Genomic DNA, 1,153,433 nt, shown 5'->3' on the forward strand with positions numbered 1-1,153,433 from the left:
AGTAGTAAATTATTCCGCTTATTTATTATTCAGATTAAGCATTCCAGAAACATTTCCTATTCTATTAATTAATAATTTTAAAACTACTCAATGCAGAAAGCTGTGAAGAGACAGCTTTTTAGAATTTGATTGTTTTATGTGCAGAATGCAAAATTAAATTGCAAAATTGCACATTTATTTGCTAAGGAATAAACAAGGAGCCTTCCTACCCATCAGTTGTTCTATGCAGCTCCCCCAGCTATTCCTGCTCTGTCCGGGCTGCCAACCCTTTACAGGACTCAGACTAAAAATATTCTAAATACTAGCATGCAGGCGATCACCTAATGTATCAAATTCTGTCTATCTGATGCTATGCTTCTCCGCAACCTGGCCACAATATATGTGCAAAAGCTGGCAAATTAACTAAAATTACTGTAGCAACACTAACCTAAGGATATAAGCCAAGCAAGATTTACTGGGAGACGCAATACCTTTTATTAGATCAAGTGATGCAGGTGGAAAAAAACAAGCAAGCTTTCAAAGACACAAAGCTCCCTTCTAAATTAATTAGTGTGTATATACATATGCACACAGGCCAAGCAGATGGAGTTTAAAAAAACCACAGAACACAGACCTATGTCCAAATTTAGTCTTTTTTGTTCCAATTTTACTGCAAAATGCACATCTTTCAGAAATCTCTGATATGGCAGTGCTACATCAGATGTATTATAATCAGCTCTGGGAGAAGTGAGATTCCTTAGCCCCCATAGGCAGTGCTGAGAATTAAAAGCCACAATCTGTCCATCTCCCTCTGTTTGCCAGTTGTAATTAAATAAACCTTCACAATTTATATTTTCTCCACAATATTTTGCATACAATTAAGGTTCTTTTAAGATTAATTCATCAAAACATGTTTGCTTTCTATTTATAGTAAGACAGGGCTTCCGTTTGTTTAATTTAGTACCCAAGAGTTCACGCTGAAGACTGATGTTTGAGATTACAACAAACTATTTGTTTGAAAATTGTGAACTGGCAGACATTCCTGACATTAAGACAGATGCACCAGAAGTACCTTCTGCTCACTATTTTCTGACAGTATAAAAAGTACATTAACTTATAAATAAAAGATTTAACCATGCTTGCGATTGCAAAATTCATGACTGCTCCTGCAAGTGTGTGTGGTCCAGTGGAATTCAACTCCCTGAACCAATCTTTTACAAACACACAATAAACTTCCTTCAGGCAAGAGAGCTGGTTTTTTATTTATGAGTATATAGTTAATATTACAAGCAGCTATGAAAGGGAAGAAAAAAGGAAGAAAAAAGAAATCAGAACATGTGAAGCACCAGGATATTCCAAAATAGGTAAGCATAAATTTCATAAAGAGGTTTTAAAATTCAATTGAAAAATGATTTTGTATTGGATACTATTCAGAAACAAACAAAAAAAAATTGCTGCTTTTGGATAAAAAAATGACTTCTACAATGCCAATACATCGGCATAATGATATAGTTCATAGTCATCAACACTCTTTCCCATACCATTTCTAGCTGCATCATTGTCATGAACATGTTCTGTGAATACAAAAGTAAGTGGACGATTGGCAAGTTTGCACAAGTTCCTTAACTTGGTTCTCAAGATCCTAAAGGACTGGAGAAAGGAGTATGGAGAAAGGACTATGAAGAAAGGACTATGGAGAAAGGACACTAGTCTTGAAAAAATAGTGGTGGGATAGAATCCATGTGAATAAACCCAAATTTAGTCACCATTTCTATAGACTTCTGGGGAATACTTTACCACGTTAGGAATGTTTCCTAACTTCAGACAGTTCCTTATAAATACAATTCCATGCAACGGTTCTTTACCCTAAGGTTCCAAATCCAGCACAAATTATCTGCACATTGCTCTATATTGAACCACTTAGCGAAGCTTTTTCCACATGCATGTGAACAGTTCAGACCAGAGATCAATCATGTACATACATGTATGATATAGAACCATATTTTCTGAATAACAAATCACAGGTTAACTCTTGCAATCTGCAGCGCTCTGCTTAAGACAGCAGAATTCCACTGTCATTTCATGCTTGACTGTAACCTCGACTATGAGGTTGCAGAACTTTCCACCACCCCAAATACTGTTCTACAGAAATCCCACCTGATACTATCATAAGAATTACAGCAGCCAACGAACACCCATATGTCACAATCTGCAAAAAAGGTGGTTTACAGCTATTCTACAGTATCAAGGATACTGCTGTAGAGAAAAGAAGTATATCATACTAATCAGGTAGTTGTAGAAACTGTGTTTCTCATTGAGCATAAATTGGCAATTGCTACCCAAAGGAATCACCCTAGGTGTTTTGAAGTAAATTAAAATTCTTCTCTAAGAATTAGTCTGTGCAAAAATCCTGCTGGGCAAACTGATTTTTCCATGTGCCTCTTCCATCTTGCCTACATTCAGCTAGACTGTAGGAGATTTGAAATGTCTCATGGGATGATGTTCATTGAAAAAAAGTAATTGGGATAGCACAGCTTGTGAAGCTTTTGAGCGGTAAGAATAAAGGTAAATGTTCTGTTTGTATCAGTAGCATTATAAAATCTTTGTATGGCTTTAAAGTTTATTAGCTCAGTTGTAGACAGAAACACTAGGTAATTAGGTAGGTAAAAAAGACTCTCAAGTGTACAATTGCATTCCCAATAACTACTTTGGAAACAAGTCCCGTAACAGCACTCAGTGGTCCATGGCATCTTTCATCCAAAGTGTATTTTACCTATCATGTTTATAACTGAAATGCAGTAACTGTGAAAAACATAACAACTGCATAGTAATGCCAAGCAACCAGGTAACGTTTAGAAGGAGAATGGAGAATGATTTCAACCCATTTCAGTCAATGGCAGCTTCAAGACAAAGGAAATTATTTAGTGTTCACTTTTACCAGCCCATCCAGCTGGAGCTACTCTCCATGTTACAAAGTGTACAACTGGATCGGTAAACACCTCTAACTAGTCAGCTAGTTTTATCCAAGAGCTCTCTCTGTTGATGTCATACTACCCCCAATAGCTATCATACCAGCTCAAGACAGTTTACAGGTGTGCATATCCCCATTTAAAATAACTGGGGTTATCCATATTCTTACCTAGTCTGGACCTGAGATCAGGTTTGTACCCTAACTCACAGCCTACTTTAGCAGCTATGCTTACTGTGCCCATGGCTTCGCAGTATTGTTTGCTCAGGGGAGAGCCAGCACCACAAACTCAACAGGCTTTCAAGTTTCTGTGCAGTGAATGGGTTTCAAGAGGCAGTGCTTTTAGTTCTGGCCCCTACATGCTATCATAAACTGTTCCTGTTTCCATTTCAAAGCCAAATTTGTGGATGTTTTCAGTTTCTTTGGCTGTACACTGAGCAGAACAAAAGAGAAACAATTAAATCCATTGTCAGTAGCAACTGAGAGGCCACAGATACAGGTCAGGTGTCTGTTACTTCCCTCCTGAGACAAGTACCTGCCCATCCTAAACTGAAACAGCTGCTGAAGGTCAGGACCATTGCTGAGCCAAAGCTTAGATCTCGCAATTGGGTCACACATGCAGCGTGAACAACCACCAACAACTTGATGTCCCTTGGCTGCACATGCAAGAATTTGCTGTCATTCTGCTTAACTGCTGACAATCACTGGATCATATTCCTGCTTTTCTACACTTGGCAGAATTATCTGCTTGTGTTACAATATACAAAGGGCACAGGTTTGAACTTGTGGCCATAGATGTTAAACTGAGACATTTTCCAGTGGCAGCACCTGGTTTCTCTACAAAAAGCAGTGTGTTTGCAGTTTTAAGCCTGTTATGTGGTAGGGCTACAGATGTGTTAACTGGGCTGCCAGATCTTCTTGCATTGCCTTCTTACAATTCATATTGAAGTACCTAGCATTTTCTTTGTTTGTGAGACTATGTACAACTGTATTTGTTTGGTAAAGGTCCAATAAGGAGCTAATGCTTATCCTATGTATTTCTCCACATCTATTATATCATATTCATTCACCTGATACTAGATTTAAAACTATTATATGGAAGCGCCTAGCACTAGAAAGAAGAGCTCATCAGCTTCCAACAGGTTGGTAAAGCAACAATTCCCATATCAACATCACTTTCTAGTTGGTCCATGTTGTCTGCTGTCTGTATACTAGGTATAGATACTTCAAACACATGGAGGAAAACAAACAAACAAACGGGTCAAACATGATTCAGTTGTTTTGAAAGGGAAAGGTATTTGTAAAACTGTCATTACATGAAAGAAAATAAAAATAAAGAAGAAAGAAAAAGGAAGAATAGTTAGAGAGAGAAGCCAGCTAAAGATGATTATCCGTGTTCCCTGTGTGAAACATAAACACAGGCAGGAAATATGTGGTCCTGCATGGAGGTAGAAAAAGGCAGTTTGAGATCCTAATCTATAATTAACATCCTCAGCTGTGTAACAACTTTGGCCCTCAGGAGCTAAGAATAATACATGTAACAAATGGGAGTACACAAAGATATCATTCAAAACAGATTACAAAGTTGTCTATACTTTCTAATACCTGGCACTTGTCAAACACAAACAAAACTTACAGTGTTTCCCTAAGAGGGAGTTCCAATAAAAGAAAACTGTCTCTGCTGAAACATGCCATAGGATTTTTCATACATCCTATGCCATTTCATTCTGTGTGACATCAGTAAATGACAAATGTACCTAAGAGTTTGGCAGACCAGGAATTACCTTGTAATAAAGGCCAGGAAGAAAGTCACAAAAAAGAAGCTAGTAGCCAGGTCTAATTTGTCCCTTATAGTTATAGCATGCCAGGCAGTAACATCTTTTTAGATCACCTTTCAGGCAGACATAGAGAGATAGTTTTGTCAAAGGATCTGAAAGAATATACCTAACAACCATTCATGTATGAACACTAACACAGTCCACAGGAGGATCCACAAATTTTCCCCCTAACTCTGCCAAGGCAGCACAGCATTCGAGAATGACTGCAGTGATTGCTTAGCCCAGATGATTCTCAAAATTAACCCAGCTGTGGTCATGGGCCAAGTGCAATGACAATACTGCAGAGACTGTACAATCTTCTGCCAGAGGTAGAAGTGAACAGGGCAGAGTGAGTTTGCGGTAAAGCATTCGAATGCAATAATCGCATCTCATGTGTAGAAAAGGGAATATCTTGCTATTATACCAGCAGGCCTAAAATATGCAGCAGTGTGCTAGCTCCCAAGTGTCAGGAATAAATATCCTATTGGAGGACTACACTGATTCAAGTGCAGAAAAGATATCCCTCATGTACAGATGCTGCTTGCCCTCTGTTGCAGAGAAGCACAGCAGGAAGTTTATGTTTGAACATATGGACGAGTTAGTCATGCCCTATCTACTCACAGAAACAAACAGAGCCAGGCTGGATAGCTTGCAGGGCAGAACAGCTTTTTTTTTCCTCCCCACAACCCAGTAAAAGGCCATGATGGTGGCACAGAATTTCTATTTTAATCAGTTAATAGAAACAGTTTCTGATTGCCTGACCAACTGAGGGCTACAAAGATGGAAAATTTTACCACATATTATGCATTACTGAATGGATTGAGTCCTTTTCAGCTTTCTTCTTAAGAAAAGCGTTCTGCTTTTTCCTAACAGAAGATTCTGTTGGTTGCATATTTTTATGATAAGACTGAATTGTCTTGAGCAGAAACTCGCGTTTCAAACCATATAAATTCAGCATGTACTGAGCCCTGACAGGTCAAAGGGAACAGATCAAATCCACTTGATACAACATTGCAGAATGCTATATGTTGTGCACAGATATATGTGACCTTTTTCCTGCGTGGAGATAATTAATTTCAGTGATATAACAAAGCTTGAGAATAGATTGAGTATAACAATGATAGCACTGCTAAACAACAGGCTGACTTCAAAGAGGAATTAAAGAAATGGTTATCTATTATTCATGAGAGCTTAACATGTTTATGTCCTTTTCAATCGGCATTGTGCATGTGCTTTATTATTCATCATGAACTGGCACTAGGGCCACTTCATCTGATACACCAGCTTTCAGATGCGATAGCTGTAACCTTAACAAGAGAATAAAGGCCACAAAAACCATGTCTTGCATATATGTCATGCTTAGAGTTCACTCTCTGTTGGCTTGGAAGATCCTATTTCTAATCTGGAGACTTCTGTGAATGTCTGATATTTTTACTCATTTTCAGAGATTGGGTGCAGCATAATATGAAACCGACATTAAATGAAAATATGAAAGTGTCTTGACATGATGGCGCTCTGAAAAATGCCAATTTTGAAAGCTGTACAGCTGACTGCTCTGCAGGCCCACCTGATCCGCCCTCTCCTGACCTGGGGCTTGTCTGTCAGGAGATTTCTCTGAACTAATGCTCAGATTAATCAGCATCAAACAAACATGTTCTCCTGTTATGTACCATTAATGTACTTATTAGCTCAGATCGCACTGCTTTACACCATATTTACTAAGATTTTATTTTGCTTAGACTCTCTGGCATGCATCAGGAATAATTTTGGGATGATAAATATGTTGCCAGAAATAAAAATCTGAAATGAAAAAGACCGAAGTGGTGAAATTTATTTTTCATACCACATTAGAGACAGAAATATATACCTGTGGATTTCCATTTGAAGTCAGAGTATGAGCCCCTGCCTCAATTCCTGAATGCAATTCTTAGTTTTGTATTAATCCAAAGAAGTATGCTTGAACAGTGTAAAAATTTAAGCCATTTCCAGAAGTAGAACTCTCAAGACTCCCGTGTAGAAATCTGAGAACACACCAGGCCTCATTAATCTTACCTTGAGACCAGGATTCAGCTGACAGCACACAGATATAAATAGCAAGAAAGATAATCACAGATATTTTCTCCTTTAATCATATTCTGATCTTTATTTTTAAAGTTATTAAAAAACAGTCCTCATTTTTAAGCACAGCTCTTGAGTTTGAGTTTTGTCCCTCTTCCTTTTTAGGACTCATTTTTATTGGTAACATGAAAAAAAGAGCACAACAAATCTCAACCACCCTCATCAAGTTCCACATGGCCCCTTCAGGGCCTTTTCTGTCCTACTTCCCCCAGTTCATAGACATTTTCCTATCTTCTAGGTTTTGGGTAGATTTAATTAGACACTTGCTAGCACGACTCCATTCTATTCAGCTCAAGTTTTTGGTAAAGTAGCTATCACCATAATCTCTGAACATGTCAGCAGTGAGCACTTGGAAATTTAATGTAGGCTCAGAGTTTTAATTTTAAACAATATAACTGAAGAGTCCTGAATTCACTGCTGTAGTCTCAGAGCACATCATCCTTCTACAAACTCCCTTCATATCTGCCAATGAACTACAAAAGTATGCATTATTCAGTATCAGTAAACATAATTTTTCTACCAGTTAGTGACATTTAGTCATCTCAAAGGGAAAGTTATTAAATAAGTGTAACAGCTTTGCCAGGTACCTACATATCCCTTTTATTTGCAACACGTAGGTACACAGGATAAGAATTCATCTTTCCAATGCAACAATAAATGAAACAACGCTGAAATATGACAAAATGTTATAACATCAGTGTCTACCATCCCCCCCCCCCAAAAAAAAAAAAGTAAAACATATCATCATGAGCATTTAAAATTGAAAAAAAAACCTTTTCAGGTTTTCACCCTGGTAAGCTGTAATATGGTATTTAATAAACAGAAGTCATGCATCACACCTAAAACATCTGCTTCAAAAATAAATAAAACCAAAAAAAAACATAATCGGCATTGTCAACTGAACTGAGCTGGGCAATTGTCATAGGAATTTCCTGTCAGTCCTCTGAATTTAAAACAAAGTCATTTTGACTACTATACTCCTGTGAAAAGGTTTCAAATTGTACCATTCAAAGTTTGTTTAGCTTCAGGGTTATACAAATTTAAGCTTCAAGGTATAGGGAATTGTCTTTGATCAACAGAACATGTAAGTCTGAGTTTTACAACAAACAGACCATCCAAAATAATTACACATGGTTTTAAGGCAGACTATTTCATGATCTGTGTCCAGATGAAGTTCTGTGGATTATTTCAATACTTAAAGGGGGCTTGTAAGAGAGATGGGGACAGGCGACAAGATGAGGGGTAATGGTTTTAAACTAAAAGAGGGGATATTCAGAGTAGATATAAGGAAGAAATCTTTTACAGTGAGGGTGAAACACTGGCCTAGGTTGCCCAGAGAGGTGGTCGATGCCCCATCTCTGGAAACATTCAAGGCCAGGCTGGACGGGGCTCTGAGCAACCTGGTCTAGTTGAAGGTGCCCCTAGTCATGACAGGGGGGGTGAATTAGATGACCTTTTGATGGTCACTTCCAACCCAAACCATTCTATGATTCTGTGAAAATCTAGAAGCCATTTCTCAGGGTTTTTTTACCCAGGTTTAAGTTAAGCTTAAATTTTGTGCCTTTGTGATTCCATTTGTAGAGCCAGTTCTTATGAGATTATTGGGGTTTTGTGCAGGTACTGGACATTCCAAGTCCCTGCTGATACCAGGAAGGGAGGCATGGCTTTCACCATTTTGGAAGGCACAGACCCCTAACACTTGTCACTGCAGCAGCAGATGGCTAAAGCCCACCAACACTTGGCTTATGAAGAGCTTTCCGTTCATGTGTCTCCCTATCATTTTGGACTACCTGAGCCATGCTTCCTTCTGTATGTTTTATGTCATTCGGAGAGTTTGGAAATGGTGTGTTTCAGTGAAGTTTGCCTTTCGATGCTAAGGACTTGAGAGCCGCCTAGTGGAAGCCTCTGTCTGAATCCCAAAATTCAGCAAAGTCTCCTTTTTTTCACAGTGTATTACATCCCTTATTGGTATCACTCCCAACACTGTTCTTATAGCTGAACACCACATAAGGACTTTAATTAGATTTCATATGTTTGTCTTTTTCACAGAAATGTGAATAAGAGATAAAACTGAAAGTGTTTTGTTTTGTTTTGTTTTTTTAAAAAAAAGAGTTTTATCTAAGTGTTGATTTCCCACTATGACAAAAATCTTTTCTAACCTCACAGATCTCAGCATTAGACAATCTCATCAGGTAGCAGCCAGTACTAACAAGGAATTTAATTCTGTAGACCCAAGTCTGAACAAAATCAGAAAATACACAAGAAAACAATGATACACTGTATATTATTAGTATAAACCATCATTAGGATTCATCAACTCCAAAACCTACAAAATTAGGCAACCATAAAATAAACACAATTGCAATAACAAAAAAATCCCATTATTTGAGATAGTTATCTCTTTTCCTCTTGTTTTGCTTATAACACATTTGATTAATGATTATGAGTTGCCAAACCTCAAGGCACACGTGCACTGATGTATCACCGATGCGTCAGGCTGAGCAGCAATTACTCTAATTCACGTGTGTATGAAGTCAGTAACGTAGAAAGCTGTAAATAAGACTACGTTTCTGATGTTTTCTTTTCTTCTATCTGTTATTGCTTTATATGTAGAGGTTAATTAAAGATGAAAAACATAATGAACCCTGTTTTAAGCCAGTCTGGACTTCAGGAATAAAATCTGATGTATATGTGTATTACTTAGATCTAAGAGACAGTAGTGTGGGCTTCCCACATTTCTTGGGGTTGTAATAGCCTAGGGCATGGCATTAGCAGAGCATCTGTTGCTCAGCAAAAGCCAAGGAAGAAGAGTGGGGGAGCTTGGGAGTCGGGGATGTTTCAAAGCCTGGAAAGAACAGTGGTAGGCTGGGTTTACAGAGCACATTGGAAGTCTAATAGAGTCACAAGTGTGGACAGACCCAGCAATGACACATGTGGTTTATGTGTCTGGTGGGACAACAAACATGTTCCGGGATTCCTGTGAGGAGCTAAGGCACGTCTACAAGAAGCCATAATGGGACTGGAGGTAAGTCAAAGAACTGAGGAAGACCTGGAACAGTAAGCTACAACAGTGATCTGGAAGTGTTGGAGATCTACCACAAATCAGACTCATCTCAGACAAGGCAGGGATGTACCTTGAACAGCAAGCTCAGGGTCTCCATGGCTGAGGTCCTGTCTCATGCTAGGTAAGATCTCTCTGTCATGAATGCACTGGAGAAATGAGTTTCTGTGAAGAAATAAACTTAAAATTGACACAAGTTCCCCTTCACTGTAACAAGGTTTGCAGGTACAATAGAGTGCTGCAAATTACTGCAAAGAGCCCGACTCACTGTGGCACTGCTCTGATTTTACCAACTGAAACACCAGAAACTGACTTAAAAAAGGCTAACAAAACATAGCATGCACTGGTATAAGAGTAAAATAATACCTTGAAGAAACGTCATTTCTTCCCCAAATCTAGTATCCACTCTGAATTAATGTCAACATCAATTTTAAAACACAGAAAACTCCTCTAGCATCTGAAATCAAAACCACAAACACAGACAAGGAGCTGAAAATGTCTATTTTTTTATTTGGAAACCTCAAGCAGCTGTCAAAACAGAGACACCAACTGGTAGAAAGGTGGAATAAGTGCAGCAAAGCAGCTGCATTGACAAGAAAAGAATACCATCTTACCCAGAGAGAGAAGGATAAGAACCATGAAAAAGCATATACTCTTACATCAACATACTTGTTTCCTTTTAGAGGTTTGTCTTCAAATCAAGACAGTAATACGAAACCTATTCCAGAAGTAGCTCACAAGAGAAAAAGTGTTCCTTGAGATAAGAACAATCTATCTGCTCTGTTAGTGAATAACATTCTGTGCACTGAGACCAATGTCTTCCCAGGTATGCCAAGCAAACCTGCTTTAAATTTTAAATAAGTATATGTATATACTTATTTATTACAGATACAGCTAATATGTAGTTGAAAAACAAACAAAATGTATATGTATAAATCTAGGCAGAACAGAGCTGGAAAATATATAACAAGTAAAGAAGAAAAAGGGAAAAAAAAAGCAAGCTCTGTCCTTGACCTGATGCTATAGCATGCTCTCCCAGAATACTGCTTCTGACATGGTCATCACTGCCATTTACAATGAGATTATGGTTTAATAAGCTTGAGAATGTCTCACTAAAAGAAATCCTTGGAAGCTTCTGGTCTTTCAGTTGCTGGCAATTCTGAGAAATTATGGAGTAACACTACAAAATCCAGTTTCTTATACAGCATGCTTACGCTAATATAGGATGTTTAGCAGTTCAAGATATTTTGCTTTGTAGATGATTTGTGTCTGTTTTAAGATTAAGGAAGTAAATTATATATCTATATAATAAATTTTAAGTATACTTCCTTGATAGTATGTTTGTAATGTTTTGCTTAGGGTATTTTATCTGCTTAGGTGGTCTGGATTCAAACAGAAATAAGATTGCTGTGAAACTGATAATTGGTAGTGAAGTCTAAACAATTGTCTGTGATTATTCAAAAATTCAGACATACCCTGTAACACCCTTTCTGAGGAAAAACTTTCCATAAGGAGTTCTGCTGTGACTGGTACTCTGACATAATCCAATAAAAGTCTCCAAAGAGGCTACTGCCTTATTTTAGAGGGAAACCCAGGCTGCAGACTTCAATGAAAAAGAAAATTCAAAGTCATAAAGTTAAGGTATTTCTTCATATTACCTTAAAATAGAGCTTATAGACATAACTTGAGTCAAGCATGTTCCAAACTGCAGGCAAAACATGATAGATTTTGTTTTATATAGATGTATGATTTCTTCCATCATTAAATGAAGAAATTAACCTATGGAATCCCAGTCTTCATCTCCTGATCATTGCCTTAGATTATTGTGATAGACATACTAAACTCAGAGAACGGCTCTGAAGAATTCCAGGTTCACCTGGAAGGTTAGAAAAGAGATCATTTTTCTGTGTTCTTCCCCAGTGCTGAAGCTGATTATTTTGCAGAAAAGAAGACAAAGCACTATGTCAAGATGTTCGATAAGACTTAATCAAGGAAGACCACACACTTCCTAGGGCATCTGTTCTCAGTGCATGACCCTTCAAGGTTCCAAGCGCACAAGCTTTCCATCCTCCCAGGCAGGAGTTCTGGAGCAAAGTGAAATGACACTGGAGTGGAGAACCGGGTATGAGCCTCTCTGTGCAGCATTGACTTTGCCTGTAAGTAGGAGCTGCCAAATTGTTTATTCCTCTTAGGATAAAGTAACATTAAAAGAAAAAAATACTTATCTGTGCATCTCTGTGAGATTTGCCTGTAGAGCACGCATAACTGCACCTCACAACAATCAAGCAAATGGAGGTAACAACCTGTCTGCTGTGACACGTTTGCATGAATTCTGTCCCAAGTCACAAACTTACACACAAGGCCATTAGAAAGAAAATGAAAGCTGTGTAAATGTGAAAGGGAAAAAAATTGTACAGAAAGAAAATAGGGCGGGGGGAGGGAGTGAAGAGGTGGAGAATTCTGAGAAAGGGAAATAGAAACATCCAGCTTGGCTTCAGACACAAAGAGAGCTTTCTAACTTCTTAATACGTGGCTTCCTTGCAAATGCAATGTTAGCACAGCCACGTATATTCCCAGACATGGCATTCACTCATGGAAATGATGAAAAATAATAAATAAAAATTGCCTCAAATGCAACAGACTCATGTAAGTTAATTATAATTAATTTTCAAGTTATCTTAAGTAGAATTAGTATTCTGAAAGAAGAGACCTATCAAGGCCTCCATTAAATCGACACGGAACTGTGTCAAGGATATTGATTTTACTAATAGCTAGGAAAGTACTGGCAAGAGAAGAGGGGAAGGAAGAAGATTATTTTTTTAAAATAACTTTATCTATGATTTTCAGTCCTACTGTAGATAGGTTGAATACTGGAAGTGAAAACAATTGCTTTAGACTGTTTTACAGTAACAACTGTAGTTATTGAAATAGCTACAGACCATTACGCGTTGGATCTTCCTGTGAAAAAATAACCAGTGCTCTACTGACTTTCCATCTATGCTGGCTTGTACCAAGTACACACTGGTCACATGGGAAAGGAGATGGGAGGAGAAAAAAGGCAAAATAAAGTATTTTTATTTGTACTAAATAAAATTTGGCCTACAGGCTTTATGTGACTCAGTACTGAACATCTGGGACTGATCAGAGGATCACAAATGGGAAAGCAGTCATCTGGCTTCTAGAAATAAACACATCCAGTCCCTCTTCCAAAACTTTATTTTTTTAATGATAAGCTGCAACAGCCATTTTAAGTCTTTCTAATGCTTGCAGCCACAGTTTTATAAACTTTTTAGTAGTTTTTTTCACATCACAGCACCAGACAACTATTAAATTTCATTTAAACCTGAACTAGCAGTAGTGTTTGGGATCGCCTTTCACACACACGCACACGATTAATTCACTACTTTTTTGCTTCAAAATTTTATGGAACAATGGTAGTCTTGCAACTCCAATTTTTATTAGTTCCTTTACTCGCAAGCATCATGGGAGCAGCACAATATATGATGCAAGATGCAGCACTGATGAACTACATTGACCGGCGTCTCCTGTCTCTAGAGGTATGTGCTGTCTGTCCCAGTCTGTACTGCCTGACTGCAAAGGGGTGTGAAAATGTATGAATGTTGTTCTCTGGGTGTGAACACAGAACAGTTTGCATGCTAAACAATGTCAGGAAGACAAATTTCCAGCTTTTTCAAATAAATAAGTAAAATTGTAGCTAAACTTTTAACTACAGTGATTCCTAATTATCACATCATTATATATTACAGCATATAATTTCAGAATGTTATATTTTTGTTCTATTATCACTTGAAATTTTTTATGACATAAATTTAGCTAAATATGCAATGTTTACAGTACTGTCACAGTCAATCCTAGGAAACAGAATATTTTCACCAGTAGAAGGGCTGCCAAGTATTAACAAGGAGATAAAAATTTAACAGGTATTTTTTCTATGTACAGATGAACCTACCTGGAAGGGCAGTTTAAGACACATTTGTGTAAACTAGCAGGGTATCTGCACTTTAACTGGGAGTTGAAATAATCCCCTTAGAGCTTTCAATTAATAATATAAAAGCACCAGTACATGCTGCTTTTTCTGCAGTGAAAAACTACCAGTATTGCAAAATACCTTTTCAGTATTGGCATGCTGTAATCATAGATAGTTTATCTTAAATCATTAACATGTCCTTGCCTCCTGGCTTGCATTGGCAGACTTTAGAGAAGCTTTAACTTGCCTGATCTCACATTCCCTTTTGGTACAAAGGTTTCACTGGTCTTAACTATACAACACAGAAAGAACTAAGGAATTAGCCTGGTATTCTGTTCCCGTTGTGTAGACTGAGATTTAAATTTTATTAATCACTATAGGAATAACTTCACATAATAATTTCCATTAATTTGGCACATGTTAAAAACTATGCAAGTCCACCTGTGGCATTTAGTGCCACACTTGAAAACATTTAAAAGAAATTTTTTGCAGAGAGTACTTCAACAGCTTCCTGGAGGCTTATGGTCACGTGTAAATGGGGGACGGAGGAGATCCACACCAAGACCACACCTCACAAAACAAACAAAAACCCACCATCACCAAGTTTACAAGGAACATATGCATACTGTACTCATCATCCAGTAAACTCAGACAAACACCACCGTAGAACAAAATACTTGAAATCTGTGCATAAAGCACTGACTCAGAACACCCAGTCTGGCAGTCAGACCTACTGTGATTGTGTACTTAGGCTCAAATATTGGCTCCATTTCCCAAAGTGGTAGTTGAGCTTCTATTTTCAGGCCACCTACGATATTTACAGAAGCAGCTGCATTACAGCAGAGAAATCACTTTCCTCACCTTTAACAATGTTTATAATTTGAAGACAGTTATAAATAAATATCTGTATTCTTTTCTAAATACAGCCAACAATTTGGAAAACAAAAAACCAAACAAACCAAAACCAACAAAACTCCTCAAACAGAAACATCAGCATTTCTGTTTTCCATTTTAAATGGATGAAAAATAGCCACAGTAGATATTGTCTTGGTCAGAAGAGGTGTGTTTATGCAAAATGTTCACATTTGTAGGCTTCCTGTAGAAAACTTTTTGAGACCAGTGGTCCTACAGGAGGAGTTCACAAAAGTTTCTGGAAAGCAAATAATCAGAGATCGTGTGCCCTTAAGTATCACCAGCTGTTTCCACCAGAGCACTTTCCCCCTTCAGGCAGTAAAATGAAGTATCTGGTTGTCAGTAACCAGATCAAGAAAAAAAAAGTCTATTTTTGTCTAGAACTGTGAATGCTAATGCCAGTCTAATACGTCCTCTTCACATAGATATACAGCAAGAGACCATCAATTTGAAATAGATGGGGGGCAGTGGGACCAGAGACAACAGCACGATTTTTAAAGTAAACATGAATGAGGTTGTAATCTATACAGAATATAGACGTATATCCATGTATTTTCTTCCTGTGTTCTGACTGAAGAAGAGGCTGGAAAAATGCAACCAAGACATACTGGATTACGTGGAAGAATTCCGAGACTTTTCAAAGATGGTACTGTTGCGCCTGGCAGGACTGAACAATTATAAGGCTGAGGTTAAAAGTGAAGTAGAGAATTTGCTAACAAGAATTGAACGAGCACAAAGGGACATTGACTATTTTGGATCTGTCACAGATTCTCATACATGCATAGAAGTACATGAAGACCTGGTGAAACAGCAGCTATTTGAAGAAGCAGAAGAAAAAAAGAAACTTAAACTCATGCTTAATGCAAGTAAGAACAGTTTCTTTTTCAGGACTTTGATGTGAATGAGCCGGTCCCCTAGCCAATGCATGCATGCTGATATAGGGATAACAGATTTTCACAAGTTATGTGAATACCACAGGCAATTCCATGGGGGTTTGGCTGTGCAAATAGTAGACTTAAATATATATATACATATATATATATATATACACACATATATGGGAGAGGGAGAGAAGAAAGTAAGTTTAGTACAATTCAAACATCTATTTTGCAGATACTCTACTGCATATCAAATTGATTATTTGGAAGCTGCTTTTTATCATAAAGTAATGTAAAAAGCCTCTAAAAGTATGAACTTGCAAAGTCCCAGAAAAAATGCCAGTGCATTTCTGAGTATTGCAGTTATACCAAGAAATTAATAGTAGTCCTTGTTTTTTGGAGTGGGCAGGGGTCAAAACCTCAACTCAAAAGGGAACTCACAAGTTAATAAGACGACTTAATTCACTTCTACAATTTGTGTCCGTTTTACCATCCTCCTCTGTTACTCCTCCTTTTTCTCTCCCCTCCATGTCCTTTAGCAAGAGAACACACTGGCTCAGCTGCAAGCAAACTTCAGTTTTGATTTGAAAATTAAGTGTTAAGGTACTTTCTATGAAGAATATATATATACAGTGTACACTTCTTTAAAACAAATTAAGTTTTATAAGTCTGCTTAACTGAGGAAAGTTGAGTTATAGATGTAAATTATGTATTGTAGACATATTTGAAGTACTCTGGTTTATTTTCATCCAAAAGTAGTAAGAAATGAAAAATATCCAATAAGAAATATAAACTGCCAATTTTTAAAAAGCCAGGTGAAAGATCTATAACATGATCAATTACATAGTTCTAACTTCAATGGAATTAGACTGATTTAATTTTACAAATAAGTTTACAATTTTTTCCTTTAACTTTTCCTGCAAAAGAGCATTAAAGCAGATGGTAAGCGAGCAATCACCTTTTCTGTGTCTAACCTCTAATCCTACATCACAATTGTGTGCTCTGAATATCAGATTTCTGTTTTCCATATATTGATTTTTTTTAACATGAGGCATTTTTTGAGAGTCATTTAAAAAATGTGTATTTTTTAACTGCCTGTGATAAGGACATTTTGAATATTATATCTTTCTGAGAGTTTCAGAGAGGAAAAAAATACTTTCCATTTTCCCTTGTTGGAAATTAGTACTTCCAATTTTATTGCAGCAGTTCACAGCAACTTTACTTTTGTCACTACTAGTCAGATGCTTGTCCCATTGAAGTCAATGGCAAAACTAATCCCTTTGTAGATTTTACAGCACTTAGAAATTTCTAAGTAGCTGGCAAGACCCTCAACTCTAGTTGAGTCACTTCAAAACTCTAGCAAAAGATGTTTTTTCAAGTCCAACTTTGTTATTGATTTTGGCTTCGGTTCACACGGACTTGAAAACAACCACCACGTAGAATCACTGTTTTTATACGCAGTAGTCGATATCTCATCCTGCTTCAGAAGGGAAAAGGGAAATTATCTTCTGCACATTTTGAGGTATGATAAGAAACTGGGCTTTGAAGGTATCATTGTGCAGAGTGCAGAAAAATTCGGTAAACTTGTTGCTCACTGTGAATGTTTCAGCCCCTCAGTTTTCCTCTAAGCTGTCATAAAAGCCGAGGAGGAATAAAAATCTTCTGAAGAAGAGAGACACTATTTACAGACTTCAGATAGTAATCTGGTTATTTCTCCTGCAGAGGAAGATGTTGCTAAAGCTGGCTATGTATTTTGATGCAACAGTTTTAAGTTTTTAGAATCTATCTAATCAACAAATGCTAGTTTTCAGAAAGCTATTTGGGCTTGCTCAGGAAAGGTGCACCCAGAGTGAGGACTTCCAAGAAAAAAATCCATGCTGTAGCAGCAATACCCAAATGCTTTGGATAGAGGGTATCAGCACACACAAATGACATAAAGGTTGTTTTCTACAGCCAACTGGCATCTTGCCACAGCCTTCAATAGGTTCATTTCAGGCCAAGTAGGAAGACTGGTTTTGCTTTCTCCATTTCAGCTGTTGGCAGAATTTCCTGCCTTAGGGCTCTGTTCTGTTTACTAAAATGGTTGCACTTCTTTATGGCAATTCTTTAAACTTCAAATAGCATATCTTGTAATTTATGAGTGTGTTTGGTAAACACGTTTGTTAATATGCTTTGCAGTAGAGTTTCTTCTGGAAAGAATGGTCCTTGATAGAGATCTTAAGAGTCTAAATGCCTGAGTCTCCACAGGCTTGGTGCTTTTTGGTCTTAAAAATGTGTGCAAAGTGCACACGAAATGTAATTAAGCCAAAACTATGGCTTTCTGCTGGTACCAATTTTATCCCTATAGCGAGGTAAATTATTATCTAGTTCTACCAGCCATGCTTCTAGCATAAGAATTGATAACACAGACATCATACCAGTTCATTTAAAGACCACCTTAATGTATGGGCATTCCCGATTTTGTGATCTTATATATTTGTTCTAGTTCCTTTGTGCTGCAGGTGTTAGAAAGGGGAATGGGAAGATAACCCAGTGTTTTGGCTTTTTGGTTTGATGATCTATTTTTATTTGTCTTTATTATAAATGCAAAGTAAGTGGCTAATAGATGATAAGAGAATTCCTGAAACAAAAATACTGCCCACAATATGTATCAGGAAATTTTATTTTAATTTATACGCCTTCAATAAGAAATAAGTTTAATTATTTGACTGTGTTGATCTAAAACAAAAGTCACTTCTCTGAAGTATAAATTACAGCCTTGTAAAAGAACTGACAAGAATAATCAGAGAATCACTAAGTGCTCTTGGTCTCCTCTCAGGTACACAAACAGAATCACTGTTGGACAGCACTGGTCTAATTGAACAGAAAACACACTATGTGTAGCTGAAAATACGCAGCTTCCTTAGCAGGAGATATTGGATATATTTTATTAAATTAGCTTCAACACTACATACCAAAGCTGCACTGCCAAGACCCTTGCCAATATATTGACCTGGCCTTATAGTTCAATTAAAAGGAAACTAAGTAATTCAAAGAAAGGAAACTAGAAAATTCATCTTTTTTTTTTTTTTTTTTGCCTTTGGGCGTTTCCTTGCAGGTTGTGACCACGTGCTTGCAGGTATTAAGTCCCTAAAGATCGTTAAGAAGACTGGAGATAAGCATGGCTCTTGGATGAAAGATCCTGGCAAAAAGCATACCAAGATTTATTTATTGAATGGTGCTGTAAATAATGTCATTTGGGAATTTGCAAATATCATGACATTCACAGAAAGCAATCATACACTGAGAGCTCGCAGAGTCACTTTGCCATTTCCCTGGGAAGGAACTGGCCATATAATATACCAGGGTTTCCTGTTCTATCACAGATATGGCTCCTTAAATGAAATAATTAAATTCAATATCCAGAAAAGAAATATAACTGATCAAATGCTACTGCCAGGGGCTGGAAGGATTCCTGCCTATCAGCTTTCTCCCTCTACAAAAATAGATCTTGCCATTGATGAGCAAGGGCTCTGGGCAATCCATGCAGAGCCAGACACTGGAGGGAACATTGTAATTACTAAAATTAACCACATAACCATGGCAGTAGAGCACACTTGGGACACATCATGCAGCAGCAAGGACGCTGAAGCAGCTTTCATGGCATGCAGCACACTCTATGTTGTCTATAACTCTCCTAGTGGAGGCACCTCTCGCATACGATGCGTTTATGACATTCTGAATGCTGTAAATACTCAGGAAATCCCAGTATTGCATTTTCCAAAACGCCAGGGTAGCCATTCCACTATACATTACAATCCTAAAGAAATGCAGCTCTTTGCTTGGGGTGATGGATCCCAGATCATTTACAAGCTTCACACACAGCAAAAAGTTTGAAATCATTATCAAATTTTCAAACACACTTAAAAGCTACCAGTCCCATGTCAACATAGTCATTAAAGTGTATTAAAATTACATTATTCCCATCTGTTACAACTTTAATCTATTTTACATAAATTTAGGCTTACATACCCCAGTGATCTCAAACTAATGTCCAATTAAGAATATGTAAAGACTCCATTAATATGGATTACATGATGACTAAATACCACCCACGTACAACTCACACACACACATGTAAATTATTCTTAAAGACTAAGGTTAATTAAAAAAAAACAATAATCCATCTCTGACATGTTCTCTGCCTATCAAAACCATGTATCCTGCTTCAGTGCCATGCAAATCAAATAATATGTCCTTCCTGTCCAGTACACAGTATCCGACAACCTTTGCTATGCTGAACTCACTGTAGGAAGCCTTCTTGCGAGCACTATAAAATCACATACTTCCAGAGAAACTATCTATAAAAATTTAACAGGAGAGGTTTATCATATCACAAAGCATAAGAATATATATCCTCATGGTTTATTTTTAACATGTAGTTTGTGTACATTACATCAAGGCTATTCCTACTCATTGAACTTCTAGTCTATTTCCATGAAATTTCCACATTTTTGTTATCCATATAGCTGTACAATTCACTTTCGATCCTGATAATACATTAGCTACAGCTAAATATCCACTTTTATCAGCTTTAATTTGCCACCTTTCAATGTTTTTCAGTGTATCACTTCTTGTGTGTCAGAAGGAATGTTCCTAGATTATCTGTTCTGCATCATACACTATTTTAAAATGTTTTACATATCACTCTTTCATTGTTTCCTTTCTTACCAGTGCTCTTTCAGCATCTAGTTGTGAGGCATTTTCAAATCACTTCCATTGCTCATAGTGGAATCTTTCTCATCCTAACCTCTGACTCCAGCAAAATACCTGATGAGCAGAGTAGTGCAACACAAGTCCTGGGTTTGTGAGTGATGGATGAACTCCAGGTAAATCCAAATACATTTTTTGTGTCAAAAAGAATATTTAAAAAAAACAAAATCAAACCGAACCAAACCAAACCAAAGACAAAATATACCCCCCCCACCCCCCACACACACAAAAAAAAACACCACACAAAAAAACCCCAAAAACCAACCAACCAAAATTCACCAAAAAAACCAAAACAAAAACAAACAAACAAACAAACAAAAAAACAAAAAAAAAAAAAAAAACAAAAAAAAAACCACCAAACAACACAACACCAAGCCCTAGATTTTACTTGTAAAATACAGGTATTGGCTGTAGTTTTTTTATTTCAGTGACTGCTGCATTTTTGTTTAATAACACACACACACACACACAAAGTGCTTGAAAAGCAATCCACAGCTGTTTCTACAGAAAGACCATTTTGTTCTTTACACTGAAAGAGCTGTTGTTTGGTTTAAAAATAGCTTCAACAGAACAGCCAAACGTCAGAGAGTGATTCTGAAAAGGAGTTCCAGAATACAACCAAGAGCGTATGGACTGCTTGAGTTGAACACCACTACTCTGATTTTAACAAAATAAACTGTATCATTCTAAGCAGCCTTAACAATAGCATCACTTCAGTGTTACGGAAGCCATAAGAAGCACAACTAAAGACACCCTCACACTGCAAGTAAAGTGAGCTGGCACTGATTGACTGTGTGACCATGGGTCAAAGGCACATCCAACTATTTGGCCTTTTTTTTTTCTCATCTGTTCATAATTTTACAAACACAAAAATACAAAAGAGTATTAGCCACTTTGGAATGCTTTAACATCTTCTACTGCAAAAGAACGTGTAATTTTCTTTACTTAACAAATAAAGGCTTTTAATGTAAATATGAATTGAGTCTGCTCTTTAGAAAAAGTATTCTTGGAATACGCTGTGTGCTGCACTAACACACAGCAGAGAAAGCCCATGATGTTTTTATTCTACATAGATATTTCAATGAGCAATCCTAAAAAGTTCAGGCAGGATCCCCTCTAAACCTCGCTGCCTTGGAAATCCAAGCTTCATCATGAATTAAAGGTACTGACTAGTTTTGATAAAAGGAGAAAGTTTTGCGTGGGTAAGTTTCACTAGATTATTTCACATCTTACAAAATGTAAAAGAAATGAAAACAAAATAGAATAACAAAGTTTTCATAAATTTTAAAATTGAGGTTCAGTTACAAGGAGGGGCAAATTTTCAAGCCTTCTACTTTCAAAAATGTATATGAACAATCAATTTGAAGAGTTGGAATTCTCAGAGGTTAATCCTGATGCTGATTTGTCAGCAAACCATTTATGCACAATCAGAAAAGAACAAGGACAGAAGGGGGCATTGTTGAATTACCCACTCTTAACTATTCTTTATAGCCTTTAATAGCAGGGACTCCACAATTTCCCAGGGATTTACTCCATCAGTTCACAAGCCAGCTGCTGTAACATTTTTCCTAAAGCACAACTTCAGTTTTCTTTGCCACAATGCAACCCCTTTGATTTTTTGTCCTCTCAAGCCTAGGGACACAGGAGTAGCCTTATTTAATCTGAGAGTTATCCAACCTCATAGCCAGTCTCAAAGAGGTACCAAGAAAGAATACATATGGAAAAGCATAAAAACAGTGCAAACATGTATCCCTCTCTTTAATGGTTCATGCCAGAGGCACTGTCTTTGTGCTTTGTATCACTGAAGACTTTTCTTTCATTAATTTCATAGAATGGATTGAGTTGGAAGGAACCTTCAAAAGGTCATCTAGTCCAACCCCCCTGCCACAAGCAGGAACATCTTCAACTAGATCAGGTTGCTCAGAGCCCCATCCAGCCTGGTCTTGAATGTGTTCAGGGATGTGGCATCTGCCACCTCTTTGGGCAACGTGTGACAGTGTTTTACCACCCTCACTGTAAAAAGTTTCTTCCTTATATCTACTCTGAATCTCCCCCCTTTGAGTTTAAAACCATTACCCCTTGCACTATTCAAAAGTCTGCCCCATCTTTCTTATTAATATAGGCCCCTTTAAGTATCGAAATACTACAGTACAATAAGGTCTCCCTGAAGCCTTCTCTTCTCTCCAGGCTGAACAACCCCAACTCTCTCAGCTCGTCTTCATATGAGAGGTGTTCACTCCATCTCTCTGATCATTTCTGTGGCTCCTCTGGCCCCTCTCCAACAAGTCCATGTCTGTCCTGTACTGAGGACTCCAGAGCTGGATGCAGCACTGCAGGTGGGGTCTCACCAGAGCAGAGTAGAAGGGCACAATCACCTCGCTCACCCTCCTGGCCACAGTCCTTTTGATGCAGTCCAGGATACAATCAGCTTTCTGGGCTGCAAGTGCATGTTTCCAGCTCATGTCCAGCTTTTCATCCACCAGTACCCACAAGCCCTTATCCACAGGGCTGCTCTAAATCCCTTCATCCCTAAGCCTGTATTGATACTGGGAGATGACTTGACTCAGGTGCAGGACCTTGCACTCGGCCTTGTTGAACCTCACAATGTTCATAGGGGTCCATTTCTTGAACTTGTCCAGGTCTCCCTGAATGGCATCCCATCCCTCAGGTGTGTTAACCGCACTACTCACATTGAAGTCCTCTGCAAACTTTCTGAGGGTCCTCTCAATTCCACCGTCTGAGTTATTGATGAAGACATTAAACAGTACTGGTCCCAATATGGTCCCCTAAGGGCCACCACTCAACACTGATCTCCATCCAGACACTGAGCCATTGATCAGTGCCCTCTGGACGCAACCATCCAACAGTCCATATATCAAATCCGTATCTTCCCAATTTAGAGAGAAGGGTGTTGTGGGGGACCATGTCAAAGGCCTCACAGAAGTCCAGATAGATGACACCCATAGCTCTTCCCTTGTCCACTGGTGCAGTCACTCCATCATAGAAGGCCACTAGGTTGATCAGACAAGATTTGGTTTTGGTGAAGCCATGCTGGCAATCTCAAATCACATCCCTGTCCTGCCTATCATTAACATAGCTTCTAGTAGAACCTGTTCCACGATCTTCCCAGGCACAGTGGTGAGGCTGACAGGTATCTTTCACTAAATCAGGTTGCTCAAAGCCACAGTCCACCTGACCTCAAACACTTCCACAGATGGTGCATCCACTACTTCTCTAGTCAACCTGCTCCACTGTCTCATCATCACCCAGTAAAACTGGGTTTATTTTTAGAATGCTCATTAGAGGTATGGTTGTTTCTCATAAAATAATCTTCCTTTTTGGTTTTCTTTGTTTAGATCTGCCGGGATCTGGAGGATGAGAGCCTCTTTTAGCGTTCATGCATGCAGCCACCACCTAACAAAAACACACGTGTTTTTATTGATGGGTTTATCACTAAGCAATGCAACTATTACATGCTTACTGCCAGCCTGCTATGTAACAGTGCATGATTTACCCCATGTGTTGTTTCCCAACCTGTGTGCAAGTCACCAGTCAGAGCTGCTGCAAAGATGTGCATGGAAGCTCAGAACAGAAACTGCAGAACCAAAACCAATAAGGTACAGCTTTCCTAATACTTAAGAAATAGCTCCTCCTGAAGCCAAAAACTAGGACCTGTGGCTCTTTAAGTTACTTGAACTTCTCATATGTTTGCATCGCATATAAGAAGCTAACACTTTTTTATTGTATTTGCACTATGTTGAGCCGTAAGCCCAGAAAAAGGAATATGCAATCCAAGGAGTACAGCTACAGACAAAACAAAGTGCAAACAGTCTCCATTTACAGATGTAGAGGAACTACAGCATGCAGACAAGGCAGCAGTGTGTGCTGAGGAATGGCAGTGGGGCAATTTCTTGCCAGAGAATTGGCACGCTGCTTGGCATCACTTTGAGCGAGCAATAGATTTGTGTAGTCATGGCTAAACTACGATAGCCATTGCTTACATTGCATTATATTGGTAAAAATTCTGCCCACACTATTTATCTCTCTCAAACAGCCTGATATATGTGCAGATTTCTTCGCTATGATATTTTCATCCATTTATTTTGATTTAGGGCCCAATCCAAAGCCTGCTGGTGTAACTGAAAGTTTCTTTTCAACTTCTGTTGTGTTTCCATAATGCCACACTTGGACATCTCTACAACAGTCCTAATGGCTTCTTGTCTATCTTTGTTTAAAACTGGGCTTATCTGGATATCAAAAATCCGGCAGTATTGTCATGAATACTTTGGGAAGTTGATACGGAAGAGAGGCCAAATTTTCCTCTTATGTGTATCCCATGAAACCTTGTTCATGCTAAAAATGGTATCTAAAATGTCTACCAGTGAAGAAGTTGACCTTATCTATTAAATGTACCATAAATTTCTATTATGTCATTATTGCAACTAGACAGGACATTTAGAAAAACAAAACATTCCACATTTTAAGGGATTATAATGAATAACTGACCCTGCAAAATAATTAGCAAATCACAAAAGAAGTTTCTCTAAGAAACTCTGTAAGAAACAAACCTCTTACAGTGAGTTACTATAAAACATGTATGACAAAACAAATAGTGGAGCTTTGTTAATTTTGTTAGTATCTTGAAAGTAAAAATATTTTCTTGCACTTGAAAGTAGCAGTTTATTTCAAATAAAAATCTTGTACTCGGTGACATGAAAATAAGATCATCTGGTGGTTATACACAAAGTATAAAGGGAGCTCACAAACATGCCCAGTATGGCAGGATTCTCACTATAAGCGGGTTTAATTTATGACTCTCCTAACATTTTCCAAATAACGTGCAAATGTACGTGCTGTGCACACACACATTTCTGTTGGTGATATCTGGGGATTACTCAGTATTCCTTTGTAATGTCTGAAATTATCTGTAACCATCAACAAATATCCAAGAATTAATCATTTTTGTGGGTTTTTAAATATAATATTAGCAGAATATTTAATTTAAACAACATATGTGTTTATAAAAATATTTATCAGAATATTTAGTTTAAACAACACATATGTCCAATTGCTTCTTCATTTAAAGGCCTAGTTGTACACTGTTTGCACTATACCTGTCTGTTTCCTTCAACTGATGATTAGAAGATAAAGTGTCAATGTAATTTCCTGTGTGTACACTCAATTTGAAATTGATACCATGCCATGTGGATGAACGGCTCTCCCTTTAAGAGCTACAAAGATTTACTTTGGCTTTATGCTCACACATTATTTTTCCAAAAGTAATTTTAATGTGTCTGCAAGATGCACGCTGATTTAATGCCAGCTTTCCAATGCCACATGTGCAGTTGGTAAAAACAACTTTCACAGAAAAGGTTTTCGTTAGAATAGGTGCAAAATCTGATTTAAAGCCTTAGCTCTACTCTATACAGATCCAGAAAACTGAGGGAATCATCTGAAATCAGATATTCCAGTCCCAGAGGCAATCAGCTCTAAGTGTGTGCAGAACTCATATCACTGTGCAAGATGTTATCTCTTATCAGGATCTCAAAAAAAATCAATTTCAGTAAGCTTTTTAGCAGAAGCAATTTTGCTGAGTGCTATAAATTGCTTGTTTTCTCCACCATTTTGGAAGCTAGTGACTACATTCAGAAAAAACCCATTTCCTATTCAATTGTTTGGCCACAAAATGCAAACATAAACTTGCAAGAGAAATTATGGCACAAAAGTCAAAATGTATTGCTCTAAGTTTACAGGAGCAATACATGTAGACAAACTGAAACAGTCTTCAGGCTACCCTTCATCCTTTTCTTTTCCTGGCATTAGTGTCGTAAGAAAAATAACACTTTCCCATCCTTGTTCCACATTTGGTACAACTACATTCCTAGTTGGACTTGTCAACAAATTATTTCTTAATAAATTTCAAATAAATGCCATTTATTCTCCAACTTACTAAAACCATAACTTATATGATACATATACTTCAAATAATTATTTTTTGTTAAATTTGTACTGAAAACAATGTTTTGCCTTACTAACCGATAGTCATAAAGGACGTGTACTTTTTCTATCTAAGCAATTTTAAATATGTTGGCAACATGCATATACTTGTATGTTTATGTTTCGACACGTACAAGTGAACATACATGAAGGGGGAAAAAAAAGGATACACAACTGTACAAATATATAACAATTCATATATGCCACTGCAGTTTTCCAGGTGAAATCGGAACTAGGTATCTTAAGTTTATTTCATAACCTGAAACAAAGCACCTTCTTCTTCTTGAAGAGCAGAAGAGATCTAACTTTTTTAAATGAAAACATTGGAGTTCTCCCCACATACAACCACCCAGCTACTCCTGCAACATAAACCTCCATAGGTTTATCAGGCATAGCATAATACTGAAATCCAGGCGGCACAACTGAGTTGCAGTTGATTTTACCAGCTGTAATTTAGTGACTCCCTCTAATGGAGCTATCAGGCAAGGAAGGTGCTGCTTATCATACCCTTCTACCTAAAGCAAACTTTTCAGTGAAATATTTATATTAACATTTTCTGTCATTATATTTGTCTGATATTACTCACAAGTAGTATAGTAAATATTAGTAATAATAAAAATCACATTTTAATTTCACCCGTATTTGTGTTTATGCTAAAAGAATTAGCTTGACTGTTTAGTGAGGAACTACATCACATGACTGTCCAAGAAAAACAATAAGGAATGTTCATAAATAAGATATGATTACTTTTTAAAAAGGAAGGCAGTACAGTCACAGAAATACAATCCTGACTCATGAAGAAGGCACAAGCAAGATAAAGGAGAAGCTAAATCCATATCCTTATTCATTCCATTACTTCAGGGAAACAAATATTTCCTCTGTGCACAATTGTACCGAATAAAGCCAGCATTTTCGGTTCTCTACGAATGGTGAACTAGGCTTTAAGATCAAACAATACAGCTGTGTTTTTTACAGGAGCGTAAAAGAAGTAAACCCTTTTTCTGAATATATCAGCTAAAAAGCACATGACAAATCTTAACAGCAAGAAAAAAAAAATCATTTCCAATAGCAAAAAATGAAACATTTCTCAGGCTGAACCTGCGAGTCACAATTCAGGTGTGGATGCAAAAAGCCACTGTCCTAACCTACAGTTTTGACAGAAATACTGTCATTATCATACCAGCAAGTTTTTGATACTGAAGTAGTCCTTTTGATTTGACACAAATTCACATTTAGGAAAAAAACTAAGGATCATGACGATTACAAATATGCAAAGAAATCTAGTTCTATAACAAGAGCAGAGAACTTCTGCTAAAGCAGATATCAGAGCCACAACAAAGATGACCGACCATAATCGTTTCCTGTTTAGAGAGGACTTTTTGGGAGACAGAAAATATTAGCTATATATTAACATAACAAGTCAAAGATAGTTCATATGGAGAAGCTGCAAAGAATAAAACCATATGTTATGGTAACACACAGGAAAATAAACATCTTAGCTAAGTTTGAATGTGTATAATAAAATTAAACTCTGAATTACCTGAAAAGGCTTGCTAACTGCCCAAGTGTCAAAATTCATAGTGTTCATAACGATTTCCATTGTAAGTTCTGTTTTTAATTGGACTAATGGAAATTATGGTAAGCATAGAATAAATTGTTTAAGTTTTTAAACAGAAATCACAACAGGATTTAGAGGTCATTTACAACGAAACACAGGTTTTCTCAGAATCAACCAGAACTCCCGCAGCTCTGATACTGTGATCAAGCTAAAAGCTTAAGGAGTCTGAGATGACTCATCCTGGCACTTGGTTCCCTACCAGCTCCAGTCCCCATGGGGGTTTAAAGGTGCACAAAGGCTGTACAGCTTCTACCCCCAAGCTGTAGTCCAGTTCTTCTCCCAGAATGGTACAAGTAAGCAAGGGACAAGAAATGTGTGATTCATAAAGAATGTCTCTGATTTCCTAACTGGAAATGTACACATTGGAGCTCATGTTGAAGACTTTGGTTTGGATTTGTGTACCTGCAACTGTGGAGATAGACCCTGAGACTTTAGTCTGTGGCAAGATCCATGCATCTGTGCAGAGACCATGAAGTACACTGGCCATGTGTCTCAGTTTCAGTGAAGAGGGCAAGATGATTTGTTTTGGCTATAGAACAGAAAGGAGAATTTTAAAGTGGCTTGGTACTATTAATATTTGTCATCCCCTAGTAATATGTAAATAAGTAAAATTTATGTAAAATATGCCAAGAATTCAGATATTAATCAACTTATACTGTCTTTCTTTCTTAATCATTAGCTTTAATTTTATAGTCAATACATTGGAAAATATATTAACATGGCTGTAGTCAGGCTTTGTGAGACTTTAGATCCCTATGCTAGTTAATTTAAAAAACATAACAGGAGACATTTGTCTGGTTAACTTCTAAAACCTAATGAAAGTATACTGACCAGGATCTGGGCATTCATCTACAAATCAGGCTTACAAATCAAAGTCAGGGCAGAGGAAGGAGGCACATTAGCCTCAAATTAAAATAAATAAATAAATGTGAGTGAAGAATTTCTGAAAACCTGTAGTCTTGGGGACAGACAAAATAGGTCTTAGGTGACAGATCAAGTTTCAGAAAACCACAAAGTTTATCTCGGAAGGCAGAGAGAGGAATAAAGGTAACAGGCGACAGGGAAATGGCTAGAAGTTAGACTACAGAAAGAGTCAAGAAAGGCTCTTTGACAGGAAACCTGTACTGTGTAGAAACAGGATACCTGCCCCCAGAGAATCAGTAAACCTAGGAGTTCCCATTGCATATGTCAATCATGGTCAATTAGTCAAAATTTCCAAGCTACACACATTATCGTACACACATATAGGTTATCAGCTACTGGATCCAAGACAGTTATTAGAGATAGGGACCTGATGATTTTTTTTCTGCTGTTCACTTGGGTTTAGGTTGTTATGGGGATTTTTTGCAATAGATCTTAGTGACTGCTTGCAGGCTGATGATTAAAATTATTTTAAGATGTGTATCAGCAAAGACTCAGTTACAGTTGACTGATGTGTTGCCCAGTCTTCTTTAACCTCCACAGAAGATATCATTCATCTTCTATGAAGTCACATTTTGGCAAACGTCAGAAAACTACAAAAGAAAGCCGATCAGTAAACAAATCAAGAGCTCAGGCATGTGACCAAGCTGCTGCGTATCAGCTGAGTCACAACCACTGACCTTGCCTGCTCTTGCTCCTGTTGAGGTCAGATGAAAGTGGCTTAAGATAATCTCTTCTGCCTGACAGTTGCAACAGGTCACACACCACAGCTCATTCCTGCAGCTAAGCAAGCACTGAGCATTTTGTTGTTTCACACTAACTGAATCATGATACCAACCAACACTGGCTGGAGCTGCCCAAGGTCTGCCTCGAAAACAAAGGCATGACTTATTGCAGCTCTATGCGTGAGAAAAGGAACTGTGTGATACCAACCATAACAATAAAAGCAATCGAGAGCATCAGCTGGAAAAAAGAGTGGACAGAGACCCTTATTGCCTGGCTCAAAACTTCAAGGTAAGACAAACCTGGAATTTTTCTGCTGCTATTAGTCTCTCCTGAGTTTGAAGGTACAGGATTCTGTGTGTATGTTTTGAAACAGAAAGATCTTACCAAAAAAAAATACATCTTACTTGAATCAAACCTAAACACTGCCTAGAAGCTTTTACGAGAAGATGACAGAACGATGGATACATTTTGAGTCAAGAAACAGCTTAATAATAGCTTATGTAATTCATTATACTTTCTAGCGTGTTTTTTTTCTACCATTTCTTAATGCAAAAAATTCAGACAAATGCCAAATCCCCCGATTTTATGAGTTCAGCCTGATTGAAACAAGTCCTGTGACTCAAAATTGCCCCAGTAAAGGAGATGGAATAACAGCTTATATGATACTGTATTCTCTATACATAAGCATGCAGTAGCTTACAGTATAAGTTCATTTTCCTAGCTGCAATAAGAAGGCCTTTGCCTGATGGTTAGAGCAAATGCAGATGTTTTAAACAGCTGTGTCTGCCTAAAAAACCTGCACCTGTCCTCCACTAGCTTTTACTACGATAGGCTTGCCAACACAGAAATATATAAAATGTCTCAACATATGGAGCTGGTGTTTACCTGGGAGCCAAGTACGTTCATTACAAAAAGTCCCCAGCTCACTCGCACCGGATTTAAAAGCTGAGCACTAGATGGAGCTGTGTCCTTGCAGCACCGCCACCTAAATCTAGATAGCTACAGCTGTCTCAGATACAACTCCAATTAGTTGCATGCAAGTGGCCAGATCAATGGCTCGAAATGCTGAACAAAAGTAACAGCACGCTCCTGAAAGCCCTTTTTAAGAACAGCAAATATCCGTTAAACTTCTGGAATTTAAGCAGTAAACTGGGGGAAAAAAAAAAAACCACAACAAAAAAAACAACAGCTCAAGAAGTATAGTACTAAGAAAACTGTCTTTATATTAAGTGATTTTTTAAAGTGTATTCTCCTGTCTTAGTAAGACATATTTGAACGATTTTTAAAATACATTGTGCTATAGAACAGTGAAGGTCTAAACTGTGAGAGAGAAAAACAATAATAAATTACTATCAGGTAGCTGTAGCTGTCCTGTAAGACTCCAAGAAAGTTTTAAGTGTAATTTTATGTAGAGACATCTTGAATATTTCACATTAACTCCACCAAATAATGACAAGGAAAAAAACCCACAAAACCTTAACCTATCCATTTAAAAAGCGTATACCGCGCATGTTTAAAAAACCAAAAGTTTCAGAGGATAAGAGAAGGTTGTCCACCTTACCAGAGGAAGCTGGTAACATGACTGGCCACAAATCTCTGTCAAAGATAAGGCAAGCTACACTTCCTAATAGGACATAATGGATTAGCTGTATGGAGTCAATGGGGAAGGATTCTCCACCCCATTATTTCCTGTCTACAGCTGATTTAACCAAATTTACATGAAAGGAAGTCTCTGAGTGCTTAAATGGATCATTTTTGACAAACAAGAGATTACACAGTACTTGCGGCTTTCACAGTTCCGCATCACAATGTTTATTCATTGTTTTAATGCTGGTGTTTTACAGCCTGTACAGTCTATGAATATGAGTACGGTGATTTGGGCAAAGCAGTACGGTGACTAACCTTTGCTGTTGTGTTCTTGGAGTAAAGCTTTTGATAAGAAGGACATGAGGCCTTAGGTATCTCTTATGAGAAATCTTGAGTAAATTGATAATGGAAAATCAGAAAAGTTGGGACTGAATTTAGACTGCATTAGTTGCAGCTATATAACTCTCCTTTATAAACAGTAAAATTAAAGCTTTATAAAAACTTTTCAGTAATTTGGAACATACTTCAAACTGATGTATCAAAACAGGAATGTTTTTTCCTGCCTTATATCCATGAACTTCTGTCTGAGGAGTATTGCCATTTAGAGCCCTCATCTAAGTGTCTGGTTTGGTCCTTCCCCTTCAGTGACTACGAACCATTTCGCCACTTTTCTGTACAATCCAGTAATGGAACAAGCAGTGCACTATGAAAGAACCACGAACGTGCATAAGCCCAAGCACCATTCAGGCATACTTGCAGGATGAGGAACATGGCCTGAACTCAAACACAGGGCCTGTCAGCATGACCCATACTGTGACTGTGACACTGAGGAAGACAAACTCAGTTCTGCTCAATATTTTTTAACAAAATTAATATATACCCTGGTAATTACATCTAGTTGAAATAAACAGTTATAGAGCAAAATCTGTGATCTCACAGATAACTTTTCACTGATTTTTGAGATGAAAGAAATGAAGATGGGTCACTAAAGCAGTGTCCAACAGTGTTCTCTTTTGGGGTTCCTAACTCATTCTTTTAATAGGTCTTTTCTGAGAAGGATGGTTCTGCTCTCCCTGAATAAGCTTCATTGTTGTATAAGAGAGGCAAAGACTTAACACAATGCCAGCTTTGTGACAGTAATGTGTCTGCACTGCTACAGCAAAGAAACAAACCACTCTTATGGAAGGGGGGACTGCTGGAATCGTAATTAGCCAAGAGGCCAGGGCAGCTGAGGGAGTGCTGCTGAAACCTGCTACACTGAAAAAATACAATGCAGAATTAATCCACTTCGGTTAAAATTAGATTAAACAGGATAGACAGGATGAACAAGCTAAAGGTACTTGCAAATTACGATTCTCTCCGCATTCAAGTGGTACAATAATATTATAGTAGTATCAGCACACTATATATCAAACAGTAGTGAAAGGACTATAAAATGATTACACATGAATACTGCAGCAGTAGCGGGACTGTGGTTTATATTCTGAGGTTCAGCAGCACCTGCCAAGCAACCTCTGCTTCTGCCTGTGCTTCCCGGGGAGGAGCAGGAATTGCACAGCCCCACTCTTACAGGTCCTTTCCCTTCACAGCACCAGGTCAGGGCCACGCTTGCCTTCCCATGCACTGGCTGACACTGCTTTTCCCAGCAAAACACCAGATTACAGCGCGTGCCAGCAGAGTCTTGACTATTCCAGGGCAGGAATAAACAAGAAAGAAGGTAACAACACTATATGGCCATAAATGAGTAAAGGGGGTCCCAGATGCTGCTTCCATGCTGTATAAAGCCATCCAGACAGCTGGAGTTGAAAAATACTGCCAGACTGTTAAAAATTCCACTGACCCTTTTCTCAAATAGTTTAATGATACTGCAACAAGCAGTGCTATAGAAACATTTCTTGGTATCAGTATTATGAAAGATGCAAATGTTACCAACCATTGTAATTTTGACCACTCCTCTATGTGACCTATTTAAGGTGACTACCTCAAAGCTGAAAGACAAGAAAAATCCAAAAGCAAGCCAAATTAATACACAGCCTCTGGATTCTTGCCAATTTTAATTATTTTTTAGCATGTTCAGGGATGTTTCAAAGGCGTTCTACTTCACTTCCCATTTTCTCCCTCTTGCACCTGGGGCATATTTGCACTGTAAAAGTGAGGTCCAATTCTTTATCTGGATTATCTGCTATGTGATTCATGGTCTTAAGTCTCATGTATAAGCTTAAAAGACAACTGAAATCACACATAACCCTTCATAAGGTCAGAGAATACGTCAGTTGGTAACAGGGAACAAAATGTTTCAACATTCCAAAACCAGTATGAACTGACGCTAGGCAAAGGGAAATTCTTAAATTGAGAACGGTTATCATAAGTAATAAAATTACATTAAAACATCATGTATGTTAAACATGCTTAGACTGTTTACATGGAAGTCAACATCATCGCAGAGGGAAGACAGCAAACAGCGGTGGTTGAAATACAACCACTCCACAAACAGTGATAAGTGTGTTTTAATTACATTGTCAATGTTACAACTACTCGAAACTCTTTATGTCACTTTCAGCTAAATGTTTGCTGTTGTTTAGCCAGCTCCCTAGAAAACTGACATAATCAGAAGTACTCAGCACATAAATGCTGTGAAAGAGCTGTGTCAGTATCACACAAGTGGGATGATAGGTCTGGGTGAAAACGAAACAACAGAAACCCTTATCAGATTTTGGATCAGCAAGGTACTCAAAGTAACCAGTAAACTCCCAGTGACCATAACTTGCGGCACTTTTCACATTTCTAGAAGCAAACCTGGAATCTCTACAGACAGAAGAAAAATTTGCACCTTTTGGGAAAGCTGGGAGTCTTTATTTTATGTTTTTGCTTCCTCGGAGACTTCCTCTACTTGACATTCTTGCAATCATAAGCATAGCATCAGAGAATGTTTTAAAAACAGGAGTAAGCACAAATACGACATAAAACGTATACAAATGGTCTGTTCTATTGTTTTACTAATAGACTTAAAATAGATAAGTGCTTTAAGTATAAAAATACCTTTCAAACTTTTGGAGAAAGAGCATTGCTTTTCTCAATAACATTTTTGTTAACCTAGCAAATCCCCGGTATGTAGAAATATGCACCAAAAATATGTCTGGTAGCACTAGGCAAAACAAGGTAGTTTTAATCAACTCTTCTACTTCCACTAAATAATGACAGAAAGAATAAAAGTGGTAAATTGGGGGGGTTCGGGGTGGGGCGAGCTGTCTAAACTCTTCCCTTCACACTGAAATTACCTGAAGGGCTGATAACACCCGTTTTCACCTCTGCAATGAGGTGTTGGGAAAGGCAGGGCTGGAAGGCGGCGGCTCGGCCAGACAGAGCCCAGCAGTCCCTGCAGGGAACCAGGGACCGCCGCAGCTGCAGGAACCGAGGTGCTGCACAGTAGGAGGCCATCGGGTGCCGGCTAGGAACCCACCATAAACCTTGAATAAGGCTTCACCACCACTGTCCCTCCTGCCAGGGACGGCGCCCTGCTCCGGAGCCTTCGTTTTAAGCTCACTTGAGGGCTTGGCGGAGGCGTCTACAGGTGCGCGCACCCGGGCTGAGGTGCCGCCGGGACCTGGAGGGTGCGCACCTGCCTGCCAGCCTCACGCTCCGCAGGGGCGCGTCTTTGCGCGGGCCAGCCCTGCTGCGGCCGTCCCGAAGCGCCCCGGGAGCTCCTACCGGGCCCGAGCCGCGGCGGGGGGGCGGCTCTGAGCGGATCCCGCCCCCGAGCGCTCCGGCCGCGGCCCCTTCGCACCTGCCCGCTCCTGTCACGTGGGGGCGGCACCGCCGGTCTCCGCGTGCGGGGCGGGGAGCGGAGCGCAGCGCAGCCCGGGGGGCACTGCCGCCGCCAAGGTCGGTCCCCGCGGGCGGTGCGAGGCGGGGGCGGTGCTGCGTGGGAGGGTGCTGGGCGGAAGGGTCCTGCCTCCGCGGGCAGGCTTTGCGCCGCTTGCCCGGGCGTTTCGGGTGTCCCTTTGGGCGCGGGTGAGGCGGCGGAGCGCCGGGCCGCGTTGTCCTGAGGCGGGTCAGCGGGGCACCGAGGCTCCTGGCCGGTTCTGAGGCGCTTGGGCTGGTTTTTAAAAGAGGATCCTTTTTTTTTTTGACTGCGGATGTGACTGCGACGCCTGTTGCTTCTCCTTTTTACATACTTTGGTATCGCTGTGAGAGTTAAGGACTCCATACTGTGGAGAAGACTTTTAGATACACGCGGCTCCTGTAAGTGAAATATTTATTCTCCCAGTGAGCAAAGCTTTGAAACTTGAGCTCGGTAAATAAACCGGTTTATTGACATAGAGCGGTCGATTCAGAAACTCGGCTGTCAGTAATGACATCCAGCTGCAGCCAGGTTTCTGAAGGGGAAGTCAGGTGTTGTCCCTCCCAGGTTTGTAATTGAAAATTAATGCAGAAAAAGGGTACGTGGGAGAAGTAAGATAGTTAATAGGCTGATAAGAAAAGAACAGCTGGAAGATGAAAGTGACTTTATGGGCTGTTTTACCAGCACAGAGATAAGGAAGGTAAAAGTATGAGGAGATGTCAAGTGATCTCCAGTTTCATCATTCAGCACTTATGTTATCATGCTACTATGATAAAAATACCTCTCCCTTAACGTTTACAAGAATGATAAGGAATCAGACCCCTTTGTGTATGATCATCTGTTCACTTTTTCAGGGGGCAAAATAAGATGTAAAGTATTAATTTGGTAGGTCAGCAACTGCGGATCTGGCTGTATATAGATGCATTGCTATTTGCGCTTTTAAAGATTTGCATGCACAACACATGGTGTCATAAAGGTCTCCTATAATTTCAGATTTTAATTGCAGGGTTTTGGCAGGAGAGGGAAGAGTGAGGGACATTTTTCTGTGGTTTGTCTCTGGGTTTTTTTCTTGTTTTTGTTCTGGGCTTGTGTTTTGTCTTGGTTTTTTAAAGAGCAATATGTGAACAGGTGTATTAATGGCTTCATTCTGAAACTTGTATGGCAATGCGGGAAGAGTAGATGGGAGAGCAAAAAAGGCTGAATTTTAGCTTTCAAGGTTAATCGGTTTATTTGCTTGAGTTCCTGACTTTGACTCGGATCTGCTGTATGAACTTAGGTAAAACCAATAAATCTTTATGCTTCCTTGTATCTCTCTAATGCAGAAATGCTTGGAGTAAAACTCAGTATACCAGAAGAGTGAAAGGACAAATCGTGACAAACCTAAGCACATATGGGTTGGTTTTAAACTATATGGATTTACTCTCCATTTGCTTATAGTTTCAGTTGGAGGCAATTGTAAGGGCCTCTTGAACCTAAAGGAAACCCAGTATAAGTTAGAGGAAGAACTCAAAATAACCTTGTCTTCAGGACAAGTATAACTTGGTACCAGAATATGAGGGGAAAATAGTAAGTAAACAAATTATAATTTGTAACATATGACATAATTTCAAGTCCCTAATAATAAGCCTTAAGCTGAGGAATAGCTCAAGACTGATCTTGCCACTGGCTGCTGATGTTTATATCTGTTGTAGACATGCATGATATGCCTGTTTCAAACTAATGTTAGCATCACTTTTGAAAACTTAAATGCTTTGTTTACCTAAGCCAGGTAATGATGAAGTGTCTTGGCAAAACATATAGCAGTTTATCTGTCATACATCTAGGACTCTGCCCTGTGAAAAGTGCCAAATTAAAGGGAGGGGGCATTAATCTCTGTGGCTGAAGCATGGTAGGAATTGAGCTGGGAGCATTGCTCCCTGGCTCTGTTTTCCCTTGTGCTTTCATCTCCTGCCCCAGGAAGTTGTGGAATTAGAGGCATGGTGGCAGAGGGCACTGCTGCTAGCATCTTTATTTCACTCCAGCAACCTCATCCATTTAGGATTATGCTAGAAGCAGGGTGGACAGGAAGGAAGTAGGGAAGGAATAACTAGAGATAATAAGCACTATCCTCTTCTCACTCCTACTGTATCTTATCTCACTTCATCTTTGTTAAGGTGGTACTAGTGGTATGGAAAAGTGATCAGAGTGTGTGTATCTGTAAACAAAGGGAGAATACAGCAGTGTAGGCATAGACTAAAGAAGTGCTTTTCTAGACTGTCTGTGCAGATGCTAAGGCAGTGTAATGTGACTTAATGTGGTAGAGTGCGTTTGACTGGAGGATGAGAAGAGAACAGACTGGAAAGAGTAAGTGAAGTCCTTAGGAATCACCTTCCCTGAACACTTTGCCCCTTCTTTGCTGACTTTATCAGAGTGAGAATGTGCTGTGAGTGCAAAACATGGGAAAATGAAAAAGGCCAAAAGACAGTGACCCACCTTTTTTTCCCAGGTGCAGCTCTGCTTCTAGTCCTCATTTACTTAACTTGTTTCCTGCTTGCCTCCTTCTTGTTTCTCTCTCTTCAAAACAAACAAAGAAACAAACAAACTCCCACAAAAACCTGTAAAGCACTTATCCCTAGACACTCTTCTCACTCTTATTAAGCTGTTCAGAGACAGACCAGGAAGTTAGTTCCCTTTCCCCACAGCTAGGGATATGTTAGAGCCTTTCTGCTCAAACAAATGAGAGCCTAGACCTGGTAAGATCAGCAAAGGACTATGCTCATGCAGGTGATGCAGAGCCTTAGTGGGGCTTTGCTACTTAGCAAAAATCCACTTTGCCCCTTCTACCTGTCCTTCAAAAAGATATTTACAGGAATAGGATGAAACCACTTCTTGCTTTACATGTCTCTAGTATGATTCAGAGGGTTTAGTGTTTATCAAAGCAGAGAAATTAAGCATAAGGAAATGTGTTTTGTAATAATGATCACTCAGTATGGATGCAAACGTTATCATTCAAAGTACTGTACCAAGCAAAGCTTTTCTTCATTCTCCAGAAATACCCAATAGTGTAGAAATAGTAATGTGACAGGAGATTACATTGTTTAGGGTAGTAGGTGACAACCTTCAGAAGAAATTTGTCTGTTAGTGAAGTTGTATCATTCAAATTTTTGAAGATGTTTATGATGTCAGTTTGTCACCTCATGCTCAGAGTTCAGTGAATTCAACTTCTTAAGAAATAGTCTGGAAATTCTCCTAAGCTACCAAACAAAGTTTAGCCAGCAGTGGGTGCCCTTGGAGGCACATGTGATCAGTCACTAGAGTTCTGTAGATGTGTACCAAATCATTTAGCCTCAGTAATGTGATCCCCCCAAAAGTGGAAAATTTAAGCCATGAACTACATGAAGTTCTCAAAGTTTTCTCCAGTTTGCTCTTGTCTCTTGTGTACTATCAACTCACCTGTTACTTCGAAGAGATAAAGAAACTGAGACTCCCACCTTTGAGCAATCTGTTTTTTAACTTTCTCTAACCACCAGCTCTGAGGTGATAAAGTCTTTGATAAACTGTGACAGCTTGGAATTCTTCTTGCCACCCCTTTTCAGTATTTTATAGTTTGACATTTAAATAGATGCACACTAAACAACAAAATAAAGATACTTTTTTTTGTAGCTAGATGACTCTACCTATATGCTTTAGCACAATGTTTTTTTATTTCAAGTCTCGTGTTACTTTTGTTTCCCTGCATCTTCATGTGTTTATTTACCATAAAACCATTTCCTAATAGCACTTTGCTCTAATTTGGCAATTCATTGATGCAGAGAACAAAGAAGTTAAATTACAAAGATAATTCCTTTCTGAAAGAAACATAAAAAGTCAATCCTAATGGTACTGTTGCCAGTCTGGGTCAATTTGTGGATTTTATGTTTATACTGTGCATCTGCCAAGTTACAATGTAGTGGTTTAAAGGACTGTAATAATGAGCTGGATTTTAAACTCTAATTTGATAACCTGTAGAGCCAGATTGATATGAATACTGTGTAGCTTACTTAGTATTTCTGGAAGACCTGTAACCCAAAGCTACTGAGCAGAAAGAGATGCATATTTTTGTAGTGATTCAAGAGGAACATTTGGTATCTTCACATGCAGAAGACAGTACTCACATGCAGTTTCCTTTCCTGCTTCCCAAATTCCTCAAAGAAATACTACAATCTCAGTTATGTAGGATGCATCTTTCAGCATAATCTTGGAGAGAATGCTATTCTTATTTATGGCAAATAATCCATTTCCAAGGCCACAGTGCTCTCCCGTTCTGAAGTTTTTCATGGCTTTCTTGCTGGGAGCATGAGTCAGTTTGTTTATTAAATAGGTTCCTAAATGCACTGAATCTAGATCAGTTTCTTGCCCTTGAAGTTGTAAGGTAGTACGGTATCCTAAATTAAACTCATAGAGAAGTGTTTTGATTTATAGAAGGAATAACAACCAAAGTTTCAATACTAACAGATAGAACTGTGAAAATTATTCTTGGCATTCTAGGTGTTTTTCTGTCATGTTTTTGGTTTTTTTCTTAATTAATTTCTTAAGATTTTTTGACGTTGTTTTTTTTACCTTCCACCAGTAAAGTGAAGTCTCCATATCCTCTACTGACAAGATTTCACATACTCCTTAATATTTATACAGAAAAATGGAAGCAGCACAGATGCTCAGTGTGTGAATGCATATTTTCTTAAAGCTCTTAATATGGCTGGTTCAAAATGAACAAGATATAATGAGGACGCTTGTCAGAAATATCATAATGAGTTTTGTCCAAAGAATAACCCACAAAAATCAGATCAGACAAGAAAAATTATTTATTCAACAACCTAATAGGGAGCCATTAGTGTTTTTCTCAGCTCTATGTGATACATAAAACATATTCTTACATTTATTTTATATCCACATAAAAATATACATTCATATGTTTAACTGAATTACCCAGGTAAAACCTGAAGTAACTGAAGACAGAAGTTGATAATTGAATACAGGGGAAAATAGAGCTCTTTGTGGTTTAGAAAGGGAAAAAGATAAGAAATGTGATGGTGACCAGACAGTATGTGACAGACAAAATGCCTGGAATGGTCAATGGGTGGATCTGACTTCCTAAAAGTTGCAATGACAGAGCATGAACTGCTGATTGTATGAAAAGTCTTCTGCACATCACCCAATGATGTGGTGCTAAGTTGATGATGGTTTCCTGAAGCAGATGTGAATTTGGAGAAAACAGATCAGCAGGCCTGACTCTCCTTCAGCAAAATCTTTAATTAGACTGGAGGGGTAAAATAAAACTGAAGGCTCAAAGTCAAGACATGCTGGATGGAGTAGAAAGGTCCAAAGCCTGGCTCTGTTACAAGCCTTGCTTATCAAATGCTGACTGGGAGTCTTGTTTTCATTAAAGCAATGATGTAACATGTATGAATATTCATAGAGAATGATTCACTTGTTGGCTATGTCTTCATACTCTTGAACATCAACAGATTGTATGCCAGTTAAAGTAATTGCTAAAGATAAATCTAAGATGCTGTATTCTAATCTGGATTTCAAGCAGTGACAGTATGGGAACTGCTGTTTCACTTTGTCCTTTTCTGAAAACAAGTCTGGTTGGTCTCTGCATTGAGAGGTGACTTAGCTGGGGATACGTTCTTGTTTCTATCTGCTCATACAAAGAATTAATTTTGTTTCCAATTTACACTATTTTCAACCCGAAGTTTATTTCAAAAGTCATAGTTTGACAGAGGAAAATATTTGTCAAGTGTCCCTTGAATATAGTGAATCATATTTTTATTCCACTACCATACAGCACAAATGGTAGCATCTGCTTTAATAACTCACAATCTGAACATCTTATTCTAATGACATTCCAGTAAGATTTATGAATGTGTTTCTGTGATGATGATAAACTAATGCATGCCATCCAGTCAGCTCCTAAATTGAAGTATTTTGATGTTTCTCTCTGGAGAAAAAAAAAATTCTCTAGCAAAAACCTTGGGGAGGTAAATCCAACATCTTAAACAGATAGAACACCAGCATAAACCATCCTGGAAAGCAAAGTTTTTGCATTTCACCTGGATGGTATATGCTGTGTGGAGTATTAGATGGGGGATGTAGTAAGATCTTCTTGCATAAGACTTCTGTCTTTTGCTTAAAATGTTCTGTCCTTGGGTAGTCCATAATGAAATTTCTGTTAAATCATCTTAGTCCTATACATTCAGTGTCTTGGTGACATTCCAGCAAATGTTAACCTATATACTAATAAAAACAAGCTCTTAGAAATTGAAGTAGGTGATCAGAGCAGGTACCTTCCAACCTTAGCTGTTCTGTGACTCAGTTATTCTGTGATAATACTCCAATATACTTTATAAAACTATTCTCATTAGGTTTAAGTGCAGATCTTCACAATACAGTTAGCATAAGCTCTTGCCTGAAGTTTAGTATTAATTCCATTCCTTTCTTTCATGTGGAAAACTTCTTTTTTCAAGGTTCTGTGCCACCTAAGGTATGAAGTTGTGCTCTGGTTTATTTATGATTTTAACTTCTCTATGTACTTTGCAGTGAGGGTGCAAGTGAAATATCACATACACACGGGTCTTCTTCCACTGCCTCTACCATCACTCCCTAAACAGTTTCACTGGCAGATTTATGGTCACCCAGCAGACGAGGAGAAAAAATGGCAAAACAAGTCACTAGGTCTTGAGGCGGGTACAGGACATGCATAAGGAACTTCAGAAACAGTAAGACTGTAGGAAATGTGGTAAGAACTTCAACTGAGGTACTCAAAGACCACAGCTACACTTGTTAATTGTACATTAAATGTATTTACTACTAAAAACAAACATGCAATAAAAATCAAAACAAAAGAACACCACTCCTTCTAAACAATAAAAACTCCTCTAGCTGAACTTAAGATACATTTATTCAAGTGCTATGTAAGCATAAACACATATAGAAGTAAAGCATGTTTTGTAAACTCTTGTAATATATTCTTTAGTAACTGTGTCAAGAAGGGAAGAACAAATCTTAAAATTCAGAGCTACTTACATTGACCAGAAACGCAGACTGGTTGTAAACTATCAATGAAAGTAGGATATATAGTTCTCTTAAAGAATGTGTTAATTGCCTCTGAAAAAAAATCAAAATGAGTCAAATAAATAGTTTTCTTTTCTTGAAAGTAGTCTTTTGTAATAAAAAGTATATATATAAAGTATTTTAGTACATATTATTTTAAACCTCAAAGTCTCAGTCATAAATGGTTAGTTACATATTTATTGAATTAAAGTGTTCTTCAATGTAGTAAGCTGAATGTATCCAAAGTAGTAATTTTATCTGAAACTGAAAAGATCAATTAATGGTCTGATCTGGCAAAATGTACAAAAGGAAAATCGTATTAGAACCTTTTGTTACTAGAAGAAGGGAGAGTTGTTACAACAAGCTTTTGTGCAAGAAAAAGGTCTGTTCCAGCCTGCTTTGAAGAACATACTGTGCTGCTCTGAAAAATACTTACCAGTCCAGAATAGTTACTCACCTGTACTTTGTCAAGTGCGCATTATGTTTCATAACAGTTGTAGATTAGGATAAGGATTAAAAAACTGTTGCAAGAATTGTGGTCTGAATCTGTTTTGCTTTGATTGTATTCTCCATTTTAATTAGGAAATTTGGTAGCATCTTCAGTTTTGCTTATAGATTGTGAGGCCAAGCTGGTTCTCATTTCACGTAAAGTACTTGCAAAAGGACAGACTGTAGAAAGCTCCTTAGATATATATATATATATATATAGAGAGAGAGAGAGATAGATGTGGAGAGGAGTTTGTGCTCACAGTAAATTATGTGGTACAAAGAGAATTCATGCTCTAGAATGAATTTAGTTTGGATTCACCAGTCATTAGTAGTTTGGGGTTTTTTTGGTTGGTTGGTTTTGTTGTTTGTTTGTTTGTTTTAATCACTGCTTATGATTATCCAGGGACTAATTCAGAAGAATGGGACTGGCAGCTGCTCATTTCCTCTGGAATCCCAGATTTGGGTGCTTACAAGCAGAAGTTCAAAATTAGTTGAGACAGATAAAACAGCCATGCTAGGCAAGCTGCCTAGTTTGCCGGGTAGCATGCCTGTAAATATCATTGTATAATGAATGCATTTTATCTGCTTTTCTTAACTAACAAAGTAAACAGTACTGTTTATGTCATGGAGCAAAGCTATCCCTTATCAAAAGGACTAATAGAGAAGAAACAATTTCCTCATGAGAGTATTTCAGTGTTTTTTAACATATTTTTCTTTTCAAGTAGGAAAAGACTGGATATATTTTCTTAGGGACATGATTTACTGCTAGAGTTAGGTTAGGTTATGGTTGGGCTCAGTGATCCTGAGGGTCTCTTCCAACTGAAATGATTCTATGATTCTGCGATATTTTCTTGTTTGTTTGTTTAATTAATAAAACTGTCTTGAGTATTTCCACTTGGAGTTTTTGAAGACCACTGTAACACAGGGGACTAAATCGCTCTTGTATATAATACCAAATCAAATTTTACTTACAAATTTAGTATGAAAGTATATATAATGATCACCAATATTGGAGCAGACTTAGATCCATTTTCTGGAAAATGAAATAAACTGAAGAAACTGACAGTGGACTCTGATTTCCTTTTCTCTCTTGGAATAGAAGAAAAAAATTAATTTCACCCAACGGATGGTCATTTGAATAGTTCAATCTTTTTCTCTATTTTTGGAGGGGGGGGGGGGTGTTTGGTTTATTTTGGGTTTTGGTGTTATTTTAATGCACTTTCACTTGGCCCCAGATATAAGAAACTTCTGAGATAGTTTTCATAAACACAAATCTTCTTGTTGCTGTTAGGGATTAAAGGACTTTGCAAGTCATTAGCCTGAAATAATTTCACTTTGTGGTTGTTTTAATAAACAGGTTCAATAAAGGCATTGTTACCAAACCGTAAAATACACGATTAAGTTATTACCTCAGGAAACTCCATAGGTTTATTCACAGTCAGACCAAATATGAGTAGTAAACCTTTCAAACAGTTCTAAAAAGCGGCTGAAATACTCTGTGGTAAGACGGGATGTGTCAAAGCCTGACACTCAGCATCCCCTCAGGTGTCATTGCTCTTGGGGACTCAGACGGTGCACTTTAGGACTTCTGGCCTTACAATGGCGACACCCCGGTCCTTTAAAGTCATATAATAATTCTATTTCACTTTTCTTCTAGGTTAGTACAGATGTTTCTAATTCTCTTATTTCAGAGCCAGTAAAATTTGACCAACTTTCTAATAATAGGTGGCTTCAGATAGTGTTATACTCTACTATTTGCAGTAACAACTGCAATTTTTCTATTTATTTCAATCATATGAAAGAGTTTTTCTTTGAGCTGGAAGTAACACATAGTAGCACAAACATTAGGCTACAGCTTTATTTTTTTTGGCAAATACTTGTGGGTCATTGTTGGTCTTCAAATACTTAATTAAAATACTTACCTGAAAATTATTCTAGAGAAATCCTATGCGTATTCATTGTAATGGTTTGACTGGTATTGTTTCATGCCTTAAATGTAATGGGAATTCACCATCAAAAGAGAACGAAAGTGATCTTTTATACATACCCCACTCATGAATTATGCTGACAGCATCCTGAACTTCAGATGTAAATATGTATATAAACCACAGAAGAATACTGAGTTTATGAATGAGTCTGTTTCTAGGTCCAGTTCTTGCATTCAGTTTGTGTTGAGAAAGGCATTTTTTGATTTATGAATCTTCCAAAAGCTTTTTGAATTAAGTGTCCTAGCAAACCTGGAAGCCAGAATGACTAAACTGGAATACGGTAGCTTTGGAGGCTTGTACATGGAATGAGTTTTACTGAGCAATTAGTCTCTTTCTGGAAACTATGTATACTTTTAAGTTTTGCAAATTCAAATAGGCATTCTGATCCATGGAGCTGCATTTTCTTATCTGTTTCTTCATCCTACACATCATGTATATTGTATAAGGAGAAATTCAAATAGATTTGACTTACCCTTGATAACATGATTTGACACAGAAACTTGTTACTTTACTTATAGAACTGAGAATACGATTATTGAAATGACTAGTGGACGTGGCATGATGGGCTTTGTGGTTGTTAAGAACTTGAGAATGCCTAGCATGGTTGATAATAAAAGGTGCTATATATAACAGTAGATTTCCAGGATCTCCTATGCCATCAACTGTATCCACTTTATGGAAGTAGAATGCTGGGCACTTCAGCACTCTTTTGTAAGCCTAAGAAAAGTTTGCACCAAATACTCAAAACTGGCTATACAGTTACCTGAAACTTACTTGTTTCAGCTGTGGCAATAGAGCAGAAACTGTGCGCATAGACGTACGTGAGATACAAAAGCTGAGCTCCAGAGTGAGTTTTCAGTGTGGTGATTCTCTTTAAGTCCTTTGCTAGGTCAACATGTTTTTCTGTGAGCAAATACAGCTTCTCCATAAAATAGGTCATATAGGCAACCTATATATTTAGCCGCACGTTCATTACAGGCTGCTTCATGTTCCCTCTAAAGTTGGCCTCTGCTCTCAGTGGGTGCTTAATCTCCCTCTAGTCACATTGATATTAATTTTTCTCCTAGTATCCACTGGAAAAACAAGAATAAAGGATGTCACATTTTTCTTGCCACCTGTAATAATGTTTCTTCAGCTGGGAGATATTACAATTTTCTATTCACCTATGTGAATCTTAAAAATATTAAATGTTGGTTTTGGATGTCAAGATAATACTGTGTCTGTCTTGCAACATTGCCTCTCTGTATAATGCTTTTTCTCATAATTAGAAAATTATATTAAGCCATTAAATATGGAAAGTAAATATGATAAAAGAATGTGATTCTCTGATTTAGAAATCAGCTGTGGCACTATGTTTGACACAGCTACTTCCCTACTTGTTGACCAGTTCTGCAAGGAGTACAATGTCCCATATTCTGATAACAGAGGAGCAAAATCAACAAAATGTACCATTTTAGATCAGAATTTAGCTTGCCATGGAGAATTTTTACTTCTTGCTTATACCTATTCTTTAGGCAGAGAAAGAGAAAAGCTTGAAGATTATTTTTTCCAAACATAATTTCCTTAATCTTCAGGAAGCAATCAATATAAGAATGTTTTGTTTATAAGCATAAGCATTAAATTGACACAGCTGTTAAAATTTATATTTTCATTGATGTGATGAGTAAAGTGGGATATGGTGCTTTTCATAGTGATCCATTTGTTGTTCCTACTTTAATGCTTTTAATCCAAGCAGATTCATTTCTGTTGAATTTGCTGTTTCTAGCAGAAGTATATTTTTCCTTTCTTTGTTTCCCACAGATACTTTCCTCAAAATAGCTACTGAGGCTTAAGTTTATACAGAAGTACTTGATACTGTCAGTTCCTGTTAGTGTGAATTCAGCATGTTTGTGTTCACAGATGCAGGGTGGGTCATATTAAACCAGCCTAGTAATGTTTCCAGTTATTTAGAAATTGCTGCACAAAATGTTTCAAAGAGGGAAAAACGTCAATATGAAGTTGAATTTTACCAAGTTAAAAAAAGCTGTCTTTCTAGTATTCATTTTTAGGCCTTAAGTCTAAAGCTGAATTTAGACTTCACAAAAATCTTCATATCACATTAATGAAGTTGAGGCAAATCTAGGGCAGAGTTTTATAACCTGAGTAACCCAAGAGTAGATCATTGCATAATGAGAACTAATAATAAAAAGTATCTCTCCAAGTTGTGTCTGAGTTGGATTGTTTCTCTGTGTAGTCTAACTTAGACTTCAGCTTTTTACCTTAGAAATCTTGTGGATGAAAATTGTCACTCTTGATTAAAGGAAATCAGTTTTCTAGCTTGTTAACCCTCTTCTTTGTTCTGAAAAACAGATCTTGGGTATCTCAGTGTCCACTGGTGCCAATTCCTCTACCAATCCTCACCTGCTTTGGTGTCTGTCCATTTTAAGGAATCCTCAGTGCTCTCTGATCTTCTAATCCTCTAAAGTGAGTTATTTCTGTAAAGTTTTGTTGCTTTTAGTCTGCATGGAAACATTCACATATTCACTTATGTCATCATGTATTTCTTTTGTGGCATTGCTCTAAAGGTCAGAAATGCCCCGCAACTTGAATGCCACATGTAGCCTTGGTCAACTCATCTCAACAATGGTATAATAAAACAGGAAAAAGTATATGGAGAAGCAGCACACTGAAAAGTGTGGACTGGGTTTACTCTGAGGAGTGACTTGCAGGATAACAACTTTAGTTAAACAGGGGTGTTTTGGGGGAGAAAAGGGAATAGGACTGGAAAGGGACTGTAAGACAGCGGCATGCAAAATGAGCAGTGATTAAACACTGTTTTCTTTTTTTCTATTATGTCAGAGCATTCACTGAAAGAATATACAAAATGGGTTTGAAAATAGATAAATCTACAGAGGGTAGGTACTTGAAACATGATGGTTCCTATCCAGTCTCATACTTGCTGATTATTGGGAAGGGTGAAGCAGGAGACTGATTACTATGCACCTGTGTTGCACTGAACATCATCAGAGACAGAGCACTGGGCCAGACAGACTTTTAGTCTCAACAAGCCTGACTGTTCTTATGGTGTTGTAAGAGTTCCAGAAATACATAGCTGTTTTCTGCCTCTGAGTCATATGAATTGGATGGATACCTGTCTTGATTACAGTACAGGCAATAATAAACAGAGGCACTAGGACCAAGGGCTGTATGGGTTCTACAAAGTAAGTCAGTTGGCTGAGTGTTTGCTGTTTGTTGTCAAAGCAGCTGATTTTTACAGCAGTCTTCTGTGTATATCAAGGAACTGAAGAAAAGGGATGCTGTGAGCACATTTGAAAATTGGACTTCCTTATATTTCTTTGAGATACCAGATCTTCTGGCCCTGTGTTAGCACTGTCCTCCTTCAATGAGACATCTGTGTTTTGAGGCTAATATTACAAATGGTACCTGCATAAGGTAGTGCAAAATCTGTTTCACTGTGCTCATATACACTTCTGTATCCCTAGTGGGATTTATACACATGTACTTAATAGATTAATAAGGTAAATTTTTAGTAGAGCTTATTCTGCTGAGTTGGTTCTATAACAGCTTCTGGGCAAGAAGAATTATTTCCATTTATAAAACTTGCTGAAATGCAGAATATCATTTCCCAGATTAAATTTTTCAACTCTTGCATGGTTTTGTTGGTTTGTTTTGGTGTTTTGTTTTTATTAGGGGGTATTGCCAAAAGAGAGGGAGGGATGCATGCAGTTTCCCAGGCGTCGGAGCTGGAATTAAGTAAATCTGAAGACCTAGCTTCGTGGAAGAAAATTTGAAGCTGTGACCTTGAGAGCAGTGAATACCTGAGATTAGAAGGGAAAAAAAGCCCCACAAACTCAAAAAACAAAAACAAACAAACAAAACCCCCACATAAACAAAACCCACCATAGTTTATTTAAATGTCAGAATTTTGGAGGTCCAGCTCTTCTTAACAGTAATACTTTTATAACTAGATGTGAACTGTAGTACCCAATCTGAGTTTTGCATGTCATTCATTTTGCATTTATTTTAAGACCAGAAATGTTCATGTTTTGGTTCAGAAATTTTCCTCTGATGTATTTTACCAGTTAGTGCTTTGTTCAGTTGAAGTTTAAATCCAAAACATTTATTCACTGTGGGTTGTTTTGTTTGTGTGTGTGTTGTTTGTTTAAATTAAACTAGCTAGAAATTGGAACTAGTTAGGTGATAACTGCACTAAAATAATTAGTTGTGGATTTGTTTTGTTTTTTCCTCACTTAATATGATAACAAATAATGAATGCAGTTCTGGTTTAAAGATTTGCAAAGTTGGAAGCTACAACTTTTCCCTTTATACCGAAAAATTAAAATACCAGGTAACAAAATTAAATTATGAAGTGCTTTTTCAAGCTTTTATGAAGAATGTTTAAAACAACACTGAAGGAATGAAGGCCTTTCTGCAGCGGATAGAGCTGCTATAGAGAAGAGCTGAACAGATCTCCCTTTGCACATGCCATTCTATCAGCGTCAGCTTTTATATGTAGGGATGAGACTTTGTACAAACATGAGTCAGGAAATTCAGTTATGGTACCAACAGCAACTGTAACTTAATATCCATGGGTCCTGTGGAGGAGTTACTATGAGGTGATTTGTGTTCTTAAAGCATCATGAAGTATCAGTCAAATAATTTAGCATCTTTTAAGGATACTTTCTTTTTTCTTCCTCATTCTTTCCCCCAAAATCAAAATTCAGACTCATATTAGCAAACTTGATGGGTTTGGTTTTGAAAACAGATGTTTGGCTTTGACTTTTCTATTTCATAATGCAGTAAATGTAACTACATTCAGTTCCTTTCTTATTTTAAATCAAATTATTTAGTATAATATTTTTAAAAGTGACATAGTTCTTACTGCTTGTCACTCTTCTATCATCAGCACACAAACATGGTTTTACAGTGCCTGGGTAATACCCAGCTGTCTGCATAAGTTAGTTTAGCTTAGTTAGTTAATGAGCTTAGTTAGCTCATTTCCATCATGGAGGTATTATACTAGTACTGTGCTTCTCCGAAGGATGTCCCTTCATATAAGGACTCCCACAATATGTTGACTAGAGACTTTACCAGTTCTTCTGCCACCTACCCGCAGTAGTTCAGTATCAATCTGTTCAACTTTGGCTGATCTATGTTTCTCTCTTGAGTTCTCCCCCTCCCCTTTATTGTGGACCATTTACACTTCCTAGCTGAAAATAAGTTTTTTTTTCTTTAATTCCCAGTCTTCTTGAAAAAACCTTCTCTATTCTTGTTTTTATGTATTTCATAAAGGGTAATCGATGAAGGAAGGGTTCTTTTTGCCCTTCTGCCTATTCCAGTGAAGCATGTGAAGCAGAAATAGAGCAAGTAGTGTCTGTATTAAAAAATAAATTGAATTTAAGCTATAATCACATGAATAGGATTTCTGGCTGAATAGTCCTGGAGGATGCTGTACAAGTAGTGTTCCTTAGGCAGTCATTCTAGTGATCACCAGAAACTCTTCTGTTCCCAGCAGCTGTGGATGGTTATTTAGAACTAAGGATTAACTCAATTAGAGAGGTATGCCAGATTCTAAAAGGCCAGGATCCAAATATGTATTTATAACTTTTGTATTTGATGGTGTCATGAGAAATACTGAGCCAGGTTGGAGAGAAGAATCAGCAGTTGTGTTCCTGCGGGGTGACCGGATACAATACAGCATGTGGCTGGGGAGAAGCAAGAGGGGAAGTGGTGGGGGGGTCAATTGTTCACATTTGTTCATTGCAGCTCAGGAGTCATCTTGCAGCTGAAAAAAGCATGGAGGACTTTTGAAGCTTACCCAAGCCACTTGATATTTCATTATACCATTAAGTACAAAGAAACGTGATACTTGAATTTGAATCTTTAAACTGTTTGCAAACATATACTTATTCAGCCCTGAAAAATAAGTGGTGGTAGTTAATGAATAGGTGTGTCTTCTAAATGTAAGAGGAATTTGTTGGCCACCCAAAACATTGATATTAAGGCAAGATCTGGATTGTAAGATTTCCTCTCAAAAACCACACCCCTCTCCATAACGGATAAAGTTGGCAATCTCATTATTAGGAGCAACCTTGGAAAAACATCTGACTTAGGAGTTGTCTAAATGTTCACATTCTTATCTCTAGGCAGCTGCTGGTTCAAGACAGCTATGAAAGTTTAGAATTTAATTAAGGCTTTTCATAATTCTGAAGAATATCTTGCACATAGTGAATATGTCTGTTAACTATTGTGTTCTTTTTGGACACAATAGGCTATACATGCAGAAAGTAGGTTAGGAAATTTGCAAGGGATATTGGCTCTAAGCACAATAGTTCTACCAGAGTTGTTTTTTCATTTTATTTGAAATGCAAATCTCAGATTGGGATTTATAGGGTATAGCTAGCTGAGCAAAATACATCTATGGCATTCAGACCAGTTTGCTCTGTCTGCACTTCCTGGAAGATCTTATTACTTAGGTAATTATACCAAACAGGGTTGCAATATCTTTGTCTGTGGGCTGGGCTCTAAATTAGTATGAGTGTGTGGCTTAGAAGGGATGATAATAATTTAGACGTATGTCTGCTTAACAGTAAAACTTTGGCTATTAGTAGTGAGCAATTTTCACTCATCAGACAAAAAAGTAAATTCTTTTCTTCTTAGTGACCTGAAAAGGTGAGTAGATTGGTTCTTGTATTTTGCTAGTATATAAATTAACTTAACAAATCCCGAATTTAAAATTTGCTAATATTAAAGGTTGTACTGTAATGTTAGAGATAGCTTTGGTAAGCACTGAACAAAAACTGAAAAAACTATTTTTCAAAATATATGTATATTTCTATATAGGTAGGTAAGTCATGGTGCTCTGCATCTTTTGATGTAAAAGGAATTGCAATTAAACTACCAGCAATTATCTGGATCTTGTTTGAGGCACTCGGCATGACTTGAGATTGATACAGGTGTCTTGTTATTTAACCATAATAAAAAAAAGAATCCACAATGGCAGGTATTTCTATAGAACTAGATCAGAAATGGTAACTGAAAGCATATGAGATCTAACAAGCTCTTTTCATAATATTGCTCAGAACAGTCAAGCTGTGAGAAGGGAGTGTCTGGGAAAGTAAGACTTGCCTGAAGCAGTAGCAACAGGTCTGTCTAGAAAAAGATGTCAAGCAAGTAATATTACATTATCGCTCTGGAGCAAAGAACATTGCTTTTAATAAATCGTTGTTTGATCAGCAGGTTTTACTCCAGCTTAATGCAGTTAAGCAGCAAAACCACTGTGGGTACAGGTGAGAAAACAGGCAGTGTGTGGAGGCTGGGAGGAGATAGAAGACTTAATTCTGGTACCATTTTACAGAAAAACTTTCTGGTTTGTGCCAAGGTCTTGATGGAAGATTTTTCTATAAGTAAAATGTCAAGTTTGTAATGTAATGTATTAGCATTTTCAGTATCTTTTTCACTACAGATGGTCAAATACTCTATTTGATGTTTAGAAGTAATGGTAGTCCTGCATTTCTTGTTAATAACAACTGTGTATGGCTCCAGCTGCTTTAGGGAACAGTAGCTTATGGCACAAGTAAGAGCATGCAATAGCAATAGGAACTCTATGCTCTTTTTGGTGTTTTTCACTCCTTTTCTCCCTTCTAATTTTGAGCCAGTCTACTGTCCTGAGTTACCAACACAGCTGGTGGCCATAGGTTTCCGGGGGAGTGGCTGGTGACCACATCCGCCAAAGCAGCAAGGGTAGCCGTGGTGTCTCTTTGGCAGCCGCTTAGTGGAGGGGAATTTCCTTTCACTGCGGTGATTGCTGCCGATGTCATGGTTACTTTGAACTAGGGGAAGTACTGCAAGGAAAGAGGCTTATTGTGCTTGAGAATGAGGTATCTTTAAAGTATTTGGTGAGTCTACTAAGCTGCTGGTAGGTAAATGTGACAACAGGAGATGGAAGTCTGCCCAAACCAACAAATTGAAGCAACAGAATCAGAGGGAGTGTCTGTAAGGTTCACGTGTAAGCATTCTGAAATTTTAAGTTTATGTCAACTGACTTAATGACTTTCCAGATTATTCTGAGCACAATTTGTGTTATTTCCGTTAGCATTAAATGAAGTATTTGGGTTAGGTGCATTTTGGTGAAATTCAGTCACATTTAGCATTGTTCATACTTCAATTATTATGTTGACAAAAATGGAGAGACCAAACCCAAACATTAATTTACATTAATCTTTGTCTTGGGTGACATGAAAGATTTTTCTTCCATTTTCTGATAAGGCATTCTCACATTGCTCTTTCAGATCAGTTTGATCTGAAGTTAAATAATGGCTGACCCATTATGACAATCTATAAATGGCAGAGCTCAAAGCAGAACATAGTAGTTTCTGACTCTTACTCCTGCATCTGTTGCTCTAGATAATGGTGCTGTACACATCGACTGGAATGGACATGTGCCACACACCTTACTGACAACACAGAGGTTATTAGTAAATTATCATTCTTTGTGTATATTTCACCAGCACCATGGAGAAAAGCCTGTGTCTCAGGATTCTTAGTTTGTAAGAGAATGAAATAATTTTGTCTTGTTAGTAAAAATTTTCCATTGCACCGGGCTTATTTCTGAGATTGAGTATTTTTTATAATGCAGTAATTTGGATTCACCTTTAAGTGTACTTTTAGGAATATATATATATATATATATATATATATTTTTTTTTTTTTTTTTTCTGATGAACCCTCTGAAACAAAAAATGCATAAGTTTTTATTTTAAAGCTGACTTTATCCTCTGGCTGCTGATTCTACATTCTAGTCCTTAGACAGGCTCCAACTGAGAGTAAATGTGGGTGGTTTAACTACCAGTCATGTCACTGGTCGTGGTGGCCAGTGTCTGATCTGTCACTTGATGAACACCATACAAAAACATTTTCATCTGTGTGAATTGCCATTAGAGATTATTTTAATATTTATTTAAATTCAAAATAATTGAATTCTTAGCATAGGTAATTGCATGATAAATACAGATAGTGAAATTTCAGTAGCATTAGAATAATCGGCCCTGCAAACATATGTACATATGTACATATTAACATATGTACAACCTACATCATTTGAAGAGTATCTCTAGCCATTGTCAGAGGTGTTTTGTGGTGCTTATAAAACTGTCAAAATTCAGCAGTTTTGAATCACAGATTTAAAAAGTCACTGTATCAGGAGATTAGGAGTCAAAAGACTGAACTGCACCCTTCATGGAAGAGAAATTAAATTCTATGACCCTTTAAAAGCTCTGTCAGTATTTTGAGTGGTGCGTTGGAGCACTGCAAAAGTTATGCACATGTCCAATGCCTGTTCATTGCTGTGTGGGCACTGCTTTCATACTTCAGTGATGAAGTGATGTGTAAAAGGGCCTTAGTTCAGAGAGAATTTTCTCACTGGCGGTGGAATGGACAGTGTAATTTCTTTCACCCTTTGAAATGTCATCTGTTGACGATAGTGACTGCTACTGGACTAAGAATCCAGCAACACCAACTCACAAGTAGAGGCTAATTTTGGAAATTATGTTATCCTTAATGTTAGATGGCAGCGTGAATGTCTTTAATCCTGTTTTAAAGAGGCAGCCGTAACTTTCATACTTGAAAGTATGAAACAAGGGTTTCATACTTGTGGCATTTTGGTCATTGAAACAGAAAGAATTGTATTTTCAGTGTCATGAAATAAGTGTTAGAAAGTTTGCATGAGGGAAGGAGGAGTAAAAATGATTTCAGAATTACTGGACCTGGGGTGCTATAACATAGAGGTTGGACATGAAAGGAAATGAGATACAGTTACTGTTGGAGTTGAGCCAGCACAGGTTTGTATCTATTCATTCTTTACTCTTATGGCAGCAATCAGTAAGCAGAGCTCCTACAGAGTTCTGCTTATAGATAAAGCATGTTTTTCACTGTGTTCATTCCTTCACTGAAACTCAGTCAATCCTCTTTTTTCCCCACAGTGCAAAAGGTTGAAATGAACTGAACTTTGAATGTAGGAAATCACTGGTAGCGATGAGGTGTAGGGGAATCTCAAGCTTCCAGAATTTTAGATCTTCTTTTTTAATCTGCATTTCCTTGTGTTAGTAAAATCTCTTAAAGAATCAATGATGAGTGAAAACCTCAGAAATCAAGTCATTTATTGAGAATAGGAACAATTCTGTTAGTTTTCACATTACTAGGCTGTATTTTTTGCTAGTGTGAACTTTTGCTTGTGTGGCTTAATTTACAATGTAACAGGGACATATATTTTCTGTCAGGTCTGGTTTAGTGTAATACACATGGTTTCATCTGTCTTTTCAGTAGAAACAGTAAAAGTCTGAAGAAATCACAGATGATGGCTTCTGATGCCAGTCATATGCTGGAAGCAGCTTTGGAGCAGATGGATGACATCATTGCAGGTATAATAATGTTTTATTTTACAACAAACTATTTTTAGATTTAACTGCATTTGTCTTTTTCCTTCCTGCAATTTTCCTGTTTGTTTTTGTTTGGTTTTTACTTTTTCATTATTATTCTCTATTTGTCAAGTTCTCTGTGACACACATTTCTGTGGTTCAACAGTTATGTGAAGAAAATTTAAAGTAAAATAAAGGAAGAAAACTCATAATCCCACCTCAAACATGTGAACATTGAGCTAAGACAGAGTTACTTGGCTCTAATGCCATATGGTAACTTAAATATCGTAATTCATGTGGTAACATTCTATATTGTATGTGTTAGGTTTTTGGTTTAGTTTGTCTTTGAAAAGGGTTTTCACCAAGGCTTCCAGTCAGCTGGATAGTATATATCTATGTTTTACACACACACAGATAGATATATCTAAGTATGTCTCTATTTAAAAATATACATAATTTTATTTATGCTGTATGTATTTAAAATAGCTTAGCTATTAATTGCCTTCATGACCTAATGAGTTAGAATGTGTATCTTTTTTTTTGACATTTATATCTAGGAGTGGGACTATGAATTTCTTTTTACACAGCTGTCCACTAGAAAGGCATCTGACGCAAGACAGAATTTGCTGTGCTCTCATGGTGAAGCAATTAAAAAGACGTTCTCTCAACATTGCAGCATCCAAGAAGAGAAGTTGATTTCTGTGGTTAGGACTTGGTAGCCTTGGGGTTTGTGCTCACACACCATTCAGTATGAGCTCCTAAAAGAAGTATCTGGGTAGGGCCATGATCTCACTTGTACATAATGGGAAAGCATTCACTAAAGCTTTACAAATTTAAATAGTGACACCCATGCTGTGCCTTAATTTTTTTTCCCCTAATGATAAAGATGACATCAGCCTTCTCCTTTCTTTTACTGAAAGCAAAACCTCATTCAAACAAGATTTTAACCAACAGAAGTTAATTGGGATTTTATTTTTTCACCTCTTATAAAACACATAGACAGGGAAGCCTTGGCCTTCCCTCAGTTATGTAAAGAGAGAACAAGAAAAGCAAGTCCCAAACTATAATTCATAAACTGAGAAACTGAAATAATTTCTTAGCCATTGCAAACGTTGGGTTATGATCCGGGTTAGTGCTATAAAAGAGACAAAGTAACATAGAAGTTCATGTCTCTCTGATTATGCTATGGAACCTGTGCTCATAAATCACCTGCATGTATCTGGAAATTTTAACTCAATGTCTGTCTTCTGTGATGACTTATATAGCCCAGCATGCACTAATTCTTCAGAAAAATCAAGAAAAAGAAATACAGACATATTCTATTTAAATTCATTTTCAGATTAGACACTTATTTTCTTTTAGGAGTTGTCAGAGCTTTGTGGTATGTTTTCATTTGAAGGAAAGGGTTAGAAAACTTCTAATGATTTTGAGGATTTTCAGGTTGGGCATTCCATAGGACTTCATCTGCTTCCATCTTTTCCGTTAATAGATCGTGCTTCCAACATATCTCAAATTGTCCAGTATTTCCTCTTACAAACAATAAAAGACCATGTATTTAACAAACGGGTCTATCACTTTACTTATCTGAGCAGTGTTATGTTTCTTTTAGAAAAAAACAAATCAGTTTTATTTGAAGATGCCATTTCATATTCCCTTCAAAAAAGTTTTGCAGACTTAGAGTCTGTATGTTTTTTCCACTAAAAGGATAACATTGCTACTCAGTAGCACTTCCATGAATGGAAGCTCTGAAAAATGCTGGTTGTGAGGCTAGTTCAGGGTAAGACAATAGGTGTTTACTCTTGGGTATTTTTTTTCACAGTATGGAAAGATAGCCTTGTAATATATTCCATAACCGATTAAATGGCAATATATGACTGCCTAAGAAAATAACTTATTTCTTCTAGTTTTGCAGAAAAATAATTAAGTTCAGAAGGCAGGTTTGATCTTTTGTTGTTTTTAATATTCTTTTCCCCCATTTCTTTTTTAGATTGATTGTGCCCATAACATTTTGGGGTTTAAACTTGATCAATAAGCAAGAGAATAAATTTTTTCCACGCTTCCAAACAGCATCGCTTTTACTTTCCTCGCTTAGTTGCCATGATGGTGAAGACAGTGATAAAGGGAAGCAAAGCAAATGATGTAAGAAGTATTCTGTGTGAATCAGCAGATTGCACATCCCATTCACAAGTGTTTTGTGGTGATGTTGGTGCCCAAGCTCTAAAACAAAAAGATTCAGGCATGCTAATGGTCTATAGAGTTTGTTTCCACAGTGCGTGGAAACGCCATGAACAAATTCGCAACCTCTTCAAGAAACTTCACCTTATGACTTCACATTACTTAATGTCCACTGATATTCAGTATAATACGGAAAACAGTCTTATATAGAGGTACATAGTGGGGAAAAGAACCAAGATGTTTCCCAGACAGTACATCTGTCAAGTCTCATCAATGTTAATTGAATACTTCCCATATGATTTCAGAGTTATATTTACCTGTAGCAATAAAAAATCAAATTGCTTTATTCCTTTACTTAGTTATAGTTATAAAGTAAAAGCTCGATTGAGTGGGAAGGTTGTTTACCTTGTTTATTTATTTATTATTTTCCATTATTAGGAACAGATAACACATTTTAAGACAGGTTGACTGAAGTCTGTTGCTGTCATTTTCCTCTAGCTAATGTTCCATGTGTTCCAGAACTGTTTCTTGAACATTCTGTTATGATTGAAGGACCAAATCTATCTGCTGGAGCCTATGCTTGGATATGTTTATTATCCCAATTCATCTCAAATTGAGGAACACAGTAATTATTCAAGTTTGATTCTCTCTTAATTCAATCCACTAAGCTTCTGTATGCAATTTGGGCAGGGACTGGAAACCAGCAATGTTCTCTTTTCCTGTGTGGTGAGAAAACCAAATACGGTAGGAAACTCCTTCGAAGGAGGCTTGTCACGAAACAAACCGGGACCGAGAGTCTTCTAACTGCAGATTTGGATATACCAGATTCTTCAAATATGGGACAGATCATCTGTGCAAACATCGCTGGGAACAGCACAAAATCAACTGTTCAGAGCTTGTGCTATTTCAGTTCACTGTGTCCAGATTCTGTAGATCTCTAGGCAGCACTGAACTCAAGGGCTAAAGCTAAACTTTGTGCGTTTTGGAAACGTATGTAGCTGATGAAAAATGTTTCCTCTAGCATGAGGCCTGAGTGGATACTAGGAGAGTTATGCTCTTCTCTTGCCCTCAGAAACCTTTGCTCTAGGCACAAAATGAGCATTAATCACTATTTTAGAAAAGTGAGAAGTCTGGAGATGTGTGATTTGCATTGGTTAATTTTTGAAGCTTGAGTAGATGTGTATATATACACATGCAAAACCAGCATTCTCTGTTTAATGAGAAAACAGTCCTCATTTTTTTTATTAGCTGTAGTTGTTATTGAAATATGAGATTGTGGTCTTGTCCTTTAAGGCAAGAACTGGCATGCAAATACATATTACAAATATTTACAGATTTGTAGTCCTACTTTGTCTTCTAATTTTAAGTCATACCCCTTACTCCAAATGATTATAGTTCGTACATGATTCTCATTAATCCAAATAGAAAGTTTCACTGTAGACCGTGCATCTCAGTGCAATACAAAATATATTACTGTTAGAGTGCATGAGAGTAGGATTGTGAAGCAAGATGAACAAATTGAATTTCATTTGGCTTGATCAAATTTGACAGATAGGTCCGTGTTCCCAAGTCTTTTATGCTTCAGTACATCTGTACTGATAACCCACCCTCATAGCTACATAAATTAGGCATGCTAAATGATTAGTCTTATTTGACTAAAATAGCAAAAAGAGCTAATGTGATTGTCAGTGAACATGACTTATCCATTAGCTAGAATGACTTGCACTCCAAACAGAGGCTTTCTCTAAAGAAAGCGCCCGTATGTCAGACCTGTCTACGTATTCTTTATTTGAGGTGTGTCACTTGGCATTGTTTCCCTCTGAGGCTGGACCAAGTCATTACTTTCCCTTTTATTCAGCTTGTACCCACTTTTTAAAATGTGTTTCTTTATAGGACTCTAGATTTTGATTATTTTTCTTTGCAATATATCCTAATGAATTAAAATAATTTTTATTTTACTTGTATTTTATATCAAACTGCTTTTCTCTGTTGGCAATCTGGAAATCCCATATTTCCTTTTGTGAATAATTACCATGATGGTAAGATCTAAAAACTCCTGTCACAATATTACAGTCTGCTGCAGCTCCAGAGTCTCTTCAAATTCACCAAGTAATCAGTGTAATTATTGAGCTTCCTTTTAACCAGAGCTCCTGCAATTGTTGCCTACTGAAAAATAATGAGAAAGTTAAATGTGTTGTCACATGGGCGTGTACTGATATTTCCATATAAGTACTAAAAGATTAAAAACTATAAATAATTAAAGTTTTTCAAGAAGCTGTCAAAGAACTATGAATATTTAAATTCCCTTCTCTTGACGTGGCAAAATGCTTGTGTCCAGTTCATGGCTTTGGCTGTGTGCTACAAACCCAACCACTTCCCACACCCTTGCTGAAAAAGTGGCCTTAACAGGAAATTATACGTAAGAGAATAACAAGATTTTAATTCAAGTTTAATATATTTTCCTCATGGGATCTATTTGCCAGAATTTGAAAGAGGACCTGTTTGTGGGTTTTGTTTGTTTTTGTTTTGATTTGTTTTTATTTTATTTTATTTTTTTCTTCATAATTTTACCACGAAAACAATGGAGTTCAAGCTCCAGAGCTTATGTTCTTGAATGTGTTAGATTACTAAGTCACCTCTAGTTAAGTGGTTAGAACTTGGATTACAAATGTAGGAGTGGACAAAAATACTAATACTCTCATTTGAACCCCTTTGGATGATTTTTAGGTTTTGTGGAATAAGGTTTTCCCTGAGTTCCTACATAAATAATAGGAAATCAAAATATTTCCTAGTGGCCTCATCCTTTACTCATGAACAGTCATATACATCACCACAGGATTCATTCAGAATGTAAGAACTGGTCTCATAGTACTTTAAGTGGAGAAGATGGATAACTCTGTCCTGCTTCATAAGGAGTTGAAATTGTCCAGACCAGACAGAGAGCACTTAATCCTGTTTTTTGTGGTGTGTGTTGGGGGGTTGAGTGGGTCTTATTTGAAATTCACGCTGGGTGACATGCAGCTGATGAGCAGTATGAGCCTCTTGCGATTGTGTAGAATTTTACAGAATAGCTTCTGTATTTTCTTTTCAATTTGTGTACTTCCCAATGGCTTTATATTTTTATAATTTCTGTCATATTCAAGGTTCACAGTATTTTCAAATTCAAAAGTTTCTATAGCAAAAGTGTATAACTTTTTATAATTTTAATACAGAGATCTTTGTAGAATTTCCTTTTAGAGGACTGAATTGACACAGTTAAAATAAAGATGAGAGAAACAGAATGCTTTAAATAATAAGCAACTGCTTTCAGTATAGATCAGAATAGCTGAACAGCAACAGCTGCAGTGGTTTTTGTGTATATTCTAAATAAATTGTAATTGTGTTAATGAGCTGTGCTTCAGTTCTGATTAGTGTATTTTGATTTTGTTTTCCCTTTTTTCAATCAATAATTTAAGCACTTTTTTTCTGAACAAAAGAAATATATCTATCTTGTCTGTCTTGTAGCTGCTGTGCATTAAGGTGAGCATTTGTGAAGTTCTACTATACAAAATACTATAGTGACTTTTTGAAATAGTTATCTAGAGCATATCTATGCATATATCTCATAGCAATAGAGATATGAAAAAGGAAATTAAACAATAAATTACTTTAAATCAGGTCTTTTGTAGAGAAATATGTAACTTCTTGTTGTAATAGTTACAGAAAATTATATATCAGGAATATTGTGAGGGGAAAAAAGTACAAAAGTGGTAACCTTTAACTATCCTGGAAATTAAAGGGGAAAATATAAAACCTCAAATATTGAAGGTTTATAATTTGTAGTTCAATATTTATCTTTATTTTATAACATTTCTCATAGCTTGTTAGGTGCTGACATTTAGTTTCAGATACTTAACTTTGGAAATGCTAATTAGCTAATTCCTTAGATGTTGTCAGCAATAACAGATTTATAACAGTTTAAAATCTTTTAAAACTTTGAAAATATAGCAGTTCACTGTCTTTCTATTTATTTAATCCATAATTGTTCATGTCAGCTCTCTGTGGCCTTTATTTTACATTTGTTAACGGCATCTAAGACACGGCCTCACAAACGGTGTGCGCACTTGAATAACCTTTACAGCCGTTTGATACTGTATTTTGCAGGGGCTTTACACAGACCGTAGCCTTCAGGTTAAGACTTTGCGTAACTGTTCAGGTGCAGGTTTGACCTGTGTTTTAAAAGCGTCTGGAAATCATGGCAACTTGCGTGTTGATTGCACGTGTGCAAGCATTTTCTACTCATTCCTTACCCAGGGTTACCAGAGCAACCTGAAGTTTGGAATTTCCTCAATTTTGAGTGCTTAACCTTGCAAGAGGTCATTATAGCTATTTGGGCTACTGTCCCAAAACATGCTTCCCATACTCTCACTATCCCAAGCATGTTTTCTCACAGATAGTGGCAGTCTGAGCACAAGATAGAGTGAAGACTGCCTAAATTCTGTTAGTAGTATTGACGGAGTCCCTCTGTAAGCAGGGCAGTACTACAGAATCTTATGAAGCTGAAAGCATCGAGAATTTGTTTTCTATAAACACTTAATGATCTTTTACAAAAATAGTTGCTTAATATTGTTTTGGATAAGACAAAGTTGTCCTTTGAAGGTCCAAGTCAAACAGTGGTGTACTGATCCAAGTAGGTCTGTTTCTCGTTGCCGCTCTCGTGAGATCTCCATCCATGCTTATCAATAACTTCACATTCCATTGCTATGTTTACCAACACATGTATCTGGTTCTCCAGGAAAATGCAGCTAATATGAAGGCTTTAGCTGACAGGCAAATTCACTAAAAGAGAAACTTGTTTTTTAACAAAACCAGGACAACTACTTGTTTCTCTAGCCCTAAATACGCTTTTTTGTGTGTGCATAAATACATTAAAAAAAAAAAAAAAAGGAGGACAAAATTGGTGCAAGTATTTGTTGTTGTTTGTCTTGAATAAAATGTGTTGATCCTGTTTTTCCTGTGTGACTGAGAATCTGCCTCGAATCTCCACATCATAGCTGCGTAATCCATTTTCCTTTTTTTACCAGCTGTAAGGCTGCTTAGCTTGTGTTTCTGGATAAGAGAGATCTTCATGTTGCAGTTGTATATACAGTACCTAATGTGCTGCACATCACAGCTCACAGTCTATAAGCATGTAAAAGAAAAAAGGTTGAGTAATTACATAATTTGCATAAGAAATTATAGACAGGCCTTGAAAACTGTCTCAAAGCTTCCACATGTGGTTGTAAATGAAGTTCAGTTGAAAATCATCCAGGCTGCATGAAACTTGCACCTGAATGTGGTCATTAATTTTTCTAGTCTTGGAAATTTTTTCCTAGGGCTTCCTGCTAATCCAGCTCAACAGTTACTGTTCCCTGTAGTTAAAGATCTAAAAGCCAAGATTTGAGAAGAAGCTAGTATGAGCTATGATTCAAAACACACCAGTTGTGATGTGTTTTGCATTACAGTATTAAAACGAAGGGTTGTGCGAGCTACCTCTTCACTCCTTTGACAGAAGGCAAAGGGACAAGGAGGCTGAATTATGTCCCATCCAGACCTTACTACTAGTTTACATAAATTCACGTTTTCAAGGCTATCTTCACGAGAAAGAGAGACTTGTGCTTCAAAGAAAATTACACATTGTAGTCTACAAGGAGAGAGGAAGAACTTGGACAACCTATATGCTCATTGAGTAAAAACTCAGGTAAAAATAAAAACAAAAAAACAAGAAAGTTTTATAGCAGTATAATGACTGTCTGAAAGGTCAGAGAAAATGTATGTTTAAAATTTTATTCTAACCACTGTTGGTCAGATATCAAAACTGTTATGCTTGAGCAATTCAACTTTATTTAAAGCCATCCTTACTCTAGTGTAGAAGTAGCTTTTGGGGGTTGTTATGGGGCTTTTGTTGTTTTTTTGCTGTTGCCTAGATGAAAGGAGTCAGCAGTTTTAGGAAAAGCTCTTTTTAAGTTGTGTATTACCAGGCATTTTTTTTTTTCTAAAACTTAGCCAGTTTTAGAGTGAAAAGACTGAGACAGTAAGAATGAATGCAGGGGATCAGAAGTTAAGGAGCAAGAAATAGTGAGAGAGATCAGAAACGGTATTTATTGCTAAGAGTGATGAAAGGTGGGCAATGGATGAACGCATACGATGTAAGCTGAGGAGAGTGGATTTTCAGACTGGCAAGGGTTTCTGCTTCTTTCTTTACTTCTGCTTAGTAACTTTTGCGAGCTACTGGTAGTGCTGTTTTTTGAACAGATTATGTGTTTGCTTAAAAGGAACATTTCTTTGAAGCCATTCAGCTAATTGCAAAGAACTTTGAACTCAAAAGGTGCTTGTGTGGTCAGGGTGTAGGAAATGTGTAACTTGAACTTTTTTTTTTTCCCCTTTCTTTATTACTTTTATTATTCTTTCTACCATACATACACTGTGCAGCAACATTTAACCTCCTTCATTTGCTGTCTGTATGTGGAAGCCAGAGCTGATTGAGCTGATCGGAATGTCTTAGTTCCAATACTTACTCTTCTTTCTGTCTTTCTTTCTTTCTTTCTTTCTTTGGTGGACATTTATGATGATTAATTGTATTCCAGTTTTACACTAGGAAACCATGGTGTTGAGTATTATATAAACATAATGACAAAAGGTTCCCCCCATGTGCTGTTGACCCCTGGAAAAAAATGAGGTACAGGAAGACTGTGACTTGCTCAAGGCTATACAGTGAGTCTTTTTGCAAGGGTTCAAAACTGTGCTCATTTTTCCTGAGTATCTATAAAATTCTACTGCTTGAACCACATTCTTCTCCACTTCAGCTATCTATAATAAAACTACACACAAATTAATCACTGTTGATGGTAGAGTATACTGGGAACCTGTAGTGCTCTGTTTGCACTGTGGCATGGCTCTTTTTGCATCAGTCTTCAAGAAGATCCAAATTCTTGCTGTCTGGTGCTAAACTTAATGCGCTTTGGAGCATGATGATGTAAAGGTTTCAACTAATGCAAAGAAATATAATTATTTACTCCTACGCACTTTTACTTCTGTTTTCCAGGGTGTGTTCTTGTTCTTCTGGTGAGCAATATATATTCTACTTAATATGAAACTGCATGGAAAACAAATAAGAGAAGCAAGCCTTTGATTTATTTGAGTTTAAGCAGTGAAACAGGAAGCTTTCTGAATTAAAATGCTGAGTTGAACTCTGCATTTCTGCTTTTATATCCTATCTTTACCTAGTATAAAAAGGAATTCTTCATTCTCATTTTCAGCCAGGGGAATAAAAGAGACTACAGTGACAACCCAAGGCAAACCAGTTTAAAAATAATTTCACAAATAAGTGTATGCGGGTGTGTGATGGGGAGGTGTGAGGGCTCACGTTGCCTCAGTGATGCACTGAGATCTGTGGGCAGCTCCTGTTCCAGACAAGGAAAGTTACTCAAGGGGAGGGCTTTGTGACTCTTGTTGAGTACTCTGGCACCAACCCAGCAAAGTAAAGCACTTATAAGTCCTTGCTTAATATTTTGGATCCCAGTGACTTGAAACTAGTGGAATTTTGATTGCTGAAAGCTAGAACCTTTAGCACTTGTCAGAATTATGCCTTCTGTTCTTGGCATGACGAGCGTATAGATACCGTTTGAGTTTTTGGTTGGTTTTCTTTCTGATGGTATCAGACATGGGTACATTCTTCTCTCATCAGTACCGAGATATATATGTACATATATTTAATAATTTCTTTCATGGATAATAACCTCAGTTAAAGATTTAAAATTATCAATTAAATCAAGCCTTTCAATCTCTACTTCCTTCATTTAACTTCAGTTGGTATTAATCAGAGAGATGTTTTTCCTTTCAAGGTTTAGTGGAACTAGTGCATATAAGAATTTACAGACAGTTCACTTGTAAGGTCATTGCATCTTTATTCATGTAAGCAAACACTGCGCTGTCTGTTTACTATTATTAGCTACGAAAATTTTGAAGTATCTTTACTGACTTTTGCAGTTTAAAATCCTCTACTATTTATGCTCAAAATGAATTCCCAGTCATAAGTATGGGGTAAATTATGAGATAAACCAGCTTTTGTGTGTTTTTAGGCAGTTCAGGGAACAGGAGTTTGCCATAAGGATGTCTTTCGTTATTTTCTTCGATTGTATCTCTTTTTGTTAGCAAAGTATTCCCTTCTTTTGACTTCTTTTTATTTCTTATTTCATGAAAACTTGAATGGAGGAAAACTTGAGGAAAGGAAGAAAATATTAAAGATTATGACTTCTACTTCATACCTGAAGTATTGGTTGTGGGCCTGAAAGTTTGTGTGGTTTGTTTGGATTGTGTGGAATTTTGTTTCTTTCTTTCTTTTGTCTGTATATAAAAATTATTCTTATAAATAACATGAAGAATGCTATAGCAGAACGCTCCACTAAGTTTCCCCCATTCCTGTCTTTTTTAAACAGTCAGTTCATTGGAAGGGTAGCTAGCAAAGCTGATCATGTAGTAACTCTGGGTCATGTCTGCTTTTCTGATGTGAAAAGTATTTGCTAAGCAAACAGAAAAAAAATAGTATGGATCAAAAAAAAAAAAAGAGTGAGAAAACTAGTTTAAAAGTCGTAATGTCACAATACCCAAGGAAGCCACATCCTTAAACGTGGCAGCAATGCTACTTGAGAAGGCAACGCCAGATTTTGGTTCCTGTGCGTATCTCCTCTGGAAAGCAGTGAGCCACTCTGAGTGAATGAAAAGATTTAAGAGGTTATATGATCCAAATGACTCTTACATAATCTGGAAACGTGCTATTTTTAGTTACTAGAGTTTAACATTAATCTGCATTAGGAAGGAAATAAACAGAAACAACAAAGCTGGCATAAGTAGCTGGGAGTATAGAAATACATAGGAAAACATCTTTTCAGTGCTTAGAATACTTAAATGCAGCAAACCAGTTAGTTGATCCTCCTCTCAAAAGGAAAAAAGTCAGGAAGACAAGGTGATTTATGAGGCGAAGTTGTCTTGTGTAGCAGTCCTTCTTTGTAGCACCGGATATTGAAGAAACTTTATCTCGGACATGGTCTCAACCAGAAATTAAGATGAGATCTCACACTTGAGGTATTAAAATAAACTCATAAGCAGCAGAAGTCAACAGGACCAGGCAGGGAATATTCTGAGTTTGAAAAGAAGTTAAGACTATATGAAACACGCCAGTAGTGAAAACAAAGTGTGTTGCTTTAAAAACAATAAAATAAAAAATAAAATCCCTACTACTGAGCCTTGCAAAACATTGGCAATTTCTAGAGATGGTTTTTCAATGTTTAAAACAACCAAACAAAAAAAAAAAAAAATCACAGAGTAGAATTCAAATCACACAATTTTTTGCAAAGATAAATGATGTGATAGAATTCTTTGAGTCATTAAGACAGTAGTTCATGAACACCTGGTTAATATTACTTAGGATTTTCTCAAAAATTTTGCAGAAAGGGTTCACAAAATGAGAGACAGAATATGGTCTCCGATCAAAATCTGATTGAGATGGGAAACATAATTAGTTAGCATTTTGGTTAAAAGTTCATCTAGGTGCTGAAGTCGTTCCAGTGTACGGAGACCTAGAGTGTCAGTGTATTCAGGAGTGATACTCAGGTATTTGTTGTGTATCAGACTATACATAAAATGAACCATTGGGTTCAAACATAATTTGTAATGTCCAAACTGTGGTAGATAAATAACTATAGCAGGCAAACTAACATTGATTAATTCGAAGTAGTGATCATTCAAGAGGAAAATTTGAATTACTTATATGTTTGGGCTTCAAATTAGATACATCTGCTCAGGAAAAAACTTAGCAAATGATTTTAAAAGGTGAAGATTTCTGTTCCTTTCATAAATAAAATGTGAATAATGTTAAACACAGGAGTAAAATTGAGAATAGTGTGGAGATTATTATAATCCCCTTGTGTAGATCAATGATACAGTCTTCTAAAGAATACTATATGCTGTGTGGATCCAACATACTCCTGTAAAATATGTTACAAAATAAAAGGATGAGACAAGTACAATAAGAATGATCAAAATCCTAAGAAAAAAAATCTCCCATGAAGTCAAATAAAGAGGAAAAATTTGATTGTTTATGCCAGAGGAACAAGAATGAAGACATAAGTATAGTCTATTATGTACATGAGGCAATGAATTATGAATAAAAACTGTGAAAAGTACAGCAAATAGAAGTTTTCCACCTGACCAGTTCCTAAAGAAAGAAAGAGATATTAAATAGAATCAAGATCTGAAATTCAGGACCGAGAAAAGCTAGCTCATTATAGTGTGAAGTTCATTGAAACACAGATTACTAAGACAAAAAGATTTGGTGATATTAGAATTGATGTTATTTATCATTCTTCCATTAAGTGAGATGTTTGCTGTGCTTATTGTTCTCGAGAAAATAATATTGGTGCTGGAGTGGTGGCAGGAGGGAGGTGGTGTAATTTAGAGAGCTATTTGTAATTTAGAGAGCTAGCAAACTTTCATGAACCTCTTTTATTGCTAACTTTTTGGATTTTGTTCTCTTTGGGAGGGGTTTAAACCTACACAAGGTCACATATTTTTCTAGTTCTGGTAACACAACGTATTTTCATCTAAGTTTCTTGTCAAAGGACTGCATCAATCTTTCTTATATCACTTAACACTACTCTGTGTGGGGACTTCTAACTATGTAGCTGAGAAGTTAGTGACATCTCATGGTAACCACGGAAAATTACAGGTGATTTGTGGAAAGGGTTTTGTATTTGTAATTTAATGGACATTGCAAATGTTTCCTACCTCAAAAATATTTTTAATATGCTTGTACATAGCTTTCCAGTGTTTGTTATTTATTTCGAGACTAACTCCAAGCCTGAAATACAGACATTTGTCAGCATATGAAGCCTGAAAGTTGTAGTGTGTAGAGCCTATATATTTGCCACTTACAAAACAATTATTTAATATTATTGTCTCTCCTGGTTTTGCTTGTTTTAGGTACAAAGTCAGCGACAGAGTATGCTAATGGTGGTTATGATATTGTGTCGCCTGCTCCATCAGTATACCTGGGCACATTTCAAATTTTGCATCTCCTGGAAGATCTAAAGATGGCATTGGAAATGCTAGAGGATCCTCAAGAGAAAGAAGCCCTGCGGAATCAAATTCCAGGGGCCACAGCAGTGTGTATACGGGAGTGGCTTGAAGATAATCTGGTGAGTAGTAATTTAAAACTTTTCCATTTTGTTTGCAAACACCATTGATTCAAGTATTTTGATACTTCTGTTATTTTTGTAATAACTGAAATCTGCATCCTTAGGGAACTGCAGGGGATGGCAAGCAATCATAGAAAGCTAAAGATATTACCACTTCATGTGCTGATTACTTAAACAATGCAGATAAAAGAGTGTAAGAAGTTGGTAACAGACCTTATGTTTCTTTGGTGAGAGAAAATACAATAAAAATGAACTACCAAAAAAGTTACATTTTCTATAGGGTTTTTGTTTGTTTGTTTTTTGTTTGTTGGACCTTTGCTGAAGATAACAGACAGTTTAATAACTACTTATAAAACTTTTCATTTTAAAACTACCTATCTGAAATATAGTGGCATTGTCTGTTGAAGGGACAAGTAGGAAAAACATGGATAATTCTGTGCTTTTCCTTGCTACGTTTCCTTTACCATAACTATCAGTATTATGAATCTCTAGAGTACCTTGTACACCAGGCAGTGGTAGCAGTAAAGCTCTAACTTCTGTGTGTGAGACATTCATTTTGGGACAGATGAGGAATAAACATTTGACTGTATTGGAAGAGATGGAGGCTCACCAGGTGAAAAGCAGATCTTTGGACAGACAGACCTTACAAAGAAAAGACCCATTGGATGCCAAGGAGGAGAAAGAGCAGGTCCTGCCAGAACACTCCTCTGCAACAAATCTGCCTTTGCAAGTGAATGGTGGTTTCCTAAAGAGCTACTTATTGCTTTCTCAACTTCACATAAGTTTTCTAGACAAATGGATTTTCTTCTGGCTTTGTCAATGCATGTTACTTCTACATAGTTGTGTCTATAGCTTCTGCTTTTGCTTTTATTTGTCAACTGTTGGTTTGTTGTCATTCTCCACAGAGCGCTGGTCTATGGTTGGGAAGTCCTGTTTGGGACTGTATGAGAGAAAGGAATGAGAATTTGGTATCAGCTTTGAAAGCAAAAGTTGGAGGCAATGTTAAATCAGACTTATAGTGTTATATTTTGAATCTGGAAGCCCTGAAAGGTCTCTGAGGCAGAGTATGAGCACACAGCAGTAGTTGGGATTGCAGGTTTGAGGACAGAAGGTGACTGAACCTTCTTTGTGTTGTTTGTTTGTATTGGAGTATCATCTAGAAACTAGAGCTCAATTGTACTAGAATGGGAAAAATAACTTCTGCAGAAAAGTGCCCCTTGGCCTTATAATTCAAGTAGCTTTGCAGCTTTGGTAATTGCCACTTAGTGTGCTGAACTACACCTAGTGTTTAAATAAACCAGCCTGTGGAGTTTATCCGTTTGGTCAGCTTTGAGGCACACTGGCTTTTTACTACTCAGTCAGGAACTTCTGTGACGATGACAGATGTCATAGCTGCTCTCACTAGAGTTTTATCTTCCTTCAGTTCCATAATATCAAACGCTGGAATTTATCAGACATCAAATATCACCAAGTTGTGTTTTGTGGGGTTTTTTGTTTTGTTTCTGTTTTATGGGGCGGGGGTGTTTTGTTTTTGTTTGGGGTTTGGTGTTGTTTTTTGGTTTTGTTTGTATGGTTTGATTTGTTTTTTGGTGAGGGTTGGGGTTTTTTTTTAAACAATTGTAACTGTTATTTGGTCTGTCTGCTATAGATGTGAATACCAAAGATGTGGGAAAATTTACATATGCCTAGATTGTGAAAATTTTAGACATCGTGTTTCATACCTGATACTACCCCGATTATTCCCTCTTTTGAAAACATCTGCTTCATTCCTTTTTTTTTTTAATGGAACCACTGGTAGGCATTTGATGTTTCAGTGATTTGGTGGAGTTGGATGTTTTTGCTTATCATCTAGAATCCTCTAAGGAAAAGGAACACCATTTGTGGAACTAAAGGCTTCTTTTTGCATTTCTGTGGTCAGGGGTCTGCGAATGTATCAGGTTCTTGAGTTTACAGTATAACTGGGCACAGTAATTGTGCTGCCACTGTTTTCAGATTGATGAAATGGATTTGACAAGGTTAGCACTGATTTAGAAAGATTATTACTACATGTCATAGAATGAAGATTTAATAGTTGTTGGAACTGCACAAATCTTTTGACAAAGCTAAAATGCAATAAGGCATCATTAATTATAGACTTTTAACTACCTAAGAACTGTATTGAAATTTTTGCCTCGAAGTGAATGTCTGGAGTGTTTTACATGCTCTACAATTGTAAATTCTTTGGCCTTAAAAACAGAACAAAAAGGCCTGAGGATTATCATGGAGAGTTCATATAAACCAATTTTGTTTATAGTTTCAATGCTTCTTGTTAAATATTTTAGTATTGCAAGTCACCACAGGACATATCACAAAGCAGGTAGTAATTTCAGCATTAAAAATTAACTGCTGCAGTAACAACTGACTGTGTTTGACTTGATGAGCTATGAGAGAATGTATTTAGTTATAGTTTCATTTCATAAGTCTACCCCATTCTTTTTTTATGCTATACATCTTTATGAAACCCTTTTCTGAGTAAAGAGGAACCCTAGTGTTCTTACAGTGGTCCTAAAATTATTTTAAACCTGAGTGAAAGCCTCATTTTCAGGATCACAAAACATGATCTTCCTTCTGGTAGAACATGTATATTTAAAGCAAGTCACTTCACCATGTATCTTTATATACTGACCCTTAAAGTGCTGATTCTTGAAACCTCATTAGTATTTTCCTGATCATGTTTTTTTCTTGGAAGCCTAATTCTGAAAATCTTTCTAAGTGTTCCAAATTTGAGGAAACAGGGAGAAGAGCAGAAAAAACAGTAGAGGAATGTGTTCTAGAGGTAATTTGTTAAAATAATTTTATTTGCCTTATGATATATGCTGTGTTTTGTCTCATTCAAATCTTTGTGTTTTTTGAAGTGGTAAAACCAGGCTTTTTAGCAGAAATATGATAAATTTCTTAGAGTCTTTACTGCCATTTGGTTGCAATTAACATTCAGAAGAGATTGTTTCCACTGCATGTTAAAATCAAGGAATTTCCCACCCCCCCATTGGCTTCACAGAGACACAAAACCCCAGTTCAGAACTCTGACTTAAGGGGAGCTTGTGAATTTTGAAATTACAAATCTCTTCAAAGCTTTCTGTTAAGCATGTGTTAAAGTGCTCTGCTCAAACATAATCACTGGTCTCTTCATTTCACTTTTGTCTAAGATTCATTTTACAGAGTTGCTGAACAGAGACAGAAAATGACTGCAATACAGGGCATTTCAATAGACTTGAAAACTTGCTTTTATGAAAGTATCAATACAATTTTTCAGCAACAGCTGAGTGGGAAGAGAATATGTTCTGAGCAATGCCAGTTAGAGCCAGTACACTTATCTGCTGGTCGATTTGACTGTGGGACTAGTCAACTGTTGAGAGCTGCGATGGGGCTATATATAGCTGAATCTTCCTATTGCCAAGTGGTATTAACACATGTTAAATTGAAAATGGACCAGCAGAGCCTGCTTGGGACAGTGTAGAAAAGTCGTCATTCTGCAAGCATTCATGTTTATTTTTGCCAACTTGAAACATTAGATGGATGTGATTTCTGAGCAATAGTCAGAGTTGAAAGTTGTATGACCCAGGTCTCCACTGTGCTCCAGCTCCTTTTCAATGGGTTGATGATGCAATGGAAGGCCTGAACTGGGAGATCTGGTCCTCTCAGAGTTCCCCAAGCATGTTAGAGCAATTCACAGAACACAAGAGACATCAGAGAAGTGTCCGTCATGTGTACAGCTATTTATGAATGCTACAGAGTGTCTTGGAGCCAGTGGAAAAGGGGTGTAACAGCTTGCATGGAATTTTTCTAAACCAGGCCTATTTTTGTTAATGTCCTGTGGGGTTGCTTTGTCTGGCAGTCAACCCTAATATCTCTGACTATGACAGCAGAGGTGGGAAAATCTTCTCTGCATGAAGAACTAATAGAAGCTTAAAAGTGAGTAGGGCTGGTTTAGCTTTCCTTCTTCAAATGACATGGTGAGATTAGTTTTCAGCATTTTCTTTCACCCTTGTGGTGATCAGTAATGCCACCTTTAAACTACAATGACCAGACGTGATTAAACAGAATTGTGTTATGGCCTTAGGCTTAGAGTGCTCATGAAAGAAAGGTGTTATTCCTGTTATAATAGCAGGGCCTGTATTTTTATATGTTGTTTTCCAAGATTTCAAGGTTGTCAACCAACATATTGTGAAGTTTAGCCCAGGGGGCAATCCTCACCTACTTGGGCTGTCCACATCTTGGTACTGGCAGAGGAAATAGAGGACTGCTCTGTAGGAAGCCATGATTGTATACACAAATTGCATGTTAGCCTTCACAAGGATTAATACAATTTATTCAGTTCCATTTATCTAAGACACTTTCAGCTGTTGGCTTCAGTGCTTTCCTTTTTGCGTCAAGTTAGTTCATCTTTCCTTTTGTGTCTAAGGTTATGCATGGTGTCCCTTTTTCATTTTGCACTATGATCTGTCACTAGGATTTCCAGCTGCATGGCTTTTCACTGATTTAAAAATAATACCCTGTATTACTGAGGAAGTTGATGAGGCCTTCTACAGGCAGCTGAGAGCAGCCTCACAGTCACAGGCCCTGGTTGTCGTAGGGGATTTTAACTACCCTGATGTTTGCTGGAAGGACTACTCAGCCAGCCAGCCACAGTCCAGGAGGTTCCACCGGTGCATTGACAATAACTTCCTTATGCAAATGATGGATGAGCCAACTAGGAGACGAAGCACTGCTGGATCTCATTCTCACTAACAACAAGGGTCTGGTTGAAGCAGCAAAGGTTGAGGGCTGCCTTGGTTGCTGCAACCACGAGATGGTGGAGTTCAGGATCTCATGTGGCAGGAACAGAATACCAAGCAGAATTGCAACTCTGGACTTCAGCAGGGCGAACTTTGGCCGTTTCGAACAATTGCTAGGGGAAATCCCATGGGCAAGGATATTTGAACGTAAAGGGGCCTAAGATAGTTGGTTAGCATTCAGAGACTGCTTCTACCAAGCTCAAGATCAGAGCATCCCGACACATAGGAAATCAAGGAAAGGAGCCAGGATACCTGCATGGTTAAACAGGGAACTGCTGGGTAAGCTCATGCGGAAGAGGAGAGTTTACAGATCGTGGAAGGAGGTGCTGGCCACTTGGGGAGAATTAAACGTGGCAAGAGGGGTCAAGGACAACAGAAAGAGCTTTTTAAAATACATGGCAGATAAAACTAACATCAGAGGCAATGTAGGCCCACTGATGAATGGGGTGGGTGCCCTGGTGACAAGATACAGAGAAGGCCTTCTTTGCCTCTGTCTACTCTGCTGGAGGCTTTCCTGAGGAGCCCCATACCCCTGAGGCCCCAGAGGAAGGCAGGACAGTGGAGGAGTCTGCTTTAGTTGATGAGGACTGGGTTAGGGAGCAATTAAGCAATCGGGACATTCATAAATCCATGGGATGGGATGCACCCACAGGTGCTGAGGGAGCTGGCTGAGGTCATTGCTGGACCACTCTCTATCATCTTTGGTAAGTTGTGGGGAACAGAAGAGATGCCTGAGGACTGGAGGAAAGCAAATGTCACTCCAGTCTTCAAAAAGGGCAAGGAGGAGGACCTGGGTAACTACAGACTGGTCAACCTCACCTCCATCCCTGGAAAGGTGATAGAACAGCTTATCCTTGGTGCCATCTCAAGGTATATCAAGGATAAGAGGGTCATTAGGGGCAGTCAGCATGGCTTCACCAAAGGGAAGTCATGCTTAACCAACCTCATTGACTTTTATGAGGACATAACGAGGTGGATAGATGATGGCAAAGCAGTGGATGTGATCTACCTTGATTTCAGTAAAGCATTTGACACAGTCTCCCACAGCATCCTCGCAGCTAAACTGAGGAAGTGTGGCCTGGATGACTGGGTAGTGAGGTGGACTGTGAACTGGCTGAAGGAAAGAAGGGCATAATTTTGAAGTATTTCTGTCCATAACCTTTATTCAGATTTCACAGAATTTGCATAGATCAACCTATCTCATTTGCTATATGTTATCTGTTATGACAAACATAGCAATAGTATAAATCATAACAAAAATATTTTTGTTCTTTTTCAGAATAGTATGCTAATACTAGTGGTAAACAGACCTGTATTTAGTTAAAATGCAACTATTAATATATTTTTTCAGGTTTTGTGATCTTTCAAAAAGGAAAACAAATTATGCTTATTTCAGACATACTATTCAATATGTTAGCATGCTACTCTTCTTCATATGTAGATAAACATGTGCACTGTTTTCCTGAAATAATGAAAAGCTTAAGAAGAAAATGTTTGTCTATTCCTCATCAGAAATAAGGGATTGTAAAGGTTTATCTGCAGCTTACTCTGGTTTGGTTCGTTGCTTTTGTTTTGTTTGTTCTTTGTTTTGGTTTTGGGTTTTTTGTGGTTTGTTTGTTTAATAATTTTTCTTGTTCTGAAATTTAAAAGAGAAAATCTGATGTGTGTCATACTGAGGAGGGGCAAAATGTTACCTGATAATGTGATTAATGTATGTGCAAATATTTGGTAAATAACCTGTTTCAAATATTTCACATACTTATTTACTGCATACTTAGTAATTTCAGCATTTCTTTGAAACCTTTCAGACTGAATTATTTTAATATGTTGTCTGGTAGAATGTAAATATATGTCTTTAAATATTTCCTTTACAAATCAGTATACTCTTTCCTGGCCTACAGCAGCTGGGATGGGAGTGTTCACAGTGATTTTGTTGTTCTGTTAAGCAGAAAACATTTATTAGTTTTTGTGCAGAAACATAGTACTCAAGTTTCTTACAATCTACATTTTCTTCTGAATAAGTTTCATGCAAAAACTTACAGTTCTTCTAGAACTTGGGCTGGAAAAAGTACTTCAGTGTATGGCAAGGAATGTTTGAAACTGCCAAGAATGTGCAAATGTCTGTGGATGAATTAATAAACAGTAACTTCATCTAAGTATTAGTAATACATTCTTTATGTAAGCCAAGGGAAGAGACCTACTTATTACTTGAGCAATGACCAGAGAGAAACAGTAGAGCTAGAGATCCGTGATCTCACATAGCCTGCAGATGGGGATGACTCCAAAGATGTCAGCACCTGTTTAAAGTATTACCTGCCCTACACCATCCCTAAATATGCAATAAGGGTGAGGGTTGACCGTGCTGGTCTGGAACTACTGGCCATCTAAGTCTGATTATTTCTGAAGTACAGATTTTAATCAAAGAATTAAGCCATTTGGATTGAGTACATTTTATGCTGGGAAAGGAATATTTGTTCGTGGATCTACATAACATTATTTCTCGTCTGTTTCCCAGGATACTTGTTGTGGTTTGTTTGTTTTTTTTTAATTATCACAAATAAAGCAAATGTGCCAATATACAGAATGAAGTATTTTTTTCCCCATTTCCTCTAAGTGTTTCATCTTTCTTTGTCACTTAGGCATTATCAGCTAGTCATGATTAAGACAAATTATCTTGCTGGAAATGCTTAATCTAGATTTCTGAAGCCATTCCTCACTACGTAGAAAGGATTTCTTCATCCATTGTCTTTTACGCAAATGGCCTGGATTTCATTGTACACAAGTATTCCTGTGCAGGCGTATTCTCTCTCTCTTTCATCACTCTGAACCTCCCTCCTTTTTCTGCAGCATGAGAGTGACAGGTGTGTGAAATGACATGCTGAGGAAATTTTTCCTTTTTAAAATCTGGTCCTAATCCCTTTGTTTCCAAAGCAGTCCAAACACTAGGCTTGGGAAGAGCACAGAGTAATGGATGTAGGAAAAGTTGATAGTACTTCTTGGGAATGAATAGTTGGTTTTTTGTATGTCCATCCTGGACTCTCCTGATGAGGTTGGAAAAATGCATAGTGGGGTCATTTCAGTTCTTAGCCTGAAAGCCCAAGTGTACGTTCTTTTGGTGTTTTCAGACACTGATGGGTTTGAAACTAAAATAACCCAGAACTCATTGCTGAAATAAAGAGAGGTGCTGTGCACACAGACCTGGACCTGGTGGAGGCTGAAGAGCTGCTCTGCTGCCTGATCCCCTGCCCTCCAACCTGCCAGACAAAGCAGTGCCAACACCAGAACCCTGTTCACACTTTGCATTTGTGCTGCTCTGAAAGATCACAAAAACCTATGTTTTAGCACAACTTTAAGTGAATAAAAGGTAAAATTGCTAAAATAACAGTAATAAATATAATTTCATGGTGTTCATAGGGCCTTAGCTCAGTGGAAGAGACAGTGGAAAAGCAAACAGCTCTGTGCTTCTTCAGCTCCAGTGTTGGTAGGAGAAGGGGGAAAACACTGGAGAGTCAGGTTGCTCTTCCCTTGACAGTTCTAAGAAGATTTGCCGATGTTTCCCTTGCTTCTTCATAGGTCTGGTATAGAGGGATGTGAGAAGGGCGACTGCTTGTTTAAAGCATTCTGTTACTTTCAGTTTCAAAGCAGTTACAGCATGTATGTTTACTAGTTGAAACAGATTTTAAATCGTTTGAAATCCTTGACATTCTGACTAACACAGTAATGGGTGGCTTAGCTGAGTGTATTCATGGATTATGTATCAGCAGACATTCAACATTGCATTTATATTGCCATAATGTGTACTTTGATTTCTTTTTGGAGATGGAATTGGAGAAAACAATTTGATGGGGGAGTAATAGTGAGATGCTTCTCGCTGGGGTAACACTTGAGGATAGCGGTACTGCAGTGACTGTGGGGGATTTTTGTTTGTTTTTTAATTCTCCATTGAAACAGAAGTTAGTGAAGAACTAAACACAGACGTGGAATTCCTAAAAATAAGAACAAAAATAGTGGTAACCTGATGAAGCACTCCTCAGATTGCAACATATTTTCCATATTTTCACACTGCCCAGAGAAGCTAACCTGCTTTTCCAGTGAAACGGAAAAATATACTAAGCAAATCTGGGGCAATGGATTTGCATTCAGGTGATGTCTGAAACTTTTTCAGGCCAAAGCTCAAACAGGATGTAAAGTTCAGCATGCAGGTGACAGGCTAGAAGTGAACATGTGACTGTCTGGAATGTACGCTGTAAACATTCGCGGCTGATAAGATGCAGAAAATTCAGACATGTTTACCTTTTAATCAGGAAGAATGACTGTAACAGAATGAAGAGGCCTTTACTTGAAATCCAGTATAAATGACAAGGGAGAAATAAGGTATGTTTGTAATTTTATATACTTTTAAGAGGAGAAATGGATACTCACCAAGCTGTAGACGCTACAGTGAGGCACTAGTAAGTGGAATAGTATAGTATTCCTGTAGTTTTTTTAAATCGAAAGCAAAATCATTAAGAGATAATGTGTGGTGGAATGTTTTAAGACAGGTATGTTTCCTCCTTCGTTAAATAAGCCTGAAATGAATCATAGAGCCTGTGTTTTGAAATGGATGAAATGTGGAACTTCTGGCTCCGTAGTGTGGGTGCTATAGGATATGCAGTACTTCGAGATAAAGTTTGATGTATTTGCTGTTCTCTATAATTAAATAACTAATTTTCTGGCCAGGGGGCAGGAAAGGCCTTAAGCCGTAGGGAGTTCATGTTTTAATGTCAAGAGAACCCCTATTCACTCTTCAGTTTGTCAGCCATGACAGAGGCTGTTGTGCATAGAGAAGTGTACTATATTAAGTACATCTTAATTTTCATAATTTTCTTTTTTTAAGAATGGACCATTGACAGTATGCTAAGGCTTTTGCCAGATGGTGTAAGCTATCCAAGCAATGGCTGTTCTCATCAACTTTAAGATAGCGCAAAAACTTGTACGACCAGCGTAGAATAAGTTCTATGTATAAAGCAACACAAGTCCTCTTCAGATCAGTCTTGAGGCATAGTGTCCTTTTGCAAACTGACAGTTATTTTATCTTGTCACATTTACTGGGGATTTTAGGTACATGAAGAAAGCTGGAAGTCTAGGTTTATATCCTTCCCTCCTACTTTTTGAGAATGGTTGAAATAATAAAAGCCCACATCCCTTACAGAAAGTCTTTAATGTATCTATGACTTCCACAGTTTGGAATGTGAGTAGATGGCTGAGGCAGGTCCCTGTAAGAACTGCTTTTCAGGGCATTACACAGCTTCAGACTTTGCGTTCTTTGTATTACACAGAGCATTAATACGATGGGCAACTTTGACACTGGCTCTTCCAAATTGCTGTTTTACTTCACCTTAAATGCAGGAGTGACTTTGGGCATAGAAACTGAAGAAAACAAGGAGATAAGTAAGTGTTCTGAGATCATCACAGAAATCCCATGGGGACAGTTGTGTTTTGGTCTTACTAGGCATTGCCCAAGCAGTTGTCCTTGTGTGTGCAACAATCCGTTCTCAGTTTAAGGCCAAAGTCTCTTTTAACCAGTGGGAGATCCAGCGTTAAAACTGACATTTATTAGGAAAAAATAAAACTAAATCATAACTACTATGTGGAGGCACTAGAGGACACCCCAGTAACAGGCAATGCTTTTAAACTTCCTTTCTTGCCAGAGCATTGCTTTGCATATGCATTTATCTTGGTGTTGCAAGTTTGAAAAGTTGCCATGCTGTGAGACTTCAGCTTCAGCAGAGGCAGACAAAAATCTTTGAAGGGTATCATCATCTTCTGTTAAGATGGAAAATTGCCTGTTTGGCAATAGCAGCATTTATGGGATAATTAACTTATCCACAGGCTCGTCCTTGAATTCCTCCTCTTTTATAATGTCTTTTGAGACGACAGGCAAGTAATTCAAAGAGCAAAACTTATTTTTAGGTTTAGTCTGAGCCTGAAATAAACCGAGAAGGCTGAGTAGTGTTACGATAAACAGGGAGTAAAACAGAGACAGGAAATAGGGGGTCTTAGTAATGAGTTCCAGGCACTCTTGAAACAGAGAGCCAGAGAAGGCATTACTTGAAAATAGTTTCTCAGTGACAGCTTAATAATTTTTAGCTTGTTATTCAACATTAAAAGGAAACAGTTTCTGTGGATTTATACTATTTTTGAAAGATCCTTTTTTAAAGATCATTTAGCAAGTTAAATTTTTGACGTTTTTAGAGTTACATTGTTCTTGTTGCTAACCGATCTGGTGTTTAAAAAAACCAGATGTTTGGGGGAGAGTCTGAAGTTTATACAGTTGTGTTTTATATATACATCTGTGAGAAGCATTTGGGATAAGAGTGTGGGACAGAGGCAGATTTAGCTTAAAATGCGAACACACATTCAAGATTTTAGAAGTTGAGGGTTGAAAGGGGGCAAAGTCACAGCGATATTCTTTAGAACAAAGCGGTGTGCTTGCTTCCAAAAGTTTCTTTTAACCCTGGGAATGTGACTGCTGCAATGGGCCCAAAGCATGGATGGTGAGATTGATATCTACAAGCACTTCACGTGGCTAAAGAGGGTAAGTGATTTGCTGGGCTTTGTTTTCTCTTTGTAAATGCACTTTAACAAATCTCAGTCAGAATTCTCAGCTTTGCGAAAGGGAACATGTTGAGTGCCTCAGACATAAAATACTGTAAGTTTCTTCATGAGAAATGAATTAAAGACGTTTCTTCACGTAGGAGGAAGAGGCTTAGGGAGGGGGGAGAGAATCAGCTGTCTTTGTCTTTAGAAATGAAACTCTAGGATTAAATTTTGAACAAATGGCAATAGATTCTAGCAAGTGCTCGTGCTTTCCTGAGATTGTAATACAACAAAGCAAATCCTGCATGGGAATGTATAGCGAAAAAAGGAGAATATGTTGTTTACCGTGTTGTGCTTTAAAATGAAAAACTGTTTGAGCTAGTTCACTTAATCAGTTCTTCATCGCAGAAAGTATACGAGACCTTTTAGGATGCCTTTGTTTTAGATAAAAATGCTGGTACTTTTTTCCTGCACATTACTCTGATAAAATTATATTTTTTTTAAACAGACAGTGCTATTAAAGTCATATTTTTGTGACAAACTGTCTGAACATGAATTAACTGCCTGAGATCATTTTTGTCTTCCTATAAAAGAAAAAAGTAGGCTTGTGCAGTTGTATTGTCACCTTGGAAAAATCACTTCATCTTTGTCAGCTTTTAGAGTTTTTAGATTCTAAGTATTTAATTTTCAGTGTTTGAAAAATACACGAATGCAATGTGAATAGATTCTTCACAGTATCAATTCATTTAATTACAATATTAATTTAATTGTTGTGTGAGCAGCACACCCTCTCATTAGACTTTTAAAATCTGTATGAACCTGTGTGTACTTTTCTTGCAAATTCTACATGCACCATTTATGTTAGTGCTTCTGTGTGGCACTGGATTAAACACACACACACACACACACATATATATATGCATATGCAATCTTTTTTTTTTACTAGCTGTAGAAACATAAAGTGTAGGTAAATACTTATATGAAATGTGGTTAGAACTTTAATTTGGGTAGTTTCTTGAATGAATATAAAATATTAATGATATAATGTTAGTCTTTAATAAAAGCTTGAGACTCTTGATGCTAATTTACAAAATATTTACATCAGGTTCTGGAAACTCTTACATTTTTGAAGTGTAGATGGGGAGGGGATAAATGGGGAGGGAGTGGGACAGTGAAAGAGAAGAGAACAGACAGTAGCAGTTGGTAACACTATACTATTAGTTTAACCTGTGTTCTCTACAGTTATAGTTAAATAACTCTTAGTGTTTTTTACTTCACATATATTTGTTATTTAAATGAGGTTTCGACTATAGTATGTCTGCCACCTCTGCTTTCCGGTTTAAATTTCATTTCTAAAAAGGCTAACAAAAGGCTAAGGTGTGCTGTTACCAGGTTGTGTAGCATTCAGAGTGCACTGAGGTCAATAATGTAATGAGAAAGGGCTCAAGAAATACCTTCAGTAACACAGGGTGTCTTTGAGATTATTTTCAAGTACCGTGTTTAGAAATTATACTGTGTTCAAATGTAGCACAGGCTTTTACAGAAATTATTAATATTACCATAGTGACATGTAGTTCTTTTTATGTAGGGTACACAAAGGAGAATATCAGTACAGCTGCTTTTCCTTGCAAGCTCTTCAAGGGGCTGAGCACGTGGGGGAAGGGAAGAACTGAAAATGATCTTGCATTGTTCACAAGGGAACTTAAGCAGCCTGCTCCCAAATTCCTTTGACAAGTGATTTTCTTAAAAAAAAAAAAAAAGTTGGGACAATCTAAGTTGCTCATTTAACTCTCAAGTTTAAGAATCCTAATGTCACATGTCTGGCTCTGATTGTGATAGCATATGAAGATTTCAGGCCTTGCAGTCATGAACTGTTGCTCTTTGTCTGATAATGAAAGTATGAGTACCCTCCAGAGTAACAAATGGCACTTAACAGAGAGTAACTGCAACAGACTTACATAAACCCTTGATGAAATATGCTGAAGCTGGCTCTGATTTCATCATTAGCAGAAATCACTTCAGAGACCAGGATCAGTTTTGATGTTGAAATTGGTTGGCTAAGCTAGATTTGTATGGTATCTGCTGCTTGGACTGGGTTAGGACAGCAAACAAAACAATCGTGAGATCCAGTTGGGCAAAACAACAGATACAACTGCTATTTTCAGATGCTTAGAATAGAGGATCTGGTTTTAAGTAGTAGTCTTGTAACATAATGTATCTAGTAGCATCATGCAACAGCAGTGGGGACAAGGCAATATTTAGATTAAATAGAAATAAGTTGTCCTAGAATCATAGAATGGTTTGGGTTGGAAGAAGCCTTAAAGATCAAGTAGTTCCAAGACCCCTGCCATGGGCAGGGACACCTAGTAGAAACTAGTCCAGGTTACTCAAAGCCCCATCCGACCTGGCCTTGAACACTTCCAAGGATGGGGCATCTACTATTTCTCTGGGCAACCTGTTCCAGTGCCTCACCATCCTCATGGTGAATAATTTCTTCCTTATATCTAATCTAAATCTCCCCTCTTTCAGCTTAAAGCCATTATCCCTTGTCCTGTCACTATATGCCCTTGTAAAAACTCCCTCTCCAGCTTTCTTGTAGGTTCCCTTTAGCTACTGGAAAGTTTCTGCAAGGTCACCCTGAAGCTTACTCTTCTCTAGGCTGAACAACCCCAATTCCCACAGCCAGTCTTCATAGGAGAGGTGCTTCAGCCCTCTGATTATCTTCATGGCCCAACGTATTCCAACAAGTCCATGTCTTTCTTACGTTGGAGGCCCCAGAGCTGAACACAGCACTGCAGGTGAGGTCTCACCAGAGCAAAGCAGAGGAGCAGAATCACATCCCTTGACCTGCTGGTCACGCTTCTTTTGATACATCCTAGGATACAGTTGGCTTTCTGGGCTGCAGGTGCACATTGCAGGCTCAGGTTGAGCTTCTCAGCAACTAAGTCCCTTCATCCTGCTCCTCAGAGCTGGTCTCAATCCATCCTCCACCCAACCTGTATTCCTGCTTGGGATTGCACCAACCCTTGTGCTTGGCCCTGTTGAACTTCGTAAGGTTTGCACAGGCCCACATCTCCAGCCTGTCATGGTCCCTCTGGATGGCATCCCTTCCCTCCAGCATGCCAACCGCACCACACATCTTGGTGCCGTTGGCAAACGTGCTGAGGGTGCACTCAATCCCACTGTCCATGTCACCAACAAAGATGTTAAACAGCCGAATGCTACTCGTCACTGGTCTCCACTTGGACATGAAGCCATTGACTGCAGCTCTTTGAGTGTGACCATCCAGCCAGTTGCTTCTCCACCACACCTCAGCTATTTCCACTGGAATTTCTTGATGTTAACGTGACCTGTGACAAGAACTGTGCCAAGAATGGCAGTAGATATTGACAGAGTGGACAACAAAATGTAATAGCAGCTGGACAGAGCCAAAAAACAATTTAGCCTTTTCTCAGTTGTATATGAAGCACAGTTAACGTGTTTTCCTTTGCTTACTGTTTTTTCTTCATTTTACTTTTTTCTGCCTTTTGCCAGTAATTAAGATTAGTCTGGAGCAGTATTTCTCGCAAGAGAAAGAACTTTCTCTAATAATATCTTACCTAATATCAGAAAGACAAAACTATGCAATGGGTACCGCTGTACTGTACTTCATGGCATGTGATACTTTCTTTGACGGCAATTTCGGAACTGTCACAGTTAGCTTATTCTGGCCGAGAAGCTGAATGAGATCTGACATGGGTACACAGTATTGCCCTGGTTTCATGCAGTGTTGTAAGAGTTTGTAACAATGCAGATATTCAAGGATGCCTTATTAGTGAGACATAAAGTGCAGCTAAGGAGGTCCCAGAATTTCAGTTAAGGAAGGCATGTCTATCAGCAGTCGGTTTCTAGAAGGATATGGAAACGTTGTGTATATCATAGAATCATATAATGTCCTGAGTTGGAAGGGACCCACAAGGATCATGGAGTCCAACTCCTGTCCCTGCACATGAGAACCCCACAGTTCACACCATGTGTCTGAGGGGGTTTTCCAGTCTCTTCTTGAACACTGTCAGGCTTGGGGCTGTGACACCTCCCTGGGGAGCCTGTTCCAGTGCTCCACCACCCTCTGGGAGAAGAACCTTTTCCTAATGTCCAACCTAAACCTCCCCTGGCACATCTTTCTTCATTGGTTCTGTCATTCATCACCAGAAAGAAGAGTTCAGTGCCTGCCCCTCCGCCTCCCCTTGTGAGGGACCTGTAGGCCATGGTGAGGTCTCAGTCTCCTCCAAGCTGAACAAATCAAGTGACTTCAGCCACTCATCTTGCAGCTTCCCCTACAGTTCTCTTAAAATAGTTATTGAGCAGTTTGTGGGAAGTGTTTTGCAGATAAATGATGTTGGGTTCTTTTACAGGGCCTGAGTATAAATCTGTCACTGTTAAAAGTTTCTTTTGCAAGCTAAGGAACCTGAGACACTCCCTACACCTGCAGGTGGAAGTGTGTCATCTCTAGCAAACTTTCTTTGGTTCTCCCAAAAGATTTGGGTTAGAGGGTTCACATAAAATTTCATCTGTTGTTTTGTTGCTTTATTCTTATCTATCTGGCCTTAATTGGAACACACCATTCCGAATAAAAATGGCACAATTCCGATTTTGGTACTTAGGCATGTAGGTATAGCCACAAATAATTAACAAACATCACAGATGTAATATTTACTACAAACAGTATTACAGGCTCTCTAAGGACACTGTAAATTAACTGTGCTATTGGAACTGCAGTGGATGGTCTGTAGCAAAATAGAAGGTCTCTTGCCTTTGGAAACTTTGTACAGTGGTAAGGTATCTTGTTTTGAAAGATGCCTTCATGCAAAATGGAAGGCAACTGTGGGCTCTTGTAGCTTGCTGCAGACTTACTTTGTGAAGGGCATGCAGCACAGAGCTGATGGCTGACCTGGGAAACGTATACATTATTCTTATGCTTTTCTTTCTTCTGGACGCTGTTCATAACCTGTACTAGCAAGAGATGGAGCAATCAAACCCATGCTGTAGCCATTAAACTCATGGTATTGAGGATGAATCTTATGACTTTGCTAAGGGTATCTTCCTTTACGTAATGTAACTGGAGGAGAAAATAGGTATTAGAATTAGGAAAAAATATCCAGATAAAATATAAATGTTTGATCAAAATTCTTTTTTTTTTTTAAAGAAATTTACCTGGCTCTGTCCTTACGTAAATTCAGTAAATGAAGTAATTTCCGACTTCATGCTGTTAGCTTCTTCAAAGTGACTGCCACTGTCAGTGAACCAACAACGAACAACAGCAAACAGAAAATCCTGTTGTTGCTTTATTAATTGCTTTCAGATGAAAGGCAAAATTATAGATTCAGAAATCATGTTCCAGCCTTTTCCTCCTCCTCAAGTACAGTGAGTGAATGTACATATATACAGATGGGTGTGTATCTGAGGTAGCGCTAACATGTCAAGAGATTAAAGTTGTATTATTATACATCCATAGTCAGAAGCCAAAATAAAAATGTTTACTGTGTAGGCTACTCACTCATCACTACGTAATAGCAACTCCTGTGACTCATAACATCAATTCTGCTGACCCAAAAGACTAATAAAGAGATGGAAAGTTCATACTCTTCTAAATGTTATCAACTCCAAATAGGCTAGAAAAAGTCTTGTAGTGTATATTTTCTTGTTCTGAAATATAGTACTACGATCTCTGTGCTGCTAATAGCTTGTGGGAAAACTGACTGGTTGGATTCTGTGGCTATACGCCTGATTTTCAGTTTCTAAACTGCAACAAAAAACAATACATCAAACATGTCCCTAATCTTTCCAATTAATGCAACTATTATAGTTGCCACAGGCATCTTATTCAATTATCGGTGGAACTGAAGGTGATTCATGTGACTGAATAAGAAGAGAGGAGGGTTATGACATAACCTGTCTTCTAAAAGAGGCAAGCGACTTGTTGAAAAAGCTCACAAATCACCACTCGAACTTATTGCCAGGTTTGTTTTCCCAGCTCCTCCCCCCTCCACAGCCCAACATGAGATCCATGGTACTAGTGACAGATTTCTGTGTAACAGCTTGCTGATCAGCTTCAGAAGTTGATATTTTTTTGTTTCAAAATCAGCTGTATTGGAGATTCCTTGAGCTGAAATTGAAACAGCACACGTGAGAAGAACATAAACTGGCCTATGTTCAATTTTATTATCTTGTGTATCTTGCTTGAAGGGGCTTACTTTGAGAGGCTATCGAGATTCAGCTACACGTTCTGTTACAGAAACTTGTGAACAGAACATCTGTGCAGAAGCACTATACAAGGATTGTAGTTCTGTTCTGACAACAAGCTATATTCTGAATTGTTTCCTATTAAAATAACATGCAAGAAAACTTAACTTTCCATTCTCACTATTCTCTGAGAAGGCTGTTGAAAATAAAGAGAGCTGAGTTGATCAAACTTTTCTTCCCTTTCTTGGCATATGCTTTTATATTTTTACTCAATTTCCCTATTTTAAATTAAAGCTGTTAAATCATACTCTGAAGTCTGATTTTTTTGTGTCCTATATTCTGGAGGAATATTTAAGTCTTTTTCTTGGAAAATGACTCTGTAATGACTGGATCATGTACACAATACTTAGGCAATCAAGTTCCCAGCAGCTAGCAATATTATGTTTGAGTTGGGGTAAAGAGCATGTTCCAGAGAGAGTTTAGGAAACTAAAGATGAAGAAGAAATTGAAGCAGGTTATGGAATGCAAAAGCCTTTTTTGTTTGTTTCTTTCTTTCTTTTAATAGAACCAGGAGCAATGGTTTATTTGGAGTTGTTTCGGGAAACATTTTGTGTTAATATCTGTGGCGCATTAAACTGTATCCAAAATCTCTATGGAGACCACAATACAGGTACTTCAAGAAATTGCTTTGCAGCTCCCTTAGAGCAAATATTTATGGTATACATGTGACTTTTCATCTGCAGTGGTACAACGTACTTTCAACCACCTTGCCTCAGCATATCTTTCCTTCTACTTTGTTATTATGTGATATCATAAACTGTTTTACATGTTTTATGCTATTTCTCTTATTCTTTCTTTATGAGAAATATTAACATATTTAGCTTAGACTTGTGGAGCCAAGGTAATGAGTTTTGGTCTTTAAGGCTATATCTTCTGAAATAACATATCTGTGGAAAATCTTTGTGATTCAGCCTTTTGGTCATGTGGTTGCACAAGTCCAATGTTTGTTGTTTGTGAGCTCTTACACCAACTTGAGTTGTCTGTAGTCTTATGACTTTAGTTTTATAGGTCATATATTCAGTTGCTGCTGGTACGTGCGATATCTAACTATACTTGCTCGGTTTCCTCTCGGTACGGACTTTCACAACTGCGGAATGCACTCCAACCATCCACAGATGGCCTTGGTTCATGTTACATTGTTTTATCTTGTCTTATGCGTGCCACAAAGATTTCCCAAGTCTTAAACAACTGCTGCGTGTCAATCAGCCACTTTTATTTAGCAGATCATTTTTTGTCTACTGTACTTTGTTGTACTTATCTGAGCACGCTCTGGCTGATCTACTGGCAGGGTTGATTCTTTTTTCCTTCCCCCTTTTCTGTTCACACGAGTGTGACTCAGTGGCTTTATGTGGGTATTGAGTACTGGAGTTCCAGCAGAGGATATTTCATAGTCACTCAGTGCAACAGCCATCATTGGAGGCTATACCTTTGGTAAATGTGAGTGTAATAAAATATCTTATTTGTGATTGGGTGTTGAACTAATCCGTAATTACTGATTATATAAGATGCTGAACTCTGTTTTGCATTCATGACAGATTGATTACGTAAAAATGTGCTGGCAACTCACTATGCTTGTAAGGCTGGGGAGGGGGGAATGGTTACACAAGTGGTTACAGGTATATTTCTGAAATCTGGCATAGGAAAACAGCAAATGACAGCAGCAGAACGGGTGCCAAATCTGTCTGACTAGACGATCTTCATCACTAGCTTTTGTTATTAAGAAGATCTTTTCCTGCCTAGCAGTTTGCTGTTCTTCCCTGAATGCCTGATGTTCTAGGTGCAAGATAGTTTTCGTTACCATTGTGTGAGCCAGAGATATACTGGGGAAAGCCTGTGAGCTCTCCATTGAGAAAATTCATTTAATGGTGTGTAATGGAGTTTTAACTCTACTGGAAACCTAACTGGCAAGGCTAAAGATTTTGGATTCTAAGATACAGTATAAGAGTTTGCTCTGCAAGGGGATTAACAACTCAGGCATAGTGGCTGGCAGTATGTTTGAGGATGCATAGCTGAGCTCAAAGAATTATCTAGGCAGACTTACAGAAATGCATGTTGTTTACTTATGGGCATTCTTTATTTTCATTATAGTACTACAAAAGTTAATAAGGAATGAACTCTTAAGACCATACGGACTGACAGGCTGACCAACTTCTAATACAAAGGGTTAAATTGAAGGTGCATGTTTTATAAACACAGTAGAGGGGTCTTGGGGTATGTCTGAGTGTGGCATCTTTTACATAAAAGTTAATAAATTTTAAAAATAAAAATTACATTCAAATGCTACAAAATACGGAAAGAAATGTTAGGAGAAAGGAATTACATAAAATGAAAACTAGTCAGGAGAGGAAGAGGGAGTAAAATCACAATTCCTTTAAGGGCATTATGTACTTACACAGTGCCACTGTAAAATGTATGAATGTGTCTGAGACCTCTGTATAAGTTATGCACCTAGATGTGCATATTTAGAGCCATTTCTGTAAGGTCTTGAATCTTAGTTGGAGCTGCTATAAATTGGTCAAAAGCTAGTGAGAAAAGTATATTCTGATTAAAGATATTCTTCTTTTCATCAGTGCTGGTAAGTTGTGGAGTGAGGTTCTACACATTCTGTTCTTCATTGTTCTCATTGACCCTCTAAAATAGCGAATTAGGACAAAGCATAGTGAATTTGTAGGTGATTCTAATTAAGCAGAGCCTTGCAGACATGTCAAAGGACATGATGAAAACTTAAGAAGAGCCCAATACACAGGAAAACAGTATAAATAACAGGACGCAATTCAGTATAGACTAGTGCAGGGTTATACGTTTAAGCAGAAACAATAAGTAAACACAGCATGAAGAACAGTATGCTGGCGAACTAAGAGTATTAAAAAGGGATTTGAAAGTTATGGGTCCTAGACTGAAAGTATATCAGTGTTAATATACGGCTGGCACGAAAATAAATATGCTCAAGAGTCTGCGAAAAGGTTTTTTTCCACTCTTGCTGTTTTCAGCTAGAGTCCTCTGTATACTTTTAAGCACTTAATTTCAAAAGTCAAGGAAAAATTGGTAGAGAGGAACCAAAGGAAAGCCACAAAACAGATGCTGAAAAATTAGCCTGTGAGGAAGACAGGAAAACTCATGTTTCTTTAGCCCAAAGAGGGACATGCTAATTTAGAGATCTACAGTCTTCAAATATATAAAAGATTTCTGAAGCGAAGGACCTTCTTATCCGTGGTGTTAGGATAAGAAACGGTAGGTTGAAGTTGAAGAGATGATGATCCAGGTTAGACATTTTTCTTAATGTTCTAATGATGGGTAGCTAAGAAGTGGATTATCTGGGGCGGCTGAGTAATCAATTTCTGGAGGTCTCTAGGAGTGGGCATGACAAGAATATTGTAAATAATCATCTGTCCTAGGATGGAATAACGAACCAGATGACCACTTCAGGCACCTTTCAGTCCTGTTTGTTGGTGTCTTTGTGATTCTCTCAATTCCTTTCAAAAATATCAGAGATAAGGGTGCGCAGCTCCTCACAGCTCAGGTTATAAAGATATCACACTTAAATCTAGTTCAGCACTTTATGGCTTTTGGTTGGATAAATATTTGATTTCTTGATTTATGTTAATTAACATCATGTTTATTTTCATCGTCTGTTTTACATTTGGGCCTGTAGACCTCAGTGGAGATTAAGAAGCCATTAATATATTTAATATTAAAAACATAATATTCACAAATGTTCAGTGGAAAAAGAAAGGACAGTTGGTGAGGGAGGATCATGATTATATTGGTCCCATTGTACAAACAACTATAAATGAGTAGTCAGCTGCCGACTGGTGAAGTTGAAGAGAACTCAGTGAAGTTGGGTACTTGGCGTTAGCTGGAAAGCCAGCCAAAGTGGTTTATTCCCCGGCAGAAATGCTTTGCCTGCGATGGAGCTGGGAAATGAGCCACTAAAGGCTCATGTTACTTTTGATGCTTTAAGCAAAGAGCTCCCTTCCCACAGCTGCACAATGTTTTAGTATGCAGGATGAAGCTGTGGGACTCTTCTAAACTTCTAAATATAAATCTGCTGGTTGGTTTGTTGTTGTTTGGGGGTTTTTGTGTTTTGTTTTGTTTTTTAATTGTGATGTTCATCTCTGGAGTATTAAAATTCATGGGAAATGGGACATAGTAGTTAGGAATGGGCTATGTTTTAGAAGGTCTTGCTCCTTAGAGCTGTTTAGAAATCCATAAGTGATTACATGGCTAGAGCAGCTCCTGAATTTGATAATTTAAATAATCTGTTAACTACTAACAAAAAAAAAAAATCAGTCATTTATTTCCTAATTTCTAGGAATAGTATAATACATATGACAATCTTTACCATTTAAAAATAAACATCGAGATTCCTTGACTTCGGCAAAACACTGTTGAGACCAGATATTTCAAATTAAATGTTTTATGTCTTGATAATATGGTATTTCCTCATTAAGTGATAATTTACTAGAAAATATTAAAACTATTCGTATACCGTTGTTGATTACTGGGGATTAGAAAGTAATCAAAATCCATCTAAAAAGGTACTACAAAAGGGTTAATGCATAGGAAATACAGTTTTGATCCATAGACACATTTTTACATCAATTTTTAATAACTATTACTTGAATTTTTAATATTAACTGCAAAAATTCTCATAGCACCTTTTTTCCCTTCAGTCACAGGCCAATCATCATTCATCTAATAATGAAACTTATCAAGAAAGACTGGCACGATTAGAAGGTGATAAAGAGTCGCTCATATTGCAGGTATGTCTTAATATTGTCTATGTAGTTGGTATTCAGTGAATAAATGCTGAAGTGGCAAGAGTATTTTCCGTTGAACAAATGTTAGCAGGTCATCAAATCTAACTGATGTTCAATCAGGAATTAATTTATAATTTGTCTAATCTATGTGATTGTTTTCGTTGTGGGGTAACTGGGTAAAGGAGGGGGGGTAGCAACAGTAAGAGTGAGAAAAATGATAAGGGAAGAAAAACAACTTAAAAATAAAGCAGTGAAGTCCCAAGACAGTGCTGTGGTGGTAGTGCTTCTCATTCTAGGTTTGCTAGGTTGTACCAGCTGATTTTCTAGGTTCTGCATGCCACCATTTTTAATTAACTGGAAGACTGGTAGGCAGAGAGAGCTGATATTTTTCCTGCCTGTATACTGTACCAAAGTTGCTTTACTTAAGGGTAAGTAAATGGATAAAAAGAAAACATGACAGTAAAATGCATGCCTAAGCTCTTCCAGGTTTCCCATTTCTCAGTTTACCGAGCCTTTTTCAAACAGATGCCGTGTCCCATGTAAGTTTTTTTCCTGTCGAAAATGTATGTTGTACAACTTAAAAGAATAAAACTTAATTCTTTTTTTTTTCCTGGATATTTTCGCTATTACTAAACTGTACGTTAAATGTTTTTTTAAAACTGAAGCTGGAGATTCTTTAAATGGTCTTTGCATATACTTTCTTTTTACGCTTACAAAAGCATATTTATAAGCATATATGTTTATATCAAACAAAACTATACTGGGTAGGTGTCCTCCCTACTTTCAGTCAGTAGTTTCTGTAAGCATGTTTTATCCTGTATGTTCTGTTCTCACTTGTGTTAATTTACTGAGCAGAATTCTCACTGCTGTTTTTAAACAAACAATAAAAGGTTTGTGAAACAGAAGTTTAGGTTTGGTTGGATTTTTTTGTTACTGTTAAACTAAAATTGCTATTACCAAATTTAGGGGGAAAAAAATAGTCCTGAATGAAAAACCAACTTATGGTTGGAATTATAGTGTTTAAGTGTGTGCTGCAAATTCCCTTTTTTTCTGATGGAGAATCAGGTTTGGAGAGACAATGTCACAACTGTGATTTATTAGAACAACTTTTATTAATCAAGTGGTTATTAACTGTCACATCTTGATTCACTCAGTACATTCACTTGTCACACAGTTCAGTCACACATGAGCAACTCATAATTGGAGCAACAATTAGGAGGCCAAACCCAGGTGTTTACTCAGAAGCAGAAGGTTGTACTGATGCACCTGTGGCTGTGTCCCTGAAGGACTTTGTTTCGTCACACATGTGTACAGTCCTGTAATCTTTGTCTGCAGACAGCAGCCGCTGGATGTGGTTCATGCTATACAGCTGGTTGGTGGTGGTCATATGTGCTGGTGGGCTTGTACAGATTTGGCAGAATCTTGGTGCTCAAAGTGTATCAGATTTTGAGGATTTAACAGCACAGCTCGCCAAACTCACAAAGAAGGGGTTTTTATAACATAGTTTGAAGACTTGCCTAGAGTTTTTTCCAAAAGAAGTGGAGTAAAATCAGATGTAAAAATTGTGTCTCTCTTGCCTTTTACTTCCATCACACCCCCATCAAATCAAGAGGCTTAGCCAATAGTTATGCATTTTCCTGTTCCACTGCACAGTGTTGAAGTAGAACTCTAAAAACCCCAGGCAAATAAGATAGATGAAAACCTCAGTCTGGTAGATGAACATCAACAACAACAAGGTGCCAAGGTGGAGCTGGGGTCATAACCTGGTTCACACCAGTTCTGCATATGCTATCTAGGCAGTGGAATATGAGGAACACAGGCAAATCCCATGCTGAGGTTACAGTGGCCTGAGGGAGTCTACGGGTACAAACCTGGCTTCTGGGTGTGACTATTGGCATGAAGGACGAGAAAGTGATGAGAAACAGGGCACCTCTGTTCTATAGCTCATGTTGCATTGTGCCAGTGCCTGTGGTCCACAGCTGGAATCTGTAGGGGGTATGGGGCTGGGAACACTCCAGTCCTGCATCAGACTTGCTGCAGAAGCTGCAGTACAAGGCACTTTGCCATAGGCACAGATAGTGCCCGTGATCTTTGTTCCCCAGGAATGTGTCAAACTGCACCTTGAAACCTGTGTCCACTCCTCAGTCTGTAGTGGAGGCTGGAAATACTACAGCAGCTGGGATCAGCTAGGACACCTTCTTACCAGCTCAGTGCCTGCATAGAGGAGCTAATATACTACTTCAGGTGCTTGGTTTGGTTTTGGTCGGTTTGGTTTGTTGTTTTTGTTGTTGTTGTTGTTCTTTTTTTGTTGTTGTTGTTTTGGTTTGGTTTTTATTCCACAAAGATCTTTTAAAACTTTATACTACTTGATTTTTAGCTAATTCTTCAATATGCCCCACTTTTATAGATACTTACAGAAAATACATTACCTGTGGGCTGACTTTTGTGGGTGTTGCACTATTATAGGCAAGATAGACTTGGCAGCATAGCATATGCTGGGGTTATGTTGTGTGTGCAGCTTACTGAAGAGTCTGGCAGATGTGATCCTGAACAGAGGGGAAAATATGAGCTCAAAGTGGCCAATGTGCCTCTCAGCCCAACTACTGGAACATCCAGCACATGCTTCTAAAGCTGCTAAGGTTTTACTAAATTCCTTTGCAGGTCACACTTGAGATACAGAGTTTTCCTTACAGGACCCTTTAAGTAGAGCTTGTTTTCTTTCTCTGAAACCTGCATCAGACTGAAGGAGAGGATTCAGTTTGTTTCTTCTTGCTTTCTGACCTCGCAGCGTTTGTGTGTGTTCCATCACTCATTTAATGGGAGCAAAACAAAAAAGGAGATAAACAACAGATTTCCTCGCGGGGAGTTCTCCCCCTGCCCCAGCTCGGATGTGTCCTCCTGCCATCTGCCTCCACCCACTCCTTCCTATCATCTCTCTCCTAGAGCCAACTACTTTAAAGGCATAAAAAGGCATAAAAATAAATAGACCTTTTTCCCTATTTCTCTGTTCATTTCCCAGGCATGCTTGTGATTATGTTTGCAGGTAAAACAAATGCAGATCAGCCAGTCACACCCTCTGCAGCTTCCCTGAAATGAACTCTGTTGTTCATCAGCTGGGTTTTAGAAATGGGTACATCTTAAAGATTTCACTTCCACATATTGTACTCGGTTTTTTTAACTCTAAATAAAGGTGTTGCAGGGTTGGACGTGAGAGCAGAGATAGGTTTTTGTAAACGCATTTCATTCAGAGTCTAAACACCTACGGTTGCTTTTTTTTTGTTTGAGATAACATTTTCCTAGTATAATCAAGGCTTTTAGATAAATAAATAGTAAAAATGAATGTACAAAGTGTATGTGCTGCTTAACATAGGAATTACTACTTGTTTTTCTTCACATCTTTCTAATGTTACCCTGAGTGTAGTTTTTTCAGCTTTGCAAGCTTTGAGTTCGGCTGCTGGGCTTTTCTTATTACGTCCTCACTGGTCTGTACCACCATTCCCACAGTTCTTTACCAGTATCGCTTATTGTTTCTTTTCCTGGGATTCATTGTCTGTATCTCACTTCTTTTGCTTTCATGTTTTGGCTTGCAAAGCCTGGGAATTTTTCTTGGAATAGAACTTTGCCTCTGCTAAAACATGCCTTTTACTCATTGCATTCTTTGTAACTTCAAAACGCTTTATTGATAGGTAAGCTGTGTTTCTGTTCTTGTAAGAAGTAAAGTAATTGGTTGGTTTCCGAATGAGCAGTTTTATTGTTTATCTGTTTTAGGGAGCGAAATGCCAATGGAACCTGAATGGCAATGCATGCTCCAAAACCACTTAAAATGCTTTTAGTATCCTATGTTCTTGTTTGTTGCATTCTCATTTTTCAGACTTCTGCATGAACTGACTCAGGCTACATATACGTAGTCTTCCATCTCTTCTAGAATGCTTCTTTTTTTTATATATTAAAACAAAATAATCGGCAGGTGGGGAGGGGCAGAGGGCGGGGTTGAAGCAAAACATAGGTAAGACTGAAAAATTGTCTATCTTGATAGAACAGGTTGTTCAGCGCAGAAAATTATTAAGCCACTGAGGACTTTAAAGAAGGACTTGCTTTTAAAAATGTGCATTTGGATGTTAATTGTATAAGGTAATTGAAACTTATTTACAGTCAGTTCGGTAGCATTGTGCTTCTCTTCTCAAATTACAGGTGAGTGTTCTTACAGACCAGGTGGAAGCTCAAGGAGAGAAAATCCGGGACTTAGAAATCTGTCTTGAGGGGCATCAGCTGAAACTGAACGCTACGGAAGAAATGCTTCAACAGGTAAAAATCTGTGTTGGAAAAAATATTGCATCATCTTCTCTGACAAAGGGGTGAACATATATGGTCAGCTTGCCTGCATGTGTGAGTGAGTTTGGCAACAAGATTAAACAGGGAGAAAAAAGCCTATTTTATTGTTCTCTTGCCGCTTTGCACTTTTTTTTTTTTTTGCAAGAAATGTTTCTTTGTTTTCTTATTGCAGAAACGTTTTACTGCCTGGTTGCATAATACTGTACGTGGCAGCATGTAAAATGAAACTATTGTGTCTTATTTGTACTGTGCTGACGAATTAAGTTTGGACATGGTTGAGTAACTGGTTAGACAGGTTAAATGTATCTAATATATGTAGGAGTTATAGAATTAAGAAGTTTTATTTAAATATCTTCCATTTTCATATTACTTTGAAGCTGAACAGGTACAAAGTTGAAATTAACTATTGTCTCAGCTTTGGTTCGATAACAATTTTTGCTTAATTTAAAAGCTTTCCCCTTATTTTTGAAAGAAAATTGAGATATAAAGATATATTTTTCTTTATTTCAATCAACAGTTTCAGGCTATGTGATTTAATTTTTGCTCTTTCATGTTACGTGTTGAGGGAGCACAACAAATGATAAATTCAATACCTTACATTACGTGTGTTACTGCAGAGCTGGCGGGTCTGTCAATGCACAAGAACTTTCCCGAGTGCTATTTTCTGTTATTGCGGGTGCAGATCATCCACTGGTAATACAGTACATAGATCCCTCAAAATCTACGCCAGAAACTGGCAAGATAGATATTGCTCTTGATGAACTTCCTCCCCCCATCCAACATGTTGTGTTATAGATTTTCTCTTTTAGTCTATGTGTAATAAACACTTCTTTCTATGAACTATTCATACCTTTAAATTATATTGTGTTACTCTACGTAAACTTATTTTACTATGGTACGGGTCCATGTATGTAAAAGTAGCAGATTCTATAAGATAAACTTGTATCCTAAATCTTTGAAAGTTACAGTTCTCCAAGCTTTGCTACAAAAAACTTGTTCTTACACAACTTTTGCAGCCCAAAATGCCTCCAGCCGGGAAAAGCTTCATTCTCAAATGAGGGGACATTTTTAAAAAATGCAAATAGTGAGTGCACTTAGTTTTTCAGTGAGATCTGAAGTGAAATTCAAAGAAAAGTATCTGTTTAAATTATGAAAATCTGTTTTCAAACTTCAGGAAGGCATTCACAATAGAGTGTACAAGTTTCCTGTTTCAGTCTAAAACTAAACGGTTGTTCTGTGACTTCTGCTAAAACTGTTTATTGTTTTTCTGGCTTAAAATTTTCTGCCCTGATAGTCTTCTGAGGAAATTGTGCATTTAAAGCTCAATTTAATAGAACACTGAAGCATCTGAAAATAGAATATAATATACATGTACATTGCTGTTTCAGTGAAAATGTTTGAATCTACCTGCCTGGCATTAACCACATGCACAAATTGCTGACAAAGCTGATCCTAAAGGGATAAGCTACACAAGTCTGCACTAAAGCTAAGGAAGTCAGAGAATCTCCAAGTATGTTTAACATAAACCTTAAATTTGTATTTTGAGATCACTTTGAGAGGCTGTAATTTTTTTCAAATGGAAGTAATTTCAAATTATTGTATTTTCTGTATACGTATTAGCAATAAGATCAAATTTGTTGATTCTTTTGTATCATAGTTTTGAGGTCTTGCATTTGAACATAACTTACAGAAATATTGACAGGCGTGCTTGTTGATCGCTAAATTCCTGAGTGACTGATCTCTCATGCTTACAGCATATATGATAGCTCAAGGTTTGGTTTGGTTTTTCAAAAGAAAGGATTATCTAGGCCATAACTTGGTAAAGATTTGTGTTTCATTTTAATCCTATGAGTTTGTCCATTTGAACTTTGCACAGAGACAGATATAAACACATACGCTTAGTATTTTAATTTTAGTGGGAGTGATGTATTTTCAATAATTGAACCAAAATTATATATTCAGTTTTGAACTGAGGTACTTAAATTTATGTTCTCACTGGAATGAGAAAAAATGATGTTGAGTTAGTTTTGTGAACAGTAAGAAGATAAAATTAAGTGAAATAGTAGAGGATGATGAGGGACAGGTACTTATGGTGTCTTTCTCACATGGCTTACATCCCCCAGTAGACAATGAGATATGGGAAACCCAAGTTATGTCTCTCAAAATCTCAAGTCAGAGAAATTATACATTTATTATGGCTCAACAGAGGGCCCTATTTCCTATAATTTATTTTCAAGGTTCTTTTCTCAGTTCATCTTGTTGAAAAGATTATCCTCTGCAGGGAATGAGTTGAGATTTGGAGAGAAAAGAATGACTTGATAATGTGATGATGGTGACGTTCATGTGAGATATGTGGCCAACAGGCCTTCTTGCAGCTAATTTGTCAAAAGTAGAGTGAGTATCTGGCCTGAGGGACTTCAACAGATTGATGGATCAGTCAGGTTTTGGTGAGAACTGGGTTCAGACCTCCTCAGCCAGCAGTTGCCAGTGTCCTATATGAGTGCTCATAATGCTTAACAGAGATACAAAACATACTGCAGTCGTCACTGAGTTTTTCTAGTCAAATTATCTAGTGGGTCTCTCAAGACAGTATTTATTTATTTTTACCATAAATTAATGTATTTCTAATAAGAAAAAATAACCTAGTGCTATGTACTTAAATCATCTTTCTTTTCAGAAAGACTTCTGTTATATTCCTGAGGTCCATGTATGTCGTGGTTTAACCCGAGCTAGCAATCAAAACCGTGATAGCCACTCGCTCACCCCCACATCACCTCCCCCCAGCCCCCCTTCTCAAAAGGGAGAAACTTGGTTTTTTACCTTTGTGAACTTAAGTCAACTGCTTCTTCAAAATGGAAAATGCAATGATAAAGATAATAGCTTGAAAAATCTCTAATGTATATTGGTAGAACTAAGCTAACTGCGGTATGGATGCGCGTATTGTTTACTTATCTGGGAAACCATATACCTGAGTCCAGGATAAGCACCGTCTTTTAAATTTTGGGAACTATGAGAAAAGTGACTCTTAATTAATTCTGTGCCCAAAATGCTACAATAAAAACAAAAATCCTACATTTTTTTGAGATAATTTAATGAAGATACCCTTTCTGTTGTGGAGCTGCCAGATATGTAATGCTGCCCTGCAAAACAGTTTTTGCTGAATCTGTGCTAGCAGAGACTTGTCCACTTTGTCAGGGTGGGGTTACTGGCTAAAACTCTTCTGGTTTATGATTTATGCACAGTTGTTTTGAACCCTGCTACGAAGTGATCATGGAAACACTTTGGAAGCAACAGCTAAAATAAACTTTATACAAATGACATAAAATGGCTGTTCAGCATTTAGGGTGGACATCTTGAGTGAGAAATAATAGCAACAGGCACTGCTGCTTCTTTGCAGAAAATCTTGATTCTTCATCACTCTCAGAGGACAGTGCAGGGTCCCTTAGTCAAAATGTGAGCTTCCAAGAAATGGGTCAAGCCAATCTAAAGGCCACTGCTACAAAAAGGAGAAGGCCTCATTCTCCTTTCATCCTTCTACCTGTTCTCACCCATCAGCTTCTGCAACTTATTTTATACTGACTCTCATGTTCATCAGACATTTTCCTCAATGTCTAAGAGGAAGCTAACTTTGGGTTTAAAAAGCAGGGGATGTTTTCCTGCTGGGTTAGTGAGCTGATACTGCTCACAGAAGAGGTCAAGGTGTGGCTTAAGGACAATGGTGAGATGTGATTTTGACCCGGCTGTTTATGAAACCACAGCCAAAGAAAATACAGCTCAGTAGCATTTGAGCAACAAGAGAATCCTGTGTAACAGATGCAGAGATGCCCTGGTGTGCACAGCTACAGATAATGCTCATGTGTTTTCATGAGATGTGGTGCTTATGGTGTCAAACTCAACACTTTGCTTTTGTAAGGATATTTGTTCCACTACAGACTCTAATCAAGAAAAAGCATTTTTCACCTTGAAGTTGTTTGCATTTGCTTTCTTTTAAACAAAGTAGGTCTTTCAAAAACTCATGAAAGTCAATGGTAAAATTTTAAATCAGTCTTTAAGTATAGTTCCTCTTTGGGACAAGAAACACATTTCCCTGGTCATCCTTTATAGTCAATGTTAAGAGAAAATTTTCTGGAGCATGACTGGGAGCAAGACGTCTCACTGAACTGCCTTCCAGTGGTAACTCCATCACACATTGCATGTGTAAAGAATATGGAAATGCCAGCCTGTGTGAATAAGTTCCCGCCTTGTGTCTTAGCATATTGTAATTAATGTATTCAAATAAAACAAACCAACTAAAACAAAACAAAACAAAAAAAGATAGAGGGAAAAAACCCACAAACAAACTCCTAGAATTACCCTATGAAAACAATTTCTGCTGTCACAGTCCATTTCCAGTATATCAGCTGCTTTAAAATGTAAAATTACAGCCAATTTTAGAGAAATTACAGCCAGTTTTAGAGAAGAATGATGTCTAAATGTATTGTTCTAAGTTAGTTTGTGGCATTTCTAAGTACTTTCTTCCAGTCAATTTTAAGAAATAAATATTTTTTTAAGAGAAGAGAGGATTTTGAACATCTGCTCTGTTAGCCGTAGGGGAACCTCCTATCAACTTTTCTTTCATGTGTACCATGTACAAATGTAGAGCAGCATTGGAAAGCGAAAGTGACTTTTGCTCTATAAAGCAGCCCACATTGTCCCATAAGAGAAAGTACCAGCCGTGCATAATGTAAACACATCGGTTTTATGGAATCAGTGCTGTCAATCTTGGCAGCTATGTTAAGTCAGGTTGAAAAGTGAATTTCCTGCACATACAGATTTCACTCCACAGTTCTTTTCAGTGCGTTTGTTACGGTAATTCTCCTGAGTTAGAATAGTTAGTTACTTCTTTGCTACTCCAGCGCTACATTGGATTTATTTAGCAGATACTAGTCCCTATGGAAGCTCTGTGGCATAAAATGTAACAGCGGACACTTTGCCAGTTAGAATGCTGGTCTGTGTGGAAATGTCTCTCCTGTACCTGACGTGTATCAAATCCTACATGTGGTTGGACTCTGTGTTTCCATCTTATTTCTGACACATAGTTGCAAGAAGCAATCCAGAGAACTCTTGTCTGATGGCTGCATTGTGTAAACGTCATTGTGTCCTCTATCAAGTAAATTCTGTTGCAAAGTACAAAGCACTTGGCTTTAGGCTTCCTTCTGTCTTAAAAATACACACGGAAACTAAAATGCTTGGATGCAGACAGGAGTGAATTTGTGTTTCTCACATCAGTTTATGGCCAACTTCTGTCTGGGTGCAAGGAGCAGGGACAGTGGGGCAGCCAGTGCCCGTTGTGAGGCACAGTGGAGAACTATTTAAAAACCAGTGGGTTAAAAGAATGCAGGGAGGAGCTGTACGAGAGTAGGAACTTGAATCCAATGCAGTCTAGTGTGTACCTGTTCTGGTTTTGCAGTTGTCTGATACTCAGGGGAGCCAGAATTCTGTCTTGGAGAGTATAAATCTGGTATGTATCTGTTTGCTTCTCAGGAACTTTGCTGGCTGGCAAGGATCATTCCTTCAGCTTTCAATTGCCTGAGTTATCTGATCTTAGATGAATTTCAGCACTTGTTTATAGCATGCAGTAACTTCTTTCCAGCAGCTAGCTCAGTGTTTCAGAGTTTGAAGTGTGCTCTGTGAGGCGTTCAGGTTCTGAGTGCGCTCTCAAGTCGTACAGCTTATCTATACAGGTGAGCATTACGCTGCTTTGTTATTTTACAGTTAACGGAGGCATGAATCTGCTCATCGGGCGTATGCAAAGGGCTGCTCAAACTGGCGGTGCAGTGGGAAGTTCTGTCCTTTCCGTTGCTTAACTATATTATGGGCAAATGGTGATTTGGAGGGCTGTAATTCACTCTGTGCCACTGACTTGCACCACTTCATGGTGATTACACATGGACATTGCTCTCAGCTGTGTTTTCAGTTAAGCAAATATCTTGTTTCTACCACAGCTGACACACAGCACTTCAAAAGTGCAGTCCTCATTAGTGGTGGTTCTTGCTGAATTTTGCTAACCAGGTAGGTAACTTGGTCACTCTGTCTGTCTCTACTATTTTAATAAGGGTGAAAAGTATGACATTTTTTAAGTGTTGTATTTTGTACAGTGCACAAGTGCAAAATGGGATCTTTGGGGTATTTTTTCCTCCTACTTTACGGTTTCTCAATCGGTGTATGGCATAATTGTTTCTTCTGTTTTGTGGAGTGCTGAATATCCTGGAATCTTCTGTGCTTGCAGCTGGCAGCCTAGAATAGTGCAGTGTCCTATTCCTCAGCTATTTTCTGTTGTATTAAATTTTATAAGAATTATGTATTTCCAAGACAACAAAACGTGAAAGTGAGATATACAGCATGTGCTTCAGTTTCATTGAGAATATTGAAAAGCATGATTAAATATTTTAAAAGTATACAGTGTGAATCTTAAAACTACAATTGTGTTTACAAATAGTTTACTGTTTATTTATGTGTCTGGTACCTGCATATCGTAGCTCCTGTGTGACTTATCTTTGTACTTACTCTACTCTAAAATAGCTTTTTTCCCTTAGTTTTCAAAGCTAAAAGTTGATTTAAGGAAAAAAAAAAAAAACAACTTTGATAAATTAATTTATAGTACATTTTAAAAATAAAACAAGTATGTCATTTATAAATAAGATTCCCTAGAATATGTTATATTTCTGTTCTGTACTTCAGCTCTTTAAGATCCTCCTAAAGCTGCTACAGTCCAAATTAGCATTTTGCATGTCTTATATTATCCTTTTTGCTTTAAAACCAATAACATAAATTTGTATTTTCTTTTTGTACAATTGCATATTTATTCTGGATGAATTCAAGTTGCATCATACCACTGAAATACACTATAATTTCTCTGTAACAAAATGGGTCACATTCTTAATGAGCTGTTCACTGTGAGCATCTGCTTGAAGATGAAAATAATTGCTTCCAGATGTTACCATTTCAGGATGGGACATTTACTTTAAAGGGCACTTTCTTTCAAAGCAAAAGTTAGACTCTCTAGATGCAAGAGACATTGTCAGCTGTTTTAAATCAGTGTAGCTCCCTGGAAAACAAACGAGGGATAGTTAGCTATTTTGTCTATTTTAAGGCAAGAGTTTTATGCCAGTTTACACTAGCTGGGAATCTGATTCTCCAGCTGCAGAGAAAACAATAAAAATCTGTTTGACTTGGTAAAAAACCCCAACAAATAAAAAGTCAGCTGCCTTTGTGTTCATTTATACCAGGCAGCACCTTAGTGTTCACATGGAGCTACTGAACTCAGAATGTGAGGAGCAGGGTATTACTCTCCATTGCATAACTAAGTGTAATTTGGGAGCCTATAGAAAAAATAAGGAGTAACACAAGATGGGTGCACTCAAAGGATAGATCTTTTGTTAAAAATCCCTAGGGGATTCCATGTCTCTTTGCCTTATTAAGAAATCTTCCTGTTGTATCGTGGAACACCATGTCAGTGTCGGAAAAAAATTCTGCATGTTGTTTCAGTTCAACAATGCATAGAGTTGGTCCATGTGGCCAAAGTCACCTCATTCTGCTTGCTTTTCTGATGTTCAGTGGCCTTATTTCACACCAAAGTTCTCATTTATAGCTATGTCTCCATCTGCAAAGTCTGCTATGTTAACAGCTGTATGGTTTCTGTTCCAATCTGGAATGGGATGGGCTTCTGGAACTCTGCAAATTGGTGTGTTTCTGGAAGATAGAGGAGTTATTTGTATTTTCAATTGTAATTTGTAATCACCTTTGTAGAAAGCAGCTACTAGTGGGATTTCATTAGGTGACTGCTTCTTTGAGTATCTCAATAAAAAAGTGTTGAGGGTTTTGATTGCGGGGTGACAATAAAACCCTGGCAGATGTATTGTTAACCACCTCTCCTCCCCCCACCTCCCCCTTTCGCCCTTTCTCCCCACTTCCCACTCAGGACAGGCGATCGGGAGGGAAAGAAGGACAGAGAGAAGAGAGTTGGAAAAATTAAAAATGTTTTACTAAAGAATAGAGAAAATAATACAAAATATACAAAACCAATCTTGAAAGTCTCAGCAACTGCAGAGCTGGCACCCAAAGTCCTGGATTGGACTCTGCAGCCAACCGGAGCTGGATTCAGTCTCTCACTAGGCCTCAGTTCGCAGGGACGACTGGCAAGGTCCTCTCCTAATGTCGGCCATAAGCAAAAGGGAAAAGGGATGAGATCCTCATGATCTCCAACTTTTATGTAAAGTATTCACATGAATGGAATGTTATACACAGTTGGTCAGTTTCTTGGTCACCTGTTTCTCGTTGCCCCTCTCGTGAGATGTCCATCCATGCTTATCATTAACTTCGCATTCCATTGCTAGGTTTACCAAAACATGTGTCTGGTTCTCCAGGAAAATGCAGCTAATATGAAGGCTTTAGCTGACAGGCAAATTCACTAAAAGAGAAACTTGTTTTTTAACAAAACCAGGACAAAAAGTCAGTGTGCTATCTTTTCCTGATTAGTGCTTGATTTACTTCATTCAGGAAAAATTAAAAAAAAAAAGGCTACATTTCTGTTTATTTTCCCATCCATACGCAAATACAATTGTCAATGTCAGCAGGAATGGGCATGGCACTGGGAATAGTGGGTGGCTTAGATAATTGGTGTTGCAATGCAGATGCACGTTTAGTACTATTTTAAATTTGGACAGTATTCCCCACCAGACTGAAACAATTTACATGTGAAGCAGATTTGGGTTCCAAATAAACTTTAACTATATAATTTTTAAAATTTACTTTGTGGCTTCCTTGGCTCTAAGCCATAGTCTACAACATACGATACAGTTTGTGGAAGAGTTGAGAAAAGGGTGATGGACGGGGCAGTTTCTGATCACTCAATAACATCAGGATAGATCCAGAATAACTTCCGTTAAGTCATTTCTGCATAATTCAAAGCAGAATCTGCTGTGATTCCTCAGTGCGTTTCATACGATCAAAACACCACTGTGAGTTATGAGTTGCCATAAAGTTTTGCAACCATTTAGAAACCTACATTCTTTTGCCAAAATTAATTAAGCACTTGGAAAGTTACATATTGATTTTTTTTTTTAGTGAGGCTTAAACTCCTGAATGGATTTTTTTCCTCTTTGAAGACAGAGGCAAACAGAAGCATTTTATATATATCAAATACACTCGATTAAATTTTGGAAGTTTTTTTGCTTTTGCTTTCTGAAAACTGAAAGACGCAATGAAGGTGTGACTATTGAATGCCTTCCAAACGCAGTGATATCGCCCTGTCCAAAGTGTGCCTTTCTCTGCAATCTGAAACACAACCTTGGTGCACACAAGCAAAAGTCATGGCCACTTGTTCCTCCTTTACGCTGTTACTCATTTTAGACACTGCCTTTTAGAGTCCAGTCAAGGCGCACACACTGTCCAATCACTGCTGTTCTCTCCATGGTGTGTAGCCTTCAAAAGTTAACAACTACTACATGGTGTAAACTTTCATGTACTTTTAGCATGACTGAAGAAATGCTCCCTGTCTTTGGCACTCCGTTTTGGTTAGGGTGCTCATTCTGTAATACGTACTTTCTTGAATAACACATGGTAAAAAGTTCTAAAAATGTTTCATTGTAATATTAAAATGCAGCTTTGTCTGATGAGTATTTTAGGAAGTAGTGAACTGGTTTGTAATGTGTCACGTGAAGGTCTCTATGTCATTATGCAGTTTATGTTTGTTCAGCCTTAGTACTGTTTTCTGATTTCATGTGTCACCCAGGGATTAACTTTGCCACATTTTCTTGAGATGGGGAGTGAAACACAGTGGTTTAGTGATTAACACAGGAGATCGGTTAGGAGAAAATAGCTGCAGAACCTGAGAAACACACAGTTCAAACAGTTCCAAGTGTACACACCGTGAAAAGAGGTAGAGAACTTTGCTTTCACATGAATTTGCCAATCACTCCATTATTTAGATTTTAGTTAGTTTTTCTTCTTGTAGTAAACACTTAAATATCTTGCTGTGGTGTTTTGTTGCTTTGTAAAGCACTAGCGAGTGTGAATTTTGAAGAAGATAGTGATTTTGCTTTTGTATTGAAAGCATTAAACACTGGGGTAGAGACTTTTCTAGGAGTCTGCCAGTAAATCACATAGCATTCTGTCAGTGTTCAAATAACTAACTGGAGAAAATGTTCTGCTTTGGTTTCAGGAGTTGCTAAGCCGAACATCACTGGAGACTCAGAAATTAGATCTAATGGCTGAAGTTTCAGACCTGAAGATTAAGCTGGTTGGTATGGAAAAGGAACAGAGTGAATATGAAGAGAAACAGAACAAAGCTGAGGTAAGTTTCTTTCATTAGCTTGTTTTATTTATATTTTTTCATTATATGTCTATGGTATGCTGTCATACACCTGGACTTTAGGCTGAAATCATCAGCATGCAATAGCATTTTCTGTGCTTACAGCACAATCTGTATCACTGGTGCTGTGAATTCAGTGAGGAATATGATTATGCATTTTTGGGATGCGGTTTCTTTTCCCCTCTCTCATTATACTTCAAAGGTTGCTGTTTGGCTTTAATCAAGGCACAAAGTCCCTTCCAGAAGCATACATTACAATTGGTGTTCGCTTAACCCCTTCCTTTCCACAGCAGCTGCACTGGCCTGGCTGTACGAGGCCTTCCAGCGCTCTTCTCTTTCCTTGTTCATGTGGCAGAGAAGACTCAACTCAGTAGTGTCAGGGGTGCTGCAGGTTATAGAGACCCTTTCTCATTTTAATGTGTTCACTCCACTTGGGAAGGAAAGGTGAGGGGCAGGGCATTTTCCCCAACTGAGCCTTTCCCCTTGTGGTTACATAATAAATAGAGGGAAAATATTACTTGCATTGGAGGAAATTCTAATCTTTACTCCCCTTCAGATGTGGTGAGTTCTGCACATGAAAGCAGCTTTGGTTTTTACTGTGCTTGTTAAGAAAGAGAGTGTGAAACGGGGAATCATATGAACAACATCCATTTCATGGTAGCGAACAGCAGGTGGGAGCTGGGAATGGAAGTGATCATGGAAGACAGTAATTCACACGAATTGCCATGTGTTGCCTTAGTGGTCCTGTACAGGGACCAACTAGCAGGAAGGATTACCTGGCAAGGGAGAATTACTAGGGCTGTGTGTTGGTCCAAGATTTATATGTTGTTGACCAAAAAAAAAAAACCACTTTCCACATTGACTTAGGAGAATTTGAAATCCAGGCAGTGTTAGAAAACTGTTTGCCCTCCATAATGTTGCTAGTGGAATATTTGATATCTATGCATAAGCAATTTACCTGCAGTGACATAATATGTTTGGGGTGTGTTTGTTTTTTCTGACTTATTTATCCTCTGAAGTTTTCTTTAGAGATTAAAAGATAGCTTGAAGAGTGCAATTTCTGGCAGAGGTTGCAAGCCAGAGAGGCACCAGCTGCTGGTTTTACCAGCTGTGGCCTTCTGATGCTCTTTCCCCCACAACTGTCCGTGTCTTGTGTACAGAACGCCTAAGCACTCACTCTCATACTACCTGAAAACCTAAACAGGTCTGTGCAGACGGCAGCCTGCTCCCAGCAGCCATCTTCCTGAGGGGCCTTCAGCACCTCCCATTCATTACCTGTCGAATACTGGGACCAGGCTCCTTAAATTCTCATAGGACATGCAGAGTCAACCTGACTCCTGGAAAGCAGCAAAGCTTTTGAGTGTATTTGCATTAACAGGACTTCTAAGCATCCCATAGGTCTGGGCCTGTGATGAGGGTGAGGGTACGACCTGCAAAACTCTGCTGCTGCTGCAACAAGGTGTGTGGCCCCCCTGGATGGAAAAGTTGAGTTTTACTGGCCTGGAAGCCTTTGTTGTATTGTTAAGTGATACGAAACATTCTTGCTGAGATGGAAAAGGACTCTAATCTGATGGAAAAGTCGAGAATAATTGAGTTAAGTGTGCCCTGAATTATTAACTACCCCAAGGTGTGATTAGATTTCTGCCTGTTGAAAGTCACAAACCTGTGTATACAAAGCAGGGAAAATGGATGTTTTAAGTAAAACTGTGGGAAATAAGCAGCATTGTTGATTTGCTCATTGAGCCATTTTCCAGATTATTTCAGGTTGGCCTGAATAAGCCTTAATCCAATTTGTCAAGATAAACAGGGCTTGTTTTCAGTCAAACTGGATGCTTACTTTAATTCTATGTTTTAACCCTATTTCAACTCCTTTTATCATAAATTTTACTAATTTTCAATACAAGCACAATTTCAAACATCAGAATGCAATTTATTAATATATTTTCTTTATACTATTAGACAACAACTGCCACTTAAATTTGGTAATATCTTTGCACATCTTCCTGAACTCCTTGCCTCCACTGCCCAACTAGATCTTTCTAGTGAAAGACCTTATGTACGTGAAGAGTTTACCATTAGTTTGTTCTTGTTCATACATACATACAGTTGTGTTGTGGTAACCTAATTGCTTCAAGTGAGACAGCTCTCCAAGCTGACAGTGACTGAATGACATTAATCTTGCTGTAATTGTATCTCTCAGTGTCATGGCTACTACAGTTTGCTCTTACAGTATATATGTAATGCCTCAAAATTTCATTTAGTACTTTTACATAAGTGGAACAAAGCTGTGGGTGACAGAACTAGAACAGAGACTGTAGCTGGCCAATTGCTGTTTTCAAGAGTGAGTTTAGGATTGACAGAGGTGAGCAGAACAGTGATTTGATGTATTTCCTACTATCAGAAATAATAGTCCTCAGTTTTCACCCTAGTGCATTTGTTACAGAGGCATCCAGTAGTTAAACCATTTTAAACAGCCTGTTAATTGTACTTCATAGCTGACCCTGCCATTTCTAAATATAATAACAGGCTCTAAAATGTTTAAAATTAAATGTGACATTGCAGAATAATTCAGCTAAAACATATTTGCTCTGTACTCTAATTTTGTGTCAGCATATATCACAGCAGCTGTTTCCAGTCATATACAATTTATCTGTAGAATTATTTCTCTGGTTGAGTTTGGAGGAAACAAAGCAAATTAAGGTATCCTTCTAAATATGAGCAAGTTTTAATATGTCAGATTCATTTCACTTTATCTTGTGCAGCTGTGGTTTAGTTTTGGTTTTACTTAGCAGCAAAGAGTTTATCAAGCATCTCTAACCTCCTCTCTAAGGTATTAGTTTCACACTGGATGCCACTGTCTCTGGCTCTTCAAAAGCACATGCTAAATTTAAAGTGCCATTTATTTATACATATAACACAGGGGCTAGAAGAACAGTTGGTTGTAAATGGACAGTCTCGCTCTTGGCTTTCTCATTTTAATTCCTTTTTTTTTTTTTTTTTCCCCGGAATAATCTACTTTCACCACAATGATGTGGTAAAGGTTTCTGAAATCCCACCTGAGGGAGTTTGTGTAACTTTCCTCCTATCTGAGAAACCTTAGAAATTTTGGAAATGTGTTTTCTTGATGTAGTGATGTATGAGAGAGCAGCATTGTCGAGCGATTAATGGCAGCCCAGATGCCTGCTCTACCTGAACACAGGCAAAAGAAACACCTGGCACTATCACGAGATTGCAGGATTAATTGTTCATTTCAACTTGCTTAACAGCCCTTCTTCTCCCCTACTTTTTTCTTTCCTAGTATGGGATAAGTTTTGTGAGTTTTGCTTTTTCATACTGAGGATCTGAAGTTTGCTATAAGCTGTTGGGAAGTGTTTTGCGGCTCTTGTGTGGACACCTCTGAATTAAGCACCTAGTGCGTAGTTACTTGTCATTTCAAAGAAACGAGTCAGTGAGCCACTGACTCCCACTGGGGAGGCTGGTGTGTTGTCTCACCTGAATCAAATTCAACATACAGTATGCTTGTGTTAATAAGTTTTCACGCTGTGAAAGCATCCTGAACATGAGAAGCCTTTTCTACCTTGAAACTATAAACAACTGTCAGGCAGTTGTGCAGCTGGAGTTCATCTGTTTCTCCACCATCAACCTCTTATCTTTCACTGCAATAAGAATTTCTCCCATTTCTGTACTCCTGAGTTAGCTCTGAGGGAACTCTGTATGGCCACAGAGTGTTTCCCATTCCTGTTTTTAATGTAAGGCAAACCAGAAGAGAATTACGAGGTGGCAGCAGAAGCGTTTCTGAACTCTCCCACGTTGCCACAGCTGGAGCAGCTGTCAGTTTGTGCATCTTGTTTGAGCAGTGGTTCTCCAGAACCTCGAATGGGTTAACAGTGTTCTCTGTCAAAGATGAGCAGAGACTAAAACCATGGTGCCAAAGAAAGCAAGAGATGTATGTGTGTCCTGCTGATTCCAGTCTCAGTGAGGCAGTAGCTGTTCCCTAGCTTGGAGATTATTTATACATATACATACACACACACACACATATTTATTCATATAAGTCTCCAGACAGGGAGTTGTAGTTACAGGAGCACTGTTGTGCATTGTAATGAAGAAAACAACAACAACAAAATTATGTTCTTCTGTCCACTAAAGACTTTCACACTCTTATGGGAGATGGATTAATCTCATCAAATTTATTCCACTTGAGGAATAAAACAAATTGTTAATGTACATGGAAACATATTGTTAATGTACATGAAAATTAAGAGAAAGGCACTCCAAACTTGTAATACCTGAGAAAATACCCAGAGCTATTTGCTACTAAGTTAGGGAATTTAAGTGAAATGTTAGATAGATTTTAATACTTGCCTTTGGTCTGCTTTCTACAGCTGGATTTTGTGTGTGTGTGTGTGTGTCACTGATAAACATAAAACCAAAAAGCTGGCCAGCACATCAATGCACTTTAAAGTCATTACTTGTCCTTGTGTGGTATCCCTTGATTTCTCCTATATATATCGCTTAACTCTTTCTCCATGCCAAGACACTGCCCAGCTGATAAGCTGGGTAATGGAGCCGTTCTTCTGACCCATGCTAGACCTGGAAACAATTATTTTACTAGTAAATTCTGTGTATAAATTGTGAAAGAGTCAGTTATGGCCTCAACTGAGCACTTGGCAGTTTCTTCCTAGTGGATGATTTGGAGGTGTAAATGAATGTAACAAGTCCCATTTCAGCAAAAGTGTGCCTCTGAGCCTGCATATTAAAATATGTTCCAATTTTTCCTCATATCTGACTTCATGTGACTGTGTACATTTCCAAAAATGAGGGATCAAATTATGATTTTCACATCAGAATCAGAATCATGAATTAGTCTAGAATATAGATTCTGTTCTATTTAAACTTTAGCCTTCTGCAGTATTCCAGATTTATACCTGTTTACATATACTTTATCAGAAGTCAAACACATAACCTGAGTTTTGTTTAGTTTGCTTTTCATGTGCTTCATGCATTTCTTTGGGCCGCAACTATAGAAATATCTTCTTTGTGTCACTTTCTTTCTCACGTGTCTCTTTGTTTTTTTTTTTCTCTTCTTCCCCTGTTTTCAGTCAGTAGTGAACCTGATCAGTGAGCTACAGGAGCAGATGTGTAGACTGCAGCTGGAAATTAATAGTAGAATCCAAGAAAGAAAGTCTCAAGATAGGAAACCAGACTTGACACCTAATGGTCCTCAGTCAAGTTCAAGATCAGTGGTAGAGACTCTCAGCCAGAAGAACTGTTCTCGGTGTGATGTACGAGCAGTACAGCTTAGCAGACGCCTGTGTATTGCCTCTTCTCCTAAATTTCACTAACCAGAGCTATGTTGTGAATTATTGGCATTAATCTTTGTGGCTTTCATTAGCAAAGAGTGAGGTGGTCATAAAAATTAAAAACAAAACAAAACAACACACAGCCCACCCCTGCATATTGAGACCAATTTGGTCACCGTTGATGTCTGTCTACAAAAGCACAGATACCTGTAAGACTCACTCACCTCTTTCAGGGGTTTTTTTTATGGTTTTGATTTTACTTGTAGGAATGCACTGCTGGTGTGGTGTGGTTGTTTTGTTTGGTTGGTTTTCTTACTTTGGGTTTTTTTTCCCCCTTAGTTGAGATTGGTCTGTGTGATATGCAGCATGCTGGCATGGTTTGGTAGTTTGCTAATCTTCCTCACAGTGCCACCCTGGCTGTGCATGATGGTGCACCCCTACCAGTCCTCTGATCACAGATTAATTCCTAAATATAACACAAATATAAAATACAGTTTCAGCTATCTGAAATGTATTCTGTTAGAATGATAAAGTGACTGAAAAAAGCCATAATAAAAATAATCTGCTTGTACCTTTAAAACAGCAAATGCAACACATTTGGTTTTGTTCTCTGACATTAGCAGTTGCCAGAAAAGCATTTTTGAATTAACATCCTAGTTGTAATTGATCAAAACTGTCACATGTCAAAACAAAAGGTATGTTGCATAAACTGCTTAAATTTGCTGAAGGTGGAAGGATACTGGTATGCCTAAAAAAGTCCTTTTTAATATTTGTTTTTAAATTAGTTTGCTTTAGTTGCCACATCTCTTTGGTTAAATCTTGGATCCCCAGAACTCATCTTATAAATAATCAGTTTATATTGTGAGGGAGTTTTTCAGTAATTTTTCTCATAGGTTTATTTTACAAAAATAATTCCCCTGGGTATGATGCTTATTTTGAAAATACTGCTTTTGTTCCTCGGCTTGCCTCGGTCCAGAACTAATTATTGAACTGTTAGACTACAGCACAAGTTGCATTTTGGAAAAATAATCTGAAAATCAAATACGGGAGTCATTCAAAATCAACATTAATTTAATCCAAGATATTAGTATGGTTGCTTGTAGTGTACAGGATTCCGAAATTGGGTTACACTTCCAAATGTTTCCTCTCCTCAGTTCATTTGAAGACATTTGGTCTCATCAGAGCTCCATCAAGGATGCAATAGTATTGTCCTTCAGAATGAGATGAATAAGATACGGTCCTAACAAGGAAAGGGAGAAGGGACGTTTAAGAGACAGCGTTGTCAGAGGAACAGATGGAGAATGCTGGAGCCCTGGCTGGCTGCAGCATCTCAGTTTGCAAAGTGCCAAACATTAGTGCTCAAAGTAGCGTATTTGTAATCATATTGGACTGAATGTGTGCAGTATTAAATGCCTGTAACTTGCCTAGATACTATTTAGCCCGAGTGTTATTTTTCTTGGTAAGCAGCTTAAACGTTTGTTTCGGGAGAGGACTGTCACTTTAATGAAAGTTAGTAATCTTTTAGCACTGCATGTTTACTTTATAAGGAGGCTGAAAACCAAACAAAACCAAAAAACCCCAAACAAAACAATGACCAAAAAAACCCCAACTCCCCCCAAAAAACCCAATAGTTAATGTTATATGAGACTGCAGTTGTGGCAGTTTGGGCTCATTCTCCCTGAGACACACATGATTTCACCAGGCTCAGCTCTCTTCCTTAACGTCACTAGAACATTTGCTTGTAATTTCAGGTGGAGAGTTTGAGAACATTTTTCTTATCTCTCAATTCAAAATAGTTTTTGTCTTCTTACACCAGGTCACAGTTTTTAATGTGTTGGTTCCATGTTCCTTACTATATTGTTCATGCATGAGCTTTAATTTAGGACTATGGAAAATTAAAATCTACCACAGTAATCTTACTTTCCGCTGTTATTCTTCCTTTGCAGGGTTTACTACAGGAACTTAGACATCTCAAAATTAAAGTGGAAGAACTGGAAAATGAAAGAAATCAATACGAATGGAAATTAAAAGCAACCAAAGTAAGCATTTCCTAATGACAAGACTTATTTCAGCTGGAAAGAGCAATGCTCCACTTCTCATCAATATTTACCTTTCTTACAATTGGGTTGTGTCAGGGCCTACTTTAAAGCTGAGTCTTCTTTAAACCAAAATACTTATTCCAAAGATGGTTGGAGTTTTTGTAGCTTCTTTTTTGTTTCTACGGCTCCCTCCCTGCTGTTTCCAGTCTGATACCTTTTTGTAATTATTTTTCTTTTAAAAAAGGGCTATTTTGACTTACAAAAGCCCTGTTCTGAGGCAAGGCCTCTTTGAAGGTTTTCTGTCTTTTATTTGTGTAATGGTGACAAGCCTCTGTGGAATATGCTTTCCAGACTGAGACATGCAAAGTTGGTTGGGTGTTCACTTACTATGGAATTTATTTTAATAGACATTAAGCCCAAAATACACCATTAGATCATCTGCTTTGACTGTGTGTATGTGAAAGTGCATAGCTGCCTTACCCTTCTGTTGACCTTAAATCCTGGAAAGCTGTTGGATCGTAATCTGGAGAAACTCAACTTTTGAAACTTTTCATCATTTTCCTCAGGAATTAATTTTTGCAGTTGAACGTTGTCATTGTTAAACAGTTGCATTTTATTTCTAGTTTGAATTTTTAGTCTTTTTCCACTAGATTAAAAGGCGCTCTATTATTTTCCCCTGCTGAGGAACACTTTTGTACTGCAATAACATCTCCTCTTTGTACAGTGCTATAATCGCTGTTCATATAAATGACTTTTTCTTTTTTGAGTCGTAGCTGGATATTGGAAAAACATTTCAAATTAATAAACTGAGTTTTCTTTTTAATACTTGATAGCTCAGTCCAGGAATGACAGCTATTATTTGTATTCGCATTTCTTTATTTTGAGAATTCTTAGGTTAATTTTGAAATGTTGCTATCATGTCTTTTCTCCTATTAAGATAATAGCTCTTATATCCATGAAAATGTTTTCTCTGACGTGGTGGAAATGAACAGTCTTTGGGAAAATATTTGCTCAAGCAGAGCGTGGCCAGCTGCCAAGACAGATAATGATTATGGAAAGTGTACGAGCAGAATGAAAATAAGAAAGAAGAATTGTAAAAACCATTGCGTGAGAGAAGGTTCAGGACTAGAAAGGAAGAAAAGTATAGGGAAAGAGAGAAGAAGAAGAAAAATAATTGTAGACATGACAGGAATGAGACATGAAAGGAAAAGAGGGCATTTAAAAGAGCTATGGGATCAAATAGACCAGGGGAGGCAAATCCAAATCTGGTATAAAGAAGTCTGTAGCTTTTGTCTTCCTGTTGTTCCAGCTTCTTAGATGAGAAATTGGAATATTTCCATGGCTGGATATAAAAAGCATATTAGTCACTGGGGAGTCTAGGAGCCCTTCAGAGATGCAACAAGGCAGATTCTTCTATTCCATATGGAATTGCAGGCAGAGGGTGATCTGCTGCTGCCATCCAGCTGCATGAGTCCTGGTCAAAATAAGTTTGTGTCTTAGAGTACATTAGTCCATATTTTCCCCTGTTTGGATAATGTTGTTCAGTGTTCTGCATTTTTTCCTGCTTTATTTTAGTATTTTGAGAAACTAGTCAAATTACTGATTTGTTTGTTTCTTTGTTTTCTTTAACTGCAAGAAGGTTTGGTATACTTTTGCTGGGGGAAATGCAGAATATTGATACACAAAGGCTTTAAGGCTGCTGAAGAAAATGTTAATGAAGCTACTGACTTAGTAAAGTATGCTGGTGACAGTTTTTCTCATAAATACAGAAAAGAGATGAAAGTCACTGTATCTCAAGCTGGACAATCACAAGATTGTTGAGGTCTTTTCTGCGTGATGATCTGTCCCAATCTGGTGGCAGCACAAACTGCAGGAACTGTAAATGAACCCCCGATATTTTGTTGTGTGTATGTGAAGGTTTTCCAAGCCGTGCTTTGCTTCTGGCCTGTTTGCGGCACTGTCCAATGGGAGGGAGAACAGTTTTGTCACGCTCCTGAGGTCTCAACTTAATAGCTTCTCACTTATAAGTAATGATTAGGATTAAAAAATCTTTTTTAAACATTCTTTGTTATCTTTTAGTGGTCTTAATGCAAAACTCCACAATTGCCCTATAAAGTAATTATTATGTGACCAGTATTGTAGCATTGAGAGCTTTCCAGAGTTTCTTTACCTACATGAATCCCTGAAAAATCTTACCTTTCTGTTAAGTCTCTCTTCTCCAAGATAATTGCATTGGAAAAGTGAGCTTTTGTACAAGAACAGGATAATAGCACCATGAAACAGGTAAGATTGTTATAGTGTTTATGAAACTGGTTTTAGGAAATCGGTGTTTATGAATTGGGAGCAGGGCCTCAGTCAAAGTAAAGTGCTATGCTTGGAAGTCTCTGGTTGATGGGAAGGAATGACAGAGAATCGGTGACGATGTTATTGTGAATTTGTTGTACTCTTTCAGGCTGAGATAGCCCAGCTTCAAGAGGAATTAGCTCTCAAGGATGCAGAAATAGAACGCTTACAGTGTCAGCTGTCTAGGACCTCATCACACAGTGAAGTGGCAGAAAGAGGTAAGAGGAGGGGAATTATAATTAAAAATCCCAAATGCTGCTTTAACTTCACTTTGGTAACAGCTTGCCTCAGTATTTCAAAGCAATACAAGGAGATGCAAGAAACGACTTACAGAATTTATTTGGGGAGGAAAAATGGTGCACATTTATTTTGTCTTCTGGTAGAGGCCTTTAGTGTGTGAAATTCTCCATCCAGAGGCAGCACAAATTGCAATAAGCATCCTAAGAGCACTGAAACTTTTTCTACTGGAATTTTATTTATCATTTGAAAGAGTCATTGTAGTTCAGTGGGAATATATTTTTTGTGTATACCTTGAAAATTTCTTTGCAAAAATCTTTACAGCTTCCATTTTTTAAGAAAAAAAAAAAAAAACCCTGTCACAGTAGTAGCAAAGCATCATGGTTTAATGTCCAAACATTCTAAAATGCAGTTGTTGATTTGCATCTTTCCTTTCTTTGGGACTAGATATCATGTAGGCTCCCTCTCCTATGAAAGGTTGGACCAGAGGTCTTTCAAGGTCCCTTCCAGCCTCAGCTGTTTTACGATTTTATGCTATTTCAGGTTTCTGTCTTAAATCTGCAGCATTGGTACAGGTCAATGGCAAAACCCCCCAATTTGTTTAGCCTTTGGTCTCAACCAGTCATGTCACAGTTCTATGAAATATTGAGCGCCTGGAGCTTCCCTCAATGGCTGGGCTGTGAGCAGTAGGGTACTGGTGACCTTTTTCTTCCATAATACCGTGCAGGAATATTTGGGTGTAGTTTGCCACAGTGCATCAGCTTAGCTGCACTAACTTCTTTTGTGGGTGTTAACTAACGCTTCCAAAGAGTGCCCTTGTTGAGATGTGACATTTACAGGTGCTTGGTGCTTACCAAGCATCTTCTTACAGGAATTAATGCAGATGCGTCTTTTCTAGAAGACTCTGTATTTTGACTGTGGTTTATTCCAAAGCAGCGACTTAACATATATACTTGGTGCCGATTTCACTCAGCTGTAGAGCTTGTGCATGTGGAGAACTGCATGTCTAACTAGAAAATCAGTTTTTCTAACAGCAGTGTTTTGTAGAAGAACTCTTTTACTAATAGAACTTCATATTTTCTATGATATTCCCAAATAATGTGTATTTCAAGGGAAAGGAAGTGGTATGACAATAAATCAAGAGCTCAGCATCTTTCAGCTTCTAGTAGTGTGTCTGTTCCTGTTTGGGCTGAAGATGAGTGAAACTCTCCTTGATTCCAGTGGGAGAAGAATCAAACCCTGTACAGATTCCTTAGGCTACATTTAAGGAAACCACTTAGACTATATTTGAATGGAAACAGTATGCCACAGTAATAATTCTTCTGCAAAAAAATACCGATTTATCAGACTTTTAGGTGGTCTTCTCAAATAAAGTTGAAAAATAGTATCAATGTACTTGTACACTAGAATGCCTATTCTAATTAATTGCAAAATTTATCTAATATGTGTTTTTTCTACATACTTTATTTGACCCTCACCATTTACCTTCGTAGAGGAAGTTTATAGGAGAAGGCTAAAAGAAAAACGTAAGCCTCGCAATTCACTTTTGGCTTTATCTCACTGTTCCTTTCACACGAATCATAAATGCATTCTGCAGCAATAATTCCATGTTTGTTTAGATTTTGCTGTCTAATTGTAGAATACATGAGGCATTGCTTTCATTGCTTGCAGTACGGAGACAGCTACTTGCCCTGTTCAGTAAGATTTCACTTCAGAAAACAAAAAATCAGACGTTCACAAATCAGACAGGTGGACTTCAAAGGGCCATTGTCAAGGTTAACAACGCCAAAACTTAACCTTTACCTCATTTTATTTGTACATGTACATACACCACATATACAGTCTGGAATGATGGCTTTAATGAAAAACCTTCTTCCTTGGTGGGGAAGGATTTGGGCTTTTTTTTCAATTAATGCACTAAATTTAAAAAAAAGCAGTCTGAATAAAAATGTTCCTGTATTGATGTTGGTATAAATATTGTAAGTAAAGTTTGCTTTAATGTGCTTAAAAATACCTTGACAGCAGTTCTTTTTGAAGTCTAAAATTTATCAAGAGAAATTAGTAGGACTGTGATTTTTAATGGCTCTTTAAAAACCCTTCACTTGCTTGCCCCCTGCCTGCTGGTTTAATTTTTGATTTGGCTGTATCTGTGCATGTCTTCTCTTACTGTTTTCTTTAGTGAGAGAAATGTTTGCAAAGTTCTTTTACATGTTTTAAAACTTAATAATTACAAAGCATGTATTTTTCAAAAACTAATTATAGTTTTTGCCAATAGCGTAGATAAGACATTTTATGTTCAACATTTAGTTGTAAAACAGTTTTTAAAAGATGCGCTTTAGCAGTATTGATTTTCTGTCTTCTCTCTCACTTCATGCCTGCCACATCTGGTTTTCATAGTCTTTTGTGAAACAAGTGGGTCTGTTTTAATGTCAAAGCATGAATTCCTTGAGTGGCAGTTACAAGATAAACTATTTCAGGTTCTGTCTCCATTATCTAGACTTTATTTCGTGTGAGCTGTTACTAAAGGACTTGCTAGGAATAGTGTGTACAGAAGAAATGAAAGATTGGGTTCAGCAAAGCTATGATGACATGATTAACCACCTTATAAATTTTCAGAGTGTGTTTTAATTGGTTTTGGCTATAACATTCCTGAATAACCTCTATCTTGTAACACTGAATTGTGCAGAGGCAACTCTGCATTAGCTCCTGATGTAGATTTTAACCCAGTTACCCATACTGAAATGCTTTAAGGATAAAAACATCCAAATTAGGTTTTGTTATTTTTCATTTTCAAGCTTCATGAATGTCCTTGAACTACTTCTTATAAGTGGCGAATATTTTTCCCAGATGGAATATAATTAATTTTTCAATTTTCCTTCAATGTAGAACAGAAAATGCATTTTCATATTTTGCAAAATGAGTTTCAATGTTTCCCTTTTTTTATTACTTGACTTTTAGAGTATAAAATAATATTATGTATGCTTTTATAAGCAAAACCAGCACATTTGTGTTGTGTGATGCTTTTAATATTTCAGCTTTTTAAAAGCTCTGATTTAAATGTAGTTTAATAGTGCATTTGCAATGCCGCTGACATGGTTTCGTTTACTCATAGGAACATAGGGAGAGTAACACAAAACATATATTGTTTACACTACATATAGCAAGTATATTTTTCTTGTAATATCTTTAAAACATTTCTAGATCAAGAAGTTCAGCGGTTGAAGATAGGAATGGAGTCGCTATTGGCTGCAAATGAAGAAAAGGTGAGAAAATAATCTTGGTTCTACATAGCAAGAATGAAATTATGGGTCTGAATCTCTGAAATTATCTGAATAATTCACTTCTCACTTTTCACACTTTTTGTAAGTGTGGTATTGCTCTGATTTTTGGATTATCCCATGAGATTGTGACAGAAGGTTGGTTTTTAAATGGAAAGTGTGGCTGCCCTTGCTAACCTGGCTGCAAAACTTGGGAGGCTCATTAGATTCCAGAGGGGAGTAGAAAGCCAAGGCTGTAATGAGCAGAATCTCCTGGTTTGTGCTATTGAAAAGATCACTAAGGTTTGGTCATCTCTGGCAGCTCTTCATCTTCCAAGTGCATTGATATCCTTGGTTTAGATTAGGATATTAAAATAAAGTCAAAGTCACCTTTGAATTAGACATAAACTTCAGGAGAAAAGGACCAAGATTTAAAGAGACAAGGGCTAAAAAAAAGATAAAATTATAAAGTAGTAAGGGGGGGAGGTGTGAAATTACACCCTTTTAAATGCTAAATATGAGTTTTGTCTCTTATCACCTGTGTGCTGTTTGCCTGTTGATTGGACAATTCAAGTGCAGGGTTAAGGGCTCAGTCTTGGTTCCTTATTATTTGGAGGGGAGGTGGAGGGGTGAGAGGGACTAATTATTGAGGAAATTGTAATTCTTGATTTAAGATGATAAACCAGGTCACTGGATTTATCTTTATGGTTAAACACTCATATATGATCAAACAGACAATAATATACGTCCCTAAAAACTTCCTTTAGTATGTGGGGAATCTGGACAGGGCAATGTTAATTCTGGAGAACATTAATGTGACTCATAACAAACTTTAGTTCTTAGAAACTCAAAAAGCCAAAACTTACATCTGGAAAATAAAAGATGTGGCATTATCTCTTGCCAAAGTTATTCTAAGTCTGTGTAAGATTTTTGCATTTGAGGGGAACACAAAACACGAAATATTGTTGCTAATGTCCTAATATTTGGATATACTCACAGGGAGAGAGGGGGTTGTATTTTCTGAGGTTGGTTTGTTTTGTTTGTTTGAACTGGGGTCAAAGAAATAGGACAAACTGTAAGAGTGCAGATTGCCAGATCATACACTTAGTGGCCGACAGCGAGAATTCATTGTAATCGGGGGCACAATACTGTATGTAGAGAGAAATGACAGATCCAATCCACTATAGTTACTACCCATCGCTGTGTTGCATCTGTACAAAAGGCAAAGTGCGCTGCCTAAATACATGAATCAAGATGCTTTCTGTACATAAAATGAAGGAGTTGGGTGTAAGAGAAAGAGCAGAGTGGGATAATGCATCAGACATTCATGAGACCTCATTTCTTGGGTACGCTACAGGTTTGGCTGCCTCAGTTCAAACAGGTGTGTCCAAAACTGGACTAAGTGTAGACGCGGGAATGCAGAGGATACCGTACAGAAGAGGATTAGAGATCTTGACTAGACTATACAAAACATAATTTACTTTATGATTACAGGTATGATGCTAGCAAAAAAACCAAACACTGCCCACTTGAGGCAACTGAGGTTCAACTCATAATATTCCCTTCACTCTTAGAAGTGAAAGCAGATTTCCAGATTACGCTTCTGTAAATAACTAATTAACTAGTAATGTCAAACTCCTCTCGTTTCCCTATAGCCATAATTTCACACTCTCCAGCAGATACTATGTACTATGGCAAATTAAAGACAAGAAATGTTCTTTACAAGGCATGTGAGTAGGACCTGTTCCTGCTTTCTGGAAAATGACCAGGCCAAAATCACGGAAATTATTGTGCAATACAGTGTTTCTGCAGGTTAAAATTGTAGGATTTAAAATATTTAATGCTTTTCACAGGACCGTCGAATAGAGGAGTTAACACTACTGCTAAGCCAGTACAGGAGGGTCAAAGAGATCATGATTGCAGCTCACGGTAAAATGTCTTGTGAATAATTTCCTGATATAAAGTCTTTTAAAAACTGCATGCGCTACAACTGCTGTTTGTTGTCCTTTTAAATATATGTATATAAGTAATATACATTTCATTATGCATATATTTGTGTCATGCTGGAGTGCTATAAGATTAAGTATATGCTCTTTCAGATACAGAGAGAGCCACAATATGTCTTGACAAGGCTTGTGTGTTCTTGCCTGTAGTTTGTGGAGATTTCCTTTTTGTTTCCTATGCTGTAGGCAATACAAAAAAAAATAGGGTCAAATCTGTCTGGAGATTTAGTTACATGGTTACTATTCAGCAAGACTTCTGTGACTGAGTCTTACGCTTGACTCAGTAAGTCATAACCTAAAATTTGTTTTACATCAGTTAATAGTAAATCCCTCCTTGTGTGCACGAGCAAGGAGCAAGCCTTATTTTGGTGCTATATGTTGAGATGGTGTCGTTAAGGATTCTGATTGATAATGAAGGATGACTGATGTGATACAGCTCTGGCTGCACAGCTGTGTGCACTGTCTGAAGTTCTGCAGTTACCTCCATACATGCCAAACAATCTAACACCAGCGGCTGCTTCCTTGAAACACTTTGCTGTGTCCTGGAGTGTTGGTTGCAGAATCCCTACAGCCACAGAGCGATGGCCAGGGGGCAGCTGGGGCCATGGTTTTATCAGCAACTTCACACAGCCCTGTCCCTCACGGCGGGGACTCCTGCAAGTCTCCCACAGTGCAGGCCTGTGCTGTATGTCCTTCCTGGCCAGAGCTTCATACTTCCATCTGCCCTGCTGCTGGTTGCCATCCCCTCTGTTGTGCATGGGTTGTAGAAGCCAGAGCAAAAGGAATTACAGCAAAAAGGGTGAAAAGGAGAGAGCAAACAGCAGGACACTCATGCAGACAGAATTTGCCAACATGGGGGCAATTGGGAAAGATAATCCAAATTAGCTAAAGGTATGAGTTCACAGTATTCTTACTAAATTGCCTTATATCCTTCTGAAGAATCTATTATTCAAAATTAAAATGATATTAAGTTTTATTTAAAGTAATTCATCTTTAGGAGATGAATCAAGCATACAGATAGGTATTAAGTTTGTATGGCATTTCCTGTGACCATTATGTTTTGAGTAACCGCTTTTTATAGTGTAAAATGATATCCGGAGACCTTAGTAGATGATGAACATTAATTAATTAAAACCATCCTATATGCAGATTTCCTACATCACAGTTCAATTTATGAATGGCAGTAATGAGCAGCTGCCAGCCAGCTAGTGTTAATGACATAAGGTTTTCCATTTATCTTATGTTTTTATATGGCATTCATAAAAGGGAAGTTGATCTCAGGTGCAATTTGAAACTGTTAGGAGGACTTTTTTTCTTCTTTGCTAAAAAGAGTTGCAATGAATATAATAATTCCTGTTGCTTTTCCATCCAACTAAGGAAAGTCCTGACAGCCAACCGGGCAAGTTCTGGATGGGACTGGATGATCTTTCGAGGTCCCTTCCAATCCCTAACATTCTGTGATTCTGTGTGAAACAATGGAAAACCGATGGTTGCTTTGGTGCATACAATATTATGTATTTAACTTTCAAAATCTGGGGAAGAATCTTTGTCCCATTTATCAATTATGCTGCAGTGACTGGAGTGGGTTTTAGGAATATCTAATTTTAAGTTGCCACCTTAGTTTTCAGTAGTAAATTTAGTCTGGGAAACTTGACCTTCTGAGAGTTTTCTTCAACATAGATCATAACATTAACAAACACAATATTTTCAGGTCTTGTACGGCAGAATGGAAACTTGTATTTAACACACAAGAATAGTGAACAAGAGACAGGTAATTCTCTTTCTGAATGTTCCTTTAAAAAAAAAAGTCTCTCACTTGAAAGTGTTCTGCAAGGAAATCCAAAGGTGTGATTGTAGCTTTTGGATACGTATTGACGTTAACTCCCCAGGTAGCTACACCACTGTTACCCTGAGAGTAGGTGCTCTCAACAGTAAGCCCCACAGTTCCATTCTCGGTGGCCACATCCTGGTTATACACGTTTGGGTGCACCCCCCCCGTGAGATGCGGCTTTTGGAGGACACTTGTGTGCGTGAGCAAAGAGCGAGCCATGATGCTCTGGATTGTTGAACTGGTACTACAGGGAGTACAATAGTGTTGCTGTATGCTAAGAGAGATGTTAAATATAGTGTAAATAAACAAACAATGAGGCTCAGCATAAGAAAAGAAAAAACAACCCCAAAATCTGTGTAGGAACTAGAGTATATACAGAGCTTGCCCACAGTGAGGTCCCTCTGTGATGGCTACAATATTATCAAAGCCCAATGAGATTGTTACGTTAGGTGTGTCTCATGTTTAGGTTGCCAAGAGACAGCCACCTGATTATTTTTTAATTTCTAGAAGTGTGTTTTAAAGGTTCCCTTTGAAATGTAATCCCTGCTTGAAAACTTGGTAGAATCCATGGGCTGAAATCTTCTGTCTCTGATAACTGTTTCAAATAATTACTTGACAGAAGCATGATATATTGTAAGCATTTCTTACTTGTGCTAAGGCAAGCTACAAATCCTGCTGACAAAAGACAACTGACTCTTCACCATAGGCAGCACATACGTTTAAAAAAAACATCTGTTTTGGATTAAAATAGCCACTGACAGTTGAGTGAAACATAAAGGCGCTATCCTGAACTTGACTACGGGCAGTGATCTGTGCAACTGCAGGGCTGTGTATTGGCAATCACAGCATATGGTTCACTTCAGATCCTCAGTATCGTTAAAGCCTTGTGAGCTGAGCAGCCTGATAACCAAGCCCATGTCTAATGAGTCTTCAAGTGATCTCTCTTCTAATAGTGCCAAAACTAAACCATAAGATTTGGTGGTTTTTTTATCACTGCTTGGAGCTGCTGCACATCTATCACATAAATAAGGAATTACTAATGTGCTTGAAGGTCAGTCTAAATTTCTCGACCGTGACCTAGGAGCCGTTCCACATCCCGTATGCAACCCTATGCATAAGAGATCTTCAGAAAAAAAATTTTCATCCAAAATACTCTGGAAGTTTGCTGAGCACTAAATATTAAGACCCTGATTTAGCTTAGACAATTTGGAAATAAAAATCCTACTCAATAATGAATTTGGAGTTTTTCAGTATTTGTTTAGATCCAGAAAAACCTGGAGTATATTTAGGATGTTCATCCTTGAACATAGGGCATTGCATTATGACACAGATTATGTCAAACACGCATATACTCCCTGTAAAGCGATGCACTGCGAGTATGAAAATAGCACCAATTTGAACTTGCCTCAAAACACCAATGAATTAAATGGTTCAGAAGTGCCCCATAAGCAGTTCAGCTACTCACAATAAAGCACAGTGTGTAACTAGAAGTGGTGAGGTTGATTGGTCTAGTATAAATCCGTTCACTTGTAAGTCAAGAGCTGAAGGAGGGGTGGGAGCAGAGAGATTGGTGAACTACACCCATCAAATGAAGATTGAAGGGGAATTTGTATACTGAAGTATTAAGGCTGTCTGATATCATCCTAAATGTTATTTCTTTTGAGCTGTTTCTCTCCCTTTCTACTTCTGTGATTCTAACCTTTAATGCTTGCAGGCTCTTCCATCTCCGGTGGCAGTGAAGAGGAACTTGAGACAACTATAAGGAAGTGGAATATTTTGAATAATCCTCAAGGAGAATCATTTAAAACAGAGGTATTTAGTTAAAGATGGTTTAGAAGTGAGTTCTGCTGTATATATGATTTGTTTGTTTTGGTTTCTCTGTAGTAGCTGATGTAGATGAGAGCTTGGCCCTCACTGAATTTTTATGACTCTTGGTATAGGCGTTATAGATGCAAAATCAGACACTAGAGCTACAGGCTTGAAACTCTTATACTTTACATATTTTACATAGGCCTCTTCAGGAGAATTGTCACCAGCCATGCTGTCTCCAGTGCCCCACACAGCCATGGAAATCAGGCAAGATCTTTGCTTCTTGGTGTTTGTGTCAATTGTCTGAAGTCTGTATTACTCAATCTGTTTAACTGTTGGCATCTTGTCTTGGCTCTTCTTGGCTTTGCAAGAACTTTTGAGTAGTTGTGAAAACAGTGTTTGCCGTGGGAGCTCAAAATACTTAGTTGTATAAGGTTTGAATTACAGGAAGAAATGAACACTTTTCTATGTCAGAAGATATATGTATTGTAGTACTTAAACCAGTATCTTTCATTCCGATTTAAAGTGGAAGCAGTCCAGTATCTTCAACTAATTTAACTTCTCCACAAGAAGAATCTTTGGAAATCACAAATAGGTAAGAATGAGTAACTTTAATTGAAATATAAAACATAAGGCCAGATTTTTAAAAAATAATTCTGTTTTTTTTTCCATTTAAAAAAATCTTTTTAAAAGGCCTTTATGTTGCACACTATCCACAGATAGTTATTACTCTCTACTTTTGCATGTTGAGAGCTTCTAAAATGTCACCTGTAGATATAAGGTTTAAAACTGTACATTGAACGTTGTTACATTTTCATTTTTGATCAAGGGACATCTTGTTGCTGTTTCCGACTTCATCTATTGCAATTTTAGGCCAAAAAAATATAACAAAAGAATCTCCTTATTCTGAATTAGACATTATATGATATATACATCTGTCATATGATGGTGTTGTGGCATATGCAAACACACTATGTTGTATTAACTGTTGGTTTTTTGCCATTATTCTAAGGGCTCCACAGAAAAAAAAGTCAAGTAGTTTAGAAGACTTGCAGAGTGAATCCCTGGAAAAGGTTAGTTTATTTGTAATCAGAATCTCTGGTGTTTAATATCATGACTAAAAGATAAAAGTCAGATATAAATATTATTTTTGTTTCACATATAGTAACCCTAACCACCACTAACAATGGATGTGGAGGAAAAAAGCCCTAATGATGAAACAGTTCAGGTTCTTTTTTTACCCCATTGCTAAGTTTAGAATAAACAAACTAGATGGCACATCCATATGTACATATCCTCAAATTCAGCTTTTCAGCTAAAAAAAGAAGAAAAATATTCAAGGAAAATATAACAAATAGTGTTAATGAGGAGTCATTATTGAACTGCAGTATTATTTTTTGTATAGATGTTTTAAAAATAACTTTGACGTCTAAACTGCTAAAAATGTTAAGAGAGCAAATCCTCAGTGTAATGAGATACTGAGATTGGGTATTTCCACATCAGAGTGTTTCCATCTAAAAATGAGTATCACTCCCTAACTTATACTTTTGATAGAAGTGACATTCTTGAAAATGGTAATCATGCTGCCTTAGTTAAACAGCCAGAGCACTGTTATTAATTGAAAGGCCTAACTCTATTCCAGAATAAAGACTTTCCAATTTACAAAATCTTATTACCTTATGGTCCAGAGTCTTGTTTTGTCATTATGTACACTGAAATTGTTCTGCACTTGTAGTTATGCTTTGTGAGACTATTATTGACATTTCCTATACTCAAATTAGGCTTAATACCAGATTACCCACACCCTAATGCCATTTATAATGGAAATGAGTAATGTGATTGTTCCACTTCTTCAAATTTTCTTAATTTTTTCTTAAATCTCTGAAGATGTCAGTGACCAAATAGAATGTTTGAAATTTGTGTTGCACTTACTTGATTGTAGTCATACATGTGACAAATCAGTTCAGAACTAACATTTCATTCCATGTGGACTTTACGAAGGTCTGTTTTCTTTTCGTAACTTCTAAATGATCTTCCTGTCTTACATTCAAAAACTTGTCTCTATGATATGAGGTGACAAGGCTGTACCTACACATTTAGGCTGTAAATCTGTTCTACCTGTTAAATCAGAGTCCACAGAGGAACAAGAAACTACCCAAGGATATGAGAGAATTGTAGGAAGACATTTAAATTGTATGCCCTAATCTAGGCATGAGGCTGCTTAGTGAAATAAATGAGACCTCCCTACGTGTGTGAGCGAGTAGCTAAATGTGAATTAGTTATAACCAAAACTAAGATCAAGAGAACTCTTTTGCTGACTCAGCACAACAAGACTTTGTGTCTTCGAGGCCAAGAGAACCTGTGCTAGCAGCACAGTTTATTGGAGCTATTCTACTTTGCACAAAACTCACATTCCAATTACGCCCAGCAATAATAGTAATAATAATAATGATGATTATGATAATGATGAAATGCATTGGTGTCTCTGACCTAGCCATGCTGGTATTTTTATTGCATAATTTCTATCACAAGTCTTTCTGGTTGCAGCTGGATACATACAGTATTGTGTATGTTCTTTTTCTGTCAGTCATGTTCATGTTGTTTGAACTGTTAAACAACTGTTGTTCTTTGCTTAAAGTCAGTCTAAATGGACCACTCAGATGCCTGAAAATAGAACAATTCCTTTGATCACAACAGAACCTAAACAGGGCCCAAATTTTGTAGAGTGGTTTATTGAAATGAAGAGATAACAGACCTTGTAATATATTGTCAATGCACTAAGTAGCATCACTATAGTAATAAGACAACAATTGATGTTCTGTGTATGTATGTTAATACTAACATTTGTCTGTTGCTTTTTTCCATAAAACTTTGAAATTACCCTCCCTGCACCTCTGTAGTATGTAGACGGAAAACCAGTACGGCCTGTTGTAGAACAAGAGGTATATTAACTGTGAACTCTCTTAACATTTCTCTGTTGTGATGTGCTGTGATGGTATGGCTGTGTTTTAATTTTATATTCATTTTCTTTTTAAAATATTTGCATAGTTCAAGTACTGACAAACTCTGAGAACAGGGGAAAGGCTTTGAGATGGGAATCTTTTTTTTATCTGAAAGCTTTCATGTGAGGTTAGAAGCTGAAGTCTATCAGTTTCAGAAAATACAGTGCTAGTGTAATAAGCAATTTCTCTACTCATCTGATTTTTGGCACAAGTCAGGATGAGGTCCTGCAGTTGCCAAAACAGTAGCAGGAATTGAGGAATCTGGACTGCAGTTATAGTATTACAAAGATCCCTTTAGGCCTTGAAATAAGAATAGATGAACCAGTGGTTATCTCATTAAATATTTCATGTATCATTCTGTCACAGAAAATGTTTTACTTGTTTTAAAACAATTTTGTTGGAATGGGCTTACTAAATAGGAACATACTATATGATTCTGTATACTAAAAGTTTTGTATCTTTTTGGTACAATGTTTTCCTACATAACTTCCTTTCTGATACTGAAACATCTACTGATACGAGCTTATTCCAAAATACATGCTGAATGTACACCACTCCCACTAATGTCAATTGGAGTTGCAGGTTCATTGCTTCTCTGGAAAAGCCTCTATACTCCTCCAGGTTTGACAGTTGTGGGATACACATTTTTGTCCAGAGTGATGGCTCCTTCATCCATTCATTTGGATTCAGTATTGAAGAAGTCACAATATGCCATTTCCAAAACTGTAGTCAAGCGTGTCTGTGAAACACATGCTTTGGCTGGAAAACTATCTTGTTAGGCTCAAAATGATCTGATTTATATGCAAGTTCTAATCTACCCTTGTACAGAAAGCGATGTCCCCAAGTAACTGATCACTGAAAAACTAAATGCAAGGAAAATCAAGAGATATTCTTGTTCTGGCAAACCCTCCACACCAGTTCCCTTTCAATACAATGCACTGAGACGCTGAGGACCAGTTCTCGTGAGCTCTGTTGCTGGAGAAAGGTCCTTCCAGCATAAGTAATCTGACTGATGCTGGTGACGCTGTGTACATGTTCCATCCCTGTGGGCAAACAGGCAGGAGAGTATGGCAGCCTCACATGGGCAAAAATGAGAGTCAGCAGCTGTTCTGACTTGCCCTAAAATACACGTCAGTCTATGCTTTTTTCCCCAGTATATATCAAAAGTAAACCTTATGCTTGGGTACTGTATTTGGCTTTATATTTGGCTATAGGATTTTTTTAAAAAACTCACATTTGTAATGTTACCTATACAAAGAGATCTTAATTCTTAGAAAAGTGAAATTTCTGTAGCCTGACTTCATTGTTGATTCTCTTACTGTTATTAACAGTGCTGGGTAAATATATTTGACCCAATTTGAGTTCTACAAATACTTTTGGCTTAAATTCCAGCTGGACACAACTGTGAGGCAGAAACACAGACAGTCTGATGAGATACAGGGGGAAAAACTGAGAGCACAAAGAATGGGCTAAGAAGTAACTAAATGCATTTCTGGCACTATCAAAGTTGACCTTGGAAGGACCAAATTATTATACAGTGCCAGAGTCCTACGGAGACAGCTAGAAATATTCTTATGAGAAGATCATGTAATATTCAATATATATTATATTTTAATGTAATGTACAGTCTGGCTGAAGTGGAGGTGGCATATGAGAAAAGAAGGCTCTGTCTTAGCTAGAAAACTTTGTCATCTGACTACTGGATTGAAATTGAATTATCTGTAAGAAGGAACATGGAGGGGTTGGTGTTGTTCTGAATGACAAACTTCAGATACTTTTTTTCAACTCTTAAAATATTGTGTGCTGGATTGCAAATGCTGTGAGTGATTGTTTGTTTTTTTTCCTTTCTTTTTTTTCCCTCCCTCTCTAAAAAAACCAGAGTAAGCCAGTTGTGAAAGGCAGCAAGTACCAAACCTTGCCAGGAAAGCTGCCTCGACCCCTGCAGAACGGAGAGCAGGGAACATGTAATTTGCCGGATGGGTGCAGCACAACCGACCAGGAGGACAACGGCATCCAGGGCCTCAGTAGGTATCCCCACCTCCCGAGTGGGTCCTGTGGAAACATCTGGAGGATTGGGATGTGACACAGTACATCATCTGCTGTGCCAGAACAATCCACTATCATGTTCACATGATTCAGTTAGGGAAAGTTCTACTGAATTAACAGTCTTTACACAGGTTGGTTTGTTTCATGCATGTGCAGTGAACTCATTATACCTCTAATGCTATATTTCAGAAGAATTCAATGTAATCTTAGATGTTGCTGCATTTCAGATATTCTGCATGCTTTATGGAGCTCTGTAGTATATGCTTAATGTGTTAAAATTGTCTAAGAATAGTTAAAAAAGACCACAATACATAAATGATGACCTGTACAGAATTCCCGGGGCTTGTGCACCCCAATGCATAGTCACTTTCATGTCAAGCATAACTGCTTCTTGACTTTTTGTTTCTGCTTTTAGTGCTTAGCTTACTCCTTTGCTCTTCTGTGACTTTGTTTTGCTGGTGTTTTATATCTTCTTTGCTTCTTCATCTGGCTTTCTGCTTCTCGGGACGACTGAAGATCGCATCAGGAGTGTCAGTGCACCAGTGCTAGGTACTGTATTAAACAAGATGCAAATTTAACAGACATTTTGCTGCTTATTTTCTTTCCTTTCATTTTTCCCTTCTTTTCTCTTCCTCATTAAATACTAATAACAGGTGACACGCAGACTGAATTCCTTAAGTGTAGTGCTTGAAGGGAAGTAACAGCTTTTGCTCTATGGCAGGTGGATGGGATATTTTTTTTAAGATACTTATTCCTTGTTTCATTCTGTTTTCACTGAAGTCACAGAAAAATTCCCACTGATTTCCATGGAGAAGTTTTGGCACTAAGAATAGGCAAGGCAATAGTGTGAAGAGCCTGCTTCAGTCTGAAGACTTTGAATAAGTTAAAATAATGTATTTAAATACAAATGACTGAAATAGCAATACTGTTTTACCCAATGCTTTATTTTCTTTTTTTGTATCAAATGTACAGCTACTATTTTTCACCTTCTGAGCATGTTGTGGTTTTTTATACAAGAACAATTTTATAGATAACTTTATTTTTTTATTACGTTCTGCATTTAAAGATTAGTCTCCCAGATAACAACTCTGTTCATAATTAGTATAAAATGTGACTGTTACTGTTCTTAACCTAGGAGAAACAGAGAACGGAGCTGGTACAGTAGTCATGGATGAGCTTTCGCCTCTTTCTTCGGGAACAGATTCAGGTCCACAATCTCCATTGTCTCCAGAAAACAGAAAGAGTCCAAAAGGGATCAAGAAAATCTGGGGAAGGTAAGATTATTTTTTTTTAATATTTGTTTAAAATTTTATTTTATTTTTAGATCCATGTCAAAGCATTCCAGCTGAGAATGAATCCAGTTCTCAGCAAAAGCTACACTATCTACAGCAAGAATAAAGTGAAAATCAGGAAAAGGAGAGAAAGCAGCTCGATGATTGTATGGGCGTGTCTCTATGCACACATGGGTGTAGGAAAATGGATGTTGCTGTTCACAGCATCATCTCTTGAAAGAAATAATACATTGTGCTGTTTAATTACAATACTAATTTAGAATGCCAACAGTTTCATTAGCTATGAAAAATTAAATGATAGCAAGTTTTTCATTAGAGAAGCTATTAGGTAAAAAATGAGAGAGACCAGAAGAAATAAAGAGCAAGGGGGACTGTTTTATTGGGTTGGCTTTATCAGCTTCAGGCCAGCAGCCATTTGAATTCTGGCCTCCAGTGTGGATTATTACTGGGTTCTGCAGAGCTCTTTTCTTTTCTCAGAGCTGAGGCTAGACAGTGTTTGCCTGGAACTTCCTCAGCTACCAGCTGAAGTCGATGTTTGTGGTTTACAGGAAGATTAATACAGCTTCTAGTTGTCATTATAGTTTCCATATGATACAAATGTTCTCTGTTGCAAGCTAACAGTACTGTCTTGGCACTCTTGTCTTGAAAGAATAAGAAGAACTCAGTCAGGTAACTTCCCTGCAGACGACCTGGGCTTGGCAGAGTTCCGCAGGGGTGGTCTCCGTGCAACAGCTGGACCTCGCTTATCCAGATCAAAGGAAACCAAAGGCCAGAAAAGGTAATGGTCCCTTCTTTACCTCGCACAGCATTTATGCAGTATTGTTAAATAAGCTGAACATCCAAACCCTACTCTTGTGGAGTATGTTTTTCCCAACATACTTCATTAATGACATGTGGGATTCCACAACTGGAAAGAATTTCTCTGGTAGAAAATGTATCCTGAGTAGCTCGCCTATCTGCACTCCTTAAACTGCAGGTTACAGCACCACCTGTTTGTTGAAGCATCAAAAATTTCACCTTGTTAAAGAAGAAAACTTCTCTTTGCAGATATTCCCACAGGAGATATGAGGATTCAGCAATTCCCCTTCTCTTTGTTTCAAAGAGAAATCAGAAATTCTTATTCGCCTCCCCACCCTTCCAGCTTTTTGCAAGTGGGCAGCCACATAAACAGGACAGGAGTACCACAGCGTATGCTGCAAGGATGGCTGCTGGCTTTTATTATTGCACACTGATATTTCTACCTCTGGCACATGATGAGCTTTCTGATAAAGCATAGTTCTTTCCTTTAAGATTTTTTCAAATATTTATTTTACTTTTCAGTGACTACAATGCTCCATTTGCTCAGTGGAGCACTGAAAGAGTTTGTAACTGGCTTGAGGACTTTGGTCTCGGTCAGTACGTCATTTTTGCACGACAGTGGGTGACTTCAGGCCACACTCTGCTAACTGCAACACCTCAGGACATGGAAAAGGTAACAATCTGCAAATGTTTCTCTCAAGCATCCATACCTGTTGATTCTGTACAGCCAGCCCCCTTCAAACAATCGGCAGTTGTACCTTTCTGAAATACATAGTATACGTTTTTGTAGGTGCCTAATGGGATGAAAAGAGCCAGAGGCAAAGCAAACTGTTGATGGTTGTCATTGCAGGAAATGGGAATAAAGCATCCACTGCACAGGAAAAAATTAGTTTTGGCCATTAAATCAATAAACGCAAAACAAGATGAGAAGTCTGCACAACTCGATCATATCTGGGTGACACGTAAGTGTTTGAACTGTCATGGAATTGTCTGGAAGGGGATTTCCCCGACCACTCTGGATGGGCTGCCAGATACGGGTTTGTTTAAGCAGTTACCAAACATCTTTTTTTTAAGAGCACTAAGTTTCAACATAGTAAAATTTTGCACAGAATGAGGATTCATGTGTTGTTCTTGACATCCAAATATACAAATATATACAAATATACAGTATGATCTCCCAGGGGGAAACTCCTGTCATTCAGATTGCAGGGAAGTAAATGGCAGGGGGGACTCGATCTAGCAAGAGGTCCATTAAGCTGCAGAAGGGATGTGCTCAGTCACACGCTGTATGCAAAATGTATTACAGTGGGTCTGTGGAGAGAGCTGTTTGATGGGAATTGCTTTTAGGCTCCTGGCTGTCCTCAGGAAAGGTGAATAGGTAGAAACAGCAAGGCCAGACAAGGAGGGGAGAAGGGCTTCATTCTCACTGCTCCAGATTTGGGTACCCCACTGTTCTTATATCTGCAGGATGGCTTGATGATATTGGTTTACCTCAGTACAAAGACCAGTTCCATGAATCCAGAGTTGATGGGAGAATGTTGCAGTACTTAACTGTGGTAAGTTAAAATCATTTTTCTTCCATTTAACCAAACTTCACAATAAGCAGAGAATTTTACAATTCTCCTTTGAACATGAGCAGTTAAAGAATTTTTTGCAAGACAGAAACAGTGCCAGCAGTAACTCATTTGTGTTGTCTAGTGCACAATTTGTGTTCCTAAGGTTCTTAAGTAATAGGACATGTCATAGCTAACTTCTGCAAGTCTTTCTTTCAATATAACATAGTACACCACAATTAAAGGTAAAATGACCTATCTTGCAAGCAGCTTCTGGAGTGTGTTGTTCTCCACACCAAGTTAGCAACAATATTCAGTAAACTAAAGATAAGCAGCAGATAGTAATTTGCACAGCTCCGATTGCATCACAGCAAACCATGCACTACACGTAGCCACTGTGCTTTCTTACAGTTTTGTTGCCAAAGTTTGGATAATCAAGTTTGTTTTTGTTATCTGTGCTATGAAAAAAATGCCTAAGTCAGCTGTTGTCAAAAGTACAGCCTTGTCTATGCTGCTTAAGGAGCGTGGTCCCTACTGTTCCACGGTCAAGTGTGTGTTGCCAGTTGCAGTGATCATACCCACAACACGACCTTAGCCAGATCAGAAACAGTCCAAATATTTTAAAACTATCCATGAGCCAGATTTTACATAAGAGGCTACAACAAGTTCTACTTAATTTTTTTAGCCAGGTCTTGCTATGGTACAATGTTCAAAAGAGGAAGAAAAAAAAGCAAGAGCCCCCAAAACCCCCACTCTAACAACTCCTCTTTAGAATAAAAACTTTTATAGTTACTTTGGTTTATATAAAACTACATAGCAAGCTTAAAATCTTCTTGGGTAAAGTCCCTGTTTCAGTATGTAAGCTGTGCTCTCTCCTTTACAGAATGACCTTCTCTTTCTGAAAGTCACCAGTCAGCTGCATCATCTGAGTATTAAATGTGCCATTCATGTGCTGCATGTCAACGGTTTTAATCCCCACTGTCTACGCAGGAGACCAGTTGAGGAGGTAAAAGTATGTTTAAGTAAATTAAATTAAACAAGTACTAATGACCTGCTTCCAGACAAAGGGGATAGAAATCTAGCAGTCTACATGATAAAACAGAACCCCTGCTACTAGGGAATTGTGTCTGAAGCAGTAGCTATGCTGCTTTCCAGCTCTGGAACGTAATGTGTACTCACCAATAACAAAAATCAACTGTCTTCAAGTGCTTTAGACACTTATTAGTTGAATCTCACACACTTTCCTTTTGAAATTATTTGCTTAGTCTAGAGAAGTTAATTCAGCTTCTGAGAGAATAATGTGGAATGGTTTTTTTCTTTGCCTGTCCTAATTTTTAACTCTCAAAGACTGTAAGGTCTGGTCAGCATAGCTTATTCTCTTAGTGTTAAAGGCTGACAGCAATGCTGTTCTCAAAACGCTCTGTTCTACACCCAGCACCTGTAATCTCTATTGTTATACTACTTGATGCAATGTCGGGGGGGTTCATCTGTACTGGACTATGCCTGCCATCTCATCAGAGGATGTTTGAAAGAGGCCTTGAATAGAAACAATTCCTTAGACTCAGGGAAAAAATACTGCACTTTTTAGATTAAAACATCTTTCCCCCTCTTCTGCACTAAGGATACATATTGTGAACATGCAGCGACAGGGCAGGCTATATTGTCATCACCTTTTCTGGTTACTTTAACAGAGCATTTCACCTTCTGAAGTAGTTCAGTGGTCCAATCACAGGGTGATGGAATGGCTCAGATCAGTCGATCTGGCAGAATATGCACCGAACCTTCGAGGAAGCGGAGTACATGGTGGCCTGATTGTAAGAATTTTTTTTAACATTTTACTATGTATCTATCTACTAAAAATTGCCAGGCTGTGATGCGAAACATCTTTCGTCCAGTGTTTGTCAAGCAGGACGAAGAAAATACATTTTCAGTATGACAGCATGATAAGGCCTCCTAAAGAGCCTCTTTATCTGATCCATGCATCCTAATTTTACAAAGGAAAATTAAAAAGGAACTGCTAAAACATTTTTATAATCAAAGTTGAGCTGTGCATGAGAGTCTAAGAGCAATACCTAAAAAAAAAAACCAAACCCAAACTGTACTATGGGAAAGTTATTTACTGATAAGGCACCACTGAGTGTTTCTTTGAGTGATTTCAGCAGAGTTCTGAGCCACAGTAAATAACTGTCCTGAACTTGCAGCAGTCTTGCCCAGCAATCAGGAATGTCTTCTTTTTAATTCAAAACATTCAGAACTATTTGCAGCTTAGTAAAGTCAGAGGTCTGAAATACTGTGATTCTAGTGCTGTAGCATTTTTGCAAAAAGGAAATAGAAAAAATTGTGCTAAGATTAAGTTTATACTCTCAGGGTACGGCACTAAAAGCAGAGCAGAAAATTCTGAAAACAAATTTGTTCAAACAAATGTAAGGTTTGATGATTAATATAATTGTTTGCCTCAATCACTCTCCGCATTTTTTAGTGCCTACTTTCACATATTTCCCAATCAAACCCTATCATGAGTGAGTTATAAAAGGTCTAATGTAGCTTTCAAAGCATAAGAAATTCCTCTGATAAGCACCGAAATGGTTTATTATTGCAAATACTTAACCAGATAACAAAAATAAATATTCTGCTACTTTTTAATAGATTCTCGAGCCTCGCTTCAACGGTGACACACTGGCAATGCTGCTGAATATTCCACCTCAGAAGACCCTGCTGCGACGCCACCTAACAACCAACTTTAACGTATTAATTGGACCAGAGGTACAACAAGAAAAAAGAGAAATAACAGAGTCAACAGCATACACACCTCTGACCACCACTGCCAAAGTTCGGGTATGTTACTGCTTTCAAAAAGGAGATATTTCAGAATTTCAAACTTCCTCTCCCCTAAGAAAATCAGGGATAAACACGGGGAGGGAGAGGTATTTACATTTCCCTTAATTCCAGATATCAAAGCCTCTAGTTTGTATCTATTTAAATCAGCTTACAAAATATGCATGCAATGCCTTCTGTCTTTTCTTAAAAAGAATGCTATGTATTAAAAATCCGTTGTAACTCACAATTTGAAAACAAACTTATTTAGCTCAGAATTACCTACTTTAAGGACGAAGGTATGGCAGGAAATCAAAAAGGAGAGGTTTTTTTAATGTTTAAAGGACAACCTTATTTAAAATGTGTTGTCTTCTTATTTTAGCCAAAGAAACTTGGATTTTCACATTTTGGAAACTTAAGAAAAAAGAAATTTGATGAATCAACAGACTACATTTGTCCTATGGATACCAGCTCAGCTGCTACAAACGGTACTCAGAAAAACTATGGTGGATACAAAGGACTTAGTCCATTGACGGATAAGGAACTGGATCAGGTGGGACAGACAGACTGATGCCATTCTCATCTCATCCTCTCCATGCATTCCAAAGCTTGCAAATAACCAAATGTCAGCACATAACAAAGTATTTGCTACATCTGCATGAACTCATTGAGAAAGTATTGGCTATGGACACTGGAAAATAGTTCTATACTAAGAATGTCAGGTTAATTTGTTTAATCAACATAATAATAAACTCATCCATCTTCAAGCCCTTTTTCAGGAATGTAACACCTTTACACTATGAGGATCGATGTATTTTGACAATTAAGGTGGAGGTTACAGTAAAGACAAGGCTTTTGTACTTCTAGCTTTCATAGTCTGAGTATGGCTCACTACTTTTTTCGTTATCTTTATGGGTGGTTTTTAATGTAATAAATTTATTTGGTCTAATTTGTACAAAGCTATCACGTTATGTATTAAATTACAACTGGATTGTATATTTTAACAGACATTAATCGAAGAATCCAACTGAATTTTTCTTTCATTATGTACAGTGGGGAGTAGTTATGCTTAGACAGTATACATGAAAACAATGCCTCAGTAATGAACAAGATTATTAATAAACCAATACTTAAATAATTCACTTTTGTTATGCAGTAGTGAACTTGTGAATGAAACTGTGTCTAGACATCACATAGACAAATGACGAAGACTGAAAACCGAAAGCCATCAAATTTGATTCAACTTTGCTGTTGTGTAAAGGGATGTAAACTCTGAAAAATGGAGCTCCTGGAGGCTGGTATGAGCTTTGGCAAACACAAGAGCCAGATAGAAGCAGCTGGGGTAAACTGTCCTATCTCCAGTGACCTTAATTGAGATAAAACTTTTTAAGCCTAATAAGAGAATGGTCACAACACTGAAAAGACTAACTGTGAAATTAATTTTTTCATTTGCATGGTTTACTGCATCTTAACATCTCATTTGTGTTCATTATCTAACCATTGCCTTTTCAACCTTAGCAAAAAAAGCAATGTTCCTAAGCAGGGACAATACCAAATTGGGACTCTAATTTAGCACGGATGTCCATTTGCACAGTTAGGAGTTGCAACTGAATGCATTAACTCTGAGCCAACAGCTTGCACTATGCCGTTGTTCAAGCGTTGTAACAATGAAGCATGACATCGGAGTATGTGGTCAGACAGGGAAAGCTCAGTGCCCTAGAACTGATAAATCTTTTTATATAAGAATAGGTGAGACTATATCATGAAGGACTCTTACCACTTGCCTGTGGAAGAAGACTACTGGAAGTATAAGTATTACACCATCTAGAAAATATTGCTCTTCACTGATTGATAGTACCAGTTGAGCTTTTTCTTATGTGAATTACAGCTCAAGTTTCATGGAATCAGTCTGTCTTAACCAGGATTCACTCTTCCTATTGTTAAATGTGTTTTTACATACCTTATAGCACGGAGGCATGTTTGTTAATGTGCAGAAATTGGAGCTTTTAAACGTACCACAATTTCATCTATCCAGGCACAGATACCATCCAAAGATGCATGTAGAATGAATAAAGTTGCACATACTGTCTGATTTGAACTAGTTCCTGAATACTTTTACAGATGGAACATTCAGAAGGAACAGTAATGCAAATAGGTGCTCTTTCTCAAGGTATAAGCCATCTTACGGTATGTACTAATTTCACTCATTTTAAAGTCACAAATGTATTCTGCTGAAGTTGGTCTTTGCTGGTAGTAGAGCAAGTGGGACACTATTCTTGTTAAATACTTCTTCGTAGCCTAATTGCAAATTCACAGCCCAAAGAAACCCTGCTTTTAATTGGCACTAGCAATTAAGTTTCATTTAGGCCTATTTTAAGTTTTCATAAACTCTGATATCTCTTTGACCCAATGACAGGTATTCATCCCCTTAAAAGAAAACAATTCAAAGATTTTGCAAGTAACCACAACAGTATTAATTCCTGACTATAGCAGCTATTTTTTTAAAGAGTTAACTGAAAGGTATAATGAAGAATTATGTAATATAGTTAAGTCACAATGCCACACACAAGCTCTGTGAGAATTCTCTCAAGCAAACAAGTTTATCTAAAGCTGCCTTTGAGAAATTCTTCTTAATTTTCTGTGGCTCTAACCCCCCCTGTTGTGAACCTGATCTCATTGCAGTTGGATTTCTTTTTAGCTCTAACTGAATATGCTTACTCATTCACATCTTGTTTTTTCAGACTATGTTAAGTCAAGATGAAATGCTGAATGACAACAGATTTCTAACACCTACCTTTGAAGACTGGAGATGATGTTTCAATGTGACCAAGAACACTAATAAATACCTCATGCTTGTCTAGAAAGGTGGCCAGGAGAAGCTTAATGCTGTGGTGCAGAAAAGTTTTATCTCTTTTCTGTCAGTGACACTTGCTACATAAGCATTTAATGTCATCAAGTTAGCAACACATTTACAGGTAGCTCTCCTCTGCGCTGTTTTCCATGTTACATAATGTGAAATAGGTGTTGAGAGAGAAAGGGTACTCATATCCAGAGTCTGGAAAGCCAAGACTGGCACCATGTTTTACCCTTTTATTCAGTTGTCTTTTACATGGTATGTTTACATACTATTATGAAAAATATTTTGTAATTTTTTTTATTTTTATAATTAACTTCTAATGTAGGAATCATTAATATTCTGTTGTACCACGTGGACTAATCAGAGCCACCTAGAAATTCAGACGAATGCTGGTGAGTGCAGTGATAATGGCCCCCTAACTACTACTGCAGTCTTGCCAGAGACTGCTTCCTGTAAAAGAATTTTAATCTATCAATCATCATCCCTATTATTAGCACATGTCCTGCCCTCTTTTTCTCCAAGTGCAGTATAGAACGGGAAGAATAGCACATAATCCTATCCATCAATCCCTTGCTTTTATCAGGAGGATGACAATAAAGATGGCACATTCACAAATCTTTACCTAACTCAAAAGGATGCTGAACAACTGCAGCAGAAAATGTAACTTTGACTCCACCAGACTTAAAAGCTGGTCCTTCCTTTAAAGGAAGCTTCTTATTATTGCGTGACTTTTAGATGTGCACCAAGATATTCACAATCAAGGAGCAATCACAGAACTTAAAGTTACATTTTCAATTAGCTTAGGAATGGTGTTTGCCGTATTTTGTAGGGTGAGCACAACAGGATTTCCAGCATGATCCACTGTTTGGTTTTAAATGACAGTTCTTAAATTAGAGCTCTTTCTGTACACTGACATTTTGTCTAAAATGGCTAGTACTGATGCACATGTGCAAACACTGGGATGCTCAGAAGCCTCTTCTGAACAGTCAAAATGGTTCAGACAAAGTTTTCTGAGCCCCATATCTCGCTACTCTGAAACAACGTACAGGCTCTCAGGAAGCCAGGGATGGTGGTAAACTGATTTTCTTTCTATAGTTAGTTACACCTAATTAAACGTATGACCACATAAACAGCCCTGAAGCCTGGAGACTGCAGTAGAAACATTTTTGTAATGTGCTTGCATGAGAACTGGTGATGTTGTAAACAATACTGCTGTTCACTTTCAGTTCTCTTTTCATTTCAGCTACAGATAAATTTTCATATAATACTTTATTTAGTAATAGGAGACAAACATTACTGCTCTGTGATGTGTAAAATGTGACTAAGGAATACCAGGCAAGCGCCATAATACAACAGGTTTTTGTTTGTTTAAAACACCTGACAAAATAAATAGATCTGATGCTACTCTACTGCGCTACATGGGACTGCAGCACTGGAACAGAGGGAATCAGGGTTTCTCACTACTTGAGGGGCTGTTCAAGGGTGACAGTGTCTCCTTTGCAGCTGCAATGACTCTTGGCATCTGTTGACATATGCCTCTCATGCATTAACAAGATATTTTAGTAAACAAGAGAAATAGCAGAAAAGAAATCTGCTTGATTGTGATGAAAAGACGTAGTTTCTAAATGGATGATGTGTGTTACTCTCTGCTTGCTGGCTGCAGGGTGTTGGTTCACATATTAATAGAGCCTGAGGACAGGTCACTCGCAGCCACAACACTACCAAACAAAGCGGAAATCTCAGGTGCTGTCTGGAGTGTGCAGCAAGGGCTCTGTGAGAGCTCTCAGTGGCACTTTTTAAAGGTGACCTATGCTAGTCCTCACTCCATGAGGGACACTGCACTGTATGTTCAGATTTTAGAAGCTAAAATGGTAAAACCAAGGCAAGTTTTTTTCAGTCACTAAACAATTAAATGCTAGTGGCAAATCCAAAGGAATGAGAACATCAGCAACCTAAAAATACTTAATAAAAGGTACGAAACGTACCAGTCAAGTACATCTCTGATCTGGCAGGACAATCAACACTAGTGACCAGATCATGTACTACAGGAATTTGCAATACTTTGTCAGGTTAATTAGCCAGCAGAATTATTACAGCACTACAAGCAGGATAAGCTGCTCCAACAGAAGCAGTGTTAGTACCATTGGGATATTTCAAGCAGGTTTTCAGATTTTTTGATGATGTATTTATAACTCAGTGTGTTGCTGTGCCAACTTGGCTGTGAATAGTCAATCTACAAAATTACTGTTTTTTAAAAATATATATATATAACAGTATGAAATCCTAATTAGTATAACACAAGCATAAATGCTTATTTTTGACTGTTATGAATAAATTCTGAATGCTCCTCCATCTCTTGCTGACTGTGGAATGATTCTGACAAAGACGTGTGGTTGATTTCTCATCAGGGATAGATTTCACAGTCTGACTCCCTGTCTGTCTTAGCATTCTAGCTACAAATGTAAGAGATGAAGTACAAAACCACTACATCAGTGTTTAACTAGTAGATTCCTTTAGTTTTGCTTTAGATGAATAAAAATATTTAGTAAACATATTCTTTAGCATCTGAAGAAACAAGCCTTCTGGCTCAGTGATTAGTCAGACCCTAAAACAAATATAACATAAACTAATTCTTGGAAATGAACATGTAGTACTTCAGGCACTGAATTAAGAATTAAATGCTATGTGGTAAAAACACTGAGATGAGGCATTAGCTGAGTTTAAAACTGACTCAGCATAGCTTGCCATAGGAAGTAAGAAGGCATGTTTTCTCGTAAACAAAGGAAATTTCTGAAACTGCCAAAAGAACAAGCACTACACTTGGAGAATGACATCACTGGATATTTACATCTGTATATGCAGCCCAGAGCTTCCATGTATTGTTGGCAGTGATAGTTTAGCTAAGGCTGTTAAAAGACAGCATGAAGTTATGTAATCCTTCTGAATAAATTTCACACTGATGAGAATAGCTATTACGGTAATAAGCAGTTTGCATGTTACCCAAGTTCTGTTCACTTTCTCAATAGCATACTGTGACTTCTTTCTTAGTCTTACTAAAGGGTTATAAAATAGCATTTAAAAAAAAAATCATGCCTGTTCTTGTACTCTTGTCCCCAGGATGCACTATAGAGCACAGTCAAATAAACCTAGTCCAGTTTTACAGCCCTCTCCCAAATTCCATACCTATGTTGACAAACAAGTAGTTCTATTTCTGTCCTAGCTCTCCAATTATACTTAATTTTTTAGACTACGTTACTTCCACACAATTCAAGATGACCGCTCAACTTCTTAGTATCAAAACACACAAAGGTATTAATGAAGTTACAAACCACAGAAATTACATTAAGCAGTTAAAAACACACGCACAAAAATAAGAAATGCTGCACAGTTACATACCAGTTGTCCCTGTAGGAACTTAACTTACTTACAAAAAGGTATGAGATGACATCGCTGTTAATAAGCAAATGTACTGCTCTTGGGATAGCCGAGTTTGTCCAGGTTGGGCTGACACGCAAACTGAATCATAGGTGGTGGCCCACACATGAGAATGAGCGTCTCACTGCCAGGGGAAGGGAGGTGGGCTTTAATCATATCTGCAGTGATGAAGCCAGAACTGTACTTCCAATCTGAAATAAAGAAAATCAACTGTGTAATTTTGATTTCTCTACAGCCTGAAGCCTTTTTAAAACTGCATATATTTAAACTGCAAAGTAGCTGAAAGTTTGCCACCATCACTGCATGCAAAGAGAGGGTTAAATCTATCACTGAGCTCAACTCTAATGGTCATCTTTGATAGGGATGGATCTGGTTGATAAGGGTTTATAAAGACTTTCAGACATTCAAAAGAAATTAGACAGCAGGCAGCAATATATAGGAAGAATAAATCAGCTTTTCCAGTGAAGAGAGGTCACCCGGGGCAGTTGTGAAGGCGCAGGTATTGAGACCTGCGCCATCCAACAATTTTAAAAAAAAATGGCAAACAGATCAAATGATGAGGTGACAAAGTTTGATGACAAAAGTTCTCCTGTGTAATTAAATTATAAGAGGAAAAAAAAACCCACTAAATTATTTCAAGCAATAATATTATTGAACGCATCTTCCCTTTAAAGCGAGCCAAGTAGGAAAAACAATCCCGCCTTCACATACAAAAAAATATGTGCTTTGCTCATTTATCAGGAGCAAGATATTGGGGTTATGAAAAGAGCAGCAGTCAAAAGGCTTATTAAATATTAAGTACTAGTAGGAAAGGAAAAGGGAACACCATGTCAAAGTGAAAACACAGTTTGCCTACATCTTGAGAACTGCTGTTCAGTTCCGATCTGCACAGTCCAAAAAGGGACACAGCAGAGCTGGAAAACGTTGAGAGAACATGAGCACAGGTATGTAACCACTGCTGGGTGGGGAAGAGCAGCAATCTTCAGCATAGAGGAGATGGGGCAGTGGCATGATTGATACATCTGTAAAATTAGTAACGTGAAGACCTGTTCACACATGAACTGAAGTAAATGCAAAGCAGAGGAAGTAATTCTTCACACAAAAGCGCTAATCCTGTGGAACCAACAGGCTGCCAAACAACTCACAGGGGCTCCAAGGCGATACAGCAAGTTCATACAGAAGTAGTCTACTGAGGGTTACTGTACCCATAGGGGCACATTTGGTTCAGAACAGATTAATGGCGGCAAAGAGTATCAAAGCTGATTACTCTGCTCTGGCCATCTACTCACAGCTATTGCTGATAACAGGTACAGGACTTTGACCTGACTCAGTTTGGCTCTTACATCTGTTAAATCAAAGCTCAGATCACTTCCAACACATGCAAATGTGAATACCCAAGTTTCAAAGGAGATTCAGTAGAGTTCAACCTCTCCATTTCCAACTCAGTGCTACACCAGCCTACAGCTAATGCCTTAATCTATACACATGGCAGCTCTGTTTTACCACAGTCTAATCTAGAGCTGCTGCAAAATGAAGATGTGCATGTACCATCTACAGATATTAAACAATTTAATGCCAACAAAAGGCTAACATAACCTGACTAGGTAGAGAGCCTAAGGCAGAGCTGTAACTTCTGTTGAATAGTCAAAACTGGCACATCCTGATATACACCAGAAGATCCACTGAGTAATATGTCTGACCCAATAGGAAGTAAATATTAGTTCACACTTTCTAAAGTCCACCTGGTTTAGAACAGTTTTCAAAAGAGGTGTTGTGGTAAGGCTTGTGTCTGAGGAGCTGGGGGGTGTCTTTGTTGTTTAAAACAGTGTAAGACAAGAAGACTTGATACCATACTAATGGCCCCTGGAACAAGAGTGAAACTGTGTCATACAGCAATGAGCGAAGACATTTCCAGTGTGTACCAGCAGCCTACCTTGTGGAGGTCTGTCCAGTGTATACCAAAGCGTGAACTGATCAGGATGCCTCTTAGCAAGGTCTTCTAGCTCAGCTCTCAGTAATATATCTTTTTCTGTCTGCAAAATGAGACCACTGTTTAGCTCCAAGCCATCTCAAGATGCCCTCTGATGTGAGCTCATCTGGCGTTCAACAAGACAAGTACAATGGCAACTCATTCAAACCAAGAACGTGATTTTCCTTTCCCCTTACATGATAGCTATTATCACTACAGGCTTCTGTAAATTCAGATTAAGAAAAACAAACCATGAGACTTAATAGCCACCTAAACACTGTCTTAAAGACGGCAATTTGAACAACTTCTCAATCCAGACTAAAATCACAATTAGCTGGATTTGTCTCTGACTATGGCAAACACAGCCCTGTACAGACACGGTGAAGCTTAACTGTAGAAACAGATTAACAGCACAAAATCCTGTTTCCTTGAAATCAGTGAAGGAGTAAAATTATTAGAAAGATCAGGATCTGTTCACACTATTTATCTCTAATATAGGAATTAGGGAGTACAAGCGAAACTATGAGGAGCCATCTCCAAAACAAACAAAATCATGGAACTATGAGAGCACCACACATATATTTATAAAGGGCCTTATGGATAATTATTTTATTTAGTTTTTCCCTCTTAAATCATTTTCACACAAGACAATATATTAAAAGCTTACAAAATAACCCCTTCCTGCTCCTCCCTATACTGATTATTTTTAAATGTGCTAACCCAGGTAATATTTTCTCATAAACGGTTGGGTGACAATACAAACCCAAAGACACTGGAAGAGTGCGAAACATGTAGAGCAGTATTTTTTTTCCATGAGTCAATGTCCCATCAGTTTAAAAAGCTCATAGGCCAGCAAAAAAGCAGACCATTAAAAAAGGAACACAGATGCGTCAGTATACTCACCTGATTAGCAAAGAGAAGGTAACATTTGGTGGAGTCCTTAGGATCACTTGTGATTTGACGTATCAGCTGCAACATAGGAGTTATTCCTGTTAAAAAACAAAGCAGTTAAGAACCAGGTATTTCTTTCAACCGCCATAAGGGTACAGTTTCAATGTCAATGATGCCTGTCTTCAGTCTTCAGTGGGAGTTTAGTCTGCACAGAGCTACATATCTCTGAATTTCTAATCCATGCCAAATGCAGAGGCTGGGGGTTTCTATTATTACACATAGTTTCAAAAAAAAAAAAAAAAAACACCACAATACTTGTACCTGGGGCTTTCTTCTTTAGTATTCTCTATCACATATAGTAATATTACCCTCAAGACATTCTCCTACAATATTTTTTGTTGTCGAGAGCAAAGCTCAGAGAGATGAAGCAACTTCTCAGAGGTCACACAGTAAATCAAGACTAAAATTGGAAAGTTTCCAGCTCCCAGGACTGAGTCCGAACCACCAGAAAGCCCCAACGTCACCACTCATTAAAAGAAGTACAGTGTCTGACACTCCTCACCCACATCCACAAAGCCATCTTTCTTCTCTACAGATTTCCTAGGATGAGAATAGCTTTACCTGTTCCTCCAGCTATCATCCCAAGATGCTTTGCGAACTTTTTCTCAGCTTCAGCTTTCTTCTGAGGCTTGATAAGAAAGGTACCTAGAAAAAATATTTCTATGAAAAGTATTCCATATGAAAAGCACTTGACATACCCTAATCTTAAAAGATCTGTGACTGGTAACAAGCTTTTATAGCTACTACTGTTTATAGCAGCCAAAGCAGAGCAGAAAGGAACGTTTGTAAAACATGCATCTGAGATACAACATCCTCAGAGATACAACAGATTCATTGGTATATTACTCATCATAAAACATCATGATCCAGAGGAGCACTGGGCTTTTACCCCCCTGAAGTGTGAGTTAAGTGCACAGCCCCTCTCCATCATGATCAAAGCAAAATCTTTCACATATATCTTGAAAGAAGATTACTCTCTAAACTTATTTCCTCCCAGTCACCTCAGGCTTGGTTTAATCATGAAACAGAGTTGGCTCTCAGTCAGCAGGTTCTTCAGTAACAGCACTGAGATTCCCAGAGGGCATTTTAGGCCACAACCTCACTTGTTTAAGAAGCTTTTGGAACATCTCCTTCCATATGTATAGCTGAGGTATTATTTTCAGTGCAGTGTTCTCAGTAATATAATGCAATAACGATTTTTTCAGATTTAGTTATACAGTCCCAGGAGTGAGACAATAACCTTCTATTCTTCGCACCAAGTAAACACAAAGTGCTCTTTCCCATCAGATCAACTCTGATGGGTTCTCAGTCAAGTCCAGAAAAGGTGGATTTTCCCTTTTCCACTTGAAAAAAAAAAAAAAGGATTCTCTATGAAGTTGACAAGTTTTATAAAACACCTCTGAAAATAACCAATAAAAGTTCCTCCCTTTTGCTCTCCCACCTTCATGTCACAGTACCTGCCCCCTTGTAGACAAGGAGCCCATTTGGCCCTCTGAAGTCAATAACATCTCCAATCTTCATGTTATCTAGGTACTGAGACATCTTCCCACCTTCTGGAAACTTGGGATTTACATTTTTGTGGTAGACCTGTAAAAACAATAATTTGTAGGATATCAGCCACTAGTTTTACTGCAGACAATTTTACAAACTGTAATATTGCAGGTCTGAAAGTTAACATCTGAGAAAGACACAATTCTTTGCTCTCTGTTATCTGTTGTGCCTTGCAACACGAAGCTGCCAAAGCAAGTAAAACTTTCTCTCATGCACATGATGTTATGCTCCCTGCAATCAGCCAGGTTGACAGGCACAGGAAGATTATGTACTGGTGCACTCATTTCACTAATGCTTTGACAAGAACCTTATGTTACCCCATCTTTGTAACTGCTCCTTCTGAAAATAGCATTGCTTCTTTTTCTTTTTAAGAAGAGACTTCAGCCACAGGAGAGGTTTTTTTACCTTTCAAAGCACATAGTATTAACTCATTAATAACAATTCACCATACTTGTAACATGAAGAACAGAGCATTCAAAAAAAGACCAGATTTTTGCCTAAGGATTTTTTTTGTAGAAAAGGATTAGAAAATCCAGAAGTACCAGGATCAAATAATCTTGCATTCCCTAGCTTAAAGGATTTTCCTGGTTTTTGTATCCCATTTTCTTAATCAATAAACACATTAGCACAACTTTTCACACTTACAGACGTGAAACTGCAACCTCTGTAGGGTCAACAATAGCAGTTCTTATCAACTTGTTTTCTACTTAGAGATATTAGCAGTAAGTAAAAGTACCAGCATAAGCAGCTTGAGTGATCACTATTTGTGTGTTGCCAAAATAAACCAAAACCATATATATATACACACACATACATGGGAGGTTCCTGCAGTACTGCCAAAGAAGTGATTCCATCCTCTATCTTCCCTACCTCAGCTACATCTCAATGACATACAGCAGATAAACAGGACACAACTTACTATTCAAGAATAATGTGAAATGAGTTGCTTGCTGTGCAGTCATTCTATTCAAAAGAAGATCAATCAAAAACACCTCTATATTTCACTAAGATGAAATACTTCCTTCCAGTTAGCAATTTATCTGTATTAAAGAAAACTAAAATTTACCTTTATAATTAAATCAACATAACCTTTTGTCTCATCACTGGAAACAGGGGTATAGGCTCGAATCACCAGATTGCCATCGATTTTTGCAGAAAGGTAAACATGTTGGCCTAGGGAGAGGGAATTACAATCTGATTAATTTTTCATCACCAGTTTCAAACTTTTCTCAGGCCTGAAGTAGCAGGTATTATAACCCATTAAACCAAAGTAATGATAGAGAAAATCTTTACCATAAAAATGCTGTATAAAACATCTAGCCTCTTCTTTTATCAACAAATGTTTCTGGAGCACAGATTAACTGAAGAGAGCAGCTACGTTACAGAATCAAGGCTAAGATACTATAACAGGAGAGTAGAAAATTTATAGTAGAATACATATAGAAAGTTTGTTGTTCATTCTTCAGTGCTCTGTATTTTGGGTTCTGCTGTTCTCATGTTCATTAATGAAGTGAAAGTAAGGATGCACCAGCTCACATAGGCAAAGCAAAAAATATATATTATGGTTTGATGGCAGCAGCCTCTCAGAGCAAACCTCCCAGAGATTCAAGACATCAAGAACAAAGCCTTGGGCCATATTCCTCCTCCATAATTCCTGCCTCCATAATGCTGTGGCTTCCACAGCATTGGACACTGCTGCCCACAGAGAGTTCTTTGCCCAACTTAAGGCTCCAAGAGGTAGACTCTGAAAGGCACTTGTTTCTGCTGATTAAAAGAACTGAAACTCCTTGCCAAGAGTAGTCTCCTCAGCCAGACAGCACTAACCTACAGGGTTGTACGGAAAAACAAAATCAGGACCAGTGCTAGCAGGAAGCATTTATTTTTACCAAAATGATCCTGGTAAAAAGTAGAAGGCAGGAATCTTGCAGGAGGTAACCTGGCCCATACTGTTTCAGGATCTTATTCCTAAATTCCTAAGAATAAAGTCTAGAAAACACAGGCACCACAGGGCATATTTCAATCAATTTATCATTTGTCTAGTTAATGTGGACAGTTCAAGTACACTTTCCCATATACGTCAGAAGAGAATTTGGAGAAAGACTGCTGCCCTTGACAGGCAGCATGTGAGAAGGACGTACTCAAAACACAGAATGAGAAAGACCCTGACACTTGCCATACAGCACAGGAAACTATGAAACACAGTACAGAACAGGGCTACGTCTTCCACATCTGCAGATCAGAAAGGGAGACTTTCCCCTGCATAGATTACCACTAATTCAAGGTCCAGTGTTCAATGCCATCAGTTTTGCATGGTACAGGAAAGAAGGCTGTGCCAACCCTAGTCTGAACTGCACTTCATGCTACAGAAAGCAAGACAGACTTGTACACATATGTATGTAAATCAAGGCTAAGTGCATACAGAGAAAATGCGCTGAATATTGCAGCATTTTCTATATAAAGTAGTTGTATTTTCCCCTTTATTCCACACAAAATAGTTACAGGTTCCCAAGCAGAAGCGTCTTTCTCATCTACAAGTGTGACCATGTTCATCAAAAGCATGAGGGCAATAGACAGTAAACTGAGGGAGCACCAGGTGGAAGTACACTGCAAGAAACATGAAAAAGTTTTGAGAGGTACCATTCTGCTTATATCCTGGCCAGTGATGAATTTCATCAAACTCAGTTCAGTTTCACTGTTCTTGTCCTAAACTACACCACACAATTTAACACAAGCAGAACAAAACACACACAAAAGATCAGAAATACAACCCTTCAGGAAATCTGACTTAGTAGCATTCAGATGCAGCTTTTAACTCTTTGCTTTGCTGAGCATTACATTCCCAAACAGTCAGAAGTCCAAGAACTAGGAGCTGTAAATCCTAAAACCAGAAAAACATGTAATGAAGTGTTTTCAGTACTTGCCTACAGGTAATCCTAATACATGATCAGGTGAAGGTAGCCCAAATCGGAATTTCTTGGTATCATGACTGATTTCCTAAAAAAAATAAAATAAAATAAAATAACATAAAACAAAACATAAAATCAGAATGGGGTCAACAGTCAACACGCCCACTGCTTTGAATTTCAAACTCTGCTCAACACAATATGCTTTAGTAAGCCTGTTCTTTGATAGCATGCAAGCCAAATGCTAGAAAGGGAAGCAGAAATGGCATTGAAAATAAAGTTTACTTAGATCAGAAGTTTTAGAAGCAGTCTTTTCCTCATTAATTGCACAAGAAGTGACTTTCACCTGTCTGTGCAATCCCTAGAGCACCTTTACATAAAGAAAATCTGTAAAGCCTCTATTGCCCAAGGCCAGTGAGCACATTTCGTAATGTGTGACCAAAGATCAGGCAAGACACCACATGCAGCAGCACAGGCTGTTGGGTTACCTCTCACTGACTCGCATTGGATAGATACCAAGAGAGAAGCACAGCTCTAAACTAGGATTTAAACACACAAAGAAATGAGCCCACCCTCCTCTTGAAACAAGTGTAACACGGTACTATAGGCGTAAATGCTTTTAAGAATCCTGCTCTACCCTAGGGAAACACTGCAACATGGCTGTGGGAGTCACAGCTGCCCCTCGAGGGCTCTGAGCTCTGCTCTGGCCCCAAGCCTGGGGCAGTTCATAGAAAACAGCCCCTCAGACCCCCAAACCAAAGGACCAACCGCCCCCCACACCCCCAAACCAACGGACCAACCGCCCCCCACACCCCCCAAACCAACGGACCAACCACCGCTCAGAGCCCCAAACCAACCGAACAACCGCCTCTCAGAGCCCCCAAACCAACGGAACAACCGCCCCTCAGACCCCCAAACCAACGGACCAACCGCGCCCACCCCTCCCGGGCGATGGGCAGCACCGACGCCCGCAGAGCCGGCACGACGCGGGGGTTCAGCTCGGTCACCTCTTTGTCCACCAGCCGCAGCGGGTATTTAACGACAGGGTCCTGCAACGTGACGGGGCCGCTCGTCCTCCCTCCTGTCCCTCTGAGCAGCAGCAGCAGCAGGGCGGACACAGCTACCACGGTCACGGCGATCGCCACAGGCGCGTCCTGCGAGGAGAAGCGCAAGGCGGTGAGGGGAACAGCCCCACGCGGACTCGCACACGCTGCCTCCCTCCCGGCTCCTCACCGCAAGCGCTTCCATGGCGGCCAACAGCGGCTCCCCGGCGAGTAACCACGGCTCCACCTTCCCCCTCCGCCCCACAGCTCGCACCACCCCGGCCCGGCTCCGCGGGGCTGAGCTGCTCCCGGGGCTCCGCCTCCTGGTGCCACGGTCACGCGTGGGCAGGGCGCTGGCGTGGGGCCAGGCGGAGGCTGGGCCGGGCATAGCGTTGCTCCAAACCCCGCTCCTCCCGCAACCCCGCCTGAAACAGGACACCCTAGGAAAAGAAGCCCCATTTGAAGGGTCTGTGTGTGAAGCTAAGGCACGTTTTAAGAATACTTAGAGGTTTATCAGCATTTCACGTGTCCTGTGCACAGATCTCACTGCGGGACCGTTTTGGACAGCAGGTCCATCTCCCGAGGTTGGGAGCACGTCACACCACGGGCCACTGCGAGCAACCAGACCCCCTTTGCAGAAAACAGTGGGATAGAAACAGCCACCAAATGCAGTTACCCAGGTGGACGCTCACTGGCTACAGTCCTTTTCCTCCCCTGCGTCACCCTACCTTAAATCTCATTGCTTTTGTGTTCAGCAACAGAACAGCGATGACGGAGTTCTGGTCCAGTCCCAGTTTGCTGCAGTCTGTCCTGTAAAATAACAAAGTTCAAGTCCTCTGGGAAAAAGCAGCATGCAGCCTTATGATCTAACAGCACAAGGTTCACAGGTAGAGGTGGCATTTTTCATTTTCATACTCAACCAGCAATAGGTACAATCCTAAGGAAAGGCCGTGAAGGCTGCACCAGCATTACAGGTAACTGAACTACAATGTCAGTGCCTGGCCCAACAACCAACTAACTAGGGAAAGGGTGTGCAAGAAGTCTGACCTTCAGCTAGAGTAACTGTGGGAAATTGTTTCCCAATTTCTTCCCCATCCCCTGTGCCAAAATTTTACTTCGCAACAAACAGCCCTAATAAAGTATTCAGCATCTATGGACTTCAAATGGCTTGTAAAAACAAAAAGAGAAAACAAACAATAAATGAATAAATAACCACAAAACAAAACAAAAACCCTAAAAGAGAGTATAATTATTTCCCCTACAGAGTATAGGACGGGAGCACGTAGTCTGGGACAGTCACAAAAGTCAGTTAAAAGAAAATACAACTCTTTGAAGTTCAAGCCCATACCACAAGGTGTAAAATAGTTTCTCTAAGATAAAAGGATGCCTGTATCACATAGATGTATCTTTGTCAGAAGAAAACTGACCAAACCTATGGGGAAGGAATACCAGGAATAATGTCACAGTGTGCCAAGCTGTAGATGGTGATACAAGGGGAGATAATAAATTCGGTTTGTTAGTTTTTTGCATACTTGAATTTTATGTGACTTGTAAAAAGACTAAAGAGAAAAACAACAACAAATTCAGTCTCCTGCGCTACTGAAGTACTGACTATGGAAAGCTGGAGAATAAATTCTCCACCAGGCTCCTTTTTATTTCTTTTGTCAATACTAGCTTTTCCTCATCTAACTACAAGAGCAGGGGAACCACTGCCAAAATGTTACAGTTCCATTCCTGAAGTAAATTAACTCCTTGTGCTGGTGTCACACAGAGCCACTGTCCTCAGAGTATCGTAACCAAGCCCAGGACCCCCCAGGCTGAATGACCCATTCTCCATGATTAAAAAAAGCTAGATTCTCCCACCAAGATGTTGTGACTTCTTATTATCTGGCAATATGGTAATGGTACCGCTTGTAACTTTTACGTATTTCGCTTTCGTCAATGACCAACCATATATCCACATGGCAAAAGGCTTGAAACTCAAGCAGAATAAAGCAGAACAAAAATAACAGAGACAAGAAACATTCAGATTTCTCAGTCAGAATTTATCCTGAAGGATAAATAGGAACAACTGAAGGATAAGTAGTAACAACTGAAGGATAAGTAGTAATTTATACTATTTTTGGCTTTGTTAATTTTTCAAGACAGGACTGTCTACTATGACTAATAATTGCACAGCTAGGCAATTACCAGTGGTTCTCTAAATTGCACTATTGACAAGAAGCATTAATCTTCCCTCAAGAACAGAGAGAGAAAGGCAAGTCGGGGGTTTTGAAGAGCTTCAGAAACATTTAATTTGTTTCTTGTTTTCTGTATTAACTATTTCTAATGCTCCTTCAGTTTTTGCTGATCATTTTCTTTTGTGCCACAGGCAGAGGTTTGGTATACATAAACATCTTTTTTTTTTCTTTGAAGTACCAAACCTAATTATTTCCTCTTGTTAACTTGTCTTACACAGACATAACATCCACAGTTCCTCTGGTGTTACTGTTAAATTCACTCATTTGAAAGCACGCAAAAAAACAAATCTAGTCACTTCAGGTGAAGAAATAACAGTCTTTCTGTTCATCCAACACAGGACAGTAAATGGATTGCTAAATGAGAAAAAACCTGCCCCTGTGCCACTTGTCCTCAAGAGGTACGTAGGAAAAAAGGCTAGGGGAAGATCACAGGAGAATATAGTTCTACACTACTACCTCAATAGTATGATTGTCAAAAGAAAAGTCAGGAAATGGACAGCATGGGTACCTGCGGGCAGAGCACCTTGTGGAAGGAGATGATGCTGCTGTGCTATCGCTCCTCTGGCTCCGTCAGGGAGGACACAGGAGTGCGGTGCAGTACGATGCAGTAGCCACTACGTTGTCCTGGGCTGGAAAAGGAGGAGATGGCAAAGTAAAACAATTGTGAAACACGAATTCATAGAGATAATGCCATCAAGTCAGTGATCAACAATGTTTTTAACATCTTTTGTATCCATCTAGCCAGAAATCAGATTTCAGACAATGATTGCTTCCTCTTATGTACTATCACCAGACATGCTTTGACAATGGACAAGTATTTATTCTAAATATTTGGCACAGTGCCAATGAACAATGCAATGAGCCTTCATTTGCTTCCGTATAATGTTACAAAGATTTTTTTTACTTACGTGCCAAGAGAAGAAGGTGTCTATCCAGATTTTAAGCACATCGGGAACATCAGCCTACCTCAGTACTAAAGTATCCTACTTAATGACGGTAGGGTTCAGAAAAGCCTCTTATAACTGTTAAGAATTAAAGTGGACTTGATATCAATTTTGTAAAAACTAAAACACAATTTCATTACATGAACTCCATGGAAAGTATTTTTTAATTGATTTTTTAAAATCAAATTTGCATCACAAAACACTTCACATTATTGCTAAAAGATACTGGTAGCTTACAATGGACTAAAAAGATACAAGAAACAAAAGCAAAACTAGACTGGTTTTAAAACCACACTAAGAGAAACACAAAAGGTCAACATCATGCAGTCAAGCAAATGTAAGTACCCGAACAATCAAATAAAATAATCAAAGATAGCACTCCTATTATACAAAATGAATTTTTTAAGCAATATAAATTTATCAGCATATAGCCACTGCATTCAACAGGCCTGGCACAGCTGATACCACCCATAGTTCTCCCCCATTTCTTTATTTTTCTGAACATACCCACTGACATTGCTAAATAAGCAGATAAAAACTTTACAGGTATTTTAAATTATCTTGTTCCTGTTAAGCAAAACAGAATAGCAACCAAGTGATTAGACACATCTGCTCCCATAGTTAAACTTGATGTAGTTAGCTAATAGAAACTTCCACCATGACTGAACATTAACAGACTTCCCTAATGAAAAATTGCAAAGGATATTTCTCTCTATTGCTCTCCAAAGATCTCTTCAAAGAGCTTATCAAAGATAGAACAAGCATACTCTCTTAATAATGTAATACAGCTATGCCTTACAGTTAATCTGAATTTGTCCATAGTCTTTCCACCATGAAGGTGGAAAGCTCACACTCTAGACTATTTTGTGGGCTTTTCCCTACAACTTTACAGGGAAAACAAGAAACTGGTGAAAAACATTTACCGTATTCACTTGGGAATAAATATAGAGATATTCTTTTTTTCGCCAGCTACAGAATAAAATTATATCTTTAAAAAAATCAGAAGTTCTAGAATAATGTCATCAAAAAAGTAGGGTTACTGGCATCAGATGCATGGATGGGAAACACATCTCTAAAATTTTTGCCATTAATATCAACAGAAAAAAAAAAAAAAGAGATCTTACTTCCTTTTCCACTTATTTTATAGATCACTGAGTTAAAGAATGTTTATACTTGCGTTACCTATGGTACTATGATAATCTATTTTCTAAACACTAAGCCTGTGCACAAAACAGTCTGCAAAGCTAGTTGGAGCCTGCCATCACAATTTCTTGTGTAAGCAGCCATTTGGGCATTAAACAAACTGCTATTTACAAGAAAATGTGCTCAGTTTGCAGCGTGTGGATTACACAGTGCCTTTTAAATTATATGTATAGATTAATTAGGATAGCTGTCAGTTCTTGCATGGTGCCAAAGGCCCTTGGCCTGTAACACTTGTCTTTACAAACACTTCTTTTTGTCTAAACAACACTCAATTTGTTTAAATGGGAACAAATATATTAAAAATATCCTTTTCTCAGTAATCGGATTGATTCACATGACAATGTTGTTCTGCTTCTCAGTGATGCACTCCTGCTGCCACTGCTCCTCCTAGAGCCAGGGGTAACACTCTCATGGACCTGAATGGACAGATGGCTGACTGTTCCTTCAGTCATTTTACACAGGCACTTATTTAGTCTCATTTCTACAGTATTTTTATGCTTTCCAATACTACATTCAAGGATATACTTGGCATATGGTATATAGTGGTTTATTTTCCCCTTCAATCCTTGTAAAATAGATTATCAGAGTGTCAGAAGCCTGCAAATAACTTGTGTCTTCCCCAAGCACACAGTTGTAAAGCCAATGTCTCAGTTTGGGTAAATCAGCAATAAATTCACCAGGATAACTATAAGCTACTTTGGAATCTGTTAAGCAACCATGAACTAACACAGTCTCATCAAAAATTGCTTTTCATGACATTTGTGATTTGGAAGTGTTTTACAGTGTCGTCCACCAGAACTGCTCTCTCGATGGTCACACCATGAAAATGGGGAGATCTACAAAAAGGAGAAAAAACATGGGGTAAACTTGGCAAAAATCATCACCAAAGGCAGTCTGTAAACTTGTCAAAGTGGACTCAGCTGTCATGCGTCAGTTCATGTCTCCCTACCCCCTGCCAGCCCTGAGAAAGGAGGCTGAAAAGCGGCAATATGGAAACCATATTCATCAATGTGAGAAATGCAATAGAGAGGGGAATAATTATATAGCCAGAAGAAATAAGATTTTCAGAAGTGATTACTGATTCAGATTAATCTGTTTCTGGGCATTCAGCTAGGGGTATTTTAAACAGCTAAGAATTTGGGAAGTGCTGGACACACGAATATAAAAATGTCACCCTGGAAAAGATCTCAAACTAAGCATTTAACAATAGCAAAAGGATTTATTTAATTGCACTTTTTTTTCATACATACCACTACTATTAACACTCTGTTTGATCCAGTCAACAAAAACACCAACATTTGTGTATACTCCTGGGTAACTCTTCCTTCCGCATCCCAAGCCCCAGCTTGTGATTCCATGAAGGGTGTAAAATCCCGAGTTATCTTCTGAAGGACAAACTAATGGGCCACCAGAATCACCCTGCACAAGGACAAAGGAATCTTGTGGTGCACAAACATCACTTCTTGTTTTTAAAATACTAGTTCAGCTACAAGAGGTACCAGCTGCCTATGTGTTTGGGGCTTACCGATTTTAAAAAGCAGAGAAATAATCTTTGTTCAAGGGAAGTACCTCTTCTTGCTGTGTAATTAAAATCCTGCTATTAAGGAGTCTGTTGTTTTAAATCACCTATAACCTTTTGCAAGAAAACAGCTTAGCGAGGTCTCAACACTCCCCTTTTCAGAACCCATCTAGCCCTGCCCCAGGTGTCAGAAGGCAAAGGGGATGTGCGCAACTTACTGTGCAGGAGTCCTTGCCTTCTTCCAGAGGGAATCCAGCACAGATCATCCTCTGGGTCACTTTACTGGGAAGATTTACATAATAGCTCTGACACGTTTCAAGGACTAGGATGGGCACTTCCAGCTGATGCAATTTTTTCCCCTTTCCTCTGTCTTGAAGCAAAAGACATCTCAGAAACTAGCAGAGGCACGAATAAGTGATTCCAGAAAGATTTACTCCTCCCTCTTTCAAATGGTCTCAATCTAAATTATGTGATTGCTTACCTCCCACCCATTTCCCTGGTGATCTTACACAAATGAAAACTTTTTAACACATCTGTTCTCCAAGAACTAATGTATAGAATCATAGAATAACTTTGGTTGGAAAAGACCTTTAAGATCAAGTCCAACCGTTAACATAACACTGCCAAGTCCACCTCTGAACCATGTATGTCCCTAAGTGCCACATCTGCACATCTTTTAAACACCTCCAGGGATGGTGACTCAACCACTTCCCTGAACAGCCTGTTCCAATGCCTGACAACCCTTTCTGTGAAGACAGCATGAATGTCACAACACAGAACACAGCATTTAAAACACAGCTACAGCATGCTTAGCCTTCAAAACGGCAAAGATTGCATACCTCCTTCATGTGCACCCCATCCTGTGACCACACACACGCTCGAGGGCTGGACCTCCTCCTCCCTGGCAGGGAGGCACACTGGGCGCACGTAGTGGTTGAACTCTAAGGGCTTGGCCAGTTGCAGTAAGGCGATATCAGAGTCCATAGTGGTCTTGTTAAAACTTGGATGTATGATATACTGCTTCACTGACCTTTTCTAGGAAAGCAAGGACATGGACATTTTCTAACTTATGAATGTTGGTATTTACATCACTTTGGTTTTATAAAATTTTCAGGGCTTATATGAGAAGCCTGAAGGGAAAGAAACATTTGAAAGCAGCTGATCAAATCACAAGCTTCCTTGTATTAAAAAGTCAAGATTATGCCTCTGGACATGGATCAGAGAACATGCAGGAAACTCCACACAGCAAGTGTAGGAAGAGGGTCTTGGAAAAAACACTTGTCCAGTCTGGGCAAAGGGGAAAGTTGCGCCCCAAATATTTCTGCCCTGGTAATAGTCACCAGGGAATTCAGAGACAATACACTCCTCATTCCCACATCCTCCAGGATACTGAGCTTTGGAGTTCATGACTGGTGAAGGCACAGGTCTGTGCTGATAAAATTTCGCTGACTGTCACTCAAAAGCTCTTGTGTAAATGCAGATCAAGGTCAGCATGCAGGCTATTAGATTGCTGCGTCATGAACAATTTGAGAGATGCATTTACATTAAAAACTATTTTGCAAGTTTGATTTATATGTTATTAAACAGAACTTACAGTACCTGTCTGTATTCTTGGTCTGTGAGATCATGAATTCCTGTCACCACCATCCATAAGTCTCTGTATACTTCTCTAACAAAAAAAAAAAGGTAAGTACATTCTCAGGCTGGTCTAACAGCATTCTTGCATTCTTCAAACTTGTGAATCTTAAAACCGCCCCCACCCAAGAGAGATGCAAGAGCCCTACATATTCCTAGGTCTCCTGAGGCCCATACTCCCATACAAATCTATGGAAATCTTCTCATTGTCTTCTATGAAATATTCTCATGATGAGGCAGCAGGATCTCTCGAACATATAGCGAACTGAGAGACTGTTCATTTTTACAAGGACTGAGGATGCCTGATGCAGAACACGAGGTCTGCATGATCCACATCATCCAGGGACAGTGCTGGTCCCTGCCTTCTTGATGAAAAAAAAATGGATGACCTCAAAAACATAACTACCCATTAAATTATATGAAGAAATGCAACAGAAACATTTGATTTTACCCTTCGGTTTCTTAACCAAACCTTCTCACTCCCTGAGAACTTGTCATAATTCCCTGATGAAATCAGTTGTGTAAAATCATTAATCCACATACACAAATTCTGATGTAATGGCAATGTGCAATAGAGAATTCCTCCCTAGTACAACTCTTAAAGCCATGCCTTCAACACAGCACAACAATGCTCCTGACATCAATTTGCAAACTGATATTTAGAAACTCAGAACCACAAAGTCCCAAATTCAAAACAGCATTTGCATTTCAGATCTCCAGTTTTGTGGGGGTGGGCAAGAGGGTCAAAGAAATCGATAATACAGATGTCTAGGCATCTTTGGCATTCAGGGCTTTTGAAAACTTACCCTCATTTTCAAGTAATTGCAACTTTATTTGAAAACAGGACAAAAATACTTTTATCACAGCAATCCTGGGAGGATTTTAAAAATATATTTTCATGACCCAAGGTACGTGAATTTTAAATTAATGTCTTTGTGATTAATTTGAAATTCAAAACAGTCGGGTAGTGTTCAGCCCAACAGATGAATAAACAAACTGCACTTTGGAAAGTATTTTAAAGAGTCTGAAAGTCACACAGACTATCCTTTTGACTCCTCTTAATAAAGACAGAGCATCTTCCATCTAATCTAACAGACTGACAGTTATTGATAAGGGAATGGCGTCAACCCTGTGCACAAAAGCCTCCTGTATGTCCTCCAAAACCTACAAAAATTCAGTAATTTTTAGATTTTTTTTGATAGGTTGAATCTATCTGGATGAAAACATGCTCTGTAAATAACCCAAATACAAAGAAGTTGCCCAAGAGTGATGGATGACAAGGGATGTATTATCTTGTAATCTTTTCTGAAAACTGATCTGAATGAAAACCAAGCCTACAGAAGTAGGCTTCTTACTTCCTTAGTAGCCACTCTAATCCTAGTATATGTGTGTAGAGCAAAAGAATCCTATGCTAGTGTGAGCTGCAAGTAGGTGGTAACCAAAACTGTGCCAGCCACCCTGGGCAGAACCACCACGGCTGCAGAGACTCACGGTGCGAATACAGAAGTTCCCGGGGAAGGGTTAATCCCTGTGTACTTACTTAGAATTAAAGCAGTGAGCAGCTGTGACAACCCACTCTTTGGCAAGAACTGTTCCTCCACAGATATGCTGATCTGAAATTTGTACACTGACCTGCCAAGGCCATGAATATGGTACAGCTTCTTCACCTCCAATTATCCTACTGAAGATGAACCTGGGCTGATTTGAAGGCATTCCACAAATATCATCTGAAACAGAAAGCACCGCTGTCTCAAGAAGTCTTTAGATGTTAAGATTTGGGGAAGCAAAGCACAGTCCATTTAAAAGCTACCCCACAGCTTCTCAAGCTTTCCTCCTCCCCTTTTTTTCCAAAACTTTCAACATCCTTCGCTACAAAGGATCCAAATGTTTAGAGATCACATGAGGAGATGATCTGAGCCAAAACAGAGCTTCCAAGATAAAAGCAACTGCTTACCTTCCAAAGTTTTAGTCTCAAATCTACAATGAATATGGACTCATCCCATTCTCCATAAAGTACTGGAGGGAAAAAGGGAAGTTCCAAAATATTGTTGACTATTTTCAAGTATCCTCTACTCTTTGCAGCTATTTTCACCAAAGCCAGTAGGTGTAAACTGACAACACAAGCTGAAATAATGTCGCTGCATTACTGTGAATGACTTAACATGATGAAGGAGACAAGAAAAAACAGGTTCTGCTATTCTGAAGCCAAAGCATAGAAGTGTTATCATTCATCTTTTTATTTCCTAAAAATATCCCAATGAAAAATTCTGAGACAACTGCATCCATTACATATTTGGAGAAAACACCATTTAAAATATAGTCCAAAAGGTACTCCCTATGCCCATGAAGAAAATATAACTTGGGTTGGCTTACCTGTTGTAACTTGTGTTTCTTCTTCACTCATATCTACCTCTTCAAATTCTTCACTAGTTGAATCCAAAGTATCTAAATCTAACAAAAGAAAATAGCAAATGTATTAGCAGGCTGTCTTGAGTGACAGTTTCATTACAAAACTTTTATTTCCTTTATTAAATTTTTTGTAGAAAAAGTAAATTTCTACAGTAGGGATCTGTGCTATTACTTCTTCATGTGGTACCAAAGTGCCGTTTAAAATGTACCAAGATATTCTTAAACAAAATAAAACTCTCACTTTTGGTTAGATTGTTTCCCTTCACTCACTCAATAGGCCCTTTGTTTAATGCCTCAAGAGGTTCACAATAACTTTTTTTTTCACTGAAAAAAAATGTTAGATTAAAATCTCCTAGAGTAAAATAATTCTGAATAGCCAGATTCACTGAAGAGCCCATTGTGCTGCCCCAAGAGGCAGTTTCCCAAGTTACTTCTATTACCTGCTACGTGAATAAAAGAGATCATAGCTCTGAATCCGCCAAAGGTCTCTGTTTCATCAGAGTGAAAGACAACCAGCATCATAGCAGAGGAGCTTAGAACAGGTGCTGGTAGGGTGAATCCACAAGACTTAGCTGAAGATGAGAAAGCAAACATTCACTACAGATTAACATGTACATGTTCATCCTTATCTCCTTCAACAGTGGGTACCTATATTCTGTGTATTCCAGCTCTCACACAGAAGGATAAAAAACAACTATGCACAAGAGAGGAGTAGAGAGGCTAAAGGACTCTTCTATTATTCCTGCCAGTCTGTCTTTGTTTAGTAATTATAAAAATATAGAGACTCTTGCATTATTTCACAGGAGTTGATTGCAGCACTGGTGTTCATAGCTTGCCATTACATATAGAATGCCCTGGAAACCTGATTTTCCCTTGTTAGTGTTTCAATACCAGTATCTGCTGGTGCTGATATAAGCACCAGCATCAGGCAAGTGCTGAAATCAGCTGGCAGTGACAGGTCTTCCTCTCACCCAATGTAAGCCAGGGCAATCTCCAGCAAGGTGGCGAGAGCTACAGGAATGTTCCTCTGGAGCAAAGAACAACTGGACTCTGAAAAGGAGATTTATTGGGTGCTTTCTGTGTCTGATCATTACTATAAAAACAAATTATTATTCATGAATTCAGCACTGAATTTCATACAGAATTTCAATATACAGAACTGCTCTGTTCAATGTGTTTTTGCTTCTGTAAGTGGAACAGAAGCAGAAATACCTGCAAGTATTTTTCAAGGTACTGAAACTAGTACCTATAACATCACCTGGGACTCTAGAGGCAAACTTGATTTTAAACTGTAAAACAGGGCTCGTGAAAGTCATAAAAGAAACAGGTCATCCTCAAAATATATCGAAAACCAAAAGTCAGACCAATTTCCTCCTCTTTTCCCACATCTTCATATACAGTCACAGCATCATAAGAGCAATCTTCACTCTCTTCTACTTCAAAATACTGGTATGTGAGCTTAAAAAAAAAAAAAAAAAGAAAAAGAAAAGTGAACTTTGCTGTTAAATTCACACAGAAAAAAATCAAACATCTATAATAGGGTCTTTAGTATTCTCAACAATGCCTTTAGGGTTTGGTTTCTCTGACATTCAGACCTCCCACAGGTGATACATAGCATACTACATTTGCTAGAAGAATCTGTCATGATAGAATTTAAACCAGGAAATCCTATTTTACTATAACCTAAAGGAGAAATCAAAACCCATCCGGCTTTTGAGATGGGCAGTGATTTCTCAACCCCATCCAGCAGCATTATTCAAGCTTATGTTTCTTGATCTTCCTTGTCCTTAACTGCACAATTTCTTGTTAACTCAATGGTGCCCACTTTCACTCTGTAGGCACAAGAGGCTCATATTATACCTTGATTATGTGGTTCTCTGGTGCACAAATAATCCATTGACAGTCTGCCATGTTGCTGTAGTGCTCTGGATAGTGCATACTTTGCAACATTCCTTCTTCAAAAAGGACAGCTAAGGACTCACAGCCAGAATCTGGAAATTCAGGAAAATAAGTGGAGACACTGTGATTTCCTATTCAATAATTCATTTAAAAATAAAATAAAATAAAATATCCAGAAAAACTCTTGTGGTGTTTTTACACAGCTGAGGAAGAGAACAGGACAAAGGCAGCAAGCCAAATCCTTCTGTTTGAAAAAGATGCAAGGAAAATTTTAATCTGTTCCCAGGGAGAAGTGCAATTCAAGCCATGACTCTAGCCTTCCCCTTTGGCTAGAGGCAGTGCAGGCAGGCACAGGTACCTGTGTGGGGTGACACAAGAGCAGAACACGGCCATGACAGAAGAACATTTGCCAGCTCTATTTGAAGAGGAAAGCAGAGACATAAAACACAACCAGAGGACGTGTCTTCCTGATGGGCTACGCAGTGGCACGGCCCTTCAGAGTGGATTCCTCCCTACATTCTGCCCTTACACTCTGCAAAGGAAAGAAAACAGCTGGAAAAGCTGCAGAAAGAGGAACAAGAGGTATCTGTCTGAAACGGGATTGTCCAGAATCAGCAGATGCCCCTTGGGCCTCCTCCCTCATGACGGTGAACTGCTCTACACAGCAAAACTGAAAGCAATTCTCCACGACATGTATCTCTGCATTAGCTGCCTCCCTCAGGGCCTCTCCACAAAAGCCCGCTTGGGACTGGCAAAGCAGCTTTCATCTGGAAATTCTGCTCATTTGACTAATCATATTAATGGAGTTCTAAAACATTCTGGAAGTGGAAGGAAATGAGATCTTGCATAAAGCGGATGCATAAGAGGCAAAGTTAAATGAAGGCTTCTCTCAAGAGCATCTATTCTATCTCTTTCTGGCATCCCAGTTTCTCCACAATGCCACATGGCAGGCTAACCACACTTACCTTGTTTGCAACATCATCTGCATAGAAATAATATCATAGGACCATCCTCTGATTTATTCTCTCCTGATTTTTTTTTTCAGGTCACCACACAAGAGTGCAGACAGGTATATTACTAGACTTAGACTTACCAGGAAGAATATCTGGTGGAAGAGCTTTGTAGGTCATGGAAAAACCAGTTCCATAATCCTTGTTGTCAGAAACAAATTTCAGCCTTACACTATTGGAGCCAATCAAAATAGGTAAAGGAAGAGCTCCTCCACAGAATTTCCCTGAAATATATTATTAGAGAATAATCACTGTTTAAAGTCTTCAGTCACTTGAAAAAAACTGGCATGTACCATTTTTAGTACTTAGCTATTAAAATTTTAGGATGAAAAGAAAATTGCCTCTTCATTCATCTACATTCCCCATCAATCCTCTAGTCCACGTAGATGCATACTATTAAAAACTGAAAAACCTTGACACCAGAATGTCATATGCTGGCACAGTTCCCTTCCAGGTATTTCCCATTTTTTTTCTCCTCCTATACTCCTTGTCTTTTATTTTAGATCATATGTCACAATGTGTTCATCATGAAAATATAAGTAAAATCTAATCAACTGCAATGTGTTCATCTGGTATACTTGCTGTTAGAATGAAAGCATACACTGACCAATTATTTCAAAGAATAAGGGGATGGCAACTCACCAACAAGTCTGTCGCCTTTTGAATAGACTGATAAAGAATCATAGTCACAGAATGTTTCTGACTCTATATCAAAGTGGGAAAAACGAAGCAATATGTAGTTCCCTTCTGGTACAAATAGAGTCCATATACACAATCTGGAACAACAAATTAATTCCTGTTCACAAAGCTGGGAAGAAAAAAAAACACAAGCAAAACAAAAAAAACCACAGCACCAAAAACCTACACCAGTAGAGGGAAGAGCTTCTGAGGAAAGACTGTGTTTTGTTTACTTACTGGTGGTTTTGATAGAACCGTTTGGGACTTCCAGGAAAATTTAATTGTCCTTCACTGTCGGGGAGTTTGCCATCCTGAACGCTACAAAATGCTGCATTGTAGAGTTAAAACAAAATAGAAGGAATCAGGTTTGACACATAAGCAAGCATCTGTTCCACAAAAAGCTCAAACATGTAGAGGATCTTGCGAGACTCAAGACTGCTTAGCTCTGCCTTGTTGCTGCTGGCAGACTGATGCTGGGTCTTCTCCTCTCTTTTATTTGGAATTATGGTAAGTCAGTTTTAAAACAGATAATTTGTGAGCAAAAAAGAAGCACTGCAATGTCATATTTTATTGTAAAAATGGCAGTGCTTGCTTTTACCTTAAATAAATTATTTGTTAAATGAGGATTTCAGTATAAATATTTTTCAGGGAGGAAAAACGCATACCTCAGGACATAAGAAAAGTGTTCATTGCAGCCCATTTGTAATAACATCCTTAGCTATGCTGCAGCAGGAGGCTTTTGCAAGAATACCATATGTTATTAAAGGCACTTTAATAAAATGAGCAGCAGCTTTCCTCTCCAGATGAGTGTTGCTAGAAACACAATTACTTACAGAAATCATCTCCTCTTGCCTTTCCTTTGCCTTGTAAGGTAAGGCAGTAAGACACTTATCAATAACTATGTATATGAAAACATTTAAGGAGTCATGTTCTTATAAGACTGCCTTACCAGAAGCATCTTGGGAAGACCAGTGAAAAGATTTCAAAAAGACACAAACAGCACTTAAATACCCAGTTCTTACTGGCCAGAGCAAGTCTATACAAACCATGAGCCCAAGCTCATTTATCATCAGAAAAATCTCACTGTAGATTAGCAAAATTAAAATTTTAAGAGCTAGTTCACAGGAGCTGTTTCTAGTGTCTTTATGTGAACTTGTACCTAGATGAACAGTGTCCAACAAGAACATAAACACGGCAGAATCAAAGACTTTCATTTTAAAACATGTTACATTAGGGGCTGTGTTTCATGATGGGGCTTGCGTTTTATTCATAGAAATCACCATCAGACAAGTAGATAGATTCATCATAGACCATGCAAAAATACTACTAATTTACCTTATATTTTCTATTTAGAATCTACATTTTTATACAGAATCAACTTCACTAACTAGATTTCACACATTGCTTGAGGTTGTGTTCTACATTTTTCCCAATAATTTTATTTGCATTTCAGTAAAATATGGCTTTATATATGTATATATCTTAAGGAAAATTTCTTTTTGAAGTCACTAGTACATGAGTACAACCCTACATAAGTAATTTTTTCTTTAAACAGAGCCATGAGGAAAAAAGTATATATCTAAAGAATACATTTTAAAGTGCTTCCTCGCTCCTTCTTAGATTATATATTAGACTATTTTGGGGGTCTTTTTATGCTCTAATACAGAAAATTCTGAAAAATTACTGTACTTACCTGTGGAGCTTTTCATTTTCAAATCTAATAAAGGGGGGATAGGGAAGGGGATGGAAAAGAAGAATAAATTACTGTAGTTTCATCAGTCACAGTGTTGGCTTCATTTTTATCCCTGTGAAATGGTAATTTTAGACAGCTAGCACTGAGGCAAATTGAAACGCTTCCTGAGGACATAGCGCCTACAATAAACTAGACATAGCATTAAACCAGAATTGTAAGTTTAGGCAATGTTGACTTTGGAATAAACAACTTCAGAGTAGCCTCTTCTAGAATTAATCATACATTGACAGACCACTGCTCACACTGAGCAGCACAGTGCTCTCCTACATACTGTTGAGTAAATACTACACATTTCAGGTAAGGGCAGCAGAATCCAACTGCTGGCATCACATTAGGGACACAGAGACATTAAGCCTGACAGCAATTACAGTCAAGATCTTTTGCACCAGTGTGACAGTATAAAAAAAATGAGCAAGCAAAACCTAGAGCAATGCAATTGAGAATTCTGTTTTCACTTTACCTATTAAATCGCCTTTAAGGTTCACTGGAGCCAACACACTTTAATTACAGCAATAGCTAATCATATTATTTTTTCCTGATAATAAAATGGGCCAACTAGTACATTTTTAAGAAAAATACTGTCTCTTTTTTTTTTTTTAATTGAAACCAAAATATTTTTCAGAAGCTAAACCCTTTGCATTTTTCTCCAACATTATGAGGGTTTCTTTTTTCAATCACCAGGTGGAGCTGGTTTATAATGGGAAAGTTTGGGGTTCTTTTCCCTTGCAATTTTTTTTTATCAAGCAAAACCTCTTAACACCTCCCCCCTCTCATTTTTTTCAGTTCTCTGTATAAATTTTAACACAGTCTCCAATACTTTTTAATGAAAATAGCCCAAACTGGAAGAAAACACTAATTCAGTTTCTTTAAAGCTCTGAGTGAAGTTCACCCTTGGACAGACTGCCATTTTATCTCCAGCTCCAAGTCTTTGGAAGTTATGGAGAATTTTCAAGCTGTTCCCCTACACAGAGGGCATACGTAGCCTTTTGGGCAGAGTAAGCAAAAACCACTCTGAGAACATGAGTTTTCCCCATGTAGTCAAATGCCTGATCCAACTCATTTTAGCTGAGAAAAATGACAAGTGACTTTGAAGAGGTGTGTGTGGGATTTCAGACATTTCCAACAGGTGAATTTCCACTTAAAAGGAAAAATACCAGGTTAACTGGCTAGCTGGATAAAAGGACCATTCTTAAAGTTAAAAATATACATACACACACACACATATCTATACACACACGTACATATACATATATATACACACACACATACACACATACAGTCCAAGCAGTAGACAAAGTGGAAGAGAAGCAAACATTTACAATATTCTCAACTTGGTTTTGGCACCTGCCAATCAGTACCATATATTTAAGGCATCGTGAAATGCTGTAGTGCTTTGACAGGAAAAATGGGGGAAATGTAAGTGCTATATCTTGAAAACAAGGATTAAATTAAATATTATTATGAGACAGAGTTGTCAAAAGTGAGGGACACATTACTGTGGAGACTTAATACCAGCACTCATGTTCTCTTGAATCCAGGAAAGCACCGCACTGAGGTCTGTGAATATTCCGGGAGATCCTCTGTTGTAATGTTTCTTCTTCTCATTGCTTTTCCAGCCACGAGCACATCCCATCCCCCAGGAGACCACCCCGGCCAGGGTCCAGGTGCCATGCTTACGTCGGCACAGAAGCGGGCCTCCTGAGTCTCCCTGCAAAACACAGGTACAAGCCTACAGCTTACCAAAGTGCATGCATACCACTGAGCGAGCCTTACAAGGTTTATTGTGTTCTCTTTTGTGTCATACTAACAAACCTGCAACATAGGGAATAGTAATTAAAAAGAAAAAAGCCTGTGAAGAAAGACACTTGGTTTTTTATTGTGTTTAGTCAGGATTGTCAAGAGGGGGGGAGAGAGACTGATTCCCTCATGGTTGCACATCTTTTGTGTTTTAACATGTAAAAAGGAGTGAGGAGCTTTTTTTGTTGCCCCCATGACAAGGAACAATGACTTAACCTTTCTCTCACTTCCTTTCCTTAATGCAATCCAAGGCAATACTTTCTGCTTTGCTTCTTACAGTCTTAGCAACATCAACTAATTAATTTATCAAGTGTTCTGAAGTTAGAAAGCCCTAAGAATTTTTGCACTGGAATACACTGCAAAATTGCTCTCAGGAACTTGTGACACAACTCATACAATAATTAGAATGGAATCATGTAATTAAGTGCATTGGCCTATACAGAAACTTTGAAAGAATTCACAGATCAAATTAAATACAGTGCAAATATTGTGGTTTACAGTGTATTTATTCACTTAAGTAGACAGAGTCTTGAGCTTCTGAGAACACTTGTAAGAACACAAGGTCCCGGTTCCGCTGACCTGGCAGGCATCTTTTCCCCCATCTGGAAACCCAGCACACATTATAGTGTCACCGTGGATGGGTTTCTTTAAAGTTGATAATGCTCTTGAGCACTCCTCACTGTTTAGGATTGGTAGATTGACTTCATGTAAGACCTGAGGCAGTATTCCATCTGAAATACAAAAAAAATTGTTCATAAGAAGTGCTGAAAGGTGAACTTAATGTCACTGCTAATACACACACGCACACACACACAAAAGAGTTGTAAGCTCTCTCCAAGCCTTTTTATGGTTCCATAAACATCCAGTTTTGTGTACCTGTTTTACTTGAATAAATTTCAAAATTGACATACAGGTCTAGATATTGTACCAATCAATTTTGAGATAACTCACAGGTAGGCATGGAAGCCAGCAAAGATCCCATTTTAAATTACAGTTCTTACGATCAGCTGATGGGTTTTTTCCTATGCAATCAAGCTCTTAGCTTCAGAAATCAGACACTGAAACATCTGAATGTCAAAGAACAACTTGAGTAGCTTACTTTCATATAAACGGCCCCAACCACAAGTAGTGCAGATGTATCCCGCTTCAAACTTTTCAGCTGGATCAGGAAGACATGCTGGCAAAACTGAAGAACCTGCCGCATGTGGACATGAATTTTATTGATAGGACAACAACAAAAGCTTCCTTTTTCAGTTAGTTTTTGTAGACTTAAAAGCACTGACATTTTTGTGGCATCTGAAAAATTAATCTAGCATTTGAAAATGCATCTGTGCCACCACTTCATAGTGTTTTGGAAAGAAAAAAGAAAGCCATGAGCACCACAAGCTTCAGCTTGTGGTCAAATTTTGATCTCCTGCATGCCAAGAACCTTTTTCTCCAAGGGAATATTAAGTCTGACGAAGATAATTTAATTCAACTGATACATTCTTCTGACTTACCTCAGATGTTTTAAATAACTTCAGTTGCAAAATACTCTGGAGACTTTTAGTGGTATAATCTGACAGCTGGAAATTGGTTTAAACTGAATTTCAAGACTTTTCACAGCATGGAGGAAAAACAAAGGCCTTACCTTCCCCACTGAAAAAGATCACAGATAACTATGGCCTTACTGAAGTTGAAGGCTCCATCCAGCTTCAGAAGGGCAATGTCATAGTTCATCGGCCTTCTAGGGTCAAAGTTTGGATGCTTAATGACATATTTAACAGGGAGTGTCTGCTCGCTGTTCTCCCTGATCCTCAAATCATGGTCTCCTGCAGTGACATTCACGTACTGGAGTACATTCCTGTGGAATAAAAAAGGAAAAGTTCAGCTACAGAATCTTCAAAATGAAAGGAAAAAACATAGTTGTTTTTAAGCAGAAAAAGTTATTACTAGTGATACCTAATACCTTTCATCTTCAGAATTATGCTCAGTATGTACAGTCAGCAAGAGGTGAGTATCCCCTGCAGTAGGAATAGGGAGGTGAAAAGGACTGAGAAGAATGATCACTTAGCTACACTCCTGACTGTGGTTTGCTGGGCCACTAAGGAACCAGGTCCTCTTACTGTGTTTAAAAATGTTCACTCACACTGCTTTTTGATAGAGGAGGGAAGATGTGGACGTAGGAAAGTACAGAAAAAATAAGACCCCTTCTCTAGCAGTCTCAGTTTATACCTTAAAACAACAGTGAAACCTGTTTTAGGGCTCCCAGTGCCAGATCAGACGTGCATCAAGGAAACACAAAAGCAATCATCATAAACTTTTTATTCTTTTTATTCCGCTTCAAATTTATTCATCAGACTCAATGACTTACTTTCGTGTCAGGAGGCTTTATGTTGATTTAGATATTGCCTGTCCTTTCCTAGTTAATGTAAACTCTGCAGTTACTGGATAATTTGACCAAGATGTGATCAAATACGATGCCAAATACAGATCAAATTTATAATGCCAGGTGATCCATTAGTACAAAGATTGAGTATTAACTATAAGGGAATTAGAATTCAATGAATACACCACAGAACCAGGACTGAAACCTTCCATATAACATTTCCAGACTTCTTTTTAGTTTTTAAATTTTTTTAGCACTAAGGTTGAAAATCACGAGCATGCAAGAGGTCAGTACTATATCCATTCACCATTTAATTGCATATAACCTGCCAGTTGCTACCTCTGGTAAAAAACATCGCAGTCACCTGATAATTATAGTTAGGTATAGATTTTTACTCACGCTTCCAAAATCAGTCTCCATCAACTCCTGTCACCTTATTTTATTTTTAATTATTTTTGAGATAATCAAAGGTTTAGTTTTTTCTCTCTTTCCGTTAAAACATGGAAAACACTGGTAACAAAAGAAAGTGCAGCACCTGTACGAAATTGCCATAAAAAGACGCTACAGCACTCACAGTTCGATGTTTTTCTGCACCTGCAGCTTGCTCCTGAAACACCACATCCATACCTGTCCAAGATGCAGTGAGCTGCCGTGACCACCCACTGAGCAGAAACAATGGTGCCTCCACAAAAATGCTTTTGCCTTCGTTTCAAGGAAACCTGCACATCACACAAAGAAGGTGTGTCAAATCAAGAGAACCTTTATATCTGCTCTGACTGCAGTTGAGGAAGAAAGGAGAGAGCACACGCGCGAACTTTGTGAAGATTCACGTAGCCAAAGGACATGCTGCTTTTCAAGCAAACAGCCTTTCATGGCATTCTTATGGCCCTTGAATCTGAGAGATCCTAAACCTTGCTGATCCCCTCAGCTGCGACTTGGTACTTGGATAAAAGCAACATACAGGTAATGAATGCCAAGACACTGAGGTACTTGGCACGCTGTAAACATTACTATTAATAATTAGATGAGAATTTTCTTTGGCAGCTCACTGAGTGCACTGCAAATCCACAATGCCTGACAACAGTCGGGGGCGAGGGATGGTGTCCTTCAGTGTGCTTCTATTTGTGAGCAGTTTCACTCACGTCTCTTTACAATAGACTAATCTCCAGATGTTCTTTCAGAAGGAACGATAAACAAAACAATGGTTTCTTAGAGAGCAGGACAGGTTCTGTGTCCTCTCTGACTGCTTTTCATTAAAGCAGAGTGGAGCTCAACAATACACCACTAGTGTCAGTAAGCACAAAATGTACCTGTTTTCTTCTTTTGCCATTTCTAGGAAAAGCCAGGACTTTGTCCTGAGGATAAAACCACATTTACTGGTGCAAACCTGCCATGGATGTGAGCCTTGTTTCACCTGGTTTCCCCCAACAATCCGAGTGAAAAGGTTAAAGTAACTCCATGGTTTTTTCTCTTGAACGTTCAGCCCACACTTAAAATCTGAGGAGTAAAAGCGGGGAAAAAAAGGGAAACATTTAGCCTGGATTTAATTTTTTCTACTTTTTAGTACCACAGAACTGGAAAGCATGGCCTGGAGCAGAGGTCAGTGGCATCTCTCTGCCATGATGGGCATCTTCTAACAACTCCTAACACAAACCACCCAGATTAATTGGGCTAAGAAAAAGGGAACGTACTTTATTTTGCAGAAGTTCTCCAAATGAGCACTTTTTGGTTTTATTCTATCACAAATATTAAATTTCACCTTCCATGAGCAAATATGTGCCTGTACGTATATTTATTAATATTCTCATTAGGTGCATGCTTCCTTGAACTTTCTGAACTGTTAACATTCTCTTTCAAGTAAGACTGGGAATTATTTGGGGACGCAACCACTGTTTCATCATGGCTTTCAGCAATCACTTTACACCCAGCATTTGTACTTAGAATATTTGTGACAAATGGCACCAAAATGCACAACATACAGACTTCGATGACCAACAACAGTGGCTTCATTTCTCCAGAGATCTATTACTGGGCCAACTTTGTTTCTTCTTAACTCAATATTATTATCATCTACTACAGCTAAGTGAAGCTGATAATATTTATGTATTGGTAAGGGAGTACTTTTATAGAAACAAACATTTTTTGTGATAATTACTGATTTGGTACTATTCTAAGAAAGATAGAAGGAAAATAACCAATTCTGCCAAGCAGCACTATGAAATAGAAGAATTCTTCACAGTGCACTTCCCAAACCCAACAGGAGGCACTTTTTTTCTTAAAGCTGTACAAAAACCCATTGAAGCCAAACACATCTCTAAGACATTTTACTACAAATTCTGTTAAACACTAAATTGGGAAAAATTTAGCATCTGTAAACTTGGAACATTTTTGTTGTTCTGGCAGACAGGTGGGTGCATCCAAAGGATGGAGGACCGGTAATTGCATACGCTGCCTGGAAAATGTGGAATCCTCCAAACTGTAAAATGCAGGTTACAACACCAATAAAAAGTGGCTTGCAACCATCCTCAGGATTAGCACAGCTGATGCAAGTTATTACAGTGTCACAATAATGCTGACACAATGCTGCTTACACTAGATTTTAAATTAAAAAGGCTTTTCAGAGAAATGATCCAGTGCATTTATCTGTTTTTTCTCATTCTTCCGTAATTCTAACTGGACCCACTTTTTTCCCCATGTGCAAAGATACAGCGAGGAGACAGAGACAAAATTAAACAAAATAGGATTTATGTTCTACCAATAGGAATTTGGTACTGGCTAAATGGACAAAAGTATATAAATATAATTTAAAATCAGATTCACAAACTAAAGCTTTCCTTTTTTCCTTCAGCATTAAGTCTATTCTCCTAACATATGCAAGGTTAGTTTAAAAATTACAGGTTAATACTTATATTAATATTATGCCAAACTTATCTATATTTTGACAAACTCTCAAATCTTCTGGTCTGTGTCATCTCTAAGCCCAAGAGGTTCCTGCCTGCTTTACAGACTCCTTCAGGACCAAAGTTGTTCACTGGTCAGTCGAGAGATTTCTGTGTAAACGGCATCACATCCGTCTGCACAGCAGGATGCTGAAGCAAGAGAAAACCATTCCACAGAACCCTGTGCTTTGCGCTGCTTTAGTGAGCAGCTGGCTATGAGGATTTAGATACCAAAACTGCTTTGACAGACAAAACAGAGTTTTTACAGTGAAAACAAGTGATCTGCAAAATGTAGGAAATCAAGCTGTAAATTTCCCTTTTTTACTACTGCAAATTTAAAATGGAAGCAAAATGGTTATGAAAATTGTCAAGATCTGATTTCTTTCAGTTCACGATAAATCAGTAGATCTTCATGAAGGAAAGAGGAACAACTGCAATTGTTAATTGTTCCAAAAAAAACCCAATAAACCCACATTGAATTTTAAGATGGAAGAGAGGACTCACTATATGTTGTTTACAGCCTATGGGTAACATGCTAAAACTTGCTGCAACTCTGAGAATATTTAATTTTATTTATTTAATTATAAATCATATTTATTTAATGCTATTCGTTGTGAATCATCGAGGGATCAGACAAAAGTTTCACAAGAATTACTCATTGAAAGATAACTTTCAGTTACAGATTTGCATCGGAACAAAAGCAAAGAATGAAAACTAGACTGATTATTCCAATGCTACCTTGTGTCTAGGTCTACAAGGTCTCAGGGTCCAAAACTTTGGGGGTGAAACTGCTGCAGCTTCTTTATTTCAGCACTGACTTCCAAGCTTGTCACTGCCTAAGAACAAACCCGTTAGTACTTAGGAAACTGTTAAAGCTGGATGTGAAATTTCCATCCTACCTTTCCGAAGAGCAGATGGTGCGGCACGGAACTGTGTAACACAAACCATCCCCATGAGGAGTAACTGCAGCTCACGGGGGACAGTGCGCATCTTGGGGTGTTCAATGACTGAGGGGAAACAAGGACAGTGTTTACAGGGAGAAAGAAGCCCCAATACTACACTACAGAAGAACAGCGACTAATTGAAATAGAAGTTATTCATTAATCCAGCCATAAACCACTTACCTGCACTAATAAATATTCAAATTTAATGGAGCACGATTCTTTTATATGCCATTACTGAAGGCTCTGCTGTAAAATACTAGCTAAAATCCTCCCTAAAAGTAGTTTTTTTGGGGCAAAATGACAACATGAAGTTACCATTGCTTGTTTTGCTAGCAACACTTACCCAGGCTGATCTACATGTTGAAGTAGAACACATATGAACAGAACATCAGCTGCAATTTGCACCTACAATTTCTACAGTTTTTGAAGAGGCAATACTTTATATTCCTGCACACTTTATATTTAGCCAATTTTACAGACCTGAGAAACATATCAAATACCGAAAGTTTATCATTTTGTTGGCAGCACGTTCAGCGTTGTACAAGACAAAGACAGCTCTCTGCATCAAAATGTCATTTCTTCACAACAGCAGTGTTCACAACCCATTTTTAAAGGCAACTGAGGAGGATAGGGCTCGGCTTTTAAAAAGTATCTCAGTATGGCTGCAATCAGCAGTGCCAGTTCTGAGTCACTTTGATGGCTGAGCTCCACTTCTAATAGCAATTGAAGTGGAAGCCTCTTAGAAGGCTATTCAAATCCTAAATAAGCAATGCATTAGCAGTTATTATAAATCAAAAGATTTCACAAACCAGAAAGCATAAGTTAAACTACCTTGCAAATTCACCACTTAAAGCTTTTGTCTCACCAGTTTTAGCAAGCGTTGCCTAACTTGGAAATGAATGAACAAAGTGGTAAATACAATTTAAATACTATCCAAACTATATTAAATTCATATGAAATATAATAGCATCAAATAAGACATTAGAATCATCAAGAGAAGCAATAGATCTACTCTGGGTGACAGAAGCTACAAGTCTCATTTGTATCAGAAAAGGCAGGGAACACTTATTCCTGGGAACAAAAAAATGTTTACACAAGACAGGGAAAAACGTAGATTGTTTAAGGGCTTTTTTCTTAGCTTAAGTTGTTGAGATCCTCAGTTTCCTCTCTCCTTGTAATAAACAATTCAATATTTTCACCTTCAGTATTCCCACAAAACCCATACATAACTTTCACATGGGAAATGCATCAAATTTGAAAACAGAAACACGGGTTAAATAATATATGAATGTTAATACAAATTTCAGTCTTGAACACCTTTATAGTCATCATTTATCAAATTTACATTTTTTCACAATGTCAACAGGCAAACACAAAATATATAGTATTTTAAAATAAGCAGCAAGAGTAACTAAAGAGTTTCTCTTTTTGTGGTTACCATCGCAATGGAAACAACTCACATTTTTTAATTCTGCTCAGGCTCCCGAAGAAAACAACGTTACACTTGAGCCATTAGCCCTGGTCTATTGAATGTATTCTATTATTTGGACAAGGATCTCACAATACCCCCCCGATCCACCATCAGTCAACATCCCAACAATCATTTCTATATTTACTCAGTTCTAGGTTTTTGTTGCTCTTTTCCTCTGCCAGTCAGAGGATTAAAAATACACCAGTTTTTACTCTGAACGAGCAATTTCATAATAAACAACTGAATACAAACCTTGTTCTAGAAACTTTGAGTTGCAGTTGCCTTTTCTGTTACAAATATACAGAATTTCTGAAGACTGCAGTTTTCATCCTGGTCCTGTGGAGATCCCCAATTCTGCAGCTTCTGAACTTATGTCACCAATATCATTCCAGATCTAATAAAAAACTTGGAAGGTTGCTTTCCGTCGTTAATTCATTCGTATTTTGCAAGGATGAGACAAAAGCCCCAAACCCCTCTAAGCAGTTCCATGTACAGTAGAACTCTGATCACCACTCACAATGACAGCATTTGGAATGGTGCCATGAACACAATGATATAAAACCAAGAATAAACAATCTCTGCAGTTATAACTGACACTGTGCAAACTACATCTATCACATTACTGATGAGAAACAGAAACATCCGGCCCACAGGCAAATGAAGAAACAATCAAATTTGTGACAGAGTGGGAACACTTACTGTGCAGCAGCCAGAGAGGTCAGAAAGAAAAAGCACAAAAGGGCACGTTCTGTACAACCTGCTCCTTGTCTGGGATGGCAGAACAGATGTGCAGGCTTTCTTGTCCTACTATTCTTGGTTCTCCTCTTTTTGCTGCCGATTTATCTTTCTCCTGTGTGCACACAGAGGCACGAATGATTTCACCTGCTTCCCCCACTGAGGAGCTGCTCCTGCTCCCAAAACTCGCCCTTTGGCAGGCAGCACTGCCAGCATCGCTCCTCAAAAGGCAGAGAAAGGTCAGATCTTACAACTTGGTCTCCATCCACGCATGTGCTCTCAACCTCAATGCAGAGCTGGCTTCACACCCTGCTAGCGTCTCATGCCTTTGTGGCAGGAAAAACAAAGCCATTAAATCATTAACTGTCCACAATGGCCTGATGCACGTGCCAGTCCCTCACCCAAAAATACTACTGCTGATCAATGCCCCTATGTCTGGCCTGTCCCTTCTTTTGCGGTGCATGTGGAGAATAAAATGCTTGTAAACCCAAGTGTGCTTGATGCTGTAGAAATATATATAGCTGCTCCTTCCTATGAAGTTATTAAAAACATAAATATGCACACATACAAATAAGCTTAAGACCAAGAGAAAGTAAAGAATATAGATAATATTTGTCATCAGAACCTTCCAGAATGGTTGCAATGTCCTTCTGTTTTATGAAAGGGGTCAGGGGGCTGGTGAGAAGGAATGTAGGTTGCTTTCCAGTGAAGGTTAGTGGACCAGAGATGGCCACACTGCACCATGTATAAAACCACATTTTATTCTCGTTGGAAAAGCTGCTTCATGTTGCTCCTCTTGTCTGACATGGAAGGTGGAAAATGTATTCACCTGATGATAATGTGAAGTGTAAGAGAAGGGGGAACAAGGAGTGAAGGACAGAGGGTGGAAAGGGTAAAACAAGCAGCAAATGATGTTAGAAGATCAATAGAAACTACACAGTTAAATTGGAGGGGGTTTTGTTGGCTTTGGTTGTGAGTTGGTTTTCGGTTTTTTTCTTAAAAATATATATATATATATATGTGCTTTCAATGGGCACTGATCACATCTGAATCATTTGCAAGGTCACTGTTGGAAAACTGGAAAACCTATTAGCTCAATAAAACCAACAGTTTTATATTTGAAACAAGACAGAATGTCTTGAAACATTACATTTCATAAGTCTTATCATTCATGTATTACATTTACAACACCAGCAGTTTTTAAGTGAAAGCAGATTTAGTTTCAATAGGGACTACATGTATTTCTGTTTTGACAGTTGTGCACAAATTTTGATTTTTCCAAACGGATTTTTCACCAGTTTTAGTCTACTGTCATTCCAATGCCTTGATTCAAATTATGCCTGAGTTTGACATAACAAGAAAATCAACTTTAATTCTCAGGATAGGCCCATTATTACCTACCAAAATAAAAGAATATATTCAGAAGCACATAAAAGACCCTAAATAGCACCAACACAAAACTCACTTCAATCTTAATATGCTTGAATCCACTCCACCCATCCACATTGAGAAAAGGTAACTTTTCATTCACGTTTTTCAGTCAAAGCCTTTGTGTTACCTCAAAGATCAATGTATTGAAAAGCTGAGGGAATTACCTCCTTGCAGTTCTCCATTCCTAGAATGAAAACACTAAAAGACTCTTCAACTCACTAGCATGTTTTTCCTTCTCTGCGAATACAGCCCCATTGCAGAGCAGAACCAAGCTGTTCTCCATCTTACACTGGGATTCATGTAGTTTTTTAGACTGGTAAGATCATTGACAAATTCACTTGGCCTCCTGCAAAAGACAAACCACAGAATTTCACCTCCATATTCCCACCTAAATCCTAGTTAAACTAGTTTTATAATTTGGGATTATAGCTAGGTTTGGGTGAACGTTGCAAAAAAGGTCTGCAAACTAAAATTTTGCAGTAATAATGCTCACAATGCTATCAATCCATTTTCCAGAAAGATTCATATTCATGATTTTTCAGTCACTGGGATATTTTTTGGGAAGCAAAACGTTTGCTTGAAAATTAAAGAAATAAATATCTATAAAAAGGTGAGAGACAAAAGTTTTAAGCCAGTACCATTTTGAACCTAATTTCCATTTGTTAATAAAAATAGTGCTTCACAATTGATTGCTACCATACCAAGGATCAACAGCAGCTGTTGAAAATGCATAAGGCAAATGCTTCACAAGTGATCAAAAAACCTGCATTATGTTTCCAAAGTGCTTTTAGGTTCGTGACAGCTTTAAACCAACCCAAGCTGAGGCTGCTACCAAGAGGGCAGTTGTGCCCTGTCTCCCATGAAGGTGGCTGTTGCCTCCATTCCCCTCCTGCCAGCCTCCGTTCTGGCCAGGCTGTGTGGAAAGCTGAATACCCTTCTTTTTTTATGTAGCTGGGTTCATTTTTGTAGCTGGATTGGCTTCTTGATCAAAGCTGTTACTCAAGAATTGAACGCTAGCGCCAATGCAAAGGAGGAGGAATGGATGCATGCACTAGACAGATTGGTCTATTCCTTTTGGCTGCAGCCTCCGCTTACAAATTAAAATATCTAAAGCAATCGCAAAACTTCAGCCAGGCTGGGTTTTAGAAACAGTTTTGTCCTAAAAACAGACCTAGAGTTCTCAGTTCTGTTCCAAGCTTTGTTACAACCTCCTGTCTGGTTCTGGTTAGCGAATGTGTCTCAGCTAAGTGTTCTGCAATATTAAAGTATCGACTATCACACTCTGGGGATTATGAAATCCCTTTTCTTAAGGTGAGAAGATCCTTGAAAGGGCAAAGTATCTTTATAGATTTTTAGCAGCGTAGCAGAAGTTAAAAGATACAGTCACCTAGTGACTCTGTAGTTCAAAAAGGAGAGTTGCTATCAACCCTGCACAACTTGTGTCCATCCCACACCCTTTCAAGTATTAGTCAGCCTAATACATCAGATTCTCTTGGATGCAGATTATTTTCTGAGACTTGGTGCTTTATTACATTTCCTCCCCCGCTACCACGGCATTCCCATCACAGCCCTCCACATAATTGAAAGGGCCAGTGTTCTTGCCTCACAGAGAGACATTTAGTTATGTTTTATTGCTTCTAATTAACTAAAGCAAGGACTTTGAGGGAGCAGTAAAACAAGAAAGGTCGGCTTTCCATAACGTTTTTACTTTCAACTGGCTACATCCTCTTAAATTCTTCAGTTGACCTGTCAGGGAACAGAACAAAGTGTACAATAGCAGGAATGTTCAAAAGAGCACTTGGTGGAATAAGAACCCATAGAAAGCCCCCAAAACACTGTTTCCCAGAACATTTGGTCTCTAATTCAGGCCTTTGGATATGCATCAAGATCTGTTTGAATCTTCTGTGCAAAAAAGAAGCGCAACTTTAGAGAGAAGTGCACTAAGTTCTTTTTCATTACGCAAAGCAAAGCACAATAGTTGTTACACTAGCCAAAAGCAACCGGTAACCAAGAACTAAAAGAAACAAGACCTGTTGGTGTTTTTCCCACTTTTCACAACTGCTCCATATTTCCTGAATTCAGAGCTCACTGATCTATGAGAATTGTAGATACAGGCTCAATTACTTACATTTGCAATAAGCAATGCTATGACATACATTTTCCTTTTGTAGCTGTCATCTCATAAACAGAGATTTTACCTTTCAAGGTAAAAGAGACCAAAATCAAACAAGAACAATATCAAGAAATGCAAAAATACTAACGCTTTTCAGCTAAGGAAAATCTGGCATATAGATTAAGCACATCAGTGACAGCCAAAAGCACGCTGGTCACTGAGCTGCCAAACATCCAGCATCCCCTTGGAAATGTTTTGCTGCTAATGAAATACCTTCTCTTTAGCACAGTGGCAGCTCCTCAATGTAAACGTAAATAAAAAATAGAGGTACACCAAGGTACTAATTTCATGTAACTACTGTTTTATGCTGAGCTAACATACCAGCAATCACTGTTTTTGTTCTGCGGATATCTAGACCATATATTTAGCACCCTCTCCCGTCCAGAAGAACAAAGCCTGAAATTCAATGAACCTGAGCTTACCAGGCATCCCACTACAGAGGAGTGACAATGAGCACGAAGGGTGTGAGGGTCTGGGTCTCCTCACTCAGAAGGCACCTCAAGGATGTGACATGTTCGACGCTGTGAGATGTACAGCACTGGAGAAACAGCCACCACTCGCTGCTGCCAGCTCGCTCAGCTACTCTGCGCTGCTTTGAGCACAGACAAGTCCATCCATCCATCCATCCTTCCCCCCATCCCTCCTCAATAACCCCCCACTGTCGTCATTGCGTGCACAGAGAAAAGCTCAAAGGATGCCTCATACAGCCAAGTGATGCAAGACAAGTGCTCCAATTAACAAGTACATTTTTATTTCATACCACACTTCAATGAGGACAGCTGAAATGATGCTAGTGCAATCTGGCATGGTTTGGCTGAACAAACATTCACCAAGCAGGCTCTGTAGATTAGTAGACAGATGTTTTTTTCCAAGAATGTAATTTCTTCTCTCAGCATGGCCAACGATAAAGAACAGAATGCTTTCTAGTATAACTAGGTTAAACCACCTAAAAAAATATATATATACACCTATTAAGATTTATTATTTGTTCCTCCACCATCCTCTTGATAAGAATTATCCTGATATGTTTATATTGACGGTCTCATTGGAATTTATCTCCAGCTCACCTACACAAGTATCAGCTCGTGCTTTGCTTACTGCTTCTCTCATCTTAGGGCATGATATTAGGAAATTGTAACTGGACACGTGAGATTTTTCAGCATGTAAACACCCATTCTGATTAAGCATTTCTATGATGGCTTTAGCATTTTCTCATGAAACACAAACAATTCCTGTACACAAAAGCTGAACACAAGAACCACCTTTTGTACAGCCTTTTGATGACTGCATTTTCTTTCTACCTGACACTATAAATGAGGTATATAATGGTAAGTGACAGATGCAACACTAACATGGGGTAGAAGAGGACGCCATACAACCTCTTCCCTGTTATTGGTATAAAACAAATAGGAGTGAGACTAAAGTCTTCAACTTGTCTCCCCTACCCAATTTGAGGTATTCTTGCCCAAGATACACATTTGCCAGCAAGCTCTGGTTATATACTATCTTCCAGCAAGGTTCAAACCATCGTAACAGATCAAAGTATAAAAAAAGAACATGTCTGCTATATAGAGGACATCCATAATAACAACATCTAATCCACTGCAGATCTCCTATTAAGTTGATGCATAACAGACATGCAGTCCAAAACAAAAACAATAAATTACTTGATTTCTGGAGAGCACAGTGAATACATTTTAATGTCTGATTTCAACAAGGAAAAAAACCACAGTATTACAGTGCTTAAGAAATATGCTCAAAATGCATAAATACGCCGGCTCAGGCAAACAGCAGTGAGATGATTTCTTGCATGCTTTTTCAGAAACGTACTGGAGATTAAAATGTACTATGTTAGTAGGGCTGTGCTGCCAGTACAGCATCTGTATGTCACATCACATCAAGAACAGGACATAAAAGGACAGCACTCAGGTGCGTGCTAAGTTCAGCACTCCTGGCATCCTTGCACAGCCTATTTCATGGAGGGCATCACAGCCTCAGAGGGAGACAGAAATGAATCCAAATGATAGATGATTAGACATGAACGATTTGTCCAACTGGCTTAAAAGCTGTCCTGGTTTTGGCCAGAGTAGTCAATTTTCTTCTAGGTAACTATGGCATTTTTTAATTCAGCATGAGAACAGCCCTGATAATGTCTGTTTATTTACAGTTGTTACTTAGGTGATGTTTTGCTTAGCTGGGATAGAATTGATTCTTCTCCACAACTGCTATTGCTTCAGCTTTTGCTATGAGGAAAATTCTGGTGAAACTGATATTGATACTAATTTCTAGGGAAACCAAGAATGTTCCTCAGTTTCCCATGTTTTGCAAGTAAGTGGGTGTATAATGTGGGGAGGAGCAGATCCCCGACAGCTGAAGTATTCCATACCGTGAACATCATGCTCCATATATAAGCATAAAGTTGCTGGGGATGGCCCTTCTTTGATGGTCACCATCTCTAAGGGGTCCTGCTGCCCGCTCCATGACTTCCCTAGTCCTGCTTGGGATCTCCATGATTTACTGGAGTCACTGTGCTCACCGTGTCCACCCTCCGGCACTCAGTGCTGGGAGTGCAAGTGGCCCAGCAGCCAAGCACTGCTCTCTCTGTTTTCTTGTATTATTGTTCTATTAAATATGCTTCCATTTGAACCCACAAGTTTTTCCCCCTTTTCCTTTCCCCTGGGGAAGAAAAGGCAAGAGAGCAAGTGGCTTTCTTCACTGTTTAGCCACCATCCAGGGTTAATGGTAACAAAAGCCCAGGAGAAGGAAGCCCAGAAGTAATCCATGTATTTGCTCTTGATCAGTCAACAGAGACCAGCTTCCACTGTTACAGAAAACTGGCACATAACTATGGTACATTTGCTCTTGGCCAGGCTTTGGCTCCATGGGTAAATAATTTGTTTTTACAATCCAGGGAAAAATATAATCTGCACAGAGAGAATCAGAGAGCAGGTTCACAGCCCTCAGCTACTGGTCAAGCCAGAAAAGAGAAAGCGACAAACTAGCACGCTCATAAAACTATTTATATTGTGCCAGAACTGTAGAAAGGTGGATTTAAAATTCTTTGGCGGTACTTTCCAGGGTGAAATCTGGGTAATGGGGTTTGGATTTCTTCATAAAAGATTTAACATTCAGAGTGCTCTCCTTTAGATATGGAAAAATAGAGGCAGAGAGGACATCAGTAACAAAGTTAAACCTAGAACTTAAGTCTTCTGCCTACTTCTTATGTTACTCTGATAGTATAAGTGTGGAAAGCACAAGCAAAGTCAGCCCAAGCCCAAAGAGAAAGCAATTTCAGAGAAATGGGAAAAGCTAAACCAAACAGGATTACTGAATAATGATGGGACAACTCCTTTATTTACAATTAAAATACAGCAAATAGCAGAATCGGCTGCATTTATTCTTCTACTTGCTCCACATAGAGATGGATTAAGAAATTTCCACTGAAACTGAAGTAGGAAGCATTGTGTTCTGTTTCGAGCTCTGCCATAAGGTGGCAGAGCAACGCCATTTCTGTAATGGCGGTAGTGGATCTACATGTGGCAGCTTAACAGTGCCTGGTATAGAAAACAAGTTGCTGTAGAAACAAAAATCAATTGTTTTGCCTCCATACTGCAAGACAAACCTCATTCAAATCCAGGGGGATATCTAAAGTCATATCAAAAAGTCTAGTTCATAATCCTCTTCATAGACTTTGCAAACGTAGATTTAAAACTGTTTTCATAATTGCAGAGAAGGCTTAAGGAAAACCAAGATATCTGTTACATTATCTATTCACAACAAGGAACCACCCTTTCCACACAGTGACACCCAGCCAGCACAGATCTTGCGTGATTTTTGTATCTCTTCTCAGTGTTGAGCATACAAATGACAGTAATTTGCAAACCCTTTCTGCTCCATAGCAAAGCTAAGTAGGATTCATCCTATTACAGGTATACACACTGATTGAAAAAATCATCTGGGTTTAAGCTTTAGCTGCCTTAGAATTCTCAAGCTGAATTAAGATGCCTATTTCCTCACTCTCCTAACTAACCTCCTACTTCCAAGTAGCAAAGAATTAACAAGCAGCTTAGTATCAGTGCAATCACCTGCAATATTTTCTGCCATGGGGGACTCACCGCTCAGGTATTACCAGCCAGCCATGAAACTTCTCTCCCTTAGGGAAAGATGCAATATACGATTTGCTACAGCAAATGTCACATAGTAGGATGAGAGAGGGAAGGTAGAAAGCTTTTCTGTTGAAATCAAGGGGATTCCTTGTCTCTGCAATGGTAGATGTAATTCTAAATACCAAGTAGGAAATGAGAAGATTGCCTTACAAAATTTTCAGTACTGTGAATGTGCAAGCACAACTGAAGCCTCTTTAAAAATAACAGTAAGGAGAAGAGGCAAAAAGCAACCAAAGCAAAAAAAAAAAGCTAAATAATGGAGCTACTAAAAATTGTTGTACATAAGTAACATGATCATGCATACTGCAAAGAGCAGCCATGGATGCACAGCCATTCCCTCACACCTCTGTTTGAGAGGGATACGTTTCAACTGCCTGAGCAAGAGTTGGCAAAGCTGCCAGATTTTGAGGGTTTAAGTTACCACTATCACATCTGCAATGACAGGCCAGAGCAAGATCCAAGGAGCACATGGCAACAAAATCATGACAATAGTCTTAATAGCTTAAAAAATAAATTAATTTTAAAGGAGTTCCAGGGCCACTGTGAAACTTCAGTAGGCAGAAAACTGAACTATGCCACTGGTCAATTCTCTTGCAGCAATACAGTAAAAAACTGGAAGCCTTTAATGAACATCACAGATCACTGAAAAAAAAACAACCCAGGCAAACAAAAAAATAATCACATTATGCTCAAAGACAGGAAGTGGCTTTTGCCTTTCGTCAGCAGATGCACGATATTCCACACAATCAGCAGTAGCTGAGGCTGCTAAACTCTTCCCACTCAGACTGCAGTACAGTCCACCTAAGCTAAGCAGGGAAGTTCTAAGATCAGTTCTTTCTTCAAGACACAAGAGAGTGGTACACGGTACTAGGCGACTGGTCAGTACATTTATTTGTAGCCCAAAAAGACATATGAATTCAGACAACACATAGCTTTAAGTTAAAATGAACAGGTTTTACTTGTAAGTTGAGATAAGCAGGAAATAGAACTAAACCACCTACAAGTTCTGTACACGCTTAACTTAAGATTTCATTGCCATGGGGGTTCAGCCAGGTATTTGTGAGCAGCAGCACCGCGCTGATCATGCACAATCTCAGCCAGCTCTAAAAAGGAAATAAAAACCAAAAAAAACCATCACCACCCCAAAACAAAAACCAAACTAGACAGCAAATACCAGCTCCCTACAGACAAACAGCTGAACCACACTGAATGGCAGCATTTCTTTCACATCTTTTTGCACAATGCAACCCTTTTTATGTAGGAAAGTGCCACGTCAAGCCCTCAGAGCACTGCAGTTCACAAATACTGCAGAATACTGTAGTTTTGTGCCACTCCGTGCTAGTTTATATTGAATTAGCACACATCACCTGCTGCACTGTTCCTTGCCCTAATGCAATATGCATGGGGTTGCATCACTAATTCATGATTTCAGAACCCTCTGCCTTCTCTAAAGCAGAGGTCAGGGGTAAATTGGAGCTGTTGATATCTTGTCATGCAAAAAAAGCCCCAGCATATCAAGATTGAGGGGGGGGGTGTGTGTTTGGATGAAAGGAAATGGGGTAGGACAGATAAATCTGCAACTAAAATAGAGCAAATTCCAGTGAGAGACATCCTGACCTCCAGAGTAATCTACTTGCAGGAAGGATGGCAGATTTAGGACTATGATGAGTTAATAATTCAAATAGTCTGCAATATTTTCACTGTTACAGGCAGGAAAGAACCATGCAAGAAACGAGAAGTTACTTAATAGGTGTGTTCAGCGTGAGTCATTTTCAAACACCAGATAAATCAGAGTTTAACACTGCGGTGCCAAAAAACCTGTCCTCTGGACCTGCATTCAACACGTCGAGCACAAGAAGCTTCTGGTTACATTCCGATTCCCTGTGCTTTCACAGCCTTTATCGCTTGTGAGCTGTGTCTAGCCAAGTTTCTCCTAATGCCTAGAATAAGTTAAAAATAAAGTTGACATGGATAAAGCAACTGTGTAGGCTTCATAAACGTGGAAAACCCTCAACAATAGAACTGGGGCAGGCTTTGGCTTAAAACTTCTTAAAATTGAAATTCTTCTTGGTTTTTGTTGGGTGTTTCGCTTGTTGTTTGTTTTGTGGTTTTTGTTTGTGAGTAGGGTGGTTTTGGTTTGTGTGTGCGCCTTTTTATTTTAGTTACCTTCATTCCTCCCTCTGGAACACCCGGTTTGCTGTACAGAATTCTAATATTGATAGAATAATACAAACAAAACCAGAATTTTATCTCGCAATTAGCATTGCATGAGTGGTCACTGTGAAGGTCAAAAGAGCAGAATGGTTAAATTAACTTAAAAACAGAAAGAAGAATTAAAACCAAAACAAACCACACAAACCCAATTCCCAGTGTCTGTAATGCCACTCTTCTGTTGAAGACTTCACACATGTTTCTGACCATTTGGACACCCAGAAACTTCGATATCTGAAACTCACTGAGTTTGCTGAGGCTAATAATTCTGATTTCTTGGCAGAACAGAGCCCAGAGGAAGCTCCATTTTGCCACAGCTGGATTGCTGTTGGCACCATAACTTGCAACAAGCACTGCAGTCCTCACTAGCATAAAGCTCTCTACTATAGAGGGCTGACGAATCTTGAAGTAAAAAACGCTGTTTTTAGAATTAAAGTTTGTTGGGTACCAAATCACCCGCAGCATAGCTTTAAGTAGCCAACTTCAACAGCATCTGACCTGGGTTGTTTGCCTGTTTAGTCACTTCATTCTCTTACAAAAATTTTCTTTAATCAGAACAATCCTCTTCCCCAACAAAACATTAAGAGTGTGTGTGCACAAGAACCCTTGGAAAGAGTTGCTTTTGCCATGCAAAGTGTCCTCGATGCAATATCCATTTTCAAATCCCCCAGAAAACTGACTTTGCTCTTCCACTTTGTGACGGTGCAGTTGAGATCAACCGCAACAAAATCAGGCCTGGCCTGTTTGCCAAGTTCCAGCCTAAAGGGGCTGCAGACCCAGAGTTTACTATGGAAACGCTGACAGTCTCCTTACAACAGGGGCTCTGAGCAAAGCTGCAGAGCATCAGCAACTCTGAGTTGGTCACCGGAATTTCCCATATTTCCTATCTTGGCAGGCAGAGCATCCAGAGCAGCCCCAGCGGTGACAGCATCCAATGTTACCATGGAATGAGAGACAAACAGGTGTGCAAAAGGAAAGATTAATTGCCTCAAGGCATCTAACCACAATTCTATTGCACAAGTTAGATAACAGGCTCGCAGCAGCCCCTAAATTAGTAACATTGTATTTGTCAGAAGGCGCAATCAAGTTTTCAAAATAGAGCACACAATAATCGCCATCAACACACACTCTATCACAGCTTACCTAACAGCCCATGTGCAACGACACTCCGTTGTATGATCTATTCAAGCGAATTGTCGGTCCATAAACACACTGAAGCAACAGCATCTGCAATTCCGTTTTAATGGTGTATCAGCACTTTCACTCAACCGCTGCTTAGCTGTACGCTCAAGTTTGCTCTAAAAATTAACCACACAATACAGCTCCTACAGAGCTGCAGAAGAAGTAAATTCGTTTTTCCCCTCAAATATGCGCAGTTACAAGCTCCCAGGTTTGTTCTCATTAACTGCCAGGAGGAAAGTGCCTTTCATGGAATGCAACTGAACTTGCTTCTCTCCATTCACCCTTCCATTTATTGCTACCTGCTCAAGCACGTACAGAAGAGTGCTTTTAAGACTCTGATACCATCTGTCTGCAAGTTCAAGCTTTGAAACCCATCAGTAAACAAACTAGAGCCTACACATCTTAATGCAGTCATAGAAAATAGTTCTTATGACTTAGTTTTTAATTTTTCACTCTATTAATCCTTTCTACTCAAAACTCAATTGTTGTGGAGCAGAACTCGGCGACAACACATGCACCAGTTTCTCTATGTGCAGTGACTAACTTAAAAATAGAATTATTAGGCTGCAAACTGCATTTAATGCAGCTATAGTGATGAAATAGAGATTATAAACCTCTTATTCTGTAAAGAGGTGAAAATACCCCCCATACATCTTGCACCATAAGTGTTTAAACCTTTGCTACAAAGATTAATATTGAAAAGCCATTCACACATTTGCGTACATGTGTCCATTTGCACACATATGCTTGTACTCTTCACACCAAAAATAAGCAAATTGTGTAATTTAGGGAATTATTTTTATTTGGAGACACATTGGAGCTATTTTACTCTTCTACTCAATAACAACATGGAAAATGTCTAATTCTATTAAAACTGGAACTGTCTAAATATCACAATATATGTTTTATACTGTGCAGACAATGCCTGCTAATTTATTTTAAAAGTTTGACTATATGTATCACTTACTTCAACACTGTTTAAAATGCTATACTGGTAGACATGCACCACTTACAAACAGTCTCCTGAGGCAAGCCTTTTTCCTAACAAGTTAATTGCCAGGTAAGAGAGATCTGAGCTCTGTGTTTCTTAGTTTCCAACAAACAATCTTCATTCTTTTCTAAAGAAAAAAAAGAGGTGAAAGGAGTGTCAGAAAGCCTGCTGTGATGTTACCATCTCAGCACATAGTGTGTCACGTCTTTAAAACACTGAATACTGCTCTTCTAGTAAGCTTACTAATGCACACAATGATAGTGCAGTTCAACCTAAGCAGAGCTTACCAATTAACATCACACATACGCAAATTACTTCAGCTCCAAGACATCCCCACCAGTGGCCAGGATCCTGTTGTTCAAAACATGCAGTGCAATCAACGTTTCAGATACAGCCTTTGTACTTTTTATCTTTCCTCAGACAGTTCATTTTGGCAGAACAGAATTAAAGAGGCTGAGAGACATCATCCTACAGCAACTTTATCAATAATCAATTCCTGCTGGGGAAAAAAACCAAAATTTAAAAAAAAAAAAAGTGTTTGCAATAACTTCGTAAGCGTGTTTATTTTCAAAACACAATCTCTAAAGCAGTTATGCTTTCAGCCCTCAAGGACAACAGCAGAAATCTTCTAAGAGCAGTGATCATTATCTGCCTTCTGTTTTAACTTCCATTTTCCTCTTCTCTTCCAGAAAAGTGCAAATATTACCACAAGCTATGTTTAATCCAGTTTTATAAAATTTGCCACCTTTAATGCCACTTTCCCTTTTTTACACACACATACTCTCTGGTTTAAAAGGCAGCAGGGCAGGCGGCTTTAGATGAGTCTCAAGAAGTAATTTCTGCAATGATGAAATGTTTCTTCCCATCTTCCACATCTGTGTGGAGACACTGACGACAACCCACCCCCCTCCACTTCAGTTCTGGTGCCCGATAGGTTCATCAAATCTATTAATGTTTTAGACCTATCATTAACATGTACTTCAAAATCCTCCTCCAGAAGCTCACCAGTGGACACAAGCTTCAGAGTATTTAATACTACAGCACAGCATCAACCAGCAGCTCCACGGAATTTCAAGTAATGCTGTATCGGGATGAGCTTCGTGTCTTCTCCTCAGACCAAACTGCGATCCTCTGTACAGCAAGCATGAACACCACAGCATCAACATGGCAAAAGGGCTTTGGAAGACACTAGACCAGTGCAGTTTTGACACAAGCCAAGCACCCAACAGATAGCACAAGTTGGCACAGACATTGTATACTTAGTCTTCTAAAGCGGGTACGTTTTGAAAATAGTACTGGTTAAGTGTTTCCTCCCTCAGTTCCAAAAGCAGCCACAGACAGGACAGCAAATCAGAAATCATGAACAAAACCAGAAGAGGAATAACTGGCAATATGTATTGCTCTTTATACATATATACATGTTTATGGAGATTATGAGACATGTATTAAATACTTTAGAATTTTTTTCAAATTATTATATGACGCTTGCAAATTACTATGTACATTCATAATGCGATCAACGCAACCGAATAATACTTTAAAGGAACATGAGGCCTCAAATCTCCTTTGGATATACCTTTTTTGACCAAATTCTATTTCCAGGGAACATAGAACCAGAAGGCTGGATGACAGAAGCCACATGCACTGTACAGATAGCTTGAGAAGTCCTATAAAATCCAATAATAGACAGATTAATATTACAGATAGCTAGAAGGAAAAAGAAAAGTAAGACACAGTAGTTTTTCACTCCACACATTTCACATTAATCACTTTTTTTTTTACAAGTTGGAGTGCTGACTATGTGCACATGAAATCACATTGATGTTTTCCTGGCTATTATCTACAAGTCTGCACTAGCCCCTCCAAGCTACCCAAGCTCAAGATATTGAAATACTGTGAAGACAAAGCACTACACAATGGAAGCCATTCGCAGGGTATTTAGTAGCACATTCAAGAAGGTCTAAAAAGACCCAGAAGCCATAAAGCATATTTGAACACCCCCATACACACTATATACACTCCAGTAGGGAAAAAATAAAAAATGCTGCTTGAGATGAAAAGAACTGTGTGCAAAAGGCCTGCGGTTGAAGACAAACGCTTTAACTGAAGGCAGTGAAGCGCAGCAGCACGCAGTCCCTCTGGAAGCAAGTGTTAGCAAGTCAGCACAGAGAGGCACACAGATGATGCAAACAAGATGAACAAGTAGAGCAGCAAGTTCACTGTGGGTCAGTTCAAACAAGCTGCTATTCAGAGGAACCCCTGAGCCTTTTCTGGCCTCTCCTTATGGATGCTGCTCATCTGTGCTTTTCTCTTACCTGATATCTGTGTTCATCTCCTGTCCAGTTTCCTAAGGAATCCTATAAAACTGCTGCTGCTGCTGAAAACAACAAGCAAAAGCTTCTAGAAGAGCAATGGAAAAGATGCAGCAGCCATCAACCCTGAAGATTCCATGAAAGAACAGGAAGCACATTGGGCAGGAAGAAAAACAGCAGGTGCTCTCAGTTAAAGGAGGTGGCAGCACATTCTCCCACCACCACAGGAGGCCCAGGTGAGCTTGTTCTTCTCCTGCTCCAAAGCCCCAGGCAGTTGATGTGCAGCACCTGTGTCTTTTTGCAGCACTACATGCTAACAACTCCCTGCTCTAAACTCTCCCACCTGGGTTTAAGGTGATCTTAAAATAGAAGCCACCCCATCTTTCACAGGTGAGAAGAAGAATTAAAAGAAAGATGACCTGTAAGCAGATTTCATGCTTTAAAGTTTATCATCATTCATCAAAATGCAAGTCATCGTTTTCACCTGTCACATTTTAATAGCTTCCTACCAGAAAACTGAAAAAACCCATTCTGATATGGTGATAATGCCTCAGGATTTAGAAAGGGTGTTAGTCTGACATATGCAGGTGACATGGACTTTCCACTTAGCATAGTTTCTCAATACTTATTTTTAAAGTGCCTGAAGAGGTGGCCCTTTCAGGCAAGCTATCACACTGTGCCACCACATATCCAGCTTACCCTAAAAGATGCCTGACATGAAAAGGTTAATTACTAAACCTGCCTGCCAAGCACCTGCAAACCCACCATGAGTGAAGGGAGCATCTGTTTCCAGATTCCTCATTCAGTGTAAGTCCCTAAAACATCTTCAGCCACCTATGTTCTGTAGAATTTCAAGTCACATTTCATGCTCTTTGAACTCACACAGAGGTGCTAAGCACCTACTGGTTCTGCAATGCAGAAGCCATTCATCTAGAAGGTGACTTACTAGGCTAAGTGCTGCACATTCCTATTAAAAATGGATAGACTTGGTTTTAAATTAGAGTCACAAAGAGTGGAAGTTACCTTGCATGTTTTTCTTTCCAAATCAAATATTTAACAGAGGAAAACCACAGGTGTCACTGACAAGGAAAGATTCATTGCGGCTTAAAACCACACACATGGATTGAGTGGGTGGCAAGAGCAGAGGAACCAATGCTAGCATCAGGGTGGGGAGGAAAGCAAAGGAGCTGACAGTTTTTAAGAGCTGTTTGCTCCATGCAAACTAACCCACCATGAAATACTCCAAATATACCAGGTCTTAGTGAAGCATAGTTAAATCCAGAGCTCTGGTTTTCCTTTTAAAAAAGCCCCTTCAGCAAGGGGAGATTAAACCTAAACCACACCCACGGAAGCAGCCTACTGGATTGTCACTCTTGCAATATGATACAGAGGAAAAAGGTGATTGTTACAAGTCCTACATTAGACTGTGTTAAGTAGCTGGTTATAGACAAGTGCTCTGCCAACATACAAACAGATCGCAGGGGAAAATCAGCTTATGGGTCCTCCATTGCTGTATTTGCAAGAGAGCTCCTTCACTTACAGGCTTGCATCAGGTCACATTAACAGTCAGAACAGCATATGTTGTTAATTCACAGCAACTCAGTGAAAGCTCAACAGCTTCAGGAGGATTGTGCTGCTCTGGCCTGAGGTCGACTTGAATCCTTAGCCTAGTTACTAGGGAGAAGAACCTGAGAGCATGTGCTGTATGCTTTATCAACAAATAGCAGGTGTCTGACCTAAATTGGGAGATGCTTTATGAAACAGGAAAGGTAACAGAGATTTGAAACATAGGCAAACAAAAACAAACTAATCTCAATGTAAAAGTAGCTTTACACAATTGGAGAATTACACTTAACTATTAAGTACAACTCAAAAAGTGTATCAAGTATTCCTTGGAGGAACATTAAGCAAAGAATTGCACAGCACAGCAAGTTGATCAGGAAATTTCCATTCTTCCTGCTACAGATTTATGGTAGCTGTCAAGGCCTCTCGTTCTAAACTATGCAAATTGTTCAAAATTAATTACCTCCTTGAAGTATAAGAATTTTTTTACAGCCTGTTTGAATGGACTGGGAGTCTAATCACAGGAGTGATTAACCTATCTGTGGGACATTGCTCTATGCCATGTAAATAACTTAATTCGCAAGCAGATTTCTATCCTGTAAATGGCAAAGAAAACCTTATCTAGACTCTCTACAAACTTGCATACACTGTCAGCAATATTCCAAACATTTCTTTAGATGCTGTCTCTCTCCAAACAGAATCTTTAAGTTGAATAAGCACTGCCATAGGAGAGTATACCGAGTAAGAAGTGCCAGACGATAGGCTTGCTGACTTAACTTCTTGTCTGATTTATCTGTTTGGACCACAAGTTCTACACACAATGAGGCACATGACAGTGTCTATACAGCCTCAATTCCACATACATACTAACATAGGGATAGATATTAACAACATTCAGCATGCTCCTGTAATTTAACCATTCCCTTTCACTTCCACAGTTTTCTCTCCCCACCCCACAATGTGACTGCTTTTGAGAAGTCTCTGCTTATTTTAAGTATTTGCCTCATGATTCTGAATCACACTGAGAAAACTGTATAACAGAGGAAATCAAGTCTACTAACTTTAGATTCTTGAATTCCATCCAAGTTAAGTGCTTAAAACAGTATCTATTTGTGTCCCTAGACATTCACTTCTGGGATAACTTCAATCAGGAATGAAGGATGAGATCCTGAGTTTCATAAGGATACAAATATTCAACTATAAGATGCTGTCTTCAGTCTGGATTAATGTGCTGACATGATACATAGAAATCAAGAGTGGTTAGGTACTGAACCACTTTCACTTAGGTGGTAAACCGATTTTTGTGGATTAAACAATAATACAACTACTTCCTGACACTCCTGGTGGTAGACTGTAGAGACAGGGCGTACACAGAGGATATAGCAGAAACTCCTACCATGTGAGTCAAAGGCAGTTTAAGATTTAGAGTTCATTCTACATCCCAGAAAATTTTAATCAAGTGGTTTTAAATTTTTTTCATTTCAAAAAATCTTACGGTAAGTCCATGCTTTACTTTTTTCATATGCTCATAAAGTAGTGAGAGGCCATGCTTCTACATGTCAGGATAGTCATTTTTCAGAAGTTATAGTGGCTACAGAATTACCATCCTGAAAGATAAAACAATTCAATTAGAATAACCTTAAAGGCTTCTGGTAGTAATAGCTGCTCTTGCAGTTAATGGATAAAACTGAATCAAAAGAGCCCCATTCACCCTATCTAGAGCCCTTGGCTCTAAGCATTCCAGTTTTATTCAATGCATTAACATGTTGGAACTTCTGCTGTCACCAATTAGTCGTGGTTTCTCCTGCTTCTCATAGAAGGAAAAAAAGCTGCTCAAAGCTGTCATTGTTCCATACTCCAGAAGAGACAGTTGCATAATTACTAATCATCTATCAGTGAGTCATATTTGTTGCAGAGCAGGGAAAGCCAAAGTGAGTGCCATCTCCGCACTGAAGAAAAGTACTAAGATAACATTAAGGAGGAAAGCATTTATAAATATCTTGAAAGTGGAAGCAGGGTTAAATTTAGTTTGTGATGGCACAGAAGCAGCTCACAGTTTGGTTAAGTAACCTTTAACTTGCAGTCATCTGCAGACAGAAAGGAGGACAGAGTTGCCTGAAGAAACTCCGAAAAATACTCTAAAGGAGAGCAACAGAACCTAGAATGTGAAGTGATGAGGCCTGTCAACCATCACTTGTAAACTTCTTATTTTTAATATGTGCTATACCATCAGAACAGACAACTTCTATCAGCTCCGCTGGAACTATTTTACAGCTTCTAGATATCTACTCAAACACACAGTGAATGTCACCAGGCTAGACAATACAAACTGCACATACTTCAGCACAAAAAGACTGACAAACAGCAAGAATACATTTTAAAACAATAAACTTAAATTTCTCCAGAGCAGCCATTCTTTGGTGACTTTTCCTCATTGCTGTTTTGAAGTGTGCTCAGCAGATTGTGAAATACATACAAATACTATGAAAAGTTATATTTCCCAACTCTGCACAGGGTATTTCTTAGATCCAGGTTACCTCTATAAACCTGTTCTTTGTTTTTGATCAAAGTATGATGTAACACTGTACTACAACGAAAGGGCAAAGTGTTAAACAGCAGAAGACACATAAGGGATAATATCTTGAAACTTTCTTTGTTCCTTGCTTCCAATTCTGAACCAAAAAACCCCATCTTTGTTTGGTAGTTTAAGTAGTAAGTCAAGCAAAGGAGTTTATGCTTTAAAGCTGGTAGACCCCAAACCACAGCTTACAGATCACACTCAATCTCTAGAACTGTGCTCTTGATAAAAGGAACAGGAATCTACGAAATCTGATGATTCCAAGAAATTAAGGTTAAAAACCAAACCAAACAAAATAAACCCACACAACCCATTTTAGTGATAGGCCTTTTCCCCCCTCACTGCAAAATGTAGATGCTACAAACAGCTTTAGTTGCTTGCAGTTCCTTGAAATGTTAATCCAAAAGCTACTGCAGAACCACAATACCATGGTGGTTTTTAAACCATGTGAAAAAGCACCCAGCCATGTAAGTAAATTTGAAACTAAATACTACAAATGAAGAGGCAATGACAGCGAGGAGAAAACAAGCTGACAAACAACGAAGTCACCATGACCTCACTACATGTGTTGATAACACTCCTTGAAGGTTTAGATTGTGGGGGGTTTGGTTGTTGCTTCCGCCCCCCACCTTCTTTTTTCTTTACAACAAAGAGTTGATGACTAATACCGCAAAGTTTCTCACAAAGGAAAGAACACATTCATGGCATTTACACTACCCAGTTATTTTCTACAAATTACACTAAAACCATGCAAAAATACAATAAACACTGTAACAACGCTTTCAAGGGATTTGTTTATTTTTGGTTTACAAACAAAGGCACCCAATATTTCTGTTTATGTCTTATAAAAGCTCACGGATTTAGCATTTATTTCCAAACATCTGCTCCTACAGCAGAGAAACACATTACAGGAAAACATTTCTTTTTTCCTGGTCCCAAATTTAAATACCAGTAACTACTAAGTGACCATGTTGTTTCAGATCGCTCTTCTTTCTATTTAACCAAGCGGAATACCTCCTGTAACTTTCTAGTCAGTACAGTGAGTCTAGCTTACTGTATCGAAATATAGTTCCAGTATATTTTTGATCAGCATCTGTTATGTGAAAACACTCGTACGAAGAGCTGCAAGAGAACAGGGTTCTGATATGGAAACAAAGAATCTGCAGTTTCGGATAGACTTTCACAGACTGACCACAGGAAGTGACAAAACTTCTGTAACAAACGTGACACTGAATTTATCATCAGTTAAATAGGATGACCAAGGAATTTGTGTAAGATAGCAACAGTGCACAGAACCGTGGTCTCCAAAGAGGGGAAAAAAGTTGGGTTTCTACACTGGCAAATGTATAAAAAGTAGCGGTTAAACGGCCTTAAGTTTAAAGTAACTCTTTGTTATTTATTCAAAAGAATAGATTTCTAAGCAGTGTTTTGGACCAGAAATAATCAGTTCATTGGCTTCATAGTTCTCAGTGTTAACAAATCAACATCAAAAGTACCATGTACAATAGTTACAAACAACCAAAATTCAGAAGTGAATTGCTTACCAGGATCATTTTCAGAATATGATCTATTTGTCTTTTGCAAACTTCAGCCACATGCCAACATGGGACAAGGGGGTCATTGGATAGTAGGCACCTCTGAGAAAAGTCTACAACGCAGGAATGCTTAAGCATACTTTCAGGTCTAGTAAGATACTTGAGGAGGCAACTAAAAATGTAATACACCTAAATGTATTTGTTAAAGTGGAACATCTTCAGTCACAGAAGCCATAATTTATTTTCAGCCACAGCCAGAGGTCTCTCACACAAGGTGTGGTCCTAGACCATTTAGGCTTTTCACCTCTAGCTTTATATATACACAGGTAATTTTAAAGAGGAATTACAGCTTAACTACTTACTACAGAATATTTGCTTCAGCAAGGAAGCCATTATCTTTTCAAAATGAGATATATACCTGCATGAAAAGTGTTCTCTTTAGAGTTTTCACAAGAAGACCAAATAAGTTCTCTACATACTCAATTCAAATAGGACAAAAAACTACCTAGGGTAAGTTTGATGTATAATAGCTACTGTGTAATTAAGTAATTATTTGCCTTTCCAAGAAGATTCAAGAACATTATTCATCAGTATAAACTCATTTTAATGAACACACACTGGGCAAGGGTGCTGGTCAGTGCATCAACTAGATGAACATTACAGTGTTCTCAGGTAGAGTTCTGTGCAACCAAAATTTAAAGAGATCTTCATGTATTGCCTTAAACAGGGATTCAATTGTTTCTTACAACTTGCTATTTTTACAAATGTTTTCCCTACTGAAACAAAGCAACATGCAGAACAAACACATTCCTTCAGGTTTAAACCTAATAATCTGAGACAGGTGGAAGAACTGTTAACATACTTCCATTTTGCAGCAAGGTGAATGTTGCTCTGCTTGCCCAGTGAAACGGGAGGTTTTATGTGGGGCAGGGATGAGGAAGCGTGCTGATGCATTGCTGTTGTCCATGCATCAAGTTTCATAGCTCAGAGACTTAAAAACAATAATTCATGAAGTATTTGCTATTATTTCTTACAACTTTAAAACAGGCATATCTCTTAATGAAAACCTATAGTTTGCTCAACTGCTATCACCAGTAATATAAATAGCAAATAAGCATAATAAACTCCTTTCAAATACATTTACCTTTTGAAGTCAGAAGTGTAACAATCAAGTGCTGGCTCTGTGTTCTCAATAAAAATCATTTTTTAAAAAAAAGGACAGGCAATGACTTCATTTTGCCTCCCTCAGGGTTATGTTTCCTTTTATCTGCTCAATGATAGGATCAATTCTGCTTTCAGGGAAACAAATTGTTCATGCTGACATAAATGCAAGCTGGATGCAGTCAGTGTCGAGCACAGAACTAAATCACCAAGTGCATTTTGAAGACCAGCTCAGACAAAAGGCCTTGCAGTAATTAAGGAAGGTTGGTTTGATATTCCTTTTTCCTTTTTTCTTTTAAAGCAAAGTAGGCACCATTGTTGCAACCGTACTTTGAGAAGGGAAGAAGTGGCAAAAAGTAAAGACAAATTACAAAAGTCCTCAAATTTTTTTTCAGGACATCCACCATCATTTATACACTTTTGCAACTTGCAAAACCCTTTGTAATTTAGAAGAATTTCAAATAAATAGGTCTACAGCAACTAGCAACTACTAAGTCAATATTTACCTTGCTCAATGTGGAGTAACACTTAAGAGGAAAAAAATCATATTAAGGCAGATTTCAATCAAACACGTTCCAAATTGCACAGTTATGTTGGTCAGTGGTCTACAATGTTTTCCCCAGGTCAAAGAGTTAATGTTATTTAAATGCTTGCCTAATGCCAATTCAACCTGGCACTTGGCCATTTTATTTTCTCTGTTTCCAGGAAGATACACAACTAACATTACATATACCATACCGTATATTTCGCACTCCAATTTAAGATGAAATTATGCTTTTACAAAATGTGAGATGACTACATGTTACAGGCTCTGTGCAGTTAGACCACCATATGCATAGATGTCCTAATGCTAAATTCTCTTCTTCAGTTATCTCATAGTACTGGAGGCTCTGAAGTAGGAGAGGAACTTGTAACACAGACTAACCACAAAGTACCAGATATTTCTCGCCATTTGTGATCTTGCAATGAAGATGCGCCAGATCAGGATCACAAGAACTGTATTGAAGCCATAGCGTATATTCCTTAACCTAAGGAAAAACAAAAGAAATCATTACAAGCCAAGGTACCAAGATTTGCAGGAGAAAAGAACACTGAAAAATAACTTCTACAGTAGAATTTAAATCTCTTCATCTCAAGATGCATTATGAGTGGTATTAAGTGAATGCCAGAAGTAAGCTGATAAGTGAAGGACCAGAGGTTCTCATAGTTCACTGCCGAAAAGTGGAACACACAAAAACTAAGGAACAGAGCCAGCCCTGTAGCTAACCACAAGTACTTCTGCTTTATAGCTGCTTGACAAAAAACCTCCTGAAGCAAAGGTCACACACAGTAACTGAGCAACAGAAGGCCACCATCCGCCCCAAAAACGAGTATTTAACACCATGAACTCCCTCCTCTCCACATATTTATAACTTCATAAATATGTAGAAGTAACTCCAACGGCTGCTAACAAGAAAAGAACAAAACACCATCACAGGATTTTCCAGCCACAGAGCCTAGAGTCATCACTGCAATTTTAAGCTCATTCCTTCTCAGAGAACTATATTTAAAGACTAGTGGATACTAAGCGTACTTTTAGGGCAACTCCAACTTTTAGCAATCTTCTCACATGTAAAGATGGAAGCTTCAAGACAAACAGCAACCAGAATTTGCTCAGGTTTCTTAGAGCAGTCCCTTCGGTTCAGCAGATCATGACAATTTGTATTTTAAAGGCAGCTCTCTTCAAGAAAAGACTCACTGCCCTTCACTGACCTTATCTTGTTTTACAGGTAGGCTGGCCACATCTTCCTCTACACACCTTATTTGTAGAAAACAAGAAGTGTGAATTTCCATATTACAAAAGTAAAGCCCACTTCTCTATTTGAGGAAAAAAAAATGTACTCAGTTTTTCAGATGCCTGGTACCCTAGGCTGCTACATCTAGTTGATACTGAAGCAATGGACTCCTCAATTTCAGATTAAAGAGCTAGATGGTAACAGAAGAGATCAACTTAATACCTTAAAAGCAAATACGCTGGAATAGAAACGTCTTGCAAAATAATCCACTTATAAACAGAGAGCTGGGGACAACCAGATGCTGTTGCAATACAAAACTATTTCTCATTTTTAACAGCATCTAAATTAAAAGAAAAAAACAGAAGATACCTTTTCAGCTATCCTCACCATTATCAAAGATTACCATCTTGAGATTGTAACATATCCACTCTACAACTGCAAATCCTTGTTTTCAGAAGGACAAATAATGACCTAGACCACTTCTCTCCATGCTATCAGGACAGCAGATGTTAAGTAGTATTGCAGAACAAGATGAATCACTTTTAGTTTACTCTTTAAAGAGACAATCAAAAGGTCATTATGAATCAGCCAAGAACAAAACAAAGGCAACTGCACCAGTAAAATTCCAGACAGCAACAATCCATTCAAACTGGAAGAGTTAAGCAGCAGACAACAAGCCAAGAAGTCATCTTAGAGCACCAACATCAAAGTTTCCTGCTCTGAGGTGGAGAGTCCATGCCTGTTTACTTACCTGCTTCAAATGAGCACATTCTCAGAAGAAAACTGTTGTTCTATTAAACCTCCTTAACTCAACTAGCCATTCTTGACCTTGTGTTACTGTGTACCTTCTTACCTTCCAAGACATAATTGAGTAAAATCAGAAACCCGGATTACAGTATACACTAGTGATCAGGGCTCCAACACTTAACTATTAATACTGAGAGCAACTCAGGAGCAACAAAACCAAGATGACATCTGATTTCTTCAGAAAATGCTTTTCAGACCATTAGACAGGAACAGAAGAATTCTGGAGGACTTAAACAGCAGCTAAGAAGCAATTAAACAAAACTTGACAAAGGCAGGAAAATACAGAAAAATATAAGCAGAAGAATAAAAGTTCATACTTATTCAAGTGTTTCCTAGCTGCAGGGAGGCCAGACATTTCTTCATTTAGCACATATTTCTTTGTTCCCATGCAGTAGTTTTCCATGTATTCTGCCCAATGTAGTTGTCGAACATCAAAATTAAATGTCTGCATAAAATAAAAGCTTTCACTGTTAATTGCCTAAAAAAAATCCACCTGTTACATATAATAATTTGAAGAAAAAAAAGCCCTACCATATTTTTCATGATTTGAGGATGCTTGAAATATAAGCCCTACTCCAAAAATGAGCCCTAGTTACAGTTCATTAAAAAAAAAAAAAAATCTATTTAAATAGTGTCCAGGCAGCTATACATGTAAAAAAGTCAGCATCTTTTGAAGCAAAAATTAGTAAGACCCTGCCTTATTTTCATGGAAACAGGGTAGTACATAACACAGCCCTGGCACAACTGAAAGGACAGGACAGGAATTTCCAGTGCTGAGTTAGTACTAGAGTTAGCTCTATGTTACAGTAAGCAGCATTATCAGTTCATATCCTTATCCAATCTTAAATCAACAAGCTTACATTTTGCTTTCAGTTCCCATGCCCACATCACACAGCTACTTGCCTTTTTGTCTTGGGGGTTTAGCTGGTTCATTAGCATAGTCATATTTTCAGTATTCCAGATCCAAGAATTGCTTGTAAAGTACTCTAATAACATCATGGCCTTATGAAGACGTGTTATTGTTTTCATCATCCTACAGTCCAAGGCATGAAATGTACAGGTTACAGTTGGAAAGATTAGTTCAAGAAAAACACAATAAGACTGTATATTTTTTACCCTCCAGCCCCACAGCCCTATGTTAACACATCCCATCTTGCTCTGCACCCAAAGCATATTAGATCAATAGGATGTTTCTGCATATTAATAAAGTGGAGTTTGGTTGTCCAATGGTTATATAGAATCAGAAATTATAGATGTCAACAGTAAGTTTCTTAAAAAAAAAATACAAGTTGTCTTGTGTTGGTTACTCTTATTTTTCACTTCAGCATGCTGGAATATCTAGCTGTACTGAACAATCCAACTTGATGAAAGAATCAAACTGCACAGCACAGAATACATGCACATGACAACTTTAGGCAAGGGAACAAGCTTCCCTGATCTTCCTGCATACTGTGCAAGACCAGATTCTCCGTAACAAACCAAAATTGGTTTATTAGAGTCACTAAGAGATCAACCATCAGAAATATGGCTTAGCTTCTTAACCCCGCTGCTTCTGCAGCAAAGGGCAGGAAAATACTTAAGGGTACAGACAGACCATAGGAGGCCATGCTAGTTAGGTGATCATTTCTATGCCACTTCAAAATATGCAGAAATACCTTCCATCATCCCTTATTATGCAGAGGAAGTAACTCTACAAAACCATCCCTTGGAGTACAGAGAAATTATGTTACAAGGATCAATTTGGGCAAGTTTCTCTTTGATCAGACTATCTGGAGCAGATCCAAAATAATGTAGGTCATCCAGTCTTCCAGATAGAAAGTTTCCACATTTCTGACAAGAAAATTGTTTCAAGTGTTATAGTGCTAGAGATGGTCACTCAATTTTACTTAGTAACTAACTAGTACTAACATAACCTAATGCTATTACATTCCTGCTTTGAGTGCTTAAGGCATTTCCATCTCGGAGAACTGCTTCCAGTTTGATCCTTGTAGCAGGACACTGTGATCATTTGAAGCAAAGGGGAAGCCAAAGAAAGCAGAACAACCCAGCACTAACAGGAAATGGCTTTCTGAAGTTTTGATCAACAAAGATCATTGAAGCAATAAAAAACACTGATTTTTCTCTGAAGTTGCCTTGATGCATTCATATTTGTAGAAAGGATATAGCACATTGTCCCAGAAACTCTTCTAAAAGTATTTTGTATCACATTAGTGTCCCCTACTGTCACTAATGGCTGGCATCTCGGTATCTAAGGGAATATGAAAATTGCCTCTGCTGCTTCTTGCAAAATGGAGTAACACAAATTGCAGAGTCCACAGAAGTAAAGTATCTTTAAAGCACAAAAAGTACAAATATTTTTCCTTAATCCCCATAGAAACCTATCTACAGCATTAAATTTAAGAGTTGTATTTAGATTTTACACCACCAGCTAATTTTATTAGTAGATGTTTCTAGATGCTCTCAAGCACTTGTTTATAGTTTAACCATTTGGGCAAGGTGGCAACATTGGGAATTTAGTTGAACCAGAGCTCCCCTGAGTCAAGAATAATTAGGAATTGCATCTAAAACATGTGCTAGCAAGAGCAAACTGAACAAACAAATTATAATAGTCAAGTAAAAAAAAAAAAAGATAATTCAATACCTAGAAAGCAAAAATCCACTGGCCAGATAAGCTACCAAGACCTCATAGCAAAAGGGCCTGGATGACAAGAGTGCTGAACAGGAGACTCTGGTTAAGTGCTCAGAGTTTTTGCACAGGTCTGTCTACTGACAGTCTTAAAACAACAACAACAACAAAATCAAGTAGCTAAAAAGAGTTCTACCTCAGCTGCTGATTTTTTTCCCTCCCTCCATCTCAAACAGGATTTAGTGACTGGCCACAGACCCAGCTGATTCAACTCACCGGTGGGAAAATGTGTGTGGTGGTGGGGTTCTTCGTCATGGTTTTTGTTTGATTTCTTGTTTGCTTTTGGTTTGGTTTTGTTGTTGTTTTGGTTTGGGGGGGTTTGTGTTGTTTGGGTTTTTGTTGTAGTTGTTTGTGAGGGGTTTTGTGTTTGTTTTTGTTTTCTTTTTTAATTTGTGGGGTTAGTTTCTTGATGTATCAGTTAAAAGAATCAATCATCTCCACATTCTCTCAACTGCTAGATCAATTACAAAGTTGGCAGAAGAGGACCAACTTCCTTGATGACAGTTTGTTAGTTTGCACTAAATTAACATGAAACTACACTATTTTGAGAAGAAAAAGAGCATGGCAACAGCCTCTCATATCCAGAGATGTCAGCAATGAGTGTCATTTAGTGGACACTTGCATAGCTCTAGCAGATTAAGTTTTGTAACTTCAATAGCACCATATTCCTCCTGCAAATGAGAATATACACAACTCAACAAAGAGCATGAATACTCATAATGGAACTTATATCTCAACCTGAAGTTTTGAAATATACACTTCACAGGTTGTTTCAGAGATAGTCATTGAATAGAATTCATAAATACCAAAGCAATATATAACCAGTCAGTATAACATCAAGGATTGCATCACACCTCCTTCATATGCTGGAGACAGAAAAAGTCAACCTGCTCATCATCATAATGAACTGGACATTAGCAGCAGTCGGTAATCAGTGTGACAGCAAGCAAGACTTTCACCTACATACTAAGCAGAATTTTGCCTCTACTAGGCAGACGTTACTGCCATTAACACAAAATACATTGTAACAGTTTGAGAAGCACATCACAGGAAGAGTTTTAATCAATAATTACTTCAATTATCCATAAATTAGGTGGGCATGTTTCAATACCGGACAATTGAAAGCAAGCTGGCTTAAGGCTGTGACTGTATTTTGAAGAAGTCTTACACACAACTTGTCGCCTCCAGGCTAAAAACAGTTCTGATGTTAAACACAGACTCATCCTTGAGGGGATCTACAGGTTACCTATCTGCAAGTCTCTGCATAAGCATTAGAGATAGTTTTGTTTGCTTTTTTAAAAACAATTCCTCTAAAACACAAAATAAACTTTCAGATTTGTTCTGATTTTCATTTGGCTGTAAATTTTGAGGTGCAAAATACACTACTGGAATTCTTATCTTGCCAGAAGCTCTGAGGTTCCTCTAAGTGCACGACTTAAAAATGCTTCCAAGAGGAAAACACATTATTAACCTACTCAAAGTGTACTCTCTACTCATTTCTGGTTTGTAAGACAGTAACAATGTGAAAGGTACTTCATGTTAAGTTTTAAGAGGCTATAAATTGAAATTACAGGTATGAAATTATGTCCTTTGCACCTCCCTACATACATCAACCACACCTTCTGTTCAGCTTTGTAAGACAATAACAGAAAATTAATTTCTGGAGATATCCCTGAATTACAGCTTTAAATATTTCATGCCATGTGCTGTTCTTGGAGAGTAACTGGAAATATCTGCTGGAGAGAGGCTTTAAGATTTCCAATACACTACATTATTTTTAAATAATATATGGTTCTGCTGTGCTAAGCACTAGGCAAAGTTACAAGGGAGAACTATGCCTTATGTTAAAGTTAATTAGACAATTAATAAGCTTTGCTATGCATCTAAGTATATACGGCAGGCTACTGACAACACTCAGGCACTAACGATTATCACCACTATTTATGTAATTGCACAATGCTGAAAGTCTTAAGTATTTAGTGTAAGATATTAAATCTTCATTATGCCAAACCGTATTGTACATATTCTTTCTATAAAATTGGAAGAAGCATTACATGCGTTATTTCTTCCTTTCCTTAACTGTTAATATTATCAGAGAATTGTTGAATTCTAGAACCTTCAACTAGATGTAAAAACAATTAAAAAAATATTTCCACCTCACAAAAAACAGCTTCCACAAGTGAGGCATAGAAGAATCATTTTGTATTGCAGAAAGATTTCAACAGATATGTTTTCAAAAACCCCTGAACAGGAAGTGATTATTATTATTAATATAATCCTTTAGTTCTGAAGGGTCATAGGCCTGATCTATTTCTTCCACTATAAATTTCGCTATAGATTTCTCATTCAGGTGCAGTACAATATTCTGACAGCAAGACAACAGCACAGTTAAACCTACAGAGTCTTTCATTCCTTCAAGTTTTTCCTATATTGTACAGCATAGAGACCTCAGAAGTGTATTCAGAGCCAGCACTGAGAGGGCAGGCTACTGACCACGTGAAGCCAAGTTGGCACAGTATTTGAATTTTCTTGTGCCAATTTTACTACTTTTTTTTTTTTTTACTTTACTCCTTAAGTTTTTCTGTTAAATCGTGGTGGAAAAAGGTCACATTTTAGATTAAGCCAGCCCTTCCTCAATTAAAACAGCATTATATTGAGTTTAAGAATCTCCAATAATGTTTCCAAGGCTTTTAGAGGTTTCCTAGTACATGCTACTTGGTAATTGAAACCATTCTGTCAACTGGACACAACAACCACAATGGTAGTATATCCCTACACCATGGCTGTCTCCAGCCCACCAGTTAAGGCAGCTTTTGAAGTATTTTGAGCCAAAAGACTAGATAAAAGCAGCACAGATTTGTCCCAAATTTATTCTATTATTAAACAACACACGGAACCCATTAGGATTTAACACTGCATGTCTTGCTTGCACTTAGGTTTACTTGCTTCTACTGCTCCTTTGGTACACTCCCTTTTTTTAAAAAAAGAGGGGTGCCATATGAGAGCTGCATTCCTGGAACTGGGCTGGCTTATCAAGCTAAAAAGCTTTTCTTTCAAGTGCATTTGAATAACCTTAGTGACTAAAAAATAGCTTAACCTGAATCTCCCATCTTTCCTCAAAACTGGAAATCTTATGCATGATAGGAAACTCATCTACCCACTGTGTATTAAACTTGTTCGGAATATTCACATCAGTAATACTTCACAGGCTAGAAAAATACATATTTAATGTCAGCAGTTGCACTAGTACTGATTAAAGTTCTAAATTCTATCTTTGGATATCAAGTAAAGAATTCCAGGAAAAACACCACAGAGATTCAACATTCTAAATAACATGATTATTCACAGCCTTGTTTTACTCTCACTGGTCAAATACTTAGACTAGACGCCTTTTAAAGGCTGACAAGATTCTGGCAGTACTACTTCCTAACCATCTGATAGACAGTAGGTTGGCATTTATAGCATGACTATTTTTAGTGAGTGATAAAGTCTTCACATCTGTCAGGGAATTTCTATCAGATTTTATTCCAAATAACTTAAAATTTGAAAAGGACATAAAAGCTAGGAACTTGTACATTCAATAACTTATTTTGACCTGAAGAGTGTACAATTTTTTAATGTGGAGGAGTACCATAGAGACACAGGCTCCTGCCACTACTGTTGCTCTAAGTATTACACTACTGAGTAGGCTTGGAACAACAGAACCCAAGGCAGTTTAGAAACCTCTTAAGACATTTTCCTTCTACTGATCCAGTGCTGAGTCTGTTTCCATAACTTTTCCTCTCCTTGTAAGACAGACCTAGACTGCAGGACAATGAATGAATACTCACTTGTTTTAATACACTGTCACCACAGTGGAGATTTTATAGAATCTGAAGACAAATACTTTTGAAAACATAACATATGCAATGAGCTAAGATCATTTAGTTTGGCAAATCTGAAACAAATTGAAGCAACATCTTATATTCCTTCTACATATTTTAGTTTAGCCTATTTAGCATAGCTATGCCACTTTCACCACTTAGGAAGTTAGCCAGATACTAGTGTAAATATTATAAACTGAACGGAATGTTGAGATGATACAACATACCAGATCAAGTTGTGTTATTTACAGGAATAACCCACAACTATTAACTCCGTCTCCTGTTCCATTTTCAGTTTATAATAGCAACAACAATCTTAATGCAAGCCACTTGCTAGAGTTTAATGACTGACGAGGATTCTGGTCCAAGACACACCTTGGGTGACATTGTTGAGCCAGTCGTTAATCTCTTAAGACACATGGCCACTGGATTGTTATTGCTTATAGTTAGTAAATCTAGATAGGGTCCAAGCCATGTCCTCTTCACAAGTCGCCACCACCTTACTAGCAAGGTATTTTTAGCCCTGTCCTTCTTACCATGGTTTCTGACCTGTCAATCTGAGCAAAAGATCGTGAAAAAATGCAGGCATTGTGTGGCTGACTGCAGTCCAATATTGACACAAGAGGGGATTGGATTGTAAATTAAAGTTAGGGTGCCTTATTGCCCCTTCTAATGGATTTATCTTGAAATTCAAATTAATGTGGTATCCTGTAGGAAAAAATAAGGATCAACATATTTTGGATATTTATTATTCAAGAACAAACATCACTTGCTCGATCTCGTAATTCTGTTTACCTTGACTACTCAAACCCCCAAACTATCCAACAAAAACACCCTCATTTTTGCTAGAAAGTTCAAAGTCACTTTGAATTCAAGGACCTGTTCTCAGGAAAAAAAAGGTGAGTTTTAGTCACAAAGCATTCAGGGGAAGAAAAAAAATATTAAAAATAATCAATATACATCATAGTGTAAGCATAGCTTTGTTTAAAAGTCAAGAGGAACAGACAAGACAGAGCTAGTCACCATTACCTTGGGCTTCTTCCAGTAATCCTGAGGTAGATATCATACAGGAATGCTGGGGCCTTATGGCTTACAGCAATCCAGTAATGATATAAAAGGTGATTGGAAGTTAGATTTACATTGGGCCGTCTGAAGGCCTGTTCGAGAGGATTCCTCTTGAAAGTAGAAATTACATGGTATTCTGAGAAAGAAAAGTTGCGTAACAGCTATGATGATAGCCATGTAAAATTTAGTGGTTTTCAAAGTACATTACAGTGTACAATATTTATTACTTCGGTATGCTGTTTAAATAGCCACGCTAAGTCTTCGACAATCCACAGGAACAAAACCGTAGTCATAAGCTTTTAACCTAAAATACTGTTAAACTGGTTATTATAATCAAAAGGTCTTTATGTCTTCATCTTCAGTATCATATTTTATTGTAGCTTCTCTCTTACTGTTCCTCTTCCCCATCTTAGAAATGGTCAATTTCAAAAATTCACAGAAATTTGTTTATATAGCATGTAAAGCTATTTAAATAGTCATTTATGTTTTATGAAGAAGGCTATTCTAATCTCTTGTGTGAAGAATAATTTAAAAAACACGCTGAGGACTTTGCAAGCATCTGAGGTGCTTTTCAAATGACATTTTTAATGACTTATCCATATTTAAGTATTAAGAAAACAAACAATTAGGATGGGACTCCATGAGAAAACCCTGCTGACACATGAAAATTCTGTACATGACAGATAAGCAGGCTCAGCGTCTTAAAACCTTACACTGAAAGTCACCTCATCTTTGTAACCATTTCTTGTAGCTTTATGTCGGTTTTATAGACAATGTTTAAATACTCCAATTCAAATCGGGATATAAATGAAGTCAACAATTTTCCAAGTTTGGCTGAAGCAATAATGTTCATAAATACATACATATAGAATGGGCAAAAGCAAGTAAAAAAAGCATAAAGAAAGTAGTCAAGAGAAACAAAACAGATTTAAGCATTTAAGTTAACTGAAAGAAAAAAAAGACATAAAACAAACAACAAGTTGAACTATGTTTCTAAAACATCAAAAGCTAATGAATAGCTTTACCATGCCAGTCAGCTTGTACTGTTATTTATAACAAAAAGTATTACAAAGCTTTTGGCATGCCAGTTACATTCTACTTGGGATATCTAAGACGTGAAAAATAGGTGGCCATATTTTCTTAAAGATTCCTTTTCCCTGGACATGAATAGTTAAAGTCTCATGCAGCTATCTGAAGATTAAAAAAGCCACCTCAATCAACAATTAACTTACAGCAAACAGAGCTACACAAGTGCAAAACTATAATCATACCTCTCAATTATGCAGATATACAAAACCATCTAATTGCGGGCTGTTTATCTGTATGTATTTAGTAAAGTTGGCATTAAACTCAACATCACTACTGCTTCTCTGAGCACTGCTTCTGTCTGTACACTCCCCACACTCTGAAGATTAGGTCATGGCAGCAAACAAAAATGAGATCTCTCATAGTTTAACGGAATGAAAAGAACAAAATGAAACAGCAATAATACTACAAGGGAGGGAATTAACAATGGAAGATAATAGAAAAGCACAATACACTGCAAAATTGAGAGGTATGGCCATTATACTAGTTTCAACAATAAAAATGCAATATGACCTACTGATTATAGCCTGTGCTTTTATTATTTAACCTTATTTTTCTGTTAAAGCTCATTAATAAAAAGAAAAAAAAAACATGGCATACCAACTTCACCCCAGTGGAAAGGATTGGTGCCACCTGTTGTACAGTTATATACCATGACATTTCTTGGTCTGGGGGGAAAATACAAAAGAGCAAGTTAGAAGACAAACTTTTAAAAGTAACTTTTTAAAGAGACATACCCAAAGTTATCCCTTCCATCAACAGCACCACTTACATAAGGAAAAAGCCTCAGTTCTATGTTAGATTTTTTGCTTCCCGTATCATCTTCCAATATTTTTCTCCTTCTTTATCATATTTATTTTCTTTCAGAGACGGTATCACCTACATTACTGTAGATTGCATTGACTACAACAAGGCCCAGGAAGTAATTTTGATGCAAAGCTTGTAGAACGGTATCAGTAGGTGATGCCTTCCTCTTTGACATAAGGAAGTTACACTTTGAGGGACTAACACTGTTAGAACCTTAGATTCCTTTGTCCCAGGGGAACAGCAGGACACTGATTAGAAGTTCAACAGAAGACAGATTTATTAAAATATACAATATCATTTCAAAATGTTTAGTACTCTCTATTGTCACCCATTGTACCTATTGACTCCAGAATACCAGGCTGCAGCCAGTGTCGTATTGACAACAACATCTACTGGAACAAGATCTGCTACTGCGCTGTTGGAAGCTCTCATTGTTCGAAGAATTCCTTTTCCTGCCTTGAAGAACAAAACAACAAGAACAAAAAAAAGAAAAGAAAAAAAAAAGACAGAAAATTCACCAGTAAAACATATGAAGCTTTGCTGCCTTCCAAAAGAAGGAAAAAAATTAAGTATATCCATTACTTACAGCAATGAAGAGACCACTAGGTCCATTGAAGTTATCAATCCATCCCTATTATGAACAGGGGGGGAAGGAAAGGATTTGGTTAGAGTACACTCAAGTTGGCAGTTTCAAGCGAAAATCTGAGAAGTTGCTACAAGTGTAAGGGGTTACTATGACTCAGACAAGAGATTTACTTGTAGATTCACTGGCCCTTCAAAGAGATATTAGCTTCTTTCTTAGTGAATAAAACGCAGAGTATTGTCTGTATAAATATGTTTATGTTGAAAGGATTCCAAGTGTACAATAATTTTTAGACTAGCTTCTAGCAACTCAGAGAGAACAGATAAGCAGTTTTGCTATCTATTATTAGTATTTTTCAAACAGAAGACATTCAAGCCCACCTTTAGTGCCAGTAGATACTATATATTTATTGGTTTGACATGCACATTGTACATACTCAAAATGCTATGCCAAATCAGTCATAAGGATGTTAAGGGCTTGAAAGACATTCAGTCTTGAATCAAAGAAGGTATTCCAACACAAATCTCCCACAAAGCATATACAGTATATATCGATAAAGCATATAGTACATAACTTATGCCATCTCCTGCAAAGCTTACAGGTATGACTAAAGGAAGTAGAGCCAAAATATCTTATGTCCTGCAGTCCCCAGTTTTCTCAGTCATCCTTTGCAGCTACTGACATAGCAAAGCATCTTGAAGAGGGAAAATCAGATACACAAAATCATGGCATAAAAAGCTGACAGCTTATTTTGTCTGTGAAATAGTATGTTTATCTCCCATTGTGATTGAAGTGTATTGTTCTACGATTAGAAGTAATTTACTCCTAAATTTCCCCTCATAAGAATACTGTATTGGGCAGCTTTTGTATCGGAGTTGCTATCTAGAAGCAACCAAGCCCCACCTTTGTAGTCTACAAGATTTTTCCTCTACAGAAGTCACTAGATAAACAGGCTGTCAAGTATGAACTACAGTTTACGGGCAAAGTAAAAACTCAATGACTTACAGGAAAAGGCTCCTTCCAGCTAGCACCAACAATAGACGGCCTTATAATGGCTGTGTTTAATTTTGCACCTTCTTGTTGTACTAGGTATTCAGCTAAGGCTTTTGTATATGTGTAAGTATTAGGTCTGTCGCCTATCAGTTTAGGAGTAATATCATTCACTAGGCCATCATCCATCCACCTAAAGAAACAAAACAAGAGGCGAGTGTAAATGACCGCATGCTGCTTCACTGGGTGGAGGCACAGGGGGAGAGGGGCAAAGTAACATGTAAAAAAGATAACTAGATAAATCAAAAATACTTCAGAAAAAAATAAAACCCAACCTCTTCAAAATACCATCGAAGACAAACCAACCAACCACTAACAAAAACCTATACCAAAACCACAGAAGCATTAGCATTCCCCTAGAAGCTGTATAAGCACAGAGGAACAAGAAATTCTGTGGAGGAGTTTAGGCAATAATGAAAAACTCAGCTCTGTATTTCAGGTTTCTGCAACAACCCCAGTAACTAACACTAAACCAGCACACTTTTAATCTCAGCTTGATTTTCAGAATTTAGGACCAACTCCAACCGAAGTTAGCATGTCACATACTTCTTTCTACCTTAAACAGCTGAAAGTTTAAAACATTTCCATAAGCATTTGTGTATCAAAAAATAAGCATCTGCTGACAGCTCATACTGTGCTTATCTTTAAATAAGCAAAACCCCCTAACTCCCATATTTTGGTGAGTGGGATTTTAGGAGGCTACATGGTTTTAAACCAAAGGTCAATCCCAGAGGCCAGAAAAATCAAGCTCAATAGAGCCTATTACTCATTTTGATTACACACTACTATTTAAATAATGTGGCAACTGCACACGTAAAACCCTTCTGAAAAAGGATCTTAAGGAAGAATATTCTATTTGATATTTTGTTTTGTTTAAGGACATTACTATCAACTTACAGAAGGCTGTTTACACTGACTTCATGCCCATTGTTTCCAATTAAACCATAAAATCTAAACATTTGAGAGTAAATACCAAGAACAAAGAAAAATACTCTTTCACCAGAACATGTGCTCAGTTCCAAAAGTGTTTCACAACTATTTCATATGGTGTACTGTAGAAAGGAAGCACACTTATGAATTGCATTAAATATTTTTCCTTTTCTTGTTAAAGTTACCATGAAATCTTTTGTCCTTTAAAAAGAAAAAAAAGATACAGACTGAAATGAAAACAATTTTCACAGTAAAAGAGGAAGGTCATATGTTCAATGTCCACTGAAAGAAGCAAACTGCTTTTTTTTCCCCCCAAGTAATTAACTTATTACACACCAACCATAGAGTCAGTAGTATATTCCTTTACAATAACCCTAATTGTGTCAACTACATTCTCAAACAGTGCAGACAGCAAGTGAGCCTTTGGGACACAAGCACTCTGCTCCTCAGTGAGCATTAAGTGATCTAGAAAGCGATGCCATTGCTCATAGTGCAGCTGGGGCTTCTTGCATCGCCTCCACCTTTGTGGAGCAATCCCAAACCTTCATAGCAAGCCAGGTCAGCATGTTTCTCCCCTTAATTTAGTTAAGCCTTGCAGTTTCATCTTGCTTCCCAACTCATTCAGCAGTTTGTATTTAAAACTGTAATAACCTCCAGTCACAGCACACAAGCACAAAGGTGTGCCTCTTGAACTACCTGGGTGTTCTCCACTTCTAAAAAGAACTTGGATTTTACTTTCCTCAGCCAGCCACCATCTTAGCCACATAAATGGAATTTCACCAACACTGTTATTCTTAGTCACAAATGCTCCGTTACAATCAAAGCTGACATGCAAACTGTCTTCATGATTTGAACTGAGGTAGGAAGAGGAGTAGAAAAGCACAGAGAGAGAGACTAATCTGGTTTTGTGACTCAGTCAGCTGCTGGCAAGAGAGATCACTCTTGTATAAGATTACAAAAGCCTTCCCTCATTGCCATGAGTTCTAAAATATACAGCTGTGCAAGCCCAAACCAAGCCATTTAAGTTACATTTATCCTGCTTGTGAAAAGAAAATGTAGACAAAATCATGACTATTTCAGAATCTCTCATTTGAAAGTGTAAGTCAACATTACCAAAAAAGGTTGGCTCAATGTGCATTGTAGGTACTCATTTTTAATGTTAGTGCTCTTCCATCTATAATACCAAGTTAAAGAAAACATTTTACTTTTTAGTTATCTTTAGTTTCCTAAATCTCTTACAAAGAACAATATTTTGTATGACAGGAAAGTGAGAGAGTGATTTAAAATTAGATTATTTATTACATTACACTTATCCCATATTTGCCACCTGTTTCAGTTAGGGTTTAACAGCTACTAAATAAGACCTCAGGATAGCTAATATATAGAGAGAAATACAGAATGAGTAATTTTTTCCCCCAGTAATGCACAATTCAAGACTAAAAAGCTACAGAAACAGATTTAATGTTTGTCCTCTCTGAATAACTAACAGAACTGCCTCTACAGTAGCGTTTCCAAGCATCTAAGTAATATTATTTCATTATCTCAGACTGATCTTGCTATGGCTTTTAAGTGGGTATAGTGGAGGCTGCTGTTAAAGGTGACTGTCCTGTTTTCATCCCTTTCCTTCACAATGCCTGTGTGGCATACTTGTAACAGCACAGCTTTTTTGTTTGTAATAACTCCTGATTCAGCTCATTACACAGCTGAAAAACTGCCTCTCTCAGCATATAGGAGGCAGAGATATTATCATTCCCCTCCTTCAGTACTACTCCACAACTAGCTCAGCTGAAAGTGCCTAGAAAACCTGTCTTTCCCTTTTACTGAAAAGCATCAACCATGCTGTCTGACTTACAAGACACCATAAGCTAGTTTCTTCATCTTTCAGGTTCCTAATCATTTTTTAGTATTTCATTGCTAGCAAGCAAGTGGTGATAGATTACTGAAGTAGCTTCATGAAAAATAACACGTACTCGAGAGCATCTATCAGTTTCTTGGGATCAACAGGAGGTGGATAAACTATTTCTTCAATTTGTTTTCGATTGCAATATGCATAGGCAGTTGATACGTGCATGAATACTTCCAGATTCTTCATTCGCTGTGCCAAGAAGAGGAGCTGTTGTGTGGCAGTCACATTTAACTGAACAGCATCTCTGTTGATTAAACAGAAATTTGATTAGCGGTAAGCAAGACAAAAACAAGCAAAATGAACTAACTACTCTGTTCACTCCTAGATGCCCCAGTGATGGGTATTGAAGTATTCCTAAAGACCTCACCTTCCCCCACAAAACATCAGTGTCCTAACTTGCTGTTTAGAACAATACGCTGTACTCTTAATCTAGAGCATCTCATAATGTTCAGGATAATTTTCCCAACTTTTATCCTATTTTCATTATCATCCTCATGCTCCATTACAAGAGTGAGAAAGTCAGCCTATCTTTGATCTCTTCAAGCTAAATCCCAATCCTACATTTTCAACAAAACATGAAGGAAATAACACAACACCTAGCTGCCACATGAGATGTGTGTCAAATGTAATGGCATCTCTGAACTTTCCTAGTCCACGCTGAGTAATGTCAACACCTTGGAATGAAGGCTCAGAGGGCTAGTGAGGTGGGGATTGGCATCTTCTTGTAAGATAGCATGAGACTTACAGCAAAACAGGGTTACAGGAAGGAAAGGAGGGGAATTAAAAAAAGGAAAGACACCGAGAACTACAATTTAATTCTCCAACTTCACTACTTCTCATTAAAATAGAGTCCTTAAGGACACTGAAAGAGTAGGTATAGCTCTACAGTTCACACCGGAACATAGCTTGTTGACCAACTACTATGATTAGTTTATACAGTTTAGATATTATCTCCAGCCCATCAGACTTACTATGGGCACTAGTTTTCTTGTACACAGTGTACTAATCAGTTCAGTTTAAAGAATACAGCTTTATCAAAGTCCTCACAATAAAGTGTTCTATTAGCAAAAATATAACGTTGCTGCTTCACAAATAAGCACTAAGTTTAAGAATGCTTTATCACACATTATTACTGAAGGGTTGGGGTGACAGAAAAGGGGAGGGCCACTATCCCAAAGCAATTATCAACAGAAAATGTTACTTCCCAATAAATTACTTCTTTTTTTAGATGAAAGTATTATTCTCAGTCTTCACTGCCTCTTTAAAGAAGTCAAAGGAAGCAGTTCATAATCAAAGCTGTACACACCATTTTAAGACACAGAAGCATAGGGCAAATAAAAATTAGGAAAAAAGTTTCACAACAAGCTCAAGTACTTTGCTTTCTTGACTTTATTCCTACCACTGGCCCCAAGTCAAGTATTTTGAACTCATTAGTTATTCCTGCTAAATATCTGATGAAGGCTGCTCTAGGTCTTCAGATTTGTAGGGCTCCTCCAGCCACTCCAGCATATCTGTCAGGAGAGAGTTGAGGCCAGAGCACCTAAGAAATGCTCGCATTTTCTATTTCACTGAACAACATACTTAGTCCACCAAGAATGTGGAAACTGCCAGAAGCTTTTTGTACCAAGACCCCATTCCACCAGTCTTCCAAATTGTTTTAAAGTCCCTCTGAAGTTTTGTCAGGTTGGCAGCTCGACATTTCAATACCATGAAACAGCAGTGACCATGAGCCACCTTATGGCATTTCAGCACACAGTGTAGCATTCTCAGAGAGGTAGTTCCGAACTTCGTAACTCAGATCTTCTTTGAGTTGTTGAGAAGTATTTTATGTCAAAGTTGCTTTACTTCCCACGCCAGCCCCATCCATAAAAACTGGAGTTACTCCTCAAAGTCATTCAGCCAAATTGGTTTAAGCGTTTCAGCACTACATCAAATACTTGTTTTTGCCAGAGGCAAATATAATCTTCTCTTGCTTCTGGTACTTTCTCTAGTATTTTCTTGATAGATTTTCTGTACAATGGGCAAGTTTTCAGCTTTTAGTTTTCACCTTTTTCCCCTGTGCATCTACTTCTCCCTACCTACTCCCTCCAATGCAAACTTCTACTCTTCTTAATCGAGGACTTTCTGGAGACATTGAAAAAGCTGAGCAATATCTAATCTTCTGTTTGTTCATCAGGCAGAGAACAAGTGCTACAACACTCCCCACGTATAGTTTCGCCAAAAAGTCATTATCTGAAAATGTGCATTTCCCTTCTAACAAAGACGACTAAATGATTAATTTGTATTCCCTTCCACACACCAGAACCCCTCCACACACCCATTCTAACATTACTAGTTAGCACAGTACATATGGCTTATTCGTATCCTTTCTACCATCCCAGAGATCAGTACAACACATGATGTTAGGAAGACTCAGAATAGCAAAATGTGCCTTAGCTTCTTTAACAGTTTCCTTTCAGAAAGATAGGGTTTTAGTTAAAAAACAAAAAAACTCCACAAGAAAAAAAGCAAAACAAACACAGAAAACCTGAGGGGCCTATAATAAAAGTAAAAAAATAGTTATTTAGTTTCTAAGCACTAATAAAGGTTTTGTCCTTCTGCCTAAAACTTTAAAAAGATACAAACTTTTCCATGTTGAATAGCAGAATTCTAACCTCTGGCAAAGCAGGTCTAAATAATATTCTTGCGTCTTTCTAAGAAGAGCAAATGAAAACCCAGCAACTTAAGATGAGTCTGGGGAAAAGATTCTTACTTTAAGGAGCATCACCAAACTGACCAAGCACAGAGAGTCCATGAAGCAGCCTGTCAGGCTGAATATTTGCAGGACTGTGCAGACACCTGATTTACCCCTTTCCTTTGAGCACCATTGGTTTACCAGACCAGAGAATACAGGATTTTAGACTCACCTTAGCGTTTCATTGAATCTGACTGTAGCAGCACAATGAAATATAATATTAACGCATTCTATAAGTTTTTCCTTGATTGGTTGACTAAGGTCCAGTTCAGGCTGTGTAAGTTCACTTGTAATTACTATTATTTTTTCTTTGAAGTCTGGCTGCTCATCTCTCAACCTGTCAAAGAGCTGTAAAAAAAAAATACTAAAAATTCAAACTAATAGTCATTGAATATCATAGATACATGTTTCATTCAAGTGACAAAACACCCTACATGTTCTTCCTATACAGAATTACACCTCCTTGCTTCAAGATCATCAGTAAGTTAGAAACACATGCTAGGAATATTACAATATGTTAGCAACTTCCCATAAACATATTCAGCGATTAAGTTGTGCACACTTTATCCCATATGGTGAAAGAAGTATAGCATGAGTTGTACAGAAGGTAAGACTTCAAGTTGCATTTTTATATTATATATATACACATATATTCATTCCTAGCCTTCAAAACAGATCTCTACCAATATCAGAAGAATTAATAGTCTATCAGACACCAGGACTCAAAGAAATTTTAAGTAGCAGTCTAAGTACTGTAATTTCTTTCAGCAGAAGGAAAGGGAGAAGTCTGCCCACTTTCCAAGCTTGAAAATAACTATTAAATTTCTTGTAGACTTGCATGAGTCATGCTGGTTTCTAGGCTTAGAAAGCTTTCATAAAGCTTTGAAAATTTCCAGTGATTCAAGAAATGCTACCCTGGAATTACACCAGTTTTGGGGAACTTCCAGATTTAAAAAAAGTTGTATCTCTGACTACTTAAAAGAAAAAGGCAGGGTTAAAGCCTCTGCACCATGTTAGAACATCTGATCAAGTCTTCTCAAACTGGTGTTCAACTATTCCCACTGAAAACATCTCACCTGTATTATATTCCATCAGATACTGTTCTTACAATTAACTGGGTGCTAACAATGTGGCTTAATTCACATAGATAAACATTCTTGCCTTGTCTTACTTTCACTCATTAGTATGCAAGTTTTCCTGAGCAAAATAGTACTGTGGGAATAAAACACACTTGAAAGCTTCACAAGAGCACACCCCTCTTCTTATTTGTACAGGGCCAATATCTTAGCAACTGCTTTAACACAAGTTGATTAAAATGTATTAAAAATCACAGCAGTACTTTTTTTCCCCCTCCTCCAAGCATGCAGCTAACCTGAATGCAAATAGTTAAAAGATATTTCTTTACAGAAGGAAGTCAATTAATTTTCAGCTACAAATTATGTCACCTAGATGTGCAGTTTCATGAGGCAACATAAGTTTGTACAAGTTTGTGCTGCTACCAGATTGGTCCCCCTTCTAACTTCATTTCTGTGTTGCTTCTCCTGCACTGGCAAATAGCAAGTAGTCCCATGGCTGCATGACTACATGAGCTTTCTGGTCCAACCGAAGAAATGGGGTTTTTGTAGATATTTTTCAGCTCACTGTGTGGCCACCCAAAGTAGGATCAGTAATATAATACCACAGTAAGAATATGGGACATGTCCAGTGATAGAGGACTTGAGTTGATTTCTCAAACATGAATCTTCATCTTAAAGGACAAGGCTGCCAAGACAGCTTTTAAAACCTCTGCAATTCGTAGTTCACACAGTACAGCAAACAGTGCTCACCTAAGGACAGGAAGCTTTTTGTCATTTTGAAAACAACCCTGCTATGTTTTTAGTTGGAAAGATAGTACCTGCCTCCAGGGAACTGAAGCAACCACCTTTCAACCATATTAATGCGTGGCATGCATTATAATTGAAAAGCAGTCTCATGGATAACCAGTTAAACAAAGAACCGGTTTGGTACTTTTTGTTCGTACATTGTATCTGTTCTGCCCCTTTTCACATCTATAGCTATGCATTATTCCTACATACCTCATACTAGCACAAAGAGGAACAAGAACAAACACCCAGAGCACATGCAATATGTATAGCAAATTAACAGAGGAATTAAATATGTGAAGTCCAAAGGAAGTAGAAGCCTTAATATTTTCTGCCTATTACAGCTCAACTTATTTTAAACATCACATTCACCCATTTATATCTTAAACTCTTCAAGAAACTGAATGTCCAAGCACCTGTAGAACACTTAGTGAGCACATCTAAATCATGAAATCTTACTGGCAGGGTCTTTACAACTGCACAATTTAAGAAAACATATTCTGTTAAAAATTTTCATAGTCTTTCAGAGGAATCTTGATTACATCAATGTCAGTTAAACAATACACTTTCAATCTAATGTCTCATTGTGTGATGAAGACAGAACAAATATCTGGCCCTGTCTACATCTCTGCATAGATGTGCAATACCATCCCTTCATGCTCTCACTCTAGGGAGTTAGATGCAGGATCACCTCAAGCAGTAGTTCTGCTTACCAGAACTTCTGTTGTGAACCTGTTCCAGCAAAAAAGCACTCACCAAGACTCATAAGAAACATCAGGTTATACCAACTCCTGCTGAGATAACAGACTACAAGCAGAAGATTTGGACTCTGATTCAAAAGCCTTTTAAAACACAAGAGTTTCCCAAAAGCTATACTGAGGTTTAAGTCCTACTGAAGTTTAAGTCAGCCTATACTACTGCTTCTCTCCTCCCTGCCCAAGTATTCCCCACTATTTTTTGGGTAACAGTGCATACAAAACCAGGATTGAGAAACTTTTCCTTTCTTATCTCAGAGCTTAGTCTAGAGATCTTTGTTTCAGGGAGTGACAAACTGAGGGAGAATTTGCAACTCAATTTTAATGCAGAATCCCACTGCAACTCATTCTGCTGCATTCTATGACATTGCACAGGACTACAAGCAAATGTTTTTGAGCTATGAGCTACGTACAGGTTTCAACATGGTTACAGAAAACCATGTACTAGGAACACAGACATCCTCTTGTCTGCTGTAACCTTAATTGGTCAGTTGTAAAAATTCATTGCATTACTTTAAACAACTTACCCCTCCTAGCCTAAGGGCATTCATAATTTCTTATTGATTCCCTTTATGCACCTTCTAAGCACACACTTTGTAGAGACTACATTGCATCTTCAACATATTTCCCAAGCTCGAAAAAATAAACTGCCTACTCCCACGTCCCATAAGAGAAAGACCTGCATAGAAATAAACTCTGCTCTAGCAGTGTTCATGCAAGGAATCTCTTTCTGTTCATCCTTCTCATAATAAATGGGATACTCTGTGTCAGGGACATGGGCAACACTGCTGGATGGTTCTGTATGCAACAAGACCACTCAGACTAGCTCACCAGAATATTAAGGTAATGAGTCTCTTTAAAAGGAAAGCAGAGAAGCTTGCACAGAACATCTTTAAGATAACCACTATTCTAATTCCACGGCACAGAATTTCAGTACCTTTCCTTTGTTGACACAGGTTTATACTCATCTGTATGACTAACAGAAATCCATACTGGAATCTATTAAGACAAACATTTCTGTTCTGTTTACAAACCTAAGCTATTGAAACAACCTGTCAGATCACGTATTCTCACTTACTGGTAGATCCAAAAGCACATTTAAGAAAAAGGAAGTACTAAGCTTCATCTTACAGAAAAGAAAAGAAGGCACAAGGAGAGAAAGTGACTTGTTTGAGATCTAAAGGGACTCAATCCCATCTTACAATTTTGAATCCACACCACTTCCTGCACTTGACTATACTTTCTCTTAACAAGTTTTAACTTGAGTGTTTTAGTCCTCAGTTCTGCGATACAGCTGAACATTCTTCCTGAATTATGTACAGGATAATCTTCCACTGCTGGCTTTGCTACAGACTCAGATCTTGAAAATCAATCATAAAAGCATTGCCAGGTCATGGATTTTATATTTCTGTCAGAATGAAAAACACTTCACAGCAATATTTTGCATTAGACAAACCAAAGCTGTTCTCAAATGAAATGGGAACATTATAAAGAAGAACAAAAATTTATTTTGTAAACATGACACATACCTTGCAGCTGGTAATTTCTTCTATTCGTTCTTCAGGTGTCTGTCCTGCTTTGCGTCTTACCAATGCATACACTGCTTTCACTTTAGGACAAGATCTGAGCAGTTTTTCCAGAAGCACTTTCCCCATGAAGCCTGTAGCTCCTGTCAGGAGGACATTCTTTCCTTCATAGTATTCAGGGATGGAAACCATTATGACCTTAACAAAAGTTAAACACAAGAGTATATTAAAGAACTTCTAGGAGTTCAGATTTGCAGAAGATATAAATAAACAGTACGGATGTAAACATACAACCTCATACCTGAAATAAATGCTTATCAGCCTTTTTATTTTCCCCAGTACTTAAAGATTTTTTTTTTTCACCACATTCCAAGAGACCCACAGTGTCACTACAGTCATTTCATATCTGTTTGAAAACTGCCCCTGTTAACAGTGTCTTAAGGAATTAAGACACCCACTCAGTCTAGAAAACTGTCCAACTTTAGTCTATTTTTATCTCTATGTGCATGGTCCTTTACCACTTTAAGTGGCTGTTCCGTGTATATTAAAGGTCATATCATTAAAATATAATCACAAGTAGATACTTCAAATATGTTGACAGAAGACAGGGAGCCAGGCATCTGCCAATTGCTGGCCCTGGTATTTTGCTTGTGTCAGCAAAGTCCCATAACTTTTAGGTTGAGCCTTCCTACAAACATTGCTAGGCCAGGGAGTAGGTATAGTTAGTTTCTTGGTATGAGACCTGCTGGGTTTACATCAATTACAAAATAACCTACTGTTTGACAGGTGATACAGCTTTCTAACCTTTTCATAATTAAGTTTTTTTCACCCCCAAAAAAGTTACTAGAATTCTCACACAAACTACAGACTTCAGTTAACCAGAAGTATGCCTCCTAATGAAACGAAAGGCAAGAGATCATTACTCAAACCTAGCACAAAGCTCAAAAGTGTTGTTTTTGTTTTGGTTAGGAAGTTAACTATGAGAATTTACATTTCTTTCCCCTCCCTTTATCAACCACTTGGATACTATGTCTAATTCTGATACTGGAAACTCAGAGACACACAGGGCTTCTTTTTTTTGCACTAATGTAGTCTTCGGACCACAACCTTCGCGACCTTTAGGACTCAACCTACGCCTCAGGCACACATTCTGTTAAGTCCAATATACAGACATCTTCACTGTAACTCTTAAACAGCTTATTTTTACTGTAGAAGACTGTAACATATGGATGCACATCCACTATGTTGTACCTATCTTTCTAAGACAACTTATAAAAGTAACAAGCCAATGTAGTAAAAGTCTAGTTGTAGCCTCCTATAGCAGACCCACACAGAAACCAATACAACCAAAACACTACCAAATGGGACAGATTCCATAAAACCATGGTACTAAAAACCCAAGAAATGCCAAGAAAAATGAGTCTCCTTAAACACCAATGGAAAGCGTTCCCTAAGCAAGTAAGAATTACAACACCGAATACCGAAAGAGATGAGAGCCTTTTGTCACCTACCACCCAAGAGTAAAGGAATGCAGCTTCCAAATATGCTTAGTTCTTTCGAAAGAGCAGGCTACCACAAACAGGAACTTATCACAGAATCCACGACATGTTGGACATTCAGAGTGAACAACTACAGTCTTAATTTGCACCTTTTGCCTGAAAAGTAAGTAACTGTTTTTGGAAAACTTGTCAACATCTCAGGTATCTGTCACATTAAAGCAACGGTGCTCTAGTTTTCTTGTGTTCCTATCACAACAAAGCCTCTGAACAAACTCTGCATGGTTACTTGCTAGAAATGAGTTACCACCTGCACAAGCCCCAGTTTCAGCAATCTGGGTACAAAGTCTTATGTTTTGTTGTCCAACACTCAAAATCTTAATTTGACTCCCTTATTTGCCAAAGTTAGCTCCTGCATTTATCAGTGAAGCATGTAAAAAACCTGATGGGATACAGTAGCAAGTTTAGAACAGAACAAACACTGCTATTTCCTTTGGCCGTAGTACATCATCCAAAATTGTTTCTTTGAAGGTTGGCGAGACTGAAAGAGACAGACAGAGGGAGAAAAAACTATTTACATTAAACCATGTTTGCCACATAGTTAAGAAATTTTAATGCAAATTTCAAAGCACACTTCCCGCAATAAAGCATGGGCAGCAAGATACAGCATGCTTATGAGTAATTTTTTCCTGCTCAGTGCAAGATGCTGTCTTGTCTCTGCTCTTCAAGTATGTCCTTCCCATAACTTTCATTCTCCTGGTCTTTGCACACACCATTCAACTCCATTTCCTCCTAAAAATCCACATGCTTGCTCCCATGTATAGGATAAGACATCTGCTTCCTCAAAGAGGGAAGAGACAACTCATACAACCATTACCATACCCATTTTGTCACTAAGGTTCAGTTTTGTTACGTTCCTCCATAATCATCTTACTAACTTACCTGCCTAGCCATAATTCATATCTTCCACCCCTTAAGACTCCCTTAAGGCAGTACTTAATACCATCAGTTCACTCGCCCTTCCTCAACAGGAGGCTTAATACTATCTCTGACATAAAGCCTTATCTTCACTCTGCCAACCTGTTCACATGGGCGGAGACAGTTTTCGGTTACGTTAATACAGGAATCTCGCTACAACAGCCAGTATATGGGCTACAGTCCAACATCTTTTTCTAAAAGCTAAAACAAGGAAGAAAGTTATGCTGCCAGTGGAAGTATCAGTGTTGCTACAGTCCAGCTTTTTAGCTAACTGAAAAAATCTGACAACATTTAGGACCCTACAACGGAAACTAGAATAGAACAGAAAGTTTCATGCCTCAGTTATTTCTGACCGTACCCAAAGGAGTATGAGGCTGATAGCAGATATAAAAATTATTATATTTTTCTCCTGAAACCCTTAAAGAATACTAGACCTACAAAACACTCAGGTCCAAAACTCTGATTAAATATAATGATTACACAGGTTCACGTAGAAGAACTCCACAAACATATACAAACACATTCACATTTGAGAGGCAGCAACACTTTTTTTTTTAAGGACTGACAGAATTGTTTCCTTTGCAAAACTCTCAATACATTTCCTGTACCGTGCTCTTTGACACCTGGCCTTTGGCAGACTTTATTCATAGCAATCTTCCACATCAAGTTTGTTTTCTACTTCCATTCCTCTAGAAGATTCCAGCCAGAACACAAAATCTGTGACCTTTTCAGAAGTACAACTGCTGCCAAAGTTACAGCAATGAACAATGGAGTTGTGAGGGAACTACCTAGAAGCACCAAATCTGAGCTAAGGTTAAAAACAATGCATGGAATCTAGGTGTGAACGAAGAAAACCCAAAATAAGCAGCTAGTGTTTGGCCCTACTAGAAAGAAAGGTTCTCAACCACAGGGAAGGGAAAGAATGTTCCCATTCTCCATCTGCCTTTCCCTGCCTTCTCCAAGAATGCACCTCCATGTGCCAGTTAGCACAGCACTGCCCTAACTCCTCAGCTCAAGCTCAGAGGTGACATAGCTCACAGGTAGAACATATTTCCTGTGTTACCTTTTAAGGTTCTTTATGGCAGCAAATTACTGAAGAACTACATCATCATTGTGGGATTAAAAACAAGCAAACAAACAAACAAAAACCAAACAGTTAAGAAATAGATGTAGTTCTCAGTGAAAATTTAGTTTGACCTCTAACATGTAACAGGTCAGAGTAGGTCCAGAAAAATGTACCCACCTCGCAAGACAACACAGCAACATCAAATTTAGCGTTTTAAGGTTGATATTCAAGCATCAGCAATCGTTTTATGCAGTTTTAGAGTGCAACTTGTTGCACGTTTGCAACAGCTGAATTGTAGCTATTAACTAGCAATACTTTTTTTTTTTTTTTTTACCCATTATCCAATAACTTCTTAGCAGCAACCTCTTCAAGCACGCAGATCGGTAACTCTTGTCAAACACAAAACTGTCTAATGTACTTCGGAATATCGGAATTCCTGTATCGTAGCCACTTTTTTTAGCTAGTAAGTAATAATACTAATAAAAAAAAAAAAAGAAATCTGACAGTTGAAAGAATTAGTGGTAAAAGTTCTGTAACGGATTCTTGCTCTAGAACAGGGATGATCAAAATTACCAGAAGACTTGTAAGGATAAAAAGCCTTTAGTAGAGGAAGCTTCTGTTGAACTGCTACAGAGAAACTGATGCTAAGATGCTTCTGAATTCCCAGGTTCAGAGCTAAGCCAACAGTGACACTTCGAAAACACTGCTTATTTGAAGGGTACTGTCCTTTGATATATCAAAAGCTCCTATGCACTTCAGAAAAACAAAAACCCACACTCTAGGATCCTAGCCAACATTCCCCATCTTGTAAAAAATCCTAGTGTCCAAGGCTGAGCAAGTGTTATTAAGGAATAAACAACAGCAGCACTGTTTGCCTTCAGAGCTACTGCAGCAATATTTAACTCGTTGCTTCAAACAGAGGTCTCCATGACTCTCCAAACAAGGACAATCCTGTTCTGAACAGCAAAAGAGATCAATTCGCAGATTTGTCCAAACACAGATCAAGATGCTTAAAGATTTGCTTTCCAAGCACCAGGAAAGCCTGCTGCGGTTCCACTGAACATTTCAAAGGGCTAAACCCAACAACTAGAACAAGTGTGCATGGATGTCCTTGTTAGAGATTAAATGGACTGTTTTCTAGTTATTTCTGTTATCACAGACAAACATTAGGTCAGCAAGATGCTCCCTCCAGATTCAGTCATATTTAGATTATCACTCACAGGAAACACGCATTTCCCAACCTGTCAAGCATCAGTAACAAGCCACAAAGTTCCGTAAAAAATACAGCCTGACAAACTAATTTCCCTCTTTCCCCCAACAGCCTGAAGCTAGTATTAGCAGCAGTACAACAGAAAAAGGTCTAAAAGGTGGGAGAAACATTTTATTTATGTGTATTCATGAGATGATGTCCATCTGGACATCAAATCTGAAAGCACCATACACACATGCATCCACAACAGACAAAAATCATTACAGAAATCTCTCATAAAGAGCTTCAATTGTCACATTGCAAAGATACTATAGCAAGTGGGAAAACAAAATCTAGAGCTGGAGAGATTCAGGCAAAAGAAGTAATATTTAACTCATCTAAACAAGGTTACTGCTAGAAAGACAAGCCTGGGTCATATGGGTCATATCATGATATCATGCCTCATTTCATTTGGTGCCTTGTTTCTACAAAAGTAAATCAATGAACGCTATCAGCAGAATGTCCACATTTTCACAAGCACAAGGGTCAATGATCTGCCCTATTTGGACAATACCTATCACCAAAGGACGGCAGTTTGTTTGCCTTTACAATCCAAGGTTATATCCATTGAGAAACCTTATCTGTGAAAGATACTGTTTTAGAAGATGAGTAGAGCCTGAAGTGATGTAACCGAGTATTTCCTGTTGTAAGCTGCTTCTGGTGTAAGTCAACTCTAAAGCACCTATTCCAAACTTCACAACCACGTGGAAGATCTGGGGCTCTTCCCACAGCTAGCAGAAAAGACAAGCTTATCCATATTTTAGACTTCATCAACATTCTTATCTATTCGCTGCAAGGTCATTTTCTTTACTGGCTGTAAACCACAGTCCTCTGCACGATAAACCTGCCGAGAAAATTTAACACATCTCCTGGAGCTGGAAATCGCATCACCGTGTTGGGAAGCTAATTAGAAGAACTACGCTCTGAAGAACTATCAAAATTGTTCCCCTAATTTAATATTAGCAAGGCGGTCTCTGCCTCACATCTGGTCAGACAGTAAGTGCCTCACTACACACTTTCCAGACAAGTACCTGGAGTGGATTCCAGGTAACAGTATTTTCTCTCACATATAGCAAACATTGATTTAGTTTTGTTGTGTTTCAATTATTTGTAGAGATCATCAATAAAGTAATCTGAACAATTATACCTAAAACATCACAACTGCAGTATGAGTGCTACCAGGAAAAACAAAGCTGTATGTGAAATATGACAAACTGTGGCTGACATTCACTATATTAAAATGTCTGAAAAACAGCAGACACTTCAAACTAGTTATATTCTTCAATCTCAAATATGTTATGAGAGATTTGAACCTACTACCTATGAGGAGATTTGTCTACTTCAAATCGTTTCTCTATTGAAACACAACACCAGTTAGAGTAACTAATAGTTAGGTCAAAGTTTACATAACTAAGTGTATAGCCTTATGTCCACAAATAAAGTAGACATGCTTTATAAACCAATTCTTCTCCTTTACTATCCCTCTATAATAACGTTATAAGTTGATGTTTTACTGTTTAAGCTTAGTCTTTAAGTGTACCTTGTATAAAAATAAAAAAACAACTTGGTATAATTAGTATAATTAACCTCATTTCTCCAAGTTCCACAGAAGGCACGGATAAGTCCAGAAATTAAGCTATTACAGTAAAGTGCATACCACATAACAACACTTACTATACTTCATCTCCAGTTCATGTGGAAACATGTTTAACTCTTGTATCCAGGAAGCTTTCAAACAAGTTTTAGGATAAGAGACTTAAGATTCACTGAACAGAACCATAGTTCCAGATCATTTTATCCACGTTAATCAGAAATCTGCATCAGAAATCTCATTTGTGTGTTTGGTTACAAAGGGTTTAAAAGATAAAGCCTCACTGTTTACCAAGGTAGTTGCATAAATCATGGCTTTTACTTTGCATAAATCACAACTCGAGTTAACCTGGAAAGTAGAAAACAAAAATAGTCTGAAGACCCTACAACAAAAAGAAGAGAGTGACACTCAGAGCTGACTACTGTAGAAAATGCTGAAGCTACAAGATCATTCAATTTTTATTCATTGCACTAAGAAAAAAAAAGCAAAAAGCATCAGTTTAGCCTTCATATCAGTCTGTTGATATCTAGTCCACGTTATCACTGGGAAAAGCCTCAGCAGCAGCAGGATTATTGCTCCACTTGTTACTGTGATACTGTAATTTTGCTGGGAGGGGCTGTGGGGGGTGTTAACGGTTCACTGTAACCAATAACTTAATTCTTCAATGTCTAGGTGAGCCACTTCAAATTTCTTCATGCAAAACCACAGCCAAATGATAGAACATCTTAAAAGGGTGCAAAATTCAATGGCTTACCAATGAAGATACTTTGTCCCCCATTATGCTCCTGCAGAAATTCCCAATAATTCCTTTGAAACCTAAAAATAACTCCTTTATCTGACAACTGCTCTATTAAAGTTGTATTTGAAGCCTAATCAGCTTCTTAAAAAAAAAAAAAAAACACACACCACACAAGTTTACCTTTCTTTTTTTCCAATACACACAAAACAAAGCTCCATCAAAAAATTAAAAGCGCATTTTCACTACCTGCATTTTAAAACAGCTTAAATACATAGTTAGAAGCGAGTTCTACTAATAGATTGCCAACCTGTCCTACAAACGGAACAAATAAAAATGAATGTCAATTAAACAGGATGCATAATGCCTCTTTTCCATCTCAGAAGAACAGAGATATTTACTTCACTCCAATACTGACCATATACATGCTAAGGGCTCCAATGGATCTACCAATTATGTCTATTGCACAAGAAGCCTTACAAATTTTAAAACAACAAGCTGAACAATGGTACAGAAAGGTTGGTATGATGTAGTAAACACACAGCTATCAACAACAAATGGCAGTTTAGCAAGACCTACTACACGTAGTTTTTCTAACCACACCCAAAGGAAGGAAGTAATAGTGTACATCAATGGAGTCATGCATTCTTCAAGAAAGTTTGGAAAAAAGATGAACAAATGCAAAGAACCGTTTTATAACTAGAAAACCTGGGTTCAAGACACTCAGAAGAAAAAGCAAATAGGAATATCTACTCTATTCAGAGAGACAGTATTTTTTAGGACTGTTTGCAGCTCACGGACTTTAAAAATGCTGAGGCTAAATAAAGCCTAGCTGGAGCACTGCATTACTGCAAGGCTCAGAATTAGCAACAGGGAGAAACACTATGGAAGCAAGTGAAGGTACAAATTGTGCCCAGCCATTAAAGGAGTACATAAGGTAAGTCCTCCACCTACAGTCAGAGTACCAAACTAACCAAATGCCAGTTTTGATTACACTGGTTCCTTTTCAGAGGTGGTTGGTTGTTTTGCTCTTGTTACTCAGCAGCTCTGCTTCCTGCAGACAAGTAACAGGCACACTGTACAGAAGAGAGACCATCCCCAGTCACTGACTATTTCGTGATTTAAAAAAAAAACCCAAACAACACACACACAATTTCTGGCTGGAAAAATTAACCTGAAGTCACTGCAGTCATACTGCCACATCTTCAGCGACATCTGGTATGTTTGCTAGCACTGGCTTACACTTCCAAAATTGCTGTATAACTATTTCAGTTTACTATACATCCCTTCTAAGCACTAGAAACACAGTGTTTGTGAGGAACTGTGAGCTTCTATAAGAGCTATAACTCAGGAACCTGACAAAGGACCCTTTACTTTATAGTGGTCTGGATGAGCTTGAATTAGGACGCTCAGAAGCCAAGAGGTTCTATGGATGGCCTGATTCTCCATTTGCAGAAGAAATGTTAGTACAGGTATTCCAACACATCCCTTAATCCAACTTGCAAAGATGACTCAAGCAGATTCAGGGCAATACTGTCAGTAGTTTCACTATAAAACTGACACTAAGTGATGCTCTCTGCTCACATCTGGCTAGTAGATATCCTGTACAAGTTTTCAAAGTCTTAAGAACACTGAATACCAAATGAGGATAAATCCTTTGTTCTTATAAAAGTTAAGATTTTACTTCAATGGTAAATTTTTACTGACAAGTATCAGCTGCTTAGAATGATTAAAATGTCAATAGGTTGAGTTTTTTTGTAAATATAGGAAAGAAAAATATTTACATTAGACAGTCACATTTAATGGAAAAAAACTTCCCCAATGTGCTTTTACTGTTAAAATTATTGTCTCTAGTAAAGCTTCATTAGACCTGCATTCCAACATAAGGTAAACTAATAAAGATTATATACATGCAGTAGAAAGTCACAGATCTAAATTTGCATATTACTTTATAGTTCTGCACCAGCTAGGAGCAAAAAAGAATGCAAAGTCAGTCTTTCATATCCAGTTGTGGGAGGTTTTTAGTGTGTAAAGTGCTGATTAGAAAATCATCTATATTTGAGGGGACGGTACAAAAACACGGTAGAAAAGCTGAAGAGATCCTAGAAATATATACCTAATACATAACCTCCAAATTGCCAAAATAATGGTATCTCAGTTATGAAGCACAAACACAATACACGAATTGGGGAAGTTGCAGCTCAGGAAATTCTAGCCTGCCACAGTACAGATGGATGTCACAGACAGTAAAACTCCTCCATGCTCCACTTCTGGTTTAATTATTATTGAAAATTTTTGATATTTTAATAACTGTTTCAACTGCTAAAGTTGTGAATTAGGTTAAATGAAATTAAGGGTTTCTATTTCCATGGGACTCAAGCTGGTTTCAATTACAAATTTGCTACCAATCAGTATCCCTCTGCAATTAGCCACATTTTAAACTTCGCTCGAAAAGTCATCTTGCAGACACAGGCAGCACCCCCGTAAGGACTCCAAGCCGCTACCGAGAGCCAGGGGCTGCTGCACACACCAAGAGCTACCACAGCTCTCCAGCTGCTGTTTTCTGATGCAGGACCCATGGAACCCGGACTCACTTGTGCCCTTTATTCTTCGCGCTGGCCGCAACCACCCGCGCTGTGAGAAAGGGGAACTGCTGCGGCAGAAGGGCCGGGGGAAGCCAGAGGAAACAGCCGACACGCCGCTGCTCGGAACAGGCCCCCGGGCGGAGATGGGTGGTACCCGCGGGCCCGGCGGCAGGTGGAGCGGGGCCGCCGCGGGCTCCGGGGCTCTCGGCCTCGCCCACGCCGAGACCGCCGCCCGGGGAAGCGTTTGGGGTTCCCGCTTTCCTCTAAGCATCGATCCCGGCGACGGGGCCCCTCCGCCTGCAGAGCGCCTCAGGCCTGCCCGCCACCGCGACGGCCCTCGGAGCTCCTCGTCCCCAGATGCCTCCCCCCGCCCCTCTCGCTCCCCGGCAGCCTCCCGGAAACGCGCTACGGCGGCCGGCTCCCTGCGCGCCCCCTCACACACGGCGGGGGAGGATGGAGCGGCTAGGCCTGCGGCCCCCAGACGCGCCGGCCCACCCCGACCTTCCGTCGCAGCCCGGGCGGCCGCTACCTGCTCCGGGCGGCGTCCCCCGCCGCGCCTCGCTGCCCCGCTGCCGACACCGACCCGCTCCGCTCCGAGAGGCTCGGACAGCGGTCCTAAAAGAGCCGCTCCCGTTGGCCGCTGCGCACACGCTGCCCGCCCGCCGATTGGCTCCTCGCTCCGCCGCTCGGAGGGACGAGGACGACGGGGGTTGGCGGCTGCCAGGAGCCCCACCCTGCGCCGCGGCAGGGCGGGAGGGGCTCACAGAACCACACAGAATCAGAATGTCAGGGACTGGAACGGACCGCGAAAGCTCATCCAGTCCAATCCCCCTGCCGGAGCAGGAACACCCAGATGAGGTTACACAGGAAGGTGTCCAGGCGGGTCTTGAATGCCTCCAGAGCAGGAGACTCCACAAGTTCCTTGGGCAGCCTGGTCCAGTGTCTGTCACCCTCACTGAGAAAAAGTTTCTTCTCAAATTTAAGGGGAACCTTTTGTGTTCCAGTTTGAACCCATTACCCCTTGTCCTATCATTGGTTGTCACCGAGAAGAGCCTGGCTCAATCATCGTGACACTCACCCTTTACATATTTATAATCGAGGGGGTGGCGGTGGGAGCACCTGCGGTTATGCACCACCGCCTCAAGGCAGCCTGAGCACGTTCCCTGTGTCCCCCGCCAACCGCCGCATCTGCCATGGCAGCTGCCCCGGCATGGTAGAGCGGCCTCGCTGCTGTGGGGGCGGTGGGGTCAGCAGCAAACAGCCTTGCGGCAGCTTCCAGCCCGCGGCACTGCGGCCCCGCTGTGCCCAGGCCTGCACGCATGGCAGCAGTGGCTGCTCACTGCAGCCCACGGGAGGAGCGCGCCCTGCCTGCCCGGGGCTCTGCCCGCGCTTCACCCACCATGAGCAAAACACGGGCCCATGAGACTTGTGCACGTGTGTGTGTGGCTGCTTCGTGCACTGACAGCTGAGACATCCGGCGACTCATCGCTTGTTACAGAGATGCTTGTGACTGCTAAATTTCTAAAACTCTGGATATTGAGATACTTAGTCAATTTCAGTTGAAATGAGCCAAAACGTCTAAAACCACCTGAGGCTTTGGAAAGCAAGCACAGCCTCCACGAGAGCAAACCCAGGTGTTGGGGAGCTGGAAACTCTGGGCAGAGGTGGCTGGTTCTCGCTGCGCTGCCACTGCTGCAGCAGCCACACCGGGGAGGTTTTAGCAGCTTGATCCTGCAAGCCAGATGCCTGAGGGCCTTGTGCAACTTTACACGGGTAATGTCAACATTATCAACGTATTATTGATACACATTGTATCTGTTCTACAGAAATTATTGGACTTATCTTACCTCACTGTTCGTTACCCAATACTGCTAGGCGACAAAGCAACATGCCATTATGCCACGCTTTGTCTCCATGTGCCGTCTGTTTCACAACTAAATATTGCACAGACAGATAGGCATCAGATTAAAAAAAATTCAAGCATTCAAAAGTTAGGAGACACCCTATAAGCTTGCACAACCCACGTTAATTCAGATCACAGTGCACATGAAGTATTGTATGAGAATTCTTGTAAATACAGTCTTTGCTTATGCAACTAGATGTTAATTTGCAAAGTGGTCTCTGCCTGATCCAGGTGACAAGAATAGGACCTGTGCTCACATAATGTGCAGCGGTTCAATAATGATTTTATCCTCAGTGTCAGGTGTGTACTCTCAAGATTTATCTTGTCCATGCTGGTTAAACCCAGCACCTAAGTACTTCTTCACAGAGTACTTAGAATCGCATTACTCTAAACTTGTTCTCATAAGTGTTAGTGCAGAGTTTTTCAAAGACACTATTCTTGGGAAAACATCTGCTCATTGAAGCTGAAGCTTTATCTGATCATCTGCCACAATGGAAAACCAGCTCAGGCACTGCAAAGATTGGAGTTCAAATCTCCCACCTTCCTGCCAAAAGGTTTTACCACTTTGCTGTCCTCTGTCATGGCACCAGTGTGTCCTTTTTTCTAGTGAAATCCTGACATGGGGTAGGCAGCCTTAGTGACTGTAGGGATGCAGCTCTTTCATTTCAGCCTCTCCAAAATAGAAGAATCCATTGCAGCAGAGAGATGCAGGTGCAGTTTGCAGTCATTACGTATGAACTCCTCAGAAAATTTATTTTTAAAAAAATCTCCACCGTCTATATACAAATTATAGTTTCTCAAATTATTACAGAAGTAAAATTTGGATGCATTTTTCAGAAGTCACTTTGTAAAATGTGTCTCTGACACCAAATGGAAGTAATGGGGAAGATACTGATAATATTTCAATGTGGGCACAGCAGTGTATTTTGTCCAGTCTCATTTCTGAAAACAGCTAGGAAATGGTGAGGCTTTAAACCTTGTCCATAATAAATACCATACCATCTGATGATTGTCATACTTCATTAATAAGTTGTAATGCAGTGACAGTGCATTAACGGATGCAGCCAGTATAAATTGTTGTTTATAATAATAATAAAGACATTTTAGTATCAGAATTTTTAACCAAGTATCTTGTCAGAGTGGGGGAAAACCAGAAAAATACTGGTAGAAGTTATCAAGCACACATTCTGTAGGCTGAAAATTGCTCATCAGTGTGGTCTGTAACAGAATGGCAAAGTGCAGCATGAAAGTCACAGATTTTCTTCATTTTTATGGGTTCTCTGACCTCTGATGAAGAGATCACCGTGCCATCATCATACATCAAATATGTGCATTACCACAAGCTGGCTTAATGGCATATTCAGAGCACAGTGTTGTCACTTGGTGTTCATGATTGGTGCAGTATACAGTTCTGTTCAGTGGGCTCAAAATGTCAACACGTTGCAATGTAGTGTTATCTTTCTGAATCAGTCTTATACAGCACTAGGACAAAGTATCTTGATAAAGCAGATTATCACAATGATACAGCATGAGTTCACAGCGCTGGAAAACTTCAGGATCCCAAAAGCCTCAGAAATTGTGGCGATACTATGAGACATAATGATCTGATTTTTTCCAGATTATTCTTTCAAAGTTCAATTAATTTATCCCTCCTAAATTACTTAGTAGCAGGAAAACATTACAGTGACATAGTATCATGATGCATTTGCATTTTAATGTAGTAACATACGGTTGCTTCCCAAAGAACCTACCAAACTGGTTATTCAAGGGAGCATTGTGAATTTTTCATCACAGGAAAAACTGAGAAGTTTTCAACACAAACATGCTGTAGTCTGGGAACACTGAAGGAATTATGAAAAAATAAAGCAACATAGACTTGTATTAGCCAATATTAAAAAACAAAACAAAACAAATATTTGAAACTGTTACCCAACACAAAGAGGTAATGTGTCACAAGGTCATAGAGATCTATAAGTAAATAACTACAAGTGCCTGCAAGGCCAAAATCTTGGTTTTTTATATGTGAGAGTATGAAATAAATGCCTACATACAATAAAAAAAAAAAAAAATCCAGTTAAATTGGTTCATGTTTCTAAGCAATACTAGCAAGTTATTTAATTCAAAGGAATCTTCCAGAGATTCATTGCATCTCTCCAATTTTAAGCAAGGCCAAGAGTTATAAGAACTTTGTGCCTTTTATTGGCCATCTCATGGAAATCTTTAATTTTGCATCCACTGCCTGGAGCAGGTTCCCTGCTCTTCCTGCTTTGGAAACAGAAAAAGGTGTCACTGGAGAATCGAGAGAGGACAAGTGCCAAACCACAACCATGAAGTATCACTAGAAATGACAGCCATGCTACAAGAACACAGAATTCATACAGAAACTGTGTCAGTGGATACCTCAAACAGAACTGGTTTTATGGAAAGAATAGTCATGTATCTTTATTTCAATGAGGTTGTGGATGTATTATGAAGAGCGTGGTTATTTGCATAAAGTAAGGCATGTATCTGCCACAAGCTAGCTGCTGGTGAGGGCTCTTATATATGGATGATCACTTCTGTTTCTTGGTAAATGTGATTAGTCAACTAAAAACCCACTGTCTGTGCACAAGTATGTGCACGGGAAATTTCTGTTCAGCAAACTTACACTCTCATCCTATTTCACTTCAGCTCACTGTGATCAGAGTTAACAGCCATACCTATAGAAGGGGCTTATAAAGGGTGTATTTACAATGTTATCAGCATTAATAGCTCTTATCCTCGAGCTACAGTGCAGTCCAGTCACAGTAATACAGTCTGGTATTTGCAAACTTACTTTTGTGTGTGATGTGATACGGAAGAAACAGTTCTACAGGAGCTTCAAACTGGGGCTTTGTATGAGCAGTAACTTATACAGTTAAAACTATTTGTTTTCTAATTTGAGGCACTGTGGTTCAAGAGAAGGGTCTGATCAAAATGCATTAAACCAGTTTAGGAAAAGTCTGAGAACTTATTTTCAGCTCTTTATTAAAGCTAGTCAGAAAATTCAAAGATGTCTTTGGATTTGAAACAGAGCAAACACCTCGTGAGAGGAAACGTACAATTTTAACAAAGAAGTAATACTGTTTTTGGTCAAGTGCCACTTTTGTCTTTTCCTAATTAATTAACCAATTGAACATACTTATTTAGTTTTCTGGGTGTTGTTTAAATTTAATCCTGAACCTACTGAACACTTATTAGGTATCAGTGTACAAACTGGATGGGTATCGAATGTATTATTTACAATTGAATGCATTCTGCTACCTTCTGTACATTTGCCATGCTAATGCGCTAATTCTTTGGTTTTTGGTAGCAACTGCTAGGATTGCAAAGTATATTGAGTGAAGTTTACTGGTTCACTAAATCACAGAACAGAAGTGACCGCTGGAGATTGTTTCGCCGACCCACTCTGCTCAAAGTGGAACCACCTAGGTCAGGTTCACTGGGGCTGTGTCCAGTTGGGTTTTGAGTGTCCTCTACACCCTCTCTGGGCTATCCATGCCAGTGTTTGACCACCTTCACAATAAAAAAAAAAAAAAAAAAAAAAAGTGTATTTTCTTCTGTTTAAATGAAATTTCCTGTATTTCTTTTTGCAGCCTCTTGTCCTATTACTGGACACCACTGAGAAGTATCTGGTCCATCTTTTTCACTCCCCCAACCCGGTACTTATACACACTGATAACATCCTCCAGAGCCTTCTCTTCTCCAGGCTGCACAGTCCCAGCTCTCTCAGCCTGTTCTCACATGACAGATGCTTCAGTCACTCAATCACCTACATGACCCTTCACTGGACTCACTTCAGTATGTCCTGATCTCTCTTGTGCTGGGCCCCCAGGGCTGTCTGACCAGTGCTGAGCAGAAGGAAAGATCAGCTCCCTCGACATTGGGTTATTCCTCCCCAGTGCAGGGATTTGCATTTCCCTTTGTTGAACTTCACAAGGTTCCTGTCAGCTGATTCTAACCTTTTGCTGCATGACAACACAAAAACATCGTTTCTCCTTTTGCATTCTTGCTGCGTCACTTAAAAGCATCAGAAATACCCATTGTGAGATTGAAAGTATGAAACTTAATTTCATACTCCTTATTTTGAAAAGACCGATTAAAACACCTCTTTACTGGCCCCCATGCTGAGTCCTGTCAGCTTAATAGTAGTGATATTTGTGCTTGCTATTTTCTCTCTTCGTTATTGAAATTCTCTAATGTAACTGCATTTTGGCATATCAATACATCTAACTGCATTTTAGTACATTACTTGTACTGACAAACCTGCAGGTGGTAGGAACAGTTGCTAGGAATGGCTGATGTCTGTGAGAACTGCTGTAGGGTGAACCGATCCTTTAAGACGAAGGATGAAGGCTTAGTTACAACTTAATTGTGTGAGGCTTAGCTCATCACACCGGTTAAGAAATGTGGCTGGCTGGATCATATGACCAAAATAAAACAACTTGGTAGAGAAAACATTTTGTACGGAATAGACTTGTTGAAAGGAAACAGGTATTAAAGATGTGAAAGTTGTAGGTAAATTATGAACAGCAGATTGGCTGAAAAAAAGCTATAAGACAGGTAGCCCTGTTATGAACATAAGATTAAAGGGAGCCTAATGGGCTCATGGTTCTGGTGCCCAGATGTCACAGGCACTGGGTCACAGAAGTCCCTTTGTAAAATGATTGTGTTCCATCTTTAACACAGTTGTACTTTGCTTCTTCTAATCTTCTTTTAATGATCCTTTAATTTGCAGTCTAAATGCATTTACCAGTATACAAGTTTGTTTCTCTGCCAGCACTTGACTTTTTATCCAATAATACATTTCCATAATGATACATTTGTAGAGAGCAATCTTAGCCCATTTCAGCTTTCATTTTATTGGGCTAGAATAGCCAGGCTGTGTAAGCTTTCTCTTGTGTAGAGAATCTCTTCATCATTCCAGGAGCTGGTCTTCACATATTTTTCAGATTCAATTCATAATTGTATATAATACCCAGATGAAATTTCACTGAGATCTTACACAGCAGAAGTATTTTCATCCCTCTACTGAAAGCACAGCTCTTGATGGCAACTTGAGCTTATATTTGTATTTCTCATAACTATCTCAGGTCAGAAGTTCATAAAAAGTGTAACTTTGGTGAATATATTTTGGTTTCGTCTTCTGTCAAGTAAAACTGTTGAGGTTTTAGCACATAGTGCTGTCACTTGTTCTGTAAACACATTTCTATATAAATATAAATTTATTGTCATTTCTATTAGTTTAGGCTATAGGCTCTTTTAGAATTAATTCTATTTGGTGATCATTAATTATTCGTGTTGATGATGTTTTGTCACTACATCAGTGAATTTCATTAGTGTGTATCCACATATCAACATTGCTTGTAGGTATTTCCTTTTGTGTCAGCTCATTTCATGCTTTACTTTTCCTCTGTATCTTACTTATTAGTTTTCCATATCAAAACACTGAAATCTGCTTACTTCTTTTGCTTAGTAATTGCATAACATACCCTGAGATTTGATACCTTTGAATTCATGGTCAGTTCTCCTTCTGTTTCTGTTTTTAGTTACTCTTTTCTTGCATAAGCATCATAATTTGCCCTCAAGGACTGATTACACACAACCAACATCTAGCTCATATAAACAAGAATAGTCATTTGTCTATCTATATAATTACATAAACTATACAAGTTCTTGTCTTATTGCGCACAATGATTACATCATGATTTTTGCTGTTGTTCTATTGAGCAGTTTAATAATATCCTTTCACATAAGCAGAACATCCTGTCTCAATGGTATTTTCTCCAAAGTGATTTCTTTTTAGCTTGATACTTCTGATTTTGTAGGTTCAAAATAATTAATATATTTCCTATGTTCACTCTGTTCGAAATAAGCCATTTCATTCTTTCATCTGTGAAATAAAATAGCATCTCTTTCTCAGTCACATAATCACTGTTTCAGAAGTTTGCAGTTTGTTGGTGTTTATTGGATCTTTAATCCTTGGTTGATATGTTGCATTGTATTCATTGCAACTTGGCATGACGGGGCAGAAGACTAAAGCAATCAGTGCCAAGGCCTCTCTTCACAAAAGGAACATGCAGAGGTGAGAGAAGCCAGCCTGTCAAATACAGGGCACTGCTCTGTTGCCCATGGTCTCTGTCCCCACAGCACCCAGGTTCTCAAGAGCAGGTTTCAATATTGGAAGAAATGGGACAGGGCAATTTCTGCCTCGACCATCTGATGAGAGGGATGGGTGAAGTCAAGTTCCAAAGATGATGATCCACCTAGTAGTGATCGGTTACTTTGACGCCACTGCCAGCATGGTCACCTAAGAGACTGTGTCTCCTATGAAGTCTCCTGTGGATGCCTGCAGCGGGACAATGCAGAATGGTAGGAGGAATCTGCAAAGGAAGAGAAAGACAGCAGAGGGTTGGGACCTCTTATTTTTTGCAGCCTGCTGTCCTGGTTTCATCTGGTATAGAGTTAATTTTCTTCCTAGTAGCTGGTATAGTGCTGTGTTTGGGATTTAGGCTAAGACTAATGTCAGATAACACACTGATGCTTTAATTGGTGCTGAGCAGTGCTTACACTTGGTCAAAGACATTTCAGATTCCCATACAGCCCTGCCAGGGAGTGGACTGAGTGTGCAAAAGAAGCTGGGAGGGGACACAGCCAGGACAGCTGACCCAAAATGGCAAAAGGGGTGTTCCACACCATATGTTGTCACACAGAACAAAAAATGGGTGAGTTGGCTGGGAGATGGCGGCCGTTGCTCAGGTGCTGGCTGGGCATTGGTCAGCAGGTGGTCTGCAGCTGCATTGTGTATCACTTGCTTTGAGTATTTTTATTATTATTATAATTATCATTATTTTCTCTTCCTTTTCTGTCCTATTAAACTGTCATTATCTCAACCCATGAGTTTTACCTTTTTTCCGATTCTCTTTCCCATCCCACTGGCAAGAAGCGAGCGAATGGCCACGTGCTGTTCAGCTGCCTGCTGGGTTAAACCTCAACAGTCATCTTTGGTGCACAACGTGGTGCTCAAAGGGTTGAGATAACGACAGGTCTTACTACAGCGTGTTAAATCAAATATGTTATTATCTTGCATTCCATTATTTTAATAGTGACTCATCACCATGTTGATTCTTTTGCTGTCAAAGTTGTGCTTGTTCTCAGAGTTGTGTTAGGTAACACCTTACCTACTGTATATGTTCCCTGTTGGGCTGTTTATCACCTCTTGGAACTGGGTCACGGTTATCATTTTTGTGTAACATTGGCTTATGACATGACAAAATTACTGGTCATGAGATTAATCTGGTATTTGTACTCAGCATTGCCGTCATCTGCGTACTTTGGGAACCACCTGGGATGTTCAAACCAGCATGTTCCTATTGCTATGTCTCCTGAATGCATTTCAGGTCTTGTTTAATGTTGAACAGCTATTTGAGAATACCACTGAGGCTGGACAGTTACGAGTGGCAGGGTGTGTGGGATAGTATGGGTAAGTACGCAGGACAGTACACCAGCGTTTTGGCACTTCACCCCTGAACAAGTGAAGAATCCTTAAAGACTAGTAAAAGATATGGAAAAGGCATGCTGTCATCCTGGCAGTTCCAGAGGGACGCTAATCACTGTAACATGCCAGAGCCTGTCCCAGGCCCACCAAGCCCTGTTCAACACTATTCAGTACCCTCAAGGGGAGGAGAAGGTGTCTGAGTCTGATGACAAAACAACAGGCGCTGCAGCCACTCTGACCCCTGCAACAGGCACTGTGGCCACTCCAGCCCCTGCAATAGGCACTGCAGCTACTCCAGCCCCTGTGACAAGCACTGCAGCTGAACCAGAGCACAAACCTGTGCCAGTATCAGTCACCCCTATACACAAGAAGACATACTGGATGTGAACGTCTGCTCGTTTAGTGAGGCAAGAAGCAGGGTCATCATGAGAACAGGAGGAACTCATAATTGAGGCAGTAACCACACAATCCCTATCCATGAGTGAGCTGCAAGGTATGTGAAGAGATTTCAGCCATCGCTCAGGTGAGCACATTGTCACCTGGCTGCTCCAATGCTGGCATAATGGGCCAACAGCCTGCAGTTAGAGGGTAGGGAAGCTGGGATCCCTTTCTAGGGAAGGGGGCATTGACAAAGTGATTGGAGAAGAGGCACAGGCCTTCAGCTACTGGAGACAGCTTCTGTCAGGTGTGAAGGAAATGTTTCCCTTCAAGGAAGATGTTATATGTTACCCAGGCAAGTGGACCACCTTGCAGAGGGGTATCCAGTACCTGAGGGAATTAGCGATGATGGAGGTGATTTATGATGACCTGGACAATAAGCAGTTATCCACAGATCCACATGAAGTCTAGAGTACATGATCCATGTGGTGGAAGTTTGTACAGAGTGCACCATCGTCATGTACCAGCTTATTGGCAGTAAAGGGCTGGAAAGATGGAAAGGGACAAACACTGGAAGAATTGGCTGGGCAACTCTGGCAATATGAAGAAACTCTATCTGCCTCCCTACAGGCCTGCATCTCAGCTGTGGAGAAGCTGTCCCAGCAGTTCCAGCAACTCAAAGTGGACACGTCCAGCTCCCCATCCGTACAAACCAGTATCTCAGCTATTAGGAGCAGGCGTTCCTCTGCTCAAGAGAAAGGATATAGTGGGTACACACCACAGCCCACACTGGTTTTACGTGCGTGACCACAGAGATGACATGGGAAAGTGGGATGGAAAATCCACCTTGACCCTAGAGGCACGGGTAGATGAGTTGCAAGGAAAAACAATCACAAAAGGGAGTTCTTCCAGGAAAACTGTGGCACCAGTTTCTAGCTGGCAATTCTCCAGGCAGAGTAGAAGGGCTAATCTTACTTCCAATCTTAATAAAGGGATTTCTGATTCATATTTAAAAGAAGTGAGTAATGAATACCATGACCAGGACAAGAAAGGTCCTGCCTCCGGCCAGGTGGAGGAAAGGGACAGCCAGGTTTACTGGATTGTGTGGATTCGGTGGCCTGGCACGTTAGACCCACATGAGTATAAGGCTGCAGTGGTCACCAGTGCACAGTGTACCCTAATGCCATCAAGCTAGAGAGGGGCAGAACCCATCCGTATTTCTGGAGTGGCAGGGGGATCCCAACAGCTAACTGTACTGGGGTGAAGTGAACCTAACTGGGAATGAGTGGCAAAAGCACCCTGTTATGACTGGCCCAGAGGCTCTGTGCATCCTTGGCACAGGCTACCTCAGGAGAGGTATTTCAAGGATCCAAAAGGGTACTGGTGGGCTTTTGGTATGGTGGCCTTGGAGACAGACAAAATTAAACAGCTATCCACCTTGCCTGGTCTCTCAGAGGACCCTTCTGTTGTGAGATTGCTGAGGGCCAAAGAGCAACATGTGCCAACTGCTCTGCCAACAGCACACTGAGTGCACTATCACACCAACGGAGACTCCCTGATTCCCATCCATAAGCTGATTCGTCAAGTGGAGAGCCAAGGAGTGATCAGCAAGACTGTCTCACTCTTTAAGAATCCGTTATGACCAGTGTGAAAGCGTAATGGAGAGTGGAGCCTAACAGTAAGCTATCATGGGGCCTGAATGGTTCCGCTGCCACTTAATGTTGACATGCCAGACATGCTAGAGCTTCAATATGAATTGGAGTCAAAGGCAGTCAAGTGGTATGCCACAACTGATACCACTAATGAGTCTTTCTCAATCCCTTTGGCAGCAGAGTGCAGGCCACAGTTTGCTTGCACCTGGAGAGGCATCCAGTATGCTTGGAATCAACCGCCCCAGGGGTAGAAACACAGCTCCACCATTTGCCGTGGACTGATCCAGGCTGCACTGGAACAGGGCAAAGCTCCAGAACACCTGCAGTATATGGACAACATCATTGTACGGGGCGACACAGCAGAATAAGTTTTTGAGAAAGGGAAGAAAATAACCCAAATCCACTTGAAAGCTGCTTTTGCCATAAAACAAAGTAAGGTCAAAGGACCTGCACAAGAGACCCAGTTTTTAGGAATAAAAGGGCAAGATGCATGTTGTCAGATCACAGTGGATGTGGTCAACAAAATAGCAGCTATGTCTCCATCAGCTATCAAGAGGAAACACAAGCTTTCCTAAGCATAGTGGGTTTTTGGAGAATGCATATTCCAAATTACGGTCTGAGTGTAAGCTCTCTCAAGTCACCTGAGAGAAGGATTTCAAGTGGGGCCCTGAGCAACAAGAAGCCTTTGGACAAATTAAATTGGAGATTGTTCATGCAGTAACCCTTGGGCCAGTCTGGACAAGATGTTAAAAATGTGCTTTACACTGCAACCAGCGAGAATGGCCCTACCTGGAGTCTTGCAGAAAGCACCAGGGGAGACTTCAGGTTGTCCCTTAGGGTTTTGGAGATGGGGATATAGAGGATTCAGGGGCCACCATAGTCCAGGTGAAAGAGATACTGGCAGCACATGAAGGGGGCTGAGCTGCTTCCAAAGTGGTTGGTACTGAAGTACAACTTCTCTTGGCACCCCGACTCCTGGTGCTGGGCTGGGTGTCCAAAGGGAGGGTCCCCTCTTCACATCATGCAACTGATGCTATATGGAGTAAGTGGGTCACAGTGATGACAGTGTGCTCAAATGGGAAACCTCTATTGCCCAGGAATCTTGGAAGTGATTACGGACTGGCCGGAAGGCAAAGATTTAGGAATATCGCCAGAGGAGGAGGTGATGTGTGCTGAAGAGGTCCCACCATATAAAAAACTACCAGAAAATGAGAAGTGGTATGCCCTGTTCTCTGATGGGTCCTGTTGTATTTTAAGAAAGCAACAGAGGTGAAAGGCTGATGTATGGAGGAATCCAATATGACAAGTTGTAGAAACTGCTGAAGGAGAAGGTGAACTGAGCCAATTTGCAGAAGTGAAAGCCATCCAGCTGGCTTTAGATACTGAATGAGAAAAGTGGCCAGTACTACTGACTCATGGGTGGTGGCAAATGCCCTGTGGGGATGGTTACAGCAATGGAAGAAGAGCAACTGGCAGAGCAGAGGCAAACACATCTGAGCTGCCGCATTGCGGCAAGATATTGCTGTTTGGGTTGAGAACCTGGTTGTAAGAGTACGTCACAAACATGCCGATGTACCCGAGAGTCGGGCCACTGACGAACATGCAGACAACCAGCAGGAGGGTCAGGATGCCAAGATTCAAGTGGCCCAGGTGGATCTGGACTGACAACATACGGGTGAGTTATTTCTAGATTCTTGGGGCCATGACACCTCAGGCCATCAAGGTAGGGATGCAACATATAAATGAGGTTCATGATTGAGGGATTAGGAATCCAATACCCAGAGCATGTTGGCAGAATAGTTCTACTGAAGAGCGAAAAAATAAAAGTAATAAAAGAAAGAAGGCCACCAGCAAGGGGAGAATGGCAACATAAAGTAGGGCATGAAAAGGATTTCAAACATGGAGATGTGTAGATGATGAGGAAGAGGTGAAGTCTGGCCATCAACAGGAAACTGAGTTGTTGACATGACGCTTGAATCTTGAATGGATTTGTGATGTGCTGTTGACTTTTCAGACAGTGGAGGTGAAGAAAAGTGTTTAGAAAAGCCACCAGGCCATCAGACAAATGCACAACCAACAATACAGGTGTTTACCGATCTGTTCTGAAAATGTATCTTTTTCCATACTTTTTACTACAAGCTACTCTGTTGCACTTCTGTTACATATGTCTCAATAAGCCAATTAAAAAACTTAAGAGTCCACTTGCCCACTTTACTATGCTTTAAATCACATGTTTTCTCCCGCCCTTCACAGCGTCTTTCATGTAATTAATACACCCACCTGAGCCACATTATCCAGTAATGTGATGATGAAATATTGCATAGTTGTAACACAACAGAACTGCGGATGGGAATAAATATCATAATTAGTATTTCATTTAAACTATAGGGATTAGAACCTCTCCAGAGCTGTGCCCACACCTCTGTCACAAATTAGCTTGCATGTATGAATCCTTGAATGGGATGAGGAAAAATATATGTCTGTCAACTGCACTGTCAGTACACTTGTGATGTACTTGTGCTACTGAGCAAAGTTTTGTTATTCTTCATCAAGGTTTTCAGGCTGGCATAATACAAATAGCCCATGAGAACAGGCTCAGACTCATGGCAAATTACAGCTTCAACAGATGAATGAAAACAAGATCACTGCTGAAGATACCAGGTTGTAACAAACATGAAAGCATGGACAAATGCAAATCCTGCCTTAGGAAACTGCACTATGATTAAGCAAATTTTAACTCATCCGTGACATGTTTTTTTGTCTGAATTTTACTTTATGCCATCAGTTGTACACGGCAGGGACCATATATGGTTTAAGATGATACTGTGATTCTAATATAATATTTTAAAGCCATCACCACAATGCCATATGCAGGTTCCTGATGATTTGTTTATGACATGTGGGGAGCACTGGAAGACAGAAGTTGAATATCAAGCAGAGCAACACCTTGCCTTTGTTTCTTACACTCTGTTTCCATAAATGTTAGCAACTAGCCATACTTATGGTAACATCGAGAAAAGACAATATTGGCTCCATTTGGCAGTCACTGTCTTCACCAATACCCACTGAGCAGATTTGCAGCTGTTGAGCAATGTAATCTGAGTTTATGACGCACAGTTGCAAGATGCTGCTGATGCTGAGACACCTCTGTTAAGATGGATTTCTCATCAAGCAACGAACTATATGAATTCTAACACACAAAAATGCTTTGTTCAGAAAAGTTACAGTCAGTTGGGACACATACTAGAGTGTTGCTTAATCTTCACCTTAACATGAGCCATATTAGACTGTAAGATTGTATTCTTGGCAACATAATCAAATTAAACTCTACCAAATGCACTGTTGTAGCACTTGCTGCCATGAAATTAGTTCAAGACACTTGAATTTATAGTCTATGCTTTTTAATTGCAGCTGTAATATTGCTACAATGTTGCTGCAATCTCCAACAGGACTTGACTGTTAAAGCAGAGCTATCAGGTCTTCAGGTTCCCAAGGATACAGACTTTTTTTATTTTTCCAGAAGATTCTACAGATATTTTGACTGGGCAAAATTTAAGGATAATTGACATTTTTCAAGGCTTTCTGGTTCTACCACCATTCAGTCCTAAGCAGACAGCAGGATGTTCAGAAATCCCAGACACTGCGACAATCACACAGTAGTTACGGCACATCCCAGAAGATTCAGATCTAACGTGCATGAACTGTAGCAACGGTTTGAGAATGCACAACAAATGCAGCAAACTTCATGTGTGTTGGAGAAAATGCCTTGTTTGCCATGAAGGGTATGTAGAGGTGACCTATGGCAGTCTGAATGTGTCAGGTTCACTGTTTAAGCAGTAGATTGATATACGCTTCTATCCAGGCAAATTCAAAAGAGCCCCAACCTAAGAATATCAGTCTAAATGCAATAGTCCTTACTCCAGCATAAGGACTCAGAAGTAATCCTGAGCTGCAATCTCATTTTGGAGGTCTAAAGATACAGCAATGTGGTGATTACGGCACCCACGTTGGTGTTGACAGACCTGATTTCAGTCCTCACCCTGCTTGATTAGTATAATAACTTTAGTGTTAATTCTTTCTCCCATGGTGCATGAGAGTGACCTTGGCAGCAGGCTGCCATATACACCGGGCGTCAATGTTCTGGAATCTCTTACTTGCACTGTTTCATTTTATATAGTAAGTTCTTCAGAACAGAATGTGGATTAGAAACTACATTGCTCCTCCTAACTAGGATCCTCCTCAGATGGAAAAGTGATGCCACTCTCCTAAGGAGAGAAGCAGCTTTTTGTTGTTTGGGGAGTAAATTATATTTATTTCTGTTCTTGGCAGGACCAACTAGTGGGATTATACTTGAATGCATTGCTTACAGACAGGGTTTTTAATCAGGAGCTGAAGCAGTCAGATGCCTAAAAGTCAAACATCTTTGCAAACCTTATTCAGATTGATTTAGTGAACTTAGAGGCTCCAACTGCGTATTTTTCTTCTGTGATACATATTAATAGCTGCTCTTATTCAACAATGGGTCAGGATCTCTGGTCTTTGGCCATACTCTGGATCTGACATTCAAGCTGCAGTTAGAACTTTTTTTTGCTCCTGCTGAATGCAGGGCAGGGTTTTGCCAAAACTGTTATACCATAAAATATTGTTTTATACAGCAAGTTTGTTCTATCGAATCCTGGTTTCCCTGATATTATATCAACTGCATTTAGCTTAACTATTTCCATTAGCTAAATGCCTTCCCATTCCTTGGTATTTCATGGGAATGAAAAACTGTAGCAATTGGTTCCATTAATTCTGCCTGAAGTACAGCAAATCACTTGGCGGATAGAATTCGAAATCAACCAAGCCTCCACGTTGTCTGAAAGAGGCTAACCCTTTCTTTCATTTCCTCCATTTTCCATTCTTATTTCCTCACTCCCTTATCACAACCTCACCTTTCTAGACTGGGCGCTACAGTCTCTTGGAATCTCTTGGAGTCATAGAAAATTTTTAGTTGGAAGGGACCTCATCTGGTCCGATCCCCCACTCAAAGCAGAGCCAGCTCCAAGGCTTGACCAACTTCAAAGATAAATCTGGCTGCTCTGATTGCCAGCCCCCCTCCTGTTACTTGAATTTACCCTGATCTCATCTCTATTGTTTCTTTAAATGCTTATGTATGATAAAGGAGCTATAGTTGTTTTGGAATTAATCTAGAGACACTATAAACATAGAGCTTGGTTGTTTCATTTTGTTCTTTGCCTTAGTGTGTAGGTGGTAAGTTTTGCCATGGATCTGTGAAGAAAGGATCATGTACAACCACACCACTGCAGGGCTCTATAATTTCCAAACCCTAAATTACAATGCAGGTAAGTGGACCCAGCAAAATGTGCTACAGAGATCTTGAAATTAATACTCAATCCAAGTATTACAAAATGAGAAAGTTCAGAGCAAAGGTTACCTTGAAAAGAAAATCAAGCTATGTCAGGATAGAACAATGCAGCTCTGGCACTTGGTGGTGGTATCAGGCAGAAGTTATGGGAGTGGCAGGTAAAGACATTTCAGAGTTTGTGATCTCTGGTTAAGTTTCATGTAGTAGCATGAATGCCTCTGCTCGTCTGTTACGTCACTGACAGGGGAAGGTAAAGTTGCAGGTGGTTCTCAAAGCACAGCAACAGCACTCACTTGGTGGCTTTTTTACCAGGCTCTGATGCTTGTCAGTGAGTTAGGAGAGTAGTAGCCAGCTACGCTGAGAGCTACAGGCAGATCAGTATCTACTTCTTTCCCTTAAAAACGTCATTTAATGGAGCTGTGCCTCCAGTTGAAGGTGTAGGCAACCTTGTGCTCTTCTTGCACTCCCTCTTAGATACCTTCTTCTATACCAAGGCCCTACCCAGCCATCTAAGGTTGTCTGCTCAGGGTTGGACTGCACCCCACAGCAGACAGTGTGCAAAGACCCCTGAGCAAACTCCCAGCAGAGACACAGACCCCAGAAGGTAACAGAGACACAGGTCCCAGAAGGAAGCAGAGGGGAGACATTTAGCTTAAGCCCTAATATATTCCAAACCACACAGTAAGCTGAAAAACTCCAATCTCTCATCACCCAGCTAATTAGTTTGAGTGCAATGCCATGAAGATGCTGTGATACTGATTCCAGTGCCGGGGTTAGCACAGCCAGCTGGGCTATCTGATAGCTCACTAGTCTGGAACAGACACACGTAGCTACATTATAAGGGATGCTGGTCTAATTATCTCCCTTCACAATTTTTTACTCAGTCAAAAGAGTACCTTTTGTCTAAAAGTCTGAAAAAAGACTAAACACTTTTGGCCATCTTTTAATTGTAAATGCAGCAGCACAGATAATCAAGAATTGTACTCCGAAAAGCCTATGCTCTGGACAAAGCCACATATTCTCTTCAATATGACAGAATCTAGAAAAAAACCCAGATGACAGAATTAGCTGTTTAGTCATACTGGAACTAAGAAATGGTGCCAGGCTTTCCTCACTGATCAAACTTGCTGCCTTCTGGACACACAGAAGGTTTGTCTGATTCTTAGTCTTTTTATGTGTAGATTGACAGTCTGGGAATGCCTTTGGTGTTGCAAATACAGACATGAGCTCCAGCTCTGTCCTGATTTTACATCAGGGTGTGACTTGGCTGTACATCATCACTCTGTCCTTTTCTCTCGTGCCTTGGTTTACATGGGAAGAGGCTGCAGCAGTTGTTAACCTTTCTGTCAGTGCAGACACGAGACAGGGACTCTCAGGTCCACCACAGCAGACGTCTTCCATATAGACTTCTGAAACAGCCTCCATGGCTTTTCCCTCATATTTCTTTTCAAGTTTTTCTTCTTACAGAGAAACTCCTTGCTAGTGTTTTTTGTTTGTTTGTTTGTTTGTTTTTTACAATTTCCAGTTTTCCAGTCTTCATGCAGACAGAAGTTTTCTAGATATGTAAATGGAAAATCTGCTTTTGTTCTTCTTCCCCTGGTTATACATGTGACAATCTTTTAAATATCAAAGAAATTATTTTTAGCCCTACTCTGATGCAAAAGACTTTGAGATTCTGTTATAAGGCTTCAGCTTTTCCAAGCTGAGAAACGGTTCAATTTTTTTTCATTTTGTCTTTCACATGTCATACGCAACATACAGTTTCACCCATCTTCTCTTTCACCTACATCTTTGATCTTCTTTTGGGGCAATTCTTGGTTACTCTTTGTCCCAGATATCACAACATTTCTTCATGACTGTTCTTCGTTTCCCTTCAGTGAAAGGTGCTACTCTCTGTTGGTTTTACATTGCTTTTTGGCAAGCTAACCTTACTTATAATCTATGTCTGGGGCCATATCCCAATTCTTCATCAATTGCATTTGGGTTTAGGGTTCTACAAGGATTTATCCTATAGCAGGGCGTTCATTTTACAAGGATGGCTTTGCTTCTCCTAGCTGCAATAACCCTTTTGTTAGTCCATGGCTATTAGTGGTTAGCTTTTCATACTGTGGTTCTTAATATAGTCAAGAATACTATATTTGATTTGTTCAGCCTTATCTTTTGGTAGAGGGTCAGCCTCACTTTGCAAAATTTACCAGACTACCCAAATTACCAACCCTTGCACCTTAATTTACTCCAGTTTCCAGAGGAATCTTGCCATACACATTAGCATCCTCTGTCCTTTCCTGAGCTGCTATCTTCAGTTTCTCTGGGTTGTTATCTCATTTAGGAGTCGTGTCTTTCTGGCTGAATTTCGTATTGTCTTACATACTTCCTTTTAATAAATGCTGCAGGCTGATTATTCTAGTTCTTCAGACACATTTACCATACCCTAGAGCTTTCTCTAGAATACTTTATTGTTTATAAAGCCACATCATTTGCAGCTCCTGAACCCCTTTTGATTGTGGTTTCTTTGTGACAGGCATTATGATGCTTCTGAGATGCAGAGTCTGTCTTTTTTATTCCCAAGTTGGTCTACGTCTACTGCCTAGAGAGTGGTGGAAAACTTGTACTCAGATGCAATTTAAAGTTATATAATCCTAGACAAATGCTAAAGAGTTCATCTTTCAAGTAATAAAATATTCATTTCTTCCCACTGACATTTAAAAACACATTAAAGAAGCGTTTATACTGATCTGCTCATTTGTTAAAGCTTGTGTTTAGAAAACTCACATTTGGATCATATTCAGTCTGTTGGCTTCTGTTAAAACTTTTGCAGTGATGGCTCACCTGTGTGAAATGAACATGACAACAGAAAATGCTACGTTTTGAAAATGATTGGGATAATGATGACTTGATTTGAAAATACATGAGTATTGTTGAAATCCTTCAGGTAGCTGTTCATATTAAATATAGCATTCCTCCCGTGAAATAGAGGAGATTGTTCTTTGAGTGTGACAGATCTCTCAGAAAGTGGTCACTTGCCACACTTTTCTTACAGACAGAATCTTGGGTGAAACTAGTAATTGTTTATAGAAATATGGCATGGAACACAGAAGAAGATTCATCACTGCTGAATGGAGTTCTCTAGACGGAAATAATTTTTCTTGTAATTCTTACAAAAAATGGCTCAATAAAACACTTGATCTAAATTTCTTGGATGGAGTTTTTCATTAAGGGAAGTTAGAAAAATGTCACAGGTCAGTATATATTTTCTTGCCCGTGGTTGTGTGATGGAATTGGCATAGTCCGCACTGAGGGAAGTATGAAGAAGTTAAGGCTGATTCTAGGTGAAAGGAAGAAAACTTCCCCCTCACAGAGAAGTTCTCAGTGCTGCCAGGAACAAAAGGGAGGAATACACAGGTAACTTTGGCACAGAGTACCCTGGGGACGACAACTGATACAGGAAACTCTAAACAACAAAAGAGCTTAGAAAGTTGCTGGAACTTTTAATTTTCTTAGATATTCAAGTTGTCACATGAGGATAAGGAGGGTTTTGGTTCACTGAATATTTCCTCTTTAGCTACAGTGCTTTAAAGCCTTCTCTGATGGAAGAAGTGACAGAGTTAGGGAGGACTCAGATTCTCGTTTTTCCTGTCAGGCTTAAAATGTAAGAAAACAAGAGTAAGCTGACTACTTCCGCCAGGAGGAAAAAGTAAAATCAAAACTAATTCAGAAAGGATCCTACATGCCATATCCAAAGCCGTGTTCCAGATAACAGAGATAACTGCATATCTGGAACTCCACTTAGCATGATTTGCTTATTGAATGCTAAAACTCAACACTTTCTGATATCTGGAAACCTATTTTCTTTTTAAAAGCTGAGAGCATAATTTTGTAACTCCAAGGATGATGGCATGAGGCATTTAGGTTTCCTCTGGAGAGCGTAGATCAAAACAAATCTTGTTCACCCAAGTCTTCAGATGTTCATTTAGAAGCAGTAAGAGCTGAGATGATTTAGGCTGCAGCTACATTAGCATTTTACTTCAGATAAGGCATTCACTTCCAAAGTAAATCTCCTGATCCTCTCCAGTTATCATGGTTCATGCAGCGGAACATTCTGAAACTAGAAATTTACTCTGGCAGCACTGGTAATGTGTCCCAACAACTAATTCAGTTGACAGCACTAGACTTAGTCTGGAGTAACCCCCACTTAGGACACATGTAGACTGAAATCAGGCCCACAGAATCAACTGGTTTAATTTACAAATCTGTTCTTTTTGTGCCATGGCACTTACTAAGACAAACAAGGCCACGGTCCCAGATACGTGTGTGTATTTGTGTCTTGGCATCTCTACCCATTACATAGTACATATGAGAAAAAGCATGAAATTCCTTTTTAGAGTGTATTGGTTTGCACACATTGCAAACATTGGTTTCCTTGTGGATATCTGAACAAACCAATTTCATTGTGGATGTTTATTTGCGGATGAAATATTTCTTCTAGGCATTAAGAAAAAAAAAGAACTTGGGGAAATTGGTGATACAAAAAGAACTACACATAAACACAGCTATAAATTGTATTCTGTTAACTCCTCCATTCTGCAGGAAAGTAAACAGGATGCAGTGACTGTAGTTTCAGTGAGACTCCATGCTCTAGATAGGTGGAAAGTGTTTGGGCTTGTAAATTACAGGCTTCTGTAGTGGTTTTGTGGTTCTCTCACCAATGATTCTGCATTAACAGGCAGGAAAGCAGAGCTGATCCAGTTGCTGTGTGAATGGGCTACACTCCATGGGCCTGAGACAAGATGATATGTTGAGGAGAGTGCACTTCTTTCCAACGGTCAGATCTGCTTGCAAACATTTATCCTTGCTATAGTATATTTGGCTCCTTGGACTCAAAAACAATTATGTTATCTTTCTCAAGGAAATTATGAACATCATTCTCAGAAGGGAGAAAAGAAACATCTTTCCATTCACAAAGATGATGCAGAAAATGGCTATGTATAAAGAAATCAGGTTACTACTTCAGTTTTACTGATAGTGAAACTGAGGCACAAAAAATTGAACTGACTTACTGAAGACTAAAAAACCTGCCAAGGTCAAGAATAAGATTCAACCTCCTAAGTCCACAGTTGCTGCTCTTCTTTCTAAGCCAAACTGCATCCAATTCTTCCCTACATATATATAAAAATATTATAGCATTAGTTTGTCTAATGGCTTCAGGAAATCCAGCCATGACTACGGAAAAGCTGAGGGCATGGAAAGGCCACAGCTGACAGTCCTACAGCCTTGGAGAGAAGATGCTTGTAGAAAAAAGAACTATGTGTAGCATACTTATGAATCTTCCCAGATAGACTGACCTTGGGTGTTATATATTCTGCTAAGCTCTGTGTATGTTAGAGTGCACCTGCTATGGAAATATTGGTCTATATTTTCAATCATATTTGTTCTGAGGCACAACTTGGATTGTGAAGACATGGTTTGCTTTACATTTATCTTAGTTCTCCCATATTTGGGGTTAATGCATGGCCCAGCAGTAGCTCAAATTACATTAGAGGAGCTCTGTGAGCAAAATGGCTGCACCTACGGTGATAGTTTTAAACCTTTTTTAAAATCATACCTGCCGCTAAAATTATACAAGATTAATATAAAGCACAGTAACTTAACTAAATATATTTGTCACACTGAGCTTACATGTGCTGAGTGTACATCACATTCGAGCATTTTACTAGTGTGACTTTAAATCTAAAGACTCTTCTGTAGAGATGATGCAGCATCTGAGTTGGTTCTGCTCTGTGTGTCCAAAACTGACCCTGTGTGTCCTCTCACACAAGATGTATATTATTCTTTTGTTTGCCTCAGTCTGGAAGGTGATTCTTTTTGAAAACATTTGCTTTCTCCCAGCAAACAGTGAGAGAGCTGGGCAGGTTTTCGTTCAGAGAGCAGAAAAGTAGCTGGAATGTCAGTTCTCTTTAATTCATTTTGCTCTGTCCAATTTATTATTGATATGAAGTTGTATACTTGATAGAGCCATCCACATACAGGAGCACTGTAAGTCATATTCATGTATGTGCTAGTCACAAGTAAAGTGTATGTTGTGGATTGTTACTGATGACAAAACTCAACACTAATGGCAATAAGTGATGCTCTGTACTATGTACTGATCATAGGAAAAAAGAATCCAATGAAATGGCTACATGAATATCTGTATAAGTCATGCTAAATACAGAGTACTAATGTTATCTTTCTCAAGGAAATTATGAACATCATTCTCAGAAGGGAGAAAAGAAACATCTTTCCATTCACAAAGATGATGCAGAAAATGGCTATGTATATCATAAAGCATGTTCATATAACTCTTAACATGGTTTTAGGTCTCAGGTCCTTCTTTCCCACTGACTTTAAATCAACTTGTTAGCCTAACAGCAGTTAATTGCAAGAAACTGCCACTGGCAACACGAACCATGCTGCCTTTACCTAAATGAAAGTATATATTTTGCACAATATGATACCTTAAGGCAAGAAGCTAGAGGAGCAACTCTAGCGTGAAGTTTACGCATTAACGTGTTACGTTCAGATGTGGGCAGAGAGATGCAAGGAGTCTGTGTTTACTGCAATTTAAACCTTTAAGTCATTAATTCACCTCTGTCCATCTGGCTTATTTGTATGAGCTCTATACTTGCTTCAGAGCTGTGTTGTCTTTCCCAGCTAGGGAAATGGACTGCAGGTACCTTTTCACCCCATGATGTCTGTGTGATTCTCTGCTGCAGCTGGGAGGACAGAGAAGACATGAGGACAGAGAAAACAGTGGGGTTAATAAAACAGAAACCACCATGAGAGAAGCCATCATGTTGGACGAACTCCAGCCTGGAACAAAAGAACAGCTGTGCCAGTGGATACCCTGGGATAATATTCTGAGGAGCAGTTTTGAGGCCAATCTGGGAAGCAGCATCAGCATTTCAGTCATAGAAGTAGTATTTGCCATCTTCAGAAAGCTATGAAAGTATTTCTGAAAAACGATTTTTAAGTTACTGTTATGGAGGAGATTGATGTAATGTTGAAGACATTACTACCGAAAATAATCTAATCGGTACTCCTTACTCTTGAAGAAGTGTTCTAAAAATACTTTTTGGTTAATTAAATACGCAATTCTACAGATAAAACTATAAGAGGTGGAAATACTTTGATAGATTTGTACCTTCCATCTGATGTTTCTTTTCAAACAAAGAGTTCAGGGTAATATTTCCTCTGACATCAAAGTCATTATTAGGGGAAATATTAATATTGGAGTATGGCCTTTCACAATTCTATGTGCACTGTTTCTGAGGTGTTTGAGTCCTGAAAGATCAAAAAGATTTGCATATGTTGAGCTAAGGAGATGTCTGTCATGCTCTTAAGAGGCATACAGTTTTTAATGTGCCAGTAACTATGTTTGGGACTTTACTGGGAATGTTTTTACAATTTTAATATGTTTAAATGATTATTTTAAACTATTGCAGGCAAAAAAACTTAGAGCAAAAGTGATCTGTTTTAAAAGTGGCTAACGGAGCAGATTCTAGAGAATAGAAGCTAAATTACTCCTAATATCAGTTCTTACAGGGAAAAAAACAAACCACCACCAACAACATACTAGAACACAGTCAACAAATATTCTTGAGTGTTCTCTTTGTATAGTTTTATTCACTAAGAATATCATGTTCCTATAATCAAACAATGTTTCATGCAGTATTTTCTAGAATTTCTCACACTGCAATCTCCAATTTTCAGCTTTCTTTTCTTTGCTAACTGGGGTCAGCACAAACTAGAGTCTCCGTTGCTTTTGTTCAGTGCATTTAGATGTTAAAGGTAAAGGGCACACTAAATCCCAGCTTCAGACAATTTAAAGCTCTGATCTCGTGCTATCTGAAAATAGAATCTTTACAGGTGGAAACACTGACTCTGCCAAAAAAGAACTTGAGAACCTGATCTTCGTCATTGAACAGTTGGGTGCTCCACTTTACCTGGAACTGGAACAGCTTATATGAACAGAGAGTTAACCTCAAGAAAAGGAAGGGAAGGGATAAATACCCTCTTTCCCTGAAAATAAGACAGGGTCTTATATTAATTTTTGCTCCAAAGCTCATTACTTTTTTACATGTGTAGCTGCATGGATACTATTTAAATTGTTTTTTTTTAAATGAACTGTAACTAGAGCTTATTTTTGGAGTAGGGCTTATATTTTGAGCAGCCTCAAATATACTGCAAAATCCTGCTAGGGCTTATTTTTGGGGTAGGTCTTATTTTTGGGGAAACGGGGTAATGATATATCACAACAGAGCTTACTCTAATGCGAGCCTGGAATGAAAGGAACAAGATGAACCCTGCACAGTTGTCACTACAGGGGAGAGAAGACAGAAAAAGGGTTTAGGATGGATATTAAGTTACTACAAAAAGTAGGCAAAGCTACTCATTCCCAAAGAGTAAACCTAAATTTCAGACTTATCAGCAAGACAGTGATGGCCTCCAGAATCTTCCTTTATTTCATTTTTAATCAAAATGTTCCTGTGTGTCACAGCTACATGTGGCAGAAGAAATATGAAGTGAACGGTGGGACCAAGAGAGCCTCTTACTGTTGAATGGCACCTCAGTTAGAGGTGAAACGAATGTGGAGGAGTAAGATGAGTTGCTTGTTGAAAATCAAAAAGAAGCCAAAAGAATGGGCAGCATTTATAAATTATGTAAAATCCTGTCTTCTGCCCAAAGACAATGGACACTGTCAGAGACCTCTGGGACAAATTAATTACCTTTACCTTCTGTCGTAATATTTGCACTAATGTGAAGGAGAATTCCGCATAGAAATATGCAAGTACAGATCCACACAAACCGCACAGCCAGCAGTGGAACTCGTTCTTAGAAGGAAGTATTAAGTTTCATTGCTAAAATGCCAAAGTTATGACCCAAGTCCTGTACTGGTTTGAGATACTCAAAGACCACACTTGTGCAGTCAGTACTGGTGGTAACTGCTAAGGAGTGATTCCAGCACCAGAGCAGTTGTAAGGCACAAAGACAGTGAAATGTGGACATTTTGCACAGCTGTACAAGCTGGTATTTATGTGACAATATGTAGCTCTCCTACTTCCCCAGGAAAAATACAGCTTCTCAGCTGGAAGGCCCTTGGCTGTGCTCTTATACTAAGCTTATTCTCTGCTACGAGACTGAGCCTTGTTGTATTTCATCTCTGTAAAAACAGCAAGGAAAGATGCTTTAGCAACATGGAAATCAATAGATGTGGTCTCTATTTAGAAGACAAAGTGTTGAATCACCTACACACACATTCTGAGCACAATTTTCAAGACTTTGAGCAAAACGGCTCCTTTGCCTTTGTTTTCAGTTTTATAATGCTGCACTATTACCTGTTTGGAACTGGTAATTTTTAACCGTGAAGGTATTACTTAAATAATTCTCATTACACGGTTTAAAGTTTTCTGGAATTGGCACATTTATATCAGAGTATTACATGGTTTCAGTGCTGATTTTCCTAGAATTAAAGTCACTTTCTTATACAATCTGGGGGATATCAGTTATCTGAAGCTAACATATGGTACACTTGTATGCATTCTAGCAAGTTTTTTCTTCTGAGAGAGTTTGTGTTGATTTTGAGAGATTTATTGAAGTTGTAAGGAAATAGCTAATGGAACTCTTTACTCTCAGCGCGAGAGCACCATCTAGAGGCAAATAACATGGCCTGTACCAGGCCAAGTGCGCCCAAGTTCGCAATAAACCGACAAATTGCTTTTTAATTTAATTTGAGAATGCTTTGAGAATGTAACCTCAAACTTCTCTGTATTAAGCGATATTCTTTTCTCCTACAGTGTTTATTATTGTGAAATAGAACAAACTGTTGTGAAATCTCCAATAACATTTGTAGAGAGAAGGCTGTGAGAAATCAACAGGCAAAAGCGTATAATAATATCATGATGCCCATGGTTGCAAAATGGTGCAGTCTTCCAGTTCTCTGGAAGTCTGATTAGAGTTTCTCTACATGCTGAAAGACATGATGTGCCGCAGTCTGAGACGGGTATTAACACATAGATTTCTTCAAGCAAGGGTCTACATTAGAGTATTCCACCATGAGCATTCGCCTGAATGCATCTAGACACCCTTTCACATGCAGTAAAAAACATTTATCTCCATTTTCATAATTAGTGAGGTTGTGTTTTATGCAGTTAATATCTGATGGAGGATTTTTGGAGTTGCTATGTATTACACATCTTGGCAACTTTTTTGCATAGGGAAACCAGTTGTAATCCCACTGAAATTATAGAGTACCTTGGTTTAAACTGCAATGAATCAGAAATAAAGCAATCCCTTTGTACCCAGAACTTTGTATTTAGGAAAACTGGGCATGTTTATGACTCCTTAGAGGATTTCGATTTACATCTTGTATAATCTGTACCTTGTGAAAAGAAATACAAGATGCTACAGTAAGTATAAGTCACTGGAAAATTGTCTCCATATACTTTTTTTTTTTCCTTAATGTGATATACAACGAGCCTGCTGTCTTAACAATTGTCAGATGCATTATGAAGTAATTCCAAAGTATGCACGGCTGTCATGGAAAGACCAATTAGACAGTTATACTAACTGTATGGTTGCTGAATGCATCAGAAAGGATGAGCAGATCCCTACGTTACTATGGACTGTGCAGTATCACAATGTATAACTACATCTCTGTTGTGGAAAAATCATGTTTTAATTCAGTTCTGCATCCTAGACTTACTAGAGCTACATTCCCACACAAGTACTCTTCTTCAGGTGTAGGGGAAATGCATAAAGCTCAGATATCATTAAAACACCTGAAAGAAATCCTCCTAAAATAACTGTTAGTTAATAATACATGTTTTGCTTAAGTATAACTATGTACTGATTCCTTAGGTAATTATTTTTCCATTCAGAATTCTATTCTAGGTGCTTCCAGCATCATGTTCAGTATGCTTTTAATAAACATTATCAAATTAACACCAAAAAATCACACTGTTGAGCTGTGCAGCTAACCAATTACCTGTGCCTATCTAGCCCAGAGAAAGTGCTGTTTTAGCCTGACAGGTGTGTCCCCAGCAGCTCTATTACAGCCAGCTCAAGCCACACGACCATCAACACGAACATCTTCAGAGAGCTTGTTTTTGGGCTGCCACGCCGTGGTGAAACTTCTGCCACCAGCCTTTCATTATGTTTGCTATATTAACTAGCTGGATTATAAGGAGCCTGAATGTACCTATCCACCTTGCTTTTGCAACCTCACCTGGCTGTGCAGACATGCCCTAAATAAATATTTGATGGTGTTACAGTCTACTTTGTCAATTCAGTGTTATCCTACCGATACCACAGCAACAGTCAGTGGTTCTGAGGATTCTTCTGAACCAGGGTGATGCAGCCTCCTGACTCTGGAGCCCTTTCATTTCCACTTCTTGGTCTTTCTATTCCTGTAACTCCATTCCCTTCTACCTCTTTCCACACTTAATTAGGGGTAAATTATTATAAGGGACATTTAAAGGTGAATGGCAAAGGACTTTCTAAAACCTGTAATTATTCTTTTTTGTTTCTTTATTTTGGCTAAAGGAGGGGGGTCAAGACTTCCTTCCTCTTCTCACATTACTGCCTCTCCCCTCACTTCATTTTACCAATCTTCTCCGGTCTTGCTCAATCTCCTCCTGGGGACAGGTGTGTCCCCTTTTCTTGATCATGCACTGGGCAGTAAGATGACGAATCTCAAACAATTGTTTCCTTCTCCAGTTGATTCACTGGTTGCAGTGATTAAATAGGAGCTAAAAAAAAATTAATGACCTTTTAGTGAAAGAATTCTTTCAATTATTCAACATCTTTCTTTCTTTCTCTGGGATGTCACTATCTCCTTTACTGTCATCATGTAGTTTCCTCGGGTAGATAAGGTCTTGACTTTATTATTAAAATACTTTTTACACTTTGTACTTTTAGTGCCTCACAGAATCACAGGATTTCAGGGATTGGAAGGGACCTCGAAAGATCATCCAGTCCAATCCCCCTGCCAGAGCAGGAACACCCAGATGAGGTTACACAGGAAGGTGTCCAGGTGGGTTTTGAATGTCTGCAGAGTAGGAGGCTCCACAACCTCCCTGGGCAGCCTGGTCCAGTGTCTGTCACCCTCACTGAGAAGAAGTTTCTTCTCAAATTAAGCTTCCTTAGTGTTTGCTAAAGTTAATAAAACCTGAAAGGTCAGGGATTATTTTTTGTCACAGGTCTATGTCTGGAAATCATGTGGCCTGTTCACAGCACCTGCAGAGGGTTGAATATGTAGCATAAGTTCTCTGCAGGTCGATTGGATTTAGCTTCCTGTTAAGTTACATGAGCCCACTAGAAATGGAGAACACTAATCTGAACACCCATTCTGCTGACATCAGACTTATTTGCAATTTCGCCTTCAAAGATGGGGGAGGCACCAGGAATCAGCTTTTACAGTGTTGTATTGATATGTAACGCTCCTCCCTTCTTTGTCAGGGTGAGCGCCTGAACTGTCGGTCTAGCAGCACAGGGCTTGGAACAAATGTCACTTGAGAAAATGTCACAAAATGCAGTTGGGTCCATTCTTTGTAAGTCTAGCAGAGGACAAAGTTATTTTTGAAAGCTGGAGGAGAGTTACAAACTTTCTGGAATTGTAGCTGAAATCTCCTTGAAGGATAACTCCAGGTCTAATGATACTAGAAGATACCTGGAACCAAAGATATTGTAAGGATCAAACTATATCCTTGAGGAGATACGCAAATCTCCTCAGGGAAATCAACATAAAATATATACAAGAAAAATGTTATTCTCATTTAAAAATAAGAAACTGTCAGGGTATTTGGTTTCTGTATGTTTTGGGGTTTTTTTGTACTGGAGGAGCTAAGTAGAGAGTGGGAAAATAACTCAGATCAATTGTTCTCAATTCTTATATGTCGGGTCACAATATAGCCCAAGTCCTAAAAGAGGGAAAGATTAACATTTTCAAAAGCTGCTTAATTATGTGTTTTTAAGGTATTTAAAGTTCTATGTCCATGAAAACCATGTGATAGTTATGAATAAGGAACAGTTTAACACAGTATGTTTTCATAAAGAACAGATCTTTGGAGATACATGATTTTGGAGGTTAAGATGTTTCACTGTGTCAGAATACTGATATAAGTGCTATTGTGCGAATAAGATATTGTGAGAATCACTATTACTATATCGACTTGTTACTTATGCCTGATTTATCTCAAATATCTACCAATTTTGTTCATATCGGACTGGTTTCTACAGCCTTTGCTCTATAGCTGATCAGAAATGTTCATATGCCTAATTTCTGCAGCTCAATATTTGTGGCAGTGACATTTAGCTGGGAGATGGAGTCAACAGGTAAGGTGGTAATATCCTAAAACATTCTTTCTACAAACATTCTCTTTGTAGGAGTTCATCTGTCAACACTTAAATTGAACCCAGAAATTAGCTACATCACAATCCAGATTCAACCTTTGTGCAGCCACAGCTGATTGACTTCACCAGAATTACTGCAGGGTTAACCTGGCCCAGTTTCTCTTTGTTAATACAGGAGTGACCATGGAAAGGTTCTGTCATATTCTGAATTATTTGCATAGCAAATTGTTCAGATATTTTTTCTTAGGAGTAGGCCTTTTGGCTATGGGTTTTCTTCTTACGCATGTGAGAGATTTGCTTCTCAGTAACATGAGTAAGGCATCCCATATTTTAGGTTTCAGTAGCAAAAGCAAACCTATTCCCTCTGTTCTCACTGATAATTGGATGGCCACAGTTAAATAAGTCCTTTCCCTTCTCTCCATGAGAGGGCAGCTTTGCTCATGCCAAACTCAGCTGCCGTGCTCTTCCTCCACTTGGGTGCTTTTTTAGTATAGATGACACTCAGTAGGTAACGGTTTGCAACTTTTGTATATGTAATAAAGAAATATCTTTAAAATTGGAATTTTTTTTTCTCTTTATAAGTATTTTACAACCTATCATGTCCCCTCTAGTACTAAAATCTGGAAAAAACATGTTTGATAGCATACTAATTAGGCCCTGATATACGAAGTGACCTTGTTCAGCTTTGTAATATATGCAAGTATTGAAGAATACTCAATGTAAAGATGATAAGTAATTTTCCCCCCTAAGCTTTTTATAATTTTTCCATTTCACCAGCAAGTATACCCCTATCCTTGCTTGTAGTACACTGGACATTTGAATAATTTACTGTGTATCTTATCAAAAGAAATAGCCATAGGAAAGAAGGTCCTCAGGTCAAACATCAGTTAAACCCTAAGATCTAGAACTTATCACTATGCTAAGAGTTGGAGGGAGTCTCTTAGAAACCCACATCCACCCTAAAATTTCACCACCTCTGCAGGGGCACAATTTATAGACCTTCTTTTTTTAAAAATTTAAACTCACATGGTTTTGAATAAAAATTAAGTTCATTGATAAAGTAAATATATCAAAATTTAATACAAAATTGACTTCACTGAGACTAAGATTTCATGCTGTGCATCCCTTCCTTACAATGGTAAAAGAACTTGTCTTTGTTAATGAATGCCCGGTTGCCTATGAGAACAGAAAGCTGGGAGCTAGGGAATTTGATCTGTAGGCCAAATTGTCCTTTTAGGTTCACTGGCACAAGTGAAGGGAATTTCCCCAGTGAGAGCGTTGGTCCCATGAAGGCTGCGGTCCCTGAGGAAACCTACACCAGGTTCTGTGCTTGTGAAACTGGACCGATAAAAAAGGAAACATCCTGGCAGTTCAGTGTCAATGGCCACTTCAGAAAATTTGATCTGTCTAATTTACACTGAGGGAAGTCACTGCCACTGAACTCTTCGAAGTGTTGTCAGAGCTCTTTAGGGCCAGAAAACATAAATACTGAATATATTATACCCTTGTGTGCATACACTGAGTGAACAGAAAAGCTGCTTCTCCTTGTGGCATGTGTGATTTACACGGTATGATAAGTTCAAATGACACTTCCTCCCACATAATATTTTGTACCTTTGATTTGTTTTTCTGGTTTTAAGAAAGATCTCTGAAGAAATTAATTAGCTGTACAGATGTAATGATAATTTGAGTCAAGGAAAACGCACACTAGGCAAAGAATGACCTTTGTGATATACCTGTTTCAGCAGATCCGCCCTTGTTTACAAATATTCATGACTAGTGGTATAGTTTTAATTATAATGGAACACTTATTGTTGAGATACTGCAAATGCATCAGATTTTCAAAAGCTTTTGTATTTGAATGTTCTGCCAATACTTGCTGAAAGCCCTCGAGAGGCAATAATTTTCTGCGAACCTTGCCAAATCCAACTTGTAGCCAAGATATTGCATAATAAAATCCTAAATGGGGTGAAACATATTGATTATAAAAAATGCATGAGTATTCTTTCCTTTCACATAAATATTTTTTTCAGTATCTGGATTCTTTTTCTGATGCAAACAGAAAGTGAGGGGACAAAATCCTTGTGGGAAACTCATGCTCCAGTGGATGACATCTCTTGACATGTGATATTCTTAGGAATACAGAAATTACTAAATCAGGTTCATACTCAAGGTCCATTTTGTCTTCTTTATCTACTACTTTTGTAGCATATTCAAATAATTCTGAGAGATAAGTGAGGCAGGATCTTCTTTGTTCATTTCGGTTAATCTTGAAAGGTTTCATTATTCCATTTTAATTGTTAAGACAACCAGCATACCTAAATAAAGCTCAGTGTTGCATAATACACCAGATCACCCCAAAAGCCTTTTTCGAAGAGTGATACAACTGGTTCCCTGTCCTCTGGAACAGAGGATATTTCTATTGAATGTTTTGCTTAGGATAAACAAAACTAAATACTGAAGATCCTTTAACTACCTTACATAACTTGTTTCTTTCTCAAGTTACTTTATCACTTTCCTTGTAAATTAATGACATTTGAAATGCCTAGTTCAGCTTCCTTTGTAGACATAAAATTCATTATTTTCTATCAACCTCTCTTTATATATCTTTAAACATAACATATCACCTTTTTTCCCCCTTGTTTTTTATATTGCATATGAAATTGTGTCACAGTTTAACCACAGCCCGCAATTGTGTGCCACGCAGCTGCTCGCTCACTGCCCACCCAGCAGGATGGGCAAAGAGAATTGGAAGGGTAAAAGTAGAGAAAACTCATGGGTTGAGATAAGAACAGTTTAATAGATAAAGCAAAAGCTGCACATGCAAGCAAAGCAAAATAAGGAATTAGTTCACTACTTCCCATTGGCCTGCAGGTTTTCAGCCATTTCCAGGAAAACAGGGCTCCATCACGTGTAACAGTGACTTGGGAAGACAATCACCATTGCTCCAAACGTCCCTCCTTTCCTTCTTCCCTCAGCTTTATATGCTGACCATGATGCCATATGGTGTGGAATACCCCTTTGGTCAGCTATGTGACTACCTCAGACTTGGCTCCTTTTAAAAAAATATTTTAAAATTGCTGCAGAGACATGGTGGAAACTGTCTCTGGGCCAGTACTCTTTAATATCTTTCTAAATTACTTGGATACAGGACTTGACGGAATACGAAGTTTGGTGACATGAAATTGGGAGGACCTGTTGACACTTTCAAGAGCAGAGAGGCATTGCAGAGGGATCTGGACAAACTAGAGAACTGGGCAATCAACATGAAGTTCAACAAGGGCAAGTGCTGGATTTTGCACCTGGGACATGGCAACCCTGGCTGTACATACAGACTAGGGGATGAAATGCTGGAAAGCAGCTCCATGGAGAGGGATATGAGGGTTCTGGTCAATGGCAAATTGAACGTGAGCCAACAGTGTCCCTGGCAGCCAAGAGGGCCAACTGTGTCCTGGGTGCACCAAGCACAGCATGGCCAACCGGGCAGGGAGGTGACTGTCCCGCTCTGCTCTGCACTGGTGTGGCCTCACTTGGAGGACTGTGTGCAGTTCTGGGCACCACAGGATAAAAAGGATATAAAGCTACTGGAGAGTGTCCAGAAGACAGCTACAAAGTTGGTGAAGGGTTTGGAAGGGAAGCCATATGAGAAGAGGCTGAAGTTGCTGGGTTTGTTCAGCCTGGTGAAGAGGAGACTGAGGGGAGACCTCATCGCGGTCTACACCTAGCTCACAAGGGGAGGAGAAGGGGCAAGTGCTGATCTTTTCTCTCTGGTAACCAGCGACAGAACCCGAGGGAATGGCAGGAAGATGTGCCAGGGGAGGTTTAGGTTGGACATTAGGAAAAGGTTCTTCACCCAGAGGGTGCTGGAGCTCTGGAACAGGCTCCCCAGAGAGGTGTCAAGGCCCCAAGCCTGACAGTGTTCAAGAAGAGACTGGAAAACCCCCTCAGACACACGGTGAGAACTGTGGGGTTGTCATGTGCAGGGACAGGAGTTGGACTCCATGATCCTTGTGGGTCCCTTCCAACTCAGGACATTCTATGATTATATGATCTAACTTGTTTGCATGTCTTGCATATTTTTTCCTTTGCTTCAAGGAGGATGATCCTGGGAACTACAGGTCAATCTGCCTCATTTTTGTTCTTGCATAATCATAGCATGGGTTTTGGAAGCACTTTCTGGGCACATAGGGAGAAAAGTGATAGGAAATACCCATCATGGCATTGACCAACCCGAAATGACTGTGGGATGAGGAGAGAACAATGTATGTTGTCTACTTTGACTTTGGCAAAGCTTAAACACAATCTTCCATGGTATTCTTGTAGCAAGATTGGACTCAATCTAGACAAATGGACTACTAGATGAATGAAAAACTGCCTGGATCATCAAGGTCAAAAAATAGTGGTTAGCAGTTTGTACTTCAGCTGGAGGCCAAGTACAAGTAACTTTATAAATGAGCCAGAGGATTGATAGAGTGTGTCTTCTGCAAACTTGTCAGGGACACCAACCTAAGGGGTGGAGCTAATAGCTTCAAGCCAGGCTTGCCATTCAGCAGGACCTAGCATTAGGCTAGAGGAATGGCTTTGCAGAAACCTCGTGAAATTCAGCAGGGACAAATGCAAAGTTCTGCACTTGGGATGGACTAATCCTTTGCAATAGTAAAGGTTGGGGACTGACTGGATAGAGGGAACACTGCTGAACAGGACCTCAGGGTTCTCGTAAACAGCGAGCTAAACGTGATTCAGCAGTGTGCCCTGGCAGCAATGAAGCTGAACAGCATCCTGGGCTCTATCAGCAGCAGCACAGCCAGCAGATTGAGAGAAGTGATTTTCCCCTGGTAAGCAGCATGCACTAGACTGCATTTGGAATACTGTGTCCAGTTTGGGGGCCTCCAGTGCAGAAAAGATGATCAAGTCGAGCAAATCCAGAAGAGGACCACCACGATGGTCAGAGGCTTGAAACAGTGAAGAGAAGTCGAGAAAAGCTTATTCAGCCTGGAAAAGGCTTAGGAGGGCCTAATAACAGCCTTTCTGCACCTAAGAAGAGGTTACTGAGAGGACAGAGCGAGGCTTTTTACTAAGGTGCATTGTGAGAGAATGAGCAACAATGGCCACAAATTGAAATATTTGAGATTCTAAGGAAAAAAGTTTCCCCTTAAAGGTAATTAAACACTGGAACAGGCTGCCCAGAGAGCTTCTGTGATCTTTGTCTTTAAAGCTTTTCAAGACCCAGCTGGATATAGCCCTGAGCAACCTAGTCTGAATTCCTTGTTGACCCTGCCTTGAGCAAGCAGTTGTACTACTGGACCGCTGAGAATCAAAATAATTCTGTAGAACAGGAGATAGTTGAACACCTCTTCTTTTAAAAAAAGTTGCATGGACAGTAGTGTCTTCTGAACATTGTGAAATTTGAAAATCCATTTGTATTTCATCATCTGTACTCAGAAAATAAAAATGCAAGATATTTCTTTGGAAATGCAAAATATTGGTGGGATATCATCACCTGGTTAGTCTAATGCTATTTACAATGCAACCACAGAAGCTGAGTGACTTGTTAACACCTGTGTTTCCGCATCACAGAAGGACTAGGATGTAAGTAAATGCCTGTAACAAAGTATTTATCATACTTGTGCAGTGAGATAATATAGAGAAGTGTTTTATTACATGGAGGTGGGATTGGCATCAGCAGTAACAGCTGTCAGTGTGGGGCTCCCAGAAATCCAAAAATTACAATCATTCCATTCAGTGTTCATGTTTTTGCAAAGAGCTTTTACTTCATGCTTCAGAAGAACAGAGCTATAAATTAAACAGAACAATATGTATTTGTATTTCTTCAGAAATATGGTAGGTAGCATGCCATATGACTGATTATAAATTAGGAATAAAAACCCTGGACAGAACCACAACAGAGATGGATAAAATAGTGAAGGTTGATGGAAAGAAAATAAGTATGTCTAGAGAGCACAAAATGTGAGACACACATAGAGTGAAAATGTAGAAACACCCAAAAAGCTTAACCCCCCCCTACTGCAATACCTTGTGTAATATCTCTGTAAAGATCAATACAGGGGGGAAAAAAAAGAGATGAGATTCCAACCCTCGTAGAGTGGGAAATGTATGCCTCTTGCAGGTGTTAGGTCACTTGTGGCAACGAGAGCTTGTGAACATTACATAATAGAGCAGTAATAGACTCGCAGCCCTGCGGTCTGCACTGCTGCCTGGAATGCAGGACTTCACATACCAAACCTGTTCAGCGTTTGGTCTCTGCAAGCGTAGTGTTATATAGTGTGGATCACTTTTATGGGACAGTATCTCCACTTACACGCAGTGGTGCAAGGGCCTGTTGCTGATATTTCCAATTGTTCTAGGTAGATTTCAGCTCTGAGATTTGTGGACATAGTTTTTCCTATTTCTGTTTGCTCATCTATAAAATGAGTAAAGTCTCCCTCAAAGCTGGTATGAGAATTCCCACGAGCAAGAGACCCATTCAGGCATTAGTGATAGCACAGCTGTAGAGCACCCTTCCTGGAAGGATACTATTTCTCTAAGTATGTCCTTAATGTGATGAGGTCATATTTGAGCATGTGTGTCTTCAGAGCTGCCCATTCCAATGCAATGTGCTCTCTTTACATTACCAGGCTGCTAGGCCACTGTAGCAGTGACGTCTGTGATTGCTCAGCTTGAGAAGGCAGGAACTGGACATAAAATTGCACGCGTTAAGGACTCCTGTGGTGTTCTGTTTGCAAGTACTTCCAATAGATATGTTCATTGTAAAAGGCCCTTAGAATTTTGAAGAGTTAGCATTTGATCCAAGAATAGCACTTCCACTTATAATACACTGGACCCAGATTTGTGTAAAGTTGCTCCTTTAAAGACAGATTTTAGAACTCCAGAATGAGTAATTTCCTTTAGTATAAGGTGCTTCTTAAACACTATTGTTTTCCAGAGGAAGAAATATTTCTTCAGCTTCTGTTGCAACCTTAAGGTCAAGGACAGTCTTGCATATGTGCATGGTTCAATTTGAGTATTTGCTTCCCCTCGTATAACTCAGCCATATGCATCCAGTCTTGTGCATCAAAAATATGCCTTTTTGAACCTACCTAATTTAGCTTTAACATCAGCGTTATGGTCTGATATTTCAGATCTGTTCTTCTTTTTAAATGCACTTTAATAAACACCTGCAGCCAAAGTCCAAATCTTCAGATGTTGAAAATTAGCATTGCTCCTCTAGAGAACAAATCCTATGAGGAGCAGTTGAGGGATCTGGGGCTGTTCAGCCTGGAGAAAAGGAGGCTGAGGGGAGACCTTATCGCTGTCTACAACTACCTGAAAGGAGGTTGTAGCATGGGGGGCATTGATCTCTTTTCCCAGGTAATGAGTGATAGGACAAGAGGAAATGGCACCAAGTTGTGCCAGGGGAGGTTTAGGTTGGATATTAGGAAAAATTTCCTGGAATGGGTTGTCAGGCACTGGAACAGGTTGCCCAGGGCAGTGATGGAGTCACCATCCCTGGAGGGGTTTATAGGACCTGTAAATGTGACACTTAGAGACATGTTTTAGTGATGGGACTTGGCAGGTTGATGGTTGGACTCAATAATCTCAAAGATTTTTTCCAATCTAAATGATTCTACGACTATGTCAACGAAACAACTGATCCAGTGAGTATTGCGTGTAAGCTAGAGGGATGCACTAATTTTACAGTGGTGCACAGAGAACCCAATTTGCAGAGGGAACGAGTATGTTCAGCGAACAGGGTTATGTAATTCATCTATTTTGAGGATTAGCCATCCCTGAAGTTCTGAAAAAGGTAACTGGGTTGGGCTATTTATAGAGTCCGTTCCTATAGTTACAGCACAGATGCTCGCATGGAACAAAAACAAACTGTTAGCTCAAGCCATCTCCTCTGTGCACCTTGGTAAATTTATACGCACGAATGTTTACAGACCTCTCAGATACAAAAGGATTTTGTGGTCTAGGATGCTGCTATTACCTGAGCATCTGTTTGCACATTACTATGTCCTATTTCCTATTAGCTTCTGACTGTGCCTTTGTACGGTTTTTCAGGTCATTTCTAGTACAGGGATATGCAGAGACTCCTTTTAAAGGAGTTTCCTGGGGTACGACAGAGCAGAAGGGCACTAATCTTGGGAAAGCTAGTGCAGTAATTGCCTAAATTAGTCTTCTATCTGATTTCACAAAGCTTCCAGGAATTATGGCTTAGAATCCTTACTTAGGTGATTCTGTTTTCTAAGATTCATTTGTAGGATCACTGTAAAACTATGAAGCCCATTGCTGGTACAGGATGATAAGTGTGCATAAGAATTAATGAAAAAATACAGTTCATACCCAGAGTTCGTGATCTTGAGGTCATACAGAATTAGACAACTTACAGAAAAGGAAGGAACAGTTTGCAGTGCTGTTTGGGCTGCTTCTTATAGATTCTGCTTTTATAGAGATATATTTGTCTCCATATAGTCATTGTTACCTTCTCTTAAACATTGAAAAACAGTCAATTGTTTTGGTAGTGGGCAGTAAGAAGAAAAACAGAGGAGGAAAGTTACCTGGCTAATGGAGGGAAGCCTGTTCCTAACACAGGGATTACCACAGAAGAAACCAAGTTAGGGACAGGACTCTATAGGGATGACCATGTTAATAAGGACTCTGAAGCATGGAAAATTAAGCAACTTGCTTAGTCAAGTGATGAGTAGCCAAAGACAATTGGCTAATTCTTACCTTCATTCATCTTTCCTATGAGATAGGGAGATCACAATGTAAAATAGAGGGTAGCAGAAAATGAGGGCAGAAATATAAAGTTAGGTCCTTCACTATTCAGCGTTCTGTATTGTCATTTATACACAGTGCAAGCTAAGCAAATTTTGATTTGTTTGTATCCTAGCCCAAACTGGATAGATTAAAATGACATTGTGTGGTGCATGAAAGTGGGGATTTAGGGCTTTTACAAAAAGCCTAGAAAATTAGGATGAGGAGTCTGAATTATCCGGAGGGAGAGATGCAACCTAGGAATAGATTTCAGCAGAGGCTAAGTGGAAAACCGAACAGTTTAACAAGAGAAATTGTAAATTGCTATAGTCTGTACAGTTTTGTGAGAGAGGAGAAATACACGTGTCAGCAAGGAAGATTTAAAAGAGACAAACTGACTAGTATAATCTAATTCACTGAAACTACCACTACAGTTAATAATATGCTCTCCCCTGTTGAAAAGTGTAACAGAAAGGGTCATGGTACTGATCTGTAGAGCCAAGCTCCAATTTTTTCTTCTTTTGAATCTCTTGGGCTCAACATAGAGACTGAAACACAGAGAAACAAAAAAACCAAAAGCGAATAGTTGTTAAATACTGAGACTCACACATCTCAGCAGGAAGTGCATTTTCTCATAAACTACATTGTCAAATCCAACCACAGAAAAAAACCCGAAATAAAAAGCAGAACAGGAAGTGACTGATGCTCAAAATGCCTATAAGGTGCTGGACTTCTCAATGAACTGTATTATAATTACTCTAAGAATTTCATCTTAGTACTGATATTTCAGAAACATCTACGAAGAAAAACAATTGTTGAGAAAATTAATGGTCAGCAAAGGATCTGAACTATAGATGTAATGCAAATAAAATGCATGTATCTAAAACGCCTTTTGAATTCTGTAAAAGAAAACTATTAATTCAGGAATTTGATTTTGACAGCTATTAATAAGCTGGCTAATAATTTAGTGAAAAGGATGGATTAAATAAAGAAGGGAAAATACAGAAAAAAGTTTTATCCTTTTAGAAAATAGTATAAGTACATGCACAAATATACTAAGAGAGAATCTTGAAGAAACCTCAGGTTAAAATATTTAAATACTGTATTGATCTCCAGTAAGTCTTTTAACTATAAGTTTTCATTTAAAGGACTTTATTTCTAGGATGAGGGCTTTAATACATGAATACTTTATTTGCTGTAATTAATATCTCAAATAATGAAAAGCTCTGTATAAAATACAACATACGTTTATCCTTAGTAACACCATTATTAGAGGGGCTGCATCTTGCATGTTTGTGTAGCACTTAGTACAATATTTTCTTTCAAAATGCAAACAAAACAATTATTTTTGCCAGGTCTTTATGTTTTCAAGTTTTTCAGCTGACTAGGGACTAAGATTTTTTCAGGACATTCACTGGATTGAAGGAAAGGTCTGAAATGTCATCATTCATTTGTAAATTGTACTCATCGTTCCCATGAGATTTCATCAAGCTCCAGGTTGCTTACTTGGATGCTATCTGCTCATCTGCAGTGACTGCAAAAAATATGGGAATATGACCTTGAAATGTCTTTTCAGTAAAAAGGATAGAAAAATATGTGGCTACCTGCATAAAACATGCAGACCTTCATTGTTCCATCCTGTATCGTCCTAAGTATTCATGGTGATTTTACGCAAAACTAGCACATTAATTCTTATGATGATTTTGTTAGGTCAAACCTGATAATTTTAGATCTTTGCTGCTCCCTACCTCCTACTTTCAGGATCAAGTGGACATTAATATTTAATTGCTAAACCTTTTTTATTAGATGACTTTATTGCTTTTAAGATGATTTTTTAGAATGTACACATCTGTGCCTGTGTGTGCCAATGTATGCTGAAGAGAGGGTTCCTGAACCCTTGAGCAAGGTACTTCAGACTGAAAAAGGAAGGATTTTAGACAGACCCCAATTTCAATGTTAGATACATTTCCCTCTGGGATGACTTGTGCTCTCAAAACTAGTCTCCATGTGTGGATTTTCAGGGATGCTGAGCTGGTTTCAAGGGAGACAAAAAAGAACATGAGCCCTCATTAGAGCCCCAACCACACTGCATGTCATTAAAAGGGAACTCGAGGCTGCAGGAAGTATTTAGAGCTGGTTACAAGCCAATAAACACACCAGCTTATATATGACTATATATGTGTGTGCATATGCATAATTCATCTTGGTATTGACTCAAAAAAAATGGCAGTTTTGAGTACTGTACCAGCTTCTTATCTATGGAGAAAGGTCATAAAGTATTGTATTGTTCATTATAGCAATGAATTCAGCAAAGCATTGACAGCATGGCATTTCAGCATCATGAGGAGTAATATCCCACTGAAAAATCATTTACTGCAAAATAATTTACCAGAACTTTTAAATCCAAAGTAAAACCTATACTTTCACACACAATTCTATAAACATTTACATATTTAGTTTACAATTCACTAACTGTACTTTAAAAATGTGACACTATGTGTGTGTTGCAACTAATCACCACTTTTCTTACTGTTAATGATGCACAATAGCATTTTTGTTACTGACCACTGAAACATGTCTCTGTAGAGACCAAGAGGTAACACGTCTTCATGACTTTCCTTAACAGCCATTTTTGCATTCCTCCAGGCTGCCCTGGGCTCTTTCATCAAGCTTCAGATTCTTCTCATGAGAGAGGGATGAGATAAGCAGGGCTCTCCATTTAGGCTTCAAAACAGCCATGTAATGCTATGTGAAATTCTATGCAGGCATGGTATAGCGTGGCATGCAAAGAGCGAACAATCACACATTCATGATCATCTCATCAAAGCCCGGCATGTCCATGATAGGTCAATAAAGTCCATGATAAACTGGATGGCTCTGTTAGATAACATGGCTAAGTCACACTGAGATCAAAAGGGGGTGTTAATTCAGACATTGTATATGTTTTACTTAATCAGTTAAAACTCTAGAAATAATCTGGATCACAATTATCATGATAGTGTCCAGTTTATCTCCCTAGGTAAACAAATGTACTTAAAGTTGGGTGACTGGGACTATAATCTACCAGCCTCTGATTTCTCTGATGTTTTTTGCAGTGATGTTTGCATTTAAGATGTCTTTGCCTAAATGTCCATAACCTAAAACCAAACATCGGCAGCATATACTTTCCTCAGAAAGAAATCAGGGAGATTCGGCAACATTGTGATTCTCAGATTAAAGATTTTATGTAAGTGGAGAAAAATACACTGTCAAGCAATTATTTCCAAATTCGCTTTTGCCAGTAACTGATAAAAACACATCTTGTGAAGCAGATTGAACACAAACTAAAGTTTTTGATTTCCTCAGAAGTTTCTGTGCTGTTTTTTATCTAACTGGAAACTGGCATGTAATCGCAGCTTCATTTAGCTGCAAGAACCCAAAAAGCACATGAAGATACCCAACATTGCTTACATAAATTACCAAACACGCTGCTGTGGTATTTGAAAAGCCACAAATCTTGTCAATCAAATGAAGTTCTAAAGAGTTTACTGACTGTCACTTTGGATCTTCATTGTGTCAAGGCAGAAACATTCCTTGGACACATTTAGAAAGGTTGCCTCACCAGTCATCCAGTGTGTCACCAATTACTTTGTTCCCTTGCTCAGTGATCTGCTAATATTCTCTTAGCCATAGTTGCAGTTAGAAAGCATTTTATCTGGAGCTACCCACTAGAACAAGCAATGGGGAAAAAGCCTGCTTTTGTAAATAACACAGAAATTATCTGACTGGAGTATTTAAGCTTTAAATCTAGAGAATGAAGAATTCTGTAGGAATATTAGTACACCAGATTACAATATCACAGTATGCTTTAGTCACTTAAGAGTATAATTCTACAAAGCTTTGAGTTCTTTAACCATATTCTAGTAATGTACCCTGGGCTGTATTTATTTTCAAGATGCAGTATAATACTTTTCCCTGGCAAAATTAATAGAATATATGATGTAGATTATAAAGAATATGGCCATTGTTCACCTACCTGGCTGTAAAATCTGTCTCATTGCTTTCAACTTGTTTTCCATCCTGGAGTCTGATTACATTCAATGGCACAAATTCAACGTAAGCGGCACGCCACCTGCAAACAAAGCAACACAGATTTTTTTCATGCACAGTTGATTCAAGTATCTGTACAATCTATAAGGGAAGGTCAGCGAAGGGTAGTTCTCTGACTGATCAAGAAAAAGTCTTGGCAGAGGAAAAGGCTCTGGTCAGCTCTTCGCTATGTCATCTCATTTGCATTATAACGTTCTATGGTTTTAGGTGATGATGAAAGGGAACACTCAGTTCAAGCTTAGATCTAGCCTGAGACAGTTTGCTGGTGTACATGAAGAAATAACCACAAATTTGAAATATAGTCTTCTAAGCATTACTCTATTTCAGCTTAAGTATTACAAAAATTTACCTGCTCTCACTTATTCCTCTTCCAAAGGAAATTTCAGTATTGATAATGCAACATATACACCAATTGTTCACAATCCATTTCTGAAGCCTTTTTCTGGTAGATACCCAAAACATTTAATAGTTTTCAGTTTCTTAACTGGTCTATTCAGTGGTATCCACTGGTTCATGCACTGGCTCACTGTTGGCTGTTTATAGAATATGGAAACCCATATTTTGCTGTTGTCCTTATACACACAGTCCTATACCTACAAAGGATCATGAAATGCCTTTTCACTGAGGAGATAGATTTTTTTTTTCTGCCATAAGGGTTTATCTACCTCTTTTTTCCCCACAGCATCTATAAATTTGGGTAGTCTTAAGCCCCCTGCAGAACAGCATTTCAGCAGGTGTTAGCCCTGGCTTCCTGGGTTCAGCTCTTCCATTAAGCAGGGCACAAAAGAGATCTTAATTTTTCAAAGGAACACCTAAGAAAGAGAAAAATTTGAATCTGAACATGAATCTTCATCTGATCATTACGCAGTGGATATGCTGTGTCCAAACAAAAATGTATGCCATTGCAGGATTTTCTAAAAGAACTACGTTCATTTGGTCCATTATCTGTCATCCCCACATTTGATTTGCCAAGTTTAGCAAATATAGATTACCTGGGATAAGTTATTAGCAGCTGTATTTTCAAAGAACATTGTTTCTGGATATCAGGGATAGTAATCCAAAACAAATACGTTCTTTTTTCTGCATATACAGATAAAGCTACACCAAATTTGAACTGCCATTTAAAATTTCTTTAATTACCATCACAGGCTACATTTGTTTACAAATAGTGGGGTATATTATTATTGTGATTACTATTATTATTGTTGTTGTATCATCTTCAGTTATCTGAGGCAAACAGTGCAATTCTAATTTGTCTTGTGTTTTTATTTTCATATGTGAATATCTTTAAAGTACCAAGTTTAGCCATCCTTGTTTGAGATTTTAGGTACAACCTGTTTAGTACCTTTCAATAAAAATGACAATGAATAAGAAATCCTATTTTGGAGTTGTTTTAAAGACTAGGTATGCAGCAAATAAACCAGCTAAAAAGACATCTTGTTTAAGGTCATCTGCACTAACATGCTCTAAGTTGTCTGAAGTATTTTTAATTACAACATGATACTCTGGTGTCTTCTCTGCCTCAGTTTTATTCAAAGCTCCAGCCTGGGGTCTCTTTCAGATTTACATGTGTCTTGTAAGGGATACAACTGCAACTAAAAGAATAACATCTGCAACTTATCTGCTAACACTCATTTTACAATTTTTACTTATGGCTTATTGCCAATTTCTGCTATCAGTTGCCGATGGTTTATAGGAAAGCATGATTTTTTTGTATATAGACACTAGATTTTCTAATGCTTGTCCTTTAGTTAAGGCTTTGCTGTCATATGCTAGACATTCCATATGAATGCCAGGCCTCTGTAAAAATACTGCCTTGAGGCTTTGTGTTGAAGGTTTTGCATATGTTTGTTATGGTAAAATCTGAAAAAAAAGAAGCCTTTCATTCTCAACTGTGGAGAGATTTCTCAAAGCCTTTCCTGGCGTGCCATGGACATTGTACATTTTTAGTCACTAAAGCCTCCAGGATAGCAACCCTAGTGGCCACACCAGATATAAATCTAACAAAATATATAATTCCCATAAACCTTTGTATGCTTTCTTTCGAAAACTGACAGCATAATATTGGAAGGCATCTCTAGCCTGTTTTCTTAACTTAGTGTAAGTGGATTATTTCTGTACTTCTCAGTTTACTACTTACTGAGGGAATCATCAAGTCTCTTTAGAGTTTCTTGGAGTTTCTGGATCTTCCTTTCCTTTCCCCATGAGAATACCATCTATGTAAATCAATATTATAAAAATGTTTTTTATCTCTCTGTGAAATACAACTAGCATATAGCATAACTGAAAAAGCCTTACTGGTAAAAGCAACAATAGCTTCCAAATGGTGTGTTAAAATGCGGGGATGTAAACTTTTTCTTTTCCCCTGAAGAAATACACTGGAACTCAGAAGAAGCACCTAATATATGAAAAATATCCCGCAGTCAAAAATAATCTCTTCACACTTATGGGAAGGTATTGCCGATTTACACGTTTCACTTTAAATGTAGCCAAAGAGCTCTATATTTCTTTTCCAAAATTTATAAAGTCCAAATTTATATTGCAGCCTATTCAAATGCCTCCATTTAATCTTGCACATTTGAGAGATTCAGAGATATTCATATGTATAGGTAAAACAGAACAGCGAGGGTCTACGACTGTATTTTAACATCTTTTCAGTACCACCAGCTTGTCATCAAAAACATGATCCTCTGTCATCTTAGGGCTTCTGCTCCTTTCCAGTATATTCTTTCACAAAGAAACCTAGTATCTGACATAAATTCACTATTCTTATTTTCCACAAGTATTATAGATGTTAGTTTTTCACTATTTTGTTTTAATCTTGCATTTGTAGATCACTAACCTCGCTGCCTAATTTAAGTTTTACCTGCCTGCATTTACCAACACATAGTTTTCTTTGCAAATCTCTCCAACAGCTTCAGAGATCATGTTATCTTGGGCACAAATCTATGAGCAATAGTGGATCTGAATTTAAAAGTCAAACCTCTTCACAGCTACCCAGGACACTTTCTTTTTGCTGAGACTTTTCCCTGTAAATGCCAAATTAACAAAAGCATCTGAGGGTGGGTACATGAGGGTCAGGAGGGTGTGTGTTGAGAGTGACATCAACTGAGACAATAAAAGGGCGTCTAAGTTACTTAGAAGCTCTATTTTAAAGTTACATTTAAGGAGTCCACTAAACCAATTCAGTAGTCTTTAAATATACTTGACATCAAGAGACAGCCATCTGCCGACATACCCAAAGCAGAAATCTGTTTAAGGTACTATCTGGTGAGTATGCTCTATTTTATTTCCAAGTTCTCTAGAAGATTTATCTAGAAAAACTTATCATTGATTCTTTATTAATTTTACATTAGTTTCTTTTCAGACTATCTTAAAAATAAAGTGAATATTAGTAAGATCAAACTGTTTTATTATCTGGACCAAAGTTGTGAAATAAAAAAATCTGAGACTGTGAATTAGAAATATCTTCAAGTGAATCTAATTCCTGAATTTATAATATTGGTTTAGATGGACTGCTAGGACCACGTTCATACTGTCACATAAGATACCATGTAACAAATGCTTTTCAGACCTAGAGTAAAGCTGCAGAAAACATTGCAAAAATGGCATTGTGAAGTTTTATGTGCCTTAAGATTCAGTTACTCTGTATCAAATTTCTTAAGCTATAACAAAAAGATGCCTTTTCTGGATGCCAATACCGAAAATCCAAACTGGAAACTGATGTATTTGGACGGTGCCATTTCTGCCTGTTGTAGCATCATCAGGAATAAATGTTTTTCAAATATATCCCAAGCAGCAGTTTTGCTCATGATGCACAAAGCAAAGTGCAATTCATATTGGCAATGCAGGATTATCACTGAAAAAAAATGAGGGGCTCAATTCTGATTTCTCTATGTAATTCAATAGGGAATGACATAACTCAGTAGAGTTATGCCTCTATGCAAAATTGTCAAGAAAAGTGTCAGCCTCTTCATTCTAAAGAATATGCAAATGAAATATGTAAAAGCACAAAAATTTTCACTTGCATAGCCATATACAAGTATTTCAACATACTTGGAGTATCTAAAGTAGAAATGTTTTTTAAAATAATAATAATACTAGCAATAGTATTGGAAGAACATGGTGCTCTTCAGCAATTATCCAAGAGATGGGTACATATATGATGATGGTGCAGGGCAACGAAGGCTGCCCAAAGTTCTCAGATTGGCTATGAAGTAACAGGAAGTTGTTCACGAAATCAGTATTAGAACTAAATCCTTCATTTAGTGCCTTGTTCTATCCCATTTTACACAAAAAAAAAAATTTTCAAAATCACTTCTCTGATGTCTTTCTTCAACTTTTTTTCTAAACTAAGTTTCTTTGGACTTAACAGAAATTGCTTGAAATACAGTTTTATACATGTATTCATTTCTATTTTTGTAGACAAAATGACTTCTATAAAAAATCTGGTCAGAACTGCAATCATTTTATATGCCATATGCTTTTTTATGAAGTCTGATGGAAGACCAATGATGTAAGTACATTATTATACACTTACAAAGTTTGGAGGATGACTGTAGCCGTTATTGAGAACATGGCTGGTTTGTCTGTGTATAGTTTGTGTGTACGCAAGTCCTTCTGTCCCCACTTTTGAACTTTTTGCCCAAGCTGCCCAAATTCTGTCCTCTTGGTACAGCTGTAGAGGTCTCAGACACTCTGAGTTCTTAAACGGTTTTTGAAAATAGGGAGCTGAGCAGAGGGAGAAAAATCATGTAAGTGTTGTCTTAAGAATATCATTGGGTAAGCTGCATGTCTTATTAGGTGCTTGGGGGGTCCACACAGGAGAGCATAATTTTTATTGTATGAGAATCTAGCTGGAACTTGCCCTTAGGCACTGACATAAATCAGTGCTGGTACACAAATCAACAGGAAAGCATGCGTCCTGAGGTCTACTGTTCACAAAAACCTACAGCTGAATAAATGCCACAGTTTTATTCATTAGTTACCTATTTTTATATATGACTTAGGCTCATCTATCTACAACAGCTAAAATAAATAATAAATATATAGTCAATGTCATAAAACTGGACTACTTCCCAATTTTTATGCCATCTCACTTATATATTTGTTACAAATAACAAATCACCATACACCCTCCTTCTCTTCTCCAGACGTCATTCTATCCCTTACAAATGAGAAAGGCAGGTTCTACAGCTCTGTATTGCGATACCTCACAGAAGTTCCCAAACCTGGGTTTTTGAGTGAAGATCTAGAATTCAAGAAGGGCCACTATGAGTCTCTTCCTTTGCTTTTCTTTCAAGCAGGAAAAGATCAGTGAGTGAGATGCAGTTAATGCATAATCTTGGAGAGCATCGACACGCCATGGAGAGACAGGACTGGCTTCAGATGAAACTGCAGGACGTGCACAGTGCCCTTGAGGACGCCAGGACCCAAAGGCCTCGGAACAAGGATGATATTGTCATGGGTGAGATAAGAGGTCGCAGGCTGCTCCCTGAGCACTTGCGGGCAGCACTGCAGAAGAAATCCATCGATCTGGACAAAGCTTACATGGATGTAATCTTTAGAACAAAGCCATAATGAAAAAAGCCAGAGCATTATGTCTAAGTAAGCACATGTCTGTAGATCATTGATCAAGTAGGGCATTTTATTATTATTTATTCAAACTGCAATAAGGATAAAAGGCTCCACTCAAGATTGTAGCTTCATTGAGCTAGACATTTCACAAACAAATAATAAAATATATTTACAGTCCACCCATGACCATTGCTGCTAATTTTGGGGTATCTTTTAAATGGCTAATGTACCTTATAAAATTCCAGCATAAAAAGAAAAAAAAAAGGAAACAAACCAGTAAGAAAGTTGAAAAATCATTTAAGACAAGCTCTACTCTACTCTTACATGGGCAGCATTTGTATGTAATCACTAGGCCTACTTGTTCTTTTAACTAACAATGAATAAATGCAGTAGAACCTGTCTCCAGAATAGGGCACCAATTTGCCTAGAGTTAAGTTTTGATTAACTTTGTACTAATGAAATATGTAAACTTAAATCCACATTTATTTTCAGAGGAAGGCCTAAAATCAGATGAACATTAATTACATAGCAAAAGCTGCATGATAATAATTTAGGATTAAAGAATGCAAACACAAAAAAATGAAAGTAGGAAGGCAAAGCTGAAGATTAAAGCACAATGGGATAAAATTAAAACAAATTCAGTTCGGAATAGAAGAACGAAATTTTGCAAAATACTGACATGAAGGGAAGGTTTGGTTACCTTTCCCTCCTCCAAAAGATGACAACCTATAATTAAATGCAGAAACAGTGGGAGCAGAGATGGTAGCATGTATCTAAGCATGGCCCTAACTATAAAACTGGGAAATGATTCTATACCAGACAATTACAATTAAAACAAAAATCTTGCAATATCTATTTTCTGTCCCTTGTTCTCCCTGTAAAGTATGTATCTCTGAATTTCTGTATGGTGTGTTAGGCCTCGTATGAGTAAGTATTTTTTGTTTGTGAGACCAGTGGCTCTCATAAATAAAATTACTCATTTTCACATGCAATTTTTTGTAGGATTGGGATCTCAGTTTGCCAGATCCCCAAAATGAGAACCATTAACATCTGCGAGAACCAATCAAAACCTGCAAGAGGAAGCATTAGCTGTAATACATTTAAACTCTAAGCAGGGTTCAAAATAATCAAACATAAATACGAATGGGAAAAATTTGATGATAACAATTAAAAAAACCCCAGCAAATAGGATATTATATTGAGTGACATGTACAGGTATGTGCTTTAGGACTCCTAATCACTTCTGACTAACGAGAAAGCTTTTGGAGTAATAGTAATGGTGGCTGTCTCCAAATCTGCCTGTTCCCACATCACTTCTTATTTGTTTGTTTGATGTCTAGCATGCCTTGGGGAACCTAGAGAAGAACTCATAAATCATTACAAATATAATCGCTATCTGCTGCAGGTTAGGAAGGTACTTGCAACTAGTTAACTGTATTTCATAATCTTGGCTATGCTTTTCCTAATGTAAAGGCCCCAATGCTGCAAGCAGATGGTGTGCGCCTGGGCACATCAGCGCACCCCACACACAGGCAAGGATTCCATGCCACTTGTCTGTTATTGAGGCCTTAAAGTGCACTTTCTATTTATTCTTTTATCAGACATCTGTGCTAACTTAAAGAAATAAAACTGCATTTTTGTACCTATGTCTCACTTATGTATTGCCAAATAAAATGGACCAAAAGCTCTTGGACATTATTTTAAAGCATAATAACTGACTGACCTGTCACTATTTTGATATAATCTAGTATTTGGAGCAAGATCATTAAGACATTTCATTTTATCACAGGAAAATCAATACAAAAATAATGATGAAAGCAATTTTTTATTTTTCCTTTTGTATTTCCTGCACACAAAACCATATTGATGGTTAAAGAATAATTGTTTACCTAGCACAAACCTTTTTATGTGCCCTTACAATAATGACACACATGCAGAAACTGTATAATCTTCAGGCACCAAACTCATTAACTGTTTCCTTTTGATCTAAATGAAGAATTCCATTATCTATATAACTTCTTCCTAATCTTCAGGTATCCAGTAGATGCTTACAAAAATATTGAAACTTTCTGTACAATTCAGAAAATATGTATTGCTTACAAAGGCCCTCAGGGTCAGAGACAGACAACGTATCACTGAATATCATTGAGCTAGAAACATGGCCACAGATAAACTACGGTCAGCACTATCTCATTTATAGCTAAAATCACGGTTGCTTTGCTCACATACAGTATGACCGTTCAGAAGAACTAAAGACAGCACAGTGACAGATGAAGTAGTGCCAGGTAATGCCCATTAGAAAAAAAAGAAAAAAGAGTAATTTGAATGAAATTACTGATGGTAGCTATCTAGAAAACAGATTTGTTATGACTTTTCAGCTTAAGCCTCCAATCAGTGTAGCAGTGATCAAAACAGGAATATATTCAGAGCAGGGCAGAGGACATTAACAAAAATACTTTAATACCATGATATATTGCAAAGATTTATCTTCACTTGGACTAACACATGCAGTTCTGGTCACCTCTCTTTCACTGATTGAGGAGACTAGAAAGAGGCTGGTAAAAAATAATAGGACCACTGAAACACTTATGTATTATAATAAATGGTAACAACAGCAGTCATAAAAGAAATAAATAAAAAGAGGCATGATAAAGAAATTAAGAATCAACAGTATGGAGAGATAAATGGCATTGCCTAACCATCTTCCCAAGAAAATAAGGAAACAGAGGCAAAGAAACAAGCTTGCACATGACTGAATATGGATCTTTTAGCTAGTATGAACAAAAATCTCATCTCCAACCAATGTCACTGCAGGAGATAGTGGCGCGACTCTCGGCTATGCTGAAGTTCTACTCCCACACATGCACTGGAACGTGCCTTAAGCCTATGCCAGTGTTGTACTTGCATGTAAACAATGTAAATGCTAAGTGAGCCTGCACTTTACAACAGACTCAGACATGCATGTGGCTTCCAGAGGCAACTTCTTATGTCCCCTGTTATAGTGAGACAAGGTTAGAAAAGTATCAGCTCTGCATCTCTTCACATCCATGGGAACAGCCTTCCAAAGATGAGGTGTCTCTAGAAGGCCTCTTTCCTCCATGAAGAATGTGCTTTCTATGCACATACTTCCTTTTAAGGCAGAAAACTTTGTTTCCTGATCTGATGGGTTTTTTTTGCTAAGACCTGTGTCCTTGAAGACCTATCCTGTGTAGATGGTTATCTATTGTATACATCTATTTTTTATAAAATTCTCAGTGAAAAGAAATACAGTCCTGTTTCTCACTCATGACTCACCGTTGAAACAAGCAAACAAATATCAATATCCATCTTCAGCAGAAGTAAAACAGTAGCATGTGAAAAAAAAAAAAAGGCATGAAAAAGTAACAAAGCCAAAATCACAAGAACTCTATTAAAAACTAGACAAATTGTAAGATCTGTGGGTAAAACCTGCTGCTGGTGGTTTAACTGCTAGTGTATCAGCTTTCTTAACTTCTTCTAACTTTGGCTCTTGTAAACACTGCTCTTTAATATTGCTCAGCGCACTGTTTACCATCACGTAACATCTGACTCCTCACCTAAGTAGCACATTCTAACAGCTTTTGTGCAGGCTGCTTGGCCATCATTGTTCTGCTAGTGGATTTCTAGAACTGTGTGGTTTATCTCTGTGGTTACTGTTAAAGGATGGAAAAGAGAATTTGTTTAACAGATTCATGTTTTGCTGTATATTGTTGCAAAGCTTATGTCTTTCATGGGGCGTTTCAATATAGCAAAGACGCAAATCCTTGCTCTCTTGCCCCCTCTTTCCCTCCTCTCCCCAATGAGCATAAGGCGGACAACGTGTCTAATATTCTCTGCCTGAAGCAGTCAGATCTACTAATGCATCAGGCAAGCCCAGAGATGTACACTCACTAAATCTTCAGATTAACACTGAGGTGTCCCTGAAAGAGAAGGACTCTGTAAGATACATAAAAGGCATATGAGTGACATTGGCTGTAGAGTTCCAGTCTCTGGAATTTGTGAGAAACATTTGTCAACTTCCTCCACTGAAGGTTAAATCAGAACCCCTGCTCAAGGTGAATATACGCATATATAGAGATATAGGTTCATGTTCCCTTCTATCTGCATGTTTTCCCTGGGAGTTCTAGTCCAACAGTGGCTTAGAATAGGATTTTATAAGACTCTGAGAAGACCCCATACATGGCAGTTGATCTTCACAGTGGTGTAGCCCCAAAATATCCCCTGTGCAACAAGACTGGTTTCCCATGGTGCACAAAGGAGAACAGATAAGCATGCAAAAGTTTGGGCAGAGATTTGCTCCTTCCCATCCTCTTCCCAACCCTCTACTTATTCAAATTTGCTTCAATATACTTCTTGTCTAGTCTTCTACAGTCCTTACACCTGATATGGGAGTCAACCTCTGCCTGTATTTAATAATGATGCTATAGAAATCATAGAAATCACAGAATGTCCAGAGTTGGAATGGGCCCACAAGGATCACCGAGTCCAACTCTTGTCCCTGCACATGACAACCCCACAGTTCACACCGTGTGTCTGAGGGCATTGTCCAGTCTCTTCTTGAACACTGTCAGGCTTGGGGCCATGACACCTCCCTGGGGAGCCTGTTCCAGTGCTCCAGGACCCTCTGGGTGAAGAACCTTTTCCTAATATCCAACCCAAACCTCCCCTGGCACATCTTCCTGCCATTCCCTCGGGTTCTGTCATCAGTTGCCATAAAGAAGAGAACAGCAACCAAGAAAATATTTTAGAAAAGAGGCAAATAATGTCTTCAGATCTGAGTAGAGTTGTGGCTTGGTATCATTTTATTCTTTCCCCGTGAGGAGTGCAAAGGGCTTGAGTGCCATCCTCACAACCGCCACACTTCAGTGCACTGAAATTGTCAATAATGTGGGACATGATAGTTTTGTGGGGGTATAAGCCACATCCACCAATTATATTTCTATATAGACTGCAGATTACACAGACTCTATATACCTTATAGGGCAGTACACACCTAAATTCATATATCTAATTTAAATCAGGAATCAGTTTTACGATGAAGGTTGAGATAACAAGGATGTCAGCTCGTCTCGCTAAACTGTATTATACCCTTCTTTGGCTTTTTCTTCTGTGCCAGGCAGGGACAGCCGGACAACAGCGCCAGGTCTGGGTGCTGGGGACGTGCTGCCGTGTGCAGCCGGTAACACCTGCTCCTCAGAACACCCGCGTGTGAACCCTGACAGGGCTCCAGCGCACGGGCCCAGTCACCACCAGGCGCCTCCGTAGGGGACAGCTCGGCTCATCCGCCTCATCTTTCTCCCGTTACCTTCCCGCCGGCGGGCGGCGCTCGCTCTCCAGCACCGCCTCTCAGGCCCTCAGACCGGCAGCCTCCACCGTCGGCGCAGGCTCCGCCTATTTGCCCGCACACCCCGCGGCAGCTCCCGGCGGGACAGCGCTGGGCCCCGGGGCGGCCACACCCAGCAACCGCCGGCCCGCCCCTGGCAACGGCATCGCCTCGCGCCCCGCCTCGCCCCGCCCCCCTGCCCCGCAAGTCTCGTGAGATCTCGGCACCGCCGCCTTTTCCTCCCCTGCGCGCGGGGCGGCTCTCGCGAGAGGCGGTTGCCGGGCCCGGGCGCAGCGGCGGCGGTGGCGGCGGCGGCGGGACACGGGAGCTCAGCCGCGGGACACGGGGGCTCGGCCGCGGCGCCGCGCGGGTGAGTGGCAGTGGGGGCGGAGGGGCGACTGAGAGCCGGGCGCTGTCGGGTTGCGGGCGACGCCGCTCCGTGGAGGCTCCGTGCGGGGGCTGCCGGGCCGCTCCCCCACCGCCAGGGCCGTTGCGGCGTGCGGGCGGCGGCGTTCCCTGGCCCGGCTCTTGGGCTGCCCCACTCAGGGCTTGCGGGAGGCCGGCCCGTCCGCGGCTCTACCCGGCTGCCGGCCCAGGCGAGCGGCGGCAACCCCTGCCCCCGTGAGGGAGCGCTGGAGGCGGCTTCCTGAGGCACATCTGCCCGCGGGCTTTGCCTGGTGTCCCTGTCGCCTGAGAAGCTTAAGCTTTGACACTTTAAAAGCGTCGTTAAAAAGAGCACCCTCCTCGCGTCGGTGTGCCTTGGTAACTCTGTTGTGTGCGGTGCAAGAATAGGCTGAACGCTACTTCAATTACTCGTTTTAACCGTGTAATGTTTATGGGTAAAGCTTGCAACTGCTGCGAGGGCTGCTTTGGAAATGTTGTTGCTCAGGACTGCCTGACAGCTGTCAGAGAATGCCTGAGCAGACAGGTTTGGCATAATCCCCGAGCATTGATTTACCTACACAAATGATTTCATAATGAGTGCAATATCTTTATAAAACTTCTTTTTTCTGCATAACCATATTTTATTTGTAGGAAATAGAAATTCCTTGTATGGTAAATCTGCCATAGTACAATTGTGTGTTTCAGTTGCCTATCATTACCTTTTTTTTCCTTTAAATTTACTTCTGCTTCTAGCTGTTGCTTCTGCATGTTTCTTCTCTGATCCCGCCACACGTACCGCTTTAGAACTCTTTTCTTTCAGAATTTGGATCCATCTCCATCACAGACCTTTTCCATGTTTGTTTCTGTCACTTCTCTGGCTTCTTTGTCCAAAGCAGTGGTTAAGCATTGCATCTTTTTGTTCTTTATTGTTGGCTACCTCTTAAAGATTGAAATACATGATTAAAACCTGTCTTCTTGGTAGCCTTTCAACTGTCATCTGCTGTTCTTGTTATTTTTGTTTGCCTTTTTTCTTCATGAATCATTTTCAGTGATTCATTTAAAGAGTACTTATTTCAGTTGTTGCTTCAGCGTCGGTGATCCTTTCCCTGGAAGACCCTGTTTTTCTTTCATCAGTTTGCTATTGAATTAGATGATCCAGAAATACCATGAAATTATCAACTTCACACTATTCACAGTTCATAACCTGATAGTTCACACTTGTTTTCTTTTATCTGAACTGAAAATCTGTCTCTACATCATCTTGTGTAGGTTACTTTGAATTCATACAGCTTGAACACAAGTACAGTCAAAAGGAACTGGCTAATTTTGGGATTTTTTTCCATTTTTTTTTAAGTTAAGGAAGACTGTCTTACTGTATTTGTTTTGCAGGTCTGTCAGTGTGGATTTGTCTTTGACTAGATCTCTTTGTTGCAAAACATCACAGAATTTTTTTTTTTTGCTAGTAAGACACATACATCTCCTGCCAAACGCCTTTGTATATTACCTCTCGATATGTCCCATTTCTGTTTCAAACTCAGTATAGTTTATTATATCCCACCTGTGGTCATCATTGCCATCTACTGATGATGCTGTTTGGGACTGTTCTTATGAGTTTTTTTCAGCCTGTTTGTATTTGTGCTTTTGCCCAGTGTGTTAATGCCAGGGAAACTGGGGGTTAAGAAAGACAAGTTAAAGCAACTCTTGTATCACACATTCAGTTCCTTCTTGGAGCCCCATTTTCCTTTTAGTCTTTATTGCATTTGAAAATGGTAAACAGTCGATGTGGTGTGGATGTCGCTGCTTAGTAAATTAGTCACAAATGTCGTTGCTTTTGGTCTTTCTGTTGCCTTGTTATAAACTCTATGCTTTTGTAGATTTGCGACTGGGTCTGTTTTGTCCTGTATGCACGCGCAAAAATCAAAATCTTGTGCTAGTTTCTTTCAGCACAGCTTTCCTACAGCAGTGTTGCTTCAATCTTGACCTGGTGCTGTTGCTTATCAGTAAAAATGTGTATCTCTTTAAAATATGAATAAAATCAAAAGCTAATTTTTAATTGATATAAGATGTGAGAAGTTATTTGAGATTTTCTTGTTGTTACTGCTGAGTACAACCATGAGTATGGACCTTGCTTGTTTCTTCAATTAATCTCCCTGATACTATTTCATGCTATTTATCTTGTCACTGATGGTGATTGATACGAAGCCATACCTCTGTGTACTTTCTGTTTTATGTTGGTGGGCCACACAGAATGGGTCTGGTAGTAACTACAAGAAGTTACTGCTTCTTTTTTCCTGCAGTGATAACCACAACTCTGCTTTTGTGTGAGAGAAGTTGCTCAATGCACTGAGCTGCTCACAGATAGACCTGGGCTCATTTCACACAATGAATCTGAATACACAAGGCAAGTTCAGAATCACTTGCCTCTTGCTTTTTAGGCTTCTGATATTGGGTAGGTGTTTTATTGTCATATTCCTTTTAGGAATTGTTAAGTTAAAACTTGCAAGATAGTCACTGGATCTCTGTTGCTCATGGTGCTATAGAAATAGGAATATCATCAGCTTCATGTGACTTGACTGCTCAATTTTAATTTTCTTTCTTACTCATTAAGAGAAGCTTCAGTCCTGACCTACTATGTTAATGTCAAGACCATATTGCAAAAGATGTTTCTTAGCTATGCTTTAATCAGCTTCAGTTTGATAACATTTCAATGATGATAATTTATAAAACTACTTTACGTGGCTGACTTGTGGCTGATGTCTGCACTAGCTTGCAAGAAACTCACTTGGCAGGTATGGATTTCCATGATATATGGTGTTTGCATTGTGAGCATGTGTACTTTGAACTGTATTTCCTAATTAGGATGTAATGTTACTGTGCTTGCATTCCCAGTAGTTCTTACTTCTAAGTTAGTTTTCGTTGTTGCTGCTTTTGTGCTTTGACTAGAGGCAGCGAACAGCAGACTGTCATCCCTTGCAGAAAGCCTAAATAATCTGAATCTTCCAGTTTCTCTGTCACAACTAATGCCAGGATTTGTCCCAGCTGTTTACTTGCCTATTGGATCTTTCTGATTATCCTGGTTCATCTTTACAGTGTATTTCACTGATGAAGCAGGTTAGGGCCAATGAGCTTCTGAAACCTGTCCTGCTTTAGGAAAAGCTTCTGACCAAGGCTTAAAGCTGACTAGCTGCCTGAAGTGTCATGTATTAGTTATCTGCATATTGTCTTCTGTACTGACAGCTGGAGCAATCAGTTCTTTGTTCCACCTCATGAGCTGGTGTCCAGAAGATGACGTCTTGTGCCTCTACCTCAAAACTTCAGGTGATTTTAATAATCTTTTTAGTAAGACTCGAGAGCTTTGCAGCCTTACAAGTATTCTCAATAAATATAGCATGACTGGCTGGCTTGAAACATATTGATATTGTTTGAGGTTGGTTTTACTTCTTTCCTGAAAGATTTCCAAAGAACGCTTCTTTCCTCACCTGCAATACCTTGAAGAGTGCAAGTCCTGCATCTCTCAAAAGTGTGTGTCCACTTCCATCCTGCATCTGATGTTGTCTAAATCTTGTTTAATCTGCTGTGCATCTTTTGTGCATTACATTTTGTCGTGGCACAGAACTGAATATGCTTTAAGTATTATTTAACCTAATTTGTTCTACAGGTATCACAAGTTAGTGTATGATGCATCTTTTCATGAGCTCTTCAGGTAGTGTAAACACACTAATTGCTGTATTTTGCAATGCCTGGGGTGGCTCTATCACATGGACTGTTGGCTTCCCAAATCCACTGGGTGTCTGTCTTTACAATTCCTCTGTATTTCAGTAGCCTACAACTTCCATAAATTAGCAATGATTATGGCGTCACGTTGATGTTAGCAAATCTGAAGTGTTCTAGCTGTCTGTGTTGAAAGCTTTGGAAATTAAAGTCTGCTTCCTGATTTTTGTATTTTACATGGTTATTCCCTGTGCTAATTCTCTAGAGCATTAGCTTTCTACAGAGGGGTGAGAAGTCTTATTTTACACCTGGGGAAGTGCTTATTAGCAAATTAGAATGGCAGTCATTTTGACCAGTATGACAGTGGCTTATGATCTACAAAGAATATTTTGATTTGATTTTTTTTTTTCCTTTAATTTCATGTGCTGCCAGTGACTTTTTGCTCTTACTGACATTTCAGGTGCAGTTCCTTGATTTCACAGGAGACAATGAATAGTATTTGGGGATGTGTACTCTTATATTCTTTTTGTTCTATATGCAAGGCCAGGAAGTTCCATGAAAGATGTTTTCTTTATTGCCCACAGTGTGAGTCCATGCCAAACCAAAATAAATAAATAGAAACATTTGAACCACAGTTCTATTGCAGGAAAAAAGTGGATTCGCAGAAGTGTTTAAAAATCAATCAGGAAGACTAGTTAGTTACTTTACAGTATTTATACAGCATTTGCTAATTGGAAATTTATATTCTCAATAGAGAAAAGCATCAGAAATATTATTTATGGTCTTACAGGTGTGTTAAAACCTGCAATGAAATTGATTAGCACCTTTTTTTTTAATATAATCAGCGCAGAAGTACTAACAACAATGGTCAAGAAGAAAACAGCCAGTTGTTTCTTAGGGAAGTGTTACTGAGCGGAGGATGGAGGGCAGACTGTTTCTGGTTCACAAGTTCTCGGAACTGGATTAGACGTTTCACAAGATGTGACTTTGGACGCTTTGATAATTCTGCTCAGGTTCAGAGCCGTGTGCCCGTCTGGTGCCTCCTCAGTGACACTGCTGGGGTTCCTCAGTGCTATAGGAATACTGTTGGTCATGAGAAGCAGTCCCATTTGTTTGTGTCTGTCATCCATTTTTTGTGATGGCTTAAGCCTGTAGCTGCAGAGGAACTGATCTTACTTAAACAAATATTTTCTTTGAGGTGTGTGTGAACCTATATGCTCCTGTTGAATCTGTCACATTAAATGATAGACAGGGAGAAGGCAGAGATCATGAGACAATGTAAGAAAGTGATTTTAAATTCTTTTCAGCTGCCATTCTTGTAAAAACAGCTGCTCTTACATGTTTTTCTAGTGCAAAAGCTAAATTCAAATACTGATGTCCTGCTTCAATGGAAAGAATAAGAACTAGCTGCTGGATGACAACCTGTTTCTGATAAGGCACCTGCTTTAGTCCTTACCTGAGAGAATGAAGTGTTTATAAGTCCGTTAGATGGTTTTAAAGGGAACAGAGAATTTGTGGAAACAAACAAAGGCTTGAGAAGAAACGTGTGGTGCTAAATGAACCTGTCACTGTGGTGTTTCTGCTAATAAGGGAGGTGAAGCGGGAGCCTGCCGTGATCAGTAGCTGGGAGCGATTGCAGAATGGGAGCTGTGATGTTCTCCTGGGAGGTTGCTGGTCTTGGCTTTTTGTTCTAAACCATGTTGTTGCTATGAGTAGTAAGACTCGCTGAGTATCTTGCTGGAGTGACTCAATCTAATGAATACACTTTGTTTCAATTCAGGATAAAAGATGTCTTTGTTTTTGTATGGCTTGTGTCTGAAAATACTGTGTCATATTACACCTAAGTTCTGAATGCTGCTGAAGTAACTCACAACTGGATTTATAAACCAGCCTTCCTTCCCCTTCTCTCCTTAGTAATAATTTTCTGTTCTGAAATAGGTTGTAGGTTTCTCCTTGTTAACAATCTAAACATGCCTGATAAACGCCTGTAAATCCTATAACCTTCTATGTTGTGTAGTATCATCACACATTGAATGTGCTTTCATAACCTGAATTTCCAGGTGATACATAATGAAATGCTTATTTGAACTTTTTTGTCTTTTTTTTTTCATGAGACAGTCGAGTATTTCCTGTAATTTGAAAGAAAATGTTTTGTTTTGTTTTTCTTTCATGACTATGTATGGACATTTGACCATACAAGTCTTCCAATCAAAGTATGCTTAATTATATAAAAACATAACAGGAAAAAACTAATTCGCAACTGATGTTTTTAAGAAGCTTGTTCTCTACTGTTCCGCTGTCATAAAAATTTTTTTGTGTCTAAATTTAGCTAAGAGAGTCTAAATTTATCTATTTTCCATGACTAGAGGGACTTTTTATTTGAGAAGCTATCTTGTTTTAAAGAAGTCTCAATTCCTTTGGGACTCACTTCCAAAAAGGATAAGTTTTGTTGAATGTAATGGGAACATAATAAAGGGGGTAGGATATGATTTTTCTAAAATATTTAGCTTAAAAATTTGGAGCAACACAGTAGGCTTATCTTTCCATTACTTAGTAGGCTTATCTATCTGTAATTCAGTTTTTTTCCAGATGCTGTACAATCATCAGCTGTTCACTTTTTATTTTTGTAACCAGGTCATTCTGAATGGTACAACTCTCTTGATACAAGTGTCAATTATAAGTATGATTTGAATTCCAGTGATTTTAAAGTTTGCTGTCTTTATTGACAGTCACAAGGTTATTTTATCTATGAGTGAATTTTAGTGGAAGTTGAACATAAAATCAGATCCCAGTCAAGGAGGGGTAGGTTTCTAATGTCTATTTTTCTGTTAAATTTTTGTGAATTTTCTGTAAAAAAAAAAAGTCTGTGAAATTGGACTGCATTGAGTGTTGCTAAGGATTGATGTTGATTCCATTTTGGAGTAAGGCCTCAGATATAACTGTTTGTTATTCTTAATTCTGTTTTCCTCTTGGGCAGGCATTCAAATTGTAAAACTGTTGGTCTCTCTTCTACAGTTGGGATTTTTTTTAATTAACTTTACCCATTTGAATGAAAATTATGATGTGTTTGCCTTGTGTTTTATAACCAGTGATTTTTCTGTTTGGACACAGTGAAATTAATTGTGGCGGAATTGAACTTGTCTGCCCATGTTCTTATAAAAATAATCTTTTTAGTGCAGGTATCAGCAAAATGTCTAGAAAATTGTCATGCAATTTAGAAGTTGTGCTTCAATATGTCCTATTTTCTGTAGTCTTTACTTAAAAAACAACCTAATAACACTAAATTCTGCATGTCTTTTTTTCTGTGTGGCATTATTTTAAGGTAAACACTGCTCTCTTAATGTAGGTTGAGAGTGCTGCATGTGTGCTTTTCAGAGCAGTAGTGTGAGGAAGCTGGCAGTGGAATGGCAGGACGGCCTCATCCTTATGACAGTAACTCCAGTGATCCAGAGAATTGGGATCGGAAATTGCATAATAGACCTCGTAAGCTTTGTAAACATTCAAGGTAGGTGCTATGTACCATCTTTTGCATCTCAAAAACTACAAGAAAAGTCCATTCTAAAGGCTACTGTATCTGGTTGTGGCAAGTCCTGTCATAAATTTTGTAGTTCTTTTTCAAAGATATTTCCTAACCTGACTGATTTGTCAGCTTCCCTAACCTGTGCTTAGATTTGTCTTGCCAGGGGTGAGATTTTAGGGTTTTTTTTATAAAATCCAAATACCTTGTGTACATATCAAGACACCAGTTGAGTGGCTAAATATATGATTTTTTTGGGGGGTGCTTACTAGGTTTTACTTCCTATTCATCATTTTCCAGTTGTTGGTACTCGTTTAATTAGTGCACAGAAAATATGTGCAACTTGTTCATGGTGCTAATAGTTGCCTGCATGCAAGTATCACACTCTATGCAACTTTCTTTGTAAACCTGTGTGCCAGATTTTGCTTTTGTCTGCATCCCTCACTGTAACAATGTTTGGGTTTTTTTTTTTTTTAAATGCTTCTTAATTTGAAGACATCATGAAGGTAATGTTTTTCCAGCATATAGTGTACAAAAATAAACTAAGCAAAGCAGTTAGTCACCTAGGAAATGTATGTGAAGAAGCACGTTGCTGGAAATACATAAAAGCATCCAAATAGCTGTGTATTTTCCAAGTACTTTGCCCTTTTACAAGTGCTAAATATAACTAAACCATCTCTGTTAGCTAGCTAAAATTGTTAGTGATTTAAGCTTTCCTGCTTACAAGATGGTAGGAAAAAAGCTAAGGACCACATTCAATAACAGCAACTTAATTCAGATTTTTATTGCATAGATTTAGATAAACTGGACTCAAGTGCTGCCCAAAGTATCCTATGGGCAATTAATATTGTGGGTTATTTTCCTGTCATTAAATCTTGGATAATGGTGAGACATCCAGAAGGGCAGGAAAAAAGAATGCACCAATAATTAAAAGGCTCACAGAGAGACCCATGTAATTATAGGGCTGTCTGTGATGTGAATAATGGAGTGATTAACACAGAACTGAAGAGAGTGGCTGGTGCTGCTGGTCAGTAGAGGCTCATGGAATATAGCTTTATACAGCTGATATTTTTAAGATGGTGGTGTCTGGTAAGTGGTTTATCTGTGCTGCTTATTTAGGATAAAAATGTGACAGAGTATCAGCAAATGAACAATATAAATATAACAGGGCAATATATGCGAATTGAGGGCTATTTGCTGCCAGGTCTTGGAGTGTAATTGTAAATGGGTCATTCATTGTTGAGTCCAGTTCATGTGGTTCATCTCTTGTCCTGTGCTGCCTCCTGTGACTGGTGATCTGGAATAAAACCTAAAATTGATATTGATGCAGATGACCCATGATGGGGAGTGTTAAATACTGAAAAGGACTTGTTAATAGCATGTGATCTGAGTAGTTTGATAAACTGGGTATAAATAACCATGCCTTCTTCAACTAAATACCAAGTTAAGCATTTAGGAACAAAAAATGCAGCCCGTTTTTGTAGGCTACATCAGCACGATCATTGGTAGCGTTGGCACTGTAAGGAACACTGCCTCTGTGGGCAGGCAATTGAACATAAGCCTCCACTAACATGATTCGGGCAAAAGTGCTAATCATAGAATCATTTTGGTTGGAAGAGGCCCTTAAGATCATTAAGTCCAACCATAACGTAACTCTGGCAGTAAACTATGTCCCTAAGTACCTCATCCGTATGTCTTTTAAACTCTTCCAGGGATGCAGCTGTTGAATGTGTAGTGAAGTTACTGTAAGGCTGGTATCAGCGGTTCAGCAGAAGATTTTGATTAGAGGGGATTCTGAAGCCATAGAAGTTACTAAATATCTTCTGAGACAGGGAAGACTCAAAGGTTAAATAACAACATCTTGATCAGAATCAGCATTATCATGATGAACTTTAGTCAGCCGGCACATTTGTAATAAAGTGTAGTATCTGGGAAGCTGAAGCCAGGTAAAGCCAGTCTAGAGAAACAGTCCACGTGTCTTACCATGTGTGGTCTGTTGCAGATTATCTGTTTTGGGGAAATGTTTAAATGAGAAGATTATTTGATGCAGATAGGAGCTAACTCAAGAAAGTCTATGGCCTAGGCCTTTCAGAAGGGCTGCTGTTCATCACTTTGTACAATCTGAAATCAAGGTTCACATATCAGAAGGTATGATATCTATGCCTCTAAAATAATTGCAGTGAAATTGGACGTATTTCTGGCAAAACACAATTTGTGTTCCCAATAAAATACTGAACAGTATTTTATGAAAGCTTTTCATGTTTATGGTAGGGATACAGTATTCAAGTTAACATCTGATATTGTTTGGGTTTCTTTCCCCCCAAATAGTGAAGACCCATTTTGCAAGTATTTGAGAATGAGAATCCAACTAATAGTTTGAGGTCATAATAGAATAAGGAATACATGAAGGAGAAAGATTTTGTTACCTTGTTCCTTTGAGATACTTGATTACTTCAGAGAATGCGATTATTGGAAAATAGTGTACTTTATTCAAAAGCCTAAACAAAATAACTGGATTTTGGGTGGCTGAATTTAGATGTATTACTACAATTTTTTATTTCATTGACACTTTTTCTCCAGAAAAGTGAAAACCTCTGTGAAAAATGCATTGTGAGGGGAAAAATCCTTTGAGAGACATGAGTTTTGATGACATAACTCGAAGGGAACTGCTTTTTTAAGAGGTTTGAGCACTTCAGTCTTATTTGTCTTGCACTTTCATAATATACCTTGTTAAGATAAGAAAAAAAACTTCAGGTTTGAAAGTATAATGGTGAAATCAGAACTTTAAAATAAATCTCAACAGGGGAGTAATGTTTAAGATAGATACTTAGCTTGTCGCTTGGTGCTGTGGAGCGTTTAATCCTCAAGCCTTAACATTCTTAAAATAGCTTAGATAATTTTCTAGACTCATAGAAAACATAATCTAGGACTTTGAGCTGTCCTGTGTGTAAGGTTTATGGCAGCAAGGATAGCCACGGGACTGGGCTCCCCTCGCTGTGGTGGCTGTTTGAAGTAAAGGACGTGTGGCAAAACTAGCCAAGGGGGATGCACATATCGAACAGTTAAGACAGGTTAGCATTGTATCTTTTTCTAGTTTGGTGAGTCTCCAATTTTTGAAACCTCTGGCAAGCTGTACCATTTACTCTCTTTCTTACTTGTTCTCAGATGGGCAATGTAATGGAAAATTCAGAAGGGAGATATTCAGAAAATAAGGACAAAACCTAGAATGCAAATGATCCCGGGTAAAAATCTAAAGTGTTTGACAGGTTGAAATTATGTGGTGTTAGAGCTGACTGTAACTAATGCTACAAACTGTCTTGTTTGTCCAAGCTATTGCAAAAATCTTTGAGATGCTTTTTATTTAAGTACCTGAATAAGATGGAAGAAAACTTTCAGGAGCCATGTGTTGACTATGGTGGTAACGTTCAAGTAAATAGTCTCTGAATTAATCTTTTCATTATTAAGCATTGCTGTTATGTATTTTCTATTAAATTCCTCATTTGTTATTACCTTCCCACATGTAATTTCTCTGTAGTGCTGTAGTTTTTAGTATTGTTGGAAGACTTCAGTTCTAATTCTGTTGTATTAAGTGCTTTCTCTGGAGTTGCAGGGAAAAATCTGTGGCTTAAATTTGCCTCTTCCTGAAGATTTGTCCTGGATTTAATTTTCTAAATCTGCTTCTGTTTTAGTCCCATTGATAGTTCTTTGTTTGTTCATTCTATTTAGATGGTGTTAGATTCAAAGTGCTGCCTGCTGTACTGCATTAATGAACAAAATGTGGCTGTGCTGTGATTCGGTTGTCATGACTCTTGAACCTCTTGCATCTTTGAAAAATCTTCCACCACTTTGAAAAATTTTCCATATGTGCCAAGTTATTGTGCGGATGCTGAATGCTGAGGCTTTTTTCCGCTAATATTATTTTTGCATGCTGGAAGGATGCATTCATGGGTTGTGAATGAATGTGCCACTTGCCTCAGCATTTTGTAAATACACGAAGCATCCCCAGAAGGGTCATTTTCTCATCTTTGGGATGATATCAGAATGTATAATCTGTTTTTCACTGCAGGATGGGTTTTATTTCTAGTAAACTGGATTTTTGCAGTTGAACATTTTATAGGATGAAACAGACCTACACAGTGTATGACATGAAAATAATTAGGCCTATTTTCATCACAAGATCAGGTCATAGTCTGTGAATTACCGTACATCATCTGCTCTAAGTTAACTGCAAACATGCCTGCTCTTGATTGCCATGTGGTATAGGCAGATCAAGATCTCTTCATCTAGATTTTATTGGCACCAGGATGTAAAGCCCTCAGAAGAAACTGAGATGGGCTGGTTCTTGGAATCTTGAAAAATGGGCTGCACTCAGTGATGGCTTTCAAAAACACCAGTCTGCCAATCTTTTGTAACGTTTCTAAGGTATAGTGAGTGGTCTTAAGCAGTTGCGGTGTGGTTGTGGTTTTTCTTTTTCTTCCTTCATTTTTGACATCCTTCATTTCTGAAATAGCAGCTTGTGAACACTCTCTGCTGAGAAGGAAGCCTCAGTGACTTTGTGTGCAGAAGCACACACTAAATCCTCTTGAACTTCTCCAGCATGTGAATGACCTTTTCCAAGTATCATCAGGTATTACTTGTGGTGGACTTTGACATCATGGAAAACTTGAGCAGACCTTGACTTTAAATTAAAATACAAAGCACTTTAGAGGTGAAGCTATTACGCTCAGAACTGTTATGTCCTAGAATCCTTATGGACCAGTCTTTTATGCATTGCTGTCTGCTCCTTTCTGCTCTGAGAGTAGAAATGATAATGGCTAGGTACAGGTTCACTAAGTGTTTACACCCAGTTCTTTTGAACTTCTGAAACTGGTTTTTAATAGATGGAGGTACTTTCCAGTTCCAAGGAGAATATGCTTCTGAGTTTCTCGATCTTTGATTTTTACCTAACATCCCATTTTGAAAATGGAGAAGGAATTGGTATCTAAATAAAGGCATTCAGTGTGCTTTTATGGAAGTTGTGTATTTGGGTAGTTTGACAGAAGTAATAAGGTGTAAATGTGTACCCACCTAAAGGTTAATTCCTTGCTGCTTGAAACATCTCTTCAACAACTGAACACCCGTGAGATTTTGGTTTTTTCCCTTCCTGAAATAGAACTGAATTGTTTCAAAATATATTACTCATGCGTGAGAGAGCCCACTGGAGACCAAAATTATGTTGATATTTAAGAATTTTGAAGGAGGAAAGTGTTCACATAGTTGCTGTGTTGAGCTGAGGGAAGATCCTGCAGCATTCCCCAAATTAAGCAAAGAGAATTCTTTCTGAGGGCTTCCTTACCGGAGGTTAGGCCCCGAGTTAAGCGTGACTGCTGGACCAGGCTTCTACGAGATTTTCATGAATGCACATCCTGGCCGGAGGAGAAGCTTTGTGGGAATCAGGAACCGATCCATCCATGGCATGTTATTTCCACCTGAAATAGGAGTGAAGGAGAACAAAACCTGCTCATTCTGCTATGGAGAAAAGACCCTGTACAGGCAACCAGTGCTGAAAGAAACTGGGTGCTCTCACACTTCAGCTGCTGCTGGGGACTCTTCTATTGGAGGCAAAAAAAATGCTTGAGACAGGAGGTTTTTCCAGTGTCCTTTCTGTACTGATTATTATAGCCATGTCTTCCATGGCTTATTTTGAAGGGAAGAAAAGGCTTACAAGACTCTGATGGTTACCCTTGAGGCATGGGGAGGGTGGTTGTGTGAACCCTCACAGGGCCCTAAAAACAGGAGAAAATTAACTGGTTCAGATAATTGAAATCTTGTGAGCAGAAATTTTCCTTCCGTGTCTGAAGAGCTGACTACTCAGTCTAGAATGCCAGTGCTCTCCTGCCTGTCTAATCTCAAGTCTCTTGTTTTATTTACTAACTTCTTCTTTATAACAGCAGTCTTTTGCTGAACAGTTGCCGTTATTGCTTCAACTTTCGTTATAGTTTAATTTCCACCCTACCTCTTATGATACCTTGATTTTTATTTGTCGTAAGACTTGCTTTAAAAAATTCATCTGGTGTATTGTAGCTTCTTACAACAGCATTCATTCTTTTAAAAAGAATGATTTAAAAACAGCTGTAGTATAATGTTTGCTTATCTTCTCCCAAAGAAAAATCCTTTAGAAAATGTTATCCTGACGCGTATTAATTTTCTTTGTGGCTTTCTGTGCATGGTGGGCTTGACTGGTTGTCTAGCATTAGACGACCTATTGATGTGAAGATGCGCTACATCGGGACTTGGTGAACTGATTTCTGATCAGTAAACACAGTGATTAGTGTAATTATGTACTAATATTTAGATTGTCACAAAATGTAGTAAATTTTTCCCGGCTTAGACTTGCTGGAGAAGGGGGTGTTGGTAGTTAAAAATATGAAGGCTGTACCACCTTATTCTGAAAAGGCTATTGCTGTACCAGCTTATGAACTCAGCAAAAGGTGAATTAATTTTTAATATTAATCCAGGATGACTTCACAGGAACAAACTTGTGTGGATCTGTCTATCTCGAATGATCAGGAGCACAAACGAGAGATGTGACAAGAGAAAGTTAGCAATAACCTTTTCAGATGTGGCGTTTGTGTGCTGAAACCCGACAAGCTGGCAGGACTAGAAATAGCTTGGCAGATGGTAGTTGGCACGGAACCGAGCGGCTCTCCGCTCGCCCGCTCCCCACCCTGCCTGTCAGTCGCTGTGCCCAATGGCTGCTCGGAGATGGGGAGACGGCGAGGAATGAATCCAGCTGACAGGAGCCTGCCAGGTCAGACGTCAGGATTGCACTACGCATGGCTGAGTCAGTGACTGTGAGAAATGGAATTGAATTAGTATCTGGAGGGGTTTTGCGTCTTTGAACACTTAATGGACTGTAGAGCTACAATCTCTTATCCTTGAGGGGAAGATGATGGAGGAAAAAGTAAAGCTTGCTGATGGTGTGGTGAACTGCTGAAGAAATGATGGAAATATCAAATATGCTTAACTTAACAAGTAATGCCAAAAGATGCTGATCTGGCTTTCAAAGCAGCCTTCTTGGAAGGAACAGAATTCCTTTGTGCTCCGATTTCGAAATTATTTTCGTGCTTTTGTGTTTCCTCCCTGATAGATACAAGAGGAAGGTGGGTATCCATTAACAGGAATAATCTGTGGGCATTATTCAGGAGAAGAATGAGGAAAAGTACTGTCCTTTGTGTGCACTGGTCAATTGAAATGTCTGCTGACAAAGAACAGACTTCAGGGGGAGGAAGAGGGGCATAAGCATTGTCATTGTGTAAGTCCTAGCAGTACAAGCAGGACAGATTTCTCTTCTTCTAAAGCCTTATAGCATTATATCTTTAACTTAGTGTATAAAGCTGTATAGATCTATTCTACAAGTCTTGATTATGTAAATTGTCCTAGGAAAGGATTTGATCTAAGTTTGTATTTTAAGAAGAGTTACAGAATATAAGTTTTAGAAGATAAAGGGACGAAAAAAAAGGGTAAAAATCCTGATTAATATCCCACTGCTGCATCCTTTTTGTTTAGATAAGGTTTTAGGGTGGTTTTTGGGGTAGTAAGTATATTTGTTAGCATCATAATTCTGTGTAGACAAGAGCCTGTTTTATAAAACAGGCATGTTTATTGGCACTATTTAGTAGGATGCACATGAAGTTTTTGTGTTGGAATACATGCTGATTGTTTTGGCAGTAGAATTAATTCAGTTTAATGAATTCTTTTAATCATTAGTAATATATTCAGAGCAATATGTTATGTATAAAGACAAACTGAAGCTCTCCTTCCACAGATGACTCCAAAGCATCATTAAAATGAAAAACATTTACATTTTTTAAAACCAGCTCTTTTCTTACTGCAAAAATAGGAGGCATACCAGTATGACAAGCGTGACATTTCAATGGTGCTTTTACCTCCTCTACATCATATTAAATAGGTTTGCTTAAATAAAGCCTTGAGCTTATTTGGTTTTGTTTGTGAGGCGGCTGCTTTTAAAGAAAATGCCTATTCCCTAGACAAAGACAGAGCTTCCTTGATCCTTGACTAAGGAGGAGAATAAACTCTATCACTGACTTGAAGTTCTTGAATGGGTGCAGTGCCGGTGTCCCGACATTTCTTTGGAGCCAAGGAAAACTGAATTTGTGAAGATTGTCTAAATATACCAATAATTCATAGGGTTGGGTGTGTTTGTTTTGTTTTTTTTTTTTTTGTTTTCTCCCCTTGTCCCCAGAGGAAAGTAATTGATAAAGCAAGACCCTTTTATCTTTCCTTTATAAACTTCTGCGTACTAGATGGTCTACGTATCTTTGTTTTTCTCCAGCTTCAGTGAATGAGGAAATGACACTGTGGGTTTAAAATGTTGGGGTTGTCTTCTCTCTTACAGTAATAAATTAAGTGCAGTGTTATTAAGCACGCAGGAGAAAATCTTGCTTATAGGCTGGTGTTGTGCCTCAGCCATTGCCCGTGGTTTCTAAGTCACAGTGTGAAGCTAGTGGTCGTCGGCTGGGAAATTAATTGAAAGTTGGCATTTCAAATACTTCTTCTCAGAGATCTGAAACTATAATGACTTTCTTGGAGGCTCAAAGTGATGCACTGTGCAGAACACTATTGATTGTTGCAGACTGAAATTACAGATTAATATAGTATGGCAGCCAAGTGCCACATGAGACCAGTGGCTTCCTGGCACTTTTAATTATCAACGGTTCACTGCTGCTTGAGAAGTCCTGGTGTTTTATCTGGCCTGCATAATGTTTCTTTCAACCACGATACTTCTGAACGGTTTGCCTGTTCTTGCAAATAGGGCAGCTCTGCTTTTGTCGGTCACTTTTCCATCAGTGCAGGCAGCTGTGTTGACACAACTGTGGAAATCCCTAGCGAATGCCAGTTTGGCTTGCCTGCATCACTAAGGACAGGTTTGGAGTGAAAATTTGATTTTCTACAAACATTAGGACTGCTTGAACAAAAGCCACTGCCATGTCTTAGTTAGCAACTTAAGAAATCAGTGTTTTAAAACTATAAAGAGAGGAGAGAGTCAATGTTTTGGTCTTAGTAAAGCATTAAATAAAGTAACTCCTAACAGGTTTTACTTTGCTGGTATGGGGCCAAGGGTGTTTGCATTGTTAGGGGCAGAAAAAATGATAATATTGACAAGTTCTTCTATCAAAAAAAAAAAAATCAAAATTGTTTGGTGGCTCTGATGTCTTCAATTTTTGAACACTTGCACTTCTAAAGCCTCTTTACATGAAAATATAAGCCATGGGTCTTCTTTCATATGTACTGGCTGCAGATGTATTTCATTTTTCAGAATAAATGATAGAGTAGCACAGTGACACAGTGAAGTAAGTGGCTGTCTCTTTTGACTTGCTAGATTCCATCTCTTCATTTTCTCTTTGTTCAAACTCATTTGAGTCGTCTTGTTTTTTGTAGAGCAACGTTGTATTTCAGTGGTAGTGCTTATCCGAGTACATGTGCTGTCGAACAACTGGAACTTTAGGTTTTATCAAGTATATATCAAACAGATCGAAGAAATAATTTTAGGGGTTTTTTTGTGTACTGTGACTCAACAGTGATGAGAGATTGACATTTTAGATAGCTGTTATTAAGATGAGTGAAGATTCATGATTCAGATGGTGCTGTCTCAAGCCAAATTGCTTGAATTCTCATAAGTCTTGCAATTTTTGGCTTGCATCTTGCATCTTCTGGCTAATAGGTAACATGCCAGTCTCACATTTAGTATTAATCTGGACATTAAAAGGAGGAAAGTACAACATAGAAGCTGAACAGATTAATGGTGTGGGCAGCTGCAGTTCGACCAGCTCTTTGAAATTGTTTACTGATCTGTTTCAGAAGCAATTGATTTTAATATTTAAGGATCCTGTCCTTCTCTGGCTGGCGGCCTGTGCCTGTGTCACAGCGCGGTGTGCTGGACGGACGGCTCATGGCTGGGTGGCTGGAGCAGGAGGCAGGTTAAGCTGCTCTGCCTCTCTCCTCCCAGGCGTAGCCCCAGTTCCATACTGGGAAGGGATGGCTGAAACAGTTGTGCCCAGGGTGTTCAGTCCTTAATTCAGCTGTGACTAAGGAGGAAGCGTGATGACAGCTGAGTCAGTGTCACTTCCTGTAGCACCTGTTTTTCTCAATTCCCACTAAGAGATTATTAACTAGGGTTTGCCCTGCTTCAATGTGAGCTCTGAATCACTGTGGCTTCAGGTGGTTTTCTGGATTAAGAATCGTATTTTAATTGCCTTCTCTGTTAAAGGGTAAATCATATCTGCTCTGCCAAAATGCGTGATAAGCCTGCATATCCTTACAGTGGTTCAGTTTCATTTTCTAGTGCGTCTCCCTTATTTAAAGCAATTAGAGCACTTTAGCTGCTGAGAAATAGTGAGTCATACATTTTGATACTATAAAATGTGGCACCTGCAGAACTCTGGTTTCTCACAGCATGGTTACCAATATTATCAGGGCTAGGATCAAAGTGCTGCTTTAACAGAGGCCTGATCACATGAGGCTCTATTAGGATTTGCTGAGATATTTTGTCACAGGATTACTGTGTATGTGTTTGAGCACTCCACACATTCAACCCCCACCCTCCCACCCCCTTCGTGGGATAGTTGGTTATACTATGGTGTGCAAATATAAATGCACAGATGAGATACAGAGATTATTTTTTTCTTTTTTCTTTAAAGTTTGACCATTTCTTGAAGTTTAGCTGTTGGTAGTAATGAGTATCATGTATAAACAAGGGTTAGACTTTGGTTTCAAGTTAGATTTTATTTATAGACTGTCATCTACATTCCTGATAATTTGTGGGCATATTTTGTATCTATTAAAATAGTTATGTTTTGTATGCATATATAGATAGGGAAGAAAAGGTGCAAAGATTTTCTTAAATTGTTGATGTTCTTGAAAGAAAGGTTTGCAGATCTCTCTCTTGCAAATTTTTGCACGTTTCACTTTTGTTATACAGAATTTACCTTTCTCTGAGAAATAAAATAAGGAGACATGTTAGCTATGCTGAAATACTAGATAGCTTAATGTTTTCAGAATCGCATCAGAAGCCCTGAGGAAAATTCTGTTTCCTTTTAATGAAAGTGGTTGGATCATCTTTATTCTTGGCGTGTAAATCGGAGCATTTCCAGCCATAAGCAAGGCTTGCAGTTCTTTCACCTTATTCAATAGGCCTTTGGCTGACTTCACATCCTGAAGGTGCATGTCTTATTGCAGCATATTTTAAGCTTGGCAGGAAACAGTATTGCAGTAGATTATCTCTGCACCAAACTTCTGCTTTATCAGAGAAGAGATCTTCCCTCATTCAAAAGGGGTGGGGAGAAGCTCGTGTCCCTTAGCTGAGAGGTGTATTTCTTATTCTTTGCTTTGTGCTAATACTCATTTTGTGCCAATATAAACTGTGTTGGATCTATCATAACCATTTTGTTCTGATTTAAGCTCTTCTTCGTGTGAAACCTGAACTGGAACACATCATTCTAGGTGTGCAGTTTTTTAATAGTCTTTTTTTTGGTCATTACTTCTAAGCAGCTTAAAAAGAGGACATTGTACTCAACTTGCTTGTACAGTTCATACTTCTAAAATTTGTTCTGCTTTTCTTAGCTAGGTCATTATTCTTACCTCTTTGTTCTCGAATCCTATGACATTCCTAGCAGACACATTTAAGGTCCCTTGGTAAAAGTTGTGGGATTTGTAGGCTGTGAGCAAGTGGGGCTTTGAGGCTCCTGTGGGAAATTGTGACCCTTCTTTGTCTCTGAGACCTTGGAGCTGTGCAGACATCTGTCTCGCTTATCCTGTACTTGAGGCTTTTGCAAAGTTCTTCACTTAAACCCGTAAATAAGAAGTGTTGTCATGCCCACAATTCAAAGGCAAATAGCAGAGAAACTGATTTAGGGATTCCAGTGGTGTACGAGGACACAGGTATGCCTGTGCTGTCCTGATATAAAATTTGCTGGTTGAAAGAGTGCAAATAAAAGATGTAAGTATTTTTGGTGAAATTCAACAATAGCTGTTGCAAGTTGATACTTAATTTTTTGGTTGTTTCTGAGAGTACTGGATTTTGAAACTGACTGGTTTTGTTGGTAGGTTTAATAATTAATTGTAAAATGTAACCAGTATCTTAATTTAAGGAATATAACATAACTTAATCACAGCCTAAAAATATTTTACTGTTACATTAAATTTTGCTAGTTTAGCACAAATGTCCTACTTGTTACTGACAGTGCTGTAGGTGTTGGCTTTAATAATAGAGTTCATATGTTTGCTGTTTGGGTTGTGGTGGCTTACTACTGTTCCTTCTAAGAGGAACCGAAAATTTAAAAAGGAATATGCAGAAATAAACCTTTGGCTGGTGTGTCTTGATGGATCAACTAGTTTAAGGCTGACCACCTTTGTAAAGGGCAAGTTGCAAAAAAAGCAGTCAGTACTAGAAGCCTGTGCTCTGAGAAGGGTTTTCCAAGACAGATTGCATTGGAAAAAATGACTCCTAACTTTTCATTTTGTGGTTTGATGAGAACATTTAATTTAATAGTAAGAAAATAAAATACTCAGTTGTATTTGACTTACCTGTTCTGGAAAGGATTTCAGTGAATACAGGTTGCCAGGCAGGCTCAACTGATCAGGCAGTGTCTCTGTAGATCACACAGCAATAAACAGGTAACTCTTGCTGTCTGCTTAGTGTTCCAAATCATTGTTCATGCTTGTAGATATAAACATGAGTACTAGAAAGAAAATGGAGGTGGATAGTATTAATCTTCAAAACATGTACATGGAGTGGGAATGCCTTTAAAATGTAAATGTATAATGTTTCTGAAATATTGAAATGCTGAACCTTTCTCTCATTTCTGTTTCCAGCACCTCGTCTCGTATTGCTAAAGGAATAGACTACACAAAAATGAGCCTCCATGGTGCAAGTGGTGGACATGAGAGATCGAGGGACAGACGCAGATCAAGTGACAGATCTCGTGACTCGTCCCATGAAAGAGCAGAATCTCAGCTCACTCCATGCATCAGGAATGTTACTTCACCAACAAGACAGTATCATTCTGGTGTGTTCAGATCTATAGCATTTCAGGATCAAAATTCTTAAACTTAGTTACTATTTTGTTAGAAGAACACAATAAAAAGCATTATTTGATGCCACAACATCCAGATTTCTTACATGTGCCCTGGGTTTCGAGTACCCTTTTTGTCAAAAAAGGTCATAACATTTTCTTCAGTTTGCAGTGTGTGTTCCTACATGATACTCCTATTTAGTTCAAATCACAAGAACAATCTAATATTTCTAAGAAGATAATTGACAGAACACTTCCCCTTTACTTGTTAGGGTTTAGGTACTTAGAAGTATAGGAAATGCTTCTCCTTTTTTTAAGCAACAAAACTTGGTTTGTTTCTTGGAACTACAGCACTGAACACAGACTGCGATGCACAGCTTCTATGTTATGTTGAGTTGCTTTTTCAGTTCTAGAATGCTAAGTTTTTCTTGTAAAGGCTTTGGGGAGGTGAGGTGGCTTTGATGTCTAAGTGGAAGAAAACTTCAGGATCTTGTATATGGACAGTTATTTTTTTTAAGGTTTCTTTACATAGAATAGACTTAATTGAAAGAATTTGTACTTATCAAGTTGCCATGTTTTATGCCTGGAAAGACATTACCTGCTTAGAGCTCATGTAAATCTGTAATTTCATTTCCTGTTTTTTTCCTTCCACCTTGTCTCCACTGATCTTCTTGATCCACAAGATCGAGAAAAGGATCACAGTTCATCTCGACCAAGCAGCCCCCGTCCTCAGAAGACTTCCCCTAACGGTTCCGTTGTTAGCATGGGGAACAGCAGCAGGAACAGCAGCCAGTCAAGTTCAGATGGGAGCTGCAAGGCTGGTGGGGAAATGGTGTTTGTATATGAAAAAGAGGGAGCTCGGAATGTAAGAACTTCTGAACGAGTAACACTCATAGTGGACAACACCAGATTTGTTGTAGATCCTTCTATCTTTACCGCACAACCTAATACAATGTTGGGCAGGTTTGTATTTTTTTCCCTTAATCTGTAACTGTAGAAGAGAGCCATAAATGTTTTGTAGACAGTAAAACTGTTTAAATAGCTGTTAAACTCATATTCCTACAGCTGATCTGCTAATGTTTAATATTATCAGTTTGCAAAGGTCTCTAAGTAAAAAAATCAGATGTAAGTTCTCCTCTGTATTTGTCAGAGATGCCAATAGGTGTCTATTACCTAGAGACAAAAGAGTTTGTAAGTAAGCTAACATTTCATGATGTACTCATTTCCCTCTGTCTTGCTGGGTATTGCTTCTGTATTCAATCTGCCTCATTCCACCTCTTGTTTGTAAAGCTAGTTGCTTCATAAAACAGAGTAGCGAGTATAGATATTGTCTTTCAAAATAGCAAGGAGGAAAACCTTGAAGTACCTTATTTTTCTTAATGTCTCTACCCTGACAACACTCAAGCTCAGCACATTTGTCTGCTGAAATGCTTTTTGGACAGAGAAATATCAAATAGACAGTTAATATAACAGATCAGAGCCTCTCAGCAAAGAGACAACACTCAAAATGGTCTATAGAATGAAAGTCCACAATATGTGTATAATATTTTCTGTAGAAACTCTAAGGAGCAATATATGTAACATGTTTACTTGGTGGGAAAAGACCCTGTACTTTACTTTCTCAAATATGGACTGGTTTTGCTTTGTCCAAATGTAGAGAGCACTTGCAAACTTGCAGCAAGAAAGAGAAGTTTATATCTGTGCCACTTTAGATTGGGCTTTTTCATCGAAATGTGGCTGTTTCTGAGCCCATAAGAATATAATAGTGTTTTAAATATACGTAAAGCTGTTTGCCAAAACGCAGGTAGTAAATATGATAAAACAATTTCTGCTTTAAGTCACCACTGTGTGGGATGAGTAGGACCCTGGTTCCTTATTTTCTGACAAGTCTGGAAAGAGTTACAGAGAAAACAAAATTCTTCTCTGTGTAAACCATAAGGGGAAACAAATAATAATTAATAGTATTAAAACATCAATGTAAGCCATTTGTATGTGTATAATACATGCAAATATCCAGACTAACAAACACGGAGTGTATCAGTGTGAAGTTATGCAGTGAAATGTTTTCTTTTTCTGTGGCCAGCCTCAGAGTAAGTGGTGCTGGCTCATGCACTAGATTTTGTGTGCGTGTGTTGCTGAGTTATTGTCCCTTTGGGACTGGTTCAAGGAACAAGCTTATTTTATCTTAGGCTAATTGGAAAGTAGGTTAATAAAGATACAGAAATAGTGCTCTGAAAGGCAAGTTATTTATAAACCCACTTTCTTCCAATGTCAGTTCACAGGACACTGAACATGAACAGCTTAGCTAGTATGTTCTGGGAGGTAAAAGTAACTATAATAAGAATGCATTATTTATCTTGAGGCTATATGTCTATATACTGTTAGGCTGCCTTTCTCCTAAATATTATTTCTTGTCTTGAAGAGTGGTCAGAAAACACATCTCAAATCACTAAGTGCAAAAAGTAATTTGGTTCTCCATTATAAATGCACACAGCACACCAACCATTTCTTTGAGTTGCGGATATGCAGGCAAAGCTTTCCCATTGCGGAATATTTGTAAACAAAACGAAGAGTAGATGGCGATGCTTTTTGTAAGCGCAGGGTGTAATTCCCTATCAGAGGTGTATTTTAAAAAGTCAGATGCTGTTTGGGACTTGTAGTTTTCTCTAGTCTCACTTTCCTTGCATCCTGGTGGAGAAATACAGGCTGTACATGCTACTCTTAAGTATGGGTATCTTCTATCAGAGTGGGATTTTAACTTTGGAATTAACTAAATCTTTTAAATGAAATTGAGGTGAGTTGCATGTACACTAAGTTCTGTTTCTCAAACTACCTCAAATGTGTTTACATAATGCTAATTCCACAACCAAACCTGTTCTCCTGCTACGTGACACCACAAATGCCAAAGATAACTTGTTTGGGGTTCCCCCCCACCTTTGGCACTGGCAGGAAATGGCCTAACTTTTGTTTTGATCAAAGGATATTGGCAAATTGTTATTGAGTTATACTACGCTGCTTTGTATTTTCCAGTAGTCTTGCTAAACATAAACTGAACAGTATGCATATATATGAGATAGAATACTGTTTTTTTCCCCCACATTTTCAGTACAATTTTGGACATTTTACTTTTTGGATTTATAGAAAAATATTGTAGTACTGAATTCTAACCAAATTACTGTTATTCTTGAGCAGGATGTTTGGATCAGGCAGAGAACATAACTTTACACGTCCTAATGAAAAAGGAGAGTATGAAGTTGCTGAAGGAATTGGTTCCACTGTGTTTCGTGCTATTCTGGTGAGTTTTCAGGAGCAAGTACTGTGAGGACAAGCACTATGCGAGGCGTAACTTCTTGATTCAGCCTTACTTGCATATCTGGACTTGGTGGATGGAATAAATACTGTTCCTCTGTGTTGTTCTCTGTATTGCCCTTTATGTATTTCATACCTACACAAAGAAATAGAGCTGCCATACTGCTTTGTCAGCATAATCAGAGTAGCAAAAGCTCGGTGAGATATTAATAAAAGACAGTATTCACACACCAAAATGATCTGTATTAATAGTTGTTGCTTAAATAACATTTTTAACCAGAGCTCACTGCTCTGAAAGCAACTCAGAAAATTGATCAATTTGAGGACAATAAAATTCACAAAGTTTTACGTATGTTGCTCTTTTATGTTTTAGGGACTTAGCTTGTGGAGAAAGCATCATAAATGAAATGTTGAAATGTTTCTGTTGGTGAATGTTGAAGTGCATTGTGTTTCTTGTTTGCTGCTTTACTGTAGGATTACTACAAGACTGGAGTCATACGCTGTCCTGATGGGATATCTATTCCTGAATTGAGAGAAGCCTGTGACTATCTCTGTATCTCTTTTGAATATAGTACTATTAAATGCAGAGATCTCAGTAAGTACCAAATTTATTAAAATATTTTGAATTATACAGACCAGCTCAAACAAATATATGGGGGGGCGTCAATTCCAAATTTTGTCCTTTATTGAGGTAAGGAACATGGCTGACACTACATGAGCAAAATATTTTCTATTTCTTAGGTAATAGAGCCCCAAAGACAATGGATATGCGCCTTTTGGAAAAACAATGTTTCTGGTGTTTCAGTAATTGATATTTGGATGTTTTTCTGCTGTGGCCAGCTCTGTGGAATACTTAAGCTCTATTGATGCATTTTCAGTGCAGATACAGTAGCATTAAGTGTTGTCTTTTTTGCAGAGGCCAGGGAGGATAATTTATTCAACTCTTCATGTTGCCAGCAAAAGCAGCACAGCCTTGCTGCTGGGGTATGGTGCCTTGTTGTCCCCAGTGTGTACCATCTATTCAACTCATTCCTCCCCTGAGCACAGACCAAGTTTTGGCCAATGTTTAAATGACCTGGCATGCGTCTTTGGTTCTTATGGTCCCTTGGTGGGGTGAGGCTGTGGCGTTCCAGCTGCGAGATCTGCACGGGGCACCTGCACCATCCCCAGCAGCGCCGTGACCTGCGCCTGCTGAGTCACACTCCCGCTGCGCTTTGTCCTTAGCGCACGGATTTAGCAGCTCGTGCTGGGAGGGTTTTGAGAGGCTTTGTTTTTAAGCTGCTGCTTACGAAAAGTGGGTTGCGTGCTCTGCTCTTTCACCAACTGGCTTAAATAATGTTTCTTTTAGGAATCCCCAGAGGAGTCTTACAGACAATAAGCCCATGTTTAGTAGTGGTAAAACATGAAGGAGATCTCTTCAAAGTCACTCCTTTGTCTGCCTAACATTATGTTAATACCTGCAGGACAGTCCTATTAGTTTTAACTTCTAGTAAGCATTCAAGTTCTGATCTTACACAGAATAACAGATTGTCTTTATAATTGTCTGTAGTAAGTATTACAAAATAAACAGAACCAATGTGTTTCTTATTCCTGCCCTTTGTAGCAAGCTGTTGAGAGTTAAGATTGCGGGGTGACAATCAAACCCTGGCAGATGTATTGTTAACCTCCTCTCCCCCCCATTTCCCCCTTTTGCCCCTCCCTCTCCCCCCTTCCCACTCAGGACAGGCGATCGGGAGGGAAAGGACAGAGAGAAGAGAGTTGGAAAAATTAAAGATGTTTTACTAATGCTACTAATAAGAATAGAGAAAATAATACAAAATATACAAAACAAATCTTGTAAGTCTCAGCAACTGCAGAGCCAGCACCCAAAGTCCTGGATTGGACTCTGCAGCCAACCAGAGCTGGATTCAGTCTCTCACTAGGCCTCAGTTCACAGGGACAACTGGCAAGGTCCTCTCCTAATGTGAGCCATGAGGAAAAAGAGAAGGAAAAGGGCAAAAAGAGGATGAGATCCTCGTGATCTCCCACTTTTATATGAAGTATTCACGTGAATGGAATGTTATACACCATTGGTCAGTCTCTCGGTCACCAGTTTCTCGTTGCCCCTCTTGCGAGATGTCCATCCATGCTTATCAATAAGTTTACATTCCATTGCTAGGTTTACCAAAACATGTATCTGGTTCTCCAGGAAAATGCAGCTAATACAAAGGCTTTAGCTGACAGGCAAATTCACTAAAAGAGAAACTTGTTTTTTAACAAAACGACGACACAAGCTTTCAAGTTTACCTGTACTTGTAATTTTGTTTCAGGTGCTCTCATGCATGAGTTGTCAAATGATGGTGCTCGCAAACAATTTGAGTTTTATCTGGAAGAAATGATTCTCCCGTTAATGGTAGCCAGTGCCCAAAGTGGGGAGAGGGAGTGCCACATTGTTGTGCTGACAGATGATGATGTTGTTGACTGGGATGAAGAGTATCCTCCACAAATGGGGGAGGAGTATTCACAAAGTAAGTTTATTGTCATTGTTTCCACCAAGCAGAGGTAGCAGTAAATGTGCTGATTTAATGCTTTTTTGTACGCAGGTTCTTTTAGCAAAGTCTTTATAGCATCCCTAATGCCTCACAAAAAATGCAACCAACCAACCAAAAAAAACCCCAAATAAAACCCACTTAGTTTTGGTAGTTCTGCTTAATATTATGCTTCACAGAAGTATATGTTCCACGTTATGTTAAAATCTAATTAAAAAGAGAAGCTATTTTTTATTATTAAGGTATTGTCAGTCAATGAGGTGGAAGGAAATACTTTTTTAGAAAGAGCTTAATGAGAAAAATTGATAGGAGTCGTGTTTACTGTGGGAGAACAGCTAGGAGGTTTTTTTTGGGAAATAAAGCATCTGTTAGCATTTTGGAAGTTGAGCAGTTTGGTGTATAGATGAGTTAAAGCACCTGTGAATGGAGCGCCCTTCCCTGCATCAGTGCTGTCCTTGGAGCCGAAAATGGTCCTTTAGTGTGAAAACCTGAAACTCAGAGTTTTGTGGAGGCATGTGAGAGCTTGAGATACTCTTTGTACTCCAGTAGTATAAAAATCCTCTTAGAAGTCTCTTCAAAGTATTACAGTTTGTTTAAAAAAAACTCAAAGCCAACAAAACCAAACCTTATAGTTTTAGAGGAAACAAAGCTGCAGCTCTTCCTAAAGAAGGGAGGTTTGATGTGAATAAAGGTGAAACATAGCTGTTCTAATGGAGTAACACTATTAGCTCGTGTTTCTAGGGTCTTTATGTCTCAAAGATGTCAATTAAAAATAACCCTTATTCTCAGTAATTAGACACACACTTGCCTTTTACATTTATACTTCTCATGAACAGTAGATTTGGATCCCTACAGCTGTATGGGATTGATGGCCCCGGCTCCTTATTTTAAGGTGTTATAATCTACATTTCAGAGGTGTCCCTCTTGTTCTGCTTCACAAGTCTGGGGTTTCTGAAAGTGATTTTCAGATCTCTATAATGGCAAGCAGAATAAGAGAAGGTATTTTTGAAGTCTGCAGGAATTCCATCAAAAAGGGAAAAAAAAATGGGATATCTTTTTTATGGATATGGTATTGGGAGTATATAATGTGATTTGCTCTGTCAGTTTTCCTAAATCAAACAAAAAACATCTGAATTGTATAAAACAAATTGATACAGGAAAAGATGTGCAACCAGCCCATTTCAGAATGTCTTCAGGCCATTTTTTTTTTTTTTCAAGAGTTCTTGAGTCTCTGTTCCTATTCCGAAATAGAAATACCTAGAATAAAGCAAAACAGTGAAAAAGACTAGAAGTTTAATCTTTGAATGCGGCTTTTCCTCATTAAAATGTATTTTTAGTTATTTACAGCACAAAGTTGTATAGATTCTTCAAATACATTGAAAATCGAGATGTGGCCAAATCCGTTCTGAAGGAAAGGGGGCTCAAGAAGATCCGACTGGGCATTGAAGGTAAGAGCAGCACTGCCTGTGCACTCGCTCTGTTTGGGGGAGTTCTGCTGCGCTTCTCTGCTTTGTGATCATCTCTGCAGTTGGAAAAACAAGGGTTGGTGTTGTCTGTCATATTGAGTTAGATGAGAAATGGCCAGAGGGGAGTTGTACCTAATAAAAAACTGGTCCAGCTACAAATCCGGATTCCAGGCTCGTGACTGGTCTGCAGAATGTGTCCAGCTGCTGGACTGTCTGCAGATAACGTGGGTGGTTTCTGCTGACTTAGGACCTGGCATCTCATGCCATTTGCCCTTCAGTTTTCATGCAGAATCATCTCTGTACTTTATTTGAAGTAATGATGCATTTTTACAATTCTGTTCTTGGTCCGGTGTCCTTTTTTCAGGGCTTGAAATGAAAACTTTTTGTGTAAAGTGGCAGGTAAATATTTTCTTTCAGGAAATACAAAGCTGTCAAATGGATCATTGAAGTGCAAATAAATACTAATCTGAAATAAACATGTTGTAAGTTAGGAGGCTGATCTGTAAAATCTCAGGTCTGGCTTTGCAAAAGACAACTACGTGATGTAGTCTTAGATTTTTATCGTGAATGTAACAACTGGGTTTCTTTGCATTTCATTTTCCTTGATTGTTGACCCAAATACTAAAAAAGCCTTTATAATTGGCAGGATTTCTTTCATTCAGTCACCAAGTTGTCATAGTTACATTTGTAATTTTCCATATAAGTTCAGCTGAAGAAGGTGTGAGCCTCAGCCTGACAAGCCATTCAACTAAACAAGAACTGGTTTTGTGTGTGATGCTGGCTAATACCAGATTATTTCTGCTGGTATTTCTTGTTTTAGACAAAGAACAACTGTTTTGCTGAGCTTTAATGCTGGTGCCCCGTAAGAATACGTCATGAAAATGATTGCTTAGGCAGAGGGGAGAGATGACTCAAACACAGCATAACAAGAAGTGATAATTGGTCTCAAATTGTGTATTTTCATCATTTGAGGGAGCTGGGAGGAGGAAAGTGCGAGGATTCCACTTGGGCAGTTAAACACAGATCAGAGCGACGTTGTTCTTTACTTTTTCCCATGTTCCAGGTCATAGTGTTCTATAGAAACAGCTGTTTGCTTTTGACTTGTGGAAGGAGCAACTTGCTTTGCTTGTGAAGTTTGGAGTTGTCTGGTGGCAAAACATTCATTATCGATAGCACTGTAGCCTCTTCCCTTACAGTTTGGTTGGTGATTGAACCGCTGACTGTGTGTTCTCCTGGCATAGATAACATTAGGAACAAGACGATGGCATCTGTTTCTGTTGAGGACGTTGATGGTGACAACTGCTCATCTTCACTGTGCTGCCACACGCTGCCTTTTTGTAAAAGAAACCCCCGAACTAAACAGGAAATTTTATGTTCTGCTGTGCTCTGTTTCTTAGGTTACCCTACTTACAAAGAGAAGGTGAAAAAGCGACCGGGCGGAAGGCCGGAGGTGATCTACAACTACGTCCAAAGACCATTCATTCGAATGTCATGGGAGAAGGAGGAAGGGAAGAGTCGGCATGTTGACTTTCAGTGCGTGAAAAGCAAATCTATAACAAATTTAGCAGCAGCGGCAGCAGATATACCCCAGGACCAGCTGGTGGTCATGCATCCCACCCCCCAAGTAGACGAGCTGGATATTCTGCCGATTCATCCTCCACCCAATAACAGTGAGATGGATACTGAGGGGCAAAACCCACCGCTCTGATCTAGACTCTAATAAGAAAGCATGCTACTTTACGGTGACTCTGTACTCATACTACGCTGCAATTCCAGTTTTCTCCATTGTGTTAACAGTGTTTAGGATATTGCAGTACGGACCTTTGAAAAGACCACAGGGAGTTCCTGACCGTTTTTGGAAGAGTACAGGTCACACACCCGCGGTTACAGTTACATCCGTGTCTGTGTTTACCAGTAGGCTTGTGACGTTGGTGATTTGTATGCTGGATTGTCCTCACTCTGAAGCCCATCGCAAACGACGGGAGGCTGGTGGCGAGCGCACATCAGTGTTGTTACACGGGGGTTAGAACGCGGAGTTGGAATTGATAGTAGCACTTTATAAATGGTTGGTAAATGGAATTTGAAGCCATTTTTTGTAAATGTATTGCACAATACTAACAAAGTGCTTCTATCAAAAGTATTAGCTGTAAATAGTTTTGCTCTGACTAGATTGACCCTTTTAAAGTTATTGTATATGGTTGAGCACAAAACTACTTACTATTGGGTTTTTGGATTGAGGACATGATTCAATGACCCATGTAACATCTTGTTCAAGTTCTTCAGTGAATTTTTTCACTTGTTTGCAGCGTGAGCCACGTTCAAAAATTGTGAACAATGGATAGGGGCTTTATCTTAAATTTTGCCTTAATCTGTTCACACATATTTATTTAATACATTTTTCATAAGTGTCATGAAATAGGAAAATGCAAATGGTTCATTCTTCATTAATGATTGTAAAAGTTTTTCATGCAAATAAAGTTTCCATTATTTTAATGCGCTTGGATTATCTGTGAATGAGATTAAGTAGATGGATGAATTTTGAAAGCAGTTGTTTTTCTTTCTTTAGGGCAGGATGGTTAGTAAGTGAAACCCAAGTATTTCTTAAAGGGAAATCTGGTAATGTCAGACTATCTTAACCCACCTTACTGTTGTTTTTTTCCTAGTATATACCTGAACCTTAGAGTAAGCAATAATAGCTTCCCTGGAAATTTATTGCAGTGACAAAATCTTGTAAGTGTAGGTAAGGCATTGTTTTTCCTCCCTTTTCCCCCAAGGCTAAAGAAATGATAAATAGGCAACTGCTTTTAGCATGCGCCTTCAGCAGGGTTTTATCAAATTTATTTATCAAAGTAAAATGCTCCATCTTAGAACAAGGGAAACATTTATTTTAAAAATATTTAACTGTCTAATACATTACACTTTAACAATATTTATAGTAAAGGATTCTTACAAGAAAGAATAAACAGCTTTATGGTACAATTAGTATAAGAAATATCCACATGGGGACTGTTTTGCAGTGTAAAAACACACCATACATCTGAAATGGTCATTTGCATATAAAAGCTACCACTGATGCCAGTGAGTTGCACAGTGATTTAAAAAAAATTTCAAACAACAGAATCCAAAATATACAAGTATTGCAAGCTATACACAGCTAACCAAATCAACACAGAACACTGTAGCAGGTTATTCCACTTTGTCTGAAGTTACACATGGTAGGATGAGTTGCGTTCTGATACAGCTTTTATGACGTTTGTGCATAAAAGCTTCTCAGTCCAACAAGTTTCACAGACTGTAGAACTCCACCAGTAAATGCACTTTGATATTTGGATCTTGAAGCCAGGTGCATCATTTACAAGGGCCACGGCAAATCGCTGAAGTCCACGGGGCCACCGAGACCTGCATCTGCTTCAAGAAGGCTCATGATTACGGCCATCGCTGCCTCGTCGTTGCTTGGACTGCTTGATCCTTGATCGTTGTCAATCATGTCAATGCCTATATGAGAGTTCTCCCCTGTAAGTGTAAAAACAGTACGTTGTCAGAAGGTCAGTTTTATTTTGTTCACTTGCCAATATGACTTGACTTGAAGGAGCTGAGCAGGCTGAACTATTTTGGGAGGATTAATCTGTTTGATATGCAGGTTGCCACAGTTCCAGGGGTGCCACTGCTACCTGAGTACAAAGGGCAGGTCCACTCCTCAGAAATGACCAGTACGCCTAATAAGGACAACCTTGTGTGCTGTCCTACAAAAATAAGTCTAGATCAGCATCTAGGAGTCAGCCTAGGCCTTTCTTCTTGTCTTCAGTTGTTAAAAGCATTCACAAAAAGCAGGTGAGGAGTTCAGCTAATTCACACTGATTTGGCAAGAGAAGAAAGGTTTCCAACTACTATCTAAAAAAAATTATCAAGGAGGTTAGCAGAAGAGCCTGCTAGGCTGCTCTTCAGGCAAACAGAGGGGTAGGTAGCTATGTACTGCAGACGGTGACAGCAAGTTAGTGCTAAAACAATAATCTTGTTACCGTTGTCCATCTGTGTTTATTTGGAATCAAGGCATATTACACTTACCAAGTATAGAGGAGTTGTCAGAATACGGGTAACCAGAGTTATCTTGAATTTGCCCAGACAATAACCCAGCTGAAGAAATGTCTGGAGTGCCACCATTCAAAATCTTGAAAGAAAAAAACAGAAGCCATGAAACAGCATGAAATGTTGCATTAAGTCTTAAATTGTCCTGTATTGGGATTTTAAATACAGGGAAGATGGACTTTCTGGAAAAACCTACCACCTAAAGGCTAACTGTAACCTAGGAATTACTTCCTCTGTATTATGCCCATCAAACAGACGGACACTGTGTCACCACCAGGAAGGAGGAGATCAAGTCACTGCTACAGACTGAAGTTCTGAAAGTAACTTCTGAAAAACTACTGGAAAAGTCCTCGGGGGATTTCTGCAGGTCATCTTTGTAAGTATTCCATCTGCAAGTGATAGTAATTACAGCTAACTACAGCATGCTTGTGAATTTACAAATATACCATATGCAAGGGACTGTCAACTACAATCCTTCATTTTAGCAGCGTAATCCTCCGTGGTAGACACAGATGGCACGAGCTGAGCGTTGCTCCTGGATCGCCAGCCTAACCAACCGTGTTTGGGTGCGGAGCAGCACCGCGGTACCAAGTACACCAGAGCTCAGCAGAAACGGAAGAACCTTCTCTGGGATTCTTAAATCACGAGGAACAGCTGAACTTGGGCCATATTTTTGAGCTGCTCAGATGTGTGTGTGCGCTGGAAGGTAAGTACTGGTGAGCTCCCTTCTGAGAGCAGCATCCCCTGGAACTTGTGTTGTTTCTAGCAACTGTAGCCTTCTAATGAGAAATACTGAGGGGGGTACCCTATTAGAAATACCCAGCTCCCCAGGTGTATTTTCCTTTATTCTGTTACAGTAGCCCTTACTATATGTAGGTGTTGAATTATTGTGGAAGGAGCAATAATAACTATTCCTAGAATTATAACTCAATTTGTTTCAACTTCTATTTCATTTGAAGAACAAAGCAAGTCAGGAATAGACAGAAATAGCTGCTGTCAGCTATATGCTCTGGTACAAACAATTCTTATGTATAGTCATCATAACTTCTGGGGAAAAAATGTAAGTCTGAGGCAGCCTTTGAATGCAGAGCAGAAGGATTTGGATACGTGCTTTTCTTGCCTTAAATACGCCTCCCATAAGCAGCAATTTACTAGATGACTTAAATGCAGCCGGTAGAAGCAGCGTTCAGGTGGTTAAGTGTTAGTATTGGTACGTGAGTGCTTCTGAAGCAATTTTAGAACAAGGCATAGTACATGGTATTGATTTAAAAATAAACTGTTGGAGCACAGTAAAGTATCTAATTGCCATATTTTGTGCTAGAGCAGTACAGTAAAGCTGTTGCGATTCCTTGCAGCACAGTCAGTGCTCAACTGACAGCAATTCCACTGTTCACCAGTATGTGGTGTTAAAGAGTTTCTAGAGGATCAAGAGCTATGAGGGCTGTTTATTGCAGCTCTGTTTAAAAAAAATAGAAGTGAAGATCTAAAGAGCAGGTGGATTTCAAAAGCTGCCAGTGTTTCAGATCTACTGGTCTCTGCACTTTAGGGACTACTGTAAAGGGATTTTGGCCACCAGAATACTTGGACTTGCTCTCAGACTTGTTCAGCCAAGCAGCCAGGAGGAGTTCAACACCACGGGTCATTTTGTAAGCGTGATCTCATGTTACTCACCACCGCCGCCACAAGACTGTTTGTAAAGCTTCTTCTTACCTTCTTGCCTCCCGGGGAGGATGTGTCGGGTGGTGGGGTGCTCGTAATGTTCAGCGGACTTGAACCGCAGCTAGAAGGTGATGACCCTCTTATCCTAAAATATGTATAAAACAGGGAATGAATATATCAGCAACTTCAAGACTCGGGTGCCACAGACCTGGAGTTTCAGGTGGCATACGGTGTTTAAAACAACGAATTTCTTTTTTGTAATTTCCTCAGTTCTTCAGTGTTACTCAAATCACCATCAGCAACGTTTTTATTTGCAACTAGATACAGTTGTGTGTAAATCATCCAGCTTGCTTGGTCTGCAAGCTTTATCTCCTCCTCTTTTCTTTGTTCCCATACAGACTTTATGGAGTCGGAAGGAAAAGGTCCTGGGTACTGAGAAAAGCCTCATTTTTTTGTATTTTACTTCAATTTAGTCCAGCTAAGAATTCGAGCTGCCTCAGTCACAGTAACCCAGACTCCATAAGTGAGCTGCTGCTGCAAAAGTACCCTGGACATTTGATATAGTTAATATTACTCTTTTTAAACTGTCCGAAGCAGCATTTTTCATTTCAATTTTCCATAGCTTGATCAAATATCATGTTTTTATTAATGAATAATGTATTAGCTGTAGAACAAACAACCCTCTAAAGGGAGGAGGGGTAGTTACAGAGAAAAGCAATGGAAATGGGAATCTTATCCTTGGCAGAGCTCCCCTGGGAAAGCTGAACAGAAGGCAGCTTTGGAAAATAGTAACAGCTGCTGAAAAAGGACTGGAACTAACCCAGGGTCTTGAAATGAAATGAAAACACGGGTGGTAAGCTGTACTACTACACTCAGACTAATTAAGTGTTTTACGGCTACTGAAAAGAATGGTTGAGTTTCTAAGTAGTAGTTCAACCTCAGAATAGCTTTTTTTTCCTTCTTCTTTCTATTCTTATAGACAGGAAAGAAGCCTTACGTGCTAGGTCTGCTCTTCCCTTAAATGGTGAGGTAAATAGTCTCTGGCCAGCAGCAGAAACAAAATTATGGGAAAGAGACTGAATGTTTTCCTGAAGTGCAGCTCATTACGGTTAAATTACTGCCACTGAACATCTGCGGACGAGGCCACTTCTATAGGAAGGGGAACAATTCCCAAGAGGAAATTAATGAAGAGTGGGGATTGTTAGCCAGTAGAAATTAAGTGGTACCCACTGAGAGTTGCTGCTCACACAGGTGAGAGATGAGCTGGCTGGCTGGAGAAAGAGCTTTGTGCTACTACAGTCCTGTTCTCAAGGGTGCTGCAAGGCTAATGGTGTAAACCAGAGACCTGCGTCTTGACGTTGAGACAGAGCGTCCCTGGGCAGGCAGAGCTCACTTAACCATTGTATCCTGGCTCAAAGAGCTGTGGGAGAACTACACACGCTGAACTGAATCTGGTAACTCTTAAAGAATCTGAAAAAAGTGGATCACATGAAAATAAGCATTGCTTTTTGGGCACATAGTCAATAGCTCTGGCGTTTGGAGTTTGTGCCACTTACACCTTTAAGTCATTGTAAAAAAGAACAGTCCAGTAAGGAATTTGTTTCTAGTTAGCTGTTCTTTTTAACTACTGTTTCTGGTAAACAGATAACTATCACCATTACAAAAAAGTTCTAATATTAGTCTTTTACAGTAAAAAGCTGGAAGGCTGTAACTTTTTCATTCTTTCACCATGGGCTTTGACTGTCTCGGGTATCCCGTCTACTTATAAAATCCAATTGTATTACTCCGTATTCAGCTTGAAGAAAGACTTCCTTAATTTCCTCTTAAAGACCAATACTTTTCTTCCTCTAACATCTTCTCTCACCTGTGAATCTCCATGATTTCTTCAGCAATCATCCTCCCTATTTTACCTGCCCCAGCCCTTGTTCCACCTGGAATTCCAGGCACAGTAGGATGGGTCCTTTTTGGGCCACCTGAAATGAGTAAATACCTCAAGGTCAGATAAGAGCTTGCAAATGTCTTCCAAAAAACCTTTGTATTTAGGCATGTTTTGACAAGCTGTAGGACCTTCTGAGCTGTATTTATTTACAACTCCACCAACTGGTGAGCACCTGTGAATCTATGGAAAGCACTGACTTGCACTGAGTCTCTGGGACATCCCTCTGTGCCAGCAGGTACACAACACGTCCCGATTCTTGTCAGAATCTGGCTGTTCAAGCATTTGGTAGCACCTCTCATCCAGACTTGGTAAATACCTTGTCAGACCTGCTCTATTCTATGCCTGAATTCATGCATCTCCAAACATGTTTGTTCTTTGCTTTGTGTGAAGAACTTGCCAGCGCATATTCCATTCAATACGGGTACCGGCCAAGTTACCTGATGAACACAAATAAACCCCCATAGGTAACTGCAAGTATCTAAAAATGCAGGGAGAAGTGCGGTCTGAGCGGTTAGAAGCTCCACTGTTGTTACTTTAATGTCATTTGACACTTGCACCACATTTGAGAGGCAGTCGGGAAGGAGCCTGATCACATATTGAAAGGGCAAGAAAGCCTTTAGCATTGCTTACGCATAATGGGTAATTACCTTATTTTAGAAAGCTATTTAACAATGGCACCTCTCAGTATCTATGGCTCAGACCCATCAGGAGGTGAGAAGGTTCACCTAAAAGGTTATCGAATCCTTAGCAGAGCTAGAACCACTTGCAATTCAACTTCACTCAATTAAGTTTGTCTGGGGACAAGAACTGTTAGTATGACAAGGAAACATCTGGTTTCTTTTCCAAGGCTGTGCTGTGGCAAGAACAGGCTTACCCTATTACAGAACAGCTTGTGCTAGATCTTTTTTCCATTCTCAGAAGGCCGACACCACATTACTGCTGGTTCTCAACCTTCAATTACTAACCATCAAGCCTACATGGCAGCTCTTCTCCCCAACGTTGTCAGCTGCCCCGCGCTTTGCCACCCTTCCTCCTCCATGGCTGCACTTACTGAACCTCGTTTTTCAGAACAGAGAGAACCGAAAAGCCCAGCTTTGTGGAGTCTTCAACTGTTCTGCTAAGTGTATTGTGTACAACTGATGAAGTAATTCCAGACACGTGCAATATCCTTGGTCTACAGCTATGAAGGCACAGTGGCTAAAAGTAGTATCTAGTAAATAGGGTCTCTAAACACAATGGTTTCCAACTTTTTGGAACGGATCCCAGTATTATCACCATCTTGCATCCATGGGCTGTCACTGCATCCTTTTCTGCCTCGCTTCCTCCCCGCTCCAATAAAGCTTCATTATTAAATCAAGCTCTGCTCCACATTCTGCTGCACACTGCCCGTTAGAAAAGATGGTTCAGTGATCTGCAACATTCATAGCAACCCCACAGTGACTACCAGGGGTCAGCCTTTGTGTCTTGACAAAAAGTCAAATCAAGGGCAGGTGAGGGACAATAAGCCAAGTGGCTGAACTCTATTTATGATCCATCCACCCTCTGAGCAGTCACCTGCACTGACCACAGAACTTGAGTTCACTCCTGGACAAGGTACAAATAACACCACTCATGAAAGCAAACATCTCTCCTGTGCAGCACTCCTCCACAGTTTAGACTTCTTTCTTTTACCTTGCCCATTCGCTTCTCTTTGACCAGCTTATATCAAAGTTGCTATTTAAGTTCAACAGGGCAAGAACTGCATTAGCACTTTTTTGCCTTAAAACTTATTTTTCTTTAGGATATTAACAAATTCTCAAGGTGAGAGCGCAGCCAATTTGTGCATGCAAGACTAGCTGCTGACAAGGCCAATAATTTTTTCTCTGTTCAGGAGTTACCTTCTCCAGCCTGAAGCACACTGTCCATGCTGTGTGGAGAAGCCGCGAGCTGTGGAAAGGCTGCGTCTCCACTATCGAGTACGTTGGTGCTGTGGATTTCAAGAATTAGAACAGTCAGTGATAGAAAACACTGTGAAACCGTCACTGTGTCGGTGTGTCAGAATGGAACGCTTCGGGGTTTAACTGGGTTGTGAGTCACTATCACCCCCTGCACAAGCAGCACTCTGACTGACACCAAGGGCAGATAAACAACAGAAACAAACCACCGTGTTACAATTCAAGGTGTGCAATGCAGAACCCAAAGAGGTTCTCTCGTAAGGGAATTCCTCTACAGCAGCTATTCTACTGTGGCATCACTGCACCTGTACAGAACCCTCAGACAAAAATAAAAGGAGGGGGGAAAGTTCCTACAAAAGCAAAGAAATAAATCTCCTGCAAGGACTCGAACTTCAGGTTTCCCTAAAGAAAGAAAATACTTGTATTTCTGCTGACCTTAACAGACAGATATTAAACTACTGCAATTATTAAACAAATTCTCCTCTCCCCAGGTATATAGTTCCAGGTGTTATCCAGAGAAGACACCAATTGTCATATAGAATCATAGAATGTCCTGAGTTGGAAGGGACCCACAAGGATCACCGAGTCCAACTCCTGTCCCTGCACAGGACACCCCACAGTTCACACCATGTGTCTGAGTGCATTGTCCAGTCTCTTCTTGAATGCTGCAGTAGGTCAATTCGCATTTGAAAACAAGGCAACGTGCTCGGTATTTACACACCTCTGCTAAGGGAAAAATACTTACGAAACGACTGTATTTGTTGAGACAATGTATTCTACTTCTTTGGTCCAAGGGTTCATGAAACTGAACCAGCGACTCCGCAATGTAATAAAAGAGCCATCTTTTATTTTAAACTTGTAGCAGTTGGTTGTAATTTTTTCTCTGGTCTGCAAAACTAAACACAGAAAGCAAGGAAGCTTGTGTCAAACAGGCACCAGGACTACAGGAGCAGAGCCCTTAATCAGGGAAAACTCTGCTAATTCCTCCCTTCACCCCTGACGAAAAATGCTCTTTCTGCAGTCATCCCCCCTCACCAAACCTGAACCTCAAATATTCACTAAAAATTGAAGTCTACAATAATCACATTGTTTGGCATATGCATCACAATGTTCTTGACTAAAGGATTTGCAAGCAGAGAGATATCCAAGTATTTTCAAGGTTGTTTTGGGGTTTTTTTTCTTGATATACAATTGTTCCAAACATTTTTACAAAATTTCTGTATTGAAAATTTCTATATTGTCATACCTTGTCTATGACATTCTGCAAGATGTCCTATATCGTCTTGATGAAAATATTCATAACACGAAGTACCTAGAAGCTCCTGGGGTAAGTAGGCCAAAATGGCTGTTGCCCTTGGGGAAGAGAGGTACAGGGGTGGGGAGAGGGAAAGAGAGGAGGTATATTTTAATTTTGAGAATTTAAACCTGAATAAAGCTGCCTTATAGCAGCCATAAGGTAATACAAAGCTTTCTGCCATTGCAAAACAGACATGAAAGGTCCTTTATGCACCCACGGTGCTGCTGCTGCTGCACAGAGACCAAACTATAGCACAAGTGCTTCAGGAGCATTTGCTCCTCTAGTCAAATGCCTGAAGAGTGGCAAACACCCAAAAAAATCCCCCACCCACCCCACAAAACCCCACAATCATAAAAAAGGAAAGGTTAACAAACAGCATTTTCCTGATAAAGCACTAAAAGACCTACTGTGTGTCTCTGGTTTAAACTGGACAGGAGCAATAGCATGTAAAACAACCGTCTGTTTCATCCCAACCAGCCACAAAGTCAACTCGTTTTTGTGCCTCATCAGAAAACTTTAGACTCTAAAGCAAAATACACCTGTGATCCACAAGATGGGAAAGACGGGGATTCTGGATCCATGGCTCAGGCAGAGAGCCCAAGGAGCTGTTGGCAGGGAATGGAGGGGATCTCCAGAAACCAGTAACCCAAGCCTGAAATCAAGTTCCAGAGGAAAAGGCAAAGCGACGCTGCAGGTACAGGGCAGTGACCCATACAACAGCCAAACACAAGGTGGAAGGGCCATTCTTGACAAGGGAGATGCTATAGGGGCCGGTATCCTAAACACTCTGGAGAGCTGCAGGTTAAAACAAGATGACAAGAACTATTTCTTGAGTTAATGATTTAGAAGCTGTAAGAACTTTATCAGGATGAGTCACCTGACCCAGAACAGCAACATGAAAAATAATGGATCCCGGCAGGGGGACAAGGAAGAATTGGTGTCACCTCATACCAGGGTGCACACAACAGATGTCAGAGGGTATCTGGGGAGGGAGAGCATGTTACTGCTATTGTGGTGTGCAGAACACAGCCACCCTAGGAAATCATTCTAAGAGTTCCTGATGAAGGAAGAAACAGTTGAGAAAGAAAGGAAGCAGGACAAGCCATCCAGGAAGACCCTGGAATGCACATCATTTAGTACAGAAGACAGAAAGCACGGTCAGAATCCAACATGCAGCAGCCATAGGGAAACTGCTCAGGAACATCAGCATAGAGAGTAACGTGGGTGAACGACTCCAGGGTAAGAGACCGAGTTCCTCACTAGAAGAATGGAGAAGAACAAAACTAGTGAACTACAGGGAGCTTTGGTTTTGTATATTTCTTACCAGAAAATTTACTGAAGGAAAAATTACAGTTCTTGAAGAAATTGGTATTAAAGTCACAATTCCAAGCTATCTCAATGCAAATTAAATAGGATAAAGAACAAACCTAGGTAGATTACCTCTCTGCAGTTCCAAAAAATGCCCAAATGAAGTACTATAAAATGTAGAAATTAGTACGTATCAATACCTATGAATAAGAACAGCAGGAAAGGCATCGAAACACAAGCCCCATAGTATTTAAATGAAGGGCACTTTTGTATTTTCCCCAGACACACTAAGAGCGTTCAGCACCACTCAGGTGCCTTATGCCTGAAGTCCTCATTGACAGGGAGCTCTCAGACCTCAGCCTTGGAGAAGGCAACGTTACAAGTACTCACACAAGAGAAATTTTTTGGCTTTTGTCTTGTGAACCTTATCCCGGGACACTCAAACTGCTGACAGCTCCAAGGCCGTTCTGATGAATTATCTCTGAGAGGCCGTGGAGAACCACGAACCAGCAACACGTAGAATCTACCTTTCAAGAGGAAGAGCTGGGAACCAAGTCAACCCATTCCAGTATCTTTCCAAGGACTTCACTAACCACGCCTTTAAACAGCACGGCAGTGGTGGGAAACCTGACGTAGATGGGTAACAACCAATATGGGCATCAGTGAGCAACTTGTCAAACCTTTTACATTTACTTTCACAGCAGGATCACCAGGATTTTTGCAAAGGAGAAGCAGCACCAAATTACAGCAGATGGCAAAAGACTCAGTGAATTCAGTATCTGACCATATTCTATTAAGCAAGGAAGGAAATTGTTCTTGTCCTTCTTCAATTTCATCCTTTATTTACTTTTTTCCTTAGTTTGCTTCTCCGACTTAATAAGGCAGCTTTGAATTCTGAAACTGTAGATGATGCCATCTGCATATACAATAAACTTGATTTTACTGTCAGAGCCATTAAAAGTACTGAAGAAGTAAGAGATGGGATGGTTCACTGCAACCTGCTGTTCTGACAGCAAACTGTTAACTAGTTCTCCGACTGTGGTAGCCCAGCGAGTTAGTACCTAATCTACAGCAGTTCTTGTCTAGGGAACCGGGATCCATAAGGACAAAATGTTAGAGTCACAGAGAGTTTAAGAGGTGTTTCTTCCCTGGATTCCCTTGGACAAATGACAAAGGAACTGTGCAAGTCTATATGAACAAAAAAACCCAATGTAGAAATAAACTCGTAGTTCTCAACTTTCACAGGTGCCTAAATATTCTCCAGTGCAGGCAGAGATGCCAAGTTTAAGCCTACAGATGAGGCTTACTTTTAAAAAATTCCCTTTCAAGAAGCCCTTTGAAGTCATATACACATTCCAAGGTCTGTAAACAACAGCTGGACAACAATTAACTAAGAGCATGTGTGTTTAAATCCAACAGGTCAGCATTTTCTGAGTCTTACTGTTTTGGAAATACTTCAAGATTATCCATCGGTGGAATAAGTCTGATCTTTGGAAAATAAAACTAAGTTCATAAACTACCATACTTTGACATGACAGAATGGCACGATGTCTGAGCAAGGCTACACACACTCTCCCAGCTCCCAGAGTCATCACCAGCCTTTGTGCTGAAGAGCTATTCCAAAAAGCTTTCTATCAAATTCAAAGCAAAAAACCAAACAACTCAACAAAACAAACACCAAAAAATCCAAAACCCAACAACAAAAAACCCACAAACCAAAATCAAACCCACAACCACCCCACACTAAACCCCAAATTCCCAAAACCAATAAACCCAATGACTCCAGCCAGCCAGATAACACACACAAAATACACACGTCTCTTTACTACTTAAGAAAATTCAACCAATTTCCGTTGAAAATGATAAGAACTGGTCTTTTACATAATAAATGAACTTGATGTTTGAAAGAAGATCCCACACAGTTCTCAAGCCCCTTCCAAGAAGCAAAGCTTATGGAAATCTTTCTTTCTTGTAAGTATAAAAGATCACATACAGAAGTATTCGTTCAGCAGAATGTGTCCAAGTATATAGTTAAATAAATGTATATACTATTAAAACCTAATGCAGCTTGTGCAATAACTATACAGTGTTTGCAGAAGTTTTCAGATAATGAAGAGGTAATAATTAAAGGTCCAGTTTCAAAAATAGGACACCACATTCTTCTGAGGATAACATTTACATTCCCATAACAAATGGGCAGAAAGGACCCCTGGATTTTTCTGTTTAGTAAGCCATATTTTTGGAAGGGTTTTGTTTGTTTATTTTTAATTTAGTCAGTAATAATGAATAAATACAAGTAATAGCTTTGAGCTGGGTCTCAAAAACCAAAATAACTTGCAGCCAGGATTTAGTAAAACGCTGAAAAGAACAGTAATTTCTTTTTTCAATAGTACTTACACTGCTTTAAGCAAAGCTGTCAGTAAAGCACTGTTGGACAGTGACTTATGGTGGAAGTTATAACAAATATTCTTACCTCTGATCTACAAAAACAAATTTCCCATCTATTGCATGTCGAGAAACATATTCTGTAGGCTTCACCCTGATCTCCCCGTTGACTGGCTGTGGTACCACATGAGGATGCAGCCGTCCAATTGCAACAAGACAGCTTAAATTACAGCCCTCATTATCCGGTTCGTTATCTTCATCTAGTCCCATTTTCGTTGGCGGCCAGCTTTTTAAATATCCTGTACTATGAATAGTGCAAAAGCTTTTGCGGTCTGCTGTAAAAAAGAAAACCCAACAAAAACAATTAGGTCATGGATATTGGGTGAACTTCATCTCAGTTCCGCTAATAATGCATCTCCGTTCCGCTAATAATGCACCTCCTTTCTTATCCAGCAAAATTGGGATACTGTTCACTGAGGGATTTTTCAGCACTCCTGCTTCAATGCGGCTGATCTGAGATAATAAATAATTTATCTCTGCAAAACCATTATTTATAGCGAGACACCACATAGTTCAGACCAAAGTCACTTTTGACAATCTATTAGTAGAAATTGCATCACGTTTATTATTTCAGCAGAGGGTGCAAATAATCTAAAGGTTTGAAGAAACTGGTATATTAATAAATAAGGTGCCTTTTTCAACTTGGTATGAGGCTCCTACAAAAACCAGGAACAGTTTGTTTGGCAGAACAGACACCGTTTGGGGTGTACAGAGGATAGTTGTGTGTAGGGGTGAGGATGAAGATTGACAGTGGGGAGTGGTACAGTCAGTATCTGAAAGGAGAGCTCGTATTCCTCAGTGCTGAGCAGGCCTTACAAGGAAGGAGACTGACAGAGAGGCAGAGTAGAAGGCTCAGGCCTAACTGCACAAGCTGGCTTGCTCAGGGGCGAGCACTAAAGCATGAGCCAAGGTTGAAGCGGAGTCTGAACCCAGCAGAAAGGACTTGCAGCAGCTGTCACATCCAGAGACAAAACACTGAAATTGCCTTCTGTTCTCTAGTTGACACTTCCTGCTAACTCATACCAAATGTATTATCCAAAGTACTCAAAGAGGAAACTTTCAAATTTGGACTAAATATATTCCAACATGTCTAGAATAATACCCTGCAGAGGAAAAAATATTACCAACTTTGATAATGTTATGGCCAAATACGTCTGGTGTAGAAATGCTGTGTTTCCAGTACTCAAAATGCACCAAAAGCACAAATGAACTCAAAATAAACTCATTTTTTAAGTTGGATATCCATGCACATATCACTTGACAAATATGGAGCAGAGAAGTAGAATGGGTAACAAGCTCCCTTTTGTTGGAGACATCAGCTTGGAGGTCAAGCCTGAATGTGATATGATCAGTGTCTGAAGGAGATTCAGTAACCACACCAGAACTGTCAGCACAACCTGCCTGCAAAAATTTCAAGCAAGCAGGGAGGAGAATTTGGCTTTATCTGCTAATACAGCATCCAACAGCTACTGTTGGGCTGGGTGTGGGGAAGAAGCATGAGGAAGTAACAGACTTAGACATAGTTCAATATCTTAATAAGAAACATTGACAGCGTTCAATAAATGTAAAAAAAATAAACACGGCAAAAGAGCAATTGTATAAAAATAAGCCTGACAGCCATTACATTCAGTAATAAAATGTGTAATTGTTACCTTTCTTCTTTGAACAGGTTGAAGGAAAATCCTTGTCTTCTACTTTCACTGAAGGTCTATTGCACTTCATCCTACAAAAGAAGGACCGTCTTGCTCCAGAACACAGTCGCGATGGCCCAGGTGTTATATCCGTTTTAACTGGGAGTCCAGCTGTAGCAAACAGAGGAAGTGAGGAAGCCTTCTTGTCAGGTAAAAACATAACCATACAAATGATTACATCCTACAGCCCAACTGTACGATGTTTCAACTTTGCTGGGACTTGCACAGAAGTCCTTTTATATCCTTCTTCAGAAGCAGAAGTCCTGTTTTGGAGATTTTCATGTAAGTGAATATGTGCAGGACTCAACTGACCATATCAACATTAGAATTTCTGATTACACTTTCTAGCGTGAAAACATTGACGCAAGCTTGAGAACACAGGGTTCTAAATCCAAAGATAAGCAAAAGACACAAGTTTTGTAATAAATGTTGTGATTTCTTTGAACACTAATCAACTGATTAAAATAGAGATTATTTACTAACCAGAGCAGTACTTCCTACATAAAGTCACTCCATAGGCCTTTGGACTGGAAGACTTTTCTATCTCACACCTACCAGAGAGCACCTATGCATGTACAGCCCCATGCCATGCCAGGTCCATCTCAAATGGTGTGTTCCTAAACACCACTGTTGTTCTGATAGAAGGAGGAAAAAAGGTAGCAGTGACCTACACAGGGACTGCAAATCCCCAGGACCTCCAGTTATGTGTAAGAAGTCTCTAGCCTCAAAGAAGTAAGTGCATAGGAACATGCCCTGACCATAAGTCCTGACCTTTATCATGTTCTTACAAGAGATTCTTAAGATTCTTTTCTGTGGAATGTAACCAGAGAAACACGGTACTAAAACACAGGTCAGCTCTGGGAGCCAACAGCAGAGTGCTGCTACAGTCAGAGCTCCAGGAAAATGCTGGGTGTGCCTCAGGAGCACAGGTATCAGCAACACCAGGAGCTCCAGGCAACTGTGCTCCAAGAGCTGATGGAGGATTTAAATCACAGAGCAGCTTTTCCGCAGCTTGCCATCCAAGCATTTCTGTACACGGATATGTATAAACAAACAGCTGTAAACATGTACAAAAAGTTCTAGGGCTCTGCAGGCTTTTTACATAAAGAGGAAAACAACAGTGCGGATGTTTTAGTGTGAAGTGTGGCTTCCTTAAAAGTAGAATCGAGTGAGGTCACCCCAAGGAGGTCAGCCTGTCCTGCACCACACGCACTCCAAACTGCTATTCAGCAATGAGAGTACAAGCTGTGTCTGAGTCACTCATGCCAACATAAAAATAAATACATACATACTAGTACTCTTTAAGAATATGAGTTCTTGAAATTCTACCCATCAGTCTATCATAGCAGATGGGAAGACTGTAATTCATAGTATTTATTTTTCCCCTAACTTTGTCAGAGGCATACCAAAAAAAATGGAGCTAGCACTGGGTCTACATACTTGAGAACCAGACAAAACCAGGAGCCAGAAAAGCTTCGGTTGGTCCAGCTGGAGCCTTTAGGCTCATCTCACAGCTTCAGGTTTGGAAGTTGAACTGGTGGCTTCTTTGGGATGAGCTCCTACAGGTTTCTGGTCCTGACACGCATAAGATGTAATGATCTGGAAATCTGCAGTTGTAAGATACCACCTTCTACTTAAGCAATGCAGATGCCTTTTCTGAGAGTGAATTAAACACCCACTCACCTCAAAAGTGGCACAGATACAGAACTACTTTAAAATACCAGAGTGCAATCAAACTAAAAGGCATAGTAGGAGATGATTCTAAGGACCAGGTTAAAAACCTTATAAGAGAAAGGTTAAGTCATCAACAGAAGTGGCAATAAGCAATAAAAAAAATAAAAATAATCCTCTATCTTAGAATCAGAATAATTTTGGTTGGAAGAGACCCTCAGGATCACTGAGTCCAACCATAACCTAACCTAACTCTAGCACTAAATGGTGTCCCTAAGAACCTCATCTAAAAGCCTTTTAAACCCCTCCAGGGATGGTGACTCCACCATTTCCCTGGGCAGACTGTTCCAACGCCCGACAACCCTTTCCATGAATAATTTTTTCCTGATATCCAATCTAACCCCCCCCTGCTGCAACTTGAGGTCATTTCCTCTTGTCCAATCATTTGCTGCTGGCGAGAAGAGACCAACACCTCTTGACTGACAGCCAGGGATAATCAAAATAATATTGAGTGTGTTCTGATCATTGAGAGTGACAGATTAGAAGAAAAGTTTCATATGTTTTAATGGAAAAATCAAACCTTTAACATCTGGAAAAAGAGAGGACACGTCACAGGTGAAGCCAGTTAAACTAATGCATCTATGCTGCAGTGCAAGCCAAAGCTCCTAGCTTCTACATTCAGGAATCTGGTTCACACTTTTTAATTTGTTTTCAAGCTCAAACTTCCTTGGCACGACACACAATCTAAACAGCACCCCACACAATCTAAACAGCACCCCACATACGTCCTTTTGACATTAGGCAAATATTCAGAAGCACTGAATCTGGTTTCATGACACGGTTTTTCAAACAGTGGTCATACTTACTTTTGGCATCTATAAGCCTTTCTCGTGGCGCAGTGTCAGAAGAAGAGAGCTGCTCCTTCACTTTGGCAATGTCTTTAGGATGAAGGTAATCGAATAAACTTTGACCGATCAAATCATTCTGTAAAGATGGAAAATTTAATCAAAAATTAAAATACTTGTTCAGTAGATTTGCCCAGTTTTAGCATCCATTATAAACAATCCTTTTACAGAATCACAGAATGTTAGGGATTGGAAGGGACCTCAAAAGATCATCTAGTCCAATCTCCCTGCTGTCTAACCAAGGAGCATCAAACATCTGAGATCCATGATTTAATGGAAGGTATGTTTTCTCTGTATATTTTGAAGTTATGACTACATTACATAGTAATTTATTTCACTATTTTCACGAAGAGTTTTCCAGAAACAACATGCTCAATTCACCACCAACAAATACTCTCGTGTCTCTCCAGTCCTACTTCATATGCTACAGACGTGAAGGAAAAAATCACAATGGCAAATAATCCCTTTCAATATTTACATGATGAGTAGGTATTTAGTATAGATCTAACTAAAGGCTGGCTGATGGAAACTTCTGAGGGTAATACAGTTTTTAAATTTGGTACGAAGGGCAGATGATGGAAAGAATGAAGAATATTATTTACACAATACATGGGGCAAGTTAAGCCTCATGTTAAGCATATAATAAAAACCTGGCTTCGGTATAATTGCCGCCAAGATTCCATTAGTAGAGTATGCCAGCAAAGCCAGAACAGACAGAAAGGAAACTAAGTTGAAAAATTCACGTGAAGCTTTGGAAGAACCTCTGACTGACTTCTTAATATTTGCTTAGACTCGCAATTAGATGATGCTTTAACGAGCCTGAGGGTAAATCCCCAATCAGAATGCATCAGTCAGTGACGTAAAAGTTAGTTCCTTTTCACTTCCTTAGCCTGAATGGAAACCAGAAGCAATACATGACATGGCACAGAAAAGCCCCTTTTTCTTTTGCAACAAATCTCAGCTTTCAAGACAGATTTCATATAAATACCCCTCCATATAAGCACATAATCATAAAGAAGCTTTCCAATCTTTTCAGGCCTAACATGACTTAAAATGGAAAAGAATACCTGACTGTAGTTGAGGATCTTGAAGACAGATTCTGAAACAAACAGTATCTTCCCTCTGTCACAGCCCACAACAAAAAGAAATCCATCTGCTGCCTAATTAGCGGAAAAAAATAAAGTTACACATCCTCATTGCATCATTATAATATTTGAAAACACTTTGTATATAGTAGAATTTCTATACTAGGAGAGCTGTCTTAACATTTAGAAATAACTGAGTCAACAGGCAAGATGTGAAATTACAATAAAGGTTTTTTTGCATCTGCAAACATTTTTGGCATCACTCTGGGCATCATGCCCAGAATCTAAAATCACTTTTATGGGAAGAAAGAATCCATGTCTTGTCCAATAATATTATGAGTATGTTTAATAATGCCTTCAAATTAAAATATTCTTTTAAACGTACTTATTCCATGGTTCCTCTTTTAGAATCCAAACATAACCTGGATATTTATTTCTGTGCCTGTAGGCAAGTAATTCCCATTTGAATACTACTCTTTTTCTGTCACATACAAGCATGCAGGATTAGGCCCTAATTTTATAGCTTTCGAGTCACAACGCTGCAGAAATTAAACTCTGCATATGCTGCATCTGGACACTGTGGTGCTTTACAAATTACACAAGCTACTGGAGGAGCTTAACTGTTGAGAAGTGATATATATTTTCTGTGCTACAAAAGCAGTGTACAGCAAGCGGCCAAACATACTAAGTCATGTTACATCAGTGACCTCAAAAAAGCTGTTTGCTACATCAGGGCATACTGAAAATCATGTTGATGTAGCCCATGGCAGAAAGTCTATAAGAAAACAATTGATGTCATTCAGAACCATTCCATGAAATAACTAAAGATTCTGATGGTTACCATCAAAAATGTCAGATTTTCCTCAGATCTCCCTCTTAAATCATATGCACTTAAATTAGGAGACGCTAGTTACCGCTGAAACCCATTGACTTTACGCAGTAGTCTTGCAGATTTCTACATGATCTTCCATAACCAGAACATTCTTAAGCTGATATACAAGGCAGAAAAATGCTGGTGTTTTGCTTTGAGACAGTTACCTTCACAGCCATTAATATCTCTTAATTAAAAACTGAAACATACCCTGAGAATGAGATGTTTTAATTCATCATCTGATAGAAAAGCAGGCTTATAGTTTGCTTCTGTATATGGGTTTGTAGCACCTAAAGAAAACAAACAAACAATCCCCATATCACAAACTTAACAATACACACTCAAATGAGCAATTTTCCTTTGGCTCCTTGTTATACTGTTATTCACTGCAGGTGTTCATTAAAATGGAAGTTGCATTTGAGTTTTGTTTTACTAGCAACATGAGCTCTGTTGGTATTAACTCATAAAGGATTAATCCTTTTTGCTAAAACACACATACTGCATTATGTAGTAATACAAAGTAAATGCCTTCTGAGATATAAAAGTGCTCCTCTACATATTTTTTAACCCAAGTGATGTGCTTGATTTACAGTGTATTCTCAGAATTAGAAATGAAAAATAAGAGATTAAAGAATAAAAAACTTCAAACTATTTATTCTCTTTATAACTCAGTAGAACATGACAAGGTCATGTATAATGAACAGATTGTCAGTTAGGAACTTAAAAATCAGTTCTCTCATTCCATGCCAAAGACAAAAGCCAACATTACAATGACATCATCTCACAATGCCAAAAGCCCCAAATCAGCAACAAATGAGGTAGATATTTATTAAAGGGTAATTCTTCTCATTCTATTCCCTTCATAAAGACAAAAGAAAGTCAAATTAGTAACCACTGAAGTGCTGTGAAGCACTAACCTAATCAAACGGCGGTGGCAGAAAAAGTTAAACCTTTCAGAAGTGCTGGGATAAATACGATCGGAAGACACCAGGTCTCCTAGAAACCAGACCAGTGGCTTTCTTTAAATTATATGCATTGCTGTCTTTTCTCAGGGACATATTTCCTGAAGGCTTAAGCTTTCACCATCATCACAGATTGCACTGATTCACTCTTATATGAAGCTGTAGGACATACAGAAATTGGTAACAACCCCAACTCTTCCAAACTCACGTGTTTCCCTTCAGGTGCTTATAACAGAAACTGGCTGAAAAGCCTAAAACTGAATGTTCAAAGTAGTCTTCACTCTTTCACACCAAGCTAACGGTATGAACACAAACCCTCCTGTAGGAATATCACCTACATCTAAAATCTAACTTCTCTGTCTGGCCAGTTTTGCTGCCAGCCCAAGAGCACCGCTCAGTGCTACACGAGGCTCAACTCTGCGCTGCCACTTCAGCCCTTTGTGTCCCCCCCACCTCAGCTGCCACTTGAGCCCTTTGTCCCACCCGGTGCCTCAGCTGCCTGGCTTTTGTTGAATCTAGCGATGCTGATCCATCAGGTCAGAGGATCACCCACAAATTTCCAAGTCGGATCAGGATATTGGACCACGAACCAGTAAGCTGTAAATTAATGTGCAGCATCAAATGCTAAGAAAAGAGGAGAAATCCTCCCTAAATGTATTAACTTACTCTTTTTTGGTAAAAGGGCAAGAAAACGTATGGCTTTGGGGAAACCCAATTTTATCAACCTCCTCCAGTCCCTTCCTGTCCCTCAACTCACCACGTAAGGTTTTCATGTGCTGCACAGCCATTCTCAACACCGTCAGTTTATCCAGCTTCCGAGACATCGCGTTGCACGTTGGTACCAAAGACGCCAGTTCATCTATAAAACTGTTCATTTTATCTCTACGTCTCTTTTCAATTTGACTGTGAGCCTCCCTAAACAAGTAAGGTGGGGAGGAAAAACAGAAAAGCATGAGAAAATAAACCATATTTAAAAAAAAATCTCTAAATGCAGTATAACAAAACCACAAAAACAACCTCCTCCTGATAATTAAGTTACCCTCTTATCCTCGTGAAAAGGACATGCACATCCAGAATTCTTCAAACATTTTATGTTCACTATTTGGGTAACTGTTATAAACAACAGGCAAGGCTGCAGCGCAGAGCTCTAATTTACAAGAATACACATTTAATGTTTGCCATACAGTGCACTGAATCCTCAGTTATGACACAATGCACTGAACAAAAGAAAATCATCTAGAGATTTCGGCTGCCATACAACACTTTTGTTCTTACCATGTATACTGCAACATAACTGGAATCATGATGGTCGGAGATAAGCAAATGCCAGTGTAGATAAATATGAAATAAAGCATTCAATAAAGAATTTTTAATTAGTATGCTATATGAATGTGCTAAATAGTTAAAACTACCTTTTGCTGTGGCCAATATAAGTCTTCTACTCATCCTATAGCTTTCCAGTTTCCAAAGTATTTGAGATCTCTCTGAACTAAACTCTTCCTAATCAAGAAAAATGATCATAACCTCTAAATAATTTAATTTTTGTTTTATATTGTGCCATATTGAAGAGTCACTGTTAACATTTTTACAACCCACTGTTGTTTGAGAGAAATAAGATTAGGAATGTAACATTACCAGAAACACATAGACAATTTCAATGTTAATATTAACAGAAGTGACTAAAACCAAGTTACCTAACAAATTAGAATTTTCACAAAACTACATGCAGTTTATACATGAAAAATGTTAACAGTGCAAAGATAGGGAAAAATAAGAGAAGGCCAAAGGTAGAAAATAAGAAACACATGCAAATATTTCACATATGGCAAAAGGCAAGAGAGAATTCTTTTCAATGTACTTGTTTAGAGTACTACCTTGCATTTTTTATTCTGCCTTGTTGGTCTGTATACTCCAATCTGTTGAGAAATGATACCACAAAGTTACAGTTGAAAACACTAAAACCAATTATTTTAATACATCTTACATACCAACTGATCCTAATTAAAATCAATTTTAAAAAAAATTGAATATTTATTTAACCTTTCTTCAGAAAATATCATTATTTTTAATATTGTGGCTTCAAGTGTTGGGTTTCTTTGTCTGTTTTATTTTGTTCAACAACCTTAAGCCTTTGTCCCAGCAAAGAAATAACGTGGGACACCTGACCACAGTGACACTGAAACCAGGTATCTACACACAGGGTCCTACGTCAGTACTGTGGAGCTATCATAACATTTTGGTGACTCTATGAACAGTACCTTCCATGTTGGTCATCTTTATCTGTATCCATACCTTCCCTGCAGAAACAGAATAAAGCAACATATTACAAAAATCAAACAGGATCAGGAATACTGTTATCAAACTATCATAGAATTAGAATAAAGCATTTCTGTCATCTTTAAGTCACAAATACAAAAATAAGAATATAAAAATGAGAACCTGCAAGGACTAAAGGAGCTGTGTGTTTTTTATAATACTAAAACATTTTCTTAGATGAGTTGTGTCTCCTCCGGAGCTAACAAAATGGCACAGTTTGATGTGTTTGACAGTAAAACATGCTGCAGTTCAAAGATATCATCTGTTATAAAAATGTGTTTCAGTTAACTAGAGGGAAAAAAAGGACATACCAAAGCAGATATTTTTCATGCCTTCATCAGAAATAGGACTACCAACTTGCATTTACTACAGTTAAAAGTTGGACCAGAGGCAGCCTAGCATAAAGCTCATAAATTGCCCTCCATCACTTTGTGCAGATGTCTGGTGTTGTACACGTGAGCTCGCCCTACGGCAGCTGATGCTGGGATAGGAGATGGTATAATAATAATAATCTACACCAAGGAAACACTGGGAACTGCCAAATGCACAGACAGGACGGGAGACCGTATGAAGCTAACCTGGCATGTTTTAAATGAGTCCAGCTTTCAGTGTAGATACATGGCTTACTTTTGTCTCAACATGAAAACAAAACATTAAGGAAGGAGGCATGAGGACTAAAACCAAAAAAGGGTCCCCCTTATTACATTATAATATCGTGACCATATGTCCAGAAAGAAGTAGGAGAACAAAGCTTAAGTTTTCATAGCCATATCCATTACAAAAAACAAGTTGAATGCCTAAGACTACAGCACTCGCACACAAAAGAATGAGGAAGAGAACATTTTGATATATATAAATCTGTACAAGTGTGCTTAAATGGACACTCTTAAGCTTTGCTTATTATGTTTTAAATTTAAGTAAAGTGGGAGGAAAGGCAAGGAAAAACACCAAGCACCTTTTTAAAGTGAAACTGATTATTAAAAATATTTATACTTACTCAAAAGGAAAGCCATCAAGTCTGAAAAGAAAGAGAAATAAAGTACACGATACATAGGAAATAAGAATAGAGTCTTATATTTTCCGTTGATATTCTCAAGCTAATTTAGATTCTATTCGAAATGAAAAGCACAATGAAAACAAGACAATAGCAGTGAACATATTCTGAGACAAGCTTGTTGAAATTAATCTACTTTCTGAAAGAATAATTCTGCTTTTCAAGAAAAGAGAATAATTCATTACACTTAATGTGAAAAACTAGTAAAACAGCTAACCTAAACTATGTTATGCAAACCACTGAGATCTCGTTTCATCTTCAGAAATGAAAGATCTGTGCTTTATGCGTGTTGCCCTTGTGTTTAGATAAATGGGGTTTCAGAGCATTTTAAGGCCAGAAATAATAATTTTTAAAAAAGCATCCCAAGTTTCTCAGTTTTGGATTCTGCCCAGCAGGACAGATAAGCATCATCTTCTCATCAGTACTAAAGTCCTGGTTCTGAAATTTATGTAGACTTTATCATAACATAAGGAAATTAAACAGAAATTCTCCATGCAAGCTGACTGCTGGCATCGCTTCAGGACTGTAAAGTGATCTGAAATACCACTGAGCTGTAACATGGTAAGAGGCTACGTTTTATAAAAGCATTAGGAAAACCTTGTCAGATGAGCCATTAACATACTAGTTATTCCTGTTCAACATTGGACATCAGCCTTCTGAAAAATAAGCATGGTAGTCTTCCATATATTATTCATGGCACTTTCAAATAAATTCTCTTAAAATTAGCTTTTAAAAGAAGCTGGAACAATGCTAAATGTTTTCTTCGTCTCTGAAACTGCACATTTGTGTTCCTGTCTTAGTCAATGGCTCAAAGCACTTGTGATGCTCCCAAAGCCACAGTGGGCAGGTCTAGAACAGGGCTTAGGAACGAGGCACCACTTTGCCACTTATGATGCCACCTTCAGCTACAGGATGCTTGTTGTGACCAAATTCGTTTTACCCTCAGAAAAACCCAGAAGGCAAAATCTAAAAAGAGGTACAAAGTTAGTTGCAAATGCTTCAGGGCAGTTTGTTTTCTTAGCACGGATTATTTCAACTGAAAACAACACTCCCAAGAAATAAACTCTTTATAGACCTGCGCATGAAGTCTTGGATTGAAACATTTGACTAAAACAGACCACAGTGGGGAACAGACAAAATCTGCTCAAGTGACAGCAACAGGCTGGACAGGAATTTTCCTGGAGGAGTGGCAGGAAAAAGAAGTGAGAAGAAGCTGCTGTGGAGAGCTGAGAGCACAGCTGATCGACACCCTCGCCTATACTGGAGAGGTGAACAAAGAACCACCCTAAAACAGTCAGGGTCTTCCTTCCTTATTCCCTGACTTCACTGGTGAATGAAGTGTAAAACTGGACACCCAGGGAATTTATGGAAAAATAAATTGTTAAGAGGCAGCAGAAGCTGAACAGTAGCATTTCTGAACATTTCCTGCATATAGAAGGAGAAATCAAGGAAGTCTACTCTAAGTTCTATTTTAAAATATGAATACCTACTAGCCACCATTTCCTTTGCAATACAACATGAACTGTGGTATGACAACAGCTGTTGTAAACTTATTTTACTTAGGATTTAAGTGAATCGTGTTTTCATATATTTAATAAAAGGCACACACAGCCTAAAGGGCAGAATTACAACTTACAAGAGCAAGTTGTCTTTTGGAAAAAGGACTTGAGCAATGCTTCCTACCCAGAAGAATAAAGATGGAGAAATCCTTTCTAGAGAAGAGGAAGTTGGTAAGATTGAGGTTGTTCACTGAATTTTGTAATAGTCAGTTCAACTAGAGAGAGACTAAACGCATAATAGAGAGAGTATGGATGCAGTAGATCTGTGGTCTTTAAACAGGATTTGAAGTTTTGCACGTAAGTTCTCCTAAAAAGAAGTCCTATGCACAGGAAACCTAATTCTTAATTGTCACGCTCAGCATGAGCGAAAAATTCTACCCCTGCCTGCAAAAAGAACTGCCAACGATCCAAAGGCCCGCAATGATAAAATTTGTGCTAAGTTACATAAAAATGGGCTACGCAGTTGTATTAATAATGGATGCGACCCATTCACAAGTTACCCTGCAGCTAGACTCTGTAAAGTTACAATACATATGGGGTTTGCACAGAGACTTAGAGTAAGTGGGTTGGTCTTGGTGTACCTAATGCAGAACACATCACACATTTGGAAAATTGGGTAAACTACTACAGTCCTCACTACTTTAAAGCAGAGTTGGTGTGACTTCTTTCTATTTCAAATGCAAGACAGAATCTATGATTTGGATAGTGCTTCTTGAGTACTGTTCCTAGCAAGCTCCCCTTGAAGAGAAGCAGCTTTCTTGAAACAAAATCACATTCTACCACTTACTCAGAAGAAATCAAGTTTTTCTTTTGTCAGGAATAATAGCCAACAGTCAAGGACCAACACAAGACTGAATTAGTTAATTAAATGAAAGGCAGGTCTACTGCTCCAAACCAGAGACTACTCAGACTCATACTCAACTGGGAGACCAAAAAAGCTTCATGAGGCAAAGGCTGGCAGCACACTGATAGGAAGTGACTAAAATGGCAAAAAATAGGTGAAGAGAAGGAACTATTCCCAGTTTTGCTTCTGCTTTTTAATAAATTTATTATCTTCCCTCCCACAGCCGGACATTCTGTTTCCTATGTAAATGGCCAATATAATCAACCTCCACACTGCACATTTCATCAGTATTCATTTTTTCCCCCTCATCAGCCAAAAGTTTCTTTGCTCAGCCTTACCCCATTTGATAGCTCTCAATTCAAGCTGCAGCAAGATGAATGCTTTTCTTTTGCTATTTGCTATTAAATAATGAACTTTGCTCTTGGTGCATAGTAGCTTTTTCTTAGTAAAATGTTTACAACAGGTTGTCAAGAAAAGGCTGCTTAAAAAATGCTACAAATATTTCTGTCATCTCCCCCACTGCATTGTTGTGTTACAACCTCTATTTAGTAATGTCAAACCAAGAGAAATCCAACTTACTGATAATCAGTAGAGCTTCCCTTTCTTTTCCTATTACAATCCATTCCTGAAGTGCTAAGGGAACTGGAGATCAAGTCAGCTGGGTCTGGTGACATAAAGTCACTAATTGTAGAAGATATATCCATCCTTTGGTCTGCCATTGGATTGTCTAATTTTGATGAAAACAAAACAAAAAAATCCCAACGTCATCAAAATCCTACTGCATTAATAGAAGCAGAAACTTACACATTTTTAGCCAAAAAAACCCAAATCTCAAACTTGGTACTCTTAAAAACTCAAAATTCTATTATTTCCTTTTAGTATAAAACAGATAATAGGCAATTTTCTCCTTTTCCAGCTACGGGTGTACTGAATATTTCATACAAACCACGACCATTCTCAAAATACACTACTCTCAGCGTGATCTTTAACCAAACCACATTTACTCTTATGGTAACAGTCGAGCCAATTGCTTGGATAAGTTTTGTCTGTCCCCTGACTGGGAACACTGGTTTTATTGCGTCTCTCCATTTGAAGATCACATTATCAAAGTTCATAAGCTTTAAGAGTTCCCATTCCACTGAATTTCATGGAACAGAATTCAGAAGATTTCCATAGAAAAACAGGTTAAATAAACATCTCCACCATAGTAGACCCCACAAATAAAAATCTAATAACCCAATGATGATCTAAGAAGACTAGTTAAATGTACAAACAAATCCAATTAGCTTTTTCATCCAAAACATACAAATTTTAATCCTTTGGATTGCAAATAATTATGTTGTTGGAAGAAACCCTGTGAAGAGTTTATTTATTACTAAATGGCACCAACTGAGAAACAGAGCAGTTTTTACCCGAAAGCCTTTCTTGGAAGCCTAGATCCACCTGGGGAAAGATGATGATGCTCAGCCTGAAGCAGTTGGATCACCTTAAAACTCTTCCATGCCTCATATTCTGTTACTCGAGTACTTTCAAAAACCTGAATGGGAAGAAAAACAGCAAGCTTTAAAAATACGTTCAAAATAAGTTTGTTTAGAACAATTGCTTTAGACATTTACAACAGCAAATAGATGTCTTCTACTCAAGTATCACATTTTAATTTTCTTATAAAGCGTAGCAGCTTTATCCATCATCAGAAGGGTCCCATGTTGGTATGTGCACCTCCAATGGACCAAGCTTTGGAACAGAAGGAATCTCTTTAGCATCACTTCCCTTGTCCCCTGCCTGTCGTTTGGTTTTTGCATAAAACTGCTCTGCTCACAATGATGAGATCTGAACACATTTGTTGTCAAGATGCTACTAGAATGAGTCAAACTGCTGTCACAGTGCAAAACACAGACTTAGCCCTTCACTCCTTATCCCGCCTCACTTTTAAGGTGGCTATAGCGCTGAGACAGTTTGGGCTTGGCTTATCATTTTATTTTCCTTTTTAACATCCAGTTGGCCTTTGCAAAGGAAAGGAGGCCAAACATTGTTCTATTCTGCAGGCTTCAAGCTTTAAATAAAATCCACACCCCATATTATAACTCAAGTCCTCAACTGCGTCTCCCAACTACACTGTAAAGTTAGTGGCTGGTCTGCAGGTGGACGTCCCTCCCTTCCAGAGTCCTGTCACAAAACAAGTTTTTCAGCAAAACTTACTATGCAAGACTTAAAAACTGTTCCAGGTCTGTCTATTGCAAAAAACTTTCAGTCTGCTGGATACACTGTTTTCTGGTAAACGCATCTGTGAGCATTGTGACTGACTCTCCAAGCTGCAACAACAGCAGCACTTCCCAATTACACCCATCAGCAAGTTTCCATGACTCTCTCAAAAGTTCGCAAGTCAAACCACCAGCATTCTGTCAACACAACCACATTATAACCAATTTTACTGAACCACATACATAGACATGTCAAGAGTCATAAGCCAACAGAAACCTCACAAAATCCAAAGTCAACAGAATAATTATCTTCAGCTCTGCCAGAACAGCAAATTCAGGATTTATTTCAAAAGTTTAAATTATTTAAATCGCTGGTCCTGTTACGGTAATAATAGCCAGGATCACAGCTCTTAAACCTAAGGTCAGGCAAGTCCTTGCCTTAATACCACCAACCTGTGACCAGAGGATCATTGTTGTTCTAGAAGCAGAGCTTCCAAACTGCTGCTGAGGGCTCATCAGCCATCTCACCTGACAACTTCTCGGTGGTCCTTTCTCAGAAATGAAAAAGGAATCCGGTATTTGCGAATGTGCGCATATACTGGTACAGGCAAGTGAAGAGGCCAGCTGACACCAGAAGGTCACTGAGAAAAGCTAAATCAGTACAAATTTAAGTCCAGTTCTAAATTGCCATTGAATCCATAACTGCAGTTCATTTTGCAAGGCTTCCGTTCACACCAATACAGTTACTTGTAGATCAGGCCTTACTTTCTTCCTGAACAGCCTTCTCCTAGTTGTCCGCTTTGTGTCTCTTACTCATAGTTGTCCAACAACTACAAACTTAATTATGTTACTGTGGTTTATGAGATTACTACAGCTTCATTTTCAAGCCACCAGTTAAACCGCAGTCGCTGACCATTTCTCTGTGCTTGATTCAGGTGCAGAACCACTGTGTTCAACCTCAGTTGATGTGTAGGAGTTAGTTACAGCTCAACTTAGTGTGACCTGCGGCTAAGCCCTATGAATCCAGTGATAAAAGCACTGTCACATCCCGCTACCTATGATGCCACTTTTTTACCGTGTTCATTTACTGTGCATCCATGATTCAGTCTTGGAACCTCATACATAAACCCAAGCACTATATAATGCATGTATTAGAAACAAGTAGTTTCTCAATTTTCTGGCCCAATCACTCACAATTAACTTTCAAAAATTCCTGAACGCCTCTATATGTGACCGTACTTGCTGAACTCATCTTTTACGGCTTAATATATTTTCAAGGACCACTTACAATGACCTCAGACAAAAGGCTGGGATGAGCTGGAATTAAAAAAGAAAAGCTGGAATTAAAAAAGAAAAATTGAGAAAAATAAGAAGTATTTGTAAGTTCAACACAGTCCTTTTCCTTTAAGAATGCCTGCAACAGTCAGCATTTTAGCTTAAGAATCAGAATACTGCACAAGTTACTGGTGTGCTCTAATGTAAATAATAATAATAAAAAGCTTTATTGTTCATCTCAAAACAAAAACTCCCATGCAGTTTTATAGAAAAATTCTTGAAATCAAGTATCCATTCAACTGTGCTATTTTTTAAGCCTCTTGATCATTTAAGCAGAACAAAGTTATATAAAACCCAGAATTCTCAAGTTCTTTTCAAGTCAGCCCTTTCTCTGCCATGTCCCAAATGCTCACCCCAGTTCCAACCACCACAGTCCTATATTTTAGCATTAGAGGAGTTAAGAATCATGCATGTCTCTTGAAATGAGGTTGAAAGTTAAGAAAATGTCAACTCAATGATCAGAGCAAAAATCAGCATGCCCCATTGTAACAAATAGTGAACAGTTCAGAGAAATGTTTTGTTGCAAGCCTTCCTTAAAATTCTGAAAAAATGACTATTTTAGTATCTTTTCAGGCTCCAGCTGCTAATTGTTCAATGGCTAAAAAAATCCTCTATGAGAAGGAGTACAAAAGTCACCCATATATAAACAAAGTTCAAATCTTCCATTTACGCCGCCCAGCCTGTTGCCAAAGTACTCCAAGGACCTACTTGAATAAATGCCATGTAGTTCACTTCCTGATTAAATTCTCCTGTGGCTGAGAATCAAATGATATTTTGTCACTGTATCGCATGACAGTCTCTCTCCTGGGCCCCTTTGGGACTACTTCCTTGAGGATTCCCCTCCCTTGCATTCAGTCTTTCTCCAAACCCTCCTAACAAGGCTAATGAGACAGTAAAAACAAATCTTACTGTTCATCCCTTAAAAAAAATAGATGACACGTGACTAGTTTAATCATGCAGCAAAGCTGATCACGAGTACATAAACACCTCTGAGCAAATCAAGGTCAGAGCTAAAGTAGGTCAACTATGTCTGCCAAGCACCCATCTGGGAGTCAAGACCTCTTCATACAAGCACCACCAGTTTCAGTTACCCCTAGGCAAGAGTCAACTGTCTCCAACATACATATGTATTTATTCTAAGAGAAATGCAATTCATAACTTTATGAATCACATCTCAAAACCACTATTTCGCAATGACAGGAACACACTGTGGTGTGGTTTCCTTAAGAAGTAATTGAAAAGATACTCATTGTCCCTATGTGTAATGACTGAACCAAAAACGGCTCCAGAAAGGAAATTATCTCCTTCCCTTCACAGCAGTACTCCGTCTCAGAAGTTAACTGTCACAGTAGGAACTAGGAAGAAACAGAAGAGGATTATTCATCTTCACTCTCTGTATGTCTTCAAGAGGCGTGGAGATGGATGGATGCTCCAGATGCGCACGCACTCCCTGATGGCAGGAGAGCCCTGCTCGGCAGTACAAGGACAGCAAGTGGCCCTGGGGGGATTTCAAGGTGCACACTGGCAGTTACAAGCAGTTTCTACATCAGAATCTTTATTATTAAATACTTGGTAGGAATCAAAGGAACATATTTGAACTAAAGCAGTGGTATTTTCCTCTTCCCTCAATCTTTAAGGAGCAGCTGTCACAATACTTCACATTTGCCCAATATATTGATACTGTTGTGTTTTAATGAGACATTTGTGTGCCCTGAACTCCCTAATATTATTTGCAAGAACAGCCTGTGCTCCCAGAAGATAAAAAGCCCCATGGTTTCCTCTCACATGCAGATGCATCTCACCATAACCCTTTGGAGCAAAGAAGTAATTTTACAGGGTTTCCATGTCGAGCTCATCCTTTTACCACTGACTCACCGGCGTGTTCGCCAGCCCCAGCAGCCTGCAATCCACGTCCGAGTTCTGGAACTCAGACCCTCAGCACAGGCATCCCTGCCTCGCAAAAGGCAGCGGCACAGCCGGCTGCTCAGGCGTCCTGCTGTTCAAATAGCTGCTCCCCATCTTTCCCAAGGAAAAAGTAGCAGGCCAGAGGGAAGCATCCCATGAATTTAAACCAGTCACAAAGCTACAAGGTGAATCATCTTGACTTTAGGAAAAAAGTCTCCAATAAAAAGAAGAAAAACTGCACAGGCACAAAGAACATCTTTCGGCTCTAGGAAGTTAATGTAAAGGCAGTTTCTCAATGGATCGACATACTGTCCACGTGCACTCCCCTCCTGAAAACAAGCCTGCTCAGCACTAGTGTCTCTGAGAAAAGACAGGATGAGTCACATCTGGCATCACCTCACTGGAGTTTCCCAGACTGTCACAGTGGTAGTAGAGCCACAGGACAACATTCTGAATTTTGTCTTGTTCATAAAACACTTAGACTTCCAGATCAAGAGAGGCATTAAATCCCATCTCTCCTTGCTTAAAAGGGGAAGCACAACTTTTACCTCCAGCTATTTTAACAAGAGACTTCTCTGTTGCTCCAAAACTTTGAATAAATGGTAACTAAAATAACTTTCTCTTGCACTGGGGGGCTCAGAACTGGACCCAGGAACACAGAAGCGTCTCACCAGTGCTCAGTAAAGAGGAATGATCACTTCCCTGGGCCTGCTGGCAACACCAGTCCCAAGGCAACCCGGGAGGCTGTTGCTTTCATCGCTGCAAGGACGCCGTTGCTGGCGCGTGGACGCCCAAGCTGTTTCCCACTGGTCAGCCCCTAGTCCATACTGTGGTATGGGATTTTCCTCTCCAGGTGCAGAACTTGGCATTTCCCTTTATTGAACTTAATAGGGTTCTTGTTGACCCTTTTTTCTGGCTTGTTGCGATCCCTCTGATTGGTAGCACACCCACATGGTGTATCAGTCACTCCCTGTTTTGTATTATCTGTAAGTACAAAGTTTCAGACAGCATGAAAGGAAAAGAGGCTGGTTCTCAAAACAGAACTGATTTAAGAACCCCCCAAAATCCTAGCTCATGTTCAACAAAGCCTGCTAGTTTGCAATCATTACTGAAAGCTTGATCTAGTATAAGCTCCTCGTCAGCCATTATTAGACTCTTAGAGCTCCTGTTCTTTGAAGTAAGCTTATGCTGGTCCATTCGGATATTTCATTTTGGGCAGCCATCAAAAGGAAACATCACAAGGGAACTAATCAAGCCCTTTTGAAAAGGTGGTGATGCACATTCTTGGAAATCAGTGCTAAGATGCTGCTTTTCCCAAAAGAACCAGGCCCGCTTCAATAATCAAACCTCCGATATGTGTACTCCTTAGGTTTCCAGACACTGCTTCCACAGGGAAACCAAATGGATGTGCCTTTCTTGAGAGAACAGGTTTCAAAGGATTTCTGCAGCACACCCACCAAACACCACTGTTACCTACACATGAAGCAAGCTATAGCCTCTCTACAGGCTTTTGGAAGCAGCAAGTACCAGTCCTCACATCAGCAGATACTGAGCAGAACTGCATCCACGCTCAACTCCTGAGCAATGCCACAGTGGCCAGAATGAGAGCAACCAGTTCAGATGTCTCTATCTAGAGCAGGAACCAGCCAGTTCTGCCTCAGAGACGTGCAAACCTTTTACTGGGTCCCTTATGACATTTTACCGACACACCGATATCCCCACAGGTATTCTAGGAATGCATTTTCAGATTTCATCTCAAATATTAAAAAAATGGCTACTTTAAGGAGGCTTTTACAAAAAAGTATAGCTGTCATACTAAATCTGTAAGATAACAGTAGATCTCCTAAAAAGAGTAAGAAAAATTACACAAAGAATTACACCCAGGTATAACTATCAACGCAAAATCCACTATCAATTGGGACACTCCTTCATGCCTTTGGATGCCTTATTTCATCAGGTCCTGCTGATCAAAAACATCCATTTTGATTTCACTGGAAAAGGATACAACTGAAATGGAATAAAAAATGGTTATCCTGAGAAAACAGCTGCTTGTAGAAAAAGGACGGAGTTCAATATCGTAAGTGTTCTAATTATTTAACAAAAAAAAAGACCAAAACAAAACCACCAAACCAACTTAAAGACAATGCTACATACATTTTGTTCAGCACAGCATCTCAGAATTTCTGTAGTGTAAGTTCTAGAACAAAATAATTACATTTTACATTTAAAAACAGGGTCCACCAATGTTAAATGCTGGTAAAGTAAGTTCACAAAGTCTATGTTAAGCTGCAGTATTTAATATCCATTTATTTCCATCCTTCAGAAGATTTTGTGCATGTGTGGGAAGGAACAAAGTGCTATATTTTTAACATTGCGGGGAGAGCACTTAAAATTAATATACAACAGAAACTTTAAGTTCTTTGGGCCAGACATCTGATTCTACTCATTTAACACTAAAATTCATTATTCTGTTACTCATGACAGACCCACGGTTACAAACAAAACAAACCACCTACTCCCTCAGTCACTGAAATATAAACTTAGTTGTAGTTCTCAAACTAAGCTTCCAAGCCAGGTCCAACCTCCAATGTATGAAGGACGCACTGTTTCACAACCTTGTTTATTGACCCTAAGCCATCCAAGGGATTTTGGGAGGGCTGACAGAGGGAAATCCACCCTACCATGTAGATAAATCAATAATTGAGCACTGATGTGCTGTAAGTAAAAACCTCATCAAAGTTATTGTTGACTTCTTCAGTAGCTTCTGTACTTTAAGCGTGCTTTGATGAGGAAACCTTCAATAAAAACCCCAACAAACCACAAAACAACAACCTTCTCAATTGAGGAGGCAGTGGTTCTGTGAAGTCTCCCAAGTTGTACACATTGCTTCTGATCTGTCAACAAAGTAAGACGTCTTATCTTGTGCTGCACTGTAGAGTCAACTTCAAAGCAAACATTTTTAGAAAATCAAAAATTTCTCCTTAAGAGGACTGTACACAACCTGGACTGACATTTCCAGGGCAGGAGAAGCATACGAGATGACAAGTAGGTGAGCTATTTAACTCACTCCCCATGTTTACACAAACAGTGGGACTTTACAAACCAGTGCATCTTTAACTCTCAGCTGGGGATGACAACGTTTTGCACTTGCAGTCCAAAAGATGCAGCTTTTGTTTCAAGATTCAATCCGACTCTTAAATATGTGCACTACTTTATAGCAGACATATGCTTTAGATACAAGTTTTAAGGATATCTTCACCCTTCAATTAACAAGCTAAGTTTCATGCAGTTAAATACACATATTCTAATTTCAAGCTTACAAATACATGTCCCAAAGCCTACCTGTTCATTGTAAGTATTGTTATGCCCATGATATGCTCTGGCAAGTTTAATTTCCTTACTGTAGCTAAGTGAAGCCCCTGTATCCTCAACAATTTTGCAAATATTCTTCCTGCAGTTCATAATCCCCAAAGTTGTCTTTCAATGGCAGGAAAGCAAATCCTCTCACAGGAAGTTCTAAGAAATGTGCCTTCTAAAAGGTATCCATATGAAATTCCAGTCTAGCAAACCACTTTCTCATCTACTGTAAAGATAAAAGCTGTATGTGAGACCCCACTCAATACTCATAGAGTCTGATCGGTGACTTCGCTGGAACCCGTTCTAGGATTTCTTCCTCAAACTTAGGACTCCTGCTTGTGCTTTAATTTAACTTGCAATAGGATGTCTTGATTTAAAGATTTCAAGTGAGAACAAGCTATAACTCAATCCACTCTTCCCACTGGCCAAGCACTATTTTAGTACTCCATTCGTTACTCCAGCTTCCAGTAACCGAATCTTTCCGTGCTTCTGTCAGGTTTTCATTTTCTTCTCCCCTCCTCATACTGGAGCATTGTAGGCATCAAACTAGACAATACATTCAAGCTCTGGCATGACTAATACTACCCAAGTAACATTTCCTCACTTGACTTTTAAATGTTATCCATTCAGGGATGTTAGCCATTTTTCACTTTAATAGGCGAAACCACTACACACCTCTTTTAGTGTCTGAAGTGCATTTATTAAAGTGACAAACCCAGTTTCCCGCATTCTACTCCGGGTTGAATCACCTGGTCCAAATATAGTTAGACATACTGCATACAGTTGATTGTTTCCCAGTCGCATTATTACTACGACAAACACAGATGCATTTGGTATGTGTGAGACCTTCCATTCAGAGATCTATTAACAAAAAACCCTACAACTGAAGAGTTTATATCTTCAGGGAACAACACACAGAAAGAAAAGGGCAAAAACAGCACAAAAAGGAGTGTAGACACAGGTGGTTGTATTTATACTTTATATTTTCATTTCCAGATTTCGAACACTCCCTCTGGTCCTGCTCAGTTCCATCTCTGGCTGAAGCAGCCACCCCTGCTCCCAGCGCCCTGCCGACCTGGCAAAGGAAACTCGACAGGCTGTCGGTTCCCCATGGATGCTTGGGAAAAGCCGATATTCTCAGCCCGCGTGGAACCAAGCTAGGGCACTCCTCAGCTGCCTCTCTACCGCTGCTCCTAGCACACATACCCCTGACAGGTTCATTTTTCCCCACTGGTTTCTTATAAGCTCTTTTTGACCTAACTTTACAGAAAATCAGCTGTCAAACACATATGCATTACATCCATATGAACATCAATATTTCTTCCTTCCGATTCACTGAGTACTCTCTGAGAGGCTCAACTTAATGTTTGTTCTCCCACTATACCGCTGGTTTTGGATAAGAGCCTTTTGTTAAGTATATGAGTAGGTAGTCTGCAAAAAAAAATAAAGGCTGCAGAAGAACAAACAATGATGGCATATTTACTGTATGTGTTAACAAAGTTTATGTGTGGAAATGGATACATTTACAACTTACAATTACTCACAAACTTCCAGTTTTAAGAACATAACCCCTCCCCACACACACTCATGCAAATAGCCTCAGCTACTTGTCAGCTGGAGCCCCTTTGATGTATGTGGAGCAACAATAAACACTAACATAAATAAGCTCAGCAGTTTGGTTTCCTAAAGTCACTCTATTTGCCAGTTAAATCAAAATCAAACTAGTGAAAACTGAGACACTGCAACAAATTTAGCACTTGCATGTTTTCTGTAAAATATGCAAAGACACAGCCGTCAAAAAAGATACACATGCCATTTTCAGTCTTGTTCAATGCTTCAGAAATAATAACCTCCCCCATCCCTGAAATCCTGTTTTTTAAATGAGCGATCTGCTGCTAGCACTGAGAAAGGCATTTCAGAATTCTGACAGCTCATACTGTGGCATTATCTGATACTTCGCTCTTCAGGGAGATTCACAGAAAGCAGTTAGGAACTGCAGCACTAGTGAAGACTGACAAGCAGGGCAAGTTCCCAGCACCCCCTGGGCCAGCACTAATATTGATACTGTGCGTGATAAGCAGAATTGCTATGGCCAAAAACTACCCGTTCAGCTGCCCAGCCAACAGCAGTGCCCAGGACTGCCCCGGGACAAGGCAAGCAGGACTGCAGGACAGCTTCTTCCTGTCTGACCTTGTACTTTCACCCGTTTCAAGTGACTGTGAAACTAAAATGACAATTAAAATAAGTCCTTCAGCAGGACATTAAGTGAAGTTAGATGTGTCATCATACCATACACTGAATGCATAAGGGACATTGTCTTGGCTTCTTCTGCCATAGCACTAAATACTACTTATGTTTTCTTCTCTCTTACTTGGACAAACTGGAATTTCTGTGCACTGTGACACATCTCCAAGGCGAGCTCCAAATACCCTACACCGTGCTCTTCACTAAAGCCAGCATCTAGGAAATGTTTGCTTCTCAGGCTTTGTAAATCATATCATTCACAGTAAGACTGGGTGAAGCAAATCAAGTGACAATTTAGGGAGAAACCATGCAGAATATTTCCTGTCTTTAACATTCATGTCCAGAGTGATAATTACCTCAGTAACAGCTATATGGCTCGGAAAAAGTCATATCTGTGTATAGCTCAGGAGAGGCACCTCACAGCAAAGTTCCACAGACCAGCTGATATAACATCTTAGTGCCACCAAAGGGATGGCTTCTCTTTTTTCTTTCTCCTTTTTTTCTTCTCTTCCTTGTCACCCTTCCCCCAGATCTCCCTTCCCGGGCTCCAGCACAGGCTTTATACAGTCCCCAGAGCTTGCCTGTACAGTGTGCTGAATCAATCTGCTCATCGGGCTGAATAATAATAACTTGACAGAAAGCACAGTCTTCTGGGGGTTAGCAAGCTCCATCATCTTACTGAAAGGTCAGATGATACCCAGAAGCAGCACAAAGCAAGAGGTGAGACATGAGGGGAAGGGGCAGAACTGTCCCTTTCAACAGCAGTGAGTGGTTAAAATATGCCTGGCACATCTCATAACTCCACTTTCAGATTTTTCACAGAATCCAGCAGGATTCATTTTCAACATGCAAATCCCCGCATGGTTTGAGCAAGGCAAGGTGTGCTGAAACCCTTCTACTGATCCACACCTGCACTGTGACATTTGCTCTACTCAGGAGTTTGTTCTTTGGTGAATAACAAGTTATGAATTTATGGGCACAACAGAAGAGTATTTCCACCCACTCTGTATTCATTGTTTCAGCGGGAATATAGGCTTTATTTTTTTGAGAAAGGCCTAGGGCAATAGGAAAGCCCTTTACAGAAATGGCTGAGGAAACATCTTTCTTTCTTTTGTGTGTCTATAGATTAATGCTGATGTTGAACCACCAAATTTCCAAGCCTTTGATGTTCAGCTGCCAGAAATACATCTGGATGCAAGCCTCATTTTTCCACAAAGGTTTTAAATATATCAACAGTCAAGTTTGAATGTGTACTTTTACATTCCAACTGAAACTGAAAAAGTGTTTTAAAATTGCTGCAGTATTTACAACAGACTCATATCACCAAATCAAGACAACCCTTAATAAAGGCAGAGTAATGATCAGGGAACACCAGCAATTCACTTAATAGGATCCTTATACTATGCAGACATCATATGACTGTTATCAAAGAAAGAAAGACAATACAGCAAGCGGAGAAGAACAGTGTGTCATCCACAGGGGAAAAAAATAAATAATAATAAAAAAATCCTGCCAACACAAAATACGGGCAAAAGAGAAAGAAAACTTGCACAGAAAAAAAAAAAAACAATCCAAAACACAACCACATACACCACAAAAGGACTCTTGGTAAAACTGAAGGCTGCATTTTTAGTATTTTTTTTAATGATTGCTTGGATCAAAGATCCACCCATGCAACAATCCCCTTTCTCTCCAAATGAAGAGGGGATACAACACAGAGCAAAGGGACATCTGACTAACAGTTGCAAGCAGAAGTTCTTCCAACCCATTGTTTTATTCCAAAAGAGAACATTCCACGACCTACGCAGTCCGATCCCAAAGGAGCTGGGAAGGATCAACAGACATTTCGCATTCCTCCACAAAAAGTTTAAGTAGGTTTAGATGATCTTATTTCCGCAAGTAGCAGGCTTGTGCCAAATATTAATAATGCAGTCCCTTAGTTACCACTTACAAACGCTCATAATTATTTACAGCTCCTGAACAGTACGGAGGATGACTTGGATATCACCCAACAAGTCCACAGCAATTTAATTTATTAGAAAATGGAAAACTTTCCAGTTTTACTCAGTAGAACAAGACAGGCAATGACTTCTGCATAAGGAACAATCAAGTAAGCTAGTACTACAAAATCATCAAATGTCATGGGGACATCACATAAAGCTTGCTTGAAAGACTGAAAACAACACAGTTCTTCACACATGAGGCGGCAGGCAATGGAAGCTCTCTGCCCAATAACAGGAAGGCTGGAATTTCATGTGTTTTCCAAAGAAAGGTAGGACCAGTTCACGGAAAGGAATTCTGCGGAGGGTTACCACAACGTATGGCTTGCAAGGTCCCTGAGCTGAAAATAACCGTGGGCCAGTGCTAGCTTATTGAATTATTTTGTATACTGCATCTTTTAGAACTTGTTTAGGAACTAGTTGTATAGAATTCACTCAGCATAAGCAGTAAGTTTGCTTAGACTGCAAGCTGTGAACTTGTGAACTTTCTGCTTCAGTAAGCAAAAAAGGCCTCAGAGTGCTTCAAGCTACTAGATAAGGGGAGCTGTGTCCCTGGAGATAAGTAAAGGAACAGAACAGCATCTAACAGAAGAGAAACAGAAGAATGTTCTGGCTATTGCCAGGGACTTTCTCCAACATCCCCGCTGCAGGTGCAACATAGCAACTGACGGACAGCACCCTGATTGACATCTGGGCTGGACAGTGAGAGACAAACAACTACCTGCAGAGACAATAAACAAAAATTAAGAGGTCCAATAAAGAACGGAGAGATCCCAGACTCTAATTTTACAGTTGCCCCAAACTGACACGCAAGGGGTGGGAAGCTTAGATGGTCAGGGTATAACTGCATCAAGTTATCTTTATTAGAGATACCTCCTCAGGAGGCACTCGGCTGGAACTGCTCCACGCTGTACCTTGCAAATAAATGATTTATTTAAAAAGAATTTCTCTAATCCATGTCTGAGTCTCTCCATTGGGAAACTTAGTGAAAAGAAACTTCCTAAAGAGCCAATATGAGAGGACCCAGGCTGGCCCCAATCCAGCTCTTTGCCAGGCACCGCTCAAGGCAGGACTCTACCAGAACTGGGTCTTCGGTATGGCACACCACCGTCACTCTTACCTTCTTGAAGTATTAGGAAAAGAATATTATCTCAAAAAAAAACCTTCTAGGTTACCCCTGGTTTAAGTGAACTAACCTGCAGTTATCACCATAACATCACTTAAGACCAGAGGGAAGATTTAAATTTAGTACACATTACACTTTCAGTAAGGTAAATGTAAAAGCTTCACTTATCAGAAAAAATATAGAAACCAAGATTTAGATGTTAGGTATCTGCTTTCATAAGTGGAATTTCAAACCTGGTTTAGACAACTAAATTCCTATGCAGTGCCCAGAAACAATAGCACTGAGCAGGGAATCATGTAAAAGTCAGTAGGCACAAACCACCCAAAACAAACACGCAGAACCGCAGTCCCGTGCCTCCCCCTGTGAAACACTTCAGCTCATACACACAGCCCTGCACCCACCTGAACTCTTGCCTACAGTATAAAATTAAATTTCAAATAATCAAATAGAGCTCACAAGCCTTTTTTAAAGAAGCCAAAGGAGCCAGCAAAATATGAAAACGGATACTGATAACACATGGGGAAAATCCCAACCAAACATGCTTAGAATAGAACAGAAAAGAATCACATATTTCAGGGGATCATATACTAATCACTATATATATTTCCAGCTTTTTTTCAGAGTCCTGTTTTTCTGCAATGTTCACTTCAGAACATGATCTAGAGTCTCATACACTATTTTGCCCTGACTTTACTAGAGAAATACATACCCTTTTCATACGTGTTTGTGCTTCAGTCACCCACCTGGCGCTCAAACTGAAGGGTTTTTCAAGGATACCTGCTAAAGCCCTTCAGTTCTCTTCAAGGGTCCTGTCTCCTCTCCCGTATGTGTTTAATTTATTCTTTGTCCCTAGAGATACAAACTTAAGTTTATGTTCAATGAATTCTGAAGTAACTGACTCAACAGAAAATATTTACCTTGAGGAACTTAAGTGACAAATATAAATGCCCTTTCATTATCTTCATGTTAAATCACTACATCTTTGTTTTCCTGAATATGAATATCAGCTCCTTAGGTTTCTATCCCTGTTTTGCCTCCATCAAGTATCAGTGTTTGAAATTTTGTTCTTATACATGTCATTGGTATCAAAACTTGCTATTTTTATTTCAAAATAGAGAAGTGTTATATTTTGCTCCCTTTAATTAGTAAGATTACAGACTAAAGGCAAAGGATTGCTTTGCTTTTTAGTATCGCTGAACAAAAATCTTAGGTATTACACTTTATCTATGCCTTACGGAATAACAACAGGAGAATCCCCAGAAGTACTTTAGCCATTTAACTTTTAAGATGTTTTGAAGAAAGGTTGCAAGAGTCTATAGATGGTTCCCTCCTCTCTGCTACAAGTCTCTCTGTCCCTCCTTCACAGCCTGGTTAAAGCTGTGTGTCCTTCAGCTTCCTTCTAGTCAAACACATAGCAGCATAGAGATAAGTACCTAAGTTTTATCTTAATATTGATACCAGACTCGTTCAGATTTGTTCCCTTGTACGATCATGTATCTTAAACTCCTCTGCAATAGGAGGCAACTTCATCTACTATTTTATACAACACACTGATACGCTGTAATTCAGGACAAAGTTTATTTCAGAAAGATACTGTGGATGAACTGACACGTTGCAAAAACCTATTACTCTTCTCCTATCTTTTCTGCTTCAAAGCTTAGTTCCTCTTGTTCCAAACTTCCAACTTTTCTAGTCTGAATTTGAATAGGACACCTATCCGCTACTAAACCTCATTTCATTTTCTCCTATCAGGTAACCCCATCAGGTCATAAAATGAAGGATTAATTCAGTGAATTGTTTTTCCCTCCTTTCACCAAGTTCAGTTGCATTTGTTTGATGTCCCACTGTTAGGCTGTGTTTGCAAGGCACAGTTCATTCCCTGAACTGTTCAGTTTTCTAGAAACACTTCATGAAGTCCAGGAAAGGATTAAAGTTCTGATGTAATTAACATCATTCATAGATCAAACTACCTTTGAATCCAGCTTGATATCCTTGATTACCAAGCAAAAAATAATCATTTGTACGCTTCTCTGTAACACTGAATTGGGAACCGACAATCAGTGTCACCATCCTACCCCCCTGTCCCTTGTCTTTTAAGTGTGGATCCTGGTTCTGGCTGGGATAGAGTTAATTTTCTTCACAGTAGCTGGTAAGGTGCTGTGGTTTGGATTTCATACAGGAATTATGTTGGTAACACACTGATGTTTTATTGCAGTTGTTGGTAAGTTGTGCTTATACTAAGTCAAGGACTTTCCAGCCTCCCGTGCTCTGCCAGAGAGGAGGTGCACAAGAAGCTGGGAGGGGACACAGCCAGAGCAGCTGACCCCAACTGGCCAAAGGGATATTCCATACCATATGACATCACGTTCGGTATGTAAACTGGGGGAATCACTTATCAGGGACAGGCTAGGCATTGGTCAGTGGGTGGTGAGCAATTGCATTGTGCATCACTTGTTCTGCATATTCTTTCATCATTGTTATTATTATCACTTTCTCTTTCTGTCCTATTAAACTGTCTTTATCTTAATCCACAAGTTTTACTTCTTTCTTTTTTTCCTCCTCTCCCCAATCCCACTGGGTGATGGTGAACAAATGACTACGTGGTGTTTAGCTGCCTGCAAGGTTAAAACACAACAGTTCTTTTCCCTTATTCTAGACCGTCTACATCATGCCCAGATCTCACATTTTCCAACACATCCCAATTAATCACCACCACTTTTCCTGTCTTTCGATATATACACACAGATATAATTCCCTCAGTCTATGGGCCATCCCTTTAAAACAACCATTGAGTTCATTTAGTCCATGACTTTGAGCCCCCTCTGTCCTGATAGCCCTTCAGAGCAGGAGAGACTCTGTGTGGTGTTGGGTTGTTGCACACTGAAGCCAGTTCTGGTTCCATCACTGCTGTGTTTGTCCAGATCTATCACTGTACTTTGGTTCATTTTCATCAAAACTCATTTTTTATTAATCTGGGTCACTCTAATACCATTGACACAGCATATAAAAAACATAGCAGCAATGACATACAGTATTATGTAGCAATTACCATCATGCAATTCAAATCATTGGCTATTCACACCCAAAAGCAAATCCCCTTAAGGTCCACAATGGACCTCTCCATCCTTCCACATTACCCACCAAGTACACCCAGGTCCTTGAGCAAAAGCAATCCCATGGATGGGTTGCCTTTGCCCAAGACTGGAATAACCCAGACTGTCTTTCCCAGAATAATTTTTTATATGGACTACAGGGACTTTATCCTTTTGTACCATATGTAGAAGTTATGATTGGGCAGAGCCAGATCCCCTCCAGTTAGCTAACCAGGTGGCCTTTGCTAAATGTGTCTCCCGATGTTTGAATGTCCTACCACCCATTACTTTCTAAGCAGTTTTTAACAGTCCATTTTACCATTCGGTTTTCCCAGAGGCTGGTGGATGAGATGAGATGTCATATACCCACTCAATGTCACGCTCTTTGACCCTGGTGTCTATGAAGTTGTTTCAGAAATAAGTCCCGTTGTCTGACCCAATTCCTTCTGGGGTGCCATGTCACCAAAGGACTTGCTTCTCTAGGCCCAGGGTAGTGTTACAGGCGGTGGCACAGGGAATGGGATATGTTTCCAGCCATCCAGTGTTTGCTTTGACCACCATAAGCACATATCGCTTGCCTTGGCTGGTTTGTTGGAGTGTGACAGAATCTGCCAGGCCTCCCCATATTTATATTTCAGCTCTAATCCTCCATACCACAGAGGCTTTAACCACTTGGTTTGCTTGACTGCAGCATGTTTCAGATTCACAGATCACCTGTGCGATAGTGTTCGCGATCAAGTCCACTCCTTGATCACAAACCTCATCTATATGTTGCATCTCCTCCTTGATGGCCTGAGGTGTCATGGACCCACTAAGCTATAAATAATTCACCTGTCAGTCCAGATCCACTTGAATCTCAGCAGCCTGACTCTTCTGCTGGTTGTTTCCATGTTCTTCAGCGGCTGGACTCTTGGGTACATGAGGTACTCTTACAATCAGGTTCTCTACCCAGGCAGCAGTATCTTGCCAGAATGTGGCAGCCCAGATGGGTTTGCCTCTGTGCTGCCAGTTGTTCTGCTTCCATTGCTGTAACCAATAATGTTACCATATCATAAACCAATATTAGACTGTTCAACAAAATGATAATCCTGACCCAGCTCCCAGAGGTGATAAACACCACTGCAGGGAATATCTGCTACAAGTAAGGATTTATATAACACTACCATGAGAACAAATAAAACAACATTGTGACCAGCAACTATTAAACTAATGTAATGAATGCTTATAACAAATATAACATGCTCTGGTCAGATCTGTTGTTATCTCAATATGTTGTTAGGCACCATAAAGCACTGTTGTGGTTTAACCTGGCAGACAACTAAACACCACACAGCCATTCTGTGATTCACTCATTCACTCCCAATGAGACAGGGAGAGAATCAGAAAAAAATGGTAAAACTCATGGGCTGAGATAAAGAGAGTTTAATAGGATAAATAGGGAAAGCAAAAATAACAATAATGATAAAAGAATGTACAAAACAAGTGATTCCCAATGCAACTGCTCATCACCCCACTGACTGATGCCCATCCCACCCCTGAACAGGAATTCCCCCAGTTTATATATGGAGTAAAACACCACACAGTATGGAATATCCCTTTGGCCAGTTGGGATCAGCTGCCCTGGCTGTGTCCCCTCCCAGCTTCTTGTGCACCTCCTCTCTGGCAGAGCATGGGAAGCTGAAAAGTCCTTGACTTAGTACAAGCACAACTTAACAATAACTATAATAAAACATCAGTGTGTTACCAACATAATTCCCATATGAAATCCAAACCACAGCACCTTACCAGCTACTGGGAAGAAAATTAGCTCTATCCCAGCCAGAACCAGGACAGTATGATATACAGATACATGACTGTTGGCAGCTAGTTAGAAATGGCATATATATTTCTTAAGTAAGATGTTACCAAACCACATAGGCTGTTGGGAGTGATAAGGAAACAGATCAACCTGCACCACTCAGCTATCTCACCAGTTAGAGTCTCTTCTCCATTCTATAATCAATACAGATCTAGATCTAGACTAGTGTAACATCAAGGACAAATCCAAGTGGAAATTGCCAGAAACAATGCTACTGACTAAGCCTTGCTTAAATCACAAACAGCAACTGCATGAATCAGTGGGCTAGTTGACTTAATATGGGGTTGTGTGGATTTTTACAATGCAGCACAAACCTCTCTTTGGGAGATTCACAGGACAGAATCCTTACACTTTTTTCAGTTAGATGAGAAGCTGCAAATCTAAACATTTAACCCTTTGTAACTAAGCATGACTGCAAGAACTGTTAACCTCCTAGCTTCATCTTTCATCTGTGTGCTCCCATATAGCACTGGCTCTTATCTAAACCCACAGTGAACCCCCAGTTCAGAGATCCAAAATACAGGGTGTTTCAAAAAAATGGACCCAATTGCAGAGATACAGCGATTTCAAATCAGGTCCACCTTTCTGAAACATCCTGTAGATTAAAGCTAATCCTGCCAAAAATGGCTTTTTTTTTAAGCTACAAGTCTGAGTGGTTCACAGTAAGATGATTCAGGGATTCAAACAAGTACTAGCATTGTACAAAGGAAATGAAAGAGATGATGAGCTCAACAGTGTACATATAACTTACCTAGCAAACACAGACCTGAACATTCACACACACAGGTTAACTTCTATAGGGTTATTATAGTTGGAATAAGCCTACACAGCCTCCAGTGTAATAGAAGTATTCAAGAAACAGTCTGAAAAGTGCCACTTTGAATAAATTTACTCCTTTTATAGAAGGCTCTTTTATTAATATCAACAGCCAAGTTAAAACAAATCTATCTCCAATACACAGGAGCACAGTCAAGAAAGAACCTGTATGAATGCTATTCGATATCCAGGTAAATTAGGTTTAAGAAACATTGTTCTGTACTAGAATGGCACATACAGCCTTCAGAATATAATTGTACTGAGATCACTGATGTTTACAGATTGAAAAGTAGGAATGTGAGAACTCTGAAGATAAGCAGAACACAACAATACAGGGAGGCAGCAGGAACTGACCACTCTTTTGCGGAGTGGAAGACAATGACAAGCTCACATGTGGGAACGATTCCGATGAGTACGCTTTTGGAAGGATGCGTGGAAAATACAGAACTACACCATAAAGAATGATTGAAGAGCAACTTGAATGCTCTTGCCAAATAAAGACAGCCAAATTACATCATAGGGAGGAGTTAAAGAGGATATGCTGTGTTTGAAGGTGGAAAATATGGTAGTTCACTACAACATGCAATTAAATTCGCTAGAAAGGGAAAATAAAGTTAACTGTGTTCATCCCTAATTTTTCTTCTTTAAGTAGAAATCTTCTGGCTCATCAAGGTTCTTCCCTGTGTTGGAAGGCCGGGGAAGTTCCTTTTTCTGCTTCCTGAAATCCTCTGAAATCCACTTGCCAGCAGCTTCTCCAAAGCTGAGAACTTGTACCAATATTTTTCTTTGACCTGGTTGCCAACACAGCATCATTCCAAAACAAACCAAACACTCACATAACTGAGACAAAAGGATAACAAAAAGCCACATACAGGTTAAGTTTCAGGGGGAAATGTATGTGTAAATAAAGTCAGAGACCAGTTACCAGGTTTTCCAGAGTCACCAAAAAACAAAAATCAGCAGGAAAATGGAAAAATAGGTTTAATTGACAGGAAAGAGACACTAGTCTTTTCCCAGGTTTGTCAGGGGACACCATCATTCCAGTATGTTTAGGGCTCCAGGGAACGAGCAGTCCATAGAAATATCCTAAAACCAGAAGACAAGTCAGATGACTCAGAAAATATCTGGTTTAAAAAATAAGAAGTATGCATCTGAAAGCTGTGCCAAAGGAAGTAGATTACACAAGTTTTACAGCACACCATGAATGAATCCGTGGAGGCTTAACTACTTGCCTGAGCAAATCTTCTTCTAAAGGCACATTAATTCTGCCTAAAAAGCACCTGGAACTCTCCTGGACTAATGTGAGCATTTAAAGAAACCTCAAAAGTCTTGTAAGGTTGGATAATGATCAGTTCACCTACAGAAGATCACCATCATCAATACACTACAATGCCAATTGGGTCTCTACTGAGATACCAATATGCACTATTTCCTCACTTTTTTGTTGCATGGGGGATTTTTTTTCTTGCTTCTTTCTGAGATGTGCAATTATTTGGTCCTTACTAGTGTTCACATACTCTAGAAAAAAAAAAGAAGTCATTAATTCATTTTAAGTAGAAGGCACAGATTCTCGGACTCTGCTGACTTAAACATTTCCTTAATTTCCATTTATATTCTAAATCAAGTTCAAAATTTTGAGTAAATCTTTTTAAAAGTGTCCATCATAGCCATACAGAAAACACATTTTCGTGTCACTGAACACAAGGACAACTCTCCTGAATGGCTATTTGATAAGAACATCAAGAACAAACTAAGGTGCCAACATTTCTCTAAAGGGAAACCTTAGTAGGTTTTAGAGAGTTTTGCTTGCAGAGAACAAGACTATGTAGACAAACTGACAATGAGATGAGATGTACACCAAGACAGAGAATCATTCCTAAACAGCAATTCAAGAGATGTTCGGGTGTTTTTTAAGCAGACAGTTCCCCTCCCCAAAACAGAACAGAGGTGTGCACAATTAGTGAACTGAAGTCCAAACCATGTTTTGTCTTGGTGGAAAAGAAAATCATCTTCTTTTTAGTCTCCTTCCTATATTTAATTTCCTCCAGATTTCCTGGCAAGTGTAACTGCAGCCAGTGCTGGGTCTCTGCCATTTTTAGATAAATTATCAGTTTGACAACAACTTGGACGTGTAAGCGTGCAGCTCTGGTAAAGTCAAGTGATCGCAGTGAATGAACTCCTGAGAGATTTGTATATCTGACACACTTCTGTATTTGTTCTTTTGGAAACCCAGAAGCACAAGGGCCAATAAGGTAAAAGGGAAAGGAGTCAGAGGTCTAGCTGAGTAACACTTGTTATGAAAAAACATTTTTAAAACGGCACCACAAAATAATGAAGAGCTTCATTGTGTAGCTTCAGAGATGAAAGTAAAAAAGTTGTTTATTTTTTTGGCTTCTGGGTATCAATATCAACACCAGATTTTTTTTTTTTTTCAATTTTTAATAGAGATTTATGAAACACAGCTTGATCTAGAGATGTTCTGCCATAAATCCTCTTCTTCCCCATCAAGGCTGTCACTGTATAACATATTTAAAACAGCGTTCTTCACATTGATTGCCTACCCCACCTCTCCTTCAGGACTACTCATTTCAAGAACTGTGCTGTTTCCTAACCTACAAGAGGACAAACGTTTGTGAAGCCACAAGGTGTATGTTATCAGTGAACTGAGTCATCTCAAATCAGTCTCCAGGGTTAAGAAAAGTTACACTTGAGCCACAGAAGATGCTCCAGTCCAGTACCTTTGCCACGCACATATCTCAACACAGAGGAACAGGACACATGGATGGAAAACGGTTGGCCAGGAAGGAGCTGGAGTGTTGATGGGGCTGCTTTGTCCACAGCAATCCAGTCCAAATAATCATTGAAACTACTGTCCAAGCACATCCAAATGTCAATGGATGTTGCAAAGGATTCATGTGTCACTACAGGACAAACTGCTGGGCATCAAAATCAGATGATTCTTTTTGGTCATGTTTTTTTGCTTTTCGTCCTGTCCAAATACCTGAGTACAGGCCTGGTGAGACTGCCCTGAACAGTGGCATTTCCCACACCAGTCCTGGAAAGTCTCCAAAAATTCACAGACGGACCAGAGCTCTTGGCAGGAACATTTATTTAAAGATAGCCGGAAAACTGGCATGGTGGCACTACTTGTATAAAATGGTTAAAATTTGCTCTGAGCTGGTAAGTTGATGATCTCCACCAGAAATGGAAACATAGAAACATCAGATTCTGCAACAGTCAACTGCTGTAATGTTTTCCTCTATTTTTTTCCCCCTCATCATCTTATTCTTGATGACAACAGCACTAGATTAAGATGAATAAAGAGCTACTCCAGCTAAGAAAATAAAGCAGGCATTTGCTATGGAAGAGTCTCATGGTCAAATCAGATAAATTAGCACAGGAATTACTTCATTCAACAAATAATGCCAACTACAGTAATTGAGAACTCATTATTGCCAGCTGGGACATCTTAAACAGACTGAACTAGATTTTTAAATGTTGTATTAGGGAAATACCCATCTTCCTTCAGACTGTTCCCAGGCCAGAGAAGCTGATCAAGTTGCATACGTCTCAGGTTGAGGTGGGGGGGAAGGAATTGTATAAAAGCCCTAGAATTTCTAAGAGAGGTGAAACAGAAAACTCCAGTAAAAACCCAAACTAGCATAAACTTATTGCTCTTATTTCTCTCTTCCTGTTAAAACCAGAAATATCCAATTACTGGCCTTGTATTTATAAAATAAATAAATAAACAAACCAAAACTTTTAGAACTTCCAGAATTCAGACCCAAACTTCATATCAGGCATTTGACAACCTTTTGAACAGATTATTCTTTAACAATTGGAGAGCACTTCCAGCAACTGTAATGTTTTTATGTGACAAGTCCCTTTAAGAAATCACTGAACTGACTTGACAGGTTTCTAAAATAAACTGCAATACTCAGTGGCTAGTCTGGTCATTGCAGCAAAAGTGTATTTTCAAATAAGAGAAACAGGATAAATTCTAAAAAAATAAAGAGAAACTACACTATTTATAATAAAAAATTTCCAAGCTAATGCATAACTTCTCTTCACACATGATTTTTCACTAAAAATGGCACTGTGAGAACAAAGGGCTGTAACAGACAGCAGTTACAATTTTGTAATTTCAGATGAGATCACTAGAAATTAAATACTATGTAAGAACTGTTAATTGAAATGAGAGCGTACACGTACATTTTTACAGCATCTAACATGACAAAACTTCACTTCGATTTTAAAAATTAAAGTGATGAAGACTTTTCAAAACTTAAAGCCACAGTTAACTGGGTATAGATTAAAACTACCGTATATTGTTACTCTAGGACAGCAAGTTTGCCTAATGTTCTGAGGCTTTATCAGATCATTTAGGTAAAAAAAATATAGATACCAGAGCCTTCTAAAGTCAAACTTAAGTTAGTTTCTGGATTTATGAATTTGGGCCATATACTAAGCACAACACAAAAATATTCTTAAGTATGTTGACAGCACAGTGTTAACACTGACTTTTTTCCTTAACTCAGTGAATTGATTTAATCTATAACAAGCCAATCTGTAAACACAAATTCAAAGATTACATGAAAAGGCTTGGCAACGAAACATACTGCAAAAGGGAACAAAGGAATAAATAGGTGTCCTCTTTCTCAGTCAACAATTCTAGAACTGCAAACTGGAAAACCCAACACAGTCAAGACAAGGTCAGAAAACACATTCTAACATAAACCTCAAAGACTACGCTCTGATTTCTTCCTTTTCAATGTGTGCTGGGCCCCAGAATTTATCCCTGAAAAATGACCAGACCATTCAAGTCTGTGCGCAAAATAAATACTACTTTTAAAGGTTAGACTAAAACTAATGTGCTGGTAGCCAAACTGCAGCATAAAGCCCAAATCTCACAGGTATTTAAAATACAATTATCAGGGATCCTTGAGTGAAGGGTAGAAATAGAAGTAGAACACAAACCAAAGCCATTTTGCTGTCACTCTCAACACAACCACAATGCATACCTACAACATAAAGGGTAAAAGTTTTATTATTTTAGAATATGTAGGTTTTGCTTCAAATTGGAATAGAAGTCCTAAATTTTGTAATGCTCCAAGAAAAATCCATAGATAACAAAGAGAAATCCATTCACAACAATTAAAGGATTAAAAAAAAAAAAAGGTCAAACAAACCAGTTCAAGGAAACAATAAAACTAACAGTTTTAGACAGAAAAAAAATTCTTTAAAAAAAGTACAAATAAAAGTATATTAGTTTTACTTTCTCCTGTTTTTTTTCTAGGAAGTAACTGTACCTTCTCACCTCACTCCATTAATATTCTGCAATACAACATTATTTATCAATTTCTACCACAGTCTTTCTGATTTTTGTCCTTTTTTTTCAGACAAACTAGAAAATGCAAAGCCACTTTAAGGCAGTTTCTGAGACAAAAAGAACTTCAGATCAAGAATAATAACTATTTCTGAGTTCTCCAATAGTCTTATTTCATTCTCACTCCAAAAACTACATCAACCCCAAAGGGGTAAGACTAACTTCAGAGTTTTCCGAGTAGTCTTGTATCAAGACTACATCCAATCTTCAAAATACAGGGATTCCATTAACTTATTTTTAGCTGACACAGAAAGGAATTAAGTCAAATGGCTGAAATTGCATAAGCCTATATGACTTGCTATAAAATGCCTTCCTATTAAAGTGATCGGAGAGACATGATGCCAATGTACAGTGCTCAGGAATTGCCAAACATCCTTCCCAGGGTGAAGATGTATTTCCATCCCAGCCACGCCAAGGAAGGAGTGTTAAGGATTTAGCGATGAGTTTGCTACTTCATTCACACAAGGCGCCACTAAATCGCCTGGTGCCTGTGGAAAATAAAGCCTACTAGCAATTGCAAGGAAAATACTGTCAAAGCGAACATGAGAACTGCAACTGTCTTCTTCAACTGCTTCTATTCATATGAATGGGTTTCCTTAAAGTTAGTAGAGAACATCAACATCTTAGAGCACGAGAAACGTGGCTGCTATTTTACCATCCTAAAATTCTGCCAACGATACTTCTTGCTCTATAAGTAGTCTACTGGCACCATTCCTACAGAAGACCAACCTGCTGAACTACAGCATGGCTTCAGCTCAGGGTCACAAGTTGTTCTGACACCAGCAGCTGACCTAGAAGTGTGACATCAGAGGGGACATTGAATAACAGCTTCTCAAATGGCAGGAGACTCAAAAGGTTACAAATTCTATATGCCTGGGCTGAGAAATGTCTTTTTGCAGCTGCAAGGGAGAGAAGATAACCTGAGCATAGAGAAGAAAGAGGAATCCTTGCAGGCAAGGAAGGGACAGGGAACACAAACAGTCCTGTACACATGAAGACATTATCAGCCATTTCTTCAATTGAATTAAACTATACAACCACTACGGGAACTTTAACAATGTCCAAAATAAATCTGAAACAATATAAAATGCAACAGAAACTATCGATCAAACAAAGACTGAAATGTCAGACTATTTTTTCAGTTAATGAATACTCCAGACTACTGAAGTCTGAAGACGCTGTTTTGATCTGTGTTCTACAGAATGGATTAAAAAAGAAATTACATTTCTCAACATCTGGTGAAAGATCAGGTTTCCAAGGAGATGAAGTCTGGGCCTTGGATAAGTAGCCTTACCGCATTTTTCCAACGAACTGCGGTAAAAAAAGGCAGGTGCAATATGCAGTTTATGCCAGAGAGCTATTCACCTTGATATCCACGTTATTCAATGTAAAGTTCAACTCAATATACACCACAGATTATCTGACAATATTCAAAGTGACTAAATACAGATAAAAACAATTTGACAATTATAACTGGGATCTCTTCCTCCTCCACACACACACGCAATTTGATAACTACAACTGGGATCTCTTCCTTTCCCCGCCCCCACCCTAAAAAAAAAGGCACAAACAAAACTTAAATAGACTAAGTAACTCAATATACCAACTCTTAAAAAGAAAAGCATTTCCATTTTGTAAGTGCATCATTTTGTGTTTTGTTTCAGCATCTTCAGTTTCACCTACATAACACCACAGGAATATGCAAGTCACCAGTTTGCATTTGGTCTCACTAAACCTGGAACATAGTTACTACTGCAATGCCAGACTACTACATACATACACACACAACAGGCAGGGTACACCTCTGCTTTTTAAAAAGACAAAGCCCCAGATTGCTAGTTCTTTCACCGCTTTTGACAATTCCACAAAACGCCTTATTTGCATCTTCAAGCACCTCCGAAATACAGACTTTAATTTCTGTGGGCTGATCAAGCAGAGCTTTCAGCAACTAAGTGCAAGAGTTGATGCTGAGTGCCAGTCAGTATCATCTCAGCTACTACGTATAACAAAAGCAATTATTTTAGTCTGAAGTTTTCTAAGTATGATCACAGCCAAAAATAAAAATTTCAAACCATGTTTAATGCATTAAACAAAGAAATAAGAAGAATTCTTTGCATTCTGTAAACTTACTGAAAACAAGGAAGCTACACAGGCTTAAAATGTGTATCTATTTTGGACTTCTCTTTGCAGTCATTTGCATATTACATGCCTTTACACATCTTTTCTTGATGACAGCTTGCTTCTGAGAACTTTAAATTTTCTAATACTTGAGGATACAGGTAGCTGGATTTTACTACTTTTCGTCCCTCTTTCAAAAGCAGAACTATGGACAAAACTGATGATAAAGGTTAAATATGAACAGCATACAAGTTACAAAACTAAAAAAGAGGGCCACTGAGGTATGCCCCAAATTCACTTTGCTTTACTTAACAACAATGTATTCCTCCAGGTTTTCCTGCACCTCCTGTCAAAATTGAACCACACGGACAATTGGTTCTGTGTTGACAACAGTTTAAAATACTGAATTTGAGCATGAAAACAGCACTTCTGTATTCATCTAAACCAATTAACCTACACGTCTCTTGGTACTTCCAGCATTCTTGATATCAATTCAGTTTGAAAAATGGCCTTACTCATCTGCAGCACTCAGACTGCAGCTATCACATGAAGTCTCAGCTTTGCCATCATAGTCTTGCACAGTGTTAAGGAACTGTGTGTAACCTTAAGCTCTGCCAAGTAAACACCATGAATGTTCACTCGTTCCTACTCCTGGTTTCTCAAAAGAATCTTTGAGAGTACGTATTTGAAAACAAAAAGATGTCCAACAAACTATCCCTACAAACATCACTTTCCTGATCCATCCTTAGCAATGGTCCCCAGATACAGTAGGTCTCATGGCAGCAGGTGGTGACAGTGTCTTGGTCAGGCCCCAACTTCAGTTCTGGCTTTGTGGAATCCCAGCTACTGCCCAAAAAGGGACTTGTAGAGAAGAACAAAACAACACAGCTATCCTCAGGTTCTCCACAATATTTTTTCTTGTCTGGGCAGCGTCCTAGTGTACTTTTACAGACTTTGAGTCTACAAAGCACCATATACCACAACTGTCATGGAGACAGAAAATGGAAAAGCGCAGCATGGAAGAGAATATGGAATAAACCAGCATATTAATCTATAACCACAATATATTATTGGGTTACTTTACACACTCTGTTTCTACAAATAGGCATAGAAAACCATGAACGGTCATGAGAAATACAAACCCACAAAACTCACAAGTAGTAAAGACTTTCCCCTTAATAGGCAGCTGTGGTTTACAATATTCAGATGAGAGGGCTACAGCTTCCGACACTTCAAATAGCTATTAACATTTGCATATTCCTAGAGCATACAAAACATACATTCTTTTGAGGGCAGAGTTTAACCTCAGCCTTCTGCAAGACCCTGTACAGAGACAGTTAGCCAGTATTAATAGTTAATTAACACAAACAACCTTTCTTTTCTCCCCTCTAAACTTAGCTGCAGCCTGTGTATTACCAGTTGCTACCATTTAAACTCTTTTTGATAAAAGATACACTAAACAGGCAGGACAGGTACTTTAATCCTAACCTATTAAAAAAATGAAAATGTGGTTTCATTTTGAATGTTCAAGAACCAGCATTTTGAAGAAAATTCTACTTAAAGGCTGAATGAAGTTTGTAAAGAGAGAAGATTCAAAATTGTTTAAAGCTATGACCTCTTTTTTGCAGTTGACCCTCTCTACCTCAGATACTAAGAAAATACTTAAAAATTGCTGGAAGCATTTTTGCTTCAACAGCAAGAAAACACGCCCACTTGTTTCTTCACCGTTGTTTTCAGGCACTAAAATCTTTCCAAAACTGTTATAATTGAGGCACTGGAGTAACAGAAACCTCAGCAATTAAAAATGCAAACTAATTTCCCTGCCTTCCCAGGCACAAAATCCTGATCTTGGGAAGCCACCTTAATGCTCCCAGTATTCTACATTCACTATTGCACTATTGAAATGTTCATTCTCCTGTTGACAACAGAGATGCACATACAGCTGTCAAAAACAGCCTGAAAAGCCACAGCAGCAGGGAGGACAGCCTCAGAAACCCGGGGTTCACCATGAAGCATCCAGGTCACTGAGCTGCACGATTGGGAAGTGAAGAACCCCCCAGCTGTGGGGCTGGATGGTGGCTCCGGCTGTCCACAGGTAGGACTGGCCTCACACAACAGAGTCACAACCCATAGAAATTTCCAACTACCAGCATCATTTGGGGGTTTAACACACCGCCCGGGCCTCACCTAAAGCAGACTTTATCACAACGCATCTGATCTACAGAAAAAGACCCAAGGGGTCACTGCGGGAGGGAGGTCGCAGGGACCCATTCCTGGGGCGGAGGTAGGGGCACCAGCATCTCTGCTCAGGGACTCACCTCAGCCTCCAGAGCCCTGTGGAGGCCAACCCAACCCCGGCAGGAGGAACCAGCCCAGCATCGCCTCCCCCGAGCTGCCAGACCCCCCGGTTTGCCCTTTTCCTCCTGCTCCGCCGAGCGGGGGCTGCACGGACATCGGGACCGCCGGCCCCAGCTCTGCCCTCGGGGTCCGGACGAGCCGCCGCGCCGGCAGCGGGCCCGGCTGCAAGCGGCCGCGCTGTCACCTCCGGCTCCTGTCACACCGACACAGCCGGTAGCGGGGCCGCTCCGTCCGCGCCCCTCGCCCCGGCCCTGGCTGCAAGGGACACAGCCCGGCTCTGCCGCCGCGGGTCCCCCCGCCCCCTGTCCTTCTCCCCTTCTCCCACAGGAGAAGCCGCAGCCCCCCACCCCTCCGGGGCACGGCCTGCCGGACGACGCAGCTCCGGCGAGCTGGCGGCCCGAAGGGGCCACTCACCGGCCTGCCCCCACCCTCCGGGGGGCGCCGTCTCCCGACCCGGGCCGGGGGCCGCCCTCCCCCCGCAGCCCACCGCCCGTTAGCGCCCCCCCAGCGCTCGCCCCCCGCCCGTTAACGGCTCACCACGAGCTCCGCGCGCCCCCTCTCCGCGCCGCGCCCCGGGGGGGAGGGGGTCGCCGTCCCTCGGCAACGCGCTGCACGCCCGGAGCGGCGCCCGGCGCAGGAGCCCCCGTCCCTGACCTACTTTCCGCCTGGCTTGCCACCCAACGGCGCACCACTAACCTACTTTCCAGCCAATGGCACCCTCCTCCGGCCCCGGACCGGACGCGCTCGCCCGCCAACGGGCGAGCGGCTCCCCGGCGGCCTTGCCCAATGGCCGGCCAGCAAGCGGGCAACGCCCGCCCTCCTGAACGGCAGCTAATCCCCGGGCTCTCCTGGAGTAAGAGCCAATCGAAAAGCCAGCTGGGAGTTTTGATCCCGCCCCCCGGCCAGGGGCGGAGCTGATTGGCGGAGGGGGGCGCGGCGGCGGGGCCGTTAGTCGCTGCCTGGGACCCGGATGTGGTGGGGTTGGTGTTGGGCGGGTTGTGGTTTCCCGTGGCGGGCGCAACTGCCTCCGGAGCTCCCTCCGGCTCCGTCCCAGCCTTGGTGCTGCTGCTGCGGCTTGCCCGTGGTTCTGCATCACTCATGTGACATCGGTCTGGGCCGTGACGGCACTGCCCTGGGCGGCAGGCGGCTGCCCGGGCCTAGGCCTCGCCTCCCTTGGGTGGTAAAGCTTGGGGGCCAGCGCCCGGCCTGCGGGCCCCGCTGCTCGGACTAGGGACCAGGGCCTGTTACAAGCCGGGGGGAGGCCCCGTCACCTGGTCATGCCCTGCTGGCATTGGGCCCCAGCTGACATGGACTCCTTCCCTCACTCTTCCTGGCGTCATCACCCAGTGATGGTGTGTGGCTTTTACCTCACCACCACTTCAGCTGGATCCATGGATTGATGGATTGACAGCACAAGGGGTAATGATTCTAAACTAGAAGGAAAATTCGGGCTAGATATGAGGAAGAAATATTTTACAATGAGGCTTGCCCAAAGAGGTGCCTCATCCCTGGAAACATTCCGGGCCAGGCTGGACAGGGCTCTGAGCAGCCTGATCTGGGTGAAGGTGTCCCTGCTCATGGCAGGGGGAGGCTGGGCTAGATGGCCTTTGAAGTTCCCTTCCAACCCAAACATGTGCCTTTACATGGTATCACATCCGTAAGCTGATGTTGCATCACACACTTTTGTGAGTCCTCACACAACAGCCTCAAACAGAACCCATCAGATTGTCTCAGCAGCACACGTGTGATGCTGCCATCAGTTCCACTACCATGAATGCTCCATCATTTCCCACTGTAATCAGGTGATGCTGATGCCGTACACAGTGGTAATGTATTCAGCATGTGAAAAAGTCCAGTGATAGGACATAGTGAAGCCATCTACTGCACCCTGTTATGGTCTAAATTTAGATAAACCATGCAACAGCGCTGGCACGTAGAGGGGGTGTGTTGCAAGAACATAATCACAGCGTAGCTGCTTTCAAATGCAAAGATTTGCTAAACGTGATTGTATTATTGCCACATCAGATTATTATTGCCACATTATAATTGTCTTAACATTTCCTGTCCTGTGATGCCACATCACAAATGTTTGGTTTACATTTACTAGTATAACATCACTGGAGAAGCTTGGATTGCAGCATTATCACATCACAGTGTGGTTGTGGTTATTCCAATCTACTATCACAGGACATGAGCTTATCCCATGATAGCATTAAGGTTTGGTTTCCACCTGACTGAACTGCGACTAAACACAGGCAACAAGTGGCCCCTGCTGGAAGTAAGATTCCTGCTCACATCAGGATATTCCTACTCAAGGAAAAACCCTCCAGCAGAACAGGTTAAATGAAATACTGCATATTAGTGTGATGGAAATGTATACCATGAAGAAAAAGGAGAAAATGTTTTTGGGTTATTTTTTCAGCAACTGTTTTAGTGGTGCGGCTATGGTTTAGTGCACAGAAGTTATGGAGGTGGAGAAGTCTCCTTGACTACTTCTTTCTCACAAGTCTTTGTACTTTTCATCATTGTTTCTACCCACCTGTAGAAATAATCTTCCTTATGGACTCAATCACATACTGTCTGTTTTAATGAGCCCAGTTAATGTTGTGGGAAATGATGCCAAGAGTAATGATCTTTAGCTATTTCCGTAGGAAAGCAGCTTAGAGGGCCATATGTCATATTTCCCAGTAAATGATTGTTTTGAATTGTTTTTATACTGTAGTCTCTATTCATGAGATATTAAAGAAAATAACAGCATCTGGTTAATCAAATTCTGATTTTCAGCATATGATGATATATATCAATCCTATTCTGTTACTTTCTTTAAAATACATTTTAATTTCAATGCAGGGAAAGTCTCTCTGTAGGCCAGTAAGGCATCTCACAGGCAACTATTATATCTTAAAATTTTCAGAATGCGAAGTTTATCACTGCAGAGCTAAGAAATTATAGTTTGAAGTTTACGAAGACCTCAGTTCAGCTACTGTTGCCAGACGAGAGTTTGTATCACCCTTCTACTATGCATTTCTAAACACAGAAAGCAAATAGAAGAGGTAAGGCTTGAACAGAGGTAGGATGCTTTCTCCTTGAAGGACAGTACTTGAAACTGAGATCAGACCCCAAATTGTGGAACCTGGTAGAGAAACCAGCCCAGGTTCTGTGCTCTGCTCAGGGCACTGTGCACAGGCGTGTCTGATACAATAGTGAAAGCATTTCCTCATTTGATCGACTCTGAGCTGATTAATTTTCAGATTTTATGCTTTTTTAAATGAAGGTAGTAAATTGGGTCTTAGGCAGAAATTTAGTTGCCTCCTTAGCTATGTTCATATGTTAATGGTTACAGCACGTTTAAACAACAGAATTTAGACTCGTTTGTGGCTTAAAATTATGATTTAAGAGCAGGAAGAAAGTGTGCTATGTGGGGATTCTACTGAAAATTGTGTTTTATTAATAGAATATTGGAACAACTAGCCTGTGTTCCAGCTGGTTGATTTTCTTTACTGTATTCACCTCTGAATGCTACAGTAACTGCTTTCCTGATCCTAGGGTTTTGACTTCATGTCAAGAAGAGTAGTGGGTATGATCTTCATTGCATGCAGCCTACCTAAGGAATAATAAGGCTGTGTGTCGGTGTTTCCACTTTAGAATCTGTCATTTTTAATTATTTTTTTATTCTACACATCTGGTTACATGCACAAAAAGGAATCTAGTTTCTTAAATGATAACCAAGAAACTGATAGGGTGGGTGTTATTTGTTTTTGTGTTGTTGTTTAGGGTTTGGTTGGTTGGTTGGTTGGTTGGTTGGTTGGTTGGTTGGTTGGTTGTTTTGGGGGGGGTTGTTTGTGGTGGTATTGTTGTTTTTATTTGTTGGGATTTTTTTTGCGGGGATTGCCTTCAAACAGTCCCATATCTACATATGTATATATATGGAACAACAACAGATGTTCAGAAGTAACCTGCCAAATTAGTCCTTTGATGTTTTAGCTTTGTTTTCTCTGAAACATGATTCATGACCCCAATTAGAGATACAGGGGGACACAGATTTCTGAGTCTTTGGAGCTTGAGTTTTTGTGAAATAGTGTGGAGACAGTATTTTACATGCTTATTTTTTAATGTCTTCCAAAATATGTCCAAAATGTGCTGTATATTTTAGCATCTAACCATGGATCCAGCTGCTTTACAGCATCTTAAACAGCTGCTTTTTCTTTATAGGTTTTCAGATATGCAATATTACTTTGCCTATCTTATGCTTTTATTCAATCTCTTCCTTTGTTTGACTCTTGATATGTAAGCTGTGAACTTAGCTGTGAACTGCAGCAGGAGAAGTCATCACTCATAGAAAATTAGCAAGACTTAATAACTCAAATACCTGGATTTCTTGTTCTGTCTATACTTTAAAAAACCCAGCCATATTTCTCATCCTGTTAGACAAAGCTGGTGCCACGTTTCAACCCAGTTATGAAGGCAGAAGAAACTGGAAACCGTGGCTTGGACTGGTTGCAGACTGGTGCAAAAAACCTCGCAGTGGTGGTTCCTTTACTTTAGTCTATCACATCTCATGTGTGGCTGCCTCAAACCTCTTCAAAACAGAAGTTTTGTCTTGATGAGCTACCGCTTACTCATTCTTTTCAAGGTTCTTCAAATTCTTGAGTTATTACAACACCTAAGCCAGGGAACTATAAGTTTTTTCTGGTTTTGTTTGTGTAAACCCTTGTTATTTTAAATACTGTACCTCCTACCACGTTTCCAAATTAGAGCATTAAAAATCATAAATCTAAAGAATAGATGTTGACTTTTTCATATGCCTGCTTCCTTCCGAGCTTTTTAAAATCCATTCTTTGTCCTCCCAACCTTTGTCATAATTTCAAGGGCTAGAAGCTTGTTTCAGACAACAAGAGAATATTCTTATACAACCCATTGATTTCAGCCCCATGGTCTCTAAAAACACCAATTAATATTCTGAGACTCAATAGGAACTCACAAAAGTTGGCAATCCAATATCTGCCAGCATGACAAGAACAGGAAGAAGAATCTAATGAGGAAAATGAGGCTAAAGCCAAAGCATAAAGAAATTCTAAGTCCTTCCCTGCAATATCTTTGTCAATCTTTATGGACAGCTCAGGACAAAGAATTTCTATCTTTATCTGTATTCACGTTAACAGAGGTTGAAGTATTTTAAGAGTTTTCACTTCATTAAAAATATGTGGAATTTAATTAGTTTTTCAGAGACTGGAAATATGAACTAGAAGGACAGATAAGAATTTAAAATATGTTAATAAATTTTTAGTAAATAAAGTATTTTAATAAAAAATCATGAAGGCTAGAGCCTTTTCAAATAACAACATTTTTCCATTAGGGGCTTGGCTTCATACTCTTTTTTTGCATTTTTCTAAAGTTTTATTGAAATGTTTACTGAAGTTTTATTTACCATTTTTGTCAATTAACAAAAGCTGTGTCCATTGTTGGAGTAACTTTGGTTCAACACCATATTACTTTCTTTTTTTAATGCATCTTGCATAGACCTCGATTTAGCTTGCGTAAGATTCTTGCCCTGCCTGCACTCCACCCCAAAGAAGCCGTTTTTTAGAATTAGAGCAAAGACACTCTTGAAATTGCTGCCTGCATTTCTTCAAGATTCGTTGAGGACATTAAGACTTGGGGTAGAGTTTTATTACCTTTTCTTGGTAGGGGGTGTTACAATTTTGAGTGATCTGTTGGCAACTGCATCTTTGAATAGGACTGATCTGTTTCTTACTGGCAAGGAAAGCTATAGCTCGAATAGCTCTTTTTATTTTTCTTATCAATTTTGCATCCTTATGAGTGGTGGCCCCTTCACTTGAACATTGGTATAAGAAAGGTAATCTTTCTTTTAGAACACTGCAAAAGAGATCTGTTAGGCATTAGCTGCTGCATTTCAGGAGAGAAACAACACTCCACTGCAGTAGGGCAAAGCTTAATTTATTATCAGAATAAAGCTTCCTTTAAGAATGACAAAATCTATCAAATCTGTAAGCTAAATTTCACAGAATAGCCAGAGCAAGGCAGTACATATGGAGCTTTGACTTGAAATGAGGTTTTGAATCAGTGAGAAAACAGAACAAAATGAAACAAGAAGAGTTTTCCTACAGAGAAAGCTTTTCAAACAGCCTTGATTTGCTTGTTTTAAGGGGTAAATAAGAAGTAGAATCAGTTGAACAGAAAGGGATAGCTGGAACTGTAAATGTCATTGAAGTATTTGAAGAGTAATTTTTTTTTAAACTAATTAACAGTCACAGACTGTATTAATTACAGAAGTATAATATCTCTCCTTTTACAGATTGGAAAAATAGGCCTGGAGATTAAAGGAGTTGGCTGGGGTTACACCCACATACTAAGTCAGACACAAAGCCACAATTAGAACTGAAGTACCTCGCTGGCAGCCTTCTCAACAGTTTGGTAAGCCACTCAGCACCTCTGGTTATTTTTTCATGTCAGTTACACAAAACATTTTAGTTGTTTTCCAAATACAAAGCAAATTATGCTTAGGATGCATAGTAAAAAGAAGCTATGAAGTATTTAAAAATTAGGGGCTTGATTCTCTTTTCAGTTAGTGTTGATAACTCTAACAAAAGCTTAACAAGCCATGGTTTTATTAGAAGACAGTGTAATTTGGATCCATTCCTTTAGGACTTCCAGATTGACAGGCTATATGTCAGTGAGACAATTATTTTATTTTTTGGCATTTCATCTTGTAAATATACTAGATCTTATTCTGAAGTTTTTGTAGAATTCTTACACAGTCAAAATTTGGCCTTGATTTCATACTGATTCCATGAGGCACTTGGAGTAAGGTCTACAAGGTTAAGCATGTGACATAGTTTGTACTTCCCCTCAACATTACATGCATCTGTACTCCTGACAGTGTTTTAAGATAACATGCTTTCAAAATTGTGATTAGCTGTAGACAGGAACCGTCTTTTAAAGAGAAAGAGCAAATGCATCTTCTGTGTTTCCAGTGAGCCATGACTTCTCCATTATCTACAGACAGTTAGTAGTTTTGATACATATTAATGTTAGACAAACATCATTTTTGTTGCCAGAGAACATGCATGCTATTTTAAAACCAGAGCAAAAGTAGACTGCTTCTGAGGCTCATGGGTATATCAGTCAGTAGGTGTGCCTGCCGTGTTGTAAATGGGGAAGGTGGGAGGACTCCGTCTTGCGTGATCAGCACATGGAGAAAGACAGGAAGTGCTTAGGGAAGGTTTCCCTCTCCTTCTGAGTTCCAGGAAAGTTGTTCAGCCAGACTCATGAATCACAAAGCAGACTCAAAGGGAGTTTCTATGTGGCATGAAAACAACAACTGCACTTTAAAGCCTGAAAAGTCAAACAGTTTGGTGCTTTTATTCTGCTGCAGATTTTTCATGGAAAATAGCAACCTCAGGAATATTTGACAGTGCAAAGTCTTAGTGCATGAAATGTGAAGTTTATATAAGAGATACCATCTTACTCATCAGCTGCTCTATTTTAAGGCTGCTCAGCATGGGGACTTTCATTTTATGATCTAGTTGGACAGCAGCTGGTACATCAGAGTTTTACATTAGCTGACATCTTTACAATCTAAAGAATACTTAACATAATCCTGTAAAATCTATTCTCATAGTTGTGCTCAGTCACTCATATTCCGTCTTAGTGTGTTGGATTTTCCCATGTGCATTTTCTGCCCATTTACTGTTAAAAAAAGTTCAGTGTATCAACATAATTCATGTTAGTCCACAGTAACTTTTGCTGTGATGTGATAACATATATATGTATCTCTACAACATATGCCATAAAATAGATGTGCCATTTCAGTGGCTGAAAAAGGCAACAAAAAGGAATCCATAGTAACGTATGTTGGGGATAGATTCCAGCAACTAGCACAAATAACAGAAAAGACAGTATGTGTTAATTAATTATGTACAAAGACAAGCTACATACATGATTTAGATTAACTTGGAAATATTCACATTGCATGAGTATGAGATGGATGCCAAGTTACAACCTAATTCCAGAATCTAGCAATTATCAAGTAGTTTGCCTATTGCTGTGAAGTCCTCGGTCTTCATGTATGTTTTCACACGAAAAGGAAAGTCTTTTCCACCTTTGTGGATTTTAAATCCCAGTCGGCTCTAAGCACATGATGAAATAGTCATGACAGAAGCTGAAGACTCCTGCTCCTGAGGATGCATGGGGAAAAGATTGCTGAGAAGAAAGGACAAAATATGGGCACTGTTGAGGTATGGCAGGCACTGGACTCTCATACACCAGATGAAGTGGAGCTGCCTGCCCAGCCAGCCTGTCCCTGTCTTCCCCATCTTCACTGTCCAGCCCTGGGCCCCACCAGACCTGGAGCCCTGATGTCAGTGCCTGCCTTGCATGCTCAGGAGCTGCTCACCAGCGTGTGTGAAGGGTGAGAACTGAAGCTGGGAGCTACCAGGATGTCACACTGGTGAGCACACATGCTGTAAGGGCAATATGAGTCTTTTTCCAGTAGCAAAACTTGGCTGGGAAAGGTAGACAGCTAGTTTTCTTTGGATGTTTTATTTCACGCAAGAGTGAAAAATCACCCATTGTGTTTTGTATTTTAGCTGACTTTGGTTGTTAAAATGTTAAGCAGCAATGTCACACTAAATGGATTCTCACCAGGACTGTTGCTACAGTCTCTTGGGTTTTAATGGGAGGGATTTAATGAAGGAAAACAGGGGGACTTCAATCTCCACTGCTTCACCATTAGTAGCAGCCAGGAGGTTCTGCCTCATAGTGTGTTCACACAGTCCTTCAGCTCCACTTTCATGCTGGACTTGGATCGATCACTTGTTTCTCCTGCAGTTGCCCAAACAACTGCAGCCCCAGAACGATCCGAACTGACTGATCTTGAAGAGAGAGCCCAGAGTTCCAGCTTGCTTTTTACTCTGTGTAGTATGTGCTTCTGAGTCTGCAAGTCACATGAAATGAAGTTTGCCACGAGTCTTTCCAAACATACATCTTGACCTTATTACGTTGCAGTAAATTTGTACTTGAAGCAAAACTACTACATCTGATACAGGTCCCACCCTCTCCACACCCACTTCAGTGACTACAGAAATATGATTATTAATTATATGCATGTCACTGGGAGTGGCTTGAATTTTAACTGTTATTGTATATTGTGCTTCTTGGATATCCGTCTGATGTTTGTATTTCCATATCTCCCCACAAACCTGAAAATTAGAGCCTTTACAGAATTATTTCTACTAATATAAAGTATTTTTGTATTCTCTGTGAGCCATTAGTTTTTCTTTTAACTTCTGAAAAAAACACTAATTCTCAGACACCATGAAGGGGAAAAATGTGTTCTTCAACACTGTGGGATGAGAAAGAGCATGAAAGTGACCCATTATACTACGAATTTTAGAGACAGCATAAACCTGTCCACTCATCCACGAACATGTGTTTGAAAACAAGCAAAGAAGGGAATAGGAAGACTAGCTTGGATAATAATCACACTGTTCTTAAGTCAGTCCTGGAGAAGTTTCCTGGAAGTGTGATAGCGCAGCATGAACGTGGAGTCAGTCGGTTGGAGTGAGCAGAGGCCGCATGACTGTTCAGTGCTGCTGAAAGCTGCTTCACGGGCCCAGGGCAGCGCAGGTGGTAAAGTCTAAGCAGGTGGTTGTGGCTTCCTCTGAGTGCTGCAGGTTTCTCCAGGATATATTACTCAACGTATTTTATATTTATATATTTACTCAACAAACAAAAACTTGCTGCTTTTTTTTTTTGAAATACCAGTGGTCCATTGCACTTCTTGCCCATTATTACTTCAATTATTTTTACAGAAAGCTAATGAAATTTAGGATACTCTGTATATTAATTTACTATGTTTATTTCCTTCACCATTTCTTTGATTAATTGGATATGTGGGAAGTTGTCTATGTTTATTTGAAAGGTTTGTGTCATCTTCAGGTGTCCTACACATCAACATACAAACCAGAGACCAAGAAGCAATGGATGAGATTACAGGAGTCTTAACAATCTAATGACAGACAATCTTGCAACACCCAACAAAATAAAATCCTGTCAGTGGTTGTTCATGTGCTCCTCCTGCAGGCTGTGTGGGCCAGAGAGCTGAACCCAGCTGAGCCTGCCTCCCTGTCTGAGTTAGTATGATACCTAAAGCTCTTTCTCTTCCATGAAAAGAAATTCTGTGCTAAAAGTCTTCTCAGATTTTTTAGGAGAGTAATTGTCCTTTTAGATATGTGGCTTTCCACTGTTATTTTAGACTTGATCTTTTAATTAATTCAAACTCCAAGTTGGAAGTAGCAGCTTGGAGTAGCCAATTGTGTGCACATACGCAGGCACATCGCAAGAAGAGCCAGAGGCCACGGATGCATTTGCAAAGAGCAAGTTTTATTTTAGTTACCTCTCTACTGGGGGATCTCCGAAGCCACACCTGAGCTCCCAGGCAGAGGTGACACAAGCGGGGACGCAGGCGCTGGTCAGTTCAGCCCTGCTGGAAGATCGCTGGGCCTGCTGAGCTCGCCTGTATTTCAAGGCTTCAGGCAGGCACAGCCTCCCGCTCTTTCTCACAACAAAGCAGGAATCTCAGATGTAGTGATAAGGTGCCCAGAGTTTCTCCCAGGCCTGTGTTATCTAACACAGAGGTTCTACTCATCAAGCACACAAGGTCAGTAAGACAATTAGTGTGATGTGTGTGCTTTTTCTACAGACAGGTGCAAGTCACTTGAGCGTATTTACATTTAACTAACCTCCTCGCGAAATCTTCTGCTATATCCCCATACACCAATTATTTTGAATTTCCCTGGGATTGCTCCCATGATCCTTATGTTGTGTCATACTTAATTATGTTGATGGTATAAAGTAGTGCAGTTTTTCCTGTATAATCCTTTTAATTTTGTCTTGGAAGATGCTAAGCCTGTCATAAATAAGACCTATATCATCCCTATTACAATGTTACTTAAATATAGTATAACCAGTAAAAGTACAGTTTCATCAGGCTGCTTTTACTCCATATTTTAATGACAGTTTTAATGTGTTGTTTATTAATATCAGCTATTGGTTACATGACTTCAAAATCTATGAAAAAAATAGAAGATATACTGCATGTATAAATGCCAACGTGAAAGGATTAGTAAAGGTAGAAAAATATATTTATTAGAGCATATGTTGTTGAAATCATGAGTTGAATGTCTGCTTTTTAGAAATCTGATCTTCATCTCATTAAGTCAATTGCAAGATCCCCTAAGTGATCTTTGGATCAAGTCTTTGGTGAAAGAAGGAAATGTTCTGGTGCATTTCTTTCAGGTTCTTCTGTGTTGCACTGGGGACTGGATGCAAAGCTGTTGTTCAAGCCAAAGACAGTATCTGTGAGTATGCAGATCAAGTTATTAGTGAGTAATGAAATGCAGTCCACAAAAAGAGCTGAAAGATTGCCAGTGTTCCCAGCTTGTCATTTACAAGGCACAATTATGGTCCTTTGGGATTTTAGTAGTACATACCTATTTAGTAAGCAAATATTTGCTACCCATGCTAAAAGGTATAGAGCAATCTCGTGCCTAGGACACAGACGAAGAGATCCACAGACTCCTGAAGTTACTTTTGACCAAATCCTTTATTTTCAAAGTGAATTATTTACTTAGACATTTATGAATCTGGGTCTGTGACCTTTTGTTTGTAGTTAAATGGGAGTAGTATTACTTCACTTTGGGTATTGCTTCAATGCACCTATTTTAATATTTTTAAAGCCTCTCAGGATTCTTCGCTGAAATACAAGATAAAAATGCAAATCATTGTCATGCTTTTTCTACCAGTGTTCTGTTATGGTACACCTCATTCTTTTTTCATGTTGTCTTTTTGTTTCTGATATTAGGTATTAGCTTGAGGTTCAGAGGATAAAAGGCTAAAATGCCAAAAATAATAGTTTAAGTTAATCAGTAATTATATTAATTAACCAATATGAAGTTTTTGCCACTAACAAAAAAACCCCCAGACTTGTATTACTTGGCCTCTGTTCAAATATTCCTACCTGCTGCATTCAATATTTCTCGTTAATATTAACTTAGTGAGTTCCCAAATATTACTCAAAGCAAAATTGAAATATAAAGTGTAGCCAAGACTCTCTTGGAGCACTAGAAATGTATTCTGCTATGAGTTACATCTCATGTTACCCTATGGAACCCATTTGGATTTTGTAATAAACTATATTTTTGTGTAATATTTCTAATATGTTACTGGTATTGTAGTAATTAGTATAATGCAGTCGTAACTCTCATTAGAAGTGGGTTCTAGTAGCCAGATACTGTACCAGCAAAATAAATACAGAAGTAATATTCTTGAAAGCATTTAAGCCGCATAGGAAGCCGTTCCAATTGAAAATAAATATTTAGGCACTTGGAAAATGTTATTTTATTGAAAGCCCATAATGCATAATATTTCATCTATATAATTAATTTCAAGAATGGAACAATGGGATTTCTTCAAATTTTATCCCAGTTAAAATGTTACAGTTCAAGTACAGGAGTTGGAGATTACCATAGACATAATAACAAAATATAAAATAATTAATGTAATTAATGTACCCTTAACTGAGCGTATCTGCAACCACTTACAAGGTAGCTCTGAAACTGAAGATTTAAATAAGATGACAAATAGTTGCAATAAAACATTGTCCAGACAGTATCTTCATTGTTCATGGTAATAACCTGATCCTACATTTAAAATTTTATGAAGACTTGAAAAACAGTTGCGGTAAATTGGGAAAACAGATGGTAGTATGGCGAGATAGCAGATCATACATGTGAGAAACAGTGAATGTGTAATTCATTAATTCAGCTAACATCTCTTCATTTTTGACATCTTAATGTGCTGAGTTATGACACGGTGTCTGGGATTCCCAGCATCTTGTCTAAGGCATTTTATTATTTTTTGCAAGTATATCTACCAGTAGAATTGCATTTAAATGATATCTCAACTACTTACAACCATGGTCGGCACAGTCACACTGACAGAAATCTGCAATGTATTTATGACCTAAAGATCTATGCTTTGCTCCCATAGAAAATAAATAGACAAATGGACAAAGACAACAGGAAAATGATGTTTAGCATAAAACTCTGCAGAATTGAGGTATCATTCTTTTCTTGTCCCTAGCAAAGATATCTTACATGCTACATAGAATCCTATGGACTTAGAGAAAAGAAAGGGCAAACCAGGTTTTCCTTAAGGATGCTAAGCTTTGTGGATCCATACGCCCTCATTGCACAATTTGAACTCTTATATACAAGTCCGTGCTGAGCTCATTTTAAGAAGTGTGGTTTTGTCATTTGGAACATCTGGGAACGTAAATGACTTTTCCTCAGAAATCCTGCTGGGGTGGAGGGAGCTCGGCCTTCCTGAAGCCAGAAGGGGAGCCGGCAGAGTTCTGTTCTGTAGTTGTACTGGGTTAAGGAAAAGAAGAAAGGCAAAGAGGGAGGTTTGAGAGGAAATTTCTTGAGATGTATTACTGAAAACACTTTTCTTCCGCTATTGGTCATAGCTTGCTTACTACAGCAAGGAATACATTTTCCTTTTTTCCAACCAAAGGTGTCTCTTTTTGAGGATGACTATGTAATTGTGGTCGGTTAAACAATATTTTACCAAAACAATGTTTTGTCGGTTTGGCCTGTCACAGAGAGGGCAATTAAATATGCACATGCCTTATTATTATAAGGCAGGTACTTAATTTTCCCCAGTTTAGCCTGGAGAAAAGGAGGCTGAGGAGAGACCTTGCTGTTTACAACTACGTGAAAGGAGGTTGTAGCGTGGCGGGTGTTGGTCTCTTCTCCCAAGTAGCAAGTGACAGGACAAAAGGAAATGGCCTCAAGTTGTGCCAGGGAACATTTAAGTTGGATATTAGGAAAAAATTGTTCACAGGAGGGTTGTCAAGCACTGGAACAGGCTGCCCAGGGCAGTGGTGGAGTCACCATCCCTGGAGGTGTTTAAAAGACATATAGATGAGGTTCTTAGGGACATGGTTTAATGCCAGTGTTAGTGTTGGATTTGATGATCTTGAGGGTCTCTTACAACCAAAATAATTCTATGATTTCTGTGATTCTAGGAATCATCAGCTGAGTGATTGCTTGTCTTGAATACTTCTATGTCTCTAAATTTGAGGCTTTCTCCAAGTGGTGAGAAAACATTCTCAATGATGCTTAGTACAGGTTAATTCAGATGTTGCTGGCCATTGGTTGCATAATCTCCATAACTACAGTCTTAGTATAAGAAAACCCGTCTTCTTTAGCGGGGCCTTTTTTAGTCTTTTCATGCATATTGTTACTGTTCCTATTCACATAGTAACCATTTTTACCTCATTTTTTTCTCTGCTTTTAAACTAGTTCAGATGCACTCAGTGCTTTAAAAACAAATCTTTAAAGGCATTTCCTTTTATTTTCAGTGAGGAGCCACAGTAAATGCTATATGCTTTTAGGCATTCAAAAGGCTTTGTGGACTTTGCTTTCTATGTTGTTAATGCAGCTGGTGCAGATTCAGCTGTCTTTCATGTGTAGCAAATTCATCATCTATTTTCTGTCTTTCAGCACCTCTGTTAGTTTGATGTTGGGCTCTGACTAGCTCTTTTTATTTCCATGGTTACAAGTAGTCGCAAGGCTTCTGTTAACCCCCAAAGGCTGAGTGATTATGTCTTTATTTTTACTATAAGAAGCATAAAATCATCAAATTAGCCTATCTATCTATATATATATATATGAAAATATTGGTTTTAACATTACAATAAAAACTTTTAAAGTTAATTTTCATTTACTCAAAAAGTGTTCGAGTCTTTTGCCACCCTTATGACTATGTCACGTTTTTTATAAAGATGAGTTTCTGTTCAAAAGCCTGTGGAATCTTTTTTTTCTTTCCCTTTTAATTTTGATTGAAATTTGCAATAGATTTTGAAGGCAGCAGATTTAGAGCAAACAATGCAGTTCAGACCTGTCCTATAATGAAATAATCACCAATGAGCATTAGTTATTAGTATGTGTACTGTTGTTTGGGTTTGAAGAGAGAAAAAATGGAGGTAAGAAGCACGTGAACCTGTCAAAGAACACAGATGTAGAAACATCCAAATCAAATAATTTCAGGTCTCAAAATGCTGTATTTCTTTCTAACAAAAGACTGGCAGGAAGCCCTTTCTGACTTTCAGATCTCATCCCTGGTCAAAGCCTTGATTCTTCCCAATAAATTAAGTGCAGAGAGTTGCACCTTCTCTGAGTGGATACAAAATGTTATAGACCCTTGATACAAGAAGGCAGCTGGAAGGAGCAGTGTTTTTCTGAGAGGCTTTCTTTAGGTGAGATTAAAGCAGTTGCAGGTTTGAGAGTTTTTGTAAGGAACAGACTTAGGTAGCTGTGACTTGTTAGTCTCTTGTGCTGAAGAGTTCTGCATCAAGGAGAGGTTTCTGGGTGTTCCCTGGCCAGAACATGCAGTGAGCTGCTGTGAGGTGAGAGGGAGTGAGAAAAGAAAGCCGGAGAAACATCTCTAATAGGAAAGGTTTTGCACAGTGACAGAAGCATTGACTGGAGTTGCAGAAAATGACCCTACTCAATAGTGAAACAAAGCTCTGCCAGGGAAAAAGGATGAGACTCTCTGTTATCACCTATAAAGACTTATTGCATCAATGCATACAGCAAAAGCACTAGAGTCTTACTAATTGAGGAGGAGAAAATCCCCCCTTTTCCTTTCTTTTTGGTGGTTTTCCTTTCAGCCGGAGATATTTAAATCAATAAATCACCAAATCAGTAGAGACATAAGCTGCTTCTGTGATAAAATAACTAGTAACACTGTAAAATAACTAGTTGTTTAAATAGACAAGCCATAGGAGAAATAAATATATTAATGGAGGAAGCGGACCAGAAATCACGTGTCACGTGCTATTTAGTAATTTAAATTATAGACAATAGTAATGACACAACATTCTTTATCCTCAAAGTGTATTATGATTGTTAATGAATTACTGAATGTTCAGAATCTCAGTGGAGTGCATGGGCACACTGGTTGTATTTAGATGTATGAGAATGTGTATGTTATATTCAGATATAACACGTGAAAGATTTCAAATGTTTTTTTATACAACGTATTTAAACACTTCTGAGCAGAAACATGGTTCAAGTACACATATGAAAAATTACCAAAAAATAGAACAATAAAACTCTAGCATCATAATTGTGCGAGCTACTCTTCATTGGTCAAGTGTGTAACTTACACACTTCAGATGTTATCTTGTCAGATAATGTGTGCATGTCTTTGATGTTTTAGGTGGCAATGGCAATTTCTTGCATGTGTGGAGCAATAACAATTACATATAGCAAATGTCAAGACCATGCTTCCAATCTGACAGTCGGTTCAGGTGCGAGCCCAGGGAGCAGGAGCTGCAGATCTGAACCTGACTGACAGGTTGTGGCAGGATGCACAAGTGCCACCAGGCACCTGGAAGGGAGTGTAATAGCAGCAAAGAATAGATTTTGCTGACGTGACTTTCGAGCAGCCTGTTTCAGATCCACCTGTGACTTTAACAGCTCGTTCTGCTGAACTGGATGCCAAAACCCAGCATCTCTTGGATCGCAGGATTTTCTCTCTGCCAGGTTCAAAGTTCTTACAACAGTGGATGTATTAGCTTGCTCCCAAGAAATGCTTGGGTGTTTTTTAACTAAGGGTTAAATTTCTTAAAGTTGGTAGGTACTACTCCTTTCATTGTAGAGTTTTCTCCTAGTAGAGCACTTACACAGAGATGAAAATGTTCCCCATTTTTCTGTGACTGTGTTTTTATTGAAATCAGAACAATCTGGCTCGAACTTCTTGTGAGAATATTGGTAAGAACAGCAGTGCAGGACACTCAGACTGTTCCAGTCAGTAATTACCTAGATCAAACAGTTAGAAAATGAAAGTATTTAGTAGATGTGTAATTAGTTCATGTGGAATCATTCTGCAATCCTGTAAATTGTCATGATAAACTCTAATTATAGCACAGTATGGTCAAACCAATTATTCTATCTCTAGAGTGGGGACAATGTATCTCTGGACTTTAAATGGATCTTGGAAATGAATAAATTCTGAACTTGCTGTGCAGGAAATCAGAATGTGGTAATGTTTGATTAAAATATTCTAATATTTTCTTAGATTTCGTTACATCAACGTGAAGCACTTCTAAAATTATTAGTATCATTCAGTCCTACATCTGACTAGAGAAGTTGTGAGTCGCTTATGAGTCTATATGCATAAATATCAATGTTCCCCCTCAGAGCAGTCGCTTTGCTATTTGTCTGGAAAAGATCCTTGGCCTCTATATATGGCAAAAGAGCATTTTCTAAAAACATAATTCTCTAGGAGATGAACGAGGTGATATCTCTATTTCCATCATAGCCTGTGTTGGCAATAGTCCTGACCAAGATAAGACAGACTGCTTTACTTAAAAGGAAAGGCAGATATTTTTATTAGGGTTGTGAGGTTAAAGCTGAGCCTTTCGTGAATGCAGGTGATAGTGAGACCTGGAGTTTCTGACTCTGGTGGCAGTTTGGGATAAGTCCCTCTTCGTCATAATTCCTGACTATACTGTAAATATGACTATATGAAGAGCCATTTAGTTGTTGATTAGCCTTTTAGCAGAATAGTTATATTTCAAATTGGAAGAATTCCTTTCTGTGGTGCCCATGAGAACATTTGCTTATTCAAACCGGCTTTGATACCTGCCCTCACTTTTCCACCTATTCTCAGTGTTTGGAAAGCAAATTTTTCGGGGTTTAGCTGTTTATTTTATTGTTAAATCTTATGAAGGTTCTAAACTTGGCTGCAACCCTCTGATTGCCATGAGAGGCCAAGGCCCAAGGATTATCCCTTTGCAGGGTTGTTTGCAGAGGAGCAGGGACAGAAAATAAGGAAATATTTTTTGGTATAGAAAAATTTTAAAACAGCTTTCTTACTTTTATTCTGCAATATTTTTACAAATTTCCATTATCATTGTTCACTCTGCAGAAATATCTTAAAAACACTCGTGTACCTCAGCAGTGCTTCTCCTGGAGTTTCACTGGGCCTTTCTTGATTGCTAAAGCAGATTCTGAGCTTGCTGGGACCCAGCTGTGCAAAGCAATCTGCAGTATGTCCTTGTGCATACAGCCTAGTTGTGGTGGTAAAGGTGCAAAGGCTGTCGTGGAAGCCAGGAGGGAGGGTTTCAACAAGTTTTATTAAGGTTTCTGACTCATGAGGGATATTTTTATATGTTTTGAGTAACAAGCCTAGAGTCTGTGAAATACATACAAGAATTATCTTACAGGAAGAGACATGGGAAGGCAGTATCATAGTGCCGGGGTAAAAGAAAATATCAGATTAAGCGAAACTTCAGATTTTTAACTTACCTAAGCAGGAGATATTACTCAGATATATGAGCATGTGGTTGTCTCTCAAAACTCTCTCTCATTAGCTAATTGTTTCTTAAGGTTACACAGAGAAACCTAGATCAGATTAAGAGAAAAAATATTTAGCAAATATAAGATAAAACATTATTAAGAGCTTCCTACAAATAAAGCAACAACAAAATCAGAATTGCAGTTTGCTTTTGTTGCATAAATACATGATTATGTTTCTCTTGTGTTTAGAAAGATCCTTTTTTTATCCACAAACACTTAATGAGTGATAGATCAGACTGCAGATAAGCGATTTTAAGAGGGTGCAGTGCCCTGTAACCTCCAGCAAATCAGCCTATGGTAAGTGTGGCTGTTTTGTTGTTTCTGTGTTCTAAGTTTCTATATATTTGGTATCTCTCTTGCATACGTTGAATAGACCAGGAGGGGGCAGAACTGCCTAAGTGTAGTCACTTGTGTGCTTCCAGGCATCTGTGTTGTGCTGTTAGAGGAAAATAAGTGGAAAACCGATCTGTGAAAAAGATTTGGTGATAATTGTAGTTTAACTAGTCCAACTAAAACAAATTACTCAGATATTCAGAAACTTCTTGAATGTATTATGTGTGTAGGTCTTTTATTGCTGCTGTGCTATCAACGAACGTTTCTGAAGAAAATGTGTCCTGGGTTTTCATAGCGCTGCAAGGGGACCTCAAGCATTTAACTGGGTTATTCAGTGTACACTTGAAACAGAGTTGGCATTTTCACTATTGAAGGTTACTGTGAATCTAGTTTATTTTTGCCTTTTCTTTTTTTTCTGCTTCTAACTGTAGTTTGGTTTCTCTCATGGTTTCTAAAGCGATTAGTTTGGTAGGTTTAGTTTGTTTGGGGTTTTTTTTGGTTTGTTTTGGTTTTGTTGTTGTTGGGTTTGGTTTTGTTGGTTGGTTTGTTTTTGGTTGGTTGGTTTTTGCCTCTTCAGGTTCAGAACAAAAGGTTTTAAACCAAAGTGCCTGTTTTTAATATATAGTAAAATATTAGCCACGTCAGCTATAATGCAGATTAAAATTGGTATTTTTCTTGAAAACTTCAATGGAATGGAATTCAACGGTGATTTTTATTTTCTGTAGCAAACCTGATTTAAAGACCATTAACACAGAGTGACCTGAATCAATGTACTTTGGGTGAACTGGGCTGTTGGTACAGTGTTTTTATCAGAACAAAGGCCGAGCTTCTTCTCAAACAGTTTGCATCTTGAGTAAAGAGGTCACAGAGTAGCTCTTGGAGTGGAGGGGAATGAGTGGGTGAAGGACAACTGGGCAAACAGTGAAATTCAGTGGTTCCTTTTCTTTATTTCTTCATTATTGTTGGCTCTTTTTAGCAATAGGGTCTACTGCTTTTCTTCCTGGGAATTAGACTGAACCATATAATCAAGGAATGCTAATATTTACGCTCCAATTAAAAAAAAATAGTCATGCTACTAGTAAGTAACTTCTGCCATAGTAAAATATATTTTATTAGAAAGCTGCAAATATTGTTTTTGAGACTTTTGATGACTATTTAAAAAAAACGGCAGGAGTGTGCTTAAGCAAGTCCTTGAGATCTACAGAGTGACATAGTTGGCTTAATATATTATCAAAACGAAATGGCCAAAATGGTATCATCATCTTCATAGTCTGGAGGCAGAGCAGGCAGAAGGATTCTGGAGATATTTGAATCACTCACAGTCAAAGCAAACCAATCTTTTGGAGGCAAATAATACCAACATCATGCTAAGCTGCAGAAGTGCTATTTTAGGATTTATAAACAGTGAATATTGACTTCCGTCTAAACCAAGAGAGAATGATTTGGTTTCTGTTTAAAAGTGTGGATTTGGAATGCAATCTCTGGTATGAAACAGGCTCTGCAGATCGTAGGGGGCGCCCAAACCTGCGAGCTGTCTCTTCAGCAAGCTGGAGGGAAGTTGGGTCTTTCAGAATCTCTCCTCCAAAAGTGTTGCCAGTTCAGATCCTTGTGTCTGGGCTTATTGTACCAGTTTTATGTCAGCTGTGTGAGCAATTTTGACTGCATTGCTGTTTCAGTTACTGTCTACTCATTTGGAATGACATGACTGCCAAAATACCTTAAAGTCACTTTTTTTTTTCCCATGAGCAGTAAAATATTGCTGGCATTGTGACTTATATCCTTCTAAAAGCAAATGACTTTTCGTGGGTTGTGTGACCTCCGTTCTTGAAATTCATACAATAAACATGGCTGTCTAACTTGAAGAACTAAGGGTGGGTTTTTTTCCTAAATTATTCTAAAAATGGAGGAATCCATTGAATGAAATAAAAGAATCTTCATAAATTGTGGCACAACTCACAATTGTTTAGCTCATATAGTATTTCATTACCAACCCCATTAAATCTGTATGTATGAGATAAAACCCAGCACGTATCTGATATGAAACAATTAGGATCCTTCATATGTTGCAGGCACAAAACACAAGTTTTTGTGTAGAACCGTGGATTAGGATCCAACTGGGCATTTTAACAGTGCTATTATGCAGGAGGACATATCTTGAAAATCTGAACCGAGTGTAAACTGATGTGATTTGTGTTCCTGTATTTGCAAGCCAAACATTTTGAAAGGGCTTTCTCCTTTGGTTCTCAGCATATGAACCTGACAATTCCTGTGCCCACGTTCACTTTCCCTTCAAATCACTTTAGCAAGTGTCCAGCTAAAGTTTTAGAATGCTTCTAATGTTGACTCTGTTCTTCAGCCAATTCACCTGTCAAAACTTCCTATTTAACATTTTCAACAGGGAGTTGTATTCTGAAGGCCAAAATAGCACTGCACTGAAATCTGTATGTAGCGACTAAATAAATACAGCATCTTGAGCTAATTTTAGTTGTTTGAAATACAAATGAAAACAAGCTTTACTCATCAGGGTAAACTTGCTGGATGATTCAGATGAACAGATGAAGCCAAGGATGTAATTCTCTGAAAATATTATTTTGAGATTTGAATCTGATCAGTTTTGGGGGTTTTTTAAGCCTTTTCTTCTACAGACCTAGGACACTATTTGCTATTTTTCGTGTATTTATTGCAAAGATCTTACAGGTTTAAATACAAAGTTCATTATTAATTTTTTAAAGTTAAAAAAGTGCTAAAATTAATATTATCAAAGCCCAAACTCAGTGCTTGTATTTCAGTCACATTTCCTACATGCTCTTAATACCAAAGTAATACTGTTCCTGGTTTTGTGATGTGTTTGCATGAAGGAAAGTAAAACACCAGAACTAGCAATGATGAAGGCTTGTGTTTTCCCCTCAGTTAAAATCAGGGCTTTTGCAAAAAGGTGGTTTCATATAAAGTATTATATGTAGAAAAAATATTAAGTAATGATTTCTGCTCAGATCTATCTGCTTTCAGAAGCTGTGCCTCCTTGCGTCCGAGGTGCCACAGACTTCTTAAGTGATCATGTAGTTATTACTCGGTCTTATCTCATGTTAGATGTGGTCAATATTGTCAGAAGGTGAGCACAGCTGAGCAAAACTTTAGTAAACCTGGAGGAGTTAGTGGCTTCTTAGAACCTTTGGCTTCTTCAGAGAAACAAGATCATTGCTCTTACTGGACCTCATGGAGACTCAGAATGATGAAAGTACTTTTTCCATAAATGGCTTTCTTACCTTGTTTCTGAGTCTCAAAAATGTGATGCCGGTGACGAGTTCTCATTATTTCAGACTAGATGGTCATGATTTGTATCCTGCTTCAGCAGAAGCTGTTTTTCTTACTAAGAAAATCACAATATATGAGTTTTTCCTTGCTCTTTAGGTTGCCTCCTCCAGTCTGACTGTAATTTTAGTAGCATAATAAGAAAATAAAGATACCCCTCTGTAATTTTTTTGTTGTTGTTCGTAATTTCTACTTCAAATATTCTTCTAATATAAATTGTTAATGAATTAATAATGTTTGAAGCCATGAATAATTATGGTTGCTTTATTCAATTTACTTGCACCTGTAATCTGGCATTTTTATTACCTGTTCGGAATTTTAAAACCTTATTAACTGCCTCAAGCATTTCCTCTCGTGTTCTCCTTCTCTGTCAGATAAATTGCCAGATAACCTAATGAACTTCAGAGAAATTAGCTTGCTGAGACCCCATTTCACAATTCCCAAGAGTTGTACTACAGTGAATTCTATAATTCATTGGTCTGTCCACCAGGATAAAAACTCCATTACCAGCCACTATCAATGCCCCAGCCAATTTTTGGTCACTTCTTCAAATTAACTTAGCCCGGAAATGCTTCTTGAATGAGTGGAAATTGCATGGTCTATTCTCAGACCCAGTGATTTCACTGTATACTGCATCAAACAATGAAAGTTATATTTAGGGTGAATATTTCTTCCATCAGTGATTTCTTAAGAATTGAATTAAAGATGCGAATGGACAGCAGCCGGGTTAGTCCTTTGTCATATGCAAATGTCAATTATTTTCTTATTTGGACGATGAGACTGTTTCCATTATAAGATTCTTTATTCTTGTACCTTGAAAACAAACAGATGTCCTGCTGCTAGAGATCGGTGTGGTTGCATCTCCCTGTTTTAGAGCCCTGAGCATGTTCAATAAAGATCAAAATCCTACCTGCATATTTCTGATAATCCTAAAAGGAATAGTTTGTTCCCTTGCAGCTATAGAACATATTTGTTTTATTCTGTGTATAGACAAATAATGGGTACCCACTGTATCTAAAAAAGTTTTGTCTAAGAGCTTCTTTGTCTGTCTGGCAGACGTGAGTTGGTCTTTACGTGAGTTGCATTTCTGGAGCTGTGGAATTGATGTAACTTCATACTTGGCTTCTCAAAGTCTTACATTTTATCTTTTCTTTTTGACATGAAGTGGGAAATTATTTTCATCTCACGTTTTGTGGACACCATTTAGTCTTTTAAAAGACAAGATGCCCTGTTCAGCTTCTGACTTGCCAAGAGTTGCAAGGATAAACATTTTCTAAGAGTTGAAACGAGCTGGAAAATACTTATGTGCTTTGGAATATCGCTTTCTGTCATCCTGTGTTCATGACTATCTGTGATTCTGCCTACCAAGGTGTCACCTCACACAATTTCTGCTCAGCCACACCTCCTCTCTGTTTGAGATCAGATATTCTGCATCCCAACCTGGCATTGTTTTCAGCTTCAGAGTATTCATGGGGTCCATTCTGAGTGGTAATTGCTTAGAGGTTTGCTGGTTTAAGGCACCTCTGGTTTCATGTATGTTCAGGAACAAAAATAAAGCTTTTTTAGGGAAATTATACTGTGATGTTTGTCATGAAACACAAGGAAATGATTACGGCATGGAGTTTCCAGGTTAATTTGCATTAAGGAGGTGACATGATGGAGGATTCTGTTGGTCTGCAGAGATCTAGGAAGGTGATTCCCTCTCTTTCCTTTCTCATTTAGCATTTGCTTCAGCTTTCTCCACTCTTTCATTGTTGACACGTGCACTTTCAGTCCCTGTTCTGTTATATTTGTCCTTTTCTGGGCAAGTCCCTCAGTTTCTGCTGTGCTTCTGGATGGGGTGGGATGTCCACCTGAAATGGACCAGTTCTGTTATGATGCAATTTCTATTATTTTTTGGAAAACAAGGTGAAACTTTCTGGTGGATTCTACTTTGACGTTCTTTCTTCTGCGGTTGCTTCAGGGTATTGGGGATAGTGCATGAAGCCAGGTAACAAAATGGATAGTGAAAAAATGAACCTTGCATGAGATAAGTGAAAACCTATGGGCAGAATGTTCCCTTATATGAGAGATTCCTGCTTTATGGAAAAGGATTGGCAGCTGGACTATCCCTCTTGTTTATTCACTGAAGAAGTAACTCCTGACTTTGCAATCTGGTTAGTGTGCTCAATTTAGAACAGTATCGAAATAATTATAAATGAAATATTGATTGCAATTTTAAAAACCATGAGCTGTTCTTCTTTTTGTAAGCAACAGATGCTAAATCTTTTTGGTTTTAATCTAATTGCTTCTGCAATTAATATTCATGCTAGCTGTTTGCTATCAGCATGTCTTCTTTTGGCCTCTGTCCACCTGAATACTGGCTAGTTACTTTGGTTTTCAAACACTGGGTAACAATGCTGAAATCTATCTATAATAAGCATTATAAACATTGTATATTAATTTCTCCAGCGCTGAATAATTTTTTCCCACTTTGTTCCATTTTGGTCTTCTCATTTTTGTGCTGTTAAACTACAGAGATGAACTTTCCTGGTTTGTTTTCTTTTTGATGCACACTACACCTTGGCTTGTGCGTGTGTGTATGTGTCTGTATATATACACACTGCCTTTACTGGGAATGAAAGTTATAATAGTTAGAAATGTGTCAAGCTTCACTGTCTTGATGGTGGAGTCTGTTTTCAGACTGATAAACTGAAATAAAATGTAATCTCTATATTTTACACAGAGACAGGAGGTTGGAATTTACTTCACATATAAGTCATCCGAAATAGTATTGTAGAATTGTTTGAAATTGTATATAAATTTTCTGTCCTTCATTTTTGTTCACAAATCACCCGATTTGTTCTAAAAATGCCAGAAACCAGTATTTGTGGAATTAATAGTTGCCTCTAACTGCCTTCGAGTTGTTCTTCTTTGTATTTTAAGAGAAGTTCACTGAGGCAATTGTTAATCTTCGAAAGAACAGGCATTCAAACTAAGAGTAAAATCACAGAATCATATTGTGTTATCGTCTGATTGGGTATTGCCAAACCTGACAAATAGTAATATAATATTTTTTAGTTATTTAGATGATTCCCTGTGAATCATACTGTTCATATTTACTGTGAAGTTTCAGCATGCTATTGAAGGCTCTGGAGAAAAGAAAAACTGGAACTCAATTATGTAAATATATAAACCATTTATCTTACGAATAGGAAATAGCTTTTCTGAATGTTATGTTTTTAGAAAGATAGATAATTCAATTTTTTTCTGATTAAATTTTTATCTGGGTAGTCTAGCATTTTATTCCAATTGACATCTAGTTTTAAAGAAGCCAAATGTAATAGTTGTTTTTAGTATGGCTGGTGTGTCGTATGGATGCTGGATTCCAAACTGCTCAAGATGTTTCCTTGTCTCCAGTTTTACTCATTCAAATATGGCTCGAAAATGAATAACCTTTCTTTTCATTTTTGATGACTTTTATTTTTAAAAATGATGAAATAATACTACTTACATTGTAATTTTTATATTTGATCTTGAAATATGGCAATCTGTGATAATCAGAACAATGTGAATTTTTGTAACTCTTTGGGAATGGTCAAGTCTTTCTAGTCTGATGACTGGAGGGAAGTCTTTGATTGCTTTTCATAGTTTCTGGATGTAAGCATTTTAAATGAAACTTTGTTATGTTGAAGGGTCTATGTTTGCATGTACAATTTTTAAATATTTGATTTTATCTCAGGAGATGTGAATAGCAGCTTCTTTGTTGGGTTTGTGAGATCAGGAGGTTTGTAGCTGGCTTTTCCATCTGACTTTGCCACCAGATGCGGTCCTTTTAAAGGCAGCAAATTTGCTAAGTCTAATACTTAGTACTATCATTACTATGAAATATAGTGCTTTAGTGCCAGGAAAAGAGAATTAGTCAGATCTTGAATATTGGCACACATATTCCTAATCAGTAATATTTACTGAAAAATAATTATTTGAAATTATTTTAAAACATTTCGCTAGGAAGGTATTATTCCGGATTTTTTTTTCATAAAGTTAAAAATATCAGTCATAAGAAAATCATCTAGGTTTTGCCGTAATCATTATTTACAAATCTTATGCCTGAAATCTGTTCATGTCTTGTTTTCCTCCTTGGTGTACTATCTTTGGTATTTCAATTTTTTTTCCTCCTTTTTAATTTGAACATATTTGATCAGCTACTATAATGGTTAGTCAACTTTACCCCATGGCTATAGCTGGCATCACAATTAGATGTCCTACATAGCGAGCAGAACACCTGTGCAATACCTTCAGTTTTACAGTGGTTTACATGTGTGATTTCTAAGTACACAATTCTAAAGACAAATGCAGGCTCTGCTGCAGGTCTGGAGTTTCTGGCGTGGTCTTATTTCACAAGAACTGGTACTTCTTAGGTGGTTTCTATGGGCAGTTTATCTCAGCCAGCTCACAGTTATAACAATGAGAGCAGAGGAGATTTACTGTTCTGTCCCTATGAATGGCACCGGGTCCAGTGCTCATCTGCTGCACCAAACTTACAGCACTAACATCCTTGGAATTTTTGCGATATATTTTGCCACATTCTCAGGTTATACCTGCGCACAATTAAAGAGCAGTGCTTCGCTGTGCTTCAGTTCCAAATGTATTTGTTGCAATCCAGGGGCCCCTTTCCCTGTTTCTGTAAGCGAAGAAAAGTCACCAGGGCTTTCCAGGTACCGGGCATAGCTCAATGCCACTACATCATTATGCAAATGGAGGGCTCCGTGCAATCTTGATAGCCGGTATATTATGTACATGTAAATAGTTAGCAGTTCTTTTTGGTTTTTCAGAAGTAACTCCTCTGTGAGCATCCCAGAAGTGGCAGGTATCCAGTGGGTTCCCAATACCTTCAAGCAACACTTTCCCTTCACCCAATTATATCCTTAATTTGATGGCTTCTAGCAATAAACTGTTTTGGAACCCCTTTCCCAATGGGCAGAAATACATGCTGGTTTTCAAAGTACTAGGCTGTCAGCTGTGCCAAGGAATTCTCTGGCAGACAACTCATTATGTCCACAGATAGAGTCTGACAAAAAAATTTGCTCCAAGCCACAAGTCAGAGGCTTAACCATTGTTTGTGTCAAGTTACTTTACAGCTTGTGATTTGGGTGAGTTGGGTGGGAATGTGGCTGTGAAGCAGAGTTCTTTGTTTGAGACACAGGCCCCCGCTTTAGCCAGCTTATAGAGCCATACGTAAAATGGCCTCTTTGCTTTCACTTAACAGGATGCCGTTCACCTTTCTGCTCTGCTGAGCACCATTTCATGACTTCACAGCCCAGGAATTAAACCCAACACAAAGCAGCTTTACCAGTAATTGTCTACAGATTAAATTAAATGCCTGTTCTCATACAGTGTAGCTGAATTGTATCAGACCCACTTCTCAGTTTACACACTTGTTCCTGTCAATAAGAGTCAGCTACTGAAAAACGCTGTAGTCCTTGGGAGCTCGTCTCTCAGTGGTTCCATGAAAGTACCGGAGATTTTGTGTGTTCAACATGATACTTGTTCTATTGTGCTTCATAATAAGAAAAAAAAAGCTTAGTCTGCTAGTTTAACACCAATGTATTTCATTGATGTAGCTACTGCCAGTAGCTCTGTTTTGTGCTGCAACTTCTAAATTCCCACTGTGACAATGTTTGATGGTTTGGAATTGTGAGGGTTTTATTGTTCAAAATTTTGAGGGATGTGTAAAATTCAGAGATTTTGACAATTAGATAAATTGACGTAAAATAATCTCGACTGGTTTAATTAAGTTGTGCCTTTTTTCCTTTCAGATTTGTCCATTACATTTTCATATGTGGGGAGTATGAAGCTATTAATTTTAGGAAGAAAACTTTTAAACTTAACAATATTAAAGACCCAGTCATTCTCTAGTGAAGTGGATTTACATCTGTATTTCTGATGTTTTTATTTTCTCATGATTGTTTACTGTATAACTGAATTGTGCAACTGTTCCAGAGAATCTTGACTCAGAATGTGCTGCAACTTGCTTTTTGCTTAAAAAAATGTATCTCACCGCTGACTGTCCAGTTGGTGTAGCCGATGAATAGATGAGTTTGGGGCTCATCATAATTTTTAATGTTTCACAACCTTTAATTTCTCATTAGCAGTATGCTTCATGGTTGCCAAACTTATCCCAGCAATCTTTCAAAGACCAGCACATTATCACATTACGCAATATAATCTTTACATAGATTCTCTAATGATGTTATACGTGAAAGTTGTCTCAAAACTTGAATTTGGTGCTGTATTCTGTAAAGATGCAAAGAGAACATGGATTTACCTTCACATTTCTGGCTGACGAATCTGGTGAGAAGTTGGCCCTGATTCATTCAGCCTCAGTCAGATTCTACAAATGCCCCTCATGGTTTTCTTTATGAAAAATGTCAAAGATCACTCCTTTCAAAAGAATAGTATCATCTTTAATGACCAGACAGCCTTTAGAATGAGTTGGTTTTTAACATTAAGGTTTTAATTCCTCCAAGTTTCAACATGTTCTTGTGAAACAGTTATCGATTGGACAACACTGAGTCGTTTTAAGAGCAGGTCAAGAATTAAGGTGCTATTTTAAACGGCACATGGCTTTCTGGTCAGAAAAGGAGATAGAATAAACTCTTGAAAATTAAATGGATGTTAATTGTTTCCTACTAGTCTTAAAAAAAAAAGAAAGCTTTTTTAGTTGCATAGAATATGAAACTCTACTTCCTGGACCAAAATTTTTTTTCTCTTAAAATTGATTGAAAAGTTTTCATGCATATTGTGCCAGCAATCTCATCTACTAACATTAGAAAGAAGACTTATCATAAATGAAGTGTTTTATTTACTACTGTGCAGCCATCTTCAGACCACTTTTCTTGCCTTTGTTTTAACTGATACTTCTGGAAATGACTGGTGAGTAGGTGGGAGCACAACATCCTCTCTGAGGTCTACTGCACTTAAATATTTTGGCAGAACTTTCTTTTATTCCAAAATCATGGCAAGTTTTTACAAAAGGGTTCTAAAGTGACAGAAAATGGATGTATCCTTTCCTGAACAAAGTGCCAAGGTCCATCAGATGAGTATCACCACACTTTAAAGTCATGGCTTTGTCAGAATTTGGAGGGGAGTATTGCATTACAGCACTGAAAGTCTCCATCAGCACAATGGTGAATGTATTTCTGTCAGCAAGCCAGGAAGGGCTTCAAGAAAGAAAAGGAAAATATGAAGACTATAATTTCTACCAGGACTCTGACATACAAGTACGTTCTTAGGAAGAACCTGAGGATATATGTCCTGTGCCTACAGCACCAGCTGCAGTGGCTCCTTCCAGCACAGCATTTGTAGTTACTCAGCCTGGCTTTGCCAAAGGTGTCTTGTATACTTAGGGAGCTGAAAGTACCATCAAAATGAGAACCCATGAGAACCATGTTGTTACCTTAAATGCCATGCTACCGGGGCAGTATGTACACGATCGTACATGTTATTCCACGCTAGACTTCACTTCATTGCACTTTTTCGTATTGCTAATATAGTAGGTTTACTTCTTCCTACCCAGTCTCGGTCTGATTCAGTGTTTGTTCTCCATTCACATGACCAGAACTCTCACCCAGAACCTTATCATTTCATGTCTTGACAGCTCCAGTCGTCTCCATTCTAGTCTCAACGAATACTGGCTTGCAACAGTTGTATCTTTTAAAATATTTTTCTTCTTGTTATTTTGATGTTCCATTGTTCCCTCTCTTGTACTGTGAGATTATTTGCTTTAACTTTTTAGACCGCACCTTACCATCTCTTCTATACTTGAACGGCTGACTGTATGACATACGTAATGTCAGCCTTTATTGTCCTTTCAAGTGTTTCCAATAAGTATCTTTAAATTCCCCCCTATACCATTTAATGCATGGTATTAATGAAAACTCCTCAGTGCTCTTTCATAGTCTTTTCATTCCTTCCTAATTGAGACCTCTAAATTCTACTGCAATTTGACTATATAATCATAGGAGTAACCTGTCATAATACCTTACAAAGAACGTGGAAATACTTGGCTACTACCAAGTGAAGCTCTGGGACTAAATTCAACCAATACTAAAGTCAGCAAGACTCTTACTAAATACGCTGCAGTCATATTCCTTAAGTACAACTTATGCATTACAATATTTACTTGTATTAAAGCTTACCAGGAAAATGTCATATCTGTATCAGCCCATCTAATGTACTTTTCTTGGCCGTAAGTTGATAGTAAGAATGTGTTGGGTATTCCTTTGTATGTATTAAGAATAAGAAGTCCGTTTTTTTTCAGATATGGCTATGGTCTTTCTCCCTGCACATGGCAGTATGGCATCTAATTGCTACTTCAGCACCTCAGGCTAACAAGAGATTCCTCTGAAATTCTCAAAACTGTTGTTTACCAACAGCTTAAAAACAACAGATACCCAAATTCCCTGAATATGATTTATGCTTTTGGATACCAGGTTATCTACAAAGTTTGCCATGCGTGAGCAGCTCCTGCACCCCACGCTGATGTGCAGCTTGGCAGTGAAGCCCCTCACAGATTTTGACAGTGTTGACCCGTCTCCTCCTCTGCTGGTGGAGTTCTCTCTGCCAGCATGATGGATGGTGACTTTTGAGGCTGACGTGCCACGTGCTCTCCTTGCTGTGCTTGGGTTTGGCTGTGAGTTGTGTTACTGTGAGGAAAAGCTTGACTTGGCTCAGGTTCCTGGTGCCAAGAGAGGATTTTCATTTCAGACACATGTAAACCGGGCATGGAGCAGGCTGTGAACTGTCAAGTTATCTTCTCGTATATTTTTTCTAATGACTGGCATAGGTAGTTCCTTCACTTCACTTTCTGTCCTTGATGATCTCTTTGTAAGGTGCTTTGCTTTGCTCCAGCATTTGTGCAGGTCCTGGGTGCCTGTCTCAGCGTGCTGGCTCTGCGTTGTTGCAGGACACAGACAGCTGGGCATTGCAGAGCTGCACCAAAGCCCTTTTGTGCATTCTGGCGTAAATCTCTTCTGAAAATGACAATTCGGGTCATATTTACAAGGATCTAGAGGTGTCTAATGATGAAGATAGGCAACCAATGGTATTTCCAAAGAAGTATCTTATATTGCTTTTACATAATTTGCTAATTTCATAATTTTCTAGATCCCTCTCCCTGGTTTCTGTCTGCCTCTGAAATCCCACAGTTGTGTAAGAGGCAAAATATTTGGGTGATGAGCAAGTGGATGGCAAACTTATCTACAGTTATCTACTTATGTATCAGGGTGGCTTTGAACTACTTCATTACATGTTCATTAGTTCACGTTACAGTTGATACCGAGTTAATCCTATTAGTGTTTAGCACGTTACACAGCTTTGGAAGTGGTAATATGGGAGGCTTCTGGAAAGAAGTAGTTTGTAGCCTTAGATTGCTGTGAAAGACTTCTTACCATCTTCGTTCCAAGCTGAGAGACAGAAACCAGGGACAGAGACTCTTAAGAATCATGAAGGAAGTTACATTATTACAGAAAACAACAGCATTTTTGTTAGAAGCAAACATAATATGTGCTACCACAAAATAGTAAGGTATTGGACAAATGTAAGTAAACTTTTCAAATAGGGCAGTACTTCATAAGTATTTATTTCTCTTTCTAATCAATGATGGCATGATCCAAGAAAATATTTCCCAGATGCAGTAAATCTTTGCTTTCATTTCTGATTTGATTTTGAAGAGTGGATTGTATTGAATTTCTCTTAAGCAATTTAGCTGAGATTTCCATTTAGGCTGGACAAGATAATAATAGAACCTAAGTTTAGAGCATCATGGTTAATCACTGCTGTGGCAGAGGGGAATAAGAAGTAGAATTTTTAAGTCAGCAAATTTTAATGTGTGTCATTTGCAAATGCTTATATAATATCACTATATGTAAGTGATCTCTGATAACTTTTAATTGTGAAAAGGCCTGTAGGAAATTAATCTGAAATGTAAATATGCAGGTAAGTATTGGACCAAGAGTTAGTTTAGGATTGAATGGAAAGTAGAAAGGGAAACATGGCAATAAAAATGGTGGGATAAAAGCTGCCTATAAACATTCCTGTGTCTGTAATCATTAACAAATGCAGTCTGTGAACAGTCTGCAGTTTTTATTGTATTCTAAGACTATGCAAAACTGCATTAGAATGTGTTCACATGTACATTTAGCATATTTAAAGAAACATTCCTTGAAGAATATTTGGGATTGAAAACTACATTTGGAGACAATGTGATAAATGCAAGAGGGATATCTTGTGAAATGGACCTTTATTAAGCTTGATTACTGCAAAATAAAAATCCAGTTAAGGCATTGAAAAGAAAAAGACAGACCATCTGTGAGGGAATTTGCCACAGATCTAATGCTTATCTAATTTTTCAGATAAAATGGGTACTGTACTTTGCAGGGAATGAAGAAGAGAAGTTAGAAATCATTTTAGGTTGTAGTATCAAAATCTTGCCAGGAATATGAGCAAATTGGATAAAAGCAATGGAAACAATGCTTATAGGTCAGTTAAACACAAGGTTATAATCAAATTCGTTATCTCTAGATGGTGACATTACTTTCTACCATGTTGCTGAAAATTCTTGAAGCAATGTTATAGGAAATGTATCTCTTACCCTGAGACATCTTATCTGATTTTTAAAAGCCAGCAGTGACCACATGCACTAAATTTCTTTTTGTCCCAGAAATTATACCAGTGTACATGGGGTAACGAGCAGAGGTGGCTTTTGCATTGCTTAACTGAAGACTGTTTTCCACAAAGAAACTGATTCTTGGTTGATTCTGCACAACCGAGGAAAATAAAATCTGATCCATTAGTTTTTCTACAGGTATGTTTTCAGGTTTTTGTTAACAAACTTCTTAACAACAACAACAACAAAACAGATTGTATGTGTATAACTTCATGGAGAACTCATTGGGAAGCAAGGTTCACATAGCCTGGGCCAGGTCAGGAGAACGGGATGTTGCCATGGCCTGGGCTGTTGCTCTGGCCACACAAATGAGGTTGCTCAGAAAAACTGAGATGTGCGTAGAGCTTGGCCTGGATTAGATGAAGATAATATTATAGTGTGGTATTGCAGGTGCTTTCTCAACTGCTGAACTTTGCCCATGCAGATTGATAAGTTATGTAAATGCAAGTTGGATTTGTAGATGAAAACTTCCTGAAATTATCCTATTAGTAAAAGTATGAGATTGTCATTACAGTACCTATCAAAAAATCATTGATTTTCTGCGACGTAGACCTAATATTCAATAGCCAGTTATCCAATACTCAGGAAATATGCTTCAGAGTCAAAACACTATTTAAATATTATCTAAACCCCTAAATAGTGGAGAACAGTCTACACAGAAATCTTTGATTCTGTGAATTTTGCATGAGCAGCTGTTTTCAGCATGATCAGGACCAGTAACTACTGAAATGTTATTTAGCTCTTGTCTGTCTGGAGGTGATCAGGAAAATTAAAGGTATTAGGACTATGCGTGTGACTTAAGAATTTTAAATCCCACCTCTTACTTGCCTTATATCCCCTTCTCTTCAGTACGCTTTACTAAAGATCTTTAGCTGCTTAGCTTACATTAATATTGTGTATTTCTGTAGCAAAGAGCTTACTGTGTAGTTACATATTCTCTAATTAAAATAAAAGGACTTTAAAAGAACAAGTAGGAGGACCCTGTCATGAGATATAGGAAGAGAAAATATGTTCTACAAGGAACTTTGATGATAATAGTATGATAATAAACATTGAGATACATGTTTAATCTCTGTGTGTAAAATCAGTGTCGTTCTGATCACATCATTCTACTTTTTAATAATTTTAAGCCTACATATATCACTTTTTTGTGCTTCTGTAATGGTAATATTATTTCAAGGATGGCTCTAAAAATCTCCCAGTCTTTGTAACTGGCTTCGTCATTTTATCTAAGCTTTTTTAGGTATAGTTAAATATGTTTCCTGTGATAGTCAAAATTACAGGTGCCACCTGCCATGGTGTAGTATTTGCTGGTCAAGTGAAAAAGTTTAGTCTTACTGTAAAGTAAGCTGCTTAAGTACTTTATGGTGTCCATATGCTCCTTTTTTATTCTTTTCTTTTCAAAATACAGGCACATCCAGACCACGGCTACTTTTGATCCTATCAGCTGTTGTTCACCTTTAGCAGAAAGGTGAGTTGCATGAATAACACCTGAAGCTTGATTTCATTGGCCAAAGTGTATCTCTTTATTTTGATATGGTTTGTTTTCTTTTGAGTTTCTCTTCTCGATACCACAGAAGTAACTTTAGGCTCCCGTATTGCAGAGTGTCTCGGCTGGAGTTAGTGCCATCAAGAGGCAATGCAGAACATAAACTGATTCATTCAGATTAAGCTTGCAGAACTCATCTCTGAAGCTTCCCCCCCGATGTTTTTCTTGAAGCTGATTTTAAGTACAAAGCCTCAGTTCTGACCTTTGTGAGGAAATAGTGAATGGTGGAGAGTCAAAGGCCAAATGCCAAGTGCATTTGTTACCTTTTGCAATTGTGCTTAAATGAATTATGTTTGCGAGAGCCCTAAAAAGGCACTTAATCCAGAGGTGACTGTTTACAGAAGTTGTGCCATCTTTCCTAATAATTTTGGTTTGTGGTTGGCCAGTCTATGAGCCATAGTAGTCAAACTGAATCCAAAAAGTTATTGTGGATTAGGTTAATGTCACCAAGGTCAGAGGCTGGACCTGAAGTACATATAATGCATGGATCTCTGTTCTTTGCACATGATTCAATCCAAAATGTCTCTAACATTTTTTCTGTCTTCACCTATTTTCTGCCTTTATCCAGTCCTCAGTGATGCTAAGAACTATGTAGGTTTTTATACACACTGTGTAATACACACAATATTTATTCTATTCTTAACATGTCTTCTTTCTTTTATATTAACCTTTTGGCCTCTATCTACCAAAGCACATAGGGAATTCCATAATATTAAAACAGTGGACACCTTGGTGGTATTTAAGTAGTGTCAGTACTGGATCTATGTGAAACTAAAACTGAAAAAAATGTATTCTGTGCTCTGCGTACATATTTTTGAGTAGCCCAGCAAATCTCTAGCAACAATTGTCTCAGGCACAACAAATGAGTTTTTTGGTTTGGACACAAGTTCTTGGTCACTGAAGAGAAAATGGAAGGGATTAGCCCGTAAGTGGTCCTATCAAAAGTGATCTCAAAATATAGGAACGACATTTCAGCACTAAGAGAAATGGGTATAAAATCTGGTCAGTCTTATCATAGAAACCTCTCAGCTTTTTTGTGTTGTTCTCAAAGATGCCGGATTCAAAATTTGACATCGGTAAGCCTACTGGCATTTTACAAGCAAAGATGATCCCTACTGATTTCAGATAATGCGCTTAAATCTATATTCCCAAAGGAAGACTTGTTTTTTAATAGTAGTAATCCTTTAATTGACTGGGTGTGGAAGCACCACAGGGCCTCTTACTGGTTCCTGGTGAGAGGCTTTCTGTGTATAATCTGTTGCAGATGTTTAAAATAACCCTGTTATGAACCTCAGTAAGTTTTTAGTCTTTTCTTTGAATATTTGTAAAGCTGTTATGTCCAATACATTTAATGACACAAATGCACTTTGTGCAATGGATATTAGGATGTAGAGTAAGTATTGGATGAAATACAGGAGTTAAGCAGAAGCTAGCAGGAAGTTTTGTCCATTGGGAGAAACAGTGCTTTAGAACTGTATATTAAAAAAAATAGAAATTATTTTGGAAAGAGGAATAGAAGATAAAAATATAGGCTTCTACATTTTTATTCACATTTGTCACCTAAGAAGAAGTTTAGAGAAAGTGTAAAGCTGCAATGTTTTTGTGCCTTTTAAACACTGGCAGCTTGTCCTTTCATTGGGTTCCAAACTGGTTTCAGGTGTCCTGCAAACAAGGGTGACATATTTGTAATATTAAATTATTTACTAATAATATTGTTTGCTATTTTGTCTTTTTAAACACCTTAGATTTAAAATAGTCTGGGAATAAACAGCAACACTGAACCACCAGAATGATAAAATTATCCTGGCTGGATACATTATATTGACTTAGACAATCTTATGCAATATCTGCTAAGTGTTTGGTCATATTACAGTACATAAAAGTGCACTAAATTGTACCTTATTTAAAATAAAGTATACAAAATACCTTCCTTAGAACTTGTTTGCAAGGTAAGATATCTACAGGTAGTAAAGTGTTCTTTATGCATTCTCCTGGATCTTTAAAGCTTATTTTACTTGACAAATGTTTATTTCAACTGGAACTTCTATAGCGAGTTTGTAGCAGGACTGGTTAGAGCTAATTGTAAAACGGAAAATAAGTATTCTAAGCACATGAAAGGTTATTAGTAAAATAGGGCAAACATTTAAGAAAAGCTATCATCTAAATTTTAATTTTACTTACTTTTGGTAACTCAACTTCTGCATTTGTAGCTAACTCCTGCTTTGTAGAAAAAGTAAGTAAAACTATTGGTATCTCTTTCTGTTGTCTTTTCAAATATATTTTAAATAAATAAAATACAGTAATTTCTCTCAATGTAAATCAAGAGAGAGTACATAAATTGAAAAGCCTCAAGCCTTTGATGCTGCTTGCCTTTTCCCTCCTTATTCCTTTTCACTCACTTACATCTTTTTTTTCCTAAGCCTCACAGTTCTGCATATGATTTTTTTTTCATTTGTGCCGTTATGATGACTATTTTTCCTTTCCAAAGCAAGGAATCATATAGAAAGACTTAAAGTCCAACCTACTGTACATTGCTGACCAAAGCATTCAATTACTAAATCCCTAAAATGCCTTTTAACAACTGAAATCTTTAACACAAATAATAGCCTTAAACTTCTTTGCAGTCTTTTTTTGGTGATATTTGATGATCTTTTGGTCAAATACTGTATATAATTTTGCTCTAACACTCTTTTTTTGTGGAATTAGAGATTAATTCACTATTTAACAATCCCTGTCTGTTTAAGATACTTCTGCTGAGATATTTTGAGAAGGGAATATAATTTCATCCTCAATTTTATATACTACACCATTGCAAGTAGACAAGATTTTTCTACTGTAAAGAATACGTGAGAGATGCACCTATTTTAGAAGCTATTGATTCTATAGAAACATGCTGGATTTACAAGTCTGATTTGGGGAAGAGCTACAATCATGTAAAAGAACTAGCAGGAAAATCCTTATATGAATGTTATCTGCATCTTTATTCAATTTCAAACAACATTATTTCCGAGCTATCACTCAAGTTGGTGTCAGCAAAGACTAACAGCTTGCCACGATGGAAGAAAAGATAAAATACACTTTATTTCACTGTGCCAGCACTCAGTGCTGTAGTAAGCATCTGGAAGCCATTGAAAGCTGTCCAGGACAGCGTTCTGCTTGCAAAATAGCTGAAAAGTTTGACATGCAGTAATTTGAATCCTGCTTGGGGCTATATTAATGACTTCCTAATTCCTCTAAAAATTATTAAAGATCACACTAAACAAATTTTTCATGAAGCTAAATGCCTAATTACAGTTTTATTAAAACCAGCACTGGAAGTGGAAGCTAATCCATGAGCAAAAAGGAGGAGTAAGACATGCTTGAGGGAGAAACTACTGTCAGGGGCACACATGGTACTAACTGCTCTGTATGGACAGAGCAGGGACATTATTCGTGATTGCATTACAGAGTAGAGTGCAGAAATGTCGAGGATTTTGATTGCGGGGTGACAATAAAACCCTGGCAGATGTATTGTTAACCACCTCTCCTCCCCCCACCTCCCCCTTTCGCCCTTTCTCCCCACTTCCCACTAAGGACAGGCGATCGGGAGGGAAAGAAGGACAGAGAGAAGAGTTGGAAAAATTAAAAATGTTTTACTAAAGAATAGAGACAATAATACAAAATATACAAAACCAATCTTGAAAGTCTCAGCAACTGCAGAGCCAGCACTCAAAGTCCTGGATTGGACTCTGCAGCCAACCGGAGCTGGATTCAGTCTCTTGCTAGGCCTCAGTTCGCAGGGACGACTGGCAAGGTCCTCTCCTAATGTCGGCCATAAGCAGAAGGGAAAAAATGGACAAGATCCTCGTGATCTCCCACTTTTATATGAAGTATTCACATGAATGGAATGTTATACACAGTTGGTCAGTTTCTTGGTCACCTGTTTCTCGTTGCCTCTCTTGCGAGATGTCCATCCATGCTTATCAATAATTTCACATTCCATTGCTAGATTTACCAAAACATGTAACTGATTCTCCAGGAAAATGCAGCTAATATGAAGGCTTTAGCTGACAGACAAAATTCACTAAAAGAGAAACTTGTTTTTTAACAAAACCAGGACAAGGAATTAAGAGTTAGAAGTACAGCAGTTTGGTCTTTGAGGCCCAGGGTAAACAAAATCCAGGGTAGTAGTTGCACTTTGTTTTTATTTTTTTGAGTGTCTATCACAGAAGAAAAGCAAAGCATAGTGGATCTTGAATTTTTCTCTCTTCTGTTTCTGTCCCCCAGACTGCTGCTTGTCTCACAGAGGTTTATCTGAACTGAATGTATAACTCTTAAGATGTTGGGCATAGCCCTTCCAAGTTCTCGTGTCCCTCAAGATACACTGAGAGCGGTTACTGAAGTGCGTGCTCTCAAGGTACTGACGGAATGACTGCGCCAACCAGTCCATAACTGTCTGTAATTTTCTTCTGCAATCTCTTTTTTGCCATCCAAGCATTTAGATGCCTGTCTTTGGCATCAGCTCTGGTGTGGCATGGCTATGTAACCTGTCAGGCTGCTGTCAAATAGTCCAGTTGTGAGGAAGAGCCGTGAGAGCTGAAAGCAACTAAATAGTGAGAATGACAGAATCACAGACTGGCTGGTGTTGGAAGGGACCTCTGGGATCATCTAGTCCAACCCACCTGCCAAAGCGGGTTCACCAGAGCAGATCACACAGGAAGGTGTCCAGGTGGGTTTGAATGTCTCCAGAGAAGGAGACTCCACAGCCTCTCTGGGCAGCCTGTTCCAGGGCTCTGGCACCCTCAAAGTAAAGAAGTTTCTCCTCATATTCAGTACATGTGCTCATGTGTCCCTCTGCCCACTGACTCAGGAGCTGCATTTGAACTCAGGCTTTGGCTTCCTGGCCTGGCCTGGCACCTGCTCATCGCTACAGACTTGCCTGGTGATCTGGACTCTTGCTTGACGCTGTTACCATCACTGGACCTGCTTTGCTGCTCCTGTTTGAGACTGTGGACCATGTCGATGGGGTCACTGCCCTGTCTGCTCTGCCATCGCCCTCGGTGCCTGGCTTGTCTTCCCTTACAGAGCAAGGACAACTGGAAATGTGAGATCATCAGGCAGTATTTGTTTTGGAGCTGAGAAAATACTACAAACATTTCTGACTGTTTATTTGAGTAGCATGCTAGTTTGCCTGTTGTTCCATATGCTGCTTAGGTAGGATAATAAGATTCAACATATTCTACTTCTTTCTAACCGTAGAGGATGAGACAGCCCTGGTCTTCTGCATTTCTGTAAACAAACTGACAAATATACAAATAGATAGGCTGGGATGTTTCTGTAATTTAAGTAGAAGCCCACCTGAAATACAGATAGACAGAGAAAAGCATAAAGCCAAAGGTATGTTCTATATATGTTATATAGAAAAAATCAAATTTGATGTAGAGAGTAGTCGTTCCCCTTCTGTGCTGCCTTAGTGTGATGATCTTAGAAGTCTAAGCAAATGGAAACTACTACTTTGGATGTTTTTCATTCCTATTGACTGATTTTTTGGGAAATTCCATATTTTAATTAAATTCTTAAGGCAAATATTTATAATATAAGCTTAGCTGATTTAATAGAGATCTATATCTTTTGCATGTATTTTCAGATTAATCATAAATTTATTTTCTGAAAGTTGGAATTCTACATGTTGAAACATGAACTTTTGTCTGTGTGCCAGAAAGGTGAGTTTTTGAACTATGCTGCTGTTTGTGACTGTTAGAGAAGTAACGCAACAATGCAGAGACAGGCGTTTTTATGATTGGTACTGTGGTTCTACTCTTGAGTACTTAGTTCTTTTGGTCATGTTTTATTATTAAACACTGGAGCCTGCAATAATTAGCCAGACCAATAGTAAAGGTCATTTGATTTTGCTGGGTGTTTCATTTTGTTCTGTTTAACCTTAAATGGAGTGATGGGGTAGCGCAGGTTCCCTTCACAAGACATACCAGATGTAGGACAGGGTCTAGTTTAGCTATTCCATTGCCATTTGTCAGTCTCAGGAAAAGAAAATGCCCATGCTTAATAGAAAAAGGTTGTATCTTATCTTACACATCTCTAAACAAAGCATTAGTTGTCCTTTCTTTTTTTTTTTTTTTCCCTCGGTTTTGATTTGTATTGTTAATAACTCCACTGTACTTTTGCCTTTGGTCAATCAACACAGAGGATCTCCTTTTTCATTACGCATACAAGTTTTACCCCTCATTCAGTGAGGCTTTGCTCCTCTTGAGCCTCTGTAGCCGTCCTTGCTGCCATCACAACCGCACACTCACCACCTCTTCTCTAAAGCCTTTAGCACCTCCACACTATCAGTATCTGATGTTCTTTTTCTGCGGCTCAGCCTTTTCTGCTGACTCAGTGTAATGCTCCCAGTCTTAACTCCACTGACGGTGACTCTTTGACTAACTGCCCTGCTAGGGCTTCAGCTCTAGGTCAGCTTCCAGTCCCAGTACAGCTCTTGCTTCACATGGCTGCGCTGTTTCTGTGCTGACTCGCATGGTCCTTTCTTGTCCGTTTGTCACATTTCATTCCCATTCCTGGCTTGAGCCACAAGACTGCATTGACCTTTTCACACTACAGACAGGCATGGCCAAGGGGGATCATCTCCTCTTTTGGATGTGGTTTTAATTTGTTCCCTACATGTGCAGTTATTTCCACATGTTTGTTTACTTCTATGCCTCACTGATCCCTCTCCTGCTCCCTTCTTTCTGCCGTAACTTTTCATCTGTCTTCTTATCATCAGGAATATATTCTTGCTACTGGCTACTTGTCCATTGCCAACCAATCTCAATTATTTCTTTCCCCTCTAAATAATTTCCGGCCAATACACCAAATATAACTGCCCTTTTTCTTTCTTCCTTCATTGATTGCATTGACTTGTGCATCATCTTAAATTATTGAGTTGAAAGGTGAGAGATTTGAAACCAGTATGAAACGCTGTTTTGGGGCAGCACATTCTTCATGGAACATCAATATGATCTGGATTGTGTTTCCTTTCAGTCTACAATAAATCATCTGCTGACGTCCATAAGAGCAGTTTTATGCTTTGTATTACTCTAAAGCAGGTGTTTATGTCAGCACTGCTCAGTTGTGAGACTCTTTCTTCATGTTAGAGACAAGTAAGTGTGACCTTGGTCTGCAGTCCTGCGTATTGAGAAGGACACATCTGCTCTGATGTTCAATAACTTCTGTTACATACTTCATAGTCTGTAAATATTTGCCAAGATATGAATCAATTGCCTTTTAAAGAAGATAGGCACAGATGACAGAATAGGTGTTGCTATGCTTTCTTGACATTCTGAAAAAGCACATAGAACCAGGAAAACTGTTGATATGTGTTCCTCTAAATGTCAAGGCAAAATTTATAATTCTGGTCATAAGTTTACATGAAGTTTGAAATACTTCAGAAGAGAAAGCAAGTATAGTTCTACAAACACCTACCAAAAAAAATCAAATTGTGCTCTTGGGTATAATTATTTTTATGCAGGCCATGCAATAAAAACAGCAGATACCAGTGTGTTGTGGCTTAGTTGTATGCATGTACCTTTTGCAGGCCTTTTGTGACTCATGGCCTTGTTGTAGGATAAGTTCCCAGTGAACCATTCCTTTTCATCTTGAAAATGTGTGGTAGCACAGAGTTTACTTGAGAAAAGCGCCTTTTTTAAAGGCCCACTGTCAATGTGACACCTTGATTTCAGGTTACGATTTTCACGTAAAAGTTCTTTAACTGCCGGATCCACAAACTTGCTCTGGTTACTTGGAGTCAAGGTTGTGTAACAGCAGTAAAGACGCATCAGACAGAATGTAGGTACCAGTCACAGAAATTGCTTTACACTGCTTGCAGACTTGGGACACTAATTAACAGTTCTGTTAATGATACATGAGAAAAAGAGCCTGTGTAAATAGATAAGACCAATGCACAAAAAGCAGAGGTTTACAGTAGGAATGTACTGTTTTTCTAGAAACGCTTCTCTGACTACATTTCCGTTTCAGTCTTAGTTTAATAAAAAGGAAAGATAATTTCCTTCTTTTTTAAATGCCTGACAGAAAATGAGTAGGGGTAGAGAGAATCTTACAAAGGGAGAGGGCAGGAGAAAGGCAGAGCAGCCGTGCAGGTATTCTCTAGCAGGTGGTATTTTGTACACACAGCTCAAGTCAATACCAGCAGGGGCCTTCAGTCTCCTGAATCCCTCCACTCCTGGTAATTCCACTCGTTAAATGTGTGGGCAGCAGCAAGAAAAAAGACATTTTCCTGTTGAAGAAGAGGAGAGAAAATTCTGCAGGACTTTACTCAGAGCCACATTAAAAGAGGGAGAGCTTGCTGCCTCGTGACATTACTTGTCACTAAGTATGTTACCCTTAGTGTATGCTAAATCATTTGCTTTCCATGCGTCACGGCTCTGGAGCATGGGAAATAATACAAAAACTGCTATTACAGTCTTAATGTATGAGGAGAGTTTCTGACTCTTAGTTGAATTGGCATGGATTTCTTTTTCTAGCAGAGAGCATCACTCCGTGGTCTAAAAACAGTTAGGAAAAAATAGCGTCACAGGAAAAAAAACAGTTTATTTTTCTCACAGGTTTGTAGTAGGGGATGTATCTGAGCTGCTGGGATTTCATTAGATCAGTGATCTAGTGTCTTATATGGACTGTGCCGCATGGGATCCCAGCTACTGGGACTTTGGAAAATACGTTGAAGATGTTTCAAACAGACCTACTGTTTACGTTGCAGCTGGTTAGAGGAGGATCCCTGTACATCTGCCATCTGCCAAAGAGGATAATGTGTTCTGTAACTGGCATTCTTATTAATATTGTAAGCAGCAAAACTTGCAGATAGGGCAGGAAACAGGAATAGGGCTCATGGTCTGATCCTGATTCTGATGGTGTTTTATGCAACCCTTGGAAAATGGCTTAAGCTGTCTTGCCTACCAGCTTCTTACACTGTGTAATCAGAAACGTTCTGTGCTGTTTTGTCATTTTCTGGTGGGAACAAAAAGCTACATGTCTTTAAAACATGCTCTGATGAAAAGCTACCTATGAACTATTCAGTGCTCTTGTAGCAAAATTCACCTGCATCTTTGAAGCTTTAAAATGAAGTGAGCCTCAGTTATGATAAGGGAAGAAGAGGATCCTGATGATATTCCTGCTTATCCTTTAGTTCCTATCATAATTAATAGCAAAGCTGACTGTGACCCTCCGCCTGCTCTCATGGTATTGCTGAGCTCTATAAACTAGCTGAGAGCAAAAGAAAACTTTGGTCACTGCCTTCCAAGTGGACTCCCCAATAACCATTTTAACAGTCCTTGTTCCCTCAAACAGCAATGCCTTCCCTCAGAAATTTGCAGAGAGCTGAGAATTGCCTTATACTATTAATAGTTAGTATTTAGACTGCAGTTCAAGGCTTTCAGTTTTTTCATCTAGCACTGATGATATCTCTGTGTAGCTCATTAAGCCCTGTAACCCAAATGAAAGACGCCAAAGGAGTTGCCTGTGAAGCAAACGCACTCTTGCTTCTTGCTGTGGTGTTATGGTACGCTTAATGCTGCATGGTTATCTTGGATGATAACGTATTTGGCAATGAGAAGAAAATATCTCTGGAGATAGCGGAGAGAGGTTTTTTCAGTGTGAACTCGTGTCACCCTTCTTTTTGTAGCTTATTGTCTGTTGATGAATTTTAAAGAAGCCCTTAGGGATTTGGCACAGAATAAAAGCATTATGCTAGCTTCTCAAGTCAGACTATCCCAAACCTGGTTTGTGTTGCTTGTTTTTCTCTTAGCTGGGCTGAAGAAGGAACTTGCATAAAGAGGAGCGAACTGGAAATTGTTAGTATCCTTCTGAGAGTGACTTTTTTCTGACATTCTGATTTAAGACGTTTCTGTAAAACTCCCTCAAACCCATCACAAGTAACTAAGATTTTGTAATGGGTGCCACAAGCAGCTTCAGTGGTTGTCCAGCATTGTAGTACCTCATGCAGACCGATCTTCAGAAACTATCAGTTTGTTCTTAGTCATACCTATGATGAGTAGGATGCTGGCTGGATGTAGCTACTATGATAGTTTCAGTCGCAGCATTGCTCAAGTTTTCTTGTAAAACTGACAGTGCTCTGCCTCTTTTCTGTGTATCATGTTTAATAAGTACGTAATCTGTACAAGGTAGTACTGATATTTGAAAATCAGAAGTTGATTTATATTAACTAATAAGACAAAATTTTGCATCTGTTTTTCACCTGTGTTTTAAGTTCTGATATAGCAAAGGCTGTTTCCCTTCAGTATATAATCCTGCAGGTACCTAACACCTGGCTTATTTTCTTTTCCACAGCCAATAATTTTGCTGTTCACTAATCACACTCCATTTTTATCAGAAAACCTAGTGTAAAAGATACGCATTCACCTTGTAACAAGCACAGCAGATTTGCAGTAGTTGTAGTTTTGGCAATGGTATAAATACATTTTCACGTTTTCAATGATACATTAAATCCTTTATAGCTGCTTTGATAGTTCTGGAATAGAGTATTGTATGGTAGAGAGGGATAAGAACACCCAGAGCAAGGAGGATAAATAAGAAGTGGAATTCCTACTTATGACAGGCCTCTCACCCTGTACAGCCTTTAACACAACTATTACCAAAGATTTCTTATCCAGTAACCAAATAACCCAGTAGTACCATTTCTACTGTTCTCACAGCTCCCTGGCAGAGGTCAGGGAAAGCCCCTCTCTTGCTCTCACAGCTGAGGCTGATAATTGCAACTGATACCTAATGCAAAGCAGGTGGGCAGCAAGGGGAGGCTTCTCCTGCAGCCCTGGTGTAAATTTGGGCTGGTGTCTGTCTTTGTTGTGGTTGACCTCTGGTGTTAGCTGTGCTCAAAACAGGGATGCTTACTGGACTTCACAGAGACTATACCAGGTAAGGACAGACTGACTGTGCTCTTGACCTTTTCTTTAGTTAGTAGGTGCAATGTGCAGCTAGAAGCCACTAAAAGTGGTAGGGTTTTACTTTCTGAGTGGATAAGCAGATACTTTTTGGCATCTCATGTATATGTACTTGGTTCTTCAGGATCAATGTTTTTAGGCTGTCTGCTATTGAGAAAACCTGAAGATACTCAGTATCTCTGGGAAGTGCTGAGGTATTTTAAAGCTAGTCCTTAATATTTGTGTTGGTGTATCTCACTTTGCTCTATTAAAAGGGCCTTATTGCTATAGACTGTGGTAGCTTAAGTACAAGCACAGACATGCTGCTGTGTTAACTGCTGATGGATAGATTGGTCTCTTCAGATCTACTGGTATTAGATACTCTTTGGAATGATCACTTGTGCTGTGTTAAAGTAAGGAATGAACCAGAAAGTGAAACAGTTCATTAAAGACTTCATTTATGGTACGAAAACCCAGTACTTAATCTGTAGCAGAGCTGCAATTGTTCAGCTAAATTCTAGAACAACCTCTGGCCTCTAATGAGTTCAAAACAAGCTCGGAAAGTTGCTGTGCAGGAAACAGTAGTGCTGAAGAGTTTATACAGTGTAATGAATTCTGACTTTGCTTCGGAGTGTTTTGCAGCATTTTGTTCATGTGTCATTGAAGTATAAATCTCTGGAGTCTTTATCTGCTCAGATTGTTATGCCCCTTCAATCTCTTCAGCTTCCCACATATGTGATAAATTATTTCCAGCATTTTTGATGTTTCTGTTTGCAGTGGCAGCTGGAGTCTGGGGACGTCTTTGTCTTGGTGTTTTTAGCTTTGCCTCATAACCAAGAGCCCAATTGCCAGGCTTTGCAAACAGCGTTGTTTTCTGGAGGGCTGAGCTCCTGTTGCACCACATCCACATCAAGCTCTCTGCTCAGTTTTTTGCATCCTTTGGATTTGGAGACCTGCGTACAACTGGGGAGGCCTGAACTACCAGTTTACTTGTTCTAATGTAGTGTAGGGGTTATGCTGGTGGAAGAGCTGCAGTGATAAGCTTGTGATTCAAATCCTACTTCTATGATCTATAACTGGCATCTGGTTTGGTGGAAAGGGAAAGAAAAGGAGGAAGGTTGAAACTCTGAGGGCTGTCTGGGTTTGTTTTCATCCACCTGAAACAACAATGTGTTTTGCTTTGATATTACTCCATAAGCAGTATTATATCCCCAAATTTCTTTCAAGCATGGAAAGGTTCTCCAGTATGAATAAGCTCTGGGAAAGTTTTTTCCAGTAATCTTTGCTACAAGACTTGACTGATGGTGAAATTTACTGAATTACCAATACTCTCTTCGTCATCTTGGAACATGAAAATTATAACTTTTAACATCACATAGATGCTGAGTATGTTCACAAGATTTTATCATATCTCCCTCCTTTCCTTCCCTGTTTTAGTAGGGGGGGAGCAAAGAAAATTGCCATTAGCTATTGAGGGGGAGGAATAAAGTGGAATTCCTGCTCTTGATCTTGCGGCAGCTGCTGGTAGCAGGGAGAGGAAAAAGGTGGTGGATCTGGGCTGGCTGCTGTTTCCTAGGGCAGCAAAGCTTTGTGTATTCCATGGGACACAGACAAATACTACATTTACCTGGTCTTCCCATGTTACTTTAAACTGGAGAGATCTGGAGATTATCTCAAGTTTCTGACGTTAAAAACCAAACAAACACAAAACCAAAACATGTGCACAAAAGACCCAAATGAGCCCATTTTCCTTGAAACTCCATCCAGAATGAACTGTGTTATATTTTGGTGTGCGTTTGGTTTTGTTTGTGTTTTTTTTTTTTTTAAAGGGCAGCAAAGCTATGAAATTTTTCTCCTACCTCACATTTTTCACATGATAGGATTTAACATGAATTTCTGGTTTGTTTTACCCTTTGATAGCTCATCCGAGTGATTTATAAAAACTTTTACAGAGGCAGCACCATCTTTGATGCTTTGTTAGGAAGCCAAATCCCTCCAGGTGGCTTAGACAGATGCTAGCACCTTGACTACGCCCTGGTTTGTATACTGTTTTAATAGTTACTAATTACTTATTCAATGTCATTACCACGTTTCTGGTTTTGGCACAAAATTACAGAGCAAGTTACAACAGTCACACAGAACGATCACTATGTATTCTGGCAACAGTAGAAAATAAGAATTGTTAGGGTACTTGCAAGGTATGTGGAGGAGTTAGTGTGTGTGTGCTTAGCTCTTAGAATGTGTGTTTATTTTGGACTTTTTGCATTCTTTATGATTTCTTCCTTGGCTGGAATTGAAGAACCTGGACAATTACTTCTTCTTTAGTGCTAGAGTTCAGATCTACTTAGACGAAGCAGGATATTTTTTTACAGTTTGGAATCATTTGGTGAACAAAATTTAATCTCCTTGGTCACTTTTCAGAAATCTGAATTTTCAAAAGAAGTACTGCTGGATATTATTACTCCCAAGATCAAAGTTAAACAAACAAACAAAACCTCAAAACACAGCAGTGACTTATATTGTTAGAAAATATTTTGTGTAGTAAATTAAACATTACTGTGGGAGGAAACAATATTTAACAAGCTATAAGGAAGAATAACTTTCTTTTCTTTTATCGCCCTTGACCCTGCTGTGTATGAGAACTTCACATTACATACTCATTTTGTGTCAGTTCTCTTATTCACACCCCTTTCTGGAAAGTGTTTCCTAATGATTGTCCTGTAGAAGGAGATGGTTTTAGCAGGGTTAATTATTTGGGGCAGATGCTTCTTGTTTTAGCACCACCCCATCTGTCCCTGTGGGTGTGTGCCAGTGCTGCACCACACTTGAAATACCTTTTATTGCAGATTGGGGAGAACTTCTCATCTGATTAATTGTGGTTCTACAGCGGGAAGTTCTTCTGGCATAACTAAGATGATTAGCGGTGTGATTTGTTTTGAGAACATTGCTGGGCTGATAAAAACTGGTTTATTTTTATATAATGCAACAGTGGAAGCACTAAGAGGGTTTTGACTGGCTTAGTTAAGCAGAGAAAAAATTATAGTGAGAGGTCAACCAACCCCCCTCTAGTAAGAGCTTATCTAGAGTGGAATACTTAATTTTTGCCTTTAAATTGCTGTTTAGTTTTGAGAGTTCACTTCCACATTGAAGATACAATTAATAATTACCAAAGCTATTGTCCGGACTGTCTTTGAGGCAAAACCCCTTGTGCTCGATTTTATCAACTTGCAGCCAGTTCACATTTTGAAATGAAGCTTTTGTGTCTGTGATCTAGTGACTCTTGAATTCTGTTGTCCTTTTCAGTTCACAAATAATCCCTGGAAGAATAAGAATAGTGCTCAGTGTTAATAAAAGAATTGAGTCCATCATCTATTAAAAAAAAAAGAGTACGGATTCTGGATCACAGGACTTGAACCCAGCCATTTTCTGTTACTGGTGCTGATGGGGAGCAATTCACCTCGGTCAGCTCTGGAGTCTGGAGAACGTTTTCCCCTATACAGATATTTCTGTTGTCTGTCATACTATTCACTTTCATAAGCCTGTTGCTTCATATTTTTGATTGATGCTTTACCTGAAGTTTCAGCTGAAAAATAGCTAGAAACTTGCAAAAATGGGGAGAGAGATTGTGTTACTGCTACCATCAGTACCTGGCGGTATGTTTACGCTGCAGACGTGATTTGAGATTCAGCCTGCTGTAAGTCTGGGACTGGTTTTGGTCGTCAGTGCAGATTACAAGTTTGTTGTTTATTCCCACAAGTGCTTTGCTTTTTACTTCTCTGTCAGTTCTCCACCTGTTTTCTGAAGCTGCATTGTAAGCTGAATTGGTATAATGTAATAATTCTCTGTGGTGCCTGGTGAGGGAGGGATGGAGAACTTCAGCTGGAGGTTGTGGTGCCAAAAGGTGCAGGAGGCACTGAGACTGCAGGGAGGTGTGTGGAGCTGCACCTTGCAGAATTAATTGCCAGGACAGCCCAATACTGCCATTGAATCATAATATTGCAGAGATTTATTTGAATTATTGTGTCCTCAGTGGTGATGCATTGTATATCACTGATGCTTCTGGAAAGGTAGCTTTTTGCACAGGGTGGGGGGCAGGAATAAGAGTTACCTTGTGGTTTTTTTCTACAATGAATTGTAAGGAAGGTTTTTGTCTCCTTGCAAGTTCATTGGGGAAATTATGTGGGAGGTCAAGTAACAACAGCTTTCAGCCTTAGGCTTACAGTCCTTTTAAATATGAAAGGAAGATTTAAAATATATATATATGTTTTGTGGGTAGAGAAAGGGCAGCAGCCAAATAAGAGACTAGGGCAACTCTGCAAGGAAAACATCCTCAGAGTGTCAGCACTGCCAATAACACAACATACTCTGGTCTATATATTTTGCTTATTTTTGGACAGTAACTTCTGATTTATGGGCTAGCATCTTCTGATTTTATTCACTATGGGCCTAAATCAGAGTGGGAAGTTAGGGTATTCTGAAATTGGAATATATGAAATTCAGCTTGCAGGCTAAATAATAAAGTGTGCTGACTTTGTTTAAAAAAATATTCTTTTTGGCTTCTCTTAGAATAAAGTTGTGTACTTAATTTCATTTTAAAACTTTGTTATTATAATCATTGTTGAAGTGGTGTCCACTTCTTGGCTAAATTACGGCCATGCAGACATACTTAGAATGCTCCCTGGTTTTCATGAAAGTAGGAATTGAAAGTACTTGGAGCTGGCATGTTTGCTTTCCAGCTAAGGAAGCTGGCAAAGGATGTTACAAATTTTTGGAAGAATTGTGGTTTTACAGACAATGAAAGCAATACTTTGAGCAACACAATGTTGAGATAGGATTGCTGAGAACATAATTATGATTGGTTTGCTGTTGTATAACTGATAACCTCAAATTATAATCACAGGATGACACAACAAACAGCCCTGAAGTCTGACGTTTGCAAGATCAAAAAAGCTTTGTGAGACCTGGCAAATTTCTTGTTTAAAGAAACAGCTCCATTACGCAGTAGCTGTGGGCTTGGTACCATCAAGGCAAACAGATCTTATAGAGAAACTGGTTAGAAGTAACACTTTGCAGTACAAGCTCTGAAAAGCCAGCAGAGATGAGCATTTGTTTAAAACGTTGGCATTTGGACATTATTAGTTTCTACAATTAAATATCATATTTTCAAAAGAGAGCTTTATTGTTTCTGAAGTTGTATTTACATCACCAAAAAGCTCTATACGTGCCTTGCAATTATTTTATATGTGAAGATGTATAGGATTTTTTTTTTAATAAAACCGACTGGCTTTGATTTGCAATTGTATTGCAGCGAAGTGTTTTCAGTTCAAATGTTCCTTTCTAGTATATTTCTTCATATTTGCAATTTTTCTTGTACAGGATTTGCTTTCTATTTGGATAACTGGAAGTCAGGAGTGCTCTGAGAATTGAAATAAGCTTTGCATTTAAAGATTATATACCTACTAAGTACTATTGTGTTACTTTTATGACTATAAAAGAAGAAAAAAGTTCATTTTTGCCTTCAGTCCATATTTTCTTAATCAAGATAATAGGTTCTAGGATTATTTTTTCTGAAATTACATGATACATTAAAATAAAGGACTGCTGTCTTCTATATTATAGTATTTACAGAAACTAAGAAGCATTTATCCTGAACTATCCATGCATAAAAATTAATGTCAATTTTACTTGTAATTGTAAAAGTAAAAAAGGCTTTAAAATGGTGGGAGAATTGTTATGTATGTGTAGAAACCTTGGAAAATAGGGGAGCCCTGCCAAGCGTTTAAGTCTCCCGGGCTATAGGCTGAGGGAAGTGCTTGGATTTTGTTTGGCTTTTGTTAATGGCTATATTTAAAAAAAAAAAAAAGTGATATAGATATATATATTTATGTGCCTATAAAGTTTGAGATACTCTGATAGATAAAATCGAAGCTCTAAGGCAGCAGAAAGTAGCATGATTTGTCTGCTTTTCAGTTCATGATGGAAGATGTGCATGATAGACAAACAAACTAGGTGTGTTATCATCAAAACAGAAATATGTAAATATCTAGGCTGAATCTTGGTATAGGAATAATGCAAGTTAACCCTTTTTGAACATGAATTTCTAAAATCTTATTTTGGGTGCTCTAAGTCCAAAAAAGCTTCTGCTGAGAAACCACACATATGAATCTTTGAGATTACAATCTCGCCTATATTATGTTAAGGTATTGTTTCTTAGGATTCTGAAACATAGTAGGGCATGACTCTCTAACAGGTGCTGGATTTAATTTGAAAAATCAAAATACCAAAAACTTCCCCTATTGTTAACATTATTGGTTGAGGAAAACCTTTTATCTACTAGCGCATCAAAGTGTCTGTGGGATGTGTTTTTCTAAAAATCAGCCAGAGACCTGTATTTGCTTACCCTGTTGTTGGTCACTCCATGTTGTAAAATAGGTATATCCCTAAGAAATGAAAAGCTGGGCAAAGTGGCCACAAAAACACGTCTGTCTTTACCCTGACTGGCTCAAAACCTGCAGGTTCTCGTGTGGTTGGCACCATGTACAAATGGATTGCTGTGAGAGTAAAGGGATGCCCACATTACCTCCAGAAAATTCACATAGCAAGGCTGTCTGATTTTCTTCAGTAGTTATTGTGTCTTTGTGAAGAAGCTGTTTGTAGCTACTGATGTCTCTTTGATCAGAATTTCATTTGTAGCTGTTTTCAGTTTGCTTTGCAAATGCTTGCGTTACTGTGTGCTTTTAAAATTAAATTTAAATACTATAATATCTAACAGTGATTAGTTTCATCATTACATATGCATATTGGCAAGGAGCTGGGATACTGCAGGAGGTGAGACAGTGTATCTACAAAGGTAGGCAGATAAAATACTTTTCTCCAACAAACCAAAGGGAAGATGAACTGACAGTGAAACTACTTCTAATGTTCTCGGCCAAGAAGAAAAAATGCACAAGACTACAGTAGAAGAAAAGGCAATAAAAGCATACATTATTAAAGGGTATGAAAACATTACATTGATAATTTCAAGGGAGTGATTTATCAGCTGTATGGTGATGGAAGTGCTAATTCTTTGCAGAAGCTTCTTCAAATACTCTTAAGATGTTTTGGCATCCTGCTGCCCACTTTAAGTTGATGTTTAACTGGGATAATTTTTGAAAGAGAGGAAACTTAGTCCTTTGTGTAAGAGTAGATACCCATAAAGGTAACATAACTGCTTGAGAGCTGAGCACAGAACTTGACAGAAGTCTTTGTTTAAACAAACAAACAAACAAAACCCCACACAAACCAAGAACAATTCCTGTCTTATTGCAACGTGAAGGTGATGTTTCACCTCTCCAACGAGAAGTTAATGCATGTAAGATTTGTGAGACTTTTCCTTAAAGTCTTTCGTAAACCAAGTGTTTTAATGTAGCCTGTAGAAAAGCAGAAATTTAGGTATTTATTTGGTCTCATGTAATATTACAAAATAATTTTGTTCTAGTTTCTTTTATTGATGTTTGTATCTCCTCCCTGCTTCCTGGCAAAGGGTGGTGATTATGGGAAGCTGAGTTGAGCTCCTGGTGTGGTTTTGAAACTTTCTTGTAGTTTTGGTCAAAAGGGCCTGTGACTGTTGTGCCACTGAGGCTGTCAATGGCAGCGGTGACCAAACAACCCAATTGCTCTGTGACTGTCTGTGCCAGCTCCTCTATTGCTGACGCCTCTAGATAGTATTTTCAAAAAGATTTGAACAGCAAGTTGGTTTTCATGTAACGTCACTGAGACTTCTGTTACCCAGAAGGAACCTCAGTGTGATAGAAGAGAACCACTGTATCTTTTAGATATGTCTAACTTACTTTGGGGGGTTAATGCTGCTTTTTTTTTTTATGGAGTGACATATACTGATTGGAGGATGGGAGAAGGTGGTATAATCTCAGTTAAAACACTGGAGGATGATGAGGGACAACCTAACTGGGAAAGATCTTCTCAGCATCAGGAGTGGTCTGGACCCAAGAGAGGACATGTCCTTGCAGCCTGAGACTACGGGCGAGTCATACATGTTTAGCTTTTTGTACACTGGACAAACGAGTCCTCTTGACATATTAAGTTCAAGTAGTCCGAATAATAATGAAAACTACTTCAGAAACCAAAGTTCTGTGTTCTTCTGTGGTGTAATACTGGTTCAAATGAATGAAGTCAGGATCTTTAGTGTTTCAACCAGTTTCAATACAACCATTGATTAGCTTTGATACATATGTTATGAAGGCCTATTTCCATCTAAAATTCCTAGTTTGGATACACATAAACCTCAGTCTACAGTTAATTTGATGTAGTGTGTTCCCCATCGTGATGTATGCCAACATCTACTTGTCCCCTTAGCAGTACTTGTATGAAGCATACAACTGGAATGTAGACTATAATGTAGTACTCTAAACTTGCAGCTTGCAGTATGTGTTTTAGTAGGGAAAGGGTTAATCCATGACAGGAATGCATTTTTAATTTTAAGGAATAAATAAAGGAAACTGCTGGGTCTCAACAGCTGGCCAAGAGTACTCAGAAAGACTTGCAAACTCCTACAGCAATTAATCCAGATCAAGAGAGGATTAACTTTGAAGTCTAAAATATCCTCCATGCCTGAGGAGGGACCAGTTTAAAATGCTCATGAATGGGGTAGATAGCTGATTTGCAAGAGTGGGAGTTAATTTATGGGTATGAAATCTACTTTTGACTTTGCAGCCTGGGCTTTTAGATCTTAATCTTCTGTAGTAGATCAGTAGCCTGAGTGAATATGGAATGATAACTATCATAAGATTACTATATAGATTACTATAGACTGTAAGATATAAAAATTACTTGACTTGCTGCATTTATTACCAGAGACAGGAGTTTGAGTTTTCCAACTTTTGATAGTCGAGATTCCTAAGCAGACCAATAGTACATTTGAAAAACTTAATTCTTCAGGTATTCTTTTACAATTTTGCTCTATTTTATCTTGAAAAATAGGTGGATTTTTAAAAGGAGCTTTTCTGGGGGGAGGTGGGGACAAGTGGGATCTTATAGATAAGTGGGATATCCTGCTCATTATAGAGTAAGTCTTGGAAACCAACCTGCAAATGTGCCGGTGAACTTCATGCCAATTTCTGAAGATTTAAATTTTTTTGGAAATAAAATTACAATAAGTTTTTTTGTTTAAATAAAAAAGCTGATTGAGATAATACTGTACATTATCATATTAACCAGAATAAGTGACCAGTCACATGGAAAAGATGATAGTTTTTAATTTCACTGATCTGAGCTTTGAAAGTTATAGTGATATTTTTCAATTTTTTTGATCAGGAAGCTTCCTCCTGTGTTCCTGTTATGGCCTTGCATTTTGATGGGAATATTCTGTTCTCAGTCCTTGCCAGTGTTTGAAAGAGGTTCTTTGGCCTTTCTGTGATTATGTTCTGTTGTAAACCAATGAAGCAGCTGCTACTGTCTTCATTCTTTGTGCTGTCCTCCTTTTTCCCCCAAAAGCGGAAACTGAAGCTATTAAGAAACAATCATCTTGTAAGCAGAGGGAATTAAATTATCTGTCAACTTTCCTTGTAGACTGAAAGTCTCCCAATCTTTGTCTTCCCACACAAACTACAAGTATCTTTTTTGATTTGAACATGTCCTTTTGTAAAACTCTCCTTTGTGCACCTTGATGAAATTATGTCCTTTGTCTGTAATGCCAAGAGCCTTTAATTGCAACAGAAAACTGCAGGTAGTTTGGAGAAAATACTTGAGCTAACATGTCTATACTTGGTTCTATTAATACTTACTGTGTGATCTTGGATTAGGGGGCACGATGGCATGCTTCTAGTATGAACACTTCTCAACCTCTATGACGAAGTACTGCAACTGATTTTAAAATATTTTAAACATCTCTTCACCAGACAGCTGTGAACGTATCATTACATTAGACCCTGACAACTTTGTTATGTTGGAAGAGGAATGGGGAAGGCATTTAACTTCAGGTAATGTGGGAAGGTGTGGAAGATGGCAGTGGAGATGGAGGTGTGATCATCACAGCCACTTCCGAGGGAGATCTGTGTCATCATATTATGTTCCAAGCAAATAAAGTAACAAGAGTATCAACAAAACAGGACGCTAGCTTTGAATGTCCAGCTGGAGAAGAAGGTGAGGAAGAAATTAATCTTGCACAAAAGGGCAAAGAGGTTAGTCAGTTCAGAAAAATCCTCATGGGTGGACCTGGATAGCCAAGAGCTTAGGCTAAACAAGATCCTGGAGGAACAAAGCATCTTACTGTAAAACATAACTTAATATTGCTTTTTCCCGTTTCATTTTCTTTCTCGTAGGTTGTCATTTGGAGTTCAACATTTTGATGTGTTAAATTTAGACTTAAATTTTCTTGTGTGAGTATCTCTCTTATCAGGTGTGATCTTGGGTGAAGTTAATAGGATTTTTGTCACTGTTGCTGGAGTCTAGATTTGTCTTTAGATATATGCCATGACATGCTTTAGAATCTGGTCCTCTCATTTTTTAAGGTGTTTCTGCCAGGTCTCCTGCATGGGGAGACCTCTGTGAAACAGAGCTTGGGGAAGGAGGAGCTGATGTATTGTCTGTCCATCTTATGGCAACTTGCCATAAAGTTAGGTTGCAGATCTAGATAAAGAATTAGAAATTGTAGAATAAAACCGATGTAGTTACTTCAGAGGCAGTGAATCTATGCGTGTATCCAAATGTGTGGTTGTAGGCAAGTAGAAATGAATGCAAACCATAATAAATTTAGGAATTTTGTACTCAAGGAGGGTTGCGGAACTGAGAGTCTTCAGAGCTGGAATTCCTGCAGCCCTGCTCAGATGGGTCTGCTGCTCAGCCTATCCCTGTAGCTGGACTCGCTTTTCTGTGCTCCAGTGTAGGTTCTGGATTAGGGAGGCTTGGTCTTCTGAGCAGGATTTCCAGCAGAGTCTGGTCTACCTGGAGAGCAGGGATGGTGCTCGGCTCAGAATGGCTGTAGGTCAACACATATTTGGAGATAGACAAGCACTGTTCTCTGCTTTGGTAAAGCGTGAGGGCTTTCAGAGGTGGAATTGCATTGGAGTCTTGCCCAGTCCAGAGAGCTGATGGTGCGAAGTGGAGTTTAAGGGCTGATACTGCTGAAAATCATGTCATAAGAAAAATCTTTGTGTACAATTGTAAATGAATGCCCTACTGTAAGAGAATGAGCAAACAGCTCATGCTCTGGCAAGACCCAAATTCACACTTAGTTATTGTTTCTCATGTTAAAGATATTTTCTTTTCAAATCTGCAAGATAAGATGGATTGAGGGTTTTATGCAACTCCAGGATTTATTTTTTAAATGTCAACTATTAGTGTGTTGAGTGATATATCTTTATCACCTACTTAAGCCTGAAATTCTGCACTTATTTTTTGTGTTATTTATTTTGGAAAACATAGTAAAGTGCTTTTTTCTCACTGGTTTAAATAAAGGAAAACAACTTGGCACTTGTAATAATCGAACTGACTGACTTAGGGTAGAATAGTAATTCATCCAGCACAAGCCAAACCCAGGAGATATAAAAAAAAACCCAGCATCACCATGTAATGAGAGAAGCTATGCCAGTTTGCGAATGCAAGTCTTTTAAAAGAAAACTCTGCAAAACTTGGCCTGTATCTCATATTAGCCCCTGGCTGGTATAATTTGTCTGGCACATACTCAACTCTGACACTGGCTGATCATATTACTCAAAAAAGGGGAGGAAAAGTGTATCATCTTCTGTACTTTTTTATATGCGTACCCCTTCTGTGTCATAGAACAATATGCTGACAGATGGTACTTAGTCACCTGTTATGTCTGTTGATTATATGCTTTGATCTGAAATTTATTTTGCTCTTCTTGGCAGCTGAGCTGTTTCTTAATCCATTGATAAAACCTGCTTAATAAGCACTTACAAAGACATTGACATCACGAGAAGACGACTGTGTTGGTGAAATCATGACGTGATGCCCATAAACCCCAAAGAAGCCTTGTATTCAAGCCTTCAAGCAAAATACATTTTTGAGAAACAAGTAACAAGCAGTTTTATTCTTGCATTGCATAGTTAAGTCCGCTGCTTCCAACAAGGACAGGACGAATCAAATGGCTGCTTTCTTATGCTTTCTTGCCATGCTAGAAGTTTCCTTTTCTGCGTGTTAAGGGTATTTGAAACGTTATTTTATCTTCCTTAATTGTGTGGCTAAATACAAATTTATTCTCACAAAACAGGTTTAAGGCAAGAGCCATTACCTCGTCCTAGGGTGTCTTGCTGCACCGAACAGAGCTGGCAGCTTGCCTGCAGAAATGTAGGTACCTAAAACACGGTGCTTTTTTGTTAGAGCATTTTCTTAGGTTTTTGTTTGGTTTTGCTGCAGTTTTCCCCAAAAGGTAAAGCCTTCTGGGTTTTTAGTTTGAGGGTCCTGTTACTCGTTAAATTCCTTTGGTAATGACAGTATGACTAATAAGAACCAGTTACAGTAATCTTATTAATGTATAAACCTTTGCTGGAGGAGTTATACATTTTGATATCTTGAGGACTTTATTGCATTAGCATTTTAGCAAAATCAGGTCTTTCCCACTAAGCTGCATTACCATCTCTGGCCAACTCATACTTGTCACCAAGTTTCCCTAAGAGGCTCAGGCAATACAGTTCCATTTGCCATGAGCTGGCTGGCGAGCCCCTTCATCTAATTATCCAGGCAGATTTTGTCAGCATGTCAGCAAGGCTGCAGTGTTGGAAAACTGACTTTTATTTAGTGTTCTCTTTGCTTGGACAGCTTGCTTGATGTGCTTTGAAAGAGCATTAAAGAGCGCCTAGGTAATTAATTTAAATTAGGGGGGTAAATCCAAGTGACATGATACTGTAGGATGCTGCCGCTTCTTAAGTCATCCATCCTCACACAAAATATTGAAGTTTCCCCATGAAAGGTGTTAGATTCTCTTTAGCAAAGTGAAGTTTATTTTAATGTAAGAAATACAAATTAATGGAGATGATTGTGGATAGAATTCTGGAATATTTAATTCTGAGTCTGGCTATAATAACAGTGGTGCTGCTTAGATTCTCATTGTATTCAGAACAGTTCTTCTGTCTTTTAAACTAAAGTGACAAGGAAGTTACTATTTTTTCTTTATTGCTCCTGTGACTGTTCACTTGTAAAATAAGAAAAATGTTACAAATTTTGCTCTACATGATTATGCAAGTGGAGTACTTAGGAGTATCGAGGCTTCTGTAATTTTTTTTCTTTGATACAGCAGAATCTATTAAAATTTCTGGGCAGATGTTAAAGATGTCTTAAAAAAAAAATACAAAACAAAACCCACACACTTTAAAAACTGAACTTTTTTTTTTTTGGGGGGGGGGTTAGCACAGGAAAGGCTGATTTTAAAATACAGGCTAGAAGATTACTGGTTAAACTGTAAAATACTGAGAAGCATGTTAAGGCATGACACTGTTGCACAGTTAACGATCGTTCTCTTTTGGCTTGTTGCCTCTAGAGATGTACTCAAAAGGGGAGGAGAAGGGGGGTGGGTGAAGCAAGCATTTCAGAGCTTATACTTAAATACAGATATGTTTAAAAAATAAAGGGGGGGGGAAGGCACACACAACAAACCCACAATCCTCTAGAAACTCCCCAGCACTTGGAAATCCATAACAGAAATACTCGCAAAACACAAAATGCCATTCTTCATCATATGTTTTTGCCTGCCAGGCTTGGGGACATGCAAAGTGCCAGACGTGCCATCTGTCATGCAACCGGTTCACTGTTTGGCCATGCCAGGAATGTTTGCACAGCTCGAAGTGGGCACAGATTGGTGTAGATGGATGCTAGTGTGGAATAATGCTTGCTTGAAACTTGGTGGGGTGTGTTTTTCTGGGAGGAGAAAATAGAATTTGTATATGTGTGTTAGGGGAAGAGGTAATATGGATTTGATCTTATGAAGCTCTTGCCTGAAGAAAGAAAATGGATTTTTTTGTGGGTTTTACTTCTTGGGAAGGGTGTGGGCTTCCACATGATATGATGTGATGAGTGTAGAAGGTGAGGGGGAGAAATAAACATGCACCTCATTTTGTGACAAATGGTCATCCTCTCTGTAGTGAATGCTATAAATGTCCATTAGTTTGAATAGTAAAGAGTCTGATATTTAACTTCTGGCTAAGGAATGTGTGTGTGTAAGTGGTATAAGAAAGTGAATATATTGGGGAAGCATTTAATGGTTTCATTCCATTTTTGTTTTTTCTTTCTCCTCTCCTTACTTTGAGTGTATCCCAAGAAACAGCAGGCTGGAGGCGTGGAGGAAGATGTCTTCCTTCCCTCCACATCTGACACTGCTTCCACCAGCCTCCCATCTCTTCTGACTCCTTTCTTTGGGAGCATTCTCCCACTTTCCCCGCTCCATATGTACCAGGACCTTCAGCCATATGTCCTTGCACTCATGCACAAGCAACATTCAGTTACTATTAGTGCTTCCACTGCTTCTTTCCCACCGATTTCCAAAAGCCTGGCGAGTCCTTTCACTTGCTGTTTCACAACTTCTCTCTGTTCATCGTGTGATGCTGCCCGTGCCCGCTCTGCTTCGTCCAACACTGAAGTTTGCCATCTGTAGTTTAGGTTGCAAAATGAAATTTTGTCTACATTCATGTGAGTCAGTTCCAGGTGTAGTAGAACTCACCTCAGCTCACCTTTAATAATGCAATAATTCAGTGCCAATGAAGTTAACATCCTCATTTAAAAACCTCTGTGGAAAGACTCCCCAGGGAGCAAATCCTCAGATCACAGGCAAGAAATGACTGATTTTTTCAGGGCTTCAGATGAAGCCAACCATGCAGGATTTCTGTGTGAAGGATGAAATCAAGCGATTAATGCAGTAATTCTCTACTATCTAAAAATGGTTTTCTTGATGATATTGTCACATTCATGGAGATTTAAATGCTTTTATTTTAATGTTCTGTAGATAAGTTGTCATGGTTGAAGTTCTGCATCTAGAAAAGATGGAAAAAATATTGACTTTGTGGTATAAACTACATTATTAACCAAATATTAACGTGAGCATTTTTACACTTTGACACTGAAGTTATCTTGGGCTGTACCACTGGCAGTTCTCTCAGATGATGGGGCCAATTCACTTTCCCAGAGTGTCTGCAAACCTAAAAATAGAATATCTTATCTACTGCCATTTTCTGATTAGAAAATATTGTTTGACAGCTCTAAGGGACAAAAAATGTTTAAAATCCAGATTGGAAACACATGTTCAGCTGGAGAGAATACTAAACTAAATTCAACAGCTGTGGATTTGCCATATATTTAGGATTATGGCCATGAACTTGAAGTAGTATTCCTGGGGTATTGTGGTGGGTGGGTTGGTTGGTTGGTGGATTTTCATTTTTTGGGCAGGGAGAGGTGTTTGTGGGGGTTTTTATTTTTATTTTCCCCATTGATAAGAAGATTTTAATAAAAGCTTTTGTTTGTGGCTGAGTTTTATTTTTCTCTTTACAAGAATAATGATAAACATGACACATTAAAGGAAAACTGGTTGCAATGCTCATGCTGAAGAAGGAGGCCTAGGCCAGGAGTCAAACATTCCACATCAGTCTGCAAGATTAAAATGTTTGTAGTTTAGCGTTTTACACAGTTTTTATTGGAGACCATCCAGATATTTGCATGCAAAGAATTATTGCTCAATGACAAATTGTGTTGATACAATCTAGTATGTCGGGAAATTTCCACTCTAGCATGGTTGTGTGCCAAGTATGATGCCTTTTGGGAATAATATAATAAATGACGTATTCTGGCTTCAAAAGATAAGACAGCAACAGCAATTTTCTATCATTTTGGGAACATCACAGTTTCTGTATCCCTAATTGGAGACAATTAGTGTTTTTGCTGGTTTGTGCTAAGATTGTAGTACAGAATGCCTCCTCCTAGGAAAAGGAATCTCTGCATACACGTGGATTTGAGTTATCTGTACTACAAGTGTGATGCAGCAAACATGGTACTAAGCAGCACTTTCTCCCTAAGCAGTTTGGATACCATTGTAAAATTTGCATTGTGGATGTTCTCTGCAAAATTGGGGTCTGGCTGCATGGCAAGTCCCATGTTAAAGCCGGAGACTGGGTTGTTTCACCATGTTCATCTGTGTAAGCTGGAACCAGTTTCTTTTCAGAGGAGGGACTGCTTTTCTTTAATGTTCAGGAGCTGCTGTGTGTGCAGAGTTGCTGCTCAACTGCACACTGAGTAACTTCTGATTTACACAGTATTTCCAAAAGTATTCTGGCATGTTGTTGTAAAGATACTCAGGCCTGCACTAAATCAGAATAGTTTATTTGATAATTAGCTAGGGCCAGTGTTAGTTGACAGGAGAAAATTATACCTGTTATACAGGAGCTAGTGTGCTCTGGTAGCTGACAGATTCCATTTTAAATCTGCTCTTTTCCCATTTATCTTGTATATTTTCTACTGTATAAATACTATTTTAGATTTTGTTAGCAGACACTTGTTTCTCAGTCTCATTCACCTCCCAGAGCTCTATGCAGCTCTGCTTCGAATAATGACAAAGCTGAAACTTTTTGGTGATGTTAACCCACTCTTACACTAAGTACAGCACATCTGGTAGTATGGAGAGATTACTTCATAAAGCTTCACCTAAACATCTGGGCGAACTGCAATACTTAAGGAAGAACCTTATGCTGAAGTGGATATGGAAAAGTATTCTGCTTTGGAAAGCCTGAGCTTACCAGATTGATGTGTATTTGACAGAAACATTTGAAGGAATGCAGATCTGATTCCTGGGCTGGCATAGCCATGTAGACACACCTTAAGCTGGTGCTGGATCAGGGCTCTTCACTTAAGTCTTTCCTGGTTTTGAGGGTTCTTGGGCACGGCTGGTGCTCCATGGCACATGCTGTGGTCAGGGAGAACTGGAACATGCTGCTGTGGTCTGGATTTTACAACCAAACACTGAAAAGCAGACATGCAAGATCAATCCGCGAGTTTTTCCATGAAGTACTTAACAGCTTTTCAATGAACTAGCCTTAGAGACAGTAGTAATAGATTTCCTACAGGTTTATTTTTTCTCTAACTGCCTTTGCAGCTGGATCTTGTGTAAGAGAAACTAAGCCTGAGAGATGTACGAAAATAAAGTATATTTGTTGCATTAATTGCTAAAACAAAGTGCATTTGTTATACATAACAATTGTATTCTTCTGCCTCTTTGATAATATGAACATTTTGGTGACCGAAAGAGAATTAGTTTTTAAGCAAAGAGAGGAGGGATCTTGCACTTTTAAAATTAAGTTTTGAGGATGAAAACTTAGTATATTTAAAAACTGGGTATGTGATATCTGGAATTTCAATCTGAACTTCAGTGAGGACCTTTCTGATAATTTAATTCACTTGTACTCTTTGTAAATGTTTTTTATTTGGCAGTAAAACAGTTGTAAGAAGGAGGATTAGTTTGTGTGTTTTGTGAAGAGATTACACTTACCGTTTATTGCATTTCATGTTTATGTTGGAATACCGCTGACATTATGAAATAAGTCAAAAAGGCTTAACTTTTAAAATGACAGCTGAAGTCTTAACACTGAAAGCTCTTTGATGATTAGAGGAAATGTTTTCTCTTGAGGAAGAGTGATATGGGAAAAGAAGAAAGTGCTACTGGGATTCAGGTCTCTGTCATCATTTTAATTACACATCTCACAGTTTTCAGTCACTGTACTGAAGTCTTGCTTTGTCTGTAGCTTTTATTTACTTCCATTACATTATTTTGTAGCTGTTACCTACTGACCACTGGCAATGTCACACTAATATGGTAAATAATGTTAGTACTACTTAAAAAGAGCGGGGTTTGTGAGGTTTATTTCACTTTTGGTTTTTGTTTGTGGTGGTGTTTGGTTTTTAGGCACAGTGAAGGGAAAAGCTTTCAAGGTGAATTATTGGTGGGCATATGATTTTAAATGTTTTTTCAAGTCCTGTGTAAACTCTTTCACCTATTCTGTTCCTGTGTGATGAGTTTAATGTTGTGTACCAGTTTGCTGACAGCTCTGTATGTGGTTGGTCCCAGGGTTGCATTTGTTGACATAAGATATTGGCTCACATGCCGTGGGAGGGAAAGATAAGTGTCTTTGGTTTCAAGGGCTGGCTCTGCTTGTGTGGAGCTGGTGATAATGCTTTTTAACCCATTCAACATCTTTCTTTAAATGACCCATCAGCATACAGGTAGCTTCTCTACTTGAAGTGCTTCCACCATTGTAAGAATCCCAGAAACAACTAACAGAAAACTAATCTATCCGTCTCTTAATATACTGGTTTTAAGCAGAAGTACTTGCCAATATTGCCTGCTTAATATCTTGCAGTCCTCAAAGGCTGGAAATAACCACATTTAAACCCAGTAAATGCATTACCATTATAAGTAACAAATACAGTTTTAGTAGCTTACTAACAATTGATCGTATTTAATTTACATACTGAATTCCACAAACAATCTTATCTATCTATAGGCAGGATGTAAAGATGCAGAAATCTAATCGAGTGATAGAAGCTGGTCCAAATCTGGAAGAAAAGGACAATGACATTTTACTTTGTTTAATAGTTTAGGGAAGCCAGTCAATCTTGTTATTGTGATGACCTGAGCACCTGCAACTTTCAGTTTCACGGACTAGCCAGAACTGCTTGTAGCACAATGCATGTTCTAATTCATAATGTCCTTTGAACTGTTTCCTTTTTTACTTTCATTGTTTTTTTCCTCTGTTTTTTCATTTTTAATCTTTTCTCCAACTCTTTCTGCCTGATTCTTTCTCCCCCAACTTATTTTCACATTACTCCTCTGTTTCCAATGTCACACACCAGAAGTGTTGCTAGAGTAATGTAGAATTCCCAGAAAATAAAGGGCAATTTCTATCAGAGTTTATTTCCATTTCCTGCAAAATAATTATATTAAAATCTGATTTAAGGATACAGTATGCCATCAAGTCACAAGGAGATCATTTCAGGAGATGAGCAACATCTCTAATCTAGTTCTTTTGTGATATAGTGATGTGTTTCTGATGTGAAAGGGCATCCTCTAAGTGAAACAGTTGTGTAGAGAGGGAGATGGCTTTGCCGCAGCAAAGTGATTGCGGTCCTGCTGCTTTGCCTGTGTGGGGCCTTAGAAAGTGACCTGCTGCTGGGAGGGGTGTCAACATGTATGTGGAGGCAGAGCCACCCCAAAAACCATGCTTGGTGTCCAACCTGTCCCATCCAGGTACCTCTCCAGTTGGCCGCTCATTGCTTTCAATTCCCTTTCCTCTTCCCGCTCCTGCAGAAGATCAGGCTGGCCCTGGTCCGCTGTTCTCATTGGGCTTGCTTCTGCTGCAGAGAAGCCCTGCGATTATCCTGTTTGTGTTAGTTGTCCAGCAGTTTCTGTGAGTTACTGACCTTTTTTTTTCCTTAGAGGCAGTGATTGCTTCATAGCTGACATTGCATGGTGTAAATAACATAGCTGAGAGCTGTAGGAACTGAATGAGTGAACAGGACAGCTCAGAGAGCTTTCAGTTCATGGAGCCAGGGTGTGGAAACGGCTCTTTTGCCTTCTCTTCAGTGCTAAGCAGAGGAGTTCTGCTGCTGGGCTGAGCAGCCTCTTACCTTTTTCTCCAGAGCATGCAGTCAACAGTAGTATGATGAAATATGGCATACGACCTCTTTGGTCTATGGATGGCATCATACAGTACTGCTACCTGTAAGGGTATCTCCATGTGATATCATTCCATAGACTTGGTTGTAGGGTATTTCAGTAAGACAGATAATTGGTTTGTGCTCACCGTTTCAATATCTATTTTTGTCATTACATGAGTGACAGCTGCAGTTTCCTGTCATTACCTATAGCTTCCCTTGGACTTATGTAAGCTCTCTTAAATTAGCCTGCATTCTGAAGACTTTTCAGGAAACATCTGTTTATATGCATCTATCTATACTCAAGGAGAAGAACAAGTCAGATCTGTGAGGAACTGAAAAACAAAAACCACTCTATAATCTTATAATAAAACAACAACCCAACAGTTTGTGCAGTACAAAATGTTCTGCCATTTGTTACTAAACATTATGGAAGGATGCTGAAGGAGGTAGGTGAAACAAGTTTGGTTATTGTTCAAGAGCAGATCTCGGTATTTTTCTTGGCAATCATATTCATCCTTCTCTTTCAGATCATTTTTTTTGTCTTTAAACAAAGATCTTTGCTGTTTCAGCATACTGTTACTTATTTAGTGGACTCTTCTAGTAGGAGTTAGCATTTCTTGAAAAAGTGTTGCTCTGTTTTTCTTCCTGTTCTGAGGTTCTTCAATGATTCATTTCTCTTTAGAAGTATTATTGGGTTTGATCTCATACTTAATTTGCCCTGCGTTTCTCATGAGCTTGCAGTGTGCCGAGAGCTTGCTGGTTTCAGAAATGTGCCAGTGTTTGTTTTGCTCTCGAATTGGTTGTCTTTTACGAGCCAAACGCTAACGGGAGTGCTCACAATAGTCTTACTGTTGTCTTTTTTGGAAATAATATTGATTTTTATGGTGGTATTTATGGGTATGGTGATACCAGGCCTATTTCCGTACAGAGCAGAGGTTACAAATGACACAGGACGAGGCCTTCATGGAGTCGTAAGGCCCTTTGAGGGAGGTTTCCAGCTCCTTTCAGGCCTTGACAAAGTTACTCGGCTGTGAAAGCTTTACCAGTAGAAACTTGTTGGAAGGAAAACAGATCCAGGTGGCTGTTGTGTAAATGTGGGGAGACCTTGTCTGAAAGGTCGTTAAAGGGAGAGAAAATTAGAAATGGGGAAAGTAGGTGTTTTAGCTTGTCCTCGGTTCTAGGGCTGTTTATACATATATGAATTGTCTGTGAGAAATGGAATACTGAGTTAATTTCACACTTCTGACTAAATTAATGTAATTAAAGTTATTTTTTACTCTTTCTCCCTGTTCCCACAAACACTCAATATTGTTGTGGCTGTTCAAGCCTGTTCCAGTAGAAAAGAAAGCATGTTTTACTCCTCTGACTATTGGGGGTGGGGGGAAAATGGCTAGAACTAATAAAAATGCCAGGTTTCGGATGCACTCCAAACCATTGGGGTCACGTAAGTGAACACAGGGCAAATGGCTTCAATTTGTACCTGTCTGGCTATAGTTCTTTTTGATCATGGATGCCTTGAAGGAACTTATCGCTGCATCTTTTTAAGATTTGTTGGAGAGACAATATGTGCTTCCTTGTCGGTGTGTTTTTTGGGGTTTTTTTTGACGAGCTACCTAATATCATCCGCTAGTAAGATTGTTTTCTGCCTGGGTGATCTTAGTTTCATTTTGAACAAAATGTAGGTTGGTACATTGACCTATTCAAAAAGTGTCTGTGTGAGAATATCATATCCACACACAAATATCCACATCAATCTTAAAGCAGAATATCAGGCCTTGCTTTCCGGAATCTCAGAATTAGATGACACTCCTTCAACCCTGGTCACAAAACTGGAATTATTTCAGAATTTGCATTACATCTGTATTGTTGACATTTTTTCTCCCTGCAATATGGATAATATGGATATAAAGTCTTCATTCCTAAAGGAAAAGAAGGTGAGTTTTGTATTAGTTTGATTTTGCTGGAACAAAAATTTAATAAGTAGATTATTATCAGCATCATTTAAAAAAAAGTCTAGATATATTAAAAGGTATTAACAAGCTGATTTACCTGGTTTTGGCATTAGATAGTGAACTGATAGTGAGAGGGTACCTGGAAGTTTACCTTGTTCTTTTTTCAGAAGTACACATGCTGAAAACAGTTCAGTCAATGAATTTTAGCAGGAAAGTAGCTTCACATTTTCTACAAGCCCTTCCTCTTCATGGGTTATGGAGTAGGCTTTTTGTGGAGTTACCTCCAGAGGGCTGTGGGCTGCAAATGCCAGGTTACCATTTTGGATTTGAGTTAAAACAGTAGCTTCCTTTCGCAGATCTAGTCTCACTTTTTGTTCCTGCTTCTCTTGCATGTTTTGTATGGGGCAGGTGCCTGGCAAAGGAACAACTTAGTGTGCTCATATCTGTTGAATTTAAAAATAAATAAATTAAATAAATAAATTACACTTATCTTTTAGAAGAATGCAATTAAAGCATGTTACCCTGCTTAGATTTCAACCGGTTTGGGCTGAGCTTTGTGATGCATAGCTGCAATTGTGCTGAACTGTAGCTACAACGTTCCCTGAGAATTGTGGTTTCAGGTCAATAACCTGGTCTCTGTACAGTATATAAGAGTTTCAATGTATGCTGTTTCATTAGTTCTTGGTAAGCTGAAATCAATATGGGCTCTTGCACTTTCAGGTGATATACTGTATAAGAAACTATGCAAGGCAATCTCTTGGGAGGTTTATTTTTTGTTGTCGCTTGAACTATATGTAACAAGAACCACAGAAAAAAAAAGCCAGCTCTTCAAAGACTATATTCACTGAAGTGCTTGGTGTGATTCAGCATTACCTTGAAGGCCAGGGCAAAAAAAAATCTTTAAACTACAGGGGAAAGAGAGAGAGATACAGAAGCATGATTGTACCCAGTCATTTGAGACAAATGTCAACAGTTTCATGTTACAAAAGTCAGGTATTTATGCCATAATGCTTAATTAGAAAAAAATAAGTGTTTTATTTCAGAATAAGGATGTGCACAAGGTACAGAAGGATTAAATCACTGGCTACATTTGCTATTGAAAAATAAATAGAACAAGTACATCAAGATGAAGCGCTGCTTGCAGTATCTTATTATGTCCAATAGATGAAAGTATTTCTATCTGTTGACATTTAAAAATGACATATGTATTTATAGAAGCAAAGTGAATTTAAACAAAGACACCTGCTGTTTGAGTGCTTCCAATACCTTGAGTTTTGAGGAGGTGAAAAGCAGTTAACAGCCAGTAGAAAAAAAGTGTGCTTTTATCTGATAATTGTGTTTTAGCCTTGTACTAGCAGGCTTGGACACTGTCACCTGAGCAGAGAGAAAATAAACACTTTTTATACCTCTGGATGGTTATTCTACAGACAAATGTACAGCTTGCATGTCTGAAGCAACACTATTTCTGGCAACAAAGCTGTTTTTGTCAAGTGAATGTGTTATATTCAAACAAATATCATGCTTTTAAACACAGGTGGTGTGAAGCAGTGCTCTAGAAGTTCACTTGATTCTGAGTAAGCGATGACTTCCCACTGTCTGTAAGGGACCGAGTCATGGGAGGGCTGTCCCTGCACACCCAGACTTGTGTGCTGGGCTCTGTGGGTTTTGGGTGGCTTCACAACAGTAATTTCAATAAATGTGCGTATGATCTGAACATGGATTCAGTGTTCTCAAAGGGGATATGAGAAGGTCCACTCCCAATTTCTTTACACTGGAATAGATATCAAAAGGAATCTAAATAAAAGAGGAGGGAATGCAAACACAAATCTGCAGGTGCAACTCTTCAGATTGCATCTGTGATACCTTATTTGAAGTAGCTGTTCAATCCCTGCAGCTTTCTTCTATCTCCTGAGAAAATGCTTTTCCAGACTCAATGCATCAGGCCAAATCTGGAATAGGCATTACGTTTTCTTTCAGTCAATAAAATCGCTTGATATTTCAAAACTTATTCTGGAAGCTTAAGGAATAAAAAGCATCATTTGAATTTGCTAATTTTTTTTCTTTTGTGAATTAGAAGGCAATGGTGGAAGCTGGTATTGTCCTGGCTGAAAAAGCCCCAGGATTTTTCTCATGCTTGGGCTTTGACTTGTTCTTAGAAATGTTTTTCTCTTTCTAATATATGGAAATATTTTAATCTTATTTTTCCTTTTTTGTTTTTAAGGTGAGCTTGATTCACCATCTTTTTCCATGGAGATCACAAATAGGCTAGGTAGTTTCTTAGAAAAAAACATTAGTTCTTCTCCAATAGTAAATTGTATGTGTATAGATGTTCATATTGTGCTTTCTACTGTTTGTCAGTGTATGGGAAGATCTGGGATCCATGTATTGGTAATTGAGAAAGTTGTACCCCATCTTTTATTTTTTGAGAAGTGGAGAATTAATAACTTCATTTTCCTTGTGAAACTTGTCAGTTTTGTAACAAAGTGCTTTAACTAAGTTACTCATGTTAATTCAAGAAGAAGGATCAAGTAAGGGCTTGGAATGAAATTCAAATGGGATCAGCATGAACAAACACAAACTTTTGGCAATAAGGTAATCATTATGATAATCAAATGCAATGAACTGCAAATTCAATTGATTATAAAGTGTAAACTCTGTCTATGATTTCTATTCAGACTAATGAATAACTTACAAAAAATACAGAAGGACTTTATGATATTTAGGTGATCTCATTTGTGGAAGTGAGATGTACGAATTGCTAATGTGTTCTTTAAGAAAACTTTTTACTGTGGCGATTGCCATCTCAGTGGTTTCAAAGCGATCAAGGTTGTGTTGCTCACATCATCCTCTTCCTCTATGTAATTTTCTGGGGTTAGAATTTCTCACTATTTTCTCTGTTTAGCATTCCCAAATATTACGTGTTTTTTTCCCCAAACTGATTGCTGTAATGAAGTCTGAAATATTTTCTTCAACAGTTATATAAAGTAGCATATGTTTTCCAAGTGCCTTGCAGTGAAACTGGTCCCTTCACTGTGTTCAGCAAACACCAGGATGATTTTACCTGAAGTCTTGAGTGCAGAAGCTATAAAATAATGAATTCTCATAGCAATCAGGTTACTGTTGACATTCTTCTTCTGTACAGCTGTATCTCGAAAAAACCTTTCCTATGAGGCAGTAATGGGAAGGAAAAAACAATCAACAACAAAACCAAAACAACAACAACAAAAAAACCCACAAACAAAAATCCACCACAACAACAGCCAAAAAAACACACACAAAGTTCAAAATCAGCTGAAGTGTGTTTAGAGACAGGTCCGTTTTTAGAAAGAAGATGGATTTTTCTGCAGGTTGGAAAATTAAAGGCGATGTGTGTGCATGGTGCATCTTTTGGGATTTTTGTTTAGCTCCGCCCCCCCCCCCCCCCCCCATTCATCAGTCTCTGGATCTAAGCATTAGTTATGTTTATCCTTTAATCCTACTGTCTGTGTTTGCTTATGTAAGATTTATTATATAGCCAGGGTGGGTAGTTAAATTAAAAACAAAACTGACCCTCAGTCAGTGCAAGAACACCTAAGAACAGATTACTCTACATAGAAAAGTTAAATTTATTCTCAATTCATTATGTAAGGGTTGGGCTCTGTTTCCTGAACCAGCATGAGACAAATTACTGTCAGTTGTCTGCCTTTTGCGCTTGGGTCTCTAACATAGGAACAGCAAAACAAGGAGCAAGAGCAGCTGTGTACTTCTAAGTATTACCTTGAGATAGAAACTCACTAAATGACCGTGTTTCATTGCTCAGTTAATTAAAACGCTGTTATAATTCAGTGTATTTACTACTGACTGTGTACAAACTTCACCCAGTAAGGTTTTTGTTGGTCCCTGGTAAACTTTACTTTAAGAGAATATAGTTAGTAGATACCAGAAACATAGGGCCTGGATGAACAAACAGGACAACCATAAGATTGCGAGTGCTCACACCTTTTTTTGGAGATATGAAACCAGTTTTAATAATAATAAATTATATTAGAGATTGAATGTGTTTTACCTTAAAATAATTGATGATGATACAGTTTGCTTTTAGGGCACTGTAGTTTGAAGATGAGTTTCTGGTGCTTTTTGGTTTATTTTTCCTTTACGTGATGAATGTGCTGAAGCAAACTGGAAATAACCAGATGTCCAGTTGTCTGGACAGTGACTGAAATAATAGTTGTGGAAATCGAGATGTTTTCACTTGCCATGTATTTTGTATTCTGTACAGAAAAATTGTGGGGAGCTTGTCTGGATGTGACGTTGGGAGCTACAGATTAAATTCAGCCTGGTTTAAAAGACCTACATAAGGTTTATTAATCATTAAAATCCCACTTAAATCATGCTTTAATGTCTTAAGTAGGATTTAAATGGTGTCTAGTATAGGCCCTTTGTAGAGAGGGGAAAGAAATGACCCTAAAGGTTACTAGAAGCATAATCTTTTGCAATTTCATCAAGCCATATATAACAGGATTTCAGGGCCACTGATAGACTAACATTTTGTGAATCCTAACTGTATATTCTTTGAGTAAATATTCTTTCCACTTCATCAAGAAACCAAAGGAACTCCCGTGGTTAAGTGACCTAGCCTGGAGTCTTAACCAATGGATGTTGCCAACTCCGTCTATTCTGACTACTCTCTATAGCTCCCTACACATTTATTTGATTTTAAAATAAGTTCCTAATTTTAAAATAATTTTTTATTGCTGTTTGTGAAATGCTTGTGCAAGCAAAAGGCAAAGTAAATTCAAAGCACTGTAGGAGAAATGCTGAAATCAAAGTTGTACAAAGCAGTGTGTAACAATAAACTGGGGAATCCCCCTGCCCCAGCTCACTTGCTTTGATGCTTCCATCACTGATTGCATAGTCCTATAGTTCTTTAAAAATCTAGGTGCAAGTGCCGGTTATCAATTATTAGACCTTTAACAGTGATGCAAAGAGGTTAAAAGTCCTAGTCATGGCTCTATATGTCTGAGAGCAAAAAATTTAGTGGAGTTCTACAATTGTTCTGGGCTGTGGTGTTAGTTGTATAGACGTGTAAGCTTACCCTGAAAACCTGTTTTTATTAATGCCCTGTTTGTTCGCTGTGAGTGCAGCAGGTTTGTGGGGTGCTGTGGTTAGAGCAGAACACGGGTACAACAGGAGCTCTGACCGCACCAGCTCGGCCATCAGCTCTGTGCGATCCTGGGCAAACCTCAAAACCTTTGCTGTTCATTTTGTCTGTTCATACTGGAGAAAACGCAAGTTTCTGAATGGGCTGAGAACCTTAACTAGCAGACATTGGATGTGCTTGCAATTCTGGGAAAAGAGATGCTATGGAAGTTTAAAAGATACACATATTAGCAAAAGTTTGTAGTCCAGGTGAATAAATATTAATATCCTAGCACATCTCCATGGTGACAGCCACTGCTTTCTCTTGCTGTGTCAAGAATAGGTGGGTTTGGCTTTCAGAGACCGGAGCAGTGTTTAATTTCCAGATTAAAAAAATTGAAATACTAATTCACACATCTGTACACTGTATTATTACTATATCCTTAGGATAATATTGAGTATTTTTGTTAGCTCACAGTTGGTTCATACAAAGTAAATCTAATTGATTGCTGTCATGAGCTTTTTAAGGTGTGGTATGAGTGCAGATTTTACTCAATTTTCCCCCTTAGGCAAAATATTTGCTACTTAATTATGTGCAATAATTTTTCTGTCTCTTTACTCATCATCTTAAGAGCACTAACAAACAAATCAAAACATATTTGTCAGAAGTGTGGACTGACAGAAGAACAACAAATCAGTGGGTGGGGACATGCTGGAAATGTTCTTTGAAGGCTTTGTATCCAGAGAGATTTGAAATGCAAGGCCGACTTTATGCACCGGAAACCATTGCTGAAGTGATAAATTGAGGCATAATTTAAGGGAAGGTCGTTTCAATGCAATGCAGCAGGCCTGCTAGGAAAACTAGGATTTTTTTGTGTTTTTAAAATTATAGAAATAAAAAGAAATGTCAAAGTAGGTGGGCTATTTTTCTTCTCTATTAAGTATTCTACTAAAGTGGAAACAAAAATACATTTAACCAAATGCTTATTCAGGCATTACTTCAGTCAAAGCATAACATAAGAGGAAGGCAAAGTCATTACATCAGCAGAGTGGATTAAACTACTTTGGTCTGTGCTAAATACAAATGTTTTGTGCACTGGGAAGAGGTTGCTGCTGCAGATTATTAAAATGAGATTGTAAAACACATTTTCCATGATTGTCTCTGTTTGCGTAGTAAATGAGAGAAGTGTGTTGCTGATTGTCTTACAAAATTGGGATCCCAGTCCTTAAAGTTTTAAATGTACATGATGTCTTGCTTCTTTATGGGCTGTCATATGTAATATCTGCATTTACACCATGTGTAGCAATTGAAAGCAATTTGGATATAGAAGGATTGCATTCTGTTACCTCTGTGACAACAGGAAGCTATAGCTTCAATTAGTGCTCGAGCTGCTGTAGGAAGCATCGTACGTTATTCTGAGTATACACAGCATAAAGTGTTCTGTGTTTTGCCTTGGGGAGCTTAAAACTGAAAGATGGGCTGACAGACCAGGGGCGGGATAACAAGGTGCTGTGGGCAGGCAGTTGATATACAATGCAGATGTGTTTGCAAGAACAAGATCGGTTTATGTTCTGGTTTTTTGTTGTTTTTTTCCAAGGGCAGTCATTCTGTTGACACTTTGGAGTTCCAGAGCAGGACGAGAACAGGAGGACAAGAGCAGGGATGCCAGAAAAGGCAAATGTTGAGAGAGGTGAGTGTTTCATGCGCTCTTGTTCCCTGCCATAGATGGCAGAGTCTTTTGCGTTGCCTGGTCTGAATTAGGTAGACCATTCATTGTTAGTTCCCCAAAAGGTATGACAGCAGCCATATGGTGATGAGGAGATCTGGGATTATCCAGACAGACTTGTCCAAAACTAATCATTTGGTACCAATTTATAGCAGGTGGCATGGATAACAGAGATCCAGCCAATACCATTGTATGGTTTTTCATGCCACCTTGCATGCTTATGAAGCAACACTTTATTTGTTACTTGGACTTGCTGAGGTGATTCTGACATCCGTGTAGTAGTTAGCTGCTAAAGCATATTCAAGTAACTTATGCCAGTGATCCACTATCAAATGAAAAGGTTGTTTTAATGGCATTTGTGCAGGCCTTGAACTTCTATGTTGAGTAAAATTGCATGCTTTCCTTCCTGATAGGGATGATAGAATAGAAATGGTGCATATTGCATTGGCAGGTGATACAAGGCTACAACCACTTCAAAAGATTGGAATGGTTTTGAAAACTATGTAGTAAAATAATATTGAAAATGTAAGAAAATGTGTCAAGTTATACACTTAGAAATGAATAGTTAAATGGTCATTCTGTAGGAAAAATACACTGAAAATTGCTGGGGCTTCTAGTGGATTGTGATACAAATAATGGTCAAGATTTTTTTGGTGAAAATGACAAATGGGGATGTTTAAGTAGATGTATCAATTGCAGCAGATATAAAGTAATTCTCCATTCAATGCTCTTACAGTTTCATCTGAACTACTGTTTTATATTGTTAGCTTTAATTTGAGGAATGGATTAACTACATGTGTTGGACAGCATATTAATTTACTGACTCTGCATTTTACAAGCTGAATGTATTTAATACGTGGCTCGGTTCATTATGATACACGAAGTTCATCTAGAGGTTCTGATACATCTCAGAACTTGCTAAGGGGCTTCTCTATGGCCTCAGTCCATTGGCAATCACAGCTTTGCTAGGGTGTGATGTTTGTTTGGGAGAAGTGAACTAAAATCTGATCTAAAGTTGGGGTTTTCTTAATACAATAAGATATATTCCATATAACTATGATTTACTACATTTTGAGAAGGGGATAGTTTTGTGTCTAATTGCAGTGGAAAGGGAAAGGAAGTTCTCATACCTTTTTTTGCAATCTTAAGTGTAAGCTTCCAGGTATTTGGACAAAACCAGACAAATTTAGTAGCTTTAAACTGTAACTTCATGCCTCCTGGATCATCTTGATCATCCTGGAAAAGGGATGTAATTTCAAAGAGCTACTAAAACAGTGAGAAGCTTTTGAGATACTTTCATGTGATATCCCTAAGGTCAACCAAGGAACTCAAGCAAGGATTTTGGTAGAGAAAGAATACAAGGAAGGCCAAAATGTGGAAAAACTGGTTGGATGATAGCTGAATTGTCTCTCTAGAGCTGTCTTGTGCTGGTGAAAGGCAACTGCTAAGGAATTGTGTCTAACAAGAAGACAAATGTTCTTCTCCAGTTGTGTGTCAGGTTTTCAGGTGGAGTTACATGAACAAATTTGTCATTGAGTCCCTACTGTATTCTCCCAACCATCTCTATAATCCAGTCTATGAACTATAGATTATTTTATAGCCGTTGTTTCAAAGAACTGCATATCCCTTAGGAAATACCTGAAAGCATGCTGATACATATTGAGTTCTAACAAAAAATGTGCATTGATGTGACCTGAAGAAAGCTGACTTTTGGACTGCTGTCATTCAGGTTATATTAGGTAATATTTTGTTGCATTATGTAGATTGTTAGGAAGCTTAGGATGACACAATTTCCTAGGGCTTAAATGATTAATTAGAAACTTGGGTTGAGATACAAAATTAAATAATTGTACCAGTAGGTCAGCTTTAATTTTGCTAAATAAAACCGTAATGGACTGTTGTGTAAGGCCAGACATTCCTACTCCAGCAGAAGTGGAAATGCAACTGGTTTGCAGCTCTTCAGCAAATCACGCTTAAGTTATATTTGCAAAATATTTCTAAACCACTATACCGTTTCCCTTTTAATTTTCATTACAAGATTTGAAGATTCTGAGTGGGAGTTTTGTTCATCTTACGTATCAGATATTATGATAAGTAAAGGAATGTTTAAAATGTGAAATTTCATTTTCATTGTTATCACCATTGAAATGTTAGTAGAACTGAGTAAATGAACATAGGGTGAACAGAGCTGCTTTTTGGCCCAGGGTGTTGGTAGCTGTGTTTACTGGATGTCAACAAAATAAATTAAATTCACAGGCTAAATATTCCTTCCTGGTTCAGGATTAAAGGACTTTCTTATAGTTGTCTAAAAATTAGTAGATAAAAGCACTTCCAAACTGATTTTTTTTTTTTTTTTCTGCTTTCATTTAGTCCTGGGCCTTGTATGAACTTGGCAGTATGTTGGACCTGTGGTCTGGTGGTGCTTGCTCCTTATAGCCTGTGATGGCTCCTGGGATCTCTGGTACTTCTAAATGGTGATGGCAGGAGGAACTGTTAGAGCTGTCGCTCCCTTCTGGTGTCCATCTGCAGTTTGTGGTCTCATAATAGAAAGGGACACTTGTGTGAGGCCAGAAATCTAGGCCTGAGGGTGTTTTTGCTTGTGATAGGATTCAGTGTGTTCTCCCAGTGGCTCACAGGACCCTGTGGAGCTGCAGGGGCAGAGTGGGGCCCTGGGATCCTGCAGTTGTACTTGGTAAAGTGCAGTGATAGCTTGGATTCCAGCATGGAAAGCCAAAGAGAAGCCAAGGTGGGGGGGAATCAATGAAGACCCTCTCATGGTTTATTGAAGCCTATCAAAGGGTGTGAAACATGGTAGTGTCATTTCCTTGTGGTTCTGGTCATGAGTTTTAGAGGTGACGTAGCCAAGAAAACTTTGGTCAAGTGAATAAGTACATTTATATTAATATGTACATGGAGAACAGCAGTGGGGAGCTGGATAAAAGGAACAAGTGTTTAGAATAAGCAAGTCTGAAGCCACAAAAAATCACAGCTACACTGGTGAGGTAATAGTTTACCTCCCTGAGGATATTACCTTATACTGAGAGCAGATTGTGTGCTGCTAATGAAAGCTGTAAGAGGAATGTCTTGTACCAGAGGTGGGGCTTGGCAGAGCACTGAAGCACCATTGCTGATGTTGGGACCTCAGTTATACCATCTGCTCTGCATCTCTGGTGGCCTTTCTATTACCCTGCTTAGAGCCCTGACATTGACAGTACAATTTAGATGTTGTTTGTCGTGTATCTGTTTTTGATGCTTGGGGCATTAGAACATGTTTCTCCCCTACAAAAGGGGCACTGGTGGTGGGGAGGAATCTTCCAGGATAGTTTTCTGTGATGCAAAAATAATCTGCCTTTCCCTGCATGGTATTTAAGCTCGAAAAGCACCACTGTTCAGTCTTTTTTTCCCTTTCCTCAGCAATGAAGGCCCCTAGCCAACTTTTTTTTTAACAATTACTAGTACTTTTCAGTGCTAAAAGCTAACTTGAGATCCCAGGCAGGTGTAATTCAAACGCAATATTAAACCATGCTGGAATATCTGTTGCAAAGTGCACCACCGCACAGTTCAAATAACCACTGAGGTAACATACCAGAAAGTCTGCGCCACAGAAATACGGATGATTTTTCAACAAGTAATAGTTAATTTGCCTGAACAGTTTTTACCAAACTGCCCCAGAGAAATCATTAACAATTAAAATAACAATACTTCTTGCTAGCAAAGACATTTTCAAATATCAAGAAGTTACTTAACTATCAATTATGCTTCATTAAGTGATTCCTGATGAATTAAGCAGCTGAATTAAGCTTCATTAAGGGATTCTTGCAGTGTCCTTCAGAAATGTTATAATTATTTCTTTTTTAAATACAAGGAAACTGAGGTAGACAATTCAGGTAGTTTGCTAATGGCTGTGTACAGCATTTAGTCTATAACCAAAACTGAAGATTAGGTTCCCAGGGCTTCTCTTCTGGTATTGAAACCACTAGCCCTGGTTTGTTACCTTTTTTTAAAAAAAAAATAAAAAAATGCAAACCAAAAAAACCCAACAAACTCACACACACAAAAAAAACCCAAACCACACCACAACAAACAGACAAATACCAAACACACAAATTTGCCCCCCAAAAAACCAAAACCCTTCCATCCTGTTTTACGAAGTCTTCAATTTGACTGTACTGGCTACCCAAACAATGTCTGAAAATAATTCCATTTAAAGAAATATATTTAGGAATGGGTTTTGATAATTGATAGAAATTTAAACAATAAACTTCTGTTTTTCAGACCAAGTCTTATTAGTCATGATTTTACTATTGTAGGCTCTATGGCCTAAGTATGTTTTACAACTGTTTCTTAGGCTGGACATGCAACATCCTCCTCTTCTGTCGGAGCATTTCTGTAAAGGATGCATTTTGACCTTTCACTGTTCATTGCAGTAGTGCATCCAATTTATTTGAAGATTTTCAAAATCCCAGCGACTAGATAAAAGTCCCACCACAGAACTCACCTCCACTGTAGCCGAATGACATGCAGACCTGGTGGTGTAAAATAGCTGAGAAATAGCATCCGAAATTTGATTTCCTCTACTACCTCTTCCAGATTTTTCCACTCGTTGTAAAAAGTGGCAGGACTGAACTTGTGCAAGCAGGCTGATGTTGTCCTGAGCGTGGCTGAGGAGTGCAGGGCAGAGGATGAATAAAGTGCGGCTCCAGCTCTTGTGTGACTGCACCAGACCCTCTGGTGTGTGCTTCCCTGTCCCTGGGCAAACTGGGGCAGAGGAGCAAAGTTCTGCCTCTCATGCCTCAGCCAACTGATTTAGTGTTGCCTTCTGTCTGTGACTTTCTGTCTTCAAGCATGAAGAAATGTTCTTCTTTCTGAGGCTTTATTTGAAAGCATAATTTTACCCACAAATGAGGGCTGATTCTGTCCTTACCTGGTGACTAATGCTATTTTCTGGAGCAGGGGGAGGAAGCAGCCTTTCAAAGCCAAATCATTTAATCTCAAGTTTTATTAAGGATGTCCAGGACTCTGATTCTCACTGTCATCTAGTTGTCATGTCTTGTAGGACACAAGTGCAAGCAAGCAGTGCTAGCTTGTGTTGGGGCTTTTCTTCCCGGTGTGTGTGGGTTTCATTGCTGCAGTTTTGTTGGACAACATGAAACACTGCAGTGGGGGCAGAGACCTTAGTGCATGTAACAAATTATTATACTATTACTATTTTAGGTATAAGACCAATATTGAATACTGTTTAGAAAATAATCTCCAAGATTATTTTGTGGTGCAGTGCAAGTGGATGAATATGAGGGTTGGAACTTACTTTACTTTTTGACTAAGACCGTGGTTGTTCTTGTTCAGATAATATAAAACTGTGTTAGTCATGACTTTTAGTTTTGAATAGCGGAAAAACACTAGTGATTATTTGCTTAGAGTAAACTTCTTCAAACACTTTGCATATCTGGTAATGTAATGCATTGCACTAATTTTGCCATTGTACAATACAGGGGTTAGATGCTGTGACTTTTTATAGGCTGCATCTCTTTCCTTATTCTCATTTCATAGAGTAGTGGCTGCCCCTCCAGTGTAACACAAGTTAGTTGCAGTTTTCTTTACAGGGAGCCCGCCTGTGAGTATTCTTGCACATGTATATTCCATCACATGTGGTAATGGGTTGTGTGCCGAATGCCTCTAAATGCGTGATGGATGGAGTAGCCCTTGCAGGGTCCAGGAGCAGCTACTCCAGGTCTTCTCTGCCTGTGTGTGAAGGGGCAGAGCTGCTCCTCCCTTCCCTCTCTTCTCGTGACCAGTGCTGCCAGATGAATCTGCCCCTGTTGCCTGAAGCTCAAGTCGTTCTTTCTCCAATTGTTTACATGTAAACAACTTTATAACCTTTGTTAATTGATGGAGTTGGTGTAAAGGGGGGTGGAGGGGAATGACACACAGAACTGGTTTTCTTCTAAATGGGAAAGAATTTAATTTTCCTTGCGTCCCTAGGGTGTTTTATTTTATCCTTTCCACTGTTGACATCTCCAGAATTAGAACAATGCCTTCTTGCCAATTAGTTTTTCTTTAACATTATTAAACATAACATATCTGGAAAAATGTATCAATCTGAAAAAAGCTGTCTGAAAGAAAAAATATTTGTAGGCTTTGTAGGCAGATTGTTGGATTGGTGGAAGATCTTGATTGCTGAGGCCTCTGCTGCAAAACATATCCTCTATTTGAAAAGTGGGATTTTTATGAGGAGAATCTCATGCGTGCTTGCTCTGAGGTGTGACTCTGCTTTCTAATGGGGTGCTTCAGCTCTGAAGCAAGTTTTAAGTGTGAGAGTTTGTAGTTCATAAGACTGGGCGGAAGGGGTGGAAAATTCAAGAAGTCAACATACAAGCTCTCAGATGCTGGATGAGCAGCTAAGCTTCGCACAGCCCCCTCAGCTGTCAGCAGCAGTGATTCCTTCAGCTTGTGGTGGGGTGATTGTCACAGCAGGACAAGTCTGTGACCACCCCGATGTTTGTCTGTCCCCAGGCTGTGTTTCCTGCACCAACCCTACAGCTATACCTCCTCCTGTGTTTGGGTACCAGCAGGCATGTGTGTTCTGTTAACTTGTACATATTGAGATTTTTTTTTTTGTCTTTTATATTATTCTGTGCTCAATCAGTCAGTATGGCTGTAAGATGAGGGACTTGGATCCAAAGTCTAAGCATCTGTGTGGGGCTTGATGACCTGGGGTCCTGATGTATACCTGCTATAGTCCTACTAGAGATGCTTCTCATTCCATCACATCTTTGTCAGCACTTGTACTTCAGCATGTCCTTCCCTTCACTGAAAACTTCAGAACACAAGAAGAGTGTGCTTTACCTCCAAGAGACAAAATGGGTTTGGTTTGCTGACCTTTCCCTGTTAGCAGAAACCAGACATCTGAATGTTAAAATGAAGTTTCAATTGGTTTCCCTGGCATACTTTCCCTGGGTTAACGCTGTATCAAATCAATGATGTGTGCTATATTGCTGTGAACAAATAAGCTACTGGAGGACTCTGGAGAAAACTTGGCAAAGGTCCTGGTTGCTTTACATTCTCTTTCTATTTTAGAAGGAATTAAGCAGCTGGTGTTCTCCATCTGACTAAAACTAGGCTATTACACATACATTTACAATGTATTTTTGACTTCATGAGAATGGAATGAATTATTGTTGGCATGGCTCTGGATTCTGCTGTTGAAGCCAGGCTTGCAGGACCAAACTGCATCAAAAGAACTATTTTAAATAGCTGCTTGAATGTCCAGATTATGAAGTGGCATGTGGTATCTTCTAAGAGTCTCAGAAATACCTGGAGATGTTGCAGGAGCTGATTCAGATGCCCTTACATGTGATGACTTGAGGCAGCTCTGTTGGAGGCCTTGAAGAACTTTGTCCTTTAAGTCTGACTGGATTGACTTGGAAGGCTGTGAAGATAATCCTAGAAGGAACATAAACAAAAAATTATATATTGTGATCGAACACTAAGGATGAATTGCTTCAACAGATCTAGTTACAAATGCAAGTTCCTTCTTCCTCCATCACTTCTGAAGACTGTAGGTCTGAGCAGCTGGAGACGAAGACCAAAGCCTGTATTTTTCTCCTGAATGACTGTGGGCACTTTTCATGGCTCATGTATTACAGCTGAGGTGTATTTCTTTCTTAATGACTTGAGAGTAAGCTTGGAGGATGCCACTTCTGCAGAATTTACCCAGTCAGGATTGCATGTTTTATGAATAGGAATTATTTCCATGCCTTAATTTAAGGAGACAGAAGTAATAAAGGCAGGATAACAAATGATGTCTGCTCAGAGTTTACTTTTAGATGAATGTGTTTTGAAAGAAGTGAAGAGGGATTATTAAGTACTGGCTGTCTATTGTGGTCTTCAAACATGCAAAAAGCAGGAGTGTGTGACACTTCAACCCCTGATTCAGAAGAAGAGGAAGGCTTTGCAACTGGTTACCCGGGGGATGTTGCTCTGTGCCCTCCAGTTAAGCATGAGGTGCCCACTTAGAAAATCAGGTCATTAGGCTTTGTCCCCATGAGTGTGCAGGCTTTGTTATCCTATTCCATGACTTGTAAGGAAACCAAAGGTGAAAGAATGTGTGAAAGCTTCCTCAGTGCATCTCTAATGACCTTCTGTAGCTTCACAATATTTCAGGGACAGGCCACCCAAGGTGTCCTCTCCTGCCCCTGTGCCTGCACTGTGTTAGGGAGCACTGGCAGGGCTGGCACCCTGGGGAGAGACCTGGAAGTCCCAGCAGTCCAGGGGCTGGGGATGTGAAACGCCACAAACTTTGATCTGGTAAAAGACAATTGTCATGCTCTGTGCAGAGAGGTGTGTGCACACAATCGTGTGGTGTACACTACCTTTTGTAAACTAGGCTTTGGTACCATTTAATGTCTTTTACGTAACTTTTGTAAAACACTATCAGTATGATCCCCATGTCTTAAAAGTATGTATGTTCCTCCAAGCTAATTATTTGTGTATTTAGCTAATAATACAAATCACCTTAAGGACTCAGCAGTTTTGCTTCCCCTTTCTATCCATATATAGTTTAAAAAATAGAGTTTGTCTATTGATCAAAGAGAAGGTGATCAGGAGGATCACCCTCTGGGTGAAAAGCAGATGCTTTCGTTAGTTCTGATTTATGCCTCTGTAATCAGCAGCTCCCACTTGAGCTCAGGGAAGGCAGCACCAACACTACTAGCAGGAACACTCGGGTTCAGAGTGTGTGCTGAAATTTGTTTTAGTGTCAAATGAGTCAGCTCTGTATACACAAGGATGGCAGCCGGAAGGATGTGTTGTACTTAGAATTTCAGGAGCCTTCACCAGAGGAAAAAGTATTTTATTATAATGTAGATTTCTGGATTTTTTTCCCACCACCAACTTCCAAATCCAAGAAGAAGCAAGGCTAGAACAAGCTTTGAGAATGAATACTTTGATAGTTGAACCAAGGAAATACATATATTACATTAGACAGAAATATGTACAGAAGGAAAAAATTGATAATGCAGTTCAGGGAGAAATGTCCTGTGCAGCCCAATGTCCCTGTGGTTGTGTCTCCAAGTCCCCCTGGGGGCCAGCACCTGCCCTAGCTGCTGGCCTGGACTTGGTTTCTCTGGTGTGCGGGTCACCCTGTTGTTGCCGGCGTCGTGGCCTCTTGTGGGCTGCAGAGGCGCTGGGGACACTGGCCCTCCTCTTCGGGGGGCGCCGGGGCTCCCCAGGTGAGCGGTCCCTGCCCTGGGCAGCAGTGGAGGGACCTGCCACCGCCTGCCCCAGCTCCTCAGGTGGCTCCTCCTGCGCTGGAGGGCTGGGGACAGCAGGTTGCCCCGGGGAGGCGGTGGGCCCAGGGGTGTCCGCAGGGCTGTCCTCCTGCTGCTGGGCAGCCGCGGGCGCCAGGAGCTGCAGCTGCCGCAGGACCCGCTCACTGCAGCGCTCTGCGGCGACGTCCATGAGCTGGCGCACAAACGTCACCGTCTGGCCTTGCAGGAAGGGCTGCAGCTCGCGCACCAAGGCCTCCTGGTCCAGGCCGTGGCGGCACAGAGTTGTTACGATGGCGCCCTGTGCCACGGCCAGCTCCCACCAGAAAGGCCCCTGCAGCACCTCGTCGACCCAGGAGAGCAGGGGCTCCATGATCTCTGCGGACTCGCGGAACAGGCCAGCCCAGACCTGGGGCTGCAAGCTGGCCACGTAGTTCCTGCGCACCAGCTCCACCGCCTCCTGCTCGTCCTGCTCGCTGTCAGCCGCTGGATCTGAGGGCTCTGGCAGATCCATCTCCAGAAAGTCATGCTCTGACCAGACAGAGTACATGACCGTGCTGACAGTCTGCCTGCAAAGGGGGCACCATGATCTCCTCTTGGCCCAGCGCAGAACGCAGCCCAGGCAGAGCTGGTGCATGCAGGGGGTCACATAGGCCACTTCATCGTCAGCGCTGCGGCACATGGGGCAGCTCCACTCTGCCTCTGCGGCCATGTTTGCTTCTTGCCGCTGGCTGGGGAGAGCCGAGGACAAGGAGCTGCTCCCTGTTGCTGCTGTCACACGCTGCAAGAGAGAAAGAGGCCATGGTCACTTCCAAGTCTGGGAGGAAGAACTGCCCCTTGAGAAGGACACCCAGCAAGCTCTCAAAGCCCCATCTCCCACCCCAGGGGACATTTCCCCACAGCGCTCACCTCTGGCGCTGCAAGCGTGTCCCGCAGAGCCCGGCTGCCTGAACCGGGCAGGGCCGGGGAAACACGGGGTGGCTCTGGAACAGGCACCGAGAGCTGCCGACGGCAGCACCAAAGCACCGGCCAGCACCGGGACAAGCCTCGCTCCGACCTCCAGACCTCGCAGGCACGCTCGGCAGGAGTCCAGCCACGAGCCAGGCTGGGCCGGGCGGTGCCGGCGCCCGCAGATAAGCAGCGAGGGACGTGAGGTCACAGGGCATCGCTCGGTGACGTCAGGGACGGACTTGGCAGTGTGATGTTAACCGTTTGACTCGATGACCTTCTTAATGATTTGAGAGGAAGCTTGGAAGATGCCACTTGTGTAGAACTGGATCTTACCCAGTCGTCACTGCATGCCGTATGAGTAGGAATTCTTTCCATGCCTTAATTTCTAAGGATCCAAAAGTAATAAAGGCAGGATAACAACTGATGTCTGCTCAGAGTTTACTTTTAGATGAATGTTTCTTGAAAGAAGTGAAGAGGGATTATCAAATACTGACTGTTGTCTGTTGTGGTCTTCAAGCATGCGAAAACTGGATTTTTCGTAAACTGGATTTTGACATCATTTAATCTACTGTAATTAGTTTTTGAAAAAAAAAATACTATTATGATGGTGCAAAAATAATTGTAGTGTTGGACTGTGAATTTTAAATCATTATAACCAAACTTAAACACTTCTTTATTAATCAAAGTAGGAACCATTACAATCAACGCATTTTTGCTCACCAGGAATAAGTTTGTTTGCTCCTGTATCCTGAAAATTCACGTATGGGGATTTGATGACTATTGCGAAGCGTTTTCTGCATCCTGCTAATTGATGAAGTGTTTTCCCTGCAAAAAGTTGTCACGATGCTTGAAGAAGTGGCAGTCGTTTGGCAAAAATCAGGTGAATATGGTGGATGAGGCAAAACTTCGTAGCCTCATTCATTCAACTTTTGAAGAGCTGGTTGTGTGACATGTGGTCGGGTGTTGTCACGGAGGAGAACTGGGCCCTTTCTGTTGACCGATGCTGGCTGCAGATGTTGCGGTTTTCGGTGCATCTCATGGATTTGCTGAGCGGACTTCTCAGATGGAATGGTTTCAGCAGGATTCAGAAAGCCGTATGTCAAGGGTTTAGATCGTGGGCTGACAAACCCTGGCAGATGTATTGTTAAGTCCTCCTCGCCCCTTCCCCCTTTTGGCCCTCCGTCTCCCCCCTTCCCACTAAGGACAGGTGATCGGGAGGGAAAGAAGGACAGAGAGAAGAGAGTTGGAAAAATTAAAAATGTTTTACTAATGCTACTAATAAGAATAGAGAAAATAATACAAAATATACAAAATCAATCTTGAAAGTCTCAGCAACTGCAGCACCCGAAGTCCTGGATTGGATTCTGCAGCCAACCGGAGCTGGATTAAGTCTGTCACTAGGCCTCAGTTTGCAGGGACGACTGGCAAGGTCCTCTCCTAATGTCGGCCATAAGCAGAAGGGAAAAAACAGACAAGATCCTTGTGATCTTCCACTTTTATATAAAGTATTCACATGAATGGAATGTTATGCACAGTTGGTCAGTTTCTTGGTCACCTGTTTCTTGTTGCCCCTCTCGTGAGATGTCCATCCATGCTTATCAATAACTTCGCATTCCATTGCTATATTTACCAAAACATGTATCTGGTTCTCCAGGAAAATTCAGCTAATATGAAGGCTTTAGCTGACAGGAAAATTCACTAAAAGAGAAACTTGTTTGTTAACAAAACCAGGACATTCCACCCCTTATAATATGCCATTCACGGAATACTTAAACCTTATCAATACAATCTACCAATGCAATCAAATTAATCACTACTACTATATATATTTACACATATGTACATATGAGTAGTTAATTGGTGGACCATCCTTTGAAAAGTTCATTAAATTAATTTTGTCACAACAGTCTCCCAGGGCAGGAAAAATGGTACAAGTGCATCTCATGACCACTGTTTGTGGTTAAAGACATTGACTTTGAAGAAGTTGTCAGGCGCCACTCGAAGAAGCCAGCTCTGGTTTCATTGTCAGTGTCTTGATCTGAAAGACACTTATTAAACACGGTTAGTATGGCAATTCACACCATGCAGTTCAGTATTGAATATTTTCGCCTAGAATCAAATCCCCTTGAGATACACGCCGAACTTCTCGATCCTTAAGCTTCACCCACCAGGTGCTGCCAGGTCCCTGGGCAAAAACAATCCCACGAATGGGCTTGCGTTTGCCTGAGGCAGGAGTAACCCAGACTGCCTTTCCTAACACATTTTTCATGTGTACTACAGGGACTTTATCTCCTTCTACAGTATGAAGAATTTCTGATTGGGCAGGCCCGGCTCGATTGGTTGATCCCCTAGTGTTGACCAACCGAGTGACTTTTGCTAAATGTGGACCCCAGTTATTAAAGGTTCCACCACCAAGTGCCTTGAGTGTAGTTTTTAACAAACCATTGTACCTTTCAATTTTTCCAGAGGCTGGTGCATGAAATGGAATATGATATACCCACTCAATACCATGTTCTTTAGCCCAATTGTCTATAATACTGTTTTTGAAACAAGTACCATTGTCTGATTCAATTCTTTCTGGCGTACCGTGTTGCCAAAGGACTTGCTTTTCAAGGCCCAAGATAGTATTTCGGGCTGTAGCATGAGGCACGGCATATGTTTCCAACCATCCGGTGGTTGCTTCCACCATTGTATGTACATAACGCTTACCTTGATGTGTTTGTGGAAGTGTAATGTAATCAATCTGCCAAGCTTCTCCATACTTATACTTTAACCATCATCCCCCATACCCTACAGGCTTTAACCGTTTCGCTTGTTTGATTTCGGCGCAAGTTTCACATTCACGAATAACCTGTGAAATAGTGTCCATAGTTAAATCCACCCCTCGATTGCGAGCCCATTTGTATGTTGCATCTCTACCTTGATGCCCTGAAGCATCATGGGCCCACCGAGCTAGGAACAGTTCACCTTTATGTTGCCAGTCCAAGTCCACCTCAGCTACTTGAATCTTAGCAGCTTGATCCGCTTGTTGGTTGTTTAGATGTTCCTTGGTGGCTCGACTTTTAGGTGCATGAGCATCTACATGACGAACTTTTACAGGCAGGCTCTCTAGCTGAGCAGCAATGTCTTGCCGCAGTTTGGCAGCCCAAATGGGTTTACCTCTGCGCTGCCAGTTGCTTTTCTTCCATTGCTGTAGCCACCCCCACAAGGCATTTGCTACCATCCATGAGTCCGTATAGAGAGAAAGTATTGGCCACTTCTCTCGTTCAGCAATGTCCAAAGCCAGCTGGGTGGCTTTCACTTCTGCAAACTGGCTAGATTCACCTTGTCCTTCAGAGGCTTCTGTAACTTGTCGTGTGGGACTCCACACAGCAGCTTTCCACCTTTGATGTTTTCCTACAAGACAACAGGATCCACCTGTGAACGGTGCACACTGCTTGTCAGTCTCTGAAAGCATATTATACAGTGGTGCTTCTTCAGCACATGTTACTTCCTCCTCATCTGGAGATATCCCAAAGTCTTTGCTTTCTGGCCAGTCTGTAATCACTTCTAAGATCCCTGGGCAACTGGGATTTCCAATTCGAGCTCGTTGCATGGTCAATGGAATCCATTTACTCCATGTAACATCGGTTGCATGATGTGTAGAGGGAACCGTCCCTTGAAACATCCAGCTCAGCACCGGCAGTCGAGGTGCCAGGAGGAGCTGTGCTTCAGTACCGATCACTTCTGAAGCAGCTCGAACTCCTTCATATGCTGCTAGTATCTCTTTTTCAGTTGGAGTATAGTTGACAAGTCATAGGACTAAAAAGAGACGCAAACCTCCTATTGAACCTGATTTCTCTTAACAGTAGCACAAACTGACACACATTCAGCAAACCAGATAACACCATCACAGTTCTATCAAAGCTCCAAGGATATTCAAAATTCTCTAAAACATTTGCAAACTCTCCTAGCGAAAAACAAAAGTATTGTTAGTCAGCCTTTCTAAAGATTTGCTCGACCATTAGCAAACACATAGCCGTACTGCTGTTTAATCTGGCACCCAACGTGGTTAACAAAACCAGGACACCATAGATCAGACCAGCAGATGATCTCCGAGCAGTGACTGTGACCTTTAGTTGGTGCAAGTTTGTCTTTGGAAAGAGATTTGGAGGCTCTTCTTGGTCAAACCACTGAGCTGGTCATTGCTGGTTATTGCATAAAATCCATTTTTCGTCACACATCTCAATCCAGTTGAGGACTGGTTCATTTTGTTTTGTACAGAAGACAACATTTCTAAACAATTGATTTTTTTTTCTTCTTCAGTCAGCTCACAAGGCACCCACTTCTTGAGCGTTTTCACCTTTCCAGTTTGCTTCAAATGCCGAATGACAGTAGAATGGTCAACGTTGAGTTCTTCAGCAACTTCTGTAGTTGTGACAGGATCGGCTTTGATGGTTGCTCTCAGTTGGTCGTTGTCACCTTCCAGGGGCCAGCAAATACACTCCTCAGCTTCAAGGCTCTCATCTCCTTTACAAAATTTCTTGCACCACCTCTGCCCTGTACGTTCGGTACCAGTTCCTGGGCCAAATGCATCATTGATGTTGTGATTTCTCTCCGCTGCTTTGCAACCCATTTTGAACTCAAAAAAGAAAATCGCTTGAATTTGCTTTTTGCCTAACGTCATTTCCAGAGATGATAATATAAAATGAACAGCAAGTAATAGGTCAGTAGCAAAAAAATAAAAGTGAGAAAAGTGCAGTGAAATGATGTATAACATAAGCACATTTATTTAAGAATGCATCCAATAGCAAACGCCAAATTTCAACGATGCAAAAACTGCAGTTTTGTTTGCACCAACCTAATATAACAATTATCTACATGTCTTAAAAGTACTGGTTTTACTTAAGCTCATCATTTGCGTGTTTAGCTAATAATACAAATCACCTTAAGGACACAGCAGTTTCGCATCCTTTGTGTAAAGCATACATAGAATGCCTAAAAAATTATTATTGGTGAATTGAGCAAGGGAAGGTGTATCAGGATCAGCCTTTGAGGCAAAAACAGATGCTTTCATTAGTTCAGACTTATGTCCCTGTAATCAGCAGCTCCCACTTCAGCTCAGGGAAGGCAGTACCAGCACTACTCACAGAAACAGTCAGATTCAGAGTGTGTGCTGACAGATGCAGGCAAAATATACTTGTTAGTGTCAGACGAGTCTGCTCTGAATGCACAACAATGGCAGCCGAAAGGATGTGTTGTACTTGTGGCCAGGAAGGTCAATGGCATCCTGGCGTGTATTAGAAGGGCGGTGGTTAGTAGGTCAAGAGAGGTTCTCCTTTCCCTCTACTCTGCCCTGGTGAGACCACACCTGGAATACTGTGTCCATTTCTGGGCCCCTCAGTTCAAGAGGGACAGGGAACTGCTGGAGAGAGTCCAGCGCAGGGCAACAAAGATGATGAAGGGAGTGGAGCATCTCTCGTTTGAGGAAAGGCTGAGGGAGCTGGGGCTCTGGAGCTTGGAGAAGAGGAGACTGAGGGGTGACCTCATTAATGTTTACAGATATATAAAGGGTGAGTGTCAGGAGGATGGAGCCAGGCTCATCTCGGTGACAACCAATGATAGGACAAGGGGTAATGGGTACAAACTGGAACACAGGAGGTTCCACTTAAATTTGAGAAGAAACTTCTTCTCAGTGAGGGTGACAGACACTGGACCAGGCTGACCAGGGGGGTTGTGGAGTCTCCTACTCTGGAGGCATTCAAGACCCGCCTGGACACCTTCCTGTGTAACCTCATCTGGGTGTTCCTGCTCCAACAGGGGGATTGGACTGGATGATCTTTTGAGGAACCTTCCAATCCCTAATATTCTGTGATTCTGTGAGTTTTAGGAGCCTTCAGCCGTGGAAACAATATGTTATTACTCTGTAGATTCCTGGATAAATTTCAACAACCCTTCATGTATGACAGTTTTCGGGTTTTTTTTCACCACTCAGTACCATATATAAGAAGAACAGAGGGTAGAATCAACTTTTAGAATAAATACTTTAATAGATGAACTATTCTATATACTACATCAGAAATAGAGTTAGACGTCCATAGAATTTCCAGGACAAATAGATGGATGGTGCAGGTCAGGGAGAAATGTCTTGTGCAGCCCGATCTCCCTGTGGTTGTGTCTCCAAGTGCCCCTGAGGGCCAGCGCCTGCCCCAGCTGCTGGCCCGGACTTGCTTTCTCTGGTGTGCGGGTCACCCTATTGTCGGCGGCGTCGTGGCCTCTTGTGGGCTGCGGAGACGCTGGGGTCACTGGCCCTCCTCTTCGGGGGGCGCCGGGGTTCGCCAGCTGAGCGGTCCCTGCCCTGGGCAGCAGTGGAGGGACCTGCCACCGCCTGCCCCAGCTCCTCAGGTGGCTCCTCCTGCGCTGGAGGGCTGGGGACAGCAGGTCCCCCCAGCGAGGCGGTGGGCCCAGGGGTGTCCGCAGGGCTGTCCTCCTGCTGCTGGGCAGCCGCGGGCGCCAGGAGCTGCAGCTGCCGCAGGACCCGCTCACTGCAGCGCTCTGCGGCGACGTCCATGAGCTGGCGCACAAACGTCACCGTCTGGCCTTGCAGGAAGGGCTGCAGCTCGCGCACCAAGGCCTCCTGGTCCAGGCCGTGGCGGCACAGAGTTGTTACGATGGCGCCCTGTGCCACGGCCAGCTCCCACCAGAAAGGCCCCTGCAGCACCTCGTCGACCCAGGAGAGCAGGGGCTCCATGATCTCTGCGGACTCGCGGAACAGGCCAGCCCAGACCTGGGGCTGCAAGCCGGCCACGTAGTTCCTGCGCACCAGCTCCACCGCCTCCTGCTCGTCCTGCTCACTGTCAGCCGCTGGATCTGAGGGCTCTGGCAGATCCATCTCCAGAAAGTCATGCTCTGACCAGACAGAGTACATGACTGTGCTGACAGTCTGCCTGCAAAGGGGGCACCATGATCTCCTCTTGGCCCAGCGCAGAACGCAGCCCAGGCAGAGCTGGTGCATGCAGGGGGTCACATAGGCCACTTCATCGTCAGCGCTGCGGCACATGGGGCAGCTCCACTCTGCTTCTGTGGCCATGTTTGCTTCTTGCCGCTGGCTGGGGAGAGCAGAGGACAAGGAGCTGCTCCCTGTTGCTGCTGTCACACGCTGCAAAAGAGAGAGGCCATGGTCAGTTGCTGTCCCAAGGCTGGGAGGAAGAACTGCCCAGGCCCCTTGAGAAGGACACCCAGCAAGCTCTCAAAGCCCCATCTCCCACCTGGGGGACGTTTCCCCGCAGAGCTCACCTCTGCCGCTGCAAGCGTGTCCCGCAGAGCCCGGCTGCCTGAACCAGGCAGGGCCGGGGAAACACGGGGTGGCTCTGGAACAGGCACCGAGAGCTGCCGACGGCAGCACCAAAGCACCGGCCAGCACCGGGACAAGCCTCGCTCCGACCTCCAGACCTCGCAGGCACGCTCGGCAGGAGTCCAGCCACGAGCCAGGCTGGGCCGGGCGGTGCCGGCGCCCGCAGATAAGCAGCGAGGGACGTGAGGTCACAGGCCATGGCTCTCTGATGTCACAGGGCATTGCTTGGTGACGTCACCGTGCGCTGTCTGCTCCCATGGTGCTTGCATGGGTAGCGCTCTGGCTGGCGCTGGCGCTCGTGCAGATGAGAAATGTCATAATCCCCATATTCCTTGAGCTGAGAACCTGGCCCCTCCTCTGTGGCTTGAGCAGAGCAGGCAAACAGAGCGTGGTTCTGAGCTGAGATTCAAGGGGACGTGGTTCAGAGATGGACTTGGCTGTGTGAGGTTAACGGTTGGACTCGATGATCTTCTTAAGGATTTGAGAGGAAGTCTGGAAGATGCCTCTTGCGTAGAACTGGAACTTACCCAGTCATCATTGAATGTCCTATGAATAGGATTTCTTTCCATGCCTTAATTTCTAGGGAGCCAGAAGTAATAAAGGCAGGATATCAAATGATGCCTGCTCAGAGTTTACTTTTAGATGAATGTGTTTTGGAAGAAGTGAAGAGTGATTATCAAGTACTGACTGTTGTGTGTTGTGGTCTTCAAACATGCTAAAACCAGACGTGTGTGACACTTCAACCCCTGATTCAGAAGAAGAGGAAGGCTTTGCAACTGGTTACCCGGGGGATGTTGCTCTGTGCCCTCCAGTTAAGCATGAGGTGCCCGCTTACAAAGATCAGCTTGTTAGGCTTTTGCCTCGTGAGTGTGCAGGCTTTGTTACCTTATTCCGTGACTTGTAAAGAAACCAAAGGTACAAGAATGTGTGAAATCTCCTCAGTGCATCTCTAATGACCTTTTGTATCTAAGCTGTTTTTAAAACTAATGTTTACTTGTGGATGATCAGTTGTGACCCTCTGTATGCAGAGCCAAGAAGTACTTCATCCTACTGTTTATTAAATCCTCGCTGGTCTACAACAAGCGTGCAATTCATTCTCTTCAGTTACTCATGGCTGGGCTGACAATGGAGCTTTCACTCCTGTTTCTGTGGCCATCCCTTGGACACGAGTGCTAAACAATGGTGCGGCAAATGCAGTAAATTATGTGATCAACTCAGTCTTAGAGCCATCAACAAATATATCAATTTTAGTAAATACTGCACTTAAAATACCCTGCATTGTGCTAAGGAACTCTTAACCTGTTAGCAAAACTGCTGCAGACACCAGGCTTATCTGCTAAATTCTCTTACTTACATTAAAGAAGGTTCTTTAATGTGTAAAAATAATTGTAGCAATTACTAAGCATGCATAAATTATATAGCTAAAGCTGATACTGTTTAAAATTCAAAGTTCCCTGTTTCACAATCTTTGTATCTATGTGTGCCATTTAATGCACTGTACAGCGATATGAAAATACTAGAGTCATCCAATAATGCAAATCATTCAGCAGTAGTGTCCAGAGCATATTCATAGATCCCTGAAACCAGGCATCTCCTGGCCTGTTTTTGTTACCAGTTGTCTGTGACTCTTTGACTGCTAGATTGCACCTATTGCCATTTGTATTTGAGTGAAACCTGAGAGAACAACAAACTTTGCAAACATGGCATAAAAATTTTAGAACAGCAGTAACGAAAACAGTCTTTCTTATTTTGGTTTCAGTTCTTGAGGTGTTTGCACATGTTTCTTGGTGTTCTGCTGATTGCATTTTTACATGCTCTTCCAGATTCGTAGGGTTTACTTCATACAGAACCAGTAAGATTAAAATATCAAAATCAACCACTATTTCTGATTTTATGACTATGTTTTAGGAATTGATCAATGAACAAATGAAAGCTTTATCCATCTTCTTGGCAGTTGTTGAAATTCAAACATTATTAACATCTACAGAAAATATTCTTTGAGTATTTAAACAAAATGCTAGGGACCATTCTGTGAAAACATCTCACAGCAATTAAAATGAGCCAGGACCTAATTAAATTATTTCCTACTTCATTTCACACAGTCATGACCCTCATGACATCTCCAACTGTGACATCTTCCTCACTATTTCCATTTAACCTCAGCCAAGAATTTGGGATGTTTGTCATAACAGAAGAACTAAAGCAGACTATATCTGTGCAGTTCTTACCACCATGGAGTCCACTAATGTCCCATTCCTGGGAGGCCTAGAGGCGCTCAATGTAAAGTGGATCGTTTATAATAATTAGGGCAGCAGAAGAACAATGTACCTACTGTGGTCTTACAAAGGTGCCTTTCATTGGACTGTAATATTTTATGTTTTACTATACCCAAAGGGTTAAAAGTAGCTGTTTTCTACCCCTGACAAAAAAAATAATTTTTAACAAGAAATTTCTTATAGTGTATATATATATATATATATAGTATTATATATAGTATTATATATTGTAGTGTGAAAGTCCTTAAAAATAATAGTAAAGAAACCACAACAACAGAACAAAACTCAAAACGCTTTGTCAAGCTGTGTTTTGTTTTTTTTCAAATAGAATATTTTGATCAGACTTGGCAAAATTAGCAGAATACATGTTTCAGAATTGGCATTCATGCTTTGCATATAACAAACTTTTTGTTTCTTTTGTGTGTAACTTGGCATTCTCGCTCTTATTCATTCCTTTTGTTTTTCCCACTGTCTTTCATTACAGTTACAGCCATTTATCACCTGCTTATTTCCAGAATCTGCAGAAATTAGGCCAAAATGTTATCTATCACTTTTATCCTAGTGCCCGTGTATTGTACAAACATACACTCCTATACATCCATTTTTCTCACACTCAAGGTGAAAAGACGTTTCTAGCTTTCTGCTGGATGCTGTAACACTGAAATGCTTCAGCTGGAGGGTACAGGGTTAATGTTGTCCTGGTGTTCTGGGCACGCCATGGGGAGAGGCTGCACAATACTAAATTAATTCATTTTGGGAGATTTTAGGAATCTTGTGCTGAAATGTGGGGATGCTCTTAGAGAATGTTTCTCTGGGTTCTGGTCAGCTGCCTTTTTCATGATTTGTTTTTGAGGGCTGACAAATAAAACACCTTGAAAGTAGCATTATTTTCTGTTTGACAGTGTGCCATGCATCTGATGTTTTTCCTTAAATCATGAAACTTTCTCCCTCTCCACTTCAAATTGTTGAGGCCTTGACTCCCTCCATTCACACAGTTTGAACATTGTCCTATTGTACTAGATTATCAGTTCACTTACAGCATTTTTCTAGAAAAAAAAAGAAGTCTAAATTATTCTAGTGAAGCTCATTTTCTGTTTGCAGGGATGTTGTGGTTTTTCTCGTCATATAGAGTGCTTTAATTGGGAGAACATTGATTTCATGTACCTGCTGGTGCTGCAGATATAAACAGCTAGAAGAAAGGTTTTGTTTGTTTGTTGTTTTAACTGGCCTGGAAATGATTTTGTGGGAAGAAATCCAATTCCTGGGTGTGAATGGATTCATTCAATACAAAGAAGACATTTCCGTTGTTGTTTTACTATAACCATGGAAAGACTGAGTAATGAGGGAAAACCTATGGATCCAGTAAAGAATCTGGGACGCTGTCTACTGGTCTTAAATTATCTCAGCAGACACTCATCTCTGCTCTTCATTCTGGTCTCCCTGCTCTTTCAATAAACTTCATTACAACTGGATTCCATTAACTTCTTGCATCCTCTACTTCTTTTTACGAGGTTTGTCTTTTCCCTGCAAGCATCTTAAACAGGGCAAAAAGATGATTATAAACAGGAGATATTGTTAGAAAGTGATCTGATGTGAACAAATTTTAAACACTGCACATCAGTGAGTGTGTGTCAATGGCCTCTGAGGCATTACAAATAAGCATTTTTTTTGTGATAATGCTGTAAATGCAAATACATACATCCTTCAGGCTCAGAGGAGAGCTTACGCGTAACTGCTTCCCCAGTGTGTTGGTTGCACGGTGTTTGCAGGGCACGTGTGTGCGTGTGTGTGTGCACGCAGGCTGCTGCGCGTCTGTGCCGGGATGCCAGCTCCACTCGTCTTCTGGAAGGGAGCTTGGTGCTTACAAGCGCTTTGAAGGATTTGCTTTGTATTTTGGAAACTCTGGCATACAAATTTCTGTGTTTTGGGCAAGTGGGTATGTTAAATCTGGATGTGTAATATCTAAAATACTTTGGTAATTCATGCTTAATGATATAATTAATCCAAGCACTTTGAAAGCAAGATAAAATCAAGCACACTATGACAAAACATTGATTTCTAGATGAGTTATTTCATGCTCCTGGTTTCGTAAACTTTCAAAATGGAGCTGAGAGGGAGAAAAAATAAATTGGCTGTTAAATGCTTCAGATCTCGTCTAAAAGTATTTGTTTCAAGCAGGCCTGAACTACTCCGCTTCTGAATGCTAACTGCTGGAAGTTGATCTTCATTATACTGCTCCTTTATTATACAGATTGTTCTGGGGATTGAATGTCAACTTTGTGTCCTGTGCAAGACATTTCTGTGTCTCTGTACCTGTTTTATTGTAGTAGTTGAAAGGATGGTTGTCTGTTTAAAATCCTTCCCACTGCTCCTCTATTCAGTATCATCTTGTCCTTCTGCCATGTCAGATGGTAAGATTACAGTTCCTGGCCATTACCAAATGAAAGGTATTCAGACAAGTTTCGGACAGTCACCAAACAGAGGAACAATGAAATATCTGTTCCCTGGGTGGGAGCAAATGGAATCATCCTCTTTCTTTTGTCAACTGGTGGAACACACTAAGCTCTTGCAATTCAGATTTTCTGTTTTCTCCTTTGTTCCTAATCTTTTAAGTATAGCAAGAAAGAAGCTTGCTAGAGAGTTCATCTGCTAACTGTGTCATTCTAGACTGACTAATAAATCTTTTGAGCTTGTTAACGTATTTGTTTATGGGTATTAAAAAAAAAAAAAAAAGAAATGGCACCCTAAAAAGTATTTTAAAAATCCTCCTAATTTGCAGAATACAAATCCTTGATAGGAAAGGTAATGAAGCTACTGCAGGAAATTTGGTTATATATTTTTTTTTTCTTTTTTTTGGTATATGTTTCTATTCTTAAGGGCCCGAACCTATAATCAATAAAAATAATGGTATATTTGCCATTGACTTCAGTGGAAACAGGTTAGTACCAGTAAATATTAGAGCATGTAGATTTTGTAGTGTTACTAAACTTAAAAGAAGTCCAGTGACTGAAATATATATTTCTGAAGTTTTCAAATCTTAGAACTAAACTTAAAACAATCTCAATATACGTATATTTTATTACGATTGTTTAAGCAGAGCTGAAGGATAAGCACTGAATCCATTAGTGGCATTCAATCCACCAGAATTTTTCAAGACAAACTGGAGAAAAGAAGTGCAGTATATCCAAATGAAAGCTTTTCTGTTTAAGCAGAACACTTTCTTGTCCTGAGCAGCTTGTGGGCTTCCTCAACGCCACCATATCACTTAAATAGATTACAGCTAATGTAACACTGAACTTACACTAATTAGCTGTCTTAATTTTACATTCAGCAAAGCTTATTGGCACAGAGCATAATCAGCCTGTGCAATGTGGTGCCCTCGGAGGTGCTCCCAGCAACCTCTAAGTAACCCGAGAGATGCTTTTCTTTTCCCTGTAGGACCCATGTAAGACTTAATGCAATTAACTCTGTGGGCTCGGGCAGGAGGGAGCTGCAAGGCTGCTTTACAAACCTCTGCCGGCCCCTCTGCTCCTGCCAGAGGGTGGTTCAGAGGTGGCATAGGAGGCACTTGGGGTTCTTGTGTCTTTCAGTCTATCAGTCTTACAAATATTATCTGTTTTCATGCTCTGATAGTTTAGTTTTTAATGTATTTTATCTTCAGAAAATCTCAGTGAGTTAGGGAAGTGCTATTTCTTTTTATTCAAGGGGGACTGAGGCACAAAGAAAGCACCCATGAGGTGGGTTGCGGGTTCCCGAGCATGTGGCTCAGCAGCAGCCACCGCGCTGATGGTTGGGTGCACAGCCCTCCAGAAAGCCGGGAGGAAGCCCAGTAAGGCTGTGTGTAAAGCCGCACCTCGGGGCGTGTGAGTGGGAGAGGAGGAGCAGTCCCAGCTTTGAAGTCTCATCCAGAAAGCAGGTTACCCAGGTTTAGGTCCCTCCTTTGCCAAAGGGGATCCAAACCCACTGCTCCCACCTCCTTTGGGAGCTCCTTCATCTTCGTGCTATGGGCCGCTTTCGGGTGGCAGTTACCTCCACCCTTCCTGCTGAAGCTGTGCCCACACAGGGTCCTCGCAAAAGCATCCTGACCTCTCCCTTCTCCCATTCCTTCTGCAAGTGCCAGCAGCTGCTTTGTTCACCATCCTCGTCGTAGGCCGACCGTACCCTGCTGCGATGGAGGCGGTGGGTAGAGCTGGCCTGAGCAAGCAGGGAGCCAGCCTGTAGGAGATGTAGCACAGAACCTGGACACATACACAGCACAATATTGGAGAGGGTCCTGCAAGCGTCTTTTTTTGCATTGAAAAGGATGTGAAACAAATGGAACTTGCCTCCCTCCCTGAGGTTTCAAAAAATTAAACTTTTGTTGGGAGGCTTCTATGTAAAGCCTTTTGACTTTTGGTATATTTATACATATATGGATGTGGCTTTGATTACTGTGTGTTCCTTATTTTTCAAGTGGAACGCTACATTCTAAGGCTAATTAATGCGAGTATGAGAGAGAAAAGGCATCTAGGACTTTGTTGTTCTGATCACAAAGCTAGCGTAGGTCTTAGTACTGAATGCTTTGGATGGGACACTGCATGAAAATTGATGCCAATATAATTTGCTAAACCATGACGTGTAACTCAGCATTCGTACATGTTACAGCTGTTCTGGCTGATATTATGCACTTCTTAAGCTTTTCATCTGGAGATCTGAGAGTGCTATACAAACAGTAATTTATTTGAACTTTCCTATGTCCTGACAAATTTCAAACTGCAGCTTTTTAAGAAATAAAAGCAACAAAGTAGATTTTTCTCTAACAAGTAGTTTGAATATCAAACCTTAATGAAACCCTGGCAAAGTTCTATTTTTGTTTGTATTGAAATAATTAAATATACAAAAAGAGATACGTAGTTAGGGAAAGGGTTTTTCTTCCTTCACAACCATCTTAAAATCAGAAGTTAGCAGTTAATTGTGGAATACTCTGATTTGTATTGGCAAGATCCACTCTTTTTTCATACAAGTTGCATCTAATTCACTACTGGGGCTATGAACATGTATCCCAGCCCTTCCCCCAAGGTTGTGGGTGTGCAGAGTAACACAATAAATTGCCTAATAAAAGCAGCTGTTATGCCCTCTTGAGCTCTTCTTGCTGTTCCTTCTCTCAGCTCCTAGGAACTACTGTATAAAACTCGGTCATGTTTTGCATAGTCCTGTAAGCACAACCTGTTTGCATGACTAGAGCTCATACATGTGTAGCATGGATGCAAATGTTCAAAATGAAAACATGTTTTGATTGTAAGATCAAAGCGTGTCTGGTGTAAAGTAAAGCAAGTAAAGTAGCTGGTATGCAAACTTACTGTCATGTACATCTTGCCTAATGGCCCAAGACTGATCCCCTTCATATGGTCAGGGAGGGGAAAGGCAGGGCTTGTTTTTATATTAACAGAAGCCTGTGTAGGGAAGGGAGAGGCTTCTCCTTCTTGCTTTTTCCTTAGAGCTGAGTTTATTGATACTCTCAAGTGTGAAAAAGGGATGTACAGATTTCTTGCAATGAATTGCTAAAAATATATCAGGCTGGACTACTGTGAAAAAACTGCAACCCACACAACTTACTTGCACATCCACCTGGTTTTTTTAATTCTCTGCTTTTCAGGGGTTGCAAAGTAGCCTGTCCCGAAGATGCCAGCTCAAGCTGTGTTAGGTGAAGGAAGGAAGCCAGTTCCAGGCTCCATGATATATCCGGCCACTAGCCACTTTTGTTGAAGCTACACAAATATTTAATTTTAAGCTACTGTGTTGAAATCAGCCCAAGTTGGAATTACAGATTGGTTTTATGGACCATAAATTCTACCTTTGGTATATCCTAGAGACTGATATGGAGCAGTGCCATTAACAGCACTTTCCTCATGAGATCTTCTTTTAGGCAAATCTTCATGATTGTTTTAAGAGCTGCCACCTTTGTATCATGTGTTATAGCAAGCCACCATTGTTCATTATATGAAAGAAAGGTTCACAGTTTTACAATACGGGGGGAGGGGGGGGCAGAATTTTTTTGGCTAATACCATAATCTGAACATCTGGAATCATTAGAAGATTCAATAATACTCCTAGGCCTTGCTTTTCCCAAGGTGGCGTATTTGAGAAATGCTCACCAAGACATAACATATCACCCTCGTAGTTTCCTGTGTTTTTTTTCTTGACCCTTGTAGGAATTAAGTTGTAAGACTAAGTTGCAGGCAGCACTGCTCCAGGTTTGTAGCTCAATTAAGTGCCTGGTAAATTCTTCAGTTCCTGGTTTAACAGCAACAAAGTGGAGCTAAAAATCATCTCAATTAATAATTAACACACTCCAATAAATGTGCAATCTCCTAGGGAGAGTCTCTGTTCAGAAGAGGAAACACTGGGCCCAGTTATTACTGTGGGGCTTGCACTGTTGCACCGTGCTGTTCCAAGGCTTTGAATTCCTGAAGAAACGTGTTGTTTTGGTCCAAGGAGTTCCCACTCCTACTGCTCACCCGCCCCAGGAGCTCCCTGCCTCCTTCCCCCTTCTCCCAGCCCCCCGAGGTCACTGGCGCCCCATGGAGTTGGAGCAAGCGATGTACTGAGGGGCCTGGTGCCGTGTCGCAAGGTCTGCAAAAGCAGGAGGCAAAGGGAGAAAGAGAATACACGTAGCAGGGAGAGAGAACACAAACAAATGCAACTCTGTAGAGAAGATTCAGCCACGTGAAGACAGCAGATGTTATCACTGCTGGCATGGATACTGGATGAGTGGATTGAGTTGTTAAGTATAGATTATATCTTGTAGCAATTCTCACGACACCTAAAACGCGTCAAAATTGCCTGCAATGCTGTGGATGATTTATATAAAAGATTAGTATATTTTGTTTGCCTAATAAGGGCCCCTGCCAAGACGCTGCAGCTCTTCTGTGTCTTGCTTTGGCTTCCCTACTGGAAGACGAGGGGGAGGAGAACTATCTTTGTAACATGGTCGTGATAAATGGTTGGGCTGTTCGGCTGCTCCGTGCTGGAAGGGGATGCAAAGTCCTTGGGCAAGCTGTGTTGGACACAAGTTAGCAGCAGCTCTCTTCTGTCAGAAAAGCAGGGCTTTTTTCAAGCACAGGAACAATTAGCTGATGAGGTGGCTAATAAGAAAGGAATATTTTGAAACACGTTTAAACTGTTGCTGCAAATGCCTTTCTATAGCGCTCCTTTTCCACATTTCTTCCCTTGAATGCTGTCGTGCAGTTGCAGAGGAAGAGAGCAGTAATGGCCATAGTCAGCTACCCCTTGCTTTGCTACTATTTAAACTCATTTATTTCCCTCATGGCTTTTCTTTAGAGCAATAGGCCTTCTGCTTGCTTCCCAGAAAAGAAGTTATTTCTCTGCTCAACCTCACTTCTCCTCTCAGCCAGAGGGAATGAAACACACTCCGGATTTGGGCATGTCTGCAGTATAGTTTCGCCTTGAGTTAATTGTTTGCTGTTTAGAAGGACTAGTCTGGACACTCCCTGGCTGTTTGTTTTCAGGCTATAAATGTTTGCAGCTCACGTTGGACATGAAGATGTATTAATTTTCTGTATATACAAAAATTGACTAGTATATGAATATATGGTGATACGATCTTGCCTCTTTTAACTTGCTGACATAAACTTTTGGCCGTTTTTTCTTCTGTGAAATATTTACTGGGCTAGTAGGGTTTTTTTACTGTTTCTAGCAATCAGTTTTGGCTGGAAGTCCACTCAACAGTAATAACTAAGATTCTTCTCTTCCCCTTGCCAAATAATGAATTAGAAAAGGGAGATTTATATCAATGCCTTACATCTGTGTATAAGTGGGTTTCTTCCCTGTAGTTTGATTTACCAGCATAAGATTAATGTTAAGACTTTCTGTAAACATCTGTTTTCATGCAGTTTTGCTCCATAAACATTGCCAACCTATCAGTGTAACACATCTTGGGGATCTGCGTGTACATCTCTCCTTCCCACTTTTATGGAGTGTAGTAAAGTCAGGATAAGAATGATGACAGGGGGAAAATGGCACAGTACATGGCATGATTCTCCACACTCAGACTGCCAGACAAGTTCATTCTGTGTAAATGCATTTTATTTCACACTCATGGATATTAAACCTCTTGAAGTCAATGGAGTTATGGGTTCTACCTCTTTTGCTGGGTAGGCTTGTAGCAGAAAGTAATAAATACATAATAATTATTCACTCGTTTGGTCAGGATTTGAAGTATGAACTTCAGATTAATTTGGTCTAGCTTCTATTACAGGTACCAATGGATTATTTTTATTCAGTGAAACCACACTTGATTAGTTTATGCCAGCAGGAAAAGCCTGGGGTGGAGAGTAGAACAACAACCTGCGTTAGCCTGTTAAATCTGTGTTCTTGGCTCCACCAGCCGCAGATCTGGGACATCGCATTGGGCGCATGTGAGCTCGGGTGGCAGCACTGCTGGGACGCTCTGTCCTTCTGTCCTTCTGCAAAGCAGGGCTGTCCTGGGGATCTGTCGCTGACCTCACACTTGTTCCATCTGCCTACACTACCGAAGCAACTCTGTGATCGACACTGGCATTCTATAATGTTAATTACAGTAGGTTAAAACCCTTGCGATCCTGAATGCGAGATGGCAGTGCTGAGGTTTTTTGCTCGATCAAAGGCACCGATAGGTTTGCAAAGCCAGGGAACCAGAGACTGAGTGTTCATGCATGGTGTTATTTCTTCCAGCCACCTTTGGCTATGTCTCATATTCTTAGCATCCTGGTGGAGTCGCAGAGCTAAGCTTATGCCTTCAGTAGTGGCAGCTCTTGACTTGGATTCTATTCTCTGAAAGTAAATCAGATGTGGACTGTAGAAAGAGGTCAGGAGCTGGGACAGTTGTGTTTTGTTCTGCTTTTTCTTTCTGCAAATTTGAGATCAGCTGAGCATCAGCGAAGCCAGGCAGTTGGATTTGTGGAAAACTAGGCTTTCATAATAAATCTTTGATTATCTTGCTCAATTACTCTGTGGATCTGGTCAGATCTTGCACTGAGTTTTTAAAAAACACTTCGGTGGGATGATGCTGACTTAATTCACTTACTAGCCATGTATTACTATGATCTATAAAAACTGGGCTTAGAAAAAATGTTCAGTATTTCCATGTTTGTCCTTAGTCTGTATTTTAATGAGAACTGGGCACAGTTCTTCAGAATTGCAAGAAAGTCACCTGTGATAACTCCAGATAGGTTTCAGTGTATGAAATCGCAAAAATTCTCTATGTAGAAGTTTTTTTCCTGGTCTAAAAGAATAAGTTTCCTTCTTATTAGTTTACAAGTTAAAAGTATCAATGGTATAACACTTGAATTCTGTGGCAGGGCTACAATTTTCAAAAAGAGTGATTTTTGGACTGTTGTCTCATGTGATTTTCCAAACTGACAACCTTTTGGAGGACAGGTCTCACTGGAAGTCAGAGACACTTAAACCTCTACTTGTTCTGAAAGCGGGACTTGGGTTCCTAAGCCAAGGGGTGGCTTTTAGTGTCTCATCTTCCCCCTCTCTCCCCTCAGCAAGTCTCCTGAAGGAAGCCCCTGCAGGCATACTCTGGGGTGGAGATGATGTTTGATTTGAAGTCAGTGACTGTCAGTCCTGCCAGACTGGTTGGCTTGTGCTAATCCTTCTCCAAAAACAGGGCCAGGCTTAGGCATGATACTCTGAATGGCGTGATGTTTGCTTAGCATCAGGAAAGATGTTTGAATGCAGTCGCTTGGGGACTACTGTTCTATTATTTTTTGAAATGAGTAATTGCTTCGAAGTGGGGGGTATAGAGGATAATGCCATTTGCTGAAAAGAAAATTAAGCATGGGTGTGCCCAAGTGGCAAGTGAGCAACAGACTTCTCAAATAGCATTGGAGAATGTCTTGTAGGCTTCTCTTTGTTTATGGGTAGACCACGCTCAGATGTGAATGTATGACACTCATGAATGTCATGGAAATGTTAACATTTGTACCTTGGGCTGGAATTTGACCCTTATGACTCGTAGTGAAACATACAATGGATTGTTCAGCTGCATTTCAGACCCTTAAGGATTAAAAAAAAAAAAAAACCCCAAACCAAAAAAACTAACAACACACATACACACAGACAAAAATACATTCTTGGCCAATGTATTAGAAGTTCATTGTATTTGAATGCTGAATGCAGTTGGATCTTTTAGCTTTTGCACTTGTACATGTTTAGGCTCGATTTGCCAGGGAACATAATAATAGATTATTTAATTGAGTCATTTAAACTGAAGAATGATTACACACTGCTTACAAACATTCCACACTGAAATTAACTTAATTTTTCTCCTTAGTAATTTGAATTTGTACTTGTCCTTCATTGACATGCTCTTTATCTACTGATGTCTAAATTATATTCATACTTTAAATATGGGATCAGGAAGAAAAACTAAATCATCTTTAGTCATCTTGTGTTTAACTGAGTAGCTTATGAAGATGAGTACTGAATTTTTGCAAACATTACACTATTGGAAGAATTTGTTGGGAGCTGTGAGATACTTTTGAAACCTCTTTCTTCAATCTGAAGTATACACTAACGTGCAAACAATTCCTTTACTTCTAGAGAAGTCTTGACTAGCTGTCAACTTTAAAGCAAAGGATAGAAAAGAGGACTTTTCCATTATGTGATCTTATTTTCTCATGATTCAACAGGATTTTAGTTTTGTTCAATAATTGACTACATCATGATTACTACGTCTAGCTATATTAATGATCATGTTCAGTTAACACTCAAATACATCTATTATATTTGTCGTTAACTCTTAAGAAAGATTTTGCGAGACTCTAATCTGGTTTAGCTGGTGTTTCTGGCTGCCAGAAGAGAGACAATCCAAAACACTAAGCAGCAGGAAAAGGGCATATGCATGTCACACACTAAATGTATAGAAAGCCACACGAAATGTTGAAAGCAAGTTCCAAGTGCACCATTTTCCTATGATTTCCATTTTTTGCGTTTTTCCATCTAGTAACTATTCAGTGCCTGCTCTTATTAAAGCTCATAATTCAATATCTAAAATACTGCCAGACTTAGATCCTTGGTTTGGTACTTTCCATTCTTGTCTGATATTATTCTGTTCATTAGTGATTTGAATAAAAATGGGAGTTTTTCAGGCTCATTATATACTGTGTATCACGGCTACCTTCCCACATAAAAGCTTTTGGTGAGGGACCGAACTGTTTGGAACTCATAGAGTGCTAATCACAGTGGGCTCCTAGACAACAGAACCAGTCATAATGGTCACTTGTATTATACGATCGCTAGGGCTTTCATCTAGATGGATCAAAAGATCGCATGATAAAATGTTTGGAGTTGTTCCTTTAGAGCCCTAATGAAAGATGCAACCTTTTTCAGTACTGAATATTTGTTTAATAAAGCCTCTTGTGCCAATACAGATCTCCATGGGCCTTCAGTAACTTAAAAATACTCTGTTTGGTTGGTTGGTTTTTGGTGGTTTTGGTTTGGTTTCATTGTGGAGGTTTTTGTAGTTTGGTTTGGTTTAGGTGTTTTGTTTGGGTTTTTTTGATTGTTTGGGGTTAGTTTGTTTGGGGTTTTTGGTGTGTGTTTTTTTGGGTTCTTTTTTAAGTATAGCTGAGAACCTCAAGACAGAGGCTGTACTGGCAATGGTCTGTCTGAAGGAAATACTCTTATCTTAGGTGCCATTGCAGCTGCTACTGATTCCGATACTCCTCTTCACCTGAAAATGCCAGGCATGGAAGCCAGGCAGGCTTCGGAGCGACACCTGCCCACTGGGTGAAACACCTTTGGCAGGGTCGGTCTTCACAAAGTGTTTTGCTTTTTCTTAAATGGCAAATTAAAATACAACAGCTTTGCCTGAACTTTCGCAGCCAACTCTGTTCTCCACCACACATCATGTGAAAATTAATTTGCTTTTCATTGAGGCATATTTTAGTGCACTGATTTGGCTGTTCTGATGAACAACATGAGTTTCCCAATTCCTGATATCCTGTGATAGGTATCTCAAACATCAGGCCAAACTTTCATTTCTGTTTCCCTGGAGCTAATGAAAATTTGTTGGTGTCACTTGAACTAATGACGAAGTTTGGACTTCCATGATCAACAAATCTGAGATAACTCTCCAGGCTCATGATTTTGAGTAGTGTATAACATAAATATGTAACAGAAATACATAGAGAAAAAGACAAATGATAGAGCTCAGGCCCCAAGTGAAACACAAGATTTTTAATTTTAATGAAGAGTCCCAAAACTACAGATTTACTAAGCATATATTGCTAACAATATTGTAAAAACTTAGTTGGAAAATTAACTTATAGACAGATCTTTACAGCTTGTGTGGTTCTCCTTGTTGCAGAAAAGAAATACAGATATCCAGGAGACAGAGAATGAAACTCATTTATAGAAATAGCAGCTACTTATGGCACTAACATGTAAATTGATCAAAAAATCTTCCTCAAACCATAAATTCTCAGAATACAAAGTTATAGGCTTGAGACTATTAGGAAACATGGTTATGAAATGTAGGCTAGCACAATGCTTTCCCAATGCTCTTTGACCTCCTGTATTTCTTCAATAGCTTGAATAAGCCTCCACAAGTTACCTGGTATACAGGTCCCGTGGTAGTGAAGGGTAGAGATTAATTTATACCTTGTCTGTAGCACATCACAGGCTGGAAGTGTGGGTCCAGCAGAGAGGAAAACAGAGTGGGAAGGGGGAGAGTTGGCTTCTGTTCCCATCACTGTTACTAACCTGCTGCGTACCCAGTTCAAGTCGCTGCAGCTCCTGTGCCTGTCATCTCGATCCATGTCTGGCTTGTCTGCCTGCACTGCGCTCTCACCAGAGCAAGGGCTGCCTTGTCCTTAGAAATAGTCACTTAGAAAGTTGTTATACTATTTGTCTTTATCTTGTGTGGTCCTATTGCTATACAAATGCTAACAAGATTGATATTATTTAGCTCTAGCTGAAAACATACAAATTAATTGCTGGGTTATCTGGGTGCATCTTCAGGGTTTGTAACTTGTCTCCCGATACAAGCAGAGTCTGATGTCCTGGGCAAAGCAGTGTAACTTGTGCCCTTTTGCATAATCTGATAGTCTGGTTGCCTGTCTTTGAAATAGAAAAACATCAGTTCTTCAATTTTTTAAGTAAAAGAAAACTCAGAATACTGGTGTAAAAGCAACTCGGCTGGAATGACAGTGACTTGGCAGTTATGAGCCTTCAGTTGAAAGTGTGGCAGACGACTTCTGAACAGGCAGGTATCTCTCACCCTTGTTATTTGGGAAGATGAAGCCCAGTTGCTAATGACTGGTGGAAAAGAAAAAGGCTTGGAAATTTTGTGGGGAAAAATATAGGAGGGAGGGGCAATGAGAGAGAAGTTAAGAGTGGAATATATGTTCTATAAAGGTAAACTATTCCTTTAGGCATATTAAAGCCATGGGAGTTGATAATTATGGAGATGGTTATGAAGGCGAAACACAGAAAGAAGTACAGGTCCAATGAATATTGTCAAAACATGGTAATTGTGTTCATTAATTAGATTAAGTGATCTATATGTGAATCATTTCAGTGACACAAGATGAGAGACTTTAAACAACTGAAATTTAAATCTGGCTCAGTTGGCTTGTTTTACACAAACTAGTTTGCAAAACATACTTAGAAATGCCATTGCACATGCTTTGCAAGCTGGCTTGTGTAAACTGGAGTAATAGGTCTGGATTTGCTTTCTACCTTAAGCTTGCCTATTCAATTAAGCTAAATAGCCTGTTTACTTTGTGGCACTGTTTTTGGCAAGTCATGTATGTAAACACTTAGAGCAACATGACAACATCCTGGATCATGAAGCAGCTAAGGCTTAATGTTCTAGGAGAGGAGTGTATTGGGGAGAAACCCTGATGATATAAACTATGTATTATCTAGGGAAACACTAATTCCTCCGTATTTACCAAGCATGAGTTAAAAGTGAAAGGGAAAAAAAAGAAAAGTCACATTTCATCCCCAAATTCTCAGCATGTTAGCCTATTGCAAATCCTGCAGTCACTGGCCTTTAGAGCTAAGTTAACAAAACCTCAGGAAAACCACAAGGTTTCCACTGATGATTTTTTTCCTCTTGTTCACCTGGCTAGTGTTGGTGGCTTTGAAGATACTGTGGCATGGGCTCCTGTTCCTCCCAGGCTGCTGTTTGTTAGATGGTTGGAGTGAAACACCTTGAAGTGTAAGGTGCCTGGTGGTTATCACAGACTCCGAGTTTTCTCCCTTGTTACAATGCAGGGGTTGATTCATGCTGCCGGCTACTTTCCTGTTGTCCAGCCTTCTTGCAGGATTTTGCCCTTTCTCATTCATTCCCTTCAGCTGCCTCGTCTCCAGTTTGTGTTTCTTGGGCTGGGTTCCATTCTCCAGCCTCTTGTCCCCATTCCTTCAGGCAGTGCAGAGGCAGAGAAGTTTTCCTTCCCCACCAGGAGAGAAAGCAGCAAGGCCCATGCTCTACCCTGACTGCTTTATAAATCTCTCTAAGCCAGAATGCCATTTTCTTACCTAACTGCACCCGACAGGTAGGGATCAGGGAATGCTGTTTCTAAAGTTAACACCTTGAAGCCAGTAAATGTGTAAAAATGAATTCAAAATAATCAGATGATCAGGTTATTTGATTTCACACTGGAATTGCCTGATGAAGATCATTAGTTAACTCTGTCAGGTGAGTAAGTAATTTACAATATAGTGGCTTCAAGCCCGCTTTGCTGTGTGTTAGCCTAGGAAAGATGTTTCTAGTCCGCTCACTGCTGTGGATGGCGCACAGCTGGAGGTGCTGTTCTGTGTGAGACAGATACAGGACACCTGGAGCTGTGTGTGCTGTATCTTCCTTTGAAGGATGGTAAAATCTGAGTGTCTGGCCCTCTGTTATCTGGTCAGTGTAATATTTTTGACACCAAGCAGGGAAAATGTGCAGGGACAGAATTATTAAAAAAGAAAAAAACTTCCAATCTTGGCTTTAAGCTTTTAACCTGCTGGTGACTGATGAGTCATCTGGTCATTCTGAAAAGGAAGCCTGTAGTAGAATTATGGAGAGACCTTACTGTGAGAAAGCGACGAGCAACTGCAAAAGAAAGGGAAACATTAAAAAGCTGGAAGTTTACTTCTATGCTAGTGGCGGGAAGAACAAGCACCAATGTTTTCAAAAGGTGATCCCTGTCTCTCTTTATTTCCAAAGTCTCTTTTCATCTGGTCTTAAGATATGTCTATCAAGTGGAGATTCATTGGAGGGCAAGAAAAAAATAATTGTTAGGTTACACATAAACTAATAGCCTGATTACATATAAAAGATACACTGTAAGAGATTAAAACAAAGGATTACATTAAATTGAAACAGGGATTAAATATTTTTCCTAAAGGCTTCTAACATATTTTCCAAAGACCTGCTTATGAGCACAATTTGACTGATGAGAATTATTTGTTTTAGAGATAATAGACTAAATAATCACATAATTAAGCCATGTGAAGTGCAGTGCTAGGAAGCTGATAATAGTATGTTTCAGATACGTAAGAGCTCTTTCTGTGAATCAGAGACATTTTTTGTTGTTGTTATTGGGGTTTTTTTGTCCAAGTAAACTCTATAAAATCCCAAGACTGACTTAGCAGGATTGTGTTCTGAGGTCAGTGGTTTTACCAAACTGTTAAATAGGAAAGATTATTTGAAACTATTTAGTAAAGGGAAGCACACGCACTTCAACATTGGGGGAACTGAGGCACAGAAGAGTGAAATTGCTGAATGTTTTCATTATAACAGTACCTCAAAGACCTCGAGTGGATTAGGCCTCTTTCTGCCAGATGGTGTCCAATCACACAGTAAATAGCTTCATCAAAAGCTTACGCTCCAGGGGAAATAAGATACCACTCATTACTCCAGTTATTTTCCAAACCGGGAATAGAAATTGTATCTCTCTGCCCCAATGCTCCACAGCAACGTGCTGCCCAGAATATTGTCCTGAGATGTGTTCCCTCCTCCTGTGAGAAGTACTTGCCTCAAATTAGAAGGGGAAAATTCAGAAGATAACTTGGAAACACGTTAAAAACAAACAAACAAAGAAACACAGAAAACGGAGCAGGGCTGGGCAAGGGAGTTAAACAACAGTGGCGTAAACCAGCTGGTGAGAGTATCTCCTTAATCTGTATGACATATTATTACATAAAGAACTACTAAAATACTGCTGAGACTGGCACATACGGCATAAATACTGAGTATTTGCTAAGATATAGAAAGAAACTTTCTGTCTTCAGGTTTCTTACCAAGTGGGTAAGACACTGAGTCCATGGAGTCCCACCAATTTGAATGAGACTATTCGTGAAATTCAGAGCAGATGCTGATGAGTAGGGGAGAGGCAGGTTGGCAGAACAGAGGAGAAAAATTGTTGGGAGGGAAACTAATTTTTTACAGAATATCAGTGGATTTCAGAAACATTTTTAAAAATTAGGAAAGGACATTTTAATAAAGCTTCCCAAATAAAACTGACAGGGTAACCAAACTTATATGTACATAGTGTGTAAAGCCTGCAGAAGTTATATTATATTTTAAGGGTATATTCTGATTCCCTGGTAGAGTTAGTGCTGTACGCTCTAAGAAATCAATGCCCAAGTCAGTAGTGTTATTCAGCGTGTGAAAGGTTGTGACGGTGCACCCCGCATGGAAGGTTCTGCTCTGATGCTTTCACACAAGTAATGTATTAAATTATGCAAGCAGTATTTTTAAAAACACTATTTGACAACTCTGCTTGAAGATATCTGGGTAATTTGCATATAAAGCCCAATTTTGCTTTGGGTTTATTAAATTTTCCCTTTCTGTTTAGCTTCCAAGTTCATTTAGTGATGTGAGTTTGTATAAAAGAAGTAACATCTGTGTAGACTCCCTGGACTTTGTGATGTTCATTTCTTTAAACTTTGTATGCCAGCTCAGGAGCAATAATATCAAGTGACTTCAAAGGACAACGGCTTCCAACAGTCTGCAATGGCTTGTATTTCAACTTGGTAACCAGCACAGCTCCCCAGACCTGTTATTTTATTTCAAGGGCTGTGCTGCTCTTTTCATGTATTGAACTACAGTCCTAGTTCAGTGCAAATGAAAGGAGGGGAGGGAAAAAGCCCAAAGTAGTGTAGAATTTGGGAGGGAGGGGGTGTCTATCTGCGTATCTCTCCAAACACAGGCACACAGACTTTTTTGAAAGTAAACCTGGAAAATATGTTTCATGCAAGCAGGCAGTAAAAAAGCTTCATTACATGTTTTCCTTCTCTCACACCCACTTACTTGCTTCCCTTCTTCAACTATATCTTGTCTGAAACCAAGACAGCGGGTTCTTTGGAAAAGGATCTGTCACTGTAAATCAACCAGACTGATTTGGCTGGCTACATGCTGCTTTGGAGTAAATGACAATAATTAATAGGTCATTCATTTTGCCTGTCAGTGGTGTTCATTACAGTAAATGTATTTGCCTCCCCTCTTCCTTCCCCATTTAAGGCTTCAAATGATATCCCTACAAAGTGCTTATTCAAACTGGCATATCTCTTACATGTGTTAAGGACTAGAAATATATTGAATTTGACACAGAGTCTTCACTCTAATAATATTTCTTGATAGTGGCTTTCTGAAATGAGGTCAAGGCTAAAAGCTGGACTAGTTGACTCATTTGGGGTTTAATGTAGGTAAGTGTAATTGATGTATATGTAGCTTCAGCTACAGCCTTAGTCTTCTCCTGGAAGCCTTCTCCTTAGGCTGTGCGTGGGGGGAAATTTGCAGTCTGAGCAAAGATTTTGCCAACATGCAAGTCAGCATAAGACAGTGCCCATTGCTGAAAGATTCAGTTCCACCTTTCCAAGTGCCTTCAATTTCTCATTTTTACCACAGTACCTTGTCACTGGTGGAAGCATTTCTGTGACTGTACATTGACTGTACATTGAGCCACATTAGGAACTCACCTAAATTAAAGCTCATCAGTTTTCTTCTGATCTGGTCCCACAAACTTGTGTATAGGCACAAAAGAAAGTGCCATGTATGGTCAGAAAAATATGGCCACGGGCAGCAAACAGATGGGACTTGTGTAATAGTTCTTGATAATGCTTGTTTAAAGGATGCATGAAACTAAGGCCTGATTCTACTCTGATTATGTCTCCTGGACAAAACTCCCTTTGATTTCTGTAGAGAGAGAAGAGAGAGGCCTGGCAGCCTTGGTCCTTGACGGTTCCTTTCAGAAGCAGATAGTGTGTGAATAGATAGGGCAATATATACACAGATCTATAAATCTAACACAGATTTATTTAAATAGTTCATAATGCTGTTAGATAGCTATGAATAAAGTAAAAAACTGTATTGCTTGTCTGGTCTTAGGATGGGAGAAAGATTAGACTAGACTTGACTCTGGAAGATAGAAGAGAATGGTTATTTAAAAAAAAGGCAGATGTTGGTTGGAGCTTTCACCCCTCTCTTGGTGGTATCAGAAGGTAGACTTGTGTCATGATGTTGGTTGGGTTTTTTCTGCTGCTACCTCTCTTTCATTCTCTCAGAACTGGAAAGGAGATAAAAATCCTGCCCTTCTACCTGTGATTCTGAATCAGCTCTCCTAACCTTTGGCTATGTGCCCAGCCAAACCTCAGAGCCAAATTCCCTGTCAAAGCCAAGCATCCTGTGGCTTGTCTCCATTATCTAGGTGAGGATATGCAAGTCCAGAAGAGGGTGGAAATGGAGAAGTACTTCGTCCGATGCGAACAGTGATTTCGTCTTGTATACTAATGTTTTAATAATGGTTTGAGAGAGATAGGGATTTGTGAAGATGTTTGAATTCAGTCTACATGCATGAGCAAAAACTGAGCCTGTTGCAATTGCGTTTTAACTGTTTAAATATAAAATATATATACCAAATTTCACCTGCACAATATAAGAGCACATTTAAGTGTGTCCTCATAAGGAGTCACCGCAGCTCCCACCAAACTCTTGAGATGACAGTGCCACCCGCAGTGTTCTCACCCCTGTCCTCATGGGACAGGGGCCAGCAGATCAGCGGAGTCACGATCTACTGCATCATTATCTGGGGCACTGAGGCCAGGAGCAATATTGCACAGTGCCCTACAAGTGTGTCCCTCAGTGACCTGGAGTAAAACCAGGACACCCAGTTTTAAGGCTTTTCCTAGCTGAGGATGAGTAGGCAGGCTTTGCTTTACAACTTTGAATTTCCTGGCTTTCTTTACCTCATGCTTCACAGAATATCTGACATCTATATCAATAGCATAATGGTGTACAGCCTGTTGCAGCTTATTTCTTTAATGTGCTTGCTTTTTATTTGCTTGGTGTGGCTAATGCAGAACTTACGTAAAGCAATTTCAGGTTTATAGCTTACATCAGTCACTATAGAAGCTATCAACAGATACTTGCATCACGCACCCATTGCATCCACACTGGTTAATACAATGCAGTGCAACAATGTGACTCCCCTATCAACCAACTTATTCTTCAGCTTGACTTCCACATAAATAGTTTTAATTGCAGAGTGAGGTGAAATTCCTTCCTCTGGACATGTGCCACCATTTCTAAATATCACTACACTACCTCTGCAGTGACTGATCTGAGAACTCACACTGTTACTTGTACCTGAGGGAGCCCCTCATGCCATCAGAAAGCAAGGGGACAATGCTGGCATGAGACAGAGTGGAGAGGTCTGACTTGGTAGATCTTTCTACTCACTCTGCCAGAAGGTAAATGACACCACAAGACAACATAACAAAATCCCAGACCTGAGATATAGATAGATAGATAGATAGATAGACAGACAGATAGATAGATAGATAGATAATAGATAGATAGATATTGTTTGTTTCAATCACACTCAATTGGGAACACTCATTTAGTCTTATTAAGAGTTTTATTAGCTCTAAAAATAGGTTCTTAAATATTTTCCAAGGTTGACTAAAATATGAAAAACAATTATATGATCAGTGTTTAAAATAAACCAGTTTGTTATAACGGAGACCCATTCAGTGGAATAACATTTATCAAGAATGATAGCATATAGGGAATTGTACAGCCTCAGCAAATCCACAGACAGTATTTCTCTAATTGCCTTCAAACTGACAGGTTGCAGAGTCCATTCTTCTGTTGTCCAACAGAATTCCTACCAGCAAGAACACTGCAAAAGAGTGGAACTTGGTCTTTGGGTGAGGAAACTGTGAGGTTTTCATCAAAAATAAAGAACTGGTCTATTGATGTAGCCCTTTTTATACTTTCTAATCGTTAAATGAAAACTTGTATAAATAGCCTTACATAAATAATCTCAGAAGTTTCAAAAAGTTTCACACTATCCGCTGGACCTGACTAAACATTCTCTGGTCTCTCACTGCATCAACTGTTTCTGCAATACAAGAATCCTTAATGTCTCTTATTGTAAGAGCAGATCATGTATTTTCAGTAAGAGTTAAGCTGCAGAGGAAGATTTGGCAGTTAAATGAAATGCATGTTACAGCTGATGCCATATTTCTTTTTAATTGGAATAACTGAAAAGATTAAGCTGTAGTGCAGGTAGGGCTTGAGTCATGCTTTTATTGTTGTATCTCTTGGCCTGATATGAACTATATTATTAAAAACAGTAGTTCAAGCTGATTCTGTATTTTGTTTATCTACAACCAAGCTCAGCCAAATATCAGCTAGCCTAGTGAAAAAAAACCCACATTGTTGAAGGCTGTGTACATTCAGGCACCGCTAGTCGCTTTCAGTGACTGTCAAATGCATATTGATACTAATAGATTTCTTAGTATGCCTTCAAACAAAGCATTCTTACCTATGCATAAGAAAAAGCACTATGCAGAGCAGAGTTAATACATGTTAATCTGTATTTTCATTTAGTTTGTCCTCTTTTTAAAAAAAAAAAAAGTGATTTATCATCCCTTTTGGTTGCCAAAAGGAACGGCAGTACCTTTCAAAAGCTTGCGCCCTGGGAGATGCCAGTGTCAGGTTCAGTAGTATTGACACCTCTTTTCCTCCGTAGTTTTTAAATGACCAGCAGCTTTAGTCTCAGTGACTTTTTGTCTGTAAAGGAGCCAGGTGTATTTGTAAATGATAACCAGTATAACCCACGATCTGACTTTGCAGTGCTGAGGAACTGTTATAGAGATAACTGATCTACCCTACGGAGCATGTGTCCTGGGGTTTTACTTGCAAAAAGATTACACGAAGTAGCCTTCGTGGGGAACCGCAGGATTAAAAGGCCCAGCAAGAAAACCTTTGGAGGGCAGCAGGCGGCAGGATTTAAGGTGCGAGCAATCCCAGACGTGAATGAAACACAAGCACGCTGTGGGTTTCTCAGATAAAAGTACCGGCGAGCCAGCCTAAACGCTGCCCGTGGATGACTAGTTGGAACAAGTTTAAACTCAGCTTAAAGAGCTAAAATTACAGCGTTTCCTCTGTGTGCCTGCCTCTTCCACCGGGAGTTTCCTCGCCACCCCCCACCCGCCCGCACCGCACAGTCCCGCACCAGCCCCCGCCGAGCCCCGCACGGCGGAGATCCTGTGCCGCGCTGCCCGGCGGGCGATGGGGACCCTGGGCAGAGCCCTCGCCGGCCGTACGCTGCCCGGTTTCGCTGCGAGCGGCCCCCTCGGAGCCCGCCCCCTGTCCCTGGCGCTGCGGGGCCCGGCGGGGCGGGCAGGCGCTAGACGAGGGACTCGCAGACGGGCACCGAGTCCGAGTCCTGGCTGTGCATGGAGCTCAGCCCCGTGTCCGAGTCCTCGTCGTTGTCGGCGCGGTCCTTGCGCAGCGCCCGCGCCTGCTCCACCCAGCCGGCCGCGCTGCCCCCCGCCGCCGGCCGCCCCCCGCCCGCCGCCCCGCGCGGCTCCGCCGGCGCCTCCGCCACGTCCAGGGTGCCCAGCGTCTCCAGCAGCCGCTGCAGCTCCCGCTCCTTGTCCTCCCACGCCCGCTGCGTGTAGTCCAGGTCGGTTTTGATGGCCTCCAGGTCCGTGCTCAGCTTGAGGCCGATGTAGAGGCTGGTGCTCAGCTGGGTCTTGACCCGTTCGTGCTCCAGGTGCAGCTCGCCCTCGCCGCCGCCACTCAGCTCCGTGGTGTCGCAGTCCGCCTCGGCCAGGCCGGGCCCCGCCGCCAGCTCCAGCTCCTCCCGCCGCCGCTTCATCCAGCGCTCGTTGAGCTCCTCCTGGATCTCGGCGGCCAGGTGCTCCAGCAGCTCCTCCTGCTGCGCCCGCTGCTCCTGCAGCTGCAGCACCTCCTCGCACTTCCTCGCGTAGTCCTCCTCGGGGCGGCCGGCGGAGGGCTGAGCCTCCCGGCCCGGCTCCGGCTCCCCGCTGCCCGTCCCCACCAGGTAGGTGTCCTGCACGTAGTTGACGCCGTGTCGCTTCATGCGGTCCAGGTGGATCTTGGCCTCGTACCTGTCGATCTCCCGGTCCAGCTCGCGGAGCCGCTGGATCTGCTGCCGGATGGTGTGATCCTGCGAGAGCACCAGGTGCACCAGCGTCTCCATCCTCTCCGCCGCCGAGGTCTCCCGGGCCAGCGGCTGCTGCCGCTTCTTGTTGATCTTTGCCAACTTGCGGAAGGCTTTTCTCACCACCCGCCGCTGCCGCTCCTGCGTGAGTGCCAGGCTGGCGCGGGCCGCCCCCAGGCCGTGGCCGGGGCGCTCCTTGCTGAGCACCACCCGCGCCTCAGCGCTGCGCGGCCCCGCGTTGGGCAGCGAGGCCTCGCTGCGCACCAACACGAAGCGCACGTTCTCTTGCTCGTCCCCCCACGCCACCCACAGCCGTAAGATCTTCGTCTTGTTGGGCAGGATCCGCTCGAAGCCGCGCCACTTCTCCACGATGCAGTAGGACTGCGGCGGCCCCGACAGCATCCCGCCGCCGGGCTCGGGCAGCGCCGGCCGCTGCCGCCGGTGGTGGCTGTCCTCCAGCAGCACCCGCACCACGTCCGAGCAGGTGGTCCGCCGGGAGAGCCCGGAGATCAGCTTCTCCTCCTGGCAGATCCACACCGAGATCTTCCGCTCCTCGGGCTCCATCGGGAGCGGTGGCGGGCGGGCGGGCGGCTGGGGCCGCCGGCTCAGGGCTGGCCGGACAGCCGCTCCATGGGGAGTGCTCAGGGGAGGCGCGGCGCCGCCCGCCCGCCCGGCTTCAGCATGGCCGGGATGCCTCCCCGCCCGCGGCTCCCCGCCCGTGCGCTCCGCCGGCCGCTCCACCCCTTCCTGCCCGGTGCGCCGGGAGGGGCCCGGCCCGGTGCGGCGCGGAGCCCCGCGCGGCTCTCGCCCGCACTCTGCCGGGTCCCGCCGCCGCCGGGTTTTCCTCTCCCACCACGTGGGCGCCCTCAGCGGCTCCCGCCCCGGCCGGGCAGCGGCCCCCAGGCAGCGCCGCCCCGGCACTCCGCGCCGGGATCCGGCGGCGCGGAAACTTCAAGGCAGGTCGCTGTCGTCTCTGCGTCTTCCTCTCTGCCCTGCTGCCTCTGCCGCGAACGAGCGGCGTCGAGGGACCTTCCAAACTGCCGAGGGACAGGAGCGAATCCCGGAGCTTCAAAGTAAAAGCCAGAACTAGTGAGGAATTTCCAGTTTTAGTAAATCATCCGCCTGTAATTAGGAAATTCATGTTTGTAAAGCACTTCGCAGATGAAATATGCAAAGGACGGGAACGTCTGAGTGTTATTAAAATACTAGCTGAGCCAGATTTAATAGGAGCTTGCTGCATACTTTGATGAGAACAGGATCAGTCTCCGAGTGCGGATTAAAACGAGATTTAAGAAATGGCAATAAAATGCAGGGTTGTGGCACTGATTTTCACGGTGTGATTCCACTGCGGGGGTTCATGGACTGATGCTTTTCCACATGGCTAGAAAGTAGTATAATGGTTAGAGGGGGTAAACCCTCTAAAGCCTGGAGGCTGATCTGTACTTTCTGGGGGATTTTAGAGCCAATAAAATTGGTGTGATGTGTGGAGAGGATTTTTGCCTGAATAAGGTTCATGTCCCAGTCAGCAGAACAGAACGGAGTTACAGTATTGTAACTTAACTACTGTAATTTTGCTGTTTGAAACAGTGAGGTTGAGGCACAGAAAATAGTGAGCTAACAGTTTTGCAGCCTAACATCCTCTTCTCCCCTAAAGTGCACAGCCCCAGTGTGGGCAGCTGTTCCACTGGTTTCTCCTGTATTTACATGGAAAGAATAGTCCTGGGGAAGAACACCTGCCTTCTGCTCTGGCTGCGTAAGGCAGCTGATTACCACAGTGGTTTCTGCCGTGCAGCCACCTGTTCCGTGAGGAAGTGGGCTGAGGGACCACTGAATGCCAGCATTCCTGGAGCTGAAGATGTCGCGGATCACGTGCCTGCTGCTAACGTCCCTTTCCTGTGTTATTGCAGGCTGAACAATTCCAAACCAAGGTGGCCACTGCATGTTGCAATAAGGGCACACAAGGCAGGGGTGCTGGTAACAGAGTGATTTTGCTTCCTAGCCACAGACACCTTACATTAAAGCTGGGTTTCAGGGGCAAGTTGTTTTCCTCTCGTGATGTGTCAGAAGTGCTATATCGCACGCTTCCTTTGGATGGGTGGAAGTGTTTCCTGATGGAAGGTGATTCCTGAGGTGTGCTGCCTTTTTGTTCAATGTGTTGATTGTGGTTAAAAGCATCATTCACTCCAGGGAAAAGGAAGGAGGACCCATCAATGGCAAAATGTCCTTGACAAAGGTGGATCATAAGGACTGTGGGACAAAGTCAACAGCTCACACTGCCCCAGAATGATAGGGTGTTGAACAGGAATGGGATGTGAATCAGGACTGTACAATTCAGCTTTGCCTCTGAAATGCTCCAGATAAAAAAGCTCCAGGAGAGTAAGAAATGGAAAACCTTGTTGCTCTCATCAGGCTGGCAGAGACTTGGAAAGAAAGATCATTCCTTGTTGGTTTTCTGCAGAATCGAGTGTAACAAAAGGGTTAATGAAGCAGTGAAAAATTGTCTGACTCCTTTAGTGGTGATTCCTTGCCTTTCCCATTTAGTTTTAATCTCATTTTACACGTGTTTCCTATGGGAATGTCTGTACCTACTTTGTTCTGGCAAAGAACAAGACAGGAAGAGCAGGGTGTGATGTGAAGACACATCTTACACTCCCCACAGGTCAAGCTGCTCCAACTAGTTTGACTGCCTGTATCTATCCAGCATCCAAGCCTGGCTTTGTGCGATGAAATTGGAAGGTGATCATTCCATCTTTCCTTGACCACATCTCTGTAGGGAATACTGGCTCTGCCTCTCCTGTGGAGCCCCCAAGGCAGCATTGCCAGAGAGAGAACGAAGATGATGGCAGTTTGGTTGGAGGAAGTAAGATTAAGCAGACAAACACTTGACTTTAGTAGGATAAGCCTATCAGATGAGTATGTATATAATCTGTGGTTAAAAAGCTGGCATTAGAAATGTACATTGGTAGATTTCAACTTTAGCCCTTGGGCATTTTGCTTCAGGCTGTCTGCTGACTCAGGAAAATGTCACCAAAGCTTCAGAAGTTTGAGCTTAAGCACATATAGCAAAGTTTGGGCCCGGCCATTTGGAATCCCAAAAGGCAACTGAATGCAAGCAACCCATTGCCTTTCCTCCAAGGATCTCAGAGCATCCTACAGAGGAAGGTAGTGTTATGATCTCATTTTTACAGATGAGAGTGCTACGGCATAAAGCAGTCAAGTGCCTCACCTAAGGTTATATAGCAAGGCAGTAGCAATGTCATAAAACAAATCAGGTTCCTTCACTCTGGCGCCATTAGTCACTGAACTTGACTGTCTAGTGCTCTGCCTCCTTCCTCTCCTTCTAATCATTCTAATCATTCTAAGGGAGATGAGGAAATACTCGTTAGTTCTATAAAAACAGATGATGATAAAACGAAAGTGCAAACTCAGCAGACAATATTTTCTACATCTCCAGTGAGGCAACAGGAGGTAATGGCACACAAGCTACTTCAGACATCTCCTGCCCGGCCAAGTCAAATCTGCTCCTTCAGTTGGCTGTGCCTGCAGACCTGCAAGCCTCATCAGTGGCGTGCAGAGAGACTGTGCCATTGAAATACCAAACTGGAGGGAAGGACAGCTGTTCTTCACTCCCTTCCCCACAGAGCAGTGATCTGTGAGGTCTTCTATGCTTTCTGAAACAAGCGTATTGCACAATTTAAAACTTAAAATGTAATAAACATGATTTTCTGTAATCCAGAGGCTGCTTCTATGCTGCTGGATCAACGCGTGGCTGTCAGCAGACTCTGCTTCTGAAGCGCAAGCTTCCTTGCAGAGTACTATCCAGAACATCACTGTGTGGCATGTATTTCTTGGATTTGTTTTACTAATTGCAAAAATTCGGAGTTGATGAAAGTCTTAACAGGTGCCTAATATCCAAAAGGATATTTATGAGCTTAACATTTTATTAATAGGTTGTATTGTTAAGTCCAAGCCCAGGTGTAGACTAGTTTAATTTTTACCTGCCACAGAAGAATTACAAGGCCAAGTGATGGGAAATCAGCTGTATTGTGGCATTTCACATGAAGTTCTTTCTCTTCCTCCCTTTTCATTGAGGTGTGCAAGTAAATTACCAAGTCTTTTGTGATAAGAACAGCATTTCCCATCATAGCATTGGATAGTGAGATGTGTGTTTCTTTTATTTTTTTTTTCTAAGCTGAGCTACCAGAATGAAATTGCATCCCTGATATTTTTAATAAACAAAAGAATGCAAGACTTTATCATGAATGCTTTGAATCTAAAACAAAAAAAAAATTGATTACCTGCTTCCATAATTCATATAGCAGGAAAGTGGGAGAAGTCTTAGAAAATGGCATTTGAGACACAGAATTAATTTCTTTCAAAAGCATTTAAATGGAAGAAGTGTAGGGATTCAGATTCAGGGTATTTTTCTTCTCTTTTTTTTTCCACAGTGAAGTTGATTTTACTTTTTAGATCACTCTCAGGACAATTTATTTATTTTTCCCGAGGTTACTGTTCAAAAGGATACAGTCTTAATTGAGATGAAGAAAGGCAGGCTGCAACTGGTAATCTATTGAGCCATCACCGTCTGGAGAAGTTGTTCTTTGTTGTGATGCTGAATACCAAAGCTTCTTTCCCATCTCCTCCTCCTGTGTTCCTGTTGATCTTATTTTATGAAGGTTTAGCTGTTGGTCCATTATATTTGTTGCCTTCTAACACTTTGTCTCAACAAACACTGATGAAGTCCTAGGACACAATCTGTCTGTAAATATTACAGGCTTCTGCAATGCTTGCTTACCTTTACAGATATACAAATAGTGGAAGGAGCTCCTTGAACCTACAAGTCACTCTCTCATGGATGCTTTTTTCTTTTGTACCCAGTTTTTCCTGAAAGTATAAAGCTGAATAACCAAATCATGTTGGGAATAACCAAATCATCCTTAGTTAGCATGCACAGAATGAAGTGCTTGAAAAACTGCCTATTAGCAGGAGTATCCAGACTTTAGTCAAAACAGTTTGTAGACTTAGACTTTCATTTGAAATAAAGCTGTTCACTTTTTATCTGAACAGCTTTAGACATGAGATAAAACTTCTTACTTTCCCATTTTTTGTTGAAGCCACTGAAGGAATTGCCACTTTTGAAAAATATGAAGAAAATAAGAAGAGTAATGAACCCTTGATCTGCTTCTGTAAGCTACAAGCTCTGTGAACTCTTGATCTGCTTCCTTTTGTTTCTTACATATGATGTGTACTGTCTTGCTTCTGAATGCCCCTGTGCAACCAGTACAGTTGATATGTACAATCTGAAGTAGTTCTTTTCTTCATGTCGCTGGTGATATTCACATGCTTGTGTGATGCACTTGGGAAGACTGTGGCGTGGTCTGTTTGAATAATAGCTGCTGATGCTGGGTTATACTGCTTTGACTACTTTATCCAACAACTTTTTTTAATGTTCACACACCCATACTGCAAATGGATATGTCAGGAAGAAACCATCTTCCAGTGAAATCAGTCAGGGCTGCATGGGTACATCCCTCTGCAGTGCTTTGAAAATGCAAGTATGTCTATAGAATACCATTAAAGAAAATTATTATGATGGATATTTATATTACAGTACAGCCTGGAAATCTTGATGTGCTAGATGTAATGTAAACGCATGGGAGGAGACTGTCCCTGCCCTGAGGGCTTAACCAATGTCATGCAGCAGGTTAGGGGCGCAGCAAAGATCAGTCCTAAGAGTACCAATTTCCAACTTCTCTTTGAACCAAGTCTTTAACAACTTGGTTTTGTTTGTTTGTTATGTGCCTATGACTCTTCAGACGGAAAATAATCCCTCTCCCTTTATACCTTATGTTTCAAATTTTCTTTTCTTACTGAATACTCTTTAGCATGAATTAAGAAGAACACAAATAATTGAACAGAGCAGAAAAGCTTTTTCCTTATAATGTACGTAATAGACATACAAAACTTTGATTCTGAGTAAGTCAGTGGAGATTCAGTAGTATGCTTTGGGGAAAAATATGAGAAAGATCAGACTCAAATGATGGCTGCAACCTTCCTTCTCCAAAAAATGTTAAACGTATTTGAAAATGGTTTAGTACTACTCTCATAGCTTAGTTTTAGCCTGAATACTCAGTCTCTATTGATCAAAAAAAGGAATCAAGAATCAGTTATAGTCACGTTCCTTTCCTCAGCAGACAATCCTCAGTGCAAATATGACAATTTTAATAATTTAACACTTGTAGCTTCTTTGCTTTTCTATTAAACATTTCTCACATCCCCTGAGAAAATGTCTGAGGCTCTTACAGTGATTGTTTCTTTAGTTTTGACCATTAAGCTCAAAATAGATGTACTAGGCCATTCATTATCTTATTGAGATTTCTCAGGAAGGCTCTTAACTACTTTAGGGCCAAAATGTTCTTGCTGTGGTTTTATTTGTTTTCTTTTTTGTTTGGTTTGTTTGGGGTTTTTTTTGTGTTTGGTGTTTTGTTTTGTTTTGTCCCTACTAGCTTGTGAATATCTATTCAAATATATCTTCTTTCTGAATGGTAACGCAGATGATAGATTTTCCCAGAGAGGCACTCAGATGACCTCTTTTGCAGGTCGGTTTTATGTGTGTGGAAAGGACTTGAGCTTTTTGGCTGTAAGGGGGTGGATGGTTGGTGAAAAGTTCTCCTGTTATTTTTCTGTACAGACCAGGTAGAGCTGGTCTCTGTCTGCTGGGATCAATGACAAAACTCTTGACAGGTTTTGCTGGGAGCTGGCCCTGGGGTGCTGATAGCTGGCAATGTTAGTTAGCCAAGAAGCAAACATCTCTTTTCAGGCTGAGAATGTGAGTTACAAGGTTCCTCAACATAACTGCAGTGAGGAGAGAGGCCCCGGATCAACCTTGGCATTGCATTTTGGCAAGCATGTCTGACTCGCCTGTGCTCACAGGTATGCTGTATGCACTACAGTTCTGTCAGGCAATTTTTACAGGTACAAAGACAGGGTTTGAATTTAATTATATATTATTTGAGCTGGAGAACAGCTAGTGACATATACTCCTGTCTGTGACTATGAAGAGTCTATTCTCATCCCACCACCCTACAAACACGTTCACTCAGAAATTTGTAAGAATCAGAAGTTGTGTGTGCAAATGTAGGCACTGTATATGGATCTCTTTCATGTTTAGATTTAATGACATCCTTTTCTCCAGAGAAATACATTGCAGGGAGCTTTCTAAAAGTGTCAGAAACTACCCTGAAGTGAGAGATGGTAAAATCATGATGTATTATTGCAATAAGATGTTTTGACAGATTAGAATGAGCACAAAGGAATTCTCTGTGTTGGAATGAACAGAACTTCCAGTATTTCCAGTATTACTATGATATCATTTGATTTTGAAATCTCTTCTACAAATGTACTTAACAGGCAAGCCGTTTCACGTGTTATGTTTGTATGATCAATACTTGATTTCAGCTTTTATAGCACAGACTTACGTTCAGATAAGTGTTTAAAAATGTAGCTATAAATCCATATGTAAGAAGTGTAATTTATTTTTCAAGTATAATGAAATCCTTACTGAATTAAGACAGTGAGATTATTATGTTCTTCAGCCTCATTCTGTCCATTTGTGATCTAACTCTTTGCAGAAAACATTCCCAAAACCTTACTTCTAAACTTTTGTTATTATTACCTCAAGACGCTTGTATCTTTGACCCCTTTCTAAACATTTTTCTCTTGTATTCTTGGTAGATCATCACAACACAAGCCTTTGTGAGTTGTTCAAGTAAGTAAATGAAATGCATAGGTGAATAAGAATGCTTTAGAAATTATTTCAACAAAAGATCATGCAAAAGGTCTTAAAGAGAATATGAAGATGGATATAGACTGTGTATATTAATGTGGCCCCTGACACCATTCTGACACTAACAGTGACAGCCAGAAATCTCTTTAGAAAGCAAGATGATTTCAACGATGCTTTTCTTTCCCTTGAGCAGATACGTCCTGGATGGCTTCCATGGATGGAAAATAAAATGAAATACAAAGCTGCTGGAAAAATTTGAGTGGTAACATGTGATGTGAGAAAGGAACCTAGGTTAAGGTAATGTGGAAAAAGCCCTGGAGTTGGGTGCACGCAGCAGGGAAATAGGGTGTGTTATTCTTTGAACCATGGCTTTCCTGAGAGTCTCAGGAAGATGGTGTGATCTAAGGAAATGCTTAGTTTCCCTCAGGATGGCCCAGCAGAGACCTGAAAAGTAACACTGTAGGAGACACCCAAATTATTTAGCATTTGTTACACTGCTATAAAAAAAAAAATCAAGAAAATCAGTCGGATCTGGCAGTTTCTAGAGTTTTATTTTAAAGGAAGTGACAACAGCATTGATAAAAACAAGAATCGACAGAGCATTGTAAATATAGTGAATGATTCTGGCAGAAATGGAGACTGTACGTAGAGCCTGCGTCTGTGTAGTGGCAGCCAAGTTTTTAGAAGACCTAAATCCTCACAAAACCGTGCAGGTAATACATGTAACAAGTGAAAAGACTGGTTATTAATGTGACTGCCCTTCTGTATAACACTGTGCTTTTTGCACAAGAGAATTTTCAGGTTAGCTTGTAAATTGACAACTGTATTAAAAGTGAGGTTTTATCTGCCTCAGTTGCTTGTCACTCAGGAAAGACCGATACTCCATCCATCATCAGCTCTTTCTGCTGCAGTGGGCTGCTGCATTGTACTTCTCTTGTTATGTAAAGAACCTCCAGTCTTATCCTTTACTTTATAAACAATTCTCTGGGAGTCTCATGGGGCTTCTGGGGTGGGTGTAGGTTCTGCTGGCAGCTGATTACTCTGGATGCTTTGCGTGCATTTCTGCTGAGTGCTTGTAAAGTCAGTTGTCAAAAGATGATGATCCAGTGGGGAAAATAACACCAGCAGGCCACATTTACAGTGCTTCCTGTTGACTGGCCATTAATGACTGAAGAGTCATAATTTTTTAATGATTTTATATTTACCAGCTGAAAACTCTGCTGTTGTAATGGAGCATATATGTTTTACATCTAGTGAGGACTTAAGACTTATGTATCACTAATTAATACATATAAAAGTTAATTTGAGTGGGTTTTAGATGCAGAAAACAACTGAGCCTGTTACTTCTACTAGGAATATTCATCATAAATCAGATTTTTAGTAGCTTAAAGTCAATTAACTTCTTAAAGCTATCGTGTCTTACATCAGCTTGCAGTTTGGTCCAGACACCATTTTGAAGCTGTGTTACGTACAGTTTTTTGTTGTTGTGGTTCGTGGCAACCTTTGAATCCTATGTACTTTGTTTTAGCAAGGAAACTTAACTTGATTTCATTTATCATGATGAAATGCACTTTTAACTCCAAAACATCATCAACTACTTGTTTTTAATTAGAAGGCACTGTATAAACTGATACTATTTGAGCAGACAAAAAGAATCTTAACTACAGATTTTAAATGCCGCATTGTTATGACAAGTCCTCTATTCTTTTCAGTCCTTTATTCCTCTCTTTCATTTCTACTTGTACCAGCATCAGTCATTGGTTTTGGCAATGTTTCTTAAAACAGACACGAGGAAAGAAAGACAACCTTTGAGCATGAAAAGTTAAGTAAGTGACTTCTCCATCTCCAGTTTTAACACTCTTGACAGCTTGAGGTCTATTCTTCCAAAGGAACATGTCAGTATTCAATGTACTACCCAGAGACACAGCCTCAGAGTTGTCAAGTTGCTTACTGCTTATAGCTCTGTGCTTTGGGTATCCAGTGCTTCTCGGCCACTGCTATGTGTGATCTAGCTCCACTGAACCACTACTATTCTGGGCTATGAAAGGTGCTGTATAAAAATAACAAAGCAAACTAATCAATTAAAAAAATAAAAAGGAGAAAATTGAGCCCATCGCTGCTTTTTGGGGGTTTGTCTGGTTTTATTTGTTTGTTTTTAAAAAGGGAAAAAAAGGAGAAAAAAGGACAGGAAGGGAAGCCTCACATATTTGGCAGAAAGCCTGACATTAGTAGCATAGAAGCAGTGTCAGGAGTGAAAAATAGACCTTATTGAAAATCCCAGGAGAATTACCTTCAGAATAAGTGAAGGTTTGATCCAGAGAGATCTTGGGTTGCTGCCATAGGCTTCAAGGGAAGCTGGAGATGCTCAAAGCTATATGGCACAATCCTCCAGTCTTCATAGCCTAAGAGTTCAGGTCTCATCTTTCGTTTATTAGAATACATGCTTACTCATACTGCAGCCCAAGTTAGTGATATGAAGCCTTTGGGCTAAAAGTTGAAAGGAAGCTGCAATCCTGTATCGGGTCATTTGACAGTGATGTTCTTAAAATACACCAGACTGAATCCTGAGAAGTGGAGCGTACCTCTGCAGCTCAGTGCCCTGGTGTAAATCAACTATCAGTGTGATAGAAATGTCTAGATACCCACCAGGCTCTCACCATCTTTAATGAGAGCATATTTGTACAAAAACTTCTAATCCAGGGACTGAAATGAAACCTGAGTGCAGAATTTGTGGAGTGATTTCCCCAAACTTTCTGGTTTATGTAGTTTCCTTTATTTATAGGGGCTAATCATGGTTTCCAAATGGTGGGTTGGAGGCCTTCAGGTCAACAGAGCTCCGGGCCACGGTCCTGTCAGCCTAGTTACTTTGCAGACACAGAGTTAAGAGATGTATACCCTTTAGGACCGGGACTAGTTAAAGGTGTGCTGGGGGAAGAGAGCAACTACACTTCTGTTTTACAGAGAGAGAACAAGGATACAGAAACAGACCAGGCATGTTTGAAAGTGTACTGGCTCTGGACTTCTAAGTCTCACTTGTGCGTTCAGAAGCCAGCTTTTCAGTGAGGGACTTACTTGAGTTCAGGGGTGTTGAGCTGGCAGCCCCACGCACAGAGGGTCTGCTTTGTGCCCTGAAGACGGAGGTGCCATCACCTTCCCTGCTGTTGCCCTCACTGCACCGCTGCCGGCCGTGACAACCTGCTGTGGGCCAACTAATGACAAGGCAGGGACTCCCACAACTATTCCATTGGGGCCTGTTGCCCTTTATCTGCCCATTGCCACGATGCCCTGTCACCTCCCATAGCCGATGCGCAGCCATTGCCCAGCCCGCAGCCAGGTGTGGCTGGATGCGTTTGAAACCTGAGCTGCTTTGATGCGCAGAGGGTGGTGTGAGCAGGATGCAGGATGAATATGGATGTGTAATGGAATTGACTTGAATTCTCTTTAGCATTATTTGGCTCCCTCCTCTCTTTTCCTTTTCAATCAGTACAGCAGAAAATTCTTTTGAAGGGAGATAATTTTACAAAGCGCTGAGTTCAGTGTTCCAGAGCCTCTGGCATTCAGCAGGAGACTTGCATGCTTTTAATCTGTCTCCTGTGTTCCTATATTAAAGGAAATGTTTTCAAAGTGTTTTGAGCAAGTTACTTGTATGAAACCTGTTAACAAATAATAGGATATATGTGTGTAACTGTTACTTTGCTTTCAAAGTTTGCCCGTGGGAGCATAAAAGATTTCTCATTGCTAGAAATACTTCTTTTTTTCTTAAAAAAAAAAAAAAAAAAAAAAAAAAAGGATTCTTGTATGTGATTTTTCATTCCTGTCTCTCTTCTGCTGGCTTTAATCATGCAAACCTCCCACCAAGGTCAAGGGGAGGTCTGGCTGATTTACAGATTACAGGAACTAGAAAGTTGGTTCAGATTTAGTAACTGTCTCTATAGGACTGAGGGACACAGTGGAGGCAAGAAGCAAATCCTAAATCAAGGAACCTCCTCAACCATGTTCCCTTCACCAATGTTACAGCCCTTGAGAGAGAAGATCCCCACTATTTGAATGGAGAATTCTTTAAGAGATCCTGCCCACTTGCAGCTTTTTTCCTGTCAAAGAGCTGATCTTGTAAACCATGTGTTTGTGCTGGTGAACACTCCTATTTCCCAGTGGTTTGGAGAATGCTGAAATGATTTAAGTCCCACAGGCAGTTTTGATAGGCTGTAGTCAAGGTGAAAAGTGTATCATAAGTATGCATGAAAGATGTGATTTTTTAAATTTTCAGTTTTGCTAAGAAATGGGATTTCTTCAACATTTTAGATCTGCTGAAAATAGACAAAATTGCAGCTATGGCAAATTTTAAAACGAACTGTGGAACAGCGTCTATCCACATGGTGTGTTGTGGCAAATCCAAAGTAATATCTCTTCCACAGAATGGTTAGCCAGCTCCTGTTGCTGAGGAGCAGCTGACATGCACTGATTTGTTCCCATATGAAGCAGCAGTTCACAGCTTCCATGGTCTGCAGTGTCCACGACAGCACTAGTATCTGCATTTCCAGCTGAGAATACAGGGCATGAGTGGGAGAGGAAAGAGAAAAATGGACTAGGAGTAATTTGGGCAGTGTGAATTTTGAGAGAAAAGAATTCCTGGCTTGGAATATTAGGTAAAGTGAGAAACACAAGGATCTTGGTATGTAGCACGAGGTAAGAAGTAAGAAAATGTGGGAAGGTAGTGCACAGGGAGCGGCAGTTTTAAGTGGTGGAGAGCAGATGGTAAGTGATGGCACAGTCATGGAGCAGCAGCATTATTTGTGTCCATAAAGAGTATCACCCACCAGCAGACTACTGGAAAACAACATGTCACTATTTGTTTTCGTTTATCATTGCTTCCCATCAAGAGTACTTAAGCAAAAATACCCTTTTTGTGGTGACTGCTGTTCTGCTCTGCAAAGTCTGAAGAGTCAGTCTCTTGAGCTGACATGTGTCGTAGATCGAATGACTCCAGCCTGGTACTTGAAACCCTGATCTTCTGTGTTTGTTTTTGGGATGAAATGCCTGAGAAGTTTTTAGGTAGTTAAAGCTTTTAGTTAAGACTTTAGAGATATTCAGTACTTAGCAGGATCTCATTTGTTCTCTACAGCAGAAATCTGCAGGGCTATGGAGAATCTTAATGCACTGTAAATTTTGAGTCCTCTTTAATTTCCTTAAGTTGGTGGAAACCTCTGTAGAGATAGAGTAACAGGGAGCAAGAGAGATCAAGTGGAGTCTAGAATGTGTTTGCTATTCTGCCTTATTCTTCTGTTCTGAGAAACTCCCTCTGCTTCCCTTACCTGTCCGTACTTGGCGTGCTCTGCTCTAGGCTTGTCTTATGATACAGCAGGGGAGGCAGAGGTCAGAGATTTGGCTGTATCAAGAGCAATGTGACAGAGCTTAGAGAAGTTGTGTGTGTGAAAGAAGTGGCCATTCAGGGAACAAATGGTTTGCTGTCTGCTCAGCACAATGTGATGCTGTTTCTGTCATTTTGGTATAATAACAGAAAAGTGAAGGGTTCACAAAAACAAACAAAAAGACAACAACAAAAAATGGGGGAAGGGAAAGGGATATTGCTAATAACGTCACTCCTTGGGAATTCAGACTATGGGTTTTTGCTGAGTGGCATGTATGCACTGTTGTTTAACTACTTTTGCATGACTTGTTTGACCTTTCCAGTTGGATTTGCCCAAACACATCTTTAGTGATAAAATGTGGCAATGTTACTTACCAGTTCTCTGTCCTGGAAAGAAAAGTCCTCTGCTGATTTTCTTACTACACATTCCATCACTACCTCTGCTACCACTCTGTTTTGTGTAGAAGTGATTTTTCTGCAAGTCTTTCCCATCATTAGAGCTCCTTCTAATTTGAAGAGCTGTTCACACTGGTTGGGCTAAGATTCAGGTTCACAATGAAATAATAGGATCTCCTTCCTAATGGGTATGGAGATTTCCCCTTTCTTCCCTTCCACTCTGATTGACCTGGTACCTTCATCCCACCTTACCCTGCTCTGCATTGTTCATGTACTTCTGCAAAATTCCAATGCACTTGCTGTTGTCTTATTGATTTTTTTTTATCATTGGCTTAGTATGGTTTAAAAACATGCAGGGATCTGTACCATTTCAGGTGTCAAAACAAGTTCATGCAGTGTCAGAGCGAATGATGTCACTCCATGACTTCTAGATTATATTGACTTCTTGCTAAGCCTGCTCCGAAGCCCAGCACGGTCACTGAGGGTCTGGTGGTGCTTGGGTCTGATCCATAATCCTCCTGCCACCATGGAATTAACACATCGATTCTAAGGTCTGTGTTTCAAGGTATATTAAACATTTTTAATTCTATATCACAGACTATACCGGAATGGCTCCAAATGTACCTTACTCCCACTTATTTTCTAATTGTTTCCCAGCCAGCCCTCGGGTGAGCTCCTAGCACCACACCAGCACAGGTGGCATCAGCACATCCCTTCCCTGTGGCAGCTGGCACTACCTCTGGGTGCTGCTGTTCTCCAGCCACTTCCAACACCACTAGCCAGCAGGTACTCCTAGGTTTCTGCTCAGAAGGAATTTTGCCAGCTTGGTGAAATATATTCCTTGCAGAGGTGTATGGTAACTGCCTTCCCAGGAGATGTGGGACATGGTGCCCAACAAAGATTTAACTCGGTCCTTGTCCTTTTCCTTTTGATACACCTGACTTCTTCAGCAGTGCCCACCGCAGATAGCTGGATGCACACGGTGCTGGTCTCTCATTTTGGGTTCCTGACGGAGTTCTGTGTCTCTGGTCCGCAGCTCCTTGCCCAGTCTCCGTGCGGTCACTGGCTGATGCTGCGGGCACGGGCAGGGTTTGAAGGCTGCAGTGCCCTGGCTGAGCTGCTGGGTGCAGGCTGCTGGAGTCACACCTGCTAGATCAGAGAAACACAGAGTGGTTGGGGTTGGAAGGGACCGCTGGAGTTCTAGTCCAACCCACCTGCTAAAGCAGGTTCATGCAGAGCAGATTGAACAGAATGTGTCCAGGTGGGTCTTGAATATCTCCAGAGGAGACTCCACAGCCTCTCTGGGCAGCCTGTTCCAGGGTTCTGGCACCCTCAAAGTAAAAAACTTCCTCCTCATATTCAGTTGGAACCTCCTGTGCTTCGGTCAGTGCCCGTTGCGCCTCATCCTATTGTTGGGCAGCACTGAAAGGAACCTGGTCCCATCCTCTTGACACCCACCCTCGAACCGGTATTCTGTGTCGGTCTGTGCTCTGCTGTGCGGGGGCTGCTGGGGCGGCACCCCCCGTACCTGTATTCTGTGTCGGTCTGTTCTCTCCCACCGCCAGGGATGCTCCGTTCCCACGCGGCACGACCGGGCTGTGTCACGACCGGGCTGTGTCACGACCCACCGCCCGGACCCGCGCCAGCGCAGAGCGGCTGCAAACGCGCGTTGGTGTCTGGTGTGACGGCTCCGCCGCTCCCGCTGCCCGGTCTCTGCCGCCCCCTGCCGGCCCGCGGCCCTGGGGAGCCGCTGCGGATCCGTTGGGATATAGAAACAAAGGTAAAGAAACGGATATAGAAACATGTATAGATCTAGAAACATCTTTCAGCCCTTACAGAACCATTAATATCTGGCCAGAGTGATAGAATGTCTGTTGTGAAATATGTTATTTAACTGTTTATGTTATCAATAGGGTGCAGATAAAAATCCACAGAAAACCTGCATTTAGTACTTGGGAGGATTTTTAAATGCCATCCAGCATGACTCTGGAAATAGGTTCTCTGACACTGTGGCTACAGGCAGTGATTCCAGTTGCTCAAATAATATTGTCTGGAATACACTTCCTAATTAGCTTCCCATCAGGTTTGAGGAATTCCAGATTTTTATTCTGTAACTTTCTTACTGGTGAGGAGCGTTCTCCTGAGGTTCCCTGAATTAAAACCATTTTTCTTAGGAAGTTAATCCTCCCCATCACTCAGTAAAGGCTTTTTTATCATTGAGTTTTGCTTTTTGGCTTTTTGCTCACTGCTTCCTAAGGACTGAAGGCACGGTAAGCCCTACCCTGCTACTCCCGTTGATACATTTGTACTGTGCTGAGGTAAAGGCTCCATGTCACATCCATACTTGGCTCGTTATCCTCTTATCAAGCTGTTTGCATCCCTTTGTTTATTTGAGGAGACAGGAAGGGATGGGAGGGGACACATGCCAGTCTTCACCAGTGCTTCTGCGTGGCTCTTGCTTTCCCTCACTTACAAAGCGCTCAAGCTCCTTAAAATTGGGGTGCTCCATTTCAGACTGCCCAGCAGAGAAACCCCCTGCATATCTAAACCCCTGCCCAGGATGCTGTGGTTGGCCGTAATGTGTGTTTTGCCACGTCCTGTATGGCCAGAGCACAGCTTGCCCACTTTTCATTCAGCTGAGCCTGTATAAATCTGAATCTTCACAGCAATTACAGGTTTTGCAAAACCAACATGAAAAACAGTTTTCTGCTGTGACATTTTTCTCCCAGAATAGTTTTCTCTTAAAGATTTTCCAAATCTTCTTGAGATGCTGGGTCCTTGACTGCATTTTCAAGGGCTGAGAAAGTCAAAGAATAAGCTGATGCACAAGGAAAGAGAAGGCTTGACAAGAATTGCTTGTGCTGTGGGGTCACAGAAGAATTCCAGAGCCAGTCTCTCATCACAGGGCCCCAACAGGGATCATGATGGCTTGTGAGGCTCTTTGTTATGGTAGAGTTTTCCTTTGTAATCCAGCCTGTAGAAAGCTGTGGTAGTCAAAAGCTACATTTTTTTTTCAGTGTGTCTCAGCATTGCTGAAAAGAAACTGTTAGCACAAACCACATCATCTTCTGGCATTAGATAACAGTTTGGTAAACTAGCAAAAGAGTTAACTGAAAAAGCATCGTCTGGACATTTTGATCTTACCTTTTTACCAAATAGGTTTATTTTGAGACCTTGTAAGGATGGAGAACTGCCTACTTGGCTGCATGATACAAGGAAAGGTCAATACAGTCATTACAGCACTGTAGCCCAGCTCTTCCCAATCTCAGCACCACAGTCCACCCGTACACAGAAAATCAGCTGCAGGTTCCAATAGCTCCATGATATACTGGCAGTGGATAGATTTGCATAAATTTTACTGGTAATGAAATTAAATAGAATGTAAAAAGAGGAAAACTAATTAAGTGTGGTAAATATGATTGCAAGAGAGAATTCATTCATGAAAGTAGAGAAGTGAAGTAAATTCATGTCTCATTTACAGTAATTTAACTTGTGTTTTGCTATGAGGATGATAAGTTCAATTGCAGACTGCTTTGATAGTAAGCTGATTGTCATTTAGCAGGATGTCACCTTTAAATCAAAGTAGGCTCTTGAAATTAGTGAACTACATAATTAAAATTAAGGATGTGATCAAACATTTTGACAGGAAGCCAATTTTTATGGTTTTCTGTTCAGCATCAGTAAGCAATTTCAATGTGTTGAAACTGAACTCCATGCTTCTTATAAGTCATGATGATTAAACCAAATTATTTTACTCTCCTAATCAAGTCTCTTCTGAAGGTGATGTGATCATTTCCCTCCATTAGCCAGCAAAACCATTTGCGCCAAGAGCTGGGTGATAAGAGTCATCTTGCAGTCAACACTCGTGCTTTGGAAAGGAGTGCCTAGAGAGGTGTTCATGTGAGATGGACTAAGAGTTCAGAAAGTGTCTTTCACAGTAATATTTACACTTAGTGTTTTTTTGCAGCAACTTCCAACTGCTTGGTTTTCTTCCTTCCATCTGCAGGTGCCTCCGTGTTCAGTTTTGAGACCCCTCACTACAAGAAAGACATTGAGGTGCTGGATCATGTCCAAGGAAGGGCAACAAAACAAATCTTATGAGGAGAGGCTGAGGAATCTGGGGCTGTTTAGTCTGGAGAAAAGGAGGCTGAGGGGAGACCTTACCACTGTCTACAACCACCTGAAAGGAGGTTGGAGCAACCTGGGGGTTGGTCTCTTCTCCTAAGTAGCAAATGATTGGACAAGAGGAAATATCCTCAAGTTGCACCAGGGGAGGTTTAGATTGGATATTAGGAAAAAATTCTTCACCAAAAGGATTGTCAGGCACTGGAACAGGCTGCCCAGGGAAGTGGTGGAGTCACCATCCCTGGAGGTGTTTAAAAGATGTGTAGATGTGCTGCTTAGGGACGTGGTTTAGTGGTGGACGTAGCAGTGTTAGGTTAAGGGTTGGACTTCATGGTCTTAGAGGTATTTTCCAACCTGAACTATTCTATGATTTTGTGACTCTTAAAAATTGACCATAGTTGCTTATTAAGGCCAGGGATGGACTTTAGCTGCAGTAGTAATCAACAGCTATGACATCAGAATGCCAAGGAACACTATTTTTCATACTTCTTATCCTGTTTGACACCTAGCATAGAGGCAATCATTTTTATGTAGCTCCAAGTTCAGTGTCCCTAGGGAGTCCTATATGATAGGATTCAAAAGAAACTTTAAGATTTCTCCCTCACACAGAATATATGTGTTAAAGCTGGGTAGAGCAAAGTGCTGTTAGGATGCTTCTTAGAAGTATTTGATGGAGAAGCATTAGAAAAATCTTTCTTTTGTTACAGAGCAGGTGATGTTTTCCACCCTTTCTTACTCCTTGTTCAAATCAAATGCAGCTTTCTAAACACACCTGTTTAGGCTCTTAATTCAGAAAACTACATGTATTGAAACCTGCAAAGATGTATCAAGTGACTTACTGTCTGCAAAGACTTGTACTTTAGTACCCCTCCCAAACACTGCCAAATACTGGATTTTTTCTCTCACATTCATTATCTATGGTGTAGATTTCCTTCAGACACACAGACTTTAAACTGCCTCCAAATCCATCTGATTTTGTGGCAGTATATAACACTTGCCAGTGGACTCTCCCAAAATTTAGTTCTGATATTCCATATGTTGTTGTGGAGATACACATAACTGAGCAAATTCTCTGGTAACTATTCAGGGGTAGTACTCCACGTAGTAAAGGAGTGTCCCTTCCTTTAACTGGCTCCTTTACTGCTTGGTACTTCTATTCATTTTAGTTAGATTTTCTAAATGACACAGGTGCTAGCAGTCCCTGCAGTGCTCCATTAGATCCTCTAACCTCCTTTAACACTTTGCTGTTTATCGTCATCCTTTGTTTATAGAACTTCTGCCAGTTTTCCATCCTGTGACTGTTTATGTCTGGGGCAGTTTGAACTGAATATGACAGGGAGCTGTTGTATCAAAATCCTTGATAAAATCCCAAAGCAAAAGCGTGTCGTACTCTTCGCATCCACTAATTTTGCAGTCCAGTAGAAGTGAAGTTTGTACAACAAGATTTCTTCTCAGGTGCATATTATTTATTGCTCAGAGCTGCAGTCTTTGCTAGATTATTTGTAAATTTTTGCTATAGGTATTGTTAATATTTTACAGGTGTCTGGAGTAATTGTGAGGACTACTGGTGCTGTACTTGCTTTATTCCTCTGTGGCACATACTGCAGTGCTGGTAATTTCTTTAGTGAATATTCCAATGAGATTCACAGTAATATACTTCATGGCTGGTGTAGTTTATAGGAACTGACATTAATGTGAGGTCAGAATTTCATCCCCTGGTGCATGAGTGTTTCTTTCCCATTTATTTTACAGTATATCTGACCTGAAAGAGCTTTGTATTTGAGGCAGAACGCCCACACTGTTGTGCCTACGGTCTTATCAGCAGTTCTGATTCACTGGTTTTGTTGATTTCTCTCTCGGGTGTTTTTTCATGTCTATTTCACGAGTGGTCAGATATAAGCAAAACAAACTTAATAGTCAGACAACACAGACAACAAAAATTCCTACTGTTGTTCCATGATCCCCCCACTCAGAGAGCTTCAAATATTTAATAGTATTTAGGCTCATGTACTGCTTTTCATCTCAAAGTGCTTTATAAACATTAACTAATTAATTCCTGTTACTGGTTAGCAATCTGCTTTTTTTTTCCTCTTCCCAACCCCTTCTTCTCTTCACCTGCCAAAACACACAGATCAATCTCTAGACCCTTCAGTAGAAATGGAGCTGGAGTGACTGAGCAGTCAAAATATTTGCGTCACAGGTTTACCAATCTGCTCTGCCAAAAAAGCCACCCACCCTTTTCTTGGTATTCAAAGCAAAGGTTACAAGATTGGCTCAGTGTCACTAGAGAATAGTCTATAAACACAGCCCTTGAGGGCTGGTTCTGTCTCTTTCATGACAAAGAAGCAAGAGATTTCAGCACAAGTTTTGGAAGTTACAGCTGTCATTAAGGATGTGCGTATTTTAAAATGCTGAAAAATATGTCGGTTAAGAATGTACATGGAGGCATCCTGTAAAAGACTAGTCATCTTCTGTTAGATTGAATAATTTGTCAATCAGGGTGTTTGTTTTGGGAAGACTTTGGTACTTTGAATGTATTCTATCACCATATCAAAAACACCTGTATTAAATACACACAGGTGTCATCTCTTCAGTTCCCTGCATTAAGTAGTGCAAAGGCAGAGCTTCGCCTGCAAAGCAGCCGTATCTTTGGTTTCAATTCAGATGATAGTGAGTGGTATTTTGACCATCAGGAGGAGAACTGACTGAACTCCATGTACCAGCTGGGCATCTTTGCTTTCAGCATGGTGCTTCTTCACAGGCTCCTGTTAAATACAGACGTCAACTAGGTAAGAATCCAGCATACAGAACATAGCAGGGGACTAAGAAGTGGATGGTGCTATGCAGTGTGTGTGTGTATTTTTATTATGCAACATGTGTTTGATCACGCTGACTAAATTACACTATAGAAAGAAGGATTAGGTTAAGCTTTATTTTACATTAAAAAATCTTAACGCGGTGAAATGTTAACTTGAGAACCAAATTTGGCTCTTATGTAGGCAATCATAACTCCGTGCAAGTGAATGGCTCAGGTTGTGTCTTAAGGCAGATGCAGTTTCATTGTGGCTGAATTCATACTACTGCATGTCAATGTAGAATTCTCTTTTCTGTTTGTGGTGGTGGGGTTTTGTGTGTACGTGTTTTGTTTGCTTGTTTTAGTAGGAAAATGACATTTATAAATTAAACTTGCATAACAATAACTTCCCCTTTCTTAAAAAAAAAAAAAAGCATTATTTTTGTTATAAAAGAGCGAACTATCCTAAAGGAAAAACATTTCCTATGTGTTTGTTCTGACATTGTACCTTATCAAAGCTGGACTTGGGGATTCCTGTTTCCTGCCCTCTTTGCTCACTGTAAGGTGGCATCAAGAGCAGTATGTCACAGCTGGGCATACCTGGGATGCAACTGCGTCTGCATTCTGAGCAGGCACCTGGGATGTGTGGGTTAGGGAAGAGAGTGGGAGGAGTGGGAGCACCATTGCTACGAGATGCGATGGAAATGTTTCCTAAGTGGAATATTCCAGAATCCTTCCTTCCTTCCTTCCGTCCTTCCGTCCTTCCTTCCGTCCTTCTCCAAGGCCAAACAAACTTTTTCATGGTGCCACCATTTGCCTTAACATCAAACATTCTTAACCACCTCTGCCTAAAAACCCTTTGAGAATACCAATTTCAATCCCAGTAATGCAGTGATAGTTTTGTATGACACTTCCTGTATGTGAGGAAGAATGTGAGATCTAAGATGTGAGCAGCTGCCTGCTGTGTTATGGTTATCACTTGTACAGTGCAAGGCCAGAGGTACCTCAGTGTCAAGACTGAAATCAATAAGAAAGCTTGCCCCCTCACCTGCCACGTAGTGTCAACATTTCAAGTAAATGTCCAGGTTTTAGGTTTTACGGGCCACTCAGTTCCAGAAGGACAGGGAACTGCTGGAGAGAGTCCAGCGCAGGGCAACAAAGATGATGAAGGGAGTGGAGCATCTCCCGTGTGAGGAAAGGCTGAGGGAGCTGGGGCTCTGGAGCTTGGAGAAGAGGAGACTGAGGAGTGACCTCATTAATGTTTACAGATATATAAAGGGTGAGTGTCAGGAGGATGGCGCCAGGCTCTTCTCGGTGACAACCAATGGTAGGACAAGGGGTAATGGGTACAAACTGGAACACAAAAGGTTCCACTTAAATTTGAGAAGAAACTTCTTCTCAGTGAGGGTGACAGACACTGGACCAGGCTGCCCAGGGCGGGTTGTGGAGTCTCCTACTCTGGAGGCATTCAAGACCCGCCTGGACACCTTCCTGTGTAACCTCATCTGGGTGTTCCTGCTCCGGCAGGGGGATTGGACTGGATGATCTTTTGAGGTCCCTTCCAATCCCTGGCATTCTGTGATTGTGTGAGTTTTAGGAGCCTTCAGCCGTGGAAACAGTATGTTATTACTCTGTAGAATTCTGGATAAATTTAAACCGCCCTAAATGTACGACAGTTTGGGGTTTTTTTGCACCAACCACTACCACATATAAGAAGAAGAAAATGGGTAGAATGAACTTTTAGAATAAATACTTTAATAGATGAACCAAACTATTCTATATACTACATCAGAAATAGAGTTAGACATCCAAAGAATTTCCAGGACAAATATATGGATGGTGCAGGTCAGGGAGAAATGTCTTGTGCAGCCCGATCTCCCTGTGGTTGTGTCTCCAAGTCTCCCTGGGGGCCAGCGCCTGCCCCAGCTGCTGGCCCAGACTTGGTTTCTCTGCTGTGCGGGTCACCCTATTGTTGCCGGCGTCGTGGCCTCTTGTGGGCTGCAGAGGCGCTGGGGACACTGGCCCTCCTCTTCGGGGGGCGCCAGGGCTCCCCAGGTGAGCGGTCCCTGCCCTGGGCAGCAGTGGAGGGACCTGCCACCGCCTGCCCCAGCTCCTCAGGTGGCTCCTCCTGCGCTGGAGGGCTGGGGACAGCAGGTTGCCCCGGGGAGGCGATGGACTCAGGGGTGTCCGCAGGGCTGTCCTCCTGCTGCTGGGCAGCCGGGGGCTCCAGGAGCTGCAGCTGCCACAGGACCCGCTCACTGCAGCGCTCTGCGGCGACGTCCATGAGCTGGCGCACAAACGTCACCGTCTGGCCTTGCAGGAAGGGCTGCAGCTCGCGCACCAAGGCCTCCTGGTCCAGGCCGTGGCGGCACAGAGTTGTTACGATGGCGCCCTGTGCCACGGCCAGCTCCCACCAGAAAGGCCCCTGCAGCACCTCGTCGACCCAGGAGAGCAGGGGCTCCATGATCTCTGCGGACTCGCGGAACAGGCCAGCCCAGACCTGGGGCTGCAAGCCGGCCACGTAGTTCCTGCGCACCAGCTCCACCGCCTCCTGCTCGTCCTGCTCGCTGTCAGCCGCTGGATCTGAGGGCTCTGGCAGATCCATCTCCACAAAGTCATGCTCTGACCAGACAGAGTACATGACCGTGCTGACAGTCTGCCTGCAAAGGGGGCACCATGATCTCCTCTTGGCCCAGCGCAGAACGCAGCCCAGGCAGAGCTGGTGCATGCAGGGGGTCACATAGGCCACTTCATCGTCAGCGCTGCGGCACATGGGGCAGCTCCACTCTGCCTCTGTGGCCATGTTTGCTTCTTGCCGCTGGCTGGGGAGAGCCGAGGACAAGGAGCTGCTCCCTGTTGCTGCTGTCACACGCTGCAAAAGAGAGAGAGGCCGTGGTCAGTTGCTGTCCCAAGACTGGGAGGAAGAACTGCCCAGGCCCCTTGAGAAGGACACCCAGCAAGCTCTCAAAGCCCCATCTCCCACCCCAGGGGACATTTCCCCACAGAGCTCACCTCTGCCGCTGCAAGCGTGTCCTGCAGAGCCCGGCTGCCTGAACCAGGCAGGGCCGGGGAAACACGGGGTGGCTCTGGAACAGGCACCGAGAGCTGCCGACGGCAGCACCAAAGCACCGGCCAGCACCGGGACAAGCCTCGCTCCGACCTCCAGACCTCGCAGGCACGCTCGGCAGGAGTCCAGCCACGAGCCAGGCTGGGCCGGGCGGTGCCGGCGCCCGCAGATAAGCAGCGAGGGACGTGAGGTCACAGGCCATCGCTCGCTGATGTCACAGGGCATTGCTTGGTGACGTCACCGTGCGCTGTCTGCTCCCATGGTGCTTGCACGGGTAGTGCTCTGGCTGGCGCTGGTGCTCGTGCAGATGAGAAATGTCATAATCCCCATATTCCTTGAGCTGAGAACCTGACCCCTCCACTGTGGCTTGAGCAGAGCAGGCAGACAGAGCGTGGTTCTGAGCTGAGGTTCGAGGGGACGTGGTTCAGAGATGGATTTGGCTGTGTGAGGTTAACGGTTGGACTCGATGATCTCAATGGTCTTTTCCAATAAAATGATTCTATGATTCTGTGATATTCTAGTCTTTAGATTTAAAGGTGTTTTGATTTTTGGGGCTGGGGTTGGTGGTTACTATTTCTCCATGCCTTCAACCTTAGTGTTGGTAGTATTTTTGGTGAAATGTTCTTGAAGGCAGAAAATACTGAAAAATGTATTATACAGCTAAGATTCTGGTTTGTTTCTATTCACAGAATAACATATTCTGAGTGGGAATACTCGGAACATAATTTTCATCACCTTGTTTGCTTCTGTGTCTTGGAAAATAATTGCCATTAATTTCAGGAGAGAGTTCCCAACCTCAATTTTTTTTCTCACATCAAAATAAATGTAAGCATTGTTTTGTGGACTTGTGGAAAATATGTCTCTTGCCAAGTCAAGATTTTAGAGGCAGGTTTGTCTGCATTAGGACTTGAGAAATTTGATTGGTGTTTAAAAAACGAGTGTATTTGAACAAACAAACAAACCAACCAACCCTCATTTTCCTACTTGTATAGCAAGCTTCTTGTCTTTTCTCTAAGTAGTTGATCTGTTTAAATCTCTTTCCAAAAACTGAGGTCTTTGATATTGAACATGTTAATGATACTTCTCCAAGTGCAAATAATTTATTTCTATAACTTTTTCATGCAAAAAATATAAATTATTATTAAATTGTGATAGTTTTGATTAAGTGCTTTGAGCTAATTCTAGTGAAGATAATATAAGCATTTTGGGAGGGGTTTTAAACTAAGAAGGGCAGACCAGACCCTGGCCTAATCTCTGAAGAGGAAGAAATCCTGTATTCATAACTGCATTTAATGTGTATAGTTTACATGAGGTTCCACTTCAATTTGAGAAGAAACTTCTTCTCAGTGAGGGTGACAGACACTGGACCAGGCTGCCCAGGGGGGTTGTGGAGTCTCCTACTCTGGAGACGTTCAAACCCGCCTGGACGCCTTCCTGTGTAACCTCATCTGGGTGTTCCTGCTCCGGCAGGGGGATTGGACTGGATGATCTTTTGAGGTCCCTTCCAATCCCTGGCATTCTGTGATTGTGTGAGTTTTAGGAGCCTTCAGCCGTGGAAACAGTATGTTATTACTCTGTAGAATTCTGGATAAATTTAAACCGCCCTAAATGTACGACAGTTTGGGGTTTTTTTGCACCAACCACTACCACATATAAGAAGAAGAAAATGGGTAGAATGAACTTTTAGAATAAATACTTTAATAGATGAACCAAACTATTCTATATACTACATCAGAAATAGAGTTAGACATCCAAAGAATTTCCAGGACAAATATATGGATGGTGCAGGTCAGGGAGAAATGTCTTGTGCAGCCCGATCTCCCTGTGGTTGTGTCTCCAAGTCTCCCTGGGGGCCAGCGCCTGCCCCAGCTGCTGGCCCAGACTTGGTTTCTCTGCTGTGCGGGTCACCCTATTGTTGCCGGCGTCGTGGCCTCTTGTGGGCTGCAGAGGCGCTGGGGACACTGGCCCTCCTCTTCGGGGGGCGCCGGGGCTCCCCAGGTGAGCGGTCCCTGCCCTGGGCAGCAGTGGAGGGACCTGCCACCGCCTGCCCCAGCTCCTCAGGTGGCTCCTCCTGCGCTGGAGGGCTGGGGACAGCAGGTTGCCCCGGGGAGGCGATGGACTCAGGGGTGTCCGCAGGGCTGTCCTCCTGCTGCTGGGCAGCCGGGTGCTCCAGGAGCTGCAGCTGCCGCAGGACCCGCTCACCGCAGCGCTCTGCGGCGACGTCCATGAGCTGGCGCACAAACGTCACCGTCTGGCCTTGCAGGAAGGGCTGCAGCTCGCGCACCAAGGCCTCCTGGTCCAGGCCGTGGCGGCACAGAGTTGTTACGATGGCGCCCTGTGCCACGGCCAGCTCCCACCAGAAAGGCCCCTGCAGCACCTCGTCGACCCAGGAGAGCAGGGGCTCCATGATCTCTGCGGACTCGCGGAACAGGCCAGCCCAGACCTGGGGCTGCAAGCCGGCCACGTAGTTCCTGCGCACCAGCTCCACCGCCTCCTGCTCGTCCTGCTCGCTGTCAGCCGCTGGATCTGAGGGCTCTGGCAGATCCATCTCCACAAAGTCATGCTCTGACCAGACAGAGTACATGACCGTGCTGACAGTCTGCCTGCAAAGGGGGCACCATGATCTCCTCTTGGCCCAGCGCAGAACGCAGCACAGGCAGAGCTGGTGCATGCAGGGGGTCACATAGGCCACTTCATCGTCAGCGCTGCGGCACATGGGGCAGCTCCACTCTGCCTCTGTGGCCATGTTTGCTTCTTGCCGCTGGCTGGGGAGAGCCGAGGACAAGGAGCTGCTCCCTGTTGCTGCTGTCACACGCTGCGAAAGAGAGAGAGGCCATGGTCAGTTGCTGTCCCAAGGCTGGGAGGAAGAACTGCCCAGGCCCCTTGAGAAGGACACCCAGCAAGCTCTCAAAGCCCCATCTCCCACCCCAGGGGACATTTCCCCGCAGAGCTCACCTCTGCCGCTGCAAGCGTGTCCTGCAGAGCCCGGCTGCCTGAACCAGGCAGGGCCGGGGAAACACGGGGTGGCTCTGGAACAGGCACCGAGAGCTGCCGACGGCAGCACGAAAGCACCGGCCAGCACCGGGACAAGCCTCGCTCCGACCTCCAGACCTCGCAGGCGCGCTCGGCAGGAGTCCAGCCACAAGCCAGGCTGGGCCGGGCGGTGCCGGCGCCCGCAGATAAGCAGCGAGGGACGTGAGGTCACAGGGCATCGCTCGCTGATGTCACAGGGCATTGCTTGGTGACGTCACCGTGCGCTGTCTGCTCCCATGGTGCTTGCACGGGTAGCGCTCTGGCTGGCGCTGGTGCTCGTGCAGATGAGAAATGTCATAATCCCCATATTCCTTGAGCTGAGAACCTGGCCCCTCCTCTGTGGCTTGAGCAGAGCAGGCAGACAGAGCATGGTTCTGAGCTGAGGTTCGAGGGGTCGTGGTTCAGAGATGGACTTGGCTGTGTGAGGTTAACGGTTGGACTCGAAGATCTCAATGGTCTTTTCCAATAAAATGATTCTATGATTCTGTGATATTCTAGTCTTTAGATTTAAAGGTGTTTTGATTTTTGGGGCTGGGGTTGGTGGTTACTATTTCTCCATGCCTTCAACCTTAGTGTTGGTAGTATTTTTGGTGAAATGTTCTTGAAGGCAGAAAATACTGAAAAATGTATTATACAGCTAAGATTCTGGTTTGTTTCTATTCACAGAATAACATATTCTGAGTGGGAATACTCGGAACATAATTTTCATCACCTTGTTTGCTTCTGTGTCTTGGAAAATAATTGCCATTAATTTCAGGAGAGAGTTCCCAACCTCAATTTTTTTTCTCACATCAAAATAAATGTAAGCATTGTTTTGTGGACTTGTGGAAAATATGTCTCTTGCCAAGTCAAGATTTTAGAGGCAGGTTTGTCTGCATTAGGACTTGAGAAATTTGATTGGTGTTTAAAAAACGAGTGTATTTGAACAAACAAACAAACCAACCAACACTCATTTTCCTACTTGTATAGCAAGCTTCTTGTCTTTTCTCTAAGTAGTTGATCTGTTTAAATCTCTTTCCAAAAACTGAGGTCTTTGATATTGAACATGTTAATGATACTTCTCCAAGTGCAAATAATTTATTTCTATAACTTTTTCATGCAAAAAATATAAATTATTATTAAATTGTGATAGTTTTGATTAAGTGCTTTGAGCTAATTCTAGTGAAGATAATATAAGCATTTTGGGAGGGGTTTTAAACTAAGAAGGGCAGACCAGACCCTGGCCTAATCTCTGAAGAGGAAGAAATCCTGTATTCATAACTGCATTTAATGTGTATAGTTTACATGAGGTTCCACTTCAATTTGAGAAGAAACTTCTTCTCAGTGAGGGTGACAGACACTGGACCAGGCTGCCCAGGGGGGTTGTGGAGTCTCCTACTCTGGAGACGTTCAAACCCGCCTGGACGCCTTCCTGTGTAACCTCATCTGGGTGTTCCTGCTCCGGCAGGGGGATTGGACTGGATGATCTTTTGAGGTCCCTTCCAATCCCTGGCATTCTGTGATTGTGTGAGTTTTAGGAGCCTTCAGCCGTGGAAACAGTATGTTATTACTCTGTAGAATTCTGGATAAATTTAAACCGCCCTAAATGTACGACAGTTTGGGGTTTTTTTGCACCAACCACTACCACATATAAGAAGAAGAAAATGGGTAGAATGAACTTTTAGAATAAATACTTTAATAGATGAACCAAACTATTCTATATACTACATCAGAAATAGAGTTAGACATCCAAAGAATTTCCAGGACAAATATATGGATGGTGCAGGTCAGGGAGAAATGTCTTGTGCAGCCCGATCTCCCTGTGGTTGTGTCTCCAAGTCCCCCTGGGGGCCAGCGCCTGCCCCAGCTGCTGGCCCAGACTTGGTTTCTCTGGTGTGCGGGTCACCCTATTGTTGCCGGCGTCGTGGCCTCTTGTGGGCTGCAGAGGCGCTGGGGACACTGGCCCTCCTCTTCGGGGGGCGCCGGGGCTCCCCAGGTGAGCGGTCCCTGCCCTGGGCAGCAGTGGAGGGACCTGCCACCGCCTGCCCCAGCTCCTCAGGTGGCTCCTCCTGCGCTGGAGGGCTGGGGACAGCAGGTTGCCCCGGGGAGGCGATGGACTCAGGGGTGTCCGCAGGGCTGTCCTGCTGCTGCTGGGCAGCCGGGGGCTCCAGGAGCTGCAGCTGCCGCAGGACCCGCTCACTGCAGCGCTCTGCGGCGACGTCCATGAGCTGGCACACAAACGTCACCGTCTGGCCTTGCAGGAAGGGCTGCAGCTCGCGCACCAAGGCCTCCTGGTCCAGGCCGTGGCGGCACAGAGTTGTTACGATGGCGCCCTGTGCCACGGCCAGCTCCCACCAGAAAGGCCCCTGCAGCACCTCGTCGACCCAGGAGAGCAGGGGCTCCATGATCTCTGCGGACTCGCGGAACAGGCCAGCCCAGACCTGGGGCTGCAAGCCGGCCACGTAGTTCCTGCGCACCAGCTCCACCGCCTCCTGCTCGTCCTGCTCGCTGTCAGCCACTGGATCTGAGGGCTCTGGCAGATCCATCTCCAGAAAGTCATGCTCTGACCAGACAGAGTACATGACCGTGCTGACAGTCTGCCTGCAAAGGGGGCACCATGATCTCCTCTTGGCCCAGCGCAGAACGCAGCCCAGGCAGAGCTGGTGCATGCAGGGGGTCACATAGGCCACTTCATCGTCAGCGCTGCGGCACATGGGGCAGCTCCACTCTGCCTCTGTGGCCATGTTTGCTTCTTGCCGCTGGCTGGGGAGAGCAGAGGACAAGGAGCTGCTCCCTGTTGCTGCTGTCACACGCTGCAAAAGAGAGAGAGGCCATGGTCAGTTGCTGTCCCAAGGCTGGGAGGAAGAACTGCCCAGGCCCCTTGAGAAGGACACCCAGCAAGCTCTCAAAGCCCCATCTCCCACCCCAGGGGACATTTCCCCACAGAGCTCACCTCTGCTGCTGCAAGCGTGTCCCGCAGAGCCCGGCTGCCTGAACCAGGCAGGGCCGGGGAAACACGGGGTGGCTCTGGAACAGGCACCGAGAGCTGCCGACGGCAGCACCAAAGCACCGGCCAGCACCGGGACAAGCCTCGCTCCGACCTCCAGACCTCGCAGGCACGCTCGGCAGGAGTCCAGCCACGAGCCAGGCTGGGCCGGGCGGTGCCGGCGCCCGCAGATAAGCAGCGAGGGACGTGAGGTCACAGGGCATCGCTCGCTGATGTCACAGGGCATTGCTTGGTGACGTCACCGTGCGCTGTCTGCTCCCATGGTGCTTGCACGGGTAGCGCTCTGGCTGGCGCTGGTGCTCGTGCAGATGAGAAATGTCATAATCCCCATATTCCTTGAGCTGAGAACCTGGCCCCTCCTCTGTGGCTTGAGCAGAGCAGGCAGACAGAGCGTGGTTCTGAGCTGAGGTTCGAGGGGTCGTGGTTCAGAGATGGACTTGGCTGTGTGAGGTTAACGGTTGGACTCGAAGATCTCAATGGTCTTTTCCAATAAAATGATTCTATGATTCTGTGATATTCTAGTCTTTAGATTTAAAGGTGTTTTGATTTTTGGGGCTGGGGTTGGTGGTTACTATTTCTCCATGCCTTCAACCTTAGTGTTGGTAGTATTTTTGGTGAAATGTTCTTGAAGGCAGAAAATACTGAAAAATGTATTATACAGCTAAGATTCTGGTTTGTTTCTATTCACAGAATAACATATTCTGAGTGGGAATACTCGGAACATAATTTTCATCACCTTGTTTGCTTCTGTGTCTTGGAAAATAATTGCCATTAATTTCAGGAGAGAGTTCCCAACCTCAATTTTTTTTCTCACATCAAAATAAATGTAAGCATTGTTTTGTGGACTTGTGGAAAATATGTCTCTTGCCAAGTCAAGATTTTAGAGGCAGGTTTGTCTGCATTAGGACTTGAGAAATTTGATTGGTGTTTAAAAAACGAGTGTATTTGAACAAACAAACAAACCAACCAACACTCATTTTCCTACTTGTATAGCAAGCTTCTTGTCTTTTCTCTAAGTAGTTGATCTGTTTAAATCTCTTTCCAAAAACTGAGGTCTTTGATATTGAACATGTTAATGATACTTCTCCAAGTGCAAATAATTTATTTCTATAACTTTTTCATGCAAAAAATATAAATTATTATTAAATTGTGATAGTTTTGATTAAGTGCTTTGAGCTAATTCTAGTGAAGATAATATAAGCATTTTGGGAGGGGTTTTAAACTAAGAAGGGCAGACCAGACCCTGGCCTAATCTCTGAAGAGGAAGAAATCCTGTATTCATAACTGCATTTAATGTGTATAGTTTACATGAGGTTCCACTTCAATTTGAGAAGAAACTTCTTCTCAGTGAGGGTGACAGACACTGGACCAGGCTGCCCAGGGGGGTTGTGGAGTCTCCTACTCTGGAGACGTTCAAACCCGCCTGGACGCCTTCCTGTGTAACCTCATCTGGGTGTTCCTGCTCCGGCAGGGGGATTGGACTGGATGAGCTTTTGAGGTCCCTTCCAGTCCCTAACATCCTGTGATTCTGTGGTTTTGGCATCACCAGGACCCTTCAGTAGTGACTTGTGTTGTGAGAGCAGCAGATATGGGCAGTTACTAAACCTGTTCTGGAGCCTGGAGCTCTGTTGTAGCTGCCTTCAAAGTATGGGTGGGGGCTCCAGAGTGTGAGGAGGCATCTCTGCCCTTTGTGTGAGCCGCCTCTGCTCCACGTTCTCACCAGCCACCTCACAACCACTCAGCTTCTTACCGGATCTCTCTCTTCCCTGCCAGCATTTGCTGCTTAGCTGATAGGACATTCTAGTTTATCTGGGCAAATCCCCCTTTTTTTCCCCTTCTCTTGAGATATAAACAACCTGGTAGAGACCTGATCTCCTTGTGGTATATTCTTCCATGCTGTTGCTGTCCAAGTGAGAAATTGAGAGTGGGACTAATCCAGCTGGGCAGTCCTGAGTAAATTAAGGAAGAAATTGGCTAGCTGAATTATTGACTGAGGCCAACTGGAAGATTAAATGGTAGCCTCTCCAGAAGTAAACACTATTATTTTGGAATGTAATTTTCTGTCTTAGGAGATGAATAGTGACAGAAATCAATGGTTTGTGAGTTTTTTGGTTTCTGTTTGGTGGGTTGTGGTTTGTTGTTTGGGTTTGGGTATTTTTTTGGGTGGGGGGGAGTTTGGGTTGGTTGGTTTGTTTGTTTTAAGCAATATCTGAATGGTTTTAGCAGCAAACTTGGAGATTCACTTTGTTCAAATCTGAAAAACAGAGCGCAATTAGGAAACAAGCGTTCAAAACCAACCAAAGCTACAAAAATGTCTGTATACATGGATCAGACCAGATGAGACAATTCTAACCATAGATTTCATCTTCCCAGTGTTTAATCAGAGTTCAATATCTTACTGTATTTGAAGTAGAGCATCTCTTTTAGAAAATGCAACCAGTTTTGAATTTAAATTTGTATTGAGGTAAAATCCATCATAAATCTTGCTGTGCTTTTCCAAAGGTTTATATTCCTTTTGAAAAATGCAACATATTTTTAGTGTGAAAACCTGCAGCACCACAGGGTCAGAAACCAGGAATATCCTTTATGTGCTCCCAGACAATTTGCAGAGGGGACAGGATATCTTACTATGAGGCTGAAATCTGTGTATTTAATTGCACTTAAGCGGACCTATGAATGAATGAATATGCTTAAGCGTGTTGGTGGAGAGGTCTGAGTGGGCAGTAGCAGGAGCAGCCCCAGTGTCACACAGAACTGAACATAGTGCCATGCAGACATCTAATGGTATTTTAGCAGGCTTTCTGTTCCCAATTTGATTGATTCCTGTGTGCATAAAGGGGGAGGACAGACAGACCTCAGGCACTTGGAGAGTTTACTAAATTCTTAATTTTGTTTGTTTGTTTGTGTATTAGATGTATCCATATGTGGGTGCTGGGAGCTTTTCATGACTTCTTAACTCCATTGAAGGTTTTTTTTGGTCAGACTTCCCACATTTCAGCACAGAGGAAAAAGGTGGAAAACTTTGCCCTGGAAAAACATGAAAACACCATCTTGGGGCGGTGCATTCATCAAATTCTGAAGTAACCACGGGGCTCAGCTGAGTTCCCCCCACTGTCCTCCCCTGTATGGTTCAAGGCTTTTCGCAGCCTCTACTGTATCAGAAATGTTGCTGGAGGTAGGAGGGGAGAACTCCCAGTTCCAGCACTTCGACTGAAGAGCCTCCAAAGAGTTTTCAGAGGATGACAGCTTATAAGCCAAACTTTGAACCTAAATGCAGACATTTACCACACGGCTCCTGCTGAGTACAGACTCTGGAATTTGGCATTGCTGCCATGGGCTCTCCAGGATTTCAACAGATGTAGTGCATTGATTTAATGTTTAAAAGGGAACCCTGCTGTGGCTTCCACAGCTTGTTTCATCGCTTTAGCAATCAAGCAGTAACATACAAACAATATAAGCAATTTTGTGTTATAAACAAAATCCAGTGTTTAGGGAATTGGGATTAAAATAAAACATCTTCAAGACTTTTGGCATTCCTCTGTCCTCCATCTGGAGATCATTTTCTTTTTCCAGACTCTTCCCATTTTTGTCTATTTCTGAATATTCAGTATCTTCCTTGTAACTATCTTCAATTTGCATTTTTTTAAAACCGCACATTCACCTTTATGGGGCTTGTTGTCTGCCCCAAATAATTCAGAGCTAATTCAAAGGCTAACTTCACACATGTTACAGTACAGTGCTTGTGCAATGAGCACTCCGTAGTGCTCATTGCATTGTACAATACTCATATGCAATAAGACAGAGCCCACAATAAGATCATTTCTATATTAACATCCATGCTTTTGTTTATACATTCTTGGGACCTGATGCTTATACTAGGCACTCTCCATATGTGATATGGGGAGGAGGTCATCATGCTTCTGAAAACACTTCTGGAAACATAAAAGCACAGAGATTTGCTAAATCTGCTGCCATTTGCTTTCAAGGAGTTGTTTTCAGAAGGATTCAAAGGAATTTGCAGAAATAAATCTAGATTCCTTTACTTCTGCTACTGTGTCTTGACATGATTCTACCTCCAAGGAAAAATGGTAGATCTAGAAAAGATGAAATATATAAACTACCTTCTGCATTGTGCATGATGTGAGGTTCTGTTGAGCGTTACATGAGGCTTTTAGCTTAAAAGTGACAACTGAGTGGGGGTGAGATAGAAAAGTGTGAAATTTATGCATGCAGTAGAGAATATGACTAGGAAAGCATCATTTGAGCACAGGACCTATGGGGAGAGGCTGAGGGAGCTGGGGTTGTTTAGTCTGGAGAAGAGGAGGCTTAGAGGTGACCTCATCACTCTCTAGAACTACCTGAAGGGAAGTTATAGCCAGGTGGGGATTAGGCTCTTCTCCCAGGCACTTTGCAATAGGACAAGGGGGCATGAGCTTCAACTCTGGCAGGGGAAATTTAGATTGGATATTAGAAAGAAATTCTTTACAGAGAGAGTGGTCAGGCACTGGAATGGCTGCCCAGGGAGGTGGGGGACTCACCGTCCCTGGAGGTTTTTAAGCTGAGACTGGACATGGCACTTAGTGCCATGATCTAGTCAATGGACTGGAGTTGGACCAAGAGTTGGACTTGATGATCTCTGAGGTCTTTTCCAACCCTGTCGATTCTGTGATTTACTATTTCTCATCGTTCAAGAAATAGGTGGCTAACCTGGAAGAAATGAGACACTTCTTCAAACACATGTAGGTACATTGAGAGCCTCACTGGTGGTGTTGATGCCGTAAGTTCACCTGGATTCAGACTAGACCCATTCATGGAAGTGAGCTCCACTAAAAGCTATTAAACACCAATATTACCATCTCATGTTCTGGAAATTATTACCCTGTTCATCTCTGAAAGCTGAAAAAGTTTGTCAGGGAAAAAAAACTTCTTCCATCCTCTTCCATCTGCCATTCACCACTGTTGGGACAGGATACTGGGCTGTATCCTGCTGTGAAGTCCAGCAATTCTTATGTTTCTGGTCTAAAACTTCACTTCCTTCAACTCAGCTTCTTTTCTCTTTGTTTCCTGCTGTTCCTATTGCTCTGCAGTTTTTACATCTATCAAGTCATACTTTTTGCTTTCTTTACTACCTTTGCTATTTTCTACTTTAATTAGGTCCTCTTCAGAGAGTAGCTTGTTTGAACACAAAGATCTTTTACCTTGAGACCTAGAAAAGACCTAGAAAACAGTTTAGCAGCTTGACACCCATCTGCATTTTCTAGTCACCAGTGACTTAGGGGTCTAAGAATGAAGTACCTCAAGGAGCAATTGGAGTATTCACTCCCTGAAAAAGTGGGTTTGTTTAGAGAGTCTCTATCCAGTTATCAAATAACTGTAATATGAATTTCATTGTTGCTACTATTTTACTTTTTCAAGTGCTTGTTACATTTTTATGCCTTTAGCTGAGGGTTGATTTTTAAAAAGCAAGGTGTTGTGACTGCAATACTGGGCACAGTGGGGATCATGAAAAATGCCAGATGGAACGAAATTATTCTGATTTTTGATCCACAAAGAGCCTAACTGTCAGTCATGCTGAGAATCCAGCAGCTCCCATTGAAATCAGTGGCCTCAGGCCAATCCTGCTAGAACTACTTAGTTTAGTTTACTGGATTGACATTACTACTGAACCTGCCTCGCACCACAGCTGAGCTTGAAGAATACAGAAAGAGATGATAGTGTCAATAAAATAAAGAGATGCAAAGAAGCCCTGGGGAAAGGCAAGAGATTGATACCCCGCTGTTCCTTCCTTTTTCTTTTGAAGCTCTTTAGCATTTTTCATTCAAGTGCTGAGCGTCTTTTCCATTTACCGCTGCTCTACTCTGTCAGCTCTGTTTTGATTTAGTAGGACCTGCCAGGAAATGTAACTGATTTGGAAATACAAATTTGCGTCTGAGGTAGCAGTCTGAAGTCATACTTGCTGAATCCTTTGCCTGTTTCACAGCACATTCTTAAGTCACATTATGGGGGAAAAAATGGTTGTGATCATTCTTGGTTGTGATGCACTGGAGGGCAAGGCTACAAGCAGCAGAGCACTTCCTAAAAATACACTTAGGATTCACTAATGAAATTTATACAGGGGATTGTTTAGTCCTCTAGTTTGCTTTAGAGTATTTTTCAGCTGGCAGTTCAGATTTATTCTGAAGCACATCAAAGCTCCAAATCAAAACACACCTGAAATTGAAACAGTGAACTTCAGACCCAAATATAAGATTATTTTGATGTTGGTATCTGTTTCTACATTTAACCCACTCTTGGGAACAGTGGAGCTATGATGCAGATTCAAAGTCCAAACCTAATGATTTCATTTGAATATAAGTCTGTATTAAAATAGCAAAATAATTGCTGATACATCTAGAAGAATAGGCATACATACTCTGTTGAACGTGGTCTGTTTCTCTGCCTGCATGAAGATAAACTGTTTGCAGAACAGAAGGATCCCTTCAAAAGGTTCACAAGCAATAAGGGACATCTAAACATCAAAGAATGAGGCTGGGATAATATAAAGAAGGAAACAAGGAAAATAGCAAGGGACCTGAAAACTTTGGTCACTGTGTCTTCTGGATATAATTCTTTTTCTGTTTAATGGATGCACTCCAAAGTATTAACAGGTTCAGAAATGTAATTACAGAAATGTATTCATATGCTCACCTGTGAACAGGGAGGGACAGAAGTCTACAGTTCACTTGAAACACATCATGAACAGAATGGTTTCTTTGAAAAACTGACCTTTTACCAGAAGCTGGTTTGAATTCTGCCATCTACATGGTAAGGCGCTTACCTGAGATGGCCCCATAATTCCATGGAAATCTTGCAAAAGTATTAAAGTGATAGATTTTTCATAATGTTAGATTGTGCCTTTCCATATTTAAACAGCTCACAAACATGCTGTTTAAGGTTCTAGCAACAATGTACTTAGGCTTGTGATGTATTAGTCTCCTATTTTGTGTTGCACAGAATGATGGTAGCTGAGAGAAAAGAAAAATTATAGCTGAAGTGGGAATGGGAAGCGGTGAGTGCTAGGAGCATTGCACGTGTTTTCTTACGTGGAGTTTGTCAGTCTGTGGGAGATGCCAAGGCTGTTAACAATGACTGTGGATAGTTATTATTGTCAAAGATATGCAATTAAGCCGCTTGGACTGCCCAGCATCTCGGCCCCATATATACACAGTAGTGGAGGTCCAAGAAGTTTAACTGCTGCTTTGCCCCATATCCACAAATACCAGTTATGTGACTCCTGCTGTATGGCAGAACTGCGTGATACCATTCACAAAAGTGCTGCCAACCCAGGTTCATGTTTTCTGTGTGCTAGCAATGGGGCAGTCTGGCCACTGAAGCCAGCAGATGGGTTTGTCCTTGGAGCAAATCAAGCGATGAAACCAGGTGGCTGAGAATTCCCAGCTCACCACCTGTAGCTGGGGATGGCCCGTCTGGAGAAGCCAAACTTGAAGCTTTATCCCTAAGTTTCAGAGGCTCATATGCAGCTCCATGAGAGTCAAAAGGGAAAACAAATGGGAATTAGTGTGATAGCAGGCTAGCATTTTGCCAACCTGTTTGCTTTGCTTTTCTATGTCACATAAAATCATGGACAATTTCTCCAGATGGTGAGGCCTCTTCCAGCTGTCCTTTGAGGGCGGACTATAGGAGAATGGGATCTTCTGGCAAACAGTTGCAGCATAGGAAATCTTTATTGGAATCTCCTAACTATCCATTTGCGATTTTTAACTGCCAAACTTCGACAGCCTACTTTGAGTTTGTTTGTACCAATTCACAGCTTGGCAGCTGAGTTCAGCTTTTGTCTCTAGCTGGTGGTTACCCCAGGATAACTGTTTGCCTTACCCTTTTGCCAGCCTTCCTCTGTGCCTGGAAAAGGTAGTCTGTGCAAATTGTTATTGTCACAATGTTGTTAATGAGATTTTACTCTAGTGACAGGCACTGAAAAGGTGTGTTTTCACCTAGATTTAGTAAGTGCATCTACAGATGAAACACAGATGAGAGGAGATCTAAGTGAGAGAATGAGTTGTGGTTGCTTAAGCCAATTTACAATACTGATAGCTGGGAGCAGATAAAGAGATGACATGTTCAGGACTAGTCTTTGTATTATACCAGTTTGGATTTTGTTTTTCTACAGCAGACATGCAATTTATGCTGCCAGGTAGTTTTTCCTTTTGTGGGAGACATGATGCAGCCTTTTCACTAGGTGGACTGTGTTTTGAACATTCAGAACAGTTACTCAGGGATTTTTCTGACTCTTAGCTAGCTCAAGGTTTCTATGTATAATAACAATCCAGCCCTCCAGCCTCCAGGAGTGCCTGTTGAAATAGCCAGGCACAAATCCTGAAGAGAGTAAACAAATAAAAATTAGTTGTCTATATTGCATAAATGTATGAGCCCTGAACTCTTCACACAGTCAAGTAAATGTGCTGTCTCCTTTTAAATGCTCTAGCCGTATTGGTTGCATTGACATACTATGAATATTGCTCTGGCTCTCAGCACTGAGAGTAGAGCTTGGAAGAGGCACTCGCCAATAAACTGGCTGCTGTCCAGTGAAGAAAGGGGGTTATTTGTGTCTGCCTGCATGGGGTTATTTGTCTCTCTTAATGTGCGCTCTATTCAGTGCTGACAATTCCCACAGTTTTATGATATGGCTCAATATTTAGTGCTGGCCTAACAGCCAGACCTGGGGTGTTGTGTGAGATGTGTAGAGGTCCTATGAATATAAATAAAAAGGGATGTTCTCCATTCTCTTGAGTACAGCAGATTGGAAACACCAAAAGGTAAAAGCAAAATTTTGCTTGAACTTGTTCTTTCTAAAAACTCTATCGCGTTATTTTTGAGTGCGTGACGTGGTCCCTGGCTGGCTGAAGTTGACAATACTGCATTCATCTGTTTTCAGTGAAACCGTGGTGAAGTCAGAGTCTGCCTTGGCACTGCCTGCGGCTCTGAGCTCCATTACACACTGATGCATCACAGATTTAGCAGCACAATGTTACTTCACAGTGCTTTCTGCTCGCTGGCTGGGCAAATGGCTTGCACAAACCCGATCACGTATCGGCTGCGTCTTACACTCAACACAAATGATGCTACTGGATGCGGTGGCTTTTGTGGGGCAGAAAAGCACTGACACAGGGAGATGCCTCCTGCCTGTTGACCTGCCTCATGAAGCACAACCGTGCTTCAAGGAAGTCTGTTAACTGCCTCTCGTAGCAGTGTAATTTGTACCAGGTGCCAGGCAGATGAGAACTGAGGAAGATGGCCAGCGGGTATGGTGTCTTGTGCAATAAGGATACTGAGCACTTAAAAACAGGGATGCTTTTACTCTCATGAGGGGAGGCAGAGAAGCTATTAACCTGCCAGCAGATTCACTGGTTTAAGGCCTGAAGGTGATACAGTGATAATCTAATTTGATTTCCTGTATAATATAAATTGTGGAATTTCACTGGTTTAATTCCTGCTTCGTGCTCACCCTGTACGTCAGTGAGAACACGTTTATTAGAGAAGTTTCTGAGTGCAATTTAGACATTCCCAGTGATGGCAGCAGCTCCATTGCAGACCTTGACGAACGCTTGTACAGCGTGGAGCAGGCGCGGGGCAAGCGTGGCAAGCAAGGCAGCGCGCCGATCGGCCTCGCCAACAGGCAAGCGAGGAGCCAGGATCGGGAAAGAGCTGGGGAGGACCGGCTCCCGCCCCTGGCAGGACCCCCGGGCTGTGTTTGCCGGGGTTTGGTGCCCGCCCGACCCCGAAACAGTGCGGGGAGCCGCCGGCAGCCGCTGCCGGGCCGGGCCCGCTGGGTGGCGCTGCGGGGCCGCGGAGGGGCGGGAGCTGCGCGGTGCGATCGCTCAGCTCCCCGCTCCGCTCCCCGGCCACGCTGCGCTGGGCAGCCGCGCTCAGCTCTCCGGTCACTGCGCTGCAGAGGGACCTGCAGCGAAGGGGTTGTTACCCGCTAAAGGGAACAAATGTGAAGGGGCCAGATTCTGCTCTCCCTTATTCCAGGAAATTCAGAAATTACGTCTTTGTTTACCACCTTATCAGATGCTTTGGATGTGATATTTCTTCCAGTGGTGTAATTTTAAACTGAAAGTCTGACTGCTTTTCAGTCTGGGTCTCTGGGGTAGTTATCCACTATCTCTGTGATACTGGAAAGCATGAGACAAGCTAATAACTCTGTGAGGATAGGGAGCACAGATTTCCCAGGCTGACTCCATTCATTCCCAGAAGGTTTTCCCTAGCATGGCTGTTTTCTAGGCCAAGTTTGAGGATTGAGGCTGTTTTTCTGGGATTTCGCTACAACAGAGTGGGTGAAACAGTAGTTTTGAGTGGTCAGCCAGTCAGCCAGAAGTATTGGCCAAGCACTGCAAATGTGTGCACCAACACCAGAGGGTCTGATGCAGCCTTGGATTTACTGGGCAGTTGCTGCACAGATGGTCAGTGCTTGCAGAGTAGATATGATGCAGTCAGAACTAATCAGACTCACTGCACATGCTCATATTTCTGTACAGAGATACAACTCGGGGATCCACCGAGGACCACAGTGACAAATTAGTTTGAGGATTGTAGAGCCAGTGTAGCTGAGCCCTCTGGTGATCTCTGGGCAGCCTGGGTATGGTGGAGATTTGCAGTTGTAAAGCCAGTTATACTCAGAGTGTTCTCAGCACTCATGGTTGTTGCTTCACCTCTTGCTCCTGTGCCACATGGTAGCAGCAACTCATGTCCTTTGACTTAGAGTGTGGCTATTCCACAGCCCCAGTTTGAAGCAAAACATTTCTTTATTAGCTCTTAAAAAACAAAAGGAGCATAAGTGAAGAAAACTGCTCTCGGCTGGGCTTCTCTCAAGCTGCTCTCTCCTGGGAGGTGGCAGTGGCTGCCAATTGTGTGTTCTAGTCTGGTTCTACATCTCATGGTCTGGTCAAACAGAAATCTGAGAAGGACAGAGCCTGTATCGATTCCTATCCCATTGCGAGGTGACACGTAGTTACTAAGTAGCTTCCGTTGCTTGGCCTGTGACTACGTGTCTGTATAGAAAGTATTTTAAATCTATGTACATCTGGATTCCTCTTAACCATGAAAACACATAAAATGACAAGTGAAATGAGACTGATAATGCCAGCAACAGGGAATAAGATGTAGAGATTTTTACCCCTGTGTCCTTAGTTTGTTGGATGCTGTTACTGTCTGATGAGTCTTCTGTGGCCCAGGTGAGTTGTTTCACTGTTATAAGGTCAGCTCATACCTCACCTTCCGCTCTGCAGCCAGCAGGCAATCACAGAGCAGTGCGCTAGGATGAGTGTCTTTATTTCTGAGGCATGTTGAGCTGAAGTGATTTGTGTGTGGTCACACAGGTGGTCAGTGGCAGAGATGAGAGCAGATCTCTGTATCGTAGCCCTAGTCTGATGTGGCAGTTATCAGACTGCGCTTGTCTCATGGCTGTGCACAGGTGAGCACAGCTACAACCTATGCCAGGCTTTCAAAACCTTCCTCCATATTTTTCCTTCATGAGCAAGCTGGTAGAACCTCTTTTCCATTTTGTTTCAGTCCCATGGCCATAATTTTGCTTTGTACTTTTAAACTTACATTTAAATTTTTGTTTAACAGAGTTTAAAAATAATCTGTTTGTCACTATTTATCATAATCTAGCTCTCTGTTTACAACATTAATAGAAACTACTGAAAACAAAGTTACTAACAAAAAAGTAAACACTTTTAGAAATAGTTTCTTTCAGGCTGTGATACTATATATATATATATATATATATATATGAATAGAAAGCGAAATGCAAAGGGCACAAGGAGTTGAAATGGGAGTCCACCTCAGTCGTGTTTCTATATTAAACATATTTCTCAGCGTGCCCCAGGCTTTGGCCGATGGGTGGCGTTTCAGTAACAGAAAGTCTGCTCAGCACAGCCAGGAGCACTTGTGGAACTGGGAATCGGGGGTGCCTGGAGGTGGGGGAGAGCGCTGCTGGCACTCAGGCTGCTCCTCTCCAAAGGGGAACGCTGTGCTGGATCCGCACCACTCACTGTACCGAAACAAAGCCTTTCAGCATCTGCGGCAGGAAAGTCACCAATTGCCATATGTCACTCTGCTGCGCATATGTTAAGTGGGCCCAACCAATCGCATTTGCACATTCTCTGTGTGACTTGTTGTCCCACACAATGAGTGCCCTGTTGTCACCAGTGCTAATGCTATGCAATCTGCTTTGCTGTAGTGCAGCAGGCAGCTCGCCTCTTCATATCGGAACACATTTTGCCACATAAGCACAGCCCTGGTATCACTGGATGCTTTGCAATCTGTTGCTCTGCTGAGTGCAAGCCCTGCTGTCATGTTCGCTGCAGCCTGTTGGGCCACAAAGGAGCAGGCAGGGACACGCTCTGCTCAGCTGCCATCTCAGAGCCGCACAGCCTCTGTACGGTGTCTGGGCTGCTCAGCAAGAATCAGTCACATAGCAGGAGTGGCGGTAACAAGCCTCACAGCTCTATTGTCCATAACTAATCATTCCCATTCCTTAATCATTTTATTTGTATTTGCTTCATGCATAACAAGCACATCCCAGACTGCAAGTCAGTCTGACTTGCACGAAGGGAAGAAATGGGAGAAAATGAAATGGGAGAAAGCTGGGCAACCACCAACTGTATGAAACTTAACCAGAGTTACTTGAAGCACTTCTTATACAAACAGCTAATATAGGCAAGGTAGTGTAGTGGCCCAATACTTTTCTAAGAAACAGAGCTCACTGCAAGGGTTTCTTCAGAAACTCTTTGTGTCCCATCCTTTAATTCAAGTCTAGGAGACACGTAAGGCTTTTATGCTATGAACTTCATTGAAACAAAACTTTGAGTGGATTGCAGGCTGAACTTCTGCTCGGAGGAGCCCCAGGAAAACAAATGCATGCTTCTGAAGTATTCACATACTATAAAGACCTTCTCCAGGATACAGTTAATGATCCTGGGGCCACCTCTGGACCAGGGAAGGTGTGGTAAAGTATTGAAAAGCTTGTGCTTTCGCATGTACCACCAAAACCACTAGTATCCATGTGGAGACTGTACCCTGTAGAATAATGTGTATATACATGGAACCTAAATTAGGGCTGAGAGCACAGTTTTAATTTAGGCATGCCCTAAGAATAGGTGCTTGGTTCCGGGACTGTAATTCCTTATTGTAGCTTTTCTCAATGCAGAGTTGTTGGCCCTCCTGCCTGTAGTGTCTTTTGACTTACAACTTGTATAAAGTCAGAAAAAAGCCCTGATTTAGCAATGTAATTTTATTCATTCACACATCTGCTTCCACTGAGGGCTTTGAGGCTTAGCAAAATGGATGATAGAAGAGAAAAGAGATGAAGAAAAAAAACCTGCCTGTAGAAATACAACTAGTGCCCAGACCTGTCTGTACTTGTTAAAATGTGCTAGAATGACAATGTTAATGGCTTGGCCAAACATCAGAAAATCACTGCTTCATCTGATGCTATTAGCTGAGTTGTTCTGTGAAGGCAGAGCTGGAAAAATAGTGATGCCTCCCTGGGCCTTGGGGAGCGGCAGAGAGATCTCGCAGGCGTGACTAAGAGGCGCTAATGAGAGTCTGGCCCCGTGCGAGCTGCCCCACGCTGCTGCCGCCCTGTCTTCAGTGGCCTGGCACCACAGCTTTCTGTATTTAATCAGTCAGCAATTTGGAAGGTGTGTAACATGAGGGGCCTTTCCTGGACAGCACTTCAGAAAAGATTAAAAAATGACACTTTTAATGTTTCACTTGCAAGGCTATGCCCAGGCTGTGCAAGAAGTGCCCCGAATCAGTCACCAGCCACCCCAAGAATGAGCTATGTGTCTGGTAATTGCTTTCAAATGTCCCACTTCTCTGAGGGTGGGATTTTTTTTAAGAGAAAGACAAATCGCCATCAGCTTTTGTGGTATAAATTGGACAGTTGTATTTCTACAGCATTGACACAGGCAGCAGGATCTGTCTCTTTGGTGTTCAGCTCTGCCTGTTCGAAGACACACCTCTGGGAGGTGAGGGAGTTGATCTTTGGATTTGTGCCTCACAGTTCTCCTAAACCATTGTATTCTGCCTCCAGGTTTGCCTTCCAGTGAGGCACAGCTCTCACCTGCCTGGCTGACAGAGCCGGAGCTCTGCTGGCTTGTGTTTGTGGTAAATCCTGTCTAGTCAAGTGTCATCCCCTGAGCAAAAAGTGATGCAGGAGTCTGTGATAAAGCCAGAGGTGCTTTATGCTGCAGCTTCGCGTTTCCTGGAAATGTCTCTAGGAATAAAGGACAGTGCTTTAAACAGCACTTGCCGTAGGCATGTACTTCATTATGTTCTTCATGCAAGGACACATTGAAATTCAGTTCAAAGAGAGAAGGAAAACTATTTTGCAGTAACCAGAGATCAGATTATTTGGTAAGCACAAAAACCTTTTGAGTAATAACTTTTCTGTGGAGAGTCAGATGGTTTCTATATGCTTAGTACTTAGTTTGCCTTGAACTGTATAATGCAATTGAGATGCCTCACTCAGCTTTTAAACCATCTCATAGCAGTGCATCACAGCACAGCTGTATTCCTGCACTGGCAAAGCCAGAGCATCTCTTGCAAGGCCAGTATCTGCTCTGTTTGGTCGTGATCTTCTTCACAGGGATACAAAGACAGTCTGATTAAAATCCAAGTCTGTCTCCTCCACTGACCTGCCATCAACAATAGTTGGAAGCAAGGCTGGAAGTAAATTGGTGCTTTGTATTTCTGTTTGTACTACTCCAGAGGTACATAGATGTTTCCAGGAGAGACACTGAGACTGGACATGGACTTAGTGCCATGATATAGTAAATGGATTGGAGTTGGACCAAGGGTTGGACTTGATGATCTCTGAGGTCTTTTCCAACCCAGTCGATTCTGTGATTCTGTGTGACAGGGGCCTCTGTTTTATGTTTCATGTGACACAGGGTATCACACAGGCCAGGCAATAGAGAATTCAGAACCAAGCTAAGAGGATACGTGGCTTACTGTATAGGCAATGATGTGAAAAAAATACACAAAAATAAGCAAGCAACCTGAAATAGAACTAAAAGTTAGAGGGTCTTTGTTTCCATTGGTTTGTTTGTGTTGGTTGGTTTTGTTTGTTTTTAAGTATCTGTTAACTTTACTGTCTCAGCAGAAGCCAACATGTTATGGTAACTGGTATAGTTTTCCTTCTTTTTAGAAGAAATTCGGGCTAATGTTTAATTGATTTAGCAACTGAAAGCAACACAATGCTGCTGGTACAGGGGAGAGCTTTGTAAGAGAATGGAGAAAACCTATGTATTACATGTACTTATAAATTATTAGTTCCCTAAAAATACAGACTGAGGTAATAGATACAAGCTATTCCCAAGTACCAAACTGTGTTGCTGAACCAGACCATAGTGAGAAAGGGGAGGAGGACGGACAGGTGGTTTTTTGTAGTAGTTGTTCAGGTGGATCAAATCTTTCCAGCCTTGGTGTTTAATTTATTTTGACTGATAAATTTCTACATTATGTATTCAGACTGCACACTAGAGAAGACTGAAAAAACCAAAATCTTACCAAATCCGGCTCATCTTGTGTTGAGGGTCCCACTCCATATTGTGTTAATTAGTGTGGTGGGTTGACCCTGGCTGGACAGCAGGTGCCCACCAAGGCTGCTCTGTCACTCCCCTCCTCAAGTGCACAGGGAAGAGAAAATATGATGAAAGGCTTGTGGGTCAAGACAAGGACCGGGAGAGGCCACTCACTGATTACTGTCACGGGCAAAATAGACTTGACTTGGGGAAATTGGTTCAATTTATTACCAATCAAATCAGAATAGGATAATGAGAAATAAAAAACTAAATCTTAAAACACTTTCTTCCCCCCACATCTCCCCGCACCCCACTTCTTCCCAAGCTTATCTTTACTCCCAAATTCTCAATCATTTTCCCCCCAGAAGCACAGGGTACAGGGAATAGGGGTTGTGGTCAGTTCATCACACGTTGTCTGTGCCACTCCTTCATTCTCAGGGGAAGGACTCTTCACACTCTTTTACTTCGGTGTGGGGTCCCTCCCACAGGAGACAGTCCTCCACAAACTTCTCCAACATGAGACATTCCCATGGGCTGCAGTTCTTCATGAACCGTTACAGCGTGGGTCCCTTCCATGGTGTGCATCCAGCACGGGTCCCCCACGGGGTCACCAGTCCTGCCAGCAAACCTGCTCCAGTGTGGGCTCCTCTCCCCATGGGGCCTCAGGTCCTGCCAGGAGCTGCTCCAGCACAGGCTTCCCATGGGGCCACAGCCTCCTTTGGACACATCCACCTGCTCCAGCATGGGCTCCTCCCCGTACTGCAGGTGATCTGCTCCACCATGGACCTCCAGGGGCTGCAGGGGACAGCGACCTCACCATGGGCTGCAGAGCAATCTCTGTTCCAGCGCCTGGAGCACCTCCTCCTCCTCCTTCTCCACTGACCCTGGTGTCTGCAGGGCTGTTTCACGTATTTTTCGTCTTTTCCCTGGCTGCAATTGTGCAGGTATTTTTCCCTTAGAGATGTTATCGCAGAGGCACTACCACCATCACTGATGGGCTTGGCCTTGCCCAGTGGTGAGTCTGTCTTGAAGCTGGTGGCATTTGCTCTGTCAGATGTAGGGGAAGCTTCTAGCAGCTTCTCACAGAAGCCACCCTGTAACCACCCTGCTACCAAAACCTGGCCGCGCAAACCCAATACAATTAGGCAGGAAGTGATCAGCCCATCTCCAAAGGAGACCCAGAAGTTGCTGTGCAGTTATTCATGATGAATGCTGCAGCTGTTCTTTCTGAACACAGATCCAAAAAGCAGAAGGGAGACAACCTCTAAGATTTACAGCAGTTCAAAGGAAGGTCAGTGGCTGGCAGGAATATGGGAGCGGGGAAGAAAGGTGAGAAGTTTCTGTCAAATAAAAACAGTGACCCCCCCTCCGTATGCAGGTTACCAGCATGTTTGCATTTGTAGTTCTTTTCCCTTGTGCTAATTAGTGAGGACTATAGTGGAAGTACATATTCTATTAGCTTAAATTTGGTTAGCCAAGAAGGTAGGCTGTGCCTTTTAGGCATTATTTTAGGGTAAACTCTTCCTATGAGGCACAATATATTATCTAGGGATCCATTCTTCACTCACTTGAAATTGTGGAAAATTTCCTGTGTCCCAGCTGCCATCACAAGTACATCCAGAAAGATGAAGAATAGATGCAGAATAGATGAAGAATAGAAGCCTATTGCTTTGCAGGATATCCTAGCAGTGAGTGCACATGTATTCAGACAGCTGAACATGAGCCAGCAGTGTGCCCAGGTGGCCAAGAAAGTCAACAGCATCCTGGCTTGTATCAGGAATAGTGTGGCCAGCAGGACCAGGGCAGTGATCATCCCCTTGTACTCAGCACTAGTGAAGCTGCACCTTGAATTCTGTGTTCAGCTTTGGGCCTCTCACTACAGGAAAGACACTGAGGTACTGGAGAGAGTTCAGAGAAGGGAACAGAGTTGGTGAAGGGTCTGGAGCACAAGTCTGATGAGGAGCAGCTGAGGGATCTGGGGCTGTTCAGCCTGGAGAAAAGGAGGCTGAGGGGAGACCTTAGTGCTGTCTACAACTGCCTGAAAGGAGGTTGGAGCATGGAGGGTGTTGGTCTCTTCTCCCAGGTGACAAGTGAGAGGATGAGAAGAAATGGCCTCAAGTTGTGCCAGGGGAGGTTTAGATTGGACATTAGGAAAAAATTCTTCAATGAAAGGGTCGTCAAGCATTGGAACAGGCTGCCCAGGGAACTGGTTGAGTCACCGTCCCTGGAGTTATTTAAAAGACCCGTGGATGTAGCACTTAAGGACATGTTTTAGTGATGAACTTGGCAGTGCTAGGTTGATCACTGGACTTGATGATCTTAAAGGTATAATTCCAACCTAAATGTTTCTATGATAAACAGAGCACACTGGATTTGTTGTGATTTGTTTGTACTACCTATATGTGCTATATATCTCTATGTTTCTTATTTATCTTTATATATATATATATATATATTTATTAATTCAAAGACCATTTAAGATGATTCCCTTTAAATAAACATCCTCTAGATTCTATCTGCTTGTTTGTGCCTCCAGGAAAATCAATCTGTGTAGGGTACTGAGCACAGCTCTAATAAAGGAGAAAGAAATAAAATAGACAGTGAAATATGATGTGCTCTCTCCAGAAGGGAAAGTAGAAGCCTCAAGCCAAAGTCCAAAGGTTACGTACCATGGTAATGGTCTTATCTAACCTGATTATACCTGGTACTTGCAGGTAAACAGATTGAGACATGCTGCAGTCATGAAACGACTGCAGCAAAGCCTGATGAGACGCACTGCCACCCTATGCGCTACATTAGGCTGTGTTGCAGCGGCAACCACCAGAATCCTGTTGTCTTAGGGTCATATCCTTCTCTTGGGCATCCCCAAAGATTTGGGCCACTTCAGTGGGGGGGTCTGAGGACAAAATTTGGAACGTCCATGAGCCTCCCATGCTCCTGGTTGAGGGTCATTGTGAGATGTTCAGATCACAAAGTGATACTTTGTATGAGCACAAAAGCCAGCTTCATTATTATATGGAGGCTTAAATCCAGGTATTGCAGGGATTGATACAATCTTGAAATGAAGGGGAGTAAGAATGAATGTTTCTTTTTAAAGGCAGTTTGGGTCAGACTCTCAAGCTTTTCTGTTCACTTGCTGGCAGAGAAGTTTCTACCTTTTATCTCTTATCCTGGCCTTTCTGTACGCCTGGTATTTCTATAGGATGTGGGGCTGTGCGCACTCTCAGCACTGAGGCTGTTGCCCAGTTTTCAGCAGAGCTGGGAGGCACATACTCTGAGTCCAGAGTCCCAGCTCCTTGTCAGGTTCTTTAATGGGTGAACAGCATCTTTGTGTTTAACCTTTAAACAAAAGCTTAAATATTATACAGAATTCCTCTTTCACTGTTTGTTAAAGAAACCAGACACCTCCCCATTACATGATTACATACCTGTTTGGGGACTATGAGGGTAACAAACCACCCACACCACACAAATTTCTAAACTTTGTGTGGGTGTCAGTGTCCATAGATGATCATCATAATCGTGACCATCTCTTGTGCATCAATACTTGTCTGTCTTGTCAACAGGCAGCCAAAAATGAGCTCCATATGACGTGTTGTTTTCTCAGCCGTGAGTGTTTTGTTTGGAGAGCTGTCGGTCTCCTGACTTCCCTGTCCCCGTTTTGCAGACACAAGCCACCCTGCTGCCTCCGACCGCCACACGCTCTTCTGGTACGGCAGCACTAGTTGCTGGAGCTGGCAGACCACAGGTCCGTACTGCGTCCATGGCTTTGATTTCCTTGCCCAGCTCAACCTCCTGTCTGCCTCCCTTGCAGGGAACCTGTGGGCAGCCCCGATCTTGAACTCTCCACCCCCTCCCAGATCTTTCCTATCTGTAAATCTGTCTAGTGCTGCATCCACAGCTTTCCCATGCGTCTCACAGACACACCCGTGGAAGCCTAATTTGTGCGGTCACTTCTGACGTTGGCAATGGTCACTCGCAACTATCCAGCCACTTGAACACGCGGAGTTCTGCACCTGTTCTTTCAGTATTTCAGGAATTGTCTGATGTTTTTCTCCCCTGACAACACCCAGTGGTTCCCTTTGAGGTTATTGGCTATATTCATATCAATTGATATTAATGAGCACCCTGTACGCTTTCCTCAGTGTTGTCCTCTTGGTTTGTTTATCTTTCTGTGATGATTTTCCAGCTGCCTCCAGGTGATTAACACGGACTTCTGTCTCTGTTCTTCTATGTGTCTGACCAGAGGTAGTGGAAAAGCCTTCTTCTCTGCAGTTCTCTGAAACAGCCTTTACCCTATCGCCTGGTTCATCAGCTTCATCTTCAAACCATGGCTAATCCCCATGGCTAATGCTGCCTTTCCCTTACTGTTCAGGTACCTTCAAGCTAACTTTCTCTACTGTGCTTGCACCTATTCCCTTGCTGCTACAGTTTGCAGGGGTAGACAGTTCTCTTCCCACCTCCTTCCGAGCTGAGAAGCCCCACTGGCCTGGAGCAGGGCACATAGAGAAAACCTGTCTGTGGATGCCCTCTTTGATTCCTCTCAGTGACTCTTGAGTGCTTTGACTCGCTCAGAGTGGCCATTACCTTCGTATTACTTCCAGGAACATGTTTTGTTTGCATGGAAAAAAGAGCTAAGCTGATGCCATAGTTGTGTCTGAGTGCTCTGCATGCCCTGTGGTGCCTCACCCGGAGTGAAGAGGAACTGCGGTGATCTCAGTCTCAAGGAACAGCCTTTCAGACAAGGAAGCAGTCAGAGAAAAATTCTGCAAAAATGGGGGGGATCTTGGATGTCAAGACCCCTGTTCATGTGTTAGTTCATTGCCCACGTCATTGTGTCCTTTTGTTGGCTAAGAGACGGGTGAAAGTGGGTAGGAAAGCCCAAAGGTTTGGAGTTTGCTTGTTTCTGCACCACCTCTACCTGTTCCTTCGCGCTTATCCAGAGCCTATCGCTGGAGAGTCTTGGGGCACCTCCCAAACATTACTCACCACCACCTCCCTCAAAACAGGAGATCATTGGAGGAGATAGAGTCTGCTGAGACTGGTATTCTGTTTCCTACACTATTGCTGCAAACTCTGGAGGTGAACTGCACTCTCGAGTTTCCACCCGTCATGGTATTCTGATGATAAAGCTTAGGTTAAACCCAATTAAAAATACAATATAGTCATAGTAAAACCAATACATATAATTTACAATGAAGCCATCATATTCTCTGTGCTATGGAATGGCGTAATATGTGCGCAATGTTGTTGAATCTAGTATTTTGTTGGCTGACTTTGTCATATGTGGGTTCAGTTTAAAACTAATGGAAAGGTCAAACATCACAAAGAGACAGACATTCCCCCCTCCATCCCCTTCAATTAATGTAGAGCTACATCAAAAAAAGTTTTCTCAATAGTGTACTGAGGGGAATGGTTATAACCTGAATGCTGTTCTTACACATTTTGCCAAGTATAATGCTCATGAAGTTCAACATCACAGGTGAAAGGATAAGAAAAGGCAAGTATCTTGGAAAAAAAAGTTAATTCTCTGATAACACCTTAGAGAACATATGATCTTAGCAGAAAGGAATTTTTAAAAGTCTGGAAAAAAACCCTTTATACTTCAGAGTCTGCCAACAGAAAAAAAAAGGATCTTTAAATATGACTAATAAACTTACACGCTTGGGGCAGGACAAAAAAAAAGCCAGTTTGTAGTTTGTTAATCCACTGGCAAAGTCAGCTGCACATACAGCTCAGCACGCTGTTCAAACAGAGAGTAAGTCTGAAAGCTGCTGCTGTATTCTGTCTTTGCTGGAGGCCCAGAAAGCAAAGCATTAAGGTGCATTGCAAGGTAAGCATGAGTAGTGAACTAATCCCTGCTTTGAACTGAATAAGAGGAATGAATGCAAAGGGACATGTACATATTAATCATGGCTCCTGCACCCTTTGCTATGATGGTGCCAACCACCCTCCTTAGTGTGACATTTGACTTTACCAGCATAAGGGAAAAGCTGTAATGCCTAAGACTCCAAAACTGCTCTCTGTGGGCATCTCTAAGAGCTGATAAAAATGTTTCCTTGGTATATTTTCTTGTTGCTCTGTGGTGGTGTTTGTGTTGTTTTGATTTGTTTTGTTTTGTTTTTTCCACTCCAGTTTAAAAGATCAAGGTTTCCTGTTTATGCTCTCACCTCTAGGATAGCGTGAGGGACACCCAAATCTGAAGTTCATCAAGCTAAACGTATAATGGACCCTGTGCATACCCACAAACTCACACATATATGGAAGGAAGGTGGTTTGAGAAATGACCAGTACTGGATGAATTGAGACCGGTCACTGATGCCCTCCAGTGTCTTTGCTCGGCTGGTGGTTTCAGGTACTCTGCTGGCTGTCGCTGCCTCTCGCTCACTCTCTCTTGCTGTTTTCCGACTGAAACAAAGCTGACAGTTCCTCGTCCTTCAGGGAGGCTACAGGCTGCCTTGCTGCTGAGATTTTTTTGGCTGTTATTGATTCTCCACAGTGAGACACACAAGAATGGTGGCCTGCAGCACCCCTTTCCCTTAAGCTTAATGAGGATGTCCCCCAAAACTGTAAAGGCCTAATAAGAACCAATAGAGGAGGAACTGAAAAGAAGGAAAAAAAAAAAAGGCACAGTTCTATTCACTGACCTATAAGGTGAATGTTTATATGATTTGTTGTAGCCCTTTTCTTAGTCTCAGTTCCCCCTTCTTCTTCGATGGGCTTTTTTGTTGTTGTTGGTCTTTAAACGATCATATTTTCTTCCTTTTTTCCCCCCCCTATCTTTTTCCTGTTCTCAGCTTTTCATTTGCATTGAAAAGCAATACCCTGATACTTATTTTTTTTCCACAGTCACTTGTGATGTTGGTTTCTACAGTTTTAGTACAACCCCTCTATCCATTCCTCCTGCCCTTCCCACCTTCATCAAGTTTCTAGTGTCTCCAGCGCAGCTCCAGCTCTCACAAAACAACAGCAACCATATTACAACTTAAAACCATTAACCCATGAAGTGTCACACCTCTTTACAAGGTAGGTAATTATTTGTGAACATTGCTAAGCTACCACTGTTTCGTGTAACAGATTGTTCAGCTGTTTCTGCTCAAAGGGTCCCAGACAACCCTGTGAAAGATCAAGGTTGGGAGGTAGAGCTGTGCGTGGAACTATAGACATCTGCTAACATGCTGCTTAGCGCTGAACCCTCCTGTTACTCTTGGGTTTGTGAGCATTGGATGTGTTCTGCATTTGTAGAGCCAAGTAGGCTGCATTTTTGAAAACAAAACAAAAACAAACTAAAAAAACCACAGAAAAGCCCATGGCCCACTTAAAGCTCACCATTCTACACTTCATAAAACGGCAGAGTAACTGGTCTGGCTTCTTTGTTCGCTGCCCGTGCTGCTGTGTTCATGTAAACCAGGCTGTGCTTGGCCAGCGAGAAGCCATTGCTTCTGCTGAAGGCAGCTTTTAATAAACTGATGGTGTGATGTTGCATGGGGTCTCCCAACCTGAAATGCTGCATGACATTTTTCCCCAAAGGTGGAAGATTTATGATTTTTAACCTAAATTAATTAAGAAGCAGAACCTTAATTATGAAGCAGGTTGCTTCTGAAACAGCTGACCCACTTCAAAGGGCTGAAGCCTTATACTTAATGGCGAACAAAGAAGAGAAAACAGGGTCAAAACAGACAATAGCTTTGTGTTGTTCGCAACCCATTCATCTTGCACATGAGGGGGGTGCTCTGCTGGCATTTTAAAAATGGCAGCAGAACATCTGCCACCCAAAAGGAGAATTGGGGTGTGTGGGAGGGGCATGTGGTTTATTCAAAAGCTGCTGTTCCCCTTTTGAAGCAGATGAGCCAGATGTACTTTTATTTTCTTTTCTGCCAAGTCCTGGTCAAGTTCCCATTGATTTCAGTGGATTCAGGATATCCCTCATTCTCTTTTTCTTTTCTTTCCTTCTTTTCTCTTTCTCCCCCCAGCTAGGTGGTTTCGCTTCATGGATGCAGCAGGCGAGTTGATCCTGTTTCCTCCGCTCCCCATAGCAGGTACAGCTGCGAGCTGAGGGACGAGCGGTTCAAGAAAAACAAGAAATAAGTCTCTTGAAAATGTCACATTTTTTCAGATAACTCCGTTCCCACAGAGCTCAGCGTCCTTCTGGAAGAAACACCTCAACCTCAGATAACTACAGAGTTCCCCAGTCACTTCCAGTCTGCAAGTTAGTGTTGTATTTTATACTATGTATTATGTGAGATTTTGAATAGGTCATTCCTGCTTCTGGAATAAAGGGGGAAGGGTGGCTTTTCCCATTGAAACAGCATGGTTTAAATGATGTTTCGAAAAAAGTCCACCACCGTTTCTTTAAGAAGACATCCAAGCTAGGGGCAGTCACCTCTCCTGCTGGTGAAATGCCAGAACACATCTGGACTGGTTGCTGAACACGGCTTCCAGATGTGCCAGCCTTGAGTGCCAGCCCCACAGGCTTTTGTAAACGCTGCTGGATGGCCACTGCACCTTTAGGACGTGCACAGATGATGATGCTGCAAGTCTGGCCTTGCGCTGCTTTGGAAAACGCTTCCAAAAGTCGCACCCAACCTCAAAAAGAGGTTGATGAAACAGATAAATGCACAACCCACTTTCATTTTCTTTATTTTCAATCGATACTGTATGAATACAAAGTTTCTAGAAAGCTACAAAAATTCTACCACTTTATCAAGAAGGCATCAAAATGTGTCACTTTGCAAAGACATGAAAACACCTGCAGTAACCGACACAAAAATAGCATTTTTAGAGTGATGAAATAATTGCACTTAACTGTCATGGATATTAAAGTTATCACACATATGTACCGCGAAAGCTAGAATACATTTTTTTTTTTTACAAAGCACTTTATAAAAAAATTCTCTGCACACAAAACCTATAATTTTCATATTACTATCATACTAAAGATAAATTCACTTTAAAGCCAACACTTAAAACATTTTAAACAAAAAAAGGTACCAGTACCTACACACAGACAATAACAAATACAAGAATACTGTACTGCCAAGAGGTTTGACTGAAACTCCTTTTGAAAGCTTCTGCAAATATGTTAAGAAAACATTGGAGAACATTCACTTTTTTCCAAGAGCCTTCCCTCCCTGTCTAACCCAGAGGTACTTAATCATCAAAAGGCAAGTTCTACATCAAAAGTTACCAGCAGCAGTACAATATTAAAGTAACCACTGACCATATATGAATATGCTTAAGTCACAAACCCATTTTATACACATTACACAAATAAACATAAAGTGAGAATTCCATTAAGTCATTTACAAATGTGAACAAATGCACATGGCAAAAAAACCCCAAAACAAAACAAAACCCCAACCAGTTTTACATAAAATGTACTGAAGAATTAAAGGCTATTCAGGTTTTCAATGTTATAAAATTCTTTTGTCTTTTTTTTTATTTTTTTCAGGCACATATTGTATTTTTTGTCTGCAGTCGTGAGCCTGAATCAGAGGCCCATAAAACAAAAGAAAACATAAACATGTATTCTAGAAGGAGGTAACAGGGATCCATCTCCTTTTAGTCAACTGAGTGCATTTAAGATTTAATTTACACACTAAAACTAATTACATGATCTCACCAAGAATGACCTGAAAATTTAAACGATGAAGAAAGATCTCCAAAGGGGATCTTTGTACTTTGACGTATCCAGCCTCTATCTTTGTTTTAGGGGGCTAAACATCTCCTTATGAAAGATAAGAGGGGGAAAAGAGATCATCCTGAGAGAATTACAAAACTGGGCTCTATTGTACACATGTGTATGTGTATCCGTATGGGGCAAGTAAAGGGCAGACAAAAGGTTTCTCAATATGAGTGAGTGAGTGATCCAGGAAAACTATAAGGGGACCTGCTTCAGAAAGCAAGTATGCCCTGGGACTTGCAGTGGAAAGATAAATAGATATGGATTAGTACGTCAAATGTTGTATCTGCCTTGAACTGGCCAGTTACTTACATTCAACATCAATGTACACCCTTCATTATTTCAAATAGCCTATACCGTGGAGGTTTTAACGGAAGAAGCTACCGCCAAACTTAATGAGCTGTAGCTGCGGCAGAAAGGGAAGAATGAGAAACAGGCATTATATCTGCAATTCCTTCAAAATAGTGGTGCAGTACCTACATAGAGTAATTCTGGAATTCAAGTAAGTAAAATTACGTTTGTTAGTAGTAATTTTTAACAGCCCCGAATGGTACCGTTATGCTTATTTTAGTATTTTAGTGAGACAGAAGTGTAGTTTATCACAAATATTGACCAGTACAGCTGAAATGTTTGGTAATATTTTGGTAATAACTGAAAATATATGCTCTATTTGTGGGGCTAAAGTGTCTTTGCCCTACCTCAGTCTCATTGAGTCGAACAGGATTATAGAGGTAAGTGAGATTTAGACCTTGAAGGAATAATAAAAATAGTATTTTAGAGAGAGGGAATTTGAATTATCACAATATTTACCACACAGTGTCACAATATTTATATATATAAAAAGTTAATCTTAGTTTTCATCAAATACTTTAAAAATCAAGTTTAAATTGTATTCATTACTAAATAATCCCTCTGACAGCTTTTGGTTTTGCTGATATTTGTTCTTCCTAATGTTGTTTTCTTAAAATCTTGCTCCTCTTGCCATCAGTTTTACTTGCAGTGTACAGTGTGGCCCCCGGTCACTGAAGGTATCAAATACAGACACATTTTTTGAGAGGAGCTCTCCAAGGAATCATATGGGAGACAAAAACCCAAACCAAAACAACTCTGTGTTTTGAATCGTGCTGGCCAGAGTTTCCCGAACGGCACCTTCATCCCCAGTGCTCACATTCAGCATTTCAATGCTTAAAAACACACAGTTGCGTTTACCCTACCTATTGGCTGTTCTCCATTTTCCTCTTGTTTTATGCATCTGACTTTCAGCATGCACAACTTTGTACAGAAAAATCTTCTGTCTAAACAAAAAATCTTCACGGATACTGAAATACTATTAGAGGAGAACAATGAAGTCACGTTTGCCCACCGTCTGAAAATCTGCATTATATGGATCTCTCGTTATGCAAGTGCACGACTGGATGAAGAGAATAGAAATGTGAATAATTGTCATTTTTATGCTGGTTTGCGATGCTGTCAGAAATGGCAAACAGTAGATTATTCTACAGCAATTACATTGCTATAAATGGTGCTCTGCTGTGAATGGAGGCCTGTAGATTCAACTTATTCCAATAAACCAAAGGCATTACGGTGATAACTAAATATTTTTGGTCTCTCTACAAATTGTCATTATTATGGCAGCACTTTTCTAAGCTGGAATTTCAAACCAAAGGCACTTTCATGCTAGAGTGCAGAAGAGTCACAATTAATTATTTGGTCATGAAATTTAAAAAGGCAGCATTTAGTCATACAGTTCACTTTTCACGGAGAACTAAGGATCTGTAACCTTTCCTTTTGGTATAGACATTAAACTGCGTAGTAACGGGACTGACTGGTACAGAAGGTTGGTTTAGACCAAGCAGTCAAAGAGCTTTTCTGTGGGAAAAAATACAGATATTTTTAAAAATGGAACCAATTAATAAAACAATATATAAAATTTATGTGAAGAGGCTAAAGGTACTTCTAATATAATGCTAAGGCACTGCATATTGTAATGCTTTGGCAGTTCTCAATTAAAAGGTTCCTACAAAAAGTAACAGTAACAGGATAAGTACTTCCAGCTTACAAAAGAGCTCACAGTTTACAGGCAGCCTGTTGGACTACACACCCCACACCGAACAGTTGAAGGATTAAGGCTTTTAAGAATTAACATGTACAGGGTATGGATCATTTACAGAAGCATAAAGAAAAGACAATGGAAGTAGTTTCCATAATATTACATATGTGAACACCAATAAACATTGTGACTTTTTATACCCTATAGTTATGGCATATGTAGTGTGCCAGATTCTATTACAAAAACTGTACCTGGTTTTGCAATTTGATTTACATACTTTATATGCCTCAAAGAGTTTGCTTGTTATTAAAAAGAAACAAAAAATCACCAAAACCACAATTCAAACCCTAAGTAAAAGACAACTTTAGAACAAAAGAAAACAAAAAAAGTCGTGTTTGACTTGTAACACCAAGTGCTTAGAATAAAGGGCTACCGTTAGGCTGTTACAATGCAGTGCTTTTCCTGATGTGACTGTTAGTGTTAGAAATGAGTGTTAGAAGAGACCTTACCATGGACATATTTCTCTGTTCAGTTCATGGAATATAAACCGAAAGATCATCAGCCCTAATATCCACAAGCAGGTAACAGCTAGACATCACACAACCATCCACCTCCTCGAGTTAGAGCGGGGCAGGCGAAGGAATTTAAGCAGTCGCCCTTGCCCTCGGTGATGTTTGTCTGTCCTCTAAGCTGAGTCCTCCCCAGTGTTGAGCATGAACCTGCTCTGACACAGACGCACAGCAACCCGCCACCTCAGCTAGGTAATTCAACAACGGGCAATTTTAACAGAGAGTACTATGAGGAATATAAAATGCAAAAATTAAGACTGACTTTTTCTCAAAGACTATAACACTGTGCTTGGGAGTAAATTCTACACTTAAATGGTGCATGGGCATGTATCGGTAAAGGGCAGGGAGGAGCAACCTGCTAAAAGTTAGCTGCTTTGATTCAGGACTGCAAAAGACCTTCCCAAGAACGCTCTTTGCCGATAGCTCATGACTGATCTTTAAGGTGGCTTGTGCTTGGCCGGGCAGCCTTGCAGACAAATGTTCTGTGTGAGCACCCGCGGCTGGCCCAGCACCTGCTCCAGCAACAGCTGCTTGGGCAACTGCGGGGCAGCGCTGGCAGGAGGAAAAGAAACGGAGCAACGCTCGCTGGTGAAGCCAGGAGGAATGAGACTGCTCCTCTCACATGTGCGTACCTCGGACAATCACTCACACCCACATCCACGGTTCGAATCCTTACAGTATTAAAATGTCTCCAGCTGTGCTTTACTTTCTGGAGTCTTCCCTGAATATAGCAGAAGGATGAATGCTACCACATCTGGATGCAACAGGACATCAGACCCCACGTGGTACCTACGTGTTTGTGTCAGATACGGTCCTTGCCAGCCGGAACTGGAGAGACAGCTGCGAGAGGTGTAAGAGCACCATGATAAAGAAGGAGAAAACAAAAAAAATCTCCAGTTTCCAATCTTTGCCTGATGTTGGTTGTGATTTTCTAGCGTCTCATAGATATTAAAGCTGTTGATCCTTTAAGCAGCGTACATACTCTTCTTTCAAACACATTAGTGTTTTACTTTCGGTTTATGAATTACTCACGTCAGTTGTTTCCATTCATCTGTTAAGTTCAGAGTTGCGAGTTTTTTGCTCAACTTATTAGAAAACATAGTTGTGCATATAAAATATAACTGCACACACAAGACTACATATAATGCGAGTCTAAATCTTCAGTATTTACCTACTTATTGCAAAATGAGCCATCTTTTTCATTAAATAATCAAATTTTCATATTAGTACAATACAACTTTATACTCTTTTAAAATACACTAGATATGTTAGGGATAAGGGATGATGTTTTCTTTCTCTGCAATACCTGTTTGAAAGTTTAATGGATTAGAAGATTAGTTTTAGCATTGAGAAAAAAATACAAAATTTGCCTAATTTTAGGACCTGTGTGTTTCTATCAGGCATTTCTTAAGGCTATATTTTTCATTTGGTTTCAAACAGAAAAATGTTTCATTTTAAAAAATAATTTAGTGAATTACATTCGTCCATATCTTCCACCCTAATTAGTTACAAAGATAATTCTATAAAGATTATTAACTTTGTGTACTCATTTACAGTTACAGCTAAAGATTCATTTCGATTTCACTTGCATCGTAAAACAAGTATTTCATGTTGGAAAAAAACCCAAAATAAATTCTTATAAAAGCTGTCAGTTTTTCCCCATGGCAAATGCTCTGTCATACATTTTTCTATCAGAATTAAAAATAGGCCTCCACAGACAGAGGCGTTAAGTTCTTAAATACAGTCTTCCCAAAGAACTGTGGTTTACAAATTTGAAGAACACTTAGTTTTAGAAATAATTTTTACAACTGTACCAGAATTTCACAGCTACAATTATATATGAACACATTAAAAATGACTTCACTAAAACAGGATTTAGAAAAATGTGGGTGAAAGGTGGGCCAGAGGCACTGCCACTTAGTGTTGAGGTTTACAGTCTGTGTTTTGATAAAGAAGTGAAATGAAGTGTATATATAAATAACTGCTCAGTCCTTTACAAGCCTGTAGATGTGATGCTGTGCTCCATGTTCGCTGTTCGACACTTCGAATACACACGCCATGCAGAGCAGGGTTTCTTGTGTATCCCTGTTTGTTACAACCTGTTGGAGGGGAAGGAAGAGGTAGACAGTAAATTACAAACTTGGAAACACCATGGCCAAAACAAGACGTGACTGGCTTAATTTAGACCATGTCTAGATGTGACCATTTGAAACGTGTCTCCTCTCGCTTTTTCTCTGGTGCTTTACTGTGCGCTCCATGACTGCGCTCACCCGCTGTGCTCTGGGGCTGCAGCCCCCCAAGGAGCGCACTGACACTCATCCCACTCTGGCTGCTGGACCATGAGCCGCCACCCCATGGCCTTGGCTTGGCCTTCCTCAACCCAAGCCAAACTTCAGCAAAGGGTGGCCAGCACAGCCTTGTCACCTTGTGTTTGCTTGCCAAAAGGCAGTTGTACGTGGCTCTGCGCTCACATCCCTGCCTTGGCTCCGTGCCGCCAGCCCCTGCTCCTGCCTGAATCCTACGGCAGCAGCGGCGCTTGGCCGCGGTGGAACCACAAAGCCAGAGCGAGAGCAAGCTGGTCAGCTGGCTGAAACTGGCTGAAAAGCCACTATGTGGACCATTCTTCATGCTTGAGCTCACCTGTTGGGTGTACCATTACTGCATGCTTTCCCAGCCCAAGAACTAATTAACACCACTGACATTTGCAGTATTATAACTGGCATCTCACTAAGAACACAGCAGATGAATGGGATGGTTCAAAGTTACTGCCTCAGGCTCTCTACAAACACCAAATAGAGACTTGCATGAAAAAAAGAGAGAAGTAAGCTGACTTTTTGGGAAGTAACAAAGATGTTTGTTCATGTTCTCAGCCAGTTTTGCCTTTTCATCCTCCGTGTCTACAGTGCACAATTCCAAGAGGATTACTCTGAAGTCAATGGGCTGATTTGTTTAGTAAGCAACATGACTAAGGGATTCGGAAACTGGTTCTAAATATTACAAGTTAAGCAAGCCACACAAAGCCTGAGAGTATTTTAGAAATGGAAAAATATAACGTGAGTCCATACCAATAAAATTGTAAAATTTTCCAACACGCTGTTCATCATGTATTTCTCTGGTAAATGCTTCAGCTTGTGTATGAAGTTGATCATATATTCACACATTGGAGAGCGGTTTATTCTGTACACGAATCGGCCATTCTCAAACCTTGCATATTCAGTCTAAAAAAAAAGTATTTAAATAAGATTATTCAGAAATAGCAAAAAAGTGAATACTTGATTTTTTAAATTTCTTTGGATAGCCAGAAAAAAGAGAATGTGGCTCTCAGACACACACACCTATTTACTAAGTCCTTGCCCGCGCTAAGCAGTGCCTTGCTAAAAATTCAAGGACCCTTAATTATTAAAAAGTTATAATATCACTGCTTGCTCTCTAACCTGTGAATTAAAAAACCTGAACAGATGAGGGTTACACAAGGTAAGCTGAAGAAAAAATGAACTGAGCAGAAAACTTTGTGGTAAGATGATTTTTACAGTAGTTTTGAGGCAACTGTCTGCAAAGGAAGCAGTAAAAATAAGCTTATATGTTTATGCATAAATGTGCACATACAAACACAGCTATATTATTGAGTGAATTAATAGGCAATTTATGAATTAAGGAAGATACAAGACTACGGGTGGAAGGAAACCAGACCGATTTAGGTTGCGGGGCCTCACGAGGCACTGAAGGAGGGGAGGGCTGTGCCTCCTGGACTCCCATTGCCCAGCCACCAACTGCTCACATCAGGTACTCAGTGGCTTGTGGGGTTTTTTGGCTTTGGAATAAGAGATGATGGAACAGTTCTTCATGGTCACCATGCACAGGAAACATATTTAAGTATAAGAAGGCTTTAAAACGTTTAAAAAAATCTAGATGATCGAGGGTAGCTTGTCACTGTGGTACGGTTCCAAACAGGTTACGTGACTGGCCAAGTGTTTGGAAATGGGACCAAAAGCATTTTGGCTACAGGTCTTTTCTGCCAGCTGATGGGAGGAGGTGGCACTGATGTCAGCTGCAGGTTCTGCACCGAAGGTGACACAGGGAGGAGGGTCTCCAAAGCACGAGGTAACCAGGATTTTACTTAGCTGTAGTGTAATCATTCACACGGTAATTGAAAATGAACCTAAACACTGCTGGGAAGGAAAATACTCTTCCAGGAAGAGTAAGGAAGGAAGGCAGAGTAAGGAAGGAAAAGACGGGTAAGAGCACAATAACAAGAAAGAAAAGCCTAATTAAAATGAAAGGGAACCAGAGAATCGTCCCATCACAACACCTACCTCTACTTTTTCTACTACTTGCTTTCCAAATGAGCAGACTTTGGTGGAGCAGGTGATTGTCATGTTTTCTGAGCTCTCGTACTGACTAGTGACTCCATAAAACGCTCCCGTATCATCTTGAATGTTGCAGTTTAAGTCAGCCTGTTGGGAAAGGGTAATAGATGTTGAAGATTGGGTTTTTCATTTGGCAATGTCAGTAGCATAAGCTGTAATTAGTGCACAGTTCTTTTCAGAAATAAGAGTGAGAGGGGGGAGTTTTATGGTGACAACAGTTACAGTCTGTCAGGAAAGTACCTGCCTAATTGTTGCAGTAAAAACCTCAGGGAAGCGGCAATTTCTTCAAACTTTAAACAACAGAAGACAACCCAGTATTTCTCTGCCAGGCAGCTGATTAATTCCCTGGAGCAAAGGGAATGATCCCCCACGAGGAGCTCGGCTCCAGAACCAGCCATCCCGCTCCTGAGGGGCTGTACTTCACTTTCTACTTTTCTCAAAGCAACAAAATCCTCACGGCGAAGGGAGACAGCTGCGCAACAGGGAATTGATCTCTGATAAGACTCTGTCAAGCCACATGACGTAAATTTATGGAGTTGTATGACGCAACTCACAGGCTCCACGTGAGCTGTGTGTGCATCAAGCCATGCCTATCACTCCGATAAAATATTACTGGAAGTATTTGATTTCTTTCAGTATTGCTCTGCAGCCTGAATAACTATCCAGCTGCCTTTGATACCTCGCAACAGAGATGGAGACTTGCAGGATCAAGCGAGGAACAGCGCTACCTTTAATTATTTACATCCCAATCCACGTCCTGTGCACAGCACGACTAATTTGGCTACAAAGCAACAGCACAGGTCACACGCTGAATCCGGCCTCCCGGGCTGCAGCAGCGCTGAAGCTGTTCTGCCGCTGTGCCCTTTGTCATCATGAATCCATTCTCAAAAGCTCTCGACTTCAAAGAGCACTAACAGGGACACGGGCAGTCTGGGGATACCCACAGCTGGATTTGTTGATTCAGGCATTAGCTCTGCTGACTTCTTCAGTGCCCAAGGAGAGAGTGGGCAGGGCTTTCTTTTTATGTGGAAACAGCTGATCAGCTACTGCAGCGGAACACCAAAGAATCCTCTGAATTTTTAACGTACTCTGAGACAAGCATTTTAGCAGAGAAATGCACTTCCACAGCTGTTTCACTTGCAAGTCCAGCTCTGCTTGTTTCTATTGCCAATATAAAAATGTAACACAAACATTTTGAAAGATACTTTCACGTCTACCTTGAGACTTTTTAAAAACCCAGTTTACAGGTATGTTTATTTACTAGTTAGTGTGGAACATTTATAACCCCGCCTTCACTACAGTTCAGGTCATTTGTAACTGCTATTTAATTTTTAACTAGGCAACAACTCATTAGCTCTACTTGGCGTCTTCGGCCCTTATTTGTGGTACAACATTCTGAGGCAATATGCTGATAATAGCACATACTGAGCTAGTTTGTGGTACGGAGAAGACACAGGTCTAAGATTACTCCAGGCTGGCTTTGGTAAATTAATCAGCGGAGAAGTCTCCTGAGGTTTACACACAGTAACACAAACAGCCCTATAGTCACGTATTTTGCATAACAGAAAGAAATCCTATCGCTGTTACACCTTGTTTCTTGCACACGTTTTGCATGAGGTCAGCAGTTAATGTTTAATGTACGTTCACAGCGAGCTGTAAGAAATTGTGCTGAGCTAATGGTAAATAAACAATTTGCCATCACAGCTGGTTTGCAATCGAAACATGACAAAGAGCTAAACATGACAAACTGTAGCAGCCATCGGCCAGGCCACAGCTGTTCCACCAGAATTTCTGAAGAATAGGGGTTCCTGATAAAACAAAACCACCACCAACAATAATAGCAATAACTTAAAAAGTGGTTATTCCTGCTATCACAATCACAGTTTTACTATCAAAGCATTTTCTTTTTTTTCCCCTTCATTTACGGGCAAAATATTTGAGAAATCATAACTAAAACGCTCCCCACAATTTGATGTTGTCAAAAGGGTCAAGCACATAGACCTTACATTTCAAGCTGCAACAACAACGGTTTATAGAGTTAAAAGTAAGAGTAAGGTTTTATCTGTTGCCTTCTGATTCTGAAGCCCACTGAAAAAAACCCCAAAACTAACGGTTGTCTCTCCATGCTGACAGTTAACCTGGAGAAGTAACACATGTGGCCATATGGCACCCTGTTGCTCACTCCCACAGCCCTTCCAGCTCTTGCTGAAATCACCGGGAGTCCTGTGTACACAAGAAATACCGGCTGGGGTCCTGATAGCTGAATGAAGAATGCTTGAAATTATCACTCAAATGTCACGATTTACTCTTATGCGATCACGACTTTGTTGAAAAACTCCCATAATGATAATATAGGTGTCAATTCTCTTTGTTTGCTTTATTTGTGCTTTTTTTTTTAGTCTAGCATACAATAAAAGGTGTTTTCAAGGAAAGACAGTTTTCCTTTTAAACAACAGTTTTCATGTTCGATTAACTACAAACTGCAGAGGGTTGATGCTTTAAGACTCTTGCAAAAAGTGTAACACTAACATAAAAATAATAAGATTTGGCAATGGCAAATACTCTTAAATGAAGGCTTCACCAAAGCCTCTCTTAACACTGAAAGGACTTTGTCTGTTCTCTCATGCTAAACCAGATCTTGCCCCTCAGTCTGGGTTCCCATTTTTTCCCTAGAAGCCGAGTACATGAGCACTATGGACAGGGGGTTGTCACAGCAAGGAAATACTCTGAGTCAGGTGTTGAAAGCTTTGGTCCATGCTGAATGCCTTCAGAGAAGAAGGAAAGACTATAACTTCTGGTAAAATACAAAACTTTGGTTAAAAAATTATGGTGAGGGACTTTATATTGTTAGAACTTATATAGTAAGGAGTTCATCAAAACACACACCACTGAAAGCAAAATTGTATTTCTAGAGCTGACGAAAGCAGGTCACAATTAAAATTAAGGGGATTTTTTTTAAACCCCAAAAGGTTATGAGACTACTTGAACCAACCAAGCAAAAGGCTGTGCTAAAAATGGGCGCTGCAAATGGGCACTGCTGTGGCTGTGGGACTTGTAGATGCAGCTTTGAGCAGGAATGTGATCCATACCCCAGTGAGGTGAAGGGCTACCCCAGTGTTCAGTTTTAGCAGGCTCCTTACTGCAATATTGATTCCAGTTTTTGTGTCCACATTTTAGAGAGGATGTTGGAAAATTGGAGAGGGTTCAGAAAAGAATTACAAGAATGATTTCAGGTCTGGAAAACATCCTTTGTAGTGAATGACTAACGAAACTCCATCTACTTACTTTTTCCAAGGGAAGTTTTTCCACGACTTTGTCATAGCCTACAAGTTGCTACATGGGAAAGAGTCTTCTGATAGATTAAATCTTGCAGAAAAGGACATTAAAAGACAGAAAGCTACAGCTACGCAAAAGCTAAATGAGAAACAAGGCAGAGGCTGGTAAGCCTGATGGCAATGTAGTGCTGGCATAATTTTCAGATGTGGTGGAATCACCATTACTGCAGGATTTTCTTAACCAAGCTACCAGGGATGCTCTAGTTCAAGTAGGCTTATTGTCCGGAGGCAGACGTTACTTAGTGAGGTTCACTGCCTATATCACAGAAAAGGCAAGACTAGATAAACATAATAATAGCAAAATTCAAATATAAGAAACTATCTTCTTAACCTCAATCGACCCTCTTCTTATTATTTCCTTTTTCAGTGATCACAGAATCGCAGATCCCTGTGAAAATCATGACAACAGTCAAGCTCCTGGACCACTGTGCTTGCGGCAGCTCATGCTGCAACCAGCTTTGTCTCATTATTTCCTTGGTGCTGTGTCTCTCGCATTCCAGACTCAGATTGCGTCTTCCTGGCCTGTAAACCAGTCTTCCCTTCTGTACAGCTTCTTGTGCAACTATGCTCTGACCAACGGCTCTAGGAATTAGGGTTGGTGAGCACTGTTGTGGAATATACAGAAAAATAAACTTTTGACTGGTAATTTCAAATATATTGGCCTGATTATGGCATTTCAAATACCATGGTACGATCACGTGATGAACAGGAGTCTATTTACTCACTGAATTTTAAAATACAAGATCAAGACAATTTAAGAAAAAACACCAACAACTTAAAACCACAAATGGTTTGGGTTTTTTTTTTACTTTTAAGAGTAAAACTCTGATTTATTTCTAAGAGCTGAGATTTATATTAGCTGAATGCATCTGGAGGCAGGAGAGGCACTCAGCTTTCTGGCACCCTATCTACAGCGATTGTGTAAAAGCATGATTAATTCATTAATAAAGCACAGCTTGTCAATGGGTAGCACTGAAAACAATACATATTAAGAGCACCAAGTGTTTGACGTGCCACATGGAGCAGCCTCTGCCAGTGTGTCGGAGCAAGCACCAAAAAACAGAGCTGGCTGCAACTAAAATTAAGGGTAAAAATTAAAAGAAATAAATATTCTTCACATTCATTTCAGAAGAGCTCTCAGGCTCTGTGTTAAAGGTGGGGGGCAGAGGGTAGAGCGCTGTGTAATTATAAGAGCTTTGGCTAACAAAAAAGCAACTCCAGCAAAAATTGCTGAGAAGAGTCTAAATCCTTCCTGCTGAGTAGAAGGAAAACAGCACCTACTGGAAACAGTGGGATTTGGGGAGGGCCAGAGCAATTTACCCTGGCGTTCAGTAGTTAACATTAAGCACTTAAGGTCACTTATTAACAACATATAGCTTTTAACAACTGCTGAGGCAGGGAGGTGTGTTACTCATATGACCGCATCGTGCCTCCCCTCCTCCTCTCCAAAGAGCGATCAAAGAGCAGAGATTCCAAATTGTGAAGCAATTTTTTCCAGCGGGAGCATCTGGGTGGTTGGCACGTCTGGCGGCGCGTTGGGCGGCAGCTCGGGAGCCGCGTCCAGGTCCCCAGCTCTGCCACATGGTTGGGATGGGGACGGACGGGCAGAGCTGCTCTGGCTTCCCAGCTGCTCGGCCTCGGCCACTCATTATCCAGCCTCAAGCGCTAACGCCCTTGCATCAATTTGGGGTCCTCCGCAAGCACCACGTGAGCTCCCTGTGCCGAGAGGGTTGTGATGGGCAGAAGAAAATGGATGTCTGCTTTCTTCCATATCTAATTTGTTTTGCATACATTTGCATGCCGGCCAGAGACCCATTCACGTTACGGATCCCATTTGTGAGCTGCAGATCATTTGCCAGTCAAAGCTGGCGAGTCTGCATGCGTGTGTGGAGGGAAATCCAAGATTCTAGCTTGTGCGACATAAATTACATGTAAAAATAGAAAGAAAGAAAAAAAAAAGGCAGTAGCCACAATTGTGTGTGTGTGAATGAAGGGCACAAAGAATCTCTGCACCTTTTAAGGCGGCTGAAGGCACATGGGGATAAATTCAGGAGGGGGTGGGAGGAGACCACAAGCGCAAGCCATTTCTGAACACTGATTACATGGGTAAATTGTTTGTTCCAGTGTATCACAAAGAGAAGGAGCATTATTTTTCATGCCGCAGCTGTTTTGAATAAGAATAGGAATAAACTTAACCATCCTCCTCATGTTACTTACCACTAATTATGGCATATATTTACATCTATAAAACAGTGAAATTTTGGGGGACATAATTTAGTGCCCCTTTATTGTGTAGATTCCTTTATTTCCATCCCACATTTGAATTTCAAAAATGTTTAGGACTTCAAAGTATCTTTAAAAGCTTGCCCTAATTATAATATGCATTACTTTCTAAAACTCCTAGTTTGCATTGCAGATTCCTGCAAATAGAGGCATTCATTTTAAACATCAATTAATATCATCCATGCATCTTCAGATGAGTTTGGGTCTTTAGTTCAGAGTTGCACTGAGCTCTGACTAAGCTTTCCTCAGCTTGAAGAATAGCTCAAGTTACTGCAAACATGTAGAATGAAGCCAGAGGATCAGATCAGTAGAAAGCCCGACAGCCCAATATTAATTTATATCAGCTGGTTCTTTCCCATGCCACTAGTTAGGAAACATCCCTCCTCCTTTCAGACATATTTGCTTCCCATATTTGTTCCTGTAGCTGCAGAAGTTGGAGTTCAGGCTTGTCACAGAGTGTCTGGCAGTGTCAGAGAACAAAATCCACAGCCATACTATTATTGCAAGGTGCGATTATACCAGCACTAAGGATCCCAAAGGAGGCATGAACCCTCTGCACGATACTGCAGGTTATATAGAAAATTCATGCAAAAAGAGAATCCCTGCATAAAGGGAGATGGAGAATTGTGCCTTCCCAGAGCAATTCCCTTGCTGGAGTCGGTGGAGATGTCTGTAGTCATAACAGCAGAGTCAAATGAAGGTATTTTTTGGAGATGTGGCTGAGAGATAGTGGATTCAAAAGGGAGGTGGTGTGAGAGGGACAGACATACATCAACCTCCTGCCAGAGAAAGTGGAGAAGCAGAGGGGGCAGAGTCCTGGGCAGGCAGTGCTGCGGGCCAAGGAGGCAAGGCCAGCAAGGAGGTTTTAGAGAGGCATTTAGGGGTAAAGCTGGAGGTGCGATGTATCATTTAGTTTGAACCCTGTCACGAGGTCTGAGTGTATTATTTACTATTAGCTAATTTAAGAATAGTAGTGAGTAATCAGTGGGGATAGTGTTAGATATCAATATGAGTAGAACTTCAGCCAATAAAAGAAACCAACAGAGGCAACCTGTGTTGACTTAGCTTTTAGATAGGCTAATCAGAACTTCAAAGACCAGAAAACTTCAAGGCTTTTCTCAAGTCACAGAAACAGTTTAAGTACAAACTAACTGACAGGTATGTTGACCTTTCTCAGATTAAGATTGGATGGCATGAATCATACCTGGTTGTTTTACATGGATTGAGCTGATTTTGCTAGTGACTAAGGTAACAGAAGTAGGATTGTGCACTCAACCTGCAACCTAGGGAAAGGTTTCACCTGCAGATATTCTGCAGCCTTATCTGAATTTTATATCCCTGTAACCTCTGGCTTCATATCAGTGTCACACAAATTCCCTATGCAATATCATAACACATTCCTTATTTACTCATCGTAGTGAGTGCACAACATACCAAGGAAACCTCTTTCTATCTGCTACGGTGACAGCCAGTCTCTGGGGTCACTTCCCTGAACTCTCTGGTTCCCAGTGACTGCCCAGGGCAAGCAGAAGAAAAGCCACTGCATTCAGGGTGCAAGACAAGGACCAGGAATTTGCTTTGTGGGGCTCTAAGGTGGGTGGTTGAGGTGGTGTAAAAGGAGAGGTCTCTTCCTTTTATACCTCCTGCACTGTTAGGTAGGAAGAGGCCCAAAAGTGTGACATCCAGATGTGTCACCAGGACCGAGGCCAGAAGCTCATCCATTCCCAGCATCAGGTTGTATTTCACAGGAGATACAATCTGTATGAACCAATAAACCTCTGCGAAGCAAAGCAACACTTTGCTTTGTACTCCATACCTGTGATGCTTTGCAAAGTCAACTCCACAGTTGCCAAATGTCTTGCAAGATCTCAGATCTTTCCCTCCCTCTTTTTTGTAATCAAACCTTATTACGTTTATCACAGGGCAAACCATGCTGCTGAGAAGCCTGAAGCAGAACTAAATGGGAAAGAGCAAGAGGAGGACTCTTTCCAGCTACCAGAGCTAAGCCGCTTTCTGCCTTAGTCTTAATGCGAGTGCTTGTCTCTGGTCTTCCTGTTTCCCATTTCTCCTTTTCACACTAGATTTAATGTCTCAATAAAATACTCTTTGTGCTGCCTCCACTGGCATTCTGACTTCTCTTTAAATCTGTTTACAGGTTCACCATCCCTTCTGGCATCAAAACCTCACCTTCGCTTTCAAACTTCCACATGTTACGACATCTGCCCGCTTTCCTTTTCTGGTTTCCCTTGACTTCTTTCACTCAGTCCCTGTGGTTTTTTCCTTGATTCTCCTTGCAGTGCTTTCTCACCTGTACTTATTTGCCCAACACAAATTCATGTTCTTTTTTTACTCATGTTACAACCAAATTCCACCAAAATGTGGACTGCCACTGGACACTGATGCTAAGATGCATGAGCTGATAGTGCTCGGCAAAGTATCAATAGTTAAATGATAATAAAGGGAGAAGACAACAGAAAGGATGAGAAGTGGGAAATGGTTAAATAAAGGACAAGAGAGAGTATTGTGTGTAAGCGATAACTACACATGAACAGGACCTGGGAGAAGCTGAACCTTCGGAGTAGGAGGAGGCAGCGGATGACAAGGAGAGTGGTTACTGACTCAGAACTGTATACTGAATTTAAAAGAAAAGGACAAGAATACAAAAATTCATCCATTTTAATATTAATAAACTTGAAGTTAGTAATATGGTCAGAAATATTTGTCATCAACCTTTGCCAGCTTTACACTGGCAATATATGACTGTTTAGATCAGTTTCTCAACAATCCCCATAAAAATAGGAACAGCGTCCTCTTTTTCTGAAGAAATGTCCTATTGGGGTAAACGAAATTAAGGACAGTGATCTGACAGTTTAGAATCCAATTCTCAGTACTAATTACACAGCCATCTTCTGATTTTCCTATACGTATTTCTAGATGGGGGGCACTGGTGTGAAGTTTATTCCTAGAAGGGCACTCATCGTGCCTCTCGCTACACCCAAACACTGCCCCTGGCACCTTCCTTCTGCCTCAAAGAGAAAATCCTCTGGTCTTTTTTAAGGTCATGGCTCAGGAAGGCATTCTCACCACATTTGTAATGTATAACTCAGAAGGATGTTAGCACTGTGTGTTTTTTTAATCTCTAAGTTAATACAAGATAAAATTACATTAAAAGCCCATTATGTTGGAAGGCACAGTGAGGTTAGGAAATGTTGGATTGAAGTTGCCTGCACATCCTGGCTGCTGAACTGCATCATGATATGGTCCTGAGCTACACAACCACCCACTCGCCCTCTAAGCATCTATACAATAGTTCTTTGTCTTTATTATTCTGTGTGGTCTAGTCCCTATTTCCTGCACACTACTCAAAACTCGTGCTGAACATTGAATTATGAATTTTATAAAAGTTTTTTTCATGGCATTGCCTTCATTCTGTATAAAGAGCCATGGGTTTGACTTCTCGGTGACCACCTGAACCGAAGGGATGGTATCACCCCCATATTACAGATGGGAAACTGAGGCCAGAGTGTTAAAGGTGTGCGCTGCTTGTAGAAGATCAAGCAGAGAGGCTGGCACTTAAATTTTCGAAGTCATGAATACAACACAGACCTTAATGATCCAAAGAAGATCTTCAGTGGCTTTAGATACATCTTTGAGTATTCAGCACCCCTGAAAATCAGTTTCCACATGGAGAAAAAGCAGAACACACAACACATCGATGACAGTATCACAAACCTCTGCTGCTTCCGTGTCTAACGTAAAGTCTGAGACTTGCCATTCTCTGTGGGAACTGAGAACAGGCAAGTGAAGTGACATGCATTTTGCCAGTGTGTTTTGCAAGTATTAATTATGCAAAGTGGATCAGTGAGGTGATGGTCCTCAGTTCAAGCCCAAGTTTTGCAAGGAAATGTATTTAGAGGTCACAGACCCTTCACCTGTAAGTTCTATTCCTCTGCAGCCAGATTTCTTCTGCCCCTACGCTTGTCCTGGTCCCACCCCTCACATACCCCTCTGCTGTGTGCTTTCATCCCTGTGTTTCCCCTTATCCTCCTTATCCCAAATGCTCTCTCTTCCCACTCTCTTCCCTCTTTTTGACCCTACATTCTCATTGGCCTTTTCCAGGCTCTTGGTGCCTGCTGGGTGTCAGCTCCCAGGTCTCCGCTGCCTCGTGTTCCTGGCTCTCTCCTCAGCCAGCCCTCCAATGATCAGTCTACAGCTCCCATGCCCTGTGGTTTATCCCTTCTACATCCAGATTGGAGAAAAGAGAGTCTCCCTCATTCCCAGTTTCCAGTTCCAAATCTGGTGTCACAGACACTTTTGGCAAGATATGAAGTCTGGGTATGCACAAGGGGGAGAGTATCTCAGCTCACATGGATAAACTTTAACTGAAAGCAATAAATAGCAGGAAATCTGGTCATAAGCAGTGATACCAGATCACTCTTTTCTGGTTGCACCATCAACCTGTCCATGCTGTAACTAGACCCTGAATATGTCCCTTTAACCGAGGTTTTAACAGACAAATTTAAAATGTTCAGATCTCAACTGTTGCTATGAAAAGGTGTATACTACAAAAATAGCCCAACAAAATAATGAGTAGAAAAAGCTTTAGTGTAAGCATAAAGTCCAGTCTGGAGATTTGATGATCATTTTGGATGAACGTTTAGCATCACTAACATGAGATTTTATAAATGCAATAAGAAAAATCTGATGTATCAATAAAATTTATCACAACTACATCAATATACTATATCTCAACCTTCCATCCAAATTATTTTTTCACTCTTGTTCACAACTGATATGAACAGCTATAATTTTTACAGCAGAGTCTCATGGCTGACTAACAAAAAGGCAAGGGGAAAGCAGATGTGCTCTAGCAACTAGCAAAGGTTTAAGGAAAACCCTGGAACCCTCCTAGGCTCACATTTGTTCTGCTGCACACTCATTCCAAACCCCACTTGGTACTATCTGCATAAGTGTGGACCGATTGCAGGACTGATACTTGTACTGTTTGCATTTGGCAAGAGTTCAGCCTTGGAAACACTGAAAAGCAAATCTCTGGTTCTGCAGCTTCCCCCTTTTTTCTGGGACCACTAGATGGCAGTTCCCCATTGCCAGCCAAGGGCTCTCCAGCTGCCTGCTCCTGCCCACCAGCTGTGTCACGCACAGCTGGGGCACACATCTGCATTTGCAGGTCACATCTGCCTTTGCACATTGCCTGCAACACGGACTTCTGGTGAGCTGTCAACAAGAGTGGCCCTGGGCCAGCATCCTACCTGAAGCATGTATGGCTTTGCACTTCTAAATGATGACAGAAGAACTTTCCACAAGCACCCCAAAGGCTACGGAACTCTAAACACAGGCCTTATCGACACGGGAGGTTCTCCGCATGAAGTCTTACTCACCCAGAATTTTACGAGGAAGAAAGCGTTTTGGGGCCCCTTCCCAAACAGTTCCTTTAGACCGCCCTTCTTTTCAGGAAATTTGTCATAAATCTGACGAATGTCCACCGATTCAAGCAACGGGTCACTGTAAGAATGGTTAGCGTGTCCAATGTGTACGAAGAGGTGTTTATTGTACTGCAAGAAAGAAACAGGAAAATCAGTGCTGTACAAAAAGAACAGAAGTTTATTAAGGCACGGGTCTGTGTGTGTTCCTGCAGAGGGTAGCACGCTTTGATGGATTAAATGACTCACACATTACTCCTGGGACTGTGATTTTCTGCAGTATGATTTCCATGAACAACTTTAGTGATTGTGCTGTAGCCCCTTGTGAACAAGGGTCAACATCAAAAAATCTGTGTTCCTACTGCAAACCACAAAACACGGTCGTCTTCAAGGGAGTAATTTACAGTGACAGACCCAGCAGCAGCATGGTGATAAAGAGCCCTTCGCAGAGCATAATAAGATGAATATGCTCACAAGGAAAACCCATTTCTGCCACTTTAAACCATGCCTTTTAATGTCCCGTGTCCTCAGAGCCTGGATTTCTGCTAGTGCCACAGAGCCCACACATACACACCTCCTGCTTGTCTATTAAAAACCCCAAACCTCTATCCATAGCATATGATAATGCCACTTAAGTAAAGAGATAGAAGGGTTTTTCTTTCAGCTCTAGAATGACAATAACAAGAAGGCCAGTTACTCTGTGTTGCTGTTACTATAGGAGTGGGCCTCCTTGTAATCCCCCCCCAGTATTTTGACCCACGTAAATATTAAAAAGCCAAACTTTAACCACTTCCCTCGGGAACTAACCCTATAGGTGACCATCTCTGCCAAAACACATTCAACTTCAATTTCCTATTTCTTAACTTCATCCCATCGCACCTCATTTTAATCAAGAGAAACACCCCAGCAACCCCTTTTCCCGCCTGGGGGAAATCCCCGGCCCGGTAACGTCTCCAGCAGCCCCTGCTGGGTCCAATATGGTCTTGTAGGGGCTGTCATTTCTCCAAGACAAGAACACCTTCCAGCACCTGGAATGAAACAGAAGGACGAACCCCAAAGAGGCTCCAGCAGTCAGCCAGCAGCTCACAGTGTCACACCAGCAGACTGAAGGAGCTCGAGAGTGGCAGGATTAAAGATTGGGGTTTTTAACCATGCAGATCACAAAACATTTTGCTAACTCAATTAAGGAAAGCTGATATGTAGTCAATGAACACTAGAAAACTCTGTCATATTGAACAGATGCTGTAGATAAGGGGCAATTCCCAAAAGCTAAGCGCAAATAAAATATTTAAAACCCCAAAGCAGACCTCATTTAAGCTATTTTGTTTACAATATACCTGCTGACTGAACAAATTGAAATGACAAATCTAAATTAATTGGACATCCACTCAGAGCCTTCCTTTGGTGTAAGCAGAGTCTTCCCTAGCAGATGTCCAAAACTCTGGGGAAAAGGAAATGGACTGGCTAGATTTCTGCACTTAGGAAATTACACTGAAATCTCTTTAAAAATCATGTAGCACAGTGAAATCTGAATTTAGAATCAGAGAACACTCATCTGGATATGGGGCCAAAAATGAGGTATGGTCCATACTTTTTACAGAGCTGTATCTCTTTTTTTAATTCTGTGGAAGGAAAAAGGAAAGTGTAACACTTTATTAAGGTGTTTGCACAAGCAAGTCCAAGTCTGAGAGCACCAGTTCCATAGATTTTCCTTGCAGGCCTCTTCCAAAATAATGCTATCCCAGCACCTTCTGTGCACAAGTGGAAAACTTGCCCAGCCTTTAGTTGGCACATGTGGAGCCCAAAAGGGGCAGAGCTGATCCAAGGAAGCTGTTTCTACCTTGAAGAGGAAAACAGGCATGGCAGAGAAATAAATGGGTTGTGGGGAGCTGAATGCATGTGTGCAGGGTTGAGTGTGCCCATGAAGCCCTCACCCACACTAGTTTAGCTCACATGCTGATCATATAGCCGCGACACAGAAATTCACTGTGCTGGTTGGCAACCATGAGTGCCTGCGGTCAGATGTAGCATGTTACTTTATCCAGCAGTGGTAAAAGAGGACTAAGGAGACATTTTAACATGACAAAACAAACAAAATTCAAAAATGCAAAGTATTATGAGAAAGAACCATGGCCCCTGCTTTTGGGTGTTTGACACTGTTGTCACATATTTAAGCTTGCAGGAGTGTGATAAAAGTCACGCTGAACGTTTCTTATGTATCTGGTTGCCTACCGAAAAACTTCAATTTCAGTAAAATGTATCAGTGCTCCATATACCTGGGAACTGCCAGGAACACAGAGAGTCCAGAGACCTGCTCCTGTCGCCTTCCTAAGCTACCGGGGGTGAAGTGCAGGAGGACGGGGTACAAGCTGTCAATGGAAGCCTATCTGCAATCAGGCAAACATCTCAATTTTTCAAGAAGAATGATAAGAATTCCTCAGTAGAAGCACTTCAGCCTCCTCTGAAAAATTAAACCAAAACATTCCCCTTCCCCCAGCACCCCCATAGCCTGCCTAGGAGTGCCCAGCAGCTGTGCTCTCCCTGGGGACATGAGATGTCCCAACGCATCCCTCTGCTCCCCTCTTCAGAGTAAGGGCTTGAAAAACCATCCCCGCCACTAGCGACAGGGTTATTATTTATTTTCAGGTTGTTTCCTCTTAGCCTTTTCTGCTGGAGTCGTTCCAGGTTGTACAAATAACCACATTTCTATAGGAACAGAACAGAGGGCTCAGGTGCTCCTGTGCCTGGGAAAGTGTCCTCCCCAAAGGATGTCCTCTCTCCCAGGCCCAAAGGTGGCTGTGGTGATGGGAGAGCTGTATTTTATAGTCTGGCAACTGCAAATTCCCCAAACAATTCACAAACTGCACCTTACTCTGCAAACCAGGAAAACACAAATCGCTCAGTGTCCAAATTTTAGTAAAAGTAAACACATTAATAGGAATATGGAGCATGAAGTCTTACTACTGTTTAAATGTAAAAGCAAAGTTAAAGGCAGCTGTAAAGCTACCACAGTTGTCTGCAGAGCTCGCCAAAGTACCAGATGCTGCTGCAGCGAAATTTCTGAGAGGGTACAGTAGGACAGATGGTATGACATCACCTGACAACATTCTTAGGACAGAAATGTTTATTTTCATATTGCAGCATGTGATTATTTTCTCCTTATGTTGCTGCAATTCCTATGCTAAGTACAATCACCACTAACCTAATTAGATATGGCATATTTCTATGAACTAATGATGCAATATTAGGAGCTGGGTAAATGGATTCTGAAATGATCTCTTTTTTATATAAACACACCCCATGACAGGAATTTGTGCATAGATAAAAGCAAAGAAGCTAAGTTTTATGCCTATATTTTTGAGCCCATTAGTGTCTGAAAAGCTTAAAACCGTTCTCATTATACTGAGAATTCACTGTTATTTTAGACTGAGTATTCCAGAGTCATTAAAGTACATTAGGTGCTGAGGAATTTACTCATACTAGATCATTTAAAGGACTTGCATCCAGCATTGAGGTAACAACATGCTTTAGATGCTGTAAACCATCATAGGTCAAATCCTGTATTTTCTGAGGACAAAAACTACATAAAAACACAAAGAACATTTTCAGCTATGTCTTCAGCGTCTGCATTACACGATATGCCCTGGAGATGGCTGCCTCTTACTGAGCTCCTTCCTTAAAAAAATGCTAACTATCCAAAGAATGCACTAAAGCCATGAAATATGACTGTTGTCAAATAATACCACGAGAAAAATCATAATCCACTTAGGAATTTAAAAGAACCAAGACAAATTGCCAATGGCAGGGCATGCAAGTATTTAAGCTGGTGCAGAACAAAGACAAATCACCTACATTTGTTCTATCAGCCAGCATATATATTTGTATCAGCTCCTCACCAATTGTGCGCTTATATTTTAAGGCAACAGCCTTTCTGATCCATGAAATGCAGGTTTCAGATCACCACAGCTCTCTCTCAGTAAGCTGCTGCACAAGGTCTGTAGGTTCCTGCAAATTTCAAGCGCAGTGACCAATCCCTATGAAAAAATACCATGGGGAGAGGCTGGCAACATGAAGAGATCATAGGCTTGTGTGCCCAAAGAAGTTCCACTATTCAAAGGTGAAGTGCATTGAAAAGGCTCAGCTGCAGGTCTTCTCTGTCCCTGACACAGAGGGCCAGCCTCTCGGCTCTTTTGGGACCGAGGAGGTCACAAGGACTATGGCCACAGCTCAGAGGGACAGGTGAGCAGAAGTGAGGTGGGACAGCCTGAGCTTTGGCTGAAATGAGAGCAAACAGCACTGCTTACGTGCCTGGCCCCGGGCAGTGATTCCCTCTACACCTCCACAGTCCAACATCTTTTAAATGTATATTGCTGCCAGTGCAGCAACTGCACTTTTGAGGGAGAAAGGAGCCAGGTGGGTGGACTGATTAAAAACCCATCAGTTGTACATCAGCAGTCTGCGTGTGGCTCTGAGCTGTACCCTACCCAGCCTCAGCTCTGCTGTCTCACTCTATCTTGTAAATCTGACGCTCTTTAATTTCCTGCTGATGGAAGGAAATCACTTGGTCTGCCAACAATTTTTCTTATATCTACCAAAACACTAGTAACTGAATATTTAATTCTTGTTGCTCTTATCCTCCACTGAAGCAGACTGGGAATTATAAATATAACATTTTTATGCTACAACTTGAGCCTGTACCAACTCCTTTTATTAAGGTTTGCACACTTCCATGTGAAATGTTAACCAGCCTTTCTGTGCTGGTATGCTATCATACAACTGCCTGGTTTCCCCAGTCTTTCAAGGACCTCCACCCATCCAGACTCCTGCCTGGATCTGCTCAGGGATTGAATCAGCAACGTGAAGTAAAAGGAGATCTTTGGCTCCTTTAAGGTTACAGAAATGGGGAGGCAGGTGATGAGCAAGGGCAGTCCCCAGCCCTGACACATTAATGTTGCCCAGCGCTTCCCAGATACTGCCACAGAGCCCCAGTGTGAAACTGGGACTTGATAGTTGAGCAAGGTGGTCACATAGCATTTTCATCAGCTTTTCTGCAACACTGAAGATGCCTCCTCCTTTGGTTCTGGCCTGGCTGATTTGAGATACTGTGGTCCCAATTCCAGAAGTGCTGAGTGCTCTCAGATGGGAAAATTATGCCTGAATATAGGAAGCTCTCAATAATGCTAAGTATTCTGCAAAATCAGGCTCATGACAAATCAGAGTGGACCCTCAAAATCAGTGGCCCATTCATTCTTTTGCACCTGAACGTCTTGGTTTGTCAAATGTGAGTAATAATGCCCCTTCATCTAAAAAATGACTGCACTAATACATCTGTGAAATGCAAATGGGGGGAGTTATTAATTCCGTTTGGAGGAGAGGTTAGACAGTGCACAGCAAGCAGGGCACGGGGCCACGCATTTCAACAACAGAAGAAAACAAACTACTGAATAGTTGCTTATCAAAGAAGGGCCATCCACGCTGAATGAAGCAGGAACAAATAAACATGTGAGCATGTAATTAACTGCTGCACTGAACAGCAGGCGCAGGAGGACATTTCCCAACTTCTGAGAGCTTGGTTTTGCAGCTCAGCTAAGCAGTTTTGGGGTGAGCGGAGGGGTGAGGAACAAGATGGGAAAGCGTAGGACAGAGGCAGAGCTGGGCACACAGCCTCTTGGGTGGATGCTGGGGGTCAGCAGGGAGGCAGCGTGGGGGGGACACAGAGCCATGCCAATGCCAGCCCACCCCTGTGTCCCCCGCTCCTCCTCCCCATATTGTGCAAGGCTGTGGGAAGCGGAGGGGCCCCCCACTGTGATGAGCCCCCGGATTTTACAGCTCCCCTGGGCTCATCGCAGCGGCTGTAAGCCTGGGCTCTGCTACAGCTGCCCCACAAGCTCACGCATTTGCTCCGTCTCTCCTCCCCAGTTCCTCATTCCTCTCTCTGTCAGCCCCGGTGCTACCCCTACCCCGGCTATTTTCAGCGCTCGGGCTTTGTGTGAGCACGAGCTGGGGCACAAGAGCTGTCGGAGGGAGCTGCCGTGGCTGCTGGTGCTGGCAAGCCTCTATAGCTATGCAAAAGCAGCACTTTTAATTTTGCTGGGAAATTAGCAGCAGCAGTGGGATTCTGAGAAAAGGGAGTGAGCCCACAGTCAAGCCCCAGCAGTCTTTCCACCCAACCTCAGTGCTCAACGTGGGCCGACTTCGAGGAACAAATCATGCTCAGTCTCGCTACCCGCTCCACCACATTTTCGCCCCAGGAAGAGCCCATGTCCTGACCCTTCAGTGGGGCTGGGGAGCTGGCGCAGGCCTCCTGCCACATGTCCGTGAGGTCCCTTGGGAACATCACCAGTCCGGAGCTCCGCCGCAGTGCTGGCTCAGGTTGCCCAGAGAGGTGGTGGATGCCCTGTCCCTGGACACATCCCAGGCCAGGCTGGACGGGGCTCTGAGCCCCGTTGATCTGGTTGAAGATGTCCCTGCTCACTACAGGGGGGTGGACTAGATGACCTTTGAAGGTCCTTCCAACCCAAACCGTTCTATGTTTCTATGATTGGAGTTTGTTGTCAATACTGAACCCCCTTAAAGTGGTTTCTTGGCACTTCTATCTACAGACAGCTGAATATGAACATTTTACAGAATATGACATTTGCTTCCCACAGCCAGCATGTTGCTCTTCTGCTTTGCAATATAAGTGACCCTTGAATTCAGTTAAACTTTGTCTGATTTTAGATTAAAATGACCTCAAATCCTGACTCTGCCAGGCCAAGTCATTCACCCAAATATGGGTTTGCTTCCTGGTCCTTTCACATCACAACGATGACAAACCAAGGACTTCCTTATGACTGAAATGCTGAACTGCCTTTTTATACTGCTTACATGGAGTACGGAAAAGATAAACAATGCTTGTAACAATGGATATTGTTCAAAGATGGAGGGCTTCTTTTGAAAAGGCCTCATTTATTTTTCATCACTTAGGTGGTTTGATTAACTTTGGTGAATTTTACTGCACTTGGCTAATGATGGCAGGCTGGTTTTATGGCCCTTGAGCAATTGCTTTCACTTTCTGGTTCTCAGGCACAATTCTCCCTGGACTCACAAAGCCCTTTTTACAACAACAATAAAACCTGAATTAAAACATAAAGAATATTTTATTTCTTCACCACTTTTTAAGATACATTTTGAAATTTTGACCTAACACAATCCAGCAGTTTGGATAGGTGTATTAATACTGAAAAAGCCCATCAGCCATGTTCTTTATAGGCCTATATAGATACTTTAGATGTAAAGTTGCCTGAAGTGCTTGCAGTCAAAATGAATGCGGCAGCAAGCATGAGAAACCTTGAAGGGGAAGAGAAGAAAGCACTTTTTCCTTCGTAGTGGCAGAGTTTTTTTCCTGATTGGAAAGCAAGCTTGAAAAAAAAATATAGAAATAAAATAATTGGAATCACTATCATTTCAGTGTTATAGTCTTTGAATTTTATAGCTACTTGTGTAACAATCCATTGCTTCTAATCTGCTTGCACGCTCAGTTTGTATTTGTTAAGAAACATGGAATTACTTGACTGAAGCATTTGTCCTGAACTTTCACAGAACCACCACAGTAAAAATGGAAAGCCCCCATTAAGAAAAACCTGTTCTCAAAACAACAGATGGGTACATAAAGTTGTTAATCTGCTGAGAATATAGTTATATATGGTAGGCAATAATTAAAGGTAACTAAAACACTGATGCTTGGACCTACGAGGGGCAGCTCCTATGTACTGCTTAGGAATTGTACTTGAGCACAAAATGTCACAAAACACAGCCTGACATTTGTAAACTGGATTGATTTTCATGTAAAAGGAGAACTAATTTTACCCATCCTTAACTAGCAGAGTCACTATTCCAAAATTTTGCAACTGTGCCATCTTCTGCCTCCCTGACCATCTTCTGCCATCCAGACTTACAGTGAGGGTTGCTTATTGTTTCCTTTCTATAATTTTTTCTTTTGTAAACAAAACAATTTTGTGGCTAGGCAAGGGAAAAAAGTCAGCAGCCCTCCACTAGTGACAGGACTCTACAGAGCACACTTCCAACCCACCAGAATGCCCACTCTAAATTAACATAACTGCCTGACATCGAGGGGTTTTTGTACTTTTAAACACCAATTGCTGTTGGAAGAATCCCAGAGATGTTTAAGGCTCCACTCCTACAATGAACTCCCTGCGCATGGGCCTTTGTGCCCATGCACAGCCCCACTGAAGTCACTTGGAGTCACCACAAGTAGACAGACCTAAATTTCTAGTTGCTGTACAGGAATATCGAATGCAAGAGGTCTCCTGGCATCGTCAAGTCCTGGCTCCAGGTGCCATGTCAAATAAGCTTTCCAGTTTGCATTATAAAGTGGAATTGATCTATTTTCCCCCACTACTATGAGGCTTTCTGGTCTGGTTTTGGTTTAGGGGAGAGAGGGAAAAAGGGTCATCTTTTTTTTATATGTTGGAAACTTATTTGAACAAAATAATACTTTATGCCACTTTCTGTTAAAAGTCAGAAGTGTAATGAACACATAACTATATTTTTTTGAGAACATACATGAGAGCTTTTACATGGCTCTCACATGTATACATATATTTGTTCCAGAGGTCAGCAAAGGCACATACAGGAGATGCTGCAACCACAGCACACGCTTCATATGCACATCACACATCTTGCCTGCCTTGCTGATTTTGTTATTTAAAAACTAATAAACCCCCATCCTTTCTATGATGTGCAAACCGTATCTGCAATAAAATGTCACACCGGCACCAAGATGTACAAAACCGCAGGCAGAATTCATAGTTTCTTCACCAGCACTGAATCAGGCTGGGGGTTGGCTCTCATCTCCAAGGAGGACCTTGGGTTCTTGCTGGAAAAGTCTGTGTGCTGGGGACAGGGAAGGCTGGCTGGGGACAGGGTCCCTCAGCGCTGTCCCTGCAAACAGGCCAACACCAGCACCCCTTCCAGCTCCTCTCCAGCAAATGCCCTTCTGCATTTGCCCCGGGAACAGCTCACACTGCTGTGCGGATTTTTTAACGCTCTTGTTTAAGACCCAAATAATCAAACTTATTTAATTTGATCTAACCAATGCTTCCCCTCCTCCTGAGTCCCCTTTCCCAGGCAGCTCCTCGTGACACCGGCCAGCCCAGGGTGTCCCTGTGCAGCGCTGCCCCACGGCGCTTGCAGCGTGGGTGTAAAGAATGATCTAAATTGGGACTAATGCATGACTGGGAACTGATTTTTCTTTGTGTCTCATTTTACAATGTTACATCATGTGAGTAACTGTTTTTTTAAAAACAAGTCTGGGTAGTCTGATGCTCTGCATTTGAATGGTGGGTTTCTTAGCTGTGTCCTTGCAAGCTAGGACAAGCTCCAGTGGGCCTCACTGCACCTGCAGGAACTCCAAATAATATAAGTTTACTTCAAAAAAGGCTCTACAGTATTTACAGGACCATCCTGGGTAACTGCGTTTCTATTCAGACCTCCACTCTTTCTCTGCAATGGAAGCAGATAATTGCATTACCCAGAGCCTGCACCTGCCTGAGAAACGAGAGCCCCAACATATCCTCAAGGATCAGTCCCCACACCATGTGTGACCACAGCCGGCTCTGAGCAGCATCCACCGCCACGGCGAGCGGGACCTGCAGCTCCTTCCAGTGCCAAAGTAGCATTTTCTCCTCATTTTCAGTCTGTCAGTCGTGTTGCAAATATACTCACATCACTCAGCTGGTTTCATATCACGGACACCAGCGGTGTGATGGGCAACCGCTTGTTATCTGCTAACAGCATACTTAGTTTGAGGGAGATTTTTCTTGCAGGGAAAGACATAAAGTTGCTTAGTTGCTGAACTCTTGTTCACTCTCTTTTACATACAGCCATGCAGATACACGGAGGGTCTACACCATATAAACCCACGGGTTTTGCAAATAGTTTTGTGTTATAAAAAACTATGGAAAAAGGATTATTAGGTGGTATACTGGCAAAACAGTAAATCAAATACACTGAAATGCCATTTCATTCACATACAGCACAGAACGTCCTGGTGTGTGGCAACCTGGATACGGCAGAGCCCATAAACCAGTAGGACACACTACATGGGGTCAGCGAGGTAAGGATGCCAAAAGCTGCACACCGATAAGGCTGCCTGGATGTTGTGTTTCTACGTGGGAAATACAAATCACCATCCAGATGTGCTCGGGCCTGGGGATGGAGAAGATGTTTCAGCTGCGGATTAGTCTGGAGAACACTCAGATGAGGCTTTAGGCCACCAGAGCCAGGATTGCCAGGAGAACATGGGAATCAGGGCCACGGGAAGGCAGGGGGATCCCAGAGAAACCAAGCAGCATCTAACAGGTAAAGTGCTGAGTGGACCGTACCTGCTGCGAAACATCCCTTCCCTCAAAGTTTATTCAACCTGGCAAAACATGACATTTAGCAAACCATATTTATTATATGAATAGCTGAGATACGGTCTATTTTCAATGGGATGTTTCTCTGTCAGTAACATTCCTCTGTTGTAAGGTTTCTGAGCTATGTCTCCAATCTCCATTACGCGGGGTAAACACTCTCTGGATAACACCCCTGGCCAAAGCCCATAAATGCTATGGTTTCCAGTGCTGAATTATAAAGAGCAAGTGATAGCTCCTCTCTGCTCCAAGCTACTGTATTTTACCAGGAATCTGAACAAGAATGGCCCATCTATATAACCCATTCATTACAGTGTTTGCATTTCAGAAATTATCTCAGTAAAAATTCTCAGGTTCAAGCTTTTGATCTATTTGCAATGCACTACAAATAGTGCTAGACTACTAACAAATGTTCTTGGTAAATATATGAAAATTAATATAAAGGTTCAAGGCTTACTGGCGTAAATAAAACATTATAGCCAGCTTCATGAACTACCCAGCAGGTATAGTATGCAGATTAAAAATGAAAACAAACCCAAAAACTTCCTAGAAAAAATAAATTTTAAAAAAATTAAAATGCTGGATTTGACCATAAGACACAATTAAAGATCAAGGAATGAACGTTTGCATATTTAGATCCCTAACCCTGGAAAGCATCCGCAGAGGGTAGGAAGCAAAGGAGAAAAGTTGATGATCAGTGGACACGAGGGCAACACTTACTGATTCGGGATCCCTCTGCTGTTCGAGGAAAGCCGAAAACTCCACCAGTCTGAGCTTGGTCGTACCAATTGATCGGCCCTGCCACGCAGGGACTGAGGGAGCTGGAGCTGACGTAGGCTCAAATCCTAAAATAAAGGAACCGTTTTCATGAATAAGTTGACAATTCTTCAGTTTCTATTTTCTGAATTAAATATAATTGGGAATTATGCATGTAGCCCTTGGACGTTTATATTAATTTTAGCAAATAATGAATTCAGAATGAGTTAAAATCGGAAAACCACAGAACAATATGTAGAAAAAAAAGGTGCCAACCCAGCAAGCTAATAATGGTACAAATAAAAGATCTACTTCTTTGTTACCTAAGGGCTGTAACTCACTGTAGAATTTTTGTTTGAATTATATAGTAGATTACAGAGATTTATAGAGACTTCACGCAGACTTGCAGCTGACCCTTCCTTGGAAACTGGCAGCAAGACTCACGGGAGATATTACTGCTTTGGGAGTCAAGAGAACTGGCCTCTGTTTCTGGTTCCTAATGTGCCACATGCTACAAGTAAATCACCTCTCTTTTTGCCTATTTCTTCTGCCACTCTCCTCTTTAGAGTATACGGTTTCCAAGGCAGGGACTGTCTTTTACTCTGTATTTGCACATTGGGTCTTTAACTCCTTTTGGAGCTTTTAGGCTGCATTATATTACGGATAATAATAAATAATTACTGTAGAGAGCTGAATCATACCCTAAGAAGAAAAAGAAGGTCTTAAATTGATAATAAAGAAGGAATGACATGATCTAGAGTGAGAAGGGATGTTAACCACCATCTCTAATTCACCTCAAGAGAAAGAATAAATGCTATCTCTTGCTCCTCATGGTGGAAAATTAGATGAGAAGGAAATTAAATACTAAAGGAAGAAGGGAGAAGCAGCAGCTCGAAGGCAAAACTGATCTTGAGAGAGACACAGGTACAAGGAAAGCAGAGAAGAAGCACCAAAGGTTAGAAAACAAAGATAATCCTGAGCAAGGTTGAGAACCAGTAAGAGGTCAGAGGGAGTGAGTGTCCACATCCCAGAATGGCAGTATGGCACCTGACGCCAGCCCTCAAATTTAGGCAATGAAGGCGTGAGGCTTGTACGAAATACGGAATTACAAACACGACTGATTAGACATGAACAGAAGTTCTAATAAAGCAAAAACTCATCCATGAGTTTTAACTGATTTAGAAATGCTAACTATCCTATTCTGAGAGAAAACATGGAAGAATAAAAGAATGTCTGCATTAGAAAACAATGTTATAAATCAGGAATATCAAGGAAAAGGAGATAATCAGGGATGTGGAAAGATAGCCCTAGTTTTAAGCATTAGATAGCAGCAAGTTAGAAAACCCTAAAAAACTGGTTAAGAGTCAGAAAACTGCAGTTCAAACAGTCAGAAGCATGGTATCATTAGGTAAGGGAGATGTAAAATTTGTTATCATCTGCAAAGAAATAATAATATTTCCTGAAATTAGCCATGAAACCAGCTTGGGAAAAGGAGCAAGGAAGGAGCCATGGGAAGGGCTGGACCAAGCTGAGCAATGGAAGTCAGAATAAACATCAGGTACTTATCAAAGTGGTACCAGGCACAGCAGGGCCTTCAGGAGGGGAGGAGTTAACAACCAGATACACAGAGATGTTTTATACCTAAGGCTAAACATATATTATTTTGGAAGAGTTTGTAGCCTCAGTTTAAAATAAATTTAGGCTTATTGTACTTACAAATGGAAAGGAGATTTCACGATGCATCCTATTACTAATTTTATACAAAAGCATTTTCCTACAATATGGAATGCTGATGGGAAATCATGCATCACGACTCCTTGCATATGTATTAGCGCTTCCTACCTAAACTGTAAACACTAACAACAAAAAAAAGCCCCAAACCCAATGATTTTCCCTCACATATAATCAGATAGTAGGACATCAGGACTAGTGTTTCGTTTGGCTGCTGTGAACGTTAAATATGGAGTAGTTGCTCTGTCCACCTCAGGAATTAATACATCACATTCAGTACACAATTCAAGTCTTTTTAAAGGAGAGTATAGATGGAAGAATTACCTGAAATGGGAGCGGTGACTGATGGCTGTATAGGATAGGCCTGCTGAACGAATGGCTTTACGCTGGAATAAAGAGTTACACAAAAATCACACACTATGCCATCCACAGTAAATTCCATTAGAGTCATATAGTATAAGAAAATACATGGTTTATGACCTTTACCCACAAATAAATCTCTTCCTTGCATAGCATATTTAACAGACAGACTGCAAAGAGGTAATAGAGAGAGAGGGGGAGGAGAATTACAGCCAACATCTTAAAGCGAGGAGCTCATCCGCACTCAGTCACACCGCAGGACTGTAAAGGCATCACTCTAAAGGCTTTTCCTTTTCCTACAACTATCTTTTCCTCCTTTTTTAGAAAAAATAGCAAGTTCTTTCCTCACTGATATCTTCTGGCAGCAAAGTGCACAAGCCAGCCCCGCACAGCACATAGAAGCATATTTTAATTTTCAGACTTACTCTTGTGAAGATCCAGGCTGCCCCGTTTGAATCATGCCCGGCCAAAACTGAAAGAGAAAAAAACCACACAAACACACAATTGTTTTCTTTGCTGAAAGATTTTAGATCTTTCTGAACAGGCATGATTCCTTTTGCAAACACAAGTGAAAGCATTAATTCATTCATACAACCTTAGTTTGCTACTGAATATTGTTAGAGGATACAGGGATTTTTTGGGACTCGGCTAACAACTTACCCCAGGTGCCCCAGGAAATGTAGGACGGGGAATTCCTGGCAGGCCCAGCTTGTTGTGAATAGCAGTAGCTGAGACTATCTGAGCTGATGACATTGCTGCCATGTGCTGGAGTGCTTTGTCCTTTGCTGTCTGATCCTTTAATATGACAATTACACGAAGTCTTAAAACATTTGGCACAACAGATGATGTCAAATAACTGCAGCTACAAGCACATAACTATAAACTTTAAAAGCCACACAGAAAATGCAAAAATAGCAAACCATGCAGGAAAACAAAATACAGCACGGAGGCTAACACACTCAAACCACCTCCAGGCAAAACCTCCTCTCAGACATGCATGGTAGACCTGAATTCTCACAGTCTGCTCTGCCAACACGCAGGAAGTGTTGGGAGAGCAAACTACTGCCCACTTGTTTATCTGGGCAAATTCTGCTGATTTTAAACCAGGCTGGACTAAACATGTCTGCTGCTAAGGCTCTGCCTGCAGGACAGCAAGCGCTGAGATTTGAGCTCTATCATTTAGACCTAGGAGAAGTTTGCCTTTTGTATTACACTGTAAAATGAGAACACAGAGCTGCAACGGACTTGCAAACAGTGACAGATTTTTCGTCATGCTTACAGGTTTAGAAACATTTTTGGATTCCATTTTACGACAAGTTATTTTAGAAGTTAGATCACAAAAATGTAAATAACATTTTACACTTCCAATTGTGGTATTTTACTGATTTACAGTGTTTAGGAAAAGATGGTTGTTATCGATTACTTGTATTAGAGCAGCGCTTTGAGTCCTAGTCACTGTCAATCACATATGACCACAGAATAGAAAAGCAAAGCCTCTTAATGCAACAGAGAAAACGACGTGGATTTCTCAGGTCAGGTAAAATAAGTAAATAACAGACTGTTACTATCTGGTAAAGTGGGGTTCTTCATCCAGAAGTACTGTATTAATAAGTGCTAATACTTAGGTACGTGACTTAGAATAAAGGAACACAAGCAGTATTAGGCAAGGATATTTTTTTTCTAGTTTTATTTTACAAGCAAAGTAGCAAGCATGCTGGCAAGATATGCATGCTCTTTTTTATATATATATATATATATGACTTTGCACATATGCTCCCTCTAAAGCTTGTATGTAGTAGTACTATAGGTGAGCAGTTTCTTCCTTTGAATAGCTCCTTTAGAAACAGCACAGGCTGAAAGTACAGGAAAAGCTAGCCAAAAATTCTGCCAAGCACAGCTAAGGTACATAATACTTGGTTTAGTTAAAATACTTACCATGCTTGTTACCTGGATACAACAACAAACAGTTTATTAAAATGCTTGTGTAGAATAGCAGATTCTCAGCAAAATATGAACAAAATCGTAAGAGACAAAGGAAGAGCAGTTTGCTCAACATTAAATATCAGTTTTCAACAAATGCATTATTTTCACCTGGGGACTGATTCATTAAAAGGAAAAAAAAAAAGGATACAAACCTAACAACTAAACATCAGAGGGGAAATAACCCCCACCTCCCTGTGTGAAAGCTGCAGATACTGATTGAGGAGGGCTGTTGCTGGGTTTGTTTCCCTGCGCTGTGTGAGGAGCCCTGGCAGGCGCCTCTGTGGGACGCAGCCTGGGAGAGCGGCAGGTGGAGCAGGGGAGTAGCTGCTCCAACAGTGTGCCTGCTCTGCACATCAGCCCTGCTCTGAACCTTGTTCCTGCTCTGCCCCTCATCCCCACTCTGAACCTTGTTCCTGCTCCGCGCCTCGTCCCTGCCCTGCACGTCTCAGGATGGAGCCTGGAGTGCAGCCATTGTGGTGCTGCCCGCAGCAGCATTGACACCTGTGACTCACCCGCGCTGCTGCCCGCACAGTGACACTGGGCGCTGCTTTCTGACCTGTCCAAGCCTCAGGACCACCTCGCCACAGCTGAGACAGCATCTACAGAGCAGCTTCTGTCCTGCTGCTGTGAGGGGCGCAGGAGTCAGGAGGACGCTGTATACATCAGTGTGTGAACAAAACCTGGTCGTTTCTCCAACTTGTATCTTTCCCATATAAGCACAATCACTTCACTGGGTGAGAGCTGGAAGTCAGCTCTGGCTCTGCTGGCTGGCAGTGCTCACCTCTGCCTGCCCTGGGGAGGAGGCTGTGCGCAGGAGGTTTGTGCACGGCATGTTTCACTGCCTGCCTTGGGATGTCTGCAGACCATGGGGCTACAAAATGTTTTGGTGGGTGTTAAGAGGTGGTATTATCTTGAGAACCACATAGCTCCCCAGAAAGCCGACCCCTCTATCCTCCTGCACAGTAAGATGGACCTTCCATCGTGAAAGCATGAAACTGAAGAGATGTCCTTCTTAAGGCATGCTAGCTCCACCAGACTTTTCTGTTCCTTTCCCCGCCTTTTTTTATTAGGTGAGCTGGCTTGGAAATGCCAGACTGTCCAAGTCTCACTCACAGTCTACTGAATCATAACAAAAACTAACATACAGTGGATTGATATCCTGTGTGTGCAATGCACGATTGAAGAGACATGTATGCCTCCAGATACTAGTAACCTCCAAAACTATGTGGGTGCTGCTTCTGTGACTGCCTTGTTGTTCTCCAGAACTGCTGGGGCATTACAGCCTCCTCTCCTGCTCTGCCTCAGGGGTGTAACCAGTCCCACCAGTGTCACCACGTGAAGGTGCAGCTGGTGTCTGTGCTCCTGCCAGGTTCCCAAACTCATACTGCTCTGTTGCTATAATGGCCTTACTATTAGGGGGATCTAAACTAAAGGAGAATTTAAAAGTAAAAGCTTTGTTAGGGATAGGAAAGTCCATACCTGGGAGTTGCATGAGCCTGGGGTAAATTATGTATCTGTGAAACAGTTCTTATCTTGCCTGGCTTTAGCTACCTCAGGTCTCCAGTCTAAGGAGCTGGCTAACCCCTGCTATTGTTCCTGCATAAGCACCTACAGGAGACAATGCCTTTCTTCCTTATCAGGCATTGAAACCAACTCAAGAGCATTACTTTCTGTCATGTAACCGCTGTCCAAGGACTAAAATAGGAGCCTGGACACCCAGCTTCTACATGGTAACAGTTACAGCAAGTAAATCCCGCTATAACAGATGAACTAAAGAAAAAGTTTCAAATATTTACATTTCCTTCAAAATGCTCTGTTCACAGAAGGAGAGACACTTGGACTGTCCTTCGGAGCTCTTGGCCACTATCAGAAGTCAGTCTGATGATCCTGAACTTTAGGAACAACTACAGGGATTTTTGGAGGGAGAAAACATCTTTTGTTTCATTACATGAGAAGCGATGTGCCTCCTTTCTTGCCAATTGCTGCTTTTCACCCTAGAACATTCTGCATTTTGTGGTGGCCTTTCATCTCATCCTCCGACCAATTACATTTACTGGACGATGGAGAGAGAGCAAAAATATATATAGGATGACAGCTCAGAAACACAGCCCTTGCAATAGGGCTAGTCTTGAGGACTTTCAATGCCTCCTACAAAGTTTTCCAATGGTGACCAATCTGCCATCGCCACTGGACATCAACAGACTCAGGGCAACACACATCAACAGGAAATTTCACCTTTTGTAGGCTTAGGAACCTCTGCATAGTTGGAAGATCAGTTTTTCTCAAAGTAATTATAACTACACATTCAAACGTGAAAGAAATTGTATTCAAAATCAAATAAAAATATATAGGAGGTCCTGACTTCTCTTGGCAAAAAAGCACCTTCCACTCCGGGAACATTTTGGAGAGCTGCAAGGTGGTGGCCTATGCTTGTATAACCAGGCAGACTTCATAGTCTTCAAAAACAAATGGGAAAACCACATTTTAAAGCTGTTTATTTAAACTGAAACATTAGCTTCCCTGCCACTTAAAAAAAACACAAGAATACGTTGGGGTTTTTTTACACTGTAATAGAGAACACTTGTAACCAGGAGGGAATGAGCCTTTCTACCTATCACTGCAACGTGGCGGCTTCTGGGATGAAACTTGGTAACTGCTTAATAACACACAATGGTATTACATCACAGTTTAGGCTGCAAGAGAAGTAATATATCCAATTAAAACGGCAGGGGTAATTTAAACAGGCAGATTACAGTAATTACCCAGGTTGGAATTTGGCCAGGACAAATGGGTTAACACCCCTACTCTGAAAAACAGGAACGTTGTGGGATTTTTAATGACCACAAATAGTTAAGACTTCGATTTCCTATCTTGTCCAAGACAGAAAGGAGTTTGTTTTGCTCTCACTCATGCTGCTGTGTAAAGCTGGAATAAATCCTTTCAGGTCAATGAGGTTTATGCTGATGTACATAAAAGTTTGGCCCAGTGTGCTGCAGAGTACCATGCCGAGGTTCGGCAGGGATTGGGGGGACAGTATCTCCTACTGAATCACCAAATCCTAACAGTGCTGAAGGTATGTATTCCTTGGATAGGTCCCATCTGGCCCTGACCTGGCTTGACCCTATTTAATTTATGACCTCTGATGGAATTGCTGCTGCCCAGGAACGACACTGTCATGAGTAACAGGCTGCACTCTGAGACTGCTGCCTGCCTCGGAAAAGCCTTCTGTGCTGTGGTACGTAATTAGTAATGAATGTTACTGAGGTGGATTTAGAGTACAACCAGTGGAAATCTGGGCTAGTTCCAGTAAACCCCTAAAATGTCATCACTGTAATGGAGATCAGGGTCTGCCTCATGTTTTAGCCGACTGCTTCTGGCTGCAGTTGCGAACACTTTGGTTTTGGAAGGCGTAAGAGCTAAGAATCTAATGCAAGGAGACTATATAACTTTTAATGAATCAGGCCCCTGAGGTTTACTTTTCACCCATTAGTTTTGGAATGCAAAACACATAGTTAAATTAGATAACGATAATTCCCCAGTATCTTCCAATTATAAATCTTAATAACTATAAAGGCCCCACATGAAACAAGAGTTCTACATGACAAGCACAAAAAGATTTGTGCTTGACTTTCTTTTAATCCAACATAAACAGAAGAATAATTCAATCAATCAGTTCAAATGAGTTCTACAGCAAAAAAAAAAAAAAACATTATCCTAGAATGATAAATGGGGCTTTGAATACCTTGTTATCTATGACTTTGGTTAAAAAAAAATCTAAGACAGTATGAGGAAAAGTAAGCACAACAGAACACAGTATTAATTCAAGAAGCCCTAAAACCTGTACCAATATTTAAAATACAAAAGTTTTCTTGCAAGGCGAAAAAAAATGACATAAGAAATAACAATTTGCTCACAAAATGGATATTACAGTAACACTAACATAAAATAGACTCCTAATAAGCAATTTTGCAGATGTTATTTCTGCTCAGATCTCATATTGATTCAAATAACCTTTGCAATAATTAGCTGTAGCTCAAAAAAGATAAACAAATCATGAAAATATACAATTGTTCTGGACAAAAGATAGAGAGCACTTCAGTGTTTCTAGCCCTGATCTCCAATTTGCTTATTATTAGAGAAGACAGGAGTAAATACAAAAGCTGGCTATTTCAGCCAGGCAATAGCTAATGCCAAGAAGAGAATGCGCATTCAAAGCTGTCCCAACTTGCTGCCTAATGAGTAGCAATTAATACATCTTATTGTATTTCAAAATGCTGAAGACTCCATTCACATCAAAGGGAATTTTTCAAGGCTTTTATCATTGTTCATTTAAAAAGTATAGAGCTATCTTTAGCATTTTATAATTGACAACAATATTTCTTTTTATCCCTCAATGCGGAATGTAGAATAATGGATTTTAAAACATGTAATACGTGTGAACTGTAGGCATTTTAATGTTTCTTTTTGTTTTTGTCTGATTAATCTTGCACTGTGAAAAAATATCTGAAATGAAAGTCTAAGATAGATGTATATCCTGCTGCGAAGACCTTTACTCTCTATTTATTCACAACTTCCAATCCATCTTTTCTCCTGAATGGAGAGAGGTGACTTTGGCTCCCTGTCAGTGCAAAGGTGGGAGATGCTGCAACCTAAAACTATGGGCTGGTGTATTTGACAGGGAAATACAACACTGGAGTGTAAAAATCCTGCTTTTTCTCCTCCAGTCTCTGAACCAGAGGAAATGTCATGAGGAGGAGCCACCTTTCATATCTGTCTCCAGGGACAAGCTTTAGCTCAGCCTCCCTTTCCGTTTTCATGAAACGAAGTTTCTCTAACTTCAGGAAGATTGTAATAACCTCAGAAAATTAAGATTAAAATCTGCCAAATTGGAGTATTTTCCTGCTGTAAAAAGAATTAAAATGTACAACATCCCTGGAAAGGGCACATTCTTTGCTGGTGGTCTGTCTTGAAATGCAGCGATGGCATTTACAGGCAAAACTTCTCTTTCTTGCAGACTAAGGATCCATCCATCCAGAGTGACTGTAGGTGTTCATCATCAAAGAAAAGGGACTTTGCTGGGTCAAGCAGACTTTATGGCACAGTGGTGAGATTTCAGTCTATTAAGTAAGCTTCACTATACTTTATCCAATGCCATAGGTGCAGATAGCTCTGACAGCCTTCCATTCATTTGGATTTTTGCAGAAGTTTAACACGGGAAGATTTTCCCAAGACCTCTTCTTACCACAAGCAGGATTCAGACCAAGGCAAGACAAAAGATCTCTTGGTAAAAAATAAATTCAGCAGGTACTTGGGGAATAAAAGTTATTTGATATATTGTCAAAATAAGAGAACAGGAACTGAGGTTAACGGGATAGATTGGCCACATCCCGAAAGAACAATAAGAATCAGAATGGTTGGGGTTGGAAGGGACCTCTGGGGATCATCCAGTCCAACCCACCTGCCAAAGCAGGTTCACCAGAGCAGATCACACAGAATGTGTCCAGGTGGGTTTGAATGTCTCCAGAGAAGGAGACTCCACAGCCTCTCTGGGCAGCCTGTTCCAGGGCTCTGGCACCCTCGAAGTAAAGAAGTTTCTCCTCACACTCACATGGAACCTCCTGAGCTTCAGTCAGTGCCCATTGCCCCTCAACCTGTCACTGGCATCACTGAAAGGAGTCTGGTCCATCCTCTTGACATCCAACCTTGAGATACTTATAAACATTGATGAGATCCCTTCCCAATCTTCTCTTTTCCAGGCTGAACAGACCCAGCTCTCTCAGTCTCTCTTCATAAGAAAGGTGCTCTAGGCCTCTCGTCATCTTCATAGCCTACCGCTGGACTCCCTCCAGCACTTCCTTATCCTTCTTAAACTGGGGAGCCCAGAACTGGACGTGGTACTCCAGATGCGGCCTCACCAGGGCAGAGTTGAGGGGGAAGATGGGCAGAGGGGAGTCTGGTGGCAAGAGGAAGAAACACAGAAGATGGCCTCAGCTCGGAGCTGACTGAACTCGTACCTACGGACTGGCATGGTGGATCTCTGTATTAATCCAAAGAGCGCTTGCCCCTCATGCTGTAGATAGGAAACCTGACATAAGATGCATGTGGGGTTTTTTTAGGTAGTAACTGCTTCCCTGGATGCCACCAATCACAGGTTTTGCAGAGTAATTGCAAGTGCCAGCTCATTGTAAAGGGGTGAGATTGGCCCAGGTCAGAAGCAGTGCTTCCCTGGGCTATCTTCTTCTTGGTCACTGCTTCATCAGTAAAGGTGGGCAGCACCCGCTCCAGGAGGAGAGCCCATCATCTTCCTGGGGAGGCTGATGGGGCAGTCCAGGCTACTGCCCAAATGGCTACCACTGAAACAACAGGCACTCATCAATGCCAAAATGTATTCACTTTGTCTTACTTTCTCATCAGCGATACCCTTCTCAGGCAGTTTTCAAAGCATGCTGGACCATACAGATGGTTCAATGGAGGAATAAAAAAATGGGCAGTAATGCTAACAAGATGTCTGGAGCAGAAAGGTTCCTTCTCAGGTCCAAACCCAGCAGCTTCTCCCACTTTTAGGAAGTAACCGCAGCTCCCCGGCAGAAAAGCGAAGGTTCGCTTTCTCATAAAGTCAGATCCCTCAGGCACCTTCTTGCATCGAAGTTTCATCATTTCCACGTGGGAAGCGCACCCTGTCCTCAGCATGTCATCACAGAGAGCCGAAGCAAATGTCTCTGCAGAGCATCGGGGTGTGGAGGTGGGAGACTCTTCCCGAAGCAATCCATTCCTTTCAACAAAACAGCGGCTCCCCTGCTTTCTAACTCAGCTCTGGGGAAGCGGGAACCAACTGACAAGTGGGAGAGGACAGCAATGTTTGAAGCCCTTATGAAATATTTTGCTGCCCTAACAGATCTTGCTTTCTTCAGGTGGCTCCTTAACATGAAAAATCCCTCTGGATCTCTGTTTACTGCAAATGGCGTCTAGGCTAGAGGTCTCAGATATTATAAGGATTTATCCAGCTTCTTTCTTCCTTGGAAGGTTTTGATAAAAATCAGATAGCAGGTGTAGTACTTTAAAATATTTTTTGCTTTATAAGTGTTTTCATATTTTAAGCTATTTGGGGCACTCAGAAAAGGAAAAATTTTAGAAGAGTAAATCCAATGTTTTTGTTAGGCTCCTAGGCCTGTATTTTGGTATCTAAGTGGGCTTCCTGATCTTTGTAGCCCTGAGCGCTCACCAGTCCTATAAAACTCCCTGAGAGCTGCTGGCGCTCAGCACCTCTGAGAGTAAGGCCACCTATATACCTACTTAATTTTAGGCATCAAGGATCGACAATTTAAGCTTAAAATGCTACATATCTCTGTATTATTGCACCCTGGGTTAAAAAGCAGTATGTTTAAGTTGTCTTAGTTGTTCTTCACGAACCCCAACTGCTCAGCCAGTGCAGCTAAAAAGCCAGCCACCAACAGCCAGACAAGCTTGCCAGCATGCTGCCCACTGCGGACCAAAAACCCAGTGCTCTGTCAAGGGGGCCTGTTACAAAGCCAGGCTGTTATTTATACGCTGCAGTTCCAGAACCGTGGTAAGCATCCGCAGCGCTCACCGCTTAGTATTGCGAAATTACTTTCTGAAACGTTTTGCTTTTCAGCTAGAACAAAAACGTGATTTGTTCTCATCTTGGGGCGGGGAGGGGGGAATACAAAAGAAAGATGAGGAAAAAAAAAAAAGGAGGGAAGGAAAAGATTTGCAAGTTCCTTTGCTTTTTATTAAAAAGAACAAAAAAATCAACAGCAAAAACTGGAAAACCCCCCTTTTCCAGTTTTAAGTAATGTGAAAACAAAACAAAAGGGTCCCAAGATCTCTGCTGGAAAACTTGAAAAAACAAGCCATCCAAGAAACCCCTATTAAACGTTTCCAAGAGTTTCTTTTTAGCCTTAGAATGTATTTTATGGAAGCCAGGGAAAATGGGGACATGTACAATTTGTCACGTCAGATTAAGCAAACATACTTAATATTCCCTGAACAGGACTCTGACTGAGGCTCTCCAAAGATTAAATGTCAATATTTTACTTTAAAAAATAAAATTTCAGGGAATTTTGTAAATAGTACGTAACTTGAGGTGATACTAGATTGTACTCTAGAAACACCTTAGAGCGATCTTGATAAGCTGTGCTCTCTGGCACTTGGAATAAACAATCTGTTTTAAGTATTCTTGATAGCATTTCAAAAGCACAGACAAAAAAACATTTGGGAATGGAAAACAATTACCCCAATTACCCTTCTGGTAAAAGAAAAAACAAAAAAAAGAAAATGCGTCTACACAACTGCATAAAAAACCAGTGTATTTAAATACACTCCTAGCAATTAATTGTTTAAAAAAAAATATAGACTAACAGGTTAAAAATCAGGTTTAGGTGCTGAGCTGTTACAAAGAGTAGTTCACTTTGCGTTTGGACAGTGTTAAAACAATGTTTTTAATGAGGATGCTAGTGCAGAAACCGGAGATTAAACACAAAGAGACGCAGACAGCTACCACATGCAGGAAAAGGAGGTTACAGGCACGGCAGCACCAGGCGCTCGCCCATCACCGCGGGGAGGAGGAAGGGACAGGCATAGCAACCACAAGCCCAAAAGCAGAAAAGCGCATACCTTCAGCTTGGAATGAAAATCACGAGATTTCCTTCTGGCAAGAACCTGAATGTGACTAGACACCTGCAGGGTAGGGGAAGGGAGGAAACAAAGGAAAAGCCTGTAACCATGGAGATGAAAAGCCCCCTACAACTGGGCAAGCCAAACGTACCTTAATGGCGGCTTGAATTTCTCGAACTTTCTTTCTTGCTAAGACCTGTATGTGACTAGACACCTACATTGTTCAGGTTTATAGGGAAAAAAAAAAAAAAACACAACAAACAAAAGAAAAACAAAAGGCAAATCAAATTTTAAATGTCTATTTTTTTTTTCTTAAAAAGAAAAACCAAAAACTTTTCTGAGGGGAGGAAGTTATTTGCATCTTCAGTAAGCTCTGCTGTTAAAGATACCACATTCCCAGCCAGATACCAAGCTCTTAGAACCGAGGCTTAACAGTACAGGTCATCACTGCAGCGACTTGATTAAGGAAAGAAAAAAAAAAAGAAAAAGAAAAAAGGAAAAAAAAAAAAGTGTAACCCACCAGGTTGTGCATTCAGCTACAAGACAGAAGACACAGTTCGCAGTTGGACGCAGCCCATGTGCTTTGGTACGGATCCCATCCGTGGGCAGTCCCTGCGCTCTCGCACCGGGAGCCGACAGGATTTCTGCCCCATCTGCCAGGGATGCAGATGCCCACTCTGACCATTTGCCACTAGGCTCGAGACATAACTTGGCACTGAGGAGTTTTATCCATTATTTATTGTGTTCTGCAGCTCCAATGAGGAGCCTCAGGCTGTGCTTTGACTCCACTGAAATGCTCTAAATTCTGGAACAAATGATAAAACCCTGGCACAACACAGGTCCATGAACCTGTGCTGGCTTCCTCAGTAATCTCAGCATGAATTCTGCTCACAAAACACTAGAGTAAGTGGAGACCAGTAACTTTACATCAGCTTGAGTGATGTCCAGGTTTGGCCCATCATCATTACATTTTGGTAGGAAATTTGTGTAAACCCAGTTCTGCACTAGACCAGTTATTGGTCAGAAGTTGTTGCCTGTGCAGTGAAGGGTCTGAGTCCAGATTCACATTCCTGTTTACTCAGGCACGTACTGAAATCCATGCTATTGATGGTGAGGGTTTAACGATGCTGCCCAGCATCGCTTGGTAGCGCTCAGCACCCTACAGCCCTCTGTGTGAAGGTTTAAAACTTGCAGTAATGCTAAAAACTGCTAAAGAGAAGTCTCTTATTCGTATTTGACCCAGGGCATACCATATCAAGTGTTGTAGATTTTTCCTAAAACAGTTACAATTCCTGTCTGGGAAGGAACAAAGCAAAAGAAAAGGAGAAACAAAAGTTCATTTCCTTCCTCTATAAGACTATTCCATGACAATAGTACCAAAAAGTCTGTATTTTTAGTAGAGAAGCAAACAGTAATGCGTAAATGAGCACAGCCCCTGGAGGCCACCTTCAGAGACTTCACCAGGAAGCAGCTCAGGAACCAGTTTGCAGTAATTCAGAGTTAGACTATTGCTTACTAAGCAATTTTGTAGTCAAACACGTAGACCAAGTTTTCACACGTGTTCATTTGTTTTGCTTTCAGTGGGATATTAGTGGTGTTAAAGGTTATACAAGAAGCACAATCATAACGTTTAATTGCTCAGTGGAAACTCAAAAGTAACGACCATCGAACTTTTCCAGACACTCAGTCTAAAGTGATTCATGAACGGCTATAGAGGGATGTAAAGCAGAGGCAGAACATTGCCACGCGTGAGCCGCAACAGCTCTCTTGGTTTCACCGCGGCTCTACCAGCGGACACTGACCTAGGATCTAGCCCCAAGGTCTGCATTTTGACTCAGATGTGACTTTAAGATCCCAGCATAACCCCCAATTACTGGAGCCTGCATGGGCATAGAAGGGAAAAACTTAGGACCTTGTATTTTTTTTTTTTTTAAGATTTCTTTGCCAATCTTTTGTTCGTTCTGCATGTGCTGCAGTTATTTTCTCATGTCTTTTTTCATCCCTCGTACATATGTTTTCTTCCTGACAAAGGACACCACTCAGAGCAAAACATCACCCAGGCCAAAGTGCTTTAAATCTGAGCGCTGGCAGCAGGCCACCTTTGTGTGTGCTGGCTCAGCATCACCTTTCCCTGCACCACACAACACGTGTAGCATGCAAGCGTACGAGCCTCTGCCTTCCCCTTCGCCACGCACCGGGATGGGGAGAGGGGGAACCTCGCGCTGGATGTTAGAGAAAGTGAGGGGACTCTGTGATTTGCGAAGCATTTTGAAACAGCGCAAGGGTTTAGTAACCACCACATAAACTACACAGACTGTGTGCCTTCTGTGAGGCTGCTGATCACTGTGGATATTATAAATTAAAGGATTTAGTCATGTAAGTTAAAAGTTATATGATAATCATCTGAAAAAGACTCAAGACTGGTTAGAGGTTTATTGTGACTCTTTGACGAACGAAATCTTACTGTGGTCACAGACCAGGAGCCAGAAGGCTCTTAAGAGAATTTTATTATTTTTTCATACTGTAGCAAGTACTGCCCGTGAGCTGAGAGTGCGATTAGGATCAGCCCTGATGGATAGTTTTTATTTATTTACCTCTTATATCCAAGGATCATAACCTCTATTATATAGGTTGATTGGCTGGACTTTTAGAAGTTCCATTATTCACCATCTCAAAATAATCATTATATTCTGTAATTATCCTCATAGAGGAATAAGGCACAGTACTTTATGCTTCTGATTCAACTTTTGATTTTTTTTTCCCCAACTACAGGGAATAATAGCTTCATGTACACATAGCTTAATAAAAAAATGCATCCTTAAACCGACACTGAAATGATGCACAACATAAAAAAGAGGAGTTTTAGAATATTTTCTAAACAGTGTGTATTTAATCTGAACAGTGAAGTCAATACATCATCTCATCAGAGCTGAAGCACAGACAGCCACTGCAGCCAAAAATGCCATGTTTTGTCATTCACTGACATGCATACTTCCCCACTGCGTTATTTTACCTGCTTCCTGGTCCGTGTCTTCCCTGTTCTAAGTTTGATGTATCTGGCTATCAATTCATTCCTACCTGAAACAAAGAAAAAATTCATTATGAAGGACAAGAACATCATATCCACAAACACCATCAAAATACCACATTTAAACATATGAGTTCCATGCATATGAAGCTATGTTTTCTTACATCTATTCTGCTTTTCCTTCGTGAACTATTTATCAGTATTTCTCATTTTTCATCAGTATTTCTCTTCCCTCTGCTCAACAGACATTGCATGTGCCACACCACAGAGGCTGTGGGTTCAGGGTTTCTCCACTGAAGCCCTGCAGGTGTTTGCAGGCAGAGAAGCACCTCCTTAGCCAGTCGTGATTCTCATGATGTCTTGTTGGAGAAACCCCTGTGCTGGGTGTTGACACAAGGTCTGGGCTCCTCTGGTTTTGCTTCCAACTGTGCTGGGTGGCATTTGCTCCCCCAAAGCACTGGGAGCCTGCTGTAAGGAGCAGCTGCTCTCGAGAATGCGATGTGTCACCCGAGCACAAGAGCCAATTCCCCAGATTTTACAGTTTCACAACAGCTTTTCTCCAAGTTTTAATTCTATGAGAAGGATGGCAAAATCTGTCCCTCCTGCCAAGAAGCACTCTGCCTGCTCCACTGACCGAAACCACTGTCCCAGTTCAGCAGGTTATCAATCACACCCTTAACTCGATGCACAAGAGCCGTCACCCTGCGGTGACTGAGTTCCTGCTGCAGTGGGGTCGATCAACACGGTGGTTTGTTATTTAGAGCTCTGTTTCTCTTGGAAATGTATAGTGTTTCCAAGTCTCTAAAATGGCTATTCGACTCTTCTTCAGTCACACATTATGCTACCTAATACAAACTAACATTTTCTTTCCAAATAATTTCCTTCCGAAATATTGCTGACATGGAAGATAACACAGTTTTATGTGGTGGCCTGTTTATTTTCACTGCATATTATGTTACTTCTCTGTGAGTTGTAATAACTTAAATATACTTGTTCAACAAGTCCTAAGTTATGGAGTTATTTGCATTCAGCACAGGGGATAAGCAGACTGTGTGCAGAAAATGAGAAAACGGATTTAGCAGCAAGCTGCAAATGGGAAGGTTAAGAAAATAAGTTGTAACCCACCAACTTATTTTAAAGTTGACAACTACATACATGGAGACTGCAGAAAGATATCATATCAGCTGGGGACTCAAACTCTTTCAGTTTGATGTAGCAGAGGAAAGATGGAGAAGTTTTGAAGCTGCATGCCCATGTCAAAGGGCATTTTGTTGACTGGAAGACTGAACACAATTCGTCAAACTATGCCTTCATTTTACTTTTTTATTGTCTTCCCCCCAAGCCTTATTTTACAGCCTTTGTCTCACAGCTCCCCTCTCTTCCATGGTTTGGTAAATGGGTACTAGAATATGAAATATCAACGTGCTTCAGAGTAGAGCTTTGTTTTCTCCAGCTCCCTTTTTGTTTTGGTCTGGACTGGGGACCAGGTTTCCCGCAATGCACCACTGTAGAGGCAATGTGAGGTTTGTATAGTAACTCTTCAGCAGGTCTCTTCAGGACAAGCTTCAAGAGGTAAATTTTGTGTGAGCAAACAGCTACACGAGCAAGCAACATTTCTGAACACAAATGAGGGATTTCTGTATGCAAAAGGAACAGCTAGTTAGCTAATTTCAGGCAAAGACCTTGTCTTTTGGGAGGATAGCAGTTCTGCAGCACCGTGCCCACAAGGTACTTGCCATTTGCAGTGAACAAGAGTCTTTGTGTTCACGGGGTGAATCCAGGGAATGCTCAATCTCTGTATCTCGCTATTCTTGTGTTCTTTCTCATAATCCAAACAGTCCACTTCAAATATGGAGAATAAGTTTTCTTAGTGGTGTCTGTCCTGCTATGTCCTCGTGCTGTAACAGCAGCTGCCTCACAGTGACAGGACTGCAAATTCACTTGCAGGTGTGGGACATTGGCAGAATGGAGCTGCTCTACTCTTCATTAACATTAGGTAGAAAAGTTCTACAGTAGAAAAATATCATACAGTTTGGGAAAAGGAAACAGGCTGAGAACCTGAGGCCACTGCAACAAGAAGGGAGAGAAAAAGGTATGCAGCAATAACACAATATTAAATGTGCTCTGGACAAGAGTTTTCCAAAACCTTCTTGCTTGGTACTTTTTATGCCTCTGCAGTGTCCCTTTAATGAGTACTAGGCTAGTAAACAGGTGCACAAAAATTAAAAGAAAACAAGGAAAACGCATTTCACTACCTGCCAATGGGGAGTCTGAAGGGGTGGTAGCCTGTAACAGCAGCACCTTGCAATCTGGTGAGATTCAGAGACCACCATATTCCTGAAATCACTGGTATGGCAGGTGGCATGAACACTTTCATATTTCTAAATGTATATTTTTATTTAATTGGGGAATGTTATAGCTACCCACCCCCCCTGAAAGTACCTTCTTTGAGTATCTTTAAGTATGTGCATACATTAAGTATGTGCATACATTAAGCACGTGCAAGAATGGTTGTCAGGTTGTCCTTATCAGCAGCTGGTGACTCTGCAAGGTCAATGACTTCATAAGGCGATCTAAAGGATGCATTACCACCTCTTGTCCCTCGGTCTGTGTTGAAGATGTCTCCAATACACGGTCACTCACTCCAGCCATCCATTGCCCATTAAGACAGCCCTGTACAGCCCTCAGCCGTGGCTGAAGAAGTAAGAGTTAAACCTTTCCATGGTTTCACAGTTTTCTTCCCCTTCAAGAAAGCTAAAAAACTATTTTTAAAGGAAAGCTCAGATTCCCATGCAGCCACTTGACAGGAAAAGCAGCTTTATAAAAAACACCAAGCACTGAAAGTCTAGGTGGTATTATTCAAAATACCAGCCAAGTGTTGTTTCCAGTTGAGCCCCAGTCCATCCATGAAGTGCTTTGACTTGGATCAAGAGGGGGTTTCTTCAGCCGCTATCTAGCCCGGCAGGGGTATGACTAACAAAATTGTGATTTTGCAAAGTGATCGCTTCCCCTTAAGGTGAAGTCTAGCTGGAGCCTAGCTCAAGAAGAGTCAACAGGGTGGAATAATTGGACTTAAATTACAGGCAGGAGGAACTCTACAAGAAACCATGTAAAGTGGCTGCAGCAACAGCCTGATATTTTCCTTAAAGCCATGTTTTCAACATGGTAAAGAAACATGCATCATGTTTGGCCAGAGGAGGAGATGCTGTAGCCTCTTGAGGCTCACTGAATATCTTCTGCCCATCCACAATGAGCTGAAAAGACATGACTTACCAAAAAGCCATAAAGACATACATAGGCACTGTGTGACATCTATGAGATAGACGTCCTCAGCTAAAAGTTTACAGCCTTTATGTTATCTGCCAAACACCTTTACCAACCCTGACAGAAAAGATCTTACCTCCCAATCAACTAAGACCTAGAGACGATTTTAAAGAAAAGAAGGCTGAATAATCCTAAAAACACCCTTTCCTGTTCTTCGGAATGAGAAGAGTCTGAAAGAAAAGGAGGTTCAAGGAACTTCTTTAACTGGCCGTTAGAAACCTCAGGGTGAAAAATGCTCATTAATAAATACATCTGTTTTCCTCTAGGAAGAGCTCAGTTGTGGAAATACTTTCCATACATGCCCTCCCTCTCTCTCCCTGTCATATATATCTGGGAAATTGCCTGGTAGAAGAGGTCAGGTTTATGAACTGTAAATGTTCGTCTCCTTCTTCTTGTCATCCCCTATGACAGTCTCCTGCTCTGAACGTTTTGGTTCAGGTATCAAAGAGATGCGTGGGAAGGTGCCTGGTCAGATGAAACATCTTCATAGCACAGGAATCTTTCCTGAGGATCTTGAAAAGATCAGGAGAGGACCACCACAAAAATTTTATATAGGTTGCCTTTTGTTCCCCTTTAAAATTCAGCCTGTATCTGTCATGGCCTTCTGTACTGCAACTGCAAACTATAGTTCTCCCTGGACTGATGCTGAGGAAAAGGCATTTTATACAACAGAAGATCTTTTTAATCACGGCACGAAGTTAAAAAGGGGTTCAGCTAGAAAACAGTGCAGATGCTAGAAAACCTGTGAGACTTTATGGGGTGACAAAGCATCAGTGTGGCCACTTGGCGGGAAGGGCCAGGCCCTCAGGGCAGCCCTGCTCCTGCCACCCAGCGCCACACAGGCTCCCTCCGCCTTCCCGAACTTCTGCCCCAGCCGAGGAGCATTGCCCTAAACAAGGGACCGCACAGTGATCCCAGACACCTCACATGCAGCACGAAGGACTGACATTTCTGCTCTTCTTGTTCAAAATAAGCAGAAGCAGCTGCACAGTGGGGAGGCTCCCACCCGCCTGGGCCCCGGGGAGGCAGTTGTTGCTCTAACAGAGGCCCCTTGTGCAGGGAACCCTCCCCCACTAACCTTATTCCAAAACCAGCCTAAAGCAGCCAAGCATCAGCCCCCACAAATGTCTCCATGAGGCTGCCGGGTGCCACCCTTGGTGTTAAGGGTGGGCAAAGCCCCCAAAGATGAAAATCACCCCATGGACGAGGAGGGCATAACCAGCAACCCCTTCACGGGCCAAAACCAGCACCACCACCTCTGCATAGGAGCTCTACAGGCAGCTCTACCATGATGTGTGTGAGGTGTGGACATGTTCCCAGCCATGCCGGGTCCCTTTCCACAGGACCCGGCCACAGGCACTGCTGCTCAAACCCGGTCCCCACCGGCAGCAGGGCAGCGAGCCGGTGCATCACCTGCCTGCGGAGCCGCCGGCCGTCTTTATTTAGAACATTAATGACACAAATTAAATCTCCGCCCTCACAGCTCCCAGTAACAGGCACCATCCGAATGCGATAAAAATAGGCAAGTGCGGGAAATCAAGCCAGTTAGCAGTTCGGAGGTGAACAGCTCATTTAAAAAGTTTTCATACTCCACAAAATAATTCAAGTAATGACCAAGTCGAAAAGCCTATTCTTTTTAGATAATGCTGTAACATGAACTTCTCAAAACTCTACAAGATTATGGCTCAAAACAAGTATTTCACATCCTGAGCGCAAAGTCTGGTGACAGACCTGCACAAACGTTTTGTCCCCCAAGTCATGTTCACAGCCATATTTTCACCATGGCAAAGCTTTTCATCTGGTTTTGGTAAACTCCATTTCTGGTTGACTGTGCTCGAAGCTGCTACGATAGCCTGGTGATCACAGAGTGCCGCACACGGTACCAGGGGCCAAATTTGACAGGCTAGGGGGAATTTTGCTTGATGAGGAGCCTGACGACGAGCTCACTGCACCCCAGGCCAGCACTTTCCTCAGACAGCCCCTGTGAGCAGCACCGAGCTCTTTGTCTCGCTGCTGAGCACAGGATGGATCCAGATCCCACCCGATGTTGCAGGGGTCCGTACACGGACATTGTCAGCGGGAACGGGCTGGTTGGAACGCTTTCTCCATCAGAAGGCGGCCATGTAGCTCTTGGACAGCCGGGCTCGCTGCCAGCAGATGAAGAGTCGCTTCGCCACAGCGCTCGGCCCTGGCGCTTTCCTGCTCCGTTTTGGCGGCAGAATATCCGGCTTTGGGAGAGCTCGCCTAAAATTCGCGGGTGCCGCTTTCCGAAGACGCTTTAAAGCTAAATTGGCTAACAAAAAGCCTCTTGTAGATAAAAGAGCTCTGCAAGTCAACAACTGGCTAAGCAGTTTAAACCCCTAAGTAAGGCATCCTCTATTTAAACGTTATAGGCAAATCTAATTTAAGCTTTTAAAAATATTATGGGCAGGTGTTTAAGTCGCCGGCACACTGGGTTTTGCGAGGGCTTGCGAGGGGGCTGGGCGGCGCTTCCCAGGCGGGCAGCATTTTGTTCAGACAAGCTTTCTGCAGAAGGGCCACGTGACACAGGCCAAATAAACAGCATCTGGGGATTTTCAATTACAGACCTTCACCCAGCATGCCTGCACTGTAATCTCTACCAGATGAGGCTCAGGCCTCACTATTTTCAATAATTCACACACTGTGTACACATAACATGACAATAAGGGCATTCATGCAACCGCCTGATTCGCACATCAAAGCTCCCAAATGGCCAGCTGTAAGCATGCTTACTGCTGAATAATTCATTCTTTTCACAGGCTTGAAAAAACGCTCAGCGGGAGTTGGCAAGCTTGTGTTCTTTCCTGTGTGGTATGCTAAGCTCAAATTTTGAAAGAGGTACAGCCCCACTAAAAAGAGTCAGAGATCCAACTATTTAAATGTGCATTTGCGAGCTTTCGGATGGCTGCTCACGAAAAAAAAGGAAAAGGCACTACGGTTCCAAGTGGGTAGCGGAAATAAGATGAACTAGCCTACATGTTTTCTGGAGCAGGTGTCTAATAGAAATAGAATGATAAAACTGTTTTCTGGAAGGTAGAATATTTTTTACACGTATTCCTCGCCAAATATCTTAGATATTCCAGATACATAATAGTTAACAAATTCAGCAAACTTGAAATTTCCACATACTTAGCATAAATTTTCTACTATCCGGCAAAGAGGGTTTTAGTTGAGACTGACACGTATAAAAAAGGTAAACACAGAAAGACCAGAGCTAATTCTGTAACTCCTATCTACTGTTCTTACAGATATGGGTTGAATACAGATTTCTAGATGACATTTTAACAACTCCAAGTTTGCAGCTCTGTATCTGAACATTTAGCTTGCAACTGGTGGGTGTTCCACATTTTGAAAATACTTTGGTTTTACACAACGGAATCATAATTTCTTTAAGGAAAAAAAGAAGGGTCTGCTTCATAATATCAAGATTTCTCGACTGTCAATCACTGCCAGAACCAGCAGGATCAACTAGTCGTGACCTCTCCTTATAGCAAACACATGCTGCTTACCAGCTGTGGACTGTGTTTTTTACACCCTTTTCTCTATCATTCAGAATGGCTTCCTCCTAATCACAATAATCCCAAAAGTGCTAAAACATATCAATCGTCCTTTAAGCCCTGCCTACAAAAGGCCAGCCGTCCTGCCTTTATGGGCTTGTCCAACAGCAGCTGATACTTCATTCAACTACAAATCCAATTTAGCAGTTACAAGAGGTTTAGCATCACTGGAAAAATATTGGTGTTGATCCTGCACTCTTAAGTCAGCAAATATTCCTTTGCCATATTGTTTAGCTTTTTCTGCCATATTTACACTTCTGCTGGATTTCCCTGAATGACTTCAACAACAGCATTTAACCTCTGAACTGGTAATATTTACAGTTGATCAAACAGCAATTTTTAAAATATGTTTACCACAATTACAGAAACATAAGCCTATTTGTATTCCAACTGTTACGATTCTGAACAAAACTCCAACCAACAACCCTAAAAACAAACACAGTCATTTCATTCAAAACCATAGAGCACACTTTATGTACTAGTTATGCAGGATGTTATTTATTATAGCCCTTTGGGCAAGTTCAGGGCAATTCTTTAACTTATGTATTTTTAATTGCCAACTGAGCCAATGCAAACACTCCCTTGATCCCCCACTGCTTTTTTGTTGTTGTTGTTTTTCTTTTTTCCCCTCTTTGAGCAGCAGTACATGTAATGCCTTAAAGATGGGAGAACCTATCTAGGGAATTTACTATTCCCTAGCTCAAATCTGCAAATCTGTGGGACCACTCAGTTTAGGCATCTTTTAATAATGGGAATATAAGGCAGGAGAGAACTCCTCCAGCCTCGTGGAAGAGAACAGGAGCTGCTTTTCACTTGCTTTGTGGTGAAAATAATCAGCTTCGAGCCTGCAGCGAGGGCAGGATTTCCAATTCTCTGCACAGGCACTTGTGGGGGGGCCGGGGCTGCCCACGGGGAATGGGGTGGGGGCAAAAAAATATAACCAAGTGCCCTAGACCTGCTGGAGCTTGTTGCCTAAATCTGCACTCATTCCACCAAGAGCCAAGGCTCAGCTTTTGGGTTGGAACCACGCACAAAAGTGGTCATCCCAGGACAGGACCCAGAGGAGACAAAGACGGCGGGGTTCCTAAAATGGGTTATGAGGGCTGCCCGAGTGGTGAGTGTGTATGGACGCACACACAAAAGATTACAATAAGCCACTTAAGCATTATTATACACAAATTAACTGCTTGCAAAGTGTACTGTAACTGGGTTGCCCAAGAGGACAGGGAAAAGAAAAGATCCAAGAAGCAAAATAACCGAAATAATCCCTTTGGATGCTAATGAGCAAACAATTACAATGACTCGTTGAAGTTATATCATAATGATACTCCCAAAGAAAAGAACTTTTTTGTGCATTGTATTAAAAACAACAACAATAAAATGATCCCAGATTGAAGCAATACCACAATTTAATTTTTACAGAAAAGGGAAATGACCTAATAGTAGCAGGGAAAGATATTCTCCTCATGTCAAGTCTTAACCTTTGTTTTTTATTCCAGCTTCAGTTGAAAAGAAAACAACAAAAAAGACCCATAGACACATCTGGTTCAAAAGTCTTCATTGACACTAATGCAATGCATTGGATTCTGTTTGGCAGCTCTTCATACTGGGAAATATTCCACATAAGCAATGTTTATTAATTTTCTTCCTCTGAGTTTTTAAAAACACAGACAGAACATATTTCAAAGAGAGAGAGGAGAGATCCAGAGATCTCTCTGAATATTCATTAATTAATATTTTGTCAGTGTCAGTTGTCTCAACAAAAGGTTTTATAATTTACTCTAAGCCCCATTTAATTAAAATTTAAATGTTACAAAAATACATGGAAATTTTTTGCTCCCTTGTAATTATATTATTTTCTACTTACTAGAAACTGTATTTTACCGCAACCAAAAATGCATTTCAAAACAAACAGCAATTTTTAGGCTTCAGAATATACAAAGAAATCCCCATAGGGGAAAAAAAAAAATCCCCAAACTTGACCTTTGCCATCTCTCTGGATCAGCTACGGATATTTAGTAGATTATACAAAAACCTAGATGTCCTTAATCTGACATTCTTTTTTTTATCCCCCTGCTATGATAGGAACTCTTGGTAACCTGTCTGCCAAGATCCCGTGTGACTTGCATGTGCATATGTAATTACTGTGTTGTTTTCCAAAGTAGCTGCAATTTTTCAGCGACATGAGCAGCTCGGAACGGAGACTCCTACCCAGTGCTACTGGCGCAAAGTCTGATTTGGACAGGAATCCTTCAAATACACAGACAATGGGCTGGCTGACCTGTCATGCATGATGGATGAGTTAAGGGGATTAAAACCACTATTTGCATTAGAATAGATAAAAATTAGCAAAATAGAATTTCTCAGTAGGTGGCTTCAGTTCTGTTTGTTCTCTTAGGCAAAATGAAGTTCATTTTTAAAGGAATTGCAATTGTTTAAGTAATGCTTATTTGCAGAGGAGAAATTTTGGATGCCGGTTTGCTTTCTATTGTCTATTCTTTAAGAAATCCACTTTAACTATCGCTACAACAGTATCTTTTTTCCCCTCATGTGTAATATCAAAATATTACACAACTACGATGTTCTAACTGCTTTAAACTGTATGTATATCTTAACGCTTACACGCTTCTAAGCTGCATATACCCAAAGAAGTGTTTTGAGTTCTGAGGGAGATGATCAAAAAGACCGAAAAAATTACTTTAAATTGTGTATTGATGCTTCATTGGGGTTCTGAGTATAAGCCTGTGACTCAAGAACTGTAAGAGGCTGATGCTTGAAATACTGCATGTTTCTTTTGACTAGGTTCATGTTGCACACAGTGATGGTACTTGAAAGACTCAGAAATGGCTGCACAAAGTACCATAATGAAAGACTCGCCTTAGAGAAGAGCATTATATTGTTTATACTACATAACCTTGAAAGAAATCTGTACGAACAAGTGGGTCCACGCGAGTAGGCAAGCAGATGTAGAAACTCCAGAAACATCCATGGTCCATCTCCCCACACTCCTGATTTGTCTGTCAAACAAGAGCTGTAAAAGCAATGGAGGTTCCCTCTTTGTAAGGCTCACACATCCACTTTGCAGACAGCAAGCAGCCTCCAGAAAACCCACCACATTTTAAAAAACATGCCTGTGGACTGCCAAATATGTTTTTGAAGCCCTTGTGCATTTCAATGGTGGGGTGCAGCCAGACCGGTGATAGAACCCGCTTGCCCCATAGCAGCATTAATAGCAAGCAAAGCTGAGGCGTTAAGGAGGTAAATTTCTTCCACCAATGACATTACAAACGGGAAAAGCTGTGACATGATTTCTCAACTCAGCGTGCACTATAGTGAGATTTTAAAAGAGCAGGACACTTCTCTTGCTCAGCGGCGTGGGTTCCGGCCAGATCCAAGGTCTGTCTACATCAGGTCAACCCCAGGGCCCACAGCCAGGTCTGGGGTCCCACCACACAGCCCCCGGGGACAGGACGTTCATCTGCAGGCAAGGGAGGACCACGCGAGCTGCCTTCATTTGCAGCTCCACAGAACCTGCGCTGGCATTTCATGCAGCTCTCTGCACAAACTGTTTATTTAGCTTATGAATTATTTGGTGTTTGTGTCCCATGCAGTTAAGATGCTTTATTTTCCCAGCAGGTGCAAAGAAGTATTTAAATTTGCATTATATCCAGGGTATTTGGACTCAGTTTGTGTTAGATGACAGCTTCTGACAGCAGATGGGCCAAGGGGAGAGGCGTTTGACCAGCATACGGAAGAGCTTGGGATACATCCAAAACTAACCTTGGTTTCCAAGTTATTTCACAAGCACAAAGTAACGTTTTGTGGAGATTTTATAGCTAACAATGTCGTTCTAGCTACAGTACAGTAAATATTTTGCTCCAATTATGAACCCACAAGAGAGACCCACAACGTACTTGAGCTACAGGGTAAGTAATTTCTTGCAAACTCAATCTCAAAACATGCTTAAAATCTGGTCTCTTTTAACTGTTGTTTTAGCCTAAAGAAAGATCTGTCCGTATTTCCAGGTGTGATATGAATCTATCCAGATGAGCTGCCCATTCCTGCCTTCCTGCTGACCCCATCGGGGTCACTGATGTCCGAGCTGAAGTGGAGGAGAAGAACGATACGATATCCCTGCACTTCTGAAGGATCCCCAGGACACCAGCCCAGGGGGAGAAAAAGAAATCTTAATGCCATCCTGAACTCGGGTATGAGAACACAACAGAAGATGCCGCTGCTTATTTTGAAGCTCAGCTACAAGAGACAGCAATGAAGAGCTGAGTAATCAAATAACACTGCACCATAATGTATTTTGTTTAAATCTGGAAGTGTTCCTTGTAACCTGCTCATTCATCAGAGTGAAAAACACCTGCCTGCCTCTTGCTGCCCCTCTGCGCCTGACTCCCTGAGGCTCCAGCAGTCCACACTATATGTCCCAAGCAGTGTAAATACCGTGCTGCTGACTTCATTACCATTGAAAACATTTGGGTCTTTCAAAATCTGCAGGATTATCCTGAAGAATCATAAAGAAATTTTGCTTTGTTTATCCACCAAAGGCATGAGAGTCCTAACATTTGTAATATTCTTTATATATTATTTTACTTAAAGTGGGTGCTTTGGATGATGGATAATTTTTAAGGGGTAGGATATGCCACAGAGCCAAAAGAAAATTACTGTTATTTCTAATCTTTTTACCACTTATTTGTTTCTATAATAAATCACTACTTTCTTTCCCTTCCCAGCTCATGCCTTTACTTTACATAACATTTATCCAAAAAGCGTACATTTGGAAAACCTGTTCCTTGTTTATTTTGGCTAAATGAGTAATGGAGTGCAGGCACAGTTTCATGCATAATTCTTAATCACACTTTCTTTAGGCCTGATGCAGTAGGAGAAAAACTTGACAGTCAGGTTGTTTTGTGGCTGAGCGCCGTTGACATGGGACCGGGAGAGGAGACTGGGCTTCCTGCAGCAGCTCTCCCATGTTTCCCGGTTCAGTCTCTACATCCTCTTCGCAGTTTTTGGGTATTATAGAGGCTGATTCTCTAAAAACTGTGGTGAAAAGTTGCATGAGAGACGGACTTTTCTTCTCAGCTCCAATGTGCCTTGCTGGGGGCTGTGGGCCCAGGGCTGGCACTGGGACCAGGACGGAGGGCCATGTCCCCATGCGGTCCCCACAGCTAACATCACTGGTCTCACAGGGGGTGCACTGGCAGGAGCTGTGAGCACGTCAGCCTCACACAGCAAAGAAGAAAAAGCTTAAATACACACAGATCTGGAACTGCATTCAACATTCATTAATGCCACTCAGATTTCTACAACTACCAAGCACCCAGTTTGCCCATGTGACTTTATCATCTGTTTAGTCTAACCTGCTGATACGGTAACCTGTAGTCTCCAGTACATAAAATTATTCCATTTTTCTTTTGAATGATGGCTCTTTATGCACTTTTCTATATCCTCTTTCAGTGCTCTCTCTGTCTTTTACCTTCAACAGTAAGGACAAGCGTTACCAATCCCTCCCCTTCCTCAGTTGTTTCCAGGATAGCCCTCCATCCCACATTGCATCAGCTTTAAAGATCACTGCCCAGCCCATACTGTACAGACTCTACGCTACTGGACGCTCAGGCTGTCACGCACCCCAAGAAGGTTATTCTGCAGACGCTACCTCCTAATGGGCAAAGCCCTGAACAAGACTCCTGTATCCTACTTCTAACTTGGCCAGTGGCCAGATGGATGCATCTTGACACATGGAAAATGCAGTATGGAGGGAGGGAGTGGTCCTGAGCTCCACTGTATGTAGCCAAGACCAACAAATGAAAAAGTGTTAAGTACTGTTCAGCTGGTTTCAACCTTCTGACACTGGTATGAATTCTAATGAGTCCCTTGGCCAAAGGATACTTCAGATCAGTGGCAATGAGATGAGCATCCCTCTTCCCAATTCACAGTTTTCTGCCTATGCAAGCACAGAAATAGTCATCTGTTGCTTTGCTAAAACACAGGCAAGTGTACAGAGTAGTACACTCTACCTAAATGTCTGTCAAGTCCACCTGGCACCAAATTTCTCAGTTTGACAAAACTCCAAGTACTCTACTGTATTTTGCTCTTTTTCTAGTACTTGTATTGGTCATGAAGGCATTTTAGTGAGGCAACCGGCAAATCCATCCTGATCCTGGCAATTGCACCTGTATCAACATGTTAGCACACACTAGATTTTTGCTCTTAAAAGACAAAGTCATTGGGTTAGCCAAAGAAATTCCACCTGACGCCAGGCAGAGCTATAACATATGCACAAAGAGATTAAATTAGCGCTGCAGAGACTTATCAAGTGTGCTTGCAAGAGTGACATCCCTTTCATCTTTTGTGAGATGCATATGAATATATCAGTATTCACCCCTCCAGACACTAAATTGAGCCATAGGCTGATTTTCCATGAGGACTGGTGGACTTGGTAGTGTTAGGATAATGGCAGGACTCAATGATCTTAAAGATCTTTTCTAACCTGAATGATACTGTGGTTCTGCGACATAAGAACAAGATGTAAAAATATATTTACTTACCTCAGAGGCTCACAAATGTTTATATGAAGCTATTAAAAAGCTGAGACTTAAACCAACACATTCATTTAAAGGAAAATGAAAGGTTGTTTCTGGTATGGCTGATGCAGTTATATGTTTTCTGTCGGGGGAAATTTATAGCCACATTATTGCTGTCAAGGAGGGTAGTGAGCCACAAGGATTTCCAGATGCCATGTGTGAAGTTTCTCATTTCCCTTACTATACTAAAGTACATTATCACCCAAACGCAAACAAGCTTTAAAACATATCTGTGTGGCCCCCTTGCTTGGACTTAAGAGATTTTGTTTGGTTGTTTTTTTTCTTTTCCTTTATTTTTAAACCAGATAGGAGACTGTACTGCAGTGCTGCCCAGGGGCCTAATACTGATCATACTGATGCCGACAGTCATATTGGGGCTGCACCCCTACTGCACGCTACACCTGGCCAGTGAGAAAAACTGACTGCCACACAGGAACATTTCACTTGTAGAAAGTCAGTCAAAGGAGTGGAAGAATTTCTGCCACAGCATTTCTCAGAACAGCTATGAGTGTGAAAACAGGAATTTAAAAGGAACACAGAAGATGAAATGAACAACATGCTGAAGTTTCTCCTGTACCTGTAAATACAACTTTCCACACCAGCAGGGAGCGGAGGGCCCCGTCCCATTGTGTGGACACCGGTGAGCAGCAGGGATGGCGTCCTGCACAGGTGGCCACCCTCAGATCCAGCAGGGCGTTCCCAAAGATGGCAACCCCAGGCCAAAAGGACATCCAAAGGCAGAGACCACCTCCAGGACAGCTTCAGCAAGCCTGAAGCAGAACTATCTCTCTTCTGGCTGCCTGGGATTGCTGCACACTCAGGCATGGGGCTTTCAAGTGGGAATGGGTGCAAAGGAATGCCTTGCAGTTAATGACCCTTCCAACTCTTACTAGGAAAATGGAAGGAGAACTAAAGCTAGAAAATCTTATGCAAGGGAATGAACTTTTGTTCCCAACTGGATTTGGTTTTTTTTAAAAAGGGAACACAGAATTTATGCAAAAGTACAGCACAAAGGTGCTGAAAATAAGGTACGGGTGGAACCATCAGAAGGCTGATGCTGTATAATCCCCACTGATTTTTTATTTACAGTGAAAGTCAGTGTCTCAAAACGAGTGTTTTGTTAAATGATGTTAAGCTGCATCTTTTGCTGAAGATGAAAACTGAACATTGAGTCCAAAGCAGAGCTGTCTCTTCTGTCTCACATCTAGAAGCACAACAGCAACAAGATCTTGAGTGGGAGCAAGAAAAACGGTTTTGCTCAAAGCCCAGAATGAAACAGTAAGTCAGTTAAGGAAACAGGGACATGCCTGCATCCCTCACTCCAGCTGGGGAACTTCCCTACTTCTGTAGGGCCAGGGACACAAAGTGGCACCTGTTTCTGAGATAAACTTAGCAGAATGAAGGCTGAGGAGAGCACCGGGCCAATGGCAACTGAAATGATTGTATACCAGTTTTACTACATGAGCTTTTGTCCACGATCTCAAGAAACAGTTTCCACGTCTTTGAATCTTTCTTATTGTCCTCCCACGGAGGGTATATACAACATAAGCCTCAAATATAAAAAAGACACTCTTAGAAGCATTGAAGCAAATCCCTGAAACTGTGTTTTCTTAATCACACCAGATACTTAGCTTGTAGTACAGCATTTCCTGAAAGAAACATAAATCTGACTAACAAAAGTCATCCTTCATAAGCACTTGTGTTCCACATCAATACTTCAGAAGAGAAGAACTGAATCTCTGCTACAGCAACCGCTGCAAATAGTTGAAGACTTAAGGTGCAGAGTGTGCACATTTGATCAAACAGAGAACAGTCAAAGCAATTATTTCCATAAACTTAACACAAGTCAACGTGGACGAACACCTTTTCAAATCTATACATGGCAAATCATTGCCTTGCTGTAGGATCATGATTGAAGCAGAACCACCTGAGTCCTCCTGGCACTCACTCCTAGATAAGGAAACTCCTCCAGAGTGCCCACGGCCTCTGTCAAGGCTTGATACTCCAGTCTTGTCAAAAACCCAAGTTAATACATTGAAAACAAAAGTGTCATTACAGTGCTTTTAAAAGGATCACTCTGGCTTCTCCTTCATCTATTCATTTCTACTAGATTAATTAAAGACTTCAATTAAAATGTGAGACAATTTATAAAAGTTTTTAAAATTCAGTAACTCGGATCTTTCCATCCTAGTGTTTATTTTCTATTGTAACATCTGCCATTACGGCAGGCTTTTGTTTCCATCTTTTCCCATTATTACCTGGACAAAGGGCTGTTTTATGTTCTCCATATTAAAAAAAAGTGAAGATGTGAGACATTTCTATGTGCATAAGTGAGGTCTTTCAAGAGTAAATATGAGCTGAACAGCCTCAGCAGCTCTAAAAATTAGTTCACAAACTTTTCTGCCTGAATTATTTGCTGAATCTCTGAGCACTGGAAATACTTTGTGTGTCTGAGAAAGTGAATCTCCACAGAAATCAGATCTCAGTCCATCTTCTTTCTGTACCTTCCCAAGCAAGAGCCCCAAAGGCTCCCACCTGCCTGTTGGGAGATGTAAATACCTGGGTGTTTGCACAAGAGAGAATGCAGTTGGACTCACCTACATCTGTCAGGCAGATGGGGGACACGGGACTGTGCTGTGGCAGGATTACGGTCTCTCACTTGAAATGGCTTTTCTTACTCTCTGCCTTTGCCAAAGAGCTGCCGACTGTTCCCTTTGCTACAGCCCATCCTGCTGGTGTTATCTCTTAAATGAAGAGTCGTCCTTGCATTGCTGCCAACATTAGGTTTAACAAGTAGGGAGGCCTGGTTGCCTGTGGCTCTGGGTCCCTCAACAAGCTTGTGCATGGATTTTGGCGCCTCACTTCCTGAGGGCTACTCTGAGCCTCTCCCCAGCAAGATGCTCCTAGGGTCTCTCTCCCATCCACCCACTTCCCCATTTTACATTTCCTAAAGAGCATCACCTTTCCCTCCAGTTAACACTGAGCAAAGGATTTGCAGAAATGACTGGGGAGAACTGGCAGGCAGACGTTTGTGGCCTGCTTCGGAGCTGTGGACAGAAGTTGAAGAGAGAGACAGAGTCCCGTTCCACTTGTATTCAAATTTGAATTTAAACCTCAGCTGCCTGTGACATTTGAACAGGATTGAAAACTGTGGGTGAAGAAAACTCATCTCGGCCATCTAGATCCTCTATCCTTGCAGCAACCAGTAAAGATCCCATGAAAAGAACAGCAGAAGCCAAAGTGGACCAAAAAGTTTTCTTCTTCAAAAAGATTTTCTCTTCTAAACTTGTAGTTTCACGGTTGTGCTTGAGCACAGAAGAACACAGAAACCTGGGATAAGCTCTTTATGCTGGAGACAGTGGACAAAAATCACAAATTCAATCCCAGTTCCTACATCTGTTCTTTTATATAGCTGATGATTCACACACTCAATACATATATCTCTTACTAAACTTGGGTTTAAAATAGTTTTAGTATTAAGTAGAAATTATTAATATTTTACAATGCCAAATGTTTATGGGTGAAGAGATTGAGACAGTAAAACTGTTGTCGACCTGACAACTTTAAATAAAGGTTTATCTGGCTCTAGGAAAGAGTAAAGTACACCAAGTTATGTTAACCATTACAATTTATTCTCATTTAGGACACGTAAAACTAGTGAAAATTATACAAATTAGGCATATTTATTCCCTGTACTTAAGACCCCTTAAAGTCAATTTTCCTCCTTGGAATTTGAAAGGTTTTATGGAAGTTGTTAGTGGCATCTTAAGGTGTGTATATAATGAAGAACTTGATTTTAAATACAGTGATTTTTTAAATTGCTGTCATAAAATAAAATGTACTTCAAAAAAATCCTGTTTTCTTTCACATAAACATATTTTCTTTTTCCTAAAATGTGGGAAGTAAAACAATCTAGCATTCAGTACTGGGCTCAGTAGAAAACATTGGCCCAAAAGTTCAGCATTGCTTTCTACAACATAAAATCCAATACATCCAATAACAGATTACATTAAATTTGACCTAACCAGTGCACAGGGTTCTTTATTGAGAAATAATATCCTTTTGCACTAAACCGGTATTTTGAAGGATCATAATCTTAAAGTGACCTATGGAAATATAACACCTCTAGTGTTCCCCAAGAAGATAACATTACACCTAATGATGATATATGCTTATGTCCAAAAAGGTAGAAATACCTACTGAGCCATGCAGGAACAGGTCTCAAGTACGAACTCAGAAACACTTTTTTTCAGGAATAAAGAAACTATAGCATTTCATCTAGGAACAGTCTCATTTGAAAGCAGTTCAGTCTGTAAGAATGGAGAAATGGACCCATTTCACAAGAAATGGACACATTTCCAGAAGACTTTTTTTGGTCAAGATTTTCCCATTTTCCCTTTATCAACCCACTCAACCTACAACACAAATGCAGGGTTCAGTTCCAAAGAAAGTACCAGCATGTTAAAGGCATCTGGAAGAGCAGTAAATTACTAGTAGATTGGAAAGATTGATTTGTGAAGAAGCTACAACGAAGTGGAGACATTGCAATCAGCATGTACATGGTGTAAAGACCGAGTCTCTCAGCAATCTCTGAATGCCCTCAATTCCCACTAGCAGACTGAAATCAGTGGGAGCTCAGGACATTCAACAATTCATAAAGGTTAAAGCAGGGCAATGACTGTTTTTATTGTCTGTTCTTGGCAGTGCCCTCTAAGACGTAGATGCTGAAGGAATGTAAGACCTATGTTGTGGCAACTTTGCAATTAGAAAGACTTAAGCAAAAGGGATAGGGTGGCGAAAAGGGGTGTAACAAGTGAATGAAGTGATCAAAGCTGATGATGGCTGACGTTCTCTATACTTATAATACAGCAATCTCTGTATTACGCATAGAGACTATTCCCAAAGCAACTCAACCTACCTGTTATTGACATACCCATCTCCTATAAATCACTGTAAAAGTGCTTCTCGCATGCTTCAGAAGGCTGTAATCTAGAGGACTGTGGGTATTGTAGGTGGAGAGGTTTGGGGGCCAGCCCCGAGGAGAGCCCGCGGCAGGCCAGAGCCACAGGGGCTGATATGGGGAGGTGGGGGCCAGGGGCTGCCTCGGGGCACAGGCAGGAGCGCTGCAGTTCCCAGCATGAAGGAGGACAGCTGAACTGCATAAACACAAAATTGATGCAGAAGGAGACCGTTTTTGATGTAATACGTGAGAATATATGCAGAGGGATCGTCTTAACAAAGTTTAAGTATTAAGTGAGAAAATACCCTCCAGATTTAAAAGAAGCTCCAAAGAATGTCCCATGTTGAGGCAATAAAAACTAAACTGGGCAATGCACTAGAAAATATACCAAGAGGAGGAACATTCCACCAATTCTTTTTGTTTGGTTGTTTTTCCTCCCCAGCAGACATACTTTCTTCTTGTATGACCTAAAAGTCTACACCTGTAACAGGGCACTGGGTGATGAGCACACCATAAACCTGCAACACAATATCTCTGATCCAGCCCAAACACAAAAACTCTGTGGTACCAGTACTATTATTTACTTCAACTCATATGGTTTAGTTTTAGGTGTCCTGTGAGGAGCAGGGAGTCGGACTCAATGATCCGTATGGGTCCTTTCCAATTCAAGATATTCTATGATTCTATGACTCTTTTCAGTCACATTCGTCTAAACCCGAGAGTTTAACAGCCACACCCAGAAGGCACTTCTTATCTTTCTGGTTTTCTTACACAAAACAGAGAGTAAGAAAAGTAAGAGGTGGCAAATCATGGGATGATTCCTTTCCAAAAACAGCTATGGCAAGTTAGTATTTTATTAAAGTCACTCTTCTTGTTTATCTCGCTTTTTCTAACAAATAACACTTTTTACTTCAGCATAGAGTCTGCATTTCGTATACACTTGGAATATGCCAAAATACTTCTCCAAGTCATCTCCTTTTCTTCGAGGGAAAAGTAAAATAAGGACCTACTGTAAAAACAACAGGCTGTCCCACCTTTAACTTCCTTTTAACGCTTAACTCCAGGCTTAAACTTGTACCATATAAACACACAGAAGCTGAAACACCACGAGCAGCCCTTCCATCTACTTTGCTTTACACATTAAACCACGATTCAAACAGAGTCCATTAAGGCATCTAAATGTGACTTACCACATGTGTTAATTGGGTGGGGGAAATAAAAAAAGGAAAACACAACCCTCGAATGTGGACATTTATGTATTCCCATTATTCAGACCCTCTTGATGCCACAATCTCCCACTTCTATAGTTTATAAATGTTTGATTTAAAATATAGCCATTTTATCATTTGTACCACATTTACCTCATCTTACCACTGTTCTGACTGGATGAGAAGCTAATGTAGCCTACACTGTCTGGTCAATTATTGCATGGACACCAGGGACCAATTAATGCCATCCATAAAAGCCTGAATCATTCTGTCAATTAACTAGAACTAACTATGTCATCAGATATATTACTGGTGAGCAAGTCTATTTGGTTGCAATATGTCTTGAAGGAGAGCAGCATCAAATGAATCACAATTGACTTGGACAACTGCTAGCATAATTTCAGAAGATGAAAAGACAAATGTGGTAGTTATTAGTGGTCCCCTGAGGAATTACGGCCAAGCAATTGTAATGTGCTAAGACTGTACTAGCAGGTGCCCACAGCACAAATCAGGCAGAGGGTTAAATCAATATTTTCAATTTCTTAGGATCAATCCAGTGTTTGAACAAGATGGAAACTTGTTAGCAATTGGCAGAATGTGTAAATGAGAAGTCAAACTTCTTATTATTTGTTAAAAAGGAATCAGTGCTCTGCATCATGCCCTTGGCACAAGGTAATGCTTTCATGATCCGGTTGCTTGGGCATTCACTAAAATATCTAGCAGTTCTTAAATTTTAATAGAGTGCAAAAGGTTACTTTAATACATGCCGAACATTCAGGATCTTTAAAAATGATTGAAGTGTCAATAGGAAAGTTTTTGAGCTGTGACAACAGCATAGTTATTAATGATTAGTGCAAGAAGCAGAAGAAACCGTGATCGCTTTAGGAAAGTCTCACCAGGAATGCAGCTCAACATCTCTGGTACAACTTCACATTTTTCCTGTTTCTATACAGAAGAACCTTAGGATCATTAAGCGTTCCTTTACCAACCCAACAAGAAAGAAAAAAGTGACCTTACAGACTCATTTAATTTATCACTGCTGAGTTTAAAGATGCCTATAGTAGGACCTAAAGAGTTTGCATCATATTCTTTAGTTTCAACATAAAGGTATCAAATGCACCCTTACATCTTATTGTTTTACAAAAAGAAGTCTCCACCTATCCTAAAAATTAGGTGAGGTTTGGATAACAAATAGTAAGAAACCTGAGTTAGGGAAACATATCCTAGAAACGATACCTTAGAGTGGGCACAGTCAAATCTCTGGGATTGGTTAATTAAAAAGAGGAAATACAACAAAACACAGTTTTGAAACACATATGCCTGAAGAATGCACCTATGCTTCAAACATGGATGCATTTCTCTGTATGTTTGGCTGGTATAGGAATTCTTTGTGTTGCCTTCAGTGTTTGGACTTCAACACATGGGCACAGACAGGTGAAGAGGTAGGTGAAGCTCTTCTTTCACAGTTGCCAGGAATAGAAATATTGTTTTTAATGCTCTTTGTTGGCCGTTGTTTAATAGCGAAGATCACAATAATTACAATATTGGAAAAACTGTTCATCTGACTAGAGTGCCTTTCATCCAAAGGATCTCAGAGTATTCACAGCACCAGAGCAGGGAAATGTTCTCTCGTTCAGCATATGGTCAACCTGTGAACTCACTGCTTCAGAAAGTTATTAGCAACACCTCTATAGCTGCTGGTTTTTAACTAATAATTGCAGCCTTCACTGATACAGACCAAAATAATAAAGAGCACTTGAACTTTAAGAAACTGCAAACCCTTTAAAATCTTTACATGAGATGCTGCAGATGAAGTAGGAGATAATTCTTCTTTCTCAGGCTTTTTAGAGGAAAACAAGGGTGCAGAGCCAAATGAAATTTAAAAAAAAAAAAAAACCCACAAAACAATCAAAGCAGATTTCCCTATTTCAGGTTGGGTCCAGCTAATCTATTACTAATGGCTAATTCACTGTAGTTTTGTCTGATTTGCACAGTATGTTTCTCAAGACAAACTTTTTCTCGATGTAGATTGAACACAATATGGGGGGCGCTCCACGCCACAGAGCATCGGGTACAAAGTACACAGATACATTACCAGTGTAAGAAAAGTACAATAAACCTATGGGAATGCAAAACATCGCAGTATTCCCTACTAAATTAGCCTCTATTAATTACAAAAAAAATAAGAGAAAGAACTCATTATAGTAATGATATAGTTATTCTTTGAAGAATAATGCAGAACAGATAAGCCCTTTAATCTAGGATACACAGCCAATAGATTTTTTTCTTGCCTAATCCTTCTATCTATGCACTGTGTATCAGTAATAATGTGTGTTTTTGGCTGCCTGTGCACACCCCCAGGTGAAAACCATTAGTTGGCTTTATGGAGGATACAGGGTACATGTACTTCCTTGTGTTGGACTCGGGGAGCTGGAAGAACCTACACGTTTAAGACACCCAGCAAACAAGCGCAATCATTTGAAACCAAGGTTCAGCAAACAGGAGACAATAAAATATGGAGTAACTTGAAACCAGCCCACGCACTGCCCAAGAGAAATCTCCAGCTTGTCTCACTCTCAGACACACCCTTGCAGCTCTTCTGGAAAGCTGTGCCCTATTCGCAAGACAAGGAGCTAATTGATTCAGTCGTCTTCTGTATGAGCAACTATAAAATAAAGTGCATAAAGAACAGTGCGGACACACAGCTCAGCTGACTGCATTAAAAGACTCCGCTGTATAACACGGCGCTGATCACAGAACAAGCGCCGCAATTGTTCCAGCCAGACGCCGCGGGACCAAGAACGTGTAATTTCAGTACTCGTGTGTCCTACACTAGGATATATTGGCAGCAGAATAGCAAACTGGCTTTAAGTTCAGCTATTGTTAACGTTTTTCTCTACCATCTATGGAATCACCGAGACAATACAGAAGGGGCCTGGTCCATCCTCCACAACCAGCTCACACACTTGCCAGAACACAAACAGCAACTGATTCTCATCTTCACCAGCAGCAATTTTTGTTACATCTAAAAATTATAGTCTTTTAACTCCCTCTGCAACAACCTTTGACCTGGGGTTTCCAGAAATCCAAGAAAACAAATTCAATCTTTTCAGACTGAAACCAATATATCACTTAGTACCTCCATTTGATTTCTTTTACAGTGTGATTTATGTCACAGGCTTTCTGGTTCTGACCCAGTAAAACTCACCAGGCTGGAGGAAAACCCTGACACTGGATCTATATGAAAGTTCCCAGCAGTGTGAAGCAGTTGTCTGCCACACAAACACAAGGGAGAATATTTCTGCTGTACTCAGCCCAAGGTGACAGATGTAAGGGCTCTGCCATTTCAGTTCTTCTGAACTATACGCTTAAAAGCAAAATAGGGTGAGATGCATTTCAGGCAGAGCTAGAAACATGCTATCTTTGTATTCACGTGGCTGTCTTTCTGCTAAGCAAAGGCATCAATAAATTCCACTAATGATAAAAGGGAGAAATTTCATGTCAGGGCCCATTCTGCAAACTCTGCATTCAAACACTGCTCTTCATTCTCAAACATAACAGAACTTGCTATGAATTAAGAATGAGCTATATGAAGCTGGATATTAAATAAATCTAAACCACAAGGCTCATGATACCTTCAAAATGATATTTTTTCCAACAGAAATTATATGAAAAAATATTTAGAATACATATTTATTTTATATATGAAAAACTGCATTGAAAATTCTGAAAGTCTAGGGAAAAACATACTGCAGGAAAATAATTCTAAGCAAGTTTCCACAAAGTCATTGAGCATCTCATATCAGTTCTTCTGGGTTAAATATGGACTAATTTCACCAAACAGGGCAACAAAAATCAAACTGATGTAAAACTTGAGTCTGTCTGAGGAGAATCAGCTCTAAAGTATTGATCAGATTCCACAGATTTTAGACACATAACTTACAATCCCCATTAGTGGGGAACCAGCAGTTTTCTACCAGGCAGAGAGGACCTATGATTTTGATCAAGCTAGAAATTAATTTCCAGGTCTTGGCTAGATAAATTGAGCAAATCAAAAAGATAACAAACTAGTGAGCCCATGAATCTCAAGCCCTTTGCTTTCTGACAAAACCAACAAGGAGCAGTATCTGGCCAAGCATCACCATGGACTTCAAGGCAGGATTTCACCTCAGGGTCTCAGTTGTCCCTGCTCCACAAACGAGTGACTTCTCCTGAAGTCACTTGCAATGCCATGATTCAATTCAGTCAAATTCTTGCACACGATTAAGTCAAATTATTTCTGGAATAGAGGCAGGGTTCAAGTACCACATCACAGGAGGATGTATTTATGTGTTACATCTGATTTCACAGTGGTTTAAGTTCACTGAATTTAAAGGACTTAGTGACAGTTTGCTCACAAAAAAGTAACCCTGTGTTTTTTCTTTCCTTACCTCCTGGCTCAAGCCCCAGGCCCTACACTAACGAGACAACAGCCCGTACAGGCGGTCATACATTCGATACAAAAACTTGAATCTGATCTGCTATTAATGCTCTTTTACTCATCTTTAGTATTCACTGATCTTTAACATACCTGAGGTGTGAGCCTCCTCTCAACCCCCATTTCATGACTCTGTAACTTTGCAATTACTCAAAAGACCCATAAGGATACTTCTCCTTCCTTATCAGCCAGCCTTGTAAGGCTGTAGACCGACTTCTTTTCACCTCCTCTGATATCAACGGGATCCATCTTGATCTTGTTACAACATCTGAGTAGGTGCTTATAGGATAACGAGTGTGTGGGCAGAGCAGGCAGGATTCCTCTCCAAGGCGGGAGCACGGCACACCTGCCCAAAGCCACCGTCACCCCTCAGGTGAGCTGGGACAGCAGCTCCCCTCACCAGGATAACCAGCAAATAGGCCTCCACATTAACACCCAAAAGAACATTTACAGAGAAAATAAAGGCAAGATCCTCAAGTCTGTTGCTACATGCAATCTGTTTTTCTCTCATACTTATCATCATTATTATTATTATTACTATTGTTTCTATCATGTTACCAGCATATTTCCACCATTTAAAAAAATACTGAAATAAAACTATTTAAATATTTTCTTTCCAAAATTACTTGCTTTGAAAAGCAGAATCACAACTCTGTACATCTTTCCTTTAACTAGAATGTCTCTCCCATAGTGCTGTGGAGAACAGTATTTTACTACAACCTGGTAATGTTTTGCTTGGATGTGGTGCTGCTGTTAGCCAAAACGGAGGGCCATCCTGACTCATCATCACTCCAGAAAAGACACCAGAACCAGGAAAATAATCACAACTAAATAACAATACAAAATTAACACAATCACTTTGTGATCAATTTTATTACATGCATTTAATTAGAACAGTCAAAAAAAGGTATCTGGTTATTTATAATTGAAATCTAGCATGCAAGATCAAAATGTAACCTAGGGCATCCTCAATTCTGCTTAAAGAAAGAAAAGGAGACCTCTGTAGTTTTGAAACCAGTTGAGAAGTCACTCATGCTTCTGCATAACTGATTCTGAGCTGCACATAGTTTTGTTCAGGCAGACACCATGAACAAAGGCACTCAGTACACAAATGCTGGTTAATACTTATTCACAAGGCAGCATCAGACTTTTAAAATTGTGTTGCAAATTATTCCATGATGTTGACAAAGATGTTGAACTGCTGCATCGTCTTGGTGGTGGTCTGTAAGACAGATGTGTATAGCCTGCATTATTTTCATGTTAGATCAGAGTAAATCAGTGAAATCTATCTGTCTAAGGCAATGAAGTTGTCTCCCTAGACTTAGTCACAGAAATATGTCCAATCACTTTTGGACTCATGCAGAATTTATTTTTATACAGAAGAGGTGACTTCTTGCTTAAACTGAACTTTGCATAAGTTAAATCTCCAGGGGGAAAAAAAAAAATCTATACTTATAGGTGCAATATCATTTGCTGAAGAACACAGCTTTTCAAATTTAATTATAAACCCTAAACATACTTAGCTAATCGGATCAATTGCAAGTCACAGCAAAGCACATTCTAATTTTCGAGACAGATGAAATTTTGCCACCTCTCAGCTGCTGTGAGAGCCAACGTCAGGTGAAAAGTAAGATAAACCAGACAAGCATGTTTTCCAAGCACCACATTACAGCAAATTTTATGACTCTGTCTGCAGAGATGTTCCCTGCAGATCTTTGATTTGCTAAGGCTGGTTTTATCTTGCTCAGCCTCTGCTGAGCAGCAACAACCCTTTCAAGGAGGGAAAAATACCTTTTTTTACAGGTCCCATCATCCTTTCTTGGTCCAGGAATGCAGCAGGCCAGTTCTCAAAAGCCTCTTTATGAATTTATGGGGGCAAAACTGATCTTTTAAATAGAGAAACAGAGGTGAAATCTCAAAGTATCTCCACAGAGATCCTACTCCATATCCTAATTGCTGTACTTACTCCAGACTCACAGCAGAAACCGAAGTCAAGTCTTTTTTCAGGCGCTCAATCCAGCAACGTGACTTTGCCACCGTTCTGCTGAGCTGGGGAAGCTGCAGTCAGTCCAGCTCTATGGGACCTCTGCTGAATAATCAGCCCCTCAAGACAGGAGGGTGACTGATGTGTTGTGACTTGGGAACACCAAACCCTTCTGGCTTCCTTCATCCTTCATCTTTTCTGTAATATCAAGCTCTTTTCTGCAACAGTGAGTTCTTTCAAATGGAGACCATCTCCACTGTGTGACTTTGCAGTGGTTAGTACAATGAAAAATATAGCTTAGAGTACTGCAAGACAATAATTTCAGTGCTTCAGTTAGGTAACAAGCCATCAGACCATGCAATATATGGCATCTCTCTTCACAGGCCCCTGGTAATTCTGCTTTGGTTGCACATACTGTCATTCATATGAATGGTCTTGAGGGTAACTCTGGGCAAAAAGGGCAAAACTGAGCCCAAAACAAATGGTTTACAAATGCTAAGATCAATACTGCAGTCATTCTACTGTAAACAGAAGCCAAAATCAGCATATACAATAATTGCCAGTTTGTTTCATGGTTGTGTTTCCTTTTATTGTAAACATCATCTTAAAAGCTCCTGATGACACAGCAGTTGCAACATGAACCACTCTAATCACAGCCCACTCTCAGGTTGACACAAAGGCACTCTTAAAAGGAATTAGTATCACATTATAATTACATAGCTATAATATTATTCATTATTTGCAATATTTGCAGTTACTTTGAGGTCTCAGCTCCATGGTACTGGCTGTTTAAACAGGGTTTCTCAAAGAGCTTGTTTAGCACAGAAAATCACAGACAACAGGTAGATGTAATGGACAGGCGAAAGGCACAGCAGAGAGGGAAGAACAGCCTGACAGCTGTGCCAAATAAAGTAACCAGTATTTTGCTCTTTTTAAATAAATTTTGGCACATGTAGGGGCAGGCAAATCAAAGCAATTCAAACGCTGCCAGAGCCCTATTGACATCTATGCAGTGTGCTGCTTCTCTGTGAAAAAAATGAATTTCCTCTAAAACACTCCACGACCACCAAGGACAGGGAACGTGCCCCATCATCACCCTCTCTAATCTCTAACAAGCAGAGGAAGAGTCTGGGCTGGGAGAGGAGCACTGAGAAGCACAAGGACGCCCAGGAAAGACAAACACATGGATGATCAGGAGCAGAACAGCAAGGAGACCACTGGTTGTGCAAGAACTGGTTGTCCCAGCCCCGTGAGACGAGTTGCTGGGCCTGGCCTAAGCCCAGTGAGGCCAGAGTCTCACCCTTGAGTAAAAGAGAGTGAATATGGTGACAGCTAAAGAGAGTTCTCCCAAATTCAACTAACTTGCAGCTCAAGTGTCCTGAGCCAGAAGCAGTGTCTCTGGATATAACATGGGATTTTTCTCCTGCCCATTTGCTTTCTGACTCTATGCAAGCATTTAGCTTCCACTAGATCTTCCAAAGAGTTTCATAGCTGAACTAGATCTTGTATTGAAAGTTACAGCCTTTTGTTTGTTTTGACCCTCTCACCCGAACTTTAAATTGCTGCAGAAGCAGCAGCAAGCAGCTGCTGCTCATTCACCTTCTCTGTGCAACTCCATTCTACAGTGACACTACTCCCCTTGAGTCACCTATTCTAGACCGAAGAGCTGCAGTCCAGTGAGTCACCACTTGTGCTGAAGCTGTTCATAGGGAAATTCTTTGATCCTCCTCGTTACCCTCTTTGAATCTTACCCAGGTCTGGTGCTCTCCTTTTGGAGAGGAGGAACTGAAGGGCACAGAGAACGCAAGGCTGCCCCGGCGATCAGACACAGCAAAATTCCTCAATCCTGCAGCACCAAGGAAAAGCCAGACTTCTCAACAAAAAAATCCTGGAGTGCTTTGTGCGGTGCTGCCACAAAGATTCTCACTCCTATCACCTAATAAAATTTAAGGCTAAAAATCAAATAATCACTTGCCACTTTTATTTCCTCACCTTTTTTGTTTTTCTTCCCTTCCTTGCAAGTACAGGAACATTAGCAGGGACCAGATTGTTTCAGTTTTTGAAATGTGCAGTCCTCTCACAATGTCTTTTGATGTTTTATGGACCTCCAGAAATCCACAGACCACATGCTGAATAACACTGCTGTTCAGTGCTTCAACAAACAGCCGAACTAGAGTTGAGGGGACAAAACAAGTTTGACTCAAACTGCCCTCTACGGCACGACTAACTGCTCGGGAATTTTCTGTGTATATTCAAAACCACTTACACATAATCTGATGCTCATTTCCCATGCTATAAATTCATACATGTACGCTCGAGTGTGGTTCACTGTTTTGGGCCTGAGGCACGACAGAGATTAATGCCTGCTTGTGAGGATGTGTCTTAATATCGAGGTGAACCCAAGAACCACGGAGTTCATAGCTGAACTAGCTATGAACCCCGACACTAGCATGAAGAATATGGCCAAAATCCTTGAGAGTCATCATGCCTGTGTTTTCTGGGCAAATACTAACAAACATCAACTATTTTCTCACAGTAGCAGATCTATGTGCAATTTTTTCTGACTCACTGAAAACTTGGAACTGCTGTATGAAATGGTCAGTAAATTTAAGCGAGACCAGAGTGGATCAGCAATTGCACTGAAACAAAACACGACAAACCTGAGTGACAAATTGCATGAGATGCTGATAAGGGAAGGCTTGAGGCTGCTGTTGCAAAGGATCACCCATGAAGATGGAATCACTGGACAAGAGACAAAGTCAGTATATTCCTATGGATTTAACCATTTTATTTCTTCTAACTCGCCCTACTTAACTTTGTAGATCATAAACTGGAAAAACTGATTGAAAGAATAAAATTTTCACAATTGCTTGAATTTATTACTAACTGACATCACGATTCCAGAAATTCATAAATTTCCATGCTGGTCAGCAAGCTGTGACCTACAGTGAAAATGTTATGCTGACTTCACTACAACAGCAATGCTAAAACCTAGAAGACACAGAGTTATCAGTATTTTAGCAGTGACGATTAGATGGATTAGTTGAAAAACCAGCATGATGCTCAAAGTCATGGAAAAGAAAGTTTTTGAGTGTATATGTTGTGGAAAAATACATGGGGTAAGAGCTCCTTGGGAGAACGGCTGCAGAGACTAAATATGATACCTACAATCTACATATCTAAAGATTATAAATATTTATTTTATATTATTTAGACTTGTCAGTAGATCTAAGGAAGCCACAAAGAAGAAGATTATACTGACAGAAAGTCTGATAAAAGAAAAAAATCCACACAAAATCCCCAAAACTCTACAATGGAGGAATATGGCAACATTTTTAGCATGTGGTATCACATAGTCCCTTGGAAACATAAGAACGTTTATTCTGCCTCACCTAGTTTAATACCCTGTATCTGTCAGTTACAAGCTTTGGATGTTCCAAACATCGTTCAAAAACATGACAGAGTAACGTGCCCACAGCTTCTTCCCAGTTTGTAACATGAAGAATATAGTTTATATTCCTTATAAAATGTTTACTTCCCTCTAACATAGTTGCACGTTCTTCCTATCCACATAAATATCTGATCTTCCCTCGTATCTCACATGCTACAGAGCCATAGCACAGAAGAAGCACCTCCATTTCCTAGGATTACTGGGTCCTTTTTAAAGCAAATCTGCTTCCTTCCAGCTTTACAGTTCAGCAGCCAGGTCTGAGTCTCCCCAAAATATTTAAGTGAACATGTGACTTGGTTTCATTAATGACCCAGGTATTCCATTCTGCAGTTCTCTTTGGCACCTACAGATACAGTTTTACTGACTTGGTGGCAATTAAAACCAATTCCTGCCTTTCCCCCCACATTCCCCCATTTATGTAACTTCACACAGGAAACTCAATGGGATCACTCCTATGGAGCCACTCTGTTCTGTCTGTGCCAGAGGCACAAGAAGAGACAATGGGTGGAGGTGCTCAGCCATGCCTGAACACCTCATAGTCCATCCCCAGAGCACTGCAGGGACAGGGAAGGAGATTTCAAGCCTTCCCACCCCAGGGAGCCACGCAGCATCGCCACTGGGGGTGCTTTATTCCAACTGCACATGGACAACCATCAAGCCATAAACAGGGATGATATTTCAAATCGATAAGAACACAGAAGCATCCAGTAACAAAGTAGCCATCCCAAACGACAATTAATTAAACACCACCGTCAGAATTGTCTTTGGGGGCTGGGGGACAGAACCATCCTCATGAGCTTCTGGACATACGCAGAGGAGGGTGAGAAGGGAACTGTGGCACACTGGCTCCCAGCAAGCCAAACCCCAGAGGCGCAGAAAGCAGGAGCACCCCACTCCCCTTTATGTGTGTTTAATTATAGGTATGTGCCAGGAGAGAGCTCAGCATTGACCTTCCCCCTTTCTTGCCTTGTTATATTCACAATACTTAATGTTCCATAATTGATTACATGCAATCTGTACCAGCTGTAGCTACAAGGCACTGCAGATTGACTTTGGATGTAAAGGCAGTAAAATTAGAAATGCTCTGGCCACCAGTGCAATTCAGTGAATCCATCTGGCAACACAGAAACAAAGAATTAGTGCACTGGAGACTAACCTTTCAGGTACGAGACAGTTGTACTCTGGGCATTAATTCTGAAAGGAATGAGGTTGTGGTTTCAGTTCAGTTTTTAATAGTCTTCATCATGAAAGCACTACAGATAATTGCCCATAATCACTGATTTCTGATCAGGAGAGTCCAATAAGCAATTTTCTAGCACATACTGGAACTAAGTTACTACTGTAATCTGGAAAAAACAAAAAACTTCAGTCTACATATATCAACAGACAGCAAAGGCAAAAACCATTTTGGTTGTCGAGAGATTTGACAGTCTAGCCGCATCTTTCATTAAAATTTGCAGCCAAAATCTCCAGAATCACAGTTACAGTTTTCTTAGTGTGTACAAAACATCATCTTTTATTGTTGCTTAGTAGTGGTGACTCCCTCACTATCAGTCCTGGTTCAGAAAAGTAAAAGTATTACAACTTATTGTAGATTAGTTTTTTATCTGTTTTGTTGGAAAAAAAACCAGTTTGAATTAAAATCAGTTCATCAAGAAAGTTCAATCTTACATCTCCTCTTTAAAATTAGTGTATATGGTTATTATTAATTTCTGAATCACACCATGTGCTCTTTCCTACAGTAATTGCTAACTGAAGTCAACAGCAGTACTGTCATCCATTTTAATGGGCTGGGATCACGCCACAAGACACAAAATAAAGACATTTCTTGTTTCAAAATGCCTAGGATCAAAACAAGAAAAACACAAGAGACACACTAGGAAACCCAGAGGGATGAATGACTAGGAATTTAATTTCTCATTTATTACTAATATTATTGTTGACTTGCTTGTTAACGTAACATAGCACTTACATTAAGGGATCTGTGTCGGAGTGACCCACTAACGATGATTTGTATCTGCTGCCAGGATAGGCAGACATAGGAGAGACTATTTTGGTGGTGGTTCAGAGGCTATTTCCCTGTCATTTAGGGGATTTAAAGCTCTTTAGCAGTTACAGGCTTGTTTATTTTTTAATAATTAGAGCTGGCTGAACTGTAAGTCAAAGAAGACAGAGGCAGGATAAGGGGCCTCTGCTATCTATAGTGCGATCGCAGCACAAAGGAGAAAGCAGGAGCTACAGAGCTGTTTTTCCTCCGCTCCTCACCAGGTGGGGAGGGTGGAAGAGTCTCCTAATTTCCTTGCGCAATGCCCCAGCCAGCACAGCTACGTCTCTCTGCAGGTAAAGGCAGCTCCTCATCGCCAAAGCAAAACGAAGGACAGGATTTTCCTAAGCCAGAGCCCTCTCCCAGTGCGGGTGACTGGTGTTTATTCCTCTTGCAGGACTGAGCAGACCTCCCCCCTGCACTTTTTCTGTACGGCTGCGTCAGGCACCGTCACTAGCTGTGTGCTCGGCCTCGTGCTCACAAAGCAACCGAAACAGTCTGCTGGAACTGAGCTGACACACCCTGGAGCAACAAGCTCCCTGCTTATAAATATATTATTTTGGTGCCACGCTGACACGTCGTCTTGGCTTGCAGGTTAGCGTGGCCAGCGCTGCGAAGCCCTGGCAGCGGACCAAGGGCGGGTGGGGAAGGGGTTGTGGGGGGAGAGGAGGGAGAAACCTCAGCTTTGCATAACTAAACTGGACCCAAAATTGGATCTAGTGAAGCCATAAGCGTCTAGCAAAGAAAAAAAAGCCCTACAGTGGATACACCTTGTCTGAAGAATAAGCACCAGGCAGTAGCAAATGCCCTCTTTTGCCGGAACAAGCTGCATTCATTCCCTGCGGAGGGCTCATCAGCACAGCTGTACTTGCAGACCTCTCCTAGCACACACAAGCCTGAAAGAGTCACAGGGATACACCACTAGTCCAAGCTTTTCAAAACACCTCCCACCAAATTTACTCCTTATTAGGGGTCACTCATCGTGACTGCATAACAAAAAGCACAAGGGGAATACATACTTAGAAATGCCAATTTGTAAAACAAGGAAAAAACAGCTGCTTGTAAGGGCAAGCATGGGCGGATGCACAGGGAGGCTGCCCTTGTACCAGTTTGGTTTGGTTTTGTCTGGTTGCTTTTCAAAACATTACCCTTACTCTGTGATCTTATTGGCATCATAGAGATGCGGTGCAGTGGCTCCTGGGGCTGGGGTGTTGGAATGTAAGGGTACAGGCTCTTTAGGAAAGATAAGCAGGAGAGAGGAGCCTCCATGTCAGTGACCACCTGGAGAGCATGGAGCTCCACTTGGAGAGCATGGAGCTCCACCTGGGGATGGATGAGGAGCCGATCGAAAGCTTCTGGGTCAGGATTAAAGGGAGGGCAGGGAGAGGCGAGGTATAGTGGGGGTCTGCTATAGGCTTTGTGACCAGAAGACCAAGCAGATGAGGCCCTCTATAGACAGACAGGAGCAGTCTCACATTCACAAGCCCTGGTGCTCATGGGAGACTTCAACCACCTTGATATCTGTTGGAGGGAAAACACCGCAGGGTCTAAGCATTCCAGGAGGTTTCTGGAATGCATTGATGATAACTTCCTTCTCTAAGACATAAGAAAGAGGAGCCAACACACAGAGGTGCTATGCTAGACCTTGTTCCCAACCAAGAAGCAGGAGTGGGGGATGTGAAGGCCAAGGCCAGCCTTGGCTGCAGTGACCATGAAATACTGGAGTTCAAGACCCTTAGGGCAGTGAGGAGGTCAAACAGCAAGCTCATTTCCCTGGACCTCAGGAGAGCAGACTCTGGCATCTTCAGGGATCTGCTTGGTGGAGTACCATGGGATCAGGCCCCGGAGGGAAGATGGGCCCAAAAAAGCTGGTTAATATTCAAGGATCACCACCCTCTAAGCCCAGGAGCGATGCTTCCCAACAAAAAAGAAGTCAGGCAAAACCACCAGGAGGCCTGCATGGATGAACAAGGAGCTCCTGGACAAACTCAAAAAAGGAAGCCTACAGAGGGTATAAACAAGGACAGGTAGCCTGGGAGGAATACTGAGAAATTTTCTGAGCAGCCAGGGATCAGGTTAGGAGAGCTGAAACCCTGATATAACAGAATTAAATCTAGGCAGGAATCTGAAGAGCAACATGAAAAGCTTCTACAGATATGCCGGTGGTAAAAGGAAGACTAGGGAAAATGTGGACCCTCTCCAGAAGGAAACAGGAGACCTGGTTACCTGGGATACGGAGAAGTTTGAGGTACTCAACAACTTTTTTGCCTCAGTCTTCACCAGCAAGTGCTCTAGCCACACCACCCCATGCTGGAGCACCTCTCTTATGAAGGCAGGCTGAGACAGTTGGGGTTGCTCAGCCTGGAGAAGAAAAGGCTCTGGGGAGACCTTATTGTGGCCTTCCAGTCTACAAGAAAGCTGGAGAGGGACTCCTTACAAGGGCATGTAGTGATAGGACACAGGGTAATGGCTTTAAACTGAAAGAGGGGAGATTTAGATTAGACATAGGAAGAAATTCTTCACCATGAGGGTGGTGAGGCACTGGAATGGGCTGCCCAGAGAAGCTGTGGATGCCCCATCCCTGGTAGTGTTCGAGGCCAGGTCAGATGGGCTTTGACCAACCTGGTCTAGTGGATGGTGTTCTTGTCCATGGCAGTGGGGTTGGAACTAGATGATCATTAAGGTCCCTTCCAACTCAAACCATTCAATGATTCTAGTCTACCTAGGAAACTGGTGTCACTTACTGATGACATTTGTAACCCTTTACTACAGTGAGCATTCATGGACACAAGCATCCAAGCAGAACAGGCTGATTAAAATAGGCAGAACATAAAAATATTTGAGTGGCAACTAAACAACTGCTGCTTTTAATCATGGGTGATGTTTATATCTGTGCAAGTGGGTGTAAAATTCTTCTGTTATTAATGCAAAGCAGTGGGGAACCACGCCTGTGGCTTGCACTGCAACAGCCATCACGTTATCCTGTCTCCCTTCCTTGGCCTCCACTATGTCTATGAGAGCCAATACCAGCAATAAATCAATAACTCTCTACTCTTCACATCTGTGTGTTTGTTTGTTTTTAAATCATACAGAAGCCCTCACATATCTGCAGCAAACACTGGAAGGAGAACCGGGCAACAGATATTATCCAGGCCCTTGCAAAGCAAACGCAAACCAACATTATTTCTTGCCGTTCTTTCCTTAACTGGGCTGGTGCTTTATCCACTCCATCTACAACTATTTAGACTGCAGGCTCTTCAGGCCAAGGACCACCTACTGTGTGCATGTTTCTACAGTCTCCGGAACAAGGCTTCCATTTTTGCTGGTTCTCCCTAGGCTAGACCATAATAAATATGATTATTTTAACAATAACACACATTAATAATCGTTAATGCATTGCTTGAATTTTCCTTTGAAATGCAATCTGCGCTCTCTTCCCTCTCAGCAGTTTAATCGCTGGCTGAACTTTTCTCAGTTAACTGAAAGTGCCATAGGTAAGATTTTTTCCATTATCAGCACTTTTAATCTTTGAGTAATTTAAAGCAAATACATCTTACTCTGTGATTGCAAATGAGACCAACTGTTGGGGGTTTTCCTTGTTTTGATTTTTTGTGTGTGTTTTGGTTTGTTTTAGGGTGGCTTTTTGGTTTGTTTGTTTTGGTTTTCTATTTTGTTTTGTTTTGTTTTCTGTTGTTTGTTTGTTTTGTTTTTTGGAGTATTTTTTAAATTATTATTTATTTTTCTGTACTTTTAAGTTATTTTCTAACAGCAACCATTCCTGGCAGCGGTAGCACAGACATGACATAACTCTGGCTGTGAGTGGCTACCTAACCCTGACTGTCAGCTCTCCCCTCACTTTTGATGAGTAAAACTCCATTTTGATGAGTGTTCTCAGACCCTCTCGTGCCTACCAAACTCACTATGCCCCCAGACTGGGCCAAAGTCCCAGCTCTGGATAAGACAACCAGCTCCTTTCAAAGCCCGTGTCTTCCCAGACGCAGAAACGCGGCTCTACCCCGTTTAAGTGCGCCAGGCTGGCTGCTCTTTCATAGGCATCTTCAAGTTCCTGAGGCTGTGGGAGGCCACACCATTCTCAGCTTTCCAGCACATGGCTGTGGGAGCGGGTCCGTGCCGCAGCACCGAAAAGCGTGCGGGGGCATCGGGGGGGAACAGCTGCCTGGCGCAGGGCGATCACCTTTCCGGGCGGCCAGAAAAATCCGCATAAATGTTATGAATTCCGCTGGCACGCTGAGGGAAGGAGAGTCAACCATCGCCACCCCGGCCCTGAAAATAGCCCGGCTGCCGGGGCTGCAGTTTGGCGTCTGGCTCCAGCGTGCCCGTGGGAGAGCACAGTGGTGTCACGGGGCTGCGCTTGAGGGAGAAAAGTCCACTCCCCTCCAGGAGGAAAAAATAAAATCCATCATTTCAGATGGCTGTTTAGGTTTTAAGGAACCATCTTCCTCACACCAAGAATTCCTCTCATCTTACTCCACATCAAACGTGATTATTTATAGGAGCGGTACGTATGACAGAGGGACTGAGGGGCCCCATCGTGGACCAAAACCCCACTGTGCTAAGCGCCGTACAAATACAGAGCAAAGAGATCATCCTTTCCCCAAAGAGCTTACATCTAAGCATAAAATGGAAAAATCTCATTATTGACAGATTAATGACAATCTGTCAGAGCAACCATTCCTATGAGGAGTATCTTGTGCAGAAAAGTAGTACAGGGCCCTTACAATTAGCTAAGGACAGCTAATCTCACGTGGAAATTGAACAGTTAAAATTAAGGACTCACCTCCGTGGTAATATTACATTAAAAATGCTGAGTGTGATATGAGTACACAGAAACATTTTAAACAGAACACGGAGATGTGTAGCTCCCAGGGAAAAGGCCAATGGATGGATTTCTTTCGTGAACTTCACAAAAACATGCAACGTATATGTCCTTAGAACTAGCGTTTTAAATAACATCTGCGGATTTTCCTCTTTCAGCCCAGTTTACTGAGCTAGTTCTAATGCTAATGCCAGAAAAATAAATCACTGACAGGCTATGGGTTGGGTTTTTTTGCATATTAGTGCCACCTTACATATATTTGTGAAAAGAAGGTTTACTTCAAATTAGTGCATGATCATCTATAATTCCGTTATTAAATATTAGCCAAACACAGTGCTAAACTTTCTGAGTCACAAGGCTTTCATAATTATGAGAATTTAGTACAGAAAAGGTCAGAAGTATTTGTTCTGCATGTACAAATTGCATCCACACACAGAGCTTGCAACAGCCTAAGGACAATTTCACACTACTCTCGTTCTGTCTCACAGTTGCCATCTGAGATGGAGAAGCCTTTTGATATTCAATACAATATTTGACAGTGTCGGCACTTAGATGATATCTAAGTATATGTCAAGACACACAACTAGAAGGAGCTTGAGGAAAAAAGATCTTACATCCTCATGTGGTGTAAAGGAGCACGCACTCATGCATGCCAGTGAAAATTACGCTGATTAACACGATGTGAGCATCTGGCTCTTTTCCAAGGGCAAGGACTTACTGCCCAAGGGCAAGAAACAGCTCATGACGTTATTTCACGTGGGCACACGATTTTCCCTGCATTATTACTGGGTAACTCCCATGTGGCTTCTCGTACCCTCAGGAAGGAAAGATTCTGACCTCGACTTCAAATGAAATTATTCAGACCTAAATTACATTGGCCACAAAATGTCTGGGCCTACAGCTAGGGCCCAGAGTGCTACTGTTGTACCATCAACGTCTAACCCAAGCACTGGGACTTCTGAATTCTCACACTGTGCAAATTTTCACACAGTGACCCGTCTTGCTATTTACCCCTGTTGCACCGTCACCAGGATACACAGTGTTTAGGTCTAGTCCTGCGGTCCTGACATTAAAAAACAACACAACCCCCCAAAATTCACTTTCAGTACTGCATTAAGGCCTTCATTACAGACTTGTAAAAGGTGTCTAAAACCAAACATCACAGCAGCAAGCAAACTCTTTTGTATTGAAATGCAAAATACACGCATTTTCAGTAGTTTAATAAAAGCAAGGCAATTGTTCCAAAGTGCTTGCTGATCAATAGGATGAAATGAGTGTGCTAAAAATGAGAGGAGTGAGCTTGGAATTAACTGAAAACACATGATAGAACACAAATGGGGAAATTCTACTTCTCTAAAAATTAAGATTTGTCTAATTTGGAAATGACAGCCATTGGTACTTAAAGAAATCTATTTAAGGCTTATGCACTGCTTTAATAAATTTCCAAAGATGAAGGAGAAACTGTTCCAGATTTCATAGAGCTAATGTATTATAGCAGAAAATGCTTTTTTTTTATGTTTTTCACTGACACACACTGATATACATTATGTCATTTGAAAAAATGGCAGCTTTGTCTGTACTTAATAACTACAAGGCGTGGGTAAGAAACAGCTAAAGCATAAAACCCTAAGGACAAGGCTTCATTGTGAGCATTAAACAATTATTACAATGCAAAATTAGTCAAAGTAATATCTCTGTTTTACTTCAAGTGATGTGAGGTCTGATCCAGAGCTGAATTTACTGTCAGCTCTAGTTACGATGGCATTTCACACTCCATTTTTTTGCTTACAATTAAAGGGGCAAAATCCATTTTCTTTTTTAACCTAGTTTGATTTATTAAATTCAGTTCCTGATAATAATTAGTTTTAGACTTTAAACTTGCCCTCGTTTTATTTGTTAGTGTATCTGAATTTGTTTCTTGTTATGTAAAAAGCTCTTTACCATAAGAAATTGAGCACACAGGGGAGACAGAGTGGGAGGTTTCTCTCTTCCCCCCAAGTGACAAGCAGATACTATTAGGAACTTTGAAAGTAATGATTTTGAGAGGAAAATAATGGTCTTTTTACTACCATTATGATTTTTACACAACACTAGACACAACATAGGTTCTTGCAGCTGGCAGTATACTTTCAAATAATGCCTATATTCAAATTCAGTCAGCTTCTATATTTGCGAAAAGAAATCTGCTACACACATTCTCCTTGCTAGAAGAGCTGTGGAAATGGTTCATGAAAAAAGCTGCATTAAACTGAATGTTATCATTAGGATACCTGTTACACATCCGTCTGATTATTATTTATATTGAGTAGCACCCTCCATTTCAAATCCAACAGCAGAACTTCATTGTGCTAGATTAATAAATAAATAAATAAATAAGAATAAATACAATGCAGCAAGTCCAATCGGCAGGGCCAGCAGGGCTAATTGCCTCCTACTTCTGCCATGGCTATAGAACAAAAAAGCCCACAACTGAAAATAAGGCAAAAGAATCCTGTCGGGGTCTATGACATGCGGCCCACCACCCAAAGCCTCTTCTGACAGGTCTTCCCTTCTTACAGCACAGGTCTTTTCTTTTCCTTGAGGAAAGGAAAAAACCACTTATTTTTTTTCCTGGAGCGTATGCAGATCCAAACCGACAACAGCTGAAATATATGTCATTCTAATGGGTTCTGTCATAACTGGGCAAAACACAGCAATGTTAGAAAGCATTTATCAAAGATATGACAGGGTTTTCAAATTATGCTGCCTTTCAACCCACTGCATAATAAAAATGTGCGAAGTGATAGAACACTTTACTTCGTCAACATCACTAGCAGCAATAGACTTATTTTCTTTTGGAGCAGCTATTCAAATGTGACCTGACTGAACTTCAGAGTCATAATTATAGGAGCTACAGTTGAGGTATTAAAACAAAAAACACCTGTGTGACAAAGTAATTACATAACACAAACCTATTACCTTTAAAACAAACATTTCAGCTCTAACAAAGTTGCTTGCTTTCCTTTCACAAAGCAGGCAAAAATTCCCTTGTTCACTTCAGTCCTCCTGCAGCCGTCAGGCATCTCTTGAATGGCCGCAGCTGAATAAGACTTGGACAGTAAACTGTCTCACTCTCTTGAGGTTTCTACTCTGCTCAGTGTTTCTTACCTGCTGCCTTAATATGTATAAAAGTAAAGAATACACAACTAAGTTTTCAAAAGTTTGATGTGAGGACCACCCCCTTCTGCCCTCAGGGGTCAAGAGCAGCTTTGCATTGGTTTGAGTGGAGTCAGTAGTCAGAGGAGCTCACATCCCACTGAAAACATGAGTTTCCACTGATCTCAGCTACAGAAACAACCCCACATCTTGTGTCACCCTTCAAGCACACACCAAACATCACTCAGTTTTTACACATGTACAAGAAACCTTCCTCAAAGTCCGCAGATGTCAATGAAACCAGGAGCTCACCAACTGTGTTTTATTTTGCTAGACTGCAGTTCAGCAAAGGATGCAAGAACATGTCTAGCATTAGTTGCTTGGATGTCTTCTGGCTGGCTCTTGGCATGTGAAGTGTCCTCAGCTACAGCCCTGTACGCAGCAGTTATTGGTAAAGCTCTGGTTACTGCGGTGGCACAGCAGCTTTGCTGTGAGCATCCCTGAGAGGCAGGTCCTTTTTAGTTCTTGCCTGTTTATGGATTTAGAGGCCTAGATTTAAGCAATCAGTGTTTTGTTTGTTTGGGGCTTTTTTTTGCCTTTTGGGTCTCAGTCTGGCTGTTATCACAAATATTCAGTGTGACTTAAAGTGTTAAGAAATACAGCCCATAAAAAATCTGTTTAGAGTTAAGCCTTACAGAGTGTTTCAAAAAGATGAACCCAATTTCAAATGACAACTGATTTGAAATTGGGTCCATCTTTCTGAAACACCCTGTATATATGAAGGATTCCGCTGCTTACAGATACACTTATATTTCCTTACCTAGTAACTGTGTATTATGGATATCTTCCTTTCTGTCTGTTTAGTACTAACCCAGCGACAAGAACCCTAAACCCAAATTTCCATTGCTTAAGTTCCAAATGCTTTACATTTCTCTCATGGCCATTTCACTCCCTGTCTTCTACTTCCAGCACAGGAACAGAGCCAAAATTCAAATTCACCACAGTTTCTGAAATTTCCTTCTTCGGTCTCCTATTTCTTTATTTCTACAGTGGATTTTTTTTCAGTTCGTTTCTATGTTCCATAACTGACAAAGCAGTCATTCCTGTTTAACCTGCCCTCACTGCTGCTGTTAAAGCCCTGCCATCCAAACCCCACAAGCCGCTGGTAACAAGACGTGACCCAGCAGCTGCCGCAGGGCTTTCTGCAAGCGCCCTGTTATCTTCCTGCAGGCACTGGTGGACACAGCTGCCCAGTGTGGATGTCCCACCATGGAAAGAGGTGACCTCCCTACTGCCATGGGTATGCCAGGAAGCTGAAGAGGACAGCGTTGTTCTGAAGGGGCAAAATGGCTCTCAGGCTAGACATGAAGAAGAAATTTTTTACAATGACGGCAGTAAAATACTGGCCCAGGTTGCTCAGAGAGGTGGTAGATGCTCCATCACTGGAAACATCAAGGCCAGACTGGACAGGGCTCTGATCTGGTTGAAGATGTCCCTGCTCATTGTAGGGGGGTTGGACTAGATGACCTTTGAAGGTCCCTTCCAACCCAGACTAATCTATGATTCTAAAGTCTTCCCTTTGAACATCCTTTCAGAAAACTGTCATGGAGCCTGAAATCCCCCTGGTGACCTAGAAATCTGTGAAGCTGCCCATGATGTGGAAAACTGAACTCAGGCACTTAAACAGATAACACTATTACAAGCCTTAACTAGACTAGTACTAAATGATGTACAGCAGACACAAAAACTGTGTCTCTCCCTGGGGCTTTCATGTCTCCCCAGGGGTACCAGCCCCTCCTGTCCTGAGCTCACTACACTCATAGACCTGGGGATTCACTTTTCGTCTCACCAGACCACCGTGCTTCAGCCTCCACCACTGCCTTGGTATCTTAAATTATGAATCAAGAGGGCAATGCTGTAAAATAAACTCACCGGTCACGTGCCTCTTCCTTGCTGATTTCTCCCAGAGCTCCTAATAAAACCCATTATGTTAAAACACACACAAAGTGGTCAGGCGCATACAGACACACACACACGCACATCTCTATTTATTAGGCACAGTGGCTTTATATTTAAGGTAGCATATCACAGCCCTGAATAGAATTTTTAACTTGTATATTAAACAACTATTCCTGTGGCAAGAAATGCATCTGAGCCTCCATTTTCAATAAGTTACTGATTTTGTATGGGTTCTCCAGGGGTATTCAGACTAAACCATGCATGGCACAGGTGTTTGGCTGCAGCTGCCTGAAGGGACCTCCGGCAGAGCAGCAGCTACACAACAACAGGACCACCAGGCAGATTGTGCAGAGCGGGCTGGGCTTCTCATGCATGCGGTCCCCTCATATCCACAATCCTGATTTGGAGGGAATGCCATTAAAAATAACCCATGACCTCCGTTCAATCTTCCATGGCCACACAGTTTTGCCTGAGAATGGTCTTTTACTTATATTCAATATGTGAAATGAAATAACCCACTTTCCAGTACAACGTGAAATCCTGGCTTGTGACATTCCAAACCAGAACAGTAAGAATGCAAAATAATTCTTGTCAGCGCTCTCCTGACTGCAGTGGCTACGGGCCAGAATTTTCGTGATGCGATTTCCCAGAGATGGTTTTCAGGCCAGAATCTCACCTCATCCGTGCTGAAGAAACTCCAGTGGAGCAGCATGGGTGAATCTGGCTTTTTATGTGCAACCTGCTATCACTTTTTTGTCCAGAGAATTTTGTTCTGTATTTTAGCATCATTCTTCTTAACAACCTGCAAGACAATTTTCTTCAAAGAAAGCTCGTATTAGGCTTTATATCTATGACCTTAGGTTATCTTTTATAGTTTAATCCACACAAGCTTAGAAATCAAGTTTTGCCTGTGGTAGCCAGCCCATCAATTCATGTGATTGTCCACTTCCAATTCTCACAAGCAATTTGACAATTGCAAGTATTTCTCACTGCATGTTACGAAGCCTAGTGCTGCAAAAGTAATGAGACCTGGAATTACACACAGTATTGCAAGTCTAGTCATTTAACCAGGAATTTTCAAGTCATTTAGATGTTTCGGTAACAGGCATACTATAGGCCAACCTGTCATATTACTCTTATCACAAAAATGTCATGTGCCTGTCTCCTAGCTTGCACACATGCTGGCTCTGGGACTCACATCTAACCTTCTCTAATTCACAGGATAAATCAGCAAAATACATCATTTTAATGGATAGTTTCGTAAATAACAGAGCCCTCCAGCCACTAAATAGCAATCTTGAGTTATTTACTAAGGTTTGTAATTAATTAATAGGGGACTTATGGATCTTCCTTGATGTGAAAGACAGAAAACAACTGTATCGACTTGGTCCACTGGAGGCACAGAGCTGCACCCTATGCTCCTGGTGACTTCTGTCACGAGTGGGCGAGGAGGGAGATGCCCACACGAGAAAGGTCCCTTGCTTGGCTCTCCTGGAGTCAAACGCATCACAGGCTGGAAAGCTACTGCCTGTGGCCACCCACTCCAGCCCTTCACGGGGTTTAGGAGCTTTGTCAGCTGTTCAGGATGAGTGGATTGGCCACAGCACATCTTGTGCACATCCACTGATGCGAAAATAACTTCCTGAAGGCAAAAGTGGTTCATGATGAGGAAGGGGGCAGTGATGGCAGGGATGTGTGGGACATGAGTCACTGCGGCAGGGCAGCAGGTCCCTGCTCCTGCTGGGGACCAGGGAGGAGACACCTGGCCCCAGATGCCAGTACGGGGTGCCCAGGTGCCCATGGTGGGACTGGAGCTCCTGGTGGCAGCGATGCTGCAGGTGGCAGCATCATAAATAAAATAAATCATAATGGATCATAAATCAACATGATTTATGGAATAAGAAGCATTTATGAAACATCATGTGATAATACGAAATCATAAAGTAAAACATAAATGAAAATGAAACATTAAAAAGGCATCCACCCAACTCCGGCAGAGCAGAGAGTGGTCTGGCCTGGCTGCCCCCATGCAGCGATGGCTGGCTATCCCACACCACCAAACACCCATTTCTATCCCACTTTCTCCTCCTTCTACGGGTTAAATCACCACGAGCTCCAGAGCGGGTGGGAGCAGGGACAGGCTGCCTGCGCACAGCTCAGCACCTGCCCTAGAAATGTGCCTTCACAACTGTTTGCACAGCCCAAGTTTAGCAACCGGTAATAATATCTCAAAGCCCTCTTACTGCTGTATTTAAAGTTAGCTTTACTTCTCACAGCTTTTACTTCTGCAGTTAATCTGCAGCTTGGAGCCAGTGAACTTTCAAGCCTTGCAATATGCTATAGCATGGAGTTAACCTGCCGTATCTTCTTAAATTACATGGATGGTTTAATTCAAAGAAAAAAGAGCAGGTACAGAAAAACTAGTCTGAAAGCAGACTGTAAACACTGTGTTGCTTTCAGCAAGTTCAATTCACTTTCAATTCTGATCTGATATTTTTACAGATTTAATGAATCTGTCAGACTGGTACCATGCAATGGGATAAATGAGCATCAGCTTTGTTGTTCAGGCTTTGTTTTCATGTTTTCAATTAAAAACAAAAAAAACCTCCAAGCAATTAATGGGAAACATTAAAATGTAAGAACGCAACAGCTTTTAAACATATGGGAGCTTTCATCTGAGCAAGAATTTTCCCTGGAAAACACTGAGGTGAGCTTGCAACTTTCAATCAAAGATCTATTTCTAAAAAACTTTGTTGAGGTTGGTTAAGGTTATCACATAATAGGTGAATTTACACAACTTTAGAGACTGGCTTTAGCAGAATGAAATATTGATGTCTTACTTTCATAAGTGAATGACTTGCAAAAACCAGCATACAGTATGTTTCACTGCTGCAAGCTCTGCAGACTTAATACAGCTCTAGGAAAGCAAGTCCAATTCTCTCTCTGAATTGCACGTCAACGAAAACAAGACGGTTAAGGATATAGTTACTTTGGAAATGGAGGAGTCTCTAAAACGTTAAAAACAATTTCTGTACCTGAACCCTGTTGATAATTTATGTGGCCTTATAACTGCTTTTCCTGTTTTCAGAAGTTTTTCTCTTCCCTGCTAATTGACAGAAGCTGAACATCTATTTCAGTGGCGTCCTGCCAGTTTATACAAGCTGAGGATGTGGCCCATATTTTTCAAAAGGGAGGTCCTTTCCACTGTTTTGCCATCTGCCAGGCTCTACTTCAAGCTAATTAAATAATGTCGAGTTCCAGTAGGCGTTTCCAGGCCATTAGAGTTTTCCATTTCTGGAGCCCTACAGGTACCTAGTAAGTCTGGCTTCAGGAGAACCGAGCCATAGATTGGAAAGTGCTGACCACACTAAATGCCTTTTTTAAAAAGTCGGAAAATATCCTGACAGTTTGGACACCCTCTGTGTGAGATCTGTGAATGTGAGCAAACAATCTTACACACTTGGGGTTACTGAGCAGTTGACTTTAAGTATCTGTCGTTCCAACTGCATCAGTCACTAAGTTGGATAGCATGGGACACAAACCTGTGTAATGCCCCCCGGTAGACTGGTGGGTGCAGACAGCTCACTCCTGATAAACAGTGAGGATGTTTATCACATTGAATTGTTCCCCCTCCTCAACAGTCCTCACATTACAACCTTGCCCTCCCCTTGATCCAGCCCCTCCACAAGCAGCTCTACCCGTTGTCTCTTCCCCGCAGCTGGAGCCCTGACACCGGCCGCAGGGATCGGCGGCAGCAACTGCCCGCTGGGAAGCAGAAAAGCATTTTATTTACCTTCTACTCCACAGCAGCAAATGTAACAAATGACCAGTCACTCCATGCAACCATAGATTTCCTGTCATTTTTAGCATTTTCTTTCCCTCTCTGCTATTTGTATGATAAACCCACTTATGCTACTGGTCTTAAACCAGGCTGTAAACAGCTGGAGCAGAGATTGTCTCATCTTGTGTGCACAAGACGTACTACAATGGAGCCTTTATCCTGCCTGCAGACTTTCAGCAATGCTATAATTCAAATACTACTAATAATGATAGTGGATGTGGAATAATATGAGCAAGACATTATCATGAACAGAGAATAACCCTCCATCAACCAGAAGCTCTATAGGAATAATGGAGTACACCAGCAATGCGGGCAAGGGTTTGCACACACTCTGCTTTTTACCCTGAAAGAGCCCAAAACACCTTCTTAAACCTATGGAAGGACTATTTCAAACAGATCATACTGAATGAAGCCTTTTTATTAAGATGCAGCAACCCCACATGCCATTTGGGGCTAAAAAAGCAAATGATCTTTGCCAGCTGAAACTGCCACTGGCACAGGCAAGGGAGGCCTGTGTGGAGCAGCACAGCTGAACAACAAGCTCTGGCTTCTGTTTTGCCTAGGATGAAACAAGAATTACTCCAGTCTAAATCAGCCTCTCATCCATTTTACTGCCCTCTAAGAAGAAAAAAGACAAAACAAAAACCCCACAATCATTAACAAGCAAAATGTCCAGCAAACAAGAAAACGGTACTTCTCACATAGCCCCTCATGTCAGGAGCATCCTGGTTTCAGGCCAGACATAAATGTGAGATGAAGACATCAGTAAGATTTCACTGTCATTTCAATGACACACTCACACCTTCAAGTGAGCCTCTACACAGGTGTGTGTGTCTTTATGGACACACCTCTATATAAACTTCAAATGTGATTTGGGTAAGTCATCCTACGCTGATGAAGTCGTATTAGTACAAATCTCTGCCTATTTTAACTGTCTGAGTCCTATGAGTACTTTAACCCCACTTTAATGGCTAATATAAAGAAGCCTAAATCTCCAGTGTACTTTGACTTATATGACCACAATAACTCTTCTCCTTCCCTTCCTAATTAATTTATCATACGGAACCAACACTCACAGATTTCCCTTGAAATGACGTTATCATAAAGGAAAAGAACAGGATTACAATGTTCAGCACAGCTGTTGAGTGTACAGCAATGTCCTGTTAACGAACAAGCTGGAGCTGCCTAAAAGGGCCCAGGTTCGGAGGGAGGCAAGTTTGGGGTTTGAGAGGGTGTACCAGGCAGGGTAACACCGTGTGGGTAGGCTGCAAGATGCTGTGAAAAAGGGCCCAGAAAGCAAAGCAGTATTTTAAAATACACAGTTTTCCTGGCAAGTCACATGCTTTAAAACTGGAAGTAAATCATTGCAAACTTCAACTTTTGTTTCCACAGAACTTTTAAAATGTTTTTGCTTTCACACACAGGGCCCTGTTCAGCATCTTGCTGCCATGGTGTTTTTCTATCTTGACAATTCACTTCCGTGAGCAGGCATCCAGCCAACTCAAATGAGACTCAACGCAGTGAAAAGCCCTTCAGGTAAACAGTGTGATAAGCTAAACTGCAAAAACGAGACAATGTTTTTGGACTATGAGGCAGTTGCTATGGAGACGGTTGCTAATTAACTGCATTCAGCCAAGAGAACAAAGGGTTTAAGGGCAGACAGGACTCTGTATCTTAGCGTGAGCAATGCATAACGTCTTATGCAATCTGCACATCTATCATATCTGGAATACCTGAGCCTTTGCTTAGGTTGCAAAATACTTCAAGAAATGACAACAGGGTGTTTTACCCCTTTGAATTTGAACCGATTTTCAGATAATTAGTGATCTATCAGTATTTAAAAAACAAGCAAAATCTATACTTAAAAGTCACAGGTATCATGAATCAAAGCATCAAGTCAGGACTGTATTAAACATTGAAATGATTTACGTGCATTCAGAGTTACTGCTTTCACAGCTAATAAAAAATGCCATTGAAAAATCACTTCAAGGACAATATAATGTACCTAATCTATCATCCTCTCTTGCGTCTTAAAAACTACTAGGTTACAATGCTCAGAAAGCTTGGAATAATTAATTCTTCAATTCCTTCCTAAACAAAATTCTTGGAAATATACCCTGGACCTAAAGACTGTATTTAAATTAAAATGGGGTATTCTGAACAGACACTGAACTACATTATTTTGAAGTGCTTATATTTTGGGATAGCCATGTATTATGATTCTTTACTATTTCTGTAAAGCACTGTAGGCCTACAGTACTCTGTAGAAAAAGACACAAACTTGGTCAGAAGTGACACAAACCCCAGAGCAGCGCGTAGGTCCAGGTTATGGAGTCCCCCTGTGTTAGTGGGGAACCTGCCCACGCACACAGCAGCCCCTCGCAAACACAGGGCCAGGGCGTTCGCCGAGACCGAGGAGCCTCGGGCTGGACCAGGCACTTGTGTATGGCACACGAGCACCTCCCAACTCACTTCTCAGTCGAAAACTCCACAAGTTGACTTCTTTTCCTAAGTGAAAGCTGAGAAAACCAGTGAAGAGTCAGTCGCTTATTAGAAAGCCCCTTCCATTAGAGTTGATAAGTCAACGGATAAAATACATCTGTGCTAACACAAGATTTCTTTAGGTCTGGATAAATAAGGCGACATTTTTCATTTTTAAGTTAATAAGTATACGATTTAAATAAAATCAAAACAGGGATTTTTTGTCTCATGATTTAGATACTGTTAGGATTTAAAGGGTCACAACCAGTTTTGAAGTTAAGTCCTTACAAATGGGAACAGGATGAGTTCACACCTCATATGAGGCTCTTACTTCAGCAAAACTTGCTGCACACTGAACAAGCAGTATATTAATTTACTACACGAAAGCCTAAGGTTTGGGGTTTTTTGACATTTTAAATTATGAGGCATCTGCAAACAGATCCTAAATCTGAATTGCACATGGATTTTCCACACCAGCCAATTCAGATTGCCCCTAGACATCCCCTCCAGCATTAATCACTCACCCACACCACTGTAGTTCATATTTCTTTTACAGAAACAGAGGTCTGCAAGATTCTTAAACTCTTGCCTAGAAAACAGAAATTATTACTTATGTGGCAAACTAAGTTTTAAACATAAGGGACCCAATTCTGCCTTCAGTTACACTGCCATAAATCTTTAACAACTCCATTAGATTTATAACAGTGTAACTGAGGAGGAAACTGAGCACGAGCTATTTTCTAAATCGGTAATTAAATAGCAGAATTTTAGCTTGGCACAGAGTAAAGAACTCTTAGATTATGTCTCTGGATAAGGCCACATATTTTTTTGTTCCTTGAATAATGATGTTACAAACAAATCAAATAATCTTATTTTCACCAGCCTCTATATTACTCTGTGGAAGGGCCACATTTCATATCACCTCATGGAACATCAACATGGGGCTACCTATTGCCTCACTCTCCCATCCGCTGTCTCTCTCTCTTCTCCCTATACATTTTTTACTCTTTATAACTGTTATTTGGCACATGGTATATAGGACCACAAGGACCTTTTCTTGTTTGGTTTCAAGAAACTACTATACCAAACAAATGTTGAATAATAATAAAATGGCATTTAGCCAGCTCCCTTATTAGAGGTGGAAGGCATCCTGTGGTTGCATTATGCAGAGATTGTACTTTTCCGAAGACGCGGGTTCCTCTCCCAGCGTGCAGGATGTGGTGCAGGAAACATGGGCTTGCCACACTTGCCCTGAGCTCCCCAAGGGTCACCGGATCGACTGTGAAAGGGGCCCCTTCAGCATTAAAACATAGATGGCACTGGGGGGAAGAGAGCTCAACTCCCAGCTCTGCTATAAACCTCTTGATGACATCCAACAAGTTATTTAATCTCTCTAGACTTCTTCTCTTCATTGGGGTAAAGGCAGCTTGTAAAACTTCCTGTCTCATGATTTTAATAGAAGTGGGGTTTTGTGGTTATTTTACCTCATTTTTATCTTTGCTCAGTATTTCCGGTTCTAATGCATCTTTCTTATTATTTCCCACTTTGCTAACCTCACACACCAGAGCTCTCGCCGTCCCCACCAGCTCCATGTATGTTGTGCTGGTGGGGGCTGGGGGGGCTGTAATGAGGGACAACTGCTGCCAAATGGGGGCTGAGGGAGAGCAACAGCCTTTGGGGAGGCCAGGCCAGCCCAAAGGGGTTTACAAACTGTCCCGCCTGCTAAAGGCACTGCTCTGCCAACCCAGTTATATAGCTCCAAGAGCTTTTTTTTTCACTGCCTCACAGGATGGAAAATTCTGCAGGTAACTCCTCTGCATGTTATCTTTTACCATAATTCTCCTCAGCACTTGCACAGCCTCAAGTGATTAGACCTCCTATGGCTAAAAACACACCATATGCAGTCTAAATGTATAACACACAATATATGCCTGCACACCTCACCTAGCTAAATATACACCTACATAACCTATCTAATAACGCCTATGAATATGGATCCTAGTATTTCTTTGCAGATAGCTCTCACAGCAGATTGCATTCAGTCGCCCAAACAAAGAAGGAAGGTCCTAGCCAAAAGTACCTCCTTGTTGAGGTCTTTTAAATACGTTTTAATTGGCCGGAAGGAAATGTTATATCACACACACATATTTGCACGTATATATGTGTGCATATATGTATGTAGCTATTAGTAAGCACTTATTTCACCACTAATTGTACTAAGAGGTTTATTGCTGACAGTCTATCCAAGCAAGAACTAAACAAATGAAAACACAATTTTTGTTCAAAGAATTAAATGCTGAAATTACCGTATCACATGAAAGCATCTGTTAAAATGATTCAAAGGCTACTTTCCCTATGGAAAATTATTTTACTACTTATTTACAGTCATCAACAATACCCATAAACAACAGTAAGCCTGCTGCTCCCCACCACCTGGAATTGGAGCCATTTGGGTTAACATTTTATTTTCTCCAGTGTCTATTACCTGTTAGTTCAGGGGTAAAAACTGTGCTGAATTTGAGTGACTGAAGATGCTTTTTTCATCTCCGTTCCCTACTCGCATTGCTAGCATGACATAAAAGGCAATTTAAAGTACGATTTCTATAATATTTAAGTAACACTTTTCCATGCTAACCAAACCTTAGCAGATGGTAAGGTGTAAGCAAGCAAAAGTGAAGCAGCTTCAGGCAAGTAAGTCTGAAATGTCTTAGCTTTGCTGCAATGATTAGCCAGGCCGAAAAAGCACTTGGTTCCTTATCTGCAATAGTATAATATAGCTCACCTAGTCCCACACAAATTACTGGAATATGCTCCCTAACACCCCCAGGCATATATTCTGTGACTCTGTTCTCCCCAAAATTATCAGACACAAAGTCCAATGCAGTTGCCAACACAAAAACCAAGATTCAGCTCAAACCAAATCCATCACTGCCTGTTGGGCCCCCTGTCTATCCCCTCCAAGGAGGGCAACCAAACAAGGAACAGCGTTGGCAATGTGATCTTTTTTGATGGCTCATACAAACATTAACCTCTGGCAAGCTCAGTGCCTCCTTACAAAGGCAGGCCAGATTTTGTGCTAACTTTAATTCTGTGCCAAGTTTCTAAATTCTATCAGATTCTGTGAGTCCATGACAGCCACAATATCTGAATTTCTCTCCCCTCAGCAAGAAAATATCTCCATAAAAACAAGAAATCTACCTATATCCAGGAAAATCCTCAGGAGGCTTGACCTAGTTGGAGCTGGCTGTTGTAGAAAGGCTGCTAGAAAGCAGTTGTGATAGTCGTGCCTTCTCACACCAGAGAACATAAGTGTTCACCACAGTTTCTATTAACAGTGCTTATTTGAGACCTCTGTAGGTAAAATTGTAATGGTGTTTGACTGACATCCCTGCAACTCCCACGATGTGCAATGCTCTCTCAGGGTTTCAGTTTCGTTGTGAATTTGGGATGCGTTGTTGTCCCTTTTACAACAGGTCTGACAAGCCATGCTACTTCCCTATGGAGATGGAATTCGCACATTTAGGTTCAACTCTCTCCTCCTTCCCCAATGTGTATTATTTTGCTCACAAAAACATGTCCTTTAATCATCCAATGTTAAAATTTCAGTATGCCTAGAACAAAACCAGAAAAGCTTCAGAGGAGGCTTTTCCTATTAGCTAAATCATGACTTCTACTGAAAGTCTGTAAACTGTTAATCCACTAGTGCCCAATTCCTTAAACTACATGGCCAGACTAAAATCATCTGGAAGCCCAGACTCTGAAGTGTTTCTCTCTGATGTTTCAGACCAAATGTCCCACACTAAATTGTTTGTAGGACAGAAAAATATTAATGCAACTATATGACTACAGCTTCTGAAGGGCACCACAAAAAAGTTCTGCATGCATCTGTGAGGAAATCCCTGTAAGGCACAGTTAAAATACATATTAATTTTGAATAGCATGCCCCTCAGGGAATTGTGTAAGACTCGTGTCACAACAACCACAGCATTTACTCTCCAACAATTAGCCCGGGCTTGCTCCTGTGCGGTGTGGGCTGGGATCTAAGCCCACTTCTCGGGAGACTGGATGTCCCCAGAAAACCAAAGATGATGTATAAAGTTCTTTGTGCTGCCACGGCCCCTTGTTGCCTGCAGTGTTATTTGTAATCACACCACACTGAGCAAACCCACTAGGGGAGATGGGGAACATGAGGATGAAGTTTCCTTCCCGACAGGGTTCGGATGCCCGGCTTTCACCACACATCTCACTGGCCTCAGCTCTGCCTGGCTGGGAGTCTCCAGTTCCAGCAGCTCTTGGGTGCTGGTGTGAGCCATGGTGATGGTGCTGACTGTGGTGGTGGGTCCTTGTGGTGAAGGGTTCAAGTTTTGATCAATTTTTTTCTATTACTGGTCATGTAAAATGCTCTCTGCACTGTCCAAGTCTCACTCTTTATAAAGTAACAGTTTCTATGTTTTCTTACCTCTTCTGCTTCCGTAAGGATGCTCAGAACAGGGGTGTGTAACATGAACATAACTCAGCTTCCACATCTCTACATAAGCACTTTACTGGGGTCAATGGGCTGCTGCTATGATCATGTGAGATAATTCAGCCAGTATTTGAAGCTCACAAGAAAGAAGACACTTCTACCATAATCTCCTACTGGTCTCATAAAGCAGAATCCAAACCTATCAGCCCAATATAACCCTTAAGAGCATGTGGGCCTTACTTGTCTAACTCAAGCAGTCCCCAGCTTGTCTGAACCAGAAGGTGTTCACCCTGAGATGTTTCTAGGAAGGATCCCGGTTCTGCAAGGAATGAGATCAAATAAATGAGTATGTTTTATTTTGTGCTATCTACATGCAGGATTTTCAATTCTCTTGAGCTCTCAGTACTGTGCAACCAACCAACACACTACATCAGCCTAATCACAGCTGTTTAAACTACCTCCTAGCATGACAACCCTATTTCTTAAGGCTGCAAAAATATGCCTTCTGCAATTACAGGATCACAAGTTTATCTTGTGAAATCAGTGATGGAAGAAAAATGAGCTAATATAAATCATACTAGACAATCACCTAAAAGCATCCTGGATGTTCTAGTGAGGTTGCATCACTTCAGTGCTCTCATGCTAACATGCATAATTTCTAAACAAGGGCTTTACTAAAGGAACAATGTCATAAAGGAAAAACATCCTCTCACTCTGTTTAGTACAGCCAATTGGAATAGGAATAGCCATTAAATGATTTTTAAGTGGTCAAATGCCTGATCTGAACCTGCCCTTGTAGCTTCCACTTAGTGCCAGGGAAGAATTAATGCTGCTATAATAGTAACTCCTCTATACAAGGTACCCACTAAACACTGGAAGACTCAGGCAGCAGCCATACAATTTACTTGACATTGTTTCTCACAAACAGGCTATGAACAACTTTCTGCAAGTTATTCTTTATATGGATGACTGAAGAGAACATAGTAGAGGGAGGACAAAACCCAAATTGCTGGAAAGCACTTCTAAAGGATGTCCTGCTCTTTTTGATGCACGGTTTTCGAGCAAAACTGTCTAGTCTAACTTCCCGTTTCCTTTGGAACACATCGTTCTCCTGACCCCACACAGCGGAATGGAGTACTTGACCGCTGTGCTGCGTATGACCTTGCACACACAATATTACTCACGCTTTCAGATGTGGTGCTTCCCACAGCCCGCTCACTCCTGCCTGCTCCCCAGGTAGGAGCTGATACCCTTATCATGCACAGCTCTGACAGTCCCGCTTAGCTTCCTCCCTTGAGGATGGCAGCTTAGGGCAGAGGGGGAAAAAAAGAAGAAGAAAAGGAAAAAAACAAGACTATCTTCATGAAGACTCTACCACTTTATCCCAAATCATTAACAGTTTACTCTTGAAAGCCCAAATAGAAAGATTAAGCCCTGTTCCCCCACATTTCAGAAATCCTCAACAACGAGGAAGCCAAATACCCTTCATTCCTAATGACTGCAATGCCTCTTGCTCAGTTCACAAAACCAGATTGGCTCCTTGCAAGCACAGCATGCTGATGTTACAGGAATGTCACCAGATTGCAAAAATGTTTATAGGCAGATTTGTTCATAATCTGAACAACTTAAGTAGTAAATTTTCTAATAGACGCTGTATCTTCGGGCCGTCGTTTTCTTCACGTTAAGTGATTGCTCCATGGCTGCGCTGAGCCATGACGTAACCCAGCGAGCAATCGCAGCATCACAAAAATGCTTCTAGACAGATTTGTTTACAATCCAAGAAACCCAAATAGTAACTTTCATAATAGGAGTCTTGTCTCCAGTGCATTTTGTGTATGTTGCTGTGAGACCAAAAATAAAAAAATAAAATTAAAAAAAAAAAAAGAATACAAGAGCATATCTTTATACAATGATTGCAATAACAGATGAATAAACATGCAACCTGATACTTCACATCTGGTATTTCATCACTCCAAATACCTTATTCACATTTAAATATATTTAATACTGTGGAAACTTTATAAGGTAGTGATGTCTTTATAGAGGCAGTAACTTGTATGGAACTTTTAAAATTAAAAGCAACAGTAAAAATAATTTGTAACATGTTACTGTATTCTTCATAAAGCCAGTTACCTCGCAGTTTCCTACCAGAAACCCAGAAAAACACCTAATAACAGCAGTTAGCTACAGAATCACACAAACCTACAGAACAGGATTTCTTTTCCCTATGCACTAGTTCAAAGTTCTGTTTTATTATTTAATTTATACAAGGTGCTTTGGAAATGAAGAGTACTAAAACTCATCATGCAAAAATTCTATCATCTAAGCAGAAGTTTTCCCTTTACTATCATGGTAATGCAGGCCAAGAGATTTTATGCATGACCTAATAAACATATACAGCAGTTTTGAAAGGCTGGTATGCACCTTCTCACGTTAATTAGTACTCATTCGTCTCTATAAAACAACTAAACACGCTACAAAACTTCCTTTTTAAATAATTACTAATATACTCTTAAGTACTTTTGTTGCAGAGATGAATACCTCCGATGCAAATCACAATGACTAATTTCATTCATAATTGAAGAGCTGTTTACAGGTCTCAAAAATTAAGATCAAACAATTTTCTTGTCTTGAAGGCAAAAGCCACCTTTGCTACCTCAAGGCTAAGTTAGCAATGCTGATAGTAACGTGTCTGCAGGCATTATTACACTTGCTACCAACTTATGCTACTTTGGCATTGTCCCTAGAGCTGCACTAAAGCTTCATCTCCCTATAACTAAATTTAAAAATAAATTTAAAACAAACAAACAAACAAACACAACAACAACAACAAAACATGCACAGAGGGCCAAATCCATTCCCATGGTAACTCCAGCGACTTCAGTGTTACACCAGGGATAAAAGTAGAGCATTTCACAGCAGCTTTCATTCTTGTAATCTTTTCCAAAAGACTCTCCCAGGAGCAAAGACAAGCACAGGCAAACATCCTGCCAATAAGTGAGTTCACAGGAATTGCTACGAGTAACTAAACTGTCAGCAGTAACAGACCAACAACTGGAACAAAGTACAAATGCAGGACAGCCAATGCCCTCTAATGGGCTAGAGTTTTACTATGTGCTGGATAAATGAGGACACAGAAATTCATCAGAATTGATCTCGGAGAGGGGACACAAATTTTACAGTGTCCCACTTCATACTAGTGGATGATATTTGTGTTTTATCAATACTTCTTTCGAAATGGTACAGATGAAAAAAATTCTTACCAATACCTTGCAAAACTAATGAAAATGGGTCTAAAAGTTGAGTCTTTCCTTCATGGGCTACGCTCAACTGCTTCCACAAAGAGTGTGAGCATCAATTTATAGATGTGTTCCTCTACCCTCCTTCAGGCTTTTGTATTTATTCCCTCCTCAGTTTTTTTTAATTTTATTTACTAGTCAATACTGTGTTGGGAGCAAACCAAAACTGTAAGAGCACTGCAACCACACACATGCACAGGAAAGGGGAAAAGTGGCAGCACTTATCACTGGTCCCTTGGCCTTCCAGCACACTCCCTCTCTCTCAAGAATTTCCAAACTATGGTTCCTGGAATTTGCCTCTCTGAACCAAAACAAGTGTCTTTACTTCTTACCCAATCATTTCCTATAAATGTAAAAACAAGAGTTTCATTAAGCTCTTATTTTGCTTTCTGAGGGTTTCTTCAAGGAGCCATAACCCTGTACTGGTGGCAGGGTCAGCCGCAGCCTGAACTGCTCCAGGTCATGGCTTCATCCTTAGAGCCCAAGGACGCCCTAGGGCCAAAACAAAGTCAAGACATCCCCTTCTCCCTCCCCAGCTGCAGGACCTGCAACCCTTTCCTGTGGGGACAGGATTGAAAGTCTTTTGTTCTCATCCTCCGGTGCCATAAGTTACTTTTTTGGGAAGGCAAGGGGAGAGGAAAACGCCCTCCCTTTCCCTTCCCTTCCTTTCCCTTCCCTCCTTCGTGGAAGATCACAGCTGTAAAGGAACAGCTGAAGCGATGCCGGCTGCCTGGAGAGGTCACAGATGTCCCTGGGTACTGCTGGGGCGGCTGTGCCAGCGCGAGTCCCCCGGTTCTGAGCCCCCCAGTCCCGCTCGAGTGGCCCTGGGCCAACTGCTCAGGAGCCTGGACACAGCCCTCTTGGAAATGCCACTTTTAAGGACAATTTTAGACCACCACAAAGAACAGTGAAGCAACTCTGGTTTCTGCTAACATATAAAAATCACAAAGCTCTCATTAAATCAAAGGCAGAAACTTAAAATATTTCTTCAAGCAAAATCTCTGCTCTTCGCAAAGTCTCTCTCCAAAGATAAAAAACTACAATTGCTTAATCCACAGGGAGTGATCATTATATTTGCCTCTGTAAAGATCATATTTGTACAAGTGCCTATATCTAAGGTAATTTCAGTCAGAAAATGAAATGGTGCTCTCTTGACCTTTGTCTTACATGGTTCATGAATTACTGACACATTACAATATTTCCCAACACTATGGAGGCCTAGAGATATTGCAATGTCTCTCCTGTAAGTGAAATAAACTTGGTATGCCACTAAAAGGCATTAAATTATTTTCATTATGCCACACAGAATCTAAAACACTTACACTGTTTTGATTTCAAAATCCTTGGAGAACAATTATGCTCTCAGGGCCATAAGACTCTATTAGAAAGTCCTCAGAAATCTAGCATGGTTTCAATAAATCCTCAAACACTACAAAGCAGTTACTCAGCTTGAAGAATGAAAACATGAGTTCATCCACTGTAAAGTCAGGATGTAAATTCTGATTATACAGTACCCTGCACTTCCTAACACGTTTTTTCCTTCCAGTCAGGGCAACACTTTAGGTCAAGTTCTCAGCATCATACCAGCATATCTGCTTTTTTGATTGAAAATAAACAATATTTGATTTAGGATGAGCACAAATATATAAGATGTGCATATATGCTTATGGTATTACTAGCTAGCAGTATTTAATCAGCGATTAGATATGCATAAATGGTTTTCTACATATATAATTTAACAAATCTTAACATTCAGGATTAGAGCAACATTAGATTAAATCAGCGATTTTAAACATAAATGGATAAATATGTTAATTTCTTTATACAAAGGCACAAAGAATCCTTCAAAACACCAAAAATCAGATTTGGGGAGTGATTACTGTGGTTGTAGGGATCCCAATTTAAAAAACTGCAGCCACCCTTATTTTGGCTGATGAGGCTGTTCAAGCCTAACTAGAGCTTTTAAGCATAAATACACAATAAGCTTGTTTGTATATGCACGCTTATATCCTCCTAGAAAGAGCACAACCTTCTAATTAAGCCAATCATCTCCCCTTTCCAAAGGAAAGTAACAACACCGAAACGCAATCCAAACAGGCGGAAGGAGAGGACGAGAGAAATTATATTCCCTTGTGCAAGGAGAGAAGGGGATGGGGGGAGGAACAGAGGAAAATTGCAAACACAAGGAGGAAACGGGGCCCGTCAACTTTCTGCCTGGGGCAGCTGAGATGCTTCATGCTGGCTGTGCTGTGCCAGACCCGGCACAGACAGGGGTGGTGGGTTGGGGGCAGCTCCTGTGGCCACTGTGGGGGAGGCAGTGGGTTGGGGGCAGCTCCTGTGGCCGCTGTGGGGGAGGCAGTGGGTTGGGGGGCAGCTCCTGTGGCCGCTGTGGGGGAGGCGGTGGGTTGGGGGCAGCTCCTGTGGCCGCTGTGGGGGAGGCGGTGGGTTGGGGGCAGGTCCTGCCCGCCGGCAGCAGCACCAGCAGCCGCGGTGTCCCTGTTTCCATGAGCTCAGCCAGGGCGCGGGGGGGGCACAGCTGGTGGCAGCTGCAGCACCATCTGCTCAGGGTGCCCCCCCCGGGCGGCCACTGCCCCTGCCGCCCCCTCCTGCAGGCAGGGACAAGGTGGGCTGGGAGCCTGGTCCCCCACAAAAAAAGGCACCACGGAACAAGACGCCGGAGCATGGACAAGTTTGTAAAATGGAAAAGACAAAGCGACGGAGCAAGAGAGCTCGGACGAGAGGGGCGAAAGCGGAGGAGCCCCGGAGAGTGCGTGCAGATGTCAGTGTCCTTCGGCGGAGCGTATATTTATGGAATGCTGTCAGCACGTCATCTGATTTATAGCAGTTTGCACGAAGAGAAGGGGAAAGGAAAAAAAAAAAAAGGCACAAAAGCACCCCTAAGTTGCCTCTTTCATTGAGAGGCTTCTGAATGCAACAAGAACTTTATGACTTCATAATTTAACGGTACACATTCTGCCACGCCATTACACAGACCGTATTTGCCATTTCTCTTTCTGCACCATTTATTGAAAAATACTCTTCTTTTTTTTTTTTTTAAATGCTCAAGGAGTGACACATTTTAAAGCTTCCTTTAAACATTCCCATTTGGTCACAGTATAGCACTTATCAAAGGCACAATCCGGCATCAATATTGCTTTCTAGTGCCAGTGGTGAAGGCACCAGCCTGGACGGTCCTGAGCAATGTATCAGCCCAGTTGAGCTCCCTCAACTTCACAGATTTCTTCAAGATTTACTCCATACCAAAATCAGAGCCAGGGATTTAGTGTAAAAACAATCTGTGCTTTACAGTTCTCATTGGGACAATTATTTCCAAAGGCTAAATGTGTACCACTTACCATACATTTTGCCTTCATCTGATAAGATGATTTTCCTCCTCCCACATGGTGGATAGATAGCTAGGGCCTCCTGAAAGCTCTGTTCAATGTCAGGGCTCCAGACACCTTCTGCATCGTTGTCAATAGGTTTATCTGCAGAATCACTCATTCTTTCAATATCTTCGGCAGGACTCTCGCTGCCGCTCCAGCTGCTGGGCTCAATGGTGATGGCTGGGGTCTCCAAGCCTAAGCCTGGAGTCTTAAAGGAAATAAACCTACAAAACAAACAAACAAACAGACAAACCCCAAAAAGCATTAAAGACATGGAACTTCAGGCAAACATTTCTGTCTACTTCTGATACCAAATTAACAGCAGCTGAGCAGCAATGACAGCAACACAGGGAAGCACCCAGGAAAAGTAAAAAATTAATAACCATTCTTCCTCAAATCAGCAGAGGTGGAGGGATAAGGATTGTCAGAAAGGGAACTCTTTACCACGTATTTTCTGTGTGCAACTACATGAAAGCATGCAGCATCAGTTCATTTTTCACAGATAGTCAAAGCGGGTCTTAACACTGGGGAAAGCTCTGCAGCACACGACACATTTCATCTGGCTGAAGACTGGCACCCTTAAAACAACAAGCCAGATCCTCGGGCAGGGGTAAATCATACGGGCTGGAAGGCAAACACCAGTTATGCCACAGTGACCACCGGAGCCTAAAACCACTTAAACCGAAAAACAAAAGCAAAAACTATTGTTCGCATTCATCCAGATGTCAGTGGAGTAAATGGAATTACACTAGAGATGACACAGCTCTCAATGTGATTAACCAGAAAAGGCTGTAATTTTCAGATCGTACTGAAATAAATGAAACAATCAAATAAATAATACAACCAGAATCTGAGCTACATACAAACAGAATCTTTTAAAATTATAATATCAGAGTAAGGAATTACAATAAAAGATATATACATTGCTTGTTTAAAAGGTCTCTGTCACAGAACTATAGCAGAACAAAAATTACAAGCTTCAAGTTGTTGAATCAATTTAATAAGAAATAATTTAATATAGCTGCACCTGCTCACACCACCAGAGCAGCAGATCCGTCAGTGTTCCGTTTATATTTTTGAGAGAAATACAACTCTGCTATAAAGACTTGCTCCAGGCAAAAAAGCTGCTATACCAGACCAAATTCATCTCTGGTGTAATTCTTTGGGAAGTCTGTGAAATAACACCAGGAACGGATTTGGCTCAACATGTCTAGGCATAATGCAGTTTTATTTTGAAAAACGGAGAAGTTTGGTAGCTCTAACTGGTCTGAGTGGATGGGAGTGTTCAAACACGCTTGCATGAGCTGCACATGCACTTAAAAATCCAGTTGGTTGGCTAAACACACAAAAAATCCTAGACTATGACATTTTTATTCTGGCGGGGGAGAGGAGGCCCTTTGTGTGTGCAGAAGAGAGGGGTGTCCCCTTCTGCTCTCCTCCACTCTCATGACGATACACCTCTCAGGGGGGTCTCAGTACACTGTAAGTAAGTGAAAAGTGGCAGCATAGCATTCACCCCCTGGAGAAAGAAGGGGAGAACGTACATGGGAGACTGCGACAACTCTGGCAAAACACCTTTGGGCTGGAGAGCTCCCTGAAAGAAGAAATATTTACAGCAGCCCTCACCCGAACTAACCAATCAACCAGTCACTGGAGATAACCAAAACCTGATAGTCCGGTCCCTCGGAGGCTCGAGTGCACTGCAGAAAAACAGAGCTGAAACTGGGGAAACTGGGAGTAGTCTCTCAGCCTCACTAACCAACGTTACCGGTTTGACGCCCAAAGTACAGGGTATTTCCACTTCTCCAGGCTCTAACAGGAGCACTGAGGGATCAAAACATCCAAAACGGGCTCCCAAGAACGCTATTTTCCTTACTTGCATGTCTGTTTCTACAAGGAGGCATTTCTAGACTTCACATTGGTTTGAATATTTCAGCACAGTTATGAAAATGCTAGTGCCACCCACCAGTAATCTCAAGGCTAAGCAGTGTCCTGAACTCCTTTTAATAACTGATAATGAGGGAGCAGATGGATTCAGAGTTAACCACACGCAAATGATAAGTGGGTGGGAAGTCTGGCCAAGTGCACCACTTATTGTCTGGGAAATCCAGAATGTACATTTTTAAAGTCTTGTCACAAAGAGGGAGATGTAAACCTTTGTAAAATAGTGAAATACCATCCTTCATAGTTCTTAAAAGGTTGGTGGGTTGATTCAATCCTTGCAAGTTTTCAACCTTGTAGGTTAAGTTTTAGCCAAAACATAAACACAGCAATACTGGGAACAAACTGACAAAAACAGTCACATCCACTTAAGCCTCCAAATACACTGGGAATTTTAGGTAAATGAGACGTAATTGAATGTTGACTGGGATAATTTGGAGGGTTTCAGTTTTACTGCCACAGTGCAGGGAAAAATGGCTGCTGGAGATTTTATTGCCCCACATGATCAAGACCACAGTTCAGCATTTCACCAGGAGACTGTTTACTGGGTCAGTTTCTCAAAGGTGACTCAGGGAGGAAATCCTTCTCCCCCCTATGATCCGGGCACCACTGTGTGCCATGCACAGCACAGCCACAGGCACCTTTCCCTCAGCCCAACCACCCTCTGCTTACAAAATCTGCCACAGTCACAGCCTCAAGTCTTATTATCGTCCTATAAACCAGCCCTTGTTATTAAAATATGCTGAAATAATAATTAAAATGCACACAAGGAAAGTAGAGAGGCTCTAAAGTAATTAACGTTACTTGATATTCATGTTAGATCTTGCATTGTGTTTACTGGTGAATTTTCACTAACGTGCTATCTCCCTTCTCATTCCTTTTTACCTACTTGGATATCATCTTAGGGCATTAGTAGCTACTATTCCAGCCTCTAAAATCTAAGACAACCAAGTGCTTCTTCCAGAACATCTGTATGATAGGGGTGGGACACAATCTGCTGGAAAAAAACCCTCTCACGAACTAAAGATTGCTTTTAGTTATTTCCATTTTGGTGAATGCTGACATTGCAGATCAAGCTGGAGGACCAAGGAGCAAAAAACCTTGTATTAGAACCACTAAATGGCTGCCTCTTAGTTCAGGGAAATAACGAGCTACTCGGTTAATCACTTCCAGCTCAGTTCTACATATGAAAAGGCAATTCCACCTCTTTCTTAGCTTGAATTCTAAGGACCCAACTGTGATGAAAAATTTCAGACCTGTTATGCTGGAGTTCAACACGATCATCAAAAATAATACAAGCTGTCAATAGATGAGCTTTGCTGCACATTTCTAATGAGCTACAAATCTCATGTGAAGAATGTGGATTTACAGTCCAGTTTGAACTTATTAAAAATAAACAAAAAATAGCAAGTCTTCCTTAAATCTTAGGACACCAACTTTCAGTGGAAGAAGAGTTAATCTCCTGGAGGCAATTAACCACACTCAGCCCCTCCAAGCCCCATAAGCAGAGCCTGCACACATGGCAGGTCACGTTGAAGAGTTCTGTATTTGCTTTTTGTCATGTTAACTGACATAGAACGAATTTTGTGCTTGTACTTTCTGTTAACAAAACACCCCAAGACTACCCCAAAAAAAAAAAAAAAAAAAAAAAAAAAACCAAAATGAAACAAACCAAAACCAGATTTTGGTTAACCTTTAAGCAATCTTAGAAAGTACAAAAAGCACACTACTGTAGTTTAGGAGGTCTCTCTTCAGAGTTTCTCTTTTAACACCAGTCTCTCTCTGTTACACATTCCAAGACAGCTTCCCCTGCACATATAGCACTTCTAGGTGCAAATGCATCTTTCTTGCAGTTGCTTTCTACTCTTTCCAGTTAAGTCAATTCTAAGTACATCTGGTTTTCTCATTTAGTTATTAAGACACTTTTTCTATGCGTCATGGAGGTATATTCCCCACTCAAACGCAATGTTACATCTAGCAATGGAGAAATTATGAGGGGCAATACTGGAGTTTATAAATAGATTTTATAGCTAATCCATTCAATACAGCTTCATGAGGTACAAGGTGTGACTTATTTTCATTATTATGTTTACATGGTAACTTAAAAAGTTACTCTAACATCTCAGAGAAACAAGAGTAGCTGTTGTCAGAGCTGATCAAACCAACGAGTTTAACTAAAACCAAATGATAGTCTGCAACATCTTATCAAGGGAATGATTTTTTTGCTTGCATAGAATATTCTCTTATGCCCTTACTTTATGAGCAATGCAAACCTGGGCTTGCCCAGAAAGTTGCTGCTCACAGACCAACAACTGAGATCAATAGCTCTTCACAGGGTGTAGGACAAGTGCAGATTTAAGGCCTTGATATGCTTCATATCCTTCAACACTTCCACGATGAACCAACACGGAAACATTGTCTTTCAAGTGTCATCAGAGCTGAATCTTATTTTACAACGTTCTGCAAAAGTTAAACTATTTTGTTTGTTCAATTAATTTGTTTTCCTGAATTTCAGCATATGGGTGCTGAATGGTGCCTTCACTAAGGTATCACTTGTATACACACATAACCCCTTGCTGAGGATTAATATTCTGCAGGTATTGGTGCAGGAACATGAGAAAGGCTAAAAACATGCCTTGGTTCTGAGAGATGTCAGAGAAAAAAGGATTATGCCTCCTCCAGTCTTCTGAATTCTGTCTGCTCGAATGAAACCAAATGCAGATAATTTTGAGATAACCTGCAATGGCACCTGGAAGAATGTGCAGGTGAGAAAGCACCAGTGTAGTTATCCATACTGATCTGCTGGCTATGAATGGCTGCAGAAGGCCACCAAATAATTCTCAAAACAAGCCAAATATTTCTAAAACAGGTCTTTCAGAAAAATGTTAATTCTTGAGGTAAAGATTTTGAGTGTTGAAATGTTAAATAACACTTTTAAGAATACATTTTATTTTTACTTGTGAACAACTTCATCTTGGCTTCAGTTATATAAAAACAATGGGATGAGGAATCCAACAAGCTTTTTATAAACATCAAGATGATAATGAGTAGATGAGTAAAAACCAACTAATTCTAAATTTGCAAATGGCAAATTTTCTCTCAAAGCTTGAAAAGTTACAGGCCCATGGGATTTTCCTTCTGCTTTGTTCAGCAGTGCAAATCCACAGCTGGAGCGCTAAGGCTTCAGGAAAGAACTGCTGGAGAGAATCCAGAGGAAGAAAGTTATCAGATCTAGAAAACATGACATACCAGGAAAGGAATTAGGTTTGTTTAAATTTAGAGAAGACCGATGTGAGAAGATAATCACTTTCAAATAAGGAAAAGGTAACAGCAAAGCAGAAAAGCAGCTCTTGGACATTTCTAAGAAGGATAGGACAAGAAGCAAAGAAGTTTAATTGCAGCAAGAAAACCATAAGTTGGGCATTTGCGAGACCGTTCTGACCCTACAAACAGTCACACACCAGAAGCGATCAGTCTGGGGTACCTGGGAACTGCTGGGCGTAGAGGTGTTGGCAAGAACCGGTGACACAAACATTTCTCAGGAACGATGCAGCTATGCATAACCCTGTGCGACATAGAGGAACGAGCTAGATGATGCCATGAGACTCAGCAGGCAAGACAGAACGTAAAATGCCCCAACAGAGGGAAACCTGCAGCGAGGGCACATCCTTGACTAGGCATGGGAGAACCCAGGTGCCCCAGAGAATTCATCATGTCCTGGTGACCAGACAGCTTTGCGAGCTGCAGGGCAGAAACGCAGGGGAAGCCAGGCCTCTGACCACCCATGCCCATGGAGATACATGCTCCTTGGGTGGTTTCCTCACACAGCTGCTGCGTGAACATCACTGGCAAAAAACACCGGGGAAGCAGCTCATCAAGATAGCGGGATGGGGAAGGAGGCTGGTGAGGAGAGGGCTCCTTTTCCCGCTGGTGCTCTTTGTGGGAGTTTTGGGAGGTGAGGCTGCCTCATCCCCAGCCACCCTGTTCTCCCCTTCCAGAGTTTGGTCGAACTGCCCGACACCCTATATCACATCAGGATTTCTCAAGCTCTTTCTGCACTAATTAAAGTAAATATGGAATTGGTGGAAAGCTTGAATTTTACTAGGACTTTATGTTTTCCCTAATAGAAAGTCAGTTTAACTTCCTACCTACAATAAAAACAGTGCTGCTGTAAATCAACAGGTCGATTTACTCCTCAAGGAGGAACTCAGCAGGAGAGTCACAGCATCTCCAAGGGCATACGGAAAACTGCTGCTGACTCTCCCTAACAGAGCACCCCTACAAAAAATGCCAGATAGTAGCCTTCTCCCAGGCTAAAGCAGCATACGGCATTGCTAAGGATTGAAAGTGCAGCTTTGTTAAACTCGATTTAAGAAAAAAAGCTGAATTATCTACTTTGCCAATAAAAGTATCTTTGCAATGTTTATGCAAATCAAGCAACATGCTCAAGCCTTTAACAAACAAATGACTTTTTTTATTTAAAATCAAATTCATACTCTGGATTCTGTAGCTCTAATGCACGTATATGGATTTCTCTGATTCTTTGAACTGTTCAAATGGCATTACTTTCAGGAAAACATTATATATAGTCAAGCCATTTTATATACATCACCTAGTTTTATAAGGAAAGAACACAGTACAAAGAATAAAAAATTAAATCATTTACAAATCATCCAATGGCAAAATCATTAGCTTAAAATGACTCTATATTGTATTTTTGTTATGAGGTCTACTTATCAGCAATTATTCCCTCTAAGAAGAAAGAGCACCAGGAGAGAGAAGCAGCCCATTTCTCAGATAAAGTATTCCTTTAAAACTCAGCCAGACTAATTCAGCCATTCACTTTTGCCATTGAAATGAAATAAAGACTTTTTCTCTGACTGCATGAACACTTCAGGGAGAAATTCTGATGCTGTGCTTTTTTGGTGATCAAACAGTTCCATTTAATGATGCTTCCAAGTACTTCCTATCATTCATTTAAACTAGCTGTGTTCTAGGATTAAAGTTACCATTTCTCACTTGGGATTCAACCTATTTACTAATTGCAAGCTACCTACTTTGGATTTGTGTTTGGGATCTGTGGAGGAATAACACGATCGGTTCGTCTACAGCTACAGAGCACCTGTGAAAAGCAGCATGATGGTTTTCTCTGCAGCGAGTGCACTGTGCAGGGAGTGAATTCAGGCGTTACTTTCTTCCCCTCGACTAGCGAGTAGCAGGAAGACACACAGTGCCGTGCCAGTGTGTAAAATACCAAAACCAGTGAACATAGCATCAGTGAAGTGACAGTTTTCTTCAAATATAAACTCTGTAGCCCGCTCATCTGAGGAGATTTACGTGTGTGTTTTCACAAACTGTGAGGAAATTTACTGAACAAAGAATGACTTAGATCTGCAAGAGTAGGCAGCATATAGGCCTAAATGCAAAATTAGGATTATATGAACTATTTCAAAAAAGAAACAATGCATTCTCCTTGAATTGCTCATTTTTTGCTTATAGAAACAGATTACTCAGCAAAGAGTGGGCTGAAGTTAATACACGGGAATTCTTCCCTTTGCAAACAGCTTTCATCTCTCTGTGCTCTTTATGCAACTGAAAAGAGTATTTTGTACCATTCTAAGGAAGGGACTAATTTTTTTTTCAAAAGCTGCTTTTGTCAATATATAATTATTGTTGTAAGGATGCTGAGTCATTGACTCCAGAAAAATTCTCTTTTCCATTAATTTTAATTCCATACAATTAATAAAATGGTTCATCTTCTCAGTGGGGAAACAACTGGATTCTGACTGTGACTACACCGCACATGGGCTCCGTCGGCTTTGTGCCGGCTCACCAGGACGTCCTCTGCAAGCAGATACAGCTCCAAACCATCCACAACATCGAGCTTGTGCCCAGCAATCCGCATGCAAGTGCTTTGTAAGGGGCTACACATGGTGGTGCATGGGCTGCACTGATTACCAAGTTATTACCAGGTAGGTGAACCTTAATACACCCCTTGTGAATCCCTATCTCATTATGGTCACAACTGTTTGAGAAACAATTCCTTCCTCGTGCGATACTGAGGCAGACACATTCATCCTAGGTGCTAGCGCTCATTTACGCCCAGCTGGTTTCAATTATAAGGGTGTTCCTGGGATTTAACCCAGCTCAAATACTGCATTGTGGTGGTAACCAACAAAGATTATTCTAAATATGACTTGGCACTCTGTGGAGTGAAGAATAGCGAGCGTCGCGTCTGACTTGCTTTTGCTAATTACCAACATGAACCAAAGGAAAGGATAAAATATTTAGCAGCCGTAGAAGGAAAAGCCATTCTCCTTGTAACTGCAGGAGGCGACTGTTCAACAACCCAGCTGCTGTGCTCTTCAGCAGGAGCTGATCATGCACCTACCGTCACCCAACGGGGATGGCTTATGAACGGCAACAGCAACATCTATTAGCAGTGTAACGCCGTGGCGTGCTTACCCCAGCTGTATTCCAGCTGTGACTTTTCTATGGCAAGAGCTGCTATATTGTGAAGTGGGGATTATTCATATTTCACCCATTCACTGATAATCCAGCTTCTAGAAGAATGCCCTGTGACAAGGGGTCTGCTCCCACCTGGGGCAGGTGATGTGGCTGGAAGAAACACTCCCCAGCCTCAAGGCCTGTGAGCAGGGGCCACAGCATCACCCCTCAGGGCAGGGTCTGCAGCCACTGCTTTGCTCGGGGTGCGTTTGCAGAGCAGTTTGCTACAATTCATTCTGCTGCCAACACACGTAAACATAAAATAAAAACTAATATATGTAGCTAACAGGACAATGAGTTTTTTTCTCTTTTTTTTTTACATACAAGACTGGAAAATGGGACACAAAAATAGAGGCAGCTCTTGCTTAGATCTAACAACTGTCTATTCCTTGAATGCATTATCAGTTCAGTCACCCAGTGGAGGCTGAGGAAGGGGTTCAGTCTGCACAGCGGCTCCGTGCCCTCCCAGTGCCTCCACAAATTATGAATCACAGTATGAAAGCCCAAAGAAAAGAGACACCAGCCCTCCTTCCAGTGGTGTTCATCTCTCCCTGTCCCTCCATACACACAACTTTGTCATGTGGACTTGGATACAGACAAAAAAGACCCTTGTGCATGCCACGGTGGCTTTGCCACTGTTTGAGCCCCATCTACCTGGGAGCATGTGAATGGTGTAAACGCAGTCAATGGTTTTCATAAGCGTAAACAATCTCTTCTTTGCAGTTCATCATAAACTGCCTTCCGACAGCATCACAGAGCATGACTAGTAATTTTGTACCCCAGCAGCCAAAATGGAACTATTAATACCACATAACAAGTATTATAAATCTTAGAATTAGGTACGTCCTTGATCTCTGGTATGTTACCAGCTTCCTACAGGGACCACAGATGATCCACTGCTCACACATATGACGGACATGGCAGCAAGTTGTTCTGTCCAGACACAGCCCTGAAACTGTTCATTCCCCTAACTCCCTAATCCTCCTCAATTTTATTGGAGTTCCCATGTCACACAGACATTTGCGAAACCAGATCAAATCCTTCCCATTCATAGCTCTCTTATTTTATCCCTGGCATATGACTAACTAGTTTTCTACGCAACTATTAGGGTTTTTTTTCTATTAACTTGTTTTCAGGATGAAAGGGTTTTTTCCACAATGGTTGCACAACTATGAGTGTTCGCTCTAACAGCTCTGACTGAGGTGGGAAAAGGGACAGAAAACCACCTGCTTGAACAGCTTTATGTAAGTTCAGTCAGGAAAGGGAAAACCAATGCTATTTGAAGGGTGGTCCAACGTCTGACTGGTTCATATGTAACATAAAACTTTCGTCTATATAAAAAATATTTTATATAATGATTTAAGTATTCTGTTAAAAAGGTACAAAAAAGGCACAGTAATGTAAAAGGTTCTTTCATTTACTCAGGTGCATTTGTTTAAACAAGAAATAGCCACAAGATTAACCCTTTCCTTCTGCCAAGCTGAAGAAGGACCTTTCTTATATGAAGCAGGAAAAAGGCAAGTTTTGGACTAACAACTGCAATAACCAATTGGCCAAAGCCACCCCTGGAATCCAGCACTGGCAACATTTATCCCTCAAGTCCACTTGTCTGCTTTGCAGATGTTATACAAACACTCCTTTGCCTAAGTGCAAACACACACATATTTTCTGGAACATTCACTGAAAGACCTAAATTTTAGTTAAAATTTATTCTACAAACTAAGAAACTCTGCAAAACACCATCTATAAGCTCTGTCACTCTAAAGCTGCTACAGAAGGTTGTGAATGTCTCGTGCTCACGCGAATGTGCCAGTTTGGTACCAGGTAGAACCAAGAGAAAACAGTTTTATTCTGCTTTGCTGTTACTACTTGAGCTACTGCCTCAGGCTCCAATTCTGCCAACACAGAGCCATTTTATACATATGAATAATCACTCCAAGTTTAATGAAGCTCCTCACATCTCCATTAGCAATTGTTTTGGCTGGAATTAGGCCCTGCCTATCAGCCCTGGAGGAGCCTGGAAACAGAGGAGTGATAATACTGGGAGGCTCACTTTGGGAAAGGCTGTGGTTTTCTGGTGATAGGACACAGAAGGAAGGGGAGAAATCACAGCACCACGGCACTCAGCAGGGCTGGGATTTAATCCCAGGTTTCTGGCCTTGTTCTCACTGAGTCTAAACAGAAAGAGATTTCAGATACCAGCATGTGAGATCAGATAGGACTTGGGGTCCACGTCGACTAGTCACAACATGTCTAGTGGCTTGTCTTCATCACAAGCCAACACTGGAAACCCCACCTTGTGTTTTTGTGTACAGAGAAAAATCAAAGCAACAATTTTGTTTGCAAGTGCAGTAGTTGTCAAAAAAAAATATTTTAATTCATTTTGTTTTCCAACTGCTAGCAGTCGTGTTATGGACAAATTACCTGCCAAATTAAATCTCAACTCTGAGTTGTTTATCTATGTAGTACAAAGGAAGCCTTCTATGTAAGGAAATGAGCATTACTAATACAGCACTTCTATAGTCCAAATTCTTTCTTCCTTCTCACACTTGCCTCCAACACCTATCATCCCATATGTGGTGAATACATCAGCATTGGCTTTACTTTGTCAGTATGACTGTCTCATACAGATAATGAGAGATCTACCTGCAGCTTCCATTTTGTCTATAATCAAAAATTTATTTTGGCATCTCAAGTAAGATTCCCCTGAGAAGTATGGACGCTTTTATGCAGCAGGACTTGCATCTTCTACAAGGGAGCAGAAAACATTCTCCTGCTGAGGTACTGAAACAATCCCAAACTGTGGCAATCTTTAATTGCTAAACATAAGTAAAACCCACAACGACTAACTATAGCATTTTCAAAACTCAATATAATAGTTATGTAGTTACTCCACACTTCTCTTGTAGTTATCACCTGTGGAGGAAGCAATTTCTGTCTTAAGCTCCAACTTAGGCTTCCAGTCTTTTGCAACTCCTTGTTCTCTGTAGTTTAATCCTGCTACAGGAGGTGTCAATTTTCTACAAAAATAACTTTGCTGGCAACTACTAGGATTGTGAATTCACTGGACGCCGGCAGAGTTAAAGAAGAGATGGCGGGATCCAGGCAGCAGAAAACAAAACATATATAAAAACCGAAACAAAAAAAATATACAAGCCTAGGAACTAATCCTCCTAATTCTACTGGACTTTAAAACTTGAATTGAGAAGCAATCCTGATTTCACAGCACCCTGTCATTTCTGCCACAGCACCCCTTCCTCCCCTCTCACAGTTTTGCTCCCCGCTCACAGTTTCACGGGCAATCACCAACACCTCCTGCTCTGCCTGAAGAACAGCCTGCCTGTCCAACACCTCGCCTGTGCATTGTGAAGCACTGGAACAGGCTGCCCAGGGAAGTGGTGGAGTCACCATCCCCAGAGGTGTTTAAAAGACATATAGACGAGGCTCTTAGGGACATGGTATGGTGCTAGATTTCAGTTATGGTTGGACTCGATGATCTTAAGGGTGTCTTCCAACCAAAATGATTCTATGATTCTTATTTCCTGCTCTGTCAGAGAGCCCAAGAGCCTCTCAGGAGCTGCTCCGGTGAAGGTGTGCATGCCTTCTGCTGAGACACAGACCATAACACCAGGATCTCCCTGAGCTGGCCAGGGCTGTGGGAGCAGGTCCGTGTCTACCTAACCTTAGCAGACTCCTGCCATTTTCCCCCACCTGAGTCACCCCTCTGCTGTTCTCCAGCTGGAGCTGTTTCTTGGAAAGGGAGTGTTGGACTCATCCAACTGGGAGTATCGTCTGTCCCTGCCACATGTGGAAGAGGCAGGTGGGAAATGAGCACGAACAGAAAGCCTTGCAGAAAGCAGCCTGTCCAAAGCAATGAGAGAAACCCACAGAGTATATTAGAGAAACAGAAAGGAAACACATGGACATGTGTTGTGCCTTTACTGCTCTTCACTTAGGACCACCCACCTCCTCCCTGTCTGTCAGTCCTCCTCCATTTGGCAGGAGGGACACAAAACGGGACCAACCCCTTGTAGGGCTCGTTTTAGTTCTCTCTGCGTGGGCAATCGCCCCAACTGTTGGGTCATGCTTTCTCCTTTTTCCTGAGCCAGAGCTGCTGCTGTGCCCTCAGATATTTGTGTGCTGCAAGCCCAGATTCGTGAAGGCCACATGCCTGGCCAGAGCACACCCTCTGTCCCCTCAGCATCTGCTCCTGCACCGGGGGCAGCACCCAGCCAAGGTGCTCACCGAGGATCCATGGGCACATCCAAGTTGCAGGATTGGTGCTCTCACCAGGGTGATGTCAACAGCCTACTGGAACTAATTTTGCTGGGTGTTTCTTCTGTAAGACTGTGATTGGGTTCAAGAAGAGCTGAAGCGGTTGAGTTGGCCACACATTGCATGTGCTGCCCCTGAAATGGCACAAGCACAGCAGCGTCCAGCTCGGCTCTCTGACCAACATTCTCCCCAGAACAATGCTGGTATTTAGACTGCATGCTGTCTGAAGGAGATAGAAGGTGGTTTCTCAATGTTTTTGATGTAGTTTTACCATCCTAATTGGGGTCTTCAGGAGACAGTTTTGTAGTAATATGAAAATATATTAAATTCTACAAACTCCTTAGGGGAAGAAGAGTATGCAATAAAATTCCAACAATGTCTTCAATGACAAAAGTGTTTGCTCACAATGGTCAAGATATCCCACTAAAACCAGCTGATAGTTACACTGTCTAGTATAAATACAATGCTTCTACCACAAGCATTATTTAGTATCTGAAGGTTAGACAGCATCAAAATTTGTTTATGAAAAACAGTTAATGGTCATGCATGCATGCAGCTCTACAGCAAAATGTTTTATCAAGTTCAGAAAATGACAAATAGAGTCAATCATTTATTCTTTTAAATACATTAAATCACATTTGCTCTTTAAAATTACCTCTGTTTTCCATAATGGTGTCTATACACAAAACTTCCTTTAACTCAATGAATACTTTTGTTGTAGGGAAAATGGAACAGTTGTAGCTTCTCCAGTGTTTCAAATTAGAGGCTAAGGGTGATTTCATGTTGATAGCTGAGTCTTCAAATGTTACCATTTAATTCACCCCCACAAAACACCATCAAAACCCTGCGCTTCTCATCTTCTAAATTCAGTGTTGCAGGCTTTCCAGTCCTTGAAAAGCAGACCTCTCTTTAAGCTAGAACCATTTCTGGACTTGCACAGTAAGCAAATGCCAAAATGGTAAGTTTCTGGGTGTTCCAACTACTGCTCTGGATCTATCTAGTGATGTTTCTACTGAATCCAACACTTCAAGAAAAGGATTAGAGTTCCCTTGATTCTTCTCCTACTTCACCATCAAGTTGCTACATGATTCTTTGCATTGCCGGTGCTTTACCATTTGCCATATCCCCTTTGCTGAGAAGCTCGGCCTGGCTGGGATCCAGTACCTTCAAACCACACAGGCCTTTTTCTGCTTACTGCCAGTAACATCCTTGGAAATCCTAGGCAAATGGATTTCATTTGAGTATTTGTGCTATTATTATTAAATGAATATGAAGAAGAAGGAGAGAGTGATCCAGGCAAAAAAAGAATGACCCAGAAAAGGAATGAGGCAGGAAATGACCCCCAACAAAGTATTTTAGCTTTCTTCCTTAGACTAGCAGTTGGTTTCTTAAAGTATAAAAAAAAATGCTGATGAGCGTTACAATAGAAGCAAGCTTGGGTCTTGGTAGAGAAACATTGTGACTTACAGCCAAGGACATTTATTTTTCACATTTGAATTATTTTTTGAACAGCATTTCCTGGCTCAATGTCACTGCACCACAGATAGATATGATAGCAGATAAGTGTACAACGTTTTAGATTAACAAGAATGTTTCTTTTACAATGAATACATCTGTAGTCAGAGCTCAAAAGTGGTTTTATTTTTGCTATCCATGGAAGATGATGTATTATATGCTGTTTTACTAATACACTTTTCCTTTTAAAATGGAATGTAATTCGTATTCTCTGACACTGCAGCTGCAATTCGATAGTTGGATTTACTAACCATATGGATTTCTAGTAACAAACTCTTGAATTTTCCTCCCCTCTCTAGCTCACCTTCCTGCCACCTTGATTTATTTCTGTTTCACAGCTGCGCCTACCAAATGATTCTTGCTCTCACTCCACACTTTTCCACATCTACTTGCAGCTGATCCAAACTAAAACACAATTTTTCTGGGAATGTGCAATTAAAGAATCCTCACAGCAAGAATACATTGCCCAGAAGCGAAAGGAAAGGGGAAATAAATAAATCTGAAGGCTAGAGGTTCAAATTTAGATAAGTTGAAAAATTCTCAATTTAGATTCCACCATCGGTAGTCACCACTACACGCCAATAACTCTCCCACTGATTCTACAGAATTTATCCACCTCCAGTATTTACAGCACTAACCACTGTAAATAGTAATTGCTTGAGTTACATAAATATAATCACAAGCCCCAAATATCTTGCTCTCAAAATTGGTATTGCCGCTGTTAAAACTGGCACCAGAAAACCTTAGTAGCACAAATGTGATCCAAAATACAAACCGATCCAAATAAATAATGAAAACCAGATCAAAACAAAGCAGAGAAAAAGTGAACAGTGAAGACCAACAAAATGAAATTAATAGGTAAAATAATGAGGAAAACTGAGGGAGCCTGCTCTCAGCTCCTTCCCCTGTAAGACCTCTCCACAGCTGTACAGATGTGAAGGAGACCCAGGCATGGAGGACACTTGAACACTTGGGCTTGTTCAGCCCTGTGCCCCATCCAGCTGGGAGCTTCCTGTCCACAGTGTCACACAGGGATTCACAAAGGCAGAGCCCACGATGGAATTGTAGCCCTGCGTTTACGTATTAATTACTGAAAAGTTGCTTAACCTTGAGTCATATCCTAAGGTAATGAGCTCGGGAATTCTTAAGTCTCTTCTAAAGGGAGCTTGAAAGCAAACCCTCTGGCTTGTCTTTAGTTCTGAGTAGCCCTGCTCTTGGGTCTTTCTTTACAGGTATTCTAGACACTGCCCATCAAAGCCAGGCTCTGACAGACCAGTAAAATGTGCAAATTCCAATTACAGGGACTCTGCGCTTCCAGTGCAGCCAGCTGCTAACCAGGCAGAGATCTGCAGCGATAACAATTACACTTAAAAGCATCACTACACGTTTGAATGCATTTACACATTCTCCTTTTACTCTCTATTTATTATTAATGGCAACTCAACTAATAGCAAGACCCCAGTGCGTTTGGCACCCTAGGTGTACAGAAGGACAGCAAGTTCTTGCTCTGAGGAGTTCACAGTCTAATTATAAATGACAGCAGTTGGAAGGTGAACATCATGAGCTGTTCTGCTTTTCATCAAGAAATTTAACTCAGCTAACAATTTTTAACCAGATAGAAACAATTACACAGAAATCGTGTACCACAGACTAGACTGCAGGCATATCCTAGTCAATGTTATACACTGTGGTGACAGTGGCCATTTCCAAGACAGCTAACCAGGTCCCGAAAGATTCAGGGCTCTACAGGTGACCACCTGCACAGAGATTTTGCAGGAAGCAAAAGGCAAGTTTATCTTTGTTCAAGTCAGTCATGCTCACTCTTACATGTAAATATGTATTCAAATCCATGTCTATTCACCAAAGAATGCAATATGTAAGCCCAGCACAAGCATCTGATGGCATTTTGCACTTCCTCACATTTTCAGGAGTCATTCCTAAATCCACCATAAATTAGCTGCCTACATAACTTCGTATTAATCCAGCTGGGACATCACAAAAGTTACAGGTGACTTATAGATCTCCACAAAAAAAGCATTTTGAAGCTGTAACTGATGAAGTTTGCCTACCTGAGGACTACAGTGGCCATTCACCAGAAAGCTGTGGCCTTATCTGGTTTACACACTTTGAAATGTTGCACCCATCCTTGCTAGGGCAGCAGAGCCTGCAGACCCGTATAAGAAGCACCAGGCTCTGTGTGGCTGTCTATGACCTGCACGCTGCCATCTGAGGAACCCCTCAACAGCATGTAGGAAAGCACTGGGTGGTGGGATGCAGATAACAACAGTACATGGGGGACCAGCTCCCATGGAAAGCCCAAACATAAGGGAATAGGCTGCTACAACACAGAGAGGCCCTTGTGGCTGTAGCTTCAGAAATGGGCCCAAGTGAGCCAGGACCCTTGTATCTCCTGGACTGCAGCTGAACCTTGCCTCCTAGGTGGTAAACATGGTTCTCATCTCATCTCATCTCAATGACTGGAGCAGGATGTCTGCATCTTGGAGCCCTCTTGGAGGCCATACCTCAGTACTGAAGAGCACCAGAGACTTACGAGTTGTCCTTTCTATATAGAAGATTAATGTCATGTTGCGGCTTCATCTGCTGCATTTCCTACTGCTTGACAACAAGATTGGGACTGTGACCCTGCAGACTGTCCTGTAGGACCAGAGGCTTGCTGAGCGCTTCCCTAGGAGCGCCCCTTGTGCAGAACCTCGTGCTCGCCCTTGTTCGCAAACAACAACCGACCCAAGAGTGCAGGAGGTGCCAAACACCACATGTTCCACTGAAGCCAACTGGTATCACAGGGGACTAACCACCCCTCACGGACAAGAACAATTCAGCCCTTGCTAATGTGAGGTACAGAACCACAGCCGCTGCTTCCTGGATTTGACAGAAAATGGGCATGTAAAGTTCAGATTTCCTCAAGTGGACACAGCTGTTTTAAGAAGCCAGAAGTACCTAGCAAGCTACTGATTACCAGTCATGTCCATGTAGAAGAAGGGTTATTTATTGCACCACACTGGGGGAATGACTACATCAGCTAAGAGTCCTGGGCTTAAGATCTGTTCCCACTAGTAAATTCACAAACAACTCAGAACAGGAGCAAAGGTCTTTATGGCTCCCTAATTTCCAAGGCCTCCCCTGGCTACCTTTGCCCACTTTCCACAGTTAAGACACCTAAAGCTGCTCTGACCCTTCCCTACGCGATGACAGCGCTATGTGCCAGACACTGCCAGGAGATATTTCTTTATCCAGGAGAAGTACAGCTATAACACATCTATGCCACCTATGAATACTGCGAGGACAAAATTCTGTCTGTTTTTCACTCTCTACAGCTCTCACACACATGAAGGTTCACACAGGAAGACCTGCTCATCACTCCAGAAGGCTCTACTACATGTGTAGATGTAGGCGAAGGAGAGGCCGGTGCTCGTGCACACAGAAACATCCAGTTTCCCACACTCAGCCTACAGCACACGTGAAGGGTCGGCATTCGCACTCAGGTCTGTTGTTTTGAAGTGCAGATGGGGAGTTATTATTTTGGAGTAATAGTACAAATAGCGGATACATTTCACAGCAGGAAAGGGTTAGAAAACCACTTTGCTACTGAAAAAAATAAAAAATTGACTTATGACAGAATTGGACAATTAATCTTTTAGGATTCAGTCTAGTCAAAAATAGCTTCTGTGCCTGGTGGAGGTTCTGCCATCCTCTGTACTCCACAGCCACAAAAAAATGATAACTCAGGGAAAAACACATCGTATTTCAGACTTCCCCTTCCTCAAAAGCAAAGTCCTTGACAGAAGGACTTTTATCCCAACCAGACTCACAAGAATGACATACAGGGACTGCAGAAACTCCAGATGTCTCTGAGTATCCTAATGATCCTCCCTCAGAGAAACCACCATGGATCAGCTAAAGAAGCAATTTGAGGAGACAGCTGTATGTCCAGATTACACTCCTTCCTAGACACTATGCAGAAGAAAAGAAAAGAAAAAAAGTTTATACCCTTGAAAGACAGAATAATAATTTGAATTATAGGTACTTCCTCACGGGTAACATCAGGGTTCAACAACTAATGTAGAAAACAGAAGCAGATCTGAGAATAGCTTGAGGCTTTCCTATAGTAAATTTATAGTATATCTCGAAAAAAAATCCTCAAGCCACCCTTGAATCTTCTACTCCTTTCTTCAAATGGTTTCAGATACTGTAGCAGGCCACGGGAGAGGGCAGTGAGCACACGCGGGTTGGCGACACCAGAGTTGGCCATACCACCACTCACAGAAGGTGAAATCTCCAAGACAAGAAGGGTGTTTCCTATCTCCCATTTTGCATTTGTGAACTAGATTTTCTGAGGCTCCTGCCTCTGCTGTGACACACAAGCCAGCTTGCGGTAGCCCAGCTCATCACCAGGACCGATCGCAATGCCACATAACTTCACTTTAGCAGCTGTGAGAGGGTTTTCTCACCAAAGCCATGAAGCAGAGCTGCACAGTGGGACCTGGTGATGCAGATTAAGGAAGCCGTAAGTGGCTTCTTGTTGCCCTGCACTCTCCACTACATCAGTTAGGAGCTGGCAGAAAACCTTCCCCTCTGGCTGTGTTGGGTTTTCAGCGTATTCCAAGTAGGGGAAGCGCACCCTGGCTTGCAGCATCACATGCCTGGCCTCCTCTCCTCGTTCAGGTAATGAAGCTAAAAAAGCACTATCGGCAGCGAGTCAGGGCTAACTGTGCATAGTGTGTAACAGTGGAAGAACTGGGACAGGAGATGTCTGTCACTAGGCACTGAGGGTCAGGGAGACTCAATCTTGAATGATTCCTATCGTTTTCAGTGTGAATTCAACAGATGATACAACAGTTTTGAAAAGCAGCCCAAGACACACGCAATACCCTCAGTATCGGACACTAACAACCTCCACTTAACCAGGCAAGGGCTATCGGGGCACACAGCATTGGCAACGTGTAAAGGTTTTGCTTAAAACATGCACTGATTTCACACACAAATACATACAGACATTCATGCACAGCTGGAAAACACGATGAATTTAATCCGGCAAAATGAATAAAGCGTCAGATCTTGTCAGTGACTTCATACTGTGGAACACAGAATATTTAATTCCTACATCCTATTCCAAGAAAGTTGCTCTGATTTTCAGGGAGTTTGGCTTTTACAATTGGACGGACGTGATTATGAATGATTTGCATGAGGGACTTTCCCAGGCATGCTTTATAAGCTCACTAAGGCTCCTGAAACTGTGTCAGTCTTTTCTGTCTCACAGTAAAACTTTTAAGATTTCTTTCCCAGGGATTCGGAACCATGTGCACAGTAGTTTGCTATTAAGTGAAAACTTTTTCTATTAAAAAAATGCCCAAATCGAAGTATCTGTATCCCTGTATCTTCACCTTTCTCATCTTTCTAGTGTCTTTCTCCCACAGTCTTAATGCCGTAAGTTCTGCAGACAACCATTCTTTGGGCAAAAATTAGGAAATGTTCTTTCCAGGCATTTAGCACTGAATCTTTATCTGTGTCTATGAGTCCTCTGAGAGTTTCACATAAGTTCCAATTGCTTTTCCACTCCACTCCTTTTTCCATTCTTGAAGATGGTTGTTGCATAAAGGAGTGTAGGCTTGCATTTTATTTTATATTTATTTTTTCTGCTATATAAATTATCTATTTCTATCTGGTACTCTTTTCATTTCCATTATTTACTTTCCTGTGAAAAAGGCAGAAGAAAAAGCAAATTTCAAATATGCAAGTAAATACCTAGATAACTGCAGGAATAGTTAGGTAACTACACACCACAAGATGGAAATCAGAAACAAAAAGAACAATATGTAGATAATAAAAACGGTCTCGTTAGACACATCAGGCGGCTGCTGTGACCTCAGACCTGTGGTCACAGAAGCCAAAATCAGTTAAAACCTGCAGAGAACACTGCAGATTCTATTTAAGATTTGTACTGAGATCCTCACATTAGAAACTCTGTTCATTCTTGATTGATCTTTGAATGTTTAACTTAATTTTGGCTTTTGCTATTTTTTTTTTTAAATGAACACTAACTAATGGTTTCATTACCGTCTTAAGGATGGCGTTGTTTCATGTGCAAAGCAAACATTTAGTGAAGTGTGCGATTAAAGCCAAACAAGTAAATGTTTTACAGATATAGCTTAGAAGCTAGAGCACAACAAAACAAGTAGTTACTTAAATGCTGAAAATCTACCCAGTGTGTGTAGATGCCCGTCTTGACTCCCCCATCTTCTTTATTTTTGTTCTTTTCTTTTGCTTGCAATTTGATTCAAAACCACAAAGAAATATCTTGGGAGCAATGCAATGTTTTCAGCCCCAAAACAAGTTCTGGTGCCCAGTTTTCCAAGAGGATGTTGCCATTAGTGAGCAAGTTAAACAGAGTTTACTCAAACCGCCTTCAGCAAGTATGGCAGAGTATAAAAAGGGGCAAGGGGGAAAAGCTGTATCTTAAACTCTTAGCAACTGCTGAAACAGCAGAGCATGCTTTTACCTCAAGGGTTTACCCAATAATTCACCAGGAAGTAAACAGAAATTATGACCTCTCAAATGGACATTTATGCCCAGACATCAAGCTAGCAGAGGGAGGGAAGATTTCTAATCCACTTCATAGCGGAGCAGGCAATCGCTGTTCAAGGTGCAAAGCCACAGAGCGATACAGATCTGGACTCTTCTCTGGCTGTTTCGCTCTGCCCCAAAGCAGGGGACATTTTGCCAGCGCATTCCCCCCCCACAGCACGGGGGACACGTCCAGAGCCTGGCACCAACCTTGGCGAGGGGCTGGCAGGGTTTTGCGGCGGGGACGCTGATGGCACCGGGGGGCGGCTGAGCGAGAGCCAGGTACTGACCCCGCGCTGAGCCATCTGTGCCGTGAGGATACACCCATTGTACGGGAGCAGCGACCCCGGCGTGATCTTTCTCTGTAGGAAAAACTACCCTCAAGATAAAAGGGTGGTTTTCTGCTAAACAGGGAGAGTAATCATTGGGAGCAAAACCATGCAAACCTATCTACTGCGCTTTTAAATCTAAGGCGTTTTCCTCTCGCCTCAAAAAACTTTCCAAAAACTCCTCGCTGCTGCTATCTGTAAGTTTACGAAGAGGAGAGAAAACGGGACAGGCAGTAAATCATCCTACTAACTGATCCACAGTCCATTACCAAATGTTTTTCATTACAAGTAAGGCTTCGCTAATTTCTGCAATGCATTGTAGGCTATTTCTGGAAGCTTTAAAAAATGCATGATGTTTCTGCATTTTAATACTTAACAGTATAGTTATTTCAGTTTATTAAACAAAAAAAGGGGAATCTGCTTAACTGCAACTGGCTTTCATGTCACAAAAGGACTAAGCCAGTGCAAAAGCAGCCAAGCAGGAACCCTATTTAAGTCCAGCATGAAGAAAACCTTTCCAACCTCTTACACCAATTAGGATAATCTGGGTCTTTTGATGTTAAAATCCCCAAGAATCATATGGAAATCATAAAAAGCACAGTATTTAAAACAGATTCAGAATGCAGATAAAATGATTTTTCCTTCTTAGCATATCCACCAGAACTGGGGGTACCGTCAGCTAACAATTCTTTGTAAAGCTTGTCACTTGTACTGTAAGGTTTGCTTTTGGCCAGGGGAGAAGAGGGACACTGTCTCTCATAAAACAACAGAGCACCTGGGAGGCGAAGCTGGGACACAGGCTGGAGCTGTACTCCCCACCAGGGAAAAGGAGACTGAACAGCTACTAGGGGATAAAAGACTGCACGTGAGCCGGCAACATGCGCTTGCAGCCCAGAAGGTCAGTCCTATCTTGGGCTGCACCGAAAGCAGCGTGGCCAGCAGGTCAGGGAGGTGGTTCTGCCCCTCTGCTCTGCTCAGACCCCACCTGCAGTGCTGCATCCAGCTCTGGTTCCTCAGCACAGACATGGACCTGTTGGAGAGGGGCCAGAGGAGCCACAGAAATGGTCAGAGGCTGAGAGAGTTGGGGTTGTTCAGCCTGGAGAAGAGAAGGCTCCGAGGACACCTTATTGTGGCCTTTCAGTACTTAAATGGGGCATACAAAAAAGGTGGGGACAGCCTTTTCAGAAGGGCTTGCTACAACAGGACAAGGAGTAATGGTTTAAAACTAAAGCAGGGGAGATTCAGGCTGGACATGAGGAAGAAATTTTTTACAATGAGGGTGGTGAAACACTGGCCCAGGTTGCCCAAAGATGTGGTAGATGCCCCATCCCTGGAGACATTCAAGGCCAGCTTAGATGGGGCTCTGAGCAACCTGATCTGGTTGAAGATGTTGCTGCTCACTGCAGGGGGGTTGGCCTAGATGACCTTTGAAGGTCCCTTCCAACCCCAACCATTCTATGATTCTAACTATGCAATGTGATCCACCAGTCACCTTCTGGAGCCTAAGCCCTTGGATGCTTTGGTGGGCTTTGTACAGACTTCCCTAAATGAATGGAATCTGTCACGAATATAAGCAGAATCTACAAGCATTGAAAGGACATGCTTGAATCTGTGCAATGAGTTATCTTCAGGTGAAAAGCACTTAAGCCTTACATTTCTTCTTATATTGGACTATTTCTCAAGCATCTAAATTTCTCTAAGTGTCCTGCTTCCAAGGAAACTTGGGGCAAGAATTCTGTTTGCCTTGACAACTCAAAAAGAGACCACGGGCAGGAAAGCAAGGGATGTTTTGCTAGACGCCAAATTGCAGAGCTGGAGGGATGTTTTGTTTTCTTTAAATAAAATTTCGATCAACAGTATTTTGCTGTGAAATCTGACACAGCAACAAACCTTTACCAAAACCATATCCATATGTATAGAGAGAGAGACAGAGAAGGCAATTTTACAGCATTCTTCCAGACCGCAACATAGTGTTTTCTGTAATGGGAGGGGTTAAACACACCTTCTTGTGCAATATGAAGCATCAATATAACCTCCTTATGGAACCAGTTACACACTCCCTACTACACGTGCGTTAAGAAGTTGTACAACACGGTTCCCTAGAGGCAAGGAGACAAAGAGGTGACAAGACTGCAGGGGGTGTGGGGACACACACACGGTTCAAGAACCTTACATTGGCATTTGAATAAATTGAAAAGTAAGCAAAACTGTTCATGTTTATACAAGCAACTTGACTGTACTCTAACAGAGGACAAGGGTATGAAACTATGTCCTTATAAAGTAACGCTCATCTTTTACTTATCTAACAAAGAGAAACACAGGAGTGGGTCAGAGGCTGCTGAAGGAAAAATATCCAAGTGTTAAGGCCAGAGAAATGGAAAACAAAGTTTAACGTAGGAGTATTTGCAGATGAGAGCACAAAACACCCTTAAGACTGCCTATTTTTCTATAAAAATAAACATTTAATATTGTTGTTAGTAGCCTGCACACCTCTGTGAGAACCTGATATTACATTGTCAGTTTGACAACCAATAAAAATGATATTAAATAAAGATTAGCATTACAGTTCTAGTACAGCTATTAAAAGAATATTGGTACTAGTGTTACATATGAATGTGAAATCAGCCTAACTAATCATCCTGATTTTCAGTTATGTGTTATGAAATTCTCCTACAGATTCTGAATTTCCTTTTATGTCTTATGGTAATACTGGAACTATAATTAATATTAATTACAGCTTCCACAATTTCATAATGCCTGAATGGCTTGCTATTCCTAGTATTTGTAGGAAACAAGCCGCGTAGTTCCTGACACAAATATTATTCCTTATTAGTTTTGCAGCTGAATAATATTCAGCCTGTAACAGAATCCTCCTAGGACTGAAAAGTACTCTTGTGCACACACGAATACACGCACAAAAACAACAACTAAAAGCTAAAAGCAAACTTGCCGAGAACTTCTGGGTCAGCTTTTGACATCACCCATAGGAATGAAATCAGACACCAACCAATCCGGCACCATGAGGCTGGCAGTACAAAATAAACAAAAGCCGGGCCCAGGGCTCTACAATGAGGGAGGGAAGTGGAAGAGACTATTGTTCCAAAAGCTTTTAAATGATGTTGCTTTATTTATTTCATTCGACAATGCCTGAACTGAATCTTTAAAAAGGGAAAGGACCCTTTCCTCCCCCAGGATCTGTTTAAACAGAGTTGGGGGGGTTCTTTTCCCTGTTGCTATTTGTTCTCTCTCACAATGTTTTGCCACCCTGTAAAGCGAACAGCACTGCCCCGGCGCAGCGTGGGGGCAGGCAGCGCTCTTCCCAGCATCTCCACAGAGGCTCAGCACCGACACTTGGTGCCAGATTTTCTGAAAAGCTGGGCAGCCTGGGTGCTAAGCTCTTTTCAAAATCTGACCCTTATTTAGGTGCCTTCCAGGAAGCTGAGGTCTTTAGAAATCTGGCACCAAGCGTTGATACTGGGCATGTTGGGAAGACAACTGTGTGATGAAACCACCTCTCGGTGTGCCCTCCCCCAGAAGAAAAGCATCAGCTCATTTGGTCTTTTTGCTCCCTGCGTTGCAAAACCTGTCTAAGCCGAAACTCCCGCCTCAGACGGGACTTACTTATTCACATGAGCAGGCCGAGGAGGACAATGCCCCGTGCAGCATCATCGCTGTGGCCAGCGAACAGCCGATGATTCACTTCTTGGACTCTCTAACCTGTCACTGAACTCAAAAGATTTAGGATTAGGCCCAGAGTTCACTAAAAGCACACATGGTGAGGGTTTTTTGGGTTTTTTTTTCAAAGTTCAGCTCAGCTGAACAAAGCTAGCTGAATTACTTCAATCCCCTCACTGCTTCCCCAAGGGGAAAAGGAAAAAAAGGCAACATATGTCTACAGTTCGGACTGCACTTGCCGCCCCTTTCCCACTTCTATCCATGCCGCACAGTCAAGTGTATAGGGACGAGTAAACGCATTCCAGAAGTAAAAGATAAACGCATGGGTCCTGGAGTTGTACAGGTAAAGATTATCAGTCATTCTTACATCTTTAATAAAATATACCTTTTTCTACTCTTGCCAAGAAAATTAGTCCTAAGGTGCACACAAATAATTACATCTTGTGGAACAGTGAATTATTACAGATGCCATAGAATTCAAGCAGCCCTAAGTCCGGGCCGGATTTTCAAATGTTCTGCAGATGTTTATGGTTTGCTGCAAAACTTTTGTCAAGTTACCCACAGAACACAGCATTTACTGAATAATCTTGGCACACGGTAATTCATTTTCTTTGCGCAGGTGTTGCATTCCAGAAATATTTTGTCTCTTCTAGAAGACTGCTGGAATTCTACTTTAAGAAATCATCATGAAAAAAAAAACAGATCCTCTCATCTGGGAGAGGAAAAAAGCCCCCCCCGAACTCTGTTCATTTTTCTTTTCAGGTAAAAGAAAACCCTCTTACAGGTTAAAAAACATTCAAAATACGTTGCAGGTGTCTGGTATTTCTGCAAAACTCAAAAACTGGGAAGCACAGTGGACTACATGGTGAAGCCCCAGGTTGTCTCCTATAAAGATACCAGGGTATCAAGTCCCAGGTAGTGCTTCACCGGTCAGTTTTACCCACTGGAGGCTCACGGTTGGTGGGACTACTAAGGCCTAACCCCTGACCGCAGCAGAGTGTCACGGAAGGAGACTTTGTCCCACACGACCCTGGCAAAGAAGCCCCAGCGGGGACCCTGCGGGCGCGGGCAGCATCTGCGTCCCCACGTGCATCCATCGCCGTCCCCTCAACCGCAGCACAAAGGCACCACGTGCACCCGCAATGCTCCCTTTTGTCGTGAGCTTTTATTCCACACTGCGTGGGGCAGGAAGCAGAACACAAAACGGGGCTGTGCAGCACTTTGGACCTTTCCTTGACTCATAAATTGCCTGGAGGCGAAGCGAAATGAAACCCTTGGGATTTAACAGCTTTCCCTTTTAAGCATATGGAAATTAAACATTAAGCCTAGAAAATTTTCCAGGAGCAGATATGAATCCAGATATAATATCACTTTGTAGATATGGAAAAATACAACCAGCTATCTTTGACTTCCTAGACATGCAAGCCACTAAGTTTTCCTTCAGGGTAGGAAAGCAAGATGAAAATGCCAAAGGACTGTTAACCTTTAGAGACACATTTTAAGAGATAACATGACTGAACCCAGATAAATCAGAATTAAATTTAATCAACCTCCTACTCCCTAGCTTCACTATCAGAAGAGAAAAATCTACAATTAGGAAAGAAGCAGAAGGAAATTCAGACATCTTAAACTGAGTAAGCGCCTATCTCTGCTGTGCAACTTTCTTGATGATATAAATACTGCAATTCCCATGTGCTGTATTACAGACTTGCTGTCTTAACGGTCCTCTTATGAGTAATCAGTGGAAGAACATTTAAATAATGTTTTGAAGTGCGTACTGTCTAGATTTGGCTGTTGTTCCCTCATTTAGAGCAAAATGAATCTAAATTTACAATTTAGATGCTTTGCATCAAATCCTTAAATCACCCTTCTTATTCTGTGAATGGAGGTGTTAACATCTATGTGGTAGCTATGACCCACTAATTCATGTGCTCCAATATAGTGGCTAAGAATATATAATCCTTTAATCTTTTGTTCTGTGACTCCACCTACAAATCCCTGGCACTAATTTAAGAATACAGACTATGGCGCTTCTAACGAACAAAACATTAAAGTAAGATTGACTGTCACAGTCAGCAATCTGTTACCAAAAAATGTCATGGAAGCCAGATACGTGTGAAGGTACATACAACAGGAATCTTCATTTTTAAGTGACAGATGAGGGGTCTTCCAGCATTAATATAAAGCCTGTATTTGTTAAAAGTTTTAAATGTATTTTATTAAAATGTAGATCCTTCTATTGAGCACATTTTTTGTCTTTCTAAATAAAACCATTCAGTTATGATAACCTATATCACATTTTATCTTATTCTAAACTTTAAAAAAAAAAAAGTTTGTGTGATTTTATATTCTATTGAAGCTGTATGTGTGTCACTATTCAATCTGTTAATTTTTCTGGAGAAAGCTAAACCACTGAATAGATAGATGTCGCTGCCTAGGCATCTAAAACAGTTTGTTGGAGCTTTACCCTGTTTTTTCCCAAGCAATGTTTTTTTTGCAACAGTCTTCTTAATTTTCAGCTACTTCAGTTTAGTTCATTGTAAGCTAGGAAAACAGGAATTCAGAAAGCAGGAAAGTTTTCCGCTTTCCAGTCATTAATAAAATTGAGATGTGCAATGATAGACCACTTAGGTAGTTCAAAAAATGTAATGTGTTGTCCAGAAAGAACTGGCACAATGCACTAGCTTGTAGATACTAGTTTTGTGTAACAGATTGGTTTTAAAAGCACAACATGTTCCAATATAAACTTCTGCCTTCTATGCCAGAACATCAAACATAATTAGACCACTAAAGCAGTCTTGAAATGTCACTTTTGTGTATTTTAATTGCATTCCAACTACAATGTTGCTACACGTGAATCACATGATATTGAAAGATTATTTCTATTAAGAAATGTGATTCACTATTTCCTAGCATAAGAATGTAAAAATTTAGAATGTGAGTAAATGTATACAAGTAGTACACACGTACTTAGAGAAATGCAATTGTGTACAACTAACAGTGCTGGTTGGCAAATGCTACTGACCAATAAAACTGAGCCTTTGTTCAGGAAAGTAACTGGAAAGCAAAAATGCAAAACAAGATTACACTTAATTATTTAAATCAAAGTACTCTGCTTGTTGATTTAAATTGTGATTAAAATCAGGGATTTAAATTAACCTACTCTGGATTGCATAAACATCACCTTAACAAGAGGGAGCAGTAGCTTCCTCACCCAAGAAGCCGTTAAAGCACCATGAGGGAGCGCCAGGAAGGATGAGGAGGGTCAGTAATGGATTTCCATCCCTCTGCTGCCCCAAATCTCTGGTTCCTCACACAGAGAGAAAAAGCAAACGCATGGGCGGAGGAAGCATTACAGGAGTGTGCGCGCATGAAAACATGCACAGGTACTACGAGGTCAAATACTGATGATAATTTTTCATTAAAAGCATGATTTCTCTCCTCAAGCCTAAATAAACCAGATTACTCATACATTCCAATTATTTTTATTTGTTTTATTTCTAGGGTCCCCAGAACAGTCCATGTTCTTACTTTTCTGCCATTAGCAGGAACATGGAGCACACTCCCTGTTTACTTGATACTGGCATTAACTAACATGTTGTTTAAGCAGAAAGCAATACTAAATGTTATGCTGAAACAGATTTAGCTTTTACTCACATACTCACCCAACTCCTGTTCCAGCTCACTCTACATTTCTTCCTAGATAGCAGAGGAGTGAATAGCACAAACCAAGCCATACAACTGCCTGTTGAAGGAGACCTATTCCAACTTAGCAAAATGCATTGCCACAGTGATCAAAATACCACTATAATGACAATGAGGCATAAACTAAAGTACTTAACAACACAATCTACAGCATATTTACTCCAAGGGTGCTTTAATACCTTATATGAGAACATCCTCTCAAATAATACGATTTATTTTTCAGCTGAGGTCTAATTACAATTAAAATAAATGAAAGCAAGTACACCTTTTTCTTTCTGTTTTGCAGGTTGATTGTGAAGGACAAACTACTCTGGTTGAGCCCACTGCTAATAGGAACTACTTTTCTTTTTTGATTTTACAAGAAAGTGTTTTACAATCCAGAGAGGATGAGTCATCAGAAAATCCTTGTCTAGTTGCCAAAAACCTGCCCCTCTTCATTATAAACATAAAGATAAAAGCTCTTACAGTACATTAGCTGGCATACGCCTACACAGACAGTACAAATAAATTAATTGTGCCTAGCCTCAAACATCCAAAGAGGTGTAGTAGGAGCTCAGTCCATCTTGTTTCATTAACAAATTAAACTGTAATAGAGCATCAACAGTTCTCTTATGTACACAAGCTTGGCTGTTGTACAGACAGGTTTTGCAGGTATCATGCTTTCTTACATGCATACATGGTAATTCTTTTAGTATTTACGTTAGTTCGCATATACTGCATAAATACCAACAAAAATTGTATATACGGGAAAAAAAACCCATAAGTGTTGAAGTAACTCTGTTGGCTATCCTACAAAACTACTCAGAAATTGCACAGTTTTTTGGAACCCAAGATCATGGTTGTGATATTTACTAAAAAGGAAGTTTGGGGTATGACAGAATTTACAAATTGTTTTTCATCTGACAAGAAATGCAAGTATATTTGGAAGAGTAAGGAGACTGTGTCTGATCAGGTTAATCGGAAAACTCCACTACCTGCAAACATCGAGGCTATTTCATAAAAATATATACACTGTTAATTGGAAAACTCAGCCAATGAGAACGCTAGACCAAAAGGAAAGACACTATATAAAGTACTGTACATGGACCAGGGGCCAGAATTACTGGAAATAATCAACATTTACCATCAAACCCCTGCAACAGATGAACTGTTTTCCTTCTGGAATGCTCACAATCTTTAGCATGAGAAAGTTATACACAACCAACTTGAAAAACAAGTTTAACTCTACTTAGCCACAAGCTAAGATTACACCCTCAAACACACCTTTCTAAGATTTCTTGTGAGAGGTTTGTTTGTGCAATCCAGTTAAGGGCAATTTGTTAAAATTGCTCTGTGATTTTCTTTATCCTTTAACTGCATAATTTAAGCAACCTGCATTTTATAAGTTCAAAGAATTTTTTTTTTGTAATTACACATTTCTGTCCATTTTTACCTCTTGAGAAATGAAAAGTTGTAGAGAAAGACAGGAAAAAAAAGAAGAGAGGGATTGAGCTCAATCGATGACAGAAAGCAACTTCTTAGTTAATGAGAGCAGAGTGAGTTAACATAAAATACAAAGGTTCAAAACCATCTGCAGTCTGTGTTACTGCTGCTCTACCTTTTCAGCCTCTAAGCCCAGGACTGGAAAATGCCAGAGGGAAAAATCACAGCACCAACTCCTCCAGAAGCCAGGTACCACTGATCCCCACAGGCCAACAGCTCCCACCCGTCCGCAGCCTCGGTGACCCCTGCGCACAGAACGGGACCCTCTGTGCTCTGGTCAGGCCGTTGTCCCCGTCCATCCCAGGTGCACCAAGGTATCACCACGGATCTGTCATGTGCTGGCTCCATCTCAGCCAGGGCTTCCCTCCAGCTTTCTCTCTCCTTAAGTTTCACTTTATATCTTCAACCAGGGACAATATTTTTCTTCTCTTCCTACCTCAGAAAGCACACTATCTCATGGTAGCAGCTGTTATATGGTATTACACATGCAGACACAGGCTCAATGGCTCCCAAACAAGCTCCAAACTACATTTGCAGAGGTCAGTGTTTCTCCTGAAGGGTAGAGCAGTGTGACCAAAGATGCAGGTGTGCACCTAAGAGCAGGCTGTGGCTCATACTCCCATTGCACATGTATTGTTTTTTCCAGAGATGGGTTTTGACAGGCACCGAGGCCAGTGCAGACATACTGGCCCGGACTCATGATGTCACCTGATTAATAAATCCAAGGAAGGTTTGCCAGCTCTGGCTATGGGCAGCCAGCCCCCGGGAGAACAACAGCCACACATCAGATAATGCAATGCTAACTCACTGCTCTATACAGCGCTTCAATCAATAAACAACTTTCTTGCAAGCCTGCTGCACTACCCATCAGTCTATATGGCCCTTCTGTAAGCCCCAAAGGCCCAGCCAAAGCATAGACCAAACCTTGCTGTCCACCACGGGAGCACAGAATCATAGAATAGTTTGGGTTGGAAGGGACCTTTAAAGGTCATCCAATCCAACCCCCTTGCAACGAGCGGGGACATCTTCAACCAGATCAAGTTGGTCCCACTTCTGCCCTCCCAGCCGAGAGATGCACGGGACAGCGAGGCCGTTCTCCTCAGTAGCGATGGCAGCACTGCTGACAGGGAGGTGACAGGGAGCCTGGGACTCACCGAACAGAGGCTATGCTCTGCCCTGGCTCCACAGCAAAGCACAGGAGCCTTGCTGAGCCCCTCTGTCCTGCCGGAGCACAGCCAGGCTCACCGCCTGCACAGGTCCTTTTTTTAATGAATGGTGGTGCCTCATTACTGCAGAATGATGTGAGCGCTTAATTAGCGCTATTGGTTAATAGCTCTGCCTGAAGAGTTTCCCTCTCTCTTGAACAGGGGAAGCCAGCACAGGTTCCCGTTATCCAGCTACCAGCATCAGCTCTAATAAAGCTCCATCTTCGGTCGGAGTCAACCACAGCCATCACACAGACACGTAATGTCTGATGTGCAACTGTAGATACCCTTTCTTTTATGGGGTTAATACTTGCCCTTGGGGATAATTGTGCAGGACTTTAGATGAGAGATTTCCATAAAAGGCAGTAAGAGTCACCCAGCTAAAACCACACATAACTCAAGCTAGTTTACCCCTTTGCATTATTTAAATGTCTCCCTTTAATGTGAATGCATCAATTTAAAGGCACAGTGCCACCAGTGCTCCAGGCAGGCAGCTCTTCTCTGGCAACCAAATGTGGCTCTTCAGAATTTTAATTTGCATGCATTTCAAAAATGTGCCCACTCCTAGGCCTCCTGGCTGTCAGGAAACAAAGGCATTTCCCAATGCTGTCAGGGATCTTGCGGCGTCAGATTTTCTGCACCCCTTTACCTGGGTGTCAGGCAGGTGGGGTTGTGCCCTGTCTCTGAACCAGCTGTGGATAACAAAATCCAGCATACCACAATTTCAAACCGTTGGCCCCTGGCAATTCTCCTGATGCGGAGTGAGCACCTGGTCACTTTGTGAGTGGACCCAGAGATGCACGAGGAACCACCGGCGGCTCCAGCCCTTCCGCCCCGCTCCCCATTCCCCAGTACTGGCTCTGGCTCACGCCGTCCTTCAAAGTGTTTCTGCTAAATCAAAACTTACACCAGCACATGCAGGTAACCAGAGACTTTTCCAAATCAAGCTTAGCCTTCCATTTTAAGATTACAATTTTTTTTTAAAGTTTATTTTTAGTATATATTTATACAAAGAACACCAGCAAGGTTCAAGCTACAGCAATTAATGAAATTTAACTACATTAATAGAGCCTTTTCAAAAACTATTTTGGTTTTAACGTTAAAAAAATGCAAACAGTCATAACAGCAAGGTAGAAATATTTTCATCTGATTGCATGTTCCTTTCTCCAGCTACGCGTATGAACTTGTTTCCTGGTCAAGGGGAATTTTTGTGGGTAGGAAAAAGTAATTCTGCCATCCACTCAGTTCCTGAGTATCTTGTTTTTATGCGGCAGAAAGGTTTTGTCAGTCAGGTTACCTAGGAGTGAAAGTTATGTCTCATAATCCGTAATTCTATTGCCCATTACACACCATCTGGTGACACAGTCAAAGATAATCTGATTTTTGTCTTTTAAAAACATCACATAACTGTATCATATGGTGCATGCAATATGAAAAATTGCTATTTAAATTGGTGCTTCTGTGTAGTTTACAAATCCACAATCACTCTCAGTTAACATGAAAGCAGTTTTGAGCAGCGCTTTTTTGTTTGTTATTTCGAATGCCCGAGTTCCTAGGTTTTTACCCATTTGCAGTTATACCTAAAATTGTACAATTAAACAGCTAACATCTAATCTAACCAACCTTTCAGAAGCTGTCATTAGAATTTAAAGCTCTGCATCTGCAGCGGAATGAACACCATGACAAGGCTGTTTCATGTCCCCAAATCAGCAATGTCTTCTTGCAGTGTCCTTACTGGGAAGAGCCTGATATAATTTAATTATAGACTACTTGTTCAACATGATGCAGCAGTTCTCAAGTAGTTCAAGTAGATTCTGGGAGTCTACCCATAAAGAGCTCCTTGCAAGTTAATGGTCCATCAATACATCTGCAGTTTTGCAGCAGATTTGCTTTTGTCACTTTATTTTCAGTCTCCAAAAGAAATCAAAATAGTTAGTGGGTTGCCACAAAAATTGTATCCTCACAAAATAAATCAAAAAAAAGAGAATCAGTCATGCTGGGCAAAAGAAAGCTCTTACACAATTAACCTGGTGACGGGAATTAGGCTGTTTGCCATTGCTCAACTCTTTTGCCAAACTATTTCAGTGGCCCTTACGTTCTCCAAGGCCAAACCTTCAAACAGCAATCTCACCCCCTTCTGATGCACAAGACACACCCACAACATTGTCAAGAGGGGTGGAAAGCAGTAAAAGAAGATTTCTGTGATTTGCAGTCAGGTTCTTCTGGGAAGATTGCATATTTCTAGGAGACTATAATGTACACACACATCTGTACCTCTGATACAATCATTTAATCAACATTCACATCTAAATAGCTATTTTTCCATGCAGATTTTTATCACTTTCTCTTCCTGGAATAATTAACCACTTCCAGGATTATTTTTTTTTAAACTTAAGAAGTGAAGACTTAATTTTCACTTGAATCCTCAATGTCAGTTCTGAATAATTCCCATTTTTCTTGCAGGCCAGCTTTAAATCAGGCTGCTGTGTCGTTCTTGCACTGGCAGGTTTTGTTCCCACCAGACCCCTGTGCAAGCCAAAGCCCATCCCTACAATAATCGCATTTAGCGGTACACCTGCATCACTCACCAGAAGTTTCCATGGTCTTAAGCTTCGTTTGGGGAGAGGGAAGCAGCAGGGCTCCGATGAAAGACAACTCCTCTCAGAGCTTCGGTGCTGGGACACCAGACCACGTACCGTGGCGAGGCAGGGAACATTTCCAAAAGCTGGCAAGCATGGAGATGGTGCACAAACCCCAAGTGCAAGGTCACAGGTGTTCCATTATGCTGCTCCTCTCACACACACACCTACAGAGCCCTAAAAGCACCGGACCTCATCCACAGAGTGTGGCAAGTTTCTCCCATTTCCTCTGCCCTCTAAATCCAGTCATCCCATTCTTGCTCCCTCTGACCAGGCTGCCCAGCTGCCTATGTCTATCAGGTATGTTCTGCTACTAGAAGGGATTTGAATAAAGCATTTAAGTATCTGGCAAGCATGTTCTTCAATGAAGGCATGCTATGAACTAGGCAATCATATTTTCAACCGTGCTGCCTGCCAGAAAAGTGCACAAACTTCCAATAGCAAAGAAATGAGGTCATTTTGGTCAACTGCCAAAATCAGCACATTTCCTCTTTTGGTTCTGGATGCTTGCTGCACCTCCACACTCCACGATCTGCTACAAGTTGTGAGAGGGAGGTGCAGTCTCTCAGAGAAGGAAATAAAAATTAAACCAGTGGATGTTATTAAAAAGGGAAAAAAAAAAAAAAGGCGGGGGGAAGAAAATGGAAACAAAAAAATCAGGAAGCATCTTGATGTCTCATGACCTCCTCCTGAGGATCTATTTAATTGGAGCCCAGTTTAACCTTTCTAAGAAGACTTGGATACCTTGTCTTGATATTGCAGAAATGTAAAGCCTCATCCCATTAGAGGAATTCAAAAGGCTTACATGAGGGATGCAGTTTTTTGGTTAGAAGGCTGGACTGGAATTTAGCAGATCAGGACTAAACCCTGGTCTTGCCACAAAGTTCCTGTAGGGCTTGAGCAAGACTCCTAAGATCCCTTGCCTGAGACTCTGTCTTGTGCCTGATTTGGGCATTTAAAACTTAAGTTTTCCTGTGCTGGAAATACGTCTCACGGTAGAGCCGAGTCTGGAACAGTGGATTTTGGATGCTCATTTCGGCCTCTTAATGCTAATGCAGCACAAACCAAAATGACAGTAGTAGTCATAATAAGAATAATAATAGTAATTATCTCTCAGTCTTTATTTTCAAGTTAATGTCTGCCAAAAAGTGTTAGAAGTTTCTCATTGTGGCAACTACTATATTTATGTGTGTAATTTACAAGCAGCTCATCTGAATATTCTGAATTTTTTATTAAGATTATTTTCTCATTTTCCATTGAGAAGCTTTCTTAGATACTGACTCACATTCAGCCTTGTAGGGAGAAGTGCCAAGCATTTGTTTTTCTTATGTCTCCAGTAGTTTTTTGACTCCTGCATTAAACTCAGCAAAGCCAAAACTGAATAGGAACAATCTTAATTTGATTATTAAAAATATTTCAAACTTCACTGTGATTTTAAAAAGATCTTTCCTGTGCGCTGGTGGAAACATGCCAGGGAAATCTGAAAAGCTGTACGTAATTCTCTCTCCCTGCCCCTTCCTTCTTTCAGCCTCTCTCAAAAGGAGGTTAGGTGAACTCAAATCCAGCAGAGCCAGGGTGAGTTAGTTTCACTTCAGGTTTGCTAGAAAAAAAATGTTACCAGGGCATCGTGCAAAACCTGCCACTTTTGAGACAAATATGACTCTCTTTTGGGGCTGTTTTATGAGGGGCACAGCAAGAGGCTCATACACTACCGCAATTCAATTGCAGATTTAGCCATGAAGCAGCTGTCACTGCTTCCTCATAAACAACAGTTCACTCTACAGTTGTCTTAAGAAGTTCACCAACGGGACAGCACATTTATCTGATGTCTGTTACAGGGGTGCAGAGATGCACAGGTGGGCTTTGACTCTCACCTTCTGCGTCACACAGAGCCAAACTCAGTTCTACAGAAAGGGTCAGACCTCAAATGTGCCTGCTCTTTTCCTGATGACACGGCCCTCGTCTATTTGACAATCGGAGCCAGCTTACTTTCCTTGGGAGGGTCACATTGGCAGATGAACTATAGTGAGGAGAGGAAACGTGTTAAGTATGAAAACATTCTCGTAAGCTCTCACAGGAAAAGGATGTAGCTAACAATAAAAGAGAATACTGCATTTCTCTGCCAGACTTATCACACAAGATTACGCATTTCCAAAACGTACATTTATACCAGTTAAATATTAGTGGTGCCACATCTACAGGAGGCATATTCTGAAATACCCTTCCTATATTCCCCATAGTCAGTCAGTCAGTTCTGGAGGTTTCTTTCTGAGGTTAGCAACAGGCAGACGTATCACCACCTCACTTAAGTCAGGACACTACCCAAGTGCTGCGAGTCACAAGGTGACCTGCTCCACCACTGTCTGACCCGTCCCATGGGTGATCCGTCAGGGAACACCTCCAAGAGCCGCTCAGGCAAGACCATCATGGACCACTGGCAAGCAAGCTTCAGTCGCCAGATCCTCACCCCTTGTACTCACGGCCTGGCCGCCCGCCAGCCACAAAGACAGTTTGCTGTGCACTAGGAAGGCTAATTACTTAAGGTCCATCCTTCCTCCTCCAGAGTTTTCCCCCTGCACTTCTTCAGTTTTGCAAAGCTGGTACTGTAAAGCCAAAGAGCAGATAAAAGTATGGTCTGGGCATGGCTTTGAACTGCTCGCCTTTTCTTGGCTCAGAGGCCGTATCATTTGCGGTTTCACTGAAAAGCTTCAGCTCTGACTGTTTTGGCCAAGTTTCATGGTTTTCAGTACCTTTCCAGGGAGCAATCAGAATGAGCTTTTTGATGGCCCATCCCTAGACCAAGCATTATTCCCAGAAACACACGAGCCAGCAAAGCCCTATTGACCTTTGCTTGCTGGGCTCAGTGCCATCAGGGCAGCTGGTTTGAACTCATTCCCCATTTTCTTCACCTATGAGCACATCTGTCCAACAGGCAGCACAGGTGACATTTCCTGCACACAGGCTGCTGGACAGACAGTCACAGGCAGCCCTCAGTGTGTGTTCAGTGTCGAGAATGCCCAAGTCAACTTTACAAATGCAAAAGAAGAAAGAAATGCTGCTGGCAGGTCATGCTCAGGAAGGGTTACAGGGACCCTGTAACTTGCCTGATGCTCACAGATCTGGAATTGCTGCACACGATGAAAGCAGTCGATTAACAGTCCATCATAAAACACGCTCAGAGATCTCACATCCTAAATTATGTATATGATTGTTTTGCCTGTTTGGTGACTGTTAGTGTAGTGAGAAGTTTAAATCGCTCTTATTACACCTCTAAGTAAGGATTTTTAAACTATCATTTAAATTAAAAAGACGAAAAAAAAGACAAGTCCGTAGCAAGAATATTTCAAAAAGCTGTGATCATTCCATGAGCAGCCTTAAATACTGACTTGGTATTTCTTTTGGTCCTGGGATACACCAGTTTGAGCATGTTACTTCAGAGGAGAATCAGCTTTTCTGCGAGGACTGAGACGTATGCATCAGTTTCAGCATTTAAATATGGTTCTTTGCATACATTTTAATAATAAAGCACTTTATAACTATTACTCAATTATTGCTTACAGCATTAAGTAACAAGGTATTATTACTCCAATTTTACAGAAGGGAACAAATCATGAAATCTGAAATACTTATTCTGCCTTTGCGTAGGCTTTTTCATATTAATTAATTATGAGACTTAATTACCCTCAATCTCTCCACTCCAAGCCAATTACAGAAAATTGTGTAAAGCGAAGAAGTAGGGAAATCTCTGTCTCGGAGAAAATCACTTGTGCTGACAGCACTTTCCACATAGGTATATAAAAGGAGTTTGCAAATATCAACTCGCACACCAAATGCAATGGGATGAGTTTTTCTCTGATTTTTCCCCAACTTCCCCTACACTAGTAATGTGAGCAATGAACACTTCTCCCAGCTCCCTCACTCAACTCTGCCCCAGAAACCAAAAGCAAATCTCTGCCCCTGACTAGTGCCTTAATCACATGATCACCTTTCTTCCCAGAAGCAATAAAAAAATCCCCAGGCATGTTAAAATCACCAGATTCGAAGAGCTCTAATCCAATGACTTTAAATGTGTGCTCATAAGAATTGGCATATGCTATATTTATATGTTTCAAAATATTTTAAAGCTTTCTATTTATTTTGAATCTACAGCAATTTTATTTACTGAAGTTTAGCCTGCAAGGGGAACAGTAAATCCTCTAAAACATCACTTTAAAAGTTTTTGTTCCACTGCAGTATCTACGAATGCTTCCGCACCCTAAGTTGAAATGTTAATTCGTTATTTCCCACAGCACTTAGACACAGGGATTCACAACATATTTCAATGCCTTTGACAGCAACAGTGTTCCATGGGGAACTGTTCTCCTGTTTCCAAGTCATGGCTCTTACAAAGATGGACTAAGCCAACACAAACTGGCCTTTTTATGTTAATACCAACTGATCCTCCCATAAAATGTACACATTCAAAATCAGGGGAAAACAGGAGCAGTTATCATCTTTGGCAGTTTGTCTAACGAAGGTAAATCTACTTAACAAAAATTGGGGAGAGACACTAAGCTGAGAAACATTAACGTGAATTTTCCTTAATTTCTTTACTCTGTTTGCCAGTGACTGAAGGGAGCTCTAAAAGCCTCATTGTGAATAAACGTGTAAATGTTAAATGGTGGAGACTCCAATCATTTATGACTTTGACTTCTTTGGAGCCAAGATTTCCCCCCAGTCTTCACAGTTATGACATCTTGTGTTCAATCTGGCCTTTTCCAGCAGAATATTCAGTCTGTGCTCCTCGCAATTATGCCTTGTTTGCATCACACCATAACAAGTGTGCTACGAGAGCTTCACACACTGGAACCTACCACACTGTATGTTTTAAACACTCTCTGGTTGTCTAAGGCAGCCTCATGGCATGGCAGCAGAATTACATATAATACAATGAGATCTGCTGGCAGGCTGCATTCACAGAACTGCATTGTAAAAAGCAGGGGGGAAATCACCTTTTGACTGTTTCTTACAATTTTTCTAAATACTCTTAAGTAAAATAGAAATACCTTGTTGAGCCTGAAAAACCAAAGAGTTTGCAGGTGCAATTAAATCAGGCACCTTTCAAATATCCATTCTTCCCTATTGCGCAAAGCTTTCCCTTCTTTGCCCAATGACACTTCCATCCCCGTCACAGCAGGAAAGGGCAGCTGTAGTACAAAACAGGCAGAGATAACCCAAGAGTTCAAAAAAGAGAGATGCTCAGATCCACACCTGAATTTCCACACCTAATGGCAGCTTTACCCTCACCCAAGTAAATGGCTACTTTTCCCTATGGAGACAAGGGAGATGGCAACCACCTCAATTTCGGCAGAGAGTGGATGACCAGGATCTCCCTCTGGAAGCCTTCAAAGACACACAGGTCTCTCCACTGAATATACAGAGAACTAGAAACTTTCTTCAGTAAGACTGGCTTACCAAGCACCAAAAGTTCAGCACCAAATTAAGTACCCAGTCTTCTTAATTTGGACCCTGTTCTCCAAGCTTCAGAACTTTGAAGATGCAAACTATAAGTTGCAAGCATAACATAAAGGTACAAACCTACATCTACCATAGTACTGTTAAAACAAATATCAGCATGAATTCTTTCTTAATGACAGAGTCATATACTTTCCATGCTTTTAATACTAACCCCTGAGCTTAATTATTATAGCTAGTGTCTGGGGCAGCAGCACTTCCTAGCCGGTACCCATTGTCAGTCCAGCAATTAATTGCATACCACTGACCTTCATAGAACACCATGGAAATTTTATTACTGTAAAACTCAATTGCATTTCATACAACACTGCCCCATTACTATGGCTTATTAAAAAAAACCACCATGTGCTTACAAAAGGGATAGTTGAGTGAACTGAACTATGTATAATTCGCAAGAATAAAAAACGTTTCAGAAGGTTTGCAACACACATTCAAAAAACTTTGCAGCCCTAAAACAAGACAAATGTTACCAAGATTCACATTATAGACAAACACAGAATGGAAAATATTCCCCGAAGTCATAATGGCAGGGTTATGCAGTATGCTATTTAAAAGCTATTCACCAACAACGTCCTTTTCCTTTCAGCCAGAACCCTATGGTAGAAATTCAACTGAAGAAAGTCAATTAATCAAAATTGCAGTTCTGCAACTGAAGAATTGGATGCGTAAGATGAAGCAGCTGAAATAAAGGACTACACTTCCATAAGCTATTCAGTGCCAGAAGAGTGTGCTAGCAGTCATGGCCTATATCTTCTACCTTGGAGTTACCTCTCCACCAGTTTGCCACTTTGAGGGGGCTACATCCTGCTTATGTCCTGCCTTGCTCTCATTTTTTAAGCAAATGCTACTGCTCAGCACATTTCTTCAAGTCCACAATTCTCCTTGCTCCTTTCCAAACCAAAGGGTTCACAAAATAAATAATTATTGCATGATGACTCTAATTTCAAATTGGCACGCTAACATAAGAGCTAATGTAAGTCAGGGCAAGACGACTTTCTCCCTGGATTCAAGGCCAGTGTCCAGAGTGAAATAACTTGTCACACCCAGGATTTCAGTGCTAGCTTCCAAGTTCCCAGACGCAAGCGACCCAGCAGGATACAGCCACGATTCTCCACACTAACACATCTGTACCAGCTGCAGACTTAGAGAAGGAAAGGGACTGGTGCAGCAGGCAGCATGGGCTTTTTGGAAGGTGCACATGTACACTAAGAAGCCCCGAGATCTGCTGTTTTGCCAGTTTGACTGTCCGTGTGCACTTCTGAGTCGTGCTCCACATTTCTTCCTGGAGCAGTTAGTAGGCAGCAGGCTGGCAACCTGCCCATATGCAGGATGAGGTGAATCATCCATCCTCCAAAGTCAAAACCCAAAGAATATCAAGAGATAACTATAGAGTAAACTGGAGGTCACCGCCAAACTTCCTTACAAGTCCAATGAGTAAGCTGTTACACTTATTTTAAAATATTGCATCTCTCAAACACTTTATTCAATTTTCCACAAGCAATGACAAGGCTTTCTACCATGGCAAATTCCACACATCTCAGACAACGCATTTAATTTCACCAAAATCCAGTTACCATTGGGTTTATCACGTCAACCCAGTTTCAAACCTTTTTTGGTTAAAGATTTGTAACCTACACTGCCCATGACAGTAAGGTTACCTTACAAACAAAACTCATCAACAACGCTCTGCTTTGAAGAATTGCCTACGCAATGAATGGATGATGCGTCCGAGGCAATTTGGAGCTGTATGATAGTAGTGGGTTTGTTTTGTGGGTTTTTTTATGAAGTTGATTAAAATTTTTCACTTGTTATCAACAATTTATTACTGTTTTCACAGATTCTTCCATTTCTACAACACAGCAGAGGAAATGTGACGTGAAACTAGCTTCATTGTGTTGAAAAAGGGATCTCATCATTAAATTCAGTTTGGTCCCTAATCAAAAATGTGCAGAGACCACTAACTAGGCAAGAAATATGTACAGTGATGCTATAACATAGCATGCACAATTTAAAATCTCCATTCCTGCAGGAGCCTGTGTCACAAATTAGATTGGAGAGTACGCACATCGTTGAGATTACTGAAAAGCTGTGGGCAAGGCTACGATTTGGAGGCAACAACCCTGCACTGTTTGAAACTAAATTCAAAATCCCCATTGATTTTGCTGATACCTTGGCCTTAGGTATTCTTGAGGCCTGATCACAGAGCATAATTTTACATACATAGATATATATATATATATATATACGTGGAATAAAGGAGTCACAAAATGAATGCTTAGATGACAGAGGAGCCTCCCCTCTCGCAGCCAGGGAAGCTTCTCCTGCCATGTCTCCAACACTTTCACTGCAGCCAGAGCTGCCCTGTGCCCACGTGGCCCCTCCAGCTGTCCAAAGCGTCTCCCCCAGACAGCGCTGCTGAGCAGGCGGAGCGTGGATTAAACTGTATTAGATGTTCCTTCTGTCATTTTGCTTTCAGTAATTCACAAAATCATTTTTCTTGTTGCATGTATTTTTAAATGTGGTGAAAGATGGTACAGAAAAAAATAAGACTGTCCAAGATCAGAAGGTATCAGAAGATCGGCAAAATGTGTCTCTGTGACCATGAATGCGGACACAAACACATGCACATGCGTGCACACACACATTAAGATAAAAGTCAAGTCTTCTGGAAGAGGCTCACATAAAAATTTTTAAAAGCCCATGTTCAACAGGAAGAGTCTGTTTAACGTGGGATTTAAGCAAAGCTGTTTCATTTGCATAGATCACGAACAGCAACATCAATTCATTAAATTCTCCCATAAAAACCATGCTATATTTTGTCTAAAGCGACACATTCCTTACAGATCACAGTGCCTTTCTCATGCTGTTAATAAGATAATCTGTTACATGAGGCTTACAAATCCATTTAAATTGATTTTAATTAATGAATCAATCACTAGCCACTGATGACTTGGTCTACAGACAGCATGCAATTCAAAGCCCCAGGCCTCTAATCCCAAACCAAAATCCACATTAGAGCAACAGGACATCTCTCTGATCAATAGTAACACAAAGATATTCAGTTCATACACATTTAAAGTGTATTAACTTGATCAAAATGTATCTTCAGATCTTATGCATTACAATTCCCATATTCAGGACTGTTCAACTAGGAAAACAATATTAAATCATTTACATTTCTTTGCAAGTGAAATAAATGAAAGCAAGCACAACTATAACCTGCTTCTAACTGTCTATATGCTTATTCCACTTTATGTTTTTTCTTTGTTCTTAAACAATCAGTTGTTTAACGTTAATTAATAGAAAATTACACTTCATATGGTCAAAAACATGAACAATACCTTTTACCTATGCTTTGATCCTGTGAAAATTCTCTGCTGCAAAAGTGCTTAAATTTTCCCTTAAACAGGAAACAAGAAATAATAAAGATTTCTGTCCCAAAAGCAGCACGCAGAAGCGGCATGAAGAACATCCTTATTATTTCAGTAAGTTAATTATTGTAATTATTGTTATTACAAGAAGTTAATTACAATGCAGTAAGTTAAATCCACAATAGGTGGTGTGATGCTGAGCACTGCAATCCCTACGGCATCAGCATCTGGCTGCCCATAGCAGGGGGCTACACCTGAGTGAGGTTTCTTCTCCTGTGTACACCAACAGCAGGGACTCTACCACAGCATCTGTGAATAAAGCCCCACTTAAACCAGTCAAGAGAAAGGAAGAAGCGATGCACGCCTCCCCAGGAGCCTCCTGCTTTCCTTGATGTGAGCATCCAGCCCTTCTTTCAAAGGCCGCTCTTTTTTCTTCACATGTGACAGAGAAGAAAGGGTGAGACAAGCCAGCCTGCCCCAAACCAGCCTGGCTGTTTATACAGCTACACCGCGCCAAGCCCAGGCTGCTCTGCTCACATGATGCTCTGCACAAGCTGGGTGGCACAGATCTCTGCTCGCCCAGGACACAACTCTGTTCTGAGCTCCCTTGCCTGATGCAAACTCGCCTTCCAGAAACAGAGCAATGGGCACCTGGGGCAGTTTAGTATCAAAACCTGAGATCTCTACAAACTTCCTGTGCCAGACGAGCTGGTGCTGTGAGAATTGCAGTTAAGGGCCAGTTAGTCTGTTTACATTTTTTCAAATGCTATCTGCACCCCATTAAGTATTCTATGAGAAATCCCGATCCTTTCCAGCCAACAAAGCAGCTTGCTTGGGCGCTCGCTGTTGCACTGGAAGTCCCAGCAACCTCAAGTCCAACCCCACTATGACCAAACACATCCCATGGGCTGTCCCCGGATGGATGCAACCAGCCCTACTGTAGGGCAAAAGAGCAGATGGCTCATGGTGGCCACGAAAACTGTCCTGACACAAACCTGTCAGCCAGGAGAGAAGAGTCTCTTCCTCTCCCCTAAGGGCAACCTCACCCATAGCTCAAAACAGCCCCTCAAAGGCTCCATTGTCATTGTCTGAGCCAGGAACTGATTCTCTCCAGGTCTTTCCCATGAGTGTGAAGTTGCACAGACTGAAGGAGGAGGAGGTGGGAAAAGTCTCTGATAAGGATATGGGTCTCCACAGGAAAAGGATCTCAGCACCCAGCTGCCTTCAAGGCGCTCTGCGTTCCCTCCTCTTTCCCCAGCCCCATCCTCTGCCGTACCACCTACAAACACGAGACCAGCAGCACCAGACTGGACACCAGTATGGGATCACAGCCATTTGGCTCCAGCACTCTAGAAGTGGCCATTAGTTACACAGAAGCCAATTTACCAACACTGAGCTGCACCAGCTAGGAAAGAGACCAACTTGTAGCTTGCTTTGTTAAAGCAATTTCACATTTATCTAATACAAAAGATGTTGTTGCTTAACATGCAGTAACCATTCTGTCTGTTTAAATTATGAGCTCTGAATTTGTTTTTAACCAATACTGCATATACAGGTTAACCAATGCTGTGAAAAATAGTTTTTTAATGCAGCATCTCACTAATTTCTTGCTCTCAATACTTATGTTCTTCACAGTTTATTAAGAAAAAAAGATTTTTTGGGGGGAAGAACAAAAATAATAACTAAAGAAGGTAGGTTTGCCTTGTATGTGTTGCTAATTAATGAGAGTTAAATTAACCAAATAGTAAGTACAAGATACCAAACTATCTTTCATAATATTTAAGAAAAACATAAAGGGTTGAATACTTTCCAGGTGTAAACACACTAAGATCAACATTGTACCAAACGTGAATCTGGCCCAGTTAGCTCAGAAAGGTAAACTGTGCATCGTCTTGCACAGATGTCGTGGTGTACAGGCACTCTGCATTTAAAGACACAGGTTCTGCAGCCAACAATGCTCCACTAACATACAGACAATCAATGTGTCCTTGGTTATGATGAGGCAAACAGTTTTCACTACAAAAAGGGAGACTGAAAAACAAATCATGTGTTTTTGTTTTACAAGTTCCAAGTTTGGGTTGGTTTTTTTTCCAAGACCTTTTGGAGCACTGAAACAGAATAAAAATAGTTTGTTGCACAAGCATAAAACGAAGTGACTGCTAAAGAAACATTTTACATTTACTCCTATGTGTTCAGTTCTCATTCCCATCACTCTTCAGGAGTTGGATGACATCACCAAAATATCTTCCCGTTCTCTGGTAAACTGATTAGATGGGTTTTGTCCAAGAATTGTGCCATGATGTGTTCCCTCTATTTCATATTCTGAATATCACTGCTGGAAAATGTACTGCAGCACAGAACGTAGTATATGCCAATATATCCTGACATTCAAATCAAGACCACAAATTATAAACAGTTTCAGCAAATTGACTTGAGTGCCTTTGTTCCTCAGACATACATCTTCCTATTGCTTACAAAAGCAGCATATACTAACCACTAACACTGCTATAGCCAGTACTGGGAAAGGAAGTTATTGAAGCCTGGATTTCCTGCTTTCAGCCGTAGCCAAGAACTGTGAGGCTTGTAGTGGTTTCAGGAACTGACTCATCTAATGATTCATGGATAAGATACTGGTTTTAATATATTTTTGATCACAAGACTCAAACTTCAAAAACAGCGATGCTTAATTTTTATTTTAAAGTTTAAAAAAAAAGTTAATAAATCAAGTAAACAATATTGATTGTCATGGGACACACTGGCTAATAATTATGAATCTGTTTTTACAGTGCACTCTGTTTAAAAAAAAAAAAAAAGTATGTTAAACTTTCTGGAAACTCATTTAAAGAAAATGTTGACAATGAATTCAAAATCCACTGTCAAAAACTCGAGTACTTTTGTTGCAATCCTGTTACAGCTGTGGAGGGCAGATGGGACATAAATTGCATTTTTAGACATATCCTTAAGCACACCTATATCTACTGCTACATATTAATCAATGAATCCTAGAGTTACTATTGTTAATGGACGTGGTTTCTGCAGCTGTGTATAAAAAGTATAAGCAAAAGATCAGCTGGTAACAATACACTTGGGTGTTCGAAACAACAGGAAAGTTTTGTTTCAGGGGTGACTGGATCTGCAGGGGTCAATCCTAAAGCAATGATTAACACTGGATCTTAAGCGCCCACAAACACGTGCGTTTTGTGCTAATTTGGGATTCACAACCGGCCATTTTTACACATTTCGTTCTTCCAGAGGGAAGCTTGCCCTCCAGTGCATCACACAAATCTCATCAGTATGCTGTAACTTGAACTGCCAGGCTCTCGCACCTAAAAAATAGCTTGAGATAGAAGCTTAATTCTGTGAGGCTCATGTATGGAAAAGTACTGGTTTACTTTCTCATTTTTGAACTGCAAACTGCAGCTACTCACACGCTACGTACAGTGGTGCAGGGTGGGGGGGGGAGAAGGGAAGAGGTGTTAGTATTTCTATATCTCACCATGTGCACAACTAGCACAAAAAAGAAAACAAAATGCATGTTGCTTAGAGAAGGGGGAAAAAAATAAAAAAGGCAGTTAAAACAGTTGACAAGAAAAGGCCAAAGTGCGCTCACTGGCTGGCAGTCATTTTATGACTATAGTTCTACAGCAGATTTACTTAGATGACGTCAGTGGCTCCAATCCAGCTTTTCTTTGGTAGCATTTACCACTTGCCTCTTGAAGCCTCCACTATGCTACAGAGCAGTAGACCATAATCAAAATTCCCTTTGTGAAATAGAGTTTACCTCAGGGCACAGAGGCATTGCAAGCTGAATTGCAGGCTCTTCACCCTGTACTGCATGCCCAGAAATAAATAACCTACAATACTGTACTTTCCTTAATACAGAAGAACCATTAAAAGCAGCCTCCTACCTTAAAAAGGGTTCTTTAATTTGTTTCCAAAATCTCAGAGGCCAGAATATTAGTTAATTTTCCAAGCAACCAATAACTATGATAATTCTACTACCCTTTGGACTTCGTGTTGTTTTAGAGATTTTAGAAGACAAAGTTATTTATGGGTCATTGTTTCACCAACAAAAAAATATATTACTAATGCTAGAGGGTAAAGTGAATTGATATAGGAAGCTGCATATTTTTAAATTGTCATCCAAATCTGCCCCTTCAACTGCTTATCTACAGTAAACACGCCAAGAAGCAGAGTAAGAAACCACTAGGCATAAATAATAGCCAATGTAAAGAGCGAAATGCACATTATTGGGAGTTATGTATTTCCTATCACAAAATAATGACTGGAACCAATGAAACACTAGTAAAGCCAAGTCAAGCAAATACCAAATCAACTAAAACTCCACAGGCTCTGAGGTTTATCCTTCCCCCACTCCTTCCATCCCCTCCCAAAAAAAAAATCCATGACCATATGAGAGATGCATCTTATTGTACTAAACAAATATAGATTTGTTATGTCTTAATTGCCCCATCAATCCGAAGACAACCATACTCATGATGGGTGATGACTGGACACATTAATGAACTGAAAATTGCCTCTCACAGATAAGCACTTAGAAATTACTTATGGGGGAGATGCGCACAGGCCTCACAGAGAACTGGAAGTCTCAATACCACTCTTTTCCCCACCTTTCCGTTTACCTTCCCCCCAGTCATGCCAGAATGAGAGATCACAGGTCTAATCTGCAATGAGCCAGAAGGAAAAAGAAAATGCTATTACCCAGCTGCACCTGAGTCACACCATGGACCTGAACGCTAAATCTGAATTTAAAACAGGTATAAAACTTTAGGTCGTCTCCAAACCAGCTCTAAGTGGACAGACAAGCATTTCATGTCCCTGCAGAGAAACCAAAAGCTTCTGTTGGCAGCCTTGGATGCCAAGCCAAGGGCAGGAAACCTTTCCTGTTTTCTGCAGGTGTCTGTGTTGACTTGGGCACAGCAGTGAGGTGGGAGCATCACCTCTGGCTTCACCACTGGTTGGCCTCTAGGTGCTCTGCCAGCTCCTGCATTTTTCGATGCAGTTCATCCGGGTAAACTTCAGTGGGCCATTAAAGAACAGCCACTGTTCCACACTGTCATATTATTCTGTCCCAAAGGCACAAGGGAAAAACTTTCTTCTCTTTGACCTCCTTTGATTACTAGAAAAGTGGTGTCAGCAAACAGATGATTGTAGAATTCTTTGAGAGAGAATCTGGTTCTTTTATTGGTCATTAAGGATCCTGAACATGAAAGGCGTTGTACAAGCACAAGCAGTTCGTTCTTTCTGATAGCCACGGCAAGGAAGGAGTGGAAGCAGCACAGCGACTGGAATGGGCTAAGAGACCCAACGGCAAGACCACGGCCCAAGACACAGGACAAGGAGGACCTGACGATATTGATGGCAAGAGGAGGGAAGCAAAAAGCCACCATGATCCAAAGGAAGGAGAGCACAGTCAAGTGCTGCCCAAGTGCATCCCCAAGGCAAGAGGAGGGTCCGGGCAACCAGAGAGGGACACGGTGCCCTGTGGGGCAGAAGACACAGAGGAATGTGCTGCAAGGTCAGAGAGCAACGCGAACAGATCCCACCCTAAGGACATTGCCGCGGCGTTGAATGGAAGACTTTTTATGGCTTGAGACTTTTCCTGCAACAATATAATTATGGCCAAAGAAAGGCAGGAGTGAGGGGGAGAAGATGAAGGAGCTTCCATTGAATCTTCAAGTCTTCTACAAGGCTTTCAGTTGATTGTGGAAAAAGTAGAAATTAAAAAAAAAACTAAAATCTTCAAAGATCAGTTGACAGCAGATATAGGGACATAATTCTTTTTAAAGGTTAATTTTTTCAAAAGAATAAAGGCAAATCAGGAATGTGGAAAATGAAACTCTTTACAGAGTTTTAGCCTTTTACTTTAAACTGTAAAACAGCTTTAGAACAAAAAGTGTACAAGCGTGGTGCTGGTGGCTTAAATATTAATAAAATTTCCCTTCTCCTATTAATTAATGCCTCCAAACACTTTATACGTATTTTTTCTGAGATACACATAAGAGACTTTAATCCACTAGACATCTATGAATTTACCTTTTCTTTCAAAGTCTGTTCTGACATTTTCTCCCCTCAAAAGCAAAAAGTCATTCCCGAGTTATAATCTCCCAACAGAAAGACAACCATGTAAACGAACATGCCAGCTAATTCCAAAAATAAGCACCATTGTTCAGGGCACCATGAGGTGAATGAATGGAGAGAGATTCCACCAAGGGAATAACTGTGATGTCTATAATGTTAAGGAATAATTCGGCACCAAAAATACCCAAGGCCATACTGGTTGGTGATTCAAACATGAAGCATATCAAAACGCCACTGATAAGCTAAATTAACAGATAGCTTATCTGAAGCATATACTAGCCATATGGTGCCACAACTTCTGTTGCCTGTTGCTGGCATAACAATAGGCTACTGCAGTCGTGGACTGGAAGCACTATTTGACAAACTGTCAACAGCATTTTTTTCCTTGCACAGCTCTAGGGCAATGGTGCACTCGCCTATTTGCATTTTTTTTTAAACAGGTGAACAAAGAGTAAACCAGATGTCAACTTTAGAAATCGAGCTGCCTGGATCAGGAGATTTAACAGAGGAAGGCATACTGCTACAGCTCCAATCTAGACAATGAGCTTTTCTAAAAACACTCTGGCCTAGGGGAGTGGCTATTTAAAACACTTGGCTTCTTTTATTTCAGCACTATGGAAGTGAATTCTGCTCTTAAGTGCCAGCTCAAATGAAGTCATTTTGTTTCACTGGGGCTTTCTTTGCATTTTAGAAATGTAGCATGGACTGTGGTAAAGGAAAAGACAAGTATGAAAAAGAATCAGCATCTTTTTTTCAGCTAGAAGGCGGGTGAAATGAGGGGATGGGAATCATTAATCACGTTAAAAAATAGATATGTATTTTACCATCATTAAAAAAAATAGATATAAAGAACCCACAAACACACACTTTTGAAAGCTTTAGAAAGATTTAGTATTTACAACCCTCGAGCTCCACAAAGCCAAGGTGTGAATACTGACAGATAAGGAAGATTTACAATGCAACCTTAATATGTTACAGAAACACAATCTGTTAATTTAAAAAAAAAAAAAAATTAAAGTTATCTTCTTGTTTAATTTAAGAAAATTAAATTTTTGTTGCTTACGTACTATTGGAGGAAAAATCTTTTAATAACAACACAGTAATCCCCTCAATTAATCATTTCAAGAATTGAAGGAAAAAAAAGCACTACTGTCAATCAATATATAGTAGATCTGTCTATGGTATTCAATTAGGAAAATGTGGTTTCAGTTGCATTCTGTAGGAGTGTGAAAGACATAATGAGAAAAATAGATAACTTTCTGTTCTAATAATCTGTTCTGCTTTGATAGGCAGTTATGGGAACATATTTATTTTCTGACTTATACCCAGCTAAGTATGTAGCATTTTTAGATTATCTTTTAAAATTGTTCTTGAACATTCTCAGTTAAAAAAAAAACTCCTTTCATGTTAAGTTGAGATTGCACTTGAACTCTTTCCAAAAGCCAGAGCTGCACTGAATTATGATAATTAGAAAGCTGTGCGCATAAAAGGCAGCACAGTTGATGCATTTTAAAAAGTTCATGCCAGAGAATATAAGTTCAATATGTTCTCACATAATTAACATTTCCCATCATTAGCAGCAGTTTTCAGTTCATGTATCTGTAAAAACAACAGCACTCGTCATTGTTTTAGATTCCCAGTCAATAGCATTTTAATAGTTTTACACATAATCCTAAACTTTCCTTCCCTTCCCCCTCCCCGCACACTGAGATTGCACATTCTACCTCCCGACCTGCTAGCAAATAAACTCTGATTTTGTGCTTATACGCTTCTGCTGTCACAAAAACTATCTCCAATCCGAAAGTTTAGCGAAGAGCTAACAGGGGCTGGAAATCTAAGAAGGCCATTTGGAAAGGTACAACAGGATGCCGAGGGAGTAATCGCGTTGTTCCAGTAAACAATGGCGAGAAGACAAAGAACAAAAAGTTGTAGGTGATACCTTGGACTGGACGGGAGCCAAAGGAACAGGGGCGGCCTCTGAGGAACCAGCCACAGGCTGGAGGGACAGGGAGCTGGGGCTGCAGCCCCGCGCCAACGCGGCCGCTCTGCGCCTTTCCATCGCGGCCTCGACGTACGTGCAAACATTCAGCTAACAAATAAGGGCGCGCAGCACATGACGAGCTGCTCCCTGAGACATGCACAGACTTCCTGTGTAGAAAATCCCTAATTATTAATAGCTGTGAGGAGCCAGATTTTGACACAGGCCTTCTTTCTCTCCCCTCCGCTTCTTAAATCCCTGTATTTTAAAATTAATATCATCCTGGCGGAACTTTATTAACCTGATAGGGTATAAAAGCTGCTGGATCTGCATCAACACAGAAAGAAATTTTGGCTTTACCCATAACAAGATAAAACTCACAGTGACTGAAGCGGGATCAGGAGTCCTACAAAACAAGAGAGTTTCAGGGTATTAAATTAGAAAACTCCTAGATGAATTTTATGCAACAAATCTGAGGAGCAAATTTGAAGCTGGTGCCCCAAAGGATTGAAGTCTGCAACTTTTCACTCACTTATGTTTTGGAAATGAGCAATCATTAAAACCAAACACAAAATTATTCCAGAAAATATTATTCCATCCTTATTCCACTTGCAAAAGTCAAGAGGAGTTTTGTGCAAGAACAGAGAGCAAGATATGGTCATGAAGTGGGAATTTATTGCAGAGATTTTTCTTCTAAAAATGTGTCTTCAGTGTGGCTTAGAGTCAGTTGGCTTTACAATAAATAATGTCATTAATCCATTAATATATCACAGGATACAATTTAAATTATACAGTACTTGCACAAGCTGCCACAAAACTTCTAACAGCCATTTCTTTTAGGGAAATTATTTATCTCTTGCCGGTTCTAAAATTTTGTTGAGACTCAAATTATTTTTTTTAATAGTAAATGAGCGTAGTTTAGGAATATAAAACATTCCTACTTGAAGCAAGCACTAATGGCAAAGTGCTGCATGGTGACAAAACGGTAATTAAACCTCAAGCCCCAGAAATACGTAACTACTATTTCTCTCATGCAAAAGTAGCTCCCTCTGATGAACTGGGGATTTCAAAATCACGTTTAAAGCGCCAATTTGTAGCCTCATTACAACCAACATAATACAGCAACAGGCCATATGAATTTGGTGGAATTAACCTGAATTTACACCAGATTTTTTAAAAGTCAACCCTCACCTCATATTTGCACGTGCTGTGAATCGGGACAGAAATGGAATGAGCGACCAACTTTTAATAGAAGTTTGCCTGCAAGTTTCACACAGATCACAAGCAAAGCAGCACACAAGCCCCGTACAAAGATTTGAAAAAGCATCTGTGTCAAATCTGATATTCTTTTTTAATCAAAGATACAGAATAGCACCCATGTTTTTCTTTAGACATCAAATATCATAGTAACCATGCACATAAAGCATATGCTGTAAATATCTCAGTATTTGATCCAGTGAATGTTTATTCCTATGAGTCATCCCAGTGACTTTAACCTGAGTAAGGATTGGATCTAGCAAACCTTTTCTCCTTAAATAAATGGAATCACTTCAGAAAGACAGTTTTTAAACTACGTCTGGAAAGATACGGCATTAATATTAACACCGTGAAGAAATACCAGATAAAAAGAGTGATGTATGCATGTGTATATACCGCCAGAAACCACGCATTCAAAACATAATATTTGAAGGTAACCTTCTCAGAAACACACATTCAGAACCATGCACAAGATCTTTGTGCTTTGGAAACAGTCTTAGACACCTTCCAATAAAATCCAATTACTCCTAGTGAAATTGTTCCAACAGTGTAACCATCCTGCTTCATAGATTGAAAACTGACAGCGATACCATAATACACAATGACATATTTTTACCTTTCACTTTTTATTAAGTGAATCTCTCTCTAGCTCCCGAAGACTTCATTATACTTTTCCCTGTATTATATCTTGAAACTTTGTTTACAATATGATCCACAAAAGTAGCTTAAAAAGAAAAAAGGAAAAAAAAATATCTTCTCTTCCCCTGCATGTGATTTAACTGAGCTTAACTTTTTCAGGCGTGGACAAAGCAAGCCTAAAAACCACTTTAACGATATCCAAAACCACTACACTGTCCAGCAACAACAACAACAAAACACTAGTTACAAATTACACCAAACATGTTACACACATGCTCACACATCACAATACGCTGTCGTTTCTCAGCTGGAAACTCATGGTGGGTCTAGTTCATAACTAAGTTTCTGTTGTTCTTTTTTAGCTGTTTAATTAAAGCTCCTTTAAGCAGCGGCTGCCTTTACTAAGACTCCTGTCAAATCAAAATTTTTCCTCTGCTTCACTACTCACATACATCCCACTCAGCACCAAGTAAGAAACCGTACAGAATATAAAACCGTAATTTGAATCTCAAGAGCTGTTGTTACACTCTCCTGGGTGCAAAGACTAATAATATTTACTTCACCAAAGCAACATATGTAAAATCGATGCTCAAAATACACCTAACATGTTTAGCAATAAAGTGCTTTCCAGAGGTATTTCTAGATTACTAAGAAGAAAAATTGAAATAAATCCTTTGCATCCAAAATTTCTGCTTGGTCAGCTGGTAAAAACCTGCAGCAGACAAAATGCAGAATTATCCCTACTGGTATAGAAAATGCCTTACGACCTAATTAAAAATCAGTGCAGGGTGAAAATACATGTTTTACCATGAAGGTGAAAAATAAATGCACCTCAACAAAGTATATCTTTGATGAAAATAATTTCAAAAAGTTGATTTTAAAAACTTGCAAGTTCAAAACGTGACCCAAATATAAAATCTTCAATTTTGTATTAAGAACATTCACTGTATTAATTCCTGTATTTCTGTTCCCAAATAAAGTATGCTATGTGTGTATATAAAAGTATACACACACACATACATATACAAACATTCAAGCTTCTCTCCTGCCTCCAGAAGTAATTTAATATACAGGTCTGTGTCATTTTTGATAGCACCATCTTACCATCAGTACAATCTAATGTTCCTGTAATGGTATTCCCCAACTATTTATAGAGGCAGAATACATCATGCATTACAGACACACATTCCCAATCTAGGGTTATAAGGAGCAACCTACATAATTTTAAATTAAGTTCTAATGTACTTATAATCATTTTTTATTTCATATTCAATTGCAGGTAGCACTTAGTTATTTACATGAATTTTCCTGTAAGAGGCATTCCCACAGAGATTTCCATATTAGAGGTACTGCATAATTACTGAACATTCAGCTACAGAAAACAGTATTTTATCCGTGCAGCTCCAAACTTTGCCATTATCTAGTTTAGATAGCCCTGTAAAACCGCTAACTGCCAATATTGTGTTTCTAAACTTTATCAGCACTAAGGGAAAGCAAATATTCTTCTGTTAGACAGGAATACAGCTGTATAGGTACTTTTTATCCCTGAGGCTCTGCCGTTTCAGCTTACGTTTCTTATATATACCACTTTACACCAGAAAACGCCAGCACAATCTGATGAGTCTTGGCCTTTCTTTCCCAGATGGTGTTCAACAACGAACAGTCAAAAAATCCTGGGAGCCATTTACATTCAGAACGCATAGAGCAGAACTGCTCCCTAACTTTCCACCACTTCTGGAGGTCACTTTTCATTTCTTCATATCAAAGGCAGGCACTTGTTTCTAATAAGTTAACAACTCTCCTGAGAAACATGGGTGGCTGGTATTTCATTGTTTCATAAATATTTTTATACTGTAACACCATTCAACTAAAAACAGATTTCAAGAGGAGAGAAATCACAACTAGGATTGTGCTCAGCTGAGGTAGGAGTGCAAACTTTTTTATTTGGTAAAAAGAGATTGTATATTTTTTCCACCTCCCCCCCTCCTCGCTTTATTTCTCCTCGTTGTTTCTGTTTAGATGTTTGGAAGGGGCCGCTTTGTTTTAATTTCGTTACAAAAGCCGTACTGTACAACTTTTTCCCTCCCCCTTAGAAGTGCACTTCCTTTGAAAACGCTCCCTCTGTGAACAAAGGCTGCACCGGCCTCCGCAGCAGCGCTGGGATGGACAGCTGGGGGAGAGAGCTCTTTAAAACCTCATGGATAAATTAAAAAAACCCTGTGGTTCCTACCGAAAGGAAGTTTTCCAGGGACAGTCTCCTCGGTGCTGTTGTTAACTGCGACTTTGTCTTTTTTGGATACAATGTTTCTGCTGACTCCTGAAAATTTTCCACTTGAATGTGCAATTAACCAGCAGCAGCGGCAGCAGCAGCTCTGGAGAAGAAGCAGCGAAAAAGGACATTCCTTCTTTCATCTTTTAGAGGAAAAGAAAAGGGGGGGAAGGAAAGCAAAACTCGGGGCAGCAGCGCACCGGGCAGAGCTCCGAGCCAGGCCGGGCAGCCCGCACCGCCGGGGGTTTGCTCCTGAGGGCTGCGAGCGTCCGCGGAGCGCCCGGGGCCGCTCCGAACTTCTTGCTTCCCCGTGGAAAAAAATGTGAAAAATGCCAAGAATCGGTGCGCGTGTGTGTGTGTGCGCGCGTGTGTGTGTGCGCGCCCGGCTGCAGAGCGGTGACTCAGGCAACTAAGTGCGAGCAGCGGCGGCGAGGGGGAGCGGAGCGGGGCGGGCAGCAGCCGCCTGTTGCAGCTCCGGCCGCGGCCCCGCAGCGGCACAAACTCCGCGGGAAACAACTTCTCCCCCTTGCCGCGGCCCCTCGCCCGCCTGCCCCGGCACCTGCGGAGGCGCCGGCCCCCCTGGCCGACCCCGGCCGGGACCGGCCCCCCGCCCCGCCGCACAAAGCGCCGGCGGCGCGGCGTGCGCGCCCGCGGCCCCTCTTACCTCCGCGCCGCGGCCCCCCTCCGCGCACCGCCAGCGCGCCGCGCTCCGACGGCAAAACTTCGCCCGCCGCCCCCGGGCCGCCCCGGCTATTTATGGCCCCGCGCCTATTTTTAATCCGCCGCTTGGCTATTTATACCGCGGCGGTAGGTTGCCGCGGGCCGGCGGACGGAGCCCTCGGAGGATGAGTTGCTGCCCGGCCGGCGGCGGGGCGGGCCGGGCTCCCGGCCGGGCTGCGCGGCGCCAGCGATGCGAGGAATGCGCGGAATGAGGGGAGGAATGAAATGAACGCGGGAGCGGGGCGGCCGCGGGGCGGAGCGCGGCCCGCCGCCCCCTGCGGCCGCGGGCGGGCGGGCGGGCGGGGCCGCGGGCGGGGCCTCCGCGCCGCGCTGACCTCATAGGGGAGCCCGCGGGAGGGGAGCGGGGCCGGGGGCCCGGGGCCACCCACTGGCCCGGCGGGCGCTGCGGTGCCGTGCGACGGGGTCCCGCGACACGGTGTGCAACAGCGCGTGCAACAGAGTTGCGAACTACGGGGTTGCAATGGGGATCGGCAACGAGGGTCTGCAGGGGCTTGCAGCGGCCGCGGGAGCCGGCTGGGCCCTGCACCCTGCTGGCTTGGGAGGCTCCCCTGGAGCGCCCAGCAGACTCACACACACACACAGCCCCTGTGTGCCCTGTGCAAACTAAGCCCTGCTAGTCCCTGGGAAGTGCTGGGTCTGTGGCCAGGCCACCCGCAGCACCCCAGGGCCCAACAGATCCCCGGAAGAGGGGTGAGCAGAAAGGCTTTGTACACATTGCACCCCAAATGAATGTGGATATAGCATGGCCTGAGGGTCCACAATCTCCACCCTGAATCCAGGTCACAACCTTTCTCATAAAACTGGTCCCAGCTTCAGGTTTCACAATGCAAGTTCTGCACCACTTGAGTTGTGAGCTGAGGTGCTGTTAGACTATCTGTAACCTTCTTGTACTGGTGTAACCTGTCCCCCAGAAAGAGCCCCAAGCATTATGGTAAGCCATGGCTCCTTCAGTTAACAATCCACTGCCTTATGGAAACAATCACAGGGCAGGGACAGCTGTTGTGCTTGTGAAAAGTTGCATTTGCATAAGCAGAATGGATAACTGGACACCTCAGTGCCTGTTTGTGAAATAAATTGCCTATTTCTATGTGCAAACATACATTTCTATCCAACTTTGAAAGTTTACCCAGCAGGACTACCACTTTTGGGGATGTCAGGAAAATCACATTACAGCCTCAGAAGAACTACACGTTGGTGTCATCAGACAGCATTAATGTGCTCGCATCTCAGGTAATTTCATGCCACGCTGGTGGAATTCACAATCAATGCTCTGTAGGTTACTTGTGTACAACATTAAGACACTGAGCGTGGCTCTCTGTGAATACCAGAAACATGCTCGTCCTGGTGCTTTCCAAGTACCAATCTTCTAAGACAGCCATGCTGACAGCAGCCACCATTTGAGCCTGCGACTGACCCAGGAGCCTCTTGAAAACAAGTCACTTAAAGCTCACATTGTAGTTCACCCAGAGGCTGCGACTGTTTTTTACCTTTGTGGACCAGGCACAGAGCGTGTATGGTACACAGTGCAAGCAGAAGATGCAACGATACTGACTTAAATCCACAGCCTAACCCTACAGAAATGGCATGCAACAAGTAACAACATCAAAGGGAGCCAAAGTTTGAACGGGTGTTGGTCAAAGGATTAGGAGAACACAAAAAAATGAACATATTTTAGGATACTTCTCCCCCCACACCATTCCACACTGGCTGAAAAATTTCTTCCCCAAAGTATGCTTCAAGGAAGCCCCTCAAACAAGCACACAGTTTCTTTTATTTTCTCTTCCCTCCCTCCTTTCCAAATAGCTCTAGTAATATTGTCTAATAAGTGTCTAAGTGCCTGCACAATTGGTAGAATTCAATCACTTTGCAGATGTCCATACAAAAGCCAGTCTCTTGAGTGTACCCAAGCTGGAACAAAAAAAAAACAGGAAAAAACATTGCCCCCTCACCACTATACCATAGATTCTTTAGTCACTAGACTTAAACTCACTCCACTATGTTCACTGCATGCACAGAAATGTGAAAAAAAACTTTAAAAGCATCAGATTTCTTTTTTCCATAAGGCTCACAGAGAAAGTATCACGAATACTGGCTCTACCTTGTGCCTGTGCAGGGCTCAAAAGGTATTATAGCTCTGTACACATGGAGGGAAAATAGCAAATTTTTGGACAATCGATAAATAGATTTTGAAAACTCCTTTACTTATAGCAGATCTCATAAATTAAAGTGATGAAAAATTTGCAGGATTATGCTCTCCTAGTGGAAAAGAAAAAGAGGGGGTTGTTTCTATACCCATGATTCTGGATGAACACAAATCAAACAAACCAGGTTGTACCTGTTTGCCCATATCTGCAGACAGACAGTTCAGTAGCTCTTTTGCCATTCAGAACTCTTTAAAGAAGAATAATTACGTTTAACCGATGCCTGCACATCTTGCTGTTAACTGTGAGCAGCAGTGAAAGCTCACAAAATACTGATTATGTCTCAGGTTCTGAAACTTTGTACATTAGTGTTCTTCACAGGTGGTGAGGTCTCAAAAACAAATGTTTGGGGAAGACTGGATGTCTTCCATTAGCACAATGTGATCCACAACCCACAGTTTCCAACCCAAGGCTGAAATGTATCCTGACAGTATCTTGCTCACAGGCAACTAAACCAATCAAACTAGCAGAACTGAGGCTGAGATGAACAGCAAACTAATATGGTGACTAAATCATGGCACGTAGATCAGATAAAACCAATAGCCTCTGAAAATGGAAGCAGGGAAACTCTGTCAAGTCTTGGTCTTTCTTGGCTCATGGATCCTGTAGGTTGTCATGTCAGGCCATGTCACACCACACCATATTGGCAGTCAGTTCAAAAAACACATACCTGGGATCTCAATGAATTTCTGACAGAAAAAAAGTTGTGTGCTGGGGATAGAGATGTCTGTGTGTTTTGACGGAAGGTGAGGATGAGGAAAGACACCATCAGCGTCATCCAGCCTGTTAGTCCAGCCCCTGCCTTTTAGCACGGGTGGGCTCCTTTGGAGGGCCTGTGGATGAAGAAGGAAGGCACATTGGAGGCACATTCATACACAGAGAACTTGCTCTGACAAACTCCCTGCCTTGTGTTTATTGATGAATGGCTTCTTCAGACACACAGGTGCGCTGAGAATTACAAAAGCTGAAGAAAACAAAGGGACATTGGGACAAGCCCAGGCAGGGGCATATCCTGGGGACAAATGCTTATCTCAGCTAGAAAGGCGACATACAAGTGGGGAATATGGGAAAATATATTAAAAAAGAGAAAGAATGAGATTCAAGAGATGGACACAAAAATGTTTCAGGGAAAGAAAAGAGAATCGGGAAAGAGGAGAGAAGAGAAAGTGAGAGAAATATTTGTGACTATAGAAGGCAAGCAGGAAGAATAAAAAGAAAGTTTAAAAAGAGGGATAAAAATGACAAAAGGGAAACCTGCAGAAGAAAATGAATTGATGGGACAGACAGAACAGCTGAAGGGAAACTGGGCCGGGAGAACAAGGGAGACTGTGGTTCATGAGAAGAAAAACAGGAAGTTGTAGAAACAGGAGATGGCAGCAAGGAAAGGGAATTAGCTTAACAATGAAAGGAGTAAGGTAAGGAAGGTTAGAATAAACAAGCTAAAGACTGTACAATTAGAGAATAAAGGTTTGTAGACTATTCAAGACTTGCATTTGTTGGTAAAATTCTATTTTGAGTGTAAGCCCTATTGAGACCAGGGTGGAGACAAGTGGGACCATACTTAAGATAAAATGGAGGCTGGATTGTGGTTTACATACATAGGAACCACTTTTGACTTCATTAACAAGGCCACTGATAGCAAGGGGCATTAGGGAACCCAACAGAAGAGTTGTAGTTCTTTCGGCTTTGCCCTTAGCTGTGCCAGCCACAGGGCACATAACGTACAGGTTTCATCCCAGCCACCCACAGACAGATGATGCTTTTAAGTCTTCAAGACATGAAACGGTACCCAAGAATACAGGGTTAATAGAATTCCTAGTTTATTCCAGGAATAAGTGAACTTCTAGCTGCCTAGAGAGTATTGGCAGACATACACAAGATGGACTCTGCAAATTCTAGATCCAGACCCCATTTTGAACTTGGAATGAATCTCAAAGCTCAACAATGCTTGGATACAGTGTTTTGGTTACAAGCACTGAAAATTTTTAAAACGTTGTATTCGGACTGCAGTTCAGATTAGGAAAACCACTAACCTCAGGAAATGCTTAAAAGCACTATGTAGATTAGGGTTTATCTATAGTGTCTAAAGAATTAAATACCCAAATCAATGTGTTGTTGAACATGCCAAAAAAATACTATGGGGAAGCTGTAATGTAATGGAACAGAGCTCTCCATATTATAAATCTAGCTGCTGAGCTTTGTAAAGCAGCAGACAGTGTAAAGAATGAAAACAAATAACAGTTTAATAATGAATTACAATAATTGAGTCAAGAGGAAGCCAGGACATGAACCATGGCCTCAGAGCCCAACTGAGTTAAAATAGTACAGAGAATGGAAATATATAATTTCAGACAATTCTGGTTGCTGATTTCTAAAGGTGAACTGAGAGCTTTTTAAAATTACACAACCAGAGTCCAGGGCTCTCTATTTCTCCCACTGATGAAATCACTAACATCAAAATGGTGTGGCTCTTGTTCTGCTTTAGAGCAAACAATATAAGCACAGCAGCCTATTCCTTCTACTGATAGCGATAATTCTTAGCACCACTGATGGAAACAAATCACTGTGAAAACCACTTGGGTGTTCGGGCTTTTAAAAAATTATTTTGCACTACAAATTTTGTTATGCTACCAGCATTTTTGGGAGGGGGGGGAGGGGGGAGGTGGAAAATCCTATTCAAATTTCTAAATAATCTCTTTTCTTTGATTAATCAGAATTTCAGGTTTCTGAGCACTTCTCAGCCTGCTTAATATGTAAATGGTGTATTTTGTTGCCTCCCTTCACTTTGGCCTGGATTTCTAATGGTATTTAGATGCTTGAAGTTAGGTGTAGGCATTTTTAACCCTCTTCAGTACTTAAGTGCCCAATTTCCTTTGATTTCAGTGGCTTTTAGGTGGGTACATATTCTGGGAAATCTCAATACTTACCTAGTAATATAAAAAAATAACAATAATAATAAGACACCTTAGTGTTTTTCTTAACCACCTAAGTACCATTAGAGGCTTCCTTTGGATTATGCTCAAAATCTACATCCAACGAATATTTAAAAGGTCATTCACAAGCACTCATTTATCTCACCAAAACGACTCCACAGGTGACTTCTAGAGGGGGGGGCAGCAGCCAGACTTTCTTCTTTCCAAAATGAATCATTTCTAAGCAGGGTTTTTCCAGCCACCCAGAAGGACACACAAACACCATTCCTGGTGTCAGTTTGTCCCAGCACATCCCCACAGCAGCCTAGCCAGGTCTCCACCACCTGCCTCCATCTCAGAGGCTGTGGCGTGTCCTTTCAAAGCCAGGCCTGGTCTGCATCCCTTGCCATGCTGCTGCTTCCAAATTCGCCCATGGCCACCTTGCCACCACCACCAAGGCAGTGGGTCCTACAGACTCGGCTCTTTACTAGGTCTGGCCTGGGCATCTGTCCACACCATTTGTAAGGAAAGCAGCCTGTTGTGGGATGCTAAAGTCATTAACCAACCAAACAGCCAAATTTCAAAGAGCAGCAGAAAACATGGGAGCTGTTACACCATCTTAACACAAGAAACGGAAGAAATTTCATTAGAGAAAGTCACCAGAGACAGTGAATCCTTCCGCAATAAGACAAATTCCACTTTCACAATTGACTTTGCTGAGACGGCAAAAAGTGTAAATCAGTGCAGCATCTGGACCTATCTGTTTATAAACAACCTTGGGTGTAAGCGGGCACTCGGGTGACATGAAGCTGCTGGCAAAACGCTGAGCTGCAATTCCCGCAGAGGTTCCTCAGCCCCGGGTCAGCAGCGCAAAGGCCACTTTGCTGTCACAGCCAGGGCAGCCGCGATGGTTCCCCTGCCCCCTGCTCCACCTCAGCCCTGCAAAGCCACGTGCTAAGGGAGAACTTGCCAGAGATCGGGAAAGGCTGCCAAAACCAGTGAACCACAAAGTGACACTGTCTAAAGCGAAAACAAACCATCCTAGACAAGGAAGAATTGTTCAACACACCTTATCCATTGAGCCCAAAGTATCACTGGAAGTTCTGGTAAATACAAAACCAAACTTCACCTGAAGTGGAAGGGATATCTGCAATATGACCAAGGCAGGTAGGACAGATTGCACACTGAAGGCCCAACTAGCATATAATTGTTATCATACACTGATTTTTTTCCTTTCTCCATTCATAATGCAGGTAGAATCACACATGATTAATAAAATTGGGAGAAAACCAAAGTGAGAAAGTCTGAACTTTGCAAAGGTATTAAGGGTGACATTGCTAAGAAAAAAACCCACTCTCTTTTATGTCATCTGCTTAATGAGACCTACAAAAAGTACCTGAGTTCCTCTTGCCTCATTATTTCTCAGTGCATATTCTTCTGGTATAATATAGAAATTTGTTCCAGCCACCTGCAAAGCTCAGGGGTTTTTCAGGACAGGGCTGGGGAGCTGAGAGAGCACAGCATTATTTCTGAGGCAATTTAAACCTAGCAGGATTCCATCTTTTTACTTTTGAAGGGGGGTAGTGGGAGAAGGAGAGGAGAGGAGAGGAGAGGAGAGGAGAGGAGAGGAGAGGAGAGGAGAGGAGAGGAGAGGAGAGGAGAGGAGAGGAGAGGAGAGGAGAGGAGAGGAGAGGAGAGGAGAGGAGAGGAGAGGAGAGGAGAGGAGAGGAGAGGAGAGGAGAGGAGAGGAGAGGAGAGGAGAGGAGAAGAAAAGGGACTCTCAGAAGAGCATATTGCTGTTTCCTGTTAAACTTGACTATTTGAATGTTCATACGAGTCTAAAAGGAAATCGAAAGAGAGGTAATGCATTCCTTACTGAAACTAATCCTTGAAAGCTAGGCTTACATGGCTTTTTGGTAGGAAAATTACAAAGAGTAATTTGCAGTTGGTTGGATAATGAAAGAAGAAAAAATTACCCAAAGCTGCTGGGAAATCATACTGGTGTATGGGTATGTAGTTAGATGGACTCAATTCACAGGGACAAGAGCTACTGAATCAAGTTTCTGGAATGGCCATTACAGAATTTGTAGTAATAAATATCACCATGTAAATCCCAACCTTTCCTCATCCTTCCCAGGGGGAACCACAAATGCTTTTCATCTAGCCTGTATTTAGGAAGGCAGTTTTGGAAACAGGAAAAAGAAAAGTCATCTGAAGGTGTGGGAGCCACTGAGGCTAACTGGTGCTCTAGTCTATCAGAATAGGATCCCCACCTTTAACTTTAATATTGGACTGTCTTTTCTTTTACTGCTTTTTCTCTGTTATGTTCCAGTAACGACAAACAGTAACTAAACTGACAGTGTTATTTACTTGAAATTAAAACAACTGTTTAATGCCCTTAAAATTCAGAGTTTTGCGGCTTTGCAAGCTCCAGTGGATGGACCGGCTGCTGTGAAGTTTAATCCTGATTGCAAACTCTCTTTGTTCTGGCTTTTCTACTTATATACTTATGATGTGTTACATCCCATGGAGAGCCAGCCAGGACACGTTGCCAGGGTCTGAAGTGGTCCATAGAAACAGAGGACCACCTCAAAGGGGTATCCTGCAGGAAGAGCGATGCCTCCCGAAGGTGGGGGAATAGCTGCAGCGCTGGCAGAAGGCAGACATGGGCGGCCACAAGTCACACGGGTCCGCAGGTGTTCACGGCTTAGGGCTGTGTCACCTGGCACATGGGACAAAGTGGGTGTCACAGGTAGGTGGGACACGTGAGGAACTGCGAATCACAGGTCCTGCAAATGATCATTAAATAGTTGGGTGTCAAACAATGCGATGATGTAATGGACAAATGCTTATCATAAACGTAGAGGACCCTGACCTCATTTCACATATGATTTCATCTTAGGTGACCTCACAAGTGCAGTTACTCTACCACCTGCACAGCCTTGTCTGTTTTATATGTTTTTTACCCTCTAGATCCTGAAGAAATTAGTTAATTTGTTATTTTTCACAATCTGTCCCAGATGGAAGATGTCTGTCAGCATTTCCTGATTTACATAACACTTATCATTTTCAAAGCGCTTTACAAACTCTAAGCAGTTGATCCTCACACCACCCCTGTGCCCTAGGCATTAGTACTTCCTTTTTACCAACTGGAAGTTGTTAGGGGAGGTCAAAGCAATCCTCACAGTAGCAAAGGTAACAGCAGAACTCAGTACCATGCGATTTTTAAACTGCTCTTTACGCCTCCAGCACATGACACTTTCCTGATGTAAACGCGTCTACCACACCGCCCTCCGATAGTTCTTTTTTCTTTCTTATTTACATATAAAAATCCTCTCCCCAGCTCCATTAGTTCTTGCGACCTTTTGGTCTCTGGTATAGTTGAAAAGCCAAGCTCCCAACTTGTCCACATGTCAGCTTCCACAATACTCTAAAAACAAATGAGTACAGCTTTTGTGCCTTAAGATACTGTATCCTAAATGGCTGTCAGGTACAATCAATAATTTTTAAAAAGTAATCTTTTTAATTTATTCACTTAGTATGAGATCCCAGAGCCATCTAAATTCCTTGTGGGTACAGAACAGAGGTTCACCGAAAATCAGGCCCCCGCTGAGCTTTGGTGAAGTTTTAAGAGAAGCAGTTAAATGGCTTGTAAAATAGAGGTATTTCAGAACTGGTATCAGTAATTATTGGAAAGAACTGAAATGCAGAATGGCTGCAATAGAGCATTCAGCAATGTTAAACTCCTTCCAAGCACATACAAAGGGAAGTTAGTTATAGGCTGGTGAAGGTTTTTGAGTCACTTCTAACTGACAAAGGCAAGTAAAGAAGAAACACTGGGTAGTACTTAGACAGAACTAGAAGCCTATAATCCCCTCCTTGGGTAGCGTTTCTTTGTCTAATCTTGTCTGTACTAGCAAAGAGTAGTGGGTACATGGCTGAACTCTGCTAGTACACCACTACGTGGCAGCCCCTCAGCACAAAAATGCCCTATGAGCCCCTCTGCTCATTTGGGTCATACCATTCAGGCAAAAAAAATCCACCTGAACAAAAACACAGCACAAGAAATTTTGTTTAAAATATCCTTTCCTTCCTTCCTTCCTTCCTTCCTTCCTTCCTTCCTTCCTTCCTTCCTTCCTTCCTTCCTTCCTCCCTTCCTCCCTTCCTCCCTTCCTCCCTTCCTCCCTTCCTCCCTCCCTTCCTCCCTTCCTTCCTCCCTTCCTTCCCTTCCTCCCTTCCTTCCCTTTCTCCCTCCCTTCCTCCCTCCCTTCCTTCCTCCCTTCCTTCCTCCCTTCCTTCCTCCCTTCCTTCCTCCCTTCCCTTCTCCCATACTGGCATAGGTGACCCCAGCTCTTAAGGATAAGCCTCCCCACCATTCAGTGTTGCAATTCATGACTTACGGGTTTGCTTTCATGTTGGATGCAATGGACACTGCATGGGAAAAAGCCAGGTGCCCAAGAATATGGTTCACCCCAGGTAAGTCAGAGGTACCTAGAACTAGCTAAAAGGGAAATCCTTAGGAAAACAGCTAGAGTTCTGCCTCCTGTGAGCATGAAGACACCTGGTTTGTCATAACACGAGGTGTTCTCTCACAATTCAGCCCCTAGATGCCTCTGCTGAGGGTGGGTGTCTCTGCTCTTGCTGTTCAAACTGGCAGCTGGCATGCATGCATTACAGGAATGAGAGGAAGAAGGTGACATTACCATTCACCATCCTTCCCTGGTAGCAAAGTAGATAAGCTTTGGTCCACTCAGGATGTAAGGAACTTGAGTTTAATGTCCTTCTCTGCCTGAGATAAACGCGCTCCTCCAAGCCTCACGGAGGAAGCGCTGTCTAGCAGGAGGCAGCTGCTGCAGAGCAGTAGGTTCTCCTGCAGAGCTACTCATTGCATTTTGCTGTGTTCCTTGCAGAAGAAAGCAGTGGGTCTGCTCCGTTTTTGCTGGGCAAGCCAACGCACGAACTGCAACAACACGATCTTTCCACAAAACCAGAAGGGTTATCAGCTGAACTATGGCTGATCAGTTATGTCGGAACTCTTGCTCTTTACGGCATGTATGCGAGTCTTACATACAGCATATGAATTAGGCACTCAGGCTGCACTACTGGGAAGGGACTCCTGCCTACATAGTTTTTAATCTCCAAAACCATGAAAGGAGCTATTACAGTGCGGCAAAGGAATAACTGACACCTGTTGTGCTGCTTCTGTGGCACCACTATTAACAACTGATGGCTTATGTTATTGGTGAGGAGAGTTTAAACTATTAAAAACCTAATTTACGGCTCTTTCTTCACTGTGTGACTCAAACCAGTTTTGCAATCTGTTACAGGTTAACTAGCCAGGGTTAGGTAGGGCGGGGTGTGTAGCAGATTGCAAAACTGGTTTATTCGATTCTCAGAGCGAGAAAACATCCTCAAAAATAGGCTTTCTAGAAGAAGACCAGATACCTTCCTGTCAATTATGCCACATCAGGCAACAAAACAGATTTTCAGGCCCCTCAGCTTTTGCTGCTGTGTTGATTGAGACACTGGGCAAGTCCTGTGCGAGCAGAGGCCACCCGGGATGGTGCTGCAGCTGGAGAGCGTGCCCTGCTTTCGGCTTGGGGCTACACTCGCAGGCACACCCTCACCTGCAGCCTCCTCCTCTCCTCCAGAACTCCCTGTGCCGAGTGCAGCTGGTTAATAGATCACAGATCAGACCGACCAGCTGCTTCCAGCATATGGGGTCATGGAGGAGGGGAAGCTGCAGGGCTACTCTGCAAATGTGTGAAATGCAGACCTGGAGCTGTCGGGAGATCAACAGGTGATTTCAAGTAGGGAAAGAAATGGAAAAGAGCTGTATTGTCTTCAGCAAGAGAGAGAGGGAATGCAATCTGTTGTGTCCTGCAGAGTTTTGCTCTTTTTGGGAGGGTAGGCAGGAATGCAGATGATGAGAGCTGCAGGCTTACCTTGTGGGGTATCTTGTACAGCTTCATCTGGACATGGGATGTACCACACAAGGCAGTGACACAGCTGTACCTAGAAGCTCTCTTTTGATGTTAAACTGAGGAAGGTGGAACACACAAAACACGGGGAAAAACGATTAAATTATAATACATCAGAAGTCTATTGTCTACACGTTAAAAAGTGACAGATGGTTTCAGAATTTTGCACCTTCTCTTGTTATCAATGCAGCTCTTTTTATTGCTTCCAGATGATCCAGATTTTGGCACTGTACGACACTATCAGAGAAGAGATGAAGTATATGTTCTACTTTTCTTTACACAGCCAATACCAGCATTGTCCTAGGGAGTTTTCCCAGTTCACAGCCGTAGAAAAACCATCAGAAACTGAAAGCCTCACTTTTGCTTGCAGTAGTGGGCCCTTTATATTGCTCTGGCAATATAAAAACATCCTGAAGCTTAAGTTAAACCTAACGTGAAATTCACTTTAGCAATCCTTTACATTGTCATGGCACTGTGTGTTTGTCCCTGCTATAAACAAAACACAGCCATGTTCTGAATCTCAGTTATTATAATGGTGAGACACCAGAATAGACCAACTGGGGAGCCTGAGGATCTTCCTTTATGGGAAGTTTTTGAGAAGTTAGGATGTGCCTGTGCCGGGGTGATCTGGGAGTATTTGATCCTGCCCCAGTGCAGGTCTAGACTGAAGGATTTTGTTGAAATCCCTCATAGTTCTGCAGTTCTAAAGGTTTATGTTTTCTAAAGAGACAGTTTCTTTGTGTGTCAGTCAGTGTGGTCTGTTCTTATCCCCAGAACACTACTCCGTATTTTTGTAAAGGCTATCAGTTTACTCACTGTAGTAGTAAAAATGAAAAAATACATTCCTGAAATTGGCTCGTTTCCTAACAACATACTGAAGAAAAGCAAGCAGAAAAGGCATCACACATAATTTAGTTGATTGCTTCTTTTGTATTTGCTACAGTGTAAACATATATTCCCTTCTTGCTCTCCCAAACTGTCTAGCCCAGCTGAATTGTGAACTGCGACTCTAAGGACATCCGACTTTCATGCTTTTAAAAAATTTAATTAAAACTTCCTCCTTTCATCTGCAAATTCCTCAAAACTGCTTCAAGTCCCACTCTATCTAGATGGAAGACTGTTGTGTTTTTTTTTTTCCTCAAAAGATGTCAATTTTAAAATGAGGCTGTTACATTTGTTTCTGAGCATGGTAGCCCCTATTTGTTTCATGCCCCTATTTGTTTCACAGCAACTACTGTTAGGAGGGGACCCTCACGATGTGAAACTCCAGATTTAACACCTAGAACCAAAATGAATGTTGATGTCAAGTGTTAATCCACAGCTCTCCTGTCCCTCCTCTACAGAAGTGGCAGGTTTCAGACCAAAGCTGTCACATTTCCTCGTGCTGCCCCACAGAAGAGGCACGGGAATGCCCTCACTGCAACCCACAGCACAGCAGAGAGAGCCAGACAAGCAATCTGGCTTGGGCAACAAGAGTCGCTTCACTGTCATCCCACAAAGCTGCTTTGCAGGGTAACCCGCTCGCATGGTGGTTTGGGTTGCTGTGGCTGGGCTACCTGTGGTACTCAAACAAGCAATATCAGGTGCCGCCCAAGCAAGTTTCCATGATGGAAAAGAAACTTCAGTTTGCATATGTGTTAGTGTCAGCCTTTTGCAGTGTCACATCCTTGCTAGAGATAATTGTCCCCAAGGAATTGGTCTGGAGGTGGCGTTTCCCTTCCTTTGGTCAGAGCCGCGGGCTGGTGGCTGCCGGAAGGCGGTTGTGCCATACGTCGTTTTGCACCGTGCGTTTCCTCCCCAAGGAGTCGCATGGCTGGTTTATTGAAATCACACACCAATAGGTCTTAGTGTATTTCTCAGCAGCTGATATTAGAAAAAGCTCAGATAGCCTAAGAGTGAAATAAGGTGGTGGAACCTGCAGAAATTTGAGCTTTATTTCTGGCTTTGTGACCAGTTGGAGGCCTGACTTCAAATATATCTTTTAACCCCTTTATATTTCAGTTTCCCTCACCTGTAGAAGGGGGATGCTCACCCCTCTGTGCTACTGCCATGTGCTGGCATGGGGTGAGCACATTCTGGGCAAGCCTGTCCAGCTGCTGATCTCCACCACTTGCTCCCCAGATAGCTGGAGAGCTTCAACTGGAGGCAGTCAACGCAAGACCTTTACCAGCACTCTATTCCCTAAACAAACATGTCTTTTTATCCTTGTTATGACTGCAATTGGTTGAGAGAAATCCCACAAAACCTGATGTTGTAAAAAATAATTAAAACATTTAATGTTACGAAACAGTTACTTTGATACTAAGCGCCAAGTTGGCGTGATTAAGAGCATAGTGTCACACACACAGCAAAATTACCAGTGCTCTTTCCAGTCATGGAGAGGCTCAGGCCCCTTGGGTTCCTGCACCCCGTGACCACACACCAGCCAGGAGAAATCCACAGCAGACCCTTCACTCTCAACTGAAGTTACTTCAGTATTTTTAATAAAACTGGCTGTGGGCTGTGCTGCTCAACTCCGGTTCAGGAACTGCACTTGATGAGGCAAAAGACACTTCACTTCTTGCCACGACTTGGTGCTCTGGACCACAAGAAATCCTGGCAGTGACACGGCTGTCCCCGCTCTCTGTCCGTGTAATGGCCGTATCTTGTCACTTGCTGGAAGGCATTTTGTAAGCTGAGATCCTAAATTTTAAACTGCTGCTCAGCAGGCCAGTCATTAGAGTTGATCTGCAGTTATTTTGTACCCTGGGATAAACTTTCATAGCATGTGAAGTATTATGAAAATTAGCATATTTCCAGGGCAATAAAATTTGCATTTCAGAAAGTTTTGAATAAATATTTATAAAAAATATAAATATGTTGGGTAAAGTTTAGTTTCTTTTAATTTTTATGACTCCTCTGGATGGCAGGACAGCTGTATTGGCTGCATAACATGTATTTTTCAGGGTTAGAAATATATAGCCATCTGTTCAGCTCGTAACATGTGTTACTAGGTATCTCAAATTTCAATTCAAGAAATAACCATCTTAATAAATAACGTAACAGCAGGAAACTTGGGTTAACTAATGGAGACCTAGCTGTAATAGTACTACATCTGTTTAAGTTTGTCATTACAGAAATATTCAGGTAGAAAGGACTTGGCTTAAATGTGGCCTTTAGATAAAAAGCATTAGAAAACTGCATTTCCTGGAAGTTTGGGACTCAGACTAAGAAAAAGACATAGCCAAAAGGTGAGAGATCCTTACTAACAATATAACCACCCAAGCTTCATACATTTCTCCTAGGGACTTGGTGTGCCAGAGTTGGCCCTTTAGATAATTTCAGACCTACCTGGATTTAAAGTTCAGATCACTTAACTCTAGAGAAAGAAAAAACCTCATGCAAAATGCCTGAGGCAGGACAACCATAAAATTAATCTCAAATTGTGCAGCCCCTGTAGGACAACATCCTACTTAAGTGGTCTCAGTGCAGATAACGGTCAGCCCTGAATGTAATCTGAAAGACGAATTAGCACGGGATGATAGTACCCGATACTTGCATGGGTATGCATGAAGCAACACAAATTACAAAATAAAATAAAAGTGTGATTTCTTTTTTTCTCTGCTCCAAAAGCCTGCTCTTGCTGCACAGTATAAAGGGCTGTAACTCCAGGTCTTTAGTTGCCAAGACAAAGAAAATGTCACTCTCATGCAGATGGTACTGCTGATGCAGAAGGTCATGGAGCTGGAAATTAATTTAAACAACCCAAAACAAACACAAGGGAATGGTAGGAATAGTTCATTATTATCTTTGAATATTGAAAGGCAAGTTGAGAAAGTAGAGCAAAAAAGGAATGCCAGTTTTTCTATGGCTAATCCAAGTATAATGTATTTGACTTCCTTAACAAGAACTGGATGGAAACATAAGCCACCAAAGAAATCACGGTCAGATCCTTAGACCTCTACAGATGAGGATCTGAGTATGGGGACCCACAGAGGACACAGTGTCTCTGTAATTAATGCTCCTTCTGCCATGTTCCACTGCAGGGATGCATTCCACTCTCCCATCAGCCAGCTGCAGCTAGAGGGCCCTAAGCACCCCAGTTGATGCTGTTCCTGGTTCAGCCCTTAATTTTAGGACTGAGAAGCACAGATAATAGTTGACATCTTCTCCCATCTCTTGTCATCTTCCAACTGTAGCTGAGCAGACTGGTGAGCTCCAGTCCTTTGTGGCTAGCATAGGGGAGATGTCATACTAGACAAGTTACATGATTTCATTAAGTACCTTCACAGGAACTAATTGGGCAGTAACTTATTAACGAAGAAACCACCAAGTTATGAATGAACTGTCAGTTGCTGTGCCAAGTAACTTGCATCAGCAATTACAGTCATAAATGTTCTAGGTAAAAGCACACTTAATAGGATCCTTTCACAGGCTGCAGAGTCTCTGATGCAGGAACAATTCAGTGATTCCTTTGTGCCAGCTCCAGAAGGGCCTGGAAGATCTGTGATCTATATTCAACTTCTGTGACGTGAATTTGCACCCATCTTTGCTATTCATTAACCGCTCCCCCCACCCCAACTTTTTAGCTCCTACGGCTGCAGAGAAAATGTGATTCAAACATATTTTGAAACAGCAAGATCTTCCTGAGTCTGTGGAGAGCCTAATAAGATGCTTCTGAATATGAACTGCCCTATTCATATTCATCAGTAGCTTCATCGGTCTCACAGCCATGGAACTGATAATTTTTCAACAATATACTAAAATTAATTGAATTTTTCATGTGGACTTTGCTGCAGACACAGGACTTTTCACTTTGTTTCTATACTCTGCTGGAATCTCTCAGCAGCTGTTTCTGTCTCAGCATTCTTCCCATAAGGAGAAAATCTGGGAGATTACAGTACATACATCACTCCCACTCTCTCCATTCAGTTAAGCAGCTGTATATATAACTCACCTCTGGCTCAGCCCCTGGTAATGTGGCCACACCGAAGTGACACCAGTAACGTGGCACCAACCCCAGAGTTACAGAGGCAAGGTGTGGGTGCTGGGAGATGTATCTTTAAGCTTGCTTATAAACTGGCATTATCATATGACAAATTGCAAAAGCATCTATCTAAAAGAGGCAAAAATCAACCAGTATGTTGTATTTTTTTCATGCTCTCCTCGTCACTAGGACAACTTGCAAACACCTGAGCAGCATTTAAGAATTGCATGCTAGAACATACACACCTGACAAGCTTTCAAAAATGCGCAGCCCCAAACACAGAAATACTTCCCGCACAAAGAGCCTTCCATAGCTCAGCAGCAGATATGGCATCTGACTGGAAAGAACAGCTTTCCATCTTAAATTCAAAGCGGGGTAAGAAAACACTTTAATCATCTTCCAATCTTGACTTTCTCTCCCAGACTGCATTTTATATCTGTCCCTTTTTAAGAATTACATCAAAAAAAAGAAACACTCACCTTGAAGTTTCCTTAGTAAGAATCTAGCTGTAGGTACAACATTTTCTGTGTGTTAGTATTCAAGGACTTCCAGAATATGATTAAAATATTATGAGCTGCTTTTATGAGAGCTGAAGTCATGTAAGGAGATTTATACAGGCCATTGCAGCCTTCCTATCAGCTATAACTTTGCTTAAGGCTACTGTTTATGCTTTCAGAAAATGTTGGAGATATCTGAGGTCTAAGGCACCAGAGAAAAAGGAAAGGGAGACAAGCATCTGTCATGGTACATAGAAAATGAATCCTTCTGGCAACTCCTGCCCAGCCCTAGATTAATATGGATTTACAATTAACATCATCAGTGCATCAAGCAGTGCTGTAATTGGTTTTGCAGCTATTCCAAAACTTTCTTCTGCACAGACATAACCTAATTCTAACTTAGTGAGACAGAACAGCTTGACACATTTGTTATCTAAAGACCACTTCAGCCAAAGAACATAATGAAAAAGCATGGGAACTTGACTCAGGAGCAAAGGCTCTTCTTTAATATTTGTTCCAAAAATAAAAAAGCCTCTCTCATTATTTCTTATTCTTGAAGCTCTAATTTTGCCCCGAGGACTGCCTCAAAAATATATTCTCTTTGATAGGGTTGCTTAATACTACTCAGTCAAGCAGGATTAGCGCCTTCTGAAAGAACATATTTCTTATTCATTTTCTTCATTTTCTTGACTAATTGGTAAAAATTACTTTGGGAAACCTTAGTTGTAGAAGTATCACTCACCTCTTCTTCGCAGTGGGATTAATAACCGGCGTGTGCTACTGCTCAGCAGTGCAGCTGGCAGGCAGTTCTGTGACAGCCACGGGTAGGGAATACACCTGTGCCCCAACTTCTGGAAGTAAAGTGGCAGGATGATGAGCTGGAAAAGACCAGACGCAATGACGAATTCAGTTTTATGTCCTTCTTTTTCCATGCTATGGCCAGATATAGCCCTTTTTTGCTGAGAATTAATTAGCTAAATATTCCTCCAAAAGCCTGTAAGTTTCTTTCCTTTCAATGAATTTGTTGAGACACACACAGAAAATAAACAGAATATACCTGAATCACGCAAACGTTGAAAGCCTACTTCCATAGTTTGTTCAGCTATGAAGAGAAAACAAGGACTATCACTATGTGTGGTACTGTGATTTCACTGTGTATTACACCATCAATACACTAAGGTATTGACACTTGAAACCATTTCCAGTAAGGCTGAGACAAGACAAAATCAAACCCAGGCATGTAAATCTACAGTCCTCACTAAATCAAAAGCATGATTGTTGTTGACTTGCATGCAAAATAACAACTCAGACCTTAAAAATCCATGATGTTGGCTTATATATATATATATATATTTTTTTTTTTTTTTTTTAATACACAAGACTGTATTTAGTATTCTTTACACAGGTCCAAGAATATGGCTTGGCCCTTGCATTTCCTACAGTTGATTTGCTGGAGTGTTTTTGTAGTCTGGCACATAAAATTGTCACGTGTGTGACGCAGAAAAACAGGCTTTATGACAGAGAATAAGACCAAGTTGAAATGAACTTCCCAGCAAAGGGAGAAAAGGGTATTTCTTGTTCCTCAGCACCACTGCCCACCAGCTGAGCTCGGCTGGAACGGCTGCACTACAAACTGCCACCTCAGATGTTTGGTTGAGCCATGAGGCCACAAAACATCTCCCGACTTCCTTGGAAATCTGTAGCTCTAAGCATTTCTCTCTAGCTCTCTGGGCTGACTGTGGATGTCAGAGCAACGCTCAGAGTTAAGAGAACACAGATTCTGCTAGAGGTGTTAATCTTTTTGCTGAGAGAGAAAAATATTCTAGTACAAAACACCCATGCTTCGGAGCACACTTTCCACTCTGCAGTTACTGAAGAAAGAAGGATTTCTTCCTTTGTCTAAGTGTCCGGTCATTAGGAACACACTGAAAAGTGGTCTTTTATGTGTAGAACCATAGGCATCAATCTAGGTAATGCCAGGGTGACAGGGAATTGGCATTTCCTCATGCCCAAACAGCATTTTTCACTTGCCGTCATGGTCAACAGATGCAGCCCCCCCCAAACCAAAAAACAAACAAAAAATCCCCACCCAAACCAGTAACCACACACAGACAAAAACAAAACCCAAACAAACAAAAAAACCCCACCCAAACAAGAACAAAAGCAACCCAACAACATCATTCTTAAATTACAGCCAGAGCTTCCACTTAGACAACAAGCAGTTGAGCCTGCTCCAGCAGGTAATGAAATCCACTTCTCTGTGACAAAATGGGACCTGAACATACAATTTTATTGTTTGTTTCTCTTTCCCGAAGAAGTCCTGTCCTCAAAAATGGTCTCTGAGCTTGGCAATATCAATAATATTGCTTCTGCTTGACAATATTTCAGGACTGTTGCAAAAACCCCTTGACTAGAGCTAAGCTGTAAAAAAATCCTATTTTTTCAAAAATGTAGCAGAATATGATGTGTTGCCATGTCCACCAACCGTGAACTTGACTTTTCATCAGCTATACGGATTGATTTAATACAGTTGTAACACCATGAGGCTTTTGAAAAGCACAATGGGACCTCTGGGACTCTGCAAGCCCCCTTGACACTTCAAGAGATGCACTCTGTGTCCAGATTTCTCTCTTAGGACTAAGACCATCACACCAGGCAAAAAGGAATCTGTGACCGCTTCAGAGCAACTCTGTTCCTGAACAGAAGCGCTGGCTCAGGAAGGTGAGTGTGAGAAGCACAGAGAGGAGCGGGCCAGGAGTTACTCCCTTTCTTCAGCTGCACAGCAGAGACAACATCTGCAGAGCAAGCTCAGGGTGGAGCGCTGGGCACAGATGCTGAACATATCCCACATGCCCAACAAAAGAGTCACTTCACCTTCACCTGCTCCACCAGCACTTTGGAAAAGCGTGGGTAGAGAAAGACTGAGCCTATGGGAAAGGTGGCTTTAGGAATATTTCTGGGCAGGCCTTCAAAGCCCGTTTCTTGGCCCCTTTTCCACACGTATCTATGAGGGCTACAATGAATAGTCAGCCATCTTGATCTGTCCCCGAGTCAACACAAGAGAACCCAAGGAGAAGTGTCTCAGTTCCAGATTCTTTTTAGAGCTAATAGCATCTCACAGTTGTTTGCTCCTCAGACACTTACAGCAAGTGTTAGGGAAACATACGACCCCGAGGGCCTCTCTCCCTCTCCATCTCAAGGCTTCCACGAAGAGATGAAGAGTCAGTCAGTGTGGGGTGGAAGTCAGTACGAGTAGCTCTAGGAGATGACCTGTCTGCTTCTCCGCGTGTGGCACAGGGAAACGGAGTAAGGACAGCCCACAAAGCTAAAAGTCTGTCATGGAGTGACTCTTCTGCTTCTGGTGGGTACAGTAGCTGCCCATCTGCAGTTTGTTAGGCCCAGCAAACTTATTTTGAGCATGCTGAGGATGGGGGAACCAGGATCTTACAGACTGCATAAGTCTGAGAGGTACAGGCATGTGTGCAGTCCACCATCTGTGCTAGTTCTGACTCTGAAAGATTCCAGTGCAGCATTTTGCCTTCCCTCAAAATACCAGAGCTGCTCCAAAGAGGCTGCTATGTAAACCCTTCACTAATACACCTGCGCAGAGCAAAAGAACATCCATCAGGGACAATATGGAAACACCATATCACAGGACTACCCCTGGACAAGCCAGCACCACTGGAAATGTGGCATGTGTTGCTCAGTTTGGTTGCACACTCCCCAGAGATCACATGAATGGCTCTGAGTTCACTGCTGTGGGAGCACAACTGGCATCTTTGAAGCTTGTTGCCGCTATCCTCGGTGTCGAGGAAGAGGGGACCCCCTTTTCCTGACAGTTGTCCCTTTGACATGAGGCTGCTGTGGTGCAGGGTAGCTGGGCTGTCTTCAGGGCTGTTGGCAGCCCCTGGCTCTCCATTGCGCATTAGCCAGACTAACACGGGTGTGTTTGGGAGAGTGATGAAAGGGCCAGGTTTTTTGCTGAGCATCCTATGGAACTGCAAGGAGTTAAATATTAGTGAATGTGGATATTCACAGGGTTTGACCTTCAAAGATGCTGAAGTGACAATCCAGAGGGCTATGAAGGAACAAAGACCTAGTTCTTCACAATATTCGGGCACTTAAATCCTTTCTGTGTCAGCAAGCACTAGGTCTTCAAGGATGTAGGACAGCCGTTCAGATTTATTTAGATCAGTGCCCATCACAGTCCTAGTGCTTCAAGCTCCTGGTTGACTAAGCCTTGGAGCCTGACAGGAAGGACTGCTTGGCATTGGCAGCAAGGTAGACATCTGACACGTCCAAGTAACTTAGCCATGGTCATGGGGGAAACAGGGTGGCAGAGTGAGGAAAGGAAACCATCCTATCGTCAGACACATGGTTCGACACCTGAGCTATGGTACCATACTTCATTTCAGAAGTCACAAGCAGTCCTAACTGAAGAACTAAACCAATTGAACTCTTCTCAAAATATCTTACGGATAATAATGTAACTGGTTGGTTCTCTGTTGCAACCAGAAGCCAACCTGAATAAGAATAATATGATGAACTGATGGTGAAAAATAAAATTATAACAGTAATTAATCACAGAACTCTATTTAGCAATGCAAGTTTGGTTATTAATCTTGCTGGGTTGACATTTTAGCTAGGAGGCAGTTAAACTTCTGTATTTTCAATTTGATCATGTTTTGCCACAGAATGAATTTGAAAGTTCTGTAGGTGGTATCTATCAAAAAAACTTCCAGCCTGAAGCACATGATTAGCATAGGACAAATATTCTACATTGATACACATCTGTGATTCCACCAAAGATTTTCCTTAAATCAAGATACTGTAATACCCACACTTTATCTAGCTACTGGGAAGCAAGTCCTGTGGGGTCAGGTAGACCACTCTGTGCTATTTCATAGCAAAACAGTTAATCCATACCACAACAGTCACGCTTTAGGAGAAAGCAGTTCTACCATGGTGTATTCTGAATTACAGACGGGCCTCAAACAGTCTCCACAGATGCCAACCCATCAGTAGCCTGATCCAGATATCCCATCTGTCCGCACGTCTATTGCATTTCTTCAAACCTTTGGGTATATTAAGAAAAGTATTTTCTGCTGCCTCTCTTCCTCCTCTCATGCCCCTTTAGGATGTAATGCCCCCAAATGGCTTTGGGGCAGCTTTTACAAAGGAGCCCCATTTTGGATGCTGTTCTGACTCACCACAGAAGAACAGTCTTCTCCCCTCTTCACACAGTACTATGGACTCTTAATTTTGTGATGCAAAAGCCCTGAACCAAATCCATCCCTAATGCTACTTTACTGAAGTCAATGAAATGACTCCAAGAATTGGTTTGTCTCTTGGTTTTAATACCGGAAAAATGCCTCATCCAGCATAAAAGTAGAAACTTAATACACACTTCGGTATGTTAGACAGCCTCGTCATCACAGCACTGCATTTGCTTTTGAATAGGTTTATTACCCGTATCTGTGCTACTTCTAAATCTGGATATTGCATTTGTTACGCAAAGAAAGAAAATTAGTTTTACTGATTGAGATAGGGACTGCTGAGACAGCTGAGCTTCAATGTATGCTAATAGTATGACTGTCCTCAATTAAACAGACATACAAACCTTTAACAAAACTTCCGTTTTTAAAGATTTCCTCTACTAAAGTACACATAACTACCATGTACCATTGCCATCTAGTGGAAAGGTAAGTAAGAACACAGGTTTCCCTCACTTTAATAGCTATCCGTGATGATCACTGGTGATTATTTTAGCTAATTTGGAAAACCTCTGGCAGGCATACTGTAAAGTACATCCATCTCTCAATGCCTGACCTGCTCTCAGGGAAATCAATAGCTTCCTGTTTAATTTATCTTTTGGTATGGCAAAAACAAGTGTATGATTGCTGTGAGCAGTCTTACTGATGAAAAGTTTTTCTTCTGAAACAGAGGAAACTTAACTTGTTTCCTTATCTTTGATTAAATGTAATATTTCTTAACTTAGTTGAAATACAGCATGTTTAGTTGTTCATGGTCAATAAGGGTGTATTTCAGAGACAACTGCTGTGAAAGAGGACAAGATGGTACAGCAGAAAGAGAAAAAATGCTTCAGTAATGCAGTTTCTCCTTGGGTTGTCTGAAAGAATGAAGTTAACACAGCTTTTTGCAATTAAAAGCAGACGCAAGATTTGGGAAGGCTGGCAGATTAAGCATTAAACTGAGGAGCTTCTACATAAAAAACTCTGGTCAGGCTAAAAGACTTATTTCTTGTAGCCATTTGTTTAATGAGTTTACATCTGCTGTAACATTCAAAGAAGTCAGTAGAGCTCAAGTGTTTGACAGCTGCTCTTAAAAAAAACAAGAAGGATGCACTTTGCTCATCTTCGTCACAGACTTTAGATAAGGATGAGAAATGTTACAAAGATTCACTGGAAAGCCTCAAAGGCAAAATACACGATATCTAGTTTTACTAGATTCTTGATCATTTACAGTTCACCCTAAAACTCCCACACATTTGTTTCTTAATGTCCCTCATGCTCCGTTAAACCTCACTGCAGCAATGTTCCCATAGGAATGTGGCCACTTGCCAGACTCTCTCATGAACATTTCATTAATCTTCTTGGCTCTCATACAAACTACAAAACATTATTTGTTAGCAATTTAACTGTTTTGCTCCCAAATGTGCCAGAAAAGTGATCTTTGCTATGCTTTCATTCAAGAAAACATGAGGATAATTATAGAGTAAATGAAATGAGGGGTTTTTTATGTTTAACAAGACATAGTGCCAAGCAAGGTAAACTAATTGTATCTTGTTTCTGGAATTAATTCTCATGCTATCTTGAACACCCAGAGCATTCACAAATGTTAAGATCCAACTTATTCTTAGCAAAATACATCTTTAAATACAGTTTTATTTCAGTATGTTACCCAATGATCTCTGACTTCTTTAATAATTCAGACCATACCATATAATCTACTTACTTCAGAGGATAACAGAAAAGATTGTCTAGTTCTGTTTTCTGGAAGTCTGGCCTGACCCATGGCAATGATGTTGAGATAAGACTATCACTGGCTTTGCAATAATTATGAAGAGTCTGTTAGCATGCAAAGCTTGGAAAGCACACGTGAGTTGCTAGAGAGGAGGAAAATGATTTAGTGAAAAGTAACTTCATCCCAGATGGACTTAATCCCACATATGCAGATATATAACTTTCATTTCATAAAATGGAAAGCTTCAGAGTGGTATCAGTGGATAAAGCTGTCCTCAGGTGCATAGGACACTGATAGTATAGATGCAGATTTTATCACTCTATTTCATCTGAGCTTGAAAAACAAACTTGCATAGAGACATGCAGATGCAACTCAGCTTCATGTGAGAAGTGTAACCTCTTCATTTTCTAACTTTGCAGTATTGCAATGAATAACCTTCACACATGTCGACTCCACATTCATTTTTAATCTGCAAGAAGTTAAATTAATTAATCAAATCCCATTTTCACTTTGCAATGTGATTGTTTGCAACAGTTTGCTTCCATGGCACGGTATGCAAAGAAGTGGTATGCATCCACAACTGAGGGGTGGAATGAAGAGTCAAGAGTGATCAGAGACCTGCAGCCATGTAAAAGGACAGGCTCCGAGAACTAAGGGAGGAGAATGAACAATACCATGTTTAAAGGTCTTTCTGTTTTCTCTTCTGACTTCTGCAAGAAATCAAAACATTTGGGATGTATCCAAACTTAGTCACTTTTGAGGTTTTCCCAGCACTTTTCTGGCTTAATATTGTTCTGCAATGTGATGGGCAGAGACATGCAGCCCTGTTCTCCGTATTGTGCAGTCACTAAATTGCAGTCTGTGAACAGACACATATTTGACCAGATGTGAATGAAGCAATGACCACAGGCCATTTGCTGGGTCAGAATTTGGATTTTTTTTCTTAGAATTATCCTTATGGGAGAAGAAAAAGGTCTTGCAAATTATGTTGTAGAATGTGCTGGATTGTGGTAAAACACGATGGATACATGCTCTTTGAATCCTACCTTTTAAAATTGTAGCAGGGGGACGAGTGGAGAAGTGTTATGAATGTGTTCGTGGAACATGAGAGGCTGATGATAGAAATAAGAAGGTCTATCAGCTGTTGCATGCAGCAAGATAAAGAAACCAAAGCTTTTAATGCTGCTAGAACGGGAATGACATAGTGCTTAAGATAGTTGGGAAAAACAGTTTTTTGGCGAGACAACAGCATGATCAGCAGCATGATTTTGATTGCTTGGATGTTGGGTTGATCAACTGCCTTAATCATGGAGAAGGAACACCTAGAAGATGAGGTAGGTGATAAAGTATGATTAGATGAAAGGGGTTTCGGGAGCTGGGCGTTTTTGAAAGGTTAAAGCAGGAAGGGAAAATTTGGTAGAAAGGCTCATACAAGATTTCAGGAGAGTCAGTCAGGAAGGAAATAACCAATGGAGGAGGTAAGTCCCCCAGGAAAGTGTCTGTTGTTCTTAGATGGCGATCAGAGAGCTGATGCTCTTCTTTTGGCTCTGGATCGAGAGTACTCCTCTGCGGTGTTGCAAGGGTTAAAAGCAGTCCGGAGAAAAGCACGTATGTAATTTGCCATTTGGAATGAGCATTCCCAATTTAGCTTTTAACCAGTGGCAAAGGCTAGTCATAGCAGTGAGATGCCAAATATTAATTTAGGCAAAGCTACACTGCTATATACTCTTGGAAACTGCATGATTAGAAGAAGTCAACAGAGTATAACTGACCTAATTTCTTATTTTTATTTCATAACTAAAAGCAACTCAAGGGAACCCTGAACACAGAGACCTGCTCAACCCACACCATAATTGGACTGGCTGATTGAACTAGCTGGTTAGCTAAAATTGTATTCTGATTAAATTGTACGACCTTTTTTCCAAATGGCAAAGCTCTCCTCCCTGTAATTCCTGAGAGCCCCATTCGAGAATTACAGTGTAAAGAGAAAGAGTGCACAGTGTCAGACAGCCTCTGTTGTTCCCTTCAACAAGTTATAAATAAATATGGGATATTTACAGTGCTCTGTACTAGAGAAAGCCAAGATCAAGGCCAAGTGTCACAGTCCTCCCTGAAAATAATTGCAGCATGCAATATAATCCTGCATACTCTAGCAATATGTAGTCTAAATAGAAACGAACAGGATAACACCGGATTGTGGGTGGTGGAATTGTACCAGAACCTGGGAATTTTATGTTAATTAAGAAATGCTGATTAATAGAGAACGGTAGGTTTTAATAAACCAGTAATAAAAGAGAAATTGTGTTTAAATAACAGGCGTGTCTTGATTCCCTGGAACAAATCTTCTGATTTTTAATAGGGGGAATTCACCTAATGGAAAATTTCACCTGACTGAAGACAGCAGAAGTTTTCTGTTGGGTGTTACTCACTGCGGTTTAACTCCCTATCCCAGAGGTCTGCCTGGCTAACTGAGCCATTGGGAAAGAGGTCTTGGAAACAGCAGAAGTTACAATCTTGATACCAAAATTACTGGGTGAGGTTGTGTCATATTAGAGGAGAGAACAGAAGATCACAAGACTTCTGGAGTTAGTGTTAAGGCACATGCAAAAGCCCCAGCAACACAAGATAGCTCAGCTTATTTCCTAAAAGTGCCTCGAGTGCAAGTTACAGATCTGCCAGAAAGAGATAACTACAGGTGCTGGACTGTGCTGCCCCAGCAAGATCCATCCTCTATCTCACTTCAGGGTACAACTGCTTCTAGGTCCCTCCTAGTAGTACAACTGCACGTAACTTCCTTAACCACAAGGTGAGGAAAGCCCTGGAGCTTTTCTGTTACTGAGCACAAATGGTAACAGGGACATCCTGAGGTTTGATGCAGGTTTCCTTGTACGTATATCCCAAAAGGAGGCATGCTCTGCATCCCAGCGGATCATACAATACTTGGTAGCTTATATAAAGGAGCTCTGTTCAATGGAGGGACACTATTGTAAGCACGAAACGGGAATCCAGACAGTTTTGATAATCCAACCTCAAACAATGTGGGCATAGAAAATCCACTGTGGCTAATGAAAAATGAAAAGCAAGATCTAGTTATTAGTGACGAAATTTCAGTAATCAACACTCAAAACTTTCAATCGAGGAATATGTGTGTTCCTAAAAAAGTGTAACTGTTCAAAATATCAAGTAGACAAATCTGTGCCCTAAATCTGCTTCCTACCAACTTGGTAACTTTCCACAGTGATTAAAGAGCGCTTATTGTAGCAAATTCATTGCCAGAGTATCTTTCTTGCATGGAAGAACCGTGTCCCTCCAAAGCAGAAAAATCTCTGAACCTGGACATGGAGCTCTGGCTAAATGAAGCTGAGTCTGCTACGTGCCTCTAATTTCTTTGCTTTGATGGAAGTCCTAATGTCACCACTTAGGCAATGAGAAGGCGAGTTAAGGCTTTATCAGGACTAACTGGCTGCAGGCAGAGTTGAAGGCAGATCTTGATTAAGTGCTCTGAGCAACTGGAATTAAACTGTGGGACTGCAGAGTCTGGGAAGTAGTGGTCCACATGCAAGATTCCATTTCAGAGCCCCTCAAACTAAGCCCCTCTTAAAACCTGACCTTTTTCCTCCAGCTCTACTCTTCAGGCTACAAGTAAACTCATGGAACCTGCCCAAGTAGAAAACGAACTTATTAGTCACAGGACAGTTGGTGGCACACAGAGCATACTCCTGATTAATTTATCAGTCTAAGTTATTTTACAGCCAGCTGGCCCACCCTCATTGTGTTATACGAGCATGTTGCAAGCTATGAAGTGTTCACACAAAGATACATTTCTCTCTCTTCCCCTCACCCTCTGCTTCTATTCTGAGCTTGTTTCTTTAGAAAGTGGTGGTGTGGGAAGGCTCCACCAAACGTCTCCATGCCTGCTTCTCATCTGCATTAAGAGTCCCTGCGGTGCCATGAAGAGAGTTCAGTGTTAAGTAAGATTCAGGCCTTGTGATTTCTGTAAGGGTCAGAGACAGGTGGTTTTGTTCTCTTGGTTTTGTTTTAATTCTTTTAAAAAATGTGTAAATACAATTAGTATTGCTTTCATTTTGATAGGCTACACTCAGTAGGGGCTTGTATTACCCTCTCTGCAATTTATACTTGAGGAGTTTATTTGATTTTGGTATTGCTTTGTTAAGAGAAGGCATGATGACTCAATTAGAAATACTGGTAGGGATCCCGAACAATTCTATCTTTACATTTTATGTTACAAAAACAAAGAAAGGAAGGAAAAAAGAAGAGTTCCCAGACAGCAAAATTATGAAAAACACAAGGGGAAGTGCTGCCTAAGACTGCACTTCCATTGGAAGTGTAACCACCACAAACTTGTATTCCACTCATGTGAATCAAGACTGGGACTAATTTCCCAATGCGTTAGAGTTGTGCTTTCCTTTTTTGTTCCCTTAGAGTTTGCAAGGCAAACAAACAAACAAGACTAATTATAATACTTTAACAGTCTGTCAAATAAAGCAGTTCTGTCACTTACTTTTTAAGTTAGTGCATTCATGGAGTCTTCTTTTTGTATCATTATCTCAGAAGAATACACACGTAAGTTTAGCACAAACGGTAAAACTGTTGTAGACTTCAGCTAATCTAGTATCTTTCATTAGTAAGGAGGATTTGGGTGGAGGCCAAGTTAATTAAAACCAGAATAGAACTGTGTTCTATTCATATGAGTCATATAGCTCTGACTCACAATAGAGTCTGTGCAGCTAATGGGTTAATTTGTCCTGATAACGCAGAAAAAATGGAGCTAGAGGTTATGACACTGTTTGAACTGAGCGCTGGTTTCAGACAGCAGACGTACAAGGTTTTTATGCAATTAAGAATACAGATCTGCTCTAATGATGTCCTTTCTGTCTATTCAAGTGCCACTACAAACAGTTCAGAAAGCTCTGGAGGTACAGGAGTCTTAGAAATCCAGGACTGACACCTTCAATACTTCATTATTGTAACAATATGCACATGAAAGTGTTTAAGATACTACCACACAGAGGGAAGTCTAAATCACATGCATGTAACTTGTAATGCTGGCAATTTCCTCCTAGCTGATAGTCCTGCAGCACTTCAATGGGAAAAATTCTTCCCCAGGCAACCTAACAAACCCACATGGTCGTTTGCCTCAGTGGCCTGCTGCCGAGCACCTACATCTTCACCACAAGCAGCATGGTAAAAGTGGTAATCTTTTAAGCTAAAAGCCTCTAGAACTCCTCTGGTCCCCTTTTCCCTGGGGACTGGCATTCCACACAAGCCTCGCTGCTAACTTCTCAGCTCCTTGTTTCACACCACAACTTCAAGGCACAGACAGGGTACAGAAAGGGGAACCCGCTTCCTAATCCATCCCTCTCATGATCTTCGGTGTAAAGTTAGAGAGGTTCACTTATCACTTTCCTCCTCCCACATTCCTGCAAGGCTGTGAGCCTTTCAAGACAAGGACTGTTATCATGGCACGAATTCATGGAACTGTTAGTGCAACAAACCCCGTGGGCATGGCTATAAACCAAACGGCAATAACAAGCACACCTGAGTTCTATCTGCCTAAAACTTAGTGCCAAGGTTGAAGGCAGACGGCAGCATTCTGCTGCTCTGCAGCTGATTTAGTTATCTCATCTCCAAGGGCCTCTCAAGAGAAGACATAAATTATACTGTTTTTTCAACCCTCATGCAGGTGAAACTCTTAATGAATACAAGAGTGGACAAGAAGCATATAACTTTTATGAGCTAATTTACACAGTTGCTGTAAGGGATCCTTTGAGGAAAGCAGGCCTTAAAAGTAATGGTTTTGTGGGTGTAATTATATAGGATTGTGATAGGAAGTGAAGACAATATAATGCAGGCCTCAGTGTAAATGTGACTGAGGCTTCCCACGGTGATACGAATATTTATCCGTTTCTAAGTAAAACAGACTCAAAGAAACCACAAGGACTTTTCTCACATATTTCAAGTTAATTCAGTATTTTGCTGAATTGAGACTATGGTCCTCAGCACCTTGCAAGTTTCAGACTGCATGGGAACATAGTATTACCCCCCCCACCTAAGTATTGCCACCCAGAAAAAAAAAAAAAAGGAAAATTAGATTAAAAAAAAAAGAGAAAAAACCAGCAAGTTCTGGTCACAGTGATTTTCCCTCACCCCCCTGTATGTAATTTAATAGACCTCATCTGTTCATCTAACATAACAGTTATAAATTTGGCATGTGATCCAATGGACTAATCATTCAGAGACAGGACTACAGTCAGCACCGTTCATCCCTCCCAGCATCAAAAGCCTTAAGCAGTGGATGGGGCTGATTAGTCACAGCTGAAGACTTGAGAGCCTCAACATGCTAGTTTAGTATTAATTTCCACCTAACTGGAACAATGCAAACATCCAGGAGAGGGAGGAATAGTTAAAGCATGTTTTAAGGCTTATTCCCAATAAAATTAAACCAAGTCAAGTAGGAAACAGTCTGTGCTGTATGTCACAACATGGAGGTCTCAGAACGGAAGCAGAAGATGCTCTTCCAGTTCTCCCTTCCCAGCCCATGTGTGTGCGTGGCCCTAGGCAGATTTTCAGCTCTTCACTCAGAGTACAGGTACCAAGGTTGCAATCCTGGAAAATCTGTTTGAGCACCACCTTCCCCTGAAGGCATCTAAATTTCACCCTTGATTTTAAATTGAAAAATCCCCAGCATTTTATGCCTGCACATGTTCGAAGCTGACCCAGTCTCAACGGGACTGAGTAGTTCTAGTTTTAATCTGGCGTAGCACTTAATTCAGTACTTGTGCTCAGAGAAGGCCCAAGAAACCTCATCTGGCTTTACAGACAAAATGCAGTTGTGTCTGTCATTTTCCTAACACACAAAAGCTTGCAGATGACATGGCGCTCACCGTCCCTTGTGAGCTCACTAGGGATCAGGTAGGAAGCAGGGGATGAACCTGTTATATGCTTTGCCTGAGGAAATGCAAAGCCAACTCAGGCTGCAGGCTGTGTGGGTAGGAAAACTTCTCTTGAGGCTGTTTCAACAGAGTCCTGGAAGAGAGGAGTGAGTGACCCAAGCTCAACAGGAATTTTGCATTAAAACAGAGATGATGGTAGTCTTTGTTCAGCTCCAAAACGTGTTTTGGCATTTTAGCACCGTTTGATTGTTTAAAACACAGAAGCAGGCTTTACGGGAGGCCCAGAAGACAGGTTCTTCCCCCAAACCCTTTTCCACATCTTCAACAACCTAACCACCAGCTATGCTCCCTCTTCTGCTCTCCTTCTTCTCTGTCAGTTAATGTGGAATTACTTTATACACAGAATTGCAACTTCAGTTTATGAGTTGACAGTGCCCCTTCAATAATGCTAGAAAAGCACGTCACCTTAAATTCACATTGCGGGGTATGGCATTCTTCTAAGAAGGAAGAGAAATAACTCCCACAGGTGAGAAGGGCATTAAACCCAGATCTTTTACTTTCTGGGTGAACAGTGATGAAAAAATTGAAGTAGCCGGATGGTGACTTTTTTGTTGCACTGCAATGTTTGAAGAACAGCAAGTCTACTTGCTCTTGAGGACAAAATCCATACAATTCAGGACAAAAGCCGTAAGTGCATATGGTGGGGCTTAAGACTGTGGATCCTAAGCAGAATGCAATACTTCTTCCCAGCCCTGAGTAATAGGCTGGGACTGAAGAATGGCATTAAAACTCACCCTGTTCTTAGCGTTCCCTGTTGATTAGGCAGCTCTGCTTGGTGGATTCAGGTCTACAAGCAGATCTAAAGATCGAACACCTGCTTCTGTTTTCATTCCAGTAATTCAGTGGCTAAAAATGTCCCTCTGTAGCACTTTAGATGCCTATATTTTTGACTGGTTCCAAGTTCTGCACTGCAGCTCCTGCATTAAAGGGTCACAACAAAAACAAGTTTATAAAAGAAACAGACCTCAAAAATCTTCCTAAATGCAGTTATTTTCTGAAACAGACAGTTTAACTTCAATCATTGTAACAATTCACTAACATCTTGTTAAATTTCAGATTAACAAAATTACTTTGCAGAAAATTGCATTATACCCAGTTGCAATACCACCACTAAAGTGTTCAGCACAGTAACGTTAAAGCAAAGGTATACTTTACTGTTTTGAGTAAAATACAGCATTTTCTTGACCTGCTGCTGTTAATCATTTCAAGCATATGTTTACATGGCTGTTTTTGCCAACCCACTTTCAGCTGTCACCAGCCCCCACAGAAAATAATAATAAACACCAAGTACACCCACCAAGAGGTAACTGAGAATAGGTTAGATGCATGGAAATGTCTGGAAGCTCTGAGAACATAAACCAGAAAGCCTTGCTAATTTTTTTTCTCATACATCTCCTACTGTGACCCAACAACAACATACAGTGTTGATTTTCAGGTGCAAATTTTATTGTGGATCATAACAAAGGTTTCAGAAAAAGCACAGGAAAAAATCAGCAACAGAGTGTCTCTTACAGAGTACACAAATATATTCTGTGAAAGCCACTATCTCTGCAGTTGAAGGCAGCTTAATTGAAACTAACAATTATTTTCAGATACACACGTTGAGAAGCAAATTTTGCAAATATCCTTTATTCTCAATTAGTTTGATATTGAAATTGAGAACCAAATATTTCAATGACACTAACATTGTTGCAGCTTGTGTAGTATTAAACCGTTCGAAAAGAAAAATTCATTATTGCAAAAAGAAATAGTAACACAGAAAATATTGTCAAAATACATAAAATTAGCCCTAGTACACATTAAATGACACAACACCTCTTTGGAAAATCTGTGGATACTGAGGTATGCATAACTTTGGAATTTTGGTGCTGCTATCTCCATTTTTCATGTGATACATCAAATCAAAATACCTTACCTAGAACTAATCATAAAGCTTTCTACAAAGGATTTCTTTAGTCTTCAACTGTACTTTAAGAGTAAAGAGAAAACCCACACTAATCCTTACAGTCTATTAGGGAACTGTGTAGAAAACCTTGCAAGAGGTCTTCAAGGCACTGTTTTCTCTTTGGTGCTTGGCACACACACAGGCCATTCATGGAGAATGTTTTGATAGGAAGACAAGAATAACAAAAACTAGACCTAAAGCTAGTATTTAGTATATTAAATATCATATATATCTTTCTCTAATGAAATAAAACCCATTACTTTTAAAATCCCTTCTGCTTTACAACACTGTGGTTTGCAGTAAGGTTTCTGCTAAATTAATCTAAAACATGAATTAAAAAATGCACTTCAAGAAAACAAGAACAGAAGTCAACTAAGTAGCGTTTACCTCAGTCTATATAGTCTGCCTGTATGTAAACCATTCCCAAGTACTGTAACTCTCTGTAAAAGAGAAAGGACCAAAAGCTCTGTTGATTTAATGGAGACTTTACATGGAGACATGTCAATCAGCAGCTCGGTCCACAGTCAATTGAAGCAGATGAGGACCTTCTCCAGCACTCGCTGGTCCACTTGAATTCCTGAACTATGCAGCTGCAAGGGCTGCTGCCCCCCTCTAACAGAAAGGTACCTACTGACTAAGAAATGTAAAAAACTAGATATTCTGCAGTCTGCTTCGTTCAGTAAGAAACTTGGTGCATTTGTACTCCATCGGAAATATAGAGCAATCCAATTCTGGACTCTATGTGTGTGTGTCTCAGGTCAAAAATTCCTTCAATACCTTTTTTTTTCTTGGGCCTGTTCTTTATGGCAAATAAATGCCAGTCAGCTGGGAAAGAAACCTGAAAGAAGTTGATCTCAAGATATAAGGATTTTAAATAATTATTTTGACAATATCTTTTCTTATATACTATGAAGAATCTGAAGTTCTTCTTTGAAAAAATTAACGGTTTTGTGTGGTTGACAGAGCATGCCAGGATCAATCAACAGGGAAGAGATGTCCGTCTCCAACTACAAGACAAATGTGGATACCATACTGCTGAATGCAATGGATGGATTAGAAGTCAGAGAAGCACAGGGAACTCTGTTCTTTGGGCAGCTTCATAATGCACAGCAGCAGAAGTGTTATCTGCTTGTTTGGTACTCAAGGCAGGCTGATAACCTGCTAGTTTGCGGTGGGCTCAGCTACCTGTGGGCCTCCATGTGCCTGAGCACGATAGACAAACACACTGGTCTGGTGGATGAGATCCAAATACCACCATGAGCTCTTAAGGCAGTGGCTTGGATTCATACTACTTGGCTTTAGAGCCCAGACAAAGCGCTGAGATAGCTACCTCAGGACCAGAGGCTCCCTCTGGGACCAGCAGAGAAACTGGCCTCACCAGGTGACTGTCCATCTTACATGGGCTAAATCCACTGATTTGGATCTATTTAATCATTTAAAGTAATTATAAATAAAAGCAGGATTGCCCTAAAACTTCAACAACTTCTACTTTAATATAAACAGTGAGGAAAATTCTGCCTTCAGCTGTACATCAGTATAGACCGCTCTGTATCAAGAATAAAAGCATCACAGGTGTCAGCAGAATTTGGCAGAGCTGACTTAATATTTCACGTCCCTGAAGGAAAGTGCTGGCTTACACTGATTGCTGAAGAACAAACTATCTACAGTAGTATTCTGTATTTCTATAATATTCTGTATCAAAGCAATAAATAGTAGATATAATCTCTATATTAGATTTCATAGTTATCTCATAGCTATTTAAATCTACACTGTCAAAAATATAAGCTGTGACCCACTCCTACATGGCAGCATATACTATTTGTGTAAATGTGTTAAAACTATCAGATGGGTCTATATTTACATAGGATACTCTTGTTTATATAGCAGATTTTAATTTACATAAATTCTTACCATAGAATAATTATGTAAAGGTTAGCTGTTGTTTACATGTTTCTATAGTTCCACATAATTGCATTTCAGCATGAGGATTTCATCATTCTGTCTCAGTTTCATGGTTTTTAAGGATCGAAAACAGAGTCTGATAGACTTCAAAATCTCCCATAATGTTACATCAATATAGCACAAGAATACTTATTTTCAAGTCCAGGCAAAACCCAGTTTCACTGTTCCTAACCTTTTTCCCTTTACAAATATAAACCTACTCTTTAAAGAAAGTGCACTCCTGAAAACAAGCGCAATTAAGATGTTTTGGCATTGCTAAGATGTAGAAGAATATTTCAGCTGAGCATGATCGGCAGAAAAAACATAATAGATTTTTAAATTAAAAATTACAATTACTACAATCTGGGTGTGCAAATTAAAAACTTACATGTGAAACATTAAAATAAGGTGAGAATGCTGCTGGTATATACATGAGAAATTCTGTCTAAGTTTGCTCCAAAAATCCTCTGTTAATTCCTATCATTTAGCTTCTCTGATATTCAAGGTATAATAAAAACATGTTCACTTTCACCAAAGTTGAAATACCCAGTTGTTTACCTACGTAAAAGGAAAATAATTGTTATCTTCTGCACCTCTAATTTCAGAAACTCAGTTAAAAATATAGAGGTAAAAATACTTTAAAAAACATATTTAGAATGCTTATAACAATCAGATAACAATTTATGAGTTCAGAGAACATTCAGTTGTTGTCCTTGGAATTAAATATTGCCTTTCCTTTGCAAAAGTTGATGTTTACTTCTCAGAATAATAATTTCTGCGGCCCCTCAGCAGAAATGAGTACCATCTTGTTATTAAACATCAGATAGTGTTCATCAAAGACAGAACATAATTGCTCGTCTTCCCTTTATGTTGCACTGGAAAACTCTACATTAAAATAAAAAAGCCCTGGAAAAGTGATAAACGTGATGCTTTATATACTAACTAGCTGTTAGTGACTGTTCTTGCCAGCACTGCAGTTCTTCAGGTGAACAGACTCAGGAGCTGACTGATTGCTCTCCCTTTGACCTGTACCAGTTCTGCCACCACTGGGTGACTACTCACAAACCCCCTCCCTGCACTGGGTAGGCCAAAGATTTCCAAACAGTTGTCCGATAATTCCTGCCTAAGGACTTTTTTCCTTACTGTGTATCCTGGGCCCCCAAGAACCTGTGGTTGCATTGGAACGATTATTTTAGAAAGGTATCTAATACTAGTATCAACTGACTTCTAGGAGATGACTAATTTAGTGCAGTTCTTGACAAGTAACACTCTTGTCAAGCAGACTCTATCAGCTTCTTTATGGAAAGATAACTGGTGCTTGGTATCAACTCTAAGGGAAGAACCAGCTCCTATTTCTCTTTTGTGTCTTTGTTAAAGCAAAACCCAAACAGATAACAGCTTACACTTAGTTACAACTAGAAAAAGAGTCCTTTTCATAACCATGTAAAATGACCACATAGCCTTACAGTGTAACAGGATCTTTGCAGATGAGACTAGTTTTGACCTAAAAGCAGTGCTTTTTGTATCTGAAAGGCTACAGGAATGTTTCTGGAAAATAAATCTTATTTTTTGGGTTGATCATTATGCAGTAAAATACATTCCTCATAAAATCAACCAAAGGGGCGGACTCTAAACCCTGTTTAGCAATAAATCTATACCTGCAATCTAGTAATCCTGTGTTTATTAAAAGAAAATCAAGCCATTCTTTTACTTTCTAATGCTACGCAATAATACAAATATTATAGGGAAACTGTATCATACAGGTATGTATGCAAAGTGTGCTTACGTGGAATGCTCAATAACACACATTTAAAGCAGAGTATCACATTTATAATAAGTCTGAAGGAATGAGTACCCATAAAATTCAAGCCTAACAGCACTGGAAATGTAAATTCATTGAGTTAAGTGCTTGAGAAAGTTTCTTCTTTTGAACTGAGAAGTGAACAAGAGTGTTTTACTGTTTCTCCCCATGCACATTTCTGATAATTAGAATGGAATCAACTTATCATGGGTTGAAAATACCCATATTAGAAAATATATATGTAAAAAACATTTAAATAGATACTCAGTGCTGAATCTTCCTATGATTGGCTTCAAAGGCTGATTTCAATTGAAGTTAAATCTTTTTTTCATTCTTGCTTCACCTACTACAAAAGAGCGTGAGAACAGTCATTAGTGAGACATGAATTCTCACAGAAAATTCCCTAATACCTCCTGCCAAACCTTTTTCTTCATAATTTATATTAGTTTTAAATCTACTATGAAAATAGCAGTGCAAGAATAATCAATTAAAAATTCATCAGATAAATGGTTTAGTTCCTTTTAGGATAAAGCTGCAGAGGAATACCGATGAAAAATATGCTATTTATGATGCTTTCTTTGTTAACACTCCTTTATGTCCCAAGTCAACTCTTCATTCCACGTTCCTGTATTTGGTAAACAAATTGTACAGTACTCTCAGTGTAGACTTCAAGTCACAATTTACAATATCTAGAAAAAAAAAAGACAAGGGAAAAAAACATTAGTAACTTCATGAGCTCAAACGGTTTCTGAAAAAGTGCCTATTTTCTACTCCCCTTCCTTGCTCAGATTTATATCCATGAACATGCGAATCTTAAAGACACTGAGAAAAAGTAGAAATATAAATAAAGCACAGTTGTTAAACTGGCAACACAAAAATTGTTATTTCAATCACTTTTAGTTATGGAAACAAATGGCTAATGGTGCTGACGTAGAAATGCAACCAAGGTTTAGATGCCCACGAGACAAACTGTGCTTAGGATGACATATAATACTATGACTGAATCTTCACTCGGTTGTGGTCAAAAAGTAATGATTTTGAAAAAAATCATCAGGCTTGAACCAATGGAACTCTGCTCTTATGTAAGAATTGCAGAACTCGGCCCATTCTGTGCTGCAACATCCTTCATTAGGCCTGATTTCAGTAAGATAGTTAGAGGCAAGTATAAATTTTCTCAAGATCTAAAGAAGCTAGGTATACAAGTGCCCCTTGAAGGCACTTCTGAAAATGCTTTGGGGTAGCTGATGTACATGGCTGAATCAGTCCTTAGAAACTCAACATCTAAAATAAGGGATTGATATAAAACAAAAAGCTAATGAATACCTGCTGTTTCTAAGAGAAGCTGTTGAGAAAGTCAATATTATTTCACAAGAAATCTATAAAACAAACTGACAAGTACTACTGCAGCAGTCTACACGGCTGCTTCAAGGAATATTCAGTCTCAAACAGGGACCCAGAATTGCCCTCAGAAAGAACAGAACAGAATAGAATGGGATTAGAATTAGAATTGTCCTATCTCTTTCTGCTGACTGTATAGGAACTCCATCTCCTAGCTTTGCTTCTTGGAATTGGCCACAAGGGTGTAAAGCAGATGGTCTGCATATTCCCATTGTCTTCAAAACCTCCAAGAAAGGCTAGGAAATTGTGTATGTAATCATCAGTTTTGCCATCTGTGTTTATCTACACTGATGTTTCTCATAGATTGTGAAGGGATTATACTTCAAAGAATGAATCCAATCGAACCTACACATGGCGCCTCAAATTACGCAAACTTTGAAGGGAAACAGATAACAGCGACATGGTAAACTGACATCCACAAAGGGTGAAAACACCTAAATGTAGATTTTATGCTGAGCCTATGCATGGTCATGAAACCATGGCCACATAGTCTTCTGGCTCTTAATAAATCAGATCAAAAATGCTTGTTATAAAATGAAGAGAAAATGCCAAAAGATACAGGAAGGTTACATTGCTCCCACAACATCGTGTTACACTCTGCAGTACTGTTTGCATGTAACTTGGGAAGCTTCCCCTTTTGGGCCAGCAACAAGCTGCACAACACTGTCATTTCCTAACACAGAACTTCACATGAATAAAGAGACAGCACTGACAGGTCTTGCAAAGTTTCCACAGAACTCCACCACCACAACGGAATTCCACAGAAAGGTCCAAACAAAAAAGAAGCACGTTCCCAGGGATAAGACGAGTTATTTCCATTGCTACATGCGTTTGACTAACATGCACAACATTTTACTGGTTGCAATTTTCAAAAAGAGAAACTTGAGTTTGGCTTTGACATACACATTTCAAGAAGCAATACGAAAAAGCTCAGACTGCAAATTAATTCGTTATAGACTCCGTATACTGATGTTCCAGCCATTTTTAAAGTAAAGGTCACGGAAAGCTTTTTAATACCTTTTCAATAATATTGCAAATAACCCAAATAAACTGTTGACCCCATAAAAATCATTGGGTTTCATACTCATCTATTTAACTGCATTCTTTTTTCCACTAAATATGTTTTTCATATTCTAAAGCACTTTTCAGCATATTTTTTCCTCAAGAACCTCAAAGAAACAGTGTAGGAATGTAAAGAGTATTTAGTATACACATTTAGGGTAAGATCCTTTCAATACTGTTTTGCTCACTGGAAATTTTAAGCACGGGCATTGTGCCCAATGTAACAACACATAAAACAGATGTGTTTTTCCATTCACATTGGGCAGGAAGTTTCATATTAAGCATTTCAATAATTGCACAAGAAACGTCTTATATATGCGCTGAAATATCCTTACGGTTTGATTTATACTGGAAAAATTAGCTGTCCCCTAGAGCAATAAATACCTGAAAAATTAAATGCCATAAGAATTTTAAACCTCCATGGGGAGTAGGGGATCACAGATACTCTGTTTTCCTTGGATCTCCAGATTTCACTATTTGCCCCTTCTCTCTTTGCCTATTTCAAACATAAAAGTTTGTGACACAGTCACCACTGGTTTAGTGAAGCATGATTATGGATAAAAGTTCAAGCAATCAAAAGAAGTGAAAAAATAGGCTTGGTGGGTGCAGATGAAATGCATAGGTAGCACAAGCTCAATCCCGAGACATATTTTTTTGTGTGAGTGCATATGTCTGCTGCTGTTATGACCTGGACGCTCAGAGAGATGGAAAATAAGCAGAATGGAGCAGAACTTGATTCAGTGATGTGTGCCTGAATCTCCAGGGAGCCCTTACTATTAGAAGGAAAACTCTGAGCATGAGCTTGTATCAGCTCCTCAGGGAATGACAATTCAATACTACAGCAGGAAAAGACTGTGTGCACCATACACAGCGAATCTGCAATGGGTCTTGAAAATATTTTGATTATTATGGTAGGTAATCAGCAGACCCAGCTCCCACCCCTGTTGGGAAGAGTGGAGTAGAAGCTGCATGTCCAGCTCCTGAATGGTAAAAAGTGGTAACTTCTCATGGGAGGAATCACAAGAGTACCCTATAACATGGTGAACTGAGGGCCCTATATCCAGATCGAAAAGCTGGATTTAAACCCTGTATTTATATGAGCAGATGAGTGGAACCCTGGTCCTGCTAAAGTCAGCAGCCAAATCTTTCTCTTCCCTGAAGACATATTTTTACTTTCGGTTTTTGGCTCTAAATCTAATGTTAATACTCATGATTACATCCTGCATTCAAAGGCATCTATGTGAACATTTGAAATTCTTCTCTCACAACATCCACCTCTTTTGTGAAAATCTTGTAAATTACACTGGAATACTTGAGGTTTAGTATGAAGATGTGGGATGGGGGAAGATGGAGCAACTGGGGCAATTCTTATCTGCCAGTGACACCATTCACAACTGTATTGTTTTTCTCTCAGTGAATATCTGAGCATTATTGCATATATTGGGTCACACAAATCCTACTGTGGCCATTCATGAAGGGAAGCCTTGCCACATTTGAAAAAATGTATCTATCAGCAATTTAAAATACAGAGCAATCTGAGAACTTCAAAACGTGTCTTGCCTTTCACTCTGGGATTAACATTTTAACCTTAATTTAGCTATACCATAATCTTGTGAGATAAGACCCGGATCCAACACAGATTTCTAAGGAGACAGCAAAAAGTAGAACAGATACCTTCTGGTCTTGGCTTTGGTTTTTCCAATCCACCATCCTGCATGAGCTCAAACGCAAAGGATACATTGAGGACCTAGTAATATAATAAAGGTACTCATTATTGTGAACTACATACAGTATAAATAATATATATAAAATATATAAAAATAATAAATAGTATATATAAATAATAAATATTATAGAAATGGTCAAAACAAGATGTATTGAAAGCTGCAGACTCAGATTTCTCAGACATAAAAACCAGTCAGGGCTCCATGTATCAATGAAAGATCTGGTCCATGGTATTCAGAGAACCCATTGTTTTTCCTGGGTGGTGATGGTGCCCACCTCCCACAAGTTAAAAAAATTGGAACATGATGGGATAAAGTGCTCTTGTCTTGAACAGAAAGCTGAATTGCCTGAATAACAATAGACATTATGTGTCTGGTAGTGGTTTTTCTTAAAATGATAAATAGTACACAAATGACTTTATGCTTCCAAAACCCATGAAACCTTTCAAATGTTAAATTATTGGATTTTGGACACAAAAAGTCAGTTCTTTCATCAATTCATGTGTATAATTCTTTATACACTTAATGAACAGTAAGTCTGGTTCAATGACAGCATCACACAATGACTGCCAAAATCAGTTAATACTTCCTAATCACCCCATCATTAATATAATTTTGCCTTTTATTCCAGATAAACATTAATACTGAGATCTTAAAAATGCTTAGAAATGGTTACCAGTACAGTCCTATCTTGATTTCAGCTATTTACACTAAGCTTATGTGGAAATGTTTGTGTCATTCCTGTACTATTAGACATGTTTATTTATTTGTTTTTTACAGAAAAATGAAATGTAATTACCTTTTGTTCAAAACTATCAGGAGTCAAGAAAAAGCTGTGTAGAGGAACAAAATAGCCTTCTAGGAGACCCATTAGCAGGACTAAGTACACACCATCTGCAAACTGTAAAAAAGGCATTTCTCAGTACATTTTCTGAATAATAACTCATTGCATGGCTTAATGGACAAGATATATATCTTCTAATGCACAACTGTCAACAAGCTACTAATACAAATATTTTAAATTGCAACTAAAAGACCTCATCTCACTTCTTCGATTCCTTTTATTTAGTTAGCACATTCTGTTATGTCTTCTCCAAAACTGACCTAATGCTAAAATATACATTCAGAATACGGCTCCTGGGAAGCGAGGTGGTCGGTGGCTTTGATCCACGCCTTTGCTTTTTATTCTGGTAGTTGTGGGGAATCCAACAGCCACCTTTCAAGCCCTCAAATGGCATGTGTTGCCTGGGCAGAGAAAAGCAGAATGAAGGTGCAATCTCATGACTGCACTAAAATTCAGTATATTGGAGGAATTAACAGAACGAACAATCATCTTTGTCCATGTTGTGCAAGTTTGAATCAATCTGATTTTAAGTGTACATAATTACGGATGGAAGATCTCTAACTGCTATGATATGTGTTCATTTCTATTAAAAACAAACAAACAAACAGTAACATCCATAAGATTTTATTAAAGGCCTCTCACTCGTGCCCCTGTGGCATCACGTCTGTCAGTGCCCTGAGATATCCTGACAATCAAACTGGATTATCTTCAGCAACCCATCACCCTCATGAGGTAGATAACTTTCTTTCAAGTGACAGAAATACAGTCTCTCATCTTAGGGAATACTGTTCCAGATAAATGCTTAAGGAGTTTCTAGGTACATTTGAATAATATATTTCTTCCAAAAGTAAACAATGCAATAAGCAGGCACAGAGAACACCTTTGTGAAAGCCCTTACACATTATTTTCACCTAAATCTTAATTTTACCTTTGAAAAATCTCTATCAGATTGATAACTATTTAAATAAACTAGAGATTCTTAATAACATGAATCAAGACAAAAAATAAAGCCTGTCCTGAAGACACGGGTTTTTTTTTGATAGTGCAGATACCATCCTGCCTGCCTGACCTTGTAATTTTGGTATGATAACTGCTGCAATTGTTCGCATGGGGAGGTATTAATACAGCAGGATTAAGCTTCTCTTTTCGTTTTTGTCCAGCCAATTTAGCAGCTGAGAACAAGAAAGACCACGTACCACATTATTTCTGTGGTGCAATCAAGCCTGCAGCCCAACTGTACAGCTGCCTGCACACTTGAGTAGCTCTACTCTCAAGACCGTACCTCGCTGAATAGAGTCATTGTAATCCCATGCGATTACGCGTCTGTGTAAAGGTAGACAGGAAACAACTGTTCAGCTTGACATTGGATCAAACCAAGCGGACAGAGTTCTTTCCTGACCAAAACAAGCACAGGTTCTGCTTACAGTACTTGGCAGAGTCCAAGAGGTAGCATCTGTTAATTAATTTTTATGTTAATGGAAGTACAAAACTGTTTCAGAGAAATTTAGCTGCCCTCATGATTTCTCTGCTTAATCGCTAAGGGTATTCTTCATACAAACATACTTAGAATTGAAGGGTTTCCCAGGGAAATAACGTCTTGGAACTCAATCAATAATAATTCAATGAAATTTCTGGATAAAGTTGGGGGCATAGTGCATAACACAGTGCAACTATCCCTCCCTTTTAAGAAAGGCTGTAAAATCCTACCTGAGTCTCCAGTTCAGTAACCTCCAAATTCAATTTATTCAGATGCTTGTTCACAAAGGTGATGAGAGTCTGAAATACGAAAACAATGTAGTGAAGGCTTATTCAGCAGGGCAGCATGTTCAGTGCATGCAGCATGAACTCCACTCAGAAGAGAACCTGCATGAGTCAGGAGACTGCAACACACTCCCCCCCGCCCCAAGGATGAAGAAGATGAAGAATAGAAATAAAATGAACATGATATACATAAATAAAAATACACTGTTAAAATATATTAATTCTTAAAAACACTTGTAGCAGACTATAGGGAAGTGGGTAATGACTCCACTCAAATCTGACAGCGGTCAAACTAGTCTAGGTCAAGCCCCTGGCAGTTGTGAACTGGATACCTCTTTGGCATCAGTACACTCAAGCTACCAGCTGGGTTCCATACACTTTGTGAGAACTACTTTTTCATGTGAACTTTAATAGCTGCATGCTGTTCTGTGTTCCAAAGTTAAGTTCATGCTGCTAAATACTAATAAAAAGTAACATTACAATCATCAATTTGCGTATTTGTTTAAGCATAAAGCCTAATTGCATTTAATGTATGCAAACTATGCCAATTATATATATACATATACACTCACGACACATGTACAGATACATGCAAGCATGCACATGCACACCTTATGTATTTTTAAAATAAAAACCTTACAACCTTTTTCACCACATTGAGTTTGTCTGGAGCATGGTCAAATAAAGTATCGAATGCATCTCTTTCTGAAAAACATTCAGAGATGTTAACAGACTGAGCAGCAGTTGTCCAAATGCAGAATAAACACTTACTAAGGCACACACTCACTTAAGACAACACACTCAGCAAAAGGTTTCAATATAGTCTCTTTGTATTCCAAGTACCATGTATTTTGCATATTGCTCTCTTTCTAGAAGCTGCTACTAACTGACTGTTTATTATTTGCAAAAAGCATCATTTTCAAGTATGATTTGGATTACCCAATAACAAACAGTCAGATATCAGGAGCTAAGTAACCAAATAATTTTGTTTGGAAGAATATGAGTTTACATCTAGTCACTACATCTACAGAGGAAGATTTTCCCCATGGGCCACTGATGCATGGTAGTGTGGTATACTATTAACCACCTTGAGCAAGCTTATGATTACACAGCTGCAACACAATTCTTTGTATGGATGTTTCTGGGCCATTTTGATTTGCAGTTTAGGACTTTATCAGCAGGACAGGCAACCTAGGGTAGCATGATTGGAGTGCTCCTGTAGTCACCTTCTGAAGAAAACAGGAGAAAAAAACGCACCAGAGCCTTTTCTGAGCAATTTCCATTTTGACAATCACCCGAATGATAGCGAATGACTCCACAAAAAGCTACATTCATATTCCTCAATAAATGCAAAGGCAGACTTTATACAAACTAAGACTGCTCAGAGATATCGTGGGGAAACAGGTCGTGCATATACCCTGTTAAATCAGCTGTGAGGCAGTCATTGAAATAACACAAGAAGCAAATGCTAAATTCTTGGTGGGATCCACCTGAGCTCTTCAGATGAGTGTTTTCTGCTGGCCAGTCTCAATACCAGCAGTAAGACATACAAGGCACAGGAACTTGCATGCTGTTTAGGCCTGCTGAATAATGACTCAAAGTCATTAAAGTGTACATAGGTAATGTATGCAAGAAATTCACCAGCAGGTTTATGATAGGGCATCATTCCATATTATGCTGGCAACTTATGACCATTAACACTATTACAGTAATGTTCTGGAGGTTAGACCACAAAGCACCTGCAAATTAACATGTGCTGAAAAGCAATGAAAAGTGTTTTAAAGATGGTCAAACTGATTTTAATGCTGCTTTCCTTTTCTTAACTGCCACAATAGCCTGCGGTGCATATATTTATATATTTGCCAGGACAACTTGAAATCTTCTACTTCCTTGCAATTTGATCAAAGTCACCACCCACTGCAGAACTAATGTTTACTTGGGCTGCCTCAAGAAAAAGATAATAATTAAATTAACTTACCATGCCTTCCTGATAATGCCCTATAAAAAAACAAAACAAAACACAACACAGTTACACATAATTCACTTGCAGACATTGTGCTACAAAAGAAAATAGCATACATGGCCAGATCTTCAGCTTTGCGAAAAGTGCAGTAGATCCATAGAATTAAGAAAACCTTAATCAAGTTACTCAGCTGAGAATCTGGATTAGTCTGGAGTTCATCAGTAGATCATCTCCTGGCTTCACTAATGTCTCATGGGAGGCCAGATCTCAGACTTCCTACTATTGAGCCAAACCAATACACGTTGCCTGAGTGAAGAAGGCTTTTGCATGTTGATTTTGTGAAAACTTTTCCCTTTGCTTTTAAAGATGCATTTACGACACCAACTACAATATAATTCCAGCCAAAACAGTGCTATGAGTGGGTTCCTAAGAACTGCAGCATTTTGCTCCAGTTGATCCCTCATGTAACTATTACAGGTAAACAGACACATGAAGATTAAGAAGAAGTCAACAATAGGTCGGGCTCCTCTCCATTCTAATAGAAACTAGGATGTTCTATTATTGCTCTCCGTTGGTTTGGGATAATTTTTCTGTCATAATTTGTTCACTGAGATGACATGTACAGGGATTACTACCATCATTTTACATCCCCAAAGTCCAAACACCTAAAAATAGTCGTATCACATTCCTTTTTGAAAAAATCTAGTTCTCTGTCAAATAAATAGCAACATCAAGGAATGAAGCATATCTTTGTTTGTTTGAAGAACATCTGAATAAAATAAGAAATCTAATAAATACAGAAATAAATTAATAGTAGACAAATACAAAATAGAGATGATGTATATCTTCACTCTGTCTTCTGTTTTATCCTGGTCTCCTGCTTTTAGTTCCCCAGCTCTGTATTTCCTCACCCTTTTGTATTTTTAGATGCATGTTTTCAGCTCTTGAAAAGACTAAAATACAGTCACTGGCTGATGCATCATCTTCCCTGGAACCCCAATACCAAAATCTAAATATCAGCAAATGTTTCAATTTCTGAGACACATCTGTGTTCAATTACTGAACTGTTGGCAAAAGTGGTGTTGACATACTCAGTGTTACCAGTTATTTCCTCTTGGATTTGTCGAGACTGGAGGATTCCTTCTCGTTTCTGGAAAAAATAAAAAAATGACATTTTTCTCAGTAAAGCTTAATGCTTACGGTACAGTAAAATATTTATTTGTGATCCACAAACATAATTAGAAAAGAAACCTGAAAATAAGAATTTTTAAACAAACTTATAGTAATATATTATTTCAGCTTGTAAGTATTTCAGAAAACTCTTTTGTACTTTAATAAGAAACTTGAAACTCCACCTGTAGAAGGAAGTATTTCTTTTCCTTTCTCCATTGTTCTTAATTCACTTTTCTTTTCAAGGCCCCAATTCAGCAAGACATTTGAAACACCTAAACACATATGTAAGTATTTTAGTAGAGGTATATCTAGGTGAGTTGAATTAAGCCTTGTATTTCAAGGAGCAGCTTTGGCAGATGGTGCCCATGCTTCTCTTTTGCAAAAATCTTGCTTCCAGGCTATCTGTTCTTTCTACCACGTTCATATACTTTTTATTTTCTCAGTGTTTTCTTTTTCTGACTTCTCTGCACACAAAGAGCTCCATTTGCTTGTGATGGAAAATCAAACTGGAGGATAGTCCATTCACAGACCCTAGTCATCTCAGTGTTACTATATGCAATGGCTCCAATGTTCTTCAGATGCAAAGAGCCTTTTGTACACGGCGGTGAGTGGAAGCTGTACACAAAATGGCAGAAGCCAACTCAAATGGTTGCTATTTGAGTCAGCTGGAAAATGCAGGAGTTTAAAAATCTGACATTGTTTCCAGGATGCTGATCACAGTCATCTGGTGGCGGTGTAAATACCGCACATATGTTTTGCCTCTCTTTCTCTGTTAATTCTATTCCCTGGAATTAGCAAAATTTTGCAATACAGAAAGAAAAGTCAGGCAAATGCTGACGACTGCGTGTAAAGTCTAGACATTAGGCAATTATTCACGATTCTTCCCTCCCTGTCATACAAGGAAATGAGAAAAATAAATTTATGCTAGTCTTAGACTTGCCTTCTGTGTGGAGAAAAGGAGAGGATAACCTTTTGTAAAAGTCCCTCATGGCATGTGAACTGCAGCTGCTGCTCTTCCCTGCCTTGGAGAAGGGAGCACACGGCTCCCTGAAGCAGTCCTCGGTGTCTGATGTGCTGAGGATTTGGCCAGGCTTGAGTCTATTCTTCTATACTGCATTACTAAAATACATGAGGATCAAACTTTCCGCAAGAAAGCAACACATGGCACCCTCTGGGTCACTCCAGACTGTCACTTGGAAGAATCTGAACTGTCCTTTTAGCTACATTATAGTTTCAGGGGTGTTCCATCATATTTTTTAAAGCCCTGTTAATAGCTATCTTGCATACCACTAAAAATGCATTCAAGGAGGACCTCTGAACATGAAAAAGACAGAGTGGAGTCCAGTGTATTACGTACTGAAAGAGGGGGCACAGAAAAGTTGACGAGACATCTGTCACACACCCCGAAAGTCTGAAGAAAAATGACATCATTGAGGGCTAACTTCATTTCCAGCTTGTGCAGACAGCATCTAGTTCATGCTACCTCAAGTTAGAATTCCACTCTGTTTGGATTTTTGTTTATTGTTATTTTTGCTTCAGGACGAAACTTTTATTTCCTCCTGTTGGTGACTCTGACATGCCAATGATGCCTTCTGGAGCAAAAGCCCTGTCACTCTTGTCTCCTAGAGAATGTGAGCATCATAGCAATGGCAACTGTACTTCCCAGTGCCCAGTCCAGCGATACGGGAGAAAAAAATGCTTCTAATAGTCTATCTTCCCTTTGCAAACATGCAAAAATAGCCTAAAACATATTCCAGTACAGATATAAAACTCATTTCCCCTTTTCATAAGCTGCAATTAATTAAGTAGGAATTCTGCACCTTGATCCAATTGTTGACCAAAAAAAGACAGCAAGCCCTAGTTCTGTGCCTGGCATCTGATCACTAAAATTAATGGAATTTCCACACTGCGCAAATACAACATGGATCTGCTGGCCGCTTATTTGACCAGCACATGTCAAGACAGACTTTCCTACGCTTTTGATTCGTAAAAAAAAAAAAAAAAAGGTGAAAAAAACCCAATGGCAACTGTCAGAAGGGACTTTAGAAACACTAGTCTAAGCATCTTCTCTGTGATGGCTGCTTCCCATACATCTGTTGCACTTCAAAATCTCTCCACCTCTATTGACCCTAACACTGATGTCATCTGATGTGAAGTTTGTTTTATACTAGACAGAGAATGACACAATATTCCTGAAAATACAACTAAGTGCTACTGAGAACTGAAAGACTGTCCAGCAATGTTCCTTAAAGACAACAGTGGCTATAACTGAAATAACAAATTATAAAAATTAACATCTACTATTTGAAAGTCACTGAGAAATGAGGTCTGAATGAAGATTTCCCATTAAAAAGCAAAGCTGGACGCACATTTCAGTGACCACAGAAGACGTTATTTGGTCAGCCTTGGCATTTTCTTCCCTCACAGCTGAAAGACTCCACTAGAGACCATGAAAGATCTTCCTATTCATTTATCATTTTAAATTGCAAACTACCCCTAGACCAAAAAAATACATCTGAAATTTGGGTAATATGTCCAGAAATGGAAAGGGTCTCTTCATCTTTCTTCACACCAGCTATATGCCAGCAGTTCCATGCAACCGAGGGCCAACAGCTCAATTTCACACACCAAGTCCCACTCTGAAAACTTCCCCACTATTTGAATGGCTTTTGCATATGTATTGTTGCTATCCCATTTATCTGGAGGATCATGTTTTATAATTGCTTGATCCAAAATGAAATGCAGAACTATTCTGGAGCTTGAAAGAACAAACACATTTGTCACAGGTTCAAAAAAAGACTTCTTGGGAACATGGAGGCAACGCTGCTCGGAAACATTTCAGACCTTCCTAGGCAGTGGGATCAATGATCTCAGATTAAGCTTGTGATGTACACCTTCTTCTAATCTCATTCATTTCCTAGTTTTGATTAACAGGAGTTTATGCACCCAAGAATTGCTGACCCAGTGCTCAGAACAGGCTGAAGCCATTCTCACATTCTCTGACTTACATTTCTTGCACACAAACAATCTGTCATTTAACCATTTGTGGATGGCATAAATTAGTAATTTTTTAAAAGGGGCAAAATTATGGCAAGATCCAGCCCTCCATAAAAGCTCTCACTTGCTTCAGTCGAAATGACCAAACAAAGTCCAGGCTTTGTTCAAAGTTATTCATTCTATTAGTATGAAAGGAAAAGAAAATAATATAACAAAATAGCTACAAAAGGCCCAACTATCACATTTTTTCCCAAATGAGCTTAAAACCCAGATTTCCTATTACTCTCATTGCTAACAGCCAAAGGAAACAAGCCTTCATAAGAACTGTGCTGATTACCTGCTGGGCGTGAGCACATTTTTTGTTTCAGAAGTATCTTTGTTTCTATTTCAATACCCTACATCCAGACAACAGAGCAACCCTCACATTTTGCGTGTTTCTAAACCCAACAGAATCATGACATGAATGACGGTAGTCTTCATTAAAGACCTTATAAAAGTACTTTGTTCTTTTATTTCGCTTTCTCTCTACTTTTCTCTTTATCAAACTGTTTAGAGAAGAATTTAAAAGTAGCTACCACACAGTTGGTGAAGCTTCCCTAGGCATGACCTTACTTCACAGAATGTATGAGGGTTTAGAGCACGAGGCTCACAAGTTTGAGCACTAAATTAGGCTTTAGGATCTGCTGACTGTTGATTAAAACTTTCATTGAGTTCAAAGCATACATGATGATTTATACAGAACCAATCCCACAGGACATGAAAGCCAGATTTAAAAAATAAAAATAAAAAACCCACTCACCATAAAATAAAAATGAAAAATGTCTCCAACACAATTACAGTAAGAATACTGGCCTCCACCCTCTGTTAATAGGAATCAGCATAGCCTTGGAGTTCTACTGACTGGCTTTCACCAAGGACTGGTGAAGTCTTCTGCAACACTACTTGGATTTTATTCTGGTGCAACTGCTTTCTCTGCAATTCTCTGGCGCCTGAGCTACAGCTGTGTAGCTAAGAGGCAAAGCAGTGAGCCAGATTCTCCCACTGCTTATTGTTTTTAAATTGGTTTATCTGTACTGACTTCAGTGGATTTGCTGTTGAACTACATTTAGCCTATTAAACAAGAGTACAATTACATCCATTGATTTCAACAGGAATTTTGTCTGGACGTATGGAGTGACAGCAGAATGCAAGATCTGGGTGTTTATTTCAGGAATATGTTCTGTTCCTGGTTTAGTTTCTCATCCCAAAGATGCCCTCACTGCTGCACTCCTGACTTCTTACACTGTTTTTGGTAGAACTTTGAGATAAAGCAGTGTAATTAATGTATTTATAATAGCCAATGGCAAGTACTTGAAAATTATGTTATGTTGCCTTAAACACATAAATGCAGATTTGCTGGGGTTCTCTTTTGCTGTCTGTAGAGAAACCCATGAAGCAGAATCTGAGAGTCTATGAGTCATTATCAGGCGTCAGTGACACATCTACCAGAGACTCTCCTTCAGATTTCTCCCCAAATTACAAAACTTGTCTGATCTGAATGCTGGAAAAAGGAGCGGTTACTTTCTCAGATCTGTCCCACAGATTTTCAGTCACTCAAAACTTGAGCAACAGCTCTTTGCACCAGATATGTCAGTGTAACAACAATTAAAACACATAAATACAGTTACAGTGTGAAAAATAAAAGGCAAAGTTAATTGGAAAGAAAGAAAAGCGGATTAAATGGGAAGAGGCCAAATAAGATAGAGCAAGCACAAGTCCAACTGAAAGAAAAATGATCAACAGAATAACATTAAGAGTTTGGATGGATGAGGCTCTAACTAAGGAGACTGACCGACACAAAAGATTTAGTTGATGGGGTTTTTTTGCATGCTTATGAGAAAGCCAACACTGTAATCAGACTAAATTAGCATGCACAAAGCTGAAAAAGAATATTTAGTCACCTAACATGAATCTGAGTGTAATAAACAATGACAATTCATCATTCAGTGCCAAGAATGATTTGAATCTCTACACAAGAAGACTGTCAAAAATGGCAAAAATAGTAATTCCAGAGATCATATTGGGTGATAAACAAATTCCAACAATAATAATGCTTCATATATTTTTAATGTCAGAGTCTGGCCACTTCACAATCAAAATAAGATATTCTGAGCCACAGCTCAATCTGGGAAAGCAATTCTGCCTTTTTCTGGTAGAAGCATTGTCAGCAGGAAAGATGCACGTGTGTTTCTTGTCAGCCAAAGAGACACATATACACAGCCGCTCAAACAGAAACTCCAGATGTATTTTTCAAGAAACCCCTCAGTGGATCTCACACCACTGCCAGGAGCTGTTTAACACCTTTCTTACCTGCACAACGACAACCTGAATGGACACGTGGTCTGGGAGTCTGATTGGTGCTCGAAAATACTGTGATAACGCAACTAGAAGATGAAGTATTGCTACGAGACTTTTAGCATGAACAGCTGAAATAGATATTAAAAGCACAAGTTACAAACTGCAAAGTAACTAGGGCACATATTTTTACTTTTTAGGATGTAGGGATTATGGGACTCTTTTCCTCTTGCCACTTGGAGCCAGGGGCACTTTGAAGGCCCCTCGTGTTTCCTGGTCTCCTCCTGCTCAACAGGTCATGCGAATGCAGCCCAGTCAGTAATATGCGTCAGCAGCAAAGTGTTGGTTTTTGCAACATGTCTGGATGCCATAAGCTTGTGTAGATGGAAATCTAAAGCTAATCCAAAAGCCAGATTTCATGTACGGCAGTTTAAGTGCTGTCTCTGCATTCTCCTTGCCTTTCCTTTATTCCCTTTATTTCAAAAAGGATTTATGGACTATCAGAAAGATATTTTTGTACTCATAACATGCACTTATTCATTTTTAGGTGTCACAATGTCTGCAGGATGATAAATGAGCCTATTTTGGCAGAAGCCTTAAGCAATAACTTACTAAACTCATTGACTCAAACATTCCTCATGAAGTTGTTATAGTTCTTGTTATTGAAGCTTTTTCACAGCAGGTTTCATATGGGTAGTTAACACAAAGACGACTTACAAGATATCAAAAGCCATACTGTAGGAAATCCTTAATCAAGTATCAAAGCATTGGCATGAAAGTGAATCACTTCTAATTCTTATTATTGTCTTTCTTCTTCTTCTTTTTGTATTTTGTTTTCGCATTTATAATCTTCCCCAAAGTAGTATTCCTAAATTATCTTTGATAGCTACAGTACAGTGCACTTAAGTTTTTTGTATTTGAATTAACCAATAACTACTACCTTACTTCACTGGTAAAGCAGGAGCAGTCACTAAAATATCCTTCTTCACTATCTTCCAATGCAAGTCCCAACCATGCCATAGAGATACCCATTCATATAAAATGCAGCATGGCTGTCAAATTTTGCTGGGGTGCCAGTGATCATGGCTGAGGTCCTTTAGCAGAACACTACAAAGATGTCTGTCTGCCCAGCACCGGTGTGTGCTACAGCTGGCTCCAGCTGCTGCTGTCTCTACTTTAGCTCTAAAACACATGTAAAACATTAAATTAAACCTAGAAGTTAAATTGTCAGACCACTCCAAACACCCTGCCTCCAGCTGCACAACAGAGAATGGAAAAACCTGAGGGGAAGTTGAAGAGAGATGAGGATAGAAAACTCAGTGGGACCACACGAAGGGGAACGTCAGAGATGCCTAAGGTTCATTCTTCCTCCCTCGAGCTATTTCTCTCCCTCTCACTAATTTGTTGTGAATGGAACGGGGAGCAAAACAGCTCAGCTCAAGACAGGTACAGGAGACACAGAAACTGCTGCATAGTGGTCAAGGTATTCACCAGTGTGAAATGATTGTGGATACCAAGCTTAAACCAGATTAAGAGGCCTAATTTTCTAAACTGGATGATAACCTGCTTTCTGCAACACACATGCACTAAAATGTCTTGTGTTGGGCCACGGAGGGCATTTCTAGTAGATGCAACTATGTTCATTTTCAATGGAATAAAACAGGTGCAGTCCTAACCTTGATGGGAGTTTTTTACTCAAAATCCATGGTTCAAATTTAGCCTTAAATGGTCAGAAATATTATTCATATCTATGTTGCAAATTTCACACAAACAGTCCTAGGACCTAACTCTCCTTCTGCCTATCTACTACAGTTAGGCAGGCACTTGCCCAATACAGCAAACCAATTAATTTAGTAACAGAAAACTTACGGTATTATGCATATGGACTTAAGAGTAGAAATATCCTACTTTGACAGACTCTGAAAAGGCAGTTTATTTAAACTGGAGGTTGAGCACCAATAAAGAGGGCAGAGAGTACCACGTCTGGAAGTGCCCTGCAGAGCAGCTCCTACCATAAATACCAAGTTTCAGCCTCCCCTTATCATTAAGTATTTCAGAATTCCAGATAGCAGCTATAAACTCTCAGCTGTCAAAAAATGAGAAGAGCATGGAAAACACACAACTTACAATCAACGTTCCATTTAATGTTTCTTGGAGGGAGTTTTAGGGTTTCGTTGATCTTTTCGAGCACTGTCTGTAGCTTCTGTTTCTGAGCAATTTCAGATTGAGTAACCTCAGCAACATTCAGCTTCTCACTTTCGAGTTTCTCTGAAGTGATAATAGAAGAAAAAAAACAGAAGAAAAACCATTGTCAATGAAGAACATAAAGACATTTCATGCACCAAGACGTACATTCAAGAGACATTAGACTTTCTAGTTTTAAAATTATCTTGGTTTCCTTTCAGGGCCACTTTTCCCCACACTTCTGAAATCCTACAGTTCACAATTTCCCTTTTTTTAAACATTGCAAAGGGGAAGGCCAAGTATTAATGAAAGCCACACTACTGGCTAACAAGTATTTGCTGCAACTCTCTTTAGGGAACACCAGACTCAGAGGTAAAGCCCATTACTTCTACTGCTACTGGGTAAACGGTATTCTCTATGCAAGTGGCTCGTACAGCAGCCCATCAAACCTAGGAAACAGATACCAACTTTAAGAAGATTTGTTTCATCGGTCTCAGCCTCACGGTTTCTCCCTCAGACTCAGGAGACTCAGGCCTGTTTGTGATAAAAGTGAAGTGACACCATCTTCATAGAGATGGAGGAAGCACACAAGAAACGTGAACAAGTATTTCTGGAGGTATGAAAGCAACTAAAACCTTGGGCAATTTCTTTCTATTAAACCACAGCCCTTTTCTGCACTCAAAATTTGCAGTAAACTTTAAAATACCTTATGAATGGGTTTGTTAATGATTAGTACAGATTGCTAGGTATATACATACATGGCTTAGTGTTTACTATTAAATAGTAAGCAAAGGAAATTTAGCAGTAAAAGCTCTCTGATAACAACACCGTGAACAAAATGCTTGGTCACCTATCAATTTACTTCTATGAAATAATACCTTACTAAGAGATATCTTATTAAGAGATATCCTATGTGATAAGAGCTGACCTTGCTCTCATCAAAGCCAACTGAATTTTTTCCCAAAGAGAGTGAGCCTGAGCCATCAGCCTATGAACCCTGACAAAGGGACTGCGATCTCCTTGAGTTTCTTATGCCTCCACAGAGGTCAGTCTGTGCATAGTCCCACAACAAGACCAAAGTCTTTAGCATAGACCTGATCCACATGGAATTAAGGGTAATGGAAAAGATTCCACTGAAATCAATAAGTGCTGGATCAGTATACGCACATTTAGAGTCAGGCAGTATCTGATACGCATGTTTTGGATTTTGAGTGAAGTCACTGGAGGTCTGCCCATGAGAATCAAATTGCTCAGTCTGGGGCATATCCAGTCTGTCACAATATATTCAATAGCTTAACCATTCATAGAAGGGAATAGTCTGTGTAGTCTTTATTAGAAATGCTCACATGATGTTTCAAGATGCATTTAAGATACTGAAAAGAAATTTACTGGAGATTTTATGAGCTGTAATGACTAAGAAAATGGCTTCCAAGCCAACAGTCAAAAAAGCACATGCCAGCCCTGCATTAGCAGTTTCTTTTCTCTATCTGTTTCTCAGTTGAAGCTCAGTTTGCAGTCCACTGGGTACCATTATCTCAGTAACGTTAAAAGCCAGACATCAAATCAGAAAGGAATTCCAACTTTCCAGAGGAACTTCGCGATGTGAATAAGCTACAGTATGGATCCAGCAGAGATTAAAAACATCCACTGTTGTACTGAAAATACCTTTGCCTTCAAACTTACTTTCCACTTGTAACACGGTTAAGTTTCTACAGCACATATGCAGAGAATAAATTCAATGGAAGTGAATACTGTTGCCAAGACAAGAACCCTCCCTTTCTAGCACCCCAGGTAGGCTTTATGCTGTTCTCATCAACTGCAGAGTACCACACATTGCACTGGAGCTACAAGAATTGCGCGTACAGCCTATTGCTCAAGGGTCTCATAATACAATGCTATTTTTATATCACTTAGTGGCATAAATGTAAGATGATATCAAGGCTCCTAAGTAGGAACAAGTGATCCACTTACTGACAAAGTGCCCCAACAGCATGCACATATATTTTTTCTTACCAAATAATTTCTGCAATACTTGTCCATCATACAGGTCTTCAGCCAAGTCTTTCACAATAATCCTCTCTCCTACCAACACATCATTAATCCAGTCAATTAATACCTATATGGGAAACACAAATTTGGCAGTATTATACACTATTCATTTGCAATTTAAAACACATGTCATTTTGTACAATGACAAAAATATTTAGCAAAAAGAATATCGAAGCTGCAATGGCTCAAAATACAATCCATCGGAAATACCTCCAGAAGAAAATAAGGCCAGCTTAGGAAGGACTCTTTAAAGGGGGCTGCGTCAATGCAACACGAGATCTAGACAAATACCACATCGATGTAGTGCCTTCTGGAGTGAAATCTGTCCCTTGTTTTCAGTAGTATTTTAACATTTTATTGTGAATTAAAAGGTGCTGAAGTCGATTCTAATGAAGCTTTCTGCTAAAATTTTAACCCCCAAAATCACAAGGACTAAAGGGAAGTCAGTGTGATCCTAGATCAGGGGTGTTATGGGACTAAGAATCTGGACTCGGCATTTTAATCCAAATTCTTAAGTCACTCTATGCCATACCTAGAGAAAGATACTGCAATAAACAACCTGCCCATCTCACTGGGATGTGTACACCATGTGGTTTCATTTAATTAAAATCTAAACAGTGCTTTGAAGTGTTCAACTGAAAGAGGCAGGGACAGCATTAAAAAATAGTTTCACTTTCCTGGAAGTGTTTACATGCTTTTCATTACCTTCATTAGTTCTTGTAATTTTGGGTCATTTCTTGAATTTGGATCAACCATTGTTCGGACTTCATTTTCCTCTGGAAGGTTTAAAAGAAAGATATTAGAAACTATTACAGGCATGACACTTTATTTTACATCAAGCTTTTATGTTGAGATGTAAAATTGTTGTGAATTACCTAGCATAGTGTCCTCAGGGTCTAGTTCGAATGGAATTGGACTGAGAGGTAAGTTAATGGCATTCATTCCTTCTTCCTGTAATTCAGATACTAGGAAATAAAAGAGAGAAACTTGGTCAAATTTCAATTCCATTTACTTACTATTTCACTCTTGCTAAAAGTAGCATTAATTGTCTTAATTTCTTTATAAGACCGTAACTCTATTAGATAAGACACTAGGTGTAATTATAGCAACAAAATACAGCTAACAAAAAAGGGAGGCCCAGCCAACAAACCTTCACTTGTATGAGTAGAATTTTTGTGGATAATGGTACTAGAAGCAATGTGATCTCCTCAAATACTTTCCAGGATACGGCTCACTGTCCTCAAATTTTAAGAGTCTCACTCGCATTTTAATGGTCCTGCCGTTTTAACACTAACGAATTGTTTTCGCTGAGGGAAATTATTATGGCTTTCAGCCATGTCACACTTACTCTGGAGATGCTTCATGTTTAGCTGCTTGAGAAGGGCTGGGTCTGGCTATATCCCCACAGAGGAGCTGCCAGACTGACAAACTATTTAGGACCGAAGGTGCAGTCACAGCACACAGCTACTGCCAGTGTTCAGGTCAGAGACCAGCTAGAGCAGCCTGGGGGCTGCTTCTGGCCTGTATTCTTGGCCTTTCTTTAGCAGAAACCACAGCAGCAGGACACAGGAGTAAGGTGACGAACCCTCAAAAGTACTGCTTTAGTGTGGAGACATAGTGTGTCCAGACATGGGGTGACAAAGAACTTGGACACAGGAACGGGGAAGTAATCCAAGATCCCATAGTTTGGAGATGATAGCCACCGCTGTTAGGAAATATGGACAAGATCTTACTCAGCCAAAGTTCCCTAACACTGCAAAATCAATGTTCTTGTAATACACGCTCTGAGAACAGAGAAATCTGGAGAAGAAGTGTAAAAACAGTCCTGCCACTAGTTCTGTACAAGTTCTTGTACCTGGTACAGTGCAGAGCAACTTCATTCTTCAGGGTAACCTAAAGTTTACCCATTTGCAAAGACAAAATCCCTTCCTTCACTGCCCAAACATGCCTCCATAGCAGAAGAGAATACACACAAGTCAGTATACTAATCCTACTGCTATGGAAGAACAGGCCACACTGTGCAGGGAGGGTACCCACTGTGGCGATCAGAAAAGTTTCTATCTTGCTTTGTAACCAACACATCAGTGCAAACCTCATTTACCAAACCAGTAAGAGGCTCGCTGTCTTATGAATGACAAATAATGAATGCTTTACGAATGATATGTGTACAGATCTTTAACAGAACTGGCTGTTAGCACAACTGTTCCAGTCAGAGTTTGAACTTAAATAACTTAATTCAACCACCCTACATGTACCCTAAAGATTCAGGTGGCTGTATAGGCCTTCTGACACCAACTAAAATACATGATGAATGTGCAGATGCAAGATTCACCATCTAACATTTGAGATTTACTACCTGAAGCCTTCCTCACGTTTATTTTAAAAACTACAGAAAAAAAATTAGAGAAAACAGAAAAGTAGGAAGTGACAGTAGAAATCTTGTGTTCTGCCCCTGGCCCCACGACTGACAGCTTTTGAAAACAGTTTTACCTCTCTGCCTTAAGTTCCTGTGTGCTATGTTTCACGTGAATGCTGTGATAATTAGTCAGCTGGTGTGATAACAGCACTTAAAGCTTTCCAAATATTTTCTGCGATTTGTGAAATGTTTTGTGCTCTGCCAGATGAAATGCCTGTGCACAGTTAAGAGTCTGTTTAGCTGTACTCAGATCCATAGTAATAATGGCTGTTAGAATGCTTCTTTTAATTGTACAACAATAACTTTGAAAAATCCACTACCTTCAATACTGAAACAGTAACTTCATTCCATACACTCACCCTGCTTGTGTATCTGTAAAATACAAATATTGAGCAGCTCTAAAGAGTCATAAAATAATGTTGACAATAATAGTTCCCTTGATTGTTGTATATCGTCTAAAACTGATGGCTGAGAGCAATGGACCAAATTAATCCCTCATGTAACTCCATTGAGTTCTGAGGAGTTATAGTGTGGATGAATCTGGTCTAGCATGTACAATCTCAGGAACTGTTTACACTTAATGGCAATTTTTCGAACTGCTAGCACTCCTTAGAGAAAATCATTGTTGCTTTTATTAACCTCTTTGATTTTTTTTTCATCTTGGTTCAAAACGGTTATGGGCATAAAAATGTCAGTGGCTAGAAAACTTCCATGTGGAGGTCCTTCTGTTCTGAGATGTTTAGTTCATGGAAGACTTACTCACAAATGTTACTAGGCAGAAAACTTTTCACATCAATCCCAAGAGGGAGCACAGTAAATAAAATCAGTTCAAGCCAACTTGCTCTACTGGGCTCTCCTATCCCAAAGGGCTGGATGCTCCGCTTGAGCAAGACACGCTGGAGGAAGCAGTCAGCTCATTTTCCTGGGGAAGGACTGTGAGGAAAAGCGTTTGGCTCCTTGCTCCAGGGAGCAACCCACTGGCAGAGCTCGCTGATGCTTCTCAGGGACACGGAGTGGACCTTTCAAGGCTGAATGGTTTGGAAGGCATTCTTTACCAGACCCACTGAACCTCCCCATAGTTGTCCTCCAATATGCAGAACTATTACAGTCGACTTTTAATAACATGACCTTCATCATATTATCAGAGTTTCTGAAAATAAAATAAACCAAACAAAACCCCACCATATCTTTGCATGCAAATGGAACACAAAACACAAATAAAATAATAATAAATATGCATGATAAACTAATGCATCACCCGTTCTGGAATGCATTGCAAGTGCTATATTTATTGTACAGCAGAAGTGAGGTCCTGCTTTGCTCTATGCAGGTATACACAAGTGGGGCTCTTGTTCCCACAAGCAGCTCACCTGAATCACACACATTTCCCACACCTGCCCAAACCACCTGCAGAACCGACCCAACACACCTCCAGATGATCCAAAGATCCCAGATGGATCCAGTTTGCCAGAGAGGACAGGTCCTCCTCAGCCACTGCGTTCTGCAGCGCACAACCCCTGCCCAAGGTTGGGATAAGTCCTGTAACAAAGACTCTTCCTGCCCTCCTGTCCCCTACAAGCAGAAAACATGATGGAGAAACCCTGAGCCTGACAGCATCTTTTTCACTTCTTTCCCAATACTGAAGACAAAAGATTTAACTACAGATTAATACTACTACTAAAAGGAGCACATAAGAACACATGCATTATATCAAGTTGTATGTAAAGGGAGAGGAAAATGTACTATGCAGTATAGCCTTACTCTCTAAGAATTTCCATCAAAAAAGTTCCATGACAAACCACTATTATACACTTAGGTGTTTATAAAGGAACCACAAAACGAGATTGAGGTTAAGAGTTTGCATACCACAGTTTCAGCAGAGGAATCCATCTTTCAGCTGCTTTTCATTAATTTGTTTTAATTAATTTTCATGAAAATCACTTCAGCAATTTAATATTTTAGTAAAAACAAAGTCCACAGGCTTTGCAGCAGCTGAAATTAAAATAAAATCATCTAATTCCTTGAAATACTTTGAGGAATGACTTGGGGCATCAGCAAGACCTCCACTCTGAGTTTTGCAGTGCACAGACCCGGGAAGGGAGCAGAGGCCATGGCTGCAGCAGTTCATCTGTACCAGCCCCGGTGCCAGACCGGTGCCCTGGGAGCTGTGGCCGTGCCTCTGAAGGACAGTATCCACAGAGTTGTCTGCTTGGCCACTGGACCACCCCAGCAATTAGAGTTAAAACACCTTTCTGCCGCAGCCCAGATACAGCCCAGTGTGGCAGTTACCATGGGGCTTGTTCTCATCATGCTAATATTGGCATGATTAGGGACTTTATCCTTTTGGATGGGAGAGGAAAATTCAGGCCTCCATGGTTTTTTTTTTCATTACAGTCATCATGCTGAGTGGAACTGGGGTTGAATGTACTTTTAAAACAAGACCCTTCGAAACAACAGAGCTATATATGGGCCAGACAAATCTCCATGGACTGGCAATGTGGAAGTCCAAGTTTTAACTCCAGATAAAGAATAGACAGTTCTGCTCAGACTCCTGATTCAGCTCCACATGCCAAATTTGTTATGATGTAATCAAGTGCAACTCCACTGCTATCAGCTGTCAACAGACTTCCTCCTGTCACGCCAGCACCAAATTTGGCCCCAGAGCTGGGGAGCCCACAAACTTGTATCGACAGCAACTACAGCAGCTATTTTAAGCTGGATAGAGCTCTTACTGTTTTCAGTGCTCTAGGATTACGAGTTCATAAACCTATGCTATCAAATCCACACGGGTGCTCTGAGCCAGACTGTGTCCTTTGATGCGTGCATCCAACTGCCATCGAAACCGCTGGACGCCGAGCACATCTGAAAGTGGAGTACTGCCCATACGGTTTAAATTGGCTTAATTCCTCTAGTACATGCAGCCTGTCGCTCCACATTGTATTTATTAGACAGTTTCATTTGGGTTTTTTACTTGTTTATTTAGTGTGCTGAAGGCTTTTTGCTGCCCTGTTTAGTATTCAGGGCCTAATGTTATTCTGATTTGAATAAAACACATCTTTTTATTTAACTGAGCTCAGAAATGCCACATCACCCAATGCACTCTCTGTGGTTTAGATGTATTTTAGCATATCTATCCAAAGAATCATAAAATAAATACAGCAAGAGGTACTGTTAAATGGTCTCTCCTCTGAGTACTACAGCCATGACTTTCCATATAATTGATTCCATTCTTACAAAACTAAAATTACTCAAGGGATACAAAACTAATGGATCGATTCTGAAAGTCTGTGATTAACTAGAACCGAACCCTCATGTTGGAGTTGGAGGAGCACAGTGACACAATGCTTCCAACTTCACTCTTTCAAAACCAGGTGATTTAGATATATGCACATACACCTGCATAAATAGATACATATACACTTCTGCAGCTCTTTAACTGCCTGCCTTTCTCCAATATAAGGGTTTTCCAATCAAGGTCTTCTCTGCCATTTTTAAGGTTGTAAATATTTTGGCTTGTTTGTGGTTTTGTTTGTTTGCTTGATTTTTGGTGTTGGTCGTGGTTTTTTGTGGATGCTGAGATTTGTTGACATTTGCATGACTCCAGAAGTTAAAGCTTTTTATAGAAAGACAAAGGACAATGCACTTGATATTGTAAACTACAATGGTAGACAGTACCTTTACGTGCTGTGCCTCCATCTTAAGCTTCTCTTTGCTGGAAGCAGCACAATGTGCACTAACTGGTGACATCACATTGCCACAGTAACACTGCATATTTGTGTGTGTACACCCACAGGCAAACGTGCATACTGGTACTACATACGTTTATGTATGTAGCCAGAAATTACAGCCAGTTTAGAAAAATGCTGATTTTCAACAAGAAATGTCTTCACTGCTCTTGTGTAAGACAGAGATATTCACTCACTTATAGTTGAGCCAAATTTAGAAGAATAGTTTTTTGTTTCTTACTCTCTTTACTGGGTGCAAGTTTCTGATAAATGCTCATGACCTTGACGAATTGCTTTTGTAACCACTTGTGCATGAGAACAGCTTTACTTCTACTGACTTGATAGTCTGCAATGCAGTGTAAATGGCTGTATCCACGTAGATTTTAGTGGATTTATGCTGATTTATACCAGCTCACTGGCTCAGTGTGATTCCTATTTCCCCTCACATACTCCAGTCTTACACCCTGATATAATTCCAGTGGAGTTTGTACTGGCAAATGAGAAAAGAGATCAAAGCTACCTTAGATGGTCAGAGAATGAGAGAAAAAACAGCAAAAGCATTTTCAAAAAGTCCTAGTTTAAGCTTTTACAGAATAATACTATTTAGCCAAGGAAACTTATGCAATTGCTTTCTGGGCCATCCATCCAAAATCTTATTTTCTAATGCGTGTGTTTGTGCATCTTAAAAGCCCACAAAGGGAAAAGAAAATATTAATCTAAAATGGTACTGTCTAATTTTCTTGAGTACATAATTCATCCAATATGGATTCTGGCAGCTCAGCTTTAACTCCGAAACAAAAGAAATCCACACAAAAGACAATAAATCTGCATTACACATGGTACTAAAATGATCCAATGGATTTATAGATGTTTACAAGTTTGCAGAGTGTGACACAGCGTCCACCAGAAACTTGATATTCACAGCACAAAACATCATAAACATATGTCTGCAACTACAAAGGGGCTTTTTTATGTGGGGATCATTGTTAAAATTGTCTTCAGAACATAAACCTTAAGTTGTAAATGCTACTCCCCATTTATTCTCCAAGACATAACAAATGAGGAAAGAAAAGCAGAGATATGTTTGTAATTGAAAATGTTTCTCAGGAAATGATCTGTACAGGAACATCATTCTCATTCCATTAACTGCTGACTCCAAGCCAACCATTTGTAAAAGTAAATAAATATGCAAACTGGCTGACAACAATGTGCCTGCCTTGAATGTTACTGCATTAGTACCCAGTCTCCAAAAAAGAATCTATTTTCTTTTCTCATTTCTCCATTAAACCAAACATGGCATACACACAAAAAGAACAGAAGAAATGGTGTTCACAAAAAAGAGTGGGAGAAATGCTATAATTTCATTTTGAGGTATGCAATACAAATTAAATGCTTATTGCCTTGAACTTTCTTTGAAGTCCAAAGCTACCCTGAAGTACCTCAGTGACTACCTTGCTGTTCCTTTCTTTTTTTTGCAATTAGCAGGGAAAAAGCCCTCCACAGATTGACAGATCTCTGGTCTGAGTAGGTAAAAACCAACAAAACAGGGAGCTAACTCAGTCCTTTTAAAGAGTACATGGGACTTTATCCCCAGTGTCACAAGTAGCTTCATTAAGCCTTTCAGGCTTTCCCATTTCATTTGGGATGAAGGTTCTTTCCCAGAATTTCCCTGTAGTTTCTAAGAGGTAACAAGTGGTACAGTGTCAAGCTAACTCAGATGCCAGTCATTCCATTCATTCCTTCAACACATCTTTTAAAATACGTAAGCAGTCTCTGCAGATGTTTTGAAAAGTCTGTCACCCTACAGGAGTGTTAAAAAAATAACTGGGGAAAAAAACAAAAACAAACAACAAAACAGCAGAGTGTTTGGAACAAATACAGACAGGAGTTCAAATGACACTGATTTTTCCCCCACGGAAGAACAAAGGATGCATATGAGAAATGCTGGGACCATTCCAAGTTCTTATCAAAACGTTCTGAGCTGAATCTGATCCCAGCCTGAAAACTCAAACAGCCTCAGATATATCGGCAAGGTCCCTCTGCAAAAGATTGTTAGCTGGTTGTTAGCTGGTCTGCACATGGTATCCCTAAATGCAAAATATTTTCTTGAAACAAATCCTTTGACAGGTAAGATTTCCAATTTATTGAGATATTTATTGCAAGATCTCAGAACTGATTTATTGAGATACCTCAGAACTGCATGGAGTGCTTGGGGCTACACAGAGACAAAAAGCAGAGCATCTGTATCCTCCTCAACAGTATTTCTTGAGTTATAAAAATCTGCAGGTAGCAAAATCCAGAAGAGTCAGACAGACCTCTTGGTGCAGTGCTAACCCAAAGCAAGTGGAGACAGTTGTGCATCCTATGTGCTCACCAGTTTGCTGCAATAGTTTTTTCCCCCAAATATTGTGGAGCGGAGAAGCTGATTTTATAGGACTGGCTTGCCTTGTTCTCTGAATCACCAACCAGCTCAGAGTAGCTATTCCAACATCAACAAGAGGCGCTCATGCAGAAAAGACAAAACCAAGGATCTGTTCCAATAAGTCTTTCCCAGCTCAACAAGTTCTAGCTATTCCTAAGAGAAAACCCAAAAATAGTTCTTAGGAATGTGAGTGCACACCAATAGCAAGTTGAGGATTTCCTGAATTTCTTGCTCTTTTATTCTTGTGTATATAAGACTTGTTTTTGAAGAAGAAAAAATTAAGTGTCAGATCCATTGCATCTCAATAACTTAGATGACTGCTGCTTCTTGGAAGAATTAGAAAAATGACTACATTTACTGGAAAGTTAAAGTTCCTTTTCAGGGGTTGCAAACTGCTTTATGTATCACACAGGGCCACTATTTTCAAACTGTAGTTCCTAGAGCTACTTGTGTTTTAATATAAAAATCCGGTCATCTTCGAAGAATGACTTTGTGACAAAGGATCGAAAGATTTGTAGCTAAGTGGTCAAATATTTCCACATACCAGAAAGAAGGAACGAAACCAAAACTACCTTAATATCTTCTGAGAGTTTCCCGTGCTTCAAGAGCTGTCTTTCATATAAAAATCATAGAATCATAGAACGCTAGGGATTGGAAGGGACCTTGAAAGCTCATCCAGTCCAATCCCCCTGCCGGAGCAGGAACACCCAGATGAGGTTACACAGGAAGGTGTTCAGGTGGGTTTTGAATGTCTCCAGAGTAGGAGACTCTACAACCTCTCTGGGCAGCCTGGTCCAGGCTCTGTCACCCTCACTGAGAAGAAGTTTCTTCTCAAGTTTAAGTGGAACCTCCTGTGTTCCAGCTTAAACCCATTACCCCTTGTCCTACCATTGTTTGTCATCGAGAAGAGCCTGGCTTCATCCTTGTGACACTCACCCTTTGTATATTTGTAAACATTAATAAGATCACCCCTCAGTCTCCTCTTCTCCAAACTAAAGAGATCCAGCTCCCTCAGCCTTTCCTCACAAGGGAGATGCTCCACTCCATCACCTTTGTTGCTCTACGCTGGACTCTCTCCAGCAGTTCCCTGTCCTTCTTGAACTGAGGAGCCCAGAACTGGACACAAAACTCCAGGTGTGGTCTCACCAGGGCAGAGTAGAGGGGCAGGAGAACCTCTCTCGACCTACTAACCACCCCCGTTCTAATACACCCCAGGATGCCATTGGCCCTCTTGGCCATAAGGGCACAGTGCTGAAAAATCAACCAAGACAAAGTTTGAGGGTGACACCAAGGCTGGACAAGTAGCAAACACAAGGAAGATGTGACCCAAAGAAATTGAAATAATAATGGATACAAATATGCAGATGTATTACTTATTTGCATAACTGGTGGCTTGCAATCTGTGCATCAATCCTGAGCATCTAGCCATGGTTCTCAGATTCAGTACAACAGATGAGAACTGACTTGCAACATCTAATGCTTCTCCCCCACATTTTAAAGATTTTCAATTTCTTGATATGTTTAATATTTGTGCCTAACACAGAGATGGTTTCTAAAAGTGTCTACAGCGTGTCTTAGGGAACTGAAGCTTCTTGTCAGGGACAGAATCAGGATCTAATTTGGGAACTGGGATATAAAGAGAGGCCTTCAACATGGAAAAACTAAGCTGTGGCTTTGGCTGGATCAACAGAAACCCAGATACATTCTTAAAGAAAATGGGCTGGATTTGGTGAAGAGCAGAAAAATGAAATCTTAAAATGGCAAAAAATACATCTTCTAGCATACTGAAGAGTAAACGACCCTCTAAGGTTCTGTTGACCAATGTGGAGGTCAGTGTGCATTTAACAGCAAAAAAGCTTCAGGCTTGGACTATTAAAGAATGGACAACAGAAAAGGCAAACTTGCTTTCCCATCCTTATTTCATAGCAGTGTGCATAATCATCAAGATGCACATCTGCGGTGCGGAAGTCCTCTTATTCTTTCTTACCCAGCCACACAGTGTGAAGGGTCATTTCAGGGATGGAGAGGAATGAATGAGGGCTGTGGCAATCCCTGACTAGAGGGAACACTTTGGTCGGCTGACAGAAATCAGTGTGGGACGATGAATAGTATGGCTGTGACATTCTCCTAAAACACATTTACACAAAAGTATAGGATGCTGATGCAAGACAGGACCTTGGTAGCAATAATTGGAAACTATGTTTGGCTTAGGAAATCAGAGATAGTTCTCGATTTGCACAGAAGATACATCAACGCTTCCCAGTTTAGGTTCTCAGATCCCTTAATCAGAATTAATTAGTTTAACATCCCACCAACAGAAGAAAATAACATTATCCCCATTCTGCAGCATAGAAAGTGATGCACATTTAGATTAAGGGATACATTTACATGTTTCCTTTCTGGAAACACAAATTGCACTTGTAAAATGCAAGCTAGGCACTTAAAAATACATCCTTAAAATCCTACCTAAAATATCACTTAGCCTGATGTGGAATGGACAGAAATACCCATACCCCTTGTTTCCCAAACCCATACCATTCCAAAGAGAACATCCTTATTTTCATATAACCAGTAGTGATTTTCATCCAGTGCTGTGCCTTGCCCTCCATAGGCACTGCCTGGTGCCCTCTAGTGCACTCCTTATCTTGCTCGTTTCCCAATAAAACTCAAAGAGCTGCTCCAACTTCCCAATGCACTGTCTCAGAAAAATTACCATAATGAACTGTTCACCTGATTACGGTCTTCACATGTTTCTTTTCAGGAAACTAGTTGCAAGCAATGTAAGCATCCACTCTGCAAGGGTAACTCCATAGCTCTGAGCTGCACATGCATTGCAGCCCCCCTTGCCAAGAGATCTCAAACAAGCTGTAAGTTCAGAGCAGCACTTGCTACCACCTGTCAAGAGCTGTCAGACATTGGAAACACCTCTGTGTAAACTCCTACCTTTTAAATGCATTTCATGGTTGGCTGTCTTTACCCATGTACCCATGTCAGCATGCAAAACATTCGTACCAAACAGCTGTGGCTGTATTTCCTACTTCGCAGCTGAACACACCAAAAATTGCAATTCAATCAGCCAAGTAAATAACCTTAAATGGGTTTTACTTCATAGCACTAATACATTCAAAGTTTTCCAGAAATAATCTGCAGACTCCAGTTGTTGATGTCATAAATGAGTTTATGTTCATAATTCTATAAGAAAGTGTTTAGTACTACAAAATTTTCATTTTAATAAGCATGAATATTAAAACTTCTCTACTGCATGATACATAGCCTGTTTGAAAACTGCCGTCTCAAGCATGCTTTTGACTACAAACAACAATTTTCCCAGAGTGGAAATTCAGCTGATAAGAATCACTGTTTTTACACTGGATCCAGTATTACTTAAGGACTGAATCTGTACCAAACTGAAGTTAAAAGAAACACATACTCTTATGAAATACCACTCGGATGAAACAGCTACTTCTATCTCGCTCATATTGCAGAAATATTTTCATGGAATAGCATTAAAAATTAACAAACTACTGTATTTCCTTCCTCTTTTACCCAGGAAAAAACAGTTTGACAAGGACAAGAAGAAATTAAACTCCCATTCTTACCTTCCAAATAAACCAAAAATAACTATCATTGCATAAATATAAGGTCAGAAAACAATACTCCTAATGTATCACAGAAATGACGATGAAAACCAACTGAACGAGCAGGTCTTGTCTCTTACCTTTAGGGCAAAATGCTCCGCAGCCCATCATAGGGTCGCTGGGCCACCCGCATAGTGCATCCCCAGGAGAACCGCAGTCCCGGGGGTGTCAGAAGCCCCTTGCTCTGCAGGCCCCTTTGCTGCTGCTCTTCGGAGAAGCTGTAGTAGCTTTACAGCCTGTTTTCCAACAGAATGGTCCAAGCACATCACAACTCTCAGCTCAGAGCATCACTCCAGAACAAGTGACTGACTGCCTATATAATTTAATATGATGCCACAGGAGACTCATAGACCATCTGCAAAAGAAACTAAATCTGCTTTTTGCAGCTCAGTAACTTGCATTCTGAATGCTGGGATGCAGTTTCGACTGTGTGCTTTTGTTGTCAGTCATATAACCAAACGAAATGCTCAAACAGCAAGTGCAAAGCACATGTTTTTACCAATTGCAGTCCATTCCTGCTGCAGGTAACTTGCACCTTTTCTCCTCACAACTGAATAAAGTCACAATTCCCCTCCAAGAGTAGGAAGTGTCAAGGCACAGACATGGCAATATTGAAAGTGAAGTTCCCTTGGTTCTTTTTTCCTCTCTAAAATGAAGGATGGTCAGCAAGGGCTACAAAATCCTTGAATCCTGTCGCCAGAAATGAGATGCATATGTAGTATTACCAAATTCAGGTCCTGATCACAGTACTCCTTTTTCTCTAGAAATACTTCCCTACTGAAATAATTCGCAAACATCACATGGCAGGAGGATTAAGCTCTAAAACAGGCAAAAACATATAAAAGGCTAAAAAAAAAACAGAGAAAAGGAGAGGTATGAGCCATCAAAAGGATAATAAACTACTGGTAAGAAATGAATTAGTTTTATGGGGTATGGGCCCTTCCAAACACGGATAGTAATGAAGAGATAATCTAAAGCAATTACTTACTCGGGCTAAAAATCAAATTGCTATTTCGTTTTCTACAGACTAAACCTTTCAGAAGCTGTAAAAAGTTTAAGTCTCTGTTTCAGCTTGGAGCAGGATGAAGGAAATGACACATCCCTGGCTCATTTCTAAGTCATGGAAAGTGGTTACCTTTCTAGTTTCCAACTGAGCTTCATTTAAAATACCAGTGCCCCAAAAGGCAAGTATGGAGAACCAAGAGGTATTTATTGCTTAGGCTTATTCAGCTGTGCTACACAACATTCCTCCCCCAGGTTCTGTATCAAATGTGATTCCATGTAGAAAAAGACACAGAGCTCTCGTCACTGTTCTGAAACCACATTCTTCACCAGTTCTAGGAAGCCTCAGATACACATCGGTCTGCAGCTACTGGGTCACTCCAAAAAGCAGCCTTCCCCTGCCAACAGTCCTATCTCATGCTCTGCTCACAAGTAGTAATGGGGCTCCCCATTCTGTCTCCTGGAGCCCCATTGCTTTCTGGCACTGGGGAACTGGATTGCTGAACTGCTGAATAACAGCATTCAATTACAGGACAACACTGAGCTGGCAATTCTTTAACAAGCTTTCCTTTTCTTAATTTCTGAATAGGACCATAAGTGTCCCAGATATTTTATTATGGTAGTCCCATTTGGGAGGTACGTACAGCTAAAGGAAAACCACACTCCACTCGGTACATCAAGAAGGATGCTGAAGATGGTCATGTGCTAAGAAAATTCACAAAGTTTGAAGCCACAGCACACCTGCATCATCAATTCAATGTATTTCATAAGTGATTATTTATACCTATTTCCAAAGTTGCACTTCTCGGCATGCATGAAAATAGCTATTTTACAGAAATAGCAAATGGAAGTGTTTCTTGTTTTGGTTGAGTGTTTTGGCTTGGTTTGGGGGCATTGTTTGTGTTTGTGAGGTTTTGGGGTTTTTTTGACGATAAGACTTTATATCTACAGTAGTAGCTAAATGATCATGTCCAAGCAAACAGTTGTAATATGTGTAGTTACAGTAGAGTAAGAAAGCTGTAAAGTAGCTAATACAGAGCTGCTTTCTCAGAGGGCGTAATGTGGCAAGAAGTTGACAACACCAGGTCTGAAGTGCATAGCTTGGGGACTGAGTAGAGGAATTTCTAATCATACTCTCTGCATCCATTTTCACTTGCCGCAAACACAAATTCAAATGGGACTTAATTTCCAATTCCTGTAATTTAAAAACAACAACAACAAAACCATCATTCAAACAGCCTGTGCGCTTCTCCCTTCCCTTAATGGAGATGACTGCAGGGAAAAAACAGCACATTGGTAAAATGCTTTGGGCCTAGAGTTTCCCAAACTGTTCCTAAGGGTTCACTTTCAACCCTGCAATTTTCAGCTTTGTAAAAACAGAAGTATAGCCAGGGAGGACTAAAGTCTTTTTCAAGTGGTTTTGGCCATCAATACAGGAAACAATTCAAAGGCAACATGACACTGATAGCTTAATTTGTGAAAATGGATAAATACCGTATCTGCCACATAGCACATTAACCCATGTAACAAATAAATACAGAAATAGCACTGCAATACTTGGTTAAAAGGTTTTGGTTCACAGAGGAGGAAATTTAATTAAAGCATGTAATGTCAATTACTGTCATTTGTAATTTTATCTTGCTTCTCTAGAAACAATACAGATGCAGGATTCTAAAGTTACCTGCATGTTTGATGCAAATGGGATAAAATTATCTAGGTTCTGAGAAAATCCAGATAGTAGTAGGAAAAAAAATGCGTTTTTACCTAACCTCATTCATGGATCTTCTTCAAAGTGTCGATTACATGAGGACTGACATGCCTCCAATTTAAACATATAAGCCAACAATCCAGACCTGAAACAAGACTTTTATGTTTGAAAAATTGTGTTAAGTCATCAGAAACTTTGGGAGGGGAACAACAGCCTAATTCTCAGCTACTGCAAATGGGCACAGCCTTAGCAAAGCCAACAGAAGAGCACTGATTGATCTTGGAGGAGAATTTGGCTTACTGTTTATACTGATTGATTTCAATTGGAAAATTACAGGGCTGGGTCCTGAATGCTTCTGTCTCCTTTGCTGTGCTCTATGCAGAAGTGACAGAGACCTAGGAGTTACGCAGAAGACTCCAAGTATCTCACCACCACAGTAATAAACATTGCCAAACCTCATCAGACCTTCTTCTCCTTGGTGATACGCAATGCACTGCAGTATCAGCATCCGGTTCTGCTTTTCAGCAGCAGAGCTCAGTGCTGCACAGAAGCATCCTACCCATATTGTATTCTGTTGAAGTCAGGAAATAATACCAGAAATGGACGAATTAAACTTACTGCTGATAAAATATACATCAGGTATACTTCTACCATGCAAAACTATGATCTGAGCTACCACTAGAATCAGCAGGAGAAAATCTGCTGTAAACACCTCTGGCTATTTTCCTTTAATACTACCTCTTCTAAATATGGTAAGCATCCTGCCTTGAAAAATCACACTTTCCTCAATAGTGTAATGCTACAGTAAATTGGTGATTAGAATGATAGGAAAGAGCTAACAAAAGAAAGACGAAACCAATCAGATGCTTTCTCATGTCTCTAAATGATACACATAAATTGTGTCTATCAGGTTCCCCCAGGCTATTTCAGGAGTATGCAGAACACAAAATGATGCAGATTCATTACAAAAAGTCTAAATCTAATCTACTTGAATTTAAAATGCCAGGAATCACATAAATGGAAGACGAGAAGACAGAACTCGTATGTTATACATAAGCAGAAACAAGAGTCACACAAACTGGGAGTCACATAAAATGCTCAGTTACCAAGAAATTACAGGTCAGATCTCCGGCAGTGCCCACGTCTGTTGGTGTGTAAGTGCAGTGAGGAATGAGGTATCTCTAAACTGCCTTCATGCCTCCCCCAATGCTCAAAACAATGACAGGAGGCTGGCATCTGAAATTTCAGGGGTGGCTTTGGGGGTAAGAGTGACACCCTCCCATTCACCAGGGCTAAAATCCAGAAGTAAAGAATTCCAAAACAGACTGTGTAATGCAAAGGGAGGAGATAGATACTAGAGCTACATTTTCAGATGTGCAAATAATCAAACTGTGTTGTTTCCAAATAACACAGGTGAATGTTGACAAATGTTATCCAAAAGGGGCAATTCCAACCAGACCTAGGTGGCAAATGTGAAAAATTAGACTGTGACAAAAATAAAATACCATTGACATGACACAGTTCACCTGTAACTTACAAATGGCTAAAAATACCTTGACAAGATTCTGAGCAATTACAGCTTCTCCAGTATGTTCCTATTATTTGTAGTGTACCTTACAAGATCCAAGTATTACTAAATGCAGGCCCACTACCTTTTTCCTTAAACACAGAGGAGAAAGAGAATGATGTTATAGCTATAAATATACACACATTTTATGCTTTCTATCATAAACAAAATCTTTAATACAACCATACATGCACACAAAATCAGATCACTTGGAACACTCAATAATACAGCCTCTCTCTCCTAACAAGCAAGTCTCATGCCCTGCCATTAAATGATGACACACTCAGGTCTAAAACTTTCACCCGGAGCCAGGTTTCTTGACTTGCTACGTGCTGACATTTTAAACTGAATGCAGGAATTACTCTCTTCTCATTTTCTAAGTTATCTTGGACGGAAATCTAAACATCAGCAATGCTACTGAAAATACATAAACAACCGTAAAGTCAGCAGAATCCCAGCAGCATAAAACTAGTATGCAGATCAGACCTAAATCCTAACTCCTGCTGATTTCTCTTGCGGCACAAAAATATTACTCAGCAAGAGTACAGACAGCACAACTGGTTACCAAATATCTTACTCAGTGTTATGATGTTGTTTCTCAAGTGAAAAACGACAGTGTACTGATTTACAAGGATGTCCAAAATCAGCTCAAAGTTTGTGCTACAGTAAGGGGAAAAAACTCTTGATTTATAGACCTGTGCATTAACAATCCTCTCTTTCTTGTTACTCACTCTCTGCCTTCCATTTAGTCTTCCCATGACTTGAGCTGGATTTCCTTTAGGCCTGGGCCCTAGTCACTAAACTGCATTAATATACCAATTCCATCTTGAGATCTCCTTTTCTAGAATACTGCCAAGCTGGCAATACGGTTCCTGAGAGACTGCTTTCCCTGACATGCAGTAAGCTATTTATTGACACACCACTGTTCCCATGCAGTTTTGCACCTAAGCAGTGAACTGGATAGCAGTTCCATATGTTGGAGTTGTTACACTTCTCTGGAAAATCGTATTACTTTGGGTAAATAAAAAGCTAAGGCAGCAGGAAAAATATCATAAAAATGCAGCTGAATTTGTTTCATCCTGCCTCCATCAGCAAATTTGGTCTATGACCTCTGCATATGAGTCATGCAAGTGCTTTAAAACTTGCAGTGATTTATATTTTCAGGATAGGAAGTTCAAGGCTTATATTTCCATTCCCCAACCATACATTATTTTTCTGCATACACAATTTCTTGATAATTATCTATGAAGTAAAATACATAGGCATCTTTTTTTCTACTTTGTGGTGCATAATAACCAAAACCATTCATCTCAATAACCAGTCTCCGTATTTTTGGCAGAATACAGCTGATATGTAGGTTATTCCTGGAACCACAGTAGGTTGATGCTCTCATCATAGCTTTAGTCATGGAAACTGGCTTCTACCAAGACAGGCATTGTTTGTGAAAAAGGAAATTCCCAGCATATCTGTCAGAAACAAGAAGAAGTAGGGTACACCACTTTAAAAATAAAAGTATCTAATATTTACATAGTGCTGTTTGTCAGAGGACCTCGGTCTGTTCTACAAATCAAGTACCGCTTGTCAGAGCTTAGGGCTCGTGTCCTGCTGAGGAAAACACTCTACGTTCACAGTTCCTCTGCCACACGGATTCACTCCTTGAATCCTACGTTTATAAACAGATGAAGAGCAACAAGTCAAAATACCACACAGGCTCCAGAAAAACAGAGATCTTCTCTCCCATCACATGTACACAGACTATTTCTGATTCCACATTCAGTAACCTAACTTTCAATTAGTTTTTCAGATAAAATCATTAGTAGACACGCTACTGTTTTGCTGCCATGCTGCTGATCAGAATCAGTGACTAACTCCTACTGAGGCAACTCTAAACCAAACTGAGTTATTTCTGGATTTCTGTAGGCTGCTACAGAATTGCATGGAAGTTTCAGTGAACTAGTTAGCCTATTTCCAAGAGTTTACAGCACTTCTATTATGTGGGCACACTCAGAAAGGTGCCATGAAAAGTAACTCTACAACCCACTGTGTGAGACTGGTACTTATTCTACATCTTCGAGATCTGGATTTTAATCCCAGAAATGGTGGTGCCAAGCTTCAAAGCACATGGTCCACTCAAGGAGCAATCTGGTGGTCGGTACCTTGGTGACCTAACACTTGCACCTACTTGAACTCACAGTCTGCTTTGAAGAGAGCTAGCAGAAGAGGCTACTTTTCAGTTTCTCTAAATATTACTAGTTTGGTTTTGGGGTCCAGAAACCTGTGTCTTCTATGGTCTGTTTGACTTGTAGAACAATACTTGAAAAATTACTAGAAAGGTCTCATCGACTTAGAACAGATTATTTGCTTCCTCTGTGACATGGCCCTGTAAGAACCACAGTACAGATCTAGGTTTAGATATGTTGACTTAATCCTCCAGGGACCAAGTTAGGAATGACTGTATCAGTTAGCTGCAACTGATGAAGTACTCTTTGTCTTCTTCCTATGGAATTTAACAAATAATCCCTTCATTGAGTAAAGGTGTAAAAATCGATCTCCACAGCTAAATTCTATGGGGATCTGCGTCTTCAGCAAGTCTCTCTATAATATTTAATGACAGCAAAAGCAAAGTGTCTCGCACATCAGAGTCTTGACTGTATTGTGCGGCACTGCTACTCTTCCTGTACACTCTCTTCAACTGGTCCTGCCCAGACAATGCAAATTTTTCCATCTTATTTCTCTAGAGTACTAGCAGTGATCAATAGCTCTGCTTTATCTAATGAGTAATCTCTGGGGTCTTGTGAATCATGTGTTGGCAGCTTAATCCAGATGGAAATCTGTGTTCACCCTTGGAAAGCTTTGCTTTAAAACTATTTTCTGAAACATTCAGACTTTATTTTGATCTTAGTATTTATTTCTAGTCTGAATGTGTTAAAATGTAGGCGAGGCTTCCATCTGAACGGTCAGCTCAAGCATAAAACCTGATCTGTCTGACAGATCCAGATCAATCTTAGAACTCTGCTGCAAAATGTTACATCTGTGAACAAGTTAATCCCAGTTTTTCCTGTGGGGTCTTCAGAGAAAAGCAAGGACCTGAAAGCTTATGTTTTTCTTCAAATGCTTCCATTTTCATTAGTACTACAGGGCATGTCAGGTAAATCCTGCTCTTTGTTACTTATGCAGCCCAAGCAATTACGCTAATAAGTCTGCTGCAGTAGCCACTACGGTGTCCAAATCCTGTTCCATAGGTGTGGCTGCTCCATAGCGTTAACACGAAGAAGAAAGCAAAACCTTAATTGGTCACTGAGGTAAGCACCTAATGACTGTGGGCACAAATGAAGGTCAACAAACACATCTCTGCTGTTTAAGAACTGCAATGACACGACACTGTAACGCTCATGATATCACTTTGATGCAAACAATGGTCATTAACGTTGTTTTATGGATAATAGACAAAAAAAAGAACATTTGCATGCAGCCTCAGAACAGAACCAGGATTAGCACTAAAGGGCTGTTGGCTCCCGGACCCAGGTTTAGTCCACTTCAGCAGCAGTGCCCATCCTGTCTAAGCTTTATCAACTCGCCAGAGCATCACTCTCCTCTCACCCACTTTATCATGGTTTAAGCTGGTCACCTCCTGGCATCTTGTCCACCCCTCAAGGCCCTTCTTCGTTGTCACCTTTCCTCTCTCCCACTCTGGCGCTGCTACCTCCCCAACTACACTTCCATGGCTTCTCCCTTCTTCACCCTACAAATGCAGGCACAGAGCCAGAGCTGGTATGTCCATTAGATCCTGTTTTCTAGATTCTACAGGGAGTAAAACCAGAAGTGACACCATGAAAAACAGTGCCCCTGCTGTCAATCCAATTTATCATACTTTGAATGAAGGTATTAAAAATATTAAAACAACACAAGCTCTTTCTTGTCCCACTTAATGGCACCTTAAATTGACTGTTTGAACTTTGCCTTAGATGTCTGTTTCCCATGCTAACCGTTGATTTTACATTATGTTCTAGATTGTGTAGTTTTCAACATAATCTCCAACCTCCTTGATTCATGTAAAATACTTTTTCAGGACAATTTTTTTTAAAGTCTTTAAAAATATTAGAGAATCTGAGAGTCTATGCTTCTAGAAACCAATTCTGTCAGAATTAAGTTTAAAAGCACTGCACAGGCAAAATAAAATATTTCCTGGATCAATCAAGGCTTGGTGTAATAAAGGGAAGATGTTGCATTTAATAGCCAAAGGAATCTGCTACCTTGCTGGAGTCCCAGCCAGCTAACCCGTGTTGATGAACAAAGCGGAGATGTTCAGTTTCTGGCCCCTCACACAGCAAACGTGTTGGTTTATAATGCTGCTCTTTGGTTTGGCAGGGCAGGGGAAAGGGCAGGCGAGGGCTGTGCTCCACCACAGCAGCACCTGCATGCAAATGCAGCCAGAGCAGCTTAGGGGCTCCGAAGGGAACCACTTGCCGTAAGTAAATGCAGTTTGACAGCAGCTCCTAGTAAGAGGAAGGAAATGAGGGAGAGAAAGAAAAGTGATAGGAGACAAAAGGACTTTATAAACCAGGGCTTTATTGCTTTCATTTGCAGCATTTTCTCTTTGTTCTGTTTAAGCACCAAGCCTTCCAATTCCAGATATTGCACAAAGGAGATACCTGTCTAAAAAAAGTTTATTTCAATCTGGAACTGTCTTGCAAGATTCTTCACAAACTCAGCAGTCCATTATTAAGAGTAACAATGAGCTGCCTCTAATTAATTTGGCATAGCCTTTGCTTCTGATACAAATGAAATCAATATTAATGGGGAGTTTGTGCTCTCTCATTACAGCACAAAATGGGTACCAATCTTCTCATGAAGATTTTTGGACCATAAACTGTGTTTGAGGTCAGCGTAGTTGGCTTCTTCCCACCCCCCTTTTTTTCAACCAGGATGGAAAAAATATATAATGATGTGCTATTTAGTACCTGGATAAAAATCTACACTGAGGCTGCCTACACTGAGAGACTGAAACCAGTTCAATATGAAGAAATCTCAGTCTAAGAAAATAAAGATTTTAGTAGCTCACAGAGCTCAAATTAAACACTTAAATAGGTAACACTAGATATTTCTCATGCTGCCTCACATTTCTCTATTTATTTTTATCTGCAGGATCAGGCGTGTTAGAGAGGGAGGCCTGGTAAGAATTGCCTCAGCCATCATTCTTGGTTACTTACATCTGTGGTCAATTTTCCACACTTTCTTCCATAAAAGGTAAACGAGGCACTGTACTTGCAACAGGATAATCTAAACAATATGAACAATGTTACTGTTAAAGACCATCTGGCTCATCAAGCACAGCTCCAGACTTTTAACTCCTTGAATAAAGTGTGGAACCCTGCAGTGTATTTTTTTAATCCAAATTTCATTTTTAAAGTGGTAAAACTAGAGCTCCTGGAGACACAAGGGATTCAGAGCACGAGGAAATTAGTTTTCTGGTTTTATTCCTCTTGTATCTTACACATGCCACAACCCAGGCTAGAGACGAACACTCAGACGTCACATTTTTCTACAGAAAAAGCCCTCTAAAATTATCCCCAAGAAGCCTCTGTGCATAACTGGTACGTGTGTGGTTGGCATTTCACAGGGGAGACAAGAGGGTTAAGTATTTCGTAATTCACTTCAACTTAATGGCCTGATCCTGCCACTTCTTAAAAGGTAACAGAAGTCAAAGTAGGGTCACCGGGAATTAGAAGAAAAAAGAAGGGAGGGGTAAGGGTGAATGCAACCAAAGAAGGCTTTTGTTAATTGTACACAGAATTTCTTATCTGTTAGATAAATGAACAAGTGGCTGGTCTCTGGGAGAAAAATGCTAAAGCAATGTAAGAGCAAAATAACCTTAAAAGAGGGTGAGGCAGTGAGGAGAAAACAGAGTGATCCAGGAGGTGCTTTGTGCCTCAGTTTCCCCACCCACACGCAGGGGAGTGAACCCCTGAACCCCAGCTCCCGGAGGACACTGCCTGGCTGCACTTCAGCTCTGTGGAGCACTCCGAAATACCAACCAGCAGCACGGCTCGTGCCTGGGAGCAAAACAGTTCCACAGACATCCAGGAGTTAAATATTCTCGTACATTTAAAAGGCTATGGACTTCAAAACACGCTTGTTTTTGAACTGAACAAGATAGAATTGAATCTTGTCATCGGTCTGTGTTCAGTTTTCTCTCAGCTCTAACTCTGTCGTCACTGTGCACAGAGCGGGTTAAACAGCCCTGTCAGTGCTGGTTGTAACGGAGGGCACGGGTTTGGTCCTCAAGAGTTGGGTTTTTTTCCCCTCCAAAGAAGTTTTAATGGCATTATAAAACAAAAACAAAAACCACACAACAACAACAAAAAAAACACCAATAAAACAAAACAAAAACAGCACCACCAACCAACTGGTTTGTTGAAATACTTTAATGCTTTTTATTTAATTTCTAAAAATATTTTTGGAAGGCGAAGCAAAGAAAATGAATTAGAGCGTAGCTGGAGTTTTTCTTTTTGGGTAAACACAAAAATTGATTTCCATATTCATTGCTTGCTTGCTTCCTTTAAATTCTGCATCTTGTTTTAACCAGAAACATCATCCTATCTGGTTTCTAGGTAGAGCACCATGACTGAACCTTTACCTACACCAAGTTCTTCCAGCCACTCCCAGAAACATGAGCCCACAACCCTTTTCAAAGTCTATCTAATTTGGATCTAATTTTCATTGAAGCTATTATATCATAAGCCCACTGCAATATATACTGACATACATAGGCTAAATTCTTAGCTTACAAAATCTTGTTAAGATGCAAGCAGAGCTTTTTTATTATTTTTAAAGACATTGTATTTCATACATGCTCATGACTCATCAATTAAAAAAAAAAAAAAGTAGTGTTTCAGTCAGCACGCTAGGTCAGGCAATTTTATGATTAATGGGGTCAAAAAGTTAGAATTCATATTTAAAACTTTGGTTGCTCACACTGAAACAATTAACCCTATCTACTAAGCACTAACAATACACCAGCCAAAAAAACCCAAAAACCAACATAAAATTTCAGAAAGAAGCAACAATTATTACAAAACACTTACTTTGGTGTGTGTTCCTCTACTTAAAAAAAAAAGAAAAATAGAAGTTTCCAATGAGATTTTCTGGGTGTAACTTTTCCAAAACAAACTTAGCTTTTAAGTATGAGATACTAGAGTACAACGTGTAAACTGGACATACCCTAGTGGCTATTTTGCTACAACAGCATCCTGTTTTCTGGTGTATTGACTTGAAGTGCCTTCCCTCATACTAAGGCTAATATCAGGATTCGGAAAACAAAAATCATTTGTTCAACAAGGAGTCTTTTGCCAAAACCTCCTGTATGAGAACGATAACATCATTAACAAAAGCGTCTGCCAATTACATTGTACCTCTGAGAAAAATCATTCTTATTTTAAATTTATTTTTCTGCTAACTTGACTGAGTGGTCATGATAGCTGAGCATCAAATGCACTGAAAGCAACTACTGGATTTTAATTAAGAGCATTCCACAGGAATAATACTAACACGTGCTTAGTGATAAGTATATATGCGCTAACGCTGTTCCATAAAGCCTTAAATTATACGCTTCAGTGCGTTAGATTTAAATCCTAGAAGACATTGGCACCAATTGCTGGGATTATAACTTTCAATTAAACCTACAACTAAATTACTAGATTTCAAACCATTTCTTTAAGCCACACCTGTCTGCTAAGCCTTTCACCACATTCACACTTAATAACCCCTAACATTTTTCATTTAGAAAGCTCAAACGGTCTTTCAAATTAAATCCCTGTCACTGTTCCCTTTCACGTATCAGGAAACTGAGGCACACAAAGATTAAATATCCAGACCTAACAAAGGAACCTGTGCCACAGCCACTGCTTTTGCAAAGGGTCATTGTACCTTGTCCCCAAACTTGTTGCTCATTCTCACTCCCACTTGATCACCACGTCTTGCCCAAGCATTCAAATGGCCTTATGATGAACTACATCAGGAAAGAGCTTCAGGTTAAATCTAACCAACCAGTCGACAAAAAAAGGGTAGTTTTATCTTGTGTCAGTACCCAATCCCATTAATTTCACAGCCACACAAACACTTGAACTGGTTCAAGGGAGGTGATGCCCCAGTGGTTATGATCAGAGTGAGGTTCCATCTTTCAGTCCGGTTGTAAGGCTAATGAAGAACAGCATTAATGCTGGAACCTTCTAAAATCCTACTGTGCACATGAAATCACGCACCCTCAGGACCAAGTGATCATTCCACAAAGAAGGTGAAGAGGGAATGTACAGTCAGAACCCAATATTCCAGAACATACAATCGACAGTAATGGATGGGTCTTTGGAAAGCTCATGGTAAAACTGAGAAAACTCCCTATGTAGCATACTGAAGGTACCAAAAACTTCACATGGTCAGAGGCCAAACAAGAAAATTCACCCAAGAAAATATTTGGAGAGATGTTTAGTAAACATATATAAAAAGAGTTGCCAATGACAAATTGTTGGAGGCTGGTAGAGCATTCTGGAAAGTCGTCATATGTCTCATATTCATCTACACCTACTCCTCTCTGGCTGGTAAGTGCTGAGCTGGTCAGGCCATTGCTTGCCTGGTTTTGTGTTAACTAGCAGATAGAAGAGAGAGAATTGCCACTTATAAAAAAAATGCTTCTTAAGTGAAATATTAAATTAACAAAATAAATCAAAATCTAACATTCATATTTAGAATATAAACGTTAGAAAAGTGCCAGATGATTATATCAACTGGTGTAATTCAGCTTTTCTTTCAAGGCCTGAAAAGGTAAGATTTCTCTGGAGCCCTTAGATGGTCTTCTCCAGTGAAATGCTCAGAGGAAACACCTTTTGGGGGCAAAGGGCATAGAAATTACACCCTGGTCCATGCATGTAAATGAATACAGATGAGTCTGTAGCCATTACTTAGGAGGCATGCTCTAGGTGGGCACATTTCATGTTGGGATTTTCAGAGCCAAAGAACAGACTTGGCAACGGAATGTTATATTGAATCAGCGCAGCAAAATTCTCTAGAAACCTCCACCATGTTTCCATCTAACTGAAGAAATAAAAAGAAAGAAAACAAAACAAACAAAATTCTTTCCTCCTGATCCAGGACTATTCTGTATTTGGAAAAGTGGTTAATTTCTCTTCTAAATAATGTTTTAAGCTTGCTCAGACTAAGTATCACCAAGAAACATTTGACCAACTTCATATGCATTTCGTATGGCAACATACTCAAATCTTAAAACCTTATGCCTGCACTCTTGGCCAAGCCATAGTTGAAAAGCTGCATGGTAGAAAAGAATGGTGGAGGCACAGGGGAGAGCTTTGCTCATGCACATTTGATACCTGAAGTGCTGTGCCCTGTTCTGGACTCTCCTGTGCAAGAGACAGGTGGAGCTCCTGGAGAGAGTCCAGTGAAGGACCACAAAGATGACTAATGGTCTGGAGCAACTCTCATGAGAAGAGGCTGAGAGAGCTCAGACTGTTTAGGCTAGAGAAGGCTCAGGGGATCTCATCAATGTGCACAACTACTTGGAGGGAGGCTGTTACAAAGGCAGAGCTATACTCTGTTCAGTGGTGCCCACTGACAAGACCAGAGGAAACGAACACAAATCAAAATACAGGAGATTCTGTCTGAATATCAAGAAAAGCATTTTTACTGTGAGGGTGACCGAGCACTGGCACAGATTGCCCAGAGAGACTGCAGAGTCTTCATCCTTAGTTATATTCAAAAATCACCTGGACATGCTGGCTCTAGGTAGCCACAGTTGTGCAGGAGGGCTGGACCAAACGACTTTCAGAGGTTACTTCCAACCTCAGCCATTCAGTAATTCTGTGACTCCAGGAACATGGTGATCTCTGTAGCTCAGCAGTCACACAGTCATTAGCAATTGTGAATGGATGGAGACAGATCATTTACCTCCCATCACACTGCCTGTATGAACCCAATGTCCCAAGGCTCTGGTACACACAGTGATTCTCCAACTCAGAAATGCTTAGAAGGTTCAATTATTGATACAAATTGGAGAACAGGACTGCCACTGCAAGAGCAAAAAATTGAGAAAAGAATCCCCCAGGCCATGCATGCCCTCAACCACTCTACACACACACAGACATCAAGTAAATAACTCACATTAAGGAAATCTAAACCATGTGCATATACAGGAACACCTCGTTCTTTTCTTGAATTCCTACAAACAGTTAGATTCCTTTAGTATTCTGCTAAAAAGTGGTACCGCGCAAATATGCTCTGGCCATAGGATCTGTTACAAATCAAAACTATTAACAACTACTTTGTCTTTTATCTGATGTTTGATATATTTCAACAAGTATAGCGAAATCCTTGTACACAGCAGGAAGTAAATGACCTGTGTACTCTGAGAAAAAAGTGTGAAGCTAACATAAATAACTTCTGAATAAATGAACGATCCTCTTCTTTTCTGGAGACTGACACTACAAAGGTGGGTAGCTGTTTTTTGCAAATGACATCCCTAAAACTGCACATTCTAGCCCATACTCTGTAGTAACTGCTTTGAAGCAAAAATAAAAATGCTTGGGTTGCCGCTTCTTCTGCAGCAGTTTGAATGACAGTAACAGCAATGTATATTAACACTTTTGAAGCCTGATGAACCAAAAGACAAGGAAGACTCTGCTAAACATGGGATCCTCTACAATGCCTGGATGAAACAACTGAAGAAAACTGCTGCAGCTGACTGTACTGTCTCTAGGTCTTGGCATTCATTATTTAAATTCTGTGGAAACTGTTCCGCCTTGAAGTAGACTGACTCATGCACTTTAACTTCCAATTTCCTGCAAACGATCCATTAGTTTTTGGCAAGTTTCATACTGCACAGTACTTCCATGAAAAGCGCAGCTCCCAAACTCTTCTGATTTCAATAGTGGTTTTTGTAACAGAGTTTAATGAAATTTGTACTCATGCCCTTACAAAAGTGAATGTGATCCCTACCTGAAGATGTCCGACACCTTCATCAAAGCTAAATGAATTACACTGTTCTGAAATTTTCTCTTCAAATGTACTTGCTGGGACAAATCTTACTGGGCTATACTATACCCCCATATGAGACAGTGGGGATTTACCAAAGAACAGAAGCTGGGTTTAGCTGCGGTGTTAAATTTTATCTGCCAAGGAAAAATATTTTCAACCTACCTACACTTCTCCCAGAAATGCACTACCTACTCCTACACTTGACTGGGTTTAAAACGACTGGAATGAGCCATTTGATAAGTAAATGCTAATCCCATCATTTGCAACTACAATTGTTTTTAACTTTACCATTCCCTTCAAATATTTTGTCACAAAGTGCTATCAGAAATATGTCAGTAACTCAAAATGGAAAATAACTGTGGTAGCTCCTATGCCATCATTTGGTAACTGTAGATAAATGTGGTCTAGTAAATGGTGACGGGTAAAATTCTTCTTCCATCCCCAGGATATCATTATTTAAAAATGAGAAAAGAGACAAAAGCATCAACATACACACATGTGAATACAGTTTTTAAAGTATTTGGTAGGATTCCAAATCCAGATGTGCTCCCGTTCAGCTGATACTGTAGAAAAGCTTTCCCCTCTAAAATTAAGGCTTTTAATTCGTGCATCTTGTAGAGTGTGGGGTTGGGGTCTTGCGTTTATCCAGCTCTAAGAATGCTACAGTAAACAGCAACACGTATTTGCTCACCTCAGCATATTGAATATCGATCTACAAAGTCAATCATAAACAGGGTGCAGAGTTTGCATGTTCATTCAGTTCCTCAGCCCTCTCTCCTGGGCCTGTCAGCTCGCACAGATTATTAAGGATACTCTTCATAGGAACTCAACCAATCTCATTCAAATAATTTTACTTAAGTGATATAACCATCAAATAGCAGTAGATTTTAGCCACTATGCGAAAGTTTAGATGCATCAAACTAGGAAAGACAGTCTAGTAGCCAAAATATTTTAAAAAACAGAAGCTCCATAATTTTTGAAAGGCTTGGTTTTAAGTGTTTAAAAATACCTTCTGTTAGACTAACAGGGGATTAGACACTGAGGGAACTTAAGTAGCTATTTGGGCACCTAGACCAGTAAGCATTTGGGTGTCCAATGATACCTACCAGCTCTACAGGTGCCTGCATCTCAGCTGTCCAAATGTCTAATATCTTATTTCTTATTGCTGGACACAAACACAAACCTGATTCAGAAAGCAGGTGTTCATTTCCCAGCCTCCTTTCCCAAGCTAGATTTTGCACAATCATTTCCACTGTAAATAAGATATATGGAGAAAGTTAAAACAGTTATTACCTACTGCAGAGGGTTACCTTATTTCTGCATAAGCAATATGGCATTTGATGTTTCATGGCAACACTGTTTGCCTGATTTTCTTGGTGTGTAAGTTGTTATTCTCCACTCCAAAAAGAACTCTCTCCTACCTTGCTGAAACTAGTAGCAAGTATCCCCAAAGACAGGTTACATGCTCAAATTGTCAGCATAAACCTAACCCCTTTCAATTTTTTTTTTTTTTTTAAATGGTCACTAATTTCCTCCTTTTTTAAAATGTGCTATTTCTTGCAGCTATGCTTAAGGTTCAGTCTGGCAGAATCTGCTTCACTCTTTCTACTACATTTTCAATCCTTCACATAGCATGTGCGTGATTCAGTCCTTAAGCTTTGCATGCTCTGACTTGATCCAGTGTGCACCTCTTTGAGCACATGAATGGTTTCTTGACTTGTCTACTTGACTTGTCTACTTGCATGTTTATTGTTAAGCGAGGAATTAAGTGGTTTGTCAGACTGATCCCAAGCGCTTAGCATCTGAACAGCATGAATTTTTACTCGGTTGAGTAAGAAAACCTTTCTCAGTGCTTCATCTCCCTATCCATGCTAGCTGCCTAAATACAACTCTACTTTCCTGACAAAAGAATAAAATTTACAGACATTCTTATCTCACTGGGATTTATTACTGAAAGTGGAGACCAGTGGTTTAAACCGGGGAATCAAAAGAAGCTGGTATACTAGCCATCTAGGGGTTAAGCTAATTTGTTAGTGCTCTTGCTGTTTCTTGCCGACAGCCACTACGCATCCACTCTTTAAATTCTGAAAAGAACACCGACCTTTAATCTGTGGTATTAGTTCCTTTGACAAAATGGAAGATTATGTCTTTTTCCCACAAGCCTTCATGCAAAGCTTAGCCAGCTTCCATCTGGTCTGGCTAATTAAATGTAAGTTAACATTAAGTTAAGAGCCAGCTCCAGCCCACAGACCTTCTATTCTGCAACTGCAGATTTATTAATTGGACAAACTATTTGAGTATTTAATTCCAATTTTTGATTACTTCTATTTTCTTCACTCTCTCATGAAAACAAGGAAATGTTTTTGAAGACATATTTGCATAATTTCAGCTCAGAAACACAAAACATTAAGACATGCTAATAAGATTCCGAGAAGCCATAACATTGTCAGGTTTTTTTCTTCAGTATTTGACATTTTAATAAAGTACCACCATAACAGTGTGAAGAATCTGCCTATTATGCACAAGATCTGGAATCACTGGAGCTGTAACTTTTAAGCTGGCTGTGACCCACAATCTGGCCCTATATGTACTAAAAGTAGAGCCAGTTGTTGTATTCCTTATTCAGTCAAAACTTTCTTTGACCTTAATGGATGTTCTGTTTGAATGAAGAACAAAGGAATGAGATCTAATACGGGGAGTTACTAATTGTAATCATGCCCACTGTTAACTTTTGATAAAATTCACGTGTAAAACTGAAAATACAAATAGTCTACTAAGTCAAAATGGTGCTTTGCACTATTTTATTTTAAATATTAACTCTACATAAGGTCTTGTACCGAAGCTGTTTTGCTGTATGTAACATTAGATGTTAAGAGAGGAAAACTATAAGCTTCAAGATTTTAAAAATAAATAATGTGGCAAAGTTAGATTTATAAATTTGTTTTAACACCTGACGTTACTTTGAAAAAGACTGTTATGAAGTAACACAGCTTAAACCTCTGAACCAAATCCTCCTTCTTCTGGATAGAGGCAAAGATCACATTAAGAAATGCTATTTCTTCATATATTTATCTAATATAAAGCCTGCTGCAACTGTATGTAAGGCAAAATCTAAAATGCAAAATCCAGAAAACCATTGCCTAGTTCACACATACACAAAAATGAAACACTAGACAAGCTGTTGTTAAAGAAAACAACACACAAAGTTCAGTTTCATATAAAAATCAAAACCATATCAAGACATGCAACACAGTTAAACAAAACAAAACAAAACAAAGAAACAACAACAAAAACCCCAAACAAACAAAAAAACAGAACTGAGAATGGCACAAAGCACTACCTAATGAAGCAAGACTCAACACTGAAATTAAGAGACCACTGCACATTTCTACTTCTTACCCTGCAGAAGTTTACATAAGTAAATAGACTCAATTCATCTTTTTCTGCCTTAGTTGCCACAGGCAGATGGTACAGATAGAACAAACATTTCTCCTTTTCTGCCCTCTCTCAAAAATGCTCAGGTGAAGATGTTCTGTGTAAGGGCAGACTACTAGCAGCTATTATTATGTTGGAAACAGAAATGGACAAGTAATCCACTTTCAAGAGACTCTAAAAACAAAAATGTTGTTGTTACAGAGTGCAAGACCAACAACAGACACAAAGCATTTTCTATTAACTTCGGTTATAAATACGGGGGTTTATTTACTTATTCTGTTCTTTCCTGTTCCCATTAAATTTTAATGAGCTCCTTGATAACCCTTCTCATGAAACTTTGAATCTCTGTTTTATCCTCTCCCTAGCTTACTTTACATTTCTGCTCTTACTGTATACACCAACTCTGTTTTCTCCGTAGCTGAACGGTGTTCTGCGCATACAGTTGTTACCTTCTACTCAGACAACAGCAACTTCGCTCAGAATGTCAGATAAAATCCACCAGGGTAACTCGTTCAAAAATTAAATACAGGGTGCAAAATGCAATGTAAATTTACTAGGCCTACTCAAAGATTAGACAGAGTCTACTCCCGAAGACCCGGTAAGATTCAGTTCACATTCAAAACACCAGAGCTGCAGTACAGCGAAATGCTGCGCTTCATCCTGACACACTTGTGGGCGATCGCTGTGCCCCAGCTCCTGGCACTGACTCACACCAGCTTTCCTCGGCAACTGGAGCCACCTTGTGCCCTGCACAGCACCTGCACCCTGCTGGCTGCTCAGGAAAACATTTATAAAGCATACTGTCATTCTGTGCAAGAGACACCACCACCTAAAAAAATATTTATTTGGGGTCTATATAAATTATTTCATTTGTGACTGTTTCAAGTCTGTTAAACATGATTCATTTGTAACTGTTTCAAGTCAGTTAAACGGGAGCAAAATAATAAAGATGCAAATGAACTGGATGCTGATCTTTTTTTCCAATCCACCTCTGCAGTGAGTTTTTAGGAAGTATGCAAAACATGTAAGTCACTTTGGACACTTGTAGTATAATGAGGAACACTATCACTATTTTCCAGTTTATTGTATCTTCTTACCTACATTTGAGAATTAGAACTAAGACCATGAGCTGCTTTGCTGCAGGTTTTATTTTTCAGTAAAACAGTAAAGTCTCTTCCTCTACAGTAATGAATTTGAGTGCACAGCATATGACCTTAAAATGTTTACAAGTGCTACAGTTCAGATTTGGCCTCTAGCCATAAAATTCAAATCCAGCTTTGAAACATCCCCAAACCTCAGACTCTTTTTTTTTTTTTTGGTCTCATTACAAAGTAGGGATCACATGCATCAAATAGATCTGAACATACTTCCAGAGGCTACTGGGGCAAATCTACTGTATTCATGTTCTTCTATTGTAAGATGACCAATACCAAAGCAAGGGTGATTTTCTTTATTCCAAGTGAGGAGGACAGATGTGACCACTTCTTCTAGAAAAATCCATACACATCATTGAAACACATGAGACCTGACATTTCTGCTTAAACCTGAAAGCACAGGGCACAAAAAAAACCTCACAAACCCCAAAACCCTGAACTATATAGTTACAACAAAAACTGTTCTGGCCTTTTACCATTCTTCTTCTTCATGCACTCTGCCGACAAGTTAGGCATATCATCTTTTGAATCCAGTACTGCAATACATTATCCTGCATTTACTCTGAGCACTCTGACATTATCATTATCTTCCTTTGTGCCCGACAGCAACTGCAGCTCCTATAATGCCATTATTGTAATTAAGAACAATCTGAACCATTGACAGCATTGCCTCGTTTGCTCTAGAATCCCCTGTGCATTAGAGTTCTTCTAAACCAATATTTCACTATTAATAGTTTGCTGCTTTAGAACCGCCTACGGTTAAAAGAAAAATAAATTATTAGGCCTCAGCCTAACTCGATGGTTGAAGAAGAAACTTGTAAAGAAAAAATAAATGAAAGGCTGTACACCGGCAAACTGTTATCTTTTCTTTACACACATTGAAAATGGATTCACACCCTGCCAACCTATTCAGGCCGTTACCCAGGTGAGGAAGGTTATTTTGGCTTCCTTCAAAAGCACCACCTGTACAGATACAAAAGAAAACATCTCTCTCTTCTCCCACTAAATGGACCCAAAGTACTGCTCTGTCTAAACTCTCCCTTTCATTAATCCAGCTCACAGTTGGATAAGTAGGGCACAGCAATTCAGACATTCTTGCCTGGGAAATTCTGACCTTAACATCCTTGCTGCACACGTGCTCTCTAAGCTGCCTGTACCCCCTCCATCTGATTGCAAAGTATGACACCTGCCCGTTTGCTGAGCCAGGAAGGTGGCTCACCACAGCCCTAGGACTGCTTAACACCCAGGTCTCTGACTGTCTGTAATTCCAGGGAAACAAGCAATTGTCAGCTAAAGAAGTGCAGGTACAACTGGCAGGACAGCACTGACACAACACTGTGTACGTCTTAGAAGCTGGGACCAGAAAGCCCATAGCCAGGCCACGAGAAGAAAATTACATTTTCCCTCTGTGGTAAATGCAGACTTGCACTATTGAGTCCTAACATAAAAAAAACCAGCAGTCATTACCTGCACACTATCTGAAAAGAGCTGTGTTGAAGTCTACCTATAGAACATCACTGGTAACAGGGAGCTTTATGTATTTTTACTCAACATGAACTCAGGAAAGCACTATATGAAAATGACCAAAGAAACATGGCTAGTGGAAAAAGGTGGTATCTCCAAAGGATCATGCAGAAAAACATGTATTAAAAAAAAAAAAAAAAAAAATCACAACTCCCTTTCTTCATTTGGTTTCTAGCGCAGTTAACTTGACTTGAATTGTTCACTTGTGCACTACTGCAGCCACTGAAGCCAAGAGGCCAGCACTAATTAGAGCACTTAAAAGTTGTCTCACTGCACACAAAGGCAGGCAAAAGAGGTTCAAGTACTTCAGTACAAATACCAAAAATGCGGTGATGGTTTCTTCTTCTGTGAACACACATTCCACTACAAAATCATCAACTCTATACTAAAAAAATATTCAGTAAATTATAATGTTTAGACTACACTTAGGATTTTTGATGCTTTCAAAGCTTTTGCAGTATGAGATCGTATTTTCATGCCTGGGAAATCCCTACTGGTGTGGAAATGCAGAGCTGCTCCTCACTCTACCATGCCCAGTATCTGCTCACAACTTCTGAAAGGTAGCAGTGGTCGCTGACAATTGTTGCGCCCCCTCTCCTACCACCCTGACTAAAGTCCCTTTTTACAAGTGGAATTTTGTAGATTTCATTAAAAATAAAGGTTAATCTCACACACGAGACGGTCAGTGTCACAGACTGCTCTACCACTCAACAGGAAAAGTACAGAATCCACTCTATGCTAAGTAGATATCAGAGAAGCCAAACGGAATTAACCACGACTACAACTACCAAGAATGGCTCACAGAAATACATATTCCAGGTGTTTTCTTTTGCAAAAATAATTATCTAAGAAAAACAAGATGAGCAAGATATTGTCAACTATGGTACACTATGTGGTGCTTAACACAAAGATCAATAAGAAGTCAGGAAGTCAAGTATGAAGAATAAAAAAAAGCAGTATTGCTAACTCATAACCAATATGCTTTCTTTAATTTTGTGTTAAATACACATATATAATAGTTTTATAGCAGCACATGCAATTATTTCACAGAGAATACTACAAAACTAAAAGGAAAGTAGAACATTTGGGAGACTGTAGAGCCTTGTTACTTAACACTGCAACTCTTCACTACTTTAAGTAAGATCATCAGTTGGTTGAACAGTGGCACAGTCTATAGTCAGGTGCAGGATTTGGGTGAAGAGATGGTGGCTAATCTTCCTAACAGAGCTCTGCCAATACAACTCACACTTGACCAGTCACATCCCTGTTTTTCTTTATTTTTTTTTTTTTCTGACCCTTGGTTTTCTTTGGCCTGACTACAGGTTGTCAAGGAGTAGTTCCATGGTAGGCTACAGATTCACATAAGGCTGCCGATCTGATTTTGCTTTTGGTTCAAGACATCTTTTGTTTATACTTCAGTTCGGTCACCAAAGTGAATTAACTCACTGATGCACTCAACACACACACACCTAGTCCCAAGAGAGACACGGGAATTCAAACCAAGTAATGTTATCTATTAATAAGTATTAGCACACCAAACACAGTATGTATGATGATACATATAAAGAGCAAGACTCTGAGTGCCTTGCTACTCAGTGCTCTGAGTACAGCTACACACTCAGAGAAGCACAAGAACTACTATGAGCTGCACAAGGAATACATAAAGCAAGCTGAGCCTTCAGCCCCACCCCAGCCCTGTTTGGAACAGCTGCAAATGAAGATGTGAAGCACTGCTAAGTGTCCTGCCTTCCAGTTCATCCTCTCTCACGCAAAATGGCATCACACTGCTGCCAGCACAGCACTGACTGCACCCAGGGCAGTGTCAATAGTCTAGCATTAGGAATACAAGTCAACAGTATGTTTTAATAGGAACTGGTGTGGGGAGGAAGAGGACAGAAGCAGTTGATGGAAAAGCAACAATATTCTAGGTACACCTCAACTACTGCTTTTCTAAAGTTTCACTTCACAAAGAACTGTGCCCGTAAAACTGCTGATTTCATATTCAGCAACACCAGCATTTTGCTGAAAAAGACTGAAGAACTCTGTGGATTTAGTTAATAGGAATCACTTGATATCAGATGTGATGAAGTAACAAAATACTTGTACTGTCTATATCTCAATCTCAGTGAGAACGGCAGAGACCCCAGTATTAAACTATCTGGTCTGCAGAGAGGGCATCGTTTAATGGTTGTGGAGGCATTAAAGATAGATAAAAAGTACGATATATCCCAGAGATTCCATCCAAGGATATTCACAGAAGCACAGATCTGTACTTACAGGAAGCTGCCTTTAAGCTGAGGGGTTTCACAAGATGTGGAACACCACTCCACAAGTAGTAATCAAACCCAGTGAGAACTCGTCTTTCAGTCAGTCTTGGTCTCTTGGTCTTCTCTTACCTTCAGGGCAGATTCCTTAAATTTTAAGAGAAACATTGGAGTTCTAAAATCACAGATTATTTTGACAGCACACTCACTTTACTGAGGATGAGAATGAGAACTTCATATTTGCTCTCTTGGACAGCTTCACTTGGTTATATCCACCTTCACACTGGAGACTGGACATGTTTTTCGGAGTTTGATATCAGGGATAGCATATTTTAAATTTGGAGACGTAAAGAAAAATTTAGCATTGAAAGAAGGGCACGTCAATCTAAGCTGGTCTCTAGCTGGTTTTTTTTTTCCTCTTTCCATGGCTCTGTCCTGTAATTTGGAAGCAATGGAGACTCTTCAACCACTTGTTTAAAGCTGATTTTACTTCACCACTTTTACTTTTCATCTAGATTATTAGTATGCATCAATCCAACTACTGCAGATACTGAAAAGAACTGACAGACTATGTTGTCACCATAGCGCCATCACACCTGGCCAGTCACAGGTATGAGCTTGGTGGACTAGACCAGTTCACCTTTTCTCAACTGAGATACTGAACCATCAGACACCTGAGCCTTCAGATCTCCAGGTGTCCCTTCCAACTGTAACTATTCAGTAATTCTGCAACCCCAGCTTGTCAGTCTCTATGACAGCACGGTCCAGCTGGCAGTTTGTGACCAGCCCTTCCCACAGATGGCGAACAGCTGCTGTAGCAACAAGCACTGCCAAGCCACCAGGCACCCTCATCCATGTCTGCTCACAGCACCCTAAAGAGCTCAGCAGTGACCACTGCAACCAAGGCAGCACAAGGAGAGGGGGAGCAGCCACTGAAGAGAGGAGAGGAAGGGATGGACACAGACGTACAGGCAGACATCCTCCCTCCCGCCACCCCCAGGTACAGGCAGACATCCTCCCAGCCCAGCAGCACCTCAGAGAGCAGCTGCTTTCTGCAGCCAGACCCCTGGCTCTGCTTCTCTGCTCCTCTTCACCACCCCCCTTCCTTTAACCCATTCCATGCATGTTTAGTTTTATCTTGTATGAAGCCTGTAGGCTCAGACGATAAAGAAACTGCTCAAGTGGGAAAAACACAGGCAATAAAGAAATACTTCAGATAACTTGCCCACATAATCTAAGGCTGCTTTTGGAAGCCAAGGGCGGACAGAGTTCAGTGGCTCTATGCCCACATACAGATAATCAGAACACAACAGAATTAACGGTTGTATTGGGTTAGAACAGCGGATCAAAGTCCGGGGTCCTGGCCCCTGGCAAAAATGCATTGTTAATGATACAAACAGGGAAAGGCAAACCAACAGAATTTTCTCCCTTGGTGTAAGCTTCCTAATAGCTGTGGATTTCATGATAGGCATTTAATGAATTGTGACTCTGAAATGTCTGTGATGGCCTACATGATTCTCATGTGGGCCACTGCAGACTTTTTTTTTGGTCCAGAATCCACCAGACCCATTTTTAACACCCCCCCCGCCCCCCCCCCCCCCCCCCCAAAAAAAAAAGGTATTCTGGTGTCCAAAACATCCTATAGCAAGACATTTCAGAACTTCACAATGCATGGTGTTCTTCTGGGAAGAGGCAGGAGAGCCTGGCTCTGCATCCTCTTCCTACACATCCCTACGGCATTCCCAGGTCCTCCTGCCTCCAGTGAGACAGCATCACCAGCTCCCTTTCCTCCTCTCTGGCAGAGGAGAGGTTGGCAGTGCTGTGTTTTGTGCTAACCTCAATGCTGTCAGTGCATTTTCTGTACCCCATGTTTTACAGTCCTCTGTGATTGAACCCCTTCACGTATGTTTACACGTTAGGAGACATTCACATAAAGCAGGCACTGATACTCTCAGCTCTACAATAATAGGATACCTCTGGTTATAGACTCAATAAACTGTCTGGCAAAAATGCAGGCATCTGGGGCTCACATGTTCCCACACATTTGATTGCTGGAGATGAAACACATGGACCAAGCATAATTGAACTGGGCCCTACATGAATATTTGGTTAAAACAATGACTTTTTTGAATAAATTTGGGATTATCTGTGACTTTTGAGATTCGGAAATGCATTCACAGGTAGTACTTTCATCTTTCTCTGAATCAAACAGAACCAAAGCCCCTTAAAAAAAAAAGTCTCTTGAAACCAAACAAGTGAAAATGCATTAGATAAAATTCCCAAAGAGATCACAAGGCCTAAGAAAACTGAAGTGCCAGAAATGATGTTAAAATACAGAATACATGAGGAGAAAAGCCAGAAAAACCCACAAGAAATACAGATAAGAGCTTTATGTTGCAAATTTTTGCACGCATGGGCTCTTTGCACTGTTTGTGCAAGTATAGTGCCTAACATACTAGAATCTGGCCCTGGATTTAGCCACATATATGTGTTTACAAACAATAACAGATGCTTAACAGTGTCTTAGAGATAACAGCTATCAGGGCTGGTTAGTTTCTGTTTATTGCAGAGAGCAGCCCTTGTGGAAAGAGGAGGCTGAGGCAGGAAGGCGAGAGAGGGGCAGACCCAAAAGCCATCAGGGACTACAGCAGTTGCTCTTTTACCCCCAAAAACCCGGCACAGCCACAGCTTGACAGATGACAAACAGCTTCAAGCATGTCGGAACTGTCATTTATTTACATATCTGCCCAAGAGTTGCATCTGGAGGGCTACTGCCATCACAGCACAAGCAACAGTTGGGTGTTCTGTCTGTGCTGACAGAAGCATTTCAGAGGTAATTACCTTTCTTTCTACCAAGCAATCCCTTCAATGGTCAGAGCTGAGAGGCCTCCCTAGATATCCCCTGACAATCTGGATTCAAAGGGTGAAAACAAAAACCTAACATCCTCCTTTTGAGTAGTTTCTCTTCTTTACATACACTGTAGAAGGGCTCAGAAGGCTCATAGCCATGAAATGACAACAACCAAAGTGAGTCTTTACTCTATTTTTCTTTCCGCTTTTCACGTTCCTTTCACTTAAGAGAAGTATTTTATCTATTTAACAGAACTTGCTCCAAGGCAATAACTTGATTCAAGGCAATAATTATTTAAATGGTGACACTATTAGGTTTTGTCCAGCATCAGCTAGGCAGCTGTCTATGATGCGTCTGTGGCAGCACACCAGGGACACAGGAATACACAACGCAGTATATAAGGGAAGATTATAAGCACATTTCAGTTGCTACGCACTAAGGTTGGAGGTAAAGTGCATTACATCAGACATCAAAAACAGCTGTTCAGCTATTCTGATGGTACAAGAAGGCCTAGAGTTGATATAGTGATATGCTGCAGTAAAAAATAGACATTCAGAAGTACTGATATGAGAGTGACGATAAAGCTTTCCCCACGCCATCTCCTTTTCTACTATATGCCATCTTCAAAGCACCAGTATGAAATTAGCACTCAGTGGCTCATTTTAATCGTGTGCACCACTTATTAGGAAACAGGACAGCAGGACATATATTCATTCTCCTTTCATCTTCGTCTACATTTTAAATACAGCATCAGGTGAGAGAGGTAGAAAAGAAAAAGTCTGCAAGGCACTGAAGCTAGGCTGGAATCTTTCACATGAGACACAGACAAGCAGAACAAAAAATCTACTGATATGAAAAAATAGTCTTTTGCACCAGTAGTGCACTACTCTACTAAAAAAGAACTTGCAGAAACAGGTCCAAAAAAAAAATGAAATATGTCAACTAAAATTCAGAAGAACACTTCTTGTATACTAAGAAATGCATTTCTTTCATAGTAAAATGCCCACACCCAGAGCAAGGCATGATCTCTTTGTCAGTGAGTCATACAGCACGGCATTTTAGTCATGGGTTCCAGAAAGCCAAAAATTTTACTCAAAACACCTGAAAAGCTCTCATCACCCTACACTTAATCTGAATTTTTAATTTGTTCTGATTTCATATTATTCTGTGAAATACATATGGCAACAAAGCAAAGATTAAGAAATTTAAAGTTATTATCTAGAAGTATCAGAGCGTACAACATCTTACTGTTAACATCCTCTTCCCTTAGGCATACAGAGAAAAGGGCCTACTGTGACCTCACATACCAAAATTAAATCAAAACAAGACATACAAAAGAAGAAATACTGTAAGTGCAAGCTAGGAGAAAATTCATTCCTTCTCCTGCCCATCAACACCAAATAAACTAGACAGAAGAGCAGTCAAATTACTGAAATTGATGTCATATCTATTGGAAAACCGACTGAGCGCATACAATGAGCGGTAATTGCTCTCTACCAAATTCATGGGTCCAAGCTGTCTGTTTCCCATCTGCTCCTATGCAATTTAAGCAATTCTGAACTTTGCTCTCCATTCCCAAATGTGTCACAGATTTATTAGCACGTCAGAGGCCAATTTTTAAGATTCTCCACTAAGGTAAGCTATTAGGAGTGAAATTTCTGTGTCTGTAATTGCCAGGCCAGGAAAATTCAAGAAAGACAATCACACATGACCTTACTGAACCCACCATGAAAAATTCATAAGATAACACAACACACCCCCCTACATCTTAAAAAAAAAAAAAAAAAAAAAAGAGGTCATTCTATTCTCTCCTTGCACTTGTATAAAGATATGTTTAGTACACAATGCAGACTACTACAAGGAGCTTGCAAAAAAATTAATTTGTGGTTGTTTTTTGCTAGTACCATGCAACTTAACTCCTGCTAGATAAGGACTGGAATTCTCCAGTACCATATATGGGGTGGCTCAGTCTTTGAATGATTTTCAGGAACAAAAGGAACGAAATCTTACCATAAACTACAAATAATTTTTGCATATATCACTTCAGTTGTAAGCAGGTCATCAAATACTCTAGTATTATCTCACCATTTTCTCATTAGATAAAAAGCTAATTATAATTCATTCCAAATATATTTAATCATTCATAGCTTTTGTTACCTTAACAGAATTTATAGACTACTTAAATATGCAGCTGCTCATGCTCTCACAGGAAAGACTGAAGTACAATGTTCTCACCCTTGAATTACACCAATGGTGATGAGATACTATAAACGAAAAGCAGACTAAGACCCTAAGTGACTGATGACAACATAAGCAAGTTTGAGCTCCAAATTTCACATTTTATGAAATATTTAATGACAATGTATTTTCCAGATTAACATATGTCTTAAGGTATGACTAATCCCTGCTCATGATATCTCACATAACAGTATTTTGGGTTACTCTCTTTGTTTTGGTCAACAACTTGTACTGTGATATTAGAGACTGGGACACCAAAGGCATCTTCTGCATAGTCTATATTCATCTAAGAGAATAACACTTGTTCTACGGCCCATACATTCAAGATAACCATAAATTGGAATAATCAAAACTGTTGCCTCATGAGCAAATACTGACATAGGTGAAATACAGAAGGTGGATTTACTCTACTGAGTATTAAAATCGCAAAGCACAAGACTAAATAGGTTAAAAAGGAAATGAATACCCCATACAGAGAAAAACCCACAGCATTATTTCTAAAGCGTTACTAATGGTTCATCATATTTAGAGACCTCACATGATTCAAGATCAACATGCACAACAAAATAGGGTAGATATCTATGTCAGACTAAGAAACTCTTTTAGAGAATAGATGCTGATGGTCTACAAAAATATGAAAAGTTGCCATCTAAGAGTACTTCATTCTAGCTTACGCAAGCTGAAAGTCTAGAGATAGACAGTGGAAAAAACTTCTGTTTTCAAAGGCCTATGACTTACACTTGAACAATTCCTCATACATTAAGTGTGCTAACAGTCGAATAACCATGCACACTCCTTCAACCAAGACCTGGCTCTGTAAGAATCCTCCTACTAGATAGGTAAATTAAAGCAGGAAAAAAAGTACAAGCAACCTGACCTCCTAGATGGAGTTCCTAGCTAGACCTCAAATATACCTGGAGCCCCACAAACTGTGGCAGCACAGGTTAAGATGGAACTCATGCGTGACACAGCCTGCAAGAAACAAGGTGACTCATTAATAGTTTGCAAACTGGTATTTATTCTTAGTGGAGGAATGATTAGGAAGCATGAAGAGGACAAACTTCTCAGTAAGAATTTACCAGTTTTGAAGCCATTCAAATCTGCCAAAACAAACAAAAAGGAAGATAGCATAGTATCAATCTCACCTCTATGTGTGCTTCCACTGAAGAAATGTGACAAATACATGCAGAAATAAGAAGCACATTACTGTGAATAAAATACTTTTTCTTCCATCAGCAAATAACAAATTCTTCACAAAGTTAAAAAAAAAAATCTCCAAACCACTTGTGCTGGTTTCGCTGGGATTGAGTTTTCTTCATAGTAGTTAGAATTTTTTCTTTTGACTGGTCAGCACAGGCTTTTGGTTTGGACTTAGTATGAGAATGTGATAACACACTGAACTTCCCATGCCTTTGCCTGGGACAGAGTTCATTTTTTTCTTTCCTGGAGCTAAACTGTGTTTTGGAGCTGGTATGAAAAGAAAAGGAGGACTCATTGATGTTTTGGCTGTTGCCAAGGAGATGAAGGACTTTTTCAACTTTCCAGCTGCACATGCCCATAAAAACCTGAGAGGGAGCACAAAAGGACAGCACCCAGACTGACATCCAGGCTAATGAGATGTTCCCTACCATTAGTATCATGTTCCATATATAGCTGGAGTCACCTTTTCCAGCTCTGCCTTTTTCTTCTCACTTTTTCCAGGACCAGCTGTTCAGCACAATCACATTCAAGCGTAAACTGCTGTCTGGGTCTTCATTCTTCTGATATTTGCTGTACAGGACCAGAGTTTGCAGTCACTGCTCAGGGACAGCCTGGGTATTGATCACCAGGTGGTAAGAAATGGCATTGCACATCACTTACTTTGTTTATATATTGTTATTATTATTTGCTCTTCCTTTGCTGTCCTATTAAACTGTTCTTATCCCAACCCACAAGTTTCTCCTTTCCGATTGTCTCCCCCATCCCACTTTGGGAGGGCAGGGACTGAGCAAGCGGCTGCATGGCCATAGTTGCCAGCTGGGGTTAAACCATGACACCGTTATTTTTAAAAAGACTTTAGAAAACTGGGAAACACGAAGGACAACACCAACATTGTTTAAAAATTTCAAAAAGGTAAATATCAGCATGATGAGAGAACAAAACGACAGATGCAGGTTTTAATCAATAAATTTAATACAGACATAAAAGTAACAAAAATAAAATACGATATGACAGAATACATGTTTTTGTAAGATTAAAGATAAAAGTAACTGCTGCTGCTTCTAAAAATTTGCTGGAGATTTGTGACTTAACAATATCCGTCACTGAAGAAAACAGCATTGTTCAATAATACCAGACAAACCAAATCTACTAAATATAGGCTCTATTAAAGATCTCTACACATACCTACAATACAGACTTGTCACAGAAAATTGTTGCGAGATGGATGCTGCTAATACTCATGAATACCCAAACAGAATAAAATAACAAAGTGGGTAACTAATAAAGTTTGCCGTTTTTTACCATTTCACCAACCTCTAGACCATCTGCAACAACCAGAAAAAAGCCAAATAACATGAGCACGATCACGCAACATGTGTTTTAACAGAAAAGCAAGACCATGCACCTCAGAAAGATGTGATAATTACAGAATGAGAGGCCATACTTGCTAGTTTTATTGCCCCTGTCCACAACAGTGATGCTACTCGGAAATACCACACCTGTTTTCACTACCCAGGTATACATCAGAAACAAGGGTCTGCTGAACATAATACCCTTCTTCACATTTGTAAGCAATACACATTACTTGAAAAACTGTTTTAAAAGCAAGACTGCTCCTTTGGCTCTATTTACATCATAGTTAAATTAACATCAGCTGTGAAAATGATGGGTGAGTGAGGTTAAATTCCAATTCTCTGTCTCATGGGATTTTAAATAGGCAAATTCAGTAGGGGGTGGATGTTAATTCACATGTATGGGCAAAGAACCAGACTGTTGTACATGCTCAGTGTTCTTCAAAGGTCTGCTGTCGTGAGGCAAGGGGTTTTTTACTTAGTACAAGAATAATCAAGCTAAGCTTAAGACTCTGAAGGACAATCACTATGATAAACATTAACTCAGTTGCGTGCATCACAACCAGCCTCTCCAAGCAATGCACACTACGCATGCCGTACACCAATATAAAGCAACACATTACGAGTCAAAGGGGATTTGAACATTAAGTTTTTTGGGTTTCTGCACCATAACTTAAAAAGCAAATACCCCCAGGCTGCGAGGCGCGGCCGAGGCGTTCAGTGCCGGCAACCCGGACAAGCGCGGAGTTCGTACCCGCAGGCCTGGCGGGCCCGCAGGCCGCCGCCCGCCAAAGCGCTTCACCCGCTGCGGGGAAACGCTCCCCTTCTGCGGCGCGGGCACCCCAGCCCGTCCTGCTCTGCCCCTCTCTGACCCCGTCCCGCGGTACGAGCTCCTCACTGCCCTCCACACGGGTGTCACCGCTCACCCGGCCCGAGCTCCGCGGTTTCCCCCCCCCCGGCGACCTCCTCCCGACCCGTGGTGCGGCGGGGCCGCCTCGGCCTCAGAGCCCAGCCCGCCCGGCGCGGGGGCCACGAGCGGCGGCAGCAGCACCGAGGGTGGGTGCGGTGTCTCCCGGCCGGCGCCCGCCCGCGCTCCCGCGTCTCCCCGCCGTGACGCGCTGGCACCGGGCACAGGCGCCGCGGCCCCCGCCCGGTCCCGGCGAAGCCGCGGGGACACGGCGGAGCGCTCCTCCCTCGCCGCTCGCCTGCCCACCCCGCACGTCCTTCCCCAGTCAGCCCCTTCCTCCCGCTCCCCAGAGCCTTTTCCTCTCCCCCTGTCTCCTCCTCCTCTTCCCCCCACCCCCCCATTTTAAGGTAACTCCCAGGAAACGTGCAAACCTGTAATTTTTACCTTCTTTGGCTTTTTTCCTCCTCGCCAGCGTGCCGCCGAGCTTGCCCAGGAAGGAGTCATCTTTCTTTCTGGACGGGGGAGATTTCGGGGTGGGGGACTTGGGTGAAGAAGGAGACTTCTGGGGGGAGGTTGCCATGATAGCCCAGCCGCCGCGGGCGCTCTGGGATGGAGGAGACGGGTCCGAGGCCTCGATGCCGTGGGAGGCTGCTCCCGGCTCTGAACGGAAGCGGAATTATTTCAAGCATTTGAGGCAGCTCCTGCTCCGCTCTCCCGGCTCTCCCGCTCCTTCCCTCCCTCCCGCCCGCCCTCCTGCCCGGCACGGCCCGGCCCGCTCCCCTTGCACGGCTCCCAACGCCGCCGGCCCCCTCCTCAGCCCAGCGCTCCCCACACACCACCCTCAGCGCCACGGCCGCCCAACGCCACCCCCGGCTCAACGGCCCCCTCCTCAGCCCAACGGCCCCCTCCTCAGCCCAACGGCTGCCAAACGGCCACCCGCCTCCTCAGACCAACGGCCCCCTCCTCAGACCAACCGCCACCCAACGGCCACCTCACTTTCTCAGCCCAACAGCCTCCCCTTCAGCCGCTCACCAGCCCCTCCTGAGCCCACTGGCTGCCCAAAGCCCCCCACCAGCCCCTCATTAGCACAATGGCTTCCCCTCCTCAGCCCAATGCTGCCCGTACCTGTCTCTGCCCCTCTCAGGGTCCTCATTTCACTTCCCTACAGCAGCTGGTCCCTCCGGCTCAGGAAAAGGGTGCTTCACACAGCCGGGTACCGGCAGCCAAGCTGGGCCTCAAGGAGGGCTGCAGCCCCTGGGTGGTGTGAAGGCCACGCTCCCCTCCCGGCTGAGGGACCCACAGAGTTTTGGGTGGCTGGCTGTACACAGAGGCACAGGACAGTGGCTCTCCCCATGCTCTGTCCACCTCTGCGCTGCCCTGCAAGAGCTGGTCACTAACTGAGGCTGGCTGGTCAAAAGCACCAGTGTAGGTGTCCACGTGCTGGTTAACACAGGTGCCAAAAGAGAAACACGGGGACCCAGGCTCAGCTCAGTTCATCCATAACTATTCGTAAGTGAAGGCTCTGGAAGAATGCAGGGGTGACAGCTGCAAGCAGATGTTTCTGCACTCTGCTGTCAACACCAACAGAAAAGGACTAAAGAAGTAGTAAAGTGTGACTAAATAGTTTTGTGCGAAGTTAAAGTTCAAGCTTACTACATACATTTCAATCTTGAGCACTCTTTGCAAAGCAGCTCTTCTGCCTGTCGGTTTCAGTTCCATCTGTGGTCAGAGGTGCTGGAAATCTACATATCCACTTCTACAAAAGAATCCAACAGTTGTAGTCAGAGCACTATAAAACCCAGTGGGAAAGAAAGGTGGCTTAGCACAATAGATTGCCTATACCAATCCTGCTTTGATTTGCAGATGAGTAGGTGAAGAGAGAAGTATATTTAAAACTGATAATTTGCTGTGACTGGTTCAGTAGGCACCCAGGACTGGAACAGCAATAATGTCATCTGGATGCACTGCTTTCACTTACCACTTAATCACTCGATTAACAATTCAGGCAAAAAGCCACACACACTTCATGCAAATATCTAGCTATCCATTAGGCGCAATAAGTGAAATGAAATTACCATGAGGATATTTCTAAATCAGCTAATAATTGTTGTGTTTTTACAAGCTGGTAACGTTGGTTAGCTGATGAGGGCTAGACATCAATGCGTATTTGTTGCATGCAGTTAGTATATGCTCTAGAGAAAAGCTTTATTCATCCATATCGCCATCAGTTAAAAGCAGGAATGAACCCAAGCCGTTAGCACAATCTCTCCTTTCCCTGTGTTTGCTCTCTGGCTTGTTGCACCAACTGCGTTTTGAGGCTGTACACAGAACAGTCCGACTTTCACATATTATTCTCTTCTCATGGAAGTGCTGCTCACACAGTGTATGGATTAGGAGATGAACAGTTTTGAATAATTTTAAAGAATATAACAAAAGGCTTTTCAAAAGAAGAAGAAATAAACATGTCAAGCCCTTTTTTATATGCATGTGAATATGTGGCATTCACAAACAGAGCAATGACCCAAGTGAATCTCCATTTGAACCCAAATGGCCATACGCAGATGTCAACATAGGATTCTGTGGGCACTGCAGAAGAGACAGCATTTTGGCAAGCACGATTTGTACCGCTATGTTTGTGTTATAGACGGAAAGAACAAGCCAGATACCTCATGAACAGTGACGGGTGCTGGGTTGTATAGTGTGGGGAAAGTCAGAATACAACATGGATTTGCCAAGTCTCAGGCAGCATAGCTGAAAAGACCCAGCATCTTTCTTTCCTATTTCACTGCACTCAGCATAAATAAATTAATGACAAATGCAATATTACTTATTTAATAGCCTCATGAGCTATAAGTGTTTCACATCACAAGGAGAAAATAAAAGTAAACTTAAAGTGTTTAAAATCAACTTTATCAGATCTGGAAACACAAACACTGCGTGCTTTAAGTAATGACGCTAAAGCAACAGGCAGACTTAAGTTTACTGGAATTTTTTGTAGGTTTCCTTCAGAATTTATTTGCAGTTCACTGGGTATAACATTATTGCAGGGTTTTTCCACTTAAGATGTTTCTCTTTGAGGATAGTTACAACATTTTTTTCCCTGGATCTTAAATTTAGAACTATATATACAACATTTTTCTTTTGATCGGGGAATATATATGGACATACGACCTTAAATTAATATTGTATTCAGCACAAAAGGCTTTATAGATGCACTCGAGGTCTAACTTATGGCAGATATAGGAATGTTGATTTTAAATGACTAGCTCTTATTTATACAGTATTTTAACCACAAATAAAAACTGCATATAAATTCAGCAGGGATTTTTGTTTGGCCAGGTTTTTGCCCTGCTTTATATTTGGTAATTGAATACTTTCATGATCATTCTCAGTGATCCCACGCATGGGACACAGGCTGCGTTCAGGCCAGCCCCGCTGCATCTGGCTTAGAAACAGAAATCTGGAGCCGACCACGAGAGCTCTCACCATGCTCCCTGTCAGCGCCTTGTTCTCACAGATGAGCCAACCAGTAGCTCATATTAATTGTATCCTGATCACATATATACTATTGCCAGGCAATAAAAGAGGGCTAAATTCACGTATTCAGATAATTCCTATCCACCTGCATATCTGTCCATGCACACCTGTTTTTTATTTATTTTACTGTGAGACTCGGAATTATCACGAACAGTCTTTCTTCCTGAATGAGGCAGAAGAGGTAGGGTATGTAATATACTGACCATGGCCTAGGCTAGTAAGAAAGAGTACTTACTGCAGCAGCCAAGCTGGTTAGGGTCGTGCAATACATATTAATTTGTCCTGGAGTTTTCTCCGTATGTTTTTCTGCTCCAGCCTTTTGACCATTTGGTCATTTAAAGATTGGAAGTAGAATTTTCAAAAATCTTTTATCAACCCACTGCTATTGCTGTGATTGCCTACAGTAGCAACCTTCACTGACTTCAGGAAGAACAGAACTAGACCAAAGTCTACCCTTCTTATTTTTCTAAGTACTTGCGGTCAGCCTTCTGCTGACCTGCCAGTTCTGTGTGGTTAACTGCTGAACGTGCCGACCCGCCCTGAGTAATAGTTAACAGCACATGAAAAGAGCCTGCTTAGAAAAGAAGGCATTTCCTTACAGGTTTCTTTGCAGATGTTTACATCTATATCGTGATTGGGATTTTCCTAGGCGTGCCCCAAAACGCCTGGAGATAACAGCTCTGGCAGGACCTGGTGCTCCTGCATGTCTCCATGGCAAGACACCCAGGTGCCTGCTCCCTCGGGTGAGGTAAGGTCATGGCCAACGCCAGCACCCCAGGAGCCTGGGAAGCACGAGCTGCCTCCAGCCTTGTCCGGCAGGGAAAGTAGTTTTGAGTTTCTTTCAGGAAGCCCCACTCTTCACATGGCTGCAGGCAGCAGCTGCCTCTCGTGCTGCTGAGAGACAGGGAGCAGAGCAAAGCACAGCCATACCTGGCAGGCGTTTGTACATCCACATCTCTCACTCCATACCCATTCAAGAAAGTTTATATTATACATCCCAAAGAACTTTGCTGCATGTGATTTCATACTCTAGAAGACAGGCCCAGAGGCCACATTATAACAGTGGAAAGCATCAATATCAGGGGTAGAATGGCTCCAAATTTTCATTGCCACCATCATCTAAATCTCATACTTGAGGATAAATTAGTTTCCAGCTCACCGAGTGAATTTAAGATTGAGCATGTGCTTATGCTTGAATTTAAAATAGAGCTATGCTTTCTACTCAAATTGCAGCTTCTTTGGGATAAGAATTTTCTCTTTAAATAAATAATATAACAAATAATAAAGTAGTTTCATAAAGGTACTGGAGTATTTCCAACCAGGTTCTTTAAAAGTACAATGTATTTTTTGTTGTACATCAAGGAGCAAAAAAGATAGACTAAGATGCAATGTGGAAAAATGTACATGAAAGATAAAAGGTAACATTGTATACAGTCACAGAGATTATTTTCAAAATTGCAAAGGAAGGAAAGTGAGTTTTAAGCTTTTCAGTAAGTTGAGGACATCATCCTAGCATTTAATGCTTTTGGTACTGTGTCATTCCATCAATCAGTTATTTATAAATACTGGACCAAGTTTACTTGCATTTACATCTGGCCTTGTTGAGATAGTTTTAGGGGAAAAAAAAATGTTGGTTCGTTTTCCTAATAAGCTTTATTTGTGCCCTTCACTTGTACCTGTAATTTTGCAGATTTGTGTTACATGAATATCCCAGCAAGCACATTGCTGGCACACAGGGCTATCAGATCTCTTTCTGTAGTTCATTAGAGCCAATAGAAGAAACCACAATTTGTTTATAAATATCAAGCAAAGAGCTTTAGGTGAAATCCAGAAAATACCTTACTCATTACAAAGTATTTGCCAAGACCTAGATTCATGAGATGTGGCTGCCATGAAGACTGCAGGGACAGTATTGACATGCTAATCTGGCAAACCCATCATGCTAAACTATGTCAAAACTCTATGGTCCATGCAAAACCAAGCAGGGACAGCTTTAGATCTTAGCAGCAGCAGAGTCTTAAAAGATGTACAGAATCTCCAATCTGCTAAGCCACATCCTGTTACTTGCTCAAGCAGGAAAGAAAACAGACTATATCGTTCTGGAAAGAATCTGCTAAAGTAAAGTGAAATTCTCAGTTGAACTCACATACACATTAGACTAAACAGCAGAGGTTTTAAGGCACAAGACTTCTAATTTTGTTGCCTGTGCCCAGAGAAACCTGGCCAAATACTGTAAAAATCAGTGAGGCATTCCTTTACCTTGGAGGCAAATGGATTGATCTTGAGTTAAATAATGGCTTACAACATCTTCTTCCTGAGCTTCTTGTCCGACTGGATTTCTTTAGACCTATAATCGTTTGAAGTTAACTGCAAGGTTTTGAACATGGATAAAAGTCTGTTGTATTACTTCCAATAAACCCAGCAGGCTGGTAATTACTGTGCAGTCCTGAGAACTTCTGTCTGGTATTACCAGAGGAGTCGCCACCATGCCCATCTGCCTCTGAGACACACAAGATGAAAAGGAAAGGACATGACAGTAGAATAAAAACCTCAGTTCAAATATGCCAGAAATTACCTTGACCTCTGAAGAGAAGCAGCTGTCCATCTGTCCTCTGAAGAGAACTATCAGTCAGTTGGAGTCACTGAGCAGGGTAGAACTGTGCAGGCACTAACACAAGCCCAAATCTCGCTTATCCACTTCTCTCATCCCAAGTAGCACATTGTCTTGCTCTGTAAGTCTCTCCCACCGGTAAAATGCAACAAAATGAGATGACCTAGTAGAGGTTAGTGGAATTTGAAAATCAGCAGTTAAGGTTTTGATCACCAACTCTTAGTGTTCCATGTGGTGACATTTTTCCTTCAAGTCTTTAGGGAGCTGTTATAATTTGTATACCATGCCTAAGGAAATGAGGTGGTGAATTCCTATGTAAAAATGTGAGGAAGTAGTTGATTTCATGGAGTTTGCAACACCGTGTGTTAGAGTTGCATGCCCTGTAACTTCAGTGTGTCATTATTCCTAAAATATAAAATGAATCTGTGAACTGCAAGATGGTGTGATTTACTTACCAGTATATGAATTAAGAAACTGATAAAATTTCTTATCTATAGATCTTTCCTAGACACACATTATTACATTGTAGATACCGGTGGAGAGAAATTACTATGGAAATGATTGAGGGAATTCCAAGACTGAGATATAATTTTATTTTTCTTCGAATGGAAAATTGCTCACATCTTGTGCATTTAGACATAGTCAATACACTCCAGCACATCCCATTATAGCCAACAATGACAGTGCCAAGGACTTAAAAATGAACAAATCTATTATAAGTTAGTGAGTCAATTTACAGAAGAGATTGAGCAGCAAGAAAATTCATAACCAAACCAGTGTTTAAATACATTTCTAATACAAGCCAACCATATTAAATTGACCTGTGAGCAGTGCACATAGCTTATCTTTTTTTCGGTCCTTTTTACACTCACAATATATGAAGACCTGGTTTAGATGACTTAGGAGTGTCTTATTTTTCTAAATCACCCGCATAGTTCACTTTTTTGTCTAATCTTGTGCAGTACTTAATATCAGGCAGGACAGCAGCAGCCTGACAGGTTTTCCCACCCAAGAGTGGACATACAGGACACCTGCAGTTTTGGGTGGACCATGTGTTACGACTGCATGACATCCAGAAAAGTATCTTTTCACGAAGAATAATTTTGAGGTCCATAAAATGCTGATGGCCCTCAGCTTCTGTTGACTCTAGTACTCTCAGTAACTCAAATCTTGGGGGCTGAGAGTGCCCGCTCGCATTGGTCTCCTCCTCAGGAGTAGGGGCATCACGTTTCTCTGAGGCTGCCCTTCCTCTTCCTCTTTGTATGGCAGCAGCACTAAGGTGAGTGGACATTTTAGATTGTAAAAGTCAGGTGAAAAAACCCGCAATCTTTGACTGGTATGACTGAGGTTTCTGTGCTGAATTCCTGTCTTCTGCAAAGTGCTAAGAAGTTTGCTTTAAAACTTTTTAAAAATACCTTGAAAGCATTATGACTCTCTGTTTTCTACAGAGAACTGGGCTAGATGTTCTAGACAGTCTTGTGTGGGATTACATGAGGCTTCTGGGAACAGTGAGGAAATCCAGAAATTTTCTCCACAAAGCTGGAAATACCAGGAGATCTCAACAGAGAAAATTAAAATATTTGTTGCTGCCCTGCCTGTTCCTACTTTGTGTCAATCTTAAGTAATAGAGTTAGTTTTAAAATCAGTCACTGCAATCCATCTCAATAAGAATGTAACTGAAGATCAAGTGTGCTTAGCCTGAAAACGACAGGGAAAAAAAGTCTGGTAGTAATTTTGGAACACGTTCAGGGATTCTGCTATGTCTTTCCACTGAGATGAAAAATAAATTACATTGTTGAAGCCCTACATGCTATGTTTTAAGGGTATCCCTTCACGTGATGGTAACTGAGAACACTGTTTACTATGCACAGATTTACTTATACGTAGCTGTTAGAAATACACATTTATCAATCAAAATCAGAGACAACATCCAAACCGTAGAATATAACCAGACACTCTAATCCTCTTTAAACAGTCAAATAAATATAAATACATAAATATTGCAAAACAATAGTATATTCCTTGCACCAATAGAGATGTATTATTTATCTGTTCTCAATAGTAAAATCTTGCTTTGATTTTTAGAAAGGGTATTTTAAATTTCTTACAATACAGCAAAATCTGAAGATCATTCATAAATTACTGTGACAGGATCCAGCATGTCTCGTACCCTACGAGTACTTACCAAAAGGTTTTTTGAATTTAAAGCTTTGGTAACATGAACGCTTCTGGCTTTGGCTGTACCACAGGCACCTGCTGCAAATTAGCACCATTCACAAAATAATGAGAACATCAAATTTTCTCAGAGCACGAGGTAAAATGATCTTCAAAAAGAAACAGTCTCGCAGTTTCTCCTTGTTTTTTCAGTTTGAAAATATAGTGCATCATACATACAGTTGGGAATACTACCAATCTTAAATTGCAGAATTATCTCAGATTTAAGAAAGTATTTAAATTACATTGAATACTAAGAGGAATTTCTGCACATCTGCTTTGCCAATATCTACAGATGTATGTGCAAAAAAGACAGGAGATAGTTCCTTTAAGTGAAAAACATGCATATAAATTCTTGAGCAGCAAGATGAATGTAGCTTAAATATACCTGTAACATTTTCCATCAAGTGTTGACATGAACAAGTTCAACATTTTTTTGCAACCCTTTTGAGGAATTATTCTCAGGGAGATCTTTAACTGCTATACCACTCATCACATCCTGTGATACTATTTGAGACGTATTTTATCACGCAATTGTAAAGCAGTTAGTCTGGATTACTATTTTTAAACTACCATTTAGCATAGTTTAGAAAAGACCTTAATCTGTGACATACAAAAGCTTTTCTGAGCATGTAACAGTTTTAAGGGTAGGCACCCCTTTGACAATCCCTTACCATTTTACAAAATGTAGGGATTTAATATTGCTTTAACTTCTTGTTCAAAAATACACAGTGCACTAAAACTTACAAATACTTGGAAAATTAATTTGACATTGCATTTGCAGTAGTTTTAATGAGTGCTTCTATGCAGTTACTAGTCAAACGACCCTTCCTGCACTAGAAACAAAAATTAACCTCATTTTATATGAGATGCTTGCTTTCTGACCTTTAAATAGTTCAACATGGGTTGGCTGTGCCCAAGTAGTAACAAAACCACATACAGATTCAGACAAAAAGATGGAGCAATGCTGTGTCAAAAATACTAAATCATGTCATCATGTTTCTCAACAACTGTGTTCTCAGCATTAAAATAAAATTCCAGGAAAACAACAGAACTGATTTCCTTTTCACGGACCCAGATGCCCATCAGACATGCAAATTCAGTCCTATGCCATATTTCGGCGATCCTTTAAGCTGACAGTGAAATGTCTCGCTTCAGTATGAGCAAAAGAAGGGCTTAGGAGCCTTTGGTAACAAAATAACTTGTTTCCCAAATAAACTGTGATTAAATTTGGGCTCCTTTATTTTTCAGAAGACTATCTCTACAAATATTTGTGAAGACTGTGAAGATACCATTGAAATCCTGTTTATTTGCATGTGGCTGTTTAAATCCTGCTCAGCTGATAGCCTCTAGATAATACAATGCTTTCAAAGTGCCGGTCGTCTTCTTTTTCTTTCGCTCTTTGCTCCTCTAAGGTAGACATGAGTTTGTCCCTTTCTTCAATCACTTTCATCACCTCAGTGAAAATTTCATCCTCCTCATTCAGATCCATCTCTTCTTTAAGGCTGTCTAAAAGATCACAGAACAAAAGGTTAAAATCCAGATCACTCTGTTGTTATGCTTTGCATTTTAACTGTCGGTGTAAAGGTTGAATTAATATTATAGTCAATAACAATTAAGTCAGTAGCAGTTAATATTTTTCATGTTACAGCTCAGGGGAAATTTCTCCTTCATTTAGGCCATCTAAGGTTGACCATTAAGTTTCCTAATGTCTTAAGTAGATCTCTTAGCAAAACTTAGACTGGAAGGGACAGGAAGAGCACTACTTGTTTATAAAAAGGTTTAAGCTGGGTTTTAAATTTAATTTATAAAAGGTAAAAAGGCCAACCATGAAATGTAGTACCAAATGGAAAGTATTTTCCAGAAAATGTTATGAAAACTGCTGTCACTTAAAATCCCTGTGCTTAGAACACAACAGGATATTTTGGGGTATTCATTGCTATATAACTCCCCTTCTCCCTGCATTCCTCCTCCCCATCCTCTCTTTTCTAATACCAAATGAAAGGACAAGCCCAAATTGTAATCCCAAGCACCTAAAAGCAGTTCCAAAGTACTGCAGTAACCACTGATGCCACAGCTAACATAAAAGCAGATAACCTCCTCTGTGCTTAGGTGGTTGAAGAAATTACTTTCCATTGCTGCCCATCATCTCACGTTAGCTGGATGTTGCTGCCTGCACAGTGCAGTTAATGGAATTACATGTGCGAGTGCTTCTGATCCAGCTCTAGACAGGTCAGTTTAGCTGCCTTCACTAGAAGCCAGATCAGAAGCTCTCACAAGTTGCATTTTGCTGGCTGAGCTGCACTCACAGAAGAGCATGGGAGGAAGAGCCTCAAGCCACTCTGGTCCTTTTTGGAGCAAGCAGGGACTCATAGGGTCATGGTCTATCACTGTGGGCTGCAGCATACTCTCCCCTTTGACTTACCATCAATGGCCATTTTCTCCCTCAGCTTTTGTTCCAACCTGCTTTGGTGGTCCTCCAATTCTAGCTCTTGGGCTCTAGGCACAATTAAGAAAAAAAAAAAAATAAAGAATAAGCTTTTTTTCCAATAAAGATAAATATGTTAATATTATTTCAACCATGAGATTCTGTGTTCTGTTTATCCAAGCTTTTCTCCTCATGGGCAGTCAAGGCTAAAATCTTTGCCTGTGCCTATGTTGCCACAGCAATGCCAGAAGCACCACTACCACCTTTTGCATTATGGATCAGATTAAGTTCCCTCATACATCACAACACTTCAGGCTTGAAGCAGCTGTACTTCGTTGGTGGCACCCACAATGAGTGGACTGAGCACTCCCACACACAAAGGGTCTGACCAAGGACATCTGAAGGGAAAAGAAGATGTTTGGCCCCTGACAGCATGAGCACAGCTGGGGAGAAATTGGGGGCAGGCAGAGCTGGCAGCTGGGCTGCAGGTCGGCACGCAGGGCAGGGGCTGGCTGAGCGATATGGCAATGATAAATGGCAATGAGCAGCCTGCACTGGTGTGAAATCCAGGGGTGAGCAATGACTGCTGCAGCTCTCATCACCTTCCCATATTGCCCAGAAATAGTGGAGAAAATAGCTCAGAGTCACCTCTGCCTGCCTGCTGAGTGTGTTTCCAAGGAGGTGAGGTGAGGGAGCTGCAGCCGATATTGTTTCCATTAACCACAGACAGTGGCATCTGAGACGATTTTTATTTGCTTGGTGTATCTGCTTGTTTCATCACTGTAGTGAATTCCTAGATCATTTCTCCTATGTCCAATAAAATCTGAGATAAACTTGTCAGACTATTTTTCTTCCACAGGAGAAAGTGCCCCAGTGTTAACTAACCACACGTTATATAAAGGCAGAACATCTATATGCTGTACTGGTTTAGAGTACTGTATCGGATTTAAATAATTGAAACACTCAGAGGGAAGGATGAGGAGGGCTCAACTGAAAATCTGTGTTCAAAACAGATTGTAGCTATTCTGGGTACATTTATTCCAAGACGATCTAAACCTGCAGCATGCAGCAAAGTGTTCAGGTATAACGAGAGTACAATTTTCACCTCTCCCCTCCCTATCTTTGGTACTAATGCTTGTCCTTACTTACATAATGAGGAGCTGAGACTCATAACGCATTAATTTATTCTTCTCCAGGACCAGCTCAAACCATTCATGTAGCATCTGAGTTTCATCCTTTGTGCTTGAATCTGTTTAAAATAGTAGAATTAAGTATGCAGTATCGGCTTTCCTTCCAATGCTCTTACAACTGTAGTTCATAATTTTTAAGCCTTGATGAGTCCAAATGGAGATTTTTTTATTTCTTCATGTAACTCACATCAGTAACGTCTGCGTATGACATTCTTGTCTACATTTGTTTGAATGTTGTAGTTTATTACAGATAAGATGCGTTAGATTAAAACCATTTTTGTTTTGGAAATTAAGGTTTTTCTTTCGAGCGAAGATATAGACTTTTTTAATGGGCACTTTTTCTTTCTCTTAGTTCTGCCTTTGATAACATAGTTTCTCTGTTGATAGTGGACTCCAGCAGCTGAACTGTATGTATAATTGGCAAGCCCATTAACAAAATCAGACTTTAGGATGTACACGCTGGCAAGCATCAGCTTAGCCCCTGCTTGCAGTGGGCATCAGACACACAATAAAATCCTCTACAAATTTCCATTCATTTGCCAACTGGCCTCTAAATCTACATATGCTTTGAATGACAGGAAAGGCTGCGGGACATGACAAATCTATTATTACTGGGTGGTAGGCACTGTGCAGACATGAAACACGAGATGGTCTCTCTCCCAGAATGCTCACAGCTTGACTCTGCCTTGTTGAAGAAGAGGTCAATTTCTCTTTCATCAGGTGAGGGCCTTTGCTGCTCCTAAAATGCTTGGCAAAGAACCACCCCTGGGTGTTTTCAGTGGCAAGTCAGAGCATGTATGTATTTATTTTCCTTGATGTCATTTTCAACACACTCATCACTTCACATGTTCCATTCATTTTCTTCACAGAACAAAACCAGCCCACCACCCTTCAGCAGAACAGCAGCAGCAGCGCTGCCAACACGCGTCCCACAACATCTGCTCTGTCCATCTGCCCTCCGTTGCTGCAAAACAGTGACCACTTGCAGAAGGCAAATATCTTACACTACCTCAGGTTGAGGCAACAGTTCAGGTGACACCCCCTTCAGAAGCACAAAACCAGCAGCCAGCCCATGCTCCTGCCTCAGCTCGTGGTGGTTACACACCCACCATGGGACAGGCAGAGCTGGGACAAAGCAAAAGGAGGTGCTCCTGGCAGGTAGGGCAATGCAGTGCTCCTCTCCTCAGTCCTTATATCACACTGCTAGACGACCAGGCATCAAATCCCCATGAACCAGCGTGGCTGTTTTCTGTGGATGGAGACTTACATGATTGCTCCTGGTTTAAGAGGACTTCACCTTTATTTCAGACGACCGAGAGTGCTGAAATTTAAGCCCAAAGGTCTCAGGCTCAAGCTTCAGAGATCAGAGTCACAAGACTATCATTAAACTAGGTTACGAAGTGGAGAGATAGTTCGAGTCCTGCATGGATTGGCAGCATTTTGGATGCTCTTCTGTTGTCATTTTGAAATGCACTTTGTCCTCAGCCCCAGGAATTACCGTCTTGCCTCTATTGCTTCAGCTGTCCCTCATTTTAGTGACAAAATAGATTTGACTCCATTGAAGAACAGCAGTTCATGGACCATCTCCTGTGGGCAGTAATGATCTCACCCTTTAGCAATCTTCCTGAGCAGGAGGGAAATCGCTGGGTGTTTGAGATCGGTGCCCATTTGCGTGCCTTCATCAGGCCCTGTCACCAAGACAGCCTGGGTCACCTCCTGCCAGCATCAGAGGAATTACATGGGTCCCCAGGCCGAGGACAGGAGTCACGCCGGTTTGGGTGCATTTCTGTGTTTTCTCATCGGGATTTGACCCCAGTCGGGGGTTAACATGAAACAGGAAGATAAAACAGCAGGAGAGGGCAAAGAAATCTGCCTGATTCCGTTAAATCTTGGCAGTAATGGATGTGTTCCTGTGGGATCCTGAGGTCAGCAAGCAGTGATAAACTTCTCAGAGTCACTGCTGGAGCCGTTCTCACTGGGATGTGTCAATGGTAGCTTCTCACAGATTCAGTGCAGGGATGTGGCATTTGTATGCAGAACCTTAGGTCTTCATATGCCACCATCAGAAGTTATCATCAAAATTTGATTTATCTTACTGTCAGAAAAAACACTGCAATTGCGGGTAGGCGTATGTCCTGAACACACACAGAGGGTTACTATGTCTTGTTTGCCATTTTCTCTATAAGGCAAAAATATTCTATTTTTTCTAATGTTTCCTCTTTACACTCTAAAATCTCTAAATCTCTGACAAAGAACTGTGTATCCTAGGTTGACTGAGGTAGGCAAAGAGTAACGCACTTTGCAAAAATGCAAGTCATTTTAGCAGAAACCTCAGTGCAAGGTGAAATTAAAATAGCCCTTGTTTTTTCTCCTTTTCATCCCACGGAATGCCCCCCAAGAGTCCCCAGGGACAATTTTTTCCCTGAGCTTTTCAAATGTTTGCTAATATTATAATAATGTTAATAGTTATTCAAGTCTGATGGACTGCTTTATGCCTTCCAAGGGCAGAACAAGCCAATGAAGTATTTTGCATGACACAACACGACAGATCTGTTTAAAGGTTAGAGGGAAAACAGCTTGTGAGTTTGTTTTGTGAGCCTGGTTTTTTTTTCTTAAAGGATTGCTGTAAACCACCCTGGTTTACCTAAGTCTCCTCTAACCTAGGTCCCGTTTGAAAGTCAGATATTCTTCTAAGTGCATTGTGGCTGTTTCCATATTCTTCAGTGTTGGGGGAATGACAGACTGCGGAGGAGCATTTACTGAGTACTGTTCTCAAAACTTCAACCTTTGGTTTTCCAGAGTGATGCTAATGCTGTTCCTCTATACAGCCATCACACAGAAAGGGGGTTTGGCCAGTTTGCTCCTTTTTAGGAACAGCTAAACCTCATATTCCTTATTCCTACAGATTTTCAACAGATCTCTATTACCTCTGTTGTAAGGTCTGAGAGGCCCTGGATATCCTCCTTATGAAATTAAAAATTAGCTGCAACTTGTGCAGGTATTTGTTCACCTTCCAAAACATGGAGAGATTTGTTAATGTTCTCTCAACACAGATTTTCATCTTTACCATCATTTGTCATCATTTGTTTAGTCAGCTGATCAGTTATGCTAATTTCAGTGGAAAACATGTTTTGAGATTTTTATTTCTGTATTTTCTGGTAGGCAGAAGATCTCAATAAGCTTCCACAAATGTCAATGGAAAACAAAGTGATGGTACATTACTGATTTATTATTTAGTATTTCGAACCAGAAAAAAGGGAATAACAGGCATGAAAAATTATTCATAGGACTGATATTATGTCTTTTTTTAAGTGCATGAATAGTTGTCACTACAATTAGAAGATCATTGAAGCCTCATTTTGCTCATCAGTCTTCATGGCAGTCATTTCACACCCACACATGTTCTCTTCTAATTCAGTTGAGGAGCTAATGAATAACTCCCCCTAACAAAGGGGCCATTCATCCCAGGCTTACAGAATTATTAGAGGAGAGTTGCGTAAATGTCACTGAAGACTAGTGTTTGCAGGCCTGTCTCTAAATTTGGTTATTCACAACCTTTGCTGCTCAATATTATTGCTGAACTGTGATCGTTTTCTAATTACCTTAATAATACCTATTAAATCACTTGAATTACATAAGCGCAGACCTGCTTAAATACAACTTAACCTAATAAACACTGGTCATTCATTAAACAATAATGCTCATTATTTTTAAGAAGGTTGAACAGAATATTAAACTCACTGATTCCTGCATCATTACACATACATTATTACAAGCAACAAAGCACTCCAGTTTTGTTTGGGAAACTTACAGCTTCATGCTTTTGCACCAGAAGAGTTATTGAGACACAGCAACATCCTACATTTCAGTATCTGCCCTATTTGTAACTGGCCAGCTACACACAAACAATCAACAGGGATAAAAAAATAGTACTTTCACCTTAATGAGGGCAATCCAATTACTAAGGATGAGAAGAGAATGAGAAACATCAATCTCTTGGCAGGCAGCCCTCTTTAGGAAATGTGATTGTCAAAACAGCAAAAACAAGAGGTGGCTCTAGGCCATTTATTCTGGTATTCAGTGTCTATCCCAAGAGCTAGAAGCTCTTGTCCCCTATATTTTTGATGTTTCCAAAAAACAACCACCCTTATACAACTCAGCAGTAAAGAAAAAAGGTAGCACTCCAAATCCTCAAAGTCTTTTTAACAGGCTTTCTCACAGGTGGTAGGATGGGGGCCATTTGATGACAGGTTATGTTTTCATTTAAGAAAAAGTATTCTAGCCTTTTAAATAACATTTGAAATAGGTTGACACTATGAAATATAGGAAATTAGTTAACAAATATGAAAGGTTGGGGAAATGCTCTCTTGCTGAACTGGTTAATTCAGTGTTGGAATAGGGAAGATAACTGCTAAGAAATATGGCATTAAAAAAGCCATCATGTAGAGATAGTGCTGGGCTGCCTAGCTAAGACAACAACAAGATCAGATGCCAAAACATATCCAGGTTTTCCGTGTTGTGCAACTGCCTGTCACAGAAAGCATGAGGTTCAGCTTTCTGAAACAGAGGTAAAGATAGGTTTGCAATCGGGCTGTCAGCTCCTATCAGCACAGAGCCACAGCCCCCTCTGAAGTCCCTTACACACGTGATCCACACCCTCATCTGTGTTTTGAGCCTGGCAGGAGCCCCTAGATGTCCCATCCCTCTGCAGAAGCTCTCCCCAGCTTCCCCCATGAGCACCGTGAGCACTGGTCAGACTGGGCTGGCGGGAAGACGCCGCAGTCCTGGGTGCTTGGGACTTGTTGGTTCAGGCCGGCGACAACCTGTTCTCCAACTGGGGCCACGACAACATTCTCCGTTATCTTCCACCCATAGGGGGAAAGGCTGAGGGGTTCAGGGCTGCGTGCCTGTGTGCTGCTGTGGCCACCGGCTCTAATCGTGTTAATGGCATTTCACACTCCGGGAGAAGTCATTAAGGACTCTGTTACTAGGCACGAGTGCTGCTGACTTGGTAACTGAGATACAGCTCCTGGAAACCGCACTGGTTCCCTCCAGAAGACGAAATAAAGCTCAGGATGAGATTTTTAGAAAATGGGGAGGGGGAAATGTAGATTCAGGTTCAATAGCAAGGCAAATAATACCACATCTGTGATAGCCAACAGAAACTTACAGCATTCAGTGTAAAGGTGCTTGAGGTAACAGATTTTGACCAAAAAGATAAGCAATTTGTTCTTTCAGTTACTCTTCCATTTCAGATTTTGCACTCAGCTCTTTCTATGGCAATCATTAAAAACCCTCTGACTTTTAAAAAGGTTAAAAAACCACCACCAAACAAACACTGATTCATTTACCTGATTCTCCTCTTAGTTCTCTCTCCAGTTCAACACCAAAAATCTCCAGAGCTCTTTGTCTTTCCTCCAATTCTTCTAATTGTCGCTGGACAGCCTGCAAAATTGTAATGATATAAAAGCTACAGCAATAGCTTAAAAATTCAGAGGCAGAAGATGGTCTCAGTGGTTAGAGAAACAGCTTGAAAAGGGCTCATAGGAGTCATGGGATTTGCAAACTCACTGAGGACACCAGGCACCTAAGCAAATTAATAATTCCGCTAGGTATCTATCCGCATTTTTATGTGGGTAAACATCCTAAGTGCTAAAAAACCCCTGTTTTTCTGAACTTGAGCTCTCCCATTGTAAAACAGAGATCACAACGTTTCTATGTCTCACAAGGTGTGAGAAGTCAATACCTTACACATTCAGAGGCACGTATTCCAAGATGCTACATGAATAAAGGCCATATAAATATTGAAGCAAAGCTAGAAAGCTTTGCTAGCTATTGTGTTGTCCATGGGATTTTGGTTTTTGTTTTGCTTTTATATTTCACAAGCTTTTGACACAGGGAGGAAAGGGTCTAATAGCTAAGAAGTGATAATTCAGTGCTACTTCAGGAAGGACTTCTGCATTCACTGGTCCCTCCCCTTTTAAATAGAATTTTCAGAGGTGCCATGTGGATAATAGGCATGAAACACCTTAAAAGGTTGAACTGTCAAAAAGAGATGCTCAGCAGTTCCCATTTCAGGCTGTGTTAGGACAGACCAAGCCAAGCCCTCAGGGACAGCCTAACAAATGTGAAAAATGGTTCCAAAAGTTTGGACTTGATTATTTCCACAAAGCAGTAAAATAAGGGAAGGCATGTATGTGTCTAATTTTACCTTGAGATAATTTACAATTCTCAGACAAAACTATAAAGTAGTTGCTTTTTGGATTAAATTAGATACTATTATTTTTTCCCATGGGTTTTATTCTGTCACAGATACTATAGTAATGGGTAGATATTAGCATAGTCTAAAATTCGCTCTCTGGTTCAAACAAAAAATTTCTCTCCTTGCCAGTAATGCTTTTTGCAAAAGCAGTGATGTCTACAAAAACTGAAATTTCAGGTTCACATCTGAAAAACAACTTATTGTTTTTCTTCTTTAATGCGATTTTGGTCCAGAAATAGCAAGTGGAAGCTCCATCCAGAATTGTCCACCTGCTATAGTAATACAACAGAAGATTATGGACAATTCTGCCATCAAAAAGCCTGCTCTCTGCACTGCAATATCTTGATTACCATTACAACGTGAACTAATGAGATTAAATCTAGCTTGGGTTTCCCTGCCCCGTGCTACAGTACAGACACACACAAAAAGTGCTAATGGCCACACGAGCCATTAAGTTTTATAAATATATACATGCATATAGATAGGTATGCGTCGTGAGTGAAATAGATACACCTGAAAATTTTGCCACATGAGAGAGCCCAGTCTGAGATTAAGTCATGCAGAAGTGCATGCCCAAATCTTTGAACTGTAACTGGAAATAATAAAACATTAGCAGAGGCCTGAGATTTTTCCAGCATTTTCCAAAGAGCAGGGCCTGTACAAAGTGAAGCGACTTTGCATCATTAAGAAAATGGTTCACTTTCACTATTATGGCAGAGAGAGAACAAAACCCATTACTGTATTTTCATACCCTCCTGTAGTACATAGGGGTAACATCTGAGTCTATTACATTCTCGGGCTGATGCTATTTCCCCTTTCTATTTCTTTCCCTCTTGCTCAGTGTATTCTTCTTCTGTTCCTTACAGCCACCATCCATCTTGTTCTTTATACACAATTACAAAATTCAGATCATCTCATGGTGCACATGTGGACTTGCCATATATAGAGATGCAGGGCCCTGCCACACACATCTTCCTGCTCCTGATGTTTTGGGTGGATTTCACGGCAGAAAGCTGCATGAGGAGCGAGGGGAGGTGCAGACCCCACACTGGGTACCCCCGTCCTTGCTAGTCGCTCTTAGGAGACAAACGGGGCATCTGCAAACTACGTTTTCACCTGTGCTTTGTGAAGCCTCTTCAGCTCCTCTTGTTTAATCAATTGCTTTGTCTCCTTCTCCAGCTTCCTTCTCCTTCTGAGAGTTCTTTTTGCCTATGAAAGGGAGAGAGGGGGGAAAAATAAAAAAAGGCAATCAAAGCATAAGTATGCCATTACTGGTTTCCACAAGCCTTCCCCAGAATCACAGAACCATTGAGGTTGGGAGAGATCTCTGGAGATCATCTAACCTGACTCCCCTGCCCAAAGCAAGGTGAGCTACTGCAGGGTGCCTCAGGCAACCTAACTGGAATGAAAATGCTCGTGTAGGAATACTTCCATGCATTTGCCTACATGTTTGAAACATTACAAGCTCTTATTGTGAGTATGAACTTTATCAATAAAAGATGGCTGGATCACGAAGCTGACCATGTACATCATACCACTATACATGGCTGCAGTGGATATCACCATGATCAGGGAGGAAACCAGCCACTGGGAGTAGGAAGCTCCAGTTTAATGAAACTCAACCCATTTCTACTGCTATAGCTACTAAGTAGTAAAATTCACTTTAGATCACTTGTAACATGGTAAGAGGGATGCATCCAAAAGAAACAGCCATCACAGTGCCCTACCTGAAGCCCTATAAAACCTTCCCCAGTGCCATTTCTGTACTGCATTACAGAGGTTTTTGCCTTTCCCTGGGGCTCCCGTCGCTGCTGCCGGGAAAGCGGGGCAGCGCGGGCTGCGGGGCTGGCGACGAACCGCCTGCGCCTGCTCCGGCTTGCCCCTGACCCCAGCTCTCTAGACGTGCTTCAAGGCTGTAGTTTTCCCATTTTGGAGGAGACAGAATATACTAGGATTGTAGACAAGATAATTAAATGAAACTAACAAGTCAGGAAGCTGCTGAGCTTTTTCCCACTGAGTTTTCCCAAAGAAAAATGGTGATACCAGCAAAATAGCAGCCAGAGCTGGCACGGAAAGAAGTGCTGGGAGGCAGCTGAGAGAGACAAGGTGAGCAGCGAACGTCTGTCACAACTGAGTCACTGCTAACGCCCGGGTGTGACAGCTGCTCGGTCACCCTGTTTCTGGCAGCTGCCCGAGCAGCGCTGCCTCCCTGCCTGCTCCTGCCTGTCCTGCAGCTGCCAGAGCTGCTTCTGTCCAGTTTTCTCCCACGTCTCCCTTCTTTTTTCCATTTTGTTTAAATTTTATTGAATTCACCATAATATTATCTCACTATAGGTTGTCTTTCCTGTGACAGGAAAGATGAATTATGAATTCTGACCTCTCAGCACATCCTGACACAGACATTGGCCACACACTGCTGCGCTTCTGCCTCCTGGCGCTCTTGTTCCTCCAGAGCTGCACAACCGGGTTTCCATTCAAAGCCCCACTTTGCTTTCAGCTCGTCTCTTTTTTCAGTGAACTGCGCAGCCTCCTGCTTTGCTTACCTTTCTTTTTTTTCCTCCCCTCAAAGGCAACAAATCAAAAGGTCACCTCATACTATTAATTCCACTTACTGATATTCCTTCCACAGGAAAGAGGTAAACAAATTTCTGATGAGCTATGCAGGAAATAAAGCTCTGTTTTTTCAAATCAGGGCTGGGTATCAAGAGTTCACTCATGCTTTAACCCCACCACTGCTGCTAGTAGCTGCAGGAGCCGAGTTTGGGCTCAGAGACCCCCCACATGCAGCCGAGTTCGGGCTCCAAGACCCCCACATGCAGCCAAGTTCATTTGGCATGTAGGGTTGGGTGCAACTTCGTGGTTCATGCAGTCATGCTGATTAGGATAAACACAGCATTTTCCACACAACCTGCCTGTAGCGCCTCTGAAATGAAGTTGTTATTACCCTAAGGGAAATCTGCATCTGTTTGGTTTAATTTTTTCAATAGTTTGCTTGTTGGGATACATATTAAAGCCACTTAAGAATGCAGCTTCAAAGTGGTTTCAGTGAAACATGTCTGTTTGTCAAATTAAGACCTCTTCTGTCAGTGCTGGTGTAACCTGGGGGAATTAAAGATCCAAAGATGAAATTTTTATGTTCATCTGTCTTAAAGAGTTTTAGTAGATTTTCTCTCCATGACTTGTAACCTCCACTGATAAAACATTCCAGTCCACACTTTGAGAAATTGCTGTGTGTTTTAGATCAAAGTCATTTGATGAATCTTAAATACAATCCAGCCGAGGAAATATTGTTATTTCTGAGTCAAGGTTACCTTGTCTATTACTGAAGGCTTGGATTCAAATTCACCATCAGAGGAAGAAGTAGAATACTCAGCTTGTTGTCTGACAGGTAGGTGTGCGCATCCTAAAACGCAGGAACAAAATAGTCAGTGAAGCAAAACATACTGTTCTTTAACTTACACAGGTACTTTGCACCTGCCCTGAGTTCTAATCAGGAGCACATAGAGCAATTTGGAAATTTGGCTGACGGTATTAATTAAATTTTTGATCCGTGTCAAAAACTCTGAGTACTTTTCTTTTTCTTTTTTTTCAGGTATTACACACAAATAAATTAATTCCTTGAACACCCTGCATGTAGCATGCTGTTCTCAACGCACTCAATATTCATTAAAATGTATATCTGAAGTTAGCCATATTACTCAAATGATTGTATAAGGCTCACTATAGAGTGTAATTGAATGCAAAAAGTCTGAGCCAGCTCTTAAACAAATTACCCTTATGTGGCTTGTAGCATCTGGCACCCATTTTTACTACATGACATCTGCTCAGTGTAAAATAGTTGGCGTCAGAATGTCTGGTCATATAAAAAAATCACAAATGTAATCAGAAGCAAATGGACTAAGAGAACAAGGCTTTATCACACAGCCTCATGCAACATAAATATTTCATTAATTATGTCTAAACAAACGTCAGTTATTTTTCTGCTTTAGGAATATTATCACATCACTGAACTGTTGATTAAAATGCCATAATAAGTCAGGAAAATCCATACATCACAACAATGCACTCCATAAGGAAAACTCAAAGGCTGCCTTTGGAAGAAGCATGCTTTCAGAATTCTAAATTAAATTACATTTAATTGCAGCAATTTTATCATGCCTGTTTTTCCAGCATCTTGTTTCAACCGGGTGTAAATATTTGAATTTCTTCTTAATTTGTCTAATTCATAGCTTCATTCTCTTTATTTCAGAAAATAAAACTGCTTTTGGAACATCTGTCTCTACACTTCAACCTGTTACAGGGTTAATGATTAACAGCTGGGCAACATCTTGGAAATGTACATTACTTAAAGCTAACAGTGCTGTTTTTCTTTCTATCTGTGAGGTAACAGTTGGCCTTCTGAATGCAAGTTGTATTCAGATTAAAATCACTTCCCGTTCCCCGAGTGTAAATGTTTCTTCTCTGCCTTGTCCTGGATCCCAGTCCTGAAGCAAGACTTCTGTCTCAGGCCCTAATTTAAAATCAGAGTCCATGAAAGGTGTTTGCCCCAGGTGGTAAAGCAATGAGAGTAAATCCAAGTAATCTGAGGCAGAAATTCTGACTTGGGTCAACCGTCTCAGTTTTAGAAGCACCCAGTCCTTGTGTCAATGAAGCTCCAAGTTCAGAGGGTGCAGTTGCGCAGATGTGGGTCCTGCTCTAGTTTTTGCAGGACGGGTCGCTGGGTGGCAGCAGGAGGTAGAATACCCCTGGTAGAAATGCCAGGTGGGACTCCAGCCCCCCAAGTGACCTCCCTGCTCCAGACCTCCAGCCCATCTCTGTCCCCAGCAGGGACACTCAGCCACAAGAGCCCTCCTGACACACAAGACAGACAAAGGCATTGGGGGGTATCACAGTCACTATTTCTTTTGAGGACTAGACTCACCTACCTTGCTTTTCCCTGTGCAACCCGCAGTCTGCAGCGACCACCCTGCAATCAGGCCACTGGTGAAATCAAATTCCACAATATGCAAGCAGCAAAGCCCAGCAGGGCTGGAAGCACAAGCAATTACACGCTCCCTTTATTCCCTCAGCTGTGGGAATAAGTGACTGCTTTCCCGTGTCCTCCTTCTTGAGCGATATCAATAATTTAATAAGCGTTACAAGATCTAGCGGAAAAGCAGCCTGCTGTAACACAAGGGCACCTGCCTCCTCCTCGGGGATGTGACTCAGGAGCTGTTTGCCTTTCTGGGACAGATATAGGGTCAGTGACATCCCCAGGGACTTCTGAGGGCCATCTCATGAGCGCTAGGAAGCCAGTGTCTCTGCACGTAATAGATTATTTACATCCACAAAGCCTATCTGCTATGGAGATGCAGGTATTTGCACCTTGCTACGCAGATAAAAGCCATTTAGATTGCTCTGAAACAGCTCAGCCTTTCAAGACATGTGATACCCAAAACTCTGGGAGACCACAGCCACCCGACTGCAACCGGCAACATCCTTCAGCATCTCCACCCGAGAAACCTACAGGATGAGTGACCATGTGAAACAGCTCAGTGATGAGGCATCTGATGGGTCTACCTGTATGCATTGACAGTCATGGTCTCTGCCACGTCTATTGCACATACATTTCACAGCACTGATGTTCTCTGCTAATATAATGTGGATAATTGAAGCATAGGCTGCTGCAAGGAGGTTCCTGGAAACACACAGCAAAGAGTGACAAAATTGGGATGAGAATACTGGGATTTGGCTCCCAGATGTGTGGTCCTGCCACATTTCAGAGATATAGAAACAGTTGGATAGTGCATTTCTCTCAACATTAAAAGGGCAGCCACTCAGTGCTCAGCTGAATTATTTTTCTTTGGCTGTTTTCCTGTGGGAGAGAGCAGAAATACGCTCTAAAATGTACCCCAGATCCAAATTTCAACTATACAACAGTTCAAGACAACTATAACAAGCACAGTAAGAAATTACATCACTGAATGAACTTGCTTTATGCAGAGCTAGAGAAAAATACCACAAGTTTATACTATTAAAAAAACCCCACAACACACACACAGCACTTTTCTGTATTATGGCATCTATATGTTCTACTACGGATGACTGAGCATTAATCTTTCCTATCTCCAAAGTGGCGAGATAGGCAGAATTTAGCTGCCAGTTGTGAGGATTTGGACAAGGAGTTCACACATAAAAATGTTCAATTTAGGGACTTTTACACTTACCAGGTTATGTTAATCTGAAACTTAGAACTGCAATAAGTTAGATAATAATAATTTGTCTACTCCAAATATGTCAAGCCTTAAAGCTTGATAGCTACAGAAAAGATTTCAAAAGCATACTTTTTTCCCAAATATTAACACAACTCTTCTAGACTTGGGCTTTCTCATTCCTTCAAGATGGGAGTTATTTTTAAGTACTCTAGCGTGTCCCTAACTTCCAAATTAACATGTTATACTACAGCTTTTCCTCCCCAGCTAATATCACTAAGAATGGTCAGCCATAGTTTTAGTTCTTAATTATAGAAGGAAAGGAACTAATATTTCTGAAATCTTTATTAATCTTTTCTTGATTTCTACCTCACAGTAGCTATTAGGAGTTTGGTCAAGAGACCTCTCCAGCATACCTGATTGACAACTATTAAATCACAGGAAACAGAGTATTAATTTTTAATAATTGTTATTGAATCTGACAGTGTCACAGAATATGCTTCAAAGTACAAAGTTGGAGGAAACCTCCAATTCTTGATATTCGGACTTGGTATCCTCATATGTGTATGTCATAAGAGATAAGAAAAATTACATCCATAAAATTAAAATTCCTTCCTGTGGCCAGTTCATTACAGCTTGGTAATCCCAAGGTGGGTCTGAAAGACACTTTGCTTTGGCCTAAGTGTGCTGCCATTGAACGCCAGCAAAACCATCGCTGTATTCATTGGGATCAACTGGACCAAAGTGTAGCGCTTTTGAGAACCCCTCCCTTAACAGGTAAATCTAAGGTACTCCTTTTCCTGGGAAACTTGAGGTCCTCTGAGCAAAGAGGGAGGTGTCATATGAAGAGGTTAAGAAGGTGACTGTGTTAGATGTGGGAGCCCTGGAGAGTCACAGGGAACACCACCACTGCCAGCACAGCTCACCTCCCCTTCTGGGGTGCTTTTGTGTCGCAGTAATGACTGTAGTCTAAATGCGCAGAAAGTCTTGGTTTTATAACATAATGTTACATTAATCTGTTGACTTTCTCTGTAAGTGTTCAAGATTGCATAATTTTATAAGGTCGTTGGAGTTAATCATGACCACTATAAGTACTTCAGTATTTTACAAAAGAGAGAGGCAAAACTACACATTTCTCTTGGGGCACTGGTGTATCAAACCAGATGGGAACTGGCATGAGGTGGGAGATGAAAAAAAATGCCAGTAGAAATCAAGAGTAGGCTTGGCTATTTGGTTTCACATCTTTGCTTCTCCACAGATTTCTCATGTGGTCATGTAATTTAATCTTGTTGTGCCTCAGTTCCCCTTCTAAAATGTGAAATCACTGAGATAACAGTGCCCTAGTTGACAAGGATACTGCAAACACACAGATTTTTAGCGGTACAAAGATGCAGTAATGAGAACCATGTATGAATCTGAAATCTTTGCAAGCAATCTCTTTTCAATCTAAAAGTGCAAAAAACCAGCAAAGTGAGTTCATAACATGTCCAACTCTCTCATCAGCTGAGCTGGTTGTCCTGCTTAATGAAGTGAGCCATGTTAACAACACACGGTCACAAACTGAGCTAACAGCTCCCATCTCATCTAAGGGACAATACTAGGGCTGTTTTCATGTGATCCCTATTCTGTCAGGGACAGAAATATATCTCCCACCCTCCATCGCTATGAAGAATCAAACCCAGAGGCACAAACATCTGCCACAACCAACTACCTTCTTGGGCTGGTCTTCAGAAGTTTTGTCTGTAAGAAGTAACCTAAACTCTGGATCCACAACTGTGTCTCATTACAAACACTGCTGACTGCAACTCTCTCATACCACCTAGCCTTGCCCTTTTTACTGTTGTTTTTCTGTGGTATTAATGATTTTTAATATCTATAGCTAACATGGCACTTTGGCATTTTTTTTAATTTCAAAAGGGCAAGTTGGCTTAGGAGAGAACAGTTAATCATCTGATTGATCAATTTTATTGATCAAATTTGAGGGTATTTTTAACTGCAGGTTGGAACACAAAGAAGGAATCAAAGGACAAAAGCCTCAAAGATATTTGTGCAGTAAATCAAAAATCTGGCATTGCACTTAGAAACTCCAGTGTGCCTACCTGGGGACATTTGTATATTCCACAGGTAAACTTAGATAGTATTTTTTTGGTTTGGTTTGGTGTTGTTAAACCAATTGCTCAATTGAAATCAGTGCACGAACCCCCGTTACTTCAGTTAGAATTATCTAGGTCCCACATGGGAAGTCTCTGCAGCTGCATCTCTGCACAGCCCAAAATTTCCAAGTGACTCTGAGGAACAAGTCTTATTAAACAGAGAGAAAGCGTCAGCCAGAAAGCCTTCAGACCAGGTCTGCGTATCAGAAGGTGAAATCACCGGTATGGAAAGTGTAACAGTAAATTTGAGCAACAGGCAATCTGTTGCTGAGTAATTAAGATCTCTGCTTCCTCATCTGAGCTTCAGCTGGTGGCTGAACACTTGGCAGAAGATGACAGAAGGACAGAATATAATTTTAGTTTGGGCAGACACCTGAGTGTGAAATGCAGAAGCCACCATCAGCATAGCGAAGACATCTGGATGTATATTTGCAGATGAATTAACTAAGATGAAGCATAGGGAAAGATGAGCAACATAACGTGAAAGTAGATGTGTTAGGTGAGACTTCCAGACTGTCTCCAGCAGTGGATGTCTAAAGGCACGCTATAGGCACTGGTTAGTCATATGCAATTCCTCCTCTCAACACTCACCCAGCCTCCAAACATTTTTCAGTTCAGGAGCTTTCTAAATTGGAAGTGGTTTCTAAGCATGTGTTTAATCCTCAGTGGACTTTTCTTCAATGAGCTGCCCAGTCACAATCCAAGCCCATGGACTTTCATCACCCAGCTCATTCTTTGACTCCACAAGCCCGTTGGGGGAGAAAACACCAGCATAATGTGAGACCAACCATATTTGCACAGAACAAGTTTGTCTAGCCTCAAATAGTATTAAAAAATCCCTACTGCAAAGAGCCAAGAGGAGTATGAGAAAGAGCCTCACTAAATTGGATTCTGCAAGGTGCTGGGAATAGTTTTTTTTTCTTTAAAGAAAAGAAATTTTCTGAGGTTCATGGTAAATTTCAAAAGAGAAAAATAATGACACATAATATGGGCTGAAGTTCGTCATCATTTCATGACTGGAGTTTGCCAAGCCTGGGCCTCAGATAAGTACCAATATGAGACAGAAATGCCATTTTAGAGAGCCAGGCAGGACTTGGCTCTTTACCAGTTTGATTTACTCAAATATAAATGTTTGAAAAAGTTCAGGGAGCTGCAATGTTGAAATGTTGAAGATGGCAGATTACAGAGCAAATAGCGAGATCAAAGGCACATTTTTTTCTTCTGAACAGACTTTGCAATGCTTACGTTAAATAATTATAATAAGTTATTAATCCTGCTTTTGGCTTGCACAGCAGAGGAATGCAACTCATATTAAACCAGCATGTTTTAAAAAATATTTAAAATAAAATATAGTATTGTTCAAACCTAATAAGAACTTTCCCCATTTTAGTTGGAACATAACGTACTAATTATTGTAATACATCTAGTTAAGAGCAAGTCAGCTTGACTTAATTGATGTGTGATGACTATGTACAGACTCAGAAAAAGCCTCCCGTTTGAGACTGTAGTGTGACAAGTGTGAGCACCAGCAGCTCCCTGTGGCTCCAGCCCAGTCCCCAGCATCCCCTGGCTCCATGGGCATGCCTGGGTTTGCAGGTTCTTAGATAAAGGATGCTCCAAGAATCTGATTCAAAAGTTCAGGAATGAGAGTGGGAGTTATTCACCCATTTCAATGAGCCCTAGATTGAGCCTCATACATACTGTATATCTTCATCACAGTATGCAGTAGTTCTGAAGCAGAAAGGATACAAAAAGGAGCTGGCAGCTCACTGGGGACACTTCAGTGTCTTCACATTTTACATATAGATTGTTATTTTAATGCTGCAGTACAGCAGCAGTTTTGGGGTTACAGTCTGGGTTGCAATTTAATAATGTAAGAAACAAACAGGTATGCCAATAAAATTCAGTAGATTATTTAGTTAAACAACTGTGACTTTCTGCAGTGGGCTAGTGGAAAGATGGACCACAGAGAAAGACAGGTAGGTACATTTCTCATACCTCATATTTTATACCTGAAACTGTGCATTTAATTCCTTCTGAGCCTACATTCAGATTACTCAGATTGCTCTTAGTCTGACATCAATATTTCTTAGACTCATCTGCGATTTTAACACTAACCTTGTTCTTGCAAGCAAACCTGAAAATTGATGCCTTTTAATCGCTGCCCAAATAGACTCACAAATAGGTCAGAGGAGGTCAATAAGGTTCTATCCCCTCTCAAATAAAACAACCAGGGGATATTAATGGCACTGCAAAGCTCCCAAAAGTATGTCTACAGTTCACTCACTACAACAGCAGACAGAGCTGAAGAGACAGCAGCTGAGAAAGCACATACACAGAGCAAAGCTTCTTGCTATTGCAACTGTATTGCTTCAGTGCCTGAGCTCCTCATGGAAAAGCTAGTAAACGTAGTCTCCTCTGCCCTGCGGTTTTTGGTGCTCATCCTTCTGTTTGCTCACTGTACTGCCCCTTCCACAAGGCTCTCAATGTCACAGCACCACCTCTCTGCACAGCATCCCGCTCTGCACCGCCGCTCCTTCCACCTCAGCGAGTACGTTTTCCTGAACGAAACACGTTTGAACAGCAGCGAGCAGCAGAGCAAACCTGGGCCCAGTGTGCTGGGCTCTGCTTGCAAATCCACTCTGGTCCTTTAAACCACGAGCAACTCCTAAACCTTAACTAAAACCACACATTTACTAAATCTTCCTATGTAGAGAGTAACTATAAATAAAATATGGCATTCAGCAGATGTGTGTTTGCATGATCACACGTAGGTCCTATAAACCTAAAGTGCTACTACTAGAAATAATTAATTCCACGCAGGTCCTCACCTGTGGAAGGATAATGTCGCCTGTCTTCTGGAGAATGGTCCCTCATGAAAGGAAGGGATGACACAAAGGAGTTCCCTTCTCTGTCACGAACTTTACTTCTCAGTCTATCAAAGAGTGACCCAAGACTACCCTTCTGTGCAGAGTTGTCCAGATTGTCCTTGGAGATGTTCTTGGGCTCTGGAGATGAAAGAAGGAGGTACTTTTCATTATGGATAATTTTGTCATCTTTGGGAGCTCCTGGAGGAGTTTCTTTAAAGCTAAACTTTTCTAGGAGACCTGGGACATCCTCCATCCTAGTGCAAGATGATTTCTGATGTATGCTTGTTGTCCTGAAAGACCTGGTGTGAGAACTGTAGACTGGGAAGGATACCTCTTCACTGTAATTCCTTGGAGATCTCTCTTCAGAGCCAACAGAAAAATGAGATGGATTTGAGAGAGGCCTTCTATTTCCTAAATATTCTCCTGCCCACTCCCGTACTTCAGGCTCCTGTGGCTGAGTGTTATTTGCTCTATTATTGTTACTGTTCCTTTGGCTTAGGGAATAGCCAGGAGTAGTGGAGAAGCTGAAGAAAGACTGTTCTGAAGAGGCTTTGGATTTGCTGTCTGAGTCTTGCTTTGGTCCTTCTGGAGATGAGGTTAGAGGCTCCAAAATGGACCTCCTGATTGCCTTGGCTATGAGCCTCAGTGGTGATTTTGGCTGGCCAGCTGTGTGCTCCCTGGCAGCTGCACCTGGACTCCTCAGAGCATCCTTTGAGTCAACTGGCAAAGCTGGTGGAGCATCATCTGTCAATAAGAGAGGCACAGGACAACTAGATAGTTTAAACACATCTTTTCGCCAGTCAGCATCCTTCTCCTCTGAAGTCCTCAGTGCTCCTTTCTTCCGATACCCTGGACTGGTCCCACCTAAGTCCGTCACATTGGAATCATATGACACAGGTTGCTGTTGTGTACAAAGCATCAGCCTCTTTTTTGCTTCCTTCAATTCCTGCTCAAGCTTTTCTTCTGGGTGCCTTGTATTTTTGCCATCTTTCTCTTTCAAATCCAGAGATGGCAACACTTTTGTCTTCCTGTTAAAATCTTCTGGTTCAGAGGTATATTTCTGTTTTCTTTCCTTCCAGCCCTGGGCTGTGTATGTCCCAATGGCACCATCTATATCTTTAGGCTCAGAAAAATCAGCAGCCAGTATCCCATTCCCAGGAGGGGTCCATGGAGAACCTCTGGTGCTGCTCTGGAAAGGGCAATGGGGCACATACAGATGGATGTCTCCAGGAACCTCTCTGGCTTTTTCTTTCCTTTGAAATACTGGGCTGTCAGGTTTGAACTGTCCTCTTGTAACTTCTGGTGATTTCTTGTAAGATGATAACTATTAAGGGCATGAAAAAAATATTTTGGGGGTGGAAAAATACAGTTTAGTGCATCTTTTATTTCAGAGAGTATTTTAATCAATTTCAATCTTAACGTAATACTAATAATATTTACTTTTCTTAACATAATACTAATAATATTTACTTTATGTACACATAAATACACACATATGCACATAGATCATGATACAATAAGAAGAAAAGCTTTTCTTTCTAAAGAGCTAACATTTCTCTAGGAATGGGGAATCTAATACTACTTGAAATTTTATTAGTTAAAAATAATGCTATTCATGCTACAAATCTGTCATATCTTTATGAATTGCCTTTAATATTTTCCTTAGAAACAAACAGTCCCATCTGCAGGAAAACAAACAAAAGCAGATCTGCTCCGTTCTCCCATGTGCATTCCAGTTGCATCACCTTAGAGCTTCCAGCAAGCACAAGGCACCATAATCCATCCTCTCCAACCACTTTTATAAAATTGCATGCTTACATAGTGCAGGTAGGAATTAAGTGACCCAGGAAAGATTGTAAAATGCAAGATAATTGTTTTAAACTATTCAATTATTTATCTCATTTTTTTTTCCTTTGGTGAAGATTTAAATTCATTATTCTAGCCACCAAAATCTGCTGGCAATAGTAGAAAGGATAAATGTCCACATCATCTAACCAGCAGACCAAAACCAGAGGTTTTTTGGTTTTTCTTCTTAAAAGGGAGGCATTTTACCCTCAATGCTACGTGATAATGGATGGCGAGAATATTCAATTCCTGTTTCCACTTATGTGCCAGACTCCCACATTCACTCGGGTGAAGCCATTAATCTGACTTCTCATTTCCCAGAAGCATCAGAAGGTAATAATGATCATTACCTGTTTCACTGTTGTATTTGATGACGTGATGACACATAAAAAACCATGAGAAACACCAATAAACAAATGAACACTCTCTTAATCCTCTCTCTTCAGAGTAAGAAAAAGGCCACCGAGTGCTGTTTATAGACTGGGAGCTGCATGGAGTCACCTCTCATTCAGCACAGCGTGGCCAGGGAGCATTGTGCAGCTCTGCTCCCTTGGGACCTGCCCTTCCTGGCCCTATTGTCCTGCACCGGATTTCAACTACCACCGTGGACATGGAACACCTGATTTTTTTCCTAAAGCAGACCTGAGGTCAAGCAATTTTAATCCTGTCCAACCCAAGGATGAGGACAACGGGTTTAGGACATGAAGGATATGGGCTGGTCCCTGCTCCACCCAGCTCTGAGTCCAAGGGACATGCTGCCCTTTACTCAGGATGGTCGGTCGTGACTCCAGCTGCAGCACTGCATTTACAGCAGGCACACCCCTCCTTGGCCTTTTTTTTTAAAAAAAGGCAGAAAATACAAAGGAAATCCTAGGTCCTGATGGAAGCTGAAGATGGTCCTGAGCTGTGGGAGGTGTGGAGCCAAGGACCTGCTGCAAATTAAGAACATATGTCTTCTACCTATTGGATGCAAGGGACAAACATTAGACAGATGCACACCTGTATCTAAGGGCTGTAATGATTTGAAACCCCGCTCTGCCAGGTTTCTTATGGCCAGCACTATGTGAGCCCTTGACTCCCAGATTTGCTCTCCAAGGCTGGTACTGGCACTTGCCTTTCGCTCAGTGATTCACAGCAATCAAAGTGGCATTTAAGCCACTCGGACATGACACTCATCCCAACACTGCTGGCACCTGGCCTTGCCCAACACACCACATGCTTCCATCTGGCCCTACAACCACATGTGTGGACAAACAGCCAGCTTGGGAGCACTGGGGGCAGAGATTTGGGGGCTTTTCTCTCCTTTGTGCAGAACCTGTGACACAGAGAAAATCCCAACGGCAGCTAAATGCTGTGCTGTGAGGGAACGGTGGGGTGGTGGTACCTACATGTTGGCTGATGCAAGAAGTTAGTGCCTAACTCTCAGTGCAGTTGAGGTCTGAGTCGCACAGAAAGCAAATGCCACTTAGCCGCATGATTTGGGAATGGTTGTATCAATAAGAGCATCCAAGTCTCTTCGTTGTGTCTAGCATAGGCCTAACTCCAACCTTAATGGTTGCTCTGAGGACCAAAATGATCTGAAAGAGCAGAGGATGCTCAGACAGCCTGGGGTGAGCAGACATGCCCTAACAGTAGTTACGCTCAGTTTGCTCTGCACAATTCTCCTTCATACCTGTGTCTGGGAGTGATCCTCCCCAGGACCATTTTGGCAGCTGGCTGAGCTGTCCTTCCCACGTAGCCCGGGTTTCTTGCTGGACAGTAGAGGGAAACCTGCCACAGACATAGATTTTACCATCATATTTGTATTGCTTTTGTCTTAAGTAAAGTTTGCAATTAAAGAACAAGAGCAGAAAGTTAAGCAGTCATCTGGACACAGTTGTACCTGAGGAGCTGGCATACAGTAATGAAATTTATGGCCTTACTCACATGTGTGTGCACACTGTGCCAAACACATGTTGACATTTTCAGCGGTGGACCTGAACTGCTTCCACTTTTTGGCTGGACGTAGTGAAGCGGCTTTTGAGTTCCAGGAAACTTTCTGGAAAATCAGCCCTCTTTAGAAGGCTTTCAGGCCTTAAGAGCAGAAACAGTCAAAACAACCAGCGACTTTTGAAGCTTTGGCTAGTTCCGAGAAATGAAGAAAATGGATGGCTTCTGAGCAGGCTGTCTGTTGGAGCGGGAAAGAAATGAGAAATACAACCACCTGCAGGCAGCAGGGACAGAAATAACCCTGTCAGGTCCACGGGCAGCGTGCTGGAGGCTCTCCGAGGATCAGACAAGGTAAATAACTGCTAAAGGCCTTGAACCAAAACTAGCACAGACAGGCTTAGACCTGCTGGAAACAACAGTGGGGAGGTAACTCGCACCTGAAAGGAGTCAGGAGAGCTCTCTAATATTTGTGCCTGTGGGAATTTTACATAATAAATAATTTTTGGACAGAAGAAAAGAATCCCAGAGCCAAGATATTACCATGTCAAGCTTTTACATGACAAGTATATTTATAGCTGAATTATTAACTCCCAAACTCAATTATTAGTTCCTGCATGTGGACTTTGGAAAAGGCAAGCCAGGGGACAGACCAACTTTCCCTTTCTCTCAGTGTCTCACCTGTGCATTCCCAATCTCAATGCAATTTGTTACTTTTAGTCAAGAACAGAGGGAAATGATGCACTGGAGTTCATTAAGGAACTCCCATAGGGACCAGCAACAAGGGGCTGAACTGAGACAAATCCGGCTTTTATCACCCGGTTTGAGGGATACCATAACTCTGCTCTGCTGTTCGTCTTGCTTTCTGTACCTTTTTGCAATGAGTCTTCAGGGGAGGGGAAAAGAAAGAGAAAAAACAGCCTTCAAATAATTTCAGATACATTCAGAAAGTCCAGTGATGGTCCTCTAAGAAAGTAGCATCAAAACAGGGCTACTCTATCTTCATTTTCACAACCTACGTCCACCCTACCCTGATTCTCCATCTCCAGTACAAGTGGTGATCCTTTCCCACCCATGCATGTTGACCTTTATATTCTGTATAGCGAATTGAGCACAGGAAAAGATAAGAGAATGAGAACCCACTGTTACCTGTATAAGTGAGCCAGGGAGGTTCTGCCTGATCCACTAAATCCATTCACCTCCTGACACAGGCAAACATCACGGCTCAGCACACCAAGAGGAAACACAACTGCTGCGGGAGTGGCAGCTGTAACACTCACGAGGGCTTAAAACCCACAGCCCAGGGCTCTGGGTCATTGGCTCATGCCCATGGGGAGAACTGCTCCCAGTACAGCTCTCCTGGGTGTGCATTAGCTCACAAGGACAGGGCATTGCTTCACACAAAGCCATAACTTGCTGGCCTTCGCAGAGATAATGGATGTGTTCCAACCAAGATGCTGAACCCAAATTTGCAGTTTGACATGCAAAACTTTTTTTTTTTTTTTTTTTAAAAAAGTTTCCTAGGGCACTATCACAATCTGTTTGGCCTGAAAACTACTTGAATTGACCAAGATAAATTAAGGGTGTGGCATTCCCTGTGGCAGTGCGACAGGGATTAAAGATTTTGAAAGGTAATATCCTGCTCTGAGCCTTTCAGTCAACATAACCACGACACCAATTTCCTTTCCTTGGGTGCGTACTTTGTGCTGTTTATGAAACATATGTGTTTTGGGAAATAAGTCTGAGAAGGAGACAGATTTTGCTTTCATGTGAGTGATGATCACATGAATTCTTGTAACCAAATATTAAGTGGATTAAATATAGAAAGTAAGACTTAATGTTCCTCCAGAGAGTAAAAAAAGTCTTTATTCTGTTCCCAGTATATGCTGAGTGTGCTTTACACCTCGTTTTTAACTGCATGCTTGAGCTTCGGACAAATTTAGTCAAAGTAGCATTTCCTTCTCAAAGGCCTTTAGCTCCCTCTAGAGCCCTTCGGAGGCACATGGAAGATTTTAATAGAATGATGGGAAAATTAATCGGCAAATGATTAAGTAATGCGGTTGCTGAGAACAAGCTGAAAATGAGTCGAAATTAAGTCTTTTTCCCTCACTCACACTCTTTCTTTCCCCCCGCCTCGAACCTGGAATAATTGCTTTTGTTTGACGTTTTAAAAACTGAGAACAATTAAGGCAAGATTTTAAATGCAAGCTTTTGGTGAAACCAACACCTGATTATAAGCCAATCCTTAAATTCTGTATAGTGCTCAGCGACAGCCCCGAGGCTGACACTGAGAATTTTTGAAGGCACCCTGCTCTGCCTTCCCCATCCCAGGCGTGGGACAGTCTGTCCCCAGGTGGGACATCCCATGTGGCTGCTCCAGAGAGCAGTCAAGCTTGGTGGGAGCATCCTCTCAGGACTGGGAAAGGACCCTGGGCATCATCTACTGAGATTTACTGAGTTATCGCAGAAGCGTGGCACGGGAGGCCTCCAAGGGACCGCAGGGTCAGTGGTGACAGTGCTCATGAGCATCTGAAGGTGTCTGTCTCAGAGGTGAGGTCAGTGCCGGGAAGGAAAGATGCAGCTTATCTCCTTGTTTGAGATAAAAAAATTCTTCCCAGAGTGGGTACTTGCAAACAATCTTGAAGCTTGCTTGCATATTCAAACCAAACAAGATGCCTCTGCTTGAATGCTGGTACCATAATGGACGCAGGGATCCTACTTGTTTCAGAAGTAGAGGCCTTAACTTCTCTGAAGGCAACTGAGACCCTGAGCAGCAACAGAAATCCCCTGTTGCAGAGGGCAGCTGAGGGGAGGGTTGAAGAGTAGCTGTCACCACCATTCCCCAAAACCTGCTGTCTCCATGACCAGAAATTGTGGCACTCAGTCATGTGCACAAATCATGTTTTGCTGCTGTATATTCATTTTTTTTCTTAAGGTTGTCAATATCCCAGTCTGACAGATACAACTGCATTTCTAACCAAGTTTTGAGATTGTCTGGGGTGCTGGTGAGCTCACCCAGTTGCCCTATGGGTATGATCAATCCCAGCATGTACCTGCAAGTCCTTAGGGGGGCTGTTAGTAACTCAGAAACACTTGGTTTTTCCCCAACAAAAACAAACAAACAAACACAAACAAACAAAACCGTAACAACAAAACCAAACCAAACCAAACCAACAAACAAAAAAACCACCACCACAAAGAAAACCACTTCAAAAAAAAAAACCCAAACAACCCAAAAAAAGGTGATAGGGCACCTGTAGATGGGTGTGAATAGGCACCTCCAGGAGCAATTCTAATAAGTGATACTCAAAATGTTAGACCCATCACTGCACCTGATCAAAACCAATTGGTGCTCATGTGGCTAGAGATGTAATACGTGGCTCTGGGATAGGGGTGCATTTTCTCAGCTAGAGAATTGGAGTGGATGCCACTTGCTGGTGGGTGTAATAACATAGGGAACAGTCACACAGAGGGGATTTGATCTTCTGAGGACAAGAAAATGAAAAATAAATATTTGGTGCATTTTACATCTTGATTTTTCTCATCTACAAAAGTTTTAAAGGAAAGGAGAAATAGACATTTAAGAGGGAGGAAAACAGGAGACAGCACAAATAGAAGATAAAATTGCTTCTCAGGCTTTACTCACTTGTTTGGAGTTTTCTCCTCCAATTCTGATACTTATTTAATGCTGTGGAGTGAAAACTGTTGGCTCTCTGTAGGGCTGAGCAGAAAGAGAAAAGACATGTGGTCAGAAAACGTAGCAAAACCCAGAGAGCAGGAGGGAACAAACAAACAAACACACCACAACACCAAAACCACCACGCAAACCAAGAGCAACCCACATGCTGGGGGGGTGGAGGGTTGGTTCTTAACCAGTCTCTCCCCTACTCCGGTCCCGTCCCCGCGGTGGCCGGTAGGGGGCAGCGCGCACCCGGCTGTGCCGAGGCCGGGAGGCGACAAAGGGAAAGGAGCTGATGTGTTACCATAATCCTCACCGGTTCTTTTCTCAGTGAAGTCGGCACGAGCAGAAAGGCAGACAGACAGACAGACAGGCGAGGGGACAGACTGAAGGGGTAAAAACTTAGGGATGCTGCGATGCAGCTGGATGAGGATGCAGGGCTAAGAGGCTGCTCATGAGGATCTGGTTAATGCGGCTGGCGTGGTGGGGAGGTGGCATTAGCAGCCAGGGGTGGGGACAGCATGAAATTGGGGTGGAAAAAGGGACAAAATCCTTCAGTGACTGCACAGGGTCACATGCTGCTGGGCACCCTTTGGGGCTTGCTGCTGTCCTTTTATTGCCTTAAACAAGGGGTTTGTTATTCAAGAGTCAATTTAAATTACAGTATGAAATCCCCTCTTTTCTACTCGGATTAAGAATGCATATATGGATGTGGGGGTGGTGGGGGATGAGAAGAAATGAATGCTGGTGGCCTTTTCTTTTTGGCAAAACTATTTTTCGGTTCTTCTGTCACTAAAGCACAGTCTGTCAGAAGGCACCTTGCATGAAGAAAGAACAAGTGACCTCCTCACAACTGTCACTGCAGCGTTACCCAGAACCCAGGCCAAGGTGATCTGGGTGAGAACAAATCAAAGGACATGAATACTTAAGCACCACATAGACCTCTTACGTAAAAATCTGCCAAGAATGCCCATAACATCACAGTGCTTAACATAACCATGTATTTTAAATATGCAATTAAGTTCAAACACCAGACTAAAATCCAGGAACTCTACCCATTTCTACCAGGCTTTGGAAACTCATCCCCTGTCCAGGCACAGCCAAGGCCTGAAATACAATCTGGTTTTAACATAGACAAGAGTGATAAAATCAAATGCAATTATCAAACCCCAAGGCCCATCAAGTTTCTTGGGGTCCAGCCATGAGCTGTCAGTGTACGGGAAGACCTGAGAACATCAATTCAAATGACTGCTGCACATAAAGCTGAAGGCGGAAAACTTGCTGGGAGAACCCTCAGGTTCCATGGGTGCATCTGCACACCCTGTCCAAACAGCTGCTCCCTTGCTCCATCTGCACATTGCAGCAGCACAACCACCCTGGCCCAAAAGCCAGGGGCAACATCAGCGCAGGTCTGTGCCCATAGCAGCACCCAGGAGATGGGTCGGTGTTGGTACCTTGTCTCCATGGCCTGTGGAGCACAGCTGTCACGAACGCTGCCAGTGCACAAGTCCATAGGGATACAGCACCTGACACACCGGGTTTCCCTCTTGCCTTCATATAATGCATTACTTCATCTGCTTACTGACCGCTCCCTTTGTCTGCTATATTTTGCCAGCCAGGCAGAAACATCCCACTTGTCCCAAGGTCAAGCTGAGCCGCCAGCGGTCCCAGCCAGCAATATCTGCATGCTTCCTCCCCAGCCCAAGCTAATAGCAGTGGTTTCCACTCCATGAATGGAAAGGTCCTGCTCACCTTGCTTGAGCCCCACAGTAACAGTCTGCAGCCCAGGGGCTGGCTTGCACACGCACCTTCTAAAACAGCTGCTTTTGGCTTTCCTTGTTAGGAATTCAGAGAAAAGAACATGAATTTCTTGTGAGAAGTGAGAACATGCAGCAGTCTCCTTCAGGAGCCCTAAAGACAGTTTTTCTTCTCTGCCACAAGTATCAGGGAGGAGCTGCTTGAAGGCGCTGCAGCTCTGCTGCCAGCCCATGCAGCGCATGCAGCTGTGCTTCCCCTGCGAAGCTCTTCTGAGGGGAGAAACCCAGGAGAGTGAGCCCAGCAAAGGTCTGGAGATGCTTTCAGAAGTGGAAGATTTGCCATGGCTTCAAAACACATCACCATGCAGTCCTGGAGCATGGCAGCACTCATTTCCCACAAAGGCCCCTCTTTGGCTGTTTTCCAGTTCTGACCTTCTCCAGCTCCAGAAAGGAGGTTCCATTTGGAGGCAGACTGTTCCTAAACCTCTTCCCACCTCCTTGCTAGCTATATCCTTTCCTCATGCTTTCACTGGATACAAAAATTTTAAGCAGCTACTGATAGAAATACAAACTGAATGAAGCTGAGCTCTCTCATGATTCCCCAAATCACCCTTGCTCATACAATGCCACAGATATTGCACAGGCTGCTAATAATGTCCACTTTTTTTACTGGTGGTAAAACATTTATTCCACCCCTGCAAGCTAAGGCACGACTACTCCAGGGTACCCTGCCTCACAGAAATGCTGTTCCAGCTACGGCACCTAAACCACAGAAGTCCTCCCAAAAAAAAGACATCATTAATGGGCACAACCTGACCACACTGCAGAGAACAGCCTTCTCTTTGAAACCTCTTCCCCTAACCCCAGCTTCAGCCCTCAGGAGAGGTTACTGGAGCATCCCCAGCTCGGGACACTGCTTACCGTCAGCAACTTTGGATGTTTTGGGGCTTTCCTCTGGCACCACAGGGCTCCTGGCAAGTGATGTCCACCTCCGGATGGGCCTCAGGCAGCTGGGGGGCTCCAGCAAGGAAGTCTGTCCTTCGCTCACCTCTGAGTTTGAGTCACCATTAAAATCAGACTCCAGATCAGAGCTACAGGAAAGAAGTGCAAGAAGCAGGACGTGTCAGAAGATGCACAGCATGGAGGTATTCATTACCATCCAGTGCAACAAGCACCAGCGTCAACCCTGACAGCGGCATGGGCCACAGAGAAACAGACGTTTTACAGACAGAGCTGACATCCTCATTTTGCTTTCTTTGTTGTTGTTGCAGGACTGTAATTTGCAGTAAGTGCTACACAGCTGAGATATCCATATTCCCATCAGACTTCTGCTGCCTGGATTCCCAGCCGTGACCTCTATGGCATCGAATTGCCACCGAGAGGGACTTGGGGTGAAACACCACAGCTCAGTTAGCAAGGACAGGTCCTTCTGCCTGCAAATCTGTACTGAGACGAAGAAAGGGAAACAGCAGCATTTTCAATGCCATGGTCAGCCTAGAAGCAAGGCATGGGGTCACAGCTCTACACTTTTTACCTGGTCGCCACAGATTTTTGGAAATAAGAGATATGCCATAGGGAACTTGCAAGGCAAGCCCTTGACAGCCCACGGAACAGCAAACGCAACAAGGCACCTGATCCAATCACAGCAGCAGATCCTGGCATCTCCTTCCTTAAATGTAATTAAAAATATGCCACACAAATACGTGTGAATGGCACATTTTGTGACCTTGCCTCTAGACAGGACAATGTCTGTTTGAGGTGATTATTAGTCCTTTTTTAAATGGCCATAAGATTTCTTTCATCTCTAAAGGCCAGACTGTAGGCAACAGGCCTTCTGATGTGACCACATTCCCATCACCATACATAAGCGTGCCACCACCCCACTCAGCCTACTTTTAATGCAAACAACACTGCTAACTTAATTCATAGATTTATTATGATGATTAATAGCTCTACCTTAAAAATAGAGGAGCTTACACCATGAGTAGCCCTGTTGGCATGGCAGAAGAAAGCTATTTGGTGTTTATACTGAACTGGGTTGTAGAATGTAAAGATTTATTATCCCAGTCCAAGGCACAGCCCGGGAGGCAGGAGGAAGAAGAGCTAAAGGAAAGGCTGCAGACGGCATAAAGTTGACCTGAATGCCATATAGGAAGCGGCCACCAGCCCTGCACCCCCACGTTGCCCAGAGGAACTCAGCAGAGCTGGGAGGCCGGGCTGGCCAGGCAGTGAGGATGGGAGCACAGCTCCGGGTGTGCTGCTCTCTCGGGTAGGATGAGTCAGAGTGGCCTTAAATGTCACCACTAACTCGTACTTTCTAGGTGTCTTTCAAGTTGTGTCAAGCATACACATATATGTATATAAATACAAATCTATGAAGCCTTTGATAGTTGAGTTCCTGTGTGGATGGGGAGATACCACACTGAGATCAGGCAGAGTGCCACACAAAAGAAAAAGACCCGCCATTAACATTGATTGATATATTTCTGCTTTAAGGAGCAAAATGTTTCTTTTCCTTGGCTAGCAATGATGTAAATGCTATAGTACCAGGCTTGTCCTCTGATTTCAGCTTGATAGGTGGTCATTATTCAGAGGTACCTGAAGCCTGAACTACAAAACTGTGTCACCGAGCTGGTCATTCTCCCCCTCCCATCAAGTGCCATTTGTCACTTGCTCTTTCTCTCATTCCTCCCTTTTTAGGCAGGGTCTGACCTGCCAAGCCACTCTAGGCAAAGGGCTCCCGAGCTGCCGCAGCAGCAGGAGGCTGACCTCGGAGCCAATGGCACCGGCTGCAGCGGTGACAGACGTGGCATCACACCACGTGCCATGTCCCGCTGGCGGGGAACCAGGGGCCTTGCCGTCCAGCCACAGGAAAGGGAGTTGATCCCTCAGATCAGAGGGATTAGCTGACTCTCATCGCTTCGAGCCGGAGGGTATTAGCGAGGGATACAAGCACACGCTCCGCAGGGGGCTCTGCCACACAGGTAGGAAACCCTTCCCCAAGCTCTCCATCCCTGCAAAAGAGGAACCCCAGAGAGGCTCATCCTGGCTCAGAGGAACACCCAGACCCACACAGCGGAGCACAAACATCATTTAAACCCACAGCAGGGAACAGCAGAAAGCTGCATTTCTAAAAGCATTGCTCAGCACAAGAAGATATATGCAACACCACAAATAGGTGTGTGAAGGATGTTAAGTATTTGAATGAGCTTCCTCATTCACACACTAACTCTCTGTTCACAACAGTTGGCTTTAGGCTTGCCTTTTTTTTTTCTCCCCATCTTCTTTCTTAGCTCTCAGTAAGGAAAACTACTTTACTCAGGAGATACCGATCTAATATTTAGACAGAATGAACTCCCACAGAATTCTGCCCAGAAAGCCAATATAACCTAATTTGTTCACAGAAATCGGGCTTCCTCTGACAGCTCCCCAAGGATCATCAAATTTCAGATTTCTTAGGGATGGGCAGGCCCTCAGACGCCCTGGGAGAGGCCTGGAGTGCGGAGCTGTGTGATGATGCCCAAGGTGGCAGGCAACCACGTCACAGGATGCACCTTTTGCCACAACACACCCACTGCCCTAATCCCAGGACAGACATTTTTTTTGGTACACAAAGAGCTGAACCTGGGCTGATGAGGGCAATGTTTTTCTCTCTGATTCAGGCCTCTGTGTGGGATGTGAATGTTTGAAGATTTCCTGCAAAGTGAGTCATGTATCTAGGGGGGATTTATGGCTGCGGTAAAGAACAATTGTTATTCTGAGCTGTTTGTCTTCCCCTTCCTCCACCCCCCGGTTGTATGTATATTCAGCACTATATTTTGTTATAGTCTTCCTTAGTGTTCCAGAGAAAACCAAGCTGCTCTTCTGGGTTTCCTATAGGCTTATTTCTATTTCGAAGTACCTGCTTGTATCACTGGTGACCATGACTCGGATCGCGAGAAGGTTGTGCTCGGTCATCTCCTCCTCAGGGATGACCCTCACAGTGGCCCACTCAGGGGAAGGGGGTGAGAACCAGCTCTCCAGGTCGTGGCGCTTGGGGATGCTCTTGGCCTTCTTCGGGGAGATGGGCTCGTCAGCCACGGGCAGGCAGCGGTCTGGGAAAGCACAAAGGTGATAGCAGGGTGTTAGGAGAGAAGGGGGTCTGCTGGGGGGACCTAATCTCATTTGGGTGGTCCTTGGCCACCACCAGCAGTTTCCACCTGGGGTCCCATCCTGTCCCCACGGGCGAGCTGCATGCAGCAACACCCCGGTATGGCAAAGAGCATCCTTTCAGCCCAGTACAGCCCGGGGTTTGTCAGCTTGGATGCAAAGAGGTGAAAACTCCAGGGGCAGCCTCAGTTTTTACACCTGCAGGTCCTCACTCCACTTGGTGGAATGGCCATTGGGCTGGGTGCCTGGTGCCAGTAGTAACAAAATCGCATGCTAGCTACACAAGTAGGGATTTATGGTCCCTTTCAGGCTATACATGTGCATGTGGCAGGAGACAGATGGACCAGCCTTGCTTGGGTGGCTAGAACTTCAGACATTTATTGCAATTTTAGGTCAGTTCAGGACAGTGGGAGCGAGCAAAATAACCACAGGCTCCCCAGGTTGTTTTTGAGTGTGTGCAGCAAATGCAGACACTGATTTGGGAAAAGAAACAGCATCACAGCAGTTAAACAGCACCATCCCTGAATTCACATTCAGGCAGGAAGAATAAAGCCAAGTTTCCTTTGCTCACCCCAGGTGATACAGACAGAGCCAAAGACAGGAGATCATCTCTCCCTGTAAAATCCTTAATTTCTGGGCAACCTCATCTATCCACAACCTCCTGCACAAGCAAATACAAACATATCATCTGCATCACCTGGGGCTTGGTACAAAAGGGAGAAATGCCAAGCTCTGGGAGAGTGGCTTTGCTTGATTCACCTCCCATGTGTGGTGCTTTCACCACAATTAATTCAACACTGTTGCTTCTAATTTACACCTGTATAAGCAGAAAAAGAAAATCAGACCTGGAACATGGCTTGTTTTCTCATCTGTTAGAGCAAACTATCTAGTAAACATCAATTAAACTCTTCTTTAACATGCAGCTTCTTCATATATTGCAGGAGTGCACTCATCCTGTCCTCCACTTTGCAAGGGTTTTTAACTTGAACACCCAGCACTAACATGGAACACAAACCTGCCTGGAGCAAGAGTGCTACAGGCAGATCCTGAAGGATTATAGATAATATACACCACAGAGCCCAAGAGCTGGCCCACGGGACCTGCCGGAGCAGCAATTCCCTGTCTGCAGACCCCAGGGCTCTCCCTGGGATGTCACCCATGACTGTTCACTCACATCCAGGAGGCAGCAACCTCTGGGTGTTGCTGCTCTTGGAGCTGATATCACAGGTGTTGTGGATACATATCCCGCACTGCACCGAGCTTCAACCCCATCTCAGATCACTTGGTCTGTCAATCACTGTTCCCTTCCCTGTTACCATTTTTCTGTGGAGCTGAAAACAAGGTTCTCAAAACAAGCTGTAACAGCAGAGCTACACCTTTATTTTGCCTGATTCTGGTAGTTCCCAGCCTCCTCCAGAAAAAGAAAACTGGTGTTCTGAGCTTCTGCACCTCTCCCAGTTATCATTTGTGCTCACCCCCTCTACGTTTGAAAATAAGCATCACCAAGGAAAGCCCAACTGCTGGTAACAGGAATGACTGCTCTACAGGTACAGCTCTTGTGCTGGCCTGGTGAAGCTCTCTTACTTGTGCTCACAGAGCACCATGGCTGTATGGTCATTTTTTTAGTAGTTTTACTGATTATGATTTTCCCAAGCGGCACAGAGCATTGCGCTTTCCAAAAGGCTGTGGTGGCGTCTGTTTTTTCACTCTTTATAAAAGCCAATGTGGGTTTTTTGGCTTAACTCAGGATTTTACTGCTCATTACGGTTTTGTGTGTATTCTTTCATTTGTTTGCTTGCTTGTTTTTAATTCTACTTCTATGTCCAAGAAGCCAAGCAGGAAGGAGGAACAGCTCACTGCCCCTCCAAAGCAAGATGCTCCCATGTGAAAACACGCGCTCAGGCTCTATGTCTAGCTCACTGGCAACACAGCAACCACAAGTTTCTTGACTGTAGAGATTCCATTTCCTTTGGGGGACAGAAATTCACCCCTCTCCTGTTTCTATGCCTGACTTCTACTTTGCCCCAACCAGGCCGCTCACCCCAAAGCCTCTCATGGGCAGCGCACACAAAGCCCCAGCGTTCAGTCAGCAGCGTGAGAGTCTGCGGGTCAGCAGGGAACAGCTGCCCACACTGGGGCACGGCTGTCCTTCCTCACACAGGGCACGAAATCCTCCTGGGAACAGCCCCTTACGCCCAGAGCTGGGCTGGACCATGAGGTCTACTCTCCCAAAACGAAGAGGAAAGCAGTCTCGTGAGCCCATTTGTAAAACCTGAGTCCTTCAACTCAACTTTCTTTTTAAAAGATGCTGTGTTTTATATGAAAATCAGAGCAAGCAAAACCAAATACCCACACTGACAATAAGCACTGCCCAAGGACGCTGCAAGCGGCTGTTGAAGAAAGTCAGTTTTGCCATTTGCTTGCACTGTCAGTACGTATTGCCTCCCCATCCAGCACATTAATGCTTCCCCAGCCACACTAACAGGAAAGAGGAGAAAACATGTTTATGACTAACAGACACATAGCTGGAGAGCATCGAAACCCACAGACAGACAGACAGACTACCTAAAACAATTCCCTGCGTGGTTCCTGAATGTGAACAGATTTCAAGTCAGCAAGTCCCTTTGCAACAGCCCATTACATCCAGGTTTTAAATCATTACAGACATAATAGTCAGAACTGGTGAAGGACCTCAGGATGTCAGTGATGGATGGCATTGTCACTTCTCTCTGAAGTGTTACATTTTTGTGCTTGCTTATTTTTATTTTTCTTTTTTTTTGGTATCACGTTATCATTCCTTGAATTCTGCAGCTAAAAGTTGGCTCTCACAGGAATCTGTTAGACAGCCAAGCCCTTTCTGAGCAAGATAAGTTTGTATTCATAGTGATACTAATCAGGTTTACGATCAGTATCCTGCCTTTAGCATCCACTGTGATTTAGTGAAAGACGTCCCTGCACATGGCAGGGGGGTTGAACTAGGTGACCCTAAAGGATCACTTAAAGGTCCCTTCCAACCCAAACCACTCTATAGTTAGGAAGCAAAACCACTTCCTACTAATGTATTTACATAATATTTCTATTGCAGAATATAAATTTAAATACACTACATTGCACTCAACTCCAAAAAAAAAAGAAACTGGGTCGCCTTGGTGTTTCCGTGCACATTAACTCAAACGGCGGGTTACAGATTCCGCAGGACATTAGAAAAGATTAAAGTTAGTACTGCTGTTTCTCATCACAGGGCTGTGCTTTGGGTAACAGGCTTGGAAAAACAAAAAAGGCAAAGATGTCCCAGATGCCCAAGTGTCAGGGTTTTTTTGTAGGCTGTGATGATGATATGCAGTTTGACTGGTCCCTCCTAAAAAGCAGCCCTTCCCGCGGTGCTGGACTGAAACCCCAACCCCATACGCAGGCGCTGTGTGGTGAAAAGCAGTCTGGGCTCCCGCAAAAGAGAGATTCCAATCCCCGAGCACAAGAGGGGTATGGACTGAGTACAGAGAGCAGGGATGAGCTGCTGCTGGAGTCACGTAAACACCACAGAGAAAGCGTGTGGCCAAGTCAAACAGAAGCCTGGAGGCTCTGCAGGCTCAGGGTCTGCCTGGCAAGTGTTACCTGCCCCTGCACAGCAACGCAAACCAATCCAGTCGGTCATCAGCTGCAGGACCCCACCGCTGGCTGCCACTGCTGTTAATGTTAAAGGAGTATCAGAAAGGAGAAATATGAAAGTGGTGTGATATAAACATTGAATTTAAAAAGAAAGCTGGGACTTCTTTAAACCTCTTATTCTGCACAAAAAGAAAATCTGTCTGAACTAATTTCTCCTGAAGCAGCCCAAAGGCTGATTACTTACACAAAGGCGACACTTATGTTTATGCTCCTGAACAGATGCAAGGCTAATTACGAAGCAGCCCTCATACCTCTCCATTCCAGCTGGGAGCGTGGCAGCTCTCCGTGTACCCTGGAGGGCCACCCACCCTCGCAGCACCAGCAGCCAGGGCCTCAGTGAGACATCAGCACAGCAATGCTGAGTGCAAGGACACTGATTTTTTGGAAATCAGACTCCAGGGTGGAAGCCAGGTTCTAAAGCCTCAGTGCCCATCCCACTGCAGGTCGAGAGCTAAGCACCTTGGACTGGCACCTCTGGTGATCATTGCAATTAGTTCTGGTCACATATTGAGCTGGCTGATAAAACAGTCCTTGTGGGAGAGGCAGACAGAGCCTCACTGGACAAGGGATAAGCTTGAGTTGTTCAGCACTTCTGAGCACATGCATCAGCACCCCCTCAGCCCCCTGGAGAAGCTCAAGAAGGATTGAGGTGGACATTCAGCTCCTAAAACCAACGTGGCAATTCCCACATAAACTCCAAGACACCTAATTTTACTACTGCTTCAGTCCCTTCATAAGTCTGTGCCTGGCTGTACTTACCATGTCATCCCACTTCTTCACTAGAAGACACAAAAATTGACTTATTGCTATTCCCAAAGGGGAAGGGGCATGCGTGTAGACTAAGCCACCCATCTGGGATTCCGCAGGCAGCCTGTGCTGCTGCAGGCAGCTCCATGGCCAGCCAGTGCTCTCGCTCTACATCAGGTTTCCTCCCCAGGACAGGAGATTTTCTACTAGAAGCTAAGAGACTGAGTCAGAGGAATTGGACTTTGTAAGATAAACATACACAATGTTAAAGCTAGAGAGGCATCCGGTCTGCGGACAGAAAAGGGCACAGCCCCGTTTCCTGCTGATGCAAACTGGTACCGTGCCACTGACCTCCCTTATCAGAGGAGAACCCAGTCGTCAGGAAACTGTCACTCAAAATAGCCTTCATATAAGATCTTGCTTCGTTTCCATCATGTTCACTTCAGATTTCCTACAATCTATGTCTCAGCATGCCAAAGACTTCCAGCAGTGAGTACGGCTGCTCTGTAGCACAGCTCGGACTGGAGTCCCCACTAATCCTTTGCCAAAATGTTTAAATAATTTACCCAGGGGAGAACAGGGGAAGCCATGCATGGGAAGGCGTTAATCTTAGGTTGCAGTCAGCAGAGCAGATCTGTCATGTGAGTACGAGTGCAAGGACAGGCAGCACACGCCGCAAGTATCTCACAGAGCGCTGCTGGCCAGTTAAAGTGGAAACATCCTAACAGCAACTGACCTGCGTTTTTTAGGTGCTGAAGTTTCCTAAGCTGGTCAGTATGAGCAACGTGCTAATTTCCAAATCCTCAGTGTCCTTTGGTGCTTTCCTGGCAGGGGTGTGGGGAAGCGAGCAGGCAGCACAGCCGTCCCAGCTCTGCTCAGACACGAGCAGCAGGTCTTCCACAGCCTGCGCAACCCAGTGTTTACACTGCTTTATAGACTACCCTCAACACAACTGTAACTTGCTTTCTGAACATCTGGTGGGATTAAGAGAATTCAAGTTTTCCATTCCTTAAGTCGTTGTTAACATCCTCCTTGCTCGGTTGTCATCCTCAGATGATGATCCTTCCTCATCCATCACACTGCTCCAGTGCTTTGTTTTGGCTACACCATTGCCTTTTTCCTTAATCTCCCAATTCTCCTCTCTCCTCTCACCTGCCAAGCACACTGTGCCTTAAATAATTTGTCCCCTACCTCCTGGCTGCCTCTCCCCAGTGATGTCCCTACCACCCCTGCCAGCCAGCAGGCTCCTGGGTGCTCCCTTCCCTCTGCTCCCAGCTCCAAACCTCAACAGCCCTCACCCAGCTACCAGCTGGCTCTGGTGTTGAGCTGGGCAGTTTCTGGGGCCAGGGACATCTTGCTGGCTCCACAGCAGCTGGAGCTGGTCAGAGGCGAGGGCTTTGAGGAGCTCTGCTCGTCAAAGCAATGAGAACAGCTTTATGGTACCACAAAAGCAGCCTCACACTTTCTGCTCCTAGAAAACACATGACAAAAATCTTAGGTCCCAAAATGGAGAGCGGAGCCAGGCTGAGGTGAAGCGTGATGGCCAGCAGCTGCACCTTAGCACTGGGCACAGGGCTGCTCTCACTGCCAAAACCTACGGTGACTTCATTCGCTTTAGTATCAGACTGCGGCCCAGCAGGACAAAAGGGTTGTTTATTGTGCTTGGTGGGGTTGTTTGGTTGGTTTTGTTTTTCTTTCCTCTTCCCACTTCAAGAAATACCCAAGTTTCTGCTCAGGTGATTTGGGGCCAGTTCCTCAGTTATATTACTTTCCTGAACAAAATAAGCAGTTACTTTAGAGGAATTTCTCCAAAGCATCCAGAAACCCAAATCCTACTGAAATCTGGAAAACTTCTGATTTAACCTCTCTATCCTCTGCTGTCCTTTTTCACAACAACAATACTAATGCTTCCTCCCTTCCCTGCTTTGCCACAGTCGCTGGCACAAAGGGCAACTCGGGGTTTTAGGAAGTTGTTTCTTAGGCGGAGTTAAAGCTAGAAAAAACAATGCATAGATCTAAAGCCCTTTAATATGTATCTTTATAATGCCGAGTAATGCTCAAAATACTAGTGCATTCATGTCAGCAGCCACAGCTCTGTTCTGAGGATAACCCCAGGGCAGGGACGGCTGATGTGCGTGCTGGTGTCCCAGGCAGCACCATTTCCACACACCAGCTCTAGTGCCCATCTCTCCAGTGCCAGAGTCCCCCCTCAGCCCCAGCTCTCCTGATCAGGGTCCTTGACTGATTTGCATTGAGAGCAAACAACATGGCTTCAGTTTTTTGGGGGTTTGGGCTTTTTTACACAAGCAGTGGAGCTTAGCTGCCTTCAGTTATTTAAACAGCAATAAGGCAGTAAGTGATCTGAACAGAACAATTGTGTATTCATTTGGCCCTCCCACTAAAACACAACAAAAAATTCAGATAAACAATTTCTCCTTTGTCTGTATTACAAAGCCCACCTCATCCTCCTTGCACTGGGAGAGAAACAACTGTTTTCCCTACAGGGAAAGGATTTAGCTAAACCATTTGGTAACTGAGAAGTATCCCTATAGCTCTATTTGCAGGGCTTGCATCTGGGTCAACGCTCACCCAGAGCTCAGGGCTGTTCACAACTCACTGCAACATATGGGCTTGGCCAAACACCCCCTGCATACCCCAGAGATATGTGCACATCTTTCCAGTAAAACACACTTCTATTCTCCAGTAAGTGTCATGCCGTGTCTTCTCAATTCAATATTGTGCCAGCTCACCCTTGCATTTGAGAGAGAGCAATATTTTGCACCAAGTCTCAAATGAGTCAGAGATGCAGCCAGCGAGGGACAAAGGCATTACAAGGTCTCTTTAATGCCAGCAGGGTTTTACAAAACTTGGAGCTGGGCCTTTTTACAGCTGTACAGATATGGTCAAAGAGCACGAATCTTCACTTTTTGCCCACAACACCAATAATCCAAACATCAGGATCATTTACTTACTAAAGGTGAGTTAGTGAGACCATTTGGATGGTACGACCATATTCAGTCAGTTAGTGGCTTCTGGGCAGATTTGCAGGAATTCACCCACCAGACACCACAGACTGGACCACTCAGGGAAGTTTATACTAAGGAACAGAGAAGGCAAAGCAGCAACCCAAGCCTTTGGGACGACACGGCAAGGTCGCACAGCAGACCACCAGCCTGCACCCACAGCCCCAGCCCTTCAAAATCCTTCACCCCGCTTTAGGGGAGGACGGGCTGTACAAAAATGCGCCCATCTCAGCACGTCTGCCGAGCAGCATCCAGTACTTGGGCAGGGGCCTGTTTCGAGCTGATTATCAAATCTGAGAAACAAACTGGAGTTTGTTTATGGCTCAGCAAAGTAGCAGCCTCTAATTAGGGATATAATGATGGTTTTTGGAGGTCCCTGTTTATACAGGTCCAGCAGCAGCCCTCCCGCAGGTGTTCTGAAGGGACGTTTCCCTTCACATCTCTGGAGACACTCTCCCTGGCCGAGTACTGCAGAAAATAGGCTCAAGACAGCTTCACGCTAGCAAAAAGCAGACACATTCAGCATGGTTCTTCTGCTCACTGAAATTATTGCTACTGGGATTCTCAGTGACAGGCTCGTAAAATTCACACACTTACAGAATAATACCCAGGGATGATCCACCAGAACCCAAGAAGTGTTTTTGCCTCTCCGCCCTGTTTTTGTTTATGGTTTTTTTTTTTTTTAATTACTTTTTGAGACAGCATACTAACTGGTCTGGATGCATTTCAGCATCTAACAACACCTTCAAGCAGCACAACCCACCTGCAAAGGCTCTGTGCCTAGCAGGAATGGCCAAGAAGGGAGCATGACAGAGAGACCATGTATGCAGTGCTGAAGATACAGCTCTGCAGCAGGGGCAGCCCCACAACTCATCCCAAAACAAGGATGGAGAAATCTCTCAGCAGGAGGGATCAGGGACACAGGGATCTCAAGTGCTTTAGTGACTATCTTTGCCTTCCTCCCTCAGGTACAAGGACAAAGCTGACAGCCAAGCACAGCAGCGGAGAGGTCTTTCTTGTCTGTAATATGCTGCATATTATAGACACGAGCTATGTGAATATCCTTAAAGCTTGCAATTATTTTTGTTAGTCATTTTCTCCTGAAGTGATTTTAAGGCACTTCATACCCACAGAAATATAGGGCAGGTCTCCCCCATAGCTACCAGCCACCTGTGCTGGCTTTGCTCAAGCTAAACCAGAGCAGCACAGCTGCATGGGCCCATCACCTCATGCTGGAAGAGAGCAAACCCCTCCAGCATCACTGGGTGTCACTGCCCATCCCCGCAGGGACCGAGGGAGGAGTTGCATGGGGCACTGAGCTGTGCAGACCCAAATCCAGGTCTGACGCCGTCTCACGGTCTCGGCGCCACCGCGCACTGCCCGGCATGGCCAGGCCATGCCAGCCCTTCTAGACTGCTCTGCCAAAAAGCTCAGGCTCAGATTTTTGCAAGCTCAAATCTCAGAGCTGTTTACTGTGCCTCCATGACTAACAAACTGCTAAATGTAGCCTAGCACCAGGCAAGATCCCTCTGTTACTCCAAAATAGATAAATGCATCATCACAACCCCCCTCCGAGTCCCAGAGGCTTTGCCAACACACCAGCCCCATTTAACGAGGGAAAGGTGCTGAGTTACACACCGGTGTGTCACAGACACCATGCCAATTCAGTGCTGTGCACAGAAGCACTGAAACCTATTCCCATGTTACGCCACGCTTGGCGGTGCAATTGCAATGGGTTTTGCTTAGCTGATGAAAAACCACCATGGTCCTGTGACAGTCCCTGGCATGAGTTCCCTGCAGAAACCTGCCCGGGAGCAGCGTGTCACCGCACACGCGGCAAAGGAGCGGCCCTTTCCAAAAGGGACTTAGCGTCCACCCACAGGGCTTCACAGACAGCTCTCGGCACCTTCTAGGATTACTGTTTATAAGGCACTGATCACTCCAGCATCTCAGTGCCCCCAGTGACAACACCAGAGCCAACAAACAGACGTAAGCAGGAGGTGTTATTCATCCTGGCGAGTCCCATTTGACAAAGCGGCCTGACTTTCTGTACAGGCTGCTGCTCCTGAGTCATCTGCCAAACCAGCGTCAGGCAAATCACACTACTGTGACCTGACAAGGAGATGACAAGTGCTCAGGAACCAGCCAAATTTAGGCAGAGCCAAGTCCCCATTGGGGGCAGCTGGGCCGGATAGGCTGCTTCCCCCCCACCCTGGGCAGAGCTTGTGCTGCCCGCAACAGCACAAAGCCTGAACTCTGCCAAAAAACATCCCCCTCCCCACTGGGAACGCTGGGCCAAGCGCCTCGGACACCAGCTGGCTCAGGGCAGCTGCGTTTTATCAGCTTTGCTCGGGAGCGGCTGCTCTGTGCGTGCTGCTGCCCGTCTTGGACAAAAATGGTCAAAGATGCTCCACTGAAAAATCCCCAACCAAGGCAGCTGCTCAGCCTCCCCATCAGATCAACGCCGCCATGGCATAAGCAGCCACAAGTGTTCACGTTTATCCTCCCTCCTCCTTTTTAACCAGTTTTAAGTCATGAGAGGGAAGTTCATTTTCAAGCAAGGTACGGTGAGAGCTCCCAGAGTGTTTCTCAGATAAGGCACGTCAGACCAAACGGGAGCCCTGCACAAGCAGAACGAGGGACTGAGCCTTGCCCAGCTAACCGAAGTAGGAAAACTTTAACTAATACAAACCCAGAGAACATTCTCAAAAGCAGATGAAAACAGAAACAGAGCCAGGAAACAACAGATTCTAAAATGAAACCAAGCTTTCTGCTTTGGACCACAACACATCCAGAGTAGTGGTGGCTGGGAAGAAAGCTTCTGCTGGGAGGCTGGTCCAGAAAACATCCCGAAGAGCACCCTGATCCACCCAGCTCGGAGGTCACCCCACACCAAACAAGGTCTGATGGATGACTGGGTGGAGACTCCCTGGCTGGGCCCTCGGAGAGGCTAAGAAATGGTTCATGCCCACCCCTGGCAGCAAAAGGGGACCCTGCCACAACTGCCCTGCAGCTCAGGGAAAAGCAGGTAAGAAAGCACTGATTTCTTACAGTCCTGCCCACATTGCAGACCTGCATGAGGGCCATGTTCATCAGGGAGGAGGAAGAAGGAAACCTACTGGAATTGGGTGTTGTAACCTGCAGTTGGGATGTGATATTTTGGCACCTCTGACACATCATCACGTTTTTGTGACGCTCCCCGATGGCTGTGAAGCAGGAGCAGTACTTACCCACAGCTGCCCCAGCCATTCAGCACTGGCAAAGGGCTTTTAGGTCTTCAGGTGGAAACCACCACCGAAATCCCAGGTGCTGCTCTTCTCAGCGGGTGCCCGCGCACCCAGGGCTGGCACAGGGTTCACCTTCCCCACTCTGCAACTGGCCCAACACAACACAGTGCCCCCGAAACGACCCCAGCCTAACTTGCACCCTGGCAATCCTGAGGCTCTCTGCCTGCCACTAAACTGTGTCATCCCATAATTCATTCCCAGGATGAATGGACTCTGCCTGGCCTTGTATGGAGCTGCTGACTAAGGCAACAGCAGGAGTGAACAATTTGAAAGTGGAGTTACTCATAAACGTAGGCAGCTCTGATGGTGAAAGCGAACACCAGTTGGCACCAAAACCCAGCATTAAGAAATTCAGTCGGCAGACCACAAATTGGTTTGTAGCACACCCAGCACACTTTACTGTCTCTCTGATTTCTTAGTGTATAATAATTTAAAAAAAAAATGATTTATGAGTTCTGCTTACAATACAGCTGTGCTTTAAGAAAGCTGTGGGGCAGAAGGAAGGCGTCTTTATACCGGTGCTGCAGATGCACAGCTGAAATGAATCCAGCCAGCACCAGGATGAGATACAGAGCAGAAAGCACTTGGCAGGGGAGCACTGTGAGAGGGGATGGGGGTACTACGGCACCTCCAGCTTGGTTACACCTTGGTTTTCCTCTAAGACACGGGTTACCAGACCACACGGGAGTGAAATCTGAGCTTAAACCTGCTACAGCTTCAGCTGTGCCCTGAGCTTCAAAACACGTAAGGCTGCATGGGAGGATCGCCTGTGTTTGAGTTTGAAATGGAAGATATCCCGTGAAGGTATTTCACAGATCTGCTTTCAGAGGCTACAGGGCTTCTAACCAGCATTCCCAAACTGATGTCCTATCCAAACTTTGAGTTTTCATCATACCTCAGGAACCGCCAGGCAGATTTCTGTCCTTGAAAAACAACTCCTGTAAAAGATAGGACGTCTGACATTCCACAGATTTCAGTTCTTGACACATTTCTCCTCCTTTTTCCTCATGTTTGTTTCATACGCCTACAGAAGTCATTTCCACCTTACGATGGCTACCAAATAGCAAAGAATAAAGGTCACAGGCATTTCCATGGGGTGGCATGCTGCTCCCTGTGGCAATGGGGCCAGATCACCTGTCTGGTTTCCAACCACCAGCACCTGCAAATGCTCTTCTGCTGCCCCTTCTCCAGCCATGGCCCAGTGACAGGCTCCTCTGCCACTCATCCTCCTGTCCCCATGCCAGGACCCAGTCTTGTCCTGCTCCCCCATGGGCCCATGCCAGCCCCTACACAACTTCTTCAGCAGTGAAACACTTCTTCAAAGTATCTATTGCTTACTTGATAAAGAGCCACTTCTGAATTTAGGCACAAAATATAACCAAGGAATTTGAAGTTGGCAAAGCAAGACATAGAGCAAAGCACACGAGTCGTGAACGCACCCAGGACAGTGCACGCTAATGCTCTAATACAAACTATGCAGAAACTAATGAAGGAAAAAGCAACTCACTGAAAACCTAGTAGGTATGCTGGATGTGTATCTTCAGGGAAAATTGCTTCTCAAACAAAAACTGCTATGATAACACACGATAATTTTAGAGTAAATACACAATTTATCAGAGCAATCTGTGGTGGTCTGGTATATTAATGCATGTAGTAACTGTGAATTCGGAGTGTGGCGACAACAGTTTCAGTCTCTAGAGTGATCAGTGTCTGTCAACACAGTATTTTTTGCACACAAATTCAAAGCACCAAAAACCTTTAAACAAAGACGTGAATGAATACCTGCAGAATAAATCCTGAAAGAGCAAACGCAAGACTACAGCAACATGCAAATTTCTTTGTAATTTCACATTTAAAAAAAAAAAAAGTATCAGAAATTCCATCCATTTCAAACAAATCTGGAGCCCACCACCTGATGAGATCAAAGCGTACCTTCTTTTTAACGTAGTACATGAAGAAAAGTAAAGAGACTTGGGGAGATATTTACATGACTAATCTGTAGAATTGGCTCAAGCATTAATACCTAACATCTTCAGATCTTCAGTAGCATGATCTTTCATGCAAAAAGAAGTATCAATTCATCTGAAAACATGTCATGCCTTCGAAAATATAAATATTAATGCAAAATTCAGTGCATTTCAGAACTCTTTGTTTTGATTGGAATGTGAGGAAGGAGTGAGCCAGAAGTGAATTAAAGCCAATTATAGTAACTAATTGTCGTAATGTTGTGGGAAAACACCAACCATAGCCCTTGCTTGAGGTTGGAATACATACAAAAGCAACTTTCCCTGGCATTTTATAGCTGTAGCAATCTAGAAGAAACTGAAAGGAATAGAAATCATTCTTGGTAGAGCTAATGAAAGGCCGACACTTGAATTTGAGCAATTTTAGGAAGGTTTTTTGTATTCCTTTTTTCAAATCAAGTATGTTTAAAAATGGCAAGATCTTTTTCATTATAAAACATTAGCATAATTCTAATGAACGAAGGTCACCGTTACAGAACCGGACATGTTTGCTTTTCATGAGCAGATATCTTGCTTGGAGAATGAGAGATTAGCCTGGCTTTTAAAAAAACCCATCTGTGTATGTATTTCCAAACCAAATAGCCCTGGTGGCAACAGACGAGTTCAGAGCCCACTGGAACCAGTAGAAACAGGAGGAACGACAGAGCAGCTCCAGAGCCTGCCAGGCACAGCAAACATCATCTCTGCACTCCCAGCATTATAATGGCATCTATAACATCAAGTAACTTGCAAGATAAATTCACACAGAACTCAACCCACTGGGCTCCTCCTCCAGCGGCATCACTAGGAGCAAAACAAGGAATATTTAGTTTTATTGTGTAATGGTTTTGACTGGGAGGGAACTAAAAACCTTGCTCCCCTCACATTGCCCATTTTGACCATTTTATTTCTTTTCTGTACTCCGTGTCCTGTCTCGGCCACAAGTATTCCAGGGCATGGAATGTTTACTTGTATGTACATCCCTCTAGCGATAGGATTTGCTAATGATTGGAATTTTGGGGCCTTCTGCATCACCAGGAGAAACACAACAAATCTAGACTGCTAACCCCAATTCCAAGCTACAGCACTGTTATTTTAGCAGGAATAAGTGAAACGTTATGAGAACAGCATGAACATCTGATGCCTCTCAAAGCTTAATGCCAGACAAATCATCACCTTCTACGGACACAAAAACCTCTTCTGATGTTGCCATGCCACTGCTTCTGCTTCAGATGATCAATTAAAGATGGCAGAAATGAGCCTGCTCCAAAACTGTATATTGTGCAAAGAGAAATTGAGTTTTGCCTGAATTGCTTTGTCCATTGCAATTAAGGAAGTGCCAAGTATTGTCTTAAATGGTATTTGTTGCCGTATGTTTTCATCATGCAAATCATCTCCCCCTCGGCCAGCAAACTTTCTACTGTGCGTAGTGGCTTTTTCTTTGGCAAGGAAGATGGAATAGGTCATTGGGAATTAACATTTGTTTGTCTTTGTTGTTCTTTAGCAACACTTCAAAATAATTAATTTCTGTTGTTCAAACCTAGTGAGGCTCAGTTTGAATTAACTTTAAAAATATATATATCACACAATTTTTCCATTAGGCTATTGAGACTATTCTTTCTGGGTTTCGGTTTTTTTTCCTTGAAGTACAAAGGAAGATATTATAGCATAAGAATTGCAGAGCAAGTAAAAGTAAGAAGATGAAGGGCAGGAAGACTTAGGAAAGTTCTTTTGGAGAACCTGCTGTTTACAAAGAACCACACCACCAGCTTTAAAAACAAAACCAAACATTTAAAAAAGTCAAGACAGGGCAAAGGAAGGGAAAAGAAATTCAAAAAGTGAGACAAGGCCACTGTTAACAGATAATAGGTCACCATTAGTTGTAGCTTCCAGGGGTCCAGGGAGTTTGCAAAGAGCACTCCAGAGCCAGCAGCAAAGGTAAAGCTTTACCCATAGCTACTCCCTGCTTTTCCCGTAAACGACGTGAGATCCCAAACACATTAACTCAGCATGACCTTTATGACATTCCTTAATACGTAAAACAAAAACCTAAGGAAAGGTAACAGAAGTCAAAGAGAAGAGGACAAGTGCCATTTGTGTGTGTGATACAAGCAACCCCCATGCTCACCAACACCAACTTATTGTTCCCAGGAAGGATAAATCCCAACACCAGGCACCTCCTGATTTGCAGCAGATGGGATAACTTGTCAATGACCCCGGTGTTTATCCCTTTCAAAAGGGACACACATGCGATTATACCACCAAAGTGAAACTCTCTGGCCTTTGGGTCAGAGATAACACAACAGCATCCACCAGAAGAGGAATTTGCAAGACGAGTGTGAAGTCACTATTAAGCCTTTGTCCTCAGGAAATACTGTTAAAAGGAAGAGATGAAACAAGGAGACTTATAAAGAACTACATTTATTTTTGTTTACAGCAGATATCATAAATAAAGCTAAAACAATTTTCACTGTGTGCAAAATACAGAAATTCCATGTGAAAATTTAAATACAGCATTAAAAACTATTTAGTAAAAATATTCTGTTAATATTATAAAGTAAAATGAAGACAGAAGATTTAGGAGAAGGACAGAATCCTCACTGGCCAGAAGAGCTAGGAAGACTCTGCAACAGAGGGTACAAGACACAGCAATGGGAAACGGTTTGAAATGGCAGACCTTTACGTCACAACCTTCATCTCAAAGCATGCTGAGCTTTGTAACAAAACACCGTAGCCCTGAAATACATAGGAAGTCACGTCCTAACCATTTGTGCAGGAAGTGACACTTTATACAGAGAGGTTTCTGTGTGGGCACAGCACGGTGACTTTCAAATCCAGCAAGACATTTTAGGATACCCACACAAATAAATCCAATTGCTTTAGTCACATAAACACACAGGTCAGCAAGAAAAGGAGAGTTGGGCTCGCACCCTGCAGCCCTTCTGCACCCCTGACTGAGGCGTGCGAAACGGGGCAAGTGGCGGAGGATGTTTGGCCACTAATGAAAATTGCTGCTTAAATCAGTTCCAGAAGGGACGCTCGGCAGGGAAGGCTGGGGCACAACAGAAACCTCAGTGCACTTCCTTGCCAGCCTGAGCCCTTGGTTTGGATTCACCTCTCCTTCTAGATTATCCACATGTGATAATATATATCGGAACTTATGTAAAAAATAACTTACAAAATAATGGCATGAATTTGTCATGGAGGGTAGCAGCAATGTCTCATGCAGCAAGACAAATCCATTCAAAGTGGCAAATGGGGCCTAGTTAATTAGTTAACAAAACAATTCAAACCAAAACACTCTGGTTATATAAACTTGGCATTTTGATATTTCAGACCAAAACCAGCATGCACATGTATTGCTGTTAGGCCTGCCTGCTACATTACTTTGGGTGAAGGACTGGAATGTGCATCACTTTGGCTACTTTTTCAACAGAATCCTTTTATATTGTACTTTTCCAGTATGAAAGCAGAGCGCTTAGAAAGCACTGCAGTGCTCAAACGCTGCTTGCCCACTGTGTGCTTGAGCTCCATGGAAATAGGTGCTCATGTTAATCAGGAGAATCAGCTGTTTAATCTCGGCCTGACCTTATTTTAAACCTTTCCTTCAATAGTTTGAAAGAAATGAGGCTTTAACTAATTATTTCAAGAAACAATTTACTTGCCTAACTTACCTTAAAGGCACAAAGAACTGCACATGCACAGACACAGAGAGAAAAACATTCTCTACAGAGAGCAGACGTTACCTTTTCTAGAACCGTGAACTCAGCAACAGGTTAAATGATCATGCCAAAGCTTGCATCCATTAACATACCAGACACACACAGTTTGCTCCAAAAGCCTTTAAAACAAAGGCGCAATGAAATGCTGTCAAACAACAGTGTTAGTCACACAACTTTGGAAGTGGCAAGCAGAAAAAAATCACCTGAGAGCAGAAAGGCTTCAGCCAGTGAGCGGGTGCAGGACCGGAATGATGAATTGGACTAAAAGCAACGAGGGAGATTGACAGAAAAGACAGCAGGAAAAAGAAAAAACACAGAACTTAACTTGGTTATGCAGGAAAGCATCGGAAAGATTATGTAGGCACAAAGAAGAATTGGCCAAAATGAAATCGCCTGTTTTTCATTAAATCAGGAATGAGGATAAATAGGTACGAATCTTCCTAGCAGAACACTAAGATGAAGAGATTTAACAAAATCTACCAATTAGATTGATACCAATAAAAAAAACCATTCCCAAAGTTGCAGAACCACCTACAAACTCCCAGTGGAATATGCCATGTAACTAAGATTCCCCAGGAAAATGTGTTCATTATGCGAGCCCCTGAATTCTGTTGTGGGAATGTGGGAATATTATTCCTCATTATATAAACCTATATAAAGCCAAGACCATCTTTCTATTTTTTAATTTTAAACTTGCTACCGGTAAGATTAATTTGCTTTAAATACATTGCACATCAGAGATTTCCAATATTGTTACTATATCCCCATTTCCTGGCAGTTCACCATTATGCTCACTTTCCTGAAAAGCGGGAAATTTCCCTTGGAAAACAGTGGGAGAAAATTCCATGAAAAAAATGTTCCAAAAGATTGTGCTGTTGACAAACTGAAATAAAAACTGATGGCAAGCCAAATTGTAAAATTATAGCACTTTGCAGTTTGCTGTGTTGCAGGAGTAACACCGTAAATCACACTGCAATTTCTTTCCTTTTTAGGGGGGAAAGAATCACCATCATTAGCAAATTGTTAAAAAATACGCATTTCAAAGTAGTTTTTTTCTTTTAAATGCTATAAAAGAGGTACAGATACATTTCTTTACATATATACAGATTCCCGCCATGTTACTATAATCGCTGCTGTGTCCAGTCAATATTCTAGCAAAGTTTTGCTGAATACATGTTTGAGCATTAATGGCCATTTATTTGAAACACACACCACCTTACACCTAACAATTTTCTTCAAGCACTTTTTCAAGTTCTGTGCATATACTTCACAATTTTTTTCCCCAAAATACATAAGTAATTTAAAATGTGAAAAGGTTTATCTTCATTGTTTCAAGAAAGTCAAACTATCTAGAAGAAAAATTCAGTTTGCAATTTATTTTAAACAAAAGACATATTTCCTTTAGTAATCAAGAAAAAAAAGCCACAACAATTCAAATCATCTTTTCCCACATCACGTTACAAACAAAATAAAAAGACTGGCAGCCCATAAGCAGTACAGTCACTAAGACCACTGGAAGGTGATCCTCAACTTTGGTACTAACTGAACGCAACGTTACTCCTATTATTTAAGCCATATTCTTTTGGCTAGAAATAAATGCCACAGATGCTTTTAATTTTAGGCTACACATATTACCATGTTTATGTATTTACCTATTTCCTGCTCAACTTCTAAATTTAAACATTTAAGTATTTGAGAGGCAGGGAACGTGCTTACCTCACTTCCTAACTAGGCTGAAAGTAAATCAGAATTTGGGATCTTGGTGCCTCCTTGCTGTTAAATAGTTTATTTAACCTGTCCCAACACCTTCTGATTAAGGTAGACCTTGTTGAGAGACATCTGAAAAGAATTTACCTTAACAGCTGCTCCAGATAATAGAAATTCACCTTTCCGCTATCAGCTTTATACAGTGAAATAAATGAAATATCCAACTAAGAAGTAATCTCCTTAGAATACGTTTGTTGGGTTATTTGTTCTAAACTTGTATTTTAAAAAATCCCAGATGACAAGAGGAGTGGTGCCCAGCCAGAGGCACAACAGCAGTGATTTCAGTTACAGACGAGTGCTCCATGAACTGATATTCCTCAAGCCAGCTACCTCGTGGGGAAGCCTCCACTTGAGGAATAAGTCGGGTCTAATTACAGCACCAGTTCTTTGACTTACAGTTTCAAACAAGCCTTCACTCAACTAAGATTTGCTCTTCAAATTTATTTCAAAACTTCAAATAAATTAGTAGTACAGATTATACCCATTATCAACAAAGGGTATCTATCACATGTAAGAAATGTAAAAGGCATGACTAGGAGCAATGTGAGTCAAGTACAATTATTATTAATACTTTTTTTACACATATTCATGCAAGTTATAAACCTCATAACCCAGAGCAAAGATGAAAGCAAGAAAAAAAAAAGTATGCGCCATATTCAGGTTTCAAAACCCAGTCATTTGTCACAAGTATTCCCCAAACATCTGAAAGAACATGCGTTCTTTCTTTGTCAAAGAAAAAAAAAAATGGGGATGGGGAGACGAATGGTTTTAAGATGTATGAACCCCCAATGGTCTGACCACAGGATAAAACAGGGAGGAAAAAAAATGTCTACAAAATATCCTTCATCTGTGTCCGTGTTCTGGAAATGTGTCTGGACACTGCCCTTCATGCTCTAACATACAGTACATTTTATATTGAAACTTTTCATTGCACCTCGTTTGTCTCTCGAGGAATCCATCATTCATTTGTCACACATTAAATTGTGTGAAAAGGAAAAAAAAAAAGCAACAAAAAAAAAATCAAGACAGAAAATAGCGAGGCTGTTCATTTTGAAAATCTGAAAGGCACAACTGAGCAAGACACGCAGAAGAATCTAAACCCTATAGAATTTTTTCACCCATTCAAGCACATTTTCAAGTGATAGCTCTGCTTCCCGGTACATATGAGCAAGTACCTCTAGAAGAGCACAGAGGAATGGCACACCAAGGCTCAAGAGTTCGTACAAGTAGGTATAGTTATATGCATTGTCCCTGAAATGAAGATTGGTAGCGTGCAGAAAACCATGCATCCAGTTAGACAGGCGTCTGGGAATGTCAAGCAGATCCCTTGTCACCCGCAGGGGCCAGCTTAGCGTGCCCCTAAAGAAGGAAGTCAGGATACCTGGGGACCTGTCCTCTGGACTGCCTGCAGTAGACAAAGTGCTTTCTGTGGTGGTCTCTGTGGGTTTGGGTTCCTCTTTCTTCCACGCTTCTGCTGTCTCCTTATAGAAAGCATCAAAAGAACTGTTAAATCTGCTTCTAAAAATGGAAAATCCAGTTTCTATATATATATTTTTTTCATTTCCAATTGCTCGTCAGTTCAACTTTACTTTGTATAGAAAAAGTTAATTTCCATTGAGAACCAGGATATAAATATGCCACATTGACAGAACCAGAAGGTTATATATTAGTATTGATTTTACTGCTTCTGGACATCATGTAGAAAATATATCTCACACACATACATAAATGAGTACTGCACCTTGTTCCAGATAAATCTGCCTCAACATTTCCTGCATTAGTAATATAGCCAATACGTACCTTTCCTTGGAGCTGTAATGTTGCTCTTCTCTTTCTGTGCTTACTACTGATTTTGCAGTGCTTAAAATGAGGTTTACAGTAAAATTTACCTACAAGAGAAAGAATAAATTATTTTATCTATACATTTATGGACTGAAGCCCCACTGTTGCATCTATAAAAGGATGAAATCAGGGTAATTAATGGTTGGGCAGCAAAAAGAATGGGAAACTTGCCACTGACTCTGTATGAGTTTCTTTTATAGTTCACAGATTCACACACTTGATAAATAAGGTGAGGTCATTTATTTACTACACATGTTTAAGGTTAATAAATAGCAGACAAACAAGATTCTATAAATAACAAGTCACAAACCAACACAAGACATCAAGCAGCAAAAAGTCAAATAATCAATTAAAAAAATCTTTGCAGAAGAACCACCTCTGGTCTTGAACCTTAATCCCTTAATAGGAGATCATGTTAATACTTGAATCTACTCAAATCACCTGGAAGTGGCAAGAGAATTTCAATTCAGTTTAATAATTTCCCATCCCTTAAGCCCAGGCTGTAGGTGGGATTGAGTGCCCAAGATCTGAACCCCCCATTGTACAGCAGACTGGAATAAATTACACTGCTGCTTGGCCAGTACTACAGCTTTCAACTCCCAAGTCATAATATCTTGAAAGAAATAACCTATATTTCCCCCATCCATGTAAATCTGCCACTATCATGGTTTATCCTTATAGATCACATTATTTAATGGCTGACTATAAGTAAGAGATAAGAATAATTCTGTATTGTTGGAGAAAAATTATCCTCCTCCCTCCACCCCCCCAGCTCTGACCTGTAATTGGATAAGCTACATTTTATTGACTTATTTTCTACTGAGGATTTCTTTATTTAAAGCTCAGGTCTGTCATAACTTGATTCTTTTGAAAGACTAGAACTGCAAGTACAAGGACTCAAATATCAGCTTGGACGTAAACAACAGAATTGGCAGACCTCCCCCTGACCGAGCTACTCAGCCAGGCCTTTTTCCTTAGTTCCATTAAAAGCATTGATACTTGGACACTCTAAAATATTCTTAAATAGCTCCTATATTACCTTCTTCAACATCAAAGGCATAAATTCCTAAACGGAGTGTTGTAGAACATATTTCACACTTGAAGCACTCCCTATGAAAGAAGTGGCCTTCTGCACTCAGCCGCTCCATAACATATACCCGTTTCTTGCAGAAATAACAAATGTCACTCCCCCCAATAGACTGAGGAAATTCTTTTCGCAGAGATCCCTGTTAAGAGATAAAAAATAGAAATGGACATAAAACTGCTGCACTACATCCAGATATAAATTCTTATTAAGTGGGCAGCTGCTTTAGCCGCTTGAAGTTTTACACAGCCCCCTCCACACACAATTAAAATAAGCATCAGTCAGCTTTTTTATTACTCATTTTCTGCGATTCTGTAGGTTTAGGCAGTAATTCATTTATCAGACATCAGAAGGACTCTGAAGGGTGAATTTTCAGCTGGATTGCATCCAGCTTCCCCGTGGGAGCTCACCAACATTTTGGGTTTGCTCAGGTACAAGAGCAGTGTCAGCCCCACACGCTCTTTCACCGCGCTGGCCCTGGCACCCGCGTCTCAGGGCTGTGGGCATCGGTGCTCCTGGGCAGAGGGCAAAGGCCGAGCTGCCGACCTCCAGCAGCGGGCACACGTTTGGAGACAAGGAAACACGCAGTTCGTGCACAGTCCAGAGGAAAATGCAGACACGGGCTTTAAATTCCAGGGACAAAACCTGACAGTCTTCAGTGCTGGTGTCTGAACTACCACCTACGTCGCTGCAGATGTGCTTCCCCTCTCAGCCATGTTCCTACTGAGATCAGCCCAAGCTAAGGCTTAGTTTGTTTTAAAAAAAATCGATTTAATTCCTACCACAGACAGCCAGAATATTTTTAACTCATTGAACTTTAAAATATGATCTATATTAACAACCTGTACCTATTTTGAAAGTTTTTGTTGAATTTGGGCTGGCAATTAACATTCTTTAATTGCCACAAATCTCATCCTCTCTGGATATACATGCAAACGGTACAGAAAAATACATTATAAATGGCTTAGATGCCACTAGGCTTCCCTTTTCTTATTAGAGGCAGGTATGAGGACGTTACTTTGCGTTGTTGCATTGCGCTAAGCTGTAGGTCGGTGCAGACGAGCATCCTGTATCCACCACAGCCGCCACCACCTCCCTCCCTTTCCCCCCACTGCCACGGCACCACACAGGGGACAGAGGAGGCCCAGGTTTGGCAGAAACCAGGCACATTCAGGCAGGAGCACACAGTCCACACAACTCATCTTTAATCTGCCAGCAAAGGGCGGCCTCAGAACAATTTTTTAATGTTAAGTGCAAGTTAACGATTGTCATTGTCACGAGTCACACTCTTGTGTTTATAAGTTGAGAATCCCATTCCAAATCTGCCATTAGTGATCCATTTTTCTGTGACGGATCATTTCAGCGTATGAACTACACGAAACTTTCCAAATGAACAACCATGCAAATGGAAGAACACACACACGCACTTTAAAAAATATGTTAATAGAACAGGTCAGAAAGTTACAATGAATCGGAAGCAATCGGAGTTTAGTGCTGGCTAATAGGTAAGTGTCACCATTACAACACAAGACCTTACTTCACTTCCCAATACCTGACAGCTCTGAGCAGCAGAGGCAGGAGATGGAGACTGAGGAATGGGGCAAGAACCTGTAGCTCTGTCCAGAGACCGCTTCTGAATTCAACACAGAACAGTGTCAGAGTTTAAAACCAGCTCTTCTTCAAAATGAGGCACAGCGACTCAGCATTTGTGAGCTAAAAATAACTGTATAAACATGTATTGCACAAAACTTTCTTTAGAAGCCACCCTGATTAATAAATGTCTTCTGCTAGTAACTGTACCAGTAATTACATTTAATAAAAGCCTCCTGAAGTTTTAATTCATAAGGCAAGTAATAAAAATTTAAATAGAAGACACGGTGAGCAATATTTCCAGTATATTCACACATCAGCATATTTTGCCAATATGCACCTGATTCCTTAATAAGTGTTAGACTAAAACTTTTCATAATGCTTAACATGCTCCACAACCAGGGTGTTAAATTGCTACGACATTCTGGAAACACCACTCTCTTAAATCAAGTTATTGTTTCTTTGTGGGTTCATTCTTACCAGTTCAAGGGGGGAAAGCTGTGGCTTGGGTCTGTGATCATTCACATACAGATTGACAAGAACTTCAGCCACAGCTCCAATGGCATGTGAGACCTTTCCTACAGTCATCTAACCAGAAAAGGGGAGAAGACGAAGAGTAGAAGGAAGAGCTTTAGTTACTCTTGAAAAAGAATTTAATGAGAAAAGGACAAGAATGATTTGAAAACATGCAAACAATGAGAAAGAGAGGCTAGAAGAAAGAGCAGAGGCAAAGTCTAGCAGAGCACAAGCATGTTCATGCATGATCAGTGTGGTCCAGCTGGTGGCCATAGAAGGCTTCCATGCAGCCCACGTGCTTCTCCCTGCAGACGATGGTAAAACATCTGCTGGGAGCAAATGCTGCTCCCACAGCACAAGGCTACCCACCATGTCCATGAGGAGGCTGAGCTGGGACCTCCTGCCTGGCTATCAGGGTTGGACCATTCTGATAGATTAAAAAACCCTATTGTTCACTTCGACCTCTCAGGACTTTGTTTTATATTTCAGAACAGGAGGTGGGGTCTAAACTTCCCATTAATAGACCACCAACTGCGGCATTTCAGGAAACATTCTATGAAAATGTACTAAAGGTGCCACATGGAAATGTTTCATTGATGCTCACAGAGTCACCATTCTCCCTCTCTCCAGTAACGCAACTCCAGGGAAAACTGGAGAACTATACTCGTGAAAGGAAGAAGTCTCCTTTAATCTGCTTCATCACACTATTGTAGCCATGAGTATTAGGCTGTTTCTAACCAAATTTATCAAAGAGGCGAGCAAGGAGACTGCAGTTCCTTAGGCTGTGGCTCCAAACACACGCAGACAGATCACTGACTGCATGGTCCAGGATTTTGTGTCAAAACACACGCCTGGGGACCGGAAAAGACGGAAGGGGCGTGTGACGTGTGTGAGTGGCAGGAAGGCAGGTACTGCAGCTCTCTGTTCCTGGAAAAAACTCTGTGAAGACTTGGTAGATTTACAGGAGTATTTTTTACCCTGAACCAGATTTCCTGTAGTGATTTTAATTTTAGTTTTATAGTCAACATAAGATCCCACAGTCTCTCTGGTAGCAAAGTCAGCAAGGGCCATCCTGGTATAGCCACGCATCTCCTGAAGCTAGGACATTTTTTTTTAATATTCTCAGTGGATCCATCATATATTATGCTCCATTTGCCTCCTTCAGAGCCCAAATTTTAAGTCCCACACTTCCCAGTGAAATGATTTTTCTAGTACCACCACATCAAGTCTCGCTAATGGAAAGGTTTTAAAGGATCAGAAAGTTACCATGAGGAAAGGAGAAAAAAATATAAAAGCAATGGCGTTAATGATACTCTAAAATAATATTAAAATATTTTCTATCAAGCTTAAAAGCAACTATAAAGCATTGTGAGTGTGTTTTCAAAAATCATGATGGATAAAAATATTCTTGCTAATAAAAAACCCTGAAGTTCAGGAACTTGGGAACATGTCCAGCCCCTTACAGCTCCCCTTATCTTTTGAGAGTTATCCCATAATTAACTTAATATATAGGCAGATACAAAATATGTACGTTAAGACAACAAAGGCCATTCAAGGGACAAATTCCTGTACTGCTCAGTTTTGTTTAATATAAAAAGACTTTAAAATATTGTTCAATATCTGCACAACTTGTGGGGTAACAACAGCAAAGTCAACTCTTAATTACGTACTACAATGCTGTCCTAAGTGGTACATTAAATTATAAACTGATACTAGAACAGAGATTACTTGTTACTACAGGAAAACTATGTTCCTTTGTATCACTTAAGATGGCTAAAGACAAAACTTTCCTTCCCAAATTCTGCACCTCTGAATATGTTGAGCAACTTTTAGGTTGCATAAAACTTATTACTCATTAATTTCTAGGTAAAAAGAAAGCATTCAAAGTCAGTTGAAGCAGAAAGTTTACCTTGAACTAGTTAAAAGCTGGAGCAATCAGTTAAACAATAATGCTACGCTTAAAGTGCAAGTAGTTGAATTTCAGGAAAAGTATCCTTAAGCCTGAACTACACCTTGCAATTCATCAGGATGGTTGATTTCTGTTCTCTACCCATTGGAGCAATCTGTGTCAACAGTAAAGCAGTCAAAACAAGAAAATTGCATGTTTATGTATACTTAAAAAAATGTTATTACAAGGAAATGTTCTTGTAATGAATGTGATCTCACATTCTATGTAAAAGCAAATGGGATTTCAATTTAACCTAGTGATCAAAAGATTGCTGATTCTTCTGGCCTCCTAATCAACAACCACCAACACAAACACCACTGCTAGTGCCCAGCAGGGAGGGCAGGAAGCAAGTGGACCTGAAGACTGATTCGAGCTCATTTTGGAGAAAGTGTTTAATAAGGATGTGCCACTCGGGCAAGTTCTCTACTGGTTGTCCTTACTGAATTGGGTATGTGAGTAGTCAAGAGTGGATCGATTTGTTACAGTCTCAGTACTGCACTTTTAAAATGTCTAGCAGAGAGATCTACTTAGATTGGAGCATTGGGCAATGATTAATGGGATGACATTTAACCAGCTGAAATGCTGGATTCTGCACCTAAGTCGGAGTAACACCAGGCACAAATATAAACTGAGAGAGGAGCGGCTGGAGAGCAGCCCTGCAGGATGGGATCTCGGGGTACTGGTCCACAGCAGCTCAACAGGAGCCAGCGGTGTGTGTCCTGGCAGCCGGGGGGCAAACTCCATCCTGGGGGCATCAACACAGCGTGACCAGCTGGTCAAAAGAGGCGATTGTCCCACTGGATTCAGCACTGGTGCAACCTCACCTTGAGTGCTGTGCACAGTGCTGGACCCCATAATTTAAGAAGGATGTGAAGGTCCTTGAAAGCATCCAGAGGAGGGCAGCAAAGCTGGTGGAAGGGCTGGAAGGAATGTCCTGTGAGGAGCGGCTGAGGACTTTGGGGTTGTCTGGTTTGAAGAAAAAAGAGGCTGAGGGGTGACCCCATGACTCTCTACAGCTTCCTGAGGAGGCGATGAGGAGGGGGAGGTGCTGGTCTCTTCTCCCTGGGATCCAGCGATAGGACACATGGGAATGGTTCAAAGCTGCGCCAGGGGAGGTTTAGGCTGGACATTAGGAAGTGTTTCTTTACTGAGAGGGTGGTCAGACACTGTAACAGGCTTCCTAGAGAGGTCGTTGATATCTTGGGCCTGTCAGTGTTTAAGAAGCATTTGGACAATGCCCTTAACACGCTTTAACTTTTGGTCAGCCCTGAAGTGGTCAGACAGTTGGATTAGATGATCGCTGTAGGTCCCTTCCAGCTGAAACAGCCTGTTCTATTGAAATGCTGTTCATTCATGAGAATTCACTGAGGTAGCCCCATGAGCACCTGACACCATCAGAAACCCACAGAGAATGAGAGGGACAGGGTGCATAAAAGCAGTGCTGCCCTACAAAGCTCGTGACTCCTGCCCTTGTACGACAACAGCAAAACCACTGAGCAACCCTGTGTCTTCTTTACACCTCACCCTGCTTGGGGGATCAAAATCTTCAATAGCATCTTCATATACTTAATAATTTAAGTGTCATAAACTCCAGTTGCAGAAGACGGTCTGATCCCAGATTTATGCACATTTCTTTAGAGAACCTGTGAGCTCTTACGCACCTTAGCTTTGTTCAACAGCACACAAATCCCTGCCTGCCTGATGCAGCTCAGGTACCCTAGAAACTCAGTATATACATAATAGGTTTTATATTTTGCTCATGGACTCACTACCCTTGAGGCTACTATCGTACATGAGGTCCCACACACACATGCAATTTTGTAGTGCTGGGGCCACTATCAATATGTATGTAACAGGCTACTGCTCACAATTCAAGCAGGTTTATACCAGTAGCTTTAAATCCTTTTTTGGAAAGGAATCTTAAAGAGTTATCTTAACATTGTGGATTTCAGGAAACAACCAAGTAAACAACTAAAAATCCCCAAGAGTTTGTGATTTACTAAAATTATTGACCTGTCAATGACATGATGCCTAAGCTTTTCAGCAGGTTGATCAGGCTGGCTACTAATGTGGGTAGAGAAAGCTGCCTTCTATACTTCCCTGTGCTATTATTTATAACACCACAGCCAAACAGCAAGTAAGCCTCATTTTCATAAAACAAAGGAAACTTGCTCTATGGCTCCACAAACACACAATGCTTTTCCCTTTGTTGTTTCATATCCTTAATGATTTTCCTGGTCTTATTTTGCTTTGAGAGTGATTTATTTATTTTTGGTGCAACCTGTCACATATATTTTACCTCATAGATAAACAACATTTGAGTAATAAGTTACTGTGGGTAGGAAACACCCAAGCTCTGCTAAGTGCTGGCAATTAGAGTCACGTCATTGAAGGGAAGTAGCTGGTCCAAACTCTGCAGGCAGCAAAGCTCACTGATTGCAACATCTTCAGAGCACTTATGACATATTGTGTGGATTCACTCATGCAAAGCTCAGATGAACATAGTTTTCTGAAGGTCAATCCAACTTGAAACAGAAACAGGAATAGCCAAAGCTCAGCCTGTAATATATTTGTTAATTCATAATTCTACCTATGCAAATGTTGACAGCTGATTAAAGCTAGAAGGTAGTTGTGATTATTACTGGCAACTTGCATATAGTGTCATATAGAAGTTAATTCTTAATAAGTTGTAATGACTGTATGTCTTTAAAAGAAACAATATGCTTCCATAGCCTTCCTTTCAAGTGCTCCTTTCAGGACTGAGGCTTAATAACACGTTCCTGTAACAAGACAGTAAGAATCCTTAGCCACCACTTTCAATAAATATGCCACGTAACTAATACTGTTCCGATGAAAATCCAACAGATGTAAAGGATCGTCACATCTGATAACAATCTCAGTGCTCACTTGAAATTAGAACGACAGTACTAACTATTTAAAGGATGGGATGCTGCTGATATTTATAGGTCATATCTCATGAAGTCTTAAATCTCAAAAGACTTCTACTATCTTCTGTTCTTCTGCTGGGAGAAGCAAGAACACTGAGAGCAGCACAAGGGAGCTCCTTCTGTTGGCTTACCAATCCTGAAGCCTTTTTTCATACTGAAGTCTAGACATACCTAGTGATATCTCTCGGAACAGAGACCAGAAATACAAATTCTGAGTCTTATAACCCCACCCTCAAGATAACACAAACACAGGCAACTACCGGTACATATTCACAGCAGAGGCATCCAAACATATTGTTAAATTATCCTGCACAGTACTTATTGCGCACTGTGCACCTGAAATATATAATTTTATTCATAGAGTGCTGCACATTTAGCCAGTGTTTTATAGAGTAGGATAAAATCTTCGTGTTCTGAAAAGTGTGCACTCCTAAAACATTGGGACAACAATTTAACCACAGAAGGGTATGGACAGATTCCTTATCATGAAATCAAGGCAGCAGCAGGTGTTCCCTAAAGATATAATACTCTTACAGTAAAAGCAGCAGTAGGAAATCTGCTTCTTGGGAAAATTTTGCCTGAGAAACAACAAAAAGTAAGCCAAAACACGGCCTGTGTAACTTGAAGAGGAACAGCAGTTAAGTTGCCAAAGGGAGGTAAAGCTAAAGCAACAGGACTGAATTGACCTCACAGCACATGAATAGTATGGAGAACAAAAGTGCAAATAATGGTATTGGACACAGGTCCAAAAGGCCATGGAGTCCATCCCCTGTCCTGAGGGCTGGATTCGCTTTACTTGTGTAAAGCAAGTGCACACTGGCACAACCTGCTCCAAAAGGCACCAGTGGTGCAAACCGGCAGCCTCACCCAGCACCCTGCTCCTTACCACGCAAGAGTCCCCTGTCCCCATCCCCAAGCCTGACCCGAATCTCCATGTCCACGGTGACCATCCATCACCCCTCAGTGTGCCGACAGTGGGCGCGGAGGACGGGCACCCTCCCCTGCTCTGCAACCGCCTCGCCAGACACCAGGGCTGACTCACCCTGTCCAACCTCACCACTCCCTCTTAGCTAGCCCTGTAGCAAGGGTGGCACCAACAGTGACAATTGTACCCACTGGCAACCCTGGAAAGGAAGCTCAAGTGGGTTTTTTGAACATTGGCATTCTGTTCGGATCAGCTATTACCTCAGCTACCTCGAATGGGAAGAAAGAAAAAGTTTTCCTGTTGATTATCAGACCTGCTATTTAAAAATTCTCAAATATGCCAAAGAACACATGTACTCCTATCTAACCAGCCAAATATTTAGCAAATGACATGAATATATATTTACTGTGCTGGTGACAGAACCAGATTTTCTTGCTTCAGCTGTGCTGCATTCTGCCATTACCTCTAGAGAGAGCACTTTCAATTAAACTCAGCCTCAGTGAAATCAAGTCACAACAAACTATTATTGCACCTTTTAAACACAATGGCAAACTAATACAAGGCTGCGAGCGCACTTTAAACAAAATGCAGCCGAATTAAAAAATCCAAAAATGACTGCTCAGGCCCAATCTTCTGTAAGAAGGAATTTTAAAATCCCAGCGAAATTATTACTCGCAGAGTTTCCATATGATTAAGAGCCTAGTTCTCTTATTCTAAAGGGTTGTTCACATTGGTGGTGTTTTTTTTGTTGTTGTCATTTTTGTGTGGGGTTTTTTTTTCCTTTGCACCATCACAATGGTTCTCCAGATCAAATAAGTAACAAGTCCTGATATTATGAAAACCATTACTTAGCTTAAAACCCATCACATGCTGTAGCTCCTGGGTCATAAAAAGTAAGAGGTAAATCCAGGCGAAGGAATTAATTTGAAGCTGAAGGGAATTAGGGGATTACCCCAGTAAGGCACTTGCTGGGCTTGCAGTGTCCTTGAAGAGCTGTGTCACCTATATTTTCCTGGGGAATGAGAGTAAGGAGTCTTTTCAACACAGCTTTATCTCAATCGAGGAATGCGTCTTTGCAAACTGCAAGTCAGCTCAGTATCTACCTGCTCAGCAGAGGCTGTGAGCCCAATTCCAGCCTGCATCAACAATATGGTACAACATAACCTAAGAAGATCTAGACCAATTCCATGAAATGGTCCTGCTGAACACCTATCAGATGGGAAATCACCTTCAGCCAGGGCTTACCTGAGGTTGGGCAATACTCATGAGTATTTCATAGAACTACTGTTATTTAAATACAACAAAAGCAGGCAGAACGCTTTGCTCCTCCTCGTAGCAAATGGTGATGGTACCTGATTTTGCCAAGTAGCACTTGTTTTGTGTGTCAGGCAGCAGAGCCGCCGGCTCCAGCAGCACCTGCATTGGGTCACAGCAGTCACCTTCAATACTTCTAGAAACCTGAAGTTTCCACCTTTATTTCCACACCAACCCTGTTCAATACTGTGATGTTCTCAGACTGCTGCTACATTATCTGTGTGTGATGGAAAGAGAACCTGGGCCTTCACCTGCCCTGAAATGCTGAAAAATACCAAACTTTCTTCAATTGAAATCCTTCTAAAACAAGGGGGGTTAGAAGCTAATGTCATCTAACCTTCCACAGACAAAAGCACAGCCACTGGAACATCAGCTTAAGTAGTAAGAGCTGAATGTCTCTAAGTGTTACCTAACTGCTTCATTCAGAGTATGCACGTTTCCTCTCTGTAGAGTTTGCTGTTACAAAGAACTGTATTCTAGCAATTAATGTGCACAAGCAAGTTTAAAGTAGAAATAATAAACAAACAAAGCAACAATAAAATCTGTCTGTTTCGGCAAGTGCTCATGCCATTCTAAGAGATGTTCTCTAATTAAAATCACCATTATCATGCAGGTTCTTTCCTGCAGTCCAGACTGAGAGAAACACAAACGCCACCCAAGAACAGCTAACCAATCCAGAACAGCTAACCAATCCCACAACACTCCGTCAGCTACACACTGTGAAGCGCTCTCTCTTCTAGGCATGTCTGTGCTATTATCCAACAACACAATGCTTCAAATTTTCAGAATTGAAGATAAAATTTTTGTCAATGATTTGCTCTGCTCTTTAGATTTATACCTGAACTATTTTAAATGATGACTTCCCTCTTACAAACATGCAGAAGTAACAACAGTAAAGAAAGTAAAGTTTGAGTCAAACGTGAAATACAACCCGTACAACAGATCGGCTGGCAGCATTTTCATTTCAAGCCTTTTCTCAAGCAGCATCAGCTTTAGTGTAAGTTTGGGTTTTATAGGAAAAATCTGTTAATAGAGTACCTGTCTAGAAGGAATAGCAGGGGAAGCTGAACCGACAGACGATGGAGAAGAGGCAGCAGCTGCATCATGAGGTGGAGGGCAAGAGGGAGCTGGGGGCTGAGAATGGGCTAAGCCTTTAGTAGGTAGCTTATTCTGTGTAAAGCAGAAACAGGAGAATTATCCAAGAGACAGTGACATTAGCACAGGTTAAGAGAATAAATCACAGTCATGCATTAAAAAAAAAAAAAAAAAAAGAAGAAATATAATAGCCACAGTTCTGGTCTGTTCTCTATTTCTGCACAGTGAGGAGCCATGGAAATCATCATGTCAAACGATATTATTGTACTCAGATTTCTTACCAAAAATATTTACAGTGGACAGTAAAGTAAGATAGTGCTAGGAGAAAGCATAAGAAAACATAAGGAACGCCAGACTGCACTAAGAGCTACTGCTCACCAATTCATTAGAAACTGTGAGCTACCAGCATATACTTAAGCACAAGACACGGTTTATTTTAAGAAATATCTCTTGTGCTGAAGTACTCTGACTAGCTTTATGACTGAGATTGTGTTTTACCTAAATTAAAATATGCAATAATATTTAAACAAAGCTTTTTACCAGTCTCAGAATCCAAATTATTTTTCAGATCCACTCAGGATGAAAAGGAAGTTAAAAACCAACACTCCAATTTTTTTTCCTCTCATGAATTCTTATATGTCATCTTTGCACTTCTTCAGGTGCAAAAGCTAATAATCACCTTTGGAAACTCCATGTATCCAAACATTGAGGCAAGATGTGCTGCTTTCTCTTTAATGTTCTTTTTATGGAATTCCCTATTTGCTATATTCTGAGCTCTCTTCTGCATTAAGGGCAAGAGAAGGAAAGCCAATAAAAGAAAGAAAAAGAGAGAGAGAGAGATTTCAGTTAATGTCACATATATCATCAGAAAACAGCAAGTTTGCAGAAAGGCTTTTTATTGTCTTAATATAACCTAAAGTCAACAGAGAAAAAGCCAGCATATCCAGGGAAAATACAGATTAACATACATGCTTAAGAGACAGAAAAGAAAAGAAATTGCTTGTCACCTGTTTCATTTTTTCCTCCAGGTGCTGAAGACGCTCAAGCACTCCAGAAAGTACAAATGCAGCAGAACAGGCAGATGCGAGATTTTCAGAGGTTTCTGACAGACTGGGCTGGGTATCTGTTTTTTGTACAGTCTTTGTTCTCCTGGCCATATGATCAGAACCATTTAAAGACTGTTTGGGTTCCCTGACCTCGTGTTCACTCCTAGCTACCACCTGAAACTGGGAAACACTGCAAGTGAAAACAAATCTGCTTTCTGCACTACCATGCAGCATATGCAGCTTTTAAAGATGCTTCCGAAAGCGCAGCACAGGCATGCATATCACTAGAAATAAAATGTTCCCACATCACTCTTTGCACACCACCTGCTGCACCTCCGATGCTTATGTCCATGCACTGAAGTAAATCATAGTTTACGCAGGTCTTGACATCCTTCTCTAGGTTTGTCTTGGTTTTTATGAACAACCCAGACACCATCAGTGCAGAAGAACATGACATTACATCTCCTTTTAGGGTTTTTATCAAAGGTTTTGGAGGTGTTTGGGGTTTTTTTTAGCATTATATCTGCCTGAAACTAAACTTACAATCAAATTGTAAGAATATCAACAGCAGTTCTTGGCATAAATATAGATCTAGTCTGACTCAAGTCAAGCTATAACGTATTTCAGATTTAAAGCATTCTCTTCAGAGAATGGAGAATAGGTCTCTGAATTTAAGCCTTCATATAAAATAGCTTTTGAAGTAAGCGAAACATTTGAAACAGTTCAGCTTTATCAAATTTAGTCTTAAAAATGACCTTCCAGGTGGTCTTTTTGTGACAGTTTTCTACTTCACCTTATCTGTCCAATTTAAACAAATAAGCAAACTTTCCAAATTTTATCAGAATTAAAATTTTAAAACCTAATGCAAATCAATTTGTAGTATGCTCCTGATGTTTTGGGAGAGGACACCTGCCTTTAAAACAACAATTCTCAACCCATTTACGAATCTGCATTTTTCATCAGGCTGATCTGCAGATTTCCACATGCAATGCAGATCCCATTTCACTGCAGACTACTCTCAAAATGCTACTACAGGATATTTACTGCTATGTAAAACTCTAATGTAAAGTGAATATCATTATTATTTAATATGAGATTGCTTCCATTGGAAGTACTAAGAGAAAAATTAGACAATGTATTAAAAAATCTTGCCCCATGTATATGATGCTGCAAAAGAACTTCCAGCAGTAATTCTTACAAGTACTACTTAAAGGAATAAAAAACTTGGGCATCAATATCAGCTTTTCAGTGCCCCAGATTTTATCTTTAGACATTTTTGATAGCTTTCTCAGGGTGGAAATCTCCCTTTGCCTTATCATTACAACAGGCCAAAACATTGAGTACATGCACAGACAAATTTCCAGGTACTGCTGTAGTTTTCTATCATGTTAAATATAGCTATATAATGCTATTTATACAATTTGGAATCTGGATATGATAACACAGAAACCAACACGTTTTTAAGGATTCTTTTTCTACACAGTTACTAATTATTTCAAACAATTTTCTCATCTGCTCAACCAGGTATAAAACAGCCTTAAATTTTAATGTGGCTTTCACACTTTTCAGGTAAATGTATCTGATAACTCTGCAGATTACATCAAGATATTTTATATATTCTGTAGTTACACAATAACACTGAGTTCTCAGCAGTAAGAGAAATGGCGTGCTTGTCAGGTGTTACCCATATGAGCTCCTACCTGCCTTTTTGGTTGAGGTGGAAGAAGACTTGGATCCTTAGGTTTAGCAAAGCGAGGATTAACAGGAGGGTCAGAAGATAGCAGGGCTGGTCTATCTATTAGCTCCTTGTAAAGCATTTAAAAAATTATGAAGACAGAGTGGAAAAAAAAAGGAAGACAGTAAATTGGATTCAAAGATCTTTTGAGGCAGAAAGAAAAGCTGCTTTTAAAGACACATTACTGAGATCAACAACATGTTTTGCAGATTTTTGTCACCTACCCATTTTATTAACTGCTTCTACCATCAAAGATATATCTAAAAATCAGCACATTCAGTATTCTTCAGGAGAGGTTATGATCCTTCAACACAGCCACACAAACCTCTGTCACACATGGAAAGCTCGGGGCATTGACAAGGAGCCAGGCAGAGTGCAAACAACAGTGGTTCACAGGCTGAGCCGCTCAGCATCTATAAAGCCTACACTTCTGGAGGACTTAAATACGCAAATAAACAAATGGATACAAGCACAAATAAGTAGGAAAGCCACCACCCTTGACGGAACCTCAACATTTTGCTCATCCTTCAGATCTTTTAGGTGACAGTTCCAAACTCCGCTGATTCAAACCTTCTTGCTGCAAGTGTGATTTTGATCTTACCCCTAACATGACAGCACAGGATTATTTTTAAAATGCCACTAGTCACACTGACAAACCACCATGAAAACTCCGTGGCATGCACAAACATGTTCTTTATGCCTACTTTAGGAATGGAAATTGCAGCTGGACACATCTTGCAAAAGATTAGGTTCCCTTCTTATGCTTTCTAGATTTTCCACAAAGATAGATCACACTGGATGTGTGATGTACTTTACTCATAGAATATAGGAAAAAAAGTCCTTCTGCAATACCACAGGCAGACAGCTTAGTCTTCCAAACAATCCAAAAATTCTAGTCTGGCTTGCAAGAGATTTCTAGACATTGCAATTCCACAACACTTTATTAACGTAACAGATTAATACATTACATTAATATGCATTGGTCAATCTATAATAGTCACATTTGTTCACTAAATATTGAGAGGAATACCTTTAATTTGCATAAAGTATAAAAAAGACAACACTGCAAACACATAAAAGATCCATTTTTTCCCTTGGAAATCTGTACCATGTTCACAAAGAGGGACTACAGTTTAATTTCAGTGGTTACTTCTACGTTCATCTATGACCTACCTGCCTCCGCAAAATTGTATTTGGAGCATTCTCTTCAAACTTTGCCAACAGTTGTGTTGCCATTGATTTAACTTTATTCTGGTTCGTTCCTTCCCTGCTATCATTCTGTTCTTTCCCAGCATTTGTCCCTTGGCTTGAAAAGCCTGAAGCCTGCAAGGAAACAACAAATTATGTTTTTCTTGAGTTCACTTATGACACTCACGAAGAGAGAGAAATAGAGAGATAAAATCCTTATTAGCAAAGGCTGAAAGGAAATACAATCTGCAGGAAATTAAAAACGACACCATTAAGTGTGCAAAAGTGACTAAAATGTATTTACTTTGGTCCCAGAGCACAGTAAAAAAAGGAACATGAGTCAGTGCTCGTGAAGATAAAGCAGAGTCACAGAGGTAACTAATCAGAGAGGGTCTAGGAATCAAGCTGCAATGCAAATTCTTCAAACAAAAATTTATTTAAATAACCAAATTTGGGGGAACAAAACAAAACAAAACAAAACAAAACAGTCCCCAAATACCCAATAGTTTAAATGTTCTTGGGTCAGAAAGAAAACCAGTGCAATTTAGGTAATGCTGTCCTCCCCATCAAATGATTGAAATAAATTTAGCTCTTCTTCAGTGCACACCACAATAAATGCAAGGTTCTAATGGCGGAGTCTTTTTGTTCCTGCCAAGCACAAGCGGCCAAGCCCCGGCCCCCCGACTCCAGCTGCTTCCTCTGGTGCTCATCAAGGAGCTGGATGCGTGTGGACATCACTGAACACCAACCTCCTCGAAGACACCAAAAAGACCTTTTCGACGTCTTTTGTTGGTCTCATTTTCTTCCGTTTTCCCTTCAACCTGAAATGGTAAAGCCAAAACAAGTTCCATGGATTACTGCAGCAGTTACCAGATTTACCCAAGCAGTTCCTCCCAGGACTCTGATGGGTGAAAATACACACTCGTATGCTTGGGTCAACAAAGCCCCTACAATACTGATGCTTACCTTTTCCTCCTTCAGTACTAAAGAGTTTATAATTCACAAAGCACTAGCACATCCTTCAAGAAAAAGGCATTACAGCATCAGTAATTTAATGAATGTTAATCGAGACTACACCGTTTTCCATATAAACAACAGTATCTAAACTCCTCACTCTTTCAATATAGCCTCCACATCTCTCAACCTGGATGCCTGCATGCAGATCATGTGTTCAAGGTGCAGACATATCTCCTTTTTTTGGAGCAATTATTGTGTGCCTCAAAGGTCTGCCCCCTCTGTAAGTTTCATCTCCCTGACTATGGCTTTACATTACAGTACTCAAGCAACCAAATTGCTTATTTCATTCTCAAGCTATGCACATATTTGACTATTTTACTGAACTAGAGATCACACAAATAATAAATAATACTTCATAGTTAGTATGCACAAACTTGCAAAATAGTCAATGCTTTAAAATTTGTATCAGTTCTTACTATAATAGATTCAGTCTTGAAGAACTGGTATAATGAAGAGGGCTGGGTTTTCTTTGCCTGATGAATTTCATGTTAGGTTCTATTTTATGAACAATAAACTACATACTACTTATGTGCATTTGCCCACACTGTAACTTAGTAATTGCTCAGTCATCTTTAAAAAAAAAAGAAAAGAAAAAAGGAATAAAGAGAGAAAGATCAAAGAATACAAGCTTCCTTTTTACATATACACTGTTTGTAATAAATCATTAGGCAGTGAACAGAAGTAATCCCAAACAACTTCTGGGCAAATACCAAAATAATCAGATGACAATATTTTGATTGTTTTGCATGCTTTGGTACACTGTCTTTCAAGCACCAGCTCGCAGTAACCTAGCTTTACACTACCTATAATCATTAGTCTACCAAAGAAGAATGAACAACATAACAGCACAATGTATTCTGCATAATAAACTGTACCACATAAACACAGAATGTGCTTAAGTGAAGGGAACAAACAAGATGTTGACTTTCAAAAATCTTACATAAAGGATTTTCATTAACATATTCACAAAGAGGAGAAAGACAAAGCAATTTAATTGCCTAGCAAAACTCCAAGAAAAAAGGATTGTGCCCTTTATTGTGTAAACACCTCCATGCATTTATTAGTCTGGAGCACAGGAAATCCCAGTTCCTCTCCAGCCTGGCTGATACTGGGAGAATGGAAAACACTGGCTGCCAGAACAGCCACCGCCAGGCCGCGTCCTGCTGTCATGGACCAGGATCCCTCTGCCAGCCAAACACCAGGACAAACCAGGTGGTATGGGAAGCTCAGTAAGTGACACTCTGTCACCCCAACTGGTTTTTGATTCTGTGCTTTCCAACAGTCACACCTGGCTACAATGCTCAGCTCTTTATGGAGGAAAGAACCACAAAACTGAAGCCACAGCCAAACTCTTAACTCGGGCAGTAGCTTTCCAAGGAGCTTCCCTTCCCAGCTATTAATAGTTTCAGATGGTTACAGCACTCCCAAGTCTCTGTCCTAACCCAAGTAATGTGTTTCTCGTGAAGTTTCACGTCCCACCCATGACAAAGCTGCAGAGCCTCGTGCAAAATAAGGTCTCAACAGACCCGCTTCCCCAGGCTGATTTGGAAAAATATCGCTTCCACCTCTCCTTTCAAATGAGCCCCTGTAGGGTGAAACCGAAGGGGCCCAGCAAGCCAATCACCTCATGCTTTCATGTAGTGCCAAGAACTCTACCTCCTGTTATGACAGAGGCTTATTTCATGATGGGAGGTTAGTCAGAGGCTGTAACGGCTTGGTAATGGAAAGCACTCCCCACTACTAAAAGCCTCTTTACTTCTGCAAATAACTCATGGAAAAACAACAACATTGTGGTCAAGAAAAAGGTTTTTCTTCTAAAGAAGGCACCCACACGAAAAAAGCAACGTTGATTTTGCCTATTTGGTTTCTCACTGGTTGGTTAGCTGGGAAATGTTCCACTGGGTTTTGTGTATATGTGTATAGCAGGGAAGTTATTTCCTAACAAGGATATATGAGGCTACTGGGCAACTGACTGTCCATAGGTTTTGAAAATGTGTTCATGGATGGAAAATACTCAGGATTTAAGTAAATCTAGGACATATCTGCAAATTCTGAAGTAATTTTTCAGGTTAAAAAAAAAAAAAAAAATCACATTTCTACCAAAACTGAGAAGCAATATATTAAAATACTGAGAAATACAGTACATACATGTACATTTGAACTTTTATAAGGGACACTGAATTCCTAAAGAAGCAGGAAATCTGTACTTTTGCAGGCAAAAGTTAGTCTCTGCATAGGTGTAAATGAAGCAATACAGTTAAGCATTAAAGTGGTCTGTTAAAAAAAGAAAGAACAAAAAATAAAAGAACTTGATAATCATCATAGTTGATACACAGTTTCTGGATAGCCCAGGAACCTCAAAACCTGGAACAGTTTCGCATTAAGCTATATTTCAAAAGATGTCCAAGTTAAATTCATATTGGTGGAGGAGGACATGCTGCTAACTTGTGCTGGTTAATCTGCAACAGTTGTAGCTGAGACACTGCTGCCTCTGAGCCAGGTGGTGCAGACACTCCCCATTTAAATTGAAGTTAAAATGCAGGTAGGCTTGGCTGTGAAAGCAAAGCCCCTCCTCAAGGTCTCCTCTCAGAAGAGGACCCAGTTAATGAATAGGTAGAAGGTGAAACAGTCTATTACTGGATAATTTAATCAGAGTAACTTTTAAATTAAATTAAACTTTTGAAGTTATAATCCATGTAGAAACACATAGACAATGCTCTCACTGGACAAAATCCTATATCAAATGGTATTAACTCAATTACGCCTTCCAGGCCCTGGAGTCTTCAACTGCAGCATGTGTAGGCAGAGATGTGTTTTATACTGGGACTTTAATAGGGCATGTCAATAAGTTTTTATTCATAAGTGACAAAGAGAGAAAAGTAAATGCATATGACTAAGAGATCATTACTTTTGAGTCATGTTAGTCAACCTGCCCACTGTTTGTCACCGTTGCAGGCTTTATACATGTATAAGGGTTTGAAAGCTTCCCTCCAGAATCCTGACAGCATTACAAACAGTTCAAATCACTGCTTTAGTTAAAAAATAGCACCCCCGCCCAATCAACAAGCATTTTAGCACACCAGCGGTTATTTGAACTGATACATAATATTATAGCTGTATACAGAGCTCTGGGAATACAGAGCTACAGTACTAGTTTTCCTAAAGGCAGAAATAGTCCAGAAAAATTCCAGATGTTCCTATCTCATAAAAGCCCAGCAAACGAAAAAACCAAAACCCCAAACCCTGAAACAAAAATAAAAACTTAGCATCTAGCATTGCACAAAACCTCCTAAAAACACCTTTAGAAAAAAATCCAAAAATAAAACATAAAAGACAATACAGGTAATGGAGCAGGATCTCAAGTATTTCAAGTTGAAAACTGCAACTTGTAAACACGTCAAATAGAACATCTTCTCACTTCCACCTACACTGAAGAAGATTAACATGGACAGTGCACATGAATTCTTCCCAACTACACCCAAATTCTCACCGTAATTTGAAATTTTGCATTTACAGAGAACACCTAACTGGGACTATAACTAATGCTTCAGCAATTTGACACTGACAATGCTTCAGTTTTATCATTGCAAACACCATAATGATTGAGTATGTATATGTGTGTTAGCTTCGTTTACTATGAAATCTTATTTTTTTACTATACTAAAAAAATCTCCTTTTTGCTGGTCTTTTAATAGTAGGATATATATATATATATATATATAAACTTTATGAGATTGACAGTTTATTTTCATCTTTTGAAAAGAGAAAGATTCACAGGGCAAGTCTTCCTTCACAACTTACCTTTGGTACTCGTTTTCTTGGTAAAGTTAAATTGATGTAATTATTAAAGATGAAGTTCGATGATTTTGCTGAGCAAAGATCATTATTTTCTCCATTTTGCTTGTCCCCAGCATCTGTTCAAAAAAACCAAATGCTTAGAATATTTGTTCAGATTTGTTGTTTAAATACTTTGACCAAGCCAGAAATTGCCAGTTGAGTGCTGGTTAACAGTCATATGTAAGAAATCCAGGCAAATAGAAGACATACAGTGTAGGAAGACTTTCTAAAAATGGAAGAGAAACGCCCAGGAATGGACACGCCACGTGCAGTCATCCTTACCGGACAATCACTCTAACGACCTGATACATGAACTTCATGATGTCAAGCAGCAGTTATCCAGCTGCTCCCGTTCTCTGAAACCACCGAGGACCCACAAAAGCTTGGTCTTCAATCAAGTTTTTCTCCCTTTCCTTTTTAAGCACAAGGTAACTATTGCAGACAGAAGTAGGCGTGCTTGTGTGCCAGAACAGCTCCGCTGGGAAAAGACTCCTGGCTCGAGCAGTGCTCATAAGCAGCCAGCATTAAGTGCTTCCGCTCCCCAAAAATTCACAAGAATTAGGAGAAGCCTGGGCTGGGCTTACCTACTGCCTGCAGAGGTGTGCCCCTGAACAGCTCGTAAAACTTGGAGAGGTACATAACCATGCTGAGCTTGTCTGGCTCCCCAGCCGAGTCCACCTCCTTCCCCGTGGTCACAGGGGGGATCCCAAACTCCTGCTCGGCAACATCAAACGCCAGTTGGTTGTTTTTGACAACGTCCTCTTCGTTCAGAGAATCAAAATCGCTGCAGGGACAACACAATGGCATCAGTGGCGGTTTGCCCAGTGCGCCCCAGGAAACACATGGTGCTCCCCTGCCCGGAGAGGTGCAGAACAGCACCATGAAGGAGGGCATGGGCACTTCACCGCCTCAAAGCTACAGTCTACACAACACCAAGGGTAAGAGTCCCATATAAATCCCGCTATTACAAATCCTGGCTTTGCCAGAAGTGTCATTTAAAAGCTATTTCACTGGACTGGATTTTGATGTAGTCCCATGAAAAAGGATTGCCCTTATTTATGAAGAAATGCAATTCCTCCTCAGAAGTGCTAAGAAACCTTTTTCATCTCCAAATACAGCTATGCAGCTACAGATTTTACCTGCTAGCAATTGACTACTTAGTTTCTATTAGTTCTAACAATCATCAAAGCCAGAAGGAGTAAATTTATGCTACCATTCTATGGAACAAACGCGTTAAAAGTGTGCACGCACACATGCACAGGCACTACCTTTCTAAGGTGTTAAACACACAGCTTGAATGAGGACGTCCTGTCCATGTCATAACTGGATTTAGCAGTGCACTAAATAAGCACATCACACATCTGGAACTGCATTATCCATTCTCTAATCCATTTTCTATGGGACCTATTCTAAGACTCTGATCCCTTGAACAGCTTCCAAAATTCATGATTAAAATAAACATGTAGATAAATTACAAAGCTCTAAGCAGGGTAGTTTTTTTCTCCTCACAAGGAATGTGAGTTTCTGAACCCCCAAAGAATTTCTCTCTCTTGCCCTCACCCCCACACCCCCTATTTCTGGAGCTGGGGGGGACTGCAGGTGGCCCCTCCGGCCCAGCCCTGCCCGCAGGCAGCCGCCTCTCCAGCCTGCCTGCTTTCCACCTGGCCAAGTCCCTCTGCAGTCCCATTTAATACAAAAAGCCAACAAGATCCGAACACAATGTTAATTAAACAGCAGGAGGTCTGTTAGCTCAGGAAGACAAATCTATCAGCTTTCTAGAGAGAGCAGTCCTTGAGAAATGCTTTCCACAGACAGCAAAGATTACTTTGCTTTCTATACCCTCTCTCCCCCTCTTATGTCCACAAAACCATCCATAATTCTTTTTTTTAAACTAACCCAAGGAAAAAAAAAATAGCTTTTTCTTACAATGTTAGCTGTACAAACAGGCACCCTGGGTATCACTCCTATTTTTTCCAACTTACTACACCCCATAATAGAGCTCAATAATTTCTTTCATATATCCACAATAAAAGGAGGCTGACAATAATTCATTGTGATTCCCAAGTCTGCGTAGGAAGGCAAGAGATTGCAGCTGCTGCATTTGGGAGACTGGTGAGAGGACAGAAGAGTCACCCCAGCACAAACAATTGCCATTTGCTGACACCTGTTGCACACTGACCTTCTTGTATCCAACTGAGGAACCTTACAAAAATATTCATACATAAGAAGTCATGTCTTGTAGGGCTAGGAACCCAGAAACACTGTCAAGAAGGGAACGCTGGCTTACATTCAATCCCTAAAGTAATTTTCGAGGGCCAGCCCTTGTTGCACAGCCCATGTGCAAGGGCACTGCGCTCTTCTGCACAAAGGGTTGTGCAAAACCACCATCTCCTGAGGCACCTCCACCGCCCAGCATTTCCCTGCATGGCTGTCACAGCAACCACTACGACACACTGAGGATGGCTCATTTAAGGCTCGTCCAGGTATTTCTGTAACTCGTGACAGTGCCATTATGGCTGTGGTTTAAACATACCCTAGGGACCTGGGAATGCAACTCTCGCATTCTACAAGCACTGCAATTTTGTTTGAAATAGACACGTGACTCCCACAAACATGATCATAAGTCATAAAGTTCAAAGCCTTCCTATGTCTTTGAAAGCACGTATATTTCATTTTAAATAGCATACAAGGGCATACGGAAAAAAGAAGGAAAAAAACAAAGAAAAACAACCCCACCCTCTCCATCCCCCAAATCTGGCACTAGTGTGCACCTTCTTGCAAAAACCAGCAACAGAAAGGCACTGTAGACTACCAGTGTTGTCCTGGTTGCTCTTGCACTATACTTTGGTACATTCTTAATATATCCTATACTCAGCAAAATGTGGAGAGGTCACTTACATGAGGTCAGGTCTGAAGCGATGGATAATCGCACACAAGGCAAGGCCACTTTTCCAGGAGGTAGTCAGGTCTGTGACATTAACATTACGGTACCCTTCAGTCTGCTTCTGACACCAGGTCAAAAGCTTGTTAGGTCGAGTATCTGACTCTGTGGTTACAGTGGAGAGCAAACATTTCAATCAGCTTTTGTATGCTCAGAAGGTTCCATATATTAAGTCACAGCAAACATGAGATGTCACATACCATGTCTTGAGAGATTCACTGATCTTCTGATGGAGCTTACTCTTTCAAGAGGACATTGTTGTAGCTCATTGGTAACATATAAGTGTCTCACCTGTAAGTAAAAGTGATTGGCATCATAGTAGAATTGCTTGGAGAGGAAAAAAGACTTATCTTTCTAGGTTAACTTTATCAGAGGAATCTAAATTAAGGAGTCTCCTGGACATTTTGTTTATGTACTACTTGTAGCCCTATTTCTCCTGGACAAAAAATCAACTGTGATTTCACAAGCAAGCCTTTTAAGTACTGACCTGGTGAGGTCGAACACAGCTTGAGTTCAAGTTCGGGTATCTTGTTCCTGGGTCAATGGTATACTGGTCAAAGTTCTTGTTGATATTTTCAGGGGTAGTCTGAGGCAAGAGACGATAAATGCTCTCTCTTATAGAGAAAAAAAAAGATGCAAGAGATATTAAAATAAGTATTTATTATATAAAGAGGTTTGGTGTTTTGTTTGGACTTCTTTGTTACTGTTTTTTTTGTTTGGCTGGTTCGTTTTGTTGTGGTTGGTTGACTTTTTCCCCCAGCTACCTGCACCTTATTGTGATTCTGCCAGGACAAGTGTTATGCACTAAATGCATCCATCCCATTTCTTATCCCTGCTCAGCAGGAGAAGGATGCCAGACAGAAAAAGCACAACAAAATGACAGATTCTCAGAACTTATGCCCGTATTTTCCTGAGGCAGGAAGCGAGCAAGGAAAAGAAGAAAAAAAGAGGTTACATCATTCAGTCATCTGGTTTTGCTTTAACCTCCACCCAAGGAGTAACTTCTTTACCACATAACAGCACTAAATCCCATCATTCTGCAATTCCTATAACCACCACAGCCTTTCTTAATATGCCGTTCAATTTTCCACTTGGGACTATGCCGTGTTTGAGTCATCCCACAGGCTTCTATCTTAAAACTTCTCAAAGCACTTTACTCGGTAACGCTTCTACTTGCATTACCACACCAACGACTATTTCTATTACGTATCTGCCCCAAAACAGCCTGGGCAGCTGTAGTGGAGCAGAGCAGTTGCCACCAGGAACAAAGGCAGCAACTCCAGCCCGCAAGGGCGACGCCAGGATTGCTGGTGTACTTAACAGATTTTTTTGCTCTGGTCAAAAAGACATTACGTAGACATGCTTATGATGCAGGATTACAGCAATTCTCCTTTACCACACATTTATCATTCTAAATAAAGAAGGCATCAGGGTTACTAAGCTAAAATGCAGAGTTAAAATCACAGATACCAACTATGAAAGCTGTCAAAGTATTTATTTAGACTTGTTTCAGGAAATTGTTTGGTTTTTAATTAAAACAACAGGTGCTGAGGTGGTTGGAGGGTTAGTCTTTTGACACAAGGTATCTTCAATTTCCTTAAGGATATCACTTCATTCTAGTTATTACTGACTTAAATTAGTAATTTAAACCCCTGGCATGCATACTGCTGGATCTCTGTATTAACGTGCAAAAGCTTACAGAACAATGGCCTGTCGCTACTGTAAATTGTTCTGAAACCTGAAGGAATGGATAACTCTGACCCAATGCCGCTGCACTGAAGAATATTTATCCTGTTGGCGTTCCGAATTCCACTACCTTCTACCAATGCCGTAACTCTTTCAAACACTGGAAATGCTGAAGAAGACAAAAGGAGCGCTCACCGTTCAGCAAGGATTTCCAAGGGGGGTTTTCCTTGAGCCCAGCTCCGCACCATCCACGCGGTATCAAAAGCAGCTAAGAAGCCTCTTGCACAGCCAGTACCCATCGGCCAGAAGGGCTGTCAAGAAGCATTTACATTTGAGTTTCTTGTACTAGTGAAGTTGCTATTACAAAAGTACCCTGCAATGTGAAATTTGGAGTCTAGTGTTTCATACTGTCTTAGAAATGTGGCCCGGAAATAGTTAAAACACCACATAGCCAACTCTTGTATTTTTAGATTTTCTCTCCTCCAAGACTTAGGCAATGAAAAAGAGTGTTTTCCCTTTTCCTTTTTTTAACTTCTATATTTAAAAACTAATTTCTTAAGCTCAAAAGGTAAAGGCTGGGGAAAAAAAAAAAAAGGACTCAACACTCAAGAATTAGTCAAGGAAAAAAAAAAAAGATGCCCGTCTTCTCATCTCCTCATTTTGCTTTGGACTCATCTTTCCAAACACTTCAGGCTGTCAGTGCGAGTTAAAAAAAACTAGTTGCAACATACACTTTTCACTTCAGGAAGAGAACATATTAAGGCAAAGAGACTGCAATAAAAAATTGGATCATTTTTCTCTGTGATGGAAGTTGGGAAAATGATGCCATGCACCCAAGCTGAGGACACACAGCTCTCAGTTTTCAGACAGAAAAACAACTTGCATAAAGCAAAACAGGATCTGAGCCAGAGATTGCCAGCCAAGCATTAGTTATGACATAAAGTATGGCATAAAAAAAAAAAAAAAGAAAAAGGAAAAAACCCACCAATCTATTCCTAAGAAGGTACCATTGTTTCAGGACATGTAAGAGAAAGCAGTTTGTATTGGAAGGTAGATTGAATGGATGGATTGAATAAAAAAATAAAGATAAAATTTATAAAAAGACTACTTGGAAGACATGCCACGATATACCTCAAGCAAGCTGTCTCCAACAAGGGCCACCAGAAGCTGATGTCTGTGTCTCTCTCGCACTAGTGCAGCATTTTCAGACGCATACATGGATGTAAAATCAAACATGGCTACATCTGGTTGTCCATAGTGATTAATTGCAAAATCCAAGGAAGGCAGCTGGTAATTGGTTGCAAAGTCAGCAGCTTCTCTGGCGTAGGACAGCAAATTGCTCTGATTCACATTTTCCCCAGAGAGGAGCAACTCAGTATCAATATAGTCCTGCAAAGAAAGAAGCACATAGGATTAGATACTCCAACTACCCCATTGCAGTCCCATAGCATCCGAGTGGCAACCACACATCTCACAGCATGAAGGACTGAGATCTGTAATCTCCTCCAAAAACGTAATACACAAACACAGGTAACTGTACTGCCCCAAAGAGGGACTCTCTATGCCAACATTGAATAAGCAGCTTTATTTGCAACAGAATATTATAGCGCCTCCCAGTTCCTCGGTTATGTGTTGTTTTTTCATAACATTACTTCCTTCCCTTCAAAAGATGTTATCATCACCACTGCAATGTTTTTTTGCATGTGTGCCCCCCACATCTGAAACCACACGAGAGCAGGAAAAAACAGTAAACAACGTACTGATGACATAACACGGGGGGCTCAGCCGGAAGGTTTGACTTCGCGTCTCAGCAAAAACACATTCAAACTGGGACCACAGCAGCTTTTCTGCTGTTCTGGTTTGTGCTGGGGTTTTTTTTGGGGCGGTGTGGTGAAGGACCCTGCCTTTACAGGTCATCCTACTTAAACCCAGTGATTATTAATAAGACAGTTTCTATTTACAGCTTAATCGTGGATGAGACCCGTAATCGCAGGGATGATACCGCAGAACCTCTATTAGCCCAGTTGTTTTAGACAGACTGTTGTGTATCTGACCTGAGCAGGTCAGGGGAACAGCTCTGACGGGCCACAGCCGCTGCTCCTCTTCTCCAAACTCCCCACAGATCTCCTGGAACTGCCCTCACCCACGAACACCAACCCCCCAACCCCCAGGGCCACCCCACTTTCCCCCCCAACACCGCTGGGGGCTGCTGCTGCCCAGCTGCTCTACCCAGGTAGCCCCTGTCCTCCAAAAAGGGCAGAAATCATGGCACTGGGCTCAGTGGTCCCACCAGAAAGCCAAGAAGCCTTCTGACAGCTCCCCACAAGCGCTTCCTTCGGGAAATTACACTCTGACTGATTTGGCACTGTCTTACTTTGCAAGAAAAATTGACCTCTCTTGGGTTTCCAGGAAGACAAATTTAAATGGTGCCAAAATACTTTCTAGAAATAAAGGAAAACAAACCCTCACATCTTACAGAAGGAAAAAGGAAAAAAAAAAAAAAGAAAGAAAAAAAAAGCCTCAAAGTCCCAAGTACCTCTGAAAGTTCAGGCCATCATGTTTATAGCCTCCTTCCATCATATTTCACTTTAGAGAATTGTGCAATTTAGCCTGGGGTAGGTTTTAACACTTCCTTATTTGCCTAATAAAACTGGACATAGCTTTGCTAAGTTCTCCTTTAAATAAATGAGGTTTTTATTTTCTGGTGCAATGACGACACCAGGTATTTCCAAGGTGAGTCAAGATCCCATTTCAGCCAGTTTCAGAAGGGCCAAATTTAGGAAGTATTGTTTCCAGTTCCCTAAAGAAACTTTGTGCTGAATGAAGGATAAACAAACAAACAAATCAGAGTAAGATCTCTGTGATCTGAGCTTTCATGAAGTGATCTAGTAAGTCTATAAACACCCTCTATAACATGCAACAACATTTAAGCAGATGTTCACACTTATTCTGTGCCAAGTAAATAGAATAGGGTTCCAGCATTTTTACATACACTAATAATGACTCCTTTGTCCAGAAGGCTCTGCTTTTTTGCTGTCATGACAAAATAGTGAGTGCTGTCTTTGTAGTAAACAATATTCTCCAGGTCAATTCCTGAAAAGAGATAACACATTCATTATGAAGTACACTGCACTGTGTCGTCTACTAACAACACGTGACTGATCCCCACAGATGTATTTCCTTCTTGGGATACATTCGCTTCCCCGGCTGGGATGAAGCATTAGTGGAAGAGATGCTCTAAAACAAAACAAAACAGGAGAGGAAACAGGTCTTACCCCACAAGTTTGTCTCAGAATTACTTGAAGTTATTTAGCGTCCTTTTAAGGAGTAGCTAGTTGACTATGGCTTTAATCTTCTGAGGTATAAAAGGGGAGCCAAGGGAACTAAGTGCTTTTTAGCTTGCTAGGGCTCTGGCATTGGGTCAAGCCACTAGTTTTGGTTTCTATAATAATAATAATTTAACAAAAAAAGTCAGCTGTAAATCAAAAACGGAATTGCTTGTACTTACAGCGAATGCAACTATTCTGAAACCCCTTTTCATACAGATGTATTTCACAGTTTATACTCTAAGTATTTATAGCAGATTCCTGTCTAATTCTTTTCAGTTTGTCAGATCTACACATCAAAAAGCAAGAATAAACTCCTCCCAGAAAGGGAAAGGCAGAGCCTTTTTCACAGAGTTTAAGCTGTTCAGTATGTGAACCGATACAAACAAAACAAATCATGTCTTAAGGGAAATGTCTGGGCACTGAAAATGCTCTTCTAAATTTGTTCAACATAGCAGTCATTTTTACAGTTGAGAAAAATTTAAAACAAGCTACGATGCGCCAACGCCCAAGCTAAAAAAAAATAAATCCCACTGTACCATAAATGGACACCTCCAGATTTCTGACATCAACAGCATTTTATCACTTGTGGGTTTTTTATACAATTTAAATTGACGTTAATAGGAATAAGAGGGCGGCCTGCCAGATAAAGAGTTCCTATAATGCAACTTATATTTGGTTGTGGAAAAAATAAGGATGCACCCACCCGTTTCCTCTTTAAGGTCCTGGAAGAACTTCTGATTGAAGATGAAAGCAACGCCACTAATTTCTTCTACCTTGGCTTCTGCAGTCGTATTTCTGTTTATAAAATTGGCAGTGATAGCTATAGCCAACTTTCCACGAAACTCCTTCCTCCTGAAACCTGGGAAGCAAAGAAAAGAATTGAAAACACTGGAAGCTTCACACTGGACTTTCAGGAAGGGTGAGCTCAAGACAGCTCGGTCTCTTCCCTGTGTCTAAGTCCTACACTCCATCAAACAACATGCCAGCAGCAGATTCCATCATTCCCACAAAATTCCCTTGGCTGTAAAGAGTCTTTTCTCCCCACTCCCAGCTGCAAAACTGAAGCTGAACTGCATTTGAGATAAAGTCTCAGTGGAAAAAAAAAACAACCAGGTCTGGAGGGGAGCTATAGGAAGAAGTTGAACAAGGGAAGAAGTTAAAGACAAATGATGACCAAAGAAAAACACACTGGAAACAGACCAGACCAAATTTAATGGAGGGAAACATTTTTAACATGCTAAACAGCAAATAAGATTTTTGTCGTGTAGGTGGTAAACAGCTTATGAAAAAACATGCATGAGATGAGCAGTCAAAAGCATCAAAGAAAGATCTGAAAAATAGAAATCTCTATAACAGTGCTTAGGTGCACACAATACCAGCTAATGAGGTTTTTCCAAGACATTATTAATGTAAGGGTTGAAAAATATTCAGTGGCTTAACTGTTAGATTTCCAAGGTGAGACTGACTGCACAGTCACTTGCTCTCACTCCATCCTAGCCTGCTCTTGTCACAAAAAAAACCCCACTAAGCCACTATCTTACTGTCACACATGTAAAATTTTCCCTCTGTGTACTCCCTTATCTGTGGGTGAAGCGTGAAGTAGGATAGAGGGTCTTTAGAGTACTTCTAGCCAATTGCAGATGACTTTTCAGAGAATACATGTAAATCAGCTATGAATTTTTGTCTCTGTGCTTCATGATGTGCTCTCATTGTTTCATCAGGACAAATTTAATATGACAACAGCAGCTTCTGTATGTAAACAGTCTTCAGCGCACCAAATATTCCCATAGATCCTGGTACCACGATAACCAGTAACATCTCAATAGGGTCTACCGCTGAGGTAAGAATAACTTCGTTTCACTGATACCTGACTACTTAAACAGTCTCTTATGGGGGATAGCTGGACAATGGTGCTAGGAAATTTGTAATAGAGCATTATGAGGAATTAACTCTAAGCACATTGTGGTTGGCAGATATAAGAATAAGCAGGCAAACTCTGAAGCTAATGAAAACAGGAAATAGTGGACTTACTGAACTGAAACTAACATGGATATCATTAAAGCTACAAGGGGAATGTATAATGAAGTAACAGGTTTGTTCATGTGAGACAGGAGCAGCTTAGCTAGTGTCTCGCTGAGAAAGTCAGCTCAGGGGGTCTGAATTCCCAGCAGTGATGCAAACGCATGAAATGGTTCCCCAGCTCCCCTCTGCCTTAGAGTTCTTATCTTTGGTATAGTTTCCAAAGTAACTGCTTCTGAAGCTAAGTCACCACTATAAAAAAAAAAAAAAGCAATACCTGTGATGCCTTCATTAAATACCTGACAGTCAGGTTTTGGTCATTAGATCAAACACAAAGTGCAAATTTACAGCACAACAGCAAAGACTACGCAATTCCTGAACATGTATCTTGTCAGCCTCCTTAAAGTTAAATCATCATATAATTACTTATCTTGAAGCAAGCCCAATGACATAATGATGCATTTTGTGAGCAATGCAGATACACAATGCTAAAAATCAGTAATGACATCAAAGGTCTTTATTTTGAGCTACAACTTAACAACAAAAGCAGAAGATATCACATAAAAAAAATAGTTTCCACAAAGACTTCAGTGGATTGAAAGGTAACCAGTTGCTTTTTGTTCTCCAACTTTCAGGCCTTCCAAGATATCCTAAAGACCATTAGTAAGCCTAAAAGCACAAATTCACCTACCTTCTAATGTGTTCCTACGGCCATCTGCACCAACAATAACATCAAATTCATACTCTGACAAAGGGTGATCCACGGGGAGAAATTCAGCTCTCCAACCGATCTCTAAAAACACAAAGTATAATATTTGTTCATTCTTCAGTAATACAATGCGAAAGTGATTTCAGAGTCTGAAGAAAGGGCATTGAGATAAAAGGTCCGTTTTTCATTCAAACATAGCTGAATTCTGCCTTGGTCTGACGGAGGGAGTTCTGCTGCAGTCAATGCTATGTCCAGGTTGTATTAACAAGGTGTCCAGCTCATAAAGTAACAGTATAAATAAATAAATAAATGGAAGCCTTCATTTGGATTTCTTAACGCACCAAAACTCCTCTCAGCCCCATATAACAAGAATATGCTTAAGCACTTTGTTCTCACAGAAGCAACCCCACAGTGACTTTATCAAGACAGTAGATGTATGTCATTACAGCAAGGAAGGGCTGGGCATTAAAACAAGAAACATAGTATTCCAGCCTCAACACTTTCAGTTGTCTTCTAAATAGAAATTAAATGGAAGCACTTTCACAAAGCTGATTTTAATCTTTGCATTAACACAAAGCCGATCATGTGAAAATGTTTGTATTGTCCATATTCAAAAGTTATGTACCGCTTTATTTAAAACAATCCATTTATTCTACTGTCACTGTATAACCGTTTAAAGAGAGACAGCATAGTATTTTAATTAAAGTAAAATTTTAAAATATTCTATTGCCACCACACCCTAAATACTAACCTTAAAAAAAAAAAAAAGAAAGAAAAAGAAAAAAAAGAAATCTTCCTTTATTTTGTTTAAAAATCTTGCATAAGATGGCTGATAAGCTTGTGTGTGCCAGCAGGAGTTATATCAAATGTGAAAGCAAAATGAGGCCCAGGGAGCTTAATCCATCCTCAATATTTATATTATCAATCAAAAATTGTTTTTGCAAGAAGATACCAAAAGGCCACACCAGGCTCCCTACAAAGCCTCAAACACATGCCAGGAGGCATAGTGTAAAACCTCAACTTCTCAGACTGGGTCGTATTTTAAGAATTATTGGCGCTCTGTCACAATGCTACTTATGCCTATGACTACACGTAGCAAATCTAGCTGAGTAAGACATGGAAAAAACTCCTATTTCTTTAAACAGAATTCAACTACCTTGAATGATTTCACATAATGTCTGACATAAAAAGAAGTTACTGTGAACAGAACTACATGACGATAAACAATACTTTGGTTTTCTTGATCTTCAGGAGGTTCCAGGACTTTCACAAATTCTAGATTCACATGGATTTCAACTCCTAGTATAAGTGCAACTTTGAAAAGGATAAGTTGAAGTTGTCGAATACCTGTAGAGAGCAAGTAATAAACATATTTTTAATATGTAGGTAATCACAGTTGCTACCAGCATGCCACCCAACTGATAGTTATTGTCAGCACAAGCATGCAGCATTATTATTTCCCACACTGTAATGAATGCAAGCTTAGGAACCACCACAGGATGTTGCTCTCTTCCGCCTCAGTTTCCTCTCACAGCACAATCTCATAAGCAATAAAACTGTGTGTACATTAGAATACATTTTTAGAGCTTTCCTTCTTAATGATACTGTATTTAAAGACTCTGCTAACCAATATGTTGATCGCTTTAGGAGAGAAAATTTTACAGCATATTTCCCTGTAAAATATCCCACTTTTGCATATTTTTTTGTTAGATTAAGGCTTGTGTCCACCTTCAATGTATTAGAGTGAACATCAGTAGTCTTCATACTTCTTAATAAAAACCTGTTGTTCAAAAAACCCAGACTAATAAAAAAGCTGCTCTATAATTTGTACAATTGCCATTTTGCCTTCTTGCATGTCTCAGGCAGGTGAGCTTTCTGCCAAATCAAGAAAGTCTCCATTAATCTTCTGACCTCAATACACCCCTTATCTGAACAGTGCCCATGCCCTCAGGTACTTACTGATGTGATCAATAGATCCTGCACAGAATTTTCCATAAAATTTCTTTGCTCCCAGTCCCCGGAGGTCGTGGATTGTAAACGGCCAGAGATGCAAGACATTGTTCCTTGAAAAAGTGTCCCGCTTCTCCACAACGACGACTTTGGCTCCCAGGAAAGCAAGTTCTATGGCAGTCCGTAAGCCACATGGGCCACCTCCAATAATTAAACACTAGCAGAGAAAAGAAGGAGTCTTACACAGCGTTTTGTATTGACTTCCACATAGCTTCTAACTTACTCTATTCGTACGACTTGATATTCAACGGGACTTATGCTATTGAGAGTGTATTAAGTCATCTATTTAAAATCAATAAACATTCAAATTTTGGTCGCATGTGGTGTTCAGTCAACTTATACAAGAGGACAAACTGTGCTTCACGCAGACATAAAAGCATCTGATAAAAAGATGAAACAGAAGAAACAGCAAAAAGCCAAACACTTTTGAGCATCTGCTTGTACACTTCTAGCTCACTCACATTTAGTGTTTCAGAAGTGCTTGCAGTAAACAGGATTGCAGCTACATAAAAGGGAGGGGAAAGGAAATAAGTAGGCTTGGTGTAGGCTTCTTTCTGTTTTAGAGAGGAAATTGGTATACATTTGCTAGGCTTGTTAGACAAATCTATGATAAGCCAGTAATCTTGTAGTATCAGTTATTCTCTCTTTCAATTGAGGGCATATCCTGAATATAACAGCCAGTTCACTGCTACTGTAACACAAAGCATGTCAAGGGGAGTCAGGGAACTCGGCCTCTCCTATTCCATTTCACCCAGTGGTCAACACCCTCACCTTCACGCCAAGCCTGAGCCTAAGTGTGGGCATCATCAGAAAAACCGCTTCAGAAACCATGACAGAGAATTCTCACCCAAATTTCAGTTGACAGCTGTAAGTTTTCACAGACTAACAAGCAAAGGATTTTGAGAAAGCAGATTAATTAAAACCCAAACATATTTAATGCTTACATTTTCCTGATTACTAAAAAACTATTAGAAACAGCCTTATAGCCGGACAACATTGTTGTTCCATGCATGCCCCAAAACCCACCCACCCCTCCAAAGTCCCCCCCAGACCTCACAGACCCCATGCCCCCAGTTCAGACCCTGGGCTCAGGCAGGGGGGTGAGGTGGGCTGGAGCGGAGCCGCACTGCAAACCCAAACCCATTATCTCACAGGCCAGACACGCTCCTGTGCGCCCCGCACACATAGCCAGACAGTGATTACAGTTTCAAAGCAAGCACGGACTGTATCTGGAGACTCGTTGGATAAGAGTCTGGTTCCCATTACATTTCAGTTTCGTAAAATAGGGTCATTTATTTATTTTGGTTCGTTCTGTGATTTGTTTTCAGATTTAACAACTTAAGCAAAAATTATCTGGTGCTGACTTTTGTCCATTATTTTTGTCCAACCCAATAGTAAAAGTGCAATTTTTTTTTTAATTGAATAAAACCTTCAAATAAATTCCCATTGAAAGAAGAGCTCCTCTGAGGTGCTTTTGCTTTGCTTTAGGCAAGTGTTTTGTTAACTAGAGATATCAACAAAGTTAGGTTTTCGCATTAGCCACTTGGCTTTCTTTCTCCTAAAAGAACATATTTAATTCATAATTTCACAAGAAGACTCCTCACTGCATGCTAAATATTAAGTAAACATCAACAGATGTAATTATATAAAGGAAGACAATGGAGTGCAGATGTTCTCCTGACTGCAGAGGATCTCTGGTGGAGTCTGGGTCGGCTCGGCTCTGCACATGCTTGTTGTGATCAACATGGGAGCCCTGAGCTCTGACAAGTGACTGACTTGTCTTCACAGCTACACATTTGTCTGGTCATGTTTAGCAAGCAGTTAGAAACCTTTTACAAATAAAGACCATACACGGCTTGATAAGGTGGGGTTGTTTTTTTGGCTAACAAGCTGTATCATATATAAGTATATGCAACTTCAAATCTCAAAAGACTGGGGTTTTTTAGTTATAGTGGATCCTGCCAAGTAATAAAACCCACACAGAAAACACTATTAGTTCCTCCTGATGGTTTGCAACACAGTATGTTAAAATTTTAAGGAGGTTTCTGCTCTCTCCCCTCCTGCTATCACCATTGACAAAATATCTTCCTAATTGCCTAGAGACACTGTGAAAAATGATTGTATATTTGCTATCAGCCATGGTTACCTTCCATAAACAAATTTATCTATGTCTCAGAGCTATGTGATTTATTAAGGAGGCTTCCTGCTAGTGTAGAGCTTATTCTTTGGCAATTTGTCATCTTTTTTTCTTTTTTGAAACTTCTGGGGTCAAAACCAGCACAAAACCCTTGCAAAGGTAATTCCTACTCTGCTTATGTTCCTACCTTTACGAAGTAAGGAAAGGGACCATACCACTGTGCTGTCCCTGCCCGCCCCCTCACCCCAGCTCTCTGGTTACAAACAAAGTCACAGGAGAAACCTTCGTGCAGTCAGCCTGGAACAAACCTTGAACAGCTTCCTATTTCCAGCTCCTGGTACCCCAGTCTCCTGGCTCATCAGGACCTGCTTTAAAAATTAATTTCTTGCAATTTAACACAGATTGTGACAACTGACATGACATAAGGAAGGCTTGAATAATCAATCCTGAAATTTAACAAACATTAACTGTTTCTTGACATCCACATGGCCATTTACAGCTCAACTGTCTTCTAATGGTGCCAGAACTACTCCTAAAAAGGTAAAGGGCAACTTGACTTTTCAAAGCATCTTCTTCAAATTAATCAAAGTAACAGTTGCTGAGGAGAACTGACAAGGAGCTTTTGCATATTTCTTGTTCAGGTTGGAAACAAATGGAGGAAGACTTTTATAGATTACAGGGTAGCTTATTCAAGAACGAAATCATGACCAGACCTCTGTGACCTGCCTGCAGTATCAGTATCACGTTAGATGTTATATCCTGTTTTACTACTGAGAGTATACCATGTCAGTGCAAGAGAGGAGGCATTTTTCTCAGTGAAAACCTCAAAAGGCTGATCTTCTGCCTGCAGATGAATGTAAACGCTTCCTCTCAAATGAGAAGCTTCATGAAATCTAATACACTGCCCATAACAGCACTTACATTACACAAAGAAAAGAGCAGGCAAAAGTACAGAAAGAATAAGCGAGGAGGGAGAAAACATCACAGTTATGCATTCATGTGGCAGATTAAAGCATGAGATTTTAAAATGCCAAGTTTCCTCCTTTCTCCTTCGTGAAAATAATTCATCTTTGCACATATTTTAGCCAGACATCTTACAAATGCTTGAAATATTCACCACGCATCTTCTAGAAGAGGAACCGCACACAGTGGGTGCCAGACACCCCGCACACACCTGGACAGTGGCTTGTCCTGCACAGGCACCCCTGGGCTCCACCACCTCAGCAACGGGACCAGGTAAAGCTACATATATTGAATTTCCAAACTCCAGCTACTCAGAGACGGGCAGAACCAAAGAGACTGTCCATTAGCACTAACTCCTACAAGTAATGGTCACAAGTGCTTTCCATGAGAATTCTACCTGAGCTAAATTAATCTGCTCTCCTTACAAACATCCTGGATATTAATGATACTAATTACCGGATGATGAATGAATTATCGTGATGAATGCAGATGCAAAAATGAACATTTTACAGTTATGACATGTTAGCATAAGTAAATGCACATCTGGTTTGAGTTAAACTTCTGCAAGAGCATTTTTAAGAATACCAGTTACAAAATTCCCATTGAAGAGAACTAATGCAAGTTTACAGGCCAGTAATAGTTTCCTAGTGACACACTTAAGACTATTTCAGTTTAAAATTAAGTACAGCATGGAAATTCTTGTGCTTCAAAATAGAACACTAATAAATCCATGCATATTGTATAGAAGTAGTATACTTAAGCTGCTGAGTCAATACTATGTTTCTACTATACTGTTAAAATGTACTGTACTTTTCCCTAAAAGACAATTATTTGTTTCTGTATAAATCTTGTCCCACCCTATACCCAAGCACACTACTCATCGCATTACTTATCTTCAGACTGAAATAGAGTATAAATTTCATGTATTTTTTTCTCCTCAAGTACAATTAAAAGATATCAGAAAGTTTCACTTGTAATAATATAAACACACACAGCATTTGGTAAGTCTCATAAGCTTGATTCTACTCAAAGGTCAGTCTGACTGTAAGAGATGCTACTTTCTCTCTATTAGTAGGTTTAAGAATGGCAGTGTCTTGAAAATCTCCAGAAAATGTTTCTACACTGACTGAGAGCACTTGGTGCTGAGCTAAATGGTAGCACAAGGTACCCCTCCAAAAGCAAAATGACTTTTGTGCCATGTGCAGGTTTTCGATATGATCTCCTATACATGATGTACAAATATATGACTTACAAAATAGAAGGAGAGGAAAGGGAGAAAGGGATGCAAGCAAAGGCCTCTTGCAGTCCCTCACGTCCCCCACTATTAAATCTGCAGCCTGTGAATCCAGGCACCTATATCCCTTTCTGGAAAAACCATATACAGTTTAACAGCTGAGAATTTGTGGAACACATCCATCGGTTTTCATGCAGTAAACTTACAGAAACAACTGAACTTTTGGGAGAAAGGGGCAGAGAGCAAGGATACTAGCACTATGTTTAACAAAAAAACCCACAACAAAATAACATTCCACAATGACCTAGTCACAGAAATCTCATCCATTTTAACAATTTAAAGGCAGAATCTTCAAATTTACCTTGAAAAATGTAAAAAAAGTTAGCTCTCAGCATTTATATGCTTACAGTCAAGCAGTCTACAAGTAGCATGTGGGTGGTGGATGCAACCAAACAGCATCTCTTTGCACAGTTATGAATAGACAAGTCCTGTTGCACCTCAATGCATTACACTGTTATCATCCAACTCTGAATCTCTCACTGCTCTCCTGTCAAACGTACCCAACCGTTAAAATTACTCCTGGAAAACAAACTCCCTGTATGATCTTGGGATGAAGATGGAAGTCACAATCTTATTTTTCTTATTTCTGCCTTCATTTATCTTGGAGGTGAAAAAGAAGAGACGACCCCTCAACAGCAACTGGATAGACACACAGACAGCCTTCTTTGTCCTAGGGCATGCCAGCTCAGAAGTATCACTTACACTCCTCAGTGGAAACACACATATATACTAGTGAAAAAATAATGCACATAATTTACCTAGATTATTTAACTTCCTTTAGCTTATATGTAATATTTACTCAAACTACCACTTCGAATTCAAAACCTATAGGAACATCTCTTGCTATGAGAAAGGAGCACCAAGGGGTGGCTTTCCCCACGCACGGTGCTGCAGGTGTCCCCAGGTGGCTGTGGGCCACGTAGTGACAGGTGGCTCTGCCCGCACTTAGACAGCCCACAGGACACAGAAAGACAGAAGGCTTTGCCTTTGCATGGCAAACCCTCTGTCATTGCTTGCCCTGGGCCTCAGGTGTGTTCATTTCCACAGTCACCAGATCTGGGACTTCACACCAGCCCTGGCCATCGTGTAATGTCCAAAGTGACAGGGATGCACCAAGGATTCATTTGACTGATTCCACAGGATCACAGCCAGCTTGGATTTGGGCAAGTGTTTATTCGTGATAGCGCTAAGTGTGATGCAACATGAGATAGGCAGGAAATGTAATGAAACAACACATTTTCTGGATCAGCAATGACTGTTTCCCTGGAAAGGCTCCAAAGAGAAACAGCTGCATAAGCAGTTCAGGCAGGCAGCTACCAGAAGCTGCAGGGGGAAGCTCTCTCCACCACAATGCTTTTCACTTCATCCCCTTTACTAGACATGAAAATGCTTCTGGCAAAAATAGGACTGCTCAGTAGGACATTCCCGACTTACTGACTTACAGTTCATCTCACATTTGTAGTCTCAGATTTTATCACAAATTCACTGACAGCCACTGGATACAACAGCGCAGTCAAATGTACTCTGAATCCACGGAATAGCCGGTACAATTTCTAAAGTTTGAAACATTGTAATTGAAGCCACTGAAAAATAAAATTACATATGCCACTTCAGACAATGTTTAAAATGTCAAGAGCTAAAACTTTATTTAAAAGAAAAAAAAAAAAAAAGGTGAAACTCACAATAGGCACAAGACATTTTCTCAGTCTAAAATGCAAGTCTGGTCTTGCTACAGCCCTGGTCCTACCAAAGCACTTCAACACATGGTTGTTCGCCTAAACTCAGCAACCCTGTTCAGGCACTCGCTGCTTCTCTAGACAAAATCCCCCATACAAAGTGCTTTTCATCTCCTTTTCTACACAGCAGGCCAGTCACTGGCCTCAATGAAAGATGAGTCGCTATAAGATGGCTCAGGTACCAGACACATTAGAGTTATGCGAGTCCAGCGCTCTCATGACAGTAACATGCCCTACATCACGTGAGATGCTTGCCCTTGTTGCCTGCTGCTGACTTGTTGAGTATTACCATACCTATAGAACCAGTTTTGCTAAAAGGCAAATAGAACATGACCCTATCAAGAACACTGATGATAACTGCAGCTAAATATGACAGCTATTTGGAAGGTGTCCATTCACCTACACACATATATAGAAAAGGGACCTTGCCAACCTAAAACAAGAATTCTTTTCTTCTTTTTTCGAAAGAGGCCAGATACTTAAACAAATACCAAAAATTTCTGTGGTTAACAGATTTATACTACATGCAGACACTAACAGAAAAATAAATTCTTCTGTCAAATGAAGGGGAAGAAAAGGTGTAAGAGCTAATTAAACTAGCCATACAAAAATTAAGTACTCTTTAAAAGCATGTTTTCCTTTATTAAACTATGTTTTATGAGCTCCTTATAAAATTAGTAAGGTTAAAAATGTTTCATTTGACAAAAATAATATTCAGTTAAATGTATTTTAATGAGAGTTCCTAACTCTCCAAAGGGTTATGCGAACACTACTTAAATGTACTACAGATAGTTACAAAATCTACGTTAAAATATTATTAAGACTAGCTGGATCTTGCTGAGCAGACATTTTTGGAGCGTGAACACCACATAAATAGCACTGTTGGGGAAGTTCAAAGGCAGCAGGGAACAGCAAGGCTCACGCACCCCAAATTGCCACCACTGGCAGCAACAAAACCCTGCCCTGGTGCAGGAAACACAACCCGAGTCCATCCCTGCTTTCCATCCCACCAGCATTTCACCCTTTGTACCCCCAGCTGCGCACCTCAGAAATATGCAGGGTTGCCATCTCCTGCGAAAAGCACCTGTATCAACAATTGGCAAAAACAAAGACATCGCTGTTTTTCTTTTAAAAAGACTGTAATATGGATTTGAAGCTACCTAATCTAGGCTGACTTTGTCCAAAGTGCTTTCCCCAGCACCGCGCCCTGCAGCTGCTGCACTCGCAGCTGGACACGGCACAATCCAGGGATCAGAGGATCTATCTTTATTGCCCTCCTGTTTTATTGGGTCAAAATGCCAGAAGTGAAACATTAGTACATTTATTGCATTCATTTGGCTCATCTTTAATGGGATTTTTTTCTCTTTTTTGGAAGATAAGCTTCTGCATGGAAAAAAAACCACGTGCCTTCATTTTTCCTGGATGAATTCGGACACACTTGTCCATCCACCCTCTCTGTCTCTGAGATATATGTACTAATATTAGACTGGCATATAAAAACCTTTCCATAGTTTGAAATCAAAACAATGGTATGAAAGACATCTGAAACTTGTAGTCTGCTATGCAACACATTAAAGAAAGGCTGTTTACATTCAGTGTGCAAGAAGCTCAAAAGTTGCTTTGTTGATGCAACAAAGCTGTTGCGACTTTGATTTTTGGAGCTTTTCTGAAGACCTCTCTCGCTTGGCATTGGTCATATATTAAATACGTTGACTTGATCTCAGAGCTCTTATAATAATTAAAAAAAAAAAAACGTAAGCAGACACAATACAGAAAAGTATCTCTAGAAACTTTCAGTTCCCCTGCACAACAGTTACAGTTATCTGAAGAAAACCCACACATCATCTGACAAGAAATGTTATACTCTTTTAAATAAACAGATTATCCACCAGGAATCAGGCAAGCGCTTTAATCCAAAAATCCCCTCAAATAAAGTAAAAAATAAGCCCTCTAACATCCTTTGAAATTAAGAGCTTATTTGCTGTTTTCTTACCTGTCATTCACTGTAATCAAAACAGGGGAAAAAACCACACCCCAAAACCAGAAGAGACTGGTTTATTTGCTTTTTTTCTGGCCAGTTGCTTAAACAATCAAAATGAAACAAGATAAACCTTGCAGAAAGAATGCTGCCTGACTATCCCGGTCATGAAGACAGTTGGCAGCACATAAGTACCTTGCCTTTTTTTCATAGGCTTACGCCTGTCATATTGAGATAATGCTTTAAGGTTATCCCTTAAAACTTAGAAAAACAAACCCACCAAACAAAACAATTCATGCAGAAATGGAGAACTGGTGGACAGAGATGAAGAAAGGAAAGCATCAAGAGTCTCAACTCCGAGCGGAGCAGAGACTAAGCAGAGACCAAGCCTCGAGTCTTGGGAGCCTTGAGAGGAATGACGCTCATGAGACTGTGATTGAAAGAAAATAATTAATCCTCTACATGGTTTCAGGATCAGGGGCTGATCAGCCAGTAACCAGCCAGTAGAGAACTTGTCTACAGACCCAGAGGAAAGGGTTTCTCATGCTTTATGGCATGCAAAGCATGCAGACAAGTTGGTCAACAATCATGGCTTTGCCACAGGAAGAAATTGGTAATATGGGTAATAAATAAAATATAGCACTGTTGCTATCTAAAATACATTTTTCTATTAGGCACATTTTTAACCAACATCCAGTTAAGACTTGGCTTTTAGAAGCCAGCACTGGGTAAGTGAGCTCACACAGAACCAGCCATCAGCTCAGAGTCAGAATCCAGATTTTAAACCTATTATTTATTGATTTTTGAAGAGTTGATCATTTAATCCCATCATTTCTAACTTTCCTAAGCAGAATGACACTACAGCAGTGCATGGCACCCATAGCTGAGCTCAAATGCAATGCTGTACAAGAAGGCAGCAATTTGGGGCTCCCAGGGTCTATTTTCTTCCAGCTCATCACACAATCTTCAAAGCCACTGCAGTCCCAGTGCTCACACTCACAGCCACTTAACCACTAGAGCCAAATACAGCTTCAAAGAGTAACAACCTGAATTTATTTATTTTTTGCAGTTTATTTAACTGGTCTCTTGCACATACCACTTTGCTAGAGGTAGACAATGCTTTTACTTTTCACATTTTCATTTACAATTTGAAAACACTAGGAACTGACCAGCCAGCACCTCTTAGCAATACGGCATTCAATAGTGCCAACAAGCAAAATGGACATGAAGGGTTCAAACAATTAGAAACTGTATCTTTAGTGTAACATTTTTCGGAAGGTTTTTGATAGCAGAGCAAGTTAACAGCACTCATACAGAATCAACAGACCGGGCTGCTGGCAGCATATCGCACAGTGAAAATCAGATTTCAGCACCTCCAGTTCTTATTTCCAAAATCTTTTTGGTTGAAAACAAACAAGGTACTTAAACAGTCCTTATTACTGAAGGAGAGAGTCTTGCAAAATAAAAGTAAATATAAAAAAGGTGAAAAAATATGAAAAGGAACATGCTTGTGGCAGAGTTGAAGACATAACATTTGGCAGCAAATTGCACATCACGAGGTGTAACAGTCTCTTTTACACCAGCATCCTACAGAACAGAACTGAGACAAACACACGGAGAAGATCAGTGTTTATTTACACAGACGCGTAGTAATGACTCTGTTTTCACATTCCAGCCAGGGTGAAGTTCAGAAGCACCTGCCTGAGCAACCCCAGCTTGTTTTGCAGCACTGGGGCTGTCAGGCAGGGACCCTCCCACCCACCATGGGGCCTCCAGCCAAGCCCCACACAGAGCTGGTGGCCAGCGGACCCAGCAGTTGCCCCACCGCTCACCACAGCCCCCAGCTGCCAGGAAAGGCTGCCCACCACACACAATTATTTCCTACTTCACTAAAGAAAAAAAATCCAAGAGAAATGCCTCTGCCTTCCACAGAGCCCTTGCTGATCAGTGTAACTTGTTATTAATGATCTGGGTGTGTAGTCCTTGGCAGGAAGCTCGTCCCCATCTCTTGCAATGCTCTCTAATCTGAGTTGCAATTTACCCTGGGGGAGCTGTTTTATCTGAATTGTAAATCTGGAGAGGACGGTGGAGAGCACAGGTAGGATGGGGAGGTGGACACCAGCCACAGAGAGGAGTAGCTGCTGTTGCACAGGTCTTTGTAAAGCTGCTCTTGTAACTCATTCAAACGGACAGTGCAAGTAAGCAACACAAGACTAATTCAAAGTCTGGCATAACCATGTCGTTCCTTCTCAGTTAGTATCTCAGTCAAATGAACAAATCCAGAGTGATGCAAGGCAGCACCTCTTGGTTGGTTTCTTAAGCAGAACAGGCATGACCTTGGGAAACACGAGCTGTTCTTTGGGGCTGAAACAGGAGCAGCAAATGTCCACAGCAAAATCAAACTTTGAAAAACTAAACAGAATTTGATCTGGTCATGTTTGTAAGACTATTAGAGAGAGAAGGTGAAATGAATAACAGTTCTATTTGTGTTCCAAGTAACTATGCAGTGTTTCTCTTTGGATTTTCTCTAACATGGATTAAATTAAGGTATTTAAGCCTTTGCTACAGGTCACGGTCTCATCTCTAAAACTCTGACCATTCTTGCTGCTCTGGACTTGATCTTGTTTATCTGTCTCTAGTCTGTAACACATGCTTCAAGTTGGGCAAAATATTTTAGCTGAGTTTTCACCTGCACGAAGTAGATGGAAAGGAAACCACCCCAGTCCCTGACACCACAGGCCTCCTTAGGCTCCCAGCATCAGCTCCCCTTGGGTCAACACCACATCCTATGGACTCAGGCTTGGTGTGTGGTCCCTTATATGCACCAAATAATTTTCTGCAGCATATTCCCAATTTTCTCTGAGTGTTACACTCCTTTGTTAGAAGGGTCATAATTTTCTAGTAGCTTTCAGAAATTTTATCCTGTTGATCTCAGACCGTTTCTTCAATTTTTCAAGATTTTAAAAAAATTCTAATCCTGCATTTCAAAGCACTTGCAACCCCTTCCGGCTTGGTTACATCCACATCTCCTCAGTCCAGCACCCAAATTTTTCATTAGTATGACAAATACCAGTCTACAGCAATGATCACTGAAATCCCACTTAATGTGTTGCCCCAGTGTGGCAGCAAACTATTGCTAGCACTGCTGAAAGTACAGCTCTTTAACTGCACATGTGCCATAACTTAAACTATATTAATGAGTTTGCTCATTACAGCAAGGGCTTTATGATGGTCAAGTCGGAACTGCAGCTTCTGCTTCCCTCAGACACGCTTGGCCAAGTTCTTCATAAAGGAGGAAGATGCCTGCACTTGGCTGTAGCGCTCACAAGCAATGCAAGATGTCACCAGTACCTACTTCATCCCTCCTCTCTCGGTTTGTATAACAGCCCCACAGCTCTCATGCATTTCTAATTTAAAACTTCAGTAGACATGAAGTACAGTTCTTCTGTTAGCTGAAATGATATAACACTTGTCCTCCTGCCACCACCCAAGACCCAGACAAAACCAAGGCACATCAAGCACCTTTCAGGCAGCCATGGTTCTGGAAGATTTGAAGTAAAACCTGCCCAGCTGCCAGTACAACAGCTCTCCCTTGTGAGGCTTTTCCACCACAGAAATATGTGGTTCTTCCCACCACCAGGTTTGTTCCAAAATACAGCTCAAACCCACCCAAACATTCCAAACCCAAGGGAAAGGTTAGAAGACTGAAGAATTAGAAAACTATAATAATGTCACATTGGGGTATAAACTCAGATTATTTTTCAATAAATATTTTTCATCAGATGTATAGGTTAAGGCACAAATAGCCTAGAGACCTGAAATAGCAAACAGGTGTCCATGTTTGCAGAAACCTAGTGGTTTGCAGACACAAACAGATTCTGTGCATAAATGTAGACATGTTAGGCAATGTGGGAATTTTGAGAACTGACCAAAAATAATACAACCTTAAACACTGTAGCAGAGAAAGTGAGGCAAATTAACCCAATTTCAAGGGCATTAAAGGGGAATTTCTACTTTGTCCTGACAACATCCCAGTTAAACTCCATCACTGCTAAGGCTTTTAAGAGAGGAAATACAAATAGAATTGTTATTTGCTTAAGACAATCAGCTTCTACTGAAATACAGGGCGCTTCAAAAAGGTGGACCCAAATTGAAATCACTGTATCTCTGTTTCTGGAGTTGTTTTAGACCTGCACATTTGACCGCTTATTTAGTAACCAGATGTCTTTAAGCTGGAGATTTTCATGTGTGAGTTTCAAAACCTTTTCTTCTGAAGTACAGGAAAGAAATATACTGCTTTGAAACTGGGTCCATCTTGAAACACCCTGCATTTTACATCTTCACTTCTTAGAGAGCACCTCTTAGAACTGTGGTATTTTACTTTCTACCAAATCTACGATTTGCCTATAACAGAAAATAATGTAGAATTAGATTTATCAGCCGAAAGAGGAAAGAGCAACCACGTTCCCAAAATCCCAGGTTCTCACAACAGACATGGGAACCTTGGGAAGGACCTGAGCTGTAGGAGACAGGAAATTGCCTTATTGTCTGAAATCTGGTTTTTAGCAGCCAAGTGTTTAATCACGTCTTGGTAGCAAAAGTTATGTATTTCCTCACTTATCGGTACACAAACATTACCAGAGCGAAGCTGGAAACGTAGCTAACAACAAACCCCTGACAACCACATCTGGGGGCTCTCTGAGGCCTGGAGAAGAAGCCATAACAAAGCATGGACACAGGTCATGTGGGGCCCACACTGGAGCACCCCTGAATGGTGGAGGGACACATGGACCTGCTGCTTCACACAAACCCAACCCACTGCAAAGCCAGAGTTCCGTGTGGGAACACACCCCGTTGCAACCTTTTGCTTCATCCAAACTTAATTAAGCCACTTGCCGAGACAATAGTAGCGTTTTGTGTGAAAGTAACTGGGTGTCACTCCCTGTGGGAATCTATAAAATATCTAGGAAATCAGGTCAGGGTGGGACAGTTCCCTTCTGTTCACCGATTACTTGCAAAGCCATTAAGCAGGGGACACAGAAACAGCACGACGCTTTGAAGTACAGATGTAAAGCTACTGTCATCTTACAAGCCAAAAAACTTAGAATTCCCAAATGCCTGAAAACGTCTTAGTTAGGCTGTCTGATTATGTTACTTTGGCTGGGCTTCATTGCTTTTCATGACTGATAAAGCTGAAAAATCGTGTGTTTGTGGAAATGTCTGTAGGATAATAAAAATAAAGTGACTTCATTACCAAATCACATGCCAAGCATTTGCTTTTGCTGACGTAATTTGGCCCAATCTCAGTTTAAAACACAGCTCAAAGAGTCAAATGCTTTTTTTTGTTTCCAAAGAACCCTGTCTGCTGTGTGTCCTGCCATCACCCCAGCTTCTCCTCATCCCCTCTCTAAAATTCCTTAGAGATAAAAATCAATAGACGGTGATTTCTGTGGTTTCACTGCATGTTCGCAGGTAATTTGCTGCTTCTCCCCTTGTCTCAAACAAATCATCTTTACCACTTATTCTCATTAGTCCCATGTTTTCTACTACTTGGAAATAACTCTGTAAAAGTTACGTATTAAAACACTTAAAAATAAGTTTACAATGAAAAAACAGTGCAAGGCTTTAGGTGGCCTGTCCTAAAAGGCAAGAGCAAAAAAGCACAGATACCAAAATGAACAGTTTGTCCTTCACGTACACCAAACAATCCTAGATGTCACTAGAATACATGGCCCTGAATGCCCATAACATCTCCATAGTTTCTGGATTCAGCTGTACAAGCTGTACAAGCACTGTGTGTTTCGATCTGGGGGGAAGAAAAAAAACAAGCAAGCAGCTGAATGTCTTTTTGTGAAAAGCCACAACCCTTTTCATTCACTAAACTTCCTATAAATATGGCAGTCAACTTCTAGTTTCGAGTTTTATGACCTTCACAGGAATGCATTTTTATTATAATAAGCAAGTCAGCAATGCTATCGCATACATCTAAGATAAGTTTGGTGTGTTCATTATAAACCCTGATTATCATGTTTGGAAATCTCCCCATTTCAATTATTATTTTGAAGAGATTAGCAAATCCAGCAAAAGGGATGTGCCATCTGGATATTTGCTCTTTATAGAATAAACAGGTTAAAGTTTGCAATATAATAAGGATATTTTTGAGTTGGAGCACAACTAGCACTCACTTTTTTCATGTTACAATTCAATTACTCTCTTAAAAAAAAAGTATTTGTCTCAAGGGACACAATCAGTCACAGCACACAAACTCACTGGCTTCTGTACCAGTACACACAGCCATACAGCACAGCAGAAACCTGACTAAAAATTGTGAGTTGCCTCTGAAGTATCAACAAATGCCAGCGCTTCAGGAGGAAATTTAGCCACAATACCAGCAGGTTTATACATGCTGGATGATTTGCTTAATTAGGAGATGACTATTTGTTTAGCATTACAGCAGAAGGTGAAGAGAGGGGAGAGGAAGACATCTAGAATCCAACCTGCCTCATTTACCATGAGGGGCAAGACTGCAGATTAGTATGTTTGTAAACAACTGAGGAATGGTAAGAAGCCAATTTCTACCTAATAACAAGGAGAGAGACCTGGTATCTGCTCCCCATCCTGGTGATTATCCTATGGCTACAGAACACAGCAGCAGTCAGCACTGCCAAGAAGTACCTCTCTTCTTCTCAGCGCTGTGGGAAGGAGAGCACCAAGCAAGGAAGGTTTTATTAACTCCCAAAGCATTCATTTGGCAGTCTTCGCAAATGAAGACAATAGCCAAAAGAGCGGAAGGGGTTTGGCAGATAAAGACCATCCTGTTTTATCATCCGTGGGTACACCAGTGTGGTTTGTACAGGGAGATGAGTCTCAGAGCCAGAGCTGAGTCAGTCCCAAAGCTCCCAACCTCCATCCCCATTTCTGACCCAGAGTCCCTCTTCAGCTGACTCATATCCTGGCCCCCAACTCCCCTCCATCCCCCCTCAAGCCACACACTGTCTGTAATGCTGCCTCAGCTAAAGCGGCACCGTGGAGCCTTCCCTATGACAGAGATGCCAATGCCACCAAGCCCGGGCACGACCAACAGCACGTGACTCTACTGAAAAGAGCCATGGCGTTTTTACGCAAGCCCTGGAAATGCAGTCATAAATAATTTTAGAGTCATTCTCTTGCAATAAGTTTCCCAACAGGACTTTTTGGAAGAGAACCTAATCTATTAGAAAACAAGCTTTGAAAGGCCAAGTCCAGGAATGAGGAAAACAAGAGGTCAACAGGGACTGAGTTCAAGATCATTGCATTTGTTTTTAAGGAATCTATACGATAGATACAGACATACATATGATAGATATACACCTACAAATCCACATATGTATATATTTATACACACAGCACTCAAAACCTGCTTTATACTAATGTCTAGTTAGGCCATGAAACCTCTGCTTAAGCTGTGCAAGTCTTCTGCCCAAAAACCCTGCCCAAGGTGAGGCCTACCATAGAGACAGTGCTCGGAGGAACAAAGCCGTGAACAGGAATTGGCCAGTGCCCTCCCCACAATGCACAACACCATCATCTGAAATGGGCAACCCAGAAAGAAATGCTAGAGTCTACCAAGGCACTCAATAACTACACGTTGGCACTTTAATCAAAGTGTCCTCAGCTCTGCTCAAGCGTAAGCATGCGTTTTGAAAAGAAACAGCACACGTGTTTGAGGGGGAAGACAACATCACATTTGCATACTTTAGAGAATCAACACCTCCCTTCAGAGTAATTCGGGGATGTTTCCATGTGCAGCGATCTCTGCTCTTCTCAAACACAAATCTACAGCCCTGGGAGAGCCAGAATTTCAGATGCACAGCATGAACCAGGTCCTGCCCTCTGATACACACACATACATATCTCAGACATCATGGGAGCCTCATTTACATGTACAGGCACATATCTTTATCATTTACACATGTAAACTGCCAGTAAATCAAGTAAAGAACCTACAACATACAGAGAGGTTCAAATAAATATTTAGAGTACACTCACATATGTCTTAAATAGGCTATTGAATATATTGTGCGACTAGCTGGACGAATTCTTGTTCATCATCATATTATGTTTTGCATGTTCAAAAATTTAGAGAGACAGTCAAACTGCTGGCATGGTGAACAACATATGTTGAACCTTTAATCTTCTTCAATTGTCTAGTTACATTTCATTCCATGAAGAAACAAATAATCATTATAGATACTAAGCATGCTACCCTGAATTGATTAGTAAAAGATGAAAATGAGAGAGGAACTCTGCCAAGATAATCAAACTGTGCTGTTTTTCTAGACGTATTTGCAAAAATCACAGTACGGTTTCTAGAGTTTTGGCCACTTAGGACAGACTTCTGTTCCCCTCTAATACTGGTGAACTGTGCAAATGCCAGCTCCAGAGACATCTATTCTGAACGGAGCTCATTCCTATTTTACAAGTTCGTGGTGGTAGTGTATGTTTGATAGAGATCTAACACACATAGAATTGGGCTCTTACAGTTCCAAAAAAAGTTTGTTTCTTCCCCAATTTTGTGCATGTCTTTCTGCAGCATTTTGGTTTTTGTTGTTATTTGGTTTGGTTTTTTGGTGTTTGTTTTGTTTTGTTGGCTGGGTTTTGTGTTTGGTTGGTTTTTTGTTGGTTTGTTTGGTTGTTTTTTCTTCTACAAATAATTAAAGGGAAAGTAAAGTCCACAGTAAGCCAACTCTGAAATAGCAGGAAGTTTGAACTTTGAAAGTTGTTCAACTGGTTTTATTCATCCAGCTTAAAATCATATCATTGTAGAAACTCTGAAAGCTGTATTGGGCAATGTTCTTCAAGAGCAGTTAAGACACAGGATTATTGTTATTTAGTTGGAGCGGAATGTTTTCTATGTATAAAACTTGTGCATATTATGAGTAACTTAAGTGTGGTTAAGCAGTTTTTAAGCACAAAAATCAACAAGTACAGCATTCAGCTCTTAAATACTCTGCAAAAAAATGAACTGGTTTTGGGCAAAGCAGCAGGTTCTTGGTTTAAAAAATAAATAAATAAATAAATAAATAAAGGGGATACATGAGTAGTTTTGATCCCAATTGCATTTTATCTCTTCTAAAGAAGACTGGGAAGATTGCAAGAAGCCAGAGAGATTGCAAAGCTGTATCTGAGAAGAACTGTGAGCTACAGACTCAGCTACAGAGCTCATGGCCACAAAATCATATAAAGCCTTCAAGTCATATACTTCTTTAAAACAATGCCTACTAGCAATCTTGGCTCTGTTAACAGAACTGCAGTTGCAAAAATCCACTTAGCTCATCTTGTGATCCTATTTAACATGTAAGATTTTTACTGCAGGTTGATCTACTTCAACCAGTTGCCCCCAGGCAACTCCACAGAGGTGAGCGCTGGGCGCTGCTGTCAGGATTTAGCCCAGTAACTCCTGTTTGCCTGCTTCACTACTAAAAATGGTAGCCAGCATCACATGCAACAGAAGCTTAAAATTGCCAGTTGCACAAAGGGAAATTGTGGTATGTATATTGTAGCCTAATCTCTCTGCACTGGCATTTTGGTTGGACTGCCAGCATTTCTGGGAATTTCTTATCTGTAAGCCAGGCTGTCAGAGTCCACCACGGCAACCATCAGGGAGTCCACAGTCTTTGCCCAACATGTCTCCTCTCATTCCTGTTGCATAGATAGGCTTTCACAGCCGGCTGTGATTCATGTGTGAGGAATGTTTGGTAGATATCCCCACAGAGCCCGCAGACCACGGTTACTGCTTCCATTCGCAGCAATCTGAAGATTCATGTTTTTTCATTTGCAGCAATCTGGAGATTCATGTTTCTCTCGTTAAGTCAGTGATGACACAGTGAAGTGTGGGTCTGGGCGTGGTCCAGGTTCGTAGTGAACATCCACAAGTATTTCACAGAACATCTATGCACACTTTGTTCATATACAAACATTCTATATTCATTTGCAATTTGATCATACGTGCATCATAGATACGTCCATTAATTTCTACAAATGCTTACACCATGCCACTAAAAATAAATCTTTACTCTCAAAGAGCAGTAATACCATACTTTCAACCCTGCAGAAGGTGTTGATTAGCCTCCTGCTTGGCAGCCTTGTAAAGCATTACACAGGCTGTCTTTTATGTACCAATTGATTTCCGTGAGTCTCTTCACCGTATACAAAACTTAATCACTTTGCCTGAGAACTTTGCAGAACCAGGCCCTGGCTTTGTAATTTCACACTTGAGAGAGAAGTGCTTCATTTTTATATTTCACATGGCTCTTAAAACTCCTGTTTTGTTTTGCAAATACTTCCTCAAACTAACCATGGAACTCTGGAACCGGGGCTGTATGTGTAGGTAAGGTATACGTGGAGTATCTCCTATAATTTGTTAATCATCGGACACTTTCTCATTCTTTCCCTTTCCTGTATGTTTTCATGACAAAGATGCTCCATGACAGATGTTCAACGCCTTTTCAAAAGAACAAAAGGGAGGAAGGAAGGACAGGTCAAAAAGTGAAACAAAGGGAAAAAGGAAAGGAGAAAAACAGAGGCTGTCAGGAAAGCATTGCAAATAGCTGTAATGGCACTCTTCATTTTCGAAAGAAAACTGTAGTAAGGACATTTGTTATCTTAGAAAAAGTTAATAATAATTAAGAGCTTATTAAAAATTAATAAAAAAACCCAGAGGTCTTTATATGTACTGAAGATAACATGGCGTCCTTCTCCCTGTTTTTTTTGAGAAGTTTCAATGCAGTGTTGCAAAGAAGAAAGAGACCTTCAATGCTGCCTGTCTGCTGAGTCCATAAAATAACACTTCAGCGACAGCTTTGATTAAGATGTTGTCCACAGTTTGGGAGTCTAGTTACTAACCAGTGTGCTCTTCCTCCCTGTTCTACACAGTCAAATAGCTTCTTAAAACTTGTCCTTCTTGAGGCAACTTTTAGCCATCACTTGCAGTAAAGAAGTGAATTGCTCTCAGACAAAGCTATCAAAAATATTCTGTGATAGCTAGATTTAACAAGTGATATGAACTAGAGTATTTTGTGTAGTTTTATCAACTAGATTTATACCAGCGTTCAGTGGTTCTCCCTATCAAAACACGGCACTGCGTGGTCTGCTGAAGAGAAAATAATTTCCTGTCTTTACCACAACTAAGCAGACCATCTCCTTAAGTAACTACCACATAATTATCCAAATTCTGAACGCGAAAAAGCAGTTACAGGAAAGTATTTAAATCTCTAAGCAGAGCAGGATTTTCTCTTGCTGTCATTTAGCAACTAGAGTCAATGCCAGGTGACAAGGACAGATCCTCAGGCCTCTAAGTAGCACTTCCCAGAGAACAGTTTAGGAAGTGCTACTGAAACACATTTGACCAGTCCTTGTGTCTTACAGCACACACCAAGCAGCAAACAGAGGAGTCTGCTGAATATACTCTGATTTGAACCTTGCAAAACCCTGTTACATAAAGCAAGTAGTTCTTGTGAGCCTGGAATAAATGAAGCCCACGTACTGTCCCATGCGTTTACATTTCACGCCTGATTGACATCAATGTCTAAAGAGGGCAGAGAACTTTTCTGCCATGATTGAGGCAGACTGCAAAGCAGGGTGCTCTTAGGACCACTCTTAGATGCTGTGTTTCCACAAAACTTGCAGAACAAAACTATCTGAAAATTTGTCAAAATCAGTTGGTATCAGTCAGTTTCAAAAAGTGCATTAAAGGGAAAGTTACATTGCATGTGATGGTATAAACTTTGCTTCTGCAGAAAAACAAGTTTAAAAGATTCTAAGCTATGAAATGAAAACTGAACTTCTCCACTTACCTTAGTGTTCATACAAGATTTGCCTCGTTTATATTCTTTGTGACTTGCTCTTTTATCAAGCTTGTTCCACAAAGCTTTGGCTTTCCATGTGGTCACTCTTGACTTCAGTTTGGTGTAAAAGTTTCTATTGTCCAAAGGATCTAATTCAAGTTGGCGAGTGAGAATATTAAAGGCCTGAATGGTACCTTTACATGTTGATGCTTGTATAAAGTTTTCAAATATCTGGCCAGCTTGACTGTATTTTTCATCATCGTTTTCCCCCATGTTACAAGAAATGTGTTGAAAAGGATTAAGCTGGAGCTCTTGCGCTGGGGTACAGGTGATCGACACTACCAAGTACTTCCACGCATGTTACTCCTGAAAAAGACAAACACAGGTCATATTAAAGCAAGTCTACCTGACAAATTAACCCCACAAACTGTATATCCAATAGAAAACAATAAAATACAATAAAAACCACAGGATATGGTGACTGGATAACCAGGTGCAAAGCTAGTAGTGGCATCCACGGCAAGTGTTACAAGTAAACATAATACACTTCTGCTGTCATGGCATGGACTTCACAAAGACTGCCATAAAAACCCTCCAAACTCAAGTCTACTGCTGGCCTACAACCAGCTTCACTGAGAGCCTGAGGATTTATTTAATTTTTGTTCAGTGATAACAAGCAACAGATGAAGCAAAACCAAGTGTCCAGATGTTTTCCCAAGCAGAATTTATGTCACATCACGCACACCTTTGGTAACACTTTGGTCTTAAAAAGTCTTAGAAACCTGCAGCCAAAAGTCAACACTATTTGAGGGAGTTTCCTCCCATTGCATGAGCTAGGCCCAAGAGTGCAGCTTAGCCAAAGCAATTTAGAATTGGCACAATTACTTGCCACGAGCAAACACACAAAACAGGCTCAGCAGAAACACTATCACAAGTTACACCAGAACTGAAGACACAGAAAACAAGTAACCACAGAGAGCTGCCCTTTTTCTAATTCTCTTGCCAAAACGAGAAAGGGTTCAGTGCTTTAGTGCATAGAAAGGAATTTTATCTCCATGTCTCCGCATGTTAAACACTGAAGTTATGCGTTTGGAGTCTTACCTTGTCATGTGCTGATGATATAAAGTAATGATGTTTGGCCCACTAAGCCCCACTGGCTTTTCCCAGTAACATGATCACTGTCAAACTGGGCCTGATATTCCAGATAAATACCCTTAACATTCTGTAAGAGCAATGCTATTCTAAATTAACATAAGTTCGCAAGAACTAAAATACTTTTCATTGTGGCACTCCCTTATCCTTCTTTAACCTTGCTCTCAATCTCTAACGGGAGAGTCAGCCAAGATACACTGAAAATATCCAAGCGGCTTTCACTTTTTCCAAGAAAATTGTTACAGGTTATGTATAAACTTGTCCTCAGGAAAGGGTCTACCTGGACATAAGTCCAAAGATTCAAGTCACGGATTCTTTTTCTTCCTATTAAAGAATTGTCTGCCAGTCCAAGAACTCAAAAACTAAATCAATGCTTGCCTAACCTCCCACATAATTTGGAACATCATCTGTTGGCTGATAGTTTTAGAATAAATTGTTAGAAAGGCCTTTGAAGTTATGCTTTTTAATTTAACACTGTCCACAAACTAGTCATTCTCTGCTTGCATTTCCTTCAAAGAAGAAAAGAGAAAACATAACCGGTGTATTTAAGTAAAGAAGAGACCTGCCATGTCTACCTTACAATCCTCTAATACAGAAAAATATTATGCAACTTATTAAAGAGATCCCATGGGGAGATACAAGGAAGCATTTGGAATACTCACATTCCCTGGCTACACTCAAAATAAATAACCTTTGTGTGCACATCATCAGTCTGTTGTTGGTTTGTGGGTAAAATAAATTGCCAATGTTGAGAGTTTGTACATTTTCTTAGACTAAATGTCATGATTAAATATTTGGTGCCAAGAATAAGTCAGGAAATTTTTGTTTTCCCCTCTGAATACTCGATTTATAGTACGCTCCATCCCTTTTCTGAAGAGTTTTGTGGCTTTGTGAGGTAAACGCACAAACATTTTATATGCCCTGACTTCCAGAAGGTCTAATTTTTCAAGAAACTGAGTGCCATGAACTCCCATTGACTCAAACGGAGTTGAGGACGTCCAGCACCTTTCCAGGTTCAACTGCTCAATAATGAATGAGCAAACCCCTCCAACATCTGCAGGCCGGCAGGAGGGAGCCCAGCACCACCCTCACCAGCTCTGGCTACACAGCAGTTTTGGGGTCAGTCCTAAACCAGCCAACAGGTCCAGAAGTTCCTAGAGGAAGGGGAAAGGCAGAGGACTGCCACACGGAAAGGCTGGTGTATGTCCGGGCTTCAGCTTTACACACAAGTGCTATTATATTACAAGCAGAAGGCAACACAGAGCAACTGAAGATAGCAATGGCATAGAGTAAGATGCTACAATGCAGCTTAAACAGCTTGATACACAAGCACCCCAGAATTCAAGATCCATTGGAAAAAAACAGAATAAAAATCAAGGATAAACACTTACTTTACCCGACTTCCATACCTGCCTGAGATATTTTTTATAATAGAAAAGCTGACATGGTTGTTTTTTTTTTTTCTCAAAACAATTATGAATAGCTTCTTGGGGAGTGGGGAAGTGTCAGTGAAACGTTCCACTTCGGACATTTCAGCTCAGGGAGTGGCAGCCAGATTAGGTTTTCTTAATCACTATAAACTCACGTTGCTACTGCCTCAGTGCTACCAAAGACTCTGACTGACTGAACAGCTATAAAAAACAAAACAAAACAACTTCCTCTCCATTGTTTTCATTAGCTCACCACAAGACTGTTATATTCATAGAACACAAATATCTTTTAAAAGCTAGCTCTGGCATAATTGATAAGTGAGTCTGATCACAAGTGCTTCCATTTAATGTCTTTTCTGCTCAAAAGAGAGATTTTCGTAGTCTCAGCTGTTTCCATCCGGCAAGGAAAGAGGGGAAAAGGAAGGCCAAAAGAGAAGAGCCATATCTGAACCAACCAAAGAAAAGCAGCATGTGCTAGGGCTGATAACGTTGAAGACAAGACAGAAGAGGTGGTTGGCAGGAGCCACTGCAGGCAAACAGAAGGAGACGAAAACATTTTTAGCGCGATGCAAACCAGTGGCAGTCGGTGTTGCACACACACAGAGCAGACCTGGGCTTCCTCTGCCTTCCCACCACAGAAGAACATCCAGAACACCCTCCCAGCCTTAACATCTCCCTCCTCCAGCACAGCAACGCCAGGGTTGACGCTGTTCCTTTGGGGCACAGAATTTTCTCCTCGTGAACTTCCGAAACACTCCCATCTTGTCCACACTGCAAAGCTCTGGAGCGGCATCTCAGCACAGACATCTGCTCACCAGCAAAGCATTTCTCATCACTGTGTCAGAGGTCATGTTCTCAAAAAAAGCTACATTTTGTGGTCAGAAAGGCAGGGTGAAACAGGAGACTCTGGTTACTTGGGTTTCTGGCTTGCTGGAAACACCACTTTTTTCCTTTTTTCTGGCACGAACGCTGTGCTGACAGATGACACAGAGGAAGACGGTGCTCTAAGTATATGCAGCTCATGGAAAAGGATGCTTTTGTTCTGAGGAGCCACCAAGATTTCACTGCGGTATTGTACCTAACTCACTACAAACAATGCAGCAAGGACAAGAAGTTGAGCTGAGTAATGAAGCATAAAGTTCGCTGTTCTGTAACTGTCTCAAAGACTTAAGACACAATGCATAAACTGATTACCTGTAGTGGGAAAAAAACAACAATGACAAAAAAACACAACACACAAACCCTAAAATAGTGTTTGAGGCAATACAGTACTTGAGTTCTTTAGTATTACCCTTTTTCTTCCTTCATCATACAGATCATTCTAGGGATGAAACATGGCTCCAAAAGTCTCAAAGTGAGCGTTGATGCTGAAACTGCAGACTACGCTTTTCAAAGTGACCATTGAACTTCCTTTGGAAGCACAACCCTAAAATATAATGAAGTTTATTTGAAACTTTACTGACGTGCTACAGAGCCCAATAAAAATTTGGGCCACAGAAAGGAAGAGAATGACAGAGCAGGAAATAGTCTGGACAAACAGTTAAGTCAGAACTGAAGCATCTACGGGTTAGATTCACAGCTAACAAGAACTGTCACTTTAGGTTCCATGCACATGCAAGAATTTGGCCTTCCAGACAGCTTCCCGTGGTGCCACAGGGTCTCTGGAGGGCTCCCAGACACCGAGAAGAAGAAGGGCTGCATTTTGACGATTCCTGCTACTGCAATAAGTCAGCCCAACCTTCTTTCTGTCTCCAGGCCAGGACAAACTGGAATGTGAGATAAGAAAGTCAGAGAACTGCTGCTCATGCCTGGTGGCTACCCAAGGAGAAAGTCAAGATCTTATTACAACTTAAGGGAAAGCGGTGCAAAAGGGGCAGAGAGAAAGTAGAAATTAAAGCGATGGTGCATGTACAGATGTACGCATGAGAAAGCAAACGCCTCCAGTCTTGGTTGACATTTTCTGCCAGTGAAACAAGCTCTGTTACTACAGATGATTTTGAGAACAGTGAAAAAAATGCCTCCACTGTCAGTGTAATTCCATTTATTATCACCAGTTAAATGGATGTATGGAGCTGGTTCACATCTGCACATGAAACCTTCCAGCATAATACAGCAAGCAAAAAAGTTGACATATAGGAGTCATTAAATGAACATAAATTTTTGACACTAGTACCATGTGTATTGCTTGTCAGCAGTGCTTTGAGGTAGGATACTCAAGAATTAAAAACTTTTTGGCTTAGCTGTCCCACTGGAGAGAGAAAAACTCTAATTTTAATTCAAACTTTCAGCACTTAAGTCCTTCCTTAGCCCCTTAATGCTCTGTTTCTATTCTTTGAGAACATGTTCCTCAGGGAGATTGGAAAATAATTAAATTCCTAGCATTTCAATACCACTAATCCTGATTCCATATTCAACATAGCACTAATTCTGTCATGTTTACCAAGAATAAATTCTTTTATTAAGACTTCAGTTTGGCATGCAGGATACATTTATTGTTTGGTTAAGGTTAGAAGCATCAACGGAAACGAAAGATTGGATTTTACTACAGATGCTGCAATCATTTACTTTGGCCCTTCCTCATCACCAGTAAAAACTCCAGTATTTCTGCTGTCTCTTCCCTGACATAACTGTCTGAAATCTTGGTACCATTACAATAAGTGAAATCTGCAAGTGAGACTGGCTGTGTTGTGGGATCTTCTAGGTTTTTCAACTTAGTTTCTGCTCACACTAGGCACTTAGTTTTCATGGTGACCATTTCAAATATAAATATTTCTATCTGGAGGAAACATGGCTTTTTGGTGGTTTGGTTTCTTTGCATGTTTTCCTAGAACTGACATAAAAGGAAAAAAATGTTTTACATGAGATTCTTGGAGCAACTGAAGCACTCCCTTGTTTCCTTATAAAACGAGTTAAAAACACAAAAGTACATTTGCCTGAAATATTTGTTTTCTATTGGTAACAAATAGAAAACACATTTCTTAAGATGCACAATCCGAACAGAAACATCAATGAACAGAAACCGCTTCTGAACAAAGTCTCGCAAACAGCCTCTCTCTATAAACAGCCGGATTACTTCTCTGTATTTTTATAAAAAGCTGACTGCCACAGAACTCCTGCAAAATAACTTTTCAGGCCAAGTATGGAATTCAAAACAGCTCCTACCGAGACACTCTGTGCCTATGAACTTACAAGGTTACCGTACACGCTATCAGCTTGTTTTGCCGAAGTTATATGAGACATTTCAAACACGAGCCTTCCAACAAGTGCTGCTGTGCCGGGTTAACCTGCTACATCTGGAATCATCCCACAATAAAAAATAGCTGGAAGCATGTGCACGAGTACACTAACACTTCGCAGTGAATATTTTAGGTATGTTCACAGGAATCATAAAATAAAACTACCTATCTGTAGGATTTTATCTGCCACACCAACTAAGCCACATTCCACACATTTTAAAGTTGAAAGCTTTAAGAACAGCCCACTTTGTTTCTTGATGTTACTGGTCTGAGCTTTCCAGGTTTACCGTGGGAATGCACAATGACACTGAGAAGTAAAATGAGACCAGCCACAGAAGCCAGCAGCTTGCACGTGTCTCCACACACACACGCACCCAGCGCTGGCACGGGTGACACGCGGGATGCCGCCCAAGGGCCCACACACGTCACCCCAGAGACGGAGGCTCGAGCACCTGCCCCTGCGGTGGCCACTGATGGGACCCCAGCCCTTGGCTTTGCCAAACGGCCACTCCTGCAACCCAGGGTTCAGGTCACACAGAACAGAAATCTGGCAATCACAGGGTTCATACCATCCTGTTGCCTGCATGACAATTCCCGTCCTTCATCACTAAACCCCCCGGATGCTCATCTTGCAAAGCACAGGTACAAGTATTTCAAATGAATGACAATACATAGTTTTCCAAGCAGCTGTGTGCAGCATATACATAAACTACTGATCAGAAATTCTGATCAGAAATACCGATGCATTTCTGAACAGCGAGTTCCAAAATTCAAAAAACAAAACCAACTAATGGTGTTGTATTTATACCACTGGAAACTGTAACTCTAAAGTCCAATGCTTTTTGAGGAAAAAAACTCTCTAGAACAATTATTATACTGTGCAGGTTACAGTGAGTAGTTTAAAATTATTACTTCTAACAGGGGTGCTAAAAGCTCTATTACAAGTTCCCCAGTTTCCATATAGTCTGCATCTTCAAAACCAAGTGTAGATGGTTAAGCCACAGTCATTAGGGATTAATGTTATGTATAAACAAGATTTTAAAACCTAACTCTTGTTTAGACTTGTTACAAGAAAGAACATTTTCAGCTCTGTTGTAGTAGATTAGAAACACAATATAAACAACAGCAGAAAGTTTATGCTGATGTTTTCCTCAATTAGGATCACTAGAGCAAAGGAAAAAAGTATATCATGAGGATAACATCAGCCAGCGAGCACCTCTTAAGAAAAGGCACCTGGCAATTAAATTCAAAAAACGTTCAAAAATATTGTCAGTGAAAACAATTAAAAGGACAAACTCCAAGATCTTTGAAAACCCTGTTTTTGTTTTCATATAAGGGACACTCCTAGTTTCAAGCTCACAAATCAGAACAGCTGAGATATAAAAGTTAATCACAGAACAGGCGGCGGGTTGGTTGGTTTTTTTATCAGCACAAGATTTTCTGTTTTCAATAGGAAGTTATGACATTGGGCCAGACTCATTCAGAGAGCAAGTAATATCCTATTTACCGTTACCGAAATCACATCCAGCAGGGAGGCAGCAGTGCCAGGCGCAGTGAGCAGGGTCAGGCAACAGGAGAGGATGATGGAGAGGGAGCTCCAGGACCGTTCTCGCCTGGCTGCCAGTGGGAGCTTGGACATCCCGTCCCTCTCACAGCCCCGTGTCCCCCTCTCCGCTCCTCAACCCCAGGTCACAGGGAAAACTTCAATGGCACAGCTGTGTCTGCGAGGAGCATGAAAAAATACATATCTGCTAGCAGACAGAGATACGTCAGCAAAATCCCTGGTATAAAGGCAGCTATGCCAACAAAACTGAGCCAGGTTTGGCAGCAGTGGTTCCCCTAGTGCCACTTTCCCTTTGTATGCATGGAGACATAATTGTGGAGGTAAATACACCATGAAAAAAAAATAAACACAGGAGCCAAGAAAAAGCAGACTCTTAGTCAGCAATCATGGAAATATTGCTGGTTCATGACACTTTGAGAATAGGGATAATCTGGAAGGATGAGTAGCGAGATGAGCTAGGAACTGAGACAGCAACACAAGACTACCAAGGCCTCCAGCAGTGCCTGAGGAGGTGCCACCACACTTCCAGGCAGCTGGTGGCCCCAACCAGGGAGCACAGGACAGAGGGGGCCACCAGCCTTGGTGCCTTCCAGCTGTCTCCAGCAGGGAGCCACCCCATGCCCAGAGCCAGCCTGTCCCCTCACTGTGGCCACTCTTGACCCAGAGGGGCTACGGAGCAGCAAGAAGTGACAAGTGACAAGCTCTGCAGCTGCTCACACCAAGAGCTGCCCTAAGTCACCAGAATGGGCCTTGCAGTGAAGGACCAGACAACAGCAGATGCCAAAATAAAACTGTCGTTTGTTTCCCCTCAGGATTTCTGTGAGAAAGCAAATTAATTTTTGTTTAGGACTTTTTAAAGCAAATATAAGGAATGATGGCTGGGCTGAAGCAAATTGCCCAGAATATATCCCGGGGGAAGCACGGCACCAATGTCAGCTTTCACAGAATACATGCCAAAAATCTCAGAGTGCATTTCAAATTGCCTTTCCAAGTGTGGATCTCTGGTTATACGTCTTCTCTCCAGTACGTTTCCCTGTCCTTATTGGGGCTAAGGCAATTACCCAAGAGCTGAACAGGAGGAAGAAACACTCAGCACAAGGTCGGCAAGACCCCAAAGGCTCCAGGCCACAATAACTCATTTGGCAGAGCTCCCCTCATCTCTAGACATCAAATGTCCAGATCAGTAACCAGGATTAATCCACTCAAAACACAGACAGTATTGCAATACCAATCGTCAAAGAAATAACACGTTCTGGGTAATACCTTCATATGTATACACACATGCTTTTAGCAATCAACACATTCCGTTGCTATAATTTTTGTAATGCAAGCTAGCAGACAATACTTCCTGCAGCTTACAGGGGTACTAATGCTATCAGTCACACTGAAATTTACGGGAACCACCAGTAAGTTAAAGAGCCAAAAAAAACTCCACAGCAGCTTTGAGTTGTGAACCATAGGTTCCTTGGTTAGAGTCATGTCAACTCACCACTGAATACCAGCCACTGAACGGCAGGGAGAACTGAGAAGCCGCACCCAGGCAAGTCGGCCAGAGGGTGGTGGAAGACCAAAAAATGCAAGTTAAACACCAAACTCTGTTCCAGGGAACATCTATGTCAGAAGATAAAACCCAAAGCAAACTACTGGGATTGCTTTATCTGTTTGCTTTCTTTCTGTCCTTGTAAACTGGACCCATAATTAGCAGAAAAGACTAGAAAAGACATCACTTCTGAAAGTAGAAATGGTATTTTTGGAAGAAAATGTGCAGGACAATTTCTACCCTCTCTCAGCCTTGACTTCCCAAAAATGAAGAAAAACAAAGTATAAAAACCCAAATAAAGATGCCAGGAGGGTTACAAAAACATCATCCATTTCTGCTGCAGAAAAATCCTCTTGGTCAAACAACAAAATACATCTTGAAACATTATTTTTGGGAAATCCATCAGAAAAAAAATACAGTGGGAATAAAATGTTCGGAAGCAGCCCCTCCAAAAATACCCCCTGAGAGCAGAACATCATTAACCAATCATAGGAGAGATGACAAATGCATCACTGTTTTCACAAGGCAAGCTGAGATATAGTCAGAATTAAATAGTGATTCATCTTCTCCAGCATAGAAATGTTTACTAGAAAATGTGAAACACCAAAAAAAATCACTTCTTACTAGTAATTGTTCATCACAAAGCCTGAGGTTTAAATTCTCTGTGTTAGTGACGTCAATAATACTGAAGGTCAGAGGTGGATGCACCTTCTCATATTTAAGTCTTTATGCAACACTGGTGGTTTGCCTCCAATCACCTATCAAGCAGAATGACCTACACTGAAATACATAGATGATGTTATTATCCGGCTCTTCATTAGTCATTCTTTGATTTGGGAAACTTATTTATAACTGTACTTCACTGCATGGGCAGACTGTAGGAACACAGGCACTTCTGAAGTACCAAGGCAAAGAACAACATCAACTTTTTTTCTAAAAGATTACTTTGCACACTGTCATCTAGTCTTAACATTCACTTCACTGTACACAAGATCTAAGATTTCTTAATGAAAGAATTCATCTGTGGGAGGCTATGACCAACATTAACACGTACATATCTGAAAGTCAACGTGCTTTTAAAGAGCTGTACAAGTACAAAAACACAGCAGGGATGTTAAGACATATCCAGAAAGTCTTATGACAGTGTTACTGCTTTATTCCCATATAGTAACATGAGGTTACATGTACCAGCTACAACTGTTTGGGGATCCTGAAATGACGCCATGCGGTGACAACATGTTGCTTATTTAAGCATAATGCCCGCAGTACCAGGCATCACATTTCTTCCCCTTCCTACAGCTGCAGCAAGACAGAACTAAAGCTGCTTTGGTGCCTCAACTCTCAAACAGCCTCTGATTTTCAGAGAGAGAAGATTAACTGGTTCTGGGTTTGCAGAGCGCCTGGTATGCAAGGTCCTGATTAAGAGCTGGCTCTCTTGGTAATTTAGGAAGGAAAGAGGTTTGTGGAAATATCTTGCTTGGGGCAGTTCAGCTTTGCTTTAATGCAGCTGAGTCTCTGCCAGCCAGTGGGATGCCCCTCGGGGCTGCCAGCCCCCCAGGTTGTACCCTGGCCCCAGCCCCCCAGGCTGCCCACTGTCCCTGCAGGGTCCCCAAGGCTGAGCTTGCACAGCCCGACTCCCTGAGTGCTGTGCCTGCCCTGCAAAGAGCAGAACTGGGGAATGGGAACTGCCAGGGGGGTTTAAAATGCTAAGGAATACTGAACGTTTTTACTCAACTTCTGATCAGAAGAAAACCCAAATTCCATTCATCCAATGTGCTTACATAAAGCAAACCAACTGAATATATGAAGATGTATTTTGTTATTACAGTTCTTTCATAAAGTTCAAACAATTTTAATATCCCCTAACTTGGACCAAGAAGGAAAACAGAGAATTGACCATCAAAAGAAGGATGAAGAGAAAAAACTCTGAACGCAAGCTATTAATCAGGGAAATATTGTTAAGCCCATCACTTTACATATATTATTTCTAAGAAAAGTTTTGTTACTGAGCCCAAGACATTATATTGGCTTGGACTTCTCTCCAGTTTTACATTTGCACAGGTTTCTCCCTTTCTTCTGCATACAGGTAAACAGCATTGCTTTTATTTCACGGAAATGTGCAACCAGATCTTTATCACCACTCCAAGTTTTCAAGCTTTAGTTTAACAGGAGTAAATAGCTAATGTCCTAATGCAGTGGCTGTATTACTACTGTGATTAAGTACTAACACAACCAGTGCCCCAAGATGCACAGAGCAGCACAGGCTTTGTTGTTGCATCTTTCAAAAGTACAACATCCCTGGAGCTCACTGCATGAGGTTGCAAGTGTCCATAAATCCACAAAAACAGCCCGGGCATCAGCAGGGAGGTGTCTGGTAAAGGGCAGATGCAGAGGGCAGACCCGTGTTCGGACCAGACCAAATTCTGCCATTCTCTCTGTCACAGCACAGTGACAGATGCTGGTTTGGGATGAGCAGCTGAAGAATCCTCATGCAACACCATTCACTGCTCTGTGGCAAAGAAAACCCGATTTGGCAGAAACATCGCTAAAGATCACATAGTATCTTTCAACTTTGTAAAGCACTGGGGTGACGGGAGAGAATATAAAAAGGGACTTTAGGAGGTACTGCTGGATGCTTTTTGTGCCTCAGCTTTTATTTCCAGTTGGGACTTTTTAAAATTTCTTTTAAAGATACCTGATATTTTTTTTCTCCCCTCAAACAGTTACTTGGAACTGCTACTTGGATTACCAGAGAGATAAACTGCATGAAGCAAAGAAAAGCAATTATATTTTCTAAAGTAAAAGTTGAACTATGATGCAATATTTCCCCCTCTCAATTTTGAACTGAAGTTAAAAACAGGTTATTCAGTACACGCTGCACCACAGGCATGCGATCGCAATTGAATTTCAGGTATTGTGCAGTTATCGCAAGGAGAAAAGAAAAAAAAGGAAGAAAAAGAGGCATACACCAGAAGTTTTGGGCAGTTGACACACCAGGTCCAAACAGATTTAAAGGGAACTTATATCGGCTCTGGAAGCAAAATTCTCAAGGAGTAGTGCTCCCTTTTGCATGCAAGTCACACTACAGCCAGGTACTACTGAAAAGAAAACTCTCAAACCAACAGCCAAAGCAAAAAAAGAAACTAAAAAAACAAAAAGCACAGCAGCATGAAAAAAGGCTCATATGCCAGTCAAGAGATTTCCATAATGCATTTCTAAATTAGAAATCCTTATGAACGGAACCTATGAAACTCTGCAACAGTCACAGAATCAGTCCATTTATTTAAGGTACCACATGGGAGTTTTTACCTCCACTCTCATTCCTGCCAAGCACAAATCACAACGAAATACATTCAGTTCAAATACTCCAGAACCCCCTCTGCATGCAGCATGCACTATCATAGCAAAGGCTTTGAACTCCCCTGTCTTCGGTGGCGTTTGTGGTGCCTGGTGCAGCTAGGCAGGATGAGAGGGCTGTCAGACCTCATGTTTTATCAAAGCTAGACTGAGCTTGACGCCTCCATTAATGCTATCAGTTTTGGGGAATTCCTTTCAAATGAGGTCCATCAGACATACTGCTGTCTGTATCTAGGGAAAATGGGCTTCCTTCTAGCCAGATTAACCTGCTGCCTTGAACTGCCACATTTAAAACCACACACACGCACATCCAAGGATATATTAGTGATTTGGCTTGTGAGTACACATCCCAGGGCTCCTGCTGCCACTGATGATGTGAAGCCTTTAATGAAAAACTCTTTTGTCATAGACCATATGATGGTTTATCTACGCTCGATGATCCAAAGACCTCCTCACCCCACCACATACGGCTGGGGCTCTTCCACCTCTGCCCATTGCTGACCACCGGTCCTGCCAGTGGACAGGATCAGTGTTCTGCTTCTGCAGGAGCAACACAAGCACACGGAGAAAAATCCAAAAGGCTTAGCAACAAAGTGTTAGCGTATCAGATGCCTAACGCAGCAATGACACCCAGAACAGTTTATTCCTAGCTTTCTGTGATTGACGTGATAGAATTCTTCAATCATTAGCTTATTTCTTTGACTGTAACAAAAGATGCCATATGTCTGCATAAAGGAAGGAGACTAAAAAAATCGTAAAAAGTTGTAAGATGCAGATGTTGAGTTGCACAAGTGGCCATTACAGTCTCTCCTATTGTTACCCTAGGATGTACACATGAAACACCACTTTGACTACATGAACCAGGTCTAAGAGAGATTACTAGGAAAAAAAGTGCAGAAGGTAGCATTTCATTGGATTCAAAATATCCAGTGCATCAACTACTTATGAATCAACTTTTACAGAGCATATTTCTCCAAGGCATCTTGGCAGGCAGCGTATGGCAACACACGAACACTTCACCTTGGTATTTTCAGGTCAGACAATATCCTGCACGGGCCAGTGCGATATCAGGCAGAAAGCACCCTCTTTTCTAAAACCAGCAGCAGGCAGCTTTGCTCAGGCCCCTCACAGCCCAGCTTCTTGCAGCTGCACACACTCGGTTACCCCTTTTACCTCACAGCAGAGCTTTACTGGCATGGGCACTCCGGAGTAACCACGTCTCCCAGTGCTCCGGCAGAGCTCTGTTAATCATCAGCAGGTTAAAAGGTCAGATCAGTAAATCCAGTTAAGGCATACACCCAACAGACAGGGGCAAGGATCTCAACCGAGGACGTTCAGCACAGCCACCACTAACGTGATGCCACTTCTCTCGATCTATGAGGCGCTACCTTCACAGAGCAAAGAGTACACCCAGGCCCTGACAGGGCGCTGGAGCCTCATGGGCACAGACACTTCATGTGTTAACAAGTACAATAAATTCAACGTGCTTATATTTGCCAGGCAGAAAACCCAGATTATTAGCAACAGTTACCAACACAATAACCACAGGAGTTCCCAAACGGATTCCTCTACATTCTCACTGACATCCTATTTTTCTGACTCCCCTGAGGTTGCACACCAGTGCAACTTGCAGCTTAAAGCTAAAAAGTTTACTGCTGGAATTTCAATCAAAAGCGAAAGGATCATAATCAAGAATACAGGCTTAGAGGAGAGAAAAAACACAGGTAATGGCAAAAAAACTGAATGAGCAACTAAGAAAAAAGAACCTTTGGCCTGCATCTCACTGCCACTTTGACACTTTCTTACAGAAGTTCATGACAGTTCTGTGACACTGACCGCAACCTTCAAGTCACAATATATTGAGTGAAATTTTTAAACATACTATACAAGGAAACGGTTGAGCAGTTTCCACCTCCCCTTAGCCTTGGCAAGGTTATCATTACACTGTGTCACCGCTGTAAAACAAATCCATCATCTACAATTGCAGCACAGAGAAGATGGCTCTGCTGCAAGCAGGGGAGGGCCGGCACCGCTGGGTGTGCCAGGCGAAACTCAGCAGCATCGCCGCACATGACTAAGCATGTATTTGGGTACGTCAATACCCAACCACCGACTCGAAAATAAAGGTCACTTCTTCTTATCTCCCCCCTCCCAACAACCTGTGAAAATTGCAAGAGCCAGAACATTGCAAATGAAGTATAAGAAGCCTTAACAAGAAAAACACAGCACACCACAAGATTGAAACAACTGCTTGCACAGGATAGTGACTGTTAATATCCTGTTTAAGATTAAAATGTATCAGGTAAAAAAAATATTAGAAGTTAGGATCCTATTTCTAAAAATAGAAAGGTGACTACAGATATACTTGACAGAGACTACTCATGTAAGTACTTATTTACTGTAAGGTAAATAAGTATTCAATGTAAATGTTGCCTTTTTTGCTTAATTCTAATTGTGACAGGTAACACTTGTGTTGCCAATACTAGTCTCCAGTGCCTGAGTCTAGAACAATCAATTAATTTTCATTTTAAATTTCCCAGACCTGGTATAAAAGAGAAAAGCTCGCTCTCTTCTGGATATCGTCCCCCAGGAAAGCAGAATAATCATTAAAATCATACTTGAATCATCAGCCAAAGGAAGAAAACACTGTTTGGCTTCACTTCCTCTTCCAAAATTAAAATGCACACTAATTTCAATCCTGCATCTGGCATAATATCCCAGCAAAATATTAGACAACAGATGAAACCCACAAGGAAAGTAGAAAATTTGGATTCAAAATACAAACTGCTTCTTAGGATGACAAGGGTGTATTTTTCTCATTAGCGCAACAGTCATTAAAAATAGATGCAATGAAGGCTTCCATGAACTCACCAGAAGTACTGATCACAACCTTACAAAGTCTGTTGATACCTAGTAGGAAAGTTAGATAAAGTAATGAAGTAATTTTTTTTTCTACTTTGTAGAAGTACCAATTATTCTCTCTCATGCACATTTTCAATAAACTTTGCATAAAGGTTAGCATATATATTACAGGACAGCCAATTAGGCAGGCAGATATGGGAAGCCTTGTCATTCTTTGCTTGTCTGTATGTTACTTCAGTAGAGCAAATAAAACTGGAAAGTAGTGGTTAACAGTCTCTTTGTGCACTACAACTATCAGAGAGAAAAACCTGTAATATATCTGCATCAGTATTTGCTTCTAAATTAAATCTTGTATGCAAATGCAGACTTGCTCCACTGTACATGCCATTCATTTATTTATCTTAGAAATCAGTGAACTAGAAGTAACATAAATAATTATACAGCTATTTTCTAGAAGCTGGTGTTTGTAGTTATACTGGCTTGCGATTTCAAACAACCGAGATCACCTTAGGAACATGTATCCTGTTAAGTTCTCGGTCAGTTACATCAGTTGAACATTTTACTTGTCAGAGAACCCACAAAATTTTACCTCAGGGGTCAAAAAAGTTTCATACTGACATCGCTTTGTAGAACTACCTGCTTTACCTGACCACCTGAAGGATACATACAAACACCCCGTTAGAAAAAGCTGAGTCAAGAAACTCTGTCAAACACAGTGTTAAGTCATTTGTGTATTTTATTGAATGGCAGGCTGAACCTTGGACTTACCTTTGTGGGAGGAAAGCGTTGTGAACAACACACAAAAATGTCTCACCTTGCTTTGAAATAGCTGTGCAATTCCTTTTGTTCTGTATTAATGCATGATAAACATAAAATAAATGGGAGAGAAACGTTTTGACTCTATAACTGAGCTTGAAGATGCTTCTACTTGCAAGTTACTAATAACATCAATCCATTCATTAAGTCAGGTAGTAGCTAAAGAAGCAGCTTTGTACAGGTTTTATGGTATATATTTAAATGCATGCACAAAGAAGGCCTTAAGATATTCTTAAGCTTCTGCATTTGTCATTAAAAAAGCACTAGAAATAGAATAGCACAGAGCTCTCTACTTGCATGCATTCAGGAAACAATCACAACTCCCTCCTCAGTAAAAAATAAAATGGAGATAAAGAAAACAACCCTGCCCTTCGCATTTTTGCATAGGAAAGTGTAAGATAAAGACCTCGTGGATCCCTTTTCCCACATAAATAAATACACAGAGGAAAACTCCCAGATTCCCAGATCAGAAGGCAACTCGAGCAGAAACCTTCTCCTCCAAGGAGGGGGCCAGGACCCACCTCTGCCACCGCCCCCCCCCCCCAGCTCTGCGAGCTCCCGGCACACAGCACAGCTCCTCCTCCTCTCCAGCCAGCACCCCTGCTCCCATCTCCCCAAACCAGCCCCCTGGCAGGGCTGTGGAGCCCCAGGGTACCCTAACCCCGCGCCGAGGCATCGAGCTGCCCAACCGCCCCAGGCCGGCGTCCTGCCGAGCGCACCTCCAGGAGAAAGGAGCTCCCAAAGGAATTAAGCCATTCCCCTCTGTATGTCCTTCTATATTTATCTTGAAAATTGGTACGTGAAGCATTCATTAAAATTACTCCGCAGAGGATACTAAAGGCAATTTTTTTTCCCCCGCAACACGCACAAAGCAGGTTGGCCTGGCACACATTTAACCTACTTTCCTGCCTGCTTATCTAAGCATCAAAGTTACAAATAAGATGCGGCTGACCTGTAGTGCTGGTTGTGTCTTACTGTACCGTACAGAGCAGCTCTGCAGAATGTGCTGGGGAGTATCACATTACTCATCACCCCTCTGCTGCGGTTTCAGCTCAGATACCTACTCCCAAATATATACCAGGTACCCAGGACAGGACCCAGCGCTTCATTAAATATTTGGCACATTGTCTCAAATTACCTTTGACACACAGGGTTATTTATACATCACGGCACACTGCATGCCACTGTGACAAGGCAGCATCACACAATACCGCGTGTCAGGAATGCAGGCAACAGATTTAAACCAATCCCCGCTTCACGACACTTTTACTAGGAAGCAGGTCACAAACTGAGTAATATCCGTTTTATGCACTGAAAAATGTATGCTATTCATTTCCAGGAAATCAAATCAACCACCCCTAAGCCTTCTTCCCTCTCACATACGTCCCTCATCAGAACAAGAGAAAGATTGTTTCTTTTGTCTTAACAGATGCCATGTTGTGATGTATTTTGTTCTTTAGGCAAGTCTTATTCTTCCTAATGCATTTGCTAGGACACCAAATATTGACTTGGTGCAAGGGCAGCGTTTCAGAGAGTAATTACAGCAAGACATATTTGGTTACATCCACCAAATTTGGGTTTGAACATGCACCAATAGTTCATATTTATGGAGCTAGCTTCCAAGCCTTAAACTTGTACACATTTCTGATACTCATTCAACTTCATTAATGTTCTGAACACAAATACTGTACAGAGGAGTATCAGCTGTTACTTAAAAAAAACCTCAAACATAGATAGAAACGGGAGGAACATATAAGATGCATTCATCTTACGTAGGAAAGCTCTGCAATCTGAAAAATGGCTCTTTGACATTATTTTTCTTCTGTCCCTACAGCCGTACAATTACTTAAACAATTTTCTGAACTGACAGAAACAGTTGGTTGCACAGGTGGCAACCACCGGAATCCTTAGCACCCAGCGAAAGGGGAAAACCAAACACTGGGCAGAAAGCTAGGAGTTTGGATCTGAAAGAGAACTCATTCATATAAATTATCCAAACCCAAATATCACATTTCATCAGCAGTTCCTTCAGTCCAGCTAGGATGGAAATCAGACCTGGTGAAGTTCTCTTCTCAGGATGCTGCCTCCTTTACAACCTCTAACAGGAGAAAACCAAAGGAGATTCAAGTGTACAAGTATATACTGTGCCAGATCCACAGCTGGGTTGAAGTGACAATATTATTTTAAATAAGTAAATAACCAGCACTAACTATACACTCACTATCACAAAGCCAAACCCAAGTACTTCCTGCAATAGAAGCCCAGAATTTTCTCCTAATCAGTTCAGATTGCTATTTAAAATTATTCCCCAGCTCAGCACAAGGTGACACAGCATAAAGAAAAATCCATAGCAAACAGCCTGATAACAAGCATATACAACAGATTGATCCTGTACGAAAAGAAGCTGATCTCACGAGTAAGCAGAAACCAAAAACTACCCAATATCTTCTAAAGTTCATGAAGGGCAATGCTTAACCAGAGTTTTTTCAGCTGGAAACGGTGGTGGCAGAGAACAGTGTGTTGCATTATGTATTTCTCTCCTGCTTCTAGCAACTGCCTTCAGATACTGCACTTGTTTCTGTAAATCCTTCTGTGCTGCTCCCTGTGCCTGCGAGTTTAGAGGCCAAGGGTATTGCACATCCCTAACACCACTAACAGATGGGACTTACCTCCACTGATAACACAGATTATAGTTATTGCGATATACTCTCATCCGATTACATGCAGAGAAGAATTCTACAATCTGCCAAACCCAAGTCTTCTCAAAGAGAGGGGAAAATGCTCCAGCTCTGGTCCTGCTTCCTCCACCTTCTGCCTTTTTTTTAACCTGTTAATAATGTCTTTCCTGGATTCCATCATATATGATTTGGACATGATAGACTAGAAAAAACATCTTTGAAGATTTAAAAGCCTTCCAATTGTTTTTGGGGTTGCGTATTCAGGTAAGAAAATGACAAAATATGTTATCTGAATCAAGTAGTATTTTGATGCACGCGGTCTTTCAAAAGTAACACTATATTAAAAAACAAACAAAACCCACATAAAATATGCAGAAGAGTCAAGGTAAGTAACTGAATTACCAAAGACTACTTGTGTAAAGTTGATTATAAAGCATCCCCGCATATTCCCAACAAAAACATCTCACATGGTTTTGGAGGTTCTATTTTGATGCTCAACTATAGCAGTTGCACAGAACAGCAGTCTACACTGGCAATAAGCTACAAGCTTAAAAGGTCTGAGAAGGATTTATTGCGAACTAACAGATCTAAAGAACCTGTTTTTTAAGAAGCCAAAGCTCCATAACATATACTTAAAAAGCCAGGCACAGTAATTTTAAAAAGTGAATTGGTAACATCCATTTGGCTGAAGGCAAGTGGAGAAACTGCTGGAGTTATTTGTTCAGACCAATGTAGATGAGATGCCAGTGACAAGAACAAAAGTTTAATCCACGTATTACCATCGCATAATTCAAGGAACTGTCTGCCTGAAGGGCTTAGGCCCCAAATATGATGCTTTAGGAAACCAGTTAACGAAATACAGCAAAATGTCCAAAAGCGACAGGTAGGTGATCTCTGAACTCATGGGATGACTCCAGAATTACTCCCTCCTTACCAGCTCTTACTATCACAATTCTAGAAGGAAAAAAACAGTAAGAAATGAACTCAAGTTTTGACTTTCCTCCTAGTTACATCAGTGCTACTGGGACACTGAAATAAAAACAATCAGAACTTGAACTGAACATAAGCTGGGGGCAGTAGTGTCTATCGGAATTTGTGTTGTGATAGGGTCTACCTTTCCCAACAAAGAATTTGGATTCTCTTCCTCCTTTCCCCATGCAGTAAATGGCCCACAAAAATTTGGTAAGGATAATAAAAAAATACTCAGACCAAAGCCCTCACTGAACAGCAGTCCAGAGAAGGAAGATGGGCTGACAGCATATGCAGCTCAGATTTAAGAACAGTCAGAATATTTTTCCTTTCATGGAACTAAGAGTCTAAATATGATGAAAGATCATTTTGGGGAAGTTTTTACTTGCTGTAAAAGTAACTATGCATAGATGAAAGAGCTATTCTTAGTCATCTTCTCCATGTCAAAAATAAACCCAGCAATTTCCAGAATGTGTCACAATACAATATTAACTGTGTATCTGCACAGTCACTGAATCAGTGGACACTTAATAGCCTTAATTTAGAGTATCTTTATTTGCTGGAACCAGTCTAATGTACCGTGCTGGAATACCACGAACTACTAATACCACTTCTGAAGGAGCCAATTTGCAGCATAAACACCTCTAAAACTGGTCCTAGTGATGAGCAGAGCAAACAGTGTGACGTCCCTTAGCAGCTGGGGCACAGACACCGAGCAGAGGCTGCCTTCTTCAAATTAGTGGACTCCTCGCACAGAAAGGGCTTGAAAAGAATAGGTACATCAAAGAAACAATTTGCTCACATACAAAATGCACACACTAGATGTATATTATACAGGCACACACGTATTACACAGATTTGTGCATGCCAGGGTGCCTGTACAGCTGTACAGAGCAACCCCTCAGCCTTTCCTGCAGGTTATCGGCTCTGGGTACAACACATGAGCAAGCTGAGAAAACAGAACTGTACGGGGAGGCAGACCTCAATTTCAGTCATCTCAAATTGTCTTTATCTTTAAGGAAATCAAAACACACCATGCCCCAAAAAAGCAAAGTCTTTTCCACTAGAAAACAGTATTTTTCTGCTGATGCCAGGGGAATCAAACCAAGATGAAGGACTCCTGAGGAACAGCCACGTTACCAAGGACTCACAACAAACGTTACCGACGCATTGAAGAGTCCCAATGGGAAATATATAGCATTTCAAAGTTTTCCCTTGAGTTTTCAAGATATTAATTATAAAATACCAGAGCAGTGAGACAGCTGGAGCAGATACAAGGTACATGCTAAAAGAGGTGAAAGACTTAAGGCGTACCCAAGGAGAAACTGGATAGCAATCACCTCTCTTGTTTTATGGTTTCTTACAGTTAAAGAATATCTCCAGCCAAAAAGCAGTCACTCTTATCTCCATAAGGAATGAGACACAGACACCAGACAAAAAGAAAAAAAAAAACAACAAAACCTCTGCTTCAGAATATCTTTGAAAAAAAAAATACATATATATATCTTTTCAGATCATACTTACTTCAAGATTCTAGACAAAACTGAAGGAAACCTGAACTCACAAACAGCAGTGCAACCACCACCCCGGTATCAGGGATATTTTACTGCTGTGCATCCTTAGGGCACTACTAAGACAACTAAGAACAACAGTAAAAAGAAAGAAATTCAGAGTTTCAGAGACACTTCTCATTTCTGTAGTTTGCTAAGAATTCACTTAGTTTTACTGACAGAGCAGGAAAAGTCAACTCATTTTCTGCAGGCCACATGGCAAGAGGAATTTGAATGGAGCATCCTTCAGTTTCCCATCGGAACTTCGTTTCTCCACCACACAGTATAAGCTGCATCTCCAGTATCTTTTTCTAGTACTAAGAAAAGAACAGCACTAACCAACGTCAAGCAGTATGTTAAAAACTGAACTTGTCAGGTATTAACTTGACGGGTCTGTTTAATGTGGGGGATAATAAATGTTTTGCAGAAGTAATCTCGAAAAGGAGAAATTAATAAAAATGCATGAGTCGAATGTGCTGGTACCTGGCTGGTCAGCCCAGTCCTGACGCAGCTTCCCAGCCCTGCAGTATGGAGAAACCAAGGTGGAGGAGAAGGACTGAGAATTTCCCAACCCAGGGCTTTAGCTGAAAAAGACCATTACGCCTGTGCCGTAAGTAGGTGTGTCCATTCGCACCAGCCCATTTCTGGAATACTGGTGTCTTCTGGAGTACGTGACCCCATCACCCCGGTCCTTCGCTGCTGCCACGGCAGGCTCTGCTGTCTGCCCCAGGGGGAGCCCGCAGCCATAGGCAGGAGGTGGGGCAAGATTCAGCTCAGGGAAATGGCTAATTACTGCTTTGGGCAGCAAGGAAAATGGGTATGATGATAAGTAAAGCACTTTGATTTTAAATGCGGCTTGTATTTTCAAGCAGAGAATTGTTTTCTAGTTTCTAAAGAAGTGAAACTTGACAAAAACTGAGACTGAACATAAGATTTAGTCTGAGTAAGACTAACATCAAGGACGCATCCAGTCACCGTAGTCCCAATTCTTAAAATGTTTACTGACCTCATAATACAGAGAAAAAACTGTGTCATATCTCTAAAGTTAGGAGCAAAAGTTTGCTCATGCTTCAGTACGTTATTTTAGAAGCACATTTTTCATATTTATCCTCCGGAAAGCATAAACCCCACTGTATTTAAAGGAATACCCAGATACTTCAAACTAAGCACACATGGACATACACATATTTAGAGTGCTTGTGTAAATGATAGCAGATACAAACCCCAGTTTGGTCATTGGCTAATCTGTTTACCACCCATGTAACATAATTAGCAACCAACATAGAGTGGTGAAATGAGGCAAGCAAGATGCCCTCTTTTCTCCCAGATCAAGGCACTTCATGAACATCAATTAGATGTTAATATCCCTGGGAGGCAAGCGTGACAAGTCTTATTAAGCCATTTTAAAGATTAGGACACTGAGTCACCAAGAGATTAAGAACTTCCTCAAAACCAACAGCAGAGTCAGAGAGGGGGCAAACTACACCCAGCTGGGCCTGCCAGCACCCGACTCCACTGCTCCACCTATTATAAAATTTAGAGTCTTTAAGGCAAAGAAAAAAAAAGTCCACACTCATTTGAAGTTTCCTGGCCATGCCAACACACCTCGGTTTTGACCTGCACGGATCATCTTTAGACACAAGAACGCAGTTTGGTTTCCACGCTCAGATCGCATTTTGGCTCAAAGTCCCAGCAAGGTTGCCAATTGTAAACAGTTTTTAAAGTCGAGAGACCTCCAGATCTTTTCCGATAAGCTTGAGAACTTAAAACTTTTTGATAGTGGTTCAACCCTATGAGCCTAGAGGCAAATAAATCTACAATCATCAGTCCTCAAGCCAACCCACGGCCAACTATCTGAATTCAAGTCACATGCTGAATTTACACATTAAAAAACGTAGTGAACATGACAAGACAATTACTATCACAGGTTAACACATACTTCAAAGCACAAAGAAAAACCCAACAGATGCCATATTCAATTAGCCCAAAAGGTGAGCAGAGAAGGATGTTACGCGATTAACACACTCATTAAGACGCGTCCGAACTAATAGCCTCCTGTTGTAAGGCATTTTACTATTTCAATCGCAGGGTACTTACGAAGCTAAAGATTATTTTTACTTCTTCAGCGTCGCCGTCCGACACAGCAGGAAACCGAGTGCGAAGAGCTACCCCTCGGTACCACAAACGCGCAGGTTCACCCCTCAGCTGGGAAAGCACCACGGCCGGCAAAACCCCAACTCGCCCGGCACAGCCCAGCAAGTGCCGCACGTCCCGCCGGCACCGGCCGCTCAGCCCTGCCCGGCACAGAGCGGCCCCGAGCGCCGCCACCCGCGGCGGGGCCGCCCGGCTCCGGGTGCCCCCACCCGCGGCGGGACCCTCCGGCCCCGACCGCCGCCCCCCGCCCCTAGTCCCGCTCCCACCGCACCTGCTGCGCCCGCCGCAGCGCCTCCCGGTCCGCGGACCCACCGGTGGCGGCGGCGCCGCTCCACATGCTGCCCGCGGCTGGCGCGGCTCGGGGCGGGGCCCCAGTACCGGGGCGGGCCGAGGCGGGCGGGCCGGCCGCCCCAACCCCGAGGCGGCCGCCGCGGAGCAAGGTGCATTCCCCCACCGCCCCGACTCGTGGGGTTCCCACATGCCACACTCTCTCGCAGCTTTTCGGGACCGGCCCCGCAGTCCCGCACCCCCGGCGGGAGACAGGGGCTCACCTGCTGGGCCGGGTCCGGTCCCGAGCGGCGTCCCCCTCTGCTGCTCCCCACGAAGACACCGTCGGGGCGAGGGAGATGCCACCTGTAAATTGGGGAAGTGGGGGTGTGTGTGCGTGTGTCAGTGTCAGCGCATCCGGCAGAGCGCGAAACGGGGAACTCGGAAGCGGCTCCTTTCGTCTGTGTAGGTTCTGTATTTGAGGAAGCTTAAAGGTTGTCATATATTTAAGAGATTTAAGAAGATTTAGGTCAGCAAGCAAATGGAAAACTACTGGAAAGGTAGTTCGAGGTTGATAGGTAATGTAACTAAGAGCACTTGCACTCCAGCTCCTTGACATTTAATGACAATAACATCTCACTAGCGCTCGAAGTGAAATGTTATGAAAAAAAGAAAGAGCAAAGAACAGCCATTAGGATTCACATGAACTACTGCAAGAGGGAGAGTGAAATAGTCCACAGCTAAAGCTGCTATCCACTAACCTAAAGGTTTGATAAAACGCTCAGCTCGCCTAATTTTAGGTAACTTAAAACATTCATAAATATTTTTACTTACACCACACAGATGCTATACCTTAAATAACCTTGAAGAAGGCTGCAGCAAGACCCCAGTCTGCCATGACATGAGCTATCTGACCTTTTGCACACTTGCCAGTTCTGAGCCAAATTTAAAGCTGCTTTGGAAAATAGGGAGAGAAAACAAGTGCAAATGTGGCCCTAGTTATCTATGCACAGCTGAATGTAACACAATCTCTAATGAGCCAAGCATTTAGCCAACTCTAAAATAATTTGTTTGCCACAAGGTAGACAGTTTTTTTGTGGAAAATACCTGTTATTTGGCTTGAAAATTGTCTCCTAGCTTCTTGCATCATGCTTGCTGAACCTAAGTTCTACTCAATCAATAACTTATGAATTGCAGTGTGTTTATATCCTTATTTATTTTGGGGAGATTAAACGTACTTTTCCCTCAAGGTGATAAAAGCTAGAATATAGAAATAAGGGTGTGTACTGTTTCCCTGCTATCTAAAAGACTACATCTTCTTTAGCAGCCTTCAGGAAGGCAAGAACAAGGAATGAAAGAATGCTGTTGGCAAACTCCCAGCAAAAGTGATCTGTAGTTAGCAAAGGGGGATGTGTGTATGAAAGAAATAATATCTATATGATTTGTACAAAGTAGCATTGAGAGCTACATGAAAGCAAGATTCCTCCACAGAGAACCCAGAAAATACAAAGTCAAAAAGAATTTAACCCCTCCTGGGAAATATTCCAGAACTTCCTTCTTTAGGAAAGATGCTTACAGCCTCCCATGTATCTCTTCACCTTTACCAGCTGTCCTCTTCTCTCCATCCCTCTCAAAAAAAGTTAATTAGTCCATAAAAAGACAACCCTTTCCTCCCAAGTCCTTCCGAAATTTCTGTGCACTCTCTGTAAAAGGGATTCATGTCAGGGGTTGCATGAAGGCCACCAGCTCCGTACTAATAACTATAACTAATACATTTACTGATTGTCCTTAAATATTTGAGCTTTGAAACAGCCAAAAGATGAATGTTTAGCTCACATTCACTAATCTTAACTGTTATCATAACCATCTTTAAAAATTACATTTCATTAGATGTTACTTAACCAGAATTAAGAAATTCTTTATTCAGAGTCACACCTCTCTCCAAAGGAAAACATAACTAAGATACAGTTTAATCACTCTGGGCTAAGATGAACACACTTCAGTAGAGATTAGATTAATAAACGCTAACCAAGAAGCACAAATTTGGCAATAGATGTGGCTCTGTGGCTACCCCAGCCCACCCTCCCTTATGTGAAGCGTGGGAAACACAACCATGAAGGGAAACAGCGACTTCCCTGGGTGCTGTGCAGCCTCCCATTCTAGTGACACCACCTTCCCAACCCATTATTTTTAACAGTGCAGCTGCTTTGTAAACTTTTTTTGTTTGGTCCTAGTCTTTTCTACCCCATTGAAAGGATAGGGAAAAAAAGAATAAGAATAGCCCTTATGAAAAACAATCCAGCCTTATCAATTAGTATAAAGCCATGCCTGCTAACTCCACTGTGGGATGTTCATCCCCTCACAGTGGCTGATTATGTAAAGCACCCCCTTTCCTGACATGTGCGAGCCTATCTATTCAAATTCTTGTAAATGTAATACTATCTACATAGCCAACACAATAAAATCTCTTCTTGTGATATTTAAACAACCTGTCTGATCTTTTTGGATTAATTGTGGATTTCTTGAAAGTCAACTGAACTTTGTTACACAAAAGAGATGATATGGTTGTTATGGGTCTCAGGAGACCATCCTCAACTCCCTCCTCCTCCTCCGTTCATCTCCTTTATGACTTTGAGAAGTCGCACATACATGGTTGTGTATCAGTTTGTGACCTATAGGGTGAAGGTAACAAGACTTCCTTACTTCATGGGGGTTTATGAGAGCGAAACCCTCATATGAGAGTAACACCTTGACATTCTACTACATCCCACAAAGGCCATTAGAGGTAGCATAGGTATTTTCCTGCTCTTGGTTTGAAGTTTGTTATCATAGTCATCTCTGGTGAGAATCAGTGGTTAAATGCAAATTTTCATATTCTCTTCCTTGGGTAATGTGGGTTTTTTTGTTTAAAATGAACATATAAAGCCACTAGAGTGGTTCTTTTAAAGGATTTTCGCTTTATAGATTGAGGAAAAGAAAATAGATCTAAGGAAAGGAAGCTGAATTCTTTATGTGGGAGCATATAATTTTCCTGGGGCCTGGAATAGCTGGATTTTCTTACCACATGTGCAGGAAATAGCCCTTCCTACCCGATCCTGAATGTAACAGATAATACCCTTGGCATATAGTTGAACTATTCTAGTGTGAGACACCTTCTAAGCAAGATTTCTGTTCTAGTTTCTAAACACATTAACAGATTTATACATGCCTCTTGAGGAACAGTTCAAAACACTTTGTTTCATTGGTAAATAATGAATATTTAAACTATTCCACAGGATCTTTGTTTCTTAATTAAAAAACACACCTAGCTAATTTTCTAGCCCTATTCCCATAGATGACTTCAAGTTGATTTGTTAGGGAAGTTTGGAGATGGGCCCTTCATCACCCTGCATTCCTCACATTAGCATTTTCTCACAGCCTCACTGCTGCAGTTGCAGCAATGGAGCTCTCCCACCTCAGCACAGAACTGCCAGGATTTCTATTTGCCCTGTGTTGCCTTTATAATTTAAGAGGCCAACCCCTAGCAAACTATCTCACAGCACACCTGGCCAGTAACACATCCCCAGGTTGGTAACATTAGTTCTTCTTCCTTTAACACAAATATTCTGTTGTTTGGGTTTGGGTGGGCTTTTTTGGTTTGTTGTTGTTTGTTTGCTTTCCCCACATGTCAAAATTTTCTCTGATATTTTGAAAAAAGAGGGAGATAAGATTTGTCTGATGCAGGTTGCTGACACTAATCTAGGAAATTTCACTCTTTGGCTCACATGTCATTGCTGGTTAAATCTCCCTGAAGCTAAAAAGGATTTTACTGATGTGAAATTTCTAATAATACATCAAAGCAAGCACAGGATGATCTCTTGCTCCCAGTTTTATTCGATGTTAACTGATGTATTTCCTAGGACACTTTGCTAACTGCAATCCTATACAGAGATTATCCAACTAGCCAGCACCAGCCTCTTCAAAATTTTCATCTCACAAATCCAAAAATTCATTTGTGGAAGGCAGATGAGCCTCACACTCTCTAGGATAATCCTCAGTATGCCATAAAATTATAATCCTGTATTTATTCCTACAGCAGAGTCACATCTCAGTGTCATTTCACTTCATGTAAGGAATAGTGTCAGATTCGGTGATATTGTAATTACAAATCATGGAAATACTTTTAGAGTTCTGAAAAGCAACAACCAGAACCTTAAGAAGTTTGAAACTTCTCTCGGAGCACATATCATTTTGTAAGGTATGTTTGAATTTTGAGATTTGACAGATAATCAAATAAGGTGGACATTATGAAAGGTAGAATAAATCATTATTATACATAGTTGCACTTTTTTCTGTCCTTGTTAAAGTCAGTCTTTCAGTCAGCTGTTAAAAGGTTTAGTCTTCTGCAGGCATATATTTGGATATTTTTCCTAAGGAATATAGTAATTATTGCACTAAAAGTCTTCATTTTATTAATGTTGAGTCCTCCATGCCCAAGGGCTTTATTCCACAGATAATTTATATTTTCATTTCTGATATTTGAGTTTGTGTGCTTAGATACAGTTTTGATTCTGCTTTGATTTGCAGGACTCACTACTGTGAGAAACTCATATGAGAGAATATCAAAGGCATAGAGCTATTAATACTTCTCCTGTTGAAATAAATGTCAACGTCTCACTGACTTCAGAGAGAAAAGGACCAAGTAATTAAACATCGTTTTGCATGGATTCCAATAGGCTTTGGATCAGGCCTTATTTTCCCAGCTCATACTTGCAGCTTTGCTGCTTTGGATTCTGCTGACAAACGACTCTGTAAAACTAACCGACCAAGCTCAACAAAGCTGATAAGATTTCCTTCCTGCACTGCTGTGCTAACACCTTCCCTGAAAATGTACGGAGTTTGGTCAGCCTTGATTTCAGATTAAGACTTCGCAGAACAAAATGAAGCTTAAATGTCAGCTAAAGCGCTAAAGAAATTTAAGTTATCACGCAGTCTTTCAAGCCAAATGATTCCAGGCTGCACACAGCTGGTAAATAGATTCTGCTTTGTTAGGGCGCTAAAACATCTGCACGAGCTGGTAACTGTCAGCTGCTTAAAGGATGTCACATTGCAAAATAGCTGGCTCGGTTGTTTCAGATGATATCAGGAGAAAAATGTAGTGATCTGTGATAGAGATGATGGGGAAATTTTCTGAAAAAAAAAATAACCAAACAACATAGAAGACTTGTGTACTTAGCACACACCTGCATGAAAATAATTCCTAGAATGTGACTGTCAGTGAATAAAGGGAATCTCCTGCAAATACGTGCTTAACACAAATTAACCATTCTGCATGTGTTGCCAGCAAGAACCTGAGGTTATTTCTTGTCTGTGGGAAACCTGTCAGAGACAAAGATCACTTTCCAGATGCTTTGATGTTAGCGTAGTATATCTTAGCAAAGACTTTATTTAATTAAATGTTATTTATGTTTGGAGGGTGTTACTGAACAAAGACTTTCCTGAGTGTCATTACTGGAAGAAAGACACACAGTTTGAACTAGTGAGGACCATCATGGTAAATCTGGGTGCAGAGATAGTCTCTGGTGATATTCTAGGGAAATTACTGTTTCTCAGACATACTTGCCTAGCTCAAGGATGAAACCACAGCACTTCTAAGTGCCACGCTTCCAGTTTCACAGATTCTCATTCTTCATTTTTAAGTTAAACACTTCTAGTCAGTCTGTGCTATTGTAATTGTTTCTTTAATGAATACGACTCCATAAGTGTGAGCAAACCCATGTTAGAAGTTTAATGCTAATTCTCTTTCTTCTTATTCTCAGGGAAGGAGGAACTTTCTTTGGCAATGCCAGAGTTTACTTTGGGAGCCTCCAGTAACCGATCATTTACTGTGCTGCATTACGCTGTATTAGAGAAGGGATGAGCTCGCTTCTCATGCTTGGCCAGGGAGAAATGGCGAGGAAGAAGTTGAAGTCTTTTTAAAAAATCATCTAACACAAATATTTCTAACTTGCTCTATGGAGATAATAGAAAACAATCAGCAACTGCTGGGTATCAGTTTTGTCTGTTATATATTATTGTCTGTCTTGACAGCATAAAATAAATACATTCTATGTATTCAACCCCCCTTTGTTTAAAAAAAATAAGGTTGCTAAGAAACAAGCGTTATGCACGTTTAACGCCATTTACAATCAGCATTTATATAAAAACATGAAACTTAGCCACGATGCACTTGAAGACCACTACAGTGCAGCCAAAATGCAAACTCCTGGTCTGAGCAAAGAAGAAGAAATGTGAATTTTACTGCCATGCCGTAATTAGGACTCTGGCCAATGTATAATTACAACTTCTAAAGTTCCTTTCCGTGTTCTGGATTCTGTAGGAAATGTCAATTACCGTCATTGTCATTCTTACTTTCACATTAACTCTTTCTTCAAAATAATGTTGATACAGATTTCCAAAGGATGCTGTCAATAAGAGTGGAATGCCTAAGGAGCATAAGGTTGTGCATGTGCAAGAAAAGTACTGATGCATATAAAAATTTGATTTACCTGTAAGTTTGCATTTCAGTCTGATATTTGCTTATGTAAACTTTGTTCAAAGATACTCAGTTGTTGTCATGGGTCAGGAGGTAAGTGGTTATACTCAATGAAACATGAATATTGACATTTTTCATTACTATGCTTATTGGTAAGAAAGAGAATTTCATCCAGCCTCCTATCTCTCACCGGAGTCAACTCTATGCTCATTTAAATCAAGAACCAAGTTTTCTTCTGACCTCAGTCAAATGCAGAAACAAAGAAACCCCAAACAGCCTGAGATATCTGTTAAAAGCAAGGATTCTGCAGTCCTCACCACAGCAACGCAACTGCTAAATATAAGGACATTCTTGCATTGATACCATACCCACAGTACAGACACAAAAGAGACTTTTTCCCAGAGTTGGTGTTATAAAGTTGCAAGTTACAGGTCTCTAATCACCACTACCTTAAAAAAAATTATCCTCAAAAGACCAGACTTCCCTTCTTCCTGGGTAAAAATTACAACAATGTTCTCAAACTGCTACTCAGGAATATGTTCTTGAAAGTTTAATTGCTTTTTAACTACCCACTGCAACTTCAGTTTGCTTTGTTTTTCTTTTTCATTTTATATCCAGCTACAGCAGTACTGAAGATTTTTCTTTCTTATCTGATCACAAAAAAAAAAAAAAAAAAGCAGCTTATACCTGTTTCTACCCTTTCATCCCTGGTTTCTTAAATGGGGCCTAAAGCCATTTACTTCTTTAAACTTACGTGATAGTTAAGTTGTTCAAACTTAGCCAACTTCAGTTTTCCCAGTTAAACTGGCCCCCTTCCAGCACTGTCAGTTTTCCATAAACCCCCTGGGAAGAGTGCAGCCTGACTGATGCCTCAGCTCCCAGGGGAGCTCAGCATTGCCACGCACAGACACCACTGCTATCGAAACCCATCTGCCGAACACAAAGTGGGTCACGGGGACACAAATCTCTTCAGCACTGCTTATGAGAGGGGAGACAAGTGCCACAGCCCACCTGGCACAGCAAAACAAGTTTTACGGCACACACTTGACACGTTGAGACCATATGGGAAATAAAGTCATGGTCGTTCTCCCTGCCATGAACTTTGGAGATTTCAAAGATGTCACAGGTAATTCAGCCCCCATTGCTGCCTCCCCCAAGATGTCAGGCTCTGCAGCACCACAGTTCCTACCACCATTTGGCTATGGGCTCAGCTCTTGACAGAGAGGTGCCACCTCATCCATTGCCACCAGCTCCCAGGGTAACACCGGGGCTTGTCATACAGCCTCCTCCTTTCTGTTGCTTGGGTTTTCTTAGCTCATGCGATCTCACTGGATCACAGCACAAGTAATATTGTTCTTGACAACCTCTAAAATATTTTTATGAACTCCCATAATTTAGTATTTATACATGTCACGTTAGCAACTTTAAACAAACAAGCGTAGCTTAAAGAGAGACCTTTTCAGAGTTGCACCATCCGCCAATAGCTTTCCAGACGCAGTGCCAGCATAGAAGAAAAGGTATTCTTTAATCAAAAAAAAAAAAAAGAGTAGTCCTGGGCATCTGCAAATTTGTCAACAGGACAGCTGGCATCCTTCCACCCTTCCTGCTCGTGCACACGCAGAGCCTGAAATATCAGGTTTCAGATGGTGAAGGAGGAGCCTAAACACACTGAGAGCAAAACCACTTTGAACCCTCTGGAATGGTAACAGCAACACTTGGGGAGAAAACAAAAAAAATAGCCTGGGCACAAGTGCATTTCACAACAGCTGAAATAAAGACATCTCACAACTGCCACGTTCCCAGGGGAAATCCTGTTGAGCAGAAACTTAGTCTGTCAGCTTGGTCTACGATTGCTCCATGTTGTTCGCAGAACTGGCGTTTATTTCAAGTGCCCTTTGTAGGTTATTTAAAATTCAGACATGAGAGTGACCTGTGAAACTCCGCACAACCGAATAGCCGTCTCTTGCCATTTGACCTTCCTCATTTGAAAGTATTTCTTTCTGCATGTAGCTATATTGTATCCTTGCAATTTCTTAATGAGCAGTAATCATGCTGCTCTTTCAGGGTATGCATCTGGCATCACCCATTGACCAACATACTGTTTAACAATGCATAAGCTAAAGACTAAAAGGTTTCTCAGTATTTAAAAAAAGTCAACTTGAAATCACAGGATTCAAATGGTTTATTTACAGTAGTGAAATACTTCCTGGTGATGTAGAGATCACTGCCTGGCCTTTGACTTTTACGCACACAGCCAAATATTTGTTGTCAGACAGTAAACAGAAGTTTAGATATACACGGATAATTCATATTAAATTCCAATAAAATATAGTTGCTATCTAACAGACCATTTCAGAGAACGGTTTACTGGGAAACTTCATAGACAAAACTTCCTTGTTCAGAAGAGTTCTACGTTTCAAGCAGACTTTTGTCTTGGATAAATTTAACTAAATGGCTGGTTTCCTTTGTGAGCCTCACCACTTCTCTTATCATTTACTCCAGGCAATGATAATGCAGCATTGCTTTTTAGTGTACAGTAGTGGGATTTTTCACTCTCTATAACTACCTGAAGGGAAGTAATAGCCAGGTGGGGATTGGTCTCTTCTTCCAGGCAGTGAGCAATAGGACAACGGGGCATGGGCTTAAACTCTGGTAGGGGGAATTTAGGCTGGATATAAGAAAGAAATTCTTTACAGAGAGAGTGGTCAGGCACTGGAATGGCTGCCCAGGGAGGTGGGGGACTCACCGTCCCTGGAGGTTTTTAAGCTGAGACTGGACATGGCACTTAGTGCCATGATCTAGTCAATGGACTGGAGTTGGACCAAGGGTTGGACTTGATGATCTCTGAAGTCTTTTCCAACCCAGTCGATTCTGTGATTCTGTGATACTGTGATTTTTTGGCCAACAAGTACATTTCGCTACGCACTTATGGAGAGAAAGCTTATATGTACTTTTTTATTTCACAGTATACTCAGATGCTGGAAACTTGCCCACTCTTGCTTTCTGTTTTGCTTAAAACATTAGTCTACAAAGCATCAATAAGCATCTTCAACTAAACTGCATGTCATTATTTATAAATGTGGAGGCGCTTTCCTGGAGGCAAAAGAGCCCATAATACCGCTATCATTTACTGTTATTTATATTTTGCTTTTTCTTTTTTACTGAGGGTTTTCCTACAGCATTTTTTTGTTCCAGGTTTTCGTTTGGCCTGCCCTTGGTACTGTACATAACACCATTCTCACCCCAGCAGCTCTGTGTCCTGGCCAAAGAAGGTCAGCTGAGAACAAGGGCTTGGAGCATCTCCCAGAGTCTGGCTGGGCTGTGTCACTAGCGCTTCTGTGGACAAATATGCAAAGTTTACTGAAGTCAGTGGAAAGACTCCCACTGGCTTTGGTTAGCTTCGGATCCGGCTATAAATTAGGAAAGTTTCATTTTAGTTCCATTACTTGTCCACAATATTTTTTTTTTCCCTGTGTTAACAACATAGCTCCTCTTTAAACAATGACAGAACTGCTCTTTTCAGCAAAATGACCAGTTTGTCAGTAAGCTACGTTGTAATTTGACCAGCTAGGGGTCCTAAGATTGCTGCTAACTGGGGAAGGGGAAAAAAAGACACCCTTTCTGGTTTTGTGGACAAACTCATTGACTTCTAGGGAATCATACAGTATCCTATCATGCTTTGTATCCAGCCTGTGTTAAAATACCATTCTGAAAGGGGGGAGTAGCTGTTATCCTTCCTTTCCAGAAGAGCAAACTGAAGACAAATCACAGTCCTAAGAAAAACTAGGGAAATTATAGGAAAACTTGGCTAAGACGACTCACTAATTTAACAACGGCAGAAGCTGTATTAACACAGGAATTTCCAACTTCTGTGTTCCATTCCTTGCTCCCTCCATAGATGGGACATATGACATATACATGCTCTATCACAGAAGTAAGCACAAGGGAAGTGTATAGCAAATCAGGTTTTTCTCAGTTTAACAAGGGAAAGTTTAAAGAAATATGTGTTCTTAGAATCAAAAGCATAGGCCTTAAAAACAAGAAGGCAGCTATCAAGACTATTTATCTTGTTTAAAAATTATTATCGTCCCTACACTTCATCTGAGTAGGAAAAAGATGTAAAGAAAGAGTATTAAGTAATTAAAGTTTGGGGGTTTTCTTGTTGTTTTTTAAATAAATAAGATTTTCCTTTAAAAAAAGTGGTCTTGTACGACAGACAACATCTATGCAGTCATGTATGAATAGAATTTGCTTTCTGAGTAACGATTTTCTCTCAGAACATTTTCTATTTATAAACCGCCTTAAGCCTTTTGCAGTATGTTTCCTGTTCAGACATATCACTTAATCACCAGAAAATGACTCAGCCAATCAGCCCAGGCACTTCCCAAGCACAAGATTCAAAACTAGTGAGAAAATTATGAGCATGTGCAAAACTTGACTGATGAGTCAAAATACTGTTTAAACTGATTCTTCTTTTTTCTAGATCAGGAATTTGTTAGAAATTGTTCACCTTGTCATTGGAAGCACTAAGACACTTGTTCAGCAAGAATATTTTGCTCATTCATTCACTCTCACATGCTTTCTAGTTCTGTAGTTACTCTACCACAATATTATATTTCAAAAGCAAACAAACAGACTTATGACTGAGATTTGTAACGTGGATAACTCTGCTGCTGCTCTTTGGTCAGGGGTGGGTATTGTGATAAATGCTTGATCTTCTCAGCTTGTAAGAAACTGTCTGGGAAACACAAAAGCATGACTGACTAATACTGTCATTTTCAACTTATTTAGTAACTCACTGCTAATTTTTCAGCTCTAGAATATCAGAGATCATGCTACATTTCCTATGCACAAAAATGAGTGCTGTTTAAATATTCATCCACAAACATCATACAGCGTATTCGTCTGCAAAAAAATTAGAGATGGAACTGGAATACAGAGCACAAGCAACCTCAATTCTCCTTTTAAGAGCAGAAGCATTATCAAAAACTAAGGATGGAATTTCATCCTAAAACATTAACTACTGCGTAACTGCTGTCTGCATGAGTCATCATGGAAACAAGCCCAGAATTTCTTCCACACTCCACAGTAAAGGAAGAGCAGTAGAAATATTTCCTTTTGTCCAGATGTAAAAGCACCAAATTTCTGGCATTTCAGCCATTTAGCTTAAAGACATCGTCACCTGCATGTGTTGTCCTAGTCCACATGCTCCAACAAAAACCTAAAACAAACCTGTCCCATTGGAAACTCGTAAGCAACACAACCTGCAAATAAATCTCAAGTCTGTAGCACCTTAGGAATAGTACCATGGAAATAATAGTATTTTGCATTACAAAGGACAGGTTTTTTATTTTGAGGGCTCTTGAGCCATACCTTTTTGCAGCTGTGGATGTTGTGGCTTAAGGAAACAAATGCTCACAGCGCAAGTCTGGCTGAGCACTGAATTGACATCTAGTCCCAGCTTTCACCCCCATAGTCCATACACCAAACATTTGCTTCCATTATTTTCAATTGCAGGTAGGGAAAAGGAAGCTATGGAGGTTACACCCAAGTAACATCCTTTACTCAAAATGTATCTTTAGGATAGCAGCTTATTTTTTGTTACTGTTTCAGGTACTCCCCAAATCTGAGGCGGGAAGGAATAATCACAGTTTATGAGACCTTGGTCTATTAAGCAGAAGAACACCCATGATCCATAACAAGAAAATTATCCTCATCTGCAGTCTTTCTCTAATCCCTGTGTTCTCTTTCAAGCAGACTTTTAAAACAGGTTGGAAGTGACAGAGGCGCATGTTAAGTATCTACACACAAGAGAGGGCTTTTGAAATGAAACCTATTTTATATTAACTAAGCTAACTTCATTTGAGCGTCTTAATATGCCATTTATGGGTATATGCATGGCATGGCAATATATACTCCCACACTGAACTGACCTGATTCCATGCCAAAAGTGGTCGGAAAAATAAGAATGCCATATCGTCTGACAGACAGCGTCATTCTGATAAACGTCTGAGGTCAAATTCCAGTGCTATCATTGCTGGCCTTTCATCTGCAGAAGCTGTTCTCTCACTTTCACCACCAGCAGTACAGCAAAGGGACTCAAAAGCGGCTGAAAAACATGTAACTATCATAGAAAGAGCAGGGGCAAAATAAAAATACTAGCGTGTTTTCAGCTACAAATGTGCTAATATTTATTTCTACTCCCAGTTTTGTTTGAAGTGTCTACCTTTCTACATCACTACAGGCTTACTGTGGGTTCACTATGGAAAACCGACAGAAGGTATTAAAAATGAACAAGCGCTTACAAAAGCTTTTTATATCAGTATCTGCAAAATGCCATGATTTCTCCCATCTGAATGGCGTTTCAGGTACTACATTCCTCTGCCCCTGATATCAGGTGATATTATTATGGTAATAATGAAGCTTCTTGTCAACACTGCAAATCTAAACATGTTTTGCTAAGTTTTTGCTGTTAATTAGAAAAAAAATTAAGGTTCTTACATAAGATGCGCCCCCCTTCCCTCTCTTTACTGAGCCAAACTTCCCTCAACTGGTCCAATAAGGGACAAGGTACGCTCGACTTCTCCTGAAAAATAAACAGTTTTATAGCTCTATATCATGCATATATTTACTGGGAGAGGAAAGAGAGATGGGTCTGCAATGCCATCACAAGTCTTCCTGCTGACCCAGGGAAAGTACATGTGACCCTCGCCCTATAGCTGCAAGAAGCTTTGATTTAAAGTTTTGTTTTAAAATAGATTTGGATTACTGCCTAAGTCTGAATGCCTGAGGATGTGTTCTGCAACAGAGGGGAAAGAAGGAAAGAAGACAGAAAGAGGGAGGAAATCGGATTAAAAAGAAAACTCCCCACATAAACATAGGTGAAATAATTAAACAGAGAACTTGGCAAACTCCTTGAAAGTTATTAGGAAATCAGGATTTGAAAATACATGCAAGTCCGCCAAAGTATAATTAAATAGTTCAACAGTGTAACTTTTATTTAATAAAATTCATGATGCAAGTGCAGTTTTTAGGTTAGATGGAGTGAAATTACATATATACAGTAGAGAACAAGAAGTCAGCTAATACCAGGCACTAGTATTACTTCCAAGGGCCCTGCTTGTACTGTGTTCTTAAACAATTCCTTCACCCTCTCCTATGGAGGGTAACTTGCTTAGTTTCCCCTTTCCACCTTCCCCTCTACTCTGATCTGGTGAGTTCAGAAGTGGATGGAACGACCAGACCAGCTGGAGTTCAGCTTGGTCACCCATCCATAGATAAGTCAGTGTACCTTTCCAGGGAGCTCACAAAAGCAAACTTCATCAAGACAAGGCAAATTAAGAAACACAACAAACTGCTATTGATATATATCTTGTCAGATAGAATAATAAACCCAAACACTCACCAAGGAGTAATGTATCAGTTGGCCTTTGGTTAAGAAATGCTCAAGAAGGAAGAATTCATTGGTTATACCAGAAATAGGTCCAAAAAAAGCACCAACTCTGCATACTCAGAGGTTCTTAGGCAGCAGGTTGGGAAACCTGTCACCACAGGCTGCTGATGCATTCAGGAGGGAGGGAGGACTTCCCAAAGTGACAAGTCAGATTAAAGCTTCTCCCCTAACTTGGCCCTGAAAAAGTCTCCCTAGCCTCAGAGAGAACTCTGTCTCCCAACCTCAAGGGATGCAGCATGAGCACATTTCTGCACATACAAGAAGTTCACAAGACCAACACCCGTTGAGCTTCATCACACTTCCACTGGCTTCAGTGGTGCAGGATCAGATCTGCATCGGGGTGATAAGAAAATAACTTAATTTCTTACAACAAATTATAACGATATTCTTCAGTGTGCTTTCAGGAAGTACTCACATATGACAGAAAGGTAAAAGGCTGCAGATAGCACAGGATAAGTGATTTCTAAACTCAGTTACACCCTATTGTTTAGGAGTTACTACTCCCCTAGATGCAGCACCTTGTCTGACAATAATGCCATTGTCATGCAAAGTAAAAGGATAATCTTACATCATGCCTTTTACCAAAACGGAACAGTAAAGCACTCAAAGTATTGGCTTATCACTAATTTAGCTGTGAATTGTTGCATGTGTATGTGGAAATAGAATAATAGAATGGATTGGGTTGGAAGGACCTTCAAAGGTCAGCTAGTCCACCTCCCCTGCAATGAGCAGGAACATCTTCAACTAGATCAGGCTCAGAGCCTCGTCCAGCCTGGCCTTGAATGTTTCCAGGGATGGGGCATCGATCACCTCTTTGGGAAACCTGGGCCAGTGTTTTACCACTCTGTAAAATACGTCTTCCTCATGTCTAGCCTGAATCTACCCTCTTTTAGTGTAAAACGATTACCCCTTGTCCTGTTGCAACAGAAAATAACAGGAATGGAGCCATACCTTCTACTATGTAAACACATGTTGAATATACCCGTGACAGCAGAGGTTATTAATAATCAGAAGGAAAATAAGATTCAAAGGAAGATAAATACATAAAGACCTGAGGAACATTGTCATCATTTAACTTGACTTCCTATCTAACATGGGCTGTTAATTTTCAACCATATACTTCCTGCTTGCATCATAGAACCCGTTTTAGAACTATTTTAGCCTTCATCAAAAGGCTTGAGTATTAAAGAGGTTTGTGCACACCAAAGATTGCACCAAGAAGTAGCTTGCCTCAGAATAAAAAATCTGCTGCCGGTTATTTGTGGCTTGAAAGTATCTAGTTTCTGCTTCCAAATTTAGGGTGTTTCTTTTGCTTGAGTATAGAACATCCAGTCACCTTTCCTTTACTTGTGGGCTGTAAAAAACACGAACTCTTGGATTAAACAAATAAAGTAGACTTTGTTAGACTCTTCTTCCATAAGCATCGGTTGTTAATATTCCAACATATTATTCCAATGATCATGCCTTATCAAATTATTCAGGTCTGGTTTTATAAGTGACTTACCATCCTCAGCATTTTCCATGTTGACTGATAAAAACACGACATTTCACCAGAGCAAGAACAAATTCTTGGGAGTAACAGAAATAATTCAAGCTAACTAATCTTCTCTTACAACCACTTTTTCAGCCTATCAGTTAACTTGATATTTAACATTGCATTTCTTTCTTTCTTTCATTTTTCTTTAAAGCAGAATGTCCAATGTCCTTAGGATGATTTAATCATATATTAGATCAACATAGGTATGTTTACTAGCCACACTTAAAAATGCATATTACATGTCCATTGTCAAGCTCTGCCACCTATAAAATTACATCAACTGATACTAATTATGTTACCATTAATTATTTGTTTTCTTATTGCAACCCATCTCAGATTTTATCTGATTTTCCCTCTAGAAGTCTTAAAGTAACTACTCTGCAGTTCATGATCCATTTTCCAAGTTTAAATAATGGTACACCATCTATTTTCAGTACATTGCATCCTAAAATTTGGTAAAATGGCTAATCGATCAAAAAATTATTTAACTATCCCAGCTATATCCTGTGTATTATTGGACTACAATCAAAGCTGTAAACATCTTTGTATCTACAACAAATTAAAAGTAGAATCAAAAGGGACATCATCACATAATGCAAAGAATAATAGAATAATGACCTGAAAGTTTTAAAAGATTATGAAGTTCTGCTCTCAGTATATTGACTCTAACAAAATCTTTTAATAGCAGTGTCTGGGCGGGAAGTTTGGCAGGAATCACGGTAATCCAGCCCGCAGTAAATAAAGGTGTGGGCAAGTTTCAAAACATCCAGGGTGGTGACAGGGTCAAAGCCCACAGCTCTTCTACAAATGGTAAAAAGAAAATGATCGAATGCTTGAAATACTGTTCTCGAATGGGAAGTTTCAAAAATAACACAACAGCCTCAATCTAAAAGGATACAGTAGCTGAAAAGTAATTTCATATGAAGAAAAAAAATAAAATCAGTAAATACAGTTAGTGGTTATATTTAGAAGGCCTTAGTACCGGATTTTTTTCTGGTAATGAATTTTTGCCAATCCTCCTCCTTCTAAAGATAAATCATATCAAACAGGTAGCTTTTTGGTCATGAGAAACAAGCACGAAGGTGGTGAAGACTTACCTGAAAAAGACAGTGAAAGGCTGCACCAGATCATACATAGTAGCCACGCAAGGGATCAAAAGCTGATATTGTGGATTTCTATGGCGTTTAGATCAATCAGAAAAAACAATTTCATTCACAGAGCTGACACACTTCACTCTTGGACATTAAGTCCAGGTTCATACTGGCCCTAAGCCCTTTCACCCTAGGACAAACAAATATGACCCTAAAAGAAAATCAGGCCAAAACCAGAACACAAAGTGTGACAAATAACATTTGACTTTGAACAGTCACAGCAATATTTTGTCTCCTATGAAGACTTTCAATCTTCCAGTAACTTGCAGTTAATATTCTGAAAGCTTTTTCTGAGTTAAGCTATGTTCTTGTCCTATTGATAGATTTTGTTTCTATACATTCTCTATACAGTGTGATTGAGTGGATTAGAAGTAATCATGGGAGATGACTATTCACCTGGATAAGTATTCTTGTTGTCCCAAACACTGCTGACTGATATGCCAGAATTGGTAATGCATATTGAACAAAATCCAGCTTGCGAAGAAAGACATTTTTAAAACACACAAGACTGCTGAGATTCCATGCATGACATGACAGAATTTTTTCTCCACGAAGCAACAGAACAGACCTGTTTCAGCTGGAGATCCTAAATTGAAACCAAGCAGCATCAGGTTTCGGATAAGCACCAAACCCACCTATATTTAAATATTTATTGGTACTTTTGGATTTGTAGATGCATTTGAAAGGAAGAAAGCTGCTGATGGAGAGCAGATGTAGAGAGTTTTAATTCCAGTTCCTGTTTGGGTAAACTTGGCCTCTTTGCCTCTCATTTCCAATAGGATGTGAAAGTATATGGAAATGTTTCTTCTGTGTGAGGAAGCCCTTACTCATGTGATTACTGGGTTAAGAGGTACAGATTAATGATTGTAAAGTGCTTTGAAATCCTGAGATGAAAGGTATTACGCAACAATGAATGATTATTGTATACTATTTAATATCAGTTTGTTCATTATGATGTCATGTAATGAGAAATGAAGTATTCTTAAACTCAGATCTGGCAAGGGAACTTGTATTCTGGCTGCAACAAATTGTCCGTGTCCATGTGGTACAGCTACATCACAAACCCTTACCTTCTTCACCACAATATAGAAGTAATTCTTATTCCTATCATTCATAAGCAAAACTAATGCACGTTTGTAATGGGTGCAAAGGTGCTTGGGTGGAATGGCCACATAATGCACAGTAACATGACTATCATCATATCAAACAAAACAAGACAACACAATTTCTCTAGTCCTGAGATAAATTGCAAACCATGTGGGGAAAAAGAAACACCATGGGGGTTTTTTGTACACAAAATCCTCCAGGCTAGCATGCTGTTTTCTTCCTTTATTGTTTAAAAAAGCCTAATATGTACAAGCTGCAGAAGTGCTGCTGCCCTCTCCAAAGAAAGGCTTGGTCTGGAGAGCCCTGGGCATGGACCTTGGGGACAGGGCCACCACGGCCTGCTAAGGCCTCCATGTTGCTGCAGCGGGTAATCCCCTCATCCCAGACACCAGCAAAACTTCCCGTTTCTGCATGGCATAGCCTCACACATTATATAAGTAAATACATCTCTCTGTGTATAGCCCCACAGAGGAAATATTTACACTGCTAAGCATTTGGATTATGGAAGCATAAATAAAGTAAAGGCTACTGGAGCCACTGTAAACCATCAGAGTTTTGCTAAGCTTAAGTGTGGTGAGATACACTCTATAATGTGCACTGTTGTATCACATGCTCTGGGTGTGTCAATACGAGAACACTGAACTGTGCTTTTAGGAAAACTGTATCTTCAGTAAGCACTGGCAGCAGCTTGATCCCTTTAAGTGTGGCTCTGATATGCTGATCACCAAAATCTAGGGCAGGCCTCTGAAGTAGTTGGATCAGGCTCTAATACTCCTTTAGATCATAATCCTGCAAAGATTTAACATTTACAAATAACTTTATCATGTGAGTAGTTAAATGGGATGTTGGAGGATCAGGGTCAGAACAGGAACATTCAACAAATTCCAGCTTTGGTTTTATCTATTAAGGATACAACAGAAACAAGACAAAAGTTAGGGTGGCTTCTGATAGAACCTCATCCTTAAGAATACGCAGCATTTGAGGACTTACATATCAGCTTAAGTTCACCCACAACTATTCAGTCCTATCAGCTTCAAAGGATTTTAATTAGCATGCAAAGCTCACTACATAGGCAAAAGATAGGGACCTGGGCTGTAGCAATCTTTCTTCTGACACAAATATTCTGCACACTGCTATGACCCAAAGCCTATTTTAGTGTTCTTTCCCCCTGTTCCTATGCCTTTTTCTTTTTTTTTAACCTTCATCTCCCAAACCATCCAAGAGGATACCTACCTGGATACCTCAGAGTGCAAATGCTGTGAGACTTTTACTTGTAACAACAACAACCAAGGTAAGGATAGAAACATGAGATCTAAAAGAGAGAAGCTACTCTTGAATTTAAAAGCTCAGCAGTGAGTGTTTCTAGCCCACAGTTGAGCTGGGCTACCCTGCCCTTGCCACCTCCAAAATTTTGGCTGTGGATTTGGCCTCTTGCCTTTTGTGTAAAGTACTGGGACTTTAACTTGAGAGAGAACAGTTGCATTGTTTGACGTTTTGTATGGTTTTGCAGGGGTGAGAAGAAACCGAGCAGAAAACGAGGTTTCCAGCCAAAATATATTCTACAACATCAGGCAGACTACAGATGTGTTGGGTGAGAAGTATTTTCTCTGTCACTGTTAGGTTTCATATTGGATAGTTTAAAAAGATGCTCTCATTCTTCGAGAGTGTTTCTACCTGGGGATCTGCTGCAGCCCTGCTGGGTTTAGTTTGGCGTTTGGCATTAGAAAGCCTCTGCCCTGTTGTTCACACATCTTCTCTCACAGAGATAAAATCATATAATATTTTAGGAATAAACACCTCAGAAAAATGACAAGTGTTCTGGGAATAAAAGAGAAGGAAAACAGCTACTTGGACCTAGCATCTGGCTTACTCAATTTGTAAAAGAAAAACGAATGCCAGTTATTGCATACATTTTTTACTTTTTCATTATGAAGAAAAGAAGACCAGAAAAAAACCAACAGTGATTACTGCTGGTTTTGTAGATCAGTGTACAATTAAGATTCAGATACTATTGGAAAAAAAACTGGGCAAGACAAGACTATGAATGGTAAATTCAGCAATTTCTGCCTATTTGAAAATCATGTATAAGTATTTGAATGCTGAACAGTGCAAGTATCACATGTATAAAGGAACAATCTTTAGCATGTTACCAATAATCCAATTTTGTGCAGAATCAGTCCTTTATTTATAAAATAGATCCATCTATTATATAAAACACATGTAAAAATACTTCCACTGGTAATAAAAACATTTGGTATGAATGCTTCTCTAGAAGTTATCAGTTCCGATTGTCCTTTATAGTTCATTTCTAACAGTTGCATAATGGGTCAACTCTTTTTTTATAGGCTGCAGTGATATGATGCCTGTAAAACTGAGGTTATGAAATGCAAACTATTTCACAACAACACGTCCCTGCTATCAGAGAGTAGCTTCCACAACAAATTCACAGCTAAATACATCTTCTGTGCTTGTATATTGATTTCACTGCTGGTAAACAAATAAAAGTCCCCCTCTATCATTACAGGATGTCTGCTGTAAAATTCAAGGTTTTGAACAAAACTTCACTTGAAAGTAATTTATTAAAAGCATTAATCTTAAGGTCTTGAAAAGCTACACAAGCCAGAAATACTGCAGCAGTGGCTAAATGCAGAAAATAAGTCATAATATAATACAAGAACTGTCATTTCTAAATTATGTTGTTAGAGTTCATTAAGATCCCTCATGTGCTTAAATCCTTGTGGACTGAAGGCCTATAGTATTCTTTCTCCAATATTTTAAACAAGTTTCTAAAATTTTATTTAGACAAAAAAACCTAAAGGTACTAATTAAAGTATTTTTCTCTACTTTGTGACTGAAGAATCAAATAAGATGCATTATTTACTAAATAAAACGTTGTGATAATTAAGTTCGGCCAGGAAATCTGAATGGTAACTTATTTGTTTAAAATAAAAGAGACAAGATACAAAACCAGGTTGCTGCTTCCAAGCCATACAACAACCTGGTAAGAAAATAACCGCATGCAAACAAAACCCTGAAAGTTGGGCTTTTTTTTTTTTACAATTATATATCTAATAAGAAACTTGATCTTAGAAAAATTTTACAAATCCTATTTTTTCTAGTAATTCCTTAAAATACCATGTTCAGTGTAGGAGTTCCCAGGAACTAAAGGCCACACCTATTAAGTAGCTCAGATATTCCCAGTTTAGAAAACTTTATAAGCAGGAGATGATCTGACAAGCCCACAGAAATAGATCTCATTTTTATAGTAAATTGCTAAATGATCAGTCACATTTTTCACATGTTGAAAACTACCATGTGCTGAAGACAGCACAGGCAGTAAGTATAACTAAATACTCATTGAATTCCTAATGTGAAATTTTCCAGTACAAGAAATGCCATCCTATTGCTTATCTGCTGATAAACAACAAACAACTGTGTACAAAATGTCACAAATCCCAAGCATTCTAAAATCATGGCTCAGGCCCCACAATCAGAAGTTTTTTTCACTATAGATATGCTTTTAATTTGCTTTCCACATCTAACTGAGCAGGTTATTAAGTGCTTTTCTGCAACCACAAGAACTTGATGTGGAAGCTATTTTCATGTTTATTTTAAGGAAAAATATCAAGAAGCTGGAGCTCAACAAAAACCACCAAAAATCATGACACTCATATTGTGAAATCTAGTGATGAGACATATGGAAAAATGAAGTGATACATGACATTTAAAAAGCTGCTTATTCAGTTTCATCACATCATGTCAAATAGACCTATCTAGCAATTTCAGCATGCATCATGAAAGGGCTCTTTTATCAAAAGGAATTAAGGTAAGACAGGCAGGCTAAAACGACGAGTCTTGGGAGATCAAAAGGAAAAAGAAAACACTGCAGGAAAGGGAAAACCTCCTTTAAATAAACACCCAGGAGAAAAGGCAGCATGTACATAGCCTGAGAAGTTCCTTCAATGGTACAATTTACCCTCTTGATTTCATCAAATGGTAAATGACTGTACCTACACATAAGGACAATCAGCTACATTCTGTTCTTGGTTGTAGTCACGCAGCCCAGGCGTGAGCAACCAGAGCTTAACCAGAGCTTTTTTACCTCCCTGCATTCAGACGTGTTCATTGTTTATGTGGGTGCAAAAAAACCAGTAGTATCTGCCCTGTATTTCTCCCATTGCTGCATCTTAAGCCATTCTTGGAAGAAGGATTTGAGGTACAGTGGAGAAAAGAACAGCTGATATTGTGGAGATATTATATGGGCTGCCCTGAAGAAATGCTCTAAACGTAACTGCTGGGCCAGGTCAAACAGGCTGTTGTCCAGCCCCGTCCTTGCACGTAACTCCATTCACTGCAGCGGGATTTCACAAGAGCAACCGAGGGCAGAGTGCAGCCGTTGTGTTTCAAAATGTTTGCGGAACGACTGGGTATAATTCTTTGAAGAGGATTTAATTTTCTTAATGAGTCTGAGTAAATCATTAGCCTCCCTAGTTGCAAGGGGAACACTTGAGGAGATTTCATGAGGTATACTTTAGCAGAGCAAAACAACACCAAGTCATACTTGTTAAACACAAGGTCTCAGAACAGAGCGAGTTGTTCCTCTAATATTTCTACTGCATAGTGTATTTTAAAATACTGAACAAATCTATCACACCAATTGATTTTACTGTATCAGAGATTAAATATAGGGTTTTTTCTGACAATATGATTACTATTCCTTCTCATATCATGATTTTACCATAAACATACATATTGAAGTGTCTTCATCCCTGAGAGCAAATGACGGAATTATTTTGTAAGTGGAAATGCGAAAAAGCAGAAATCTTAAGCAGATGCCTCTGGAGCAAGATCCTTCTCAGTGTTCACTCAGCATATAACATTTGTTTGCTTTCTTTAGTCCAGAAAAGGCCTGTCACAGTGCCTGGACAAATGGCGTTGGTCACGAGTCCACCATTTCTGGAGTCCAAGTGAAGGAGGCACGATAGAGAACTGCTGGAGAGAGTCCAGCGCAGGGCAACGAAGATGATGAAGGGAGTGGAGCATCTCCCTTATGAGGAAAGGCTTAGGGAGCTGGGGCTCTTTAGCTTGGAGAAGAGGAGACTGAGGGGTGACCTCATTAATGTTTACAGATTATAAAGGGTGAGCGTCATGAGCATGGAGCCAGGCTCTTCTCGGTGACAACCAATGATAGGACAAGGGGTAATGGGTTCAAACTGGAACACAAGAGGTTCCACTTAAATTTGAGAAGAAACTTATTCTCAGTAAGGGTATCAGAACACTGGAACAGGCTGCCCAGTGGGTTGTAGAGTCTCCTACTCTGGAGACATTCAAGACCCGCCTGGACACCTTCCTGTGTAACCTCATCTAAGTGCTCCAGCAGGGGGATTGGACTGGATGATCTTTTGAGGTGCCTTCCAATCCTTGACATTCTGTGATTCAGTCATGCCATCTTCCACGTGCCTCTCTCTGCCTGACTCACCTTTCTGATACTTTCCCCGCCCCGACTGGTCATACTCGCACTCTGCCATCTGCTCAGCCTATCTCAGCAAAACCCGGGCCTTGTGCAAGCAGCAGGCTGTCGCAATCTCTCGGTGGGAAGCAGGGGGCCCATGTGAACAGTGGGCACCGTCCCGAACAGGGCAAAGCACTTCCTAAAATAACCATATCCGTGACCCTGTTGTAAAAACTGGCTGTCCTGGGGTTTTATTCCTCATTGTCTCCCGTCTGCCAGCAAAAAACCTGAACCTTTCTAGTCAGCACCAACTTAGGTGGCAGGGAGCCATAGGAAAGCTAGCGCCTCAGGTTAGCACTCCCTTTCCCCTGCTTCAACATTTACAATCAAATATCAAAAAGAATGAAAACAAACTGTGGCCGCAGTCATTGGTGTATTACATTTTCTGTTCTCACCAGCACATTTTGCAGGTCACTGTTAGGTCAATGGAACATAACATGGTGTTCCTTTACCACCACTACACCACCCCCCCCACCCCATGCCCTCCCTTTTAAATTTGAAAACAGGTATCTTCTTCCAAGCAAAATAATTTTAACTACTGAACTTCAGAGAAAAAGAAGGTCACAAGCTGACTCATCAACAGCCATAATAAATGTGTTAAAGATCCTGGACAGGACATGAGGTCATATAAGTTATATAAATGCCAGGTACAGAGATACTCACTACCCAAGGAAACAGGTGTATGTGTTCTTAAGGTTTGCTATGATTTATGAAGTAATAAACATATTACTCCAAGCCAAAATGTCCTGGGCCTGATCTTCCAGTGCTTATCATCCATGTATCCCTATATACATCTTCTACACCCCATGCACAATGTGAGATTTCAAATAAATCAGAGCAGAGGGGGTTATTTGCCTTTGTGTGAGGCATAAACACACAACAGTTGACTTTAGAAGCTGACCTGTTCATTTTACTGACAGAGAGAAGGACAGTTGTTAAAAGGAGTATAAGAAATAACTGTAAAGATGTCTTTATCCCAAGCACTCAAAATACAGAAAAAATGTCCTTTGCAGTTACTATTTGGCACCACCAGCTGGATGCTCTAAGGAACTAAAATATAGATTTTTTTACTGCTTAAAATTGGAAATACTGGCAATGTGATCTTGTGGCTTACGGTCCTGTATGCTATTTTGTTCTGCTGATAAAGAGTCTATTTTAAATACCTTGTATTTTCCGCACAAGAGAATGATCCTGCTGAATTTTTTTCATTGTGTCGAGCAGCAGTCAAGTGAAACCTTGGAAATACTGAAGGATGCCCGTCCGTATGTTGTGTGCCTCTGGTGAGATCTCATGCCAGTGAGTACAATATCTGCCAGGGTCCCACATGGGAAGGGATTGTCCATTTTACCTGCCTTTCACCTCTATGGATGCAAGCGTTTGTGCAGAAGGAGCTGGGTCTCCTTGCTCCCAGCCACACCAGTAGTATGTTCTGGGCAAGCAACTGAGCACCGTGTGTCAGGGCAGATGCTCCAGTGTTAGGAATGTTTCACTTTGGCAAATCCCTGTAGCATGTTGTTGTTTCCTGCAGGGCTGTTTCTTGAGCTAGTAGAGGGTGCTAACAGTGACACCGGGAAAGTAAGGGAAAAAGTCTTACAAATCTAGATATCACCTCACAGGATTTTTTTTTTTTTGCAAAGCCCATCCTAGTCTAGTTGGAGTCTGTGACAAATCTGCGCTTTGTTACTGTCATAAGTACTTGGCATATTTCACTCCTTAGCAGGAATACATACTGTGAGCGAAGTAGGAGCAGAATGTATCATTCCATTTTGCCTGCTGGCAGAAAAATTCTGAGAGGATTAAGTTGTGGGTAACAGAATATACTAGAAGTGTGTAACCTAAGTGATGCAAAAACATTAGTCCTTAATACAGAGCAGCACAAACATATCAATCGCTCAGCAGGATGCTGTTGTCCTTATCCCTTTGCCAGGGGTGATGTATGGCATGAAAGCAAATAAAAATGACCTCCTATAGATTCAGAATAGGTGTGGTGGTGGCAGGACATTGTATCTCTACTATCAGTCCTGGAGGCAAAACTCCTGCCTACAAAAAGTCCATATTGTCTGAAACTGGATACTACTCTCTACTTAAAAGTACTTCTGTTGCAAGCACAGAAAGGGAAGCGTAACTCCCTAAGATACGAACTTTTACGTCCAGTGAGCTCAAAGGCATCGACCCTTCCCCCAGCAACTTTTGGTCTGAGCAGAGTTGGCCCCTAAAGCTTTGCAAGAATAATTTCCCCTTCCCAGACTGTATTCCTGTGCCCTGCGTGGTGGAGGCACATAGTCCAGCCCTGAGGAAGCAGGTCAAGTGGCACAGTGACAAGGACTGAGGATAGAAAAGGCTTAGAGAGGCTGAGTCAGTCATAGTAAGCAATGATTAACTTTGGGGTTCTTTGCTTTTGACATTCAGATCATGTAAAATCATGGGATTACTTCAGTGCCAGTCAGCCGCATGTCTGGGCCCTTCCCTTCATAACAGGTGCCCTGGACAAGACAGATCATACCAGCAAAGTAAAATACAGAAGCCGAAAATGAGTAAAAGTTATTCACAGTAACTTCTGCTTCAATGGCAACATTGCTATACCTTTATCAAATAAACTATAAAATTTGGCACAAGAGGGGCCCAGGACTGGAATAGCAGGAATGTTGCAGATCAAGATTAATGTGTATTGGCAGAGCCACACAGAGAAACATGCACGGCACCTGTCTGCACGGTGCCTGTCTTGAGCTAATGACGTTAATCGCCTGGTTTCATAAACACGGTATTGAAACCTCCATTTTAAAACGGTATCTTGTAGATTGTAATGTAAACTATTTTGAGGGAAATTTTGCTAAGAAGAATAAACATGCATACATGTAACAAGCCAGATGAATAAGAAAGTAATACATATCTATAATATGTTCATAGTGAAAGGATCTTAGCTGTTCTGAGGAATATATGTGCGTGTGTGTAAAACTATGTATGTTCTATATATGATGATAATAAGATAAGCATTAACAAGTGTGACGGGAGAGATGAGGATTTTTTACAATCCCAGTAACCTGAGGTGTTGCATAGTTCCTCTCAGAAACCTTTCTCACCTTCTCCCCAAAACCGCAGAATGTGCTGCAGCCTGGAGTTATGACAGGAATTCCTGGCCTGGATGGGATGCTGGAGAATCAGGAGCCATGCCTACAAACATCAGCAATAGGCATCTGATTAGTTAGATGCCATTACGTTATTCAACCGTCCTTAAATAACTATTACACCATTTCAGCCACTAATCCTTTCTGAGAAAGACAAGTAAGAAAGCATTAATTGTGTGACCATTACATGAGTGCTATACTTTCTTTTGGATTGACTGTACTGCAGGTTTTGCGATGCTGTATTCCTTCCTAAAATGTTCCTCACCAAGCCCTAACTCTATTCATGTCAAAACTCCTACTAATTTTAGTGGGTCTAAGAACAAACTTGCTTTTTTGACCAGCTAAGAACAACTCCCTCAAAAAGATATGGGAGAGAGTAGATACAGGATTTTGCAGCCACGTCTCACATCAGGATAATACCATATTTTCATGTGGCTTTTGGATGTTTTGTCTTGAAGACAATAGTGAATGTTTACAAACATATCAGCTCTCAAATCCCAACGAACTCCTTATGTAAAATATATTCTGAGATAAGCAGTACCTTTAACAGTGGGAAGTGTATGTCAAGCCTGAAAACTTTCCAGAGTTTTTAATTGCTTTTAAAACTCATTCTGAAAATTCCTGGACAAGCCATCAGTGATAATTTAGCTTATTTAGCCCTAATGGACTCAGTACACACTCTAATGAGAAAAGGAGAACAGTTTATGATTGAAAGACCATATTAAATATTGTACGTATTCTTAGAACGCCCATGTAAAATCTGAAATAGTTTTACAGAAAAAAGGAGGTTCCTGCTTTTGCTGTTTTCTCTCAGGAAAACAACAGATATGCAACTGCTTTAAAAACTGGGCAGGCAGTGTCCTGGTGCACCAGAGGAGTGTCCTCAGCCCAGTGACACCCACTAGATGGGGATATTTCCACAGGACACTCCTGGATGGTGCTGGCCTCCCCAGCAGTGTTCATCCATGTGTCACGACCAGACCTACACCAGCTCAGACTTCCCGTTCATGTTCTTGAGTTTTGGATAGGAGTGGAGTTAACTTGTTTATTCATTCAGAACAGTAACATGCAGTTTGGGACAGCCTGGGGAGATTTTCACTTTAAAGAGTAGCAGATCCAAATATACTTTTTACATTGGAATTAACAGATGAACACATGCCTGTGTGCACACACACACACAGATGTATTCAAGAGCCTAAATGGAGCACAGATCTTACTGTTTCTTAGTTGGAGTAAGTGCTTCTACAGCTTTTAACAGGCTACTCAGACATGCAAGACTTTGGGCACAGACTAATTTTTCAGTGGCCCTTATGTGTTTGGTGTTAGTTAAACACAGTTACAATTTTTAAAAATATTGCAGGTTTGCTTGCAAATCTGACGCTTTCATTTATGCACGTGCTTATGTGTATGTGGTGTGCACAAAAGACTGCACGATGACTGAGAGACATCTAGTATGATAAACAGGCGTCAATTATAGTGAAAAAGGCACCAGAATGCATTAATGCTGGTTGCTTTTTGTCATTTCAATGGTCTGATTTTCCAGGATTCAGTACAAGCTACAGAGATCACCTAACCGTTGTGATTAACCAGCCATAAGAAGCATGTTTTTTCCTATCTGGTACTCCTAGTTCTTTGAAAAGCAATATTCACCTCTAGTTTAAATCTTCCATGGCTCATTTTCTCCTGTATTTGTTCAGACAAGGCTGACTTGACAAAGTCTAAGATCCTTTTCTGCAGCCCAGTACTTTTTTCAGTCTGTTTTCCGGTCAGTACTTTCTATGCCATGGGGTCCACAAAGAATAAGGAGTTACAGAAATGCTGAGCTTTATGAGGTCCTATTTTATGTATAGGTGTTAACTACAGAACTGGAAATACATTTTATTTTCACCCTATGTTGCAGGTTTGGGGAGCTATGGGAATCTGCTAGATCCACTCACTTTCTATTTGCAAGAACCATAGAATCATTTAGGTTGGAGAAGAAAGACCATTGAGTGCAACCATTAACTTAGCACTGTCAAGTTCACCACTAACCCATGTCCCTAAGAAACTCACCTACATGTATTTTAAACACCTCCAGGGATGGTGACTCCACCACTTCCCTGGACAGCCTATTCCAATGCCTGACAACCCTTTCCAGGAAGAAGTTTTTCCTAATATCCAACCTAAACCTACCCCTGGCGCAATGTGAGGGCATTTCCTCTCGTCCTATTACTTGTTACTCGAGAAGAAACCAACACCAGTCTCACTACAACCTCCTTTCAGATGGTTGCAGAGAACAACAAAGTCTCCCCTCAGCCTCCCTTTCTCCAGGCTAAACACCACATAGTCATGATTTTGAAAGACTTCTGTGTTCTTTTACCAGTATTTCATCTGTGTTCTCTCCACCCCTCAACCTCTCTATGTCCCTAATGTGTCATACCCAAAATAACTGAACAACTATTTGTTTGGTATTTTTTTAAATCACAATTAAAATGGTCTTTCCATGAACCTCAGGGAAAGCAGGTCATACATGAGCTCCACAGGTCCTGTATGAACTTCATACACTCCACAACATGAAACAGATTGCATAGACCTAGGAAATTATCACACATACCACTGAGTTGAATCACTGTATAAATGTTATCTTTGTTACCTATTTATTCTCTTACTTCTACAAGCTGGATAAGAGCACAGGAACACACACCTCACTATCAACAGAGCCACACAGCTCTTTTTTTTTGACTCACCCCTTTTCCATTGCACTGATAACTGCAAACTTGTGCCAGCTGCAAGTAGTTCTTGGCTGGCATTTGAGAAATAACTTGGCTGGTGGCTGGGAAAAGTATGTAGGGATGATCCACCAGAACACATTAACTCCTTGGTCTCTGCTATATTTCTTCGACACAGCCAGCTTTCCTTTAAGTATAAGGTGTGATTCAAATTCTCTGAAGTGCCTTCCTTTGTCACCCTCCTAATTTGCTTATTTAGAAGTATTTCAAATGGCAAATTAGAGCCATGCATTAAACTATAACATATGGAAAAAAACAACTTATGGCTCCATCCCATTACTTGTATACACCATGACTAAGAAAACTGACAGTTTATCCACAGCCTGCAGTTTTCCTGAAATAAAACATCAGTTAGTAGTCGAGGCAAGCTTAATTCCAGACAGCTTTCCATCATCAGCGATATAACTCAGTGGAACTGACAGCAAAGCTTGTCCAAGACAAGCTAAATCAAAGTTTTATTATAAGGCAAGATGCTCTTTGTAAAATCATGTTTTCACAGAAGTGTTTGCCCAGTCTCTATGTTTATCAGCAAACTGATACTTCCTCAAACCGTAACATCCCTTAACTTAAAAAACATCAGTGTACTCAAAGTGTTGTGGGAACATCTTACATCTCAGTTTGAGTACACACCATTACAAGAAAACAATCAGAAACACCATTTTAAAAGTTGTTCTTGATACTTGCATGGCGTTACATGTCCTTTAAAAAAAGGCCTAAATTAACCTCCTGCATGTGCAATGTTGATATCCTTCCTCAAATATGCAGAGTGAAAGCTTTCTAAAGACTGATACGCCACTGGCAAAAGCTTGCTATGAAATAGGCAGACACTGTTAGATATAAACTACAAAACAGACCATCATTATCACAGTCCAGCAGCTGTGACCAAAGGAAAAAAGGGGAGAGGCAGGATGGCGGTACCAGTGACACAGTTCAGCAGCCTTCACGCTGCAGCAAGGATGAGTCTGTGCATGGTGCAGACTCCAGGGTGCCGCGCAGCCCTCCGAGGCATCAGGCAGCTCAACCTTGCAGTTCAAAGGAGGTTACAGAATCCCTTACATTAAAAAACACTTTTGTTTTCCAGTCCGATAGAGCTGAGAGCGATGCACAGGCAGTTGAGATTCTAGCCCAAACCAGCATATGAAATTATAGAGAGATAAGAGTAAAGGTAGTAATTTCCAATTATTTATTTTTTAATCCTCACTGTCAATTACAACAAAATATTAGTCATTAGAAAACATTTTTGTTACAGCTTTGTTGTGTTCCATGCTGCAATTATGACCTCCCTTATCTTTTTATGAAAATGCTAGCAGTATCACTGTTTGTGTTGTTCAACAGCAACTCTCATTTTCACAGTTCCTTATCACACAAACACATCTTTATGCTTCCACATCATTCCCACCACAGCGGGGGGAAACGGTTCCAGTCAAACAAGTGCAGAGCCTATAACAACTGTTTTGACTGTCATTTAAAAGCCAACCTCACCAGTTGAATGGCTGTAGAGACACCGATCATATCAGATCAATCAGCCCCAGTTCTGACGCAGGCTTAGGTCCAGGAATGGGCTCAGTCTGCTCTACTGATCAGTCTTAAGCCCACCCCTCCTATCCTAATTTCAGAGACATCTGCCCAGCCTGAGCCCTGACAAGGAATTTGAAAAGAAATGAGAGGGGGGCTGTAACTGAAATTAGAACTAAGAGTCTGCATGTTTCTTAGCTTGCATGTCAACTTCACAATATCTCAATTATTAATAAATAACTGGATGCCATACTGGTGAAAATTTATTAATCAGGGGATCAGTGTGCTACACTAATGTTATGGCTTCCAGTTTCACGGCATGCTTTTTGTGCCTAACCACAGGCTCCAAGTGGAGCAGCCAAGAGAAAGGAAGGAGAGCTTATTCAACACAAACACATACAGGAATGACAGACTAGTCCATGGCAACGGCTCTATGCAAGAGTTGGCAAAAAGATATAATCTGAATAGATTAAATAACATAGCTGCAAAAGTAGATAACTTAAGGTGAAATCCTTTTTCTTCAAAGGCTGACATAGATGCATTTGCAACCAGCAAATCCACCCACTTGTAGGAATTGTGCTGGAAAGAAACATACACAGGTTAAAAAGTCACAGGAGAACCTGTGCTTTGTGTAATGTATAATTTTACTCAAGTAAATGTTGAAATAGATGGCTTATTTACCAAGATTTTGATCTAAACAATGGCAATACTGTAGCCTTCTGGGAATAAGACTCAAAGTGTGTCTGTCCCTTGCCACATCTCTATGACATACATATCTAGAAGGGATGAAGGATACATCACCATCAGAAACGGTGCTTTGCTTTTGCAGGTCTTAACAGATCAATAACACTGTGAACGTATTTGTCTGACTGGAGACTTGGGAGCAGTCAAGCAGAGATACAAGAAAGGATTCAGTCTTGTGGAAGGCAGGAGCTGAAATATAAATGCTTTATTCCAGCTAAGTAAGAGTGACATCTTCCCAGTCACCTCCTGGGCACAGGCCTGTCTGCCTAAGGCTGTGTAAACCTAGAAATAAAGTGACAACTCAACTTGCAAATCACAAGGCAGTTGTTTTGAAATACGGAAGGATATAAAAATCATTATTGCAAACCAGAGTAAGATTCTTTGCATGCTCAGAGGATCCATTGGTCTGGTAAGGAGAAAACTGCAACTTCTTCCTAGGGTATTTCCCTTATTAATTGTTTTACTTCAGTAAGTACCAACAGCAAGATGCATTTTCACGACATAGATAAAATAGAATTATCAGGTAATACAGTCCAATTCAAAGGTTACCAAAACCCAAATAAATCAAAACTCTTTATTTCCTTCCACAATTTTGTTCCAGAGGAGAAATGATAGCAAAAAAAGTTCTCAACACAGAACAGAATTAACTCAAATTCCTACAGCGCTGTGTCCTCACCGTTTATTATTGCACTGCAGCAATTGTTTTCTGGCATTGCTGCCTTACAGGTCGCTCAGCTTATAGGGATCTGTGGAGCTGTCAGCCCACTTTGCAGATGACAAATGCCTTGTTGTCCCAGGACAGGCTCTGTACAGTCATTAGTCTACACTGCAATCAAAAGGTCAATTAAAACCTGAAGCATTCCCTGTAGCTAGCAAAAAGACATTGTAACAAATGCAAAGTTCGAGAGAAGTTCTATCATCAGATGAAACACGCAAAAGCACAGTCTAGACAATATGGCCCAGCAACCTGTCCAGGTCAATGTTAAAAGCATCCAACGTTGGGGAATCCACCACTTCCCTAGCGACATTATTCTAATGGCTGATAGTTTTCATCCTGAAAAATTTCCCTCTTACGTCCAATTGTAATCTCCCCAGGAGCAACTTGCACCCATTACCCCTTTTTCATGTGACTCCTTGTAAAAAGGAATCCCCAACTTCTTTATAGCCACACTTTTAATACTGGAGCATGGTGTTGAGGTCTTCCCAACCTTATTTTCTCAAAGCTGAACAAACCCAGTTCTCCCAGCCTTTCCTCATGCAGCAGGCTTCCCAGTCCTTTGATCATCTTTGTGGCCCTTTTCTGGACCCTCTCCAGCCTGCCCATATCTTTTTTGCACAGCTGGGAACAAAACTGAACCCAGTGTTCCAGGTGTGGTCTGACAAGCACTGACTAGATGTTGTGGTTTAACCCGAGCTAGCAATACAAACACGACAGACACTCACTTGCCCCTCCCCACCCCTCAAATAGGGGAGAGAATAGAAAGGGAAGGGAAAATCTTGCATTGGGATAAACACAGTTTAATAAAATAACAAAATACTAATACATTAATAGTAAATATATATATAAAATAGAAATAAAAGATACTCAAGGCAATTCCTCATGAACTCCATCCACACCAAGCAGCCAGTCCCAGGAAATGGCACCTGGTCCCGAACAGCTGATTCCATTAGAGAGAAAGAAAGGAAAAAGACAGAAAAGCCCAGAGGCCTCTGGAAAACAGCAGGATGGCAAAAGGCCAAATTAAATATCCTGAACAGAACTCCCCTAAACAGGTCTCTGAGAGCAAACACAAGACAGAAAGTGGAAGATGCCTACTCTCCTTAAACATGAAGCATGATGCTAATGGAATGGAATACTCTTATTGATCAGTCTGGATGTCAGTCAAGCTCTGCCCCACCTACGCCCCCTTTACTCAATGCCTCACACCTGTGGGCAGAGCACTCAGAATGTCCTTGGCTCTCAGACCAGAGCAATTAAAAACATTAACTCTGTGCTGTGGTGTCATCTCTTGTTCTCAAACTAAGTCCAAATAATGACCATGCTAGCTATGAAAAAGAAAGCTTTCTAACTGCATGAAGAAAATGAACTCATTTTCAGTCAAACCAGCACAGTAGAGCAAGATAATGAATCCTTTTTCTCTGCTGGTGATGCCCCCACTGATACAGCCCAGCATCCTGTTGGCTTTCTTTGCTGCAGCAGCAGCACACTGTTCATTCATATGGAGCTTGTTGCTCACCAGGACCCCCAGGTCCACAGAGCTGCTCCCCAGGCGGGTAGATCCCAGCCTGTGCTGCACTCCTGGATTATGTTTTCCCAGGTGCAAGGCCTTGTACTTGTCCTTGTTGAACTTCATAAGGCTGTTGTTAGCCCACTCCTCCAGCTAGTCTTCCTGCAGGGTGGCTCTCCCTCTGAAGTGTCCACTTCCCCACTGAGTTTGGTGTCATCGGCAAAATGCATCAGGGTATTCTTGATCAGATGACTTACAAAGATGATTTATGAGGTCATCCAGATGAAGATGACTGATAAAGTTATCCAGATGACTTATGAAGATGTTATACAGCGTTGGGCCCAATACTGATCCCTGGGGGACCCGCCTTGTGACACACTGCCGGTTTGAAAAGGAGTCATTTACCACCAGCCTCTGAGTGCAGCCTGTCAGGCAGTTCCTCAACCACCACACAGATCCCTTGTATAGACCAAAACACATCAGTTTCTCTAGAAGGAGACTGTGGGAAACAGTACTGAAAACCTTGGAGAAATCCAGGAAGATGATGTCCACCACTTGCCTCACATCAACCGAGCAGGTTACATTTTCATAGAAGGTGATCAGGTTTGTCAAGCATAATTTGCCCCTGGTGAATCAGTGCTGGCTTTTCCCAATCATGTGCTTCATTTGACTTGTGAAATCTCCCAGAGGATGCATTCCATAACTTTCCCAGGGACTAAACTAAGACTGATAGGCCTATAATTTCCTGGATCCTCCTTGAAGCCCTTCTAGTAGATGGGGGCGACATTAGCCTTCTTCCAGTCTTCTGGGACATCCCTCAAACTCCATGACTTATGGAGAGTGACCTTGCAGTAACGTCAGCCAGCTCTCTTAACAACTTCAGGTGGATAATGTCAGGGTCCATTGATCTGTAGGGGTCAAGCTCCTGTAATAGTTCACATGCTGACTTTTCCTTGACTGACAGAATGGTGGTCTGTCCCTTACCCAGCCTGGCTCCAAGGTGCAAGGCTGTCTGTTTGTCCACAGGGAGGAGGGTGTGACCCAGAAAAATCCAGAAATGATGTGAAATCTGGCCTCTACCAGATTGCATGGCATTGCCCTAAGAAGGCTTTTAATGATGCTATCAGTACAAGGGTTGTCTCCTAACCCCAAAGCAGGGCACACAAATCAAAGATCCTCTTCTCCATAGGGGACAAGGATATAATATAACCTGTAGCCTACTTGCAGAAAGACATTCAAAGGTGCTGAAATAAAAAGTATACTCTTGGAAGACTAACACACTTCCAAAAGCCAGAGAAGTCATATTAATAAAAAATTAAAGGGCTTCATAAGTGAAAATAATGTGATTTGAGTCACTAGCCCAGTAGATGATTGACTCGTCCTGGGTAAAGCCACAATGCCACTGAGTCCTTCATTGCCCCATCTCTGGGTAGTTGTTTCACATCTGCTCTGCATCCATGATCTCATCTCATTAGAGCATCACCTAGAAAGTTACCATGACCTGTTTTGCTGCAGGCTGACAACCATGTTGATTCACTAGTTTATTTTAAAATATGACTGATAGTTGTATGCCTGTGTTAGAAACGGTCATTGATTGCCTGGCTCTGTTGGACACATTATTACTGTTCCCTCAGTTCCCCCAGATTCCGTCTTTGTTACTTTGCACAAATGGTAATTTCTTTTATCCATTCATCCATTTTGGGCAAATTATGGGTGTTTTTCCTCTCTTGCATAAGACCGTATTAAAGTAGCCATTGTTAATGCTTTTGAGTTGTTCGTGATGAATTTCAGCTGAAATCAGTATATTCTCTTCCTTCAATAATTGCTCTCTTTCCACAACCTGTACTTTGAAGATGGAATTTTACTTCTACCACTAATGAACATGTTGCTTTTCTGCGAGCATTGTGATTTTATTGTTTTTTCTTTGTTTAAAGCATAGTCACATCATCTGTCTTTTGTAATTCTTTCTGACAGCCTGTTTCTAAATGATAAACTTGGTGACATGATGTAAACTTATTCCAACAGTTCTTCCTTCTCCTATCTTTGCACAGTGCAAGATCAGCAACACGACTATACCTTCATGGCTTGCAGCTTCTGGCAAGTCAAATTTTTGTAGCTTTCAGACCAAGTGCAAAAGCTAAATGCTTGGCAATGGGGCTTTTTAACAGACGGTGATCCTCTTCAACTGTTGCTGTGCAGCCACTCATCTACTGATAACATTTACGGCACCTGGCAACAATGCCAAATCGCTCCTCCATCCAAACTGCTCTGGCGTCACCCTTCTGCCACTCCTTCCAGCTGCAGTGCTGCACCATCTGCTGTCTGTAAAGTACCTCCTTTTAGAACTTGTAGTTTCTGATGATCGGCTTATGACAGCATTTTATGGACAATGATAACACTCATGTTCTGGGACATCTTGTCCCTGTTGCTTTCATGGTACGACTTGCTGTTTATTTTCACAGTTCTTGTAGCAATGCAGCAATTCTTGTTGCCATTGCTATCCATATGCTGCTCTTCCAGCACATTTTACCTCTTCTTTGTGTCATTTGTTTTGTTAATGCTACCTAGATTTAATTTAGTGTGGGGCTGATGGCCCCTGGTTCCTCAAATGTGAGCACAAATATTTATTTGCACTCCAGAGCACAGTACCACTCAGGCCCACTCACATGCTAAGTACTTGAAAATAACTTGGAAAACATAGTAGTTGCTGTAATTTTCATAGTTTGGTCATTGCCTCTGCTCCCAGATCCTTTATGATTCTTAAATAACATAGGATTCAGGCCTCCGTCAAAAGCAGAATCCTCCTGCATATTGAAGCACACAGAATTATATGATTTTTTTAAAAATCAAGGTGCTTATTAAAACCTCTCCATGTAGACATATTTTTTCTTAATGAAATACATGTCTTTGTTCTGAATCATTTAATGGCTTTTTCTTGTGTATTTTAACAAGAACCACATGCAAGTTAAATATCAGTGTATCAATTACTTTCTACTTGCACTAGCAACTTTGAGGACACAGTCAGCTGAGAATACTGGCTAGTCCTACTTTGAGCAAATGGATTAGAGCATCTTTAATTTATGAAATTTAAAAGTCAGATCTTTCCAAATGAAGGATTCATAGGTTTTTGTAGCCTCAGGGAAGCATCCAGCTTTGAATGGCTAACCTTTATTGTGGGATTTCTGTTCTTTTCTATTTAATACACAAACTTATTCACCATAACAACCACTAAAAACTGTGTGGTATGAAACACTAAAAAAAAAAAAAGGCAGAAATGCCCATCCTTGAAGGAATACTAACTCAAAAAAACTTCAATTCCATATCATAAGATTTATTTAGAATACGAAATGAAAAATCAGAATATAGGAATGACTGAATTTCTTTCAAGGTTTTATCACATTGTTTGCATATGACAATGACAACAGCCAAAGTTTTGACTATGTACTAAACCAAAAACATTGAATAATGATGTTTACTCATAATGTACTATTTAGAGAGAATGGAAATCTGGTAAAGAAAGGCTATATACATTACAGAAGACAAATTACCTTGTTAGGGCTTAATCAATTATACCTGATGTTTTAAATGATGTTTTAATATACAGTTTTGTATTTCTCCTGACTTCATAAATGTTTAAGATATGTGGCTAAACAACTTCTAGTATAACATTGACATAGCTTCACTAAATCACCAAGAGGGAAGATTGGATTGCTTGGATAATTAGGCAAATCCTAAGACAACCTACTGGTGAAATTGTTGCTGCCGAGCTGTGAACTTCATGTGTATTTTGTCATCGCCTACTTGCTTATCGTTGTGAGAAAGACTTGAGGTATAAATGGTTGTGTGACCTTTGGGGGATTTCTTGAATGCCTAGATAAATGACCTAGAATATCTTTCTAATACAATTATTATCTTTGGGTTTTTTGGTATCAGCAAGTACAATTTATAGCCTAAAAGAGGAGAAAACTGGCCAAGGTAAGACACACATTCTTGGCCAAGGGATGAAAAAATTTGTATCCTTGTACACAACCAAAGCACTATTACACATTAGACTCCTTATGTTTTGTTAAAGAAAGAGTCAGGCAACCAATTTTTTTCCTCAAATTAAATGTCTCTATTTGTGTATTACACATATGACAAAAGTTCTCAATTTTTCACTTTGCATTTGGTTCTTTCTTGTCCTATGTCCTTTATTCCATGCAAACACATTTTCTGTTTTCATTCTCCTTCAAACTAGCCTCATGTTTCCCTTCGTCTAGTCATCTGCTTTTCTGAACTAGCTTTCTTTGTTTCCCTGCTAAAGCGTCACTGTTTTGTCCATGTGACTTTCTTTCACACAGTCACTCTCAAGTGCTTTTTCTCTGCAGCTCCTTCTTCACGCTGCTTCTCTCTTCCCATGTCCCAAGGCAGTCTTCTCACTATCACTTCAAAAACCCTCCCTGCTGCTTTAGCGGTTATCTTTTCAGGTCTCCTTCTGTGAGTTCCTATCTACTTTACTTCAACCCATTTTATCTCTTGCTATTTTTGGTTCCTTCTCTTGCAGGCACCTTCTCAGTAAGTTACTGTTGGCCCAGTTTCACAGTAGTTCTCTGCCCATTTCTTGATTCTTTCATCCCAGCTCTCATATATGCATATTACGTTTGCCTGTAGTACAATTTCAAGAGCAGAACAGGAGAACTGGAGCTAAGAGATAAGATCTGTACTGAGACTTAGGTCATACCTAACTTCATGTTACAAAGTGCTGAAGCTAACAGGAGTGATCACTTAGTAATGCCACGGAATAGACTAAAAATCTTGACTCCAGGATGGCTTCTCTTTACACGTATCACCTCTGAGCAAAAGGGCACCTGCTTCCCTATGCTATCCAGGCAATATGACTCAACGGTGGCCTGGAAGGATCCCCTCTCGTAGTGGGAGAATGGTTTAATATTTGTTGATACCCAACCCTCTTGCTTTTTGGAACTGGTATCAACAAAGTTATCAACTATCTATCTACTACAAACTGAGTGGAGACATTGATTTGTTTCATATGAATCACTAAGAACTTTCAACTATTACTTACTGATCTGAAATACACTCTAAAAAAGACCAGGAGACAGAGGTTCTGTATTTCACTCACAGTTTTCTTAACCACAAATTCTTAAAAACTTGAAATACTATAACTGTCCTCATGAGAGTGTTTATAGCTATGGACTGTCTGTCAACACTCTCCCCTCTCCACAAAAAACATGTCCACACTTCTGTAAAAATAATTTAGATTTTCATTGATGAGACTATACTGCACGGCCTGGATAGTTAGAATAATTTGGCATGTAGAAGTTTTAAAATGTAATTTGATTTTATGAATGCACATGGACAATACATTTGAGTAGCAAGAAGATTTCCATGCACTGCCATGGACTTAGCACAACAAACAGAAATAAATACTTTCTTGTAACTTTCAAACCCTTATTGCCACTGGTCACTATTATTAAATGGAGCAAATGGCTTGGAGTGGCATTTAAAGCATCTAGGAAATGTGTTAGAATGCAGCCGTTTGCCTATGCACATAATTTGCACTTGTGATTGTAAAAAAGAGTCCTTACCAGGCTTTGCAGTTTGCTGACGTCAAAGCAAATTCAATATGCTGTATTACCATGGTTTGGAAAGCAGACACAGTTTAGAGGTTTCATCTGGTTTCTTGTTGTCTCAGCTCTAATAACGTCTGGTAGGTGACTCCCTGCTCCATCCCTTCGGTCAAGAGTAGCAGAAACAGTACAAGGCACACTAAAAAAATAGGCATTGTTGATTAGTTAGGTCTTCACAGTTAAACCCTGGAGTATCTGAAAAGGAAAGTACAGGCCACAAAGCAATAAAAATGAAATCAAAGCATGTTCATATTTCTAATACATGGCTGCTTTCTTGCTAAATAATGTGCCATTAAAACAGAACAATATTTGTATTTGCATAATTCTATTTTTCCTGAGTAAAGTAGAGCTTCAATATGATGACTGTGTTTGAAAAGACTGTCAAGGACTTACTGTGTGCTGATAGGCTAATATTTCATAAGTTCTTGACACATGATAATCTGACTTCTAGAAAATTCTACGAACATCCATGAGAAGGCCAAGAGGAGATAACAGAGCTACACTCTAAAGTCTACAACTGTGAAGATAAAACTAATGTAAGTCCCTTTCTTCTTTAAGAAAATAAAATTAAGCAAACCACAAATCTCTTCTTCAATCTATTAAATAAAAGGCCACAAGGTGTTAACCTACACCTGAAAGATGCTGTGGTTCTGACAAAGGGCAAAGTTAAATACAATAACTGTTCATAATCAAATCTATGTTTGATACTCTTGCCTTTTTTAAGCAAGGTCTTAATACTAGGTGATTTAATTCACTTACAAGTAAAATCAAACTAGAATGAGGCACTATGATTCCCAAAAAGTCTTAAATTAGGAATTTTTCAGGATCTGTAATTCCAGGAGAACTCTATCTGTTGATATTTCTCTCATTGCAGTCAGGTTTGTCCTAAACATATTTCAGCATTTCAGTGTCCTTAACACCTATTTACTTGAGCAAGATCTGAAAACACTATGATCATTAAATGATTCTTCTCTAATTGCTTTGAAATCTCTCATTCTTTCCTAAGTCTTTCCTAAAGCTCCTACATCTCATTAGAGAGCAGTGTAGGGGAAAGGGACCTGGGGATCCTGGTGGACAGCAGGATGACCATGAGCCAGCACTGTGCCCTTGTGGCCAGGAAGGCCAATGGCATCCTGGGGTGTATTAGAAGGGGGGTGGTTAGTAGATCGAGAGAGGTTCTCCTGCCCCTCTACTCTGCCCTGGTGAGACCACATCTGGAATATTGTGTCCAGTTCTGGGCCCCTCAGTTCCAGAAGGACAGGGAACTGCTGGAGAGAGTCCAGCGCAGGGCAACAAAGATGATTAAGGGAGTGGAGCATCTCCCTTATGAAGAAAGGCTGAGGGAGCTGGGGCTCCTTAGTTTGGAGAAGACGAGACTGAGGGGTGACCTTATTGATGTTTATAAATATATAAAGGGTGAGTGCCACGAGGATGGAGTCAGGCTCTTCTCAGTGGCAAACAATGATAGGACAAGGGCTAATGGGATCAAGCTGGAACACCAGAGGTTCCACTTAAATTTGAGAAAAAACTTCTTCTCAGTGAGGGTGACAGACACTGGAACAGGCTGCCCAGGGAGGTTGTGGAGTCTTCTTCTCTGGAGACATTCAAAACCCGCCTGGACATGTTCCTGTGCGACCTCACCTAGGCGTTCCTGCTCCAGCAGGGGGATTGGACTAGATGATCTTTTGAGGTCCCCTCCAATCCCAAACATACTGTGATACTGTGATCTCAGATTGAGCGTAACATTTTATATATGTTTAGCATACAAAAATGGTCAGAAAGTTAAACACTGAGCTGACTCAGCAAAATAACTCTGTGTTTTTTTACACTTGCAGTTATTCAGGCCTGACATGTACAAGTTTCCATACTGTAAAACCTCATGGGAGTAGAAAAGAGATTTTCCTACAACTCAGAGCTTTCTATGTCCAAGCAATCCGACAGAAGAAATCATCATTAGAAAGAGCAAGCAATTAGTCCTGTTATCACATCTTGGTCTGTCTGGGTAGTGTCTTTCCCATAGAAAACCCCTAACTGATACTGTACTAACAAAGCAATCACTTTCACCATGGAATGAAACTTACTGCTGACTTGCTAAACAATATTTTTCCAGACTGCAGTCTGGATGTATAAATTCATTGTAGGCCACAAGCATTTGTTTTGTCACTTGTTGTCACTCTGTTGTCCCTCTCTCGTGCTCTCATTTTCCCAGTCAGCAGGGAATGTGAGCTTTCAGTTTCTGGAATTTTTGCCTGCTGGTAATAGATTTTGTCTTTGTTGTACAGCTGTTTGATGTTGTTTATACTTACATACATCAGAAGGCTGCCTTTTCTTTTCATATTACAGGTTGTACATTAGCCAGACATCTTGCTATTCTTTTTTTGCTGCAGCTAGCTAATCGATTGATTGCTCGCAGTACAACTGTTGGAAAGGAAAAATAACTCAATTAATCGGTAAGTGAGCATGAAAAATAAAATATGTTTGAAACATAGAAAACAGAATATAATGCAGTGCCTTCAAATGAATAAAAAATGTGTGAGAAAAAATAAATCAGCTCCCTATCCTGCTGCTTTCAGGAACATGGTCTATTGTCTCAAAACTCATCCAAGCAGAAGGTGGTTTCTATTCCCCAGAATCACTGATTCAGATGATGTCTGCTTTGACAACAATACATTCACCATGACTGGGGGCCATTTTTGCCTCAAATCCACCTTAAGAGTCTTGTATTGAGGCTGACTGAAGCCTTACAAATTATTTTTATGTAATATATCTGGGATATGCTTTTCCTAACTACATTTCCAGCTAAAATCATTCCAGCTCATTATGTCTTTTCTAAATTAATAAATTGATGTCCAAGCACAGATTACATCTCAAGAAAAAGATAATAGGTGTTCTTGTGTAATGCAGGTTTTTGTGTAACATATGTGTTCAGGAAGAGATGTTCTTCAGCTGTGTTAGTTTGTCTTGGAAAAATACCCGCTCAGGGCTGCACCTTAGCTATGAAAATCTGTTATAGTCCAAAACATATTCTCTGACATCTTTTACCTAACACAATTTCTAACATCACTTTGCACCAGTCCAAAATAAGAATATACTATCCATAGTTTATCCTGTGTCCTCAGACGCACGTTTTTAAACAGAGCACTATTTTCAATACAGACATGGCTTTCTTCCTGCTGTAAAAATGCAGTAGAGGCAAGCACATTACAGGCTTCTGTTACATTAAATGCAGAAGAATCTTTATCTTTTTTCTTTTTTTTTTTTTTTTTTGGTGGTTGTCACTGTTTCTTTAACCATAGAAGATAAAAATGGTAGAACAAATGCCCAGAAGAGGTGATCAATACTACCAACTCCTTCTGATCCTCAGCAATTCTGTTTAAAGACAGAGTGTAAGCCCCACTGAAAATTATGGGAGTTTTTCCACTAACCTCAGTGGAAGATAATCTATCTTGAGCATTTTCAGTATAAGTAATTAGGGTACCTGAAGCCTTGATCTAGGTTGTATGTCAATATAATTATACAAGTGTAGCTATTTTCTGTACTATTGTACACATAGCTATAAAGGTATAATTTTCTACATGGGCATTCAAATCCTGCTGAAAGAAAAATAAACCTGTAACAGCTCTCATGTTAGCAGCGTGCTTTGCTATGACTTAGCTGCAAATCAAAACAGTGCCTGGTTACTACAACAGGAGTACAGACTTGGGGGTTTATAGTAATGCAATAATATTAAAACAAATGTGCACCCTCAAAGTTTTCCATGGAAATGGAAATAAATCCTTGTGCACAGGCATTCAGGACTGAGCTGAGGAGGAAGATAATGATTAATCATTACAAATCCTAAGTTTGTGGGCTATGACATCTATGGCAGTTTTGCCCACTTAGTTTGCAACATCCCTATACCCAGTGGATCAAGCGATACTGAGGGGAAAAGCACTGAGCTCCAAATGCAGGGAGGAACCTAATAATGCTGGGAACCATGCCAGCCTGCTGGCACAGCACCGTGTGCTGACATACATACCTGCCTTTTGGGAAGGCTAATGAGCTCAGGCACAACGTGGGGTCACCGTGAACTAGACCTGGCTTGTGCCTTACCAGCTCAGCACACAAGCATGGCTCAGCACCCGTGTGCCCACGGCTGTCCTTGCACACACACGGTCAGGGGTGCAGGGGACTCCAACTGCGGCAGTGAGGTGCATATCTAAGCACCTCTAGGTGCTCTAGGCTGCTGCAGGTTGAGCTTAGAAGACATAATTTGGCTCTCCTGGCTACAATCACAGTCAGTCTAAAGCCTTGTGTGCGCAAGGAATTTATTATGAAGTAAACCAAGGTGACAGCAGAAAACCAGGAGAGCTGTTCTGCACAGACTTCAGGTGCAGATCTCCCATTCTGGGATACAAGTGTGCCCTCACCATTCAGCAAAGTCTCTGTCCAAAAAACATCACTCAAAGAAGCTACGAAAATAGAGTTCAAGTCTGTGAAAACAGCCAGAGTAACTGTGATTGCATTGTAAGCTTATTCCACAATGCTTCCTCTATGTTGAAAGATGAATGTATTCTTAATTCACTGCAACAGTACCAAATAAAGTGTATTCTGCAGTATCTTGTTAATAGGTCGAACAACGCATTACTTTGCACCCCCTTAGCCCTGTCAGAGTTGCCTTTTTTTAAAGCACATTCATCAAAGGCAGCATGGGAGGTCTTGCCTGCAAGCCGGGGTTTAGGACTGTGGCCCTCATCTCACTGCTAGAGAGGGAGACTCGTTCTTTAGACCCACCTCTTCTAAAGTATTCAGGCAATTAACACTTACATGTGTTTGGAATGTTTGTAAAATTCATCTGACACCCAAATTTACAAAGATATTACAAGGAAGTACCTAGCTTCTGTTCCACTTCCTTGGGAGTCCAACGACTAAATAAATATCTTTGGGATTTGAGCCTCAGGTCCTTTTTAAAAATGTTTTCATTGTGGCTGATCTAACCTTCAGTTACTCCTCAAATCCAAGAAAACTAAAATTCTAAATGTTATTTAAGTGTCACCTCTACATTGTCAATATTATTAAGCTGATTGGAGGCAGTGGATGAACCGGAAACCTAACCATAAAGACAGAGGTGGAAAAGAGGAGTGGGTTGTCTAAACATTTCTCTGCTGGTACAGGATTGTTTCATATGTCCTGCAATGTGATGCGACACTTTTAAACTGTTAATTCATTCCAGATAATTCCTAACTCTATTACTTAAGTTGTGTAGTCCAAGAGGTTTACATTTAAAAAATCAAACTATTGTATGACTAAACTCAGATGTAGTGTGCCCACAATGAAACCTTCTGTCGCACTGAAGCATGACATGCTGTGTCTGGAAGACTGAGGGAAGGGTTTAGCTCTGGGGACACAAGGAGCCTTCCCATCTCCACTGTTTTCTACTGCATTCTGTGAGCAGTCAGAGCTGATGGAAGCTGCCCTAGGCTGCCAGTGACACTGCATTTTATATTGGTGATTATTGTAATAATGCACTTGCAGGGAATTTTCAGGATTTAAATAGTTTCTGCAGAAATACTTTACTTACTATTACTTCTCATCCAGGATCCAAAATGAGATGGACAGGCCAGTTCTCACTTGGCACAACAATGTTGCCTCCAAGCAGTGAGTTGACTGCAGTAAAAAACATCCAGGAAATTCTTGAGGTGCAGTACAAAGAGGAAAAATAGTGTGGAAACTGAGGAATATGCACACAGGTACAAAATGATGATGTTGTCTGATCTTTTTTTTTTTAAAGGCAAGTGGGGTGCTGGCCAGGAAGGTGCAGGATGCGCCACCTCCCACAGACACAGCTGATCCTGGAAGCTGAAAACATCTTTTCAAAAGCTTCGCCGAAGACTGGAAAGCAAAATACATCAGGGAGACGTCGGGCGGCTCCCACCACCCTCTTTGCATTAAACCTGTTCAAAAAAACAACAGAAGGAAGGTCTCGGGTCTGAACGGGAAATTCATCCTACCCCCTTCCTTCAGCATCTCTCCCGCACCGCCCTCCCAAACGTCATTCCCGCTCCCCCCGGCTGAGCCTGTCTGCCCGGGGGCTGCACCCTCCGTGCCCGTCTCCAGCGGGGGCCGCGGGGGCCGGGCCAGGCCCGTGTGGGCTGGCGCTGCGGGAGGCTGCGGGGCCGGGCCGGCGCTGCAGAGCCGCCCGCTCCCGCCCCACCGCCGCCCGCCAGCCCGCACCGTTGAGGCGCAGCGGCGGGAGCGGCGCCACCGGCATGCGGCGCGGAGCGGGACCGGGGCCGCGATGGCTGCTGCTGGCGGCCTTGCTCGGGGGTCTGTACTGCGCCGCGGCGGGCGGCGGGCGGCGGCGGGCGGCCAGCCTGGGGGAGATGCTGCGGGAGGTGGAGGCGCTTATGGAGGACACGCAGCACAAGCTGCGCAACGCGGTGCAGGAGGTGAGGGGGAGACGGAGGGGGGATATGAGGGAACCCCGAGAGGTGTGGGGGCCCTTCCTCCCTCACCCCCGGGTCGGGCCGCACCGCACCTGCGGCACCGGCTTCTCAGCCGCCTTCGGCAACTCCCGTCAGCAGCCGCCTCTCCGCGTCCCCCGGCGGGGCCGGGCCGATGCTGCCACAAAGAAGCCGTGGCCACTGCCCGAGGCGGCGACCTCCGCGTTCTGGGTTGGGGGAGCGCGGAAATCCCCGGTGCTGCCGCCCTTCTCGGGCGGGGAGGCGGGAGGTGCGGGGGGAGGTCTCTCCTCCGCTTCTGGCGCTGTTTTCTTCTCGCCGGTGGGTTTTCCCGCCCCGCTTCGCACATCGGCCCCGCTGCTGCGCGGCCCCGCGCTCGCCGTGTGTGGGGGATCGCGCTGCAAAGGCACCTTCTCACCTTCTTGCCGCGGTGCAGGCTCACAGGGGGGCAGAAATGCGGGCAGATGGTCCGTCTGGATCCTGAAGTGAGAAAATAACAGTACGTGGCAAGGGGAGGAGTGCAGAGTGATTTTATTGTCTTTGTGCAGTGGGAACTAAGACACAAGAGGTTATCCCAAGCCAAGATTCAAAGGTGTAAGACAGTCCTGAAAACACGTGTGGAGAAGCAGCTTACTTTTGATGTAATTTCTTGTCTTGATCTCACATTCTTTGCCCAGAATAGAACAGAACCAGTTTCAAAGCCAGGACACGCATCTAGAGCCCGAGTCATTGTCTCGTATCACAGTTAAAAGACCTGGTTCCTGCATTGCCCTTACTTCTGTGCTTTTTACCCTTCATGCTGAGAATCTTTCTTCTACGTTCTGTTTTCGTCTTATTCAAAAATATATAGTCCTCAAAATCCCTTTTACTGACAGCCCACTGGGGAAACAAACCTTTATTTGCTATAATTAAATAATTTCTGAACTTTTGCTGCCATCTGGACAGTCGCTGAAGTCTGCCTCTTATCCGCTTCATTTAGACTGCTGTGCAGTCACCGAAACAAACTGTTGTTTGGTTCTTTTTTTAAAGTATTCTTGATAATGCTGAAAGTAATCTTTGTTATAAATAAGGATGTAGTAAAAATTTCTGCCTGTTTTCCTCTAGCCAGCTCTGGGTTGAGGAGTGTTCTATATACAGCAAGAAATGAGGATTGTCTGAACTGCATTGTAGCTGATAAATGCTTTACACTTACACAGCTTTGCAGCTGTCATTTAAAATAAACAGACACACCAGAAAGACAAATTTTGTCTTGGGCAAACATTCTGTTGTTCAGCCTGGCTATACTTGTGACCTCCCAGCTCTGTTACAGCAGTTGGAAATAACAAAGGGATGCAACATTCAGAGTTTGTGTTGTTTACAAGATCTGATCTGTGCCCTTTTGTTAAGCTTACTCCGTTTTCTGATTCAGAGAGAGCCCCTGTTCTGTGCTGAGTCTTCGTCTGGCAAACAAAGACAGTGGGAACTGAAACAGAGAATGAAATTCTGGATGCGCGATCGTGATCAAGAGGACTCCTGCTGTTGACTGCAAGGGGTTTTGGCTACGGCTCTGTCCTGCCAGACTGTTTTCTTTTCTTTGTCAGATGGGAAAGTCTGTCTGAAGTGTTCAGTGGTTTTCTGGGAAAATAGAAAGCTGGGATCTTGACAGGCATCAGTCTGTGCAGATACCACATTGCCGTGACTTTTAGCACAGCTTTTCCTCACAGGGACTGACTTTGGCTTAGGTAGTCCAGAGCTCAAGGGTTTAACTCTCCAGTGTTTCTCTAGTCCATTAAAAGAGCTGCTGTGGTCGCTGGCTGAAATGGCTGAGTAAGCGTTCCCGTACAGGAGCATCTGTACTAACAGCTTCATCTAATTAAACAGGACATTGCTGGGGACTGCACGAGAAGGGTTGCTTGTTCTCTTTTCTGTAATTGTTGCTAATTTTCTGTTGGTTTATTTAAATTTGACAGATGGAAGCTGAAGAGGAAGGGGCAAAAAAACTGTCGGAAGTAAACTTTGAAGACTTACCTCCCAACTACCATAATGAGTCCAACACGGAAACCAGGATTGGTAATAAAACTGTTCAGACACATCAAGAAATTGATAAGGTATGAGAAAACACGTACAGCAAGCTTCTGGCTCTGACAAAACCTTTTCTGCAAAAACAAAACAAATTTTGCAAGACGATATGAAGCATAAACTTCCCTGATGATAATTCACTTTGGGGTTTTATTGTATCTTATTTACTGGCCTAATGACTGTGTAGGGTACATGTCATAAAAGGTTAAAGTGAAAGAACAATTTATTTTGAAAAAAGTGCCTGCTAAAAATAGAGCACAGGTACAGCTATTACATGGGTCATAAAGGAATGACCGTTTCACACTCATTGAGCTTCATTACAGTGACATTTTAAATAAATAAAGAGGTAGGCACCATCTACTTTTCCCCCCCAGATTAGAATCTTATATGAGTGACAGCAAAATGGGAAGAAAAGGAGGGTGTGAGGGTGCATTAATTGTTGCAGAACTTTATTGTTGCAGGACTGAGAGTAGCGAAAGACTAATAAAAGAATGTAATATGATATTTTGTTCTTTTGCCGCATCAGGTTACAGATAACAAAACTGGATCAACAGTTTTTTCTGAGACAGTTATTACATCTATAAAAGATGGAGAAAACAGAAGAAATCATGTAAGTGAACACATTTTCCTCTTGAGAATTAAACAAATGCTTTGGGCTCATCATTCAGAAGAAGGTGTTATAGTTCACCTAGCAACATTTCTGAATGCTTTAAAACACAAAACCATTATGGGTAAGCAGTCAAAAAATGTCTTTTTTTTTTTTTTTTTTTTTAATTAGCTTAACTTGGGAATATTCTATTACGGATTGGGAGCAGAGTTTAAATGTTGTGGTTAACTGAGGTGCTTGGTCTGCACATTCAGTTTGACTGTGAAATATAAGTATTGTACTCAAATAGCAAAGAGAGTTAGACAGGCCTTTCCAGTGGGTGTGAATAAACCCTTGGTATAACAGTGCTTCATGTAGGTCCTCTCTGTGCTTTCGGGTTTCATAAAAAAATCGCTTTACAGACTTTCAACGCTAGAAAATAAACCCCGAATTCTCTATTGTGAAGAGTCTGTGGAACAATATATAGTTTTTTTTTGCTTTTCAGTCTAACGTAGTGATGGATAACTGGTTGCAAAATGTCACTTTGAGGAGGGGAAGAAGGGCCAGACAATAAATCCCTTTCCACTCTGGAAATCTGGTTATTTAAGGACTCTCAAAGAAGTTTAAAAGATCAAGAATATTCTTTACCTGAGTCTTGCAGAGATGGGTACATTTGCTGAATATCACTAGTCCCATGAGAAATTCAGTGCATCTTTTCTACTATCATCCTCTAAGTTTTCCCTCTTTCAGCTCATATTTTTATATTGCTATTAAAGCTGAGGATGGCAAGTAGGAAAATAAAGTTGCTTGTGTGTGCTATACTTTTTGACCATTTGACGAAACTTACAGATTTGGTGGTAAATCAAGGCATAAAAGAAATTGCAACTACAGTTCAGTTTTATAGAAAGTGTTAACATATTGTGCAATGCTTTTTTAATAATGAAATATGTGTAAAGATGGCAATTAAAATGTTTTGTGTTTTTTCCATGCAAATACGGTCCTGATCTTGAAAACCAATGTACAGAGGCAAACCTTTCAATCTTCTTAGCACTGCGAGACAACACGGGTGTTGTTTCTTAATGTATTTGGCTTCCTTGTCATCTCTAGTCATTCTTCACTAGCTGTAAAAAATATTTCCAAGTTAGCTTTCTCCAACAATCATACAAAGTTCCTTATAAGCTTTGTGTATCGAGTGACATTATCTGCATTTTCCATATGGGAAGGCTGCCTCACCAAGCCAGTGCTGCATCCAGAACCAATACTATTATTAGTCTTTAAGCGAAAGAATTTGAGGGCTGAATACAAATTTTTGTCCAACTTCATGGTGGCAGTCTTTATTCAGTTATGAAGTTGGCATAATGAGAGTTGCTCATGTTAACTCCTAATCATTTAATTCCTAGGGTGCTTTATTCATCAACATCCTTACTGCAACAGCTGCTGAAACAAAACTGCATTTGTTAATGTTTATTTCCCCTCTCACACTCATTTTGAACTTTCAGCATGCCTGTGGTACAAATACCTTATTTAGAGGTTGCCAAGTTAGAGAAAAAACTAAATGGGAAAAGCAACCAAAAGACATATTTTGTTGTTATATAAGGAGAGTGGGCAAACATGCATATATTAATTTGACTAAGAGATACCTAGCAGACTTGAATCTGAAAATACTTGAAAACTTTAGACATTAAGGAGGAATATGAATTATTTAGGGTACTACGAGAGTGAAGAACTATTGTAGGAGTAATGACATGATACTGAGAATTGAAAAAATTGGGTTACTGCAAGAAAAATGCGCTGCCAAGGGGAGGTCTACCAAGTGGGAGGAAAAATTTGTCCAAGTTAAAAAGTGCTATTGCTTAGATCTGTAAATTTATGACCAAAATATTAGGAAAATGTAGTAGAAGACTTTATATTTGGCTCCTTTTTCTATACATAAATTTTCCTAGTTGAAGTGTTGTATGACATTGCGGGATGTCCCGGCCACTTTCCCAACCAAAGGCTTCCCAGACCACTGGGTGGTGGAAGAGTAATTTCTGCTTATTTGCTGCTTATTTTAAATATTAGCAACAAAGCAATACATATATAAGGTATTGTATTCTCCAGGCAGATGTAAATGGAAAATTTGAAATCCATTCGGAGATTATCTTGGTGGACCTCTAAGTACAGCCAGCATATGCTGTTCTGTAATACTCATCCTTAATACCCATGAGTGATTCATCCTGCTGTGTAGTACAGTGCAACAAGAGGTTTGTATAATCGTAGCTGCACGTACTGTCAGTCATTTGAAAAGGACAATGCTGACATTTTGTTGTGGGGATGGGAGCTCGGCAGTGGAGGCTGTAGGGAGCCATTGCAAACAGGACCTCAGTTCTGATGCTGCTCCCGTAGGCCTCAAATTGGTGCCTCTTCAGCGCAGCACTTCTGGTTTTACGGTTTGTCTGCCAAGTAAAAAAATTAGGCACATACTATCACACTGTCTGTGTTTATAGGGAGACTCAATGCTGAAGAAGAGGTTTGGTTTATAGGCTTACCTTATAAAAGTTAAGGATTCCCAGAGCTCCTGCTCTTTAGGTACAATATAGGAATTCATCAAACACCTCAGCAAACCACCTGCTCTGAAATGTGAACTCTGTATCACTGATTACTTCAGTAATCAATAATAGCTGGAACCCTACAACCGTCAGTTCACTTTTTGTCTGTGAGCTGAGTTAAAAGCCACTTGAGATCACTGAACGTTTTTCCAGTGATAGTTTTGGGCTTTGAGACATGATGCCAAAGCCTCACAGGTAGGCAAAGATGTGTTTTGTGATGGGTCTTCATTGCGATAATAAATCTGCATACTGGCTGGCATGAAATTAAGCACTGCAGAAGCAGCTTCATGGAAAAGAGGTTGTATCTGCTTTTTAAATCACAGTGCCTGTGCCACCACTGTGTCCTCCTGCAAACAGGTACAAATGCACACATGCATAGGGCATATAAATACATATGTGTATACACTTATATAGTGCAGATACACTATTACAGAAACATAAGGCATAATCTTCCCTTCCCACACACTTTTCGCTGTCAGGCAGTATTGCTTCTTGGCTTTGCATCACAGAAGTATTCCCTTTAGACTCTGTTCTTTGTTACTGAATGGCTTACTTGTCAGTATTTTGATGGCCAGAAGACTATCAGTATTTTAAGTCTCCAGAAGAAGAATTGGGCTCCTTACCATTTCTGGCAATGCAATCCGGTTCTTCAGAGGTGCTGCATTATTGGGAGGTGCCGTTTACATTCCCAGACTAACATTCACTTTCTCAGATGTCAGTGAGGACTGACAGTCACCAGCATAGATGTCAGGCTTTGATCCAACCCTCTTGTCTCTTTAAAGAGACCAAACAGAGGCGAGAGGTAGCTGGATGTGTATGTTTTTATGTCTGTGCAGGGTTTTACATCCGCTTGCTCCTGCATTTAAGGTTCAAATATTCTATAATTTACTTCTCCAGGGAATATTAGTTAGATTGCAAATTAATAGAGTAACTCCAGTAGTAATTTCAAGTATAGGACACAGATAAAGTAACAGCACTCTGTATTACAATGTGAAAATGAAAATGTTTTCTGGCTGGTTGACTAATTCTATTTCAATTGTGATGCATTGGCCTAACCAATGAAAAGCAGGCATGAAAATTAAGAGGGAGCAAAATTGTTACTGGTAAGATTTACTGCACAAAGATTGGTTGCATTTCTTCCCAGTTGTGTTCAGAGCACTCTTTTATATAAGCTCGCTGTTCTAATTCAAGCTAGTGTACCTAAGATTCTTTTTACTTCTGTGTATTAACTTGATAAATAAAAATAGCAAGAGCTTCTTTTTAGCAGGTTTGGTGTGGGTTTTTTTTTGTTTGGTTGGTTTGGTTTGTTTTTCCCCAATCTCTGCAGCTCTGGGCAGAGAGGACGTTATCACTGTGCAGCTGTTTCCACAGCTGACTTGGGAGGTTCTGGAGGTGACCATTGATCAGGTCACTGGTGTATCTGTAGAGTGGATAGCGTGCCCATTATAATGGCCTTATTTAAAGGTTTTTTCAGCCTTTATCTTCAGTTTCATAGTGAAACAGTAAAAAAAAAAAAAAAAGAAAATAGTAGAAAAATTAAACAGTAATCTTTGGGGTTCTATGTCCCCTTTTTCTAGACAGAAATCTGTTTTAAATGGCCAAGCTGTAGCACTTAATAACCAAGCTCCCACTTCTCTGCAGATACCCAGAACTACTGAAGCAACTGCTTGATTCCTATTTGAGCAACTTTTGTATGATTTCACTACTCATATTGTCAGCCACATATACTGGAGTTGCTCTCTTTGAGATTCATACCGCTCCAGGGCAAGGAGTTCCTACCAGTACTGAAGAGAAAAGGAGCTTTGAAAACTGAGAAGCAAGCATTCATGGAATGGCCATTGCAGTTTTTCCATCAGCAGCACTGCAGGACAGCAGCTGATAGCAGAAATTTGAACATCCAGCATCTTGATGTTGGCTTCTGCTCCCTTTGGCATGCTAGTGTCTCAGGGAAGATGCTTGTTTTGGACATCCCAGTCCTACATTTGGGTCCAATTTCTATCTCATTTTTCACAGAACTTTTAGTCCCTGGTGACTTGCACTCAACAACCTTAAACTATCAATAGACACACTAAGTGCATTCTTGAGTTGAAATCCTGGTCTCTGTCTAGCCAAAAATCCCATAATATCTAAAGCCAGTAGTTTTTGTATACTTAATAATTGAATTTATTAGCAATCTGCTCGTAGTCTGCACTTACTCCACTGGGAGAGATACGAAGTAGCCATGCAAACTGAACCAGAGTTTTAACCTTCTTGAGCCCAGTTAGTGAAACAGCATTGGGACAGTGATCCTGAGCGGCCTGAATACCTGTGTCTTGTTTTGAAACAAGCAAATCCATTCTTTGGCTTGTTGTAGAGAGCCAGGGCTCTTCACCCAGGATTCAGACATTCTGAACATTTTACTGAAACCCTCTTTTTTTCCTGTTCTTTTTCATTTCAGTCTTGACCGTATAGAATCTGAAACTGAGGGGAAGATGCAGATAGCTCATGAGTACCTTGTGTTTGTAGAAGATTATGTGGAGAAGTGTTTTGAATTGCTCTCTAATCTGGAATACCTTTTGGTTATGAATCTCGTTGTAGAGCAAGGGACATATCTTTCTTGGATGAAAGGTGTGATGGACTGTGTGCATTCCCAAATGCTTCTTAGTGATGCAAAAGCTGTTAAGAGGTTTAATTGAGCTCATGGATGATAGGATGGCCTTATTGCAGTCACAGTGTATCTTTAAGACCGAAGTTTTTACTGGTCATCTGATGTGCATTGGACTATAGCCAAAAATGTCTGAATGTTAGCCTTAGTGACTGCAAAGGCCTGATATAAGGAGTTTGAAAAATGTATGTCGTCTCTGATCCTGCATGAAGAAAGTTCTCCAAGAAAGAAGGTGGGAAATGTCCGTAATTGCCAGCTGAGGTGTGTGTCATACAGCTCTGTCCACATCTTTACTGAACTTAGTCCATTCTGAGTTCGTTTGTTTTCACAGAGAGGATGTGATGTAGAAAGTTAAGGATCCACACAGACAATTGGGAATGGGTAGTGTGTACAAACATAAGATGGTTTTGTAATAACATGGCCATGATGTGGCGAAAAGTGAGATGGCAGTTTCCATGGACTCCGATGTGGTGCTCGGTGACCCTGCACAAACAAGCAGGTGTAAACAGCTGTTAGACCTCATCAGGGTGAAGAGAAGCAATGCGCCTTTTGCTGAGGGGTGAGGCAAACCAGGCAGGTGTTCCGGCTGAAAACACAGCAATCAAAGGTCAGAGAACACAGATCATTATCACTTTTTTTTTTTTGTCTGAAATAGTGGCTTGGATTAATAGGGAAAGAACTGATGCAACAGCAAAGGGGTTGCTCCCGATTAAAGGTATCAAATCCTACCCTTATTTGTATTAGTGGGAGTCTGAAGTAATTCAGATTACTTCAGTAAATTTGCTTTGCTAGTGACAAAAAGATTTAAAAGAGCGACTAGGATTTCTTTCACATTTCCTATTGATCTAGTATGGTCTAAGTTTTTTCTCTGTCAGGTGAGGCAAACAAAACTGTGTAGTACTAATTCATATGCTGAAAGTAAGTCTTCTTAATAATTCAGGTCTATACCTATGTTTAGAATTGTTTTAGAATTTGCTGGATCCTCATGTGCTATAATGTGGAATTTCTGTTCCATTTAAACTCCAGAGAACAAGAGTATTTTTATGCAAAATCAAGTTTTCTGAAGAACTGCCTTACTGATTTTATGTATCTGGACTGAGTGGCTGAATATGGAAAGGAGGAAGATTTTCTTGGAATACATTTCTCCTCACCAAAAATGTGGTATTACTGTATCACAGTAACACTGCCTAGAATTGATTCAGTGTTCTAGGTGACAGTAAAAACACAACAGCAACCAGTACGTTTATCTGCAGAGGCAACAGAACAGACTTTCTTTCAGAGAGTAGCTGCCCATCCGAGAGTCACACACCGCTTCTGAAGCTAACAGCGCTCTTGTTAGCTATGGAAATAAATTCTGGCTTGTTGGAGACTTTTCATCTGTGGGGAGGTACACATCATGTTCAGTTACCACCTTCTGCCTTGTTTGCACGTTGGTTGGTACAACTCTTCTGCAAACAAGCCGTGGTGAGGGTGTAGTGTAGCTCAAAGGGCAGTTGTTTACCTTTTCCGTGGTTTTAGTTCAGTCTTCTCACACGTAACAAGCTGGGTTTAGGGAACCGAGGCATCCAGATGTCCTTTACAGATCATGTCCAACTTGTAGGGAAACATAAAAACAAATCGCCATGAATACTTCTACTTTTTGCCTCTACTGAATCTACCTATTTATCCTAAGAGAAATTGAATTTTTTTTTTTATCTTCTCTATAAGGTAAAAGATACAATGAGGACAGTGAATCTTTTATGTGGGCTGGTGTCAATCCTGTGATCTGCAGTTGTCTGTTAGAAGAGCGTAGTGTGGACTGTGTTTAGACAGCACTGAAAGTTCATCAGCAATGTTTCTTTCCTCTGGTCAGACCCATGTAGCAAAATTAATCATGAGAGGAAAAGCTTTAAAGCTTTAAAGCAAAAGAGAAAAGTTTTCCACTGTTTTTGTGTACACGCTTTAATCCATTGGCTCCAGCAGATGCTTATTTGAGATTTTAGCTGAAACCATGTTATCTAATTAAGCAGTAAGCTTTAGCTGGTAGGGTGACAACAGTAGCAAAGGCTTTTGGAAATACACGCTACGGATGTAAAGCATAAATGGGTTTTTATTTTTTATTTGTATCTGTTGTAACCTTATAATGATTGAGATACAAAGGATACAGACAAATGGACTAAATCTGCAACTGGTTTACATCTGCATTGTCATCTGCAAGGTGGCAGAATGGTACCGATTCACCACGGCTGGGAGGTTGGCCCAACACATAGTTCCATATACAATGAGCTTGGCTATTCTCTAACCTTTTCCTGGACTGTAGGAGAGGCAGAATAATCAAAATCAGTAGAATGACACTGTTTTTGCACCAGTGAGTAGGAGGAGACAGAATTAATATGATCTGTGATCTCTTGGCCTCTGTGCAGTGCTTTATGGTCTGGAGGATGTGTGAGGTGCTGCTAGTCCAGCTTGATAGTGCTTTGTACTATCAAAATTGAAGGAAATTGAAGGAAAGTGATAAATTGAAGTCTGTTTCTGTTTAGTTCAGTTTCTTCAAAAGTTTAGTGATGTGAGAAAAGAAGCACTGTAGAATGGTGGCTTCAGATGTATTCCCTGAGAAATGCATTTCTATGTCAGCCGAGTAAGTCTCACTTTATCCTTCCACCCATCTGATTCAAAAGCAGCATTTTGGCATCTTTTGCAGAATGAGCGTCTGACTCACTGTGGTAGTCAGCCCTGAGGAAAACCACATCAGCTGTCAAATCACGGCTGTTCACTGCAGCTTATAGGGACAACCCCCCTCCAACTCTTCTGTCTGTCCCAGTTCTTGCCTTAATAACCAATCCACTTCTCCCTTCCAATTAGTAATAAGTTGTTATAGAGTATAATTGGTAAAAATATATACAGGGTGGGGTGGGAGTTTCAGATTTGTTTACTTGTTATTCTGTCTGGAAATGACTCAGAGCCTGTTCTGTGAATTGATATCACGCGAGGAATCCCTCAGACTGGTTCCCTCAGAAAGTTCACTCATCCCAGGGGGAGGAAGAAGCATCTGATGGCCTGTGGAGAGGCTGATGTCACGGTGTCAGGCAAAGGGGAACCTCACTGGTCTTTCTGTGTCCAAGGTATTTCACAGACATCAGCGAGGGAAAGTTTTGGTCCCCTAGTAGGTGTTTGTCTTGGACTTCGTGCATCACGAAAATCTGTAATACATTCACATTCTTATGTCCTTTTTGGAAGGACATAAACAGCATACTGAAGAGCATTTTTCATTTCTTCTTTGGAATTTGTTTAGGAAATAAAATTAATATTCATTAGTAGTCATCATCTCATGCTGCTGATATCTTCTAGGTATTTTAGGACCAAATAAATGTAGGAGTAGCTACATTTATACAGTCCTAAAATTACATTTGGCGCTTTGAAGGCAACCGCGAGGCTGATGTGGGCCCCAGTGAAAATGAGTTTGACACCCTTGCTCTAAATGTATGATTTCAGACAGAGAATTAAATTAAGAAAAAGCAAAAGGCTCTATTGTAATCCTAACAAATGTCCCGAAGACAAGGTCTGGAAGAAGACTCAAAAAGTCATCATCTACAACCCAGATGCCTCCTTCATCCTTAGACATTCATCTCATCTGTTCTCTAAATCCTTAAGGGCTGGAGACAACTTATTCCAATGCTTTTCTGTGCTCACTCTGTTGCTGTAATTTGAACCCCTTCTTCTTCCGTCTACAGCTCATGGAAAAGAAATTATTCCCTTTCCTCTACAGTAGCAGCGGTCTGCCACACTGTCAGCTCTGCTATGGGCAAAATCCAGTGTAGATTAATTCTTACCCGTGTATTTATCTTCTGGTATTGTTACCTTTGGCTGACACCTTCAGCAGTAAGTCAGTCTCTTGAAAACATAAGGTACCAAAAAAGTATATAATGTAAGAAAAAGGTGCATAAGATTCAGGGTTTGAAGTAAGTTCTGTGATGGATTTGGCACAGGTTGGCATCTTACTCTTGAGTTCTACTCTTAATTTAGTACTTAAGAAAAGGAAGCAGCTATTAAGTACAAAGATCTTGTTTTGAACTGTTTTTGCACAGCTGTTTCACATCCTTGCTGTGTACAGCTACTCTGGGTTGGTTTGCTTTTATAAATGTTCAAAATTTACATAGTTTGGTGGTGAATCATGGAAACTTTGTAGCTGCCAGTTGTAGAGAGAAGAGACTCCTGCATTAAAGTTCACCCCCCACGGGCACACCACTACATGAAAGCAGGATTTTATGTGATTGCTGACTGCTTACAAATAATGGCACTTCAGAGCTTTGTAGCACAGTTTTACAGTGTTCCTGTTACTGTTGCTGTATCTCAAGACATTTAGAATAAAAGCCAAGATCTTTTAGACCACAAGGTTTTAGACACATCTTCTCGTTATCAAAGGTCAAAGCATTGTTCTCTGACTAATAGACAGGTAGATGCATTTCTGTAGTAAGACAATTAATTGCAAAACCATTAGGAAAACCTTGTTTATAAATGTGCATCAGTATTTTGACTTCATTTGACAATCTCATACTGTGTGAAAAAGCTTTTCTTAACATGGACCAGTTAAACATGAAGCACATGGCTGTTGGTTTTGAGTCTCAGATTGTCTAATTTCAGAATATTGCTTTGCTGTCTAATTATGGATATAGAAGATTATAGAGTATTTAAAGAAAATGGACCGAGTATATAGCATGACACCAAATTTCCTGAAGGCTGCAGGGAAGATTTTGTTGTCAGAATTTCTACCATCCGGCTCTGCCTACAGTACACCTGGCAAACAGGAGAAAAGAAGAGGAATTTCAGGTTAGAACCTGTCCTGCCTGCTCTAGGGCAGATGTCTGGGATGAGATGAGACTTCTGCTATTGCAGTCACTGCAATATATAGCCCCATATATATATGGTTGTATACCTATGTATATATATCTCTATGTTGACACAGTCCTTTGCTTGTAGGAGCTCTTAGTTTCCAGACTAAGTTAATTACCTGTCAGATTATAGTTTGTGGGGTTTTTCTACCAAATGTGATCAGTTCTTCTAGTGTGCTTCCTCTGATACCACTGCAAAATAGGCTGAAGTAAGTACTTTGCACTGTGTTTCCTGCTCAGAAGCATTTGCAGAGGCTGTAGCCTTGCCAGGGTCAGGTCAGTACATTGCTTACTGAGAAGAAGAGGGGGCGAGGGAAGAAAATAAAGGGGCTGCTTCTGCAGAGTGAGCTACCATGAAATGATTACATGGCATACAGAGATTTTGACCTTACGTGAACAGAGCATGATCTGATAGAGCATCTAGGCATCATTTTTCTTACTGTCTTGAGGCATTTTTCAGGAATTGGGTGACTTCAACCTGCCTCAGTTAATTCCCTGGGCTTTTTGACAGCATGTTAAGGCCAACCTTGCCGTGTTGCTTTTGGTTCCTAAAACCAAGCTCAAGTGCCTTTGGGTTATCTTCGGTTATGTCATGTGGACATATTTTTTCATCCATTCATGTTGCATCATGTGGAGAACCAGAAGTGAAGTTTTTCCGGTTAAGATGTTTGTGTTTTCTTGGCAGGGGAAAGGGAAACAGGTGAGATTAGCTCTATGGAGAAGTTCAAGACAAAACTGCAGAAGTCACTTGTATTTTCCTATTTATTTGTTTCGAGCTCTGGAGTCCCATCCTGTTGAACAGCCACAGAAATAGCTGACTTTTCCCACATAGCACGGGGATGTGACTAATACCATAGTTTGCAGCTCACATGTCTGCCCTTTTTAGTATGTCTTTTTTTAACAGTAGTCCTTATTTTTATGAGTGCTGTGTACTTGGCAGAACAGCAGTAAGAGGTTTGCTCTGCTGGAAAGTATTACAGAGGTTTCAAGGTATTTCAAGGCAAGTTAATTCATATCTCATTAAAGACAAATGCATGATGTGCTCTGTCTAGACAACTAAGAGATTAGGAACTGGAACGCTACTGCAATTCAAACTATGGCAGTAGTTTCCATAAAACAATATTCCATTCTATGTAATTCTGCCATTTTTCTAATACAGATGGTATATGTAGGATAGAAAACAGTTTTTATGCTTTTTTTCCTTACTACTCAGCAGTTTTTGCCATCTGCTACAGTAATAGAGACCAGCCCTACATGAAACGACTTGTAGAAATTAAAACAAAACCTAGAGGGGGATATGTAAATGCAGAAGTAACCATTGCCTCTTAGAAGTGCTAATTGCTAAGAAATGTCGGTTTGAAGGAGAAGAAGTGGCTTTGCTAGAGCACTTCAGCTGTCGCTGAAGTTATCATTGTGTCACAGATACAGTTGGACGAGCTCTGGAGCTGTTTGGGAAGGATCTCCAGCTCCTCTTTATGGAGGTTAACACTGAGTTTTACTTGACCTAAGGGTTTTTTTGAAAAAGAAATTAATTTGTATCACGAGCTTTTAAGAAAGATGTAAATGGTCTTTTTGTGCAGCGGAGTTTTTGAGGCGTAGTTGTCCCAGCAGACTGGGAGAGATGTCTCGATGCATTTCCTAATTGTTGCACCGAGTGATTTGTAGCTTGGCTTCCTATGTTGTGTGCCTCCTGGCAAAACTTCCTCACCTCTCTGAAATCAGTCAGTTTTGCCTCTATACTTTACGGCTTGTGAACTTGAAATCCATAGAGGGTTAGGAATGGACACTTCTGTATTAATCATTATGGAAAAGTTGTGTATAAAGTCATCAATGAAGCCTTCCTGGGCTTTCGTGGGTGCTAAGCTAAAGTGTCAAGAGCCCCGAAGGAAATAAAAGCTCATTTGCCTGTCCCTGACAAGTATTGGCTGAAGATATGAAGAGAGAGTTTTGTTTGAAATTATCTTTGAGGAAAGACTTTTTGAGAACGTGGGAAGTAGGGTGCGTGTGAGTGGGAAGATGGAATAGACAAATCAAATTTCAATTTTGAATGTAAAATCAATTATTCCATTTTGAAAGTCAGTATCAGACTTGAGCATGTTTTCTAGTCTGCGCTTAGGCTGTTAATTAGGAATTGAAAGAAAAAGAGCAAAAAGCAAAATGAACATGATTTCAGTCCATACTATATCACCAGTGAAACAGAGTATTAAAAATATTACCATGGTGAGATAAAGAAACCAGATGAACGCTGCAAACAAGAGTCGGTTTCTATGTGACAGTAGGTTAACTCTGGCCTTGTAGTTCTGCTTTCTTAACTCAAACTATGAAATTCTCTGCTTCTCCCTCGTCATCCTCGGTGTGTTACGTTGGCAGAGGATGATGTGGTTGACACCCCAGTTGGCCACACTCCACCCGTCAAGTGCAGTTGGCCAAAATAGCCCGTGGTGCTGTCCCTGGCAAAGTCATGCTGTTGGGTTTTTTTCTTCTGTGCCTTTCCATGTATACGTGAACATTCAGCCGTTGGGAAGGTGCTCTTGTCAGAACCTGTGACACGAGCTCTGACCTCTATGTGCCTGTGCTGTCGCGCACTCGGGCATCTGTTGCGGTTTTCTGGTAGCTGTGATACTGTCTTGCTTCACTGTCACTACATCTCACTTTTGTATTCTTAAGTGTGCAGACTTAACCATTATTAAGGAAAGCAAACGATAGCTTGGCATAATCTGCCAAAGTCATGACAATTGAAGTTTCTTCCAGCAGCAGTTGTTTTAGCAGTTTTATAACACAAGGAACTTTCTCCACGAGTTTCAATGTTTTGCTGAGGGTCTGAGGTTTCTTCCTATTGGTTTTGGAGCCGATTTTAACCCCCAAATTGCTTTCAGGTGTTGCAGGGTATTCACTGCAGAGTACAATCCTATAATAGGAGCCCAAAGGATGCTGAGTGTGTACCGACGGGTACATAACATGCTCTTCTCCATCCTGGCTTCTGTTGTTTATGGATCCTACTATACTCATTAATATATAGACTATCGTGCTTTCACACTGCATTATTCTTTAGCACTTCTCAAACAGCATATGCCTTCGCTGCTATGTTAAATTAAGTGGTGTAACAATGTAATGGATTTCAGAGAAAAGTACCCCACTTTAAACCTAGCTAATTTTGTCTTTAAGCTATTTGCTCAACTTGTAAGCTCTGCTGCCTGTCAGAAGCCAGCGGTCCCTCTCCTCAGTTTACACACTGTTGCTCCTGAAAAGACAAAATATTCTGAGAAATGACTTGGTTTACAGAAAATGGATTGTTCAGAATCCGTTGCAGCTGATGAAGATGTTTAGGTTTGCTCCTTGTCCAGCAACTGTTGTGTCTCAAGGTACCCTGATTGGAAAGAATGAGACAAAACAGATAAATGGTTACACTTATGCATATATAAGCACGACTGAGTTCTGCATTACATATATAATACTTGGGTGAAGGAAGTTGATTTGGAGTGTGGCATAAAATTTCAGCGAGCATATGAAAGTAAGCTTTTTCCATGCCAGGAAAGAAAGCCATGAAGTGATTTTTTTCCCCAGCTGAAAACCCTCATAAAACAGGAGATCTGAGTTGGTGGGACACCATTCAGTGAGAGGAGAAAAAAGGTTTTTGGCAAGGGACTCACGAGTGCAAGAGGAAGCGGTGACTGCAGAATCGCAGCTTTGATGTGAGGTGGTTTTAGAGCTTGAGAGACTTATTCCATGAGCTAAAAAATGATTATGGCAAGATTTCTCCTCTGTGGAAAGGCACAATTGGAAAAACTGACTATACTGAGAGCTGGCTGTTTGCCTGAGAGTGGATGGAACAGGAGTGAAACAGTATAGTTTATTCTGAGTATGGTTTGTACAGTGGGAATCATAAAAGAAGCTGACAAAGCTACAGACAGAAAATTGGCCAGAAGGAGCACGGCTGCTGAAGAGAAGTGGCCAAGTGCTAACTTGGAACCACAAAACCTCAAACATACTATATAACATTTAGATTTTGACCCGCCTGATTACGTAGTGACAAGGAAGCAAACAAGCAGAACACACACTGTACTGGAATGATGGAGCTGCAAAAAATAATGTCTCAAAATAGTTGAAATGACTGCTTCTTAATTATAAACATATAACCTGGACATCATGTCATTGACTTGAAAAGAATCAGGCTCCAGACTGTGTTTGGCCTCTGTTCTGTGTAATCAAAGTGTTTGAAAACATCTCAGATGACCAAAGTGGGGAACTTGGTCGTGGCATTGCTCTTGGTGCAGAGCAGCCCTGTCTCACACGGGGCAAGGAGCTTCCATAAGGTTTAATCTGGAGATAATATTGCCGAGATAATTTGCAGCCCAGCTGATACACAAAACCCAGCTGGGATGGGGTGGAAGAAGCCAGCAGTTTGGGGAGAAATGGTCTGAAAAAGTAGAAATAGAAAATGAAAAGCTTAGTAGGAACTTTCAGTAAAGGTTACGCAGATGACAGTTCATCTGCTCCAGCAAATGAGATTAACATCTGCCAAAAAGAAGCAGTCAGATTGTTTCTTCAGTGAATTCAGGGATTTTGTATAATTCCCCCCCCCTTTTTTTTTTTTTAATTTTTTTAATTGACTAATTTGCGAATTTTTTTAATTGGCAAAAAAGTAGCATCAGCCTTACGATGATGCAAACCAGTGATGAAGCACAAGTGACTCAGAGCAGTGCCATGAGTTCTTCTTCTGTTGGCTACATTGTTTCCCGCCTGGAGAAAACATGCTTTAGAGAACAGGTGATCAATGCTGAGGTATGTAATGGTGATTAATCAGGTGATTTTAAAGAGGAAACCACTAGATGGGAAGAGGAAACACCCCCTCCCCATGAACCAGTCACTTCTGGGGCACACAACGTAAACGCTCTGCACCATCCTCCCTTCCATACCCGCAGAGTGGTTTTCTGGGAAGAGTTTCTGGCCAGTTTGTGTGTTGACTTGGTGCAGCAGGAATGAATGGTGACCCATCTCCACCCCAGTGCCCATGGGATTCCGGGTGAAGAAACTTCAGTCCAAGTTTGTCATTCAGATGGGAACTTGGGTGTCCCTCTCTCATGAACATTTTTATTAAGGCCATGAAATGATTCCAGGTTTGAAAAGCTGAACCTGGGCTTGAGCACTGTGCTGGCTTCAGGCCTCCTCTGGTGTCTTAGCTGGGTAGCAAAGGCTGATGCATTAGGGAACCGTGGGGCTTCTCTTTCCCCATGATGTGTGTGGCTCTTCAGTACTTGTCAGTCTTAAATTAGTGTTCAGACCTGCCTGCTGAATATTCTTGTGCAGCAAACAAGGTGTTGAGGGGGGAAACACTGAGTTTGTTATGTGCATTTCAAAATCACATCACGTAGAAATCACGTTCTTTGACAGGCTGGAATGTCATTTAATGTAAATTAGCTCCATCAACAGCAGGGAGATGCCAGAGGAATTATGTCAGCTGAGAATCTGCTCTTGCATATTTTGCTATATTAAAATCAAAGTAAGGATTAAAAAAATTACATGTGTAGGTATTTAGGTATTTGCAGCTGTGAGCTTGCAGGCGATGGGCTGTGGTGACAGGTACACGAGAGCCATGTCATCAACCAAGAAGAGGAAATCAGATGGTGTGTGACATCTACTGCTGCCCAGAAGCACAGGCCGCACGGTAGTGCTGCTGTTAACATGAGGCCCCAGGAACATTTAAAGTTGCCAGTGCCGTGGAAAGCAGCACTGCACTTCTCAGCATAGCAGCTCTTGCTTACAAAAGTGCTCAGGCCCTGCGAAGATGCTTATGTTTGCCTAAGAGGAATTTGTCTGCAAAGGGGAGCGGAGGAGCAATTAGAAGGGAAAGGAAACACATTTCGTTTTTCCCTGGGGCTGTCCTCCCTGGCTAAGGAATTAACTCTGCTGCAGAGATCCTGAGGTCAGCACTAGTGTTGGTGGAAGAGGAGGGGGGCAGCAGAAAGCTCCCTGGCCTGGCACCAAGCAAGCTGCTGCAGAATGGCCTCCCACAGAGCACAAAGATACTCTTGGCTGCTGCAGCTGCTCTAGTGTAGCCTCTTCCCTTTGGTCTTTCCCCCATCCAAAAAAACAGTAACGAATCACAACCGTACTCCAATACAAGTTGAACAGATTTAATGCAAATGTTCTTCACCACCTTCTCTTCCTCCCACCCCGCCAAAAAACCCCAAAAGCCTACGGCAGCAGGTTGACCCTGGCTGGACGGCAGGTGCCCACCAAGGCTGCTCTATCACTCCCCTCCTAAGCTGGACAGGGGAGAGAAAATATGACAAAAGGCTCATGGGTTGAGGTAAGGACAGGGAAAGGCCACTCACCGACTACTGTCACAGGCAAAACAGACTCAACTTGGGGAAAATCAATTTAATTTATTAATAATCACATCAGAGTAGGATAATGAGAAACAAAACCATGTTAAAACACCTTCCCCCCACCCCTTTCTTCTTCCTGAACTTTACTCCCAAATTCTCTGCCTTCTCCCCCCAGCAGCACAGGGGGACGGGGAATGGGTGTTGTGGTCAGTTCATCACACGCTGTCTCTGCTGCTCCTTCCTCCTCAGGGCAAGGACTCAACCCCTTCCCCTGCTCCAGCATGGGGTCCCTCCCACAGGAGACAGTCCTCCACAAACTTCTCCAACATGAGACCTTCCCATGGGCTGCAGTTCTTCATGAACCGTTACAGCGTGGGTCCCTTCCATGGTGTGCATCCAGCACGGGTCCCCCACGGGGTCACCAGTCCTGCCAGCAAACCTGCTCCAGTGTGGGTTCCTCTCCCCATGGGGCCTCAGGTCCTGCCAGGAGCTGCTCCAGCACAGGCTTCCCATGGGGCCACAGCCTCCTTTGGACACATCGACCTGCTCCAGCATGGGCTCCTCCCCGTACTGCAGGTGATCTGCTCCACCATGGACCTCCAGGGGCTGCAGGGGACAGCGGCCTCACCATGGGCTGCACCATGGGCTGCAGAGCAATCTCTGCCCCAGCGCCTGGAGCACCTCCTCCTCCTCCTTCTCCACTGACCCTGGTGTCTGCAGGGCTGTTTCACGTATTTTCACTCTTCTCCCTGGCTGCAATTGTGCAGGTATTTTTCCCTTAGAGATGTTATCGCAGAGGCACTACCACCATCACTGATGGGCTTGGCCTTGCCCAGTGGTGAGTCTGTCTTGAAGCTGGTGGCATTTGCTCTGTCAGATGTAGGGGAAGCTTCTAGCAGCTTCTCACAGAAGCCACCCTGTAACCACCCCGCTACCAAAACCTGGCCGTGCAAACCCAATACACCTGCAGAACAACATAGTTTATTTTCTTGAGGTTGCTGGTATTAATATTTATACAAGAAGTGAAGCCACCTTACACTTTGAGGCCACAATATTTAGGTACACCAGGGACATATTAGTAGCATTGTTCTGTTACAGAACTGTGGTTGTATGAAGAATCAAAGCATGCTTTTTTTCTTGGTTCCCAAATAAGAAATATAACCAACTGAGACCTTCTGGTATTTCAAGAAGAGTTACAGGTTTGTGTCACACAGCGGCAAATTACACTTTCATCCTTTTCTTCAGGAGTGTATCATTGACGAAGACTGTGAAACGGGGAAATACTGCCAGTTCTCTACCTTCGAATACAATTGCCAGCTCTGTAAAACCCAGCATACAGTAAGTCCTGATATGGTCTTTAAAAACTCCATATATAAGTTACTGTTGCTAATGTCAGCAAATCAAAACTGACAGAAAACAAGCTTTCTGCATGAGGTTCAGAAATGTATGTATAGAGTGGTTTGGATTGGTTTGTTGTGGTTGGTTTGGGGTGTTTTATTGTGGTTTTGTTTGTTTGTTTGTTTTTCTCTCCCTGTTAACTAAGTTGCAAGGTTTCTGTTCTCATATGCGTTAAAATCTGCACTCTGGTTCTCCTGACTCAAGCTTGACTTGTCCAGTGGCCTAAGGGCAGTGTAAACTGAGAGTTGTAGGTTGCCCCTGAGACAGGTGAAGAGGACACGGTGCCAGCTCCGCTGAGCTGGTCACGTCCAGCCCTCCATTCACAAAGGAATTGCTGCAGCCCACGCTCCTCCCTTCACTGACCACTTGCACAATGCTGTAGCACACTTGTTACTGTAAATGATCCCCTTCCATGGATCATTTACGTTATTTGAACCTGTGAACCTCAGAAAGCAGAAAATTCCTGTCTTTTGAGCTATCTTCAATAGGTGACAGGTGCCTGAGACATTTCTGTGGTGAAAATGCAGTTTAAGAGCAATCTGATGAGAAAGGATTTTTATCTGACTGTCCCTTTTTATCCAAGTTCTGCTGCTGGCCTCTTGTGAAACAAATTCATTCCTCAGAGCATTTGCAGACAGTTAAGTCTACGAGCAGGCAAACCTTGCTGTAAAGTCATGTAATCAATAGGATTATTATAATCTAAAAGCACCAGGCTGTTCCTGAAATTATTTAAATAGTTACTTACCTTGATCACTTCGGGGAGCTGTCGAGGGTTAAGATTGCGGGGTGATAATCAAACCCTGGCAGATGTGTTGTTAACCTCCTCTGCCCCCCACTTCCCCCTTTTACCCCTCCCTCTCCCCCCTTCCCACTCAGGACAGGCGATCAGGAGGGAAAGAAGGACAGAGAGAAGAGTTGGAAAAGTTAAAGATGTTTTACTAATGCTACTAATAAGAATAGAGAAATTAATACAAAATATACAAAACCAATCTTGTAAGTCTCAGCAACTGCAGAGCCGGCACCCAAAGTCCTGGATTAGACTCTGTAGCCAACCGGAGCTGGATTCAGTCTTCACTAGGCCTCAGTTCACAGGGACGACCAGCAAGGTCCTCTCCTAATATCAGCCATGAGAAAAAAGGGAAAAGGGACGAGATCCTTGTGATCTCCCACTTTTATATGAAGTATTCACGTGAATGGAATGTTATACACCGTTGGTCAGTCTCTCGATCACCAGTTTCTCGTTGCCCCTCTCGCGAGATGTCCATCCGTGCTTATCAATAAGTTTGCATTCCATTGCTAGGTTTAACCAAAACATGTATCTGGTTCTCCAGGAAAATGCAGCTAATATGAAGGCTTTAGCTGACAGGCAAATTCACTAAAAGAGAAACTTGTTTTTAACAAAACCAGGACAGGAGCTCTGTTGAATTCAGTGGAGTGAATGCTTGCTTAAATACAGGTCCTGAATTTATGCTTCATATTAAGAAGGCTTATTCTTCGCATTTCAGAGAATGTTAAAACTGAAAGTTTTTCATGTTAAGGTGGAATAATTAAAAATCAAGATTGGGATGACCTAACACCTACCCCAGCCTTTTCTTTGCAGTCCTCAGCAGAACTTTTGTAGAGTGAAGAAAGTAAAAATGGGGTCCTAGCCACAGTCCTGTTGTAAAGTGAGCTCAGACTGAAGGTGGTGGGATCAATTCCCCGACCTAGAACCTCCCCAATTGAAAAAAACACTTTTCAATTAGCAAGTCTTAACAGTGCTATCGTAGTCCTACTTCTTGCCCTGTGTTAAGCATTTCCTGTGGGATTCACTGGAAAAGAAATTCTGGGTTTGTATGGCTGCCCAGACAGGGCTTTACACAGACAGCAAAAAAGCTGCTAGAACGCTGACCTACCAGGAATCTTTAAGATGTTAATCAAACTACCTAAAAAAAGAAACTAACGGGACACACCTTTTTAATTAGGTTGATTTATTAGGTGTATATAGTTGAAACACTGGGACAGTTGTCATACAAAGCTATCTTTAGCTAGAGATTTGCATTTCTGATTGTCAAAGAGAATTCTTTTTCAGAGTGTTTTCTTTCAAGGATTCTTGGTTATAAATGAGATCAGGTTCTTAATAAAACTAAAATGGGATTTTAGTAAGATTCTTCTGCTTTTCTCTTTGAAAGCAATCCTGCCAAACAAACTGTCAAGTCCTGACTGCACTTTATAATGGAAAAAAATCAGTGATGTTCTCTGTTAATAATGTTTCGTTTATTAATTTTTGTTTCCTTTGACTGCGACAGGCTGTCCTGAAATCCATATTACACTGTAGGATGTGAATGCTAAAATAAGAGCTGAGGTTTTGTAAGATGAAAAGTATAATGGGACAGAGGAGCGCTGTTACTCTGCTGCCAGGGTCTGCCACATACTTCTGTGGATGCTTGAGGCTGAGAACCTGAGCAGTGCTGGTTAAGCAGTGGCCATATGATGCGTGTATTTAAAGCACATACATGCAGTTGTCTTCAGGACCAGGGTGTAACTCTGTGTTGAGCTGTCTGTTGATAAATGCCACCAGTGTGGGAGTGACAGCTTTGTCGTGTCTTTTCCCATGTGCCAGCGCTGCTCCCGGGACGTGGAGTGCTGCGGGGACCAGCTCTGCGTTTGGGGCGAGTGCAGGACATCCACTGCCAGAGGAGAGAACGGCACCATCTGTGAGAGCCAGCACGACTGCAACCCTGGGATGTGCTGTGCTTTTCGGAAAGGTACAGAGGTTTGGCTTTTTATCCCGTTCATTTTATCATGCGGGCGTGTTAATATTTTGCCCAGGTGAAGTGGTTACATCACTACAGAATCAGTAGGTCATTCTCCCTGGGCCCATGGAGTGCACTCCATTATAAAAAGTTAATTGAATTAGGAGTGAGGAACATCTGATAGGGGCACACAGTGGTGAAAGAAAAGCCTATTGCACAATAGAGAGGAGACCGGCATGAGAAGCACAGAAATTTACTGTTTCTGAAAAAGGTGTAGACATTTAGAAGTAGCAGAGCTCTGTGTCAAATTTTTACCCGGTAGAGCGAAAATAAGAGTTAAAAAAGGTACAAAATGAGATTACTGAAAGTGGCTTCTCTGTTGTATCAGCAAGCAGCCCATCAGAATCGACTGCAGATACATTTCATACTTTTAATGAGCCTTTGTATGAGCCTTCCAGAGCACCATGCTATGCAAATACTAACCGGGCAGCCAAGACAGGTAGAGGAATGATGTTCCAGATGATGCTATCAGTCCACATGGGAACGTGAAACTTGATTTACAGAAGGCAGGAAACAGGGTAGTAGCACTAGTCAGGTTTGCTGTGAGGGTGATACTGCCTCTGTAGCTCTGATTTGCTATGGGATCCAAACAAGCTGTGTCTTCATGGTGATCATTTCAGCCACAGAAGACATTCACGCTCATTTGAGTATGAAATGAGCTTGACTTGAAATGAAATTTAGTACAAATTTATAACTCAGGAAAGAACAATACAATAGATAAGAATATTGACTAAAATTGATAGAACACTATTACTAAAACTTGAAATAGAGCTATTAATTAATAGCAATGGATTTTTATTCTCTATGTTATCTGCTTTAGCAGTGCTTTAGGGGTTTTCAGGTTAGGCCTAACCTTAAGGCCTTTCGCCATCACTAGAATATTGCAAAAGATTGTCCTAATAATGATTGGACTGTCTTTACATACATATTTTGTATATAGAACGGTAGTAAACTATGGAGCATTTGCTGCTTAAGATACAAGCTGTTCTGGAATTAGGAGCTGGTAAGTTATGCACATTAAAGCCTGTGTGTGTGTCTCTGTATAAACACACACAGAGATTATATATTTTAACAAAGCCGGTTTTAAAAACTTAAATTCTGAACTCTTTACATATTTTATTCTGCCATACCACAAAAATAAGGTGAATGAAGACAAGAGGAGGAAGGGAGGTTTGATAGGAACAGCTGGAAGAGCTGAATTCAAGGTTGACACCGTAAGTTACCGGTGTCAGGAAACCCAAATGACCTTATGCTTTTAAATAATTTCTTATATAGGCTGAAATTCACTCCTGTGCAGAAACAAGGGTGCTGAGCCCCAAATGCCATCAGCTTTGCCTGTTGTAGAATTACTGTAACAAATCAAATAGCTCAGTAGTAGTTCTCGTAACCTCATTATTTAGTCTCTGAACAATTGCTCTGAATTTGTAACCTCTGCAAAGAAATAGAATAGGAAATGTAACAGAGTTCTAAAATGTACATTTCTCTACTCTGATTTTAAACCATTAATGATGTGCACTGCAAAGGATTCACTGCACTGTTAGACTTCTTGGTTTTAGAATAGTCTTTCAGACCTCCAAGGGATGGAGTTGTGCAGCACTACTGTATTGACAGTAGTCTCTTGGTGAAGAAGCAGGAGTTGATGTTGCTCATTAAGCATAAACTTCAAACGTCTTGCTCCCATCTAGTGGAAAGAATATCATGTTATGGCTCCCTAACATGTAAGGGGACTTTAAAAGATGACAAGGCTGTGTTATTATATCTTGCATATAGACTGAAAGATTAGGTTGTCAGTTTAGCAGACAGTTAACGACTTCTCATAAAATTAATTTACTCTCTGTAGAACTGCTGTTTCCTGTGTGCACTCCACTACCTGAAGAAGGTGAACCCTGCCATGATCCTTCAAACAGACTCCTCAACCTGATCACCTGGGAACTGGAACCCGACGGCGTCCTTGAGCAATGCCCATGTGCGAGTGGCTTGATCTGCCAACCGCGGAGGTAAAGATCAAAGCTGGGGAAGCAACCTGCTTGGAATTTGTCAGGGGTCTCTTTCTGTGGTAAATACATAGAGAACCTGTAGATTCTTCCTCACTAGGAGGTGTTTTGGCAGCTTTTTTTCTCATCAGTAACATTGGAAACCTTCTCAAACTTACTGCTTTGTCCCACACAGATGTGCCTAATTGAGCTTGGCAAGGCCTTAATCCAATGTGAATTGAGTTTGTGAATTAATCAGGCTGGTAATGCTTTTTAATCAATCAAAGTACAGCTGTTGAGAGGGATCATTCCAATTTAATTCTCTACATACGGCTCTTGTCCACCAACTTGCTGTGTTAGCCTTGGCTTCTGTCAGACGTTTTGTATGCTTTCAGAGGTGATATACATTAAATAGTTTCATACATGCAGTAAGTTTAAACAGGCATGTTCCTGTACTACTGACCAGTTTTAGAGGTCACTTCTATTGCAAAACAAGGTATCTTTGCTTGCACTTTCAGTTTTGAACTAACCTGAGAAGCTTGTTTTCCTACAACTGACTTAAGATCTGCCATTCAGACTTGTAACACTTCCTATGGTGCAGACACTTTCAATGTTTTTGAGTTTTGTGGAGTAGGAAGCTGGCTGACTCCATATTTTCTGCTCTAAGCTGAAACTTTTAACCTATCATGCTTTTAATCATTCTTTTTAAAGGAAAGTTATTTGCATTATCTGCAATTTCACTGGGAGAAAGGGAGATCACTGCAGTTTTGCACTAAAAGCATTTTTAGAAAACCTATGTGTTATGTATGAAATAAGCTCTCCCAAGTTTGTTCCTACACTGCTGTTTTCATTACGTTAACTTGCAACAAGACAGCATAGCCGTGACAGAAATGTAGGTTAATATTTCTCTTGTGTGTCCAACTCTGTTTCTACATTTTTTTTGTGCATGAAAAGTAATTGGATCAGAGTTGATCTGATCCCATCCCAACCCTTCAGCACCAAAATTTTAGTTAGTGTTTAAGTACCATTAACCTCAGGGAAAGTAAATCAGCAAATGTCACATCTAGTAAAAAGGAAAACGTTTCAGATGAGGATGTAGAAACACAGAAATTAATTGGGGTGTGAATATAACTGAACCATCCAGCTATAGTCACAAGAGTTATTTGTCTGTTTAGGGTTATCACAAATAGATGAATACTGTGCATACTGCCTGCCTGTGATGCGCATGGACAGTAAGATGAAGCTCCTTCTATGAATTCTTATGGTGACCATCTCTGCTTGAAGTGTCCCTTGGCTAAATATCACTCCTGAGAGATAAAACACTGAAACTTGTATCCTAGAGAATACAGGATACTCTGCCCACAAATGGAAATCTTAAAACTCCTAGAAAGCAAAACATAAAAGAATTCAAAACAAAATCAGCTCCATGAACATCTTTAGTTCCTTTACCTTGTGTTTCCAGCGAGCGAGGATGCAGCATTAAGCAGCTGTTGGGGTGCCTGGTACGAGCTGTGGTCACCTCGCGCTGTCTCGGGACCTGCAGCCCTGGCCTGTCCCCTGCAGAGCAGAGAATGGATGCACCGTCATCAATTCTGTTCCCCTGCCTCATGTCAACAAATATAAATCATTCTTGTTCCCTTCTGAAGTTCCTACAAGTGTGGGACGTTTGCAGGCAACTGAAGCCACTTTTCTAAACAGAGCAGCAAATACACTTACTACACTGTCCTATTCAACATCAAATATATAATGCTGACAGCCTTCTCAACTCTACAGCTTGACAGCAAACATTTTTTCTGCATTCCTTTTACGCTAGAGTATCATGTTTTTCTTAACTTGGTATAATGTTGCAACGTGAACAGGAAGGACCAGTCACCACCAGTGCTTGTAGGTGGAAAGGCCAGGTTGTGCTGAGGGCCACTGCCATCTTGTGTTCCCAGATGAAACATTTTGTGCCACCAGGGTCTTTGTTCTAGCTCTGTATGTAGAAATCTCATCTTTAACTATCCAGCTGTCACACATATAAAAATCAGATGTTTATGAAGTCAGCTATGGTAGATCTGACAGTATTTAACATGCTTTCATGTGGGGAAGGAATGAAGAGTTCTGTTAAGGAATTAGCAAAAGAACATGGGAAGATGTGCTATAAAACCAGATGTCTCTTTTTTCCAACAGCCACAGCACCACATCTGTGTGTGAACTCTCCGCCAATGAAACCAGGAAGGATGAGAAAGAAGATCCCTTAATCGTGGATGAGATGCCATTTCTCAGCTTGATACCCCAAGAGATTCTTTCAGATTACGAAGAAAGCAGTGTCATCCAGGAAGTGCGCAAAGAGTTAGAAAGTCTGGAGGACCAAGCAGGGTTGGAGCCTGAGCCTGACTCAGCTCCTGAGCTGTTTCTGGGAGATGAAATTTAAAGTTCAAACACCAGACCGTTTAGTTAGTTATTTCTAGATTTTTTCGTCTAGTGTCTTGCTTATATAAACCCTGAACACATACTGCTGGATGAAGTGCAATAAACAAAGAGCATCCTTTCCTGTGCACCACATCTGCATGTTCACATGATTGCTGAATTCATTCAGTCCTTGGACCAAACCTTCTGTCAAAGACAAATAAGAAATGTATCACTGTTTCTTCTGGATTAGTACTTTCCCCTTGTACATTAGAAATAAATTTATCAGTACTTGTACTCATTAAAAATTACACATAAGCGTAAACAATCTTCAGTTACTAGTGACTGTAGAAGTGACTTTAAGTATGTATCTTTAGAGTCATTTATTTTTCTAGAGTAAGAACCATCTACTTTAGACTGATTTAGTCATTGATTTTAAGCAATGGTACAGTGGTACAGTGGGTGTCACCACCCTGCCACAGCCTTTGTCACTGCAGAACTGCTGTTCCTCAGCCAGAGTATCCCTTGAGTTTTATACTTGCATACACAATGGTTGTTGGCTTCCCCCGCTACATGAGGGGCACACTATCAAAACCAAAGCCTACAACATTCTCCATATAAGTAGCAAATCGTATGCATATACTTACATGTGTAGAGCACATTGTTTTCTGTATAGAAACTTGCAACTTGACTGTGGAGAGCTCGTATCTCTCAAGGGAGAAATACACTGTTTAAAATTGGAGAACAAACAGCCCAATGGGCTAGATACAAAAAATCTAGATTCTCTGTTGAACACAAAATATGTAAATATTGATAGATAGGAGAAAAGTGCAGCTGCAGTTACAAGGCTGTGCCTAAACTAAAGCTAAACACAGTGCCACGAGTATGGCAGCATCCTGCACTCCATGAACATACTTTCTTAGGTAACATTGGTTAAAGGATCTGTTAACAGACTATATTTCATCATCACCCACCCTTTTTGAGAGGTAGAGGCAGCGACCATAAATTCATTACTTTACTTTAGCGGTAAGACAACCTAAATAAATAGCTTCTTGCATTTAAGACACTTCTGCTTCTCCTGCTTGATTATATTACATCCAGAGACAGCTGAAAAATGCTTTTAATACACTTCATAGGCATAAATCTGTGTGTGTTACAAAATGTGGTTATCATTACCAGTTTAACAGGTTATTGATTTAAGAAATCAATAGCTAAGAGTAAAATCCGATCTGCACAACTCCCTGTCTGCCAGCTATCACAGCAGTTTGCTACAATGGCTCTTCCACTGTTGTTTTTTTGGGATATAGAGTTCAGCATCTGTTATTGCACATGGTAAAAGACAACGGGAGACTCCAAGCCAAGGAACTTTTCGTGGAGCTTCTTCTCAAATAATTCCTACTGCCTATATCCAGTTTGGAACAGCAGAGCACCAGTAACTAACAAGAGCCCCTGGACTGCGCTACCAGCCTGCGAGTCTTTCACCACTTCTGGTCTATGAAAGCTTTGCAGCAAATTCCTTGGGTACCTACCAGAATTAATGTTAATAGCCATTATAATTATGAACAAGAAGGATATTTCACCATAACAGTCTGATTTTGTTTCAGGATTCATTTCTATCACCAGGCAATAAATCCGTAATTTTTCAAATAATAACACCACCACTTACTGATTAAAATAACACAACAGAATGAACAAATGTTTTATTGGCATGTTCATTGTTGTAAACAGCATCTGGCATGAAAAATTTTACCAAAATCTTTTGATTGTTATAAATTAGGTGGTTTTCCAAAAGCTACGGAGAATTGTTCTCTATTGATCTTTATGGACAAAAGCAAAAAATTGCTGTTCCTAGGCTTTGCAATGAAATCATGTTGACTGCATCAGTCTTTGTACCATAACCTGAACTATCAAGTTTGTACGTTGAGGTGTTAGAGGTCGCCCCAATACTTGACTACATTTAGCTACAGAATCAACTCTGGGAAAAATAAAATGACTTTCAGTGGGTGGAGAAGATGCAAACTTGTAATAGTCTCAAAAACAAAATGTACAAAAAGTAGCTGAACAAAACAAAAACTTCAGTAACAAGGGGAAACACAACCCTAAAGTACCCAGCATCAAACATATAATGAATACAAATTTAAATAGGCAACTACACTTCCAAATGTACACAATGAATGTTGATATGCGAAAAGAAATACCATGGTAAATAGCTGAACTGCAGTTCTGTTAACTGGATAGGGCAAGTTTTATTTACACATTGAACACAATACAATAGAGCTGCTCATCGGCTTCCGTAACCTATTAAAAACTGGTTTACCTTACAACAGCACTTCTGCAAAATGAACCAACACCTGCTGGCAGCTTTCTGCAGACGCCTCTCAGGCCACCTCTTTCATGGAAGAATAGTCTAAAAACCTTACAGTCGCAGCACGTCCATTTCATCTTCGCCCCTTTTCTGCTGCTTTGCTAGAACCAACGTGTTAACATTGACTTCAGACTCTTTGATGAGGTAATGTGTGTATCAGCGAAACAAAAGAGAAAAAAGGATTCTTTCATGGCCTTTGCACAGCTTTTATTATTAAGCTATGAGTATCCTGTTGGAGGCTAGTTTCACTAGCTACTATGTGCACACTGTCCTCAAAGATTTCCACTCATTTCCCTCCCCGCCCACTTGTTACTTCTAATCTTTTATTTGCACATCCCTTTTAGCTTTACAGTACATTTGACTATAGTGCACAACATGATTCCAAGTCGAGCAGTGACCCAACAGGGCCACTGCGCTTCTGAGTGGGAACACAGCCCAGTCAGTGCTGGTGTCAGCGCTTTACACCTAATGAGTGTCCTGCCGTAACGGCACTACACAGTAGTAGTGAACCTTTTTATTTTAAACAAAAAAATTCCCCAGGGAAAATGCTATAGCGAGTATCAGTCTTGAGTCAAATCTTTATTCGGTGCTCCATCCAGATAAATTTTTAGTGCCTTTTCTTTACGAGGAGAGTAGGTTACCCGGTGTCCAGTTTTCTGGAGTCTGCTGCTTTCTTTTTTCATCAGTTCATTTCTCTGCTCATCTGTTAATTCCATTAATTCTTCAGTTTTATCCCTGAAATGAAAATAGATGTTAAAATTCAGAATAATACAATGGCCATTAGACTTCTGCATTTTTTTTACTTGGAGCAACTTAGTAAAAAATACAACCAAGCATGATACTCCTTACAGATTATTTTTTTCTTCTACAGAAACTCTCTGTCCAAACCTGCTTTTCTAACAGACATTCAGTATTCTAACGGACAGCAGACCCAGGGGAAAGCAGCATGAAACAAGCCTATACTCCTCCATCTACCTGGTAACTCCTGTTCTTTACAGACAACTATGACTGTGCTCTTTATTTGGTCACAGCACCAACAGCTAGAGCAGCATGTCAGCCAGCCCCTGCTAGAAACTATCAGCTCCTCTTCCAAATAATTTTCTTCAAGGCCAGCTCATTACCAACGAGCTGGTTTGCCCAATCTCACATGTAAATATGAAAAACACCGTAGAAACAATGTTTTCATGAAGGTCTCTCACCCCCAACTTCAGCAGAAATGACAATATTCACGCTCTTAGTCCTCAAACGCTGCCTTTGGGCTACCACCGCCAGCTGATGAATGTTTTTCAAGTTAACAAAAATTGTAATATAACACCTTTTTCTCCAAAGTCGTCATATTAATTTCTCAAAGAAATAAACTCAGAAAATAAAATCCTTGCTCTCTAAAATCTCTGGCAAGACTCTCCCAGACTCCACAAGGCATATGGTTCTGTTTCAAGAGATTAAATCCAGGTATACACTCAGGCGCAGCAACTAGTTTTGCATTCAACATTATTGTCAATGAGGAGTGAGTAAAAGGGTGGAGTCTGTCTTTGTTTAAACAATATGCACAGTGCATATTCAGGGTTTTAGGGAGATGAAGAGCATATGCATTTCAGCTCAATGTTATAAACGCTCTTCCATAAGCATTTTTCCTTTAAGACAATAGCAGAAGTATTTTTGGGCTTCTGTCGATTACATCATGCCTCAAATCTTATACACAGATTTTTTGCATGGTTATGATACTGTAAAAGAAGACATACCTATAAAATATTACTGCACCATCATCACAAATGTACAGAGGCCAGACATTCAGTGTAGATACTTTAGGATTCCAGTCCAAGTCTTGGTGAATCTCTAGTATGGAAATGTCGCATGGAAACGTTCCTCTACCCTGAAAATAAGCAATTATTTAGTAAATAAAATACAACTAGTAATTACACATCCACACCATTAAAGTGTAAAACCAGAAAAAAATCTTACTTACCTTCGCAAATTCTATGTTTTCTAAAGGTATTCCACTTATTTCACTCAACTGTAAAGAAAAATAGTGCATTTAATACTATTCCACAACAATGTTATAGTGTCTACATAAAGTCAATAGACCTGCCAAATGTAGAAGTCACAATATTTGAAAGTCCTCAAATGACAAAAAAATATTAGTACAAAATTGCAGTGACAAGGTACAATATTTTTTTACATTTCTGAAGTTGCTAGTGCATCACAAGTGACACTTCTGTGGCAGTCTTTCATCACACACAGTGAAAGGGTGACAGAAAAAAGTTAACAGAAACATCCAAGTTCCAAGATACAAAGAGACCAACTGTCTCACGTTAAACCTCCATGTCCATCATTAGCTCTCAGCAGTCTCCCTGTGTGAAAAGAAAGCTACTATCCACTTGATGTGGGAGGAGGCAAAGCTGTAAAATATACAGGACTAAGTCCCATCTCCATACCTCTGCACTTCCAAACGTTAACAACCCCACAACTCCCAGACAAACACCTTTGGCTGCTCCTCCCCCTTGCAGCTGCCCCTGCTGTGCACCCCTGGGGCACAGAGGCCTCCACCCATCCCCTGCTGCTGCTGCCTGGTCCCTGCACCCATCATGGGGTCACCAACTGTGCCTGGCACAGCTCTGGAGCAGCCTCACAGTGCACACAGGCTCACAGCCACTTCGCCCTTAACCCCAAGCGGGGCTGCAGTCCCATCTCCGTGGCAACACAGACACCAGCTTACATCTGTGTTTATCTCCGGCTGCTTGTTTTCGACAGAACTTGATGAGATTTCCTCTAAATCAAACCTGCTGTTAAACAGTCATGTTCAAATTAAAGTGATAGGGAGAAAAGTCTAACAGCCAGTATAATTTTTTAACTCTCCTATCCTTAGGAAACTAGGAGAAATAAACAAAAGCCAGACAAATTCTGAAATGTGTTACTAGCCCCACACTCTGCTAATAACATTTGCCTGAAAGAGAAGCACTGGCTGAACACACCTGTTACTACAGGTGTGTCAAATTCAAATTTCTCTTATTACTGCTGAGAGTAAAAAGATTAAGGCCTTTCAGAGAGAATGCTGCTAAAACTGCTGCCTGCACATCAGTTCTTAAGACAAGAAAACAAGAAGATCCAACTCTTTCTTCAGATACAAGTGAAGAGGTGATCTTGAGGACTGCATGCAACAACCTGTAGTCATAACTTCATTTCTACCTGAAGCATACAAGAAATCAGGCCCTAACTTAATCGGTCAACATAGACGAAGCCAAGGATGTTGCATTCTCTGGTAGCTGAGCTATGTTCCTCTCTCCAACCTATGAACTAACCCCTAACTTAATAAGGCCAGACTTCACTGATACTAGGATTTTTGCTGACCTCAGCATCCAAAGAGGCCTTCTTACATCTGGGTACTGCCACATAAAAATAACCACTTCTCTAAAAGCAAAACCTTGTGATATGATAATAAAACAGTCTCAATACAAGACACAGTTCTACTCTAGATTTCTGCGAGGATGGCCCATGTCTGCTTACCTGGTACAGGGTCCTGGCCTTAAGGAAAAAACCTGCACCAAAGTCATATTTCTTTCCAATCAAAAATATAGCTCAATCTACTTGATACAGTTACACCATCCCTGAGCAAGAGCTGTCAAATTCAAATATGAGGAGACTGAAAAGTTTGGTATTTTGGAACACCGAAATACTGGCTTGAAAAAACAAAATTACAGTAGTTTAGCTTTTCTTTCACATGTGTTTTTCAAGGATAAGGGACACAGGTAATATTATGCTTCATAAAAAAAAAAAAAAAGACAGTCTTGGAAGTTTAACATGCATTCACCTGAATACTTTGATACCAGACCATGATAAGCAACTAAGAACTAAAGCTGATAATTCATATGGCTTTATTAATAGGATGGGACAGGTTCTCAATTCCTGTGGAAAAAAATAATCAGCATGCAATAATATTTTTGTAGCTATGACACCTCTATGCAGATATCAATAAGGCTCTTAGAAACCACAAGAAACTTGTATCATGCCACACATTTTACCTTCTCTTTTAGTTCTTCAACACTGCTGCTTTCTAGCACTACTTCCTGGAAAGAATCTAGTTTCATCTCAGATGGCCTCCATCGTCTTGATAAAACAGCAAGTTGTGACATGGATTTCATCTTTTCTATCCCTAGGAAAGAAAGAAATGTATCACTTTAACATTGCAAAATATCCTGTTTAAAATTAGGAGGTTTCCATTGCATAAGCATATTCAAATATGAAAGAGTGCACTAATACACACACAAAGTAACCTAGTGGATGTGCTGCAGGTATTCCACCAAAGGAAAACAAGCAAAAAACCAACAAACTCACTCAGGGGGAGGGAAGAAACTAGGAGTTGGTTGAACTTTCCTTTGTTATCAACTCCTTTCAAGGATTTTTCATAGGTGCCATCTCTTAGAAGCCATTTATTCTTTTGGGCCTTTTTCCATCACACACAGCTCAGTTATACAGACAATATGAATCAACCTAACCAGTGGCTACCTCCGGATCTTCCACCTGCATGACATCTTCCTCAGCAACCTGGTATTTATTCATGTGCTTGACTTTCTTCACCAAAGTAAGCTTTCCACGCCTGGCTTCTGCATTTCACACACCAACTATACGCTTGCTATTAAAGCCTGCTCTACATCCACCACCTTGAGGAGTTTAATATGTACTGCCTCCAGCCTTTTTGTATCAGTTTCAGGCAACAGCTTTCTCTGGTTGACACGTAATGCTGCTGATGTTAGAATCAGATAAGCAGAAGTGATGACAAAGGGCTGGTTTTGTTTTTATTTCAAATTAGCCTACATTTTTGTAATTTAGCATGCAGAATTTGTGGCTTAAACATTTGGGTCTACCTTTACATGCTTGTTTTGCATGAAAGCACCAGCACCATTTAAACTTCTCCCTAAATACCTTCTACAGTCTTGCCTATGACTACATTTGTGCTGCCTTTCAACACTACTGTCTGAAAGGAAGATACAGCCACCTAGTGCTTCTTGGCATTTATTTCAAGTCTGAAACAATTACAGAAGCTTTCTTCAGAGCCAGAGAACAACTACTTTAAATATGTCTGCAACAGCACGATGTAAAGCTGCTATGCTAAGAAACTTAACTGCAAATTATTCTACGTTGCCTTATTTACCTGCCTCATGTCTTCAGCATTTAGCTGAAAAACAAGATTGAAGCAATGGTGATGGTGGAAGGTCTTACAAACTGTTTTAAAGAAATTGCCTTTTCACTCTCTGTGGTAGCAGCGGGTACACACAACTTCATTTTCACAGAATATAGTGGGATCTAACTGCATCTTCTACAACTGGATTTAAGTGGCACCTTTTAGGCAGAGCTAGACAAGATATACAAGATATTACAGAATACCTGAAAGCCCTCTAGTCTACGATAAGGCATATAATAAGGTCTATAAGATCGGCATTCCTATAGTTTTTATGTACAATGAAAACATACACATGCAAAAAACTGCCTCCAGTACTACAGTATGTTTCCAATAAACCTACAAAACAGTACTGCTGTTAGACCTTTAGCACATCACAGTCCCAGGAAACGGGCACTTGCTCAACCCCCCAGTCCCTCAGTTTTATGCAAAGTTTTCTATTTTTTCCTAATAAAATGCCACCAAATGGCAATCTTTAAAACAAAAGAAAAAAAGGGAAATTACATTTTCCAATGCTCTCTAAAGACAAAAAGTCTCTAACATTATCTTTCTCTTGACACTGTATCATTATTACCATCAAGTATTTCTAAGAAGACCTCCCAATTGCTTGAAATATTGATATCTTCTTCATAGATATGATAATCCAGAAACACAGTGCCTGGGTTCTTCCAGGTTTTCTTTCGTAGGCGAAACCTGTAAACACATTGTGAAGAAAACACTTGAATTTTTATCTGCTCATAAAAATCACTGCCAGAGATAAAAACTGAATATTTTCTAACAAAACTGAAGTACAACTCATTTATGTGAAGTTTGGTTAGGTCTATCAGGAATGAGTTTAACATTCTGCAATAGCCTGACAGCAAGGTATCGCTACTGCCCCTTAGTGCTGTACCACTCCCAAACACAAGGAAAATGAGCCTGTGTTGTGCTTGTTCAGTGCAAGAAAACTGTAGGGATTAAGAAGAATAGTTTCCTATTTAGGATAAGAAAACAGAATATTCCCAAACACTGCTGACAATTGTGCTGTTCTTTCTCTTTTGGGGAGGAGTAGGAAATGGGGAAGAAAAAGAGAGGTGAAGGATTAGAAAAAGATTGGTGTCTGATTTATGTAATTCTGCTGCAATCATACAGTAACAAAACAAAAGGATTTAGATATGGGGTAAATAAAGGTATAAATTACTAAAATGAGATTAAATAAAAGACTTTAATTTTAATTGTTTCTCCACACACAAAAGCAGACATAAATTTTGTGATGCAGTCCATACCTACAGGCCACTAGAGAACATAAACCCAAGTATGGCAGTCAAAAATCCTATAGCCCAGTCATGGTGAGGAAAGAAAAAAAAACCTGGTCCAGAACTAGGTTTCTACTCCTTCTCTCAACAGGAAAAGGCCAACACTTGCTCCAGTGTAAATTCAGGCTCATACCAACGCCCCACCAGCTTGTTTACCACCTCTTTTTCTTTATTCCAGTGATGCAGTGTCAGCTATTCTACAATAAATACTGCATCCCTTGTAACTGACAGCTGAGAGGACCTGCAATTAAGACCCCAAAACGAGTTCAGCCTTGATGAGATAATTGCTTATGGGTAAAGTGAAGATGGTGCTGGACCAGTGCTGTACACACCCCCTGTGATAATGCTTGAGGCAGTTTGCTGCAGTGATCTATGCTGAGTGTTCATCCAGAGAGAAGGTGGCTTTTTGTGAACTGACTTACTTAATCCTCTCCTTGCTGAAGAAAATCATCCTTAGAAAGAACAACACTTCCCAGATCTAAACACCTGTAGACACGTTGCACAAAGGCAGTTCTATGTCAATGTTATTCCCTATGTCATTCTACATGAGAAGAAAGCCAAGAATTGCTAAATTAATGTTTGTATTCACAAACTGATTCAAAGACCACAGTAAATATTTCTGCTCCTTTCAAACTTCCTTTCTCCACAAAAGAAAAAACACCCATATTTTAAAGTAATATTTAATCAGGTAACTTCAGTGGATTGCAGTCTCTTTACCTGTCAATTGTCAAGTCTAGGCCGCATTGTTCTCGAAGCTGAGGAAGCAGCTCCTCTTTTGACTGTCGGACAGTCATTCCTTTAGCAAAAACTGCATCTAGAAGAAACTTGCATGGCTGTGAACACAGACAGAAAATGATGAAAGACAATTTTTTTAAACGGAAAAAAGCAAATTTACCTCCTGTTCATGTTTTGTGACCAGTCCCATCCACCTGGCAAAATGACCATTAGAATGCTTTTCACAAACAAGGTAGGCAATTAATTGATTAAAATTAGGCTTAACTAATTTGTGTACTAGCAGCCCTTTGACAGGTCATTAAAACACTCTGAACACATTGCAGGAAATAATGTCTTGTGTCTGTTTTACTTATTACTAGCATTAGATGAAAATTCTAAACAATTCAAAAGGAGCTTTTAAAGTAAATAAGCCATATGATAATACAAGTGCCACTTTCTTGACTTAGGTTGTTCAGAGAGACCAGAACTCCATGACTAGAGTTTACTTTTAAATTTATCTTATGCCCTGCTTTATCAGCTTAAGTCTCTTATGCTTATCCATTATTAATGTGTATTCTGCAGTTTGGTCCAATCAGAAATTCAGATGCATAGAAAGTCAACTTTTGATGACTGCAATACACATAGTGAAACCACTTTTATACTTTTCATGTCCCAAAAGATGTAACAAGCAAGTAAACTACATTATTGCAAGAGAGGCATTTTTGTTTCAGGCTTGTTTCACATAGAGAGGACTATTATCCAACTGACCATTCTGGTAAGCGCTGTCTGCAGTGAATGAATGTGACAAATTATATCAGTGCAATATTTCTGAAAACTGCAACCGTGAGCAAAAAGAGTTTCCTATTTGGACAGAATTCTTCATGACTTTCATACATTTAAGGAAAACAGTTATTTTCATTTGTCCTCCATTTATACTGCACAAATAGAGACACTTCAGAGAGATATCGATCACATTCCAATTGTATACTTGGAACAGCATAAACAGAAATAATATGAAGCTCCCTTTCTAAATCCAGGAAAACTTGCAGGAAAATGCAGAGGAAAGAGGGACTTTCTCTATTTCTCCCCCAAGATTTCAGAGGAAAACCTTGGTCAAGGGACGTATTAATATTTTCATGAATCAATCGCGAAATATTCCATGCCTTACCTCTGGCTCATTTACTAAAAGCTGATAGACTTTGACTCTGTATTCACCCTTCTTAAGGGCTCTTCCAAGTCTAATAGTTATCTAGAAGGCAAAAGGAGTATCTGTTAGAACCGATAAAAATCAAAATTACATTTTGTAACACACTACCAAGACCAATGTAGTGATTTAACCTGGTAAGTTAACTGGAATTGTACATTATGTTTTTGTCTATATTGTACCAATATATTTTTTAATGATTCAAAGTTACTTCTAAATAACCTTGTTGTCATCAGAAAATGACGAAAGTGTCTCATTCAGCCGAACACTCTCAAATTCTTGATTGCTGGCATAGACTCTGAAGACTTTGAAGTGAGAAGATGGAACTCCAACAAAAGGCTCCAGATGCTGCTTGAAGGCAGACAGGGTAATTCTTTTATCAACATGCACCACCAGCCCTAAGTAAAAATAAAAATGGCATGAAACACCGCACCACCAAAAGAAAAAAAGCACTCTAGTGTATTATTTCCATATATTCAGAGTTACCATTTGCAACAAAGTTTCAGAATTACAGCCACATTTACCTTCTATCGGAGGGTGTTACTGTAACCTGTAAGAGCTTTGTTGTATTTTAAGTGTTTACGGGTAGATGCTCCTGGAAGATATCGCAGTGCCAAACTGCCCTATTCTGCAAGCAGTTAAGCAGGGGAGCAAAGTGGTTTCTTCTCGATTTGGTAAGACAACAAAACAAGAATCAGATGGGGAGTTTGCAGATAATCCCACTAGAGGTTTCTACTGCTTCAAGGGAGGGAGGGAAGTGCTGCTGAGCTGGGGCTGGCCAGGCATATCCCACTAAACCTTTATTTTTTCTCCTGGCTTTCAGGATTAAAAAGTTTGGTTAACTCTGTTCTGGAAGTTCTAGTCTAGAGTAAGGGATTTTTTCATTGAATAATTTTGTAATTAAGGAAAAGCCACTCTAGTAATATGAAATCCTGGAAAGTGAAGTGAATAGTTTATCTTTAGAAATTATGTTTCTTAAGAACAAACTACAGTATGATTATATTGTGTCATGACACATTAGAATGAAATAATTGCTATTCAGACTATTTAACTGAATAAATAAGTTATTTGAATCATAAATCTGTTCATGTTGTCATACTAAAAATACCTAAAAGCTTTCCCCTCGGGATAGTCATTTATACAGCATACTATGAAAGCATCAAAATTACTGTCATAAATAATTCCTGCATCCAACTAGACTTACCAAAAGAGACAAATTGAACTAGTTCAAGATCAAGCCCAAAGAAAAATCCTTCCAGGCTAAGGGAGTAATTTGATTAGAACTTTAGTAGCTGCAATTAAACTTCTCTCTGGTTTTAAAAATTAAAATATTTATTACAAAATAATCAACAAAACCTATTTTACTCTTTATCTATTATTATTACATAAGGATTTATGAATTGACATGAAAACAAACCTTCGCCTTTCAAAACATTTATCTTATATCCTGCTATTCTTTAATTACTCTTCCGTTAGTTATAATACAATACAACGTACTGAGCACTGTTTAAATTCTCTGTCTTTATGACCATCAATATACTACTCAGGCTCCTACACTGAACTTGTTTGGACATTTTCATGTCATCCATACATTTCATTGTACCTATTGTACATTAGTCAATGAAAAGCAACAGTCTACTGATTTAAATGATCAATACCAAGTATATTTGAATTTTATTTACAGTCAAATGACGAGGAGTTTTCAGGTTTGTTTATCTAAACGTTAACAGAATTACAGCTCTGTGAACCACAGTAAATAATTGCATTCTGAAACACGTGAATCATCATCAACAGATGCAACGATTTTCCTTTCACTGAGAGACAACTCAGCTTGCTCTCCAGAAAACACTTTCAATATAAGGAAACAGAAGTATCATAGAGGTAGCTGCTCATTTTCTTAAAAACAAAAAAGCAAGACGCTGTTCAAGTAAGTAAACACTTACTACAAGATCAAAATTAGGCTAGATTTTTGCCGAATCTGACACCTGTCCCATCTTTGCACTTTCATTAGCTTTAAATGGACATAATCAAGTTCTTAAATACTGTCATTAGACTTTTTAACACAGCATGTTAGTTAAACAGTAATAAAAGCTGGATTATTTTAAGGTACTTAAAAAGAGAATACATACATTTTTGCCCTTCTCCTGAACCTTCATCTGCAGTGTAGGGTTCTGATTTAAAGTACATATATTGTGCTTCTCCTCTGCTCTTGCCACTTTCATCGTATTCACTATCTGTTCCGGAATCTTCTTCCGCTGTGTCCCAGGTTTCTTTCTTTCCCTGATTTGCTTTTGATCGCCTACTACTTGTGATACTATGAGAATCAAGTCCATTAGCCAAGGGAAGCGGCGCATTGTCCACGTTGCATAAAGTGTCGCTGCTGTGACTGGAGCTGAGGATGTCACTGTCCACCGAACTTGTGCTCCTGTCGTTATTTACATCCGAATCTGATCGTTCCTCAGACTGCAGGTTTTCTGGATCGGAAATCTGAATTTGGTTTTCAAGTTCTCTGTTTTCTGCTGATGCTGAAGAGTCTATTTCATTTAAAGGTGATTCAATGTTTTCAAAATCACTGGCTTCTGTGCTTTTGCTGCTGTCCCCATTATCTCCCTCCTGCTGCTGCTGCAGGGACAAGCTTTTGAGTTTTTCTGTGCTTTCTTCCAGAATTGCCTCTACAGATTTCATACTACCTACAGGTCCTTTTACTCTTTCACAGGCTTCATCCAAGTTGCCTACATCTCCACTAGACTTCTGATAAACTGCTCGTCTAAATTGAGATCCAGGTGATTGCTCTGGTAATGAAACATACAGTCTGATTGTATTTGCATGACGATCCAAAAGTTTCCATAAATGGGAATCTGTATATGTCACATGACGATCTACAGACTCTGAGCTTTCAATAAATACCTGAACATAAAATAAGTGGTTTATCATGTAGTGTTATTTTAAATAAAAGTAAAAATAACAATAGCAAATTGAGCACACATTAGCAATTACGTCACTAAGAAACACCACCTTTTATAAAAAAATTAAAATACATGTTTAAAAAGAGATAGCCTAAGGAGTCTGTAGTTCGATAACTATTTCACTTTTCCCTTATTTTCATAATCATGTTAAGACTGGAGTGAACTGTAACCAGACTGACCAGCTGCAGCAAACACGTATGTTTAGAAGTGTATTTATGTATCACTTCACATGCACCCTTCACCTGTACACTAACACTAGTTATGGAAGTAAGGAGCCCCACAACTACTGATGGCAGTCTTTATTTTCTAGCAAAGCATCCTAAGTAAGAAATCTTGAAATGCATACATAGGTAAGAAACGGCACAAATTAGAACACGTGGGAACAAATTTCTCATTTCCCTTTGTCAGAGGCCATTGTGCGTAGTGACAAGGTGAATGCAGAAGGGCTTCAAGTAACTGAGTAACAAGTTGACACCCTCATTTTGCTCACTTAAAAGCCATCAAAGCTGTCATGAATATTTCTTCATCAAGGATAGCACGTTCTTGAGCTTAAATTACAGAGACACAACATGTGCAAAATGTACTAAGAGATGTGATATAACTACTGTAGTAAAAAGGGCAATGCTATGGATGTTATTTAAGTATTAAGTTACTCCTTTTCTGAATAGATTACACAACTACTATTGAACCATTTATTAGAAGTCTTTCTGGAAAAACAATATAAATTCGGCTGGGAGGAAATTTCCATAGTAAAAACTACTGAATTTAAGACAAAAACACATCAAAAACTTGCTCTTAGTTTTGAAATTTGTTTCTTAAGAACACTGAGAGCAGGCACAGCTGTTAGAAGGTTTAGAAAGCAAATCAGGCGGGTTCCATAGTAATACACCAACCTTTGTTCCCTAAGAAGGGCTGACTTTATAAAATCTTTACTGTAAGGCTGTTAACCTCACCATCATTTTAACCACTGAGTATCAACCAGGTGTCCAACTCTGAACCTTCTCTACCTTGTTATGCATACTTGGTTTCATATACAGCCTATACACACGTGCATACCTTTTACAACATAACGGTGAAGTCTACTAATACATGAAATGAACAATTTAAAAACCAGAGCATGTACCTTGTTACTTCTAAAAAAGCCTTCAGCTTTCAGTGTTTTGCTGGAAACGTTCAGAAGACGCAAGTCATTGTAGCAACGCTCTAACACTACCCGCATTGTTTCAGCGGGCAGGTGTGTGGCCTAAAATAAGACATTGAGAGTAAGGTAACATGCTCATTATACATAATTTCAAACACTGGAACAAGTATTTAATTTTTAAGATTATTAATAGGGAAAGGACATTTGTTTATTGATTTATAAATTGCAAAAGACAACAAGGGGGAAAACCTCCCAAACATGTTCAGTCCCAGGTCCCTCCCACCATCCTTTGATAAGTAGCAATTGTTGGTTTTTCCAGAAGGTCAGTAGTCTAAAATGGCTTGGCTTTGCAGAGACCTGGCAAATTGTTAATGACCAGGAATATAATGAATTGGTCTTATTATTTAGGGTATGAACCAACTGAAAAGAAAAAAAATTCTCAAGCATCAGGTTTTGCATACTGTTCACTTAAATCTTAATAAGATTTAATTCAAATTACTTAAATCACATTTCATAACAAATATTATGAAATTACACCAACCACTGAACTATTTTAGACTGAACTGACCAAGTAACATGTCTGTCTGCCCATTCAACACAAGCAATAACATCCCATGGTTTAAGACCACATAAAAAAAAATCAATCTGCATCTTAATAACAAGTGGTTGCTGGGATGAAACGGGAAGTTTGTATGGAGAATGTGGACAGATTTGGATGGCAAATTGCAATTCCTGAGGTCAATGGGGGAAGTTACTCGTTGGTTCAGTTCTATAGTAACAGTTCACTGGTTCTGCCACTGACTGGATACTCAGTGAGGTGGTTCAAGGTATTAACTCAAAAGAACATGAACTTGACTCTTCAGATTGCCCAAAAAACTTACTATCTGGTTAGCTAGTAAGCGATATGGCCAGAAAAGGGCTCAGCTCGCACAAAAGCCAGGGCAGAACTCTGGATGGAAGCAAGAAGCAGACTGCTGCCTTTAGCAGCAGTGAGCAGATAGACAAACTCAGCTGAGCAACTGACCTACGCCACTGGACATGATGCACAGATGAACTGCAGAAGTTGCAGGCTCTCATTTTAGATATTTAAATCACAACACAATTTCAGTCAGAATGAATGAAAACTCTGTAATACAAGCCCTTCACGACTGTAAATTACCTTTGAAATTAGCTGTTTAAATTCTGAAACTGTTTGATTCAAATAAGCTCGTATACTTATTGGAGGAGCAACAGATTCAGTCTTCAGGTCAACTACGTGAACCTTTACCATGACCTCTGCAGGGAAGAGGAAAAAGAAAAACACCACACACACACATATATACATATATATATATATAATATACACACAAAAGAGAGAATTCAACAGTCAAGGAAAACACACATACGCTTGTCTGATGTAGTGAACAAGGGGTTGCACTAAATACAAACAGTAATGAATTTGAAAAGCAGTCCAATTGCAGAATTTCTTTTTCAAATCAATTTTAACACCAAAGAGGCTAAAAGGTTCCACAGTTTTGACGAATTTTAGCATGCCTTAGAACTTATAACTCCAATTAAAAGCAAGTTAGCAACACAGCACAGTAGGTAGTTCTGAGTTCTGAGTACTGGCTTTGTAAAATTTAGTGCAACAAAGTTTTTCTTTCATACATCATAATACAGTTCTACATTTTGCAAGTTTTTTCCACGCCATCATAATTTCAGTTTACCCTTGTCCATATGCAATTACATGTCTTACCTCCAGGTTTATAGCACTGGAAAATTTGGTCAGGTCTTCTTGTTTCCAACAGTAAGTCAAACATGTACGTTGATTTGACACCTCCAAGTAATAAACCCATTGGTGTATCCTCTTCTCCTTCATAAGAGCGTTCCAAGTAGTCATGAAACTCATCGTATTTGACAAGACGACAGCAATCCAAAGGAACAGCCTCTTCTAAATCCATTAACTAAATCATGCACACATACACACAAAAAACCCCAAAACATTTAATAATGGCTTACTTGTGAGTTTAGTCTTCCCCTTGTAAGCTAGAAATATCTCAGTACGTGTACATCCAGAAATCCTTTGAATTCACAAATTTCAATTTGGTTTTAGAAAAAACAGACGCATACATCATACATATTATATACACATGCATGCAATATACATGTTTTCAAAATCTAAAGAGAAGCCTGCATCAAGATGCGGAGAAGAGGGATGTTTGTGAAGTATGTAAATAAGCACAAGAAGACAGGTCCCAGAAGTATATTCAGAGGAACATGAAGCCTATCCATTATACCAAATGGTATCTTAGAGGCCTGAGGACATCAAATCCACTATCTCCTGTGCATCTCAAGGAGGTGTTAACACATTCCAGACCTCTAACTGCCTTGCTGGTACTCTCCCAGCCACAGACGCATATGGCAAGAACCAAAGACTACAAGAATAGATGTCTTCAACCTCTTTGTGGAAGGCAAACATCACTATATCCTTTGAAGCCCACTGATGTTACTGTATTAGCTATGCAGGAAGCTTCTTGAAATAATTCTCTTATTACATATCTAACACAACATTTTTACTGCAATGCAAATGTAAGTGTTCACAATTACTTCAGCCTACTGAGACTACAGTGAACCTAACAGCACTTCTCACTATCTGATTTTAAAATAAGGGTATGTAAGATCATACTGCCTTTTAAGAGGGCAGGCTATATCATTCCAATCAGAAATTATCTGATGGCTACTAACAGAAAACTCAGTCAATAATCCCCAACAAAAACATCTCTTAGGAAAAACCCAAAACACCCCACAAAAAATCCAAACCAACCCCAAAAAACAACTCACAAAAAGCCCCACAGCCAGCTCCCCAAACACATCCACAGCATCAGAAATTTAAAAACTGAAGATACAGACAAAAAAAAAAAAAAAAAAAAAATCACATCTAACAATTAAACTATTTTGTTATCTATAGCATACCTTGTAAGCTATTTCCACAGCTTCCTTCAGTGTCCTGTCCTTATGAACTTCTAATCTGTTCTCTATCATTATTTGTTTTGTAGGGTGCATGCAGAACAACTTTATCTATGAAATATGAAAGGAAGAAAAATTATCACGAAGGTAGTTGTAAATACCTTTCATATTATGGTACTTTTAAATTTACAACCCTGTGTTCAAACAATGTAATGTAAAATACATCTTTAGCTCTACTCCAGCAACTGGACAGTTTCTTTTCAGCTGGTTATACAACAGTAGATACAAAACACCAAAGGCACAGCAGATAGCACACGTTTATGTATGTATATTCGTATCTTTTGCAAGGTAGGGTACCAACTAGAACATATTTAAACTGTAGCCAACTTGCAAATCCTCCGAAACAAAATGCACATAGGAATAATGAATGTGAAATTCCTTTTTCATATACAGTTACACATTTTGAGGACCTTCTACTAAAACAATCACTTTATTCATAGGCAGACCAGCTGACTGTCATGCTTTTTAAGTCATGTCATATTTTGTTTGTTACTATTGAATCTATGGTTTGAAAAAGATTCTGCTCTTTCTGCCAAATAATTATTTTAAATTAGTTTAAGAAACATCATTTCACAATGTGAAGAGATTTAACAGTATGAAACACATAATATACAGCATTACATACTCTTTAGAATTCATTTTGCTGAAATCAAGTGATATCAGATCAACTATAGTCCTGTTTTAGTTTTAATACCAATTCAAATACACAAAGAAGACATGAACTCAAAAAATCTCTGGTGAATACCTCTAACAGATGCCTCCATTGTGTACAGCCTTCTAATAGGTGTACGATGCATTTAAAAGGGTTATTAATACCGACACACTTATTAAAACGTCCTTGTATTGTAGTGAAAAATTACTATTTATTGTAGAAACATTTCTTACTAGAGATGCATTTTTACTTTATTCAGCAGAAATTCTAACCTTGCAAGTGTTCCGCTCAATTTCACGTTGCCTCTTTTCTTGTTCTTCCAGTTCTCTCTCTTTCTGTACCAATTGTTTAATATGCTCTGGATACTCATGTGCCTCAAGAAACTCTGCCAGTAAAAACCAAGCAACAGTTTACAAATTTTTTTCCATGGTGGGCAACATCTTAGGAACTATGGATATATTTGACAGTTACCTTTCTTGCCTTCTTTCCCCTTTCTTCATCACCCAAATTTCCAACTATACTATGTCCTGTTCTCTTTTTAATTATTTAAATGAAACCAAAGTCGGCATTTATTCCCTCTAATTATACATCAGCAACATAAGAAAATACTATTAGTGCAAGATTAATATTCCAGTATCAATAATGGAAGCTTTGCTGTTGTAAAGAAATACACTAAGGCTGACCACTCTACTTGAGCCTGTTTGTGCAATAAAGGTAAAATGTGTTTTAGACAGTGAATTAGCTGATAATAGAAGTCACAAGATATCGCCTATATAATATACAATAAATATTGCACTTTATACAGATTAGTGTACTTCATAAGATTTTGTTTCATAAAGAGAAACAAAACCAAAACATGCAATACTTCAAGCTAAAAAAAATAAACAAACTCAACTTTCGCAAATACAGTTGCCTTCCAGTCCTGGTACCCCTCCTATCAGTAAAGAATTGGGCAAATATTTTTTCAGATTTAAGAATGGGCTTGGCACATTCAAGCAGTCAATAGCAGAATTAAGTTTCTTTCTTTGCTTGTTGAGGAATTAACCACCACAGCCCTTACAGGAAAATCTATTTCCAAAGACAGATCTTGACTCATAGACTTTGTCTATGGCTGCTGTTTAAGAATAAACTATACACAATTTACATTCACTTCTTGTTCAGAGTGAATAATACTGTTTCAAGGGTTCAAATATTGAAACTATTTTTTTTTGTTGCTCTTAAGACTTACTACTATATCAAGCTGTTAATAAAAGGTTTTAACAGTATCCTTCTTGTGTTGAATCCACTTCAAAACTGTATAAAGCATCTACTTAAGATACTGTTAAATTATAAACTAAATAATATATTTTTATAACTTTACTGTCCCCTGTATCATGAATTCTCAAAGAGAAGCCAGCAAAATTGATTTTTGTGAGATACTTCGTTTTTCCCCCCTCCCTGCTTCCTCAAAGAAAACACGATTGTTAACTTCATGGAGAAAATAGTGGGGAAAGTAAAAGAAAAAAGTAGAGAAGTAGAAAATAACGTCTGAATGTACTCTATGTATGATGAAATAGATTGCTGCTAAAAGTAAATGTGGTTTGTGTTTATCAGAATGTTGAAATGACATGACAAATTTGCTCCAAGTATCATAATACGCTTTTTAAAATATATTGATAGAGAAGTAGTTCAAGTCTACTTTTCTTAATTTTAGGATTTTTTTAAAAATAAGTTTTAGTATAAGCTATGTGGTTTTTTATAGTTTGTATTCCAAATAAACACTAAAGATTGTTTTACTCAACCTTGCATTGCTAATTGCTTTCCATATTCTTGCTAATAGTCATCCTCAGTTTCTCAGAGTACAATTAAAATTTTATCCCAAAAGATGCAGTTAAAGGAAGCAGACAACTACCCTTCTCCCTCTTGAAATATTTACAGCTGCAGAATAAGACAAACAAAATATTATTTTCAATGATCTTTATTCCATCTCCACTGAACACGTTACAAGCTGGTGTGTTACAAATTCTCTGAAGCATGCAAGTCTTTTCCACACTTGCATGCTCTTGAAAAATAGTGAGAATGCCCCAAAATGAGCTGCACAATGTGAGGTGCCAAAGGTTTCAGTTGTGACGTTCTATTTTGTTAAGTAATAAATATTTTCAGTTTACCAATTAAGAGTAAAATAAATCCAGCTATCAAAATATTCACCCTACAGAGGATGATTTTAAGATTCTCCAGAGCTTGCATCTGTTCTTCAGGACACCAAACCTCCTGAGCATTTAATGAAGAAGGAAAAAATAATAATAACAATAATAAAAAAAAAGAGGAATGCAGAGGTACTGGAGCCTGTTTACCTGCCTTTGAAAGTTCATGTGGCTTCTCATCTGCTCAAGTTATTACGAAAAATTATTCACAGACTGGATTTTTTATGCACTTCGGGGCATTAAAGTTCTGGCAATTAAACTATATACACCCCAAAAACAATCTACATGATCTATCAGCCTAACTTCAACCAGGCTGCAAACTGACATGTTTCCCTTTATAAGGGTAGACTACTGAATTGTTCCTTTAAGAAAAACTACATACATCTTTTGATACTGCAAGCAAATTAATCTCTGGCTGAACTGAACCAAAATGCTTGATTCTTCAATGCACACAGCTGATGAGGGTGAGTGTAGCCAGTCACTGCCCTTCTGGTTTCCTTTCTACAGCTGCACTTTTAACAAGGGATTGACAAGAAGGGGAAAAATAGCAAATTAACATGCTTCCTTCTATCTCGATATTAGTTTAAAAAGCTCTCTCAAACTTTCATTTACTGCTACATCATTTAGGTGTGATCAGATTTTAAATGATAAACATTACATGTTTTCAAGCAAATTATAATACAGTATTATCTACAACAGATAAATCCTGGAAATTTATAGTTATTACTAATCTGATCAGTCTAAGCCCCTATGAAATCAGTCAAAACTGGAATGAAGCCTCCAACCACACATTCCTGTTTTGAATCAAAACAGAATCATCATTTTCCACTGTATCATATTTCAAAGATGAATGAACGTGTCAACTATTACATGGGACACCAGGCATCCTCCGAGCCTTGGTGAACTCAGCGATGAAGAGAATAAGAGACCATAACATCCAAAATTTGTTTCTGGCTATACAACTTACAGTATATTGTCTCACTACCTAACTGAAACACAAACAATAAGGGCTGGTTATAAACTGTAAAATTTTGTCATTATGAAGTTCTTACAGATGAATTCTTTTTTTTTTTTTTAATTTTTTAGTCCACTATAAATTGTGACACTATATAGCATAACATTATAGGTTATTCAGCATCACTCAGTATATCTGGTTTTCATTTCCACGATATCCAAAATACTAAAAAGTTAGAGAATTTATTTTGTGATGACCTCTTAATGATGCATAGAAGTTTACTATAAAAACAGTATTGAAAAGGTACAGTAGAATGCTTCCTATATGTAAGTTACTTTAGCTTACCCTAAAAATACCAATACCATCATCCTCACAAAAATTAGTACATATCACATGCAAAACATCTCCTTATTCCACAACAGAATCTTACTAATTAAGAACTGCAAAACATACTTACTTGCATTTCTCGTTGGATCCTTCAGTCTATATATAAGCATGTATGCATTTGTGGAGCTGGTGGAGAAAAGAATAGTTATCTGAATTTAGCAAATAGCAGGGCAATACTGATTTCAAAAGTCGTTTTGTTTGTTTTCAGTAAGGATCTCTGTCCTATATATTTTGGCAATACACTAACCAAAAAGGATTTTCAAAAATAAATATCACATTATTTTATGATCTGAAACAGCAGTCAGGATAGTTCTTACAACTATTTGAAGCCCCTATCAATTTTAAGCTAACACATTAAGCACAGACATCTTGACCATTCATTTGATTATGTTAAAACACCACCAGAAAGAAAAGTAATATTACAGTACCACTAACCTAGCAAAAGCACTGGAATAATAGCCTCTGCTTCCGGAAGATCCACCATATGTTTTCTTAATATCTTCCTGAGTTATCTAAGAGAAAAATCAATTTAATGATTATTTGACAAACTTGCACTAATAGAGATGCATTTATCCTCATGAGAAAAACAACAGCATTATATAATTAACACGCAATATTAATAATTTTAATTTTAAAAAGTATTTCTGCTTATTTGCTGACTGAAAAAAAAAGTTTCAAAGTGACTCGTCTTTTCATTTTACATTGAATGTAAACTTTTTTTTCTTTTTCTAAAGTAGGAACTTCCTAGAAAAACACAGCATCCAGGTTCTTGATTGCAATAATGCTTACGGATACATGAAACATCTGAAATGCATCAGCAGGACACGTCTAACAGCACAACCTGAGTTGTAACAGATCTACGAACATACTTTTCTATGCAAGAAGTATTCCTCACATGTATAGAAGGCAAAATTCTAAATCAGCTTGGTCTATACATGAATTAAGGCTTCTTTATGAACCATCTCCCCTTCACAATCAAGCAGAAACACTCCTCCCCCATAACGCACAAAACCCCAGACATACATTTTTAAAACCCCTAGAAATCAGTTCAGCTACTGAGTGAAACGTATGTACGTGGCAGCATAGTAGGATGAAAAGATGAAACAAAGTAAATGCTTGAAATACACACACATAAAACCAATTTCATTACATGCAAGTGAAAAATCACATGCAAAAAGAAACTTATTAGCACATCTATGAGTACACAAGATAACAAAAAAAAAAATCTATTATTACCTTGCTAACATGCTGATCATTAAAGCTGTACCACTGGTCATCACTGAAAGATTTTATACAGGCATAATAATGGCCACCAGCAGCACTTCCAGAATGAACCATAACAGAAAAAAGCTCATACAGTAAAGAACTCTGGGGAGAGAGGAAAAAGCTGTGATATATATTAAGTAAGGAAAAGGTAACCAAATAGTGATTTTTAAAAGTTTTAAAACAATTACACTAACCCAAATACACGAAGTTGCATGTTACAAAATAGATGTATGTAACTGCAATAGACACTGAACAAAATCAGAGCTCTCGTATACTAAACGTTACGCAAGAGTATGTAATAATGGAAATAAAGAGGAATTTCCCCTTTCAGTGGTGGAAAGAGAGAGAAAATACCAAATCACTTCAGAAAAAAAATCATGGAAATATTTTTCAACTGGCTTAATGCATTACTGTTACTTCTATTCTGTATAAGCACTGAATTCATTCATTCTTAGCTGGATAGGTATCAAGCATTATATGCACACAAAAAGGAAAAGTAACGACAAACTCGCCCACAGCTACAAAGTTAAGGCATATTTGCATTCCTGAAGACTGCTTTTGGCTCCCTCATATCTATTGTAAACCAGCAACACGTCATCCAACGCTTATCAGCACTCTGCATTAACGTCTCTCACACCACTCCGAGTTTGCTGTCATAAACTTCTATTCTCATAGATAAAAGGACGGAAATAAAGGGCACTAAGGACATGCCTTCAGCGTGGTATATACATGACAAAATAAAACTGAACAATACTGCCTCATGCGAGTGTTACAAGAATGAAATATTTTTAGATTATATAGAGGAAATGCTCTGCAACTTCTTAGCATCCATTATTAAGATATCCAAAGCAAAAAGTTAACAACATGGTTTGGCAGCTAGTTTGCCTTGAGAACAGGTAGTATGAATTAGCTGGCGAAAATATTGTCAATAGTAGGACAGAACGTTTGCATTACAGATAAATTATGATACTCTGTCCCTGTTTCAGTCAAGTGACTATTAGTTTCTTTTTTTTTTTTTCAGCTAGGATTGACAGTATTCTGAACATTTATGAAAAAAAAAAACCACTCTCGAACGGTTTAGGGTAAATGTAAACAGGGACAGACATGCAGATTAAAATAAAAGTCAGCCTTCAAGTATTTATGAAAATAATAGTTACAGCCAAACAGCTTCCTAAGAAGTCTGAATAAAATCTATTGGTCAAATTTCAGATGAGGTCACCAAATAACAAAACATGAAGTACACATTGTATACACTACCATAAAACTGAAGGGTTTTGATTAATTTTGTACCGGCAAGAAAAATCAATCATGTTTCTCGAAGATCTCTGTGTTCCACAGCAGAATGACTGCTATCCTGGACTGATTTGCTGCTCAATTCCCTTATATTAACTCAAGCGGATCGAATAAATATTTAATGTTGGGACCCGTGGCCTCACCTTTATGACCATTTTTACAAGGGCATGAAACAGATGGCAGAGACTGATCAAAACTTTCCAGTCTTCCACTAAGCTTCAAGACACTTTTAAAGCCAAAGCTAGTAAGGCCGTTGACAGTTGGCCTCAAAGAAAAACACTGCATAACACAAAACAGCCTTCAGTTGGAAGTTCTGCTGCCAAAACAAGTTATCTGGGAATTCTCAGTCTGACAAGCTGGGAAGACCTTTATTTCTCAGGTGACCTCCAAATCAGTTGCATGCTTGCCTTTGCTGTAATGTCACTTTTTGGAACTTGAATAAAAACATACACTCTCACCCCCTCACTCCAGCCTCAATATCAGAATTAAATATACTTTTATCATTTACATCTGTGAGGGGTTGACCCTGGCCAGTAACTACACACCTACTCAGTGACTCGCTCAAGTGAGATGCTGAAGAGAATCAAAAAAGCAAAAGTGACAAGACTTGTGGTTGAAGATAATGAAAGCTTAATGTGAAGGAAATATGAAAAAAAAAAAAAAGATGCAGCGATGCAAAGGTATTACCATCTCCCACCAGCAGGAGACCAACACCCAGCCAGTCTCCGAGCAATAGCTATTTTGGAAAACCCCAGGTTTTTACTGCTGAGCATGACATTACATGACAGGGAAAACGGCACAGGCAACCCTCCGGCCAATTCAGGTTAGCTGTCCCAGCTATGTTCCCCTTCCAGCCTCTTGCCTGCCCCTGACCCTCCTCATTACATGGACAGAATGAGAAGGCGAGAAAGCCTTGGTGCTGTGCAACACTGTTCAGTAAGAGTTAACACCCTGGTGTGCTACCAACATTGCTTCACTCACAAATCCAGAACAAAGCACCCTATGGGTCGCTACGAAGAAAATGAACTCCATCCTAATCAGATGCAGTGCAACATTTTTTCTAAAACATACCTTTTCGCTGCCAGCTTTGGAAATTCTTTCGGCTGCACTATTGCTTTCAAGGCAGATTCCTTCATCAACTCCATCGTCATTAGAAAAGTCATTGCTCATCTGATCACTGTGACAACTGCCTTCATTTTCAGCTCCACTATCAGTGCAACTCTCAGTCTGAGGAGATTTCTTACAAATAAGAGATACATACTAATGTTACACAACATTTAAAGTTACACAGAACAAGAAATAATACCTTTGTGAAATGAAAAAATTCCAGTGTTGTAAACAATGAAACTCCTCAAAAACCAAGAGACCTCTGCAATTCAGCATTGAGAACAGACTTGACGTACCCTGTTTTCTCAAAAATAAGACCTAGCATGATTTTTCAGGATTTTTGAGGATGCTTGAAATATAAGCCCTACTCCAAAAATAAGCTCTAGTTACAGTTAATAAAAAAGTAAATTTAAATAGTGCCCAGGCAGCTATACACCTAAAAAAGTAAGCATCTTTCAGAGCAAAAATTAATATAAGACCCTGTCTTATTTTCGAGGAAACAGGGTAACTGCCTTCAGTCCATCTCTTTGATCAATCTTTTCTGGTCTCATGTGTAACTGCATGGTAATTATCTGGTTTCACACTTGACAGGATTGTATCTGTCAGTAGCCTATTCCATTTACGAGTTAATTCAATTAAACACCTTGAGGTCTAATACCACATAACAAATCCTATTGTAACATAGCCCGGTTAATGAGAACTGATTTGACTGGAAATATCCTCATCCGCAGTCCAAGATTTTCTCCATTTCAACTCATTGGACAGAATCAAGGTATTACAGTAAGATTGATTAGTGTTCTACTAGCATAAAAGCGTGATGTCAACACCGCTATGAACACAGTTCAGTTTGTGCAAGCCAGTTTATCCATCTGTTACCTGATCCTCTTTCCTCTGGATAATTCTTTTCATTTTCTGACAGTTAATTGTGTTTCAAGTTCTAGTCACTCAGATCAATCTTCATTTTCATTTCTGCCCCCCAGTAACACTTCGAGGGATATCAACTTGCTTAAATGGCATGATTTTATCATAAAACAAAGGTTTGTACAGAGTCAGAAAAGCCTCTCCATGTGCATATCAATGCAGTATTTATATGACAACAAGCTAGCAAAGTAACAATGTTTTCAGGAATGGAATTAGAGGTATAAAAACAGTCTTTAATGAAGAACGCACATTAAATACTTTTTGGTGAATGTAATTGCACAACATGAATTTTGACCAAAACCAGAAGGGTTAAAAGACAGAAAAAGATGCAAGTGAAAACCAAAATTTTTAAAATCTCGCTTCTGCAGCATATGCAACATTGTAAGTCAGAGGAAAGTAATTAATGATTAACGTTTTTTGGGCTAATTTCAGCATTCAGAGTTTCAAAACTTTACACCACCTCTTGTGACCAAAAAAGATTCACACCCAAGTTTAAGAAATATCCTTCATTCTGGATTTGTAGTATGTGCAGAAGCCCCAAGACTTGTGCTTTTAGATCACTCATGTAAAGATGTAAGAAATCAGAAACAGCTTCTTTATGGAAGCATGGAAACCCTATAGTAAGTAGAGAACATGCTTCTTTTTCAATATAACAAAAATCCACATGAACAGATTTTAAAACTTCAAATTAAAACACTTCAAGGAAGTTAAGGAGTTTTCTCTGACACCAAACACGTTACCTCATCTTCAACATCAATGAAGACACTCATGTCTAACTCCTCAGGAAAAGTCATACGATCATTGAGTTTAATTCTGTGCATAGTGGTATAATCAAAGTCAAATCTCTTCAGCTGCAATGTCAGCAGATACGGAAAATGCAAGAACCGTAGACCCTAAACGAAGCAAAGACAAGATTAAGCTACCGCTGTCAGGATTGGTATTTACCAAAAAGTAATTTTGCAAATGATCTGGACAGTCTTTACCTTCCTTGCATCACATTTCTTCTTGCATCGTTCACAAAAATACTGATTGGGGCCATCAAGAATCTCAGGCTGAATGAAAGCATGCAGTGCTTCTTCCTAATAATAAAAAGACATTATCTGATTTTTAAAGAATGTATACTATGTAGGTATAAATCAGAATGAAAAATTTACAATGAGATTGCAAACACACAGAAATTAATTAAATCTACAGCCAAAATGCAATTGACTTAAACTTTGATACAGACACATAGCCAAGAAAATACGAAGAGAAACCAACCCTTCTATACAACCCAAGGTCAAACAGTCAAACCACAATTACTGCTAATGGTATTTCATTCAGTATTTGATGAATCCAAATTGTCTTTATTTTAATAAACATACAATACAAAATGACATTTACTCCTGATATCTTGCACATCACATTTAGTTATGTCTGTTCAGTCAACGGCTGTGAAAACAAGCTGATTTTTTAACCCTGCTTTGGCCCTGTTCTCCCAGAATTCTGAGATGGTTCTTCTGCATTTCAAGAGCAGTTTTCCCCACAGATACCATCTAATAATTACTGGGGTGAGCGGTGACAGGAAAAAAATGTTACTCAGTTCCCTGCCTGAAGACAGCCTTAGTCCCGTTCCACAAAGGCACTTAGGAAACTACATTTGAAGATACCACTTTTAAGTGAAAGGTGGGAAAGGATGGAGGGAAACTGAGCTTTACTCCCAAAGGAGTGAGCATCAGATTTGGCCATCTCTTATAAAGACAGAACCAGCTTCCTAGCACAAACCTTGTGAGGCAGCTAGTAACTGGAATTTTGTCCTGACAGCTGATTAAAAGTTTTGTCAATAATGTTTAAGTCCAGGAGATTAACGATTTCTACTTTGCTCCTCTCTACAGCAAACAATATTCAAAATACAAACAAACTGATCACTAGTCCTCTCTCTAACCTAATTTGCAACAACGATACTGCACATAAATTGTACAGACTTGAGAACAAACTTGTTCAAACTAAGAATATTGAGATGGGTTCAGTGAAGATTTTTACCAGGAGATTTCAAGTTAAAACCTTGAACCCAGCAAGCTTACAAGTTTGCAAAACAAACACAACTTGTGAGTTTTGACATTCAGTTTAAAGCAAAGACGACCAACAGAAACACTGTTTTTTAAAGCATCTTCTCTTACGAAGGACTGTAGCCGTTCCCCAAAATCTGAATACGTAAGAAGGGGCTTAACTGGCCAGAGTAAGCTCACCAGTTGCAAGGTGGCTGGCACAGAACTTAAGATTACTGTCTAAATCATGTTGTTTGGTAAGTCACATTTTGGGAGGAAATCAACAATATGCCAAGTTCTTCAATTCTTCCCTTCTCCTTTCTTTCTGAGAACTCAGGGATGCGGCAAGAACAATAATAAAACAAAAGCTCTGCTGCTGTTCTAGGAGAAAGGACTTTTTAAAAAAGGACTGTACTCCAGGGGACATCTACTCACAAACAAAAACTGTGCCAAATTCGATAGAACAACTGTACGTTGAAGGCAGTCATCTCACTTTACCATTTTTTGATCTAGCCAGAAAAGCCTTTGAATAGCCCTGAAATCACAGTTCCGAGGAAAAGAGACTCTCTAGACATGTGGAAACATTTTAGAGTCTGAATTGAACTATCTACATATTTACTTCCTAAACACTACAGAGGGTGAGTTGCTTTTTACTCAAGGGCAACAAATACCTAATATTTAGTGAGATTATACAATGAAATGTGAGGAATCCTATCCTAAAATACAATAAAGAAAACTAAGCAAGTTATAACCCTGCTTAAAAAGAAAGTGGAAGAAACAGATTACTGCACTTTGACTAGTCTGTAAACTAGTTAAAGAATTAACATTCAGAACTATTTGAATGAAAGCAAAAAAATTAATAACTAACACAGAAAACACGAAACTTAGAAAATATCACATGATGACAATAGAACTATCTCTTGCGAATCAAATGCCAGTTAAGACAATACAAATACAGTAATTCAAACTTTTTTCTTACAATCGATGCATTACATGAATATGAGTGTATGAGAATATACGAATGATGAGAGATAAATTATTATGTAATACTTATACAGACTCATGTGATGTGCAATTTAACAAAGAAACATACTATAAACTTTTACATATGGAAAAAAATTAAGATCCTTCAGACCCCCAAAACTGAATGAAATATCATTACATTACTCTTGTGGTTTCACTGCTTACCAGACATAGTGAGCTGTGCTTTGAAAAGCCTGATTAAAACTCTTGAGAACTCCACTATTTTTGAGCTATATGGACATTCGCCTATTTTTTTTTCATCCTTGTGTAAGGAACATCACTGTTCCTCAGATCTACTCTTTTGTGTCTATCAGTTTTCTTCTATATAATCCTTACACCAGTTAGTTTTGCTGACTAGGGTGTGTCTTAATAAAATTCCTATTCTAATGCAGTTCACCATTTTCTACTCTGACAGTTTACTCAGCAAAACCAGTGACAAAGCTTCTACACTGTGCACCCTATCACATGACATCCCACAGTTTTGTCCAACTCTAATGTTACCTTTGAAGTTATCTCTGAAAAAGGAACCATTATGTAGCCTTCGAGCTACAAAGCACTTCCAACATTCCCAACACACACTCCAAAAGATACCATAAATGATCAAGTAATAGGTTAGTAAGACAAAGGCTATTTAAACTTCTTTTATAGTTCACAGAATCAAAAGAACAATATAGGCTGAAAGAGGCTTCTGGAGATCAACTAATCCTAACTGTCTGCTCAGAGCAGGTCCAACTTAAAAGCACATTGCTCAGGGTCTTGTTCTGAGTATATCCAGGTTCTAATTCTGACTATGAGATTTGTAACACATAGCATACTAAAATTCCAAACCAAACAGTTCAAACTAATTATCATCTGGCTAAAGACAGGCACTTAGGACACACTTCTTTACAAAAATGCTTTGCGATATAGTCAGTAGTTTCACAGGTATCTTATGCAAGCATTTGTGAATGTGCAAATTCGTCAAACGTGTGAATAGGAGCAAGTTTGTGAAATGTCACACAAAAAATAGCAATTTGGTAAAACTGTTCTTGGGAAAAACAAAAACAAAAAACAAACCCTGGAAACTAAATGCCATCGCAGATTTGCAGAGCTCATCTGGTTTTCCCATGTCCAAAGAATAAGCTCAACTGAAAATAGACGACCTGATTGTTACCAATCTATTTTAAAAAGTAAATATCGTATCATCCATACTCTAACTGCCTTCAACAGTTTTAGTTTGGCAATGACACCACAAAGTAAGTTTACACAGAAGTCCAAAATAATTTCTGCCCAAAAAAGGTCTATTTGTATGCACGCTTACACCATCAATAAAAAAGCTAACATACAAAAGATGGTGAAAACTAACAACACTTAACAAAACAGAACTGTGCTTGGTACATCTCCAGAATACTTGTATTATTACGAGCCTTCTGGTATTAGAAAGCAATTTCCACTGTTTTCTAGTAACATAATTTCAGCATGCTAGCTAGTTGCCCATCGCATCCACTCTTCCCTCAGCTGTTCTTCATTTGCAAAACATATAGCTTATGTCTAATGCTGTTCAATTCAGGCATCTATAAAAAATACACTAGCACCAACAAAACCCAGCGTCTGAATTGCTGCTCTGTTTACCTCCCTGAAATAAGCAATATGCTTTTATGTCTATATTTCTCTACTGACCTCAAGAAAAGACTGATTTAGCTTTTTTTTAAACCACTCCCTTGAACAATACAGATAGTATAAGTACTTTTTCAGAAACTACCTTGAGATACACACTGACAAGATCTCAGTGCCCCAGAGCTGCCCTAATGAGTCTGTAGCTATGTAGTGTAACTCCATTAACTTGGGGGATGGAGGGAGAAATCCGAAAAAAAAATAATTCAAAATGCAAACCTTGAAAACACACTGCAGAATTTCAGATTCATTCATATTAGGAGATAAAGAAAGCATAACATTATCCTTCCCAGTTCTTCAATGTTCCCATGTATTTAGAAGTAATACATACATATTTACAGGTAAATGCAACATTTCAAGTATCTACATTTTTTTGGTAGCACACAATGTCGAACAGTGGGATAATACACTTTACGTGGCATTCTACAGATTAACCTTACTTAAAGCTCATAAATCCATTCTCTCTTATTAGAAAGTAATGGAAAATCACTTACCTCTAACTAGAGTTCTTTGAAGGTAGTATCCTCCTTAGATCCCCTATCTTGGGTTGTGTCGCCTGCTGCAAGTTCCCTCAGGAGCTGACTAGCAAGGTCTAAAAAGTTTTACATTCCCTTCTATAAGCCCTATTAGCGCATGTGTGAAGTTTTTGATTTCTCACTTGTACCCTTTTACCTACACCTACTAAATCACTATCATCTATGGATCAATGGAGGATACTACCTTCAGAGAATTCCATTTAGAAACAGGCGATTTTTCCCTTCTCCAAAAGCAAGTATCCTCCATATCTCCCCACTGTTGAAAACTACAAAACTAAAAATTACATCTGCTATAGATAAAACAAATACAGGGTGGAGAATCAACTGAATATAATCAGGATATGAATTAAAAAAGCTCAAAAATTGAAGCATTAATACAAATTGCGACCATGTAACTGTGTAACAAAAATCTTAAAACTACTTTCTTCAATGTAGTAAACCCAGTAAATACTGATTTACAGGAGAAGTATCAAATACTACTAAAAGTAATCTGATATTTAAATTCTTAATTGTTAAAGCTTTCTGTATTTTTACAAAGGTGGTTTTTTTAGCATTCCACTATAGACTTCTCTATTACAAAAAAAAATTCAATTTGAGACACAAGTACAATGCATTGTTACATGCAGAATACAACTGCATGAACTGAATAGTTTTCATTACTTCAACAGATCAGAAAACTCTCATTATTGAATAAGAATTACTACAAAAATTTTTGGTAAGGAATATTTCTAGAAATGAGTTTCAAAAGGTGAAAAGGGAAACCATCTGTGTAAAAGATCGATCTGTATCAGTACAGCTTAAATTTGCATCAACATTTTTAGAACTATCCGGCTATCTTAAAAAGAATTCAAAGGACTTCACTTAACTTGAATCCTTTTTGTGAGACTAATGTCACTCATCTTTACTACTTCTCAAGATTGGTATTTAAAGTTCTAAAGTCTGAAGTACTTTGAACACACACTGCACTTTAACCTAATTCTAACAATTCTTTTCTTAACAGAATTACTGTTAAGAATTATGGATTATTATTGCTCAAAAATATTGCTGACTGACTAAATACAAAAGGAAAACTCTTTTATATATAATAAGTAATCCTGGTAAGCCGATTACAGAACAAGTGCTTGTTTAAAACAACCTCTACTGAAAGACTTGTTTGATTTATTCCTTCTCCCAATTTCATCCATAGCATGGGTATTTAAAGCCACAACAGTGGAATTTCACAGCCTGTAATCGCTTCTTTTCAGGGGGGGTGTAAAAATAAAATAAAGAACTTCCACAGATTTACTAAGCAATATATATGCTTGCCAACATCAGTAATGCTGGAGCAGAAGTGACCAAGAACACACATGTACAATAGGATTTTTTATTATCATTAAATCGCTTGTTAAAAGCATATGGTATTTGAGAAGTGAACTTTAAAAACCACAGCAACAACATGGTAATTAAATAAAAATTTTAAGTCACCACTCTGTTCTTTCACTAAGACCTTCAACAATGCTATGAAAATTTAGCAGATGTGCCAATAAAGAGAACAACTCAAATAAAACTTAGTGATCTCATAAAAATATCTCAAGTAAATGCTGAAGATTTTATCAGGAAGAAAATAATTGATTACTGCAGCCTTAAGGCAATAAAGTTGCATTTCCCCATCCCTTATACATGCACCAGTAGGACTCATTGAAGGGCAAAAGAAAAAAAAGAACAAAACAAAAAATAAACCAAAAAGCCAAAAAAAAAATCTTCTAGAACTTGCTAGCTGGTTCACTGCACAAAGACGAACACCCCAAGATGGAGTATCTAGGATGATACTTACCATGTAACAAATTATACCACTGTCGCATTATGTATTCTATGTGTGTATGGATGCACTATTAGTCAGCATAATAGTACACACCACGCTAGCAAACGCCTGGCTGGAGCCGTACGGCCGGATCACCAAAGGAATATCCAGGTAAGTGTCGATTCTCCAGCCTTCATAGCCACATTCTAGACACCTTACATAGTCCTTCAGTTTGCCTTGATACAGCTGATTTATAAGATCGGCCTAAAACAAAGAGATATTCAACAGAGCTTTAAACAAATGAAACAAAACATTTTTACTTTCTTTAGTTCTACAAGAAAATGCCTTTTAAAATTAAGTCTTAATTGCACAGCTACACATTTAGAATACCATTCCCAGCAGAACATCCACGTCTTGATTTCTTGTTTTCCCCTGCCCCAAAGGAGCTTCTGAAACCATGTTAAGTTTCGAGGTGTATTGAACAGTCAGGTCTTAAGAGCGACTAGAAAACTACCAAAACTGAAGTTTGCCTTTTGAAACCAAGCCTGATCTTGCAGACTTGTTAACAGACTTGATACTGCAGTCCCTCCCTGTGTCTCCAGAGGTAGGAGCACAAAGATAAATGAAATATTTACTGATCTACAGATCTGAAAATTGGCCTACAAGTTGCTCGCTTGCCAGTATATAACACGTGTTCCAAATATATTCTTAACTTTCTCCTACACTAGAAGAGTGCGCTTGCGCTTCAAGAGCCCTCAACAGAGCCTAATAGATACTGACAGTAAGGAACCTATCACAGGAGTTACACAATCACTTGCTGTTCTTCACATAAAGATTAAGTATCCAGAGTTCAGAATATTCCTCTCTTAACTGGGGGAGGAACACATAAGCAGCACACTTCTCAAAGTTATACATTATAGTAGCTTGACTACTGCATTAAACACAGAAACTGGTAACTATTGCAGACTTTCAATAACCTGGTATTTAAAACTCAGTTAACATCTGTCACACTCATTCTTAAAAAAACCAACCAACCAACCACACACACAAAAACCAAAACCAACCAACCAAACACACACACAAAAACCAAAACCAACCAAACAAAAAGTCCCCACCACAACAATACCACACTGTTGAATGAACAGGAGAGAGTTTTTATATGCTTACCTGCTCTGTTTGCTTCCATTTCTGCTCCAAAGCATCAAACATGACTCTACAAAGCTCCTGTACATCATGTTGCTGCCATGCTGTTAGAAATTGAAATTAATTAAAACAAGAGATGTTAGCAGCCCCAACACTAACTGTAATCTGAAAATGCTTCCTAAAAAACTACCGATTTGTTGATGTACCTGTTTACTACACTATTCACTATTGGGCCAGTATTCAATTCCACAAGCAGCTGCCTCTCAAGTTAAGTTAGAAAAACAAGCAGCCGGCTTGCTGACAGTGCTTATACATAAACAAGAATTGCATACACACGCAGGAATATATAAAAAAAAAATACAGAAATGTTAATATGCACTGTTTTAAGATAAACTGGTTCTGACTTATTTCCCCCTTTGCACTGATTCTCTGAAACTCAATTTTCAACTCCTTATCCTCATGTGATTACTCCAAGAAAAGTTCGCAGGTTATGGGGCAAAATTACACTATACAAGCATCAAAAAGACAAATAGTGTTTGATTTTATGCAATTCTCCATATTATTTTCTACTTAAGTGGAAAAATGAGCATTTGTTAGTTGTGATTCAAAACAGATCCAAGTTTCTCATAAAGAGCTACTTCTTTAGAAAAATATAACAACTGTAATGATAGCTTAACAACAAAAATATAATGCTTTTTGTTTTAACTTTACTTTAACAGCCTAAAACTCACAGACATAATTGCTTTAAAAATCAAAACACACATCATGACAAAGTATCCATCTTCTAGGCTACTTTGTTTCCAGAGAAACTAAGTGGATTCTAATAATTATTTTTAATTATTCCAGTACTTTTCCCCCCAGGGACAGCAGTTTAAGCCCCTAAAAGACAGCTGGCTGAAGCAAATGACACAAGCTTAATAGTTGCACATTACCCTCACTACTATCCCATCCAAAACTCCGTGTAACATCTGTTGTTTCAATTGCTCTTTTTTTGCTGGTCTGCAGTAAAACAAACAGTCTTTGAAGCTGGTAGGGAATACTTGTCACAGGATCCTCTTCAGATTCTTCAAATTCCCATCTATTCACAACACAAAGGCATTTGACAATTAAAACAGCTTTGAAAACAGTACTAAAAAAGGGATTTAAATCAGCATTTATTACATTTCAAGAGGTCTGTCAGGTTACAGAGGTTAACTGAAGCTCTGTTGCTTGAGAAAAGTCAAATGAAATTGCTTTCTGCTTCTGTAGTAAATTACATTATTTAAATGCACAAATCTAACACAAACAAAATAATTTTGAAGCCATTCACTGCAAAAATAGAGACATGGACTATACTGAGTACGAAATTTAATTTCAAGCTTGATGTTTGCAAGATGGGGCAAATTCTTCAAAAAGCTTGTCCGTGCCACAACCAATAACACATTTTGGTATTTTATTAAGAATCTGAAGCTTTTAAACAGACATAATTTGCAATAGTCTATCCAGCTTGACTTCAAGTATGCCCTTCAGTATCCAAACAAGGAGATTTTGACAGGACTTATTCAAAAGGGTCTCCCACCAATATATCCCAGCACAAATTTAAGAACAAGTTTTGATTACAAATACTCACTTATACAATGCATTTCTAAATTCAGGAGTCATGAAAAGTGTTTGTAGAAGGCTGTTCAAGTAGCAAGTCATTGCTTGATTTACTAGCCCCACATAACCTAAAAATACAAGGAGAATGAGATGGAAATAACACAAAAAGATGCAAAATCACTTTGAGAGTTACATCATTTGACAAGAAAACTATTCTGTGATAATGTTTATTTAAGAACTGCATCCATCTGTTATTTACTGTTATTTATTCTGTAAAAATTAAAGGAATATTACAATTGCTCACTTCTGAAAGCAGTAGTTTACAGAACTATAATAGTTGTTAATAGTTTACACAACAGAAATAATCTCCCTGAATGACATGAAGCTATTTCAGTGATCATGAATTATGTTTCACAATATTAACCAATATTTAAAGTTGAATGCTGCACCAATGGGGAAATAACTGTAAATATTTTAAAAGCAGATTTAAATATTTTACAGAATAAAATAGAATTTGTTAAGAAACAATTGTGTAGTAGTAGCTTACTTTTGCCTGATGTCAACTAAAAATATCCTAGTTATAATTTAAATATAATTTTATCTGCATTTGTTTGTACTATAATCTCAGAACTATAAATAAAAAAGGAATCTCTAAAGTGCCTACACATGTATCTTCTAAAACCTTGTCCCGTAATAACCAATTAAAACTGTCAGTTTCAGTGTCATTTTTATTAGCTGAAAAGGGAATTGTTTACTTATATCCACCTTACTGTAATTTTAAGATTTTCTCTAAAATATTAATATACCATATTAGGAATAGTTGATAAGCAAGCAGCATATACTGAAGCATAGTGTAATAAATAAATAAAATATGCCTATTTATACTCTGAAGCTTCCAGTAAGTATTAAAAATAAAAGAAATCTCAGTTCCATACTAGTAATGAAAAGGCAGCTACTTCATGCAAAACACAGGTAACTTCTGTGAAGAGGCTGAATTAGAACACAGGCATTTTATTTATTACTCTATACAGTTCATCTTTTCACAGTTACGTTAAATGAAAAATAGATATGTGCCAGATAAGCTTTCTTATCCCTCAAAAAAAATCTTGAACGTGCACAAACTGGTGTAACATGAATGTTGTCTTTGTGTCTGCTCAGCAAATTTATTATGAGGAGTTTGTCTCATTACTGAGCTATAACTTGCTGTGCACCAGCCTGGGATCGTTCCCGGAACCTCTCCTGGCACTGACCTGCGCGGCAGAGCTGCTCGTCCCCCACAGAGGGGCTCCCTGTCCCACTCCCCACCTGCTGTGGGGCACCAGGCAGGAGAGGATGAACCTCTTGGGGAACCACGGTGCAGGCAGAGAAACTGCAACTACAGCAGAAGACTTCAGCTAATGCAGAGTGCAGAGATTTGGCAACAGCCCCTCTAAAACAGAGTACCAAGTACTCATTAAGCTGCGAGTGAACACAGCTCAAGGTGAACTGCTTTTGGTAATACAATCCTGACTACTCAGCCAGGGACGCAACAGTAGATTAATACTGAAAAGAAGAGCCCCCAAAAGAGAGTTTGACTTGCCCTGGTCCAAGAAAGAAAAGGATGGATACAGCTCTTCCATTCCCAAAGCGTTAGAAATCATGATGGATAATGAAGTAGTGATGTGTGGAGGTTTTTTTTAATAAATTGCCATTTATTTCAAAAACCATGAAGTGTTATTTGAAAATATGCTAAAATAATGACAAATTAGCATTGCCTTCACAAGAGAGAACACCATACCTGTCTCTGATTTGCTCAGGACTGAAGAATAAGAATAGCTTTGACTGACATAGTCATTGGTACAGCCAACAGAGACTTCTCTTGGAAGAGGACCTATAAATCTGTCTTGTGCACTGTCATCTGTTGTACTTGATGTCTCCTGAAACCAGAAATACACTAGTTTTATGCAAAAATTAGACAACAAATTTTACTGAAGCACTTACAAGTTTTACTTCTTTCCCTGATGGCAATCAGTTTTGTCAAGTGCATCACACAAATTTTGCTGAATTGCAGATATATGGTTGCTTGTGTAACACTAATTCTGCCCTCCAAATTCTCAATGCTTTGAAGAATCATTCTTCACATGAATGGAAGCAAATGCCCTTTAGAATACTGCATAATCAAATATAGTACTATAATGCATACAACAAGCAATTTTGCAATTAGTTATCTCCCATGTTTCAAGTTTTCTGCACTGAAATACAGAATAAGTTTTTTTACATATACAAAAATTACAATTTGATATTCTTTCAGAATCACCCTCAAATTTTGATCTCAGTTATTTAGACAAGGGGTCTTTTTCCCTTTTTCAGATAATTCAGTCCACAATAAAGCCTAAGTAGGCCAGCATTATGCTGACATGAGAGATGAGTAACAAATCTTATACCACTAGTCTAGCCAAACCCTGATTTAAATAAATTGCAGCTGTGTTTATCTCTCACTGCATCACATATTTGAGAAATACGAAACTTTAAGTATTTTGTTATTGCAGACAGTTGCTTCTAGCAAAACTGACAACTCTTATAATATTTTTTTCCTTAAAGGTACATTCAGAAGCAGGTGACTGCTGTTTATACAGGACTGCTGTTTCTGAGAATTCTGTCAGAGTGGCCCAATATTGCTTTCAAACACCCAGAGGAAAAGGATTAGGTATATGATTAAACCTGTATTAAGAGTTATCTCTAAATGTGTGAAAGATTAATTAACTATATAACCTTAGAAAATTACAGCAAAGCATCACATAAATATTTGACAAGCATGAATAAAAAGTGACAGTAAATCATTACTAATGGCATCAGTTCTACTCAGGAGAAACCTACAAGTGTAAACCAGTAGTCTAGAAGTCTGTTGAGACAGTTCCTGAAGCTTATGGTATGAAATATATAGCCCAATTTTATTTCATTTTCTGATCTCATAAGAGCAATACACAGAACATGTCTCTCCCCACTAACACTACTGCTCATGTAGCTGAGTGAATATTTTACTTACTGGCATTATATGAGGCTGCTCACCATCTCTCTCTGTCAAATGCAGAAAGTTCTTCTTCCCTGGCTCAAAACCAGCATCAAGAATAGTTTTGTCACTGTTCTGGTCTATTGGAGTCTGCTAAAAATAAACCACGACACTTTAAAAAAACAACAACAACCCACAAACATACCTATACACAATTAACAGATTCCATCCAAGTATAATACACTGCTTTAAGTAGCTTCTGACACACAAAGATGAAATGAAAATAACAATCCATCATAAACAAAACATACCCATCATTAAAACTGAAAGAACTTCGGAACAGTTTAAGAAACAGTGTAAATTAAGTATTACAGTACAGTCTAAACCTTAGAAGCTGGTTAATCTATTCAGGAATCAAGACAATGGTCTATAAGCTTCTTGCAGAACATCAAACCATCTAATGTCCTATATAGCTTGCATACACTTTTTAAAAGAAAAAAAAAATTAAAATGGTCAAGCATAAACAAGACCTGAAATAAAATAATATCTGTTTCTTAAGGAATCTTACAAAGTTTTCTAGGTGCATCTATAGAAAGCATATTAACTAAAACCAATGTTGATTTACAATAAAGCTCCTAAGTTATAGTAAACATAATTTTGGGATGTATAATAAATTGAAATAGGTATAATAAACATGGAAAGTCACTACACAACAGGCTTCTGTTGAGAATAAAATATTTCTCAAAGACCACCACAGGAAACAGAGATTAATTATCATGGGTATTACCAATAAAACTAGCATTACATCTGAATGACCATATTAGTTTGTTTTGTTTAATGAATAAATATACGTATCAATTAAGAGTACCTCTTGAGATTAAAATGTAGATATAATACAGAACTAAATTCTGTCAAATCAAAATGGTGGCATCAGTCTGCTCTGGCACACCTACTATGAATATTTACAGGAATTAAATGAGCACTACACAATATAGACAGCACTTTTCTACAATGTAAAGGTTTAAATGTTTACTATCAAGAGGAAATAAAAAGCACTTTTGCCATACCATATCAGTTACATTATCTCCATTTCCCCAAACCAAATCAAAAGTTCCATTCGCGTAGCCCACTTTTGAAGCCACATCTTCAAACAGCCTTTTAAGTGGTGTGGAAGCTGGTAGGTTCAAGGTAACACGCTCATTCACCGCCTTGGAATTTGTGGTATCTTGTATTATACACAGCACCCTGGGTTCCTCAGCAGCACTTTCCACCTGAAATGACAGCAGGCAACAATTCATGAGTGACGTTAAGAATATTTTGGAGTTTAACTGAAAAAAATCAAAACAATCCCTCCCCAATAAAACGTAGTATACTTTTACAACCTAAGGATCCTAAAACTGGCTTTTATTTCTGAAAGCAGGCGTAAGAAAGTTAAGAACCTTACAGTTTTGGAAAACATATGTAAAAACAAGCTCAATTTTTATAGAATGAAAAGGAATTCATGTGCGTGAATCACTCTATAGAGATATACTGGCTCAAGTTCTGGACAGATTTTCAGCCAGTAAGCAGACAGAAGTCGGCTTCAAATCAGGAACAGACTTTCAAATCATCACTTCCAAGTTCATTTTTTTGCTTTGACATGATTGTAAGTGATAGGACAAGAGGAAATGGCCTCAAGTTGTGTCAGGTGAGGTTTAGATTGGATATCAGGAAAAAACTCTTCATGGAAAGGGTTGTTGGGCATTGGAACAGGCTGCCCAGGGAAGTGGTAGAGTCACCATCCCTAGAGGTGTTTAAAAGGTATTTAGACAAGGTTCTTAGGAACACGGTTTAGTGCTAGAGTTAGGTTAGGTTATGGTTGGACTCAATGATCCTGAGGGTCTCTTCCAACTGAAATGATTCTATGATTCTGCTGAGGTAGAATTATAACTTCTGTGATTTTTAGAAATGCTACCCAGAAGATCTGCAAGCTTCCAAATAATCTTGGAAGCTGACCATTAAACAATAAGTTTCATAAGCAAGCCACCAACTTTATTCTACTAAATCCACTGTTGCAAGAGTCACATGAGAAATTCTTCTGCCTAAACAGCGTTAAGAAAATTAACATTAGCAAATGGCTACTAGACAAAGTGAAGACTTTAAGAGGCAACTTCAATATATCCGAATTGTAACTATCTTCAATGAAGGTGGCAACAGAATAGTGATAAAATTTTATGGACCCAGGTAAGCCAAGAAAATGGTGTTTTCCCAACACTGAAAACCCAGGAAGTAAAAAATCTAAGCACAATCAATAAATTCTCCCAATTATCCAAAGCTGTAGAATAATAAGGAGTAACTAATATTTAAACATAGGTCACACAAGAAAGCATCAGGTCAGTAAAAGGAATAATTAGTCCCCAAGGACTCAGCCTTTTCAACTTTTAACACACAGAAAAAGCATTAGTAATGCATGTCAGAGCACCCAAATCTCAGTCCATGGCTAAAGGGCACATCACCTAAAAAATACATGCAGTGCTATCACAATCTTCAGTGGATAAAAACATTAACAGCAAGAACAATGTTCACGCTAAAACTGTCAGCCTGTCATGACTATCTTTTAGAGAATAAAGAACTACAAAGAACTAAACAACTTCAGCATCTCTGGCATTTCTACACAACCAGCCTCTAGACAACACAGATGACCACCAGCAAAGTAGATATAGTCCCTCATGAGAGCTCTTATGTCAGTAAACCTTTTAAAAGGGAACAGAAACATTTTAGTTGATGCTGTGTCTCTTCATTTTACAAAATTTCAAGATCAGCTGAATCTTACACGTAACTATAAAATGACATGTTAGCTGACTGCAGTGTCTGTTCCTATCATAAACAGAAAAAAGTTAGCAGAGAAGGGCAAATAAAACCACACACCCCTCAATCTGTATTACCTTACTTTGCTTCAGACTCTGCTTTAAGACTTTAAAGGTCGATTTCTGTAAGTTTATCAAATGTACTATCCTATGTGGAAACCTTCATTAACTGCATGCTCAAGAAGATTCAAGGCACCATTTCCAGCAAATCTGCAACACTTCATCTCCATACATTTAAACCTTACTGAAGAATTTTAAGTTTATGAAGTTTACGAACTACTATACAAGAAGACAGACAAACTATTCCTGAAACATTAACCAGACGTTATAAAGAAGACACAATTTAGAAGTCAAAGTAATTTTGACATATTATGTCCTCACTTTCACACACAGACCCCACAGAGACACGCAGGGCTGTACTTGAGTAGACTAAAATTAAATTTTCCCAATGATTACTTCTCCTGGGTTCTTTCCTTTGAATTTCCCAGCAGAGCTTAATTTTTCTTTTTTTTTTTTTTCTTTTTTTTTCTCTTCTAAACAACAAGCACACACTTTGTCTGTTTCATCATGTGGTTACAAAAGAAAAGCTGAAGCTTGTTCAGTGTCTGCTTTCTTGATTTTTCTGGAGAAGATAAGCAGCAGCTAAACCCCAACAAACTCATAAGCTCAACCTACACTTCTGACCCCGATTTCCCTGCAATGGCAGAGACTTGTTCTGGGTGGAAGCCCACACTCCTCTACAGAACAGTGCAGAGAGGTGAAGAACCATTTGCTACTATTCATACAGCTTCATCTGGGAAAATGTAAGTCAGCTCAGATTTAATGATTCCCACAGTAATTTTGTACAGGCCACACAACTTGACCTGACCATGTATATGAGCATGTCAGGAAAAGAAGTTCTCCATTGGAGGCTCAATTCCTCACTGTCCTACCACCTGCACATAACCAACACCTTCGCTCCCCTCGTCTCTGCAGGAGACACCTATAAATTCAACTCCTCCTTACATTTTCTCCACTGCCCTTGATAGTGAATCAGTTGTGACTTACATGGGAGTTGCTACTGAAAATAATTAGACACACAGTATCTGATGTATGGAAATAACATTAAGCAAACAAATCATAGAGGATTACAGAAGATTTGCTGGTTGGGTTGCTGGATGTTTTGTGTCAGATAAATCTTCTCTTCCTTGTTCACAGATGTAATTCGGACAGACTGAACTGGTTTAACTCAGGGTTAATATAGTAAAGGGTATTAAGCCATCATTTGTGCTGCCACTGCTTCAAGTTGTTCATAGTAAATAGACAGAGTAAAAATAACCTCAGTCCTATTCTGTTCATAGCAAGCATTTCCTATATCATCTGAACTATCAGGCAACAATGTAAACATCTTTTTTTGTGGTAACTTTACTATAAAAATAGCATAAAAGGCAATATTGGCCTCTAAAACCTATTTTGACCAGCTGTTATCAAATTGAGTTCACAAAGTAAACACAAAACTTAATTTTAATCATTACATAATCTGATATATTCTGATAACTACACAATTCCATGTTTTTAATGAAAGGCTACAGAGGCCCAAACGCGCACACACCAGTGTAAAAGCATCTAAACACACACTAAATTTGAAGCTTCTACTGTTAAGACTGCATTTAATACGTATATAACCTTTGTATTCAAGAACATGCACAAAAAATTCCATAGCTCATGCTCATGTTAAGAAATAAAGCAAAGCTACAGTATCATGCTTGTTACTATGTATCTTGGTTATCATTTTCTAAAGTTGGTTTCATCTGTCTACCTGTGAAAATTTCTTCTTCATTTCAGCAAAGACACTTTGTCTGCAACTCCAAAACATATCCTATAGTATATAAAAACAAAATTATCAAGTCATAATCCTTTAAAATAGTAAATTGTCTTTTTGCATGAAGTCAGTTTTATTGTATAAGTAAAATGTGATTACTGAGGTCCAAACCACCATTCACAGAATAACTTTAAAAGGAATAGCCTCCAAATATTGTTAAAAAGTTCTCTATTAACATGAACTTCAATGGACTCTATTTTAACATTTATATTATCATAGGAGCAGTGTTACATAAAATATTAGTTAAGTTGTGATACAGAACAGACTACATTTCATGAAGTAAAAAAAGAAGCAAGTGGATAAGAAAATGCAAACAATAATTCAAGATATAAATTCACACTAACAAATTCCTTCATTATATTAAAAAAGCCCTCCAGACACAGGTAAACATTTTACTTCGGATGGCTGAAGCACAAGATTAGCACATAACCCTGTAATTCAGTTTATTGCCGCCTTTATAACTTATGAAGCTATCCAGTTTCATGTGAAATTGTCCCTTCATGCCTGAATTATTTCCTATAGGAAAGTTTTTATTAACAGGAACCCATTTTGAAGTATGCAGCCGAAGGTAGTAAAGTGAAGTTCGTGACTTTTCTTATTCCTAACGGTCTTCAGAAAACCTGCCTTCGTATCTCCATTGTACCATCAAAAACGCAACAATGAAATTACCTCTACAAAAATGTTTTCTGACTATGGACAAACATCAAATTAACTTGTTTGTGAATCTGAAGCATTGCACTTTGTATTTTTCCAGAAAGGAAAAACAGGAAGTGAGAATGAAGATACTAATAACATCATTGCTCTTTTCCAAATTTCTTCAACTGCACCTTCAGTCAAGATGATCAAAACAAAATTCTGATGTAACCTTTACTGACATGCTCTATCTGCCCCACAAAATGACCTACAACAATAGCCCAAATTAGACCACTGCATTTCTCAACAGGATGATACATAAGGCAAGACTTCCTCCTTTGCATACAGAGAACTGAAGTTCCAGTTTTGAAGTTCCCATAATCCAGGATTAGTACTTGTATCTAGCCGTTGTTTTCTTTACATACCATTTTACAATTTCAGATTCAACAGAGGTTTTGGAAATGAAAAACAAAACAAAAACAACAACAACAACCAACCAACCAAAAAAAAAACCCCAAACAAAATGAGAACCAACCCCCTCCCCCCAAAAAAACCACCAAAAATACCCACACACAATCCACATCACAAAACCAAACCCACAAAAAAATCCCACAAACCAAAACACACACATAAAAAAATATCAAACAAAACAAAAGAAAAAAGAAAAGAAAGGAAAACACACACAAACACCACCACAATTTAAATGATTTGTTGCTTACTAGTTTTACCTGCTCTCAGTTGGAAGTTATATATATTTTGTTAAAGTGATGTAAACGTTAATAGAGTCTTGGAAACATAATTTTGAAACTGCTGATTTATGATGCTATGATAGTCATCAAGAAAACTGCCCTGTGTGGAAGACTTAAGTCTTCCAATCTTCCCCCTTACTGGTGTTGCCAAAGAGCCCTGACTTTAGCCCGAATTCCTTCTCTCCAGAGACAGGCGAGTCTGGGGCATGTGTGATTTTCTAGTGTGCTGCTTTCCCTGGTGCACGCAGTGGAGAGTGGAAGGGGACGATGGGCTCCAGGTATCACCTGAACTGGACACATATATCCACAGGTTGCTTCTGGCATATGAATGCTCTTACGCTGGGTTCTCAGTTCTTGATTTCTCAGTAAAGGACTGCTGGAAGATTTTCAAGAGTTACTTCACTCTAAACAAATTCTGAGTGGCAAAAGTTGATTTTCAATATTCCACATGACACAAACAAATGAATTTTATGAATTACACTGTTTATATGATGTTCAGGAATTTTCAAAGTAACTAGGAGCCTTCAGCTGCTCTGACAAATCACAAAATCACACAGATGTGTCCATCTTTCAAATGCAGTTTTCTACTTTTCAATTAAAGCATTCATTCTACCACTTGATGAATATACTGTAAAATAACCACTACTTCAATTCTACATCTTACAGAAAAGCTCCTACTTTGCCATCTTGTGACACAGCATGCACACCACCAGTAGCTTAGTAAAACAAGCTGCAGACCCTCAACTGTATAAGCATCTAAAAAGGCAAATGCAGATTGGTACTGAAGGCTACAATTTAGGAAACCACCCTATGATTATTTTACCATAGTAGACTTCTCAAGCTATTATTTTGGTTAATAAATATTTAAAAGTGTAATTTCAGATGTTAAACTTCTAAAAATATGGAAACACTGACCCTTTCATCTCATCACTCCATCTCTTACATTTGTCATCTCCTTTTCTGGAAAGGAGGTGACATTCCCAAGCCTGCATGTGGTTGTCTGACTATGTATTAGACCAGAACTGCAAAAGACTCTTTATAATACAAACATGCAATCAACATGCAGGTCTGACAAGGGTGGACATTCTAGAGCAGCATTCTACATAAGCATTTACCCCATATATCTTTCTAAAAATATTTTTTCTTCCATGAAAGATCTGTATTTGTAAGCTGCAGAGCATAAAGCATATTGTACTACTGAAGTAATTCAAGCTGTAATTCTGTATATACTAACAAAGGAAGCATTGTTATTAGTGCCATCTGCAAGACTGAAACATTAGGTTTGACTATATAGGTTCTGTATTTGTTGAAAATAGAGGAACAAAAAAATTAGTGTTACTACATCTGTCAAAACAATATTCAAATGCAAGACTAGTGGTTTTAACACTGCATTTAGATGTGGTTTGCTACTTTTCATCTTTGAATCACTGAGTTCATTAAAATTCTATAGAATCATTTTAATAAACTTACGAGGACAAAGCAATACAAACATATTTTATTCTTCAAATGACATAAGATTCTCCCAAGATTTTAACTCCTGGTGCAGTTCTTTTATAAAATTATTTTCAGAGACCAAAAGTGAAACCTAAAGCTAAGCTCAAACTTCACGTAGATTCTACCCAACATTTCCAAATTCCAATATTTCCAACAGACAAAAATATTGACAGCATGAATCAGTAAGTAAAATCACAAGTTTCGGGTCAAGAGTTTAAACAACAGATGTATGAGGTTTGACTGCCAAGTAAAGTTAATGGCCTATTGAGATCTAAAACGATCACCAGTAGAGAAGTTTCTACATGTCCACACTCTATAAATAATTCTCACAAATCAGTGCAATCCAGAGGAAAGACAGACATCAGTAGCAAGTGGCAATGGCAGACATCATGCTTACATTCACAAAATGACTTGGATGATTAAGCCTAAAACTGCAAATCTCAAATTTCATGTAGCTTCAGCAACTTAAGAATACCATATGAAATGCACACAAGAGACTACTGCCTATCACATTAATGCTGGTCAAACTTTGGGGCATATATACCAAGTCTGTGTAACTGATTTGGTGCATATTTCCAGTAATTACAAGCATGAAGTGAAATTTGGTAGCTTCAGTCACAAAAAAGGAGTCGCACTTGTACCTTTAACTTCTAAAGTATCATAGTATAGAAACATTCAGACCTTATTTACAGTTCAACTAAAGTTTTTTTCCTTGAGAGCCCACAACCATATTCCAGGGAATTCCTTTACCTATTCCAAGAGGTCCAATGCATTAAACACCACACTGGATACATGCCAACAGCACCACATTCTGCACAAAATGCAAAGGTCAAGGACCTTTCAAATACACAGCAAGTAAGGGGAGAATAATCAGAGTGAGATGGGTTACCATCTCCACTCTGAACACTCTACCCCATGCATTTAGAGGTATTTGAAGATTCAGAGAGACGTTACAGCTCACAACTCCCTTCTTCCCCTCAGCTGGGCTAGTCCCGCTTCATGCTTTTTCCCAGCCCAGCAAAGCTCTTTTTCCAGCCAGGTGAGCACATCACTGTCCTGGGGAGTGAACAAGAGGTGATAAAGGTCCTCGGAACAGGCAAAGAATTGAGCAGGTCTCTATAGTTTTGGGAACTGCTGTAGTCAGTTACTGAAGAAAAGAGAAATTGGACTCACATTAGACTTTATTTTAGAGGAAAGCAACAACTTCTTTTTGAAAGACAGCTTACTAGAATAATTCTGTCACAGCATTGTGAGTTGTCACTCAACACCTGTGCCTCACTGCAGCCCAGTTGGAGTTCATGAGTAAACAGTGCACCTAGAATTCTGTTACAAATGCCTGAATCAAAACATACTTTACAAAGAATGATTTTATAGCACACTTCTGGCAAACTAAATATTCCTTTCTTTAAACATTGATCTCAGGAGATCTCAAAAGGAATAATTTTGAGCTGTGAACTTGATATACCTTGTGTTCGAACATTTCCCAAGGCAAAATAATTGTGCACAACCTTTAGACACAATCATGTAATTTTGAATATGACTTACTGATTTTGTGGTATCAGGTTTATGAGTACCTGAATAACATACCTCTATCCTCAACTTCAAATTCTTCATTCTACCTGGAGAGACTTCAGGTAAAATCCACCAACTGTGCTTTGAGGCTAGTGAAACTAAAGAGAGGTTTTCTGTCCCATTACTAGTGAGGAAAAAGTACTTCACACAGAGCCTAAAATACCCTCCCACCTTCAAGTATATATACCCTGACCACTTTCCTAGTAATTAAACCTTTGCCACCTCCTTTTTTTTTTCTTCTGGGGTGGGATATGAAGGATTCACAAGACTGAAGGAAGCCTTTTCAGTCTGTCCTCTTGACTAGGAACAAGACTGGAAAACAAGAAGGAAAACTACCCAAAGGGTATGTACTGGGCCAGGCTATGGTAATTTTTTTCATAGAATCCTCTAAGATACTGTGTTTAAGATTTGTGACTGTAAAAATGCTGATAACACAATAACTTTTTAGTTCTTGCTGAACAGTGTTTGCAGTGTCAAGACCTTCTCAGAGTCTTACTCTGCCCCTGCAGTGAATAGATCGGGGGGTGCGTGAGAAACTGGGAGGGGACATGACCGGGCAGGTGACCTGAACTAACCAAAGCAGTATTCCACACCATGCTCAGCAACAAAAGGGAAAGAAAAGGTTTAGAAAGCTTCTGTCGTCTATCCACAGGACAAGGCAAGTGATTGCCTTTGCAACCCTTGTTTCAGTTTTTTCCCTCTGTTCTTCCACTTTTTATTTATTAAACAATTTTATCTTGACCCTCAAGTTTTCTTGCTCTTTCTCTTCCTCTGTCCCACTGGGGGTGGGAAGCAAGAGAGCACCTGCATGCTGCTTAGCTGCCTACCAGGGCTAACACACAACAAGGTGATTTTAAAATATAATCTTGAAAGTGATAGCATGATGGTTTTAATTTGGCATAACTGAAATGTGGGTTTATTCTTTGAGTTTAATTGTCACTGCTTATCTAACTTTAATACTCATTCACCTCTTCTGGATCACAAAGATTTCAAACAACTTGCCCATTCCCACAATTACAGTTAGAGAGACTTCAAAAACAGTGCAAGGAAAGGAGAGTCAGAAATTGACCAAATATTTTTGAAAATTGCTAATAGAGTAAAAATCTGAGAGACTGAAAATCACACATGCAAGTTAGCCCACTTATGCCCCCCAATAGAAGCCTGAACTCTGATGTTAACCTTGTGAACCCTCGTCTATTTCAGTTCACACGAACTGCTTCACTGTTTCACTTTAACACATTTACAGCATTATGTCCCTGGTTATACTGTTGCCCTCTACTTTTAGCTGTGCTCTCCTCTAATAGTATGTGATACGCTTTAAAAGAACAAAATTAGATGCCTGAATGAAATATCTCATTAAGACCACTGTAATTAGAAAAAAATAATTATGATACTCTTACACAATAATATGAAACATACCCATCTTTTTTGGATACTCAACGAGATGAGTTTACAGTGCAGCAATAACATTTCAAACATACATGGCAGCTTAACAACTTTAAACACAGCAATGCTACAGCTACAGAAGCTCTTAAAACTTGAATAACTGCAACTACCGCCAGAAGAGGCAGTCTTGGTCCCACCTGCTTATTTCCACCCCCACACTGTCCACTTTCTTGTGCTGGTTCAAATGGTCATGCAGCTACAAGTTGAGCAGGCTCAGATAGTTTATCCTTCTTAAAATTAATCATTTCTGGTTGCTTTTTCAGTGGGTTAGTGTTAACCTGAGTAAGTCCTCTAGCTTCTCAACAGAATCCTTTACTCTCCTGGAAAAGGACTGGGCAATATAATGGTACCAGCAGAGAAGGAGCATTAGTAGTATTTTAAATATGTGTATTATATGTAGTAGTACTTAAATTACTAAATACCAACACCACCTGGACATGGTGCCACTTCCTTTAACAGCCTGAAAGACAGAAACTACACCCTCCATCCTTAGGTACGAGTCTCTGTCAGTGCTGCTCACAGGACAACAGGAATAACTCGCCCTCTTCTATCCTGAATGGTCCAGAAAAGCCAAAAGTGTCATTACTGCAGCAATCCCACTGCTTTTGCCCTCAGGCCACGCTCACTGCTTTCCAGCCTGCTGTAGGTACAGAATAACAGCTGGACATTACAGAAGAAAGCCAAGGCCATACTGAAACTAACGGCCCTGGCTAAGTGAAGTCGAAGAATGCTTTCCAGTGGTGGATGACCCAATGCAGAAATGAGAATAGATACAAAATAAATTTCTGTAGTAGGGCCTCAGTGACCTTGTTCCTTCTGAAAAGAGGAGTATATGTTTTACTCTCTTCTCTGACTCATGTAGATTATGGACTTGTGTTGTTTTCAAAGATCACCTCCTCAGAAATGCTTCTCTAGTAAAAAGATTTTAATTTTTAAAAAATTAACAAAAGTGTTTGCCATCTCACTGAAACAGAGTTGCATGACAGCTGTAAACTGTCACTCCTGTAAAATGCATATGGAGAAATTCTTTTACTAATACATACCACACTTCAAAGTCTAATACTTCCAACTTTCTAAACATGTCCAAAAATAACACTATGCCTCAGAAATAAAGAGTATGTTATGAGGCCAGCATTTACCTTTGAAAGTTTGTTCCTACTATCATGGATTACTTGGTCATTTGTAAAAGAATATAAATGACAACCAGAAAAAGTTGGTATGGGCCCAGAGTTAAGTACATGTATCCAGGGTATTCAAAAGACTACAGAAAAGGGTATGGTGAGGGGCACATGTCTGCAGACAGCTGAGCTAAAGAACAAAACATTTACTTTTCAGTTTTAGGCTATTTTCCATTCAAGTTCTGTATTTTAAAAGGTTTTAAATATGTCTTACTTAAGAATGCCTTGAAGAACCAGTCTTCTTACATTTATCTCCTAATGGTATTTTAAATATGGTAAATTAAGGTAATTCAATTTAAATTACTCCCCTTAAAAATCAAACGCAGCAACTGTCAATAATGAAAGAACACAAATACTTCCTGGTCATGCTTACAGATCACACAAGAACTCTAACAGAGTTTCCTGTTACGAATTAAGGGGTAACAAAAAATACATCCACAGTAGTTAACAGATTGAGTTTTGAAATCTAAATAGTTTTCTCTTAACCACTGGGCACTGAATATTTCACCCTCTTATTCTTAAAGGTTATAATTTCAACTGATTGTACTTTTTCATCCTCTGACCCCGAACTGTTTAATTTCCAGGCGTTTTCATAAACAAATCATGAGAATTACATGTAAATGTTCGCTCTTTTTGGAAACTATCTGCCAGCCTCTGCACATTCATTACAATATAAACTTTATATTCAGATCTGCAACAGCCTCATCTTTATATGGCTTCCTTTTGCTTGTATCTTCTTTCCACCTTCCTAATCAGCACATTCCTTGTTTTTCCTTAAAACCCAAAAAGCTGGGGAAAAAGGGATGCAGGAACATCCCAAGATATAATACATATAACACTTTTATATATTAACGTATAATCACATCATTTGTTTCCTATGGAGAGTCACAGAAGCACTGGATGTGCTTTTACACTCGCCCTCCTTCAAGTATGGAACTACCATGAACTTCATTTAAACATTTGCCTATGCTGCTAATATTCTAAAAGACTTTCTGATGGATTCAATTACAAATGCAACGTTGGCATAAAAACAAACCAGAGTCCGAGCAAAAAATGACAGCAGAAGAACAGCTTTCTCTTTTTTGACACCTTCAAAGTGGGAAGGTTTACTTCACTACAATATCACCAGACAGGTATGCTATGAAATTCTTGTATAGTTTAGAGATTAAAACTCATTAATACAAGGGTAATTTTAAATTCCAGTAACTCTGGTGTTTAACACTCCATCTCCTGCTGGGGAAGGATAAACAGAAACTGAATAGTGAGGTAGGTCAGCAGGAATTCTTTGTGTAGTTCTCTAGCAATATTGCACAGAATGAAGGATAACAGTTAAGAACATAAGCACCCATGAAGCCTTAGGCATAACATCTATCTGCTGCCACCACGAAGGGTTCCAGGGAGAACAGGGAACTCTGAAGCACAACATCTCCATAGAAGGTACAGATAAGAAAATGTATATACGAAGAGGGACATAGATGATTTTTACATATACTAACTGATAAAAATATTTCATTTACAAAAAACAGGTACTACTTTAAGTTGTTGTATCTACTGGGTTGTTTTTTCCTTCAAACATTGTTACTGATCCCAACACAGTACCTGTACGATTCAGTAAACACACCTGCCTTCCTTCCACTCCTTTAGCTTCTGCAGTTCTCTGTCAGATTTCTAAAAATCGCTATTTACATCTGTTTTCAGAGATTATTTACAGTGAAAACTTTCACAGTATATCAAGTATATTTCTCACACAGCTTCAAAATCAGAGCATTCACCAATACAATGCTTCCTCATGCTACTTAAAAGACTTTCATCGCATGTGATTATCGAGAAGATAAACCTGAACTGCAGCATGATAACCAGTTCTAAGCTACTCAAAGAACTACCTATCTAAAAATAATCTGTTGAAATTTTTCAGAAGTACCTAAAGTATCTTTGTGGTCACAATCTCAAAGATTAAATTGAATTGAGTGTTTTTTTATACAGCCAACATGTCCTTTTCAGCAGTTATTTCAGCTGCCAATACTGTGCAAGACCAGTTGTTCAGTGCAATTTGATTATACACCAAACACTGCAAAAAAGAAAATACTACACACTTCAGTGGCTGAAACCGTGATCCAGTTGATTATCATTACATCAGAAGTTTACAAAAATATTACAGACTTATTAGTATTTTCAGTCATCAGTTCTTTAGTCACTAGTGGCATTGTTTTGAGACTATTTTGTTCAAGACAGAAAAATAACAAAATGCTAAATAGCTCACCTGAAGGTATACCATACTAATTATCAAAGGGATAAAGTGTAAAAATATCAGGTTCAAGTATTCACAAAAGGAATTGTGCTGGTTTGACTGCAAACAGGTAATCTTCTTCATGCAGTTAGAAACCTTTTTTTTTTTTGTAGCTAGCACAGTCATTGTTTAAATTTAGTTTGAGAACAAGAGATAACAACCCCAGGACAGAGTTAATGTCTTTAATTGCACTGGTCTAAGAGTCAAGGATGTTCCGAGCTCTCTGCCTACAGGTGTGAGGCAGCTGGGAAAGGGAGGCAGGGATGGGGCAGAGCTCAACTGACATCCAGATGGATCAATAAGAGTATTCCACCCCATCTGCGTCATGCTTCATATTTAAGGAGAGTCATGATCTTCTGATTTCTCTGTCTCTCTTTGTCAGAGCCAGGACAGAGACCTGCTTGGGGGAGTCCTGTTCGGGACTTTCTTTAGTTTGGTCTCTTGCCATCCTGTTCTGCAGAGGCTTCTGGGCCTTTCTGCCCTCCTTCCCCTCCCCCCCTTCTCTCTCTGGGATCAGCTGTTCAAGATCAGGAAGCTGCTTCCTGGGACTGGCTGCTCAATGTGGATGGAGTTTGTGAGGAATTGCACTGAGTATCTATTATTTAATATTCTATTTATATATATATATATTTACCACTAGTGTATTAGTATTTTGTTACTTTATTAAACTGTGTTTATCTCAATCCCATTTTCTCCCTTCCCTTTTGATTCTCTCCCCTATTTGGGGGGTGGAGGGAAGGTGAGTCAGCAGCTATCGTGGCTATATTGCTAGCTTGGGTTACACCACAATAGGAATTAGAAACTTTTTCAAACTGAATATGTATATGTAATTCACTCAATTTTCTAGAGACATAACTTCCACATTTAGTTTCTTACATAAAATCCAGTATATTTTCAAATACAACAGAAAGAACGGAGCTGTGACTGGATATGTGAACATCTGTACTTATTTTAGTGCATTATTGTATCAATTGTAATGTACTGGGAAAAAGGTTTGAAATAATAACTCCCCCTCCATTCCAAGTTTAATTCTGACAGGACTAAGACATGCAAGTCAAAGATAACACAAAGTCAAGGTATTGCTCTATTTCAGTAAGTCTCCACAAGTTTTAACCTTATATTAATATCAATACATTCTATCAGCAAAAGGAAGTTGGATAACAATTATTTTCATCAGTATTTCTGTGGCAGGACGATTCATGTGTTAGAACTATGATACAAGGCCATATTATCTAAATCCACAGGTACTTAGGTTTTAGAAACGAAAAAAAGAATTAATGGACTTCATTTAAAAATGGCAACAAAGCACTAGAAACTGTTGTCATACACTAAAATTCTGAAAGACAGCATAGAACACAGGTGTCAAACACAGACCACAGGCCGAATCCAGCCCTCCACCTTGTTTTATCCTGCCCAGCATTTTGTTTCTACCTGAGGCAGTGCTGAGCTCTTTGCCTCCAGGCTCCTGCCAGGCCTGGTCAGTGTTGCTGCAGCCTGGTCAGTGTTGCTGCAGGAGAGCGGTGAGTCTGTGTAAGAAGAGTAATAGGTGAGACTGATGGGGGACACTAGTAACTGCCTTGGGGCTGTGAAAGACAAGACACAAGAATTACATGGTGTGGGGAAATGTGGTGGGAGAAAGAGACTAAAAGGGTACTCTCAAATGGGCAAATGTTTAATTTTGTAATAAATTAGCCAGATACATGAACTTTGGCAATTACATGTTATTTTTTAAAAGTGCCTGTAAAAAGATATTTCGTAACCAGCAGCCATGTCCCACTCATGAACTCAAACATGTCCAGTAAGGTGGATGCAGAAGGAAGGCAATTTGATGACAGATGGGAAAGCAAACACAGGTTTGTTTAAAGGAGAAAAAAACAGTACGACTTTTGTGTTATGACACAGTATTGGTAATAAAAGGAGTACAATGCACATAACCGAGTGGCAAACACAAGGTGCAGGCAAAATCCTAAAATTACATTTGGGCCTTTGAAGGCAACTGTGAGGTTGATATGGCCTTTAGTGAAAATGAGTTTGACACCCCGGTGTAGAATGTAATGTTGATCTTGAAAGTATATTCTGCCTCCAATTACTTCACAGCTTTGGAAAAAGTTCATTACTAGTTTGAGAAACAGTGTGTAGCTGCACAAAAAAATAAGGATTATACCTGTACCACTGTACTCACTTGATCTAGAAACTTGAATCACAAGTGACAGACAAAACTCTAAAGAAAACTGCATTTCTTGTTTGTGGTGATGTTCAAAATGTATTACCATAGCAAAATAAATGAATATATAAAGGGATATGTTATTTAGTCATCAGACTATTCTACTGAGTAATAACTTTAGCTAGCAGCATTTAAAGATTGAGATTCCAGTACCAAGTACTACCCACGAGCTAGTTGGTACCTCTTAGGTAAAAACTTTCCATCAGATGATCTTGAGGGGTTATTAGATAATTATCCTGAACATCTTTCACGTATTATAGATTAAACGCCCAGATGCATGTAGCAAGGGGAACTAAACCGCGACTGAGAGGCGCAGTGGCTGAACGAAGCAGGGAAAGTGCTTGCATTCTACCCTCATGCCTTATTCACCAAAACAAATTACCACCTGAATATCATTCAGAAAGCACCTGTTTGCAAGGAAAACATGACTTGGTAGAATTCTGTGTGGATTTTCTGTTTGCTTCCTAAATTTGGTTTCCAGAATATCTGCTCGGTCAATGAAGCAGTCAGTTTCTCCATTCGTCACAATCATACCTTTATGTTTTACACATAGGAAGGAAAGCAGGAAAAAACGATAAATTACACAAGCTGTAACCAAGCAGGAAAAAAATGATAAATTACACAAGCTGTAACCACTGGTAGAACCTCTTAATACACAGGAATGAAAGAACAAGGATGTCATCAGCACTGAAAAGAACAGCATCCCTTTACAACATAATTGTAAAATATCTTAATTGTATTCCTGCTCTTCTAATGAAGGAATTAGAGTGATACCCATCAAGAAACATATTTTGTTTGTCCAATGCAGAAGATTAAAATGGATTCATTAGTGAAGGGATGAAAAGACTCGCATTAGTTAAGAAAGAACTCACACTACCTCCTTTGATTTAGTGGCAGCAAGTACAAAGCACATGTATATATTTATTCCGACAGGTGTACTTTGGATAGCTCATGCTGGAACACGTTGAGAAAGTTTCTGCACAGCATTTATTTAATTAGTGGCACAGACACTTCAAAAACCTCCTAGCAGAACATACTTTTTAGATAATATTTTACACTTTTTATAGTCTGACCAATTCTTTTTATATTATGACTGGGTCTGGGCAATAATCACATCTTGATTTTCATGAAAAGTCTTAGTAAAGTTCACTTACATTACTAGTAATCAAACACACAAATCTAACTTTCTCATCAACTGTGCTGATCAGAATATTTTGTTATTTTCTATTTGAGGTAGATCTGCCCAAAATAAGCTTCAAGGCTGAAAGACACAGAAGTGTTTTTCCTTCTAATATCGCCGTTTTCTTCTTATTTCCATTATTATCTTATGCTACTCCCACTCCATCCTCAGGGTTACTGTTTTACTATACTAACAGGGGAAAAATTTATACCTAATAACAAAGCAGTTTTTAAAGAACGTGCTTACCATTTACTATCAGGGTTCAGTAATGTTCTGCTTTATTGCCCTCTGTTTTATTGGATATAAAAGACTAAGCTGCATGACTTAGATCCAAGATAGAAGGAGAAAAGGAATTGAGGATTGGAAGGAAAAGGAACATGGACCCATTCACGATGAACCCCAGATCTATTATAGTGACCAGCAAGCCTCATTGCCCCCACCATAAGGAATTACAGGAACAGCTGGGAAAGTGTTAGGCAGTGGTAGGGATGCAAGAACAAATTTACTAAATTTACTAAATGCCTGTATAACTTGGGCAAAAATAAATATTAAAAAAAAATAAATAAAAAGAAATCCCAACACCAGGTTACCAGAAACTGCTTTAATACATCTGTTCCAAATGAAAGAGAACTTTATTCCAAAGTTATGAGCAAGAGAAAATAACAAGTCTCTGCCCACCTGCACTTCAGAGATGCAGCTGAACCTATGCAATGTCCAAAAGAAAAATTTTCAGAAGAGTCAAATAAAAGACAACCTAAGTGCAGCTGTGAAACTACTAGTATTTTGTATCCATGAAAACATGCTATTACTCTTTGCAAAAACTCATGAGAAAATCCATGCACTATACTTTTAAAATGACAATCTGAGTTGTTAGGATACACTGATACATATACATACACACACAAACTGAAGACTTAAAAATAACCTAATATCTATCTTTATATTCTTAAAATACAGAGGCTGTTCATGCTATAGATACTTCCTACTACCATATCTATCATCGCATCAAATAAGCTTGTAGGTAAAAACCAAAGTCCTTTTCCTATCCACTCCTTTAGATGATTAGTCATTCCCCAGACCAGCCCAAGCAAACAACATTGCATTTCTTTTTGCTCTTTTACACTGGAATTCAAACAAAAAAAATGGTTGTGTACTCATCTTTAGCAGACATTGGTTCACATCCCAGTTTAATCTTTGAAACAGCACAAGACAGTGAGTTACACAAGTGATACCACTCAGCCCGTTGGCAAGGGACAAAAAACATGAATTGTAATCCTTTATCCACCCCTAAAGGGCAGAACCGAAACTCCAAATGATCTGCTTTGCCTCCAGCTGCTGATAATGGCATAATAGGAATATTTAGGATAAGGCTGTTGAGAGCTCAGAGACATGGAGAACTCTGTTTGCCCATAACTCACAGTGTTCTCTGCAATCAGACTATTAATGAATTTCAGAAGGACTTAATGTGAATGCTGTAGCATAACATTTGTTAAACTCACTGAAATAAAAATGAAGGTATACTGAAAAAAAAATTGGAAAAGTTGAAGATAATCTTTTATTAAAACATCTATAAATATATATATAAAACAGATGGGCTTAACAAACAGTGAATCTCTTCCTCCTTAATTTCATTTTTCTTCTATTCAGCTTCATTTACTTAGAAAATGCACAGGTGCATAATAAAGAACTTGAGAAAACTTGCTGAGAAAAAGCAATTCACACTAGCATTATCAATGTACAAAGTTTATAGATTTCACACTGTGTGTTTAAGATATTCATATCTATAATACAATGTATTCATCTTCCTTTACCCATACTTCCCCTCCCTACAGATAGAAGTGCATTCAAAATCCTAGTCCAATGAGTCAGTTAAAAATACACATCTGAATCATATGTTTATTCTGAATACAATTTGAAAGCCAACAGGGATACTATTAATACATATAACCAAAAAAACAGCCTCAGCTAGCTGCTTTTATTAATCACCTTGTCTGTTCCAGTTAACTACAACTAATGCCACAAGGTTTCTCCTGACAGTTTCCTTTATCTCTATGTTTGTTTGTTTTTAAAATGAAATCTTTAATTGTACTAGCTACTGTCTTCTATCCCTTGTCTTATGTTTTTTTTTTTTTTTTAAGCAAATATTTAAGCATACTAGCTACTACATCCCTTGTTTGAACTTTCTGGAGATCACTCTTTCCTGTAGAAAGACTTAATGTAGTCCTTTAAAGCTTAGGTTTTAAGAAAGCAAACAAGAGGTAAAGTTACCTTTGTCCTACATGTATCCTGTACAACTGTATGCACAAAAATTTGTTCCTAAAATCCAGTATCGGTATTTGTTTCACAGTTCTGCTCAATAATACCATTTAAGGATGGGCACCTAATTTCACTCAACTCTAAAATTGAAGCTCTTGCCTCATAAAGCGTCCCGTAAGAATATATGATGGAACAGGCAGATGTAACAAACCACTGACTTTGATGAAAAATAACAGGACAAGTTTGAGTAACTTATCAGAACAGCAAAAGTGTTAAAAAAGTTGGCTAAATACATAAGTGTACCTGCTCATGAAATGAAATGTCTGCTAATACTGCTCTACAAAAAACTGTTTCCAAGCATTTTGCAGCATCACTCCAGGAGCCTCTTCCCTGAACAGTCTCACTCTTACTTGACACGTGTCATTCGCCTATCGCTGCAGGACAGAGCCTTGGCCTTCCTCCTTCCCGCGGGCCCTTATCTTTAGCCTATGGCCAGAAACAAGCCTTCTCCTTCCTCCCGCAGCAGAGACGAGGGGCCCACAACAGAGGAAAGCCCATCAACCCGCTGCTGAGCCGGGCCGCGTTTCCTCCGGCGCCCGCCGCAGGCACAACCGCCCGTTTTGTGCAGCGCTCCGTCCCGGCGCTGGGCAGGCACGGAGTGGCCCCACAAACTCGGCAGCGGCCCCCTCGGCTGCCACTGAGCACGCCGGTTCCTTTCCCTCAACGGAGAACGCCGGCAGGCACCCAGAGATCCGCCTCGCCGCCAGGGCCGGCTCTCCGGTCTGCTCCCTCAGCCCAGGGCCCGCCCACGCCCGCCGGCGGGCTGCCCGCTCGGGGGGCTCCGCACGAACCCTGTGACACTGGGAGCGGCCCGGCCCGCGGCCGAGCGCAGGCGCCGCCGGCCCAGCCCCTGTCCCGCCGCCACGCAGGCCGGCCTCCCGCATGCCGCAGCACAGACAGGTGCAGCTCTCCGGCCGCCCCCGAGGCCTTGCGCAGCCCCGGCTCGGCCCCGGCCTCAGCTTCCTCCCCGAGCCAGTCCACACGAAAAAGCCTCCCCCTCCCCTTCACGCACCATTCGCCCCCGGCCCGGCCCCCCGCGGGCCAAGGGCTGCACGGCCCCCTCACAAAGACGGGCCCTCCCTCGCGCCGGGCCTCGCAGGGAGACGGCGAAGCCAAGCCAGGCCAGGCTGGGCCTCCTCCGCGCACCCCCCCGCCTCGGCCGGCTCCGGCACCCCGGGCCTCCCGCACGCCGCAGGGGCGGCCGGCGCCCCCACCTCCCGCTGCGGCGCCTAGCCTGAGGCGACCCCGCTCCGCCTCACCTCTTTGGGGACGAGCTGGTTCTCCTCGCTGGGCACCATGGCCGGTGGCGCGGCGCTGAGCCCGCAGCAAGCTGAGCTGAGCAGCGTCGTCGTCACCAGCGGGAGGCGGGGGGACGCCAGCGGCTCATCCTCCGCCGCCGCCCCAGCTGGCGAGGGCAGCGCCTGAGCGCCCGCCTCCTCCGCCAATCAATGGGGAAAATGGCCGCCGGCGCCGCTCTCGCGAGAGCCGACCCGGCCCTGCCGCCGCGGGGCGCGTCCTGCCGGTGCCCTCGCCTTCAGCGCGGCGGCCATCGCTCCGCGTCGTCGGCCAGCGCCGGCCGTGCCCGGCTGAGGTGCACAGTGTTCGACAAAGGACGAGAAGCCGTGTAGGAGACGCGGCGCGCTGACCAGGGTAGAGCCGTCCCGCCCGCTGCCGCGCCCTGGAGGGCTGTAAATGGCGCTTGGCTGCTGCCACCCAACCCCGTCACATTCCCTGCCCCGGAGAGCAGCGGCGGGAAGCGCCGTCTGTGAGGAGACCGGCAGGGAGGGGGGCTCTGCCGCCGCTGTTGGTCTCCTCACGCCTCTATTGCAGGGCCCTCAGGCTTGCAGCCGGCGATTAAACTTGAGTTTTACTAATCAAGTGAGGAGGTAGCATGTCCAGAGGTCATGGCTTGCAGGTGCAAGCGTGGAGGAAGTCCAGTGGTGGGCTACGAAGATGATTAGGGGCCTAGAGCACCTTTCTTACTAAGAGATACGGAGAGAGCTGGGTCTGTTCAGCCTGGAAAAGTGAAGCCTGAGAGGGGATCTCATCGATGTTTATAAATATTTCAAGAGTGGGTGTCAAGAGGATGGGACCAGGCTCCTTTCAGTGCTGCCCGAAAGTAGGATGAGGGGCGACAGGCACAGACTGAAGCACAGGAGGTTCCATCTGAATATGACGAGAAACTTCTTTACTTTGAGGGTGCCAGAGCCGTGGAACAGGCTGCCCAGAGAGGCTGTGGAGTCTCCTTCTCTGGAGACATTCAGGACCTGCCTGGACACCTTCCTGTGTGATCTGCTCTGGTGAACCCACTTTGGCAGGTGGGTTGGACTAGATGATCCCCAGAGGTCCCTTCCAACCCCAACCATTCTGTGCTTCTGTGCAGGAGAAAGCTGATGAGGGCTTCCCATGGGTGTCAGGGCCTTCAGCCTCCTGTAAGACCAGGGCTGGCAGCCTGTGCTCGGGCGCTGGGCCTCTGTCCTGGGGTCACAGCAGGTGTAGGAGCCAGCGAGCTCCCCACACCACAAAGGCCTTCCTTTCGCCCAGCTTCCCTTTGCACAGCATCCCTGCCAGAGTCTGCCGCCTATGAGGGGCCCCTGCCACAGCCGAGGGGCACAAGGACTGTGGGCTGCAGTTTCAGTTGGTTTCGCTCTTTTCCTCTCTCATCTGGATACACACTTGTCGGTGCTTGGCTGTGGTGTTAGGAGACCAGCAGAAGGAGTGAAATAGTAAGCACAAGCTGGTCCCACTAACATATGGGTCCTTCTCTTGGTGCCCAGGAGCTGTTCTTTGAAGTCATGCTGTAAAGTTAAGCATGTACTTGTTCTCTCTAAATTTAGGCTTAATAGTAAATTTGCAAATGAAATGCGAGGGTGTTTCTGTGACATGACTTAATTGTTGGGTTTTATCTACAAGAAGCTTAAATATATCTGGTTTTCGTGCTGTCTGAGGCATGCCAAAAACCAAATGCTTATCTTTAGAACGACTAAAATGCACATTAGTAGGCAACTAATTATACATTAATGTCTACCTCACTGCAAAATAGTTTTTAAGTGAAAAACATTCTACTTAGCTAATGAAGAAGAATGGTGCATGGTAGTTGTACATTTTTGTGCAACTACTTTTGTCATTATTTTAGTGTCCTCTTGTGGAAAAATGCAGAATTGAGGATACTTTTTGGTTTTGTGTCTAAGAAACTTTGTGTTTTGAGGTAGTTCTTGAAACCTATTGTACCGAAGGTTATTGAAAATCTATTGTGAATATTTAGTGAAATAAAATGACCTCCCTTTTCATGTTTAAAGTATGTAATTTCTCAGGTTCCTCTCCATCACTCTGCTTTCTCAAAGGTGACATAAGTAGCATGTTATGGAGTTACGATATATTATTAGCATTTATATTAGTATAGTATTTAAACACTTTAGAAAAGGCTTCAAAGTGGTCATTTCTGTGAGTAAGAACATCAGTAGTTTTATTTTCATCTTTCAAGTGTGCTATGATAGGTCCCAGGTTCCTTTTTTTTTTCAGTTCTCTGTGAAATAAGTACAGAAAACCTGTCATTGAAAACTTAAAGCAGTTTTTAAGTGTATTTCTGACCTGTTTTTCATTACATAACTTAATAGGGTCAAGTTATTTATGTAGTAAAGGTCAGGAGGTTCTTTGAGACAGGAGCTCTTGCTCTCTAGTTTTAAAATATGTTGCAACTGAAAGCCCCTCACCTTAGACATTTGAGCTGTAATATGATGAAATCAAACACCAAGGCAGGAACCTGGGAGTCCTTGCTTTTAATGATACTTTACATTAAGCATAAGGCTGCGTAGAGCTACCCCTCTACATGAGGCAAAAGTATGTAAAATAGCTGTTTAGTTTTTTGTTTTTCGTTTTTTGTTGTTTTTTTTTTTTTTAATAGGATGGACAGTGTGGAATTCATGAACTCATGTCTTTTAGAAAAGAGGGTTTTTTGTAAGTGCTTGTCGGCTGTGTTGATTGAAAGGTTTGTGATTTAGTTGGGGTTTTTATGGGGGCCTTTTGTAAACATCTGGGTGTGAGAAAAGGTATAACTGCAGAAGAAATGGGAAATGGTATTAACATTTGTAGATATTTGAAGAAGCATAGCTGCCTGGTGATCTTCTGCTTTGCAGTGGTGTCCAAAGATCCATGAGATAAGTGAGCAAGTACTTGAGTTGAAGAGCCAGAGGAGAGACATAAGCTTGCAATAGGTGACACAATCATCAGCACTGGCTGGAAGACTCCCAACGGTGGTATGTGAATAATGGGCCTGGTGTCATTTTTTGCAGGGGGTTACATACCAAAACCTCTGGAACTTGGGGAATTCTTCCTCTGTTTTGTAAGGAATGCAGAATTCAGGAATGAGAAGCTTTCAGAGATGTTACTTTTGAAAGTACTTTTGACTTTCTGAAGTGTCATGTTTTGAATGAGGTTTTTTGCTGGCACTTGTGCTTAACAAAGAGCAAAGCTATGGGACTCAGTGAGTTTAACAAAAATATATTATTCTATTGGGATAAAGAGGTAGCTGCCACAGATAAGTGCCTACTAGATAAGGATCTGGAGTTTGTTTTTTAAAGAAATCCACCTGCCAAACTTTAAAACTGTGCAAACATCTAGTATAGAGTGTGTTCGTGAAACATCTTCAATGGAATAATAATCTCTAGTTACTAGTAAAATCTCCAGGAGCTTTTGTAATTTGTGGACCCTACAGTATTTCATTTCATTCTGTGAGACTTCTTAAAGTGGAATATTCAGAATGTGAGTTTTATGAAGGGAATCTTAACCTTATGTAAAGACTGACTTAACATACCACAGGTTTAACTCATTATTAGTGTAAAGAAGAAAAATAGATATCTCAGACTAAAAATGATGCTGGATTTGCAATTACAGGTAAATTTATTAGACTGATTGTCAAACTATTTTTCAAAGATGCGTTAGTGAGTCACAAGTGCTGAAGAGTGTCGTTTTTCAGTCACTGACACTTGGCTGGTTTTAGTCAATACTGTACTTATCACAGTTATGTATGCATCATATTAATGGAAATCTAGTTATGCAACATCAGTATGCTAGAGTAATTAGCAGGCCTTCATTATAATATATTATGAACTTTTAAATTAGTCAGTGGGAACAGGATACCTTCCCCCCTCTGCAGCCTCTTTTGAAGTTTATGCTTTAATCACTTCTCTGTAAAAATTCACTCCCTCCTGTCCAAACATCTGTATCCAAGATCTGACAAATCATGAAAAAAATTATAAAAACTAAATGGAGGGAGTGCTGCCATATGCTAAGAACTCTAGGAGTACAACATTTTAAGAAAACAGGTAAATGTCAGAATACAAACTGGCATTATCTTTCCCAAGTTTACCTGTTTGAACTAGAAAACCTACGTAAAGAGGAGTGTGTAGATGAATACCATTGATTTGGGATGTCTTCTCTGAAACACTTCAGTTTTGATTTTTCAAACAGAGTGTTGGTGGGAGATCCATGGCCTGTTTCAGAGGTTGGTGGCCTTATTTGTAGAGCCAGCATTGCAGTACTCAGTTTCTTCTGTACTGTTCTGTTTAAAAAAAAAATCGGGAAAAACCCACCACACCCCCTCAAACGAAACCAAACAACCCAAACCTGAAGTTTGCAACCCTTGGCAGGTTGCTGATGAATTATCAAAATGACACAGCCATTCTATATTTGCCAGCAGTAGAAACATAGCCAATGCTGATGTGGTGCTCTTTTAGAGCTCTTCCACAGTGTCAGCACTTTAAGGAAAACCAGTTGAAGGTCTCTCCCCTTTTCAGTCTTTGGCAAGCGTGAAAGTTCAGGATATCACAATCCAACAGTTGATTGCACTGATGGTTACTTTGCTGTTTGAGCCTCAAGTAGCTTTTCCAGAATTGCACAGGAAGTTTTGAAGCATTTCTCTGTAAATCTGCAGCCTGCTGACTGCACCATCCTGTCCATTCAATAAGGAAAAATAAAAAATCAGTAAATATGGTCCTTATATGGATGGAGTGACAGTAGGGTGATGCGAGAACAGGGGAGAATTATTAATTAGTACAAGGTAAAGAAGGCAAAATTATAGTATTCTGCATCTTTAAGTGTGCTTTTTGCTAGATTTCTATTTCTTTGATCTTAGCTCCTTGAATATGTGTCATGGTTCAACCCCAGCCAGCCACTGGGACCATCCAGCTGCTTGCTGGCTCACTCTCCTGCCAAGTGGAATGGGGGAGAGAATCAGAAAGCGAAAAAAATCAAAAAACAAAACAAAAAAACACCAAACAAAAAAACCACACGACCACCTTGTGGGTTGAGATAAGAACAGTTTAAAAGGACAGCAAAGGAAGAGTAAATAATGATAGAATATACAAAACAAGTGCTGCACAATGCAATTCTTCACCGCTTATGACACCGATAACGTGTTCATTCCGAGCAGTGGTATTTGCACCCCAGACCCACTCCAGTTTATCTGCTGTGCGTGGTATCCCACGGTAAGGAATGTCCCTGGGGTCAGCTGTCCTGACTTTGCTCTCTCCCAGCTGTTTCTGTACCTGGTAGAACATGGGAAGCCAAAAAGTCCTTGACTACACAAAACAACAAAACCATCAGTATATTATCAACATTCTTCTTGTACTAAATTCAAAACACAGCTACTAGAAAAAAGTTAACTCTATCCCAGCCAAAACCAGGACAGTATGAAGCAGGACAATAAAAGGCTAAAGAACAAATTAAGATCTTTAAAGAGGGAACACTGATTATTTTTAATTCTTTTGTAACTGTTGTTAGAAGGCGGCTTTTACATTTTAGCTTTTTAGACTGTTTATTGAATGCATTGAACACAAGGCATTAATTTGAAGATAAAGGATCATTAAATAGTTTTCTATAGTCTGTATCTTCAAAAAAAAAAGAGAGTATAGGCTTCCATGTCTAAAGACATGCAGAATTTTAGGAAATAAAAAAAAAAAAAAACAAATCAGTTTTGAAGAGTTGAGAATGCTGTGGGAAACTAAAGTTTTAAATGGAGATTTACTATGGGAAAAGTATTCTTTCACTTTACCAAGACCATTGTAGTAAACAGTCTTGTAGGTGTAATAGGTAGGTGAACAGCCCTCTGAAGTTAAACTTCATGAGATTAAGGAAAAACTCAGTTTTAAGTTGTGTTAAACATTGTGTTCTGCTGTTCTTAAATAGTTTTCTGCTATAATCTTTATGAGCATGCAAGTGCTTTTCTGTCCTTGGACATGGTAATTCATGCCAAGACCTTTTTAATCAAACCAGTAGGGGATTATTTTAATTAATTAAAATAAGCAGCCAAGATTCATTTACATTTTTGTTCAATATTATCTTTTTACTTTAGCTTCAAGACACCGAGTGTTCAGATATTAGCTTAGGAAGTTTAGTTTTCTTTTCCATGATAGCATTAATCTTATGTATGAATTCCCAAAGGCATTTGGAGCTGAAACTACAGTTGTAAAGAGAAGCAGAAATCCCGCAGAGAGTTTTGCAGGACCATGGCTACCTTTATGAATATTGAATTCTTTTATTAGCTTGATTTAAGATTTTTCACATTGTGTACTTAAAACTACAGAGCAGTTTTTAGCATTAGTCTAAACAAAACAGAGTATCAGTGTGTTTGCTGATGCACTTGTGGAAATGCTTCTGGTGTCATTGGGAGTAAAACGCATGCACTAGAAGACCGAATGCCACTTTATGCGGTGCGAGTTTGGAAACATGCGGGCTGGTACCACGTAGAGTTTGAGAGATCCAAGCAAATCTCACACGGAGTTTCCTGGCTTAGGCTCATGGCCAGACCATAACTCATCTATCTAAAATGCACGCAGTAGCTTGGAAATCTGCTGTATTTTTAAGTGTGCAGACTAGTAGGATGTCCTGCATACATCCTTTCTGGAATATGGGCTAATATGTTATCTAACTCCCTTCTCTAAGGCTGGGGGTTGGTGGTGGTGGAGGGAGGTATCTCTAAGCCCAGCAACACAGCAAAGGGTTACTTATGGGAAAGCAAGGAGAAACAAGAGTTGCCTTGAATGCATACCATGATGGTAAAGTCAGTCACCAAAATGGCTCAGTTATTTCAGAGGTTCAAAAAAAGCTCATGGTGACATAGCCAGTATATTTTAAAACATTGAATTAACACTTATTGCATATTGCTCTTGGAGCGTCACCGGAAGAGTGCAAAGGCAGCACTGAGTAGGACTACATAATGTGCAAAAATAACAGAGTAGCTTAGCTTCACATGGGGCTGCTCTCAGGATGGACACTTGAAGTATTTATAACTGCCTTTTGGTCCAGGGGCATTAGTTCAGATTTGCATTAGAGGTTCCCAGTGACCTTTCAGATTAAATCTGGTGACGTTTAACATTATGAGGAGGTGCTAATTATACTGTGTACAGTTCTCTGGGTGAACAGGAAGTGGTTTCCCATCCTCAGCAAGCCTCAGCACATAGGGAACATTCCTTCATCCCGGATTAAATTCCTAGGTGGCCTTCGATGCAACATGTTTTTGTCACCTTTTCTTTGTAAGGTGTCATGATCATCAGTGTGAAGCAGTAGCTTGCAGCTGCCTGGGCTTCACCCCGTCCCCTCACTGAGCAGAGGGGGCACAACAGTTGGTGTCTTTTGAATGTGCTGTCTCCTGGCTTTGGGTGCAAGGGTAGGACCCGCAGCAAGGTCTGTGCCCTGGGCTGCCTTGTGGTGTGGTCTGCCCTTGGCTTCTCTGCTCTGCCCTGGAGCAGAGACCTGCCAGCTGGGGTAGGGTCAGAAAGCAGGAGGGGGCTGCTGCCTCTCTTCCAGTTTCTCTGTGAATGCTGCTTACTGACAGTGCTCGACATCACTTTCTGCTTTGCTTTGTGCCCTCAAGAATAACTTTCTTCCACTGAGGATGGGGGAATCTTTGTATTTTGATTATTGGGGTGGGCTGGGTTTGGGTTTGGGGATTGTTGTGGGGAGGAGAGGTGTTCTCCATCTGTGATCATTCCTTGTGCCAGGGCTCTCTCCTGCCCGTCACAGGAGGGCCATGTGTCTGCAGCCCTGCAGCTTCCTGCTGTGCAGTCTGCATGGCACAGCATACGTTGTGTCCCCACAGTGGCAGGGGCTCAGTGTCCTGCAGTGAGACGTCTCTGAAGTAACTTTCGGGTAGTGTGTGCATAGCTGCTGGGAGGCCTCATCTAAAACCAGCTGCTGGCTCTGTGGTTCTCTAAGCTCAGCCTTGTCCTCATTTTGAAAGGCTGTCCCTTGAACATCTGCAACTTTTTGGGGGCTTTAAGGGCTAGTCTGCCATGGGGGTTGCTGAACTCTTTCTTGCATGAATTAATGTAGTTTTACTTTCGGCAGCAGCAAAAGGAGCTGCCAGAGGTCTTACATAGCATTTAAAATGTCAGCTGCCAGTCCAGAGCAGCTGCCAGCACTGAAACTCTGGCAGGGGGATTGTTGTCACAGGGTGAACACAGGGAATGTCAGTGTGGACACAGCATGAGTCAGGCTGGGCAGGGACTTGTGTACAGAGTTTCCTGATGTTGGTAAAATGCCCTTTGAAATCTCCCAGCAAGTTGTCTTCTGTGTTGCTTGGGTCATGCATGAGGAAATGTTACTGGCTCTTGACTGTTGTGTTTTTTACTCAGACCTGACTGGAAGTAGCCTGTCAGAGCGTGGGGTCTACATTGAAGAAGTAATCCCGTGGAACTGGTCATTTCTCTTTTGGGTGGCAAAGCACTAGGGAGTGAGAATCTTAGGAAAGATTGTAGTTTCTGAAAACAATCATTTTGTTCACAGTTGTCTTCATTTAAAATGTTTTTTTGAATTTAAAGTGTTTGGCATTCATCTGTTGGTTGGACTGAATTAACATGGGAAAAATAATGAAAAAAATTTGTAACTACTATCCTTGTTTGTCATCATTGCCTTTGTGCGAAGATGCCTCTGGAGGGCAGGTGTGTCTCCTCAACACTTTGATTGGAAGGCTTGGCTGCAGAACTTTGAAATGTATGCACATTTATGCTAAATTTGAATCTCTTATTTGCTTTTAGCATGGGAAATAAGTTTATACTGTTACTTCTTTGCAATTAATTGTGCCAGGTGTTGTAAGTTAGGTGCATACCTGTTTGCCTGTCACCTGTGATTTAAACCAGGTTTGTTCATTGGGCCTGTTAGATGTAAGCATGTCTGCCACAGATGCCCGGATAGGTAGAGACAAATTCCAGATCATTTGGATTGGATCCAAATCCATTTGTGAGTCTTAGCTCTTCAGCAGAGGGTTCTTTTATATGGCCATGTTAAAGGAGCAGGGCTCATTGGGGTTTTTTGTTTGGCTGGTTAGCGATGTAGGATGCATCCATGGAATGCAGGGGTGCATGACTTAGAAGGGTCTCAGTGCCAGGCTCATAAATATAATAATAGGCTGGGTATTGTGGTATTTACCAGAATGTTTTACATATGGAGCTAATCTATGCCCTTCCTTGCCCTGGAAATGTGTGCCTTTCATGCCCTGTGCCTTTGCATATATGCTGGGTTTGTGTTCCTCCTGGTAACAAAAGGTTTAAATTAGGCAGCCCAAAACAATTTTAAATACTAACAAGCATATAGAACTGTACATTTGATACCCCCAGTAATGGAAATACTTACTGGAAACAAAATTCCAGACTTGGTAATGGGAATGCTGTCTAGCAGGATAAGAGTGAGCCAAAAGCATCCATGAACTTTTTGATGTTCCAGTTTCACTTCTACGTACAGGAGAACTTGCATATACAATAAAGACCCCATCCTATTCTGCATCCAAGATCTGGGTTGTATTGCAGATTTTTTTTTTTTTTTAAGTCTAGGAGGGTTCCTGAGTGGAAAAGTGCAAGTCTCAAATCATCAGAGGGTTATCATCAAAATTGCTCAAGAAGTTCTAACAAATATAATCAAGTCTGTCATATTTGTCTTTTACAATTTGTTTTGTCTGTTCTGAACACTGAATTCTAGAAAAAATATACTGATTATAACATACTTTTCCAACTGCTAAATATTTGCTGATACCCTGACTGTCCTTCAATCTGGGCTTCCCTATTTCATTGCTACTCCTTTCCTGTTCTTGCTGATCCCAGGCATTTTTTAAGACAGGCTGTAACACTAGTGGCCTGTCTTTTGTTTATCTGCATTTTGTATTTCCATGTTATTTATTTTCATGTCTTTGAATTTATTCAGAGTGGCACTTATGTAGTATGCTTATTTCAGGGATGAAGAAGTTAATGAAGCTATAACTATCTCATAAAGTCATTTGTGTTCTTGGCAGCCTTGTAGTGACAGTTATTGCCTACAGTCACATACAAGGACTATTATCCTTTTTGATTGCCACATTTCTATACAGCCAAACTAGATTTTTAGGGTCCTTTTGTACATTCCTCAGCAGTAATAGCAATTTTATGGTACCTTTTTTGAAATCAAAAGGGCAACCTTTAGTAAACAGTTAATCAAAGCAAGAATTCCTACGTTGAAATGAATAAAATAATGTTAATGAAAAGGTATTTTCAATATTTTATTTTTGAGAATAAGAAATTCATGGCATACGAAACAATTCTCAAAGCTTCACTGCTTGTTGAATTCTGATTCTTTGGCTGCTTAAGCGTGGTTTTACTTTAGGATGAAGTAACTATCTTTTTGTTTGTTTGTTTTAAATTTGGGGAAGAGGAAGAAGTGAAAGCCATAAGAATTAAAGTGGACAGGCTATTTTTGATTAATCTCCAATGGAAGTGAGTATTTTGGGAAATTTCAGAGTAATTACTAGTTACTTATGCTGCGCTGGCTATTTCAAATCCATCACGTGACTGAGAATGATGCCACTCAATGCGCTTGCATTGCTTAATGACCTTTTTCTAGGCAATGTTATGTTGTAAAACAGTACTTAAGTAAGATGTTGTTTCAACCACAGAGTTAGTCTGGTACTAACATGCAGTCTGAAGAAATTTTATTAAAGCCTTAATACCTGTGGGACATTCATGGGCAGAACTGAAGAGCTAGATAGGCAGTGAAAAAACAAGCCAGTGTGTCTTATGCAGTACTCACTTTATCTGTACAAAGGCTTGAGAAGTGAGAAGTATGATTTCAAATACCTGGTTGTGTTGTTTGGTCCTGTTGTTCCCATGACTATTTGCTTGTGTGCATTTCAGGAGTCTGTAACTGTTGTCATTAGATACATAAGATGTTTAACATATCTGAGTGTTGCTGCAGCCTTAAGTCTTGGGAATAGCTGAGATTTGTGGTTTTGAACTATCCACTTAACATTTAAACAGCTATTTTGTATTTTCTTACATTTTTAAGGGGGAAGTGCTTTTACTTATTATATGCTACTTTCTATTTATTAACATTAGCTAATACTGCTTAGCAAACATATTTTGCCATAGCTGAAGTATCTAAACTTAGAGGTTTGTAACAAGTGTGCCAATCCTGAGATAACTAGAGTATGGGTGAGTTCTGCTGTTTTGAACCCAGAGAAGGAAACCTGTTTTTTACAACTGATACTAACTTGGGCAATCTTTTATAGTCTAAGATAGATGTATCTATACATTAAAAGAAGCTCAGTGTTAGAATACTGTTGTGAAATGTTAACTACAGCATTATGTCCTTCTGTTTCTTTGAATTTATAACGTCTTAATCTTGTTTAGAGAAAAATAAACAACAAAAGATTTTCTTGAAAGTGTGATTAGACCTTCCTCTATTGCTATCCTAAGAGGCTGGACATGAGTAGATAAACATCTCTCTGGGTATGCAGAGATACTTTAATAGTATTTCTAACATCATATTAACAATGTTTCCTTGTGCTTAGTGAACATTGTATCATCAGAAAGCACCCGAAAAGAATATAGAAATTTCAGGTGTGGGAACAGCATAACATAGCTGTGTGTGAACCTCAGACTTTACTATGCATGATGTAATTCATGACACTCAGAATTTTGCAAGTTACTGTATATACTAGATTTTTGACATTAATTTCAAGATTTTTTTTCTAAACTGTCCCATTTAAACCCCAAAGAAGAAACTAAACGTGCTTATTTTACGTAAATTTGAAGCTTAGCTTGATGATAGAGAACCCTTTAGAAAAGGATATGGTAAAGTGAAAGGGAAATCCAAAAGGTTTGGAAAAGAATGGGAGACAAAGGAAGAAGAATAGAAAAATTAAGTCTAATTTCTATAAAAGAAAATAAAACCTAGATGCACGGGGGGGGATGCTCAGGTAGCTGTGACGCTAATCATAAAAGGAACTAATATCTTTAAAAGAACAAGCATGGTATGGTCAAGCTGCTTGCTTGTTTCTGTATCCAAAGAGATTCTGGGGAGAACCCAAACACTTCTCCATGGGCCTTGATAGGAAAGAAGGCAAAAGCAAAAAAGCTACTTCTTGATACTGCAGTCATGATAATTAAGAAAGCTTTTGATAAGAAGATTTACTATATTATAAATACCCTAAAACTCTAACATTAAGCAAAACCATCTCTGCTTCCTTTCTTTATCACCACATCCTTCTGCTGCTGAGCAAACTGTAGCACTGGATCCCTGAGGCAGCTCCAGGTGTCAGGCACCTTGATACCCGAAGGGTCGTGATTCTGCTGTGAGCTGCTCTGGTGGTAGAATCAGAGTGAGGTTGGAGCAGAACAGGGAGTTGCATAAGGACATCTCTGTTGGTTGTTTACTGGTAGCCGGTGCCACTGGAATAAACAGCTGTACTGGGAACACAGTGTCTCTTTTGTCATCGAGTTGAACAGCACTGGAGATGAAAACTTAAAGCTCCAGCCTTGAATTCAGTGAAGGAAGCCTAAGGGATAAGGGTGCTTGTCATATGACTTTAAAAACTGAAGCAATATGTAGTAGTTTTGGCCATAGACAAGAGCTTTTTAAATCCAGAAGTTGTTTTTGCCAGTATAGCTCTGTAGACAAAACCTTAATAGACAAACATAGAAGTTCAAATCCTTGCCCCCACCCTACCTCCCAAAACAACTTCCACCTCTCTTCCCTTATGCTGTAGAGGTATCTTACAGGTTTTTCAACCTGTGATGGAGAGAGTCAGGTTTGTCATTGCAGTACAACAGCAGCGAGGTGAGAAAGAGAAACTCCTCAATAAGAAAGTGTGCAATGCAAACAGACCTTTCTCACTTCTCTAGCCTCTTTATTAAGTAGGGAAAGGTTCGCAGAGTGATTCAAACAGTTTGCCTTGCAGAATTAGAACAGGTGATGATAGTGCAGGAGTGCTTTCCTCATTAGAAGTTACTGGTGATGGTTTTACATTTTTCGTAAGCGTATGTAAACATTTGGATCTGCTCAACGTCCTCCTGCAGGCATAGTGTTTGCATGGGAAAGGGAAAATCATCGTTTCAACAAGTCACAGGTATTTAATGAGGTAAACTCTGTTCAGATACTGCTTAATTAATCTTGTTTCCTTACAGTGAAAGGTGATTCAGATACTGAGTTTTCTAGAACACCATGCATGAATCCAGTGCCAGAAAACAGGGGGAAAAAAAACTTAAAGGAATGTATTTACATGGATCACTGGAGGTTGTTAAGGCTGACATTATTTCAGTATAGCAGGATGTAGTGAGTGGGTTGGAAAGAGCTATGCTCTTCTCTTGAAATTATTATACCTCTAGCAAAGGTAAAGAATGCTTGATTTACCTTACTGAGGTCTGTATTCTCCCCAAATCTTCTGCACAATGACATCCAGAGACTTCTGTGCTTCATTCTACACCATCACCCAGTTAAGATGTGTTATAAGTATATAACCTTACCTTTTTGTAATTTCTGAGACAGGAATAGTTCAATTATGTATTCTTAGCTGAATAACTGAAGTTCAGTGACAATGTTTCAATGCTAATTCTTGTAATTGGAGAGAAAGGTCAACTAAATAGGGAAGATTTTGTTTTCTATAGGAGAGCATTGATGTTGTTCTTTTATGACACTCTTTAGGTTATATTTAGACACATTTGTTATTTTGAAGGAACATCTGCTGAGTTTGTGCTTCTGTGTAATTAGTAGTATTTTGATTATTTTGGGGAAAGGAGAAAAAGAGGCAGAAAGTTGAACTGAATGAGACTGTTGGATTTAGATCTAGCAAATTTAAAGAAGTTTAAAGTACGAGAAAGAAATGCTGTGTGTTCTTGCTATTTTAAAAAATACTTTAACACTGGTCCAAAACTAACAAAGGTATTATGAAAGTATTTTACTTGTCTTGTTAGTGTTTTCTTTTTGTGGCAAATTAGTTTCTTTTTCATTAAAATACATACTAGATTTTTATTTAAGCATTGCAGCTATTTAAATAAAGCTCTTATTTACTGCTACTTGTATGTTTTCTGCAGAATTCTATATTAATTTGAAATTCAGTATTTCATTTATATGTAGGTAAACACGATCCTTCTCCTTCTCTTCAGTTGTAATGTTCTTGCATACTTACAGCATAGCTCCAACAAAACAGTGGTAATCTGCTCTTCTGTTAACTTTGCACTCTCTCTTTTCTAATTCTTATTGAAATACTCAAGGTGCTTTAGTTTCCACAGTCTGAAGACCTTGTGTTTTCTAGTCTGACTTACTACTGGTTTTGAAAATGCAAATAAATGTTTAAGAAAAGATAAGGTATTAAGTGTGTTTTGTTCAATTCGTAAGATCAGGTAACTTCAGATTCTTATTTATATAAATCTATCAGATTCAGTGTTGCTGATGAAAGGGAAATTATGTGCTTTCCGGGTGTTAAGAATAGATGGGAAGGCAACATAGGGATCCAGAGAATGGAGTGATTGGGGGTGCAGTTTCATATCTCTGGGTTTGTGATCGCAGTCAGGTTTTCTGTGCCTATTCCATTTGTGGTATTGAGGCAAATAACCCGTTCCTGAAGCTATTGCTGGTTTGTGTGCAATGTTTGTATGTGGAAGGAATATGAAATACCTGGGACAGCAGAGTCAGCATGACCAAAATACCAGCTTTTGTAATGATCTCGTAATACAAACTTGCTATATTCAGTAAACTAGATTTTTTTTGTCTGAACAGATTCGTGGTAAGTGGTTAACATCCTTCATTGACAACAGGGAAAGTCAGACTTGTGTTAACAAGTTAAGCATAAACAGATTTGGTTAAATATGAGTGGCAGAAGTGTAAGGTAAGAATAACATGCAGGAAACAGAGAAGGCAAGAGAAGATAGTTTTAAATTTGGCATTGTTACTATCAAAGTACAGAGAAGGTGCGGGCATTCTTAACATTCCTACACTTCTACTCGCTTCCATTGTGCCAACTTATCTGCCTGCTGGTTTTGATCAAATTTTGATAGAGTTCTTACATAGAGGTAGTATTTTGTGTTTCTTATATAGCAACTTTTTCAGAGTAGAAATTCTTCCTTTGCTCAGTTAGCACTTAACATACGGGAATTTCGATGTTTAGCTATTCCTGTAATAAGTTTAATAACTTTAAGGATTTGTTCCTCTAATAGTTTTTGGAGGTAGTCATTAAACTCTTCCTCAGTAGCTTGATGCTCCAGCCTTATGCAAAGGACTGCTTATTTATTCCTTCTTTTTTAATAGAGACTTCAATATTAATTTGGTAGCACTTTGAAGGGAATGGTCAGACGGATGAGATCTCAGTTAAAAGCAAAGGACCATCCAGATGGTCTTTTAAACATGAAGTCATTTATGTGTTTCCAGCAAATTCTGGTGGGACTGAACCAGATGCAGGGACTAAACGAGTATTATAAAGACTCTTCTTATACCCCGATTTCCAGATTTCTAAAATATGCAGGGTGCATGTATGTTTTAGTTCAGATCAGGAATGTGCTTTTGGATTAAATCTCCTAGTTATTATTATTTACTGTTCTTTAGCTCAATTTGTCAAGCAGTCTCTACAAATGCATATAGTCTGTGGATGTAAAGTCCTCAGCAGCACTGATTTGTTCTACAGACTTCCTGGTGGGTGGGTTGCGCTATCTGCAGATTCCCGACTATAGTATAGAGAAGTTCTGCAAGTGATATCCTACATTGCCCAAGATTCAAAGCAGTGTGACATTCCTTTTTCCTTTGCTTCCGTGGTAAAACCTTTAAGCAGTTTTTGGCTCTGGTTGTTTTGCTGTGTATACTCAAATTATTTACTTCTTGTGTGGAAATATTTACTGCAGTTAGGAATGGTAACCAAAGAAGAAATAAAGAAAGATAAAGTAGTTCAATATGCAGTACCAAGCTTTAAGTATGTAGAATAGTTGAAGTGAAGATCATTTGTTCTAGGAATCAATGTTGTTGGCCAGCCTCGTGGTCAAAAAATGTTGTTGTTATTGTTGTTGGTTTTTTACCTTTGTACTTTTGTTGGTTTAATTTATGTTGCTTTTCTTAAATCTCATTTTGGGCAAATAATGTGATATCGTTTGTGTGTAGCATTAATAATTGTGGACATGCTTAAGGGGTCTGTAAGAAAATACCTCTTTAAAAGGTAAGTAGTCATTGTTTACTTGGTGTTTGCAACACACTGAGCTATACCTGCAAAGTGAAATACTTAGTATTTTATTTTAATTCTTTGAGGAAGGACCAATTATACCCTGAATAGATAGGATACTTCACTTTTGATTCAGGAAATAATTTCTTTTCAGCAATTCTCATGAAGATTCTTCTTAGAACTCTGTGTTTCTTACCATACTCTTTTAAATGGCTAAAAACAGTTTCAACATGCACAATACGTAATAGATTTATGGAAAATTCTTGCTGCGGTATTCTCAAAATATACTCTGTGAATCTCTTGGAATAAGATGTGTCATATTTAGTCATGGTTTAGGATGAGCAAGGAGCTACATCTGAAATTCTACAGATATTTTAAAATGCTGAATTGCATTACTGAAAAATGCTTAGAAACATTGTCTTGCCAAACAGTTCTCGGGTAAAAATTCCTCTAGTTTCAGGAAGTGATTTTTCATTTTTCTGATAATAAAGAAGGCCAGTTAGAATAAAAAACAGCCAGTTAAATTCTGAATATTCCTAATGCATTCAGAGACAGGTGATTGTTCCTTCTCACTGCAGGTGTGTGGATATTTGGCAGAACTCAGCATGTAGATGCTTTTGTAGATCTCCCCAATGAACATACAGCCATAACTGGCACTCAGGAAAGAGAGGAAGAAAGGGAGAAAGAGAAAGGAAGAAAGAGAGAGAGAGAAAGAAAGCCTTTGAAGAATAACAGAAGTAGAATTTTGTAACGCTGGAAGTAGCTTGGTCTTTTCAGCCCGTTTTAACTTCAGACAGAGTTGTGAATTTTCACTGCTTGCCAAAAAAATGGTAATTCTGACATGGGAATCCGTGGAAGAAGCCCAGATCAGCTCAGAGAGGACTCAGACCCCTCAGTACTTGTTCTGGTACCTGAACTTGTGGCACTTCTTGGAGCAGAGTTTGGGTCGTCCAAGAGCTGTTAGTGGCACTTTCAGGAGGATGTTTTGGGGTTGACACTGAATCGAAGGCTGGAGGTACAATGACACATGGACCCTACAAGCCGACTTCTCCACTGGGCATTTTCTGACTCGAGATGTTCTTAGTTGGTCAGCTAAATAAGCTTTATGGCTTTTTATTGTTTGAAGGAAGCACAGTGTACACATACCAGGAGCTATGTCCTGGAGTGTTATAAAACTGATCTACCTGTAAAGGTAGTGAGGCACTGACATTTTTAGTTTGGGCTGTACTGTAATAGGTGTGGGGTTTTTACTGTGTCCTTCTGTATAAACAAAAAATCTACAAAAAAAACCGAAAAAGACAAATCCTATGTATAAGGTCATTAGCTTTGAATTTATTTCTTAAATTCCTTCTCATTTAATAGCCTCTATTCCTAAGTTCCTACTGCAATTATCTCTTCCTTTGAAGGGCTTCCGCAGATTCTGACCACTTCTAAAGATGGGATTCTCTGTAGAAGGCTAATTGGTCTGGTCAGCTATGTGAATTTGTGCAGAGTTACTGAAATCTTATGCTTTATAAAACATCTCACCTGTGCAAACATGTCCCACAGTTCTAATACTTCTGATTTTTCTTAATAGGTTCAAGAAAGCAAAGTAAGGAGAGGCAAAATATATGAGGGCAGACTAACATTGAGGTGAGATGTACAGATAAAACACATTAAAACCAAAGCTCCTTGAGCTTAAAGGGACATTGTAAATGCTGACATCATAAGGTGGCTTTGCAAGTGAAATATATGCATCTCCTTAGTCCATTTTTTTAAGAGCTCTCTAACTCCATTGAAGAAAAAAAATCTCAAATGGTCAACTGGGTCATAAGTATCTGGAAAAGTAACAAGTGGTTTTTTGTTTTCAAATGTGGGTAATGACACTCATGCTTATCACATCATCCCTCCTCTTTCTTCATACCTGCTCTTTTCTTAGGCCAGAAGCATTCATATTTACAGGAATTAAAATCGGGATTCAGAGCATCAGATTCAAAGGCTATTACCCATGAATTCAAGACAACTTTACAGAGGGAGGATAAATACAGCATGTTCTCATCTCACCTTAAACATGATTTGGTTTAGGCATTGGTTTCAGATTGAATAAATAACTGAATACAGAGTTTAGAGACTCCAGACACCTTAAGTAAATTGAGTTTAAAAAATTAGGGGGCATTGTTGTAGTGAATAGAAGGCAATGTGTTTTACAGAGAAGTGAGTATACTTCCAAGTAATTACTAAGAGCAGATCCTGCTGCTAATTTAAACAACATTAATATTTTCTAATTATATGGGGGCAGATTTTCTGGTTTACGGTTTCCCAAAGAAAAACTCTTGTTTGGGAAGGCCGGGTAGAATTTTCCCTCCTCTGCCCATCCTTCTGCAGGAGCAGGGAGGTAGAAAAAGGTGTTCTTGGCTTACATGATGCATGCCAGCGTGGTGATGCAAGCTAATGAATATGTTACACCTAGTATTCAATTAGTCTGTGCCAAAGTGCCGGATAATTGAGGCTGTAGTGCCTTTTAGAGATACCCAAGCATTTTACATTTGTATAAATAGCTGTGTTACATGCATAGCAAGATGGTGTTTTCTACTCTTTTTCAAAGGAATAAATTAAGACCCAGAGCTGTAATAGATTGTGACAAAGCAAGAATAAAATCTAACATTACACAGTAATATTGGAAACGAGTAGTCCTCTGTTACTTCAGCTGGAAAGTAACACGTTCCTTTTAGTAACACCTGCAAGGAATTATTTTAATAACTCATTGCAATATCTTATAACAAATGTACATATTAGGAGAGTGTAGATGTTACTGTCTATAGCTACAACCCAACCAGTATGAAGCTGTTTCTGATTTGAGGGGTTTGCAGGAAGACAAGGATTTTGCAACCGAGAAGAGCAGGTGATTTTTTTTTTTCCTGGTAACATAGGAAATCTTCAGGCATGCTAATAAAATTCTTTTTAGGAGACTTTCAGTGTTCCCAGGTAAAAGCTGAGTGTCCATACAGACTCTATGGCATATGGTCATTGTAATACTAGAAATTTTCTTCTTACTTTTACTTCAGTAAAATGAAACATTCTAAAATTTTCTTTTCTGCATTAGACATTTTAAACATGGAGAAAGAAGACTGACATACTCCATTCACAAAGGTGAAATCAAATTAATTTGATCTTATTAAAGCTACTTTATTTGTTTTCAAAACAGATTCCAGCTGAGGGTGCGTAACACTTGTTGAAGTGACATTTCCAGCTGTAAAAACATTGTTTGAAAATTGTGCTCTAGGTTTAATAGCAGTTGGTGTTTCTTTAGCCCATTCTATTAAAGTCAATCCAACTGTAGGTGGTCACTGTTCTTGTCTTGAAATCTCTGTATGTGCTTTAGAATTAGAGAATTAGGGAAATAATACAGAGAATTAGAGAAAGAATATTGGAAGGAAGGGTATTAGTACACACTCCTGACTTCCTGGTGAGAAAACAGGAGTGAAAACATCTGTCTGTAAACAGTGACCTGCTGTTTGGTCCATGAGCTAAGAAAATACTTTGTTCCCTCAAACTGCACTCTGTCCCTTTGTCCCTAATGTCAAGGATGGATGAACATAACTTTGAGAACTGACTTAAATATCTGACCTTGCAAAATACATTTTTAAAATTGCTTGGATTTTTTCGATGAGGCAATACACGATACCAGGTGCATAGTGCAAGTTAAAAGAAAGGGAGTGGAATGCACCAACCTTCAGCATGGGCTGGCTCTAGTACCTTTGCTTTCATTTTCACCTGGAATGCAAGTTCACTTGGTTTTGTATTGCCCACTGCAATGCTGAATGTTTTGCTTGCTACCAAAGATAGAGCTCACTTTTAAGAATTCTTAATTCTTGGACGGTATTTCTTATCATCACCACTTTGGTTTTAGACAAAGACATATTTATGTGGAGAGTGTGCAAACACACAGTTCACATTCCTGTTGATTCCTTTCCTCTGTGTCTCATAAACCCCTGGTCATTTAGGATAAATCTGGAAAACTAAACCTGTGGTTTAAGCATTTCCCTCGCAAGATGGCAGCATTGCTTCAGGGAATAAAATTGACTGCACCGGTCAGGATGTCTTCAAGTTTTTAATATTCCCTTTTTATCCAGTAGGTGAGAGAAACTCTGACAGATGTGTTCATTTGTGTTATCTGAATTTACATATAACATCAGTCACTGGACTGGTTGAATGTCATTCATTTACTTCGATGTTTGCAGGCTTTGTGATGGAAATTACTTACCAGGAATGTAATGAGTTTTGTGAATTGCATTGAAATTATATCATTATTTTGATTCTTTACCATTATTATAGTGACTGTAGTTGATGCTGTAGTTGCATTTCTTGAGACTTCAGCTTTGAAGGTGGAATTTGATTGTTTCAGTTGCACTAAGCAGAAATATCTTACAGGAATTTTAATTTCAGATTCATCCATGTTTCTCTTCCCATGCACTGAGTGCTTTTATTCTTTCAGGACTTGATCCTACTCCCTGAAGTCAATAGCTGAGTCAGAATTTTAGGGTAAGTCCTGTAAGGAGATAGGAAAAGCAAATAAGAAAGGTGAATAAAGTAGGGTTTGTTTGTTTGTTTGTAATTTGGTTCCCTATATAAATAATCAGGCACAATGAAAGAGCTGCTGTTTGATCCATTAGAAGCATCTGTTACCTCTGGGCAATCCATTTCAGGGCAGCACTGATTGACTTCCAAAGGACTTAAGTTTATTTCTGATTCTAAAACCAGATCTACCAATTTGGCCTTGCCCATAAAGAATAAAAAGTTTGGAAATACAGGAACCCTCACTATGTTGTCTTGGATGGAGTTGAGCCCAAGAATATAGATTTTGCCTATAGTTCTGATTTTATAGCATGAGTTGTGAGCTGAAGGATATTTCTAATTCATATGACTGTTTTATAGCTGTTTGGATATTCCACTTGGCAAAAATTCTAACGACCATTTTCATTCTTAAATCAGGAAAGCGTCTTCCGTGATTGCTTGGAGAAATGTCTCTTTTATACTTAAAGTACTGAAGAAAACATACTTTGCTATCCTGAGCAGCAATGGTTATTATTTCAAGGAAATACTGAGTGGTATGCTATAACACTTCAACAACAACAAAAATTATTTAAAGTCTTTTATTTTAATTTTCTTGAAGATTTTATGCTGAGCACAAAAAAAGAAAAAAGCTTGCCTTTCTTTTCATTTGTCAAAATCCAACATGTTAAGATCTGGTTTTACTGAGAGTTGGTCACTTAGTTTCCCCTTCTAGGACTAAGGTAGGTTTAATCCACAAGCAAACTTTCTACTAACAGCTCAAGTAATTCAACTTAATGTTTAGAGACATTGAAATTTATATCTTTATACTTTCCCAAACTGGAATATATTAATTGAGTATTTCACTTCTTCTTTAGTGTTACTAGAGATTTTTATTGGTGCAGTTCTGTTAATCTTCAGTGATTCACAGTACTGCCTCTCAAACATTAACTTACTATTAGTATCATTCACTTTCGTGGCTCAGAACACATTTTTCTAAAATTGCTGAAGGAAGAAAGCCATGGATATAAATGATATTAAGAGAATGGAGTCAGGCCCTTGTGTGCTGAAGAATGCTGAATTCTGTTCTTTCCTTCCTACTCCAGCATAGAGTCCGAGTAAATAGAAGAAACATATATGATGCCTTCATTGGCAGAGGCTGGTGGCTCCACTTTAACATATCATCTGGGATGCTGTAAGAACTGAAGTGGAACATGTGGACAGCAAAGTGCGAGAGCTTCAGAAAAGTAAGTTCAAACACTGAGAGTTGTTTTGGCTCCTGCAGGCCAGCACACCTCCATCATTCCAACTCTCTTAGTCTGAAAATAAACCAGAGAGCATGAATCTAACCTCCTGCTCACAGAAAGCCTGTGATATTCTCCATGTGCCCTTTGCTGCTTCCCTCCCCGCTCACTCGTCCTGGCAGCAGAACAAGTCTGGCCTTGTGAGCTTTCAAAGGGAATTGAAAGACATTCTGCTTTAAAGAGGAAGATAATTCAAGGGCTAGCTTGTAGCAGAAAATTAAAGAAACTAAATAATTGAGGTTATTGGTGATGAAATGCAATATTGATCACATTCAAGTCTAACCTACACCATTAAAAGTCAGAAGCTATTTTTTAGCAGACTGTATGAAATGAATTTCTGTTTTTCCTAGTGGATGGGAATTCTTGTTATAAACAGGTCTCACTGGTTTAATCAGCAGTGACAATATGTGTGGTCTTTTATTCTAGAAGTATTGATGTACGTGTTGAAGTCAATTTTTTTTTTTTTTTAAAAGCATTAAAAATGTGTTTGGCTTTTACTGTGTTTTTCAGGGCTATTTAGACGCACACTTGAAGGAGACTGGTGCATGAGGTACTCTTAACCTTTATAGTGGCACTTGTAAGACAAAACTAAACTTTTATGAGGTAGCTTTTATCGTGTGTGAATTCTAGAAGCATTTGTGTCTACCTGACCCACAAACAAACAGACAATTTCATTTCTAAGGACTTGAAAGTCAGTACTTTCCACACATGCTTAATACGAAGCACAAAAAGAAAGAAGAGAGATAATGCTCTTCCCTCTAAGTATTCAGAGAACATAATAGGAAAGCATGTAACAAAATTATATGCATCTCAAATGGTTTAATGAAATGCTGAATTTTGGTTTTATTCTCATTTTTAGTATGGCCTATTTATTTGCAGTCCTAGAATAATACTTATCCAAGTTTCTATCGTGATCCATATACGCAGTTTTCATAGGATAGCTTTATATTTGTTTGCCAGTCTTGAAATGCTGATTGACTAAAAATTATCAGACATAACATGGAAAGAACTGGGAGCATCTCCTTTTTCAATATCTCACTTCAGTCATGGAAGAATTTGCAAAGAGACTGTTGAGGATAACCAGATTACCAAAATTTGTTTCTCACTCAGGAACACTGAAATGTTCTGCTTCTAATTCCTGTCCTATTTTACTTCTCTGTGCTTTGAGGATTTATGTTGGCATTGCAAAGAGAGGCAGAGATGAACATCTAAATTCCACTTGGTTCATATCTTGATAAAGGCACACCATTAGAAAATTGATTCTTCAAAAGCATACGTTATGTTGTAATGTTAATAAAAATGCTTTTCAGTGGCTGAATACTGCTTAAACTCATTGGATGGCTCTGCATTTGGCTTCTATTCTACTACATATAAGATATATTGAAACCCTAAACTTATAATTAAAGTTTCTGACCTTTATATAATGCAAATGTGTCAAAAGAGAACTTACTCTGAAATGGATAACTAGGCATATGGCCAAAATGTCATTCATACTTTTGTTCAAAAACATAATTAGAGGAACATATGTTATATTCTGAATGACAATGTTTCTACTAATAAAGAGAAGGATTTATGAGAAGTCTTTGGGCCAGATTCCAATTTCTCTTTCTGCTACAATAGATGTGGAATGAACCTAAAGAAGTAAAATGTCAGAAACATGAGCTATTGCTTGCGAAGATTTTTATATTGGCATGTTTGAGATGAGTATCTGTTCCATTTGGTGTACATAATTTTAAAGTGGTAGTAATAGTATATGTGGTAATTATGATACATGTTACCAAGTCCTAAGCATTGTCTATTCTATCAGCTTACCTGGAGGATAGCACAGTAAATCATTTTTATGCTTTACGCAGTATTGCTAAGAGGAAATTTGGTCATATTTGATCATTTAGGGGCTGGGGAGAATTAAATAAAACCTAAAAGCAGCAGTATTAAGGTAAAGTGCATTGAAGTATAGGCTGTTAATATAAAAGAATGTCTCAATTAATAATATAAAAAAAAAAGAATAATTCTAATTCAAGAGAGTTGAATGGGGGCTGTCCTGAAGAGTAGAATTTTGTCATTTACTCAAGCAAAGGACTTGATATTTATCTATGACACAGGCTACTTCACACCTCATTTTCAGATACAACACGAGATTGTTTTAACAAAGGTAAGCAAAGCATATTGCTCTGAGTAACAATTTAGCTTGTTTACTTCAGAATAACCTGTATAAAGTAAACTCTCTTTGTTAAGTCCTCAAGTCTTTGGGGTGTTTATTCAGGAATAATTCCTAACAAATTAAGCAAAACAGGAGTTTGTAGGCTGTAGAAGAACTTTTCATGAAACACGAGCTGTTACCTGATACAGCAGCATTAAGCCTTCTTAAGAGACTAACGTCTTTATGATACATACCTTTCTGTATCGGAGCCATAAAAAAGACATCATTTAAGGCTACAGTTGATATATTTGATATATGAAAGTTATATTTCCTAAAATTATATTTTAAATATATTTATCGTTCATCACACTTAACAGATGAAAGACTGTAGATCCATACATTCAGTTGCACAGTTGAAGATGATGTATAAAAGAGAAGGAAAAACAGATTAACTGTGAATAACAGTAAGGTGGGAAATATTGGAGAGGAAGCTGAAGGCTCTTAGAATAAAAAAGAAGGTAAATGAAAAGTCATTAAGGAGTTTGCAGGTAAGAATGAAACCAGGAGAAAGGCAGGATGAAGGCAGAGGTGTCTGCATGAATCATGAGTAGTGGAAAGAGTGGTCAGAATATATAGGAATATGTTATTGTAAAGAATGTTTGGGGTTTTTTTTGAGAATGTTAAGAAGCCTTCAGGAATCTGGGCAGAGGTGTAAAGAAACAGGAAGATTCAGGAAGTTTTCAGTCTTTAAAGAAGTGTTAAAATCCCAGAATCCATATTGGCCATTTGGGACTCCATACAGTCCCAGCAAAGGGCAGATTATTTTGCTCAGTTTGCTCAGTTTCCTATATGGAAACAACATATTCAGGAATCACAGGAGGGTTCTCAGCAGATTTGGAGCTGGAATAGAAGTTGTACATTTGAATGCAATGGTTTAATTGATTGTTTATTGCAGAAATCCTAGATTATAAAAATACCTGTCCCTGAAAGGTACTTGGCAAGGAATTTTCTTGTAGGGGAAGAGCAGTTGGAAGAGAAAAGGATATTTGTTTCCAACATTATCAATAACAAACTTACAGTGGACAGAGGTTTTTGAAAGTGAAGGGCAGAAGCAGAGCTATGCAGAGACAGACAGTACTAGAAATAGATGCTGGAAGAAAATTAGAACAACACTTTGGAAGAGAAGAGGTAGGGCGGCTAAGTGGTACATGAACTGTTAAGGAATGATGAGTTAGAAAAGATGGGTAAGAGGCAAGAGGATGGGAATGGGAATCAGAAAATTGGTGGAAATGGAAAACATAATAAAACAGAATAGTCATGGAACTGTGAATGTGAATCAAAAGTAATTATAGGGAGTTAAGGCACTGAAGGGAGAGAACAAGCAAAGATGTTGTAATATCCTATGTAAGAATAAACAATGTTATGCTCAGTGTGATCCCCAAAAGGCCTGTCATAGATCATAGCCTGTGATGTCGCAAGAAAATCCTTAGTGCGCTCGAAGGAAAGCCTGCTAGGATTTAATATCATTAAGACTCATCTCCACCTAAAGTAGAAGAATGCAGATAAATCCAGGGAGTGTCCATGGAGTAAGAGAAGCACCTATAATAATATACCATCCAAGAGTTGCAGACTGCATACTTTTCTGTGTACATTTGTAGCTACTTCTTCTGCCTATGGCATCTTCCCCTGCTGTGTTTTGCTTTCCAGGGAATCTGTTCCTGCAGTAGAGCTGTAGGACTGCCCCTGGTTTTCTCCAGAACTAATCTCCTGTTAGTTATGGTTAACTCTTATTGTCTGCAGTCCCGGCTCCTGCCTGCTGGGATTCTTCTGCTGCTATTTGTGTCTCAAGTACCCAACCACGTGATTGTGTGGCCTTGGAAATGGAGGCAGGGGGGTGGATTTAGTACAGAGAAGTGGAGCTTACATGGAGACCAACAGTTCTGACATGAAAAACTGATACAGAAAAACATGGTCAGCTCAACTGCCATTAGCATATTTAACAAAGCTAATGTTATCAAAGTTATTAAAACTAAAACAAGATGTAGGCTCTGAAAACTTCTCTGCAAGATACAGAGCTGTGCTACATGTGCAGGAAGAGCTTTTGTAATTCCAGTCTCTGAGGGGAGAGAAATGGAGCTGTGTATAACTGATACATATTGATGTGTGACCTTGACACCTGCGTTACCAACAACAAAAGTTTGCAGGCAGCATGTTTTGTGGAGAATATTTGAAGTAATATTGGAAGAACAATCAACTAAGAAACAGAACTCTTGACTGTATTGTAATAAAAACAAGCACTAACACCTGCTGTGAGTGTAAAGCCTTTTTTCTGCAAGATAAAAAGTCCCCAAACCATCCACTGTCTGAAATAACTTTCAGTATGATATCACAGAGTAAGCAAATGCAATGCCTTTCATTTACAAATTGTCTTTACCTTTTTGAGATATGTTATTCTTGAGTATTAGGTGCATAATGTGATACAGGTTTGTAACAATCTATGTAACATGCTAGTCCCTTGCTAAGAAATGAATTGGCATAAGAAGACCTTTATGATTTCTCTTGAATGAGTAACAGGTAGTGGTGAAAGGTATGTATGGTATTAGCTCAAAGATTACTAGAGAAAATCTGCAGTTACCTTTTGTAATGGTACTTGCATATAATAACCTGAAATATAGAGTTCAGATTTAGTAGCAAGGTCCTGTCCTAAGACACTTGATATTTATATTGTATACAAAGTGGATTTTTTTTAACCATTTAATGTTTCTGGACACCCAGTTTCCTTGTGTTTCCATGTTACTCGGTTAGTTCAGCTCTGAAATGTGCTGCTCAATGGCATTGAAGTACGTTGTTTTGATTTGTTTCATTTGCAGGTGAGGAAACATGCCTTCTAATTGTCTAGCCAGAAATGCAGTACTGGACCCAAAAATAAATTAGTTCTTTCTAATTTGTGTCAAGAGGAATAAAGACTTTTCAGACTACATTCTACCTTCATGGCAAGTCTTGTCTTCTAACTATAGTTAAATGGGATGGTATTTGTTCAGCATTTGAAAGAAGCAGTGAAGGTGCTCTGAAGGAAATGCCGTGTGGATTATATAAAGAGTTTATGTTCCTGACTCTGGAGACAGTAGCTTAAGAAAGATTATGTGAATATTTCTGGTTTGGTTCAGACTAGTTACAGATGGGCCATCATCAATTATATTGTTTAAAGAGTCTATAAAAGCAGAGCCTTGCTAAATCTGAGCACTGTGATGATTCCAGCAAGCTCACTAAAACGAGTTATTTTTGGAAGTAAAGAAAGAAGAGAGGACGTGGGATCTGCGCTGAGAACCTAATTCTCTGTTTATTTAGGGACAGGAAATGAGAAAAGCAACATTAGAACTCAGAATGGCATAAACCAGTAAGGATTAAAAACTGAGATAAAACTGACCTCTCCGCAGGGGAGGAAATCAGACTGATGGATGTGTCTGGTTGCCTTGGTGGAGAAGAGATGACAGGAAAGTTTGGGTTTATTTTGGATTTGATTATTGTCCGGGAAAGGCAATCACAAGTCATTGGCAGAGAGTTTTGCTCAGCTCTCTCACCCATATTTTCTATGTGAGATCTTGTACTTTCTGAGATCCCTTTTTAAAGCATTGCTCCAGATAACATTTACAGTCCTGTCACCTAGTGTTTGGAAGCCATGTGTGAAATCTTGATAGTAATGAAATGCCTCTTGTTAATTTAAAATACAATAGTAATTAAGTTTATGGATTTCCAATATTCTGTGCTATTGAATGTTCTTAAACTAATCAATTAGTAAGGATTAAAGAACTGTGATTCTGTGATCTATGCAATGTTTTCACTGCTATTTCAGCATCAGTACTGAATTTGTAACCAGGAGAACTGAAGTTAAGAAATTAATTTTGAAGTACAGCAAAAGGCTAAGGAACATAGAATTTGAAAATGGATCTTCACAAATTCAAGGAACGAAGTATTTGACTGGCCAGGATGTTCTTGAATATTGTAAATAGATTAGAAGGAGTTATTGAACTGGGTCTCTTTTGTTTTTAATCGCTTATCAGTTGAGGATTACCATTAATTACCTGAAGGATTGAAGAAGGATTTTTTCATCTGTCTCTCCCTCATGCATTGTTATTTTTTCGTGATTACATTTGTTGCTTCCTTGTTTTTTCTTTGCAGGGAACTAAAGACAGGAGTCTGAACATGCTATACTGGCATTCCTATAGGAAATTTCCAGGATCCTGTTTATGTTTTCTTCCCATGCTTGGCAATACATCAGGCTTGCAGCTGCCAGATTTGAAGGAGTAAAGAGTTCTCTTCTCCCTCCACAGTCTCATCCCTATTTACGTTGGCAGAGGCTGTTGGGATTTTTATTTTTCTCTGCTCTTCTGTTTTATGGAGTAAAGTTCCTTTCCTGGGCTTAGCTCAGCGGCATCGCTGTAACTCCCTGACAGTGCAAGACCTACAGTGCTGCTAAATGTGGTTGCTCTTTATTTCTGTGTGATGTCCGAAGGTTGGTTTCTTTTTTCATCTTTCATACTAAAGATATACGTTATGGGCTGTGAGCATTTTTTCAACTGCTATGTATATATGGGCAGAATGGGTGTTGATGTTAAATTTTAATATAACATCTACTACATATGTTTAAGACTGCAGGGAAAACTCAGCTCGATGATCAAGGTAGTCCCTGCCATCATTTACACCCCTTTTCTGCAAGGAAATGTCTCTACCACAGTCATGCAAGCAGCAAAATCAATGCTGTGCTTTAATCCTGAATGTATTTAAAAGTTCGCTTTGAAAAATCTGTCATTTTAGAGTATTTCCTTGCTATGCAATAGTGTAGGCTGTACACCCTCAATCTGGTTTATGTGATTGCACCCGTAATAGAATCAAACTATTTAAAGTCAGATTTCTCAGTAAAGTAACCAGAGTCCCAGGGAGAAAATATATGAGGATCAGTGATCTTAAACGATTGCCCCAAAGGTTTTCAAAATCTAATAATCCTAACATTTTTACTTTTCAAGAAGATCAAAGCACTCCTAGCCTTTCAGGTACCTTTCTGTGTGATTTAGAAAGCAAAGAGTAATGTGCAAATGTGAAAGCTTTGAGCTAATTGAATAGTAATTACTTTCTGAATATGCTACTATTGAGATGTTTGAACATTAGGGACGTAGAACATTCTATAATTGATAAAAGATGACTCATTAGTTAAAACAAGGCTTTAAAAAAAAATGGCTTATTTATTGAAAAATGGCTTAAAGTCATCAATTTCTTCATAGTCTCTGTCAGTATGGAGTTAATTTCTGAGGTGTGAGGTTATACTGGAGCGTTGGATAGGAGGTTCCAGAACATTATCAAAGGGTAATACCGGCTTTGCCAGTAGTGCAATTAGGCAGGGGCAGGAGGAAGCAACTATTTTTTGCGCTCTGCTTTCAGCAATTCTACTTATATTTTTATACTTTTTCTACACTTTGCATTAATTGTTTTATAAAAGTTATAAACAGTATGATCTCTCAAACTTCTAATGTGGACCTGTGCTTGTTCAGGGAGTGTGCTGAAACAGCAAATGGGAGAGACCAACTCCTGTCATGCAGCTCTGAACAGGACACAAAAGTGGATTTATTCTTGCATGATGTGAAATCCTAACTTTGCTCTGGCTAAAAGTGTCTCAGTTCCAAATGCTGAAAGAGAGAATGAGACTCAGTTGCTCACCAGTAAATGTGAGCCTGGTGCTTAGGGAAATGGGGTCTTTGGTGGCTGTGATACTTGTTCACTAAATCTGATAAACATTTGTATGTTTCCAGACGGAGGAAATGGGACAAAATGAGCAGGAAGAACCCATGTTGCTGATCAGGTATAATGGATTTCACTGCAGCTAAGTCACAGAATAATTCTGCTCAAAGAGACACCTGGAATCTGAGAATTAACAAACTTCTCTCTAATGAGCTGACGGAGTTGAGGAGGAAGCTAAAAATGTGAATGATTGCGGTGTGAACTAGTGTGAATCTGACTGTGTCAGTCACTGGCTGGCATGGAAGTGTCCCAGAGGGGCCATCTTAAGGTAAAATGTATTTACACAGAATGCTTCAGAGCAGCAATATATTTGCAAAGAGAAAACTATTACACCATGCATCTATTAGGTGAGTCAGATACATTGGTGAGTGCCAGAAGGGAAGAAAGGAACTAGAGTTCCTCAGGACCTGAGGAACTGATGAGCAGCCAGAAGGGAAAAGCCCGTTTATATGAGAAGAAGTAGCACAAACTAACATCTGCATTGACAGAAGTTTGGGACCAAATGCTAGGCTGTCGCGTGAGTGCACCAGCAGCTGTGTGAGAGCAGAGACAGCAGAAGCAACAGTGTTGAATAGTTGCTGAAATGGTGGAAGGGCAGAGCAGAACCACAGTCCTGCTGCCTGGCAGCACGGAGCCCACCTGAGAGAGCACACGGAGACAGGGGTTGCTTCCTGTTTCCTCAGAAGAGATGGGTCAGAGGCAGGAGAGGCAAATATTTCTCAGCTGTTTCCCTGGCAAACCAGAGAAGTTTTTTTTATTTGACTTACCTACAGAAAAAACGTAACTGAACATAAATAGATACATTACTTAGGACATGCTTGAGCTAGAATCGCTACAGTGCATTTTGAAAGTACAGCTTGCAGAAGTATAGTTTCTGTGTATAGATGCAGAAAAGGATGTAATTCTTTGTCCTGTTTTATTGCTTTCATCTTTGATGACGTGACATTAGAAAGAAATGTGATATCATAGAAATATTTTCTTGTAATAAATGACTACAGCAGAAGTATTTATAAGGTAAAGCTGAAAGATAAGTATGGACTCAGAGCTAGAAGACTCATCAGAGAAAATGCGTAGCAGATGTTTAATGTATACTGTGATGTGGCACAGACATTTTTCTTGTTTCCTATTTCAAAATATATGAATAAAATAACATATGCTGAATCAGGTAAGAATAAACTGCTAGTGCTCTACAGCTGTCTTGGCTGAAGGATAGCCTTTATCTCACATAATTGTATTTACAATTGTATTACAATGCAGCGATATACTAATGGGAAGATTTGGTCATAAATCCAAAAGCCATACTGAGGCTATTGTTATGTTGAGGGTGTGTTGCGTAAGTCTCCCTGGTGCACTTGCTGGTCACCATCTGGAAGGACACCAACGAGATGCAAATCAGCTTTTCTGGGAATAAGAGCCTAATCTGTGTAGGGGTCACACTCCAACATAAAATATGTATGGATTCATCCGGGTGAGTCATTACCAGCATACCTTACTGCTTCTTTTCCCTCATTCTGTACACTAGCTCAAGTGGAAAATCAAGTGACAGATTAATGCTATGCATTTGCAAAACCCGTTTGAAAGGAGCAGACGCTGTTGCCCATAAATTTAAACCCCTGGAGAGGTTAAAATGGGTGAAGGTGAAACAAATATTGTGCTTATCAACATATTACCTCACTCTACAGGGCTTGATTCTCTTGCCCTTTGAGCTTAATCGCAAGGCTGGTGTTACCATTAATGGAGCAGGTTTGGCCTATTGCTGATCTATAGGGTGGATACACAGAGAGCTCTTCAATGTTTCCAATAAGTGCAGAAAGAGAAAATAAAAAACAAAACAAAAACAAACAAAAAAACCCCAGAAAACCAAAACAAGAAACCACACACACACAAAACCAAACCAAACAACATACCACACACAAGACAAAACCCCAAACCCACACCAAAACACTACAAACAACCTACATGTTATTTCCAAAGCATGGTAGTGAAATCTGTTTTAGAATTAAAAGAGGGCTAGGGAGAGGGTTGTTGGTATTTCGTTTATTCCTGCAAAATACGTCATGTAGTGCGTAGGGGTGAGTTTTGATAGCTGGCCTTGGTGCACTGTTGCCATGGCAAGTTACAAACAATTCCCCTCTGGATTCTGGTGGGTTTGTGCACTTGCTGAAGTTAACACTGTTCCTGAGTGAATTATTTAGTTCAGATTTCCTGGCTTATAACTTGTTGGTTGCAGAATTCTGGCACTCAAATTTTAGTCTCTGAATGGTTGGCTCTGGATAAAGCAGTTTGAGATGGTGCCCTATCCTTAAATTAGAATTCTCTGGAAGGTGTGAGATGTACCAAATACGGGAAATGGAAAAGAGCCTCGGGTATTCCATGAGAGTGTTCCTGACTGTTTGCCAGGGCTCCTTCAAAATAAATTGGAATAAATTGGAATTCATCAGCAGTGACCCATATATGAAGAACTTCTGAAGAAACCATCAGTCTTTTGTTTAAAATTTAAGTACTTCAGTTGCGTCGCTTATCCTAAAAAATTTTTGGCAAGGGACCTCCTACAAACAGCTCATTAAGTACCTTGTAAATTCATATTTGCTGCCCTCTTGCTGTCAGTTAACTGCTGCAGGTGGGACAGACCCACCTGGTAAGGTTTGAGCTTCTGTTGTTGAGAGGAACCAGGACAGGAGCTGAAGGGCATTAATCCACAAAGATGCAAATAAATGTGGAAAACAGGAGCTGTCCATACAAGGAAGGAAACTGGAAGCAATGAGCTGTAGTATTTATTTGTTCTGTCACTAGAAGCAGGCCAACAGAACAAAAATCTGATTTGGAACATGGCTGGTCACATCTCAGATTATGGGTTAATGTACAGACCTAAATCCCTAACTGAAATCTGGAAATCAGCCCCGAAGCCAGCTCTCTGGGCTGGCAGGATATCCAGCCTGTACATGCAAATAGTAGCGAATTCCATAGAGCTGCTTAGTTCTGTTTTATTGTTGCTGGGTTTTTTATTGTCCTTACAGATGGAAGAACAATAAATAGGTCATTCTGTTAGTTATGCAAGATGGATGTGTCACCTGGACTTGGAGAAGTGCTGGATTTGAGACAGATCCATGGAAGGAGGAACTTGGTCTCTTTGTGCTCCCTGTGGTCTCGTCTGCCCCACGGCAGTGTGGGAGAAACAAGTTCTGACTGCTGTGGTTGTACGGCTCTGGTTGGAAATGGATTAATGACAGGCTGCAGTAATTGTCTCTTTAGGACTTGAGAGTGGGAAGAAAACAATGGTTTATCACCAAAGTTCATCGCTAGATAAGCTCTTGATCCAAAGCAGATATGTGAGAGAAATAAGACATCTTCATATAACATTGTCTAGAAAATGGCCTCTTAATTGTGTGTCCTACATTATTGTAGGCAAGGAATTCCTGAATTCACATTTTCATACCTTTAGATAAGATGTAGTTTTTTTTCTTTTTTCCTAAGCAGAAGTGCCCATGTTCTTCCAGAGTGCAATATTTAGGATATTATAAATAACTTTTCAGCAATGCATAGTTGTTTGCATTAAAATGGAACTAGGTGAATAATGGATGTTGACTTGGAATTGCAGCCAGTATGGTAATGAAATAAAGCCCCGTTAGATACAAGTAATTAGCAAATTGAGGTTGTTTTCTATTAAATAGTGACCTCCCTGGCGTCTCCGAGGAAAGGGGCATGTCAGTCAATCGAGTAGGAAACAGGACTTTTAAACAAATGTTAAATTATGGATTCATTCCATACATACATAGCAGTAAATCTCAACTAGTAGACAGCTGTCAAGACTGCCTAGAAAACTTCAGTGATAGGGAAGTGTCTGTAGGCTCAATTTCCTTTTTTTTTACTACAATATTTATTTTAATGTGATCATTCTTAGGCTCTTGTTCTACTTTTGGGAAAGCTGCAATTCTTTTTGCGTAAATTCCAATAATACGTCAATTTATCACAATGCTTGTGTTAGTAAAATGTACTTGTAATTAACTACAGGTTATTCAGATGCTAAATATGTGCAGGTATTGGGCAGCTTCTAGATCGGTTTTGACTTTCTTAACTAGAGCCTTACAAAAGAGTAGCCATAAGCCATATTTGAAGGAAGATTCTTCCCGTTTATCCCTAGAGCTTCAGTAAATGAGTATTTTTACTTGAAAGAGATGTAGGAGAATCCAAATGCATCACAAACCTCTGTGAATCAAGAGGGTGTTTCACCCCCTCTGCATAATCCTGGTTGTGTTCTGCTGTTGAGTTTTAAGCCAATGTTTTGTTGCCTCTGGGTTTCCTCTGACAGAAGATTTGACCAGGGATCTGTATAACTATAGAGCATCTGGTCTGTTTCTTTATCTCCCGTAATTAAAATCAGATCTATTTGTTAGGAAACATTGTGGAAAACCTAGAGGCACCAAATGGGAGCCTCCAATACAGACACCTCACTGCAACACTCTGGAAATTTGAAGCTCAAAACAATGAAAATCTCCGCAGCTATAGCAAAACAGAGTATCAAAAAATAGCAAAGTCTCCCTGACAGGAGGTCAGTAATTTGCAAATAGATAGAAGTAGAACTTGAATTCTCTTATTGTGCCAACTGTGCCCAGTAAAGTGTTTTATTTTCCAAACAGAAATGTATCCCACAGTGTGGTTGATCAAATATACCAGTAACTAGCTACTCAAACAAGAAATACTTAGCTATTCTTTTTCTTTTTCGGTAACTGTGGCTTTTGCAAAATTTCTATCTACATTTTTCCCCCAAGTATGACATCATATTAAAGGTCAAAAAATTTGGTTCAATAAGAATGCTACAAAACTGAGTGTATACTATGGGTTCATAAGCTACTAGTGAATAGAACATGAATTTGGCTTCCTGCTAAAACGTAATAGTCTCTCCATAACTATAGAAACGCTGATATAAGTTCGCTCGCCTTGGCTTCTCTCTGCCTCTCTGTTTATGGGTCACTTTTGCCTCCAAAGAGTGTTTAAAATGCTGCTAAATCAGAACAGCTGTTCAGCCCCACCAGTGGTTGCATGGAGGCAAGTAACTTTATAGATGTGACAATGGAGCATTGGACTGTAATCCTTTGTTTTCAGTAAGGATATTATGTTGTAGATTTGTGTCTGACTTCCTGGAAGATGGCTTAATGTTCCCTCTTCTTTTTACAATATCAAGAGTAACTGCAAGGCCGCTCTCCGTTCCAGTGCTTCTCCTGGGGCACTGGCTATGAAAGGGATGGGATGTTTCTCCAGTCGCAAGCCTTTTCCCAGCACTGAAAGCTCAAGTTGGGAAGTGCAGGTGGAAGAGCAGTTTGCTGATTGCCAGAGGCAGCTCCAAAATGGAAGAAGGCTGAGCTCAGTGATTCATAGGTGTTTGGTTTTGGTTTGCTTGTTTTCCCTGAACAGCTGCCATCATCAGGTAAGGTTCTGAGGTGAGAGTACTGGACCTGCTGCTCCTGTTCAAGGTGGACCTAGGCTGGGATTACAGCATTCTCCTCGTGATAGCTTGAAGTTCTAGACTTACAATGTATCTCTTTCCTTTAGACTTCTGTTCTTTGAGAATTGATCATAGAAGCAAGAATGTTAACACTGTAAAAAACAGTGGGTTTGGAGTATTTGCTTAAATCAGTATCTGAACAGTAAAGCTGAGGGCTGGTATGTCCTGCATTTGACTGGTCACTTCGGTTTGAAATGCATATGGTGTCACTGAGTATGATATAAATTTAGGTTATGACTGAACTGTGAGGAGTTAGGAAAATATTCAGTTAAACTTCAAACATTTTTTTTCTCTCTGCATGTGAATGTGTATGTTCTTTAAATATTAACTAGATGTTCCATATTATAATAGTCAAGGATGACTATTGCTAACCATTCATCTTTTGCTTCCTTTATGCAAGATAAGAAAAAATTGCTAAAACTACTTTTTAAATTATTAATCAGAGACTAGATGGCCAAATAGTTCTTTTTTCATCTCTCATGCCCGAGTTTCATACCCCAAAAGAAAGACAAATGGCCTAGAACTACTGTGATGAAGGAAGCATCAGCAGGGGTGAGGGGTCACTTACAGTGAAATTAGATAGACAAACAACCCTGGGTTCAAGGATATGCTTAAATGAACAGCATAGCTTGCACTATGCGTTGGCAGTTATTTTAAGATGCAGAAAACACTGAGTTTGCAATGTCCTAATTTTTCAGAGAAAGGCTGTATAGACCATAAATCCTATGCACACTATTGAAAGGGTCAGAATCTAGTTTACAGGTGTGATTGAGAGCTTGCTGGAAATCTCTCTGCTTAGTAGGGTTTGGACCATATCTTAAAAAAAAAAGTGCTGAGAGAGCACTAAAGATTAAAGGGGAGAATTAAAAGTTTTCCCAGGATACATCCACTTTTTATGTATCTGTCACTGAAACAGGAAAAACAGTGTATAAGAGTGATAGTCTATCTCTTACAGTTCCATTTTAACTTTATTTCATAATACGGTGAGCCTAATGAGTGAAGATGTGAGATTATTCGTTACCTGCTGTTATACAATAAATGGAGGTGCGTGTTCACCCCAGGGATCTGCATGAATAGTAGATTTGGGAAGGTGTCCCCTGCAAGAACGTCCTTTGCAGTAAAAAATGAACCAAAAGTACTGTCGGTGTTATTTAGCCTATGGAATGTAGAATCCTGTAGCTAACCTCTGGCTAAACCCACAGGATTATGTTTGCTGCTGATGAGAAAGCCTGCTGCTCCACCGACACCGTGAGCCGTATCATCACATTCTGCAAAGAACTTAGTGTGGTTTTATTTCCTGCTGTTGTTTAGTTGTAAAGGCCCCACTTGGGACTTGGGCTTATTTGCCATACAGGCTGAAGAAAACAAATGGGAAGATGAACGCAATGAAAGGCACTGTACCCAACAATCATTAGTGCTAGCCTGCATCAGCTTGCCTTACAAAAGAAGTTGTCCTTAAATCAAGCGCCAGAAATAAGATCCTTTTAGAGGAAGGAAAAACAGTCAATTTTGAGTTTGCTCTTTTGCAGGAAAATAGAAATTTTAATGCTTCTGTATTCTCAGGCCAATACAGACTTTGGTAACTATAATGGGATATAAGTGCATTTAGTTCTGCTGTTAGTAAGACTAAATTGTATAGCTGTCAAGTTGTGGCACGTCTGTGAAGTGCTGAGTAAAACAATTGCTGGGAGGGGTGAAATTAGTGTGCCAAAGGAGAGGGAAGAATGCAGATCCATCAAGTGAACCTGTTAAAATTTTGAAGCAAGTTTAAAGCAGTACAGATGCCTTGACCATCTGCTGAGAAGTATGTGTGGACATAATTGCACAGAACAACTGTCATTTCATTAAAAAAGAAAGACACTCATTTTTCAGGAAGTTTGCAGCCAAAGGGAGCAGCGTCTCCCTCCCTCTAAAGCCCATGTCCTTGAAATAGCTGCATGGTCTTTGTTTAACACTCAGTTCCAAACGGTGTGATTTATTCGTGGCTCTTCTGTTGTGGGTAAGGATTTACATCTCGCCTGTCCTTTAGAAGAAGTTGCAGCCTCTTGCAGTTTAGCGTGCCTGAACTGTACATCAGAGTTTATCACAAACGTACTGAGATACTCTTAACTGTAATGGTGCTCCCAGGGCTTTGTTCTTGTGCTTTATATCTCTAGAACCTCTGGCAGAATTATATCTTTGCATTACATGGCTGCTTGTCCATTATTTTTATTGCACAAAAAGAGAGTGCGAGCTTAGATCACGGGAGTATTGTCGTCCCTTTCAGTGCATGTCAGAGCTGTAGAGGCCACAGAGATGTATTTGTAAATAGATAAAATTTAATAGAATCTAACAAAGGCAGTGGAAATTTTTTTCTGCTTAAGTATACCTTAATGGACACTTTTATGTATTTAAATTCACAGGTGGCCACAGTAAATTCCAAACACCATTTCAAAGGAGGGATATTTGACTCCAGCTTCCCAAGCACAGACACAGTTTTAGGTATAGAAGGTCAGTTTTACATGGGAGGAATAAAAAGTAAATATGCCGCGATTGGCCTCTGTCAAGCGATTGTTTCAGAGTGTGGAGCATGTGCTGTGGATTGGTCCCAGTTGCTGGGTTTGTCATAATGCCCTTGCTTATTTGTGACTTGTATAATAAAAAAAACTAGAGAGATGAGGGTAAGTAGGTAAAATAGTAATGTTTGTCTCACACCGACCTTTTTGCATCTACTTGTTACATTTCCATTACTTGAGTGATGACTTTTCGTCTCCCTATGTTTTCCTTTCTTTCAGAATACAACATGTATTTGTAGAAACTAATGTTTTTCAAAAGCAAGATCCATTGTAAGCATAGGAAATCAATTAAAAAAAAAAAACAAAAAAAAACCAAAACGTTTAGAGGAAAAAATGATACAGCTGGAGAAAATGTCTGGCCTCACCCGGAGAAAGATGCTTGGGGTTCTTTTATTTTACTGTCTTAGCAGTTTTTGCTAGTGTTACTTTAGCTTTAAGCCGTATGCATTTATCAATTTGACTTTAGCTTACTAAAATAGAAATATGTGTAGATAGATACATAAATTCTAAAATGATCAAACTGTTTCTTCCAAGATTCAAAAGTGAGTCAAGAAGCCAATGACCTAAGGCTCAATTTTTTTCCATAGTTTTCTTTTCCTTCTGTCATTTGTAGGCGTTGTCTCTTTGCAGCTGGCTTTGAAAAATTTGAATTATTTTAATTCCTTCTGAAACAAATAGAACTGCTTTAAATATTGTATGTATAATATTGCAATTTTGGTTTTACTGAATTAACATTTTCTGTGACATGCTAAAGGAAGAAAAACAGTGAATGCAGAAAAAATTACAGTCAGACTTGTTTACCATGAAGTTGTCTCATAATATGAGTGACATGGGCCCTGTAACATGAGGCTACTTCCAATATTTGAGCTTTTTTTTTTAATGACAGTGCTCTTTTGGGAAGGAAAGGAGCAATGTTTGCTTCCTTTGCACCAGATTTGTGTCTGCATTGCCACTATAAACCAGCAGTGGCTCTTGGTGAGTTCTGCTTGCTTGTCCGCAGATCAGTGAGATGCAGCAGGTGAGCTTCTAAGGTAATAGGCAGGTTTTTACTGTGTTGAATGAAGCTTTCTCTTTCTCCAGAACCCCCCTCAACCATGAAGACTTCTCAATACATATCTAGAAAGCCACAGTAAGCAATTGCCATTCCTACAGAACACAGTACAGAAATGAGAAAAACACAAAAGAAGGATCACTACTGGCTGCCTGGTAAAGCCAACACGCATTGATTTATCCGCTTGAATATCTGGCTGGCGCTTTCTGCACCTCTGCTGAACATGTGGATCTGCAGACTCCGCACTGAGCACTGCTTGACCGCGACGCGACGGTTCCCAAGGCGCCAGAAGTGCGTCAGCAGGGTTGGCAAGCTCGCTCGTGAGCTCTGGTCATTCCTGCTGGGGATATTTAAAAGATTATTATTCCCAGCTCTTCACTTGAAGCTGCTGGGAGCCTGTGTAGCTCAAGTGGCAGAAGGGCCATGTGTGCTGCAGTTCTTAACCTGAATAATTAAGTTAGACCACCATGGATGATCTTATATATTAAAATATTGACCGAGGAGCTGCAACAATTTTTACTGCCCTTGTGAAGCTGAAGTGATGCGGAGATCACAGTCCCCAGTTGTGTCAGCTAAAAGTGAAAGGCTGCAAATTGCTGCCACAGATCAAAAATGTGGTTTTTTGAGCGTCAAAGCGAGTTTCATGAAGAACCGCTCTCGTAGGGAAGATCAACCTGTGGGTTCTTAAGGAGGCTGGGCTGCTGAGAGCTGGGGCTTTGCTACTTTGAGGTATTATCCTGTACAAACAGGCAGTTGGATGCAGTGACACTGTACATTAAAGAATCAGTCAAATGGAGACTCCTTACTGATGTGATACACAAAACACTGTGGAAAGAAAGTGTTCCCATGGGATGACCCATGTAATGTTTCCTCTGTGAGCTTTTCTGAAGAAAAGTTAATTAGTATGAAAAAAATTTTACAAATTAATTGTAATGTCATCCTTGCAAATTAGTAAAACATAGAAAAGATTACCTGTAGAGTCTCTTACATCATACTTACGCATAGTAATGTATTAAATGAAGCTAAAATAATCTACAAAGCTGTGTGTGACAGGTATTTGATCTTGAAGGAAAATTGTAGAAGAAAGTGCAAAAATCTCTTTTTATATTAAGAATCTTGAGACTAATTTGCCTACAGATATAAACAGTCTCTGGGGCTTGGGGGGATAAATGGTTTGAATACTCCCTCTTTTCACTTTCTGCTTTCGACATCTCCATTCTTCTATTTGTATGTACTCATCCCTCAAAGATCATTTGTGTGCCATTTAAAACTGGTCATTTAGATGAGGTGAATTGCTCTAGTACAGGGATGTTTGAAATTTGTGTTAAGCACTGAAAAAGGCTTGAGAAGCATCTTGATTTATCAATTACGTCATCAATATTTTTTGTGAAAATAGGATTTTTTCAAAAGGTTTTACTAAAAGCAGTTTTCCCGGTTCTTGAACAGCTCTAAATACCACATTTGCAGTTCACTACACACCTAGGGTTATAAGGAAATGTATTTCGTGCTTGAAATACTCTGTATCACCACGTGCAGAGCCAGATGCAGCCCCAGACTAAATGGGAAAATATGTTCCCACATCTGTATCTTGTGCAGTGAGCACGGGCTGCGCTTCTTGATGGGAAGGACAAGGATGGAAAGCTTGCCTGTAACACCCCCTGGGACGTTTCTGCCTGATCCTATCGCTCAGTGACGGGCCAGGTTAGAGATACATCTTCATTTCTGACTTCCAGATTGCATCTTGTGTTTTGAATAGTTAGGCAGTTAGTACATATTTTATAGCTTTTTGCATTTACTTTCTTTCTGGAAACCCTTTCCAATGCCAAATGAGCTCACTTATGCTTTCAGTCCTCATTCTTTAGATTCCTAGAGTACCATCTTTATTAAAAAACCAGAAAATATACTCTGGAAAGGTCTGCTCTGATGCTTAGCAGCAACGATCTCTTATGCAGAATGTATGTCAACTGCTTAATACGGGCTTTTTATACCGTCTCTGGAATATTATTGCTGATCACCCTTGGAGATACTGCACCAGATGGACTGTGATTCAAATATCGTACATAAATTGTGTTTCTGGTTCTAAGATGCATCTTGTTAATTCTTCTATTCCCAGTACAGAGGCGGGGACGAAGCCTTTGAATCTGATCCAATATAGTTTAAAAAACTAAAATCTTTTACTAGTCACTGTCCAGAATGATTTCAGTTTTCTTTGTCCTGCTGATGGTGACCAGAATCTGTGTCAAGACTTGCCTTTTTAATTGTATTTCCATTCTGGTCAAAGCTGTATTTAAAGACCATGTTTAATATGTCAGTGTGTTCTGTATTTATAGCTATTAACTGTGGCATCATTCCAAGTTCTATTTTAGCACAACTTTTGTTCTGTTTCTGTGCAGTGCTCTTTTTTTCCTTTCTTTCTTTTCTTTCCTCCAATCTAGTGGGGGTTTCTGTTCCTCTGCTGGTATCATTAGCCTTATTTTAAGCTGCCTGTAAGAGCTCAGAAGCTCTTTATCATTATGGTAATTATCTGACGTTGTTGAATAACTGCATCTTTCAATCTTTAGAAGCTAAAGCTGCTCATCAGGGCTTTTGGTCTAAACCTTTACCTTCTCATGCTGATTTTTTAAGGAATGATACTTTGCTTCTTCAATTGTTTCTAGTGTTTTAATATTTCACTGGGTTGCTTGTTTTTCACTTTTTATCTCAGATTTCCCAGGAGGTAAAAAAGATGGCATATTTTTGTCTGAAATACATACCAGAAACTTGCTGATGAGGTTGTGGTGTGTATGTTTGTGCCTTCCCACAGGGATTATTTTTGAGCGAGAGGTTTCCAGATCAAGTTTCGGAATAGGCTCCAGATGGTCTGGAATCCTTTACCAATCTATAGCTAATTAAACATTCAGAAAAACTATTCTGTTTTAAAAACTGTGCAGAGTCTTTCAAAAAAGCAGCATATTGATTTTTAGCTTTACTTCTCATAATTGATATCTTTTGTTTCATTACTCAGTGTTTTTCATTGCTGGTCCTTGCATCTGTTCTGTTCTCTTTTCTCCTGTGGTGCCAGGGCTGCCAGGTGCTTTGTATCATTTCTGTCCGTGAAATAAATGAATAATATCTTTGTGGGCTATACCTTTTTGTTTTTCTAAGTTACTGTGAAGGGGAGAAGAGTAAGATTGTGCTGTGGCCTACTCTTGCGGCAATCTCTACTTGCCAATCGATATCATGGAGCAAGAGAAAGGGAGGCAGATCTGCGTGCCATGCTGTGAAAGGTGAAGCAGGATGGGAAAATGGCATTTTTTTACTTCCATGGGCCTAATCTTAGGGTAAAATATAATTACTCTGTATGCTGACTTGGACTAAGCAGCGTCTTTTTTGTATCCGAATGCGAACAGTACAGCACAGGTAGTACAGATAGTTTTTCTGACTACCTGTGGTCAGAGACGTGTATCAAGGAATAAACACTTGCACTCATCTCTAAGGAGAGCGGATTCTACTCCTCAATGAACAGGATCAAACCAGGGTTCCCAATGAGATTTTTTGGTCATGCGGTCAAATCAGTATTAAGTATTATCTGTTATTTATTAAACAATGGATGTTATTAAACAATGAAAATTATTTATTCCACTCTGGAAGCATTGTTATAGAAGTGTTTCCTGACTATTTTAGAACGGAGGGACCACAACAGTGTGGGAATATTTTTATAGTGCAAAACTAGGCAAATATCAATAAAAGGTAATAAACATTCTGTCTGCTTCTCACATGCCCGAAGACTGTTTGTAGCACTATCGCTATTGCAACTCCTTGAACAAAGTTTGACTCGGATTTACTCTGGATCTCACTCAATAAACATTACCAGGCTTCTGTGACAGAATTATGTATTTTGCTGATTAGAAGCCAGCATATTCTTCAGTTCTTAAGATAAGCTTCAGAAATAGATATTAGGTCCATATTATCCTGCAATTTTTCCATAGGAATGGTTTGATGAGTTAAGAAAATAGCTACTGAATCTCTTTGCAATGAAGTACTAATATTGAAAAGCCTGTAGAGTGATTGATACATAGCACGCTGTTTCTGAAAACTCACATCTCTTCATGATATTTCGCTAAACTTCAAAACATGGTGTGCTCTGGGTATAACTCTAGTTTTGGAACAAGAAAGGTATACAATTATCCCTCTAAATGTTACCTTAAGGCATTTTAATAACATTCAGAAATTTTCTTACTATCAAGATTTCTGTTGAAGAGCTGTCTGATATCAGTATGAACTATTTCTGCTGAGCCAGGATCCGCTGTTGTGTTAGAGTTAGAAAATGGTACAGAAGGGCACCAGCATGCCCAGAAAGTCTTGGACACTGAGGCAATTCCGCGTCACTGCCGCTGATGCTAATGGTCACATCAGCAGAGAGAGGCAGCCTTAGAAAATAAAGGAGAGGCATTTTGAGGTTTGTCTCTTTCAGAACACAATATTCCTGGGATATCCAAATAACTTCTAGAAATATCAATAGTGTCCCACTGGACCTACCTTTTTGGAAAAGTGTCTTAATATGTATTTGAATCAGAGCACAGTGTTACTGCTGGCTCCCCTTGTACTGCCTGCCTTTCTGAACTTAGGCTGGTATCTCTGTGTTTTAAAGGAGTGAGGCCTAAAGAAAAATCCTGTGCAAGTCATTGAGATAGGCAGGTGCTGTCTTGAAAATATTTTCCCTTTGCAGTTGATAACTGGACATAAATTGACCATAACAGTCCCAGGTGTAAAGGTTTCACATTGTTACATGTATTATATATTTACTCAGTTACCAAGTTCAAATATATCACATTAAAAGAATTACTTTAAAATGCCTTAATACATGAAAAATCCCTTAGAAGTGCAAAACTAAAGTTGTGTTTGGTTTTTTATAGTACTTTGGTGCTAGAGGCCTGTGGGCCACTCTGGCAAAGAAAATAAGTTAGCTGTCAACACAGTCTCTTACAAGATCTGATTTAAAGTGTGTTAAAGTCACTGGGAGGTCTTCTGTCAACCCAGGAGTTCAGAGGCTACAAGCGATTCTGGGACATCTCTCAGGTTTGACTGTGAGAGCGTATTTATTTAACTGGAAGAAAAGAGAAGTTTGAGAGTAACTGGAGGCAAATTCAGACATATATAGAAATATTCAATGTATTGTTTTCAGTGTAATTGAATGCAAGCTGGACTTCATAAAATTTCTGGACTTTCAAGTTATGACATGGCAGTTGAGTTGCTTTTTAATTAAAAATGTAGCTAACATCTTAAAACTGTTTGGGTGAGATCTGAAAATTTATGACTCTTTAGCCTCCAGCAAATTTTAATCCCCGATCTCTGGAACAAATTCGGTTCTAAATAAAACATTGCAGTGATATATTACGAAGGCAGAAAAACTTTTTACTGTGGCACTACACTACTGGAAGTTAAATCATCTTTTGCTTTTAATAAAATGGGTTTTCTCCTTACTCAAAGGAAATGTGTGAAAAACTTTCCATTGGATCACAGAGGACAGTCAGTGAGCGGCTCCCCGGGATATGAAGTGCTGGAAAAGCATTTTGGGTGCAGGCAAGCACGGCAGGCTTCTCAGTTAATCTCTGGATGTTAGGAGCCAGTGCCCAAGATTTACTGCGTCAAGCACACGGTAAACATTCAGGACGGACAGAACAGAAAAGCAGCAGTACAATCTATTGGGTTGATTGTAATTTGTGACTGTTTGGCTTTAGGAACGAGAAAGAGGATTTAAGGGCAGGCAGAAAGGAGGAATTTCGCTTTTGTAATCTGTCTTCTTTCCATCGTAGCCATACATGTCAAGAAAAACCATGATATTAAGGGGATTTGTGGGAAAAGAACAGGAATTGAAGCTTCTCTCGGTCTCCAGGGCCCAGAAAGGCCAGAGACAAAGCTCGGAGAGCTAGAACAACAGCTGTTAAAATAGAAAGGAGAAACTGGCACTGAGAAGTCTGGTTCAACATGCTGTGTTGTTTATCCAGTCCAGACCTAATTGATTGTTCATATTGATTATTAAAGGAAATCAGCATCCTGTATGTCTATGCATGTGTAATAATTGATTTCCAAACAAAGGCTTCTTGCTCTTCTCTGTGCACCTACAGGTGTACAAATATACTTTAGGTGCGTGGTGATAGTGGATGTCCCAATTTACAAAAAGGATGTCTCTGGTGTTTGTTTTTAACCCTGATTATTAAAGAGGGCTTATAAGAAAGATGGGGACAGACTTTTTAGCAGGGCCTGTTGTGATAGGACGAGGGGTAATGGTTTTGAACTAAAAGAGGGGAGATTCAAAGTAGATATAAGGAAGAAATTTTGTATTATACAATGAGGGTGGTGAAACACTGGCCCAGGTTGCCCAGAGAAGTGGTTGATGCCCATCCCTGGGCATATTCCAGGCCAGACTGGACAGGGCTCTGAGCAACCTGATCTGGTTGAAGATGTCCCTACTCAGTGCAGGGGGGTAGGACTAGCTGACCTTTGAAGGTCCTTCCAACCCAAACTGTTCTGTGATTCTCACAGGTAAACCCTGCAGCAATACTTCAAAGTGCGTAGTTGCTGGAAAGGCGAGTTGGCTGTGCCTGCAGTGGAAACAATTAGCTGTAAGTTAAGCATTTTAAGAGTTGGGCCTTAACTACTGTGAATCTGTACATCTTCCACATGATAGAAGTTCTACTGTAGTGTGAGTGAGCAGAATACATGTCTGCAAAATATGATGCATTTGTACAGAAATACTCATGGCTGTAACCCGGCTGAGTTTCAGTAAGGTAAGTGCATTCAAAAGGAAGAAAACAGAAAAGCAAATTCTTGGATAAGTGCTTGAATTAGTTTTGCTTGCTGGAAGTCATTAATCACCCTAAACTTTATTATCAGGTGGTCCACATTTGCTTAAAATTACATTTGCACCATCTTTATGTCCAACTGAAAAGGCCCTAGTATTAGATTTGCAATGTGTAATGCTAATGAGTCCTATGACAAAAAGTACTATAAATTTACATCATGTGGAAAAAGGTCTCAGGTACTGGTAAAAATCATGTACAGAGATGTTTGTTGGTAAAACTTGCCTTCCTGGGGGTGCTGAAATATTGTCGCGTGGGCTGGGGTGTTCCAGTAAATCTTAGTGAGTCTGAAAGCCAGCAGTTTACTGTCGTGCAATGTGCTTGCAATGAATCTTGTCATCTGTAAATCCAAGTTCTTTCTTTTAAAGGTCAAAACTGCCAGGCAGCATTGGTGCACCTGGTATTGGCTTTCATTATTTCCATTGGCATTGAAAGAGGAGATAGAAATCATCAAGTGTTTCCAAAATTAGGTAGAGAATTACAATCTCTCCCAGGTCCTTCAGTCTCTCCTATGAGTCATTTCTTTTTGTGTGCATTTCTATTCACATTAATACAAATAGAACCTGTGCTTGTATCCCATTCCTGATGAGATTTAGAAATTGAATTAAGCAGAAAGGGTGTATTTCAATCTGGGCGCCTTCATAATTTTAGGCGTTAGGGGAGCAGCCGTTTTGCAGAACCCCTGCTGACAGATCATCAGATAAATGCTTCTCATCCGTAGTGGGGCTGAGCTGTTTTAACTCAACTGTAACTTCATCCCAGTGATTAAAATTATGTCCTCCTCACTGAGCAGAAAAATACATAATACCAGGGAGGTTTAAAATATCCAGATGCAATGTACAGAAAGAACAGAAATGATAAATAAAATGAATAAGGAATATTTCCTACTCCTCCTTTCTTTTCAGTTAAGCTTCTTTAATTATGTTGGAGAAGTTTCTACCGAGTGTCATCCTGCACTACTGCTTTGTCAAAAGAGTCCCACATAAATATGTGAAACTTGTGTAACCACTATGTTCACTGAGAAGGTTGAAGTGAGCACTCTAACCAAAGACATTTGAACCGCAGTTATAACCTGGGTCATGTATTGTCTGTCCAAATAGTGTAAAAGTGATGGATTTACTGCTCTGAGCAGGTTACTGCCAAAGTGGTGGACTTGAAAGGTGGGAGCCAGGGAGGTTCTGTAATGGCTTTTCTCCTTTCCAGTTTTAATCATCAGTAAATATCACTTAGACTTCAACTTTAAATACTGTTCCTATAATTCTCAAACACCCAGAAGGCAAAGTTAACCTCTTCAGGTAAATCCTGATGTAGTATCTGGTGTGGCATGTGCCACTTGTGAAATCACCACTGTTGTCATTCACGTTTGGGTAGCAACTAATAGATAATAAATATATTGTTTTAGTTGGATATGTTACTTTTATTAATTATTAAGTCAAAGCTTGATGACTATATAGAAAGTGAAAGGAGCATCACCAGTGTTATTTTGCAGATTACTATCATGCAGATCAGGAGACAGTTTTTCATAAAGAAGTCATTTTCTTTGCACTCTATCCACAGGACTTTATGGTATGTTTGGGGTTGATTGTGGGTTTTTTTTGTACTACACTAGGCAAAATTGGATATAAATAATGGTCTTCGTAATGTTGCTGATCTAAGGCGGCATGAGCACTCTGTTATTGATCTATGGAAACATATTGCTGTTCTGTATTTTTAGTTAACGCTTAAATGATGATGGTGTGTGGTGGGCTGCCAGGTGTTCTAGGGCTAGTAGTAAATGTCAAGGACATAATACTGTAGAGGATGCGAATAGTAACTTACAAGTGGGTTGTCCTGTAATACCAGATCATTCTGAAAGATACATAAAATACTCTTGTGAGGTGGAAAGTTGATCAGCATTTCAACTATATATAACACCTTTAGAACTGAAGTTGTTTTCTCTGGGTCATCTTAAATGTAGAAGCGACAGCTCTGATGTTCCTAAGAAGTAACTCTACCCTGTATGCCTAGAACAACTATGTAATAATTGAACAGTCAGCCCCAAAATTTTCACACTTAAATGAAAGTGGACATAGCATTATGACCAGAGAATGTGCTCTGGATGTCTGGGATCTCCAAGGCATCTGTTCTGCCCTGAGTATACTCACTGTAGTACACTCACAGCTTCAGCTTATCCAGAAACCTAGAGAAATACAGTAATTCCTCTCACTCTGGATAAGACTGGGGAAAACGCATATGCCTTCTTTTCCCAACAGTATCCCTCTGCAGTTGATAGGAGAAGAAAAAACAAAACAAACCACCACAAACAAACACAAAACCATGCAACCCACCCCCCCCCCCAACTCTGTCTTTTTACAGTACCTTCATGTAACTTAGTAATTCTTTTTTTTCCCTATAGGCATTAACACCTATTTTGATTTTATGAGCTGAGTAGTTGAACATAAAACTGAGCTCAAGTTGCTGAACTTTGCCTGCCCTAAATCTGACTTCACTGATTGTCATTGAGCTGGGTGTTTTCTGCTTCTGAGAATGTTAAATTAGCTCTGAGCTTGCCCAAGGAAGGCTCATAGTGAGGGTCACTGATATTTCAGTCTGATTTCTTGTCTTGTTCCCAAATATATTTAGGGAAATGTTTCTAAAAGTGTTTGCCTAATGGATGGAAAAAATCATGTATGTTTGCAAAGGTGGTTCTTAACACACAGCACTAGGCTGAATCGCAAGAGTTTAGTTTCTGATACGAGTGAAATGTTGTCTGGTTTCATTCTGAACACAGGTCCGTATGCGATGAACTTTTCTCTGAGTTGTTTTGCTTTCTCTGTTCATGCATCCCAAGTCTTCTTTCACAGATATTGAAATATTATATTCTCTGTAGAGTATTTAACATGTGTAAAAGCGTTGGGTCACCTTCGTATGAAGAATGAAATCTTGACTTGCAAGAGAATCAGAAGCAACTTGTTTCAAAAGTCATACCTCTGGTGCTTGGTGTACCTCTTTGAACTAGATTCTTTGGCTTAGCCTGTTAACCCTGCCTATGTATTTGTATATTCAGATCAAATAAACCTGAAATTTGCATTGCCTGAAACAAACAGACTGAACAACTTTGGCTGGTGGTTCTCCAGGCCCTGAAGAACTCCAGATTGTCAATATGTAGAGGTGCATTGGTGGAGCACTATGCCACACATCTCCCAGCATGTCATGGCAATACATTAATTATGTTACGTCCTTTTGTACAGTCTGAAGTGCACAGTAAGTTACAGCTCTTTTAAAAATGTGTTCTAATAAATTATCTTAAAAATCTCAAACCTTGACCATGCAGAACTGATAATTCCAGCATTTGTGTGGTTTGCATTGTTGTTGTTTGTTTGGGTTTTTGTTTGTTTGTATGTGTGCTGGCTTTTTTCATTTTCCTTTTTTTTTCTTTATCTGGATTATGTTTCTCTTCCCTGCAGTTTAGAGTATAAATCAACCCCTGGTATTGGTAATAATCCTACAGTGCAAGGGGAATTTTTAAAAGACATCTATAATCTTAAATAGCTAAACAAAGTAGAAAAAAATTGTAATGAAAAAAATTACCCTTTAGCTGAGACCTTTTATGCTGAGCTTTAGCCTGGAGCACATTTTTATAGCTGAGTTATAAACCTGTAAAACTGTGTTGTAAAGCAGAGCCAATGATCTGCAATAGCTGAAAGCAGACTTTATAGTCTAAAACATCCTAGAATTGGTTTGAAATACTTAATGCATATTTTAAGCACATAAATTCTAGGGCTATGTGAAGTTTTGCTGGCTGTTTGATTCTCTGGGGGGACATGTTTTGGGTGACTGATGAGTATTTAGTAAAGTCAGCAAAAATTAATTCATCTCATAACAAATTTCTGGTGAGGGACTCTACAATCATCTTTCAGAAGCATTATTCTTTAAGACAAAAAGGGCAACAAAGGGCAACATAGATAATTAAGGGAGTGGAGCATCTCCCTTATGAGGAAAGGCTGAGGGAGCTGGGGCTCTTTAGCTTGGAGAAGAGGAGACTGAGGGGTGACCTCATTAATGTTTACAGATATATAAAGGGTGAGCGTCACGAGGATGGAGCCAGGCTCATCTCGGTGACAACCAGTGATAGGACAAGGGGTAATGGGTTCAAACTGGAACACAAGAGGTTCCACTTAAATTTGAGAAGAGACTTCTTCTCAGTGAGGGTGACAGACACTGGAACAGGCTGCCCAGGGAGGTTGTGGAGTCTCCTTCTCTGGAGACATTCAAAACCTGCCTGGACACCTTCCTGTGTAACCTCATCTGGGTGTTCCTGCTCCAACAGGGGGATTGGACTGGATGATCTTTTGAGGTCCCTTCCAATCCCTGACATTCTGTGATTCTGTGGAGTCTCTTACTTAAAATACATGCTAGTCACAAGTCACCATCTTAATATCACATCACAGAAATTTTGGACATGGAGAGGACCTTGTCTGTCATGCAGCTCATATGCTTCCTTGCTCAGCTGTTTTCTATATTTATTAGTGCTTTGCTAATATAACTGTACTTTTTATTTAAAACCTTCTGTTAATTAAGAGGTAGCTTCAAATAAATAGGATGTGTAGAACAAGGGCTCATTCAGCTTTAGCTTAGACGGCATTCTTCACTCAGGCAGGACTTCCACCAAAATCAGTTCAGCTTAGCAGGGCTCAGCTCAAAATTGGGTTAGCTTGAGTAGTGAATGCAAAACCATGTCCTGCCCTTGGAAAGCTGTTTTACTGATCTATACTAATGACATTGACTGGCAAAGATTATGAAGCCAAAATATCATTTATATTTTAGCTGGAAAAAGTGAAGGAACAGGGAACCTTTCCTCCTACTTGCCTTTAGGAGAAAGGATGGAGCATTGAGGACATTGTTTTCCACTGAATTTCGTGGCCTTTTTCCAGATCTGTGACCCACGGCAATGAGGGTGGGAGGAGACAGGCCAAAAATCCATGTGGGCAGTCACCAGGGAGCCCAGGCTCTGTGCTGCCAGCCCAGTGCCACAGCCCCTCACTGGGGCTTCTTCAAGCAAGGGATAAACAGACCTTAAATTCTACAGTTCGGCTTAATGTTGTTCTTATAAATGGTTACTTGGGGATGGGCAGGTGAAGCAGCAGAAGGAGAGGTGTGGGCAGCACTGGTGCAGATTATTTCTTAGACACTGCTATCCTAAGTATGATGATTTCAGTATAACTGTAACAGACACGGATTCAGGCTAAGATGGTGACAAGGAAGGGAATTATATTGCCAGTTTCTTTTATTAAAACTTTTCTTCGGTGATAGATTAGAGATATGAAACTATAAATGAGACTGTCGACTGACAAGGCTTTGCCTGCAAATCCAATATTATGAAGGCAGCTTTCAGTGACATTCTCTACCTCAGGCTACCAGCAGATTAAGCAAGTCATTTCTATTGCTATTGACACTGATGCAGTATTGTTTCTTTCTCATCTCTTTTACATGCCTTGTCAGTAAAAAAATATGATAATTCCCTTCACAGTCACCAGAGGTGGTTCTACAGGGCTTCAGAGGATGGTGAGTCACTGTCCTTGCTCGGAGCTGAGTGGCCACTCATGGCGAGAGGAGCCCGTGTCAGGAGATCACCGATGTTCTGCACTGATGACATGAAGGGCTGTTACAGGCTTCTGCTTGGGATGCACATAGCTAAAACAAGAGGATAGCAGACAAAAACCAGTCTTCCCATCTGTATTTTTTACATTCAATTTATTAGTTAAATGGCCACAAGTTTGTGATTTTTGTTTTAAAAATGCCTCTTTTTTTTTTTCCCACCTTGCGATGTATGAAGAGAAACTTAAGTGAAGAGGATTTTTAAGCGATTTTAGGAAGTTTTAGTCGGTGAAAAATGGGATCTTGGCATAATCAATGCTAAGGAATATTATCTAAAAATGAAATAGAAATAACATATGCAAAATCGCCAGCTCTGGCATTATAAAAAGACCTCAGAGAGAGGAAACAGCTTAACAAATATCCTTGCCCAGGGCTGTTTTTCAAAGACTGAAGGGGGTAACTCATGCAATGGCTCACACCAGCCCTACTGCTAGCCCTGACATGAGGAGCATATGGCAGTGTAAGAAGAATAATAGCCCCAAGGGGAAGATGGGGATATAGCTAAAGTTTAGTGTGCTACAGCTGTTTCCCTGGGCCTGGAAAGGGGTTCTGAGAAACAAAGTATAAGCTAGAGCTAACTAAACCTGTAGCAGGGCCTAGGAGGAACCACAGCCCCAGTCTGAGGAACACAGAGTGGGGTTCAGAACAGCTTTTCTCCTGCTTGTTTGTCCTGAGCACCTCAACTGCAATAGAAACAATTTCTTGTCCAAGTCGAACTGCAAACCAAATTGCTTGAAGGTTATCAGGTGTGTGTGGAGGGCCTGAAAGCTTTAACTGACAGATAAAAAGTCACTTTGCACATTTCTAAGGGAAATGCAATGGCAGAAAGTGTTTTCAAGATGGGTAATATGCATGGATAACACCTCATTTTTGTATGTGTTGTGTTTTGTTGGTTTTTGGGTTTGGGGTTGGGTTTTTTTTAAGATTTTGGGTTTTATCCATGTTCTAGTCTGCTGCAGTCACTGCTCTTTTCAGACAAAACTTGGGATAATGAATCTGTCATAACGTGACATGACAGGCCCATGAGATCTGTGTTTGAGCATTATTCTTGAGAAACGAGAAACAGTGCATTAAAGCATCCCTGTTCATGTGGTGTGCCAATCACTCCCTGACAGCCTCCCTTTTACTTCATAAAGAGACTTATTAGGGATGGTGATGAACCATGCTAGTCCATTTACTAGCATAACAGGAATTATTAACTCTAATAAATGGATTATTATGTAGCCATTAGGTATCAGTTATAAAACTGCTTAACATCTGCATGATTACTTGTGAATGGGTTTGGAAATGAGCTGAACTGGTTATTTATTGACCATACTAAACAGCACTGTTTATTGACTTGGCTCAGTAAGTTTGATTTTTCAAGCTGAAATGCAATTCTAAGTTTGTAATAGAGTAGTTGATGTGTAAGGTGATTCAGAAACATGGTATTTTTCTGAAAAACTGCTAAACTTACAGTAAACAGGATTCTATAATGAACTGAGTTTCTCTTTCTTTTCAATTTCATTGACTGATTACTTCTCAATGTCCTCCTGAGACAAAAATCTAAGAAACTAGAGAATTTAATACTATAATAGCTGCCTTGATAAACGGCTTCCAAGAAGTGCATGGTCCTGTGAGTCAGCAGCAGCCGAGCTTTGGTGTGTGAGACTGTCCTGCTGTCACACCGGGCACACAGCACTTCTGGCTGGCTCTCTGCTCCGCAGAACATTTGCTGCGTCAATACTTCAAAATTTACTGCTACAATCCCTTAAAAGACTGAAGCAAATAAACAAGTTTAATTTCATGGGATGTAGTCATCTCATGGAAGTTGATCATCTTTATCTCCGCTATATAAAACCAAATTCTAGTCTGATTATTTTTCTAGAAAAGAAAGGCTGATGGTACAGCCTACTGACTTAATTCTAATAGAGAAAGACAAGGCAAGGGAAATACTGAGGTCATCAAGTGCCAGAGTTCAGTAACAATTAATGCATGTTAAATGTTTAGTGCGTTTAATTCAAAGGACAGACATTGCCCGTGCATATGCTCAGAATAAGAAAGAAGCATTTTAGCACTCTTGAAATACACTTAATTGCTTTTAAACACAGAAGACTGCTGGCATTCATGGATATAACAGGAACTTTCAAAGATCTAGCATCTTGGGGATTTTTGGGGTTTTGTTCAGTAGCAAAACCAAGTTGTTCTTGTGAAACAGATAAATATTATTTGACTTATGTTTCTGGTGAGTACAGAGCTCAGACTTCTAATTAAAAAATCTATAAATTATGGTGGGAAGAAATGGAGTTGACATGATAATGAAAAGGTTGCACGTGATAAAGTTGAGCATTTAAAGACCTCCAAGAGGCCAGAGGGTGTGCGAAAGCCAATGAAGGTCCATGGTTAAAAGGCGTTGCAGAGCTCAGACAGGCTGTTGGATGTGACGTGCCAGCAGGGTGAAGTTGCTTTTCCCTCACTACTCTTGCCTGCTTTTTCTGTTTCCTTGCTCTTGCCTTGCAGCAGGAGACGGGGAAAATGCCATCCTGTGGTGTGTTCTTGACCATCACAACAGATACACCAAGGACAATCAGTGTTCTAAAAACAAAAGCATCCACAGGAACAAAAGACCAATATTATGAGGCCAATCCTATGTGATTGGTGTCTTTTTATATTTGCCCTGGGCTGCAGACAAGGTTGCAGAAGATGTGCCTGGTTGTTCCTAAAGCCACAGCTCCTGGGAAAGGATTTGAAGCCCTAGAGAGATACTGCTGAATTTCCATGAGCATTTGGCCATTTCCTTGCTGTATTTGCTAGTATTTAGTGAAAGATGGAATAGAGGTCTGGTGTTCCAGTTGAGTAAGACTTAGAAACGGTTGGAAATTTTTCCACTAAATGCTTTTTTTTTTTTTTCAATTAAAGACTAAACTTTTTTCATTACAAAATTAGTTTCAACCACAAAGAAAAAATTATATTTTAACAGTGTTTGCATTGAGATTCACCCCCCACCTTTCCCTTGAATGGAAAGCCACTGTTATTTGCAATAAAAACCATATTTGCTTCAATGTTGAAGCAAACCTGGAGGAAAAAAAGTGCATCAAACCCAAGCTGAATATTTTCGGGTAATTGAAACAGAATACTCATCTAAACTTAAACTCTCCCCACCCCAGCTTTTATTTCCAAATTACCTTGAGTTGTCCAATTTTAATAACTCTTAAAACCAGAATTTCATATAGCTGTATCATGGCTGAAGTTTAGAGATTTTACTTAGTGATTGGTGTGTGCATTACACAAATATAATTAATCATGAGGGCGGACTGAATTTATCCCTTGAAAACCTTTACTGTCTTACAGATGTTTACAGGCTCAAGCCTGCGTGCAGCTGGCAACTGGCTGCTGCAGGCTCCGAGATAACATCTACGTTTTCCCAATGCAGTTTGCTTTCTGTGTTTCACTGTTAGAAGTGTTAACTAGCAAATGTCTTGTTAAATTTGCAAGGATGGGCAGAAGGGAGGAGAAACAGAAACGGCATGATATGCCAGAAACAGACTCTCACAAAGAAAAAAAAACAGGCAGGTGGTATAATGGTGTTTTACTTAGATGGAGGGAGAAAAGCGCTTATGGAATCTTTTGGGAATTATAAAGGAAATATACACATTAACAGCACTTTGTATCTTGTACAAACAATTACAGACGTGGTAGCTTGATTAATTCTGTAAATATAGAAGCAGTGAAGCAGCAAGTGATTGCAAATAATTTTGGGTTTGCTGTATGGCTGAAGGATCCTTTCTTGTCTTACTGCATTGTAGCACTGTCTTTAGCTTCCTTGTACTGGCTTCTTTCTGTTTTAAATTGAGCAAAATGTAATTAAAACCACGTGGGCACTTCCTACAGACAAAAGCAAGGGCACCCAACATTAATGTTATAAGGCTCTGTCACCAGAATTCAAGGACTGTGTCATGTAGCTGGAAATCAGAGCGGTAAGATTTTCCTTGGGCTGCTGACAGGAAAATGTAACATATGCTGTATTTCACAAGTACTTATATTTTCAATTCTGCATCAGAGTTTGTTGCCTATTATTTGCTTGTAGTTCACTGCTAAGGCTCAAGGAATGTTCTTCTCAATTTACAGCTCTATTAAACTGATAAATCAATCACTTGTGTGAGGGGAGGCAGTTTGCCGGCATTTGCTTTGCCAACACGCCGCCACCCACAACAGTGTTCACAGGTCCTCGAGGATACGGCAAGAGGGAGGAAGCCTCCCCTCTAACTTAATTTTTAGAACACGAAACCTGTTCCTGGTGCTCTGAGCATCTTTAATGAGAATGTTTTTGAAGAGTTGTCATCTGCTAATCCAATATTTGGTTTTGCATTGCTGTTTGACAAAATAGCCACACTATAGTTTAGGAGGTAAAAGACATTTTTTTTTAAGAAGTCCACATTAGGTTATTTAAATTTTAATTCCCAAAAGGGGAGAAATCAAACCAACTATCCTTGGGAGTAACACAGAATATTTTTGCCACTGTTTAAGTTGTCCTACTACTGGGATTTGCTTGTCTTTCCTTGGTTGTATGCTTACTTCTAGAACAAAAGTGTCAAGGCAATTATTTTTAGAAGTGTCTTGAGACTTTTGTCTGTGGTGCTTAAGCTGCTCTACTGTATGATCATTGGTTTAAGTAGCGATAGACTTTTTATGCCTTTAACCACACAGTAGTGAGGTTCCCTGAATCAAGTTGGCAGAGTTCACCGTACTGTGCTGGGCACTTCCAAGCTCTAGTTAGGATTTTCGGAAGAACAGTGCCAGGGTCTGACTTAGAACAGAGGGGCATCTGTGGGAAAGCAAAGTTCTCATTGAAGCTTCTTTTCTAACAGCGGACAGTACAGATCTAGGAAAGGTCCCTTCTTGTTAATTTAAACTGAACAAATAGCCAGGTTCCTTCTGTTAACGCAAGTAATTTTGCATAGCCACGTGGAAAGAATCACTTATATTGTGCTATCTGTTTTAAAACTAGCAGTCTTTTCCTTAGACAATGTAGATAACTTTTGTTTTAAGTTTTATTATTATGATCTACTACTTTTGTCAATATCAGCGTACTGTTACATATTGCCTCTTAGTTAGAATGATGAATTTGTACAGGCTATATTGATGTTATTCTTCTTTTACATGGGTGTAATTGATGAAAGACCTGGCTGAGTGTCTTGGAAAGAGAGAATCTAAAAATATAAAATGAAGAAACATCTTCTCTGTCTGCAGGATTTCTCATATAAATAAGTTTATGGTAATGTTATGTTTCATCATTTATCATAATGTCAGGATGAATCCTTTCATGCCTACATAGCATTTAAATAAAATTAGTAAGAACTTCTGTATAACTTCTGCAGTAACACTGAAGCAAACAAATGTAATGCGCATAATTATTTTCCTGTGATTGCAGTGAGATACTTAGTTGTTGGTCCTTTATTTGCATTTGACAAATAATTCACTTCTCTAATATTTTCCAGTGCCACTCCCCCAGAGTTCTGCATCAGACAAATCTGCATTTTCAGGTAAGTGTTATTTTCAGCAGTGCCATTGGGATATTGTGGAGCACAAGCAGGAATGTCTCTCTTGGCCTCCTGGTAGGTTGGGTTGTACCCGTACTGACGGTTCTAAAGCACATGAGACTGCTTGGAGCAGTGAGCTTAGCGGCTGCAGTTTCCTTATCTAGGCAGCCAGTCAAAACATTAGGTTGGTGTCTGTTTTTTGTATTATGAAAGCAGATTCTGTCAAAACTTTAGGTTGTTTGAAGTGTATTCTGTATATATGCTGAGGAATGAGGCAAGATGGAAGGGAAGAAAAACATCTCAAAAAGAAAAACTCGAGTCTGGGTGAAATAAAGTGGTGTTTTGTACTGCGATACTTGTTAACAAGCCTTGCTTGACTTTCAGATCCCCTTATTTAGAGAAAAGCTTTCAGGGACAGCAGTAAGATTCTCAGCACTCCTGAAAATGAAGAACATAAATAATAGTTTGTCTAACTTTTAGTAGCCAGCTATGAGCAATTTGTACTGTGTGATCATATTGTAAGGTATTTTGAATTCTGAAAGTGTCTCATTCCACTACATCAAAACACATCTTTAGAGAGAGAGTTGTTTTTAAACCCTTTTCTGTTCTGCCTCTTCACTTGGCTGCTCTGTTACTGTCTGTCCTAAACTGACTCTCTGTACACTGTGGAGTGAATTATATAATCGCCCTTTTCACTGAAGATCAAACATAAGAAACTCTATTCTACAGATTTTTTTTTAAATCTGCCAGGTTCTGATGTGCCTTTGCAACCACCTCGCCAGTGAAACTGTCAGAAGACCATGGTGCGTGAAGACCTGCAGAAGCTGCCTCTTTTGCCATCTATTCCGCTATTAAAACAGAATCTTTTATTTTCATGACATTACTGGAGATACCATTTCCACAAGTGGGAACCCATAAACTGAGGTCTTGTTATTGGACAATATGTTATTTGCTCTGATGCAATATTTAGGCAGTGGTGACCCATCTCTTTAATGTAACTTCTCTGGGCTGTTGCTGAAAGGAGAGTTTAGCCTTGACCACTTCAAGGCTTCGCTTCCTTTGTGCTTCCATAGAGAAGGTGATGGGACCAAGTGGCTGTGCTTAAGGCCAAAGGTAAGCGATGGGATCTTCCTTCTGGAAATTGTGTCACTGTGGCAGGAAAAATATGGTGTTCTGCTGGGCAAAGAACGGCGTCAGTAAGAAATATATGAAAATGCCCAGTATATTGAATAGTCATGTTTCTTTATGTCATTAACAGTTTCAGGACAGACAGCATGCAAACTGTGCTTGGATATTGAAGGATATGCAAAAACTCTAAATCTGGATCAAGACTTAATTTTGAGAGTGTAAGAGTTGCTTATTGAGGATAAATTGGATATTGCAGAAGGACTGAAAACTTCACTGCAACTTTCATCTCATCAAACTGTAAGGCGTTAGTTTCATTCTTTGAATCAGTGTGTATATATCCAAGAAAATCCTTCCTTTATGATGTATGGCTATCACACTGAAGTCAAAACACACATGCTGTCTGCAGGCCATAGCCAGGTGAGAGGTGACAGGCTCACCAAGCTGCTTGTTTGGTTTTGGGGTTTTTGTTTGTTTTTAATTGAATAGGTGGTGCTTGAAGGGAAGTGGCACAGATTATGATTATTTTAATTTTATGGATCAGTAAGTATGTTTCCCTGTTGCACAACAAGCACTTCAAAACTGATCTGTCTTCCTGCACTGTAGGCTTCAGATTCACCTTTGCCTAAAGCACCCAGCCCTGTTGGCAGTTACCATCCTGGAAAACGTCCCTTTCAAACACTGTCACATTGTAGGTCACACATTAATCAGAGCACACCTAATCCCTTTAACAGCTGAGGTACTTTCTTTAAAAACTTTTTGAAATTATTTTTGGCCCATGAATGCGAACCATGGCATCAAGACACAGACTTGCTTTCAAACTTATAAATATCATAGGTCTTATTGTTGTCATGGAATCCGTGTCATGTTCCTATAATGTGCAATGTGCTTGTCACACCAGACACTACAATCACTGTTTTGTTTACCCTTTCCCCATTCTGATTCTTAGTTTCTAGCAATGCCTTGTCCAGGTGTGATGCAGACTTTGTGACATTTCTCTGACATGAAGATGAGACCATTAACTTTCAGAATGCCTTCTGCAGCTCTGGCTTTCCTTACGTGTTTGCACTGATCTGATCTGACTGTTATATTGCAACACATACTCCAAACCACAAACTGTACAGATCTGGAACATGAATTTATTCATTCCTGGTGTTCATCTAGCCCATGGCAGTTACCGTATGACTGAGCAGCTCTGGGAAGCCATCGGACATTTCCAGATGGTGCACTTTCTGTTGTGTAAGGTGATTTTTACCATATACCTTTCGCATTGGAAATCAGATATGCCACTGTATAGGGTTTGATGAATAACTCCACAAGTCAAACTAAAGAGATAAACTGAAGAGGGGCAAAATAACTTGCCTGTTCTAGTCACAGGAGTGGTAATTCTTTCAAGAAGTGCAGAGACAGGATTTTGTTTTAAAATTAAATAGCTTTTGGCCACAAGTCTTTACTGTTTGTGGTACGCCTTCGTATAGATGCCATACCTTTAACAGTCCTTCCTGTGGTGAAAGGACCTGTGACTTCGGAAGCTAGGGTCCAAATGAGAACAGGGATGTGCAGCAGGTTAAAATGTATCTGCTCTACTCTTAAGGAACCATTTATTGGATTTTTTTTTTCTTAATTATTAACCAACAAACCTGAACTTCCCCTTCTCCACATGTGCTGGAGTGTGGTTGTCACCCTGTAAAATGAAGCTGAAGGACCAGTGAATATGTTTTTGCCTGGTATTTATCTGAACTTTGCAAACAGGTGCTGGTTGTTTAACATGGTATTATTCCCCAGCTTCTGGATGCTGCCCCACATGCTTTTCTCCCTTTCCGAATCATTATCTGTAACAGCTTGGCATGCATTAGGCTTCATGGGACTCATTACAATTCCTTTTCCCTAGCGGAATTTCTCCTGGGCATGATGGAGATAAATTGATAGAGTTGTATGGGAAAGGCTTGCACTGCGGTGTCAATACTGTTATTGTCTGGATAAACAGGATACTTGAGTTGCCTGCTAATAATCTGGCAGCTGCCTGTTAATAACCTTTCATAAAATTGAAATATTTTAGAAATTCTGTGCTCTGGTGGCAGTCTAATCTGTAATGGATGGGGCCATTTTAAGATGATGATAATCAATTGTTGTTTATGAACAGAAATCAGCATAATATTCAGTTAAAAATAATTTAGATATTAGGATATGACACTGACACACATTAGGAACTGGGGAACATTTCAGAAGAGGAGGAGCAGGAAGGAAGGGTTGAAACCTTGGTTAGAAAGGAGCCAGGCTGCTGGCCATAAAAACTTAAAAGTGCTAAAAACTGGGAGGAGGCTGACAGATGTGGAGGAGCACAGATGTCAGATGGCCGTGATCTCCCCCATGGCTGATGGTCAGTGCGTGTCTGAAAAGGCTGGCAAGAAAGCAGCACCACTGCAATAAGCAGGGAGAGCAAACCAGACTCTTTTCCAGGTCAGCTGACAAGGTGTCCAACACAGCTGGCAACAGACCAAGGGCAAAACTTGCCAGTTCCAAGAGCTTTGAAAATAGAACTGGGATTCTTGGTTCCATAGGACGAGCCCAGCAGAGACACGGACCTGCAGAAAGAGGGTATTTGGTGGATGGGATGTTCCCAGGCTGTCAACTTTACACAAATTGACAGAATAAGATGTACGTGTGGAGGGGTTGCACTGGTTTTGGAATTTAAAATGAAGTGTAACAGTATGAAATAATTGTTGAAAAAGTGAAAGCAGTATGAAATCCCTGTAGTTGGAAGTATCACACCGTAATAATAAAAATATAGCATTAGATTTGTGTGAGTACCCTCACCCTCCGTCAAGATATAGAAAGAAGACAGAGTTTAAGAACTGGCAAATTCAGGACAGGTACTGATATTGGGATGTTTCAGCAACCAACAGAACTAATGCCTCATCATCTATGACAGGACATAGAAATAAGTTTTTTGGAGGTAGTAAATAGCTCCTTTCCAGAACTACTAGTCTTGAATCCCAGAAGAGATCTCTTCTGGCTTTTGTCCTGAATAGCACACAGGACCAGTTCAAGAAGTATGTGGGAAAGCTGATCTGTAATAGCAATTACAATATGATTAGGCTTAACACTGCAGCAGGAGAGACTAAACAAAACAAATCCAGAGCACAAGTGTTCAGTTTAACAAAAGGGAATTGCATACTAATAAGGCAACTGGTCAAAAGGAAGAGAAAGTGTTATGGGAGGAGCAGGCTAAAAAGCAAGAAGCCTAGAGGAAGCCTAGACACTTTTAAATTATACTGAATTAAAATGCAAGACAAACTCTCTGCTGAAATTTGAAAAGAAAACAGAGTGGTCCAGTAAAAACCCTATGTGGTTCAATAGAAAATTAAGGTGATTATCATGTAGAAAGGACTGGCATTTGTAACAGAAAGTTTGTGTCCAGAAGAGAACAAGAGAGGCCATAAGTCATGGCAGATCAAATGAAACCAGGAAATGAAGGTGGCTGAGAGACAATTTGAGGAGCACCTTGCATAGGATGCAAAAAAAAGAAATCATAGTTAAAAGCTATTTCAATATAAGAAAAGCAGGAAGACTGCAGAAGTCTGTCCTGTCCGCAAAAATGGCTCTAGAAACAAATCCAGGGATGATGGACCATGAGCCTGACTTCCATCCTTCAAAAGGTGGTAAACTTGATCATAAAGATTAAGATTGCTAAGCATATAGATAAACTGTTGGGGAAAAAAGATCTCCATCAGAACTAGATAAACACGAGAAATAAAATAAATCTGAGTTTCCCAGCCACTGTGAGTTATCTGAATTGGGTCAAGGTGCCTGTGGTTACTATAACGTACCAGGTACTCAGACATGCTATGCAGTCTCACCCATGATGACTTTTGTCTGTCTTGTTTTCATTAGTCTAAAGCAAGACAAAAGCTTGTGTTTTGGGGTGTCACTAGGGAAATAAATTATGATGTTTCTCCAGGAAGAAGGTCAAATATGAAGGAAGGAAATAGCAGGCTATTTGTAATGATGTAGAGCGTGCGTGTTGTTGGTGAGGAAGGACTGGGTGGTCCATAGACCAGAGGGTGAAGGAATTTTGGAGAATGTGTCCTGTACACAGGAAGCAGCAAAGCAGCTGGAAGGATGGATGGAGACAGAAAATCACGTGTGTATGAAATGTCTGTGGCACATGCAGGAGCAAGGAGTGTGTGTGATATATGAAGGAACGCAATTCCTTACATGGGTATTTTCTTGCGTGGGGCTGTCATGGCCGGCTGTCCTACATGCAGGTGCCCACGTGCCCTCCTAGGCTGTTCTGTGCAGACCCCACTCCTGCTTCTTTCCCAGTTGGTCTGACTCCAGATCAGTGTCTGTTGCTGTTGCACACATGCAGGAGGTATGGATGATGGGCAAAAGGGATGGTGAACGTGGAGACTGAAGGTGGCTTCAAATGTATGGACAATAAGGACCCTGTGTTCTTGGATCTTGGGTTTTGCCTGCTTTGGACTTATAAATAACCTTTGGCAACACTGAGCAGCTCCTTAAGGGAGAACATATTTACATTTGTAACTGCAGAGGCTGCTGCAGCAACTAAATACACAATGAGGTCATAAGGTCTAAACAGAGCTCAGGATCTTAGTAAAGTTGATAAATGTAAAGGAAACGTATCTGTAAAGTGTTTGGACAAATAAACCAAATATTACACCACAGTTATGGAATTGTCAAAGCTAGCATCTCTGATATTCTAAAATGTGCTTTTCAAATAGCACGTTTATTACTCAGGGACAGGTTAAACAGCTAATTCACTTGGGACTAATACCACAGACCCATCAAGGAAGCATATGTGTTTTTCAGTTGCCTGAATTATTATTCCTATCTAAATGGATCTATTGATCATTAATGATCTAGAAACTCTTAGGGCATGACAGGCAAGTGAGAAAAATCCAATAAGCTCTCCACTGTTGCAGAATACGAAGCAGCAAAACCGCTACTGTTGTGTTCTTATGGCATGCCTCTGAAACACTGCATGAATTAGTAAACAGGATCTTCTGGATGCTACAGGCTGACCTTCAGTTCTCTTAGGAGACAGAGAGATCTACTGAGTACAGCCTTTCATTAAAACAGTACCTATTTTCAAACAATACGTTATAAATCAAAATATATTTATGAAGATCATGGAGTGCATAGCACAAGCAATCATACTAATTGTTATTTACGGCCTTGGGAATATCTTTAACATGAACGCAGCATTCCTGAAACTACTTTTTTATCATTATAATTTAAAGCAAACTCAAGCATTTTTAACAAATGAATATCTTCACCTATGTGAAATAAAGAAACTGCTAATGAAGACATGACTGAATGTCATAGTTATCTCCCGTGCTTTACTGAGTTAAAAATCCTGGTGTGTGACCTCTACTATGTGACTGATTGGGAGAAGAAAAACCTAATTGGATTATTTCATCAGATGTCACCAATGGCTTTCAGACATTTAAGCATGTTTATTTGTTCATTAAGAAGCAAGAAGTTCGTGTTTTAAGGAACTATAAGAGGACCTCTTAGATTCACCAGTAAAAAAGTCTGGAATTATACTGTAGGTTGTAATATCAAGAGAGATTGCTCGTCACTCGAGGCCTGATTAAGGCAAAGTGTCTTATCTACAGTCCAGTGTCTATCCAGTAATTATTAATGTGTCTTAGACCAATAAAAGAGTGTCTCTAGTTCTAGAGCTTTACTGGAAAATCTCACCACTTCCACCAAAAATGCCATTTGGATTAAACCACTTTAATGAAAGCATACTTATTCTGATCTCTTCCTTAAATAATGCTTTGTTTCTAAAGTATTTTGCTTTGTAGGTGTCAACAGTAGCAAAGTTGATGTGTGGCCATAGAGTTTAAGGGATAAAACTTTCTGTAGATTTCACCCTCCCTATAACAACCAGTCGTGAGGCCAAGATCCCGCGGCCCTCTCCATGTCAGCACAGCAGAGCAGATGTTTCTCAGCCACGTTTGGCCTTGCAAGCGGGACAGCGCGTCAGCTCCGATCAACATCTGTACCAGGAGCCAAGTGCTTTAGTGCAGGTGTGGAGCTGCTCTAACCTGCCTGTGGGACACAGGTTAGTTGATCTTCTAATGTGGACAGCACGAGCTGTGTTTGCTGTGGAGTTACTGGAATGGTTGAATAAACTTGGCATTGTTCTCCATTGCATGGTACAGACATGCCCTCTCTTTGCTATGAAATCATTTGTATGTAAGAGGAGAGGGAGGAAGATTCATACCCACTAAAGTCCAATATTCCTCCTTTAAAGCAGTAATGGAATAGTGTGTGCTGAGTACAGTACTGGCTTTTGCCCAGTGAACAAATAAGAACAAAATCAAATAGTGGAGAGCAGCTCGATAACAGAGCAATCAATCTGTCTTAACTCTGAATAAGACATGGGTCATGTAGAAGAAAGAGCAGATGTGCACATAGTAAAGATGTATAATGAACACGCAGTGTCTTAATCCTGGTATTTGCGAATTCATTAATTCTTTGCTATGCTTTTCATATCCTTGTAAATTATTCTTATAAGAACTATATAAACGTGTTTCAGAAATCTTAGCTTAATGATTCGGTATTCTTCGTACTTGTTTGCTTTTGTTTGTTTGTTTTTGAATGGCGATCTGCATGTTTTTTCTTGTACTCAGGTACATATGTGTGTTTATAATATACAGAATAAGAAATGAAATAAAGCTTCTGATGTACTTTTTGCATACAGCCACGTTTGTCTTGGGTTACTTATTATTTTGTCCAATATAAACAGTGCTTTCCAGGATGATATGTCCTAAATAAACTTGCCAGATACCTTTTAGACAGCAGACTAGAAAGAAGAGCTAATCCTGTGAATACAAATCAATCATGTTTTATTAAGCTAAGCTACTATTAAATATAGTGTAGAACAAAGCAGTTTAAGAATCTGCCAAGAATAAAACCCAATCAAACAAAAACAACAAAACAACAGAAAAAGGGAATAAGTAATATGGCACAAGAAGCGAGAAATAAGGCTTGATGCCAAGGTGGACATGGCAGAGTCCTTGACTGGAGAGAGGAAACAGGTTCTGCACAGTAACTGGGAACCTTGAAGGAGTGAATGATGATGAGACAGTGGAGGGAAGAAGATCCAGATCTAGCCACATCAGGAAACAACACAAGAACTCAGTCTCTCTGCTTACTCACAGGAGCTGTTAAATACCTTTGGTGTATCTCGTACTTTTGGTAATTGTCACACTGTTAAGTGATGTGATACTTCACTCATTTTAGGGGCTCCAGATAAGCTGGGTCAGTGAGTCACCCTGGCTATGGGAACTCCTTTGCACACCTCCAAAAACCAGTCAGTGCCTGGACCAAAAATGTTCCTTCTGTTGGGTGTTCTGGCCAGTGAGTATTCCCTTCTTCAGCTGGTGAAGTTGATGGGTAGTTGTGCTAATTACTTGCCATGCAACACAAGTCTAAAGAGGCCTTTAGTTTGATTTTGAATAATAATAAAACATTCTCTTTGATTAATGCAGATGACTAATTAATTAATCCATATGCACTGCTGTATTTTATTAAAAGTGTGTGATACATATAGTTTTCTTCTTCTTGAAAAAAACAAGCATTTGCTTTATTATTTCCTGATAAATTAATAACAAGTATTTTGCTACCTCTGATGTTCCTGGAATCAGATTCTATGTGTGGCTTTTACAGACCACTGTATTTCAGGTCAGTTCTTCTTTTTCTCTGATTCTGATACAACTCAAATGACTTCCCTTTTAGTCCTCTCATAAATTGTTATTGCCTTAGGCCATCATATTTTTCCTGCTTACACGCAAGCATTAGGATAGACATGATGCATTTGAAGAAATCTACACTTTTCTGCGAGGGTGGTTCACTGTAGCATTACAATGCATTATTAATTCTGTACTTACCAGATTAAGATAAATCACAGACTCAGTATTATGATGAAGCATTGGGATTTAAGGTAGAGGTACGCACCTTCTTAAGGGGAGTTATGAGGCTAAGAGGGAGGTTGCTACTGGAGATCTTCAAGGAATTTTTTGGGGGGCCAAACACAATGCTTTGATTAATGAGCCTTATGTAATAATGAAGTGTGCTAATGAAACCCGCTGTTGGCATGCAGCTGGGAAACACTGTGCACGAGAATTATGACACGATGAAGAGGAGCTAAATAACTTAGAGGACAGGCAAAAGATAAAAGAGAAGAAATTCAGTAGCTGAGAGAACAGGTTCTTGCACTTAGAGACTGTTCATAAGAGCTTTCTCCTATGAGATAGTAGCTGCCCCCTAACCCAGTCAAGGTCAGGATCCACTAAATTTCAGTCACTATTCATGTGAAGAGCTGCTTATTGCTTGATCATGGCATTTTTATCAAATCAAAGCTGATGCAAGTTTTACAAGTTATATATTTTTCTGTCTTTCCTACTTGCACAGCTCTCCTGGTTACCCAAGGGAGGCGGCAACACGCAGTAGACACCGAGTAGCACAAGCTTGTTTCACCTGCTCTGCACAAGAATAGAGGCTTAATTCACTTGCCCATCCAATTTGGAGACAGAATCTGAGTCTCTCAGGAGGGTATATTAGCAAATAGGATCAAGAATATTCTGTTGCAAGTTTTCTGTATTCTCCAGTTGAAATACTTCCACTATATATAAAGTAACTTAATACTAACTGCCACAGGATCTGCACTCTGTCTTAAAAACAAATCATCCAGCTACCAAACTTTGGAGTAATTTTCACTTTTTGGCCCAAAGACTTATCAAAATCTCTGTTTGGTTGGTTTTGACAGGTAACTGCCTTTCTCAACATTAAACTGGCTAACAAATCCATTCCTCAGCAGATGGCTTTCTTGAAGAAGGGCTTAAGTGGTTGAAACTGCTAGGGTTTATTTTTCCAGCTGCACTAGGTCATCTAATAAAAGGTGTCATCTGCCTTGACAAATGTTGCTTCCTATTTTCTAGGCATCAGAAAGTGCAGTTTCACAACTGGCTTCTCTGTTACTCCTAAAACCTGGGGCCCTGTTCCCACTTGCCTCCCATATGCTACTTCTATAATTTATATTGCATTATGGTGAAACTTGACCAAAAAAAAATGTTACTGTCAGGTCAATTGCCAAATGTTGATAGTACAACCAGAGAAGGGATGGGAGTGTCAGTAGGCAGAGGGTGCTGCCCTTTGGGTCAGCACTGGCCTAGTGGATGTGATGAAACTGTGCCCAAAGGATCCTTGTTCATCATTAACGTGTTGGAAACACACAGTACTGTGCTGCTTATGTTCCTGTTGAATTCAGACCACGGTCTTTGCACACCAATTTTAATTTAGAAGGAAAGATAGATGAAAATGCTTCTGAGATGTTCATTGTAACAGCAACAGCGATAACTCATAATCTCTGCCAACAACAAATATTGTATTGATCCACAAGGGTGGGACCCTCGGAACAAAATGCTGGTCAAAAGCTGGGTATTTATCTTTCCTGATTTTTTTCTTAAATTTCTTCCAGCAGTGGTCCTGCTGTGGGATCTCTCCCTCATTATTTTTCACAATTGAAAGTCTTTCTCCCCTTCTCATGAGATCTTTTGTGCTGTACAATAGGTCTCAGGTTTACTGTTGTTTCAGGTTCCCTCATGGATTTTTTTGCTTTTCAAAGAGTTTCAAAGTAATCCTTCTTTACTGATCTTTCACAATCACTAAAACATTGGAAGAGCATATAGATTGTGACAGAAAACAATAAAGTTAAGGCAGTTCCCAGCTGAGGGTGATATAGCACCATATGTCCATCACATACATTTAGGCATTTGAGAGAAAATTAAGTAGCTTGTTTAAGTCACGGCATTGTGCCTGGGTGTTGGAAGGATATACAATGCTTCCCATCATTAAATGAGGATTTAGTGTTTAGGGCACTCAAATGCTTCTCAATTTTCTAAACCAAACCTTCATTAGCATGTTTGTTTAAGCAGTGCAAACTGTCCTACCCCCACTGCACAACGGTGGCTGCGCAGGCTCGGTTGCAGCTGCTGGACCATCACGACAGGTGCTCAGACATCATCTACACAAATGTCTCCGTTTTGCTTTGCACTGGAAAAATACAATTTTTAAAGGGTCAGATTACTGACTGGTGAAAAGTGGAAATAGGTTCATAAGACCAGTGGTAGTAGGTGCAAAACTGGACCTCTGTTTTAGTTCTTTTATTGCTTTCCAGAGTGTTTTATTTCTGCTTGCAGGAGATTTTTATTCAAGGGTAGTAAGATTCTGGAAATCAGTGTTTGTAATGGAAATTGTGACCTGACTTTAATATTAGTTAGTCTTGCTGACTGTCTGCTGAAAAAGATGTACCTTAAGAAATACTGACTGTGACAAAACGATCTGTACAGTGACACACCAAAACAAGAAAACACATGTACAAATAATTATTTGTAGATCTCAGTACAGGACCAGAACAGCAAGAAACTTCAGAAGGAAAGCCTTAAAACTCCCCAGTGTCAGACCCCACAAGTAACAACTAATATGACTGTGTTTGTGACACTTTGTCTATATAGACAAAGTCTGTTGTTTCTACAAGATGGTTTTGTGGAGTGCTCAAGGCCCTGACTTCAACAACAGCCCTAAAGGAAAAGAAAAGAAAAAAAAAAAAAACAAAAAAACAAACCAAAACAAAAACAACAAAACACAACACCAAACCTTTATTTTTGCTTTGAATTCACCTGCTGTTAAGTTAAATTGTGTGCTTTCTGTTTGCTTAGGGATATCTGCAAAGTGCACACACCTGTGTGCAGGGAGCAGCTGGGCCATGGCTGGGCCCACCTGGGCCTGCACCGCAGAGCCTTCTGGGCTGCCCCTGCCTCAAGGCAGTGCCGGGAAGGGCTCTGTGGATTTTGCTCAAAAAGGAAGTATGGCTCTGAAAAAGAAGGTTGTTGAAGGTCTCGCTGCTTTGCCTGAAACTCCAGAAGGAAGGTTTTGACCAAGAAAGATGGAGTTACATGTGATTTCAGAGGAGCGAACACAGCTGTGCCAGTGACAGAAGTTGCTGGTAGGTGATGCTGCTGAATTGTGGCGGGGGGGCGGCAGTAACACCAACCCTCTTTTAATCCTCCGAGTGAAAGTGGACAGTTTCACTTTTAAATGTTGAAACTGCTTTTGTGGTCGGGATTTCTGTGTGTGTAACGGGTGAGGGGCTGCGGGGTGAGGCTCCTCAGTTCCAGCCCCGCACACGGCCGGGAGCGAGGTGCCTGCGTGAGGTGCTGAGCCGGGCGCCCGCAGGACGCGGCAGCAGCCGCTGCCCTCGCTGTTGCAGGTTCCTCGGTGGCCGTGCCTGCTCGCTGAGGACGCTGGCAGCCCCCTGCGGGACTTGGGCGTTGCACCCTCCGCCCGCCCGCAGCTCTGGGGGTCGCCTGCTGCTACCATCGGCCCGTCACACCGGCGCCGGTAAAGCCGCCCGGGGACCGCAAGATGGCGCCGGTGGGAGCCCCCGGCTCGGCGGTAGCGGGAAAACGGCTCCGGCACCGCCGTCCGCTCGGTGCTGCACCCGCCGCTCGGGGCCTGGCTGGCTCTGGAGCTGCAAAAGTCTCTGAGCACTCAAAGTCGTACTTTTGCACGGCGTGTGAGCGCAGTCCACGTTAAAGTGTATCGCTTCTAGCCTAGGACTCTGGGTTCAGCTTCCATTTTTAATGACCCTTTGCCTTAAAGCTGTAAGCAAGCCTCTTTTGAGGTGATTTACAACATAAATGATTCAGTTTCCAAGAGTAATGAAAAGCACTTGGTCACAGCTTTAAAGCAAAGCTTTCCTGTGGTGTTTGCCCTTACACAGAGACATGGTAATATCATAGAATCATTCTGGTTGAAAGAGACCCTCAAGATCATTGAATCCAACCATAACCTAACTCCACCACTAAGCCATGTCCCTAAGAACCTCATCTATATGTATTTTAAACGCCTGCAGGGATGGTGACTCAGTCACTTCCCTGGGCAGCCTGTTCCAGTGCTTGATAATCCTTTCGGTGAAGAATTTTTTCCTAATGTCCAATCTAAACATTCCCTGGCACAACTTGAGGCCATTTCCTCTCATCCTATCCCTTGTTACCTGGGAGAGGAGACCAACACCCTCCATGCTCCAACCTCCTTTCAGGCAGTTGCAGACAGCGCTAAGGTCTCCCCTCAGCCTCCTTTTCTCCAGGCTGAACAGCCCCAGATCCCTCAGCTGCTCCTCATCAGACTTGTGCTCCAGGCCTCTCACCAGCTTTATTCCCTACTCTGAACTCTCTAGTACCTCAATGTCTTTCCTACAATGCGGAACAACTCAACATGCCCAGGGTGTTTTTTGGAGTGTCTTTAATTTGTCTGGTGGTAGTGTGTGGGGAAAAGTGTTTCCTGGGGAAGAAAAGAAGTATCCTGTTTACTTTTATTCTTTAACAGGTTTGAGAAATAAGAAAGCTAGGTATGGCAAGTTAGGTTCTTCCCCTCACTCCCAAAAAAGGTTTGTTTCTCACAACAAAGAGAAGAAACTCTCAGTGGAGGGTTTGAATATGTGGTTCAGCATTAGCAGGAAGCCCGTGGGAAATTGGCTGAGTTCAGTTGCTATCAAGGACACTAAAACAAAGGATCTGTGTTTGTAGGAGTTTTAGTCCTGTCCTTATCTTCTTCGTTAATGTAGATATGGCCTAGAAGGCAAATTAATGTTGTGCCTTAGTCTTTATCAGAGATCTTGCTCCCAAATGTAAGAACTCACAGCAGAGTGGTAATGAGGTTATGAAATTATTACTTCTGAAGTAAAACCAGCTTTAGAACTGGATGGTACAGCTGGGGAGGGGCATGTGCAGAGTTCTTTAAAGCCTGGCAGGACAAACTGGTCTAAAGTGAGGATAGTTAAAAAACCCCTCACCAGTTATAACTACCAGAGGAGCACCTAAAGCAGCCTTCTGATGTGAGGAAAATGTCAAAAAATGCAGCTAACTAATGGTGTCCAGAAAATTTTTAAAATAATCTGAGTTGCTGTGTCTGTCATCCCTAGATAATCTATTCCAACTCTAAACCCTTATTTTAAGAATTAACTCAACATTTCAAAACAAGCTGTTGGGATTTCAGTGGTGCTGCAATTTGCCATCTGCTATTTTTCTAATTCTAGCTGATGTCGGAATAAATCTGGCTCATTTTCACAGAAGTATGTTCTAGGCCTCGCATGTTCTGTCACTGCATGATCCTCTGCGTTTTATTCATAGATTGCGTGGGTACCTGGGGATGGAGTCTCAGAAATGAAAAGGTTTCTGAGATCTCTTTTTCCCAATTTAAGAAATGGCTCTAAATAGCACACATTTTATTATTCTGAAAGGGAAGCAAGAGGAGGATCAGTCATGGTAATCTGTGCTTGATTCTGTGTAGTTTTCAGTGATTTGACTTCCAGAAAGAGTACTCTGCTATTGTAAACACTTATACTGCTCTGAATAAAAGGATATGCTCAGAGTTTTCTTTCTCTTGCTTTTTTTAGATGTTGTTGCTGTTATGAAAGCATGAGCTGCACAACTGACAGGCAGATTTCCAAAATGTACGAGTGCTTATCAAGGTTAACATTCCAGAGGAATAACAACCTGGAGCACATCTTGATTCTGGTTAACCTAGTGGTTGTCAAGGGTTGGGTCTTCTCTACATTTGAGGTTACTGTAATAATTTCCTGTATTTCTTGGATATTTACACATGCCATCCTTTAAGTTGGTTTTCCTGTTACTGAATCTAATTAGATATGAGCTTTTGTTCTAATAATTGCACTGAAGTTTCACAACGAAGAATAGGGATGTTTGGATCAGAGTCCTTCCCTGCTGTGTTATACCCAGTCCTTTGGCATCTCAGTCCAGGTGACTTCTGTCTCTGTCTTTGGATCACTTACTCTTAGTATAACTTGAGTCTATCATAATATTACTTACACTTTACCAGAGAGAAAGCTTCATGAAATGCTGCAGGAAGCACATGTTTTTACTCTTTTATGGGCAGAACACCTAATCCTTTTTCCAGTCACACTGTTAATGTTCTTTGAGCTTCCTGAGGACAGAACCACAGCCATACGAAAGCCAAAGAAATATCTGTGTTTTAACTGTTGTACTGTTAAAGATTAGGTACATTATGTGTGAATGCTATTAATAGTTGAAAAGTAATTTAATAGTAAGCTTTGTTGTACAATAAAGCCAAACATATGTTTTCTTCCTCCCCTCCACAAAACGAAAGCTGGCCATCTGGGAGCTTTCTGAAGTGAGCTGGTATCATGGAGCTCCTTGAAGGAAAAAAAAATATGTGGGGTAACTAATAGAGTTTACTTAAATTTGGGAAATTATATTGCCTGTTTGAAGCACAGTAGGCTGTAATACCTACTCCATAAGAGAGCACTGAAATGCAATAAATGTACATCGTGAGTCCACTTCTTGTCTTGCTATAAACGCGCATCTTACACTGTACCTGCACAAATGCACCTTTTCACACCCAACAGGGTCAACTGTAGCTTTATTTGAAACCTCGTACCTGAGACTGCCATGTAACATATACCCACCCCTTGATGGGGGGAGCTTGTTTTCCTCATGCCTAGTGTATGAGAAAGTAGCCGGGTTTCAAAGCAGTCAAGTCTGCGCAGTTCCACAGAAGCCGAGCTTTTTACTGTTGTGGCTTTTGTTGCTGCTCATCACCATACAGTTTCACCCACTCCTTGTCACCATACAGTTTTACTCCCTCTGCAATGGCTCCAGTGCGTGGCTGGCTCTGTCATGGGTCAACTCAGAGAACTGGACTGTCCTGAAATCCTCCTGAGTTCACTCCTTGTTGGGTTAGACAGGTTCTAGAAAAAGAGCTGACGCTCACAGCCTGGGGTGGACAGTTCCTTCATTTCAAACATTGTCCTCTGAACAAGGGATAATGAGGGTAAGATAGAAGGAAGGTGAATGAGGTGGTCAATGATGATTGCTTGTGGACTGTCCTCTAAGACAGCTAGATGCATCAGATGGTGGAAGGTTGGGAGAAAGAAGAGGGAAGTTACTCTGTGCATATGCATTAAACTCATTTGTCAAGGGTTGGATCTCCTCTATGTGCCAGGCTACTTTAATAATTTCCTATGGTTCTGGACACCTTTGACTCAGGAACTCTGTCTACTGTAAATCTCTGGAGGATGCAAGAATATTTTGGAGGAAAAAGAAATACTCTGTTGCATGCTCCATATATGCTTTTTCTGGACTATTTGCTCTTGGCTGCTGTAGAAGACAGGTACTAAGTGAAACAAAGACTTGTTCAGACACAGTGTGTTAAACACTTAGTGAGCTTAGGAAAGGAGTGAGACTTCCAGGAGTTCTACCACCTTACTCATAGATGGTCTCCTGTAGTAGGCTGGCTATGTGCAGGTATAATGCAAGGAGCTCCTTTTGTACCCTGCTGCAGGTAACACCTGCTGGGTTTTAATCTGCTGAAGTGCTGAGTGCTCTTTATCTAGGGACCTATTATCTCTGTACTTCAGGCATATCAAATAAAGTAGGTGGCTGTGGGTGCTACCAAGGAAGCAAACCTTGACTGCAAGAAGGAAATTGATTCAGTCTGCATTTTCTTTCCCAATACTACGTTCCTGTTTTTGGTTTTTTTTTTTTTTGGACAGTCATATGTAAAATTGTGCCTGTGCTTCATATATAGATGTGCAGACAGGCATGCATGCAACCTCTGTGGGTGGTGCAGTGCAGGATAAAACAGTAAAATACATAATTTTGAAAATGTATTTCTCAGTACTACTCAGTACCTAATTGGAGTAGTGCAAAACACAAAAATTTAGAGGTAAATGAAGGGCAAAACCTGAAATGAGAAGAGCAGTCTTCCAAATGCTGCTCAACTGTGCTCCTTGGCAAGGTGATTTCTGTAGGTGTTGACCTTTCAGAAGTTGTTTTGAAAGAAGCCAGCATTTTTGTTAGCAAATGCGAGGAACACAAATACTTTCAGTCAGCAGAAGGTTTTCTGTGTCAGGCTACCACACAGAGGAGCAAAGAATTCAGTGCTATTTATATTCCTTTTCATTTGTGAATTTTCAAGTGCTTTGCATCATTTAGGTCCAAGTATTGCCAGATGTGGAATATTTTCAACTACCAGTGAATTCACTAGGATGTGAGGTCGATTAGGACATAATGAGATGCTGAGCTCATAAGGTCAGCCCTATCCTGACTCTTCAGAAGAAGTTTTATGGAAATACAATCATATTACTTTAGTCCTCATCTTCTTCCATATTTGTTTAAAAAAGGCTACTACCTAAGCAGAGAAAATCTGTACATATTAAGTATTAGGCAAAGGAGAATGGTTATTAAGGAGTGGTTATTGTTAGCATTGTCTTGGACACCAGTGTAGTCTGCAGTAGCATAGTCATATTGTGATTAATGGCCTTATCAAAACTCAGAAAAATTATAAGTTTTGCACAAAGGAATGCAATATCCGCTGCCACCACAGAAGTTAATAACAAGGCAAAGCTTGGAACAGTGTTTGATGTCATTAATAAAATCTATCATGGGATGCAGAAAAGTATTTGCAACTGCATCAGTCCTTGAGGAAAAAGCAGATAAGACAGCTGTGGTGATAGAACAGATAATACATTAAAGAAAAATTAACATACCTTTGAGGAACTTTTTTGCAGGAGGTGAAGGGGAGCTTTTTTTCATGAGGGAAAACTGAAAGCATGGAGAACATTGTGGTTAGAAATCATCACTCTTAAAGCAGGCATTCTTAAAATAAACCTTACAGGTGTCTGTGTTTTTTATGTAACCAATGCTAATTGTTCAAATAGTAGTTTCAGCTGCAGTTGTGTTTTTACCTTTGTGTCAGCTAATGGCTCCTTACAAAGAATGCACCCACTATTTTCCTCCTCTATTTCAGCAAATTATATCTTCTAGTAATGAAACTGCAATGAGTGTTCAAGTCCTTAATTCTTAGTTTTAGCTAAACAGTACCATAAAACTTCTTAAATCTTTAGAAACTTGAGTCATTGAATTCTTGTCTTGCCTGAATAGTTGTCTGGCTTTGTCGTTTTTTGATCACTGAAGTCTGCAAGCTTTGTGCCCTGTTCATTTGGTGTTTTCTTTGCCCCCTTAAAAGATGGGTATGCTTTTATGATTATATGATTGCACATGCTTGTGAAATAGAAGACAATAGCCATACGTAGTCATGAGGCACAAGTGTCAAACATTGCATTGAGGAGCAGCCTATAATCTCTGGAAGGAGACTAATTTAGGATCCTGCTGCTGCAATCACTGGATAAGTTGTGCTCAGACTTGAAGAGAACAAAGTCCATGCTGCCACTGGCATCGAATAAGTATATGTGGCATTGAGACAGAATCACACCTTTCAGTCAGCTGAAATCTGGCATCAAATAGAGGGGCAGAGATTGTCAAAAAGGCATCGTGTTTGTCTTGCAAAGGTAGACAGTGCAAAGTTGAGAGAAGCATGAATGTCTACAGTATGCAAGATGTCTAGAGATTTTTTTAACCCTCCAACACTGTTACGAAATACCAGGCATGAAAAAATTCTGGGATTCCCTGTGAGAGATTCCTGCTGTTGCTCAAGTTCTTAGTAACCTGACCACGATCTGTGTTAGAGCTGCTGATAATGATGCTCAACATCCATACAGTGTCCTTGTCTTGAAGGGAGGAATGCACTCTCTTGGTTTGGCTAATAGTACGGGTATGATCTAGTCCTCCACTGGTTCAGGAGGTAAATATTTTTGAGGCCAAATAGTCTTATAAGAACACAGCTCTGTCTCATGGCTTTGGGCATTGATGAGATCATCTTGATCATATGCAGAGGTCGATTTGCAGTGTTTCTTCTGTCAGCAAATTGGTGATATTCTGTTCTTCCTAGCAACGTAAACTGGCACTTAAACATCTAGTTCTTATCTTATTAATGAGGAGATATTTTCATTGCTGTAACTGAATGAGTTAAAATAATTGAGAGCTCACTGGGCACATGGCCAAAGCTCTGAGCTAGAAAAATCAAATCATTTATGGATTTTTCTCCTTATTCAGCCTACTCGAACCACCTACTGATGCAAGGCCTGGAGGTCACAGGTTGTCATAAAACTGAATGTGAGATTATTGGAAATGAATCTCATCAAGTTGGTTTAGATTAATATAAAACTATGGTATCTTCTCTTACCCCAGCTGAGCTCATCTTTCTACAGAGCTTTCTAAGTTCATCTTTTTTCTGCTTTCTATTTTTGTCAGTCTGACCCATCCAGTTGCAGAGGACTTGCAGAAGGACTATGTAATGAGTTGTATTTTGAACAAGAAGCCTCACAACTAATTGGTAACAGTCAAGCTCTATCAGAATGTGGGCTCCATCTGTTCCTTTTTCTTGAAACATTTCTTCAGCTGGGATTTGTTCACTGACTTCTGAGATGCTTGCCAGAAAAAAATGCCAAATGCTTCTGGGATCCTGAAGAATGCACATTAGCTGCCTGCGATAGGATTGATTTTGCTGCATGTCTGAAGGGGGAACATCTGTGTGATAGTAACTGTTCCTCTGAGGCAGAGAAGTTGTGCATCTCCCTTCTTCTGGCTTGAAGAGCTCTCTGACACCAGAAGCTGGGTTCTAGCTGGAGTCATGAATGATACCAGGGTTGCTTCAACTCTTAGACTATTACCATTAGGTAATACCATTAGGTTCTCGCTTGATTTGCCTATTCTGCCATAAGTGTGGTTTTAATGCTTTTTGGTTTTTTTTTGGTATGGCACTATTCATGGGCACTGTTAAACATAGCGCATATGCCCATCAGCGTAATTCTACTTCGTTCTCTTCCAGTTCTCCTGATTGTTTTTCAGGAGGTTATTAAAAAAAATCTGAAAGGGAAAACACACCTGCTAGGTGAAGACAGATTATTCAAATATCAGGAGAGAACCTCCTTCATATGTACTGGAATAAAAGCAAATAATCTTAAAATAGACTTCTGTGACTTGCGTAATAATTGAAATACAGTTTACTAGGGAGGCAGCATCAATGTAACTAAGGAACCTTCTTTGTCTGATGTTCCTAGATGAAGAAATGGTATATCAAAGTGCTTCAATTACTACTTGAAGAGTATAATCTGTGTCAGTTGGATTGAGAACACATTATGCATCCTCTTTCTCGCCATCTGCCCAGCAATCAGTTGAATTTTATCTGCAAGTGATAGAAAAGCAGCCGTCAGTAACTTGAGAACCTGACACTTATCACATTTAATATCTACTGAAGAAAATGTCTGTTAATAAAAGGGTGCTGAGTCTAGCACAAAATAATAATGGAATTCTTTGGGTTTCTGTCTTCATTTTTATACAACACTGTCAATGAAATGCTATAATCTTGCTTGTCGATGTGTAATTGTCTTTTAATTATTTGCTGCTAAGTAGTCACTTTTTCACGTTTACTGGTTTGAAAGGCAAAATCTTTTCATAAGACTTTCCCAACCTGAAGGAAGTGAAACTGTTTCACTGTCTTAAACTGTAGATTTATATTAGGTGCATCTTGTGTTCAGCACAGTGAATTCATTGTGTGTTGTCTGACAATGAATGAAGGTACGCACATAATGTCGAAACTTAGGTATTCCTACTGATTAATTTGAAGTGGGAAGGAAGGATGAGGGAGGACCTCAGGTTGATTTTTATAGTTGTCAGCTATGGCAATCTTGCAAAGAGTTCAGCTTACCTGAAACCTTCTATGTGAAGCAGCAGCCCAACACTGCAGGAATGATTCTTGGGATAGAAGTCTTTGGGAAGAAGCAAGAGTGTGTTCTGTCTGTCTCTCACCTTTCTAAAGACAGGTGTGGCAACATCATTTTTATGAAAAAAAACAGGTATATACACTGATCTGGACTCTGAATGCTGGTACGGAGTAACTAAAGGTATTGGCATGAGAGGTGTGTTGATGGAGCATTTGAGGTTCTCATCCAGCAAGCGTTGGAAGTTGGATGAGTGAGTCACCTGTTTATCTCCCAAGATGCTGGCTTCCTTGCACAAAGCTCCTGGTGTGTTGCCCTGGTTCTGTTGTGGTTGAACCAGGTGTGTAACACAGGTCTGTGCTCAGCATAGCATGGCATAATATGGTGACAGAAAGCAGATGGGAACTGATGATAAGAGCAGCCATCAGCCTAGGTGGTGGGCACACACTTGTTTCCAAGCATGCCATGTTACCCGTGGTGTGCTTACATGGATAATGCCACCCCAGCCTTAACTGAGGTGGTTGGTGCTTATTTTGCTCTGTTTTTCTCCCTGGAGGATAAATTCCAAGTGTTTTCTGTAAGTTTTTCCTTGGCAGTTTCACAGATGAAAACTAAGTTTTGATGGCTAAGATCATGTTCTCTTAGATAAATAAACACAGAATCAGATCCTAGAAGGCAGGGAAGTCATGCTGTTGTATACCATTGTGTGCAAGGAGGGTATTTCAAAGACTTTTTCTATTAAAACTTACAGAAGAGAAGTCTTTTTTGTTAAAATCTTAATAAGATGACAGCACTAACCTGTCAAATCCTGAAATTATTTTAACGAGAACTTAGTTGACAATGAACAAACATTCCATATGGTGGTGTTTGTGCAAGTACTCCACCAAGACCAGTGGTGTGCTTCTACTGATGCCTGATCCAAGTGCAAACGTTGCCTGTAAGATTCAAGCTCTTCGGAGGCCAGAAACCCAAAAATTTCAGGGGACTGTTTTTCCTGGAACACACTTGGATTCAATTGATTATGTGATTTTTTTTTTTTTTTTTTTGAACATAATATTGAAGACAGGCTTAATTACACTAAAAGCAATTGATTCTACTGGGAAAATATAAAAACATAGTATGTGCTGTTGACTTTGAGCAATCTATAAAGTTTTATTTTTAAAAATGTTATTGCCAACTGTTTGGAACTTCATTATATCGATTCATGCTTCATCAGCTTCTTGGTATTCAAGTGAACTTTGTGGCTAGTTTGGGTTTGTTCTTTTTCTGTCTAGACCTGCATGTGCAGTGGTGCAAAGTTAATAAAACTCCTGAAAGAAAGGGTGGCTTTCAGCAGCTCATGTTGAAATGTGCCAAAGGGCTCATCAAACTGTAGCTGTCAAGCCATGGTACCTGAAAATTATTACATTGTTGTAAGCTGAAAACTTAACACAACCTGTCTCTGTTGCATCTGAGGCAGAACCAACACACTGTAGTGGATCAACCTTTCCTTTACTCTCTGGCTACAGCACCACCAAAGTCATCTAGATGATGATTCTATGATTCTAGATGTACCTGAATGGACCTGTGTGCATGTGTGAGTAACAAGAGTCCATGCTGTGGGTCAGTGATAAACATGTCTGTTAACTGGAGCTACTGAAATCTTCCCCTGCACAACAGGAAATGTTCTTACACAGAGAGAAGTCCCTTTGCAATTTTTGCTTGTGTTGTTACGGGTCATTTCTGTGTCACAGTGATTTCTCAATATGGAAAAAAGACAGTGTAAATTATTATTTGGGTTTTGTTT

At 40.4% G+C, this 1,153,433-nt stretch overlaps 14 protein-coding genes and 4 long non-coding RNA genes across 81 annotated transcripts; 7 read left to right on the plus strand and 11 right to left on the minus strand.

Moving 5' to 3' along the window:
• The first annotated feature begins 13,098 nt into the window (after positions 1-13,098).
• Positions 13,099-20,687, plus strand: OLFML1 (olfactomedin like 1). 2 transcript variants are annotated; one of them, XM_065839608.2, is made up of 3 exons: positions 13,099-13,500; positions 15,421-15,709; positions 18,819-20,687. In XM_065839608.2, the coding sequence occupies exons 1-3, from the start codon at positions 13,375-13,377 to the stop codon at positions 19,595-19,597; spliced, it is 1,194 nt and encodes a 397-aa protein (XP_065695680.1). In that variant the 5' UTR covers positions 13,099-13,374; the 3' UTR covers positions 19,598-20,687. The 2 variants fall into 2 exon arrangements, with proteins under 2 accessions (XP_065695680.1, XP_065695681.1); XM_065839609.2 differs by having other exon boundaries at positions 13,421-13,500; positions 15,611-15,709.
• Positions 20,688-35,319: 14,632 nt separating this feature from the next.
• PPFIBP2 (PPFIA binding protein 2) lies at positions 35,320-141,168 on the plus strand. Of its 19 annotated transcripts, none has more exons than XM_071808859.1 (31): positions 35,320-35,564; positions 55,032-55,129; positions 68,300-68,514; positions 90,863-90,952; positions 95,141-95,254; positions 105,483-105,614; positions 110,735-110,917; positions 112,882-112,974; positions 115,427-115,535; positions 117,048-117,080; positions 118,756-118,817; positions 120,665-120,740; positions 122,526-122,585; positions 124,360-124,457; positions 124,657-124,721; positions 124,981-125,049; positions 125,467-125,527; positions 127,355-127,396; positions 129,336-129,480; positions 130,019-130,047; positions 130,634-130,776; positions 131,444-131,572; positions 132,115-132,265; positions 132,443-132,554; positions 133,060-133,148; positions 134,029-134,157; positions 134,837-134,959; positions 135,792-135,980; positions 136,342-136,512; positions 138,081-138,146; positions 138,701-141,168. In XM_071808859.1, the coding sequence occupies exons 2-31, from the start codon at positions 55,063-55,065 to the stop codon at positions 138,770-138,772; spliced, it is 3,117 nt and encodes a 1,038-aa protein (XP_071664960.1). In that variant the 5' UTR covers positions 35,320-35,564; positions 55,032-55,062; the 3' UTR covers positions 138,773-141,168. The 19 variants fall into 19 exon arrangements, with proteins under 19 accessions (XP_071664960.1, XP_071664959.1, XP_071664961.1 ...); XM_071808858.1 differs by lacking the exon at positions 35,320-35,564 and adding an exon at positions 51,365-51,383; XM_071808860.1 differs by lacking the exon at positions 35,320-35,564 and having other exon boundaries at positions 134,029-134,151.
• CYB5R2 (cytochrome b5 reductase 2) lies at positions 112,020-150,999 on the minus strand. Of its 5 annotated transcripts, none has more exons than XM_065840135.2 (10): positions 150,859-150,999; positions 150,633-150,779; positions 149,644-149,716; positions 147,789-147,895; positions 146,629-146,758; positions 145,733-145,816; positions 145,124-145,209; positions 144,185-144,284; positions 142,245-142,442; positions 112,020-112,175 (listed from the first exon to the last, which is right to left on the minus strand). In XM_065840135.2, the coding sequence occupies exons 1-9, from the start codon at positions 150,871-150,873 to the stop codon at positions 142,270-142,272; spliced, it is 915 nt and encodes a 304-aa protein (XP_065696207.1). In that variant the 5' UTR covers positions 150,874-150,999; the 3' UTR covers positions 112,020-112,175; positions 142,245-142,269. The 5 variants fall into 5 exon arrangements, with proteins under 5 accessions (XP_065696207.1, XP_065696205.1, XP_065696206.1 ...); XM_065840133.2 differs by lacking the exon at positions 112,020-112,175 and adding an exon at positions 130,426-130,767; XM_065840134.2 differs by lacking the exon at positions 112,020-112,175 and adding an exon at positions 130,426-130,767 and having other exon boundaries at positions 142,241-142,442.
• Positions 151,000-153,998: 2,999 nt separating this feature from the next.
• Positions 153,999-187,471, minus strand: OVCH2 (ovochymase 2). 3 transcript variants are annotated; one of them, XM_065839300.2, is made up of 23 exons: positions 177,808-177,981; positions 175,730-176,327; positions 173,962-174,069; positions 171,511-171,620; positions 170,751-170,842; positions 169,426-169,598; positions 168,855-168,950; positions 168,335-168,486; positions 167,471-167,666; positions 165,899-165,922; positions 164,443-164,533; positions 164,170-164,303; positions 163,611-163,751; positions 162,479-162,609; positions 161,983-162,076; positions 161,059-161,190; positions 160,583-160,660; positions 159,750-159,936; positions 158,174-158,243; positions 157,414-157,609; positions 156,793-156,944; positions 156,306-156,474; positions 153,999-155,891 (listed from the first exon to the last, which is right to left on the minus strand). In XM_065839300.2, exons 3-23 carry the CDS (start codon positions 174,050-174,052, stop codon positions 155,869-155,871), a joined length of 2,532 nt encoding a protein of 843 aa, XP_065695372.1. In that variant the 5' UTR covers positions 174,053-174,069; positions 175,730-176,327; positions 177,808-177,981; the 3' UTR covers positions 153,999-155,868. The 3 variants fall into 3 exon arrangements, with proteins under 3 accessions (XP_065695372.1, XP_071664981.1, XP_071664982.1); XM_071808880.1 differs by lacking the exons at positions 175,730-176,327; positions 177,808-177,981 and adding an exon at positions 187,337-187,471; XM_071808881.1 differs by lacking the exons at positions 156,306-156,474; positions 177,808-177,981 and having other exon boundaries at positions 175,730-177,183.
• Positions 187,472-195,599: 8,128 nt separating this feature from the next.
• FAR1 (fatty acyl-CoA reductase 1) lies at positions 195,600-284,717 on the minus strand. Of its 3 annotated transcripts, XM_065838173.2 has the most exons (13): positions 284,604-284,717; positions 273,630-273,725; positions 220,954-221,148; positions 216,980-217,155; positions 214,138-214,317; positions 211,193-211,370; positions 210,191-210,235; positions 209,942-210,060; positions 209,398-209,465; positions 207,676-207,847; positions 201,001-201,130; positions 200,415-200,542; positions 195,600-198,543 (listed from the first exon to the last, which is right to left on the minus strand). In XM_065838173.2, the coding sequence occupies exons 3-13, from the start codon at positions 221,140-221,142 to the stop codon at positions 198,384-198,386; spliced, it is 1,545 nt and encodes a 514-aa protein (XP_065694245.1). In that variant the 5' UTR covers positions 221,143-221,148; positions 273,630-273,725; positions 284,604-284,717; the 3' UTR covers positions 195,600-198,383. The 3 variants fall into 3 exon arrangements, with proteins under 3 accessions (XP_065694245.1, XP_065694244.1, XP_071664983.1); XM_065838172.2 differs by lacking the exons at positions 273,630-273,725; positions 284,604-284,717 and adding an exon at positions 231,181-231,332; XM_071808882.1 differs by lacking the exons at positions 273,630-273,725; positions 284,604-284,717 and adding an exon at positions 230,661-230,678.
• Positions 278,134-279,283, plus strand: PTH (parathyroid hormone). Its single transcript, XM_065838001.1, has 2 exons — positions 278,134-278,219; positions 279,010-279,283. Exons 1-2 carry the CDS (start codon positions 278,134-278,136, stop codon positions 279,281-279,283), a joined length of 360 nt encoding a protein of 119 aa, XP_065694073.1.
• A 153-nt stretch (positions 284,718-284,870) lies between the features above and the next one.
• On the plus strand, positions 284,871-315,102 carry BTBD10 (BTB domain containing 10). 5 transcript variants are annotated; one of them, XM_065839830.1, is made up of 9 exons: positions 284,871-284,991; positions 292,063-292,221; positions 305,107-305,300; positions 305,990-306,269; positions 308,499-308,601; positions 309,090-309,210; positions 310,925-311,122; positions 312,481-312,591; positions 314,007-315,102. In XM_065839830.1, exons 2-9 carry the CDS (start codon positions 292,121-292,123, stop codon positions 314,315-314,317), a joined length of 1,419 nt encoding a protein of 472 aa, XP_065695902.1. In that variant the 5' UTR covers positions 284,871-284,991; positions 292,063-292,120; the 3' UTR covers positions 314,318-315,102. The 5 variants fall into 5 exon arrangements, with proteins under 5 accessions (XP_065695902.1, XP_065695905.1, XP_065695903.1 ...); XM_065839831.2 differs by having other exon boundaries at positions 284,927-284,991; positions 292,092-292,221; XM_065839833.1 differs by lacking the exon at positions 292,063-292,221 and having other exon boundaries at positions 284,881-284,991.
• Positions 315,103-315,473: 371 nt separating this feature from the next.
• On the minus strand, positions 315,474-370,806 carry BMAL1 (basic helix-loop-helix ARNT like 1). 4 transcript variants are annotated; one of them, XM_065838746.2, is made up of 19 exons: positions 370,728-370,806; positions 341,648-341,772; positions 340,815-340,962; positions 337,776-337,796; positions 336,721-336,759; positions 336,337-336,378; positions 335,220-335,377; positions 333,711-333,790; positions 332,612-332,704; positions 331,506-331,623; positions 328,930-329,079; positions 327,306-327,552; positions 323,474-323,580; positions 322,973-323,123; positions 322,171-322,259; positions 320,219-320,327; positions 318,406-318,499; positions 316,675-316,777; positions 315,474-316,122 (listed from the first exon to the last, which is right to left on the minus strand). In XM_065838746.2, the coding sequence occupies exons 3-19, from the start codon at positions 340,952-340,954 to the stop codon at positions 315,962-315,964; spliced, it is 1,902 nt and encodes a 633-aa protein (XP_065694818.1). In that variant the 5' UTR covers positions 340,955-340,962; positions 341,648-341,772; positions 370,728-370,806; the 3' UTR covers positions 315,474-315,961. The 4 variants fall into 4 exon arrangements, with proteins under 4 accessions (XP_065694818.1, XP_065694817.1, XP_065694820.1 ...); XM_065838745.2 differs by lacking the exon at positions 370,728-370,806 and adding an exon at positions 370,569-370,720; XM_065838748.2 differs by lacking the exon at positions 370,728-370,806 and adding an exon at positions 369,992-370,139.
• A 228-nt stretch (positions 370,807-371,034) lies between these two features.
• Positions 371,035-539,696, plus strand: LOC139828077 (uncharacterized). The gene is made up of 7 exons (XR_011739266.1): positions 371,035-371,450; positions 376,348-376,466; positions 404,248-404,307; positions 443,623-443,715; positions 537,356-537,534; positions 538,029-538,205; positions 539,153-539,696. It is a non-coding gene; the product is annotated as an uncharacterized lncRNA (long non-coding RNA).
• RASSF10 (Ras association domain family member 10) lies at positions 483,473-487,117 on the minus strand. Its single transcript, XM_065839774.2, has one exon. It carries the CDS (start codon positions 486,596-486,598, stop codon positions 485,255-485,257), a length of 1,344 nt encoding a protein of 447 aa, XP_065695846.1. The 5' UTR covers positions 486,599-487,117; the 3' UTR covers positions 483,473-485,254.
• A 106-nt stretch (positions 539,697-539,802) lies between the features above and the next one.
• On the minus strand, positions 539,803-700,737 carry TEAD1 (TEA domain transcription factor 1). Of its 8 annotated transcripts, none has more exons than XM_065839597.2 (15): positions 700,488-700,737; positions 699,785-699,926; positions 644,809-645,062; positions 585,799-585,863; positions 582,937-582,999; positions 582,786-582,848; positions 574,104-574,115; positions 572,829-572,963; positions 572,594-572,640; positions 572,133-572,194; positions 570,042-570,166; positions 558,865-559,038; positions 547,794-547,934; positions 546,546-546,698; positions 539,803-545,579 (listed from the first exon to the last, which is right to left on the minus strand). In XM_065839597.2, the coding sequence occupies exons 3-15, from the start codon at positions 644,954-644,956 to the stop codon at positions 545,466-545,468; spliced, it is 1,302 nt and encodes a 433-aa protein (XP_065695669.1). In that variant the 5' UTR covers positions 644,957-645,062; positions 699,785-699,926; positions 700,488-700,737; the 3' UTR covers positions 539,803-545,465. The 8 variants fall into 8 exon arrangements, with proteins under 8 accessions (XP_065695669.1, XP_065695670.1, XP_065695672.1 ...); XM_065839598.2 differs by lacking the exon at positions 700,488-700,737 and adding an exon at positions 700,024-700,273; XM_065839600.2 differs by lacking the exon at positions 582,937-582,999 and having other exon boundaries at positions 700,488-700,736.
• Positions 700,738-703,441: 2,704 nt separating this feature from the next.
• On the minus strand, positions 703,442-717,978 carry LOC139827992 (uncharacterized). 2 transcript variants are annotated; one of them, XR_011739143.1, is made up of 3 exons: positions 717,864-717,978; positions 711,623-711,717; positions 703,442-703,598 (listed from the first exon to the last, which is right to left on the minus strand). It is a non-coding gene; the product is annotated as an uncharacterized lncRNA (long non-coding RNA). The 2 variants fall into 2 exon arrangements; XR_011739142.1 differs by lacking the exon at positions 717,864-717,978 and adding an exon at positions 717,104-717,357.
• A 14,525-nt stretch (positions 717,979-732,503) lies between these two features.
• PARVA (parvin alpha) lies at positions 732,504-802,269 on the minus strand. 2 transcript variants are annotated; one of them, XM_065838593.2, is made up of 14 exons: positions 801,824-802,269; positions 801,143-801,358; positions 757,131-757,220; positions 756,961-757,031; positions 756,220-756,322; positions 754,150-754,290; positions 752,038-752,153; positions 746,610-746,668; positions 745,534-745,553; positions 744,199-744,260; positions 743,502-743,570; positions 741,750-741,851; positions 740,901-740,973; positions 732,504-737,455 (listed from the first exon to the last, which is right to left on the minus strand). In XM_065838593.2, exons 1-14 carry the CDS (start codon positions 801,849-801,851, stop codon positions 737,379-737,381), a joined length of 1,227 nt encoding a protein of 408 aa, XP_065694665.1. In that variant the 5' UTR covers positions 801,852-802,269; the 3' UTR covers positions 732,504-737,378. The 2 variants fall into 2 exon arrangements, with proteins under 2 accessions (XP_065694665.1, XP_071664986.1); XM_071808885.1 differs by lacking the exons at positions 801,143-801,358; positions 801,824-802,269 and adding an exon at positions 768,537-768,582.
• Positions 802,270-807,416: 5,147 nt separating this feature from the next.
• Positions 807,417-940,319, minus strand: MICAL2 (microtubule associated monooxygenase, calponin and LIM domain containing 2). Of its 16 annotated transcripts, XM_071808893.1 has the most exons (36): positions 939,689-939,923; positions 916,447-916,803; positions 896,454-896,661; positions 895,725-895,841; positions 894,477-894,578; positions 892,470-892,625; positions 891,430-891,530; positions 889,569-889,826; positions 888,633-888,748; positions 887,239-887,365; positions 886,952-887,042; positions 886,709-886,856; positions 884,395-884,594; positions 883,775-883,887; positions 879,706-879,777; positions 878,942-879,091; positions 877,734-877,838; positions 875,995-876,207; positions 875,667-875,768; positions 874,931-875,062; positions 866,722-866,829; positions 866,204-866,284; positions 864,607-864,793; positions 863,526-863,614; positions 863,107-863,206; positions 843,263-843,455; positions 840,283-840,452; positions 837,572-837,646; positions 833,672-833,769; positions 830,116-831,478; positions 822,252-822,343; positions 820,057-820,149; positions 818,030-818,123; positions 812,638-812,737; positions 811,486-811,559; positions 807,417-810,569 (listed from the first exon to the last, which is right to left on the minus strand). In XM_071808893.1, the coding sequence occupies exons 2-36, from the start codon at positions 916,708-916,710 to the stop codon at positions 810,385-810,387; spliced, it is 5,877 nt and encodes a 1,958-aa protein (XP_071664994.1). In that variant the 5' UTR covers positions 916,711-916,803; positions 939,689-939,923; the 3' UTR covers positions 807,417-810,384. The 16 variants fall into 16 exon arrangements, 15 of the variants coding, with proteins under 15 accessions (XP_071664994.1, XP_065694366.1, XP_071664993.1 ...); XM_065838294.2 differs by lacking the exons at positions 807,417-810,569; positions 811,486-811,559; positions 812,638-812,737; ... (7 more) ...; positions 843,263-843,455; positions 939,689-939,923 and adding exons at positions 858,637-858,860; positions 860,162-860,219; positions 940,017-940,111 and having other exon boundaries at positions 875,995-876,213; XR_011739267.1 differs by lacking the exons at positions 807,417-810,569; positions 811,486-811,559; positions 812,638-812,737; ... (7 more) ...; positions 843,263-843,455; positions 939,689-939,923 and adding exons at positions 858,637-858,860; positions 940,017-940,111 and having other exon boundaries at positions 860,162-863,206; positions 875,995-876,213.
• A 34,251-nt stretch (positions 940,320-974,570) lies between these two features.
• Positions 974,571-985,274, minus strand: LOC139828078 (uncharacterized). Its single transcript, XR_011739271.1, has 4 exons — positions 984,854-985,274; positions 981,600-981,711; positions 979,252-979,432; positions 974,571-976,470 (listed from the first exon to the last, which is right to left on the minus strand). It is a non-coding gene; the product is annotated as an uncharacterized lncRNA (long non-coding RNA).
• A 201-nt stretch (positions 985,275-985,475) lies between these two features.
• DKK3 (dickkopf WNT signaling pathway inhibitor 3) lies at positions 985,476-1,014,429 on the plus strand. The gene is made up of 7 exons (XM_065839719.2): positions 985,476-985,721; positions 987,683-987,820; positions 988,318-988,401; positions 1,006,052-1,006,144; positions 1,008,807-1,008,951; positions 1,010,840-1,010,996; positions 1,013,145-1,014,429. The coding sequence occupies exons 1-7, from the start codon at positions 985,542-985,544 to the stop codon at positions 1,013,386-1,013,388; spliced, it is 1,041 nt and encodes a 346-aa protein (XP_065695791.1). The 5' UTR covers positions 985,476-985,541; the 3' UTR covers positions 1,013,389-1,014,429.
• Positions 1,014,430-1,015,032: 603 nt separating this feature from the next.
• USP47 (ubiquitin specific peptidase 47) lies at positions 1,015,033-1,073,925 on the minus strand. Of its 3 annotated transcripts, none has more exons than XM_065839716.2 (29): positions 1,073,769-1,073,925; positions 1,057,368-1,057,427; positions 1,053,791-1,053,994; positions 1,052,760-1,052,876; positions 1,051,512-1,051,650; positions 1,049,766-1,049,862; positions 1,049,089-1,049,234; positions 1,048,181-1,048,260; positions 1,047,128-1,047,277; positions 1,040,978-1,041,073; positions 1,040,735-1,040,887; positions 1,039,038-1,039,205; positions 1,036,644-1,036,775; positions 1,035,843-1,035,919; positions 1,035,478-1,035,533; positions 1,032,155-1,032,267; positions 1,031,177-1,031,281; positions 1,029,960-1,030,167; positions 1,029,384-1,029,499; positions 1,028,207-1,028,326; positions 1,026,247-1,027,024; positions 1,024,340-1,024,515; positions 1,024,082-1,024,162; positions 1,022,917-1,023,032; positions 1,021,479-1,021,597; positions 1,019,748-1,019,878; positions 1,017,695-1,017,742; positions 1,017,471-1,017,601; positions 1,015,033-1,016,463 (listed from the first exon to the last, which is right to left on the minus strand). In XM_065839716.2, the coding sequence occupies exons 1-29, from the start codon at positions 1,073,805-1,073,807 to the stop codon at positions 1,016,289-1,016,291; spliced, it is 4,131 nt and encodes a 1,376-aa protein (XP_065695788.1). In that variant the 5' UTR covers positions 1,073,808-1,073,925; the 3' UTR covers positions 1,015,033-1,016,288. The 3 variants fall into 3 exon arrangements, with proteins under 3 accessions (XP_065695788.1, XP_065695789.1, XP_065695790.1); XM_065839717.2 differs by having other exon boundaries at positions 1,052,760-1,052,873; positions 1,073,769-1,073,914; XM_065839718.2 differs by lacking the exon at positions 1,057,368-1,057,427 and having other exon boundaries at positions 1,073,769-1,073,913.
• On the plus strand, positions 1,073,771-1,138,686 carry LOC136102800 (uncharacterized). 4 transcript variants are annotated; one of them, XR_011739268.1, is made up of 10 exons: positions 1,073,771-1,074,827; positions 1,091,529-1,091,584; positions 1,093,035-1,093,081; positions 1,094,427-1,094,473; positions 1,095,589-1,095,729; positions 1,096,297-1,096,336; positions 1,102,106-1,102,439; positions 1,103,731-1,103,780; positions 1,130,785-1,130,829; positions 1,131,577-1,138,686. It is a non-coding gene; the product is annotated as an uncharacterized lncRNA (long non-coding RNA). The 4 variants fall into 4 exon arrangements; XR_011739270.1 differs by lacking the exons at positions 1,102,106-1,102,439; positions 1,103,731-1,103,780; XR_011739269.1 differs by lacking the exons at positions 1,091,529-1,091,584; positions 1,093,035-1,093,081.
• The last annotated feature ends 14,747 nt before the right edge of the window (positions 1,138,687-1,153,433 follow it).

Source organism: Patagioenas fasciata, chromosome 5 (genome assembly GCF_037038585.1).
Source record: "Patagioenas fasciata isolate bPatFas1 chromosome 5, bPatFas1.hap1, whole genome shotgun sequence".
In the NCBI taxonomy this organism is placed as follows: Eukaryota; Metazoa; Chordata; class Aves; order Columbiformes; family Columbidae; genus Patagioenas; species Patagioenas fasciata.

What these genes read in the sequence shown, in the direction of transcription:
- OLFML1 (XM_065839608.2), top strand. Translation starts at nt 13,375, where the DNA reads ATGGTAGTCTTGCAACTCCAATTTTTATTAGTTCCTTTACTCGCAAGC. An exon ending in GGCGTCTCCTGTCTCTAGAG is followed by an intron (nt 13,501 to 15,420) that starts GTATGTGCTGTC and finishes TTCTGACTGAAG; the next exon opens with AAGAGGCTGGAAAAATGCAA. An exon ending in TAAACTCATGCTTAATGCAA is followed by an intron (nt 15,710 to 18,818) that starts GTAAGAACAGTT and finishes GTTTCCTTGCAG; the next exon opens with GTTGTGACCACGTGCTTGCA.
- PPFIBP2 (XM_071808859.1), top strand. Translation starts at nt 55,063, where the DNA reads ATGATGGCTTCTGATGCCAGTCATATGCTGGAAGCAGCTTTGGAGCAG. An exon ending in CGGAAGAAATGCTTCAACAG is followed by an intron (nt 95,255 to 105,482) that starts GTAAAAATCTGT and finishes CTTTGGTTTCAG; the next exon opens with GAGTTGCTAAGCCGAACATC. An exon ending in AGAGTGAATCCCTGGAAAAG is followed by an intron (nt 125,528 to 127,354) that starts GTTAGTTTATTT and finishes GCACCTCTGTAG; the next exon opens with TATGTAGACGGAAAACCAGT.
- CYB5R2 (XM_065840135.2), bottom strand. An exon ending in GATGATAGCTGGAGGAACAG is followed by an intron (nt 145,210 to 145,732) that starts GTAAAGCTATTC and finishes GTTTTTTAACAG; the next exon opens with GAATAACTCCTATGTTGCAG. An exon ending in ACCTTCTCTTTGCTAATCAG is followed by an intron (nt 144,285 to 145,123) that starts GTGAGTATACTG and finishes CTCATTTTGCAG; the next exon opens with ACAGAAAAAGATATATTACT.
- OVCH2 (XM_071808880.1), bottom strand. Translation starts at nt 174,052, where the DNA reads ATGCGCACTGTCCCCCGTGAGCTGCAGTTACTCCTCATGGGGATGGTT. An exon ending in TCCACCAGATATTCTTCCTG is followed by an intron (nt 162,610 to 163,610) that starts GTAAGTCTAAGT and finishes CTGAATTTCCAG; the next exon opens with ATTCTGGCTGTGAGTCCTTA. An exon ending in AGAAACACAAGTTACAACAG is followed by an intron (nt 159,937 to 160,582) that starts GTAAGCCAACCC and finishes TTTCTGTTTCAG; the next exon opens with ATGATATTTGTGGAATGCCT.
- FAR1 (XM_065838173.2), bottom strand. Translation starts at nt 221,142, where the DNA reads ATGGTTTCCATCCCTGAATACTATGAAGGAAAGAATGTCCTCCTGACA. An exon ending in AGATTCAATGAAACGCTAAG is followed by an intron (nt 214,318 to 216,979) that starts GTGAGTCTAAAA and finishes TTTAATCAACAG; the next exon opens with AGATGCTGTTCAGTTAAATG. An exon ending in TAAACCCCCAAGACAAAAAG is followed by an intron (nt 200,543 to 201,000) that starts GCAAGTAGCTGT and finishes TATTTTATGCAG; the next exon opens with ACATTTAATTTTGATGTTCG.
- PTH (XM_065838001.1), top strand. Translation starts at nt 278,134, where the DNA reads ATGACTTCTATAAAAAATCTGGTCAGAACTGCAATCATTTTATATGCC. An exon ending in TCTGATGGAAGACCAATGAT is followed by an intron (nt 278,220 to 279,009) that starts GTAAGTACATTA and finishes TCTTTCAAGCAG; the next exon opens with GAAAAGATCAGTGAGTGAGA.
- BTBD10 (XM_065839829.2), top strand. Translation starts at nt 299,251, where the DNA reads ATGCCAAAAGATGCTGATCTGGCTTTCAAAGCAGCCTTCTTGGAAGGA. An exon ending in AACAAGACAGTATCATTCTG is followed by an intron (nt 305,301 to 305,989) that starts GTGTGTTCAGAT and finishes TTGATCCACAAG; the next exon opens with ATCGAGAAAAGGATCACAGT. An exon ending in GATCCGACTGGGCATTGAAG is followed by an intron (nt 312,592 to 314,006) that starts GTAAGAGCAGCA and finishes TCTGTTTCTTAG; the next exon opens with GTTACCCTACTTACAAAGAG.
- BMAL1 (XM_065838746.2), bottom strand. Translation starts at nt 340,954, where the DNA reads ATGGCAGACCAAAGGATGGATATATCTTCTACAATTAGTGACTTTATG. An exon ending in GGCAGAATAAAAAATGCAAG is followed by an intron (nt 335,378 to 336,336) that starts GTAGTACTCTAA and finishes TTACTTGTTTAG; the next exon opens with GGAGGCTCACAGTCAAATTG. An exon ending in TGACAACTCCTCTATACTTG is followed by an intron (nt 316,123 to 316,674) that starts GTAAGTGTAATA and finishes TTACACTTACAG; the next exon opens with GGGAGAACTCTCATATAGGC.
- RASSF10 (XM_065839774.2), bottom strand. Translation starts at nt 486,598, where the DNA reads ATGGAGCCCGAGGAGCGGAAGATCTCGGTGTGGATCTGCCAGGAGGAG.
- TEAD1 (XM_065839597.2), bottom strand. Translation starts at nt 644,956, where the DNA reads ATGAGTGATTCTGCAGATAAACCTATTGACAACGATGCAGAAGGTGTC. An exon ending in AGCAGAGGGATCCCGAATCA is followed by an intron (nt 559,039 to 570,041) that starts GTAAGTGTTGCC and finishes TCTTTCTTGCAG; the next exon opens with TACAATAAACACCTCTTCGT. An exon ending in TCTTCCTCGTAAAATTCTGG is followed by an intron (nt 547,935 to 558,864) that starts GTGAGTAAGACT and finishes CTTTCCCAACAG; the next exon opens with GCTGACTTAAACTGCAACAT.
- PARVA (XM_065838593.2), bottom strand. Translation starts at nt 801,851, where the DNA reads ATGAGGACCCTGAGAGGGGCAGAGACAG. An exon ending in AATTACAAGAACTAATGAAG is followed by an intron (nt 756,323 to 756,960) that starts GTAATGAAAAGC and finishes TTTCCCATATAG; the next exon opens with GTATTAATTGACTGGATTAA. An exon ending in GAAATAACTGGTAACACTGA is followed by an intron (nt 745,554 to 746,609) that starts GTATGTCAACAC and finishes GTTTTTTTATAG; the next exon opens with GGCATTATCAGGAAGGCATG.
- MICAL2 (XM_071808893.1), bottom strand. Translation starts at nt 916,710, where the DNA reads ATGGGGGAAAACGATGATGAAAAATACAGTCAAGCTGGCCAGATATTT. An exon ending in GCTGTGTTCGACCTCACCAG is followed by an intron (nt 887,043 to 887,238) that starts GTCAGTACTTAA and finishes TTTTACTTACAG; the next exon opens with GTGAGACACTTATATGTTAC. An exon ending in GGAGAAAATGGCCATTGATG is followed by an intron (nt 810,570 to 811,485) that starts GTAAGTCAAAGG and finishes GTGATCTTTTAG; the next exon opens with ACAGCCTTAAAGAAGAGATG.
- DKK3 (XM_065839719.2), top strand. Translation starts at nt 985,542, where the DNA reads ATGCGGCGCGGAGCGGGACCGGGGCCGCGATGGCTGCTGCTGGCGGCC. An exon ending in TGCGCAACGCGGTGCAGGAG is followed by an intron (nt 985,722 to 987,682) that starts GTGAGGGGGAGA and finishes TAAATTTGACAG; the next exon opens with ATGGAAGCTGAAGAGGAAGG. An exon ending in GTGCTGTGCTTTTCGGAAAG is followed by an intron (nt 1,008,952 to 1,010,839) that starts GTACAGAGGTTT and finishes TACTCTCTGTAG; the next exon opens with AACTGCTGTTTCCTGTGTGC.
- USP47 (XM_065839716.2), bottom strand. Translation starts at nt 1,073,807, where the DNA reads ATGGTGCCCAGCGAGGAGAACCAGCTCGTCCCCAAAGAG. An exon ending in AATGGAAGCAAACAGAGCAG is followed by an intron (nt 1,047,278 to 1,048,180) that starts GTAAGCATATAA and finishes TCTTTGTTTTAG; the next exon opens with GCCGATCTTATAAATCAGCT. An exon ending in TTTTAGTAAATGAGCCAGAG is followed by an intron (nt 1,023,033 to 1,024,081) that starts GTAAGGCATGGA and finishes CTGTGTTCACAG; the next exon opens with CCATGCAAGTTTCTTCTAGA.